The sequence below is a fragment of the Saimiri boliviensis genome, chromosome 9, assembly GCF_048565385.1.
Source record: "Saimiri boliviensis isolate mSaiBol1 chromosome 9, mSaiBol1.pri, whole genome shotgun sequence".
NCBI classification, from domain to species: domain Eukaryota; kingdom Metazoa; phylum Chordata; class Mammalia; order Primates; family Cebidae; genus Saimiri; species Saimiri boliviensis.
The window spans coordinates 31,535,275-32,458,607 of NC_133457.1; the positions used below are offsets into that span (position 1 = coordinate 31,535,275).

At 42.5% G+C, this 923,333-nt stretch overlaps 9 protein-coding genes, 1 long non-coding RNA gene, 1 other non-coding gene and 4 pseudogenes across 52 annotated transcripts; 8 read left to right on the plus strand and 7 right to left on the minus strand.

Annotated features, from left to right (window-relative positions):
- Positions 1-983: 983 nt before the first annotated feature.
- Positions 984-79,991, minus strand: SH3BP5 (SH3 domain binding protein 5). 3 transcript variants are annotated; one of them, XM_039480166.2, is made up of 9 exons: positions 79,640-79,989; positions 77,899-77,961; positions 48,675-48,803; positions 12,388-12,552; positions 7,775-7,905; positions 5,417-5,459; positions 4,168-4,387; positions 2,249-2,509; positions 984-1,757 (listed from the first exon to the last, which is right to left on the minus strand). In XM_039480166.2, exons 1-9 carry the CDS (start codon positions 79,784-79,786, stop codon positions 1,540-1,542), a joined length of 1,377 nt encoding a protein of 458 aa, XP_039336100.1. In that variant the 5' UTR covers positions 79,787-79,989; the 3' UTR covers positions 984-1,539. The 3 variants fall into 3 exon arrangements, with proteins under 3 accessions (XP_039336100.1, XP_074261761.1, XP_010333972.1); XM_074405660.1 differs by lacking the exon at positions 2,249-2,509 and having other exon boundaries at positions 79,640-79,991; XM_010335670.3 differs by lacking the exons at positions 48,675-48,803; positions 77,899-77,961; positions 79,640-79,989 and adding an exon at positions 29,829-48,644.
- On the plus strand, positions 62,185-62,281 carry LOC120368378 (small nucleolar RNA U13; annotated as a pseudogene).
- A 7,350-nt stretch (positions 79,992-87,341) lies between the features above and the next one.
- On the plus strand, positions 87,342-87,444 carry LOC120368417 (U6 spliceosomal RNA). Its single transcript, XR_005582561.1, has one exon. It is a non-coding gene; the product is annotated as a U6 spliceosomal RNA (small nuclear RNA).
- A 35,522-nt stretch (positions 87,445-122,966) lies between these two features.
- On the minus strand, positions 122,967-157,866 carry METTL6 (methyltransferase 6, tRNA N3-cytidine). 2 transcript variants are annotated; one of them, XM_003924947.4, is made up of 7 exons: positions 157,693-157,866; positions 156,616-156,968; positions 155,593-155,727; positions 146,564-146,734; positions 144,063-144,204; positions 140,369-140,561; positions 122,967-123,051 (listed from the first exon to the last, which is right to left on the minus strand). In XM_003924947.4, exons 2-6 carry the CDS (start codon positions 156,838-156,840, stop codon positions 140,380-140,382), a joined length of 855 nt encoding a protein of 284 aa, XP_003924996.1. In that variant the 5' UTR covers positions 156,841-156,968; positions 157,693-157,866; the 3' UTR covers positions 122,967-123,051; positions 140,369-140,379. The 2 variants fall into 2 exon arrangements, with proteins under 2 accessions (XP_003924996.1, XP_010333970.1); XM_010335668.3 differs by lacking the exon at positions 122,967-123,051 and having other exon boundaries at positions 128,313-140,561.
- Positions 157,839-170,986, plus strand: EAF1 (ELL associated factor 1). Its single transcript, XM_003924946.4, has 6 exons — positions 157,839-158,226; positions 161,029-161,123; positions 163,183-163,319; positions 165,402-165,592; positions 167,273-167,506; positions 169,686-170,986. Exons 1-6 carry the CDS (start codon positions 157,854-157,856, stop codon positions 169,730-169,732), a joined length of 1,077 nt encoding a protein of 358 aa, XP_003924995.2. The 5' UTR covers positions 157,839-157,853; the 3' UTR covers positions 169,733-170,986.
- LOC120368418 (U6 spliceosomal RNA) lies at positions 164,186-164,285 on the minus strand (annotated as a pseudogene).
- COLQ (collagen like tail subunit of asymmetric acetylcholinesterase) lies at positions 167,504-244,146 on the minus strand. 9 transcript variants are annotated; one of them, XR_012519185.1, is made up of 19 exons: positions 243,872-244,143; positions 212,720-212,832; positions 211,404-211,505; positions 207,873-207,917; positions 207,510-207,536; positions 205,755-205,826; positions 203,410-203,472; positions 202,892-202,918; positions 202,197-202,241; positions 201,971-202,006; positions 198,244-198,324; positions 193,975-194,080; positions 186,517-186,656; positions 185,414-185,533; positions 184,653-184,773; positions 182,641-182,743; positions 180,116-180,542; positions 176,566-176,713; positions 167,504-169,229 (listed from the first exon to the last, which is right to left on the minus strand). XR_012519185.1 is itself a non-coding variant. In XM_074405681.1 (17 exons), exons 1-16 carry the CDS (start codon positions 243,975-243,977, stop codon positions 182,663-182,665), a joined length of 1,251 nt encoding a protein of 416 aa, XP_074261782.1. In that variant the 5' UTR covers positions 243,978-244,145; the 3' UTR covers positions 178,972-180,542; positions 182,641-182,662. The 9 variants fall into 9 exon arrangements, 6 of the variants coding, with proteins under 6 accessions (XP_074261782.1, XP_003924992.2, XP_074261785.1 ...); XR_012519184.1 differs by lacking the exon at positions 167,504-169,229 and having other exon boundaries at positions 169,638-176,713; XR_012519186.1 differs by lacking the exons at positions 167,504-169,229; positions 176,566-176,713 and adding an exon at positions 184,245-184,339 and having other exon boundaries at positions 178,972-180,542; positions 184,653-184,739; positions 243,872-244,146.
- HACL1 (2-hydroxyacyl-CoA lyase 1) lies at positions 226,777-317,013 on the minus strand. 8 transcript variants are annotated; one of them, XM_074405678.1, is made up of 17 exons: positions 316,816-317,013; positions 316,525-316,629; positions 311,434-311,474; positions 307,745-307,825; positions 305,522-305,594; positions 301,607-301,684; positions 300,238-300,332; positions 297,674-297,786; positions 295,023-295,158; positions 290,191-290,296; positions 288,093-288,176; positions 286,732-286,833; positions 284,403-284,557; positions 283,731-283,889; positions 279,874-279,981; positions 278,676-278,862; positions 226,777-226,973 (listed from the first exon to the last, which is right to left on the minus strand). In XM_074405678.1, exons 1-17 carry the CDS (start codon positions 316,894-316,896, stop codon positions 226,896-226,898), a joined length of 1,782 nt encoding a protein of 593 aa, XP_074261779.1. In that variant the 5' UTR covers positions 316,897-317,013; the 3' UTR covers positions 226,777-226,895. The 8 variants fall into 8 exon arrangements, with proteins under 8 accessions (XP_074261779.1, XP_074261781.1, XP_074261780.1 ...); XM_074405680.1 differs by lacking the exon at positions 226,777-226,973 and adding an exon at positions 244,194-244,442 and having other exon boundaries at positions 316,816-317,012; XM_074405679.1 differs by lacking the exon at positions 226,777-226,973 and adding an exon at positions 244,457-245,014.
- On the plus strand, positions 305,630-305,770 carry LOC120368371 (U6atac minor spliceosomal RNA; annotated as a pseudogene).
- Positions 317,014-317,103: 90 nt separating the features above from the next.
- BTD (biotinidase) lies at positions 317,104-366,539 on the plus strand. Of its 7 annotated transcripts, none has more exons than XM_039480236.2 (5): positions 317,104-317,204; positions 321,759-321,827; positions 356,358-356,622; positions 362,526-362,675; positions 365,050-366,539. In XM_039480236.2, exons 1-5 carry the CDS (start codon positions 317,194-317,196, stop codon positions 366,220-366,222), a joined length of 1,668 nt encoding a protein of 555 aa, XP_039336170.2. In that variant the 5' UTR covers positions 317,104-317,193; the 3' UTR covers positions 366,223-366,539. The 7 variants fall into 7 exon arrangements, with proteins under 7 accessions (XP_039336170.2, XP_003924991.3, XP_010333965.3 ...); XM_039480239.2 differs by lacking the exon at positions 317,104-317,204 and adding an exon at positions 318,338-318,517; XM_010335660.3 differs by lacking the exon at positions 317,104-317,204 and adding an exon at positions 353,558-353,831.
- On the plus strand, positions 322,451-329,410 carry LOC120368329 (large ribosomal subunit protein eL39-like). Its single transcript, XM_074405685.1, has one exon. The coding sequence runs from the start codon at positions 328,614-328,616 to the stop codon at positions 328,767-328,769; it is 156 nt and encodes a 51-aa protein (XP_074261786.1). The 5' UTR covers positions 322,451-328,613; the 3' UTR covers positions 328,770-329,410.
- A 23,981-nt stretch (positions 366,540-390,520) lies between the features above and the next one.
- ANKRD28 (ankyrin repeat domain 28) lies at positions 390,521-587,085 on the minus strand. 16 transcript variants are annotated; one of them, XM_039480234.2, is made up of 29 exons: positions 586,642-587,085; positions 538,148-538,217; positions 515,304-515,387; positions 483,359-483,437; positions 467,769-467,839; positions 456,439-456,639; positions 454,771-454,858; positions 448,977-449,119; positions 444,583-444,795; positions 437,639-437,717; positions 436,303-436,417; positions 434,685-434,767; positions 433,734-433,797; positions 432,181-432,249; positions 430,457-430,597; positions 421,351-421,462; positions 420,703-420,729; positions 420,275-420,349; positions 415,679-415,880; positions 412,112-412,199; positions 411,894-412,011; positions 410,501-410,720; positions 403,477-403,564; positions 403,302-403,385; positions 401,922-402,067; positions 401,198-401,280; positions 400,694-400,776; positions 399,021-399,112; positions 390,521-392,477 (listed from the first exon to the last, which is right to left on the minus strand). In XM_039480234.2, the coding sequence occupies exons 2-29, from the start codon at positions 538,163-538,165 to the stop codon at positions 392,191-392,193; spliced, it is 3,153 nt and encodes a 1,050-aa protein (XP_039336168.2). In that variant the 5' UTR covers positions 538,166-538,217; positions 586,642-587,085; the 3' UTR covers positions 390,521-392,190. The 16 variants fall into 16 exon arrangements, with proteins under 16 accessions (XP_039336168.2, XP_074261762.1, XP_039336167.2 ...); XM_074405661.1 differs by lacking the exons at positions 538,148-538,217; positions 586,642-587,085 and adding exons at positions 516,503-516,776; positions 517,155-518,101; XM_039480233.2 differs by lacking the exon at positions 538,148-538,217.
- Positions 587,086-587,350: 265 nt separating this feature from the next.
- LOC141585616 (uncharacterized) lies at positions 587,351-825,537 on the plus strand. Of its 3 annotated transcripts, XR_012519188.1 has the most exons (9): positions 587,351-587,429; positions 641,659-641,815; positions 648,564-648,666; positions 797,283-797,367; positions 805,725-805,940; positions 811,006-811,219; positions 819,791-819,908; positions 822,997-823,109; positions 824,318-825,537. It is a non-coding gene; the product is annotated as an uncharacterized LOC141585616 (long non-coding RNA). The 3 variants fall into 3 exon arrangements; XR_012519187.1 differs by having other exon boundaries at positions 819,791-823,109; XR_012519189.1 differs by having other exon boundaries at positions 587,360-587,429; positions 641,662-641,815; positions 819,791-823,109.
- On the minus strand, positions 761,604-762,578 carry LOC101041304 (PIN2/TERF1-interacting telomerase inhibitor 1 pseudogene; annotated as a pseudogene).
- Positions 825,538-851,422: 25,885 nt separating the features above from the next.
- GALNT15 (polypeptide N-acetylgalactosaminyltransferase 15) lies at positions 851,423-903,995 on the plus strand. The gene is given in 11 exon segments (XM_003924935.4): positions 851,423-853,051; positions 872,229-872,395; positions 877,663-877,867; positions 884,822-884,989; positions 887,449-887,566; positions 888,880-889,074; positions 892,676-892,807; positions 893,517-893,621; positions 896,170-896,313; positions 900,898-900,987; positions 900,989-903,995. Coding segments are annotated over 11 exon segments (2,007 nt in total). The 5' UTR covers positions 851,423-852,506; the 3' UTR covers positions 901,127-903,995.
- The last annotated feature ends 19,338 nt before the right edge of the window (positions 903,996-923,333 follow it).

Below are 923,333 nucleotides of genomic sequence, written 5' to 3' on the forward strand. Positions count from 1 at the left end.
AGCTTCCTAGGAGACTGCAGTGTGCAGCTGAGGCTGAGGACCACTCCTCCAGCGTCACCACGTCGTCTTTATTTTTCTGTCACTGTGTCTCCTCATTGCCCACAGCTTTAGCAGCAGCAGCAGTAGAACTCAAACCGTGGTAATCAAGGCTTAAATTATTACTATTCAAAACCTTAACTGAAAATGATTACCTGTGACCTCAGCACTCCATGCTCTTCCTTACGGCAAGAGGGTGGCATAGAAGATTTAGACAACACTGGGAGTTCTTATTTGAAGTCACAGAGGAAACTTTTCTCAAGCAGTTTTTATTACACTCAATGTATTAAGACAAGTACAAAATAACCTTGTAATTAGGATACTGTATCAGTCAAAAAAGGAGAAGTCACTGTTGTATGAAGAGATTTACAAATGACTAAAATATACAGGCTGTGACAGAATTAACAATTTGAAAGGGTTTTTTTTTTTTTTAGAAATGCTAAATTTTCTTAACAAAACGAGACAAAAATACAGTGCTCTAAATATGCATTACCATGAAAACATTAAAGAAAAGCAGTCTTAACACTTACTACTATTAACATAACAGACTCCATTGCTTCTATTTAACAGCCTTTGCCAACACATGCCTACTCCCTTTCCTAGCTTTAAAGAAGAGTTTCCTCTAAGGAATACTAGTGCAGCATAACCCTTAAATAATTTCGTTTATTTTTAAAGTTACAACCTACAGAGAAATTAACACCTTGTCAATATAATAACAGTGGCAACCATTCTTCACATGCACTTCTCTTAGAATAAATCCCCTTAGCTGGCAGAATAAGGCTTATGCTGTAGAACCTTCTCCCCCACAGCCACAGATTCCCTTCTATGATAAGTCCCTCCTACCGTCATCCCCCCCATCCCCACTGGCATTCACCTTCCCCACCCCAAAAAGTGCAGTTCATGGTAGCCTTTCTAGAAATGGTTTTAATGGGTATCTTAGCATACACGCTTTTTAAAATGTCCCCTCTGAACACCAGAGGTGATGAAAATGAGTTGTGTTCTTGGATTTTTTTAAGCCTCCCCCGGGTCAAAAATATGTGCTCTCAATGCTGGAGTTTTTGCTTTGTGTGTGGGTTTTCCTTATCATTTAGATATCATGGGGTAGAAGTGGAGAGAGCATCTCCATTTTCCCATACAAATTGAGGGTAAGAAGAGAAAGAGAAGCAAGCTGTTGGCCCCGCTTTGGCTTAGCTTCCCAGCCATCTTCCCAGCTCTGGTTCTTTCATAGGAACTAGTTATTGCTTCCACAGTGCCGTTACACGGAATGTTCCACAAAGGCTGTGAACCTGGTCACAGTCTGCTTGCGACAGCTCTGCTCTGAAAAACAGACCAGCTCAAGGCTCTTACCCAGAACAATCTTCAGCCCCCAAGGTCACTGAAACTTCATTAGTGCAGTTTAGAGTAGACGCGTAAGATTTGGCATATATTAAATGATTATTGGCACAATGTTCTCCAGTTCCATGTATAAATGTTGATACGCACATGGGCAGGGCCCAGGATGAATCAGCCAATCTGCACCATTTTTATGTCAGCAATAATCCCATCTCTTCCCTTGGAGCGCTGTAGGGAGAGCTGCTTCATCCGGTTCTCCAAAGCCTGGCCCTCAGGGGAGGCGCTGCTGTGGCTCTTACTGTTGCCACCACCGCCACTGCTATTGCTGAGGCCCCGGTTGTTGTTGGCTTTGTCACTTGTTTTATTTTCTGCCCCTTCTGCCCTGTCTCCTATAGAAATACAAAGATTATCAAAAGTGAGTATTGACAATTTTAAGTCACTTTGGGCTCAAACCAACCAGCTAACTCAGCCCTGTAGAATTCCCAGTGTTGCCTTCTGTGCCTAACAGGGAGGTTCTGAGTATATAATCACTTACTGCTTTCATTCCTTGTGCTATTTTATATATTCCTTGGCTTTAGAGATGAAATTTGCCATATTCACTTCATAGCTAAGAAACCTCTCTACTATGTGCTTGCCAAGGAGACTGTTCTGATGTGAGACACAGGACCTAAGCCCTACTTTATAGAAGCTGAGTGGAGCCAGGAGGCCCCCTGGAACAGCACTTGGAAATAACCTCAGTGATCAACACTGACAGCACAACCAGAGACCGGGTAACGTAGCACGGGGGTGCCCGAGGCCTGGCAGAGATACGACACAGCACAACAGTCAGGCTACGGAGGCAGTGTATCATCTGAGACAGGGTGAGAAGGCTGCTACTCACCTCGTTCTACTTCACATTCAGGGGAGGAGGCCCCACTGCATTCACTTCGGGGGCCCAACACTGGGAACATCATCCCAAACTCTGACAGGGACACAGGGCTGGGCAAATCCAGGCTGCCAGGCCTCACAACCGCAGGGAACTGGTCAGGCATCTCAGACGGGCTTGTTGGTCCTGAACTAAAGCTGGATACCGACTGGGTTTCCGAGTCATCTTCAGACACAAAGTTGCTACAGCTGTCATCTTCAAAGGCCTCCGAGGCCACTAAGTTGAGAAAGAACACCAGTCACATGGGATCTCTCACCTCAAATACCACAAGTGCTTGCTGCTGCCAGGCAGCTAGACACAGCACGGGAACTGCAGAATCTGTCACTGTGAGCACCTAATGAAGGAATGTGACTGCTCAAGCCCGAATGACCAGCCTCTAAAGCAGCTGGATCCCATAGCTATTAAGTGCCCTTCCAATAACCTTAGAACCCTGCCAAGAAATCAGTGTCACAAGACACTGCCTAAAAATGGAACATTAATTCAGCCACAAATTAGAACCTTTTCTCTACCTCAGTCCCCCAAACAGATTCTCATGTGCACAGGAAGAGGTTCTGGTCATCTGTAACATACTCCAGACAAAGCCAGTTGGACGTGGGCTTCTTTCTTATGTCAAGAGAAGCAAGAGCTACTAGAAGAAACAGGCCACTATGGAATATCTGTTGGGACCTTTGTTATATTCCAGGTTAACTTCTGATCGCATAAACGACACACACAGAATCACCATTTGCTGCAAAAGACCAGAAGTCCTTTACAGTGCTCTGTAGCTGCATGATTTGGTGACCAAAATAACAAGGCCCAGAGACATACTATTCCCATGATTTCAAAACCTCTTTGGCCTTCAGCAGTTTTCCTTCAGCTTGCCCACAATCCCACTCCTTAATAGAACTTTCCTCCTCCATTTTTTCCCCTCTTCTCTTTAAAAACAGCCTTGTAGCATTCCATAAAGGTTTCTTATAAATGATAAGTACTGTAATAATTGGAGACAGAAAATGGGCTAGCCATGAATTGAATCCTTAACTGCACGACTTGCTGTGTGACCTTGGTAACTCTAAGCTTCATAATCTTCTCCATGCAGGATTTGAGATGATGTACATTAAAGTAACTCATACATAGTTGTTACTCAAATGATAGTTTCCTTTTCCTTTACCTTGAACCTGGCACTTAAATATTTGCTGAAGGAATTAAAGAACTTCTGAGGAAGGAGCTTGGGAAAGAGCAAAAAGGGATTATTCCACAGGTAAGGAAAATAAAGGAAGTGTGCAAGGACAGTGCCGGGCGGGTTTTCTTGATGAGCAGAACAGAAACCATGTCCAGGGGTGGCCCTGGGAAAAAAGGTCTCTCTGGTCAGATGCCAGTAAGAGCCACCATTTGCTGAGTGCTGCTTGGGTGCCAGGTGTTGATTCTTGTAATCTGAACCACCACCCTACACAATGCAGAGTATAAAGTAGATACCATCATACTGCCCACTTTACAGGTGAAGAAACAAATATAAAAGGCCCTTGCCCACATCATACACTAGTAATGATGTAATGGCAGATTTGAATCAAATCTGATTCCAAATTCCCTATTCTTAGCTCTTCTTTCCTGCAGGACTTCTCAGCCTTGAATGTTGTAGTGAATACTTTGACTCTCAAAGAAGAGTGACGGTGTAACATTTTCCCATTTATTTGACCACAGAATCCTGACTTTGAGGAACACTTAGTACCATCTTGATGAACACAGTGTTCCATAAAGCATGGGAAGCCACCAGAAGTAGCCTTCAGGCCTGCCCAACTCTGAGACCCTTCAGTGATGGCCAGAGAAAGTGAGGACCCTCGGAAACGAATCACACAGTCTGGTATCTGCCCATTTACCCAGTGGGGCCCCTGACTTACCAGAAATGGCATCAGGCTCAGGTTTGCTCCCTGACAGATCCTCCACAGACGTGCTGCTGCCCTCAGCCCCAACACCGCAGCCCCGAGGCCCCATGGCACTGGAGCGCCGCCGCTCATGGATCTCATCTGAGATCATCTCTAGGTTCTTCAGGGCCATCTTGTACTCCCCTTTTGCCAGGGTCAGTTTGGCCTGCAGGTCATCCACAGTCTTCTTCAGTTGCTGGTCGGGAGAACAGGAGACGTAAGTCAAGACTACTCTGCTAGCCTTAAGATGCTTTCTGAGTGACAGGTTCAGTTACACTTTTTTTTTTTTTTTTTTTTTTTTGAGACAGTTTCGCCCTTGTTACCCAGGCTGGAGTGCAATGGCGCCATCTCGGCTCACCGCAACCTCCGCCTCCTGGGTTCAGGCAATTCTCCTGCCTCAGCCTCCTGAGTAGCTGGGATTACAGGCACGTGCCACCATGCCTAGCTAATTTTTTGTATTTTTAGTAGAGACGGGGTTTCACCATGTTGATCAGGATGGTCTCGATCTCTTGACCTCGTGATCCACCCGCCTCGGCCTCCCAAAGTGCTGGGATTACAGGCTTGAGCCGCCGCGCCCGGCATCAGTTACACTTTCTACCCATGATTCCACTTCAAGGAATTTTCCAAGAGTGACTAAGACCTGATTACCGTAATAACTGCTATTCATTCACCAGACAAAATCAGCCACCATCATCCCCAGATCGCATCCAGGTAATAAGCACTCATATCCAAACACTCTCACTGGTGGGATAAACCCCATGAGGGAAGCAAAAATGGGCATCAAACACACCAAAGTCCCAAAGTCTAGACATGTGGCTCCCAGTACAGTGGTTCTCAGACTTGAGCTTGCATCAAAGTCTCCTTGAGTGCTTGTTAAGACTCAGCTCACTGGACTCCAGCCTCAGAGTTTCTGATTCAGTTGATCTAGAGTGGGACCTGGGGATTTGCATCTCATCGAGTCTCCAGGTGATGCTGATGCTCCTGGTCCTAAAAGCATGCTGTGAGAACCACTGACCTAGTACAACAGAGTGACTGAAATGACAGAGGTTCAGAGACCACTGCATACCCAAGCCAGACAATGCTGAGGTCTGAAAACTCAGTAAAGAATGTGTCTCTCCACTTTCCCCTTATAGAAATGGCCCATTTGAAATTCTGCCACCCCAAAAAAGTGAGGCTTTGAGTGCAGAAAAATCCCATCAGCAACAAAGCCCAAAGCTACACATACCTCAAGCTGCACGTAGTACTTTGCCTTGAGTTCAAAATAAGGCCTGCAGAAGACAGGAAGGAAAACTATCAGGGTAATGTAATACAGTGACCGCAATAAACTCCACAAGATGAAAGGCATCAGCTATCGCCGGCCAGGTCATCCTTCCAATATTTAGCAAGGCCATGACATGAGGGTGATGCTCCTGGCACTGGAGCCTGCTTAACACAGCAGATAGAACGACTGGGCTCACCCAGGGCTGTACGGACAGGAGGCCCATCTCAAGAACCCACGCACATATCCTGGGGACCCTGCAACCTAGCTCCTGTTCCTCTTTGGGAAGGCTATTCGAGGCCACACAAGTTTACACCCAGCAGTAAGGGAAGCCTGGATCTGCTCTCCTAATGAAGTTGGCTCCCCAGGGATGAAGAGCAGAGGAGGTTGCAGAAGGGGATCCTTAAACCTCCTCCTCTACTAAAGTCAACCGGGGAAGAGAGAAGCACCACCACTCTGTCACAGCACAGCAAGGCTACCACTAGGAGGGGGTCTCAGGTTGGTCCTCCCGAACCTTGCCCAGGACTGGAGTTATTAGTTGACAGACTCAGCCACGTAATGGGCACAAGAAATTCCAGCCTTCTACCAGTACCCTTAGTTCTGGGTCAGCCAGAAGAACTTGGCTCTTTTTTTTTTTTTAGGAACTTTGGTGTCTGAACATAAAGAGTAGATCAATGCTTTATTCTTGAGCTGTTCACCCTCTATGAAGCTCCCAAGTCCTGCATCCTGAGGATCCAGATGGTTGACAAGGATATAGGACTGCCATTGATGGGTATGAAAATCCTGAAACTTGGGGAGAGAGTGCAGTGTATAAACTCTCTCATGTGACCAAAAGGAGCAGAGAGAGCACAAGGTGAGGAGTGTGTGTGTGAATGGGCATCGGAGGGCATAGGGAAGATGACCCAGCAAAAGGAACATGAGCATCCATGCAAAGGAGTGTGGCTGGAGAGGCAGGGTGGGCATGGAGGTAGCCTGGAAGCCGCTCTGTGGAATGCACAGATGTACATTTTCTCCTTTGAGCAGACAGGAGCCACCCAAGACTAGGATCTGTCCCTGTACTCTTCTAGAAGTCTGAAAAGGATGGTAAAGTACAATTTAATTTAAGTTAATGGATGAGTATGTGTGCAGTGGGAGTTCAGGTCTTTTGAGAAAAGACCCACCATATTCACACTAAAGGAAGCAGCATCAAAGCCTGTTCCTCTGGCCTCCTTGAGTGTTGCCGTGTGGATGATGCCTGGGCTCGCCCAGAGCAGGCACAGGTCCTACAGCAACCCGCGCCACCTCCTGCCTCCCCTGCAGAAAAAATGCCATACATGCATGTCTACTACTTGGCTCTCAACAGATCAGCCCCTGACATACCAAAAACCAAACCAAACCAAAACATACATACAATACTCAATTAAGTCCAATAGTAAATGGTTAAATGCTATTCCTCTGCACGTATGTGTCCATATGTATGTTGGAAGAGTGTGAGCAGAAACCAAAGAAAAGTCAAGCCTGGGAGAAGGTACCAGGGATAGTACAGAGCCAAGGAGGACCAAACTCTTCCTTGGATATCCTCTTCCTCACTGAATTGTCACCTTTCCCTCACTTGGAGGAGTGCAGGAGGACTGGGCATCTGCCAGGCTTCCACCTGCCCGGCCCCTCCCAGCTGGGGCTGTGACTGCACCTGGAGGCCAGGCCTTCAGTAGCCGTGCACAGCCTGCTCTGGGTCTATCTTTGGCTGTTAAGTCTAGGTCATCATAAGTCATCCTTCTTTTGCTAGGAGGCCCAGTAACTGCGAATCAAGCAGGAAGCTTGTCCCCAAGAGAGGGTACACAGTTGTGCTTGCCCACCATTATCAGTATTGTATAAAAATACACAGGGCTGCAATGAGACGAGATTGGAAAAAAAATTACTAAAGCCAGTCTTAACAGCATGTTATCAGTTCTCAATCACAGGGAACATATATTGTGAACACAGCTCATCCCTATTACACTAACAGATAGACTGAGGGACAGGGCCGTGTCCACACTGTCAGTCACAGATCCTAGGGTACAGCATGAGTTTACCAAATTCCAACCAATGGGCCATTTAATAATGTCCTCTGAAATACCTTTTTCTGTGTCTCCTAACTTAGTCTTATCCAGAGCAGCCCACCCCTTAGCATCCTCTGCCTCTGGGAGTCAGTAGGGGCAAAAGAGCCTGGGCAGGGGCTCTGGTGAGGCCCCAAGGTCTACATCAAAGGACTGCGTAGGCTGCTCCTTGAGTGCGTGACATGCAAAAGGCCGAGAAGATGCAGACTAGAACAGCCATGGCCCCAGGGAAGACCGGGTTCAGACTTACTTGGACTTGTTGATGGCTCTCTTGAGTTTCTTCTCCAGCTGCCGCATACGGCCCATGGCGGCGTTGTACCTGGCCGCGGTCTCCTTATGCACCAGCTCGCTCCTGGTCTTGGTCTGCTCCGCCTCCATGACCTTCAAATGACAGCAGAGGTCAGCCCAGACCAACCCAGACCAGCCCCTGCTTGGAGTATTACTTATATCATTTTTCAAAAAATACACTTTGGACCGGGCACGGTGGCTCACACCTGTAATCCCAGCACTTTGGGAGGCTGAGGCAGGTCGATGGCCTGAGGTCAGAAGTTCAAGATCAGCCTGACCAACATGGCAAAACCCTGTCTCTACTGAAAATACAAAAATTAGCTGGGCGTGGTGGCGCACCCCTGTAGTCCCAGCTACTTGAGAGGCTGAAGCTGGAGAATCGCTTGAACCCAGGAGAGGGAGGTTGCACTGAGCCGTGATCACACCACTGCACTCCAGCCTGGGCGGGAGAGCAAGATTCTGTCTCAAAAAAAAACAAACCCTCCAGCTCTTGGAAGAGACCCTCACACACACAGCTTCCTGCCTTGAGAGAGAAGGTCACTGAGCATGTCGCCTCAGTTACCGCTCCTAGGTAATCAAGTAGTTCCGCCATCTGCAGCCCAGCATCGGGCATGAGCTATGTGCAGTGATGTGGGGCAGGTGTGGTGTGTGGGTGGAGGAGGGCGGCTCAGGGGTAGGAGTGGCAAACTGCGTCCCACACCCTGGAACAGGCAGATGCTGAAGGGTCCAGGGACCACAGGGATGCTGCTCAGCCCTAGTCCTTGTTCATGTCAGCCCATAGAAGAGAACAAACAGCCGGCACCTTCCTGCATGGGCGCCACTGGGCACTGAATGGGTGTTTCAGTCTGGCTGGGCATAGCCTCTTTGCAGGGTCCCACACCAGCAGAATGGCCCAACCTGCCCAGTAGACATCCACCAGGCACAGCTCCTCAGCCTCCTGTTCTTTCTCGACTCATCAATGTCCAAGGCCTTTGCACCCTCAGTTACACTCCCAACATCTCTTCCAACATCACAGAGCTGCAGTCAGGGGCCTCTTCTGCCCAGGGAGGCAATCTCACTGTCTGCTCAGAACCTCCATTAGCTCCTTCAGACTGTTTTCTGATTCTTACTGCGTCCTTGGGCAATGGAACCTAAGAAAGCACTTTTTCCCACTGTGTGGAAGGGGAGCAGTTCACACCCACCAGCGTCAGGGAGGCTGTCCTGAGCAGCTCTTATCCACTGTGCACCAGGGGAAGGGCTGACCCTGCGTCTTGTCCTCTCCAGCAGCTGCCTGCTGCTAGTTCAGAAACAGTTAATGCCTCTCATTTCTAAGTCACATTTCCCTCTTCCTCTGTCTGATCTCTTTCAGCAGACATCAGAAAAGCCCATTTCTCCCTCCCAGGATGCCAGCCCTTCTCTCAGAGGATGAAAAGCTATCACCTGCCCATAAAGGCAGCTTCAAGGCCAAAACAGCTGAGGCTCAAGAGGCCTATGCTGCCCAAGCTCCCCAGCTGGGGAGCAGCAGGGACCCCAAGCCCTGTGCCCCAAGGAAGGCTGCTCAACTGCAGGCTTGGCAGCTCTGCCATGAGCTGCTTGTGTTTTCCAGAGTCCTCATCTCAACCCCAGCAATGAGCAGAAAACTGATCCTTTGTTCCTGCCTGTGGCCCTGCCTGTGTCCTAATAGAGCACACCAGGGCTAGTACATTGGTTTCAGCCGTGGCTCCAAGTGTGGCTGCCTGATGTCACCACAGGAAATGTGAGGGGTCGCACAGATGGTCTTGGGCAAATAACGTGGGAACCCCAGTGTTCTGCTGTGCCTTGAGGGATTGTGTGTTCCAAACCACTGCCATGTCTTCAAGACAGCCTGGGCCTTTCTGAGCATGGAATTTTCTTTCAGTAGACCCTTAAGTAAAATACTCTGGGAAGAAGAGTGTGAAATGAGGCTCCCTTGTTTTAAAGAAACGAGCTTCCTAGAGTGCCCAGAGGCAGACAAGGGCAGACATCTTCCAGCCCTTCTATCCTGCAGCTTTCAGCGGGCTGAGCATCCCAGGCCCGCCAGGCTCTAGGAGGGGTCGGCATGAACACCTCTAGGGGAAATGCTAAGTCCAGAGTCCCCAGTTACTTCATGCTGTTTCAAAGCCAACCATGCAAGTCTGTGTCCCAGAGAAAGAATGACATTCTGCATCATCCGTATCATCCATCACATTCGGAGGGCATGTTCTGTACCCTGACCTTATAAGTGGCATGGGGACGTGATGGGGAAAAGCTTCGCCACAGGCTTTGTCTCTTGCTGGTGTCCATTTTTTAACTCATCCGTTCAATGAAGGGCATTTCCAGCCTATGCAACTGTGAAGGAATCTGGAACGAGGAACATCAGCTCCAAGGTGGAAATCCTGGCATGTGACCTGGAACACCTGCCAGTCTGCAGAGGTTGTCCCCATCCCCAAGAAAACCAAATGGGCCCTTCCCTTCAGTGGCCACAGAGAGGGCACATATCAGCTGTCCCTCCCAGTGCCCTATGAAGCCCTCATGACCTGAGGAGTACAGGGCCATCTTGTAGAGCCCCACAGGTCTTACACTGCACAACTTCAAAAAGCACTATTCCTAAAAACTGGTATAAATGGTGCCCTGAGTTGGGAGGCCACCCACCATCCATCCACTGGGGCCCTAGGACTTAAAAACAACAGATAAACAAAGCAGAAACTTGGTTTATCTTTAAAGAACAGATTAAATGACTTCTGAAATGCTTGCTTATAGGCTGACATGGGTCTCCAGCCGGGGTAGAAGGGCAAAAAGGAAAAGCAGTCCTTCAGCTAATTTCTTGCAAGAAGCTACCCTGCATTTTGTCCTTTTCATATCTATCAGACATTGGCTTATAAATTTCCAAGATTTCCAGCAACCTCTTCCGTTTTTCATGAGATGACCCAAAAAAGCTGTTTCCAGCCCAAGTCTAGCTCTGTGAGCATCACACCCACCAGGGGGCAGGAGGCGCAAGGCCTCGCAAAGCAAAACTCCGCTAGAGTCTCAGGCTGCAGGGAGAGGTGCGATAAAGTCAACGTGGATTTGACTCTCGAAGTCATTTGTGTGTCAAGTGTTCTATTTAAGGAAGCACAAGGCCATCTCTTTAATTATCAGATCCCCCAGGACTTGAGCCACTGTGGCAGGTGACATTGAAAAGGGAAATGCAGTTGGCATTAACCTGCTGACTTTTCTATTCTAGACCCCCAGACAGCTTTCTCAAGGAGTCACAAAGACCTCTTGCAACCCCCTACCCACTCTGTTCAGGGTCTTAGTTGGAGCTGCGGAATCCACAGGTCAGCTCACCCTCCCACCCTGCAGCAAACCAGCCCCTACACTGGTTTTCCAGGCACTTGTGATTTAGACAGAGAATGCAGAGGGGCACAATGGACCCAGGCTGATGCGGGGTGCGGGGGATACCAGGAACATGAGCCTGGGCAGCCCAGGAGCCAAGCCTTGAAGGGGGAAGAGGTATCCAGGAACATTCTCCCTGACTTCTAAGAAACCCGGTAGTTAGGCAGGGGTAACCAAGTAATGCTGCACCAAGAACTGTCCCTAGCTGCTATGGTCTGAACATTTATGTCCTCTCAAAATTCTCGTATGGAAATCAGTCCCCATTGTGGGGGTATTTGGAGGTAGGGTCTTTGGGAAGTGCTGAGGTCATGAAGGTTCCATGAAAATTCATTAATCTCATCAGAAATGAGGTTAATGACCTTACAAGCTCATGTGCCCCCCCTTCCACCGTGTTAGGACATGGAAAAGACAGTCATCTGTAAACCGGCTCACTACCTCCTGAGGCCCTCACGAGACACCGAATCTACCAGTGCCTTGATCTTGCACTTCTCATCCTCCAGAACTGTGAAAAATACATTTCTATTGTTTACAAACTAACCCATTTATGGTATTATGTTTAGTATTTTGTCTTTGCCTGAACAGACTAAGGCACTACCATTTCTGGTTCTGAGTAACGCAGCCAGAGAGGTGGTCACAGGAGCCGGTAAAGAATCCAACATAATGGCATAAAACCCAGCAAGCCAAGCCATGGGTAAGGATCACACCCAGTCTACTTCCTTCATGCATGTCAGCTCCCGGAATCCCAGCCCAGAAGGCCTGTCCTAAGTACACGCCTGATTCTGGTCTCATCTGCCACGACCTCTGCTTTCTCCAACAGCACATACTCAAACCGCAGACCCCGTGTAGGGCTGTGAATCAAGGTCTCCTCATCACAGATTCTAAACCCAGCCAGTATGCTGGGAGCAGACCCTGGAATACAACCTGGTCCCTCTGGAAGCCTGAGTCCACAGTTAAGGCCCTTCGGGGATGACCGGAACCAGACAAACCTTCAGCAACATAAGGGGAAGGAGCAGCTCTCGCTGTCACAGAGAGACACTATGACTCATCTCAGAGCACTGGCTTCATACCAAGCACAGCCAAGAGACCACATGGAGATGACAACCTGTGACTTTGAGAGTGTTTTCGGGCAACATGCCTGGGAGTCGAGTCTGTTACCTCCACTTGGGGGAAGCCAGCACACATGCACGTGCACACCCCCACAGCACACCCGGCCATGACTCATACCCTCTGAGTGGCGTGATTCAGCATCTCCTGCCAGGCGGAGTCAAACTGCCGCTTGTCATCCTCCAGCAGCCGCTGCTCGGCCAGAGAGATGGTCTCCTTGGCGGCGCGGAGCACCTCCGTGGCCCTCTGGAAGTCCTGAGTGGCTTTCTGAGCTTCCAGCTGAGCCTGTGTGAGAAAGAATCCTCGTGAGACCTCAGGAAATGGCAGGGGCTCCCCATGGTCCATTTTACCTTTCAAAAAATAAGCATCCCAAGGCCCAGGACAAGTTCATCTCTGCCTCTTCACACTCGGCACCCACAGGTCCTTGTAGATGCCGACAGGGCAACAGGCCCCTGATGGGGGAGTGAGCGCCAAATCTGTGAGCGGCCATTTCCACAGTTCTAGGCCCGATGGATGAGATACACACATCAGCCCCTGGCCCGAATCTGACATGGCAAACCAGCGCATTGTGGGACAGGTACAGCCAACCCCACGGCCTTTCTCAGAAGCTTTGCCTCACCAACAAGGCCAAGGTGGATACAGTAGCCCTGACACCTTCCCTGCCCAGATCTGTGGCTCAGTTTATGGCAAGTCAGAACCAGGCAGGCCCCTGGAGATCACGGTCAAAGACTTCACTCTACAGATGGGGGACCGTGGCTGAGAGGACACAGCCTTTCCTGAGATGACACAGCTGACTAGAAGCAGAGCTGTGCCAGACTCCAGGCAGCATGAGTTCCAGCCCAGCACTGCCACTCTGCCAGACAGTCCCCTACTCAACTCACACCCACCGACATCAGCGACAGGCCAAGTATGGCACCAGGCAGGCAAAGAGAAGGACCTAATTAATTAAAACAACAGAGTCCTTGCTTTCAAGGAGCATCAGGTGGGAGAACCAATACCAACTGTAGCTGACCACATGTCTAGACCCCCACAACATGTGTCTACTGATTGTTCAAAATATGATTAACCCCAGCCGGGTGCAGGGGCTCGCACCTGTAATCCCAGCATTGGGGGAGGCAGGCGGATCACTTGAGGTCAGGAACTAAAGACCAGCCTGGCCGACATGGGAAAACCCCGTCTCTATTGAAAAACAGAAAAATTAACCGGGCATGGTGGCAAGTGCCTGTAATCCCAGCTACTTGGGAGGCTGAGGCAGAACAATCACTTGAACTCGGGAGGTGGAGGTTGCAGTGAGCGAGATCATGCCACCGTACTCCAGCCTGAGTGATAAAGTGAGACTCCATCTCAAAAAAAAAAAAAAAACAAAAAAAAGGTTAATCCCAATTGAATGTAAGGCATCCCTAATCTTGAAGACTTAGTACAAAAAAAAAGAATGGTAAGTTTATCATTTATGACATGATGAAATATTTTGGATAGAGATCTCCCATCACAGATTAAATAAATTATTCAAATTAATTTCAGTTGGGTGCAGTGGATCCCACCTGTATCCCAGCACTTTGGGAGGCCACAGCAGGAGGACCACTTGAGGCCAGCTATTCAAGACCAGCTTGGGGAAACATAGCAACAAGACCCCACCTCTGGAAAAAATTAAAAAATTATCCGAGCATGGTGGCACATGTCTAGAATCCCAGCTACTTGGGAGGCTGAGGCAGGAGGATCACCTGAGGATATGGTGAACTATGACTATGCGGCTGCACTGCAGCCTGGGTAACACAGTGAGGCCCTGCTTCTTAAAATAAACAAAATTTAAAAATCGATTTCACAAGCCACAGATGGTAGCTCACACTTGTAATCCCAGCACTTTTGAAGACCAAGGTGGGCATCGAGGTCAGGAGTTAGAGACAATCCTGGCCAACATGACGAAACCCCGTCTCTACTGAAAATACAAAAATTAGCTAGGTGTGGGGGTGAATGCCTGCAGTCCCAGCTACTCAGGAGGCTGAGCAGAAGAATCGCTGGAACCTGAGAGGCAGAGGATGCAGTGAGCCAAAACAGCACCACTGCACTCCAGCCTGGGTGACAAGAGCAAAACTCTGTCAAAGAAAAAATAATTCACCATTTCATCTTTCCTTTTTCACTGTGACCACTGGGAAATTTACAATTATATAGGTGATTCACATTGTATTTCCTGTGGACAGTAGATACCTTTACCCCAAGATGGGCCATGTGATGGCACTTGCGTGACTGCATGAAAAATCACCACCAAAACATCACAGTCACCTCTCCACAGGCTCACCTTGAATTCCCCAGCAGAACACACGCCCACCTCTGCCAAAAGCTGGCCTCTGCACCACCCCACCACCCTCCCTGGGTTAACCACGTCTCCAAGTCAGTTACATAAGCCCTGGTGGGGTGCCCCTGGGGCAGCCCCTGGGACCAAGAGGGGAACTACAGGGACCCCACCCTTCCCCAAAACAATTCTCCTATGACTTAAAGGAAGTCTTCAGAAACCACAGGCTGAGGATGCTTGGTGAAGAAGGTTAAAGGAGGCAAAAGAAAAATCAGAGACTCGGAGCATACCAGCCCCCAAGGCAAAGAGCCGCTTTCCCATGAATGTGTACTGCAAACCAGACCCAGACCCAGCCCTCCAGGTGATGACAGTCAGGTGGGGAGCCGAAGCAAGCATGGAGTGGACACTCAGAAGTCCACAGTACAACGCTGTATATGAGCGTGCCACAGCAGGGAGGGAAGTGTGGTATGGGAATGTGAAGGAGAAATTACTCCAGGACAGAGAACCGAGGAAGGCCTCTTAAAGGAGGATGATCCTGAACTGAGGACTGAAGGACACAGATGATTTGAAAACATGGGCTGACGGGAGGTGGGGGCAGAAGGAAGGATCTCAGATTCTAAATACATACTACAAAACAGAGTGCCTGTAGGAGATTTGATGATACCTGAGATCAAATTTTTAAGAAGGACTAGAGTGAAGACCTTGAATGAATGCCAGGTTAAACCTTCGACAAAGTGGCCCAGGGACCTGTCCCTGCTGTGGACTATGTGGCCAGTGGCCCACTTCCACTCAGGTGTGCCCCAGCTACACAACAAGAACAAGGATGCCCACCCTCCCTAGAGCTGGCCAACTCACCCCCAACCCCTGCCCCACCTCGTGCCTCCAGGCCCATTAGTGGTTCTTAGTTCTCTCATGTGAGGTCAGCCCTCCAGGGCCTCCCTCCACTGGCCAAGCTGCAGGGAAAGAGAAGTGGAGGGGACCGATTACCTTAAAAGCCACCCCAGCCCCCACCCGCTTCACACCAACTCCCGGAGACGCACTGAACCCTACAGGACCCTGAAATGGGATTTGTATTTGCTTTTTCAGGAACTTTTCGGTATTTCAATTCAGCAATATTTAAGGGTGAACTCTTTTCCCAGTTCTCTCTGCTTCAATTATGAACTTCCTATTTCTTCAATCAAAAAAGACGCTCTCATGAGGGCCTTCTGAAAGGTGGCTGCTGTACCACGGGCCCAGCACCTCTGCACACCCACTGCTATGCATCTGATGAGTTCCAAATAAGGGAACCAGATCTCTACAAAGGAAAAGAGGACGCCCACTCGAAGCTGCCTTGAACACGCGCTGTCAAATTCCAGACAAGAGTCTGAAGTTTCTGCAAGATTTCTTCTCCTGTATGGTGACATCAGACACATGTTTGCCTGGGCTTATCACAGGTGCAACTAATGTGAGGCCTCACTCCACATTTAACGCGCAGAAACCAGATGGCATCTCTCCATAACACATCCACTTATCAGTTCATTCACCCAAGTAAGCACTGGGCACCTGTCATGTCCCCACTATTCTCTCCGTTCGTTGTGGTCTCAAGGCGAAACAATATATCAGCTAAAGACCCCCACTTCCAAGCCCTCACTAAAACAAGTCACCCTGGTTTAAGTGACAGCTAATGAGAGGTAAATGAACACTGAGTGAGACTTCCAGGAAGCCTCCTGTTATGGACTGAATGTTCGTGTCCACCCAAATTTACATATTGAAGCCTTAACCCCTAATGTGATATTAGGAGGTGGGGCCTTTGGGAGGTGTATTAGCCCATTCTTGCTCTCCTATAAACAAATACCTGTGGGCCAGGCATGGTGGTTCATGCCTATAATCCCAGCACTTTGGGAGCTCGAGGTGAGCAGATCACTTGAGGCCAGGAGTTCAAGACAAGCCTGGCCAACATGGCAAAACCCCATCTCTACTAAAACTATGAAAAAAAAAATTAGCCAGGTGTGGTGGCAGGCACCTGCGGTCCCAGCTACTCAGGAGGTTGAGGCAAGAGAATCACTTGAACCCAGGAGGCAGAGGTTGCAGTGAGCTGAGATGGCACCACTGCACTCCAGTCTGGGCAACAGAGTGAGATTCCATCTCAATTAAAAAAAAGAAAAAGAAATACCTGACACTGGGTAATTTATAAAGAAAAGTGGTTTAATTGGCTCACAGTTCCATAGGCTGTACAGGAAGCATGATTCTGGCATCGCTCAGCTTCTGGGAAGGCCTCAGGACACTTACAGTCATGGCAGAGGCAGAGCGGAAACGAGGCATCTCACACGGTGCTTGGACTTGGGTCCAGGATTGGGGAAAAGTGCTACACACTTCTTTTTTCTTTGAGACTCGGTCTCGCTCTATTGCCCAGGCTGGAATGCAGTGGTGTAATCTCGGCTCTGTACAACCTCTGCCTCCCAGGTTCAACTAATTCTTCTGCCTCAGCCTCCTGAGTAGCTGGGACTACAGGTGCACACCACCAGGCCCAGCTAATTTTTGAAATTTTAGTAGAGACAAGGTTTCACCATGTTGGCCAAGCTGGTCTCAAGCTCCTGACCTGAGATAATCCACCCACCTCCGCCTCCCAAAGGGCTGGGATTACAAGATTACAGGTGTGAGCCACTGTGCCCAGGTGCTAAACACTTTTAAACCAGATCGCATGAGAACTCACTATCACAAGGATAGAACCAAGGGGAATGGTGCTAAACCATTCATGAGAAACAGCCTCCATGATTAAATCACCTCCCACCCAGCCCCACCTCCAACTTCGGGGATTATAATTGGACATAAAATTTGGGAGGGGCACAGACCCAAACCGTATCAGGAGGTAATTAGGGTTAGATGAAGTCCTGAGGGTGGGGCCCTCATGAGGGGATTAGTTTCCTTGTAAGAAGGGGAAGAGAGAGGGATCTCTCCCTCTGCTGCACTGAGGAAACACCATTCTGTCAAAGGCCTCTTAGGAAAGATTCTGCAAAGGAGGAGGGTATCAGGCAGCAGGCCAGGCCAGGAGGCACCAGAGTTTACACACACATTTAACTGAGGAGAGTTTAACTGTGACATTGCTTCTCAGGGTCATTACAAGACACAGGGCTTCCAAAGTCAGAAACCAATTTAGCAATCCCAGAGAGAGCTGGCTATCTGGTTCTCATCAGTATATGAAAGATGACACCTAACAGTCTTTGGTACAACCAATAACGTTTTACCTTCAGATGGTAACAAAAGGCCCAGGCCCTGGTATTTAATATATTATTTGAATAGGGCTCTAAGCTCGCAGGTCCTGTGGTGTGCACAAGTCAGGCAGTGATTCACTCACAGCAGAGAAACCCAATGAGCCATCAGAAGAAGTGAGGCTCTGCTTATAATAGTACTAGAGAGGAAAATGCTAGCCGAGCTTGGTTTGAGGTCTAAGACGCAACACAGAAAAAAATGTTAAATACCTTCATGACTTACAGACGCTAACAGCTTTCCTGGGAAGAGCTCCATGGAGAGAATTCCAAAAGGCAGCTCTTGAGCCGGGCAAGGTGACTCACACCTGTAATTCCAGCACTTTGGAAGGCCAAGGCAGGTGGATCACTTGAGGCCAGGAGTTCAAGACCAGCCTGGCCAACATGGTGAAACCCCGTCTCTAAATACTAAAATTAGCTGGGCATGATGGTGGGCACCTGTACTCCCAGCTATTTGGGAGGCTGAGGCAGGAGAATCACTTGAACCCTGGAGGTGGAGGTTGCAGTGAGCCGAGACTATGCCACTGCCCTCCAGCCTGGGCGACAGTGACACTGTTTTTAAAAAAAAGGGGTTGCTCATGAATGAATGTGGTAAGTGGCATTCATTAGACACTGGCCCAGGCCAGCTGTGACTATGAAGCACTTGGAAATGTGGAAATGTATGGGCATTCCACAAAGGGTCATCAGCAAAAGGAGTGGTGGGTAGAGAAGTCTGGCATGGTTGAAGCAGCCACAAGGGGAGAGAGGTCACAGTCATGCCCCTCTGACTCAACTACTGCCCACAATGGCTCTCAGGAAGGAACAAGAGCATTTGCACATTTGCATTGGCTGCAACAAAGGTCCAAGACAGAAGGAAGTTTACAGACCTCCCAGTTCAAGCCCCTCATTTTTCAAAGGAGAGCCAAGAATAGGTGATGTTACATAGCTATTTAGTGGCCTCCCACAGCCAGGAAGCCAGAGCCCTGGCCCTTAGTCTGGAGCTATTTCTGCTCAACCAGGCAGTGTCTACCCACAGGATTACCTCATTAACATAGTCACTGGACAACTGGACAGTCTCCCTGCCAGTATTACACGGCAAGAGCAGCTGCTAGGGCTCCAAACACAAGATGGAAACGCCACAGTGCACAGCATTGCTGCCTCCTGCCTGCAGTTCCCGTCCCAAAGCCTCACACGGGTCCGGCCGACAGGCTCGTGGTTAGCTCCAGCAGCTGCAAAGGTGGCGGCTGTCCAAAGCCATTCTCTAGCAGGTGGTAACTCCAAGTCAGGAAGAAAGCCCTCAAGACCAGACCAATCTAGTACCTGACCACTAACAAGTCTGGATACGGATGATTACAAAGGAGAAAGTAATCATAGCAGTTACTACTTTAGCATTTATTCTGTATGAGATAATCTATATAAGGTACTCTGAATACAGTACATCATTTAAGTCTCAAAATAGCCCTACAAGGTCAGTCCAATTATTCCTACTTTATAAAGACGACCAAGGCTCAGAAAGGTTAAATAACTTGCCCAAAATCACACAGCTATCAAGGACAAAGTCATGGTTCAAAGCCTAACCCAGAGCTTTCATTCTAACTTTTTTTTTTCTTTTCAGTCGGAATTTCGCTATTGCTACCCAGGCTAGAGTGCAATAGCATGATCTCAGCTCACTTCAATCTCCACCTCCCGGGTTCAAGCGATTCTCCTGCCTCAGCCTCCCGAGTAACTGGGATTATATTCACCCACCACCACACCCAGTGAATTTTTGTATTTTTAGTAGAGACGGGGTTTCACTATGTTGGCCAGGCTGGTCTCGAACTCTTGACCTTAGGTGATCTGCCCGCCTCAGCCTCCCAAAGTGCTGGGATTGCAGGCGTGAGCCACCGTGCCCAGCCTCATTCTAAATTTCTATTACACGGCACTTGCTGGTGCTGCAAACTCCTGACAGAGAAGTACTGGTCAAGGAAGAGCAGCCTTAGCTCCCCACATGAATCAAGGACGTGCTGGCCACTGCCCCACAGGTCAGGATGGGCAGGGAAGTTTGCAGGATTTAAGATTTGCAGAAAGCACCAAGGAGGAGCAGGGGAGACGTGGGGGGGAGAAGGCCCACTGCTGTAGGCGCTGAGCGCATCCACAAGAGGCCGGAAAATGGGGTGCAGAGAGGCTGATCCTAAAAGCACTCATGGCCCCCTGAGCTTAGCCTCCTACCCCTCACCACACATTCTCACCTGCTCTGAGGACCAGCTTGGACCCCAACCACAGGGGAGCCAGGAGGATAAATGAGATTCAGAGAGGCACGGGGCAGGCACTATTCTCCAACCTAGAGGCACAGGCCTCCAACTACCTTCCCCACGCCCTTTCTAAATGCTGTTAGTACTTAAAACCCAAAAGGACTCTGGTTTACTTGGGAATGGATGGGCTCCGTATGCATACACCGCCCCCCCCCCCCCCCCCCCGCCAGCACTTGCCAAAGCAATGATGGAGCCAGAAGAGGCTTCCGGAACCCCCTGGACACCTGGACATGGATTTGGAAGGAGTGCCCCACTTTCTTCTAGAGAGAGTTGGAAAGATACCAGCCCGGGGTGAAGCAGAGGCTGCTCAGGTGTGAGGTGAGCAGTGACCCTGCAGGAGTGGGGCGGCAGAACCCGGAGGAAAGTGAAGCCCCAGCCAAATGACAGGTGGGCCAGCTTCTACCCCTTGTGCTTTGCTGGAGGAATCTCACCCCGACAGGGGCCGGGGCAAGGCCCCTGCTGGATGGGGGCAACTGCTAGGTAGGAAGCCTCTGTCCTTTCTAAACCTGATACTGTTCTGTCCTTGCCTCTTTACAGTGAATGTCACAGGCGCTGCTGGGAAGAACCCCTCCCCCGGCTAAAAGCTCATGAAGAAAAGCATCAGAGGCCTGTCCAACCCAACTGAGGAAGATCAAAACGCTTTGAAAACATGGTCAATAACCCCTGGGGGGGTCTCAGTGAGGGAGGGATGGGCAGGACAGACATCAAAGCGGACGAGAGACAAGGGTGTCTGTTCTCAGCTTTATTAAAGCCGTGGTGTTCTGCCTATCTTCTGAGGAATCTCAGGGACCGGCAGTTCATGGACTGCCTGAGCCCTTCCAGCCGGCAAGCCACCCAGCCTGCACTCCCCCTTCAACTCCTGAATGATGCTTCAGAATGATGCTTGGTTGAAGAGCACCATAGACAGAGAAACTGGCCATTCTGACAGCACCGTTTTACCCCTGAGGATATCTGGCATATATTTTAATCCAAATTATCCCAGAACAAAGTTTCATTTGAAATCATTTCCTGGAGAGAATTCCATTAAGCCCATTTAATGCCTTGATTATTTTTCACACCCAGGTGCTTCTAATTTTTCATCTTTATGTAGTCAACATTATTCTCCTGAGGAAGGGTTCCTTTCTATTTCAAATAAACAGATTTGATTGAATGAGCAGTTTCATCCATATCAAATTTTACTAAATGTAGCTTGTGGCATGGAGTTTTTCATTATTTCTATAAAAATTTCCCTGAATCGGTTTCTTAAAGATCTAAAAATTTGGGCAGGCACAGTGGCTCACGCCTGTAATCCCAACACTTTGGAAGGCCGAGGCAGGCGGATCACGTGAGGTCAGGAGTTCAAGACCATCTTAGCCAACATGGCAAAACCCTGTCTCTACTAAAAATACAAAAATTAGCTGGACGTGGTAGCAGGCACCTGTAATCCCAGCTAATCTCAGGAGACTGAAGCAAGGGAATCGCTTGAACATGGGAGGTGGAGGTTGAAGCAAGCTGAGATCGCACCACTGTACTCCAGTCTAGGTGACAAGAGCGAAGCTCCATCTCAAAAAAAAAAAAAAAAGATCTAAAAATTTGTCAAACATATGGGACATCATTTTTTCTTACTTCCAAAGGTTACCATGTACAGTGTGAGCCATTATCAGTTTAATAGTGTTATTCAATGCACATTATAAAGTAAACAAGAGATCCATGGCATGCATCTATCCTTAGATGAGAAAACCAAGGGCAGTTTTAAGAGAGACAGTGCCTGCAGCTGTACCGTGGACAGACCACACAGCCCTTTCACACGCCGGAGCAGCAAGAGAGCTTGCAGGGTTATGAACATCGAGGTCAAACAGTTTTGTTCCAGCTTGAGCTTAAAGGTGAACTATTTAAAAATCAAAATGTAAAAGCTACTACTTGCTTCAAAATACAGCTAGGAGTAAGAAGGGAGAGCTGGGGGTGGGGGCAAGGATGAAATAGGATTGCCCCCAGGTTGGTAACTGTAGAAGCTGGATGACAAACTTCTGAGGTTCCATTATGCTATTCTCTATTTTGCATATATTTGAAATTTTTGACCCAGTTTCTGGCAAGACAATCCCTACAGCCAACAGTCATCCAGACTAACCATGGGTGAGTCTGACGCAAGGGCTTTGCTTGGGGGCACCAAGGAAGGTTCGTGAAGCACTGAGCCCACCTCTGCTTCTCTTCAGTGCCAGACACCAGCCCGCAGGTCACCTCCGGGCACAGCGTGTTCATAGAAACCACCCAAAGGGCTTCCCCTTGCACTCAGGCAGCACTGGTTCCTCTGCCTCAAGCTGGCACCATTTGTCACCCTATGGAATCTCCCTCCTTCATGTAAAAGCTGGCAGGAGGCCAGGCACGGTGGCTCAGGCCTGTAATCCTAGCACTTTGGGAGGCTGAGGTGGGTGGATCACAAGGTCAGGAGTTTGAGATCAGCCTGGCCAGCATGGTGAAACCCCGTCTCTACTAAAAATGCAACCATCAGCAAGGCATGGTGGCGTGCACCTGTAATCCCAGCTACTCAGGAGGCTGAGGCACGAGAATCACTTGAACCTGGGAGGCAGAGGTTGCAGTGAGCAGAGATCACATTACCGCACTCCAGTCTGGGTGACGAGCAAGACTCGTCTCAAAACAAAAAACAAAAAAAACCAAACACTGGCAGGAGGAGGGTCTCAGGTCTTGTGTTTTCACAGGGCATTACTTTGCCTGAGTCAGCATGCCTAGGCTAGTCAGCCGGCTGATGTCTGGGACCCCTCCCCACACTTCCATTCTTTCACAATTACAAGCAGCTTATAGGGTCTGCCAGCCACACACAGCAGGCCTGCGGGAACTAAGCATCCTAAATCAAATCCTTCCTGTTGCTGCAGCAACAACACAGAAGCCAGGCTCTTCCTGCCTGCCTTAGCCAGAAGGGTGCGCCCACATTCCTCGCTGTCCTCTACTCTCACCTTCATGCTGTAGCAGTGTGCCACCGGCTAGAGGACCACGGGCCAGGCATGAGGCAGGGGCCCGAGCCGGGGACAGAGAGCAGTGCCCCAAGGTCAAAATCCCCCAACCACATCCCAGGGTACCACGACCCAACCCAGACTCCTAGCCCGCAGAACCAAACAACAGGGTCTTTGTGCTCAGGGACATGGAGACACGTTGACCAATTATTTTATTTTCTAGGAGAAAATGTAAGAACCTGACAAGTAAACTGGCCTGCTCAAAGCATCGAGCTTAGGTATTCCACCAACCCCAATCCAAGCTGCCTTCCCTGCCAGCTGGACACACACCCATCCCCAACATCACACTCTTGCACTCTCTCTGTCCCCAAAACACACACACAACACTCACACCTGTAATCACAACACTTTGGGAGGCCAAGGCAGGCGGATCACCTGAGGTCAAGAGTTCAAGACCAGCTTGGCCAACATGGCAAAACCCCGTCTCTACTAAAAACACAAAAATTAGCTGGGCATGGTGGTGGGTGCCTGTAATCCCAGCTACTCAGGAGGCTGAAGCAAGACAGTCACTTGAACCTGGGAGGTGGAAGTTGCAGCGAGCCATGATCACGCCATTACACTCCAGCCTAGGTGACAAAAATGAAACTCCATCTCAAAAACAAAACAAAAATCTAAAAATCTGTCAAACATATGGAACATTTTTTTCAGTCCCAAAAGTTACCATGTACAATCTGAGCCATCTCCTAATTCTTCAAATGTGTGCTAACGCAGAACGCTCCTCCACTGCCATGGGTCTCCCTGAGCTCAGCAGGGCTGTGCCTTCCTCTCTGCCCGTCCACTCACATTTATCTTCCATCTCTGCCTTTGACCGCCACCTACACCATCATTCCCAGGACCAACAAAACCCCAGTGTCTCCTAGACAGACAGACACACACACACACACACACACACACACACACACACACCCAATCTGGGAAGCTATTTCATCCTCCACTTGGACACAGGATACAGAACCAGGCTACAAACCTGGTCATTGCCTGACGCTGTGAGGGGTTGAAGAGCAATGCTTTATGCCGCAGGGCTGCAAAGAACTGTAATACTGCATGCTCTGAGAGTCCATGTGCTCCGCAATTATACCTCATGACAATCCTTTGCAGTTAATGAGTAGCTGCTGGTTTCCAATCAGAAGGGTGGAGCATAGGAGGAGAGGTGGGTATACATAAAACCCTCCTGTAGGCCGGGCACGGTGGCTCAAGCCTGTAATCCCAGCACTTTGGGAGGCCGAGGCGGGTGGATCACGAGGTCGAGAGATCGAGACCATCCTGGTCAACATGGTGAAACCCCGTCTCTACTAAAAATACGAAAAACTAGCTGGGCATGATGGCACATGCCTGTAATCCCAGCTACTTAGGAGGCTGAGGCAGGAGAATAGCCTGAGCCCAGGAGGCGGAGGTTGCGATGAGCCGAGATCGCGCCATTGCACTCCAGCCTGGGTAACAAGAGCGAAACTCCGTCTCAAAAAAAAAAAAAAAAAACCCTCCTGTAAGCTACAGCTGGGCTGTCAGAGCCCTTGGCAGAGCTCTGATCCCGCCTCCTGCCTCTCTTCTTCCTCTCTAGTGGAAGAACCAGGTGGCCAGTTGCTCCCTCCCCGAGTCCACTCTCTGCTGCCTGGGGCTTGTGAGCAGAACACAAACTCTTCAGTGACTGCTCCCCCGAGATGGTTACACCCGCACCATGTGGAAAAACAAGCCCCCTGTATCTCTCCAATCTTAACATCCCATAATGCCAACAAAAGAAACATTTTAAGCCAGGCATGGTGGCTCACACCTGAATCCCAGCACCTTGGGAGGCTGAGGAGTGTAGATCACCTGAGGTCAAGAGGTCTAGACCAGCCTGGTCAACATGGTGAAACCCGTTTCTACTAAAAATACAAAAATGAGCCAGGCATGGTGGTGCAGGCCTGTAATCCCTGCTACTCAGGAGGCTGAGGTGGGCGAACTGCGTGAACCCAGGAGGCGGAGGTTGCAGTGAGCCAAGACCACACCACCGCATTCCAGCCTGGGCGACAAGAATGAAACACGGTCTCCCACCGCCCCCACCAAAAAAAAAAAAAAAAAGCACATTTTGATGCCTTGCACAAAACTGGCATTGATTTGACCAGGACAATTGGGCCACTCTGAGGCCATGGTCTGTGTCATGAGAACCAGGAAGAACAGAGTAAATCCCTGGCACCAACAATAACCATTGTCTCGGGTCAGCAACCTTGAACAAGTCACTAACTTTTCAGATTCGAACGCCACGGCCTCTGCTAACTCCAAGGAAGCCTCAGTTTTGGAACTGAAAATACGTAATTACAGCAGGGACACAGAGGGAGAGTTCTGTAATGCAGTATCTGGCTTTAACAACATAGGCAAATTGGGAGCCAGCAGACTAGTTAGCCACAAGCTGTTTTGCTTTTGCTGTCTTCTTTACTGCTGTGCAAGTTTGCAAATTTTCCATGATAAAAAGAGTTTACAAAATTGCTTCTCAATACATTTCTTAATCAGCGGTTGCTTTGCTATTTATCTACCACACAGTTCTTTATTTAAACTCCAAATTATGTCACTGGGTGGAGCAATAGCATAATCTGAGGGACAGGGGGAGATCCACACTATTTATCAAGTCAAAAAATAACCACTACTTCCAGTCAAATGTTTTCAACCAATCAGTAGAACACCTTTTTAAAACAGCTGGGGATATCTGAAAAAGGACTGGATACTAGATGATATTTAAAAACTAATTTTGTTAGATGAAAAAATGTGACCTTTTAAAGGTTCTTATCTGTTAAGAGATAAATATCTAAATATTCAGGTGTGCAGTGATAAATCTCTGACAGCTTTAAAATAATGAAGGAAAAAACTAGAAGGGATGGTGGATGAAACCTGATTGGCAGGAGGTTCACAACTGTGGACGCTGGTGATGGGCATGTGTGGTCCACTGATGATTCTACTTTTGTAGAAATTCCATAAAAAAAAGTTGTAAAGAAATATATTTTGCGGCCGGGCGCGGTGGCTCAAGCCTGTAATCCCAGCACTTTGGGAGGCCGAGGCGGGTGGATCACGAGGTCAAGAGATCGAGACCATCCTGGTCAACATGGTGAAACCCCGTCTCTACTAAAAATACAAAACATTAGCTGGGCATGGTGGCGCGTGCCTGTAATCCCAGCTACTCAGGAGGCTGAGGCAGGAGAATTGCCTGAACCCAGGAGGCGGAGGTTGCGGTGAGCCGAGATCGCGCCATTGCACTCCAGCCTGGGTAACAAGAGCGAAACTCCGTCTCAAAAAAAAAAAAAAACAAAACAAAAAAACAAAAAAAAAAAAAAAAGAAATATATTTTGAAGGTGTTGGTTCATCAGTTCTGATAATCACTTTTGCTCTTTACCTTCCACATAATCACAAAACTCAAGAAAATGTTTACTAAAAAAAAAAATAGGGAAAACCAAAAATATTTGTCAGTGCTTATCCTCATTAAAGGCAACATTTCAAATAAATAAGCAAACAAATAAAACTAAAACAAGGCCAGGTGCAGTGACTCACCCCTGTAAATCTCAGCACTTTGGGAGGCCGAGGCAGGTGGATCACATGAGGCCAGAAGTTCGAGACCAGCCTGGCCAATATGGCGAAACCCCATCTGCACTAAAAGTACAAAAATTAGCTGAGTGTGGTGGCGGGTGCCTGTAGTCCCAGCTACTCAGGTGACTGAAGCACCACAATCCCTTGAACCCAGGAGAGGGAGGTTGCAGTGAGCCAAGACTGCACCAGTGCACTCCAGCCTGAGCAACAGAGCAAGACCCTGCCTTAAAAAAAGAAAAAGAAATATCTAAGATTGACTGGCAATAAGGGGAGGTAAAAAGTCAAAATGTTAACCCAGGCCGGCCGCAGCAGCTCGTGCCTGTAATCCCAGCACTTTGGGAGGCCGAGGTGGGCAGATCACCTAAGGTCAGGAGTTCGAGACCAGGCTGACCAACATGGTGAAACCTGTCTCTACTAAAAATACAAAATTAGCTGGCCATAGTGGTGCATGCCTGTCATCCCAGCTACTCGGGAGGCTGACGCAGGAAAATCGCTTGAGCCTGGGAGACAGAGGTTGTGATGGACTAAGACTGTGTCACTGCACTCCAGCCTGGGCAACAAGAGTGAAACTCCATCAAACAAGCAAGCAAACAAACAAACAGATAAATAAATAAATAAAATGTTACCCAAACAAGAGACAGGTTTACAAGACTGAGCTGCTCATGGTCCCTCCAAGCCCACCCTACCCACATGAGTCTTTTAAGATGTGTAGGAAATGACGGCGCCCAGCCATGCCCCAATAGCCAGTGAGTGGCCAAGCCACTCCAGTGGTTCAGAAGTTCTCATCTCTAATCTCAATCACTTCTGCGATGATTTAAAGCTCTCAGCTCTTTCTCTGTCCCTGGCAGACAGAAAAACAACAAAACACGCCCACTTAAAACTACAAAGCACCACACCAGGACAGATCCACTTTCCAGGAGGGCGGAAACCAAGCGCAGGACCCTGGATGAGGCCGTCCCTCCCCGCACTCTACCTCTACTGCCCTGATGCAGGGAGGATAGAAGGAGCCAGGACAGGGGGTGTTATGAAATCCCTACGGTGTGCCAGGTGTGAACCAATGGAGTCTAGCCCACAGCCCTGCTAGAGGTATTGTCAGACCCATTTTACACCCAAAGAAACTGGTTACGGCAGTGGTCCAAGGTCATGGGGCTAGAAAGGAAGGAGACAGGACCCACACCCAGGCCTTCGATTCTGATCACCTGGATAGAAAAAGCACCAAAGCGGGGCCCCTATATTACCATCCTGCCCCTGTCCCCGCCCAGCCCCGCTCCGCTCCAGTGGTGTATCATCTTGTAAGCTTGACATTTCAGTGAACCAGCTGCTCCTTTGGCCGTGCTTAAGCAAGCTTCACTGAAGCTTACAAGACACTCTCTAGACTGTAGATCCTGATGAGAACCCATCATTCATACCCTCTCCATGCCACCATCTGCACACCCACTTTGCCGACCAATCTCTCTATAGGGCATCCAAAGGCCTGGCAATCCCTGTTCAAACCCCTTCTTGTCCCCTAGTTCTATACCAAGGAACAAACGGGCTCTACAGAAACCACTGCAGATGTATCCAGCATGGGTTCTTACCTGGACTATTTTTAAAATTTTCCCACTATCTGCCCACTTGGTTGGAGGCGCCACATGCCAAACTTTCATAAGCTAATCCTGGGCTCTGCTCATCTATATTTGGAAACTGCTTTCCAACACCCTTGAAATAAACGGGTTCAAAGTCATTAACATTCCTCATGCCTCAGACAAAAATACTCAAAATAAATGATGAAGGGGAGTTATCTGTCAATGGCCCCTTCCCTGCCAGCTGGGGTCTACCAAAGGAACCTCTTAATTGGAGAGCTTCTCCACACTGGCCACGACTGGTCTTTTGCCAGCCAGTACCTCACACGACTGCTTGGCTTCGGTCCCAAGGGATGCCATTTAACAGAGGCAGAGGACACACCCACTCTAGACAAAGTAACTTCAGTTAACACCAACTCACTCTGCAATCTGGAAGCCCAGATCTTTCTACTCTTGGCCTATAAGCCTGGGAGACACCCATGAAAGGTGTGTGAAGAGACAGGAGAGGACAACTCAAACCCAGGACACCAGCACACACTGGATGACCAAATGCCTGATCAGTCCCCCAGACCCAGAACACTTGGAGTTAAGATGCTACAGCAAAAAAGGCTGGTGACCCACAGCCCTCTCCTGTATGCATAGTGCATAGAATTTCTATGATCTCGTCACAGCAGCATCGCCCCTTGTGTCCTGGAAAGTCTTATGGGAGCCAACACTGTGTTACTGATTTTTTTAATTCCCAAAATCTAGCATAGTGGCTAGTATACTACCAATGTTTATGGTAGAAATGATCACCCACAAACAACTCCCTTATGATCAGTCATTATGAATGCATTTGTGATTTTTTCTCCTGTGACTGCCGCAATTAGACACATGTCTATCTGAACGTGTTTATCCTTGAAAATGGCCATTCAGGGTGATGTAAAAACTCACGTGAGTAATCAAACTATATACCCTAAGTCACGTCATGTGAATGCCATTCTCTCAAGATCTAACTCATTCCCCCCTCCACTCGACCTCACCTCCTCCAAGCTGGGCGATATATAACCCAGATCCCAATGGAGCTTCAGGAAACTCAAGCCGGGGGAAAAATTTACCCTCTCTGATTTCACAGGACCAAGTTTCTGTACTTGTTTCCTCAGTTTGCCACATTATAAAATAGTGTATGTGAAAAAATACTTTGAAAACTACCCAACACTATGAACGTATCAGGAACACATCTCATGAATTATTGGACTATTCACTTGGTCTTCTCAACAGGACTGCAGACTCTCGGAAGGCACTGTGAGTCCCCAACACTAGAATGGTGAAGAAGCTGCACTTAGAACCAGGTGCTACGCCAAGCCCTCCAGTAGCCGGGAACACTGGCTCTCCTCTTCCCACCTCTTCCAGGTTTCCGCCTTCCCTGGCTCATTCAGCACTGTTTGTTGCCCGGTACACTTAAGCACAGCCAAAGGAGTGACTGGTTCACTGAAACGTCAAACCCCCACCTCCAACCTAATCTTGCTCCTGGATCAGCATAACTTGGCTTAATTTTAACTACCACCTTCAAGAAGATCTGCAAAGGAATTCAAGGTCAGAGGGACACAGATGAAAATGAGGGCTTAATATAAACAGGACTTAACCCAACATACCTTTCTGGTGAGCACAGCATATAAAAAATCTGAGGGATCTGTTATCATACAAGTGCAAAGACGCTCAGCATGGCTGCAGCCAGGGGGCCCTGGCCAGAGCAGGCGGTCAGAAATAGCACCGGGCACAAGGGCACACACAGCCAGGGACCCCTCTGGCTGCCGGAGGCCACATCATTTCAGGCCACCCAGGGATCTGTGGAAAGGATGCTAAGGGCCTTGTGACGGGGCCAGGGCAGCAGCTCCGCCCCCATCTAAGGAGCCGGGATTGGCCCAAGCTGGTGCAGTAGGGGCTCTCCAAATGAGCCCAGGATCCTGGCAAATCTCCTTTCCACCTGGTACTGCCAAGCAAAGCAGGTCTGAGGGACTCAGGGGCCTCCTCCCAGCTCTAAATGGCTGGAAATAAACCGCAGCCAATGGAACTAAGAATGAAAAAGGATAATATATCCACACAGAGGAATCCAAATGTCTCAGGGCTGAGATGACTACACCTTAAGCCTTTGTAATTCTATCAATTCCAAACATTCCTTTATTATTTGTTTCGTTTTTGAGACAGGGTCTCACTCTGTCACTCAGGCTGGAGTGCAGTGGCACAATCATGGCTCAGTGCAGCCTCAACCTCCCAGGCTCCAGAGATCCTCCCACCTTAGCCTCCCCAGTAGCTGGGACTACAGGAGCACACCAAGCCCAGTTAGTTTTTTATATAGACGGGGTTTTGCCATGTTGCCCAGGCTGGTCTTGAAAACTCCCAGGCTCAAGCAATCTACCTGCCTCCGCTTCCTAAAGTGCTGAGATTATAGGCATGAGCCACCGTGCCAGGCCACAAGCATTCCTCTTTAGAGCAAGTACTTTGCCACCTTTACTTTGCACCACACAACATGAAGATGCGGAAAGGGTAAGACACAGTTTCTGCTCTCAAGCTCACGATTCCAGGGCAGGCATCTTAACCCATGGTTTACAGGCTAGGAACACAGATCAAGATTCAGGCTTCTAGACGCATTAGCTGTGTGACCCTGAGCACTTTCTTACTTCTCTGTGCCTCAGTTTCCTCACCTGCAAAACACAGATAATAACAGAACCTAGCTCATGGGGTTGCTGTGAGGAATAAGTGAGTTAATACGTATTAAGTGCTGAGAACAAGCACACGGTAAGCAATAGAGTGTCATGTAAGCAAGCACTATGTCGCATTAGCTTGCGAGTATTACCCCACGACAGGAATACTTAAGCGGATGTGATATCTACCTTGAAGTTACAATGTACGCACCTATGCACATGTCTGTTTTGAGAGGGTGACATCTACAATGTTCAAATCCTCAAAGAAGCAGAGCTGAGAAAAAGCTGAGGGAGCAGGGCTACAGGAAGGGTTCATAGAAGCTACACTGACTTGTGCCTTCATTTTAATCCAGCAAAGGGTAAAAGCTAAGCAGTGCCGTCCAACAGAACTTTCTGCAGTAATGGAAACGTTCTTTATCTACTATCCCAAAATAGTAGCCAGCCTCCACGTGTGGCTATTGAGTACTTGAAATGTGGCCAGCCAGAGTGAATAAATGAATTTTTGGTTTAATTTTAGTTAATTTACATTTAAGCAGCTATATGTGGCTAATGGCTGCTATTTTGAACATCACAGAGCTAGTCAGTCTGGGAAGAACAAAGCAACAGTGAAAGAACAGATTATGCAATGATGCAAAACATTCCCTGCTGTCCTCAGAAATCCTGACTAGAACACCACAACGCACCCCGCAATTGTAAGCAGTGACGCGCATACACCCTGAACCTCAGCACAGAGAAGGGCAGATGCCGAAAGACAAGAGGGGCCAAGGCCGGGAAAAACCTCGTGCGCTGTGGTCAGATTTGGGCTTGACACTGGAGACAGAGCAAACGTTCTGTATTAGCCAGGGTTCTCCCAAGAAGCGGAACTAATAGGATGTTTACACAGAGAAACATTTACTATAAGGAATTGGCTCATGCAATTATGGAGGCTGGCAAGTTCAAAATCTGCAGAGTTCAAAGTCTCCAAGTAGGCTGGAGGCCCAGCAAAGAATTTATATTTCGGTTCAAGACCGAAGGCTGTCTGCTGCTGAACTCCCTCTTGCTTGTGGGATGTCCCTCTTTTGCTCTATTCAGACCTTTAACTGACTGGATGAGGACCCCCCACATTGGGGAGGGAAACCAGCTTTACTCAAAGTCCACTGATTTAAATGTTAATGTCATCCAAAAACACTCTCACAGAAACACCAGAATTATATTTGACCACATATCTGGACACTGTGGCCCCGTCAAGTTGACACATAAAATTAATCATCATATGTACTGAAGTTTTTAGCAGGACTAACAGCAGAACTGACTCTGGCAAGATAATTCAGCTGGGAGGCAGTAGGGAGAGATGGAGGTTCCAGGAGGCAGGAAGACCAGTTGAAAGGCTACTTCAGGCCTGGGGCGGTGGCTCACACCTGCAATCGCAGCACTTTGGGAAACTGAGGCAAGTGCATCTCTTCAGAGACGAGCCTGCGCAGCATGGTGAAACCCCGTCTCTACTGAAAACACAAAAATCAGCCAGGCATAGTGATGTGCACCTGTAAGGTAAGGTGGGAGGATTGTTGGAGCCTGGAAGGAAGAGGGTGCCGTGAGCCAGGATCATAGCCCTCTGCACTCCAGCCTGAGTGACAGAGTGAGATCCTGTCTCAAAAAAAAAAAAAAAAAAAAAAAAAAAGCTATTTCAATGCATTGGGTAAGACATGAGGGATTGCACCAAAAAAAGTGACAATAAGAAATGAGTCATTTAGTATTTGTTGAAGTAGGAATGAATGGATTCTGTGACTTTACAAAACACACACTTTATTAGAAGCTGGCATTTCCTTGTAAATCTCCAACACAATGTAGAATGGGACGGGAGGTTTTCCATCAACATAAAGGGAGGGAAGTGATGTAGCAGAAAGATACACAGGTAGTTACTGTGTCTACCTGCTTAAAAGAGTCTTATGCCTGCTCTGTGGGTAACATACGCTCACCTTTAACTTCTTCTAATTCACTACCTTTTTAGAAGATAAACTACCGTACCAACATGGCAGTCTGTTAGCTGCCTCCCAATATCCATTCCCCCCTTCATCCTTAAAACTACGTTGCCTGGCTAGCTAAAAGACTCCAAGCCAAGCCTCCCTTGCAGCTACCTGTGACTATCTGATCAAGTTCTAGCAATGAATGGAAACTGTGTTGTCTGGGACTCCCAAGAAGACTCTTTAAAAATTCAAGGAACATACATCCCTTCCTCTTTTCCTCCTTCTGTCCTGAAATGCAGACGTGATGGCTGGAGCTCCTGGAGCCATCGTCAACCACAATGTGACACGGAAAATTGGATTCAAATACTAGGATGTAAGCAGCAAACAGGACACTAGGTTTCAGATGACCATGAAGTCATAGCACTAATTCTGGACCGCCTAATTTAGGTCTTCTGTTAGTTGAAAGATGGAATCCTTGTGTGTTTAGGTCATGTTTTTGAGTTCTGTGGCTTACAATCAAACATAATTCCTAATTGATAGATGATACAGCTATTATTTTGTGCACAAGGCAATGCAGATTTCAGAATTTCAGGCCACATACCTTCGTCCATATATTTTCCTATGGCCTTGGGTATTGATATGGGGGTAGGTAGAAAAGGAGCCTACATAAACTAATACAGCGCCTTATACCTCATAATTTCCTTCCAACCTTCCAACAGCTGCTTTCAATAAAGGACCCACTGCAGATACCTTCTACCACCTTTGCTGAGTGCCCAGGTCAGTGTGAAAACAGACACCCCCGCTTCTCTATATATGGAGAACCTTCACTAATCTGGCCTTACCCTGAGATCAAGAGACTTAAAGAATGAGAAAACCTCAGAAGATTTTGATATGCCACTGATTTTAGAAATAACACCAAGCACTTACTCTGGAATACGGTGCTTTGACAAAGGGCTGGGGTGTACGCTTGGGGCCGACAGGGAATTAGTGAGCACAGGGCGTATTTTTCCTGCTTCCATTTAAGCCACTTCCTCAGGCCAGGCCCGGTGGCTTATGCCTGTAATCCTAGCACTTTGGGAGGCCAAGGCGGTAGATCACTTGAGGTCAGGAGCTCAAGACCAGCCTGGCCAACATGGAAACCCCCATCTCTACTAAAAATACAAAAAATAGCCGGGTATAGTGGCATATGCCTGTAATCCCAGCTACTTTGGAGGCTGAGGCAGGAGAATCGCTTGAACCCGGGAGGCAGAGGATGCAGTGAGCCGAGATGGCACCACTGCACTCCAGCCTAGGTGACCGAGTGAGACTCCAGCTCAAAAAAATAAAAAATAAAACTAAAAATAATCCACTTCCTCAAAATGAAAGCTACAAAGTGAGGCTTCCTAAATGGAGCCCATCGTTGCCTTAACTGAAGCAAACAGGTGCTTCGTCCTCTGCGAGAAGGTAAACTCCCCCATGCCCTTGAAAGTTTTACATGGAAGAAACTAATAAATATCAAACTAATAAAGGCCATCAAGAATGAAGAAGGGGAGAGAACTGGTGAGAGGCAAAAACAGGAAGTGGCTGGAGAAGACAGGAGAAGACAACTGAGGAATCCACATTCCCGAAGATTCTTCAGAAGAGACTCAGTTGATGTGGCCTGCCATGAAGCCCTTCGGAATTCTACCAGATCTGACTAGCTCTCAGCAACCAAGCTAGTGAGGGTTGAGGAGACAGAAATAAAATCTTAGGCCCAGCCCCTTATCTCAGAAACTCAATTTCTTCCTAGAAACACCAGGCTTGGGAGTAGCTAGAACAACAGTGTGAGCATTTGCGTGCTTTTTAGTATAATTAAACTCTACTGTCTGTGATCACTTGTGCCCACTCAAGGCTACAGGCTAAGGAATGACAAAGTAGGAGCCAGGATCCCGCCACAGCTCCATATGCTGTGAATTCAGGAACCCCAAGACAGGGCAGCTGACCCCAAAACTACTTTCTCCCTCTGGCTGATCAACACTACAAATTCCCTTTTTGTAGTGCTGCCAGATTTAGCAAATACAAATACAGGCCTTCCAGTTAAATCTGAATTTCAGGTAAACAATTTTTTTTAGCTTATGTCTCAAATATGGCACGGGAAAATTTTATACTAAAAAAAAAAACGATCTGAAATTTAACTGGATGTCCTGTATTCCTGTATTCTATCTGCCAATCTTACTTTGGCTCAAACTCCACAAGGACATCCCACTGCATAGAAATGAAAACTCTGCCTATAGCCTGGACTTCCAAACATTTCCCACTTGGTGGAACACGTGTAGTTCTGTCTCTCACGTGTGGAGAGGTTCCTGCAGCGTGATGAGCCCTGAGATTGGAATGGGCAGTCCCCCCAGACTGGAAGCGGGGCATTCCAAGCTGTGGGGATGTTTGTAAGTCGGAACCACTTGAAGGCCCAGAGACCATAAACCTCTAAGTCTTATCAGTCATTTACTTCTCAGCATGAATAATTTCATCAGATTCTTCAGGTAGATTTTCATAGAAGGAAGAGAATATGAAGTCACAACTGGGAGGGTTGAGGAAAAAGTAGAAAAGAAAGGAAGGAAAGCAGGGGCATCCCCCAAGTCAGGAGAGAAAAGAAGGTACGCCAAGAGGGCACAGCCGTCTGGCCAGGGGCCAGACCTTGTTGCCAGGCAACAGAAAAAGGCCAGCCTGTGTTGACGAAACTAGTAGCAGAAATAAGGTCTGATTTCCTTTACCTGAAAACTTAGTCACTCTACCACGCTTCCCAGGGAATGCCTGCGGTTTACGGAGGGGAAGGGGCCATCCGTTGTCAATGCAGTAACGTTACCGAAAACAGAGTGCAGATGAGAAGAAGGAAGGAAACATCTAAAGAGCATCATGGTTTCAGACAGGGAACAAACTCCACACCCTGCTTCCCCTCTAACCACTAGGCTGTGGGGACAAACCACACCAGTTAGCCTCGGAAAGCACACTGCCTGCCCAGCAGCACCCACTGGGGCCCAACCACACCTCTGTGACTAGCAAAGACGGCAAGGCAAAGGGAACTGCCCGTGACAAACCTCCCAAATGACAGGGTGATGGAGGGCAGCTCCTCCAGCCCAGTGCTTCCTGGCGAAGACCTGCCTGCAACCGATCCCCCACGTGGGCTTCCTGCCACCTGCCAGACAGAACAGGGTTGAATGCAAGTGGCCCACGGCACCATCAGAAAAGAAAAGCCCAAGATGAGCAACGCTCTCCCTGCTCCAGCCCCAGCCCCATACTGGAGGCAGAGTCAGCCAAGCAGGACGTGCAGCTCTTCTGGCGGAAGCCCCCAAACCAACCTCTCCATGTCAGGAGCCTTTGACCTGGGTCAAACGCTGCTGCTCATCTCCCTCCTGACCCCATCCTAATTGGAGATTCCAGGCTTCCAAAGTGCAGCTGCTGCTTTCCCAGAATCTTCAGTCAAGACTGTAAGGCAGGATGCGGTCTTCCCGGCGAGGGAGAGTTAAGGGTCCATGCTTAGTTCTTGCCATAAATCTCGAGGAACTAGAAATTGAGACAGATGCCCCGTCATTCCACTACGTGCTCTTACTTTGGGCAGCAAGAATGACGCAGTTCCCAGGAACTGGCCTGTGGCCACCGAGGGGGAATGTGACCAGGGCCACAGGGATGAACGTCACCAAGCCAGACCTCCTCACCCAAAGTCCTGTGGCAAGACCTGCCCCAGGCAAGCAAATGGCTCTACAGAAATGAAAGTGACTGGGACGAAGGGAGGCATGACAAAGTCGCACTAAAGTCCTAGGAGGGCTGGAACAGGGCCCCAGGAGGGGAAAGTTCCCAAGGACTCCAGATAAGAGCCTCTCAGTTACCCCAGCCCAGAAAAGTCAGGGGCACGCAGGGAAATATCCACACCGATGAACTCAAAACCTGCCTTTAGTCCTAAAAGTCACTTATCTCTGGCGCATTCTCCTCAGATGTACCAGAATGTCTTTCAGGTTTGCAGAGTCATAAATGCCTACGATTTGCCAGGCACCAGGCAGCAGCCAGAACCAGGTGGACCTGGGTTTAAACCCTCACTCCTGTCCTCACAAGGTCTGTGATCTTAACGTCCCCAAGCCTCAGCGATTACTCCCCCTCAGTATGATGAAATACAACCTTGCAGGCCAGGCACAGTGGCTCACACGTGTAATCCCAGCACTTTGGGAGGCCGAGGCAGACGGATCATCTGAGGTCAGGAGTTCGAGACCAGCCTGGCCAATGTAGCAAAACTCCATCTCTACTAAAAACACAAAAATTAGCCTGGTGTGGTGGCATGCACCTTTAGTCCCTGCTACTCGGGAAGCTGAGGCAGAAGAATCGCTTGAACCTGGGAGGTGCAGGTTGCCGTGAGCAAAGATCACGCCACTGCATTCCAGTCTGGGCGATAGAGCAAGTCTCCATCTCAAAAAAAAAAAAAAAAAAAAAAACACACACACAGAAAAGAAAACAGGCTGGGCGCTGTGGTTCATGCCTATAATCCCAGCACTTTGGGAGGCCGAGGCGGGTGGATCACGAGGTCAGGAGATCGAAACCATCCTGGTCAACATGGTAAAACCCGTCTCTACTAAAAATACAAAAATTAGCTGGGAGTGGTGGTGTGTGCCTGTAGTCCCAGCTACTCGGGAGGCTGAGGCAGAAGAATCGCTTGAACCTGGGAGGTAGAGGTTTCAGTGAGCCAAGTTCATGCCACTGTCCTCCAGCCTAGTGACAGAGCAAGACTCCGTCTCAAAAACAAAGAAAATAATATCACCTTGCAATCTTGCTCTAAGGATTAAATGAGAGAATGTACATAAAAGACCTATGAGCACAGACCCAGGCCCCTAGCAGCGCCTGAATAAATCAGGGCTATGGATAGCCCCTTAAGAGAACACAACCTCTAAGCCCCAGTTTCTTCTTCTGCAAAAGTTCGTGTGTGTGTTTGTGTGTGTGTGTGTGTGTGTGTGTGTGTGTGTGTTCACATAACTCCTCCTCATGCATGTAAAACACTTAGAAAGTGTCTGGTACACAAAGAGGGCTGAAATTACTCTTCTTCCTCCTCCCCTTCCATCTCCCTTCCTTCCTTCCATTCAGTAAACTGTCACCTCCACCCCACTGACTCCCAGCTTCCCTGCATTCTAGCCAATGGCATTTCTCCCCAGGTACCCGACCCCTTCAACTTTAGCATTATGAACCGTGAACTCACCACCTTCTCCCAAAGCCAGATTCCCTCTCTCTATCAACTTCCTATTGGCTCTTCAGATCAAAACCTTGGAGTTCCCTACAAGATAATCTGGACAGAGAATTAGCCACCAAGTCTGTTACAGTCTCCCTTCACATTCTCTTAGATTTGGCCACAACACCAGAAAGGTTTACGTAAAGGCCCAGGTAACAGTCTTTGGTCTCCAAGACTAGTTTCTTCATTCCTACTGTAAGGCCACAAGGGAGACAATGACAGCCCCGCACAGAGCAGTGTGTGTGGCACCTAATACATCACTAGAGCTCAACAAATGGAGCTGCTGTTAACATAAGGGCATCAATTTCTCGAACACAACCAAGCCCCCAACTCAAGAGCCCACCATGGCTACTTCGCAGCTTCTCAACCAAGTGTGAAGGCCAGGCGGAGGCGTACGGCATTCTTAGCTGCCCACGCTGTTCCTCTCCTGCCTGGTCCTTTAGCTCCGCTACGCCTTTCTTTCCAAGGCTCTGGCTTCCTTACCCAAGTTCATATCCACACCGACCCCTCCCCTCAGATCTCTGCTCTTCTGTCCTTACTACCCAGCCTCCCTCTTGTGCTTCGAGAGGGTGCACAGTGTGTCTTTCCCATCAAACATTCCCGATGGGCAGCATCCCCCCATGTGCACAGACACACACACACACACACACACACAGTGACACACTCCCTGGCTTCTTCCCTTTGCCATCTACACCAGAGCCACATGGTTCAGTGCACTAACAAATGAGCCTCTCCATGTGGCTCTTGGCAAATACAGTCAGTCCTTATTATTCACAGCTTCCGTATCTCTGAATTTACCTACTTACTAAGCTTTATTCGTAACCCCAGTGTTTGGGGGGCCATTTCACAGTGTTTGGGGGGGTCATTCATCGACATGTACAGAGTGGTGAGAAAATGAGCCACCTGATACACGTATTTCTAGCTGAGGTCCAACAAGAACCTTCTCTGCCTTCTTTTTTCGACTCTCATACTGTAAACAAGTGTCCTTTCCAAGGTGCTTTTAGTGCCGTGTGTTTCACATTTTTGTGGCTTATGTTGATGATTTTTCTCTATAAATTGGCCTCCAAGTAGAGCAATTAAGTCCTTTCTAGGGCTCCTAAGTATAAGAAGGCTGTGATGTGCCTTATGGAGAAAATACTTGTGTTGGATGAGCTTCTTTCAGGCAGAAGTTATACTGCTGTTGGCTGTGAGTTCAGTGTTAATGAGTCAACAAAACGACCCATGCAGAAAAAGGAAGAGGACATTTGCCAATCTGAACACGAGTTCACTCTAGTAAGTGCTAAAGTAACATCCGTTGTGCATGATGAAGCTATGGAAAAGATGGAAACGCGGCTGGATTTGTAGATTCCATCTGGCACCAATCCTGAGAGGTCATGACAGATTAAAAAACCAGAGTGGCCAGCATCATTGTGAGGCTAAGAGCCAAAGAAGTTTACAGTCACATCACCCAGAATCGGGAAAACATTCAGCCCTTTGCAGCTAGTGTTTTACTATCAAGAAATATTGCATATAATTGATTGTGAGAAACTTACTAAATAAGTATGTTTATTAACATACTTATTTTATGTCTTTAAACAGAAACACACATCCAACAAGGTTATATATTGATCACCTGACAAAAATGTTGTGACTGCAGGCTCTCAGGAACCTAATCTTCTATTCTCCCCTAGGAACAAAGCCTCAGTACCTGTTAATTCAGTATTTATAGCAACTTTATAGAATATGACTACAACAGATAATGAGAGCTGTTTGTATTTACCTCTGCCGTAGCATCGCCTTGCTTCTGCATGTAGATGGAGCTCCCGGAGGATACAGAACAATTGTATACTCCACAATGGCCAGCACAGACAAAGGTGAGATGCGTTTCTCTGCCAATCCCCAAGCCCACTGTGATCCTCCCATAGTCTCACTCCATATCTCAAACGGAGAAGACAGACAGACAGACAGACAGACACACGCACACACACACACACACACACACACACACCCCTATCCAGGTCAGTAACAAAGATTCTACTTTTGCTCCGAACAGTCCATTCCACCACACCCTTTCATAAGACTGCCAAGAGGGGGAAATGTCAGCTCCATAAGGACAGGATCTTTGTTCTATGCTTGAGGCCAACAAGTGGCTAGAACAATACCTGGCATGTAGTAGGTACACAGTCAATCGCTATTGAAGAAAAAAGAAAATTTTTTAAATCCCCACACAGACATATAAAGTAATAATCTACATTTGACATATCCCACCTTTGCAGAACATCAGCCTCTCATTCTCTACTTATGAAATGGTTTCTCCTTTTATTTTTTTTTTGAGACAGGGTCTCACTCTTTCACCCAAACTGGCGTGCAGAGGTGCGATCACAGCTGCATGCAGCCTTGACTTCTCAGGCCCACACAATCCTTCCACCTCAGCCTCCCAAGTAGCTGGGACCACGAGCAAGTGCCACCAGGTCTGGCTTTTTTTTTTTTTTTTTTAAAAGAAATAGTGTCTCATCATGTTTCCCAAGGTGGCCTTGAACTCCTGGGCTCAAGCAATCCTCCCACCTCAGCCTCCCAAAGTGCCTGGATTACAGGCACAAGTGACCACTCCCGGCCATGGAAGGTTTTCTACAAACGAAATCAATGCCTAGAATTTCCCAACAAAGGACCAGGATAATACTCTGTTTCCCTAGAATTAACATAATAGTTCAGAATATTAATTGATGTGTTTGACCCATTTCATTTCATTAGAAACAAGATTCTTCATCCATTCAAGGCCCATGCGACACTATCCCTTTGGGCATCGAGTGCTTTTGATCAGCGAGAAGGTAAGTCAGCTACTCCTTCCTCATCATTTTCCATCCTCTGGCACATTCTGTTCTCACAAACAACTATGTTCTCAACCTACCTGGACTCACTCTTCTACCTGGCACCATCTCTATGTCTTCCACAGCCCCCTCCCAGCCAGGAGGGGCCTGTTTCCTCTTCTGCCCATAGGTTATTTGTGGTGATTTTTTTTTTGTTTATTACAAGACAGCAGATTCACCACAGATACTCAACATTTAATAGAAAAATTCATCTGGGATAATCTTAAAATTCTTTGGTCCAAATGCTTTACATGTACTAATTCAATCACTGGAGTAAACTGCAAAAGTAGCTAGAATACTTTGCAGATAGGGTTTATCTTTCCCAACTCTTGACTTTGGACTGGCCCCGTGTTTTATGTTTATTAACATCTTAGAGGCTAAAGTTTATTAACTTTAGTTTTAACTTTAAAGTTAATAAACTAAGGTTTATTAACTTTAGCTCCTAAGATGTTAATAAACATAAAACAAGCAGAGGCTTGAAAAGGGCTCACCCTTTTTGTTCCTGGAATCCCAACACTGTATGAAAAAGACCAGACTAGCCTGTTGGATGAAAGATACATGTGGCCTAGTCACTCCTACTACCCTAGCTGACCACCAACTGATTGAAAGATAAGACCACGATCAGCCGGCCCCCAGCTAACCCACCAACTGACTGTACATGTGTGAGATCAGCTCTAAGCTCAAGATCAGAAAAACTGGCCAACAAAATCATAAGCTAAATAAAGGTTTAAGCCACTAAGTTTTAGGCTGGTTTGTTTGACAGCCAAAGCTAACCGATACACAACTTTTTACTTTTTTTAAGAGCCAGGATCTCACCCTGTTCTCAAGGCTGGAATGCAGTGGCACGATCATCGCTCACTGCAGCCTGAAACTCCTGGATTTAAGCTATCCTCCTGCCTCTGCCTCCTGAGTAGCTGGGCCACAGGTATGCACCACCTTGCCTGGCTACTTTTTGTAGAGACAGTATCTCACTATGTTGCCTAGGCTGGCCTCGAACTCCTGGCTTCAAGCAGTCCTCCCATTTTGCCCTCCTAAAGTGCTGAGATTACAGGCCTAAGACCCCTCACCCAGTCAACTCCATTTTATTAATTAAAAAAAAAAAAATTGAGGCACAGAGATTAGGTAACCTGCCAAAGGTCCCACAGCTTTTAAGAGTCGAGCCTACAAGTTACTCTACAAGTTTCAAATGTTTTCCCATTCATCTCCTTGTCTAAAGGTGGTTATATGTAAGGCATGGCCTTATAAGGTCCCATAAACACAAAACAGGCAACTTTCAACACTAACCCCCACTCTTTTGCATTTATGCTGCCCATCAAGTTTGCAAAGTGCTCTCCTCTCTTCTGACACATTCCAACCACTGAAAATAACAAGTGTTGCCCAATGTTCATGGATGAATGGATAAATAAAATGTGGTATACACATTCAATGAAAGAAGATTCTGACACATGCTATAATAGGGACATTACTCTAAGTGAAATAACCCAGTAACAAAAAGACAAATACTGTATGATTCCTCAATATTTATATGAGGTACCTAGGGTAGTCAATTTCATAGAAATATGCAATAGAAGTGGTGGTCGCCTGAGCCTGGGGGAGCGGAGGAATTGGGAGTTAGCGTTTAATGGGTAGAGAGTTACAGTCTGGGAAGATGAAAAACTTCTGGAGATGGACGATGGTGAGAGTTGCACAGCAAGTCAATGTGCATGTACAATGTGAATGTCTTCACGCCATTTTTAAGAACAGTTAAAATGAAAGAGAAGCAAAAACGAAAAACAGAGAATGGTAAAAATGGTACATTTTGTGTTGTATGTACTTTAACAGAATTTTCCTAAAGAAGAAAAAAAATAAGAGTTGGGACTGGCAGTGATAAAATGACAGGTCCAAAGCTACTGTTAAACCAGGGGAGCCAGGTAAGCAAGATACACCCTGCTTTCAGCATCACTGAGTCACACAGGCTCCGCCCCCATCAGACTGCTCCCGCCTCATATGCTGAAGGCCAGATGGGCTGGCAGATATGTCAAAGCAGGCTTAAAAACAAGCTTGGGCTCAAGGACAAAAACTCTCAAAGCAAAGCCAGCGCCCTGCCCCCAATGTGGCACAGAAAACACATGTCATGTTCTACCTCCACTTGGCAGAATCTGGACTTGGTTTTCAAGATCACAGAATTGGATCTGACTCATTGGTTGAAAAATGAGTTCACATCAGGAAAAATAAAATCGATGCAATTTTTTTTTTTTTTTTTTTTTTTTTGAGACAGAGTCTTGTTCTGTTACCAGGCACCAGGCTGGAGTGCAGTGGCACAATCTCGGATCACTGCAACCTCTGCCTCCCAGGTTCAAGCAATTCTCCTGCTTTAGCCTCCCGTGTAGCTGCGACTACAGGCATGCACCACCACACCCAGCTAATTTTTGTATTTCAGTAAAGATGGTGTTTCACCATGTTGGCTGGGATAGTCTCGATCTCCTGACCTTGTGATCCACCTGCCTCAGCCTCCCAAAGTACTGGGATTACAGACGTGAGCCACTGCACCTGGCCAATCAATGCAAATTTTTAATGAACGTATATGATTTCTACCAACCCAACAATTATCTATCTTTTTATTATTGTTTTTTTTTGGGGGGGGGGTTGGTTTTGTGTGTGTGTGTGTGTGTTTTGTTTTTTGAGTTGGCGTCTTGCTCTGTCACTCAGGCTGGAGTACAACAGAGACATCGTGGTTCACTGCAGTCTTGAACTCCTGGGCTCAAGCAATCCTCCTGCTTCAGCCTCCTGAGGGCTGGGGCCACAGGCACATACCACTACCTCCAGATAATTTTACATTTTTTTATTTCATGTAGAGACAAGATCTCACTAAGTTACCCAGGCTGAAATTACAAATCTTTGTAAACTCTTCAGAGAAAATCAAGTGTAGGAGGTTTTTTCCCTTTTAAGCACCCTCAACTGAAATGCTGGATAGATAGACAAGGATATTCCACACATATAAAACCACCACTACAGCACCTTGTTTTTCTCCAAATAGCATACGTGCTTTTATTTCAAAATATTCATAAAGTTAAGAAAAAGTACCGTACAAAGAACTTTTTGCTCTCAACAATTTGAGTGAGGACCTGATGCTCCCCCTCCCCAACACTTTTATAGTTGTTATTTCCTAAAAATAAGGACTTTCTCCCACATAATACGACCATCAAAGGTAGAAAATGCATTGATACATGACTACCATGTAATTATCATGATTTCTTTTTTAAAAAAATATGGGATATACATCAAATAGTAAGAGAAGGTACTGGGACTTCTTTTCTTCTATTTTCTCAATTTTCTATAATAAATGCTCATTTTTTAATGAAGCCAAAACCTAAGATCATGCTGGGATTCCACTGTAAAATGCACCATCTCACTTAAATCCTAAGCCCAACCTCCTGAGACAGCCAGGGCTGTTCCCTTGACTGCCAGCATTTCACAAATGAGGATGCAGGGGACTCCGAGGATGCAGGGGACTCTGAGGATGCAGTGCCTCCTGACTCCAACTGGAAGGAACGGCTATCTGAAGGAGGCTCTCAGGCACCATTCCCTGCTGCACACAGCCAGAGAGGTTTGTAAATACAAAAAGGAAGCGGGTGGGGATAAGAACAAAGGAAGAAAACAGGAAGCCCCCGCTTGGCAGCAGCTGGAGGTGGACATCGCCCCCCTCACCATCAGGAAGGTGAGAGGAACATTCCCACACAAACAAGCTCATCCATCTGGCCTGAGCAACCTGCCCTCCACGGAGATGAAATGCGACATCCGTGCCCAGCCCCAGCCTTTGAATATCTTTCCAGTTCCTTCGCTACTGACCAACAAGGTCCCATGGGGGTGAGCGGTAGGAGTCAGGTTAGGAATGCTACCCTCCTTCTTCCTGCCCACCTGCAAGAAGGAAGGAGATTACAAGGAGGACTTGCAGGCATAAAGCCAGGCAGGACGCTCTCAACATTTCTTCTTGGGCTCTGCCCATTAAGAGTGACTCAACCTCAGGACCTGGGCATCATCTGATTCAGTCTGATGACTCAGTGGCTTGCTTGCCCAAGGGACTCAGTCATTGTCCTATCGTCCCCACTGGCCAAGAGAAGGGATGAGGAGGAGAGGAGCCAGCATCCACGGCTTCCCAACAGCCTAGGAGCCTCCCAGCCAGCTCCCTGCTACGTCTTTTCCCATCAAAGATTTGGGGTACAGAAGAGCAGGGAGTGGTGTGAAATCCGCTCCAGGATGTGTCACAGCCAGATGGGGACCCACCCGTCAAATGGGATTTGAATGAACCCAACCCAGATGGAGCTGGATTTGCCAGTCAGGTCGCTCTCCATCTGCTCACCTAGCTACCAGGTGGGAACGAGGCTGCGAGTAAAGGGGCCATGGAGAGGAAAAGCTCGTGACTTCAAGGGAGGGCAGCGGAGGAACCTCTGTCTGTTGGCGGCTCCCCAGCATCATTCACTAGTTTGTTCATTTATTGATTTATACAGTATTTGAGTACCTTCTGCATGCTAGCGCTGCAGACCTGGCAAGGAGCCAAATGGACAAAACTCCCTGCCCTTGTGAAGCTTCACTTACTGTAAACAAGTCAACTACCACAGGTCGCACGGGGAAGTACATCAGGGAAAAAGGAGAGCAAGGAATGGGGGCTGGGGCTGGCAGGGATGTGGGCTGGGAGTTACCATTTTAAATGTTAGCCTGAGAAGACCTCATGAATAACCGGACATTTGAGCAGAAACCTGAAGGAGATGAGGAATCGGGCCATGAAAATACCAGGGTGAGGACACCAGCAAACAGAGGGAATGGGGCCAGGCGAGGTGGCTCACGCCTGTAATCCCAGCACTTTGGGAGGCCGAAGCAGGTATATCATCTGAGGTCAGGAGTTCAAGACCAGCCTGGCCAACATGGTAAAACCCCATCTCCACTAATAATACAAAAATTAGCCGGGCGTGGTGGTGTTACACCTGTAATCCAAGCTACTCTGGACGCTGAGGTAGAAGAATCGCTTGAACGCAGGAGGCGGAAGTTGCAGTGAGCCGAGATCACAATACTGCACTCCAGCCGGGGCAACAAGAGCAAAACTCGGCCTCAAAAAAAATAAAAATAAAAACAGAGGGAAGGGCAAGTCCAAAGACCTGAGGTAGGAGCACGTGTGACAATAGCACAGCCAAGGGAGTGACCTGAATCAGAGGACCAGCCTCGAGAAATCCTGACACAAAGCCCCCGAGGGCCATCTCTGCCCCCAAACCTGAGCTCAGGGACCAGGCAAGGAAAACTTCAGGTAGAGAAGCCACTGCCACGACTCTAAGGAGATGCTTTACAAACCATCCTTCAATCCTTCTGCAGTATGGGCACATGGGCTGCTTTGGCTAGCTAAGTGTGGGCTAAACGGCAGTACAGAACCAGAAGTCCCGGCATTAAAGACTTTCAGGAAAGGAGGCTTTCTGAACTCCTCGGTATTTATCCAGTTTGACTTAGATCCTCAGAAGTGTCTCCTCAAACCTAACCTGAACCCCTCACGCTTCCGTTTCGGGTCAAGAATGATACAACCTTGGTCTACGGTCCTCGGCTTGAGGAGGCCTCTCAAAGATTGATGGGACATGGACACTTTGGAGGGGGAATGCCTCAGGGTTCCGGAATCTGTGGAAATTGGAAAGTACCTTTTGGAGCAGGGTTTGTTCTCCCGAGAACTCTAGAGGTCTGGGGAGGGCCCGGCTGGAGGTGGAGAAAGGGAGGGAGTGGCTGCTGCTCACGGCTTGTGCAAACCTAGGAGCAATCAGAACTCTGAAGCAGACAGCCCAGTGCACCAGGCCAGGGAAGGAAGAAGGGCTTCAGGCAGCCACTCTGTCTAGGAATAAAGGCAACGTCTATCTAGTAAGTTCCCACCGGAAACTTCAGCCTGGGGTTTAGAGCACAAAACCCAAACGCACAGAGAGGATCCTGGTACAACTCCCAAAGCAGGTCTGCGTGTGGTGGCTCACACTTTAATCCCAGCACTTTGGGAGGCCGAGGTGAGCGGATCACCTGAAGTCGGGAGTTCGAGTCCAGCCTGACCAACATGGAGCAACCCGGTCTCTACTAAAATTAGAAAATTAGCCAGGCGTGGTGGCACATGCCTGGAACTACTCAGAAGACTGAGGCAGGAGAATCGCTTCACTTGAACCTGGGAGGCAGAGGTTGCAGTGAGCACAGATCACACCACTGCACTCCAGCCTAGGCAACAAGAGCGAATCTCCATCTCAAAAACCAAACAAAAACAAAAAAGAACTCCCAAAGCAGAAAAGAGGTTCCTTGAAGGGAAATTTGAGAGGTGGATGGAGATAGGAACAAGAAGAGGAATGGTTAAGTCCTGGCCCTCATTCTCTATGGGTCTATCTTAGTATTTTCCTAGATTTCTGGGACTTTATTTCCAAAAGGTCCATCCTACTGATATCTCCCTCACAATACAAAACATCCTGTGCACATACACAGTAGGTGCTCAGAAAATTTTCGTTGTTATTTCTAATTTTTTTTTTTTTTTACATAACTGCACTCTGTTGCCCAGGCTGGAGTGCAGTGGCACAATCTTGGCCCACCGCAACCTCCATCTCCCAGGTTCAAGCAATTCTCCTGCCTCTGCCTCCAGTGTAGCTAGGATTACAGGCACCTACCACCACACCCAGTTAATTTTTGTATTTTTAGAAGAGATGGCGTTTCATCATGTTGGCCAGGCTGGTCTCAAACTCCTGACCTCAAGTGATCTGCCCACCAAGTGATGGGCCTCCCAGAGTGCTGGGATTTCAGGCATGAGCCACCACATGGGGCCTCACTAAACATCTTACAAGTGGATACTTTTAAAGGCAGCATCCCCCACCGTGTCATAAACACACCACAGGGACAGCACTGGGTCATTTGCTAGTGAGCTATAATTTGGATCGACTTAGATCTTCTTGGGAAATCTGAGCTCCCATCTCAAAAGGCATCACGGGGTTGGTGATTCGCATTAGAAACACCTGACCGGGAAGCCAGAGTGGGCTGAGGAAGGAGAAGAGTGCAGCCCAGGGCCTGGCTCACAGCAGGTCCCAGTAACTGTTGGGGGCTCTTTACCTTCCCCGTTCACAGGGCCTGGCTATCAGCGGCTGCAGGTGACACAAGTGGCACATTGCGTCACACAGCAGCCAAAGGAAGACCAGCTCCTAAACCAGAACCGCAGCCCCGCAGCCCCGCAGTCGCCCGATCACAGCCCCCTCCGCCACTCTCTTTCCAGTCTCAGGTTCACCACTTCTTTTGTGAGCTCTCAGGACAAAGAACCAAAGTTTCAACAGGACGATGGCCATGGACACCAGAATCCACTAAGGAGTGTGTAACAACTCACCGGCTGAATCTTAAAAAGGATTTAAAAAAAAAAAAAGAAGAAGAACCAATGTTTCCAGAGAAGTAGAAGGCTAAACACGCCGAAGACAGTGAGGCGAATGTGAGGTAGGAAGCGAATCTTCCTACCGCTCCCTGACAGGCTGGCATTCGGAGCGGAGGGGGAGCACACTCCGGACACGTCCCCATCAGTGCACGCAGCACCAGCTCGGGCAGCACCCACTTGCACGGTCATCTGAGTGCTGGCATTCACACCCTATTCACACTGGAATGACGCAGATTGGGGCAGCGAGGGGTGGAGGGGGGACAGTCACTACAGATAAGACAGATAGGACTCAAGCGTCTAACATTCAGCAGGAGATACAGAGTCAAAGGCAGCCTCAACACTGAAGGGTAGGGGCTGCAGGTAGGGGAGACATCTATGGGGCTGTCTTACCTGCCTTGCCACCCTCCGTGCCTCCCAGTAGGGCTTGGAATCTTCCACGGCTTTGCCAATTTTCTTCACTAGTTCATCCAGTTTCACTGTCGCTTCAACCAGAACAGAGCGGAACTTCTGACGAGCATCCTGCAGCCGGGGGAAACCGAGGAAACACAGTTCAGGCTTACGCAGGGATCTGCAAACACCTACCAGACGGACCTGGACAGAAACACCAACGAAGGACTGCACCCAACACACAGACCCCTAAAGCAGCACCTTTACAAGACATGCTAGAGCAGCGCCACCCAAAAGAGCTTCCTGCCATGGTGGGAACGTCCTGTGCTCTGCACTGTGCGGGGTGGCGGCCACCAGCCATGCGTGGCTAATGAGCATTTGAAACTGGCTGGTGTGACTGAGGAAAAGAGTTTTTAGTTTATTTCATTTTAATCAGGCTAGGCACAGTGGCTCACGCCTGTAATGCCAGCACTTTGAGAGGCCAAGGCAGGTGGATCACTTGAGTCAGGAGTTGGAGACCAGCCTGAAACCCCATCTCTACTAAAAATACGAAAATGAGCCAGGCGTGGTGGCGAGCGCCTATCGTTCCAGCTACTCAGGAGGCTGGGGCACAAGAATCTCTTGAACCCAGGAGATGGAGTTTGTAGTGAGCCAAGATCATGCCACTGCATTCCAGCCTGGGCAACAGAGCATGTCTCTGTCTCAAAAAAAAAAGTTTAGTGAGCAACAAGAATGCAAAGTTTCTGAGCACCTCCTATGTATATGCACAGTATGTTGTGCACTGTGGACCCTTTGGAAATTACCCCCATCCCTATTAAAAATGCAAAAATTAGCGGGGTGTGGTGGCACGTGCCTGTAATCCTAGCTACTCAGGTGGCAGAGGCAAGAGAATTGTCTGGACCCAGGAGGCGGAGGTTGCAGTGAGCTGAGATCGTGCCACTGCACTCCAGCCTGGGCAACAGAGTAAGACAGTGTCTCAAAAAAATAATTTAATTCATTATACTTAAATTTTTTTAATTAACATGGCTAGCAACTACTATATTGGGCAGCATGTATAGATTAAACAGCTTTGTCCAGGACCTCTGGGAAGAATATCCAGCTGCCTCTGGCAGCTTCAGTCCATATGATGCAGTCAGCGTTAAAGAGAGTGCAAATGTATTTATCACATGCCAGACCTGCTGCCAGGCCTTGGGCGTAGCCTTGCCTCCAGGGCATTTATAGCCCGGTGGGTGAGGTAGGTATTACAGTCCATTCCAGAAAAGCCAGTGCCAGCGTAAGAATGGTCCAGGCGCCATGGAACTCAGCAGGGAAGAACCGCACCGGACTAGGTATTCGAGGGAGAGTCACAGGAAACTTCCAGAGCAGTACTATCTAAACAGAAGCCCAAAGCATGAATAAGAACTCGGGGGAGAGAAGGAAAATACTGCGTCCAAAACAAGCGGCAGAGCCTGTGTCCAGATAAGAGGGGAGGGGGAGCAGCATGGTGTCTGCGAGAAACTGGAGAAGCCAGAGGTCTGGAATGCGGAGAATGGCCAGAGATAAGGGTGTCATCCATTCTGAGATAGCAACTAGCAACTTGGGCCTTAACAGGAGTTTGGAAGGCAAAAGGGGACTGTGTGAGGCTTAATCACGTTGTAAAAGTCAAAAAACCAGATCCAAGAGAAGAAAAACAGTAAGTTAGTCCCAGGTCTAGGAGAACCTATTGGGAGGGATCAGGGCAGTGCTTCAGACCCCACAATCCCCTCTACTTCTCCCTTAGCATCTGCCTCACAAAGCTACACCTAGGGAAGGGAGGGATACATGCATGAGTTGAAAAAAAAAAGGAAAATGACCAGGCACAGGGGCTCACACCTATAGTCCCAATACTGTGGGAGGCCCAGGTGGGAGGATTGCTCGAGTCCGGGAGTTAGAGACCATGCTGGAGGATATAGTAAGACCCTGTCTCTATAAAAAAATAAAACTAGCTGGGCATAGTGGCATGTGGCCAGGGTAGGAAGATTGCTTAAGCCCAGAAGGTTGAGGCTGCAGTGAGCCGAGATCATACCACTGCAATCCAACCCGGGCAAAAGACCCTGTCTCCAAAAACAAACAAACAGAAAAGAAAGGGGAAGTGGATACTCCAAAGGAACAATACATGATCATGAGTTATGGGGCTGGAGATTCAACAGCCACCTGCTGGTAAAATACGTGTTCCACTAGCTAGAGGGACCTGACTCACAAGTAACTATCCGAAAATTTTTATTTTTTTTTTTGAGACAGAGTCTTTCTCTGTCACCCAGGCTGGAGTGCAGTGGCATGATCTTGGCTCACTGCAACCTCTGCCTCCCAGGTTCAAGCAATTCTTATACCTCAGCCTCCCAAGTAGCTGGGACTACAGGTGTGCGCCACCATGCCCAACTCATTTTTTTTCCCCCGTACTTTTAGTAGAGATGGGGTTTCACATGTTGGCCAGGCTGGTCTCAAATTCCTGGCTTCAAGTGATCCACCCACCTTGGCCTCCCAAAGCACTTGGATTACAGATGTGAACCACTGCACCCAGCCAAAATTTTCTTTCTAAACATGTAATTGCAGGAGTCTCATGGAGGTAAAGGAGGCTCTGATCAGTTCTAATTCATCCCATCATCCCAAGCTGTGGGCTTGCTAGATCGGTTTGCAAATGCCACTGGCATTCCACAATATGGGAATAAAAGTGCTGCCTTTCATGGGAGTGCCTCAGCTCTCGAGCCTGAATCCCACTTCCAACACAGGCTTTGCCGCTTTCCCCTGGTTCTGTGCCATCATCATCATCATCCTGATTTCCTCTGCCTTCTGTCTTATCAGACCAGGCTTGGGGTCATTCGCTGCAATGTCTGCAGGCAGAAAACAAAACTAGACTTGTTCTCCAGGGGAAGTGCCCAGGGAACAGAGAAGCCCCACAGAGCTTCTATGGGACTCGGCTTCCAGTAAGTGGGAAGCAGCATGCTGTCAAAGCCCAGGATTTTCATCAGAGACATGGATTCAATGCTGACTAAACCTCTTCCTGCAAGGCCCAATCAGGGCCTTCTCTATGAACCATGTGCATTACCTGTAAAACTGTTACTTTCCATCCCATAGGGAGGGCTCTTAGAAGCAAGAGAATACAAATGTACATTTAACAATTTCTGGGCACACAGTCAGTGCTCAATAAATGCAAACAATTTTTCCTCCTGGTATAAAGAGAGACCCTGAGACCCAGGGAGTTTCTGGAGGCAAGGGCGGCTGACGCGATGGACATAACAAGCTGTCAGACCGCGCGCAGCTGCTTTGCAAGAGGCACTCACATGCATGGCTGCACCCTCACGGTCACCTCCCGGGTGGTGGGCAGTGACAGTGCTGTCCACATTCACACCAGTGAGAAAACCGAGGGCCAGGTCGGGCAGCGTGCGGCCTGCGGCAGGTCACATCTCCCCCAGGCCTACTCTGTTAAATGAACATTGGGCCCCAAAGCAGTGGCCTATGGACCAATAAACGTAGTGCATTTGGCTGGTGTGCTGTGTAGTAAATGGCAGGGAACATTCACATTTAAAAAAAAAAAAAAAGTGAATTCTCAAATTTTTCATTTAAAGAAAAGAAAAATAGCTAGAAGTAGAGCAGAAGGTGCCCCGTCAGGCAGGGAGTGCCCTCTCTAGTCGCTGTCACTCCAGGGCCTGAATCACTCATTCAGGTTCCCTGCCCAGCCGCTGAAGACATCAGATTTGCTGAGAGCTCTTCGGGGAACTGGTGAATACAACCCACCAATGCTGCCTTTGTAGAGAAAGAAGGAGGGACACGGGGCACAGACTGACTGACTGCTTCCTATGTGGCAGGCACTACTGTCAGCGCCAACAATCTGTGCCATTGCTAACGATCCTAACAGGTAGGTGCTATTGCTACCGTTCACATTTTACAAAGGAGGTAATAGAGGCAAGGAGAAGAAAGGTAACTTGTCCAAGGTCAGAGAGTTGGGAAGAGACAGCCAACAGTTAAACTCAAGCAGTGCTAAGACTACTTACACACACTGAGCAACAGACACACGGCTGGGAAGGCCACACAACCCAAGCCAGGCTTGAAGAAAGGGGATTCCACCAGACAGAGAGGAGGGACATTCGAGCCTCCAGTATGAATGGGCTGGCCTGGTAGAGGCTGGAGTGAGGAAGCCTCCCGGGCCATATAAAGGCATCTGAACTTCCTCCCATGAGCAATGGGAGACTATGGCGCTGTGGGGGAGGGGAGATTCTTTCTTGTCTCTTTCTTTGCAAAAGACTTTCTAGTACCGATTCATCACTGAAATTCTGTCTCACTCTGCTCTGCTATTTGCCATTTCTCTTCCTTTGACCATAAATCACATCTCATAATCAAACCTTTTAACCTGGTTCAATGTGGTATGTTTTTTTCCCATAGGGTTACTTAAGTGTCAAGTAATTTATTTCCAGTGAACCCTTTGTCAGAAATAATTAAAGAATGCACTCCACCACAAAAAGGAAACATAATCATAGTTTACTGGATGAATCAACTGTGCATAGCACTTACCTCGCTGCAATAAGGTAATCAAATACTGACCACAGTGGAATTCTGTTGAGGGCAGGAGATGGGAAAAGGAGGTGGGGACAGAGTGAAAAGAGACAGAAACCTCATCTTCCACGGCAGGATGTCAATAGATAGTCACTCAAACTGAAATCAAGTAGTCACACAGTACATACTATTTGGTCATAGAAGTAAATACCTCCATCAGCTAAAATATATTAAACTAACATAGTAACTGTCTAGGGGAGAAGAAAACAGGGGTAGGATGGGAGAATGGGGTACTACAGGCTTTTTGTTTGCTTTGTGTTTTTGTTTTTTGGGTTTTTGTTTTCCTAAGAGACAGAATCTTGCTCTGATGCCCAGGCTGGAGTGTGGTGGCGATTCACAGGCATGATCATAGCACACTGTGGTCTCAAACTCCTGGGCTCAAGGGATCCTCGTGCCCCTCCCAAGTAGCTGAGACTACAGGTGTACAACACCATGCCTGTTTTTTTTTGTTTGTTTTCAACTGTAAAATACCATAGGTTTTTCTAAACAGGGGCATAACCTGATCAAATTCAGGTTTTACAAAAATCGTTACATGGGTGTAGAGTAGACGCAAAGATTCCTCAGGTAATTCTGATGGACAGCTTCAGGGCCCACCAGCCTGACTGATGCCCTTTTTGTGACTGTCTGTATCAAGTGTGTGACCATCAAGAGTATTAAACCCAGAAGACTTGATTTGACATCAGTGTTTCCTTCTCTAAATGAGGCTGTGCCGCCAGGAATGATGCATGACTGGCTGACGTCTAACCACCAACAAGCCTATTCATCCGAGATGCACCAAAACTAAGTACAAAGCCAGCCCTCCCCCCATAAGAAAAAGCCCACTCAGCTGTTACCATTCCACTGAGGCTCACAGCTACTTGGGTAACAGTTCTCAAAAGTATTGAGGTAGGAGGGGCCGCAAACCAAAATCTTTCCTGTATCTCCAGCATTATAGCCCTAATATTCCTTGGTCCTCGCCCACACCGCTCAGTCCCTGGTGATGTGACCAGGGCCTGGTCACAGGCATACTCCTAGCCACAGTGATTGTTCTGCGAGCAGGGGCGGTAGACATGACCCATCACAACCAGCGAGACTTCATTTCGGGACCTTTCTGAGACTGTTAGAGGAACTTTCTTCCACTGAGATGTTGAAGAGGATGGAATGAAAGCCTACGGCAGACAGCAACCATCTTGGCATGATGAGGGGAGAGCCTGACAGAGAAGAAGGGAAGGAGACCCCTAGGAAGCCCCAGTGACACTTTGAGCCTCTGGACCCAGCAATACCTTACAGTCTACCCCGAAACTCCTCCTCCCTGAGCCAAGACAGGCCCCCGCCACCATCGTCATTGCTAGTAGTCCAAGCTAGCTAGAACTATATTGCTGTCACTTGTAATTGAATTAAGCCTTAAATAAATATGCAATTGAAAGATACACCTTTCAAAAGCCATTATTAGCACAGGTGAGCAAGGGTCAACCCACATTCTATAGAGTGGCGAAGCACTAGAATTAAATACAGTTAACTGCTGGAGGGCTGCTGTCCCTGACAATAAAGCCGTGTATAAGGAGCAGAGTCTGTGGAATTTAGTTCGACCTAGCTTTTATAAAGCATTTCTTTAAATACATCTTAAAGCCAGCTTGCCACAATTGAACATGGGCTTTTTGTCTTGTTTCTTAGTTCAAGACTTGACCATGATTCTTTGTCTCCTGCAATTACAAGCAAACGTGTCTTCCAAGATCAGAGTGGGGGTGGCTTCACGAATGTCCATCAAGGAGAGAAAGCTGACTGCTTCCCCTGTGGGAAATGAGCCATGGAGGGGAACAGTTCAAAAGTACAAACTCATGTGAGAGCGAGCAGATCTTCCACCAGCCAAGAGAAAGAATCCATTTACCATCCCAGGGCTGTTTACCAGGGACGTTTTTAGATCAGCACTGGAAAGAGCTCTACAAACAGTTCCCTCTGCTTGGAGGCGGCCTCAGCTCCTCAAACCTGAAAACTGTGTCTCATCCATTAGGTGAGTCAGACTGAAGGTAATTTATTCAAGCAAAGAATTGCTGGGGGTGGCAGAGTCTCCCTGTCAGACTGTGTCAGTGTGTCAAACACACAGCTCTGTGCCAGGTAAGAGCTCAAGCTAAACCATATAATCTGGCACCCGATGTACAGTGGAAACAGCATGCAGGTTGAGCGAGCAGCGCACAGGACGAGGCCCCGATTTCTGGCCAATCGTTGACCTGCTCGCCTCAATTACCTTGTCTGTAAACTGAGAATGGTGGCTTTTCCTCTTCACAGGTGTCCCCAGAATTAAGTGAGATAAAGATGGGATGGTGATTTTTAAAAATAACTGTCCTACATATTAGAGACGACACCATACTTCAAAAAATCCTTACTAATGCCATTTACAAATATACCACTTTCAGTTTGCAGAGAGAGGTTTCCCAGGCATTATCTGAGACACACAACAACCCTGTAAAACAGGCTCAGCCAGAATTTACGGATAAGAAAAGCCCAAGTTTACAGATAAGAAAATTGAAGGCCAGGTGTGGTGGCTCACTGCTGTAATCCCAGCATGCTGGGAGGCTGAGGCAGGTGGATCACCTGAGGTCAGGAGTTCTAGACCACCCTGGCCAACATGGTAAAACCCCATCTACACGAAAAACACAAACATTAGCTGGGCATGGTGGGTACCTGTAATCCCAGCTACTAGGGAGGCTGACACAGGAGAATTGCTTGAACCCGGAAAGCAGGGGTTGCAGTGAGCTGAGATCATGCCACTGCATTCCAGCCTGGGCGACAGAGTAAGACTGTCTCAAAAAAAAAAAAAAAAAGATAAGAAAAGAAAAGAAAATTGGAGCCCTGGAGCTCCAGGTGACCTGATCTCTTTGCATGAGGTCGAAGGACTAGTAAATGTCAAGTGTTAGATAAAAGCAGATTTTTTTTTTTTTAAGACATACCCAAGCTGAATGCTGTCACACAATCATGGCTCACTGCAGCCTCCACCTGGGCTCAAGCAATGCCCCTACCTTAGCCTCCCCGAAGTAGCTGGGACTACAGGCACGTACGACCACACCTGGCTAACTTTTAAATTTTTTGTAGAGAAGAGGTCTCACTGTGTTGCCCAAGCTGGTCTCAAACTCCTGGGCTCAAACGTTTCTCCTGCCTTAGCCTTCCAAACTGTTGGGATCACAAGCGTGAGCCACTGCAACCAGCCATCTTCAGTCTTCTAGTCCAATCTGCCGGTCACTTCACCAGTGGTTCCCAGAGTGTGGTCTGGGGGAACCACTGGTGGGGGTGGGGGTGGGGGCGGGGATGGGGCGCCTGGAAACCTTTTCCAGGAGTCTGCAAGATGGAAGCCCTTTTCATAATAAAGACGTGCCATTTTCGTTGTCATTCTGGGTGTTCAGTAGAGTTTTCCAGAAGCTACCTGATAGGGGACATGGCAAGAAATGATACAAAATACAGAAGTAGCTGAGAGAATCCAGCTCTTCTATTAAGCCAGACATTAAAAAGACTTTCAGGTCGGGCGCGGTGGCTCAAGCCTGTAATCCCAGCACTTTGGGAGGCCGAGGCGGGTGGATCATGAGGTCAAGAGATCGAGACCATCCTGGTCAACATGGTGAAACCCCGTCTCTACTAAAAATACAAAAAATTAGCTGGGCATGGTGGCATGTGCCTGTAATCCCAGCTACTCAGGAGGCTGAGGCAGGAGAATTGCCTGAACCCAGGAGGCAGAGGTTGTGGTGAGCCGAGATCACGCCATTGCACTCCAGCCTGGGTAACAAGAGCAAAACTACGTCTAAAATAATAATAATAAAAAAAAAAGACTTTCGAAAGCATGTAAAGCAATTACTCCTTCATTGAATTTTCTGTTTGGGAAAATAGTGCTTTTTCAAATTTATTTTTGGAAAAATAACAAAAATACATATTTTTTTAAACATGTAATAGGCTTATTGTCACTTTTAATGAATACAGATCTATGAAATAAATGTCTTTTGATTTCTATGTGGCAAATATTAATATCCACAAAAACGAAGCTCTCTAGGATACTCAATCATTACCAAGATCATGAAGGGGGACCAACAGCCAAAAGCTTCCAGTGTGCAACATGGCACCTGCCCCCAGGCCCGCTCCACAAAGATCCCTCTGGACTCAAAGACAAGAGTGTACTTTCGATAAGAATGAAGCAGTTATTCCTCCTCAGATCTGTTTTAAATGCTTCTGATTTTGTCAGGGAGAAGCACTCCATTTGGTACTACAATGTCTTCAGCACCTATATACATTTGCTAATCTCTTTCTTAAAGAAAAGGGAAGCTGTTGATAAGGAAAACAATAAATCTACTGGAAACACATAACATTACTCTAAGCTGTACCACTATACAGTGGGCACTTCCTATGTAGATATTATTCTTTAATAAAATGCCTGCTTTAAAAATGTATTTTCCTTTGATGGTTTTCCATATATAGTAAGGATATTCCCTTTTCAAACTGAAGTAAGGCCAGACTTGGTGGCTCACACCTGTAATTCTAGCACGTTGGGAGGTGAAGGCAGGTGGATCACCTGAGGTCAGGAGTTCAAGACCAGGCTGGCCAACATGGTGGAACCCCGTCTCTACTAAAAATACAAAAAAACAAAAAACAGCTGGGCATGGTCACAGGTGTCTATAATCCCAGCTACTTGGGAGGCTGAGGCAAGAGAATCACTTTAACCCAGGAGACACAGGTTGCAGTGAGCTGAGATTGCACCACTGCACTCCAGCCTGGGAAACAAGAGCGAAACTCTATCTCAAAACAAACAAAAAAAAACTAAAGTAAAAACATGAACCAATCTAAAAGACAACATAGAATAAATAGCACATCTAGTCCAAGGACATGGTAAAAATGACGGCAGCAGCAGAGTAACTGGAGTTAGGGAAATCCTGCCCTAGAATGACGGGAATATTTCCATTAGCAAGAACAGACTAGAATTCTATGATAAAAGGCACTATGGAAACATCCTGACTTACCGGCCAGTGGTAAAGGTACCTGAAATGTTCCGTTCACTATCACTTTTTTCTTTTTTAGATGAAATCTCACTCTGTTGTCCAGACTGGAGTGCAGTGGTGTGTTCTCAGCCCACCGCAACCTCCGCCTCCCGGGTTCAAGCGATTTTCCCATCTCAGTCTCCTGAGTAGCTGGGATTACAGGTGCACACCACTACGCCCAGCTAATTTTTGTATTTTTAGTAGAGACAGGGTTTCACCATGCTGGTCAGGCTGGTCTCGAACTCCTGACCTCGTGATCTGCCTGCCTCAGCCTCCCAAAGTGCTGGGATTACAAATGTGAGCCACTGCGCCCAGCCCACTCTCACTTTTAATGGCAAAAACCACAATTACTTTTGCATCAACCTAATACAAATCATGCTTTCTTTCCAGCCATCCACTCTATTCTCTAAGAGCACTTGTGGCAGCTACTAGAACACACGAACCACTTTAAATAGCACTTGGGTGGAAAGGGAGCAAGTGCTCTCCAGCGCTGGCTGATGGAACTTCTGTGACGAGGACATGTGCTACATCTGCGCCGTCCAACACGGAAGCCACAGCCACTTGCGGCCAAGCAAACAGCTGAAATGTGGCTGGTGCAACTGAGTTTTGTATTTTATTAAACTTTAAGGGGCCAGGTGCAGTGGCTCACACCTGTAATCCTAGCATTTTGGGAGGCCATGGTGGGAGGATCTCCTGAGTCAAGAGTTTGAGACCAGGCTGGGCAACATAACAAAACCCCATCTCTACTAAAAATACCAACATTAACGTGGTGTGGCAGTGCACACCTATCGTCCCAGCTACTCAGGAGGCTGAGGTAGGGGGATTCCTTGAGCCCAGGTGGCCGAGGCTGCAGTCAGCCAGGATCGTGCCACTGAACTATAGTATTGGTGACAGAGCAAGGCTCTGTCTCAAGACATTAAAACTTAATTAACTTAGTGATAATTTTTTTTTTTAATTTTTTGTTTTTGAGACGGATTCTCACTCTGTCTTGGCTCACTGGAACCTCCACCTCCCAGGTTTGAGAGACTTAATGGTAATTTACATAGCTGCGTGTGGCTAGTGCCTGCCCTATTGCACAGTACAGGCCTAGCCCTAGACCCTTCTCTGCTTTGAGAGATCCTGCTACGCTTTGGGGGGGCCTCAGCATGCCTTCCCTCCTGCCTCTGTCTGGTTTTTCTTCTTAGTCCCAGCTCCCGCAGGGAGGGACTTTCACAGCCCTGAGAGAACAAGGGCCAGAACAAGCTGATTCTACCTTAAGAATTCTGCAGCAAAGAAGCGCAAAAGCAGCTCAAAGACTGCAGGAGGGTGGGGACCAAGGGAGCCAAACCAGAAAGGCGGAGGCAGGAGGGTGCAGGAGCCGGGAAGCAGCAGAGGTGGAGAGCAGGGATATGGATGAAGACCACCAGGGAGCTGGAGCCAGCGACAATACTCCTGCTCATGGCGCGGGCCCGATGCCACCGTAGCCGGTGTCATCCAACCAGAAGAACCAGGTGAAACAGGCCCAAGGTGACAAATGCAAATGGAAAGGAATGCAACGGGAAGAACATAGGAGGATCTTCAAGTTGAGGAGAACCTCCGGATCCCTGCTGAAGACCAGGGACCTAATTCCCTTTCCCCTGAGCCCTTTTCTTTTCCCATCTCAGGCCCTGCCTGACTTCAGGAGTAGGGGCCCCTCAGAGTGTTGGCCAGATCTGCTGCTTCCTTCCGTGAGGACTTGCCACCATGATTCCAATAAAAGACTCCCTCTCTCAGGAATCAGAAGAGAGGAAGCCAGAGGAGGGAGAGACAGCCAAACACAGTTGAGAGACAGAAGAAAGCAAATGTGGAGGCCAAGTGGGAGGCCCAGGCAGGGAGATCGCAAGGTCAGAAGTTCAAGACCAGCCTGGCCAAGATGGTGAAACCCCATCTCTCCTAAAAAAAAAAAAAAAATACAAAAATTAGCCAGGCACACTGGTTGGTGCCTATAACCCCAACTACTTGGGAGGCTGAGGCAGGAGAATCAGTTGAACCTGCGAAGTGGAGGTTGCTGTGAGCCAAGATCACACCACTGCACTCCAGCCTGGGTAACAGAGACTCTGTCTCCAAAAAAAAAAAAAAAAAAAAAAAAAGCCGGGCACGGTGGCTCAAGCCTGTAATCCCAGCACTTTGGGAGGCCGAGGCGGGTGGATCACGAGGTCGAGAGATCGAGACCATCCTGGTCAACATGGTGAAACCCCGTCTCTACTAAAAAGTGCAAAAAATTAGCTGGGCATGGTGGCACGTGCCTGTAATCCCAGCTACTCAGGAGGCTGAGGCAGGAGAATTCCCTGAGCCCAGGAGGCGGAGGTTGCGGTGAGCCGAGATCGCGCCATTGCACTCCAGCCTGGGTAACAAGGGCGAAACTCCGTCTCAAAAAAAAAAAAAAAAAAAAAAGCAAGCAAATGTGGAGAGAACCGTGATGTAGCACAGAATGGGTAGTGAGAGATGACTGGGCTCCTGATTCTAATCCTGTGACAACATAGTCATATGATACATCAATCAAACAGGACACTTTTGAGAATAAGGAGAGGCACTACAGGCACCCACCAAGACTGTCAGGGCCAACTGAGACGTGGTCTCCCTACGCTTCTGAGCCAGTGACACTTCCCTTCCCTTGAGCTCCATGAAAGCCTCCTACAAACCTTTCAGAAAATCCTCCCTTTAATTTAAGCTATTTGAGTGGGTTGTGGGGCAAAATGCAGGATAGTCTAATCCCAGCTTGGGCACTGCCCAGTTCCAGACCCTCTGGGCAAGCCTTGTATATTCAACAGTTGACAAGGCCAGATCCGATTTCATCACTCCAACCCTTTCCAAGGACCATGCTGCCTGTCCTTATCTGAATCACCAAGAGGTTCCCTCCACTAAGAGGACAGAGGCAAAGTAAGGAAAGAAAGGGCTCATCATGGTTTCCTCCTTCAACTTCCCTTCCTCTCAGGTTGACAAAGGTCTTGGACCCTTTTAAGGCCTAAGTAGAACCAATTTCCTCCTAGACAGAAAGGGTCTGGTTGAGAACTCTGATCTAACTATAAAGTGTTTCCAAACAAGCAGGTGAGCACCCAGTTCCACCTCCCAGAACATTGCAGCCTTCCTTTCAATCCTTGGCCTGTGTTCAGATTCCATAACCAAAGGGAAGTGCTGCCATTTGGAGGCTGAGTTAAGGCAGAAGGCTCTTTTAACTTTTTAGTTTAAAATAAATTCAGACTTGGAAAAAAATGAGGGTAAGATGCAGACACCATGTCCCTTTACCCTACAATATTTTGGGTGCATATTTCCTAAAGATGAGGCCATCCACTTATATAATCGGAGTACAATGATCCAAATTAGAAAATTAACATCAGTACAATGCTATTAATCTGGTCTATAGCTTGCTCCAAATTGCATCAACTCTCCCACTGATTTCTTTCACAATAAAGGGCAAAAACTGTTTTCCTGGTCCAAGATCCAATCCAGGGGTCACACGCTGCACTCTGTCAGCTACCATTCTTTCATCTAGAATGGTTCTTCAGTGTGTGTCTTTCAAAGCCTTGATTTTTTAATAATATGAGCCAGTTATATTGTAGAACGTCTATTTGGAAAAGACTTGCTTTTTTTTTGAGACAGTGTCTCACTCTGTCACTCTTAGCATCCCGGGTTCAAGCGTTTCTCCTGCCTCAGCCTCCCGAGTAGCTGGGATTACAGGCATCTACCACCAGGCCCAGCTAATTTTTGTATTTTTAGTAGAGATGGGGTTTCACCATGTTGATCAGGCTGGTCTTAAACTCCTGACCTTGTGATCTGCCCACCCTTGGCCTCCCAAAGTGTTAGGATTACAGGTGCGAGCCATTGTGACCGGCCAAGACTCATTTTCAATTCCTCTTTTCTGTTAATGTTATGTAGGCATCAGAATGGAATTTAACCAATTACAAACAAATGTTTAAAATAGCTCAAGGTAGATCATGTTGTAGTGTGATGACTGGGTGTTCACATGTCTGTGTGAGATATGCTATCCTCTAATTTTGTCATGATATGATGCAGGCACCTAATATGAAATGGAAAAAAAAAAAAAAAAAAAAAAAAAAGCCCAAGGTACAAAGCACCATGAACAAAGGAAAAAAACTCACGAGCCCTTCAAAAGTACGAGCCAGCACAGGGGTCAGTCCTTTAAGGCCCGGGAGGATGGACAGAAGTTACATAACAACCCTGCATGCTCACAAGCCAGGACATGTGCATGGACACAGCTACAAAGACTCGTGGGGCCCAGGGCTTTTTCATTTACGGCCAAACACATGTTCTTAAATCCACAGGATTCTTTGTGTAAGAGGATGCAGAAATGCTGAAACAGCAGTGTTCTCCTGAATTCAACCGCAAGAGCACTATTGCCATGTTTACACCAGGAGGCTTCACATATTTCCTCAACTGCAAGAGCCACAATTTTTTTTTTCAGAAATTCACAATCACTAGATTTCAGACAGATTACACCACTGATGTGCATGTTTATTGGGGGTGGTGTTTGAACTACCCCCCAGGCTGTTATGAAAAATACAAGGTCCATTTTATAATTAGCACAAGTCTTAGAAATGAGGCAGTATGGTGAGTTCATGGCCCAGCCTTGGAATGTTCTAGAAATCAGTTAGTGCAGCCTGCGCAGGAATCACACATCCACCCACCACAGCATTCCAGGCAAGCTGGCTGGCTGACTTCGGGGCTGGCTTTTGGATAACCTCCCTCCTGCCTTCAGTTAATCAAAATGTTAAGAAAGAAGAGCACAGGATGCAAAAGAGCCAAAGTCAAAGTCGATGGCTTAACTCTAGAGACACAGGAGAAACGCCTGAAGGAACAGCTAGAAACATCAGAGTAGCTGCTTCTCGGGCTAGAACTAGAAGAAGTGAGACAGAAGATTTTCATTTTTCATTATAACTTATCAGGGGCTTTAAAAAACAAAAACAAAACAACAACAAAAAAAACTATGTCCAAGTATTGTTTCAACAAAAATGATTTTTTTTTTTTTTTTTTGAGACCAAGTCTCACTCTGTTGCCGGGGCTAGAGTGCAGTGGCACAATTTCAGCTCACTATGACCTCCGCCTCATGGTTCAACCAATTCTCCTGCCTCAGCCTCCCAAGTAGCAGGGATTACAGGCACCCGCCACTACACCCAGCTCATTTTTTGTATTTTTAGTAGAAACGGGGTTTTACCATGTTGGCCAGGCTGGTCTCGAACTTCTCACCTCATGATTCACCCACCTCAGCCTTCCAAAGTGCTGGGATTACAGGCGTGAGCCACTTCACCCAGCCAAAAATGAAGTCTTAAGTCGATTACAGCATAGATTGACTATGTTATAATAGACTTAAAACTTCATTTTTGTATTTCCCCAGCTGTCAAGACCGAGGGTGGTTCATAATTTATTCAACATGTGGCTAGATCAGAATGGAGATCCCAGTCAAACAGTCTCCGGGCTGGAAGAGAGTTTGCCCATCATTTAGTTTAGATGCTCCCATTTCACTGATGAAATGACTGAAATCTCAGACGATAAAGATCCTCTCCCAAGGATCTATACCTGATTAATATCAGTGCAAAGACTGAAAACCTGGTCCCTTAAGTCCCAGACAGCATTCCTTCATCTAAGCAGCCTCAGTGGGGGTCTCAGAATACGTATCTGCTATGCCTCCAAATATAAACTATTTAAAGGCATGGGCTCCAGCCTCAGATTCCTGGATTCTTATACATCCTGGCTTTACCACTCCCTGACTGTGCGACCTAGGAGAACTGACTTTACTCACTCAGTGCCTCCCCTTCTCATCAACATTCTGAAGGACTGTTCTGATAATGAATAGGATAATACTTAGCACAATACTTAGCATACAGTAACTTTTCACAAAACAGTGGTTATTTTTACTTAGGTGCCATGATTTAATAAATGGCTAAGGGGCTGGAGGAGGAAACGACTAACACTTGTTGGACATAAATACCAGGTACCATGCCAGACACTTCACAAACATCACCAGATTTAATCCTTAACAGCTCTGGTAAGATAGGTATTTCCCTTCACATTTTAGAGAGAAGGAAATTAAACCCAGATACACTGATATAACTTACCAAAGCTGTACAGCATATTAAGAGGCAGAGAGAAAGTCCAGGTGTGGTGGCTCACACCTGTAATCCTAACACTTTGGGAGGCCAAGGTGGGCAGATCACCTGAGGTGGGGAGTTCGAGATCAGCCTGACCAACACGGAGAAACCCCATCTCTACTAAAAATACAAAATTAGCCAGGCATGGTGGTGCATGCCTACAGTCCCAGCTATTTGGGAGGCTGAGGCAGGAGAATCGCTTGAACCCAGGAGGCGGAGGCTGTGGTGAGCCGAGATCATGCCATTGCACTCCAGCCTAGACAACAAGAGCAAAACTCCATCTCAAAAAATAAAAATAAAAATAAAAAAAAAGAGGCAGAGAGAGAATTCAAATCCAGCTCTCAGCTCCAAAGCCTGCACTTTGCACCATCATATGTAGTTTAGTTTCTATCAGCTCCAAAAAAAAACGTTTTTCTATGCTTTCTTTTTTTTTTTTAAGATAGTCTCACTTTGTCACCCAGGCTGGAGTGCAGTGGCACAATCTTGGCTCACTGCAACCTTCGCCTCCCAGGTTCAAACAATTCTCATGCCTCACCCTCCCAAGTAGCTGAGATTACAGAAATGCCCTACAATACCCGGCTACTACTTTTTCCTTTTTTGTATTTTAGTAGAGACAGAGTTTCCTCATATTGGCCAAGCTGGTCTCGAATTCCCAGTCTCAAGCAATCTGCCTGCCTTGGCCTCCCAAAGTGCTGGGATTACAGGCATAAGCCACTGTGCCCAGTCTCCTATGCTTTTTTTGACCCTAAGTTTTGTAACATTGAAGTGTGGTTTTCTTTAATAAGTTCTTTTTTTTTTTTTTTTTTTTTTTTGAGACGGAGTTTCACTCTTGTTACCCAGGCTGGAGTGCAATGGTGCGGTCTGGGCTCACTGCAACCTCCACCTCCTGGGTTCAGGCAATTCTCCTGCCTCAGCCTCCTGAGTAGCTGGGATCACAGGCACGAGCCACCATGCCCAGCTAATTTTTTGAATTTTTTAGTAGAGACGGGGTTTCACCATGTTGACCGGGATGGTCTAAATCTCTTGACCTCGTGATCCATCCGCCTCAGCCTCGCAAAGTGCTGGGATTACAGGCTTGAGCCATCGTGCCCGGCTTCTTTAATAAGTTCTAAGTGAGGAAGTGGATCTAATTTCTATCAATAAATGTAATACCAGGACTGTCTTTCCCCAGAGAAGACCCAGCAAAACCAGTGTCAGGGAAAGAAAACAGCATCTCTATCTGGACTTGCCCGAGGGGCATTAGAACCCTACCACACCGAATTTATAAAGCATCTATCTAATTATTGTACCTCTGGCTGTAGGCTCCACTCATTTTTTTCTAATAGGCATTGAAGCCATGATATCATTTTTTTCTCTCAGACAAAAGATTTAAGAAATGGGCAAAGTGGCAAAGAATTCCCTAAGGCAAGACCCTCAGCATTGCTAAAAACTGTCCATCTTTCCTTTATTGTTGCTGGCTTATTGAGGGTCACTGGGAAGACTAACCAAAGCTGTTGCTTTGATGGCTGGTTAACCATTAAAGTGCCTCAAGAAGACACTGAAACATGGTTTTTTATGAAGTCTCCCACAGAAAGAAAGGCAGAAAAAGAAGAAAGTCTAAGTCCTATGGGCCTCAAAACAAATCACTATCTTACATCACCATGAGGGTGGCAGTTTCCAAATATGGCCTACAATTCTTTGGCACTACCCCAGTATCAACAAGAATTAGAATCCAGGTGGCCTCACGTCTGCTTGGACCAACAGATTCTAACAGAAGTGCTGCTCTGCTTCCAAGGCTCAGTCAGAAAAAGCCATGAAGCGTCCACCTGGTCATCTTGGGACACTCACTCTGGAAGACGCCAGAAACCACAAGGAAGCAAAAGTACCATACTAGAAAGGTCACACATAGGCACTCTGGCTGCAACGCCAGCTGAGCTCCCAGCACAAGCTTTCAGAGCCAGCATCCTCTGTCAGACACAAGAGTAGACCATCTCTGACGTCCACCAGGCCCTCAAACGACTATAACCCAGGCTGACATCTGACTGCACACAACTCCTCAAGCAAGAACCGCCCAGCTGAGCCCTCTCAAAACCTCTCTAAATTCCTGATCCACAAATCATAGGCAAAATAAAACAGTTGTTTTAAGCTATTAAGGCTTGGGGTAATTTCTTAGGTAGAAACAGTAACCAGAATAATGAAGACCACCACCACCCCCATTTCACTTCTTCTTCCAATAAAGCCAAAAATCAAGTCAGAGAACATTAAATCTGTGGGCTTCAAATCCAGAAAAATGAAGCGGAATCCTTTTGCATGCTGGAAACAAAAGGGTGTGGTGAATGAAGACAAGCAAACCCCATTCATCATGCTTTGGTGGAGTTTAATGCCAAACAATAAAAGATTTATATTAAGAAGACTTCACTGCAGTTATAATAAACAGCGGATATTCCTCTCATTGTCTCCCCGATAGCAGTTTCTTTCTGTCAGAGCAAACATTAATATCTCTTAGATAATCCAGCAAAACACAGCAAAGGGAAAAAAATCAGGCAAGAATAGAACAAAATTTTTTCCACCTTCCTTTAAGGAAATGAAAGGGGCTGACTTGCTGAGCTCTCTAAGAGCTGCTTTGCAAATTCTGTGATACTCTTGGTTAAAATGCACTACAAAAAGCAGTACAGCCTTTAATGATGGAAACATCTATGTGGCAATCAGCAGATTAAGTAACTCTCAAAGAGAAGGGCTAGGCAAAGATACCTGGGCTGCCTGCCAAAGGATGAGGTTCAATAGATGTTTAATTCATCCAGCCAAAGCACACACACACACACACACACGCACACGCACACACACACACACACACACACACACCCCACTACATTAAATTCCCTACAACGAATGCTGACAAAGAAAAATTAACAGCTCAAAATTAAAAGGTTACAGTCCACAGGGACCCGATCTCTATCAACTTGGGGATTTGAAGATTCTCATCAACCACAGGGATAGCAATGAATCCATAACCGCCATAGCCGGTCTTCTTTTGAGATGACACCTCAGAGTCAGAGGATGGGCACCTTGAATACAGCTGGGGATACAGCCACATGATTTGTAGGGAAATCAGCATCAACTGCAACAACAAGTGCTTCTGACCCTATCATGGGTTTTAGCTGAGGGGCCAGGAAAGTTTGTGTATTACCTTGTTGGTCTTCATAGCTTAAAAGGAAGACATGTCTAGTTTTTTTAAGGCAATACAGTACATGTCAATATTGGATAGCTATTTCCATGCTCTAACCCAGGCGTCCCCAAACTTTTTACACAGGGGGCCAGTTCACTGTCCCTCAGACCGTTGGAGGGCCGCCACATACTGTGGTCCTCTCACTGACCACCAACGAAAGAGGTGCCCCTTCCTGAAGTGCGGCGGGGAGCCGGATAAATGGCCTCAGGGGGCAGCATGTGGCCTGCAGGCCATAGTTTGGGGACGCCTGCTCTAACCAATGGCAAGAACACCATTTTGGCCACTAATATCATTTTGCTAATGTGGCTACTGTGAATGAAGTTGTGCAAGAGAACCTATAGGTGCCCACATTTATCCATTTAGAAATGACGCTAACAGTCAAATGCATAGAGTAACTAAGTTCGAATATCGGCATATTCTTAATATTTGGAATGTTTTCCATTATATCTTGACTTTTTCTGTATTTTATAAATAAGCATATAAATGAAGGTCTCTTGGCTGTAGAAGATCTAAAGTGCCTTTAATGCACTTTTCATCCTTCCATGAATTATAACTACAGTGGCTTAACAATACACTAATTCATCAAGCAAACCAACGACATCAGGGTTTATCTACAATTAAGGCTGAAACAACCAACCCCAAGTTTTTCCCATCAGCATTCATAGTTCCCAAAATTCCTTCCAGAGAAATTCATTTCTTTGCTTTATAAAGACATTTTGTTTTTACAACAAGCTTCATTCCCCACCCCCATGCCATGAAAATTGTAACATAGGGTCACTGTAAATATTTCAGAAAACACCAAGAAATGAAAACTAAAAATCACCAGCATTTTCAGCAGCTAGCAACAACTGGCAACATCCAAGGGTACACTTTCCTAGAGCCAGGCTTTGCAAACACCGCGGTGATGGATCTTCCCCCAACCGTACATCAAGACTTCTGTACAATAAAAACAAACTAGAAAAGAAAAATGCCCCTGGGATGTCACAACAACATCAAACTGCCAAAAAAAAAAAAATTCTAAAGGCTTACTCTCAATTTCTGTATTTACTTCACCATAATTGGTAACAAGCAGTTCACACTCTTTGGCCCACATAAGAATAACTATGTTGGCTGGGTGCGGTGGCTCATGCCTGTAATTTCAGCACTTTGGGAGGCCGAGGCAGGCGGATCATTTGAGATCAGGAGTTCAAGCCCAGCTTGACCTATATAGTGAAACCCCATCTCTATCAAAATACAAAAATTAGCCGGCCAGGGTGGGCAGGCACCTCTGATCCCAGCTACTCGGGAGGCTAAGGCAGGAGAATCGCTTGAGATCAGGAAGCGGAGGTTGCAGTGAGCCAGGATCGCACCACTGCATTCCACCTTAGTGACAGGGCAAGACTCCCTCTCAAAAAAAAAAAAAAAGAATAACTACATTAGGCCTGTCTTCTCACATTTATATATTCTTTTACTATATATATGGTTTTATATATGCTCTCTCTATAGTTTTATAGATATTTTATGTATAGCTTAATTTTTTTCCCACGAAATAGACCATGGCCATTTTTCCATATCTACACATCTTTTTTTAAAGTGAAAGGCCACTCTTAAAATGCTAACACGCACAAGCAAGGCAGAATCTTATATGCTAATGAGGCAACATCTGCATAAATGGACAGGTTCTGAGGAGGGAAAGGAGAACAGGTCAGCCTGTCCAAAAACAGACTGGGAGGCCAGGTGTGAAGGCTCATGCCTGTAATCCCAACACTTTGGGAAGCTGAAGCGGGAGAACTGCTTGAGCCTAGGAGTTCAAGACCAGCCTGGGCAACATGGGGAGACCCCCCCACCACCACCATCTCTATAAAAATAAAAATTAGCCAGGCATGGGAGTGCACTCCTATGTAGTCCCAGCTACTTTGGAAACTGAGGTGGGAGGATCGCTTGAGCCCAGGAGTTCGAGGCTGCGTGAGCTATGATTGTGCCACTGCACCCCAGCCTGGACAACACAGACCAACACTGTCTAAGGGAAAAAAACAGAAACAAAGCAGGAGGCAGGGTGCAGCAGCTCATGCCTATAATCCCAGCACTTTGGGAGGCCGAGGTGGGAGGATCACTTGAGGTCAGGAGTTGACCAGCCTGGCCAACATGGTAAAAGCCCATCTCCACCAAAAACGCAAAAATTAGCCAGGCATGGTGGCACATGCCTGTAATCCCAGCTACTCGGGAGGCTGAGGCACAAGAATCGCTTGAACCTAGGAGGCGGTGGTTGCAGTGAGCCGAGATCACACCACTGCACTCCAGTTTTTGAGACCCTGTCTCAAAAAATAAATAAACAAAGCAGGGCTCACTCAGGGTAACTCATTTCCGCACCACAGCAGACAGGCCACAGCACAATGCCCTGCTGATCCAGTGACTGCAAAGTCCAACCCGCTGTATGGCCTGTACGAGCCCTCCTTCTGGCCCTTTTCCTAGTGCCAGTCTGACAAAGAAAGGTCATGGCAGGACCTGGGGAAGAGAACCACAGAGCAACTGCCAGGCCCCATGGCCAGTTTGGCCCCAGTGGACATCTCATTGGAACCTTCTCCGTTTGCAGCACCCAGTTGGTCTCAGCCCTCCCTGCCAGCCAAGCACACAGGAGGCCCTCTTGTCCACTCAGGCCGGGCAACTTTCAAAGCACTCCCTCACACAGCATCCCTTACCATCCTCCAGGCCACCCGGGGATGTAGGCAAGAATCGCAGCCCCCAGATTCAAAGATGAGGAAGCTGAGGCTTCCACGTGCCAAGTATCCCTAGAAGTCAGCAGACCTCTGATTTCAACCTGTGTCACCTGATGTCAAGACAGCTTCTTCCCTCCACCTGCCCTTCCCCATGGCTTTGGATTTTGGTTATTTCACAGCAAAAACTGAGACATGATCCCATTTTAAAGAAGAAATTGAGGCACAGAGATTACATCATCTGCCAGAGGTCCCACAGTTAAAAAGAGGGGAGCCAGGATTCAGTGCCAGACGGTCTGGCTCCAGAGGCCAAGCTTTGCCAGCTATCCTATAGCCAAGTTACTCTACAAGTTTCAAATCTTTCCCCACTCACCTGCTTCCCCAAAGGAAAATAAGCAGTATAGGAGGCCACTGAAGCCCAAGACTTTAAGCACCACCACTCTGATAGCCAAACAAGTCAGAGCTGTGGGGGGCAGCGCAGCAGCCCTGGCCCAGGCTACCTTGAAGATGCGCAGAAAGACCTTACACGTGTTTTTTCTTTACAATCAGCCAATCACCAAAGGGCCTGTTAACACTCCACCTCTTCCTGCCCCAACCTCCCTCAGGCCACAGATGATGTCTGCAACATCAGTGCTCTGCCTCCTCCACTTTAAGGCTGCTCTGGATTTTACCTTCAGACTACTTGGGATCTGCAGACCTCAACTCTGATGCCCCCTACTTCAACAAAGCTTTGTGTGGCCTCCAAAATGTCCCTGAGTGACTCTACCAGGACCTCCCTCACTCTGCTACAATTGCTTGCGTGGATTCAGGAGACAGCTAGCTCCATGAGGCAGGGGCGTGCCTGATTATTTGTTGACCACCCTGGTCCCCAGCGCCCCACACAATATTTGCTGCAGGAAGGCCTCCAAGCCAATGATTACTTCAACCAGACCTCACCTGTGTACAAGAAGGTCCGGGGTGCACGGGCTCTGCCAGCCCAGACCGGGCAGCCTGCCACCAGGCCTGGAATCTGGTGCAGCTTCAAGAAATAGTTACTCCTCCCTCTCCCGGTCCATCTATTGCTTCAAACATTCCCTAGCAGTTTCTTCAAAGCACAGCTGAGTCTTACAGGACCTAGTCCTGAGTGCATTCCCCCAACACATGTCCTGAAAGAGAAAGAACTGGGAAAAACACTGTCCTGTGGTAGAGGAATTTTTCTCCTGATTTGTGCTAATAATTCATGAGAGAGGGGCCAGGCAGCTTCCATTTCACCCCCAACTCCAAGTAAGTATCTAAGCTCAAAACAGAGTTTTTGGTTCTACCATTGCTCCTTGGGTCCAAAAACAAAAACAGTTTTAGGTTTTGTTCTTAAGAGAAAATATTTGCTGATTTTTGGAGGGAGGAAAGGCAGAGATAATGGGTGCTGGCTTAAGCATGTTTGAGGAATACAGATACTCAGAAACAAATCTTTTTTCTTTTGTTCTGAGATGGAGTTTCGCTCTTGCTGCCCAGGCTGGAGTGCAATCGTTCAATCTTGGCTCACCACAACCTCCACTTCCAGGGTTCAAGCGATTCTCCTGCCTCAGACTTGAGAGTAGCTGGGACTACAGGCATGCGCCACCACGCCTGGCTAATTAGGTATTTTTAGTAGAGACGGGCGTTTCTCCATGCTGGTGAGGCTGGTCATGAACTCCCGACCACAGGTGATCTGCCCCCCCTGGGCCTCCCAAAGTGCTGGGATTACAGGCATGAGCCACTGCATCCCACCAACAAATGATTTTTCAAACCACCCTGCAAGTTTAAGCAGAACCTATTCCTATCTAAGCTGAGCAGGGAGGGAAAAGAACATAAGCATTTACCATTCACTGCGTTTGCTCCCAGGGGGTGGGGGAATTCTGGGAGCTAGAAAAGTCAGCTTTGGATTACTGGGAGCCAGAAGAGCTGTAGGTGGTAACCAGGCTCTGCTGTGGCCCACCCCCGCCCCATCCCCACTCCCACTCCCACTCCCACTCCCACCTCCACCTCCACATCCTCCCAGGACCACTTCACAGCCCTTTTCAGAGCAAGCACAGGAAATGATGAAAACACTGCATATTGTGCTTAAAACCACATATATGTGGGCATGAAAGATTACAAATCTTTATTCTGATTAGACTTAGAAATTCTGTGTGGCATCTGTTTTTACAAACATTTGAAAAGAGATAGATCTATATAATATGCATTTTAAAATTACATCAGCATATGGAGTTTTATTACCTCACCTGGCAGGACTGTCACACACCTCAATGACCCATTTATCTCTGACTCATCGCCTCCTCTTCCAACCATTGCTCACCCATGCCTGGCACAAGGCCCCCTTGCTGGTCCTCAGCTAGGCCAGGCCCACTCCGCCTTAGCACTGATGTGCCCTCCAGCTGGAATGTTCTTCCCCGCAGGGCCTGAGGCTTGCTCACTCTCTCCAGACAATACTGCATTCCTCTCCCTCCCCCTCCCCCTGAACACCCACAAGCTGAGTCCCCTTCCAGCTGTTCTCCTCCTTCACACACATCAGATAACCTACTCTGTGTATTTTAACTCTGCTGCATTTTCCGCCCCCTCTACAATGTAAGCCTCAGAAGAGCAGGGACTTCTGTCTATTATCTTCACTGCTCTGACCCCATCACCTAAAACTGCCCCCATCACATAGCAGGTACTCAATAAATACTTAGTGAATTTAAAAGCTGGCTAGGCATGGTGGCCCATACCTGTAATCTCAGCATTTTGGGAGGCCAAAGGAGGCAGATAGATTTGTGCTCAGGAGTTTAAAACCAGCCTGGCCAACACAGTAAAACCATCTCTACTAAATACACAAAAAATAGCCAGGTGTGTTGGTGTGCACCCTTGGTCTCAGCTACTTGGGAAGCTGAAGCTAGAGAATCGCTTGAACCCAGGAGGCAGAGGCTGCAGTGAGCTGAGTTTGTGCCACTGCATTCCAGCCTGGGCAACAGAGGGAGACCCTGTCTCATTAATAAATAAATAAATTGGCCGGTTGCGGTGGCTAACGCCTGTAATCCCAGCACTTTGGGAGGCCGAGGTGGGTGGATCACAAGGTCAGGTGTTGGAGACCAGCCTAACCAACATGGTGAAACCCCATCTCTAAAAAATAAATAAAATTTTAAAATAAAATTTAAAAAAATAATTTTAAAAAAACCTGATCAAAGGATCTGTGGGAAAATGTTTATTTTCCTAACTTAGAACATCAGGCTTATATCCAAGGCCTCTCTGGTTAAAAGTTTCCTCCTTTAACAACTTGAAAGGTTGGCTTTCACTGATATAAATCAGAGTGCAAAGGGGACCCAGCACTGTTCAAATAAGGTCAGAGGCAAACCCAGGTTGCAGGAAGAGACGGACATCCAACTGTCACGGCAGATGGCCGGCATCCAGAGGCCCTTTTGCAACCTGGAATTTAAATGGCCAAGACAGGAAATGGGATGTTAAAAGTGAGCATCTACAGAAAAACCTTCAGGAAAAAATAAAGGAAAAAAAAAAAGCAAGCCTCAGGAGCAACACCTCGGTATACAGCTACCCACGGACAACCGCACTGCAGTGTGAGCACATCGGCAGCTACTACACGCCTGGCAGCCAATGCAGCTTCATCAGACAAAAATCATGAGAGGTGCTGAACACCCCACATCGTAATCAGCAGGCAAAGGGAAAGGAAACAGTACAGCAAAATACCTTCCCCCGGGGGCCCTGAAAGTAGACTATTAGTTGCCAATTCCATACTTGTGAATTCGTCCACTCACCAAAATGTGTCCAAAGCCCCAAAATCAGTAAGTGCAGCCCTTTCAGGTCCCTTTACCGACCTACGCTAAGCAGTGAAAATTTCCCAGCTGAGGCTGCAAGGAGCGATGCCCTGTCCTCCTTCGTTCCGTGCTCATCCTATAAACAAGTGTCCTTTTCATCGTCCACTTAGTGTCATGTCTTTCACACTTTTATGCTTTCTTTGGCGATTTTGCTGTTAAACATGACCCATAAGGGTAGTGCTAAAGTGATATCTAGCTAGCATTTCTGAGCACAAGCAGGCTGTGATGTGGCTTACCGAGAAAATACGTGTTAGGTAAGCGGCCCTGAGTTGAATACTAATGAATCAATAATATATAGTAAATTAAGTGTCTTTTAATGGAAACTGAAAAGATTACTATTGATCAGTTGATGAAAATGATGTGACCACAGGCTTGCTCGGAGCCCTGCATTTTCCCTACGACAATGGTTCCATATTCACTAATTGAGTGTGCACAACTTTATGGAATACAAGTACCACAAAAACAAGACTTAGCTAGCTGGGCGCGGTGGCTTACACCTGTAATCCCAGCACTTTGGGAGGCCGAGGTGCGTGGATGGTAAGGTCAGGAGTTCAAGACCAGCTTGGCCAACATGGTGAAACCCCATCTCTACTAAAAATACAAAAATTAGCCAGGCATGGTGGTACATGCCTGTAATCCCAGCTACTTGGGACGCTGAGGCAGAAGAACTCCTTGAACCCAGAAGGCAGATGTTGCAGTGAGCTGAGATCATGCCACTGCATTCCAGCCTGGGCAACAGAGTGAGACTCTGTCTCAGACAACAACAACAAAAAAAGACTATATATTAAAATGGCTCACTTTCCTGCCCCCATGCCTGGGCATACTCCCCTTGACCACCCCAGCAGCTCACTCCATCTGTTCCTCTGCAAACAGAGGCTCTCCTGCAGGCATCTGCTCAGGCATCCTCCAGCAGCACCCCTCCACTCTCTCTGTCACATTTCTTACTGTGGTTATTACCACCAATAATTACTATCCCCCTTCTGCCCCTCACCCCAACCAAAAATGTCAACTCCTAGAGAGTTGTCTTGTTCACCCACATAACTGCAGTGGCCAACAGTGTCTGACAAGCAGTTGGTGCCCAGCAGGAAGGGAGCCATCCCATCTGACTCCTTTGTGACAGAAAGCACCTATTCAGCCTGTGCCGACCAGGGCCACATGGAGCTACTAACACTTGAATCATGTCTAGTCTCGACTCAAATGTGCCCTAGATGTAAAATATGCCGGAGATCTTAAAGACTTAATGCAAAAATATACGTAAAATATCTATAATTTTTTAATAGCAAATCCATGTTGAAATTGTATGGTCTCAGATATTTCAGGTGAAACAAAATAAATTCATTTCAGCTGTTTCTTTTCCCTTTTAATGTGTCTACTAGGGAGTTTTTCATTGCTTATGTAGCCCGTATTATATTCCTATGGGTCAGTCTGGGTTGTAATACTGTGAAAAGGCCAGCCAGCAACCTGGCCCAGCCCTGGCCACCCCCTCATGCTCTCCAGTTCGCCTCTCACACAGTCCAAATGCTCTCCAGAGTCAGGCAGGAAGCACCTGTCCGGTGGCTTCCTGTGACACACAAATACCTAAGAGTATTCCAAAATGGGATTCAGAAGTCAGAGCTAAAAAGAGTTTAACAGATTAACCAATTTCACCCCAGGAAAGTAAGCACTCTGGAGCCTGAGACATGCATGGGCCATCTTGTTCATTACCCAGAACAGTGGCCGGCACATAGTAGGCGAGCAATTAGAATCAATCAATGCTTTGAGGGGAAAAAAAAAAAAAAAAAAAAAAAAGACTTTCCAGGCTGGGTATGGCAACTTCTGCCTATAATCCCAGCACTTCGGGAGGCCAAGGTGGGAGGATCACTTTGAGGCCAGGAGTTCAAGAGCAGCCTGGTCAATACAACATGACCCCATCTTTACAAAAAAGTTTAAACATATGAAAAATTAGCCGGTTATGGTGGCATGCACCTGTGATCTCAGCTGCTGGGGAGGATGACGCAGGAGGATTGCCTGAACCCAGGAGTTTGAGGTTGCAGTGAGCTGTGATTGCACCCAGCACTGGGGATAACAGAACAGAGGAACCAGAAGAGATCTGGAAAATGCCTGGGGGAGGCATGGCTGCAGGATGGGCGCCCGGGCTCTGACGCATCATAGAACCATGAGATGCTGAGCCTCTGAGTCCTCATCTGGAAAGCAAATGGTCCCTACCCTCCTTGTTCTCCAGGCCAGAACATTCTATGATGACAGCATTTCAATACAGTGGCAACTGGGCTCTTGAAAGGTGGCTATTGTGACTGAGGAACTGAATCTTTAGTCTTACTTCATTTTAATTGACTTCATTAACCAGACATGGTGGCGCACACCTGTAGTCCCAGCTACTGAGGAAGCTGAGGAATGAGAATCACCTGAGCCCAGGAGGTGTCGGCTGCAGTGGGCAGACATCGCACCACTGCACCCCAGCCTAGACAACAGAGTAAGACTGTCTCAAAAACAATTTTTTTTTAATTAAATTCAAATAGCCACATATTGCACATGGCTACCATATAGGACAGCACAGCTCTAGGCTGGTGTGACAGGATGGAATGGGATAAAGTGTATAAAAAACACTATAAATGCTAAAGCCCTACAGGAATGATAGGGGTTTTGTTGTTTAATGCATTAGAAATCTCAGATTCCAAGAGGTTCCAGTTACCCACATCACAAAGAGACTCAATTCGTAAGTGAAAGAAACGTAAATAAACACAGATTTTACTTTACTTGGGAAGAAGGAGAGCCCGTGCTCTCGTACACCTACGATGGAAATGGAGGTGGTTAGCGAGAACCCTTCACACAGCTCAGAGCAACAGGCTTTTTAATTCACATTGCTACATCCTGATTCGGTAACTCCAGGGGCTACGCATGCAGCAGAATCAAGGCTGCCAGTGAATCCCGGCAGATGATATTCCTGTCTCCTGCACCCTCACTCTTAGGGACCACGTGCTTGTCCCTTCTACTGACTTTTGCTATTTCTCCTGCTACAGAAACAGACCTTCCCAACAGCTCCCTGCACTGGGTCACTGTGTTGGGAGTCCCTTCGGAGCTCTGACAGTCACTCACAGTTTCCCAAATATACAGTGTTCGAATTTGCTGATGGGTGGTAAAAAACCACCACTACTGGGAAGGGGTGGGGAACCAATGGGAGGCTGTGAGGAATGCAAACTTGTTTACACTCTGCTTGGAAAATGTACATGAAACCCAAATTGAGTTTTCATTTCCAAAGATTTTTCCCAGCAGGAAAGCCCTTCCCTGTCCAAACAGCTTTTCATTACCATTATAATTATATTCTATGCACAAGCAGACAATAAAGAAAGGAGCGGGGAAGCTGAAGCGGGAGTTAACTAGGACAGGAAAGACAAGAAATGGTCTAAGTCAGGGAAACAAGGCAACGCTTTCCAGGACAAAGGGTAGGAACCGCCCAGAACATGTAAGAGATTCTGTGAGCTCATTCATTATTCTCCATTAAAGAATTCAGCTAATGTTCCCCTCTGTCCTTGCAGTCACATTAAAACTCGGGGCTTAAGCATTGTGTAATGCTCCGCACAGACTCAGTTTAGGCCCCATGGAGCTTCCATAATGAAAAACAACACGTGAAATCAGATCCACATGCGTTCCGCCCACAGGTTGAGCTCAGTGGTGTATTTTATTCTGTCAGACAGGGAGCTGTCACTCAACTCACAAGGAGGGGAGTCCAGCAATAACCCTCCAGTTAGAACACGAAATTAACCAGCTTTGTGCCGGTGTGAAACCACTTCATCAAGAACAGGAACTCAGCTCTCTGTACCTCAAGTTCAGTCTCCCGTCTGTTGATATCATCCGTGGACTGATTTAACTTCTCCAGTTCTCCCTGGTGAAGAAAAGAGGGAGAAAAAAGACTTAAAGGATCCGTGTTTTGTTTCCAATATAACTCAGTCCATAACCTGAAAAATTACCCCAGCCCGATTTGCAGGACAAGGGAAGAACCAGTACTAATTCTTAAGGAAAACAGCTGAAGCTTGGCTAGAAAAGCAAATCAATGTCAGCATTTCTGAAACCATTTTCTTGATGGTGTCCCTTTTGACAATGTCTTAAGGGACATTTGGAATTTGTCTGAGGTCAAATATTCCAGGTATGTGCCTTCAAGTAAACCCCACCTGTTACAAATGGTTTCATGGCCTAATCAAAACAGTACCATCTGCCTTGAGCAAGAACTTTGCTTAGAAAACAGTAAAAGACAATAAGCAAGGCCAAGCCAAAAATGTAAACCCAGTGAAATCAAGGGCAGAATTCTGGTATTAACTCATCAGAATTATTTTTCTGTAAAAGGTAAAAATATTTTCACACTGCCAATTATTCAACCTACTTAGCTGGCTATTTTAAACTAGTCTTAATTCCGTTCCTTTAAATAAACGTTTACAAACTGACATTTTGTAAAAAAACATCCAACATGAACTTAATTCATCTTTACCATGCAAATTCCACACCAATAACATACAATTTATTCCAAACCAATTATTTTAATTAATAGCATTCCTAATGCAAGGATTTTTTTCCCACCTGATCTTCATGTTGCTAACCTGACGATTCATTTAAACCCCAACCACTGAGTTAAGTGAGCTTTTTAAATTGATCTGTGCACTAAAAAGCAATTAAGGATCCAGAAATTAGAGAGCATTTTTAAAATCAATTTTTTAAAAAAACGATTTGTTGAAAGGGTTGGAAAAAACGGGTCTTGGAAAGGGATTTGCTCTGCTTTTTGCTTAGGGTGACGAGGTTAAACTGTCACTCCTAGATCTCGGCTTGGAAATTGTGTTTTAATCATCTCTCTTGGAAATGGAGGCACAGAAAGCCAGCCCAATCCCCTCGCCGCCTCCACGCATCAGCTTTGCGCAGCAGTTGTCCCTGATTTCTGTTCATGCCCAACCTCACAACAAGGGAAAGCAGGGTTTTAAGCAATTTCAGGCCAGACAGAACGTTGCACCGGTGGTGACAATAAGCCGCTCATTTCGCTAACAATGAATCAGAGAAGGAAAACAGCTCAGGCCGAGCACCTCCGCAGGTGAGGACGCTGCACCGGGGCACGGGGGCCAGCCCACGCTGCAAGGGCGGGCAACGCCCACCCGCCCACGGTGCCCGGCGCCCACGCGCGCGACCCTTCCTTGCAGAGCCTGGAGGCCGTGCCATCCCCGCGGCGACGCGGCCCGGCCGGGGGCACCCCGAGGATAGCAGGGCGCCCCCGCCCCCTTTTTCCCTTTGTTGCACAACAGCCTGAATCACCAGGCACTCTGCAGCGACCCCGATCCTGCTAGGGGTCTGCGGGGGGCTGCCCGCAATAGAGTCAGGCCGCATCCACGCGGGCACTGCAGCCTCCCCATTGTGGAGACGATGAAACGGAGCATACAGACCCTCTCTTGCCACCAGAGCTACGGAGCCGTCAGTCCCCGGACCACAGTCACTGGGGGCTGCGAAGTGGGTGTCCGCGTAGACGCCGACTCCGCAGCAGCCCCCAGCGAAGCCCAGATGCAGGGCGACTCCGCGCGCCCTACCTGGATCCGGGGGTCCACCTCTTCTTCCTCCTCCAGCCCCTGCTCCATCCCCTCTTCTTCCTCCTCCTCCTCTTCCTCCTCGTCCCGGGCAGGCGGCAGAAGCTCGGCTGGCTCCTCCGAGCGGCTCCGCTTCAGCGCTGCGTCCATGCGGGCGGCCGGCACGCGCGCCGCGCACTGGGTTCCGGAGCGCCCCAGGGATTGCGGCCGCCACAGGCTCTGCTGCAGCAGCCTCGCCACAGCCAGGCACTGTGGGGGAGCCGCCGGGGCCAACACCCGAGAGGCGCAGCTCGCTGATGCGGATCCCTCCCGCCGCGGCGGAGCAGAGGAAATGGGCGCGGCCGCCCCCTTTCTGCCGCGGCCGTCAGCGCAGCGCCCGCTCCGCCCCCGTCCCGCCCCGGCCGCGCGTTCCCCTGCCAGTCCCAGCTACCCAGGTCTCCGTCACAAAACCCCAGCTCCCTCCACATCGCCGAGATGGCAAAATAGGAGAGCACCCACCCCCTTGTCACTTAGCAGCCCAGATATATCTCAACTACGCAACGCAAGCCTCCTGCTTTCGGGAGTCCCCTTCTCCCGCCCTCCCCCGAGGCGCGTTGAGTGTGCGGTGGGAAGGTGGGGTGCTTTCACGCTGAAATCGCCTTCAGAAGCCTGCGCTCAGTGACCCTTGACCAGTAAAAAGACTTGCCGAACCCCTGTACTTACCAAAGCACATTCCTCCCCTTGGACGAACCTTGGGAATGGGGCCTCCTCAAAGATTTCCCCAGAAAAGAAAACTAAAATGTGCGCTCATGTAGACGCAGGAGTGCAGAGAGGAGAACCAGCTGCAGTTCCGTGCGCGGCTGCATTGCCCAAGGCTGCGGCCTCTCTGGGCGCGCCCCATACCCAAACACAGAGATGCCACGGTCCTACCTGAATACCCAGGAAGCGTGGAGAATGCATTGAGCTGGGATGCCAGTGGGCTGACACAGTCTTTTTAAGGAGGTGGCAAGTGTAACCGCTGTTGATGGGCACACTCTGACCAGGAATTTATGAATTAGTGAGACTTCTTGCCCACCATCAAGTAGGGAGGCCAAGCTTGCCTGGCAGACACAGCACCCGACAAAGCCAAACTGAAGGGGCACGCCTCTGCTTTTATGAAATGTCAGGGCCACTGTGATGTCAGGGGAACACAAAGAATGACCTCGGCAAAGCAGGTGAGCACATGGCTGCCAACGTCTCCTTCCCTCGAGAAATGCAGAACATTCTCATGTTCTCGAGGGATGCCTGTGGCCCGTCCGCTCTGAGTTTGGTGGACAATTTTGCTTAAGAAAAGGGGCTTCTTTCTGAGAACCTGTCATCAAAGCCACCTTATAACATCTGTGTCTAGTATGCCGTGGTGGCTCATATCTGTAATACCAGCTCTCTGAGAGGCCAGGATGCAAGGATCACTTGAGGCCAGGAGTTCAAGACCAGCCTGGGCAATACAGCTAGACCCCTTTTCAATAAAATAAATAAATAAATCCGCTTCTGGTGGTTTTGTCAGAAACTAGGCTAGAGGGTTACTCCTTGGGCAAGGCACCACTCCGTACCCTGCTGGCACTATAGTCCATTGTCTCCTGGAGGTAGTGCCATGGTTTGTTTCTAAAAAGGTCAGATCTGTTCATTGCTCTTTAAATCAAGGATGAGTCAGCAATTCTGTGAGAGGCGTTTCAAAGCTCCTTGCTAAAGCATAGTTGCTTTTGGTTTTCCAATGATAGATGAAGCTAGGGACAAGATAGCCATAGGCGCCACTTTGTGACATATGAGCCACCAATGTTCCCTGGTGGCTTTGAATTGAGCCTCCAACTGGCAGGTACATCCTAGCTCTGAATAAAGTGAGAGGGTTTGAAATAAAACAGAGAACTGTGGGGTCAGCCCTGACTATGATAAATGCATCTCAGCTGGCAGCACCCCATCCTCTCCATTCTAAACAGCAAACTCCGAAGTACATTTCTGCTTAAGCTTAGACCAAGAGCAACATAGTGGTTCAAAATGTACCTATGGGACATAGCCCAACTGCTCAAGAACATCAGTTCAGACTTTTGTCATCTTATTTTTTGGAGATCTGGGCCAGCTATAGTGTTAATCCCAATAGTGTTTCTAAAGTTAAAATAAGAAAAATAACCACAGGCAATACTATATACAGTCGACCCTCCACAGCCTCTTGAGTTCCACATGTGTAAATTCAACTAACCACAGACAGAAAATATTTGGGGGAAAAAACAACAACTTTTTAAATGTATATTTAAAAATACATGGCCAAGCATGGTGGCTCACACGTGTAATCCTAGCATTTTGGGAGGCTGAGGCAGGAGGATCACTTGAGGCTGGGAGTTCAAGGTCAACCTGGGCAAGAAAGTGAGACTGCCTCTTTCTCCAGAAAAAAAAAAAATACAGTAACAACTATGTACATATTTGCATTACATTAGGTATTACAGGTAAGAAATCTAGAGATGATTTAAAGTATACAGGAGGGGCTGCCCGTGGTGGCTCATACCTGTAATCTCAACACTTTGGGAAGCCAAGGCATGTGGGTTGCTTGAGCTCAGGAGTTCAAGACCAGCCTGGGCAACATGGGGAAACACCGGCTCCGCAGAAACTACTAAAAATTAGCCAAGTGTGGTGGCTCATGCCTGTAGTCCCAGCTATTTGGGAGGTTGAAATGGGAAGATTGCTTGAGTCCAGGAGACGAAGGTTGCAGTGAGCTGAGATAGCACCACTGCCCTCCAGCTTGGGTGACAGCGAGACCACTCTTAAAATAAATAAATATATAAATAATAATAAAGCATACAGGAGGGGCCAGACATGGTGGCTCATGCCTGTAATCTCAGTCTTTTGGAAGGCCAAGGCAGGAGGGAGGATTGCTTGAGGCCAGGAGTTTGAGACCAGCCTGGGCAACAAATCAAGACCTCGTCTCTAATAATTTTTTTTTTTTAATTAGCAGGGCATGGTAGCACATGCCTATGGTCCCAGCTACTCTGGATGCTGAGGTAGATCACTTGAGCCCCAGAAGTCAAGGCTGCAGTGATCCCTGATCATGCCACCGCACTTTAGCCTGGGTGACAGAGCAAGACCCTATCTCAAAAAAACATTTTTCTAATGAAAAAATAAATAAAATATACAGGAGGCTGTATATAGGTTATATGTAAACACTGCCATTTTCTACCAGGGACAGGAGCATCTCAAATTTTAGCATCACAGGGGTCCAGAAACCAATCCCCCTGGGATATCAAGGACAACTGCATATATTTCCTACTGGCACATATATAATGCACATAAATGCACAGCGAAAGGCCTGGAAGTATTTACACCCAGTGAAGAGTGGCTATCTCTGGGGAAAAGGGAGCAGGGAGTGGCCTAGGATTGGCTGGGATGAGGGTCGGGGATCAAAGAAAACTCAGTTTCTCGGGAATGTATTTTTCACAAGGAGGATATGTTTATGATTATTTCATGGAATTTAAAGATAATATAAAATAATGCATACTGGTTGGGCACAGTGGCTCATGCCTGTAATGCCAGCTACTTGGGAGGCTGAGGCAGGAGAATCGCCTAAACCTGGGAGGCAGAAGTTGCAGTGAGCTGAGATCCCACCATTGCTCTCCAGCCTGGATGACAAGAGTGAAACTCCGTCTCAAAAGAAAAAAAAAGGAAAGGAAAGAAAGAAAAAGAAATGAGAAAGCAAACCACACATACTTTGGGGGGAAGAGCACTCCAGAGACTGAAGCAGTGTGTGCAAAGATCCTGAGGGGGGAATATGCCTTGGGTGTTGGCGAAAAAGCAAAGAGATCCGTGTGTGTAGGGCGGAGACAGCAGTGAGAGAGGGAGGGAAATGAAATCAGAGACAAGCATGTGGGCAGACCACATAGATGCTTTAGGTCACAGTAAAGAGTTTGGATTTTGTTCTGAGTGAGTGATCATGTAGTAATTCTGGCTAGTGTATGGGAAATTGACTCTGTGGACATTGAGGAACGGGGGGGCAGAGGAGACAATGGAGATCCATTAGGCCGATGATCAGCCTCTTCTGATTGCTTCTCTTTTTTTTCAGCAAAATAATGAGCAAGGTCATCAGCTGAGAAGGAAGGGATGGCGGGCAGAGGGCATTGGAGGTTGGAGGAGAGAGGCTTTGTAAAAGAGCTGGCCAGGAGAGCTGGTGACTGAGTTGACCATGGAACTGTATTACAATTGCCAGGCTTCGCTGAGGACCCACCTGTGGTTTGAGAGTCCCAGTGAAACCATTCAGCAAGGACGAGTGGATTTTCCTACAGTACAGTCCCCAAATCATTCCCACCGTTCATACCTTTGATTCAGGGTTTCATCACAGCTCCCTAGACTCTCTTACAGTCCCTCACCCGCTTGTGTCCACACTTCCCTTTTGATCTAATTTAGACTACATGATCCATCATTAAAATCACCACACCTGCGGCCAACCACAGCTTCCCTCGCCCTTCTCCATGACCCCTGTAAGCACGTGGCACGATCCCAACCCTGGTTCAATCCCACGGCCTTACTACTTACTACCTGTACTCAGTAGCTAAGCTAAAGTGCTGGGATTACAGGCGTGAGCCACCGCACTTAGCCAAAGATTTGGGGTTTTTTGTTTTGTTTGGTTTGGTTTTTTTTGGGACAAAGTCTCACTATGTCATCCAGGATGCAGTGCAGTGGCGTGATCTCAGCTCACTGCAACCTCTGCCTCCTAGGTTCAAGCGATACTCTTGCCTCAGCCTCCTGCATAGCTGGGATTACAGGCGTATGCCACCATACCCAGCTAGTTTTTGTATTTTTAGTAGAGACGGGGTTTCACCATGTTGGCCAGGCTGGTCTTGAACTCTCAACCCTGTGATCCACCCACCTTGACCTCAAAGTGCTGGGATTATGGGCACGAGCTACCTACATGCCTGGTTTTTTTTGTTTTGTTTTGTTTTGTTTCCAGACAGAGTCTCACTCTGTGGACCAGGCTAAAGGGCAGTGGTGTGATCTTGGCTCACTGCAACCTTCACCTCCTGGGTTCAAGTGATTCTCCTACCTCAGCCTCCTGCATAGCTGGAATTACAATCACACGCCACCACACCCAGCTAATGTTTATATTTTTAGTAGAGACAGGTTTCACCATGTTGGCCAGGCTGGTCTCAAACTCCTGACCTCAAGTGATCCATCCACCTTGGACTCCCAAAGTGCTGGGATTACAGGCGTGAGCCACTATGCCTGACAGAGTTTTTATTTAATTTTTTATTTTTTTTTATTTTTTAAATTTTTAGTAGAGACAGGGTTTCACCATGTTGGCCAGACTGGTCTTGAACTCCTGACCTCAGGCAATCCACCTGCCTCGGCCTCCCAAAGTGCTGGGATTAAAAGGCATCAGCCACTGCGCCCAGCCTTATTTAATGTTTTTAAAGCGAATTGTGAACGAAAGTGGTCGGCAACATTTAATTCATTTGTATTTTTGTTTCAGTTTTCGTTTTTAGATCCAGACCTGCAGAAAGCAACATAAATTTAGTATACTTTTTGGCCCCTACAACATGCATGTACTATTTCTGGGGCAAATTTGAGGGTCCTCAATATGTAGATGACAAATTTCTAGTCCTTTACTTGGGGAGTCAGGTCCTCACAAAAACTGTGCCCCAGGCCAGGTGTAGTGTCCCACATCTGTAATCCCAGCACTTTGAGAGGCCAAGGGAGGAGGATCAAGGCCAGGAGTTCAAGGCCAGCCTAGGCAACCTAGTAAGAGCCTCCCCACATCTCTACAGAAAAAATTTTTTTAATTAGCTGAGTGTGGTGGTGCATGCCTATAGTCCTAACTACCCAGGAGGGTGAGGCAGGAAGATCACCTGAGCCCAGGAGAGTGCCATGAGCTAAGAAAGTGCCATGGCACTGTAGCCTGGGTGACAGAGTGAGACCCTGTCTCAAAAAAAAAGTTCCCCACAGCAGCAGCCACATGAATCCCTCATTGTGAAGTTGATTCTTTCTGTCAAATTTCAATGCCATTTAAATGAAGATTTGCTGCAACACCAATTTTTTTTTAATGTTTTGTGAGCCAGGCATGCTGGCTCATATCAGTAATCCCAGCACTTTCAGAGGCCAAAGTGGGAGGATTGCTTGAAGCTAGGAGTCAACACCAGCCTGGGCAACATAGCAAGACCCTGTCTCTAAAAAAAAAAATACAAAAACTAGCTAGGTGTGGTAGTGTGTACCTGTAGTCCTCACTACTCCAGAGGCTGAGATGGGAGGATTGCTTGAACCCAGGAGGTTGAGGCTGAAGTGTCAACCAAGACTACATCACTGCATTCCAGCCTGGGCAACTGATACAGATCTTGTTTCTAAATAAAGTAATTAAATTAAATTTAAAATGCTTTGTAAATATCTGTTAACTCCTAGAACAGAAACTGCTGTGTGGACTAAAAACGAATCCGCATTCACATCACACTCTGGCATCAGTGACAAAAGAAACTGACAAGCAGCATCCCCTCTTTCTCCACCAGTGATATTTACGTGGCACCTTAGGTCAGAGGTTGCAAACTAGAAGCGACTGATGAATCAGGCCTGGGGTATGTACTACCTGGCTGACACAGCCTTCACACATTTGAGCCAGCAGTTAAAACTAACATGAGGGGGCTTTGCAGCAGCGTGAGGTAGAGAGGGACTTGTGCACAGGCACGCAGCCACCACACCCCACCCACATCCCCTGCACCAGCAAGGTCCCCCTAAAAAAAAGACTAACTTGAAAACAGTGATCTAACATGAAAATTCAGATCTCTCTGATTGGCAAGGGTGTAGAGGAGACATGGGAAGTGGCTGGCTGGCCCCTTTAGGATGCCATGTACTCTCAAGTTAACCTCAGAACCCTAGGGGCAGACCACTTACACCTGGCAGGCCACACATAGATAAATGTCTGACTTCTACCCAGAGCCCCCGTGGTAAGGTGTTGCAGGATAGCTGGCTCCATAGGTCTTCCTCCCAGCTCTCTCTTCTCTTCCCAGCGACCCCTAAGGATCATGGCACATAACAAGGTGGAGGAGAATTTTAAGGTAAATCATAAACCCTTCAATAATATTTTTCGACCCCAAATAACTGTTTCTAAGAATTTGAAGATCTATAGAAGCCAGTACTTTGAAAGGGATCAGAGCCTCCACATTAAAGAGGCATCTGTTTAGTTCAGTGATTCAGTGGCATCAGTGTGTTGCCAAATTGTCTTGCAATGTGGCCACTCCCCTCTAATGAGAACATTTATTTGTGTCTAAATTGAATTAAACTCATCTCTTGATCCAGATGAATTACAGGCCACAGCACGTAGAGAACCCAGGAAAGAGATTTTCTGTGTCTATCTGTACTCTTAGAGGACCTACAGATATTTAGGATGGTGCTGGAATCTTGGAGATGGAAAAAATGTTCCATTAAAAAGAAGAGGCCAGGTGTGGTGACTCATGCCTGTAATCCCAGCACTTTGGAAGGCCAAGGCAGGTGGATAACCTGAGGTCAGGAGTTCGAGACAAGCCTGACCAATATGGTGAAACCCCATCTCTACTAAAAATACAAAATTTAGCTGGGTGTGGTGGCATGCAACTGTAGTCCCAGCTACTAGGGAGGCTGAGAGAGGAAAATTGCTTGAACCAGGGAGGCAGATGTGCCAGTGAGCCAAAATGGGGCCACTGCACTCCCACCTGGGCAATAGAGTGAGACTCCATCTCAAAAATAAATAAATAAGCTCATATACTAAAACTGGAATGATACAGAGAAGACTAGCATAGCCCCTGCACAAGGATGACATGCAAATCTGTGAAGTGTTCCATTAAAAATAAAAAAAGAAGATTCTGTTGCAGTGATGGGCCTTGCTAAAAAAGGAGGAAAAAAAGAAAGAAAGTTCTATACCCTGCAAACCAATGAGCATAACATTTTGCAGACACTATTCTAGAATGGATTTTAAGGAGGAGAGGGTACTTCTGTGCCCCAAAAACAAAAATGACTCATCGCTGTGACCCAGCTTGGGTTAACTAAGAGCAAATCATGTTGGCACAGCCCTCACTTCCTTATTCCATGGTTTATTAGTCTAGGAAATCTAAGGAAGGAAATAGGCAAGATAGACAAAGGTAACTGGTATAGGGAAAGGCCACTTAAATAAATCTACTTATAAAGGAAGCCAAAATTCCGTATTAAATGGTGAAGACAGGTATTTATTGAGACTTTACTCTGGAAGATAAAACTTAATGTTAGGAAAGTTATTTTTTCTTGTATTTTAAAAATGCAAGAAATATTTATTTATTTAACAAGTATTTATTGGCCATCTATTATAAGACAGCCTTTGGCAACTGAAAATATGATAATGACCAAAGAGACAAAGCCTCTACTCTAGTGGAGCTTAAAGTTTAAGGGAAGACGGACAGTTTAACACATCAAAAAGCAAAATAAGCCAGCGTGGTGGCTCACACCTGTAATCCCAACACTTTGGGATCACCTGAGGTCAGGAGTTCGAGACCAGCCTGGCTAACATGACGAAACACTGTCTCTAAAATTAGTCAGGCCTGATGGTGGGCACCTGTAATTCCAGCTACTTGGGAGGCTGAGGTGAGAGAATCACTTAAACCCGGGAGGTGGAGGCTGCACTGAGCTGAGGTGGAACCACTGCACACCAGCCTGGATGACAGGAGAGAAACCCTGTCTCAATAAATAAAAAATAAATCCTATTATAAAGAGGCTACTATTAAACCACTTTTATAAACCTAAACTCTTCCCTGTGGCCTCCTGGGCCCCACCTCATCTGACTTGTGCCCACATCTCACCCCTCCTCTCACCGCCCCTACTCCTCGCTCACTCTCTGGCCACCACATGAGCTGTCAGCTGGCTCTGTCCTCGGGGCTTCTGCTGTCTGCATCGCTCTTTTCTCCAGAGCACAGCTGCCTGACTCCTTGTCATCAGCCACATCTCAGCGCAAATGTCACATCCATACCGAGGCCTTCTCCAGCTCCCATCTGGAGCAGTTTCTCTTCCAGCCCGCTTGATATAGTTTGGCTGTATCTCCACCCAAGTCTCATCCTGAATCGTGTCATGGGAGGGACCTGGTGGGAAGTGAGTGGATCATGGGGGTGGTTTCCTCCATGCTGCTCTCGTGATAATGAATGAGTTCTCACAAGATCTGATGGTTTTATAAGTGTCCGGCATTTCCCCTGCTTGCACTCACTCTGTCCTGATGCCCTGTGAAGAAGGTGCCTGCTTCTCCTTTGCCTTCCACTGTGATTGTAAGTCTCCTGAGGCCTCCCCAGCAGTGCAGACCTGTGAGTCAATTAAACCTCTTTCCTTTAATTACCCAGGTTCAGGCATTTCTTCATGGCAGTGTGAGAATGGATTAATATACCTCTCTATCTCATTAACCTGTTTGTCTTCTTCATAGCAATTATCTTTATCATAGCTGGTATATTTTGCTTTTAATTTTTAATTTTTATTTTTTTAAATGGAGATGGGGGTCTCACTATATTGCCCAGGCTGGTCTCAAACTCCTGGGCTCCAGTGATCCACCTGCCTCAGCCTCCCAACATGTGGGATTATAGGCATGAACCACCATACCCAACCTTTATAACAGGTTTTATAATAACTTTTTAAAGTTATTATAAAAATAATGGGAAGCACTGAAGGGATCGAATTCAAGGAACGACCCAGTCAATGTCTTTGCTTCAGCGATCACTGGTGCTGCTGTGTGAACATGAAGTAGTCATGAAGGCAAGGGTGGAAGCTGGGATACAGGTCAGGAGGCTGTCCCGGGGGCCCTAGTAAGAGATGTGGCTGCCTGGGCTTGGGGTCCAATGGTAGTGGGGAGATGGACTGGAGTTTATTTAGGTCATATTTGGAAATTGGCCCCAACAAAACTTGCAGTTCCATCCAATGTGGGGTCAGGGGAGAGCAGAGGCAGAGACATATAGAATAACTCAAGATTTTGGCTTGAGCAAGCAGCTGACTGAAGCTGCCATTTACAGAATGACATAGCAGGGACTTACGAAACAGTTTTCAATCAAGAAGCCTGTTTTCAGGCACCCAAGTCTGACAGGCTATTAAACACTCAAGTGGAAATGTCAAGTAGACAGTAGGATGGATGTCTGAAGCTCAGGGGACAGGCCAAGACTGCAGACACAAATTTCAGAGTCAGCTGCATGTAGATGATATTGAAAGCCAAGGGACTGAATGAGATCAAGGGACTGAAATCACTTAGAAGAGGAGAGATGTGGAGAAGAGACCCAGGACGCGGCTCTGGGACATCCCAACATTTAGAGACTGAGCCTTGGAGGGGAAGCGAGGCAAAAGGACTCTAGCCAGCTGATTCTTAAAATAACAATAATCATGAAAGTGAATCAATCAACTGTTGAGGAATTTTTTGCATATGTTTTTCTGGTAAAATTATATGATCATATAATAAAAAAATTGGTTGATTCAGATTTGACGTTCACAACACAATCACAAACAGTGTAATTTTGGCAAAAATAGCTGAGGTCTTTGTTAATTTTCCCAGGTGTCTCTCTTACTTCTTTGATATTCAAATCATTCTCATTTGAAGTATCATGTTGGTCCTTATCCTCATAGATATTCTCTCTTCTAATGCTGCTGTTTCCTCATATGTCACTGGCTAAGCAAACGATTAGGGCACTTCCCTGAAATTGCTTTCCTAATCTTTTTAAAATCTTGCTTATTTTGCAAGATTGACAGTTTCACTTTGCCATCAATTTTTATGTAATTTGTGTTGCATTGTGCTGTTGTAACCTGATAACTATCGAGAAAATAATGGACAAAGACTATGACACAATGGGCAGGGGTGGAAGCTTGGTTTTGAAAGGAAGGACTGTGTGGTCAGTTTATAAGTGATTCGTTTTGTGTCACATAGGCTTTAGCTGTCTATAGTGGAGACAACTAGCTAGCCACCAAATCCATTCTTCCCCTCTTTAAGCAATAAACTCAACAGCATTTCCCTACCTACCATTTGGCTACGTGTGGCTTTGTGACAAAGTGAACAGCAGTGGCATGCCACTTTCATGCCTGTCTGACAAAAATCGCTCCCATGTGCTCCTCTGTGTGTTTTCCTCTTCCTTGACTGGATGCAGATGACAGTGAGGCCATGGAGAATGACAGAGTCACAAGATGGGAAAAACCTAGATCCCTGAGTGGCTGCATGGAAGAGAGGCCCCCCACCAACTTGAGCACCCTGATTTCTTGTTACCTGTGCTACAAATAACATTCCATCATGTAGAGCCATTAAACATTTGGGTCTATTTGTTACGGTGGCTCAGTGTATCCTAAATGACACACTGCTCTACTGAACTTCAGGAATGGGACACTGAATACCCAGTAATGAGAAGCCCCTTATGTATTTCAGCAAGATAGTTATTACTTCAGCAAGATATGTATTACACTGTTACTTCGTGTAGACAAGGCTGAGAAACAAGGATGGCTGCTGACCCAGGTCGGAGAAATAGTACTGACTGAATGACCAAACCTAAAGGTTAACGAATCACTGTCCAACTATCTACATTCCTTTGGGCTTAATTATCAGTTCTGTCCTTTTCAACATTTGTAGCAGTGACTTGGATGAATATAAAGAATGCTCACTTCCCAAACTTGCAAAATCCACCCTGGATTGGACAATCATGATCCAATTCACAAATATCTTGGCATTTTATTTACATTGTGTTGTTGTATCCTAACAACTATAGAGAAAATAATGAATAAACACTTTGACCCAGTGGGAAGGGGCAAAAGCTTGGCTTTAAAAGGGAAGGGTGGTGCACTAACTGAATACCGTAAAAATCACCGGAGTTAACTGTGAGGTCCTGAGCTTAGTTAGAAATAAACTAGAACAAGATAGAGAAGACATGGCTTAAAGCAGCACATTTTTTAAAAGTTAAGACATTTTAGAATGCATTTCTACAAGTATTGTGTCTAGAATAAAAAGGTGATAATCTCATGCTTTTCTGCCTGTGGTAGGGGTGGGGCTTCCTCTTGGCATTTTGTAGTCAAATTCTACTCAACACATGAAATGTGCTCAGAGGAGAGAGCTGAGAACTGAGAAGGAACAGGAAGATGGATTTGGAGTGTGTGTGTGTGTGTGTGTGTGTGTGTGTGTGTTTTAATAAAAGACAGCATCTTTTTTTTTTATTAACATTTTGGTTTATTCCTTTGATGCTAAAGATAATGACCTGTTTCTCCTCACATGTCTGCTCAAGATAGTTACAAATTTAGTAAAGATGGGGTTTCGCCATTTTGGCCAGGCAGGTCTCGAACTCCTGACCTCAGATGCTCTCCCCACAAAACAGGGTCTTATTCTGTGTTGCCCAGGCTGGAGTGCAGTGGTGTGACCACAGTTCACTGTGAACTCTAATTCTTGGACTCACGCTATCCTCCTGCCTCAGCCTCCTGAGTAGACAGGACTACAGGAATGTGCCACCAATTGTTTTTGTAGTGACAAGGGTCTTACTATGTTGCCTAGACTGTTCTCGAACTCCTGGATTCAAATGATCATCCTGTTTCAGCCTCCCAGAGCGCTGGGCTTACAGGCATGAGTCACTGTACCTGGACAATTTTTTAAAACTTTCTATTCGGTAAATCTGTTCAATTGTTAACTGGGCTACCTCAGTAAGTAGTGAATGCCCCATCTCTAGAAGTGTTTGAATAAATTTACATATAAAAGTACTGTTATTCAGTCATTTTAATCTATAAGAATGGCAATTTCATATGGTTCAACCTAATATTTGGTGGAAAGGGTAGAGGGTGAGTCAAGCAATTGATATTTTAAGAGCAAGTGGCAGAAGCACATCTCAAACTGGCTCACCAAAGGGAAGGAGAGGCAATAGTGGAGTTGAAAGCATATTGGCTAGTGTAACTGAAAAGCTCAAGGAAAATTACCTTCAGTATGGCTACATCCAGCAGTCTCTCTCTGAAATTTAGCTTCAGGTATGGTTACATCCAGCAGTCTCTCTCTGAAATTTAGTTTCAGGTATGGTTACATCCAGCAGTCTCCCTCTGTTTCTGCCCTGTCCTCCTCTGTGTTGGCTCCCTTCCCAGACACACCGGCGCCTTGTGCTAAGCAGCAGGGCACTAGCAGCTCCAGGCTTATGTTAAGGCAGCTTAACAACCCCAGCTAAGAGTCTCTCCTCACCAAAAATTCCTGGGACTAACACTTATTGAACTGATTTGGCTCATGCACTCCTCCCTGAATCAGTAACTAAGCCCTCAGTTATTGACTCAGGGGCAGGGAGTAAAATTATGAATTGGTGTGGCCTCAATTACAAGTTGCCCTGGAGTCCAGAGGACCATGGGGGGAGAAAAGAGGATGTTCAGCCACATGGGCTGAAAGTAAAGAAAGAGTGGCTTTCCAGCGGAAAACTGAGACGCTACAGGTTGACATGAAAATGACCAGTGTGTTGGTTCTGTGCCTATTTGAAAAAATAAGTAAGTAATAGAAAGATGAAGTGGACCATCCAAGTGAATCACCGGGGGAAAATGTGTTCTAAGCAGAGACAGCAGCTGGTGCTCATGGGGAAATGAGCTAGGCAGGTTTGAGGAACAGAAAGCAGGTCAGTGTTCGGTTATCTGTTGCTGCAAAACAAAACATCAAAACTTAATGGCCAAAAGTATTAACTGTTCTACCTCTTCAATTCTGTGAGATGACTAGAGTCAGCTAGAAAGTTCTGCTCCGTGTGATGCTAGCTGGCTGCTGTCACGTGGAAGCTTGACTAGGCTGGAACATCCAAGATGGCTTAGTCACATGGCCAGCAGTCAATGCAGCTGACTGGGGGTCATCTGGGGTTATGGCCTAACCCTTCTTAGTTCTCCTCCATGTGTCTTCTCTGTGAGGCTTTCGGTTTCTTACAACATGGTAGCTGGATTCCAAGAGAAGCAGCAGAAGCTGCTAATCTTAAAGCCTCGGCCCAGAAGTCCTGGAACATTAATCGACACAATCAGGGAGCCAAAATATTCAAAGGATGTGATATTAGCGTATAGGAAGGGAAGAAACTGGTGGCCACCATCTTGGCTCCAGCCCTGGGGGAGTAGGAGGCTGGGCCATAGTGAAGGGCAGAGTAGTGTGCAATGGAATTGGAAAGGTAAGAAAGGACTGGATCGGGGTATGGAAACTATAATTCACAGGCCAAACCCGGCCCACTGCTTGTTTTTGTAAATAAAGTTTTATTGGAACTTAGCCACATTCATTTGTTTACCATCTTGTCTATGGTAGAGTCTAATAGTAGAATCGAGCAGTTGCAGCAGAGACCATATGGCTCACAAAGCCTGAAATATGTTCTATCTGGTCCTTTACAGAAAAGTCTACTGATGCCCTGGCTAAGTCATGGAGTGCCTTATAAGAACTGTTGAGGAGTTTGAATTTTATTCTAAGTGTGATGGGAAGCCACCAGAGGGTTTTAAACCAGTGAGCCACAATATCCCACCTACATATTTAAAAGATCCTCTCTGGGAATGGATCATTGGAGGATAAACATGAAAGCAGGGAAACCAGTTAGCAGACTATGACAATAATCCAGATGAGAGGTATAGAGTCAAAAACACAAGTGTGTGGCCAGGCATGGTGGCTCACGCCTGTAATCTCAGCACTTTGGGAGCTGAGGCGGGTGGATCACGAGGTCAGGAGTTGGAGACCAGCCTGACCAACAAGATGAAACCCTATCTCTACTAAAAATACCAAAGTTAGCCCAGCGTGGTGGTGCATGCCTGTAATTCCAGCTACTAGGGGGCTGAGGCAGGAGAATCTCTTGAACCTGGGAGGCGGAGGTTTCAGTGAGCCAAGATCACGCCACTGCACTCCAGCCTGGTTGACAGAGCAAGACTCTGTCTCAAAAAAAAAAAAAAAAAAAAAACCCACAAGTGTGTGAATTTTGCACATGTATTCAGGAGCAGCAGCTCACAGGTCTTACTGAGCTATTGGATATGGGGATGAAAAAAAGAGAGGAGGCAAGGATGACCCACATTTTTGGCTTGAGCAATGGTAAAGGGTGGTATTATCAACCAAGAAGAGAAAGATCAGGGGAGGAGCTTGTTGGGAGAAAAAGCACCAAGAGTTCTTTTTTTTTGGAGACAGGGTCTCACTCCGTCATCCAGGCTTGAGTGCCAGGCTTAGTGCAGCCTCCGTATCCCAGGTTCAAGCATTTCTTATGCCTCAGCCTCACAAGTAGCTGGGATTACAGGTGTGTGCCACCACGCCCAGTTAATTTTTATATTTTTAGTAGAGACAGGGTTTCACCATGTTGGCCAGGCTGGTCTCAAACTCCTGGCCTCAAATAATCCGCCCTTCTCTGCCTCACCAAATGCTGTTATTACAGGTGCGAGTTACTACGCCCAGCCAAGAGTTGTTTTTTGAACATACTAACTTCAAAGTTTTTGTCAGATATCCAAGAGACCCGACAAAAACCTCAAAGTTAATATGTTCAAAAGCAGCTGAACACTTGAGACTAGAGATCAGGGCATGAGTTTGAGAATCATCAGTAAACAGACAGTATTTAAGCCAGAGGCCTGGAAGGAATATCTCCAGAGAAACAAATGGAGAAAGCCCAGGGCCTGGGAAAACTGGAAGCCAACAGCAGCAGAAAATCCATAAAAGAGAAGCAGTAGGAGTGGCGAGGAGAGAGCCAGGAGACTGTGGTTTCATGAAAGTCCTGGAAAAAAACTTATCAAGCTGGAGGGAATGATCCACTGTGTCTAATGCTACTGGGTGGTGGAAGAACAGGTGGACAGAGAAGTGACCACAAAATTCTGTGACACAAGGCCTTTCTGAAACATCAACTAGAGCAGTTTCAGTGGACGGGACCACATCCTGTCTGGCAGAGTTTGAGAAAACCATAAAATGTGAAATGGAGACAGCAAATATAGAGAGACCTATTTTGAGAAGTTTTGCTATAAAATGAACAGTTCAGAATCACAGATGTTCACTGAAGGCTCATGAACTTTAAAGTCTCTTTCACCACTAAAGAGCATTGACTGCATAGAGCACCTACTATGTGCCAGCACATTACGTGTCCAGGATCCCAAGGATGAATTTCTTTCTAATGGTTTATTGGGAAATCTTATGAAATACAACAGAAATACATATCAATAGCTTTAAAAAAAAAAAAAAAAAAAAAAAAAAAAGAAGAAGAAAAAGAAAAATCAGGCCTTGAGAGGCAAATGAAGATTTCAAACAGGTTTCTCCACACTGTAAGGAGACCTCAAACCCATAAAACCAGCAGTTTCATTTCTGCTGGGTATGCACTCTAGCTCGTCCTTCCACACTTTCTCAAGGAAGCTTGTTCATGCAAACTTCTGAAATTTGTTACCAAATATAAATGTGCAATCCAATAAATACGCAGATTTTTATAATCAGAACACAATGCACCTTGTAAAAGGATACAAAGTATTATTTTCGCTTTAATATTTTATTTGTTTCTGGAAAACATTTAGTTTCTCATGACAAACTTCCAGGACAAAAAGCACACACTCATACACACAGAATAAGTACAGACTGTAAGAGAGACATGTAGACAATTTGTATCTAATGTCACTTCCTAGTGATCTTCAGGAAGATTCAGATGATCTGATTCTGAATCTCTACCTGATAATCTTCAGGTGAAGATGATCACACTTTGGGAGGCCTAGGCAGGCAGATCGATTGTGCCCAGGAGTTTGAGACCAGCCTTAGCAACATGGTGAAACCCTGTTCTCTACAAAAAATACAAAAATTAGCTGGGTGTGGTTGTGCATGTCTGTGGTCACAGCTACTTGGGAGTCTGTGGTGGAAGGATCACCTAATCCCGGGAGGTCAAGGCTGCAGGGAGCTGAGATTGTGCCACTGCACTCCAGCCTGGGCAACGGAGTGAGACCCTGTCTCAAAAAATAAAAAATTTAAAAAAAGAGATCACCTGACCCCAAAGTCTACTATTTTATAGAAGTGCAAGCTGACTCATTAGGTTGACTATTTTCCTGGGTCTATAAAAAGATACACATGTAATCAGCAAAGACATAAGAATCAGCAGTAGCTGATAAGGAAAACAGTAGCATCGATAAAGAAAATGTGGTACTGGCCAGGTGCGGTGGCTCATGTCTGTCACCCCAATACTTTGGGAGGCCGAGGCAGGTGGATCACCTGAGGTCAGGAGTTCAAGACCAGCCTGGCCACATAGTGAAACCCCATCTCTTTTTTTTTTTTTTTTTTTGAGACGGAGTTTCGCTCTTGTTACCCAGGCTGGAGTGCAATGGCGCAATCTCGGCTCACCGCAACCTCCGCCTCCTGGGTTCAGGCAATTCTCCTGCCTCAGCCTCCTGTGTAGCTGGGATTACAGGCACGCACCACCATGCCCAGCTAATTTTTTGTATTTTTAGTAGAGATGGGGTTTCACCATGTTGACCAGGATGGTCTCGATCTCTTGACCTTGTGATCCACCCGCCTCGGCCTCCCAAAGTGCTGGGATTACAGGCTTGAGTCACCGCGCCTGGCCCGTGAAACCCCATCTCTACTAAAAGTACAAAAATTACCCAGACATGGTGGTGGACGCCTGTCATCCCAGCTACGAGGGAGGCTGAGGGAGGAGAATCACTTAAACCCAGGAGGCAGAGGTTTCAGTGAGCTGAGATCACACCACTGCACACCAGCCTGGGTGACAGAGGGAGACTCTGCCTTCAAAAAAAAAAAAAAGAAGAAAGAAAGAAAATGTGGTAAATATACACCATGGAATTCTATGCAGCCATTAAAAAAAAAAATGAGATCATGTCCTCTGCAGCAAGATGGATGGAGCTAGAGGCCATTATTCAAAGCGAACTAACACGGACAGAAAGCCAAATACTGCATGTTCTCACTTACATGTGGGAGCTAAACATTGAATACATAGGAACACAAAAAAGACAACAAGAGACACCAGGGCCTACTTGAAGGTGGAAGCTGGGAGGAAGGTGAGAATCGAACAACTATCTATCAGGTGCTGCGCTTACTACCTGGGCAATGAAATCACCTGTACATCAAACCCTTGCAACAGAAAGTTTACATATGTAACAAACCTGCACATGTACCCCTGAATGTAAAATAAAAGTATTTTTATTTTTTTCAAGTTTTTCAGAGAAATAAGGAAACAGAAGAATGGCTACTCCATAGAGCAAAGTTATTTTTTTTAAAAAAGGCATAGATGTTATCATAACTGAAGCCATGTATCTGTCTTTGCCCATGAACTTGTTTAGAATCCCAGCTGATATAGTTTAGATATTTGTCCCTGCCCAAATCTCATGTTGAATTATAATCCCCAGTGCTGGAGATGGGGCCTGATGGGGGATGTTTGGATCATAGGGGCAAATCCTTCATGGCTTGGTGCTGTCTTCATGACATTGACTTCTCACAAGACCTGGTCATTCAAAAGTGTGTGGCACCTCCCCCACACATATTTTCTCTCTCTTGCTAGTGCTCTCACCACGGAACATACCTGCTCCCTCTTTGCCTTCCACTGTGATTGGAAGCTCAATGAGGCCTCCCCAGAAGAAGATGCTACTATGCTTCCTGTAGAACCTGCAGAACCACAAGCCAATTAAACCTCCTTTTTTGAAGAAAATAAATTACCCAGTCTCAGGTATTTCTTTATAACAGTGAAAGAACGGCCTAATACAGAAAATTGGTACTGAACAGGAAATTGGTACTGAAGAGTGGGTCATTGCTATACAGATACCTGAAAATGTGGAAGAGACTTTGGAACTGGGTAACAGGCAGAGGTTGGAAGAGTTTGGAGTGCTCAGAAGAAAACAGAAAAATGAAGGAAATTTTGGAATTTCTTAGAGACTAAATAGTTGTAACCAAAATGCTGAAAGGGATATGAACAGAGGAGACCAGGCTGACAAGGTCTCACATAGAAATGAGGAACTTATTGGGAACTAGAGCAAAGGTCATGTGTGTTATGCTTTAGCAATGAGCACGGTTGCAGTCTGTTCATGCCCTAGGGAATGTCTGGAAGTTTGAAGTAAAGAGTGATGACCTAGGGCATCTGGCAGAAGCAATGTCTATACAGCAAAGTATTCAAGAAGTGACTGGGCTGCTTCTAACAGCCTGTGCTCAGATGAGGAAGCAAATAAATGACCTCAAGTTGGAATTTATATTTAAACAGGAAACAGAGTGTAAAGTTTGGAAAATTTGCAGGCTGGCCATGTGGCAGAGAAAGAAAAAGCTTTTTCGAAAGAGGAATTCAAGCAGGCTATGGAGCAACTACTTGCTAGAGAAATCTGCGTAACTAGAAGGGAGCCGAGTGCTAATATCCAAGACAGCAGGGAAAACGCCTCAAAGGTATTTCAGAGACCTTCTTGGCAGCCCCTCCTATCAAAGGCCCAGAGCCCAGAGGTCCAAGAAGAAAGGTGTCATGGGCCAGGGCCCCACCTCCCTGCACAGCCTTGGGACACTGCTCCCCATAGCCAGGTGCTCCAGCTCCAGCTCCAGCTGTGGCTCACAGTGGCCCACATACAGCTGCGGCCACTGCTCTGAAGAATGCAAACTGTAAGCCTTGGTGGCTTTCACGTGGTGTTAAGCCTGCAGGTGCACAGGGTGCAAGAGTGGTGGTTTCTTGGCAGCCTCTGCCTAGATTTCAGAGAACGTATGGAAAAGGTTGGATGGCCAGGCCAAAGCCTGCTGCAGGGGCAGAGCCCTCATAGAGAACCTCAGCTAGGGAAGTGTGGAGAGAAAATGTGGGGTTGGAGGCCCCAAACAGAGTTCCAACCAGGACACTGCCTAGTGGAGCTGTGAGAAGAGGCCATCTTCCTCCAGACCCCAGAATGTAGATAGACTGGCAGCTTGCACCCTGCACCTGGAAAAGCCACCGGGACTCAACACCAGCCCATGACGGCAGTCTCAGAGTTTGCATCCTGCAGAGCCACAGAGGCAGAGCTGCCTTGGCAGCCCACTCCTTACACCAGCATGCCCTGAATGTGGGACATGGAGCCAAAGGAGATTATTTTGGAGTTTTAAGATTGAATGACTGCCCTGCTGGGTTTCAAACTTGTGTGAAACCTGTAGCTCCTTTCTTTTGGCCAGCTTCTCCCTTTTGGAACAGGAAGGCTTACCCAACACCCCCACTGTATCTTGGAAGTAACTAAGTTTTTTTTTATTTTACAGGCTCATGGGTAGGAGGGATTTTCCTTGTCTCAGATGAGACTCCGGACTTTTTAGCTAATGCTGGAATGAGTTAAAACTTTGGGGAACTGCTGGGAAGGCATGATTATATTTTGCAATGTAAAAAGGACATGAGATTTGGGATGAACCATGGGCAGAACGATATAGTTTGGATATTTGTCTCCACCCAAATCTACTGTGGTATTGTAATCCCCAATGCTAGAGGTAAGGCCTAGTGGGAAGTGTCTGTATCAGAGGGCAGGTCCCTAATGGCTTAGTGCTGTGTTTGTGATGGTGAGTGCTTACGAGATCTGGTCATTTATAAGTGTGTGGCAGCCGCGTCTCCCCAACTCTCTCTCTTGCTCCTGCTTTCACCATGTGACACCTGCTACCCCTTTGCCTTCCACCATGATTGGAAGCTTCCTGAGGGTCCCCCAAAGCAGATGCCTCTATGCTCATTGTATAGGCTGCAGAACCATGAGCCAATTAAACCTCATTTTTAAAAATATATAAATTACCCAGTCTCAGATATTTCTTCTTTTTTTAAATTTTATTTTAATTTTTTAATTTTTTGAGACAGAATCTCACTCTGTCACCCAGGCTAGAATGCAATAGCACAATCTTGGGTAACTGCAACCTTCACCTCCTGGGTTCCAGTGATTCTCCTGCCTCAGCTTCCTGAGTAGCTGGGATTACAGGTGCACAGCACCACAACCAGCCAAGTTTTGTATTTTTAGTAAAGACGGAGTTTCACCATGCTGGCCAGGATGGTCTTGAACTCCTGACCTCATGATCCGCCCACCTCGGCCTCCCAAAGTGCTAGGATCACAGGCATAAGCCACGTTACCCAGCCAGATATTTATTTACAGGAATGCAAGAATGGCCAAATACCCCAGCTCTGCTCTGTAGGAAGCTATGTGACTCGAAATCTCTAATCTCAGTGAGCCACAGTTGCCTCATTTGTCAACTAGTGATAATAGATCTACTTTACATTTGTATATGAAATTAGCAAATGTAGATAAAGGTCTGTGTTCATGCTCTGAGTACAATACATGGTTGTTATCATGAAGAATAGTATCTATGAGTACGCCCAGCCTTTCTCAAAAAGATAAAGCTATGTTATCAACTATTAAGAAGGGTCTCAGCTGGCCCCTGTAATCTCAGCACTTTGGGAGACCGAGGTGGGCGGATCATGAGGTCAAGAGATCGAGACCATTTTTGCCAACCTGGTGAAACCCCATCTCTACTAAAAATACAAAACTTGCTGGGCATGGTGGCACTCACCTATAATCCCAGCTACTAAGGAGGTTGAGGCAGGTGAATCACTGGAACCCAGGAGGCAGAGGTTGCAGTGAGCCAAGATCATGCCATTGCACTCCAGCCTGTCGACAGAGCAAGATACTGCCTCCAAAAAAAAAAAGAGAGAGAGAGAGAGAGAGAGAGAGAGAGAGAGAAGGGCCTCATGTAGTGGTTTATGTCTGTAATCCCAGCAGTTTGGGAGGCTAAGGTGGGAGGATCACTTGAACTCTGTAGTTCAAGACCAGCCTGGGCAATATAGCAAGACCTCATCTCTTGCTAAAAAAAAATTTTTTTTTAATTAGCCAAGCGTGGTGGCACATACCTTTAGTCCCACCTACTTGGGAGGCTAAGGTGGGAAGATCACTTGAGCCTGGAAGATCAAGGCTGAAATGAGCTAAATGAGCTATGATCATACCGCTGCACTCTAGCCTGGGTGCCAGAACAAAATCCTGTTTCAAAAAGAAGAAAAAATAATCTTACTGTCTGGGGAATTCTATAGTAGGCAGTATAATGTTAAGCAAATACCCTTGATGGTCACAGACTTTCATTATTTCGTTATTTCTTTTGGAGGAAGGATCTCACTCTGTCGCCCAGGCTGGACTGCAGTGGTATGATCATAACTCACTGCAGCCCTGAACTTAAGGGTTCAAGTGATCCTTTTACCTCAACCTCCTGAGTAGTTGGGATTACAGGCACACCCCACCATATCCAGCCATTTAAAAATTTTTTTGTAGAGACAGGGTCTCACTATCTTCCTAAGGCTGATCTCAAACTCCTAGCTCCAAGAAATCCTTCTGCCTTGGCCTCTCAAAGCGCTAGGAGTACCAGGTGTGAATCAGCACACCTGGCTGAGAGTCACAGGCTTCAGAAGGTCATCTGTTGACATACTGAAATGTCTCCCATAAATGGCACCACGAGGCCTTCCTGCTAAGCAACCAACCTCTCCTCTGCCCAGTCCCAAAGCTCTCAGCCGTCATCCAGACTTGCTTCGGTTGCCCCATAAGTTCTTCCCAATAAGCTGTTTCCGGTGAAGAAGAACATCTACTCTCATCTTCTCTGTCTTTGAAGACATCATGGTGGGAACTGCTCTACCATGGAAATACCTGCAGTTCCAATTTGGGCCAGTTTGCAGCTTGGATTTGAATGTTTTCAAAACCTCAGCTTAGACAAGAGGAAAAAATTCAGTCTCCAAGCCTTGTCCACCTCAACTTCCTTGAAGACTCTGATGAAGAGTGACAGCAGGGTTAGGGATGACCATCTTTTTGGTCTGACTTTAGCTGGTGAAACTCACTGTATATAGAAATGCAGGAGCGCCAGCGGAAAGGGTCTTTGCATTGGCCCGGACTGCGCACAGGCTGGCTTTGAGCGTTCCATCTTCTTGATGTGAAGAAACAGCAGCAGAAGTTCTATCAGGTCAAGGGGCTGTTTCCATTTTTAAATGTTTGAGGGTTTTTTATTTTTTTGAGTTGGGTCAAGAAGACAGTTTTAAATCACTATTCGTGAATAGCAGTAGATGCTGTTGGACTGTAGACCACTTCCCCTCAGCCTGACTAGGGTTTCAGCTGCAGACAGAGTGGGCATTCTCCATGCACACGGGCAGCGCCCACCCCAGGCTCCTGTGCAGTCCCTCAACTTTTCCACCTCGGGTTTTATCGGAAGCTTTGGTTGTTCACTGAGTCCATACACAGAGCAGCACTAAGTACACAGCAGTATCAGCACTCCCAATCACTGGAGGAAGAAGAAACCAGTGTGGGAAGGCTCCAGCCTCTGGCCCTTCAGAGGCACAATTCTAAGATGTGTTCTACACCACTCTGCAGAAGGTCTCCAGCAGCAGCAAGCCTGGCTGCTCCCAACAGTGATCACTGAATCACATCCTTGCCTGTTTCTCTTCTTACTCTCCCTACTCCTGCGCTACTTCCTAGGGTCCCCTTTCAAACAGCTGTCTATACCCGAGACCGAGGTCTTTCCCTCAGATTTTGTATTTGGAAGAACCTAAACTAAGACACGTCAATGGGCATGTTAGGAGGTGAGGTTGTTTTTTTTTTCTTTTTTCCCCTCCCTTTTTTTTTTGAGACAGAGTCCCGTTCTGTCACCCAGGCTGGAGTGCAATGGCACAATCTCACTCAGCTCACTAGTTGACTCCCTGGTTCAAGCAATTCTCTTGCCTCAGCCTCCTGAGTAGCTGGGATTGCAGGCAACTGTCACAACGTTCGGCTAATTTTTTGAATTTTTAGGTAGAGTTGGGGTTTCACCATGTTGGTCAGGCTGGTCTTGAACTCCTGACCTCAGGTGATCCATCCACCTCAGCCTCCCAAAGTGCTGAGATTATAGGTGTGAGCCACCGCGCCTGGTCTTCTCTCTTTTTCAACCATGGGAGACTCATAAGTCTTTGTTTCTGAATAAAAAAGGAAGTGTTTGGGTTTTTTTTTTTTAACATTCAAAAATAAAGTTGCTCCTGGAAAAAGGAACCTATCTATCACTATGAAGAAGAGCTGTCCTTCATGCTGAAGAAGTGGGAATTCAGTTCTGACTATTGGTAAGAAAGGTAATCCTGCAGGCTGACTGTTCATCTAGGCTGGGACCTGGGCCGGGGAGGAGCAGCCTGGCTGATCGTGGTGTGTGTATTTCTTCTTCAAAGTCCTAGTGCTGGGGGCTGGAGGTGGAATGTGTGATGGGAAAAGGCTATGGGTTGAGACTGAGACCAATGTTCAAACCAGATCACAGAGACCTGGGAAACCTGAACCAAGGTTACAGAGTAAGAGAACAAAGCAGGCAAGACAGACTTATGAAGTGGGAGGCGGTCTGGATTAATTTCAGGGACCAAGGGTGAAGGCTAAGGTAAGGCCTCCGCCCCTTTCCTGACAAGTGTGTGAGGGTCCTGCCATGAATCGATGTCCCTAATAATCCCAGCGGATCTAATAATAACAACACTTCCCCCAACGGTGGATCTGTTTGTCTGAGATGGGGGAAAGAAGGAAACGAAGAGGAGGAGATGGGGAGAGAGCAAAAACAAGCATTTGCGCCCAGTAAGGACACCTGCATTCCAAGGGCGTAATTTCAACCCAGGGAAAGGAAGAATAAAACAAAAGATCGCCATGAGCAAAGGGGATTTCCAAGGACAATCAACAATAACTGAGAAATCAGTCACCTGCCTTTCTTCCCGATGATTTTATGAGGATGTTTTTTAACTGTTTTACTTAGATTTGTGGGTCTACAGAGAAGTTGAGGTTATCGTGTTTCTGAGGAAGTAATATTTTCCAGATGCTACAGCCATAGATCAATTATTATAATAAACCTTATTTTATGGAGCAGTTTTAGGTTCACAGTAAAATCACATGGAAATCATAGAAGCATTCCAAGTATAGAGGCTTAGAGTGTAGAGCCGCACCCCTGTCCCCAAACACAGACGGCCTCCACCCCATCAACATCCTGCAGCACACTGGTGCATTTGCCACAATCCCTGCACCTACGCTGACACATCACTGTCACCTCAAGTCCATAGTTTGCCTGAGGGGTCACTCCTGGTGCTGTATGTTCTATGGGTTTTGACAAATGTCTAATGTTACGTATCCACAATTAGAGTGTCATACAGAATAGCTTTGCCACCATAAAAAACACTCTGTGCTCCTGCAGAGCACTTCTAATTCCACAAGAAAACTGAGTGGTCAGTCACAAGTACAATTGACAGAATTGGATGGTAAATACTTTGTACATTATATCAGAATCTCCTGGAATTGATAGCAGATTGGAACTCACCAATAAAGCTGCAGAATAAGAATCCTGATTGGGGCTGGGCGTGGTAGCTCACACCTGTTAATTCCAACGTTTTGGAAGGCTGAGGTGAGAGGATCGCTTGAACCTAGGAGTTCAAGACCAGCCTGAGCAACATACAGAGACCCCCATCTCTATAAAAAATACAAAAATTAGCCACATGTGGTATCACATGTCTTCAGTTTCAGCTACTTGGGAGGCCGAGGCAAGAGAATCAATCACTTGAGCCTGGGAGTTGGAGGTTTCAGTGAGCTATGATCACACCCCTGTACTCCAGCCTGGGTGACAGAATAAGACCCTGTCTCAACATAAAAATGATTTTTTTTTTGAGACGGAGTTTCGCTCTAGTTACCCAGGCTGGAGTGCAATGGCGCGATCTCGGCTCACCACAACCTCTGCCTCCTGGGTTCAGGCAATTCTCCTGCCTCAGCCTCCTGAGTAGCTGGGATTACAGGCACGCGCCACCATGCCCAGCTAATTTTTTGTATTTTTTTAGTAGAGACGGGGTTTCACCATGTTGACCAGGATGGTCTCGATCTCTTGACCTCGTGATCCACCCGCCTCAGCCTCCCAAAGTGCTGGGATTACAGGCTTGAGCCACCTCGCCCGGCTAAAAATAATTTTTAAAAAGAATCTTGACTGTACCTCAGTAGTCATATTCTCCAAAAGAGGACAACCTCTATCCTACTCCCAATCAAACCAAGTCAAAAAAGCCCACGAAAGACCCCAAGATTCTCCCAAACTGTAGGTCTTTATCTGTAACATCGTAATTTCTACCATCTAATACTAGTAGCTTCGGTTCAATAATTATAATAAGATCAGGCCAGGCATAGTGGCTCATGCCTGTAATCCCAGCACTTTGGGAGGCCAAGGTGGGTGGACTACCTGAGGTCAGGAGTTCAAGACCAGACTGGCCAACATGGTGAAACCACATTTTGCAAAAATACAAAAATTAGCCAGGCATGATGGTGGGTGCCTGTAATCCCACCTACTCAGGAGGCTGAGGCGGGAGAACCGCTTCAACCTCGGAGGTGGAGGTTGTAGTGAGCTGAGATCGTACCACTGCACTCCAGCCTGGGTGACAGAGCAAGACTCCAACTTGAAAAAATGAAAATAAAAATAATCAAATTAATGACTGTAGACTATCACAGCTGTCTTTTTGCAAGGACAGGATGCAGTTTCCTGCTAAAGGACACAACCTTTAATCTTAGTTAAAATCATTTATTCATAATTCTGAGTCTCTCAAAATGCATTTCTGCAATGTTAATTTCCAGCACCTACTTTATGAGCAGACCATAGCAATTTAACTGCCAAGATCTGAAAATGAAACTCAACAAGTACATTAAAAAATTCTCAGGATCATTTGAAAAATTAGTTTTTTTGTGTGACACAGTATCACTCTATCACTCTGTCATCCAGGCTGGAGTGCAGCTACACAATCACAGCTCACCGTAGACTCAGCCTTCCAGGCTCAGGTAATCCTTCCACCTCAGCCTCTCAAGTAGCTGAGACTACAGTCATATCCCACTACACCCAGCTAATTTTTTAAAACTGTCTTATAGAGATGAAGTTTCACCATGTTGCCAGGCTGGTCTGGAACTCCTGGGCTCAACTGATCCACCTGCCTCCCAAAGTGTTTCAATTACAGGCATAAGCCACCATGCCCAGCCATGAAAAATAAATTCTTAAAAAAGGTGAGGATCAGCATTGAGTGTGCATTTACAGAACAGAATTCAACAGATATCTTTTTTTGATTCTTTTTTTTTTTATAAGAGAGTCTCACCCTCGAGCCCAGGCTGGAATACAGTGTTGTGATCTCAGCTCACTGCAACCTCCGAGTTTAAGCAATTCTCCTACCTCAGCCTCTCAAGTAGCTGGGACTACAGGCACATGCCACCACACCTGGCTAATTTTTGTATTTTAATAGAGACAGGGGTTTCATTATGTTGGCCAGGCTGGCCTCGAACTCTTGACCTCAGGTGATTCACCTGCCTCAGCCTCCCAAAGTGCTGTGATTATAGGCGTGAACCACCATGCTCAGCTGGGCCTGTCTTGAGGTTCCCTTACAAAGCAAGTACAGCTTTTTCTTAGTGTGCATATTTGAGGTTTATCTGCAGGAGCTGCTAGAGGTAACTTACAGGGGAAGGTGCTAAAATTCTTTCAAGAAACCTTTGAAATTGCCAGTCCAGTGCCCTTTAGTATTCCACCATAACTGAAAGTTGTTTTCTTACATTTCCTTCCATTGGTAGCAGTGCACAATTCACAGTGTTTCTCTTTCAATCTTTTTTATTTATTCATTTTTTTGAAACAGAGTCTCGCTCAGTCACCCAGGTTGGAGTGCAGTGGCACGATCTTGGCTCACTGCAACCTCTGCCTTCTGGGTTCAAGCAATTCTCCTGCCACAGCCTCCTGAGTAGCTGGAATTACACGCATGCCCCACCATGCCTGGCTAATTTTTGTATTTTTAGTAGAGACTGGGTTTCACCATGTTGGTCAGGCTGGTCTCGAACTCCTGACCTCAAGTGATCCGCCCATCTCGGCCTCCCAAAGTGCTGGGATTACAGGTGTGAGCCACCATTCCCAGCCTCAGCATCTCTTTTAAACAGATTTATTATGTAATGTATATATCATAAAATCCAGTTTGGTGAGTTTTGCTAAATTTATTGTCATGCAACCACCACCACATTTCAGTTTAAGACAATTTCATTACCCTAAAAACTTTCCTCATTCCACTTGTATTCTATCCCTGTTCTCAGCAGCCACTAGGTAACCCCTGATTTGCTTTCTATGTCTATAGTTTTGCCTTTTCTGGAAACTTTGTATAAATGAAATCATACATATTGTTTTTGAGGTTCATTCTTACGCATTATGTTTTTCTTGGCAGTCCCATTTTTCAGCCTACTTTTAGAGAAAGCAAAAATGAGTGGTAGAAAAGTTTGGGAAATTCCTCAGTAACTTGGTCTGAGCCTAGAAAGGTTGCCAAGTTTAATGAGAAACACACTGAAAGTCCCATGTCACACTGGGATTGATTAGAAGGGTACTGCTCATCTCTCTTTCCAACTCGTTTTTAAAAGAAAATTGACTGTGTTGGCGAAAGTATTCATTTCCTCATTTTACCTTCCTGTTCTTTTCTATAAACTTACATAATTTATACATTATTTACTCACAGTGTAGATACAAATGAGGCATTCTGTATTTCATTTTCTTTACCATAAAATGTTTTCAAAATAATGATCATAAATTTGCTGACCAGCAGGCACACTCTTACCTGGAAACTGAGCAGATATAACTGCCTTTTATGGAATTTAACAACAAGACAGTCATTCATGTATTTAACGAAGTGCAAGCTTATGTGACTCTACTTTATACTGAACTCTAACCAGATGAATTGAACATCCCATGGTCCTAAGATTTCACATTGCAAGTCATGTTATTTGTTTAAATAACAGAAGAAAAAAAAGAAACACTCTAGGAAGTCAATTTTCCATGCTAATGAGCCGACACTAAAATAATGAGTATCTTCCAACTACCTTCCTCAAATAACTGAAGAATTTACCCATTAATATGTGGACTTTGAAGAGTGGGTGGTTGGAGTTTCTAATAAGCACACCCTTAAAGATTAAACCACACATAAATTGCTACAGGAATCACCCAGTGAAAATCAAAGGATTAGTAGGGATGTCCGGGAGGAAGGAGAAGTTGAAAAACCCAGGCTGGGGTTAAACCTCTTTCAGTTACATTTTTAATCAAATTAAGTCAAAACTAAGTTTCATGTCTCTTTTGCTTATGACTGACAGCTGTGTTTAGCTCAGCCACACCCCCATGGAAGCACACTGTGTCAGTGCACTGTCAGCTGTGGCTTTGGAAGACAGTTGCTGTCCCTGTTGGCTTTTTCCCTCCCATGCCTGTGTCCAGATTCAAGAACACAGCCCTGAGCCTGTAAGAGGTATTTGAGAGCTGTCTGCTTGATTTGGGAGTTACCACATGTAGAGAAAGGAAAGAAGATGGTCTACAGTATCTTCAAACGCTTGAAGGCTTTGAGCAATGAACCTCCTTGGTGGTTGAGTGAAGAATTCTGTAATGAGTGGATGCTTTCCCAAAATAGTACTTTTACTTTTTTTTTTTTTTTTTTTTTTTTGTGATGGAGTCCCACTCCGCTGCCCAGGCTGGAGTGCAGTGGCGCAATCTCAGCTCATTGCAACCTCCACCTCCCGCATTCAAGTGATTCTCCTGCCTCAGCCTCCTGAGTAGCTGGGAATACAGGTGCCCGCCACCATGCCAAGCTAATTTGTACTTTTAGTAGAGATGAGGATTCATCATGCTGGCCAGGATGGTCTTAATCTGTTGACCTCATGATCTGCCTGCCTCAGCCTCCCAAAGTGCTGGGATTACAGGCGTGAGCCACTGTGCTTGGCTTTTTTTTTTTTTTTGAGATAACTTCTTGGCTCTCTCACCCAGGCTGGAGTGCAGTGGTACAAACACAGCTAAGTGTAGCCTTGACCACTCAGGCTCAAACCACCCTCCCACCACAGACTCCTGAGTAGCTGGGATCACAGGCATGCACCACCACAACCAGTTAATTTTTTCATTATTACTACTTTTAGTAGAGACAAGGTCTGGCTGTGTTGCCCAGGCTGGTCTCAGACTCCTGGCCTCAGGCAGTCCTGCGTTGGCCCCTTAAAGTGTCAGGATTACAGGCATGAACCACTGGCCCAGGCAGAATAGTATTTTTAAACGTGTAAAAGAAAATGCATAGGATTACAAAGGAAACCAATTATACAGAAATGCGCTTATCGAAATGTTCCCCCAAACTGTGACACAGTAATACAGTGATCCTTTGGTATGCACGGGGTACTGGTTCCAGGACCCCTGAGTATACCAAAATACCTAAATCTGTGCATACTCAAGCTCTGCAGTCAGACCTGTGGAAGCTGCGGACACAAACAGGCCTCCATTCACAGGGGTTTGCATCTCGTCAACACCGCATTTTCCATCCACAATGGGTTGTAAAAACTCCACATGTAAGCAGACCTGTGAAATTTAGAGCTGTTATCCCAAGATCCAGCTGTATATACATCCATTCTATGGGAGCGATTACATGTTAGAATGGGCTCCATAGAAGTGTCAATTCTCTGTCATTAGTCACTGAGTTGACCAAATGGCTGGATGCTTTCAAGATAGACATCTGTGGCTAGCTCAAGAAACCTGAACTACGAGGCACCCTCCACCTTCATAAACTTTCTGGGGTGTGTGTGTGTGTGTGTGTGTGTGTGTGTGTTTACCAAGACAGATCTTGCTCTGTCGCCCAGGCTGGAGTGCAGTGGCACTCTGCCTCCCAGATTCAAGTGATTCTCCTGCCTCAGCCTCCCAAGTAACTGGGATAACAGGCACTTGCTAAAATGGACAGCTAATTTTTGTATTTTTAGTAGAGACAGGGTTTTGCCATGTTGACCAGGCTGATCTCAAACTCCTAGCCTCGAGTGATCTGCCCGTCTCGACCTCCCAAACTGCTGGGAATACAGGCGTGAGCCACTGCGCCCAGCCTCACCTTCATTCACTTTCTAAATCAGCTTTGTGTTTCTCACCAATTCTAAATCTTTCTGTGCCCACCAGCCACTGTCCCTGATAGGAAGTGAAGGGTGTCCAAGATGATATTCAAAGTCCATGTGACCTGTAATTAACCTTACTGTTACGCTGAATTCCTATCCACTCCAATGGGGATAGCCCCAGGTTCAAGAGACGGAAGAAGAGACCTGGAGCCAGTGAATGAGACATGGGGTTTTACTGGGGCCGTCTACACAGGGGAAGAGGTTCCAGTGGTGGCAGGCTGGACAAGAGAACCATCAATCACTTACAGAAAGCACATGGTTTATGTATCATTTTCAATTAGCACCCTCCCTCAACAACCTCCACCTGGCAACCTTCACGCATTCCCAAAACAAATGGCCTTGATCCCTGTATGTCCAAGATCCATGGGATAGATCAGGGCTCAGATGTTCCTTAGAGATAAGGAATGAATCTCTGGGTTGGCCATCCCTACATTCCTTGGCTCAGAACTCTAAACTGCATTCAGGTGCATCTGCCATACAGGGTCATTTTCAGGGTTTGCTAACATTATTGCCATCAGCTGAGTTTACCACACACTTACCTCTGAGCAGTGCTTCCCATGTTCCCTATGCTCTAGTCACAGCAAAAGTCCTGCTTCCCTGCTTGTCCCATGCACTTTGCATTTCCGGGGGCTCACTTCCTCTTCTGCCTGCAGTGAGTGAGGCCTCCAGGGCAGAGCCCTTCCCCTCAGCTGAAATGGTTTTCCAAGTTCCCTGACAGTCCCCATCCCAGACAGAATTAATCACTCCTCTTCTGAGCTCCCATAACTCTTCCCACGTGCCTCTACTCTAGCTCTAGTATACACATTCTAGTACAGTTGTTGCGAACATATATTAGGGCCTACGACATGAGCAATAGTTTATTCTTTTTTTTTTTTTTTTTTTTTTTTTGTGACAGTCCCGCCCTGTTGCCTAGGCTGGAGTGCAATGGTGTGACCTCGGCTCACTGCAACCTCTGCCTCCCAGGTTCAAGTGATTCTCCTGCCTCAGTCTCCTGAGTAGCTGGGATTACAGATGCTTGCCACCACACCTGGCTCATTTTTTGTATCTTTAGTAGAGACGGGGTTTCACCATGTTGGCCAGGCTAGTTTCAAACTCCTGACCTCATGATCCACCTGCCTTGGCCTCCCAAAGTGCTGATATTACAGGAGTGAGCCCCCAAGCCTGGCCTATTTTACTCTTATTAAACAGGATAGGGCAGAATACCCAGCCCAGGACTTGGCCAAGCACGGTGGCTCACCCCTGTAATCCCAACAGTGGGAGGCCAAGGTAGGCAGATCACTTGAGCTCAGGAGTTCGAGATCAGCCTGGGCAACGTGGTGAAACCCCATCTCTACCAAAAATACAAAAATTTCCCGGGTGTGGTAGCATGTATCGGTGGTCTCAGCTACTCGGGAGGCTGAGATGGGAGGATTGCTTGAGCCTGGGAGGTGGAGGTTGCAGTGAGCTGGGATTGCACCACTGCATTCCAACCTAGACAACAGAATAAGACTCTTAAGAAAAAAAGAATACTGAGCCCTTGATTGGGGTGGGGGGTGAGTAGTTCATTTGATCTAAGTGTGAGATGAGCTGCAGGGAGTGTCTCAATAATGACCACAGGTCTTTGTGAGTCTGGTAAGTCTTCACCAAAATGGAAGACTTGTGTTTATTTTTAAATGTCATGTATTACTGGCTATCTCTTTCATATGCATTAATGATATTGAAATAATGTCATCAGCTTTGCCCAAATTTTTAAGTAAAATGGACATGCCTTAACAACCTGTCTTCTTTCTTCTGTGGCTTCTTATACCCTCTGGCTTGCCAATAATCCCATGGGTACAGATACCCAGGCTAAGATCAGGAACCTAGGGGCCCTTCTTCCTGACCCTGGAGGTAAGGGCTTTAACTAAGAGCCCCAGGAGAATCCTCCTGATTGCTTGAGCCCAGGAGTTCCAGATCAGCCTGGGCAACATAGACTGTTTCTACAAAAATATACATACATATATATTTTTAAATAATTGTTTTTACTAAAGATGGAGTCTCACTATCTTGACCAGGCTGGTCTCAAACTTCTGGCTTCAAGTGATCCATCCATCTTGTCCTCTCAAAGTGCTGGGATAACAGACATGAGCCACCATGTCCAGCCTATAAAATAATTCCTTTAAAAAATTAGCCAGGCATAGTGGCACATGACTATAGTCCCAGCTACTCAGGAGGCTGAGGCGGGAGGATGGCTTGAGGCTAGGAGGTGGAGGCTGCAGTACGCTGCGATCCCAACACTGCACTCCAGCCTGGGCATCAGAGTGTGACCCTGTCTCAAACAAACAACAAATTTTTTTTTAAAAATCAACAAATGTAAAATTTGAAGGAAAAAAAGGAAGCCTCCTACCTCCTCCAGGCAGCTGCATACTAAATACACAGCCTCAGGCAGGACTCTGTCTCCAGCAAGGAGTTCAGATGAACAGGATTCCATTTTTTCTCCCCCTCAGACACACTTTATCATCCCTGAAAGCCTATCCGTTTTCTAACCTGTCTCCAAATCCTTTTGGGGATGACTCACTCTGTGAAGTGAGCTTGTTGGGAGTTTTCCATCATGTTCCTTTGTGTTGATTATTTTCATAATTTTTTCATTGTTGAGACTTTATCTTCCCTGACATGCGATTTCCTTTTTGTCCTTACAGGACAGACCTCTCTCTTCTTTGCCCAAAGAGGGCTGAGCAAGTGTCCAAGCTCTTCCCTTCTGTTTGTTCATTTTTGTCTTTTTTTTTTTTTTTCTTATTATGGAGAACAGGGTCTCACTGCAACCTCCACCTCCTGGGCGTAAGCAATCCTCCCACCTCAGCCTCCCAAGTAGCTGGGACTACAGGCATGTGCCTCCATGTCCAGCCCATTTTTGTATTTTTTGTAGAGACAGGGTTTTGCCATGCTGCCCAGGCTGGTCTCAAGCAAACTTTCTGCATTTGCTTCCCTAAATGTTGGGATTACAGGAATGAGCCACTGCACCCTGCCTTCTTTTCTGTTTGAGTTTGATCTACCTTTGTAAATTTAAGCTATGGTGCTGGGAAAAGAGCACGGATTTTTGAGTCATGCAGACTGCTTTCAGTCCTAGCTCTGCTACTGACTAGGTAATACTAAGCCAACCGTGTAACCTCTCCCAGTCTTAATATACTCATCGATGAAAATCGGAACAACCACTTCCCAGGCTGCTGTGAAAATGGAAGGAGGTGAGGTATGTAGAAGCATCTTAATTAGTATCTGACACAGAGAAAATAATCAATGTAAATTTTTGCTTCCTTCTAAGAGAAAGGAAGTAAAGTTCTGTGGTCTACAAACTAAGGGTGGTTAATACCCACTGAAGAGCCACTCATGAGGAAATGTGCAGATGGCCACTCCCCACTGGAGAGTATGGTCTTGACTTTTGCCTCAGTATCTCCAGCTCCTACCCATCATAGGATGTAGCACAAAGTGGGAATTCACCAATTGTCTATTGGATGAATAAATGGATACATGAGTGAGTGAAAACATTTCTCTAGACTAGTAAAGGATCTGAGATAACTTATGTCAAAGGAATCAAATAGGCTGTAATATGTGAAACTTACCTCTATGACTCTGTCTGATCCCCATGCCTCTGACACTGTTTAACAGTTGGTCATGAAAGTCTGCCATACTGGGAGAGGGAGTCATGCACAAGAGCAGCACTGGCCTTGAGAAATTCAAGCATCCCCTAATACAAGAGCAGGTGGGCTGAGCAGATCACTTGCCTGTAGGAGTTAATTGTTAGGGCAATCAGGAATTAGCAAGGAAGGCATGAGAGGCGTTGCCCTATAATTACTATTGTTTCAGCATAAATGTTTTTTTCTGGCAAGTAATTGCTGTGTATCTGGGTTGCAACGATAGGTTCTGACTGTGGAGATGTCTTTGAGGAATGACTTCGATGAGTAAGCACAGCCTGGCATCACCAGACAGTTTGCCGCGGCTCACCGTCTCTGGCCTCAGCAGTAGCCTCCCAGCCAGACCCCTGCTTCCACACTTGCTTCATCACAGTTCAGTCCAGTAGCAATGAAAATTGATGCTGGATGTCTAAAGAAAATGGGAACTTACTGGAAAGATTTAGAGACTCAGTATTACAGAAGGAGAAACTGGCATGAGTAAGCCAAGGAAGTAAGGAGACGCAGGGCAGAGTGGGTGAACCGTGGGGGATCTAAGGGCATGCCAAGAACATTTGCAGGAACAGGAAACCCATCCCTGTGTTTCCCAGGCACGCTAGGTGGGCCCCTGCCTCCTCTCTTCCGTTCCTTTCAGAGTTGAGAAAGGGCAAACTTGTCTGAAGCAGCATATCCATGGATTAAGGAAGTAGCACCGTTTCCTCTGCCAGCTCTGCTTGCTGAAAGATGAGGAGGTGACGATAACATCTTCGTCATCTATCTACAAAGGTCATGATCAAGTCCAGGCCTTGCCTGGAATACTGGGGGTAAGACTAGGTTAGACTTGGCAGTAAAGCAGGTGCCACAAACTCACATGCCGTAGGGACCAGCGGGGTCTGGGAATAGCTGCAGCCAGCTGGGTGAAAAGCAATACAGCATGACATCAAATCCTAAACACTGATATGATACTGTGGTTTTCCTTTTTTTCTTTTTTTTTTTGAGACAAGGTGTCACTCTGTCACCCAGCCTTGAGTGCAATGACACAATCACAGCTCACTGCAGCCTCAAGCATGCCCCTGCCTCAGCCCCCTGAAAAGCTAGGACTACAGGCACACTGTACAACACCTGGCTAAATTATTTTTTTTTTGTAGAGGTGAGGTCTCCCTATGTTACCTAGGCTGGTCTCAAATTCCTGAGCTCAAGTGATCCTCCCACTTAACCTCCCAAAGTGTTGGGATTACAGGCATGAGCCACATGCCTGGCCTGGTTTTACTTCTTTAATGTATTAACAGAATGGATTCATTGGTGAATTTCCAAATTTTGAATCAGCCTCTAGTGGTGTGCTATAGCTGGCTCTTACCAGGTGACAGCCAATTATTAAATTTTCAGGAATTTTTTTAAGTCACTGATGTCATGCTGGTAACTTAAAATTGGTGGTGATGGGAGTGTTTACACCATGGGAACTGGCAAATGCTATAAATTGGGACTGTTTTCTTCCTTCTCAGAGAGCTAGTTGTGAATCCAGCATGCTACTGCTTGTACTCCTGGAATAAACTGTGCTTGATCTTGTTGTATAATTTTTCATTACTGTATTTTACAGTTATATGTTACTGTAATTACCATGTTACATTGTTAGTCAGCTTTATTTCTTAAAGCCTTTCCTAATTTTCGTATGGTCCAATTTAAGTCTCTGGTTCTTAATTACCTAGGGAGTACCGTAAAATGCAGATGCCTAGGCCATGTACCTGACGGATAATCAGAACCTCTGAAGCTGGAACCCAAATACTAGTACTTTTTAAAAACCTCCATAGGTGATTCCAGTGTACAGCCAGGGTTGAGAACTAGTGGCCTAGGCCAGTGCTTTTCAAACATCAACATGCACACAGATCATCTAGGGATCCTGCTAATATGCAGAGTCTAATTTAGTAGGTCTGGGGCGAGCCTGAGATTCTGCATTTCCAACAAGCTCCCAGCGATGCCACTGCTGCTGCTGGTCCACAGACCACAATTTGGGTGGCAAGGATTTCAGTTAACATTGTAATTATCCATGCTTTAAAGGTTACATCAAATTCAGCTATTCAGCCATTTCATCCTGGTACTTTTTTCAGCATCCAATCTTATTACACCTTTCCATCTCTTCTGTAGAACTTAGTCTTTTTAAATTTTGCACTTTTTCCTCTGTCAATTCTGGTATTATATGTTTTGTAAGAAATTTGTTTCTCTTGGTTTTCAAATATGCTGTCAGAGAGATATTCAGTAACCTCTTACTATTCTTTTAAATTCTCTCACATCTGGAATTTTTAAGCATTCAAATTCAAATTTTAAAAAATATTTGTCGGCCGGGCGCGGTGGCTCAAGCCTGTAATCCCAGCACTTTGGGAGGCCGAGGCGGGTGGATCACGATGTCAAGAGATCGAGACCATCCCGGTCAACATGGTGAAACCCCGTCTCTACTAAAAATACAAAAAATTAGCTGGGCATGGTGGCACGTGCCTGTAATCCCAGCTACTCAGGAGGCTGAGACAGGAGAATTGCCTGAACCCAGGAGGCGGAGGTTGCGGTGAGCTGAGATCACGCCATTGCACTCCAGCCTGGGTAACAAGAGCGAAACTCTGTCTCAAAAAAAAAAAAAAAAAAAAAAAAAAATTGTCAGGTGCAGTGGCTGATACCTGTAATCCCAACACTTTGGGAGGCTGAGGTGGGCAGACTGCTTGAGCCCAAGAGTTGGAGACCAGCCTGGACAACATGGCAAAACCTAATCTCTACAAAAAAATGCAAAAAGTTAGCCGGGTGCAGTGGCACCTGCTTGCCAGTAGTCCCAGTTACTTGGGAGGCTGAGATGGGAGGATTGCCTAAGCCCAGAAGGTCAAGTTGCAGTGAGCCAAGGTCACACCACTGCACTCTACCCTGAGCGACAGTGAGGCCCTGCCTCTAAAAAAAAAAAAAAAAAAAAAAAGGAAATTGGCCAGGCATGGTGGCTCATGCCTATAATTTCAAACTTTGGGAGGTCGAGGCAGGTGGATCACCTGAGGTTGGGAGTTTGAGACCAGCCTGACCAATAGGGAGAAACCCGATCTCTACTAAAAATACAAAATTAGCTGAGCATGGTGGCACATGGCTGTAATCCTAGCTACTCAGGAGGCTGAGGCAGGAGAATCACTTGAACCCAGGAGGCAGAGGTTGCAGTGAGCTGAGATTGTGCCATTGCACTCCAACCTGGGCAACAAGACCAAAATGCTATCTAAAAAAAGAAAGAAATTAAATCAACTAAGCCAAGTATCTGTGGGCCAACTGTCCTTCAGGCTTCTAGTGAGGCCTTGCCAAAGACCCCTGTTTGCTAAGACTACCATAAAAAATATATCACAGACTGAGTGGCTTAAATAGCAGACATTGATTTTCTGCTGGCTCAAGGTTCCAGCAGGGTTCAGTTTCTGGTGAGGACTCCATTCCTGGCTTGCAGATGGCCACCTTCTCACTGTTTCCTCACATGGCATTTCTTCTGAATGCACGAGCAGGGAGAGAAAGATCTCATGTCTCTTCCACTTTTTGTTTTTGTTTGAGACCAAGTCTCGCTCTGTTGTCCAGGCTGGAATGCAGTGGCGCAATCTTGGTTCACTGCAACCTCCGCTTCCCATGTTCAAGCGATTCTCCTGCCTCAGCCTCCTGAGTAGCTGGGATTACAGGTGCCCCCCACCAGGCCTACCACCACACTCACCTAATTTTTATATTTAGTAGAGACACTGATCCACCATACCAGCCAGGCTGGTCTCAAACTGCTGACCTCAAGTGATCTGCTCACCTTGGCCTCCCAAAGTGCTGGGATTACAGGTGTGAGCCACTGTGCCTGGTCCCTTCCACTCTGGTAGGACACTACTCCTACCAGATCAGGAACCATCCTCGTGACTTCACCTCATTTAACCTTCATTACTTCTTTCAAAGCCTTATTTCCGACACAGCTACACCATGTGAATCTGGTGGTGGTGGGGGACAGTGTCAAACATTCAATGACCTTCAATTACTCCAGTTATTTCACCTGCTGTTAAGGTGTTGCTGACTCCAGAAGACTCTTAAAGTATGTGACTAAAGAGCTAATCCCAGAATAGTTTCAGAGATGGACTATGCTTAACAACTATGTGATTCAATCACAGTATTTTACACATGGAGAAACTGAGGCCCAGAGAGGCACATCATTCACCCATGCAGAGTGGCGAGGTTATGATTAGAACCAGGGCGTCCAGGCATCCAATCAGAGATAGAGGGTATGTCACCCCGTTTTACTACCACACCTCCTGCAATTCAGTAATTCAAGCACAGTCACTGGATATGAACATATGCAGGCATGGTGCTTACCTGGCACTCAAGGTCTTCTATATTCAGACCATTTTGTGATGTTCACAGCTTTTTTCCACAGCCCTGGGGGAAAGTGATGCTATTAAGAAACCAACGATTAGGCCAGGGGTGGTGGTTCACGCCTGTAATCCCAACACTTTGGGAGGCCGAGGTGGGTAAATCACAAGGTCAGGAATTTAAGACCAGCCTGGCCAACATGGTGAAACCCCATCTCTGCTAAAAAAACAAAAAATTAGCTGGGTGTAGTGGCAGGTGCCTGTAATCCCAGCTACTCAGGAGGCTGAGGCAGGAGAATTGTTTGAAATCTGGGAGACAGAGGTTGCAATGAGCCAAGATCATACCACTGTACTCCAGCCTGGGTGACAAAGTGAGACTCCATCTAAAAAAACAAAAAACAAAAAAACAACTAATGATTGTAGGAAGCTTCTGGAACCCCCTACTGGGCTGGAGGGACAATAAAGAGAGAAGAGTTTTCACCCCGAGCCCATAAGCATGAGCTTACTCACAATAAACGCATCTGTAGCATTGCTGATACTGCCACTACCATGACGATCACTGCCTTTCCCACTGGGCAGGAAGCCAAGAGTTCACCTGTTTGTGCTATTGCAACAGCCACCAGAGCCACCCCTGCTGCCCTCACCCAGCACCCTAGCATTGCAGGGCCCACAGCTGCCTACCATACCTCCTGATAAACATCATAAATGGAAAAAAAATGGCCTCTCCCTCCCACCTTCCAACCAACTTCATGTAATTGCCTTCCACTAGCAGAACCTACCTGGCAAGGAACCCAGCTGACCAGGAAGTTTGGGAAATGCCGTTTCCAGGCTTCTAGCCCCTGAGATCTATAGGAGAATGTGGGCTGGGTGTGATGACTCATGTCTGTATTCTCAGCACTTTGGGAGGCCAAGGTGGGAGCATCACTTTAAGCCTAGGAGTTTGAGACCAGCCTGAGCAAAATAGTGAGACCCCCATCTACAAAAAAATAAGAAAATGTGGAAAGGCAGGAAAAACCATAGACAATCTCTGGGTATAGTTACTAGGAGGAAGTGAACAGGCAAGAATGTGGTACCTGAAGGTGAAGTTTTAGAATTCAGACATGTTCCACCAAGAATAATCAGCAGTGCTGGGGGTGTCACAAATACCATCTGGAAGAGCCTTTTTTCTCTGGTTTTCTCAACAAAACTAGCCCAGCGGAGAATCTGCTCTCCCACGTCAGAGGAACAGCTGAAAGAAGCTGAGTACCTCCTCCAGGAGGTCAGAAAATTCTGCTCAAGCCGAGAAGCCAAGAAGCCCAGAGGCGCCGTTCCACACTCATGCCAGGAGCCAGATTGGTCAGCTGGAGCTGCCATGACAAAATGCCACAGTCTAGGTGTCTTTAACAACAGAAATTTGTTTTCTCACACTTCTGGAGGCTGAAGTCCAAGATCAAGGCAGGTTTGGCTTCTCCTTAGGCCTCTCCGAGATGTGCATAGTCTCCTTCCTGCTGTGTCCTTGTGTCATGGCATCCCTGGTGCATCTTCCTCTTTTATAAGAATGCCAGTCCTATAGGATTAGGACTCCACTCCTATGGACTCATTTAATCTTAATTACCCTTTAAAGGCCTCATCTCCAAACAGAGTCATGGTGGATGGGAGGTTAGGGCTTCAATTTAGGACAAGGGATACAATTCAGTCCATAACAGGAACTGAGTTGATATCTACAACTCTGAGAATAAACAGACCTCACTTTATTTTTTTGAGAGTCTCTCTCTGTTGCCCAGGCTGGAGTGCAGTGGTGCGATCTCAGTTCACTGCAACCTCCACCTCCTGTGTTCAAGTGATTCTTGTGCCTCAGCCTCCCAAGTAGCTGGGACTACAGCCATGCACCACCACTCCTGGCTAATTTTTGTATTTTCAGTAGAGACAGGGTTTCATCGTGTTGGCCAGGCCAGTCTTGAACTCCTGACCTCAAGGGATCTGCCTGTCTCAGCCTCCCAAAGTGCTGGGATTTCAGGCGTGAGCCACCATGCCCATCCCAGATGGGCATGGAATATGCTGAGTCATCCCTGACTCCCACCTCTAATTTTAATTCACGTTGGTTTGTTCTTCCATTTACTTACACCACAAATATTTATTGAGTTCCAGTTATGTGCTGGGCACTGTACTAGCACTGGGGACATGGGTGTTGACACTGGGCAGGTGACTACAGTGCAATACAACAGAGGCATGCTCACAGTGCCTAAGGTCAGGCTGTTGGTGAGATGCCCTGCAGGCAGAGATGCCAGACAAGGCTTTCTAGAGGACGTGGGATGGGCACCCAGTTCCAAAATGTGAGGCAGAATTATCCGCTTGTGGAAGGGATTTGTTTAATCAGTGGGCCTCAGGAGAGGTCCCTATTTGCCTAGACTTGTACAGGAGAGGAAGGTAGGTTTTATGTAAAACTCTTCTACTCCAGGTATGGCCCACAGATCAGGAGTATTAGAATCAGCCGGGAGCTTCTTAGATCGACTCACTCTCAGAGTCCATTCCAGACTTACTCAATTAAAAGCTGCTGTTTAACAAGCTCCCCAGGGCACAAGTGGACATTAAAATTTGGGAATTGCTGATGTAGTGAAATCACATTGCTTCACAGATGGACAAACCAAGGCCCAGAGGGAGCAAGGAATTCTTTTAAGGTAATGCAGATAACACAGCATTGACAGGAAAAAAAGGAAAGTCTTAAATCTAAATTAGGGTCGGGCACAGTGGCTCACACCTGGAATCCCAGCACTTTGGGAGGCTGAGGTAGGCAGATCACAAGGTCAGGAGATTGAGACCATCCTGGCAAGCATAGTGAAACCCCGTGTCTTTTAAAAATGCAAAAATTAGCTGGATGTGGTGGCACATGCCTTTAGTCCCAGCTACTCGGGAGGCTGAGGCAGGAGAATCACTTGAACCTAGGAGGTAGAGGTTGCAGAGAGCCAAGATTGCACCACTGTGCTCAAGCCTAGGTGACAGAGCGAGACTCTGTCTCAAAAAAAAAAAAAATCTAAATTCGACATCCAGCTCCAGTTCGATGGATTCACACATATGGCAGGCCACCTACAGCCTGGCCAACATGGTGAAACCCTGTCTCTACTAAAAATACAAAAAATTAGCCAGGTGTGGTGGCAGGCGTCTGTAGTCCCAGCTACTTGGCAGGCTGAGGTGGGAGAATAGCTTGAACCTGGGAGGCAGAGGTTGCAGTGAGCTGAGATCGTGCCATTGCACTCTAGTCTGGGCGACAGAACGAGACTCTCAAACAAAACAAGGCAAAAATACCCCAAAGCAGTGTCCAACATACAGTCATAGATAACTCATAGAGTACAAGATTGGCAATTGGCAGAAAAAAAGAGACAAATAATAGAAACAGATCTGCAAAGAGTTAAAATATTGAATTATCAGATGTAGACTTTTAAACGAATAGGCTGAATTTATTTCATTTCATTTCATTTATATATATAGATTACAATTAACCTTGTGACGTAAAATTAACTCATAGGCAGTGTACCCAGAGTCAGCCTGAACTTTTTTTTAAGGCAAACTTGTCGATGTCTTCAATGAATTGGAAACTATGAAAGGCAATGTAGTCTATTTTTAAAAGAACCAAATAGAACTAGAAAAAATGTAATCACAAACATATATACATGTGTACATACATATATAAATGCCTACCTACATGCTAACTTCAGCACATAGGTTTAACGACAAAAAAATACAAAACTAAAGAGGGAGGTAGAGAATTGGGAGACAGGACTGGTGAACGTAATTCTGCTGCAGGATAGCGAGCCCCAAAACCGGGTTTTAGCCCTGAAGGTTGTCAGCCTCACTAGGAAAGAAGTCAAGGGCAAGCCTGTGGTGTTAAACAGCAATCTTACATGAATTGTACCTCTCCTGGCAGAGCAGGGGTAACTCCTAGGCAGTGAGCCCAGAGTCTGCAATGTGTGGGCTGTTGGCAGCTCTATTTATAGCTACCTGTACCCACTTTCAATTACTTGCAAATTAAGGGGCAAGTTATTTAGAAAGTGCTAGGAAGTTACTGCCCCTTTCCATGACAATGACCCAGAAAATTAGTCGTCATGGAAAGGGGCAGTAACTTCCGGGTCGTTGCCATGACATTTATAAACTGTCATGGCGCTGGCGGGCATGTCCTATAGTAAAGGACCTATACTAATAAGCAACAAGGGCGGCTAGGGATTGCTTTTGTCGCCATCTGCTGGTTTCCGCTGGTTTCTTCACTTCATCCTGTGTGGACCATCTTTCAGTCAGCACGGTTGTGACAAGAAGACAAGTCCTGCCGGTCTCCTTCCTCATTTCCAAGAGACAAAAAGATAGGATGTGCAGAGAAATAGAAAAAAGACTTCGAAAACAATTTAAACATCTAATGAACATTTTGTCAGAGACCCAGAAAGAGGAGTGAAAGAATGGGCAGTGACGACGTTGAAGATGGAGTAGCTGGAAAGGGGACCTTCACGGCACCACCCATGAGTAAGGGGCTGCTGTAAAGAGACAGGGGTGGTCGCCACACTCCTGCAGCCCAGTGGGTTCCTTCTTGGAATCAGAGAATCAAAATAAAAGGGCGAGTTCCACCTCCAGTCTCATTCTTGGCTTCAATATTTCCTCTCCAGATGTCTTTTTCATCTATTTCCAGTAGGTCCTTATTCTATGTGAAAAAATTAAAAATCCGGTGTTTATTTTGGATTTCAAAGACACAGCAGGCACAGTCCCTAGACAAAAATACATAACTCAGTGCTCAAGAAAGAGTTTTGCATTTTCTGGCACTGTGGATATTAGAGGCACCTGGGCCAGGGAGCAGATCTCTCTGGAATCTAAGTGACAGGTCTGCTGCCTGCAATTGTGTGGTTTGTGCACTGTACGAAGGTGCCTGCTAAGAGGACAGGGTCCTGAATTCCAGCCGTGGCCCTGCTTGACAAGCTGTGTGCCTCAGCTACGGCCTAACAGAAGGCTGCATTTACCCAGAGCAGGCCCTTTTTCTGTTTTTGCGCAAAAGCACTCATTGAGTAATGGTGTTCCAACCCAACTGTCCACTGCAGAAGTGTCTAACAAGAGACAAATCCATTCTCAGGTACTTCAAAAAGGCCAACCAAGGCTATGTAATGGTGTGGTTGCTCTATAGATAACTTGTACCCACTTTCAATTATTTGCAAATTAAGGGGCAAGTTAATTTGGTATAGCATGGTTGTAGGGTGGCCAACTGTGAGCCCACACTAAGGGTTTTCCTGTCATGTGTGGCTGCCATGCTAAAGTCAAGACAGTGTCTTGACCCAGGTGGCTGGTCATCTTACTCTTGGAGCTCCCTGGAGTTTGGGTAGCTTTTGACTGTCACTACACAAAGGACTGAATTCTTGATGTTGTCCTTTCCCTTCCCCTGTTGCTCCCTTGCCTTGTGCTGACACTTACACTTGTAGGGCACAGACCATGTTGTAGCAGGAAGAATTCTCCCCACACAAAGTTTGCATCTAATGGGGATGTTCCCGTGTCAACGCCTCAGTCACCATGGCTGATTTGGAAAGTCACTTCTTTTCTCCCCACACTAATGCTCCTACAGGGGTCGGCTTATCTACTACTTTTTTACTCTGTGCAGCATCCTGTTCTCTAACTACCCCCTGCATTATCTCAGAGCACCATGTCTCACTTTTTCGATTTCTGGATATAACCAGTTCATTTCCTAATCTGAACCCCCCAGGTTCTACCACTGACCTTCTGGCTGTTGTACAGAAAAGTACTAATATTTTATGGCCAGGTATGGTAGCTCATGCTTTTAATCCCAGCACTTTGGGAGGCCGAGGCAGGAGGCTCACTTGAAACCAAGAATGCTTTTTTTTTTTTTTTTTTTTTTTTTAGACAGAGTCTCTCATTCTGTCACCCAGGCTGGAGTACGGTGGCACAATCTTGGCTCACTAAAACCTCTGCCTCCAGGTTCAGGCAATTATCCTGCTTCAGCCTCCCAAGTAGCTGGGACTACAGGCATGTGCCACCATATCTGGCTAATTTTTGTATTTTTAGTAGAGATGGGGTTTCGATATGTTGGTTTGGAACTCCTGATCTCAGATGATCCACCCGCCTCAGCCTCCTAAAGTGCTGGGATTATAAGCGTGAACCATCATGCCCGGTAAAGCCATGAGTTCTTTTTCTTTTTTTCTTCTTATTTTTTTCGGAAGTATGTGATGAGAGAAGCCAGAAGTTCAAGACCAGCCTGGACAACATAATGAGACCCCCATATCTACAAAAAGTAGTAAAAATTAGCTGATGTGTGCCTGTAGTCCTAGCTACTCAGGCGACTGAGGTGGGACAATTTCTTGAGCCCAGGAGTTAAGGCTGCAGTGTGCTATGATTGCACCACTGAACTCCAGCCTGAGTGCCAGAGCAAGACCCTGTCTCTCTAACAACAACAGAAAAACTGAATGAAAATATTTTAGGCCGGGCGTGGTGGCTCATGCCTGTAATCCCAACACTTCGGAAGGCCAAGGCGGACGGATTACCTGAGGTCAGGAATTCAAGACCAGCCTGGCCAATATGGTGAGACCCATTCATCATACATACTAAAAATACAAAAAATTAGCTGGGCATGGTGATGCTTGCCTGTAATCTCAGCTACTTGGGAGGCTGAGGCAGAAGAATTGCTTGAACCTAGGAGGCAGAGGTTGCAGTGAGCTGAGATCATGCCACTTCACTCCAGCTTGGGTGACAGAATGAGACTCTGTCTCAGAAAAGTAAAATAAAATATTTTATTTTATTTTATGATACCAAATTTCTTGCCAGTTTATTTTTCTGTACATATTTTTATATAGTTCAGAACAGATTGTATACTTTCGTATTTAGCTTTTTTTAACCTAACATTATAATGTGAACATTCTATTACAATGTTGAAAACACTGTTTTTCCTAGACACAATGTTCATTGACTATATTCTGCTCCATCACATGGCTGTATCTTAGCTTGACCATTCCCCTACAGTCATCTATACCGGGGTCAACAAACTTTTCCTTAAAGGTCCAGATAGCCAGGCACGGTGGCTCACACCTGTAATCCCCGCACTTTGGGAGGCTGATCACTTGAGGAGGATCACTTGAGCCCAGGAGATTTGAGACCAGCCTGGGCAACACAGCAAGTGCCGTTTCTCCAAAAAAATAAATAAATAAAAGGTCCAGATAGTAAACATTTTAGGCTTTGTTGGCCATATAGTCTCTGCCCTTATAGCATGAAAAGAGCCATAAGCCATAAACAATACATATATGGGTGTGGCTGTATTTCATACAACTTTACCAAAATCACAGGATGAGATGATTCTGTGGGTCATGTAACCAAGTCCAAAGCATGTACCACTCACTACAGGACATCTAATAAGTTGAGAAACAAGGGGTTGAGGCAAGGAAAGTGACTTTTATCCAGAGAGCCAGCAAACCAAGAAAATGGCAGAGTGGAGTCCTAAAGAACCATTTTAAGTCAATACAAATTTCAGGCTCCTTCTGTGTGAGGGGAAGGTGGAAGAGGGAGAGAGTTGAGGTCAAGAAGTGACCAGTGATCACAGACACCTGGGTGGCAGCAAACGTCTAAGGAGGTGGTGAAACTTTGTCCTTGGTCAGGTCACAAGGCTCTTATAAATCTTTAACATCACATTATTACTTTCATGCAGCCTCCTTATCTCCTCAGGGGATAGTTTTGGGGGCGGCACTATTACCATCCTTGCTTTAAAGTTAAACTATAAACTATTTTCCTCTCATAGTTAGCTTGGCCTATGTGAAAAGATAAGCAAAAGCAGTTAGCCTAAAAGCTACAGGTTATCCCTGCAGGGGATCAGGAGCAAAATGGAGTTAGTCACACTAGGCCTCCTTGTCACAAAGTTAGACGGAGTCTCACTTTGTCGTCCAGGCTGGAGTGTAGTGGTGTGATCTTGGCTCACTGCAACCTCCACCTCCCAGGTTCAAGCAATTCTCCTGCCCCAGCATCCAGAGTAGCTGGAATTACAGGCGTGCACCAACACACTGGGCTAATTTTTGTATATTTAGTAGAGACAAGTTGGCCAGGCTGGTCTCGAACTCCTGACCTTAAGTGATCCACCTGCCTCCGCCTCCCAAAGTGCTGGGATTACAGGCATGAGCCACTGCACCTGGCCCAATGCTGAGAATTTATTTTCTTTGTGCAGTGGGCAGGAAGAACCTGCCAGGCAGTTAAAATAAGAGTTCCAAGCCATAGCTCACACCTGTAATACCAGCACTTTGAAAGGCCAAGGCAGGCTGATCACATGAGCCCAGAAGTTGCAGACCAGCATAGGCAACATGGTAAAACCACATCTCTATTAAAAAAAAAAAAAGTGTAAAAATTTAGCCAGGCATGGTGGCATGTAACTGTAGTCCTAGCTACTTGGGAGGCTGAGGTGGGAGGATCATCTGAGCCTAGGAATTTGAGGCTGCAGGGAGCCATGATCATGTCAGAGGTGTTTGAACCACAATGACTCCATCTTGAATAGGGGCTGGGTAAAATAAGGCTGAGACCTACTGGGCTGCATTCCCAAGAGGTTAGTATTCTAAGTCACAGTTTAAGTCAGCACAATGTACAGGTCACAAAGACCTTGCTGACAAAAGGATGTGGTAAAGAAGCCGGCCAAAACCCACCAAAAACCAAGATAGCAAGGAAAGTGCCCCCGGTGATCCTCACTAATCATGATACGCTAATTAAATATATTAGCACGCAAAAAGACATGCCCACCAGTGCCATGGCTATTTACAAATGCCATGGCAATGTCAGGAAGTTACCCTACATAGTCTAAAATGGGAAGAACCCTCAGTTCCAGGAATTGCCCACCCTTTCCCCCCTACCCCAAAAACTCATGAATAATCCACCCCTTGTTTAGCATGTAATCAAGAAATAACCATAAAAATAGACAACTAGCAGCCCTCAGTCTGCTTTGCCTACAGAGTAGCCATTCTTTTATTTCTTTACTTTCTTAATTTGCTTTCACTTTACTCAAATTCTTTCTTTCCCAAATTCTTTTTTACTCGAGCTCCAAGAACTCTCTCTTGGGGTCTGGATTGGGACACCTTTTCGGTAACAATTGCACCACTGCGCTCCAGCCTAGGTGACAGGAGTGAGACATTGTCTCAAAAAAAAAAAAGGAGTGTCAGGAGAAACCGATGTGTGTGTGTGTGTGTGTGTGTGTGTGTGTGTTGGAGGGGTGTGTGTGTGTACTGGAGGTGTGTGTGTGTGTTGCAGGTGTGTGTGTTTTGGAGGTGTGTGTGTGTGTGTGTGTGTGTTGGAGGTGTGTGTGTGTGTTGCAGGTGGTGGGGGTTTTCCTGGAATTATTCATATGTGTATGTTGAAGGTGTGTGTGTGTGTTAGAGGTGTGTGGTGTGTATGTCTGTACTGGAGGTGTGTGTGTGTGTTGGAGGTGTGTGTGTTGGAGGTGGTGGGGGTTTTCCTGGAATTATTCATATGTGTGTGTTGGAGGTGTGTGTGTGTGTTAGAGGTGTGTGGTGTGTATGTGTGTACTGGAGGTGTGTGTATTGGAGGTGTGTGTGTGTGTGTGTGTGTGTTGGGGGGTGTGTGTGTGTGTTGGAGGTGGTGGGGTTAGTCCTGGAAACCGTGTGTGTGTGTGTGTATGTGTGTGTGTGTGTTGGAGGGGTGTGTGTGTATTTGGAGATGTGTGTATGTGTTGGAGGGGTGTGTGTGTGTGTGTGTGTGTGTTGAAGGTGGTGGGGGTAGTCCTGGAAATCGTGTGTGTGTGTGTGTCTGTCTGTGTGCTGGAGGTGTGTGTGTGTGTGTGTTGGAGGTTGGAGGTGTGTGTGTGTGTGTGTTGGAGGTGTGTGTGTGTATTGCAGGTGTGTGTGTGTGTGTGTGTTGGAGGTGGTGGGGATAGTACTGGAAGCCATGTGTGTGTCTGTGTGTCTGTGTTGGAGGTGTGTGTGTGTGTATTGGAGGTGTGTGTGTGTTGGAGGTGTGTGGTGTGTATGTGTGTACTGGAGGTGTGTCTGTGTATTGAAGGGGTGTGTGTTGGTGTGTGTGTGTGTGTTGGAGGTGGTGGGGTTAGTCCTGGAAACTGTGTGTGTGTGTATATGTGTATGTGTGTGTGTGTGTGTGCATGTGTGTGTGTTGGAGGTGATGGGGGTAGTCCTAGAAACCGTGGGTGTGGGTGTGGGTATGTGTGTGTGTGTGGGAGGGGGTGTGTGCTGGAGGTGGTAGGGATAGTCCTGGAAGTGTTAGGGAATCATTAAATAAATAATTCAAGTAAGTAAATTTCCCCAAACTATAGAATAAACATTTCCAAAATCATAGCAGCCATGGAGAACCCAGTTCAACAGGTGAAAATATCCCGTCCAAAGCACCTCACCATGACATTCAGGGACTGGGGGACTGGAATGTTGGGGCTCAAAACATCACCCTAACATATGGCTGTGGAAGACAAAACTATGTCACCTCAAAAAATATTTTGGCATATTTTGAGATGGCTATTCTGAGAAACTGAAGACACGGGAATAGCTCTGAAAAAATCTCTTTTTTGTGAAAGAAATTTACAAAATAATTTTGTAAAAGGAAATCTACGTTAGCAAACAGCAGATGCAGAGGCTTTCTCTGAGGCCCCCTTATCTGCCTAGAGATGGAGCTAGGAAAAATCATATCACAGGAAGAAGAGGTAGTGGGTGGACACCTCCCAGATAGAGATGGCTACAAGCGGCCCCCTTCTGAAGGGTGCTACCTGAGAGATTTTATCTGCATAGGACAACCTTTGTGGGCTGTGCATTTCCTCCTGTCTCCCTTCGATAATTTGTGCCGTTACCTCCTCTCTCCACATCCCCACCAAGTGCAGCACCAGGTGTACTCTCTCCACACCCTCTCTGCACCTCACCAAGTACCGGGTCCCTATTCCTTTCTGTGGCCTCAAGATGGTATGCAAACTGGCCCTTCTAGGAGTTTCATATTTTGTGAGGCCCCCATGCATATGTGCACATAATAAATTTGTATGTCTGTTCTCTTGTTAATCTGCCTACTGTCAAGTTTATTCCAGAGACTCAAATTACTGAATCTTCAGAGAGTGAATGAAAAGTTCCCCTTTCCCCTACAGAAAAAAGAAAATATCCTCAAAGAACCCATTTTCTTATTTCTGGGAGATATCATTTAGCTCATGGTGGGTAAGAATCTTACATGTTGAAACAGCATTTCTACTAGAATTGTCACAAGGATTTAGTTCACTTAAGAAGTTCAGAAATAAGTTCTACAGATGCTAGACTGCTTTATTTATTTATTTATTTATTTTTTGGTAATGTAAAAGTAATAAAGGGCCATTACAGAACACAGGAATTTCAGAAAAGTATAAAGAAGAAAAAGCAACAGCTATAATTGAACAACCCTGAAATAAACGCTGTTAACTGTTTTGGATGGCTTCTTTCTTGCAAGTGAAGTTTTTTCCCCCCATATATCATCTCCCTATCCTTTAATAATATTTATCATTAAACATAACTGAAACTATACTTGTATATAGTTTTGGAGTGCTGGAGTGCCATGGTTGGATATCAGTTCACTGCGGCCTCAACTTACCCAGGCTCAGGCAATCCTCCCACCTCAGCTTCCCAAGTAGCCAGGACTACGGTCACACACCACCATACCCAGATCAGTTTTGTACTTTTTGCAGAGACAGGATTTCACCATATTATCCAGGCTGGTCTCAAATTCCTGGGCTCAACTGATCCACCAACCTCAGCCTCCCAAAGTGCTGGGAATACAGGCATGAGCCACTTGTGTCTGGCCCAGTTTTATGATGTTTATGTACATGACATTATATTATGAGCAATTTCTACTTTTTAATGATTGATTGACTGATACTAATTATACTATAATTTATATAACCAATCTCCTAATTTGTTTTTTATTTTTGAGATGCAGTCTTGCTTTGTCATCCAGGATGGAGTGCAGGCGTGTAATCTCAGCTCACCACAACTTCTGCTTACTGGGTTCAAGCAATTCTCCTGCCTCAGTCTCCTGAGTAGCTGGGACTACAGGCACCAGTCACCTTGCCCAGCTAATTTTTGTATTTTTAGTAGAGATGGAGTTTTATCATGTTGGCCAGTATGGTCTTGAACTCCTGACTACAGGTGATCCACCCGCCTCAGCCTTCCAAACTTCTAGATTACAGGCGTGAGGCATGGTGCCCAGCCCAATCTTCTTTTTTTAGACATTTGAGCTGTTGCCATTTTTTCACTGTTCTAAATAACATCATGATGAAAATCTAAATAGCATCATGATGAAAATGTCTGGAAGTTACCTTATATGGTCTAAAGCAGGAAGGAACTCTTAGTTCTGAGGATTGTATAAACACCTCTGATTACTAAATTGGATTGCAAAACATACCAGAGTAAAGATCATATATAGATTTAAGGTGTTTGATATATGCTGAATACTTGTGTTCTAGATCTGTCCTGTACAATATGGTAGCCACTAGCCACATGAGACTATTGTCATAATTTTATCCCAGGAAGGTGGCTCACACCTGTGATACCAGCACTCTCCCAGGTGGGCAGATCACTTGAGGTCAGGAGTTTGAGACTAGACTTACTAACATGGTGAAGCCTAGTCTCTGCCAAAAAATACAAAAATTACCCAAGCATGGTGGTGCACAACTTAGTTCCAGCTACTCAGGAGGCTGAAGCATGAGAACTGCTTGAACCCAGCAGGTGGAGGTTGTAGTGAGCCGAGATCACACCATTAGGCACTCTAGCCTGGGTGACAAAGTAAAACCTTGTCTCAAAAAAAAAAAAAAAAAGTGTATATACACTTTGGTCGGCCGAGGCAGGCAGATAGCCTGAGATTAGGAGTTCAAGACCTGGCTAGACAGCATAGCGAAAACCCTGTCTCTACAAAAAAATTTAAAAAATTAACTGGGTGTGATGGCACATGCCTGTAGTCCCAGCTACTCAGGAGGCTGAGGTAGGAGAAAAGCCTGAGCCTCAAAGGTGGAGGATACAGTGAGCCATGTTCACGAAAAAAAAAAAAAGAAAAAAAGAAAAAAAGAAAAAGAAACAGGTCACAAAGACCCTGCGACAGTTTGCAGTAAAGAAGCCAGTCAAAACCTACCAAAACCAAGATCGTGATGAAAGTGACCTCTGGTCATCCTCAATGTTCAAAGTACACTAATTATAATGTATTAGATGTATTTTGTATTTTGGGCATGGTAAAACACACACCCACCAGTGCCATGACAGTTTACAAATGTCTGGAAGTTACCCTGTATGGTCTAAAGCAGGAAGGAACCCTTAGTTCTGAGGATTGCCCACCCCTTTTTCAGAACACTCATGAATAATCTATCCTTTATTCAGCATATGATCAAGAAATAACTGTAAGTATGCTCAGTTGAGCAGCCCATGCCACTACCATGACTACGGAGTAGCCATTCGTTTGTTTCTTTACTTCTCTAATAATTTTGCTTTCACTTTATTCTGTGGACCCGCCCCGAGTTCTTTCTTGCATGAGGTCCAAGAACCCTCTCCTGGGGTCTGGATCAGGACCCCTTTCTAGAAACACAGTGGGTTCATTTTGCTTGCTTCCCAGGCAGAGCCAATCTATCAAGGCAGAGGAACTGCAATGGGGAGAGACTTTCATTCCCAGCTGAACGAGAGACCAGAGTTCTATTACTCAAAACAACTCTCTCCACAAATTCAGAGACTAGGGTTTTTCTTTTCTTTTCTTTTTCAACAATAGTTTGGCGGGCAGGGGGCCAGGGAGTGGGGAGCCCATTGGTTGGGTCAGAGATTCTTGAAGCTATCCTCTTGGGCTGAAGTGATTCCTGGGTGGGGACCACAGGAACAGTTGGCAGGTCTGAGTGGCAGTCATCAGAAATGCAAAAACCTAACCAGGTATGGTGGCACTTTGAGAGGCTGAGGCAGGCAAATCACCTTAAGTCAGGAGTTTGAGATTGGCCTGGCCAATACGGTGAAACCCCATCTCCACTAAAAATACAAAAATTAGCCAGGTATGGTGGCACATGCCTGTAATCCCAGTTACTTGGAAGTCTGAGGCAGGAGGATCACTGCTCTCCCAACTCCTGGTCTCAAGTGATTTTCATGTCCTCAGCCTCCCGAAGTGCAGGGATTAAAGGTATGCGCCAACGTGCCTGGCCTCGTTTAATTTATAATTATTTCTATTTAGAATTGACCATTTTGCCCACTTTGCTAGCAGTTTACTTCAGGAATTGTCTCATTTTACCAGTTCTGGTATTTTCCTTATAGATCTAGACGTGTTTGGCAGCATGCTCCAAGGAGCTATGCATAATGTTCTCATCTCCAGGGCCATGCCCGAGACCAGTGAATGTAACAACGCATCTACTGTGAAAATGTGGAAATATTCTTTCCAAATGACAGTGACAGTTATGGCACTCATGTTTTCCACAGCTGTTCTTCCTCTTTTTTCTTCTGCTGGTTTTCTGTTTGTATTTGGTTTCCTACTATATCTTACTCTGGCTGGGTGAACATATGACTGGAGCTGTTTCCCCACCTTCCAGCACATGCGCATGTTCCTGGGAAGGGGTCCCAATGCAGACTTCAAGAGAGAGTTCTTGGATCTAGCACAATAATTCAGTCCATAAAGTGAAAGCAAGTTTATTAGGAAGGTAAAGGAATAAACAATAGTTACTCTACGGAATAGCCTGGAGGGCGGCTGGTTGCCCATTTTTATGGTTATTTCTTGATGATATGCTAAACAAGGGGTGGATTATTCATGCCTCCCACTTTTAGACCATATAGGGCAACTTGCTGACATTGCCATAGCATTTGTAAACTGCCATGGCGCCAGTGGGAGCGTTAGCAGTGAGGATGACCAGAGGTCAGTCACTCTTGTTATCTTGGTTTTGCTGGAATTTAGCTGGCTTCCTTATTACAACCTGTTCTATAAGCAAGGTCTTTATGACCTATATCTTACGCTGACTTCCTATCTCATCCTGTGTCTAAGAATGCCTTAACTTCCTGGGAATGCAGCCCAGCAGGTCTCAGCCTCATTTCACTCAGCCCCTATTCAAAATGGAGTTGCTCTGGTTCAAATGCCTCTGATACCACACTATCCCCTCATCTCAACCCTGCACTCCAGCCAGAGTGACTCAAGTGCCCTGAACCCAGCTGGTACCTATTGAACACTATTTAATGAAATATCACACATTTGCGAAAGACAGGAAGAAAAAGTGGAAAACATCTATTATTTTTTGAGACAGAGTTTTGCCCTTGTCACCCAGGCTGGAGTGCGGTGACACGATCTCAGCTCACTGCAACCTCCGCCTCCCAGGTTCAAGTGATTCACCTGCCGCAGCCTCCCGAGCACCTGGGATTACAGATGCACACCACCAAGCCCCGCTCATTTTTTTTTTTTTTAATTTTTAGTAGAGACAGGGTTTCACCACGTTGGTCGGGCTGGTCTCCTGACTTTAGGTGATCCACCTGCCTCGGCCTCCCAGAAGTGCTGAGAATACAGGCGTTAGCCACAGTGCCCGACCCTTCTTTTAAAATTTTTATATTTTTAAAGACAAGGTCCTGCTATGTTGCTTAGGCTGGAATGCAGTGGCTGGTTTATTCACAGGTGAGATCATAGTGCACTGTAGCCTTGAACACCTGGCCTCCAGTGATTCTCCTGCCTCAGCCTCCTAAGTAGCTGGGACTACAGGCATGTGCTACTGTGCTCTACTAATTTTATTTTTAATAAAGCATTTGGTTTCAGTTGCAGAACTTATTTAAATTTGTGAGAAATGTCTGCTTTCCAACAGAGAACATGACCCTGAAAATCTGTCTTGGTTTACTTATTTCCCAATTTTCCCTTCCTTAGTTGACAACTGTGAAATAGAGAACCACATGCTATTAAAGATAGCTATAAATAATATTTGTGTGAGGCAGACAATTATCTGGGCTGCAGTCCCTTCTTTGCTTTGGCTTTAATTCTGAACAACAGTAAAAACAAATCCACAAAACCATTTGGGAATAGAAGTACAAAGGAGTATTTACTCACAGGAAAAAATTAGGACCCTGATTGGTATACAGCACGTATTCATGCTCCCCAGTGTGTGGGGGGCCTTGCAGACACCTTTCAAGCCCATCACAGACATTGCTTTAAAACGCTTCCCAGATTTAACTGAAAGCAAACACTTTCAGTAGGTAAAGCAGACTGAATGCTGGGTAAAAGCACCCTTCTTTCTTTTTTTTCTTTTTCGCCCTATCAACCCAGGTTTTCCGACTCCAGGAAGAACCAGGAAGAGAAGGCCGAAAGCACCCTTCTTTCTAATCTCCAGTGAGGCCAAAATTGATCTTACGAACTCACAAGTTGATCCAGAAAACACATTTGTAATAAATATTTCAGTGACAATTAAAATGGACACTGTATAACTAATTAAGATGGGATTGATCTTATGAGTTCATAAGTTGATCTAGAAAACACATTTGTAACAAGTATTTTCCATACTCCATAATAACAATAAAAAATGGACACTATGTAACTAAGATGAGTGTAGAAGGCCAACAAGAACATTTAGTGTTCTAGCACCACCTTGTGGTGCTACATGCAAATCCCAAGCCCTTGAAAGGATCCCGAGATTAAACCTTCTTGAAAAAGAGTTGGTTCGTGAGCTGCTCCACCATTTCGATGTAACAATATACTTTCGGAGAAATACAAAATAATAGAAATAACTAGCACTTGACTGGTACTTTATAGTAAACCAAGCACTCCCATCTGAATTATCTCATTTAGTCCTGGCAGCAGCCCCCGACAGGTACGAGGTACCAAGATCTCAGTCTTAGACATGTGAAGTCTGAAGTTCAAACAAGTTGGTAGTTTGTACTGGGCAAGTTTTGCACTTGAACCCATTTATTCATATTCCAAATCCTATAATAAAATTGTATTACTACTATTGTATGGAATATATATATATATATATCACTATACTATATGTATTAATATATGTGAAAAGTTCAAAAGAATTATTTAGTGCTATATAGGATATTTTAACATAATATAGTATTTCTACTATTTTTTATAGTACTGTTAACCAGTATTCACCACATTTCTGGAGGCTGTTTTCTGTCTGTGAAGACAGGGCAATACTGGTTGACTCTTTGTGGTCTTTATGATTCCACAGTTTTGCTACTAAACCCACCATGGTCTTGCTTTCCTGGGCCCTAAGCGCCCAAACTGTGGGAGAACCTGATCCTCTGTTGTCTTAATTTGAGGTGCACTGATGGAAATGTGCCCAGGGAGAATGAACACAACGACACAGAGGCAGTGAGACTAAAGTCATTTTTACGCTTGGCCCTTAAAATGCTTGTGAACCAATCTACTGTCTCATAGTTAAAATACTGAAGGACTGCATCACCTCATTAATTTAACAAGAAGTACATTTTACAATCAACGTATCTTAAAGTTGTCAGCTGCCTGGGTGGGCCCACTTCCAATCCTGGCCCACCCATGAAAAAAAAAAATCTTGTTATAATTTTTTTTTTTTTTTAAACGGAATCTCACTCTGTCGCCCAGGCTGGAGTGCAATGGCGCGAACTTGGCTCAGTGTGACTACCACCTCCCAGGTTCAGGCAATTCTCCTGCCATGTTGGGCAAGCTGCTCTCAAACTCCTAACCTCAGGTGATCCACCCACCTCAGCTACCCAAAGTGCTAGGATTACAGGCATGAGCCACTGCACCCAGCCAGTTATAATCTTAATGTTTCTTAAATTTATGAGAGGCCACTTGCTCAGTATCAAAGGTCAGCATATCATTAAATGAGCTTTAAACATTGTATGCATGTATTTATTTATTTGAGACAGTGTCTTACTCTGTCACCCAGGCTGGAGTGCAATGGCACAACCTGGGCTCACTGCAATCTCTACCTTCTGGGTTCAAGCGAGCCTTAGCCTCTTAATTAGCCGGGATTACAGACATGCACCACAATATCCAGCTAATTTTATATTTTTAGTAGAGATGGGGTTTCGACATGTTGGCCAGGCTGGTCTCTAACTCTTGGCCTCATGTGATCCACCCACCCCAGCCTCCCAAAGTGCTGGGACTACAGGCATGAGCCACCACATCCAGCTTCACCTTTAAATATTCTAAATGAAAACTTCTGCAGCCTGGCTTTATGGGATTAGAATATGGGGCCATAACTACTCCTGTGGGTAGAGACAACTCCAGGTTGTGTTTGGAGGAAACCGTTGGCCCCATTCACAGGTGTACCACCAGCCAGCACTGGCAACGGAAGAAGGCTCCATCAGCCTGTTTTGTTTTCTCTGAAGTCATTCCTACTCATCTCTTGGCCAGACGGTCTGCCCAATACCCACCCTTCTAAGGGAGAAGAACCTAGACCTCCTGGTTCTTAGATTCACATCAAACCCTCCACTGAGAACACTATTGACGGAAGACTGTCAGTCTACTAGAAATTCTAAAACCCACCTAGATCATCTCCTTTCAGTCCTCTCCAGCTACAAAGTATTTGACTAGTCCTTTAGGGATATCTACGTTATGCAACATTATCAGAAACAATGCTTTGATACTTGTGTTTGTTATTGGTAAAGCTGTTAAGTTTGCTATGTTATAGTGTTCTCTTTATGGGAACTAGAGGGAAAGGTTCCTTAGATCTCCAGATTAGGTGTGGCGGCCTCAGGTTTATCGCATGGAGTCTGGACTTGATCTTGTTTCCCTCTTTACACTGACTGCTAGGAAACAAAATTGGTTATTTATCCTTAAGTTTGTAAGACCTCCTGTAACGCAGTTTGTGTGGATAAGGTTACTTTCCTGGGCTCAACTTATTTTTTCCTTTTGCCCAATTTCCTTACTTAAAATCATGTAATTTTTGTATTTTTGTAAGTTGTCCTTGAACTCTTTGGGGGAGAATTTTAAATAGAAGAAAAACTACTTTCTGGTATTAGCCTTCAGAATAGAGGATATCCTTATGGGGACAGTGACTGGAATGAGACACAGAGGTGGGGAGGTTTCTGGGGTGCCGCTGGACGCATCACACAGGTGTGCTCACTTTGTGATGCCAATGAGTTAAATATTTATGATTTGTACACTTTTCCATATGTATAACTTTTATGCTCAAAAAATGAAGATTGAGGGAAATGATACTTATGTGCCATATATATGTACTTCCTTTAAGCCTCTGAACACTTTTGAGTTAGTAGTTATCCCCATTATAAAAACGAGGAATGTGAGGTTCAAACAGGTTAAGGAATGGGGCCAAAATTCCAAGTAACTTCTGATAACAAAAGCACAGGCTTATCTACTATACTATACTATACTATACTATACTATACTATACTATACTATATTGCTCCTTGCTCTTTTTTTTTTTTAATTGCAGACAGGGTCTTTCTCTGCACCCAGGCTATAGTGCAGTGGAGTGATAATGGCTCACTCCATTGCTGCAGCCTCCAACTCCTAAGCTCATGCAATCCTTCAACCTCAATCTCCTGAGTAGCTGGGACTACAGGCGTACACCACTACACCTGGCTAATTTTTTTTTTTTTTTTCCCACAGAGATGGGGTCTTGCTACATCATCCAAGTTCCCACTTTTCTACTTTAAATGGCCTGTCTTTATCCAGCTTAGCCACTAAAATCCAAGAAACACTGGCCAGACTTAGCAGAGACACAGGTGAAAGGACTTCTGTGGAGGGGACAGCGTCTGGAGCTGAAGCTAAAGTGGGATTCACTTGGTGGACGGGGCTTTGGGAGAGAGCACTGGACTGAAAGCGGGGAACTTGAGGCTGCTTTTGGGCAGGGATGGACTCACTGTGAGAAGGCCAATGGGGCCCCCTTTAGGTCCTCTTTCTTTATAAGTTCCATCAGCGCCTTCCAAGAAGTTGAGGACTCATGGCAGAATCACAAAGCCCAGCAAGCACAGTCTGAGCCCTGCTGCCTGTCCCTCTTCTCTTCAGGAGCCAGGAGGATTTATTCTGATTGTACAGTGACTATGACTATTATCCAACCCTTCAATCTGGGACCCATCCTCCAGATGTGGTTGGAGTTGAAGGGCCCAGGCCTGCTGCACGCAGTCCAGTCACATACTCAAGACAGTGTTCTCACAGCCTTCTACAGAAAGGCAAAGAGAAGTTTACAGGCTTAACTCTTGTGAGCAGAACAAAACAACCTGGATTTTACTTCATAGAGGAAAAGTAATTATAAGGCAATGATTGGGAAACAGGTCAGTACACCAACTTAGGGATTTCCCCATATTCCACAACACTAGCTACATGGTTTTGGGCTCATCATTTACCTTTTGCTACTGCTTCCTCATTTACTAAGAGGGAGTTGGAACAGTCCATTCTAACGCCCCTCTCGACTCTGAAATTCTAACTCTAAACTAGACACCAGCCATCTTCTCAGAGAAACAGCACTGGACAAACGGGGCAGAGGGGAGGACAGGTGGTGGCCATCCCCTCTCTCTCCCAGGGCAGTCTGGCAAGGAACTGGCCCAGTGATAGGGGGGTCTCAACAATCAGGCAGAGAGCCATGGAGAGTTCTTGAGCACAAGACAGAGCAAAAATGGTATTTGTGGAAAACTGGTTTTGAGAAATATATAAATGAACTAAAGTAGAGACCAATGGGCAAATACGACACTGGAAAAAGAAGAAAAGAGAATAATCCTTTAGGCTAAAAATATATATGAGTATCTTATTTTAGTCTACTTGGCCTCATTTTTCTCCACGCTGTCCATTTGACATGCTGCCTGGCGGAGAGGAACACTCACAGAGTCACATGAGTAATGACAAGGATCTCTACATGCTACAGACTCCTTAGGCTTTTCTTTGTGGAATTTTACAGTGAACAATATGGCTAAATTATGTTATTCTATAAAACTTTCATTACTTTTCAGGCCTTGAAGTTTTATTTACAGGTCCTTAACACACACACACATACACTTCCTATTTTTTAATACAAAAAGTACATAGTAGTTCCCCCTTATCTGCGGGAGGTATGTTTCAAAACCCCCAGTGGTAGCCTGAAACCACAGACGGTACCAAAACCTAACAAAAGAACAATTTTAAAAATATACTGTAATAAAGTTATGTGAATGTGATATCTCCTTCAAAATTTTTTTTTTTTTTTTTTTTTTGGGAGACAGATTCTTGCTTTGTCGCCCAGGCTGCAGTGCCATAGCATGATCTCGACTTACTGCAACCTCCACCTTCCAGGCTCAAGCCATCCTCCCACCCTAGCTGGGACTACAGCCACTTGCCACCATGTCTGGCTAATTTTTGTATTTTCTATAGGCACAGGGTTTCACAACGTTGCCCACACTGGTCTTGAATGCCTGGGCTCAAGGGATCTCCTGGCCTCAGCCTCCCAAAATGCTGAGGTTATAGTCATGAGCCTATAACTTACTTCAAAATATCTAAGTAACTGACTGCTGTTGAAAACAGGTAATTGAAACTGTGTTAAGTGAAACCATGGATAAAGGGGGACTACTGTACATACTCATTAAAAATTAAGGGCCAGGCATGATGGCTGACACCTGTAGTCCTAGCTACTCAGGAGCTTGAGACAGGAGGATTACTAGAGCCCAGGGAGATCAAGGCTACAATAAGCTGCAATCACACCATTGCACTCCAGCCTGAGCACCACAAGGTCCTGTCTCAAAAAACATATAAAGTAAAAAGAGTAATTTTATTTATTTATTTATTAAACAGAGTCTCACTCTGTTGCCCAGGCTGAGTGCAGTGGCATGATCTCGGCTCAATGCAACCTCCGCCTCTCAGCTTCAAACGATTCTTCTGCCTCAGCCTCCCGAGTACCTGGGATTACACACACCCACCACCATGCCTGGCTAATTTTTTTGTATTTTTAGTACAGATGGGGTTTCAACATGTTGGCTAGGTTGGTCTCAAACTCCTGGCCTCAGGTGATCCTCCCACCTCGGCCTCCCAAAGTGCTGGGATTACAGGCATGGGCCACCGCGCCAGGACAAGAGTAATTTTAAATTTCCTCTTCAAGGGGAGGTATAAATGCCAACCTCATGAAAGGTCAGGACTTATGATCCAGGCCCAGGATCACAGGAGATGGGTTCTTAGGAGGCTTTTGAAATTTGCTCTGAAGGAAAATTCTCGGCACACACAGGCCTTCTTTTTTATTCACCGTCTCTCGAAACACATACTCGTTTACCACTTCTTCATAACCTGTGTCCATAAAGAGCTGGGCCAGGAATGCTGTAAGACAAGTATCAACAATGCTCAAAAGTCTTGACAATATTACATTTGCTTTGCAGTCCTTGAGGAGGAGGAATAGAGGGCTGAGACTATTTTAATATTTTTTAATGAAAACCTCAGAGCTAAAATGTAAAGGTTCTGATTAGAGAACTAATACACTCCTTCTCCTCTTCTACCCAAACAGAAACCTTTAATTAAACAATTTAATCGGAACAAAGTGAAGAACAACCTGGCGTGTGCATCTTGCCCTATTATGAATTCTCAAACACAAAAGCCTGAGTAAAAAGAAACAATTTCAAATTGGTTATATTCCTTTTTTTTTTTTTTTTTTTTTTTTTTTTGAGATGGAGCCTTGCTCTGTCTCCCAGGCTGGAGTGCAGTGGCACAATCTCAGCTCACTGCAACTTCCACCTCCTGGGTTCAAGCAATTCTTCTGCCTCAGCCTCCCAAGTAGCTGAGGGGGACTACAGGTGCATGCCACCATGCCCAGCTAATTTTTGTATCCTTAGTAGAGATGGGGTTTCAACATATTGGCCAGGCTGGTCTCGAACTCCTGACCTAGTGATCCACCCACCTCAGCCTCCCAAAGTGCTGGGAGTATGAACCATCGTGCCTGACCTGTATTCCTTTTTTGAATTAAATTCTTTTTTTTCTTTTTTTTTTTTTTTTTTTGAGACAGAGCATGGCTCTATCACCCAGGCTAGAGTGCAACCTTCGCCTCCTGGGCTTAAGTGATCCTTCTGCCTCAGCCTCTTAAGTATCTGGGACTACTTAATGCCTGGTTAATTTTTTTTGTATTTTTAGTAGTGACAGGGTTTCACCATGTTGGCCAGGCTGGTCTCAAACCTGTGACCTCAAATGATCCACCTATCTTGGCCTCCCAAAGTGCTGAGACTACAGGTGTGAACCACTGTGCCTGGCCAATTATATTCCTTTTTAAAATTTATCTTATTATTTCCCATCTCCAAACAAAAACATAAAAATTGGCAACATTCCTACAAGGTCTGCATGTGCTCAATTTGTGTACCTCAAACATCTTATTCTTCCTAACACGAAGGAGGAAAATCTGTGATCAGAGTGGAGAAACACATCCAATGGTGACCTAGCTGCAGGAAAATCTAACCCAAATAATACATCACTACACATTAAATGAAACAAGTAGGATAAATGGCTAGGTGGCAAAAATAAAGACTCTGACTATAAGAACACTGCTCCGGAGAACATGCTCTGAAGCACTTTGCAGGTATCACTGTATCTTCTCAAGATTTACAATTGGTTTAGATGTTATGAATTAAAACCGCTTTTGAATTTTAACTTATTTTAATAATTTTGCCGTTTTTTTTGTTTTGTTCTGTTTTATTTGAGACAGGTTTCTCACCTTGTTGCCAGGCTGGAGTGCAGTGGTGTGATCATAGCTCACTGCAACCTCTATCTTCTGGGGCCAAACAATCGTCTTGCCTCAGCCTCCTAAGCAGCTGGGACCACAAGTGCATGCCACCAATCCTGGCTAATATATATATTTTTAATTTTTAGTAGAGACAAAGTTTCACTGTTGCCCAGGCTGGTACTGAACTCCTGAGCTCAAGTGATCCTCCTGCCTCAGCCTCCCAAATAATTTTGCAGCTTTAATAGTAACCACTCAATTTTAGCTCATCTTGGTATCTAAAAGAATATTTCATTCAAGATGAAAAATGTTTGTTAAAGTAGAGGTTAAGAAGGTAATTATCTCCCGGTCTAGATGATTAGGCAGACTTTGTTCAAGACACCTAAAAGACTGAAATAATGTTCCACATTTTCTTATCAAAAATGACTTTTTTTTTTTTTGAGATGGAGTTTCACTCTTGTTGCCCAGGCTGGGGTGCAATGGCGCTATCTCAGCTCACCACAACCTCTGCCTCCTAGGTTCAAGTCACTCTCCTGCCTCAGCCTCCTGAGTAGCTGGGCTTACAGGCATGCGCCACCACGCTTAGCTAATTTTGTATTTTCAGTAGAGATGAGGTTTCTCCATGTCGGTCAGGCTGGTCTCGAGCTCCCAACCTCAGGTGATCCACCTGCCTCGGCCTCCCAAAGTACTGGGATTACAGGTGTGAGCCACCGTGCCTAGCCAAAAATGACTTTTTTTTTTTTTGAGACGGAGTTTCGCTCTTGTTACTCAGGCTGGAGTGCAATGGCGCAATCTTGGCTCACCGCAACCTCCACTTCCTGGGTTCAGGCAATTCTCCTGCCTCAGCCTCCTGAGTAGCTGGGATTACAGGCATGCGCCACCACACCCAGCTAATTTTTTGTATTTTTAGTAGAGACGGGGTTTCACCATGTTGACAAGGATGGTCTCGATCTTGTGATCCACCCGCCTCGGCCTCCCAAAGTGCTGGGATTACAGGCGTGAGCCACCGCGCCCAGCCTTCCAAAAATGACTTTTTAAATACCTCCTTGGGCTGGGGCATGGTGGCTCACGCCTACAGTCCCACAACTTTGGGAAGCTGAGGTGGGCAGATCACTTGAGACCAGGAGTTTAAGACCAGCCTGGCCAACATGGCAAAACCCCATCTCTACTAAAAATACAAAAATTAGCTGGGTGTGATGGCACACCCTTGTAATTCCTGCTACTTGGGAGGCTGAGGCATGAGAATCACTTGAGCCTGGGTGGTGGAGGTTGCAGTGAGCCAAGATCATACCACTGCACTGCAGTGTGGGTGACAGAGTAACAATCTGTCTCAAAAATAAATAAATAAACACCTCTTTACAGTAGATTTGCATATTTAGTTAAAAACAGATCCAGGCCAAATACAGTGACTCATGCCTGTAATCCCACCTATTTCGGAGGCTGAGACAAACAGATCATTTGAGCTCAGGAGTTTGAGACCAGCCTGGGCAACATGGTTAAAACCCCAACTCTACCAAAAATACAAAAAATTAGCCAGGCATGATGGCATGTGTCTGTGGTCCCAGTAACTTGGGAGGCTATGGTGGCTTACTTAAGTCTGGAAGGTTGGAGGTTGCAGTGAGCTGAGATCATGCCACTGCACTCCAGCCTGGGTGACAAAGTGAGACTGTCTCAAAAACAACAACAACAAAAACCCAAAACAGATCCAATCAATTCTACAGAAGAAGGTTTCTTGACTTTGTGCCATGAGAAAGTAACCTCAAGGCATTATACTATCTGATTTGCTTTATTTTTAACTAGACAAGGAGAAGTTTCTGACTTGCCCTCCCTCTTATTCCAGCACAAGTCCTAGTAGTGCAACAACATAGTATGTTGAGGCTGCCCACTAAGGGAGTCACTGACACCAGAGAAGGCTTGTGAGCTCCTCAAGGGCAGGGGCCAGGTCTGTGCCTTCCAGGTGCTGGGTAAGTGTTGCACAGCAGATGGCTTGCTTCGGGGTCTTGTGCATGTGTGCTAAGTGTACTCGAAAGCCTCCAAGCAGCCTTGCAGTGATAATGCAATCAAATAAACAGAAACAAAGAATAAAACATTTAAAGACTAGATTCCATTCATCTTACCATCAGTAAAAAAATATGATCTGGTCCCATCTTGTCTAACATAAAAGTTTTCTCCAAGTTTGCTGCCGGCTTTAAACCTAAGCATAGCATGATCATACAGCCCGTAGTCACGAAACAAGACACTTTTTCCTGGTTTTAATACCTATGAAACAAAAGCAGGCTATATGTGACTTTGGAGAACCCTGTCCAAATAAAACCTGATTAAGTTAGGACTTAAAATGAATTTGTGATCATTATTAAGGGGACAGACTGAAATACACATAATATGGAACCAAAATGGCCTATTAGTTAAAAAGATATTAAGATCAGTCAGGACTCTACAACACTAAGACACTTCTGTTTTTGTTTTTTTGTTTTTTTTGAGATGAAGTTTTGCTCTGTCGCCCAGGAGTGGCATGATCTCAGCTGACTACAACCTCCACCTTCCGTGTTCAAATGGTTCTCAAGCCCCAGCCTCCCATGTAGCTGGGATTATAGGTGTCTGCCATCATGCCCAGCTAATTTTTTTATTTTAGTAGAGATGAGGTTTCACCATGCTGGCCAGGCTGGTCTCAAACTCCTGACCTCAAGTCATCTGCCCAACTTGGGCTCCCAAAGTGCAGGGATTACAGGCATGAGCCACCTTGCCAAGCCCTGAAGACACTTTTTGAGTACCTCCAAGAGCACTCTGGAATGTCCAGTGTCACAGGTTTAAAATGTTAAGAGACCAACCTGGGCAATATAGTGAGACCACATCTCTACAAAAAATTAAAACTTAGCTGGAAGTGATGGTGTGTGCCTGTAGTTCCAGCTACTTGAGAGGCTCAGGTGGGCAAACTGCTTGAACCCAGGAGGTTGAGGTTGCAGTGAGCCAAGTCCATGCCACTGCCCTCCAGCGTGAGTGACACAGCAAGACTCTGTCTCAAAAAAATAAAGTGTTAGAGACAATAAATAAAAGTGTTATCCTCATCAAAGTACTTTCTTACAACATTGTATTCACCATCTCCTAGTACTCAAACTGTATTCAACTCCTTTTTTTTTTTTTTTAACAGTCCAGAAGTCTTTTTTTTTTTTTAACAACTATTATGCCATGCATTCATAGGGAATAGGTTCCAGCAGCTCAGGCTCCTTCCCATTGGTTCTCACACAGTACGCCTCTCTGGGTGGAGCAGGCTTGCGCTTCACTTGAACCTAGGTACCTTTCTCTTTGGCTTCTTTCTTTTTCTGATCATTCTCCTTCACGCATTTCAGGAAGCTATCTCGACTCTTAGTGCTGAATGTGCTCAATACGCACATTAATTCTCCTGGCAAGAATCTTGCCCTTGTTTGTTTACAACAATGCCAACAGCATGCTGGGTAACATTGTAGACCAGGCGTCCCCAAACTGCGGCCCGCAGGCCACATGCGGCCCCCTGAGGCCATTTATCCGGCCCCCCGCCACACTTCCGGAAGGGGCACCTCTTTCATTGGTGGTCAGTGAGAGGAGCACAGTATGTGGCGGCCCTCCAACGGTCTGAGGGACAGTGAACTGGCCCCTGTGTAAAAAGTTTGGGGACGCCTGTTGTAGACTCTTCCGGTTTTGCCATGATAACATTGGTGGGGCATTCCTTTTTGAACAGTACCCATGAATAGTACCCATTCCCTTGATGTCTACAATAGCACCTTTCTTATAGATTCCATATATGTGGCCAAAGGACAACTCCATGTTTTCTAAGAGGCCTAGAGAACATATATCAAGTGCCTCTCCTCTTTCCCTTTGTATTTGTCATTTTGGCGAATTAATGGAAGATGGAGTTTCCTCAAGTCTTTCTTTATTAAAAAAAAAAAAAAAGAACATTATTTTGGCTTTTTACTGATTCAGGTTGGTTTTCCTCATTCTGAGTCTCAGTTCTCATTTCACTGTCCCACAATATGTAGCTCAATAATGGTGCTAATGACTGATACACGCCTAGCATTTGACAGCTCAACCATATATTTTCTCATTGTATCTTCATCCAATTGTGAGACAAAGGAATGTGATTATTATTCTCATGTGAAATAAGGAAACCAATACTCAAAAGGGTTAAGTGACCATACATTAACTTTTTTTTTTAGAGACAAGGTATCGCTACGTTGGACAGGCTGGTTTCGAACTCCTGACCTCAAGTGATTCACCCTCCTTGGCCTCCCAAAGTGCTGGGATTACAGATGTGAGCCACTGCATCTGGCCAAACTGTGTCCTCTTGACCACTGAACCATAACTCCTCTCACCTTATAGCTGGACTCCATGGATTCCAGGTAACTGCAAAATCATCCTTGTCCCATGGCTGGCCAAGCTCTAAAGAGCAGCCATGCCACTACACAAATCAGAATTTACAGTGGATGTTTTATGCCAGAGGACCCCTTTCTAAACACTGACTACAGTCTACCTAGTGAGGATGGAGAGACCATGTGACTTTAGATAGTACATGAGCCTCATGAGAGAGGGTAAGCAAAAGAATCAGGACTGTCCAACCCTCAAGTGCAGGCCCCAAATGACTAACCTTGTAAATGTTTTGTAAGACAAGGTGCATCTTATTAGGATGAATAGCTGAGAGCACAAATATCAACATAACAACATCCACAGATTCTGGTGGTACATGATCCAGAAGATCATCTTTCGTCAGATCACACTGGAATACCTTGCATCTTTCTGCGTCATATAAAGGATTTTGCTAAAGGGGAAAAAATACAAATGGATTTTAATGCAACCACTATGCTGATACATATAGAAAAATACAACATCAAAAGGTGACCCCATATCCACTTGTATACATAGAAATGATCACTTTGTTACCAGATAAAACTGATGAATAAATCACTCACATATGAAGCATGTAATATTCACTGCTGCTACAAGGCGCAAGACTTCATTTTAATAAATAAATTTTAACTGAGGAAAGAATAAGAGTATCACATATTCAAAACTGAGCATTTTAGAAGCATATTATTTCCAGAGGGATGATGATCCAAAACTGGCCTCTGCTTCTTTCTGTTTCTTTAAAGAGTCAGGGTCTCACTCTGTCCCCTGGGCTACATGTAGTGGCATAATCATGGCTCACTGCAGCCTTCACCTTTTGAGCCCAAGTCACCCTACCACCTCAGCCTCCAGAGCTGCTGGTACTATAGGCAGGCACCACTGCATCTGGCTAAATTTTTATTTTTGTAAAGACGGGGTCTTGCTATGTTGCCCAGGTTAGTCTTGAACTCCTGGCCTTGAATGATCCTTCAACTTCGGCCTTACAAAGTGCCAGAATTACAGGATGAACCACCATGTCCTCCTGGCCTCTGGCTTCCTTAATTCTCCTTTGAATCACCTGCTACAAGCCTAAACCCTATGAGAAGCCCTTCCAACTCCTCTTGTTGAGATGCTCCCACAGTTCTTCTGTGATATATTTTCTCTTGATGCAGCAAGCTAAATAAAATTGACCTTTTTTTTACTACAAATGTGTCTCTGGTAAATTTTGGTTCGTAGTCTTCAACACATGTATAAGAGCATCATGAAGAAAAATATTAAACTTTTCTTTCATGTAAATGTGGACCCAAATAAACAGATATACAAAGTTACTGGATGGGAAAATTAAATGCAAAGTTAAAAAGATGTCAATTCTATTCATAATTCCATTTGTAAATCCAACACAATCTCAACTGAATCCCAACAGATTTCTAGAAACTTGACAGGATGAATCTAATTCATCAGAAAACATCTTTAAGAATAGCCAAGTCAGCCAGGCAAGGTGGCTCAGGTTTGTAAACCCAGAACTTTGGGAGGCCGAGGTGGGCAGATCACGAGGTCAAGAGATGGAGACCATCTTGGCCAACATAGTGAAACCCTGTCTCTACTAAAAATACAAAAATTAGCTGGGCGTGGAGTATCTGTAATCCCAGCTACTTGGGAGGCTGAGACAGGAGAATCCCTTGAATCCAGGAGGTACAGGTTGCAGTAAGCCAAGATCGCGCCACTGTACTCCAGCCTGGTGAAAGAGCGAGATTCTGTCTCAAAAACAACAACAACAAAATAATAGCCACGTCAACTTTTTAAATGATGAACAATGAGGTGGGTGTGGTGGCTCTAGCCTGTAATCCCAGCAACTTGGGAGGCTGAAGTGAAAGGATTGCTTTACTTCAAAACTGTAGTGAGCTATGATCTGTGTCACTGCACACCAATCTCATCTTGTAAAAAAGAAATAAAAGAATAATAAAGGAGGAGGTACACTACTGGACATCAAAATATATTACAAAATGTAGTAATAAAACACAATTTGAGAATGGAGACAAATCTATCACTGAGACAAAACAAAGTCCCAAAACAGACCTGTGCATACTGTATATATAAACAGGAATTTTATATGTTATATGATAAAAGATAGACAAAGATGACAATTAGATAAGGCAGATAAATAAAGATGACAATTATGAGTGAGGAAAAATTAACTTCTCATTCAATTTACAGTGTTCAGAAGAACTGGTTACCCATTTGAACTAAAGGACAAACACAGGCCCGCTGTACCAGTTCAAATATGGACAAGCAGCACATTAGAGAACAACTCCCTCTCCCACACCCTATCACCAAGTCTCCAAGAATAACAGTAAACTGTAGCTGGGAGAGCGGAAACACACAGACTCTTTGGGAAACAGTACAAAGGGAAGAACCAAATCCAAGAGAGGAGACAAAGCAAGCTGCTAGAGGTGTTTGAAGCCTCTGGTACCCATAGCAACAACAAACCTCACAGACAGCAACAACAGACTTCAAACAACAGCCCAATTCCTGACTAGATTATTACAAATCCCTATCCCTCAGTGTCTACCAGCCCTCATAATAACTATGTCCAGCTTTAACCAAAAAGTAGAAAATATCCCAGAAAGCAGGTAAAAATACAGTGTGAAGAGAATAAGCAATCACCAGAGCCAGACTCAAATATGACAGATGCTGATCCAAAAGCTTGGGTATTTAAAATAATTACGATTAAAATGTCAAAGACTTTGATGGAAAAGACAGATAATACGCAAAATCAGATACATAATTTCAGGGATGGAAACTATAAAAAGACTCAAAGAGAAATGCTAAAAACCAAAAACATGATAACAGAAAATGAACACTTTCAATAGGTTCCTCAATAAAACAGGTACTGTCTAGGAAAGTCAGTGAACTTGATGATAGGATAATAGAAATTACACAGACTGAAAACACAGAAAGGAAAAAATTGTGGGAAAAACCCTAAAACAACAGCATCTAAGGGTTGTGGGGAAATAGTAAATGTTACACATGTAACTGGAATTCCAGAGCGAGAAGAGAGAACAAGAGCTAAAGAAAGAATTTGAAGAAATAATGAGCCTAATTTTTCCAGATTAAAAAATATAACCAAAATTATAAAATAACTACTTAATCAAGAATTATTAAGAGCAATATATAGGTGATTATGTCTAAATCCTAGCAGTAGCTGGGCGCAGTGGCTCACACCTATAATCCCAGTACTCTGGGAGGTTGAGGCAGGAGGATCGCTTGAGCCCAAGAGTTCAAGACCAGCCTGGGATAGTAAGACCTTATCTCTAAGAAAAATCAAGTAAACCCTAGGAGTAAAGGACTCCTAAACAAGACATAAAAATGCACGTCAAAAGGAAAGATTAATATTTTGCCTTAATAACTTAAACCCTTTGTAGCCTGGGCAACACAGCAGGTCCTCATTGCTACAAAAAAAAAATTTTTTTTTTTTTGAGACGGAGTTTCTCTCTTGTTGCCCAGGCTGGAATGCAGTGGTGTGATCTCGGCTCACTGCAACATCTGCCTCCTGGGTTTAAGTGATTCTCCAGCCTCAGCCTCCAAAGTAGCTAAGATTACAAGCATTCGCCACCACACCCGACTAATTTTTTAATTTTTAGTAGAGATGGGGTTTCATCATGTTGGCCAGGCTGGTCTCAAACTTCTGACCTCAGGTGATCCACCCACCTCAGCCTCCCAAAGTGCTGGTATTACAGGTATGAGCCACCATGCCCGGCTCTACAAAAAAAATTTTGAAAATTAGGTAGACATGGTATCGCATGCCCATGGTCCCAGCTCAGGAAGCTGAGGATCACCTGAACCCACAAAGTTGAGGCTGCAGTGAGCTGTGCTTGTACCACTATACTCCAACCTAGGCTACAGTGAGACCTTGTTTAAAAAAAAAAAAAATCCTGTGTGGAAAAAAAGATAACGTAAAGCAATGCTGAACATACTAGAAAAAATATTTGCAACATATATACCACAATATCTAGAATATAACCTGAAAATAAGAAAGAAAATGACAAACCAATAGAAAAATGGGCAGAGGTTATGAATGGACAATATAAGCTTCATGTAGGTGGGAATTTTTGTCTGTTCACTGTTTAACTCCAATGCTTAAAACAGTGATTGGCACATATTAATCTCTCAATAAACAAATGTGGACCAAAGGAACTCACAGCTAACTAATGCTACCAACCTTCTACAAGGTCTTTAACCTCTCTAGTAATAAGGAAAACCAAATTAAAATATGGAGACATTTTTTGCTCACAAGATTGGTCAATATAAAAAAGACTGATATCAAGTATTGAGGCAATAAAGAAAAAGGTACCTTTATATTATTGGTGAAATTATAAATTAGTATGATCTTTTTGGAAGGAAACTTGGCATTGTCTATTAAAATGTAAATGTGCATGCTCTTCTTCCAAAGAATTCTACTTCTTCCATTTTTCATCATAGACAAATGTGCATGCATGTTTTGGGAAGCATATGCATGATGCTGATCACATTAACTCTATTTATAAGAACAAAAAATTAGAAACAATTCAAATAAATATCAATAGGGTGACTGTTAAAGTATGGTATATCCATTCTATGGAATACTGTAACAGGTAAATAAAATCTGCATGTACTAACATGAAAAACTCTGCAAAATATAATGTAGAGTGAAGAAAGCATGTTACAGTAAATATGATACCACAACTACTTAAAAAAAAATCTACCATGTATATAATGGACAAACAAGTGCTTATTTAAAACATCTAGACTTTCTAGATGTTTAGAAGTGCACAAAGTATGTTAAAATGTAGAGGCAGTAAATAACACATTTTGTAGATATCCTTTTGTTAAAATTCACTGAAGTATCACCTTTTGGAAATGAAATGATCAAACCACTTCTCTAAGCAGTATACATCATTACATTTGGGTCAGGGGAAAAGGAGGAGAACAAAGTGCAAAGGGCTTTATACCAACGTGCTTATAGTGAGGCAAGATTGACCACTGTACCTTATTGTCCATGTATTTTCTTTTACTTTGCTGAACATATAGTGTATATGATGGACAAATGCATCCTAGTTTAGAACATCTAGTTCTAGATGTTAAAGAGTTTGCCAGCGTATGACAAGAGTCAGTAAACTAACACACTGAGTCCACTTTGTGTTCAAATTCATAGGAAAGACTATTCTTAAAAACACTTAGGGAAGTGAAATTGTTAAAATCCCCTCTAGGCATTACAGATGCTTATACCTATCCACTGAGTTGATAGAGGTGGGAAGTGTTCTGTGCCAGAATGTTCCTATTTAGATGGCACTTCCAAATGACAGCTTATTATTCATGTGTACCACTTATTCAATGCTATAGTGGAAAACTTAAGTCCTATTTGGAACATCTAGTCTTTCTAGACATTTACTTCTGGCATTGCAGAGGGCTAAAGTAACAAAAGTAGAGGGCTAATGTAATATCCTTTAAGCATTTTCTGTTATTTCATAGGACTGGTTGCATTTTGGGAATGGAATTGTTGAAACTGATGATGTCTTAGAGGGTATGCTGACAATTCACTGGGTGGTAGTGGGCAGAGGGAGGAGGAAGTATGCAGAGAGCAGGATTCTGTGCCCTTGAGTCAGATTAGTTCAGATTGTCTAGCCATTGTTCTATATGTGCATCTCAGTTAATACTGCTGTATGTTAAAGGATAAACAAGTCCCTGATGCTCAAACTATGCTAAAAGTAGAGGTAGTAAAATAATCCGTTTTTTAGTTTTTAGGAAGGACTATCCTCTGGGAGTGAGCTTTGTTAACTGACCTTTTGGAACCAGACATAGTCCTGACTTAGTCACTGGAATGGTAGAAGAGGAGGAAGAAGGGGTGGAGGGAAGGGATCTTTGCCAGAATTTCCATATTTAGAAGATGGTTTGAGATGATAACCACAGGTCTGTATGTACATTTTTAGTAAAGTACCTGTGTTTATTGTGGACAGGGTTCATTATTTTGCAACACCTAACCTTTATAGACATATGTGAAAACATACAATAAAAAGCAGAGATACCCTATAACTATATATGTCTACTATGCACCTACAAAATTATTTAAAACTAGGGCTAGTGAATTTGCCAATTTATAAACAGCTTTTTGTTATAATTGATAGGAAAGATGAATGTTGGACATGGAGTTGTTAAATCACCTCTGAGCAATGTATGTATCAGGATTTGTTCATTAGAGGGGAACAGAGGGGTATACGCGTAAGAGATAGATGTATGCAGATATATTCATATTTACATTTTGACAATAGCCACTAATGTATGTTAGTTTCTCTTGGCTGTACTACGGGAATACATTAAGTAACTCAATGGAAACATATCTTCTTGGTAATATTTTAGTGGCAAAGATCCCATAATAAATTCTCTCGGAAACATTATCCTTGGTATACTCTGTTACTTTATGTTCCATTTTAAATTGAGCATTATGGCAATCCAGTCTTTTAATGGGCACTCTGCCAATACTTCTACCTAGAAGTCTGTTGCCATATTTGTCTTCTATGAAATTTTTGTCCCAAGACAGGTGAGATTATATTTTCTTCTAACAGATTGAGTTGGTGTAGGGTGTTCTTGGTTATCACAATACTCATACAGCTTTGAGACTTTCAATTGGTAAATATTCATAATGTGTGATAAGACATGATACATATTACATGATGTGTCTAATACATACACAGGACCTAGAAGGACAAGTTAAACTGTAAACTGGTTGTGACTGTGGATGACTTTGTTCTTTGCTTCTTGTGTTTCTCAGTTTCCTATAGTAAACATACTAACTTTTTAAAAATAAAGGATTTAGGTTTTCCTTTTGTTTTTTTTTTTTTTTTTTTTTTTTTTTTAGATAGGATACTGCTCTGTCACCCAGGCTAGAATGCAGTAGCATGATCATAGCTCACGTGGCCTCAAACTCCTGACCTCAAGTGGTTTTCCTGCCTCAGTCTCCCAAACAGCTGGAACTACAGGCACACACCACCACACCAGGCTAATTAAAAGTTTTCTGGCAAGGCGAGGTGGCTCACACCTGTAATCCCAACACTTTGGGAGGCTGAGATGGATGGATCACCTGAGGTCAGGAATTCGAGACCAGCCTGTCCAACACAGTGAAACCCCATCTCTACTAAAATTACAAAAAAATTAGCTAGGCGTAGTGGCAAGTGGCTATAATTATAGCTACTTGGGAGGCTGAGACAGGAGAAATGCTTGAACCTGGGAGGTGGAGGTTGCAGTAAGCTGAGATTGTACCACTGCACTCCAGTCTGGGCAACAGAGGAGAGACTCTGTCTCAAAAAATAAAATAAAAAAAAAAATAAAGGACATAAGTGTAAGAGGTAGTGCTTGATTGGATTATAAACAGCTATAGGTAGGGGGTGGTAGCTCATGCCTGCAATCCCACACTCTGGGAGGCCAAGGCAGAAGAATCGCTTAAGCTCAAGAGTTTGAGACCAGCCTAGGCAATATAGGGAGACCTCATTTCTACAAAAATTTGAAAATTAGCCAGGGTCAGGTGCCATGGCTAGCACCTATAATCCCAGCACTTTAGGAGGCTGAGTTGGGAGGATTGCTTGAGCCCAGGAGTTTGAGCCCAGCAACACAGTGAGACCGTATCTCTAAAATTAAAAAAAAAAAAAAAAATTTTTTTAAACAAAAAATAAAATACTAGCTGGGCATGGTGGCACATGCCTATAGTCTCAGCTACTTGGGAGACTGAGGTGGGAGAATCTGCTTCAGCCAAGGACGTCAAGACTGCAATGAGTTGTGATTGTGCCACTGTACTCCAGCCTGGGTTACAGAGTAAAATCATGTATCAAACAAAAACAAAAACCAGCTATAAAAGACACTTGGAAGCCAGGTGCAGTGGCTTATGCCTGTAATCCCAGCACTTTGGGAGGCTGAGGCTGGTTAATCACTTGAGCCCAGGAGTTTGAGACCATCCTGGACAACATAGTGAGACCCCATCTTTACAAAAAATTTTAAAAATTAGCCAGGCATGGTAGTGCATGCCTGTAGTCTCTGCTACTTGGCAGGCTAAGGTGGAAGAATCATTCAGGCCCAGGAGGTGAAGGCTGCAGTGAGCCACGTTCATCCCACTGCACTTCAGACTGGGTGATAGAGAAAGACCCCATCTCTAAAAAAAGTAAAAAATAAAACTAAAAGACACCTGGAACTATCTGGGGAAATCTGAATCTGGAATAGATGTTAATGACATTGGGGGATTATAGTTATTTTATTTATTTATTTAAAGACAGTCTCACTCTGTTGCCTAGGCTAGAGTGCAGTGCTACAGTCTTGACTCTGCAACCTCCACTCCCCACACTCAAGAAAGCTTCCCACCTCAGCCTCCTGATTAGCTGGGATTACAGGCGTGCACCACCATACCCAGCTAATTTTTGTATTTGTGTGTGTGTGTGTGTGTGTGTGTGTGTGTAAAGACAAGGTTTCACCAGCTGGGTACAGTGGTTCATGCCTGTAATCCAGCACTTTGGGAGGCTGAGGCAGACGAATCAAATGAGGTCAGGAGTTCAAGACCAGCCTGGCTAAGATAGTGAAACCCTGTTTCTAGTAAAAATATAAAAAATACAAAAATACAAACCCTGTTTCTAGTAAAAGATTAGCCGAGTGTGGTGGTGGGTGTCTATAATCCCAGTTACTCAGGAGGCTGAGGCAGGAGAATCACTTGAACCCAGGAGGCAGAGGTTACAGTGAGCCGGGACCACACCATTGCACTCCAGCTTGGGCAACAAGAGCAAAACCCCATCTCAGGAAAAAAAAAAAAAAAAAAAAAAAGGCTTCACCATGTTGCCCAGGTTAGTCTTGAAGTACTGGGTGCAAGCCATCCGGTAGCGTCAGCCTCCCAAAGTGTTGGGATTACAAGTATGGCAGGCCAGATTATAGGTATTTTTGCTACATATGACAAACTTATTGTGGCTGTGTACAAGGGGAAATATATGCAAGCATATTTAGGAGTGAAATGTCTTGACATCTGTAATATACTTTAAAATGGTTCAGCAAAGAAAAATTGTAAAGCAAAAGATGTTAATTATATGGGTGTCACTATTTTTCTTGAATAAAGCTGTGTTTCTGCGTACACTGTATATGTATGTAAGCAGGAAAACTACATTTGTGGTGACTATAACTGGTTAGCTCCAGGGAAGACTAGAATTGGGCAAATGGGTATAGAAGACAGATCAAACAAGATCTGCAAGAAAACAAAAACACAGCAGAATACATGGATGGTATACCAACCTTAACATATTCAACTGCTCTTGGAGAAAAATCACAGGCATAGGCAAAGATATTCGGATCTTCTTCTAAAAGTGGGAATAAACAGTTTCCAACCCCACAGCCAGCTTCAAGCACTGTTAACTTTTGATCTTCAAACTGGGGAAAAACAGCCCAAAGTTATAGTACATTACATTTGCATAACGAAGAAATAAACCAAACTAAAAGGTCCAGAATATGAGAGGTCTCTGACCCCATAGAGCAGATGATAAACAAGTGAACTAATATGCAAAAGCTAAGACTGGTACTTCATTTGTCATCCAACATTAACAGTTTGGTGTGGAGGATAAAAACAGCACAATGGCTAACTCGGCTCTGGAGTTAAACTCTCAGCACTCAAATCCCAACTCCTTAGGCAAATCACTGCTCTGTGCCTCAATTTTACCTTGGGGACAAATGAGGACAATGCTAATACACTTCACAGAGCCTGTAGAAGGCTCAAATGATAGGACATGTAAAGTTCTTAGAAAAGGGCCATGGTAAATAGTTTGCTAACATTATTACTATTATTATTATTATTATTATTTTGACTTTGTCACTGAAGTCACCCAGTATGAATTTATATTTTTGTTCTTTTTAAATTCTAATGCTTACATTTTTTAAAATTCAGAACACAGGGTCTCACCATACTGCCTAGGCTTGGCTACTTCACACAGGCACAAGCTGCCTGCCAGAGCCTCTGGAGTAGCTGGGCGACAGCCACCATATCTAGCTCTTGAATTTAATATTTAATGTTTACAACTATCACATCAGCTTAAAGAAACCGAAAACACCCTCTAAAGTTCTCTGTCCTATGTGTTAACCAAACCAGAAAATGAGAAAATTTTGGTGTTAAGACCAAACAGTATATTTCTCTCCTAAAATGCAAAGCTTTTGGATAGGCTTCTTAAATTTTCTACTTCACACTCTCCCTAAGATTGCAATAAAGCACACCTTTTTCATATTTTAAACGAAGAACAGCTCAGATAAGGTGTAGTATTAGCTTACCTCTCTACATGATCTTAGCTCCTTAAACTCTCTGGTGGTCCAGTGTCTATCTTTGAAGAAATTAGTGCTATTTCTTTTGTAAAAAAGATCCCAGTTTTTCTGAGCCTCTTGTTCCAATTTTTGCTGTTTAAAATCAGACACCAAAGTTTGGTCTCTTTTCAGTTTTTCCTCTTCTTCAGAGCTGAGAATCCTTGCCTGCAGCCCTTGCCTTTGCAAAGAAGCCATCTCAGAAACTGACGGTAACAGAAACTTAAGGCAGCTGAAGATTCTCCATCCCCAAATAATATAAATCCATGCTAATGGAGCAGATGCATTTCCTCAGGTGAGTTTCACGCCTCAAACAGCATAGGGTGCTTCGCAGAAAAAACAATGAGATTCTGGTTAGTGGTTTTAGAACAGTGCAAGACGCCAGGTTCAATTCACCAAATATTTATGAGATGCCAACTGTACAAAAAAAAGATCCTGCCCGCTATAGGAGAGGTCACAAAGAAGATCAAGACACAGTCCGTACTTCAGAGGGGATACATTCATTCAGTGGCCAGGACTATCTCATGCACCATACTTTTATTCAAACCAGATGCGTCAAGTATTACAATAAATCAATTTAGTTTAGAAAAAGGCCCTCTCACGAACTGACTGGGAAACCTGGTGGAGAAAATATTCCTCAATTTTTGGTGCCCATGAAAGGGGTAACTTAAAAACCACAATGGCCTTAGCTGGAAGCGGGTGGTCAATTGCCAGATACAAGTGAGTTCACTGTTTCCCAAGGGTCTGAGCTCCGTTTTTCCGGGGGAAATGAAGCGAAGCCTGCCTGGCGGGGGGGCTCCGTCCCTGATCGCACTCACAAGAGGCTGTCGTAGGGACCCGAGGGGGCGTCACTTTCCAGGGACTGAGGCCCTCGCACCGCTATCACGGCGCGAAGTGGAGGAAGAGACCCAGTGACGCGTGGCTGAGGTCCGGAGGATCCACCTCAGGACACCCAGGATAAACTAGGCCACGTAGGGCCCGAGACCCTGAGGAGGGCGCCCTTAATGACTAGCCGACCCGCGTATCTAGTCAGCCACGCTCAGGGCTTACCGTCATCAGTTCCTAAATTCAACCGTAGGGGTAGGGCCAGGGGCACTCAGCCCACAGCCTGCCTCAAGCTTCGGAGGCAGAATATGGGTGGCGTCGCGGCACAACTCTGAGCCAATCCTGAGGACCTCGCACTGGGGTTCTCCGGGAGGAGTTCTTTTGCCATGGCACCGCCCCCGCCACTTCCGCTGGGGACCCGGAAGTTCCTACCCAACGTCGGAAGTCCGGCGGCATTGCGGCCTCAGATTCTTCCCCTACCCCGAGGCAGAGAAGAGGGCTTGCTTGTGAACCCCTGTGGGCGCCGGCTCGGCTCTCCTTGCGCTTCAGAGCGGTGTCCTCCCGGGAGCACCGTCCTTCCAGACGCCAACGCCGGAAGCTCGGGTCGCGGCTGCGCCAGGAGAGCGCCGATCCGGGTGCGAGGTCGGTGCGGGACCATGAACGGGACCGCGAACCCGCTGCTGGACCGCGAGGAACATTGCCTGCGGCTTGGGGAGAGCTTCGAGAAGCGGCCGCGGGCCTCCTTCCACACGATTCGTTGTAAGTCAGCGCTCCCCACAGTTCCCTTCGGCCGCTCCAGGCGCCACATATCAACCCCTCCTTCCTTTCTTCCCTCGGCCCTTCAGATTCCAGGGAACCCCCTGCCAGCGTCAGTTACCTTCTCTCGAAACCCAAATCCTTTGGTACCTCGATTTGTTCCTTTCACCCAGACTATTTCTCCCAAATCTTCGTCACCCCCTTCTATTCTTCTACCTCATAGTCTCAAACACTAGTTCCAAAGGTCATTGGCCTCTTGCCATTTCCGTCCCTCTCCGACCCCCACCTCGCCCCTAAGGCAAACCTCCCCCTCCTCCACCAGGCAAACCTTTCCTCCCTTACCCAGGTCCACTTCTCCCCCCTCGACACCCCTCTTCCTTCTTTCCAATGCTCCCATCAGGGTTCCCCACATTTAAAGACAATTCTTGTTTGCTATGAGCCTCATCCACTCCCTCCGAATCCATTCTCTTCCCTGCCTTCCTCCTCCGACTTGGACCTGGACACCCAGATACTGTGCCTTGTCCCCTCTACCGCCAAAGAATTGGCATCCTCTCTGCCCTCATCAGAGTCTTCTTCCATCTCCTTTCTGTGCTTCCTTTAACTTGGATCTCTTTTGAGGTTACCTTTACCACCCTGGCTTTTCTTCCAGACCAAGTTCCTTAGTCAAATTAGAGTTCATGAGCCTGGGATAGGTTAAAGATTGGTCTATGTTTGGAAGCAGAAGAGAGGAGGCGCAAGGAATGCCGAAATAGTCATTATGCCGGACCTTCTTCTACATGATTATAGACTCTGTTGAGCGAGTGCACTTCCACCCTATGTCCTGGGTGAAGATTTGGCAGTTAGGAATTGGCTGACAGAGCATCCCTCCGTGATTCATGAACTTCTGGTTTCCGTGGCACTAACACTGTTGTTAAGACTTGTTTTTGTCAGAGGACCTAATAGATGTGACTCAACACATGTGAAGAAGGCGTCTTAGATAATGAAATTCCATCTTTGTGTGGTCACTTGCCATGCCATTACTATGCTTCCTACTGACAGATGCAGCACTTTCAGAGAGAGGAGACTGGGAATGAGATAAGAACATCATTTCCTGAACAGTTTACTAAGTTGATGTTTTCTTCTGGTGAAGGGCAAGATGGAATTTATCATATAGTTCATGTGTGCACCTGGTCTGCAGTTTGAGGCAGGTGTGAATGTGAATTAAGATGGCTATTCATGTTGAACTCTTTTTTTTTTTGAGATGGAGTTTCGCTCTTGTTACCAAGGCTGGAGTGCAATGGCGCGATCTCGGCTCACCGCAACCTCCGCCTCCCGGGTTCAAGCAATTCTCCTGCCTCAGCCTCCCGAGTAGCTGGGACTACAGGCGTGTGCCACCATGCCCAGCTAATTTTTGTATTTTTAGTAGAGATGGGGTTTCACCATGTTGATCAGAATGGTCTCGATCTCTTGATCTCGTGATCCACCCGCCTCGGCCTCCCAAAGTGCTGGGATTACAGGCGAGCCACTGCGCCCGGCCTCATGTTGTACTCTTAACTGCAATTTAGAAACACGAGCAGGATAAATTTTGGAGATACAGTTGTCTGCTCCAAACATCTACAGAAGTGTCTTGGTTAAAGCTGTGGAACTGGCCAAGAGTGGTGGCTGACACTATAATCCCAGTACTTTGGGAGGCCGAGGCAGGCAGATAGCTTGAGTCCAGGAGTTTGAGACCAGCCTGGGCAGCATAGTGAGACCCCATCACTATTCTTTTTCATGTGCTATTACTTTTGATCCTCACAACCCTAAAAAAGCAACTTACTATGGATGATGAGGCATTAATTTTCATCTCTCCCTTGGGAGAAGGTTATTTTTTTAATAAAATAACCTGAAAATTCCCTTTTCCCCCTAGAATAACCCAAAGAGGGTCAGAGGAAAAGTATGTGGAGGTGTACATGAAACAAGATTGTCCCTGAGTTGGTAATAATTGAAACTGGATAGTGGTACACCAGGGCTCATTGTACTATTCTCTCTACTTTTGTGTATCTGAGATTTTCCATAATGAAACAGTTTTTTAAGGCAGGACGCAGTGGCTCATTCCTGTAATCCTAGCATTTTGGGAGGCCAAGGTGGGCGGATTGCCTGAGTTCAGGAATTTGATACCAGTCTGGGCAGCATAGTGAAACCCCATCTCTACTAAAAAAAAAAATACAAAAAATTAGTCGTGCATGGCAGCGTGCACCTGTAGTCCCAGCTATTTGGGAAGCTAAGGCAGAAGAATGTCTTGAACCCGGGAGGCAGAAGTTGCAGTGAGCTGAGACCGTGCCATTGCACTCCAGCCTGTGAGACTTTGTCTCCAAAAAAAAAAAAAAATTGATGTTTAAGAATTCTAGGCCGGGCGCGGTGGCTCAAGCCTGTAATCCCAGCACTTTGGGAGGCCGAGGCGGGTGGATCACGAGGTCAAGAGATTGAGACCATCTTGGTCAACATGGTGAAACCCCGTCTCTACTAAAAACACAAAAAATTAGCTGGGCATGGTGGCACGTGCCTGTAATCCCAGCTACTCAGGAGGCTGAGGCAGGAGAATTGCCTGAACCCAGGAGGCGGAGGTTGCGGTGAGCCGAGATCGCGCCATTGCACTCCAGCCTGGGTAACAAGAGCGAAACTCCGTCTCAAAAAAAAAAAAAAAAAAAAAAAAAAAAGAATTCTAAATTAGTTTTATTTTCTATTCATCTGAGTAATAACAGTTTAAATTTTTAAATGGAGATGCCCAGGAAGCCTTCTTATTAGTAACCTGGAGGATAAGTGCTTTGTTTCCTTTCCCTTTAGATGATTTTAAACCAGCATCTATAGACACTTCCTGTGAAGGAGAGCTTCAAGTTGGCAAAGGAGATGAAGTCACAATTACACTGCCACATATCCCTGTGAGTTTATTTCATTGTTTTTTTAAATGTGGGGTCACAGTGAATTTTTGTCTTTTATATTATTGCAATTTAAACTTCCTACTTTTAAAAATGTTTAGATTTCTAAAGTGGCAACATAAGCAAAAACGGGATTTGAGGGAGTGGGGTAGGGTGGACTTCATGCTAGGCAGGTGCTTGATTAAAAATAATTTTTGTAATCCTAGCACTTTGTGAGGTGGAAGTAGATGGATAACTTGAGGTCAGGGGTTCAAGACCAGCCTGGGCAATATGGTAAAACCCCGTCTGTACAAAAAATACAAAAAATGAGCTGGGGGTGATGGCGCATGTCTGTGGTCCCAGGTACTTGGAAAGCTGACGTGGGAGGATTGCTTGGGCCTGGGAGGTAGAGGTTGCAGTGAGCCAAGATCATGCCACTGCACTCCAGCCTGGACGACAGAATGAGACTCCTTCTCATTACAAAAAAAAAAAAAAAAAGATTCTTTGTCGTTTTGCCCAAGCTTCCTTTTCCCCCATCTGCTACTGAGTAGACAGGGTTCCTGTTTGGACACCTAGCCTCTCTTTTGATATAGCTTTTCTCCCAAGCAACTCCAGAGAGAAAAGCCCTAGGTGCCCTGCTGATTATATGGCCACAACAGCTCAGGAGTGTGAGGCAACCAAGCCAGGAGTTAAGGCAGGCAGGAGCCAGAGGTTTGGCACATTCCGCTGATCTAGGGATGGAGAACTAAGTTAAAAACTGGATTAAGAACCCTTGCAGAGAAAGACTTTTGTGAATTAGTGCCCAAGGCAGCACTAATCACAAAGCACCAGAGGGTCACATGATGCTCTTAGTGAACTCGTGTTATTGCATGTCACACCCCCATCCTGGAACGTAAGTTCTTGGCAGCTGGTGACAGAATGAAAAGTCTCTGGACAGGGAGATCTGGAAAGCTTTGTACTGAGGGAAAATGGTCTGCCCATTCAAACTGCTGTTTGATTACTTGTTGCCTTTGGCAAGTTACATCATCTCCCTTTGGACCTTAGTTTCCCATATGTAAAATGAAAGGTTTAGATAAATGGTCCCTAAAGTCCTTTCTAGCGCTATAGGTTTACTATATAAATAAGCAGTCAGAGCCAAGTGGTTTTTTATTCTAAGCAAGGCATTAAATACTATATTCAACAAATATTAATCAAATGCCTCCCACACATTGGCCCATCACTAGGCATGAAGAACACAACCTTGGACAAAACAAGCACATTTCTTGCCCTTGTGGAGCTTATGGTCTGGAGTTTAAATAAATATTAGAAAATACAGCAGTTATTCTAAATCAGGGGTGGCTTCCTTAAGGAAGTAACCTGTGAGCAGATTTGGAGGTTGGGTAATTTAAAGAGAGCAGGCAGGATATAGCCAGAGAAGCCTTGTTAAAGCCCAGAGGCAGGAGACAGCTTGAGGATCTGAGAGAAGCCAGTTGCCTTCTGCTTTGAAGCACATGCCCAGGGGCATCTGCTGCAGGGTAAGGTGGAGAGCCAGGGAAGGGCCCAGTAGTGCAGGATTTCCTGGCTAGTTTAAAGATTTTATCCTTTGGCTTGAGAGCAACTGAGGAGTGATTGAAAGGCTTAGGCAGATGAGTGACCCGATTGATTTATTCTGAGCCAACCAGGAAAATGACCTGCTCTTGGAGAATGCTCTGTTGGTTGCTTGACTTGAGAAGGGGAAACCCTGGACTAATTTCGAAGAAATAAAGGAATCACTCACAGTTGTACCATACAGAGTGATAGCTCTGCTTAGTATAATGCAAGTACTGGTTCATTTGTTTTTCTTTCTTGGAACATATGCAGTAATTTAAAATTTTTATACTACCTTTCTTGATTACTTAGAACGCATTGCACATTCACAGATTCTTGCCATATTTCTCCTTTATTTTCACCTGGGAAACCAGGAGTTAAAATAGAAATCAGTTCAGTCTATTCTTTTTAAACAGTTCTAATAAAACATTTTATCAGGTAGAGTCATCTATAAATTCACTTGGTATTCATAACTGGTTTGTTTAGTTTGATCATCTTATACTTTTGTGGCAAATAGGGATCCACGCCACCCATGACTGTGTTCAAGGGGAACAAACGGCCTTACCAGAAAGACTGTGTGCTTATTATTAATCATGACACTGGTGAATATGTACTGGAAAAACTCAGTAGCAGCATTCAGGTGAAGAAAACAAGGTATGTGAATAGCTAGATGCAGGTTTATATCATGTTTCGAAACCTGTCTTATCTATTTAGTTTTTGTAAGGTTGTGAACATCTCTTTGCTCATAGTGTTCTGTCAGTAATCTTAACAGCTCTACCTGTGTCTTCTCAGACAAATCAGTAAAATATGTCTTACTCAAATGCAATAAAAAGAAATAATGTTTTTAAGACCTAAAACATGGGAACCATTAGGGAAAGGGATGTACTTTATAATTAAGCCAATTTTGTTAATCTCATGATTGCTACAGTACCACCTAAGGAATAAGATAACTTATAGACTTATAATTATGAAAGAGTAATATATACTACAGTGGAGTGAAGACATTAATTTTTTTTACAAGATATATTTGAGATCACTATAATACCAAAATAAAACTTTGCCTGTTTTTTAATATAGTGAACTCTTTAATTCAACAGTTATTACATGTCTAAAATGAAGCCAGTTAGAGTTAATTTGAAAATAAAAAATGCATTCTATAAATAGAAATAACTGAGTGGTTCTATTTGTTACCTTATAATACAGTGTTATTATTAAGAGTCAAGGTCTCTTGCTCTGTCATCCAGGCTAGAGTGCAGTGGCATGATCATAGCTCACTTACAATACAGTAATTATTATAGTACAGGAATTAAATTATAAAGATTGTCACAACCTGATTTTTTTTGTTTATGTTTCAGTAAGCCATTTTTTTGTTCCTCACCCATTGCACAGAAAATGAAAATAGGTAGCATTTATTGAGGGGCTGTCATGCCCCAGGCTCTGCTAGATGCTTTATGTGCATTGTTTTTGCTAACAAGTAATTTTTAGAAAGGTGCTATTATTATTTTTTACCCCTTTTTATTAAAAATATGGAGTGCTTCATGAATTTGTGTGTTTTCCTTGCACAGAGTCCATGCTAATCTCTGTATCGTTCCAATTTTAGTATATGTGCTGCCAAAGCGAGTATGAAAGGTGTATTATTATCTTTAAAAACAAAAAAGAACATATGGAGACTGAGGGTTAGAGAGCTTGACCTACCTCAGAAAGTGTGCTGCAGAGTCCTTGCTCCTGCCTTGCCACTCTGTTTATTTGTGTTTACTAGCTACAGTGAACCAGGTGCTCCTGTTACTCCTCCGATATCTGATGGTTGTGGTCTATTCCCTTACTACTCAGTGTGATATGGGAACTAACAGCATCATATCATCTGGGTTCTGTTAGGCAGAATCTCAACACCTATTAGAGCTGAATCTGCAGAGATCACCAGGTGATTTGTGTATATGCAAAAGTTTTAGAAGCACTGGGCTAGTCCCTTTATAAAAGAAATTGTTAACTGATAGAATATTCTCAGCTTGGGGTGGAGCTCTCCTTGTCTGTGAGCAAGAGCTGGCATGTGATGAAATGAATAAGCAGTATATAGATAATGGAAAAATTTGCAAGCTGGGCAGTATTTTAAGAGCTAGTTCATTTAGGAATTCATGCATTCATGACTGTAACTATATAATGATGTTCCAGTCAGTAAGTGAACTACATATATGACATTGGATTCTAATGGAGCATGTATGGAAACCTGATAATGGCACCTGATACTGGCATTGCAGATCGAGTATGGGAAGTGATTGATATTCAGTAATGATGGAACATTTGGTTTTTCATGTGAAAAAATTATATAATATGCTATCTATGTTTGTGTAAGTACACTCTGATGTTTGCATTATGAAATCACCTCATGATGCATTTCTCATTGTTAAGGGATGCATGACTGTATTTTCTACTAGTAAATGGATTCTCATAGTTGCATTGTATCCTACATTGTTTGCTATAACATTTGAGCTCATTGAGGGCAATGAATATTCTATTCATCTCTGTATCCCTGATGCATAATATACTACTGGAATACAGTAGACACTCAAATGTTGAATGAATAGTTCACATGGTAAAATTACAAATATCAGCATTTTGAAGTGGTCTGGAAAGAGCATGGGGTTCTACAGAGACTTCTGAGTTTTCAGTTACCTGGACAAATTTGAGAACCACTATATTTGTTTGCCCTTCTGATTTAATGTCTGTATTTCCTTTCAGAGCTGAGGGGAGCAGTAAAATCCAGGCCCGAATGGAACAGCAGCCCACTCGTCCTCCACAGACGTCACAGCTGCCACCACCTCCACCACCTATGCCATTCAGAGCTCCAACAAAGCCTCCAGTTGGACCCAAAACTTCTCCCTTGAAAGATAACCCCTCACCTGAACCTCAGTTGGATGATATCAAAAGAGGTAGAGAAATTTTCTGGATCCATGATAGCAACATAGAGATCACATGACTGCTGTATTGATATGGTGGCTGGGGCATTCAGTGCCATCAAAAACATTTCTGCAGAGCTCACTGTTCAGAGATGGGGAGGGTGGGGCCCTCTACCACTTATCTCATTTGACAAGGGTGAGTCCTGGAATAGTGACTTGAGTTTGTGGCTATCTTGGTAGTATACTGCTTAGGGGCCCAGGATTTAAACAAGCATGACTCCCATCCAGAGCTCCATATGGCACACCTCTAAGGCTCTGGAGAAAGGATTCTAGGTGTTGGAGGTGAAGTTTAAGTGTAGGTGGCAATATTTCTGAGCTCTACATTAGTATAGCGGCTGGAGGGGCTGACCATGGTGCTGAACACTAGTAGTTTCAGCTACTTTCAAGGCTGAGGCAGGAGGATCGCATGAAGTTGGGAGTTCAAGGCCACAATGTGTTATGATCATGTCTGTTGGTAGCTACTGAACTCCAGCCTGGGCAGTAATGTCTCTTTTTTGGCAGTGGGGGTAGATTATAGTGCCATTTAAAATACCGTAAGCGAATGTTCTGTGCTAATACAGTGTGTGAATATGAGAGGCCATGAAGACCGATGGAAACAGATACTGGCCTAGAAAGACTTAGAGGTCTGGTTTGGTTGTCTCCACTGCAAACCTGAGGCAAAGAGGCTTACCTTGACTTTTTCCTTCACATGATGAATGGTTTTAGTCCTCCAGACTCTTTAGAAATTGTGAGGCCAAGTGTCATGTCACAGTTGTTTTGCCTCGTTTTGTTTTTGTTTTTGTTTTTATTTTTTCCCTCTTGGCTACTGGAATGCTGTTAACGGAAGTTTTCACTTTGGCTGAATAGGAATCAGAGCATGAGTGGTTAATTGTTGCCATTTATGCTTAAAGGAGCCATAGCCATTTAAGGCTAAATGGTATGTTTGGACAGGAAAATCTAGCATTTTTCTTGAAATGGTTAGTTAACATTGAAATACTTAGGTAAGGCATGTTTTTCCTTCCCTATTTTATGTCTTTAAAAAATGTAGTACCTGACAGGCATGATATGTAAAGAGTGAAGAGGAAAAATGTTTTTTCACCATTTTTCTTCAGTCACCATGGTTCTTCCTGCAAGCCTCCATTTATTTGTGGGACATAAGAGCTGGGAAGGACCTTAGAGGCTGTCTGGCTTTCATTTTTTCCAGAGTGGCTTAGAAAATTTATTGACTTCTACCTGGGTGTCACTGCTGCTTACAGGTAAATCTAGAACAAGCACTAGACCTTCCAAGTCCTAGTCAAATTTATTTTTCAACCACTTTACATAATAGTTGTTTTCTCTTAGTTAGAATGGTGGTTTTATCCCATCATTCATAATATTCATAATTTTTTTTTGTTAGTAGATAAAGGCAAATTGACTTAATTCATTTTTTACACAGAACAGTCATTATTCTGAAACAGTATTGCTTTTTGTTTATTTTGAGTGAATTTAATGTTCCCATTGATTCGCTGTTTGGTTTTGGTAATTTCTATGTTTTTTAAGGAATTGAAAAGTAAGACTTTGTTTTAAATGATTTCTTACTGCTGTCCGTTTTACTGATTTACTATTTATAGGAGCTCCAATGCGTTGCTTTGAAAAGGGCTACTGTGCTGACCCATGTCATACCATTTATTCCAGAGCTGAGGGCTGAAGTTGACATTATTGAACAGATGAGCAGCAGCAGCGGGAGCAGCTCTTCAGACTCTGAGAGCTCTTCGGGAAGTGATGACGACAGCTCCAGCAGTGGAGGCGAGGACAATGGCCCAGCGTCTCCTCCGCAGCCTTCACACCAGCAGCCCTACAACAGTAGGCCTGCCATTGCCAACGGAACCAGCCGGCCACAAGGAAGCAACCAGCTCATGAACACCCTCAGTAAGTGTGTGCTCCTCTTTATGGCTGAGAGAGGGCCATAGGTGCAGCTTCTGTTTATCTTATTGCTAGAACCTATAAACCTAAAGACATTTAAGGCATTATTAAAGATGATGTGTAGCAGAAAGGTGTGAGTTACTAAATAATAAAAAAAGGGAAATGAGATGAAAAATCTGTTCTTTCTCTTTCTATTCCCCACTGGCTCATACTGGTGTTTGTGAACTCTGGAAAATGCTAAAGCATGAACAGGTAGGCTGTTTTTGCTTTTATATAAGGCTTTCGGGGAGCTACCTGCCATCACACTGCTCTCTGCCTCTTTGTCTTTTTTTTTTTTTTTGGAGATGAAGTCTTGCTCTGTCGCCCAGGCTGGAGTGCAGTAGCATGATCTTTTTATTTTTTTGCAGAGGCAGGGTTTCCCCATGTTTCCCAGGAAACTGGAACTCCTAGACTCAAGCAATCCACCTACCTTGGCTTCCCAAAGTGCCGAGATTACATGCAGGAGCCACCATGCATAGCCATTTTTTATATTTTCAGTAGAGACAAGGTCTCACTGTTTTGCTCAGGCTGGTCTTGAACTCCTGAGTACAAGTAATCTCCCCACCTCCCAAAGTGCTGGAATTACAAGCATGAGCCACCATGCTCAGCCTGGGGGGCTTTTAATGGAGTTGATGCTAAAGTAAAACAGGAAAACAAAAACAAATTTACTTGTTTTGAAGGTGAGCAGAGGGCTAGTTTTCTATGCTTTTCTCTCTTTGGAACCCTGATGAATGTTCTCTTTTGGTACACCTTCCTTTGAGGAAGTTGGAAGATCTAGAAGCAACAGTGGGGAAGTTAACCTAGTTAACACAACTATTGTGGACCAGGCAGAGATAATCTCAGCCTCAGCACTATGGACATTTTGGGCCAGATAAGTTTTTGTTGTGGGAGGTTGTCCTGCACACTGTTGGATGTTTAAGAGCATCCCTGACCTCTATCCTCTAGATGCCAGTATCAATCTCCTTTCACCTCCCCAGCCCCATAACAGCCAAAAATGTCTCAAGACATTGCCATATGTGCCCCATCTTTAACAAAGATTGAAGTATATGAAGAAAATCTGGCATTATAGGTAGTTAGAAATGACTTCAGGATCAGCCCCCATGAAAGGGTTTTGTGGACCCCAGAGTCCTCAGAATAGACCTTAAAGAGAACTGGCTTAAAGATTAGCAATTCGGAAATACAGAAATTCACTTTTGTTACAAATCAACTGGAGTTCTGTTATTTGTATTCCTATTGTATTAGATTGAAATGTTGAGAATTATATTCTTCTAAATTCTGCACAGTAAACAAGAATATGGGGCTTTGTCAAGCTCGTTAGTTCAGATTTGAAGTTTAAGGTAATGTGAATATCCTGGAGAGAGGTATGCCAGAACAGATGCTGCATTAGCATATTACTAGTGTTAACAGTATTCACTTTTCTTAATGGGAAACCTAACCTAAGTTGCTTTTATAAAGCAACTTAATGTGATTAGTTTTACCAAATGGTGAATCAATTACTTTAAATATATATTATATATATATATAGTTTATTTTTTTTTTTCTTCCCTTTGAGATGGAGTCTTGCTCTGTTGCCCAGGCTGGAGTACAGTTGTGCAATCTTGATTCACTGCAACCTCCACCTCCCAGTTTGAAATGATTCTCCAACCTCAGCCTCCAGAGTAGCTGGGATTATAGGCATGCGTCACCACACCTGAAAAATTTTTGTATTTTTAGTAGAGATGAGGTTTCACCATGTAGGCCAGGCTGATCTCGAACTCCTGACCTCAAGTCATCCTCCCACCTTGGCCTCCCAGAGTCTTGGGATTACAGGCATGACCCATTGTACCTGACCATATTTTAAGTATTTTCTTGCTATTTTTTAAGCCACTTAAAAGCTATTTAGCTTATTCCTTCTTTGTTCTACCCTAATAAGCAATATTGCTGTGCTTGGCAGATGCCAAAAATAGCATCTCTTTTAAAATGTTGACTGCATTGTTTTGTTTCAGTCAGCCAAATATATTTTCTTCCCTAAGTTGAATTAACAAGGTTTTACTGTAGTGTGATATAGCCAAGACAGTTAACCAAAAAATTGTGAGGAAGCCATTTTTAAATTCTGCACTTTTGTTTGATTCTACTATTTGACTTTTTTTGTTTGTTTGTTTAATAGGAAATGACTTGCAGTTGAGTGAGTCTGGCAGTGACAGTGATGACTAGTGCTGGATCTTTCAAAATCTACTTTTTGGCGCACAAACATGACGGAAGACCGGGCTACTTTGGCGTGAAGTCCATTGCCAAAAGGAAAATGTTATGGATCAGTGACTGTAGTAGGAGTTTGAGGCTCTGGAGCTCTCACATATTCAAGTCTTTAACTTAGTGGTGATGGGTGATTTTCTTGTGTCATTTTTGAACAATCTTATCTTTCAAAGTTTAAATAGACCTGTAGAAGAGCTAACAATTATATTTCTATTTAGTTAACATTGTTAATGAAAAACAAGACAAATGATGTGCCCTGGTCTAGGTTACTCAAAGGCCATATCTTCACCAGGCCAGGGATTCCGTTTTAAACCTCAGCAGCCATCAGTTTGGCCAAGTGGTTGGCACCAGTGTCAATGAAAGTCTTTGAGGGCTAGGAGAGAGAGGGAAAACCTCAAACTACATCATAGAAATATATGTGTTAAAACTGCTTTAAATTGTTGACACAAAGTGGTAAGGAAGTTTTGTCTGAATCAGCCTGACAAACCTGGATAGAAACGGATCTGAGAATTCAGAATGGAGTCCTTGAGTGTCAGCTGGTCAGGACCATCATTTACAGACTAAGAAAGGGAAGTACACACAGGCTTGTGGCCAGTCTCCTGCCCGCTCTCCGGGCTTTCCTCACTCTTCTCTCCCTTGAATCTCATTTGTAGGAATCAAGAGATTTCTGTACATAGGACTTGTAGGTGTACATTGGCACATTGATTAGATTCTAAAAGACAAAAGTTTCGGGTGCTTCTAGCTTGAATTCAGATCCGGGCAGTCCCTAAATACATGAGACTAGGTGAGCCAATGAAACTGGTAGCCACTGTGCTGATGCATGTGACTCCGTTCAATTCAGGCTTTTGTTCTGTGTGGATCCATACTAAGGATTCTTCAGTCAGTGGATTTTAGCAGGGGGAGGTAGCGCAAGAGAGGTGTGACCTCTCTGAACAAATGAACCAGCAGTAAGTTTCTAAAAATCAGAATCTAGATAGGAGTTCTGCAATATGAAATGAGCACATTCTTTGATAAGGCATTTCTGTTCATGCTTTTGTACCACTGTTTGTACCTGACTCCCCGAGTGATTTGTATTTTTTATATACAACTAGAAGAAAGTCACAAGATTTTTTCTATGGTGTGCCGTTTCCAAATGAATCTGTTGTTGCAGGAAACTGGTCGCTAGTAAATGTTCTATATTTGGTGAATGTGTGATAAATCATCCTGTAATCAGTATGGAGTCGCCTCTTTCTGTAGTTTGGATGAATATGTCCTGAGAAATTTTCATCCACTTTGGTTCAGCGGACATCAAGTTAGTAATAATAGTTTCTCCTCCACAGGTCCCTCCACTCAGATGACCTCTCCCTTCCCCGCTAGTGGATGGAAGCAGTCTGGACTTAGAAAGGAAACAGGTGGTCTGTGGTGGGGGCTTTGATTACAATTACACCTCATAGAGTCAACTGTTGCATCATCACAGTGAGCCCAGGGAGCTGTCGCCCAGCAGCATTCTCACACCATCTACCCTAGTGTAGGTAATAGGTCTACGCTAGGACCCCATGCTAGGTTCTCAGCCCATCATGAGATTTTGTGGATTTAATGGCAGGTAGGAACTTATTTAAGTGGATTGGTTAATTGCTTTATAATTCCTTGGTAATGACAGCTCAGGGAAGGTTTTACAAGGTCATGATTAGGAGACTTGAATTGTTACTGGATATAGGAGTTGTTTTATTGCTCTTAACTTGCTCAAACTGGGGCAGGTTCCAGGAACCTGAACTAAAAATACCTAATTAAAGCTCTCTCTCTTTTTTCCCTACCTTTTCTCTGAAAGCCTTGATTTCTATAGACAGACTATGGTGTTTGGCGTGTTGGGTCAAGACATGTTTCTATAGGAAATGCTTGCATGTGGCACTGGCTTGGTGAGTCAAGTTTCCTGAGCTTCAGACCCTCAGGTCCTGCCATCTGTCCTGCCCAACACTGTATGGTTTTTCTCTAGCATGGCTTCAGTTTTATTCTCTGTACAAAGCTTTTGGTGGTTCTGTCCCTCTGTCCTCTAGCTTTACCCATCAGAGTAAGAATCTTTTCTTTTCGGAAGTCAAGAATTTGGCTTCACAGATGGCTTCTCACAGATGCCCTCCTGCCAGCCAAACCAGACTTGTTCTTCCTGCCTCTGTGCCTTCTCTTATTCTCCTTCTCTCTCTCTCTGAGACCCTGTTCTGAGGCTCTGTGGAGTGCCCTGTGTATACATACTGACCTTTTATTTTTATTTTTATTTTTTGCTTGAACTCTGGTTAGTATGAGCTCCTTAAAAGCAGGAACTGGGCTGGGTGTGGTGACTCATGCCTGTAATCCCAGCACTTTGGGAGGCTGAGGTGGGAGGATTGCTTGAGTCCAGGAGTTTGAGAACAGTTTGGGCAATGTGGTGAGACCCCATTTCTGCAAGAAACAAAAAATAGCAGGGACTATTCTTATCCCTTCTCTGGGGTTCCCACAGGAATGGACATTCAAATGATTGTAGCCTGGTGGTGGATGGAGAAGGCAGAGAAAACTACTCAGCCAGTGAAGTGCAGAGGATAGACATAAGAAAGCATTCCGGGCACTTGGAGACAGCTGAAAGTATCCATGCTGACTTAACATGAGTTAGAAGTCTTTAACTGAATTGTTAAAATTGCCTTTTCTTTGCGCTGTACAATGTGTACTGTACTGTGGGTCATTTAGACGAGATTAAAGATTTAATTAAATCTGGTGTCTGAGGCACTTAGTAAAGTTGTGATTGAGGAAACAATACAAGTGAACTAGAGATTTGTAAACATGCCACTCATTAATGATTTTATTTCTGTATTAGAATTATTTTTTCTATGTCAGAGGTTAACGTATGTGTATGTGCTTCAGTTGTAGGAAAACTTGAAAATTCCAAAATCCTTAAATCCTTATTTTCCTATTTGAGAGGCTGGTTCAGCAGGGGGTGTGTGTGTGTGTGTGTGTGTGTGTGTGTGTGTGTGTGATGTATTTATTATATTATTTTGAAAGAGAATTAGTGTGTTACACGTATAATGTTAGATACAGCCAAATTGGATGTTTCTATTTGGCAAGGAAGATAGGATTTCTGAAACTCAGGCCTTAACCAGTAGGTTGGAAAATAAGACCAATTGAAGAGTTATGAAATGTGAGTTTTTGTTGCTTCCATTATTTCTGTCTTGGTTTTGTTGTCTCATTCTTTATTTTTAAAATCTTGTGCCTGAAAGTTGTTGTTGTTGTTTTGCTTAATTATGAAGTAGACATGCATGTTTACATTTATGTAAAATATTTTCTGTGTGAAGTATTTTTTGTTTATTCTCTTAAAAGATCACTATATTTAAATAAAAATGAAGGTCAGCAATACCTTTAACATCTTGGTGGGTTTCATTTTCTTTCTAGAAATCAATGATCAATCTAGGTTTCTTTTAAAAACCTTCTGTGCTTAAGCCTAAATAGCTAACTAATTGGATTCCTTTTTGATATTTATAATCATTAGGAAGTATACCTCAGCTTTTAAAAGATAAGAAGTTCAAAACTAAATCACATCTGAGGCCATTTTACTTGGTCTGAAAAGGTAGGCTTAGTTTTGGGTCTGAGAACCATGCAATCGCTAAACTGAATCCCTAGACATAGCCTGTTGTCATTTTAGTTTACCAGATTCTTTCTGCCTGGAATGCCATGCCACACACACATACACCTCTCACCCCCAGCTGACATTTGGCTAGAAGTGATCCTTCCCTCCTGCTTCCATTCTACACTTTTGCTTCTGCACTGCTCACATTGACCTGTGGTCTTGGCTCCCCTGCTAGACTGTATAAACTTTTAGGTGGGCAGTCGCCATATTCCTTTTAAGTTCTCTGCAGCATCACTAATGGGTGCTCAATACATTTGGATTGAATTAAACTACATGTTAAGTCTAGAAATCCTCTACTACTTATTCTACAATATGCTCGTTCCCTCAGATGGCAATAGGAGTTAGACTTGAACCATCTCCATGGGGAAGTTGTGTTCATCACTGAAGGGAGACCTGTCTTAATTAACTATTGCCTCTGTAATGTTATGTAACAAACCATCCCAAAACTCAATGACTAATAAGCACTTATTTTGCTCACAAGTTTGGGTTGGCTTTAGACTGGCCTTGGCTGGACAGTTCTCGTCTTGACTGGATCCCTCATACGCCTGGCAGTTGACTGAGGTTCACCTGATCTAGGATGGCCTTGGCCAGCACAGTGAGGGCAACAGCTCTGCTCCATGTCATGTCCAGCAGTGCAGCCCGGGCATGTTGTCATGGCAAAGGCAAAGAGGTGTAAGAGTGAGAGGAAACAAAATGCTTCTGTCACAATTGCTAAGATGTCATTAGCCAAAGCAAGTTAGAGGGCCAAGTTCAGAATGAAGGGGTGGGGAAATACATTCCACAAAATTGATGGGAGGAGTTGCAAAAGACATTGGAAGGGGTATAGATACAGGGAGGTGGGAAGAATTGGGGCTATTAATGCCATGTATTACATTCACATGCCCTGTGACTCCACCATGGTTGAGAAAACTAGGCCACATGAGCTCTAAGTCCTCTACCAGCTCTGGCATTGTCCCTGGACAGATAAATGAAAGTTCCTGTAGGAGTTAAGATTTTTTTTTTTTTTGAGACAGAGTCTGGCTCTGTCGCCAGGCTGGAGTGCAGTGGTGCAATCTAAGCTCACTGCAGCCTCCACCTCCCGGGTTCAAGTGATTCTCCTGCCTCACTGTCCTGAGTAGCTGGGATTACAGGTGTCTGCCACCACGCCCGGCTAATTTTTGTATTTTTAGTAGAGATGGGGTTTCACCATATGGCCAGGATGGTCTCGATCTCTTGACCTCGTGATCCACCCGCCCTGGCCTCCCAAAGTGCTGGGATTATAGGTGTGAGCCACTGTGACCAGCCTGAGTTAAGACATTTCTATTCATGGTTCATGCAGAGGGCACCAAAAGCAAGCCAATGGCTTCCCTTGGGTTGGCACTCCCTCCTTTATTCACTGCGTATAGTGTGCTTCCCGCTTGCCATTTCTTAACAAGAGCACTATTCCCCTTATCTGTTGCTAAGTAACAAGCTATTCCCCAGAACTTGGCTTAAAACAATCAATCACCATTTTATGTCATGGAATTTGTTTGTTAGGAACTAGGACAGAGCTTGTTTAGATAGCTCAGCTTCTTGTGGCTTCAACTGAGATCACCCAGTGGTACTTAGCTGGCAGATGGGCTGGCCTGCAGGATCCAAGCTAACTTCACTCACATGCCTGGCACCATGATGGGATGGCTGAAAGCAGGCTCCTGGAACCTCTGGGCCCATGGATTGTAATGGTGAATTGCTCAAATGTAACGATCTCCTTGGTGAGTCACCAAGGTCCTTGACCTGTATGCTGATAATTACTACACAGGTGCTGAAGAACTGCTTCATTGAAAATTTAAATTGACTCACTCTATTACAGGGGAAGGATGGGGCCAAACAACTCCAGTAGAGCAGGCATTGTGGCATAGGTCAGCCCACTAATTGTAATGAGCTTTGGAGATTCTTTAGCAATTTGACCCACACATACCCTCTATGCCCCTAACAGAATGATGGCCTGTGTGTCTGTCCCAGGAGACATTCAGAAATTGTCCCACCCACTTCCCTAGCACTAGTTCCTAAGTGAAGTGCTGGTGACCAAGCTTCCATCAAAAACCTTACTTTGCTTACAAATTGTTACTAAAACGGCTTTGCAGATGGACAGGTAAGAGGCCTAGGGCCAAATCCCAACCCTATAATTCCCTGGTCATGTTAAGAGTTCTGGGACGACCTATAGAATCCCAGAGACAGGCTGGATCCTTGGAGGTCAGTTGAGCAGAGCCTGAGCTTTTGTTACTGGTGAAAACATCAAAACCAGTCCAGCACTGAAAGAGTAAAAAAATCAGTCCAGATGAAGAGAGTAAGTCACCTCCGAGCCCCTACCATGCCTCAGACTGTCATAGCTGACACTCAGAAAGCCAGCTGCAATGGTACCAGGAGGAATATTTCTACCACACTGCTGCAATTGAAAAGCATCATAACCATTTTTTTTTTTTTTTTTTTCTACCTTGAGAGGGAGTCTTGCCCCATCACCCAGGCTGGAGTGTAATGCATGATGTCGGCTCACTGTAACCTCCGCCTCGTGGGTTCAAGTTATTCTCCTGCCTCAGCCTCCTAAGTAGCTGGGATTACAGGCACCCACCACCACACCCAGCTGTTTTTTGTATTTTTATTATAGATGGGGTTTCACCATGTTGGCCAGGCTGGTCTCAAATTCCTGACCTAAGGTGATCCACCTGCCTTGGCCTCCCAAAGTGCTGGGATTACAGGCATGAGCCACTGCGCCCCACCAACCATTCCTTTTTTTGAGTGACTACTACTTTCTTTCCAATGATATCTCTACCTTTGCTTTGTTACTCCCGATAACCTGAAAAAAATCACTGTGAAACTTTGTGAATACCTCTAAATCCCCAAAGAAGTGACTGATTTGGCCTGAGCCACGAAATGATAATGACAAATAAAATCCAACACTTCCTAAACAGTTGTGTTTTTTTGACAGTCTCGCTCTGTCACCCAGGCTGGAGTGCAGTGGCACAATCTCGGCTCACTGCAGCCTCAACCTGCTAGGCCCAAGAGATCCTCCTGCCTCAGCCTCCCAAGTAGCTGGGACTGCAGGTGCACGCCACCCCACCCAGCTGATTTTTGTATTTTTTGTAGAGATGGGGTTTTACCATGTTGCCCAGGCTGATCTCAAACTCCTAGACTCAAGCGATTCACCCACCTTGGCCTCCCAAAGTGCTGGGATTACAGGCATGAGCCACCATGGCTTGCTGGAAAAGAATTTCTTGAGAGCCACTGGAACAGGCATTGTCTCTTCCTCTGGATTTTGCAGGGTACAGATGTAAGCTTGAAGCTGCAGCAGTCAACCCCTAAGGATCAAATTAACGGAAAGGTTCAAATAGTTGAAAGGATAGCAGAGGATGGAGTGGGGACCTTGATGGAGTCATGCCTGATCTCCACCCCACCCCAGTGGACTTTTAGTTATATGAACCAATAAATATCACCTTATGGTATTCAGATTGGATTATCTTTTCCTGCCAACAAAAGCATATGGACTGGCATAGCCTTCTCTGGTGACCAACTGCATCTCTGAGATCCTGTCTTATTCTAAGCCACCCCATGTGATAGCCTCAGGAGCAACTGAGGGAATCCATTCCTGCTCCTAGGGTATCTACTGTTAGAGCTGAAGGGCAGGGGCCACACTCACAACCTGTTAGACTTGGAAGAAAAATCAGCCCTTATTCAAAGTTTTTTTCACATGAGGAAATTGAAACCATGAGAAGTGATGAACCCAGCCTGAATCGAGGTACCTGCAACCCCCCTGTTTAGTGCTCTTCCAACTTCCTCCTGGACCAGCAGATTATCTCAGGAAACATTTCCTTGACACAGATGAGCTCTTGAATACCAACTCTATGGCTCCCTGGGCAGCACACCCATTTCTATTCAAAGGGAACCGGCTCCCTACATCACAGTTAGCATTTCAAGAGAGGAGTTGGAGCCATTCACCTTCCCTGATCTCTCATCTTGCCATTTCAAAATGCCAAAGGGGCAGAATTACTACTCTTATACATATTCTTAAAACATGTGACTTTGAATCCTTCCATTTCCCGAGCCTTTCAGAACTGTCCCTTGAAATAGCTCAAGACAGGCACAGCCCTAATGTTTCAGGGTCCAGGAAAGAACATATATGGACACTCACATACCAAATGTCTAGGTATTTACATTACAATCAAATAATAGACTATTTTTGTTGTTTTGCTTTTTGTTTTTTAGAGGTGGGGGGGGGTTCACTGTGTTGCCCAGGCTGGCTTGAATTCCTGGACTCAGGTGATCCTCTCACCACAGCCTCCCAAGTAGCTGGGACTGCAGGCACATGCCACCTGATACGGTTTGGCTGTATCCCCACCCATATCTCATCTTGAATTCCCATGTGTTGTGGGAGGGACCTGGTGGGAGGTAATTGAATCATGGGAGCAATTCTTTCCCGTGCTGTTCTCGTGATAGTGACCAAGTCTCACGAGATCTGATGGTTTTAAAAAGAAGTTCCCCTGCACAAGCTCTCTTTCTCTCTTTGCCTGCCGCCATCCATGTAGGAAGTGATTTGCTCCTCCTTGCCTTCCGCCATCATTGTGAGGCCTCCCCAACCATGTGGAATTGTTAAGTCCATTAAACCTCTTTCTTTTATAAATTGCCAGTCTCAGGTATGTCTTTATCAGCAGCATGAAAATAGACTAATAGAAATTCCTGGACTCAAGTGATCCTCTCACCACAGCCTTCCAAATAGCTGGGACTATAGGCACATGCCACCAATCCCAGCTAAAAGATTCAATATATTCTATTTGTTTCCCTCAAAAAGGATACTTTCATAAAGAAGGCCAGGTTTGAATTTGGAATTTTGGATTCCACAAAGTTTTGTGGTAGCAAGAGGAGAGCAGGGTCCAGCACCCTGCCAGACCTGCTTCTGTTTTTACCCCCTGCCCATCCCACACTGAGAAGAGCCTCATGTGTGCCCATGAAGAAACCCCAGCCCACATTCTAAGTCCCATCTATCATTCCTCCAAACAACTTTTTGCTGGCCACCCCCAGGCCTGCATGTGTGCAGGTCACACTCAGGAGAACAGACATGGGCAAGAGGCCTGCAGGTCCAGGAAGCAGGCTCAGGACCACCTGGGTGGGGAACTGTGGTTTCCCAGGTACCTGGAACATGGTCGAGGAGTGGGGTGTGCAAGCGCCAGCGGGTGTGTCACTTTGGCCACACAGACAGCTCGCTCTGTGGGGAGGGTAATGGCCAGAGGAGGGCCAGAGTGGGGCCTTCCGGCCTTGGGATCCAGGACAGGGCCTCTCTTGGCCAGGTCCAGGAGTAGTACTAGACCTCCATTCCATCCTCAACAAGGTCCTAAAACTAAGGCTGGGGACGAGGCTGGGCTAGCAAGACTGGGTTTTGTGACCTTGGGCAAGTCCATGACCTCTCTGGATCTGTTTCCTCCCTTGTCCCTGAGGGAGCTGGAATGCTTCCACATTCCAGAAACCTCCACAGAATTCAGAAGCAGATTTGAATTCAGACTCCTCACTCCATCTGGCAATGTTGAGACACTGGCCCCACCCCACCACGGAAGAGAGAGCCACAGCAGGGAAATGAACTGCCTTTATTTTTTTATTTCCCATCCGGAAACCCCAGTGTGATGGTGGAAGCAGCATGAAAACCACATCTCCCTGGGCCTCACAGTAAAGGTGAAGGGGACAAGGCTGACCATGTGCCTGCCTCTAAAGACACCATTCTCGGGTCGATGTCACCTGTGGGAGACAGGGTTCACCTACAGACACCAGGTGATGGTTCACCGGGTCCCAAGCTCCAGCCTGCTGAGTCCCCAAGACTCAGGCTCATTAAATAGCTTCATACCAAAACCCAGGGGTATCCCTCCAGCTGGTAACAAATGGGCAAATTCCACTTGAGGTCTGCTGTGGGAGTGGACCTCACCTTGGAGATGTCTTTCCAAAATAAAACTAAGCCCTACTCCAGAAAAAGGGTGATGAAAGGCAGCTCACAGACATGCAGGACTAATAATCTTATCGAAAAGGGAGCAGCTCAGGCACACAGGAGGACAAGGCTATGCAATATGCAGACACAAACGGAGGGCCACAAGGTACTGTCGGGGGTCAGCAGGAGGCAAGGAGGTAGCGCTCCAGCCAGGAACGCTCCGCCTGGAGACAGCACTCACAGTGGGCCCTAGATGGGGGACCCAGGACAGTATCTGTCTAAAGACCAAGGAGACACCAAGAGCTTGCCCAGGTGTGGGCTAGTGCAGGTCACACAGTCCTCGTGAGTCTCCTGGACAGGAAATGGACATGAGGGACATTTGAGAGACAGGGGCCAAAGTAGAGAGGAAGCCAAGAGGTCAGGATGGTGCCGGAGATTTTGAAACCACAAGAGCCACCCCTTTGGGAAACACTGAGAAGAGGAGGCTCTAGCCTCTGCTTGGGGGAAGCTTGGGTCAGGTGGGTTCTCAGTACTTTTTCACAGTTAAGTCTCTTCCTGGGCAGCCACATCCACATCAGGCTGGGCTGGGCTGTGGCCAGTCACGGGGTCCTGTGGCAGGTTCAAGGCTGTGAGCCACACCGAGAGAACGTGCCCACTTCCCTGCTTAGTGGTCCACAGGCCCTGAGAGCTCCGAGAGCTGGCTGCCCAGGCTGAGTGAGAATGCCTGCTCCTTTCAGAGGCCGGGGGGCGGAGAGGCCTGTACTCCAGATTCCCCAGTGAGATCCAAACATACCAAAACAGCCCCGCAGGTCTATGTGTGTCTCACAGTGCTCAGCCATGTTGGCAGCCTGGGTCAGCAACATTCCAGAAGAGGAAGAGCATTGTAACCGGTTGTTTGGCAGTGATGGGGAACCATTCTCAGGTTGGGCATGCGGAAGGTTTTCCGGTACTTTGGATTAAGACAGGATGCAGTGGTCCTAAATTCTTCATCACACTGAGTTAACAGCACGTCCTAGTAGCAGGAATTTGTCCTTGTTTTTGTCACACAAAGATTGGTGGAGACGGGGCCAGGACAGTGCATGGCCAGTTTGATGACGGTGAGAAGCTGCTGCCAGCTCTGTGGGGCGCAGCCCACCTCCTCCTCGCAGCCTCAGGTGAAGTAGCGGCAGGGCGTGGAGTCGATGTAGCAGTACTGTGTGCATCGCAGCTCTCCGTATGACCTGAGGGAGGCAAAGACACGTTCTAAAAGGCCACCTCTTACCTGCTGGTGACTCCTGGTCAAACCTTATCAAACAGCGGCCAACGGCCAGTGGTTCTATAAAAACTTTTCCCATTCTTATTTGGGGTGAGAGGCCTGGGGGAGCTGAATCACGTTTCTGGGATTTTTGCTTTGAGCCCCCGCTAGGGGCCTGGGTAGAAGGAGATAGTCACCCTGCTCTTAGCACAGCATCTATAAGAGAATCACCCCCTTCTCAAGGTCTGAAAGGTTACAATGCGCCATACTGACAAAAATGTCCTGTATCTGTGAAGCTACTGGCCAGATGTGGCTATTGAGCTCTTGAAATGTAGCTAGTGTGACTGAATAACTGCATTTTTTTTCTTCCCTTTGAGACAGAATTTCGCTCTGTCCCCCAGGCTGGAGTGCAGTGGTGTGATCTCAGCTCACTGCAACCTCTGCCTCCTGGGTTCAAGCGATTTTCCTGCCTCAGCTTCCCGAGCAGCTGGGATTAGAGGTGCGTGCCACCTTTCCCGGCTAATGTTTATATTTTTAGTAGAGGCGTGGTCTCACCATGTTGGCCAGGATGGTCTTGAACTCCTGACCTCAGATGATCCACCTGCCTCAGCCTCCTACAGTGCTGGAACAGGTGTGAGCCACAGTGCCTGGCCTGAATAGCTGCATTTTAAGTTTACTTACAATTACGTTAAATTTGAACAGTGGCCATATTGGGCTACCATATTGGACAGTGCAGTTTATACCTCTGTAGGCCAGAATGATCATCTGAGACAGGGTGTTAAACCTCACACACACAGTCACAAGCGTCCATCTGACGCTTCTGGGAAGTAGATGCATAACCACAGTGAGCGTGGGGGAGCCCTCGGCTCTACTCAATCCTGCACTCTATCTGATCGTTTACACTCATTTGTCTCCGTGGAGCCATGAAGAGCCAGCTCTCTAGCAGAGGCCTATCAGGGGTCTTCCTTCCTTCAGGGAGAGGAGTGCTGCACATACATGGAGTGGGGTCCTGGCTGAGCCTAAACAGGCTTGGAGTCTGGGGGAGACTATAGGTCTGTAGTTCTCCTAGCCTGGTTGAACATGCTAATACATGAGTGTTAGGGAGACTCCCTAGGAAGAGAGCAGAGAGCGGGCAGTGGAGGGACAGGCATGGCTCCCCAGCCCTGCCAAGGGCCCAGGTCTGAGTCTATAAGAGGAAAAGGGATGGGAGCAAAAGCTGAAGAGATTGGACTAAAGGATAGAAGAGGTTGGAGATACCAGTAGGATCCACTCTGGAACCAAGGGAAGAGCAGGGCACGGCCTGGGTGAGAAGGAATGGCCTCCCCATTTTCCTGAGAACATTGTACAACTCTGATTCTCTAAGGACCTGGGAGACATGTATCTTCTGCACCTTGGAAGGAGCCCAGGGGTTACAATCTGGGCATGGAATCAGTGCCTCATGGGACGGTGGCCCGCAGTTGGCTTGGCAGATGCCAGCGTGGAGCCAGGACATATGGAATACTTGTCCTGAGCAACATAAATAGCCACTGAGGAGTCTCAGAAATAACTAAAGGAGTCCTTGGAGGGAGTACTTGCTTGGAGGGGCCATGAGCTTGCAAACTTAGATATTAAGGCTGATTTGATCTCACTTGCATTCACAGGCATGCCTGAAGGATGGCAGTGTGTTCCAGGGAAGTCAGGTTAGGGAGACATATGGATTCTTTGAAATGCGCTGAGACCTTTTCTCTCCACTGGGCTTCCCACCTAGGCCCATGGCCCAGGAGACTAAGTGGTCACAGTGACCACTGGGTTTCAGGGCTGCTCATACAGGGCAGCAGCTGATCTCAGAGACTGCAGTTCCCCTCTGGGCCTTGGACAGAGCAGGTGGCTGTGTGTGCTGTGGCTCAGCCTCAGTGGCACGCAGGCAGTGCTGACTAAGAGGGCACATGATGGGTGGGGAGCATGTGTTGTGTCATTCATCACCATGCCTCAGTGTCTAGAAGCACTACGAAATGGAGAGGCACTCAAAATATTTGTGAAGGAAAGAAGGAAAGCAAAGAGGAGAGTGGGAGAAAGAGGGAGAAGGTGGAGGGAGTCATCCTTACCCAGGGAGATAGGTCTCGCACGTCAGGTAGCCAAAGTCAGAGCCATCACAGTCCTCCACACCCTCATGCCGGTGACCGTCTCCACAGTAGGCACGGTGACAGCCTGAGGGGACATAAGGAGGTGCAGTCCTGAGTAGAAGCAGAGGTGCCAGGCTTGACTCAGCTTTTAAGGACCATGCAGCCCAAGGGATCCCCCCTGAATGATGCACTGCTGAGAGAACTTGCCTCCAGTAAGCTTCAGACTCCTCCAGGGACTGCCCCTCAGGCTCTGGTCCCACATTGATGTGCTATGGGACAAGAATGACGAAACCCTGGCTCCGGCCCCGCCTAACCACTTACTAGCTGAGGGGTGGGGAAACTCCAGGTGGTTATCTGCAAAACTAGGACACTGACATGACCCCCACCTCAAACAGCCAGTGTGTGGGTCCTGGGAGTGAGTGCTAGGAAACTGCTGGTCCCCAGTGTGGGTGCATGGGGACTCTCATCGGTCAACAGAGAGCTTCTGTGTGACACTGGTGAGCCCAGCCTTGGGTCCCTGGGGAGCCACATGATCTGCAGCAAAGACCTCTGCTCTCACACGACAGGAGGGTCTTGGAGTATGGACCCCAGCATCATTTTCACAGGACGGGAAAACCCATTTGCTCCTTCCTACTGTGAGAGCTCCTATTTGACACTGTGCACCAGAGGCAGAAGGGACTCTGGGGGATGCCATCCCTGGAGGTGTCGGGAGACAGTGAGACCATGCTGAGATAATCAGCAGCATGTCCCAACACCCACTCTGCCCTGTCATCCTTCCCCTCAACTTTTTTTTTTTTTTTTTTTTTTGAGAGAGTCTCTCTCTGTCACCCAGCCTGGAGTGCAGTGGTGTAATTGCAGCTCACTGCAGCCTTGAACCTCTGGGTTCAAGCCATCCTCCCACCTCACCATCCTAGTAGCTGGGACTACAGATGTGCACCACCAGGCCTGGCTAATTTTTTTAAATTTTTAATTATTTTGTAGAGATTGGGTCTTGCTCTGTTGCCCAGGCTGGTGTTGAACTTCTAGGCTCAACTGATCCTCCAACCTCAGCTTCCCAAAATGTTGGGATTACAGGCATAAGCCACTGCGCCCAGCCTCCCCTGAGCTTATTGAAAGCAAGGACCATGACTTTGCATCCACACCCACCCAGCCCGGAGGCCCAGCCTAGCTCTTTAGAGAAGAGGCTTAAACCACACTCCCTAAATGAATTCTGTGAACAGTGGTTGAACCCTTACTATATCCAGATAATCCCTGCACACATTAGCTAACAGGATCTCCAGGGACTTGAGCAGCCAGCACATTTCACAGCTAAGGAAAGTGAGGCTTAGAGCTGTAAACTGCCCCCCATCACCCCACCCACTGTGTGGCCTCTGCCTTGAGCCTGAGGGTGGTTGGTGGTTTTCAGAGCCTGCATTCAATCTCTGTTGACTCTTCAGCTCATGCTTTCCATCACACCTCCTGGTTTTGTTACTTGATTTAAAGAAGAAAAAAAAAGCAAACCCTCCAGAGATTGCTGCCTAAGAGGCTGATTAAAGCTCTGGCTGGCCTAGCTTCCTCTATGGAGGGCTTTGCCGCTCGAGCTCTACCTGGTAAATGAGCCCTCATTCAGATTCTTGGCCTCTCCCTTTTGCCTTTCACTCCTCCTCGCAAAGTGAGAGCCCATCACCTTTATCTTCTGCACCTGTAACATGGAATTTTGCTAAGATGTAGGACTGGAAGGACCTGATGGCTACATTTTGGGGTAAAGAAGGTCTAACTGGGGAAGGACCCTTGACATCCACCCCTGGTGAGGTGCTTGGGTGGTGGGAGAGTTAACATTTGGGCTGAAATTGGGGCAGCAGGGACTAGGGTGGACAGCACAAAGACAGCCTGGGTACACCCTTCTCTGGGTCTAGAATGGTCGCACAGCACCATAGCTGGTGTTCGGGGCTGGTCCCCAGTCCCACCCCCCTGCTGTTCAGGCCTCAGGTCCTCCTGGGCTGGACCTCACTCACTGATGCAGTCGTCACCCACATCGTTGTTACCGTCGTCACACTCCTCCCCAGGCTGCAGGAACCCATCTCCGCAGGTGCTGCGCTGGTCTACAGTGTAATCCACAGGGTAGAGAGGGGTCAGCTGGCCAAGGAAGCACACAGCATTAACTGGAGCATGGCATGCCCAGGCAGCCACAGGCAGGGAGGTCACTGGTTCTATGTCCCACAGCACTGCTGGGGGACATGCCTTGACTTCCTCCCAGGGGTGGGAAAGATACTCCTTTCTTGTCACTGGAGCTCTGTAGCTGGGTGAATGCTGGGTCACATCAAAATGGCAATCTGGCACACAGGGATGTGGCGACCATTTGGAACCTTGGCTCAGAGAGGGGCTTCTATTTGGGGGTCAGGGTAGGGGGATGGAGGGCTTCTGATAAACAGTTTGAGGCAGGATGCTCAGCCCTTCCATGCAGACAGACTGCAGAAAGCCCTTCCCAGGCCCAGTGGGGTGGCCTTCCCTTCCTTTAAGGCAGGCGTCCCCAAACTACGGCCCATGGGCCGCATGCGGCCCCCTGAGGCCATTTATCCGGCCCCCCGCTGCACTTCAGGAAGGGTTACCTCTTTCATTGGTGGTCAGTGAGAGGAGCACAGTATGTGGTGGTCCTCCAACGGTCTGAGGGACAGTGAACTGGCCCCCTGTGTAAAAAGTTTGGGGACGCCTGCTTTAATGGATGCATCTCTTTCCTGGGCAGGGAGTATGTCCTGAGGTGATGGCCTGGGGGTACCTGGATGGGGAGCCAGCCAAGGCTGTCCTTGAAGTAGAGAGATCTCTGGTCTCTGCGGAAGGCAATGGCGTTTTGGGTGTTCAGCCTCTCTAGCTCCTCCTGGTTGTTGACCACAAAAATCTGCCAGAGAACACAATGGTGATGATTCCAGAAAACAATTCTGCAGGGTACAGGGAAAAAGCTGGCAGAGGAAACCATCTCTATCCTTGAGCTGCTCAACAGTGGGAAGAGGGATTTGCATATTACACTCTAGCATTCCTTCTGAAGTGAGAGGAGTGTCTTGATTCCCACACCTTCTCGATCCAGTTCCTAATGTGAGTTTGAAACAAAAATATTCACTTGAATTTAACAATTTTAAATATTTAAAATGCTCCCAAGACTTAAATCAAAAGGCAATGTCTTATAGTCAAGTAATTTGACATGTGAAAGTGATTCTTAAAATTATCATACTCAAAGATGTTCTTTACAGTATTATTTACATTAGTAAAAAGCTTGGGGGTGGCCAATAAACAATATGTTGCTTAAACACCAACATTGATTAAATAAATGGTAGCCCAGTCACACTGAATGGATGATTATGATGAATTGATGTCCACGGTTTACTTCAAAATAATCCAACAGAGGATGGGCAGTAGTGAGTGGGCATAAAGAGAAAACTAGGATATAAGGCTTGCCATGAGTTAATCATTATTCAAGTTGGGTGACGGGTAAACAGTATAAGAGTTCATCACACTATTCTGCTTCTACATGTATTTGAAATTTTCTCTTTAAAAAGCTTAAAATGTTATTTATAGAAGGTGGAAACATGGCAGGATTTCAACTAAGATAAGAAAGTACAACATTTTTATACAATATAATCTCAACCATACAAAAGGTAGATTTTAAAAAGACAAAGAAAATACCCCCCAAATGGACTCACAATCAAATGGATAGTTTGGTTTCCTCTGTTGATTTTCTCATATTTTCCAATTTCCGATAATGAATGTGTACCCAGAGTCATGAAAGAAAGTAAATTTTACCGAAAGGATTTTACAAAGCCCCATAAGGATCAGATGAGAGGTCCTCATGGATAACCACCCCAGACTTCTCCCAGAAAGCCTTACCACAGGAACTCGCGGGGAACTGGGCCCATATACGGATTCCCCGTAGGAAGGGTTATTCACATTCATAGGGGGTCCACAAAGACATCTTCCTGGAGGCCCGGGAAATCCTCTTTCCCCTTTGGGTCCCATTATAAGTTGTCCTAGGAAGCAACAGACTGCTGTATTACTAGAGCCAAGGAAGAGAAGACCAAACAACCCAGGGAGATGTGAGCAATCTATGCAACAGAAAAAAGGTTAAAGTCCATCGCATTTCAGGGTATGCCTGAAGGAGAGGTTAAATAAATACTTTTGGCTGGGCATGGTGGCTCACACCTATAATCCCAGCACTTTGGGAGGCCGAGGCGGGCAGATCATGAGGTCAAGAGATCAATATCATCCTGGCCAACATAATGAAACCTCGTTTCCACTAAAATTACAAAAATTATTTGGGCTTGGTGGCACGCATCTGCAGTCCCAGCTATTTGGGAGGCTGAGGCAGGAGAATCGCTTGAACCTGGGAGGCAGAGGTTGCAGTGAGCCAAGATCGTGCCACTGCACTCCAGCCTGGTGAGACTGTCAAAACAAACAAAAAAATAGATGCTTTTGATTCAAGACATGGAGGAGATAAGGTGAGAAAAATAGCTGGGAGGAGACAGTTTCCCCCTCCTTCCTGCGTTGAAGACAGGCAAAATGTCTGGTGCTGCAGCAGCCATGTTGCCAACAGGAAGTCACAAGCATGAGGAGATAAGCCAACATGCAGGAAAAGACAAAAGGCTCATGGGGTCTGGGGCCCTGACAGTGACAGTCAGAGGCTGAATCAAAGGCAGCTATTGTCTACCTCTGGACTTCTTTTTTCATTTTTTTTTTGTTTTTGTTGTTGTCGTTGTTTTTTTGAGATGGAGTTTTGCTCTTATTGCCCAGGCTGGAGTGCAATGGCACAATCTCAGCTCACTGCAACCTCTGCCTCCTGGGTTCAAGCAATTATCTTGCCTCAGCCTCCTGAGTAGCTGGGACTATAGGCATGCGCCACCATGCCTGGCTAATCTTGTATTTTTAGTAGAAACAGGCTTTCTCCATGTTGGTCAGGCTGGTCTCAAACTCCCGACCGCAGGTGATTTGCCTGCTTTGGCCTCCCAAAGTGCTGGGATTATAAGCATGAGCCACTGCGCCCAGCGTTGATTTCTTTATTGGAGAAAAACAATGCCCTATTTGTTTAGACCATTATTAACAGAGGGCTTCTTGCCTACAGACACATTATTGACTGATGACTTTAATTGTTTTAAACATTTTTTGTTGTTCTCATATATAGAATCTTTTTTTTTTTTTTGAGACAGAGTCTTGCTCTGTTGCCCAGGACGGAGTGCAGTGAAGCAATCTTGACTCACTGCAACCTTCACCTCCCAGGTTCAAGCGATTCTCCTGCCTCAGCCTCTTGTGTAGCTGGGATTACAGGTGTGTGCCACCATGCCTGGCCAATGTAGGATCTTTACAGAATAATTTCTGGGTGAGGGTTTCTTTCATTTCTTCTGGAAGAAAATAGAATGTTAGTATATGCTCAGCCCATTTACCCTCCCCTGGTGCTGAAGAAGTCAGGACATGTCTTGAAAAGATATGATCAGAAAATGTATTCCCTAGCAATGTGGAAAAACGGTGAGGATAGTACCTTGGCCTTTAAAGGCCCTGATGCCAAGGATACATCCCAGACCAAACTCCACCAAGGCTTCTGAAAACAGAACTGAATGTAGGCAGCATCCACACTTTTATCTATTAAAAATATTTTTTTATTGCGTTAGCATAAGGCATCCTTTTTTTTTTTTTTCTTGAGACAGTCTCACTCTGTTGCCCAGGCTGGAGTGCAGTGGTATAATCTCAGCTCACTGCAACCTCTGTCTCCCAGATTCCAGCGATTCTCCTGCCTCAACCTCCCGAGTGGCTAGGACTACAGGAGCGTGCCACCACGCTTGGCTAATTTTTCTGTTTTTAGTAAAGACAGGGTTTTGCTGTGTTGGCCAGGCTCATCTCGAACTCCTGAGCTCAACTGAGCCACCCGCTTCAGCTTCCCAAAGTGCTGGAATTACAGGCGTGAGCCACTGAGCCTGGTCAGGCAAATTGTGCCAAGGTTGAGAACTGGTCCATTCCTCTGCCAGATCATCCTCCCTTCATCCTCCATCCCTCCCAGCTGCCTCTCAACTGCCTTCTGATCTGGGTTCAAACATCATTTCCTGAGGGAAGTCTTTTTGAGTCCTCAGACTCTGTCATGTACACCTGGGATACAATTTCATGGTTTCCTGTTCCTTTTCTTCACAGCACTTCTCTGTGTTTATGATTCTATATATTTCGGGATTATTCCATCAAGGTTGGTCTCCAGTAGAATATGGCTCCACAAGGACAGGGCTAGTGACTGTTTTCATCCACCGGGGCTAACACAAAGTAGGGGCACGGAAAATGTTTGATGATTTAATGAATGAATGCAGACTAACTGGAGAGAAAAAGTCTTCAGAAAAAGCTAGAAGTCACATTCTGGCTGGCAGGAAAGCACCAGAACAAGAGCCACCCAACAGGAAGTGGGGAAAGAGAAGAAAAGATGGAGACTGAGAAGAGGAATAAGTAAGGATCCCTTCTTTGGGAAATGCAGGGAGGGGTGGGTTTGGAGGACAGCCAGTCGTTGGTGTCAAGTAGTATGACATCTGGGGCAGCCAGGGATTGGGAACACAGTTCACAGATCCAGGAGGGCAGGAAATAAAATGGCCCCAAGGGAGAGATCTGGCCAGGACACCAGGGAAGCTACTATAACAAGAGAGGGAGACTGAACCTTCCCAAGTGGATTGACAGGTATTCCTACAATCAGAATGCTGACAGAGCGAGGGGAAGGCAGCTTTGCCAACATCTTATCCTAAGCTATGGTTGTTTGTTCTAACAAGAAATGCAAATATAATTCTATAGGAAGAGCTCCAGTCTGTGTTCTGATATTTACAGAAGAGCCCAGAGAGACAGGGAATCCACCAGCCTAGGAAATTTCTGGGTATTTAAGTACTTGGGGAAATTGAAGTGGAAAAGCTCTGTGATCAAGAATGTGAGGGTGGCATTGGAGCAGCCTTCCAACTGTTCTGTAACCCCAAGAAATCCTCCAGAACTATGGCCTGAGACACAGTCAGGAGTTGGTCCCATTAGCTGCTGATGAATGGTGGGGCTGAGATTTGAATTCCTGTTTGACTTAACACTATGCTGTTCAAAAGACAAATGTCCAAGAATACTGATGCTCTCAGGAAGCTGGCAATTCCCAGGTACCACGCTGATTCACTTATACTCTGTCTGGGTACAGGAAGGACTCAGCCAAATTTGTAATTTGATTATTGCAAATTACATCCTAAAAGCATTTTGTCTTTATTCCCTCCCCACCCTTCCCACCCCTTAGCCCCTCTTTCCCTGTGACTTGGGTAATTACAAAGCTCTCACCCTTTCCACCTCCCTCAGCACCATCCGTTCCCACAAAGCTGGGCACCAAAACTCGAGGTCACCTCCCGACAGGACATGGCAGGGAGCCTGCTGCCACCACTACAGTTTCCCTGCAGCTTCCTCCCAGCTGCTGAAGGGCATCCGTTAGCCCTGCCTGTTTTCTGCCAGGCCATGCTGAAGGACACAGCAACCTGAACTTCCCCACCCCAACCTCTGGGAGATCATGTCTTAGCCTGGTTTCATCCCTACCCACTGCAGCCAGAGGACCCGGCTCTCCATCTTCCCCCAGGCAGCCTCCCACTTCCACTGGCTACCTTGGTGAGAAAAGGTCATGAGTGAGGAATCTAGGAGAAGGCAGAGGAACCAGCACAACAACCTCCAGAGGCCGCCTGGCTCACAGTCACAGGAGTCACGGACCGATTCTGGACCGAGTGGCCTGCAGTCACTGCTGTGACCTTGCAGGCTTCACTTCTGTTTGAGGTTCAAGATTCTTATCTCTAAGGGGAGGGTAGGACTAGACCAGGGGTGTTTTCACCTGTGGGTCTGCAAAGGCCAAGGCTCTCTCACAATGGCTCTGGGGCAGGGGTTCTGGAACCCTGGGAAATGAGGTCCAAAACCTTGGGTGTAGGTATACACAGTTTCTTTCTCTCTGAGAGTGGGTTTGGGACTTTTAACAGACTGTCAAAGGTAGTGTCGGAACCGCTTTGGGGGGCCTGTTCCAACTCTGGATAATTATCCAACTGGGCCCAGGCACAGGGATATCTCTTTTATTTGATTAATTAATTTATTTTTGAGATGGAGTCTCACTCTGTTGCCCAGCCTGGAGTGCACTGATCGAATCTCAGCTCACTGCAACCTCTGCCTCTTGGGTTCAAGCTAATCTCCTGCCTCACCCCCCTAAGAGGCTAGGATTACATGCGTATGCCACCATACCCGGCTAATTTTTGTATTTTTAGTAGAGACAGGAGTTTCACCATGTTGACCAGGCTGGTCTTGAATTCCTGACCTCAAGTGATCTGCCCGCCTCAGCCTCCCAAAGTGTTGGGATTACAGACGTGAGCCACCATGCCTGGCTAGATATCTCTTGTAAACTCCTTCCCTGCCCTCTCTCCTACCCCTCCACAATTTTCCAAATAGCAGGATTATTTATTGCCCCATCTTCTCTTTTCCCTCTTCAGCCCCCTTACTCAGGAAGGCTCCTCAGAAAGGAATTGGCTCAAAGGAAGGGAGGGGACATCACTCCAAAGAGATGGCCCTACCCTGCTTGGCTCCTAAGGAGATGGGCTGTCAACCCACAGAGCCCCAGCCTGGGAGCCCCTGCAGGAAGCAGCCCTGTCCACCCACCTGCCAGGTGCCACTGGGGACGTGATGCTGACTCAGCCACAGACCCTGCCCTTCAAGGATGTAGCAGGAAGATGAAACACATCTGCAGAAACGTTACCAATGGAGGGGCCATAACAGAGAGGCAATATGTGATCAGGGCTTAGGGGAGGGTGATCTATCCTGTTAGGGACCAAGAAGACCTTACTGAAAAGAGAGCTTGGAAGGAAGAGAGATTTCGCTGGATAGGAGGCAGCTGAGAGGAGTGCCATGTCGGGCCACGTGAACCCAGAGAGACCACAGGAATAGCTCCAGCTCCACAGATGGCAAGCTGTCCTCTGAAGGGTAGAGGGCAGGGTGGCTGGGATTGGGCAGAGGCTGGAGTAGTCCAGGAAGAGAGAGGTGGGCACACTGGATGGAAGAGAGGGAGCTGGAAGGCCAGGGAGAAAAAGGACGACTCTGCGGGGCCTGCTGACAAGACAGGTTTGCAATACACCGAAGACTGACAAGACGGGAGAAACAGCAGGCACCAAGGAGCTGCTGACAGCTCCGGCCGAGCCCTTCTCATCCATTCCCCAGCCCCAGGAGGGAACCAGAGTTCAAGTCAGGTGAGGGCTGGCCTTTACAAAGAGATGAACACAGGGAGACCATTAAGATCTCAGTCTGCTAAGGACATCCTTCACATCCACCCATCGCATGCCCCTGGACTACTCCTCAGTTTTGTGAGCCTCTAGGTACCCCAACGGCCAAGAGAGTCCCTTCTGAAGGCACAACCCAGACCTCAGGCCACGCTGTCAGTCTCTGGGGTTGGAAGCTCATAGTCATAGGGCTCCAGGGGAACATCGTGTCTTCCAGAACCAAGGAGGATGAGAACTAGTTGAAAGGACCTCCATTCAGATCATCCAGCCAACTCCAGAAATGAATTATGGAGTGTGGGCATGTGGCCTGGACTGTATCTCCAATCTCCCCTAACAGCATGGAAACAGCTGCAGCAACATAAATTACTACCATACTAACCAATGTTTGTTCTCTTAGTATTTCCTTCCTCCTCTCCCAATTTCAAGGACACAGCAAGAGTTTGTGCTTTCTCGCCCTTGCTAAAATCAGGTACTACTGGAAACAAACTTGCCTTTCTACTTTCTGTTCTCTGAAGGACAAAGCTCCCAATTGGGGTGCTGGTATATGAGTATGAGGAGGGAGGGGGTCAGGGATGGAAGAGAAGAGACTTCCCTAGTCACGGACAGGAGAGGGACCCCTTGTGCCCTGGGGAAGAGACAGGTCTCAGAAAGAATGGTTGTGGGGTGCTCTTTGGGAAGTTGAACTAGAGGGACCAGGACTCCCAGCCTTGAAAATGTTCTGATAACCATGTACGGCATGAGGACAGCAGCCACCAGCTATCTGTGGACCACAGGGACTTGGACAAGGACAAGTCTATTTCTATTTCTACTCTATTTCAGATGTGACTAGAGTAGACCAAAGGCTGGAGGGACCTTCCCTGCCATAATTCACCAAGATCTTTGCCCAACCCTTTCATGGCAGTTGAGAGAGTAGTGAAAATCCTAATAATGCCTGAATTAAATTTTTTGGCATCCTAGCAGGTTGGACTCTCTGAGCCAGATTTAATTTCGTTTAAAGGATCTAACAAAATTCGACATTTCTTTCCCATCCCACGATGTGACTGCAAATATATTTCCATAAACACAAGAGGAGGGGGAATACACTATGGAATTGCAAATGTCTTCATTTTCTTAAGAAAAAAAGCTGGAATAAAAATTGTTTGGATTCCTTTTTTATAACTGAAGACAAAAAATACTGCACAGTCAACAAATGAGGTTCCTGATACTGTCTTTACAGAGTTGATGTGCTGTGAAAGTCCCTACCACCAGCTGATAAGGGAACAAAATAAAGGGTTTAGCTCCCCCTTTTTTTTTTGCAAGAAGAGTATGCCCTTTTCAATAGTGGACTTTTAATTTTTTTATTTCATTTTAGTAATTTCTTTCTGTATCTATTTTTTTTTTAGATGGAGTTTCGAGACAGCACGATCTCAGGTTACTGCAATCTCCGCCTCCCAGTTTCAAATGATACTTCTGCCTCAGCCTCAGAATAGCTGGGATTACAGGTGTGTGCCACCATGCCAGGCTAATTTTTGTATTTTTAGTAGAGACAGGTTTTCACCATGTTGGCCAGGCTGGTCTCAAACTCCTGACCTCAAGTGGTCCAGCCGCCTTGGCCTCCCACAGGGTTAACAGGCGTGAGCCACCGCGCCCGGCCTCTTTCTGTATCTGTTGCAAACAAATAATGACTCTTTTATAACACTGTAAGATGGAAAAACAATGTTACCTTTACCTCTAGGTTTAAGAGAACTGCTTGTAGCCATGAAACTTTTTTATCTAGAAAAAGGTATTAGCTGATGAAATATCTTTCTGTTATTTTTCACTTAAAATATAAATGACATCATTAATGCACTTTTTTTCTTTCCTCTATTTGTGCTCCAGAATGCTAAGACAAATTCAGAATGGCATTTATTTCTCTTGCACAAAAGTTGAATGAGCTAAATTGTGGAGAAATTTTAAAGATATTGGAGTGCCTCTGGTAGTTTCTAACTTGAAACACAAGCCATCTCTGCTGGCATCTCCTTGTGCCCTCTCTGGGAGGCTGGCCAGTACTGCAATAGCGGATCAAGTGAAGCAGTGTAGCTCTTACCTGCAGATGGGGGGCCTGGGGGCCCTGGGGAGCCTGGACGGCCAGGTTGACCAGAAGGCCCAGGCTTGCCGGGTGGGCCCATGACTCCACTATCCCCTTTCTGTCCCTGACAGAGAGAAAGGCAGAGCCTGTTATGAAAGCATGACATAGCAAGCTTCCTGCCCCATTTTGTCACTAAATCAGAGATCACCTTGCACTTAAGGAGAGCCCAGTGGGTGATGCAGCTCCAGAGGGCTTGACCATCAATCAAGCTCCTAAGAAGCTTGGGGCAAGTGACAATTGAGATAATGATGGTTACAAATTTGCAGACCTTAGTTCTTGCTCTGTCCTAGAAATGTGGCACATGGCGGCTAAAAGGAACTAGTCCAATCTACTCCAGGCCCCAGGCGGATGAGGAAATGGAGGCCTAGAAAAGAGCTATTTTCACTCATTGGCTTCCCATTGTCTCAGAATTAGCTCCTTACTGCAGCCTGTGAAGCCCCGCATGGCCAGGCTTTCCAGCCTTATTCCAGCCTTTCGGTCTTTTTGGTCTTCAAGAGCACCATGTCCATTATCTCCCTTCTCAAGACCCTTCTCTTTGCCCCAAACCCTCCTCCTTCCCCACTGCCTAGTTAACTGGCACTCACCCTTTGGCTCTCAACTCAAATGCCCTTATTATGGCAAAGCCTTCCCTGACCTTCCTGGGCGGAGTCAGTTCACCCCACCATAAGCTCTCATAACTCAGCCTGTTTCCTTCATGGCGTTTATCCCAGATCATAGCATATGGATTATTTGTGTGGTCATTTCATCAATATCTCCCCATGAGACATACGCTCCCTATGGACTGGAATTTGTCTAGCTCACCTCCTTTCCCCAGATGAAATGAGGGAGGAGAAAGACGCTAGAAACACAAAGATAGGCAGCTTTGCTGATCTGTAAGTCCAGAGGTTTCACCTTGACTATGAGACTCCAGGTAACTCATGTCATTGCTTTGTAACTCAGTTTTGTCATCTTTAAAATGGGGCCAGTAAATTTACACCCACATAGGTTTGCTATGAGACTAACAAAGATCTCAGAGGTGAAAATGTGGTTTGCACACAATGAAGAGCTATGTGGGGCAAGCCAATTATCACTGCAACTGGCCTGGTTCCATCTATTTCACGCAGTTAAACAAGTCCTGATTTTATTTAAAAAAGGCACACCTGTGGCTACAGCTGTTCCACACGGAGTGTCGTCTTTGCTGCCTATTTCGGAAGCATCATGAGCAAAGACTGGGCTCTTGGTTCTCCCTCTGGGTTGCCCTTAGGAGTCACACCGAAGCCATGGCTGCTGCATGCTGTCCACTGTTCCCCTGAGCAATTTGCTAACTGTCCATTCTTGCCTCAGGCCTAATCAAAGCCATGATTGATACCTCACATTTTTGGCCTGGTTCTTCCTACTGCACTTGTGCCTTGGCAGACTTGCTCTGATGAAATATAATCTTCCTCAAATCTGGGGAGCAGGCATGCCAGGGACTCCTTTCCAGCTACAATGGTGACAGGTGACCTGCTGCCTTGTCCACATTACACTGGGGGCCCTCTCAGCAATGTTCAAGGAGTTCTTGCGCTCTCAATATGGGACCTGGGAAGTCAGAGTTTATTTCTGCTTCCATGTTTACAGAGGGAGTTCTTAAGCCTCAGCCCAAACTGAAGCATTCCCTGCAGTAACGAAGCTGGGTCCCAGGATGGCAAAGGAAGTCACACTGTCTTAATATAGCCACAGTTCAGGCTTGTTTTTCTAATGGCCATGTCAGCTGGTTCTGAGCACAGGAAGTGCCAAAGCTTGAAGGAGGTGGAAATGCTCCTTGATTCTGACACCAGCAGTAATGGAATATTCCGCTTATCAGTCATTGCTCAGAATGAGCCACGTCTCTATCAGCAGAACTCACTGAGCAGAGCTTTCCAGGAAAGACATTCTTAATTCTTATTTGCCACAAAGTTGGGTGATTTCTCTCAAGGAAATTGTTTCTTAGTTACTAAAGCTTTTTTTTTTTTTTTTTTTCATTTTAAACAGACATTGCAGAAGAGGATTTTTTTTTTTTTTGAGAGAGACAGAGTCTTTCTCTGTAGCCCAGGCTGGACAGAGTCTTGCTCTGTCCCCCAGGCTGGAGTGCAGTAGTGCGATCTTAATTCACTGCAACGTCCACCTCCTGGGTTCAAGCTATTCTCCTGCCTCAGCTTCCCAAGTAGCTGGAACTACAGGCATGTAATACCATGCCCAGCTAATTTTTATATTTTTTAGTAGAGATGGAGTTTTACTATATGTTAGCCAGGCTGATCTCAAACTTCTGACCTCAGGTGATCCACCTGCCTCAACCTCTGAAAGTGCTGGGTTATAGGCACAAGTCACTGTGCTAGGCCAAGATTTTTAAAATAAAGTCAACAGCCACTTTTCTGGGCTTGCCTGAAGTCAAGTCCTGAGGCATGAAGGTAAGAGAAGAAGTGATGTGGGGAAAATTGGTCTCAACTCAACACTCTAGATTCTAACCCTGGCCATGAAACTAGCTGAGCGGAGGGGTCTTGGGCAAGCAAATCCACCTCTTTGGCCCTCAGCTTCCTTGTGAATAATCTGAGGAGACTGGGTTAAGTGGTCTCTGTAATCTTCTGGCACAGAAATTACTATCTGAAATTCCTTCTGAATTTCTGATTTTTGGCTTTGGATTGACTTAACAATAACTTGCAGAGACTCTCAGCACTGCTGGCCCAACAAACAAAGAGTATGTGAGAATCTATGCTGGGATATTAATTCATGATAAAAACAAAGTACCCCGGCAGGCTTCTAAGGCTAACAACTCGTTACCTGCCGACTGGAACAGCACCAATACCAAGGGTTTTCAGCATACCCGGGTTGTTTGCGACGTCTTGTTGAAAACGTGGGCTCATTTCTCTAACTTCTCTGAGCTCCCAGATGTGGTTTTGGTGTAGCTTTTACGATTCCAATGGAATCAGTCTCAGCAGGCTCAAGAAATGGCCTTCCTGGCTTTGGTTATCACCAAGAACAAGGAAAAGACAAATACTGTCCGAGACAGAAGGAAGCCAGGAGGCTTCTTGAACCCAAGCTTAAAATATTATGGATGGAAATCATTAGGAGGGGATAAAGTGATATTAGAAAAGATTTCTCCCCTGTTTTTTTTTTCTTTTTTATCTGAGCCTACTTTTAAGAAATTGCTATCTGTGGCATCGTTGTGAAACCATTACCATGTTACTCATGATCAAACTTTGAAAACGACTGGAAGACTGTAACTTCAAAAGTTACTGTGCAGTCTAAATTATCCAGGTTGGAGCCTGTGTTCTTTCTAACTTGACTGGGAAAAGACCAGAATTGGCTTCATAGTGTTATTATGGTTCTGAACCCTGGCTGCACATTAGAATCACATGGAGCTTAAAAAAAATAGCCAAACCCATGCTGAAAGCTCACTCCAGGTCTTTGGAAAATAAGGCCTAGATACCGGGGGCAAGGAGTAGCAAACTTGGTACTAAAACCATTGCTCCTGATGTGGGGGAAGCTGCACATCTGTATTCAGTCACCGGCCCCACCCGAAGGTGATCTTGATGTAAGATTAAGTTTGTGGGCCACAGACCTAGCTTAAGGAAATAATTAAAAGAATGGGAAAAGCTTCCATCCAAAGATGTTTACCTCTCAGTATTATATATAAGACACCCAAGGCTGTCTCTAGAGCAGTCATGTCACATCACATGGCTTAACACAAGAGCCTGCTGACCAGAGGGAGTTCAGAATGAACAACTGCCTTAAGCGCATTAAGAAACCCAAGAAAAATGGTCACTTACAGATTGCAGGCCTGAGTAGGGGAAAACCACCCTATCGTTGAGACCCAGAAGACCCCTCAACAGCAGGAAAATACCTAGGCTCATCTTCAAAACTCCATTTGTGTCTGGGACACTGAAGCATAAAATAGGTTTTCTGGGTAAATGACCATATCTGGCTTCCACTCCTAGCTGCTTTGGTTGAGACAGCCTTGTTCTTATGAACCAAATATCCACTCTTGCTTCTGGCCTTGGGCACAGTTTGAATGGAGCATTGTATCTCATCCACTTCAAACTATGGCTAGCCCAGAAATGCCAGCAGCTTCTGGAAGCGATGCTGCTCCTGTCCGCTAGCCCAGAGGACATTGGAGTCTAGGTCTACAGAATATCTCTGATTGACACCACTTGCCTGCCACTCCACACACCCCGCCCCCTCCAGGTCAGGAAGTTCTGACCTCAGGCAGGTGGTAAGCCCTGGGATCCTTACCTGCTTGCCTCGTTTTCCTGGTCTTCCTGTGGGTCCTCGGTGTCCTGCTATCCCAGGTTCACCCTTTGGACCCATTTCACCCTGGCAAGGGGAAAGAAAAGCAAGAGAGGAATTAGGGCATGTGGAGCAGGCACATCTACACAGGTCTAGCCAGTCATTGGCTACAAGGGCAGTCTACCTGATTCTTCCGAATATATTCCAACTGGGCTTCCCTGGAAGGTTGGGAGAGTGATGAAGTCATGAGAAAGGTAGACTTGTCTTTCGACGAAGAGGAGGGAAGGAAGAAGGTAACTCTGAGTGGGTTATCTGTTATCTGACAGGGACAGCTGTGGAGCAGCACACATTTTGATGGCCAAACAGGAGAGACAAACCATCACCCAGAAGAGACAGTGGAAGGCTTGGGCATCCAGCACAATGTGCCTGTGTGACTTACTACAAGCTGTTTAGGAATACGCTTTCCCTTCTAGTTAGAATTTTATGTTGTGCTTTGTTATGTCTCGTTTTTAGCACAAATTTAAATATGGAGGTTTTTAAATGACTGGACACAGTTCTGCCAACTGTCATCTTTGGGAAGTTTCTGCTCATTTAATGACTCTTACTTAGAATCACGTACTTGCCCACTCTTAGTAAGCACTGGTTTGAGTTCCAGCTTACTTCCATTTGATTTGGATGAAAGCTCTTTTGTGGGGAGAGATGTTCCAAACATATGTTCAAATATTCAATGTAATTATTGAAAAAGGCATAGAGAACAATAGCAACAATATTCCTATTTGAAAAGCTCTGTGTTCAACTATCCAAACCAAATATACTCGGGCCGGGCGTATTGGCTCATGCTTGTAATCCCAACACTTTGGGAGGCCAAGGGGGGCAGATCACCTGAGGTCGGGAATTTGAGATCAGCCTGGCCAACATGGTGAAACCCCTTCTCTACTTAAAAAAAAAAAAAAAAAAAAAAAAAAATCAGTCGGGCGTGGTGGCACATGCCTGTAATCCCAGCTACTCGTGTGAGGCAGGAGAATTGCTTGAACCTGGGAGATGGAGTTTGCAGTGAGCCAAGACTATGCCATTGCACTCCAGCCTGGTTGACAAGAACAAAACTCTGTCCCCCGACTCCAAAAAATTGTACCCATTGCAGAATTTTGTAGCTTTAAGGCCAATATTTCACAAAACCCATTTTTCCATCTTAGTTTATCTCTCTCTTCCCCATGTTATTCTTGGACTCCAGCCCCACTTACTGTTTCTTTAGGTTATGAACCCACAGCGTACTTCATATCTCCAGTAATCCCCCAACAGCCCAGACTGTGCCACCAACAAGATAAATTTAGCAATAGCAACCATGAGTATCCGTTAGTCAGCAGCCAGTGCCCACGAAGAGCTGCCCAGCTACTCAGAGAGAACAATAAACATCCAGGCACTTTTTCACATGGGGGTCAGAGGAGGTATAACACAATGGAAAATTCCAGGGAACACCTGTATTTGGAAAGGATCAAGCGTAAAGCTCTGAAATTATCTGTCAGCTCAGCCAGTGTTTCCTTACCCAAGCCACCAGTATCTTGTTTCACCAAGAATTGTCCTTAAATGTATTATTTTTTTCCAACCCACACATCCTTCAACATTCTCTATGGAATGGGAGACTGTGAGAGGACAGGATGGATGCCGCACGGCCATGGAGATGATTGCAGCTTTCCCTTGGCTGTTTAGAGAGGCTCGGGATGTAGGTTTGGCTGGGAGAAAACAATAACACAGCAGCATTTTTTCCCCAGATATTGTCAGAAGGAAGTGTGGCCCTTCTCTCTATCAGCTGGAAGCAGTCAGGAATTCCTTGATCTAATTTCTTTCCCAAGACCTAATTATGGTCATCATATCAGCCCTGTCTTAAAACAGCCTGTCATAAAAGGGGAAGACAACTCTTTAGATGGGAAGTCTAGTAAATGGTGCAGAGGGCAGAGGAGCCGCCATACTTAATTTACAGTAATTTATTATGCTTTGATGTTCACTGTTGCCCTGAATGAAAAGCTAGTCTAAATATTTTTAAGTAAAACTGTTTTTTCTCTTTTAACACTTCTTTTAATTTGCTTATATAATTAATCTATTTTTTTTAACCCAACACCCTACCTGAAGCAGCAAAGTATAGTTTCTGACAGCTTAAGGTGGTGATATAATACATTAATGCAGGATGATTGAAAATATTTAAGCATGTTCCACTGACTAGAAAAGGTCAGATAAAAATTGTCTTAGTTTGGGAAATAAAACTTTAAGGTGAATTTTAAAAATCAAAAATACTAACAAAGCATCCCCTTTGCATGCTTGAAGAATATGATGGTTTGAGACCTAGGTTAAAATAACAATTTCCAATGTCAGCGTCTCACGTTGTGAGGCACCAGCACGATGTTAGCTTAGGAGCTGTTCCAAATGGATATGTACGCACTTCCCTCTCTTTATTCTCTCACATTCCCCCTCACCTACTCTTGTTCTTCTTTCCCAACTCTAACTCTCAGTAAAAGTTTCACAAAATCTGTTGGTCAACAGTCACCTTCATAATTTTTTTTGTCTCTATATACAACTGTTTTTGCTATTTACTGAATATTTTTTCTTTTTCTTTTTTGTCTTTGCAGAGACATGGTCTTGCTCTGTCGCTCAGGCTGGAGTGCAGTGGGGTAATCTCAGCTCACTGCAGTCTCAATCTCCTGGACTCAAGCAATTCTCCCACCTCAGCCTCCTGAGCCGCTGGGACTACAGACATGTGCCACCATGAACTGCTAATTTTTTTCTTAAGAGATGGGGTAGCAGTATATTGCCCAGGCTGAACATTTTTTTCTTTAAGTTACCTGAACAGATTCCTTTTTTATTAAGCCCTGTTGCAAGCAAGAGATCCACTAAATATTTAACTACTTATTTTTTGAGACAGGGTCTGGCTCTGTGGCCCAGGCTGGAGTGCGGCGGTGCGACCATGGCTCACTGCAGCTTTGATTCCTGGGCTCAGGCCACTCTCCCGCCTCAGCTTCCTGAGAATCTGGGATTACGGGTACGCACTACCATGCATAGTTTTGTATGTTTTTCTTGGTAGAGATGGGATTTCACCATGTTGCCCAGGCTAGTCTTGAACTCCTGGGCTCAAGCCATCTGTCCACCTTGGCCTCCCTAAGTGCTGGCCAATATTTAACTATTTAAATACAAAATTTAACTATAAAAAAATGTTAGCAGTCTTCAGGTCAAATACTTTTGTGTCCTTCTGGCAGTATGTGCACCACCCTTGAGGAAGGACTGCAATAAGGCATGATAACCTTCAGCTAAAGACACCTGGGCCTTACACTGGGGCCTGTGTGCTGAGAAGGACTTTGACCCTTGTAGCTAAGATCTGAGTCCCTTTTGAGAAAGGTTTCTGCATTTTAATATGACCACAGCCCTATAAGAGGTAGGAAAAGGAAAAAAGCAAAAACAAAAAACAAACAAACAAAAACCACACACACACACACACACACACACACACACACACACACACACACACAAAATCCAAAACCCAGAAGGGTTGTCCTTTCCTTCCCATTGAGCTGGAGGGAGGCCCCAGACCATCCTGCCACCCTCTCCCCAGGGTGAAAGGCAACTTGCTTCCCACCCCAAACTAGAAGTTTCCATGGTTAAACCCACCATCCCTCCTGCTAACAAGGTGCTTGCAGGACCTCATATTTTTACTGAGGCCTATTTTCACTACCTCAAGGTTACTTACTTTCTGCCCCAACATTCCAGGAAATCCCGGGAAACCCTGTGAAAAGAGCAACAGATATTATTACTGCCTCTGAAATAAAACTGAAATAGCTGTGGATGGACTTGGTCGGTCATTTTCAAGATGGAGGCCTCTCCATCAGTCCATCTTCAGTCCACAGATAGGGGTGGGGGGGGACTGCCTCTTGCATTGACATTTATTATTTCTATGGAAAGGTTTTCTCCATTACCTTTTCTCCTTTGGGACCCAAGTCACCCTTTTCACCTCTGGATCCCTAGGAAGAAACCACAGGAGAAAAAGTCAATGACTTAATATCCTGGGAGGGAAATTCAGGCATTTCAAACTGAAAAACTCCTTAAACCAAAACCCTAATTTTACAAGTGAAGAAACAGGCTCAGAGATGTCAGGTGACTTGTCCAGGGAAGGAATGCTTTGTGATCTAATTTTTGTTGAACCCAGAAGATCTCTTGCATTCATAAAGCACAACTCACAGAAAATTCTGGGCCCCAAATCCTCTCTCATCCCATAGGAAATTTGTCCACAGGTTGATGCTGGTTTTTATTTGTTTTCCTGGCCATGTCAGAAGGTTGTGTGGTGACAGCTTGGCCTAAAGACATGCATCACCAATTTCCTCCAGCACTCTGTGCAAACTGTGCCTTTTCTCTACCTGGCACGGCCTTCATTTGCTTATCTGCTCCACATGAGGGGCCTCTGCCGCGACGGGGAGCCCTTCTCTTACAGGTCTGCCCTGGATCAGGAGGTCTCTCACTTCTCTCAGTCCACTGGCAAAAGGGGAGGGAATAGCTAGGAATGGTGGCTTCAGTTGCCGACTAAAGAGAGGCCTGGGCCCATCCTCTGTACATCTGATTCCAAAGCCAGTAGCTCAGACCAGGCTCTGGGATACCATCCAAGAAAAGCACTAACCTTTTCCCCTCTGGATCCAGGATAGCCCTAAAAGAAAGGAGAAGGTACATTTACAATCAGCCCTGTAGGACTTTTGAGTTTGGTGCAAGAAGAGAGGGAATCCCTGAATGTGGTGATAGGTGTGTCTCCACATTGCACTGTTTTAGTGGGGCTGCAGCACTAAACACAAAGATGTCCCAGAGGGTTGTGTTTATACCAGGCTTAAAGGGAACATTGCTTTCATCACCCTGCAAGGCCTGATCAAAGGTTTCCATCTGCTCTGATGTCCAGAAACTTGGTTCTTCCTGTCCAGGAGAATAGTGGGAATGGTATCCCTATGTCCCTGCATCCCAGGGCATGATATTCTCCAAAGTACTGGTAAAGGCAAGCACCCTGGCTGGTAAGGGCAGGCTCTCCAATATCTGTGACATTCCCTAGTTCACGACTGCTGCCTCACTCAGTCCCTATGTTTGTAGACAGCAGCTGCTTCAGAGCCTTACTGAGAAGATCTGGAACGTCCATCTGGATCACACACTGACCTTGGAGCCCATTGGTCCTCTTGATCCTGGCAAGCCCATCATACCCAGGTCACCTTTTTCACCCTGTGGGAATTAGAAGAAGAAAAGACCCACAGTCCCACAGTGACATTTCTTAGAGAAATGGAGCCAGGAGAGTCACAGGCAAGACTGGGAAGGAACTGGGGATATCAGGGATGGCTTGTTAACTGGAAGACCCCAGATGCACCCACTTTCTCCCTCCCAGGGTCCTGAAGCTCCATACTCTACATTTCATTCTTGTGTTTAAGATTAAATATAGGGCCGGGCGCGGTGGCTCAAGCCTGTAATCCCAGCACTTTGGGAGGCCGAGGTGGGTGGATTACAAGGTCAAGAGATTGAGACCATCCTGGTCAACATGGTGAAACCCCGTCTCTACTAAAAATACAAAAAATTAGCTGGGCGTGGTGGCACGTGACTGTAATCCCAGCTACTCAGAAGGCTGAGGCAGGAGAATTGCCTGAACCCAGGAGGCGGAGGTTGCAGTGAGCCAAGATCGCGCCATTGCACTCCAGCCTCGGTAACAAGAGGGAAACTCCGTCTCAAAAAAAAAAAAAAGATTAAATATAAAATGAAAATGCCCAAGTTGAAGCAGATATCCACACCAACTGCTCACTAAGATGTTGTAAGTGGTAGTACATAGTATTTTCCTAGTGAGGATAGTGAGAGAGTAGTGAAGGAGGCATGAGAGAACTGGGGCCTCAGAAAACAAGGTGTCAACACATGTAAAAAATTTGCCTGCTTTGCTCTTTGCATAGGAAGGCTCTTCAGAATGATTTGTAGTTGGGACTTCCAGCACTCACCCTCTGTACTGAGAACACTTTATACCAGTACTAACCAATAGAAATATAAGGTGAGCCACATACTTAATTTTAAACTTTTAAAAGAAGTCACCTTAAAGAAAAAGTAAATGAATGAAGTTAATTTTAATAGATCTTATTTAATCCAATTAATTTAATCAACATAACATGTAATCTATATAAATATTATTGAGATATTTTACATTGTGTTTTTCTTTTCTTTTCTTTTTTTTTTTTTTTGAGACGGAGTTTCACTCTTGTTACCCAGGCTGGAGTGCAATGGCGCGATCTCGGCTCACCACAACCTCCGCCTCCTGGGTTCAGGCAATTCTCCTGCCTCAGCCTCCTGAGTAGCTGGGATTACAGGCACGCGCCACCATACCCAGCTAATTTTTTGCACCTTTAGTAGAGACGGGGTTTCACCATGTTGACCAGGATGGTCTCGATCTCTTGACCTCGTGATCCACCCGCCTCGGCCTCCCAAAGTGCTGGGATTACAGGCTTGAGCCACCGTGCCCAGCCACATTGTGTTTTTCATAATAAATACCTGAAATCTGCTATGTAATTTACATTTAAAACACATCTCCATTCAGTTGCTAAATTTTTATCCAAAATATTTTATCTATATTTAGAGATCATAAAATTTATAGTTGAAAAAGCAGATTCATACATTCAAGTTGCTCCAAACATACTTTAACATTTTCAAATAACTGAATTTAGTAAAGATTTTGAAATTCAAACAGTTAAAATTTAAAAATTAAGTTCCTTAGTAGCACTAGCAACATTCCACGGGCTCGAGGGTTACATGTGGCCACTGGCTGTTGTGCTGGACAGCTCAACTCTATGCAGAGGATTTTTAAAACATCCTTGGGACTTTTCCTAAGAGGACTAGAAACACAGTTTTCCACAGCCATGATAAAGCTAGTAAATGAATCAGAGCAGATGGTGAAATCTATCTGTCCAGCCCTGACTTCTGCAGATAAAACTCCAAGTCACGGCCTCTGAACCCTCTAGTCTATGGCTACTAATGAGAAAAACAGAGGCACCAACGGAGGCGTGCTTGCTTTCCATACCCTGAGTGAGGAAGGGGATTTCATCAGCACTCAGCAATCCCTCTCTGGATGTAGGATTTCCATCCTTCAGCCAGGCACCACCACCCCCTCCGCTCTCCATTCCCTGCCAAGTCAGCATGACAGGCAAGAGCTTCCCAGACGTAAGCCCCTCTTAGGTCATCTAAGGGAAACCAAAGTGGGGTGCTAGTTCTCAGGACAAAGGAGAACCATGGCCTCTGTAAAAGAGGGGAGCAGCCCCCTATTTCTCCTCCCACAGGAGCAGAGCTGTTGCACTGACCAAGGTCTTGCAGGCCAAGTGAAGGAGGAAGTGTCTGCGGCCCTGTGGCCAGTCCTTAAGCTCTCTTCTCTTCCCTGTCTTGAGGGATTCCCTGACTATGTGCCAGAAGCCAGGGAAGCTGCCATCTTCCCCCCCTCTTGTTTTGACACCACATGAGCTCCAACAGCATGCCACACTTACCCTAGGTCCTTCAGGGCCCGGCCAACCGATGGGCCCAGGCATGCCAGGAACACCTGGGGGGCCAGGTCTACCCTTCAAAGACCAAGAACAAAAGTCAGGGCAACTGGGCTTGTTTCATTACTTCCAGTAAATACGTTTTGTCACACTGTGTCACCAAACGAGACCTTATTCTTCTCAAGAAATGGAGGGTGGTGAGAAAGGGATTCTAAACTTCTTGGTTTTTCAGGTTTTATCACTCTACCCACCCCCACCCCAAAATCCCCTGTGTTCCAATGGGTTCTTCCCAAGGACATGCTATGGAATGAGACAGGATGACATTTGGGGAGCAGCAGCAGATGCTGTTGGCACTCTTTCAAGGTCTTTTTGACCTGCTCAGATTGCCCATTGCCCAGAGGCTACTTTCCTTGCTGCTAACAGCTCATTCCTGCAACTCATAACTGCGGTTTGCCTTGGGCAATGGAACTGCCCAGTAATTTATGTAACTCCCCTTCCTGCAGCCAATAGCCCAGCTCCCTTACCTTTGGGCATTTTATACTATCAAGCTCTCCTTAGGGATCAAACTGCTATAGCTGTACTTCACCTGATACCACACCCTTGCTTGGCTTCTCCCACTCCTCCTATAGCCTCCTCCTGAGAGTGACCCCATAATAATGTATTCACTTGCACATGGTACCTGTCACCTCTGTCTCTGCCTAAGCCAGGGCTATGGAAGAGCTAGCCCTGCAAGAGAGAGTGGGTGAAGGTGCTAAAGGGCCTATCTTGACCTTGCACCCATTAGCCAATTTCACAGTTAGAGATGTGAAGGGCTCAGCCCCTAAACCAGATATGCCAAATCCTTGCATGTGTACTGGTTTCTACTCTGGCCTCTCACATCCATGGCAGACAACACTAATCAATCATGGTCCTTGTAAAGTCTGAGCATGGAGACCACAGCAGAATATCCTTTGACCATTGCATGGAGACCACCCCAGCACTTCAGACAGCCGCTGTGCTTTGCTGTAGTTTTCATCTGTGCCCTAAAGAGTTGTAACTTTGTCTTTCAAAGGTCTGTTTCAGGATCTTGTTGACAATGAAACCATTTAATAAACTATTTAACAAGAAATACAGTAATTATATTTAGAGCCAGGGACATTTTTCTTGGCCAAAGTTTTGCACACCTGTCTATAACCAAGACCTAGAAATTCAGTGCCAGTATCCACTGACCTCAGCAAATAAATATAATAGCCTGCTGATTTACTCTCTCTTGACACTAATGAGAGCCTTGATAACATATGTTTGGTTCACTTAGCATCATTGTGACCTTAAGTAACCTCCATTTATTTCAGCTGAGCCAAAAAGCAAAAGCCATTTGTTTCTGTCTGCTCTGGCACTTTATTCCAATTTAATCAAACAGACAATGAGAGTCATTCTGTGTCACTGGTTGGAGCTATGGAGGGTTTCTCTGATGGGTAGCAGAACCATATGGTCTGAGGTGGGGGCAGGAAGTGAGAGGGGTGGAACCTGGCCAGGCTTGGCAGCCCCTGGAAGAAGTCTGAATGCCTGGCAGTAGCAGGCTCCTGCTTCTGACGAAAGAAGCTGGCAGAAAGGGTAAGGTTACTACTGTCACCATCAAGACAGCAGCACCATCACTGTCCACCTGGGTATGAGTAGCCACTGAAGTGCATTGTTGGTCCCCCATCCCTAGGAGCACATGCACACACATGCATGTGGAGCACAGATGCCCATGTGACACTCACAGAACAGCGCAGACCATACCTTCCTTCCTGGTCGGCCAAGCTCCCCCTAAGAATGGAGAAGACAGGTGAGGAGAGGCTGCTTTGGAAGACACATTCTGGAAGCAGAAGGCTAAGTAGAGCTGATGACTGGGCATGGCAATGTGGCTCAGTTGCTTGGCTGCTGCTCAAAGCCCTGCTGCATGTCAGTGGGCCACGTCAAAATATGCCAGTGGTATTCCACACCTGCTGCAGCAGCTCAGCCACCACGGAGCCCATCCTCTCACACCAAGGCAGAGGTAGCACATGTTTGGAAATCTCAACTAGGAAATTCTCAGTGGCACCCCCAGAAAACAGGCTGAAATTATCAAGGAAAAGAAGGGATAAAGAAAGCAGTGGTTCATACCTTTTCTCCCTTTGGTCCTGTCTTGCCAGGAAGCCCCGGTGGACCCTAATCAATCAAGATAAAAAGTGAAGAAAATACGTATCAGTGCAAAGCCAGATGGATAAGGAGGCTTTTGGTACACTGGGCTCCTACAGCAGCAGACTCATTCTCTGGGCAGATGTAGGGCTACAGGGTCCCATGGCTCTTCCTGTGCCCTCCAGCCCAGTCCCCTCCTCTGTTCTTCCTCCTCTTCAGCTTTCTCTGAGCTGTTTCCAGTGGCTCCATGGTTGCAATGCTTACATATGTACTCTCTGTGGTTTTAATTTTTTTCCCTGTAATTCTTTGTTTGCCTAAAACATCCCAAGTGTTTGTTGAGAGTAACCAAAGAGTAATGAATAAATTTCATTTGTTGAAAACAAGAGGCTTCATCACCTCTCATATCTTTTCAGTAACTCTTGCCAAACTTTCCTGGGGGTTTGACAAGAGACAAGTTAAGTTTTGCACACAGCAGCAGCTGCCACCTTAGAAATTCCCATGGTCAATCTGTGGGCCACATTTGGTCTCTGTCACAACTACTCAACTAGGTGCCAAATAATAATTTTCCTTTCTTCAGCAGGAAAAAGTCTTCTTTTCAAGACACTAAGAATGTGGGCAAATAAATAGTGCACTATTATCCCATTGGAGAGGAGCTGACTCCAGCTCAGGGACTCTACAACTCACTGCATCAAAGCTTTGCACATCCACAGCCAGAATGTGTCTATGCTCAGTCAGCTGTTCTCCAAATTCTCCAAAATAGCAGAGAGGAAATTCATCAAAATTCCCCAGGCCCCCACTGCACTCCCAGGATCTGCAGGTGAACAAGCATAATGCAAAGCCTATTTGAAATATGATTTCTACAAAACTTGTCCAAATGACAAACAGCTCCCCTCAGCCAGTGGTTCCCAAGTCTATCAGCACATTACAATTTCCTGGAGATGTTTGAAAAGTCCCACAACCCAGGCCCCATCCCAGCCCAATCAAATAACCTCAGGCTGGGTGGGGTGGCTCATGCCTGTAATCTCAGTGTCTCGGGAGGCCAACATGGGAGGATTGCTTGAGCCCAAGAGTTCGACACCAACCTGGTCAACATGGTGAGACCCTGTCTCCAAAAAATATTAAGAAATTAGCCAGGTATGGTGGCACATGAACCTGTGGTCCCAGCTACTTGGGAGGCTGAGGTAGGAGGATCACTTGGAGGCTGCAGTTAGCTGTGATCAAGCCACTGCACTCAAACCTAGATGGCACAGTGAGACCCTCTCTCTAATAATAACAATAATAATAAATAGCAATCTCAGGTGAGGAGGAACAAGCTTCAGTAATTTCTGAAGTTCCCCCAGGGAACGGTAATGTGTAGATAAGTTTGAAAACCACTATCTTTTGTTTATTTACCTTCTATTTTTGGATGGGAAAGCGGGGTGGTGTCAGGGGGGAGAGGGTGGGGGCTCATTTCATTCTCTTGATTCTTCTAAGCCTTAGTTCTTTCTGTTTCTTGAAGTGGACTAGAACTATTTCACAAGGTCACTGTGCTCTATCTCAGTGCCTCTCAAATTTTAATGTGAGGATGACTCACTCCATTCACTTGTTGGAGGGGTGGTATCTTGTTAGAATGCAGATTCTGATAGAATGAATTTGTCAGGGGGATGAGACTCTGCATTTCCAACCAGCTCCCATATGATATCAATGTTGCCGGTTCACGGACCTCACTTTGAGTAGGGGCAGCATCCACACTGTGTTCTGGCTACACAGGACCCTGCAGCTGGGCAACACAGCCTCCACGTGCTTCAGAGCGGATTGCACACGGTTAGAGATGTGTGTGACCAGAAAGCTGCTGTTCTGAGGTCAGCAGAAAACCCCCCTTTTCTTTTCTATGGTCCATGGATTCTCACATGCCTGAGACCTATTAGAGTAGACTGCTAAAGATGGGAAGATAGAAATGCACCTCCAAGGATTCTCATCTTGTTTTTCTGCAGGGTTCCCAGCTTCTTCATGGCAGCCTCTGGCCAACTCTGGGTTCAAAGTCCTGTTTTCTTTCCTGCATTCAACAAGTAATTATGGAGAACCTATCCAACCCCGTGCACAAATGTAGACAGGAAATATAATAAGTGAGAGAGATGGACAGTGTCTCCGTTCCCATTGCCCAAGGCTTGATACATGCTTTCTTTAGAAGTCTACATCGTTAATATCTTAGGATTTGTGGGCCACATTTGGTCTCTGTCACAACTACTCAACTCTGCCTTTGTCCTTCAAAAGCAACCACAGACAATAAAACTTCAACATTTTATTGAAACTTTGTCACAGGATTTGATCCAGAGGTATAGTTTGCCAACCCCTGCCGTTGAGCTTATGTTTTACAGAGGGGAGACCAGGAACAGAAAAACAAATAAGAAAACTGTAACAGGATGAGAAAATCATGTATAGAATTAAAATAGATAATTGTGGCAGAGAGTGACTGGTGGTGGGTGCAGGCAGGAGGCTACTTTAGACTAAGTGGTTGAGTGGCTGGTAGAAGGCATGTCTAAGGAGGTGGCATGGAAACTGAGTCCTGAGTGGCTACAAGGAGCTAGACAGGATAGAAACCAGAAAGATGAACATTCCAAACAGCAGGAACCGCAAGTACAAAGGCCAAAGGCCCTGTGGCTGAAGCAAGCTTGGAGTGCCTGAGGACCCAAGAGATGGTCACTCTGGCTACGTCAAGGGGACAAAAGTGGTGTAAGATGCTGTAGGAGACACAGGCTGGAGTCCCCTCCTGTGGGGCTTTGCCATACAGGTGAACCTTCAAGTGTCCAGAAGCCATAAGAGAGTTTACCCAGGTGGGTGATGTCATTTCTACGCCCCCTGCATGGGAAGGCACTTGGGGAACTAATTGCTCCCTGCACCCTCTTTGTTCCCATGGAAGGCCCAGGCTCAGCTGTCCATCACCGATGGAGCAACCTCTTGGAGGCAGGCCAGAGGGGCCAGGAGTCTGTGGGGTGGGGTCTCTGGAAGGTACTCTTGTTTGTCTAGGAATCTTTTCTCCAGCATTTTGCCTGTTCATCACTCTTCCCTGTAGCTTTGGTGGGAAGGGGTGGGCTGCTTGGGGGCCCAGTCAGGCAGGAAACAAGCTCCTCTGTGCCTCCACTTTCCTGTGCTGAGCACAGGCACCTCTGGGTCCACAGGTGGGGTCCATGGTTCCATAAGGGGCATTGCCATCAACTGTTTGTCTGATTGTAACTATAATAAAAACCACATCCATAGAGGCGGCATCCTTATTTGATTCCCTCAAAATCTAGTATTGTAGGGACAATTATTATCCCCATTGCACAGATGAGGAAATCAAGAGGAATTCTGGGAGGCCAGAATTCACCCAGCAAAGAGCTAGTGTTCTATCCATGTGGCTTTGGAACGGGAAGTAAACAAGAGAAGGAAAAACAGTTTTGCATCACATGAGAAAGGGCAGACACTAAGAAGCTCTGTGCAGTGGGCTTTCTGCTCTAAACAGAAGACAGCGAAAGGGGACCGGTAGAGTGCACCAACCTGGGGACCGGGAGGTCCAGGGGAGCCTAGTGAGCCTTGCATGCACGGAGACTGCGAGGTCTCCAGTTCCAGGATGAGATTCTTCATGTCTGGGGAGAGAAGCTTCAATACAAAGCAACACAGAGTTAGAGGTCAGGCGTGGAAGACAGAGGAAGGGTCACCATCCTGGACACAGACCTGCTCCGGGGTCAGGTCTCTAAGCCTGGCAATTCCCTGACACCCCAATGACTGCCCCAAGAAGATGACATCTTGGGCCACCAGCTTCTGTTCTCTCATCTGCTCTTGAGGCAAACCTGGCTTATATGGATTCTTGCAGACACCTTGCAGCTACTTAAGATAAAGTTAGAAAGCTCATTTCGGGGGCCTCTATCCAATGTCTAGGTTAGCACTGTCCAATGGAAACATAACTAATGTGAGCCACTGATAAGAGCAACGTTGTAATTTTAAATTGTCTAGTAGTCACATTTCTACCTTTTTAAGAAGGTAGAAAGAAAAAAATGAAATTAATTTTAATGATGTACCTTCTTTAACCCAACAAAACCCAAATATTATCATTTTAACATATATTCAATATTAGAAAGTTAACTAATGAAATGGTCTACATTCTTTTTTCATACTAATTATTCAAAATCCAGTAGGCATTTTACATTTACAGCACATCTCATCTTGAACTAGCCACGTTGCAAGTGCCAGAGAACTACATATGGCTAGTGACTCCTGAACTGGACAGCCCAGGAGAACGAGCGCTGGGAAGGAGCTGAGAATCCCACGTCCCTAGAATGCCCCGGCTGTTGTCTTCTAGGCCAGTTTCCCGGATCTTGCTCTTTTAATCACCTGGCCCTTTCTTTCCAAATTCTGTTCCCTCTCACACCTCAGTGTGGCTACAGGAGGACTATTTCCTGAGTCACCTCATGGAAATGGTCTATGTTAGGCACGGGCTGTAGAAGGGAATTTCATCAACACTTGGGGAGAAGAAAAACAGAAGGGGAAATTCCATATTTGAGCAGCTGATGGGAACCCAGAAAGTTCTATTATAAATTCACCTCATTGTTTATGAGATAAGAAACTTTGCCCAATCCAATTCCTGCTGAGAAGAATCTCCCCCCATCATTTATGTAAGATTATTGGAGAATGGGCATGCCCCAGACTGCAAAATGTCCGTTCCAGGTCTCAGCCTCTGGGTGAGAGTGGAGGCTTGAGGCTCTCCTAAATGATTCTGGAGGCAGCGCAGGTTGAGTGGGGCAGGCAGGCAGGGCTGTACACTGGGCACTAAGTAGCCTGCCCTTTTTTTCTCTCACAAATCCAAAAGTACTCACCGGACTTCGACCACCTCTGAAGAATGGTGGTGGGAACAGCGGTGGTGGAGGGGGCATCAGCAGGCAGCATGCTTTGTGGCCAGCACGCTTCTTCTGATCCAGGCCAGGAAGGGCTGTTCAGAGAAAACTGCTGCTCGTTAGCGTGTAGTCAGTGCTGGGGCCTTTGTCACACCCACTGTGCCCAGGGAAGACCCATCCTGCCGCCTCAGACTTCCAAATCTAAATCTAGCCTGTTAGATGTGGGTAGAACTTCTGTTTGCTACTTGACATAGCAATTACATCCTTGCCCTTGCCGTTGCTGGATTAAGATGGTTCATAAACAGGGACATTACTTGTTTGGACACTGTCATCATTAGAAAGTTCATTTCTCCTTCCTCAGACACTGACTTGTCACTTTCTAGATGTGGCAGGAAATGCAAAGTTCAAACAGACTCATCATATGCACCCAGTAGTTGAGAAAAAAAAGTGCTTGCTAATAACTTTACTATTGTACTCAGAAAAACATTGTTTAGACAGGGAGACAGGCAGGGCTGGAGGCAGCATCACTTACAGGACACCCAGATCCACGATTTAAACACACATATTGATTCTAGACTTTACAAACACATTCACGTGTCACCCATTTCACTTCAGAGTTACAGTTTAATGTCTCAATATATGGTTAGCCTAATCCACAGTGTTAGGAAATGAAGGGCCCTGGGCCTTTGAAGCTTTATTTTCACAAAGAGTCTTGCCCATGTTCAATGTTAGTAAGTGTTCAGTGTTGAAGTATGCCTTACAAAAAGTACACAGATCAGTAAGTTATGGCCCAATAGATCTCAATAAGGTGAACATATCCTAGAAACTAGCACCCAAGTTAAGAAACAGCATTCTCCAGCACCCAGAAGCCCCTTCAAGCTCAAATCTCTTCACCCCTTTTCATCCTGAATTCTAACACTAGAGATTCATTTTGGCTAATTTTCAATTTTATGTAAATGGAATCATACAATACGAACTCTTGCCTTTGGCTTCTCTCTCTTAACGTAGCACCTGTGGGAATCATCTAGGTTGTTGCTTATCGCTGTCACTGCTGAATAGAGTCCCACTGAGTGACTATATCACAACCTACTCATCCATTCTGCTGAACATTGCTGACGTTCATTGGGTTGATACCACTACACACCCACCAGAATGGCTAACATGAAAAGGACAGAATATAAGAAATGTGGCAAGGATGTGGAACAACCACAACTATCACACATTAGCTGCCAGAATGTAAACTGATGCAACCTCTTTGAAAAATTGCTTGTTATCTTCTATTACAGCTGAACATAGACATACACTCTAGCCCAGCAATTTCACTCCTAGGTATTTAACAATAGAAAAGTGGGTGTATTTTCACCAAAATGCATGTACTAAAATGTTCATAGCAGCAAAATCCACAATCACCCAAAGCTATGGTTTTCCAGTTCTCAGTTTTGGTGTCATGATGGTACCTTCACTTCCTCCCCTTCATGAGACCTGTGACCTCACAGAACGCACATGCCAGGTTGACCACCACATGCTCTCAGCCCTAATCCCAATTTTCTGTCTTATCTCCCAGGGGCCAGCATCTGTCAACCATCTCCACCTTGTGCTCCAGGGCCTGCCTCAGACGCTAGGCAAGTGCTGAGTGCTTCCCAAAAGTCGCCAGGTCATGCGGTGTCCACAGGAATGCTGGCTCTGTGCACACACACTCCCTCGCACCCTTGATGATGCAGCATTCTACTGGCCTGTGCCAAAGGCCTTCAGCCTTCTCAGGCCGAACGCCACCTTTTGTGAGAAATATTTTGTAAAGACACCTGTAGTATCCAGAAATGAAATTCATAAATAATAGAGGACGCTGATACGTGATTTGAAAAATCAGTATCGTGCTCTGAATGCTATGTAAAAGAGAAATATAAGCAAGTGATTTATGATATAAAAGTAAACATTTTGAGTACAAGTGGTCAGACATAACCATATTAGAATACATAATGCTGTAGTTAGATGCTTGCACTTACATGAAATCATGGTTAATGCAACAGCTCAAATACAGATTATAGTATTGGCAACTCACATGCTACAAGAGATGTGCCCACCATGTGATGTGATTTTCTGAAATAATAAACAACACTGGGTAAAAATCCTGACTAGACAAAGCACAACCATTACTCAGTAATTGCAGTCTTAGAAAACTCAATTTATATTAAAATGGTGCTTTTAAAATGTTGCATAAAAGAGAATCTGGTTCTAGAATAAGATAATTATATATAGGTTTAAATGTTCCTTGGGACATTTCAAAGTCATGTAGGAAGTGGAACAATTCTGTCCCACCCTTTGCAAGATAGCTCTTACTTCTGACCTGGCTCAACAAAGAGAGTTGTGCTACTTTGAAACAACCGAAAATATCTTGAAAATTTCCAAAATGGCCCCAGTGAAAACTGTTGGCCATCCAATGCTTGGTGCCTAGCTTGGTCACAAAAAGTTCCATAGGACCCAGCATCCAACACCAAAGCAGCATCCACTCCAGGTCGTACAAGTTAACAAGGGACGGAAGGAATTCAGAAAAACAGGAACAACAGGTGGCCATCAGCTGGGATGGATCTGGCCATCTTTTGGGAAAGATGGCATTCCTGCTAATTCTGGAAGACCAAGGAGAATTCGGACAAGAAATCTTCCAGTCCACAAAAATATGTGGGGAAGGCCGGGCATGGTGGCTCAAGCCTGTAATCCCAGCACTTTGGGAGGCCGAGGCGGGTGGATCATGAGGTCAACATGGTGAAACCCCGTCTCTACTAATGGTGCAAAAAATTAGCTGAGCATGGTGGCGCGTGCCTGTAATCCCAGCTACTGAGGAGGCTGAGGCAGGAGAATTGCCTGAACCCAGGAGGCGGAGGTTGCGGTGAGCCGAGATCGCGCCATTGCACTCCAGCCTGGGTAACAAGAGCGAAACTCCGTCTCAAAAAAAAAAAAAAAAAAAAAAATATGTGGGGAAGTCACGGGTACTTGAGCTAGGCCTTGAAGGGCAAGGGCCAGCTGGAGAGGCAGGTGATGGGAGGAGGGGAGGCTCCCCAGGGAACAGGAGGAATGGCAGGAGAGAGACTGTTCCATTCAAGGGCTACTTGGATTGTGAGAAACAGAGCTTCACTCACAGGGGATCTGGGGAAAAGGAGATTTATTATAAAGTTAAAAATGACAGAAAGAGCTGGAACCAACGCGTCAATGGGATATGACACTGTCCTGGTATTTCTCTCACCTTCCCTGGTCCGCTGTCCCCATCTCCCCTTTCGTGCTTCTTTCTGTGCACCTGACCCATTCCATCTTCTCTGCTGTCTTCACACCCATCTCTCCATGACGGCTGACCCAGTCTTGCCTCACCTCTTTTACCTCCCCCATCTGTTTTGTCTGGAACATCCCCTTGTGGGTCTTAGTTCAAACATCCACCATAGGAAACCTGTGTGCCCAGCCAGGTGACAAGCCATGGGGGTGGCAGAGTAGAACCTGCCCTGGATTGGGCTCAGACCCAGTCTTTAGCAGGATCTCAGGGTCTGTCACCAGCTCAACAATGGCTGTGGGAGTTTCTCCTGAAGAAGGCAAGGCAGAAAAGGAGCTCAGCATGTCAAACAAGCTGGGTGTGGTGGCTCATGCCTGTAATCCCAGCACTTTGCGGGACCGAGGCTACACAGGGTGCTGGGTGAAGGAAGGGGCTGGAGGCCATATATGGTCTGGAAAAACAATGGTGATGAGTGCACATTAGCCATGTGGGTCTGCTGGCCTCCCACTTGCTTTTGGAACCCTGCAGCCTCAGCCCTGAGGCAAAAGAGAAGCAAAGGAAGAACTGCAGCCAGGGGACCTTAAAAAGGTTCCAGGATTGGTGCGAGCCTGCCGGCCTCCACCACCTGACAACGGAAGCTGGGGTCAGGAGTTTGAGACCAGCCTGGCCAAATGGTGAAAACCTGTCTCTACTAAAAATACCAAAATTTGCTGAGTGTGGTGGTGCGCACCTCTAATTCCAGCTACTCAGGAAGCTGAGGCAGGAGAATCACTCTAACTCGGGAGGCAGAGGTTGCAGTGAGCTGAGATCGTGCTGTTACACCCTAGCCTGGGCAAGAGCTAAACTCCACCTCCAAAAAAAAAAGTTAAACACAGCACAGAGCCAAGACACTTCAAGGTGGTGGCCTAATTAAGAGCAGGCTCTCAAAGGAACAGTGGGTGGTGGGGTCAGGATGTAGGGAAAGCTAGAAAGTTAATTTGGGGCTAGATTTTGCGGTTTAAGCTTTAGTCAGTAAGTTGTAGGAAGCCACGGCAGGTGGAGGGTAAAGGAAGGACAGGATCAAAATGGTGCTGGAGAACACGTGTGTGGGGAAGTGCAGGTGTGGGGAGGACAGGCTTGGAGGATAGAAGCATGCAGCAGGGCATGGGACAGGAAGGGAGGTACCAATGCAGAGAAACTGGGGCCAACGTGCTGCAGCATAAAAAGAGCAGGGAGAATCCAGGGGGGACCGGGGGCAACAGTGGTCACAGTTTGAGACAGAAAAGTCACAGTAGGCATTAGTGTATAGGGAACGCTGCTAATTTGGTGTTAGACATTTATTCATTTGAGTACACTCTTTGCCAGTACAGGGCCAGGATTTGTGGGAAGCAAAAGTTACCTAAACGGTGTCTGTAGCTGGAAAGGCTTGCAGAGCTTAGAGGCCTTCTGTTTATACCCAAGTCCCTACTCTCCCATAAGCAGCCCATCAAGAAGTGTTCAGGTGCCACCTCCACCAGGAAGCTTTCCTTGACTTCCCAGGCCAAGATTGAGTGGCCCTGCTATGCTTTTCTCTGGGTTTACCCCTACATTAGGTTTTCTCCATGGGGAAAAATATTTCCTTGTATCTCTCTGACCAAACTGTGCTTTGAGGGCAGGAGTCAGTTTTTATCCCCAGAGTCTAGCACTGTATCTGGAATACACCAAACATTCCACAAATGTTTGCTGAATGAATAATGACAAATACCACATGCAATGCACCATTTAAGTGATTCACACGTATATATTCACCTAATCCTTGCAACCTTAAAAGCTAGGTACTACTCTTATCATCATCTCCATTTTACAGATCCATTGACTGAGGCAAAGAGGTTAAGCAATTTGTCCGAAGTTATATAGCCAGTAAGTGACAGAGCCAGGCAGTCTGGTTCCAGATCCCTTCCTCTTAAACTCTCCACCATGACTGCATGTGGTAGAAATGAAGGTCTGGAACTACAAGTCCCCTAACATCAACTTGGGGCTATAGTATTAATGCCCTCCAAGCAAAGGCCGCAGGGAACCAACCTGGGTTTATTGACTCACTGCAAAGAGGGAACATACGCCAGAAGGAACCATGGGGCATCTCAGTTAAGAGGGTGCAGGAAAGGGCTGATTCTTTTCCAGCTGAAAGGATTGGGGCCTTTGCTAGGTGATTGAGGGGAGACTGTGAGGAAGCAAAGTCTGGCTTCACTCTGGATTGGATGCCATCAGGAAGAAAGGGCCATTCTATAACTGAGTATCTTAATTCATATCTAGAAGAAGAGAGGGGAGCAGCCTAAAGCTGTGATTGGCTTTTTAAAAAGCAGCAGTCACTCATATTACCAAGGATAGGAGAATGTTTAGTCATTTTTGTGGTTGGATGATAGTCCTGTTTTCATCTGTTCGGTTGTGCTTGTAGGGTGATTCTTACTTTTGTCTCGATCCATCAAGGTCACAAGGTGCCCCTGTCTGATGTTGGTGTTCTGTGACATTGCTTCTTTGTGGCAGGAGAACACCATGCCGAGCTCTGTGTCCGGCAGCTCCAGCTGTCATGGGCTACTTTTCTTTTCTCGGGGGTAAAATAATCTGGCTACACTGTTCCAGAACTTGACATTAATGTCAATGTGTTACTCTTCGAGCTTCTCCAAGTTTCCTAGACTGTAAAGTCGCTAGGAGTGGGCAGCTTCCGTTGTCGAGTGGTGGAGGCCGGCAGGTTCGTACCAATTCTGGAACCTTTTTAAGGTCCCCTGGCTGCAGTTCCTCCTTGCTTCTCTTTTGCCTCAGGGCTGAGGCTGCAGGGTTCCAAAAGCACCTGGGAGGCCGGCAGGCCCACATGGCTAATGTGCACTCATCACCATTGTTTTTCCAGACCATATATGGCCTCCAGTCCCTTCCTTCACCCAGCACCCTGTGTGGCCTTCCACAGATGAAGAACTTTTTATCATTTAAAGCATCACTTCTCTCCTTTCTTCCTGGAAACTGGAGGCTTCTTCAGTGACCACAAATTATCAGCTGCATTTCTGGCTGCGGGCTCTGCATTGTTCCACCCCCTCCACCCCACCCCATTTCCTTTCGCCCTTTCCCCCTTGACCCACTTTCTTCCCAGCAGGGGAAGGCTATCTATTTCTGCCCTTCCCCCACTCCCTGGAGCTGTTTGTTTTTAGCAGCCTAGTTTATTTACAGCTCCTTCCAGCTCAGAATATTTCCATCAGGTGGATGTGTTTGGGAGCAGCTTCCCCCTCCCCCTCCTTACCAATCAACTAAGCCAGGACTTCACATGTCTATTTTGGTGTCATCCGAGTGGCCTGTGGGTATCTCTCATGGACCTTCTCTGTAGAATCATGTCTGAGCTCAGGCTTCAGTCTGGAAAAGCCCCGGAAGGCTCTGTTGTATTGAAAGCAATCCTGTGAGTATCTCTGCGGAGCCTGCAGAAACCTGGGTACAGTGCCGTGGCTCAGCCCCAGGCAGCTGCCTTGGAAATGCCAATCATCATGGAACTTCAGGACCTCATGCCCCAACTTAAAGACATCAAGGTCATGTTGTATGTGGCCAGTGCATTGCCAAATTGTGGGTAATTGTTTAATGCAGGCTTTGGGCAAGTGTTTGGGGCTTTTGTTGTTGATAATGCTGATTTTGCCCTTTGGACTCAATACCCATTCTTGAAAAGAAGACTTTCTCCTGTTTCATTTCAAGAAACTGAGACACATCTTTGGAAAGTGATTATCTCTGATTTACTATTGGAAAGACATGGACTGGAATCAAAGAGTGTTAAGTCCGGGTGCAAGTGGCCATGTGAGCCAGCGCAACTCACTTAATCTGAAACTTAATTTCCTCATCAGTACCACAAGGAGTTTTGCCCAAATCATCCCCAGAGTCCTTTAGTCTTTTGTTTGGTTGGCTTTTGAGATGAAGTCTCTGTTGCCCAGGCTGGAGAGCAATGGTGCATTCTCAGCCTACTGCAACCTTCGCCTCCCAGGTTCAAGCCATTCTCGTGCCTCAGCCTCCTGAGTAGCTGGGATTACAGGTGTGTGCCACCACGCTCAGCTAATATTTGTATTTTTAGTAGAGATGGGTTTTGTCATGTTGGCCAGGCTGGTCTTGAACTCCTGACCTCAGGTGATCCACCTGCCTCAGCTTCCCAAAGTGCTGTGATTACAGGCACGAGCCACTGCGCCTGGCCTCCTTTAGTCCCTTTTTAAAATAAGTATGACAGCAGGACCATCACCGTGTCCCTCTTCATCTCTCCTCTTGCAAGGCCAGCCCCACAACAGGTTACTAGAAACAGCCTTTCCCATTTCTGCCTTCTCTCTTTGCATCGAGTAGCCTCCCCTCCCAACCCCTCAATTCAACAAATGTGTCATGAGATGCTGCCAAAGGAAAGAAGTGACATAAGCATCCTGCCTCAGCAGTTTGGGAGAATTACAAGCGCAGCCATATAACTGTTCTGCACCTGCCTGTCTAGTTGGTGGACTAGTCAGCTTTTTACTTCCCCCTCCTCCTTTGGGGCCTTTCCCTGCCTAAGAGAACTTGCATGAGAAAGCAACTCAAGAGAAGAGAGAAGGCCAAAGGCACATTCTGTACAACATCTCGGACTGCTTTGACTTTACTGCAGTGAGTTGGGTCTCAGCTACAATAAAGTTCTTACACTAACTGAATGAAATTTGCCCAAAATTTCCCCCAAGTCACATGTTGCATAGAAGGCTGCACCCTACAACTTTCCTTCAATCCCCACAACAAACCTTGACAAACAAACTCTGATCCTAAAAGTTGCAGGTAATTTGAACTTCTCTGAAAAGACCATGCTGGAGTTTGCCTTCTGCTGTATGTATGCAAACAGGCAAGGATGCAACCTACGAAGAACAATTTGGTGGCTTGGTGGCTGTGCCTCTGAGCCAAATTACCCAAGGCAGTCCACTCAAGAGTGATGAAGAGTGCCTCAGCCACCCAATGCCAGCGGGTGCCCAGACCACAGAACACAATTTTACTTCAAAGCCAAGGTAGCAACTGCCAGCCAGCCAGCCTGAAGTCAAGGACACAAGAGGGACACAGACAAGTGCACACACGCGTAAGTATGTATACCAGGTCCCCATCAACTCTACTGCGAAACCCCTTTGCACTGCAATTTCAAAACTGGCTGAGAAGTTTAAAATTTAAAGGCTTTCACACTGAGAAACTGCCCTGTGAAAGAAAAAAAAATGTAAAGAAAAAAAATTTAAAGGCTCCTAAAACCTCCTAGTACAGTGTGCTTTCCAAGAGCCTTTTTTCCAAAACAATGCATGCACACGAGCATGCACACCCCACACACACACACACACACACACACACACACACACACAAACTCACCCAAGCAGCCTGCTGAGTAACAGAGCAGTCCTGAAATGATGAGCAGATGAGCGAGGCTGAATGATGAGCCCATCATTGTGAGGCAAGGCCCAAAATGGACTGGCCAGGGAACACTAGCTGGAGACAGGCTGAGATTTGTCACGCCTCCGAGTGCTCTCAGTGCTTGGCCTGTTTGGCATTAGGGGTGGGAGTTGGCCAATCCCTGCTTTGATGTTGCTTCTGCCCCAGATGCCAGGGGTCTGGGGCCAGTCCTGAGCTCTCGGGAGCAGCAATGGGTAAGCAGCCCTGCTCTAGCTGGCCAAACACTGCTCTAGGGGAGGCTTGGAGGACAAGAGTGCCTTCAGGCCAGGGGAAGACATGAGGTTGGGAGTCCAGGGATACTTATCCCCCTGCAAGCCAAGAGGAAATGGAGTGCAATCAGTCACACAGGCTGCTTTTTATTTGGCTCAAAAACTGCCTTGTCAATACTGCTCTGGTAAGCCTCAAGGTCGACCCCCCACAGAGACTATCCAAGGTGAGCCTGCCCTCCTCTGCTTCAGGAAGATCTTCATGGCCAGGGGTCCCAGGTCTCATTTGGTCTGGGCCAAAGTGTCACTGACAAAGCTAAACATAACTAAACAACAACAACAACAACAACAAAACCACAAGCAAACAAACAAAATATATGGATTCCCAAAGGGTATGTGGGCAGGTGCATGAAGCCTGCCTATAAAATAGTAAAGTGGCGTATACCAGTTACATGTTCAAATCTGTCTGATACTTTATAGGCACACCCAGGGCACAGGCATGGACACACACAATATTTTAGATTATGAAAGACAAGCTTATTAGTATACCACTTAGCAATAAGCACTATTCTTTTAATCAGCTTAGTAAAGACCACAGGTTATAGCAGGAGTCAGTAAACTTTTGCTATAAAGGGCCATATAGGAAACATTTAGGCTTTGTGGGTCACACGGTCGCTATTACAACCTCACTTTGCCATTGTACAGGAAAGCAGCCATAGACAATATGTAAAGGAATGAGTGTGGCCATGTTTTGTAAAAGTTTATTTACAAAAATAGGGGGCAGGCTGGATTTGGCCTACAGGCTGCAGTTTGCCAAGCCCCGCACTATAGCCTTCGAAAGAAAGGACACTTCTTGTGTTCATTCATTCATTTACTGTTTTATTCATTCAAAACACAGCAAGTACCAAATCGTGCAAGACACAATGACTAGACACAGTTCCTGCCCTTGGAATGTCTTGTTCAGTGTCACAGGAAGAGTACTGGCCCTGGAGTCATCCAAGTTGGGTTTAAGTCCTTGTTTTGCCACTTAGTAACTGTGTGGCCTTGAGGAAGTTATTCATTCTTTGGGAGTCTAAGCTTTCTTACTTAAAAAGCGGGCGTGCAAAGCCGACTTTGATAGTTTGTTGTAGGATTAGAGCTACAGCTTTTGGAATTCCTGGCACAGAACAAGGGCTCTTTTATCGACATATTCTTGGATAACTGTTGTATAACGTAAAAGAGAAGAATGGCTAACATAGGGTAGGGATGCCTGAAGGGATTTACAGAAGGAAGAAATAGGTAACAGTTGAGAGAGAGAGGGTCCAAGTGAGATATCAAGGAAGGGTTCCTGGAAGAGGTGGCATTTGAGCTGATACTTGAAAGCAGAGATTTGCTGTATCAAGATGGGAGGAGTGGGAGGTGAGGCTTAGGATGTGCTCCTTCTCTGGGGAATTCCCCTTTGTCTTTCTCAGAAACTGGGTATAAGACCTCAGAGAAAGTAACAGTAAGGTCAGGGAGTCCTCAGTCCTGAGTCCTGGAGACTTGCAGAAGTATCTGCATCACATTTTCCCAACTTTCTCTATTCTGAGTCATATTCTTGCAGCTCTTCATTTTTCAAATTTCATTTCACAAACCTTCAGCGATGGAAGTTTTGCCACTTTTCACACCAAAAGCACTCACATTTTTTTTTAATCACATGGCATCAAACTTGTTCTAAAGAGGTTAACATATGTAAACCACTCAGCTGTACTTTGTTTCATTATTGTAAAAACAAAAGTAGCTGAAGTAGATGATTGCTGGGGTCCCGTCCAACTCAGCATGCGTATGAATCTCTCTTTGAACCTAATGGTTCAGGCTCATGAACATCTTCTGCCTCTTCTCTGTGTTTCTCTCCTGCCACTCTCTTTTCTGTCTCTGTCTTACCCTCTCTGCCTCTGTCTCTTTCTGTTTATAACTTTGTCTCATTCTTCGGCATTGTCTCTGTCTTTCCAAGCATGCACCATTGAATTTAAGTCAAATTTCTGGATGTATGCTCAACTACTTTTAACTGCTCTCCAGCCAAGTGTGCCAGCCTGGGATTAAGAGCCCTGGTCTTTAGCCCTGGCAGTAACTCACTGTGTGACCTAGGACAGTTCATTTCTCCTGTGGGTCTGGATTTTTCTAGATGTATAATGAAAGCCATTGGACCAGATGAGCTCTAAGCCCTTTCCAGCTTTGGTCTCTACCAGGGTCTGTGATGCCTGAGACATCAAGGGTTCCTGGACAGGGGTGGAGGAATTCCCCTCTTTCCACTTGGTAAGCAATCGTTGCCCTCAAGTTCCCTCAGGTGCCTTGGCCTGGCACCAGCTCACCACAGCAGAGCTGTCTGCAAAATCTAATTCACAATACAAGTTTCCGGGGCCTTCCTGCAGCTGTCAGCAGGTGTCACAGTCACAATATTTTGTCTTAATTACAGCTCTGGGATTTATCAGCCAGGCTAGAGACCACTGCTGGAATATGGCATCCCTGGGAGCTGTTCCAGGCGCTCCTGTCCCTGCTGCTGCCACACACAGGCCTGTTCCCTGCCTATGGAGCCAAAGTGGATTCTGCTTTGCATGGTTTTCCTGCTCTGTCTCCCACACTATCACCCAGAGAGCCTGTGGGGCTTCCCTTCCCAGGGACCCAGAAGCAAAGACATCTACTGTTTGGGGCAGTGCCAAGGGTCCCACCATCCCTAGAGCATTTCATGTCCTCTGTCCCATCCCAAAACCTTGGTGGGCAGAGAAATAGGTAGGAGGACCCGAGTTCTACCTTCCCACTGACAATGATTCTCTCCTCGGCAAGCATTGGTCAGGCTCCCCTGAGCCCTCTTGATTAGGCCTTGAACGTGGGCTTCCGTGTCCATCCTTGCAGAGTCCAGTTACAGCCAGAGTCTTGATAAGTCAGTTTAGAGAGAATCCCCCTCTCTTGAGAACTGATCGTCCTGGTCTGCCTTCAGCAAGAATCCTGTTAAGTTGGTTCAGCCAAAATCCCCCTACCCTGATGTCTTCTCTTAGTATTTTTAATCCACTGACTCACCCAACCTGCTTCTTGGTTATAAATCCCCATTTGTCCTTGTTGTAATGGAGCTAGGGCTGACTCTGCCTATTAGGATAGTCTTTAAATCTATTGCAACAATCTTGGATAAAATCTTCCTTACCTGCTCATTGCAACCTCCACCTCCCGGGTTTAGTATCAGAATAATTTTTTCTTTAATCTCACCTCTAGATCCAATGGTTTTGCTTACTCAGGAGAGTCTTGTAATAGACCAACCTCTTGGGGACAGAGTTTTCATGTCATCTGCTAACATGCACTAATTTTTTCTTTTTTTTTTTGAGATGCAGTTTTGCTCGTGTTGCCGAGGCTGGAGTACAATGATGTGATCTTGGATTACTGCAACTTCTCCCTCTGGGGTTCAAGCGATTCTCATGCCCCAGCTTCCTGAGTTGCTGGAATTACAGGCACCTGCCACCACACTTGGCTAATTTTTTGTATTTTTAGTAGAGATGGGGTTTCACCATGTTGGCTAGGCCGCTCTTGAACTCCTGACCTCAGGTGATCCACCCACCTCAGCCTCCCAAGGTGTTGGGATTATAGACATGAGCCACTGTGCCCAGACTTTAATTTTAATTTTAATTTTAATTAATTAATTATTTTTGCCCAAGTCTTGCTCTGTTGCCCAGGCTGGAGTGCAAAGGCGTTATCTCCACTCACTGCAACCTCTGCCTTCTGGGTCCAAGTGACTCTCCTGTCTCAGCCTCCCAAGTAGCTGGGGTTTCAGGTATGTACCACCATGCCTGGCTAATTTTTTGTATTTTCAGTAGAGACGGGGTTTCACCATTTGGCCAGGCTGGTCTTCAACTCCTGACCTTGTGATCCGCCCACCTCGGCCTCCCAAAGTGCTGGGATTACAGGCATGAGCCACTGCTCCCAGTCTATACATTTTTTTTTTTTTTCAGACAAAGTCTCTCTCTGTCATTCAGACTGGAGTGCAGCAGTGCGATCCTGGCTCACTGCAACCTCCGCCTCCTGGGTTCAAGAGATTCTAGTGCCTCAGCCTCTGGAGTAGCTGGAATTACAGGCACACACCACCATGCCTGGCTAAGTTTTTTATATTTTTAGTAGAGATGAGGTCTCACCATGTTGCCCAAGCTGGTCCTGAACTCCTGGCTCCTGTTATCTGCCCACCTTGGCCTCCCAAACTGCTGAGATTACAGGTGTGAGCCACCGTGCCCGGCCTAACTGGCACTCATTAGTACAGGTTTCCTGGAATGCTGTGTTAAGAAGGACTCTGAGGAAAGGGGGCCATGACTTGTTAGTATCATGTTCCCTGAGATGAGGGGAAGGAGTATGGCCTGCGTTGCATACTTGCAGACTCTTACTTGGCAAAATCCACATCATTAAGTGACGATGACCCAGGCTCAGCATTTCCCAGGCATGATTGCATTTAACTCTCACAGCTGATTATCCCCATTTACAAAGGAGAAAATTACTCTTGGAGAAGTCAAATCAATTGACCTGGACCACACAGCTAGTACAGAATTGGGGTTAGAGTTCCAAAGAAATCTTGTACACAGCCCTAGGAGGAGGTGCCCTCCTGCAGTTATCTGACCCTGCCCCTTGGGGACAGCTCACTGGTTCAACCACTTCCAACCTTCCTGCTTTCCTCTCTGCCCTGGTCTAGTGAGGAGGTTTCCCAGGCTAGCTGGCTGTCTCCACCACTAACTCCCAGCCACTTACGTCCCATCACAGGACCTCCTCCAAGTTGGGCTGTGTGGAGAAGGCTAATATTCCCTCCAAAATGTGTGTTCCCTCTTCCATAGGCCAGAGAGAGCCTTGTGAAGTAGCTGCATTTCCCAGCCCCCTGCAGTATAGAGATATGGGGGCAAGTCATTATTCTTGCCAATGGTTCTGCCTGGGTGCACAGACTCAATCGCTGGGGGACGGTGGAGCTACGGGATGGAAAGGGCCTGCATCCCTGAATGCCAGAAGGGAGGTGCACTGCCCCTGACCAGGGACACTGGACTGTCAGGTGAGCAAAAAATAAATTTTGATTCGGATAAGCCACTAAAATGCTTACCTGTTATAGCAGATAGCATTGCCCTAACCCAGTAGTGAGGTGCCAACATGGGAGGCATTCCATGATGTGCCCCCACTAATCCTTCTTTGATCCCTACAACAACCCCACAAGGTATATATTAGTACTATCATCCTCGTTTTCAGATAAAGCTCAGGAAGATGCACCCAAGGTCACGTGCAACCAGAAGGTAGTAGGCCAGGATTAAATCCGGATTCTGGCTCCAGAGACTTCTGGAGATGCAGTTACCAGCACACAGCAGAGACCTTCCTCCACCACCACCTACAGAGAATGAGCAGGAAACCTCAGAAGAAATGGCACCCAAAGGAGCCAGAGGTGTTGCCTCAGCCAGCTAATGTTGGAGTCACTATCAACACCCAGAATCACATTTTTCTAATCAAACCCAGTAACTGTTCATCTCTGGGTTTCAGTTTCTTCTTGGTTTGTAAACTCCCATGAGTAAATAATCTCTGATTATCCCAACTACAGAGAAGGTTCAATCAGGTGTACTGGTGGTCATCAATCAAACATGGGTTTACCTTCCCTATTCAGTTCTGCAAAGGGGGTGACAAATCAGCAACTCACTTGAAATCCATCAATAAAAAAGATGAATAAACAGATATACGATAGCGTAATTACAGCAAAATGATAGCCAGTGCAGAATCAATGCAGTCTGTGTATTCGTTTGCTAGGGCTGCCGTAAAAAAGTACCACAAACTAAATGGCTTAAACAACAGAGACTTGTTTGCCATAGATTTGGAGGCTGGAAGGCCAAAACCAAGGTGTGGCAGGTTCGTTTTCTCCTGAGGCCTCTTTCCTTGGTTTGGGCATGGCCACCTGCTTGCCATGTCCTCATATAGCCTTTCCTCTGCCCGTATCCCTCATGTCTCTTTGTGTGTTCGGATTTCCTCTTCTTTTAAGAGCACCAGTCAAGTTGGATTAAAGCCCAATCTAATGACCTTATCTTAACTTAATCACTTTTATAAAGACCTCATCTCCAAATACAGTCACATTCTGGCTGGGTGCGGAGGCTCATGCCTGAAATCCCAGCACTTTGGGAGGCCAAGGCAGGTAGATCACTTGAGGTCAGGAGTGGGAGACCAGCCTGGCCAACATGATGAAACCCTGTGTCTACTAAAAATACAAAAATTAGCCAGGTGTGGTGGTGGGTGCCTGTAATCCTAGCTATTTGGGAGGCTGAGGCAGGAGAATCACTTGAACCTCAGAAGTGAAGGTTGCACTAAGTCGAGATTGCGCCACTGCACTCTAGCCTGGGCAACACAGCGAGACTCTGTCTCAAAAAATAAAACCAAAAACAAATACAGTAACATTCTAAAGTACTGGGTATTATTGGGGCTTCAACATGAATTTGGGGGAGACACAATTCAGCCCCAAACAGTGGACATATTGGTGTTTCTTGAACAATTGTCTTTACTTTTTCTGAATGTTTGAAATAGTTGGTAATTTTAAGAAGAATAAAATTTAAAAGTTTAAGTAGGTAACACAGAACCAGAAGATATGTTCACAAGGATTAGGGATAGGAGTAGGTCTGCCCAACTCCCTTGTTGGCCCCTACAGCTGCTGCACAGAGCTAAGGCACCAGCATTGCCTGTAGGTACCTGAAGCCACTCACTGAGAGGCCTTGAGCAGGTCACTGAATCACTGCAAACGACATGAGAAGGATATTCTCTTCTGCCTCCCACCCCTAACCCACAGAGACATCTTGAGGAGGAAAAGTCTGCCCTCACTACAAGGATGAAGGAAAATCAGTCATCTCATATCTGTCATTATTTTATGTAAGTCATATATCAAAAGTGCCTCCTGGCCGGGCGCAGTGGCTCACGCCTGTAATCCCAGCACTTTGGGAGGCCGAGGCGGGTGGATCACGAGGTCAAGAGATCAAGACCATCCTGGTCAACTTGGTGAAACCCCGTCTCTACTAAAAATACAAAAAATTAGCTGGGCTTGGTGGCGCGTGCCTGTAATCCCCGCTACTCAGGAGGCTGAGGCAGGAGAATTGCCTGAACCCAGGAGGTGGAGGTTGTGGTGAGCCAAGATCGCACCATTGAACTCCAGCCTGGGTAACAAGAGGGAAACTTTGTCTCAAAATAAATAAGTAAATAAATAAAAGTGCCTCCTTTGCACACATAGAGATAAGGAAACAAATCCATCCCTCTTTCCCCTGACAAGGGAATTATTTTGGACCTTATCTAAAGAAAGGCATCTGCTTTTTGAGTTCAAGTTCTAATTTGACCAAATGGCATGTGGTAAGTGGAGAGGAAGGAGGAGACAATGCTATTAGGAGCCAAGGGAACATAAAGAAATCTCCCCATGGCTGGCTGCGCCTTGGCTCTGAATTTGATTACAGCGGCTAGCATAAATCAGCCAGTGCTATTAAATCTTCTGCTAGAGCTTGACAGGGGAGGACAAGTTTGTAGAATTATTTGGGAGAACTGGCCATAGGTCAGAGACAAAGCCCTCCAGCTGCACTGGGCCCAAAGGGTGGGTTATTTCCAACACCTGCTGACAACTGTGACTGTGACTGTGGAAAGACCCTGTGTTTCCAGCCGCTGAGTCTCCATGCCTTCATTTTTCCATGGTGACAGTTTAGCTCTATGGGCACTTGTAATTCAAAACCACCTGGCTCAATTATTCCTTTCCCCAGATCCACCTCTGAACCCCCCACCCCACCTCTAGGATCTATTGTCCAAGGGTCCACAACAGGTGGGGAGGAGGGAGGTTGGCTTCCTGGGAGCCCCATGGCTGCCCACTGGCACAGACTGGCATCTCTACCCATTGGTCTCAAAGTCACTCAAACCCTTGGATTCCAGAAATTGGGGAACCTAGGGTTGATCCCTTTGGACTCAGTTGAGCACTAGCACTTATCAACTGAGCAAGTTGGCAGGATTAACCTTAGGCTTTTTGTAGCACTATAATCCTGTGATTCTACTAATCTGGAAACTCTCTGAGATCTCAATTTTCCTTGCTGCTTTGGATCTAAGAGACTTTTAAAGATAGAAAAATTCCATCTTGTGCTCCAGATGAAAGGTGGCACTTTATATGTACAGATGGTGTTTTGTTTAATTGTTTAGAATAGGTAATACATGCACATGTGATTCAAAGTTCAAAACATATAAACAAGTATACACTGTAATTCTCTCTCTCACCCCTCTCCCTCAGCTACCCAGTTCGAATTATTTATTATCAATCATTACTTAGTTCTCTATGTATACTTCTGGGAATATTTTATGCATATACAAGCAAAGAGGTAGGTATACTATTTCCCCCTCTCACTCAAATGGTTACTTGTAGTACTATATTATATATATGGTACTCCCTCTTGGTTTCTTCACAGTATTTCTGTTTAAGAGGCAGCATCTCTGCCAGGCACAGTGGCTCACGCCTGTAATCCCTGCACTGTAGGAGGCCAAGGAGGCGGATCATCTGAGGTCAGGAGTTAGAGACCATCCTGGCCAACATGGTGAAACCCCATCTCTACTAAAAATACAAAAATTAGCTGGGTGTGGCAGCGTGTGCTTGTAATCCCACCTACTCAGGGGGCTGAGGCAGGAGAATCGTTTGAACCCAGGAGGGAGTTCAAAAAGTATGGACACTTAAAATTTTTACACATACTGCCTGGGATCTCACTCTGATGCCCAGGCCGGAGTGTGGTGGTACAATCACAGTTCACTGTGATTGTAGTGAGCTCAGATCATGCCACCCATTGCACTCCAGCCTGGTGACAAAGCTAGACTCCATCTAAAGAGAGAGAGAGAGAGAGAGAGAGAGAGAGAGAGAGAGAGAGAGAGAAACCTCATTATGCTGCCCAAGCTGGAGTGCAGGTATAATCCCATTAATAATCAGCACAGGAGTTTTGACCTACTCTGTTTCTAACCTGAGTGGGTTCACCCCCTCCTAGAGCAGTGGGACACTCCGCTCCTGAAAGGTCACTGCAGTGATGCAAAACTTGGTGTGAGTATCCCATCATCATAATGCACTATAGCCCAGAACTTGAATCTACAAGCAATCTTCCTGCCTCAGTCTCCTGAGTAGCTGGGACTATAAGCACACATGAGTGCATCAGGCTCTTCAGAGTATGTCTAAGAAATTACTCTGTAACCACATAAAATGCATCCACATTGTTTTCTTTTTTTTTTTTTTCCTCTTAGAGTCAGGATCTTGCCATGTTGCCTAGGCCGGTCTCATATTCCTGGTCTCAAGTGACCCTCCTATCTCGCCCTCCCAAATTGCTACGATTACAGGTGTGAGCCACCGTGCCCAGCCCACATTCTTATCTATGGCTGCACAAGATCCCTTCATTTGGAAGAACCAAAATTTGTTCACTCTGCCCCCTACTGATGTGCATTTGGATGATTTACAAACATTTGCTGATGCAAACAATGGAACTAAATAATCTTCCACATGCATCTTTGGGTATGTTGGTAAGAATATCCATGAAGTAAATTCCTAGAAATAAAAATACTGGGTCAAAAAGTATGGACACTTACAATTTTTACACCTACTGCCTAATTCATCTCCAGGAAGCACCCATCAATTCAGGTCCCCTCCTAGGAGCAATGGATGAGAGCGCCTGTTTCCACACAACTTCACCAACAGTCGGATGTTCGACCTCTTGAATTTTGCCCATTTGATAGGTGAAAAGTGGATCTCACTCTGATGCCTAGGCTGGAGTGTGGTGGTACAATCACAGTTCACTGTAGCCTTGACCTCCCAGGCTTAAGCAATCCTCCACCTCAGCCTCCCAAGTAGCTGGGACTACAGGTGTGTGCCACCATGCCCAGGTAATTTTTTGTATTTTTTAGTAAGATGGGGTTTTGCCATGTTAGCCAACTGGTCTCAAACATTTGGGCTCAAGCGATCTGCTAGCCTCAGCCTCCTAAAGTGCTGGGATTACAGGCGTGAGCCACTGCACCCAGCCTCTGGCATGGTTTTAATTTTCATTTCTCATATAGCAAATGAGACTGAGAATATTTTCAAACATTTTGAAGCCATGCGTAATTTTTAAATTTTTTTCATTGGGTTGTCATTTTTTCTCTTACATTTTTTTTCTTATATATAGGAAAGAAACACTTTATTATATGACTTGCAAATATTTTCCCTCATTTGTTTTGACCTTCTGACTTTGTTTTTGCCACACATAATTTTTTTTATGTAGCAGAATTTAATGTATAATCATTTTCTTTTACAGTTTCTGGGTTTTCCCACACACTAAAGTTACCCCCCAAAAATCGCCCAAGGTTTCTTCTAACAATTTTATAGTTTCATTTTATTTCAAATTTAATTCTTAATTCATTTGTAACCCATTCTGGTGTTTTCCAGAAGACATCTTACCTGTGGCCTAAAGCAGAACACAAAAACAGTCTTTCAACTACCTTAGGTAGCCTGCCAACACCAACTATCACAACTGTCAACAACATGTATGTATTAAGCACTTACTATGTGCTAAGCGTTGGCCTCCAATGGCCTGAATGTTGCCTTCATTTGAGACGTTACTTATCTAAGATAAGTAAACTGAAGCTCAAAGAAGTGCCCAGGTAAATGGCAGAGTCTGACTTGAATAAAGGTGGGTTGTCTTCTTGATTGCTTTGCTCTTACACAAACTCCAGCCACTTGTATAATGAGTAGCCAAGTATATTGTAGGAGGTACATTAAATAATGGTCATTTGATTTAGGGGAAGTATCTCAAATGCTATGTATCTTAAGTAATGGTCATAATGAATCTAGAGACTGAAAGACAGGTTTGACGAATGAATAATTCATCAAATAATTCCACAAAGCCCCCATCAATTCACATCCCCTCCTAGGAGCAGTGGATGAGAATGTCTGTTTCCACACACCTTAACTAACAGTCTGATGTTGCATCTTTTGAATTCTGCCCATTCGATAGATGAAAAACGGCCAGATTTTCAGTCTCATTCATTATATGAGAAAAGAAAATTAAAACCACACTGCCAGCCAGGTGCAGTGGTTCAGGCCTGTCATCCCAACACTTTGGGAGACTGAGGCGGGCAGATCATCTGAGCTCAGGAGTTCAAGACCAGCCTGGGCAACATGCGGAGACCCCGTCTTTACTAAAAATACAAAAATTACATATATAATAATTATAAGAAGAACAAGTATCTCAATCAATTCAAGTGGATTGTATTGCTTCAATTACAAAAAAACATTGAGCAAAATGCAAAGCAGCAGTGGATGGGTATACGGCCAGAAAATTGGGCATCTATGTCAAATCAGCCACTATTTACTGGAGCTCCACTTGAAAATCTCATATTTAATCATCTTCCTCTGATTGCCCAGGAGGACCTGCACTCGGCAGGCCTGGTGACTTGATGGCCACTGTCCATCTCAAAGGGGGCGTGCAAGGCAGATGCCATGTGGACAGAGGGCCTGTTCTGATGATGAATTGGATACAGTAAGTGGCTTGTCTTCTTGCTAGGTTTTGCATAGAGTGGCAGAATTTCCAAAGAGCAGACACTCTCAGGATTGCAGTGCCTTGTGGGGTTTCCACGTAAGATCACTCCTTTCTCAGAAGGGGAGAATCTTCCTCCCTCACAGTCACAGGAAGAGCTCCTGCCTGTGAACTCTGCCTGTTTGCAAGCCTCTCTGCTGAGAACTCAGAATGGCTAAGGTGCTGTCCTCAGTTATGAGCATCCCACATCCTGAAAGCCAAATGTTGCCCTTCAAAGTTCAACAATAATTCCTGAGTACATACTCTGACTTAGGCCCAGAGCGGGGCCCTTCCCAGGCTCTCTCCTTGGATTCTTGTAATGACGTTATGGATTGTATTTTATTATGTCCCCCTTTTCCAGCTGAGGAAAACTGATGCTATGACATCCAAGGTCCTCTGCGGCTTGGATTCCGAACCCAGACCTTCGGTCCCATCGCCTATGCACTGGGATGTCCCCAACTCCACCTCAGACTTTAGACGGAGCCTCTCAATTCTGAAACTGGAATCTTCAGCACCAAATAAGAGCAGATGGAATGAAAATGGAATGAAGCACCCCAGGAGGAGGAGGAGGAGGCAATTCCAGTTCCTCTCCACCATTTGGAATAATGGTTGCAACCAGAAATTGAGAGCCAACTGCGTGACAGGTGCAGTGCAAAGCTCTGTATGTATTAGCTCATTTTATCCCCATCACCATCTAAAATGGAGACTCTTACTATCCCCATTTTACAGATGTGGAAACTTAAATATGAAGAAATTAAACCGTGGCTGGACGTAGTGGCGGCTCATGCCTATAATTCCAGCACTTTGGGAGGCCAAGACAGGTGGATCACTTGAGCGCAGGAGTTCAGGACCAGCCGGGGCAACATGGCAAAACCCCGTCTCTACAAAAAATACAAAAATTGGCTGGGGATGGTGGCATGTGCCTGTAATCCCAGCTACGGGAGAGAGAGCTGAGGCAGAGACTGCAGTGATTATGCCTCAGCACTCCAGCCTGGTGACAGAATGAAAAAGAAGGGGAGGGAAGAAAGAAGGAGAAAGAGAAAAGGAAGGAAGGAAGGAAGGTAGGTAGGAAGGAAGGAAGAAATTAAACCAAAACCAAAAAAGATTACATGGTCAAGATTCCTCAGCTAATGGGTTAGAGACTCACTAAGCCCAGAACTGTCTGAATGGGAACTCCATGCCTTTTACTCTCACATCATGGTACTCAGTGCCAACGCTCAGAAAAGAAACACGCCAAGACCCCTTCTTTGTGTGGTGCTAATTCTGTAAATTCCAAATACCATGTTAGCCACAAAGTCAGGGAAAGACTAAGTTAAAAGGATATTTAAAGTCTGGTCTATCCCTTAATTTTACAGATGAGGAAACTGGGTCCTATAAGAGAGCAAATGGCTTGTGCAACACTATAAATGTGCCCTGATTTTACTTCAGTTCCTAAGCACTGTGTTGCAAGTCTGTCTAAAAACACAAGTAAACAGGCAAATGGCCAACCCCCTGCCTACATGTCTCCATACGACCTTCCACTGGACATGAACAAAATAACCTTGGCAGTTATGCCCAGGGCAGCCGGCTCCTATGCCTGTCCGGCCAATGCATTCTTATTCTCAGTTTGCCTTCTCCGAACTTCTCAGACACCCATAGAAAGAGGCGAGTGGTGCAGAAGGATGAGGAGTAAGTGTGGGATGCCTGGGAGGGATGGAACCTGCCCAACTCACATGGACGCTTCCTTCTTTTCCTTCCTCTCTATTTTCATGTGCAGCCCCCAGCTGGTTGGCGGTGCAAAGCCTGTAGCAGCCATGAGGCCTCTCCTTCAGCTGTTGCCAGCTCCCAAACACGCGCCTCATGCCTGTGTTTATGCTAGTTGCCATGAGAGATAAGTGAGGGCTTGAATGGAGCTAACTGCTCCTGAGCTGGCAGATGGAAGAAGGCCAGGTGTATTTTTAAAGCATCTGGGAAAGCCGGCCACCACGAGAAGAGCCTCCTTCTCTGGGCAACGTGTTCCTTCTTTAGGGGCTAGTTTACAAATGCAAAATGGGTGGAAGCTGAGTCTCTTCTTTTTTGCCCTAACTCACTGGATATTTTAAGCAAAAAGTTCTTTGGGTTGTATTTGAAATTTTTGCCTTTTGACACAATTAATTACAGAAAAAAATTGTGACCTCTTGCCATGTGTAGAGACACCATGAGGTTCTAGAAAGAATGACAGAAAATATGTATATATCACCATTGTATGCCAGGCACTATTGAAAGTACTTTATGTTCACAATTAGACCACTTAATCCTTACAATTTCTCTGGAAATTAAATCCTACTTTTAGAGCCATTTCATAGACGAGGAAGTTTAGGCACCAACTGGGTAAACTGCCAAGGTCACAAAGCTAAGGGAATACAGGATGTGAACCCCAGCAGCGTGGCACCAGAGGCCCTACTCCTAACCACTCCGCAATTCTGCCTTTTCCATGACTTGAGGTCAGAAGTCCTGATGTGGACTGTTGACCCAGCCACTGGGTGACTGCACCTCTATGAATGTTCTTTTCCTCTTTGGTAAAATAGGGGTACTAATGGCTCCCTTGTGACATTGTAGTGAAGATTAAAAATAGTATGTGTCAAGAGTCTGGTGACTAAAAAGCACTCAGTGAAAGGTAACTTTAGTGTCTTAGTGGCGGTTCCACGTGCCCGCTGGATCCCAACTTCTGCATCCCAGCAGGGAAGGGCTGCTGAGCTGTAACTGACTGTCCAGAGGGGTGACGGAGGCAGGGAACTAGTAACGGCCAGCAGGACACAGCTGGTCTCTCACACTGTTTACAGCAGACGACGCTTCCCTGCTCACATTCAGCAATCCCGCCCATTCATCCATCCTGTCCACGCTTTCAGCTTCCCACCACATGGTCTTGTGTCTACGCCAGAGTGCTTCTCCAACCCTGGGAAGGGGTTTGGGGTAAGCAGGAAGAACAGAGTGGTGAAAATCCCCAGCAGTTGGTGGATGAATAAACCAGTCCCTGCCTGTCTCCCTAAGGCCCCCAGTCGAATTGAGCCCCAGTTGCTCCTAGCAGTAACCTGCTCCCAAACACACTCCATCCTGACTGCCTTCTCTTCCCTGTCTCACTTCCCCACTGCCCTTCTGGGATCACCTTCCAAATGAACTACTTGCATCCAAATCCTTGCTTGGCTCTGCTTATGAGAAGGAACCCAAATGAAGGCAGTACACATCCCTATGCCTTTCATTCTGATGTCACTTTAACAAAACACTCATGGGTCTGTTTACCTAGTGGAAAAACTAGGTAACCTGTGGCAGCCCCCATGGACATCCAGATCCTGATTCCTGGAACCTGGATGGAAAATGGGACATGGTAGATGTGATTAAATTAAGAAATTTTAAAAGAGGGGATTATTACTTGGGTGGACCCTAAATATAACTACAAGGGTCCTTATAAGAGACAGGCAGAGTACATCTGAAAAAGCATGAGGCAATTGACCACCGAAGCAAGACACTATGCTGCTTACCTTGAAGGTGGAGAAAGGGGCCAGGAACCAAAGAATGAAAGAAATGCAGCTCTAGAGCCGGACACAGCAGGAAACAGACGCTTCTTGAGAGCCTTCTGAGAGAGCTCGGCCTTAGCAACACCTTGATTCCTGCCCAGTGAAACTGATTTCAGACTTCTGACTTCCAGAACCATAATAAAGGTGTGCTGTTTTAAGGTACTAAGTTTGTGATGATTTATGACAGTAGCCATAGGAAACTAATACAGGAACTCAGAGGTGATCTAGAGCAGAGAACCTTACAGGGTGGTCCACGGACCGACTGGCAGTGTCACAGCTCCTGGGATCTTGTTAGAAATGCACTCTTGGGCCCCATCCTAGAACTACTAAATTCAAAACTCCCAAGGTGTGTCTCAGTGGTCTGCAGTGTAACAAGCTCTCCAGCTGATTTTGATGCTGGCCATAGTTCAGCGATTGGCCCTGGTCAGACATTAGAATCACCTGGAGGACTTTAAGCACTCCCGATGCCTGATCCAATACCCAGAGATTCTGATTTAATTGGTCTGCTCAGCTTGGACCCTGGACTTTCATAATGCACCCCGGGTGCATATTGTTTTGTCTAGCCAGGGCTGGGAGCCAGTGCTGTAGTTTTAGACTGTGATCTAGAATGTTGACTTTCAAACTGAGCTGTGCAGAGCTTTAGGATTCTAGACAGATGCTGAAGAAGGGGAAGGCAGAGGCCATGTCAGCAGGGCTCCTGGTCCCAGAGACCAAAGAGTCACATGCCCAGAAGGGAGTCAGAGAGGTAGATGTAGTAAAAGAGATGGACCAGGGTTAAGAGCAGACCTGGCGAGCTAGAGCAGCTCCACTCCAAATAGTGATAGCCATGCCAGAATGTGGGTCCAGGACTGCCAGCCTGTCCTGCATTTCAAGATGTTTGCTTCTTTATTTATTTATTGCTAAAGAGACATCAGAAATACTTTTTTTCAAATGTTAAAGCATTCCATTTTTAAACGTTAGCAACTAAGGCAATTTTTAGAAATCACCACCATCCACCCACCCAACCGCCCTTTAGTGCTATAAGGGCTAAGCATAAAGGCTGGATTTGGTCTTTGGGCAGCTGGTTCACAAGCTCCGTCTCTGCCCCATGTGTCTTTCATTCATCTCTTAGGACTGGCAGGCTTGCCTGGACAAGTTCTTCTCAGAGAGATGATAGAAACTCCGTATGAGTGAGATATTTTTGTCTGCCTGCTCACCGCTGCATCCCCAGGCATATAGTTGGCACTCATGAAATGTTTGTTGAATTAATAAATCCTCATAGCAATTCTGTGAGACAGAGACTATTATATCCATTCTTCAGATGAGAAACTTGGGGCTCACTGCATGAAGTGAACACTCCACCATTACACAATTCATAACAAAGAGAGCTGCAGTTGGCACCCAGGACCCCTGACAGTAGGGGCTACTGTGAAGAACAAGACAACTTGTAGTTGTGTCTTTGTAAAACAAGAGGCTTGTGGGATCACTGGTGCCAATCCATAGGAGAAATACAAGTGGTACTCATGACTGAACTGCATTTAAAGAAGATGGGATATGAGCTTATTTGGTGTCTCATCGAAGCCAGAGCAGCTCTTTGTTCACTCTGGAGCTGTGTTGTTTTTGTACAGATGTGGCAGTGGTGGCTGTGCACCTGAAGAAAGGAGGTGTGTGTGTGGCAAACAGTAAGGTGGGGGGGTTAGCCTGACTTATCAGAAGGGAAAGTCTTCCATCTCTCACACCCACCTCTCTCTTTGTCTGAATGGAACATGAGCCCTCTGCTGCATGCAGAGGCTTGGGATGGGGTACAGCAGGAAGTCTGGGACCCCTTAGAGAGTTATTTAATTTAAGAACCTCTCTGATGTTATTATCCATAGGAAACATGGGGCGGTAAATCAGAGGAGATGGCTGGCAAGTGCATTACAGAGCATTAAACAATAGCTGATCAGCATCAGACACAAATAAATGGTCCATAATCTAGTGCCAAGAACATGGATGATTCCCAAGTGGTGGCATGGCTGGCTTCCAGGCAGGGGAGCACGGCGCTGGACATCAGGCCCTACAGGCCACAAAATGCCTGTCCTGGGTCACACCCAGCAGGGAACAGGAGAAGATTCCAGTACCCAGACAAATCACAACCTTCCATCTGATCTCACTCTGTAGGACTGGATTTGGGTATTCTCACCATCCAGTTTCTGAGGCCTGAACCCAAACATTACCTGGAGAATCCCTGCCTTCCTGGAAAATCCTGTATTCCATGAGGGAAGCCACATATGTCTGTGGGGGCACTGATGGGTCAGCTCACAATGCCTAAAGAGAAAGCTTATGAAGTAGATTCCGCTGGCTCCCCACCCCTAAACACCCTGGTTGACACCATTTCACTAGAGCATTATTTAGCTTAGATCCTTAACCTCCATTAAAATGCAAGAACCATAAAGGAGAGAGAAATCAGTACCCTGGCAAGCCATGCACACTTTAGTATAAAGCAATATTCAATCTTTTGCTAGAGCTTTGGGCATTGATATCCTGAGGAAAAAGTAGGAGAAAATATAAAATAAAGAATCCAGGCCAGGTGTGGTGGCTCATGGCTGTAATCTCAACACTTTGGGAGGCCAAGGCCGGTGGATCAATTGAGGTCAGGAGTTTGAGACGAGACTGGCCAACATGGCAAAACCCCATCTCTACTAAAAATACAAAAATTTGCTGGGCATAGTGGCGCGTGCCTATAGTCCTAACTACTCAGTAGGCGGAGGTATGACAATCACTTGAACCTGGGAAGAGGTAGAGAGCTGAGATTGCGCCACTGCACTCCAGCCTGGGCAACAAAGCAAGACCCTGTCCAAAAAAGAAAAAGAAAAAGGATCCAGAGGAGAGTTTCCAGAGGATAGGAGGGTAGCCTGCAGGACTTTAAAAGCCAATATCACTATTTATCCAGAACCATAAGCAGATTTGGTGTATATTGGTGAAAGACCTAGACTTAGAGTAAAGAAGCAGGATTCCAGTCTCCAGCTCTCCCACGTACCAGCTGCATGACTTTGGACAAGTCACTTCACCTTTCTTAGCTACCATTTCCTCCTCTGAAAGGGGGAGTGGTGCTGCCCCCATTCCGGAGTGCTGTGAGAATTACATAAATTAAGCTGTGTGGAAGGCCTGGTCTCCTGTAAATGTTACTGTCTTTGTGTCTGTGCCTCCAGATTCTGGAAATGGTACAACTACTGAGCTACAACTGTGGGTGGATACTGGAGCCAAGCCAATCCACAGACCCATAAGTGAGCCCTACCAGGGCCAGCCAAACCCAGGCTGGATCAGCTGACCCTTAGTTTACCCACAAACACATGAACTTCAACAATAAATGATTGTTGTTTTAATCCACCAAGTGTCACGGTGGTTTATTACCCACCAATGGTTAAGGCAATACACCAAATGTGGGGCTCTTGGCATTTTTAATAATTGCCATGTTCAACAGAAATCATTCCAAGATATAAATGGCATTTATCTACCTTCTAAAGCAAGATAAAGTGGGCACAATCCAGTCATCACTGGAGCTTCATGCTCATCATAATGAAAATCAGCTAATATGCTGCAGTCAATGATGCCTTCAGGGGTTACAGACAGAGCAGAGGCTCTAGGAGTAGTTCTAGTCTACTTTTAATTTTTGTTTTTGTCTTCTTTTTTCTGAGACGGAGTATCACTCTTGTTGTCCAGGCTGGAGTGCAATGGCGTGATCTTGGCTTACCACAACCTCCGCCTCTCGGGTTCAAGCGATTCTCCTGCCTCAGCCTCCTGAGTATCTGGGATTACAGGCATGCGCCACCATGCCTGGTTAAATTTGTATTTTTAGTAGAGATAGGGTTTGTCCATGTTGGTCAGGCTAGTCTCGAACTCCCGAACTCAGTTGATCTGCCTGCCTTGGCCTCCCAAAGTGCCGGGATTACAGGTTTGAGCCACCGTGCCCAGCCTACCATTCTTTTTGAAATCTCAGACTCATTTCCTAATTCTTTATTGTTTTTCTTGTAATCATTCTTATCATCTGTCATTGTGTCCATCTTAAGCAGCAACTCCTCCCTTCCCAGTAACTCACCACATTTCAAAACACCTACTATCTATGTCTATTAGAGTGCTGTCCAAAATAAGAGTTAATAGGCTTAGAGTAAGGGCCCGAGATAGTTTTGTGTGTATCAAATATTATGTGCTTTGGCATTGGCATTTCTATCATCAGCTCTGGCCTCTGATGCTTTTTTGCTCCCTCCCTGGTTCTCCTCTGGGACCCAGCAGTGGAGGTTGCCAGGTAATGAGCCTCAGATCCAGATAGCTGGTGCTAGGCAACTGCTAGAATACAGTCTTTCCTGAAGACAGTGAAGGAGTGGATTATCCATGAAGGTAAGCACTGGCCTACAGGCCCATGAGAGCTCTTCCTCCAGCACAGCCCCTTTCCAGGGCATTTACCACATGCTACCTGTGTTTCAAAAGTAGGTGATCATGGAATCCCCCAGAGCAGAGGCTATATCCTACTTGTCTCTGTGTCCCCTGACGCACACATTAGAGTGCCAGGCACACAGTAGGCACTCACTAAGTTATAATGCATAGAATGAAAAGATTTTCCTAGTTGCCCATATTTTCTGTGCATACACAGCCTATCTTCAGAAGAATAAGAGTTTATAAGCTTCTGAATATGGAATATTTCACATCAAATTGTTGGAAAATATTTTCAAAGGATTAAAGTTATCTTTTCAAGGAACAGTTTCCATTTTTTTAAGGCTCAACTTTATTACTGAACTGTGCCACCATAAAGCCACGGTGACTACATTAGGGGGACAAAGCCAAGCGACCACTGGAGAAAACATATCTTTGAGATACTGAGCTGGTTACCTTAGTGAATCCCCCTAGATCTATTCCATTGTTTTACCAAATGTCTAATGACCACACTCCCAGCCAGAAGTACCTGTGGATGTGCACACTGGTTGTTCTCCATCCCAACCCTCCCCTTTGCTCTCTGACCTGTGTTCTGGTCCCTGACCTCCATGGTCTGCCCTCTGGCTTCAAGTTGGGTTGGCCAATGAGAGGCACTGCCAATAGGTACTTGGATGGCAGGAGGGAGAAGTTGCTGTATTTCTCCTTCACTTTCTCCCTGCTTTAGGTCCCTCCATGGCCAATGTTCCTGCTTGATGGCCCCTGCTCCAAGCCTCCAAATCTCCCTAGGATCCATTTCCCTATTTTCCCCCTTCCCTTTTCAAGCACAGGGTGGTAAAGGCATCCTGCAATTGCTAATCTCTAGGTGCCTCAACGTTCTTTGTTGGTTCCCTTAACTCCACCCACACCTCTCAAAGTGATCATCCCTTCATTCAAGTCTTTTCATCTGAACCATCTGAGTTGCTTCTTTATCCTGCTGCTACCCTGACTGATACAGTCTGCAAAAACCTTACCTAAGAGATATCTATACTGTCCAGGGCACTCTTCAAATCAAACAGTTTGAAAGAAAACCAGAGGTTCTTTTCTCTCTAGTTTTCAGAACTCCTTAACCACTTTGGTGCTATTTAAATTAAGTAATACAAAATGATGGTAAACCCCAGTTTGTAGATAAGAAGTTTGTATTCATTCATTCATTCATCAAATATTTATTGAGTACTATGTGCCAGGCACGATTCTGACCCTGGGAAAACAATAATGTACAAGAGAGACACATGCCCTGCCCACATGGTGCTTAAAGTGTAAGGTCACTGTCTCTCAGAAGTCAGAGAGCTCATCAGAGGCAGGGCTGGAACCAGAAAACTGAGTTTCCTTAAGTCCTAACCTTCAGCAGATTCTCAAAGGAATCTATGACCCAAACATGATTAAGAACTGCCAAATTAAGCCAAATTAACTCTTAAGCTTCTCCCTTGAACAGGGCGATAATGACCACTCACTCCTAGAAGCTTGATGCTCTTAACTTGAATTTGTGGGAGCATGTGGGCAAACACCCATGGTGACACCACCACCTACCTTTCCTACCTACCCTCCCCAATTTTCCACAAATCTACCCCCGCCTCCATTTCTCACACTTTTATAATTAGTCCCACACCAGTCTCTGAGTCACTCCCTCACTACCCACAAACGCTGGCTATGCAACTTGTTGATGAGCTGTTTTTATCAATGAACAGCAGCTGGGAGGTGGATTCAGAGATGTGCCCTCTCCAGGAGCCTGGCATTTCTGACCCTCCCTGTGTTTCCAGCAAAGGCAGTGACAGTGAAATTTCTGTCTCCGTTGAAGTATTTATAAGATTCATGTTGGAGGGCATAACTAAAACTTTGCTGGGGAGAGCCAGGGATCACTGAGGTGAATTGAGGGGGGCTGTGAGGGTCTGCCTGCCTTCTTCAAGCCCTCCGGAAACATGTGAGTTTCCTCAGAAAGGTTTTAATAGACCATATCAGTAACCCAATACTTCCCCTGCTCCGGGCCAGACAGGACAAGGGCAACAGCCTAGTGACCTCAGAAAAGGTCGCTAAGCTGGCAGACACAGCCCCTTCCCCAAATCTCCCAGCCTTGTACCCGGCAGACACACTCAGCTCCAGACCTGGCTGTCACTGTGGAACCCCCTCCACTTCTCCCCGGAAAGCCCACTTCTCTCAGGACCTCCAGCTGCCTTGTCTGAGGCTGAAGGGAAGTTGCACCCAGGAAGACAGGGCTGGAGAAAGGCAGAAACCTAGTCCTGAGGCTACAACTGCCCCTGCTGCTCTCCCTTCCACCTGCATTTTCCCTTCGCGGGAGTGCTGTGCCCATGGATGCTGCCTGGGTCTGGAGAGAGGCTTGTTTACTCCACAGCATCCCCTGTGAGGCAAGCCCCCTTTGAAGAGGTCAGAGATCCATTTATGGAAACATCTGAGATTCACTGCTCTATCACTTGCACTCCTCTGTCTCTTTTAAGCTCTCCCAAATTCCTGACCAAGAAGAAATCATGCAGAAAATGGGGAGAAGTAGGGAAGAAACCATTTTTCAAAGCACCTCTGCTTTGAGCAGCCAGGTAGGAGCTGGTTGGAACAAGGACAGAAGGGGTTTCCGAGACAAGCTCGGGTGACAGGAAGCTGTGGGGTGGCCGTCTCCCTTCCAGCTTCCCTCCACCAAGAGTTGAATGGCAAAAATATCAGGACACATTGCAAAACAAGTCTTCCTTCCTCCCCCTGTCCCCTGACAGATGGAAGAGAAGAAAGTTGTGGCCATCATTTACCTGCTGATATTGGGAGGACGCTGTTGATGAAAGTCGGCTGAGACACCACAGAGCGGAAAAAAAGCTGAAGATAAATTCCCAAAGTCATTGGATTCAGGACAACCATGCTGGCCAGGGTCTGGCGAGTGTCCAGTTAGAAAGACGGCTGCTGCGGAGCCTTGCTTATCTCTGCTTTTCTCTTCCTCACTGCTGCTGCATGCATGCGTGTGTGTGTGTGTGTGTGTGTGTGTGTGTGTGTGTGTCTTTCCCTCTTTCTCTTTCTCCCTCTCCCTCCTCCTCACCTCCCCCTCCCTCCCCCACCTCTCCTGTCCCCCATGCCTTTACCAAGAAAGAATGCCAACCATTTCCCATTAAACCGTCTCCATACTACACAGAGTTATATTTATCTCGAGCACCATATCAAATGTCCACATTAAAATTAAGATGTCAAAATGTTCTTTTTTGGAGACTGAGGTAAGTGGCTAGCAAAGAGGTAATGAGAAGGCAGCCAAGTCTCAGATGTTCACTGGAAGCAGTCCTCAGGGCAGAGAGATTCCTAATTGGTCACGCGTCACCATCTACCTGTTTGGAACTGAGCAGAAACAACTCTCCTGATTCAAACCGGATTTCATGGAGACGAATCCCTCTGCTGTCAACCTGTGACATTTTTACCCACTGTGTAACAAATGTAAAGTTGACTTTTAATTTTTTTCTTTAATTATCCAATAAAAAAGAGTAGGGAAGTAGTTTATATTTCCAAACAGCTTTCTCTGTGAAAAAACATTTCTCTCTTCAAAAGCTGCAACCTTTTCAATACAAAGCAAAATAAATGAAAACAGTAAAAGGATAGAAAAGTGAATGATTTTTATCAAAAAAATAACGCTGGGCACAGTGGCTCATGCCTGTAATCCCAGCACGTTGGGAGGCAGAGGCAGGCAGATTATGAGGTCAGGAGTTTGAGACCAGCCTGGCCAACATGGTAAAACCCTATCTCTACTAAAAATACAAAAAAATTAGCCGGCGGGGTGGGGTGGTGGCATGCGCCTGTAATCCCAGCTACTTGGGAGGCTGAAGCAGAAGAATAGTTTGAACTCAGGAGGCGGAGGTTGCAGTGAGCCAAAATCGCGCCATTTGTTGTTCCAGCCTGGGCAACAGGGTGAGACTCTGTCTCAAAAAAAAAAAAAAAATCATTAACTTAATCTTTGGCTAGACAAAATTCTCCAAAAAAAAATTATCACACTCTTAATGCCTTTTATGAGTTTATACAGCTGCTAATAGAGATGATTAGATTACTAAAACAAAATAATAATTCACAGAGTTGTTCATTTTGCTTTAATCTACATATTACATGCCCCATAGGAGTTAACTCAGAAACTGGTAGTTACTGGATGCTGGGGTGGGCATCTTGCCCTTGTGCTCATTTTCGGAAAGGTGGATTTGGGTCAGGGCATGGTATAAGGTGATACTTTACAGCTATGGCACCACACTTGGGCTTGACTCTCAGCTCTGAGTGGTAGTGAACAAACTGACCTCTCTAAGCCTCAGTTTTCTCATCCATAAAATGGAGACAATGTTCTTTTTACAGGTTTGTTGGAAAGTTAAGTGAGGTAGCAGGGATGAATCCTACACAAATTAGAACTTGCATATAGAGACAGCACAAAGGAGACCCAGGGAGCCATGAGAGCCTGGGTGCAAAGATGGCCTCCAAAAGTTCTCCCACCCCAGTATGAGCATGTCAGTCTTCCCAGCAAAAAGCGGGCTAGTTCCCCTCCCTTGAATCTGAGGTGGTGCTGTGACTTGCTTTAACCAACAGAATGGCTAAAGGGATACTGTGGCATGTCCTGGCCTAGGTCTTAAAAGCCTGGCAGCTTCTGCTTTTGCCTTTTCTTGGAAATTAGCTGCCACTTTAAAAAGTCTAGACTACTGAAGAGGCCACATGAAGTAGGAAGCAGCCAGCCTCCAGCTGTTCCAACTATCCCAGATGCAGCATCAACAGACGAGTGAGGCCATCTTGTAACATCTTGCCCTGTCCTGATCTCAGCCACAGGAGTGACTCCAAGTGAGAGCCTCTGAAGAACTGCCCAGCCTAGATTACAGAGTCATGGGCAAATAAAATGGTTATTGTTTGAAACCAGTAAGTTTTAGGATGATTTGTTATGCAGCAATAGCTAACTGATACAGAGTTGGTAAGGAAAGCTTTTGAAAGCATGAAAAATATACTTGAACTATATTCAAAATGTACAGGACAGAGTCAAGAGGGGGTACCCCCATTTAGCCGCTCCCAAAATTTTTACCAGAAGGAGCTATGATTGTTGGCCAAACCCAATCAGGACATTCTCAGGCTCACTCTTGTTAACTCATGCTGCCCAGCAGCCAGCTTCCAGTGGCTTGGAGAAGGTACGGTCTACCTGGGAGGAAGGTATCTCTTGAATAACTTGGTGTCAGAATATGAGCTTTCACTATCTAACTCAATTCCTCCTTTGCAAAGCCAGTATGATTCTTCCCTCTCTCAGCACAAAGAGTTCACCACTGACCATGCCCTTGTAACAAGTTATGTCAATATGTCCTACCAGTGACACCTGCTGCTATTTTTGAACACCACCTTGTATTGCTATTTAGCGGGCATTAACATCCCTAAACATAGGGGACTGTCCCACAGCTCTGTGTACTCTCAAGGCTCCCAGGACAGTCCTTATCACCTAACAGATCCTCAATAATGTAAGTTACTTTGATCAAGTCACACCACTGGATAGGATGAAAAGAGAAGAATGCAGAAAAATAGCATAACTTTATGCTCCAGCTTCCTGCACAACTTATATTTCCCCAGCACCCCTTAGAGCCTCTGTACGTACAGCTAGCTGGCCTGGGCCTGGTACAAGGGAGGGCTTTGACAAGTATGGTGAGAGCATTAGAGGGACTATGGATGGCCATCTTGAATTAGGACCTACAAACAGAGAGGCTAAATTTATAATTCAAGTCACTGGAATGAGCTACGGCTGATCTAAAGTTACTAAAGGAGCCTCTACCCTTTGGGGAGGCCCCAACACAGAGTTACTTATAAGGCCCCAATGCTTACTAAACAATTTTTAGTAAATTTCCATCTCCTCAGGCATCTTACATTTTACAAGCCCGTTTCTTCTAAGATTACCCTAACTAACCAAGACAGAAATTACCATCTTTCTTCAAATCCTCCTGGAAGGGCTCTGATATTTCCAGAATCTAATCACATAGGTTATTAGATTTGTCCAGAAGGAAAATATTTGAGATTTCAGAAAAGCTGACACCAATAAAGCCATTCAAAGTCAGAGTCTTCCCTCTCAGACCTTGTAGGCGAGAGAGTATACTAGAGAACAATCTGTTGGCCCCATCAAACTTAAAATATGCTTGCCATCTGCCCCAGAAGTTCTCAGAAATACTTATTCAACTGCCCACTGGTTTAGGTGCAAGGATGTGCATTGTTGCTCAAATTGGAAACAGCCTCACTGTCCATGAATAAAACACTGGTGGAATAAATCATGGGACATCCATTTAAAATGTTATGCAGTGATTAGAAAGAATAAGGTAGTCTTTGCAACAAATGGTGCCGGAAAAATTTGATTTCCATATGCAAAACAAACAAATAAAGTTTAAGCCTTACCTTGCCCCATGCATAAAAATTATTTAAAAAATAGACCATAGGCCTAATTGTAAATGCAAAAATATTAAACTTCTGGCAGAAAACAGGAGAAGATCTTAGTGACCCTGAGTTAGGCAGAGATTTCTTAAATAAGATGCAAATACAAATCTTAAATTAAAAAGAAGTTGAATTGGACTTTATAAAAACTTTAATGCTTCTGCTCTTCAAAATATAATACTAAATTGGAAAGCCAAACCAAAAAGTAGGAGATAATATTTACAAAACACATATGTAATAAATGATTTGTAGGTAGAATGTATTAAAACATTCACAACTCAATTAAAAGAAATTGAAGGCCGACATGGCTCACACCTGTAATCCCAGCACCTTGGGAAACTGAAATGGGCAGATCACTTGAGGCCAGGAGTTTGAGACCAGCCTGGCAAACATGTGAAACCTCATCTCTACACAAAATACAAAATGGTAACACACACCTGTAATTCTAGGTACTCAGGAGGCTGAGGCACAAGAATCGCTTGATCCCGGGAAGCAGAGGTTCCAGTGAGCTAAGATTATGCCACTGCACTCCAGCCTCGGTGACAGAGCGAGACTCTGTCTCAGAAAAAAGAAAAGAAAGAAAAGAAAGAAAAGAAAGAAAGAAAGAAAGAAAGAAAGAAAGAAAGAAAGAAAGAAAGAAATGGTCACAGCCTGGAAAACATGGCGAGACCCTGTATCTACCAAAAAGAAAATTAGCTGGGCATGGTGGTGCATGCCTGTAGTCCCAGTTACCTGGGAGGCTGAAGATGGGGATATCACCTGAGCCCAGGGGTCAAGGCTACAGTGAGCTATTACTGCACCACTCCAGCCTGGGTGACAGAGTGAGACCCTGCCTCAAAAAAGGGAGGGAAAGAAGGAAGGAAGGAAGGAAGGAAGGAAGGAAGGAAGGAAGGAAGGAAGGAAAGGAGGGAGGGAGGGAGGGAGGGAAGGAGGGAAAGAGGGAAGGAAGGAAGGGAGGGAAGAAAAGAAGGGAGGGAAGGAAGGAAAAAGATGCAAATAGATATTTCACCAAAGAAGATACATTCATGACAAAAAAAATTTGTAAAGATATCCAACATCTTTAGTCATTAGGGAAATGCAAATTAAAACCACAGTGAGATACCACTACACACATACTAGAATGGTTAAAATTTAAAAGATTGACACTACCAAGTGTTGGTGAGGACATGGAGCAACTGGAACTCTCAAGCATTGCTAGTGGGAATGCAAAATGGTGTAACCACTTTGGGAAAAAATGTCAGTTTCTTATAAAGTCAAATATACACTTATTATACATCCAACAATTCTATTCTTCAGTATTTATCCAAGAGAAATGAAACACATGTCCACAGAAAGACTGTACATGAAAGTTCATAACCATTTCATTTGTAATAGCTAAAACTAGAAACAACCCAAATGGCCATCAATCAGTGAATGGATAAACAAACTGCATGTGTACATACAGTGCAAAACTACTCAGCAATAAAAGTGAATAAACTAAGTACCATGGAAGAATCTCAAGTTCATTATGCTAAGTGAAGGATGCCAGACACAACAGCCTGCATACTGTATAATTCCATTAGTAGGACATTCTGGAAAAGGCAAAACTATGGAGCTGGAGAACAGATGCATGGTGCCAAGAGTTAGAGTTGTGAGAAGAGAAGGTGGCCCAAGAGAACTAGCAGTGATGGAAATAATCCTTACCTTGATTAGAGTGGTTGTTTGCACATTTTGTCAAAAACTCATCAAACCATACTCTCAAAAGGGTGAGTTTTATTATATGTACATTTTCTATCAGTAAACTTGACTTTAAAAATTAAGAAAAATGTCACATGTATGCACTGACATGGAAGATTATCAGTGGAATATTGTTGAGTGAAATAGGAAAGTGGCAGTATATCTGACCAAATTTCTGAACAAACAAGCAAATCTATTTATCAATTTTTATATGCACATACAGAAAGATCTAGAATGATGTACATCCCAAGAATATGAGATGAAGGAAGATAAAAGAGTTCCCTTTCCAAGCTTATACATATTTGTATGGTTTAAAATTTTTACAAAATTAAATAAATTTTATTTAATTTGTAATTTAAAAACAAAATTCTTTTTTTTTTTACAAAATCAAGTTATGGCAATCTTAGGAGTAAAGAAAAAAGCAGAAAGGAAAAAGGTGCCAACCCTGCATTTGGCGAGCTCCAACAGGTCCTTTGAGACATGTTGTGAAGAGCAGACAGAGTTATTGGTTGGTCCTGGCACAGAAACTGAGCTCTGAGTCTGATCTCTCTGGCCCAGAACTGATGATACTTCAGTTATGCAGAGGTCATAGCCACCTTCCGCCAGCAGGCCGGAGGCAAGTCTGGGCAACTGAAAAGCCCCAGGAAAGCCCCTCCTCACAGCTTACTGTTCCCTGGCAAGTCAGGCTTAAATCAAAGCCAGAACTGACATGGCCTGGCAGTGCAAAGGGCAGCTTCGTCAACGGACCAGAGGAACTAACAAGTCTGATAAGACCCATCAAACATATCCAGGCACCTAGCCCACAGTTACATCTCCAGGGTCAGGAGTTTGGTTTTCCTCACTTTCCGGGCAGAGATAGTAGGCTGGCCTTGAGCCATTTGGAGTGCAATCACAACACTAGTGACAATAATCTTATCCAATACAGTGTTTTTCACACTATGCTGGGAGATGTGCTCATTCTGATAATATGCAGATTTTGAAAAGCAGAGGAGTCCATGGACATTAGGAAACCCGGCCTGTTTTATGTTGCTGTTGAAAATTTACAATGTATAGTAGCATATGAAAAACACTGAGAAGTCCTGCAGTAAAGAAATGCATTGACTTTGCTTTTACCCCCCAAATATTTGAACCTCGAACCCGTTTTTATTTACTATTTAGCTCCCCACTTTTCTCTTGTCTACATGTTATACACTAAAAATGTTACTGGTATGATAAATAATTTTTACATAGGGCTTTACTTGTCTTTTTTCTCATCTGATACTCATAAGTGAGGCAACAAGATTAGAATTATAATTCCTATTTTACAGATGAGAAAACGGAGGCTTACGTGAGGTTCTGGGGACAGCAGCAGAGGTTCAGGTCACTGGCTGAACAATGACTAGCAAGACTAGATATGAACCATGCAGGCTGCTGATGACACATCGAGCCGGATGTCACCAGTGCTCCAGCCTTGAGGGCTAGACATGTTCTCCATGGAACATCAACCAACCTTGTCTTTACCCAAAACCAGACTCAAGAAAAGCTGTGAGTCCAAGAATCATTCAACTCTGAGGATGCGAAATCACATTCTTGGTAGGGAGACAAGAAATCAGGGAAGGCCAGGGACTTCAGAGGGGCTCCAAAATGGATTATGACAACCCAAGGATTGATGGTTCTTGAACTAAAGCCCATAAGAAGGAAAAACATCCTGAATCCTAAACAAATAAATCCTAATGTTATTTATTTCAAGAATCACAGGAATAAGTGAGCTCCTAATATTTAGTAAGCCACCAAAGGGCAAAACAAATCTGCCTCACTCTGTCAGGTGGAGTTTGCCCCAGATTTCCCCTAAGGTAAACCCTGGGAAACTTAGGTGACATTCACTGCAAACTCTTCTGGCCAGTCCAAATACACATTCATAGTATACTATTTGTACTTAACACAAGTTAATTGCAAATTTTCATTTTTATATATTTATTGCAATAATATTACCACCCACAATCTCATTACCTACCCCAACACCATCAGCCCATCACTGGCCTCCCCACTCCCCCACCCCACCACCTTGCCTCCTGGAGAGATGGTTCCTCTTGCATTTGAGGAGATTGGATGGGGTGGGCAGGAAGGCCCACCTAGCAACTTGATTTGGCCCAAGGCCATTTTCAAAACTTGAATCTTGTTTCTGCCCAGCTAAAGGTGGAAATGGAGGGCGTATGGCTGTGTTTGGCAAAACCTTTAACAACAACAGGCTAATGCTGACTGTGACTGAGAAGTAAAGGGTAAGAAAGGGAACTGCTCTAACTGCATATGATTATGCATTCTGCATTCCAGTTATGAGAAGAGAGATATCGGCCAATATGCGCAATAATCAGACACTGCTGGAAAGTATCGTAGAGTCACCTACTAGCTGAGGCTGGCTGTGTAGGAAATAATCTCCTCAGAGATGGACAAGAACATACGAAGGCACCCACGCTGCTCCAGTGAAGCGTTACAATCCCTGTGACAAGGAGATTCTTCCCATCCTGCAGGTTGTAGTAGAACAAGTCGCACAAACCTGAGGCCTCAGTATGTTCTGTATTTAATCCACTCCTTAAGGCCTTAAAGGGCTTTAAAAATACTCAGCCACAGGGAAAGGGTTATCTCCAAGGCCAAAATGTAAACATACACAGTCTGAGATAAGAGGAACAGGTGACTTTTTTTTAAGCACAAGAGAGATTAAAAATTTCCACCCAGTTATCATGGATTATGTGGCAATCTGTTTCCTTATAAAAAGAGTTACCAAATATAACTGTGATGTTTTAAAACCACAAGTGTGTCCTCAGGAAGTAGATGAACAGGACTAAACTAGAGAAGAAACAGAAAAGCAATGATTCAGGAAAGTAAGAGAGAGGTCAGAGAATTCATTCATTATTTTTCTTTTCTTTCTCTTTTTTTTTTTTCAAGACAGAGTCTCACTCTGCCACCCAGGCTGGAATGCAGTGGCACAATCTTGACTCACTGTCACTTCTGCTTCCCATGTTCAAGTGATTCTCGTGCCTCAGCCTCCCAAGTAGCTGGGATTACAAATGTGCACCACCATGCCCAGCAAATTTTTTGTATTTTTAGTAGAGACAGGGTTTCACTATGTTGGCCAGGCTGGTGTTGACCTCCTGGCCTCATGTGATCTGCTTACCTCGGCCTCCCAAAGTGCTGGGATTACAGGCATGAGCCACCCTACCTGGCCCATTATTTTTTCATTCAATAAATATTTACTGAGTTCCTACCACAACACAGGCCACGATCTAGGAGTTGAAGATTCAGCATGCACAGAATGTACAAAAGTCCTTGCCCTTAAGAACTTACATTCTAAGGAGGTCTCAAGACTGAAGCACACTGGTGTTCAGTGTAATGCAGAATAATGGAAAGATATAATTGATCAGGGAGGGCCTCCCTGGGGTGACGACGTCAGAGCAGAGACCTGAGAAAATAAGCGATGCAGATATCTGAGAGGAAAGCATTCTAAGACATCAGGTGCAAACATCCTAAGGCACCAACAGGCTTGGTTTCAAGAGAAGCAGAATGGAGTTACGTGTGGCTGGAGCAGAGTAAGCATGAAGTAGAGTGAAGGAAATAGAATCCAAGAAGCCGCTGGGACCAGGTCACGTGGTATTTGTAAGCCATGCATGGAGTTTGGACTTTAAGATGAAAGTCAGCAGAGGGTTTTGAACAGTACAGTGGCAGTTCTGATTTGTGTTGTAACAGGATCACCCCGACTTCACCACAGTAGATTGTAGGGAGAAGTAGGAGACCCAATAGGAGGACACTGAAGGTGGAGATGATGGTTGGTTTTCCAAGAAGTGACAATGGAGGTGATGAGATCAGATCAGATTGGATATTTAAGGTAGTGTAGCAGACTGTATTTTCCAAAGTCTGGAGCACCACCAAATACTCCACCTCCACTGTCTTCCTCTGATGGAATGTTGCCACTTTTCCTTGAGGGATGGTGTGTGTTTGCCTTCTTTGAACTCTGGCTCCTTCCCTTCCCAACTCTCTGTACCTCTATTGTTTTCCAGGTAACACTTATCCCAACCTAATGCCTCCTTCTCCCCAGCCTCCAGGCCTTTATTAAAGTTACCAGAACACAGAAAGGGCTTGCAGTGAGCAGCCTTCTCACAGACACAGGTGCAGGTGCCAGGCTCGGCTTCTAAGCTAGCGTAGGATAAAGTAGGGACGGGACATGGGAGAAAAGTCTTCCCCCAGACTCTGCAGAAATCTGGAGGGAACTTAGCATGATCAGAGCTATGGAACTGGGGTCAGTGGTGATCTGGGAGACTTCACTGCCATCTGAGTTACAGGAATTTGGAAAGAGGGGTGTGCCAGATTTGATGAAGAAGGTAAGAGATGAATTTTAATTGTAGCTGTCTGGGAAGTATGCATGAAATAGTCATTTCTGACTTAAGGGATGAAAATATCAACTACAACCACCATTCATTAAATACCTATAAGGTTCATATAGATGTGATTTACTGAAAGCCTCTAGGCTTTTGGGCTAAATCTATGAGGTAGGTATTACTATCTCCAAGTACAGAGGTTGACAAAGGTAGCTTAGCTAATCCGCTCAAGGCCATAGAGATAGAATGCAAAGCCCGCCCATTTACCCAAAGTCCTGTGTTCTTTACACCACTCTACCCAGCTCCAGGACCAGACACAGCAGGGAAATGTGGAGGCAGGTGAGTGAACTGCCCCATTCCAGGGCACAGGGTGGGCATGATCATGGCCCTTTGGGGGCCGGTGGCAGGGCCTCTTGGCTGGAACCCCTTGAAGAGAAATAGAACGAGCTATGCTTCGATGACAGACTGCTGGCAGATTCTGGTGGCTCAGCATAGCAGAAGGCTACTTCCAAATTTGGACGGCTGGACAGTGGGGGAACATTTTATTTGGGCTCAGTGCACTCCAGCTCCTGCTCCTGCTGGGAACTGCCAGCAACGACACCTTGCCCTGTGTTTTCCCTGGCCTGATATCCTATTCCAGAATCCCTGCACCTCCTCCACCTGGAAAGCCTCCTGTCCCCATCCCTTGGTGTCCAAATTCTCCCAATTCTCCCAAGTTTAAATGTTTCCCCTCAACAAAGCCTTTGCCAGGAGGAAAGTGTTCCCTCTGGGAACTTCGCTAGTTCATTCTCTGCTTTTCTTCCTTGGCACCTGCAGGGCAGTGTGCTTAAGGGCAAGAGCACCATGATTTAAAGCAGACAGTACCTGGTCTGATTCCTGGCTCTGCAACTCATTAGCTAGGAAACTCCAGAGTTCCTCTGAAGGAATCCTTCTGGAGTTTTGATAAAGTGTCAAGAGATTACTGCTGAGGCTCCTTAGACAATGACTATCCAGATCTCAGGACTCAGCCCTCCTCCCTCCTTCCTTCAGGACCCGTAACTAGGGAAGCTCCTTGTAAGCCTTGGCAGGCAAGTGGAAATGGGAGGTCACCTTAATAATTGTGGTAACAACCAAACAAGTTCTGCTAAAGTTGGGGGATGTAGGTTAGGCATGGAGATGACAGAAAATTGCCTGCTTCCTCCCCATAGAATCTAAGATGGCCAGCCCTTCTTAGGGCTTCTGTCTGCCTCCCCTCCACAGATAGGAAGGAGAGAGGTGGCACAGAATCCAGATCTGGGTAAGCTGCTGTTAGTAAGCCTCCTGACCATACGCATGGGACAAAAGTAGCCCATGCCGTAGTGCTGATCATTATGGTAGGGTGACACCCACCCATGAGTAAAATGACCTAAAGAGTGTTCTTGGTTCTGATCAATCAAATTGACAACTCCTTTTTTTGCTTTTAGGGCATGGGGGCATGGATTTAGATGGGGGTAGCCCAGGTAGAAATGTAGGGAAAGGGGTCTTCTCTTCAACAGTATGGATTAGACATATAGCATCTAAAATACCTTATAAAGGCCAGGCACAGTGGCTCATGCCTGTAATCCCAGCACTTTGGGAGGCAAAGGTGGGCAGATCACCTGAGGTCAGGAGTTTGAGACCAGCCTGGCCCACACGGCAAAATCCTGTCTCTAATAATAATACAAAAATTAGCCAGCCTGGCAGTCTTGCCTGGCCAACATGGTGAAACACCATCTCTACTAAAAATACAAAAATTAGCCAGGTGTGGTGGTGGGCACCTGTAATCCCTGCTATTTGGGAGGCTGAGGCAGGAGAATTGCTTGAGCCTGGGAGGCAGAGATTGCAGTGAGCAGAGATGGTGCCACTGCACTCCTGCCTGGGTGACAGAGCAAGACTCCATCTCAAAAAAAAAAAAAAAAGGTGATTCAGCTTGAATCAAGCTTCCCTTTATCAAGTCTCAGAACAGATGTGCCTCTTGCCAAGAGAACCATGGATTTGAAGCTCCAGGGGCCTTTACTTTAAATGGAATGACACATAGAAGGCACTTTGCACAAAGTCTGGCCCAGAAATGTGAGGTTCCAGGGCCCTCTGTGTGAGTTGGCAGCTGGGTAAGTGTCTTGATGCCCACCTGCCTCCTCTAGTCTCTCTCCACGATATGCCAGACATCTCCCACATCAGAGATGCCACCTAGCCTGGGACAAAAGAACCAGCTCTCCTCAGCTCTGGCTTCAGGAAGTGCCAGGTCACTGATCCTTGAAAAACTAGTCTTCAATAGGAAGATGCTGACATAACCTCAACGACAGCCTGTGATTGATTCTCCACATGCTGCCTGGAAAATGCATTAGCCCAGTGTATTAGTTTGCTAGGACCCCCATTATAAAAAGTACCCCATGTTGAGAGGCTTAAACAACAGAAATCTATTTCTCATAGTTCAGGGGGCTAGAAGTCCAAGATCAACATGCAGATGGAGTTGGTTTCTTCTCTGACTTCTCTCCTTGGCTTGCAGATGGTCCTCACATAGTCTGACCTCTGTGTACACATCCCTCGTGTCTCATGTGTCCAAATTGCTTCCTCTTATAAGGACACCAGTCAGATTGGATTGGGGCCCACTCTCACGATCTCATTTTATCCTGACTACTTCTTAAAGACTCAATCTCCAGATACGGTCATATCTGAAGTACTAGAGGTTAGGGCTTCAATTTGCAAATTTGGAGAAGACACACAACACCCAGCTTAATTGGTTTCAGATGTGGAAGAAAGTGCACATCTCTGGGGTCAGAAAGACCTGAATTTAAGTCCATTTATTTCCCAGCTATATGACCATGGGCAAGTTGTTAAACCTGTCTGAGCCTTTGCTTCCTCATTTGCAAACTGGGGTTTCTAAGTTTGTGAGAATCAAAGGAACAGTCATGTGGAAAGTTTCTCCCTCAGCCTACATATAGGAATGTCTGGACTCTTGAATACACATGGCAACTTGCTGATGGAGCCCTGGGGAAGAGAGGGGAAAAAGGAGGAGTGCCCATGCCTCCCTTTAGCCCTGCCCTACCCTAAGGAGAAAGAAGGCCTCAATGGAGCAGATGCATTAAGGACATCTTCCCTACCCATGTGCTGCTGGGGGGTATCACTGTGCCAGGTACAGAAAATTGATCAGGTTTTAGGCTACCTAGTGTCAGCCACATAGAGACAGCCAGTACCTCTCTTTAGGGAGAGACAACCCTTGCTGTTTGAATTGAGTAACGACAAGTTTTCATATAGACAAGGCTGGACTTTCTCTTTTTTCTTTCTTCCTTTTCTTTCTTCTTTTTTTTTTTTTTTTTTTTTTTTGAGAAGGAATCTCGCAATGTCACCCAGGCTGGAGTGCAGTGGTGCAATCTCAGCTGAGTGCAGTGGTGCAATCTCGGCTGACTGCAACTTCTGCCTCCCCAGTACAAGCAATTCTCCTGCCTCAGCCTCCTGAGTAGCTGGACTTTCTAAAGCTTGAAAATGAGAAATCTGGTTAATAACTGAAACTAACAACAAAAGCTACGATTCCTGCTTAAACTATAGTCCAAATCTGGGAAAGGGAAATGTGATGAAGCTCTTTTGAGAGCCCCAAACTTTCAATAAACTAGTTATTGGTACATATTATTTCTTGTCTCTTTGGTGTCTTAGATTCCTAATACTTCTTCAAAGAAACAAAAGTTCAGATCTTCCAACTTTTCCAACAATACAAAGGTCAAGCCAAAGCACTCTTCTAATTGAGTTATCCCCTTTGAATAAAATCTTACATCTCACTTGATTTTTACCATTTGTCTCACACAAAAATCCCAACCCTCTTATAAAGCACTCGTTTAAAAGCATGTTAAAATGTAATACAGACTGAAACTGAGGGCTCCAATGCAAGTGTGGGTGAGGAGAGGCGGCAGAGAGTGGAGACAGGAAATATGAGTTAGGGTGCAGGAGGATGCAATGAGCTCAGCCTCTGCAGTTACCTGAAGAGTTCGCTGGGACTGGAAAATCTTCAGAAACCTAGACTTCTTCATAGGCTTCATGAGTGTCTTCAGAACATGTCAAGTGGCTTTCCCAAGAGCAAGTGATCCAAGAGCAATATAAAGGAAAATGCCACCACGCCTTTTGATGACCTATTCCCGGAAGTGACAAACTACCACTAGAGCTAAGTCACTAAGTCCAGGCCACACTCAAAAAGAGAATTAAGCTTTACCACTTGAAGGAAGGAGTAGCAATGAATCTGTAGACATATTTCAAAACCATCACTTTCTCCCACTAATCTGCTTTTCTTGAGTTAACCTTGTACACACCAAGATTCTCCTTCCTTAGAGTGACTTCCTTCTCATAAGGCTCCCTGGTTCATTATACAAAGGGATCCTAGCATCCTCTGTGCCAGCTCCCTGAATTTTCAGGGACACAGAGCCTGTTCTATCTCCTGAGCCTGGCACATTTGCATCCCATTTGTATGCCATCATGGTCCAAAACAAACTTATACCCAAAATCCACTTCCCTATCCTTTGATATCCTGTACCTCAGGAATGAGGCCAAACATCCATGTACACCTGGACAGAAGAAAAACTGGTCAACTTTTCTTCTTAAATACTTAAAACTAAAAACATGTCACCCTGTGGGTAAGCAGAGAGGCCAAATCTTAGGATGCATCAGGTCACCCAGAAAATGTGTTAAAACAAAGATTTTCAAGTTTCTGACTCAGAAAGCCTTGGGAGTTGGGTGGGGATTTCCATTTCTTATATTTCCAGATGACACTCCTGCTGCTTGTCCAAGATCCCTGAAAATTAGATCCTACCCAGAGAAGAAAACAAGGGAGAGGAATGAGCCTAAATTAAAGACTTACTCAAAAGAGACTTGAGTTTTAACCTCTAGTCATGGAAGTCAGAAAAGTAATGCCTCTGGGGGATGGATGGCTTGGCTGGGGAGGGCATAAAGGAGCCTTCTGGATTGCTGGCAATGCCCTATACCTTGATCTGGGTGGTGGTTACGTGGCCACATACATATGAAAAATTCAGTGAGCTGTACACCTAAATACAACGTGGGAAGAGAGTTCGAGAGCTAATTTCTATCATAGAGTAATAAAGAAAAGTTAACAAACTATGTGCAATCTACACCTGCCACAAACATACAAGTAAAAACAGAGTGGCAGACACATGAAGTAAACAAACATTTATATAACAAAAAAATTAGTATTTATGAATCTAAACACTGAGTGACCAAGATGCCAAACAGAAACATGATTAAAAACAGGGAACTTGAGAATATAAAATTATAACATTGCTGGAATACTCATTCTTGTAACTCCTACTTCAATTTAATTTTGAAGTAGACTATACCCTTTTCAAGGTCATCATCCCTAGAATTAGAGATGGAAAGCAGCTTTGAAATCCTCCTACACTGGTTCTCAAACTGGGCTGCACACTGGAATCACATGGAGAGCTTTAAAAAATACTGATGCCTGGGTCCCACTCCAGAGATTCTGATGTAATGGGTCTGAGGGGTGGCTTGGGAATCAGGAGTTTTAAAACTTCCCCAGGTGATTTCGATGTGCTGCCAGGGTTAAGAATTATGGGTCAATTTCAACCACTCTTCTCACAAATGAGAACACAGAGGCCCAGGAATGGCAAATGGTTTGCTAAATATCCATTAATTGGCTACAGCCAATTTTCTCTGATGTGCTCTAATAGGAGGGAGCTGTGGTATGGATAATACCAAACAGTGAATAATCTAAGAATAATTTCTATTTGGTTCGGGAAAGCAGCACATGACTTCCTGGCTGCCGACTGGCCTGGCTAATTCAGTTGGGTCAAAATGAATGTGCTTTCTCCTGCACTGACATTGACAACCCAGCTCTGTGCTGAGATGTGGAAAGAAGGTGGCCAAATTAAATGCCGGCTGGGGCCAGTTCTCCAGTGGGCAATAGTCAGGCTGTCAATGGCACATAGTCACCAAATGGATGTAGGAACTTGTCTTACCAGAGGGTTCCACGATGGATCAAAGCTAGCTTTCTCCTTACCCTATACTCCATGAGGGTTGGGGACCAGGGGCATAAAGAGGGAACAAAGGAAGAGGGGCTAATAGTTTTCAAGGAGCTATTTGCACCATATTGTCTTAGGCAGCTCTATGAGTTAAGCATTCTAAAACTCACATTATAGAGACGAGGAAAATGAGGTTGAGAGAGGGTGTATAACCCAAAGCAGAGCCAAAATAGAAACTCCAGCTTATCACACTCAACACTTTCCGACATACCAGCTGTCTGTCGAAGACGGAGAGATGCAGATGGACTTGGGTCATATCCTTAGATTTTAAGTGCTGCTAAGCGAACTTCACCTCCCAGTTTTTCAGTTCTAATAGTCTAAAGGCAGGAAGCAGCCAAGATACGTCCAGAAAGTGCTTGTGCCGCCATGAGAATCTGTCTACAACCACAGGAGCATAACTGACCAAGAGCCCCAGCTGCCACTCTCAGACATCTGTCACCCACATTTATGCTGAGGCCACGTTTCCCAGGCATTGTGCTGCTCCTCTCCAATGTCTGAGTCCAGTAGGAATACAAAGGTGGGCCTGTTTCTGGGAGGCATGGGATTCCTCTGATGGAAGCCTTGCTAAATTCTCCTCAGATGGCACCCAGCCTGGATGCTTCTGCCCATCCTTCCTCCCCTCTCTCCTCTTTGGGGTCTGACCTGCCTTGCAGTCTCATGGCTCTCAGCCTTTTCCAGCTCTTCTGTTTTCTCTCACAGAGGCATTTCCCTTAATAAAGTCCCTCATGTATTTAATCCTACCTTGGCATCTACTTTTCAGAGGACCTGGACAACAGCAATGCCCCTCCATAATGGTGCCCCCAACCATACACACATCACAGTAGGGAAAGGGAGGGAGAAAAGGTCACCTGTGACTCATCAAGGGGAAGCTGGTCTGAAATTTTTTAAAAAAATTATATGTACGTAAGTGTATAAATTTATGGGGTGTATATTTTGATACTGCCATACAATACATAATAATCACATTGGGGTAAATGGGGTATTCATCACCTCACACATTTATCCTTCCTTTGTGTTACAAACAATCCAATTATACTCTCTCAGTTATTTTAAAATGTACAATTGTTGACTGTAGTCATCCTGTTGTGCTATCGAATACTAGGTCTTACTCATTCTTTTTATTTTTTTGTACCCATTAACCATTCCCACTGCCCCATCTCCTGACCACTGTTGGCAGCCTCTGGTAACCGTCCTTCTACTCTCTGTGTCCATGAGTTCAATTGTTTTAATTTTTAGCTCCCACAAATAAGGGAGAACATGTGAAGTTTGTCTTTCTGTGGCTGGCTTATTTTACTTAACATAATGGCCTCCAATTCCATCCATGTTGTTGCAAATGACAGGATCTCATTCTTTTTATGGCTGAAGAGTACTACATTGTGTATATGTACTACAGTTTCTTTATTGAATGTTTTAAGACTTGTTTTGTGGCCTAGCATATGGCCTATTCTTGAGAATAATCTATGTGCTAAGGAGAAGAATGTGTACTCTGCAGCCATTGCATGAAATGTTCTGTAAATATCTGTTAGGCCCATTTGGTCTGTAGTGCAGATTAAAGCCAATGTTACTTTGTTTTCTGTCTAGATGACCTGTCCAATGCTGAAAGTGGGGTGTTGAAGTCTCCCACTATTATTATATTGGGGTCTACCTCACTCTTTAACTCTAATATTTGCTTTATATATCTAGGTGCTCCAGTATTGGGTGCAAATATACTTATAATTGTTATAATCTTTTGCTGAATTGACTCCTCTATAATTATATAATATAATCTGGTCTCTTTTTACAGTTTTTGTCTTGAAGTCTATTTTGTCTGACATAGATAATAGCTACTCCTGCTTTTTGATTCCCATTTGCATGGAATATCTTTTTCTATCCCTTAACTTTGTCTATGAGTGTCTTTATAGGTGAAGTGTGTTTCTTGCAGGCAACAGATCATTGGGTCTTTTTTTTTTTTTTAATCTAATCAACCACTCTATGCCTTTTGATTGGAGAGTTTAGTCCATTTACATTCAGTGTTATTATTGATAAGTAATGACTTGTTTTCTGGCTGTTTTGTAATCTTCTCTTCCTTCTTTCCTTCCTTCCTGTCTTTCTTTTAGTGACGATGATTTTCTCTGGTGGTTATGTTTTAATTTCTTGCTTTTTATTTTTTGTGTTATCTATTGCATGTTTTTTGATTTGAGGTTACCATGAAGCTTGCAAATAGTATCTTATAATCCATTTTTTAAAACTGATGACAATGCTTGCATAAACAAGCAAAGAGAAAACTAATTAAAATGCTATACTTTTTACATCCATGTAGTATGGGAAATAAAAATAAATAAAAATAAAAATCTCTACACTTTAACTTCTTTCCCCTACTTTTTATTTTGTTGTTGTTTTAATTTATATCTTATTGTACTCTGTCTTAAAAAGTTGTTGCGATTGTTTTGTTTTGAGATAGGGTCTCACTTGATGCCCAGGCTGGCTGCAGCCTTGACCTCCAAGACTCAGGTGACTCACACCTCAGCCTCCTGAGTAGCTGAAACTACAGGCACATGCCACACCACCCAGCAAATTTTTTTTTTGTATTTTTTTGTAGTGACAGGGTTTCACTATGTTTCCCAGGCTAGTCTTGAACTTTAGGCTCAAGTGACCTGCCTACCTTGGCCTCTCAAAGTGCTGGGATTACAGGCAAGAGCCACTGTGCATGGCCATTTTTGACTGGTTCATCATTTAGTCTTTCTGCTAAAGATATGAGTCTGTATACCACAATTACAGTGTTATAATATTCTAGGTCCTTCTGTGTATTTACTATTAACAGTGAATTTTGTAGCTTCTGACAACTTCTTACTGCTCACTAATGTCTTTTTCTTTCAGATTAAAGAACTCCCTTTAGCATTTCTTGTAGAACAGGTCTGGTGTTAATGAAACTCCTCAGCTTTTATCTGGAAAAGTATTTCTTCTTCATGGTTGAAAGACATATTTGCTATATATATTATTCTAGGGTAAAACATTTTTCCTTCAGCACTTGAAATGTGTCATGTTACTCTTTCTACTGACTTGTAAAGTTCCCACTGAAAAGTCTGCTGCCAGACTTATTGGAGCTTCACTGTATATTGTTTCTTTTCTCTTTGCTTTTAGGATTATTTATTTATCCTTGACCTTAGGGAGTTTGATTATTAAATGCCTTGAGGTAGCCTTCTTTAGGTTAAATCTGCTTGGTGTTCTGTAACTGTCTTGTACTTGAATATTGATTTCTTTCTCTAGGTTTGGGAAGCTCTCTGTTATCTTTTTGAATAAACTATCTACCCTCATCTCTCTCTCTCTACCTCCTCTTTAAGGCCAATAACTCTTAGATTTGGCCTTTTGAGGCTATTTTCTAGATCTTGTAGGCATGCTTCATTCTTTATTCTTTTTTTGTCTCCTCTGACCATGTATTTTCAAGTAGCTTGAAACTGAAAGCTCACTAATTCTTTCTTCTGTTTAATCAGTTCTGCTGTTAAGAGACTGATAACATCCTTCAATGTGTCAACTGCATTTTTCAACTCCAGAATTTTTGCTTGATTTTACTTAGTCATTTCAATCTCTTTGTTAAATTTATCTAACAAGATTCTGAATTCCTTCCCTGTGTTATCTTGAATTTCTTTGAGTTTCCTCAAAACAGCTATTTTGAATTCTGGCTGAAAGGTCACATATCTCTGTCTCCTTGGGATTGCTCCCTAGTGCTTTAGTTAGTTTGGTGAGGTCATGTTTTCCTGGGTGGTCTTGATGCTTGTGGATGTTCATTAGTGTGTGCACACTGAAGAATTAGGTATTGATATGGTTTGGCTGTGTTCCCACCCAAATCTCTACTTGAATTGTATCTCCCAGAATTCCCACGTGTTGTGGAAGGGACCCGGGGGGATCATTGAATCATGGGGGGTTAGTCTTTCATGTGCTATTCTATTCTCATCATAATGAATAAGTCTCATGAGATCTGATGGCTTTAACAGGGGCTTCCACTTTTGCTTCTTCCCCATTTTCTCTTGCTGCTGCCATGTAAGAAGTGCCTTTCACCTCTCATCATGATTCTGAGGCCTCCCCAGCCATGTGGAACTGTTAAGTCCAGTTAAACCTCTTCTTCTTCCCAGTCTTGGGTATGTCTTTACAAGCAGCATGAAAATGAACTAACACAGTAACCTGGTACCAGCAGAGTGGGGTGTTGCTAAAAAGATACCTGAATATGTGAAAGCGACTTTGGAACTGGATAACAAGAAGAGACTGGAATAGTTTGAAGGGTGAAAATGTGGAAAAGTTTGGAACTTCCTAGAGACTTGCTAAATAGCTTTGTCCAAAATGCTGATAGCAACATGGACAATAAAATTCAAGCTGAGGTGGTCTCAGATAGAGATGAGGAACTTGTTGACAATAAAATTCAAACTGAGGTGGTCTCAGAGAGATGAGGAACTTGTTGACAATAAAATTCAAGCTGAGGTGGTCTCAGATAGAGATGAGGAACTTGCTGGGAACTGGGGCAAAGGTGACTCTTGTTATGTTTTAGCAAAGAGAATGGCAATGTTTTGCCCCTGCCCTAGAGATTTGTGAAACTCTGAATTTGAAAGAGATGATTTAGGGTTACCTGGTGGAAGAAATTTCTAAGCATCAAAGCATTCAAGAGGTGACTTGGGTTTGGGCACAGTGGCTCACCCATGTAATCCCAGAACTTTGGGAGGCCAAGGTGGGTAGATCACAAGGTCAGGACTTCAAGACCAGCCTGGCCAAGATGGTGAAAACCTGTCTCTACTAAAAATACAAAAATTAGCCAGGCATGGTGGCAGACACCTGTAATCCCAGCTACTCAGGAGGCTGAGGCAGAGAACTGTTTGTATCCAGGTGACGGAGGTTACAGTGAGCTGAGATCGCACCACTGCATTTCAGCCTGAGCAACAAAGCAAGGCTTGGTCTCAAAAAAATAAATAAAAGAGAGATGACTTGGGTGCTGTTACAGGTATTCACTTTTATAAGGGAAGCAGAATACAAAAGTTTGGAAAACGTGCAGCAAAACTGTGCAATAGAAAAGAAAAACCCATTTTCTGGAGAGAATTTCAAGTCAGCTGCAGAAATCTGTGTAAGTAGCAAGGAGTCTAATGTTAATGCCCAAGACCATGGGGAAAATGTCTCAAGGCAATGTCAAAGAACTTCACAGCAGCCCCTTCCAACACAGACCTGAAGGGCCAACGAGGAAAAAGTGGTTTTGTAGGCCGGGTCCAGGGTCCCCATGCTGTGTGTAGCCTAGGGACTTGGTACCCTGTGTCCTAGCTGCTCCAGCATGGCTGAAAGGGACCAATGTACAGCTCAGGCTGTGGCTTCAGAGGGTGGAAGCCTCAAGCCTTGGCAGCTTGCAAATGTTGTTGAGCCTGCAGGTGCACAGAAGTCGAGAACTGAAGTTTGGGGACCTCCACCTAGATTTCAGAAGATGTATAGAAATACCTGAATGCCCAGGCACAGGTTTGCTGCAAGTGTGGGGCCCTCATGGAGAACATCTGCTAGGGCAGTGCAGAAGGGACATGTGGGGTCTGGGCCCCCACAGTGTCCCTACTGGGGCACCACCTAGTGGAGCTATGAGGAGAGCCACTGTCTTCCAGACCCCAGAACGGTAGATCCACTGAAAGCTTGCACCATGTGCCTGGAAAAGCCACAGACACTCAATGCCAGCTCATGAAAACAGCCAGGCGGGAAACTGTACCCGACAAAGCCACAGGGGTGGAGCTACCCAAGACCAAGGAAACCCACCTCTTGCATCAGCATGACCTGGATGTGAGACCTGGAATCAAAAGAGATCATTCTGGAGCTTTAAAATTTGACTACCCCACTGGATTTAGGACTTGCATGGGCCCTGCAGCCCCTTAGTTTTGTCCAATGTCTCCCATTTGGAATGGTATTTACCCAATACCTCTACCCCTGCTGTATCTAGGAAATAACTAGCTTGCTTTTGATTTTATAGGCTCATAGGCTGAAGAAACTTGCCTTGTCTCAGATGAGACTTTGGACTGTGGACTTTTGGGTTAATGCTGAAATAAGTTAAGACTTTGGAGGACTAACGTTGGGAAGGCATGATTGGTTTTGAAATGTGAAGACATAAGATTTGGAGGGGCCAGAGGCAGAATGATATGGTTTGGTTGTGTCCCCAGCCAAATATCAACTTGAATTGTATCTCCCAGAATTCCCATGTTTTTGGGGGGGGGACCCAAAGGAAGATAACTGAATCATGGAGGTTGGTCTTTTCCTGTGCTATTCTCATGATAGTAAGTCCCACAAGATCTGATGGGTTTATCAGGGGTTTCTGTTTTTAATTCTTCCTCATTTTCTCTTGCCGCCACCAAGTAAGAAGTGCCTTTCACCTCCTGCCATGATTCTGAGGCCTCCTCAGCCAAGTGGAACTGTAAGTCCAATTAAACCTCTTTTTCTTTCCAGTTTCCAGTATGACTTTACTAGCAGCATGAAAATGGACTAACACAGATATTTTCTGTAGTCTTCACAATCTGGGCTTGTTTGTACCTATTGTTCTTAGGAAACCTTTCCAGGCATTTGAAGGAATTTGAGTGTTGTGATCCAAGTTTATGGCTGCTGCAGCCATATCTGCATTAGGGAGCACCCCAAGCCCAGGAATGCTGTATAATACCCCAAGACTTTGGTGGTTTTGGATAAGAGCCAGAAGAATTCTCTGAATTGCCAGGACTAGATTCTTGTTCTCTTACCTTACTTTCTCCCAAGCAAATGTAATCTGTCCATGCTGAGCTACCTGGAGCTGGGGGAAGGATGACACAAGCATCCCTATGGCAACTACCACTGGGACTGCACCAGGTCAGACCTGAAGCCGGCACAGCACTGGGACTTGCCCAAGGTCCACGGTAACCACTACCTGGCTACTTCACTCAAGGCTCTAGGGCTCTACAATCAACTGGACAAAGCCAGCCAGGCTTGTGTCCTTCCCTTTGGGGCAGTGAGTTCCCCTCTACCTTGAGTGGGTCCAGAGACACCATCCGGGAACAGGAGAGAAAAATTCGTAATTTACCTGGTTCTCTATTTTACTGAGGCTGAGCTGGCACCTAAGTCACAAGACAAAGTCCTTCCCACTCTTTCTCCTCCCATTTCCACAAGGAGAGGAATCTCTTTGTGGTCACCAACACCCAGGCACACAGCAACTACTGCCTGGCCACTGCCAATGTTCACCCAAGGTTGAAGTGCTCTTCAGTCAGCTTGTGAAGAATGCTGCTAGGTCTGGGATTCTCCCTTCAAGTCACTGGGCTCCCCTCTGGCCCAGGGCAGGACCAGGAGTGCCATCCAAGAGCCAAGGCCTGGAACTGGGGACTCCAGGAGCCTGCTCGGTGCTCTATTCACTGTGGCTGAACTGGTAGCTAAGCTACAAGACAAAGTCACCTTTACTCTTCCCTCTCCTTTTCTCAAGCAGAAGGAATCTCACTCTAGAGCCACCACAGCTGGGAATGTGCTGGGTTATACCTGAAGCCAGCACATCTGAGTCTCACCCAAGGCCCATGATGAGTACCACCTGGCTGCTACTGCTGATTATTCAGGGCCCAAGGGCTCTTTAGTCAGCAAGTGATGAATCCTGCCAGGACTGGGTCCTTTCCTTCAAGGCACCCACTGCCCTGAAGTGGGTTCTGGCCCACGTATGTCTAGAAATGTCATCAAGCACTTAGGGCCTGGAACCGGAACCTCAGGACTGCCTGGTCTCCTACCCTACCGTGGCTGAGCTGGTATCCAAGATCCAAGACAAAGTCCTCTTTACTCTTCCCTCTCTGTAGGCAGAAGGAATGAGGCTCTCCTAGAGTGCACTGCCTGGGGGCCAGGAGGAGGGGTGGTATAAGCATTCCCTTGGCCACCCTGGCTGGCACTGGATTGTGTGCCCCTGAATTCTACTGGCTCCAAGCCCACCACAGCATCAAGACTTGCCCAGGAATTGAAGTCCCTATGGCTTGAACTGCCTTTCAAGTTTATTTAGACCCCAAGGCACTTTAGCCCTTCTGACTAGGACTGGTCTAATGCTCCCTCCACGGACACAAGCCAAGTTCTGCCTCATGATGCTTTCTGCTGTGACACAGCAGCACTAAGTTCCAATGCAAAGTCCCACAATTATTACACTCTTCGTCCCCTAAATGCACAGATTCTCTCCATACCACACAACCACTACTGGGGCATGGGGGAGGGGTGGCATCAGCAATTCAAGACTGTCTTTCCTGTCCTCTTCAGTGCCTCTTTCAGTGATCAGGGATAGGAAGTTAAAAGCAGGTATTGTGATTGCTCACCTTATTTTTGGTTCTTATGAAGGTGCTTTATTGTGTGGATAGCTAAATTCAGTGTTTCTGCAAGGAGGACAATTGGTGGAGGCTCCTATTCAGCCATCTTGTGCCACCGCCTCCCTCTTTTCTGGTCTGAGATTTTGAAGGTGAAGACTACAGAGGAATAGCTTTCTCAATATGTTTGCCTTTGTCATTGGTCTTGGTGCTATGAAGGAAGGTGGTTTAGACAAGTAATTGACTAGCATTTCAACTAGCCCTGATTGAGGGCTAATTGCCTATAAGTCACTTGTTACTGCAGGTGACTACAAGTCCCAACTTGGAAATGATAGGTGTTCTTTTTTGATCTTGTCATGTATTTTCAGGAAAGACATTCAAACCCTGCAGCGTCAATAACTCCTAATAGTGAGGTTTTCTTGTCATCTTTTACTCCTCCTGAAGAAGGAAAGTAGATGACATACTAATTCTAAAACACCTAGAAGGAAAGTGGTGCATGCCCACCAATGCCATTTATCATTGTTTTAGAAGTACTTGCCAATGCCACTAAATAGCAAAACAAAACAAAACAGAATAATGTCTAGAAACAAATCTAACAAAAATTGTGTAAGGTCAATATAATGAAAACTTTAAAACTCCACTGACAACTGGACCTCAATGACCCTGAAAAAACTGCCCAGCACAGGTTAGACAATTCCCAGTGATAGCAAATGATTCACCTGCTTGAGCCTTACAGACCCTGGAGAGGGCAAAGAACTCGCCGTTCATACACAAGCCAACCAACCCAGAGCTCATAACCCCAGCTTCTCTCTTCATGGCCCTCTTTATGGTGCTCTCACAGTCTGGGAGACTATCCGACTGCCCAAATCACCCCAGGCCCACATCCAGACAGCTAGGGACAGCCTCTGCACCATTCCTGAGCTCATTGACATTGTTCAAACAAATCAATCCTAAACTTGTTTACCTTGCCTCACTTTTTTCTTCCTGCAGTAATCACAATAGGGCTTTAGCCCACTAGTACTATTCTCTTTCTACCTGAGACCTCTTCTTGGGAACTCTGAGTAATAACTATTTTTTCAATGGCAACAGTCTCCTGATATGTTGGCCTTACTGAATGTTAAGATTTTCTGTGAACACACTCTATTTTAAAACACACTCTAATTAAAATATCAGATTTTTTTGCTACTAAAGTTAATATGGAAAAATAATCAAGTGAAAACAACTGCTGGGCAGGGTGGCTCACGCCTGTAATCCCAGCACTTTGGGAGGGCAAGGTGGGTGAATCACTGAGGTCAGGAGTTCAAGACTGGCCTGACCAACATGATGAAACCCCATCTATAATAAAAATACAAAAATTAGCTGGGTGTGACTGTGGGCACCTGTAATCTCAGCTACTAAGGAGACTGAGGCAGGAGAATAGCTTGAACCCAGGAGGAGGAGGTTGCAGTGAGCTGAGATCATGCCACTGCACTCCAGCCTGGGCGACAGAGAAAGACTCTACCTCAAAAAAAGAAAAGAACCATAAAGATTCTGAAACACAAGAGTAATGCAGGGCGGTGGGGAGGGGGGATGGATAGAGTGACTGATGGAGGGTGGGGAGGCAGGAATGGCACTACGAACTATTAAATGGTTTGATGAACATAGTGGTATAAATCTCAGCAACAGTATGAAAGAAATATTTATTTTCAGTAATTCTATGTGATTTTCATTTTGACCTTCATTTTGCCAGGGTGGAAATAAAACGTCAGTCATTTCAGGGCCTCATGCCCACCAGTCCCCATCCCCAGCATTGCTCTAAAAACCGCTGAGCTTACTTAATACCCAGGCATCAGGGTGGGCTTCTGATCCCTGCATCCTTGTTTAAAATTATCTACTATAGCTTTTGTGATATAAAACCTTCCTGAATTACTTCCTTCCCAAGACAAGATAGTGAGGGAGATGGGAATGTAACTCACCATGAACACTATGAATTTGTGATGGGGTGCACCCCAGGTGCTGCAGGACCATCCAGAGAAACAAAGACTTTATGGAAGAGGGGACTGTTGAGCTGGGCCTTGAAACATTAGCCAATTCCATACGGCAAAAATGGGTGGCTGTGTACACAGCATCACAGCAGAAACAGCACAAGCAAAGCTGGGGCTGAAGTGAAACCAGGTCTGACTTCTTGAGCCCAACTTGACCATGCACTGGGGAGGCACTTCCTGGAAATATGGAGGGACCAGGGAAGTGAGCGGTGGGAGTGAACGACATGGCTGTAGATTAGCCACTCCACAGAGCAGGCTCCAGCAACCACTGGATAGAAGAAAAATCATGGGGCCAGGCGCGGTGGCTCATGCCTGTAATCCCAACACTTTGGAAGGTCAAGGCAGATGGATCACAACGTCAAGAGATCGAGACCAACCTGGCAAGCATGATGAAACCCGGTCTACTGAAAACACAAAAATTAGCTGGGTGTGGTTGTAGGTGCCTGTAGTCCCAGCTACTCGGGAGGCTAAGGCAGGAGAATTGCTTGAACCTGGGAGGCGGAAGTTGCAGTGAGCCAAGATCAAGCTCCAACCTGGCAACAAAGCAAGACTCTGTCTCAAAAAAAAAAAAGAAGAAGAAAAATCATGGATCTTGCCATCTCTGCAGGTATTTCTAGACCCTGAATCAAAATTTAAAGTGGTCCCTTTAAACTTTGAAACAGGAAATCCAGGAGTTTCTATGTGTTCCTTTCACAGCTCCCTAATTGGAAGAGTGATTATACAACCTGAATGTGTCATGGGTTCACTAGCCAGCTAGTCCTCTTCTGAAAGAGAGGCCCTGGAAGGGAGGGAAGATTCAAGATAATCTAGTGAAAGCCAGAGGTGTAGGCAATCCTGCCAGTCAGATCAGAATCTAAGGCATACACTTCTATTTCCACCTCTTCCAAGAGTAAAACTGATAGGATTGTCAATTCCTTCTTTCCACATTATTCCATTTATTCAGATTAGCAGCAGCAAATGCAACCAGAAAACACCAGGTAATTCACAGTTTTTCTGTATTTTACCCTCCATAATAGTCAATAGTCAGTTTTCTCAGGGTTTCTCAGTCACAATTCCCATCTGGAATGTAACTGGTTTCCTACTTTCTTAATAAATTCATGATATTCTACTGTCATCCCTTTATATTTGCATTATTTCAGTCACAGGCTGCTTCTTCATTGGCATGCACTGCTTCCCCACTGCCTAGCTAAGTGTCTTGAAAATAATAAAGGAAAAAGAATGTTTTTAGATTCAATATAATTTTCCTTTTCTTTTTCCTTCAGTGTCCAAAAGTCCTATCATTTTCTTTCAATGGATTTGAGACTTTTTTTCCCTATGGCAAATATACTCACTTCACAAAACAAGCTGAACTACTTCCAAACAGCATGTATGAAATAACTGTAGAACATCTCCACTGAGCTGTTTTTAACTACCATGAGTTCCCATTCAACTAGTAGTTAGCGAACTCTTACAGAGCACTATGGTTATATAAAGACGTGAAAACACACAACCCCTGATTTCCAGAAAATGTCTAATTTATTTGAAGTAAGACCCACTTACTTGAGAAAAGGGAAACCACTATGTCTACTTTTACATTCACTGCTAAGCAGGGATTCCAGTTGGTGTTCTCTAAATTCTCACTTTCCAAAAAGGCAGTGGCACACACTGAGTGCCTTTTCTATGCCAGGCATTGGGCTAGGAGCTTCTGGGTGGCTTTCTGAATCCCCAAATAACCCCATGAAATATAAAAGACTTTTGGAAAGAATATTAGTAGAGAAAGCAACCTAAAAAACCATTTCACTTTGGGAGGTTGAAGTGGGAGGACCACGTGAGCCCAGGAGTTTGAGAGCAGCCTTGGCAACAGTGTGAGACTCATCTCTACAAAAGTTTTAAAATTAGCCAGGTGTGGTGGCATGTACCTATAGTTCCAGCTACTTGGGAGGGTGAGGTGGAGAATTACTTGAGCTCAGAGTTCAAGTCTACAGTAAGCTATGACTGTGTCACTGTACTCCAGCCTGGGCAACAGGAATATCCTGTCTCAAAAAAATAATATGAAACTCTTTTCCCATTGATCTACTCAACCCTGGATTCTGGGTTTTCCTAAATTAAGAAAACTGCCATAATCTTTCAAAGCTCAGTTTTTATGAGGCAATTGTGTATTATTATTAGAAATACTAGAATCACATAAGAAGTTCATTATTAAACTTGGGGCTGCAAAATATTCTATGAAATATCTATCAACCAACAGATTCATTTTAGAGGGGTAGTTTCAATATTTTATCCTTCTAAGAAAAATCTATAAGGGAACTACTTTCAAGATCATTTTTACTAAATAAGCTGTCAATGGATTCTGTCAATTAGTGTCCCTGGATGAATATGGTCTTTATACATTTAGACTGACCTCTGCTGGACAGTCTAATAACCTTTCAGCATTTTTTTTTTTCCTGTAAGATAATATGATTAGGAAAGGGGCATACCCCCACCCTCTTTATTTTTTTTGAGACAGAGTCTTGCTCTGTCGCCAGGCCGGAGTGCAATGACGCAATCTTGGCTCACTGCAACCTCCACCTCCTGGATTCAAGCAGTTCTCCTGCCTCAGCCTCCTGAGTAGCTGGGACTACAGGCGCATGCCACCATGCCCAGCTAATTTTTGTATTTTTAGTAGAGACGAGGTTTAACCCTGTTGCCCAGGACGGTCTTGATCGCTTGACTTCTTGATCCACCCACCTCAGCCTCCCAAAGTGCTGGGATTACAGGTGTGAGCCACCGCACCTGGCCCCTGCCCCAAATTTTATGTAGTATTCAGTAACAGATTTACATAGTTCAATTTACAAATATTAATCAAGCCCTCTACACCACCTAATGGCAAAATCTTATATTGCACTTGGCTGCCAGAGATGTGCCTGGAAACAGAGTGGGAGGCTGATGAGGTTACATGAGCTATCCAGTCTGAATGCTCCCTTTCATAGTCTTCCTCCTGTGCAGGCCAGGCTCTCTACTGTATACGTAAGAATACCTGCGAAATGGGGCTGCTTGCAGGGGCCTGTCAGGGGCCAAACTACTATATCTTCTGGGTTCACCTTAAAACTAAAGTCTACCACTTTGTGGTGGTCACTTATGCCCGAACTAGCCAGTACAGATTAAGTCTGATTTGCTTGGTGCAAACAAGCTGAATTTTGATATAAAGTGCTAGGCTTCAATTTATATAAAATAGCAGATAAAAACATGAATGGCCCTGAAAATAAGTGATGCTTTTCCATTTCAAATACTCTCTTAAAACAATGCCACTTCTGATAATAAAAATTACATAATTATTTTTTAAATGCTATAAAGGAAAAAATTAAAGAAAAACTGCCTATAATTCCATCTACCAAGTTGTATTACAATTTTAGTTTATTTGTGCCAATCTCTTTTCCGCAAGTGTGTATGCATTAAGTATGGGTATTTCCTTACTTCATTCCATTTCATTCTGTAGCTTGCCTTTTTCACATATTGTATTGTGATTATTTCTCAAATAACACAATTTTTATTTTATGATGATACACCATCATTCATGTAACCAATGTCCTACTATTAAACATTGGCGTTGTTTCTAAATAAAACTACACTAAATGGCCTTTCATATAAATGCCTGACCAAATATTTTATTATTTTGTTAGGATATATTCCCTAAAGAAGCTCACTGGGGCCTGGCACAGTGGCTCATGCCCGTATTCCAAGCACTCTGGGAGGTAGAAGCAAGAGGATAGGGCGAGTCCATGAGTTTGAGACCAATCTAGGCAACCTAGTGAGACCCTGTGTCTACAAAAACAAAATAAAAAATTAGGCAGGCATGGTGGCACGCACTTGTAGTCCTAGCTACTCAGGAGACTGAGGTGGGAGGATTACTTGAGCCCAGGAAGTCAAGGATGCAGTGAGCCGTGATCATGTCATTGTACTCAAGCCTGAGCAACAGAGCTGTCTTGAAAAAAAAAAAAAGAAAGCTCATGGAGTCAAAACTTACGGAGTATAAACGTTTTCAAGGTTCCAAATACAAGCAATGCTAGAAATACTCTGCAGAAATGTACCAATTTCAACTTCCATCAGCAGCATGGGAGTCTCCATTTTTACTTCCACTTCACCAAAATTCAGAATAATTTAGAAAGTTCTTTGCCAAATGTATAGGCGAGGGAAAAAAATTTCCAGTATAACATATTCATATTTATTTATACTCATACTTTTATTGGGCATTTATATTTTTTCTGTGAATTATACATTCATGCCCTTTGACCATTTTTCTATTGGTACTTTAACATTTTTCTTATATATGAGTTTTTTATTTATTTTCAGATGGAGTCATGCTAAGTCTGTTGCCCAGGCTAGAGAGCAATGGCGTGATCTCAGCTCACTGCAACCTCTGCCTCCCAGGTTTAAGCGATTCTCATGCCTCAGCTTCCTGAGTAGCTGGAATTACAGGAGTGTGCCACCATGCCCGGCTAACTTTTGCATTTTTAGTAGAGATGGGGTTTCACCATGTTGGCCAGGCTGGTCCTGAACTGCTGACCTCAAATGATCCACCCACCTCGGTCCCCGCAAAGTGCTGGGATTACAGGGGCCAACTACTGCACCTGGCCTGAGTTCTTTATATAATAAGGTTAACTCCGTTGGTCTCAATGCGGTAGCATGAACTTAGGTCACTAGTCCAAATATACCCTGAAATTATTAGTTTGGGTGTGGTGTAACTTTACCTTTGACTCAGTAAATTCTTTCCAGGAAAAAAAAAGAAAAACCCAACTCACAACGTATAGGACAAGCCCTGCTAAATACTGGGGACACTTAGGTATTGAGTGGTCAAAAAATAAAATAGGAAGGGCCAGGCACAGTGGCTCACGCCTGTAATCCCAGCACTTTGGGAGGCTGAGGGGGGTGGATCACCTGAGGTCAGGAGTTTGAGACCAGCCTGACCAACAGGGCGAAACTCAATCTCTACTAAAAATACAAAAATTGGCTGGGTGTGGTGGTGGGCACCTGTAGTCCCAGCTACTCAAGAGGCTGAGACATGAGAATCGCTTGAATGCAGGAGGCAGAAGTTGCAGTGAGCTACAATTGCGCCACTGTACACTCCAGTCAGGAAGTTAAAGCAAGACTCTTGTCTCCAAAAAAAAAAAAAAAAAGGAAGTAAAAAAGGCTACATATCTCAACAACTAACTGAACATGCCTCTATATTAGGTAATTCTTACAGCTTTTTTTTTCAGTTTTTAAAAGATAGGTAACTGCCTTAGTCTGTTTAGTATTGCTATAAAGGAATATTTACTAAAGCTAAGTAACTTGTTTTAAAAAGAGGTTTATTTAGCTCACAGTTTTGATAGCTGGAAAGTTCCAGACTGGGCATCTGGTGAGGGCTCAGGCTGCCCCACTCATGACAGAAGTGAAGGGGAGCCAGTGTGTGCAGAGTCCACATGGAGAAAGGAAGCAGGAGAGAGGCGCGGAAGGTGCTAGGTTTCTTTTAACAACCAGCTCTAGTGATAACTAATAGAGGGAGAGCTCATTACCCTGAGAACTCACCAAACCATTCGTGAGGAAGCCACCTCCATGACCCAAACACCTCCCATTAGGCCCTACCTCCACCACCAGGGGTCAGATTTCTAAATGAGGTTTTGGGGAACAAACATCCAAGCTATAGCAGTAAGAGAATATTGATCAGTAAATCAACATTTAGACAGTTACAATGCTAGTATTTAATAAAGCTCTCCATTCATCTGTAAGTAGTTGCTTTTGTGGCAGAATAAATTTCTAATTACTTTTTCTATTTTTTTCTGTTTTTAATCAATTCCTTTACTGTAAAATGTCATTTTAAAATGTTTATTTGATTTTATACAATTTTAACAGTAGAGTGATTTTGCTGTGGAAAATAAAATTTCATCTTGCAAGAAAGAGAAAACTCAAGACCAACTGGCATCATTATTTACATATTAGAGCGGGTCAGCCAATGAAAATCCTAGAAAAAGAAGACAACAAACATTCAGTCAAAAGAAATAATTGCCTTAAATTATATCCTCATTGTTTCACTTGTTCTAAAACCTAAAAGTCCTACACAATGGTGGCAAAATGAGGTTTGTCTTTGTTCTGGTGCTTTTTTCAAAAAGGACCTAAAAACCTATTAGTGAATCTTCCTGCTGCGTCCTACAAAACAACCTAAAATGGCATTCTGGATCCTCTTCCATTAACAGTAATCAGAGAACAAAAACCAGAAGTACACTAAAAGGACCAGAAGTACCCTCAGAAGGAGAAGGGAGATGGAGGAGGCCCACAGAGGGCTGAGCTCCCGGGTCTGAGAACATGAGTAGGAAGAACTGGGAACAGAAGCCTTTTCCATAACTAACACCAGCCTACACATATGGCCTGGACACCGGCACAGATTTACGCACTCCCACATGGAGGCTGGAAGTGGCCAGCCTACACTGAGAATCAGTGACAAATGGTAGATGGACAGACAGACAAAAATCAAGTTTGGAAAGTATAATGTATGTAAATTCCACTGGAATGAAGATAAATAATTTCAAGGCATAAATGCAAGAAATATAAAGATAATCCTCACAGAATTGTGAAAGAGGAAGGTAAGAACTTATATTTCTCCAGAAACATCCAAACAAAATTCATAGAGAAATTATAGAACAGATCATTGGAAGTAAATCAATAGAAGTGTGAACTCACTAGCAGAGATGACAAAATTTGTTAGAGATTTTCTGTGATTAACATAGTTCTCAAGATGATGATGGTGATGATGATGATGATGATGATTCTGAGAGAGAGTCTCACTCTGTCACGAAGGCTGGAGTGCAGTGGTGCGATCTCAGCCCACTGCAACCTCCACCTCCCGGGTTCAAGCAATTCTTGGACCTCAGCCTCCTGAGTAGCCGAGATTACAGACATGCACCACCACGCCCAGCTAATTTCTGTATTTTTAATAGAGACAGGGTTTCACCATGTTGGCCAGACTGGTCTCAAACTCTCAGCCTCAAGTGATCCGCCCACCTCAGCTTCCCGAAGTGCTGGGATTACGAGCATGAACTGCTGTGCCCAGCCACCAAGATTATATGTATTCATCAGCCTTCTTATAATGGCTTTAGTTTCCCTAGTGCTTTGATGGCCTGATGCCAGGAGGAGGGTGTTTTTGGTTACCAAACTAACATCTCAGTCACTGTAAAGTATAAACTGATATAAATCCATAAACTGGCATGAGATGAAAAAAACCTGTCTATTGACTGACTGGCAGAAATCATTTTACCAAATAGAACTTAAGAAAAGACAATCCACAAACCCATAGGAGTACAGATGGATTCTGAAAGTTGCTGATCCTCCCTTTAAACAGTCTGCCTGCTTGCTCCACATAAATCCCTCCTAATGCCCCCTGCCCTTCAGCTTACTGGCCTAATATTTCTGCATTCATCTTCCTCATCACTAAGCTTCTTGAGTGTCTCCTCTCCCTGCTAGGAGGTAAATGCCAAAGGCTCTTAAATCTGTTTTTATACAAACAGAATTTCAGTAAAATTCTATATATTTTAGTGTCTAAATTAGTTAATTTATATTTCATTGATTGTCCAGGTGTCTGTTTGCCCATTCATCCACTGCTTTGTTCACAAAAGAAAGACATCTCGGCCGGGCGCGGGGGCTTAAGCCTGTAATCCCAGCACTTTGGGAGGCCGAGGCAGGTGGATCATGAGGTCAAGAGATTGAGACTATCCTGGTCAACATGGTGAAACCCTGTCTCTACTAAAAATACAAAAAATTAGCTGGGCATGGTGGCGCATGCCTGTAATCCCAGCTACTCAGGAGGCTGAGGCAGGAGAATTGCCTGAACCCAGGTGGCGGAGGTTGCGGTGAGCCGAGATCGCGCCACTGCACTCCAGCCTGGGTAACAAGAGCAAAACTCCATCTCAAAAAAAGAAAGAAAAACATCTCATATGTGTAAGAATCAATACAGAAAGGACTTGAAAAAAATATCTGTTCTGGAACGAGTGGCTGATACACCAAGTGTTCACATGGAAGACAGGTTATAAGAGGAGGCAAGTGACGGTACCAGGACGGCAGTACAAAATTAAGTATGAAATGCAACTTAATCTGGGATAGGAAAGGCTCATGCTATGAACTTTGTCATTTACTTTAGTGCTGTAATCAATACTGCAGTTTCACTTTAGTCAAAGTAACTGATATTCAATGTGCCTGTGCAAATCCTCATATTACAGTTGCATCTCCCTCTGTCTTCTGGTCTCTTTGGTTGGCAGTCACTTCCTCAGACTTGCCATGCTTCCTCTTTCCTCTTGCTACAGGGCCTTTGCACACCTCTCCCCTCTTCCCTTTGCTGAGTCAGTCTCTGCTTATCCTTCTGATCTCAGTTTAAGAATCACCTCCTCTGAGAAGCCTTCCCTGGAACCCCAACATAAATTGGATTCCTTTGTGGTATGTTTGCTTAGACCAGGGTTCCTCTCCTTCCAAGCAATTGCTTCGCTGTCATGGTGTGTTCAGTTGTCAGGTTACCAGACTGTCCCTCTTTCCTACCAGACTATAAAAGCTCCATGAAGGTGAGGACTGAGCCTGGTTTGGCTCACCATGCTATTCGTAGCACCTATCACGTATCTCAATATTCACTGAATGAACAAATGAAATTGCCAAACTCAGAAATGGTTTAGAAAGACCTCTGTGGATGATACAGGGTGTTCTGTTTGGTAGACACTTTTTGGATAGGGGTAAGGGAGACCGATCCATTTCTGGCTTTCTGCTTAGCAATTATATTTACCTGGGCCTTCCGTGTAGCTTGTGGCTCAATCATGATGTTGATAAGAGAGGGTTTAGTTGTGTCCGCTAGGCTCAGTCTCAGGGATTTTTGGAGTTCTTCTGGTGTTTCTACAAAATACCCCTTGCCTCCAAATGCAGTCATGACTTGCTCATAATGTGAATTTGGCAGTAAACACATTGGAGGGATCCTGAAAAACAAGGTCATGAGTCAATGAAATTTAAATCTTAAACTTCGTACAAAAAAAAGTCATTCTCTGAAATACTTCATTAAAAATTCTAGGCTGAACTGAAAGGCATACTTTTATCTTCAACACTTAAGCTGAAATGCCAGTACACTGAGTTTTTCCTGCATTTACAATTGTCTATATAGCAATGTCCAACAGAACTTTCTGTGATGATAGAAATGTTTTGAACCTGCACTATCCAAGATAGTAGCCACTATCCACCTGTTGCTGTGAGCCCTTGAAATGTGACTAAACAGAGGAACTATATTTTTAACTTCATTTACTCTGAAGTAATTTAAATCTAAACTGCAACAGTTGCAACATGCCTAGCTACCACTATACTAGACAGCACAGGCTACACTATCAGCTATTATGAATCCAGAAGAAAAATGCGAAAAAAAAAAAAAAAAAAGATTCCTGCAAAACAACAAATAACAAGAAAACAACAAATAAAGTTAGTGAGGCATAAACAGACACACCCATACCCTGTTCCACCCCAAGACTGGTTCACAAATTCACATCTGTCTCACATTCCATGGCCAGCTACAATACCTTCTTAATCTGGCTCTGCCATCAGATGATCAAGATTTAGCTAAGTGGTTAAAAGGAAGGTAGACCTCTGGAACATAAATAATCTGTAAACATCCAAACATCCACATTTCTACATGGTGTAATAGGAATAGTAGGACTGGGAGCATTTTGCAATAAGCCCTTTCATTAACAAGGCTCAGACATCACACTCACTTATCTGAATCTTTAGTGGCTCCCTGATTATAAACCATTTATTGAAGTGCCTAATTATGGATATTTGTGCAAAGAGGAACTAAGACAGAATTCCTGCCCTCTAGAAGGGCTGACAATCAAAACAGACAATACTCATACCATGTAGGCAATACTCATTCCAATATAGAAGACTTTTTTAAAAGAGATGAAAACAGGTGAGAGAAAGTAAATATACATTGGTCTTGTACTTACACTGCAGTAGGATCTTGAAATTTTAACGTTTCTTTCCAAGTATTCATATCAAAACCTTGGTAAATTCCATTGTTATTCACTACCAAGAGTATGATTGGCAAGTTGTACCTAAAATGACAGTAAAATATGAAGGAAATCATTCTTCATTCTAAAGTAATTTATTTTCTTTGTGTTGAAATTTTAACTTAAAAATGAACAGTTTTCCGTAAGCTTTTTGTAGTATTAGAGGAAGACTAAAAATTCAGCATTTATTGTCTTAAGACAGGCTAGCAAATCATTAACAGAAAGATCACGGAAGAGGAGAAAGAAGGCAAGATTAACAGTTGATAATCCTGGCTGGGCACAGTGTCTCATGCCTGTAATCCCAGCACTCTGAAAACCAAGGTGGGCAGATCACAAGGTCAAGAGTTCAAGACCAGCCTGGCCAATATGGTGAAAGCCTGATTCTACTAAAAATACAAAAATTAGCTGGGCGAGGTAGCTCACGGCTGTAATCCCAGTACTTTGGGAGGCTGAGGCGGGTGGATCACCTGACATCAGGAGTTCGAAACAAGCCTGGCCAACACGGTGAAACCCCATCCCTAATAAAAAATACAAATATTAGGCCGGGCGCGGTGGCTCAGGCCTGTAATCCCAGCACTTTGGGAGGCCGAGGCGGGTGGATCACGAGGTCGAGAGATCGAGACCAACCTGGTCAACATGGTGAAACCCCGTCTCTACTAAAAATACAAAAAATTAGCTGGGCATGGTGGTGCGTGCCTATAATCCCAGCTACTTAGGAGGCTGAGGCAGGAGAATTGCCTGAACCCAGGAGGCGGAGGTTGCGGTGAGCCGAGATCGCGCCATTGCACTCCAGCCTGGGTAACAAGAGCGAAACTCCGTCTCAAAAAAAAAAAAAAAAAAAAAAAAAAAAAAAAATTACAAAAATTAGCAGGGTGTTGTGGTTGACACCTGTAATCCCAGCTATTTGGGAAGCTGAGGCAGAAGAAATGCTTGAACCCAGGAGACAGAGGTTGCAGTGAGCCAATATGGTACCACTGTACTTCAGCCCGGGTGACAGAGAGAGACTCTGTCACAAAAAAAAGAAAAAAAAAAAAAAAAGAGTTCATAGTCCTTTAGCGATTAGCTATGGATCTCAGACAAATCACTGAACTTGTCAGAATCTGCGTTTTCATAAGTCTAGATCAGGCGTCCCCAAACTCCGGCCCCCTGAGGCCATTTATCCAGTCCCCCACTGCACTTCAGGAAGGGGCACCTCTTTCATTGGTGGTCAGTGAGAGGAGCACAGTATGTGGCGGCCCTCCAACGGTCGGAGGGACAGTGAACCGGTCCCCTGTGTAAAAAGTTTGGGGACGCCTGGTCTAGATGGTATATGAAGAACACCTTCCCTATTTAATATTCTCTAAAGTACCACTTCTAGCTAGTTCCTGGGAGCAGTGTTTGCACAGCACCTTTCTATTTACTGAGCTGCTCATAGACACCCAGTCCTTGCTAGATGCTGTGGGAGATATACAAGAGACTGGCACACACAATCTGTGCTCAAACCACCACACCCATAATCAGAAACACATGACATGGTATAATCACCACTAATCAGTACAGAAAGGAAGTATTTAACATTGTGCTAAACAGTACAGCAAAGATGAAAAAGAAAAGCTTGATTAAATGTTCTTGACTGAAAAGAACGTAGGTTTTATTTTCTAACATAATTTCTAACAAATGGTAAAAACAAAACTAAAGTGCATACTGTTAAATAACAGGATTATGGTAATCATTGGCTCTCCATGCTCAAAAGGCATCATTATTTCCACTAAAAGGCTGACTTCCCCATAAGTCATCTTTTTTGTGTATATCACTTGGTTGTCAATAAGGCACTCTAACAGACACATATAGTCAGACCTCATTATCTGAGTTCTGCATCCATGGATTTAAACAATTGATCAAAAATATTGGGGAAAAAAAATGGGTCTGTACTCCACATGCACAGACTATGTTCTTTTCATTATTTCCTAAGCAATACAGCACAACAATTATTTATATAGCATTTATATTATATTCGGTATTTTAAAGTAATCTAGAGATCATTACAAATATATGGGGGGTATGTGTAGGTTGTTTGCAAATATTACTCCATTTTATATCAGGGACTTACTTGAGCATCCTTGGATTTTGCTATTTGAGGAAGGTCCTGGAATCAATCCCCCATCGATATGGAGGGACAACTATACCTTCCCAAATCTTGAACATTTTATATACCAAAGCTTTGCCAGCCCCAAAGCATGGTTCACAAAAGCCCTGATAAGAGCCCTGGCTAAGAACAGGATGGTTTTACTAACGTTTAAATACAGGTGGAAAAATAAAACCCCTATCCTTCTATAGTAGGATCTGTAATTAATGAGTTTCTCCATGAATTCTCATAACTACACACATGATCCAAGGCAGGTGGAACACTTGAGCTTGGGAGTTTGAGACCAGTGTGGCCAACACGGCAAAACTCTGTGTCTACAAAAAAATACCAAAAACTAGCTGGGCATGGTGGTGCATGCCTGTGATCCCAGCTACTCTGAAGGCTAAGGAGGTACGATCGCTTGAACTTGAGTGATTGAGGCTGCAGTGAGCTTCAGTTGTGCCACTGCATTCCAGCCTCGGTGACAGAGCAAGACCCTGTCTCAAAAAAAAAAAAAAAAAATGGCTTGGATTATCTCATTTGTTCCTCATAATCATCTTTCTAAGGTAGGAACTATTACTATTCTGACATTTTATTTTTTTCAAGGAATTTCTGCCTAAAGGATACCATTCTTATTTTAGAAGAGAGGAGACAGGCTTGGTTAAGTGACTTGTTTTTTTTTTTTTTTTTTTTTTTTGAGACAGGTTCTCACTCTGCTGCCCAGGCTGGACTGTAGCGGTGTGATCTTGGCTCACTGCAACCTACGCCTCCCAGGTTAAAATGATTCTCCTGCCTCAGCCTCCCAAGTAGCTGAGACTACAGGTGTGTGTCACCACACCTGGCTATTTTTTGTATTTTTAGTAGAGATGGGGTTTCACCATGTTGGCCAGACTGGTTTCTAACTCCTGACCTCAGGTGATTTGCCTACCTCAACCTCCCAAAGTACTGGGATTACAAACATGAGCTATCATGTGGCTTTAGTTAAGTGACTTAAAATCACATGGCTCTCACTTGACAGAACCAGTATTTAAGATCCAGGCCATTTGTCTCATAAGCCACACTGCCTTTTTTTTTTTTTGAGATGGAGTCTTGCTCTGTCACTTAAGCTGGAGTGCAGTGGCTGGATTTCAGCTCAATGTAACCTCCGCCTCCCAGTTCAAGCAATTCTCCTGCCTCAGCCTTCCAAGTAGCAGGGACTACAGACGTACATTACCACATCTGGCTAATTTTATTTTTTTATTTTTTCTGGATTTTTAGTAGAGACAGCATTTCACCATGTTGGCCAGACTGGTCTTAAACTCCTGACCTAAAGTGATCCGCTTGCCTTGGCCTCCCAAACTGCTGGGATTATAGGTATGAGCTAGCACGCCTAGCAGAGGCCATGCTCTTAACCACCATACTCACTATTTCCCACAGGAAACAAGCTTCTTTCAAGCCCCAGTATTTTTTTCTCAGTGACCTCAAAACCACTCCCCACAGTTTTACAAGTTTTTAGCACACAGTGAAGAGGCCAGAAACATAGTGTTCCAGGAGAGAAAGACTGTGGGTTACCAGCACTGGCAATCCTCAGGGTAGAACACAGTGCTATGCACAGGGCACCTGGTGAACACTTGTGTTAGGGGACTGGGTCTTGTGTGTCATTTTTCATATTCTGGACAATGAAATGCTCTGATTCAGGGTGATTTTTTACCTGCAGATGGTTTCCACCTCCATGCCAGAAAACCCAAATGCACTGTCTCCTTCCACACAGATAACCCATTGCCCAGGGCTTCTATCTTTAGCCACCATGGCAGCTGCAATAGCAAATCCTAAACCAACTCCCATTGTTCCGAAAGTACCAGCATCAAGCCTGTTGGAGAACAAAGCTAAAATGAAACTCTCTGGGGCATGTCATAGAGGGTGGGGTTGGCACAAACCTTCTAGTCATATTTACATAGTTTCAAACTGAGACTGTGGGACACGTGTCCCCCAGGGCTGTTCACAGATTAGCTAACTTCTCAGAGTGGCCATTTTATAGCCATTTCATGGAAAAATAAAGAGCCATAAAAGCATTCTCTTTCTTCAATATAAAATCATTAGACTATTAGGAACTAATTTGTCAAGGGCAGAAAGAAGTGTCTCCTGTTTGCTTGGAAGACTGTGAACATACTCCTAGAACACTAAGTAAACAAATTATTACATGATACCAAGAACACATTAAGCATAAAAACTACAAAACCTCACCTAAGGATACTTTTATGAAATATGTCATTACATACTGAACATGTATAATTCTCAAATGTTTTCTTAATCTGCACTATTGTAGTTTCATATTAAACGCATTATAATGAATTACCATTTCTTTCTGCTTTAGAAGTCTTACCTGTGACGAGGGAGGTAGTTCTGAAGCACAGTCCGTCCAATGTCCATAGTATTTGCTCCTTCGCTTACCACAAAACAGTCTGTAGGTAGTTGTTCTTGAACATGGTAGAATACCGTGTAATAATTCATAGGCAGGGATTTTTTGGAAGCTAATTCCTGAAAAGTATGGGAATACAATTAAATTAAATTGGGATACAATGAAAATTACCAATGTAAATAAGCTACTATCAAACTTATTTGGAAATGGGCAACAACTACAAGCCACAAGGTTCCCAAATGGCTATAAAATGGCCACTCTGAGAAGTTAGCTGATCTGTGAACACCCCTGGGGGACATGTGTCCCACAGTCCCAGTTTGAAACACAAATAAGCTCAGGAGTATCCCTCTTCTTGGAGATCTGCAATGCGCAGGAACATATTAAAGACTCTGAGAAGCCCTACAGTAAAAAGAGCTGTGAAGCATCGGGTTAAATAAAACTAAACATTCTTATTTGAGCACTCTTAGGAAAACAGTGCCTTAGAAACAGTGAAATTTATTCTAGAATATTTTCATCTGAAATATGACCCTAAAATTAAAATGTCACAATTTTAAGATACAATCTGAAAATCCAGTTTTCCTTCTAACACACTTGAGAGTAAAGGAGATATGTTACCCCCACTATTCTAAAGAGTCCCTGAATGGAGAGGAAAACAGCAAGGTAAATGCCTTTGTCTAGCCAGGTGCCTTTCAGGGCTAAGAGAAAGCTACAGAGAGCTTTAGCAGCAACAGTCCCATCTGACGCCGGCACTGCCTCTTCACCTATGCTACTTTGTTCTGCTGGAAATTACACCCAGCATGAATGAGGGACCCTCCCATATGCCTGCACCAGAGAAGAGAGGCAAATCCCTTCCATCTTAAACCAACATCATTCCTATGGGAAAGAAAAGATTAGCCATGATATGACATAGGAAATAAAATTGAGACTTGCTCTGGAAAGGAACAGTCACTGATTAAAATTCCAATGTAAGATAGATTAATGTATAATCAATTCTGCTATAATGTTTGATACAAAAATGTGAATTTATTCTAAGACAATTGATATATTAGGAACCGAGTGAGCATAACTTGAATTTTGTATTTGCTCATGCATGATTCCACCAGTAACAAACACGGGTGGAATCGTGCGTAAGACACAGAAAACTGCACCCAGCTGAACAAAGATACATAGGAATACACAAAACAATTTTAAAAATCATCTTTCTCACATAGGGAAAGCACTATACGCACTACACACACACACACGCACACACACACACTTAACTAGGAATCACCAAATCCTGCAGCACTGACCCATTTTAGTGCTGGTAGTAGTTTGATGGTTTCTAGCATCACCACAATTTCTAAAACCTTAGCTACCAGGCAAAGCCAAGAGTGCAAACGAGAGCATCACAAAAGAATTTCCAGCAGTGATACAAAAGTTAAAAAAAAAGGAGGCTATATATTGGGTGAAAATTTGAATTTTGACAAAACAGCTATATAACAGCACGCCCTGAAAGACGTATATCTTAAAAGCAGAAATACATCTCAAAAGCCCTAAGACTTAAGGATTCCAACAACAACAAAATCACCTCGCGGTTAATTTTTTTTTTCTTTTAGAGACAGGGTATCGCTGTCACCCAGGCTTGAGTACAGTGGTATGATCTACTGTACTGCCACTTCAACTCCTACACTCAAGCAGTCCTCCCACCTCAGCCTCTGAGTATATAGGACAACAGATGTGTGCCACCACATATGACCAATTTTTTTTTTTTTTTTTTTTTTTTTTGGTAGAGACAAAGTCTTGCTATGTTGCCCAGGCTCTCAAATTTCAGGCCTCAACTGATCTTAGTGACTTGGCCTCCCAAAGCGCTACGATTACAGGTGTTTGATTGTGATGTTCTATGCCAACATCAAACTGAAGACACACCCATCCGCTTCCACGATTCTCTCTTTCCAACCGATGTCCAGTTACTCTCCTTCCACCAGCTCACAGTAATTCACAAGCTATGACCCTTCAGAAACTCCAGGTCTTTTTCAAGGTAAAATGCTATATTAATTGGCATGTATTTCTTAACCATTTAACATGTTTAAAACTTGGCGACCATTTCTATTAGGTTCTTATGTTATTCTCATGTTACAAAAAGTTTTTGAGAGTTGTGCCCCCTAAGCCCCTTTTTCCATGAGCCCTGGCGTTTTCATTGTACGATTTTGCACAGCAAGGTGATTTTTAGGAATGCACATGTCACATTACAGCAGAAGTAACTGAACCATGAACCTGATGTGTTCTTGAGCTTCAGTGGGTCCCATTTTACCTTGGATGCAGCTTCATTGCTCTTCATTTTTTCTCTCAGACTTTTCCACCACTTGCTCTCTGGAGGATACACCCATGATGTTTTATCAAGTTCCTCTAAAAGCTAAAAAACAAAACAAAAATCCACAAACTTTTTCTTTGCCTTTTTTTTTTTTTTTTTTTGAGATGAAGTCTCATTCTTTCACCTAGGCTAGAGTGCAGTGGCGTGATCTTGGCTCACTGCAACCTCCACCTCCCAGGTTCAAGCAATTCTCCTGCCTCAACCTCCTAAGTAGCTTGGACTACAGGCACCTGCCACCATATCCGGGTAATTTTTGTATTTTAAGTAGAGACAGAGTTTCACCATGTTGGCCACGCTGATCTCAAACTCCTAACTTCAGGTGATCCATCCGCCTCAGCCTCCCAAAGGGCTGAGATTACAGGAATGAGCAACCATGCCTGCTCTGCTTTTCAAAAATAAATTTGAATCATATTAACATGGAAATCTCTTCTTAAATAAGACAATATTGCCCAACTACCCTTCACATCACTCAGACTCTTTTTTTCCTCTAATTAGCAAACACCTGATAGAAGATCAATGGGTAACATGGAAGGCTTTTGTTTGGGTCAGTACAGGCTTCTGCCAGACGCTGGGATGTCCACAGGACAGACTGAAGTACTACCTCCTCCATACTTCAAGCAGGTGCTCTGAGACCCTCCTCAGTTTTTGACACTAGAAGAAAAACTACTCCTTCCACAGAACTCTTACAGGAAGACCAACAAATAATCATGGACTCCTGTGACACAGACCAAATCTCCAGAGTGATTTAATATGCGATTCTGGATTACATCCTATTTTGTGTAATCATGACAACAATACCAGTTGTATAATCCAAAATCAAGTGATAAATGTGACTACATTTTATCTCCTGTCACAGTGAAATGTACAAACTATGTACAAATAATAAGAACCTGGAAAAGTCAATGATCAGTTTGAAGAATAAAAAGCTCTTTTTTACCTAAAGAAATAACTTAGATTTTTCCAGTGCTAAGCCATTTCTTGGCAGTAAGTTCAGTTCCTTTGGAAGGTATCCTTTTTCAGATAGCTGGATCCCATTTAGTAAAGTACTGTTTGCCTACTGAAGGATGTTACATTTTCAACCACCTTCCAAAAATGCTTAACTTCCATGAAAATGAGCCATATACAAGAAGTTGGATTTATCAAGTTCCAAAGTTATATTTAAGATAGTTTTCAAGCATACATTTTGTTTAAAACAGATATTAATAGTAGACCTGTTACCAAGTGAATCAAGATTAAAACATTTTCAAGAATTGACTATTCCCTAAAGAGCACTCCACATAAACTAAAACAAAAGTTCTCACCTGCTTACTGACAGCACTTATGTCTCCTAGCAGAGTAACAGCGGGCTTTACATTATTACCCAATTCTTCTGCACAGATATCAACCTAAAAAAGAGACAAGGCTAAAGAATAACCCATGTTTATTTTGAAAAATCTGTAAGAAGTCAATTAAGACTGAATAAATGAACTGTGTATATAGGACACAAGATAAAGAAGATTTGATATTCAGAAGTTCCTTAATAAAAAAAGTAAAAGTCCACAGAACTATATTAGTATCATAGCTAGTATAGAGAGCCTCATTATCTTCCCATGTTTAAAAATCTACTCTATTGAACTTTGGTATTGCTTCATTATACCCATAGGGAATGCATTTGACCTGATCAATGATAGTTTTGCATCTAATCAGTAAGTTCTATGGAGTTTTATTTGGAATTCCTACCTAGAGTGTGGGTTGTCAAATTTGAGCATATATCAGAGTCACCTGGTATATTCTGGGCTTGATAAACAATAGACTGTAGGAGTCTACCTCACAGTTTGTTATTTTAATAAGTCTAGGGTAGAGTCAAGAAATGTGCATTTCTAACAGGTTTCATAGATGGTGCTGATGCAGCTGGCCAAGATCATGGCATCATTACTTCTTCATTTACTCATTAGTTCCATTTCTGGATGGCCATGAACAAATGAAAACGGCTCCTGCAAAGAGGAATAATTTAGCCACTTCAAAGGGGATGTATCTTTTTCTGTAATCGAGAGGGGAAATCAAGAGGTAGCAGCATCTTCCAGGTAACTCAGTCTTGCTTGTCTGTAGTTTTAGTTCTCAATGGCTACAGGTGGGAAAGGAACATTGGAAGTTGACTCCTTAAGAAGTAAAAGGTAGGCCAGGTGTGGTGGCTCATGACCGTAATCCCCACACTTTAGGAGGCTGTGGCGAGCAGATCACAAGGTCAAGAAATCAAGACCATCATGGCCAACATGGTAAAACCCTGTCTCTACTAAAAATACAAATAAAAACTATTTTTAGTATTAAAATACTACAGGTGGTGCACGCCTGTAGTCCCAGCTACTCGGGAGGCTGAGGCAGGAGAATCGCTTGAACCGAGGAGGCGGAGCTTGCAGTGAGCGGAGATCACACCACTTCAGCCTGGCGACAGAGCGAGACTCCATCTCAGTAAAAGGTAGATTGGAAAAAGAGCAGCTGTAGCTGGGTCACCCAACATCAAGCAAGCCAAGCACAGTGGCTCAAGTCCGTAATCCAGCATTTGGGAGGGTGAGGTAGGACAATCGTTGGAGGACAGGAGACTGAGATCAGTTTGGGCAACATGGTGAGACTCTGTCTTCACAAAAAAAAACTACCCAGGCACTGTTGAATGTGTCTATACTTCCAGCACATCAGGAAGCTGAGGTGGGAGGATCACCTGACCTTGGGAAGTTGAGGTTTCAGTGAGCCATTATTGTGCCACTGCACTCCAGCGTGGGTGACAGAGCAAGATGCTGTCTCAAAAACAACCACCAAACAAAAACATCAAGCAAAATGGGGCCAATCCGTGTAGAGCAAAAAGGTTTGCATGCCACTTTGTAGGTAGTACTGTCCAGACCAGTAAGGAAACTGGCTTATAAGGTGGGTCATAATGATTCAAGAATCATCAAAGACAAGTCAGAATACATTCCCGATGCTGCTTAATGACATGTAAAAGCAATGTCATTTAGAAATTCCCATCCGAAACGTGAAAGTTTTGCCATCTGAAAGAAAACCTCACTCCCTAACAATGCTGAATGTTTTGTTCTAATCTACCATCCTACCTAAGTCTCTTTTCTCTACCTTTAAATATACTTGAATTGTGAAGAAAAGACAAATTAGGCTTTTTAAACTATTTGAAACTTGATTTTGAAAGGTTTTCTGGCCAGAAGTAAAGCGGCACATTATGTTTCATAGGCTTGAAAAGGAAACTTATTTTGGTACCTGTAATGATGTTAGACAATTTATAAAATTATACTTGTGTAAAAAGAGAACAGTTTTTTTCTTTTCATTTTTTTTTTTTTTTTTTTGCAGAAACCAAGAAGAAAAGATAGGGAGAATAATGAATACAAACATTTCTGATTTTAAGTTCCTCCTAAGTACCTGGATAAACTTCACATCTGGCTGATATCTTGGAGGCAGTCCAAAATGTAAAATCCAATTTAGTCTGGCACCAAATAAAACAATCACATCAGCAAATTGCAAAGCCCTATTAAAGAAAATTGATATGGAAAGTATAACTGTATTTCTTATGCGAATTATTCTAAAATTTATCTCTCAAGTATTTGAGATGTCTAAATCATTTGAAGCTTACATCAGACATCAGAAATCAGCTTTTGAGTTTATTTGATCTTTCAAGCTAAAATAATTTATAAAACCATTTTAAATAAATAACAATCTAAAATATAAATTAAGTAAAATACAATAAGCTGTATTTATAATCTTTTATTACTTTTTTATAATTAGAAAAATTCATACAAGTCTACTGTAGACAATCCAGAAAGAACAGAAAAAGTCTAAGGCAAAAAACAAAATCACCCCATAATACTTTCAACTTATAAATTATTATAAATATCCTGGCATATTTTCATCTACTTTTTTTTCTATGCGAGTATATTTTTACATAGTTGAGCTTATACACTAATACTAAAATACTGTGTCATACACATTTTCGTTTTGTTTTGAGATAGGGTCTCAATCTTTTGCCCAGGCTGGAGTGCAGTGGTGCAATCACAGCTCACTGCAGCCTCTACCTCTCGGGCTTCAGCGATGCTCCTACCTCAGCCTCCTGCGTAGTTGAGACTGCAGGCACATGCCACTGCACCTGGCTAGTTTTTAATTTTTGTAGAGATGTGGTTTTGCCATCTTGCCTAAGCTGGTCTTGAACTCCTGGTCTCAAGAAGTTTGCCAGCCTTGGCCTCCCAAATTGTTTGGATTATAGGCATGAATCACTGGGCCTGGCCGTCTCATATACTTTTGCTTACCATAAATATTTTCCTTTGTCATTAAGTTCTTAAATACAACATTTTGCTGAACACATATACCAAAATTTATTTAATGTTTCCTCAATTGCTGAATATTTTGTTGTTAATAGTGCTGGGTTGCACATCTTCATACTTAAGTCTTAATGCACTCTTCACATTGGTCCCTAGAAGCAGGTATTTTAAGACTATTGATTCATATTCCAGAATTGCTTTCTAAAATATTACACCTGTTAAAACACGCACACTGAATGAAGAGACCCCCCTAAATAGGCTTTGTGTGAGCAAGATGGCTGTTTATTCACCTGGGTGCAGGGATGGGCTGAGGCCGAAAAGGGTGTCAATGAAGGGCAGTGGGATAGGAGTTGGTTTTATAGGTTGTGAGGGAGGAAGTGGTAAGTTACAAAAGTTAAGTTTAGGGCAGTTTATCGCAAGCTGGGAGGGGGTCATAGGTTTGCAAGCTGGGAGGTGGAGTCACAAGGTTGTCCTAGCTGGGAGGGGGTCGGAGGGTGAGGTGTCAAGAGGTTGGCCAAGGTCAGTTACAAAGTCCAATGGCCTTGTCAATTGAGGCCGGAATAAGAAACAATAGAAGAATGACTCTAGTTAGGCACTGCAGAGGTTGATCAGGTATACCTGCAGGTTACAGAGATTACCATGCAGTTCATGGCGTGACCTTACAATACCAACTAGATTTCTAAGTTTTATTTTATAGATTTAAATACTATTGTCAATATAACTTCTAATATTTTAATGATTTTTACTTTCATAAAACAACCATCCTTGCTTTCTTTTTGTTTACTTCACTTATCTTTGCCTGGTCTCGTCTTAAAGCTGTATCATTATGTTTCAGATGTAGCTCTTATAACACACATAGTTGCTGTTATTACTAATCCAATCTGAATGTTTGCCTTTTTCCTGGAGAGTTTATTATCATAATTGCTGTGGGTTTTGTTTTGTTTTTCACTTCTCATTTTTCTGCTTCTTACATCTGTTTCTCATTTTTCCTGCCTTTTGCCATACAGCATCTCTATTTACTGCTTTTGTCTTCTTTGGTGTTAAATGCAATTTTTCACAGAAATGATACACTCGAAAATAAAATACACACTCAAAATTCATCTTCAATATTGTGTTAGTTCTATGAGACCCAATTTAACAAACAGATAACTGCTCAGCAGGACAGACTTGCTTACTGATACTCTAAAACTCTTGAAATTATTGATTCAATTATTTGTAGCTCCTTGCAACCTTTTTTACACTAGTAATGTCATTAATATTATCCTCTTAAAATCTGGCTAGATTGAAGACAAACTTCAAACTAAGCATAAAAAAATTAATAGTGTAAGAATTAACTTGGTTCTTGTACACTGATATAAAGTAAAGACAATATATTAAGAGGGCGACAAGTAAAAATCTAGCAGCAAACGTTACATTTTAGTATACATGACACATGCATACATATAGTATACATTAATATACTCTATAAAGTATACTAATATAAAAAGACACTATATTAAAATGTCATTAAATGAGCAACAATTAAACATCTAGCAGCAAACATTAAATTTTAAAAGCCCTCAGAATCCAGGCACTCACACCTGTAATCTCAGCACTTTGGGAGGCCAAGGTGGGAGGATCACTTGAGCCTAGGAGTCTGAGACCAGCGTAGGCAACACAGTGAAGCCCTGTCTCTACAAAATAAAAATAAAAAACTCTCAGAATTAATTTTAATCCATGAATGAAAACATGAAGAACACCAAATACATGACAGTGGTAAACTATAGAAAGGGAAGGAAGAAATGGGATCAAAAAAGATACATAAGGGACGACAAATGAATCCATAATTTTTTGCTTCCTAAAAAGAAAAAAAAAACAAAAAAACCCTAGGCTGAGCATGGTGGCTCATGCCTGTAATCCTAGCACTTTGGGAGGCCTAGGTGGGTGGATTCCTTGAGCCCAGGAGATTGAGACAATCATGGGCAACATGGTGAAACCTTGTTTCTACAAAAAATACAAAAATTAGCCAGTGTAGTGGCACATGCCTATAGTCCCAGCTATTAATACTTGGGAGGCTGAGGTGGGAGGATTGCTTTAGCCCAGTAGGGAGAGGTTGCAAACAGTTGTGATTGTGCCACTGCACTCCTACCTGGGCAACAGAGCAAGACCTTGTCTCCAAAAAAAAAAAAAACCCCAAAGCAAAATAAAATAATGTTGGTAACTGATATAATCCTACTTCTTATGTATTATTCCAAAATGAAACCTTTTTTTACTTAGAGATTCATCTGTCTACTTTTTATGTTGACAGTGATAAAGTTGAGTGGTGGTTATGTAAGTGTTCATTACATTATTCTTTCTTCCTGTGTGTATAGTTAGAATATTTCATAATAAAGAAATTTCAAGAAATGAAAAAGAAAAAAGGTATAGTACATCAAAAAGCATGTCTTAAAAATCTAAAAAGAGGAAGCTTCCAATGCCAGCCAAGATTGGATACGTTGGAAGAAGCAACCCACACAGAGGGGGAGTTTCCAAGATATTTCTCCCCCATGTTTTTTTCTCCTAGCTTTGACTCGAAGGCAGTCCTAGTTGCAGAACAGCAAGCAACCAAAACTTGGAGAGAAACTGTTTTTTTGGCCAAAGGATCAGGGAAAGGACCCCTGCAAGCTGGGGAGTATAGGGGGAAATTGTCGGATTTTTTTTCTTTTTTCTTTCTCTCCCAGTTCTGTTCTGAGGGCAGCCCTACTACATAGAGCTTCATTGTGGTGGCGCCCAAGCAGCTAAAATTCCAAGAGAAATGTCATCTTTCAGGCAAGAGGAATTGGGAAAAGGAGTCCCTGCAGTCTGAAGAGTATGGGGACAATCCCCATTATTTTTTTCCTCTGCAGCTTGTCCAGAGGGCAGCTTTAGTTATGATACTATATTGGAACAGCAAGAGCCAGGAAAAGGGGCACCTGGGAATGGGAGAGTTGGGGGTGGGGAGACTACAGAGGAGAGAAAATAAATCCCTGATTCTGGATATAAACCAGCACATGTCTGGGGCTCACCCCCGGGCTAGGCATGTGCCGACAGCCCCAAAATAGCACAGCAAAGGCTCTGAAACTGAACTGACCCTGAAACTACTTACTTATGGTAAGTTCACACTTCAATTTGTAGTCTGAAGCTAAGGTAATCATGTTGATTTTCTGCTAGGAGAAACCAACAAAAATCAACGTTCTACAGAGGATTTTAATACGGCCCAGAATCTCAAAATATAATATTCAAAATTCCAGGAAACAATCCAAAATTACTCAGTACAAAAAGAGCCAGAAAAATGTGACCAACTCTCAAAAGAAAAGATGATGAATAGATGCCAATCTGAGATGATTCAGATGTTGGAATTAATAAACAAAGACTGCGGAAACTATGATAACTATACTCCATCATGAAGCATAAAAAAATATTCTTGAAAGCAATGTAAAAATAGAGAATCTCAGCAGAGAAATAAAATATAAAATAAAAGGATTAAAAAGAAATGAACAGATACTCAGGAACATGTCAAACAGTATCAACAAGGATAAAGGCTGATGTACAAAAAAAAATTTGAAGAAAGAATGGTGAAACTTTCCAAATTTAGAGAAAGACGTAAATTTTTAGATTCAAGATTTGAGAATCCCAAACGGGCTAAACTAAAATAAACCATCTCCAGACACATCATAATTAAACTGCTGGAAACGAAAGATAAAGGAAATTCTTGGGAGCAACCACAGAAAAACAACACATTACATACAGGGGAACAATAATTTGAATGACTGCAGATTTCTGATATGAAACCATGAAAGCCAGAAGATAGTCCAAAAATAAACATATGCTTAAAATTCCATTATTCTTTCAGAACTCCATCCTAGATTAAGATCACAAAATAATTTAAATTAGCCTACAGTCTACCAAGCCATTGTATTGAAAATCTGGAATGTCACATACCTGGATCTGGCTGCACCTACACAGTTTGGATGGTTGTCAGGGACAACCCCCTTCCCCATAGGGGTGGGCAAAAATGGCAGTTTATATTGCTCCACCAATTTCTTGATATTCTCTTCTGCATGAGCATAGGCAGCACCTAAAAGAAATGTGAATATATTGGACAATTCAGTTAAGCTATAGGCACTGTGACCCTTAAAACAGTTCATGTGAAATTGCTTTTTATTTATTTATTTTTTTGAGACAGGGACACACTCTATCACCCAGGCTGGAGTGCAGTGGCACAATTTTGGCTCACTGTAACCTCCGCCTCCCTGGCTCAAGCAATCCTCCCTCCTTAGCTTCCCAAGTTGCTGGGACTATAGGCACACACCACCACCACACTCGGCTACTTCTAAAATTTTCTGTAGGGATGAGGTCTTCCTATATTGCCCAGGCTGGTCTGCTGGTCTTGAACTCATGGTGTCAAGCAATCCTCCTTCCTTTACCTCCTAAGAAATAGATCTTAAGTACTCTTCTTCTGCCCAAACCTGGGCTTAAACTCAAAACAAATTGTGACTATAGTTTTTATCGCTGGCATTTTAAAATGCTTAACAAAGTAAGAGTTCTAATTTCCCACCAATAACTCCTAATTATTCTGAAAGATGTCTATCCCAAAACAAAAGTCCCATCTCACAGCTCTTGCTAGTGTCACTTACCCATTCTATGCTATCGTCCTACTGAGCTACTATCTACAATTTCCTGGACACACTATCTTTACCGGGAGGCCACGTGGCCAGGGAAGAATGTTGTCCTGAAGGAGAAAGGCTCTCTCTACCCTCACATGTTGGTCCTCATCTCCAGCCAACCTCCTGTTCTACACAAGGTCTCCTACTCTAGGCATGGAAATCCTAAGGTACATTAAGTTTCCAAAGATCTGCAGATCTCTCTACAGGCTCTATAATTCTGTGATTGTAACAGTGCTAACCCCAGGGGGATACATTATCATTTGTTTTCACAGTTGTGTGCCTGGGAATAACATATGCCCTATTCCCTTGATGAGACTAAAAATATCTTATTCTTCAAATATTCCATTTCTAATGTCATCAAGACCACTGTATTTTTTGCTATTTTACACTTTTTCAAGGCCAGTATATTATTCCATATTCTGTATTTATAATTCTGAATCCTAGTAAACAGTATCATGCACTTGCAGATTCAATATAATGTTCCACGCTACAAAACTACCTTAAAATCCCTTCTAACACACGCATAATGAAAAATAGTTCCTTTTTTTTCATCCAGAAAGTTTTCTTGTATTCTCCTTCCTGTATCAATGTCTCTGTACACTCAGTTCTCTCTTCCTGCTTTGTCTTTGGTATCTGTCCATTTGGGAACCACTGTCTGCTTTTTCAAGATATAGCTGTTGTGCCATCTCTTCTGGATAGTCCTTCCATACCACCTACACAAGCAAACTATTGCTACTTTCCTTGAAAACCTGCCTTACTCTCTCTGTAAACACCACCCAAGAGTATATTACACTTATTTGTTACCAGGTCTATCTTCCCTCCCCGATAGGTAGGAACCACTATTTCTTTGTATCCCTCACGTTCTGTATAATCCCTGCCTTATCATAAGCACTCATCAAATGTTTGTTAAAAGAAGAATAAAAATTGGCATCCACTGAGTGCTTTCCACATGTTTTGCTATTTAATTATATCCTGTTGAGGCAGTTAATATCCGTGTTTTACAAGTGAGGTAATTTGAAACTCAAAGCAGTTGTTTGCCAAAGTCACAGAGCTAATACATCATATAACACATTCAACTTAGTTCTGACCTCAATTTTTTTGTCATCCACTACCAAACTTTTTTGGTTTCTACATACTTAGTTCCTAAGCAGTTCATAATTGATTAGCATGGTCATAGATGATCCCAGCAGCTTCAGTTCTAGAAGACGAAATGAATACTATAACGTAATAAATTGCTGACAGGAGTATAAATTGGTTGGTTCATTACCTCCGGAGAAAGCAATATGACAATATGTGTACCAAAAGCCTTAAATATATTCATATCCTCTAACTTTTCTTTCTACGAATCTTAAATCCTAAATACAGAAAAAGTTTTAGGCACAAACATGTTTGCTACAGCTACTCTAAACAAACAAACAGTAAATGGCAAAGATGTAAATGTTTGCCAGGAAAGAAAGTGTTCATGTACATATGAAGAGACATTAAAAATTATATTTTAGAAATGCTTTTAAGATGAAAAACATTATAATCTTAAGTGAATAAGGTAGAATATGAAACTGTCTAGTATGAGCACAGTACATGATATACGTGTAAAAAGGAATAGAAAAGTACTGCATGTTAAAAATGGTTACCTCAGATGAAGGAACTTCTACTTTTCTTGATTTTTCAAAATGTTTTATAATAGAATCAATGCATTTTACTCATAAGACCAAAGAAATTAAATAGGTGGTATTTCCTTAAAAGCATGCAATCTCTGGGCATTAAAGAATAATTCTATAATTTCAAAACGAATAATGCAAAATGGATGAAGAGCATTCTTATTCCAATTTCACACATTAGAACAGACGTTAATAAGCAATTAAAATTTATGAAAAGAATCAGCACTTTCAAAAGCCTAGCAAGACTTAAGAGTTCTATTCATGCTACCTTTTCCGATGATAAGAAGGGGCTGTTTGGCGTTCCTAATAACAGAAGCTGCCATTCGTACAGCAGAGGTTTCTGCCATGCTGATAGGAGGTGACATGCAGCACTCTGCATACCTGGGAAAAAAAGAGCCCTGTTAATTAAAAGAGGCCAACTCTAATCTTTTTATTGTGGACATCTCAAATATATAGAAAGTAGGAAAAATAGCACAGTAAGTTCCCAGAGGCCCCCATGTAGATGTAACAACTTAATCTCATTTTACCACATTTGTTTCATATATATATACACAAACATGCGTTTATGTTTCCTGAACTATTTTAAAGCAAATAATAGGCATCAAGACACTTCACCCTTAAAAATTTCTCCATGTGGCTGTGAATAAGGACCTTCTCCTATATTCAACCATCACATCATTATCACATCTAGTAAATTAACAGTTATTCTCCAATATCATATAATAGCCAGTAAAATGGCCAATTCATTGACAGAAAATCTGAGTTAATGGCTTTGTGCTGTAGTAGCAGTAGTAGCTGTTGTAACAGTAAAAACATACTAAAATCTAGTATTTGCTATGTGCCATTTATTCTCACTTAATTATCAAAACAGTGAGGTCAGGTATTAGCATCATTTCCATTTCACCACTGAGGAAAAAAAAGAGAAAGTAACTTGTCCAAGGTCTCCAGATGACATGTGGCAGAGACTGGATTGAACCAGTCATTCTGTCTCCAAAGTCCATGCTTTTAAATATCTTACCACATTTCTTTTCTCTTTTTTTTGGAGACAAGAGTCTCACTCTGTCACCCAGGCTGGAGTGCAGTGGTGCAATCTTGGCTCAATGCAACCTCCACTTCTCCAGTTCAAGCAATTCTCCTGCCTCAGCCTCCTGAGTAGATGGGACTACAGGAACATGCCACCACACCTGGCTGATTTTTGCATTTTTAGTACTAGAGACAGGTTTTCGCCATGTTGGCCAGGCAGTTCTCAAACTCCTGACGTCAGGTGATCCACCCACCTAAGCCTCCCAAAGTGCTGGGATTACAGGTGTGAGCTACCGTGCACGGCCTCACTACATTCCACTCACTGGGTGTTAATATTTTAGTATCACAATATGCATTAGTAAAAGAAACATTAAAACTGTCACAGTTAAGTATTTCTGGACACCAAGTTATATGATATTTCATTTATTCTAATTAATATAAATTATACTGTAAAAAAATTAGACATATAATCAAAATATTTAGACATATAATAAAAAAGAACAATTTTTATAAAATTTAAAAGGCTTATAGAATTAACTTACCTGACACTAGCCCTTCTCCCCTTAGTATTATTTTTATTATCATGTTCAGGTATTACGTAGAATAAACAGATGTCCTTTTTATCTGACTCTCCCAAATAAAAATCACTCCTTGGTACACAGAGTATACAGTAAGACCCACTGTCTGTCTGTAGTCACTAGAGAACCATTTGGTCCACGATGGCACTTGGTACACAGAGTACACAGTAAGACCCACTGTGTGTCTGTAGTCGCTAGAGAACCATTTGGTCCACAATGGCACTTGGTACACAGAGTATACAGTAAGACCCACTGTGTGTCTGTAGTCGCTAGAGAACCATTTGGTCCACAATGGCACTTGGTATACAAAGTATACAGTAAGATACACGGTGTGTCTGCAGTCGCTACAGAACCATTTGGTCCACAACAGCAGAAATGCACAAAACGGTACCCATGATGCTTTAACCCAAGTAGCTATCCTTATCAGGGGAAGACTTAGATATCACTGAAAAATGGTTTTTTGTACTTCTTTTCACATAGTGTTTATTTTAAAAATACGAGAAATCATAGAAATCACTGTTTGGAATATTTGTTAACCATAGAGAGAGACAGCTAGATACTTTTTTTCTTGAGTCCTAATAATTTTCAATAATCACCCAAGCTCTTGGCTTACATTATAAAGATTCTCAAGGACCCATACTACATTAAGAAGGGATGTATATTTATGGTTACTGAAGGAATAATTTCAATGAAGAGCTCAGGAAGTTCCAAGTATTTTGTTTAGTAATTAAATCCAGAAATAACTACTAATAAATATCTTTTTCTTTTTTTCGAGAGGGAGTCTCGCTCTGTCGCCCAGGCTGGAGTGCAGTGGCGCGATCTCAGCTCACTGTAACCTCCACCTCCTGGATTCAAGCAATTCTCCTACAGAAGCCTCCCAAGTAGCTAAAGGTGCCTGCCACTACACCCAGCTAATTTTTGCATTTTTAGTAGAAACGGAGTTTCACCACATTGGCCAGACTGCTCTCGAACTCCTGACCTCAGGTAACCCGCCCGCTTCAGCCTCCCAAAGTGCTAGGATTACAGGCGTGAGCCACTGCGCCTGACCACTAATATCATTTTAATTGAGAGAATTAAGCCCTTTGGCTAGGATTCAGTTTAATTACTAAATCACCAAGTTAAGACAAATGGAAATTAACTTATAAACTGCTGGGTAAATTCTTTTAAAAAGGTAGGCATTATAATAATACATGTATATTGAAGAAAGAATCCCAGTATAACTATTACTCACTTTATAGAATTCACATTCACCTGGAGGTTCACAAAATCTGCTGGTATGTCAACATAGCAAGCACCTGGACGACCATAGATACTGGTTCTCACTGCCTACATTTATTACAAGTAGAAGAAAAGATTTGTAAAATCTCAGTCTTATCATATTCCACTCAAAGACAATTTAAAACTCTAAAATAACACTATTTTCATTTTTCTGGACATCCTTAGGTAAAGAAAAAATAATTACAATCAAAATTGAAATGTGCTCTATTGACTACATTTTTAAAGATTTTTGTGTTTTAAAGGGAGGAGAGATAACAAAGTATTCATTTAGGGCTTTAAAATTCACCTTCTATTACACTTCGGTTTTGGAAATTATTCACGAGGCTCTGCATGCCAAGTTTTTGCACTGTACTATGTACTTTCACCTGCTTCCTAATCTTAATAATCTGGCAGTATTTACAGAAACTGTGATGTGGTTACATGTATAAAATGGTTTCTGTAACTCCCGGTTTTGAAACAGCTCAAATGTAATTTCATGTATAAATCCTGATTATAATTTATAATACAGGCTAAGTATCTACAATCCAAAAATCCAAAATCCTCCAAAATGTGAAACTTGGTGTGTGCCAACATGATGATACAAGCGGAAAACTCCACATCTGATCTCATGTGACAGCTCACAGTCAAAATGCAGGTGTATAAACAGTTTATTCAGTGTCCCCAAAGGAAAAACAAAGCTACCATCAGACTATGTATATAAGAAACTTATGAAACATAAATGAATTTCATATTTAGACTTGGGTCCCATTCCCAAGATGTCTCATTATATATATGCAAATATTCTAAAATCTGAAAAAATCTGCAGTCAGAAACTCTCTGAAAAGCATTTCAGACAAGGAATAATCAACCTGTATGCTGCTTAATTAACTAACAGAGGATCTTACATGGTTTTCGTTTAGTCCCAATTTTCAAAAATAATCTTTTGCAAAAGCACAAGAGAAAAGGTATTCAGGGGTTCATTATACCTTTCTCTTTACTTTTGTATAATCAAAAAGATAATTTTAAAAACTAAAGCACAAGAGAAACTTTTTCCAAAAATAACTTATTTTACCTCTCTATAATTAAATGTAATGACAGTGAACATTAAAATGTAAATATTTTTAACAATGCCATTTTTAACTGCCTGAGTATATTCCTAACTGTCACTCATTCTTTTGAGAATAAAACTAACGTAAGTATGAGCAACTGAGAAAAACCAGCTACTCTGGAGCAATTCTCATTCCAGAGCCTCCTGAGTATGGGAGTCACAATCTTGTCACAAAGGTGTATTTCTTGAAAGCTTGTTTCTAAGCAGGGCCTAAGCTCACCCTTAAATACTGTACCTTTTCAATAACAAAAGGAATAGCTTCTATGCTGCTTGGACGGGCAGAGAACTTGGTGTATAATCTACAAGCTTCAACCTACATGAAAAATGAAAATCACTTAAAATTCAGCTCACAATTATATTAATCTCCTGAAAGAAGACAAAATGTTAAGTCATTACTTTCTTTATGTTTAGAGGCAAGATGGAGAAAATGTACTACCTAGACTGTCCCTCAAAAGCCTATTCAAAGCACAAAGTTTTGCCTTGGTATGATTCAGGAAGCATATTAAAACAAGATATAATTTTCATTTCTCAGACTGGCAAAGATACAAAAGTTTGATAATACCGACCATCTAACACAACCCAGGAAAACAGGCATTTCTATAAACTGCTGGTCAGACGATAAATGGGAAAGGAAGTTAACAAAATCTACAAAAAATTTAAACCAGCAGTTTCACAGATAATATGCAACTTCATCTGTTATATTTTGTTACAATAACTTATATTTCTGTCAGTATTCCTTTTATACACTTTCTTGCTATGCTATTTAGAATGTATGAATTCATTAGTGATAATTTTTTACTGTTTATCTTGAAGCATTATATAGAAACTGTTTCTCTTTATATGTTTTAGTATGAAATCTGTGAAAAACTGATAGTCCCACAGGCATGACAGAATTAAGATCACCCCCTGCCCCCGATTTTCAGTCTATGTTCATGTCCTTTAGTTTTAAGGACTTCCACAAGAAACAGATATTTGGATTTTCTTCCCATTTATTTATTTATTTAATTTTTTTTTTCTTTTTGAGACAGGGTCTTGCTCTGTCACCCAGGCTGGAGTGTGGTGGCACAATCTTGGCTTACTGCAACCTCTGCCTCCCAGGTTTAAGCAGTTCTCCTACCTCAGCTTCCCGAGTAGCTGGGATTACAGGCGCCAACCACGATGCCCAGCTAATTTTTGCATTTTTAGTAGAGACCGGGTTTCACCCGGCTGGTCTCAAACTCCTGACCTCAAGCAATCTGCCCACCTCGGCCTCCCAAAGTGCTGGGATTACAGGCATGAACCACCACACCCAGCCTCTCCTTTGTTTTTAAATTTGATCTAATAAACTATTATTTTCCATTTCAGGAAAAAAAAAATGTAGTGGACATTTATCCTGTTTTATTTTTCACCTATACAGTTTTTGCAGTAACTTTAGATTTCCTTTTAATTAACTTATCCACTCTACTTATTTTTCAAACACATCAGCATCTTTTAAATAACTGTTATTGTCTACCATTAACTAAGTAAAACTTAATTCCCTTCTAAGAGCATAAAAATATACTTTTGCATTAACCTATACTAGAGTTCAGTATTTTATATTAGTTTATCATATATAAAATTTTACTTCTGAAGTTCTCAACAATGACTTCTGATTTACAAACAGACTTTGTCTAATGATTTTACTTATGTATTGATTTTTGAGACGGAGTTTTGCTCTTGTTGCTCAGGCTGGAGAGCAGTGGTACGATCTCAGCTCACTGCAACCTCTGCCTCCTGGGTTTAATCGATCCTCCTGCCTCAGCCTCCCAAGTAGCTGGAATTACAGGTGACCATCACTAAGCCTGGCTAATTTTTATATTTTTTAGTAGAGACAGGGTTTCACCATGTTGGCAGGCTGGTCTCGAACTCCTGACCTCAGGTGATCCACCCACCTTGGTCTCCCAAAGTGCTGTAATTACAGGAGTGAGCCACTTCACCTGGCTGTCTAATGATTTTAACTTTGTCCTGTAAATGCTCAAATATATTTATACCTTAAGTGTCAATCATTCACTTTGTTTCCTACAACTCTTCCATTTTTTTTTTTTTTTTTTTTTTTGTTAAGACCCGGTCTCTTGGATGGGTGCAATGGCTCATGCCTATAATCCCAGCACTTCTGGAGTCTGAGGTGGGCGGATTACTTGAGGTCAGGAGGTTCAAGACCAGCCTGGGCAAGATGGCAAAACCCTGTATCTACAAAAAATACAAAAATTATCTGGTCTTAGTGGCATGTGCCTACAGTCCCAGCTACTTGGGAGGCTGAGGTGGGAGAATGGCTTAAGCCCAGGAGGTAAAGGTTGCAGTGAGCCAAGATCAGGCACTACACTCCAGACTGGGCAACACAGCCATAACCTGCCTCAAAAGAGAGAGAGAGAGAGAGACAGACAGACAGACAGACAAAGATTTGAATACGTTGCACAATCTGGTCTCAAACACCTGGGCTCCAGCAATCCTCCCACCTGAGTCTCCTGAGTAACTAAGAATACAAGTATGAACCACCGTGCTCAGCTTTATTCCTAAAGCTATAGCATTTTGTTGACACATTCTTTCAAGTTTCTTTTAATTTTGAAATGTTTTTCTTCCTCCTTCTAAAATAAAAATATACTTGTCTAGAGTCTACTGATAATCATTTTGAATAAGATTTTTCCTCTCAAGTGTTTATTCCCCAAAGTCTGAGAGGTATAGTCCAAAATCATTTTTATTTCTCTACCTTCTTGACTCTTTTAACAGCCTATTTTCAGAGCTTAACATGCTGTCACAAAGGTGTATTTCTTGAAAGCTTGTTTCTAAGCAGGGCCTAAGCTCACGCTTAACATCCACCCTTAGGTTGTCTTTTAGTAGCTCAAGATGATTACTTTTAAATTACTTCAGTTACTTCTAATTGATTTATATTATTTTGCAAACAGGAGGCTTTTTTATATCTTCTCCCTAACTCTTAATGGTGTGTATGTATTGTGTTACTAAAATCTTAAAAGTTGCAGGCCAGGCCTGGTGGTTCACATCTGTAATCCCAGCACTTTGGTAAGCTAAGGCAGGGAGATTGCTTGAGCTCAGGAGTTCAAGACTAGCCTGGGCAACATGGTGAAATATCATCTCTACAAAAAATTAAAAAATTAGTCAGGTGTGGTGGTGTGAACCTGTAGTCCCAGCTGCTTCGGAGGCTGAGGTGGGAGGATTGCTTTAGGTCAGGAGGTCAAGGCTGCAGTGAACTGAGATCACACCACCACTGTACTCCAGCCTGAGCTGAAGAAGGAAATTAAATAATAGCAGTAATAGTAAAACAAAGCCTTATAATTTGTAGTTTCTATATAATAAAGTTTGTCGTGCATTGTTTAATATACTATCTCCTCCTGAGCTCTGCTTAAGCAGAAATGTTAAACTGACTTCTGGCCGGGCGCGGTGGCTCAAGCTTGTAATCCCAGCACTTTGGGAGGCCGAGGCGGGTGGATCGGGAGGTCAAGAGATCGAGACCATCCTGGTCAACATGGTGAAACCCCGTCTCTACTAAAAATACGAAAAATTAGCTGTGCATGGTGGTGCGTGCCTGTAATCCCAGCTACTCAGGAGGCTGAGGCAGGAGAATTGCCTGAACCCAGGAGGCGGAGGTTGCGGTGAGCTGAGATCGCGCCATTGCACTCCAGCCTGGGTAACAAGAGCGAAACTCCGTCTCAAAAAAAAACAAAAAACAAAAAAAAAAACTGACTTCCTGCAAACCATTTAACCTTTATCTATTTTCCCCACATTCTTAGCAAAGTTCCCAGGCATCTAGAAATTCCTGTTTTTCTTGCTAACCAGCTGCAAGGTCACAGAGCAGATAAAAACTGCAGAAAGATGTTACTTTTCAATTGTAAAGTACACCACAAGACATGTTACAAATTAATTAACTGTTCTTTGTTCTGACTTCTGTAAACCTGTTTACTGCTGCATCATCCTAAATGTGTAAAGTTACCCCATTTTCTTTGTCCTTTGCTCAGTTTGCAGATACAAATCCTCTGAGCCCGTGCACCTAAACAAAATCCTCCTGTTTCACCCATTGGTCTCTCCACTCTCCTGATATCCACAATAGGGCAACAAAGCAACACCCTGTTTTAAAAATTAAAAATAAAAAAAATAATAAAATCTGAAAGTTGGATACCTGAGGAAACTCCTGGAAAGCTCCCATTGTTTCCTGATTTCTTTCAGAGGAACCACCAATCACAAGCAAGGGCCTGAAAAAGTCATTTATTTTAAAAAGATAATTACAGTGTTGTATGAAAGGAGAGAAGGTTAGCACTCCCCTTGACAAAAAGATAATTACAAATGAGATCATCATAAAATACTAGAGTATCCCAATTCATAACAAATATTCAACAAATGTTAAAGAGAGAGAATATTACATTTTTCTCTTAGAAACTGTAGATTAAGGCTGAGCAAGGTGGCTCACACCTGTAATCCCAGCACTTTGGGAGGCCAAGGAGGGTGGATCACTTGAGGTCAGCAGTTCAAGACCAGCCTGTCCAACATGGTGACACCCCATCTCTATAAAAAATTCAAAAGTATCCAGCATGGTAGCAGGCACCTGTAACGCCAGCTACTCGGGAGGCTGAGGTGTAAGAACTGCTTGAACCTGGGAGGCAGAGGTTGCAGTGAGCCAAGATTGTGCCACTCAATTCCAGCCTAGGCAACAGAGCAAGACTCTGTCTCAAATTAAAAAAAAAAAAAAAAAAAAAAAGTAGATTAAAAAATATGTAGGAAGCAACCTGATATAAGAGAACCTTTCCTCAATATCAGAAAAAGACAAAATGTATAGCAAACGTTTTCCTTCCCTTTTTCCCCTTCCCCTTCTGGATGCTGATGCTTAATTTACAGCTATATTGACATAAAATAAATTTTTACACCTTTCTTATTATTCTTGGGACAAGCAGAAGAAAAAATTTACATTCTCTTAAGTGAATCTATTTGGAAATGGCAAAATGAGTGACATTCCTCAGCAATGAAATTCTTATCCTTCAAGAATTTGAAGAATTTGGGGAAAAAAAGGATATGGCAAACCTTAAGGTACTTAAAAAATGTAAGACCCTGAGGTAAATTAAGAAGAGAAAAACCAAAGCAAAGTACAGAAGAAACTACAAGAAACACAGGGCAAAAAAGAAAACAATGTCCTTTCCACTAGAAAGATTTTGGGCTTTTTTGAGACGGAGTCTTGCTCTGTCACCAGGCTAGAGTGCAGCGGCGCGATCTCGACTCACTGCAACCTCTGCCTCCTGGGTTCAAGCGATTCTCGTGCCTCAGCCTCCCATGTTTCAAATTGACTAGAACCTAACCCTCTTTAACCCGATCTCATTGGTAAAGTGCCAGAGACAGAGTTAAGGGCAAGATCAGAGAATACGTACTAAGTAGTCTATATATAAAGCAAACTCAATGAATGCAAGAATTTCAAATATCTTCCTATCTATGCAAAACAAGGTGAAAAATTGGCCACATTTTTACAATCTTTAGAAAAAAAATTCTTCACTTAAAGTAAATAGAACTACATACACATTCACACACACACACACACACACACACACACACACACACACAATTTTAGGAAACTCAAAAATGTTTAAAGTATTTATCTCAACTGGGAGCGGCAACTCATGCATGTAATCCCAGCACTTTGAGAGGCAACAGCAGGTGGATATCCTGAGGTCAGGAGTTTGAGACCAGCCTGACCAACATGGTGAAACCTCGTCTCTACTAAAAACACAAAAATTAGCCAGGCATGGTGGCGGGCACCTATAATCCCAGCTACTCAGGAGTCTGAGGCAGGAGAATCACTTGAACACAGGAGGCAGAGATTGTGGTGAGCCAAGATCTCAACACTGCACTCCAGCCTGGGTGACAGGGTGAGACTCTTTCTCAAAAAAAAAAAAAAAAAAAAGTATTTATCTCTAAGGAAATAAATTAGTGGTGCTCTGAATTGTCTTTCTAATACTCTTTTTTTATATATATATTTAAGGTATACCATATGATGTTTTGACATACACATAGTAAAATGATTACTATAGTCAAGCAAATTAACATATTCATGTTACTTTTTTCTCTTAGCAAATTTATAATACACAATATTATTAACTATAGCTTTCTTGTTGCACATTAGATCTCTGGGCTTTATCCTGCTTGACTGAAACTTAGTACCCTTTGGCCTTTATCTCCCTATTCTCCTCCTCCTCCTCATTCCCTCCCTGGTAACTAACTTTCCGCTTTCAGTTTCTAAGAATTCAGGGTTGTTTTTTTTTTCCAAGTCTTTCTACTCTAGATCAGTATTAGCTCTACTCAGTAAAATACTGCAGTAGCCTTTTTAAGAAAATATTTTCAGTAATAATAACATGATTACCAGCAGTTCATGTTTGCATTTGCCATACCACCCAAGGCATGGATGAGACCTGGGCCAGAAACAACAAGGCAGACTCCTGGCCTAAAAGCAAAACAGAATTTATTTTATTAACATCAAGCCAAATTTAACAACTGATTGATAACACTTCAGTGTGAAACACGGCAATCCTGGACTTCAAAGGAAGGACATACAGGCCTTTACTATAACTAGTAAAACAATTATTAGAATATTTTTAATTAAAAAATGTGTGTGTGTGTGTGTGTGTATATACTTTTTTTTTTTGAGACAGCATCTCACTCTGTCGCCCAGGCTGGAGTCCAGTGACACAGTCAGGGCTCACTGTGGACTCCAGCCTGGGCAACAGAGTGAGATACTGTCTCAAAAAAAAAAAAAAAAAAAAGCAGTCTATATATAATCAACCTCCCAGGCTCAGGTGATCTTCCCACCACAGCCTCCCAAGTAACTGGGACCACAGGTGGGCACCACTACACCCAGCTAATTTTTTGTATTTTTCTTTTTTTTTTCTTGGTAGAGATGGGGTTTCACTATGTTGCCTAGGCTGGTCTCTAACTCCTGGGCTTAAGAGATCTGCCTGCCTTGGCCTCCCAAAGTGCTGGGATTATCTTTCTTTCTTTGAGCATGAGCCAGCATGCCTGGCCCAAAGAAAGAAAGAATATATCGGTTTTCTAGCGAGAAATAAGGTACCTATCACCTTCACAACGTATATTACTAACCACTTATTTTGACCCTACATCTGGCCTAAGTCAAGTTAATGGCAACAGAAGCAAATTTTTGACTGCTGAGTACATTTTTGTATGAAAAAAGGTTTTTTCCATTTCTTAACAAATAAATATGGCATCAACTGACCTTTGATAGGAAATTCTGAATGCAGTGCTCTGCCCAAAATCTTTTAAAACTGCACATGAGGCTGGGTGTGGTGGCTGACATCTGTAATCCCAGCACACTGAGAGGCTGAGGCGATGGATTGCTCGAGCCCAGGAGTTTAAGACCAGCCTGGGCAACATGGTGAAACCCTGTCTCTATAAAAAATACAAAAATTAGCTGGGTGTGGTGGTGTGCACCTGTAGACCCAGCTATTTGGGAGGTTGGGGCATGAGAATTGCTGGAAACTGGGAGGCAGAGGTTGCAGCGAGCAGAGACGGCACCATTGCACTCCAGACTTGAGGCAACAGAGTGATCCTCTGTCTCCAAATAAAAATAAATATTGAACTTGAATGTTTTACCCTTGGTGTGACTTTCCAAGCTTAAAGCACTCAGGGAAAAGGTATCTCAATATAATTCAGTTTGCCATTTTACATTTATAAAATAATTTCTTAAAATTTTCTGTTCAAGACAGACTTGAAAATAAATAATTATCAGGCCGGGTGCAGTGGCTCAAGCCTGTAATCCCAGCACTTTGGGAGGCCGAGGCGGGTGGATCACAAGGTCAAGAGATCGAGACCATCCTGGTCAACATGGTGAAACCCCGTCTCTACTAAAAATACAAAAAAAGTAGCTGGGCATGGTGGCATATGCCTGTAATCCAAGCTACTCAGGAGGCTGAGGCAGGAGAATTGCCTGAACCCAGGAGGCGGAGGTTGCGGTGAGCTGAGATCACGCCATTGCACTCCAGCCTGGGTAACAAGAGCGAAACTCCATTTCAAAAAATAAATAAATAAATAAATAATTATCACCAAGTAAACTAAACTTCTAAAACAGTACTATCCAACAAGAACTCTACATAGTAATAGAAATGCTCTGCATTTGCAGTCTGATATGGTAGTCACTACTGACATGGTTACTGAGCCTTGAAATGTGGCTACTACAAACTGAAAAACTATAATTTAAATATTATTTAATTTTAATTAACTTAGATATATATATAGGTACATACGGCTCATGGCTACCACACTTGCCAGTGCAGTTTGAAAAGTTCATTCAAATAGCAAAAACTTTTTTTTTTTTTTTTTTTGAGACGGAGTTTCGCTCTTGTTACCCATGCTGGAGTGCAATGGCGCAATCTCGGCTCACCACAACCTCTGCCTCCTGGGTTCAGGCAATTCTCCTGCCTCAGCCTCCTGAGTAGCTGGGATTACAGGCACGCGCCACCATGCCCAGCTAATTTTTTGTATTTTTAGTAGAGACGGGGTTTCACCATGTTGACCAGGATGGTCTCGATCTCTTGACCTCGTGATCTACCCACCTCAGCCTCCCAAAGCGCTGGGATTACAGGCTTGAGCCACTGCGCCCGGCAAAACTTTTTAAAGTATGAACTTTTAACCATTCTCTTAATCATCGTTCTAGGATTTTTTACATTAAGACATTAATTAATGACTATAAATGCTTTCCAAGCTAAATGAAAAGATTAAAATATCTGTCATATGTAAATAGAGTGGCAGAAAATGGTGACAATAGTGTTACTTGATGGCCCATTCTCTTCAGGCCCAAATTCACAAGTTTCTTATTACAGAAAAAAAAACTATTCTGGTGAGGTCTAGACTTTGAGATCTTATTAGTTTTCATTTCTTGGCAACTCAATTACTAGTTTAATTTTTGGAAATAAAAACATGTATTAAAACTAACATAAATGAAAAAAGTATGATACACATTACCATGAGAGTCCAAATTCTGCTTAAAAAATACATACTAGGGGAAAAAATTGGAAGAAAATGACAAATTCTTAACAGCTGTGAGATCACAGGTGATCTTCATTTTCTTCTTCTTTTTTTTTTTTTTTTTTGAGACACAGTTTCGCTCTGTCACCCAGGCTGGAGTGCAGTGATGCAATCTCAGCTCACTACATTTGGCTGATTTTTGCATTTTTAGTAGAGACAGGGTTTCACTATGTTGGCCAGGCTGGTCTTGAACTTCTCACCTCAGGTGATCCACCTGCCTCAGCCTCCCACAGTGCAGAAATTACAGGTGTGAGCCACCTCGCCTGGCCGATTTTCATTTTCTTCTTTATGCTTTCTATATTTTCCAAAATGTATGTTTTTAAAATGTATTGGCCAGGCATGGTGGCTCACGCCTGTAATCCCAGCACTTTGGGAGGTTGAGGTGGGTGGATCACCAGGTCAGGAGGTTGAGGCCAGCCTGGCCAAGATGGTGAAACCCCATCTATACTAAAAATACAAAAATGAGCCGGGCACGGTGACACACGCCTGTAATACCAGTTACTCGGAGGCTGAGTCAGGAGAATCGCTTGAACCCGGAAGGTGGAGGCTGCAGTGAGCCAAGATTGTGCCATTGCACCCCAGCATGGGTGACAGAGTGAGACTCCATCTCAAAAAAAAAAAAAGTATTAATTTTTAATAATAAAAAGGGAGTAGTAATTAGGTAACATGGATACACACTAAAAAATCAGAATGCATGGAACAGGTCCCAGCAGTCACATTTTAAACCAAGCATTTTTGTACTAAGTGTGCTGGGGTAGTTGTGAGATCCAAGACAAGGTATCACACATCAACTCACTATCTGGTCACCGGTGAAAATGGCAATGTGTTCCACTCTAAAACACTTCTGGTATCATTATTCTTTTGATGTGCTCCTCAGAGAGTTTTAAAGTTTTTTATCTTTCATTATTTAATACATTCTTCTATAATCTTTCCAAATGAACTCATCTTTCAGCTGAAAGACATAATGGTTCTACCCCAAAATATTAAAGTAATTGAAGTGAAACTTTGGTTTACCTGCCTGTCAGATATCCAATCGCGGAGGCAGCATAACAAGCCTACAAAGAAAGAACAGTGGGACTTGAGCATATTGGGATCCTTACGGTAAATTTATGAGAGTAACTTACTATTAAATAAGAGACAAGAACATAAGATAAAGGCAGAATTGAAACACTTCCCAATTTAGTAATAAATGTTCTACACATAAATTTCAAATAATGATTAAGGTATCTAATTTTTAGTTTTTCAAGAAATTTGTTCATGTGTATGTTATTCAAAACATCCTCTTACAATTGCTTAAATATCTGCAGGATCAACAGGAATGTCCTCTTTTATTAGTGATATTGGAAATCTGTTTCTTTTATTCTTCATCAGTAACATGAGGGGTTTATGAAATTTATCCATCTTTTCAAAGAACAAATTTGTGCCTTTGTTGGTTTTCTCTATGGTTTGTTTTCCATTTCACTGATTTCTGTTCTTGTATTTATTATTTCAGTCATTTTGAATTTGATTTACTTTTCTTTTTCTAGCTTCTTAAAATACAAATTTAGAACATTGGCTTTTAATTTTCTTTACTAATAGATTTAAAATGATTCCCTTCAAGAACTGCTTTAGTTATAGGTTACAAGTCTGAGATTGCATCTTTTCATTATCATTCTACTCAAAATATTTTCTATTTTCCATTGTGATTTCTTCTTCAACCCATTGGTTAATTAGGATCTGCAGTGGTATCTCCTTTTATTGGTAATCTGTTTTTTCTTTTATTTCGATCAGTCTAGCTTGAAGTTTATTGATTTTGTTAATCTTTTCAAATATTTACAAAGTACCAAAAAGTATGTTGCTTAATTTCCAAATATTTGAGGGTTTGGTTTTTTTTTTTGTGATCTGTTATTGAGATCCACTTTACTTCTGCATGGTCAAGTTACACATACTTCACGTTTTCAATCCTTGGCATTTTATTGAGATTCCCTTTATGGCCTGCACATGAATAGCTTTTACCTTGTAATTCTACTTCAGCTCACAATCAGGAAGAGAGAGGGCACTAAATTAAATGCACACAGATAACCTGGAAAAATGCTGATTGCTCTCTCAAATTATTCTTCTTAGTCTGGGACATAATTTTTTCTCCACCATTATCAGTATTTCTTCTCATTTCTTTAGAAATAACAATAAATTGGGTATTTCCTAGCCTTCATTCAGCTTTAAATGTAGTATACTGTCTTAAAGAAATCCATATTAAAGACATAAATGTAAAAAAAAATGAATGTTTATGGATCATAATCTTAACTGGCTCCATTATCATATTCCCACTGAGGAGCTGCACCAAGGGTCCGCTTTTTTCCTGTGTTGCTGTTCTCTTTCGGCCCTGTCTCTCTTCCCTTTTGCATATAAGGCCAAATTCACATTAGGACAATAATAAGACAACTTCTAAGAAATGCAGGCACATAAATACCTGCTGCAATAAGAACACTTATTTAGACACCCAGAAGAACTGCCCACTTATGATAGCTGGGTAAGAAATGGTGCTAGGAGGCCGGGCGCGGTGGCTCAAGCCTGTAATCCCAGCACTTTGGGAGGCCGAGGCGGGTGGATCACGAGGTCAAGAGATCGAGACCATCCTGGTCAACATGGTGAAACCCCGTCTCTACTAAAAATACTAAAAATTAGCTGGGCATGGTGGCGGGTGCCTGTAATCCCAGCTACTCAGGAGGCTGAGGCAGGAGAATTGCCTGAACCCAGGAGGCGGAGGTTGCGGTGAGCCGAGATCGCGCCATTGCACTCCAGCCTGGGCAACAAGAGCGAAACTCCGTCTCAAAAAAAAAAAAAAGAAATGGTGCTAGGAAATGCACAATATACAACAACATGTAACAAAAAGTATATTCCTTTGGCAGTAAATGTCAAAAGTTGAGAGGTAACTAGTTTTACGACCATAAAAATCTGTTTCAGTACTAAACTACCTCCATTCACATGCAGAACGGTGCACACAGTACTTAGAGAGCAGATTCTGGAGCCAATCTCTTTTGATTTAAATCCCAGCTTCCCTACTTTCTACTGTGTAATTTTGGGAAGTTGCTCTGCATCTGTTTCCTCATCTATAAAATGAAAATAACTCAAAGCATTGTTGTGAGGATGAAATCAGTTCATATGTGTAAAACACTCAGAATAGTCCTCATACACAGTGCGCTCTCAAGAACAATTAACTTGCTGCCAATCTGCCTACTTGCTGGCCAATTGGTCAATATGTCTTGATTACGCAAAAGATCTAATCAAACACAATCGAGTCCAACCAACCACATCTTTCTCTTTAGCACAAACATGCTCCTGAATGCCTTAGGCTGTTTTTATGTTCCCTCTGAATCATTCTGTCAATACCCTTAGTTCAGGCCCCATTTTTACCTTTGACTACCACAGACTCAGGCTGGGCCAGGTGTGGTGATTCATGCCTGTAATTCCAGCACTTTGGGAGGCCAAGGCAGGTGGATCACCTGAAGTCAGGAGATCATCATCATCCTGGCCAACATGGTGAACCCCTGTCTCTAATAAAAATACAAAAAATTAGCCAGGCATTGTGGCAGGCACCTGCAATCCCAGCTACTCAGGAGGCTGAAGCAGGACAAACACTTGAACCAGGAGGCAGAGGTTGCAGTGAGCCAAGATTGCGCCATTGCACTCCAGCCTGAGCAACAAGAGCAAAGCTCTGTTTTGAAATTAAAAAAAAAAAAAAAAAGTCAGGCTGCCTGAGCCTGAGGAACATATGCACTGGGATGGTCCACCAGAATCTCAAACGCATGTGTTCAAAACTGAACATTACCTTCCTCCTCCAAATTGCTTCTTCCTTCTATATTCCCAGTCTCGGTTCCAGACGAGATCCACACAATCATGCAGGCCCAAAATCTAGGAATTATCCAGAGGAGCCGGCCTTCTCTTTCCCACCTAATGCCTGCTCATCCTTCAGGACAGCTCAGACATCATCTCCTGTGGGAAGCTGAGTGGGGTACTCCTTCTCTAGGCTTCGTAGCACCCTGGGTATCTTTCTATTACAACACTTACCACATGATAATACGATTGTTTGTGTCTGTCTCCGCAGCTAGGTGGTAAGCCCCTTAAAGCCAGGAACAGACTATCATTCACCTCTGTATCCAGCACCCAACATAGCACATCGGACCTCAAACCCCTTGCCCCAGTTTACAGGGGCTGAAATATAACTTAGAGACAGAGGTCGTGCTATGTTGCCCAGGCAGCCTCTAACTCCTGGACTTGAGTAATCCTCCTGCCTCAGCCTCCTAAGTAGCTGGGATCATCTTTCTGAAGTACAAGCCTAATTACATCTCCCACCTGTTTAGAAAAACCTTTAGTCTCCCCCTATTGCCTATTGTAAAAAAAAAAAAGTTCAAACTCTTTTTAGATTCTCCACAACCTCCCTTCTGCCTACCTACCAGTCTCATGGCTCACCATGCCGTTACCTACATTGATGGAACCACATGAACTAACATTATCTCTACAGGCAATCTTCTCCAATCTCAAAGAGAATCAGTCACCCCTTCTGTGCTACTACATCTGTTGTGAGAGTTATAACTGATGAGTTTTTTCTTTACATCTCTCTCTCCTACAGGTTACATAGCACAGTCTTCAGTATACACTACTTAGTCAATAAATGTTTCCTGTATGAAGAAATCAGTGGTAGATATGTCATCTCAAGAAAAACAGTTAAATATAGGTTCCATTTAGAGGCCAACAGCTTCATTTCCTCACACAGATATAAGAATAGAATGCTATTCTAACAAAGAAAAGTAAAATGGAGAAGCAACAGAAATTCAAGACCTGCTAGTTTTAAGATAAAAAATACAAATCTCAAACTCTGTAGAAAAAGAATATCATTCAATGAATAAATAATGTATAATAGTAAGCATCTACACCATGTGAAAGCACCAACCAAGTCAGGCACTGCGATGTAACAAATGAACTGGCAGGGCATGGTGGCTCATGCTTGTAATCCCAGCACTTTGGGAGGCTGAGGTGGGCAGATCACGAGGTCAGGAGTTCAAGACCAGCCTGGTCAGTATGCTGAAACCCCAGCCGGGTGTGGTGGCATGTGCCTGTAGTCCCAGCTACTCAGGAGGCTGAGGCAGTAGAATCGCTTGAACCCAGGAGGCAGAGGTTACAGTGAGCCAAGATGGCACCACAGCACTCCAGCCTGTTCAACAGAGTGAGACTCTGTCTCAAAAAAAAAAAAAAACACACACACACACACACACACAACTTCTGCCCTCCAGGCACTCACATCTGATGGCAAAGGGCACCAATTAAGGAGGCAAAGGCCACTGTCTGGGCAAGAGGAGGCAAGAATCTAAATTAGAAGGCAACAGTGGGAGTGTAAAGCAGGAATACTTAGCCTCAGCTGGACTGACAGTACGTGATATCACACAAGTGGATTCTTGATCTTTTAAGCCAGCACTACCAAGAAGGGCGAAGCTGGATTGGCAGACAATGCACTTTAAGTGGACTGACAAAAGGTCATACTTTCGTTATCCTGCTTTCAAATAAGCCTCTAAGAAAGGTGGCAGCATGATGCGGTGGAAAGAGCCAGGCTAGGATCTCAGACACCTGAGTTTTCATCATTTGTAAAATCTTCCAACTGCCCCAAACCAATCATACAGCAGACTTTACCTTCACTCATTCATCCCACAGGTAATCTCTGAACACCTTTCCTATGCAGGCACCATACTAAGCACTGGGGGTACAGATCTGTCGTGAAAAAATAATATCCCTGCTCTCACGGAGTTCGTAGCCTAATACAGAAGTCAGACTTTACCCAGAAACTGTTCCTTCCAATCGCGACATACAGTATAGTAGTAAGAGCATGGACTCAGACCCAGAATACGTGGGTTCAAACCCTGCCTCTGCTACTACCAGCTGTGCCACCACAGGCAAGTTGTATGTCTTTTCTCATCTGTCAACTAGGTTTAACAACAGTTAATATTCAACAGTGACTGACATGTGTAAAGCAGCAGAAGAGTGGTAAACACTATCTGAGTGTTTGCAATGCATATCTACCGCTATTACTGATCATTCCCAGTAACGGATTCAACCACCTGCGCCCATACTCACCGCCTGCTCATTCCTCATCCCGATGTACTTGATGCCTAGCTGCTGGGCGGCAATGGCGATTTCGGTTACTGGGATGCCTACGATGCCAAACATGTACTCCACATCCTGAGGGACGAAGAACAGGGGAATAAACTCCCAGGGCCCCACCACATCGCCACATCCTTCCCTCTCTTTCAGGCGCTAAAAGGAAAACCGCAGACTCTATCGCCCAGTTCTACCCGTCTCCAAGGCAACATCGCGGTCCCCGCCGGCTTCCGTAAGAGCCTTTCATTCCAGGAGAGCCCGCCGTACTTGCGTTTTCAGGGCCTGGGCGATGACTTTAGCACCAGACATCTGCTCCTCGCTGCGCTCTGCGAAGTTACTGTCCGGCATCTTCCACCGAAAAGCTCAAGGCACTCTCGCAGGCCACAACCAAGCGGAGTCACCCAGCAAAGCAAATGCGAAGACGGCGGCACGCCACCTGTGGGTCCGCACCTCTGACGGACAGGAGGGCAACCAACTGCTTTAAACAACGGGAAGGAAGAGGCGGGCTAAATTCGTCCACTCCCCGGGAGAAGTGGGAATGTAAACACGCAGGTTCTCCAATCAGAACCGTACTCTCTTCCCAGCACCTCCATTCGCGCGGCCAGAGTGCCAGAGGGAGGCGGGAGTAGCAGGAGACTGCGGCCTATGCCGAGCAGGTAAGAAGGCGAACTCTGAGGCCTCTCGCCAGGGTCTCGGAGTCGGCCATCCGGAGTGTTTTCTAGACCGCTAAGTGAGAATAGCGCATGCGCGTATTCGGGGCGGAAGGCACGCTGAGAGCAGGTACGGAGGGGGCGTGGTGCGAGCGCGCGGTCCAGGCCCCGCCCCGGGCCGCCCAGGAGGCTGCGGGCGGGCTGCGCAAAGGCTGCCGGGAGCCTGGAAAGCGTGGCGTGCGTCTCTTGTTTCGGCTCTTGTGTTTGTCCCTTGCTGCTGTGCTACCGCGTTGCGTTTTTCTAGGCTTTTACTTATACGCTTTATGGTTTACGCTCTCATAACCTTGTGGTTTTGTAGTCCTTAAATCATTATAACGCACGTTACTTAAATCCAGAAGCAAATGTGTACCCCAGCAAGAGATCAAATGACACCCAGTGTCAATAGATCCAGACCGTGCTTCAGACCGCGCTTCAGACCTTGAGTCGTTTCCTATCCGATATTCAGCCATTGGGTCACACACGATGAAAACAGCACCCTGAACGTACCTAGTTTTGAGCCCTGTTTTTTCAATCCCTTGCTACTGACCCATATTACTCTCCGCTGTTATCTTTTCCAAAGTCAGGCACTATGGCATAATTCTTAGGTTCGATCCTACTTAGAATCAGCCCTGCACCTGATAGCCTTTTAAAACATTTCTGTGTGAAAATTGTTTGCAGTGTGCCATTTCTGAAACTACTGCCTTGGACTCACTAGACCATCTGCTCAGTGACGACAGACATAAAATTTCCAATTATAATAAACAGTGGAATTTGAATTTTTTGAGGATTTGGGGTCATTTTGTTGTAACCGAGCAAGCGCGAAATTACCACTGAGACAAAGACTAGGCCAAATTACAGGCTCTTTATTGCCTGCCGCGGGGGAGGACTCACATCTCTTTAACCCGCGGCCCAAAAGGAGGGTGTCAAGACCTTCTAAGCCCTTAAAACACCTCCTGGGCGGGGGTGAGGGCGAGGGACTTCGGACATTCTGAGGGCCAGTGGGCTATGGACATTTTGTAAACCACCTCCTTGGGGGAGGGGGGGAGCTGAGGGGGAGGGGCTTTGGACATTCTGAGGGCCGGGGTACTTTGGACATTCCAATTGTTACTTATGTGGTTCGCAGAAGTCAAGATAAGCGTTAGTTTACACATCGTCTGGGTAGGGTGGAAGTTACAGACCTTAGTTACTTATTACAAGTCGCAGGGGCCAAGGTGGCCTTGGTTTGGCCTGCTTGCCTGTCACATTACGGTTACAGAGAGCAATTTCAACGGAAAGCCGAGGTATGGTCGAGGTATGCAGTTTGTGGGGCAATTACCGTGTCACATTCCCGCCTTGTTTTATTTACAGGAATGAAATCATTTATTCCTCCAGCAGGTTAGTATTGTTTGTTTAAGGGCCTATATTGAAACCTTAATTTTACAGAGTTTACCTTACATTTAATGAACCTGAGAGTTGATTTAGGCGGCAGGGGCAGAACATGAGTCCCAGTAGGAGTAGGGCCAGAGGTCCCACCAGGCTCGTAAGGAGGGAAGTGAGCCAAGGGGACCAGGAAAACATTTTTTTGATACCAACTTTTTGAAGCCTTTTGAAGTTGTTTTCTGGTTTTTAGATTTTGTTTGACCAGGGACAGGCACTCTCAGATGAGGCCTGACCTATTAGCATAGAAGCAACATGGTTTATTAAGAGCAGCACATAGTCCCCCTTGTTTTGAGAACAAAAAATTTAGTCCTTGCCTGTTTTGGAGGACCATTTTAGCCAAAGACCTAACCTGATCAGTAAGTTGGGAAATGGAGTTTTTTAAGTGGCTTAATCAGTATTTATGTGCTGAGAGAGAGTTTTAAAATTTTGGTCCCCAGATATAAGAGCTGATATTCCAACTGCGGTGGAGGCAGCAATACCTAATTTAACCAGTAAAGGGATGACGACAGGGATTTACAGCACGGATTAGTGTGGTGAGGGTGGTGACCATGAAGAGCGCACAGCGCACAAGTCTTGGTTTTGGTAAATCGAGGGATAAGTGTTTGACGCTCTGTTGTCTTTCTGGTGGGGCAGTCTGGACGTGGGTGTGATGAATTTAGGCGTATGTCCACCTTGAGTACAGTGAGTGTGGTCAGGATAACCCTGTAGGGTCCCTTTCAACTTTGCAGGGAGTGTGGGGGAGGGATGAGGCCAGAGGTGGTGAATTTTTCACAAGGACAGAGTTTCCAGGCTGGAAGGGGTGTGTCGGCTGGCCTTCGAGGTTTAATGGGGTGGGATGGGTGTCTTTAATGAGCTGGTGTGCCTGGATTGAACAGACTGGAGTGCCTGTAAGGACTTAAGGAGTGTATAGTTACGGGCTTTAGCATGCACGGTATTCGAGGGTCTGGGGAGTAAGGGAGGGGGCCTGCCAAACATGATTTAAAAAGGGGAGAAGGCCGGGCGCGGTGGCTCAAGCCTGTAATCCCAGCACTTTGGGAGGCCGAGGTGGGTGGATCACGAGGTCGAGAGATCGAGACCATCCTGGTCAACATGGTGAAACCCCGTCTCTACTAAAAATACTAAAAATTAGCTGGGCATGGTGGTGCGTGCCTGTAATCCCAGCTACTCAGGAGGCTGAGGCAGGAGAATTGCCTGAACCCAGGAGGCGGAGGTTGCGGTGAGCCGAGATCGCGCCATTGCACTCCAGCCTGGGTAACAAGAGCAAAACTCCGTCTCAAAAAAAAAAAAAAGGGGGAGAAGCCTTTCTGATAGGGTGTACATTGGTCTCGGAGGAGGACGAAAGGAAGCAGGCTGACCCAGTTTTCACTATTCTTTAGGATAAACTTTGTTAGGGTTTCTTTTAGGGTCCGGTTTATTCGTTTGACCTGTCCTGAACTTTGGGGACGATAGGCACAGTGTAATTTCTAGGATATACCCAGGCTCTTGGCCAGGCCCTGAGAAATTCGTGCAGTAAAGGCGGGCCTATTGTCTGACCCTAGCATTAGGGGGAGGCCGAACTGAGACACAAGGTTTTGTAATAGTTTTTTTGTGACCACTAAAGCAATCTGAGACTTACTGGGGAAGGCTTTGACCTATTTAGAGAATGTATTTATAAACACCAGGAGGTATTTATAGTCATTTACTAGAGGTTTTATTTCAGTGAAATCTACTTTTTAGTTCTTTTTAGGGCTAGTTCCTTTGAGTTTTGCTTTTACGTACCTGGCTAGACCTGTTTTTTTCCCGATTTACTTGGGCACATACCTTACACTGAGTAGTGACTTTCTTGATAAGTTTATGTAAATAGGGAATGTAATACTTGGCTTTTAGCAGTTCAGTTAGTTTGGTTTGTTTTAAGTGAGTGGCCTGATGTGCGTTTTTAACTAGGGCCCATCCAAGAGCCTCGAGGACCACGATTTTTTGGTCTGGCAGTATCCACCATCCTGTGGAGCCCCGTGTGGTGCCCTGCTCCTTTGCAAAGTTCTTCTCACCTGAGGAGTACGTGGGAGTAGGGGGCAGAACTGGGGCGGGCAGGGTTACAAGGAGGGTCAGCAGCCCTGTCTTCCCTTGCCTCTGGTGAATCCCCCTTTCGGTGTCCCTTGCAGTGGACTAGTGCCACAGTCTTAGGCTTCCATATATCCTCCAGCAGGGCTAGAATTTCCTGTTTATTTTTAATAGTTTTTTCTTCTGACATAAGTAGTTCTTTTTCTTTATATATTGCTCTATGTACATGAGCTGTAGCGAAGGCATAACGGCTGTCGGTATAAATACTGACAGTCTTTCCTTCTGCCCAGTTTAAGGCTTTTATCAGGGCTATAAGTTTAGCCTTTTGGGCTGAATTCCCATGAGGAAGGGCCTGGGCCCAGATGACCTGCTCTGTGGTGACTACAGCTGCTCCCGCATACCAGACTCCATTGACCATAAAACTGCTGCCACCCGTATATGGTACTTCTTCTGGGTTCCATAAGGGGATGTCGGTGAGGTCCGGTTGAGTGGTTTGGATGACATCTATTATTTGTTGACAGTCATGTATGGGTTCTTCTGGCTCACTAGCCAGCAGTGTGGCTGGATTTACAACTGTAGTCTTCAGGAACTTGATGCAGGGCTGGTCCAAGAGAAGAGCCTGATACTGTACTATGCGGGCATTAGACATTCACCTTCCTGGAGCCCCGCTGAGTAGTGATTCTACTGCATGGGGTGCTACTAGGTTCAATTCCTGCTGCAGACTCAGTTTGTTCGCTTCTTTTTTTTTTTTTTTTTTTTGAGACGGAGTTTCGCTCTTGTTACCCAGGCTGGAGTGCAATGGCGCAATCTCGGCTCACCGCAATCTCCGCCTCCTGGGTTCAGGCAATTCTCCTGCCTCAGCCTCCTGAGTAGCTGGGATTACAGGCACGTGCCACCATGCCCAGCTAATTTTTTGTATTTTTAGTAGAGACGGGGTTTCACCATGTTGACCAGGATGGTCTCGATCTCTCGACCTCATGATCCACCCGCCTCGGCCTCCCAAAGTGCTGGGATTACAAGCTTGAGCCACCGCGCCCGGCTGTTCGCTTCTTTTGCTAACAGGGCTGTTGCTGCCACGGACCGAAGGCAGGCTGGCCACCCAGAGGCTACAGGATCAAGTTTTTTTGACAGGTAGGCGACTGGCCTGGACCATGGTCCTAATGTCTGGGTGAGCACCCTCTTCGTGATTCCTTGTTTTTTATGTACAAACAACCAGAAGTGTTTAGAGATAACTGGCAAGGCCAGGACTGGGGCCGAGGTCAGAGCAGCTTTAAGTTTATTAAAAGCCTGTTGTTCTACTGCTGTCCAAATTAGGGGTTGATTCCCTCCTGTGCAGGCATACAGAGGCTTGGCTATTTCAGCAAAACCTAAAATCCATAGACTTCAGTACCCTACCGTCCCAAGGAACTCCTGAACTTAGCATTTTGTGGTCGGGGTGGGTATCTGTAGTACTGTTTGGGCTAGGCTGGGCGCCAGTGCCCGGTTGCCCTTTTCTATGATGTAGCCCAGGTAAGTAACCTTTTGTCTTTTATTTACTTTCCAAGACCTGTACTGGCCGGTAATCCTTTGTGCTAGGTTTTAGAACAGGGAGCAGAGGGGCGTTCCAGGGTGACTTACAGGTGGTGAGAATTCCTCCTTCCAGGAGTCTTGTTATGTGCGGAGCGATTCCCTGCCTGGCTTCCTGACTCATTGAGTATTGCAGTACCTGGACCGGAGCTGCTGTCACCAACAGTTGGACCACAACTGGGGTACGGTGTTCTGCTAGACCTGGGGGATTGGTCTTAGCCCACACTCTGGGTATACTCTCCTGGAATTGGCAGAGGAGGTATGACGTTGATTCCTGATTTGTTTCTGGTGATAAAGCTTCCTGCAAGAGATACTCATCTGACAGAGCACAAGTGGTGAGGATTTGCTGAGGTGCTTTGAATACGGAGGGCAAAAGGGGGCATAGAGAGGCAGGCTTGATTTTTGCAGGAGATGGTTGCTCGGAGTTTGTGACGTAGGTCCCACTCTAATAGCAGGTAAGGGCATTCTGGAAGAACTAAGAAGGAATGGGTAACGGTACCCTTTCTTAACAACTTGATTTGTGGTCCATGAACTAGTCATGGTCTTTCCTGGATGACTGTTTTCCTACTGGATAGTGGTCCCAGAGGCTGGGTAAGGACGGAGTGAGCCGCCCCGCTGTGTACTAAAAAACTGATAGGTTTGCCCCCAATCTTTAAAGTAACCCTGGGCTCCTGGGGGCTTAACAAATAAGAGCCCTGGCCCGGTTAATCCTGACTTTTTAAAACATTAAAAAAAAAAAGGGCTGGGAGCGGTGGCTCAAGCCTGTAATCCCAGCACTTTGGGAGGCCGAGGTGGGTGGATCACGAGGTCGAGAGATCGAGACCATCCTGGTCAACATGGTGAAACCCCGTCTCTACTAAAAATACAAAAAAATCAGCTGGGCATAGTGGCACGTGCCTGTAATCCCAACTACTCAGGAGGCTGAGGCAGGAGAATTGCCTGAACCCAGGAGGCGGAGGTTGCGGTGAGCCGAGATCGCGCCATTGCACTCCAGCCTGGGTAACAAGAGCGAAACTCTGTCTCAAAAAAAAAAAAAAGCCTTTGATGGTTTTTCTGTTTTGTTTTGTTTTGTTTTTTGAGAGGTTACTTGTTTTTTCCTCCTGGGGCACTTATTTTTTAATGTCCTTCTTGTTTACAGCACGTACATTGATTTCTTCCTAACGGGGGCCGGGGACCCCAGGAACCCTTTTGCAAGGGCCCCTGCCCTCGTGGAATGACTTGTGTTTTCTGAAGGCTACTATTACTGCCTTAGTCACTTTTCTGTTTTGTGTGGCTCCAGGAGTATCCCTGTTATTAAAAACCTTCTGGGCAATTTCCAGCAATGTGGTCAAATTCATTCCCTGGAATCCATGTAGTTTTTGTAACTTTTTCCTGATATCTAGGGCTCATTGGGAGACAACTGCCAAGTTAATATCCTGTTGATTTTCCGGGGCCTCAGGGTCTATAGGAGTATAGGTACGGTACACCTCTTGTAGGTGTTCTAGGAAAGCAGCCAGCAACTCCTGCAGACCCTGAGTCACTGTTCCTACCTTGGAGAGGTTGATGGGCCTCCTAGCCACCTCCTGAACCCCTGCTAAAAGATACTGGTGAAAAGTGTTCAGAGCCTGGTGACCCCCCGAGGTGTTGGGGTCCCATTGGGGTTGGGTAGAGGGAGAAACCTCTCAATTCGATCCCAGTTCTCTTCTAGTGTTCCTCCCCCTGGACCTATGATGGCTTTCAGGGCGTTCTGTCTAATTCTGCCTCTTTCCTCTGTGGTGAACAGAATCAGGAATAATTGTTGGCAGTTGTCCCAGGTGGGGTGATGAGTCTGGAGTACAGATTCTAAGAGCCCTGTCAAAGCCTGGGGCTTCTCAGAGAACAGGGGATGTTAAGCCTTCTGACAGAACTTACTCCATCTTAAAACCCCACTGCTGCCTCAAGTTCCCCAGCCTCCTAGCATGACCCCCTCCCGGGGAACTTTCAGTCTCAGCAGGTTCTTAACCCTCCCCGTCCAGGCATCTCAGCAGTTCCCCAGCATGACCTCCTCACGGGAATTATTAAACCCAACAGTTCCCCAGCCCCTCCCCTCCTGCACAGCCCCTCACACCAGATGCGTCTGCCGGCTTGCAGGCCATAAAATTTTTTTTCCACGCCATGGGTGCTGTGCACCAATTTTTGGGTGCAGCCCGGCAGCTTTTTCCTGCTTTTTTTTTTTTTTTTTGAGGTGGAGTTTTGCTCTTGTTACCCAGGCTGGAGTGCAATGGCGCGATCTCGGCTCACCGCAACCTCCGCCTCGTGGGTTCAGGCAATTCTCCTGCCTCAGCCTCCTGAGTAGCTGGGATTACAGGCATGCGCCACCATGCCCAGCTAATTTTTTGTATTTTTAGTAGAGACAGGGTTTCACCATGTTGACCAGGATGGTCTCCATCTCTTGACCTCGTGATCCACCTGCCTCGGCCTCCCAAAGTGCTGGGATTACAGGCTTGAGCCACCGCACCCGGCCTTCTCCTGCTCTTAATAAAGCTTGTTCCTGCACCTGGTGATTCGGCCCTTTCTTTAATTTTTTATCACCTTTTAGTTATATAAGTCAATTGATGAGAAAGGGATGTGAACAAAGAATGGGCAACCCCAATTGTTTTCTCCTGTTGGGGTGCCTCTCGGAGACGAAGGACCGCCGCTGGGTGTGGAGCACCACTGAGGGTATGCAGGAGGGACAAGGGTTGGTTACTGGTGCTGTCCGGGAAGCGGGGTGCTGAGGCCCTGGTTCAGAGGGCCTTGAGTAGGGTGGAGGTAATTCCTGATTCTTCACTGGGGAGGGAAGTATGGCTGGCGCAGAAGGGGCTTTCTTACGGCCTGCCAGCATAACTTGTAACTCAGCTTGTTTATGCAGTGTTCAAGCCATGAAAGGGGGCTGTTGAACTAAGCCTAGCCACTGGTCAATGTATGGAAACTGATCTGGGTGCCCAGGGGAACCTGTTATCACATTCTATACAGCCTCGGTTACCTTGGGATCATATGTCCTGGTGTCTGGCCACCCCACCCCAAATGATGGCCACTCCAATTTAAACAGGGTACGGAGTTTTTTGGGGGGTTAGTTTTACTCCATATTGGCCTGAAAATCCAGCATTGACATTGGCCGTCATGCACTGGAGTGGGGTGTAGGGCCGGGAACCAGACAATGCCATCTGGGTTTTTTTTGTTTTTTTTTGTTTGTTTGTTTTAACCTACCAGTTGTTACTTGGATCTGTTTGCTTTTACGGTACTCTCAGTTCTGGAAAGCATTGTACTTGTGCCTTGCCCTTTCCAGCACCGGTTTTAAGTATGCCTCTGTAGCAAGGTTTTGTAAGGAGGGGGCAACAAGCTTGACAGGCCTATCCCTGGCACGAGGCAAGGAGATGGGTGGAAGCAGCCAGGGGTGCAGGTCGATGTCACCCTTGTGGGACCACAGCGGTGAATGGTGAGCTTTTAGGAGATAAAAACTGCTTTGGTAGGATCTTCCCTTAGATGTACCCTGGAGTCAAAGGGCTTAGGGAAGGTTGGAAAATGACAAAACAAATGAACAAATGGGCCAGCAAATTAACTGGTTGTGAATTTTGAATTCGCCATGGCTCATAGTAATCATAAAACCTTTTCCAGTCAGTATCAATTGGTTGGTGGTAGTGAGCCTCCCAACACCAGCAGTGATGCCAAAAGTCGGAGGAGATCAGGTGAGGATAGGAGCAGGACCCATAACAATACTTAACCACTTTCTGACAGAATATACAGTGGTCTCTGTTTTTTTTTTTTTTTCCTTTTTTTTCTTTTTTTCACCCTAGGCAGACAAAGAGTCCTTGCTTGTCTTCCCTAGAATCTGACTTCTAAGATTCCAGAAAAAGCTACAACTGAGTCACCAGGGGCTGAATCGCCTCCCAGACATTTAAAAGAAAAAAGGAGGGGCCTAATGGTGAAAGGGGAAGAGGAAGAGGAAAGAGAATAAAGTTATTTCTGGAGACATAAAGTCAGTGAAAGTCCCCTGCAACCAATGGTTATTTAACCAATTGAGAACATTGTCTGGTCTTAGTGAGGCAAGCCTAAACCACTGCAGATCAGTTAATAGGCACCTAAGAAAACTACAGAAGCTACAATAAAGACAGGACCACATGAGAGTTAGACAGACACGGAGTGGGTGTCCCCTGTGGGAGACCAATCTGATGTCTGCCCGGCCATGTTCCCAAAGGGATATTTCAGAGCTTCTTGGCTAAGGTGTACCTGTATAAACCCCCAGGCCTGGTCACTGCAGAGGTGAATCATCGTAATGCCTTATGATGTCTCCGAGGCCCATGCCTCCCTGCATCTGGGGACTGTGATAGTCCATTTTTATACTGCTGTGAAGAAACTCAAAACTGGGTAATTTATAAAGAAAAAGAGGTTTAATAAACTCATAGTTCCACGTGGCTGGAGAAACTTCACAATCATAGTGGAAGATGAAGGAGGAGCAAAGGCAAGTCTTACATGGTGGCAGGCAAGAAAATGTGTGCAGGGGAACTCCCATTTATAAAGACATGAGAACTGGTGAAACTTACTATCACAAAACAGCACGGGAAAATCTCTACCCATGATTCAGTTACTTCCCACCAGGTGCCTTTCACAACATGTGGCGATTATAGGAGCTGTAATTCAAGATGAGATTTGAGTGGGGACACAGCCAAACCATGTCAGGGACCCATCTAAAAGGATGATTTCTATCAAGTCTCAGAGTATATCCAAAAAGAAAATACAGATTTTGCATTCTACTCTAGAATGTATCCATATTTTAATTTTAAAATGACATGTATTGAGGTATAATAAACAAATGCCCAGATCTTAAAGATTAATTAGATGTGTTTTGACAGTTATGTATACCTATGAAACTACCACCCAAAATAATAATGACATTTTAAACTGCTTACCTGTCAAGTAAAATTGACATTCCAGAAAGCTGTGAAATGGGCTGGGCACAATGGCTTATGCCTGTAATCTCAGCACTTTGGGAGGCCGAGGAAGGCAGATCATTTGAAGTCAGGTGTTTGAGACCATCCTGGTCAACATGGTGAAACCCCATCTCTACTAAAATACAAAAATTAGCAGGGTGTTGTGGGACACACCTGTAATCCCAACTATTCAGGAGGCTGAGGTGGCAGTATCACTTGATTCAGGGAGTGGACATTGCATCACTGCACTCCAGCCTGGGTAACAGACTGAGACCTTGTCTCAAAAAAACAAAAAAAAAAAGGTATGAAATCATCTTTGCACTTTCAGTAGTCCTTGACACAATGCCTCCTGTCCTTGTTGGAAAAAGTACATAACCCACTCCCTGCCATCATGTATTATTTATATCAGTAGTATTTGTGACAGATTATTGCATCAGAGTCCCTGGGAAAGCATTTTCCAAATAGTCACTTAAGCCCTACACCAGATCTCCTGAATCAGCATCTTATGACAGGTTAGGCACCTGTCATATATTTTATACAGAGAACCCTAGCTCTGTATTCATGCTGGAAGCATGAGTTACTAATTAAACATATGATTGCCTGTCACTGAAATAATACTGTTGATTAATTTGCGTTGACAGGTTCAAAGGTGATTTGGCATTGACAGAACAAGCTGTATCAATGGTAGATAGTTCACCAGGCCTACTTCTGTGTCAAAAGAAACACTGACAGAACCACTCAGTATAAAGTGCAGTGAAAATTGAACTCTGAATTGGAACAAATACCTGGAATTCAGTTAACCGGTTTTGCAAAAAGACAAATATTCAACTGGCTGGATTCTGCCATTTAACAAAGAGAAAAATCATTGGGATTGTTTAAACTTGCTTTCAGCTTTACACATTTTAGTTCAGGATGCAGTGTTCAATTGTGAACTTGGGCTTGATGATTCAGCAGAAAGAAGTGATTTGAGTTCTGGTTCCCAGGATTAACAGGGCCAAGGAGCAACTTTTTTGCAATCAAATTGTAATTGCAGCCAGCTTGTCCAAACCTCAGCCCAGGATGGCTTTGAATGCAGCCCAATAGGATTAACAGGGCCAAGGAACAACTTTTTTTTTTTTTTTTTTTTTTTTGAGACAGTTTCTTTCGCTCTTGTTACCCAGGCTGGAGTGCAATGGTGCGATCTCGGCTCACCACAACCTCCGCCTCCTGGGTTCAGGAAATTCTCCTGCCTCAGCCTCCTGAGTAGCTGGGATTATAAGGAACAACTTTTTTGTAATCCAATTGTAATTACAGCCAGCTCGTCCTCAGCTCCGGAGGACTTTGAATGCAGCCCAATACAAATTCATGAACTTTCTTAAAACATTATGGATTGCTCTCTTCCTTTCTCCGCCATCGTGGTGTGTGCTTTACTTCGTTTCTAGCCATGTCTTCTCACAAGACTTTCAGGATTAAGCGATTCCTGGCCAAGAAACAAAAGCAAAATCGTCCCATTCCCCAGTGGATTTGGATGAAAACTGGTAATAAAATCAGGTACAACTCCAAAAGGAGACAGTGGAGAAGAACCAAGCTTGGTCTGTAAGAAATCACACATGCGCCGGGCGCGGTGGCTCAAGCCTGTAATCCCAGCACTTTGGGAGGCCGAGGCGGGTGGATCACGAGGTCAAGAGATCGAGACCATCCTGGTCAACATGGTGAAACCCCATTTCTACTAAAAATCCAAAAAATGGGGCGCGGTGGCTCAAGCCTGTAATCCTAGCACTTTGGGAGGCCGAGGTGGGTGGATCACGAGGTCAAAAGATCGAGACCATCCTGATCACCATGGTGAAACCCCGTCTCTACTAAAAATACAAAAAATTAGCTGGGCATGGTGGCACATGCCTGTAATCCCAGCTACTCAGGAGGCTGAGGCAGGAGAATTGCCTGAACCCAGGAGGCGGAGGTTGCGGTGAGCTGAGATCGCGCCATTGCACTCCAGCCTGGGTAACAAGAGCGAAACTCCGCCTCAAAAAAAAAAAAAAAAAAGAAAAGAAAAAGAAATCACACATGCGATGGCACACATATTTATGCTGTCTGAAGGTCACAATCGTGTTACTAAACCAAGCTATCTGGAGACGTTTGAACAGATTCCTTTCTGTATCTGTTATGAAGGCATTAGTTAGTACAACCCACAGTGCTTCCATTATTCATGTTTAAAAAAAAAAAGGTTTTGGTTGCTTGGGTTCAGTAATAAATATGTGAGACCTTTCACTTCAAAAAAAAAAACCAAAACAAAAACATTATGGATTTATGTACCGACCGTCTTTTTTTTTAAGCTCATCAGCTATCATTAGTGTTAGTGTATTTTATGTGTGGCTCAAGACAATTCTTTTTCCAATGTGGCCCAGGGAAGCCAAAAGATTGGATACCCCTAACAAAATCCTAAAATTCTTTTGTAGTTTGTCAGAGGCCCTCTGTGCATACTGTACTCTGTAAGCACCATCCACATTCTTTGTTACCAATATTGGCAATAGGCATAAAATTTTATTTGTTGGATATTTTATTGAAATTTTGTTTTCGCTTATTTACTTATTGGTGGGAGGAAGTCAAAGAAGGAATAAATCTAACCTTTTTAAAAGAAAAGGCTAAAGTATTCATAACATGCTCTCTAAAGAACAGAGCTAGTCATCAAAGAATCTGCATACCAATTACTCTATTTGTGGGTTCTGAATTTGAGATTATGAAAAAGAGCAAATTGGAGTCTTTCTTCTAACTGGGTCAAGGAGATATCCAGGCAACCAGGTAATTTAGTAAGAGTTGCAAATATAGTGCCTGCAGAAAATTTATTCTCTAAAGACTGCAGCTTCTACACGCAGTAACTCTTAAAGCCCCCAAATTGGGATAGTGCATTTTAATTTCAATACACTAACAAGGACACTAAAAATCCTTGTGATTATTTTAAAGCATAACACTAGCTGAACTTGTGATAAAATGTTCTCACAAACATGTTATCAAAATGAGAAATGTTTGCTTATCAAATGAAGAAATGAATTAAGTTCATTTGTGATGAATTATAGAAGCTAAAAATGAAATTACCTGACATGAAGATAAAACTGAAACTGAATGTCTTAAAAACAAACAAAAAGACAGAAACAAACAAAAAAAAGAAATCTATATTGAATACTATTTTTTATAGCAATACAAATTACAGCAGGAAATGTGCCGTAAGAGATATGTCAACATAGGAAGCAAAATAATGTCATGAAAAGGTTCTTTGAATAAAGTGGGTTAAATTGATTTTCCTTGCTTCTCATTAATTAATATTTGTGGACTTCAAAACCAAAGCTCAGCAATAGGCTTGAAACACACCCAGTGAAAAGCAACTTTATTTTTGAGCTGAGGATTGATGTTGATAACTCACTAATAAAAAAGCTTGATATACACAGCAAAAAAAAAACAAAAAACAAAGCTTGATAATAAAAACTCCCAGTGCCTGATGCCACTTGACAGACACTGGGAGCTTTCCCTTTGTACCCTGTGACCTAGAGAAAGTTTGGATTCCTGCCTTTGGCCTGGGCTGGCAAGCCCTGTGCTTTTACTCTGCATTTTAATGCCAGGGAGACCTGGGGCTAGAGCAGGGAGTGTTGTGGGAAGAAAACAGAAGGAATATTGTTCCCTTGTTTTAGCTTCGTGTTCATCATTATGGGTTTTTTGTTTTTGTTTTTGTTTTAAAGAAAATTTGAGATAGTTTAACAGCAGTAGTCATTACATCACTGACAAGGATGTTTACTTGTGTAAAATGTACCAGGAAATAGTGACAACTGTATGTTGTGCTATAAAGATGTAAGAGATTTATCTCAAATGGCTTAGAAATCATCATATAGGCTGGGCGCAGTGGCTCACAACTGTAATCCCAGCACTTTGGGAGGCCACGGTGGGTGGACCACAAGGTCTGGAAACCGAAACCATCCTGGCCAACGTGGTGAAACCTCGTCTCTACTAAAAACACAAAAATTAGTTGGGCGTGGTGGTGCATGCCTGTAGTCCCAGCTGCTTGGGAGGCTGAGGCAGGAGAATCGCTTGAACCTGGGAGTCAGAGGTTGCAGTGAGCCGAGATCGTGCCATTGAACTCCAGCCTGGGCAATAGAGCGAGTCTCTGCTTCAAAAAAAAAAAATCACAATACAGTATTTTTCAGTTTGATGGAACTCCACACTCAGAGTGGCCCACAAGGTAGAGGGGCAGCTGTCACCCTGAAATATGGTACTAGTATTGAACTATTTTCTGTTTTCATTTGTTCCTTCTGCCATTAGCATTCATTACAGCCCTTTGCTTTTCAATTTGTACCTTATTGCTTTGTTTTGATTTTAATCTATTCTCTGTGTCAGCAAAACAAAGACTTATCTGTAGGGAAGAATCTCTGAGTGATTCCCAGGGTTTGGGGTTGAACTGGGTGTAACCCCAGGTGAGGGACATCTTCATGATGAACTTAAGCCCTTAAAGTTCTTTTTGCATCATAATCTTTGAGTTCTTCTTTGGAGCTTAGCTTTGATTTATTGTTTTCACTTTAAAAAAATACATTGAACATTTATGACATCTTTCAAACACATGAGTAGAGTCAGAGATTAATATACACCCATGTACACAGCCCCTAGCTTAAGAAATACATCACAAATACAGTGAAGCCCCCTGTGTGTCCTTTCCCCATTACGCCTCCTTTCCTGTCCTGCAGAGGTAACCACTATCTTGAATTTGGTGTTTATAATTCCCACAATATCCATTCTTTAGGTGATGGATATTTGGGTCATTTTTAGTTTTTTGGTGTAAAAAACAGTGTGCTCTGAAATTCTTGCGTGCTTCCTTCTTGTACACATGGGTGAGAGTTTCTACATATATGTGATGATGTGATGTGATGATGAGGTGGAGGTCATCATTTGCTAAAGTTGCCAAATTGGTCTCCAAAGTATTGTACCAATTTATACTCCCAACATCTGTGTATGAGGGCTACCCTTTCTCCATAGTCTCAGTTGTGGAGCTTTAAAAATTTTTAGATGTGAAATGGCTTCTCAGTTCCATTTCGCTGACTACTAATGAGGTTAAGTTATATTTGCATATGTATATGTATATATTGGCCATGCAGGTTTCTTTTTCCATGAATTACCTGTTTACATCTGTTGCCCATTTCCTTATTGGGGTATCTTTTGCTTTTTGATTTGTAGATGTCCTTTATGTATTCTGAATGCTAATTATTTATCTTTTAACTTTGTTAATAGTTATTTTTGAGGCATAAAGGGTTTTTTGTAGTTATATTTGACAATTCTTTTTCCTTACATGGTTTTTGTGTGTGTGTGTGTGTGTGTGTGTGGTAACTTGCTAAAGAAAACTTTTTCTAACCTGAGGTTATGAAGATTTTTTTCTATATCAAAAAGTGTAGGCCGGGCGCGGTGGCTCAAGCCTGTAATCCCAGCACTTTGGGAGGCCGAGGCGGGTGGATCACAAGGTCAAGAGATCGAGACCATCCTGGTCAACATGGTGAAACCCCATCTCTACTAAAAATACAAAAAAAATTAGCTGGGCATGGTGGCACGTGCCTGTAATCCCAGCTACTCAGGAGGCTGAGGCAGGAGAATTGCCTGAACCCAGGAGGCGGAGGTTGCGGTGAGCCGAGATGGCGCCATTGCACTCCAGCCTGGGTAACAAGAGCGAAACTCCGTCTCAAAAAAAAAAAAAAAAAAAAAAAAAAAAAAAAGTGTAAAGTTTTATTTTTTATATTTAAGTCTCTACCTGGAATTGATTTTTGTATGTTGAGAGATAGGAATCCATGTAACATGTGTCAATTAGATTTGCTATGTAATTAACCACCCGAAAACTTAGTGGCTTAACACAACCACCATTTATTTAACCTATATTCCTAATGAGGCTGGACTCAACGGACTCACTTATGTGTCTGTGGTCAGTTGCCAGTGAGCTGGGTCACTCAGGCCCTAGAGGTTAGCTGGTTGTCCACAGGGGTAGCATACGTATTGCCAGTGAGCCACATAGCTCTCACCACTCAGCAGGTGATGGCAGCAGGTTGCGAAAGGGAATAATCCTCATTGCGCAAGCCTCTGTGTGCAGTGTTTGCTAACATCTCATCAGCCAAAGCAAGTTATATGGCTGGGCATTCAAGTTACGTGATAAGGGAACATAGATACAGAGAGGGGAGCAATTGCTGGCCTTTTTTATAATCAATTTACCATAACATCCTGTTGTCCAAGCACCATTCATGATATATGAGAATGAACTCATTCTCATCCTAGTGATACAAGCTGCATATTTATGGTATATTTCTGTACTTTCTGTTCTTCTCCTATCCTAACACCAATCCCACACTATTTTAATTTCTATATTTTAAAAATAAGACTTGATGTTGGTAGGACAAGTAGTCCCTGGACTTCATTCTTTTGAAGCCATCTTGTTTTATTATATAGTTTTAAGGAATTGGGAGGGATGGAAGAGGAAGCTTTAGATTAAAATAGACTTAAAATACAGTATTTTTAATGGCAAGACTAAACTACAGTGTTTAGGGATACACATTGGATTATAAAGATGTTTTAAAAAACAAAGAAGTGATGACTATAAAAGTCAGGGTTATGGTTACTTGATCCCTCATGGATAATATTGTCAGATTTAGAAAAAAACACGACACCAAAATTCCCAGTTGAATTTGAACTTTAGATGAACAATGTGTAATTTTTTTTACTGTAAGTATGTTCCAACACACTTACTTGTCTGAAAGTTAAACTTAACTGGGCCACCTGTATTTTACCTGGAAAAATCCTGATTTTATTCAACATGATAATGCAGTTTACATTTTCCAGCCTTCCTTGTAGCTAGGAGTGGTCACATGTCCCACTGTGGGCCAAAGCAGTTTAAATGGAAGTCACTGGGCAGACTTTCCATTAGGAAAGCTGATGAAGCTGGCAAGTACCCTCTGACTCTTCCTCTGTACACTATAATTGTAGAAGTCATTTTGCAACCACAAGATGACTCTGAAAATGGAAAGCTACATGTCAAGAAGTAAGGCTCAGAAAGAGAAGGATCCTGGCACTTGCCTTTGTCAAGTTTTGTTATCAGATTTTTATTCATAAGAAAAAATGCTTTCTTTTGCTATATTCTCGCACACATTGAGTAGCATTAGGATTACTTTTTACTTTATAGTTAGGAAGAATTCTTCTAGAAACTATTTGGGCCTGTTTTGAGAGTGGAGAATGGGAGGGAGTGGTTGTTTGATAACTGTCTATTCTGTGATTGTTGACTTGGTTTCATTTTTTCTTTTATCTGAAGTTTTGTTAAAAATATATTTTTCAATCCCAGCTACTCTGGAGGCTGAGGCACGAGAATTGCTTGAACCCAGGAGGCAAACGTTGCAATAAGCTGAGATCGCATCACTTCACTCCAGCCTGGGTGATGGAGTGAGACTCTGTCTCAAAAAAAAAAGGAAAGAAAGAAAAAGAATAGATGCATATATTTATATATTTATTTATATATATTTTTATATATTAATATATACTTATATATAAATATATATTTATATATATAAATATATATTTATGTGTATAATATATATACTTTTTTCCTACGAAATTACTCATACAAATTTTCAAGCTTATCAATATAGGATTGACTGAGGTGATTATTCTTTATTCTTAAAATTTCTTCTCCATTTCTAGATTTCTCGTTATTATTACTTATTTTGTATATTTGTTTCTCTTTTTTTTTCTTAATTAGGTTAGCTGATCATTTGCCTTTATCTTTTTTTTTCCTCCAAAGAACAACTCCTTGAACATATTATTCTATCATTTTTCTGCCTCTAATTTAATTTCCACTCTTACGTTTATTTCCTTCCTTGAGCATGCCACCACTCTTTCCCTCACTCTTACCACCTTTTATTAGTTTTACAATTTCTACATTGCCAGACATAATAACATTTGCACTGTGGTCTGTAAACATAATCCTCATGTTTATTTTATATTCAAGGCTCTTGCCAGTTTTTCCATTCATGTCTTAATTGGCAGAAGTTTACCGTCTATTCATTTTTTTCAAGGCAGGCTGATGAGGCCAATGAGAATAATATTTCCTGAGTTCTTATGTTTTCAAACCTATTATCTGTTTGTTTCTTTCTTTCTTTTTTTTTTTTTTTTTGAGACGGACTTTCGCGTTGTTACCCAGACTGGAGTGCAATGGCATGATCTCGGCTCACTGCAACCTCCGCCTCCCGGGTTCAAGCAATTCTCCTGCCTCAGTCTCCCGAGTAGCTGGGACTACAGGCATGCACCACCACACCCGGCTAATTTTTGTATTTTTAGTAGAGACGGGGTTTCACCATGTTGACCAGAATGGTCTCGATCTCTTGACCTCGTGATCCACCCGCCTCGGCCTCCCAAAGTGCTGGGATTATAGGCGTGAGCCACCGCGCCCAGCTGTTTCTTTTTTTTACTTCAATCATAGGTTGGAATAATATGTAATTTCTGGCTTATATTTTCTTTTCTGGAAGGATTCTATAGGCCTTTACTGGCATTGGTGTTACTATAGTAAAGTCTGAGGACAACCTGACTTTTTTGCCCTTAATAAATGCCCTTGATCATTTTATTTGGCTTCCCAAATGATTCTTACTTTATCTTTGAAGATCAAGAATTTTACTAGGTTATCTACTGGTGTTGACATTCTGTTTTTTTCTTTCTTTAATTTTGCTATATCTTTTCAATCTGTAAATTAAAATATGCTTTTATTTCTGATGAGTTTTCTTCAGTTACATCTTTAAATATTTTTTCTACTGCATTTTTATAAGTTTTGTATTGTTATATAAACAACATTTTGTATTGTATAACATTTTATATTGTTGTATAAAAATCTACCCTATTCGGGCATGGTGGCTAACCTCTGTAATCCCAGCACTTTGGGAGGCTGAGGCGGGCAGATCACCTGAGGTCGGGAGTTCAACATCTGCCTGACCAACATAGAGAAACCCGGTCTCTACTAAAAATACAAAATTAGCTGGGTGTGGTGGCTCATGCCTGTAATCCCAGCTACTCAGAAGGCTGAGGCAGGAGAATTGCTTGAACTTGGGAGGCAGAGATTGCAGTGAGCTGAGATCTTGCCATTGCAATCCAACCTGGGCAACAAGAGCGAAACTCTGTCTCAAAACAACAACAGCAAAAAAAATTTACCTTACCACTTATTTAGCAGCTTAAAACAAGACCCATTTATTATCTCAAAGTTTCTATGTGTCAGGAATCTGAGCATAGTTTCACTGCATCCTCTGCTTAACATCTCACAAGGCTACAGTGAACAGTGAAGTTGTCAGCTGGCCTCATGGTCTCATCTGAGGCTGAGTTCTCTTCCAAGTTTAACTGGTTGTTGAAAGAATGAATTTCCTTGCAGTTGTAGAATTCATGGTGGCTTGCTTGTTCAAGGTCAGCAGGAGAGAGTGTGTCTGAAATCTTGGAGCACTCCAGTTCTTTTTTTAAAGGCCTGATTAAGTCAGACCCACCAGGATAATCTCTTTGATTAACTAGATTAACTGGCTTGGGATTTTAATTACATATGTGAAAACCCTTCACCTTTGTCATATTCTATTGGCTAGAAACAAAGCACAATTTCCACCTGCACTAAAGAAAAGCGGATTATACAAGGAGTCACCTTAGGGTGTGTTCACCACATATTATATTTCTTTTTTCTTTTATGTATTTTCCAATTATGCATATGATGGATCTCATTCACCTGTCTATCATTTTCTATGGACTCCTTTTCAATTCTGTATTTACATTCATGTTGCTTATTTATTTACAGCATCATCTGATTTCTTTTTGTTTGTTTGTTTTTGAGACTGAGTCTCGCTCTGTCACACAGGCTGGAGTGCAGTGGCGAGATTTTGGCTCACTGCGACCTCCGCCTCCCAGGTTCAAGGCATTCCCCTGCCTCACCCTCCCAAGTAGCTGGGACTACAGACATGCACCACCATGCCTGGCTAATTTTTGTATTTTTAGTAGAGACAGGGTTTCAGGATGTTGGCAAGGCTAGTCTTGAACCTCTGACTTCAGATAATCCACCCACTTCAGCATCCCAAAGTGCTGGGATTACAGGCGTGAGCCACTGTGCCCAACCCATCTGATTTTTTTTGCTGCTTCTATCTTTGCTGTAATTTTTTTGACAGTTTAATTTTTTCTTCTGCTTCTTTCCTGAGCCCTGGCAGATATATTTCATCTGTCTCCCGGATTTCTCTTCCCCACTCTCTTCTCTCTTCTCCCTTCTTCCCTCTTCCCCCCTCCCCTTCTTCCCTTCCCTTCCTTTTCCTCTTCTTCCCTTTTTCCCTTTCATCCTTTCATTCCCTTGTCTTGGTCTATTTTGTGCTTTTATTTAATATAAGCAATTTTTTTTCACTCATGGCAGAATGTTTTGTCACAGTTTTTGTTTACATTGTGATGATTTTCTGGGGAATAATCTTTGTTTTCTTAAATCTTTCAAAAGATCTTGAGCTTTTTATTTATTCATTTTTGAGTGATGAGTTTTTCCTCTACTGTTTATTTGTAGGAGGTTTACGTGGGAACAAGGGCATTCTGGTTCACAATTATTTTTTTTTCTTAGCACATTGAAGATTTTTATTTCTTCTATTGTTACTTTTGAAAAGTCTGCTGTTGTTCAAATCACCATATCTTTGAAGGTAATCTCGATTCCCTCTAGTTGCTTCTAAGATTTTTTTTCGTCTTAAAATATTTGATGTTCTGGTTTCTTTATGTTGTATGTAGATTTCTTTCTGGTTGTCCTGAATCTATTGAGTTCTGTATTTTATTGATAAAATTATCACGTATTATACCTTCAAACATGAGTTATGTGTTATGGGTCATTTTTGGTATTTCTCTCTCTTCCTCTTTTTTTGTAAGTCTAAGTCTTGCTCTGTCACCCAGGCTGGGGTACAGTGGCATCGTCATAGCCCACTGCAGCCTTAAACTTCTGGGATCAAGCAGTCCTACCACCTCAGCCTCTTGAGATGCTGGGACCACAGGTGCATACCACCATGCCCAGCTAATACTTTTTACTTTTTGTAGAGATTATATTGCCCAGGCTGGTCTTGAACTCCTGGCCTCAAATGATCTTCTCATCTTGACCTCCAAAGTGTTGGAATTACAGGCATGAGCCATTGTACCCAGCTTGTATTTGCTGCTTCTGAAATTCCAGTTAGAAATACGGAATGTCATGTATCTGTGATATAATAGAACATCGTGTGTGTCTTCCATGTCTCCTCCTCTTCTTTTCCCTTTTGTCATCTCTATGATAGATTCTAAACAAATTTTTTTTTTTTTTTTTTTTTTTTGAGACGGAGTTTCGCTCTTGTTACCCAGGCTGGAGTGCAATGGCGCGATCTCGGCTCACCGCAACCTCCGCCTCCTGGGTTCAGGCAATTCTCCTGCCTCAGCCTCCTGAGTAGCTGGGATTACAGGCACGTGCCACCATGCCCAGCTAATTTTTTTGTATCTTTAGTAGAGACGGGGTTTCACCATGTTGACCAGGATGGTCTTGATCTCTTGACCTCGTGATCCACCCGCCTCGGCCTCCCAAAGTGCTGGGATTACAGGCTTGAGCCACCGCGCCCGGCAACAAATTTTTTAATGATTCTAACTCCCATGCCACAAAATCTCTCCATTTGGTTTTATTTGACAACTTATTTGTTTGTTTGTTTGTTTGACACAGTCTTGCTCTATCACCCAGGCTAAAGTATAGTGGCACAATCTCAGCTCACTGTAACCTCTGCCTCTTAAGCTTAAGCAATCCCACCACCTTAGCCTCCCAAGTAGCTGGGACTATAGGCACATACCACCACACACAGCTAATTTTTTAATTTTTTGTAGAGACGGGGTTTCGCCATGTTGCCCATGCTGGTCTCAAACTCCTGGGCTCAAGTGATCCTGCTGCTTTGGCCTCCCACAGTGCTGGGAGTATAGGCGTGAGCCATCACTCCCAACCAACAGTATCTTGTGCTTTTACCTGTTGGCTGGGAGTGATGGCTCACGCCTATACTCCCGGCAAACAGTGTCTTATTCTCTTACCTGGTTTAGATTCCTCTGGGTATAATTTGCACTATTAATCCTTCCATCTGAAGTTTTTGGGGCCTGATTTGGTATATTCTTTAACTTACTTGCATGATATTTGCTTTATCATGTGTTTTGTAATTTTGAATTGTGAGTTCTTCTTACTTTGTTCTTCAACCCAGGACACTGAGTCTTCAGGAATAGAGTATGAGGATAGGCTTTTCCAGGCATGTTAGGACTATTAAAATCTCAAAATCACTTTGTGCTCATCTCTTGGCATACAGTTACCTGGGTCATGTATGCTGTGAGATTTTGAATCATGAACCCAAATATGGAAAACCTTTGATTATGTTGGTTATGACTTTCAAGGACTAACTTTTTTCCCCTGTTCAGAGCACAAAATGAGATATGCAAGTTTCTATGTCAGATAGTTACTTTGGCCGGCAGGCAGATATTTGTTTGTTTTTGTCCATCTTTTCAATAAAGGAATCATTCCATAAGGTTTCTAGCTATATGCACAGATCTCACTCCAACCTCAGCATCTTATCTTTCTGTCCTTCATGGTCATTAGAATCTAAGCCCCTTGGATATCAAGACTGAGACAAGTTCCAGTACCACTTCACCACTCCAGTTTTCAGTTACTTGTTTTTAGTATGTAAATGCTTTTTTAAAAAGTGGTTTTAGGCTCACAGTAAAATTGAGCAGAAAGTACAGAAAGTTTCCATATACTCCCTGTCCCAACACATGCATAGCCTTCCCTATTATCAATATCCTGGACTAGAATAGTATATTTGTTATGATCAATGAACCTACAGTGACACATTATTATTACATAAAGTCCATAGTTTGCTTTAGGATTCACCTCTTTCTTTCTTAACCCTTGGCAACCACTGATCATTTTAATCTCTGCAATTTTACTTTTTCCACCACTGGAAATGTTATATATTGGAATCATACAATATGTAGCCTTTTCAGATGCTTTCTTTCCTTTATAATACATATCTAAAGTTCCTCTGTATCTTTTCATGGCTTGATAGCTGATTTCTTTTTAGCACTGAATAATATTCTGTTGTCTGAATGTACCATACTTTATTAATCCACTCACCTGTTGAAGAACATCTTGGTTGCTTCCAAGTTTTGTTAACTATGAATAAAACTGCTACAAACAGGCCGGGCGCGGTGGCTCAAGCCTGTAATCCCAGCACTTTGGGAGGCCGAGGCAGGTGGATCACAAGGTCAAGAGATCGAGACCATCCTGGTCAACATGGTGAAACCCCGTCTCTACTAAAAATACAAAAAAAAGTAGCTGGGCATGGTGGCATATGCCTGTAATCCAAGCTACTCAGGAGGCTGAGGTAGGAGAATTGCCTGAACCCAGGAGGCGGAGGTTGCGGTGAGCCGAGATCGCGCCATTGCACTCCAGCCCGGGTAACAAGAGCGAAACTCCATTTAAAAAAAAAAAAAAAAAAAAAAAACTGCTACAAACATCCATGTGTAGGTTTTTGTGGGGACATAAGTTTTCTACTCCTTTGGGTAAATGCAAAGAATGTGATTGCTGAATCATATGATAAGGGTATGTTTCGTTTTGTAAGAAAATGCCAAGCTGTCTTCCAAAGGGGCTGTCCCATTTTGTGTTCCTGTCAGCATTGAATCAGACTTCCTGTTGCTCTACATTCTCAACAGCATTTTGTCTTTAAAAAATTGTTTTTGTTTTTTCCTTCCACTAAACTAAGCATTTAATAGTCTTGTCAGTGTTTTGGATTTTGGCTATTCTAATAGGTGAATAGTATATCTAATTTTTTAAAATTTGCAATACTCTAATGCCCTATGATGATGAGCATCTTTTCATAACTTTATATGCCATTTATTTATCTTCCTTGGTGAGATATCTGCTCAGATCTTTTGCCTACTTTTTAATCAGGTTGTTCACTTTCTTATGTTGAGTTTTAAGAGTTCTCGGTTATTTTGGTTAACATTCCTTTATCTGATAAATCTTTTGAAAATATTTTCTCTGAGTCTGTAGCTTGTCGTCTTCTTCTCTTGACAGTTTCATTTGTAGAACAGAAGTTTTACATTTAGTGAAGTTCAGTGTAACAATTCTTTTTTGCCAAAACCAAAGTCATCTAAATATTCTCCTACGTTGTCTTCTAAGAGTTTTATAGTTTTGCACTTTACATTTAGATCTGTGATGAGTTTTGACTTACTTCTTATGAAGGGTATAGGATTTTATTTAGATTTATTTTTTACATGTGGGTATCCTGTTGTTCCAGCACCATTTGTTGAAAAGACTATTTTTGCTCCATTGCATTGCCTTTGCTCCTTTGTCAAAGATGAGTTAACTGTAGCCTGGTGTGCAGTGGTGCACACTTGTAGTCCCAGCTACTCAGTAGAGTTCCATAGTTTTCTTTAGGAGGCTGAGGTGGGAGGATTGCTTGAGCCTAGGAATTTGAGTCCAGCCTAGGCAACATAGTGGGACCTCATCTGTAAAATAAATAAAGACCAGTTGACTGTATTTATGTGGGTTTATTTCTGGATTGTCTTTGTTGCTGTTGTTATTTCTGGATTGTCTATTCTGTTCCATTTATCTATTTGTCTCTTCTTTGGCCAATTGGTAAAATACCATTTTGTCTGGAAGTTGGTAGTGTGAGTATTCTGACTTTGTTCCTCTTCAATATTGTGTTGGCTGATCTTGGTATTTTACCTCTCCATGTACAATTTATTTTTATGCATTTATTTAGAGACAGGTCTCACTTTGCCACCCAGGCTGAAATGTAGTGGCATGATCATACCTCACTGTAACCTTGAACTCCTGGGATCACGTGATCCTCCCTCTTCAGTCTCCTGAATAGCCAGGACTGCAGGCACACACCACCTTCTTGAGCTAACTTAAATTTTTTGTTTTTAATTTTGCACAGAGAGGTCTCTCTATTTTGTCTAGGCTTGTGGTCTCAAACTCCTGGCCTCAAATGATCCTCCTACCTCAGCCTCTTAAAGTGCTGCGTTTACAGGCATGAGCCACTGCTCCATATACAGTTTAGAATCAGTTTGTTGATACCTACAAAATAACTTGTTGGGATTTCGATTGGGATTTTGCTGAATCTATAGATTAAATTGTAGGCAATAACTAATATCTTAAATATTGAGTCTCTGCATTTACTTAGTGCTGCTTTGATTTCTTTCAACAGTTTTGTAGTTTTCTTCACACAGATCTTATAAATTTTTAAAAGATTTATACCTAAATATTTCATATGTAGGGTACAAATATAAATAGTGTTATGTTTTAAATTTAAAACCCTACTGTTCTTCACTGATATATGAGAAATAAATTGATGTTTGCATATGAACCTTGCATCCTACAACATTGGTGTAATAACTTATTAGTTCCAGAGTGTTTTATTAATTCATTTTAATTTTCTACATAGATGACAATTTCATCTGTGAACAAAGGCAGTTTTATTTCTTCTTTCCCAGTCTGTGTATCTTTTCATTGCTTTTTGCATTAGCTAGGCCTTACAGTACGATGTTGAAAAGCAGTGGTGAGAAGGGACATCATTACCTTGTTACCGATCTTAGTATAAAGCTTCTAGTTTCTCACCACTAACTATGATGTTAGCTGTAGGTATTTTGGCTTCCACTCCTTTTCTGATTGTTGTTGTTTTAATTGAGCATTGTATATGATTTTGTCACATGATTTTGCCTGAAAATAGCTTATTTCTCTGCTTTTGAAGGTTACTTTTGTAGGATGTTGATATAGTTTGGCCCTGTGTTCCCACCCAGATCTCATGTTGTGATCCCGATTGTTGAAGGTGTGGCCTGGTGGGAGGTGATTGGATCATGGGTATGGTTTCTAGTAGTTTAGCACTATGCCCCTGGTGTTGTCTCACGTTAGAGTTCTCATGGGATCTGGTGGTTTAAAAGTGTGTAGCACTTCCCACTTAGCTCCTTCTGTCTCCTGCTGCCATGTGAAGATGTGTTTGCTTTCCCTTTGCCCTTCCACCATGATTGTCAGTTTCCTGAGGCCTCCCAGCTGTGCTTCCTGTACAGCCTGTGGAACTGTGAGTCAATTAAACCTCTTTTCTTCATAAATTACCCAGCCTCAGGTAGTCCTTTGTAGCAGTGTGAGAACGGACTAATACAGATGCAGAATGTTAGGTTGGTACTTCTTTTCTCTCAATGCTTTAAATATTTTACTTCACTGTCTTATTGCTTGCATGATTTCTGGGAAGTCAGACATCTTTTTTATCTTTGTTCCTCTATAGATAAGATGCTTTTCCCTTCTGGTTTCTTTCAGGATTTTTTTCTTTACCTTTGCTTCTCTGCAATTTGAATATGATTTGCCTACCTGTGGATTTTTTTATTTTGTATTATTGTTTTCTTTTGGCAGTTACCCTGCTTGGTATTCCCGGAGCTTCCTCGGTCTGTGGTTTGATGTCTGATATTAGTCTGGGGAAATTCTCAGTCATTATTGCCTCAGATATTGCTTCTATTCTTTCTCTTTCTTGTATTCCCATTGTATATATTTATAACTTTTGTAGTTCCGCTGTTGGTTTGTTTTCTTTTCTTTTTTGCAGTCTTTTTTTCTCTTTACTTTTCAGTCTTGGGCATTTCTCTTGTCATGTTCTCAAGCTCAGGGATTTCTTCCTCAGCAAAGCCCAATCTGCTAATGAATGTGTTGAAGTCCTTCTTCATTTCTGTTAGTGTTTTTTAATCTCAAGCATTTCTTTTTTTATTATTTCTTAGAATCAAAAATGCTTAATGCTTACCTTACCCATCTGTTCTTGCATGTTGTCTGGGTTTTGCTTTCTTTTCCTTTTTTTTTTCCAGTAGAGCCTTTGGCATATTCATCATGTTTATTTGAGATTGCTAGCCCGATAATTGCAACATCCCTGCCATATCTGACTCTGGTTCTTCTGGGTTTTTTTTGGTTTGTTTGTTTGTTTTGAAACAGTCTCATTCTCACACCCAGGCTGGAGTGTAGTGGTGTGATATCAGCTCACTGCAACCTCTGCCTCCTGGGTTCCAGCAGTTCTTGTGTGTCAGCCTTCCAAGTAGCTGAAACTACAGGCGTGTGCCACCCTGCCCAGCCAATTTTTGTATTTTAAGTAAAGACAGGGTTTCACCATGTTGGCCAGGCTGGTCTTGAACTCCTGGCCACAAGCTTTCTATCTACCTTGGCCTCCCGAAATGCTGGGATTATAGACATGAGTTGCTGTGCCTGGCCTGTCTCTGGTTCTGATGTTTGTTCTGTTTTCAAATTCTATTTTTTACCTTTTAGTATACCTTGTAATTTTTTGTTGAAAGTTGGACATGATGTTCTGAGTAACGGAACTGCAGTAGAAACGCATTTAATTGAAATGTGGTGGTAGGGAAAGTGTTTTATTGTCTTATAATTAGACCTCAGTCTTTAGGGAGCCTGGGCTTCTGGACTGTGAACTTTACAAGTGCTTCTTAGTCCCCTACCCGGCTCAGGTGGGACAGAATGGGGCTAGAGTTGGGTATTTCCCTTTCCCTAGGTCAGTTAGGCTTTGATAAAACCCCAGTAGGTTAGGTTCAGGTAAAAATAGTTTCTCTTGAGGAGAGGCCTGCTAAAGAGCAGAATGCTTTGGTTACTCTTCCTCTGCCAGAAGCATGGGAGGATTTTTTTCTCCAGTCTTCATTGTGAGAACCTGGTAGAGCTCCTAGAGGTAAAACTCACAAAAGTGAGAGTACCTTCATCTAAGACTGGGCCTCTCTGGAGTTTTTGACTGACTCATCCACACTGAGCCTCCAGCAATTAATCTGTTACATTTTAGGTTTTCCTGCCCCAGTATTGGTTCCCATAGAGGTTCTCCTTGTGAGTTTGTGCTCTGGTAAGTTGTGACTCTCTGAATTCACTTGTGTTTCTCTAATACAGGGGGCAGCAGTTTGCCCTGTGACCTCAAGTCCCTGATGTGTCTAGGAGGAGCTGCTGGTTTTCACCTTGTTTGGTGATCTGCTTGTTAGGATGGTGTGGCAACTTCCAAGCTCCTTACAGGCTGGACTGAAAACCTGAAGTCTGCCATTTATTGATTTTTTTCCTTAGGGTTTTCATTTATTAGAAAAACAGTGTAACATTTAAGAAGACATTTTAAATCCTCATAAAATAGCCTGCATGCTTTCATTTATTCACATTCATTTTCAATCTTTGTTTACATGCATACATTTTTAACTGAGCTACTATCACAGTAAATATATAAAATTTGTCATTGTTTACCACACCTTAAGCATATTTTATTTTCAGAGTCTTCGCAATTATCTTTTGTATTTTTAATATTCCACCTGACTGATTGATATTCATTTATTTTCCTAATTTTATTCTATTGGATATTGTTTGTTTCCAGATGTCATCTATTGGGATTTGTTCTTCAGTTTCAGCTAGCCTCAACTGACTAAACATGAGGCATTTTATATCAGATTTTAACTTTTTTTTTTTGGTAGAGATGGGGTCTCACTGTGTTGCCCAGGCTGGAGTGCAGTCGTGCAATTATAGCTCTCTTCAGTCTTGAACTCCTGGGCTCAGGTGATCCTCCCACCTAAACCTCCCAAGTAGCTGGGACTATAGGTGTGTACCACCATGTTCTGCTAATATTTTTTGAATTTTTTTTAGAAAAGGGTCTCACTATATTTTCCAGGCTGGTCTTGAACTCCTAACCTTAAGCAATCCTCCCACCTTGGCCTCCCAAAGTGCTAGGATTACAGATGTGAGCCACCACACCCAGCCATATCAGATGTTTTTATTTCAACTTGTAGATGAAGAAATTTAAGTTTAGTTATGTTAAATATAACAATATTATATAACAAGTAAACTTCAGAGCAGGATTTCAACTCAGATGTGTGGAAAATTAAGTCTGTATTCTTTACCTCCATGTATGCCATTACTTCAACAAATATCTTTTTTCCTTCTTTTGAATGACTTTCTAAGGTAAAGGTCCCAGAAATATACTGTTTGTGACTCATAATATGAGTTTTCAAACTTGTTTATACTAGAAAGACATTGCTATTCTTTATCACTTTACTAGTTTATCCCTTAATGTTTTTCCAAAGTTAATATTTTGAGTAGTACCAGTTTTAATTTATTTTGTTCGTAAGTTCAAAGCCTTCTGAAGTGTCTGTTTATGATTTTCTTGTTAAAATCTGTTCTTCTTCGTTGCGTTTATAAGTGTTGTCTTGATGTTTATATTTTGCATGTAATTTTTAATTTGTCAATCTGTTTCTTCTTTTATTTTAAGTGCTCCAAATTTTAGAAAGTTGTTTCAAGTATCTGATACCTAATTCTAATTTATGCTAGTTTTTCTCACATTTGATATGCAGCTCCTGATTCTCAGTTTATTTTGTGTGTGGCCCAAGATGCTGCTATACCTATTGTTAGTCAGTCATCCCATATTCAGTCAACTTCCCCCTCCCCCCCCACCACTATTTTGAATGTGGTTGCATTAAAAAGCATGTGGGCTTTTGGTCAGAACAGATTTGGGTGAAATCCTGGCTCTGTGTATCATCAGTGCTCTTCTACTTTAAGAGTATCTTCTTCCCAAAAGGAACTAGAATATCCTCTAGTTCTTTGCCTCTAGTGCTGAGAAATGTTGCACCTACAACCATCTTGGAAGATGCTGAAACCTCTAGTACCTAACCCTGTACTCCCAACACCCTCAGGGAGCCCCAGCTCTGGAGGACTTAGACTCATGCCAGGAAAAGCTGTAGGACAAAGGCCAGGCATGGTGGCTCACAGCCATAATCCCAGCACTTTAGGTGAAAGGATTACTTTAGCCCTGGAGTTCAAGACTAGCCTGGGCCACATAGCAATACCCCATTTCTATGAAAAATTAAAAAATAAGTCAGACGTGGAAGCATGCACCTATAGTCCCAGCTACTTGGGAGGTTGTTGGAAAAGGATCACATGAGCCTAGGAGTTTGAGGCTGCTGTGAGCTATGATCATGCCACTGCACTCCAGTCTGGGTGACAGAGCAAGACCCTGTCTCAAAAAAAGAAAAGAAAAAAGAAAAAACTAGGGGTAGGGGAGCCAGTCATATGTCCACCCTACTAAGAGTCTAGATGGCAGAGGGCAATGGCACTTGTGTTAGAACCAGAATACAGCTATAGCTGAATTGGAACCCTCTGTCAGGGGAAGAAAGGCATGCGCATAGTTACTTATTTTACCAAAGCAGAAGAAAACAAAAATGCCCAATGCCTTCAGGGACAGAGGCAAAAGTAGAGATAGTAATCATTTTTCTACACATCTGCCATGCCATGGGGGAAGAAGACAGCGAAGTTGGTCAATAGATCTGGAAAGGTTACTGTCATTCTCAGTTGAGCTCTGCCCTCTAACCAAACACCCTTGAGCAGCTGCAGCATGCTGGCTCACCGTGCTTCCCTCTGTGCGTGGATCAAGAGCGTCTCCACAGGTACTCAGGAGCTGTGGCATCAGGACCCATTTGCCTGCTCTGTGCTGTTTCTCTCTTGGTTATCTTTTTTTTTTTTTAAGACAGGGTTTTGCAATCACAGCTCACTGCAACCCCTGCCTCCCAGGCTCAAGCAGTCCTCCCAATTCGAGCCTCCTGAGTGGCTGGGACTACAAGTGCATTGCCACCATGTTCAGCTAATTTTTTTTTATTCGAATTTATCTTTATTTTATTTTATTTTTTATTATTTTTTTGAGACAGGGTATTGCTCTGTCACCCAGGCTGGAGTGCAGTGACCCAATCTCGGCTGACTGCAACCTCCACTTCCCAGGTTCAAGCGAGTCTCTTGCTTCAGCCTCCTGAGTAGCTGGGATTACAGATGCCACCCCACCCAGCTAATTTTTATATTTTTTTTTTTTTAGTAGAGGTGGGGTTTCACCATGTTGGTCAGGCTGGTCTCAAACTCCTGATCTTGTGATCCACCCGCCTCAGGCTCCCAAAGTTCTGGGATTACAGGCGTGAGCCACTGTGCCCGGCCATGTCCAGCTAATTAAAAAAAAAAAAAGACGGTGTTTCTCCATGTTGCCGCGGCTGATTTTGAACTCCTGGGCTCAAACGATCCTCCTGCCTCAGCCTACCAAAGTGTTTGGATTACAGACATGAGCCACCATGCCTGGTCTCTCTGGGTAATTTTGACTATGCCTCACCCAAATATATATCTCTTGGCATCTGCACAGGAGAAGGTGGCATTTAGTGTATTATTTCCAGCACTGTGGTTTACTTTAGTTTTTTTAATTGTTTCTTTCATAATTTCTAATATTATCTAGTGCCAGTGTTTCTAGCCTATCCTATTAAGGGTTATTCTTTTGTTTTGTTTTTTGAGACGGCGTTTTGCTCTTGTTGCCCAGGCTGGAGTGCAATGATGCAATTTAAGACGAAGTTTGGCTCTTGTTGCCCAGGCTGGAGAGCAGTGGCACGGTCTCGGCTCACTACAACCTTCACCTCCCAGGTTGAAGTGATTCTCCTGCCTCAGCCTCCTGAGTACCTGGGGTTACAGGCATCCACCACCATGCCACACTACATTTTTGTATTTTTAGTAGAGATGGTGTTTCACCATGTTGGCCAGGCTGGTCTTGAACTCCTGACGTCAGGTGGCCCCCCAAAATGCTGGGGTTACAGGCATGAGCCACCATACCCAGCCCCAAGAGTTATTCTTTTGATTTGGGGAACAGGGTTCCTTGGCCCTATTACCTATCCTTTTGTTCTCTACTCTCTGCATCCTGAGCATCTCCATCTGCATTTTTCACTCCTGACTCTTGGTGGAGATGAGCACAAGGGTAATGGGACTTGATATAATGATATTGTATCCACCATAGGATTAGAGAGGTTACATCCACCATAGACTTAGAGATTCTGTAGCCACCACAGGCTTAGAGAGGTTGTATCCATCATACAGTTATGATGTATCCACCATACATCTAGAAATGTTGTGTCCACTATACAATCAGCAATGTTGTATCCATCATACATTTAATAATCACAGAAAGCAATACATTGCCCACATTGCTGAGCACATCTTCCCTGAAAATTTTGACATGTGGTTCTAGGATATCAGATTTTCCATGTACTGGTTCTTTTTCTTCTGGATGTCAAGCCCTCAGGTCCTCATTCTCTACGGGGTGGTTCCTTAAGGTAGTCCAAGAAGGAAATGGGGGACAAATTTCCCAAAGCCTTATTTATTTATTTATTTATTGAGTGGAGTTTTGCTTTTTTTGCCCAGGCTAGAGTGCAATGGCCTGATCTCAGCTCACCGCAACCTCTGCCCAAAGGCCTTTAAAAGCAATTCCTTGCTGACACCCATTGAAACTCATTTCAGAGAATTTGACAATGGTTTTTGGAAGCCATAACCATTCCAGAAGAACAGAGTAGCTAGAAGTGCCCCCACCATTCATCTGTCCTAGGACTGACTGATGGTGGAAAAGCCTTATGTGTATGTATTTTCCTTGCTGCCTGGTCAAGATCTCTAATCAATAGTTTAAGACTTTTTCACAATTCATTTTTGAACACCCAGGATTCCCCTTATTTTTCCTGCAAACTCAAATATGCATTCAAAAATAATGTTCCATTTTTGCAGGATATGGTTGAAAGATTTTTCAGATTATCTAGTCTACCATATTGCCCCTGTTTTTGTTTGTTTGTTTTTTAATCAGAAACTTAATTTAAATGAAAACCAATAACAACCTGGTTCTTCAGTGGTATCCCTGTCATGCCTAAGATAAGCACTGAGTCCTTTAATTAACCTGGATCCAATTATTTAGGGGAGATTTTTCCCTCTAGTGTGAGGAAGAGGTATCTAGTGTGATACTTTCTTTGCTGCTTATTTTCTTTTTTTTTTTTCTTTTTTTTTTTTTTTTTTGAGATGGAGTTTCGCTCTTGTTACCCAGGCTGGAGTGCAATGGCGCAATCTCGGCTCACCACAACCTCCGCCTCCTGGGCTCAGGCAATTCTCCTGCCTCAGCCTCCTAAGTAGCTGGGATTACAGGCACGCGCCACCACGCCCAGCTAGTTTTTTTTTTTTTTTTTTGTATTTTTAGTAGAGACGGGGTTTCACATGTTGACCAGGATGGTCTCGATCTCTCGACCTCGTGATCCACCTGCCTCGGCCTCCCAAAGTGCTGGGATTACAGGCTTGAGCCACCACGCCCGGCCAGCTTATTTTCACTTAATATGGTAGAAACACTTTGAAATCTGCCAGAATTCCGTCAGTCCTACTGGAGAGACACTTGAGAAATGAAGATGATGTTTCTGACTCATAACTTTCTTTGACATAAGGGAAAGATAGGAGTCAGAGAATACATTCCTTTATCTTTTAGTCAAGTGGTTCTCTAAGTATGAACCAGACCAGGAGCATCAGCATCACCTGGGAATTTGCCATAAAATGCAGATTCTCAGAGCCAATTCCATACCTACTCAACCAAAACTTCCAGGCATGGGGTCCAGAGATCTGTGTGTTCAAGTCCTCAGGTGGCTCTGATAGCATGCTTACATTTAAGACCCTCTGCTCTGGTCTGATCACCCAGAATCTCCCTTGGGAGAGATACCTTGAAATTTGTGCTTATTCCCCTGCAGCTGTATTGAAGACTCCGCAGTGGTCTCTCAAAGCCTCACCACTAAACTGCCCTGGTTCTTCAACATGCACTAGGCAGTCTGGCCCAGAAGCCAGGAGACCTGGCTTCCAGTCTCATTCTCATCACTAACCAGTCCTGGAGTTTTCCCTCACCATGAAAATAGAATTTTTACCGTCTGCTTTCTTTGCTTTGTGTGGCAGGAAGATAAAAATAATGGATATTAAAATGGTTTACATTGCATGTAAAAAGCAATGTGGCATTGATATAAAATTTTATCCCTATAGATCCCTTAATTCGAACAGATTTCCCCATGCAGACGCTGTGTGTCACAGTGGGGATGGGCAGCATCACTTTTTACATCCACTCATATTCTAAGAAATTGCAACAAATTCAAACTTGTGAATATGAAAGATGCCATTGTGAGAGTGTGGTGAATAAAAAACAGCTTTCGTGAAACTCAAATCTTGAAAATCAAATGCTTTCTGGGTCTTCTTTAACTGTAAAAGAGATAGATGAAGTATTAGAAACGAAAAAGGAGAAGGAGGGAAAAAGCCATCCATTTACTGCTTAAGAATAGCTCTTCTATTGAGATACCGGAGGTCACACGGGTAGCCACTTGGGTTAATGATACTCAGTTTGTCCACGGAGTGGCAGTAGCAACTGTCTGAGAATCAGTCTCAGCTGGGGTTCCTTCTGTCTATAGAAAGTGAAAGACACTGTTACTCAAATTCCACATGCAAAAAAAGCCTTCTTCTGTTAAATACCTGGGCATTTCAGGAAGAAGTTTTATTAGACGTAAATTGTGGAGGCAGTTTCTCATTTGAGGAAAAGAGAGCTATAACATGTTTCAGTTAAAATGTCAAGATCCTTTGATTGCACAGTTTCCTGGGATAAATTATTCTAGCCACTGGAGCAGAAACTGGCTAATCAAATGCACAGCTCACAGTTACACTTCTGTATATCATTCTCTTTTTTGAAAATAATAGCTGGAATTTTTTTTTAAGTGAAATTAAAATTTACCACGCCAACTCAGAGGCCATATTAGCTTGATAACTTCATGGTTGCTGGTGAGTTCAGGCTTAAATCATCAGCTGCCGCGCACAAGTGTTTGCACTTGACCTTTCCAAATGAGACATCAAACGTCTCGGTAGTGGGTGGGTTTGAGCAAAGCTGCCCACACTGGAACCTTCGTGGAACTTCTTGTTCCAGGCAGAGACCAGTCCCGGAGAAGCTCATGACCGGCACACTCAGATGCCACGAACCAGATAACAAGAGGCAGCTAGAAGACTTTCTGGGAAATAAAAGATCATTTTTGTGATTTCTTTCAATTCAGATCATGTAAATTAGGTAGAGAGAGACGTTATTTCCCCTGTTTATGTAAAAGGATTTAGACAAGGAAATCTCGAATTCATGAGAATAGTTTAAAAACTGTTGGAACTCTGAGTGTTTTTCTTGGCATTCTGTCACTATGCATAGAAACGTATGCTATGCTGATTCCTAATGATTTAGCAGGTCCCTTAGGCTTTGTTCCACAGGATGTGACATTTCCTCTGCCAACTTTTCCTGCCTCCTTTCCTAGTCATAAGACTGCTGTTCTCCCTGACAAGTAAAGAATGACAAGATCTCTTATTAGAAAATCTTTTATGTATCTTTTAAAGATTTTTTTAATGTATATACCCGCGTCTGAAATTATCTTATTAAGAATGCCTTAATAATAATCATTTTATTGCAAGAGGCACTATTATAATAGCATAGCTGGGAAGGAAACACAGTTAATTATTAAGATGAATCATCTAGCAAGGTGAGGAAAAATCCCTTGTGTGTAAAAATATCTAGTGATTGACATGTTACCAAATTTACATGAAATAGATTTCCATGTAATTGAGACTGATTTTTCCTCTTAGATGCACAAAAAAACCTTCCTGATCAGGACTGGAGTTGGGGGAATGTTTTTCTTAGGAAACAAGAAGCTTCTGTAGGGCCGTTCGAGATCAGGATGCTTGCTTAAAGAAGCCACTCTGTGTCTCTCCCCACCTGCCCAGCGTTTGCTGTCTCATGACACTTTCTATTGGCTTATTGTAAGGACTTTGACTTTTACACTGCATGAGCTGGGAAGTCACTGGAAGAGTTTGAAAGGTGTGTCTTGGTAGACTTAGGCTTTCTCTGGATCTCCTCTTATGAGTCCAGAATGGAAGAGGATGAGGACAAATGCAGGAGGATGTTAGGAGGCCACTGGGCAGGTTCCTGTCATTTATCTCTCTGTAATTCTCTTTGCCGCCATGTGACTTCCTCCTGAACCTCCTTCAGGCCTCTGTTCAAATGTCACCCTCTCATCGAGGCCTTCCCTAACCGCACTGCTTAAGATTGTCCCCCTCACACCACCTTACCACCTTCACTGCCTCATTTCTCTTTTGCACTTATCACCATCTGACGTGGTTATCCAGAGCATGAGCCCCACGAGGAAGGATCTGTCTTGTCCACTGTTGGACCCCTGACACCTACCTCTGAGGCTGGCCCACAGTTGGGCATTGCATGGCTGTCTGAAGCCAGCACCCTCCTGGTTCTGCTGTTCGCTGGAAGTGGGCTTTAGGGCACCTCACGAGCCAAGACCCTTATCTCAGAGGGCAGAGTGTGCCCTTCGGGGGCCTGCACATGGTTGCCTCAACTGTGCATTCACACTGGGCCCTTCTTGCAGTTTACTCTCCTGTCAGGTGCCCTTCAAGGAAAGCAAGTACACTGCCACCTTGTCACACCTCTAGTTACCATTTTCTTTATGGTCCAGGTCCTGACCAGCTCTAAAGATGGGTCAGCTGCTGTATTTCCAAGAACCCCATGACTTCCAGAGCTCCTTGTTCGCAGGGAGCCCCGCACTCCCATCATCCTGTGCATAGCCTCACGGGCCAGCCCCTGGTAGCTGCTGGAAGGCATCGGGGGAGACCCGGGTCCCTTCGGTCCTGCCTCTAGTCCTGCCACTTTACAACTGAGCAGCTCCCGATGCAGCCTGCCCAGCCCTTCCGAGTCCTTGCCTCAGACCCTGTTTACTCTTTCCTGAGAAGGTATGTGCGATGCCAAAGACAGAAAAGCAGCCTTTGCTAATTTGGATAAAATGTTTCTTTCGGAAGCGCAAATTGATATACAGTTGTCCCTTAGTATCTATTGGGAACTAGTTCCGGACCGCTGTGGATCCCAAAACCCTCAGATGCTCAAGTCCCTTATATCAAATGGTGTTGAATTTGCATATAACCTAAACACTTCCTCCTCTGCGCATTAAATTATCTTAGATCCCTTGCACTACCTAATACAACCTAAATGCTATATAAATGTTATATTGTATTGGTTTTTAATTGTTATTTTTTGTTGTTGGGCTGTTATTTTTATGTTCTCCCCCCCACTCTGCCCCCCCCCCCCAGTAATTTCAATCCAAGGTTGGTGGAATCCATGGATGCAGAAACAATGGATACTGAGGGCCAGCTGACTAGACCTATTTTTATTATAATTACTCGTTCTCTTCTACCTCATTAAGCTTTGTTCTTTCAAGCATAAATACCTGGTTGAATCTGCATAACCTCTTATTATCGACCTACCTTTGTTCACACATAAATGATTGCCACTTACAGCTCTCCTAGCAGGCTCCTTTTGTAAAATAAATTTTATTTTCTCAAGATAGAAAGAAATGTGATACCTTGCAGGTTCTACGGTTTCTTTATTTTGCTGGATTGCAAGTCCTTTAGACTTAAATGTTGTGGTACGCAGCTCTCAGTTGAGAGAGCGATGTAGTGTGAAAGCCAGTCTTGGCCCCAAGCACTCCTGACTTGCCTCCACTGGAGACTGATTCATATGCTCCTCTCCTGCCTCAGTTTCCACACCTCTTAGTGAGACCTCTGCCTTATACTTCAGAAATATTGTCAGTATGACTTTAAAGATGAAAGTTCACCCCCCCAAACCACTTTCTGTTACCATTGTGAAACCAAAGATGGAATGGAAAAATGGATTTTGGTGACATTTTAAATTATTCCTTGCTTGTCTTTAGAGACAAAATTCAGATAAGAAAGCTTATCAATTATACTTTTGTTTCTACTAGAAAACTCATGACTGCTCACTCAAAGGCTCCTTGTTCTTATCTTAAAACATTGTTTACAGTATCCCAGATGAATGGGAGCAAATCCTGGGGTTTGGTGTTTGGATGGTACATTTATTCCCTGGGGAAAGAAGTAACGGTTTGAGGTGGAGCAGTTGGGGTGGGAGAATACTTTGAATTCTGAGGAATATTTAATTTTGACAAGATGAGCATTCTTAGTGCTTAGTCTGTTGCTGGAAATAACTATGGTTTGTTTGACAAAAAAATAAATTTGTAGCCTAGGGAATTTGGTTTTAAAATGCAAACACAGGAGTTCTGAGTTGAGACCTGGACAGGGTGTCATTTTCTTTTTAAAGGGCAGCAATATGATTCCTTGATTTGTCTTTGTTATCTTGACTTTTAATCCAGATTCCTGAGCAGTTGGTCAGCCCCAGGACATCTCTCCGGGCAGGTGGCCCGGCCTTGGCACACTACCCAGTAAATCTCTGCCCAAGAGGATGCTTCAGCTGGGAGGCCAGGCTGATTTTTTAAAGGCAGAATTGGACTATTTACTCTAAAACAGTAACACAGAGTGTTTGGAAAGAACATTCCTATTCTGGGAGGAAGGAGAGACACACACAAGTGTCATTTATTTCTAGTCTTTTCTGGTAGAAGCTATGAAGCTGAGTTTACTCTCTGGAAATTTGTAGTTTATCTTCTAGAAAATTGCATTTTATCACTGCAAAAGGATTTCCTTTCCAAATAGATATGCTTTTGAGCAAGAGTTTTGGAGTCCCAGAGATGGGGTTAAGAAAGTGATGATGTGCAATGGCAGCTCTCAAGTTCAAGGAGAAAAAATAACATGCTTTACTGGGAGACTTTGCTTGTCTATAGAGGAAAGTAGCTATTGGCATTTATGTAGAAGTCAGCAGCTTCTTGGCACCAAATAAATCATGTTGTGCTGAATAAAGGAAGAGTTATTCATAATATTTATTACTAACCAAAGAAACACAAGGAGAATTGTAATCCATCAGATTTTGATGACCAGGAAAGCCAAGCTGTGTTATTAAGATCGTGACAATCACAGCTGGTACGGGTGGCCGACCTGTAGCACGTTTGTGTGGATAGAGGGCAGAGGGTAGGGTGTGAAAGATATCACAGAGTTATGTCAAATATTCTGGATGATTACTATTCCTTAAAATTTAAGTGCACAGCTAGAAAAGTGGGTAGTGACGCACTACAGTCTTGCTGAACACTGGGTAAGAAAATCATGGCAAACGTTGAGTCTGTTTTGGAAATGTTCTAAAACCAGACTATTAACACAGTGAGCCATTTTAAACGTGGCTTGCTACGTGTTTGGAGAGAAACACATACTCTTTTATTAGGAACGTGAAACAACTCTTTGAGCTGCAGTATCACTGCGGGTGAGTTTAATTGCTGGGATTAATAAATCACAGCTGCGGACGTTAAATTCTTGGCAGGATTCTTTATTCAGCTGTTTTCCTCTTGCCCCATTACATTCCAGATTTATGGTCTGCATTATGTCTGGAGCCAGAAGTAAGCTTGCTCTTTTCCTCTGTGGCTGTTACGTGGTTGCCCTGGGAGCCCACACCGGGGAGGAGTGCGTGGCCAAACATCACGAGGCTGAATCTTACGTGGCTGCCGTGTACGAGCATCCATCCATCTTGAGTCCCAACCCTCTGGCTCTCACCAGCCGCCAGCAGGCCTTAGAGCTCATGAACCAGAACCTTGACATCTATGAACAGCAAGTGATGACTGCAGCCCAAAAGGCAAGAAATGCTCATGAGAACCTGAGTTTCTCTTGTAGAACAGAGCAAATTGCTCTTTACCTCTTGATTGGTGGTTGGGTAATCCCAGACTTCCTACAACTCCTCTGAAAAATCATCCAGCTAGTTAACCTGAGCTGAATTAGTCACTTGGATTAGGAGTCTTACTCCTCAGAGGGTGGTCTGTGGACCAGCAGCATCAGCATTCCCTGGGAGCTTGTTAGAAATGTAGAATCTTGCCGGGCGCGGGGGCTCAAGCCTGTAATCCCAGCACTTTGGGAGGCCGAGGCGGGTGGATCACGAGGTCGAGAGATCAAGACCATCCTGGTCAACATGGTGAAACCCCGTCTCTACTAAAAATACAAAAAACTTGCTGGGCGTGGTGGTGCGTGCCTGTAATCCCAGCTACTCAGGAGGCTGAGGCAGGAGAATTGCCTGAACCCAGGAGGCGGAGGTTGCGGTGAGCCGAGATCTCGCCATCGCACTCCAGCCTGGGTAACAAGAGCGAAACTCCGTCTCAAAAAAAAAAAAAAAAAAAAAAAAGAAATGTAGAATCTTGGGTGGCACCCTAGACCTGCTGAATCAGAATGTGCATTTCAGCAGGATCCCCCAGGTGATGCTTTTGCACGGCAAGTATGAGATGCCCTGGACTAGAGCCCCAGTTCTCAAGTGTGGTTGTACCTAAGAATCACCAGGCAAGTTGTAAACAAATATGGCTGCCTGGATCCCGGACGGTTTGTTGTAATTGGTCTGGATGGCATGTGAACTGGGTATTGGGATTCTCTGAAGGCTCCCAGGGCAGTCTAATGTGCAGAAAACTTTGAAGACACCTGGGCGTGATGACATCTCTGAGTCGTCCAAAGCTTAACTGAAGTAGAAAGCATCTGTGAGACTGCCGTTTCGCTCCCTTCAGACTGTTTGGGACCCATTTCCGGTCTCTGTACCAGACTCTGAACAGTCTGAGACCTTTGCCCAGACAGAATTGACCCGAAACTGACAAAAGGAAGGTCAGTGCTAGCCTTTGTGAAGGCTTCCTGCTTGGCCTGCATTTCCTGCTCCCTCCAGGAAGGGTGGAGACAAAGGAGAGGCCCCTGCTTGGGGCAAAGAGGGAAACGTTGGTGCCAGAGATTGCCTAAGAAAATGCCCTGCTGGAAAACACATCCCCAAAGGGAAGTTTGGGCTGTAACTCTGGTCGTGGGGTGACCAAGCGCGGCTGCTTGGGGAAGCTCTGCTCTGCCTCAACAGGATGTACATTCATTATGAGCAACACTTTCCTGCTCTCTGTGAATGCAAAGGGCAGAACCAGCCCTGCTAGCAGGTCCTGCCCCAAACAGTCCCTGCCTTAGAGCAGGGTGGTCAGGATGGCCTGGACAACCACAGCAATTTAAAAATTGCTACATTTTAAAATTTTAGTCTATAATATATATATACATAGGCTGTGTGTGTTGGGAGGGTGTGTGTGTGTGTGTGTGTGTGTGTGTGTGTGTGTGTACAACATGATGTAGAAAGGGAACTTGAAGATTTGGTCCAGCTTCTGATGAGTGATACACGTTTTGTTTTTTTTTCAACCAAGATCAACTTTTGCAAGGCTGACACTTTTCTTTAGTCCCAACCTGACATCCGGTTTATCCTTGAACACCTTCAGTGGCTGAGAACCCTCAGTCTCACAGGCCCATTTGTTCCAAGGTAGGAACTTCTAGACAGGTCTTCCTTTCAATGAGCAGCAGTCAGCCTCCCTGCAACTGCCGCCACGGTTCTGACCTCAGAGCTAAAGGGAGCAGACCGTGTCCCTTACCACAGCATGCCATCTTCTCCACCTTTGAGGACAGCTGTCACAGCCCCCCTGGCATCTTCTCTGCCCCCACCACTCCGCCCCAGCTGTATATCCTCAGTCCTTCCACAGTTCCTCAGGACCTTCTATAAGGACTTCTACGTTTTCTCTGTGCTCAGAGCTATATGCAGCTCTCCTGACTCTGTCTAACCAGGGCAGGGTGGAGAACTCTCACTTCTCTCATTCTAGATGTTGTCCCAGAAAATCGCTGGCAGCCATGTCTCACTGGGTGTACAAAGCACTTGCTGTCAACTAAAACACCTTTTCACACGAGCAGACACACATGCTGCTCTTGCCATCCTGTACTTATAAAGGTGATTGATTTGAGCTAAGAGCAAGACTTCTTATTTATGCTGTTCAATTTCATCATCCCAGCTTGTTGGACTATTTAGGGATCTTTACTGACATCCCAAGTATCAGTTACCTTCACGTCATTCACACATTTGATACACACCTCATTTATGTCTATGCTGAAGTCAGTGTAAAAAAATCCCAGGCTGTGCCCTCAGACCTCCTGATGACACTGATCTCGTAGAGGGCAGCCATCCTCTTGATAGAGATGTTTGCCTGCATGGCACTGAGTCCAGCACCTGAAATGTCATCTGCTTGTTGCTTCTCTACCCTGTCCACAGGACCATTCTGAGACGTTTGGCAAATGACACACTGAGCTGCAGAATTATCCTGCATTCACCTTTTAACAACCTGCCTCCAAAAGAAACACTTAACACGGTTTTATTGAAGCCATGCCAGCTGCACAGCATCACTCCATCTCTATTTGTTTTTCAGGAGCCAGGATGAAGCCGTTGATATGATCACTTTTAGAATTTACAGATATCTCAGTTCCCACATCTGGTTATATGTTTCAAAGAAACTTCTAAGACAAATTGATGGCAAGTTCATGTGAAAGTTTTATATCAAAGTTACTATAAGAGGTTCCTGAGAATACCAATTGAAATACAGTCATGAATTGCTTAATGACAGGGATGTGTTCTGAAAAGGATGCATCATTAGGCCACTTTGTCATTGTGCGTACATCGTACCATGTACTTACACAGACTAGATGGTACAGCCTACTACACACCTAGGCTATATGGTATGGCCTGTTGTTCCTAGTGGGCGGATCACTTGAGGTCAGGAGTTTGAGACCAGCCTGATGGCTGATGGTGAACCCCCATCTCTACTAAAAATACAGAAATTAGCTGGGTGTGGTGGTGCGCGCTATAGTCCCAGCTACTTGGGAGGCTGAGGCAGGAGAATCACTTGAACCCGGGAGGCAGAGGTTGCACTGAGCCGAGATCACGACACTGCACTCCAGCCTGGGCAGCAGACCAAGACTGCCTCTCAAAAAACAAAACAAACGTTTAATTTGTATACCCTTTGACCCAGTAATTTCACTTTTAAGACTTTATTCTAAAGAAATAATCAGGCACTCCAAGATTTGTGTACAGTAAGTGTAAAACTATGCAGTAAGTGTTTTGAGTACACTATGAAGATGGTCACCACAGTTTTCTTTCTTTCTTTTTTTGTTTTTTTTTAAGATGGAGTCTCTCTCTGTCACCCAGGCTGGAGTGCAGTGGCATGATCTTGGCTCACTACAACCTCTCTGCCTCTTGGGTTTAAGCGATTCTCCTGCCCAGCCTCCTGACTAGCTGGGATTACAGGTGCCCGCCACACCACACCCACCTAATTTTAGTATTTTTTAGTAGAGATGGGGTTTCACCATGTTGGTCAGGCTGGTCTCAAACTCCTGACCTTGTCTCTGCCCACCTCAGCCTCCCACAGTTCTGGGATTACAGGTGTGAGCCACCACACCAGGCTCAGTTTTCTTTTTATTATGAACAACGGGGAACATTTCAAATTCCAATAATAGAGGATAAACCATAGTGTCCTCATAAATATAATGTGGCCCCATTACAGATGTATTTTTGAAAGGCTTTTGTTTGTTTGTGTATGTGATGGAGTTTCACTCTGTCACCCAGGCTGGAGTGCAATGGTGCAATCTTGGCTGACCGTAACCTCTGCCTCCTGGGTTCCAGTGGTTCTCCTGCCTCAGCCTCCTGAGAAGCTGGGATTACAGGCACCCGCTACCACGCCTGGCTGATTTTTGTATTTTTAGTAGAGACAGGATTTCACCATGTTGGCCAGGCTGCTTTTGAACTCCTGACCTCAGGTGATCTACCCACCTCGGCCTCCCAAAGTGCTGGGATTACAGGTGTAAGCCACCGTGCCCGGCCTTAGTTTTGAAAGTTCTTTTTTTTTTTCTGAGACACAGTTTCACCCTTGTTACCCAGGCTGGAGTGCAATGGCGCGATCTCGGCTCACCGCAACCTCCGCCTCCTGGGTTCAGGCAATTCTCCTGCCTCAGCCTCCTGAGTAGCTGGGATTACAGGCACGCACCACCATGCCCAGCTAATTTTTTTTGTATTTTTAGTAGAGGCGCGGTTTCACCATGTTGACCAGGATGGTCTCGATCTCTTGACCTCATGATCCACCCGCCTCGGCCTCCCAAAGTGCTGGGATTATAGGCTTGAGCCACCGCGCCCGGCCTGAAAGTTCTTAATCAGAAAAGTCAAGATGCAAAACTGTGTATTTATTATTATCTCCATTATGTACACACATACACGTATACAGAGAGAGAAAAATTAATGAAAATAACCGAATGTTAACAATAAGTGCCTGTTACAGAATTATGATTCGGTTTTTTTTCCCCCTTTTCCAAATTTTCTACAGCTAAACTTTTGAAATTTTTATAACCAGGAAAAAATTTTAAAAGTTTGCAATGCATTCCAGAAATAGGTGTCTCAGACTTCGCTAATTTAAATTATTCATGCCTTCTCTGCCTGCCTTCTCCGCCTTGCTGCTTAGGGCTGGTGTTCCCAGCTTGACATTTTCAACATGTAAGTGGAGAGCAGTGAAGAATGACGCCCCAGCCCTGAGAGCTGAGGGCTGCCCTGTTCGTATTTCCTTGGGTTGCTGTAGATGTCACAGGGAGTCCCAGGCCATCACAACCAGGGAGCACAGGATGTTGCCAGGTGTGGGAAAAGGCCTTAAGGGTGTCAGAGTCCTGCCGGGCGTGGTGGCTCAAGCCTGTAATCTCAGCACTTTGGGAGGCCGAGGCGGGTGGATCACGAGGTCAAGAGATCAAGACCATCCTGGTCAACATGGTGAAACCCCTTCTCTACTAAAAGTGCAAAAAATTAGCTGGACATGGTGGCGCGTGCCTGTAATCCCAGCTACTCAGGAGGCTGAGGCAGGAGAATTGCCTGAGCCCAGGAGGCGGAGGTTTCAGTGAGCCGAGATCGCGCCATTGCACTCCCGCCTGGGTAACAAGAACGAAACTCCGTCTCAAAAAAAAAAAAAAAAAAAAAAAGGGTGTCAGAGTCCTGAAGGAAGCCTCCTAATTCCCAGCTGGGGAATGGAGATTTCAAGCGAGTTCTTGTTTCTAGGCTGAGATCAACACACTTGCCTCTTACCCACTGGCCCAGTGTGTCCTAACCTTGGCTACAAATGAGAATCACCTGGGGGACCTTTAAACAAACACTGTTGCCAGTATCCCACCGGCAGTCAATTCTATCAGACTTTTAGGGGTGGGCCCCAGCATCAGTGATTTTTCAGAAGTTCCCCACTTGATTTAGATGCACAGTGAAAGTTGACAACCACCAGACTCAAGATACCATATGTGTTCATGGGCCCAGTGTATTCAAGGCCCCATAGTCAGCTGCATCTCCCCTGGCATCCTAAGAACTCTAAATCCCTTCTAGCTGTTTGCTAGTCAGACTCCCGAGCTTACTTTCAAAGGAGCTTACTCATTCCTTCCTTCCCTCACATGACCCCAGGCACAGTTAATGGTTGTTCCTAGAGGACTTTGTCTTTGTTCCTTCAGGATCAGGTCAAGTGAGACAGCATCCCCAAGATTAAGATCTCTGAGGAGAGTAAAGGCACCATCTCTGTACCTCTGGTTCCTGGTACAGAGTAACTTCTTGATGGTTATCAAATGAATGAACAAAAGAATGAATGAATGCAGTGGTGTCGCATCACCTGATAACAGACTATTCTTTGATGTTTTCATTTTCAGGGTGTACAGATTATAGTGTTTCCAGAAGATGGCATTCATGGATTCAACTTCACAAGAACATCCATTTATCCATTTTTGGATTTCATGCCGTCTCCCCAGGTGGTCAGGTGGAACCCATGCCTGGAGCCTCACCGTTTCAATGACACGGAGGTGATTCTGGCCTTTTTCCTCAGTAGGCTGAGGGTACACAGAGATGAACTAAGTCAGGGACCAAAAGCTGTAACATGTTAGTTGAGATCAGAAGGAGACCTTAGGATCCCAAAAATCCATCCCAAACTCCCAAAGATCCATGTGCCACATGTTCATTGCATTAAAGAGTGTCTGATGTTACAGGGCACTTACTTACTCATCTATGGATCTTTCCTTTTTTTTTTTTTTTTTTGAGACGGAGTTTTGCTCTTGTTACCCAGGCTGGAGTGCAATGGCGCGATCTCGGCTCACCGCAACCTCCGCCTCCTGGGTTCAGGCAATTCTCCTGCCTCAGCCTCCTGAGTAGCTGGGATTACAGGCATGCGCCACCATGCCCAGCTAATTTTTTTTGTATTTTTAGTCGAGACGGGGTTTCACGATGTTGACCAGGATGGTCTCGATCTCCTGACCTCGTGATCCACCCCCCTCAGCCTCCCAAAGTGCTGGGATTACAGGCTTGAGCCACCGCGCCCGGCCTGATCTTCCATTTATTACAAGAAATACATGAATGTGTACTTAAACCAAACCAAAACAAACCAAAAGTCAATAAGGAAAGTTCTTCACCACAGCCTGCCCTCATCCTATGCCTTTTCTTAGAGCAACTGCCATTAACAATTTGATGTACATTCAGCTGTATTCTTTTCTACGCATCTGATAGTTATTGACATCCTCTTTTTATGCATATTCTATGCTTATGTTTTAAAATTTTTGCTATTATAAGCAAAGTTTCAATGAATATCTTTGTACGTATATTTTTGTAAACATGTTCAAGTTTTTCTGTAAGATAAAATTTTTAGAAATGGAATCCCGCAAAGGATATATACATTTTAAATTATATTAAAAGTATAGGCTGGACGCAGTGGCTCATGCCTGTAATCCCAGCACTTTGGGAAGCCAAGGTCAGTGGATCATGAGGTCAGGAATTTGAGACCAGCCTGGCCAAGATGGTGAAACCCCGTCTCTACTAAAAATTCAAAAATTAGCCGGGCACTGTGGTGGGTGCCTGTAATTCCAGCTACTTGGGAGGCTGAAATAGGAGAATTGCTTGAACCTGGGAGGTGGAGGTTGCAGTGAAACGAGATCACGCCAACGCACTCTAGCCTGGGTGACAGAGCAAGATTCAGTCTCAAAAAAAGAAAAAAAGGGCCGAGCACGGTGGCTCACACCCGTAATTCCGGCACTTTGGGAGGCCGAGGCTGGTGGATCATGAGGTCAGGAGTTCAAGACCAGCCTGGCCAACATGGTGGAACTCTGTTTCTTTTAGAAATACAAAATTAGCACACACCTGTAGTCCCAGCTACTCAGGAGGCTGAGGCAGAGAATTGCTTGAACCTGGGAGGCGGAAGTTGCAGTGAGCCAAGGCCATACCGTTGTACTCCAGTTTGGGTGACAGATTGAGACTCCATCTCAAAAAAAAAAAAAAGAATTAAAAAAGAGTACCAAATTTTCCCCTTAAAAATCTCTGACTTCACTACAGCTTCAGTAGTACAGTATGAGTGCTTCTTTTCCCATCCTTTGGTCAATGCAAGATAGAATAATCTTTTCGGCCTATGCACAGTGTTCACATCTGTAATCCCAGCATTTTGGGAGGCCAAGGCTGGCAGATAGCTTGAGCTCATGAGTTCAAGACCAGCCTGGCCAATATGGTGAAACCCCATCTCTACAAAAATACAAAAATTAGCTGGGCATAGTGTTGCATGCCTGTAGTCCCAGCCACTGGGGAGGCTCAGGTGGGAGGATGGCTTGAGCCTGGGAGGCAGAGGTTGCAGTGAGCCAAGATTATGCCACCGCACTCTAGCCTGAGCAACAGAGCCAGACCCTGCCTCAAAAAAAAGAAAAAAGAAGTATAATCTTTTGAATTTTTGCCACTCTTAAGAAGGTGAAAAATGATGGATATCTCATTATTTTAATTTGTAATTCTCTCTTACTAATGAGATTGAGCATCTTTTGAGATGTTTGTGGGCCGTTTTCCTTTATTCTTCTGTGTTTACCTGTTTACATGCTTTGCACATTTTCAGTAGTGGTTGCTTTTTCCTTATTGATTTATTCTTTTTTATATAAGTTTTTTTCTGTTCTTTTGCTGATAAAGACATACCCAATTGATTTATGATAGGTGTGTATTATGGATATAATATAAGTACTTTTGTATTTGAAAACTGTGAGAGCCAAGTACAACAGTACAAACTTATAGTCCTAGCTTCTGAGGAGGTTAAGACAAGAGGATTGCTTGAGGCCAGGAGTTCAAGTCCAGCCTGGGCAACACAACAAGACCCTGTCTCTTAAAAAAAATGAAGCAAAACGAAGGATTTAAAAAACTTATTTATTTATCCTATAGGTGCTCCAGCGCCTGAGTTGTATGGCCATCAAGGGAGATATGTTCTTGGTGGCCAATCTTGGGACAAAGCAGCCTTGTCATATCAGCGACCCAGGGTGCCCAAATGATGGGAGATACCAGTTCAACACAGATGTCGTGTTCAGCAATAATGGAACCCTGGTTGACCGCTACCGCAAACACAACCTCTACTTTGAGGCAGCATTTGATGTTCCTCATAAAGTGGATCACACCACCTTTGATACTCCCTTTGCTGGCAGGTTTGGTGTCTTCACGTGCTTTGATATATTGTTCTTCAACCCTGCTGTCAGACTCCTTAGAGACTACGAGGTGAAGCACGTTGTGTACCCGACTGCCTGGATGAACCAGCTCCCACTCTTGGCAGCTATTGAGATTCAGAAAGCCTTTGCTGTTGCCTTTGGTGTCAATGTTCTGGCAGCTAATGTCCACCACCCAGTTCTGGGGATGACAGGGAGTGGCATACACACCCCTCTGAAGTCCTTTTGGTACCATGACATGGAAAACCCCAATGGTCGCCTTATAACTGCCCGGGTGGCCAAAAATCCAGTGGGTCTCACTGATGCAGAGAATGCAACAGGTGAAATGGACTCATCCCATAGTAAGTTTTTAAAAATCTTGTCAGGCGATCCGTACTGTGAGAAGGATGCTCAGGAAGTCCATTGTGATGAAGCCACCAAGTGGAACAGGAATGCTCTTCCCACATTTCACTCTGAGATGATGTATGACAATTTCACCCTGGTCCCCGTCTGGGGAAAGGAAGGCTATCTCTATGTCTGTTCAAATGGCCTCTGCTGTTATTTACTTTACAAGAGGCCTACCTTATCCGAAGAGCTGTATGCCCTGGGGGTCTTTGATGGGCTTCACACAGTACATGGCACGTACTACATCCAAGTGTGTGCCCTGGTCAGGTGTGGGGGTCTTGGCTTCGACACCTGTGGACAGGAGATCACAGAGGCCACAGGGATCTTTGAGTTTCACCTGTGGGGGAACTTCAGTACTTCCTATATCTTTCCCTTGTTTCTGACCTCAGGCATGACTCTGGATGTCCCTGACCAGCTTGGCTGGGAGAATGACCACTATTTCCTGAGGAAGAGTGGGCTGTCCTCCGGCCTGGTGACGGCGGCTCTCTATGGGCGCTTGTATGAGAGGGACTAGGGAAAGGACGTGTTCTGTGGGGTGGACTCCAGCCATCATGTCGACAGGCTTCCACAGGCCACAAGCCCTAGGACCACCTCTCTGCCTGAAGGGCAGGAGCGGATTTCTGTAGCACCAGAATCCGCCCTGGGAATTGTGGGAGCAAGTAGGAGAGGCAGATTCCCTCAGTGTCTTCCTCTTAAACCGCAGTTATTGAGACATTAGCTGCTATTTTCTATTCACATTTGTCTTTTTCAAGCCACATCTTCCTCTAACAAATCTCTCAGTATGCAAATGGTCTCAAGCTAAAACAATAATAAATGTCAGTTTATATTTTACACATCCACAAAGCAGTGGATTGGTTTTTTTTTTTTTTTTTTTTTTTTTCAATCTTGATCAAGTGACACCCAGGACATGTAAATACTTCATAAGCCTTAAACATTTTCTGAGGTAAGAAACAAACTCTCAAAGCAAAAGCTCTAGTAGAAATGGCCCCTGTGGGGAGCTTTCCCATTCTGGCCAAACAGAACTCTATCCAAATGAAATGGCAACGCTAGTGCCACCAGCAAAGTCAGAATTGTAGACCTAAAAGCGGCTCTGAAAAATAGAAAAGAAGTGTTTCTCACATCTGCCAGTAATGGAATTTTCTGTCAGTAAATGGAATGTGTGGGCAGGACTTGGAATAACTGGAGAGAGTGCAGTGCTTCGGGGTGAAGGGCAGGCGGGGACTGGAAAATGCTGAGACGGGGGCAGCCATGGGAAGTAATAGAATTCTTTCTGTACAGCGCAGCTCATCCAGGGATTCCAAGGGCCTTAATAAATCACGGTAGCTTTGGGCAAGCGTGGGGCACGTTGCCCGACTGTGCAGGATGGTTTGATGCTGGTATAATTTGATCTGGAGCCCTGTAGAGGATCCCTTCACTTTGCAGCAGTGCATGGCACCCTGTGAAGATAAGTTGCCACGAAGGACATGAAGCGGGGCCCACTTTAGTCATGCATTTATTCAGTCATCCAACAGGCACAGAGCAGGGGCTTCCCATGTTAGGAATTCCAAATGCAAAATTACCAGTTTCAATACGGTGAAGGCATTTTTAGGCTACTGATTTCTGTGTAATTTGTATCCAACATTTCAAAGCCATTTAAAAAAGGGATTTTGACTTCAGGCCTAGTAACTGTTTCAGGTCATTTTTTAAGTGCAGAATGGATAATTAGTCTTTAGCGATTTGCCTTTTAAATGTGGCCACTTTGTTTGAACTCCTTTTTCGTTTTTTTAAACAGTATACGCTTAAACACCACACGATTTTATACAGCAAGAAAATGAACTGATCTCCCTGTTCCCTCACAGTGCAGGCTTCCTGATCATTTTCCAGCTCTTAGGCAGGATAATTGACGACATGCATGGATTCTGCAGTCAGACTGATGGGGTTTCCAGGCATGGCCTCAGCATTTACTCCTCACTGGAGAGACCTCGGGCCCCAGTTTTTTATTCGCAGAATGCATGTTGAATAAACCGCGTGGGAAAAAGCAAAGCCAGCCCTAGCCCCTGCTGACTCACTGCTCCCTGGAAGAGATCTGGGATGAGTCAAGTCTTCAGGGAATAAGCAGGAAGGACTTGGAAGCCCTGGGTTCCCCGCACCCTAGGAAGTCCCTCTGGAAGGGGAGGAGAACCTCTCCCACCAGATGACAAGTTCATCTTCCCGCCCAGTGCAGATCCCACCAGGCATGAGCTGTCAGGCCAGAAGTGGCCCCAGATGTGGCTGTCCACCGCCTACTCTGCTTCCCTGCCTCAAACTCCAGGGAGACAGAAATTACCTAAAAATGCGTATCATTGCTTTATGCCAAGATGATTCAAGTAAGCCTGAGACAGAGAGAGAGGCCAGTTCTAAATACAGACTTGGCAGAACTACTTCACCCAGTAAACCTCGAATAAGCACCTGCAAGATTCTCATTCTCCCTTCTGGGCGGGGCACCACAAACTTTTCCTGAGTGATTTTCTACCGACGATTTAGAATGAATTGCTCATGAAGTAGAAATGAGGGGAAAAGCAAATAATGGTGGTAGAACAAAGTTGTTTTTACAATTAAAAGAAGTAGCTGCCAGATGACAGAACAAAGTAGAGGACGGGAAAATAAACCATTTTCAGGGAAAAAATGTACCTATGACTGATGGCTGTGATAACGCTTTCATCGATTGTGATCTTCAAATTCAGGAAGCAAATGGCAATCTTGACCACAGCGTGGAGGCAGGAAAGCAAATGCCTTTTTGGCTAAACCAGGCTGGGGGGAAGTAGCTTGGTTGGCGTGGTTTCTCATGTAGGTGCAGCTGTGCTTTTCTGTGGTTTTTCTCACATGGGAAGTGAGAGGCACAGTGAGCTGTATTCACGCTGGATTGAAAAGCCCTGTTCTTAGAGAAGAAAAAACGATGCCTCCTCACAGACTGCCAAGTCCCACAGCCCACCACATCCGCTCCCAAGACACAGGCCTGTCCAGAGCCCCTGCTGAGGGAAGCCCACCCAGGGCACTTTTTCCCACAGGTGGCCCTGCTTGGTACCTGCGCTCCTACCCCCGGCCATGGCATATTGAACCAGGAGGAGGCACCCAGCCCAAGGCCAGCCAATCAGAGCACTGGCTGGTGTTCCAGGAGGTGGCCTGGCACGGAAGATCTGCTCAGAGAGAACTGATAGTGAATCAGCTACTCTGATTCTCAAGGAAACTCAGAATTGCTCAAGTGAAATGACCACCCAATGAACAATTTCTCAATGAAGTGGATTTATATAAGACAAAATAGAAAGGCATGACAATATGAAATGTATTGTGCACAAAGGCCTAGATTTAAGACGAGAGCTGATGTGACCTGAAGCTCTCTGAGCAGGACACTGCCTGGGGGACCATGTTGCTGCTCAGGCCAGAGAAAGGTCCTTGTCTCCTGGCTTCAGTCTTTCATGGCCAAGCCTCCCTTTGAATATTACCTATGCCCACATAACAAATTGCCCCAAAACTTAATGGCTTAAAACAGGCATGGACATTGTTAATTCACTCAGTTCTGTGGGGTAGGAAAGTGAGAGAGGCTTAGCTGAGTTTTTCTGGCTTGGGGTCTCTCGTGAGGCTGCAGCCAGTTGAAGGCCTCACTGGATTTGGAGAATATTATTGGTTGAATTGTGTCTTCCCCCGAAAAGATACGTTGTCGTCCTAAACCCCTAGTAGCTCAGAACATGGCCTTATTTGGAAATAGGGTCTTTGCGATGTGATGAAGAAGTAAGATAAGATCGCACTAGAGTAGGTGAGTCCTTAATCCTATATGACATGTCCTTCTCAGAAGAGAAGAAGACACACAGGGAGAAGATGGCTATGTGACAACAGGGGCAGAGACCCCCCGGTAGAGGTATGCCTTTACCAAAAAGGCACACCAGAGTTTGCATACCAACAAACACCAGAAATTAGAAGAGGCGAGGAACGACCCCACCCCACAACCCACCCCTGCAGGTTTCAGAAGAAGCATGGCCCTGCCAACACCTTGATTTTGGATTTCCAGCTTCCACAACTATGAGACCGTAGTTTCTGTTGTTTGAAGCCACCCAGTTCAGGATACTTTGATATGCCAGACCTGGGAAACAAGTACAGAGGGATCACTTGCAAAATGGCCCAGTCACACAGTGGCAAGTTGGTGCTGGCTGCTAGCAGAAAATCTCAGTTCCTCACCTGGGCCTTTCCATAGGAATAGCTGAGTGTCCTCATGATGTGGCCTCTGGCGGCCCTGAAGCAAGTGATCCAAGAGAGCACAGGTGGAGCCATGATGTCTTCTATGATTTAGTCTCAGAAGTCACACTGCTGCATCATTTGGCACCATCCTATTGAGTTCCACAGGTCAGCCCTGCTCCCCATGGAAAGAGACAGAGGGTATCAGATGCCAGAGGTGCTCATTGGGGACCATCCTGGAGACGGGCTACCTCTCTGCTCAGTCCACATCGCAGCTCTCCTGTTTCTCACATCCCAGCAGTTCCTGTTCCTCAGGTCGAAGTTCACATTCTTCACAGCCTCAGCCTGCCTAACCTTTGAGCTCATGTGATGGCCCTTATCCTGAACCTGGGTCTCTGGTCCAGCCATGGCCACTTCTTTAAGCTCCTCCAGTATGCTGAGCACAATCTGGCCTCTGTACTGTTGTCTGCTTGAAATGGCACCTTCTGATGAACAGTCATCCATCCTTTAAGGTGTACTCGCTCATCACAGCTTGTGAATCTTCACTTGTTGAACTGGTATTTCCCATTCCCAGTTCCCAGAGCCCTTTCTCATTGAACTATTTATCCAAGTTCTCTCTGGTAGTGAGTGACAGCTCTGTGCTACATGCACATAAATGGACTCTCTTAACCTTCATGAGCCCTAAAGAAAGTTTGCTACAGCTATTTTGCAGATGGGAAAACAGAGATACTAATGAATTGCCCACATGCAAATATGTGCTGACTCTTGGATTTGCATCTTTACAGTGACTCCACGGAGATCCACCCTTTAAGACCAGAGCCAGGGTCCTATTCATCTTTTGTCTCTGCAGCGTTCAGCGTGGCGCTCTCTTGGCTAACAAAGTCTGTGCTCTATACTTGCTGACTGCTGAATGAATGAATGAATGAATGGGCAGTCGCAAAGAATGTTTATAACGTTTAGATCAGCCAAGAAAAAAAAAACCATTATTTCCCTTTGGAAAGTTCTTTTTTTTTATTTTCGTGTTTAGTACTGAAGTAAAACAAAAATAACAGCTGTGCCATTAAAAATGAAATTACCAATAGTTGGACTCTAGGCATCATGCATATATACTTTTTTCACAGATAACTTTTCTTCTCATTTTCCTTCTTCTTTTCTTCATCTTTTTCTTTTCGTTTGGGCAAAAAACAGAATTTATTAACACATAGCTGGAGAGTCTGAGAAGAAATTCTCTTGAGGCATTTCTGGATCCAGGGGCCCAAATGGCGTCTCCGGACACAGTATCGCACTCTCTACTCTTCTTTAGCATTTTCTCCCACAGACAATCTCTCTGTGTAGTTGCAACAATGGCCATGACAGTTCTAGGCTTCATCTGCCCCTCAGCGACTCCAGAGAAGAAGCTTCTCTTTTGACACAGTCCCTAACAAGTCTCGGAACGAAACTGCCTTGGCTCTTGCTTAGGCTACATGCCCTTCCTGAATCAGTGATTGGCCAGAGGGCTGTGACATTCTGATTGGCCAGCACAGAGTCACATGGCCACCATTAGGGGGCGGGATGATAGGCTTAGCTCTGACCGGAAATTCATGGACTGAGGGGTGGGCGCTGTCTCACAGGGGAACGCTGGGATAGCGTTGCAGGGGAAAAGGGTTATAGTCAGGCCCAAACGGCAAGGGTACGTCAGGTTTGCTTCCTCTGAGCAGAACTTTTACTGCGGTGCCGGTCGGGAATTGCTGCAGTCAGGGCCATGGCGGAAAGGAGACGGCACACGTGATTGAGGAGAGTTTAAGAACAGAGTGATTTACACAGGTGTGGGTAGCATGGAGGGAGCTAAGAAAGGAGAGTGCACTACCCAGGGGCCTTAGCCACGGCAGGAGCTACGAGCACCCCAGGCCTGAAGGTGTGAAGGGCTAAAGCGGTTACCAGAAGCGGGAGAGGGAAGCTTGTGGAGAGAGCAGCCCGCGGGAGCTGGGGCTGTGAGAGAGACAGCCAGGCCGTAGAGGTGTGAGGGGGAGCCGGGCGATCCATATCCTGTGCCCTCTCTTCTCCACTCCTAACTCCTGCTGCGGCTTCCCACGGCCTGGACCCAGCAGGAAAGCAGAGGAAAAGAATCGGGTTGGTGCTATCTGTAGAAGACAGTGTTGGGGGTCACAGAACAGGATGTAGAGGGGTGGAGCATGCCGGGAAGACAAAATGCATCCCTGGCATGATTCTTCCGGAATATTCTGGAAGCTCATAAACCAGTTCGTTTGAGAAGAGTTAGAGGAATTAGGGGAGAGAGAAGCTTCTTAGTGAACATAACCGTGGTAGCTAGTCTCAAGATCAGCCCCAATGCTCCCCACCTGCTGGTACCCCTTGTGTAACACTCCCCACATTTTTCTGGGTTCGTTTTGCATAGCCAGTAAAATAATGGCAAATGCAATTGGTATGTTACTTCTGAAATTAGGTTGTAAGAGATACTGCAGCTTCTATCTTGGTTGCTAACTTGCTATCTTGGGTCCCTCCCTCTGGGGAAAGCCAGTTGCCAAGTCCCAAGGATCTCTGTGAACAGGTCTGTTTGGTAAGGAACAGCCACTAGCTAGCTGCATGAGTGAGCCATGTTGGAGGTGGATCCTCCAGTCTCAGTCAAGCTTTCAGATGACCACTGCCCTAGGAAACGACTGCAACCTCCCTACTAAGTCACCCTTGATTTTCTACCTCTCGAAACTAAAATATAAATGTGTGGTGTTTTAAACTTCTAGGTTTTGAGGTAATTTATTACACAGCAATAGAAAACTAATAAAATAATCTTGCTACCAGCACCTTAATCTCCCACATCAAAGTTAAGATTCATCCAACATTCAATCTCCCAGCTATCCTGACTACACCTATACAGCTCTCTCTCCCACTATAGATATCATGTGCTATCAGTGGCTGTTCTTTGTTGGGTTACACAAAGCCAGAAATCATCTAGATCTACTCTCTTTTCTTCTGGTTTTGAATAGTAAAATGCAACTGGGAGATGCTCTCAGATAGAGGGAGAACAGCAAAAAGAGGGGTCCATGCTGAACAGACCTTGGTTGCTTTGAAACTGCAAGTTCTACAGGAGGTATTCTGACAGTGGCCAGGAAAATCTCCTGTCCCTAGAATTTTGCCTAAGCCAACCCAGACCGAGGTATCCAACAGCCTGGTATGGTGCAGACCAGAGGCTCTCAAAATGTGGGCTCCAGGCAGCAGCACCAGTAGCACCTGGGAAATTGTTGGAAATGCAAAATCTTGGGCTCCACCCCAGATCAACTTAATCAGACTCTCTGGGAGTAAGGCCCATCAATCTGTGTTTAACAAGCCCTCCAGGTGATTCTGATCGTAATCAAGTGTGCGCCCAGTGCTCTAAGGCTACGGACCGAAGCAGGTGCACGGTCTTAATCATCATCTTAGTCCTCTGAAACAGGCAAGTGTGTCCATTTTACAGAAGAAGGAACTAAGGGCTGGAAGGAAAGTCTTTGCCCAAGACTAAAAGCCGAATCCCAGCAACACAGGGCGAGCCTGGAATTCCCACCCCGGGACCAATGCACAGTAAGTGTTTCCACATTGCTAACCCCGAAATGTTTTCTCTCCCGTCATGCTAATTTTCAACCTATTATTACCCTTTCTGGGCGACTTATTTATCATCCAAATATATTATTTTTGTTTTGTTTGACTAAAGGCAATTACATTTACATTTTCCCCCAAGTACTGGAATGTAGTGGTTGAAATTCCTACCAATGATCTAGAAGAACCCTCTAAGGTTTTGTTTTTTTTTTTTGTTTTTTGTTTTTTTGTTTTTTTTTTTTTTTGAGACGTAGTTTCAATCTTGTTGCCCAGGCTGGAGTACAATGGCTTGATCTCAGCTCACTGCAACCTTCACCTCCTGAGTTCAAGCTATTCTCCTGCCTCAGCCTCTCGAGTAGCTGGGACTACAGGCGCCTGCCACCATGCCCGGCTAATTTTTTTTGTTTTTTAGTAGAGATGGGATTTCATTATGTTGGCCAGGCTGGTCTCAAACTCCTGACCTCATGGTCCACCTGCCTCGGCCTCCCAAAGTGCTGGTATGACAAGTGTGAGCCACCTCGCCCAAGAACCACAAGGTTTTAAAGTGATTCTTTCATAATTAAAGAGATAATTATGTATAATGTGATTTGCAAGACAAGGTATAACTTTAGGCGTGTTCTAATTTTTTTAAAATTGTTGATTCAACTATGGATATCTCACAACTCTCAAAAAATTATGTGTGAAAATTAAGCATTATTTCTGTGTAAAATACTGTGCTAGAAACTGTAGCATATGCAAAGTCAGATAAGACTTACTGTTTTTTAAATTTTATTTTAAATAGAGACAGGGTTTTGCCATGTTGGCCAGGCTGAATCTCAAGTAATCCACCTGCTTCCGCCTCCCAAAGCGCTGATTACAGGCATGAGCCACCAGTCTAAGCCAAGACTGTTACCTTTAGAGAGAGCTTATTATCACCTAGTGTTCTTAAAAACATAGGATTTAAATACACACACACACACACACACACACACGCCCCAAAACAAATTGCTAATAGATATTTGTGCCGATTTTATTTTTTTAACAAGCCCTCCAGGTGATTCTGATCCCAATCAAGTTCGAGCCCACTGCTCTAATGTGGCGCATACCAAAAAGCAGGTGCACCGTCTTAGTCATCATCTTAGTCCTCTGAAACAGGCAAGTGTGTCCATTTTACAGAAGAAGGAACTAAGGGCTAGAAGGAAAGTCCTTGCCCAAGACTAAAAACAGAATCCTAGCAACACAGGACGAGCCTGGAATTCCCACCTTGCGACCAAAACAAATTGCTAAAGGATATTCGTGCAGGTTTTATTTTTCCAAAGAGCCACAATATTTGAAGAACTAAAAAGTTTAAAAATGTAAAAGGCCAGTAAGGCAACATTGGGGATTAGGGCAAGTGAAGTGGGGAGGGAAGGAGCGTGAAGTCAGGAGAGGGGCAGTGGCTGGTTCTGCAGGCTCTGCGGGCCATGGGGAGAGTTAGGGTTGATACGTGCAGGCAGCATTGCGGGGCTTAGGCAGGGGAATAACATGGTCATTTAAAGTGATTCTTCTGCCTGAGGATAGGTTTTCAGATGCTTCACCTCCTCCTAAGTCAGTCACGCCTCATGTCTAACCCATCAGGACTCACTGAGGAAAATGTAATAAATAGCAATTTAAGGGAAAAATAACCAAAAAATCTGTAATAGCAGTTTAAGGGACCAAAAAAAACCAAAACATTTTTTTGGAATTATTCATGTTAAACTTAACATTTTCTAATATAGTCCTGCATCTGTTTTTTGTTTTTTGTTTTTGAGATGAAGTCTCACTCTGCTGCCCAGGCTGGAGTACAGTGTCATGACCTTGGCTCACTGCACCCTCTGCCTTCCGGGTTCAAGTGATTCTCCTGCCTCAGCCTCCTGAATAGCTGGGATTACAGGTGCCTGCTTCCACACCTGGCTAACTTTATTTTATATATATATATATATATATATATATATATATATATATATAAAATAATTTTTTTTTTTTTAAGTATAGATGGGGTTTCACATATTGGCCAGGCTGGTCTCAAACTCCTGACCTCAAGTGGTCTGCCCACTTCAGCCTCCCAAAGTGCTGGAATTACAGGCGTGATCCACCACACCCAGCTGCCCGCATCAGTTTTTAAAAGACTATCAGACACGTGGAAGCCACTGGAGGAAAAGCCCCTGCATTCATGTACAACACAAAGGCATTGTTTTCAGTAAACATGCACATCTTCAAAGAATGGTTGCAATACAAATTGTTTAGTAACTATTAGAAGAACAAAGAAGGCTGTGTCCTCTGAATTGTAATGTGCATTTCATCTAAATTGCTGCATATTGGGGGGTTGAACCATGCTGGGAGTTTGACGTATGTAAGGAAAATAATTAGGTTGATGGAATATAAAGATACTTATAATAAAAGCCAAACTTTTGGCATTTACAAAGGAATTTGAAAAGGGTAAAAAAGTTCATTGTTCTGTAGTTAATACCCCACAGTGTGGCCTTGTGTTCTACTTGTCCTTGAAAATGGTTTCAGATCTTTCCTTGGTGCAGTGTATATTGAATAGTAAAATGGACATATGTCACAAAACAGATTTATTCCTGCAAATTTACATACAAAATAAGTGAAAAAATAAACACAGGTTTTGAATGTGCTGGCTTAGGAGTCCAGTGACCAGGACCAGGCCTGGCTTCTTTTTACATTGTTGTGTGACCTCAGGCGTATACCTGTGCCTCTCAAGGCCTAAGGCCCTCTCTGTAAAAGAGGGGGCTACACTAGATGATTTCAACTCAGATATCCTTGGAGACCCTTATTGTTTGCTAATTGTAAATTAGGCTCTTTCTGTAATCCCAGAATAGTAAATAAGAAAGTAAACGATATTCATGTATGATAGAGAATACTTTGTTGTTTTCTTTTTGTTTTTGAGACAGAGTCTCACTCTGTCACTGAGGCTGGAATGCAGTGGCATGATTTTGGCTCACTGAAACCCCTGCCTCCTAGGTTCAAGTGAGTCTCCTACCTCTGCCTTCCATATAGCTGGGATTACAGGCACCCACTACCATGCCCAGCTCATTTTTGTGTTTTTAGTAGAGACCAGGGTTTCACCGTGTTGGCCAGGTTGGTCTCAAACTCCTGACCTCAAGTGATCTGCCTGCTTCAGCCTCCCAAAGTGCTGGGATTACAGGCATGAGCCACTGCACCCAACCTACTTTGTTTGTATTGTAGACTGTTTTATGAAACAAAAGCAAAGACTCAATTTGTAACATGAATCCTCTCCCTCCAGGCTGGAGGCTATTCACCCTCTCCCAACTCATTCATTTGTTTAATATGTTTAGATTTTCATAATCAGTGTTGTGATTTTCAATGAGTGCATAAGTTTCACTTCATTTCATTAAGATCCACTTAGTTTAAGTTTCAACTATGAACCTTAACTGCTAGAACTACCATTTCATTTTGCTCATGAATTTGGGAAGGACTCAGTTATGCAGCCCACCTCTTTCTGGCTGGAGTGGTGGGGGATGGAGAACCCACTTCCAGGATAGTTTCTCCACTTGGGTCCCTGGCACATTGACAGGGCAGCTGGAAGCCTCCTCTGGGCCTCTCCATGTGGTCTTTCAGCATGCTGGTCTGAGGACAGTCACACTTCTAACAAGACATCTCAGGTTTCCCAAAGATGATATTATGAGACAGGAAGAGGAAGCTGCCAATTTCTTAAAGCTCTGGCCAGAAACAGGCACAGTGGCACCTCTGGCATATTCTATCAGTAAAGTTGCTACAGAACCCTCCTAGATTCAAGCAGAGGAAACACAGAGCCCACTCATCAGTGGGAGGAGTGTCAGAGGATTTGTGGCTATTTAAAATCTTCCTCAAAGTAGGCTGCTGTACTGATGTCAGTTTTTATTTATTGAGTGCTTAGTAGGCATAGTAGCTCATTTAATCTTTCGAATAACTGATAGATATCTTCATTAACTTCAATATACAGATGAAGAAACTGAGATACAGAGAGGCCAAACAACTGGCCCAGTGCCCCCAGGAACTGTATGTGAGCTAGGTTTTGAACATAGGCAGTTTGTGCATGAGAAATTGATGAGCTAATTAGGCTGTTATCATAACTTCATGTAATTATTACGGCAATGATAAGGCATGTTACAAGCACTTTGAGAGTAGGTAACCTTTCCATATTCCAGGTAAGCACCCTTCTTGGGTGGGGATGGTCCCAGTTGCTTTTTTGCTGTGGGTTCAGAAAATTGTGCCTATAGGTGAGTTCAAGGGCACCTTCCTCAGGAATCTTTCTCAGTATCTCTAGGCATGAATCTTGCAAATAAGATAAAAATCTTCAGGTGGCCAGGTGCAGTAGCTCACACCTGTAATCCCAGAACTTTGGGAGGCCAAGGTGGGTGGATCACCTGAGGTCAGGAGTTTGAGACCAGCCTGGCCAACGTGGAAAAACCCCGTCTACTGAAATTACAAAGTTAGCCAGGCTTGGTGGTGCACGCCTGTAATCCCAGCTACTCAGGAGGCTGAGACAGGAGTCACTTGAACCTGGGAGGCAGAGATTGCAGTGAGCCAAGATAGCGCCATTGCACTCCCTGGGCAACAAGAGCAAAACTCTGTCTCAAAAAAAAAAAAAAAAAAAAAAAAAGAGGTCTTCAAGCAACACTTAAAAAAAAGTACCAGAAACCCAATATATAACAGATTGACAAAGAAAACAGTTGGAGGTGGCCAGGCGTGGTGGCTCATGCCTGTAAATCCCAGCACTTTGGAAGGCCAAGACAGGCAGATCGCTTGAGGTCAGGAGTTGGAGACCAGCCTGACCAACATGGTGAAACTCTCTCTCTACTAAAAATATAAAAATTAGCTGGGCATTGTGGCAGGCACCTACTTTGGAGACTGAGGCAGGAGAATCACTTGAACCTGGGAAGTGGAAGTTGCATTGAGCCGAGATCGAACCATTGCACTCCAGCCTGGGGTGACAGAGATGCCATCTCAAAAAAAAAAAAAAAAAAAGGGAAAGAAAAAGTAAAACAGTTGGAGGGAATTTCAGAGAGAATACAAGTTACACTGGTGCTCCTGTCCACAGTCTCCTATGGACATGTTACAGGTGGCACAGCTAACAAAGCCTGTTCTGGGTGGAACATGTGTTTCAGCCCCTGATGGCTATTACCTGGTTAGTGAGAGGATATCTCCTTCCAGCATCTGTTAATTGAGTGACAGACACTATATTGCCCCACAGGAACAATGGAATGTTTGGGTGCCATGGAAATCGGTACCAAGGCAATCTTACCAGGCACTCAGGTCTAGCCTTTGTACATGTAGCCCACTTTTATCTTGCCTAAACTTCAGACTGATTACTTTTTTTAAACCAGATATTCAGACTGAGTTAAACATCTTTAATCCACAATCCCCTAACAATCAGAGAGGAAGCTGCCCTACCCAATAGCAAGGCTGCTTGACACTTCCAGGAACCAAACTCAGTCCTCCCAGGCAAGGCACACCTTCAGTGCTACCTTATCCCTTTAGATTTCCCTGACTTTTCTGGGAAAACGAACTACCCTCCGATCTGTATTCAGTGCATTCCTCTAGAATAACTTACTGAGTACTTACTATGCCACTCCCTTTCTGCAGAATACTTTTGGGAATCAACTCATCTAATTTGTACAGAACCATGGAGTGTTTTCCCATCCACATTAGAGCTGATGAAAACTTGAAGAGGTTATGTAACCTGCTAAAAATCACACAGGTTGTCCTGTCTGCCTCCAAAATCCACAAATTGGACCACACAGCCCTGTTGCCTCCCACTGATCACAGGGGCTATATGTATCTGTCCCCATGTCCAGTTCCCCATCAGCTCGTAAACTCCATTTGGGCTGGGGCTGGTGCTGAACAAGGCTCCCAGGACATAGTATATTCTCAGTAAATGCTTGAATCAAGTTTATTAAGGTTGAAGGCATCTCCAGGGCTCTGTGAGCCCAAGGATCCTGACTCAAAGTTGGTATATCTCACACACCTGCTACTCTAGGAAGCATAATGACCTAGGGTTCCTGCTGTAGTTTGAAATCCATTGCTGTGCTTGTAATAAGGGCCGTGCTTCCACAGATGGCTTCTCATCCATGACTGAATGTCGGGGGGGATAATAAAGCAGACACATGCCTGGGAAAGGGGACACTCTAGGTCAGTGGCCCACTTCAGCTCAAAGGCTCCCAAATGCTTTGCCAAACATTCATTAGGCACATGTGGTAGGTAGGATGTTCCCACTTAACCTTTGATCTTGATCTCCTTCACTGCGGTTAGACCTGCAGTGTGGTTTGACAGTTTCCCAGCCACCCCTGGCTCCAAAATCTCTATTTCCTTTCACAGAGGTGCTTTCTCTGGTAAAATTCTTGTATGTTTAACCCTGTCTTGACATCTGCTTTTTGGAGGACCCAGACTAACAGAGTTGATGTTTTAATTTTGTATTCATTTGCATATCATTAACGACTTTACTTCTGTTCACTCTGATGACCATGTAGATTAGGGAAGTGAATGGCATGGCAGCAATGCCCTCTTCTCAGATGCCTTTCAGGAGTGCTACCCACATACTGGGCAGTGTGCCAAGTCCTTTGGATGTAGTCTTCCCTTCATTCTCCAACAGTCCTGTGAGATCGATAGGATGACTTTCCTATTATCCTATGATAGGTTATCCTACTGATGACTAGCCTATCATTTCATAGATAGGCTAGTCTATGACATCGGAGGCTCAGGGAGGTTAAATTATTTGCCCAAAGATCACACGGCCAAAAAGTGACAGAGTTCAGATTCTAGACTGTTTATCATTTCATTTAATTTTTCCCGTAAACATAGTGGAAAATACAACCAAGAATAAGTAAAGCTAGGCTGGCTCACACCTATAATTCCAGCACTTTGGGAGGCTGACGCAGGCAGATCACCTGAGGTCAGGAGTTCAAGACCAGCCTGGCCAACATGGTGAAACCCTGTCTCTACTAAGAATACAAAAAAAATTAGTCAGACGTGGTGGTAGGCACCTGTGATCCCAGCTACTCAGGAGGCTGAGGCAACAGAATCGCTTGAACCCGGAAGTTGGAGATTACAGTGAGTGGAGATCACACCACTGCACTCCAGCCTGGGCGACACAGTAGGACTCCGTCTCAAAAACAAAAACAAGAAAAAAAGAAAAGCTAACACTGCATGCTTACGGAGTTTCGCTCTTGTTACCCAGGCTGGAGTGCAATGGCATGATCTCGGCTCACCACAACCTCCGCCTCCTGGGTTCAGGCAATTCTCCTGCCTCAGCCTCCTGTTCCCATGTATTTTTTCATTAATTCCCACAACAACCCCTTGAGGGGAGGTATGATTGTCCTCATTTCACAGACAAGAAAACTAGGGTGGGGAGAAATTAGATTTGCCCAGGGTCACCCAGCTAAGGAGTGGCAGAGCCAGAATTCCTGCTGGGACCAGTTGGCTCCAAGAGCCCACGTACTCCCTCCTTCTTGCCTCTCACTAATGACAGTACTGTCTCAGCCATTCAGAAAGGTGCTTTACCTTAGTTGATATTCATGTGGTTTTGTTTGCATCCATTGCTATTCATGAAGGGAATTATAACTCAGGAAAACCGACCTTTTTTACTTTCGATTCAACTCCAGACACAGGTCTAGTCTTGTTTCTGAACCCTCTGCTTTTCCATTGATTTGAATACATAAAAAATTTAATAGCCTATGTATCCAATGCCTTATAATTGAACACTAAGAAGCCATCAAGCATCATATTTATTGTATTTTATATTTATACACAATGTGTTGACACAGAAATTTACAGCAAGTAAAAAATTACAAACTTGACCTATGACTCCATTTAAAAATGTGACTCATATTCATAGTTACAGATTTGGAAAATATAAAACCAGCTTGTGTTAATGATCTCTTAGTGGTAAGTTTACAGGTGGTTTTGTTTAAAGTATCATAGCAATTTTGCTCTCCTAAAAATCCTCTGTTCTTTGCCTGTTCCTTTCCTCCCTTATAACCCTTGGCGACTGCTGATCTTTTTACTGTCCCCATAGTTTTATCTTTTCCAGTATGCCATATTAAATTTCCAGGAGTAGGATTGCTGGATCATGTGGTTTAAGTATGTTTAGTTTTGTAAGAAACTGCCAAAATGTTTTCCAAAGTGGCTGAGCCATTTTGCATTCCCACCAATAATCAATGAGTTCCTCCAAGCCGGGCACAGTGGGTCATGTCTGTAATTTCAGCACTTTGGGAGGCTGAGGCTGGTGGATCACTTGAGGTCCTGAGTTTGAGACCAGCCTGGCCAACATGATAAAACCCCGTCTCTACTGAAAATACAAAAATTAGCTGGGTAGGGTGGTGGTGCATGCCCGTAATCCCAGCTATTCAGGAGGCTGAGGTAGGAGAATCACTTGAACCTGGGAGGTAGAGACTGCAGTGAGTTGAGATCATGCCACTGCACTCCAGTGTGGGCAACAGAGCTACACTATGTCTCAAAAAAAGGAAAAAAAAGAAGAAAAATAAAGAAAAAAAGACCTCCTCCACATCCACACTAGCATTTGTTGTTGTCAGTATTTGGAATTTCAACCATTCTAATTGGTGTGTTGTGGTATCTCATTTTGTGTCTCTGATGGGATATGATATGGACCATTTTTTTCATATGCTTATCTTCCACTTTTATCTTCTTTGGTGAGATGCCTGTTAAGGGTTTTGGTCCCATTTTAAAAGTTGATTGTGTTCTTATTCATGAGTTTTAAGGGTTGTCTATATTGGATAATATTTATCTGTCTTTTGAATTTTTTTCCTCTAAGTCCATGGCTTCCCTTTTCATTCTATGACAATGTCTTTCACAGAGTGGAAATTATAAAATTGTAATGAAGGCTAGCTTATCATTTTTTTTTATGGGTGGTGCCTTTGGTTTTATATCAAAAAAGTCATTGCCAAACCCAAGGTCTGATAGATTTTCTCCTAAGAGTTTTGTAGTTTTGCATTTTACATTTAGGTCTGTGATCCATTTTGTGAATTCTTTTTTTTTTTTGAGATGGAGTTTCGCTCTTGTTACCCAGGCTGGAGTGCAATGGCGCGATCTCGGCTCACCGCAACCTCCGCCTCCTGGGTTCAGGCAATTCTCCTGCCTCAGCCTCCTGAGTAGCTGGGATTACAGGCATGCGCCACCACGCCCAGCTAATGTTTTGTATTTTTAGTAGAGGCGGGGTTTCACCATGTTGACCAGGATGGTCTCGATCTCTTGACCTTGTGATCCACCCGCCTCGGCCTCCCAAAGTGCTGGGATTACAGGCTTGAGCCACCGCGCCTGGCCATTTTGTGAATTCGTAGGAAGGATGTAAGATCTGTGTTTACACTCATTTTTTTGCATGTGGATGTCTTAGTTATTCCAGCACCATTTGTTGAAAATACTGTCTTCACTCTGTCACATTGCCTTCGCTCCTTTGTCAAAGATCAGTTAACTATATGTGGGTCTATTTCTGGGTTCTCTATTTGTTCCACTGCTCTGTCCATTCTTTGACCAATACCACACTGTCTTGATTACTGTAGTTTTTATAGTATGGGTAGTATAAGTCTTCTGATTTTGTTTCCTTCAATATTGTGTTTGCTATTCTTGGCTTTTGCCTTGCCATATAAACTTATTATTTTTTTGAGATAGAGTCTTGCTCTGTCACCAGGCTGGAGTGCAGTGGCATGATCTTGGCTCACTGCAACCTCTGACTCCCTGGTTCAAGCAATTCTCCTGCCTTGGCCCCTTGAGTAGCTGGGATTACAAGCATGGACCACCACACCCAGCTAATTTTTGTATTTTTAGTAGGGACAAGGTTTCACCATGTTGGCCAGGATGGTCTCCATCTCCTGACCTCATGGTCTGCCTGCCTTGGCCTCCCAAAGTGCTGGGATTATAGGCATGAGCCACCATGTCAGGCTTCCATATAAACTTTCAAATCAGTTTGTTGATACTGACAGAATAACTTGCTGGAATTTTAAGATTGCACTTAATCCATAAAGTTAGGAAGAACTGACATCTTAATAGTAGAGTCTTCTTCTTCATGAATGGGCTGCCTCTGCATTTTTTTTCCTTTGATTTCTTCCAGTGGGGTTTTGGAGTTTTCTTCATATAGACCTTATACATTTTTACAAGTTTTATATCTAAGTACTTCATATGTTGGGTACAAATGTAAATAGTCTTGTGTTTTAAATGTCAAATTCCACTGTTCACTGCTGGCATATGAGAAAGTAATTGATTTTTGTATATGAACCTTGTATCTTGCAGTACTGGTATAATCACTTATTAGTTCCTGCTTTTAAAATTCATTCTGATTTTCTACATAAATGGTCATGTCATTTGTGAAAAAGTTTTAATTCTTCCTTTCTAACCTGCATACTTACTTCCTTTTCTTGTCTTATTGCATTAGCTAAAACTTCCAGTATGATATTGAAGTAGATGCTGTTTATCCAACTGAGGAAGTTCCTGTGTTCTTATTTTACTGATAATTTTTTTTCTCATGATTGTGGTGTATCTTGCTAGTATTTTGATTTGATGAGAATTACCACATCTATGGTCATGAGAAATATTGGCTTTTTTGGCTAATTTTTTTTTTTTTTTTTTTTCAGGTAGAGTTTTGCTCTTGTAGCCCAGGCTGGAGGGTAATGGTGTGATCTTGGCTCACCACAACCTCCACCTCCTGGGTTCAAGCAGTTCTCATGCCTCAGCCTCCCAAGTAGCTGGGATTACAGGCATGCACCAGCATACCCGACTAATTTTTATATTATTGGTAGAGATAGGGTTTCTCCATGTTGGTCAGGCTGGTCTCAAACTCCCAACCTCAGATGATCTGCCTGCCTCAGCCTCCAAAAGTGTGGGATTACAGGCGTGAGCCACCACGCCCGGACTGCAGTCTTCTTATAATCTTTGGTTTTGAAATTGAGGTAATCCTGGCCTCCTTGACTGAATTAGGATATATTCTTTCTGTGTCTATCTCTGGAAAAGACTGTAGAGAATTGGTATAATTTCTCCCTAAGTATTCAGTAGAATTCACCAGTGAATCCATCTTGGTCTGGTACTTTCTGTTTTGGAAGGTTACTATTGATTCAGTTTCTTTAATAGATACAGGTCCATTCAGATATAGGTCTATTTCTTCTTGTCTAAGTTTTGGTAAATTGGCTTTCAAGGTCCATCTAGGATATCAAATTTGTTGGCATGAACTTGTTCATGATATTCCTTTATTATCCTTTTAATGTCCATTGACTCTGTATTGAAGTTTATTCTCACTTCTGATATTAGTTGTGTCCTTTTTTTCCCCCTGGTAATTAGAAGCTTTAAAAACCACAGCGCTTTTTTTTTTTTTTTTTTTTTTTTTGAGTGCAGTTTTGCTTTTTTTGCCCAGGCTGGAGTGCAGTGGCACGATCTAGGCTCACTGCAGCCTCCGCCTCCCAAATTCAAGTAGTTCTGCCTCAGCTTCCAGAGTAGCTGGGATTATAGGCACTTGCCACCAAGCCTGGGTAATGTTTGTATTTTCAGTAGATATGGGGTTTCACCATGTTGGCCAGGCTGGTCTCCAACTCTGAACCTCAGGTTATCTGCCTGCCTTGGCTTCCCAAAGTGCTGGGATTACAGGTGGGAGCCACTGCGCCTGGCCATGTCCTTTTTTATTTTTTTCTTAGGTTGGCTAGAGTTTTACTCATGTTATTAATCTTTTTTAAAACATCAACTTTTGGCTGAGTTCCTTGACTGAAATTCTTTTTCAATTTAACTGATTTCTTTCTACTCTTAATTCTTGTCTTCTGCTTACTTTGAATTTGTTTTTCTTTCTCTAGTTTCCTAACGTGAACACATACATGACTGATTTTAGATTTTTTTTTTTTTTTTTTTTTTTTTTTTTTGAGATGGAGTTTCACTCTTGTTGTCCAGGATGGAGGGCAATGGAGTGATGTTGGCTCACTGAAACCTCTGCCTCCTGGGTTCAAGTGATTCTCCTGCATCAGCCTCCTGAGTAGCTGGGATTACAGGTGCTCACCACCAGGCCTGGCTAACTTTTCTATTTTTAGTAGAGATGAGGTTTTGCCATGTTGGCCAGGCTAGTCTTGATGTTCATTAGATTCAGCTGGTTGATGTTGATGGTGTTAAATTCAACTATGTCCTTATTGATTTTCTGTCAATTAATGCTTGCTAGAGTCTGTCAATTTCTGCTTACTAGTTCTGTCCATTAGTGATAGAGGAGTGTTGAAGTCTCCAACTATGATACTGGATTCATCTATTTCTCATTACAGTTCTACTGGTTTTGCCTCACATACTCTGTTAAGTGCATTGGTCAAATAATTTGTTGAGAATGAGGTTTTCAAAGAGTTCTTTGTTTTGTTTCGTCTGGTGGCTACTAGGCTGCAACAGGAATGTGGGCTGTAGTTAGTTTACTACAGCTGGACAGTGAGAAATGCAACTAATCCAAGTTAAAACGTGACCAAGGCTGGTGAGATTCAAGAGTTTTTCTTGAATAAATGCTCCTGAGGTTGCTGACAGCCCTTAATTTTCAGACTTCTGTTCCAGTCAAGTCAGAAAATTTGCCAGTTTTATCACAGCTATTAATGAGCTAATTTTTGAAGTCATTATTCTGCCATTTTCACTGACATTTAGCAAAAGCTTTTTGACCATTTGGGCTTTAAAGATGAAAATTTATGTTGGTTTCCATAATGGGATTAAAAAAAGGTGAAAATTTATTTTTTCTTAAAGGTAAAGAGAAACACTAAGATTAAATTACTATTTTTTCAATGAAAACACATGGACACAAAGGGGGAACAGACACTAGGGCCTACTTGAGGGTTGGAGGGTGGCAGGAGGAACATGTTCAGAAAACCACCTATTGGGTACCACGTTTATTGCCTGGGTGATGAAATAATCTGTACACTAACCCCTCATGGCCTGAAGTTTACTTACATAACAAACCTGCACATGTTCTCTCGAACCTAAAATGTTTTTTAAAAATTAGTTTCCAATTAAGGAAATACTACTTCAGCCTGTATTATAATTCTCATTAAGATGGTAGACGGGTTAAGAGTCATAGGGGAAAGGGAAATGAGACAACCACAAGGAAATGAGAAGTAATACAAAAAGAGGGATGAAGCAGAGAGATGGACACCTTTTAAGTACTGGAGAGGGAGAGATGGAGAACTGATTTAGAATGGAGAGCACTATATATCAGCATTTTTTCTTTATCTTAAAAGTAGTCACCAGCCAAGCTTTCTTATATTTTTTCAGATTAGGATGTGCTTTGGAAGGGATGAGCACAGTGACAGACCGAAGAAGGGTCTGGTGCTACATTTTTCTGGAGACTGGAGTAGGGCAAGAGGTTGTTCTAACTTTGGAAAAGAGCAGATCCTACAACCAGACAATCAGTAGCACTGCCAAGCAAGAACTTTCTAACTCAAAATACATGTTTGCTGTCCAGTTTTGTATCTGGACTACCTACACTTTAAGGGTACCACAAAATGGGAAGGCATAGGAATAAAGGAAAGGCTACCAAGCATACCCATTGAAAAACTGAAAACAGCAACAAATCTGTTGGCATCATTTTTAGCAAACTGGGGAAATGGAACCCAAACTGTTCTCCTCCAAAAGGCAGCGAATACTGCCTCATCCCAGAGGTAGGGCTTTGCCACCTGATTTGTCATGGCCAGTGGAGTGTTGGCAGATGTGATGCACGCAGAAGGCACTAACCATACTTGTGTGGATCATAGAAACCACTTCTTTTGTGGTTTTTTTTTTGAGATGGAGTTTCGCTCGTTACCCAGGCTGGAGTGCAATGGTGTGATCTCGGCTCACCACAACCTCCGCCTCCTGGGTTCAGGCAATTCTCTTGCCTCAGCCTCCTGAGTAGCTGGGATTACAGGCGTGGGCCACCATGCCCAGCTAATTTTTTGTATTTTTAGTAGAGACGAAGGTTCACCATGTTGACCAGGATGGTCTTGATCTCTTGACCTCGTGATCCACCCGCCTTGGCCTCCCAAAGTGTTGGGATTACAGGCGTGAGCCACCGCGCCCCGCCACTTCTTGTGTTTCTATGATCAGTGTGGAAACTTCTGTATAACTTTTGTATTTCAGCCCAGGCCCAAGGATGAACATAGATGGAGCAGGTGGAAGTACAACTTATAGCAGATACAAAAGCCCATCCAGAGACATAGCTTGAAGCAGTCACCCAAATAAGCTACGTGAGCCAATCTGCAGAGGTATGAGTAAGAATATTTTTCTTTTTTTTTTTTTTGCAATGGTGCTATCTCGACTCACTGCAACCTCCGCTTCCTGGGTTCAGGCAATTCTCCTGCCTCAACCTCCTGAGTAGCTGGGATTACAGGCACGCACCACCATGCCCAGCTAATGTGTTGTATTTTTAGTAGAGATGGGGTTTCACCATGTTGACCAGGATGGTCTTGATCTCTTGACCTTGTGATCCACCCACCTCAGCCTCCCAGAGTGCTGGGATTAAAGGCTTGAGCCACTGTGCCCGGCAAGAATATTTCAAGCAACTGAGATTTGGGGTGGCTAGGTGGCAACAGCAACTGAAATATAAGTAGATGTCATTCTTTTAGGATCCACTTCTGAGAGCAAACTATGTCACCTCCCCCTTTACCGCTCGCTGTATGCCGAGAAGGTATCTTCTGCAGACAGATATACATGTTTCTTCTAAAAATAGCCTAGGAGAATAAAACTGAGGGAAACTTACGTAATGTAGTGTTCAGTGTGTGTCTCAACTTCAAAATCAACAATTTATACAAAGACCAGAAAGCATGTCAGCAGTCATTAGGGGATAAGAGCACTATGAACATGACTGGCTGGATTTGAATCTAGGCTTCACAAATTACCAGCCAGGTCACCTTGGGCAAATGCCACGTCATTTCCCTCTCTTTCCTCATCTTTTAAATGGTGCTATAAATAACTAGTACCTACCACATAGAACAGTTGTGTGTATTAAAAGATAATTTATTTCAAGTACTTACAACCTTGGCTGGTACATGATAAATGATGTATAGGCATTTTCTATTATTACCTGCATAAAGAGCATTTTGAGAAAGGTTATTAAAGCCCTCTTAATCTGTTCCTCCAATCACCTATTTATATCTATTTGTTATCATTTCTGTTGTCTAATCTTGTACATGTTTCCAATTAGCTCCTTTGTATATTTTCATCATCTTTCTATGCTCAGGATTGCTAAGTGCAGATACCTACTCTATCCCAAAGCACCCCTCCACCAACTATTTTAAGAACTGCTGATTTTGTTCGTTTCACATAGGATATCTGTGTCCCCTTCTCCATCTGTTCAAATCATATCTGATTCTCAGTGTTTAGACCTAGTCTTCCATGATGCCTGTTCTGATCTTCCCTCCCAATGTGGTCTCATTTTGTACCTTTTAGCAATTCATCTCTACCTCAATTACACTTTTATTATTTCTACTTATACCTTTCCACAATAAAATTGAAATTTCCTGAAGGACAAGATCACAATTTTTTGGTTTTCTGCCCATTCCCACTCCCAAGTACACAGCAGGCAAGCAGTATCTGTTGAATAAATATATTTCAAAATCCCATATAGATGGGTTCATTTAAAGTCTAAAACAGCTTTACTAAAATGTCATTTTTTTTTAAATTAAAAAAAGGAAAAAACTTGTCACGATTCATGCTAGACAGTTTAAGGGAAAAGAATTTTGCATGTAAAAGAGGCAGACACTTAATTTATTGCATTAAAAAAAACTTTATTTCTTTTAAAAGGTCCAATATAAGCCAAATTAACCCCCAAATTTATAGCTACACTTAGAGATCTCCTGAACTAAATGGCACTGAGTTGAGTGTCTTGTTAAAGGAGGTCATTTGCTATTACCACCATTTCCCCCAAAGTAGTTCTAGAGCTGGTACTGTATAATACACATCAGATATTTCAGATGCCATCTTTCATGCAGAATTTAAACTAAGCAAACAGGCTTTTCTACTCTGTGTGAGGATAAGAAACACTACAGAACAGGGCCTGAATGCTTTAGACATACAAGGTGTAACCATAAAGGAAATTTCTACCGTTCCATGTTCGTTCATTGAAGCAGTATATGTACTTATTCCAACAATACTGGTGGTGGTCAGATACCATTTGAGACAGTACTTTGGGGTTTCCCTTCATTGGGTGCAGACCAAAGGAAGTGGTTAAGTTGTGGGGGGTGGGCGACAACTCTCACAGATGGACTACAAAAATAATGAAAAAGATTTTAGTGGGCTGGCATTCACAAGAACTACCTCAGTGTTTTTGGTAACAGCATCATTTATATATAAAGTGATGCAGGATAGAAGTTCTGGTGTATGTGATAAAAACAGCTTGTCACTTTATAGCTACACCTTGGATTTCATTAGATGTGGCAAATCTAATAGTGTGTCAAATGAGTCCTTCTGGAAATCACTTCAGCAGAGAAGTCAAACAGCCTGTAAAAGAGAAGACATGGCAGAATGTGCGTGATTCATCCTTCCAACATTCTCAGGGTTCTCATGGAGGACAGACCCAGGCCCAAAGACAGAAGTTACCAGGAGAGAGGCTTCAACTCCATCTAAGGAAGACCTTTCTAATAGTTAGAGCTGCTCAACAACTGAATGGACTGCTTGGTGAGGTAGAGTCACTTGGAAGTGTTCAAGGTGGAAAGATCACCCTTGTAGAAGGGACTCCTGCATTTGTTAAGAGGTTAGAGAGTGGATGAACCTCAGGTCTCTTTCAATTCTGAGATTCTAGAAAATTCCCTCAGGGAATTCAGAAGAGAATTCCTAAAAGGAAAGAGAAAGCACACATATGTATACTTTTAGAATCTGCTTGAATTTTTTTTTTAAAAAAGGTACAATAGAAAATGTAGTCCACTATCATTAAAATGCATATATTTACCTTCCTACTACTAATAATCAGGAAGGGTTTATTATGACTTCTTTATATTATAAAGAAAAGACGGGGGTTTGGTTTATAATTTCTGTGAATATTTTAGAAAAATGCTTAAAATCTAGTAGTCAATGCCCTAGAAACTTTATAGGTTTGTAGATAATATGCACAGATACAAATACATTATTCATTAAATACAACTCACATCTGTTTTATTATACTCTAAAATATACAGGAATCTTGATGTACTGAAAGAGTGCAAGTAAATACAGTATTCAAGCAGTCACTATTTCTATGTACATGCTCGTTAATTCTTCAAAAAACCCACAAAATTATCAAATAGATCAAAATACTATTCTGTGTTTTCACAATTTATATTCAGAAAAACCAGCTGATAATTTACAATGTCATATAAGTTTCCAGTTTCACAATACAAAAAGGATAAAATGAAATTGGGTATCATTTTGTTGCAATTTATAGAATTTTACCCATACCTGTAAGACCCTCAATGTGTATGAAATCATTTTCACTGGGAAAGTGACAGAGTAATTGTCAACCACAGAAATTGTTACTTAAAAGCGGAAATATCAGCCTTCTCTCTCTTTCGCTATTTGAAAGGTAGTCTTCAATTTGGCAGGCAATTGCTTCTCTCACCAAATAGTAACTGGTTACAAACATGCTACCTTAAATATGAATAGGACCTAAGGTTTTAGTATTTTAAATCTTGCCCAGTACAGAAGTGCTTTCCAAGAGACTTAGTGATGTTTAACTTATGAACAACAAGAGATGACTTTCCTTTTGATTATTCACCTTTTCAAAACTCATAGATCAGAATAAACAAAAAAATCTCCCAAGCCATGGTGGGGACACAAAAGTAATATAAGTGACTAAGGTGTGCCTTTCAAAGTAGAGAGGTTGAAGACTCCAGGCCCCAGGACCACTACTATAGTTGCAATAGGGTGAAATAATCTACTTTGGATTTCATGAACTTTTTTTCCTAGGAAATTCTTTACATTTTTAAACAAAAATAGTACTATTTTAAACCCAAACCATTCAACACAGGGCAAGAGCCTGACCCCAATCCATCTCAATGTCTGTCACAAGTATTTTCACCCGTACTGCACCCAGTCAGCTGGTTTTTAGTTCTAATAGTATAAAAGTTGGAAATTTGAAATTTTTATGTTAAAGAAAAAAATGTAAAAATACATCTGCTTTCTCTCATGGTTTAATACAGCACTGGAAGGCTTTCAGATGTTTTCTTAAAAACAAAAACAAAAAACCCAATATTTAAAATCAAATCTCAGCTTCATTTCCAGAAATATTGCAGTTTGGTTTAGGTAATGTTTCATTTCATCTATTCCAGTTTCCAGAAAACGGCATTTTATTTAAAAAACCTTTCCGTTATTTGGTCCTTTTGCAATTTGCTGTGCACATAATGCCTACTGTACCAAACTTTTATTGCCTTTAAATTTAGTTGTAATTTTATTGATAAAATTTAAATCTAGTGTCATTATTTCTTCTGTTACAATAGTGTTGCTTGTGTAAGCAGGTTAGAGTGCACAGTGTCCCCAATTATTCCTGGCACTGCAAAACCGAATTAAACAATTCCACAAAGAATTCTGACATCAGTGTGTTTTCCTCAGTCAAGTCTATTTCAAGATTCTAGAAGTTCCTTTTGTAAAACTTGCCTTTAAAACTCTTCCTCCTTAATGTCATCACATCTCTTAACATTGGCTCACTGTGCGATCTTTCTTCTTAGGTTGAATTTGTACGTGAATATGAAAGTGCCTTTTTTTCCTGAAAAAGCACAGTTTGAAGCTTTAGTGTGAGAACTCCCTTCTCCTCAGCCTCTCAGTAGGTCTCAGAATCGGAGTCGTTGAGCTCATCCACGTCAGTGTATAAGTACTCCTGTTCCCCGCCAATGTTATTGAAACTGCAGTAGGAGCTAGGTTCATTCCTCATGATGGGCAAAGCTTCAAAGCTGACTGTTTTTGAGGTGTTGGTATAACGGTTAATGGCATTGAATGTCAAAGATGATAAAGGACTACTTGATGAGACAGGCATCATGGTGGCCAAAATGAGAGCCAGGCAATCAGCCACATCCTTATTGGGAGCACAGGCCAAAGCTGGGGTATAGCCTAGAATTAAAGATAAAATTAAAAAATTAAGCATCCTGAGACGTATTACACTAAAGATAAGGAAATAAGTCTAAAGTACTTCAACTTTGGATATATTTTACATTACTTAGCTTATAATAAATTGCTGTAACCAGGATGATTTGCAAATTTCTAATAAGTAGAAAAAAAATAGCCATAGAAACCTAGGGTGGAAGGAGACGTTATGGAATAGATAACAGAGGGGGAAACAGGCCCAGAAAAGAATGTTTTTCCCAGGATCTCACAACTTAACCATATCCATCTGAATTCACACAAGAAACTGGGCTAGAATAAGAAAAACATCACAGATCAGTGAATCTTCTTTCAGGATGGTAAGCAGAGATTTACTGTTAATTTGTAGTTACGTCAGTGTCAAGATAAGAAAAAAAACTAATTTGTAGTTATGTAAGTAAGCTTTTAGATGCTAAGAAATCGAAATGCGTACACTTCATGAATAAAACAGGGCAGATGCTCAAAAATATGTGTTGAATGAATGACACTGGTTGTCAATTTAACTTTTGTTTTGGGGTCATAATCTCTTGAAAAACAGTAGATAAACTGTACAGATGAACTAAATCAAAACAAGTATTTCCTTTGTAAATATAATTTTTTTTTTTTTTTGAGACGGAGTTTCGCTCTTGTTACCCAGGCTGGAGTGCAATGGCGCGATCTCGGCTCACCGCAACCTCCGCCTCCTGGGCTCAGGCAATTCTCCTGCCTCAGCCTCCTGGGTAGCTGGGATTACAGGCACGCGCCACCATGCCCAGCTAATGTTTTGTATTTTTAGTAGAGACGGGGTTTCACCATGTTGACCAGGTTGGTCTCGATCTCTCGACCTTGTGATCCACCCGCCTCGGCCTCCCAAAGTGCTGGGATTACAGGCTTCAGCCACTGCGCCCGGCCAATATTCTTTTTTTAAGTGGAAGACAATTGACCTTAGGCATAAAGTCCCACCAAATGTCAACATGGCAAACTAAGGAGGAAACATTTGGCACCTCGGTTGGTACAAGACTCAGTCTTGAGGATGAAGTGGGAGAGAAGTGAATATATAGTATGATGCCAAGGTTCACTTATACCATATGGAACTTTAATGGTTTATCACAAAGCATACATTTGTATAACCACCATACAGGTTAAGAAAGAGAACACTACCAGCATACCAGGCTTCCACATATCCTCTACTCAATCATTACTTTTCTTCTTCCACAATGGTAACCACTACCCTAACTTACGGAGTAGTTATTTCCTGGCTTTCAATCTGGAGTCATAAACACTACAGTTTCATTTTCTTTTTTTCTTTTTTTGAGACCAAGTCTTGCTTGGTCACACAGGCTGGAGTGCAGTGGTATGAACTTGGATCACTGCAACCTCTACTCCCTGGGCTCAAGTGATTCTCCTGCCTCAGCCTCCTTACTAGCTGGGGTCACAGGTGTGTGCCAAAACACTCAGCTAATTTTTTATATTCTCAGTAGAGATGAGGTTTCACTATGTTGGCCAGGCTGGTCTTGACCTCCTGGCCTCAAGTCATCTGCCCACCTTGGCCACCCAAAGTGCTGAGATTACAGGTGTGAGCCCACCTTACCCAGCCTACAGTTTAGACTTTTTAAAAAACCTAATATAAATGGAATCATGTAGTATATATTATTTCGTATCTGGCTTTTTTGTGTAGTATTAGGTGAGATTTATCAATGTTGTTGTATGTAACTGTAGTTGGTTAATTTTCATTTTTATACAGTATTTCATTGTGTGATTATACCATGGTTTAGTTACACATTTCAACTACTGAGCATCTGGCTGCTTCCACTTCTCCTACATATTTTCATCTATGCTTTATTAGCCTTGATAGTTTTTTTTTTTTTTTCTTTTTTTTTTTTTTTTTTTGAGACGGGGTCTTGTTCTGTCACACAGGCTGAAGTACGGTGGAATGATCATGCTGACTGCAGCCTCAACCTCTGGGCTTAAGTGAGCCTCCTGCTTCAGCTTCCTGAGTAGCTGGGACTCTAGGCGCATGCCATGCCTGGTTAATTTTTTAAATTGTTTTGTAGATACAAGGTCTCGCTTTGTTGCCCAGGCTGGTCTCAAACTGCCAGCTTTAAGTAAGTGATCTTCCTGCCTCTGCCTCCCAAAGTGCTGGGATTACAAAAGTGAGCCACTCTGCCCAGCCAGAGAAAGTAATTATTCCTCCCTTTGTAAAGTTCCCATTTTGTCAAGGGTCAAAGGGAACAACTGATGTCCTTGCAAGTTTGGCAGCAGTGGCTGATGGCTGTCCATGTTTTTTAATTACATTTTATTTGTCCAAAGTAACTAGGGGAGTGCTTCACTGCCCACACTTCTTTCAAGGGTTCTTCTGAAGGTGCCTGCTGCTGCTGTTCCTGCTGCTGGCAGACAGAACAATTCATTACATAGGCCAGGATGACTTGGATGGGAGTGGGGGTAGGAAAGCAGCATGTTTCAGGTGTGTTTTCTAGTCAGAATATGACTAAAAACAGGCTCCTCTGGCTGGAGGGGTTATCCTTTTTTTTTTTTTTTTTGAGACAGTCTTGCTCTGTCGCCCAGGCTGGAGAGCAGTGGCCGATGTCAGTTCGCTGCAACCTCTGCTTCCTGGGTTCGAGTGATTCTCCTGCCTCAGCCTCCCGAGTAGCTGGGATTACAGATGCGTGCCACCATGCCAGCTAATTTTTGTATTTTTAGTAGAGATGAGGTTTTGCCATGTTGGCCAGGCTGGTCTTGAACTCCTGACATCAGGTAATCCACCCACCTTGGCCTCCCAAACTGCTGGGATTACAGGCAAAAGCCATCCCGCTCGGCCCAGTTATATCTCTTTAACAAGCCACTTCCTTTGCTTAGAAAGTTCCTTCCCCACTTTCTACTTGGCCTTTGGATTTTGGCTTAGGAGTCACATTTTTTGGGATGCCTTCTCTGATCCTCCAAGAAAGGATCTGAAGACCCTGTTAAGTACTCTCATAGCATTCTATACTTATTCCAATTAAACTATTTTAAGTGCATAATTAACAGTCTGTTTACACTCATCTCAATTCAAGGGAGTAGACTATGTCTTATTTTACATACTGTATCTTCAGAAGTTAGTACAGTGCTTGGCATAATCACTCATGCAGCAAATATTCACTGAGCCTCTTTCTCGGACACTACTCAAAACACTGAGAATATATCAGTGAATGCAACTGACAAACATTTTGCTGTTCTTGTGGAGCTTACATTCATTTTGGTGGGGAAGACACAATCAACATAAAAAAAGTACATTATTATGTTAGAAGCTTTATGTAAAAAGAGAGGAAAGACTAGAGCAGGTTAACAAGGATTGAGAATGCTGTGGTAGGGGTATCTAGCAAGTCGTAGTATAAATGTAGTAGTCAGAATATGCTTCATTGGCCGGGCGCGGTGGCTCAAGCCTGTAATCCCAGCACTTTGGGAGGCCGAGGTGGGTGGATCACGACGTCAAGAGATCGAGACCATCCCGGTCAACATAGTGAAACCCCGTCTCTACTAAAAATACAAAACATTAGCTGGGCATGGTGGCACGTGCCTGTAATCCCAGCTACTCAGGAGGCTGAGGCAGGAGAATTGCCTGAATCCAGGAGGTGGAGGTTGCGGTGAGCCGAGATCGTGCCATTGCACTCCAGCCTGGGTAACAAGAGCGAAACTCTGTTTCAAAAAAAAAAAGAATATGCTTCATTGAGAAAATGAAATTGGAGCTAAGATTTGAAACAGTGGACAAATTTAGTCAAGGAATGTTTGGGGATAGAGTGTTCAGCCAGAATGAACAGCTAGCATGTAGATCACAATGCATGTACAACCCTGCTGTGGAGGGGCTGGCATGGCAGAATGAAGTGAGGGAAAGAATAAGAGTAGGAAATAATATCAGAAAGGTAATAAAGTGGAAGACACATCATATAGGGCCCAGTAAGGTCATTTTAAGAACTATGAGTGGGGCGAAGTCGATGGCTCATTCCTGTAATCCCAGCACTTTGGAGGCTGAGGTGGGGGGATTGCTTGAGGCCAGGAGTTCAAGACCAGCCTGGACAATATAGTGAGACTCTATCACTACAAAAAAATAAATTAGCTGGGCATGGTGGTGCATTCTTGGAAGGCTGAGGTGAGAGGTTCTCTTGAGCCCAGAAGTTCAAAGTTACAATCAGCTATGATCCCACCAGTGTACTCCAGTCTGGGCAACAGAGTGAGAGCCTGTCTCTTTAAAAAAAAAAAAAAAAAAGCTGGGCACGGTGGCTCATGCCTGTAATCCCAGCACTTTGGGAGGCTGAGGCGGGTGGATCACGAGGTCAAGAGATCGAGACCATCCTGGTCAACATGGTGAAACCCCGTCTCTACTAAAAATACAAAAAAAATTAGCTGGGCATGGTGGCATACACCTGTAGTCCCAGCTACTAGGGAGGCTGAGGCAGGAGAATTGCTTGAACCCAGGAGGCGGAGGTTGCGGGGAGCGGAGATCGCGCCATTGCACTCCAGCCTGGGTAACAAGAGCGAAACTCCGTCTCAAAAAAAAAAAAAAAAAAAAAAAAAAAGTGAATTGAAATTCAAGAGTAACACGTTCTCACATATTTTAAAAGGATCCAGGGCAGTTGGTAGCAGTAAAGAAAAAAAGTGGGCATATTTTAGATCTACTTTAGAGGTGGAGTCAATAGTACATGCTGATGGACTATACACTGGGTATGAGTAAGAAGAATCAAGGATGACTCTAGGGTTTTTAGCCCTGAGCAACTGTAAGAATGAGAATTGTCTTTAACTGAGACCATGATGCTGTGGAGAGAGCAGGTCTAGCAAGGGGAGTGGAAAGGATCATCAGTTCAGTTCTGGACATTTTTGGTTTAAGCTGTTTATCAGATATCCACATGGATATGTCAGCTAGGCACATGGATACATAGAGAGACTGTGAGAAGTCTGGGCTGGAGACATAAATCTGGGAATTCTCAGATTACAGGTAGTATTTAAAACCAAAGGACTAGATGAGAGCACTACGGAGTCAATGCAAAGAGAGAAAGCAAAGAGAAAGGAATGAGTCCTAGAGGGAGAAATTTTGTAAAAGAAATTGAGAAGGAATAACTAATAATGTAGAAGGAAAACCAAGAAAGTCTGGGGTTCAAAAGCAGAGTAAAGAAAATTTATCAGAGGGAAAAAAGTAATCAGCTGTGCCAAAAGCTGATCTTTCAAGTAAAATGAGAACTAAGAATTGGCTCTTAACATAGTAGAAGTCATTGTGGTTTTGATGAGAATAGTTTTGCTGTGTGTAGGGGTTGAATGAGGGGAGAAGACCTGACTATAGGGAAATTAAGAGAGGATGGAAGAATGAGGCCAGGCGCTGTGGATGTAATCCCAACACCTTGGGAGGCTGAGGCAGACACATCATCTGAGGTCAGGAGTTTGAGCCCAGCCTGGCCAACATGGCAAAACCCTGTCTCTACTAAAAATACAAAAAATTTAGCCGGGTGTAGTGGTGGTGTAATCCCAGCCACTTTGGGAAGCTGAGGCACGAGAATCGCTTGAACCCAGGAGGCAGAGGTTGCAGTGAGCTGAGATCATGCCACTGCACAGCCTGGGCAACAGAGCTAGATTGTTTCAAAAAGAAAAAAAAAAAAAAGAATGAAAGAATGAGAGGAGAGGAGAATAACTGGGGACAGCGAGAAAGTAGTTTTCTTGCAAAGGGAAACAGAGAAATATGGCAGTAGCTGGGAGGAGTAGTGAGATTTATAAAACATTTTTTTTTTTTTTTTTTTTTTTTTTGAGACGGAGTTTCGCTCTTGTTACCCAGGCTGGAGTGCAATGGCGCGATCTCGGCTCACCGCAACCTCCACCTCCTGGGTTCAGGCAATTCTCCTGCCTCAGCCTCCTGAGTAGCTGGGATTACAGGCACGTGCCACCATGCCCAGCTAATTTTTTGTATTTTTAGTAGAGACGGGGTTTCACCATGTTGACCAGGATGGTCTCGATCTCTCGACCTCGTGATCCACCTGCCTCAGCCTCCCAAAGTGCTGGGATTACAAGCTTAAGCCACCGCGCCCGGCCTAAAACATTTTTTTTAAAGATGAGGGAACTAATGTTTATATACCGAGAGGAGTAATCCAGGAAGAGAGCATAAATTGTTACTGCAGGACACAAAACGAGAACTGTCAAAGTGACATTATGAAGTAGGCAAAAGGGGGCAGGATCTGGCGCATGAGTGGAAGCACTGACTTTAAATAAGAATATAGCACTTAAGTAGGGTCTTAATAAATATCTGCAGAAAGAACAAACTCTTGGGCTACTAAAACAATAAAAAGCGGCAAGTATAAACAATAAACACTAACTTTGGTTTAACAGATGATACAGGAATTCAGAAGTTCATCTGTTTGATAACTTTTCCTATTTCTTTTGCCCTTGTTCCTTTGCCACAAACTACTATTCAATATTAATTTCAGTTCTCCTCTTTGACCAATAAAAAATACCCAAATTGGTTTCTCTTCAAATAATAAAAGCTCTAGGTTAAAAAAAGAAAACACAGAACCAACTTACCATTTTCATCTACTGCAAGCACACTTGCTCCTTTTCCCAAAAGTTCCTGAACCACCATTGTTAGCCCATTTCGGGCAGCAACATGCAGAGGTCTAGAGGAAAAAACATGATACATGTACACATATGTGCACGTGCATACACATACACATACTACCTGGCTGTCAAAGAGCATTTCTGTCAAGTTTTGAAGACCAAGAGGTACAAACTCAAGATAACTATTCCTAATAACAAAGATGGGGGCAGGGAGAGCAGAACATCTGTACAGTGCACTGTCACACCTGTGAACATGTAGCTTGACATCAAGTTTAGCCATGGGTCCCATCAGCAAGGTCCCTACATTCACCCAATTCTGTTACTTTTCTTCTCAGACTCAACGTTTAAACAGATTTTACCACTGAAATTGCATTCCTCCATGGTTAAAAAATGAGGCTGGTAAAGACATAGACTATGTATTAAAAATTGCAAATTGCAGTAGCACAAATTCCAATAGGCTTTGAAAACAGCTTACAAGCATCATGACTAATTTTTGGACCTTCAAGGGATCTGACTAATCCCAGAATGGGAAACAATATTTTAAGATTTTTATCTCTGTAATCCCAGCACTTTGGGAGGCCGAGGCGGGTGGATCACGAGGTCGAGAGATCGAGACCATCCTGTTCAACATGGTGAAACCCCGTCTCTACTAAAAATACAAAAAATTAGCTGGGCATGATGGTGCGTGCCTGTAATCCCAGCTACTCAGGAGGCTGAGGCAGGAGAATTGCCTGAACCCAGGAGGCGGGGGTTGCGGTGAGCCGAGATGGCGCCATTGCACTCCAGCCTGGGTAACAAGAGCAAAACTCCGTCTCAAAAAAAAAAAAAAAAAAAAAGATTTTTATCTTTATCAAACCTCAAAATGGCATAGCAAAGGACAATGAGAGACACTAATGTAAGATCTCTGTTAGTCAGTCTGGAGGTCAGCTACTCACATTATTAAAAACTTGATTCTTTTATTGGCTTACAGACACATATAAAGCTTTGTACCTCATTCATTGTTAGTTTCAAGTAACATATTATTACAGTTGATTTCCATAAAATACACAAAATAGTACTATCTTTTCTTGAGAAAATTTAGCAGGTGAATTAAGGAAAAAAATACATTATTGTCAATGCTGTAATAAAGTTTCAATTCAAAAGCATTTTAGTAATATGACTTTTAGTTGTGATGATTTTAGAAATGAGTTTGGACAGTAATAAAACTTACTGAAATTGCTTCTATGACTAATTATACCTATTTCTTTTTTTTTTTTTTTGAGATGGAGTTTCGCTCTTGTTACCCAGGCTGGAGTGCAATGGCGCAATCTCGGCTCACCGCAACCTCCGCCTCCTGGGTTCAGGCAATTCTCCTGCCTCAGCCTCCTGAGTAGCTGGGATTACAGGCACGCGCCACAATGCCCAGCTAATTTTTTGTATTTTTAGTAGAGACGGGGTTTCACCATGTTGACCAGGATGGTCTCGATCTCTTGACCTCGTGATCCACCCGCCTCGGCCTCCCAAAGTGCTGGGATTACAGGCTTGAGCCACCGCGCCCGGCCAATTATACCTATTTCAATAGTCACATGTTTAAAAAAATCCATTTATCATTTTTATAATTATAGGTCACAAAGTTTACACTAGACACCAACAGTACTCACGTTTGCAAGGCTGCGTTGGTTGCATTGATGAGGTTTCTATCTGTTATCTTTTCCAGTATTAACAAGGCACTAGTTTCATGACCCTAGAATTGTGGCAAATAGTTATAAAAACTTGGGCACCATTAAAGATAAATTTATACACCCAAAAATCCACAACCCTCGTCCATATAATCTGTACACCACTATACGTATGCCATGAATTTTCCTGGCCAATATCTTAGTAGTTACCAAAGCACATCTTGGGAGTGAGGGTAGGAGAAGAGGACAAAATTAAGATTAAAGAAAGAGGATAATTATGCTTAGGTTTGTGTTCCAAAACGGCTTACTGGAGACTTTGATACGCATGGTGCCTAGTAAGTCAATAATTTTGTTCAAGAAATCTAATACCAGTGATCATTAGAGAGGTTTGGTCCTGAGTTCTGTTCATTTCAGTGAAGTCAAAAAACTTTTAATGACACTGTTAATATTAAAAAATAAAAACATGTTCTTAAAATATATACATACCTTGCTACAAGCCAAATGGAGGGCAGTATTTTTACTGTTATCTTGTAAAGTCAGATCTGCACTAGCACTGCTAACCAGCATCTCTGGGAGGAAAAAGTGCATCAATTCTTATGTTTATGAACATGTTTCTTAGATTACCAATAACTCACTGTAGAGAAATGAAGATACAAAGCAAAAAAGTCCCTCTCACAAAAACTTAGGTACAAGAAAAAGATTGTAATATGTAACATATATCTTCATATAATTGCTTGAGACAATTATATTGTTATATAAGTCACGCACACAAACAATGGCAATTAACATTTATTTTGTGACTGCTCACTAAACTTAAAATACTATTTTTTATGCTCTGGATTTATAGTAATTTATTTAACCCTCACAACAACCCACAAAGTGATATATTATTATTCTCATTTTATAAATGAGAAAACTGAGGCATAAGGTCACTTAGCTGGAAGATGTAGGACTCACATTCAGGCAATGCAACTTCAGAGCCAGTGTTCTAACCACTAGTATAGGACCACGGTAAAGCAGACTCTTTAATAGGTAAGGGCAAACTAAAACTTGTATCACTAAATGAAAATGTGGATTACTAGCAGGTAAAAGGTTTTAAGTCTTAGGAGTGGTTAAGATTAACTAGTTGAAGTCAGAGGTCTTGCGATCTAAGTTCTATGTAAGTAATATACATACTTAGAAAAATAAAATTTTACAGAAGTTTCTTTACCAACTGTATTTGTTTGTCCATTTTCTGCAGCCATCATAAGAGGTGTTTTCCCGGTAGAGTCCACAGAATTGACTTGAGCATTATGGCTGAGCAGCAGCTGTAAACACTCGACATGGTCTGTGAAGGCAGCTGCATGGAGAGGAGTTCTGTAATAAAGAGAAATTGAAATACATGACTAAATTAGAATGTTATATACCCTGGAAAAAATATTCTTCTATTTATGACAAGCAGTTTTCAAAGGTTTACATATTAGGCTATAAAAGCACTGCCTGTATACAAATAGGCTCAATAGAGCTTACTAATTTCTCCCATAGAAATGTGTACTTTCAATAATATAGAAGGCCTTAATTAAACTAGAAGAAGTAGAAAGATTACAAATTGATAAAATATTACATTAAAGAAAATTTTGAAAGAAACAAATTGTGACCAGAATACTGCCACCTATTATAACTGCTGAATGTTTATTCCTATTTAGAAAACTGTTAACTTTGTTAACAATGATCTTTGGGAAACTTCTAAAGAAAGGGGAAAATATGGTAGGGCATGGTGGCTCACACCTGTAATCCTAGCACTTTGGGAGGCCGAGGTGGGCAAATCATGAGGTCAAGAGTTTGAGATCAGCCTGACCAACATGGCGAAACCCTGTCTCTACTAAAAATAAAAAATTAGCTGGGCTTGGTGGCATGCACCTGTAATCCCAGCTACTCAGGAAGCTAAGGCAGGAGAATTGCTTGAACCCAGAAGGTGGAGGTTGCGGTGCAGTGGGCCAAGAACATGCCACTGCACTCTAGCCTGGGTGATAGAGCAAGACTTCATCTCTAAATAAATAAATAAATAAATGGGAAAATATTTACATTTTAAAATAGTTTAAAGGAAAAAAACAGCCTAAAATCTATTACTAGATAAGCCTTTTTTAATGTAAAAATAATTGAGAACTTGTAACAATTTATACTTGCAAATATAAACTTTTAATTAGTAATGGGTTTTCTATAAATTCTCTTATACCAGGCCAGCAGTTAAAATTTATTTCTTCTTGAAAATAAAACTTTTTTGGGGGATAGGGCAGAGATGGGGTCTCACTCTGTCACCTAGGCTAGAATGCAGTAGTGCAATCATAGCTCACTGCTGTCTCGAACTCCAGGGCTCAAGTGATCCTCCTGCCTCAGCCTCCTGAATAGCTGGGATCACAGGCATGCACCACCACGCCTTTTTTTTTTTTTTTTTTTTTTGTAGAGATGCAAGTCTCACTATGTTGACCAGATTGGTCTTGAACTCCTGGCTTCAAATTATCCTCCCACTTCAGCCTCCCAGATCGTTAGGATTATGGGCATGAGCCACTGGGCCTGGCTAAAACTATTTACTACATAGTTGAATTCCTACCTTCCTTTTGAATCTGTGGTGTTCACGATGCTGGCACCTAATGTATCAATCAACATCTCAGCAGCACCTTCGTTGTCATTTATCCTGTGTAAGGTAACAAGGTGATCATTCTCACAGCAATGGTGTATTTCTTGAAACACTCAAACCAAATCTGATTCATTCTGGCTTTACTTACACGGCACAATGCAATGGACTAAAAGCATTTCCTTCTGTTTTCTGAAAAACTTCCTGTTCTAAAAGAAGTTCTACACATGTCTCATGACCTAAATAGGGATAAAGAACCAGATATTAAAATTCAAAGGAGATACTGGCAAAAATCACAGACACACATAAGTATTTAAAGAAAAAATGTAAAAGTCTCTCTCCCATCCCATCCCCCAGGTCCCCTCTCTGGAATATAGTCACTGGTAACTTAACAGCTACCAGTAGTTTCAGAAAACTTTTAGGCATATACAACTGCACACACACAAATACATATTGTTGGCCCTCTGTATCCATTGGTTCTATATTCATCAATTCAACCAACCCCAAATTAAAAATATTTGGGGGGGGGGGGAACAGAGCAGACTTTTTTCTTTTGTCATATATCCTAAATACGGCATACCAATTATTTACAATTTACATATTTACCTACCATTTATATTACATTGGCTATTATAAGTAATCCAGGCTAGGTGTGGTAGCTCACACCTGTAATCCCAGCACTTTGGGAGGCCAGCATGGTTAAACCTCGTCTCTACTAAAAATACAAAAATTAGCTGGGCATGGTGGCAGGCACCTGTAGTCCCAGTTACTCGGAGGCTGAGGCAGGAGAATCGCTTGAACCCATGAGGTGGAGGTTGCAGTGAGCTGAGACTGCACCACTGCATTCCAGCCCAGATGAGAGCAAGACTCTGTCTTAAAAAAAAAAAAAAGGTAATCCAGAGATGATTTAAAGTGTACCAGAGAAATGTGCATAGGTTATATGCAAATACTATCTCATTTTATATAACGGACTTACTTTAGCACCTGTTGGTTTTGGTATTCACAAAGGGTCCTGGAAACCAGTCCTCAACAGCAAATGAGAGATGTTTTTACTGTCTAGTTTTTTTTTTTTTTAATGGCAGTGGGATGTTTAATTCTGTAACTTGCTTTTTACTTAATGTAACTACACATGTCCTTCTGTAATAGCATGTATGAAAAAAAAATTTTTTTTTTTTTTTGACAAAGTCTTGCTCTGTCGCCCAGGCTGAAGTGCTCTGGCGTGATCTCAGCTCACTGCAACCCCCACCTCTGGGTTCAAGCAAATCTCCTGCCTCAGCCTCTTGAATAGCTGGGACTACAGGCGTGTGCTACCACACGCAGTTAATTTTTGTATTTTCTAGCAGAGACGGGGTTTCACCATGTTTGGCCAGGATGGTATCAATATCTTGACCTCGTGATCCGCCCGCCTCGGCCTCCCAAAGTGCTGGGATTACAGGTGTGAGCCACCTCGCCTGGTCGAAAATCTTATTCTTTAATGTTCTAAAGAGCTTCACGGTATCAGAGTGTATCCTGATTTAATCTAATTAAGGATTTTTAAATGATTGCTAGCTTTAAAAAATTCTTTATGATACCAACAATGCTGTAATGAAACATTCTGGTATTTTAATTTTTATTTTTTTAAAACAATTTTTGAGACAGGGTATTGCTCTGTTGCCCAAGTTGAAGTGCAGTGGCATGATCATGGCTTCACTGCAGCCTCAACCTCCAGGGCTCAAGCTATCTTCCCACCTTGGCCTCCAAAGTAGCTGAGACAACAGGTGCAAGGCTACCACACCTGGCTAATTTTTTTGATATTTTGTAAACACAAAGTTTTGCCATGTTGCTAAGGCTGGTCTTGAATTCCTGAGCTCAAGAGATCTGCCTGCCTCAGCCTCCTGGATTTCAGGTGTGAGCCACCATGCCCAGCATTGTTTTTATTTTAGGAAGTATTTTTTGTAGGACAATTTCCTACCAAAATGATATTGTTGTGGTAAAGGACAAGTATACAGTCCTTGGTTTCCTTGGGAGATTGGGTCCAGGACCCCCCAAACAGCAAAAATCCATAGTCCCTTATACAAAATAGTTTATCTGCATGTAACTATGCACATATTCTCATATACTTCATCTCTAGATTACTTACAACTTAATTCAATGTAAATGCTATATAAATAGTTGTTATACTGTATTGTTTAGGGAATAATGACACACACACAAAAAAAGTCTGTACAAGTTCAGCCTAACTATAGTTGAATTCATGGATGGGGTACCCCATGGATATGGAGGTCTGACTGTACTGACTACTGATCAATATCTGGTCCATAGTTTTTTTTTTTTTTTTTTTTGAGACGGAGTTTCACTCTTGTTACCCAGGCTGGAGTGCAATGGCACGATCTCGGCTCACCGCAACCTCCACCTCCTGGGTTCAGGCAATTCTCCTGCCTCAGCCTCCTGAGTAGCTGGGATTACAGGCATGCGCCACCATGCCCAGCTAAATTTTTTGTATTTTTAGTAGAGACGTGGTTTCACCATGTTGACCAGGATGGTCTTGATCTCGACCTCGTGATCCACCTGCCTCGGCTTCCCAAAGTGCTGCGATTACAGGCTTGAGCCACTGCGCCCAGCCTGGTCCACAGTTTTTATTTATTTTTTATTTATTTTTATTTTTATTTATTTATTTTTTTTAGACGGAGTTTCGCTCTTGTTACCCAGGCTGGAGTGCAATGGTGCGCTCTTGGCTCACCGCAACCTCCGCCTCCTGGGTTCAGGCAATTCTCCTGCCTCAGCCTCCTGAGTAGCTGGGATTATAGGCACGTGCCACCATGCCCAGCTAATTTTTTATATTTTTAGTAGAGACGGGGTTTCACCATGTTGACCAGGATGGTCTCGATCTCTTGACCTTGTGATCCACCCGCCTCGGCCTCCCAAAGTGCTGGGATTACAGGTGTGAGCCACTGCGCCCGGCCCTGGTCCATAGTTTTTAACAGCAACTTCAAAAACAAAAATCCAAACTTCAAATTTTCTTACCCTATTTCAAAACCAGGGTTTTAATTTAATAAAAGTACCCTAACTACTATAAATAAAATGTTGCTTATTTTATTTCATTAGTCATTTGGGATCTGCTTTAGGAATAAATTAGATTCTTACTCGGCCTCTTTATGTATTTTCATGGTTTAGTATTTGCCTATAAAGGTGATGTTATATATTCTTTTCTTTTTAAATTTCTCAAACTTAATCAGCTTAAACTTTAACCTATAGTCGTTGAAAAATAATTTTTAGAAAAACCTGTAACTGTATTCCATCTTTTGTCAGTTCTTTTCTCTAATTTAAGTAAGTTTCAAGTGGGTTTTCCCCTCAGGAGATACCGTGTGTGGCAATGCCTGCAGACATTTTTGTTTCTCATAGTTGAAGGTGGCGCACTGCAACTAGCATCTAGTAAGTAGAAACCAATGATGCTGCTAAACATCCTGCAGTGCACTGCAGAGTCCCTTGCAATCATCATCTGGCCCAAAATGTCATAGGGCTGAGGTTGAGAAACTGCTTTCATTCAGTCGTTCTGAATGTTAACTCATTACTAAGATACAGCAATGGAAAGTTGTCCATTGTTGACTTAAGAGCCTCCCATTCTCCAGGTATATGGGTTCTTAAGCTGTGGCCTGGGGAACCATGAGGTGATGCAAAAAAGATGTGAATAAAAACACAGACATGAGAACCCCAACTATTCTCTTAAACTAGCTATAAAGAAATGTGCTACTCTTCTTACTAAAAAGAAAATGCTTTTGGAAAATAGTTTTCATAAAGAAAGATTTTTTTTATGTTTACATGTAATAGACATTATTTTAAAATAAATCAGTAAGTATTTAAAACCTTCTCACTTCCAATTTCTAATACAGTCAATATCAATCCATAGTTCCTGAGACCAAAGGGTTTGAGAGCCACTCACTATGTGAATACAGATTGAGAAAAGGGAGCAGTGGGGCTCTTGGTTATCTCCAAAAATCATTAGTGGGTGATATCAACTGGACAATCTCATAACTTTCTATCATTGTATAGAATGGTAAACTGGGTCTTCCTCTTGAGTTTCAGAGGCTATCCTGAGGATGTTTAGAGCTTCATAAAAATGAACACATTTTTTAAAGAAACACATAAGTATTGTTAAGTTCTGTGACTGAATGACTATATAAACTGAAATTGTGGACTTTTAGTATCTACAGCCAGTCCTTCCAAAACTCAGCCATCATTTCATTTTAATTTTGAGAGAAAGGTTGTTTTCTGTTCTGTTGGAGTGCTTCCAATTTTCTTTACAGCTGTACAATAATTACTAGTCAAAATAAAACCATTTTACATATTCTACTTTCAGAATGTCAAATTATAAAATGGGCTTTTGGCTATAAATATAGTATTAATTTTAGATTGTCTATATAGTCATTTATTACACACAGCCAACACACATTTAATTACTTCCAGCTCAAATTCAGAATCACCACAATTTTGCTACAGACTGAAAATCAGACACATCTGTTACGATCTTTAAATGGCAACCAGGCATGCAGTTCTGCAAAATTCTGTCTCTTGTACAAAACATGCTTAGAGTCTAAATTTAGCAGCGACAGAGTAGGAACTCACTTCAGGGAAACTGTTCTACATATAGATCTGATAAAGAATATTATAATAGAAAGCGCTCTCCAAAGGACAGTTACAGCAGAATATTTATAATAAATGTTCTTCCTGAGGAAAAATACCTCACTATGTGATTTCTCCATTGGTTAATCTTCAGTGATATATTTTTTTAAAAAATTAAGGAATAAGTCTTTGCTTCTAAACAGTTTTATCTCACTGACATTTTTACCGAAACACAATTCACATTTGTATTTATTTTCCCACCCACTCTATTAGGTACTCTGGGTTTTCCTTATACTTGTAAAATGTCAAGACACAGTATGGAAACAAATCAAACATCAATGGCAAAATACAGTATCCTTTTTGTACTGGTACGATTACTAGTCTCTGGCCACTTCACTACACTAACTTCTAATTGTCTTGGTGAGTAGAAATGAGAAAAAGAAAAGTCAAACACCAAAGGTTTTTATAGTTTTCAAAACTCTTTTGGTTAAGGACTTAAGGTAATAAAAAGGAAAGAGACTAAACTAAGCTTGTTGAATGAGCAACAGATTTAACTATTCAAGTTTTTATGGTACTATCAGTACTCAGCTACAGGATAACCAACAGTCATCACAGGACAAACTTCAAGAGTCCAAAAGTTTCTCACAGCAAAAGAATGCAACTCCTAGGGTCAGGTGCGGTGGCTCACGCCTGTAATCCCAGCATTATGGGAGGCCGAGGTGGCGGATCACAAGGTCAGTCTGACCAACATTGTGAAACCCTGTCTCTACTAAAAATACAAAAATCAGCCAGGCGTGGCACCATGTGCCTATAATCCCAGCTACTCCGGAGGCTGAGGCAGGAGAATCGCTGGAACTCAAGAGGCAGAAGTTGTGGTGAGCCTTGAGTACACCATTGCACTCCAGCCTGGGTGACAGAGTGAGACTCCATCTCAAACAAAAACAAAAACAAAAATGAAACTCTCAAGTTTGGCATAAAGATTAATATGAAAATCTAAATATTGTATTTCAGAAATACTTGTGAAGACATTTAATGAAGTCATAATTTTATAAGATTCAGCTTCTTCCTCTTTTGCTATAACTTGATAACTTTGTCCGAACGGCTCCCAGTGAAAGAACCGTAAAACAGCATATTACAGAAAGATAGCAAATCTCAACTTCTGGTAAGGCAGTCTGATTTTAGAACAGATATTATACTTACTTATTTTAGCAAATGAATATTTATCTAAAGAGGCAATTTGTGTTATCTCTACATTTTGAGGGAAGGCTATTAGAATTGTGAATTACAGCTTTGTAGATCTGCTGTTATAATGAACATTAATCTTGAAGCTACACTGAAATTGAAAACAAATTTTAAAAACCTCTAATTTCTCTGCTAAAGCCCGAAGCTTAAACTCTGACAAGACTGATGCTTATACTGTATATAATGTACCTGAGTTTTCTAAGATGAGCAAATCTATTGCCCTGCACAAGGAAAAAATTAATATCTCAACATGCTTCATTATGTAAATTATTTTAATTAGTGGTATTTCATAAGTCAAACTTCATTTTTAATATCTATACCTTCAAAATAGCTTTATGCTTCCCTAAATGACCTTTTGTGAGTCTATGTACAAAAGTGATGACTCTGACTGTGAGCCTGTAGGAGGCCAAAGAAAATCTCTTCTAACCACGTAGCAAAGTTAACCCATCAAAGTTTATAATTCTAAGACCTGCTAGGATTTTATTCCTTTACAACATTGAGCATGGATGTCAGTGGTGATCTAAGAATGTTATCTTGCAATGTGCTCAGAAAACATACATAGATTTCAGTTTATAATGTGATGCATCTCACTGTTTATCCTACTTTTGGTCATTTTTTCCTAATACAATTGTATTTAGAAATTAAAGAACATGGATGACTACAATGGCTCATGCCTGTAATCCCAGCACTTGGGGAGTCCGATGTGGGAGAACTGCTTAAGCCCAGTAGTTCAAGACCAGCCTGGGCAACATAGTGGGACTCTACAGAAAAGGTAAAAGAACACAATCAAAATACAAGCATACCATATGAAAGCATTGGAAATACTGTAAAAACCTCCTAAAAATGCAAAATATTTGTTGAAATAAAGATCTAAGAAAAACTTCAGGCTGCATGGTGACTCATGCCTGCAATCCTAACACTCTGGGAGGCTAAGGTGGGAGGATCACCTGAGGCCAGGAGTTCAAGTCCAGCCTGGGCAACACAGCAAGACCCTACCAAAACTAAAAAGAAAAAGAAAAACCTCAAAAATATTTCATGGCTTATCTCAGAACACCTTTAACAACTACTGTCTTGGCTTTAGCATGACAGAGGACAGAGGTGAGCCTACATAGTAATTATTACTAGTAAGTGAGCCTATGTAAATTATTCCCAAGGTTTTTCCTAATTTTTTTTTTAGAAGCACACTGCAATAGTTAATTTTATTTGTTCAGGTTTTTACTAGTTTTAAACTTAAAATCTGCCTTATAAATATGTCATTCTCGTTACTATCTGAATATATTATACTTATCTCTGTTCAGTACAGAATGATATGCATTTATGTTTGTATACTTAACCATTGTAGCAAGCCCAGTGAAGTGCTGTATATCCATGATTGTCTGCTATGGCTGGATTTGCATCCATAGATGCTGCTGACTGCAAAAGGGCTCCAAGAACACCAATGTGTCCACAGGCTGCAGACAGGTGTATAGGTGTCCGGCCCCTGCTATCCCGAAGTAAGCACTTAGCACCATGTTGAAGTAATGCATCTACACATTCTTCATGGCCTGTAACTGCCTGAAAGAAAATAATTTACAGGTGGTCAAACACATTATGCTAAACATTACAAGCCAACCTCAGCTAATTAAAAAATTTTAGGATGGGCATGACGGCTCAGGCAGGCAGATCACAAGGTAAGGAGATTGAGACCATCCTGGCCAACATGGTGAAGCCCCGTCTCTACTAAAAATGTAAAAATTAGCTGGGCATGGTGGCTGATGCCTGTAATCCCAATTTTCAGGAGGCTGAGGCAGAAGAACTGCTTGAACCTGGGAGGCTGAGGTTGCAGTGAGCCAAGATTGCGCCACTGCACTCCAGCCTGGCGACAGAGCAAGACTCCATCTCAAATTAAAAAAACAAAAAAGAAAAAATTTTAAAAACCACACACCCTATATCCTTCTATTAATCAAAGCCATTTATCATTTTATGAGTGATTCTATATTTTTATTGGAAGTGGTTTAAAAATTCAGTTATAGCAGTAACTGTCAAAATGCAAACAGTATGAAAACAGGAAGAGAGAAACTTAGTATTCAATGAAAATATTTCAAAGGTGAAAAACTTAAAAGTATATAAGAGTGAGATAATGGAAAAAAGCCAAATTGCCATTAATTCTACTCAAAGTTTTAGGGTTTTAAAATTTTGTTCTAACATTGTTTTCTAGATTAAGTTTTAATCTAGATTAAGTAATCTCTAGAACAATGGATGTAAAAACTAAGATACTGGCTGGGCACAGTGGCTCACACCTGTAATCCTAGCACTTTGGGAGGCTGAGGCGGATGTATCACCTGAGGTCAGGAGTTTGAGACCAGCCTGACTAACATGGAAGACCCTGTCTCCACTAAAAATACAAAATCAGCCAGGCATGGTGGTACATGCCTATAATCCCAGCTACTTGAGAAGGCTGAGGCAGGAAAATCACTTGAACCTGAGAAGCGGAGGTTGCAGTGAGCCGAGATAGCGCCATTGCACTCCAGCCTGGGCAACAAGAGGGAAATTCCCTCTCAAACAAAACAACCAACCAACCAACTCAAAAAAAATCCAAAGAAAACCAAAACACTAAGAAATTGAAAGAAATAGTAAAGACTATTTGATAAACATTTAATAAAGAAAAAATAAACATAACCTAGTTTAGTGCTAGGTGGTATGAGGTCATAAAAGCTTTTTGAAAGGAAAGAGCATATTTCTGCTTACCCCTCTATGCAGTGCTGTCCTTCCCCATTTATCTTTGGCATCTACATTTGCTCCTTTGTTCAGCAATGAGTAAACACAGTCTGTGTGCCCGTTGAGAACAGACAGCATCAGAGGTGTCCTGAGCAACAACAGGAATAGGTTCAGTGCTCACTTAAGACTGTATTCTGGTTTTCGAAATATGCTTTTCTGTGATGCAACAATTATCTATCGAAACTTACTGTCCATTTCCATCTTGAATATCTACTGCATTCTGTGGTTCTGCATTTCCTATTAATAGCCGTAAGCATTCTGAATGACCATTTGTTGCTGTAAAGTGAAATTTAAAAATTTTTGTAATTACATATAATGATAAAATAGAAAATGTCCATTTTAGAGCACATATTCTAGAATTTAACTCTGGGATAGTTTCACTTAATTTACTATGCAAGAATGAAAGTATCTATAGGTACAAAGAAGGTTTCTACTGCCTTTGATTGGTAAAGCTGAACAAATACGAATTCCTGACAGTAAAATATGACAGGCAGACTGCCTAACCAGCACCCATCCCTTACCATCTGCCTCTAAAAGAATGCTCATTTTATTTAGCTCTCTGGCAGTGTGGTCAGGAAGAGGGGCTTGCCTCCAGCCAAGGAAATGATATCATGACTGGACCAAGTCAATCACAACAACACATTCTTCTCTGATAGTGATCAGTTTTAAGGTGAGCAGCACAGGGACCAGGTCTGATTACTGAGATGCTGGTAAGTCTAGCAGGCTGTTGGGAAATACTTTTATCTCTGATAATGCAAAGCCCCCATTCTCTCCTGATTTTAGGTGCAATCCTTAAAAGCAGCAGCACTCATCCTGCAACATGAATGGAAACATAAGAGAATAACAGAATTTAGTCCAGAGCTCTGACACCATTGTAGAATCAACCAACCGTGGAACTGCATCTACCTCTGGACATTTTTTTTTTTTTTTGCCTAGGCTGGAGTGCGGTGGTGCTATCTCTGCTCACTGCCACCTTTCTCTCGAGGGTTCAAGCAATTCTCTGCCTCAGCCTTCTGAGTAGCCGGGATTATGAGCACCCGCCACCACACCTGGCTAATTTTTTTGTATTTTTAGTAGAGATGGGGTTGCACCATCTTGGCCAGGCTGCTCTTTAACTCCTGACCTTGTGATCCACCTGCTTCGGCCTCCCAAAGTGGTGGGATTACAAGTGTGAGCCACTGCGCCCAGCCTGCCTTTGGATATTGTATGTGAGAGACTAAACCTCATCCTTTAAGCTATTTTTGTTTGGGTACTCTGTTATTTATGACTGACATAATTTCATATGATATATACAGAATACAAGAAAAATGTTACATCTAAAGAATGCATTTGTTAAGTCCAAATGCATAAAATGGGCAAGGGTACAAGCAGAAGTAGTCCAAAGAAAATAGCTTCTGAAGTAAATTAAATCCTCTGCCAAAATTCAGATCCTGTTCATATATACAAAGTCTGAAGTTTAAAGAATATATTAGTAATTAGAAAAAAATGTATCTTGCATATGATACAGAAAAGGAACATCTATCACTATTTCTCCTGATTAAAAGATGACAAAAGTAGCAAAAGCAAGCTAGGGGCCAAATATTCTACAGTACTTTCTAACAGTTTATTAAATGCTAATAGTTACTAATTAAAACTTGTGGCTTAAACCACCTCTCCCACCTTAGTCCAATTTGTATGTTGAACTCTGCCAGCAGCTCTCACAGCTTAGCAATAAAAAAGAGTGTCTTAACATTTGGCGATGTTCAAAGAGATCTTATTTGACCCATTGTTTTTCAACTCAGTTCACTTACACTCAGTGCATAGTAGCTACTGATGAATGTTTATGTCATCTAACTTCAATACCCAAACACCACGCACAGCATCACCATGGGAAAGAACTGATAAACCTCCAGAAAAAAACCTCAGTGTTATTTTCATGATATATAGACACTCTCTGTAGACCTCCAGATTTGAAAGGCATCTACAGACACAAGTCTTAGATTTACTGAATAGGTAGGCATTAACAGTAACCTGTGGCTCTTTGTAGGTAGGACTTATGCTGAACTATATGGCATTGGTTAACTACTTCTAAGGGACTGGCTAATGTCTCAGTTCAGTATTTACCTATTAAGAGTGCAACCACTCCATGAAAGCTTTCAATTAGTACTGTGTATGATCTGTAATTATGATGTGATTTTTCTAGTTGTAGATATAACTTCACTCTTTTTCAGAACAGAAAGTAATGCATTTTGACCTCTTGTTCAAACCATATAGTAGTGTATGTATGTTTATTAGACGTTCTTATCTATTATTAAAATATTTTTCTGAGCACTGCTTGAACATCTGATAGCTTTGAAGGTTGACTCTGGGAGCAACAGTGAGTGTTATCAATAGTCTTCTAAAATGTAAGCTTCCCAAAGGACTAGGAAAAAAAATCCAAGGCATGTATTCAAATGTGTTAAGGATCACTCCATAAAAAGAGGGTTGTGAATCTGCATCTGCCAGTGATACACAGTGGGTAGCAAGACATTTCATTGACTTGGTTATAGACCTTTGTATTTTAATGTATCTGCTACATCATAACATCACAATATGGAATAGTTCTTGCATAAAGTAAGTGCTCTGTAAAGCCTGTATGCATAAATGTTAATGCAGTACACTGGTAAAATAAGGCAAAAAGTGTTATCATTTTTTAAATTAAAGATTATACAATCCAAAATAACTTCTATCAGAAAGAAATACTGCACTGTTTTGTTGATAAAGTGTTTCAGAAGTTAGACTATTACATAAATCCAACTTCTAAGGTGGATAATTTTTTAAGCGATGATAGTCTTGTTGTTGGTATTCTACGAGAATACAATCATTTTACCAATTAAAGTCAAAATTTTCCACAGAAAGTCACAGCCCCTGGTAATCTCTTTGGGTTTGGAAACCTTCGAAGAGTCAAGCTGACATTTTTCAGGTCGTCAGGCCATTGTGTTTTACAGGGATAAGCCCAGAGATAAGCCTAGCCTGTAGCACAGCCTTCAAAACAACACAGGTGAATCTCTGATCCTACCCTACCTAAGCTTCGAGGGTAGTGGGGCTTCTGTCTGCAGAATTGTCCTGAAAGGGTAACCAGTAGGTGTGACATAGAATTGGCCCATGTTAGTATCTACAGCTATCGTCAAAAGATGAATCCACTGCCACCGTCCCCCTGAGGGCCCCCTAAGATTGCAGAAGGTATCAGCAAGGAGGCAGCACAGGTTGTTTTCCAGGAGAGGTCACAGGAGGAAGGGAGCTACACAAGGCATTTAAATCTTTTGTGCCCAGGAGGTTTTTTCATCAGAGCAGGGGAGTATATTTTAATAACTTCCTAAACATTTGTGTGGGACAGACTTGAGCATGAGTGAGGTCTTAAGCCAGGCACAAAGTTAGTTTCAAATACTAGTTAATAAATCGATTTTTACTCCTTTTTTTGCACAGAAGCTGGTAATCTAGGACTTACATGTAAATAGTTTTATACTTTTTGTACTTGGTTTCCTTGGGTTGGTGTAATACAAAGTTCCTTGAACACTGCGGATACTTCTAATGGGTATGAATGACTGAGGCTTTGTAAATGAAGGGACGTTTGTGTGAATGAAGTTATTTGATGGGGTCAAAGAATCCATATATGATTTGGAAAAAATAAAAGTCAGAATTTTAAAGACAATTAACCAGAAATATTATATACCAGAAACTGAAAATGAGTATCAAATAGGAAATTATAAATAAATCAAGCATAATATCTGGCATACCTGCTGCATGTATAGGTGTCCTCTTCAAAATGTAATCTTTTACTAAGATTGAGGCTCCCTGATTAATGAGTACATCCACACATTCAACATGGCCCTTAAATGCTGCAAGATCTAGGGGTGTTCTTCCACTACTATTTCTGACATCAAGGTCTAATAAAGACTGTACCAACACTTCCAGTGCTTGATGGTGACCATGATAGGCCTAGAAATAAAAATGCAAATTAAAAAAAAATACATATTTAGACTGATTTCCTAAATACTTTAGAAAGTACAAGTAAGCCAACTTGTCTTCATATCATCTTATTTGAGATAATCCAAACTTCTACATTTAGAATTCAGGAAGTTAACTACATATTTTTCTAATGATCAACACAGAGCCGGGCGCGGTGGCTCAAGCCTGTAATCCCAGCACTTTGGGAGGCTGAGGCGGGTGGATCACGAGGTCGAAAGATCGAGACCATCCTGGTCAACATGGTGAAACCCCGTCTCTACTAAAAATACAAAAAACTAGCTGGGCGTGGTGGTGCGTGCCTGTAATCCCAGCTACTCAGGAGGCTGAGGCAGGAGAATTGCCTGAACCCAGGAAGCGGAGGTTGCGGTGAGCTGAGATCGTGCCATCGCACTCCAGCCTGGGTAAGAAGAGCGAAACTCCGTCTCAAAAAAAAAAAAATAATAATCATCATCAACACAGTAGGCTAGTGTTAGAGAACAGGCATTCTATAAATAATAAAAGTTCAAATGACAGGTGATCTTTTCATGAGTATATACAATGCCTGTTCATGGCAGACATTCAATGGATGTGTGATAGGGATCCATTTAAAGCCTTGATTTCAAGTCTGATTCCAAGAACCCTGTGTTTTTTGTTTATTTTGAGATAAGGTCTTGCTGTTGCCCTGGCTGGAATGCAGTGGCATCATCATAGCTCACTGCAGCCTTGACTTAAGTGATCCTACCACCTCAGCCTCCTGAGTAGCAGGGACCACAGGTACACGTCACCATGCTTGGCCAATTTCTAGTGATGAGGGTCTTGCTATGCTGCCCAGTCTGGTCTCAAATTCCTGGCCTCAAGTGATCCTCCTACCTTGGTCTCTCAAAGTGCTAGGATTATAGGCATGAGCCACTGCACTCAGCCAAGCCTGTGTTCTTAATTACAATTCAGTGCTCCACGTTAACGCCAGAGACAGCTGGCAACTTGAGGTGAGTCATGTTTGAATATTCTGATTTCCCAAACTAAACTGATTACTCCCACCCTGCTAATACCATAGCTAAAAAAGAAGCAATTCTTTTAGCAAAGAAATACTTAACTGAGCCCTGCTTGAATATCACCATGTATCAGGCATTGTCCTAGCTGTACAAGAGTAACACTGAAGATCTTTCAGACTGAAGTTGCCTTCTTCATAAAGTCTAATAAAAGGGCTTTCCGGAAAAGTCATTTCAAAATCCAACATGGCAACTGAACATATATTATTTACACTAGACTAAATGCTGAGCAGGACATAAAGAAATAAACTTCAAAGGACTATAAAGCTATTTCTGGCAGAAAATGTCAGAAAGTAGCAGCCAGAGATAAAGCTGCTCTGGGCCTTACTGATCTCTTTATAATGCATCTGTCTAGAAACTTGACTATTTAAACTTGACTACGTAAAAGATTAAAATGACTATAGGTCACAGAATTCTACTGTTTTAGGATCACATCTCACTTTGTTCCTTAATACCAGGTCAATGAAAATTATTCTACTGAAAGAATGAACTCTGAGGAACCATATATTATATATAGAAGACACTATAAAAAGAAGAAGTTAGCCAAATGCGGTGGCTCACACCTATAATCCCAGCACTTTTGGGGAGGTTGAGGTGGAAGGATCATCTGAACAGGAGTTTGGGACCAGCCTGAGCAACATAGTGAGACCTCATCTCTGGGGGGGGGGGGGGGGGGGGAAAGCCTGGTAGCACGTGCCTGTGGTCCCAGCTAGGCAAGAAGCTTAGGTGGAAGGATCACTTGAGTCTGAGAGGTAAAGGCTGCAGTGAACTGTGATTGCATCACTGCACTCCAGCCTGGGTAACAGAGTGAGACTATAGCTCTAAATAAATAAATAAAAAATAAATGAGGTTGGGTATGATCACTCATACCTATAATCTCAGCACTTTGGCAGTCCAACACAAGAGGATTACCCGAGGCCAGGAGTTTGAGACTAGCCTGGGCAGCAGTGAGACCCTGCCTCTACAAAAAACACAGAATTAGCTGGGAATGGTGGTGTGAGCTATAGTCCTAGCTACTCAGAAGGCTGAGAGAGGGAGGCTCGTTTGAGCTCAGGAGTTCCAGTCTGGAATGAGCCATGATCATGCCACTACACTCTAGCCTGGATGACAGAGGGAGACACTGTCTGAAAAATAGCAAAAATTAAAAAACAAAAAAGACAAGAGAGAAAAATAAGAATGAATGGGAGCCATTTTGATTTGCCACAGGGCTTTCCCCATGATGTCCTTGTATGGGACTGAGAGAAGCACAAATGTCCAGTATGAGCAAAGTTAGGAATCGAGACCAGTTTCTGAGAGCCTTAGACCAGTATGTTTTCACTGTACCAAGTTGTCCTGAATGGGAGAGTTTGGAATAAGAAATTAAAGTAACTTCTGAAAACCTAGATAGATATGAAATGCAAAAGTGGTGGTATAATCACATTTCATTGAGCCTAATTACTAAATTATTTCAATTTTTAGCTTAAAAATATTATTTATATATAATATATACCCATGTCATAGCAGCACTCATTCATAATAGCCAAGAGATGGAGGCAACCCAGATATCTATTTTGTCAGATGAATGGATAAAGAAAATTGTGGTACATATTTAACAGCATATTATTATTCAGCTTAAAAATGAAGGAAAGTCTGCCACATGCTACAACATGGATGAAACCTGCTAGATGAAATAAACCAAACAATGCAAAAAAAATACTGTTATGGTTCCACTCAAATGAGGTATCTAGATTAGTCAAATCCATAGAAACAGAAGGTAGGCTGGTATTAATCAGAGTTTTAGTTTTAATCTTTACAAGATAAAAAGATTCTGGAGATGATTGTATAGTAATGTAAATATAATTAACACTCTTGAACTGTACACTTAGAAATGGTTAAGAAGGTATGCTTTATGTTATGCTTTCTTTTTTCTACCATTATCACCATATATACATACAAAATCTTTGACCAAAAAATAGTAATTGAGAGGGAGAGGGAAAAACCTACTAATCAATGTATAGCACATCATTAACTTGCAAGCACAAAAAGAGAAACTTGCCAAGTTGAGGGGTGGGGAGAATACAAATGAGAAATTTCTAAAGAAACAACGTCATTAAACTAAGTCCTAAAGACTACAGGGCTTTTGGGAGTCTTTAATATGCTACTTGTTGTATCTCCCCAACGGGAAAATAGTCTGGCACCTAGAAAAAGCTCAAGAAATGACAGTGATATTATTATAATGAGAATGATGCTGCTGCTGTTAATGCCGCTCAGTCTTCATTTCTTGTCATCAGTGGTAAAATGGCTGTTTTTTCCATGCTGGGTTTGCCTTTTCAGACTTATTTACTATGCGTGTCTGGGAGAGGTGATGGTGTTTCTAAGGATGCAAAGGGCAAAGAAGCAGGAAGCTTCAATAATTCTTTCTTAGTTATTTAGGACATGATAGGAAGTAACAGTAGGGAGAAATAGCAGAAAATTTAATGTATACATGTCAGTGTCAGAACACATGCAAGGAAAATATTAAGATAAATAACAGTAAATATGAAAAGAAACAATCAAATGAATCACTGAACTTGTAGTGTTCCACATTAAATTAAGGATACATTCTTACAAGCATTTTACTAAAACTGAGAGATCTCACAAACAGCTAGAGTGGTACCCTGGTCTCCTGATTCTTAAAGTACCCCCTTCCCTTTAACTCTGAAATTCTTTGTCTCAAAAATAAATTTTTTCAGTACAGAAAGCTAGATTAGGATTTACTTGAAATTTAAGGTAATTCATTCTCATTTGACTTAAAACATTGTCACATTCTTTCTTAACCCTCTCCATTTAGTGACTGACACTGAAAAAAAAAAAAAAAATAAGAGGAATCTTAAAAAGTAGAAGGGATATAACAGACAATGTAGCCAAATACTATAGTGTGAGCACATGAAGGACTAGTGAACATACAACCATTTAGCACCTCAAGATCACAAAGTAAGCAAAAAATTGTACAAATACCACAGAATGTGTGTGTGTATAGCAACTGCTTAGCAACTTATAAGGCATTCCACTAGGGCAGCACATTTTAAAATTCACCATCACAGGCATATTCTCCATATTTTCTCCCTCTTTCTTCCCAGAAGGCCCTGGGGGAAGCCCAAAGATCATTGTCTGTCTTTAAAAAAAAAGAAACAGAAATAACAAAAACAAAAACCCAGCACATTAAATAATTCTCTGAATTAAAGTTCTCAAAGTTTTAATTCCATGATAACTATTACATGGGCCAAAAGTTTATGGTACTAGTTTGAGTCAACACAAACAAGTATTAGATATTTTCAGTAAACTAGTTATCAAGTTGGTTATGAAGGCAGTACTCACAGCCAAGTGTAAAGGGCTTATTGTTGCTCTATTATCTGAATCACTCAGCATGTCTGTTCCTGAGGTTTCCATTAACTGAAAAAGAAGAGGCATTTTAAATGTCAGAAAGATAGACTACTGCAATTATTCTCTCCCATACCTCCAGTTCAAATCAATTTTAGAGTATTATCTGGTAACTCAGCAAGTTTATAAAACACAAATATTATGAAAGTGTGGTAACGACCACAGACTAAATAAAAGCTTTGAAGACAGGCTATAAAACTAACAGTTTGGGGAAAATGCTACTCAAGTGCCACCAAGTAAACATCTTCCTTCCGTACACGATTTCTGTCACTGTCTTTGCTCCTAAGGTTATGCAAAAAGAACTTCAGCTCTAATGAGAGGAAAAAGATAAACATAATTGGTAGGAGGAATTGACTTATACTTACAACATCTAGAGGAGTTTCACTTGCAATCTGAAATAAAGGTTAAAAAAAAAAATTTAGTTTGGTAAGTATTCATCTATATTAAATTTCAACTTACGTAGGGCTTTGCTAACTTTTATTTAACCTAAAGTATCTGTTATACACATGAATATCTTTTCCTTGACTATCCTTCTGGTTTGGCAAATTTGGTGAATGATGGTATTATATTTCAGAATGAGACCACAATAGAAATAAAAACTTCCTTTGCAGAAGTAGAGTTTCCTTTATTAGGAAGGGCTGTGAAATAAATGGGCCTTTTGGAATTCCCTGAATATATGTGGAAGATATTCCTCTCACAGAAACTTTTATTTCTCACATAAGACACAGTTAATAGTTCTTTAGAAACTTATGAGAAATATTTATTTAAAGGGGCAGGAGAAGTAAACACTGCAGACACAGACAAAGGGTAATCAGTAGCTCTCTCCAGAGATCTAATTTGCTCTTTTTTTAAAAGGGAAAGAGAATGAGATATCTTTTTAAGAGGTATATAAATTCTGAAAATGTTAAAAAACAAAATGGAATTTGTTTCTTGATCCGTTTATCATCATTTTTGTTAAAATTATTACACTATAAATTCACATCAGGCCTTTCACAAGAATTAAGGAATCTTACCAGCTGAAGACATAGACGGTGACCATAAGCAGCTGAATAATGAACTGCATTGTATCCTTGCTTATCACGGATCCCTGGATTTGCATCGTTTCTTAGTAAATATTCCAGGCACCTATATACAACAACAACATACTGAAAATTCTAAATCTTGCATATCAACCAATGATAAGAGACTGAAATTAAAAACTGATAATTTGGCCGGGCGCGGTGGCTCAAGCCTGTAATCCCAGCACTTTGGGAGGCCGAGGCGGGTGGATCACGAGGTCAAGAGATCGAGACCATCCTGGTCAACATGTTGAAACCCCATCTCTACCAAAAATACAAAAAATTAGCTGGGCATGGTGGCGCGTGCCTGTAATCCCAGCTACTCAGGAGGCTGAGGCAGGAGAATTGCCTGAACCCAGGAGGCAGAGGTTGCGGTGAGCCGAGATCGCGCCATTGCACTCCAGCCTGGGTAACAAGAGCGAAACTCCCTCTCATAAAAACTGATAATTTTTCTAATAATATAAAAATCATACATGTATCACACTGTAAAAATGTCATTTAAATGACACTATCATAAAAATGCAAATGAAACATTCATAAAAGAATCTTCTTGATTCAAAGTAGATACCTTGAAAGCCTGTCAGGTTTTTTGTTTTTTGTACACAAAGGCTCTTTTTTTTTTTTTTTTTTTGAGACTGAGTTTCGCCCTTGTTACCCAGGCTGGAGTGCAATGGTGCGATCTCGGCTCACCGCAACCTCCACCTCCTGGGTTCAGGCAATTCTCCTGCCTCAGCCTCCTGAGTAGCTGGGATTACAGGCACGCGCCACCATGCCCAGCTAATTTTTTGCACTTTTAGTAGAGACGCGGTTTCACCATGTTGACCAGGATGGTCTTGACCTCTCGACCTCATGATCCACCCGCCTCGGCCTCCCAAAGTGCTGGGATTACAAGCTTGAGCCACCGCGCCCGGCCACGAAGGCTCTTTTTTACAGTCTCTATCTACACCACCATCTATTCTACTCAGACAATGTTGGATGGGATTAAAGTTTTGGTGGTGAGTACATAATACTGGTAATATTACTATTTATCTAGCACACAGAATACGTAAATTTTTCATAATGAAGCTCAAGAAAGGATATGAAACAAAACCAAACCCCAAGAAACCAAGGTCAGAATTAAATGAACCTGAATTAGAGGACTAAGAAGAGGTATATACACAGGGTAAAGTGGTATTAAGGTATTCATAAGACACTTTGTTTCTGTGATATTAAAATATGAGGAAAATAATTTTTTTAAAAAAACACTATATGTACAACCACCATGGAAAAGTATGGAGATTCCTTAAAGAACTAAAAGTAAAACTACCACTTGACCCAGCAATCACACTCTTGGTTATCTACCCAGAGGAAAGGAAGTCATTATATGAAAAAGACCCTTGCACATGCATTTTTTTTTTTTTTTTTTTTTGAGATGGAATCTCACTCTGTCGCAGGCTAGAGTGTAGTGACACAATCTTGGCTCACGGCAATCTCTGCCTCCCGGGCTCAATCAATTCTCCTGCCTCAGCCTCCCCGAGGGACTACAGGTGTGTGCCACCATGCCCAGCTAATTTTTGTATTTTTAGTAGAGACAGGGTTTCACTGTTGGCCAGAATGGTCTTGATCTCTTGACCTCGTGATCCGCCTGCCTCGGGCTCCCAAAGTGCTGGGATTACAGGTGTGAACCCACTGCGCCTGGCCACATATGCATGTTTATAGCAGCACAATTCCCAATCGCAAAAATATGACACCAGCCTAAATGTCTATCAACCAACAAGTGCATAAAGAAAATGTGGTATATATACACCATGGAGTACTACTCAGCCACAAAAAGGAACAAAGTAACAGCATTCGCAGCAACCTGGAGTTGGAGACCATTATTCTAAGTGAAGTAATTCAGGAATGGAAAATCAAATATCGTATGTTCTCACTTACAAGCGGGAGCTATGAGGAGACCCAAAGGCACAAAAATGATGGAATGAACTTTGGGGAGTCTTGTAACCAATGTGTAGTCTTTTATCCATCACACTGAATAAAATTTTATCCTTCACATTTTACTTAATGTGAAGGATAAAAGACTACACATTGGGTACGATGAACACTGCTCAGGTGATCTGTGCAGCAAAATCTCAGAAATCATCACTGAAGAACTTATCCATGTAACCAAAAACCACTTGTTCCCAAGAATTACTGAAACAAAATATAATAAAAATAAATTTAAAAACACCATATAGGGCTGGCTGTGGTGGCTTAGCCTGTAATCCCAGCACTTGGGGAGGCCGAGGTGGGTGGATCACGAGGTCAAGAGATGGAGACCATCCTGGCCAACATGGTAAAACCCCATCTCTACTAAAAATATAAAAATTGCCGGGCGTGGTGGCTCAAGCCTGTAATCCCAGCACTTTGGGAGGCCGAGGCGGGTGGATCACAAGGTTGAGAGATCGAGACCATTCTGGTCAACGTGATGAAACCCCGTCTCTACTAAAAATACAAAAAATTAGCTGGGCATGGTGGCGCATGCTTGTAGTCCCAGCTACTCAGGAGGCTGAGGCAGGAGAATTGCCTGAACCCAGGAGGTGGAGGTTGCGGTGAGCCGAGATCGTGCCATTGCACTCCAGCCTGGGTAACAAGAGCGACACTCTGTCTCAAAAAAAAAAAACAAAAACATATATATATATATATATATATATATATATATATATATATATATATATATATAAATTAGCTGGGCGTGGTGGTGTGCGACTGTAATCCCAGCTACTCGGGTGGCTGAGGCAGGAGAATCACTTAAACCTGGGAGAGAAGTTTGCAGTGAGCCGCGATTGCGCCACTGCACTCCAGCCTGGGCAACAGAGTGAGATTCCGTCTCAACAACCACCACCAGCACAACACTATATAGTCCATAATTCGTAATTGTAATAAATTTTATTACAGCAAATAAAAGTACTGAAATAGAAATAAAAAAATTTTCCCTTAGTTTGGTACCAGTGATCTTTGGCCATAATGGTAAAACAGCCTCTGTTTATTCATTTGATAAATGGAGAAGCCAACTAAAAAAGTCTATTCATGTTCAAATTCCAAGTTTGTAATTACGCAATGATCATTTGTCTGGGATTCAACTATGTCTATCCGAATATTAAACTATTTGGAGAAAACATTCTTTAATCAAATACTCTTTGTTACAAGTTTCCAAAACCACACTGAAGTCATATAAAAACAAATGAAAAGAAATTCTATAGCAATGTAACTGATCTTTCAGTAACTAGCTCACAAATATGAGTGCCATTATTTCAATGCTAACGCTTATTTCTTTAAGTGCTGAATTTCTTAAAATGCTTTAGATCTCTTAGAAATTACTTTCAGAATCTTTATTGTAATATCTTCAATGGTAGCAAATGTTCCTCTGTTTAAATGCAAATTGTATTTATGCACAGCTAAAATTCTTTGGAGTCAAGCATAATAATAAAAAAAAAGATGAAAATGGGTATCACTATGATTAAAAAAACAAAACAAAACAAAATCCAAGTCTGGCTCTAAAGTAACAAGACTGGTGATTTTTTTTTGGTTTTGTTCTGTTTCATAAACTAGCTCTGAGAACAAGCCAGGAAAAGGAAGTATGTCAGTCACTGTGTAAAATCTGTTTGTACATAGCCTTCGTTGCTGCCCAGTTGAGAGGACAGTGCTCACTGGGATGCAGAAAAAGCCTGCAAGTCTGTAGGAAGATTCACTTACAGACAAAAACATTTTATCCAAGGGCATTAAAATACGTCTTTAATCAAGTTCTCTAGATGTGATAAAACACAAACGGTTCTCCCTTACTGAGACCTGAGTACAAGACTTATACTAATATAATTTATTTTATTGGCATATCCTTCAGATTTTGCTAAACAATATAAATTTTCATAATTACTCTGGGTATTATCTTTTTTTTTTTTTTTTTTTTGAGACAGAGTTTCGCTCTTGTCACCCAGGCTGGAGTGCAATGGCGCGATCTCGGCTCACCGCAACCTCCGCCTCCTGGATTCAGGCAATTCTCCTGCCTCAGCCTCCTGAGCAGCTGGGATTACAGGCGTGCGCCACCACGCCCAGCTAATGTTTTGTATTTTTAGTAGAGACGGGGTTTCACCATGTTGATTGACGAGGATGGTCTTGATCTCTCGACCTCGTGATCCACCCACCTCAGCCTCCCAAAGTGCTGGGATTACAGGCTTGAGCCACCGTGCCCGGCCTGGGTATTATCTTTAACAAGTGAAAGATTACTGACACTAAGTTGAATGACTTTCCCCAAATCCTTTGGTTAGAATATGGCAAACCAAGGACTAAACCTCAGGTCTTCTTTTTATCCACTCTTTTTTCTATGTTCCCACAAAGGTTTGGAACAGTGGTTAATCAGTTATGGTGATAAGTTAACCAGGGTGCTTATAAAATACTGAGCCATAAAATTACTAGATCTTGAAAATGTGGACTTCATTAGAGGGTGGGGACAGCAGTCTGTCTATTTTTTTTTTGCCTGTACATTAACACATGCTCATTTTATAAAACCCAGACAATTAAGAAATGAAGATTCTCTATAATCTGTCTAAAATAAAATGTATATACAAAATCTGAAAAAATAGTTATGGCTAAACAACACACTATTCTATTTTTTCCTCAATGTTAGGCAAATTAAATATCATCATCCCCACTAACCACATAGGCTAAATAGTTTACATCAATCTATTTAAATTTCTCCTACTCTTACCCTACGACTCATAAACCCTACCACTTTGAGTTCTGATGCAAGTTCATACTGATTCCAGTTCATGTGTCCCATAGCTGGTCAGAGCACGGGGTAAGGACTACTCAGCCAGAAAAATAGATGTGGTACTGTCACTCCCAGAGGTCCTCCCTCCTTTCTACTCTTCCAACATCATGGCATATAACAGTTCTTACCACCCCTGACACCCCACCCCTGGCCCAAAAAATCAGTCTTAAAAAACACAACTAACCCTTATAGGAAGATTAGGATGTGTCAGAGCTGTTCCAAACAATTCATATATACTAAAATCTTTTTAACTCTACATAGTTGTGAGTGAGTTTAGACTATTATCTCCATACTCACAGATGAAATAGGCACAGAGAAGTTAAGTAATTTGCCCAAGGTCCCATAGTAAGAGGTAGAGCCAGTATCAAACACAGTGCTCCTATAGACATATATACAGTAAACTTAACAAGGTTGCTGAATGTACGTCACATACAAAAGGCAAATATATCTTCTATATACCAAAACAAAAAAAATTTAAAGATTTTGGTAATAAAAAATATCAGATACATAGGAATAAATCTCAGCATTACAAAACTTTTACACACAAAAAAACTGCATGATCCCATTTTTTTGAAGTTTGAAAACACATAAATTGCCACTAGAAGTCATAATGTGGTCCCATTTTCTAAGAGTGTTACTACGGTTTAAATATTTGTGTCCCCTACCCTCATTCATATGGTGAAATTCCAACCTCAAGGTGAAGTTATTAGGAGGTAGGGCCTTTAAGGGGTGACTAGGTCATGAGGGAAGAGCCCTCCCTCATGAATGGGTTTAGTGCCCTTACAGATAAGGCCCAAAAGAGCTCTTTCACCCCTTCTACCATGTGAGGATATGGCAGGAATATGCCCTCAAAGAGTAAGTGGGCCTTCTCCAGACACTGGCCTTGATGTCCTTGACTTCTCAGCTTCCAGAACTGTGAGAAATAAAATTTCTGTTGTTTACAAGCCATCCAGTTTTTGTTTTTTCTTACAGCAGTCCAAACAGACTAAGAATTGTTATTGCATAGTTAGGGTGTTGCTGAAACAAACATCTAAAAATGTGGAAGAGGTTTTGGAACTGGATAATGGACAGAGGCTGGAAGAGTTCTGAGGTGCGGGCTAGAGACTGTCTCCCATGAAACATTTTCTAAAACTATATATAATATAAAAAAAGCTGTATGATAACACGTATCAGGGCTTCAACTTTGATTAAGGATGTGAGGGACATAAAATGATCTGTATACACATACAGCAATACAACTGCTGATGATGGTTATCTCAGGAGAGCTGGTCTGATGGGAATTTCTTCCTTACAGATAATCAGGAAAAACAGTCCTCAACCTTTCCCTTATCTTATATACATACTATATGCATGTATGGAGAAGACCCTAATCATCGTGCTCAAAGACAGCCCTGTATGTCTTTGCAAAAGGCAAATATAATTTTATTAATATTTCACATGTTTAATATGTTTATTGTGATAGCAGCCATATATTTGTTTGCTGGATTCTTACATGATATAAAATAAAGACACTTCAGAGGACTTGCTGAATGACTGTCTATCAAGAATTCAGGAATCAGGACAATGTGGGTGACTTGCAGAATGACTAGAATGAGTCAGGAAAGATTTCATGTATTTTTCCAATTATTTACTCAAAGTGAGGATGAAGAGATAAAAGGCAGAGCAGAACTGTAATTACTGTATGTCAGTCCTAAACAGCAGAAAACCAATTTTGGATTGTTAAAAATTCCGAAGTATAAATAATAACTTTTCCTGGGGAGCTTTAAAGGTAGAAACTGTGATGCCGACCAGGGATTAGTAAAAAACTATTTAAAAAACAAGCAAATGTACATTATTAAATAAAATTACTGGAAGCTCTCAGGAATCTCTTCTTTTAGAAAATAATTAATTCTTGCTTTGGCAGAATGAATCAATTATGCCTGATTCTCTTATTACTCAAGTTATTCCTGGGAATTAAAACCTTTCAATTTAAGAAAAATAAATTAATGCTTTAATGCCACTGTTTGAGCCTCCAAAACAATCACTTATTGAAAGCCTGCCTCTGGCATCCCAGAACAATTACTGTGGCTTATACTTTCTATGAGGCTCCCAAGGAACAAATCACTGAATCAATAAATGACAGAATTAGACAGGCTCTCTAGGATTTTGATACTTAATAAATATAGGAAACAGAGGCTCCAATTAACAGTGCTAGATTATGCACAGTCTCATTTATGCAAGCTAACAGGGAGGTTTCATTTTCCTTTTACAAATGAAGAATATTCTGGCTTAGCAATTACTTGCTCATGCTCAAACAGGTACAGTATGGAAACTCCAAGATTTAAATTGGCTCTTTCTGATACCAAAGCTCATGTTCTTTCCAGTATATCAGGTTTAGTGTACACACTGAGGATTAAATATTTAAATAATAAAAGTCACTGCCTGCTTACTCAAAACAGTTTATATTCAGTGAGAAAACCAGTGATTTTACTACTGTACCCTTCTATAGAAAAAGTAGATTGGCTTAAAATGAAACCACAAATCTCCAACACTATGGGTTGAATTATGTTATTCGTGTGTGTGTGTGTGTGTGTGTGTGTGTGTGACAGAGAGAGAGAGAGAGAGAGAGAGAGAGAGAATGAGAATTCGGGTTTAGTGCATTTAAGGGCAGAAGGATCAAAGTGTTATCTTTTTTGCGGGGGAAGGACTGTGGGGGACAATCTCTCAGTGGAATCTGGTTCATACTGAGCTGTACTCAATAACCAGTCTGTGAAAGTAATGGTAAAGGACTACAGATGGTGATAAAAGTCACTTTAGGTATAACTTATTTTAAGCAAATCTATAAATCAAATCCTGAAATTATAAAACTGATAAATTAGGGATAATCTATTTATCCAAGTTTACTGAAGTATTTTCTGATTTACAGTCTTTATCATAGATTTTATTTAAATAGTTGCTACCTCAAAACATATTTCATATTCTTGCAAATGAAGTACACATTACTATTGCCTTTAAGATCAGAATTTTAGGCTGGGCACGGTTGCTTACTCCTGTAATCTCAGCACTCTGGAAGGCCAAGGTGGGCGGATCACTTGAGGTTAGGCGTTTGAGACTAGCCTTGCCAACATGGTGAATCCGTGTCTCTACTAAAACTACAAAAATTAGCTGGGCATGGTGGTGGGCACCTGTAGTACCAACTAATTGGGACGCTGAGGGACGAGAATTGCTTGAACCCGGGAGGTGGAAGTTGCAGTGAGCCAAGATTGTACCACTGCACTCCAGGCTGGGTGACAAAGCAAGGCTCCATCTCAAAACAAACACCCCCTAGAATTATAGCCACAAATCCAATCTAACAAAATGTTACTTATAAAAATGGCTTTGAAATTAAAGAGTTTATACTAAATTAACATTTGTGAAGAATCAAATTATGCTTATTTTGAGGGTAAAAAATAAATACTAAAAAACGGAATAATTCTATGTTATATGAAGTACATTTTATAACATTTTCCCCCAGAAATCATTGCTTATTTTTGCCAATGATATTGTTACTTTTCACTGACCCACATCATGGAGAATTACCAGACACTGAAAATCTTTTTCTGTTTTCAATGAGTTTATTTTCTTCCAAGAAGAAAAAAAAAATGTATCAAGATACAATAAGCAGTTCTTACAATTTTAGGTGAATATTACTATACTTATGAAACAGTTTATGCATCATTTATTCTTGTTTTCACTTACTCATTCTTGGCCAACATTTACTTATTCTGTCATCTAATTTACTAATTTAAGCAACATGTAGTGCCCACTACATGCCAGATTCTGCCAGTTCAGTTACTACCTTTTGGATACCAATTTACAAGGGTTCCTTGCAAATCTGAACTGGAATACAGGTACCTCTGAAGGACACCTGTATTCTAATCTCAACCCAATTTTCTGATGATATTGCTCATATAGCTCCTCTCTCCCTTTCCCCATGATACAGTCATGGCTGTAGCCTCTGAGAAGGTAGGTAGAAAAAAACATGAAAGTAATATTAAGATGCTCTTTTGGCAGGGAGGACAAGAAGGGACCTTATCTTTCTTTCACCAGAGCAGCTAGTAAAGCTGGTGCTGAGAATAGGTAGTAATAACTGATTTAGGAATAACTATGAAACCAATTTATTTCCCTAAATAGACTAAGGGCAAAGACAATCAACAAAAAATACAAAGAGGAAACACAGATTTGCAACAAAAACATCCATGTGGAAGATGCCAGTTTATAGAAATATTGATCCTCTACTCTCACTTATATGGTACTTACTTGCCATCTGTGTCTGATGTAGCTGCATAGTGCAGGGGTGTGCAGCCTCTTTCATCAAGGTCATTCACACTTGCTCCTGATCCCACAAGAGCAAACAGGCACTGGTAATTGCAGTTGGCAGCAGCGTAGTGCAGTGGAGATCTTTTGTGTCCAAGTTAATACAAGAAAGATAAAAGCCAGAGGCATAACTAGTAAACAGAAGCATAGTTGACTCTTACTCCTTCCAGTTACAAATACTGTATTTACATTGAGACTTAGACTGCCATATACCAAGTCTTGCGGAAGACTGGATGGAAAGCTAGAAGAAGAAAGTAAGGTGGCAGAGAACCTTTAAGTATATGAAATAAGATAAAAATGAAGTTATTTCCATTGTCTCCAGGCCGTAGCAATCCTAGTGCCAGTCCTTTGAGTGACTTTGAAATAACCTTTATATTCTGCTCAGAAATGTGAAAGCTTTCATTTTAAGAAAGTTTCCCCTACATTAATAAAAATGTTCTACAGTACGGAGGTAGCAATTTCTATTCATGTCTCAGTAGAAGAACAAAGGATAACACAAAAAAATAGAAGAAACATTAAAAAAAAAAAAGCAATCCTGAATTACTTTGAAGCCTCTAAACTCAAAATGTTCTTCAGAAGCTCCCTGTTATTTGTAGTATAAAATACCTGAAGTACTAAAAATTAATATAAACTGGATTAAAATATAATTATAAAAGCAAATTCACTATAAAAATATTGCATTCCAAAGCCAAAGTGATTTTTTATTTTACGGGTCATTAGTTCTTTCCATTAGCAGGCTTATGAGAGCAGTCTGTTCTTCAGAGTAATTATGGTGTCAAATAGTTTTTATTTTCTTCTATTCATTTCTGATTTCCTACCATGCCCAATTCTTTTTACTTCTCTTCTGCACTGGTTCTAACACATGCACTGACATACATTCACATTTTCTTCTGACATATACCCTTCCCTCTCATATACTTTGCTATGTATAATTCTCAAACTGTTGACATACATAGTTTTGCTTATATTGTCATCTCTATCTTTCAAACCAATGCCAACTGCCTGCAATTCTTTCCCTGTATGGTTCTAAAGTACTGTGTCAATTCCTACTCTAAGTAACTTAACAGTAGTTTTAAATACTGCTACCACAAATGCTTAACAATGGGGCCTGCTGAATGACTACAAAGACTGTCATTTCACAGCTGCCTTCCTGCTGTGAAATACTTAGTGGGATGTGTGGATGTGTGTGTGTGTGTTTAAGATTTATATAGAAGAGGAGAAAGAAAAATTACACATATATATTTATAACCTATTTCCTCCCTCTTACTACTGCTCTGGAACAAGATATGGGCAGCAGAATCTCTCACAAAGAAATGACTTAGACAAAGGAGAACTATATCACCATTTTCCAGGTATTGTGAGTTTCTTGAAAAAACCAATGTTCTATGGGGCTTTACATTTCCATAGCCATAATTATCGGAGAGCAAGTACAGAGGCATTTATAAGGCCAAGGCTGTTGTTGGTACACTAGGGCTGTGATAGGGACCAAAGAAGAAAACTGAGTGAGAACAAATATTTTTAAGTTACTGACTTCAGCTGGGATTCTCAATGAATCATGATCACAATGTACAAGACGCTAAATTGTTCAGTTAATTTTCAGAAGCCAGTTAGAAGGGCAAGCAACTCAGTAAAAATAGGCTCCATAAAGAAACTATATCATATCCTACCTCCCAAATTTGTCCTTTTTGTTGAAGTCTGCACCAGTATTCAGCAGAAGGTTTAGGCACTCCAAATTCCTATTGAGAGAAAATATAGTTAAAAAACTTAATTGGCAGTGATTTTATAATGAAATTGGTAGGTTTAAAGAAGTATAGAAGCATGCTTTTAAATGAAGATAAATGTGACAAAAATGACATGATTTACATTCTGTGAAGAATAAAACATTAAAATCCATCTTATCTAGAATTCAGAAAGTTACATACTTATATACTGGCACACTGATAGGAAATAACACGATTCATGTTGTCACTGTCTAAAAGGAAGATCACATTTGCAAGAGCTTCTGAGGCGGTTTTAGGAAATAACATGCTTATAGTTTTTTTCTTTTCTTGAGACAGAGCCTCACTCTGTAGCTCAGGCTAGAGTGCAGTGGTGCAATCACAGCTAACGATGGCCTCCAGCTCCCAGACATAAGTGATCCTCCAAGCCTCAGACTCCTGAGTAGTTGAACTTAACAGATGTGAGCCACTGCATGAGTCCTGTCAGCTTTCCCTTATCTTCTCCTATACTATGACTCCTTATGTATATGTATCTCTAAGTTAATACTGGAGGAAAGGATATTACTTAAGTATTTCCATAACTTTATAAACCTGAACATCAACTTGCTAGGTTACAATGAAAACTGTAACTGCCAAGCGACAGACGCTCAAGTCTGTTGTCCATCTCTCTGCAGGCAAGTTACATGGAAGTTAGGTTTTAACTGGAAGGTTCTCTGGCAACCTTGGAAGAACAAGGAAGCCAGTCACATGGTCACAATCCATCTCTACAACTTTGACTGAGGTGGTATATTCTTGGTTCAACATACTTGTCCTCTGAAAATCACTGAAAAATTTTAAGAAATTATCAGTGAGAATAAAGTTCTTGTAAAACGTCTATCTGAGAAATCATGAATTAAATTGCTTATCACAGATCTCAATTATCAGAAGCATTAGATAAGCAGCATGTTTCACAGACCATGAGTTTTAGCTGAAGTTTGTTGCTCATTTGAACTAACTGCCTAATTTTCCCTGGTGGTACTATTTAAAACTTGGTACACAATCTTTCAATCTCAAACTTAACTCTTCCTAGTAGAGGTAAGACACAGCACAAAATGAACATTTTTTTTTTTCCTGGAAAAAAAAATGATTTAAAAACAAATCTACTTAAAATTTGAGTACTTGTATTATTTAGAATATTCCCAGTATTTTCATGTTCTCATTTGAGAACATACTTTTTAAGAAATCATTTTATTAATTTTTTCCACTTATCCAGGAATTACGTTCTTTTACAGAGGCAGTATTTCCTTTTATAGGTTTATTCTCTCTCTCACTTATAACCTACACCTTGGCTGGAAGATGAAAAAAAGTATTCTGCCACTCTGGACATTTTTTTCCTAAACGACTCTTGTTTTGTTTTCTATTTTCTGGCAGCCCAGAAATAACAAAAGAGGAAAAAAGATAGGAGAAAACCTGCCATGACCAGCTATCTTTTTCTTAAAGAAATAAAAATACTATTAACATACCCTCCAGCTGCAGCTGCATGTAGACAAGTCCTGCCAAAATCATCTGGGGTGTCTATATCAAATCCTACAAGAATGAATACATCTTATTTATAACAGACTTTACACTAAATAATTTTGTAACAGACTTTAAAGAATTATGCCATGAAGTGTCAAGAATCACATCCTCCCCTCCAATCCTGAACAAAACTATGGGTTCTGAAGTGCCAGAGTGCCTGTTTAAAAGGCAATACGATACAATGGAGTATTATTTAGCAATAAAAAGAAATAAAGTACTGATAGTGATACATGAATAATCCTTGAGAACATTATAGTAAGTGAAATAAGCCCATCACAGAAATCACACGCTGGGTGATTCCATTTATATGAACTATTCAGAACAGGCACATTTATGGAGACAGAAAGTAGATTAGTGGTTGCCTAGGGCTGAGGGAGAAAAGAAATGGAGACTAACTGCTAATGGTCTTTCTTTAACAGGGGATGAAGAGGGTTTTCTTCTTCTTTTCTTTTTTTTTTTTTGTAACGGAGTCTTGCTCTGTCACCCAGGCTGGAGTGCAGTGGCACAATCTCAGCTCAGTGCAACCTCTACCTGCTGGGTTCAAGTGATTCTCCTGCCTCAGCCTCCCAAGTAGTTGGGATTACAGGTGCTCACCACTATGCACAGCTAATTTTTGTAGTTTTTTTTTTAAGTAGAGATGAGGTTTCATCATATTGGCCAGGCTGGTCTTGAACTCCTGACATCAAGTGATCTGCCTGCCTTGGCCTCCCAAAGTGCTGGGATTACAGGCATGAGCCACCACTCTAGGCCTGAACCCAACATCTTCTAAGAGAGGTTATTAAATTATCCATACTGGACCCACCTGCATGTAATTTTTAAAAAGCAGGATAAAGAAACTGTCAAAAATTTTGAGGGGTTTGAGGAAACATACAAAAGTCTTCAAAAGTTACACTTACCTGAAGAAAGAAGTTTTCTGCAGCAATCTGAAAAGCCACTTAAGGCTGCCAAGTGGAGGGGGAACATTCCATGTATGCCGCGCCTAAAGTTAATAGGACAGGACAGTATCTTCATTTTAACACAAGAAAAATACAGTTACATATACTACAAAGAGACCACTTAATTAAGTGAAATATAACTAAAAGAGTCAAAATGTTCTAACACTTTGGAGAGTAATTTGGTTAAAGGTTGATGGTGGGCATAACTTACTACCCAACTATTTTTCTCCAAAAGTAGGGTTTTTCACCTTTAGGACTATCGTCATTATGGACTTTGTTGAGGGGAGGTGAGAAGCCATTCTGTGCATGCAGGCTTACAGGCTGTAAAGCAGCATCCCTGGCCTCTACCCATTGGATGTCATTAACATGAACACCTGCCTCCCCAAATTGTGACACCCAAAAATGCATCTGGATATTCGCTTAGGGAACAAAATTCACTACGCTGTCACTCCACCACTGAAACATTTCCATAACAAAACATGCTCAAGAATATTTATTGTAGAAATTCTGTAATAGTGAAAAACTGGAAGCAACTTGTATTTGCAAATAAGGAGAATGAATATATTATGAAATCTTTATACAATAATTAAATTCTATAAAATGAACTAGAGCTACCTGTACAGATGTAAAAGAAGAACCAAATTCGTATCTACGTGGCTAAACCAACAAGCTCATGTAATTTTTTTGAAAAAGTTACAACACAGATAGGTTCAGTACCATACCATTACAGAAAATAAAAAAGATTTAAAACTTGTTAATAAACAAATGTAAATGTGATACCAAGAATTAGCAGGAGGATTTATCTTTCAAATAAAATATTACATGGGAACTTTAATATATAAAATAAATAAAGGTAAACTGTTCTGACCAAGATGGGGGTGGTGGGAGCAGGAAATCCTTTGTAGGATTCCAAGGAATTCCTGAGGTTGGCACAGCACAGGCTGAAAACTATTATCTACAGATAGCATTTGGATGACCAAAAAAAAAAAAAAAAAAAAAGCATTTGGCACATACAGCTTTCTGGGACTTTTAAGTATTTCTAGTTAAAAATAAAGAGAACACGCCGGGCGCGGTGGCTCACGAGGTCAAGAGATCGAGACCATCCTGGTCAACATGGTGAAACCCGTCTCTACTAAAAATACAAAAAGTAGCTGGGCATGGTGGCGCACGCCTGTAGTCCCAGCTACTAGGGAGGCTGAGGCAGGAGAATTGCTTGAACCCAGGAGGCGGAGGTTGCGGTGAGCCGAGATCGCGCCATTGCACTCCAGCCTGGGTAACAAGAGTGAAATCCCGTCTCAAAAATAAAATAAAAAAATAAAAAAATAAAGAGAACACAAAAATTAACAGCTCTGATCAAAACTGCGTTATGGTAAGACACATAAAAATACACCAGCTTACCAAATAAAATCCTATTTAAACATTTTAACCTACCATTTTGTCAATACAAAAGAAAGTTCAAGCAATTAATACAACATTGAGCATAAAATCCACATTCCCATCTGAAATATCTAGAAAACGGCAGTTCACTTCCCTTTGTGCTTGCCTGTGGCAGGTATCAACACCTCAGTTAAGTACTTACTTTGCAGTGTCAGCACCACTTGTAATAAGAGTGTTGATCAGCAGCTCATGGCCATACCGTGCTGCTATGTGCAAAGGGGTATTTCCATTCTTATCCTCACAGTCGATTACAGCTCCTGCAATACAGGACTTACTGTCAGACACTGGTCCATATAAGGATCAAATCAAACCTATTACATGAAAAGTAATAAAAAATGCTGTTCATGCACAAACTAATAGATACAGCAACTTTTTATTTTTTTTGAGATGGAGTCTCACTCTGTTGCCCAGGCTGGAGTGCAGTGGTGCAATCTCAGCTGAATGCAACGTCTGTCTCCGGGGGTTCAAGCAATTCTCCTAACTCAGCCTCCTGAGTAGCTGGGACTACAGGCATGCACCACCATGCCCAGCTAATTTTGTATTATTATTTCATCATATTGGCCAGGCATGGCCAGTTGGCATGATTTACCCACCTCGGTCTCCCAAAGTGCTGGGACTACAAGCATGAGCCACCATGCCCAGCCAGAAATAGCAATTTTAGCTAGATTCTATTCTATTTATAGCTCATTTATCAGGCCAGGCAATGGATTTACAGATTTTATACTTAAAGCAACTGTGTGAATTAAGCCTAAGATTTTAGTCGATTTTTAAACCAACAAGAGGGTTCTGGGGTCCAGTAAGTTTTGAAACTGCTGTATTAAAACAAAATGAAACACAATTCTTTAGAGCAAGACTTCAGAACTTTAATGAGCATACTCTGTGTCATCAAGACTACATGCAATACTTCAAAAATTATTGCATCATAAACCTATTTCAACTTTTCCCCCCACAAAACTATAGTACCTATTATCTTGAGGATAACTGACAAATAGTTTCTTGAAACATGTCTTGGAAAACACTGATTTAAAGTAATATACTTAAAAGTTCTTTTGATTTAAAAGTTTAGCTTGCCTAATATTAAACATAAAATAATACAGGTTCAGGAAATTAAAATCCTGAAGACAGTTGGAGATTCTCAACAGGGGAAAATGATAAATGTATAATGTATATACAGAGTACACACACGAACATATAATACAAATCATGGTAGAAAGGCAATTTTCTATTTAGCAATATTAAAAAACGCTAATATTAACTGCTCAAGAAATAACATAATTTAGGGAAACAAAACACGAAAAACAAAAGTATGAAAGATACATCTGCATGATATTTTATACTCTTTAATATTTGATTTTCATGAACTCTGAAATCACATATTAAAAATACACAAACTGCAATGACAATTCTTCAATACCATTCATGTGGTGGATGTTTTTACTACATTTAAGAAAAAAAAAACAAACAGAAATACTTTTTACCACTCTGGATAATGGTTTGTGATCGGGAGAATCTACCGTGGAGGGCAGTCATATGCAGTGGGGTTTTCCCATCTTTACTCTGTGGGGGGAAAAAAAAATTACTCAATCTACTATGTCCATAATATGTAATCCTTGGTTCTGTTACCCTCTTGCATCTTTATTTTTTAAATATTATACAAGAATTAAGCTTAACTGAGGCTTAATAGAGGTAAAACAGCTGTTTAAAATTATGAATTAATTTTTTTAGCATGTATATCATAAAATGCAAATATACAAAAATTCCGTGCCTACAGTTTATAACTGGGAGTGAGACAGTAGAGATATGCCTCCAAAGTTTCAGATTCAAAATTTCACATTGCTCCCATGCTTTCATTCTAAGAAATTCTGAATCCCTCCTTTACCAAGTAAAAGTGAATATCAGAATTAACTCTGTGAATGTTGTGTGTATACATTTAAAAATATAACTAAAAATAATTAATTTCAGCCAGTATAATTTTAAAACTACATATTTGTTTATAGTTATGTATAATAAATATTCTCTCAAATAACTTAAAGTAATAAATCAGACTGGCTACACACATATATATTTCATGGAGAAGTTCTAAAGGAGTTCCAAATATGAAGAAAAACAATCCTTGAGTTAGGTTATCTTTTCTTCTGATTAGGTAGTATCTTTTATTCCCTAAAATCTTTAGGTTAACCAAAACATACACGTTACCAACACAAAGGAAATAAACTGTTTAGCAGCTTCCTAATCTCACAGCAATATTCAGTATGCCTTCTGTGTAGGTACTAAAATAGAAATGTCACAAGTATCCTAAGTTTAAGCTAACATCGTACAATGCAGGTATTCTTTTTTTTTTTTTTTTTTTTTTTTTGAGACGGAGTTTCGCTCTTGTTACCCAGGCTGGAGTGCAATGGCGCGATCTCGGCTCACAGCAACCTCCGCCTCCTGGGTTCAGGCAATTCTCCTGCCTTAGCCTCCTGAGTAGCTGGGATTACAGGCATGTGCCACCATGCCCAGCTACTTTTTTGTATTTTTAGTAGAGACGTGGTTTCACCATGTTGACCAGGATGTTCTCAATCTCTTGACCTTGTGATCCACCCGCCTCCGCTTCCCAAAGTGCTGGGATTACAGGCTTGAGCCACCGCGCCCGGCCAATGCAGATATTCTTAAGAAATCTTCATGTCTGCTAGGCACGGTGGCTCATGCCTGTAATCCCAGCAGTTTGGGAGACTGAGGCAGGTGAATCACGAGGTCAGGAGTTCCAGACCAGCCTGGCCAACATGGTGAAACCTCGTTGCTACTGAAAAATACAAAAAATCAGCTGCGTGTGGTGGGAGGCATCTGTAATCACAGCTACTTGGGAGGTTGAGGCAGGACAATCACTTGAACCCAGGACGTGGAGGCTACAGTTAGCGGAGATCATGCCACTGCACTCCAGCCCAGGCCACAGTGTGAGACTCTGCCTCAAAAAAAAAAGAGAAATCTTCATGTCATTATAACAGAGCAATTAGATCATAAATATCTACTGAAGTGTTTGATTTCAGAATTTTATATGAATTTTTCAAGTAAACAAGTCATCAAATTGGCAAGTAATCTTAAAGGAGTTCTAATCTTTTGGAGGCAGTGTGAGAAAGGAAGGGAAGGAGAAGAGAGAACGCTTGCATGAGCAGGCTCTGAAGTCAGAATAACCTGAGTGTGAATCTCAGTTCTCCCACTTACCACAAGCAAGATTTTGGACAAGTTGCCTAACTTCTTTGTGCCTTCACCTCCTCAAATGAAAATGAGGATAATGCCATCTATATCTCATTGGTCTGTTGTACAGAGTAAGTACAATAATTTTTGTAAAACACTTAGATAACACATCAGTGTTCTCAGGATATAAAATATTTATCATTATTTTTAATGTACCAGTTGTCATTTGTTGAACCAGAAAAAAAAAAAAATCTTGGCAAAAGGATTCTGGTTTAGTTTTTCCAAAATGTTCCAGACAGGACATATCCTAATTTTTAATGTTAATATTTTAGCTATAGCCTATATATATTTTTTTCTTTTTTTTTTGAGACAGAGTCTTGCTCTGTCGCCCACACTGGAGTGCAGTGGTGTGATCTCCGATCTCAGCTCACTATAACCTCTGCCTCCTAGGTTCAAGCAATTCTCCTGCCTCAGCCTCCCGAGTAGCTGGGATTACAGGTGCGATCCACCATGCCCAGCTAATTTTTGTATTATAGTAGAGATGAGGTTACTCCATGTTGGCCAGGCTCATCTTCAACTCCTGACCGCAAGTGATTTGCACCTGCGTCAGCCTCCCAAAGTGTTAGGATTACAGGTGTGAGCCACTGAGCACGGCCTTTTCATTTTTATTTTTTCTTAAACAGATGAGGGTCTTGGTCTGTCAGCCAGGCTGGAGTGCAGTTGTGTAATCATAGTTCATTGCAATCTCAAACTCTATAGTTCAAGTGATCTTCCAGCAACAGCCTCTGCAGTAGGTGGGACCACTGGCACGTGACATTACACCTGGCTAATTTATTTTTTGTCTCTCATTAAGTTGCCTAGGCTGGTTTTGAACTCCTGGGCTCATGTGATTCTCCTGTTGGCTTCCAAAGTGCTGGGTTTACAGGTGTGAGCCACAATGCCCGGCCAGCTATAGCCAATTTTTACAGACATAAGAAAAAATGAAGGGTAAGAAAAATAAGAGGAAAAAAAAGAAAGAAAGAAAAAGAAAACCAAAACCCCCACAACCCAAAGTAAAAACTTGTAATAAAAATTTGATCAACAAAATGATGATATATGGAAGATATAACTAAAGTTAACATTTATATATACAGCACTATGTTTCAGGCACAGTTTTAAAACGCTTCATGTGGTCAGGCATGATGGCTCTTCCAGTGCTTGGGGAGACCAAAGCAGGAGGACTGCTTCAGCTCAGGAGTTTGAGGCTGCAGCGAGCTATGACGGTGCCCCTGCACTCTAGGCTGGTCAACAGAGAGTCTGTCTCCCCACCTCCCGTCCTCCTAAAAAACCAAAACCAAATCCACTTCATATATATTATTTAATCCCCACAACCCTATGAGACCGATACCATTAATGTTGTTTTACAGATGAGGAAATACAGGCCCCAGGGTTAAGTGATAACTAGGTCTCATAGCTAATAAGTGATAAGAGTCCTTTCTTTCTTCTTTTTGTTTTGGAGACAAGGTCTTGCTATACTGCCCAGTCTAGACTTGAACACCAGGCTCCAGTGATTCCCTAGCCTCAGCTTCCCAAGGATAGCTGGGCCTAAAAACACAAACCACTGAGCCTGGTTAGAATTCTTTAATTATAAGCCTATAGGTGGCACTGGATCATCAACATTTTTACTTTTTACATACTGATCATAAAACCTATTCTAAGTATACAAAAGATTACCAACTAAAAAGTCTGCCGTAAGATACATTAGGAGGGGAGAAGGTATAGTTATTTCTCTCTGAATTGGAAAAACAATGTGGAGTTTTCTTTTTCTTAATTACCTCAAAACATTTTAGCAGCAAACTAGGAGTATTAAGAAAAAATAAAAAGAAAAATAACAACAAAAACAAAAAATGAGATCTACAAAAATCCTAACAGTTGATCTCATAGATGACTAAAAACAGTAATTACAAGCCGAACACTTCACAGTATTTTTTAGGTTTAAATTTCAAAACAAGCATTTGATGTATTTTGTTTAGCAGACCAAAATCTATTCCTGAAGAAGAACAATGTGGGTGGGAAAACGTGTGCATATAAACAAAGCAATCAGTGTAGTAAGGCTCATGTCAAGCAGTTCTAAAAAATAGAGCTATACTGCTTTAAAAACCTGATTCATTTTACCTCTACAACTTTGTAGGAAACTGAATTTAAAACCTTAGAAACTGAGTTATTACAAACTTAAATTCACATTCCAATTTCTAGTCATCTACAACTTGATCAAGGTCAGAAACAACAAAACGGAGACTGTAGTGGGAAGAAAAGATTAAGCAGGAAAAAACAAGATAATGTGGTAAGAACACGAGGGTTAGCAAATCAAAATTTTAAAACAAAATGCAAGTGTCAAGTGTCCCTTTAGTCAATCAATAACTTATTAACACTCATTTTACAAATATTAAAAATACAGGTGTCAGGAATGAATATATATTCTTGTTGGTTGAAAACTCACAGCTATCAACATATTGTGTGTAACAGCTGGAAGGGACATGGGAAACTGACATGGGAAACATGTTTCAACAGAATTTGGCAATAAAATAATTGGACAATTGCATATAGATGAGATGTCATACATCCTTAGATGAGATTAAGGCAACTTTCATGAAATCTATTTTGAAACCAACATCACAGGCTGTTGGTTTCAAATCTACTTAGACATATCTTAATCCCTTTGCTAAAAAATTCCCTTGTCATATATGAAATTCACCACTGAGTTTTCTAAATCATTAATGAGGTAACTTCAAATCAGACCACTGGTTTGAGCATTTTGCTCTTAAGTGGGCTTATAGAACTGATTCTCTTATAGTTCTTCATTTCAAAAGAAAATACAGGCTTAAAAACAATCACAGGTACTACAATCACCTATGTAGACACTAACATGAATCAAATGACTCATTTTCATCAAATTATATTAAATATTCATGCCAAAATGGCAGTGCATGAAACAGGAAGCCCAGCATATACCCTTTAAAGACAGCATCATGTGAACCAAAAAATGCACAGTAGCTGATGACACAGGTAAAGTTCCATAATACTAACATACAAATATGATTTCACTACATTAACTATCATAAATGGGTCTCACAGAGACTGAGAAAACTTGGTTGTGATGTTTGCTTCTGAAAATGTTAAGATAATTCCAAATTTTAAATTTTGAAATAGCCAAACTTTCATGAAAGCAACATTACTGGGCCTCTGACGAAAAAAGTAATTTTTCTCCTCACAAGGGTTTAGATACTTTTCTGGGCCCTGATTATCCAAAGTGCAGGAATTCTTCAAATTTAAAAAAGCAGTTCAAACTTGCAATAAATAAATTTTCTAGTAATTACCTAAACTATAAAAAATGTTACTAGGTGATCTGACCAAGACCTAGAAACTTCTAAAAGGATGATTTAGCTGTAGTCATAGTGGGGTGCTTTATGATACCTCATGCCTTTTCTTCACTGGGTGTATTATGTATACCTTTTGTCCTGTAGCTGAGAGGGCAATTTAAAGCAATGACTTAATTACAGATTGGTTTGTTGTTACAGCTGTCAGAATTGGCCAGTGGCATCATTAAAGGTTTCACTGAAGTTAGGTAAGAAAATGTTGTAATTAAAATGCTCTGAAAAATCACATTTTAAGCTTAACCATTTTTACTAATCATAAATGGCTCAATTTTGTGTCTAGTTTTCTTTTCTTCATACCACAAGGTAGAGTCTGGCAAGTGCTCAAGATGTGAATTGATAAAATTAATAGAGACATAACTAGTAAAAGAAGACCAGAAAATCTAAAATGATTAGGTATTATAAAATAGCAATGCTCAAAATCTGGATTGCATGTGCTCACTTATAGAATTATAAAGTGAAAGCATACAGTATTTACTTTGGCTCCAGAATTTTCATTCGAGACAATATCTCACCTGTTGCTAGATAGAGTACAGTGGTACAATCATAGCTCACTGTAACTTTGAAATCCTGGTCTTAAGCAATCCTCCAGCCTCAGCCTCCTGAGTACCTAGGACTACAGGATAATTTTTAATTTTTTTTTTTTGTGGTTAGAGACGGGGGTCTTGCTATGTTACCCAGGCTGGTCTTAAACTCCTGGCCTCAAGTAATCTTCTTACCTTGGCCTCCTAAAGCACTGGGATTACAAGTGTGAGCCAGACTGTATCCGGCCAAATTTTTCATTCATTTATTTATTTTTGAGACAGGATCTCACTCTGTCACCCAGGCTGGAGTGTGGTAGCATGATCTTAGCTCACTGAAGCCTGGATCTCCACAGCTTAAGAGATCCTCCCACTTTAGCCTCCCAAGTAGTTGGGACTACAGGCATGAACCACCATGCCCAGCTCATTATTTATTTATTTTTCTGTGGAACCAGGTTAAGTTGTCCAGGCTAGCCCTGAACTTCTAGGCTCAACTGATCCTCCAACCCTGGCCTCTCAAAGTGGTGGGATTACAGCAGAAACCACCATGTCAGCCCAGAATTTTCACATATTTCTAAAATCCAAATGTTTACTCTTCAAAGTGATTATAACAACAACAACAACAAAACCCAAAAAGCAACTATTCCTTATGTGCAACACACTAATAGTTTTTTTCCCTAACATTGTGTAAAATTGAAAAGACCTGTAGAGTGAACATCCATATACATACCATCTAAATTCTACCAGTAGTATTTTACTCGGTCTTTTATTGTAGATTCGTCTATCTTTCCATCCACCCAGTTATTTGATGCTTTTTAAAATTAGACACAGACATCATACGTCACCTCTAAACACATCATTAACTAGGGTTCAACACCTGTTTAGATTTTTCCTTCAGAGAGAAATTTATATGCTATGAAAGCATTAAAATATACTACCTTATGAATTTTGACAAATCTATATAATACAAACCACTGTCAAAATACCAAACATTACCATCAGCACGTAAAGTTCTTTCATGCCCCTTTTCCAGTTGATTCCTCCTTCCAATGGTGATAATTGTTGTGATTTTTTTCAATTATAGATTCTGGAACCCCATATAAATGGAATTACATTGGTTCTAGAACCTTACATAAATGGAAAGCACGTACATACTCTTGTGCAAGCCTTTCACTCAGCATAATATTTTAAAGATTTATCCATGTCCTTGAGCCTATCAGTTCTTTATTGCTGAATGGTATCCACCATTGATATTGTTTTAACAGTGAAATGCTAAGTACTTAAAGCCAAGTTTCTGATTTTGTTTCTTACCTTCATATTGACATCGGCCCCATTGCCAACTAGAAGTTCTAAACACAATGCTCCATGTGTTGACGCAGCAGCAAAGTGCAAAGGAGTAAATCCTTTTTCATTCTTTTGATTTACAATAGCACCACAGTCTATAAGTTCATTCACTACAACATCTTGTCCATTATAGCAGGCTACATGAAGAGGTGTATTTCCATAGGCATTTGGTTCATTCATCTGTTAGAGAGGGAAAAATGTAAATGTTAAAGTAATTTTGCTAATTATCAATACTATGAGCAATTTTCACAACCTGTGGTTGCAACAAATTACTAAAGTGAGAAACGAAGACAGGATAAATATGGAGAAGAGCTTTTTTTTTTTTTTTTTTTTTTTTTTTTTTTTTAAGGAGTCTCGCTCTGATCATGCAGTGGCATGATCTTGGCTTGCTGCAACCTCCGTCTCCTGGGTTCAAGCGATTCTCCTGCCTCAGCCTCCTGAGTAGCTGGGACTACAGGCGCGTGACACCACACCCAGCTAATTTTTGTATTTTCAGTAAAATGGGGCTTCACCATGTTGGCCAGATGATCTCAATCTCTTGACCTCATGATCCACCCGCCTCAGCCTCCCAAAGTAGGATATTACAGACGTGAGCCACCACACCTGGCCGAGGCTGACAATTCTAAAGTTTATTTACAATAATAAACCCTTGACAAGCATTTGGTAATACAGTGGTATTATATTCAGGGAATATAATTCACATGTACAATGTCTACTTCATGACAAAACTGAGTAACAACAAAAGAGATATTTTAGGAAAATATAAACTAATGTAATTTTAGTAAGGGATTTATAATTATTTATCATCATAAAAAATAAACACAAACTGAAGATTTTGAGGTATATTCAGTAAAATGTGTATTTCCAACTTTTTAATTTTGCAGTGACAAAGGCTAAACTTAGTAATAAAGTACAGATCAGGATTTTTTAAAAGAATGAATGGCACGTTCTTCTATTTATTTAATTCATTTTTGCTATAAACTTGGGCTCTAAATATTTTCGGTATCACATTTTTTCGGTATATTTTCAGTATCACATGCAAGTATTTTATCACAAGTCAAAAGAATATGTTGAAAAATGAGAAACAATTCATGTATTAAGGGTTTTGCTTTTCTTTCTTTTTGCTTTTGAGACAGGGTCTCACTCTGTTGCCCAGATTGGAGTGGAGTGGCATAATCTTGGCTCACCGAAACCTCTGCCTGACTGGCTCAAGCGATTACCCTGCCTCAGCCACCCAAGTGGCTGGGATTACAGGCAACACCACTACTGCCTGGCTGACTTTTGTATTTTTAGTAGAGACAGGGTGTCACCATGCTGGCAAGGCTGGTTTTCAACTCCTGACCTCAAATGATCCACCTGCCTTGGCCTCCCAAAGTGCTGGTATTACAGGCATGAGCCACCGTGCCCAGCCTTGTTTTTCTATTTCTAACAAATAAGGGAATACTTTACATGATTTCTGTGTAGTAAAGAATGTGACCTTTCCCAAAGAGAGGTCTTTCCTTTGCCCTTGGCTTCAGGGAGGTAATCTATTATACATACCTGAGTAAAGAGTCTCTATTTAGAGTGGGGGCTTTAAGTTACAAGGTATCACGTATTTGGCGGCTGAAATCAACCATATGGACAACGAATCAAGTCGATGTAATGGAGCCCCAATAAAAACTGAAAAGGAAGCTCAGGTTAGCATTCCTTGATGGAAATACTTCATTCATACTGTCACACACTGATCCTAGGGAAGGAGAGTAATGTGTTCTGACTCCATGAGCTGGGGAAAGGGAAACTTTGCCTTTAGAATACTCCTGCACTCTACCCTGTGTGTCTCTTCCTTTGGCTGCTCTCAATTATATCTTGTCCCTGTAATAAACCACAACTGTGAGTATAAAGCTTTTAAATAATTTTGTGAGACTTTCTGGTGAATTATTAAACCTCAAAATGGTTTTGAAAGCCCTCTAAATTTACAGTTGGTCATAAGTAAGGGTAGCCTTGTGTGGAGACTATGGACCCTAATCTTGTAGTTGGTCCCATCGTAATGCAGCTTTAACATTTCTTTTCTGGGATCACTGGTAATAGAAATCAGAGGAAGTAAAAAGTTAACATTTAACTTTAATCAAAGTACCTAGATTTTGTCACAAGAAGCTAGAACAGAGAAAAGAAACAGATTATTCCTCAGAACCTCCTAAGGAAACAATCTTGCTGACATCTTGATTTAGAATTTATATACTCTAAGACTTCCAGAAGTTAAATTTCTATTAGCCCTCCAGTTTGTGGTAATCTCTTAGGAAACTAAAAATAAAAAATAAAAAAGAGGCCAGACGCGGTGGCTCAAGCCTGTAATCCCAGCACTTTGGGAGGCCGAAGCGGGTGGATCACGAGGTTGAGAGATCGAGACCATCCTGGTCAACATGCTGAAACCCAGTCTCTACTAAAAATACAAAAAACTAGCTGGGCATGGGGGCGCGTGCCTGTAATCCCAGCTACTCGGGAGGCTGAGGCAGGAGAATTGCCTGAGCCCAGGAGGCGGAGGTTGCGGTGAGCCGAGATTGCGCCATTGCACTCCAGCCTGGGCAACAAGAGCGAAACTCCGTCTCAAAAAAATAAAAATAAAAAATAAAAAAAAATAAAAAAGAAAAACTATACAATTGGGGGCCACATGTTACTAAAAAGTTGTAAGTCTGGCCACTTATTTTGATGAATAAAGTCACCAGAGTTTACACATGTAATTGACTGTCAATAAAGTAAGTTTTAAAAAATGCACCAGAATGGACTTGAAACAGTAATCAGAAACAAAGTTGCCTCATTTATCTAGATCAAGGGTCTTTTAAGATACTATTTCACCCTGTTGAAACAGAGCTATAGGAATTGAGTTCAGATTTTTACAACTTCTTCTAGTGATCCTCACTTTCAGTATTTATTAGCTTGTTTCGGGCACAGTGTTTCACATGGTCCGTAAATTAAGAGCCTATCTAGCTCTATGGTTCTGTCATGTATTCTTCGTCCAACCAGGCTATCACCTACTTTTCTTAGTTTTTTGTAGCTGATCTGAATTCCATCTCTCTAGCAAATCTTTTATCCTACATCTTCTAATGTGCCATTTTAAAGAACCAATGAGTTCTTCAGAATTTGTGTTTCAAAGAATCAGTGACTTTGTCAGAACTCTACCTGAAATAAGAATAAATACACTAAGAGTATGCAGGGTGTCGTGGCTCATCCCTGTAATTCCAGCACTTTGGGAGACCAAGACAGGAGGGTCACTTGAGGTCAGAGACCTCAAGAGTTAGGGACCAGTCTGGGTAAGAGCGAGACCCCATCTCTATAAAATTAAAAAATTAGCCTGTAATTCTAGCTATTCAGGAGGCTTAGGTGGGAGGATCACTTGAGCCCAGGAGTTCAAGGTTGCAGTGAGCTGTGATTGTGCCACCACACTACAACCTAAGAGAAAGAGATCCTGTTTAAAAAGAAAAAAAAGCCAAGAGTGGGAGTAAAGTACTGTGTTTGTTTAAATGATGGCTTGTGAAAAGCTACAGGTATTCTAAGTTATCTCAAATCAGGAATCAAATATATCCAAATAAAGCCTCATCCCTTTTTAACCAGAGAATTACATAGTAAGGAATATGTACACTTGGTGGGCAAAAAGCTTTTTGTTTACCTGCCTACTCTTGCCAATATTCTGTAATGCAAACTGCTATAGTCATTTTAAGAGTATCGGACTAAGGCCGGGCGCGGTGGCTGTAATCCCAGCACTTTGGGAGGCCGAGGCGGGCAGATCACAAGGTCAAGAGATCGAGACCATCCTGGTCAACATGGTGAAACCCCGTCTCTACTAAAAATACAAAAAATTAGCTGGGCATGGTGGCACGTGCCTGTAATCCCAGCTACTCAGGAGGCTGAGGCAGGAGAATTGCCTGAACCCAGGAGGCGGAGGTTGTGGTGAGCCGAGATCGCGCCATTGCACTCCAGCCTGGGTAACAAGAGCGAAACTCCGTCTCAAAAAAAAAAAAAAAAAAGAGTATCGGACTAGACAAAGAAGACTAACAATAACCCAGCTATCTAATAATACCAATGTGTCTGATCTGCTGGTTGCAACAAGTGAAATGGAATTACAGGACCTGGAATATGATACAGAAGAAAAAATGGCAATAAATCACACACCTTTGAAGTGTATTTTACCTCTTAACATGCTTTGACTATTTACATGCCTTGATCATAAATCAGTGCATTAGATAGTACATAAAGGACTATAAATATCTGATTAAAATATGAAACACTGTATAAAATCATTTCTTAAACTTGAAATAACTTCTGTCAATAATATAACAAGTATAAAAGGGCTCCATAATTTTATACTGTTCAATCTATATACCTACATCAACTCCAAGATCTAGAAGGTACTTGACTACGCTGATCATTCCACTAGAGGCTGCTGCATGAAGAGGTGTATAAGACTTCTTATCCTTGCATGTCACTTCAGCTCCATGTGACACAAGTAATTTCACTACTTCAATGTGACCTAAAAATGTATTTTTGAAGAAAAAGAGAGATAAGCATATGAAAACTATTAAATATAATCCTAACTATCTTTAAGCAAATTAAAAAATACAGAATAACAGATGATGCATGACAAGTCACCAATGAATCATGCTATCACTTGAGAGAGGACAGAGGAAAATTTTAAGACTTCAGGGCTACACATAATGGGAGGCCAAAGTGGGAGGATCACTTGAGTCCAGGAATTTGAGACCAGCCTAGGCAACACAGTAAGAACCTGTCTCCACCCAAAAAAAAAAAAAGAAAAAAGAAAAAAAAATTAGCTGGGTATGGTGGCATGTGCCTGTAGTCCAAGTTACTTGAGAGGCTCAGGTAGAAAGATCACTTGAGCCTGGGCGGTTAGGGCTGCAGTGACCTGTGATTATGCCACTGCACTCCAGGGTGGGCAACAGAGTGAGGCCCTATCTTAAAACACGACCAAAAAAAAAAATAAATAAAAAATAAAAATTCAGGATAATTTTTATTAATGTTGGCAGAGATAATTTGTTGGCCCTCTGTATACACTGGTTCCACACCTGCAGATTCAAAAACTGCAGACTGAAAACAGTTGAACACATAAAAACAGTTAAAAAAAAAAAAGCAGTACAACAACTATTTACATTGTATTAGATATTATAAGTAATCTAGAGATGAATTAAAGCACAGGTTATATACATACATACTATGGCATTTTATATAAGGAAGCTGAGTATCTTCAGATTTTGCTATCCAAAGGAATCCTGGAACTAATACCCTACGGATACCAAGGACAACTATAATTCCTTTGATTATTTTATTCAGCAATAACCCTGCAATCTATAACCTTCCTTTTGCCTAGATCTTGTTTGTGGTCTAAGGTTACTTTAATACATTAATAAATTCTAAAGTTAACTTTTCATTTCTAATTTTATGTAGTTTGCTTTATTGTGCTTTGCAAATATTACATCTTATTTCTTAAAAATTGAAAGTGTGTGGTAACCGTGTGTTAAGTAAGTCTATTGGCATCATTTTTTCCATCATCATGTACTCATTTCAGGTGTCTGTGTCATGTTTTGGTTATTCTTGCCAATATTTCAAACTTTTTCAATATTATTTTATCGGTTATGGTGATCTGTGAGCAGTGATCTTTGATATTCCTTCTGTAATTGTTTTGGGGCATCATAAACTGCATTCATATAAAATGGTAAACTAATCAGGCACGGTGCCTCATGGCTGTAATTCCAGCACTTTGGGAGGCTTAGGTAGGCAGATCACTTGGCATCAGGAGTTGAGACCAGCCTGGCCAACATGGTAAAACCTTGTCTCTACTAGAAATATAAAAATACAAAAATGAGCTGGGCATGGTGGCATACACCTGTAGTTCTAGCTACTTAGGAGGCTGAGGTCCAAGAACTGCTTGAACCCCAGAGGTAGAGTTTGCTATGAACCAAGATCACATAACTGCATTCCAGCCTAGATGAAACAGTATGACTCTGTCTCAAAAAAAAAAAAAAAAAAGGTGAACTTAATAAATGTGTATTTTGACTACTATATTATCCCATCTATCTCTTCTTCAGGCCTTCCTCCTCACTCAGACACAACAGTACTGAAATTAGGCCAAATAATAATAGCCCTACAGTAGCCCCTCAGTGTTCAAGTGAAAGACAGCTGCGTATCTCTCATAAATCAAAAGCTAGACATGACTAAGCTTATTGAGAAAGGCATGTTGAAAGGTAAGACAGGCTGAAAGCTAGGCCTCATATGACAAAGCTACCAAGTTGTGAATGTGAAAGAAAAATTCTTGAAGAAAATTAAACATGCTACTAGTGAACACACTAATGATAAGTAGAACACACTAATCACTAAGTAGCCTTACTGAAGATTATGCAGTAAGTATTAGTGGTCTGGATAGAAGACCAAAACAGCTATAACTTTTACTCACGCCAAAGCCTAATCCAGAGCAAGGCCTTAACTTTCAATTCCATGAAGGCTGAGAGGTGAGGAAGGTATAGAGAAAAAGTTTGATCTAGCAAAGATCGGTTCATGAGGTTTAACGATAAAAGCTGTCGCCGTAATGTAAAAGGGCAATGTGAAACAGCGAGTGCTAATGTATTAATAGAAACTGTAGCAAGTTATCTAAAAGATCTAAGATTATTAATGAAGGTGGCTACATTAAACAACAGATTTTCAATGTAGGTGAAACAGCCTTCTATTGGAAGATGCCACTGAGGACTTTTACACCTAGAGAGAAGTCTATGCCTGCCATCAAAACTTCAAAGGTCACGCTGACTCTCTTTACAGGCTAATGCAGCTAGTGACTCTAAGTTAAGCCAACACTCATTTACCATTCTGAAAATCCTACAGCTAGCATGAATTATGCCAAATCAACTTTGCCGATGATCTAAAATGAAACAAAGCCTGGATGACAACACATCTGATTATAACACTGTTTGCTGAATATTTTAAGCCCACTGTTGAGACATACTGCTCAGAAAAAAAAAAAAAAAAATTCCTTCCAAAGTAGTACTGCTTATTCACAATGCACTTGGCCACCCAAGAAATCTTACAGACAAGGAGATTACTGTTGTTTTCGTGCCTGTTAACACAAGTCACTCTGTTGTCCCTGAATCAAGAGTAATTTCAACTTTCAAAGTCTTTATTATGTAAGAAATAACATTTGACACAGATATAGCTGCCATAATTAGTGATTCCTCTGATGCATCTGGACAAGTAAACTGAAAACCTGGGAAGGATTCACCATTCTAGATGCCATTAAGAACATTCCTGGCCTGGTATGGCTCACACCTGTAATCCCAGCACTTTGGGAGGCTGAAGTGGGCAGATGAGGCCAGTGACACCACCCTGACCAGGATATTGCAAAATACACAATCAGTCAGATTCAGTTGTTTATCAAATAAAATAGTTATTTTCAGCCTCTTTACTCCCATTTTAACATGGAAAATAAATATTTACTATTATGTTGCTAGGAAAGAAAAAAGAATGTAATCAGTTATTAAGGTAATTTTAAAAAACTATTAAAAATTTTTTTTGAGACAGGGTTTTGGCTTTGCCACCTTGGCTAGAATGCAGTGATGCAATCACAGCTCATTGCAGCCTCGACCACATGGGATCAAGCGATCTTCCACTTCAGCCTCCTGAGGAGCTGTGACTACAGGTGCATGCCACCCTACACGCAGCTAATATTAAATTTTTTTTTTTGTAGAGAGAGGGTCTTGCTATGTTGCCCAGGCTGGTCTCAAACTCCTGGGCTCAAGGATCTTCCCATCTCGGCCTCCCAAAGTGTTGGGATTACAGGCATGAATCACCATGCCAAGCCCAAGGGAAAAAATATTTATTCAGAGTTATCACAATAAGGTAACTGGGGGCTAAACTTGGCTGAATATTGCTAAAACAGGAAAGATCAATGTGTAAAGGGACCTTGATAAAGGGTGATGGCGGAAGCAAGCACAAACAAGGTGGGAAGAAGAAATGATCAATTCATTTGGAGATTAGGTAGGACGTTAGTGAACAATGACAAATAATTCAATAGCATAAGTATAAGAGGTAGAGCCTAAAAGTAAATTAAGGGAGCCTCAACCAGGGAATGGAAGGTCAGGGCTAATAAGGAAAACTGAGATAAATAAATTTTAAGACTAAACATAATCCCCAATGTCTCTTACACTAATATTGATGAATTCTCTGAATATAACCCAGAGGTGACAATGCCTGTATTTCAGGTTTGTATTTTCTTTAAAAAAAAAAAAAAAAAGGATTCTACAGCTTTTGGTTGTTTTTATTATAGGCATAGGATCTTCCTGGGCCTTGTGGGTTATCCATAACTGATTTAATAAATGCAGACATATATGTATAGAAGAGCATACTGTAACTGTTTTGTGTCTATTTTACACATTACACAATTGACCCCTGAATAACAAAGGTTTGAACTGTGTGGGGCCACTTATTCATGGATTTTTTTCTACCAAATGTGGTTCAAAAATACAGTATTCAGGGGATGTGAAATGCTCATAGATAGAGAGCCAACTTTTCGTACACATGGGTTCCCCAGGGCTCACTGTGGGACTTCAGTATGCAAGGATTTGGTATAAGCAGGAGGTCCCCAAACCAATCCTTCACATATATGAGGTATAGACTATATAGTTCTTGAGTTAATATTCCTCCATTGAATCTTCTGTTAACCTTTTATTTTTAAATGAGAGTCAAGAAAAGACAAAAACCAAGAGCAGAAAGTAATGATGATAAGCTATGACTTTTAAGAAACATGGTTAGCTAGGTGTCTTTGTAATCAGGTAGAGTGACTGATAAATCAGGAAATGATACCAGTATTACACAGAAAACATGTCAGTTCATATGTGCTTTTTCCTACCCAGGAGTTAAAACAGCAGAAGCAGAGAATTATAACCTCTGGCCAGAAGAAAAAATGCCCTGGGATCTAAGGCTGCAAAATGAGTTCTTTCAGCTGTTTTAAAAACCTTGAAAAATCAATGTCTACATCCATGGCTTCTTCCTAGAGGCACAACCCCAGCCTTATATGACTTTAAGGATTTATGGCAAGGTGTACTTCCTATGCACTTAAGAGATCTACTTTTATCTGCACTTCTAGCATCCAGAAGTGAGCACTTTTACTCTGCTGTTTTTGCATGTTTTAAAATATCCTGTGATAGGGCCGGGCGCGGTGGCTCAAGCCTGTAATCCCAGCACTTTGGGAGGTCGAGGCGGGTGGATCACGAGGGCAAGAGATCGAGACCATCCTGGTCAACATGGTGAAACCCCATCTCTACTAAAAATACAAAAAGTTAGCTGGGCATGGTGGCGCATGCCTGTAATCCCAGCTACTCAGGAGGCTGAGGCCAGAGAATTGTCTGAACCCAGGAGGCGGAGGTTGCGGTGAGCCGAGATTGTGCCATTGCACTCCAGCCTGGGTAACAAGAGCCAAACTCCGTCTCCAAAAAAAAAAAAAAAAAAAAAAAAAAAAAATCCTGTGATAGGCTTATTTGCCTACCCAGCTCTGCAAGAACCAATTACTGTTTTTGTTAGTGATGTGGTCACACAGTTGTGAAGGTTTTGGGTGGTCTACCCCAGGCCTATCATCCCCAGGAGCTCTATTAGTTTTAGAGGACAATTTTGCTGACTGTTAAGATTTTTCAAGAACATATACATCATGTTACAGCAGAAGTCTATATTCCAAGCCCAAGTTTCTTTCTACAAAATTACTATTACAGAAATCAAACATGATGATACATAGTTAACCCAGTGGTTGGCCCAAAATAATAGGCTCCTTAATGTATCTTTGTAATTTTTACCTTAATATTCTCATACAAACAAAAATGAGTATGAGAATAAGATTAGTAAACATCAAGCCTAAATTATGTATCACAAGCCTGTGTCTGGGATGGCTCTTCCTTTGGAATTAATTTCAAACAGCTTTTAGATGAACTGGACCCAGTGTACTCCAAACCTCTCCCATTACCAGGCTTGGTAAACTGAACATCAAACTCAGATACTGTGGAGCTTTTCAGTACCCTTAAAGACAAATGTTATACAAACAGCCAAGAACTCAAACGTACAATTTTTTTTCTAAATACATTTAGATATATAAATACATAATATCAAAAACTAAATTTAAAAAGTACATACCCATATATGCTGCCCAATGGATAGCACGCCTATCTTTCTTGTCAAAAGCATTAATATTGGCACCTCTAGACAAGAGTAATTTGACCATCTGGAATAAAAGTAAACACAGTGTCATCAAAATTGTAAAGTACAATTGTCTATGAATGTACATTTGTGACAGTTACTCATCTCAATTTCTCTGGCAACAAATGTCTGCCGTTACAGAACACAAGGAGCTAGACTAAATACTCAAGGTCATTTAACATAATAACAGGACAAAATATGAAAAAAACAGTTAACTGTGGGTATTACTGAAGTCAGGCATCAATACCTTTTTAGGATGCCACTTTGTGTCTTGGCATTTTACAAACTAAGTACAAACCTGGAAAGTCTAAAGCTGAACTATTTAATAAGAGGTTTTGATTCTATTCACAGTCTAAAATGTTATTAAAATACAAAGTGCATTCTTATTCTATAAATGTCTTAAACTTAATTCAAACACAAACACAGTACCTACAATATAATTAGACCTGGAGATCACTGCATAGTCAGCGTACCTTACAATGTACCAAGAATAATAATTGCACCTAACCATATTTACAATTTCTTCACTGGAAGGCTGCTGCAGATTTCAAATAGGGATACATCTGTAACCTTAACTGCAGTGGAGGCAAGGACTCTTTATATTATAAAATCAGAGAAATACAGTAGTCTCCCTTTATCTACAGTTCCGCTTTCTGCATTCAATTACCTACAGTCAACCATAGTCTGAAAATAGGTGACTACGGTACAGTGACAATAAGATATTTTGAGAGAAACTACATTCATGTAACTTGTATTACAGTATTTGTTAAAACTTTTCCATTTATCTCTTACTGTGCCTAAATTATAAATTAAATTTTATGATGGGTATGTACAGAAAAAAAACATAGTATTTATAGGGTTTGGTACTACCCAGTGTTTCAGACATCCATAGGGGGTCCAGAAACATATCTTCTGTAGATAAGTGGAACTACTTTGAAAAACACATGGCAGCCACTAGCTCCCAGTCACAGAATCTTGGGAATGTTGCTTTACCTATGAGTTCCTATCCCTGCAACAAAAATGAAAGACTAGGTAAGCTGGCTTCAAAGGTTCTTCTGTTACCTTCTTCCCTAAATATTCAATGTACACATAAACCCCAACCTTTGTTATAACAACACCTAGCACAGACATTTGTTGTATAAGATAACTAAATAGCAATTTTCTTAAATTGTTTTGATGGTTCTGCCACTAAAGGATTCTTTTGACTAAGTGTTGATAATAAACTACTAAAAAGACTGTTTTCTAAATTCTGCCTTCCTTTGCTATTTATTATACACTTCGGGAAGAACAATAACATATCTGTCTTCACGTATTTTTCCTCCCACAATAATAAAACATACTTTTCCTGTTGTATTAGAGTTGGCAGTGTTCTCCTTGGTCACCCCAGGTTAACTGTACAAAGGTAGTATCTACTAAATAGATTTCTAAACTTCAGAAAGTTATAAAAGGAAGTCTGAGGGTTTGCTAAAGGCAAAATCAGACAAAAATAACAAAGATAAATAGTTCTGTATGCTTTTACTACGCATAAGTGAAAGTTCTTTAATCACTGGTAATGGGGGGTGGGAGACAGAAGGAGAGAAGAATCACTGTCGAACTGCCACCTACCTCACCATGTCCACTGAAAGCTGCATGATGTAATGCAGTTCTCCCTGCTCGATCAGACACGTTTACATTACTCAGAAGAGGTACCAAAGCTTCAGCACACTTTACAGCTTTATTAGCAGCAGCTATATGTAAAGGGGTTTGCCAATTTTTGTCTCGAGCATTAACATCTGCCGAATGTTTCAAAAGTACCTGAACTGCTTCCTAAAACATGTGGAGATAAAAGTTAAAAGAGACAAATGAGTTAAGAGTTTAAGAAATTACTTCTATATAGAGTGTGTATCTGTGTGTTTAATTATGTATCTACATATGAAGAAAATAAAAAAGCTCTCAAAGAACTCACTATAAACAAGCAGGAATTTACCCAAGGAAACAAAATATTTTGAATGTAAAGGCAATATTCAGAGCAATATAAGATACATCAATATCAAACATTCCCTTTCCAAACCACCCTACCATTAAATGCATAAAAATTCCTATCAAAAAGTGCAAGAAGAAATACTAACAACCATTATTCAAAAACATTCATTCCTTGTATCTTATTTTTCTAGGTAACTAAATACAATTTATATTTTGAATAGTTTTTGTTTTTAAGAGACAGGATCTCGCTCTGTTGCCCAGGCTAGAGTGCAGTAGAGCAATCATAGCTCACGGTAATTTCAAATTCTTTGGCTTAAGTGATCCTCCCACCTCAGCTTCCTGAGTAGCTAGGACTACAGGTACATGCCACCCCTCTGGCTAATTTTAAAATTTTCTGTAGAGACAACGTCTTCGTATGATGCCCAGGCTGGTCTCAAACTCTTGGCCTCAAGTGATCCTCCTGTCTCGGCCAAAGTGTTGGGATTACAAATGTCAGCCAGTTGTAGAGCCATACGTGGCTCTTTGAATAATTTTAACGAATATATTTATTACTTTACATTGCATATATAAAAATTAAAAACATACTATTTCTCAAAGTATTATACATGCTATATTTTACAAAATGAAAAATCACTAGGATTTCACTGAAAAAAAAAAAAAAAAAAAAAAAAAAAAGACATAACATATACAAGGCTGTTTTTGCAGTGCTGCTTAGAGAGAAAGTTAAGGCAATATAAGAGTCTACTGTCCAAGGGATTTATCTCCCAGAAGCACATGGAAAACCTCACAACACTACCTCTATAAATTGGACTCATGGCAGGATTCCAGGGAATTCAGTATGCCATCAACATTAAGCAGTATAATCAGAACTAAACAGCAAAATTTTTCTCCTTTCAGCGATAATCCTGTATTTTGATAAATGAATGCCAAATTACATATGAAAATGAAAAGCACCAAAACCAGAAAAGAATCTGGGTTCTTATTTCAATTCTAGTATTTACAAGGTATACTACTGAAGTTCTATAAAACTAACCCTAAATGTTCTTACCTGTAAAGGAGATAGGGGTGGGGGAAATAACATCTGCCTACCACTCTTTTCAAGTATGCTATAAAACACAATAAACTAATGTACATGAGAAGTGTTAGAAAGTGAAAATAGCAATAAATATACAGAGCATCAAGGAAGATTCAACAAAATACTATTAGTCATGAATCACCCACAGCCTTTTAGGCCTCTGAAATAAAAAGTAGTCAGAACTGTTTGAAACATGGAAGTAGCACCAGTACTTAATAGGGTTGGCAAAAGACTGAAATGATGCCCAGTTATATATCATATTGCTAAGGACGTCAGCCAGCTAATCAAAGATATACAGAGGCCTATGACTCCACAATTCCACAACAGTGATTTATCCAAAAGAAACTTTAAAAAAATCCATCCAAGAATGCTCATAGCAGTTTTGTTCCTAACCACCAAAAACCAGAAATGCAAATGTCCATCAATAGAAAAACATATAAACAGTACATCTGTACTACATACTCAGCAATAAACTAATAATGCATGAAACATGGATAAATCTCAAAAATGCTGAACAAGAGAAGTCGTGACAAAAGAATACACAGTGTATGATTCAACTTTTATAAAGTTCTAGAATAGGTAAATTATGCTGAGAGAAGTAAGAATAGTGGTTGCCTCTGGAGACAGGGAAGACTGATTGAAAAGGAACATAAGGGAACTTGCTGGGGTAATAGAAATCGCTATATCTTGAATGGGATAAAGGTTACACAGGTGTATACATTTGGCAAGTCTTAAGGGTGTACACTAAAAAAACTATACATTTTAAATCTAAGTTATACTTCAATTTAAAAAGGAATATAGAAAGAACACATATGAACATTCACAAAATTATGAAAAACAAGGTTTCAGCACTATCGAGATTCCTGATCCTCACCTCTAAGAAGAGTACATTGTGATTTCGGGGATCTAAAACTAACACTATATTGGGAAATGTTAGTAGGTATGTTAGTGATTGTAACAACTTAAAATGAAGAATTTGTAATTGGATAAACTGAGCAAACACAGAATACTAGAGATGTTAGCCTTGCCTTATTCCATTTTGGAACTCACAATATAAACATTAAAGCTTCTGGAAAGTTTGGGAAATACTTACGTTACATTAGTAATAACAGGAAAATCAAATGTACTTTTTTGTTTCACTAAAAAGCAAGAATAAATCTGGTTCATAGTAGCTGACAGTAGGTAAGTGGGAATCTAAACAAGACACCAGAGTATCAAGACAGATCAAGGTGTGAACCCTGAGTCCACTATTTCCTACTCAGAGTAATACATGTCAGATCATAATAGCAGTGATCTTTAAAAACTCAGAGAAAGCTGAAGAAAATCCCTAAAGGCTGGAAACATTAAAAAAGAGGTGAATTTCTAGAACTACAAATCAAAGAGCCTGATGTCATACCTTAGTATAATTCTACATCATATTATCAGCATATCATAAACATACAGAAAACAATGTGGGGATAACCAAGGGCACAGATGATTTTATTAACAAAAATATTATCACAGTAATCTAAATTTTCAGTTATTAGAGGGTATGTGTAAGAAGTGCTGCTGGTGTAACTTGATTTTTTTTTTAAAGCCAAGTAAATATTCCATGACATTAATTCAAATGAGATTATGAAATATGGGATAATGACTAAAGATTAAATAACTGTACTCAAAGAGTATTTATTATTATCATGGGGTCAGCATAGAAGAGGCTCCACAGTACCAGTTTTCCACTTTGGTTCTATCTTTTTCTTTTTTTAAGCAATTCTTACCATTGATTTGAAGGCAAGCACAGGAAAAACGAGGGTTTACCATATTTGCAAATAAACACAAACCTCGGAAATACCAAACAATATCTCATGTGATAATAGAATTTAAACTCAGTTATCTTGCCAGACTTAAAACCTTAATTCCTGATTAGGTTAAAAAATAAGTTGTATGCCCTCCAGTAGTGTCATATGGCTTTCAGAAACACACACTCACCTAAAAAAAACTCCTACTACTTGGATATCCGTTTATTCAGAAAAATATACAGCACTTATGCAGAGCTGAACCACATGGTACTCTTAAGGAATGACAGTCACAATCATAGTAGTGGAGACAGACTGAGGCAGCCAGCTAGTACAAGGAGGTATAGAAACTAAGTCACTGAAGAAGTGTTGGGGAGTCTGGGATATTTAACCTGAAGCAGTCTTAACCTAGGTTCAGTCAGAGAATTAAGCCCTAAGGTAGTACTGCATGTGCTAAATTAAATTCTCTCCTATGCATCTACCACTATGCTAGCTATTCTGTCCTTAGGAGAATTTAGAAAATAGTCACTCCAATCAGCATGCATAGGATTTAGTTCTCCCATGGTATCCCAAAAATATAAACCAGAAGCTATCTAAGATTTAAAAAACCCATCTCCTTACATATCTCTCTGTGGCCATAGCTATATTTTCTGTTAAATGTAGTTAAGTATCACTACTTTTGCTCTCAGGATGTAACGAAAATAAATAAAAGAACAATGGTGAAAATGATACTCTTGACTAGGTTTTCTAGCAGTTTTACCTATTAGGAGATTTTTTTCAAAAGAAAAATGAAACTCATTGTTTACAGAAGTTATATCTTTTTGGAACAGCCACATTTTATAGCTGTTTCTCATAATCCTGCAAAAGAGTTATCAATACTACATATAGCCTTGTAATTTTTAGTTATTTCTGTTTCTTTTCTTTCTTTTTTTGAGGTAGAATTTCATTCTTGTCACCCAGGCTGGAGTGCAACAGCACGATCCTGGTTCACTGACACCTCTGCCTCCCAGGTTCAAGCAATTCTCCTGCCTCAGCCTCTAGAATAGCTGGAACTACAGGCGTGCACCACCATGCCTGGCTTATTTTTGTGTGTGTGTGTGTATTTTTTGTAGATAAATTTAGTATTTTTGTATTTCGTTATTTTCACCACGTTGGCAAGGCTGGTCTTGAACTCCTGACCTCAGGTGATCCAACCACCTTGGCCTCCCAAAGTATGGGATTACAGGTGTGAGCCCTTGTGCCTGGCCAATATCACATTTTCTTTATCCAGGTGTTGACTGATGCACATTTGGGCTGGTTTCACATTTTTACAATTGCAAATTATTCTGCCATAAACACGTATGTACCAATATCTTTGTCTTATAATGACTTCTTTTCCCACCTAGTAGTGTGATTGCTGGATCAAATGGTAGATTTAGTTCTTTACGGAATTTCTATACTGTTTTCCACAGTGGTTGTACTAGTTTACATTCCCACCAACCATGTTAAAGTGTTCCCTTTCCACTGCATCCAAACCAACACCTATTATTTTTTGACTATGGTCATTCTTGCAAGAGTAAGGGTACTGATTTGTGGTTTTTACATTTCCCTGATAATTAGTGATGTTGATTATTTTTCCATGTTTGTTGGCCTTTTGTACATCTTCTTTTGAGAAGTGTCTATTCATGTCCTTAGCTCACTTTTCTTATGGGATTCTTTTTTTCTTGCTGATTTTAGTTCCTTGTAGATTCTGGATATTAGTCCTTTGTTAGGTGTATAGATTCCAAAGATTTTCTCCTACTGTGTGGGTTGTTTGTTAATGCTGCTGTTTATTTTCTTTTGCTGTGCTGAAGCTTTTCAGCTTAATTAAGTCCCATCTATCTTTGTTTTTGTTGCATCTGCTTTTGGATTGTTGGTCATAAGTCTTTGCCTAAGCCAATGTCTAGAAGGGTTTTTCTGATGTTATCTTCTAGAATCTTTATGGTTTCAGGTCTTAGATTTAAGTTTTTGATTAATCTTCAGTTAATTTTTGTATAAGGTGAGAGATGACGATATAGTTTCATTCTTCCACATGTGGCTTGGCAATTATCCCAGCACCATTCCACTGCTTTTGTTCACTTTGTTGATGATCAGTTGGCTGTAAGTATCTGGCTTTATTTCTAGATTCTATTTCTGTTCCCTTGCTCTATGTGCCTATTTTTATAACAGTACCATGCTGTTTTAGTGACTTTTGCCTTATAGTACGGTTTGAAGTCATGTAATGTGATGCCTTCAGATTTTTTTGGGGGTGGGGGGGGGGGCGGCTTAGTTTTGCTTTGGCTATGCAGGCTCCTTTTTGATTCCATATGAATTTTAGGATTTTTTTTTTCCTAGTTGTATGAGGCATGATGGTGGTATTTTGATGGGAATTCAATTTGTAGATTGCTTTGACAGTATGATCATTTTCACACCACTGATTCTACAGCATCCAATGAGCATGGGATGTGTTTCTGTTTGTATTGTTTACAATGTCTTTCAATATTGTTGTTTAGTTTTCCTTGTAGAGGTCTTCCACCTCCTTGGTTAGGTATATTCTTATTTTACTTTTTTTCTGCAGCTATTGTGAAAGGGAATGGGTTCTTGATTTGATTCTCAACTTGGTCACTGTTAGTGTACAGCAGAACTACTGATTTGTGTACATTAATTTTGTATCCTGAAACTTTGCTAAATTCATTTACCAGTTCTAGGAGCTTTTTGAACCAGTCTTCAGGGTTTTCTAGGTATAAGATCATATGATCAGCAAACAGTGACAGTTTGACTTCCTCTTTACTGATTTGGATGCCCTTTATTTCTTTCTCTTGTCTGATGTCTCTGGCTAGGACTTCCAGTACTATTATGAATAGAAGGGGTGAAAGTGGGCATCCTTGTCTTGTTCTAGCTCTCAAGGGGAATGCTTTCAATTTTTCTCGATTCAGTAAAATGTTGGATTTGTCATAGATGGCTTCTATTATCTTAAGGCATGTCCCTTCTATGCTGATTTTGCTGAAAGTTTTAATCATAAAAGGATGCTGGATTTTGTCGAGTGCTTTCTCTGCATCTATTGAGGTGATCATATGATACTTGCTTTTAATTCTGTTCATGTGGTGTATCACATTTACTGACTTAGGTATGTTAAACCATCCATGCATCCCTGGTATGAAACCCACCTGATCATGGTGGATTATCTTTTTGATATGCTGTTGGATTTGGTTTGCTAGTATTTTGTTGAGGACTTCAGCATCTATGCTCATCAGGGATATTGGTATGCAGTTTTGTTTTGTCCTTCCCTGGTTTTGGTATTAGGGTGATACTGGCTTCACAGAATAATATAAGGAGAAATTTCCTCTTTCTCTATCTTTTGGAATAGTGTTAATAGGACTGGTATCAATTCTTCTTTGAATGTTTGATAGAATTCAGCTGTGAATCCATCTGGTCCTAGGCTTTTTTTGGTTGGCATTACCATTTCAATCTTGTTGCTTATTGTTGGTCTATTCAGAGAGTCTCTATCTTCCTAGTTTAATCTAGGAGGGTTGTATATTTCCATGAATTTATCCATCTCCTCTAGTTTTTCTAGTTTATGTGAGTAAAGGTGTCCATATTAGCCTTGGACAATCTTTTAAATTTCTGTAGTATCAGTTGTAATATCTCCTATTTCATTTCTAATTGAGCTTAATTGGATCTTGTCTATTCTTTTCTTGATTAATCTTGCTAATGGTCTATCAATGTTATTTATCTTTTCAAAGAACCAGTATTTTGTTTCATTTATCTTTCCTCTTTTTGTTCATTCATTTGTTTCAATTTTATTTAGTTCTGCTCTGATCTTCATTATTTCTTTTCTTCTGCTGGGTTTGCATTTGGAGAGTTTTTGTTTCCCTTAGATTGTCTATTTGAGCTCCTTCAGATTTTGATGCAGGCATTTAGTGATATAAACTTTCCTCTTAGCACCACTTTTACTATATCCCAGAGGTTTTGATAGGTTGTGTCGCTATTATCGTTCAGTTCAAAAAATGTTTCAATTTCCATCTTGATTTTCTTGATCCAATGATCATTCAGGAGCAGGTTATTTAATTTCCATGTATTTGCATGATTTTGTGGCTTCCTTATGGAGTTGATTTCCAATTTTATTCCACTGTGGTCTGACAGAGTTCTTGATATAATTTGGATTTTCTTAAATTTACTGAGACTTGTTGTGTGGCCAATCATATAGTCTATCTTGCAGAACATTTCATGCGCTGATGAACAGAATGTGTATTCTGCAGTTGTTGGGTAAACTGTTGTGTAAATATCTGTCAAGTCCATTTGTCGTAGGGTATGGTTTAAGTCCACTGTTTCTTTGTTGACTTTCTGCTTTTTTTGAGACAGAGTCTTGCTTTGTCACCAGGCTAGAGTGTAGTGGCATGATCTCGGAGCATGGTAGCCTCTGCCTCTCGAGTTCAAGCAATTCTCTTGCTTCAGCCTCCAGAGAAGCTGGGACTAAAGGAGTGAATCACCATGCCCAGCTAATTTCTGTATTTTTTTTTTTTTTTAAATTAGAGACCAAGTTTCACCATGTTGGTCAGGACAGCCTCGATCTCCTAACCTTATGATCCGCCTGCATCAGCCTCCCAAAGTGCTGGGATTACAGGCGTGAGCCACTGTGCCCAGCCAGCTTTCTGTTTTGATGACCTGTCTAGTGTGCTGTCAGTGGAGTATTAAAGTCTCCCATAAAGTCTCCCACTATTATTATGTTGCTATCTCATTTCTTAAGTCTAGCAGTTATTGTTTTATAAATTTGGGAGCTCCAGTGTTAGGAGCATATATATTTAGAACTGTTATATTTTCCTGTTGGACTAGTCCTTTTATCATTCTGTAATGTCCCACTTTGCTTTAACTGCTGTTGCTTTAAACTTTGTTTTGTCTGATATAAAAACAGCAACCCCTGGTCACTTTTGTTGTCTATTTGCATGGAGTATCTTTTTCTATCCCTTTACCTTAAGTTTCTGTGACTCCTTACATGTTAGGTGAGTCTCCTGAAGACAACAGAAACTTGGTTGGTGAATTCTTATGCATCCTGGCATTCTGTATCTTTTAGTTGCTTAAAGTGAAGTATTAAGTCATTTATATTCAGTGTTAGTATTGAGATGTGAGGTACTATTCGATTCATCACGCTATTTGTTGCCTGAATACCCATTATTTAAAAATTGTATTATTTTTATATAGGTCCTTTAAGATTTATGCTTTAAGGAGGTTCTATTTTGGAGTATTTCAAGGATTTCTTTCAAGATTTAGAGCTCCTTTTAGCAACTCTTGGTAGTGGTGAATTCTCTCAGAATTTGTATGCCTGGAAGAGACTGTATCCCTTCCTTCATTTATGAAGCACAGTTTAGCTAGAAATCTTGGCAAATTGTTTTGTTTAGGAGGCTAAAAATAGGACCCCAATTCCTTCTAGCTTTGTAGGATTTCTGCTGAGAAATCTGCTGTTCATCTGATAGATGTTCCTTTATAGGTTACCTGATGCTTTTGCCTCATAGTTGTGAAGATTCTTTCATCTTGACTTTAGATAACCTGAAGACTATTTGCCTAGGTGATATTCTTTTGTGATGAATTTGCCACGTGTTCTTTGAGCTTCTTGTATTTAGAGGTCTAGATCTCTAGGCAAGGCTGGGAACGTTTTCCTCAATTACTACCTCAAATATGTTTTCCAAACTTTTAGATTTCTCTTCTCAGGAACACCAAATATTCTTAGGTTTGGATATTTAACAAAGTCCCAAACTTCTTGGCGGCTTTGTTCATTTTTTTTTTTTTTGAAATTATTTTGTCTTTGACAGACTGGGTTAGTTCAAAAGCCATCTTCAAGCTTTGTCTGAAGTTCTTCTGTTTGTTAGATTCGACAAGTGAGACTTTCTGGTGCATTTTGCATTTCTCTAAGTCTGTCCTTGATTTCCAAAAGTTGTGACTGTTTTTTATTTATGCTATCTATTTCACTGAAGAATTTTCCTTTCATATCCTATATTATGTTTTTAATCTCTTTAAGTTGGACTTCACCTTTCTCTGGTGCCTCCTTAATTAGCTTAATAATTGACCTTCTGACTTCTTCTGGCAATTCACAGATTTTGTCTTGGTTTGGATCCACTGCTGGTGAGTTAGTATGATATTTTGGGGGTGTTAAATAACCTTGTTTTGTCATATTACCAGAACTGTTTTTCTGATTCCTTCTCACTTTGGTAGACTATGTCAGAGGGAAAGATCTGAGATTCAAGGACTGCTGTTCAAATTCTTTTGTTCCATGGGGTGCTCCCTTGATCTGGTGTTCTCTCACTTCTCCTAGGAATGGGGCTTCCCGAGAGCCAAACTGTAGTGATTGTCTTTGTTCTTCTGGGTCTAGCCACCCAGTGGAGCTACTAGGCTCTGGGCTGGTACTGGGAAGTGTCTGCAGAGTCCTGTGATGTGATCTGTCTTCAGGTCCTGCAGCTGTGGATACCAGCATCTGCTCCAGGGGAGGTAGCAGGAGAGTGAAGTGGACTCTCTGAGGGTTCTTGGTTGTATTTTTGTTTAGTGGTCTGCCTTATAATTTTTAGATTGAAGAGCAGAATTAAGAAACTTACTAGGATTATTTGCTTTCTGACTTACAACATGCCCTTAAATTCAGGCGGAATACACACTTTTTTAAAAATTAGGAGTTAAATTTCTGGCAGAATTTGCCATCTTCCTCCAACATTAGTTTTTCTTCAATAATTTTTGGTCTGTTTTACAACTTCTGCAAATATATAAAGTGTACCTTCTTATGACTTAATCTGGTAAAACTACATTATTTCAATAGCCACAATCCCAAGAGTCTTATTCACACAGCTGAAAAGTTACAAGTAGTAACTAAAGCCAGTGTCTCCAAATGTAAGTTCATAAACTATAGCACATCAAGGACCCAGTTTAGAGTTAGGTTGTGTGTTCAACTGCACCCCTCCCTTCTTCTCCTGACTAGGAGGCTACAGCTAATAGACTGCCTCTGTTAATTAGAGGGTTTATAATCCTTCCCAGTCACATTTCACCTTTATCACTCTTCACTTGCCCAGCTCTTACTCAGGGTTCAAAATGTAGTTCACAATGAAGACTACAAAGAAGGACAAAGAGGCAGAAGCTCCATAGTTTCTCCTGAGGCTCTAGTTAGAATTCCCTTTACTTTTCCTGAACTAGTTAGTCCCATGATAGACAGAAGAAGAAGCAGCTACACTTAGGAATTCCTTTCTGAACTTCGAAATTTGAAATACTAGATGAACATAAACTTATACTATCACGTACTTTTGTATTTTAAGTTGTTTTTGAAGCTTTGCAACAAACTACAACTATTGTAATGCAGGCAAAAGGGGTGCTTTGGACACAAGACATTTTAGAAAAGCACCAAATATACTTTATAAAGTAAAGTGACAAGGGAAAAAAAAAAGAGAAGATCCAGGTTTTTGTCCCCTCTCTATCATTTACCAGCTGAGTAGTTTTTCATGAATCATTAATTATATAGTTTCCTCGAGACATTTATCTTACAAAGATGTCCTCAGGACTAAAAGATATGAAAAATACAAAAATAATTTGCAAATAATAAACACTTTCTTAAAGTGTCAGTTATCTTGACAAGCAAACAACATACAGGGCTATAAACAAGAAGAAACTATTCTTCCTTGTAATCCCTCTCACACATTTTAAAGTTTTATATTTATAACTGGTAAAATGTGTAATCCAGTAATGGTTTTGAAACTAACTTCAGTGTTTAGCTAAGTAACATTTCAGTTAATTATTAAATACTGATAAAATTATTTCTTGATCACAATCAGCGAAATCTCTGTAACAGACTACTGTAAACCAGTAGAGAAAAGCCTTGAGGAAGATTATGTAGGACAGAAAAATGATTTCTCTTGAAGAAGGGACAGAGATAGGGGTTTCCCATTCTCTGCCACTTCAGACTGCAAGAGGCCTTATAAACAAAAGAAGAAATGAAACGATTAACTTGGTTTGTACAAATTCTAAAGTAAAATGACCAGTCTAGGTATCTCAGTAGCTTTCCCTTCATTTGAAAACATAGTAATTGAATATGGATTTACAGGCATGCCTATTTAGTGTTTTCATATACAATATATTTACTAAGAGAAATTTCATACCTCACTACAAGATGCAACTGCTCTGTGTAAAGGTGTCAACCATTTGCTGTCTTTGGCATTAACTCTAGCTCCTGCAACAAAAAGAAAAAAATAAATTGAAATATTGTACATAAAATGTTTTAAATAAATCTCCTGAAATAATAGTTGCATATAATCCAAATTGGATAAATGACAACTGAAAAAGTACTTTATTTTTTATACTTTCTGGTGATAAAATTACCCTTACATTAGAAAACAAAATTAGCCTTTTAAATTGATATAATTATCCAATATAGTCTTAGCTTTTTATTTAAAACAAAATAAACATCATTTTATATATAGGTTAGAAAAGCCACCTTTATACAGAGCATATCCAAGGTAAAAATCAGACCCCACTTTAGAATGTGTGTTAAAAAAAAAATGAATATAAGAATATACTTAGAGACAAAATGTGAACTATTCTAAAGTCTTCATTACATTTCTTTACTAATGAATATATCACGCTGTAAGGTTAAGATAATAACATCAAAACAGTTCTCCAGCCATGATTAAAAACACATTAATACTATAAACTTATTATATAAGATAGATACAATGGTTATAGACTTAAAATAATTGAAAAAGAAGTGAACCAACTCATGTCTTTCTGGGTTATATACCTAAAGCTTAAGAAAGAAATTTTTTTAAACAAATGAATTCTGCACACTTGTTTAAAAATCATTAAGTCAATGGACAAAAATTAACCTTAACAGAATGCAAACACATTAAGACAAAAAAATTTACATTATTTGAGGAGGGAATAATTTATTTCCTATATAAAATCCACTGATTTAGTATTTAAATCCTAACCAAATAAAAGGAGCACATGCATGGTAGGATAATTCTATTAATATATCTAAGTAGAGAACAGCCCTGGCTCTTGGAAGTACAGAACTGGCTGACAGATCCTCTCCTGTAAGCAATCCTAGATTTCTATCTCAAATCCTAAATAACTCATTTTCTAAATGATGAAATACAGGTACAGAAAATAGCCCAACATCAGAGTCAACTGTAACAGAAACAAAGCTTCATACTTCCTAATGCTTACATTATTTCTAGGTTTTGTGTGTGAGGAATCAGGGAATAATCAAAGCCAGTGACTACATGTAATGCCTTCAATAATTACTGGCTCTGGGTCCCTAAGTAGTTGTGTTATCCCTCCAAACCCAAGTTTCTTCATCTATAAAACAGATTTAATAGTATTTTGTCACAAAGATTAACATATAATAAGTGTACCTAGTACATAATAGCAAATATGTTATAGGTAGACTGTAAAGCCTTGAAAATGAGAGAAAATAAAATGAAATGGAGATGTAGAAAACATCCAGAAATGTAGCAGTTGGGATGCTGAGAGTAGCAAAGTTCTCTGTGGGCAGAGACAGTGAGGACACAAAGAATCAAGAGCCAATTAGAGAGCTTTGAAGAATGTTCAGAGTTAGGCTATGGGAGAAGGAAAGGAAATAAGCAACATAAAGAACTATCCAGAGAGCATCACATATCATGCAATAAACATTTGGGCAACTATCTGCCAGGCACTGTGAAAACCAAGATGGTTAAAACACAGATTGCCTAATCATAGTAATGCCAACATTTGTTTTGGGTAGAAGACAGAATATAGAAAGTACACAAACTGGAAATGTTTGCCAGCTGGAAGCTGGAATGCTAGAGATAGTGAAGGAGTGATCCAGAAGCTAGTGTCTTTCGTTTTCCCACTTATCCGCTTGGGACTTCAATGGTTCTCTTTAAGCAGTGTGCCTCTCTCTACAGGTTTATATTTACCTGCACATACATATCTATACACAGTAGAAAGGAAAGCTCTGGCAGTAAGGACCAAAGGGTATCAACACAGACACCCAGTACAGACAGTATCTTGAATCAACAAAGGCAAAGAAGAATTGAGGTCTCATGAGGGATGCTGAGAAGTCTGAATCAAGATATTAATTAGCAGGAGAACAGAAGGGCACAAGGGCTCATGGCTGTAATCCTAGCACTTTGGAGGGGCTGAGGTGGGCAGATTGCTTGAAATCAGGAGTTCAAGACGAGTCTGGCCAACATGATGAAACCCTGTCTCTACTAAAAATACAAATATTAGTCAGGTGTGGTGGTGCATGCCTGTAATCCCAGCTACCTAGGAGGCTAAGGCAAGAATCGCTTACACCTAGGAGGAAGAGATTGCAGTGAGCTGAAATTGAGCCATTCACTCCAGCCTGGGCAAGACAGTGAGAATTTGTCTCAAAAAAAGAAGATAGAAGGTGGCTGTCACAAAGAACTGAGGAGACTCTCTATGTGCTGATGAAGATCTGAGAACACAAAGTAAAAAAGCGGTAATTGTATAACTAACATGCTTTACTTTTATGTAGAATAAGGAAGCGATAAGCATTTTTATCTTATCACACAATGGTCCTCCCTTGTTTCCCTTTTCACAGTATGTTACCCAGTCACTTATTAAATGGAAAACTCCTGAAATAAATAATTCATAAATTTCAAATTGCTCACTGTTCTGAGTAACATGATGAAATATGGCACCATCCTGCTCCATCCACCCAGGACGTGAATCTTCCCTTTGTCCATCATATCTTGCATATGCCATCCACCCTTTCCTTACCGGACCTTCTTGATTATCAGATTGACCATCACGGTATACAATGCTTGTGTTCAAGTAACCCTTACATTACTTAATAATGGCCCCAAGGTGCAAGAGTAGTGAAGCCAGAAATTCAAATATGCCAAAAGAAGCAGTAAAATGCTTCCTTTAAGTGAAAAGGTGTTAAGTTCTCAATCATCATCATCATCATCATCATCATCATCATCATCATCATCATGCTGAGGTTGCTAAGATACACAGTAAGAACAAAACTTCTATCTGAAATTCTGCAAAGGGAAAATTAACTTGTGCATGGTATATAGGGTCCAGTACTATCTGAGGTTTCAGGGATCTACTTGAGGGTCTTGGAACATACCTCCTCAAAAGGGGGAACTACTGTATTTGCTTAATATGCATAAAGAAATCCTATAGGAATGCTAAGATATTAACAAGATGCAGTGCTTACACACTTTTGTGTTGGTGGGGGGGGGCACACTGAAAACTGAACATATGGCAGGTACTAGAGTAGCAATGCAACTTTATATTGTACCTTTAAATATGTACATATTTATTAATTTTTAAACAAAACTGAAATATATTTAAGGGAGAAGAAAAGGAATGGTCACATAAAATATTCCAAGAATTCGGTCAGTTTCAGGTGCAAAGAAAAAAACAGAAAAGTAACTAGGAATATGGTGAAGATAGTTTTTTCTTTCTTTTGGAGATGGGTTATTAAATATTCAACTTCATGAAGATTTAATGGTGTATTTGGGAGACTAAAGTAAAAAATGCTGCTGGTCTTATTGTGTCATTTTAAGTTACAATAATTAGTCTTTCTTTCCCTTTACTTGTAATAACAAAATTTTATTGATCAAAACATATAATTACAAAAAAAGAATACCCAATGGCTGACTGAGGATATATCATACTGCTACTTGTTACTAATTTGATTAAAAATTTGGCTTCTTTTGATTCCAAATATACTTTTATCTTCAGAAAGACTACAAAAATGGCATCATACTCTTTCACTAAATCATGCATTTCTTCTACGAGCCTAATCAAATGTTTTAATTCCCTGGAAAATAAAGGTCAACTATATGAGAAATCAGGGCTATATCTGAGGGCACCAATGAATCAATATTCCCCCACCCACATTAGTTAACTAATGTGTCATTTACAATATAAACATATGAAATATGACACAGTAATGTACACTACAAGAGCAGCAGTGGCTGTGTTCCTATAAAATGAAAAATAGTGTAAAAGCCACAAACATAGCCACACACTTCAGATGGTTCAGATTCCCAGAGCTCATGTCAGGGGGCTGTCTAAAGGTAAACAGAGTTCTGTTCTACACAGAACACTCCAAAGTTATCTATATATTCATATAGACATTAAACTACAAATTCATTCTAGAAATGGAAGAGACATTTCCAGAATATAGTTAAGTCGTTCAACAGCTAGTTGGAGTATTAATCACCAGCCACAACTGCTAACAATGAGGATGGAGATGCAGGGGAGGAAGGGAGAAATCATATTCACTTAAAACAAAATCAGTCTTTGTAGAAAGAAATAAAATCAAATGTTAACAGCCTCTGGTGGCTTAATCACATGCTCTCTACATGGCAGAAGACAGCATTTGTGGTTTATAAGAATGACCTTAAGTAACCAAGAAAAGATTCTTTCTTTACTATTTCCTACTCATTAAGAAAAGATTATAAAATAGCAGTCCCATGTCGTTTGTTGAAGTTAGGTTACTGGCAGAACCTGTGGTATGAAAAAGCACTGCTAAGAAACAAAAGACAACACACATAGCAGTTTAAGGAAGATATAATCAGTGAGTGGTATAAACCAATATTTACAGAAAACTTACGTGCCAGAAGCACATCTCATTAAATTCAAAATGGTTATGTCTAACTGTATAATCAGTATTTTCTTTACATGTCTTTCCTTGTCCTTCACAAATCCATGTATACCAACTAAACTTCCTGTTCAGATAAATAAGCAGCCAGAACTTATACTCACACATATATTTGAATTCAGATTCACCTTTCTAGAGTAGAGATGTGATTGGGTTTCTGATATTATATGCAATAACTAACACAAACAACTAAAAATCAACTGCAGGATCACCTAAACAGGTTAGATTATATAGAAAAATCCAGTTAATCAGTTTCCTGATCTTTTCAGGTAATTATTCACCCATATGAAGTGCACTCTGAGAACAACAGTTTTTTTTTGAAAGAAAAGGTTACCTAAGGCAAGATACCTAGAATTAAATGTCTAGCTATTTGGAGATAAACCATAAATTAAAAAACAAAAACAACCTGATTTACTTACTTATGTTAGTCTAGGGCTCTAGACAGCAATGCAGTTGAAGAGAGGTCTGACGTTGTAAAGACACAGTTAAGGGTTAGTGGAAGGAACACTGGAGCAGGAGAGATCTGTGATCTCATAATAGCTCTATAACCACTTGGCTATGTGACCTGGAGCTGTTTCCTGGGGCCTGGATCTTCTTTTTCCTAATAATAATTCCTGCCTCCTATGCTGCGTATGTGGTGAGGTGTGGGGGAGGTGGTTATGAATACGTATGGATGGGAGGGGGTAAGGATGGGCTCCAGATTTAAACAAAGGGCACTCTGTTTCTGCAGCGTTCTACAGTCAGCAACTTCATTAGGAGTATCCCATTTGACACCATCTCATTCTGCAAGATAAGTAATTCACTTATTTTCTCCTAATCTAATTGGTCACTAAGTTCTGCCAATTCTTTGATTTCTGAACCTCAATTACAGCTGACCCTTAAACAACACTTCTTCAAACTGCAGAAGTCCACTGATAATGTAGATTTTCTTCCATCTGTGCAACCCAAAACAGCAAGCCCTCCTCTTCCTCCTCACCTTATTCAATGTGAAGATAACGAGGATGAAGATGTTTATGATGATCTGTTTCCATTTAATACATAGTAAATATATTTTATGATTTTCTTAATATTTTCATTTTATTGCAAGAATACAGTATATTATATATATGATACATAAAATATGTGTTAATCAACTGTTTATGCTATTAGTAAGGCTTTTGGTCAACATTAAGCTATTAGTAGTTTTTTAGGGACTCAAGGTTATATTCAAAGTTACTTTTAGGTTAGGGTTGAGGTAGTCAGTGCCCCCACCTCCACATTGGTCAAGGGTCAACTGTACCTGTAAAATAAAGAATTGTGCTAAATCATTCTTATGATCCATTTCCAGTTATAACATTCTAACCTATTTGGAATAGAATAAAGTATTTCATACTTATTAACCTTGAATGGTCTGAATATCTGCATTCCTCAAAAATTTATGTTAAAATCCCAACCCCAATGTCATGGTATTAGGAAGTGAGGTCCTTTGTGAGGTGATTAAATCTTGAGGGAAGTGAATGGGATTAATGCCCTTATATAAGTGGCCCAAGAGACCTCCCTCTTAGTATAGCCGTATGAGGTTATACTAAAAAGACTGCTGGCTATGAATAAGAAGTTGGCCCTCACCAGATACCAAATCTTCTGGCATCACGATCTTCCCAGACCCTAGAACTGAGAAAAATTTGTTTGTAAGTCACTCAGTCTATTGTATTCTGTTATGGCAGCCCAAAGGACTAAGGTACCTCACTCTACTTTAACATTAAGTAGATGAGGTAGTATCTTTATACTCTAGGTTAGGGGTCTTCAAACTACCACCCACAGGCTGCAAGCCACCTAACTTGTAAAGTTTTACTGAAACACAGCCACATCTATTCAACTTAAATATGTACTGTAGTTGTCATTACAACAAAAGAGTTGAGTAGCTGCCAGAGTCTGTATGGCCTGCAAATAGTATCTGGCCCTTTACAGATAAAATTAGCCAATCTCTGATCTTGGCCAAGAACTTGACAGTAGGTACTATTAAAGTTATTGCTAATTTCATACATGTTTGTAATAGTCATAAATAGTCTCACAAATCATTTTCCAAAACTATTTGCAGAGAATTGTTTTATTCTCTGCTCCTAAATCACAGAGGAGATAGTCCATAACCAGTGAGCTAGGCCAGAAGCCAAGTACTTTCATCCCTCTTCCCAAACTGGAAATAATGCTTTTCTTTGGGTACCTAACAGGGAGTGCAGTGGCAAAAGCTTCAGATTCTGTTCTCAGGCTCGGAGTAGACACCAATTACATTTCCACTTTTCCAACTATAATACTGAAAAAAATAGTTGTTACATTGTATTCCTCCCCGACCCCCCGCCGCAAGATGGAGTCTCCCTCTGTCACCAAGGCTGGAGCTGCAGTGGTGTAATCTCAGCTCACAGCAACTTCCACCTCTCAGGTTCACTCGATTCCCCTGCCTCAGCCTCCTGAGTAGCTGGGACTACAGGTGTGTGCCACTAAGCCCAGCTAACTTTTTTTTTTTTTTTTTTTTAAGTAGAGATGGGGTTTCACTGTGTTAGCCAGGATGTTCTTGATCTCCTGACCTCAGTGATCCACCTGCCTTGGCCTCTCAAAGTGCTGGGCCTGCATTGCATCTTTTGAGTGTTGTGGACACCAGCTATTGTGGGTTGAATTGGGTCATTCCCAAAATTTATATGTTCATCTAACCCCTGGCACTTCAGAATATAACTTTAATTAGAGACAGAATCTTTACAGAGGTAACTAAAATGAGGTCATTAGGGTGGACCCTAGAACAGTATGACTGGTGTCCTTATAAGAAATCTGAAAAAAGTCATGGACAGAGGAAAAATAAAGGGAAAAGACAGCCATTTTACAAGCCAGAGATAGACACCCTGAACAGATCCTTCACTCACAGCCTTCCAAAGGAACCAATCCTGACAGCACCTTGATTTCAGACTTGTGGCCTCTAGAACTCTGAGTATATACATTTCTGTTTAAGCCACCCAGTTCGCAGTACTTTGTTACAGCAGCCCCAGCAAACTAATGCACCATCACTGCAGTAAAAAGAAGAGACACATACTTTAGGTTTCATTCATAATGCCAGGAAAATCAGAATGGTGTTTTCTATTAAGGATAGTATATTTCTATTAAGGATAGTATAGTTTTTGACAAATGCCTTCCACAATGCAGTCACTCAAGGACTTAATATGTGCTGGAGGCAGTCTGAGGTCTGAAGTACTGCTAACCATATAGTTTTGAATGCAAGCATTAAGTGAATAAGCTCCCAAACAAAATATCTACACCCCAGTGGCCAGAAAATAGTCCTTATTCAATAAATAAGTTCTTCAATAAAAGTGACTTCACATGTAAATTTTTTTAAAAGCTAAGTAGGTGGCAGGGGGAGGAGGGTGGGCATTATGGTGGGAAGAAAAGAGAAAGATTATGATTATGGCAGGATTAAGAACAGAGATTCTGTAATCAGATTGCCTGGATCTGAATTCTGGCTCTAGCTTTTACTAGCAATACAAAAACTTTGAAAGTTTAAAAGCTAAATGCCTTAGTTTCCTTATAGTAACACCTTCACAAATTTAGGATAAAATGAGGTTAGTGAAATGGCTAAATTTAACAGTATTTGAAATGTAATAAGCACTCAGTGTTTGCTACTATTTCACCCCATTCCATAATAATTATAACATTAATTCCAGTGGACTCTAGTATTACTATAGATTCTATGGATGTATTCACTTGTTTGATTACAGGTACCATGCCAAAAATTACACCTCTCATCCATACATCTTACAGTTTTATCATGTACAAGAATTTGGTTTCCAATGAATTTAATTCTGGACTGTAGGTTAAAGAAAGTGAGTAATTTTACTCTAAAAGAAGTCACCAAAATATAAAAGAGAATGAGAATAGATACCATCTTCAATACAATACGGAGACAGTTACAACCACACACCAAACTCTGAATTACTTCTATCAATAATAGAGAAATATGTACCAAATTGAAGGACAATGAGTCAAGTGAAGCTTCTTCAGATCTTGGGAAGGTTACTGAGTCCTCTAAAAGGCCATGTTTGAGTGTGTGTCCCATTTGTTCCTTTCTCTCTGCTGTGTCTTAAAAATCCCTAAAAATCTTTTAGACGATCCAGAGCTGTCTGGGTGATTCACAGGAAAAGCCCCTATAGAACTCTTTTTTTTTTTTTTTTTTGAGACGGAGTTTCGCTCTTGTTACCCAGGCTGGAGTGTAATGGCGTGATCTCGGCTCACCGCAACCTCCGCCTCCTGGGTTCAGGCAATTCTCCTGCCTCAGCCTGCTGAGTAGCTGGGATTACAGGCACACGCCACCATGCCCAGCTAATTTTCTGTATTTTTAGTAGAGACGGGTTTCACCATGTTGAGCAGGATGGTCTTGATCTCTTGACCTCGTGATCCACCAGCTTTGGCCTCCCAAAGAGCTGGGATTACAGGCTTGAGCCACCGTGCCCAGCCGATAGAACTCTTACCCTCACACTGCATAACAACAAAGTGGAGCAGTGCTAAAGAAGAGATCAAGAAGGCATCTTTATTAATTTTTCACTCAGCTGGAGATGAGGGAGAGGAACAGCCAATCACCAGCAAATTACTACCTAAGAATCCACTGATCTAAGAAGCTGCTGAGCCAGCCCAACTACCTGTGGTTCATCAACAAAGAAAGGAAACTAAATGATGAGCACATATGGACACATAGAGGGATACAACAGATACCGGGGCCTATCAGAGGGTGGATGGTGGGAGGAGGGAGAGGTTCAGCAAAAATAACTAATGGGTACTAGGCTTAATCCATAGATGATAAAATCATCTGTATAACAAACCCCTATGACACAAGTTTACCTATATAATAAATCTGTGCATGTACCCCTGAACTTAAAATACAAGTTAAGTAAAAAGAAAAAGAAAGAAAGACAGACAGACATGTGGTCTGAGTGTTATTTGAAGAAACAAACCTAACAGATGCTCATTTTCTCCCCCTTCCTTTCTGTTGTAAAAAGAGGCACATTCCTCAAAAATATGTAAGAATCTGAAAGCATCCAGTACAGGACTAGGACAAAAATATATAAAGTAGAGTAAACTCGGAGAAATACAGTTGAAAAAAAATCCCCAAAAATAAGAGAATGAATTCATGAGCTACTCTACATACTCAATTTCACTGAATTTAAGCTCTGAAGAAGAGACCTTAACGAAGTTACAAGGAAGAAGAAATAAGACAATGTAAAGATACTATGAGAGCTAGCTGAGTTGGGGGGAAAAAAAGGAAAACCACTCAAGATAAAAACCTAAGCTGGGTGCAGTGGCTCACGCCTGTAATCCCAGCACTTTGGGAGGCCGAGGCGGGTGGATCATGAGGTCAAGAGATCGAGACCATCCTGCTCAACATGGTGAAACCCCGTCTCTACTAAAAATACAAAAAAAAAAAATTAGCTGGGCATGGTGGCGCGTGCCTGTAATCCCAGCTACTCAGGAGGCTGAGGCAGGAGGACTGCCTGAACCCAGGAGGCAGAGGTTGCGGTGAGCCGAGATCGCGCCATTGCACTCCAGCCTGCGTAAGAGGAGCGAAACCCCGTCTCAAAAAAAAAAAAAAAAAAAAAAACTAGAAATAACAAAAAGTAGGATAAACATGACTTAAATGGTCAAGAACTTGAAGTCAATGCCAGAGAATGAATCTTTAAAAACAGAAGTCAGAGCATGTCATTCCACTCCAAACAGAACTCTCCACTGGTTTTCCACATCAATCAAAGGGCCAAGGCAACAAAAGAGTAAAACAAATTGAAGAAAACATAAATGTCCTTATTTCCTAATTTTTTTTTTTTTTTTTTTTTTTTTTTTTTTTTTTTTTTTTTTTTTTTTTTTTTTTTTTGAGACGGAGTTTCGCTCTTGTCACCCAGGCTGGAGTGCAATGGCGCGATCTCGGCTCACCGCAACCTCCGCCTACTGGGTTCAGGCAATCCTCCTGCCTCAGCCTCCTATGTAGCTGGGATTACAGGCACGCGCCACCATGCCCAGCTAATTTTTTGTATTTTTAGTAGAGACGGGGTTTCACCATGTTGACCAGGATGGTCTCGATCTCTCGACCTTGTGATCCGCCCGCCTCGGCCTCCCAAAGTGCTGGGATTACAGGCTTGAGCCACCGCGCCCAGCTATTTCCTAATTTTTAATCATAAGTCAGACATAATCAAAACCTGAAATATAAACATAGAAGAAAATGACTCTGAAAAGTAATCTCATTCTTTTTATATTTTTTCATGTTAGAGAAGTATATTTAGAGAATACAGAACTCTTGCTATGAATATCATTGTAGTTTTTAAAATAAAAAATTATAGTAACTGATTTTATTATGTTCTTACTCAAGCATACAATGATTTTTCCATAATGCAACTATATTTTATGTGACTTTTATATAAATGTTTATTTCATATTGCTTAATTTACTTCTTTAAGATTATACCTACCTACTATTATAATGTGGTATTGTTAACATGAAGTGTAAACTCGTACACTAAATTTTCATTACTAACTATAAACAAATTAGTCTAATTTTGTTGACTATATTTCTCTTCATGTATTTTTTCTCGTCTTTACCTAGAGAATTGACCAGATCAAATATCTAGTTCAATTCTAACTTATAACACAACTTACCATAAATTCATTATAAGGCTGTTTAGTGGATCCAGAGTTTAAAATCAGGGTTATGGGGATCAGTGAGTTTAACTTGGGCCTCAGCAACAATGGCATTCAAACCAAATTTAAGCAGAACTGCTGGAGCATCTCTATGGATCCTTATAAGTCTATGTACTATATACTGTCTGAAGACTTTTCTTCTGCTATTTATTCTAAACTGAAATTTGCATATGATTAGTCTTTTACTACCCTACTATTCTGGAAATCTAAGTAGCAGTACTAACCTACTATTCTCTGGAAATAGATTTTACCAATTAGCTTATACTTGACCAAGGATTTACCAGTTAGCTTATACTTGACTTCTAAAATGTGTAGTATATCTTCTATAAAACTGTCTTAATCAACTTTTTTTTTTTTGAGACGGAGTTTCGCTCTTGTTACCCAGGCTGGAGTGCAATGGCGCGATCTCGGCTCACCGCAACCTCCGCCTCCTGGGCTTAGGCAATTCTCCTGCCTCAGCCTCCTAAGTAGCTGGGATTACAGGCACGCGCCACCACGCCCAGCTAGTTTTTTGTATTTTTAGTAGAGACGGGGTTTCACCATGTTGACCAGGATGGTCTCAATCTCTCGACCTCGTGATCCACCCGCCTCAGCCTCCCAAGGTGCTGGGATTACAGGCTTGAGCCACCGCGCCCGGCTTAATCAACTTTTTGAAATGGAATCTCGCTCTGTCGCCCAGGATAGAGTCCAGTAGCACAATCTCTGCTCACTGCAACCTACATCTCCTGAGTTCAAGAGATCCTCCTGCCTCAGCCTCTCAAGAGGCCAGAACTACAGGTGCCCACCACTATGCCTGGCTAATTCTATATTTTTCGTATAAATAGGGTTTCACCATGTTGGCCAGGCTGGTCTCGAACTCCTGTCCTCAGATGATCCACATGCCTCGGCCTCCCAAAATGTGGGATTATGCGCGTGAGCCACAGTACCCGACTAACCAACTTTTAATTTAAAGAGTTAATGGGAATTTAAAATGGATATAACATGAATGAACTGAAGAAATATCTACCAACCAACCAAAATTCCTTCCTGATCAGATTTCTGGTTCAGATTTCACAATCTCTCCTGGATTGTGTGTAGTGGCTCACGCCTGTAATCCCCCAGCACTTTTGGAGGCTGAGGTGGGTGGATCACCTGAGGTCAGGAGTTTGAGACCAGTCTGGCCAACATGGTGAAACCCCATCTCTACTAAAAATATAAAAACGATCTGGGCCTGGAGGTATATGCCTGTAACTCCAGCTACTTGGGAGGCTGAGACAAATCACTTGTACTTAGTAGGCAGAAGTTGCAGTGAGCCGACATCATGCCACTGCACTCCAGCCCGGGTAACAGAGGGAGACTGTCTCAAAACAAACAAACAAACAACAACAAAATAAACCTCTCCTGGTTCCTTCCTGAATTATGCCAAAGGGTATTTTTATAAGAGGCTATGGCAGTTATTTTCTATAGTGTCAACTTTTATAGGTCAGGTACACACCCTGATTACGACCTTTCTTCTTGTTAGAACTCTGTTATCCATAAATTATATGAGCCCTTTCTAATTTGCTGAAGGGAGCAAACACCTACCCTGTTCAGGAAGGCATTTATTTCATATAAAGCTTTAAAGGTTGTTTCTTGATTCCAGAATTTAAAACATATGAATACACTTCTCCAGAATATATGGAGTCTTATTTTTTTCAACCTTTGTCTTTCAAGATTGTGGAAATAAATTCTTTTTCATATCTCTCCAGTAGGTAAGTCATACCTTCCTTTTTATCATTTCAGAATGTAGTAACTGAACTTCAAAACCGATAGGGGAGAATTTTTAAGAAAGCATATCTAAAAGTCACAGAGAAGATAATTCCTGACATCAAGGAATTTATTTATTTGGCAGAACCAAAAAAGTGAAAGAAAAAAAGAGAAGTGTTGCTTAAAAAAACAATAGCCATAATTTTGAATACTATATGCCAGGGACTTTTCTAGGTATCTTAATGACATAATCTCATTTGCTTCTTCAAGCCTATAAAATTTATATTATTCACCCTCCCTTTTTTTTAAGATGAAGAAGTTGAGGATCAGAGAGAAAATAAACTTTAAAAGATCATGGAGGTATTAAGAGGTAAGGTCAGGACTGCATCCAAATCTGCTTGGCAAAAGAGATTGTGCCATTCACATTATCTGTAGTGTCTTTCGTGGCAACTTTACAAAGCCTGGTTTATTTCTTTATTTTTTGTTGTTTGTAAGTAGAAAGCTAAGGTTCTAGTTCAACAGAAATCTAGTCTTGGATTTTACTCTAGCTAATTTTACTCCAAACTCAAGTAAGTTTTTGTTTTATTTTTCTTAAATTAGAGCCTAACTGAGAAGTCTAAAGAGAAAAAAAGTCTAAGGGAGAATCTGAGTTGTACTCACAGAAGACACATTGTTTGTCTTCATCTTTTTTCCCTTTCCACTTACCCTTCAACCCCTAGCTCCTACCCATCCCCACCTTTCCCATTCTCATTTCTATTAAAGACTTGAGAAACAGAACAAAATGTAAACAAATTTCTGACAAGACGACACAGCCTAAACTTATATTGTTATAATCACCATCCTAGGCACTATAAATAAATATAGATAAATATGCCAGGAAAGCGAAGCAGACTAATCATTAGCCTTTTTAGAGTCTACATGATTAAGTCAACTGAGCATTTGAAAAGCTTCTCCTAGGTGTAAAAATGAAGGGAAAAAAAAAAAAACCTCCACGTGGAATCATATAAAATAATCTTTATGACAAAACAAAAATAATTAGAATTCTGTGTTAAAATAAAAAATGTAGCAGCAGACTTCTTATCTGAAGTCCTAAACTGTTTCTTGGACAATGTTTGTGTGGAAAATTCCATAAACTCATGTCGAATTAATTTATATTATTAAAATAAATAATTCCTTTCAACCTACTCAGTTCTTATCTTGAGTAAATTTTAGCTGAAAATTAATGAGGAACAAGCATCTTCAGGGAATAACATCAGCAGTGAAATTATTCATAAAGAAATCAACAAAATATAAGCCAGGTCCATATTTAATTTTATATGATAATGAAATCTGTTACAGAAATAAAGCATTTTTAAAAAATTAGATTGACTTTAAAATTTTTAAGAATTTGTAATGGCAAAACTCTGTTTGGGCTACTATTTAATGAAATCGTCACACAAAATCTCTCCCTCTGAGCCCTCCTTTCCACAGACTATCAAAGGAATACTACTACGTATCCAATTTCATTATGCATGCATTTGTGCAATTTGGCAACACAAGCTCAAAGCAATAACATATGTCATTTCCCAATAAATAACATTACAATCACCTGGCTATAACATAAGTATTTCTAAACAGTGTCTGCTTGCCTTTTTTGAGAATGTAAGTATAAGTAGTCTGACCACAATGGAGCTATTCTATCACAGAGAGTTCTATATTACTTCATATTGTTATAGTTTAGAAAAAATATTAAAGGAGTATAATTGACTAAAAATATTTTACATGCCCTCAAGTGGGGTTAGATAAAACCTATTTGAACACAGAAATCTTTTTCAAGATTGGCATTGCCTTCAAAATATATCTACTATGAGATTATTTCTTACTGTCTCCACTGCTGTACTTGGTATAAGCCACCATTACTTCCCCCTCGGAGAACTGCAACCATCTTCTATAATTCTGTGCTCAATGAGGCCTATTATAACTGCTCTATATAACACCTGATATAGGCCGGGTGCTGTGGCTCACGCCTGTAATCCCACCACTTTTTGAGGCCAAGGCTGGCGGATCACAAGGTCAGGAAATCGAGACCATTTTGGCCAACATGGTAAAACCCAGTCTCTGCTAAAAATACAAAAATTAGCTGGGTGTAGTGGCATGTGCCTGTAAATATCAGCTACTCGGGAGGCTGAGGCAGGAGAATCGCCTGAACCAGGGAGTTGGAGGTTGCAGTGAGTTGAGATAACGCCAGTCTGGAGATAGTGAAACTCCATCTCAAAAACAAAACAAAACAAAACAAAAAACACAGAAAAACAAATACCCTATATATAGTGCTTATCCCACCCCCATTATCCTAATCTACCTTTTCATTTTTTCCAAGCACTTATCATCATTTAATATACTATAAAATTCACTTTTACTGCTTGTTTTTCTTTGTATCAGAGTATAAGCTCCAAGAGGGCAGCAATCTTTGTTTTGTTCTTTAATGTACTCTAAGCACCCAGAAAAAGATACGTGATTAGTATAGAACAAATACAAAAATAAGCTTCAGCTTATAAAACAAACATGAACAAGCACGTCATGCAGTAAGCAGTCAATTACGATTGAGAAACATTAAGAATAACATAAATATACATAATGTGTTCTTATTACTCAGAGGTTACCATACCAGATAAAATAAGAAGTTCAATGATTTCTGCATCTCCAAGATAAGCTGCAGCGTGCAATGGGGTTCGCTTTTCATTGTCCTGTGACAATAAGGTGGGAAATAAGTTTTAAAATAAGGTTAATTTTAATAACAGTTTAGATAACCACCACAACAACCCCCCATCCCAAGCCATTATTAACTATCAACTTATTACTTCTACAACTTTAGCCCAGTCTACAAGTCCCAATTGGAAAAAAAAAAAGGTGTGACCAGCCTGGGCAACATAGTAAGACCTTGTCTCTACAAAAATGTTTTTTAACAATTAGCCAGGCATGGTAGCATGCACATACAGTTCCAGCTAGGAGAATCACTTGAGCTCGCAAGTGAATGAGGCTGCAGTAAGCCATAACTACACCACTGCACTCCAGCTTGGGTAATAGAGCAGACTTGGTATCTATTAAAAACAAACAAAGCGGCCGGGCGCGGTGGCTCAAGCCTGTAATCCCAGCACTTTGGGAGGCCGAGGCGGGTGGATCACGAGGTCAAGAGATCAAGACCATCCTGGTCAACATGGTGAAACCCCGTCTCTACTAAAAATACAAAAAATTAGCTGGGCATGGTGGCGTGTGCCTGTAATCCCAGCTACTCAGGAGGCTGAGGCAGGAGAAATTGCCTGAACCCAGGAGGCGGAGGTTGCGGTGAGCCGAGATCGCGCCATTGCGCTCCAGCCTGGGTAACAAGAGCGAAACTCCGTCTCAAAAACAAACAAACAAACAAACAAAGCAAAAACACAGGATATTTCCTTGCTATGACAAAAGCCTGAAAAGAAATATTTGACCTTAAAGTCGTGGTATGAAGTGCAGCAAAGAATAAAAATAAAAATCTAAAATGACAAAGAAATAGCTTCTTTGAATAAAAGTGCTTGTGCTGCTGATATACTAGATGCAGGAAGACTTTAATTCATACTAATCTTTTCTTCTTGTCAGTATATTTCTGCAGTTTTACAGTTTAGAACTTGTTAACCTAATTGAATAAAATAAACCTTAACAACCCCAAAGATTTGCTTATCGAAATATTTCCACAAGAATACCCTTAAGGACAAAAAAAGAAAACATTTCTGGGGATCTGACATTATGTTTTAAAGCAATTTAAAGTTTTTTCTTGATATTCCTGCCAGTTTTACTTTCATCTCCAAAATATATTCATGTCTGTTTCAATATAAAAAATACATACTCCTCGGCCGGGCGCGGTGGCTCAAGCCTGTAATCCCAGCACTTTGGGAGGCCGAGGCGGGTGGATCACAAGGTCGAGAGATCGAGACCAACCTGGTCAACATGGTGAAACCCCGTCTCTACTAAAAATACAAAACATTAGCTGGGCATGGTGGCGCGTGCCTGTAATCCCAGCTACTCAGGAGGCTGAGGCAGGAGAATTGCCTGAACCCAGGAGGCGGAGGTTGTGGTGAGCCGAGATCGCGCCATTGCACTCCAGCCTGGGTGACAAGAGCAAAACTCTGTCTAAAAAAAAAAGAAAAAAAATACATACTCCTCAAAACCCTGCTCCAGGAAAAGAAGCTACCTCTAATGCATGTTTCGTGGATCTCCTCCCAGAAAACAAAAGTGCTCTCCAGTTCAAGATGCAAGGTTTTAGAGTAATGTCAAATTCAAGGATTTTTAATTCATAAATACCCAATCCAAAGTTGCAACAGAGTATTACTGAGTTGGCTGCATTTGAAAAAACTATTGAGAAATACTTATATTGAAATTTACATCCTTCATTTTTGATTTAGGCTTTTGTGACAAATTGTTAGTTGTTTTCCACTATGTTCTTCCCTTTGTCCACAGGAATAAAATTTCAGCTGGTCACTTAGCCACCCAGTGAGAGAATACATTTCCTAGCCTCCCCTGAAGTTGTTACTTAGTGTGGACCATTGGTATGTGAGTGGAAATTAATAACGGGCAGCACAACTTCCAACTTATCTTCAACTTAAAAGACAACTACTATAGAAGTGGGCTAATTGTTTCCCACTTCCCACAGTGGAAGGCACATGTGAAACTAAGCCCCTTTGACCATGTAAACGCAAGCCAACGTATTAGCATGCTGTCAAGCAACAAGATCTGAAATAAAGAATCTTACAGAAAAGAGCTGCGCCACCAACTTGGACCACTGACTTTCAGGCTATTAAGAGAAATAAATACATTTAAAGTAGGTGCTATACTGTGGGGCCTCTTACCATATTAGAATACTACTACTAGTTTTCAAGATTTAAACAAATGAAAAACTTTTTACTTCATTTTGTAATAATTTTCTAGTTTGGGAATCTGTTAATTACTTTAAGAAAAAAATAGCTGGACCATCAAGAATTAAAGTAAAAAGCTGCTTGCTAGGCAAAAAAGGGATTAAATATCTATAGGCAATCCAAAAAAGGCTTAGCTGTAGCATATGACGTTATTATAAAGGTGTATCTTAACATTTCGGAGGCTGAGGCAGGAGGATCACTTGAGGCCAGGAGTTCTACATCAGCCTGGGCAACATAGTGAGACTTTATCTCTACAAAAAACCAAGTAAATAAATTAGCTGGTGGCATGCGCCTGCCGAGTAGCTAGGAGGATGGCTTGAGTCCAGGAGATTGAGGCTGCTGTGAGCTAAGACCACGCCATTGCACTCCAGCCTGGGCAACAGAGCAAGATATTATCTGGCTGGGTCGGGGGTGAAGGAAAATGTATTTAACACATAATTATCACTGGTCTCTTCAAACATTTCTTCCTATAATTTTAATATTGCTTTTGTCCTTAAAATAGTAACAGGTGTTCCAGTAAAAGGAGGTTGATATAGTGTCAATAATGTTAAATTGTTCAATAAGCTGAGTTCTTTCTCTAACCACAGTTATAAGACCTTGTTTTTTATTCCATTATATATCACCCAAGGAAACAGAATGATCTGCACAGAAATTGTTCAACAAACTAGTGTTGAAAGAGCTAACTCAGGATCACTAAAGTAATAGGATACATGCAAAGATGAGTCCTAATTTAGTCATTTTTAAAAGAAAAGATCCTTTGCCTAGGGTTTTCAGTGTTACTCATTAACACAGCAAACTTCCTAGAATGTTTAAATATGATCAGATTTAGTCAAATTGAGAAACATACTGCACCAGATAAACCACACACACAGCAAAACAACATAGAAAGTGAGTCATCTATGTGTGAGATGTCTGGAATTCTATGACTCAGTGCCTCTCAAATCCCATTAACATGTTCTATGATTCATACGAACACAGTTTTTCCTCTCTACAAATCAATTTGAAGTAAAGGGGGACATAAAACTGGTTAATTTTGAAAGAAAGAGTTTATATATCATACTTTACTACAGTTAAACCTTAAAGATTAGGTAATAAAATATTTAAGATTTCTTTCAGCAAAATGTATTAAAATTAAAAAGCGACTATCCCCTTAGACACAGTAATTCCATTTTAAGGTGTTTTTTTTTAAAAAAGCCCACATGTCCAGATAAAATGATTAAGCATATTTATTGAATCACTGTAGGAGGCAAAATGCCAGAAACAATTTAAATGCCTGCCAAATGGTTACCTAAAATTATAAAACACAAGAAGTGCTAATTTATCTTTAACTGACTCACAATAACTGATTAATCAATATCCTTGGCTTCCTGAGTAAAATTAATAGATGCTTTGGCACATTAAATATTTTGACTAGCAGTACACCACTAATAAGCCCACAAATTTTTGCTCCTATGATGGGATATGTTTATCAAGGGTAAGATGTGTTTGTTACCACAACTGAAGAATCAATACAAGTGAACTACTGAAAAAGGAAAGCGCTATTGAACTGGGTATGGCTAAGACAACTGGAAACACTAAGGTAAACAGTAAACAGTAAAAACCTTAGGGGTTTTGCCCTAAGATCGTTTCTTAAGGGTCCAATTTCTCATATCAGCTACAGAAACTCAAAATGGGGAAGTTATAGATAATGCATTGTGAGTATAGTCTGAGCAAGAAAGAGAACAATGAACATATCTGTCAGTGGACTCCATATCCAATGAAAAAGCTTTGGCCTAATTAAAAAAAAAAAAAAAAAGCTGGAAAATACAGTCACAATGAAATGCTCAGAGATCACTTTTTACAATTCCCAACTACCATATAACAGATGAGAGACCTTCTAGTTGTACATCCACACAATGAAATCCTACGCTTTCAATAAAATAAGAAGCAGATCTGTGTTCCTTATCAATGTAATCTCTAAAGCACAGCGCTAAACAAAAATGCAGGCTCAGAACCACTGTAGTTAAAAGGTTCTGCATACCCTTAGGCTTGAATATGTATGAAATATCTCTGGAAGAATACTCAAAAAATGAATACAGTGATTGTCCCTGGGGAAGAAAGTTTGTTGACTTGGATTTGAAGTGTGTAAAAAAGTTTTTTTTCATTATTTCTAGTCTTCTACAGGTACATGTTTTACAAAGTAAAAAAAGAAAAAGTCAAAAATAACATTCAATCAACATAAAAGCATCACAATAAAAAAATCTAAAAATAATTTCCCATAACCAGGCATTTTGTAAGTACTAGGTATCCATTAAATTTCTTTTTTAGTAAGTCAGTTTGTTTAGAAGCCATTAGATCTCAATGTAGTGTTCCAAAATAACCCCAAATTATTAAATACGCATCAGACTGAAGATTTCAAACTCATTCAATCATATATATATTTTAAAATTTTTCTCTAAGTTCTGGGATGTATGTGCAGAACATGGAGGTTTGTAAAATAGGTATACATTTGCCATGGTGATTTGCTGCATCGATCAACCTGTCATCTAGGTTTTAAATTCCGCCTGCATTAGGTATTTGTCCTAATGCTTTCCATTCCCTTTCCCCTCACCCCCGACAGGCCCCAGTGTGTGAGGTTCCCCTCCCTGTGTCCATGTGTTCTTATTGTTCAGCTCCCACTTATGAATGAGAACATGTGGTATCTGGTTTTCTGCTCCTGTGTTAGTCTGCTGAGAATGATGGCTTCCAGCTTCATACATGTCCCTGCAAAGGATATGAACTCATTCTTTTTTATGGCTGAATAGTTTCCCTTGATGTATACGTGGCACATTTTCTTGATCCAGTCTATCATTGATGGGCATTTGGGTTGTTTCCAAGTCTTTGCTATTGTAAATAGTGCTGTAATAAACATACATGGGGATATGTCTTTATAGAATGTCAATCATATATTTTTAAGAAAATACATTTTTCTTACAGTTCTTATATAAGTGCTATGAAAGGCATTTTGTGCATATGATTAGGACTACAAGAATGCTCCCCAAATTAAAAAAAAAAAAAAATTTTAGCTCTTACAGCAATTATCCTGAAAGACAGAAGATGAAATGTATCAGAAGGCCTAAACGAGATCAATGATTGTTAACTACTCCGGAGTTGGGTCATAGGCAAGAGCTGAGCCAGTGCATTAGTGAAGTGCTACACAAGTAGTTGTAAGATGAGATAATTTCTTTGCGGTGATGGAATGGTTCTGTATCTTGAGTGTGCTGGCGGTTACAAATGTGCCAAAATGCCATAGATTCATGCACAAAGCCATCACCACAATTACTACATACCACACACAACTCCTCTCCCCCAAATGAGTGCTTGCAACAACTGCTGAAATCAAAGTAAGGTCTGTAGTCTAGTTAGGTGTATTGTGTCAATACCAATTTCCTGGTTTTGATAATGCATTAAAAGTTATTACCACTGAAAGAATCTCATGATGAAAACAGGGGCTGCTCCATATCATCTGCAATTTCTGGTGTGTTTACAATTTCTTCAAAAAAAGTTTTTAAAAAGTATTCAGAAGCACCCTGAATTATTCTTTATTTATATGTTATGCTACAATAAATCCTAAAAGCAAGCTAAAAAAAAAAAAAACAGTAGGGAAGCTTAGATAACTTAGGAAGAAATGAAGCTGTGAGAAAATGAATCTATGGTGGGATGCCAAGCTCAGGACAGGAAAAGGGTTAGATCTATGAGGTGGTTTAAATCAAATCTGGAACTAAGACTGCATTTGTGCATTTTCAGTGGGAAGTTTTACCTTAATGCAGATTTCAAGATCAAGCTCTAAGAGCAAACACATAAAGTAGGATAATAGGGAAGTGAAAAGAAAGAAACGATAAAGTGAAAGACAAATATTTGTTCAAGGCAAAATACTTAAAAGTGACTCCAAATTCACACATTTAGGTTGGATTCAATGACAACCTTTATTGCAATGATACAGGTCCGTAATTCTGCCATTGTTCAGGTCTTGAAAATGTTCATGTATATTAGCTATAACTCCTTAGGAAGACTAGTAGCAATAGAAAACAAAACAATTAACACTTACCTAGTGCTTACTTTCTGCTATAACTGCTTTAAGCACTTACCCCACAGGGCTAAGTATACGATTGTATCCCCTTATTTTACAGAGAAGAAAATCAAAACATAGAAAAGTTGAAGAAACTCATTCAAGATCATAGGAAGTGGCAGAATCAGACTCCAGCACAGGTAGCTGGACTCTGAGGTGCATGTTGTTAATGTATTATGCTGCCTCTATTTATAATATTCCTCTATCTGTTTAATCACAGTCCACTTAAAACTAATCATTCTCCCTCAAAAAGAATTATTCTGTGGTCTGACTTCACTTATTCTCATTGATAGTGGCACAGTTTTCTTTGTGTTTTTCTTTCCTTTCTCTATTTTTCCCATTTACAGCTAATAGTTGCTCTCTTTCCTGCCCCTAACATGATGCTTTTTTCTTCTATTCCTATCAGCTAAAACTTCCCTGCTAATATTTACATATCATCAGTGCTCAGGTTATGGTCCACAGAACTCAGCTGGACCTGGCTAGGACTCATGAGATCCACTCTTTTTCCCCTTCATGAAGTTAAGTTTTGATTATCTAGTCGTCCTTGGGACCTGCACTCAGGGAAGCCTCATGGTGAACCTCAGTCTTAAGGATATAACTCTGTTAAGATACTGGAGAATATGTATAGCTGGTTCAAGTAAGACAACTCTGGCTACTTTGGTGCAGAAGTGATGGTTAGTAGTCTTACAGCTATTTGGGAGAATATTTATGTTGTGTTTTTAGTTAACTTCATTTTTATATTTATACCACACTTCTAGGATCTTATCTCATTCTCAGATCACACTTGAGATCCAACTGGCTTAGCTGGCAGCAGATAAGACTTGGAAACAATTTCACTTTCATTATCTCATTTGCAACACTGCTCAATCACCTTTACTGGCTGTTGTCACCATCACCAATCACCTCCATTATGCCTCCTTAACCTGATACTCAAAAACTATTAACCAATAGCTGGAACTAAGTCACAGAATATATGGTATATTTTCATCTTTACATATATTCCCTCTGGCCAGATGTCTTTCCACTACCCAAATCCCCTCTACTCTTCAAGGCCAAGTTCAATTTCTATTTCCTTCACAAAGTCTTCAGGACCATGTCAGTCCACTGAGATTTCTCTATCCTATACTCCTATTACAACATTATTATCTCTACCATATAAGGTGGCATTCTTGTTACTACTCAATTTTGGGTTTATTTCATGGTTTCATAATTAGGTAAAAAGTATCTAGAGAAAACAAACTGTCCATGTCCATATATTACCTGGCTTAAAGTTACGTAGTTTATAGGCCTAGAAAGGATCTAACAAATTAAAATGGCAGAAACAATTTAGGAGGAATATAATGAAGTTGGGGGCCTCACACTGTTTGATTGCAATAACTACTATAAAAGTGAAGTAATCAAGGCAGGGTGGTAAGAGAAAAAAGGCAGACATGACCAGAGTAGAGTCTAGAAACAAACCCATACAAATATGATTGATTTTTGACTGAAGTACGAAGGCAATTCAATGTAGAAATAATCTTTTCAACAAATGGCCCTGGATGACCACATGCCAAAAAATTAACCTCCATTTATACCTAACACCTAATATAAACATTAACTAAGAATACAAAAAATAGCCAGGCATGGTGGCGTATGCCTAGGGCCCCAGCTACTTGGGAGGCTGAGGCAGGAGAATTACTTGAACCCGGGAGGCAGAGGTTGCAGTGAGCCAAGATTGTGCCACTTCTCTCCAGCCTGGGTGACAGAGCGAGACTCTGTCTCAGAAAAACAAAAAATAAACAAACAAAAATAACTTTAAAGGAATCATAGAACTATCTCCCAAATCTAAAATTATTAAACTTAGGAGAAAATTGTGGGTTGTATAAACAGCTCTTAGATGCAATACCAAAAGCAAAATCCATGAAGTTCATGAACTAAACTTCAAAATGAAACTTCTGTAGTGAGAAAGACACATTTAAGAGGATAAAAAGACAAAGCATGCACTGAGAGAAAATATTTGCAAATCACAGATCTACAGAGAAATTGAATTCAATATATAAAAATCTCATAAAACTCAAAAAAAGCATTTCACTCAATGAAATATGGGCATTTAAATTATGCTGAGACAGTGTGGTACCTATTTGGAAAATAACAAAAACAAAAACCAAACCCAAACTACTATCTCACATTATATGTATAATTTAACTACAAATATAATACAAAACTAAATGTAAACAGCAAAATGTTAAAAGTCTTCATATGAATATGGAATATTATCTTGACAACGCAAGTTAAGGAAAGACTTCTGAAACAAGACATTAAAAGCATTAACTATTTTTTAAAAAACTGAAAAGCAAGGCATAGAAAATTAAGACCTCATGTTAATGACATCATAAAGAGTTTTGAAAAGGCAAGTTGGAATGGCAGAATATATCTGTAACATATATATGTTACAGGTCAAAAAGGGCTCATGTCCAGAACATAAAAAGACCTGCCACAAATTAATAAAAAAGAACTCAAAAGAAAAACAGGCAGGAGATTTATTTATTTATTTATGAAACAGAGTCTGAATCTGTCGCCAAGAGTTCTCACTCTATTGCTCCAGGGTTCAAGTGATTCTCCTGCCTCATGCTCCCTAGTAGCTGGGACTACAGACACCCACCACCATGCCTGGCTAATTTTTGTATTTTTAGTACAGATGGGGTCTCATCATGTTGGCCAGGCTGGTCTCAAACTCCTGACCTCAAATGATCCACCCACCTTGGCCTCCTAAAGTGCTGGGATTACAGGTGTGAGCTACCATGCCTGGCTCAGGAGATTTAATAGTACTTAATAAAAGAGGCTGGCCTATATGCATGTCGAATAAACATATAAAAGGTGCCTGAAACCGTCATTAAAAAAGCAAGCTAAAATAACAACATACAGGTATGTAGGAGGAAAGATCAGTTTTTTTTCCTTCTAGTCACACACCACTCTATAAAAAACTGATAGTTGATGTGTGGAGGTTATTTCCTCATACACAAAGCAATTCCCTGGAGGACACCAGCTGGGTGTACTCTAATTCCATTCAATCCTGAGGCCATCAACCTGAAGATAGCATCAGATCTCACAGTGAGTGCTCAGTCCCAATAGACTCCCCCTTACTTCAATGCCAGTCCCAAGTAGTAGGTTTTCACCTATACCTCTCACCAACTGGCTATAAATTGAGGTTCTAACTATGTCCTTCTCAGGTTTAATTTGATGGAGGAACTCAAATATAATCTGGGAACACTTTACTTATATTTATTGGTTTATTAATAAAGAACACAAAAAAGGTTACAGATGAACAGCCAGATGAAAGAGATGTATAAAGCACGCAGCTTCCATGCAAGGGCAAGAAACTTCCATTTCCTCTCTGGGTACACCACCCTCCAAGAACCTCCATAAGCTGTTTCTGGAAAATCCTTGAACCCACTCCTTTTGAGCTTTTATGGAGGATTCATTACATAAACATGATTGATTAAATAACTGGCTACTGGTGACCAACTCAACATTCAGTCCCTCTTCTCTCTCTAGAGGTTGGGAAGTAGGGGGCATGAAAAGTTCATGCTTTGGTCTTTCAGGTGACAAGTCCTCATCTTGAAGGTATCTGAGACGCCTCTAGCCACCAATCACCTCATAAGAATGCAAAAGACACTTATCACCCCAGAAATTCCAATGGTTTTTTAAAAGCTATATGCTAGGAAACTGTACTATGTCCAAATAAACACTTTACCATATTGTACACTACATACTTCAAAAACAAAGAATGTGGTCCAAAGATGTGAACCAATTAAGAATTCTCACACAGTCCTGACGGAAGTTTAAGTTGTTTAATAATATGACATTATCAAGTAAAGCTGAATATATGTATGACCAAGTACTTATGACACAGAAATGCACGCTTATGTGTATCATAAGACATGCTTACAAATAGCTGCATTGTTCAAAATAGAAAAAAATGTGAAACAACTCAATTATCCATTAACAGCAGAATGGATAAACTGTGTTGGTTACATTCAGTGGAATCAGGTAAATTTTTAAAACAAAACAACATTGCACAAAAGAACAGACTCAAATAATGTATATTGTATGATCCATTTGATTCAAAATATGCAAAACTAAATTATATTGCTTGGGGAAGAAAAAGTAGGTGGCAAAATTATAAAGAAAACCAAAAGAGGCTGTTACAAAAATTTACTGGTTACACTGAGGGGTGGGGTGAAAAGTTTTGATCATAAAGTGGCCATCAACAACAGCACTTGAGACGGTGCTAACAATGTTGTTTTCGGATCTGGGTAGTGGTTACATTTACATATTCATTAAAATTACATTTGTTTTACATAATTTAAGTTTATTATATTTCCAAATTTTAAAAAGGTTAAAAGAAGGAAAAAAGGTGGTTACGAAAGTTTAACCATTTTTCCAAAATATCAGTTAAAACACATCTGAATTAAGAGGTAAAATATAGTAAAGAATTGACAGAAGACAAAGGCTCTGAAATATTTCCAGCCTAAGAACAGTAGTTTCTTTTGTTGATTTGGGAAATTTTGTTCTCCTGAACTAATGTTCAAAATTTAAAAAGAGTCAACTGAAAACTGAAAAAACTATTTATCCTAATTTATATATCCATGTCCCCTCCCCCAGTCACCAATTTGGTTCTACAAGGAATCAGGAATAAAAGTAAAAATTTTATTACCAGAGATCAGTGCAAGGCAATGGGGGTAGCGGGGGGAGGAAGGGGATGCAGAGAATCTATGTAAATAAAAGCTCAAACCCTCACTGTAAATATTTATCTTCCAAACCAATGATGAAACCTTGACCTGCACAGTATTTGTAACTGTTATTTTATTTCTCATATACATAGACACATATGTTCTAAATGATGATTTTATTTTTTGAGCAAGTCATGCATCAACTGCCTAAGTACAATTAAGCTAAACAAGCTTCTTTTTAAATAAATTTGAAACACAAAGGCCTAAACAAAACACATGAGTACCTGAAATATGAAGAAAGACAGTATTCTCTTATGAAATAATAACTTTGCCATCACTTGCAGTTTTCTGTTTATGTTCTGTCAGATCATTGACTTCAGAGGGCCAACTTAAGACAGCTGACTGCTCCCATCACCAAAACCAAACTATAAACACACACACCCACACCCATACCCTCTTTCCGCCCTATCTCCCTCAATGCCCACACATAATATAACCAAATACCTTTAGATTATACACTTGCCAAAGTCAGGGGCTGTGTCTTCTTTTTATTCATTCATTTCTAACACTTTTTAAATAGCTACTATTTACCATACTCTGTGTATAAAAGCAGGAAATAAGTCAAACAAGATTTCTATCTCCAGAGAGTTTAATGGGATATGATGACTGTTACAAGGAAGAAGTTCAGAGTGCTATGGACACCTATTAGGCTGATGTAATACTAGCTGGGAGACCAGGAAGAGTTCCAGAAAAAGATACTTATGTATGATATTCTTTTTCTATGACTGCATAACAAATTACCAGAGGTCCAACAGCCTAAAACAGGTTATCTTTTAGTTCACAGCTTTAAAGGACAGTAGTTTGGCATATTTCTGCTGAGGGTGACACAAAGTTGAAATCAAGGTATTGATGGGCTGTGTTCTCACCTGAAAGCCTGACTAAAAAAAGAAAAAAAATCTGTTTTTTGGTTCATTCAGGCAACAGTCAGTTCTCTTTTCTTCTAAGATCTCCGTTTTCCTTCCTGATTGTCAGCCAGAGGTCACCCTCCAGTCAGAGAATGCCTACATTCTGACCATATGGTTCCCTCCAACTTCAAAGCAAGCAACAGAGAATATCCTTCACATCAAATCCCTCTCATACTTCTAATCTACTCCCTTTGTTACTAACTCTAGACTCAGATTTAAAGAGTTCATGTGATTAGGGCAGACCTATCTAGATAATGTCACTTACCTAGATAGAGCCAGCTTGGTGCTCTGCCAGATGACATAAACTAATCAGGAATGATACCTGATATGGTTTGGCTCTGTGTCTCCAGACAAATCTCACCGTGAATTGTAATAATTCCTATGTGCCAAGGATGGGTCTAGATAGAGGCAACTGAATCATAGGGGGGCGGTTTTCCCCATCAGTCTCAGGATATCTGATGGTTTTCTAAGTGTGTGGCATTTGCTCTGCTAGCAGTCATTCTCTGTCCTACCGCCCAGTGAAGAGGTGCCTTCTGCCATGATTGTAAGTTAAGTGAGACCTCCCCAGCCATGCAGAACTGAGTCAATTAAATCTTTTTTTTTTTTTTAATAAATTAACCAGTCTCAGGTATTTTTTCATAGCAGCAGGAGAACAAATATAATACTCTATCATGCTTACAATACCAGAAACCATACAGATGACCATCTTAAAAGTCTGCCTACCATAAACTGCAGCCTGAAGAATGAACATAAGCTTAAGATGAGGCAAAGGAAGATGTAGAGAATGCAGGTACAACTGAATCTGATATAAGGAAATAACATTAAGAAGCAGGGAGAATAAATTATGCATGATTAGACTTGCTTCAAAGGACCCAGCATAGTAACTGGCACATATTACTAGTCAAATGAAAAAAAAAACAACATACCAAATTGTATCAAATTACACAAGTATTTACTAAATATTGCCACTAGAAAAAACCGAGAGGTGACACACCAAGGGAGACAACATGAACAGAAAACTAAATTTGACATAAAGAAAACTGGGCTCTTAAGGTATCTTTGAGATCTTGAAAAGTGACCAAATGGGAGTGAGCAAATCGAATAATTCCAAGGGCCTTAGTTTTGCCTCATGTGTAACGAGTTGATTTAACTACTTAATCTTTATGAACCCTTTCCAGTGCTAACTATCCTACAATATGAAAGGCATGGTTCTTGGCCCCGGACAAATTTCCTGTAGGTATTGTAGAATCTAGTTATTAATTCATGCTGTAATCTAGACATTGCTCTATAATAATATACAAAAATACAGACAACATCCTATGCTAAGCAGTGAATTTAAAAAACACCAAAATTACACATCAAAAACAGGTCCTATAAAGACCAAAAATGGCAGGCCCACAGTTAACATCACACTTCACAGTAAAGGTTAAAATCTTTCTTCTAAGATGAGGCAAGAATGCTGCCCAGCCTTACCACTCCTAATGACGACTGCTGCAAAAAGTCCTAGCCAGAACAATTAGGCAAGAGAAAGAAGTAAAAGACACCCTAATAAGAAAGAAATGAAACTGTATTTGCAGACATGGTCTCACACAGAGAAAACCCTAAAGACACACCAAAAAACAAAAACAAAAATAAAAATCGACTGAAACTGACAAATTAAGTTGCAAGATACAAAATCAACATATAAAAAAATCAGCAGCCTTCCCATATGTTAACAACAAACTACCCAAAAAGGAAATTAAGAAAACAATCCTATTTACAATAGCAACAACAAAAAAAGTAAAATATTTATGTGAAAATTTAACCAAACGGGTCAAAGATCTGTATACTCAAAAGTATAAAACATCAATGAAAAAAATTGAAAAACCACAAATAAATGAGAAGATACACTATGCTCATGAACTGAAAAAAATAGTTAAAATGTCCTTATTACCCAAAGCTATCTACAAATTCAGTGCAATCTCTATCAAAATTTCAATGTCATTTTCCACAGAAAATAGAGAAACAATCCTTATATGCATATGGAATAATAAAAGACCCTGAATAGCTAAAAACTATCACCAGCAAAAAGAACAAAGCTGTAGGCATTACACTGGCTAATTTCAATATATTATAAAGTTACTGTAATCAAGACAGCATGGTATTGGCATTAAAACAGATACAGTAATCAATGCAACAGGACAAAAAGCCCAAAAATAAATCCACTCATTTATGGTCACCTGATTTTTGACAAAGGTGCCAAGAACACACAATGTGGAAAGAACAGCCTCTTCAATGAAAGACATTGGGAAAACTGAATATCCACATGCAGAAGAATAATCCTTATGTCATACCACTTAAAAAAATGAGCCCAAAATACATTAATAAGACCTTAAATTATAAAACTACAAACACTGCGGCAGTGGTGGGGAAGCACCACAGCACTGGTCTGAGCAATATTATTTTGGATATGACCTGAAAGCACAAGCAACAAAAAGAAAAACTGGCAAATGAGACTGCATTAAACAAAAAACTTTTGCAAAGAGAAAAAAAAAATGTTTTATTAGCAAACCATATATTTGATAAAGAGTTAATATCCAGAGTATATAATAAACTCAAACAACTCAACAGCAAGAAAACCACCTAATTAAAAGAGGCAAAGGACCTGTCATAAATTTTAGGTGTCCATCTGACTGAATCTGAAAGGATATGTAGATAGCTGGTATGGCATTATTTCTGTACAAATCCATGAGGATGTTTCTGGAGGAGAATGGCATGTTAGTCAGTGGACTGAGTGGGGAAGATCTGCCCTCAATGTGGGCAAGCCTGGATGGAACAAAAGGGTGAAAGAAAAAAAAAAAATCACAAAAAAATAAGTGAGGTGATTTAATCAGCCCATGTTGTATACATGTACCAAAATATTACATTGTACTGTGTAACTATATAGAATTATGATTTGTCAATTAAAACTAATAAATAATAATAAAAAGGAGAGGTGATGCCATCTATGACTGGACAATTTTAATTATCAAATGTAATCCAATTGTTTGGTAGGCTAATGTTAAGAATTTCTATTCCAAAAATACTGCTGGAATATAAAATTACCATTTCACAAAATATGTAATGCATTAAGTATGAAAACATTCAGTGAAATGTCAGCTGCTTTAATCAATAAAATTATTAATGCTGTATACAAAATTTTATTGGTGTTGTTTTTAATTCCCTGAGTTTAGGAGACAGTCTGGAATGAACAAAAGGGCTGCAATTCTCAGGACAGAGCAACTTAGAAGAAAGTAGTACATGGAGAGACAGATCTGCAGAATCTCCGCTTGAGTCCTCAACTGAGTACTGGGTGGGACGGTTGTGTAAAAATACTACCTGAAGCTGGTGAAAGAAACAGCAGTGTTTTTCAACTTTTTTTTTTTTCCCTTACTACCCTTTTCTGATACTTTTTTCCTAATTGTTCCTCATGAAATCTTAATACCACTGTATTTCTAACTTATGCACTTTGGCCTTTTGGAAGGCCACAAATCAGTGGAATATGTAAGATTTTTCAAATATACACATACCCACAAAGAATCTATTTTCTTTCAAGTAGGTATGATATCACCCCCAATGAGAACGACAGGTCATAAAAAAGAGTATTCTGTTCCAACTAGCCAGGCAGGGAAAATTACTAATTCCTGGAACATGGAGTAGAGTACTCAGGAGAAACTTGCTTCAGTAATGGAGAATAATTACGCGAATTTAAAATTAAACAAAATGCCATTTACATTAGGATAAAAAATTATACTGATAAATCTGACAAAAATTGTAATGAAATTACAAAATACTGGTGAGAGAAATTAATAAACTCTGTCATGTACTTTGTATCATATGCAAATATTAAGTAAAAACAGACAGCACATTTAAATCTGTGAACTCTGAAACAGGCAATCTTTCAACATGGATCCTGAGTGACTAAATGGAACTAAATTTGAAATAGAGTCAAGTGGTCATTTGGTAACCAGAGGTTACACACATACGCAGTGTTCCAGGAAAAATGCCATACTCACTAAACTTTGGCACTTTCATAGTTGTCTGTTCCAGTTTATGCTACATGAATCAAGCAACATACTATGACCTGAGCTGAACCATCAGAACCCAGAAAGTTTCAAACAACCAGAACTAAGTAAGTTTGCATCCCTCATTTGTACAAGCAAATTAGAATGGGAACCCGGGAAAGAACTTTTGCCATGAAAGACAAACTTTCTCTCTGTTCTCTTGGAATGCACCTTTGTTTTGTACATAAGACTGTATTTTCCTCATATACAAACTGTTAGCTGGCATAAAGCCTCTTTCCTTTTAGAAAGAAAATCCTTTTCAGTGGATGTGTTGATAAATGTGAAACTTAAAACTATAAAGCTTCTGGAAGATGAGAAAAACAACATGACAATGGGACAGAGGTTTTTTTTTTTTTTTTTTAATGATACAACACCAAAACCAAACCAAGATCCATAAAAGAATAAATTGATAGACCAGGCACAGTGGCTCACGCCTGTAATCCCAGGACTTTGGGAGGCTGAGGCGGGCAGATCACAAGGTCAGGAGTTCAAGACCAGCCTGGCCAACATGGTAAAACCCTGTCTCTACTAAAAATACAAAAATCAGCTGGGCGTGGTGGTGGGCACCTGTAATCCCAGCTCCTTGGGAGGCTGAGGCAGAAGAATTGCTTGAGCCTAGGAGGTGGAGGTTGCATCAGTGAGCTGAGACGGCGCCATTGCACTCCAGCCTGGGTGACAGAGCAAGACTCCACCTCAAAAAAAAAAAAAAAAAAAAAAAAAGGAATAAACTGATAAATGTAGATGTCATCAAAATAAAACTTGAGCTTTTCAAACTCTTAAGAGAATGAAAACACAGCCAAAGATCTAGGACTTGTTTCCAGAATATATAAAAGAACTCTGAGAACTCGAGTAAGAAAACAATTCAACGTAAAAAAAAAAAAAAAAAAAACTTGCAAGGACATTTGAAAAGACATTTCACCAAAGATATAGACTGACAAGACATGAAAAGATGCTCAACATCATTCATTACAGAAATACAAATTAAGACCAAACTGAAATACTACGATTATTAAAATGTTTAAGACTGTAAAAGACTGATTATAGCAAATATTAGTGAGAATGTGGAATATTTAGAATTCTCATATCCTGCTGGTTAGAACGAAAAATGATACAATCATTTTGGGAAACATTGGGTCAGTTTCTTAAAAAGTTAAGCATGCATATTTAACCATTCCACCACTAGACATTTACACAAGAGAGAAAAAAGCACACATTCATACAAGGACTTGTACATCAATGTTCATAGTACATTTAGTTTTAACAGACGACATAGAGAAGCACCTAAATGTTTATTAGAGAAGTGGATAAACAAATTCTGTGTATCATTACAATGGAATATACTCAGTAACAGAAAAGAATAAGCTATTAATGCATGCCACAATCTAGATGAATTTCAAAACTATGCTAAACAAAAAAAACAGAAGAAACACTTGAAGTAATAATGACTCAGAATTTCCCACGAATGAACTAGGGACAACAAACCACAGATTCAGGAGAACACTAAGCAGAAAAAATATCCCCCCAAATATATCAAGGCATATCATATTTAAATTGCAAAAAATCAAAGATAAATAAAACTCTGAAAGAAGCCAGAAGAAAAAAAATTCACCCACACAGGGGCTAAGATAATAACTACCTCTGACTACACCTCAGGTGCCATGAAAGCAAGAAAAGAGTGCAGAGAAATATTTAAAGTTTTGACAGAAAAAAAAAAATACTACCAATCTAGAATTCTGGTATCCTGGGAATTGCCTCAAAAGTAAAGAAGAAATAAAGATTTTCTCAGACAAAAATTGAGAGAATCTGTCAGCTGAACTTCCATGCAAGAAGTTCTTCAGAGAGAAGAAAGATGTTACAGTCAGAAACTCAGATCTACATAAAAAACGAAGAGCATCAAAGAAGTAAGTGAAATAAAAACATTTTCTTATTCTGAATTGATTTAACAGACAACAGTTTGTTCAAAATAATGGCAACAATATGACATATGCTCACATATATGTGCTTATGTATGCTCATATGTTAAGTGTAAGGAATGACAGCAGTGATACAAGGAATGATAACGAGGAATTAGGACTCTTTTGTTGTTAGATCCTCATACCACCTGTGAAGTGGTCCAGTAGATTAAAATGCATATTGTAGACTGTAAGACATGTACTTAAAAAAAAAGAGGTATAACTGATATCCTTTCTAAGAAAGGGGTGAAAATATAATCACATGAAATGCTCAATTAAAACCACAGAAAGCAGAAAAGGAATGGGCAATAAAATAGAAACAAAAATCAATGGTAACAAATACAAACAGCAACAAAAATGATAAACAGTAATTCAACTATTAACAAGAATCACTCTGAATGTCAATGGTCTAAAAACACCAGTTAAAAGACAAAAATTGTCAGACTCGATCACAAAACAACATCCATGTATGTATTTTCTGTTAAAAAAAAAATTAAAATACAGAAGCAAATAGAAAGTTAAAAGTAAATGGGCCAGGCACTGGTGTCTCACACCTGTAATCCCAGCACTTTGGGTGGCTGAGGTGGGCAGATCAGCTGAGGTCAGGACCATCCTGGCTAACATGGTGAAACCCTGTCTCTACTTTAAAAAAAAAAAAAAAATTTTTTTTTTAAGCCGGGAACAGTGAGGCAGGAGAATCGCTTGAACCCGGGAGGTAGAGGTTGCAGTGAGCTGAGACTGCGCCACTGCACTCAAGCCTGGTGATGGAGAGAGACTCCATCTCCAAAAAAAAAAAAAAAAAAGTAAATGGAGAGGATTCTAAAAATATGGCAGAGTAGGAAGCACCAGGAATCTGTCTCCCTAACTAGAAAATAATTACACTGGCAGGATCTGTCCAATGTAACTACTTTGGAACTCTGTAGTATAATGAAGACTTGCTACTTTAAAGGAAAGACTCAGAGGTGTATATTGTGATTTACTGTGGTCATGGTAAACTGTGATTAATTTTGGTCAATCTCAGTTCAAAACACAGTAGCAGCTACCCATGCCCCACCTCTCAGCCGCATGGCAGGTACCTGTGCCCGAACTATAAAACTACAAAAATTCAAAACTATAAAACTCTTGAAGATAAAATAGAATTCTTGATGACCCTGCGTTTGAGGATGACCTTTCAGATACAATATCAAAGGTATGCTCAATGAAAAACAATCAATAAGCTGTGACTTCGTTAAAATTTAAAAGTTCTGCTCCAAAAAAGACATTGCCAAAGAATGAAAAGGCAGCCTGGGAAAAAATATTTGCGAAAGACCTATCAGATAAAATACTGTTATCCAAAATATACAAAGAAATCTTAAAACCAAACAATAATGACACAACCCTGTTTTTTAAAAAAAGGAACCAAGGACTTTAACAGACATTTTGCCAAAGAAGATATACAGATGGCAAATAAGCACATGAAAAGATGCTCCACATCATGTAATTAGAGAAATGCAAATTAAAACAACTGTAAGACACCACCATGTACCTATTAGAATGGTTAAAATCCAGAACACTGATAATGGCAAATGCTGGCAAGGATATGAAACAATAGAGGCTCTCATCTATACCTGCTGTAAATACACACTGGTATACAGCCACTTTGACAGGTTTTTAACAAAACTAAACATACTCTTACCTTATGATCCAGCAATCATGTTATTTGATATTACCCAAAGAAGCTGAAAAGATATGTCCCAAGAAAAACTTGCACATGGATGTTTATAGTAGCTATATTCATAACTGTCAAAACTTGGAAGCAACTAAGATGCCCTTCAGTAGATGAACGGATAAACTGTGGTACATTCAGACAATGGATTAAAAGAAATGAGCTACCAACCATTAAAAAAAACACACAGAAGAGGAGTGGCCAAGATGGCAGAAAAGGAACCAGCAATCATGTTATTTGATTTTACCAAAAGAAGCTGAAAATATATGTCCCAAGAAAAACTTGCACATGGGCGTTTATAGTAGCTATATTCATAACTGTCAAAACTTGGAAGCAACTAAGATGCCCTTCAGTAGATGAATGGATAAACTGTGGTACATTCAGACAATGGATTAAAAGAAATGAGCTACCAACCATTAAAAAAAGCACACAGAAGAGTAGTGGCCAAGATGACAGAAAAGGAACAGATCCGGAGCACAGTTCCCAGCGAGAGCAACACAGAGGGCTAGCGATCTCCGCATTTCCAACCGAGGTACCAGATGCATCTCAATGGGACTGGTTGGACAGTGGTTGTAGCTCAAGGAGGGCTAGCTGAGCAGGGTGGAGCGCTGCCTTACCGGGGAAATGCAACAAACCAGAGGACCCGCCCCTCCGACCCAATGGAGGCCATTGGGGGCTTTTCCAGCCACTCTGGCACTATGGTTCAGACACTGCAATTCACCTGTGGCCTTTACTGGCCCCACAGATCAGGACATTCCGGGGCTGACAAACCTCACGGCTTTCTAGCACGGCTGTTTCAGCCGATGCCTTGGGCTGGTCCAGCATAAAAACCGCACAAATCTGGGCGGCCGTTTTAACTGGCTCCTGGAAGCCAGGAAGACAGCCGCCCGTTCACCTGAAAAAGAGGGGGCTGAAAGCAGAAAGCCAAGTGATCTGGATTGGCAGATCCCACCACCACAAAGACCCGCAATCTCAAACGCAATTGCTTGAGGGTTTCTGCAACCAGTGCAGTTGTATGAGCTTGACCCAGGACGGTAGAGCTCCGTTGGGTAAAGGGCGTCTGCCGTTACCGAGGCAGTCCTAACATTTTACTGAGGGAGTTTTAACATTATCCGTGTAAACAAAGCTGCAAGGAAGCTTATACAGCAGCTCGGCAAAGCCTGCAGCAGCTCAGCAACGCCTCTGTAGGCAGACAGTGACTAGACTCCCTCCTTGTTGGGCAAGGCATCTCTGAAAAAAGGCAGCAGGGACTTATAAAGACCCACCTTCCCAGGACAGAGCTCCTGGGAAAAGCAGTTGTGAGTTCCGCTGCAGGAGACTTAAACATCGCTGCCCAGCAGCTCTGAATGGAACAACAGAGCTCCTAGTATAACACTTGAGCTCTGTTAAGGGAAGATTGCCTCCACAAGCGACTCCATGACCTTTGTATATCCAAAAAGGCATCTCATAAAGGAGACCTCTGGCTGACACCTGGCAGGTACCCTTCTGGGACGAAGATACCAGAAGAAGAAACAGGCAGCAACCCTTACTGTTCTGCAGCCCTCACAGGTGATTCCCAGGCAAGCAGGGTCTGGAGTGGACCTCCAGCAGTCCTGCAGCAGAGGGGCCTCTTAGAAGGAAAACTAAAAGACAGAAATAGATTCAACATCAACAGAAAGGATGTCCACTCAGAGACCCCATCTGAAAGTCACCAACTTCAAAGACCAAAGGTAGATAAATCCACGAAAATGGGAAGAAACCAGCGCAAAAAGGATGAAATCACCAAAAACCAGAACATCTCTCCTCCGCCAAGGGATCACAACTCCTCACCGGCAGGAGAACAAAACCGGATGGAGAATGAGTTTGACCAATTGACAGAAGCAGACTTCAGAAGGTGGGTAATAACAAACTTCTTTGAGCTAAAGGAACATGGTCTGACCAATGCAAAGAAAATAAGAACCTTGAAAAAAGGTTAGACGAAATGCTAACTAGAATAACCAGCCTAGAGAAGAACATAAAAGACTTGATGGAGCTCAAAAACACAGCACGAGAACTTTGTGAAGCATACACAAGTTTCAATTGCCAAATCAATCAAGCAGAAGAAAGGATATCAGAGACTGAAGATAAACTCAATGAAATAAAATGAAAAGGCAAGGTTAGAGAAAACAGAGTAAAAAGAAATGAACAATGCCTCCAAGAAATAAGGGATTATGTGAAAAGACCTAATCTACACTTGATTGGTGTACTTGAATGTGACAGGGAGAATGAATCCAAGCTGGAAAACACTCCACAGGATATTATCCAGAACTTCCCCAACCTAGCAAGGTAGGGCAACATTCAAGTCCAGGAAATACAGAGAACATCACAAAGATATTCCTCAAGAAGAGCAACCCTAAGGCACATAATTGGCAAATTCACCAGGGTTGAAATGAAGGAAAAAATGCTAAGGGAAGCCAAAGAGAAAGGTCAAGTCAGTCACAAATGGGGAAGGCTATTCATTAGTGGTGGCAGTAAAGTATATAAGAAATCTCTGTACCTTCCTCTCAACACTGCTATGAACCTAAAGCTGCTCTATAACACAAAATCTATTACCAAAAAAAAAAAAGCTAGACAAAAAAATGACATACTGTGTAATTCCATTTATATAACACTCTAGAAAAAAACAAAATTATACTTATATAAACTAGGTCAATAATTATCAGGGGAGAGGAAGGAGGAAGGGATTCCCAAGAGGCAAATGGAATCCTTTGGGAGCCATAGGAGAATCTTAACTATCTTGACTGTGGAAATGATTTCATAGGTGTATGCATGTATTAAAACTTAGGAAATTTTATACTCTACATATATGCAGTTTATTATATATCAACTGTATCTCAAAAGTGTTTTAAAAATAGACTAAGACATTAGCTGAGACTTTTCAGACCAAAGTTACTTCATTTCAGTATGAAATTTAGGACACAATTTATGGTATTTTTGCTATACCATGTAACTATCAATATCTGTAGAAGTAATCATCAGCATTATTTCTGAGTATGTAGGTATTGATACTTGAGCTTTATAGAAAACGTCAGTAATTACCTTCAATTCATATAAACATATGCACTAAAATTGCTTTAAACACTGAACCTAGAGGAAAGGTAGTCTGTAAATAATATATTTAATAAAAGATAAAAAATACAAACATTTAAAAGTTTTTGCTTGTCCACTGAAGTAGAATTTTTGTTAACTTGATGAAAAGATCCCATTTATTACCAATGAACAGGGTTAGCAATAACCCAAATATCCTCTAAGAGGGAACTAGTTCTGCTAGTTAAATAAATTACGCTATGAAATACACAATGAAATACAGCTATAAAGAATGAGGAAAGTCTCTATTGACTAATATGGACTGACTTCCAAAATATATTAGGGATGAAAAAGGAAAATGCAGAACTCATATATAACATGCTTACTAAAAATGAATACCTGAGTAGAATACAAAAAAATTTCTGTATTATGAACCTCCAAAAACTGCTGGTTCCAGTGGATAATATCTTTGTTTCAGGACCACCACAGTAATCATTTGGTCACAGTGACACAGGACATATATTTAGTTATGGATCTTCGGAGAAACCTCAACATTGATGAAGAAAATTTACAGATCTGAAACTGGAATCTAGAGGCACTGGCTACATACAGCTGGAGAGAGGTGTCATTTCTCTCTTGGGAGGAAGCTGAGTTGGTTCTTCTCCCATGCCTGCCCCCACTTCACTCCATGTTCTATACAATCTAGCTGAAAGCTTGAGAGATACAACTGAGATGAGGATGGAGGGTTGTGGGCTCCAACATTAAGTTACTTGAATAGCTATAAGAGAAAACCATGTACACACATGTGGTTTTAGGACAGAGAGTGCGCACATGACCTCAAGTAATGAGTGAAGAGATTTTAAGAGCTCAGAAACATCAACAGCTTGGAGCAGCGACAGTTAGCAGAAGCAACATGTGGCCACTAAAAAAGACTTTTTGAGGATTAGACTGCTTCTTGCTAATTTTCAGAAAATAGTTTATTTGCTAAGCACTTCATCTGAAAAAAGTAAAATAAACATCATTTCAATGACCCCAGAAAGCAGTTTTGAATGCTTAAGGGATAATAATAATTTGGAAGACTACTTTTGCGATTCATTTTTGAATAATAAAGTCTAAATTCAGAATATACAAGATAGCACTTTCAAAAATATTAAGTTATATGCTACATCTAAGATCTACTGCTTAGCTCTTAAATCAGCTCTTTACAGTTTAAAAAGGGTTGCTCATAATCTTAGCCTTCCTATGTTTAGACACTAAAAACAGTTTGGCTGGATTCTTGGTTTAATACTACTCTGACATTTTTATCTACCGAAAAAAATACGGCACTGAAGGAGGCTCGTGTCTTGTCTCATCACTTGTTTGCCATGCTAAAATCTAATAGCACTTCGTATTATCAAAATTAGGATTATCTCTGTAGCACAGCTTAAAAGGCAGGTGTTATAGGGCACAGACATAACTATTTTAGGGAGAAAACCCCATTTTTGTACTATTTTGCTTTATAGTACTATTTGGCAGATGAAAAAATATTTCTCAACAATATGCTTTATTTCTCTAGTTACTATTAAGTCTGACAAGGGTTCAAATTCCCATTCTGCTATACTTACATATTCTGCAGAACGTTAATTTTTGTGAATTTTAGTAGAAACATTAACGTGAATTTTACAAAACTGCTGTACAAGTTAAAATGAGTAACATAAAATGGCTTATGCCTATGTCTGTCTCAAAAGTTAAATTCTACAATATACACCAAGTTTTTCAATCTTAAGAAAAAGCAATTTATATTTGTAGAAAATGATTTTCTTATAAAGAAGGTTTTCCTCTAAAATGTGGTATCATTAATATTTCAGAGTAACTTATTTGTGTTCCACAACAGGGCATTAAGTTCTAGTAAATCTTAGGGAAAGGCATTTATTATTTTGGTCATATAAATCTAGAAATACAAATGAAAGCTTCTGGGCAAAAGCAGAAGGTCACTGAAGGTCATTTAGAATTTTTACAGCATCCTGAATTTGGGGTGTGGAAAGACTGTGAAGATCATTAATGCAACCCCAAACATGGACCAAAAAAAAAAAAAAAAAAAAAAAAAAAAAGTGAGAGCTGAAGTTAACAAGATTCACTCAACTTGTACAGCCAATGAGGCTAAGAAGATATGAAAACCTAGATCTTTCAACTTACAGTCCAATGTTCTTTATGTTCCATTACCATTCTACTTTTTAAACAGTTTGACTGTATTTCCCCTTTTATGGTTTACAGTGATTCTTCCACATCCAGGTGACTTATTTTTCCAAAGTTGGCTATTTCAACAGTTTTTAGGCAACTAATCACCTTCCCTGAAAGGTTCCTATCCAATGATTTTCCCTTTCTTCCCTCCTATGAAAATCCTAATTTACTCCTGAATATGGCAATATATTCGGTAAAATCCACTGAACCCTTATTCCTGCTCCAGCAGATGAACCAGGTGATGAACCAAGACTGATCTAGCAAAAAGTGAATCCCATTCTACTTTCCTGGACTTAGTTAAGAGTAGTCTTGTGACCAATGGGACCTTAGGAAGGAATTCTGTGGGGACTCTGGAAGAGATGCTTTCTCCGTTTTTAAAAGAAAATGTACAGGAGAGTCCCTTTTCCAATTTCTTTGGTTGTTTCTCATAAGTACATGAATGCAGCAGTCATCTCTTTATTATGAGAAAGTCAAGCATTTCACAGAGAAGCTCACTCAGAGCTCTGACATTGCTGTTTTAACCAATCCTAAATCACTGTGCTCTAGATTAAATTATTAAACAAGCAAAATAGTTCTATTTATTCAGGTAGTCAATTATATCTGCGGCCAAAATCCTCCAAATATAAAACTCTAGTATTTGCTAGTGAAATTATGTTACAGGACTTATACCAGAGAAGATTTCATCTCATATCAAATAATATGAATGTATAATTTTTTTTTTTTTTTAGATTGAGTCTAGCTCTGTTGCCCAAGGCTGGAGCGCAGTGGCTCAATCTTGGCTTACTGCAGCCTCCGCCTTGTGGGTTTAAGCAATTCTCCTGCCTCAGCCACCCCAGCAGCTGGGACTACAGGCATGTGCCACTATGCCTGGCTATTTTTTTGTATTTTTCATAGAGATGGGGTTTCACTGTGTTAGCCAGGATGGTCTCAAACTCCTGACCTTGTGATCTACCTGCCTCGGCCTCCCAAACAGACGTAAGCCACTGCACCCAGACTGAATGTGTACTTTTTTTTTTTTTTACATTAAAGTTTTGTTAAAAATCTATTAGGGAACGAGGCTGAGGCAGGAGAATTGCCTGAACCCAGGAGGCGGAGGTTGCTGTGAGCCGAGATCGCGCCATTGCACTCCAGCCTGGGTAACAAGAGCGAAACTTCGTCTCAAAAAAAAAAAAAAAAAAATCTATTAGGGAAACAAAAAGTTGATTAAAAAAAAATAATAAAACTGACAAACTTTTAGCCAGACTAAGAAAAAAAGAGAAGATCCAAATAAAATCAGAATAAAAAATGAGACATTATGACTTACACTGTAGAAATCCAAAGGCTTGTTAGTGGTTACTATAAGCAACCATATGCTGATAAACTGGAAAATGTAGAAGAAATGGATGAATTCCTAGACACATACAACCTACCAAGACTGAACCAAGAGGAAATCCAAAACCAGAACAGACCAATACCAAGTAATGACATCAAATCTATAATAAAAAGGCTTCTAGGAAAGAAAAGGCCAGGACACAATGGCTTCACTGATGAATTCTACCAAACATTTAAAGAACTAATACTAATCCTACTCAAAATATTCTAAAAAATAGAGGAGGTACTACTTCCAAATTCATTCTACAAGGCCAGTATTACCCTGATATCAAAAGCAGACAAAGACACATCAAAAAAAAAAAACAAAACAAGCAAATGAAACCCCTCAAAAATCTACAGGCCAGCATCTCTGACGAATAATGATGCAAAAATCCTCAACAAAATACTAGCAAACTGAATTCAACAATGTATTAGAAAGATAATTCATCATGATCAAGTGGGATTTATCTCTGGGATGCAAGGATGGTTCAAAACACACAACATGATATAGCATATCAAAAAAATAAAGGATAATAACCATATGATCATTTCAATTGATGCTGAAAAAAGTTTTCATAAAAAATTCAACATCCCTTCAGGGTAAAAACCCTCAAAAAACTGGATATGGAAGGAAGATACTTCAACATAATAAAGCCACATACAACAAGCTAGTATCATACTGAATGATAAAAAACTGAAAGCCTTTCCCCTAAGACCTGCAACACAAGAAGGATGCCCACTGTCATCACTGTTATTCAACATAGCACTGGAAGTCCTAGCTAGAGTAATCAGACAAGAGAAAGATAGAAAGGGCATCCAAATTGGAAAGAAAGAAGTCAAATTATCCTTGTTTATTGGTGATATAATCTTATTGTCAGGAAAAAACTAAACATTCTGTAAGAAAACTAGAACTGATAAATTCAGTAAAGTTGCAGAAATCAAAATCAACATACAAACATCACTAGCATTTCTATATGCCAGCAGTGAACAATGTGAAAAAGAAATTAAAAAGCAATCCCATTTACTATAGCCACACATAAAACTAAATACTTAGAAATTAACCAAAGAAGTAAAAGATCTCTATAATGGAAACAATAAAGTATCAATGAAGAAAATTGAAGACACCAAAAAAAGTAGAAAAATATTCCATGTCCATGGACTGAACAAATCAATACTGTTAAAATGTCCCAAAGCAATCTACAGATTCAATGCAACCAATCAAAATACCAATGACATTCTTCACAGAAATAAAAAAATACTAAAATTTATATGGAACCACAAAAGACCCAGAACAGCCAAAGCTACCGGAAGCTAAAAGAACAAACATTCTACTGGTAGAATCCCATTATCTGACTTCAAATTATACTACAGAGCTATCATAACCAGAATAGCATGTACTGTCATAAAGACACATACACCCATAGAACAGAATAGAGAACCCCCCCAAAAATCCGAACACCTACAGCAAACTCAATTTTGACAAAGGTGCCAAGAACATACGCTGGAAAAAGATAGTCTCTTCAATAAGTGGTGCTGGGAAACTGGATATCCACATCCAAAATCATGAAACTAGACCCATGTCTCTTGCCATACACAAAAATCAAATTAAAATGCATTAAACACTTCAAACTGAACCTAACACAAGAAGACACTAGGGACAATCTCTAGGACATTAGTCTGGGCAAAGATTTCTTCAGCAATAGCCCACAGGACAGGCGATCAAAGCAAACATGGACAAATGGGATCACATCAAGTTAAAAAGATTCTGCACAGCAAATGAAGTAATCAACAAAGTGAAGAGACAACCCACAGAATGGGAGAAAACATTTGAAAACTACCCCTCTGACAAAGGAGTAATAACTAGAATATAAGGAGTTCAAGCAACTCTATAGGAAAAAACCTAATAATCGGATCAAAAATGGGCAAAAGATATGAAAAGACATTTTCTCAAAAGACACACAAATGGCAATAAGGCATATGAAAAGGTTCTCAATATCACTGATCATCAGAGAAATGCAAAACTACAATGAGATATCACCTCGTCCAAGTTAAAAGGGCTTTTATCCAAAAGTTAGGCAACAACAAATGCTGGTGAGGATGTGAAGAAAAGGGAACCCTTGTACACCATTGGTGGGGACGTACAACCATCATAAAGAACAGTGTGGCGGTCTCTCAAAAAACTAAAAATAGAGCTACCATCTGATCCAGCAATCCCACTGCTGGGTATATATCCAAAATAAAGGAAATGAGCATATCAAAGAGATATCTGCACTCCAAGTTTGCTGCAGCACTGTTTACAATAGCTAAGACTGGGCAGCAACCTAAGCATCCATCACCAGATGAATAGATAATGAAAATGTGGTACATACACACAATGGAGTACTAGTCAGTCAAAAAAAGAGAGACCCAGTCATTTGCAACAACATGGATGGAACTGGAGATCATTACGTTAACTGAAGTAACGCAGGCACAGAAAGACAAACATCGTATGTTCTTACTTACTTGTGGGACCTAAACATCAAATCAACTGAACTCATGGACATAATAGAAGGATGGTTACCAGAAGCTGGGAAGGGTAGTGGCGGGGGGCGGGGGAGTGCGGGGGTTGAAGGGAGGTGGGGATGGTTAATGGGTACAAAAAATAGAATAAGACCTACTATTAGATAGTACAATAGGGTGACTATAGTCAATAATATAACTTAATTGTACGTTTTAAAATAATTTGAATGTAATTGGAATGTTTGTAACTCAGAGTAAATGCCTGAGGGGATGAGTATCTCATTCTTCATGTGATTATTTTACATTACATGCCTGTACCAAAACATCCCATGTACCCCATAAATACAGACACCAACTATATACGCACATTTTATTTTTAAAACCTACTAAAAGAAAAAGAAAAATCTATTCCGTGTGTTACTAAGAAAGGTGCTATTTAGTGGTCTACAAAATTCAAAACTTTAGGGTGTGACTAAAGAAACCTATCTGATTATATAATGACTATGTAGTGGTACAGAAACAAATTTGAACTTATATCCATTCTAAAAATGTATAAAAACCTCAAAAACCTTAAGAGAAAACTGAATTTCAAGAAGTCCAATGTCATTCTCCAAATACTTATTTAAATAAATTCATTTTGGAAAACTGACAAAAAGCTTAAAAATATTTTATTAACTATTAAGTAGTCAGTGAATTTAACATCTATTGCTTTTTAAAACCCCCTATAATTCCTTATCAAACAGAATCAGAAGGTATTTACCACCTTAAATTCAAAGAATGGCCAAAAAGTTAACAAATCTTGACATTAAGACAATGCTCTCAACTACTAAGAAAGGGCTACAAGAGAAATGGCCTAAAAGCAATCATAAAAGCTGCTGTTAAAGCCTTTGTATCACTGTTAAAACCTCTGTATCAAAGAGCCACTCTCAAAAAGACCTACTGATGAGTGAACTGATGCTCTCAACGACTCTGAATTTTTTTTTTAAATTTAGGATAAACTGATTAAATATAACATAAAAGTAATGTTAGCTATAATAATCTTATAATGATGGGTAAATTAGCACTGGTAAATGAAATTATAGTCGAAACTTGCTCACCGAGGTAGTATTTGTTAGTACTATTAAAATAAAACCAAGGGACCGGGCGCGGTGGCTCAAGCCTGTAATCCCAGCACTTTGGGAGGCCGAGGTGTGTGGAACATGAGGTCGAGAGATCGAGACCATCCTGGTCAACATGGTGAAACCCCGTCTCTACTAAAGATACAAAAAATTAGCTGGGCATGGTGGCGCATGCCTGTAATCCCAGCTACTCAGGAGGCTGAGGCAGGAGAATTGCCTGAACCCAGGAGGCGGAGGTTGCGGTGAGCTGAGATCGCGCCATTGCACTCCAGCCTGGGTAACAAGAGCGAAACTCCATCTCAAAAAAAATAAAAATAAATAAATAAATAAATAAATAAAATAAAACCAAAACACAATAAAATCTTGAGAGTTAAACAAAACAGAAAACATGTTTTCCACCTTTTCACGCATCTATACCCCGTTAGCTATTTTCTAAGAAATGCATACTCTTCAGTATACCCCGGGTAAAGCAACCAGACGCTCCATTTAAAATAAATTCTGGCTGGGTATGGTGGCTCATGCCTGCAATCTCAGCACTTTGGGAGGCCAAGGTGGGCGGATCACCTGAGGTCAGGAGTTTGAGGCCAGCCTGACCAACATGGTGAAACCCTGTCTCTAATACAAACACAAAAATTAGCCAGGCATGGTGGCAGGTTCCTGTAATCCCAGCTACTTGGCAGGCTGAGGCAGGAGAACCACTTAAACCCGCAAGGCGGAGGTTGCAGCAAGGCAGACCGTGCCTGCATTGTAGGCTGGGCAACAGTGCCAGATGCTGTCTCTAAATACATCAATCCATCAATCATTCCATCCATCCATCCTGAATTAGGTGCATGTTTCCAACTATATATAAACTTGAAGGCAATTCACTTAGAAAAAGCTTCAGAAAAAAATATAATGATAGCATTCTAGTCATTACCCGATGTTAGAATTAAGTTTTAGCCAACAATTCAAATCTACTCAGATAATCCATATTTTTAAAATAAGGTAAAACCTTTTGGTATCTACCTAACATTAAGTTGTCATAGCAGTATTGTATTAAAAAAAGGAGGAAAGAAGAGAGTTAAAAATGAGCTTGCAACAGATGCTTTCTTAGGACCACAATCATTTCTAGGTCATCTGTTTGGTGCTGCCACAGTGACTTTATGAATCATATGACTCTTCACCCCCTCCATATCTCAGGGGTTCATTTGTTTCTGGTAAAAATATATACATTAGTGGATGTAATTGTGATAGATTATGTAATGTCCTTTTAGCTACAATTTAGTAAACTAAATACTGGCCACTGAAAAAAACATACAGAGAGAGAAAATTATCCATATATCCACTCTTTCTAAAACTGTCCAACATGTCAGCACTGAATATACTACTATCTCTTTAAGTCTGAAAACTTTTCAATGACTTTACTGAAAGACTAATCTGACAGAAATTACAACAGTCACTGTAAAATGCTCACCATCATTATTTACAGAAAGCAAATGTGATCTTATATGTAAATAAAATAATACTCATCTGAAAGGTACAGTTAAGTATGTAATAGTGAAGTATCATGGTTTCTGCAACTTAATACACACATATGTAAAAGTTGTATATTAATAAATAGAGAAAGCGAATGTGGCAAAATGTTATCAATGCTAAACACAAGTGAAAAGTATATGGGTAGTCAGAGTGTTTTTTTTTTAACTTTCCTGTGTTTGGAAAACTTCAAAGTAAAAGCTGGGAGAACAAAAGACCCCTACTGGCTTCTAGTACTCTTGCACTTTTAGTTACTGTCCTCAGTATACGCCCAAGGTTTTCCCTTTTGCCTCAGTATCTTTCTGCCCTCAATTAAAACAACTGTTAAAGAATAATGTCTTACAAATAAAAATCACAATTCTAGGAAAGAATTTTTAAAAGTAGTTTCAAAGGCTGGTGTCAGTGAATTAACTGTTTTACCTGAAAGTTAACATCTTCTTTCTTAAATATTAGTGCTCGAACTTCGTCGGGATCTCCGTTAAATATAGCTTGTACCAGTGATGGCTAAAATATAAGAGAGTAATAAAAACATTAGAATCATCCATGTGGGATGACTAAGGTTATGTATACATAGCTTCTCAATCTACAAGTTTTCTTCCCTGTAGCAATAATCACTTTTTGACATTAGCCATAAGTTTCATAAAACCAAATCATGCCAAAGTACAGGATTCCTCCTTGGGCAGGGGGTGGGGGGGGAAGTCCTCATTAAAAAAAAAAAAAAAAAAAAAAATCCATTCAGTTTGACCCAATTTAGGTACAATAAACATAACCAGATTTTATTTCTTATAAGTAGAAGCCTTTTGTTTGTATACATCACAAAAAGAAAGACACTTCCAAATACAAATGTGACATCAACATCTACTTGTGGGACAGAAACTTGTTAAGCAATTTCCAGCCCATGAAGGAAACCTCTTTTGAAAAGGTCTGTTTGGGGCATCAGATTATCTTACACAGATTAGCATTACATGTATAAAGACATAAATCCCAAGAAAGCAAATCTGGCAGTTGATGAAAACAGCCACTAATCAAAGACGAAAAAATACTAGATACTTAAATAACTTGAAAAGACAAACACATACATATATAAATAAAAGAATTTCTTAACGATACAGCCTCTCGATAAGGTATACTGTACTAGTCAAACAAGGAGCCAGTTGACAGCAGCACTAAAACCAAGGTAAAAGATAAAGAGTGAATTTCATAAAAACCTTTCTAGGATTTTTTTTCATATAAAATTTATTACAGAAAAGGCCATGCCTTGGTGTTGATGGGAGTAGTCAACCTTTCCTAAAATATGCAGAGTTCCTGATTCTTGTTACATCAGTTTCTGAAACCACAAAATGAAAACAGAAACGTGGTTGCCATAACTACTAATTCTCAGAATATTTTTAAAGTCTTTTTAAGAGCTTAATAAATTAATAAAGACTAAAATGTTATTTCAGCATATGAAAAAGTAAAATGAAAAGTGTGCATTTTATACAAAAATATTATTTCATCATATTTACACACATATTTCTTTAATTTGGGTTTGTAAAGAGACTAGTGGAAACTTACATCTATTCTTAAAAACAAGATTTACACTACTAGTTGAGTAGAATATAGTAAACACATAAACTTACATATCTTACCAATACATTTCCAGAAGGTGGAGAATGTAGAGATTTACTTTCCTGTGGCAATTTATAAATGAATGCAGGAGATTCATCTTCTACCTCCTCCAAAACAACAATACACACTCGACTCATTCGATCTTTTAAAACGCTAAATTCCAAGCTATGTGATAAAAGTCACAGTTGGAAGAGCACAAGCAGTTTTTCCTCCTCTTCTGTACAACACTTACAAACATTCTCTGAACAGCACAGCTGGGTTTTTTTCTTTTTAAGTTAATAAGTACTATTGGAAAAACAAGTTTAAAATTATGACTACATAATTTGTAACTTCCTAAAAATAACTAAATTCTATTATTTCTGTTGGTTACTGCAATACTTAAGAAGAAATTTCACACCAACATATCAATAACTAAAACTGAGTCCAAGATCATTTAAAAATATTTTTCCCCTCCCAAAATAGTCTTACTGCTCTACCTCTGAAAATTACTTGCACAAAACGATCATTGTTTTTGGTGACACAACACCACATAATATAGAATGAAATGAGAAACAACTGCTGTGACAGAGATAATCACAGCAATACCCACTCTTGCCTGCAAGGTCATAGAGTTAACCAGTAGCTGTTTTGCTTATAATTGAAAATAAAAAAATAAAATCTCACTATTCTGTTTCCACTTCTAATTTGTCTTCATTTCTTCAGCATCACTGGTTTAATGCAGATACTATTCACAGAAAAAAAGATCTAGAGCTCAGCACAAATCCTGAAAATGAAGCTCAGAGGTTTACAATTCTTTCAGTGTTTGGGAAAGGGGCAAAAAAAACACAAAAAACAAAAAAAAAAAAAACAAAAAAAAAAACCACTCTGCATTAATAGCAAAGCTGCAGTACATTTACATGTGATGAGTCAGACCACAAGAGACAATAGGATTCTTGGTACTAGAATACAGCTTGATTAATCCAGATTTCCCATATAATAGAAGAAACACAGTTAGCTTTATTTCCATAGAGAGCATAAGCAAGGCAGCACGTTCATTCTTTCTCCATCAGGCAGTTGTCTGTGGCTGCTCCAGCAAAAGGGCATAGGCACCAGGCAGAAACAGTGTTAGTGGAGAATCCTAATAGAACAAGCAGGCTGTGAAGGAATTAGAAGGCATTTGAGCTCAAATTACTGCTTCAGGCTTTTTGTTTTCTTCAAAAAAAAAAAAAAAGAGGTAGAAAAAAAAAACCTAGTAGTTTATCATTCCAGTGTTTCCTTTGATCTCCACATGAATACAGCTTCCATTAAACAGTCTTCATTCAGAGGAAAAAACAGCAGACTGTGCATCTTCTTTGAGCCAACTACTTTATTCAGTCATCTGCCTCTTTGCCAATATAGTTTCCTTCCACTGTGAAAACCGCTACAGTTATCCTTTTCAGTAGATTTCAGATGCTTTCGTGTTCCTCAGATGATCTTACAAAACACCTCTGACATCCCCAAATGAGTAGGTCCTTAAAAAATATCTACAGAACCTCAGTATCGGTCCCACAGAAGCATGCCAACCGAGCAAGTCTGAAGAGCAAAGACTGCAGACCCGCAGGATGAAATGCCTAGTAATGCTCACATGTTACACTTACCAGAGATCTGAGCTACTGTTCGGATGTAACTTCCTCTAGCAGGAGAAAAAAATAGTGCATTTGGACAGCCTTCACAATTAGAAGGTTCATGCCAGTTCTGTGACTAATCCAGATCAAACTAAAAAAATTCTATAACTGAAAAATGAGTGTGCTTTTAACATTTTCCACTAAAAGCCACAAGGAAATCTGGTGTACTGCCTCTGCTGACTAACAGTGGTTTTAGCAAGTAAACAATTCCAAACGGCTTAAGTGCTTGGCTTAACCACTTTCGTGTGTCACAATATAGCAAATGTTTAACCCTATAATGACAGTTGCGATAAGAATATGCCTACAGTGAACTCATAAAAGAGGTTTAAAGATCGAGAAATATTTTATGAGATTATAAAAACCATGAAATTGTTTCATTTGTATTTTTGCCAAGATCAGTTTTAATCTGCCAGATGTATTTTATTTTTTAGAATGCAAAAAGTTTAAACAAATGAAATTTAAGATTGTCTAATAATTTCTAAATTGGTGAATTTAATCAATCATTGATTCATATGTGAAAGGGAAAAGTAAAAATTTCAGAATGTAGAAATCCTAACTCTAAAATTATATAAATCATTTGATTTTTCACTGAAGAAATAAAATAATCTACCTTCCCATTTGTATAGGGAATAAAGCCTTAAAAATCTGTTAAGAGCTACATGAAAAAAAAGTGTCCTTTGTCCTGAATTACCTATGTCAAAAGGGCAAAGGGTAATGCAAAGAGTCTCCCTCCCTATAAATTACCCAAACCCACAAATAAATGTCAAAACCAGTCAATTCAGAGTGTTTTTTTCCCCTCCTTTCTCTGTTTACCCAACATGGGGGATATTTTTCAAGAGAAAACTTACAAAGAAAATACCATGGTCCCACTTCATTCTGTTTTCTTCATATTAACTAGTATTTTTATTAATAAACATAAGAGTTATTTTTGAACATTTGTGATATGCGAGGTGCTGCACATTCTTATTTAACGCAATAACCTTGCTTACAGTGGTAATAAGCAGACTCGGAAATGATGTATTTTACCCAAAGTTGTGCAAATTGATAAAGCTTTATCTAATTTTAAACACATACTCTTTCTAATCTATTCTGCTATCACTGAGTACACACACATACAGACACACTCTCTCTCCCTGCTTATCTCCAGATCTTTGCAACCTATAGTACTAGCTTATAAAAGTGATCTTAACAAACAGGTAACCTATAAAGGTTGTGTAAAGTTTAGGTAACAAAGGAACATACTATTTATTACAATATTATAAACAAATTATTTTAAATGGGTACTTCAGAGCAAGTCTTAAAGCCATAAAGAGGTGGAAAAAAAAAAAACCCAGCACGATACAAATAAGAAAGTCAGAATTGAAAACAAGAACCACTGAAAGCTATCAAATATACCAATCTATGAAAGAAGCTATAACTCTAACATACTTGTACCAATTAAAACATGCTAACAACTCATTAGTCATATTTTTAAATATATAAAATACTTTTACAACACATTAAAGATATGTAAATATTTAAAATATTAATTATGTTATCCATCTCCACACGACTGCATCAAAAATACTGCAATATTTGAAATATCTGAAAGTGAAACAACAACAATATCCTGTATTTCACCTTCAGGGTTCCTGAGCCCCAAAGCAAAATCTCTTTTTATCTTAACAATCTTAAGTTGTTCCAAAGTATCTACTACGTAAGTTCACCTACTTAAGACTTAAGCAGGTACATCCTGTTTTTTGTTCTAGGTCAACCTCCATACTTAAGTCTTTCCCAGCCAGAAAGCAAACTCCTAGAAGGCAGGGAGTGTGTCACATAGTTCCCTTCCACTTTCTCCCACCTATAAATAAGTTCACTGAAATGAATTCTATCGTCACAAGATTCTGACAGGGTTGGAAATTTATAAACAAGAATAGTGGGGTTGTGTTAGTATACATATACTTTAACCAGAAAATATAGGAGACATTAAGGTGCAACAAAGTAAATTTCATACATTTAATAAGTCAACAATTAAAATTTCAGAAGTTGACAGGATATAAAACAAAGGTATGGGGAGATGGTTAAAACTAAGGGCTCAGGAGTCAGCCCACCTCAAGTTCAATTCTGATTCCATCATTTGCTAAGTGTGTCCTTAAGCAAACTACTTAAATTCCCTGAGCCTAAATTCCTTGACACTTATAAAATGAAAATAACCTGCAGAGAGTTTTATCTAGGAGAAATAGACTAATAGTACAGTGCTTGAGAATGTAGGCTATTTTGTAGTCAAATTGCCTTAAATTCTAATCCAGGCTTTCCACCAACCTAACTCTATGATCCTGGGCTACTCATTTAATAACCTTTCTGTGTTCATTTTAACATCTATTAAGTAATATTAACAGAATTTACTTCATAGTGTTGTGAACCTTATTGTTATGGGTATCTGGGATACCTGAATGATATCCCTTGGGAAGCCAGTGAGTGGATCAAAGGCTATTAAACTTCCCCTCCCCTTAACCCAGTGCAAGTGAGGTAATTCAGACTAGTGTCTGGAGATCCCATTCAGTCGCTAGGTCCCCAAACTTTTTTTTTTTTTTTTTGGTGCCTTGAGAGTCTGCTAAAAGCTCCTTTAAGACGCTAGTAACTAGACAAGCACATACTAAGCATTAATTGCAGAGAAGGAGCAGTAAACTTAGGCAAGAAAGACTACAGGTTTTTCCATTCTGTACCTTTACTGGATTTTACAGTTTAGAGACTGTAAAATTCCTTTGGGCAAAAGGATAGAAAGTATTAGCCTATGGTACATTATAAAATCAAAAGCAAATAAGAAAAATACTAAGAGAAATACTAAGAAAAATTATTTAAATTAGCAGCACTGTCTTGGGTCTTCTTCTATTGAATAAGACAGGCCCCTGCCTTCAAGGAACTCACATCGTCAAGGAAAAGGAGACAAGTAAATATTTAAGAAATTAGAAACGGAGAAAGTACTTCTGACAAAAAATTACTGATAAAGATTGTGTAAACTATAAGCTCAACATTTTTTCCCACTTTGAGAAATATCAAGCGGGTATGGTTTTTTTTCTTTCTTTGGTACTTATTTTTTAGGCCATATTAGATTAAGCTTTTAATAAGCTAACGAGTTCAACTCTGACAACTTTATAATCTTTTTATTCTTTATACTAAAATGTATCCTATCAAGAGCTTACTCCTACTATTAAAAGAATCACATAATGGTAAAGCTGGCTTAAATGTTTTTACTTATTAGAAAAACAGCAAGTTACTGTAAGAGAATTTTTGGGTTCCTAACCAGAATTTCTTTTTTTGACACAAATGATTTTTCCTTTCTGCATCAAGATCCAACCTAAACCTCACCTTTTCTCTTATACATCTGTGAACTCCATATTCATTATCATAGAATGGAATACTTTACTCTCGGTATATTAAGTGGCAACTCTGCGCCAAGTAACAAGCTGGTCTCTGAGTATTCAAGAACAAAAAGCTTGTGGTGAAAGATGGTAAGGAAGTGGCTTCCAACCACGTTTCAGAAAACATTTCTGACAGATCAAGGATCCTCACCAATCTTCTTGAGCTATGCCTCCTCTATCCATATACTTTAGGGAAAAAAAGTTTCATGAATAAAGTTAAAAGAAAATGAGGTAGAACATGAGTAGGGAGAAATCAAGGAAGAGCTGCTTTCTAGGCTATACAGGCCAGAATCTATGCAACTATCTATGTGATTATTAGAGCCACTGCAAGAAAGTCACTACATATTTAAAACACAACTCACAATCTTCATAATAGATCAGAGTTAACTCTCTGCATGTAATATATTTATGATCCAGGCCATTTATTTAATTTTTATGCAGTCATGATGCCAAAATGGCTAATAACCAATACTGTTTGAAGATCTCAAGTGGTTTGATCCCACTGGTATGTTATACTGGTAATCAGTATATTGTTAACCCTTCCAATATTAATAGTACTGCATACCGCAGATTGTTAGCACATATTTATATTACGTATGTTTTCTGCAAAGATCTGTATTTTGTCCATTCCTCCAGGCTTCCATTCCAGCTTTAGGCAGGTACAGAGCCTCACAGAATAAAGACTATATTTCTCAGCTCTCTTGCAGCTAGGAGCCACATGAAAAAGTCTGACCAAAATCTTAAGTAGAGGTGTTGTGTGCCTCCCAGAAAACTTTCTTAAAGGCCATCTAGCATATTCAGCTTGCTTCCTGGAACACAGATGATTGGCCACTATCTTAAACCAAAAAAGGATCATAGTCTAGGGTAGTGAAACTATGATTTTAGAAGGGAGCTGGGTCTTTGAGGACTTTGCCACACAGAACTGCCATACAAGCCTTGGAGTGTCTACTTTCTGATTTTTATGTTAAAGAGAAATAAAAAGTCCTGCCTTGTTTAAGTCACTATAATTTCGCATCTCTGGTACTTGGAGCTGAGCCTAACTCTAAATGATAATCTTACTCTTCCTTTAATTATCTATGAGTGGGCATATATCCTTCTAGCCCTTTTCTTCCAACATCCATACTCCAGTACAATGTAGCTACTTAAATCTTCAATAAATAAAATGAGTTGGAAACTTGAGCTGTAACATACTGTACTAGAAACAATAACTGACCAGAAATCTGCTGGGAAATAATTCATATTTTCCTGGATAAGCTAAGGACAATCAGAGGAGAGAGAAAGACATGGAAACAGTCATCACAAATATTCTCAACAATCTTCAGCCACCATTTGGTGGGTACTGTTAACAAATCTGTAAATGGGAAAACAGAGGCTCAGTAACATCTAGTCAGCCAATCATTCATCTGCCCCATCCATCCATACATGAAGTAGCTTGTATTCATAAACTATGTGCCAGTCTTTGTGCCAAGCTGAGGAAACAAAATTAGGAATAGTCAATCCTTGTTCTAATGAACCATACACAAAAATAAGTAATATTGACTGCAACTGTGATAAATTCTAGAAGAAAAAACATTTCTGAAGGACAAGGAACTGACGAGTGGTCCATGTGGCTGGGACAAGCAATAACGACGGACAATATCTTATCAGTCGGGTAAGTGAGTATGGTCATGTGATAGGCCTTGTAAACCAAGTTATAAAGTTTGTATTTTTTATTGACAACTCATTAAGTAAGGAAGTCATAATTTGCTTTTGCTTTAAAAACATTATATGGCTTTGATATAAAGAACAAATCAAAGGGGCAGAAGAATGGAAGCCAAAGGACTAGTTAGGAGACTACTACAGTAATCCAGTAGAGTAGGTAGGTGATCTGAACTAGGACATGGCCACACAGATGGAGAGACAGAAACACATTTTAGAAGCCAGGCGTGGTGGCTCGCACCTGTAATCCCAGCATGTTGGAATTCACTCAGGGTGGCTGGCAAAATATTTTTAAAAGTTTATAAAATACAATCTCTAACCTTTTAAAAGGCCAAAAAAAATTATTGACTTATAAAACAGGCTAAAGGCAGCCAATTCTTACGTTTAAACTTTAAGTCATAGGGTAAAAATTAAAATAATAAAATCTTCCCCAATTAACTGTATTTACCCCACATTCCTTTATCCCTACTCTAATTTATTTACTCATGTAACCTTTATGCTAAATAACCCTCTCAGGGGGAGGTCAAAAAAATATTACCCATTAATGGTGTTCTAGGCCCCAAAACCAAAACCTTTTGTCAGTCATATAACCACTCTTTTGACCATATTAATTATCCACAAGTGTGTTAACTTAAAACCTCTATTAAATCTGTGCTAAATAAATACCAAAAAACACCAAAAAGTCACAGTCAGTTAGCTACAATCACCCTCTAAAAGCAGTTAACAATCTCCCTAGCCCTCTCAAATTCACTGTACTCTGGTATATAAAAATGTATTTCATTCATCTGTCATTAAGTCAGGGTCTGCCTGGCTTAATGAAAACAAGGAAAAACAAATTTCCACAAGTGGTAATCAGTGCCTTAAATGGCAACCCCAATGTAACATCCTTCATACCAGCACTCTGGGAGGCTGAAGCAGGCAGATTATGAGGTCAAAAGTTCAAGACTAGCCTGACCAACCTGGTGAAACGCTGTCTCTACTAAAAATACAAAAATCAGCTAGGCATGGTAGCATGTGACTGTAATCCCAGCTACTCAGGAGGCTGTGACAGGAGAATCGCTTGAACCTAGGAAGTGGAGGTTGCAGTGAGCCAAGATTGTACCACTGCACGCCAGCCTGGGTGACAGAGCAAGACTCCATCTCAAAAAAAGTAAAAATACATATACATATACATATACATATACATATACATATATATATATATATATTAGAAATAGGATTTATAGGACATGTTAATAGAGTGAATATAAGGGTGAGGGAGAAGATGATAATCACAAACCTCCCAGGTTTTTCACTTAAGCAATCAGTGCCTATTGGAATTTAAGCAATTTGGGCCATTTTTAGTTTCCGAATTTATATAATGAAGAATATGACTTGTTATATCATTATCTAAGGTCCATTTCAAGTTCTCAAAGTCTGTTTTAAATTGTAATACACAGCCCATACCTTAGCATCTACCTTCATGATTTCAAAATGAAATGTTAGTAATCCCAAAGTTGCCTACAACTAGGTGAATAGAAAAGTTCATAAAGAATGGTGAGATCTGGCTCATTTCTACAGTCCAGTACACTGAAATTATCTAAAAAATTTTCACAAGAATACCTTACTTTTTTTTCTGAGACAGTCTTGCTTAGTCACCTAGGCTGAAATGCAGTAGTACCATCTTGGCTCACTGTAACCTCCACCTCTCAGGTTCAAGTGATTCCCCTGCTTCAGCTTCCCGAGCAGCTGGGATTACAGGTGCCCGCCACCAAACCCGACTAATTTTTTGTATTTTTAGCAGAGATGGGGTTTCACCATGTTGGCCAAGCTGGTCTTGAACTCCTGATCTCAAGTGATCTTCCCACCTCAGCCTCCTAAAGTGCCGGATTACAGGCATAAGCCACCGTGCCCTGCCAAGAATATCTTACTTTTTAAAACATTCACTAAAAATACCACAGCACTGATTCAACAAATACTAAATATCCATCTCTCTACTATACATACCATGCCAAAAAATTATAAGGTGTCATATATTATCTTCAAACTCCTTATGCAACTTAAATAGGGTATCATGCCATAAATGCAAAAATCTAACCAGTAGAAGATAAAGACACAAAAGATACTAAAAGACAGTATATATTGATGGCCAAGATCTAGACTATACCTGCCACCAAGTCCATCACAGGAAAGAGTGTAGCATATTAATTGTAACTGACATATACAGATACCTAACTATCCATTCTCTTAAAAAATTGGTATTTTTACACTTAGATCTCGCCACTGGAAAGAAAAAGATATTTTAACACAACTATCCATAAACCTCATTGTTATTTTTCTATTTATAGGAAAGTGTTTTGTCAAAGAAATCAATGGTCTGCTAGTTAGAACATTCCATATAAAAACTGTATCACATTTTTCAGAAAATGGTTGAAGATGTAAAACTATACTTTAAAACATATAACTGTTAAGCTACCCAAAGCTTAGATCTATATGGTCTAACAGAAACATAAGGACAGCCATATATATAGTTTTAATTGTAATAAATGTATTTTTAAAAGGTAAAAAAATCAGGTAAAATTAATTTTAACAATATTTTATGTAATCCAACATATCCAAAATATTATTTCAACTTGCAATCAATATAAAGGTATCAGATATTTTACATTTTTAACAAAGTCTTCAAATTTTGTTGTGCATTTTACACTTGCAGCATATCACAACACAAACACTGTTTTCATTGGATATAACTGATCTGTATTCAGATTTCATAAAATTTACAGTTGAGGAAGTAGATACATGTGCACAAGTTGTTCCAAACACATTGAAAAGTTTTCTAATAAACATTTTTAACTTAAAATTAAAATGAAACAAAATTAAGAACTTAGTTCCTGAGTTACATTAGCTAGCCACATTTGGCTAGTGACTATCATTTTGTATAATATAGGACCTTTTTTTTTTTTTTTGAGACCGAGTTTCGCTCTTGTTACCCAGGCTAGAGTGCAATGGCGCGATCTTGGCTCACTGCAACCTCCGCCTCCTGGGTTCAGGCAATTCCACTGTCTCAGCCTCCTGAGTAGCTGGCATTACAGGCACGAGCCACCACGCCCAGCTAATTTTTTGTATTTTTAGTAGAGACGGGGTTTCACCATGTTGACTAGGATGGTCTCGATCTCTCGACCTCGTGATCCACCCGCTTCGGCCTCCCAAAGTGCTGGGATTACAGGCTTGAGCCACTGCGCCCGGCCAGGACCATTTTTTTTTTAAAGTTTAACTCTTCTAGATAGAAATCTATAATATGCTTTATTACTGTCTTAAGGAAAAGTACATGGTTTGGGTTGTTATGGTGGCCCAGAGTCAATAAATATACACCGTTACACCACTTTGCCATACAATAACATTAGGACTTAGTTGAATTTTCCTAATTATTTCAGGGGCCTTCTCACATACATTAGGGTTCCATATAGGTTACGTAAGTTGAAGTTAACAGAAGTCAGCTACCTATCTGTACTTTCTTAAAAGTACCTTCATTTTACTGTTAAAAAAAATGAAACTGATCAAATAATTTTTCCAGTTCTTTTCAGTTCTAGTATTTTAAGTTTATGTCCCTTTTCTCTGTTAAAGATGTTGATTAATAAAAGAAATGGTCATGGTAGTGACCAGAGATAAGTTTTTACAGGAAGTTTGACTGTGAAGAAGGAATTAGGCAATTGCCAAAAAAGGATTTTTAAAAAGCTTTCTTTTTTAAAATCAAGATTAACTTTGTGGATGGCTAAAGAACTTGTCTATCAGAAAGGAAAAGTGTAGGAAAGAAAAGGAATAACTGATGAAGGAAAATCACAAAGATGCAGGAAAGAGTGGTTTCGAGGTAGGAAAATTCGCTTATGAAAAGGGAATCTTCCTTTGAAACTTCTAAGAAGGGTTGATGTGGGTAAGTAAACAGGTAGAAGAAAAAGAATTAAGTTGAAAATGAGTATGAGTGTGTGTTCAGCAGCTAAAAGTCATCGCTCATGGTGTCTAGGATAGTTAAGAACAAACATAGAGAAGCAAAGATAATTGCAGCAGATGAGACAAGTTGTAGGATGCGGTCATTGAAGTGGTTAGAGCCAAGTGGAGGTGGCTACAGCCAAGTAGAGATGACCGCTGTGTAGAGGTTGTTAAATAGTTAAGTATGTCCAAAATGCCATCTACAAAGAAATGAAATCACCTGATGACACACAAACATGATCCAGATGTAGAACTGGGGAACGAGATTTGACAGATGATAGCAACAAGAAATAGAAGGATCACCTAGCCAAAAGGTACATACCTCAAAGGAAAAAAGGTTTTTATAGATAGGCAGACTAGTAACATTTTAACATTATAATGGGGGACTAGAAGAATGCTGATGTTGCTCCCTTTCCTCCTCCCAATACACAAGTACTTAATGTTCTTATGAAAACACAAAGTTTCACTGACTTTTCTGAATAAGTGTAGATTCAAAAGTTACACATATGACTTAAGGTTTAAATTGATATTCAAATGACTATTTTGAGATTTCAGTCTTAAGTATTTCCTTCCAAAAAAATATAAGCAAAAAAATTTCAACAAGCCAAACTAACACAGGTTAGTTTTCTAGAATACATCTAATATGGCAAAACTAAGGAAGAAAGGGAGAAAAACTACACTGCAAGCAAGTATGTAGTACTGTATTTAAGTCATGCTTTTAAAAGTTAGATTATTTTCTTCATAATTTTGATTACCTTGAGAAGTAGTTTGAAATTAAGCTAAAGGACTCATAATTTTAGAGGTCTTTTTTAAAAAGTTGTGTTACTTTTTAAAATATCCTAGTCAATCTTATTAGTAAAATTTTTAGCTAAGATATGTGATTAGTAGTATCCCTGACGTATGACTTATGTTCTATTAGGCCCAGGATAAACACATTCTCTGATATTTAACTACATTATTATTTGCAAAGTTCATTATTGTTCAGCAACTGTATCAAAGACAATTTAGCCCTCATATTACAAATCAGTTGAATGTAAAATTTTTAAACAGGCTGAATTTTTGCCCTTCTTAAAAAAAGACTGAGGAAAGATTACGTGCAATTCATTCTGGTTTTCACAATGTGGTGACACCAGAGTAAATGCAGTATGAAATTACCGTACTTTAAGAGCTAAAGGGAGAAAATTTTCAGCTAAAAAAATTAGTTGCTATGGTTACACAATGTTTACATTTATAAGCAATAATTATGCGAGATGTCCAAGGAATTCCCAAAAGTACAGTAAGATCAGTATCTGAAGTGTACATTCGTTATTTCAGAAACAAACTGAACCCAACTGCATACATCACTTCCGTTTCAAAGTGGCTATCATTCAGGAAATACTAAAAAACAAAAATGATTCATGTCTTTCTGAACCATATTGGAGTGGAGACAAAAATACTGACCATAGCTATTTTTAAATTCAAGTAATGACTCAGAGAGTTAGAACGTTTTTCATATACTTTAGTTCCTTTTATCAAAGAGTTCTGTAATTTTACATAGCAACTTCTGTTGAAAGAAGGAAGGTATCTTTCTAATGTGTTTCAGCTGTGGAGTTTCTTTTATACATAAATTTTCATGCCTTTGATAAACTTGTAAAAAGCCATGCTTGTAAACATGCTAATTCAGAGTAAAACAATGTCAACTCATTTAGTGACAGACAATTTTGAACTTCTTAAATGGGAAGAAGAGGCCCCTGTAAGAACAGATAATTAGCCCATTCCTAACTAGGTTGTTAAATCTGCTATCAGTAAATGTACTGCAGAACTTTTTTGTGTGCATCTGTGTTTTATATTTAGAACATTCAGTATTGTAAGAACACTTATAAAACGTTCAACCCAATATAGCTGATCTTAAAATTACAGGCTCATCATGACCTCTTAGAAGGCAGCTGTATTCACCACTGTACCACCACTGCTGCCACCATCACATTTTTTTTTCTTGAGACAGAGTCTCACTCTGTCACCCAGGATGGAGTGCAGTGGCGTGGTCTCAGCTCACTGCAACCTCCCTCTCCCAGGTTCAAGCGATTCTCCTGTCAAGGTTTCACTATTTTGGCCAGGCTGCTATTGAACTCATGGACCTCAGGTGATCTGCCCACCTCGGCCTTCCAAAGTGTTAGGATTATAAGCATGAACCACTATGCCGGGCCCATCATGACATCTTAATGGGCCTTCCACATGTGTCTGCTTTCTTTCTTTCTTTCTTTTTTTTTTTTTTTTTTGAGACAGAGTCTTGCCCTGTAGCCCAGGCTTGAGTGCAATGGCGTGATCGGCTCACTGCAACCTCTGCCTCCAGGGTTCAAGCCATTCTCCTGCCTCAGCCTCCTGAGTAGCTGGGATTACAGGTGAGCACCACCATGCCCAGCTAATTTTTATGTTTTTAGTAGAGATGGGGTTTTACCATGTTGGTCAGGCTGGTCTCGAACTCCTGACCTCGTGATCTGCCCACTTCGATCTCCCAAAGTGCTGGGATTACAGGTGTGAGCCACCGTGCCTGGCCACAAGTGTCTACTTTCTATGTAACAGAATATTAAATACATTTGTTAATATTAGGGCTATCCTTAATTTTAAAAATGTATAAAATAACATTATTCTCAACTGGCTTAAACAAAGGGATTATCATCACAAACATCAAGAATGAAAATAAAGAGGCTTTAGAGTAATTGCATCAGTTATCCAATGCCATCACATGTGATCTAAGCGCCTTTCAGCTTTTTCCTCTGTCAGACTCACTAAGGACCTTAGGACAACTCCCTGCATAGCCACATGTTAACCGTTATACTTCATGGCATCCTATTAAACACATATTGTCATGCAGTGGAAGTGCGAATATCCTTCTATGTCTTCCTTTTTAGGTATAAGGAAGATTCCTAGAAGCCCCACGAGCTGACTTTCCCTGACATGCAAAGGGCCAGGCTTTGATCACATGTCCCTTCCCTAACAAATCACTACTAGGCAGAATAGGATTACCCTGATTAGCTCAAAATATTCAGGGTTTCCCCAAGTCATGTGTGACAGACATGTACATATAAACAAAACTGGGGGTAAGCATGCAAGAAGGAAGAGGGTAATCACCAGTCAGTAGACAACCAACAGTATGCTATGTATTACACAGAAAAATTCAACCTTGACATTTTCTTACAGTAGTTTAATTTTGCCACCATTATGAATTAATCACAACACATTTGTACTGGAATACATTAGCAGGCTCTGGACTTTTTTAAAGGGAAAAAATCAATCAGTAATTCATCTTAAAATACTAAAGGAAATCATTTTATAAATGCATGGACATACGAGAAAAATGTCAAACATAAGAAAATACTTTAGAATATGAAATAGTAAAATACACTTTCATTCTGACCTGTTTAAATGACAGTTTCATCTCCAAAATGTTTCCTATTAATCTCATTTTCCTTCTCCATGAAAAGCAAGGCTAATTACTAGACACCAGGCAGACTACCACTACAGTAATGAAACTAGAACACATTCAGCAAGAGCAGCTAGTATAATGCATAATCTAGAAACCATTTCACAAAGGGTTGATAAAGCTGAAGACGTTGTTTTAAAAGAGGCCAAGGAGAACATCATAACTTTAAAATATTTGAAGTCACTGTGAAGACAAACACATAGTTTTAGAGATAAAAAGCTAAATCGATGAATAATAACCAAGAGAAAGATGAAATGTTTCAATATAAGATTCATAAAGATTCATAACATTCATAAAGATGAAATGTTTCAATATAAGATAATAGTTGGCTACTCATATGGGGCAGGGATGAACATCCCAGGTAGCCTGAAGAGCTACTATGGTTGTAGGCACTTTGTGTGCATTCACTTACTTGTAACAACATACCTGCATGCTAGTTTTTAATCCCAATTTAACAAATAAAAATCTGAGTTGGACAAATCAAATACTGAAAAGCACAAGGCTAAGCAACAGGGAAAGTTGGATTCTAACCCAGACCCATCTGCCTCCAACACTTGGCTCTTCCCCCATACACATACCTAAGAGATGTTAAATTAGCAGTTGTTAAGGAAGCAAATGGGGTTTTCGAGCTGGTGAGAACCAAATATCAACTGATTTGAAGTCCTATTCAAAATTAAGATGCCAGAAATAGAAGTATTACTTCCCTTCATCTGACCAATATCCCAAATATCAACTGATTTAAAGTCCTATTCGAATTTAAGATGCCAGAAATATAATTATTACTTCTTTCCATTTGACCAATACCTCCTAGTTTAAGAATATTCGTTTTCACATCAATCCTCCCATTGGTTCCTCACAGCAATGCTTTAAGGCAGGCGTCCCCAAACTGTGGCCCCCTGAGGCCATTTATCCGGCCCCCCGCCGCACTTCAGGAAGGGGCACCTCTTTCATTGGTGGTCAGTGAGAGGAGCACATTATATGGCGGCCCTCCAACGGTCTGAGGGACAGTGAACTGGCCCCTTGTGTAAAAAGTTTGGGGACGCCTGCTTTAAGGTAAGTTAGAGAGGCCTTATCCCCTGGCTTTCTACCTCAGAGAAGAGAAACAGTAAACAAAGATGAATCCTGTCAACTTTCCTCTGCTTTATCTTCAAATATATTTGTATTTTCAATTTTTGCCCTATGATCTTTCATTTATTCAAAAGTCATCTTTCATTTATTAAACACTTATTTCATGTCAGGTGTCACATCTTCATGACTTTGCAGTCTAATGGGAAGACCTCATAGTTGTAGAGGAAAAGGTTCATTCAAGGCCGTACCTATCTTCTTATAGACCTTACTTTTTCAATTCTGATTCCTTTCTTAGAGAGTTTTGGTTTAAACTTGTTCCTTTATTTTGTCCTATAGAAAGCTTTCCCGTTTCTTTACCAAACTAACACTCCTTTTGTTCGTTTTTAATTGTTTCAACCCACTGCAATCTAGCTTTCCAGCAATCACATGAAATTGGTACAAGGTCACCAATGGTAACTTTTTTATTATAAAATCATCATTGTTCTCAACTACGCTACAATATTGAGCAGCAATGACCTTTATTAAACTATCTTCTTGTTGCTTTCATAATATTTTCACCTGTTTTTCTGGTCCCTTTCACTTGGCTTTTCTTCTACCCATCGTTTAAATACTGTTTTGTTTTTTTTTTCCCAGCTGCTTTTAATCTCTTTCTAGACAATCTCAGGTCAAAATTCTACTTATCATCAGTAGTCCACTTCCCCAAAGCGTTCTTTTTCTGATTTCTCATGTTGGTTAAGTCTCATGTTGGTAATTCCCATGTACGAGGTAGCCCAACACACAGTAGCCTTCCCTTACTTCATCTCCCACTTTTAGTCAGTCACCAAGTTCTACGCATTTTACATAGTCTTCCTAAACTCTCTTCCAGGTGACCTAATTCAAACCCACTTCAGTTCTCACCCAAGCTATCATAACTGCCTCCAAACTAGTCTTTCAACTGTTGACTCTCCTCCTAAGTTCATACATCCTTGCAGCAGACACAAGTACTTTCATACAAATCCTTTCCTTTAAGGACAGCCTCTGGTCCTGAGACATACAAGAAACTCAAGCCTGACCAGAGTACTACCCATCCCTAGCCACATGTCTAGGTCAGGAAAGAACACATGACTGAAACTAGACAATGTCTTCCTGAGGACTTTACTTTCTTGCCAAGGCTACCAGGGAAAGATACTCTCTTTTATTTTGGGATTGTGAGAACACAATCCCAGTAAACAAAAACTGCTCATAGGAGGAAAGAAAGAATGGGGGTGGATGGGAAACCCACTGTAACCAAGTCCTAGACCTACCTCTGCTTGCCTGGCCAGTAAATATACTTTTGCATGTAAGCCAATTTGAGTAAGATTTCTGCTGTTTGTAACCAAAAGTCCTGATTAGCAATTCTCTATGCTACCAGTTACTTCACTAAATCACAGATAAAATGTTGTCTACTTTTATTTAGTCAACTAAATTTTGTTCCAGTACACTATACTGAAGAATTCCACCACCCTGCAAGTTTCACATACATCAATGTGCTTGTTGCAAATCAAATGCAGAATGCCACTTCACGCAGCTATGCCCTTACATACGCTGTTCCTTCTGCCTAGCACATGCCCCTCCCACCTCTTCATCCACAAAATGTATAGTAGGTTTGCATAAAATAAGGTGGAAAATTAGACAGCAGCCAAATCATGAAGGGTGTTGAATGACAAAGTAAATAAATACACTTTAACCTACAGAATTTTAAGCCAAAAAGTTACTAAATAAAACTTCTATCTTAAAGGACTCACTGTCAAGGATGACCTAAAAATAAGGTGATACTAAAGGCAAAGAAAACAGTTAGCAGGCTATCACAATTAGTTTAACCCACAGGCCATGTAGGATGGTGAAACAGTAAACTAGGACAACTTCTCAGGGAGGAAAAGAAACCTGCCAACAGCTATCAATATCATTGATAAGTCTTTGAAATTTCAAGCTAGCATTTCTACTTGCAAGAATGTACACATAAGAAAATAACGTGAGGCTTATAAAAATTTACATATCAAGATTTTAGTGAGGTATTATTTATAACAAAAGATTGAATATTTAAATGTTGAATAAAATGATTTTATATTTCACACAGTGAAACTGTATCTAATACTTAAAAAAAATCTTTAAAGAATTTCTGAAACATGAGATACACTAAAAAACATTATATAGAATACAACACTGCAGTATTTAACACAAAATAATCTTGTATTAAATAGAAGAGGTTTTTTTTTTTCTTTTTCATTTTTAGCATCAACACTAGATGAGTTAGGTCAGTGGCAGGATTATGAGTAATTTGTTCTCTCCTCCTTTTTATCCCCCTAAGTAACATTGTCCTTAGCCAGGAACCTTATTGGCTAAACAAAATTACTACTTTATAGGTTAAGAAAAATAAGGTCTAGAGTGGTTACATGACAAAGTTCACATTCTAAGAATTAAGACTAAACCTTAAACACTGCCTGTGTGAAGATTCACTGTCAAGAAGCAAATCTGCAAAGCTAGTCATTTAATCCATAACTCCTATAAACTCGAGCCTCAAAGGCAGACGAAGTCTACTGTGACTTTAAACTTGCTGAACTACAATACCCTCTAAACTTCTAACTCAAAAGCTATAAAGTAGCAAGTGAAGAGCAGACTACAGAAAAGGGTAGTTTAAGATGCTTGTTTTTATGACTTTATTTTTATCTAAATAACCCTTCAAAGAATAGAAAAGGAAATAACAGCAGACCAGACTGGAGAAACAAGGCCTCAGCGTAAGTTGTTAAGGAACATTGATGTTCTGGAGTCTGTTTTATTTTGATCTTTAAAAGAAAAAGAGAATGTTTTCTTATAATAAGATTATTTCCCTGAATTAAGAGCTCCATAATCTGTTACAATCACAAATAAACTCTACAGACCTAAGTACTCAACTCATTTAAGCAAGATACCTAACAAAAAGTCACTTGGTAGCTGAAAAAAAAAAAAACCAGAATTTGAAAACAATACTTGTGAAATAAAAAGACTTCAGGTAAAGGAGTCTGAACGGTTACCGAATAGGAGAAAATAATCATCAGAGACAACTTTAAAAACCTTTATTTTAATCTTATAAATTAAGAAATTGTGGCTTTGTATAGATCACATGTAAATGATAGTACCACCTAAAAACAATCAATACATTTAAAATGTTTTAAAATCAGGCGTGGTAGCTCATGCTTGTAATCCCAATCCTCCTTTGGGAGACTGAGGCGGGTGGATCACTTGAGGTCAGGAGTTCAATACTAGCCTGGCCAACATAGTGAAACCCCATCTCTACTAAAAATACAAAAATTTGGCAGGCGTGGTGGTGTGCACCTATAGTCCCAGCTACTCGGGAGGCTGAGGTGGTACAATCGCTTGAAGGTGGGAGAATCGCTTGAACCCAGGAGGCTGTGGTTGCAGTGAGCCAAGATCATGCCACTGCACTCTAGCCTTGGTGACAGAGAGACACTCTGGCAAAAAAAAAAAAAAAAAAAAAAAGGCAAAAACAACAATAAAATGTTTCTAAGGTGATAATAAAAGATGGCAGCACAGAGCCTGGCACAGTTGTGTATACCTATAGTCTCAGCTACTCAGGAGGCTGCGATGGGAGAATTACTTGGCCCATGAGTCTGAGGCCAGCCTGGGCAACATTAAGGAGACTGCGTCTCTATAAACAACAAAAGATTAGAAAATACAGGCACACTTAGCTCTTAACCAATTTCATTCACATAGAGGAATTTTTTTTTAAACAAAACCCAAAAACTTAATTTGTAAATTGTGATACTTATGTTTTACTCAGTTGAATTTGCCTATTTGTATGACTAAACTACACCATTATCTTAATTTCATTGTTTTTTAAATGAATTTCAAATGGTGCCCTTACGTAAATTCAGAAAGGGTTTGGAGTAACCAATGCAAAAGCACCATCCAGTGGTAAAAGATGATAATTACAATGTATACAGTTATTAACAGCAAAATTAGCTAAATGATTTGTGACTCTGCCTTTTCTCCAACACACATTCCAGGAAGAAAAAGTAAACTGACTATATAATATTGAGGGTATCTAATGTTTGTTACCATTTTCTTTTTTTTTTTTTTTTTTGAGACGGAGTTTCGCTCTTGTTACCCAGGCTGGAGTGTAATGGCGCGATCTCGGCTCACCGCAACCTCCGCCTCCTGGGTTCAGGCAATTCTCCTGCCTCAGCCTCCTGAGTAGCTGAAATTACAGGCATGTGCCACCATGCCCAGCTAATTCTTTGTATTTTTAGTAGAGACAGGGTTTCACTATGTTGACCAGGATGGTCTCGATCTCTTGACCTCATGATCCACCTGCCTCGGCCTCCCAAAGTGCTGGGATTACAGGCTTGAGCCACCGCGCCCGGCGCTGTTACCATTTTCTTAATGAAATCTTGCTCTTACTGTATTAAGTTGGCATTTTTTGTTTGTTTTTCTATCTTGCTACCAATTATCCAAATGCTTGGTTGAGAATAGAATTAGAATAGGAGCATTGTTCATATTCATCCAAAGCCTTTATTAAGGCATAGGATAAAAAATGGTTTATAAAAGTGTGTGAGGGGGTAAATTTCCAATGGAACTCTGGTTACCAACAGCCATCGCACACAAGTCATCCTATGTACTTTTTAAAAAGGTGATCATTTGGTATGTAATCTAGACCTTCCTGAAAAGGGCCAGGTAAAGATTCACAATCAGTGTATTTCATAAAGAATTCAGAATTTCTAAAGGGAACATGAATCTTGAATGTGATCATATTCACTCCAGTTTGAAGAAACAACCAGGCAGTGTGTTCCTAATAATCTACTCCTAACATATCAGAAAACAGATGAATAAAATCTTCAGTTTTCAACAAAACAGCTTTTGAATCACCTCCTTTTTTAGAAAAAATTAAAAAGTTCAATACCAAGGCTCACACATGTAATCCCAGCACTTTGAAAGGCTGAGGTGAACAGTTCACTTGAGCCCAGGGGTTCAAGAACATCCTGGGAAACATGTGAACCCCATCTCTACTAAAAATACAAAAATTAGTCAGGCATGGTGGCATGTACCTGTAGTCCCAGCTATTCAGGAGACTGAGATGGGAGGAGCACTTGAGCCCGGCAGGTTGAGGCTGCAGTTAGCCCTGATCATGCCACTGCACTCCAGTCTAGGCAACAGTGAGACCTAGTTGCAAAGGAAAAAACAAAAAAACGAAACCCCAAAACTTTTAATAAAACTAAAAACATACTATTACAAAAACCCAGTAAGGATGAATTTTTTTTGTTGTTCTGAAGCAACTTTACATCAAGTCTACTTGATATCAAATGGTATTACTGTTTGGGATCATAAGACAGTTAACAAAAAGCGTAATGGCAAAATAGTCAATTACTGGACCATAATTTTCTCCTTTTGTACTCTAAAAAAAATTTCAGTATGTTTGCATATGAAAAAATGAAAACTACAAAAAAAATTTTTTTAAAGTTTGAATCTGAAATAAGCCTAATAAATACTAACAATGATATCAAACAAGCTTATACTGTCTTCACTAGTGCCTGCAGTCCAACATACCTGGAGTTTATGAGATGTTTTTTAAAAAACTACTTTCATTAAAAACACAGGAGTCACTCAAATAATGAGGTTCCCCAGTGATTATTGGATAGCTGTTAATATTTAAAGTGTGCACCACAATCATTTAACATGTAAGAGAATGAGCTATGAGCAAAATGATGCATACAGTTAAACCAAAGTTTGAAAACCTCGAGTAATTTATTAGTATTTCAGGACAAAATAAAACTAGTTGCAAGGCCGGGCGCGGCGGCTCAAGCCTGTAATCCCAGCACTTTGGGAGGCCGAGGCGGGTGGATCACGAGGTCGAGAGATCGAGACCATCCCGGTCAACCTGGTGAAACCCCGTCTCTACTAAAAATACAAAAAATTAGCTGGGCATGGTGGCACGTGCCTGTAATCCCAGCTACTCAGGAGGCTGAGACAGGAGAATTGCCTGAACCCAGGAGGAGGAGGTTGCGGTGAGCCGAGATCGCGCCATTGCACTCCAGCCTGGGTAACAAGAGCGAAACTCCGTCTCAAAAAAAAAAAAAAAAAAAAAAAAAAAAACTAGTTGCAATACTGTTATTTTCAGCTGTTTAATATTTTCTTCTCCATGACAGAGATCTTAAATTATATTTATAAGCTTCCTCCACTGAAAATCTATTTGAATGATTAAACTGCTATACTAAGTCTTCCACTAACACAGGGCCTACTACTATAAATGTTTGTACAATAAAGGACTTTATGGCTGACGCTAAGTATTTGCTCACATACAGCTATGTATGAAAGCTAAGTTATAAGGAGGCTTAAACAGCAACAAACTGACAAATTACAAGAACTGCCTATATTACTGGAAGAGACTACTAGAAAATAACCTACCATAATAGGAATTCCCATACTATTTTCCTCTGGTGGAGGCAGTTGTACTGTTTCAATTCCAATCACAAGCCTGTAGCAAAAAACAGATATCAAAAGAAAGAATACGCTGATCCTAGACATTAACAGCTATGTTATAAAAAACTAGTACCTTGAGAAAACATGGAATTTTTAGATAATATTCAAAAACTTACTTTGGATTTTATTAATTCAGAATTCACTTTTATCCTTCTATGAAGAAAAAAATACTAATCTGTGTAACGAAACATTTTTTAAAGGCTTTCTTTATATATTAAACAGGATTGGCTTCCTAGAAGAGACGTAAAAAGTGGTACTGTTTTCTTAGAATTGCTAGCAACAAGTCATCCGCATAAATCTTACACACACACACACCTTTCAAATATATTCACTAATAACATATTCAGCAACTTACGAATGAGTAATTATTTATCCATGGGAATGTCTTAAGAAACTGTCTACAAAAGGTTTAAAATACTTGATCTATACATTTTTTGAATATGTATAACAAACTCATTTTAGTAATACATAAAATTTAAGAAATCACTGTAATATCTCTCAAAGAAAACTCTGGTAATTACATATACACGTACAAACACTTTTTTAATAGATAGGATAATATATACATATTATTTAGTAACTTGCTTCTCTCCATCACTCCCCACTTAATGTGGACCTTACCCATGTCCTTAAATATTCTTCTACAACACCTTGAACATGACATTCCATTCAAAAATACTGTATTTAACTATTTCCTAAAAGTAAATATTTGGGTTGCTTCTATTTTTTAATTCTTATGTAATAAAGAGTATTACATATTCTTATACAATACTTGTCCCAGGATAAAAAATAAAATTCCCACCAGTTAATTTTAGTGAAATGGCTTATCGTCACATAAATCAAATTAGGCCTAAAAAATTATGGAGCCATAATCCTCATGTGCAATGACCTACAAAGAACAAATGTCAGAATTACATTCCCTACATAAAAGTGTGCTGCCAACCACATTTCTTTTGTCTTTCTTTTCTTCTGAGACAAGATCTTGTGCTATCACCCAGGCTCGAGTACAGTGGTGCAAAATGTAGCTGCAACCTCCTAGGTTCAAGTGATGCTACCACCTCAGCTACCTGAGTAGCTGGGACCATAGGTGTGCCTCACCTCACCCATAATTTTCAAATAATTTCTGTAGAGGTGGGTTCTCATTATGTTGCCCAGGCTGGTCTCAAACTCCTGGGCTCAAGTGATCCTTCTGCTTCAGTCTCCCAAAGTGCTAGGGTTATATGAGTGAGCCACTGCACCCACCCACACATTTCTTACTGTTCTGAAAAAATCGTCATCATTGCTATGACAAAGAATCATCTTTGTTATAGTAATTACTGTTGTGGTAATGCGTTCTAAAATGTTACAAGATATAAACTATGCTATCTACTCTGTTGGAGGAACGTTAGCTATAGTTCCAAACATAAAAATTTGTTATTTCTTCTTTTGTCAAAATTATTTATGAACAAATCAACTTCATCAGAAAATATTAAAGGTATACTATTTTTAGGCTATGTTCTACAGCATGTAACAGAAATGGTAATAGAATTAGTCTGCCATATGGTGGCAGCAAATACAAAAGAAAATTAATCTCTTGAGTAAGTCTATTTACAAAGGTAATGTCTTCCCTGAGTCCTGTATTTTAAACACGGTTTCCAAAAAAAAAAAAAAAAAAAAAAAAAAAAAAGCGGCTTTACAGGTTTTCATAATTGTTTTAATCTTGTTATATTAATAAGCTCAAAACAATATCACGAGCAAAATTCTAATTGAAAATAGCCTTTTGTTACTATAGCATTTACCAGAACAAACTGTCTCAAAAACTACGTGGCTTTTGATCCTTGTCGGTCAACATGCAATAGCCATGACTTTTATTGTATTAACTAAAATGTACATATCTTACAAAAAAATTCTATTTTCTTACTTTAACCAAAGCCACCTAGCCTGGCATCCTACCTCCACAAATATTTACTCATTGATTGTTAATAACTACTTACATGCTAAGTTCATGAAACTTACACAAAATCTCTCATCTATTTCCTTTTCCCTGATTTGTAATATGGGATCATTAAGACCACCTTAAGAGCCTAAGGATAAAAAACACTATACTGTCTCTTCACCTATAATTTGTAATGGAAAAAAAAAAAAAAAAAAAACACTACACAGAAAAATTCAAGTAAGAAAGTTTTATTTTTCCTCCTATGACTGCCTTAAAGTCTTTCTGTTCCATAGAAATAAAGTTATTTCAAAGGGAAAAATGTTTCGTGCCCTTTATTTACTACCCTATTTAAACTATTAGATGCTAAGTAACAAACATTTAAGTTACATGAAACAACTGAAAAATGTATGAGTATCTTTTCACATAAAATTATGAAAATATGTCAGTCTTCTCTATTTATTTATAGAAGTTACAGCCAAAATGTCTTATAATCCAAGACACTGAGAGATATGAGGCTAGGGATCATGAGTAGATCCAAACTGAGAGTAAATTCGTGCACAGATTGTGCATAAACAGAGTTAAAACACATCTGAAAACCCATCTCTATTAAAAAAGAGGGGGGGAGGTGGGCACAGTGGCTCATGTCTGTAATCCCAGCACTTTGGGAGGCCAAGGTGGGAGGATCACTTGAGCTCAGGAGTTTGAGAACTGCCTGGGCAACACAGCAAAACCCCGTCTCTGTAAGAAAACAAAACCAAAACCAAACAACCAAAACCAAAAACACACATCTGAATATTGTAAAGGCCCAGTCTGCCACAGAGTGTGCATTTTCTTTAAGGCAGGGGCTATATCTCACTCATTTCATCAGTATGTCTACCTCTATGACTTTCCTTAACATATAACAATAATGAACAATTTCTCATGCACAAACATTTCACATACTGATTATTCTACCTTGTTAGCAGAAGTACCCTGGTTTTTTTTTCCTTGTTATTTTGTTTTTGTCTCAACTAGATACAAAATTTTATAGGTTATAAACTAATACTGGCAATTTCATATGATCCAACCTAGTATCAATTGCTCACAATATAAGTAAGTTCCCAGAGCTACTGACAGGTACCATTTCTTACTACTCTAAGTACTCACCTTCTAATAAGGGAAAAAAATAAGAAGTAAACTACAAAGCATGCAGTAAGTGCTCTCCTAAAAGTCTGTATGTATCTGTGAGAGACGGAGACTGACATACATGCATATAGTTCATTAGGAATCACAAGATGTAACAGTTGACGCATGCTATGAGGAAAACTGGAGAGCAACCTAGAATATAAAATTAACTAAGATTCCTCTGCTAAGTGATCACAATACTGAGATTTACATATTTAGATAAATATAAAATTACCAGGAAACTACTAATTTCTTCCTAAGATGAGATACAATCAAGAATATCTGCTCTTACCACTCTTATTTAATATCATACTAAAAGACAGAGCACTGCAATAAGGCTATAAGGAATAAAAGATATATGGTTTGGAAAGGAAGAAATAAAATTGTTTATATTCATAGACAACATGATTGTCTTTATAGAAAATTCCATGGAATCCATTAAAAGGTGTCTAGAATTGATAAGCTTAGCAAAGTCATATATTACAATTGTTATTTCTACACACTACCAATGAACAACTAGAAATCTAAACAAAAAGCAGTTATCATTTGTAATACCCCAAAACTCAAAAATACTAAGCCATAAATTCAACAAAAGACATACAGACTCATGCTGAAAATCACAAAATACTGATGAAAGAAATCAAAGACAACATAAAGAAAAGAGATACAGGACCACCCCGACCACTGCACCCCCCACCGCCCCGCCCAGTTATCAACACATAGTATATATAGGGTTCAGTACTACCTGAGATTTTGGGGCTTTTATGAGGTGGGGGATGGGAAAGAATATATGCTACTCCCACCCCCACCTCATAAAAGCCAAAAATCTCAGGTAGTACTGAACCTTACATATATTATGCCTTAATTTGGCAATTCGAAATCTGAAATGCTTCAAACTCTGAAACTTTTTGTGTGCTAACATGATGTCAAAAGTGGAAAATTCCACATGTAAGTACTTAACAGAAACATTGTTTCATAGACAAATTAAAAATATTTTACAAAATTACCTTTGGGTTACATGCATACGATGCATATTCAATAAATGAATTTCATGTTTAGACTTGGATCCCATCCCCAAGATCTCTCATTACATATACGCAAATATTCTAAAACCACAAACACATCTAGTCCCAAACATTTCAGACAAGGAATACTCAACCTGTATATACATACAGTCAACCGATTTTTGAAAAAGGTACAAAGGCAGTTCAACACAGTAACATACAATCTTTCCAACAAATCATCCTGGAACAACTGGATAATTCTATAACTGGATAATACAGATAATATAGAATTATCTATATAATAATAATATAGAATATCTGTATCTACATTCTAATTATGTATCTCTACATATATACATACTCAACCTGTATATATATCAGTCAACTGATTTTTGAAAAAGGTACAAAAGTAGTTCAACACAGTAAAATATGATCTTTCCAATAAATCATCCTGGAACAACTGGATAATTCATTTGGAAATGAGGGTAACTGATATTTGCTTAATAGTCACAAAAGGCTGGGTGTGGTGGCTCACATCTGTAATCCCAGCACTTTGGGAGGCCGAAGTGGACAGATCACAAGGTCAGGAGATAGAGACCATCCTGGCTAACACGGTGAAACCTCGTCTCTACTACAAAATACAAAAAATTAGCCGGGTGTGGTAGTACATGCCTGTAGTCCCAGCTACTTGGAGGCTGAGGCAGGAGAATCGCTTGAACTCAGGAGGCGTTGCAGTGAGCTGAGATCACGCCACCACACTCCAGTCTGGGTGACAGAGCGAGACTCCATCTCAAAAGAACCCAAAAAAAACAATGCTTTCCTCAATGAATCACTAAAATGTATGAAGACAGATATATTTTACTCTGCCAGTCTTTTTTCTTCCAGTTGTTAAACCAACCAGAAATCAGTAGGCGGGGAGCCTGGGAATTTATAATTTTTTTTTTTTTTTAAAGACGGGGTTTTACCATGTTGGTCAGGCCAGTCTTGAACTCCCGACCTCAGGTGATCCGCCAACCTTGGCCTCCAAAGTGCTTGGATTACAGGTGTGAGCCACCGTGCCCGGCCGGAATTTATAAATTAAGTGATTCTAATTCAGTTCCAAGGTTTAGAACCAATGGTAAGGCATGGTTATCATATGCAAAACACTGTACTAGCCAAGCTGAGTTAATTAAAAATTCCCTTCCCTCAAAGGCAAAAAGCAAATGACTACAATAATGATTGTACATGGAATATTAATCTGGTGACATGGTACTACAGAGGAAATAATTTAAAAAAATCATTTTTGCTAAACTCCAATGAAAACATTAGGTAAAAGGTTGGCAGGAAACATGATGAATCAAGCTGACAACACTTGCACAGACTGGTATTATCACTAGGAACAGAACAACTCGTTATGTGCCCACCTGTTGTGCAGCAATGTATGTTTATCTACATGTATGTATATGTGTGTGTATATATGCATATATATCAACTTGCAATATACATGACATACAGAATAAAGTGATAGATGGCTATATGCATGTTGACAACTGCTTTATTATGCCTGACAGTCTTTGTTAAAACAAACAAACACTGGAATCTAATCAACTCTTTAAAGCTACTGATTCACCAAAAAAAAAAAAAAAAAAAAAAAGAGGAATATGTTAAACAACACTATGAAGATACAATAAGCTAAACTAGAATGTGGGAAAACCTACAGAACAAATGACACAAGTTCTCAATAAATAGGTTCATTTTTTAAAAGCTAAGGGGAAGCTACTATAAGAAAGAGACTTAGGAAACTAATCATATTCAATGTTCAAACTTGGTTTAGATCTATTCTAACAAAGTAACCTTCAAGTTACCTGACACACACATAAAATGAAATGCCAATGAATTTTGCTTCAAAATACTCCAAAGACATTGAGAAATGGTAAAATGTTGGTAAATGGTCTTAATTCACAGAGGTTCATTAATGTCTTTTTTACATAACAAAGTTTAATAATTAAATTATGCAAAATTAAATAAATTCAATTATATGGTGATACTGCAAAAAAATGCAATTTTAGATTAACATTTCTCTATTATTGTATTCACAGATAATACTGTTTTCCTTTTTTGACACTTCATTCTGAAAAAGTTAAATTGGTTAGGTCCAAATTTAGTCATTAGACTTTATAGCAATACTTTATCAACCAATTTAAGGAAATCTAGAAGATCTGGTAAATCCACATCAGGGTTTCTCAATGTTGGCACTCCCAAAATTTTAGGACATAAAATTATTTGTCATGGGGTCCAGTCCTATCCCACTGCAGGATGTTTAGTAGCATCTCTGGTCTCTACCCACTAGATACCAGTAGCATAACCCATTCCCCTAAACTGCGATGACTAGAAATATTTCCAGATAATTGCCAAATATCCCCTGGAAAACAGTAATACCCCCCATTTGAGAAACACTGGTGCAAATTAATGATTTCTTAGAATGGAGAGCTTACTACGAAAAGCAAAAGGAACGTAATAGTTATGTTCCTTAAAAATCTGGCAAAAACAACTTGAATAAAATGACTAGCGAGCAACAGACAAATGGTATTTTCTCTAGGTTAATAGCAATACTCAAGTATTTGAAGAAAGACTTAACCTTCTAGAAAATGTAAATATGTAAAACCTTTACTTTTAAAGACAATATATTAAACAAATTAGGTTTTTTTTTAATGGTTTGAGCTAATGAACATTGTATCTACTTATATTCAGCTCACTCAAAAAAGTGGCAATAACATCACAATATATAGCACAGTAAGAACTCCAAAACTCCATCTCTTCATAAAGCAATGAATAGATGGCCAAACAGCCAGAATCAACATTTTCACAATTCTAGAACATTTTCATAATTCTAGAATCAAAACCTTACAACAACCAGAAGAACACATAATGAAGAAAGATACTGCTAGGTTTTCATAGGAAAATTCCATGGAATTTTAACTTACTGCATACCATTCCCAACTCTTCCTACATGGCAGCATCCATGATAGCAGCCCACATTTGGTGCATGTTGTGGGTACCAGATAAGTTAATATGGACCTTACTCTCAAAGAATTGTGGTTGCGTGTTTTGAACTATGTAGTAGGCTCCCTGAAGGACTGGGTCAAGGACCTGTCTTTGTTTCACCAGCCTTGGAGATTCCTAGGACTGAAGTGGCTTCCCCAGTGGTGTCTGTCGAAAGCATTTCTCTCTGTCATCTGTGGTACTAAAGGTAACAATTGGGGCAACGAACAAATATCTAAAAACCTAGGCATGAAGAAGCTGGAGAAGGAGACACACTGAAAATAATGACTTTGAAAACGCCCATAAATACTGGGAAACCTAGAGGCCACATGATGTCCAGGACTGACCATGTGTTCAGATAAGACTCATGAAGACCCTAAACTTTCACCTCTGGCTGATCTTTCAGTTCTGCGCAAGCAAGAAGTGAAGACTAGGGCAGAACTGAAAGCAGCTTGGCTGAGCATTATGTACCACAACACAGAAGCAATTTGTAAAGTCTAGAAGAGTTTGTTTTTGTTTGGGCTTTTTGGGGGAGTTGTTGGGGGTAGATTGAGACATTTAGGAAAATCTCTGCCAAATCATAGCCAAGTGCTAAGAGAATGAACAGAGAATTCAGTGGACATACACTATGAAAAACACAGACTCTACAAAAATAGTTTTAAAAGACTCATTAAACAAACAACCACTAGAATAAGCAGCAATAACAATCCTCAGGGAGCGGGGAGAAAAAGGCTCTCCAGCTACAATATTCAAAATATCCAATTTCCAACAAAAACATTTGAGGCATGCAAATAAAGATCAAACTATATCCCAGTCACAAGAGAAAAAGAAATTAATAGTAACTGTCCCAGAGGAAGGCCAGACACTAGATTTACTAGACAAAGACTTTATATCAACTGCCGTAAATATGGTCACAGAACTAAAGGAAACCCTACACAAATAACTAAAGGAAACCAGAATGTTATCTTACTAATTCGAGAATATCAATTTAAAAAATGGAAATCAATAGAAAGGAACAAAATTGAAATTCTGGAGCTAAAGGATAAAATAATTAAAATGAAAAATAGCTAGTTCTTTGAAAAGATCAACAAAACCGATAAGCCTTTAGCTAGACCGACAAAAGACTCACATTACTAAAATCAAAACAAAAGTAGGCGTATTACCACTGACCTTATAAAAGGTTAGTACTGTTATTAAGATTACAATTGTATGCCAAGATATTAGCTTATTTACTCAAAATGAATAAATTCCTGGAACCACACAAACTATCAAAACTGACCCAAGAAATAGAAAACTGAACAGTCCTGTAACACAGTGGTCCCCAACCTTTTTGGCACCAGGGATCGGTGTTGTGAAAGACAATTTTTACATGGGAGGGATGGAGGGGGGGTGGGCTGAAACTGCTCCAATTCAAATCATCAGGCATTAGATTCTCATAAGGAGTGCACAATCTAGATCCCTTGCATGCACAGTTTACAATAGGGTTCCTATGTGAATCTAATGCAGCCACTGATCTGACAGGAGGCAGAGCTCAGGCAGGAATGCTCGCTTGAAAGCAGCTCATCTCCTGCTCTGCAGTCTGGTTCCCGATGGGTCATGAACCATCTGTGGCCTGGCAGTCAGGACCCCTGCTATAAGAAATGAAGATATTGAATCGAGCATTAAAACCTCCCAACAAAGAAAAGTCCAGGACTAGATGGCTTCACTGATGAAATGTACCAAAAATTTTAAGAATTAACGTAAGTTCTTCACAAAGTAAAAGGAGGAGGACTAAAATACTCTTCAAAAAATAGCGCTAGGACAACTGGATACCCACATTCCTTCAAGCCAAAACTAGATACCTGATACCAAAACTACAAAAAGACATCACGAGGAAACAAACAATGAACTAATATCCCTTAAGATTATGTAAAAATTTTCAGCAAAATACTAGCAAACCAAATTCAGCAGCATATCGAAAGAATTACATACCATGCCCAAGTGGGGCTTATACCAAGAATACAAGGGTGCTTGAACACTTTAAAATATTTAATGTATCACATTAATAAGATGAAAGGAATAAACACATGATAATCTCAATTGATGCAGAGAAAATGCATTTACAAAATCCAGTATGTTTTCATGATAAAAACACTCAACATCAGAGGAGTAGAAGGGAACTTCTTTACCATGATAAAGACTATTTTAAAACTATTTAAAAACCCAATCCTAATATCATAATTAAGGGGTGAAAAACTCAATGCTTTCTTCCTAAGATAAGGAACAAGACAAAGATGCCACTTTCACCACTTTTATTCAATACTGTTCTACAAGGTCTCGCCAGATTGACTAAGAAAGAAATAAAAGCCATTCAAATCGGAAAGTAGTAATACAAACCAAAAACCATCTCTATTTGCAGATATAATCTTGTGCATAGAAAATTCTAAAAAATGTTTTGTTCTATTTATTTTCAGATGGGATCTCACTCTGTCACACAGGCTGGAGTGCAGTGACATTATCTCAGCTCACTGTAACCTCTGCCTCCTGGTCTCAAGCAACTCTGCCTCCTGGTCTCAAGCAATCCTCCCACCTCGGCCTCCTGAGTAGCTGGGACCATAGGCGTGTGCCACCACAGCCAGCTAGTTTTCTGTATTTTTGGTAATGACAGGGTTTCACCATGTTGCCTAGGCTGGTCTTGAACTCCTGAGCTTAAGCAATCTGCCCGCCTCAGCCTCCCAAAGTGCTGGGATTACAGGTGTGAGCCACCAACCTAGGCCAAGACTTTTTACCAAAAAAGCTATCAGAGCTAATGAACAAATTCAGCAAAGTTGCAGAATATAAAAGAAATTCACAAAATCCGTTGCTTTTCTATATACCAGCAAAGAACAATCCAAAAGTAAGAAATTGAGAAACAATTCTATTTAGCATCAGAAAGAAAGAATAAAATTTAGGAAAAACTAGCTCTGATAATTTGATGACTAAGAAGGCCCAGGCTTAAAAATGGGCACAAGGAAAATGTTTAAAAGTAAAACAATATTACTGGTGTGCTGAATGCATTCATGTGCACACCTGCCATCAGGTATCACTTATGTCAAAATGACTTACAGAACAAGGAGCTGGTTTAAACTCATTGGTAATAGGCATTCCTAATAAAGAGGGCAGGATGCAAAGTTGACTACGATGTAGGAGGACAGACTGGAAGAAATATAAATTGATAAAGCCTCTGTGCAACTGGCAATCACTAGAAAAATTTTCAATGCACATCCCACTGAAAAAGACCTCCAAGATATTTTAGGGTTGGGGTGTAGCACAAAGCAATCAAGTAAGCCAACTTGTGTGTTAAAAGAAAGAGAAAATTAAGAATAAATTTGTATATATTTGGCTTATCTCTTTATTTATTTATTTACTGTAAAATTACCTCTCTACATCATGGGGCAGAAAGCTTAAACCACTCTACCCAGAATTTTTTATTGAATGATTCAAGGATAGTCTCTGCCAATGAGGGGCATGTATGCAAGATTAAATGAAGAGAAAGAAATGCAATTCTTGTCTGACAGCAAATGGGAGTAAATTCATGGGCAGACAATAGGCATGAGGTTGGAAGCAGCTGTTGCATAAGAAATCATCTAGCTTTTCTGGACTCAATACTGTACAATGCCAATTTTTCAAATTAAATCCATAATCTCAATGGAATATCAGTTATGCTCAACAATCTTCATGGCATTAAAATTTTATATGGAAGACCAAAGGGTAAAGAGCCAATTTTTGGTCGGGTGGGGGGAAAGGCTGAACTACACATAATATACAAAAATAAATTCTAGGTCATCCAGAAAACTGGGAGAAAAATTGCTAATGTTTTTAGAAGAAACAATATTTTCTTAAAACCTTAATGGTTTCTTACACAACATAAAAAAGGGGGAAAACCGAGAAAAGATTAGTAAGAATGATTATACTGTAAAAGTTCTGAATAAGTGACCCCTGAAACAAAGTAGACTAGCCACAGACTGAGGTATTAAAAAAAAAAATAAAGATTCATAACCTAAAGATCTATCACTGCAATACAAAGAAAAAAACAGGCAATTCACAAACTTGTCAAATATACATAAAAACATATTCAATCTTTTTAGAAATCTGGAAAATCCAAATTAAAACAAAGTATTCTCATATACATCAGAATGCCAAAATTAAAGTCAAACTAAAAGAATTATCAGCAAGTTTGAGAGTAAAGAATAACTCTTACTCAAATGCTTGTGGCAATACAATCAGTATAGCCCCTTTGAAGAAAATAATAATTACATAATAAAGGTGAACGTGTCTATATCCTACGACCCAGCAATTCTATCTTCACATATCAATCTCAGAGAAGTAGTACAGAAAAAGATACATACACATTGTACTAGAACTTCTACAACACTATTTGTAAGATACCTAACTACAGAATTTTAACAAAATAAATGCCAGTTTATTTGTATCAGATATACGGCAACTATTATTTTTATTTGTATAATATTATCAGGTGTAAATGCAATTTTGTTACATGCACAGATTGTGCAGCGGTCAAACTGGGGCTTTTGGGGTATCCCCAAAGATACAGATATACAGCAATTACAACAAATCTATCATCATGGATGAATTTTAAAAGCAGTGATAAAAAGATACATAAAGCATACCATTTATTTAAAATTTTAGAAAACATAATAGTAATACACTCTTTATGGATATGTAAATAGAGTGTAAGTGAAAAAAACCTACATGATAAAAGCTAATTTTCAAGATGGTTACCTACAAAAAAAGGGGGGGCAGAGCTCTAGTTATATATGTAACTGTCCTTTTTTTTTTTTTTTTTTTTTTTTGAGGAGGAGGAGTTTCGCTCTTGTTACCCAGGCTGGAGTGCAATGGCGCGATCTCGGCTCATCGCAACCTCCGCCTCCTGGGTTCAGGCAATTCTCCTGCCTCAGCCTCCTAAGTAGCTGGGATTACAGGCACGCGCCACCATGCCCAGCTAGTTTTTTGTATTTTTAGTAGAGACGGGGTTTCACCATGTTGACCAGGATGGTCTCGATCACTTGACCTCGTGATCCACCCGCCTCGGCCTCCCAAAGTGCTGGGATTACAGGCTTGAGCCACCACGCCCGGCCTGTAACTGTCCTTTAAGATACACAAAGGCTGTAATCCCAGCACTTTGGGAGGCCGAGGCGGGTGGATCACAAGGTCAAGACATCGAGACCATCCTGGCCAATATGGTGAAACCCCGTCTCAACTAAAAATACAAAAAAATTAGCTGGGCATGGTGGCGCGTGCCTGTAATCCCAGCCACTCAGGAGGCTGAGGCAGGAGAATTGCCTGAACCCAGGAGGCAGAGGTTGCGGTGAGCCGAGATTGCGCCATTGCACTCCAGCCTGGGTAACAAGAGCGAAACTCTGCCTCAAAAAAAAAAAAAAAAAAAAAAGATACACAAAGGAAATTTGGCAAAGTACTGACAACTGTTTATTCCTAGTGACAGGTACTTAGGTTTATATTTTATATTGAAGTGTCTGAACACTTCAATTTAATTAAAAACATTTTCAAGAAAGAACATTCTGATTGGTTTGAGTGTAGAAGATGAACTGAAATGGGGACAAGACTGGAGAGGGTAGACTGGTCAGAGAACGACTGCATTAATACAGTAAGAAATGACAGCAGCATGAACTAAAGCCATTAAAGTACAAGGGAGAGATCAGTATTTATACATACGAATTAGGACTACAGACTGGTTCTTCATACAGTTATGCAAGCATGGTATGCCTGTGGGTCATTTTCCTTTCTTTAAAATCTCTTAGACATTTCTAAAAGAAGACACAAATGGTCAAGTATATGGGAAAAAAGTTAACTCACTCATTACCAGGGAAACGCAAATTAAAACCATATCACCTCACATCTGTTAGAATAGCTGCTATCAAAAAGATAAAAGGCAAAGTGTTGGCAAGGATGTGGAGAAAAGAGAATCCCTGCTCATTGTTGAGGGGAGTGTAAATTAGTACAGCCATTATAGAAAACAGTATCAAGGTTCCTCAAAAAATTAAAAATAAAATTGCCAAATGATCCAGTAATCCCACTACAGGATATATAACCAAAAGAAATGAAAGTAGTATGTCAAAGAGGTATCTGCACTCACACGTTCATTGCAGCATTATTCAAAATAGCCAAAACATAGAATCAATCTAAGTGTCCATCAATAAGTGAAGAAAAATGTGGTATACGTACACAATGGGATACTATGCAGCCTTAAGAAAGGAGGAAATCCTGTCATTGCAGCAACACAGATGAACCTAGAGAACATTATGTTAATGAAATAAGCCAGGCACAAAAAGTGGAAGATCACATGATTTCACCTATTTGTGGAATCTAAAAAAGTCAAAAGTGTAGAAGCGGAGAAGAGAATGGTGAGTCCTAGGGGGCTGGGGAAGGCAGACTAAATGATTAAAAGTTTATTTCCAGTATATCATCTTTCTAAAATGACTTTGTATTTCATACAGCTGTAATGCCAGTTACAGGCATCTCTTATACAAATATTTTTAAGAAAAACTCCAAAGTTAAATGCTAACAATTACCTTTAAAAACAAATGAAAACAAAAGGCATGCAGAATGCCAAGGAGTAGAAGAAAACTGCATCTATGATTCTGAGAAAGGAAAAGAAACAAAAAACAAAAACCCTGGAATAAACGTAGAATTTGTGAGGTACATATTCATTACAATGTAGATCATCTTTATCACTTTGTAAATAAAAATCCCACAGCTTTCCAGAGAGTAACATGAAAAAAATTTCGAGATAATATTTTCCATGGTAAGTCTTCGGATAATAAAATTTTAAAGTTACAGCCATCTAACAGCATCTCTTATTTATTTGTCCATGAATGAAAACTAATAGACAAAAAATAAAAGCATCTAAATTGGGAAAGTAGTAGTAAAATTATTTGTTTGCAGACAGCATGATCATCTATGTAGAAAATCCTAAAGATTCCACAAAAAGACTGCACACAGTGGCTCAATCCTGTAACTCCAGCATTTTGGGAGGCTGAGGCAGGAGGGCTGCTTGAGGCCAGGAGTTCAAGACTAGGCAATGTAGGGAGAACTTGTCTCTAAAAAAAAAAAAAAAAATGAAAAATTAGCTGGGCATGGTGGAGGGAGGGGGAGGGAGTGGGGGGGGAGAGAGAGAGAGAGAGAGAAAGAGAGAAAGAGAAAGAGCGAGAGCGAGAGCGAGAGCGAGAGAGAGAGAGAGAGAGAGAGAGAGGGAGAGACCCTGCATCAGAATAAACAAATTCAGCAAAGTGACAGGATACAAAAATAAACATAGAAAAATCAGTTGCATTTCTGTATGCTTTGTTTCCAAACAGAAAATTAATAAAACAATTATTTGGTCCCTTACCTTATACATACAAAAATTAACTCAAAATGTATCAAAGTAAGGGCTAAATTAACGGACCTCAAAGTAAGAGCTAAAACTATAGAACTCTTGGAAGAAAACACAGGAGAAAAGCTGCTTGACACTGGATTTGGCAGTGATTCCTTGGATATGATAACAGAAGCACAGGCAACAAAAGAAAAAAGATAAACTGGACTTTGACAAAGTCTAAAATGTTTGTGTGAGGAAGGACACTATCAACAGACTGAAAAGGCAATGCAGAGAACAGGAGAAAATATTAGCAAATTATAGATCTGATAAGGGATTATATCCAGAATATAAAGAAATCCTACAATTAACAATTTTAAAAATTTAAATGGGCAAAGGGCTTGAACAGACATTTATCTAAAGGTATACAAACAGCCAATCAACAACATGAAAAGACGTTCAAGATCACAAATTATTAGGGATATACAAACCAAAATCATGAAATACCACTTGACACACATTAGAATGGCTACCACAAAAATTAAACACTGGCTAGGCGCGGTGGCTCATGCCTGTAATCCCAGCACTTTGGGAGGCCGAGGCGGGTGGATCACAAGGTCAAGAGATCAAGACCATCCTGGTCAACGTGGTGAAACCCCGTCTCTACCAAAAATACAAAAAATCAGCTGGGCATGGTGGTGCAGTGCCTGTAATCCCAGCTACTCAGGAGGCTGAGGCAGGAGAATTGCCTGAACCCAGGAGGCAGAGGTTACGGTGAGCCGAGATCACGCCATTGCACTCCAGCCTGGGTAAAAAGAGCAAAACTCCGTCTCAAAAAAAAAAAAAAAAAAAAAAAATTAAACACCGACATTGTAACAGATGTTGGCAAGGATGTAGAGAGACTGGAACACCTGTACATTTCTGGTGGTAATGTGAAATTGTACAATCATTAATGCATACATTACACTATAGTGACTCCTCAAAAAGTTAAACGCAGAATTACTGTATGATCCAGCAACTCCACTCTAGGTATATACCACAAATAACTGAAAGCAGAAATTTAAATAGATATTTGTATGCTCATGTTCATAGAATTATTCATAGTAGCCCAAAAGATACCTGGGAAGCAACCCAAGGGTCTATCAATGAATGAATGAATTTAAAAAATGTGGTTTATACATATAGTAGAATATTACTCAGCCTTAAAAAGGAAAGAACATTATATATGCTACAATACAACATGGATGGGTCTCTTTTTTTTTTTTTTTTTTTTTTGAGACAGAGTTTCGCTCTTGTTACCCAGGCTGGAGTGCAATGGCACGATCTCGGCTCACTGCAACCTCTGCCTCCTAGGTTCAGGCAATTCTCCTGCCTCAGCCTCCTAAGTAGCTGGGATTACAGGCACGTACCACCATGCCCAGCTAATTTTTTGTATTTTTAGTAGAGACGGGGTTTCACCTTGTTGACCACGATGGTCTCGATCTCTTGACCTTGTGATCCACCAGCCTCGGCCTCCCAAAGTGCTGGGATTACAGGCTTGAGCCACCGCGCCCGGCTCATGGATGGGTCTCAAAGACATTTTGCTCAGTGAAATAAGCCAGTTACAAAAGAACAAATATTGTATGACTCCACATATACGAGGCTGAATGGTGGTTTCCAGGGGTTGAGAAAGGAGACAGGGCAAGTTACTGTTTAATGGGTATGGGTTTTCATTTGGGGAAGAGTTCTGGAAATAGACGGTGGTAATGTTTGCACAACAACGTGAATGTGCTTAATGCCACTGAACTTTATACTTAAGATAGTTAAAACAGGCCAGGCACGGTGGTTCACGCCTGTAATCCCAGCACTTTGGGAGGCCGAAGCTGGTGGATCACTTGAGGTCAGGAGTTCAAGACTGGCCCAGCCAACATGATGAATGAAACCCCATCCCTACAAAAAATACAAAAATAAGCCAAGCATGATTGTGTGCATCTGTAATCCCAGCAACTCAGAAGGTGGAAGCAAGAGAAACACTTGAATCTGGGAAGTGGAGACTGCAGTGGGCCTAGATCACTCCACTGCACTCCAGCCTGGGTGACAGAACAAGGTTCTACCTCAAAAAGAAAAGGTTAAAATAAATTTAATGTTATATATGTTTTACAAAAAAAAAAAAAACTAATAAAATATTTTTCTATTACATAAATAATTCCGAGTTTAGAATAGATATTTTTGTTTTAGAATGAGATTTTTTTTGGTGCCTGAAGCAAAGTAGTATTCTGATGGATTCTATTACACACACACACACACATGCACACGCACACACACACAATTTATGAAGACCTATGTCCCTAAAAATGGAATGTCACTGATTAGATAGAATAGGAATGTAGGTAGAAATCATTTGATCTCAAAGAAAGCAGAAGGTAAAAGGAAAGAAAAATAATATGGAACTTAAACTGATACATATATCTACTTAAATGTTTCAAAAATTATATAGGTGACTTGAAAAAAATCTTGTTTTCAAGGCAAGTTTTTAAAGACAGAAATTCCTCACATTTAGTGAAAAACATTCAAGTATACAAATATCAATGCTAAGTATTATTTGTACTAGTGCTTGAAAAAAAAATTATGGTATTGTTTTAACATTGTAGTTCTTAACACCCACCATGACGTGACTATAAATTATAAGCCTCCCATGGCTTAAAGTACTGCATATAAGAAATTCTATCTACAACATCAGCTTAATAAATATATTAGTATGGGGGGAGGAGGGGATCATTGTCTTTACATTTTTAACCTAATCTCTGACAGATTTTCCTGATTTCCTCTGTATCCTCCACAGGTTTGCACCACACTGCACTTGTTCACTGACTTCACAGATGTTTCTCAAAACCTTACCTAAGCACAAACCAGACTTACTCTTTATAAAGCCGTAACAAAGGCCTAGACTCTAAATCAAGGTAATCCTGATTAATTTTATATAGATAAGAAAACATTTGCAGAGAGTCTCTTTTCCTCTAAATAATTTTCAGGAAGGTTTTCCTACGTGATGCCTGAAATAACTTCCATAATACCTACTAACAATTCATTCAAGCACACAGTTTATATTCACGATTTACAGAAACAGAAAACATATTTAGAATAAAGCTGTAGTGTGTTCACTACTAAAATGCTCCTGTCATGCTCTCTTTTAATGGATATGCAATCTCTTACATTTAAGGTGTTTGTTAACTTCATGTTTCTCTCTCTCTCTCTCTCTCTCTCTCTCTCTCTTCTCTCTCATTTTTTGTTTGTTTGTTTTGAGATAGAGTCTCACTCTGTCACCTAGGTTACAGTGCAGTGGTGCTACCTTGGCTCACTGCAACCTCCGCCTCCTGGACTCAAGCAGTTCTCCTGCCTCAGCCTCCCAAACAGCTGGGATTACAGATGCCTACCACCATAGCTGGCTAATTATTATATTTTCAGTAGAGATGGGGTTTCATCATGTTGGCCAGGCTGACAGATTTTCTAACCTCAAGTGATCTGCCCACTTCCCAAAGTGCTGGGATTACAGGTGTGAGCCACTGCGTCCAGCCCTAACTTCATGTTTCTCTAAGACTTTCATAAAGTAATAATTTTTCTAAAATCATTTGCCTATTTTGACCTCTAGAAAATAACATATTTACCATTCCCTGCAATTCTTTGTCATTCTATCAGATCTAATTCTCCATTCATCACATCTATAAGTGCTGCTCTTCTAGCCATATGAAGTCAAAATTTGACCACACTAAATTCTGCCATGTATTTCATACATTAAAAGTATATGCACATCTGAAATATAAAGCCAGAACTTTCCAACAAAGCCCAAGAAATTTAAATCTCCTAGTCTGTGGTAGCCAAATCCAGTATGAGAGACAAACTTAGGTTCAACAGTATCTGCAAATCCAATATTAGAAGGCTGTTTTTAAATTTTTTGGTCTTAAGATCTCTTCACATGTTAGAATTATTTAAGAGCCTAAAAAATTTTGCTTATGAGGGTTATTTCTACTGATGTCTACTGTACTAAAAAATTAAAACTAGGAAACTGCTTAAAAGTATTTATTTTTAATTTATTGCTATGTCCACTAAATGTCAACATAAATAACTTTAAATGATTATTTTTAAAAAAAATTAAGTAGCACTGTTCATGTCTGGCTTAACAGAAAACAGATGGAATCTCACAGCTGCTTCTGCATTTAATTTGCTGCAATAAGTTATTGTGGTTCAAGTATATGAAGAAAATCTATACTCATGGTAGCATATTTTTAGATACTTGTGAATAACCTTTGATATTACATCAAAGATTGACAAGTGATAGCTCTTACAAGTTAGCTATAATGTAAATTATGAAGCCGTTATCAGTAAGCTTTTACTACTTTTTTCACATTAAAATCCATTGGTCTAACTGCACTTTGAATGGATCTTTTTACCCATATGTGATTTTACAATATCGTGCATCAGTCATTTGGAAAATACTGGTTCCCTGGTTAGGCAGGTCTTCAATTATTGACAGATTTCATGATATACAATATCAAAAGTCACATTTATTAATATTCTACCAATGCCACCAGAAAAGTCTTTATGCATGGTAAAGCTATCAAGCTCAAGGTGGCTACCCAAATTATACAGAGCGACCCAAATTATAATTTTTGCTATATTGACAGTTGCTTTCCTTGAAGTGATAAATTTACTTTGGTTCCTTTTCAAGGAATATTTTCAGTAAAAGGCTTGCCAAAGAACCAAATCTGAGTAAGCATAATGTTAGTTGTTTTTCAAGTAAAAAGGTATTCTACTTTTTTCTTTTTAAAGACTAGTCCAGTTAACAACTCAAACACATAAGCATTTTTCCTGTGCAGTATATACTCATTTTATCATACAGATACCCCATGGTCAAGTGTAATACAAGTAACTTACACTTAAAAACAGTCTTAGGGGAAATAGGCTTTTTCTCTCCTAAACTGTGAGCAGGGCAGTGAAAACCACAGACTACTAGTCTGGTGCCACTAACTTGATTCATAATACATCAGCAGTAGATACCATTACTTTTGTACTATTAGTCCAAATGTCAAAGTAAAAAAGGCATATAACATTTTATTATTATGAGAACAGTTTTGACCTTAGGGACTTCCAGGGGTTCATGGACCACACTTTGAAAAGTCTCTTAGACCAGGGTCCCAAACCCCTGGGCGTAGGACCACTAGCCTTTGGGCCTGTTAGAAACTGGGCTGGACAGCAGACGGTGAGCAAGCATGCATTACTACCTGAATTCTGCCTCCCGTCAGAGCAGTGCAGCATTAAATTCTCATAGGACTGCCAATCCTATTTTGAACTGCACATGCAACGGATCTAGTTTGCGTGTTCTTTATGAGACAAACTAATGCCTGATGATCTGTAGTGGAATAGTTTCATCCTCAAACCATCCTACCCCCACTGCCCCCCATCCATGGAAAAACTGTCTTCCACCAAACTGTTCCCTGGTGCTGAAAAGGTTGGGGATTGCTGCAGTAATTTTGGCCAAAGAAAGGTTTGGCCCTTGCTCAGCTCCTGGAAGGTAACCACTAAGCCCTTGGACTGTCCTGCTTGATAAAGAGTCATTGTTTACCTGGGGGCCTTTTTCCATGCCAGATAGTCTTAACAATATGATTTTTGGTGGGCTTTAAGTCACACAGTATCAGCTTGACCTCTGGAGGAGATGGACACTAACACCAGCCACAGGTGTGGTCAACTGTGACCACACAATTGTGACTGACTTCTCAATAAAAACTCTGGACAGCAAACCTCAGGTAGGTCGCCCTGGTTGGCAATACTCCTTGATTGTTGGCAATACACCATATATTGTTGTTGGGAGAAGCAAGCACTGTCTGCACAACTCCATTGGGAGAGGACACCTGGAAGTTCGTGCCTGAAACTCTCCTGGACCTTTATCCTATACACCTTTACCCATTGCTGGTTTTAAACTGTATTCCTTTGATGTAATAAATCATACCATGAATTTAACTGCTTTGCTGAGTTCTGTGAGTCCTTCTAAGCAAATTATAAAATATGAGAGTACACAATCTCCCCCGAACTAAACAAGGTTGGTCAAGATCAAACTCCTGAGTATATATAATAAAAGCCAATCCCCACCTACATGTTTCTTTACACAAGACATTGTCTGGCTCAAGATGAAAGCCTAGTGTGCATATGTGCCAGATCCAAACTCCACAAAACTACCAGTCTCTTCTCCAAGCAGCTTGTTTTGGAGCAGGAATTCTCAATCTTTGAAATATTGATATTTCAGACCAAATGATTCTTTGTTATGGAGAAATGTCCTGTCTACTGCAGGATGTTTAGCATCATCCCTAGCCTCTGTCCAATAGGTGCCCAATAGTAGCCTTCCGTCCTTCCCAGTGATAACAACAAAAAATATCTCCAGACATTGTCAAATTCCCCTGAGATGCAGAATCGCCCTCCCCTCAATACTGAAAATCACTGTTTCAAGAAACTCATCTAGGACCTTCTAGAAACTCATCTAGGACCTTCCCTCTTCTTTTACAAAACAAGGAATAAATTCATTTTTAGCTCTATCTTCCCACGTTTCCTGTTAATTATTTGACAGAAAGCAAGGGTCAGATTACCAATTTCAAGAGAAGAATCTTTTAAAAAGGATAATATATATCTTCTGTATCTCATGCACACCACAGAGGGAAGATAGACTAGTATTCTTCAACCTTGGAAGTATACATCAAAATAACCTTAAGTAGTTTTTTAAAACATGGATGCCAGGTCCTATATAGACACAATCAGAATTCATTATCCAGGAACTGAGTGTCCACTATATGCCAAAGCATTGTTAGAGGTGCTGGAGATAACAGCAGTAAATAAGACATCTTATTTTCCCTTGAAGAACTCACATTCCAGTAGAGGGAGACATTTCATAAACATGCAGACAAATAAGATCACTTCAGATCGTGCTACAGGGAAATACAGAATACTAGAACCAATTTCTCTGCATTCTCAGCAGTATTAGCAGAAATATATTCAAAGTTAAATGTGGTAAGTGAAAATATCATTTTGCATTTTAGTATTTAGAAAGTCTATGACGGCCGGGCGCGGTGGCTCAAGCCTGTAATCCCAGCACTTTGGGAGGCCGAGGCGGATGGATCATGAGGTCAAGAGATCAAGACCATCCTGGTCAACATAGTGAAACCCCGTCTCTACTAAAAATACAAAAAAATTAGCTGGGCATGGTGGCACGTGCCTGTAATCCCAGCTACTCAGGAGGCTGAGGCAGGAGAATTGCCTGAACCCAGGAGGCAGAGGTTGCGGTGAGCCGAGATCGCGCCATTGCACTCCAGCCTGGGTGACAAGAGCGAAACTCCGTCTCAAAAAAAAAAAAAATTCTATGACATAATTATATGCCTAAACTTAAAATTCCTTATGTGTAGGGGTGCTGAGCAAAAGTGCCTCTCCCTGTTCTTTGGGAACCTTTAAGCTCAAGATTAAGTAGGTAAATTTCCTCATAGTTTCAATTCTAATCTCCATCAGTTCAATGAAAACACTATGCTTAAGTTTTAAAATGTATTTAGGGGAAACAGTGTAGACCTCTTACACGCACTTACTGTATAGTGATGAAGTGTGCTTTTAGTGTAGCAATTACCTAAATAGTGAACACTGTATCCAACAGGTGATTTTTCAGCCACTGCCCACCTCCCACCTTTTGTAGATGCCAATGTCTATTATTCCACTCTGTATGTCCACATATACCCTTGTTTAGCTCCCACTTAGAAGAACATGCAGTATTTGACTATGTTTCCGAGTTATTTCACTGAGGATAATGTGCTCCAATTCCACCCACATTTGCTACAAAAGACATGATCTCATTCTTTATACATATACACCACATTTTCTTTATCCAATCTTCTATTGATGGATATTTAGGTTGATTCCAAACTAAACACTGTGAATAGCACTGCAATAAACATACCAGTGTAGGTATCTTTTTGACATAATGATTTCTTTCCCTTAGGGTATATTCACAATAGTGAAATTGCAGAATCAAATGGTAGTACTATTTTTAGTTCTTTGAGAAATCTCCATACTGTTTTCCATAAAGGTTGTACTAATTTGGTACTAATTTACATTCCCATCAATAGTGTACAGTGTATAAGCATTCCCTTTTCTCCACACCTGTGATGGTTAAAACTGAGTATTAACTTGGTTAGATTGAAGGACGCAAAAAAAAAGTATCGATCCTGGGGGTGTCTGTGAGGGTGTTGCCAAAGGAGATTAACATTTGAGTCAGTGGGCTGGGAAAGGCAGACCCACCCTTGATCTGAGTAGGTATCATCTAATCAGCTGCCAGCACAGCTAGAATATAAAGTAGGCAGACAAACGTGAAAAAACTAGACGGCATAACCTTCCATCCTACATCTTTCTCCTACGCTGGATGCTTCCTGCCCTCAAACATCGGACTCTAAGTTCTTCAGTTTTGGGACTCAGATTGGCTCTCCATGCTCCTCAGCTGGTATATGACCTATTGTGGGACGTTGTGATCATGTGAGTTCATAAACTCTCCTTCATATATTATATATTTCCATAACATGTATATATTATATATTTATATGTAAATATATATATTTACGTAATATACACAATATATAGAAATAAATGGTATATGAGTTGGTTGTAGGTATGTGGCTTTATTTCTGGGTTCCCTATTCTGTTCCAATGATGCATGTACAATGCTGTGTTGGTTACTATATTCTTGCAGTATATTTTGAAGTCAGGTAATGTGATGCCTCCACATGCTCTTGAACATGGGAGAGTTTAATGATTTTATTAATATGGATAAAAAGAGCTCCTGCAAAAGTCATTCAAAGGGAAATATTATTTATTATATATAAATGGAAATATATAAGATGTATACATTATATATATTATTGTAAATATGTCTATAAAAAGTGTATATATATATATGTATTTCCTATTAGTTCTGTCCCTCTAAAGAACCCTTACAAATACAGCACCGTTGGCAACATCTGTTGTTTTTGACTTTTTTTTTTTTTGAGATGGAGGCTGGAGTGCAGTGGCGCCATCTCAGCTCACTGCAACCTCTGCCTCCCGGGTCCCTGTTCAAGCAATTCTCCTACCTCAGCCTCCCAAGTAGGTGGGATTACAGGCATGAGTCACCATGCCCAGCTAATTTTTCTATTTTTTAGTAGAGATGGGGTTTCACCACGTTGGCCCGTCTGGTCTTGAACTCCTGACCTGTGATCCACCCACCTCAGCCTCCCAAAGTGCTGGGATTACAGGCATGAGCCATTCTGACTGGTGTGACATGGTTTTCAACCATCATGCTGGAGGTTGCAATATTTTGAATTTTTACATGAGAGAAAAATCAGACCTTGGCAATGACCTTCAGCAGAATGTAACTCCCACATGCTTAGAGTTCCAATAATGGGACACTAGGCATACGTGGGTTAATTTGCATTTCTTTTATGACTAGTGATATTGAGCATTTTTTCATATTTATTGGCCACCTGTGCATCTTCTTTTGGAAAATGTCTGTTTCTGTTATTTGCCCATTTCTTTCTTGATGAGTTCCTTGTAGATTCTGCATATTAGCCTTTTGTCAGATGCATAGTTTTCATATTTTGCACATATTTCTCCCCTTTCTGCAGGCTGTACGTTTATTCTGTTGTTTCTTTTACTGTGCAAAAGTAGCTATATTTGTATCTGACAACTTTTTAAAAATTGTCTCATTTGTCTTTCTGTTTCTGAGGGCTTGGCTATAAATTATTTGCCTAGACCAATGTCCAGAATTTTTCTCAGGTTTTCTTTAGTTTTTTGTTTGTTTGAGATGGAGCCTCGCACTGTCACCCAGGCTGGATTGCAATGGCGCGATCTCAGCTCACTGCGACCTCCGCCTCCAGGGTTCATGCGATTCTCCTGCCTCAACCTCCTGAGTAGCTGGCATTACAGGTGCATCCCAGCTAATATTTTTGTATTTTCAGTTGAGAAAGGGTTTCACTATGTTGGCCAGATTGGTCTCGAACTCCTGACCTCATGATCCGCCCACGTCGGCCTCCCAAAGTGCTGGGATTACAAGCATGAGCCACTGCGCCAGGCCTTCTTCAGTATGTTTAGTTTCAAGTCTTAGGTTTAGGTCTTTAATCAATCTTGCGTTAACCTTTGTATGTGGTGAGAAGTATGGGTCTAGTTTCATTCTTCTGCATATAGCTATACAATTTTCCCAGCCTCATTTATTCAACAAAGTATCCTTTCCCAGTGTATATTTTTGTTGAAGATTAGTTGGTTGCAGGTATGTGGCTTTATTTCTGCATTCTCTATTCTGTTCCAATGATATATGTATCTATTTTATGCCAATATTTTCATGCTGTGTTGGTTGCTATAGTCCTGCGGTATATTTTGAAGTCACATAATTTGATGCCTCCACATGCTCTTGAACATGGGAGAGTTTAATGATTTTATTAATAAGGATAAAAAGAGCTCCTGCAGAAGTCATTCAAAGGGAAAAAATTCCACTGACAAGCTAACCATCATAAGGATTGTTTAAAACAGAATGTGGCAAGGGGACATTTTCTCCAGAATCTGGCAAGGGGACAAATACAAAAATATTAGCTGGAATGCACCTGTAATGTGCATCTGGAAAAGGGGACATTTTTTTCCATTCATTTCATACTTCTATGAAGAACTGGTAGCAAATATAGAAGATAGAAATTTTCTGCTCTTCAATTTTTCCAAAGAATCAAAAACAAAGATATTCCTATATCCTTTCTATGGTTAAAAATAATAATAATCAAGTTATGGGTACCAAATATATTTTAAAAAGTAAAGATCAAACACTTTCCTGTTACATCACAAGTACTAAATACAACTGGTGATATATACTCAACCTGCCTTTAAGAATTAAAACCAAAGGCAGGCGAATCACTTGAGGCCAGGAGTCCGAGACCAGCCTGGCCAACATGGCAAAACCCCATCTCTACTAGAAATACAAAAATTAGCTGTGCGTGTTGGCACACATCTGTAATTCTAGCTACTTGGGAGGCTGAGGCATGAGACTCTATTTAACTCGGGAAATAAAGCTTGCAGTGAGCTGATATTGCACCACTGCACTCCAGCCTGCTGTGGGAAAGCGGAAAGGAGAAAGGGAAAAGGAAAGGGGGAAAGAAAAAAGCAGAGAGAGTGAGTTAAAAACAAATAAAGATCAGATACCAGAGATGTTTTATCTAATTTTTCAACACACACCTCATTCCATATACACAAACAGTAAGCAATCTGTTCATCCTATAATAGTGGCTTTGCAAATCTCACAGAAAGCCACCATGGCTCCCATTCTACAAACTATCTCTCTTTCTGCCACAAATCTGGAAATACTGTATGCCTACAAGAAAACAGCTATTTGGATATCAACACCTTTTAATTACCAAAATAGAGAAAGAGGAATCACAGGAGGAAAAAAAAAAAAAAAAAAAAGGCAGACTCACCTTCCTTTTAGAGCCAGTGGCTTGTCGCTACCATCTCTAAACAAGCATTTAGAACCCAGGCTTCGAAAAGTCCTTTCCTCAAGGCACAAATCTGATGACAGAACTCTGTGTGAAAGTTTCCAATGGTTGCCCCCACAGCTATAAGAATAAGGTTCAAGTCTCATAGCTTAGAACGTAAGATACTACAGGAGTTGACCTCTACATACTTCTCTCCCAGCCTCATCTTGTACCATCCCTTCATAATCCTTAGTCAACTAATGCCACACATAAGATCATAAGGAATACGATCCCCTATGGAGAAGACGGAAGTGAAATGGTTAACTCTAAAATGTATTCCTCAGGGTATATACATGAAAGTCAGATACTAAAGGAAGTTATTCAGGACAAAAGTGACACCAGACAGTAACGAATCTACATGAAGAAATAAAGAGAACTGGTAATGGTAATTACAAGTAAAGGAAAAACGGCAGTATAAAAGATCGTATAAATAAAACTTCTTTTTTCTTCTCTTGATTTAAGAGGTAATTGCATAAAACAATTATAAAATTGTGTTGTCCGGTTTATCCCACATAAACCTCTGCATTCATACATATTATATGAAAATGAAGCACAAAAAAGGAGGGAATTAATTACATTGAAAGAAATAAATGACAGAAGACACCAGATGGTGACTCAAATCCACAAGAAATGAAAAATAATACTGAAAGTGGTAAATACACGGATAAATATAAAAGACTATAAATGTTTTTCTCTTCTTTAAAATATAAACTGTACAAATCAATTAAAATATTATTGTGGGTTTATTTATTACATAAATTAACATAATATAAAGAGAGGAGAGAAAACAGAGCTATAATGAAGGATTATCAGTATGTAATAATCATTCATCTCAGGTAGATTGTGATGAAACAAACTCTAAAAACATAATTTTTAAAAAATCAAATAAAAAAGAAAACATAAAAAGTGATAAAAGAGGCCAGGAACGGTGGCTCAGGAGGTGAAGAGATTGAGACCATCCTGGTCAACAAGATGAAACCCTGTCTCAACTAAAAATACAAAAAAGTAGCTGGGCATGGTGGCGCGTGCCTGTAATCCCAGCTACTCAGGAGGCTGAGGCAGGAGAATTGCCTGAACCTAGCAGGCAGAGGTTGCAGTGAGCCAAGATTGCGCCATTGCACTCCAGCCTGGCTAACAAGAGCGAAACTCCGTATCAAAAAAAAAAAAAAAAAAAAAAGTGATAAAAGAGAAACACAAAAGACATGAGATGCATTGAAAACAAATAGCACTTGAGATACAAATCCAAACATTTCAAAAGCAATATTAAGTATCACTCCATTAAAAAGAGAGATTGTTGGACTGAATTTAAAAAGCAATAACCAATTATATGCTGTCTACAAAACACTTTAGATTCAAAGACACAAGCAGGTTGAAATGATGAGAAAACATATACCACAAAAACATATACCACACAAAGAATACCCACAAGAGAGCTGAAGTTGCTATATTTGTATCTGACAAAATAGGCTTTAAGTAAAAAAAAAAAAGTTACTAGAGACAAAAAGAAGTATTTTATAGTATTAATTCAAGATAAAACAAACATAAACATATGGACCTAACAAAACAGTTCCAACATAAGGAAATCAAAAACATGACAGAAATGAAAGGGCAATAGGCAATTTAACAATAATGATTAGAGACTTCAATGTTCCACGCTCAATAACGAATAAACAAGAGGGCAGGAAATTAGCAAAAATATTGGAGATATGAATGACCTAATTGACATCTTTAGAAGACTCTACCCAACAGCAGAATAACATACTCTCAAGCACAAATGAAACAATCTCCAAAATAGATCATATGCTAGGCCATAAAACAAGTTTCAAATTTAAAAGAACTGAACTGATTTTTTCCAATCACAGTATAATTAGAAACCAATGATAAAAAGAACTTTCAGAAATCCAAATATGTTTGAAAATTAAACAATACACCTGTAAATAACCAATGGACCAGAGAGAAAAATCACAAAGGAATTTAGACTATATTCCAAGAAGAATGAAAATGCAAACAAAAACACATCAAAACTTACAAGATATAGATAATGCAGAGTTTAGAGGGAAAATTATACCCGGGCACAGCAATGTTAAAAAGGAAAATTCTCAAGTGAGCTTCAACCTTAAGATACTAGAAGAAGAAGAACAAACCAAACCTAACACAAGTAGCAGAGGAAAAAACAATCAATATCAGAAGAAGAATCAATAAAACAGCAAAAAGAAAATGTGAAGAAAATGAAAACCAAAATTTGGTTCTTAAAAAAAAAAAAAACCAATAAAATGACAAACCTTTAATTAAGCTAACCAGAAAAAAGAATGAAAGAGAGGGTATCACTACTGAACTTAAAAAAATTAAAATAATTTTGAGAGATTATGAACAACTGTATACAAACAAATGTAAACAAACAGGAAAAAATAAAGTCTAAGAAAGACACAAATCACTAACTGAAGAGGATATAGCAAATACCAATAGAACTACATCAGCTAAAGAAATTAGTAATTAAAATCTTTACACAAAGAAAAGCCTTGGGCCCACAGTCTCACTGGTTAATTTTACCAAATACTAAGGAAATAATATTTATCCTTCACAAACTCATCTAGATATTTAACTACAAAAGACTTTCTAATTTCCTCTACGAGGCTAACATTACACCTTAATACCAAAGTCAGACAAAGATAACACATAAATAGAGATTTTTTTAAAATCCTAACAAAATATCAGCAAACCAAATCCAGCAGCATACAACAGGAATCATACAAATTGGCTAATCATAAAACATCAAACGTAAGCCTATCATATGACCCAGCAATTCTATTCTTAATAATCTTTGTGGCCAGGCGTGGTGGCTGACACCTATAATTCCAGCACTTTGGGAGGTCAAGACGGGCAGATCACCTGAGGTAGAAGTTTGAGACCAGCCTGGGCAACATGGTGAAACCCATCTCTACTAAAAACACAAAAAAATTGGTGGGTCCTGGTGGCACACACTTGTAACCCCAGCTACTTTGGAGGCTGGTGCAGGAGAACTGCTTGAACCCAGGTGGTGGGGGTTGAAGTGAGCCAGGAGGGTGCCACTGTGCTCCAGCCTGGGCAACAAGAATAAAACTCCCTATCCAAAAAAAAAAAAAAAGAGAATCTGTGCAGGAGAAATTAAAATGTGTCTACACAGACTCATATGTGAATATTCAAAGCAGTATTATTCACAGTTGCCAAAAATAGGAAACAGTTCAAATTTCCATCAACTTGTGAATGAAAAGTATGTGATATATCCATAAAATAGGATACTATTCCGCAATGAAGGACCAATTAATACATGGTACAATATGAATGAACCTCAACATTTATACCAAATTTTTTAAAGCCAGACAAAAAAAGATCACATACTATATGGTTCCACTTATATAAGATGTCCATTAATGGCAAGTTTCAAAATAAAACCATTATTCAGTGGTGGCCTGGGGCTGGAGGTGGGACTTCTATTTTGCAGGAGTAACTGCAAAATAGGTACAAGGTATCTTTTTGGGGTGATGGCAATATTCTAAAACTGGTTTGTAATGATGGGTGTGACATTATTTACATTTACTTAAAACACTTCAATTGCAGTCTTAAGACATTTTATGTATTTTATGGTATATAAATTATACCTGGCTAACTGTTAAAAAAAAAAAAAAAAAAAAAAAAACCCAAAAAACACTGATCTAACCAATTACCAACTCTTTTAACCCAACCTGAAAGGTTGATCGGCTGTTCAGGATTTTAGCTGTAGAAAACCTAACAGAAAACAACTCAATTACAGCTGGAGAGAACTGAAGTGGGTAAAAGGGAAGATTTTCTGACGTCGATTTGGCACACAGGAACACTGAACCAATGAAAACTATAATCACATTTCAGAATCAATGTGGCTCAGACAGAAGGCTACCTGAAGAATGGGTCAAATTTCCATCTGCAGGGTAAATAATGAAATGATACATGAACCAGACAAAGACATATCAAAAAAAGAAGAAAGAAAACCATAGGCCCAAATCACTGATTAATATTGACTTAAAAATCCTCAACCAACTACCAGCAAATGAATAAACACACTAAAAAGATCATTCATCATGACAAAGTGGGATTTATCCCCATAGGGATGCAAGGATGGTTCAACACATGCAATCAATTAAAATGACACATCATATCAACAAGATGAAGGACAAAAACCATATAATCATGTCAAATGATGCTGAAACAGCATTTGATAAAATTCAACATCCCTTCATAACAAAAGCTTTCAAAAAACTAGATACAGAAGAAACGTACCTCGACGTAATGAAAGCTATATACTGCAGACCCATAGCTAGTATCACACTGAATAGGGAAAAACTGAAAGGCTATTCTCTAAGATCTGGACCACAAATAGGATGTAAACACTGTTATTCAACACAGTACTGGAAGTCCTAGCTAGAGAAATCAGGTAAGAGAAAGATATAAAAAGTATCCACACTGGAAATGAAGAAGTCAAATTATCCTTGTTTATAGACAATATAATGATGTATTTTCAAAAAGCTGAAGACTCCACACATAAAAAAAACTATTAGAACTGATAAATTCAACAAAGTTGCAAGATACAAAAATCAACATACAACCCTCAGTAGCAGTTCTATATGCTAACAGCAAACAATATGAAAAAGAAATCAAGAAAGTAAACCTATTTATAACAGCTACAAATAAAATACCTAGGAATTAACCAAAGTGAAAGATCTGTACAATGAAAATTATAAAACATTGATGCAAGAAAGTGATGAAGAAACACAAAAAATGGAAAGATACTCCATGTTCATGGATTGGAAGAATCAGTATCATTAAAATGTTCACACTGCCAACAGCGATCTACAGATTTAATGCAATGCCAATGACAAAACACAAAAGACATTCTTCACAGAAATAGGAAAAAATCCTAACATTTACATGGAACCACCAAGGACCCAGAATAGCCAAATCTACCCTAAGCAAAAAGAACAAACTGGAGGCATCACATTACCTGACTTCGAATTACACTACTGAATTATCCTAACCAAAACAACATGGTATTAGCATAAAAAGACAAAGATCAGTGGAACACAATAGAGAACCCAGAGATAAATCCACATATCTACAATAAACTCACTGTTGACAAATGTACCAAGAATACACATTAGGGAAAGGGTAGTCTCTTCAACAAATGGTGCTGGGAAAACTTGTTATCTACATTCAAAAGAATGAAGACTCCTGGCTGGGTGTGGTGGCTCACGCCTGTAATCTCAGCACGTTGGGAGGCCGAAGTGGATGGATCACTTGAGGTCAGGAGTTCCAAGACAAGCCTGGCCAATATGGCGAAATCCCATCTTGACTAAAAATACAAAAATTAGCTGGGCGTGGTAGCACGCACCTGTAATCCCAACTACTCAGGAGGCTGAGGTAGGAGAATCGCTTCAACCCGGGAGGTGGAGGTTGCAGTGAGCCAAGATTGTGCCAGTGCACTCCAGTCTGGGCAACAGAGCGAGACTCCATTTAAAAAAAAAAAAAAAAAAAAAAGAATGAAGACCCCTATCTTTTGCCATATACAAAAATCAAATCAAAATGGATTAAAGACTTAAATCTAAGATCTCAAACTATGAAACTACTAAAAGAAAACATATGGGACACTCTTCAGGACATTGGACTGGGCAAAGATTTCTTGAAGAATACCCCACAAGCACAGGCAACCAAAGCAGATATGGACAAATGGGTCACATCCAGTTGAAAAGCTTCTGCACAGCAAAGGAAATAATCAACAAAGTGAAGAGACAACCCACAGAATGGAAGAAAATACTTGGAAACTACCCCTCTGACAATAACCAGAATATATAAGCAGCTCAAACAAATGTGTACACACACACACACATAAAACTAATACCCCAATCGAAAAATGGGCAAAATATCTGAACAGGCATTTCTCAAAAGAAAACATGTAAATGGCAAACAGGTATATGAAAAGGGGCTCAGCATCATCGATCATCAGAGAAATGCAAATCAAAACTACAATCATCTCACCCCAGTTAAAAGAGCTTTTATGTGAAAGTCAGGCAATAACAAATGCTGGAAAGGATGTGGAGAAAAGGAAACCCTTGTATACACTGCTGGTCGGAATGCAAACTAGTACAATCACTAGGGAGAACAGTTTGGAGGTCCCTCGAGAAACTAAAAATAAAGCTACCATATGATCCAGCAATCCCACTGCTTGATATAACCCAAAAGAAAGGAAATTAGTATATCAAAGAGATATCTGCACTCTCATGTTATTACATAGATATAATTTATATGTGTATATTATACACTGTGTATAAATTTTATATAAACATATAATTTATATGTAATATTTTTATGTTAAAAATTTTATAAGTTATATAACAATTTACATATAATATGCATATTACATATAAAAACCTTGGTTATTATTCACAATAACCAAGATTTGGAGGCAACTTATATGTCCATAAACAAAGAATATGTGGTCCATACACACATGAAGAACTATTGAGCAATTAAAAAAAAAAATGACAGTCATTTGCAACAACATGGAACCAGAGGTAAGTATGTTAAGTGAAGTACACCACGCACAAAAAGACAAAGTTCACGTGTTCCTACTTATTTGTGGAAGCTAAAAATTAAAAGAACTGAACTCATGGAGAACTCATGAACTCATGGAGTAGAAGGATGGTTACCAGAGGCTGGAATGGGTAGCTGCAGGATGCACCGGTCAGGAGGGTTAGTGGGTACAAAAAAAAAAAAAGAATGACTACTACCTAGTATTTGGTGGTACATCAGGTTGACTATGGTCAAAAATAATTTAAATAAACACTTTAAAATAACTAAAAAAGAATAATTGGTTTGTAATACAAAGCACAAATGCTTGTGATAGATACCCAATTTACCCTGATGTGATTAGTATATACACTGCACACCTGTATCAAAACAGCTCCTGTAACCCACAAATATATACACCTACTGTGTACTCACAAAAATTAAAAACAAAAAAATTTTTAACATTAAAGTTTGTTTTTTGGAATATTACATATATTAATACTTGACATATGCTGATGGAAATTAATGTTTTCACTAACTAAAGAAATTCAACTCAAACAACTTTGATTTACTGCTTTATACTGAAGAAAACAAAAATTTTTAAGTTGCTCTGTTATATATAGCACACCCAGACAAAAACAAGCCTTGTTAAGGCAAAATTCTGTCATAAGTGTTGCTTACCTGGTATATAAGACTGTTCTTGCCTTGCTATAAAGAAATACCCAAGACTGGGTAATTTATAAGAAAAGAGTTTAACTCATGCTTTTGCAGGTTATACAGGAATCATAGTGGCATCTGCTTTTGAGGAGGCCTCAAGCAGCTTTCCTCCGTGGTGAAAGCAAAAAGTTAGAGTTAGCAGGCACATCACATGGTGAAAGTAGGAGCAAGAGAGACCAAGTGGGGAGGTGCCACACACTTTTAAATGATCAGAACTCACAAGAACTCATTATCATAGTGACAGGGGATGGTGCTAAACCATTCATGAGAAATCTGCCCCCATGGTCTGATCACCTCTCATCAGAACCTAACCCCAACACTGAGGATTACATGTCAACATGAGATGTGGGCAAGAACACACACCCAAATCAAATTCTATCACTTGGTTTTGCCCAATCTGAGCATCAGAATCTTAATAGTGTCCAATATGTAACAGTATGTAGAGGCGGGGAGAGAAGAGCAAAAAAAAAAAAAGAATAAAAAATAAGAGATAAACAATACACCTAAATTTCAGATAAGGATAGAATTAAGAGTACAGTAGAATAGTTTGAGCCAAACATAAGAAAAAAAATAAAAAAGAAGCCAAAATCAAAGTGTAGAAATAAAACAATTTATAGTAAGAAAAGGAATCAATAAGAAAGCAATGGCTAAAAAACGAATACAAGTAAGAGATAAACAATATATCTAAATTTCAGATTAAGAATAAAGAGTACAGTAGGATAGTTAGAGCCAAAAGTAAGAAAAAAGAGCCAGAAATCAAAGTATAGAAATAAAACAATTTACAATAAACAAAGGTATCAACATGAAAGCAATGGGTGAGCTGCAAAAGGCAGAAGATGGAGATGAAAAGAAGACTGAAAGTGTGTGTAAATCAGCAGTTACGGCTTAAAAAGTTAGGCCAAAAAGGCAAATGGAAATGAGGTTGAGGTGGAAATGCAGAAATGAAAGCTGAAAGATATGTAAGGTAGGTGATAGCTGAACAAAAAGGGAATGGGCGTTGAAGAGAATAAAATGAAGAATAAACCTACAGAATGGCTGATATGAAGTGAGCTGGGAGACCCTCAAATAGCTCAATATAGTGCAGACATGGGATAATCATGCCCACAACATTCAGTCTGGACTACTGATTCTGGACTGTGAGCAAGGAAATATCAATCAATATCTGGTAATTAAAGTAGACTGGTCACCCAAACAAAATCTCAAGAAACACACTGGTGTGAAAACTGTCCCATACTTCAGAAAACACTATTATAAATAATATTGCTCAAATCAAGACGTCAGGACTTCTGAAGAGGTCAGTCTGTGGCCAAAGGAAACCAAACAGACTAGATGAAGTAGGTTCCAATATAGCAGAGCTCAGACTCATTGTAGGCAAAGAAGTGGGAGAACCGATCATGAAAGAAGTTGTGGTCAGAGGGGAAAAACAAATCTCAATTTCAAAACTAAGGCTCTAAGGAGGTAAGGGAACAAGAAGGTAAGCAGGTAAAGAGTTCATGTGATTTTACAATGGATCTGGAAGGTTAAAAGGTAGATTATTATTAGAAAGGAGACAAAAATACGAACAGGTTGATTGGTGACATTAAAAGCAATACTTTAATAGCTAAAACATAGGAAGTTCTAAAACCAGTAATATACCAAGACATGCAAAATAATCACTGTATTGATAATCCGTAATAGTTAAACCATCAATGCATCTAAATTTAAGTGAAGATGATATACAGAAATTCAGTTTTATGATAAAAGATTATCTGAATGAGAATCTGTTTTGTTAAGGGATTCTATTTGTATTAGTCCATTCTCACACTGCTATAAAGAAATATCTGAAACTGGTTAAGTAAAGAGGTTTAATTGACTCAGTTTTGAAGGTTGAACAGAAAGCATGGCAGTTTCTGCTTCTGGGGAAGCCTCAGGAAACATAATCATGGCAGAAGGCAAAGGAGAAGCAGGCATATCTTAGACGGCCAGAGCAGCAGCAAGGTCGGGGCAGGGGGGTGGCTAGGCACTTTTAAACAACCAGATTTCACAAGAATGTAGAACAGTACCAAGGGGTAAATTCCCCATGATCCAATCACCTCCCACCAGGTCCCACCTCCAACATTGGGGATTATAACTAGACATGAGATTTAGGCAGGAATACAAATCCAAACCGTATCACTATTTTAAAAATAACTTACAATGCATTTCTTCAAAATAGCAAGTCCCCTATTATCAAATGAGTGGATTAGCTGTTACATAATACATACATAATCTTCTAGAACATTTCTAGAGTACATATATTCCATATTGCATTTATCCCTCTTGACCAGCTTCTCAACAGGGAAATACTCCAACTAGGGCTTTTTGTCCCCACTACGTCAAATAAGAATGTCTGAAAGGTTACACAGTTCCTTGGCCTTATCTGTTGAAGTTTTTATTTCAGACATCTCTATTTGAATCGTTCAGGCTCTTACAGATAGGCTAGTTTCTAACTACCTGCCTATACCTTGGATTAGGCTACTCATCAGATCTACTTGACTAATACCACAGTTGGTATTCTACCTGGTTTCAATTCCACTGCTTACCCTGATGCTGAAGTTTGCTTATACAAAAGCCAGCTGTTGTTAATCTTCATGTATTAGTCCATTCTCATACTGCTATAAATAACTACCTGAGACTGTGTAATTTACAAAGAAAAGAGGTTTAATTGACTCACGGTTCCACAGGCTTAATAAGAAGTATGACTCAAGAAACTTAAAACCATGGTAGAAGGTGAAGGGGAAGCAAGCACGTTTTACCATGGCAAAGCAGGAGGTGGAAGGATATGCCACACACTTTAAACCATCGCATCTCGTGAAAACTCACTCTCATGAGAACAGCAAGGGGGAAATCCACCCCAATCATCCAGTCACCTCTTGCCAGTCCCCCTTCTCTAACAGGAGAGGATTACAATTTGAGATGAGATTTCAGTGGGGACACAGAGCCAAGCCATATCATTCCACCCCTGGCCACTCTCGAATCTCATGCCCTTTTCACATTTCAAAACCAATAATGCCATCCCAATAGTCCTCCAAAATCTTAACTCATTGCAGTATTAACTCAGAAGTCCAAGTCAAAGTATCATCTGAGACAAGGCAGTCTCTTCCATCTATGAACCTATAAAATCAAAAACAAGTTAGTTACTTCCAAGATACAATGGAGGTACAGGATTGGGTAAATGTTTCTGTTCCAATGGGAGAAACTGGCCAAAACAAATAGGCTGCTGGCTGGCCCCATGCAAATCTGAAACCCAGCAGGGCAATCATTAAATCTTAAAGCTCCAAAACAATCTCCTTTGACTCCATGTCTCACATCCAGGGCCTGCTGATGCAGGAGGTGAACTCTCAAGGCCTTGGGCAGCTCTGCCCCGTGGCTCTGCAGGGTAAAGCCCCTGAGGCTGCTTTCACAAACACAATATATGCAAGGTCTAGAAGTCAACAGCTGAAAGCTTACCTACCATCTAAATGAGTTAAAAAATACAAACGGTATAAACCAAGGGCAACAGTTCCTAAAGTAACAGTGGATGTTGTAATAGATAAGTCCCAGATTACCACATAACAGAATAGGTTATTTTCATTTCATGCTCATATGAAGTCAAAAATTCATGTTAATGATCAGCCGGGTGTGCCCTGAGGAGGCCAAAGAGAACCCAGGCTGAAAGAAGTTCAGCTCTCTTTGACTCATCATTTCCAAAGTTGCTCTGGCAACCACCACCCAGCCAGCAGGTAGAAAAGAAAGAATCTTTCAAGTGAAGTTTCTATTTGCCAGGGCTAAAGTAACACTCGACACTTCTGCTCAATTTCCTATGGCCAGATTTCAATCATATGGCCATTCCCAAACACAAAAAGGGGTAGTAAATATAAGTTAGCTAGGGCCCGGGAGAAAAGAAAACAAGTTTGGTGAAGAGCAAGCTAGTTTTTACCATAAGAGGTTTGAAGACACAGATTCTGGGGCATCACCCCCAGGTGATCTTCATTCAGCAGATCTAACAGGATCCCAAAGAATCTGTATTTAGGCTTGCAATGTGATTCTGATGCCTAAGAGAATACAGACCTGTGCTAGCAATCTCTTATGGTTTTCTTCCTAACTCTAGTAGCCTCTTAGGTTTTCTTTGCTCCGCTTGTTCCATATTCTCCATTATACTCTGCTGGGCCATGAGTTTTTCCTCATTCCTTGAGTGACCTCATATACTTTACCACCTAAAAACTTCTGAGCCCAGTATCACATTTAACTGCTTATTATAACAACACATCTCCATTTAGATGTCCTATGAGGACCTCAATATATCCAAAACTAAATTAATCTCACCTTCAAACCAGCTCCTCTTCCAGCATGCTCTATCCACTTAGGCCCTCTAGTCAAATCTGCAGGAGTCACTGAAGATTCATCCTTCTCCTTCAGCACCTACAATCCAGTTATCAAGTCCTATCAATTTCACATCCTAAGTATCCATCCCCTTTGCCAATGTCTTAGGTTAAACCTCTTACCAAATGGATAGCACTTCCTACCAGTTCCACCTGCCTCCAGCTTCACCCTCAACACAAACCTATATTCTACACTATCTTCCAGAATGCATTCAAAATACAAATCCTGTACAGATTCCCTGCTTTGCCTCTTCCATGGCTCATCATTGCTTTCAGAATAAAGTTCCAACTTAGAACTCAGCACATAGGATCTTCATTATTTGGCCCTTATCTCCAACAGGGTCATCTCTTCTCAGTTTAAGTATTCTGTGTTGCAACCATATTTACTTCTTGACAGTTCTCCAAACACCCTCTTGTGCTCTTTGGAGGCTGGTATAGCACTTGATGCACAATAAAATCAGAGTCAAATGAGTTTATAAACAGTCATGCTGAATTTAGGGCAAGAAAAATGTAGCTAATTGGAATTATCAAAGAGGCAAATGTTAAAGAGATTGAAACTTAGGTGAAAACTCAAAACCAGAGCTACGATTTTGGAAGTCACCATTAAAGAAATAGTATGGGCCGGGCGCGGTGGCTCAAGCCTGTAATCCCAGCACTTTGGGAGGCCGAGGCGGGTGGATCACGAGGTCGAGAGATCGAGACCATCCTGGTCAACATGGTGAAACCCCGTCTCTACTAAAAATACAAAAAAATTAGCTGGGCATGGTGGCACGTGCCTGTAATCCCAGCTACTCAGGAGGCTGAGGCAGGAGAATTGCCTGAACCCAGGAGGCGGAGGTTGCGGTGAGCCGAGGTCGCGCCATTGCACTCCAGCCTGGGTAACAAGAGCGAAACTCTGTCTCAAAAAAAAAAAAAAAAAAAAAAAAAGAAATAGTATGTGGAAGTCTTAAGAATGAAGACACTCTGACAATAATGTGACCTTGGTTGAAACCAGGGGATTTTTCTTTCCTAAACTTTCATTATACCCAAATAGCTATACCGCCCAAGACAGGGGCTAGTATTTAATATCCATGTTTAAGAAGCTAACAATGGCTGAATACAGTGGCTAACAATGGCTGAATACAGTAATCCCAGTGCTTTGGGAAACCAAAGTAGGAGGATCACTTGAACCCAAAAGCTGAAGACCCAGCTTGGGTAACAGAGGGAGACTCATCTCTACAAAAAAATTTAAAAATTAGCCAGGCATAATGGCACATTCCTGTGGTCCCACCTACTCAGGAGGCTGAGGTGGGAGGATTGCTTGAGCTCAGAAGGTCGAGGCTACAAGTTGGTCATGATCACACTACTGGCACTATAGCCTGGGTGACAAAGTGAGACCCTATCTTAAAAAAAAAAAAAAAAAAAAAAAAAAAAAAAAAGAGCAGCAGCTAACAATCAACAAACTAGAAATAGAAAGGAACTTCCTTAACCTAATAAAACCATCTATGAACAACCAACAGCTACATCATACTTAATGATGAAAGATCACAAACAAGACAAGGACGTCTACTCTCACCACTTCTACCAAACATTGTACTGGAGGTTCTAGTCTGGGCAAGTAAGCAAGGAATAAGAAGCATCCAGACTGGAAAGAAAAAAGTAAAAGTATCTCTGGTTATAGATATTATCTATATACAGAACAAAATTGGGACTCCACTAAAAAATTATTAATGCTAACAAGAAAGTTCAACAGGCTGGGCAGTGGCTCACGCTTGTAATCCCAGCACTTTGGTAGGCTGAGGCAGGCAGATCATGAGGTCAGGAGGTAAACGCCAGCCTGGCCAACACAGTGAAACCCCATCTCTACTAAAAGTACAAAAATTAGTTGGGTGTGGTGGCAGGTACCTGTAATCCCAGCTACTCAGGAGGCTGAGGCAGGAGAATCGCTTGAACCCGGTAGAAGTAGGTTGTAATGAACCAAGATCACGCCACTGCACTCCAGCCTGGGTAACAGAACTAGACTCTGCCTCAAGAAATAAGAAAAAGTTCAACAAAGCTGGAGGATCCAAGAGCAATATATAAAATGACTTGTAATTCTATACATTACTAATAAACAATCTAAAAATAAGAAAATTCCATACACAACAGCATTTAAAAACCTTAGAAATATAACAAAGTCCAAAACTTGTACTCTTGAAACTACAAGATGAGATTAAAGATCCTTAATAAATGGAAAGAATCCTATGTTCATGGAAAGACTTCTTATCGTTAAGATGGCAATATTTCCCAAGTTGATCTACTGATTCAATGCAATACCTATCAAACTTACAATGGTCTTTCTGGCAAAAATTGACACATGGATGCTAAAATATGGTAATGCAATGGACTCATAAAAGCCAAAATCTTGAAAAATAAAAACAAAGTTGGAAAACTTGCACTTTCCAATTTCAAGCTTAAAGCTTTACTGAAGAAGTAAAGCATGTGTCATCCCAAAGTAAGTCAGATTGGTATAGTGATTATTTTGAGCTGAAAACATTAGAGAAATTGTATTTTCCTACAAAGATGGGGTGAGCTAACCTGTCTCTTCCTACACACAGTAAGACATAAAAATTCCTCTAGGTCGGGTAGCCTCACCATACCAGGGAGAGAAAATAACCCTTACTACCAGAGACTTGGAACTGGAACTCTAATGGACCTGAATAAATATTCTTAAGGAAGTAATCCTTATTTTCCACCTGTTTCACACTCCTCCCCAATGTATCTCCTAGTGACTCCCCTAGAAAATGTTCTGCCCCAGCCAGATTTTCTTTGTTCTATCATTTCTTCTCAAATTTATCATTCTTTGTCTAAAAAGTATAAAAGCATTTGGCTTGGGTCGCTTCTTCAGAATTCAATTTCTTGTGAAAATCACCATGTACAGGGAAAACTAATTAAATTTTGTATATTTTCATCTTGTTAATCTGCCTGATGTCAATGTGGTTTCTAAACTCGGTTGAAGAGCCCATTAAGAGGTTAAAGCAGAGCTGGAAGCCATCTCTGACTCTGTACACCACAAAGCTACAGTTATCAAGACAGCATGGCACTGGCATAGGGACAGACATATAAATCAATGGAATAGAACTGAGAGCCCAGAAATAATCTCTCACATTTACTGTGAACTGATTTGTGATACAGATGCCAAGACAATTCAATGGGAGAAAGATTAGTCTTTTCAACAAATGGCACCGGGACTATTGGATATCTACATGAAAAGAAAAAAAAAAGACGTTGAAATCCTATCTCACAGCATATACAAAACAACTCAAAATGGATCACAGACCTAAATGTAAGAGCTAAAACTTTTCCTTTTATTAGTTCCCTAGGACTAACAAATGACTATAATGGATGACCATAAATTTGTTAGCTTCAAAAACAGAAATGTGTTCTCTCACAGTTGTAGAGACTACTAGTCTGAAATCAAGGTGACCTTCTGAACACTAGCGAAAATCCTTCCTTGCCTTTTCTAGCATCTGGGTTCCTGGAGTTCACTAGCTCAGAACTGCATGACTCCAACCTTTGCCTCCACCTTCACATGGCCTTCTCACCTACTGTCTCTGTCTTCTACTCTGTCTCTCTTATAAGGACACTTGCCATTTGGATTTCGGGCCTACCCCAAAGCAGGATGATCTCATATCAAGATTCCTACCTTAACTGCATCTGCAAAGACCCTTTTTCCAACTAAGGTTACATTCACAGGTTCCAGGGGTTAGGACTTGGACATCTCTTTGTGGGGGACTACTATTTAACCCACTTTATTCTTATCTGAAAACACAGGAGTGTATCTTCACGACCTTGGATTAGGAAAGGATTTCTTAGCTATAACAGCTAAAGCACAAGCAACCGAAAAAAAAAAAGGTAAATTGAACTTTCATAAAATTAACTTTCGTGCTTCAAAAGGGTACCATCAAGAAAGTAGCAAGACAACCCTCAGAATGGGAGAAAATTTCTGCAAATCATGTCTGATAAGGGACTTGTATCTAGAATATACAAATAACTCCTAGAACTCAGTAATTGTAAGATTATAAAATATATATTTGGCCTTCCTCATTTCTTGACATACAACTTCTAAAACCCTTGGAATCTCTGAAGTGATAAGAATATCTTTTGCATGCTAATAAAACAAGTGGTGGCTCCTAGTCCCTAGACAGCTTCACTTGGAAGATCAAGGCATGATCAGAGGATAGAACTTTCAACCCCACATCCCAAACTATGGGGAAGAAAAGGAGCTAAAGATTAAGCTGAGCACAAATAGCCAATGATTTAATCAATTACATCTATGTAATGAAGCCTCCTTAAAAATTCAAAAAGCTGGGCCAGGCACAGTGGCTCATGCCTGTAATTCCAGCACTTTGGGAGGCGCAGGCGGGTGGATCACGATGTCAAGAGATTCTCCTGCCTCAGTCTCCTGAATAGCTTGGATTACAAGCTCCCGCCACCACACTTGGCTGGCTTTTGTACTTTTAGTAGAAACTGGGTTTCACCATGTTTCCAAGGCTGGTCTTAAGCTCCTGACCTCATGATCCGCCCAACTCAGCCTCCCAAAGTGCTGGGATTACAGGTGTGAGCCACCGCACCCAGCCTTGAAGTGGAAACAGTCTTATGGGACTGTGCTTGTGGATCTGACAATATCTACAGGTATACAGTGTCAGAACTAAACTGAATGAGAAAAAATGTAAATACAAATGTCTATGAACTGAAAGTGGATAAATAAAATGTGATATATCCATGCAATGAATTATTATTCAGCAATTAAAAGTAAATACTGATACTTGCTACAGAGTGGATGAACCCTGAAAACACACTAAGTGAAACAGGATAGTCTTCAGAGACAGAATAGCAACTGTCTAGAGGCTGGCAAGAATGGAGGTTTGGGGGATGATGGTTTAGGGGTAAAGAGGTTTGTTTTGGGCATGATAAAATGTTCTAAAATTGATTTTGGTGGTACTTGCACAGGTTTGTGAATATACTAAAAAACACAGAATTATACAATTTAAGTTTGTGTGTGAATTACATCTCAATAGTGCCGGTTAAAAAATAAAAAACTATCAAACTTTTTAATACAGAAACTGTTCAAAGGCTGCCTTGCTATGCTAATTTATACTTCCTTATTATAAAACCTGATTTTTTGGTTTTGTTTTGTTTTTTTTTTAGTACTTTTGGCAATAGGAAATAAATGTAATGCTGATCTATAACAACTCTTATTCTAAGGTTCTGAAACAAGTATTTCTCTACTCAATTGCCTTTTAAAAGTATTTTTACTGTCTTGTGATGGATGTTTTAATATTATCTTTGGCCTTAAATCATGAGCAATAGAAAATACATACCTTTAAATTTCTAAATAGGTAAATTTAGATGAGTAAACCCTTACCAAGAAGAATTTCAACTTAAACAGATTTGGCAAAAGTAACATTTTCACAAAAGTTAATAGGCGTAATAACTCTATCCAGACTCTACTATGTAAGCCAATCAGCATACACACAGAAAAATCCTGGTAACTTTTTTCTTTTTTTTTTTTTTAAATCAGTATCACATAAGGAGAGTAGATGAATCACTTAAAAGCATAACTAAGATGAGGGACGGGACTGGAAATTAAACCTAAAGTATTTAAAAAATTAAATCATTTCAGCTTTACACTGTATACAATATCCAGTAACAGTTTAAAACGTCACTGTTTTAAGAAATGAATCAGGCCAGGCGCGGTGGCTCAAGCTTGTAATCCCAGCATTTTGAGAGGCCGAGGCGGGTGGATCATGAGGTCAACAGATCGAGACCATCCTGGTCAACATGGTGAAACTCCGTCTCTACTAAAAACACAAAAAATTAGCTGGGCATGGTGGCGCGTGCCTGTAATCCCAGCTACTCAGGAGGCTGAGGCAGCAGAATTGCCTGAACCCAGGAGGCGGAGGTTGCGGTGAGCCGAGGTCACACCATTGCACTCCAGCCTGGGTAACAAGAGCAAAACTCCGTCTCAAAAAAAAAAAAAAAAATTAGCTGGGTATGCTGGCACGCACCTGTAGTCCCAGCTACTCAAGAGGCTGAGGCAGGAGAATGGCTTGAACCCGGGAGGCAGAGATCACACCATTGCACTCCAGCCTGATGATGGAGGAAGACTCTGTCTCAAATCAAACTAACAAATAAGACAGGAAGACACCTGCTACACAGAGTACCTGAATATCTGGGCATCTCTTCAGGCATTTCATGCATTCTGTATCCTCAATTATAAGATTTCTCAAGAATCATTTTTGTTTTTTTTTTCTGAAAGATCAAATAATTTTCCATTCTTATTGTGTACTTAGTCAAATGAGAACTTATTAACTATCCAAAATAGTGGTTAAGTTATTCACATCCACCCAACACCTTTCTCAATGATATATGCCAACCATGTTTAAAAAAACAAAAAACAAAAAACAAAAAAACCCAACACCTTAAACATACCAATCCTCACTATTAACCCATAAAGGAGTACATAAACATGGCTCCTACACAAAAATGATCCAAATGTAAAAGCTATTATCCTTTAGTACTGCTGCAAACAAAGTTTATAAAACAAATTCCAAAAACAGAAATAAATACCTTCCCAGATTTCACATATCTACACTACAGGAGACAGTGAGATGACCTAAGTACAGGACTTTTTTTTAGGAATTCCTAAACATGATACAAAAATGTATGACCAACAGATTCATTCTACAATATGGGTGAATGTTAAAAAAATATGCTAAGTGAATGAAATGCGACACAAAAGGCCACATACTACATGATTTCACCTATCTGAGATATCCAGAATAGGCAAATTCAGAGACAAAGTAGATTAGTGGTTGTCAGGGGCTGGGAGAGGGGGAAAATGGAGGGTAATAGCTAATGGGCATGGGGCTTCTTTCTGGAAATGATAAAAATGTTTTGGGATTAGATGGTCTTTTTCCATCTAATAATGATTGCACAGTTTGGTGAATATACTAAAAACCACTCACTGTACCCTTTAAGAGGGCAAATTTTATGATATGTAAGCTTTATTTCCATTTTCAAAAAGTGTTTTGACCATGCTGGCTGTTTTATTTAGAAGAAAACTGTATTTAATAGGAATTCTGTTTTGTATTTTCTTCAAACTTATTTAAAACAGCAATTATAAATTAGTTCCTTACTAGCCCCCTTTTAAAACCAAAGCATCGTCAATGGTTGCTACCAACTTGCCAACATTACAAATACCGGTAGACAGTTATTTTGTCTAGCAATCTGAATTTCTGGGTTTTTTTTAAAAAAAAAAAAAGGAGTTCTAAAAAAATGCCAGGCACACCAGCAATGCAACAATGGCCTGGAGGTAGACAGCAACTAACATATTTGTTGTTGTTCCTATTTGCCATGATGCTCATTACTCCCTATTGTCTTCTAAACACTAAAGCCCAATGACAATTACCATTTAGCTTACTAGTTGTGAGTCTATGATCCCTAATCTAAACAACCTTCTACCCTTCTTATCTGCTGATAAATAAAAATGTAATCACATGTGATTAAAATGTAATCATATGTGATTACATTTTAACATACCAACTGCAAGAATAAAAATCATGACACTGATATCTGTTAGAAAAAAACCCTGCAATTGTCACAAATTCACTCAAATTCAAGTAAAATTCAGGGAAAAAATGTGTCCATTCCTTTAAACACAAAACAAATGATTTTCAGTTTACAATTAAAAATCATTTTTGTCTACTCACAGAAAGTAGTGCAGTAATAACTTTTCACTCCCATAATTAAGTGGTGGCACAAAATTGAGAGAAAATTAACTCATTCAAATTGATTGGCTATGAGAACAAATTGCTTTACTTACTGATTGTATGTTTAAACCATCTAGAACCCCCTTGATGCTTAAATACGCAAAGAAAAACAACTCTTTTGCAATTGTAGCTTATATGTATTTAACTGTATTTTACAAATGATGGAAGAAAACAAAATGCAAGGTGAATAGGGAAACAGACCTAGAACAGTAGATTCTACAACTTCCTACATCGTGTATATTAGGCTTTTGACCTAAAAGCCATGGCAAGTACCTTCCAGCTTTAAAAGTCTGTGTGTCCTTATCCTTATCTTCTCCATACTGCTTTCCGATAGATGGGAAAGTTTAAGAGAATTTGCTTTCCATTTCATTTTTACTATCATTCCCAATAGCTAATAAAACATCAACATAAGGCTGGGTGCTGCGGCTCTCACTTGTAATCCCAGCACTTTAAGAGGCCGGGGCCGATGGGATCATGAGGTCAGGAGATAGAGACCATCCTGGCCAACATGGTGAAACCCCGGGTCTACTAAAGATACAAAAATTAGTTGGGCGTGGTGGCACATGCCTGTATTCCCAGCTACTCAGGAGGCTGAAGCATGAGAATCACTTGAACCCAGGAGGCAGATGTTGCAGTGAGCCAGGGTTGTGCCACTGCACTCCAGCCTGGCAACAGAGCAAAGACTCTGTCTTAAAAAAAAAAAAAAAAAAAAAAAAAAAAAAAAAAAAAAAATTAACATAGTAAGATGACCCCTAAAAACAACTATTCCCTTTAAGCAAAACCAAACTTCTCAAAGTCTTCCAAAAGAGAGACCAGATGAGCCAATTACTTAGTAGTTTAGAGGTAAACCTCACTGTTCTTTCTCCCTGAATCATTAAGTTTACAGGGTACTATTTATTTATTTAGAGATGGAGTCTCACTCTGTCGCCCAGGCTGGAGTACAGTGGCGTGATCTCAGCACACTGCAACCTCCGCCTACCGGGTTCAATAGATTCTCCTGCCTCAGCCTCCCGAAGAGCTGAGATTACAGGTCCGTGCCACCACACCTGACTAATTTTTGTATTTTGAGTAGAGATGGGGTTTCATCATGTTGGCCAGGCTGGTCTCGAACTCCCGACCTCAAGTGATCTGCCCGCCTCTGCCTCCCAAAGTGCTGGGATTAAAGGCATGAGCCACCGCGCCCAGCTACAAGTGAACATTACCACTGAATATTAATGGATATTATGTAAGACTGGAGTGGCATCACAATTTTCTCCCAATCGCAATTCCAAAATACACAATACAAAGGTGCAATTGGTATTATGTTCAACTGAAAAACACAATCCTGTTTCTGTTTAAACCTGATGGTGAATCAAATATGAGGTTCTCCTAAAAGTTCACCAAATTTCGAATGCACATAGTAATCTAAATCACTAAAACAACTTTTTCAAAAATACAGGACTAAAAACAAAAGAAAACATCAGTCATTACTTCAACCATTAACAGTGGAAGCACAAAGTGCCATCTGACTAGTAAAGGTTACTGGAAAACCCAGATCTCAAGTTTCACACTGTTAAGAGTATAAGATGCACGGACTGTACTGGAATTAGCAGAAATGGTTCCTGCTATAACTGTGCTTTGCTATTCTCTAACACTGCTGTCCAGTAGCACTATCTGAAATGAGATAAAGGTTCTATGCCTGTTCTATTCAATACAATAGCCAATAGATACATGTGGCTACTGAGCACTTAAAATGTAGCTAGCAAAACTAAGACACTTAGTTTTTTAATTAAATTGCTACACGTGGCCAGTGGCTCCCTTACACGACAAGACAGTGCTATAATTTGAAATGCAAGGTAGAAACTGTATTGACTGAACTGTAGAGTTTTTCAGTTTCATGCCCCGACACTGTTAACAACAGGCATGACCATTCTGATACCAAATGATACACAAGGTCAGCGATCAGCCTAAACATAAAATAAAATTCACTTAAGAAATGAGAATTCTTGATTTTACCTAGATTCAAATTTTAAGGTACAATACTTACTAATATGAAAAATACGTCTCAGTTTCTTCCCCATTGTTTTTGCAAACGGGGTGCTCACTTTCAAAATAGTTTCCCAAAGCATGCAAGTTAGTTTCCCTTCAAATCTGTTCAACATCTTCCGTTCAGGAAAACAAATGGCAAAAATTAAGTTCTCAACACTAGTCAGTGTCCCGTGACAAAGTAATGTGTAAATTTCACACATTAATTTTCCTTTTCCTTAAAACAGGATAAAAATGTTTGGCAGCGTCCGGATCTTTCGAAAGCCTTATTACCCATCTTTCCAAGTTTTTAGGTGTACCAATCATTCAGATACAGTTGTGATTTCGTTTCTAGATACAAAGTATTTTTGCAGTTCCAGTGAGTCACAAGCCTTTTTGGCTCAGGTATTCCTTGACCAGCTCTTCCTAAGTCAAGAAAAGTAACAAGATGGTGCACAAAATGTCAAAAGAAAACAAGTCTGGAAACTGGCACGGAGTAAAACTAGTCGCTAAACAGAATCAACTGCCTTTAACCCGGAGAGAGTGCCTCAACCAAGCAAGCAGAGCAAGGTCGTGACCCTGGGTCACGGCCGCTAGCACCGCTCCCGCCCGGCAGCGGGAAGCCACCTGTTAGGCCCGAGCCTCACCTGGCAAGAAAGAGGAAGAGCTAGCCCGGCAGCTCTCCCGACGCGAGGGCGGTGAGCTTGGAACCCGCCTCTCTCGCTGCGGCAGCTAGACCCCCGGCGGCACGTGGGCTTCACCGGGACCCGGCCGCTCTGACAGGCGGGTCGCCCGCGGACCCCGGCCCGCCGCCGTGCGCCGGTCCCTGGGGCGGGACCCCCGTTTCTCTCGCCTCCCGCCGAGGGGGCGCCCAGGCGGCCCACACCGCCGGTCCGTCCTGCTTCCCTTCCTCCCCAGACGGCGCGATCCCGCCCTGCCGCCCCTCACCTACCTGGTCGCGGAGTTTGAGGAACGCCATGGCGGTCGCTTCCGCGCCCACTCCAGCCTCCGCCGCCTCCGCTGCCGCCGCCCGGCCCACCGCTCCGCCCCAGTAGCCTCGGCCGCTGCCCTGGACCGGCGGGTCGGCGGCCAGCTGCGCTGAGGAGACCGCGGGCAGGGGGCGGCGCCGCCTCCCCTGCCGCCCGCCCGCCGCCGCCGCCGCCGCCGCCGCCGCCGCCGAGAGGTGAGAAGCCCGGCCGGTCCCGCCTCCTCCTCTGAGGACTCCCCGCCCTCTTCCTTCCTTTCTTTCTCCTTCCCTCTGCTGCCTCCCGGAGCAGCCCTACCCGCCGCCGCCGCCGCCGCCGCCTCCTCACGCCCCCTTCCCGAAATACCCTGGCAGCCCCCGCGGCCGCGCCGTTCCAGCCCGCGGCAGCGGCGGCATCCAAACTCCACAATATTACCACCACCGCCTGCCGCGATTGGCGGCCGCGCGGGGGAGAGGCCAGAGTAAGCCGAGCGCCCATTGGCCACGCCGCCGCGCTCGCTGGTGCCCCCCGCCTCCCGCGGAGGGAGGGGCGGGCGGAGGAAGCCGCGAGGGTGGGCGCGGAGCCGCGGCGCGGGCGGGCGGGGGAGTCGGGAGGGGCGCGGGCCGGGGGAGGGCGGCCAGGTGTCCCGGCTCCCGGGCGCGCGCCTCGGGCGTGGTGGGCGGAGCCCGGGGAGGAGGAGGGTGGGGAACGGCCCGGGACTCGCACGTGGAGGTAGAGGGCGGACGCCTCCCTCAGCCAGGGCAAGACTGAGGAGGTGGGTGAGGGACCGGAAGGGATAGGAGGGGTGGGCACCTGGGGGCTGCGGCGAGTGGCGACCGGTGAGCCGGACTTGCACGTGGAAAAAGCGTGAGAATGCGGCCCTGGGTTTGGGGAGGGTGAGGGAGCCAAGGAGTGGGATGAGAGGTGGTCACGGAATGGAGGGCGCCGCTGTCCTTCCGGGGGGCTGCAGGCCGAGACCGAGTGAGGGGCGGGGGTGATGCTGGCACTCTGGACGGAAGGGCGTCGTCTTCGCAGCCGAACAGGTTGTGGACACCCAATCCTTTTTCTGCCCGCAGTCCCAATCCGAAGCTAAGCTGTGTGGTTTTTCCCTTGAAAGCTCCCCAGCCAGGCTTGCTCCCTCCACCCCTTCTTTGGTATCTGAAGGGTTTTGCCTCCCACTCGAGAGAAACCAATTTTCTTTAAAAAAAAAAAAAAAAAGAAAGAAAGAAAGAAAGAAAAAGAAAAAAAAAAGAGCAGGATTTCCAATAAATAGCATCCTTGGATGGAGGAGAAGAGGAATGACTCCCTCACCCTGCCATACACACCCCCACGCCACCCCGCAGCTCTGAAACGGCTTTTCTTTCTTAGGCAGCCGCACGCTGTTGCCATTCCAGGCTCGTGTGGGAGAAGATTGTTGTGCGCCTGGGTCTGTCTGCCTGGGCGGCTCCAGCCCCTGGTTTATGAAAGGTGCAGATGGTTAAAACACAGACGTGTGACGTCAGGCTCGGTTTTTAAAAGTCCCCTCTTCCCCTACATCAATTGTGTCTCTTGGGATGGACTTTATTTAGAGAATCGATTCCAGCCTAATGGCAGTCTAGAGGAATGGAGATCTTCGTCAGGACTATCAGGTTATTATAATGCTGCACTTATAACAAAAAAACTTAGCTGTAGCTGCGCAAAAAAATGAAAATAGAGTGCAAGATGGAAAACACCTGATTAACTGATAGTACGACCCTTCCAGTATTCTTTGACATAGCCATGTCATGGTTCCACTGAAACGATTTCTCAGCTAAAATTGCACCCCTCATCGTGATATTTTCTACTTAAAATGGAGGAATTCTCATAACTGATCTAACCATCATAATGAGGCTAAAAAGGAAATTAAACTGCTCTTGCTTTGCATTCTCTTCAGTAGCTCCTTTCCCCTTTATTTCAACTCCAGCAGATAAAATAGGGATGCTATATATATGAACCCCTCCTTATCAGTTCAGTGAGGGTGAATGAGTTAATGTTGTGAAAGCATTTGAGTTCTCCAAAACAAAGGTGTTGTGATAATATTACTAGAGTACTTTGTGATTATAAATTAGCTTTGTAAAAGATTACCTATGTGCCATATCCAATTCAGTCCAGTTCTATCTTAGTCTAAGAGTGTTAGGATTTACCCGCATTTTTAAGTAAGCCTGTTAAGCAGTATGGATGTTGAGCCAGGAATTAATACATTCTTCCTCTTTCCCCCAAATAACCTCTCCTTTATGTTAAAAGTTCTAGAATTTAAAAACATGGTGAGAACCTGATTAGGAACATGGCAAAGATTAATTTTTGGGAGAATGTAAGTGTATTTGAGAGTATGAATTTATGGATGGAATATGCATTTTAATGGGTTTTGTGATTGAAGCTATGTAAATTTTCTAATTAACAATTATTAATGAAAGTGTTTTATGATGTACCATCTGCATTATAGTAGGCATGGAGCTCTCCTTATAGATAATGCTTCAGACCTAGCTGGGTTCTCACCCTTCTGCACCATGGACACCATTTAACCTCTCTGTGTCTCAGTTTCAACATTCCTAAAAAACTAAGCTTAACATTACCTGGCCTACTCATCTCACACAGTCAGATAAGATAATGATATGAAGGGCTGTGGAAAACTCTGAAGGACCATTACAATATATTATCATTATGATGGCAACTACAGGGTACTTCAAAAAGTTTGTGGGAAATAGAATTAAAGATTAAATTTAAAAATATCAACTTTCTCCACATAAAATCTGTCAAGTTCCAGATGATAAGCAATAATACCAGCCATTTAGTTTATCCCTAAAGAACCGAGGGTCCTGAGAATTTAACCATGTCAATACAGTCTTTTTTACATTAATAATATAATGTTAATAACAATAAAAATGTGTGCCTTTTAAAAAATTGTTAAGATTAGGAAACAAAAATAAGTCAGAAGGAGCCAGATTAGGAGTATGAGGTAGATGAGTAATGGTTTTCCATCAAAACCCTAACAAAATTGCCCTTATTTGATGAGAGGAATGAGCAGGTGCATTATGGTGGAGAAGGACTCTCTAATGAAGCTTTATTAAGCATTTTCCTGCTAAAGCTTTGACTTTCTCAAAAGCACTTTGATAATAAGCAGGTGTTATTGTTCATTGTCCCTCCAGAAAGTCAAGCAAATTGTTTTGAATATTGACTGTTGCCATGACCTTTGTTCTTGACTGATCTGCTTTTGCTTTGACTGGACCCCTTTTACCTCTTGGTTGCCATTGCTTTGATTGTGCTTTGACTTCAGGATCATACTGGTAAGGCCATGTTTCATCTGTTAGAATTCTTTGAAGGCATGTTTTAGGGTCTTGAGCCTAGTTGTTTAAAACTTCTATTGAAAGTTCTCCTCTTGCCTGAAACTGATCTGGGCCCAATGGTTTGGGCACCCATTGAGTTGAAAGTTTGCTCAGCTTTAACTTTTCAGTCAGAATTATGTAAGCTGAACCAATTGAGATGTCTGTGGTGTTGGCTATTGTTCATGCGGTTAATCATCAGTCTTCCACAATTAGGGTACAAGCAAGCTTTTTTTCTCACAAATTGATGTGGATGGTCTACCACTGTGGGCTTTATTGTCTTGTCCCTTCTTTACGAGTTATCCATTTGTAAACTGATTTTGGCGGGGGTGAGGGAGTGGGGGGGTGGCATTGTCCTCATAAACTACTCATAAAGCATCAGTGATTTCACCCTTTTTGCACCCTTTGCTTATGGAAGCTTCACCATAAATTTGATATTTGTTCTTGCGTCAATTTTAAGAGTATTCCTGTTGTTCTAATAGAGGCTCTTTTCTTCGTCGTCTTCTTCCTCTTCCTCTTCTTCCTCTTCTTCCTCTTCTTCTTCTTCTTCTTCTTCTTCAGATGGAGTCGCCCTCTGTTGCCCAGATGGGAGTGCAGTGGTGTGATCTCAGCTCACTGCAACCTCCACCTTCCAGTTCAAGCAATTCTCCTGCCTCAGCCTCCTGAGTACCTGGAATTACAGGCATGCACCACCACGCCCAGCTACTTTTTGTATTTTTTTTAGTAGAGATGAGGTTTCACCATGTTGGTCAGGCTGGTCTTGAACTCCTGACCTCATGATCCGCCCACCTCAGCCTCCCAAAGTGCTAGGATTACAGGCATGAGCCACTGTGCCCAGCCATAGGGGCTCTTTTCAAACTGAGGGCTTATCCTTCTTAGTGCTGCAAACTATGTCCTGTTCAGATACCTTACAACAAGTTAGTATAAGTTTATGTTGGTGAAAAAAAAATTGAAATCTGGCAAGACACAGTGGCTCATGGCTCTAATCCTAGCACTTTGGGAGGCTGAGAGAGGTGGATCACTTGAGCCCAGGAGTTTGAAACCACCTTGGCCAACATAGTGAAAGCCTGTTTCTTCTAAAAATACAAAAATTAGCCATGTGTGGGGACACGCGCCTGTAATACCAATAATTTGAGTGAGTGAGGCAGAAGACTCGCTTAAGCCTGTGAAGCAGAAGTTGCAGTGAGCCAAGATGCCACTGCTACACTCCAGCCTGGGCAGTGGAGCAAGACTCTGTCTCAAAAAGGAAAAAAAAAAAAAAGGAAAAATTAAAATCCATGCATATGTTTTTCATGATACGTATTTTCCATGAACTTTTGGAAGACTCCTTGTACATTTTCATAGCTGCTGAGACAGTAACAATTGTTTATTCTGTAAAAAAAAAAAAAAAAAAAAATGGAGAAAAAGTCTGTACAGCCAGGTGCAGCAGCTCATGCCTGTGATTCCAGCACTTTGGGAGGCCAAGGTGGGCAGATTACTTGAGGCCAAGAGTTTGAGAGCAACCTGGCCAGTATGGTGAATCCCTGTCTCTACCAAAAATACAAAAACGAGCCGGGCGCGGTGGCTCAAGCCTGTAATCCCAGCACTTTGGGAGGCTGAGGCGGGTGGATCACGAGGTCGAGAGATCGAGACCATCCTGGTCAACATGGTGAAACCCCGTCTCTACTAAAGATACAAAAAATTAGCTGGGCATGGTGGCACGTGCCTGTAATCCCAGCTACTCAGGAGGCTGAGGCAGGAGAATTGCCTGAACCCAGGAGGCGGGGGTTGCGGTGAGCCGAGATCGCGCCATTGCACTCCAGCCTGGGTAACAAGAGCCAAACTCCGTCTCAAAAAAAAAAAAAAAAAAAAAAAATACAAAAACGAGCTGGGTATGGTGGCACACACCTATAATCCTAGCTACTCAGGAGGCTGAGGCACAAGAGTTGCTTGAACCTGGGAGATGGAACCTGCAGTGAGCCAAGATTGTGCCACTGCACTCCAGCCTCAATGACAGAGTGAGACTCTGTCTCAAAAGAAAAGAGAGAAAACTATGCAAATGAGCAAAAATAAGGTTCATGTTCAAATTCCAATATTTTGTAAATAGGAGGCTATTCCTGCTTATAATAAAATATTTAAATATTAGGGGAATTCTTGGCACCAAAAAAAAAAAAACAAAAAAAAAAAACTGTATCATTGACGCCAGTGGGACCAGGAACTTAATTGTTGCCAATAGTAATCTCTTTTTTCTTTCTTGTTTTCTACATGTCTTTTTCTTTCTCCATTACTACATCCAGTATCTCCACTGACACATTTTAAGTACTCTGCAATGATGAAAAGAGTCAATATTCCTGCCACATCTGAAGTAATGACTAATTGGTCAGACTAGACCAGGCGTCCCCAAACTATTTACACAGGGGGCCAGTTCTCTGTCCCTCAGACTGTTGGAGGGCCGCCACATACTGTGCTCCTCTCACTGACCACCAATGAAAGAGGTGCCCCTTCCTGAAGTGAGGCAGGGGACTGGATAAATGGCCTCAGGGGGCCGCATGTGGCCCGTGGGCCATAGTTTAGGGATGCCTGGACTAGACTCACATGCTCATGCCTCAGCCAATCACTACTGCCAGGTCTTGGAGCTGATGACAGCCTCCATTCAGAATTCATGTCGAAGATGGTAGAAGGAAAGATATTATACAGGTGTGACCACCAGGGAATTTGCTGTGAGCTAGGCAGCCACACCAAATTTTATTTACTGTTCTACTATTGTTTTTACTGTTGGGTACTTGCATAGCACCTTATATGCTTGCTGCATTTAAATTTTCTATTAAGCTTTTTATGTTGGGAACTGGAGCCCAAAGAAATTGTGTGTTCCCAAAGTTACCCAACTAATCAATGGCAGGGCCTGGATGCTTAAGGACCTTGAAAGCCAGAAGAGCAGCTTATGTGGTAGGAAATAGATAAATATTAAAGGCTTTTTAGCCAGAATCCCTATCTTATGAAAATGCACATAATAGACTAACAAAGCAGCAAAAGGGTGAGGCGCAGTGGCTCACACCTATAATCCCAGCACTTTGGGAGGCCAAGGAAGGAGGACTGCTTAAAGCCAGGAGTTCAAGACCAGCCTCCTAGGAGTTCAAGAACAGCCTGAGCAGCATAGCAAGACCTCATCTCTACTAAGAATAAATGTTATCTGGGCATGGTGGCACACATCCATAATCCTAGCTGCTTGGGAGGCTGAAGTAGGAGGATCCCTTGAGCCCAGAAGTTCAAGGCTGAACAGTGAGCTATGATTATGCCACTGCACTCCAGCCAGGATGACAGTGAGACTGTGTCTCAAAAAAAAAAAAAAAGGAAAAGAAAGAAAAAAGAAAAGGCTGCAAAGGTAAGTTCAGAGACCCAGAGAATGGAAGTAGAAGGTCCAACATCTATCTAAGAGTTTCAGGAGGAGAGAAGGAAGGAGAGGTGATACCAGAGATGATGACTGAGAAATTTTCGGACTTAAAAAATGTGAGTTGTCAGATCAAAGGAGTATTCTGTCTCAAGCAGAATAAATTTTAGAAATTGAGACCTGTACATAGCAGTGAAGTTAGAGAATACCAAACATGACAAAATATGTTAAAAGTTACCACTGAGAAAAGTCAAGTTACCCTAAGAGAAATGGCTGTCATCCTGTCAGCAGATTTATCAGCAACAGTTGGTGACAGAAGATGATGAAAAATATTTTTGAAGTATTAAGAGACCAAAACTGAGATACTAGAATTTTATACCTAGCTAAACCATCTTTCAAGAGAAATGACAAACACATTTTCAAAATTTAGGGTGCACACATACTCATTGAAAGAAGTCCTAGACAATATGCTCCAACAACAAAAAGGCTGAACCCTGAAGAAAAAATAATTAACAAATATCTTGGTTAATATGAGTCAAAGTAGTTTTTAAGTGCTACTATTTTGAAATTTTAAAACCAGGTGAAATTAAAATATCTGTTAATATCTGGTAGATGATGGTAGGTGGGAGTTTTGAGCTAAAGTATTTTAGAATTATTTAAAAGCAATGAAATATGCCTTCACTTTAGACTTTAACAAGTTATATTGGTTAAAGTTCTTTGTTGTAAACAGAATCCATGAAGGAATTTTTAAAATTTATAACAAAATTTTTGAGAGAGCTGGAAAAACAATCCTGGACTAAACTTATAGAAAAAATGCCCTAAACCATTCCAGAACTAACTGGCAAGCTTTTTCCATCAAACACCAAATATCCAGAGCTCAACTTTTCTTCATTTGCTCCTGCTCCCAGGATCAGTGCCAATTCTGTGTCTGGAACTTTATCTTGTAACCAGGAGAGTAGAAGCTGTGTGCAGAGCTTGTATCCTCACATTCCTTATGTTTCCAGGGTCCATCTAGTAAGTAGAACCTATGTCACAGGCCTACATTCTAACTGCAAGAGAGGCAAGAAATTTGAGTTCTGAATTCTATTCTGAGTAGGTAGGACCTATAATCAGAAAAGTATTTCAAATATAGAAAGGCTAAAAGATTATGGCAACAATAAATATGACAAAATCCATTACTGATATACATGTTAAAACTTTAAAGGTATTCACCAAAATAAGAGAAATAGAATATGGAAGTTCCAAACCTGTAGAAGAAAAAAATGGCTTAGAGAAAACTTAGTTAATGGAATAGTAGGCAAAAAAAAGAAAAAGAGAGGCAAGTTAACAGCATGATAAATAAGAAACTCAAATGAGATCATACAAAGAAGTCCAAGGATATTGTTAATCACAAAAATATAAATGGATTCAATCTGTCTATTTAAAAAACCAGCAAATACATTCAGACTAAGTTTTTTGTATTTTTTTTTTTAACTTTGCAAGTTATATGATTAAAACATTGCAAAAATATAGGGAAGGGATTTAAAAGGAACCATACATCAAGAAAATATTAATCAAAAGATTATTCATCTAATATTAATATCAGGCATAAGAATTTTTTTTTTGAGACGGAGTTTCGCTCTTGTTACCCAGACTGGAGTACAATGACGCGATCTCGGCTCACTGCAACCTCCGCCTCCTGGGTTCAGGCAATTCTCCTGCCTCAGCCTCCTGAGTAGCTGAGATTACAGGCACATGCCACCATGCCCAGCTAATTTTTTTGTATTTTTAGTAGAGACGGGGTTTCACCATGTTGATCAGGATGGTCTCGATCTCTTGACCTCGTGATCCACCCGCCTCGGCCTCCCGAAGTGCTGGGATTATAGGCTTGAGCCACCGCGCCGGGCTAGGCATAAAAATTTAAGGCAAAAAGGATTGATAGGAATTAACAAGTAATGTGTAGTCATTGTAAAAGGAACTTTCCACCAAAAAGATAAACAGCCACTATGTATTCATGAACTTGTGTGCATCTAACCACATAAAGCAAAATTTGATGAAACTATGTAGAGTAATTGGCAAATGCCCCATTAAAAACAGACCAGGCATGGTGGCTCATGCCTGTAATCCTAGCACTTTGGGAGGTCGAGGCTGACAGATCACTTGAGGTCAGGAGTTCAAGACCAGCCTAGCCAACACGGCAAAACCCCGTCTCTACTTAAAATACAAAAATTAGGCCGGGCGCGGTGGCTCAAGCCTGTAATCCCAGCACTTTGGGAGGCCGAGGCGGATGGATCACGAGGTCAGGAGATCGAGACCAACGTGGTCAACACGGTGAAACCCCGTCTCTACTAAAAATACAAAAAATTAGCTGGGCATGGTGGCACGTGCCTGTAATCCCAGCTACTCGGGAGGCTGAGGCAGGAGAATTGCTTCAACCCAGGAGGCGGAGGTTGCGGTGAGCCTAGATCGCGCCATTGCACTCCAGCCTGGATAACAAGAGCGAAACTCCGTCTCAAAAAAAAAAAAAAAATACAAAAATTAGCTGGGTGTGTTAGTACGTGCCTGTAATCCCAGCTGGAGGCTGAGGAAGAAGAATCACTTGAACTTGGGATGCAGAGGTTGCAGTGAGTCAAGATCGTGCCACTGCACTCCAGTCTGGGCAACAGAGTGAAACTCCTTCTCAAAAACAAAAACAAAAACAAAAAAACAATAATAGAGAAGCAGACAAAAGGACTGAATGCCATAAAATCAGTAAGCATGATATTATGTGAGATCATATGCACACACATATATAATCAATAGTTCACACCACTCCCCCAAGACACTAAGTCCAGCCATTTTAGGGGTGAATTTTATCAAACATGACCTTTTCTTTGTTTTGTTTCACAAATAGTAGCTAACATCAAGTGTATTAACACCAACATTCCTGATGCAGCAAATGCTTCTCACACACCTTTTATTTCAGCCCAGCCCTCTTACATCCAAATTTTTGACAAGTACAGTTATTTTAAAAATAGGGCCATTCAGAACCATTTCATTTATTCAAAAGCTTTTCAAGAGGATCTCTACTTAACTGCTACAAGTATCTCTCTGCTGCTGACATCTTTTCTGTGGTTGAAGTAGATGAAAAACATAAATAATAGACTACATAAGAAAAATGTGTAACAATTGTATGCGTAGTATAAATAAACTCTGTTAAAAAAATAAAAATAAGCAAACACCTATAAATAGAAAAACTAAAAGACCAGAAGACAGTATACCATAATATTAAATGAAATTATGTTTGAGTGACAGAATTATGAGTCATTTTTTCATTTATCTGTATTTTGCATGTTTTCTTTAGTGAGAAATCATTAGTTTCCCAGTATGTTGGCATTTTATATAAACTTAAATTGTAATAATTTTATTGCCACATTGGAACAAAAAAAAAAGACATGATATACAATGAAAATAACTATCAGAATTGTAAAATATTCTAACTATCAATATGTACATTGGTTATAAATGAACTAGACATCCCCACTAAAAGGCAGATATTATCAGACCAAATAAAACAAGATATACACCTGAGATTCAAAGACATAAGTAGGTTGAAAGTAAAAGATGGAAAAGATACATTATGCAAACAGTAACCGTAAGAGATCTGGAGTGGCTATATTAATAACCAAATAGTGAACTAAAGAAATATTACTGGAGACATTTTGATAAAGGGTCAATACATCTAGAATGATAAATGTTATATAAGAACTGACCTCCAAAATAAATGAATGAAGCAAATTCACCAATAGTAGAGATTTAAATGTAAGAAAATGATCGCATTTATAATAGCATTAAAAAAAAATGCTTAGAAATAAATTTAACCAAGGAGGTGAAAGACTTATACACCAAAAACTATAAAACATTATGAAAGAAATCGAAGAAGACACAAATTAAAGGGAAGATATCTTGTGCATATGAATCAGAAGAGTGAGTACTGTTAAAATGTCCATACTATCCAAGGCAATATACATATTTAATGCAGTCCCTATCAAAATCCTGATGGCATTCTTCATAGAAATAGAAAAACAGTCCTAAAATTTGGAACTACAAGTGACCTTGAATAGCCATAGCAATTCTCAGAAAAAACAAAGCTGGAGACATCACACTTCCTGATTTAAAATTATATTACAAAGCTATAGTATTGAAAATAGTACGGTATTGGCATAAGGACAGACACATAGACCAGTGGAATGTAATAGTCCAAAAATAAATCCAAACATATATGATGAACAAATTTTTAACAAGTGCACCAAGAGAACATTATGAGGAAGGGATGATCTCTTCAATAAGTTGTGCTGGGGAAACTGGATTTTCACATGCAAAAAAAAAAAAAAAGGTAATTGGACCCTTATACCATGCACAAGAATCAGCTTAAAATGGATAAATGATCTAAACATAAGACCTGAAACCATAAAAGTACTAGAAGAAAACAAAAGGGAAAAACTTCTTTACATGGCCTTGACAATGATTTTTTGGGCATTGCACCAAAAGCTCAGGCTACAAAAGCAAAAATAAGTAAAAAGACTATACCAAACTAAAATGCTTCTGTACAGCAAAGGAAACAAAATGAAAGGGCAACCTACAGATTGGGAAAAAATATTTACAAACCATATCTCTGCTGAGGGGCTGATATCTAAACTTTATAAAGAACATACACAACTCAATAGCAAGAAAACATATAAGCTGATTTAAAACTGGGCAAAGGACCAGAATAGATATTTCTCCAAAGATGACATAAACATGGCTAATAGGTATATGAAAAGATGTTCAACACCACTAATTATCACGGAACTCAAAACTACTACGAATTACCACTTCACATCAGTTAGGACAGCTGTTATCAAAAAGACAAGAGATAAGTATTGGCAAGAGTGTGGAGAAAAGGGAACCCTTATACACTTTTGGTGGTAATGTAGATTGGTACAGCCATTATGGAAGACGATATAGAAGTTCCTAAACAAGGGCCAGGCGCTGGTGGCTCACACCTGTAATCCCAGCACTTTGGGAGTCCGAGGCAGGTAGATCACCTGAGTTTGGGAGTTTGAGACCACCCTGACCAACATGGAGAAATCCCATCTCTACTAAAAATACAAAATCAGCCAGGCATGGTGGCACATGCCCATAATCCCAGCTACTCAGGAGGCTGAAGCAGGAGAATTGCTTGAACCTGGGAAGTGGAGGTTTCAGTGAGCCAAGATTGCGCCATTGCACTCCAGCCTGGGCAGCAAGAGTGAAACCCTGTCCCTCCCCCAAAAAAAGTTCCTAAGCAAAAATACAAGTGCCATGCCACCCAGAAATCCCCTTTAGAGTGAAACCCTGTCCCTCCCCCAAAAAAAGTTCCTAAGCAAAAATACAAGGCCATATCACCCAGAAATCCCCTTTCTGGGTATATACTCAAAGAAAATGAAATCCCCACAAAGATATCTGCACTCCCATGTTCACTGTGGCCTTATTCACAATAGCTAAGATTTGGAAACAATCTAAGTGTCTGTCAGTGGATGAATGAATGAAGGAAATGTGTTACATATACTTACACAGTGGAATATTATTCAGCCTTAAAAAAGGAGGGATCCTGCTATTTGTCACAGCATGGATGAACCTGGAAGATATTATGCTAAGAGAAATAAACCAGACACAGAAAGAAAAACATTGTATGATCCCCTTAATACACAGAATCTTTAAAAAAAAATTCAAATATACAGAAATGCAGACTAAAATAGTGATTATTAGGAGCAAGGTGGGAAGGAGAGAAAATGGAAGAGGTAGTTCAAATGATAAAACATTGTAGGATGAATAAGGCTAGAGATCTAATGTACAAAATGAGGACTGTAGTTGATAATTGTGTATTGCATTTGAGATGTTTGCTAAATGAGTAGACTAGCTGCTCATGCTACACAAAATGGAGTGCCACACACTGTGAGATGATGGATATGTTAATTTGCTTCACCATAGAAACCATTTTACTATCCATATGTATTTCACAAAATCGTATTGTATACTTTAAATATACACAGTAAGAATTACTTTAAAAAGATTTCAGTACCCCACTTTCAATAATTGATAAAATGAGGACTTTAACACTGTCAATTAACTGATATTTATGACATACCACTGAATGACTTCAGAGTACCCATTCTTTTCAAGTGCATATGTGACATTCTCCAGAATATGCACAAGAGCCCAAAACAAGTCTCAATAAAATTTTTAAAAAGATTGTAATTGTACAAAGCATTGCTCTGACCACAATAGAATTAAGTTAGAGATCTATAAGAGAAAGAAACCAGAGAAAACATCAAATATTTGGAAATTAAACAACATACTTCTAAATAACCCATGAGTCAAAGAAATCACAAGAGAAATAAGTTTTACTGAATGAAAACAAAAACATCAAAATCTATTGGGTATGTCTTACGTAGCACTCAAAAAGAAATATAACTTAGATATCTATATCAGAAAAGAATAAAAGACAAAAAATGTAAGCTTCCACCTTTAGAAAACAAAGAGCAAACTAAGCCCAAGACAAGCAGAAGGAATAAAATAATAAATATTAGAGCAAAAAAAAAAGATAAAAAATTTTAATCCCTAAAGGTTTGTTCTTTCAAAAGATCAAGAAAATTGACAAACCCTTAGCTACTCTGACCAATGAAACAAGAGAAACACTAATTACCAAAATCAAGAATGAAAGAGGAATAAAGTAGCAAAAAAAAAAAAAAACAAACAAACAAACAAAAAAAACACAAAAAAACAAGAAAAAAACTCCACTTGATTTTCTCAATAGAGTAGGAAGAACCAGCAAAGGAGATTGAAATAAGAGAAACCAGAAGCCAAGAGAGAATCCATTTCAATAAAGAGAGAGTGGTCAGCTGGTTTAGTGCTGCTAATTCCTATAAAAGAAAATGAGAACTGACTATTGGATTAGACCATGTGAAGTTTGTTGACAACCTTAGAAAGGATTTTGGGAAAATAGCATAAATAAAATCTGAATGGAATGACTTGCAACAAAATTCACTGTAAGAAGTGAAGGAAGTGGAAAAAAATGAATACAGACAACTCTTCCAAGGGGTTTTGTTCAAATTAAGGACAGCAGAGATATGGAGTAGTAGGGGGAGAGAAGAAGCCTAAGTGAAGATGTTTTTGGCTTTTAAAATGGGAGAGGTTATATGTATAGACTGAGGAGTAATTGAAAGTTAAAAGGGGAGAAAAGTTGGTGATGCAAGAGAGTAGATGATACCTGCAGGCCGAAAGTCCTTGAGAAGGCAGGAGGGAATGAGATGTAGTTGAGAAGTAAAGCATGTCAGGAATTCTAAAGGGTCCGAGATTTTACTGTATTGTATTGTATTGTATTGTATTGTATTGTATTGTATTGTATTGTATTGTATTGTATTGTATTGTATTGTATTGTATTGTATTGTATTGTATTGTTATTGTATTGTTATTGTATTGTTATTGTATTGTATCGTTTTGTATTTTGTATTGTAATCTAACAAGTTAGCCTGCCACTATTTCATGGATGCTCAGCAAACAGGAAACTCCTGGGTCAAAGACAAAGTCTTTGATTTCTCACAGCACCAGTTCCCTGCACCCCAATTCCCCAGAACAATGTGAAGAGGGCCAGGTCACACCTGCATATGCAGTGAGTTGCATTACAAGTGAGGAACTCTGAACTTAGGGAACCTGAATCTTTTATATTGGACAATAAAGATGTGTACCCTTTGCACCAGAGACATTGTTTTTATTACATTGAACAGTAAACATTCTTGCTATTTGTTCCAGAGGGAGACACTATCTCTATCTCTCAAGGCTATTAAATATTCAAACATCCTTGATTACATAGTCTAGAACAAGGAAATGTGAGAGACTCATAGAGAATTGTCTCTCAATAGAGTTTAACCTTTAGTAAGAGTTTGGACACTTCATCCATTTTAAATGGTGAAAGTTGAGGGGTGGGGAAGATAGATTATTGAAAAATATTCTAGTACCTCTCTTTTGCTTTTATTTTTTTTTCCCTAGCAGACCAATAGATAAAGGTATCAGTTAAAATTGAGGAGTGGGCAACAAGAGTATAAGGTTTAAAGACAGATAAAGCTGTCTAGAAGAGTAGGAGAGGGTTGACCAAGGAAATGTAGAATTATTGGGTACCGCTGAAGACCCTCCTATAGTTTGTGACCATAAATTTAAGCAGTCAACACAATTGTGTCTGTTTTATCCAGGTTCATTTCATGCTTGAGTGCAGGAAAAGATCAGGCAGACAGTTGGCTTTAACCAAGACTTGAGTTTTTTCAGGACAGTGTAAGAAAGAATGTGGCAAGGGCCTTAGGGGTATACACTCACAAACCCTTAACTAGGATGATTACAGTAATGGATCATGGAATCTAGGCTGGATAAAGAGGAGGGTGAGGAAAGGCTGGCCTGTGAAAAATTGATGAGGCCTAAGGATCAGAGTTCCTGATGGGATTAACGAAGAGCTAGAGTGGGTATTTTAGAATAAGTAAGAAGACAGGACGTAGTTAAATAATGGAATGCCTAAAATCAAGGTTTTAGAGTAACAATATGTGATGAACATGGGAATGGGTAGCTAAGGGGTGTAGAGAAAAATATTAGAGGTGAGGAGGTCAAGAAACAGTGACCAGAGTGTCAGATGTATCATTTAGTGTTTGTTGAAGTCACCAAGAGTAACAAGTCTCAGTGGAAAGACAGTAACCTATATACTAAATGATTGAGAAGAAATGACTGAAAAGTCAGCAACACAGAGGGGTGGCAGGTGCCATGCACTGATGACAGACTATTCCCTTATTTAATAAATATTTATTTACATGTGACCAACTGATTACTGTGGGAAGAACAACTTATCACATCCTCAAAGATTATATACTAATTGTAAGATAATACATTCATCCATCAAAAGTGAAACAGTAAGGCAAGCATTGCATGATGAGGCAGAAAGACCACTTGCCTAAGGGTCATAAAATCTGATTATTATACGTTCCTAGATAAATCAATTAAACTCATCAGGCCTCAGTTTCCATATTTGGATACAGATGAGAAGATTCTCACATTTTCTCAGGACCTAACGTTTCCTAATTCTATGAAATACAATAATAGTTATTTCACATGGAAATTGAGGAGAATAAATAAGCACGACTGTCCAGATTTTACAGACAGAAGAAATTGAACCTCAAAGGACTATATAATTTGTCCAGCATCAGAATGTGAAGTCAGGTTAATTGTTGTTTGTGTTAGATCATATAATACAGAGCAGATGGCCTAATCTGTGTTTGTTTCTGTCCGCTTTCCTGAATTTTTGTCTTTCCATTATCTCTGTCTGGTTCTAGCTAGGTCACGACTGCTTATGTCAAGGAAACAAAATACCACAAGAATTTATAACCGTAACAATAATGTTTAACACAACTTTGAATACATTTTTACAGGAAGCAAAGAAGTATGTTGCCCTCCAGGAAATGTGTATTGCTCTAATGTAATTAAGTTGACATGAATTTCCCTGGTAGACAATGTAAGGAATGGGTCCATTAACCCTTTACATCAGAAAATGTTGGGGTTGGATTAGATGTCAAGGTTGGGAAGGATATTATTTGGGTCAAGGGGTTCATTAACTGTTGTTCTTCTGTTTTCCTTTATAGCTGTGATGTTACTCCCATGTTCTTGAATACATACAAGCATATTCAGTGATACTTTGAGTTCCAACTATATGCTAGGTGCATGCTATATGTAAGGACTAGAGGCCTTGTGGAGAGCAAGATGGCTAAGGTATCCGTCCTGTCTCCCTTTGTTAATATATACTGAATGATGAAGGTGGACATAAACAAGGAAGTGAATAAATAAGATATTTTTCAGAGCATGATCAATGTTATGAAGAATATAAAACAGAGTAACAAGATATCTCTTACCATGTTTTACATTCCTCCATCTAGAAAATAAGTGCCATAAGAGTTAGGACCTTGTCTGTTACATTTCTCAGTGTACCAACCATGCCTTGGTTAGTGAGTTTTGGCTGTGGACTTCTTTAGATAGGATAGTCAGGAAAGGTATTTGTAAGGTGTCCTGAGAGCTGAGAACTAGAAAATAAGGAGTTTCCAGCCAAGAAACATCTCCAAGATCTTCTCCAAGATCTGGAGAAGAGTCATTCTGGGGAAGAGCAATGTAAAATTCCCAAGGAAGCAATAAATTCAGCATAGTTAAGAAGTATAAAGAAGGAAGGCCAGTGTGGCAGAAAATTGTAAGGGTAAAGGTTTAAATTTTAATTTAATTACTGTGGTAAGCCATTATAGGTTTTTTTTTTTTTTTTTTTTTTTCTTTTCTGGCCATGTTTTCCTCTAATTTTATTTCCTTTTTTTTTTTTTCCCTGAAGAGTTTTATTCAGGGATTTAAAATGACCTTATTTTTATTTTTAAAAGTTTATCCAGACAGTTTTGTGGGGAATAGAGTGAGAGTAGCATGAGAGGAAGCAAGAGATCTGTTAGGAGATGAGTGGTGATGGTGTGCTGGTGCGGGGGAAGAAGTACTGAGCAGTAATTGAGTTTGAGATATGTTCTAGTAGACTGAGTGTGGTGGTGCTTTGGGAGGCCCAGGCAGGAGGATAGCTTAAGGCTAGGAGTTTGACAGTTTGAGAGATATATTCAAAAGACAGAACAACAGGACTAGCTGATTGATTAGATATGGAGTAAGAGAAAAAACAAGAAAGACTCTGTTGCTTTGGCCTGAGTAACTTGGTGGTAGTAGTGCCACTAGCAGGAACACTGGGAGAGGAGCAGAGTTTTTCTAGGGAAAATCAAGCAGTTGGTTTTGTCCATGTGAGGCCTACAGCGCCTGTTAGATCTCCAAATGGATATGTAGATTAAGTGGTTGATACATGAGTATGGCAAGATGTCAGAACTGAAGATATTATCCTTCTGTGAGTCATTGGCATTTAGATGCTATGTAAAGCCACAAGACTAAGTGAGATCATCAAGGGAGAGCATGTATATATGAGCAGCAAGGACTAAGCCCTGAACATTTTTGCCTTTAAAAAATACAATATTTTATAGACTAGAAGTACATTATTTACTAGGTAAATCATTCAGTTTTAAAAACCCACTTTGTCTTCCTTTCTCAGCAAGTAGTGGGAGGCCATCTTAGACAGAAGCTAGCCTGGTGAGAAGCTCTAATCACACAGCAGCCCTTGGGACTTGCCAATATGTCATGAGATACACAAGGAAAGGCTCTGGTTCCATTATGCCTCTGTCTTTCTCATCACAAGTCTTCCCTGACTCCCCCAGGCCACAGTGATTCCTCCTTCTCCTAATTCTCCTTCCTCATTACTTTCTGTACCTTTGTAGACATTCCTCCTAGTATTGTAGTTACCTATGCAGAGCAGATGCTCTAGTGTGCGTTTGTTTACCTTTATTTATACCAAGTTTTTATTTGTCTGTTTGTTATCTCTATATCTAATTAGGCAATGATTGCTTATCACCCCCACTTTCAACAATGTTATAACTTCCTCAAGGGCAGGTTATTCTTATATATCTTTCTATCCCTTATCATGTTCTGTATTTTCCCATTTGGAAAATAAATACCACAAGAGCTAGGATTTTGTCTGTTATGTTCACCACTGTACTCTTTGAGTCTGAAACAGTATTCTTGAATACACACAAATAGAATGAAGGAATATAAAAGCTGTCGATAGTTGTCTAGATAGATGATTAAGTGCCCTGCCTAGTTATCTAGATAGAAGATTAAGTGCCCTGTCTACAAGCAAGAATTTCTCCCTTTTCCTTGGTAGACGTAACCTTCACTTTTGGTCCCCTTTTAACACCATTAAATGCAGAAGCATTTCACTTCTTATCACCTTTATGGACTCTTTCCATGCGTTCTGCCAGTGCTCAAGTAGATAAGAATAGGGCATATATTTATGGCCTATATAATGCGTATATGTAGTTGGGATCTGTGGTGGATTGTCTGCAAAGATGACCATCAACAATTTCTTTCATCTTTATATGTGTATATTGCTCTTCCCAAGAAGAGATGGAGTCTGTTCCCCCTCCCCTTGAATATAGGTGGCCACGTGACTAGCTTTGGCTAATAGAATGCAGTAGAAGTGATATTATCTAACTTTGGAGCCTGGGCCTTAAGAGGTCTTTCAACTTCCAGTTTTGCTGTTTTGGGATTTGGGCACCATGTTTAAGAAGCTCGGCCTTCTGGATGATGTAAGACCACATGGAGAGAGAGAAGCCTAGCTAGCACTCAACCATTCCAGCCACTACAAGTGAGGTACAAAATATGTGAATAAAGTCATCTTGTGTTCTCTAGCTCTAGCCAGTCTATCCCAGCTTCCTCAGGAGTCACAAAGCAGCCACCCCATGAAGCAGAGACAAGCCATTCTTTTTTTTTTTTTTTTTTGACCGAGTTTCGCTCTTGTTACCCAGGCTGGAGTGCAATGGCGCGATCTCGGCTCACTGCAACCTCCGCCTCCTGGGTTCAGGCAATTCTCCTGTCTCAGCCTCCTGAGTAGCTGGGATTACAGGCACGCGCCACCATGCCCAGCTAATTTTTTTGAATTTTGAGTAGAGACGGGGTTTCACCATGTTGACCAGGATGGTCTCGATCTCTTGACCTCATGATCCACCCGCCTAGGCCTCCCAAAGTGCTGGGATTACAGGCGTGAGCCACCATGCCCAGCCGTCTTTTTTTTTTTTTTTTTTTTTGAGACAAGCTATTCTTGAGGAGTCCCACCCTGATTGCACAATCATGACAAATAATAAATGGTAGTTGTTGTTTTAAGCCATACTTTTAGGTATGATTTGTTATATAGCAGTAGATAACTGAAATAGGATCTGTTTCAGGATTTCTTTTATGACAAAACTTCCAGAAAGACATTGCATTTAAAAGAACAGCTTCTACAGTTTGTAGCAAAATTATGATGTAATTATCTTTTGTCCCAGCAGTCATCCTTCTAGGATTCTATCCCAGATATACTCTGGCAAAAATACAAAGAGACATATTGGCTATTCATTGCAGCACTATCTAAAATAGCAACAAACTTTAAACAATTCAAATGACTATCAGTAGAGGACTCATCGAATATGTTATATATAGCATCTACATGATAAAGTAATATGCAGCTATAAAAAAGAAATGAAGAACACCTCTGTAAACTGCCATAAGCACCAAGGTATGAGGTTGAATGAAAAAAAGCAATGAATGAAAAAAAGAAAATTATGTATGGTATGCTATGCTATTGTTTAACTTATATTTTAAAGGAAAGATAAAATAGAAAAACTTTAAGATGTGCCTGCTGGCTCACGCCTGTAATCCCGGCACTTTGGGAGGCCGAGGCAGGTGGATCACCTGAGGTCAGGAGTTTGAGACCAGCCTGGCCAATATGGTGAAACCACAACTCTACTAAAAATGCAAAAATTAGCCAGGTGTGGTGGGCACCTGTAATCCCAGCTACTCAGGAGGCTGAGGCAGAAGAATTTCTGGAACCCGGAAGGCGGAAGTTGCAGTGAGCCGAGAGTACGCCATTGCACTCCAGTCTGGATAACAGACAAGACTCTGTCTCAAAAAAAAAAACAAACAAACAAACAAAAAAAACTTTAAAAGAAGTTATTACCTTAGGGGAGGAAGGGAATGGGGTAAATGATAACACAGAAATACCACCTGCAAACTCTAGACTGTAGGAAACTATAGCACAAATAACCTGGTTTCTTCCATAAGTAAAATTTACAAGTAAATTTAGTTTCTTCTACAAGTAAAATTTAAAGAAAGCAAAAAGGGATGGAATGGGAACTTGTGATTAAAAAGAGAAACTTAAGAGGCATACCAACCAATTGCAATTTATGAACCAATTTGTATTCCAATTTGAATAAATAAACTGAAAAAGTTTATGAGACAGTGGGGAAATTTAAACACTAGTTGGATATACAATGCTATTAAGGGAATTATTATTTAGGTATCATAATGATAGAAAGGTTATATTTTTAAAGAAGCTTTATATCTTAGACACATACTGAAATTTTTATGGATGAAATGATATTGTACTAGGAATTACTACAAAATAATTAGATGAATTGGTGAAGTGGGTGAAATTATAGATAAAACAAGATTGGCCATGAGTTGGTAATAAATGAATCTAGATAATTGGTTCATAGAAGTTCATTCTGTTGTCTTCTTTACTTTTGTATATATAGTTATCCCTTGCTATCCAAGGGGGATTGGTTCCAGGACCCCTGCTGATACCATAATTTGTGGTTGCTCAAGTCCCTTATATAAAATATTATTTAACCTATGAACATTCTTTTGTATACTCAATTATCTCTAGATTACTTATAATACCTAACACAATATAAATGCTATATAAATAGTTGTTATATTGCATTGTTTTTAAATTTGTATTGTTTTTGTTGTTATATATATATATATATATATATATATATATATATATATTTTTTTTTTTTTTTTTTTTTTTTTTTTTTTAGACAGAGTTTCGCTCTTGTTACCCAGGCTGGAGTGCAATGGCACAATCTCGGCTCACCGCAACCTCCGCCTCCTGGGTTCAGGCAATTCTCCTGCCTCAGCTTCCTGAGTAGCTGGGATTACAGGCACGCACCACCATGCCCAGCTAACTTTTTGTATTTTTTAGTAGATACGGGGTTTCACCATGTTGACCAGGATAGCCTCGATCTCTTGACCTCGTGATCCACCCGCCTCGGCCTCCCAAAGTGCTGGGATTACAGGCTTGAGCCACCGCGCCTGGCCCTGTTATATTGTTATTTTTATTGTTTTTTGAATATTTTAAAAAGTTTTTCAATTCCTTTTTTTGTTTTTATTTTGACACATAAGAATCATACATATTTATGGGATACAGTGTGATATTTTGATACAGGTATATAATCTGTAATAATCAAATCAGGATAATTAGCATATCCATCACCTCAAACGTTTATTTCTTTGTATTAGGATCAAATAGTTTCCATTCATGGTTGGTTGAATCTAGACTAAGGCAGAACCCATGGATATGGAGGGCTGACTGTATTTGAAATTTTTCTTTTTTTTTTTTTTTGAGACAGAGTCTCACTCTGTAGCCAGGCGCCGGGCTGGAGTGCAGTGGCATAATCTCGGCTCACTGCAACCATCGCCTCCTGGGTTCAAGCAGTTCTTCCGCCTCAGCCTCCCAAGTAGCTGGGACTACAGGCACACGCCATCACGCCCAGCTAATTTTTTTATTTTTAGTAGAGACGGGGTTTCACCATGTTGGCCAGGATGCTCTTGATCTCTTGACCTCATGATCCGCCCGCCTCGGCCTCCCAAAGTGCTGGGATTACAGGCTTGAGCCACCGTGCCCGGCCTTGAAAATTTTCAAAACAGAAAGTTAAAAAAGAAAGCCTCTGCTGGGCACGGTGGCTCAAGCCTGTAATCCCAGCACTTTGGGAGGCCGAGGCGGGTGGATCACGAGGTCGAGAGATCGAGACCATCTTGGTCAACATGGTGAAACCCCGTCTCTACTAAAAATACAAAAAAACTAGCTGGGCGTGGTGGCGCGTGCCTGTAATCCCAGCTACTTAAGAGACTGAGGCAGGAGAATTGCCTGAACCCAGGAGGCGGAGGTTGCAGTGAGCCGAGATCGCGCCATTGCACTCCAGCCTGGGTAACAAGAGCAAAACTCCATCTCAAAAAAAAAAAAAAAAAAAAAAAAAGCCTCTGAAACCCAGCATTTTAAGGGCACTGAATTTGTTTTCTTCATGATACCATACCTCAGGTCTATTACTCCAAGTAAACCCCATCTATATAAAATGGAAATTATATCTGTAATACCGTGATGAGTATTTAGAACTATCTGTGACTGACATCATGTCAGTGATTTTGAAGTTATAATGAGTTCTCAGCAGACCAGATGTTTTTGTTAGTTTGCTTTGGGTTTTTTAAAATAATAATTTGCAGTGTCTCTATTGTCTCTTATACTTAATAAAAGTTAACTAACATGAATAGTCTTTTTTTCCTCTTCCAAACGTGTCATTCATTCACTCAATTAACATTCTTTTTTTTTTTTTTTTTTTTTTTGAGACAGGGTCTCACTATGTCACCCAGGCTAGAGTGCAGTGGTACAATCACAACTCGGTACAGCTTTGACCTTCTGACTTCTTGGCTCAAGCAATCCTCATGCCCCAGCCTTCCAAGTAGCTAGGACTACACACACATGCCACTATGTCGAGCTAATTTTATTATATTTTTGTAGAGACAGGGTCTCACTGTGTTGTTACCCAGGCTGGTCTCAAACGCCTAGGCTCAAACCATCTTCCTGCTTTGGCCTCCAAAGTGCTGGAATTATAGGCATGAGACACTGTGCCCAGCCTTAACACTTATTTTTTGAGCTGCTGGTATTGGGGAAATGGTGCTGCTAGCTAACAGGAGTCTGCAGCCCTACAGCACAGAATTGTCAACATGCATGCCAGATGCTTACAATACCATGGAATAACAGGGCGGCTAGAATTGAAGTCTTTCGGAGGACACAGAAAGGGCCTGGTTGCTCTTCCCCAACAAGAGATGAGAGGAGAAATCTTGAAAGGGGGTGTTAGAGCCTATTAAGATGCTGGTTCTGGGTAAAGAATACCAACAGACTGGATATAGCTTATTTTGGAGTAAAGATGTAACCTAATGCTTTTTAGGTTATAAAATTCTTTCATTTTTAAATACCTATTATATCTTAAATGAACCAAAATGAATGACCTATATCAGTGGTTCTCAAAGTGTGATCCCTGGATCAGCAGCATCACCATTCCCAGGAAACTGGTTAATGCAACCGCTCAAGCTCCACTCCAGACCTACTGAGTCTGCAACTCTGCAGCTGGACCAGTGACCTATGTTTTAGTAGGCCTTCCACGTGATGTTAATGCTTGCTCACATTTGAGAACCACTGGTTTAATGTGAGAACCACTGGCTTAGATAAAACTAGCAATTGTTTCATAAATTTAAAGAAGGAGAAAGAAGCCTGTTCTTTAGCCAAGTTAAAAAAAAAAATAGATGATTATAGGGGAAATTTTGAGAGCATCTAAGGTTAAAAAAAAATAATAATAAGTAGGCTGGAGGCCTGGCAGAACCATAGTTGTGGAGAAACCAGTGCTCCACAGAGAGAACCACAAACACTAAACTGGGCAGCTGCTATCCGCCACTCAGGAGCAAGTGCAGACTAGACATTTATGGGGATCAGGTCTCCAGTATCCTTTTCTAAGATACCGATGCTTAATTCAAGAAACCCAAGGCCGATAGCTAAGTATAAAAGTGATTCTCTGAGAGTGAGAATACATAGATAAGGGATAATGGATAGTAAAGCTGTAGTTGTGGTGGTGCACACCTGTAATCCTAGCACTTTGGGAGGCTGAGGTGGGCGGATCACCTGAGGTCAGGAGTTTGAGGCCAGCCTGGCTAACATAGTGAAATCATCTCTACTCAAAATACAAAAATTAGCTGGATGTGGTGGTGCACACTTGTAGTCCCAGCTACTCAGGAGGCTGAGGCCATTAAGAACACAGATCCCTTCTATCATTTTGTCATTTTAAAGTATATAGAATTTGTACATCACTTCATGGGCAAATGTGGCTGCTGAAGCACATTTGCTCTGGGAAGGAAGCAGGAGGAAGGACAAGAGGATTTATCCAGTTATTTCCTCTGTTTAAGAAGTTGTGGTAGGCTGAATAATGGCTATCCCAAATATGTCCACTCTAATTCCCATAGCCTATAAATATGTTACCTTATGTGACTTATTAGTCCTTTTTCACACTGCTGATAAAGACATACCCAAGACTGTAAAGAAAAAGAGTTTTAATGGACTTAGAGTTTCATGCAGCTAGGGACGACTCACAATAGTGGTAGAAGGTGAAAGGCACTTCTTACATGGCAGTAGCAAGAGATAATGAGAAGCAAAAGTGGAAACCCCTTATAAAACCAGCTCTCATGAGACTTACTCACTACCATGAGAACAGTATGGGGGAAACTGCCCCGATGCTTCAATTATCTCCCACAATGGAGGATTATGGCAGTAATTTAAGATGAGATTTGGGTAGGGATACAGAGCCAAACCATATTAGTGACAAAAGGGACTTTGCAGGTTTGATTAAGTTAGAGATGCTGAGATGGAGAGATTATTCTGCATTATTTTGGTGGGCCCAATATAATCATAAAGGTCCTTATCAGAGAGGGGCATGAAAGAGTCAGAGAAGATATAAAGACAGAAGCAGTATCTATCCATCTATCCATTCATTTATCCTATTGGCTTTGTTTCTCTCCGAAACCCTGACTAATACTGATTTTGGTGCCAGGAGTGAGGTATTGCTATAGCAAATACCTACAAATGTGGAGTGGCTTTGGAACTGGGTGATAGGTAGAGGCTGGAAGAGTTTTGAAGAGCATGCTAGAGAAAGCCTATATAGCCATGAATAAACTGTAAAAGATGATTCCTGTGGGGGCTCAGAAGATGAGGAAAGCTTTAGAGAAAGGCTCAGTTTTCTCAAAGGCTACCTAAGTGCTCATGATCACACTGTTGGTAGAAATATGGATGATAAAGGCCAATCTGATGAGGTCTCAGACAGAAATGAGAAATATATAATTGGAAAGTTCAGGAAAGGCAATCCTTATTATAAAGTGACAACATGGCTGAATTGTATGTGTCCTAGTGTTTTGTAGAAAGAACTTCTGAATGATGAAATAGGATATTTAGTAGAGGAAATAACTAAGCGAAGTGCTGAAAGTGCAGCATGGGTTCTCTTGACTGCTTACAGTAAACGCAAGAAGAGAGAAACAATTTTAAGATGGAATTTGCTATCAGAAAGGAAGCAAAAATTAAAGATTTGGAAAATTCTCATTCTGTAAAAAAATGAGAAAATGTATTCAGGAGAGAACACTAAGGGTGTAGCCAACAAGCATTTGATAAGGAGATTAGTATGGCTAGAAGTAAGCCAGATGCTATTTATCAAGACAATGACGACTGATCCTGAAAACATTACAGAGATCTTTGGGGCTGCCCTACCCATCACAAGCCCAGAATACCAGGTCCTTGGGGTGGCAGAACAATTTCAAGGCTATGCTTCTTACATTCTAGTGCAGTGCTCTTTGGCTAACCCAGCTGTGGTTCAAGTGGTCCTAGGTGTGGCTTGGGCTGCCTCTCCAGAAGGCACATGTGGTAAACCTTGACATGTATCCGGGTGGTGCTAACTCTGCAGGCACACAGTGCAAGAGCTGTGGGGGCTTGGCTGCTTTCACCTATATGTCACAGGGTTACAGAGAGCCTCAGAGCCCAGGCAGAAAATTGCCACAGGGGTAGTGACACTGAAAAGAGCCTTCTCTGGGGACTGCCTAGCAGAGCTGTGGGAGCAGGACTGACCCCAAGAACCGAGAATTGTAGAGCCACCACTGTGCTTCTCCAGCCTGGAAGAGTGGTGTACATCAGACTTCAACCCATGAGAGCTGTCTGTCACTTGAACAGCAAGGACATGAGAACAGGGCCACCTGGAGACTTGGGGACCCAATTCCCATTCCCATATCTCTAGAAGGTGAAACATCAAGTCAAAGAAGACTATTTTTCAAGCCTTAAGATTATTATTTGCCATGTTGGATTTTGGACTAGTTTGGGAACAGTTACCCATTTCTTCCTTCCTATTTCTCCCTTTTAGAATGGGAATGTCTATCCTGTACCTGTCTCACCATTGTATTTTGGAAGCACATAACTTGTTTGGTTTCACAGACTCAATGCTGGAGGGGAATTTGAGTCTCACTCACTTCTGATTTACGTATTTAGATGAGACTCTGGACTTTAGACTTTTGAGTTGATGCTGGAATGAGTTACAACTTTTGGGGCTATTGGGATGGAAAACATGTATTTTGTATTTGAGAGAACATGAATCGGTGGGGAGGCAGGGGTGGAATGCTATAGTCCGAATGTTTATGTTCCCCTAAAATTCATAGGTTAAAAATCCCCAATGTGATAGTAATAAGAGGTGGGGGCTTTTGGAGTTGATTAGATCACAAGAGCTTAGCCTTCATGAATGGGATTATTGCCCTTAGAAGTCAAAGTAGCTTGCTCACCTCTTCTTCCGTGTGAGAGAGAACACAGTGAGAAGGTACTATTGATTAAAAATAGAACCTCACCAAATGCTGAATCATCTGGTGCCTTGATCTTGGACTTCTTAGCCTCCAGAACTATATGCAGTGAATTTCTGTTGTTTATAAATTACCCAGCCTAAGACATTTTGTTATAGTATTTCAAATGAACTAAGACAACTTCTGACCTTCAGAACTGTAAAATAATAAATTTGTGTTTTATTAAGTCAATACATTCGGCAATTCATTACAGCAGCAATAAGAAATTAATACAGGAGTCTTTCCAGAAGTCCCTCTCAATAATTTCCATTGAGAATGGACTAGAATTTATCCCATTGGCTAAAGTTAAGTCAAATGACCACAAATGGCTGCAAAAGAACCTAGAAAGTATAGTCTTTACCTAGATATATTAACAACTCCAATAATATGACAGTAAGTTAGTGAGAAGGAAGGGAATAATGGATGGTCAGTGGACAACTAGAAACTTCTACCAGTTATTGCTTAGGGAACACAATATGAGCCCAGTACTTTGCCGGCATTTTGCATACATTCTATTATTTATTCTTCATCCCCCTAGGTGAATAGATGTTTTCTTTATTTTACTAATGGCTGTGCCTTTCTCACCATTGTATGAAAAATGTCTCTAAAAAAGACATTGAGAGGGAATTAAGTCGTGAGCTCACTAGATTATTTTCTGCTGGAGAACAATGACTGTGTTACTGTTTTACTTTTTAAGACCAGCAAGCAGTTTATAGTATGGACACAATGAATGTTGATTGAATATATATCCCAATTCTGACTCCAAAGTCCAAGTTTCTGTGCACACACATATGTTCTCTCTCACACACATGCTCTCTCTCTCTCTCTCATTGTCTCTCTTGCTTTCTCACTTTCTCACACTCTCTCTGCTGTGTATGTGTATGTGTATGTGTGGTGTATGTGTTTGTATAGTAGAAATGCTATTGATACTGTTGCCATTCAAGAAACTTTGAAGTGTGCAGTTAGAAGGCAAATTTATCAACGTAAATTAGTGGTTGTGATAAAAAAAGATTAAGTCCAAGAGGAAGTAACACTGGCAAAAGCATCACGTTAAGGGAACTCTCAAGGATACTTCATGTAATTGAAAATGCAATATTGAAAGTGCAATGTTGGAAGCTAGTATAAGTTTAGAAAGGATATGACAATTTGCCAAGGCATAGAAAAGATGCTTTGAAGGTAGGCACTATTCAAACTACTACTGACAAGATTTTTACAAACAAACAAAACACTTTAATTATCAATGTTTCTAATGTTTAAAATCATAATCTATTTAAAATATTAGTTATACTATTTAAAAAATATCCCTATACAATTACAACTGAAAGTAAGAGGATTTTTAATGTTTGGATCAATAATTTTTTGGACCAATTATAATTTTTCCTATTGATTAATAATATCACTTTGCACAATGTCTGCTTGCATGATCATCTGTATGACTCTGCACTATCATGCTAAGTGAGGACTGCCTGGTTATAGGTAAAACAAGGATTTCAAAATGATGGCCTCCTACTTATGTTTTAGCAATGTAAGTGTATTTTAAAGTATAATTGGAGTTTGGAAAATGATAAAAGGTACAGTAATATTGAAGACACACCTGCCAGTGCAAACCATTAATTGACGTAGCTATTCAATGGTGTATGACACATTTGAGACAGAGATTATCTGGATATTCATTTGTCTGGAGAGAGAGGACAGGTGTGAATGACCATTGTATGTCTCATCCTTGGAAAACATGGCAGCCAATGTCAACCTATCTTAAACATTTGCTCCTTTGAGTCATGAGTCTATAGCAATTGGAAGGCCACTGGGTGCGGGTACATCAGGACTCCAGCTCCTCTTGCTGGTCATTTCTCTTGGCCCTGCCATCTACTTGCATATTGGCTCAATTTCAGGCTGGCAGCTCATCATGACAGTTGTACCAGGCATTACATCCCAATGCTGATAGGGGCTGTCTTTTTTCCAGAGTCTCTTCAGGAGTAAGGAGAAGCCTGCTATGGTTTTGATATTTGTCCACTTCAAACCTCATGTTGAAATTGACTCCCAGTGTTGGAGGTGGGATATAATGGGAGGTGCTTGAGTCATGGGAGCAGATCTGTCATCAATAGATTCATGTTCTCCTTTAGGGGTGAGTGAATTCTCACTTGCTTAGTTTCCATGAGAGCTAATTGTTAGCTGGGTGTTGTGGTGCACCTGTAGTCCAAACTACTCAGAAGGCTGAGGCAGGAAGATCACTTGAGCCCAGGAGTTGGAGGCTGTAGTGGACTATGATCACACCTGTGAATAGCCATTGCACTCCATCCTGGTCAACACAGTGAGACCCCATCTCTAACATAAAGAGCCTGGCACCCCCTTCAGCACACACCAATTTTGCTTCCTGTCTTTCCCTGTGATCTCTGTACACACTGGTTCCCCTTTGCCTTCCACCATGAGTGGAAGCAGTTTGAGGTCCTCAACAGATGCAGATGCCCAATCTTGAACTTTTTAGCTGTCAGAACCATGAGCCAAAGAAACCTTTTTTTCTTACCCTGGCTTGGGTATTCCTTTATAGCAATGCAAAATGGACTAAGACAAAGCCCTCTAGCCAATCTCCACTCACATCCTGTTGGCCAGACTATACCACATGGCCACTGTAGCAGTCAGAGTCCAGGATGAAAAACTAAAACCACTCTATGCATTCTGGATGTAAAAGGGCCCCTAATTGTCTACACAGAATTAATGGTACCCACTACTGCTGAGAGAGTGGGAAGATGCGGATGAGGTTCAAAAGCTTATTCTTGAATGTCAGAGGAGCTGACCCTCAGTGATCTAAGCCTGGAACACCTAGGTGCATATTAATATTTCCTGAAGTTTGTACCAGGCAGCTACTAGGAATTTCTCATTTGCCCTGCTATACAGCTATAATCATATCCAGAGGAATAATGTTCTTGTCTTTCCAAATCTTACCTCTGTTCTTATGAGTAATAAACTGGAACGAGACAGAGATGGTGATTCTAGGACACATGGTGGTAGTAATTTGCTGGCAGCAGAAAAATTTAGCATATTCACCTCTAAACCAGCCCCAGCAAGGGGAACAGGCCACTAGGATTATCTTAGGCCTGTCATGATTTAATCCTTTGATCCTAAAGGTAGAGTGTGGCACTCTCACCTGTGTCACATGGGGAATGGTTGAAACCCATCCAGTTCAGGGATTGACCAATAAGGAAAACAAAGAAAAAGCTGTTGGTTAGACAAGCAGCAGTGCCTACTACATACTGTATAACAACATATTCATAATTTTCTTTGCAAATAAACATATATGTTACCAAAGTAGCTAGCTGTATAGTTTAAAGAAATATGCTGTATAACATTGACCATACATACCTGTTGTTACTGACAAGGTACAAACTCCCACAAGTTGTTCAGGTTTCAGGCTAAACTATAAAACTACAGTCAGCTGATTAATAATTTATAGTACTATTGTATTCTGTGAAAAGGCTTGTTTTTAGAAAATTTCTCCATTAGCTCTTCTCCTTCAGATAACAGGACAGATTTATTGGTCTGCTGCTTTTACATATGCCTTGCCAGCACCCCAGCAGATCCTAGATTTAATGAATTTACTTGGATGGTTCGAACTTACAAAATCAGCCATCCCTTCTCTCTGCTGCTGATCTTCCTGATCTCATTTGACTGCCACTTTACATCCCAGTTAATTTCATCCCAGTTTCCTCAGATACTCCAGGACCAGTCTTTCCTTGGGAGTGGAAAGCTGATAACTGTAAGTCCATTTGGGGGCCCAAAAAAAGAATGCAAATGTCAAGGGTGCTAATTTCTGATTTTCTCACCAGGGCTGCTTAGAGTAAATCCTTTTTATAAGAGAGCCCCAAGGACAAGACTTTTTAGAGGGTATCAGGATAGTTATGTATGTGCAGGTGCCAGGGAGTGGCTTCTGTTCTAGAAGGGCCCCACAGCTCAGCATTTCCTCCTACTTGCTTTCTTGAGTATGCAAGCTGCATATATATTTATAACTCTGCAGGAAAAATGTGAACTTTATTAGCAGAGATAACTGTCATAATTCAAGCAGTTGCACTCTACAGAGCAACCAGAGACTACAGGCATCAGGATTATGTATGTTCAGTCAAATTATATGCAAATGTAGGGGAATTATGAGACACTGGGGATGAATGAGAAAGAAGGAAGGGCTAGAGTTGACCGTGCATGTGGGGGACTTTAGGAGTCTAGAGAACATGTCTGAATGCTCTTCCATGAAATCTATGTCCTTGAGGGCAGTAACTTCATCATGCATTTTTGCATTCTCCCCTCTTAGTAGCAACCCTCAATCAGTGTTTGTTAAGTGAAGGAGTAAATGAAATGTTGACCTTGGCAATGCACAATAACTTCTGAATTGGTCTGTGTGTATGCACATTTCCTCCCTTTCCTATTTAAACATTTATTCTAAATCAGTGAAGCCACAGCTGTCCAAGTTAAGAGTCATGCTTGGCCGGGCGCAGTGGCTCAAGCCTGTAATCCCAGCACTTTGGGAGGCCGAGGCGGGTGGATCACGAGGTCAAGAGATCGAGACCATCGTGGTCAACATGGTGAAACCCCGACTCTACTAAAAATACAAAAAATTAGCTGGGCATGGTGGCACATGCCTGTAATCCCAGCTACTCAGGAGGCTGAGGCAGGAGAATTGCCTGAACCCAGGAGGCAGAGGTTGTGGTGAGCCGAGATTGCGCCATTGCACTCCAGCCTGGGTAACAAGTGAAACTGTGTCTCAAAAAAAAAAAAAAAAAAGAGTCATGCTTGCAATCACTATGAACCAAGTGAGTGTCCAAGCCAGTGGTTCTCAACCTTGACGACGTGTTAGAATGACCTAGGAGACATTTCAAAATCCCAATGCTCAGGCTTTATCTCGGAATTGAAAAATAATCTCTGGAGCTGAGGCCCAGGCATCAGAATTCCAAAGTTGAGTAACACTACTCTAACCTAGCATGGAAACTGCCCTATCTGTGGAATTAGGAAACCTAGAAGAAATCCCTCAGCACAAAAAAGTGCTAGTGCCACTTTCACTAGATGTTCAAAGTACAGATAAGTTGGGGGGAAAAATCTGATGGGAGTTAGAAATGTGTTTTATTTATTTATTTTTATTTTTTATTTTTAGATGGACCCTGGCTCTGTCACCCAGGCTAGAGTGCAGTGGCATGATACTGGCTCACTGCAGCTTCTTTCTCCTGGGTTCAAGCAATTCTGACTCAGCCTCCTGAGTAGCTGCGATTATAGGTGTGCGCCGCCATAACTGGCTACTTTTTATTTTTAGTGGAGATGGGGTTTCACCATGTTGGCTGGGCTGGTCTTCAACTCCTGACCTCGGGTAATCCGCCAGCCTCAGCCTCCCAAAGTGTTGAGATTACAGGCATGAGCCACTGTGCCAGGCCAGGCATGTGTTTTTGTACTCATCTGGAACTTGAGGACTGGAGGTGTGTCACTTGTCTAGGAATACATAACACTTCAAACAACAAAATGATGCCACACTGTGAAAAGAGATGGGAAGCTATTGAATATCCCTGTCCTGCCCTGACTAGTGGCCCCTCCCCAGCATTCAGGCTGCAGGTACACCTGAGCTCTGGGGCTCTCTGCCTGATACCTGGTGGTGGCCTTATTCCACTGCCGAATTCTCACTGGCAACCTTGTACCATTCTTGAGAAAGGCTGGCAGAGAGGAAGGTAAATGTTGTTTTGGTTATAGACATCTTTTGGTGGGGATGGGGGAGCAGCTGTGCTGGAACTGGGGGAAGGGGAGCTGTGACTCAGGGGAAATTCTAAGTTGCTACAACCTGCAGCAAGTGTGTGTCAGTGGGAGGTGAGAAAGGCAAACAGAGGGCTGAAAAGTGAGCCAGGAACCTGCCTAGTGGATAATCAAAACTCAACTATAAATAACTAATGGAACAACGAAGGTGTTTAGTGAAGTTATTTTCTAAAGCAACGTACAGGCAAAATGAGTGCTTTCCTGGAGCAAATCCTCAAGCTGTTCCAGAAGGCTGAGTAAAAATACAGGAACACCTGTCTGGCAGTAGTGACTTTACATAAATAATTTTTCCAGATAACTAAAAGCTACCTTGTAAATGCCAAAACTCTGAACATTTTAGTTGTGTAAGGGAAATCTTTCTAAAATGGGTTATATTTTCTCCAGAGGTGGCGAACAGAGTGCATTTCATTTACTGGCTTTTAATGGTTCAGGATTTGTTAACAGAACCTGGATTTCTTTCTTCACTACCCTTTTCACACACCCTCAGTTTCAGCTCCAGGCGTGGAGCATGAGACATAGGCCTAAAGCCATCAATGTCTCATTTTGCTTGGTTACAAGTGATGGGCTCTAATGCATGGGCTTTGTGAAGACTATTTCCCTTGTTTTGAGCCCTTTTCTGGCTCCCATGGGCTCAGATATGTTTTGGGTAGATAAAGTCACTGTAAGTCTGGCCTCTGTCTAGGAGAGTTACTGAAGTAAATGTATTTTATTTTATCTTTTTTTTTTAGTGCTCTTAAAATTCACTTTCATTTTTGAATTTTTGTTGTTGTTGATAGGGAGTCTTGCTCTGTTGCCCAGGCTGGAGTGCAGTGGAATAGTCTCAGCTCACTGCAACCTCCACCTCCCAGGCTCAAGTGATTCTCCTGCCTCAGCCTCCTGAGTAGCTGGGATTACAGGCACCTGCCACCACACCCAGCTAATTTTTGTATTTTTATTACAGACAGGGTTTCACCATGTTAGCCAGGCTGGTCTTGAACTCCTGACCTCAGGTGATCCACCCACTCCGGCCTCCCAAAGTGCTGGGATTACAGGCATGAGCCACTGTGCCTGGCCGGTTTTTGAATATTTTTTAAAGACTTACAAGACTGTTCGTATTTCATGACCTGAGACTAACTAAGGAGAAGCAGCCCAGGAAAGTAATTTAAAATAATTCATACCTAATTTCGGCCTCATTTCTGAAAATATTTTGCACACAATCCTACTCTGCCTTGGTACCCTGGACATCACGAAAGTAACATAACCAAAGTGGCACAAAGTAACATAAGGTCCCATACCGTGTACCCAGCAATCAGCGTTTATTAAACTTGCATCATTATAAACCTGTAAAAAAAAAGCCTGTATATTATGGAAAAATTTGCACAAAACCCTGTGCACCTGACTCATTGTGAACACCCAATCCCTTAGGCCTAATGGCTTGAAATAGTGGGTGAAGTGAAGGACAACCAAATTCCTGTACTTGGTTCATTGCTGAGGTAGTGAAAGGAGTAGGGATACTGTCAGAAGCTACCACATCAAGATGTGACAGAGAAGCAGCACCCAAATCACATCCCAGCTGTAGAGATGCAAGTATGGGGAAGATTGTGATCACAGGACCCCGTGATCTCCACGAGGTCATGTTTTAAGGACATCATTATTGTAACCCAGGATGACAAATAAGGTTCACAATCGCAACCTTGTGCTGTTAAGAGATACCTACAATGGGCTCGGCATGGTGGCTTATGCCTGTAATCCCTGCCCTTTGGGAGGTCAAGGCAGGTGGATCATGAGGTCAGGAGATCGAGACCATCCTGGCCAACATGGTGAAATCCTGTCTCTACAAATAATACAAAGATTAGCTGGGCTTGTGCCTGTAATCCAAGCTACTCAGGATGCAGAGGCAGGAGAATCGCTTGAACCAGGATTCAGAGGTTGTGGTGAGCCGAGATCACACCACTGCACTGTAACCTAGTGACAGAGCAATACTCTGTCTCAAAAAAAAAAAAAAAGTCTACAATGATGCCCACGTGGCTTTTTTTCTAAGGCAGAGAGGTGTGCAATACCTTTTAGAAAACTTCACATTCTTTAATGGTTAAGTATGGACATTTATTATTTATTTATTTACTTTCTAATTTTTATTTTAGAGATAAGATCTTGCTTTGTCACCCAAGCCGGAGTGCAGTGGCACTATCATAGCTTAGTGCACCCTCTACTTCCTAAGCTCAAGCAATCCTCATGCCTCAGCCTCCTACGTAGCTGGGACTACAGGTGTGCACTGCCATGCCTGGCTATTTAAAAAATTGTTTGTAGCTGAGGTCTCACTATGTTGCTCAGGCTGGTCTCAAACTGCTGGCCTCAAGTGGTCCTCCTGCCTCCTAAAGTGTTGGGATTACAGCACGAGCCACTGCATCTAGCCAGGTAAGAACATCTAAAGGGGCAAATTTGGCTGGGTGTGGTGGCTCACACTTGTAATCCCCGCACTTTGGGAGGCTGAGGTGGTCGGATCACAAGGTCAGGAGTTCGAGACCAGCCTGGCTAACACAGCGAAACCCTATCTGTACTAAGAATACAAAAAATTAGCCAGGCATGGTGGCAGGCACGTGTAATCCCAGCTACTCAGGAGGCTGAGGCAGGAGAATCGCTTGAACCTGGGAGGCAGAAGTTGTGTAAGCTGAGATCCTGCCACTGCACTCCAGCCTGGGTGACAGAGCTGGACTCTGCCTCCAAATAAATAAAGTGGCAAATTTGAATTACCTGGGAAAATCATATATGCAGATTTCTCCAATTCGAATTAATAGAATAGAAAATGAAAAAGAGAGGGGAGACAAAGCTTTTAGTTGCAGTTGTGTTATTAACTAGCTATGCAGTCTAGGAGCTCAATTTTCTTATTTTTAAGCTGGAAAGGTATACTATCTGCTATAGTAGTCACTTGCTACATATGAATATTTTAATTACTTTCAAATAAATGAAAATTATGATCAAATACAGATATAAGAAAACTGAGGCAGGAAATTAACTGAAATAAAGATTATCAGTTTGGGACCAGAAGCAACAGCTATAAGAATGCTGAGGTAGGGCAAGATTACATAATTAGCCAGAGAGAGCCCAGCCTGAGCCAGTGGTTAGGAGACAAATGAGACTGTGTTGTCAAAATTCACATGATATGACAAGTCAGAAAGCAAGTCAATAGATCACAAGTGTTCAGTGTAGGCACAGGAAAGACTTTGCTTGCTTAAGACCAGCATGGCATGAATGAAAGAATTAGGAGACCATGATGTCTCCTGTTAAAAGTCCTCTCTCCATAATCATTGTGGTAGACAGACTAGACCCTAGTGTGGGCTCATTTTCATGACTCTATGATTCCTTCCTCTGAGTATTGGTGGGACCAAGAACTTGCTTCTAACCAATATAAAATGTGGTAGGAAAGTGATGGAAAGTCACTCTCATCATTACATTATTGTATTCATATATAGCTCTGTCTTGCTAGCATGCATTAGAAAGACTCTTTGCATTGCTGCCTTGAAGAAGTAAGTTGCCACATCATGAGAGGGCCTATGGAGGGAACTAATGGCAAGGAACTGCAGGTGGCCCTATATTTTCTAAGAGTAACCCCAGCTGACATCCAGCAACAAAACAGGACCTCAGTCCTACAACCACAAGGAGATGAATTTTGCCTAGAACATGAAGAAGCTTGGAAGCAGATCTTTCCCCAGTCTAGCCTCTGATAAGCCCACAGCCTTGACCAGCACCTGGATTGCAGCCTTTTGAGACCCAGAGCCGCTAAGCTGAATCTGGACTTTTGACCTGCAGAAACTCTGAGATAATGAGTGTTGTTTTGAGCTTCAAAGTTTTTGGTAATTTGTTATGCAACAATAAAAAACTAATCTGTCCATTTTACCATGGTCAATCACGGTAGTTTTCAAGCCATTTTTTTAGTTTTGGAGACCTGTTTTTAAGCAAAAGCACACATGGAAGCCCAATATATAAAACAAAGAAAAGTAGAATGTCTCCATTTACAGCTGGGTAAAAGGAATGGATCCCTTCCCACCTGAGTTCTCCTGAACTTATGGGGCCCCAAGAGGAAACTCTGTGAACAGTCTGAAAACTATTAAATAAATTGAAGAAGGACCAGAACATGCTGACCCAGACACATGCTTTAGGCTGAAGGGAAGAGACACACTCAGGTGTCCTTCCGTAATGGAGCACAGTGGATAATGTTGATGCACTTCAAGAATTCTCAACTCTCTATAGTTTCTTGTTACTCCTCCCCAGTTGAAGTTTGTTTTTTCCTTCAATGGTCTGTACTTGTAACTCTTCTTCTGAGAACTCTCCTTGGGTTATTGAAACTGTTTTACCTACTATATGTAACTATTGTAGTTACAGTAACTGCACTCTGACCTCCCTCACCTTGAGTTGGGACTATCTCTGGTGTGTAACTTATACTTCCTTCTAGCCGTATTAGGTGGAAGCTACCCCAGCCTCTGTAGGACTGCCTGAAATCAGTCCTATAGAAAATCAGAAAACATCATACTTGGTTTTCTCCCCTCCCTGTCTTCCTTTCCTCACTTCCAAACCAGCTTCTGGGAACATGACTTTAATTTTTGCTTTGAACATTACTCCTCATTTCAGTGCCTATTTCAAAGAACCCACACTGAAGCATAGAGATTTCTTAGGAAGATACATGGACACCTGAGACATCTCAGCATTTCTGGTGTCTGGTGTTTCCAAGTCCCTCACTGGTCACATTCAGCTTGGGCTTCAGTGCCCTACCTACCTCCTGTGGTTCTGGCATTTATCCTTTCCAAAGGATAATCTGATCGGCCTGATACCACCATGTGCCACAAAAATCCTCTAATGTATACAGCTTTACTCCAGGCCATCTCAAAGGCAGTTGACCCATTTCCACTTAAATGCCTTTAGCTCAGCCATTGACCCCCATTCCTATCAAAGTGGAGTCAGGATATCCATGTGGGGTCATTCAAATTACATGGCAGGAGTCACATGAACGTTTTGCCAAAAGAACACCTTGGGGAAATTTTCCTCAGAAGAGAGCAGTGGGTGAGGCAGGTGCTTTCTTACTGATTCCCTAGAGAGTCTTCTTTGGGACACACAGCTTTTATAAATCCAGAGAGGTGTGACAGTAAGTTCTCATTAAGGATGGCATGTAGAAGCAGAGAAAAGAGTGAACAAGGCAAGGACACAGTGCAACAAGTCTCAGATTGAGGACATGGTAAATAGAAGTGGTTGGTATAAAACTGGATCTGTTCTGAGGGCACAGAAATAATATCAAATACTGTATGAATATAAATGGGCTATCTAATATGCTAAAAAGAAGCTTATCAAAGATGATGTAAATTCAAGAGCATGAATCTATATTAGTCCATTAGGTTTTTAGGTTTTGTTTGTTTGTTTGTTTTGTGATAGGGTCTTGCTCTCTCACCCAGGTTGGAGTACAGTGGCATGGTCTGAGCTCACTGCAATCTCTGCCTCCCGGGTTTAAGTGATTCTTCTGCCTCAGCCTCCCAAGTAGCTGGAATTACAGGTGTGCACCACCACACCTGATTAATTTTTGTATTTTTAGTAGAGACAAGGTTTTGTCATGTTGGCCAGGTTGGTCTCGAGCTCCGGCCTCAAGTGATCTGCCCACCTCACAAACTGCTGGGATTACAGGTGCGAGCCACTGCACCCATCAGCCTATTAGGTTTTAAAAGGATGGGCAAAAGTCTCCAGTAACGTATATAGAAATTTGCCCTCAGTACCCTTAATGTTTCAGTTAATCTATTGCTATGTAGACAACTACACCAAAATTTAGTGGCTCAGGGTAACAGTTATTTTATTTTCCATTCATGATTCTGTAACTTAGGCAGGACTCAGTGGGGGAGGCTCATCTTTGCTCCATGTGGTGTCAGATGCAGTAGCTTGACTGAGGCTGCAGGATCCGTTTCTAAGATGGCCTCAATCACACGCCTGGCAATTTGGTGCTGATTGTTGAGTCTTGGTGCTAACTCAGTGGGTGCTGATGGCCAGGAACATTAATTCCAATTTCTTACATGGTGGCTGGCTTAACACAAAAGCAGAAGCTGCCAGGGCTTCTTAAGCATCTGACTCAGCATCACTTCAGTTGATTGAAATAGGTCACATGACCAGCTCAGCTTCATGGGGAATAGATTACAAGGGTGTGAATATATAGGGAGGCATGAGTGATTGGAGGCTACCAACGTAATAGTCTATCACACTTGACAATGCTGCAGACATTGATTTTGTTCATTCAGTCTAACCACTAACTGAAGAGAAATGGCTAAAAAGTTAAACGTAGATAAAGACTCATCTAGGGCCGGGTGTGGTAGCTCACGCCTGTAATCCCAGCACTTTGGGAGGCTGAGGCGGGTGGATCACGAGCTCAAGAGATCGAGACCATCCTGGTCAAACATGGTGAAACTCCATCTCTACTAAAAATACAAAACATTAGCTGGGCATGGTGGCACATGCCTGTAATCCCAGCTACTCAGGAGGCTGAGGCAGGAGAATTGCCTGAACCCAGGAGGCGGAGGTTGCAGTGAGCCGAGATTGCGCTATTGCACTCCAGCCTGGGCAACAAGAGGGAAACTCTGTCTAAAAAAAAAAAAAAAGACTAGAAATTTAGATAAAGTGTTAGTCCTTAATGACTTTTACTGGCTAGGGAATCTTAAGGCCCTCAATAGCTGAGGCTGAGGCATGGAGGGTACTGGAAGGTATGTGTCACATACTTGGAGGCAAATAGAAGCTTATTTTTCCTTATCTCTGCCTGCTAAGGCTGAGGTTCCTTTTTTGTTTTTCTTTTGAGACAGAGTCTGGTTCTGTTGGAGTACAGTGCCCTGATTATGGCCCACTGCAGCCTTGACTTCCTGGACTCAAGAGATCCTCCCACCTCAGCTACTGGAGTTAGCTGAGGCTCCAGACATGCACCACCACAGCTGGCTAATTGTTTTGTATTTTTTGTAGAGATGCAGTTTCGCCACATTGCCCAGGCTGTTCTCAAACTCACCTCCCTTGGCCTTCCAAAGTGCTGGGAGGACAGGCATGAGCCACTGCTCCCATCCAGGCTGAAGTTTTTGACAAGTGTTGTCAGTAGAAATATTGGCCAGGTGCAGTTCCTCACGCCTGTCATCCCAGCACTTTAGGAGGCTGAGAGGAGTGGATCACCTGAGGTCAGGAGATGGAGACCAGCCTGGCCAACATGGTGAAACCCCATGTCTATGAAAAATACAAAAATTAGTCTGGCATGGTGGTGCGTGCCTATAGTCCCAACTTCTCAGGAGGCTGAGGCAGGAGAATCACTTGAGCCTGGGAGGTTGCAGTGAGCCAGGATCATGCCATTGCAACAGAGTGAGACTTTGTCTCAAAAAAAAAGTAAAGAAATACAATGTGAGCCACACATATAATTAGTTTCTGGTAGTAATAGTTTTAAAAATATTTTTTAAAGTTATTAATTTTTAATTTTAATTTTAGTTTTTTTTCTGAGATAGGATCTTGCTCTGTTGCTCAGGCTGGAGTGCAGTGGTACAATCATAGGTCACTGCAGCCTTGACCTCCTGGCCTCAAGCAATCCTCTCACCTCACCCTCTCAAGTTGCTGGAAACACAAATGCATGCTACCACACCTAGCTATTTTTTTTAAATTTTTTGCAGAGACACAGTCTCACTGTATTGCCCAGGCTGATGTCGAACGCCTGGGCTCAATTGATCCTCCCACTTTGGCTTCCCAAAGTGCTGAAATTACAGGTGTGAGCGACTGCACCCAGCCAAGTTAATTTTAATAACATTTTATTCAACAAAATAATTTCATAAGAAACCAATATTTAAAATGTTAATAATATCTTTTACTTTATTTATGAGGCAGAGTCTTGCTCTGTTGACCAGCCTGGAGCTCAGTGGCACAATCTGGGCTCACTGCAACCTCCACCTCCCAGGTTAAAGAAATTCTGCCGGCCGGGCGCGGTGGCTCAAGCCTGTAATCCCAGCACTTTGGGAGGCCGAGGCGGGTGGATCACAAGGTCGAGAGATCGAGACCAACTTAGTCAACATGGTGAAACCCCGTCTCTACTAAAAAAAATACAAAAAATTAGCTGGGCATGGTGGCGCGTGCCTGTAATCCCAGCTACTCAGGAGGCTGAGGCAGGAGAATTGCCTGAACCCAGGAGGCGGAGGTTGCAGTGAGCCGAGATCGCGCCATTGCACTCCAGCCTGGGTAACAAGAGCGAAACTCCATCTCAAAAAAAAAAAAAAAAAAAAAAAGAAATTCTGCCTCAGCCTCTCAAGTAGCTGGGACTATAGGCACGTGCCAACATGCCCAGCTACTTTTTGTATTTTTAGTAGAGACAGGTTTTGGCATGTTGGTCAGATTGGTCTTGAATTCCTGGCCTCAAGTGATTCACCTGCCTTGGCCTCTCAAAGTGCCAGGATAACAGGTGTGAACCAGAGTGCCTGGCCAGTATTTATTTATTTTTTTGACACAGGGTCTTGCTCTGTTGGTCAGGAGTGCTGTGGCATGATCCTGACTTACTGTAGCGCCCCCAAGGCTGAGGTGATCCTTTCGTCTTAGTCTCCTGAGTACCTGGGACTGAAGGCACATGCCACCACAACCAGCTAATTTTTGTATTAATATTTTTTGTGGAGACAGGGTTTCACCATGTTGCCCAGGCTATTCTGGAACTCCTAGGCTCAAGTCATCTGCCCACCTTGATCTCCCAAAGTGCTAGGGTTACAGGCATGAGCCATGGTGCCCAGCCTACATTATTTTTAAATACTATATCTTTGGATGTCAGTGTTACGTTTCTTATACTTACAGCATATATCAGTGTAGACACTAAATTTTCACCAGAAATATTTGGTCTGTATTAGATTTTATAAAATTTACTATTGAAAAAGTAGATTATACACTCACGTAGTTCCAAACATGTTTAAAAGTTTTCCAAGCTGGGCGCAGTGGCTCACACCTGTAATCCCAACACTTTGGGAGGCTGAGGCAGGAGAATTGCTTGAACCCAGAAGGTGGAGGTTGCAGTGAGCCGAGATCAGACCACTGCACTCCAGTCTGGGTGACAGAATGAGACTCGGACCACAAAAAACAAAAAAAACAAAAACAAAAAAAAAAAACCTTTTCCAATAACTTGAGTATCAGTTTTTAAAAATTACAATTAAATGAAATCATTTGCACTAGCCATATTTCAGGTCCTCAACTACCGCCTGTAACTAGTGGGTATAATTTTATTTATTAATTAATTTATTTATTTAAGAGAGACAGGGTCTTGGTCTGTCACCCAGGCTGGAGTACAGTGGTGTGATCATAGATCATTGTAACCTTGACTTCCTGGGCTCAAATGATCCTCCAGCCTTACCCTCCTAAGTAGCTAGAACTACAGGTACACAGGTGCTTGCCATGGCTAATTTTTTTTTTTTTTTTTTTTTTTTTTTTTTGAGATGGTGTCTCTCTCTGTTGCCCAGGCTGGAGTGCAAGTGCAGTGGCTTGATCTCAGGTCACTGCAACCTCTGCCTCCTAGGTTCAAACCATTCTCCTGCCTTAGCCTCCTGAAGAGCTAGGGATGCAGGTGTGCACCACTATGCCCAGCTAAATTTTTTTATTTTTAGTAGAGATGGGGTTTGCCATGTTGGCCAGGTCATAGCCAGTTCTGGTCATGAACTCCTGACCTCAAGTGATCCACCAGCCTTGGCCTCCCAATGTGCAGGGATTACAGGGGTGAGCCACTGCACCTGGCATCTGGCTAATTTTTAAACATTTTTTGTAGAGACAGAGTCTCACTATGTTGCTTAGGCTGGTGGGCACCATTTTAGACAGTGTGGCTCTAATCCTCATCCCTCACCTTTGGACTTGACTCTGGTGCCCTGTGGCCTGATGAAAGTAGAGAGGAGACTGCAGTGTAAGTCATGTTGAGCTGGTGTTGACATGGTGCTTGGGATCCTGAAAATAGGAATTTTGTCCTGCCGCTCGTCCATAAATCCCAAGAGCACTGTCTCAGGTTAGAAACAGAGTCTGAGATAAAGTTTTAGGCAGACAGAATTTATTGAGGGATGCTCTGGAAAGCAGCTCTATGGGAGTGAGAGAAGCAGGCTAGGCAGGGGAAGGAACCTTGCTGGGATGTGCTCTCGGGTAAATTCTAGCCTTGGCCTGATCCATGGGGACTCAGGAGTACAAATGCAAATTGTACTACAGAGTTGTCCCACCTTGAGGCAAGAGGACCAGGCTTTTGTGCCCCTATATCCATCAGTCGTTGGCTGCATACCAAGCTTTTCTGGGTAATACAGCTCATCCAAGAGCACTTGTCCAAAGAAGGTCACAGGTAGAAGAAGCTTTTAGTCATAGCACTGTGTGTATTGGCTAGTGAGGAGATTTTGGCAGGACATCAACAGCCTATAGTGACCTATGCATAGAGGAACAGGCCAGGACCAGAACATTTTATTACTTCCTTGCAATATGTTCTTAAGCCTCAGTGTGGAATCATAGTGAGCAGGGCTGGAAAGTGGGGCCACAAGGCTCCCTGGTGTAAAGGCTTCAGGCCTAGAATCTAAACAGGTCAGGCCTTCTCCTTGGCCCTTTTTTTTCTAGGTAGACGTTAAATCTCAGCCTTCTGTATCACACTTTTTGAATGCCAAAGAAAAGTGGAAATAAGGAAAAGCAAAGAGAATCCACAAAGGGAGATACTAAACCCTAACAGCATGGCTCACTATGAAGCAAATCCTTGTTCTTGATTCTTTCCACTAAGGAATCTTTAGTTGAGTGCCTGTGCTGGGCTGGGCACTGTGTGAGGCTGTGAAGGCAAATTCCAAGGAGCAGTTCCAAGGCCATTTTGAGCAATGGCAACATGACTAAAATAAGTGCTGCTGTGGGGTCTTAGGTATCCACAAGAAGGGAGAGGCCAAGAAAGGTGGGGCTTGGGGAAGCTGTAGGTCAGTTGAGAGTACTGGAAAGTATAGCAATAGGCCACAGCCAGCCTGCCAGGGACTCTAAGGGAAAAGCTGAGGTCAGAATCTGGGGCACTGGCCAAATCTGAGAAAGCAAGTTAAGGTCAGCAGTCAGAGCCTAGGCCAGAGAGTAGGGCTCAGGCAGGGGCATGGGCAGTGCCAGGTGCTGGCTAAAGGAAGATGATAACATATTTGGCACTTACTGTTTGCCAGACACTTTTAATACATTTAATCCTCACAATAACCTTGCAAGATAAGTATAAGTTTCAGAAAGACTAAAACAGTGCTTTTCTAACTTTAATGAGCATATGAATCAGCAGTAGATCATGTTAAAATGAAGATTCTGATGCAGTAGGTCTAGGGTGAGGCCCAAGATTGTACATTTCTGACAAGCTCCCAGGTGATACTGATACTGCTGGTCCACAGATCGTACTTGGAGTAGTAAGAGGTTAAAACCCTGACCATGACGTCAATGCTTTTATTAGGAAGGAAAAGGGAGAGAATGAAGGGCAAGAAGACAAAAGTAGTCTAGTTTGAGAGACTAGTCTTCCAAACAAAGTCATGGCCCTAGGCCCTGGACTGTGTCTGCACTCATGAATGAAGGCAGGCGTGGACGGTTGTGGGCAGGGAGGTGTGCTGCTCTGAAGGGTGGAGTGACCCACTCTGGATGCTTGGAAAGTTGGAACGAAACCCCTGGAAAGAGTTCGTCTGGGGTGACTATACTTATTTCAGTGCATTTGATCCAGTGTATTTTATAGTCATTGTTCGTACTTGGCTTAATGATCCGATATATTGTGGTGGAAATAACATTCCCGCAGCTACTGAGCCTCAGAATGAAACCAAAGCCATTTCTCAGTATTTCTCTTGATCTTTTCTTTTTTTAATAGTCTATTCTTTAAGATCTTCTCATGACCTTTTAATTAAATTTTCTCTTCTAATTATGGATATTGGTGCTAAGGCTTACTGAGACATTGCTTTAGGGCCCTGGCTAGCTTTTTTTTTTTTTGAGACGGAGTTTCACTCTTGTTACCCAGGCTGGAGTGCAATGGTGCAATCTCGGCTCACTGCAACCTCCGCCTCCTGGGTTCAGGCAATTCTCCTGCCTCAACCTCCTGAGTAGCTGGGATTACAGGCACGCACCACCATGCCCAGCTAATGTTTTGTATTTTTAGTAGAGACAGGGTTTCACCATGTTGCCCTGGATGGTCTCGATCTCTTGACCTTGTGATCCACCCGCCTTGGCCTCCCAAAGTGCTGGGATTACAGGCTTGAGCCACCGCGGCCGGCCCTGGCTAGTTTTTAAATTAACGTAATTATGATTGTATCTTTTTAAAAAAGACCTTGGATTCATAGAATACTTTATTGTTTCTAGAATATTTCCACGGACATTTTCTTCCTTTTGATTTGCATACAACCCAGGAGGTCAGTGTTATTGTTCCAGTTCATAGAGAAGGAAATGGAGGCATAGAAAGTTGAGTAAGTTGCCCAGGGTCATGTGGCTAAGTAAGTAGTGGAGAAAACATCTTAAAAATATTTGGTGGTGTCATACACTGTGCTAAGAGCTTTATATGTAACTGGACATTTAGTTCTTGCCCCAATTCCATTATTATCCCCATTTTATAGATGAGAACACTGAGGCCTAGAGGAATTAACTACTTATTCAAAGTCACGGGGCTAGCCAGGCATGGAGCCAGCATCTGAACCAAGGTACTCTAGTTCTAGCACTGGTGTTTCTAACTGCTACACTAGAAAGGGCATTCTGCCGTGCTTGGGGTCATAGTAAAAGCAAAAACATTTGTGAGGCCAAGCCCCACCTTTCTTGGCCTGTCCCTTCTTGTGGATACCTAAGACCCCACAGCAGCACTTATTTCAGTCATGTTGCCATTGCTCAAAATGGCCTTGGAATTGCTCCTTGGAATTTGCCTTCACAGCCTCACACAGTGCCCAGCCCAGAATAGCAAAACCCTCCTTTTATATGAGAATGAAAAGTCCAAGCCTCTTACTGTGGCTGGTGAGGAACCATTATTCTAGAACAGGACTGATTCCAGCAGCTACTTAGCCTCAGAATGAAACCAAAGCCATTTCTCAGTATTTCTCTTGATCTTTTCTTTTTTTAATAGTCTATTCTTTAAGACCTTCTCATGACCTTTTAATTAAATTTTCTCCTCTAATTTATGTCCTTTTCTAGAACAGGACTGATTCTAGAATAATGGTCCCTCACCAGCCACAGTAAGAGGCTTGGACTTTTCATTCTCATATAAAAGGAGGGTTTTGTTATTCTTATATGGGAGGAAGAGGTTACTAAGATAGGTAGATGATATGCAAGACCTCCACAATTGGAAAATATCTGACACTTACATTTTGGTGCAGGGGTAGCTCCCAAATATTACCACCCCAGTCTGCCTTGGACTAGGTCTTCTGACACACCCTTGCCCAGCCTCTCTAAGTACAGTACATGTGCATCGTTTGGGTGCCTAAATTACAATTACAGCATGAAACCAAGTTCACCCCAGATGGTACAAATGGAAAGTCCTTAATGAAGGAACTGCTTATACAGAGATATAATTCAGGGTAAAGGGACAAATGGGATGTTGAGGCATCCAGAGACTAGCAGCTTGGAAAGTGCAAGGGCAAAGGAGAGTGTCGCTAGAGCTTTTATGAGCTAGAGCCATGGAGGAGCTATAGCTTGACTTCCTGGGCTCAGGTAACCCCAGGAAGGATGTGGCCAAGGCCAGAGATATGGTGCAAAGAGGGAGAGACAGGGAAAGAAATACCCTGAATTTTCTCTCCTCCTACCTTACTCTTGCCTGCCAGGACCTCTCATTGCTGAGTTCAATCAGAAGCCAAACTGATAAGCAAGCCTGGCTGATGCAGTCTATTGAGGTCAGCCCCCTGAACACAGAAAAGGGTAGAGGCATGTAGAGCATGCATGGAAGAGGGCAGGGGGCAAGCAGAGAGTAACCAGCACAGGATCTTGTTGGTTCTTTCCTTCCATTCCAGCAGTACCGGGCAGACCCTTCTCTCCAGCCCACTGTAATTCCCTGTGCTGGGCCGTAATTCCTGATCCAATGTAACTTGCATCATTCATTCCCTTGGCTCTGGGTTTTCTGACCTAAAGTTCTTTTTCTAATGAGACATCCTTGCTATAAGGAAAATGGAAGACTGGTCAACAGGAGGGTCCTGGTTTGCTTGCATGTCAACTTTCTGGATGTGTGAGCCAGTTTTCAAGATTTGCATTGCTCCAGTAGGAAACTGAGTGTGAGCCAGCTTCAAGGAGTTTACATTCCAGTGAGGAAGACAGAAAATAAACAAACAAATGTATTAATATATAAAATGTTGACAGTGCTGTAAGGGAACCCAGAATGTGCTGACATGAAAAAGTGGGTTGGGTAAGTGGACCCAATTGAAACAGGTGGTTGGAAAAGCCTCCCCTGAGAAGGTGACATTTAAGCTAATATCCAAAGAATGGGAAGAGTGGGATCAGCTTCCCAGGAAGAAGGGAGCCTGGAGGCCTGAGGACTGGAGAAGTGGCCTGTGTGGCTGGAGGATGAGGGTAATGGAGCAGAAAGGAAAGTTGGAGACAGACAGGGACTAGATCTTGTGGGGCTTTCCAAGTCATGGTGAGAGAATAGGCTTTTACTCTGATTGCCATGAAAATTCATTGGTGAATTTTAACAGGTGTGTGGTATGATCAAAATGGTATTTTAACAAGATCATGTTGTTTGTTGTATGGAAAATGAATGGGATCAGGGCAGGAATACAGCAAGGAAACCTGTCAGGAGTGGCTGTTTGTAGAGTTGTGCATGAAGAATGATGATGCCTTGGTCAAGAATATACCAGCAGAAGTGGAGAAGTAGATAACTCTTGAGTATGTTTTAAGATTGTGCACAACTCAAGGGCAGGAACTGACTCAGGTTTAATTTGGGGTCACAATGAGTAGTGAGGTACTTACATTGTGGCCATTCCATAAGTGTTCTTGAAATTAGATAGTAGAAATTAGATATGCTATGATAAGACTAATTATCTGTGCTTATCATATAAGCTTCCAGTATAACATAAACTTAACAGTGTGGGCTTGGAGCTTGGCAGACTCCCACTTACTGGTTGTGTAACTCTGTTTTAGTTTCTTCGTGTATAAAGTAAAGATATTTGTTGACAAAGATGAAATGACATGATGCACCTAAAATGCTTTAAAATGTTCCTGGTACACAGTAAAATGTTCTTCACCTTATATTGAAATTCAGGCAGGTCTCCCTTTCAGTACACATTAACTTGTAGCACTTGGGAATACAAGTTGCTCATTTTCCCTTTTCCTATTTGCCATAGAGTCTAGGAGCATTTTATAAAAATCAGTCTCCTGTCAATTCTAAGTCATTGCTCTTCCTCCCTCATAAAAATAAGCAAGATAAACAAGTGAGAGAGTACTTCTCCTTTCTAGCAAATATCATTTGAACATAGAAACCTCTACTCTTCCTGGCCATTTCATATTTTTCCTTATGATATACACACATTTTTTATTACTTAACTCCTCTTTTCTTTTAATTAGTTTTGCTGAATAAAGCAGGCAATTTATGCTACATGGCTGGCTCCTTCCTGAAGATACTAAAAAAATTTATTTTGAGGGATCTAGCTTCTGTAATGTTAAAGCTAGTAAATTATGAACACTGTTACGATAATGATAATTACAGTTTATTGAGGCTAGTCTGTGCTATGCACTTTACTAAACATTTTATATATCCTGTTTGATTACTTTACTTCAATAATATGAGGTAGATATAGAGTTACCAGATATCCTTAAAAACTATAAGCCAACATAAGAATAAAGGTATGACTTCCATACATTGATTGAAGCATAATTGGAAAGAAACTGTAGGAAAGAGGGCTGAAAAAAAGTTAAACCAGTGGAGCAGAATAGATTCCCAGAAGCAGCCCCATCCATGGATGGGAACTTTATACACAATAGATCTGGCATTGCAGATTGGTGGGAAAAGATGGCACATTCAGTCACTGATGGAAAGAAAATCAGATGTCCATATGAAAAAAAGTTGGTCCTACTTCACACTTTACCAATATTTAATTCTAGGTAAATAAAATAATTTGAGTGTGAAAAGCAAAACTTCAAAACTTTTAGAAGAAAATACAGAAGAATATATGTCAGACCTCAGTGTAGAAAATAATTTCCTAAACAAAGAACAAAAATTGCAAAACATGAAGGAAAGTATTGTCAAACTTAACTCTACTGAAATCAAGAACTGTGTTTATTGAAAGCTGGCAGAAAGAATGTGAAAGATGGGCTATGATCTGGGAGAAGAAATTTGCAAAACATGTAACAAAGGAATTTTATCCAGAAAAAAATATATTTTATTATATAAATATATATATTTATTTGTATATTTATACACCCAGGCTGGAGTGCAGTGGCGTGATCTCAGCTCACTGCAACCTCCACCTCCTGGGTTCAAGCGATTCTCCTGCCTCAGCCTCCCAAGTAGCTGGAATTACAGGCGCCTGCCACCGCACTTGGCTAAATCTTTTTTGTAATTTTAGTAGAGACAGGGTTTCACTATGTTGACCAGACTGATCTCAAACTTCTGATCTCAGATGATCCACCTGCCTTGGCCTCCCAAAGTTCTGGGATTATAGGCATGAGTCACCGTACTCAGCTTATAATATATATTTTTATACATGACACATAGATGCATTTTATAACACATGCATGCATCACACACAACAAATATATTAAAAATCAATAAGAAAAAAATCAGTAGGAAAAATATACAAAGGGCATTGCACAGAAGAGAACCAAGGATGTCCAATGAACAATAGGCAAACAGGCTGAAGTTCATTTATAATAAGAAAAATGCACATTAAACTAGAATGAGAGACCACTTTATAGCCCCAAAATTGGTAATTTTTTTTTCCTTTCTTGACATGGAATCTCCCTCTGTCACCCAGGCTGGAGTGCAGTGGTGTGATCTCAGCTCACTGCAACCTCTGTCTCCCGGGTTCAGGTGATTCTCCTGTTTCAGCCTCCCCAGTAGGTGGAATTACAGCATGTAACGCCATGCTAAGCTAATTTTTGTATTTTCAGTAGAGACAGGGTTTCACCATGTTGGCCAGGCTGGTCTTGAACCCCTGACCTCTGGTGATCCGTTGGCCTCAATCTCCCAAAGTGCTGGGATTACAAGCTTGAGCCACTTGTGCCAAATTGATACGGTATTTTTAAAAAACTGTTGGTGAAGCTGTGGAATAACAGAAACTTTTATACACTGTTGGTGGGAGTACAAATTATTTCAGCCACTTTTGAAAATAATTTGCCATTGTGTAGTCAAGTTGAGTATAGACATAAAATGTTCCATGAGCCAGCAATTCCTAGGGATGTGTGTATATGCACAAATGCATGCATGCACACACACCCCTTAGACCAACTCTTGCACATGTGCAACATGAGCTATGTACAAAAATGTTCATAATAACTTTTTTGCAGTAACAAACCAATAAGAAACAATTTAAATGACTATTGATAGGATAATGGATAATTTTTGCTATATTTGTTCAATGAATACTTTGCTGCACTGAAAGTGAATGAACTTCAGCTATGTGTATCAATATGAATGCATCTTTCAAACAAAATGCCAGGTGAAAAAAATCCTTACAGAAAATATATACAATGTAACATTTATATAAAGTATAAAGACAGGTAAAATGGAACCATTTATTGTTTAAGGTGTGTGGTAAAAGTAATGGGATGATAAAATAAAATTACTTTCGGGAGAAGGAAAGGCAGGATAATGACATAGAGGAGGGGCATAGAGGGAATTTCAAAAGAGCTGATAACATTATCTTTCTTGTATATATCTAGGGGGGTTCATATTGTTATTGTTAATACCTTATACATTTTATACATTTTTCTAAGTATGAAATGAGGAAGAAAAATGGAAATAAGAGATGAGAAGATGACCAGAATGAATGGCTATATATGTAATAACCCAAAGAAGCAGTATCTTTTGGAGATACCAGCCCAATATTCACTTTTATCTTCTCTATAACCCTTTCTCATTCCTTCTTCTTTCCTCTACCAAAAACAAAACAAAAAAAAAGGAAATTAAAAAAAACCTATGATAAGGGTAGAATCAATCACTTAAGAAGCAAATAAATAAAATACTGATCTGTAAAATCAAGGTAACCAAATAGAAGATACCCTTCTGAAAGCTGAGGGAAATGTTCTGCCGTGACATCGACTCTTCCAAGCTAGGTTGTATTAGGCCATTCTTGTGTTGCTATAAATAAATACTTGGTGCTATGTAATTTATAAAGAAACAAGATATATGCCTGGGGGCGGTGACTGATGCCTGTAATCCCAGCACTTTGGGAGTCTGAGGCAGGCAGGTCACTTGAGGCCAAGAGTTCGAGACCTGCCTGACCAACCTAGTGAAACCCTGTCTCTACTAAAAATACAAAAATTAGCTGGGCATGGTGTCACGTACCTGTAAGCCCAGCTACTTGGGAGGCTGAGGCAGGAAAATCACTTGAGCCTGGTAGGTGGAGGTTGCAGTAAGCTGAGATCACATCACTGCACTCCAGCCTGGTTGACAGAGTGAGACTCTGTTTTCCCCATACCCCGACAAAAAAAAAAAAAGAAAAGAAAAGAAAAGAAACAAAGTTTAATTGGCTCATGGTTCACAAGTTGTATAAGAAGCTTGGTACTGGCGTCTCCTCGGCTTCTGGGAAGGCCTCAGGGAGTTTTACTCATGGCAGAAGGTGAAGTGGGAGCAGGCACTTCACATGACAATGACAGTAACAAGAGAGAGTGGCAGGGAGGGGAGATGCCACACTTTACAACAACCAGGTCTCATGAAAACTCACTCATGATCCCAGGACAGCACCAAGCCATGAGGGATCTGTCCCCATGATCCAGACACCTCCCACCAGGTCCCACCTTCAGCACTGGGGATTACAATCCAACATGAGATTTGGGTGGGAACAAATACCCAAACTATACCACAGGTATATCCTGAACTGTATGGTGTGAACATCAGGTGGTGATAATCTGGTGAAATGTAGTTATATATAGAGAAACCTTGGAGTCAGGGTCTTGAAGAGCTTGTTGTTTAACCCTCAGAGTAAGTGCTTTTGCTCAGAATAACTCAGAATAGCTGGCTACAAAGTCTGGAGTCTCTTTGTGCATGCATGCAGATACCTATACATTCATCCATCTATCCATCCTTTATCTTTCCTCCAGCATTCCCTTTATGCCAGGGATAAGTAGGGGCTAGAGATGATGAAAAGGCGGAGCTAATCACATTGCAGGATGATGGTGTGAGATTGGAGTCAGGTCTCTAGCAGTGTTTGGGGCACGAGGTCACAGGTGGTTAGCTCTGCCTGCTGAGAGGCAACAGATAGCTTCATCACTGGCCAGATGACTCTGTGCCCTGATGTGTCTTGGAAGACAGAGGAAAAGCTTTCAGACCTGAGGTCTTCAAATGTTTATGTTTTGCTTGTGGACCTCTAAAGGAAATCTGAAAAGCTATGCATTGCTCACAGTTTTTTATGCTGACATCTAAAATTTTTTTTATCACAAGTTTAAGTAATTGTAAAGAAATTCTCTGTTCTAACAAGTATTGACATTTCAAAACAAGCCCCTGATATTTTAAAAATGTTTCCAATGGAATCTATGTACTATAGTGTTTGATATATATTCATCCTTTAAAAAATATACAAGAACAAGCTCTTCTTAATGTATTGACATTTTGTATATCATTTAAGAAATGTTTCCAATGGAATCTATATACCAAGTGATTATCATCTTTTTAGAAATAGCAGAATAAGCTCTTCTTAAATCTTACATCATTTTTTCTTCTCCTTGGATTTGTATTTCCATTCCTTTGCCTTACAGAATTTTATCCTATGAAACATACGTTGTGTCATATTTCTCTGTAACAACGAGCAAGTGTATACAGTCTATAAAGCTCTAAGTGTTAAAACAACTCTTCTGCATTGAGTCATTGTGATGATTATTGGTAAATGATTGGTCAAAACAACATAAATACATGTTTTGATGATTATGATAAAATTTTTATTGGAAGTTGATCTCTTAGAGTTTTTTCTTTGCTCTCTCTCTTTTTTGACAATTATATTCATTATTGATTATTAATGCTAGAATGAAATAGGATTCAACATCAATATTCACCCTATTTTTTCTTTTTTTCATTAGATATAAATGCTGAGACATTTTGTTCATATTTAAGCAGTGGAATTGGAAGTTTTGTTGTAGAAATATCATTAAGGCCCCATGTGGTGGCTCACGCCTGTAATCCCAGCACTCTGGAAGTCCAAAGTAGGTGGATCACCTAAGGTCGGGAGTTCAAGACCAGCTTGCTAGCATGGTGAAACCCTGTCTCTATTAAAAATACAAAAATTAGCTGGCTGTGGTGGCAGGCGCCTGTAATCCCAGCTACTTGGGAGGCTGAGGCAGGAAGAATGGCTTGAACCCAGGGGTTGGAGGTTGCAGTGAGCTGAGTTGGTGCCATTGCACTACAGCCTGGGTGAAAGAGCAAGACTCTGTCTCCAAAAATTAAAAATAAATGTCATTTAATGATTGAATTCTTTTTGAGTTAAAAGGCAGAAATTATTTAGTGCTTATTCTCTTAAAATTATTTTTACACAGCTGTTATTATATAATTCATATTTCTTGCAACTTTGTTGACAGCAATGACTCAATATCAGTTGACTTGCGAAAATATTTGCAACCAGTTATTTAGAGTTAGTCACTTTCTCAACAATAATAGCAGTAGACCTAAAAGGAAGAAGCTAAACAAAATTACTATAGTTTATTTGGGCCAGGGTTGAAGACTGCAACCCAGGACACACTTCCAGATTGCCTTGGAGAGTGCCCTGGGGGAACATAGGAGAGGCTCAAGTTTTTAAAGAAAAAAAGGAATAAATCAAGAGAGTGATTTGTTCCTGAATTCTTCAGGAATCCTAATTGGTTTACAGAAATAACATTTGTTAGTGATTGGCTATGCATTGTTGAACTGTTGAATGTATGGCTCTTTATGGCTACTTGGCATTAGTTAGTCTGGAGCCCGAATAGCAAATGGTTTCAAGAGGTCATTATCTAGCTCAAGGAGGAGTGAGGCATGACTACTGTTATATCTTCAGTGCTTCTCTGGGCCTGATAATTTAAAGGGGTTCACATCCCTCAGATAAAAAGTTGTTTTTTTTTTCTCATACCAATATTTCAAATTGTTCCTTTGCTTAGAAACCTAGGGGTGTTTTCACCCTGAGGCAACAACATGCCACTGTAAGATTTAGGGTGGAAGAGAGAAGGGCCTTTCTTCTGTAAAGTGGGAAGAAATCCCTTGCAAAAGAATCTACAGCTTGACCTCACTGTTTCTTAGATTTTAGGAAAGAGTACAAATAGGCTTTGAGGATCTGGAAATTGATTTCCTTAAAAGTACTCAAGATTCTACATGTAAAGTTTTCCAGCTTGTTGCTACTTTTAGTGTGGTATGTGGGCTAGCAACATTGGCACACCTGGGAGCTCTTAGAAATGCAGAATCTCAACCCTCCAGGCCTCCTGAAGCTGAATCTGCAAAATTCCGGGGCGATTCACAAGCACATGAAAGTCCAGATTGGTGCCGTTTCCTTCCCCTCAAAACTTTGTAGTGCACACATTGGCTATTATGCAGGTTCCTTCCCAGTGTAGGCAGTCACTTACATACCTCTTTAGTAACCTCTGCTCCTAAGTTTCACGTTGGTTCTCCAAGAAGTAACCTGGTTTAGCTTCCAGCAGTCTGTGAGGCCTACTGGGCTGGGCTTTCTAACTCTGCAAATAATTTAAACACAGATTATGATGGTCCCTAAGGAACCCTCAATAAGTGGTAGCTGATAGTTATAATTTTCTTCTCACTAATGGTCAGATTTCGGTAAGAGATCTTTTTTCCTACTTAAGTGTCACTCGAGCCTGTGATTTTGAATTACTGGATTCTAAGACTGGTAAGACCTGTGTGTGTCATGGAGAGATTTCCTTCTATCATCCCATTGAACATTCTGACCTTGTTGTTAGGAGAGCTATAAATAGAAGAATTTTTTTTTTTTTTAAGGAAAATAAAAGCCTATTCAAACAGAGTGTCAAAAGCTGCTGGTTCTAGCAAGAAGAAAATGGCTGATTGTATTTTTTTAAATGTTTTTGCCTTTCCCTGTATTTTTGCTGTGTTGACAGTTGTGCCATCCAGGCTTGACCTAGCCCTCAGCCCTCCCTCTTGGTTCTGCATTCACTTTTTGTGTATGTGGGATTCCAGATCTATAAACAAGGGGGTCTACTGCCAAAGCTTCCCTCTTGCGTGCAAACACCCAAGTGTCAGTGGTGTTTGGAAGCAGAGGAACAGACCATGGGAGGAAGCATTCCCCAACATTATTTTCTCTTTGTGCCCCCAGCAGGAAATCCTGCAGTGTCCTGGGAAGAACAAGGATGCTCAGAGTTCAAATCCTGCTTGGTTACCTAAACTCTCTGGACTTCTGTGTCTCTATCTCTAAAATGGCCATCAACTCAAATGGCTATGGGAAAATTAAATGAGACTGAGCACCTGTGTAGGTAAGTGGATACTCTGAAAAAGTGATTTTCCTCCTCCTTTCAAACAAATGGACAGTGCTGCTTAAAATCAATGCTTTATAAAATCATAGGATCTTAGGCTGGGGAATATTCTTTAAAATCATGACATTTGCTGTAGAAGAAACTAGAGGGAAAAAAATGAACCTACACTGATGAGCCAACTTTCAGATTTTACAGTAGTGCCTATGCACTAATAATTTAAGATGATGGTGTCCAGGAAGGGACCCATTTCTCTACAGCTGATTAGCCACAGATCAGTGCTATGAGTTATAGAAATAGAAAGGCAGAACATGAATAGACAGAGGAATAATACATAGAGCAGAAGGAGCACAATACCGAGAGTCCTTGAATGCACTTTATTTGCTACTTTGAACAGTACTTTGAATAGCAAAATTATGCGTTAATGTCAGCGGTTCACAAAACTTGGTCCCTGACCAGCAGCATCAGCATCACCTGGGAACTTGTTAGAAATGCAAATTCTCTGGCCTTACCCCAGACCTGCTGAATCAGAAACCCTGGGAGTGAGGCCAGCAATCAGTGTTTTAAGCAAGCTTTGCATGTGATTCAGATGAACGCTAGAGTTTGGGAATTACTGGTTTACATTTTAACAGCTTACAACCATCTTTTCCAATGCAAAGCAAAGTGGAATCACAAATGTCTTAGCATTTTAAATTCCTTACCTCCTTGACACATACTGTGAAAATTCCCAGATATTATTGTCTTCTGATTCTTGCAGTGATAAGCATGAGCATAGTCACCAGGTAGAACTTCCTCAGTTGCCCTGGGTGGCTGTTGTTTAATCATGAAGCAGTAATATAAGAGAAGGATTCTGAAAATTAACTAAATGAATCTGCTGTCACTTTGGTTCTTTAGAAATACCTTTCCTGGACTGGGTGCAGTGGCTCATGCCTGTAATCCTAGCCCTTTGGGAGGCTGAGGCAAGAGATAACTTGAGACCAGAAGTTTGAGACCAGCCTGAGCAACATAGTGAGACCTCATCTCTTAAAAAAAAAAAACCCCACAACTGTTTTTCCTCCAGTGTTACAATATATTTATAACCTTATAACAAATTATATACAAATCACTGTTTTTATTTCCATACCTTCACAATCTTATCTCTAGAAGCAGTTATACCAAAGCCCTGTGTTGTCTAGGTGTGTGATGACAGACTCTCTGGGCCCCTCTGAAGGGTGTCATCATTCAGGCCCAACTTCTGCTTATTTTGAATTTCCTGTTTGATGGTTAAAAGTCAAAGAGAAAAAGGCCGGGCGCGGTGGCTTAAGCCTGTAATTCCAGCACTTTGGGAGGCCAAAGCGGGTGGATCACGAGATCAATAGATCGAGACCATCCTGGTCAACATGGTGAAAGCCCGTCTCTACTAAAAATACAAAAAATTAGCTGGGCATGGTGGCACGTGCCTGTAATCCCAGCTACTCAGGAGGTTGAGGCAGGAGAATTGCCTGAATCCAGGAGGCAGAGGTTGCGGTGAGCCGAGATTGTGCCATTGCACTCCAGCCTGGTTAACAAGAGTGAAACTCTGTCTGAAAAAAAAAAAAAAAATCAAAGAGAAAGCCAGAAATTAAAAGCCTGTACCACAGTCTCCCTCTTATTCATATTCTCTGTCATCATTGGTTGTTTATGTGTCTGCCTGAACTTCCCAGATTGGGCTTATTAGGGGCAAGAGTTATTTGTCTCATTCCCCTTCTATAAAATAGGCTTCCAGTACATGTTCACGAACAGGACTGGCACTGAAGCCAGCAAGGCTGAGCGGCTCATGGAAGGCTGGGAGCTCTTCTGAGCATCCACAGGTACTCCCTCCTGCTCACTTTATTATACCATCTCTGTATATCAGGTGGTTGTTTATTATTTACTTAATTTCCACGTGGCATTCTCTAGAGACTTTGTGACTGATTGTGTTCATCCCCGAAACTTTGCAGAAGTCAGGCTTTGTAAATATAGTGGAAGAAAGGAGATTCACAGCTAAACGCTTCCTAATGAGGACACTGCGAACATGTTATTTTCAACATTCAACTCCTAAGTTTGAATAATTCATGAAAAAAAAATCTGTTGAACTAAAGTGACTGGGCTATTTTAATGAAAGTAGAAATTTGGAATGTTTTAGAGCTGGAGATCAACACCCTCAGTTTTCATGGGAGAACCGAAGGCAGGGTGAGGAAATGACCAGCCCACAACTCAGTGAGTTAGTGAGCTCAGGTCTTCTGTGTCCCGTGCCCTCAAGGTCACACAGTGGCTAGTGGCCAATCTGAAACGAGAACTCAGGCCTTGAGATGCACATACCCAGTTCTTTCCATGGAGCCACCACAACTTGTCACAGGGATACCGGAGAGTAGGCAGGCCCAAGGTCCCTCTCTCCTGCACTGCTGGGTCACAGAAGACACAGGGAGATCATGTTTCCTTTCCTTTTCCATCTTCAATGATCAAGCCCAGCTGCTTTCTGCTCTGGCTGCACAGTAGACCCCCTGGGGAACTTCTGAAAAATTTTGACACTCAAAACCCACCCCAGGTCAATTAAATCAGTCTGGTGGCAGGCCCAGGCTTCAGTGTTTTAAAGCTCCCTAGTTGGTTCCAACTTGCAGCTAAGTTTGAGAAACATGAGTCTAGCCCTTCCCTCTTGTTTTTCCTATTTTCTTGATGGCTAGCCGGCATCCTTCCCTTGCTCCCTCTGTTTCCTTTTTGCTAACCCTCAGCGGGGGTTTCTGTTTTTTTGGGTTTTTTTTTTTTGACAGAGTCTCACTCTGTCGCCCAGGCTAGAGTGCAGTGGTACAGTCTTGGCTCACTGCAACCTCCATCTCCCAGGTTCAAGCAATTCTTCTGCCTCAGCCTCCTGAGTAACTGGGACTACAGGTGCGTGGCACCACACCCGGCTAATTTTTGTAATTTTAGTAGAGACGGGTTTCACCATATTGGCCACCCTGGTCTCGAACTCCTGACCTTGTGATCTGTGCGCCTCAGCCTCCCAAAGTGGTGGGATTACAGGCGTGAGCTATCTGGCCTAATCCTCAAGTTTTAACATTGCAATCACATGGTTAAGTTCAGGCTGCTGCCATTCCAAGCCATTTAAAACGTTAGCCAAAAACTTAGCTTTGTGGTCCCCTTCTGATCTACTCTTCTCTCTCTCTCTCAGCTCGGCTGTGTCTTTGCTTCCTTCACCACTGGCCCCCTCAACTCCCACCCAGGCCTCACTCTCCCAGGAGGGGCTACCATTTGTAGCCCTTCTGTCAAAGCCTCCCTCCTCCTTGGCTTCAGTCCCAGACAACTGTGAGGCTGGACTCGAGGAACTGGGAGCTCAGACTGGATGGAAAGCTTTGGGGACGCTGCTCCTATGATTATTGGTCCCACAGGAATAATTCTTCCAGCAGCTCTTCTTTTTTTCTTGCTGGCTAAGTGTGTGGGTGTGCAGCAGGCATTTGCTAGGGAACGTGGGCAAAAAATAAAACTTTTCAAGCTTCAATTCTGCAGACAGATTGAGAGGCCTCCCAACAGTTCAGAATTGCTGAATCTGGCTCCATCCACCCACTTACCCCCCCCAGGAAGTGGTAGATCGAGTTCGATGTGTTTTGATTTGTTAACAGTGGCCTAGCTTATGGGAGTTTAACTCATAAGGATGATGCTTTAAAATAAACTAGTCAATAAATAATTATTGAACATTCATTGCACGCAGGGCACTGTGCTAGGCACTGATTAAACCCAAATGGAAGGTCACCTCTGCTGAAGCTATTTTATGGGCAATAGAAGGAGACAGGAACAGAGGGGAATAGGAATAGGAAGGAAATAAAAAGCCATAAAACCGAAAAGGGTTAGGGGTAGAAGGATAACAGCTGTGTGTTTAACTTCCCAGGACTTAAAGTCCTGAACTATTTGTCCAGTCCATTCTCACCAACCATATTGGAGCCACCATGTTGTTTTAATCTTGCCATTTGACCTCCAAGGTATTTTGGGGGCCCTTCAGAGAGCTTAGCAAACATTATCCTAAGACAGCTGCAGCTTCTTTCTCAATCCATCTCCATCTCCCTCTGCGTGTGTGTCTTTTTGTCACTTTCTAACTCCCACACTTTATCTCCCTTGATATCTCTTAGATACGTAACATTTTTTCATGAATACATAAAGAAAGAAATCCAAGCTCTCAGCCGTTTATCAAACTAATAATAAATATTATTGGTGGAAATGACCAACACAAATTAACAGCTAAAACTACATATAGGAAAAAAAATGGTTATTGATGGAAAATTGCCTGAAGAGTCAAATCTTCTTGACAAAATGTAGACATCCAAATAGGATCAAGAAAAATTGGATTTGGTAGAAATAATGGCCACGAAGTAAAATCCATGAAGGCAGATGTTATAATTGGTAAAATTTGACATGGACAAAAACTTGACAATGAATCAAATTTTGTTGTAAAATTTAAACAGAGGCAGGAGGATTGCTTGAGGCTAGGAGTTCAAAACCAGCCTGGACAATAGAGTGAGACTCCATCTCTGTTGAAAAAAAAAAAAAGAGGCCGGGCATGGTAGCTCATGCCTGTAATCCCAGCACTTTGGGAGGCTGAGTGGGGTGGACCACTTGAGGAGAGGAATTCAAGACCAGCCTGGTCAACATGGTGAAACCCCATCTCTACTGAAAAAAAAAATACAAAAATTAACCAGGCGTGGTGGCGGGTGCCTATGTTCCAAGCTACTTGGGAGGCTGAGGCAGGAGAGTCACTTAAACCTAGGAGGTAGAAGTTGCAGTGAGCAACTTCACTACTGCACTCCAGCCTGGACAACAGAGTGAAACTCTGTCTCAAAAATAATAATAATAATTGATGCCAATGAAAATAACATCAATAAACTATATATAAAATGGTAAAAACTGGAAACTGTGCTGTGTGAAAAATTGATCAGTGAATTTCATTGCTAATGACATTTGTTGTAAAGACACACTTTCTTGATGGAAGTCTGTCAACGTTGGCATAATTCTGATGAGAATATAGTGAAATTTCTACTGAGGTAGCAATAACAATGAAAAGTATCATGACCCCATAGGGGCTGCCTGATGAACAGGCAGCAAGGTGAAAGCTCCAACAGGGTGGGGCTTAGGAATCTGTATTTCTTTTAAAAAATCAAAAACATAAAAACCCCTCCATCTTTTGAACTATGATGTAAATGAACCAACTAGTAACAAAATGTTTGGGGAATAACCAGAAAAATTTGAACATTGACAGGATGCTAGAGAGTATTACGCCATTATTATTATTATTAATATTATTAGCATGATGCCAGTATTGTGCTCATATATTTTTATAGTCCTGTTATGGACTGAATTGTATCTCTCCAAAATTCACATGTTGAAGCCTTAACCTCCATTGTGACTGTATTAGAAGAAGGACCTTTAAAGAGGTAACTGGGGTAAATGAGGACCTAATCTAGTAGGAATGGAGTGGGGTCCTAACTAATAGGACTGGTGTTCTTATAGGAATAAGAGCCATGGGGTGGGGCACTAGCAAAAAGAAAAGGCTATGTGGGGGACACAGTGAAAAGGTGGCCATCTGCAAGCCAAGGAGAGAGGCCTCAGGAGATACTAACCCTGCTAGCACCTTCATCTGGACTAGCAGCCTCTAAAAGTGAAAGGAAAAAAATGTCTATTGCTTTAGCCACCCAGCCTATGGCATTTGTTATGGAAGCATTAGCAAACTAAAATTAATCCATATATATTGGAGACACCCACTGAATTACTTATGAGTGGAATAATATGATGTCTAAAATTTTGCTTTAAAATACTCCAGAAATAAAAATTGAGGATAGCAGACAGATAAGACTAGTTAAGGTTGACAGTTATTGGACCTGGGTAACAAGTACTTGGAGGTACATTGTGCTATTCTCTTCTACTGTGGACTATATTTGAAAATCTCCAAGGTCAGGCATGGTGGCTCACGCCTGTAATCCCAGCACTTTGGGAGGCCGAGGCGGGTGGATCACCTGAGGTTGGGAGTTTGATACCAACCTGACCAACATGGAGAAACACCATCTCTACTAAAAATACAAAAATTAGCTGGGAATGGTGGTACATGCCTGTAGTCCCAGCTACTTGGGAGGCTGAGGAAGGAGAATCACTTGAACCTGGAAGATGGAGGTTGCAGTGAGCAGAGATTGTGCCACTGCACTCCAGCCTGCTTGACAGGAGCAAGACTCCAACTCAAAAAAAGAAAAAAATCCAAATAAGTTTTTAAAAATTGACAGGGACAATTGTACAGGTTATTTTTACATATATTCAAGTAGATAATTACAAGAAAAGGTTTCCCATAATCTTGTATTCTTATCTGTGCTGCTGTGGCCTGGAATAAAATGTGTTACAAATGTGTATTTATAAATAAAACATTAACTAAATATAATAAGGGAAAAGGGAGAAGGATAAAAATGCCAACTGCAGACAGTGGAACTATGGGCAAGGGGCAAGCAGTCAGAGAAGGAAGAATCAGCATTTACTGAGTGCCTAATACATACCAGGTGCATTGTAGACGTTGTCTTTGGATACTCACGTAGGTCTATGAAGTAGACTTATCATTTCAGTCCTTTAAGAACATTTTAATATGAAGAAACTAAGGCCCAGGGAGGATGAATGAATTCCTAAGATCACATACTAGGAAGTGGCTGAGCTGAGATTTTAATCCTATCTGTCTGCTTGCAAAACTTACATTCTTTTCTCTATTAAAACTTACATACCCTTTCCCTAGATATTGTGAAATACCAGATCATAAAGGACAGAGGAATCCTGAAGAGGATAAAATCATAGAGACATGGGGCCAGTTAACGTTACTGAAGGAGCTGAGCTTGGAGGTAAGTCCTGGAGGTGGGGAAGAGACGAGCAAGCAGCCTAGCAGTAGGGAGGGATGGCAAGATGCAGAAACTTGGTAGCAGGTGGAGAACAGGGTAAGAAGGAGAGGCCACCACTGCAGGCTCATATTTCTTGAATGAAGGGGTAGACCAGATGATCTTTCAAATCTAAAATTCTGTCAACCCTCATCTGGGCCTCTCCACTAGGATGTTTCACCTTCATCTCCAGTTGTACATTTTAAAAACTAGGTTCATTACTTTCTCTCCTCCCCACCTGAATCAATTTCCTCCTGGTTTCCCTCACCTGCTGATAGAGTCATCATTTTCCCACCTGTGTTTAACACCTGTAGTCTTTACCAATCTTGTCCAGGCCCAAGTCTTGGGACAGCATTGGTAAACCGATTCTTTGCTCAAAACTCTAGGAGCTCCCCTATCTGTCACTGGGATACCTAAGCCATGTTCTGACCTCAGAGCCTTTGCACTGGCAGTTCTCTCCACCCAGAAGGTTCTTCTGCTAGATATCCATCCTAATCTCCTTTAAGACTACTGAATGTCACCATCTCAATGAGACCTTCCTTGACCACCTGTTTTAAGTTGCAACTACCTCCGTCTTCCCCTGTTGCATGCATAATCTCCTATACCTGGATATATTTTTTCCCTCAGCACTTTTTTTTTTAACACGCTATTTGTTTTTCTTTTCTCTTAAAAATTGCGTATCTCCCTTCATTAGAATAGAAGTCAGACAAGGGCAGGGCTTTTTGTCCAGTTTGTTCACTTCCCTAACCCTAAAAATTAACAACAATGGCTGGGCACGTAGAAATTTCTCAATGAATGAATGAATTCATGTTTTATAAATGAAGTACAGCACAACAGGGAAATCAATAAATAAAGACATGGAAAAGTGCTGGGAAACAAAAAGGGCTGTCAATTCTACCCACTTGGGAATGTCAGGAAAAATTTCACACGAGTTAACAATTGAGCTGAGATTTAAAGGTAAGTGGGCAAGGCAGATGGGGTAGGTAAATAATGGTTCCCAAAGAGATCAAGTCCTAATCCCTGGAGCCTGGGGTTATATGGTGTATTAGTCCATTCTCATGCTGCTATAAGGACATACCGAAGACTGGGTAAGTTATAAAGAAAATAGGTTTAATTGACCCATAATTCCACAGGGCTGGGGAGACCTCAGGAAACCTTACAATTGTGGCAGAAGGGGAAGCAAATGCATCTGTCTTCACATGGTGGCAAGGGCGAGGAATTAGAGTTGAGCGAAGGAGGAAGCCCCTTATGAAACCATCAGATCTCGTGAGAACTCACTCACTATCATGAGAACACTATTAGGGAAATGGCTCCCGTGATTCAATTATGTCCACCTGGTCCTGACCTTGACATGTGGGGATTATTATGACTCAAGATGAGATTTTGGGCAGGGACACAGCCAAACTGTATAATATGGCAAAAGAGACTTAACAGATGTGACTAAGCTAATTATCTTGAGATGGAAAGACCATTCTGTTTTATCCAGCTGGACCATCAATGCAGTAACAAATATTCTTATAAGGGAGAGACAAAGGTAGGTTTAGCAGAAGCAGCATAAGCAGAAGTTGATGCGACAGTGGAGCAAGATGCTGTGCTGCTGCTGGCTTTAAAGATGGAGGAAGGAGTCATGAGCCAAGGAATGCAAAGAATGTGGCTCTAGAAGCTGGAAAAGGCAAGGAAACAGATTCTTCCCTCCAGCTTGTGGAGGGAGCACAGCCCTGCTGACACCTCAATTTCAGCTCAGGAAAACTGATTTTGGACTCTGATCTCCAGGACTGCAAGAGAATAAATATGTATTGTTTTAAGCCACCAAGTTTGTGGTAATTTGTTACAGCAGCCATTAAAAAGTAATACAGCAGTTGAGGGCATCCTTTTAAGAGGGAATAGTATGTACAAATTCTGAAAGTGACAGCACTTTCAAGAATCCCCTGGGAAACTTAATGTACCAGGGTTAAGCAGTAAGGAGTGGAGAAAGATGGGGTTGGAGACATGGCAGGGGCCAGACTGTGAAGGGCCTTGCATGACATGCAGAGGAGTTGGGTGGTATTCTATCGGTGTAGAAGAATCTAATGACCTTCAGTCCTGAATGGCATATTCCTGGCTGCAGGGAGTGCTGCTGGTAGATGGCCCTTACTTGCAATTCTCTTCTGGGATCTCTCTTTTATGCATGCAGTTGTCTATCCCAAGATCATACTAGCTTCCTGGGGCAACCAGTCATTGGTCTACACAGAAGTATACTCTGTCAATTCACCCCAGTTCAGAAGAACTCCGGAGGGACATCCCAACTTCAGAGCTCCCCAGGAGGTTAGCTAAAGCTTTGTTGTGATGACTTTGGAGCTCAACTTCCGTGTGTCCAGTCCTGCTTCCTTCTCTCCCTTCTACAGGTATTAATCTCAAGAGCCCTCCCTAATGAACACCCTGCATGCTAGTCTCTGTCTCATTCTGCCTCCCTGGGAGCTCACCTTGCCAATGGGAGTGAAATGGTCTTTAAGTAAGAGAATGAGAAGTGAGATTGGTTTGGGTGGTGATAACTCAGATCAGTGTGAGGATGTGCTAAGCTGGGGAGAGACTGGAGGAGAGATCAGTTAGGAAACGAGCAAGATTCCAGGTAAAAGATGATGAAGTCTTGGGAAAGGGTAGAGGCAAAAGCAACTCTATGCGTGGTCGCCAGCTTTCCTGTGACCAGCCTCATGGAGCGTAGTCCATAACATGTTAGCTAAAAGAAGTTCTTCCTCGTAGGCAACACAAGTGAAAATAGACAAATCAGATTACATCAAACGAAAAAGCTTCTGCACAGCAAAAGAATCAACAGGGTGAAGAGACAACCTATGGAGTGGGTGAAAATTGCAAACCCATCTGATAAAGGATTAATATCCAAAGTATATTAGGAGCCCAAACAACTCACTAGCAAGAAAACAACCTGATTTTAAAAATGAGCAAAGGACTTGAATAGACACTTCTCAAAAGAAGACATACAAGTGGCCAACAGGTATATGAAAAAATGCCCCACATCACTAATCATCAGAGAAATGCCCATTAAAACCGTAATGAGCTATCACCTTATACCTGTTAGAATGGCTATTATCAAAGACAAAAGATGTTGGTGGGATGTGGAGAAAAATAATTGCATGCTGTTGGTGAAAATTTATACTGGTACAGCTGTTATGGAAAACAGTATAGAGGTTCCTCAAACAATTAAAAATAGGATTACCAGGCCAGAGCAGTGGCTCACACCTGTAATCCCAGCACTTTGGGAGGTAGAGGTGGGTGGATCACGAGGTCAAGAGATCAAGACCATCCTGGCCAACATGGTGAAACCCCGTCTCTACTAAAAAAAATACGAAAGTTAGCTGGGCATGGTGGCATGCACTTGTATTCCCAGTTATTCGGGAGGCTGAGGCAGGAGAATCACTTGGACCTGGGAGGTGGAGGTTGCAGTGAGCTGAGATCGCACCACTGCACTCCAGCCTGGTGACAGAGCAAGACTCCATCTCAAAAAAAAAAAAAAAAAAAAAAAAAGGACTACCATATGATTCAGCAATCCCACTAATGGGTATATGTTCAAAGGACATGATATCAGTATGTTGAAAAGATATTTGCACTCTCATGTTAACTGCAGCACTGTTTACAATAGGCAAACATGGAAACAACCTAAGGGTCCATCAATGGATGAATGGATATAGAAAATGTGATTATATTTATGAGGAAGGCATGTTGAAAGCTGAGATGGGTCAATAGCTAAGCCTCTTACTCCAGTTAGTCAATTTGTAAATGAAAGGAAAAGTTCTTGAAGGAAATTATAAGTACCTTACTGTTGATACAGAGAAAGTTTGAGTGATCTGGATAGAAAATCAAACAGCTACCACATTCCCTTAAGCCAAAGCCTAATCCAGAGCAAAATCCTAAGTTTCCTCAATTTTATGAAGGCTGAAAGTGGTGAGAAAGGTGCAGAAGTTTAAGAAAAGAAGCCATCTCCATATAACAGTGCAAGGTGAAGCAGCAAGTGCTGATATAAAAGTTGCAGCAAGTTATCAAAAAAATCAAGCTAAGAGAATTGATAAAGTTGGCTACACTAAATAATAGATTTTTAATGTAGACAAATGGACTTCTGTTGGAAAAAGATGCCATCAAGGACTTTCATAGCTAGAGAGAAGTCAATGCCTACCTTCAAAGTTTCAAAAGATAGATTGACTCTTTTGCTAGGGACTGATGTAGCTGATGACTTTACCACTGACACCAATGCTTATTTCCCATTCCAAAAATCCTAGGATCCTTAAGAATCATGCTAAATCTATTCTGCCTGTGCTCAGTAAACGGAACAGCAAAGCCTGGATGATGGCACATCTGTTTACAGCATGGTTTACCAAATATTTTAAGCCCACTGTCGAGACCTACTGTGTAGAAAAAAGATTCCTTTCAAAATACTAATGCTCAGTAACAATATACCTGGTCACCCAAGAACTCTTATGGAAGTGTACAAGATAATTAACATTGTTTTCAGGCCTGCTAACACGACATTTATTCTCTAGCCCAAGAATGGAGAAGTAGTTTGGACTTTCAAATCTTATTATTTAAGAAATACTGGCCGGGTGCAGTGGCTCACATCTGTAATCCCAGCACTTTGGGAGGCTGAGACGGATGGATCATGAGGTCAAGAGATCGAGACCATCCTGGTCAACATGGTGAAACCCCGTCTCTACTGAAAATACAAAAATTAGCTGGGCATGGTGGCCCATGCCTGTAGTCCCAGCTACTCGGGAGGCTGAGGCAGGAGAATTACTTGAACCCAGGAGACAGAGGTTGCGGTGAGCCAAGATCGTGCCATTGCACTCCAGTCTGGGTAACAAGAGCGAAATTCGTCTCAAAAAAAAAAAAAAGAAAAGAAAAAAAAAGAAATACTTTTAATGAGGCTATAGCTGCCATAGATAGTGATTCCTCTGATAGCTCTGGGTAAAGTAAATTAAGAACTTTCATGAAAGAATTCACCATACTAGGTGTTGTTAAGAACAGTTGTGATTCATTGGAGGAAGTCAAAATATCAGCATTAACAAGAGTTTGGAAGAAGTTGATTCCCCTCATGAATGATTCTGAGGTGTTTAAGATTTCAGTGGAGGAAGTAACTGCAGATGTGGTAGAAATACTAAGAGAACTGGAATTAAAGGTGAAGCCTGAATATGTGTCTGAATTCCTGCAATCTCCTGATAAAATGTTAATGGATGAGGAGTTACTTCGTGGATGGTCAAAGAAAGTGATTTCTTGAAAGTGATTTCTGCTAACACAACATTTATTCTCTCCAAATGTTGTGTCTCTCCAAATGGCATTGCGTGATGATATGTACCCTCTCAGGGGTGGCAGAGGAAGCCAAGAAAAGAAGTTCTGTCTCCTTACTGAGTTGTAAGTAGATACTCCTGGTGAATATACTGTGAACATTGTTGCAGTGACAACAAAGGGTTTAAAATATCACATAAACATAGTTAATACATCAGCAACAGGATTTGAGATCATTAACTCCAATTTTGAAAGAAGTTCTGCCGTGGGTAAATTGCTACCAAACAACATCACATGCTACAGAGAAATTGTTCATAAAATGAAGAGTCCAGTGATGTGGCAAACTTCATTGTTGTCTTATTTTAAGAAATTACCACAGCCACCCCAACCTTCAGCAACTACCACCCTGATCCAGTCATCAGCCACTAGCATAGAGGCAAGACTTCACGAGCAAAAAGATTACAACTCAGTAAAGGCTTAGATGATTGGTAGCATGTTTTTAGCAATAAATTATTTTTAAGTTAAGCTATACACTTTTTTAGACATAATGCTATTGCACATTTACTAGACTACGGTATGATATATGTATAGTGTAAACATAACTTTTATATGCACTGGGAAAATAACAAATTTGTATGACTCACTTTGTTGTGATATTTGCTTTAATAGAGTGATCTGGACTTGAACCTGCAGTATTTCCAGGGAATACCTGTATTCTTAAAAACACCTGATAGTAGATTTTACGTGTTCTCACCACAAAAAATGAGAATATGAGAGATAGTACATTTGTTAATTAGCTCATTTTAGCCAGCCTACAATTTATACATATTTCAAAACATCATGTTGTACAAAATAAATACATAAAGTTTTTACTTGTCAATTTGAAAACTTAAAAAGAAGTCCTTCTTTATTATGGCCTGAATCTTTTCATTTTGTCCCTCATTTCTAATCCACCTTTGTGGAACATGTCTACTTTCTTACCAAAAATATCTTCTCTGTTTCCCTGGTGAACAATCAGCTTCAACAAGCAGCAGGTTTGATCAACCATTCTTCTCAGAGCAAGAAACCTACCATACTGGGAAGTGTTCGTCTTTCCATTTCTTTTTGAATATCTCCAATGTCAGAGAGCTCATTATCTTACAAGGCTGTGTATTCTCAGTGATATGGTTTGGCTTTATCCCTACCCAAATCTCATCTTGACTTGCAGTTCCCATAATTCCTCTGTGTCATGGGAGGGACCAGGCGAGATGTAATTGAATCATGGGGGTGGTTACCCCCATGCTGCTGTTCTCATGATAGTGAGTGAGTTCTCACAAGATCTGATGGTTTTATAAGGGGCTTTTCCCTCTTTGCTCAGCACTTCTTCCTGCTCTTATGTGAAGAACATGTTTGCTTCCCCTTCTACCATGATTGTAGGTTTCCTGAGGCCTCCCCAGCCTCGCAGAACTATGAGTCAATTAAACCTCTTTCCTTCGTAAATTATCCAGTCTCAGGCAGTTCTCTATTAGCAGGGTGAGAATGAAACAATACACTCAGTTTCAGCTGAGAGCCTTATACTGAACCTGAAACTGCTTGTAGCTTTCACTTGGTTCTAGTTATGAGACATACCATCAGCATGGAACAATGTGTTTAGAAGTCCTGGTTTTGGAATCAAACAGAAATTAGTTCAAATCCAGATTCTGATACTTGAAGTGACCTTGGTCCTTTTATGTTAACTAGTTTGCTCAACTGTAAAATGGGGACAAAAATAGAATCTCCCTCATAAAGTTACTGTTTAAAGAATAGAATACTTAAAGAAAGAATATTTTGGCCAGGTGCAGTGTCTCACACCTGTAATCCAAGCCCTTTGGAAGACCAAGGCCAGCAGAGCATGAGGTCAGGAGTTTGAGACCAGCCTGGCCAATATTTCTACTAAAAATACAAAAATTAGCCAGGTGTGGTAGCGCACACCTGTAATCCCAGCTACTCAGGAGGCTGAGCCAGAATAATTGCTTGAACCTGGGAGGCAGAGGTTGCAGCGAGCGGAGATGGCACCACTACACTCCAGCCTGGACGACAGAGTGAGACTCCGTCTTGGAAAAAAAAAGAAAAAAGAACAATTTTAAAGCATGATACCTGGCACATTGTAAATGCTTAATAAGTGGTAGATATTATTATGGATATTAGATGTCAATTGAATACGTCTCTCCAAAAGGCATTGCATTATGATATGTGCCCTCTTCAGGGTGTCGGGAAGCAGAGAAAAGTTCTGTCTCCTTACTGAGTTGTGAGTGGATATGCACCTGACCTCTTTGAACAAATTGCATGTTAAGCACAGTAATGGTGTGTAGACTCTCATGCAGGACAGGAGTAAGCTATAATCAGGGTGTCTCCCATGGCTTATATCTGCCTACTTAGGAGGAAAAAGAATTTGTTTTCCATTTACCCAACAGCAGCCCTGCATAATAAGAAGGGATTGATTTTCTCAGCATTCCATTAGCTCTGAGTCTTTCAAGATAGCATAATGCATTCCAGCGGGGGAGATGAATTGCGTCATCAGGGAGCTGGAACAGGACCTGGAGAGGAATCAGGCTGGGGTAGCAGCTTTCAAAGGGAATAATCTCACACTTCTCCCCATTTTCCTTATATATGTTTTCAAAATCTTTGAAGCTTGGCATTTTGTATCCACATTTCTGATCCAGACACACATTTCTTAACCAGCTCAACTGCTGACCCAGTTAAATAATAATAAGTGGATTCTCATAAATCTAAACTTTTTCTCTCAGGAGAACCCGTGGAAGAGGCTGCAGAGTGGTGGCTGTGGGAGGAGTCATCACTGGTGATGTCAAAACCCATTGCTTGATTGGTGGTGCTAAAGAATAGCTGTCTGCACACCATCAAAACCATCAGTAGGAGAGAAAGAAAAATTTAGTTAATGTATTGGTTGTTTTGTCCACCTGGTATTCACACAAGTAAAAGAAACAGAGAGAAGAAAATACTGTCTTCCAGAAAATGGCATGATTTTTTTTTCCTCATAGAAGAAAGGTTGCTTCCTGGAGGTTTATATGGGAAATATAGTATAATCAGTAGTGTGATAGCAAATGTTTAACACGGACAGTAGCAGGTGAAGGGAGCATGAGTTGGTAGAAGGTGCTCATTTTTGTGGTATATATATTCTCACCATAGTCGATTTCAAACTACTAACACAACGTCACTGAGTGCGGCATGGGGAGAGATGAGCAGAAGCGTACCTTTCTGTAGTGTTTTTACCATCCCTAACCTGTGAGATCTCTACTCACTCACACACTCAGTCATTCATCTTTTATTTATTCAACATTTATTGAGCACCTGCTGGGCAGTGGAAATACTGAAATGGACAAGAGCATCTCGAGATAGACAAGAAAGGTGATGACTGTAGGGGAATGTAATAAATATATGATAGAGTTACCAATAGGCAAGGTGACTGGGAAGAAGAGTGGCCTCTCGGACTGGCCGTTCAGTCCTCCAGCTGCTTCCTCAGAGAGAGTTTGACAGAAGATCCCTTTCCCCAGCTTGATACACTCTCTTTCCTTGGCCTCCAGGACACCATTCTCTCCTGTTTTGTTTTGTTTTTTCCCCGTCTTGCTGGCAGCTCCTTCTCAGTCTCCTTTGTTGCTTCCTCCTTAGCTCTATGACCTCTAAGTGTTACAGTGTCCCAGATTCCAGTCCTTGGACATCTCATCTTTTCTACCTCAACCCCTTGGTAATTTAATCCAGTGTCAAGACCGTAGATCATCTATGGCCCCCAGCTGTAGACCCTCCCACAACCCTGTACACTAGACTCATCTATCCAATTGCCTGTTTGAAAACCCCCATATGGCTAACACATGTCTCCAACTTAACACGCTCAAAGTTGAATCCCTGACCTCTGTCCTCTTGCTCCTCCTCCATCTTTGCCACCCCAGGAAATGGCTACTCTACCCTTCCAGGTGTTCAGGGGCTCAAAACCTATGAATCATTCTTTCTTTCTCTAAGGCCCCAAATTCAATCCATTGGCAAAGATTGTGAACTGTCTTCCAAGCATCCAAGAAGCAACCATGTTTCACCCCCTCCACCACCTTCACCATGGATCATGCCACCGTCGCTCACCTGAATTATTGTATGACATCCAAATACATCTTCCTTCCTCCACTCTTGTCCACTGCTGCCCCAACCACAACACACAGCTATAGTCAATTCGCAACATAGCAGCCAGAGTGTCCTATTGAAAAAAAGTTAGATCATTTCATTAACCTCATAGGATTGCTGTGAGTATTGTAATGTCTGGCACATGACCAACATTCAGGTTTTTTTTTTAGATATTACTGTTCTCTTTAAATGTTCAGGCTATTCATTACACTATGTGATTTCCTTTTTTTATTATTTTATTTAATTTATTTTTTTGAGATGGAGTCTCGCTCTGTCGCTCAGGCTATAGTGCAGTGGCGTGCTCTCGGCTCACTGCAACCTCTGCCTCCTAGGTTCAAGCAATTCTCCTGCCTCAGCCTCCCAAGTAGCTGGGATAACAGGTGTACCACCATGCCCAGCTAATTTTTGTATTTTTAGGTAGAGACTGGGTTTCACCATGTTGGTCAGGCTGGTCTCGAACCCCTGACCTCATGATCCTCCCGCTTCAGCCTCCCAAAGTGCTGGAATTACAGGCAAGCCACCGTGCCCGGCTTATACTATGTGGTTTCTAATATCCGATCTTGTTAGTTCTCACAGACAAGTAGCTTGTGCTTTGAACATAGCATGCACAATCATGAAGATAGTAGGTCTTCAGTTTCAGAGCAGAGGAGATATTGAGCTGCAATACAAATGATGCCCTCACAAGGTCTATTTTAATAATGGAGACCAATTTAGTTTAATTTGGAGAGCCAAAAATGTCCAGTTTGGCAAATTAAGGTATAATTAATATGCAATAAAAATAATGCTTTACTTTTATTTTTTATTTTTGAGATAGGCCTCATGCTGTCACCCAGGTTTAAGCCACCTCTTCTTCCCAGGCTCAAGCCATTCTCCCACTTCAGTCTCCTGAGTAGCTGGGACTGTAGGTACACAACACCATGCCCAGCTAATTTTTGTGTTTTTTTGTAAAGACACAAAATATTTGTAAAGATGGGATTTCACCATGTTGCTCAGGCTGGTCTTGACTCTTGAGCTCAAGGGATCCACCACCTCAGCCTCTCAAAGTGCTGGGATTATAAGTGTGAGCCACTGCACCTGGTCAATTTATCCTTTTCGGTGTACAGTTCCATGAGTTTTGACAAATGCATACAGTCATGTAACTGTCACAGATACTTTATCACAAATTGATAAAGTTTACATTTCTCTTGAGTAAAATTGGGATTTCTGGGTCTACCTATGTTGTGGGAAAACTTACATTTTAGATTATTCTTGAGTAAGTGTAGAACTACTACTCTCACATTCGTGATGTGAAAATAAGTAATTCAAAGTCTAAGCTGTTGGAACTATAAAATATTTTGAGCCTTAGGGGAATGTGATTATGGGACCCGAGTCACAAAAACAGGCAGCTATGGCCAGGCATGGTGGCTCATGCCTGTAATCACAGCACTTTGGAAAGCCAAGGCGGGTGGATCATGAAGTCAAGAGATTGAGACCATCCTGGCTAACATGGGGAAACTCTGTCTCTACTAAAAATACAAAAATTAGCTGGGTGTGGTGGTGCATGCCTGTAGTCCCAGCTACTCAGGAGGCTGAGGTAGGGGACTCACTTGAACCCAGGAGGAGGAGATTGCAGTGAGCTGAGATTGTTTCACTGTACTCCAGCCTGGCGACAGAGCAAGACTCTGTCTCAAAAAAACAAAACAAAACAAAACAAAACAAAAGAAAACAAACACTCAGCTATAACCTTTTGTGTCTCTGATTATAGATTAGCTTTTTTTCCTTACCTGCATTATTTTGTAATATGCGGAAATTACTAAAGGGCATTAAGGTAAGACCCCTTCCCTCTTAACTATTTTTTTTTTTTTTTGAGACAGAATTTCGCTTGTTACCCAGGCTGGAGTGCAATGACGCGATCTTGGCTCACTGCAACCTCCGTCTCCTGGGTTCAGGTGATTCTCCTGCCTCAGCCTCCTGAGTAGCTGGGATTACAGGCACACGCCACCATGCCCAGCTAATTTTTTGCATTTTTAGTAGAGACAGGTTTTCACCATGTTGACCAGGATGGTCTCGATGTCTTGACCTCATGATCCACCCGCCTCGGCCTCCCAAAGTGCTGGGATTACAGGCGTGAGCCACGGCGCCCGGCCCCCCTCTTAACTATTGATCTTTGTTGTAGATTAACCTCCCTCTTTATTCTCTTACACAAACTTCTTGACTTTCATTTTGTCTGAGATGAAATGTTAAATACATTATGTTAAATTGGAAAGGAGAAAAAAAGCTGGATATAAAAGAAAAACTGTAACTAATTGTTTTAACTCATAAAACAACCTTGTATAGAAAATGTTATAATCTTACTAAATTTTTTTGTTTTCTGCCTATATAAGCAAGAACCTTAATTTTTAACTTTGGAGTACTGATCCCATTCCTTTGAAGCCTGTGTTATCCAAATCCAAATAGCCATTCTCAGCTTTGTGCTTGAATAAACTCTTTTTTTTTTTGAGATAGGGTCTCACTCTGTGGCCCAGACTATAGTACAGTGGCACAATCTCTGCCCACTGCAACCTCCACCTTCCAAGCTCAAGTGATTCTCCTGCCTCGGCCTCAAGTACCTGGGATTATAGGCATGGGCCACTACTGCTTGGATAATTTTTGTATTTTTGGCAGAGACAAGGTTTCGCCATGTTGGCCAGGTTGGTCTTGGTCTCCTGACCTCAAATGATCTATCCACCTCAGCTTCCCAAAATTCTGGGATTACAGGCATGAGGCACCGCACCTGGCCAATAAACTTTTAAACTGAATTCTGGTCCTTTTGATTATTTCAGGTTAATGATGTAATGGTTGATTTTATATATTAACTTCACTGGGCTAAGGAATGCCAGATAGCTGGTAAAACATTATGTTTGGGTGTGCCTGGGAGGGTGTTTCTGGAAGATATCAGTGTAGATGATCCTCCTCAACGTGGGTGAGCATCATCCAATCCTTTCACCACTTGGATAGAACAAAAAGGCAGGGGAAGGGCAATTAATTGTTTCTCTCTTTTTGACCTTGGACATTCATCTTCTCCTGCCTGTGAACATCAGTGCTCTTGGCTCTCCAGCTTGCAGACAGCAGATCTCTTGGCCTCCATAACTGCATGAGCCAATTCTTACACTAAATCTCTCCCCACAAACTCCTCTGTCTCTTTATATCATATGGGTTCTGTTGCTCTGAAGAACCCTGACTAATGCACATGACAAACACTGATGTAAAGGGTAAAATCATTCTGTGCCTTGGAGGATTTTCTATGTGTTTCAATCAGTAGAAGAAGTGAGACGTAAATTAGCGAAGTCATCATTTGCAAATGGCTGTATTCAAAATAATTTTGTAAGTACTTAAAAATGGTTTGTTGGCCTTCCTTCCTAAGAAAGATAAACTTTTCCTTTGTTTACACATATTGATTTGCCTTATAAACAAATCTACTAACAGTGCAATTTCTACTGAGAGTGCAAAAGTCCAGCCTGCTTAAACACTGATTACCTTGCAGTGCATGAGGTTTTGCCATGCACTTACGGGTTACTATTCCATAAGCAAATTGGGCCTAGGGACTTAATCCAGGGTAAGGTGCTCTCTGCTCATTTTAATTTAATTTATTTTTTTAATTAGCAGGATTTTTTTTTTAATTTAGCAAGCTTTTTAAAAAAAAATTAGCAAAAAATTAAAAAAAATAATTTTAGCTATCTGCTTGTTAAATATAACATCATTAAAAAAATGTTTTGGAGGCCTTTCCTTGGAAGGGTGGGCAAAGCTGGAGGCAGCCTATACTGTAGGAAGAAGATCCCAGGCCAGAAGTTAGAAGACATGCAGTAGTTTTTGCTCTGATCACACTAGTCATATTAACTTGGCCTCTTTGGGTATTAGTTTCAGTCAGGACAACGATAAAGTGAGAGGGGTACTTAGACTGGAAAATTTAAGGATATACTCTCAGGACTCACTGCACCTACTTTATCCTGAAAATGAGTGCCTGCTTAAATTTTGTGCCTTAGTGTTTCATTTGTCTTTCTCTAGCCCTAGGTTTGCTCAGTTTCCTGATCTGTAAAATGAGGAGCCAGGCTTTGTTATCGCTGTAATCTTTCCCAGGGCTAACATTTTATGTCCCAAACCCAAAGCTTAGGCCAACATAGAACCAGTCAAAGTAAGACACGTGTAATTATCCAGTTGAACTTCATCCATAGCCCAGCTGAATAATTCAGGCCAGAAGTATCCTCTTTTTCTGCAATAGGAGGGTGGATTTTCTTTGCTCTGCATTTCGGGAAAGTTGTAGGAGCAGTCCTGTTACCCTCTATCTTAATTATATCAACAGTCCCTAGCTCACTGGCTCCATTGCTTTTTTCTGAATTGTAGCCCAGGCCATCCACAAATTGCCATGCCATCTCTTGCCCTGTGATGAAACATTCATTTGTGCAATCCAAAAATGCTCAAAATATGCGGGTAGTGTTAAGGTGTACAACTAGCTGTGCCCCTAGGGGTGATATTTATTTCATTTTAAACTTCACATAACTTGAAAGGAAGGCATGAGTCAGTGGCATACAGAATTCACTCCTACTGACTGGTAAGAGTGATGGTTAAAATTTCAAGAATTTAGCGAGCTGCTTGTTAAACACAACATCATTAAAAATTAGATAAACTTATAATTAAATAAATTATATTTAAAATGAAGGTAATAAATAGTAAAATTGCTTCACTTCCTAGTTGTTTTACTACATTTAACTGTTACATTTTTCAGGTTATTTACAGCTATTATATGCGTATAGTAGAAATACTAAATAACTGTGTTCTACTGCACATCTCTTCTCAACTCTATATTCAGTCACATCATATGGTAGCTGGAAATCAGACACACTGGGAGCATTTACACCATGGAAATTGGCAAATGCTTTGCTAGGGCTTTTCCAGGGATTTTCACTTGCTTGGGTTAACTAAAGAGTTGAAAAATACATTACTTGTGATTTATCCTTGCCCTATCTATATAAAGCAGGTTCATGTAGTGGAGAGAGCTCTGCCTTGGCTGGTTCTGCTAATAATTTGAGAATACTGTCTTTGTCCTTCAACTTCCCCACTCTCTGGAGCAGGCAAAAGTATAATATTTTCCCTTGTTATGTCATAAGATTATTAGGATAATAAATCATCGTTTCAAGAACAAAACTTTATTTTTTAACTCTTAAAAATACCTTCTGTGGTTTATGATTTGTAGTGTAGTAAAAGGGCTTCAAAAAAGTGAATATTTTTGTCTTAGTCTTTTTTGTGCTGCTGTAATAGAATATCACAGCCAGAGTAATTTATAAACAATTGATTTTTGTGTTTGTGTGTGTGTGATGGAATCTTGCTCTGTCACCCAGGCTGGACTACAGTGAGATGATCATGACTCACTGCAGCCCCACCCTCCCGGCCCAAGTGATTCCCCCACCTTAGCATCCCAAGCAGCTGGGATCACAAAGTGCACCACTATGCCCAACTAATTGTTTAATTATTTGTAGATACAAGGTCTCACTATGTTGCCCAGGCTGGTCTCAGACTCCTGGACTGAAATGATCCTCTTACCTAGGCCTCCCAAACTGCTGAGATTATAGGCATGAGCCACTGAGCCTGACTGACAATAGGAGTTTATTTGGCTTATTTTTTCTGAAGGCTGTGAAGACCAAAGTCAAGGAACCACATCTTGTGAGGGGCTTCTTGCACCATCATAACATGGCAGAAGGCATCGTATGGCAAGAGAGTGCCCGTGAGAGATGAAGAGAGTCAAACTCGCTCATTATAAGGATGCTGCTCTCATGATAATGGCATAAATCCTTTCATGAGGGCAGAGCCCTAATGAGCTAATCACCCCTTGAAGGTCCTACCTCTCAACACCGTTGCTTTGGTGATTAAACTTCCAACACATGAACTTTGGAAGACACATTTAATTCATAGCAACCTTATATAAACACAAGTCATTGTTGCAAAAGATCACACAGTCGCAAGAGAATGGTTAATAGATATGAAGGCATAAAGCTAAATAATAAAAAATTAAAAATCCATGGCTAAAATGAAGGGTTATTAATAACTCAAAATTTTATGTTAAAATTATTCATTTGTAGGCATTTTTTTCTCCACACACAAAAAATGTGTGAGCAAAATGTAAAGGAATGCAGTTAGCACCTAATCCTGTGATTTATTTATTGGAGCAAAGTGGTAAAGTGCCACCTTACCTCCTTCCTCAGTTCTCACACTTGATCTGCAGTTGTCAACTGTGAGCTTGGGCCAGAGAGGGACAATGTCTACTCTCTCTTTCTGCCCACTTGTGGCCATTAGACACAACCTTGAGTGGTCTGAACCCAGCTGTGAACTATAAACTCATGGTGTGGGGGTGGGGGTAGGTTACGAAGTTATGATACAGTAATAAGAATTCTGAATTCATTTCAATCCCAAAAGCTTTGTCTGTAGAATAAAGAATGATTGTCTTCTAAATGCTTCCAGACACTGTTGGTATGAATCAAACAGAATTTCACTTCAAAGCTCTACTGAATCCGTGTCTTTCTGTTGTCAGGGCTTAAGCTGTGCTCTAGCCAAGAGCACCCAGCTGAGGGGCCTCATACAAGGGCTGGAAGCTAGGTCACAAATCTCCTCCATGAACCATTTGTCCTACTTAGGCACTGAATCATCCCTGAGTGGAAGTGGTACCATTTTCTAATGGATCCATATAATTGGTCCTCTTTTACCTCATTTCATAAAGCCATGCAAGTAGTAGCAAGGATTCTGTAAAAATTATGTATATTCTTAATCAACATATATTAACAACCAGCCACCAGAGTACAAATGTTTTTGCTATCAGAAAAAGAGGGCTTTATGTCCAAAAAGTTTGGAAAACCCTGGGTTGAGATTTTTGAGTCTTTCTGGACTAAAAGTTTCAGTTCTCCTCTGGAGTGTGTGTGTGTGTGTGTGTGTGTGTGTGTGTGTGTGTGTGTGTATGAGAGAGAGAGAGAGAGAAAGAAAGATTATCATCTATCTATCTGAGACACTATCTGTCTGTCTGTCTGTCTGTCTGTCTGTCTGTCTGTCTGTCTATCTATTGAGAGAATGAGGTTGCAAAGCTCACCCCCTAATAGAGATCAGGGTAACCGGATTTTACCAGTCTTCATTCTTCCTCAGACTCTGATGAAGATTCTGATAATATTATGGTTGTCATAGATCTATCCACAATCTACCAGTTGGCTTTTACTGGAGAATAAGACACCTTAGAACTTAACGTTAAAACAACAAACATTTATTATTTCTCATAAATGTGTGGGTTAGCTGGACCAGCTCATCTGGGGCTAGATGGTTTAGAATGGCCTCACTTACATTGTCTGGTAGTTGGTTGGGGCAGTGGGGATACTTGGCCAGGTACTTTTCATCATCCAATAGGTTAGCATGAGCTTATTCACATGATAATGGTCTCAAGGCTGCCAAGAGGAGCCAGAGAGCAAGCACTGATGTGTAAGTGTGCAAATAGTTTGACATCCTCTACCTGCATTATGTTTGCTAAATTCCCATTGGAAAAGTAACGCGTCCAGCCCAGAGTCAGAGTGGGAGGATGCAAAAAGTGTATGGATAGAAATTGTGATCATGATCCCATAATTATCATGTTCATTGATTTTAAAGATGTTAGGGAGCAAAATCCTATTTCCAATTTCCATTAGAGAAAAAGAACTGTGTTCTGCTTTGCCTAACATTATGGCTATGTAATTTCAAATTTTCTTTAACAACAAAAAGGAAATAAAACAGATAGAACTAATTTTTATAATGTATTTTATGTAATCCGATGTATTTATGTAATTGAATGTTATTATTTCACTATGTAATCAATATAAAGACTTAAGAGAGCTTTTTCTTTTCTTTTTTTATATAAACTTCTCAAACCTATTGTGTATTTTATACTTATAGCATACCTGAATTTGGACTTGCAACATTTTAAATGCAGTAGATACATGCAGCTAGTGGCAACCACACTAGACAGCACAACTTGGTAATATAGACTTCATTTCTTTATTTACATGAGAAAACTGAGGCTTAGAGAGGATCAGTAGCTTTCCCAAGGTCACATGGCTGTTCAGTGGTTGGGCCAGGATTCAGCTCCAGGTTGATTTGACATTCAAGGCTTTGCTCTTTCCACTATACTACACTGACTGCATCAACAGACTTTTGACGGGATGGGGAGAAAGCACTTGTGTCACATTCCTGCTTTTGAGATATAAATTGCTCACCTTTCCCTTAGTCTGCTGGGTCCAGTTGTTTCTCTGACTTACAGGGCCTTTCCTGATGTAGGCTTTACCCTATTCATTCATTCCAGTCTCCTTTCCCAAAATATACCATGTTAACCTGGGAATTGGAAGACATGTTTCACTTCTGTACTACCTCCCTTTGGGCCTCCATTCATCAACACTTTGATATGCATGTGCTCTTCTTTCTTTCTTGGTTGTTCTCAGGAGCAAGAGCTATGTCAATGATTTCTCTCTTATTCTCCGACTCTGTATGCTTATTCTTGTATTTTGTATGCTCAGATGTACAGCGTTTTGTAGAGTTCTTTCTTGGGAGTGGGAGCTCAAAAAGTCAGTGACCCATTTGAGCTGACGTCAGAGAAAGGACCAAGGCTGCTCCAAAGAAGGATATAATGTCCCAAGGGATGTAAACCTAGGGATGTTAGATGATGGCCTCCAAGTACCCAGCTCCTCTGGAAGGAAGGAAGGCAGCTGGCTGACACGTGGCTATGCTATGAACCAGGGCAGCCTGACACATCACAGGCCCTCAATAGATGTTTCTTGGAAGAATAGATTGCCTATATTTCTAAGTTGATATGAGCCCAAAGCAAGGAGGGATTGATTGGCCTCCGTCCCCACAAAATTGATAAACATAGCAATTTTATAACATTAAGTAAATTCTGAATGTAAATTTAGTGGCAGAATACAATTGGATATTACTGATTGACAATTAAAATAGTAGTTAAAAACTGACCAGTCTCTAACTGATCTTTTTCAACATTACACTTTTTTTCTATCTGAACAGAATATGTATATTTTTCAACTTCTTTTATGTTCCCCTGATGAAAAAAATAGCAATTAAAGACTGTTTCACTCTGATTAATCCTCTCCAATATTTTACCTATTTTTCTGCTTGAAGAGACTGTATTTTAAAGCTCCCTGTGTATTCCTTTGATGAAATATTGGACAGTCTTGGTTCCTGAGGTTTCTTTTTTCCTTCCATGTAATTAAGCTGATTAGTATCCCATATGGAGTAAAAACAATTGTTTTCAGATATGCTAGTGTACAGTTACCCAAGGAGCTGCAACTGTTTACATGTTTCTCATTTCCTTATGGAAATTCTTAGACTTTGTTAGATAAAGATCTGGCAGACTCTAATTTTGAACATTATAGCCTTTGATTATCAGACATGGCTATATCCTGTTTAGTGGCCCCTGGGATAAAATAATGTATTCTACAATTTTCGTTCCACAGAATGAACTTTGAAAAGCCTACGCAGCATCCGTTTCCTCTTGCCTGTTTCTAACAGCACTCTGATTTTTGTTCAGGAATACCTCTACCTCCATGCAGAGCTAAGGTTTAGGGAAGCTGACGATGACACCAGCTGCAGCGTGGGTCTATGGGTTATTCTACTCTTTTGCCACAGCAGAATCCAGACCTTAGATAAACCATGGGTGGCATGCTCAGGTCAAGGGGATTGGTTCAGGAATGGGCATGTGACCAAATTGTGACTAATAAGATGGAAGGTTTTGTTAGAGTTTCAGGTTAACAGGAGTCCTAAAGACTGGGGTTACTGGATGAGATGGTTCCTCTTCCTGTGGATGTTGTTATGGCCAGGAAATGCTACTGTCACCTTGCTGGTAGCCTGAATACACTGCTAACCCACAGAAGAGAAAGGGACCAAGCAAATCATAGAAAGGCAGATTTGGAGGCTGATGGAGCCATACCTGACAGCTACCCAGCATCTGGACTTTTTCAGTTAAATGAACCAATAAATCCCCTTTAGGGTATGAGCCAGTTGGAATGGACTTTTCTATTACTTGCAGCCAAAAGCATCCTTGCCAATACAGACAATTTCACCAAATAATTGTGAATCATAAAATAATAACTCAGTCCTAGGAAATAAAACATAAATATGTGAGTAAATATAGAAAAGAAAATACAGAGCAGTCCTGAATGTAATACAGTCCTCCCTTCTCCTGTCTTCCAAATGAAAAAACAAGTTCAGAGAGTTATGATGAAGCTTGCAAGTTACAGAGCCAGAATTCTTGCTAGGCTTGTAAGTCACACACACACACACACACACACACACACACACACACACACCCCTGTGTATATATATTATATATATATAATATATATACACACACACACACACACTGAGCCATACTTTGACAAATTCTTTCAGAGAAACCCAATGGGGAGTCTAGTACCAGACCCTCCCTTGACCTAATCACACAGCTAAGCCCAAGGCTTGCTACTCTTGCTATAGTTCTTATAAAATATTTGAACAGAAAATAGTTCTGTATATCTTCTTATTTTTCTACACAAGTTTCTGTCTTGACAACTTCACCATTTTTCTTTAAGTGGCTTGGCTTTTTTTTTTTTTAACAATTTATGTTCTGATTGCTTTATTTGTAATACATAGAGCTGGTCAGAGGACATCAATGAAAAGAAGATAAATAGAAAGTGATTACAGCACAAATTAAGTGTGTAAATAAACATCACAATCTAATTTTGACATCCCAGACTTGTGGTCAGGTATCACGGTCATATGTCACCCCTCTTTGGTAGGTAGTTCAGCAACCCCCAGTCATTCCCTAAGTGGGGTCAGTGGTGACCATCTTGCACTGTGGACCATCCAGCTGATGCCTGGTTGAGGGACATTCCCATCATGCCTCTTCCAGGACCTGAGACCTACACCTCTCTCAGATCAAATTAAAAGTCTCTGGACTGGTGTGCCAGGTTCTTGGTATCCTCATTCCACTTTCCTCTCCAGCTTGCAGAAATGATATTATACTCTATCTCTATCTATACCTCTATCTCTATTTCTGTCTCCATCTACTGTATTATACTTTCTCTCTTCTAAATGCCATGCCCTTATTTTCTCATGCTTCTCATTCTTTTTTCACCATTAAAGATCTGTCTTTTCTTCTGTCTGTCATAGTAAGACTACTTCTTACTGATTTCATGAGAAATTCCAACAATCTATTTGTCCCTTTATGTGAACATTTTTTAGTTAAACAATTCAATTTTTAATGTTGGAACATCTCAACATTTTCTTAAGATGATTCATGTATTTAAAAGTAATTTCCCTAAACAATTATAAAAAATTTAAAAATCTCTCTTTTTCTATTTTCAAAAACCTTCCAGAATTGGAGAATTAGATGTTTTTGACTTTTAAAAAGATTTCTTTTTCTTTTCTTTTTTAAAAAATTGAAAAAATATTTTTATTTCGATAGGTTTTGGGGACAGGTGGTGTTTGATTACATGAATAAGTTCTTTAATGCTGATTTCTGAGATTTTGGCTCATCCCTCACCCAAGTAGTGTGTACTGTATCCAGTGTGTAGTCTTTTATCCCTCACCACCCCCCTCTACCATTTCCCCTGAGTCCCCCAAATCCAAGGTATTGTTCTTATGCCTTTGCATCCTTACAGCTTAGCTCCCACTTATGAGTAAGAACATATGATGTTTGGTTTTCCATTCCTGAGTTACTCCACTTAGAATCATAGTCTCCAATTCCATCCAGGTTGCTGTGAATGCCATTATTTCATTCCTTTTTATGGCTGAGTAGTATTCCAAGGTAAGTATGTATACACACACACACACACACACACACACGCATGCACACACGCACACACACACACACACACACACACATACATATATATACATACATACCACATTTTCTTTATCCACTCATTGATTGATGGGCATTTGGGTTGTTTCCATATTTTTGCAATTTCTAATTGTGCTGCTATACACATGCATGTGCAAGTGTCTTTCTTATGTAATGACTTATTTTCCTCTGGGTAGATATCTAGTAGTGGGATTGCTCAATCAAATGGTAGATCTACTTTTAGTTCTTTAAAAAAGTTCCATGCTGTTTTCCATAGTGGTTGTCCTAGTTTATATTCCTACCAGTAGTGTATAAGTGTTCCCTTTTCACGACATCCATGCTAACATACATATATATAATATATATATATATATATATATATATATACACACACACAAATAGAATGCAATACCATCTCACTTCTGCAAGAATAGCTATAATTTAAAAAATTATATATATATATATATATTGCATTTTATTTGTATATCTTCTTTTGAGAATTGTTTATTAATGTACTTAGCTTACTTTTTGGTGGGATTCTTTGTTTTTTTCTTGATGATTTGTTTGAGTTCTTTGCAGATTCTGGATATTAGTTCTTTGTCAGATGTGTAGATTGTGAAGATTTTCTCCCATCTGGATATTAGTCCTTTGTCAGATGTGTAGATTGTGAAGATTTTCTCCCACTCTATGGGTTACCTGTTAATTCTGCTGATTATCTCTTTTGCTGTATAGTTTTTCAGTTTATTTAAGTTCCATCTATTTGTCTTTTTCTTTTTTGTTGCATATGCTTTGGGGTTCTTGGTCATGAAGTCTTTGCCTAAGCCAAGGTCTAGAAAGGTTTTCCTGATGTTATCATCTAGAATCTATGGTTTCAGGTCTTAGATTTAAGTCTTTGATCCATCTTGGGTTGATTTTTGTATAAGGCGAGAGATGAGGATCCAGTACATTCTTCTACATGTGCTTGCCAATTATCCCAGAACCTTGATGTGTGTGTGTGTGTGTGTGTGGGTTTTTTTAATGAAGAAATGGTAAAGAAGATAAGTCCTCCACTAGACTAACTATGAGCATGGCACTCCGATACAAATAATGTAGTCAAATTCTTATCTGGACTTCATTGTCTACCCCCAAGCAATTTGTCAAGATATTTAATAAATACAGAGAGTTTTCCTGCCAATAATTCTGGTGGCACTTGTCAGGCAATAAAATTGTAATTTCCTCACTATAAATGGTCTTTCCACTGACAGATGACATCATATTGTATAGATTCATTCCTGAAGAATCTGTTGCAGCCCTGAAGTACTACTACCTTTACCTTTTAAAGGGGCTCTGAACTTTCTGAAGCTTAATAACTAGAAGGATATATTAAAAACTGTTTTCAGTATTCAATAATGGGTATTATATCATTATTTACCATGCAAGTATTATTGTGACACATTGCAAAGCATTGGTAATATGGCCATCGCAGAGTTATACTTGCCTAATCATTTAATCCTAAGGTTTCTTTTAAAAAAATTGGCTTATGATCCACAAAGACAGTAAGCACAAGACATTTCAGAGGAGAAAACAATCACTGTAGCCTAGAATAACTGAGGTTTCAGCAGTGAAATCAGAGTTGGCCAGGTAGGATTCAGCTGGGAGAGAGGAAGCAGGTACTCTTATGTAGGTGAATAGTGTGGACAAGTGTGCAGTGATGAGAATGCATAAAGCATACTTCAGGGAACAATCAATTGACTAATCTTCCTGGGGCAGAAGATAATGTTGTAGAAAATCTTAAAACCCAAGCAAGGTAGTTTGCATTTTTTTCCTTCTGTAAACATACGGGAACCCAGCACTGGAGGCTAGGAGGGATGGGAGCTTTAAGAAGGTGAACCTGATTGCGAGTGTGTGGCTCTGGAGGCTGGGGGCCCATTTTAGATGAAATAAAGTCGTCCATGTGCAACTGCAACAGCTTGACTGAAGGAGTAAAAGGAAGAGTGGAAATGATGAGTCAGAGAGGTAGATGTTAGGAAGAATAAGAATCAACAGCTTTTGGGGACCAACTGGAAAAGGAAGTCCAGATGGAGAGAGCGTCCAAGATGATTCCAAAATTTGCAGCCTCCATCATGGTTGGAAGAAACTGCCCTTGGAAAAATCAGGAAAGAAATGGGAGCCAGAATTAAGTTTAAAAAATAAGAAGGAATTTGTTCCCTAATAGACTGAGTTTGAGGTGACAGAAAGATAATGAGGTGGCGCTGCTCAGGAGGCAGTGGGAAAGAAGTAACTCAAGTTGAGAAAACCAGTCAGGGCTGGAAATAAGGATCTGGGAACTGGTGCCTCCTCAGAATGGTCCTCTTTCCTTCCTAATAGAAACCCACCTGTGTTTGGGCTGCAGTGTGTCCAGATGGAAAGGATAAGCCATGATTGGCCAAACCCCAAAAATGGTAACTCGTTTCCCTTTGATTGGTTAAGGGTTGAGAGCGTGATTCAGTTCTGGCCAATGAGGCTACAGGGCTCTGGGGAGGAATTTTTTTTTTTTTTTTTTTTTTTTTTCCCTCTTGGTGGAAGAGACCACAGGAGGCCTGAGCTGCTTCCATTTTCTTCCTTCCTGTTCGTGAGCTTGGCAGGGAACCTGGACCCTTTGGAGAGGGGCTGACACACTGATGATGACAAAACAGAAAGGTAGTAAGAATCTCTGGTTCCTAGTGGCCTTGTGGATCTGCTGAACCAAGTCCGGAGGTGCTGACCTCCAGACTTGTTACACATACGCGTATTAAATGTCTTAATTACTTAAGTCACTGTTGGTTGGTATTTTATAGTTTTCAGCTGGTTATCTTAACTGATACTGATATAATTACTAATGCTTGTTGAGAATGGATGAGCCCTGAGCTGGAGGAAGAGAAAGACAAAGCCTAGAAACTTTTTTTAGGAGTTTTTTTTTTTGCTATTTAAGTCTTAAGGTTTTTAATTTAAAAGCTATATAGAAAATTTGTTTTAATTTTGAAAACCTAATACTCCTCCTCCGGCAACACGCACACCCGACAACCTCTCTCCTCGAACCACTCCAGGTGCATTTTCCAGAGAGCATATGTTTCAAATGAAAGGTCAAAAAGGAGATCGGTTTCAGTCTAGCTATGGGAGGGTGATTTTTTCTCTAATGTGAGCTGCTTCCTGTTGCTAAAACACAGCCCCTTCAAATGAGATTGTTTGCTAAGTGAGGCATCTCCTTCCTCTTTCTTCCTTGGATGAATTAGCAAGCAAGAAGAGTCAGTCTGAGGCTCCTCACTGTGACGGACTGAGGAGCTTTATTTACTCCCTGTGGATAGGGGCTTGCCACTGGAGCGGCCACAGTCCAGAGTGATGGAGCTGACTCATAGGGTAAGGAGAAAATGGCCTGGATCGCTGACAGAGGTAAGCAGTGTCCAATTCCTCCTAGGGGGAGGAGGGAGAGGTTATGGCAAAGAAACCCGTATCTATTCCACTGGGTAATTAATGCTACCATTTTTCTTGAAAAAGCATTTTTTTTTTCTTAAGCCATTGAGAATAATTTAGCCCCCATCTTGACAGGACGTACTAATGACCGCTAATGGATACATTCTTTTAATAAATGAAGAGGCACAAGAAAATTGCCAGATATTAAACAGAGTCCCAAATGTCTTATCTGAGACTGTAATGGCCCCATTAAGTGACCTAAGTCAAAGAAATGTGACTCTTCAGAGGTTAAAGGAGTCTATTTTCCCTTAGTGCGATATAAATTCATGGCTAGAAAGAACAGTAATTCATTGGTCTACCCTGGGAAATGTTTAAAGGGGGCTGTATCTCAAGCTAAATGATGCATTTTCTATTGGTAGTAAAGAAAATATGAAATAGGTACCTCTGTGCACTGTGGATTTATGTAATTGGCTTTTTACCAGGTAATGTAGCCTAAAGCTCTGTCAAGTCTCTAATGCTTGGAGTTTTCGGCAAAGAAATGAAAGAACCTGCACATTATCATTATTTTGTTTATTTTTTTTCAATACCTTCCAAGGTGTGGTCTTTTGTTTGGTAATTTTAAACTCCATTCTTGAAAAAGTTTCTCAAGATTTAAGCAGTTCCTAGGACTCCACACTCAGGGAATATTTCTTTAAATACATAAAAAATTCAAATTAATAAGAAAAAGACAACCCAGAAGAAAAATGGACACAGGAAATGAACCAGAAACTCAAGAGGAAACGGCCAATAATCTGATGAAAAGGCGAATGATGTGTATGGTGGTCTTCTGCAACTTGCCGTTTTCTTTCTCTCTAGCTCTTGCTCACGCTGTATCTCTGCCACTCTGGGCTCTCGCTCTGTTGCCCACGCTGTAGTACAGTGGCATGGTCTCCGCTCACTGCAACCTCCGCCTCCAGGTTTCAAGTGACACTCATGCCTCAGCCTCCTGAGTAGCTGGGACCACCGGCCTGTGCCACCACACTGGCTAATTTAAGGTGAACCTGGATTCAGAGTGTGTGGCTCTGGAGGTTGGGGTTGTTGAAATGAAGTTGTTCATGTGCAACTGGAACAGCTTGACTGAAGGAGTGAAAGGAAGAGTGGAAATGATGAGTCAGAATGGGAGACTTTTGAGAAGGTTTTGCCATGTTGGCCAGGCATATCTCAAACTCCTGACCTCAATGGATCCACTCGCCTTGGCCTCCCAAAGTGCTGGAATTACAGTCATGAGCCACCGCGTTTGGCCCAGCTTGCCATTTTCAATACAACACTATGCCTCTGTGCTTTACCTGTCCATGGTATATCATGTGTAGCAACATTGTTTTCACTACAGTAATTATTCAGTGGAGAAGTATTCCACAATTTCGTTCTTCCCACATGTAGCATGAATCCATATTTAGAAAGCTCACAAACAGCTTAAAATTATAAAATGGATTGTGTATGGATGTATACATACCTGAAAAAACTGCTTAACACAAGTAAAATCATGATAAAAACAATCTTCAAGATGATATTTCCTTCATGGAGAGGGAGACTGACACTGTGGATAGGATGGGAAATGTATCAGTTATCTATAGCTGTGTAACAAGCCACCCTAAAATAGTGGCTTAAAACAACCAGTTATTGTTCATTATTCTCTGGGTCAAGATTTCCGGCAAGGCTTGGCAGGGTTGGGTTGTCTCTGACTCACTCATGTGTATGCATTCAGGTGGGCTGGTGGGTCCAAGATGGCCTCACCCTCAAGGCTGGGGCCGTGGCGCTATGTGTTGGCTGGAGTTCTCAGACTTCCTCCACATGGCTTCTCTCTTCATGTAGTGTTTCATCTTTCGTTCCATGCTCATTTCCTTCCAAGAGGTTAGCCTGGAGTTCTTTACAAGGAGAAAGCATCCACATTATATTTGTATAACTAAAACTTGCTAGCAACTAAAATATATTGACAAAGGTGTGCTCTGTGGTCCAATATTTTCAGGAAATGTTGCATTTTGGCATCTCCTTTTGGAGATTCCACTGCAAACAAAACAAAGCTTGCTAAAGTATCTGAGAGGTCTTGCAAGGAGCAAAGAAAGACAAAAGATGGAGATGCTACATCTTCTTTTTCCAGGAATATACAAAGGAAGGGCTGGGTTAGATAAAGCTAGAAGGCTTTGGCTTGCCTTATGAGAACCTCATAACTCTGAACTCTGCTATTCCTGTACCCATCAGAGTCCCAGTATAACTGCAGGTGAGTCCGACCGCCAAGGCCTCTGAACACTTCTAAACCTGTAGGGAGTAGCCACAAGGCCAAAGGGTCAATAGTGCTTCCCCCAGAGTCCGGTCACCTACGTTTCTGCTCCTCTTCACTGTCCTGCCAATGACCTTGTCTGGAGTTCACTTTCTTAACTCCTGTCTCTTGATTGCTTTAGCCCTCATGACCTTCTCTGATCAATTATCAGCTTGTCCCTGATGCTTGATGAACATAAGCTCTTTGAATTCTTTCCTTTGAAAGTTAATCCATGTTAGTTGTGACAAACTCAAATAATACCAAAAAGCTAAAGCCTTCCCTTGTCTATTTCAATCCCACAGTCCCACCATTAACAGCTTAGCAGTTCAGTTTCCTTCCAGATGATTTTCCATGTTTATGTAAATACATGTGTATATTTATTTGAACAAAATGGGTATCAACATGTTCATATAGTTGTGTAATCTTTTTCATTTAACATATGTGTATTATTACATGTCACTACATATAGATTGATCTATTTTTAATAGTGTAAATGGCTGGATGCAATGCTCCTGTCTGTAATCCTAACAGTTTGGGAGGCCGAGCGGGGAGGATTGCTTGAATCCAGGAGTACAAGACCAGCCTGGGAAACATAGTGAGACTCCCTTCTACAAAACCATAACTAAAAAATCAGCTGGGCATGGTGGCACACACCTGTAGACGCAGTTACTCAGGAGGCTGAAGCAGGAGGTTTGCTTGTGCCCAGGAGTTTGAAACTACAGTGAGCTATGATTGTCCCACTGTATTCCAGCCTAGGCAACAAAGTGAGTGTCAGAAAAAAAAAGTGTCATTACTCCGAAGTATGGTAGTTGCTTTATTTATTCAGCTCTTTTCCTCTGGATCAATGTTTATGTTGCTCCTTATTTTTTTGCTATCGTAAACGATGTGGCTGTGACCTCCTCCCCGCCTACTCCCACTCCAAGTACATAAATTTTTGTACATTCATGTCAGCTAATGTTCTGAGGAACACATTTCTAGAGGGCAGTGCTGGATCTTAAGGCATGCCTGGCTTCCTCTGTCTCATTATCCTTTTGACCCTGATATCCTAGAGACCTTTTGTTCCCTGCCTGCCTGCTTAGATCAGTTTGTGGTTCACCTCTTCTGGGGGTCCTCCTTAGAGAGCCAATCGCTTATCACGTGCCCTCTGAAGGTTTGTCCGGGCAGCCTAGTCTGTTGCTCCCATTAGTTGACAACTATGCTGTATTACAGCACTTGCCACATGGTGTTATAATTGTTTTTCTACTTGTCTAATTTATCCATTAGATTGAAACTTTCCAAAGGCATCATCAGTGTGTGGCACAGGGCTTGGCCCTCAGGCCAAATTCATTAGCAAATTTTATTGAACTCACACTGTGTGCTAAACACTAGCACTGTGTACATAGAGCTATGGACAAAACCAAATTCCCTGCCTGAGTGGTCAGAGACACACAATCAACAACAAACAATCATAAATAACTGGTTAGATGAAAAGTGCTCTATAAAGAAAAATAAGGCACAGTACAACCTGAGAGAAGGCTGCGGTTCACAGGTGGCTTATATTTGATCTAAATGAGGTGAAGATTGAGATGGCTGCTTGGGGAAGAACTTTCCAGGCATGAATGCCTGAATGGAGCATCTCCATTCCCTGGTGTGAGAGAAGGGATGTAACAAAGATTACCCCAGGACCAAAAGGATCTGAGGTAAAGTTAATTTGATTAAGGAGCTTAACGTGAATGCCACACCTTGGGTTTCCCAGGAAGACTCCCAGATGAAGACCAGTGTTCAGGAGCCTTATTAGGAATGCTTGCTGGGTCCACACCTGTTGGGGAAGGCAGGCAGCAAGATTGAGCAGAGGACAGAGTTGGTCTACGGTGCAGTCTCAGTGGAGGTTTCCATCGGCCGTCGGTGGTTCTGAAGCTGGGCTGGCCCTTCTGAGTGGTCCCAAGTTGGTGGCTGGATCTTTATACCTTGCCTAGACCATCATTAGATGTTGGCCGCTCCAGGAAGGGGCATGACTATGGGTGAGGCGGCTCCCCTCTGCCACAGTAGTCTTTGGCAGCTGAGGGCTACTTTAATGATTTCAACTTCTTCCTTTTGTTGCCGCAGCACTAGGAGTGGTGGCTTCTCAGTAGTGGAGGGAGGGAGTCCTTCCTTCCTGAAGGAAGATCTGGGTGGACCAACAGGCTCAGTGTTCGTCACCATGAGACAAGGTGGCACATGGTGACGGGGAGCACAACACGCTAGGGTGGGTGCGGGTGGGCAGGCAATAGACGCGGGTCTAAACCTCGCTTTATTGGAGAGAAAATAGGAGAAAAAGTTGTTGAGATGGTTCTCTGAGCCTATGTGTCCTCACAGTGCTTTCCTTTTCTGAGCTTGCTCAGTGGTGCTGACACCTGCAGGTGGCATCACGCAAGCGCCTCATCACTTGGTTTATGGCAGGTTTGACAGGGAGAAACCACTGATCAGACATAAACAGGAGGAAAGGAGAAACCAGAATATTTCCATTTTTCCTCTTTGTCTTGGGCGGGAACTCCATTAGCAGCTTGTCTTTTCCCTTGTTCTAACTCTCCTGTGCAGGCTCACTGTGTTTTCAGCTCCCATAAAGGAATCTCCCAGTCCCCAGCTGTGGCCATACTACTGTGGTAGATGTGAGAAACTCAGGTCCTCTTTAAAGAAGGACTTGCTGCCCTACTACAGGTGGTACAGCCAGTAGCCAGCCTCCAGCTGTCAGCTCCTACTGGGTCAGCTTTACTTGCAGAGAACCACCTTGCTCGAGGTCATGCCCTTCCCAAAGCAGCTGGCATCTGGTGACTGGAGGAGGTGGGATGTTGAATGCCCAGCCATTCTGGCTTGTTGGAGGACTCAGGTGGGCTGAGTTTTTAATAGTTCTGTATTAACTGTGTGGTTTCTGCTTCTGCCCATTCTGCTACTTCTCTTTCCCCTTCCCAGGTGTTGACCCCTCATGAACACCTTGCACTCCAGTGTATTTCTAAGTGCTTCTGGAGAGCTCAACCTGCAACACCACTTTTCCCCTCTACCTCCAGGCTAGAGGTAGGAGTGGCTTCCTGCTGGTTCTAATCCCTAGGTGGCCTCACCTGCCCCATTTGGACACTCTGCTCTTGCATCACCCATGTAACAAATTAACTGCAGTAAAATCCCCATCTCTTTAAATAAAGTAGGTTCTGCCACAGCCAACATTATATTGAATGGAGAAAAGTTGAAAGCATTCCCCCTGAGAACTGGAACAAGACAAGGATGCTCACTTTCACCATTTCTATTCAACATAGCACTGGATGTCCTAGCCAGAGCAATCAAACAAGAGAATGAAATAAAGGACTTCCAAATAAGTAAAGAGGAAGTCAAACTGTCACTGTTTGCTGATGATATGATTATATACCTAGAAAACCCTAAGAACTCATCCAAAAAGCTTATAGAACTGATAAATGAATTCAATAAAGTTTCAGGATACAGAATTAATGTACACAAGTCAGTAGCACTGTTATACATCAACAGTAACCAAGCTGAGAATCAAATCAAGAACTCAGCCTCTTTTACAATAACTGCAAAAAATAAAATAAAATACTTAAGAATATTCCCGTTACCAAGGAGATGAAAAACCTCCACAATGAAAACTACAAAGCACTGCTGAAAGAAATCATAGATGGCACAAACAAATGGAAACATGTTCCATGCTTGTGGATGGTAGAATCAATATTGTGAAAATGACCATACTGCCAAAAGCAATCTACAAATTCAGTGCAATTCCCATAAAAATACCACCAACATTCTTCACTAAACTGGAAAAAGCAATCCTAAAATCATATGGAACCAAAATAGAGCCCACATAGCTGAAGCAAGCCTAAGCAAAAAGAACAAATCTGGAGGCATTACATTACCTGACTTCAAACTATACCATAAAGCCATAGTCACCAAGAAAGCATGGTACCGGTATAAAAATAGGCACGTAGAGCTATGGAACAGAATAGAGAACCCAAAAATAAAGCCAGATACTTATAGCCAACTAGTCTTCAACAGAGAAAACAAAAACATAAAGTGGGGAAAGGACACCTCATTCAACAAATGGGGCTGGGATAATTGGCAAGCCATATGCAGAAAAATAAAACTGGATCCTCATCTCTCATTTTATACAAAAATCAACTAAGACTTAAATCTAAGACCTGAAATAATAAAAATTCTAGACGATAGATAACATTGGAAAAATGCTTCTGGACATTGGCACAGGCAAAGACATTATGACCAAGAACCCAAAAGAAAATGCAACAAAACAAAGATAAAGTGGTAGAACTTAATTAACTAAAAAGCTTCTGCACAGCAAAAGGAATAATCAGTAGAGACAACCCACAGAGTAGGAGAAAATCTTTGCAATCTATACATCTGACAAAGGACTGATACGTAGAATCTACAAGGAACTCAAATCAGCAAGAAAAATAAAGAATCCCATCAAAAAGTGGACTAAGGACATGAATAAACAATTCTCAAAAGATGTACAAAGGGCCAACACACATATGAAAAATGCTTAACATCACTAATTATCAGGGAAATGAAAATCAAAACATAATGAGGCCAGGCAAGGTGGCTCATGCCTGTAATCCCAGCACTTTGGGAGGTCAAGGTGGGCAGATCACGAGGTCAGGAGATCAAGACCATCCTGATCAACATGGTGAAACCATATATTTGCTCCAACAGTGGCAGTGCAGCTCATGTAAGTGTTAGACCACGACTGTGCCAAATGTCACACTTGGGGTCAGGTTGGAGCCCATGCTGAGGTACAAAGGGAGTGGGAGGATGGGCAGATAGCTGAAAGAACACTCGGGGGGCCATAAGCAGGTGAAATGTATGTTTATTCAGTAGCTCTCCCATCAGCAGGTCTCTCACTCTTCCACCTTTATCTCGGCTGTCTGCTGCAGCTCTGTGGCTCTGCTCAGCAGCAGGCTCTGCGGCTGTAGCTGCTTCCACACACAGTTGCAAGGCTGGCTCTCCCTTGCCCTCAGGGTCAGCAGCTTAATTCTTTCCCTCTGGACACAAACCGGTTTCTGGCTCCCCTCTGCCCACCTTCAAGGCGACCAGCTCTACTTTACAGGGGTCGAAGCATTACTCTCTCTGGCACCAGGATGCACGCCATGTTGAGCCATGTTTAGCCATGCCCAGAGTGCCTGTACAGTGTCAGCAGGGCAGTTATACCTTTTCCAAACAATAGTGGCTTTGAGCCAAGTATGAGCTTACACGAACAGGTTACATAACAAGTGGAGTATGCACCTGCACCCTTAATTTGCTGAGTCTTACAGGCTTGGATGTCTGCCTCGGTCTAATTCTTGACCAAAGCACATCTATGTACCTTACAGTAAGTAAGCCCAGCAGGCAGCAGGTGGTCCGTAACCCATATGATCCTCAGGCAGGGTGGCCCAGCACTGCTCCTCACTGCCACTTGCTCTCAGCTATCTCTGTGACCCCAGCTAAGGTTGGACATGTTTGGTACCAGCAGTCCCCAAGCTGGCCTCTGGATGTTTTGCACTAACCTTCCACCTTTTCCTCCTCCTCCGTTATCTTTGCGTCTGGCTCTGGTATCACTTCCCTGGATTTCTCCTGAGGGCAGAACTGGGAGTAGGCCTAGGCAAGACAGGAGCCAAGGGCACACAAGTTAAGAACACATGCACTTCTTAGGTTGTACAAGTACAGGCTGGGCAGTTCTCGTTGGAGGGTTAAGATGGGAAGCTGGTACTCAGGAGGCTAAGTCAGGAGGATTGCCAGGAGTTTGAGGTTGTAGTGAGCCATGATTGCACCACTGTGCTCCATCTCAAAATAAATAAATAAATAAATAAGGAAGCTGGGACTGAGCCTGAGGCTGCCTGGCCAGAAGCAGAGGTAGAGGGTAACCCTTGTATGTCAGGGTACAATCAGGAGACACATCACACCAATTTTTGGATTTAATAGAATTGTTAATTAGGTAACTGAAAAGGCAACCTTAATAGAATTCTAAGGTATCATGCAAGTAGCAACTGGAAGAAGCAGCCACCACTCCTAGGGATAGGGGAGCAAAAGGAGGAGGTGCGAAATATTAAAATGTAGAGGGTCCTGAGGGATGAGACCCAAACCTCTGAGGAGCGGGTTCTACTCAGCTGGTGCTGATGTCTCAAAGATCACCATGAAGCTGGTTCTGCAAGTGTTGAAATTGCAAGCTAGGCTCAGCAGCTGCTACAGGAGCTGCCGCAGCTGGTGTCAATGTTACTGGGGTAACGCTCATAGGAATGGGAAGAAATGGAGACAGACAAGCAGGAGGAAGTCCCTGCTTCCCCCTCCAGTCCCGCAGTTTCCCTCTAACACACCCTATAGGCAGAGCGTAGCAAGGAGTCACAGGCAAAGCAGGAATTTTGTTTGCAGAGTCCCAGTCCTGGTGGAACAAAGCTGAGCACAGGACAGGTTTGGAGCCCTCCTTACACTGACGGAGGGGATTGCACAGAGGCATGAATACAGGGATGTGGGGGCGGATTGGGAGCCATTTTAGAGGCTGCCTGCCACAGTTGTGTCTCACTATGACCCTGGTGATAGTTGCATTGACTTTTTAAAGAACAGTAGATAGCCATTCTGCATGAATAATAACCTAGAAGGCTTAATTCATGTTGAGTCTCCTGTTCTAATCAAATTATACTTTATAACAAAGTTATTATAAGGCACATATAACGATACACGTAAGTATTATGGCGCCATATGGTAATTAGGCATCCGTGTGATGGAAAGCTCACAGAAATGACTGTAATTAGTATTACTTCTATGCAGCCAAACCCATTTAACGTTTATAGTCCCATTTGTTTGGGTAGCCAGTCTGTATCAACAGCCTCCACGTTGATAGTTTTCTCTGGTACCACCTACCATTTAATTATCACCCCACACGCAAACTCTGACATTTACATAAACTAAATTACAAAGATTCTAACTAGTGCCATGCAATTGTTGGGTGTTCTGCCTTTGCCTCCTTCTTTCCAGTGTTTTCCATTTCTCCCTGTTCCCCAAATGAAAACTGAGCAGGAGTAGGCTTGAAGTAGCAACAATTGGATCAGGAGGCTGTGACCTGAATTTCTTAAGAAAGGTGCTGATATATTAAAGGGTCTAATGAGAACAGCTTAAACTATTCTCATTTCAGAATGATGTACTTGAATTATTAAAGCAGGCAGTACATAGGTCTTCCCTCGCAAGTTGCAAATTGCTTGGGGAGAATTTTAGCAGGGAATACAGTCTTTCAACTTTCAACAACAACAAAAAAGTTGGCTGGGCAGAGTGGCTCACGCTTGTAATCCCAGCACTTTGGGAGGCCAAGGCAGGAGGATCACAAGGTCAGGAGAGTGAGACCATTCTGGCCAACATGGTGAAACCCTATCTCTACTAAAAATATGAAAATTAGCTGAGCATGATGTCATGTGCCTGTAATCCTTGCTACTTGGGAGGCTGAGGCACGAGGATCAGTTGAACCTAGGAGGCAGAGGTTGCTGGGATCACGCTGCTGCATTCCAGCCTGGCGACAGAGTGAGACTCCGTCTCAAAAAAAAAAAAAAAAAAAAAGGGCAATGCAAATTGAGGCAAGAGAACATACTGGTATTTAATGAGCTCCAAACTGTTGTTAGATCCTTTCTTGTACTGATGAGGAAGAAGGAGGGCCAGAAAAGGAGGAAATAGGAAAATAAATCGCCAGGGGCAGGGATGGGGTAGGCCATGTTGGGGAACTGTGAACTAGAGACCTACAAGGTAGGGTTGCCAGGTAAAATACAGGACATCCAGTTAAATTTGAATGACCAGATGTAGCAAATAAAAAATAGGGGGTGCAGTTAAATTTGAATTTCAGATACACAGTGAAAAATGTTGCAGCATAAATATATCCATACAATACTTGGGACATATACATTCTAAACATTATTGTTTATCTGCAATGCAAATTTAATAGAGAGTCCTGTGTTTTTGTGTGCTAAAGCTGGCAACCTTACTACACAGTTAACTTCTCACTTTTATCCTGGAACTTGTTTTGTCATCATCTCTGAGGGTCATGTTGCTGTGGGGCCAAAGGGACTTCATGCCCTTTTGGATAGTCATGGGTTTGACATTCATCCTGCCCTTCCCTGCTGCTCTCTGCCTCCTGCCTTCAGCCCCTCGGGCCTCAAAGCCACTATGCTGGCAGATAGAGGGGCAGCATGTGGAGGGAGAAGATTCTGCACACTCATTTGAGGCCCTCCTGATCCTGTCTCCCCAACATGTTCAACAGCACTTGGTCTCACCCTCACCTTCTGGAATGCGATGCCTCCAAGTCTCTAAGCACCACAATGCGTGCGTAAATCTAGCATGATAGGCAGATTTTGAGACCAAAGGGGGACTCTGGGTATGGATTTACTCATGGGCAAAACCTTTATTTCTGAGTTTGTGTTAAATGGGATTTAGTTTGCTCCTTGGTGATCCATCTGGGAGGGTAGTTGAAAATCTACCCCAGCCTGGGCTTGTTCCAAAATTGATCTTTCAGATTTTATAGCATCATGGATCCTGTTTTAGTGGTCAAGTTTTGGGGCTAGTAAAGCAGATAAAGCCACACAAAATACTCACATTTTCTTGTGGAAGAAGAAAACAAAACTTGTGTCTCCAAGGTTTCTAATAAACCAGAAAAAATTGGGTTCCGTTAAATGCTAATCTCTTCTAATTTTCTCTCTATCCTTCTATCTAATTGCAGTATGGGTGAAACTATTGCCTGCTACTGGGATAAGGCTATTTTCTTGCCAGTTGTCCAAACAATGGAAATTTCCTGCATTCTTTACTGTCGTTTCTCAAAGTGAATGGACATATGCTGACTTAAAAAACTAGCTGTTACTAGGAGTGAAAAGAGTTACAAGAGAAAAAATGCTTACCTTCAGACTCTCCAATGTAGGCAAAAAAATTCTTTCTAAAGAAACGAATACCAGTGACAAAAATGCCCATGCTGTTCTTCATAAATTTGGACCCTGGTTCTCATACTGCCACTTACCAGGTCTCGGATGGCATGCCAGGACAGGGAGGATAAAAGGAGCAAGGCAGGATCTAATTATTAGAACGGAGGTTCAGTGTTGTACCGAATGATTCCTGCTGCCAGGCTAACCTCATCCTCTATTTCTTCTTCCTTTTCCCTCTGCTTTGACAACCTCAACTGTTCATTGCCCTCTGCGTACTGAAGCTGTTTCTCCCCTCTGTGCCCAGAGCCTTGCTGCCCTCTGCATTTTTTGTTTTGTTTTGTTTTGTTTTGAGATGGAGCCTTGCTCTGTTGCCCAGACTGGAATGCAGTGTCACCATCTCAGTTCACTGCAACCTCCGCTTCCCAGGTTTAAGCAATTCTCCTGCCGGAGCCTCCTGAGTAGCTGGGACTACAGCTGTGTGCCACCATGCTTGGCTAATTTTTGTACTTTTAGTAGAGATGGGGTTTCACTGTGTTGGTCAGACCGGTGTTGAACTCCTGATCTCAAGTGATCCCCCTGCCTTAGCCTCCCAAAGTGCTGGGATTATAGGCGTGAACCACCATGCCTCTTCTGTCCAGCTATTCCCATTTCATTTCCCTGACTACTTCTATCCTTTAACATTCAACATGGGAAATGTCTTGTCCAGGCAGCCTCCCATCCTGACCCTCCCAGGTTGAGTAAGGTGTCCTTCCAGCGTGTTGCCATAGCAGCCTCTGCCAAGCTCCATCATTGCCTGAATCACAGTATAAGTACTTGTTGGTTTTGGTCTCCGTCTCCTCTGTGGTGTCTGAACACCATGTGGTCAGAGACTGTGACTTGTTCATCATAGTGCACCTAAATCTAGTGCAATGCCTCATTCACATCAGGCAGGTGGGTGCTCAGTGCATGGCTGGGGTACAATGACTTTGAAATCCTTGATAATAAATTCTAACATGTTGGCTGAAGGACCTCAACTTAATCAAGCTAATCTGGAGACTGTGACAATAGTAACATGGGCTTATGTACTGTTTTCAAGATTTTCAAATGCCCATTGGATAGTACACATTTACCTGGGCTAAGAAACTCTCTTGACACAAATACCCTCTTGCATTATGTCTGACTGGAATTCTATTAACCCTCTCTGATGATCACAGTTTTTTTCATGAGGGACAGTAGGTGTAATTGGCTGCTAGTGTATACTTGTCCTTTAAAAAAAAGTCCAAATGATCACTTAAGTGCAATTTTGGGGGAAATAGGGAGGAGTAAGTAAGATTACCACTAGGTTGCACATAACAAATAAATGTTTTCTTTGGTGGTGAGAAGTTGAGATGCCAACTTTATGTCATTATTCATTTACTTACTCAAATTTATTGAACACCTGTTACATACCAGGCATGGCTTTGGGATGTGCTCCATATATGTTATTGAATAGTATGTCATCCTCTTCCCACCATTCTTCTTGCCTAAGGTCAGGGCAGTTCCTGCCAGTGTGGATCACAGGGCCTCATCTGGGGAGAACAGAGAGACAAAAGCTGATTTCCTTGCAGAGTCTGGCAGTGAGAGAGGGTTCAGGGACTCAGGGACTGGGTGAGTAAGCATCATGCCTCAGCCACCGCTCTTAAGGCTTCATGTTTGGGCTGCTTATTTTCTATGCTTACGGGGATCTGAGAACAGACTTGGTTGAATTCATTCTTATCACTCAGCTGCACAATAATTTCTGGGCAAAAGGAAGCTCCTAATTAAGAGTTCAAATACCCCAGAAGCCATATGCCAAGCCGCATATGTGACAAAATCCCTGGCTGCCTTCTCTGGTATAGGGATGATAACAGCTAACTGGCATGCTGCTCTGGGCCAGCTGGGCCTTTAACTCAAACAAAACAACAATCACAACAACTACAAAAATCTGCTGCAGCTGCTGGTTTTAGGGACGGGTTATTCAAGGGCCCATCTCCCACCAGCTGCTTTACGTCTTTTCTTTTGTTAGGTCATGAGATACTTAAGGTCATGGAAGACTCTGAGCCTACTTTATATCACGTATCTAAAATTCTGCTCACATTCCACATTAGGTATAATGCATTTTGCTCTTGCTATAAAACATTTGAAAGAGTTTTGTTTCGGTTAGCTAGTGCTGTGTAACAAATGGCTTCAAAAACATAGTGGCTTAAAACAGCAATGTATCATATTTCATGGCATGGTTTTCTTTGGCTTCAGGTGGTATTAGCTGGGACAGTGGGTGACTGCAGTCATTTGAAGTTTTGATCAACAGCCTAGCTGAGGTTGAAATGTCCAAAGTACCTGGGCTTTAGGAGTCAGATGGCATTTGCCTGGAATTTTAGCTGTGGGCCTTGATTCCTCCCCATATGGGCCTCCCCATGTGGCTGCTTGGGCCGCCTCACAGCATGGTGGCTGATTTCCAACAAGAGCTGTTCCAACAGTAAGCGTTCTAAGAGGGAGGAAGCAGAAGCTGCCGGGTGAGTTAAGGGCTATTGCTGGAATTGGCTTAGTACCACTTCCTCTGTATTAGTCAAGGCAGTGGCAAGTCTGGCCCACAGTCACCATGGGAGGGAACTATACAAGGGCATGAGTACTGGGGAACGTGTTCATCTGGATCGTCGAAATAACAGCCTATGGCAAGTTTTTATTATTTTGGTATCTCAGAAAACTCCAGAATTACCATATGCCCCAGCAGTTCCACTTCTGGATGCATACCTAAAAGAACTGAAAGCAGGGACATGAACAAACATTTGTATACCCATGTTCATAGCAGCATTTTCGCAATAGCCAAACGGTGGAAAGAACCCAAGTGTCCATTGCCGGATGAATGGATAAAGAAAATGCAGTATTGTCTTAGTCCATTCAGGCTCCTGTAGCAGATTACCATAGACTGGGTGGTTTATAAACAACAGACATTTGTTTCCCACAGTCTGGAGGCTGGAAAGTCCAATATCGAGGCACTGGCAGATTCAGTGTCTGGTGAGATCCCTCTTTATAGAGAGCCATCTTTTCTCTGTGTCCTCACATGGTGGAAAGGGTAAGTAATCTCTCTGGGGTCTCTTATATTAATATGAGGGCTCTAATCCCATTCATGGTCCTTATGACCCAATAACTACCCAAAGGTCCCACCTTCTAATACCATCACCTTAGGGGTTAGGATTTCAACATAGGGATTTGTAAGGGAGACAAGCATTCAGACCATAGCAGGCACGTACATACAATGGAATATTGGTCAGCCTTTAAAAGGTATCCAATTTGGACACATGCTACAACATGAATGACCCTTGAAGACATTATGTTAAGTAAAATAAGCCAGGCACAAAAGGACAAATATTGCATGATTTTATTTATATGAGGCACCTAGAGTAGTCAAATTCATGGAGACAAAGTGGAATAGTGGTTGCCAGGCATGGTTTCATGGCATGGTTTTCTTCAGCCTCAAGTGGTATTAGCTGTGGGAGGGAAACCCTCTGTGTCACTACTACTCCATCTCCTGCAAATTAACTACTATTTGGACTAATAACATAAATTATTTATAATCAGTTTCTCTCCCCAGGGGCTGGGGTGAGAAGGAAATAGGGAGTTATTGTTTAATGGGTATAGAGTTTCATTTTGAAGAGATGAAAAAGTCCTGGAGATGAATAGTGATGATGGTTGCACAACAATGTGAATGTGTTTAATGCTAGTGAACTATATGCTCAAAATTGGGTCAAATGGTAACTATTATGTATATTTTTATCACCATAAAAATTTTATTTTGAATTTCATAAAAATAAAATGTTCCTCTTATTTTATTGATTTATTTTGAGATGGAGTCTCTCTGTCACCCAGGCTGGAGTGCAGGGGCGCGAGGTCAGCTCATTGCAACCTTTGCTTCCTGGGTTCAAGCGATTGAACCCAGGAGGGTCCTGCCTCAGCCTTTCGAGTAGCTGGGACTGCAGGTGCATGCCATCACCCCCGGCTAATTTTTGTGTTTTTAGTACAGACAGGGTTGTACTTGCCATGTTGGCCAGGCTGGTCTTGAACTCCTGACTTAAAAAGATCCACCTGCCTTGGCCTCCCAAAGTGCTGGGATTACAGGTATGAGCCACTGAACCTGGCCATTTGTTTTATTTTCTTGTGTTTTTTTTTTAATTATATTTATAACTATGTAAGAGTTGAGTTGAGCTGCAGTTAAGTATTTCTTTGCTATTCAAAGTCCATGGACTAGAAGCATTGGCATTACCTGGGAGCTTGTTAGAAATGTAGACTCTCAGGCCTGACCCCAGATGTACTAAATCATAATCTGTAGTCAGACAAGATCCCTAGCTGTTTTGTATGCCTATTAATATTTAAGAAATGCTGAATTACTGGATAAAATCCTTGTTTTATAAACATTTAATTAAACATTTATTGATTTTAATTATGTAATTTTCTGTTCTACATTTTGGAGTCATTATATATTTTTTAAAGCCCTCAAAAAAATTTTTTAAAAAATTTATATATATATATATATATATATATAAAATTGCACTTCAGGTTCTGGGGTACATGTGAAGAACATGCAGGATTGTTGCATAGGTACATACATGACAATGTGGTTTGCTGCCTTCCTCCCCATCACCTATATCTGGCATTTCTCTCCATGTTATCCCTCCCCAACTCCCTATCCCCGGCTGTCTCTCCCCTAGTCCCCCAACAACAGACCCCAGTGTGTGATGCTCCCCTCCCTGTGTCCATGTGTTCTGATTGTTCAACACCTGCCTGTGAGTGAGAACATGTGGTGTTTGGTTTTCTGTTCTTGTGTCAGGTTGCTGAGAATGATGGTTTCCAGATTCATCCATGTCCCTACAGAGGACACAAACTGTTTTTTATGGCTGCATAGTATTCCATGGTGTATATGTGCCACATTTTCCCTGCTCAGTCTCTCATCGATGGACATTTGGGTTGGTTCCAGGTCTTTGCTATTGTAAACAGTGCCACAATGAACATATGTGTGCACATGTCTTTATAATAGAACAATTTATAATCCTTTGGCTATATACCCAGTAATGGGATTGCTGGGTCAAATGGAATTTCTATTTCTAGGTCCTTGAGGAATTGCCACACTGTCTTCCACAGTGGTTGAACTAATTTACATTCCCACCAATGTGTAAAAGTGTTTCTATTTCTCCACATCCTCTCCAGTGTCTGTTGTCTCCAGAATTTTTAATGATTGCCATTCTAACTGGTGTGAGGTGGTATCTTAATATGGTTTTGATTTGCATTTCTCTAATGACCAGTGATATATTAGCCCTTTGTCAGATGGGGACATTGCAAAAATTTTTTCCCATTCTGTTGGTTACCGGTTCACTCTAATGATGGTTTCTTTTACTGTCCAGAAGTTCTGGAGTTTAATTAGGTCCCATTTGTCTACTTTGGCTTTTGTTGCCAATGCTTTTGGTGTTTTAGTCATGAAGTCCTTGCCTATGCCTATGTCCTGAATGGTTTTGCCTAGGTTTTCTTCCAGGGTTTTTATGGTGTTAGGTCTTATGTTTAAGTCTTTAATCTATCTGGAGATACTTTTAGTGTAAGGTGTCAGGAAGGGGTCCATTTTCTGCTTTCTGCACATAGCTAGCCAGTTTTCCCAATGCCATTTATTAAACATGGAATCCTTTCCCCATTGCTTGTTTTTGTCAGGTGTGTCAAAGATCAGATGCTTGTAGATGTGTGGCATTGCCTCCAAGGCCTCTGTTCTGTTCCATTGGTCTATGTCTCTGTTTTGGTACCAGTACCATTCTGTTTTGATTACTGTAGACTTGTAGTATAGTTTGAAGTCAGGTAGCATGATGCCTCCAGCTTTGTTCTTTTTGCTTAGAGTTGACTTGGCTATGCCGGCTCTCTTTTCGTTCCATATGAAGTTTAAGGTGATTTTTTCCAGTTCTGTGAAGAGGGTCATAGGTAGTTTGATGGGGATACCATTGAATCTATAAATTACTTTGGACAGTATGGCCATTTTCACAATATTGATTTTTCCTAACCATGAGCATGGAAAGTTTTTCCATCTGTTTGTGTCCTCTCTTATTTCATTGAGCAGTGGTTTGTAGTTCTCCTTGAAGAGGTCCTTTGCATCCTTTGTTAGTTGTATTCCTAGGTATTTTACACTCTTTGTAGCAATTGTGAATGGCAGTTCGTTCTTGATTTGGCTCTCTTTAAGTCTGTTATTGGTTTATAGCAATGCTTGTGATTGCTGCACGTTGATTTTGTATCCTGAGACTTTGCTGAAGTTGCTTATCAGTTTCAGGAGATTTTGGGCTGAGATGATGGGGTCTTCTAAATATATAATCATGTCATCTGCAAATAGAGTCAATTTGACTTCCTCCTTTTCTAATCGAATACCCTTTATTTCTTTTTCTTGCCTGATTGCTCTGGGTAGAACTTCCAATACTATATTGAATAGGAGAGGTGAGCGAGGACATCCTTGTCTGTTGCCAGATTTCAAAGGGAATGCTTCCAGTTTTTGCCCATTCAGTATGATATTGGCTGTGGGTTTCTCATAAATATCTTTTATTATTTTGGGATACATTCTGTTGATACCTAGTTTATTGAGAGTTTTTAGCATTAAGGGCTGTTGAATTTTGTTGAAGGCCTTCTCTGCATCTATTGAGATAATCATGTGGTTTTTGTCTTTGGTTCTGTTTATGTGGTGAATTATGTTTATAGACTTGGGTATGTTGACCAGCCTTGCATCCCCAGGATGAAGCCTACTTGATCATGGTGGATAAGCTTTTTGATGTGCTGTTACAATCAGTTTGCCAGTATTTTATTGAAGATTTTTGCATCTATGTTCATCATGGAGATTGGCCTGAAGTTTTCTTTTCTTGTTGAGTCTCTGCCAGAATTTGGTATCGGGATGATGTTAGTCTCATAAAATGATTTGGGAAGGATTCCCTCTCTTTGAATTGTTTGGAATAGTTTCAGAAGGTGATACCAGCTCCTCTTTGTACGTCTGGTAGAATTCAGCTGTGAACCCATCTGGACTGGGGCTTTTTTTTTTTTTTTTATTTGGTAGGCTATCAATTGCTGCCTCAACTTCAGCCCTTGTTATTGGTCTATTCGGGGTTTCGACTTCTTCCTGGTTTAGGCTTGGGAGGGTGCAAATGTCCAGGAATTTATCCATTCTTTCCAGGTTTACTGGTTTACATGCATAGAGTTGTTTGTAGTAATCTCTGATGGTAGTTTGTATTTCTGTGTAATCTGTGGTGATATTCCCATTATCATTTTTTATTGTGTCTATTCAATTCTTCTCTCTTTTCTTTTTTGTTAATCTGTCTAGTGGTCTATTTTGCTGATCTTTTCAAAAAACCAGTTCCTGGATTTATTGATATTTTGAAGGGTTTTTTGTGTCTCTGTCTCCTTCAGTTCTGCTCTGATCTTAGTTATTTCTTATCTTCCACTAGCTTTTAAGTTTTTTTGATCTTGCTCCTCTAGCTCTTTCAATTTTGATGATGGGGTGTCGATTTTAGATCTTTCCTTGCTTCTTGTGTGGGCATTTATTGCTATAAATTTTCCTCTAGACACTACTTTAAGTGTGTCCCAGAGATTCTGGTATGTTGTGTCTTTGTTCTCATTGGTTTCGAAGAACATGTTTATTTCTGCCTTCATTTCATTGTTTATCCAGTCAACATTCAAAAGCCAGTTTGATTGTGTGTTTCTGAGTTAGTTTCTGAATCCTGAGTTCTAATTTGATTGCACTGTGGTCTGAGAGACTGTTATGATTTCCATTTTTTTGCATTTGCTGAGGAGTGATTTACTTCCAATTATGTGGTCAGTTTTAGAGTACATGTGATGTGGTGCTGAGAAGAATGTATATTCTGTGGATTTGGGGTAGAGAGTTCTGTAAATGTTTGTTAGGTTTGCTTGGTCCAGATCTCAGTTCAAGTCCTGGATATCCTTGTTAATTTTCTGTCTCATTGATCTGTCTAATATTAACAGTGGAGTGTTAAAGTCTCCCACTATTATTGTGTGGGAGTCTAAGCCTCTTTGTAGGTCATTAAGAACTTGCTTTATATATCTGGATGCTACTGCATTGGGTGCGTATATATTTAGGATTGTTAGCTCTTCTTGTTGCATTGATCCTTTTACCATTATGTAATGCCCTTCTTTGTCTCTTTTGATATTTTTGGTTTAAAGTCTGTTTTATCAGACTAGGATTGTAACTCCTGTTTTTTTTTGCTCTCCATTTGCTTGGTAAATCTTCCTCCATCCCTTTATTTTGAGCCTATGTGTATCCTTGCATGTGAGATGGGTTTCCTGGATACAGCACACCGATGAGTTTTGACTTTTTATCCAATTTGCCAGTTTGTGTCTTTTGATTGGGGCACTTAGCCTATTTACATTTAAGATTAATATTGTTATGTGTGAATTTGATCCTGCCATTTTGATGCTAGCTGGTTGTTTTGCCCATTAGTTAACACAGTTTCTTCATTGTGTCGATGCTCTTTACCATTTGGTACATTTTTGGAGTGGCTGGTACTGGTTGTTCCTTTCTATGGTTAGTGCTTCTTTCAGGAGCTCTTGTAAGGTAGGTCTGGTGGTGATGAAATCTCTGAGGAATTGCTTGCTTGTAAAGGATTTTATTTCTCCTTCGCTTATGAAGCTTAGTTTGGCTGGATACGAAATTCTAGGTTGAAAGTTCTTTTCTTTAAGGATGTTGAATATTGGCCCCCACTCTCTTCTGGCTTGTAGTGTTTCTGCCGAGAGATCCGCTGTGAGTCTGATAGGCTTCCCTTTGTGGGTAAACCAACCTTTCTCTCTGGCTGCCCTTAGTATTTTTTCCTTCATTTCAACCCTGGTGAATTTGACAATTATGTGCCTTGGGGTTGCTCTTCTTGAGGAATACCTTTTTGGTGTTCTCTGTGTTTCCTGGACTTGAATGTTGCCCTGCCTTGCTAGGTTGGGGAAGTTCTCCTGGATAACATCCTGTAGAATGTTTTCCAGCTTGGATTCATTCTCCCCGTCACATTCAAGTACACCAATCAAGCGTAGATTAGGTCTTTTCACATAATCCCTTGTTTCTTGGAGGCTTTGTTCATTTCTTTTTACTCTTTTTTCTCTAACCTTGCCTTTTCATTTTATTTCATTGAGTTTATCTTCAATCTCTGATATCCTTTCTTCTGCTTGATTGATTTGGCAATTGAAACTTGTGCATGCCTCACAAAGTTCTCGTGCTGTGTTTTTGAGCTCCATCAAGTCTTTTATGTTCTTCTCTAGGCTAGTTATTCTAGTTAGCATTTTGTCTAACCTTTTTTCAAGGTTCTTATTTTCTTTGCATTGGTCAGAACATGTTCCTTTAGCTCAGAGAAGTTTGTTATTACCCACCTTCTGAAGTCTGCTTCTGTCATTCTCCATCCAGTTTTGTTCTCTTGCCGGTGAGGAGTTGTGATCCCTTGGCGGAGGAGAGATGTTCTGGTTTTTGGTGATTTCATCCTTTTTGCGCTGGTTTCTTCCCATTTTCGTGGATTTATCTACCTTTGGTCTTTGAAGTTGGTGACTTTCAGATGGGGTCTCTGAGTGGACATCCTTTCTGTTGATGTTGAATCTATTTCTGTCTTTTAGTTTTCCTTCTAACAGGCCCCTCTGCTGCAGGACTGCTGGAGGTCCACTCCAGACCCTGCTTTCCTGGGCATCACCTGCAGTGGCCTCTGCATTCTCGCTAGGAACTGTACTCCAGAGCTGTTCCTATTCGGCCACCTTGGATCATCTCTGCCTTCAAAATTTTTTGTAGGATTTTGAGACACTCTCAGTCCCCAGACACCATGTCTAGAATGCCAAGAGATGAATTTGATAAATTTTTCACAGTCACATCCTTTTTGTCTCTTAACTCCTGACTTTTTTTTTTCCATAGTTAACAGTTCTTCAGATTATCTATCTGGTTTTTACATGAGTTTTTCCCTGAGATGCTGCTAAGATGGCTCTCTAGGCTTTCAGAACCACAGTCCATGGGAAAAGGACCCCAGCCCTCAATGCCAACTCAGGTTTCTCTCTAGGATACCACAGCCTAGGCCTGGTTCAGCTGGCTGGGGAGACCCATATAACCTTATTACTGCAATTACTAAATTACTAAATCAACCATAAAGCTTCCTACTGAAGAAAACTTCCTAGTTCAATTTTTTCTTTAGTGGAGTATAATATACATGCAGAAAAGTTCAAAAATAAGCTTACAACTCAATACATTGTAATGCATTAGCACTCTCTTATAACCAATTTTTAAATCAAGGAATAGAATATTAACAGTACCCAGGAATCCCTCTGTGTCACTACTACCCCATCTCCCACAAATTAACCACTATTCGGATGAATAGCATAAATTACTTTTAACCAGTTTTTTTCTTTGTATAAATACAGTGATATGATATATTCTCTTTTGTGTCTAACTTCTTTTCTTCAGCTTTACATTTATGAGGCTCATCCATATTGTTGTAATTGTAGTTTGTATTCTTTTTTTTTTTTTTTTTTTTGAGACGGAGTTTCGCTCTTGTTACCCAGGCTGGAGTGCAATGGCGCGATCTCGGCTCACCACAACCTCCGCCTCCTGGGTTCAGGCAATTCTCCTGCCTCAGCCTCCTGAGTAGCTGGGATTACAGGCACGCGCCAACATGCCCAGCTAATTTTTTTGGTATTTTTAGTAGAGACGGGGTTTCACCATGTTGACCAGGATGGTCTCGATCTCTTGACCTCGTGATCCACCCGCCTCGGCCTCCCAAAGTGCTGGGATTACAGGCTTGAGCCACCGCGCCCGGCCTGTAGTTTGTATTCTTATTGTTGTATAGTGTTCCATTGCATGAATTTACTACAATTTAAATTCATTATATTATTGATGGGTATTAGGGCAATTTTCAGTTTGGGGATATTATAAATAGTGCAGCTAGGTACATCTTAATACTTTTGTCAGGGAAACACATGCACATTTCTGTGGGAATTAGGAGTGGGATGCTGGGTCATAGGATGTGTCTACGTTTAGCTTTAGTAATACAGTCAAGCAGTTTTCCAAACTGTAAGCCCCATTCTTAATGTAAAAGTGAATGTTCTTGCCCCTGTTCTATCCCTTCCTAAGAGTTGTGACAAATCTCAAGCAGGACATTACTTTCATATAGAAGGTTTACAAATTTCTGCCAAAACATTAGTGCTCACATTTCAAAATAAATAAATGCATCCATGAAATCCTCACCAGCGGCAGACTGAAAAAGCAAAGAATCCAGATGACAGCTATAATGCTGAGATGCTAAGATGGTTTTCTTTGTTGCGTAGAGCGCTGGGAGTCCTTTGCAAAAGCTGCTGCCAATCAGGCTTGCCTATCTTTGCAGGGCTAATTAACAGCACTTGGGCAAGCAAGGGGGTGGACGCCTGCACGATGATGCGAATGGAGCCACCCCAAGGCTTATGACTAATTATAAACACAAAGCACTAAAAGGCTGAGATTTTTTTTAAAAAAGCCAAAACAAAAAGCTGAAAAACCTCTTCAGAATTCTAATGCCAGCATGTTTGTGGTTGTATGGCTTGGAGCAGGAGTGCTTGCAAAAATCTCCTCCTGACTAAATTACACAGCGCCTATGTCATGCAGCCAGCCTCCCAGTCCTGTGCTGCCAAAGGGCTTCCTTTGTGTCATGCAGGATATCAGGGGAGTGGGTTAGTTCCATTTCTAGGGGTGCCCTTGGCTCTAGCATGATAAATCTGTTACTCCTTTGCTCTCCTTAAGCATGGAAGAGCAGATTGGGGTAATCCAGGTCCCTACAGGAGTGGATGGGGTGGGGTTGTATGTGCAAGCTTTGATCCCTTAGCTACAAATCACAAATAATCCATGAGGTATGCAAATTAGCTCCCAATTAATAGCGCTTATTAACATCTTGAACTGTGTAAGGAGAAGCAAGCTGTGTTTGCCAGAGAGGAAAGCAACACTTACGCACCTCATTGCAAAAGCTTGTCTGGTCAGGCGAAAAACCCTGGACTGGCTGGGAGGGAAGAGTGAAGTTGAAACTGAAAGGCTGGTTTGGTGCCCTCAGGTCATCCGGAAAAGTGTCCGCACAGTTCAGGCTTGAGGAGTAATTTGATGTGAGATGAGGAATCAGATGAAAATGAGTTTCCCCGCTTCCCCTTTCCTTGGGGCACTGCCCTGTCCAGGCCCTAATAAGTTCTGAATGTACAATTGCAGGTCCTCCCACCAGCCTCTGAGAAGAGAACAGGGCACTTCCAATACCCTCAGAACACTGGAAGTAAGGTCAACGACTGAGGTGAGGGTGGTCGGGGAAGGGAGGAAAAAACAATAAAAAAGTGGTGAAAAATTGTTTGCACTAATAGTTTTGCTCACTTTATAGCAGAGAGTCTTAATCTTACCTGATCCGTGGATCCCTTTGGCCCTGTAGTGAAACTCATGGACCTCTTTTCAGAATACATTTTTAAATGTATAAAATATGATATGCACTATTATGCAAAACTATAAAAATATTTAAAATGTAAAAAATGTGCTTTTGTACTAACATATGAAATATCAGGATCTAGTAATAGATCCAGTGACTACAGTCTTTTCAAGGTACTGATGCTCCTTGACTTACAATGAGGCTACAGCCTGATAAACCCATTGTAAGTTGAAAATATTGCAAGTTGAAAACGTGTTTAATACACCTAACCTACTCAATATCATAACCTACTTTAAACATGATCGGGACACTTACATTAGCCTACAATTGGGCAAAATCATCTAACACAAAGCCTATTTTGTAATAAAGTGTTGAATATCTCATGTAATTTAGTAAATACCGTAACTTGAAGTATGGTTTCTACTGAACGTGTATTGTTTTCTCACCATTGTAAAGTCAAAAATTTTAAGGTGGACCATCTAAGTCAGGGATTGTGCATAATAATGAACGTTGGCAATATTTCAAGGTATCTACAATAACTGTAACATAATATAACATATCTGTGATTTTGCTTAGTGATAGTCACAGGTGCTGCTAACTTTCCTGTGATGTGTTACCTACATTCATAATAGAAGGAAATGGGAAGTTAACCTCAGTTAGTGATAAGTGAAAATAAAAATGTAACTTTTCCTCCATTCATGTTTATAAACTTCCTACCTTCTAGCCACAGACTCCCTAGGTTAAGAACCCCTTGTCTAGTATCATTTGCCAATGGCATAAACTGGATTTAAAAATACATATTCAAGATTATTGTGTCAGTCTGTTTTGTGTTGCTATACAGAAGTACATGAGGCTAGGTAACTTTTAAAGGAAACAGGTTTATTTTGGTTCGCAGTTCTATAGGCTGTATAAGAAGCGTAGTGCTGCCATCTGGTCCTGGTGAAGCCTCAGGAAGATTACAATCATGGCAGAAGGTAAAGGGGGAGAGAGTGTGTCACGTGGTGAGAAAGGGAAGAAGAGAGATGCCCGGCTCTTTAAAACAATCAGATCTTGTGGTAACAGAGTGAGAACTCACTCACTGCAGCAAGGACAGCCTCATGCCATTCATGAGGGATCTGCCCCAGTGACCTAAAGACCTCCCAGTAGGCCCCACCTCCAACACTGGGGATCATATTTCAACGTGAGATTTGGAGGGGGCAAATATCCAGTTTATATCAGTTATTGGTAATGGTTTCCCTTTCTTCAAAGGAATGACATCAACAGTTAAAATTATTCTTATAAAAAATTGTTCTTTAAAATATTTTTTCTGAGTTTATTTTAAAATTTCTACGTTTATTTTGGATTCATGAGGTACATATGCAGATTTGTTACAAGGGTATATTGCATGGCGTGCTGAGGTTTAGGCTTCTATTAATCCCATCATCCAGATAGTGAACATAGAACCCAATAGGAAGTTTTTTTTAGCTCTTGCCCCTCCCCACCTCTCTCTACTTTCAGAGTCCCTTTTTCATTTTTATGTTCGTGTGAACCTAAGACTTGGTTCTCACTTATACGTGAGATTGTGTGGTTTTTGGTTTTCTGTTTCTGAGCAGTTTTGCTTAGGACAATGGCCTCCAGCTGCTTCCATGTTGCTGCAAAGGATATGATTCCATTCTTTTTTATGGTTGTGCAGTAGTACATTGCAGTGCATATGTAGCATATTTTAAAAATCCAATCCACCATTGATGGGTACCTAGGTTGATTCCATGTATTTGCTATTGTGAATAGTGCTGTGATAAGCATGTGGGTGCAGGTGTTTTTTTGGTAGAATAATTTATTTTCCTTCGGGTATATGCTTAGTAATAGGATGGCTAGGTTGAATGGTAGTTCGACTTTTAGTTCTTTGAGAAACTTTGAAACTGCTTTCCACAGGGGCTGGACCAATTTGCATTCCCAGCAGCAGGGCATAAGCATTCCCTACATTCCCTTTTCTCCACTACCTTGCCATTATCTGTTACTTTTTTACTTTTTAATAGTAGCCATTCTGACTGGTATGAGATGGTATCTCATTGTCATTTTGATTTGCAGTCTCTCTGATGATTACTTATGTTAAGCATTTTTTCACATTCGTTGGCCACTTGTATGTCATCTTTTGAGAATTGTCTGTTTATGTCTTTTGCCCACATTTTAATGTTTTTTTTCTTGTTTATTTAAATTCCTTATATATTCTGGATATTAGTCCTTTGTTAGATGAATAGTTTACAAATATTTTCTCCTCTTCTGTTGGTGTCTGTTTACTCTGCTGATAGTTTCTTTTGCTGTGTGGAAGCTCTTTAGTTCAATCAGGTCTCACTTGTCAATTTTTGTTTTGGTTGCATTTGCTTTTGAGGTCATCATAATTTTTTGCCTAAGCCAATGTCTGGAATAATATTTCCTAGGTTTTCTCCTAGAATTTTCATAGTTTGAGGTTTTAAATTTAAATATTTAATCCATTTTGAATTAATTTTTGTTTATGGAAATGGTAGCGGTCCAGTTTCATTCTTCTGTGTATGGTTAGCCAGTTTTCCCAGCACTGTTCATTGAATAGGGTGTCCTTCCTCATTGTTTATTTTTGTTGACTTTGTTGAAGATGAGTTGGTTGTAAGCGTGCAGCTTTATTTCAGGGGTGTCTGTTCTCTTCCATTGGTCTATGTAACTTATGTTTGTAGCAGTACCATGCTGTTTTGCTTGCTGTGGCCTTGTAGTATTATTTGAAGTTGGGTAATGTGGTACCTCTGGCTTTGGTTTTTCCTTTTTTTGCTTAGGATTGCTTTGGACTTTTTATTTATTTATTTTTTTAAGAATAGTTTTTCCAATTCTGTGAACAATGACATTGGTAGTTTGATAGGAATAGCATTAAATCTTGTAGATTGCTTTGGACAATATTTCCGTTTTAATAATATTGATTCTTCCAACCCATGACCATGGAATGCTTTTCCCTTTGTTTCCATTTGTATAACCTGTAATGTGTTTTAGCAGTGTTTTGTAGTCCTCCTCATAGAGATCTTTCACCTCCTTGGTTAGATGTATTCCTAAGTATTTTATTTCATTTTATTTTTGTGTGTGGCTATTATAAATGGAATTGCATTTGATTCTCAACTTGAGTGTTATTAATGTATAGAAATGCTACTGATTTTTGCACATTGATTTTGTATCCTGAGACTTTGCTGAAGTCACTTATCAGGTCTAGGAGCCTTTTGGCAGACGATGAGCTTTTTTTGGTATAGAATCATATTATCAGTAAAGAGAAATAACTTGACTTCCTCTTCTTCTATTTGGACACCTTTTATTTCTTGCTCTGCCTGATTGCTTTGGCTAGGACTTCTAGTACAATAATATGTTTAATAGAAGTGGTGAAAGTGGGCATTCTTTTCTTGTTCCAGTTCTTAAGGGGAATGCTTCCAAGTTTTGCCCATTCAGTATAATGTTGGCTGTGAGGTTGTCATAGATAGCTCTTACTATTTTGAGGTATGTTCCTTTGATGCCTGGTTTGTTGAGTTTTGTTTTTTTTTTTTTCTGTTAACATGAGGAGATGTTGTATTTTATCAAATACTTTTTCAGAATCTATTAATCCAATCCTATGGTTTTTGTTTTTAAATCTGCTTTTGTGGTAAATCACATTGATTTGCATATGTTGAATCAACCTTGCATCCCAGGAATTAAGTCCACTTGATCACGGTGAGTTAACTTTTTGATGTGCTGCTGTATTTAGTTTACTAGTATTTTGTTAAGGATTTTTGTGTCTGTGTTCATCAGGAATATTGGACTGTACTTTTCTTTTTTTGTTGTTGTGTCTTTGTCAGATTTTCATACCAGGATGATACTGGTTTCATAGAATGAGTTAGGGAGGAGTCCCTCCACCTCAATTTTTTTGGAAATAGTTTCAGTAGGTTTGGTACCAGGTCTTCATTGTATGTCTGGTAAAATTTGGCTATTAGTCCATCTGATCCAGGGCATTTTGGTGGGTGAGCTTTTTGGTTGGTAGGCTTTTTAATAACTGATTCAGTTTTTGTTACTCATCACTGGTCTATTTAAAATTTCTGTTTCTTACTAGTTTAATGTTGGGAGGTTGTGTTTCCAGGAATTTATCCACTTCCTGTAGATTTTCTTATCTGCACACAAAGAGATATTCATCATAGACTCTGAAGATCTTTTGTATTTCTCTGGGATTGGTTGTGATGTCATCTTTATTATTTCTGATTGTGTATTTTTGGATCTTCTCTCTTTTTTGTTATCTAGCTAGTGGTCTAGTGATCTTGTTTATCCTTTAAAAAACACTCTGTTTAATTGATCCTTTGTTTGTTTTTTGTGGTCTCAGTTCCATTTAGTTCTGCTCTGATTTTGGTTATTTCTTTTCCTCTGCTAGCTTTGGAAATAGTTTGTTCTTATTTTTCTAGTTCTTTTAGGTGCAAGGTTGGGTTGTTAATTGGAGATCTTTTTATCTTCTTGATGTAGGTATTTAGTGCTATAAACTTTCCTCTTAACACTGTTTTTGCTATATTCCACAGGTTTTAATATGTTGTAAATATTTAGAAATATCATTTCATTCAAAGAACTTTTTGATTTCTGCCTTAATTTTATTGTTTACTCAAAAATCATTCAGAAGAAAGTTGTTTAGTTTTTTGTGTTTTTGTTTTGTTTTGTTTTGAAACGGAGTGTTGCTTTGTCGCCCAGGCTGGAGTGCAATGGTAACGATCTTGGCTCACTGCAACCTCCGTCAACTGGGTTCAAGCAATTCTCCTGCCTCAGCCTCCCAATTAGCTTGGATTACAGATGTGCACCACCATGCTTGGCTAATTTTTGTGTTTTTAGTACAGTTGGGATTTCACCATGTTGGCTAGGCTGGTCTTGAACTCCTGACCTCAAGTGATCCATCTGCCTTGGCCTCTGAACGTGCTGGGATTACAGATGTGAGCAACTGCACCCTGCCTGAAAGTTGTTTAGTTTCCATGTATTTGTGTGGTTTGAGAGTTCCTCTTGGTATTGATTTCAAACTTTATTTCTCTGTGGTCCAAGTGTATGGTTGATATGATTTTGATTTTTTTGAATTTATTGAGACTTGCTTTATGGCTGAGCATGTAGTCAATCTTTGAATATGTTCTATGTGCAGATGAGAAGAATGTGTATTTTGTGGTTGTTAGGTAGAGTGTTCTGTAGATGTCTGTTAGATCCAATTGATCAAGTATCAAATTTAAGTCCAGAATTTATTTATTTATTTATTTATTTATTTATTTATTAGATGGGGTCTTGCTTTGTCACCAGGCTGGAATGCAGTGGCATCTTGGCTCACTGCAACTCCCCCTTCTGGGTTCAAGCAATTCTGCTGCCTCAGTCTCCCGAGTACAGCCTAAGCCTCCCTGGGACTGCAGGGGTGCACCACCATGCCTGGCTAATTTCTGTATTTTTAGTAGAGATGGGGTTTTACCATGTTGGCCAGGATGGTCTTGATCTCTTGACCTCATAATCTGCCAACCTCCGCCTCCCAAAGTGCTGGGATTAGAGGCATGAGCTACTGTACCCAGCCTGGCAGAATTTCTTTTCTTTTTTTTTTTTTTTTCTTTCTTCTTTTTTTCCCCAAGACAGATGAAGTCTCACTCTGTCACACAGGCTGGAGTGCAGTGGCATGATCTCAGCTCACTGCAACCTCCATCTCCCAGATTCAAGCAATTCTCCAGATTCAAGCAATTCTGCTTCAGCCTCCCGAGTAGCTGGGAGTGCAGGCATGTGCCACCATGCCTGGCTAGTTTTTGTATTTTTAGTGAAGACAGGGTTTCACCATGTTGGTCAGGCTGGTCTCAAACTCTGACCTCAAGTGATCTGCCTGCCTTAATCTCCTAAAGTCCTGGACAGGCATGAGCCACTGTGCCTGGCCCAGAATTTCTTTGTAAGTCTCTGCCTCCATTATCTGTGTAATGCTGTCAGTGAGGTATTGAAGTTTTCCACTATTATTTGTGTGGTTGTCAAAATATTTTCTTAGGTCTAGAAGTAATTGTTTGCTAAATCTGGGTGCTCCAAGGTTGCGTGCATATTTATTTAGAATAGTTAAATCATCTTGTGGAATTGAACAGTTAATCATTATGTAATGCTTTTCTTTGCCAGTTTTTACTCTTGTTGGTTTAAAGTCTATTTGATCTGATGTAAGAATGGTGATCCCTGCCCTAAAAAAATTATTCTTATAGACATTGACATTTAAAAGATTTTAATGCTTCTTTAAAATAACAAAATTGAGATGCCAAGATTCATCCATTCATTTATTTATTAAGAATTTACTGAACACAGAAGCACCATGTTAGGGGTGAAACCATCTGTAATGATTATATGGTTTGCTGATGGCAGATAGTTAGCTGTCCACTAAGGATTTGTTCTCTCCTTTCACATAGTAGAGTGGTTTCTGGTAGGTTGCTGCCAAGCCAGGGATCACATGTGACTTTCCATGGTATTTTGTAAAGTGGGTGTGATATTGTGAGTCCTCATCAATAAAATGTGAGTGGAAGTGAAGTGTCCTGGCCAAGACTTAAAACAAAAAATAAAGTGTTTTAGGACAATTTTAGAGTCAAGCAAAATTTAGAGGTTGGTATGGAGATTTCCCATATACACCATGCTCCTCCATACACAGCCTCCTCCACTACCAACATCCACCACCAGAATGGCACATTTGTTAAAATTGATGTACCCACAATAACAATGGTTATCACCCAGAGTCCATAGTTTACATTAGGATTCACTGTTCGTGTTGTACATTCTATGGATTTTGACAAACGTGTATTGACAATATCTATCATTATCATATCATACAGAGTAGTTTAACAACCCTAAAAATCCTCTGTACATCACCTGTTCATCCTCCCCTCCCCCTAACCCCTAGGAACCACTGATCCTTTTACCATTTTCATAGTTTTACCTTTTCCAGAATGTTATATATTTGGAATTATATGGTATGTAGCCTTTTCAGATTGAGTTCTTTCAGTTAACTATGCTTTTTAGTTTCCTCCATGTTTCTTCATAGCTTGATAGCTCATTTCTGTTTTGCTCTGAGTAATAGTTTATTGTCTGGATGTATCACCATGTATTTATCCATTCACTTACTGTATTAGTACATTTTCATGCTGCAGATAAAGACATACCCAAGATTGGGAAGAAAAAGAGGTTTAATCCACTTACAGGTCCACGTGGCTGGGGAGGCCTCATAATCACAGCAGAAGGCAAGGAGGAGCAAGTCACATCTTACATGGATGGCGGGCAGGTAAAGAGAGAGCTTGTGCAGGGAAACTACTGTTTTTAAAACCATTGGCTCTCTTGACACTCATTCACTGTCATGAGAACAGCACAGGAAAGACCTGCCCCCATAATTCAGTCACCTCCCACTAGGTTCCTCCTACAACACATAGAAATTGTAGGAGTTCCAGTTCAACATAAGATTTGAGTGGGGACACAGCCAAACGATATCACTCCACTCCTGGCCCCTCCAACATCTCATGTCCTCACATTTCAAAACCAATCATGCCTTCCTAACAGTTCCCCAAAGCTTTAAGTCATTTTAGCATTAATTCAAAAGTCCACAGTCCAACATCTCATCTAAGACAAGGCAAGTCCCTTCCACCTATGACCCATAAAATCAAAAGCAAGTTAGTTACTTCCTAGATATAATGGGGGTACAGGCACTGGGTAAATACAGTCATTCCAAATGGGAGAAATTGCCAAAACAAAGGGGCTATAGGCCCCATGCAAGTCCAAAATTCAGTGGGGAAGTCAGATTTAAAAGCTCCGAAATGATCTTCTCTGACTCCATGTCTCACATTCAGGTCACACTGATGCAAGAGGTGGGTTCCCATGGTCTTGGGCAGCTCTATCTCTGTGGCTTTGCAGGGTACAGCCTCCCTCCTGGCTGCTTTCCTGGGCTGGTGTTGAGTGTCTGTGGCTTTTCCAGATGCACGGGGCAAGCTATCAGTGGCTCTACCATTGTGGGGTCTGGAGGACAGTGGCCTGTGGCCTTCTTCTCACAGCTCCACTAGCTAATACCCGAGTAGGGACTGCGTGGGGCCTCCAACCCCACATTTCCCTTCTGCACTGCTTTAGCAGAGGTTCTCCATGAGAGCCCTGCCCCTGCAGCACACTTCTGTCTGGACATCCAGGTGTTTCCATACATCCTTTGAAATCTAGGTAGAGGTTCCCAAATCTCAGTTCTTGAGACATTTGTGCCCTTATAGGCTCAACACCATGTGGAAGTTGCCAAGGCTTGAGGCTTGCACCCTCTGAAGTCACAGCCTGAGCTCTACATTGGCCCCTTGCAGCCATAGCTGGAGTGGCTGGGACACAGGGCACCAAGTCCCTAGACTGCACACAGCACATAGACCTTGGGCCTAGCCCACAAAACCACTTTTTCCTTTTAGGCCTCTGAGCCTGTGTTGGGAGGGGCTGTTGTGAAGACCTCTGACATGCCCTGGAGACATTTTTCCCCATTGTCTTTGTGCTAATCATTGAGATTTGGGGTTTGTCTGTTACAGTAGCAAGTGTGTTATGTGAACTAATATAACAAGCATTGCTTAGGGATGCTTCCTGGGGATCTCTGTTTCTTTACTTATCATGAATGTTATGGCAGATAACATGGCTCACTCGCTTCCATTCCAAATCTTTTGTAGTATGCTAGGTAAATTGTAGGAAGGCAAAAATATTTTCTTATTTCCCCAGATACCCATTTTTAGTTCAGGTTTCACAGAAGGCAGATTTTGCCAAGCAGATGTACTTGTGTGAAATTTGGGAAACAGCAATGAACATAGTGAGATGGAGGTTGTGCTTTCACTATTACTACTGTTTCTTCTGGCAAGCTTGTTTGTGAAATTGAAAGTAGTAGAAAACCCACCTACAGTGGTATAAGCAAATAGAAGCCTATTTTATTTTATTTTATTTTTTATTTTTTCAGATAGCAAGAAGTTTGGATGTAGGCAATCATTGGATTTGTTCGTGAGTTTACCAATATCAGGATCCATGAGGATCAGTATCAGTGCAGTTTTTTCAGATTTTCCTTCATGGTTATGAGACCATTGTTGGGGCTGCTTTATTCAAGGCAAAACAAAACAAACAAAATAAAAACAGTAAAAAAGGGGAACAGTAACATCAGCTGTGTCTGCCTCTTTTAACAGAAGACAAGTTTTCCCAGAAACCCTCAAAACAGGCTTACCCAAAGTCTCGCTGTCCAAATTTGGGTATGTTACCACCTGAAAATTAGGATTCTACTGGCAGGGAAAAAGGAGGGTAAGTTATGAGAGTGTCATAATACACAGATATATAGTCTCTGCCCTCAAAAATCTAATGATGGCGTGCAGCGTAAAACATATGCACTGATATTTGGATAATAGTATGAGACTTCAGAAAAAAATAGAAGGCAATGATAGCGTAAGTGACAGAGCAGACATTTTAGAGTTGATGGACACTTTAGCATTCAAATGCAGCCTATCTCCATTTTAAGAAGGGCTGACATGAAGGGATTGTGTGTTTTAGTTGGACCCTGCAGGCAGCTTCTTGCTTCCTGTGCTGTGTCTTGCTGATGTCACCTGCCAGAATAGAAGAGTGTTCTGCAAGAATGTCCAAATGAATTGCCTTCTACAGGTTGACGGGCAGGGAGTGGTGAATTTAGCCTGGTCCTGGGTGGATGAAAGGGCGTTGTAGGAATTGAGGAAAGACTCCAAACACAAGTCTAGAAGTTTATTTTGTGAGTAGAATGTTTCTCTGGATGCTGGAAACAATAAAACTGACCACTTGTCTATAATTAGCCTGGGCCCTGTAAGTCACCCAGACACAATACGAAGCTCTAAAATTGCCTTCAGAGTAAGGGGCCAGCACCCTGGAGTTACCAGCACTTGCTTTTTTGGCACCAGATTTATTGACATTGATGATCCCAATCCCGTACAGAGTTCCCTGGACTGTTTAGATAATGAATTTGCCTTATGACCGCAGTGCTCCTGCTAATGAGGAAGGAGTGTTTTCTATAAGATTTTATTTTAATGTGGTGGCTCTTGTGATATTGATCCCCAGATCATTTGCTGTTCAAGCTCAGCTTTAATTTTCTCAATAACGTGGTTCAGCAATCTGTTGGGATGCTGGTTTAAACAAGGATAGAGGCACTCCCATATCCCTAGGGCCTGCACTGAGCCTCAGGTCAAATTCCAGCTGCCAGTATATGCATTTCTTACCCGAGGGCTTTCTTTGAAATTATGGGAGAACTGTCTGCCCACTCTGCAGGCCAGAAGTGTCAGAAGATTAATGTCACCCCTCCCCTGGAGTAGCTCTCAGCCAAAGATTGATAGGATTTGATGGCTCCTCTGGTGGGAGAACTCTAAGGCTTATATTCTCCACTTTTCCCAGAGTGTCTTCCTAGCGTCAAGCTACAGCAGCCCATGGCGGTTGCTGGGTTACTAATACATCCTTGATTGAAGATGCCCCTTCCCTGTTTCACTTTCCCCTGCTCCTCTGCACTGATTTCCTCTGAGCAGGCTCACACTTCAAGCAAGGAAGAACAATATTATTAATTGACTGAAAAAGTAAAAGCCCTGGCAACCTCAAGAAGACCAAAGGAAAGAAACACGGCTATTTCCAAGTTTTATCGATGATGGAGGGAAGGTTCCACCCAGCGAGAGTCTGCCAGAGGGAGAAGTGCAAAGGGCTGATGGGCAACAAGCTATGAATGGTATTAGAATAAGTATTAATGATTCTGCTCCTTGTGCCACCCAAATAACAACTTTCACTTAAATCCTTGTCTTAAAGTCTGCTTCTTAGGGACCCAAGTTAATTCATGAAGATTGCTTAGCCCTTTTCTTCTTACAGACTGTTTTTTTAAAAATTACAATCATCTCTTCTGTGATAAACATCCAGGTGTTTCAGAGGCAACATAGCCTAAAGCGAGCCCCAGTATATTAGTCATGAGGAAGGGACAATTGATTGGCTTCTCTGATTGACCCAAAGGAGAAACATGTCCAAGGGACAAAATCAGACAAAGGAACATAGCATGTTGATTCCAAACTCTTTGTGGGGTCCTCTAGGCCTGGTGAACAAGTTTATACCACGCTATATCCCCGGACTATGTTTACGTATACACAGGTCACATCGCCTCTTTGTCTCCTTTGCAAAGAACACTCTAAAGGTCGAGACCTCTTCAAAGCAGGAAGCAGCCACAGGTCTTTCTTGCTTCCCAACCCCGGGGGAAATAATATGACAACATTCTAAAGCGACAAAGTCAAGAGAGACATGTGGTAGTGGACATCACCCCTAAACACTGACGTGAGCCATTTATATTTGCTCTCTTTCCTTGGTATATACTTGAAGATGGTGACTCTGTTGGTTTGCAAGAGTTGCCATAACAAAGCACCACAAACTGGGTGCCTTAAATGACAGAAATTTATTGTCTCACAGTTCCAGATTAAAGCATTAACAAGGTGGGTTCCTTCTGATGGCTGTGAGAGGAGATCTGTTCCATGTCTCTGTCCTACCTTCTGGTGGTTTCTTGGCAATCGTTGGTGTTCCTTGGTTTATAGGTGCATGATCCAGATCTTTGCCTTTATGTTCTCATGGTGCTCTCCTAGTGTGTGTGTTTCTGTCCGGATTTCCCCTTTGTATAAAGACACCAGTCATAATGGATTAGGAGCCCATCCTATTCCAATATGACCTTGTCATAACTTAACTAATTACGTCCACAATGACCCTATTTCTAAATAAGGTCATATTCTGAGATACTGGGGGTTAAGATCTCAATGTATGATTTTTGGGGGACACAATTCAGTACGTAACAGTGACCCAGGCAGGGAGTACAGTATAATGGTTAAGAGATAGGACTTGGAAATGAAACTGACTTGGTTGAAATTTTAACTGTACTACCTACTTGCTCAATGAGCAACCTATTTAGTCTTTCTGAATTTTAGTTGCCTCATCTATACAGTGGAGATGGTAATAGCTACCTCAGAGAATTGTTGAGAGAATTAAATTCAGGGATGATGGTAAATGCAGAGTAAGTGAGAATAAATAACAATTCTTCTTACTATTCATAGCCCACTGCCCACCAGCCCTTTGCACTTTGTCTCTGGCAGAGTCTGTCTGGGAAGCTCTTTGGGTCAGAGCTCTCTTTTCATCATCAGTAAAACTTGGAAATGGTAGTGTTTCTTCCCCTTAATTTTCTTGGGGTTACCAGAACTTTTCCATTTTTAGAGTCAGTTGATAACATTGATGTTCCTCACTTAATGTGTGAACCTGCTGGGGGAAAGCAGTGCAGGCCCAGATAGAAGAGATGGTCTTTGTAAATTGAAAAAAAAAAAAAAAATCCCGACATTCAGTGCTACTCATCTGTAAGACTGGATAATACCAATACGTTCTTTATAGGATTGTTGAGAGGATTAAATGAACTAATTCATGTATGTGCTTGGTGCAATATTTGGCTTCTTGTAAATGCTCCATAAATATTATTATTATTATTATATTATCCTTGTTAGTGGCAGTTCAAAAATAACCATTTTTCATAGGGGCACACAGGAAGCAGTATGGTAGACTAGTTAACTGACAAGAGAATGCTACTGGTGACCACAGAATTTTCTGGAGAAGCCAGCTGTTTATTTCCTCCTTTCTTCAGGGCTTTAAAAACTTCTTAAAAAGGATATGGACCCAGAGTCAACAATGCATTGGGGCTTAGGATCCCAGTGGAACCACAGATTTTAAAATGGTTGAGACTTCTTGCCATAGCTTGCCTCTGCTTCTCTCTGTGGCCTTGCTCTCTTACTCTCTTCCAATGACTGGTTTTGTCTTCTTCTTAGTCTACACAAGCAACATAGCCACCGACTGGACCAAAGTTTTATATGTAGCAGGTTCAGTAGCCTGGAGGGAAACCCATCCCCTTTCCAAAGACGAAAGTCACATTTTCCTGGGGGATAAGATGAATTAGGCTAAACTGAGATGGTGCCTACCTCTGAATTGGTAACTCAGAGCTAGGGGAACAGGATAATGTTACACAAACTGCTCCCATGGAAACCATGTAGCTTGAAGAAATGCGAAGGCAAGGTCTGGAAAAGCAGGAACAGTGGTAGGACAGACAGTGTAGAGATGTCCGGTGTGGCTGGTTCTCCCTGCTGCCTACTATCCTTTTTTTTTTTTTTTTTTTTTTTTGAGACAGAGTCTCACTCTGTCACCAAACGATTGTTTCACCTCAGCCTCTTGAGTAGCTGAAACTACAGGTAAACACTACCATGCCCGACTAATTTTTGTATTTTAGTAGAGATGGAGTTCTGCCATGTTGCCCAGGCTGGTCTCAAGCTCCTGAGCTCAAGTAATCCACCTGCCTTGGCCTCTCAAAGTGCTGGGATTTACAGGCATGAGCCACCACATCCGGCCTCCTGGCCATCTTCGAGAAAGGAGATGGAGCTGGCTTCTCTGAACACTCATTCAGGAAAGTAGGAATTGGTTACTAACTTGGCCAATACTTCACCTGGCTTGTGGACATGCCTTCTCCTGAACTCTCTCTGTTCCTCTTTACCTGTTCCCATCATCCTGCCTGTAGGCAAAGGAAGGCTTGCTAAGGCTTCCAAGTGAAAGGTACCGGCACATTTTACAAAGACCGCTGGACCGTCACATAAAACACCTTGCTCCTTTGCTGTCCTAAGAGCAAGCACATTGGTGCTTGGTAGAAGTGTCCTGGGGAGGTAAGCACCGACTCCCAGAGATAGTGAGGTGTATTTCAGAACCCAAGCTTTTGTCAGGGAGCATGTCGATTTTGTTATTTCAGTATTAGCAGCTTACTCTCCATGGGTTTTGTTGCGTAAATATCAGGAGGGCGTGTTTTCCCGACTGACACCTTAGAAGTGCTCTTTGTGGCAAAGTCACAGACATTTCCAGATCTTGCTGGGCCTGGAGACGGCTGCACCACTGGAGAGGATCTGTTGGTGTCATTTGACACAGTGTGAAAGGTCAGGCAGGAGTGAACAGCGTTGTCTGTATACAAAGTGGGAACATTATCTGCTCAGTGGGGAGGCCCATCATGCTTGGCCTGCTCAGGAGGGAGACTGACAGATGTGGGCCATTCCATGGAGCCGTTTCTCTGCCACAGTCCAAAGAAGGCCTGACACTTCCAGAGGAAAATGACACAGAAAGCGCTCAGGCAGAGGAGGAGCAAGCATGGCCATGCTTTCCGGACAGCCCTGCTTCATGCACTCATGCCAGTCATTGTTTTATCCACCTTAGCTAATCCATTTCTGATTTTTTGTTCCTTAATAAAAGAACAAAAGTCAACCATCATTTACTGAGTTCTTTTTTAAGAAACTTTTATTTTAGGTTGAAGGTTACACGTGCAGGTTTGTTATATAGGTAAACTGCATGTCACGGGGGTTTGTGTAAACCCAAATAATAAGTATGATACCCAATAGGTACATATTGTTTATTGAATTCTCACTGTGTGCTAGGGCCAGTGGTGTGCTGAAGATGGCTTGGACAGGCTTATAAGAGCTTAACTGTTTAATTTGCAGGAATTTTGCGGGATGTTAAACACAGCCATTATTAAAATGTGATTATATTATCTTATACTTAAAAACAAACGTAATAAATTCAGCTTATCATATTCTAATTATTTTACTCTTATTTGTGCTCTTGAAGTTATTCGTGTCTATTGTGTCTGTATGTTGGAGCTGCTGAAGGAGAGCCTGCACTGTGCCTCTCCTGTCACATTGGTGGCTTGAAATTGTTCGTGTTGGGAGTATTTACACCACAGAAATCAGCAAATGCTACAGACTCAAGCTTGGTCTATCGTTTTGTTGATTGTTTAGACTTGAAAAACAATAGAGAAAATGTCAGTAATTAAAAGTAATAGCAAAAACCGCAATAATTTGCACTAACCTAATATGAACAGCACAAAAATTTGAGAAAATATTCTTTCGGTATTTAAGACTATGACCTGATCCAGCAAACTAGTTGTAGTTACTCATGTCGTTGACTAGTGAGTGAAGTTCTGATGTACATTTTGATCTCATTTTTATCTTATTAATGTGAACAAAAATATCAACATATTTCTCACAGCTACATTCATTTGTCAGTTGCAGCTGTAGATTCGCTGTGGATACAAGATTTCAGCAAAAGCATTCAAAGCATTTTGTCAGAATTAATTGGCTAAATGGAATTTACGATAATGAGTATTATATATTTCATTATTTTTTGTAAATTGTGTACACATTCAATCAGTATAATTTACATAAGTATATATTCATTTGCACATATTTTAGGAGGGAGGGCCAGTTGTAACTATTAGCTATTATTTGCTCTGTCATGAATATACTACCCTCTTTATCTCAACCTCCAAGACCGAGTTTGGGGATGAATGTATCGCTTCTTTGGGGTCCTTTGTCACAGCCCTTGTTCACAATGCATTAGAGTTCTGTGAAGTTTCCTCTGCTTCCTAGAACAAACACAGTGGAAGGACAGGGGCTTTGAATAACTCATTTCTGAACATCTGGAGCTGAGTTCCATGTTTGGTACTTAGGAGGTTCCCAAAAGGTGTTGGTTAAAAGAAACAGTGAGAGTCTTGAAGGCAGTGAGTGGGGAAGAAAAAAAAGAAAAGAAGGAAGTCACTTACTTAGAAAAGGCACAATAGTTAATACTATACATCATCTTTTAAAATTTGAATTTTCTTAGGGTTCCTAAAGGTCTGTATAAAATACAGTAAGCTTTGATTTCCAAAACCACAACCCACAAAAGCCCTTGATGGAATAGATTTGTCTGGGGGTTCCATGTGTTTAGAGGAACAAGACAAGTCAGTTATATCATTTTAATTGGTAATTATATCATTTTAACTGGTAATTATGTCATTCCTGGTATTTGATGTGTGTCTTGGGTGATGCACAGTGACCAGTCCTTCCTGTTCCCTTTATAATGTTCACTGAGTCCTTCCTTGAATGTGGCAGGCCCTGGATTTTCCATGCATTGTATGTGAGGGAAGTGACAATGGAACGTCAGAAGCTCAGGAGAACTTACACCCATGCATCCTCCCACCCCAGGATCCTCCCGTGGGCCTTGACTGCAGGCCCCTCCACATCCCCTTTTGAAGGGACCTGGATACCAGCCCTCTTAGTTAAGAAGTATTTTCAGTCCTTGAAACCCAGTCATTATTGACTGGCTGGCTGAGTTTCTTGTTCAAAAAGTGCACAGTCACCCGTCTCCCTAAAATACATATCCAGCCAAGGGTCAGATTTCCCTCAGCCGGCCAGCCACTTCTCTAAGATGAGCGGTTGCCAACAAACAAGCTTGGAAGCAAGCAAACGGTTTTCCTTTCTCCGTCACTACCTCCATCCCATCAGCCATAACCCCAGAGAAAGGTCAGCTGGAACCTGTCCAGCCTCCAGCCACAGCCCAGCACAGGGTAGACATGTCAAACAAAGCAGGAAAAATTATTTACCTTTCCCTTTCCTCTCCCTCAAGTTTTGATTTTATTTGCCATCGACTCAAGAGAGCCCATAATAAGAAAAGCAAATCAAGCCTAGATCATCGTCTCTTTCCTGGACTGTTGAACTAGACTCTGCTTTTGTCCTTGCCCCGTGCAAACCTATTCTTAATTCAGAGGCTAGAGGGATCCTGTTAAAAAGTAAATCAGAATATGTCATTGTTTTGCTCAGAACTCTCCAGTGGCTCTCCCTTAATTGGAGGTAAACCAAAGACTGCCAGTGTCTAAAGGCTCTACATGATTAGCGCCTATCCCTCCAGCCCTTTATGTATCTGATTTCCTACTATTCGCTCCCTCCTTCCATCCTCAACAGATGCAATAACCTTGTTGTTCCTTGAACTTATCAAACACGTCTCACCTCAAGGCCTTTCCCCTCATTGTTCCATCTGCCAACCACACTCTCCCCCAGATATCCGTATGGCTCATTCCCTCACCTCCTTCATATCTGTGCAAGCATCACCTTGTCATGCATGGTACTGTGCAGTGCTGCAGACTGCCTTCTTCCTCTCTATTGCTGTTCCTTGTTCTATTATTTTCATAGAATGTATCATCTTCTAGCATAACATATAATTTATATATTTATTATATTTATAGTTTGTCCCTCCCAAGGAGAAATGTAAGCAGTAAGAGGACAAAAATTTTTGTCTTTTGTGCCTATTTTGTCTAGAATAGTGCATGGCACATAATAGGAGCTCAAATATTTGTTGAATGAAGTGTACTCCATTTCAGACAAGGAATCTGAGGCTGACTCTAAGTCACAAACATTATTGAGGCATTTGGGAGTAGACACCAGTTTCCTCCGTGCTAGAAGCCACGTTCATCACCTAATCCTTGCTTCCCTTTCATTGACAACTGGACTCAGTGGGGAAAGTTCCAGGGAGTCCACCGTAGAGCTGAGTAGACAGACAGTGTTGGGATTTTCTGCATTTACTTTTTCATCAAGGTCAAGAAAGCCATGTGGAAACTCTAAAATGTGGTTTTTCAGTAAATGCATTTTCTTGAAAATGCGCTTTTGTTTGGATGATATTATATTAATGTGTCAAAACTTACAGAATAACTCTCAAGCAAGGGATTGTTGTTGGTGGTGGAGGCAGGGAGAGGGAGGTGCAGTTGAGAAGAAGGAATATAGAAACATTGGCTTATTCATGTGATCTGCTCTATTACTAAAGCCAGTGCCCCCTTTATAACACGGAGCTCTGGGAAACCAAATAGAAAACTCCTTTTTTTAAAAGAGACAGATTAACTGAGTCATCATCTCTGAATTCCCTTTCTGCTACTTCTCACTCAGACTGCTGATGATTTTATTTTTAATTTATCTAAGGGGGTTATGAGTCATTATCGAGATTAGTTTCCATAAGGTTCTCTATCGCTAAACACTACAGTAACCTGCAGTAGTTATCTATTGCATAATAAATTACCCCAAAACTTCTTTGGTTAAGACAACAACTATTTAATTTGCCTGCAATTCCATGGGTCAGGACTTCAGAGTCCATTTAATTGGCTTATAATTCCGTAGGTCACAAATTCAGGGCTTGGCTGGGTGGTCTTTCTGCTCCAGGTGGTGTCAGCTGGGATCATTTATTTGGCTGCATTCAGTTGGTGGCTGGGCTCAGCTCTGAGTCTGGCCTAATGCACGTCTCTGGCGCCTCTGTGTTCTTGCATCCCTCCATCTGGCCTTGCTTTCTCCAGGGACTTGGTCTCCCCCACAGCATGGTGGTCTAAGGTTCAGCCATGGAACTTGCACAGCAGTAACACTTTTCCCATATTCGACTGGTCAAAACAGGACCAGAGCCAGCCTATATTCAAGGGGAGGGGATTCTACCTCTCATTGAAAGGCGGGGCAAAGAATTGATGACTGTATTTAATCCATTACATAATCAAATACAGGCAGTCAGTCTCCAACTAGGGTTGTGCTTTATCTCACTTCTCTACTTAATAAAAGATGTAAATAAAAGGTGTAAAAAAAGTTATATTCAAGGATCCTTGAGCATGTAAGTGCCCCAAATATGCACCTCACTATTTATAAATGCTCCCACTTAGTCAAGCATTCACTTTAGGAATTTCTCTGCCTCCAGCTCTGTCCCTGAAAAGGTGTTATTTCTGCTCGGAAGCAGTCTGTCTTGCCACGGAAGTTGCTCCCCAAATTCTAGGTTCTCATCATCATAAATCCCTTACAGCCAAACTTCCCCTATCTGCATTGTTTCTGCTGCTTCTGGGTACATCTTTTAAAATGCTCTAATTATTATAGATGCAAAGAAAGAGAAAAGCTGGTTTGCCTTGAGTAGCTCCTGTGGACTCTGATTGTGGGGTGGAATTAAGTTTCCTGTACAAAACTTAGATTTGCCAAGTCATAAATCTGGGTAAGCCAAGTAGCAATTCATTATAAGATGGAAAAGGTACAATTGGAACTGAGCCCAAGCAAGACTAGAGGGCATGAGAAGCTGCATACACAGGGGGCAAGGGTCCCCATGTCACCCATCACAACTGCATCAGCACCCCTCCCTCAGCCCACGTCTGTGGCCATACATGGGATCCTATAGGACCAGCTAAGGAAAAGAAAAAAGCCTTAGCTTGGGGTATATTTAGGTTGGCTCAGTATAAAAATACAGACTGAAAATGAGTAGCTACTATATTAACCACCACACTCAGGGGAGGCTCTAAAAAAAGTTGAGAAGAAAAATCTTGTTGATGGGTGGAGCTGCAAGTAATGCATCTGGTCATCTACTTTGCATGGAAAGACAAGTGGCCAAAATAAGAACATGTGTATACTCATGGGAAATGGCCAATGATTTAATGGACTGGTTAGAGGTCTAGAAAGAAAATGCACACTTGGAGATGAGATCTGGAGTAGAGGCATGTGAACAGACCTGTGGAAATTGACATAAAATGTAAATATTTTTGTGTGACATGTTAATGCCCATTATAAAGCATCTATCACAGCAACGACATTGGATATCCAAATAGCCAACATGCTCAGCCAGTTTACATCAGGCAGCATTCATCACTGGTTTCCCCAGAACTGGAATGATAGATTGTCAAATGGATCCACAAAAAGAGTGGTCATGGTAGCAGAGATAGAAGTCCCACCTGAACATAACTGCATGGACTACCACTTAAAAAGACTGATATAGCTCTTGCCTCTTCTGAATGCCTAACCTGCCAGTACCAGAGACCCATGCTGAACCCCAAATATGGCAGTCCTCTTTGGAGAAACCAGTTGATCACTTGGTGGCAATTTGTTCTTTTAACAGTAGACACCTATTTCAGGTGTGGGTCTGCCTTTCATGCCTGCAGAGCCTCATCCAGCACATTATCCAGCCGCTTATGGAGAAACTGACCCACAGGCATGGGATCCCACAACATGTAGTATCTGATCTGCTCCTTCACAGTGGGCTTGTGGTCATGAGATCTGTTTGTTGTATCACTTAACAAAAGGCCCAGAAGCTGCCACTTGATAGAGCATTGAAAGTTCTGGTGGAGCTTGAGGCAAGACTCTGAGAATGGGGTATGGGTGCCTTCTTCTAAGACATGATTTAAGCACTGAATCAGAGACCCCTACATGACTCTGTGTCCCCTGCAGGAAAAATACATGGATAGGCAAGGGGTAGAAGCAGGAGTGTTCCTAAGTAGCATCAATCCCAGTGACCTATTGTGTGGCTTTATGCTTCCCTATCCCACAACATTGGGCTCTGCAGTGTGTGAGTGGTACTGGTCCCAAAAGTAGAATACTCCAGAAGATATATGAAAGGAGAATTGAACTACACACTAAAATACAGGCATTTTTGAGTTCCTTGTGTTTATGGACCAACAGACAAGAAAAGGAGTCACTGTGTTGGCAGGGCTAATTGACTTTAAGAGGAGGTAGGGCTATGTTATACAATGGGGACAGGGAAATATATATAGAAGTGAGGTAGCATCCCCTGGTGAATTATGATTACAGCAGTACAAGTGTAGCTAGCCCAGCTTCATAAGAGTGTGATTACCAGGGACTCAGACTCTTCAAGAGTGAGGATTTCATTCATGTTACCAGGTGAGTCACCCAGGCCAGCTGCAGTAGTAGCTGAGAACGAGAGGGGTTAAGGATGGATAGTGGACAAAGGAGTTGATGAATACTAGCTGTGACTCCAGGACCAACAGGGAGTGGGCTGTAGATCGTCCCATGAACCTCCCTCTTCTAAGTCTTCCCTTAAGAAGTGAGACCCTTTGGAACCCAGAAGAGCTGCTCTGTAAACATATATGAATGTGGAATCACGTGGCACAAGGGAGCACTGTAGCAGTCATGGAGGTGTGGTCCTCAGATCTGCCTTCATGAAAGAACTTGCCATCCAGCTGTCTGGAGGTCAGTTAGCTGATGGCCTCCAGCTGTCCATACCTTCAGGATTTGCCTCTGTTGAGTCTAGACAACAATCTTCTTGGAAGATCCTAGCCAATGACTAAATAGGGTGGGAGGTTTTAGGGTCTTGCCATTTCTGCCCAACATAGGAATTCCTACAATAGGCAATCTTAGTTTCCATTGGGTTGGAGATGTTGTCAAATGTGTGCTATGATCAGACTCCTTCTGCTCAATTTTGGTTCCTCTCTTCTTTCTTTTAAGGTCTGCATCATAATCTAAAGACTTTCCTTCCCAATCTTTCTTTCCTTTTCAAAATCTTTTCCAGGCATTACCCTCCAATAATTCCCTTACACTTTTAAACTCTGTCTCAACATCTGCTTCCCAAAGACCCAACTTACATAATAACCTAGCAACTTTTGGAATGTAGGTAACTCAGTTTCTTTGAAGCAAGTACTATACCTTCAAATCTAAGGATTTGGAACACACAGAATCAAGGATGCGGAACAAATGGAATTCAAGCACACTACACCACATAAGTGTGTAAATTGGTACAACTAGTTCAGAAAAGCATCTGAGAGTATTTGCTAAAGCTGAACATTTGAATTCCCTGTGACCCAGCCATTTAATCCTAGGTCTGTATCCATCAGAAAGTTGCTCACAGCAGCTGATGCTGTGGACTGAATTGTGTCCTGAAATTTGTATGCTCAATGTGATTTGGAGATGGGGCCTTTGAGAAGTAATCAGGTTTAGGTGAAGTCGTGGGGATAGGGCCTTCATGATGAGACTAGTGTTCTTATAAAGAGACATACAGAGCTTGCTCTCAATCTCTCTACCCTGTGAGGACACAGTGCGAAGGCAGCCATCTGAAAGCGAGGAAGAGAGCCTTCACCAGAACTCAGTCGTGCTGGCACCCTGCTCTTGAACTTCTAGCTTCCAGAACAATGAAAAATAAATTTCTATTGTTCAAGCTACCCAATCTATGGTATTTTGTTATGGTAGCCAAAGCTGACAGCACTATTCATGATACAGTTGACCCCTGAACAACATGGGGGTTAGAAGTGCTGACCCCTCATCTGGTTCAAAATCCACGTATAACCTTTGATTCCCCAGAACCTACCTACTAATAGCCTACTGTTGGTCAGAAGCCTTATCAACAACATAGTTGATTCACTCATATTTTGTATGTTATGGGTATCATATACAGTATTCTTAAGATAAAGTAAGCTAGAGGAAAGAGAATATTGTTAAGAAAATCATAAGGAAGAAAAAATGGTTCCTATACATTAAATGGAATCAGAAAGGCCTTCATCTGTATCATTCTCTGAGGATGAGGAGAAAGAAGAGGGATTGGTCTTGCTGTCTCAGGAGAGGCAAAAGTGGAAGAGTTCGAGAAGGTAAATGGGAGGCAGGTATGCTCAGTGTAACATGGGGAAAAAAGTGAATCTGTGCAGTTCAAATGTATGTTTTTCAAGGATCAACTGTAGTAAAAAAAAAAACTGCAAAGTATCCAAATGTCTACCAATAGTAGAATGGATAAATTGTGGTATATTCACAGATCGGAATATGTTAAAACAATCAGAACAAATGAGCTACAAACATATATGAAAATGTGGCTGAATCTCACATGTAATGTTGACCCCCCCCCAAATTAAACCAGACTTAAAAAAGCACATTTTGTACAACTCCATGACTATAATGTTTTAATCCAGAAAAAACAAATTCATGCTGTGAGGAGCCAGGAGAATGGTTCTGGGACGTTGTGATTAAAAGTGGGCATGATGGGATTTAGGGTGCTGCTCATTTTCTGTTTCTTGATCTGAGTATTGATTGCATGGGGGTTGAATCTTGAAAGTTTATTGATCCACATGCTTATGATAGGTGCATTTTCTGTATGCACCAAGTTTATACTTCATGAAAAGGTTTACAGAAATCTAAGGTTGTCATTAATTTTAAGGTCCAACTTTATTTAGGTTGCTATATAGGTACTGTGTTTCATTAATGTATACGATGCACATTTTTTTCACATTTTAGTATCCTAAATATGGTGATGTGAATTAGGATGGGTGGTGGTCATAAAGCGGTTGCCATCATGATGTAGTCGTCAGTGCCTGTACATGTGTGAACATCAAGCCTCAAACCTTGTGAAAAGGGTAGGCATCAGGAGCTTGGAAAAAGTTCTCAGATTTCTTATGCTTTTTAAAATTACTTATAATTGCTGGGTGCGGTGGCTCACGCCTGTAATCCCAGCACTTTGGGAGGCCAAGGCGGGTGGATCACGAGGTCAAGAGATCAAGACCATCCTGGTCAACATGATGAAACCCCGCCTCTACTACAAATACAAAAAATTAGCTGGACATGGTGGCATATGCCTGTAATCCCAGCTACTCAGGAGGCTGAGGCAGGAGAATTGCTTGAACCCAGGAGGCGGAGGTTGCGGTGAGCCGAGATCGCGCCATTGCACTCCAGCCTGGGTAACAAGAGCGAAACTCCGTCTTAAAAAAAAAATTACTTATTATTTTTATATTTATTGGAGAAACTCTTTAGACATTATTAGAAACAATGTTTTTCATATAGAGCTCTCACACATATGGACAAAGAGAAATATAAGCAAAATAAATTGGTTAAGGATTTCTAAAACTCCTCCGCATTCAGAGTCCCGTTGTTCTGTAATAACCTTTTCACTGAGTCATTCATGTCTTTTCTACATAATGTTATCCTCCTTGCCATTAGAAGCTTTGGTGACTCAGCATTTCTTTAAAAAATCCATAAAAAAACTAAAAGCCACTGTTTCTGGGTTCTTATTAAGCTGGATTTTCAGTGAGGTGCTGCCAGTCTTCTGTGGTGGGAGCTGTCATGTGCCACCCAGATTCTCCTTCAGCAATGAAGCACGCATTCCCTCTCATGCTGGGAGTGCTGCCGGCAGAGAGCCCTTACCTGTTAGTCCCCTTTGAAAACTGGCTCATTTGAAGAGGGACACCTCATCCAAGGTTGTGCTTCCTTCCCCAAACTGGCCAGCACCTGGGTGTAAAGGCCTGGTCCCTTGTCCCAAATAGGAACTAGTGGAAAGGATCATACCAGCTTCAGAGCTCCCCATGGGTTGGGCTGAGGCCTTTATTGTCGCTGTGTCACAACTCAGTTTTTTCCTCTGTTTAATCCTGCTTCCTTCCATCAGTAGTGAACCTAAGAGCATCCCCTCATAAACCTCTGACATACAGGGCAATGGGGCAAGAGAAGGAAATACAGGGTATTCAAACAGGAAGAGAGGAAGTCAAAATGTCTCCGTTTGCAGATGACATGATTGTGTATTTAGAAGACCCCATCGTCCCAGCCAAAAATCTTACGCTGATAAGCAACTTCAGCAAAGTCTCAGGATACAAAATCAATATGCAGAAATCACAAGCATTCCTATACACTAATAACAGACAATCAGAGAGGCAAATCATGAGCGAACTCCCATTCACAATTGCTACAAAGAGAACAAAATACCTAGGAATACACCTTACAAGGGATTTGAAGGACCTCTTCAAGGAGAACTACCAACCATGGCTCAAGGAAATAACTGAGGGCACAAACAAATGGAAAAGCATTCCATGCCCATGAATAGGAAGAATCCATATTGTGGAAATGGCCATATTGTCCAAAGGAATTTATAGATTCAATGCTATCCCCATCAAGCTACCATCAACTTTCTTCACAGGTTAGAAAAACTACATTAAATTTCATGTGGAACCAAGAAAGAGCCCATATAGCCAAGATGACCTTAAGCAAAAGAACAAAGCTGGAGGCATCATGCTACCTAACTTCAAACTATACTACAAGGCTACAGTAAGCAAAACAGCATGGTACTGGTACCAAAACAGTAGATATAGACCAATGGAATAGAACAGCGGCCTCAGAAGTAATGCCACACATCTACAAGCATCTGATCTCTGACAAACCTGACAAAAACAAGCAATGGAGAAAGGACTCCCTATTTAATAAATGGTGTTGGGAAAACTGGCTAGCCATATGCAGAAAACTGAAACTGGACCCCTTCCTTAAGCCTTATATAAAAATTAACTCAAGGTGGACTAAAGACTTAAATGTAAGACCTAAAACCGTAAAATTCCTAGAAGAAAACCTAGGCAATACTGTTCAGTACATAGGCATGGGCAAAAACTTCATGATTAAAACACCAAAAGCAATGGCAACAAAAGCCAAAATTGACAAATGAGATGTAATTAAACTAAAGAGCTTCTGCACAGCAAAAGAAACTAACATCAGGGTGAACAGGCAATAGTATTCCATGGTGTATATGTACCACATTTTCTCTGTCCAGTCTATCATTGATGGGCATTTGGGTTGGTTCCAAGTCTTTGCTATTGTGAATAGTGCTGCAATAAGCATGTGTGCATGTGTCTTAATAGTAGAATGATTTCTAATCCTTTGGATATATACCCAGTAATGGGACTGCTGGATCAAATGGTATTTCTGGTTTTAGATCCTTGAGGAAATCATTCTACTATTAAGACACATGCACATGTATGTTTTCAGCACTGTTCACAATATCCTATCTTGTTCTACTACATTCTTATTTTGTGGATTCATAAAAGATGTTTTGTTAGCAATTTCTTATGTTCGAACTTTCTAAATAGTTTCTGACATACATAAATGACAAAAGGAGCAACTAACCCTAATTTGGTTTTAACTAGTTTCATATTATACATTTTGTAATGATGAAAGTTGCCATTTATATCCGGGAAACATCCCAGTTCTGGCACATTTCTGCCACATTTCCTTCTGCCAGCACCTCAGTTTTGACCTTTATCATTTCACACAGATATAAGCATGATGTACTTTAAAAATAAAATAAAATAAATCTCTGGCATAGTTATATCCATTTCAGAGTCTGCTTCCTGGGAAACCCAATCTGCAACACCTGTTTTTGACTCCTGTATGGGAATGTTGTATTGATTGCGTCTCTCACCCATCCCTACAACCGTTTTATTCCTAAAGATAATGACTGCTTCTTTAGTGCTTTGGAATTTTATCCGAAGTTGCTGACACCTGCTCATTTTGTAAGTTTTGAAGCTGGTACTTTTGACCTTCCATGTTAAATAGACAATGGCTATGACATCACCACTACAAACTGGCCAACTAAATGCTACTGTAAGAGGCCATTGTAACTCTCAGCCCCATTTCAAAGGTATGAAAAATATGAGGAAAATTTGCGTCTTTCAGGGTCGTTTCTCCTATTCCTCTGGGTTTCTTTTGGATTTAAGAGGTTCAGATGACCTCATGGCCTTAGGGATGGGTATTTTGCCTGTGGGCTGTATGACACAAGGCTGGCCTCTGCCTAACAGCCTTGTCCTGCTTGGCCTTTGGTAGTGGCCTCTTTCCTTGGGGGCCAAAGGTCACAGCTGGTCTATTTCTTGGCTTGACCTGTGCCTAAGGGTCTCTGGGAGTTTTGGGCCCCATCTCAGTTCTGGCAGATCCCTTGAGATCTGTCTGTGACTTGGGCCCTCCAATTCAGGTCTCTGTGCCCCTTGCCCTTGTGAACTCTTCCACTCCCTCTCAGCTGTCATCTGAGAAACACTAGGTCCTTGCAGTCTAGGTTAGCCCTGCCACTATTTCTACTCCATGCTGGTTGCTTCATGTTGGCATAGGACACTTGGAGAGTTTTCTTCCTTCTTAGGGCTCCAGGGGAGAGGCAGGACTTTCTTCAGACCCTCAAAACGAAGTCCTTCCTTCCCCCTTCAGGGTTTCAGCTTTAGGAGGGGGCAGGACCAGAGCCCCATTCAGAAACACTCACCTGCATCTAAATTTCTTACCTTTCACCAAGCTTTCTTTCTGCCTTATGTGCCTATATTTTTGAGTATGAAAATTGCTTTTACATCATTTTGGGGGTCCTCTCAAGTCTGTGGTTCATAGTACACATCTTTGGTTAGTCCTTTAAGATTGGCTGTTGATATTTAAACCCTAGTTTCTGGAATTCTAAGCAAAGCGACTTCCTTCCTTTCTTCTTTCTCTCCGCCTCCTCTTCCTCCCCCTTGTCTTTCTCCTTTGCCTTCTGCTGAAATCTCAACAAAGCCTGGCCCTTTCGATAAAAAATCCTTTATGTGTGCTGTGAGTTAAAAATTCCGTTCCGCAATTCAGTTGACTTACTTGAATCAGTTTGTATCAAAATATTTTCCCGACTCCAGATACATATCACACTTTGTTCTCTGCAATGAATTTATCTTCTGTCTCAGGTCCATGAAATGTTTAATAAGAGTGATCACTTATTAAACCACCAGAAAAATTTGAATATGTTCCAAGAACAAGAAATGCAGGCCACAATCTTGGACCACAATGCAAAGAAACTGAGCATTAATGCCAAAACTTTAAAAATAATAAAAACCCAACACACTCCTATGTAACTTTTAGATTAAAGAGAAATAAAAACTGTAATTACAGATTATACAGAAACAATGAAAACGAGCATTATATGAATGAGAAGGCCAAGGCGGTACACATAGAACAGCTAAAGGTTTTAAGGGCTTTTATAGTTAAACAAGAAAAAAGAATAGAAATAAAAATTTCAACTAGAAGTTAAAAAGAGAGCCAGGAGAATATGACTAGGAAAATAGAAAGAAGAAATTGAGACTAAGGCAGAAATTACTGGTTAGAAGAGAGAAAAATCAATGAATTGGATAAAGAAAGAGATAGTTCCTTAAAACACCAGAAAAAAAGAGAAACATCTGCAAAGCTAGTCAAGATAAATAAGAGGAACAAACATACAATTGGGATGAGAACAGAATATAATGACAAGTAAAAGGAAGATTTACAGGTTTTATTTTGTAGGTTATGTTGAACTCTGTGCTAAAGTTGTGAAATCTGGGTAAAATGAATTATTTCCTAATAAAACTTGAACAAACAAAATTTATTAGAGAAGAAGAAAATATAAGTATACTCATGATCTTGGAAGAAAATTTAAAAGTTGTCAAAGCTCTCTCAAAATGTGTCTAGATTTTACAAGCTAATTCCATTAGAACTTCATGGAGCACATAATTGCCATGTGGTTTAGACTGTTCCAGAGCATAGGAAAAGATGGTTCATGAGTCACTTAATTTTGTTAAGGTAACATAATCTTGGTATCAAAACTTGTGGCAGAAATCTACTAAAATCTCAGATATTAATATGGTTCCAAGAATCCCAGGTAAAATACTAACAAGTCAAATTCTACAGAACAACAACATAACCATGTGATACCAGGGTTTTTCTAAGAATGCAGGCATAGTTCAGTAACAGAAAAATCTCAAACATTGTAGGTGGGGAAATAAATTGATACAGCTTTTGGGGAGGATAATTTGGCACAACCTATCAAATTTAGAAATGCATCTAATGTGTGACTTAGCAATTCCTCTTACAGTTATCTGTATCCTAAAAAAGTTATGGGCACAAGATGTTAGTACAAGAATGCTTTTACTGCAACATTTTTCCTTGGTAATACAAAAAAAGAGAAACAGTCTAAATATTCATCAGTAAGAGAATGATTAAATCACAATGTTACCACCGTGCTAAAGAATACGTGGTAGCAGTTTAAAAAGACTGTGTTACTCTCTATGTACTGAAAAAGGAAAAGCTCTGATACATTCAGTTTTTTAAAAAAGCGATAAAGCAAACAAAAAACTAAATTTGTAGCTAAATCATATTATAGAATGATCCCATTAAAGTTAAAAAATAGAGCTATATATTTATATATCTACACATGTAAATGTAACTGAATATAAAGAAGATCTGTCTACAGAAGATAACTTGAGAGATGAGAATGGGACCAGTGAAGATAGCAGTGGGGGCCAAAGAGATGGAACTTTTTTTTTTTAATACAATGCTGCTTTTTGTTTTCTTTACAACATTATTTTAGGTTTAAGGGGTACATGTGCAGGTTTGTTACATGGGTAAATTGCATGTTGTGAGGGTGTGGTGTACAGATTATTTCATCACCCAGGTAATGAGAATAGCACCTGATAGGTAGTTTTCTGATCCTCACTCTCTGCCTACTTTCCACCCTCAAGTAGGCCCCAGTGTCTGTTGTTCACTTCTTTGTGTCCATGTGTACTCAATGTTTAGCTTCCACTTACAAGTGAGAACAGGCAGTATTCGGTTTCCTGTGCCTGCATTAATTTGCTTAGGGTAACGGCCTCCAGCTCCAACCATGTTGCTGCAAACGACGTGATTTCATTCTTTTTATTGATGGCTGTGTAATATTTCAAGGTGTATATGCACCACATTTTCTTTATTCAGTCCTCCATTGATGGACATTTAGGTTGATTCCATCTCTGTGCAATTGTGAATAGTGTTGCAGTGAAAATACCTGTGCATGTGTCTTTATGTTAGAATGATTTATATGCCTTTGGGTATTTGCTTTGGGTATATACTCAGTAATAAGATTACTGGGTTGAATGGTAGATCTGTTTTAAGTTCTTTGAGAAATCTCCAAACTGCTTTCCATAGGGGCTGAACTAATTTGCATTTCCACCAATACTGTATAAGCATTTTCTCTGCAACATACTAGTGTCTGTTATTTTTAGACTTAAGCCAATGTCTAAAAGAGTATTTCTTAAGTTTTACAGTTTTAGGTTTTACATTTAAGTTTATAATCTACCTTCAGTAGATTTTTGTATATGATGAATGGTAGGGATCCGGTTTTTATCTTCTGCTTATGGATAGCTTGTTATCCCAGCACTATTTATTGAAAAGGGAGTCTTTTCCTCATTGCTTTTGTTGACTTGGTCAAAAATCAGATAATTATAGGTGTGCAGCTTTATTTCTTGGTTCTCTATTCTGTTCCATTGGTCTTTGTGTCTGGTTTTGTACCAGTACCATGCTGTTTTGGTTACTGTGGCCTTGTAGTATAGTCTGAAGTTGGGTAGTGTAATAACCTCTAGCTTTTTTTTTTTTCCCCCCTTAGGATTACTTTGGTTATTCAGGCTATTTTTGGTTCCATAAGAATTTTAGAACAGTTTTTTTTTTCTAATTCTGTGTAAAATGTTGTTGGTAGTTTGATAGAATAGCATTAAATCTATAAATTGCTTTGGGCAGTGTGGCCATTTTAACAATATTGATTCTTCCTATCCATGAGCAGGGAATGTCTTTCCACTTGTTTGTGTCATCTGTGATTTCTTTCAGTTGTGTTTTGTAGTTCTCATGGTAGAGATCTTTCACCTCCCTGGTTAGCTATATTCCTAGGTATTTTATTCTTTTGCAGCTATTGTGAATGATATTGCATTCTTGATTTGGGTCTCAGCTTGGATGTTATTGGTGTGTAGAAACACTACTGATTTTTGTACATAGATTTTATATCCTGAAACTTTGCTGAAGCTGTTTATCAGATCTAGGAGCCTTTGGGCAGAGACTGTGGGATTTTCTAGGTATAAAATTGTATCATCTTTGAAGAGAGGTTGTTTCACTTGCTCTTTTTCTATTTGGATGTGTTTTATTTCTCTCTCTTGCCTCATTGCTGTAACTAGGACTTCCAATACTATGTTAAATAGGAGTAGTGAAAGAAGGCATTTTTGTTTTGTTCCAGTTATCAAGGGGAATGCTTCCAGCTTTTGTCTATTCAGTATGATGTTGACTGTAAATTTCTCATGGATGGTTCTTATTATATTGCAATATGTTCCTTGATGCCTAGTTTGTTAAAAGTTTTTAACCTTAAGGGCTGCAGAATTTTATTGAAAGTCTTTTATGCATCTATTGAGATATCATGTGATTTTTGTTTTTAGTTCAGTTTATGTGATGAGTCACATTTATTGATTTGCATATGTTGAACCAACCTTGTATCTCAGGAATAAAGCCTATTTGATTGTAGTGGATTAGCTTTTTGATGTGCTACTGGATTTGGCTTGCTAATATTTTGTTAAGGATTTCTGCATCTATGTTCATCAAAAATATTCACCTATATTGTTCTTTTTTCATTGTGTCTCTGCCAGGTTTTTAATATTAGTTTCAGTAGGATTGGCACCAGTTCTTCTTTATACATCTGGTAGAATTTGGCTGCGAATCCATCTGGTCCAGGGCTTTCTCTGGTTGGTGGGCTTTTTATTACTGATTCAATATTAGAACTCATTATTTGTCTATTCATGGTTTCAGTTCTTCCTGGTTTAACTTGGGGAGACTATGTTTATTCTAGATTTTCTAGTGTATGTGCATAGAGATATTCATAATAGTCTGAGGGGTTTCTTTTTTTTGTATTTCTGTGGGATTGTTGGTAATGTTTTCGTTCTCATTTCTTATTGTGTTTGTTTGGATCTTCTCTTTTTTTCTTCATTAGTCTAGCTAGTGGTCTATTCTTTCAAAAACCAACTTTTGGTTTGATTAATCTTTTGTATGATTTTTTACATGTCAATTTTATTTGTTCATTTTTGATTTTGGTTATTTCCTTCTTGCTGTTAGCTTTGGAGTTGGTTTGCTCATGTTTTTCTAGTTTCTCTGGCTGTGGTGTTAGGTTGATAATTTGAGATCTTTCTAACTTTTTGGTGTCGGTGTTCAGTGCTATAAACTTTCCTGTTAACACTGTTTTAGCTATGGCCCAGAGATTCTGGTGTGTTGTAACTTTGTTTTCATTAATTTCAAACAATTTATTTCTGCCTTTATTTTATTGTTTACGCAAAACTCATTGAGGAGCAGGTTGTTTAATTACCATGTAATTGTGTGGTTTTAAGAGATCTTAGGATTGGTTTCTGTTTTTACTGCACTATGGTTCAGGAGTGTGTTTGATATGAAGATTGTTATATGGCTGATTGTACAGTCAGTTTTGGATTATGTGCTGTGTGCAGTTGAAAATAATGTATATTCTGTGTTTTGGGGTGGAGAGTTCTGTAGATGTCTGTTAGGCCTATTTGGTCAAACCTTAAGTTCAGGCCCCAAATATATCTGCTAGTTTCTTTCCTCAATGATTTGTCTAATACAGTCAGTGCGGTGTTGAAGTCTTTCACTATTATTGTGTGGTTATCTAAGTCTCTTCATAGATCTCTAAGAACTTCCTTTATGAATCTGGGTGCTCCTGTGTTGGGTGCATATATATTTAGGATAGTTAGGTCTTCTTATTGAATTGAACCCTTTACCATTATGCAATGCCCTTCTTTGTCTTTTTTGCTAATTGTTGGCTTAAAGTCTGCTTTGTCTGAAATTAGAATAGCAACCCTTGTTTTCTTCTGTTTTCCACTGCCTGTCCTTTGGATGGGGCTTTTTGCTTTTATATTATTTGATGCCCTTGAGGATTTGACTGTGATATAAGTTGGGTTCAGTCAGCTGGCTTCATTTCTAGAAGATTTTAGGGGCTAAGACTCAGCTCAGCACTCTTGAGCTGTGTGCTCTAACCCTTGGGGACTAGGTCCAGGCCCATCGCTTTATTCTCTGCCCCCTTGGGGTTATAAACCTATTGCACTGGAGGGACTGAGATATTCTTGGTCTATTGGCAACAACACTGATCGGGAACACCAGCAAAAGCACTTTGCTGGGACAGTAACAGTGGGATCTGTGCTTGCATGTGCACACACCAGTAGCAGCAGTGAGTTGGGGTCTGTGCACGTGTGTATACTGGTGGTGGTGGGTGACAGTGTGGTGGGGTCCACGTGTCTGCACATACACTGGTGGTGGCCATGTGGCAGGGTTCAAACACAGGTATGCCAGTGGTGGTGGGCCAGCAGTGGCGAGTTCCACGTGTATGTGCACACTGGAAAAGCAGTGGCAGGATGCTGTGGACAACTGCACACCAGCAAAGTGGTGAGGGGAGGCCATGGGCAAGTGTGTACTGGTGGGCGCCTGCCAGAGGAGATGTTCTCCAGTGGTTAGTCAGAATCTGCTGATGAAGGAGCTATGGCGATGGCTGCCAGGAAGTGCCCAGGTTGGGCAACCAAGGCTATGCTACAAGCAGGCATGGCCAGGTTGGGATCCCAGGACAGGCCAGTAGACAGGGAGGTGCTCAGACCAGACTGGCGTAGTCCTATGGGCAAGATAGCCCTACTCTTCCCAGGTCCAACAGCCAATAAAGGGCGGAGCCCACTTAGAGGAGTATGGCGAGCATTGGGTCATCCCTGGCCATACTCCACTGCAGCTATTCCCATGCCAAATTCTCTGGGCTCCACCTAGGCAGGGGTTCCATCCCTGCCACCTCTCCAGTCAGCTCTCCCTGCAAGTTCAAATGTCTGTGGGCATGGTGGGATCTCCTGCAGTTAGGATTCTAGAGGTCCATGGTAAGAGTGGGCCACTCCTCACCTACTTAACTGAGTGGGCCGGTTTCCTGACAGTCTGGTCTCTCAGTGGGAGATGCTCTTCTTGGCTGCATCTAGTCGACCATCTTAGCTCTAGAACTTTTATCTTTTCTACCTAGTTCTGTGTTATTTAACATTTTTACAAGTAGGATATGCTCAAGTAATATTTGTGTAACTAAATGGTAAATAACCATGTAAAGCATTTTATAATAATTCATCCCATCAATAGTCAAAAGAAAAAAACTCACACTTGTTGGATTCTGGAAAATTTTCTACCTTCTACTTATTCCTTGAAAAAGTCTTAGTAAATAAGATAAAAAAACTTTTAAAGCAAATAGTACCAGGAATACCTTTCTTAAAATGATGATGGTCATCATGCTTCACAGGGAAAGGGTAAAGCATTAAGTGACAGGCATAAGGCTTGGGAGTCAATAACATGATTATTTAACACTATCCAAATTTTGGCCACTTCAGTTCAACAGGAAAAGAAAAAGAACTCACTAATCTTGGCTGAGAGAGAGAGAAAGAGAGAGAGAGGGAGAGAGAGAGAGAGGAGAGATCAATGTTGTTAAGAAGGATTATAAAATTTACAGATGTGATAATCTACATGAAAACCCAAGAGGCTCAACAATAGAAAATTACTTGTATATGCCAATGCTTCCTGCCTCCCAGGCTCTCTGCTAAGTGCGTCATAGGCATGATCTCATTCACCCTCACAAGAATCCTGTGAGGTCCATTTATTATTGTTTCTATTTTATAGAAAAGGAAATTAAGTTCCAGAAAGGTGAAGAAAGCAGTGACTGGTGAGGCGTGGAGCCAGGATCCAACCTGAGCCATCTGACTCTGGAGCTGCTTGAGTCTCTCTAGCCCTGTGACACACTATAAAAGCCAGAGAATATCTTCCAGTAAGTTGTTAACATATAATATATTTTTTTAAAGCAATAGGCCAGGTGTGGTGGCTCATGCCTATAATCCTAGCCCTTTGGGAGGCCAAGGCAGGTAGATCATGAGGTCAGGAGTTCGAGATCAGCCTGACGAACATGGTGAAATGCTGTCTCTACTACAAATACAATAATTAGCTGGGCATGGTAGCATGCACCCATAATTCCAGCTACTCAGGAGGCTGAGGCAGGAGAATTCCTTGAACCTGGGGGGTGGAAGTTGCAGTGAGCCAAGATCACGCCACTGTACTCCAGCCTGGGCAACAGAGCGAGACTCTGTCACAAAACAAAACAAAACAAAAAAGCAATAACATTTATATATAAGATAAACGCACAATTTGGAAATATCTGGGAAAAATACATTCTATTTGCCATGGCAACCAGAATTATGTACTATCCAGCAATATACTTAAAAAGGACCAGCATAAAACTTTATTGAGAGATAAAGGGAAAACGCGAATAAATGGAAAGATATGCTCATTTGTAGCTTGGAAGTCAATATTGAAAAGATATTGATTGTTCTGAAAATGTACAAATATCTGGTAAATTTCAAACAAATTATCAACATGTTTGTCAGAGCTTGACTGACTTATTCTTTTAAAGAAAGCATTTTATCTCAAAAACTCATTATATTAAAAAAAGTCATTAAAAAGTGTATCTAAAAATATTTTCTTCAGAAGTAAGCATTGTTTGTAATACTCTCTGACATATGCATGACTGTGCTATTTTAGCAAACTAAGGTCAAAGTGACATATGTAGTTGGCTCATCTGGGTCATGAGAATGTATTACTACATTTTTAGGATTTTTGTGAGCTGATTGATAAACATAGTTATTAAAAATCAAATTACATAAATTCACAATTATCTTAAAAACACAAGTAATATATTCTTAAAACTTCTAATCACTTCCTAATTATTTTATTACATTTTTCTGTTGTGTACACTTGAGGTCATTTACATCCATTATATCTGCATCAAGGGCATGTTATATAATATAATGGTGTGCTGCTGTGTATATCTCCCCAACTCTGGATCAGTGACATCATGTTAGTAGCTTGCAATTGACCATGGTGGGACTATTTTGCCCACAGGAGTTGGCAAATGCTACAGATCAAGGCCTTTTCTTCTTTTCAGAGAGTTGATTGTTAATGTGACAGCACACTGCCGGATTAAAGTTATGCTAGCAGAAGTGATATGTATTTCAACTGTATGTGTGTATGTATATATGTGGCGGTGGTGGTGGTGGTAGGTGTTTGTGTGCATGTGTGTGTGGTGTGTGTGTGTGTGTGTATTTTTCAGAAAAAAATGGGGAGAAAAACAAATTATAGCTCCCTAGTTAGAAGAATAAATGAGGATAAGAACTCTAGTTTGTCTCACAATTAATACTAGATGAGGCAAAAAGGGTTTCCTGTGGCAAAGGATTTAAAAGAGTTATCAAACTTAAACATGTCATGAATGTTTCTTTTTTTTTTTTTTTTTTTTTTTTTTTGAGACGGAGTTTCGCTCTTGTTACCCAGGCTGGAGTGCAATGGCACCATCTCGGCTCACCGCAACCTCCGCCTCCTGGGTTCAAGCAATTCTCCTGCCTCAGCCTCCCGAGTAGCTGGGACTGCAGGCGTGCACCACCATGCCCAGCTAATTTTTGTATTTTTAGTAGAGACGGGGTTTCACCATGTTGACCAGAATGGTCTCGATCTCTTGACATCCAGGTTTGCTGACCTTTTTTGTGATGAAAGTGCTGTCAGTAAAATGTACCCAAAAGATATCTGGAAAAAATAAATACACTTGTCTTTTCAAGGCAAAGGGTATGTTTTTTTTTTGTTTTTGTTTTTTTTTTTTTTTTGAGACGGAGTTTCGCTCTTGTTACCCAGGCTGGAGTGCAATGGCGCGATCTCGGCTCACCGCAACCTCCGCCTCCTGGGCTCAGGCAATTCTCCTGCCTCAGCCTCCTAAGTAGCTGGGATTACAGGCACGCGCCACCACGCCCAGCTAGTTTTTTGTATTTTTAGTAGAGACGGGGTTTCACTATGTTGACCAGGATGGTCTCGATCTCTCGACCTCGTGATCCACCCGCCTCGGCCTCCCAAAGTGCTGGGATTACAGGCTTGAGCCACCGCGCCCGGCCCCAAAGGGTATGTTTTAACAGCAAGAACAACCGCCTTTTAAAATAAACTCATGCTTTGGGGAGAGTATACTGAAAATGGAGCGTGAAAGTGTCTCCGGAGGTATATGATTTTGAGGCTGAAAACGACGTAAGCAGGCCATCTATAAAAACTAACATATCTGTTTACTTTAAAAACTTGGAAACAGGATGTGCTAACCTTATAAAAAATCTTCTAAAATAAACTAGTTTGTTAGTAATGTGAAAAGATAAAAGCTTCTAATTATTTTGTAAGAACAACTGATTGACATCAGGAAAAATGGAAATTATTAGCTGAATTTTAACAAAGACCTTTGCAAAATTGGTGAATGAGGCTGAAAATGATTTTCACTATTTGTAGGCATAGGCCATGAAGTACTTCTTTCATTTGCTATCTACGCATATCAGCAAAGCCCCTTTTCAGTTATTTCAAAACCAAGTACTGGAATAATCTGAATTTAGACCTAGAACTGCACACAGCAACATCAGTGTTAAATGAAGATTATTTAAAAAGCATGCATATTTACCTTTGCTAGAACACATTTTTTAAAAAGTGAGAACACAAATATGCTGTGCCCTAATAATTAAAATGAACATTAAGACATTTTTAGGATAGGTTCATGGGGCACATTTGAAGGTTGGTTACAAAGGTATCTTGCATGATGCTGAGGTTTGGAGTACGATTGAACCTGTCACCCAGGTAGTGTGCATAGTACCCAGTAGGATGTTTTTCAACCCTTGCCCTCCCTGCCCTCATCTTGTATTTCCCAGTGTCTCTTGTAAAGCCTGTTCTGAAAAACAGTTTATTCGATATTTATATTTTCCTTTTAAAATTCCGAAGTGTGGAATTTGGGCTGGCAGCATCGGGATCACGTGGGAGCTTGTTAGGAATGCAGAGTCTCAAGCCCCACCCTCATCTTACTGCTTTGAATTAAATGGAGGAATCCTTGGCGTGGATGAGTTTTGCTATAAGTACAATCAGGAGATGACAGAGCTACTTTGCTCTTTGGTGGGTGGGTAGGTGATAGGGTTGAGAGTGGTCGGCTCTTCTGGTTGAGATTTTGAAGACTAGAGTAATTCTTGATATTTTGAAGTATGTTTATAATAAAATAGACTTTCTGGGAGTAGATGAAGCGATTACATGGTGTAATTCCCAACCAACCTTTATAATGGCACCAAATAGGATAATTCCGCAATACTACTAGCTAATATAGAAGACTTATATGTGCCAGGCATTGTCCTAAGTTCTTCTTAGAGAAGAATTTGGACCTAGTCAGTCTAGCTCTAGAGCCCATGAATTAACCATTTTGCCACACTGCCTGGGTATAAGATGTATAAAGGAATAAATACCCACAAATTAGGCATGCATCTACAGATTTTTTTTTCGGATGAGGAACATGATTAAAAAATTTGGGGACACTAGGCTGTCAGCTCAAATGCTACTGTGACATAAAAAGCCTTTTCTAATCTGGCCCAATCAATGTCTCTGACCCCACTTCTTGCTCTGTCCCCTTGAAACCTGTGCTCTGAATCCCACCATCTTGAACTGGCATCTTGGCAGTTCCCTGAATTCTTGATGCTTTTTTCCATCCCTGACTCCTATCTCTCCTTCAGAATTCAGCCTGGGTGCTGCCTGCCCATCCTATTTAATATCTGCCCTTCCCCCACAAGGCCACTGCAGACATCCTTTGTCCACTGTCAGCATTGTCTGCATACTCTGCATGACGCTTGTCCCACTATTTTCTAATCATCTATTCACTTGCTTGTCTACCACCCTTGAGGGCAGCGCTCTATCTTGCTTCTTTGTGTATGTCCTCATGCAGAGACTGGCACATATTAGGTGCTGTTTGCATGAATGAAGGATTGATGAAAGAGAAAGCAACCATTGCCCTAGGAGTTGTTCTAGGATCTGTTATTTGTGTAATGGCCACCAGAGGGGGGCAGACGAACATGGTCCAGTGCACAGCACCCATCTAGAACTCCAGGTAGATCATTCAAATACTTATTCTAGGACTGGAAGGGAAGTTCACCGGTCATGTAGAACATTCTTCTGTTTTAGACAAAAATTAAACCCTTCCAGGTAAGCAAAGTAATATTTAAAGTGTTTAAGTCAAAAAGAATTGTTTGCATCTACACATACTTTAAATCTGAAGAGTTGGATTCTGGTTCCAATTGTAACATTATTTAGCTTGTCTGATCTCAGATGAAACCCTTGGATTTTGGAGACTTAGTTTCTGAATCTGACAAATGGGCAACGTACTCATTTTGACTACCTCTCAGGAGTATTTTGAGACCCACAGGTAATAATGCACATGAGCACCCTAAAAATGACAAGGTAACAAATAAAGTATAATTAAAATCAAGGGGCTAAATAAAAATAATTTCAATCTTCCTTGTTCAAAATTAGTTTTTTTGAAACGTGAGTTGAAAGGCAAAGTATGAACATGGAGTTGCAGTGGGCATGGACTTGAGAGCATAGATGCATCAAGATTTTAAGCTATGTATTATTTGGACCATTTTATTCATTTACCTCCTGCTTGACCACGTCAACTACACTGCCAGAGGCCAGCCAATCCCTCTGCATCTAGCATCATCTATGCCTGGATAATTAACGTATCTCACCACACATATATATTTTTTCTTTCTTTTGTAAATGTGCATGAATGCTGTTGCAATAAATAAAACACAAATTCATAGAAAAACTTCCCTCAGTTTTCAGTCACATTTACCCTAATTTATTTTTTCTTAAGATGGGGTCTGGCTCTGTAGCCCAGGCTGGAGTACAATGGCACAATCATAGTTCACTGCAGTCTTGAATTCCTGGGCTCAAGCAATCCTTCTGACACAGCTTCCTGAGTACCTGGGACTACAGGTGTGCACCACCATGTGCAGCTAATTTCTGTATTTTTTTTTTGTAGAAATGGGGGGTCTCACTATGTTGTCCAGGCTGTTCTCCAGCTCCTGGTCTCAAGCAGTCCTCCCACCTCAGCCTCCCAAAGTGCTGGGATTGTAGGAATGAACCACTGTATCTGGACCCATAATGTATTTAAAAAATCAACATATATTTTAAAACATATTTAGGATTGAGTTGCATTATATGCATATTGAACCTATGCAAACATGACACTATAGGTTTAGCAAAACAAAGAAAAAGAAAAAAGAAATTCTCACAAAAATCAAAACAAAAATTAAACCCACAATCTTTTAATAGAGTTGGTGATTTGGCTACATGAAGGGATGGCTGCCCAGGCTGAGCAGGGACTAGTGGATGTGACTGCTTCCCCTCAGTGGGTTTTAGCTCTTACCAACACCTCTCATAATACAGTGTAGTTCTGTATTTGTCAGTAATTTAAGAAGTTTTAAAGGGAAAGTTTTACATGAGCAATCATTTTGCCTTATATTTATCTTTTGAAGCCAGCTCACCATAGAAGATGCTACTCTACATGTGAAGGGAACATGACATTTTGGGGCACAAAATAGAACCATCAGTGGAAACACTGATCTAGCCTAGAAAAAAGGCTCCCAGCGCCTTCCCAGAGATTGGGGTAGAACCCAGACCTCTCACTTTAAGATCAATGCTCTTTCTACCCACCACTGTGCAAGTTAACATGACTTGCATTCAGGAGCCCATCCTCCACCCAGGCCTGGGCGAATCGGTGAACTCCCAAACTGTGCATACAGCTGAGGCTTGTCTTTCAGTACTGAAAAGGCAGTCTGTCCCCACACAGTTTGTACCCACAGATCTTTGTTTTTCAGGGACCTGCCTGGTCATTATTTCCGTTGTCTTTCACGTGCTACCTTTATATCGGAATCAGAATGTGAGCTGGAAGCGATTTTCAAGACAGTTTTGAACCTCAGTCCGGGCAATCAGAGGCATGTGGGCAAAGCTCTCAGAGGCTGGGCAGCCTTCAGAAGGCCACCAGCACGTGGTTTCCTTTTCTCTCTTCCTCCCTCAGTAATGTGAAGGCCAGATGCATCCTAGCCCGCAGCACCACCTCACCCTCTGGTCTAGTTTTTGAGCTTCCTTTTCCTCTTGGGTAAGGCCGGGCTTCCTTGACACTCTGGCCTCTACTCCTTGAAGGCCAGAAGGCACTCCTGGGGCAGAGGAGGGCCAATCTCTCAACAAGGAGGGGAGGGTGCTGGGGGAGCAGCAACAGCAGCTGGCAGGCCCAGGGTGTGAGCGGGCAGCCCTCAGTGGGCACTGGGACAATGGCTTGCTCACCCCTCACCCTCTAAACTCAGCAAGGCTGACCTGCTGCTTGGTGTTGGCTTCTGTCCTCTCTGGTGGGTGAAGACGTCTCTCTGCGAGGGGAAGGTCAGCACTGCCACAACAAACTCTCCAAACGCCAAAAGAGGTGGTGGAAATTAGGATTATCACAGCTCTAAAGGTTTATGGACTGTCTTGAAAATCTGAGGAAGCTTCTCTCAGAGGTGGCGGAAGGTTCCTCTGGCTCCCATGGCTGGCTGGCCCGAGCCTCTAGGGGCAGAATTTCGTTAGATCCCAAGGAAAACATGCCAACCTTGAAAGCCTGTAGATACCAGAACAGGCTGTGAAGACAGCAGAGTCTACTTTGGAGGTCTTTAAAAATCGGATAACTTCTCTTCACTCTGTAATGCTCTGGAATGACAGTTTGTAAAAAAAAAAAAAAAAAGAAAAGGGAAAACATGACAACCCCAAAGCTCTTACTTTGCACCAACTCTTGATTTGAAGCTGTTTCAGATTTGCTTCAAGTCCTCACGTTCTTTGATTTCCTGTACTGTATTAAACACATATTGAAAGTGCTTTGCAGCACACCCAGTTACTGGAGCTCCAGTGTGGAGGAAGGAAATGAATATTTGGCAGGAAATCCCAGGGACACAACGTTGTTTGGAACATTATGTCTACCACACAAATGGAGGTGAAAATTCACCTCTGAGGGGCTGAGAGGATTTTTCCCCATTGAGTAACCTCTTACCTCCATTTAATTGTGTGAGGAAGTTTGTAACCTCTGCACCCTCTCGCCAGGCTCTGTCTTCGTTTCCTCACCTCTCTTGTAATCTAGGTTCCAAGACTTCCAGAAGACTCTCTTGCTGGGTCTTTACTCCCCTATTGCTGCTTTAACAGAGGCACATGGAGGCAGGAAGTGGGACGAGGAAGGCAGCTGAGAGGCGGTCAGGAGACACTGACCCGAGACTCTCCTTCACTCCCTCTGCCTTCTCCAGCCGTACCCTCGGACCTGTGTCTATACTTGGCTGTGTTTTCTGAACCCAATTAGTGACATGGGATCTGACAAGGGCAGGTGTACTTACGGGCAAAGCGGGATGCAGTGTACTCGAGACTGGTTCTGTCCTAGGGAACTGGGAATCCCAGGGATGGGTGTCACACAGGTCTCCTAACTCAGAAATCAGGTGCCTGCCAATTCACTTCTTTAGACCTTGTCTGTGTGGCAAGGATGTCACATACAAACAAATTCATGCGTAGATGAGGCCATGCCGGTCATGACGTAGGGACATCAAATAGTGTGAGAGCCATTTGAGGATGCTGGGCAGCCCTGGGCATGCTATCTCTGACAGCGTCCCCACCATCCCAAAGGCAGTAAAAGGACCTTCCGCCTCCTTGGGAAGTATATGGGTGCTGCAGTTGACATCATATAATGTTCATTGTGCTTAAACATTTACTGAATTGTATTTATTCTGTTTGAGAGACAGTACCATTGTAGCCAACTTGAGAGTGCTGAAGGAGCCAGCTGGGAGTAGGTCTGGGGGCAGAATTTTCCAGGCATAGGGAAGTACTGGCGCAACCCCTCTAAGTGAAAGCTTTGGCAAGTTTTAGGAACACAGCGAAGGCCAGAGGGGCAGAAGCAAAGGGAGCGAGGGTGAATGATGGGAGGTGAAGTCAGACCAGAGAAAACCAGAATATGTTCTCCATTGGGCCCAACGGTTGCTCTGGTGCCCCAGACATCTTGTCCCCACAGAATTGAAATCCATTTCTTTCTACTCCATTGACTGTCACCCTCATGACTTGGTTGCTTTTTGAATGAGCTTCTCTCTCTTGATGCCTCATCATCAACATCTATCAACATCTTTCTGTTTCTCTATCCCTCTCTCAATTCATTTTGCTTTAAAAAATTCCCAAGGGTGAGGATCTGGGTATGTTGGTTAATACTATTTAACAAGTGGTCCTATTGGTCAGAGCCTCACACGAGGCTTTCACATTGGCTGCTGGTCTCCCTTAGGTCCAGCTTCCCTGGCCTGGACTCCTGGTTCAATCAGTTGTGGCCGGGGTATAATGACCTAGAGCTTGGCGACTTATTTTTAAGGAAACTCTAATGACCACTTTCATCAGGATCAAGTTGTGTGTTGTGTACTGGGTCAAAATTAAAGAGACGGACAAAATTCTTAGAGGAAGGTTATGTATCATCACCTTGCAGGCTGCAAACCTGATGGGGCTTTTTACAAAGGGCTTAGTTCTTAGCTACTCACTGAACCGTCCTCAGAGACCACTGAGTCTGATCCTTTACCATCCAGATCTGAACACTTAGAAGTCAGCTGTCCAGTGTAACCTCTTCCTATTGGCTTTTTCTTTCTGCCAATTCTGTCTTTCCTCCCCACATACATTTATGCGGTGTGTCCTTGCCATTTTCTTTCTCCTTTATCTGGACTGATTGTGTGGATGGCTTCAACATACAACAGAGCAGAAGCACTTTATGTAAGAGAAGTGCAGCTTCCACCTGTTGGAACACTCCTTCATGGAACCCAGATACCATGCTGCAAGGAAGCCCAATTAGCCATGTGAGAAACCAAACTGGATAACTGAGGCCTCCAACCAGCAACTCCAGCTGAGCTCCCAGCCTGACAGCCAGCATCAATTGCCATTTATGCGAGTGAAGCCATTTAGGGCCTTCTAACAATCCCAGTGCTGCAGCCAACCTTAATTTAGTATACACAAACCCAGGGAGGTATACAACACTGGATCAACCCACAGAACTGTGAGAAATAGCAAACTGTTTTCTTCAGAGTCCCTAAGCTTTAGTGTGGTTTTATGAAGTAATAGTTAACCTTGTAAGGGACAGCAAATAGATGACACTGAATGCATCATATTTGGCCTTATAGACCCTCAGAATTCAAGGGCTTTAGGCCTATGAAAATGGAAAACGAAATTTTCGTTTTACTTGATAATTGCTTCTTTGGAGAATCAATAGAAGAGACTTTCTATCCTAGTGACAGGCTGCCGAGGCCACCCTGGACCCTATTGTGGTGGTGGCGATTTAGGGAGAGGCTGCAGCCATAGCAAGGTGGGGAAGGGAGGGAGCTGGAGTAAATTCAGGTGTAGACAGGTAATACTGAGTCTGTGAGATTTTACTCAGAAGGTTCAGAATTTGGCATTGTTGTTTCCTGTAGAATGAGGGACGTTCACAGGGATATTACTTACTAGTCAGATGCTAATTCTTTGAATGGTGAAATGAAAAGCCTCCTGCTTTCTCTCTCCCACTTCCTTTCACTTTCTGCTTCGCTTTCCTTTGCTCACTCTATTCCTTTTTTCCTTCTTTTTGAAGGGAAGAAACAACAGCAATGTCCAAACTGTTTTTATGCTCCAGCCTGAAATTCAGATTTGGTCCTTACCCAAAGTCAATATTTTGGGAGAAGTTTGAACTAAGTCATTCAGGCAATCTTGGGTTTCAATTACGAAAAATCCCCACAGTTTTCTCCTTAAAACGAAATAAAAAGTCTGAAAACTGTGTACCAAAAAGCTATCAACCATTGGAGGCTGTCAGCTTCAAACCTGGCAGGAAAAAATAATCACCAAAGGAGGAAATTCAAGTCAAGTGTGGCCAAAGCTTGTAATGTGTTAAAGGCACGTAGACCAGAGCTCATGCAGGGTATTGGCAGGTGAAACCCTGCACTGCAACTGACCTGTCACTGTGCAGGAACCTCTAGACAGGGGCCTCTTGTTTGGATAATTGTGGTGATCTCATTAATTGGTCTCCCTGGTTCAAGTCTGTGTCTTTTTAAAATCACAAATCTGATCAGGTCATTTTCTTGTTTACAAACTTTCAGTGACTGCCCATCGTCCTCAGGATGAATCAGTAATTCTCAGCAGGACTTAAGAATTGACAGGCATGATCCAGCTATGATTCTCTCTCTGGCCACATCTCTGGTCACACCCAAACTCACACCCCTTTCCTCAGTCACACTGAGCTCCATGGTGTTCCAAGAATGTTCATTGCTCTCCAGCATAAGTCTCTGTACATGCTGTTCTTTCTTCTGGAACTGCACCTCATTCCCAACTCTTGTTTGTCCAGCAAGAATCACTTCAGATGTCACCTCTTCCAGGAAGGACTAGAAATACCCCAGCTGAATTCCCATAGCATCTGGGAATTTGTCATGTTGTATAATAACAATCAGCTTACATGTATATCTCTGTTACTAAACTGTTAACTCCCTGAGGGCAGTTACCATGCTATATTTAATTTTTTAATCCTTAAAACCTAACACATAGTGCCTGGCTTATAATAGATGCTCAATAAACCATTGTGAATCAAAAAATTAATGAATGCCCTTGAACCCCACCTACATTTTTGCATCATGGGAAGAAACCAGAGAGATGTAGAGTAGCAGGGCTTCGAGGTGACCGGAGTCCAGACGCTGAGACCAGAAGACAATTTTATGTTCATGTCATAATTTTGCTAGGAATTAATTCTTCCCTAAAAAATGTCTCCCATGAGAACCTACGCCTACAGCCACTCAACAGGACAGCGTTCTTGTTTTTTGAAGTCTTGCTACAATGGACTCTGTCACAAAGGATTGGAATTTACTCCTTTAATTAACAAAGATATTCTGAGCTTCAGCTGTGCCAGGACCTGTACGTATAGAAACGTGAAGACAATGTGACTTGTTTTTCTCAAGGAGCTTATAGAGTGGTGGACAATCGGGAACAGGATTTGGTTTTGATTTGATGCTAGTCTGGGGGAGGGCTGCCTCATTTACTGGGAACTCAGTGGACCAGTATTAATTCTGCTCTAAAAAAATGTTTAATTTTTTTTTTCTAGGAGAGAAAAATAAAGCTCACCCAAGATAACAAATACAGATGACATAGCTCATCATGGAAATAAAAGGTTTTGTTTCCATGATGAGATATGATACGTTAACAAATAAGACACTGGATGCAGATACTTAGAAATCAGGAAATTCACTGTTTGCTTCCTATGTAACTCAGTCACAAGGATGGAACAGACTTTTCTCCCTAGAGACTGAATCTGTACCTAAAATCCTTGAGGATCATGGTCCAGATTCTCTTTGCGGGTTAAAATGTCCTTGAGTGAGATGTTTAGTAAGGGAATGGGAGACGGTGAGAGCCTAAAATGGGTCTTTTGTTCTCTAGGTCAAGCCCAGAACTGATGCTGGGAAGGATTTTAATATGTAAACAACATCAGTAACTGGAATTATGTCAGTGGATCACAGGAATATAGGATAGATATCACAGAGCAGAATTCCACCTAAAGTCATTGCAAGGAGAGCAGGAAAATAGGCCCCAAATTCTCCTCTGAATGCCATCCACCTAGTCAGCTATCCAATCTGAAATATCTACTCGCTTTTGCATTTCTTCTCAAAGTTAAACTTCTGATATCTAGAAATGTACTTAAAAGAGGAACCTGAGGAGAGTTATTTGCTTTCTAATAATATTGTAAATTATTGACTGTAATTGTTTTCTCGCTCTGTCCACACCCTTTGCCATCTATATTTACTACCTATATTTGTACTTCCCTGACCTAGACTTGTGCTTTGGCCAATGGAATGTGAGTAAAAGTGATAATATGGCAGGTTTTGAGTCTTTGTCCTAAGTGACAGTACTTGATTCTGTTTACCTCTCTTGTATCTCTGCCGTTACCATGAGAAGAGCTTGTCCTGGGTAGCTGCTGCATCCTAGCAATGATGAACACACACAGAGTAGACATGAGCTCAGAATCAATGAGGAGCCAAGCCTGGGTGTATCTTCAACTTGATTCAGAGACACCTAGCTGAAGCTAGACTAGATTAGCAGAACCACAACCAACTTTTGAACATACAAGCAACAATTAATGATTGTTGTTTAAGTCACTGTGTTGTTACTCAGCAATAACTGGCTGCTACAAATAATAATAATAATAATAATAATAATAATAATAATAGGCAACTTGCCTATAACTTAACCAAGATCATTCAGCTAGTGACCAGTGCAGATGGAATTCAGATCTGGCTTTAAATTCCATGCTCTTAATCACTTCCTTATATGACCTTGAGAAATGGAACTAGTTAATACTTAGGTGGGTTATTTTCAGGCAGCGATTTTTATCCTGGAATAAAGAGAAAATGAGCAAATATATAAATTTCTTTTCACATGGATTATAGGGAAGAGGAGAGCTATAGTCATACCAGAATAATTCACAAGAAAATCCAGTCAGGTCCCCCAGATCTGACAGAGAGGGAACAGCCTATTAAAATAGAAAGCTAGAAGAAAGCAGGATTCAGGATTTAAAAATAGCAGGCCATAAAAAATCAGGATTCGGAAGGGCTGCCCAGTATGACCACTGTCATGCCAGAATTTGCCTCCCGCTTATGAGCTTTGTGGTCTTCTCTGTGCCTCAGCTTTTCATCTGCAAAATAGTAATAATAAAAGTAACTGCTTCCTCCCACTGTTTAGAGGAGTGAATGAGTTAGTGTGTGTCAAGTGCTGGGAATAGTGTCTGGCACATTGTAAGCAGTGTATTCACGTAGCTTAGTGGTGCCTCTAGGAGGGAGCACCATACTTATATCTGCCTGGTATCTCTGACTCCACCACTGTGATGGTTTTGTACTGTGTCAACTTAGCTACTAGAACTACGTTTCCCAGAATTCCTTCCCCTGTATGGTCTAGATTAGAATTGCCATATGAGGAATCTGCATGAGATTTGGAAGGTGAATGTGGAGCACTAGCCATCACTGTCTGGAGGTCAGTGTTGGGCACAAGGGGCTGCTGCGGCCCTCGCTCATACCGGACCTGCACAGGGCAGCAGCTGGGCCTGCACCTCCTCCTGTAGCTGCTCTGGCCAGGTGTGTGTGTCGCTCCATGATGGAGGACCCAGCTTGCAGGTCACCCATGTGGTTGAGATTGAGATGGCAGAAGACAGATAGGGCTTGGAGTTGGTCCCATGGATTTCAGTTGGTCCTCATGGAATCCTGTTTGTCTTCACAGATTTTCGTTCTCCTTGCTTTTCTGCACTTCATGTCCAGCTTTTTGTCCAAAATGCCTGGCTGCTGACCCATAGCAACTTCAGGATTGGCCCACCAAATGCAGAGGGAACACCTTGCCCAGACATCTCCACCAGCTCCCACCATGACTCAGGGTCTAATTTCTGTTGCAAATCCGTGTTTTTCTACATTACTCATGGTGGTCATTCTGCCCTGATTGAACCTTGCCTGATACATCCCTCACTCCATTCCTTTGTGAGCTGGATATAAGACAGTGGTAGCATGGGAAGCTCAGGGTTCTGTGGAATGCATTTTGCATTTACCATAACTCTAAGCATTTTGGATCTCAACTACAACCCTTTGCCTTCTCACGATTTTCCCAGAACTTCTCTGTGGGAGGACTTTGAGCAATAAGGAAAGAGTATTGACTGCTGAAATCGCCACAGAAAAAATATCCAATTTCTGGCTTCAGCACAGTGGTGGGTGGGGCTAACCACAGATTTGTCATCAGGTTTTAAAATCAAAGCCGTAAGATTTTCCTAAAAATAAATGAAAAAAAAAAAAAAGAATTCTATTTACTTCAATATTGCTGTTTTCACAATTTCCGAGAACAAGTTGTACAGAGTAATACAAATGCTAAGAAGGTGGGTCCAAATGAAATACAGAATTCATAAGAGGATGTTACTCAGAGGAAAGGCAACCCAGTGTGCTTCGAGATGGTATTGCAGCAATGAAAACAAGCTCAATGTTCATGTCAGATAAACAATCGTCACAGCTCTGGATGTTTAGGAAGTGACTCATCTTCAGGAACGGGCACTGAGTGAAGACAACTGTTTACCTCAGCTCTTCGGTTGTGGACACAAACATTCTTTTCTTCCCTTGTGACTGGGTCACTGGGAGATGCTGCTGCAGCCACGTGCATCGGCACCCCAGCTTCCACCACACAGACAGACGCTTACCTCTCCTGCCGGTGCTGTCTTCCACTGTCTGCTCTCAGCCTCTCACTGTCCGCTCTCAGCCTCTCACCGTCCTTGGGGATGGAAATTCTCTAAAATCAACAAGTGTCCCAGTAAATGAGGGAGAAAATACTCTCCTTGCAAGGAGGAGCCATTGTTAGGAACTTTTGGGCTGAGATGCTGTGGTTGAGTCCAGGGGGCAACAAAGAACAGACCAGTTTCAAACTCGGTCAGCTAGCAAAGAAAAAAGAGAAGAGCTAAAGGCAGTGTAGAGAGTCCGGTGGAGGCAGGGCAGAGCCAGAGTCAGGGAGAGGATCCTCCCCTTTCAATGGGAGGTAGTGAGGTCTGGAGTCAGGGCCACAGCAAGGCCAGGGATGGAAGAATGGAGAATTCATGCAGGAGAAGCTTGGCTGGAGCTGCGGCGAATCAGAGGGTGCATCACAGCAGGGCTCTGGCTAGTTGCGCTATTGTCCTTTTCTGCCCTATCTGAGTTGTTTCATTACCAGAACCCAGAGTTTCTACTGCTGTAGCCATAGAGGCTGACTGCTTAGGAACCAGGGTGGCAGTGGAGGCATGTCATCCAGAGAAGCGCACATCCTTGCACCAGGACACATGAACAACAATGTCTACAGTAGCATTGCTCATAACAGCTCCAAGTGAGAAACTAGCCAAACGACATCAGCTTTGGAACAGATCAGGAAATGGTGCTGTATTTATAAGTAAGCTGGCTGTTTATACAGTGGAATACTATCTTCATTTCCTAGGGCTGCCATAACAAATTAGTGCAAATCAGTGGCTTAAAATCACAGAAATTTGTCATTTCACAGTTGAGGAGGCTGGAAGGCTCAAATCAAGGTGTCAGGAGGGTTGTTTCCTTCTGGGAGGCTCTCAGGGAGCATCTGCCCCATGCCTGTCTCCCAGCTTCTGGTCTTTGCCAGTAATCCTTGGCATTCCCTGGCTTGTAGCTGTCATCACTCTCATCTCTGCCCCCATCTTCACATGGTGTTCTCCCTCTTTTCTCTCAGTGTCTTCACATGAACATCTTACAAAGACAACAGTCACTAGACTTCAGGCCCACCCTAATCCAGTATGAATCATTTTAACTGATTACATCTGCAAAGGTCCAAATGAGGACCAAATGAGGTTTCCAAATGAGGTCATGTTCTGAGGTTCTATGTGGATGAGAATTTTTGGGGGGACACTATGCAATCAGTGCAAATACTATACAACCACGAAAATGAATGAACTACAGCTGCATGCAACAACATGGTGAAACACAGGCATGATATTCGGGAACAAAAGTTAGGCACAAAAGAGTATGTACTGTGGTGTTACACTATACAATTCCAAGTCAGGAAAAGTTAAACTGTAGCGTTTAGGAATGCATACTTTGTGATACACAGGATATATGTATCATATTATAATGAAAAGCAGGTAAATGATTCACATAAAAGTGAGGATAGGGGTTGTATATAGGAGGGAAAGGAGTATGAGAGGGGGTTCCTGGGATGCTGGAATGTTCTCTTTCTTGACATGGCTGGTGGTTGCAAAAGTGTTCATATTTTGATAGTCTATGAAGCAATTTTATTTTCTGTACCTGCTATTTTTCACAATAGAGCAAGGGGGTGTCAGGTAACCTGCAGTTCCAGGTTCTGGCACCAGTTACTGAGTTTTGGGTAAGTTATATCCCTGGACCTTGGTTTCCTCATCCATAAAATGAGGAGGCTGGAGACGATGTTCTCCAAGCTCATTAAAATACACCTCATTTAATTCTCCAGGCATTTCTCAAAAAGAGGAGGACCCCCAACATTATGTTTACAAAAAAGGAAACTCTCGAGAGAGGCACCATAACATTAGTTAGACTTTGAAACCAGAAGAACCTGGAGTTAAGAGATAGAGGTGAAGTGCAGGGGGGACCCACTGATGACACAGGGGTTTTCAGATCATTCTGTCACAAGGAGCAAATCAAGAGAAGAGGTGGGTTTGGGGTGAGGTGGGGTTGGGTAGACAAGCTTCATTGTGGAGACATTGTTGGAAGTGAGATGTTGGTGGGATGCTATGTGGAGAGTCTGGCAGGCTGGAGCAAGTGCTGGGCTCAGCCAGGTCTGGACTAAGCATGGACAACTTGAAATCAAGTCCTCTGCTTCATGGCCTGGGGTGGGTCTCACTTTACTCTTTCCTTACTGGGATTGTTATTTGTGGTGGCGTGACTTTGGAATACAGTGTCAACCCTTCTTCTATCCTGATTTCTTTCTGGACTTGCACTTCTCATCAATGGGCTGTCACTAGTTCTTGGTCAGTGATACACCAGATTTACAGCCACTCTGGAGCTAACTATGTGTAGGTCATCTAAACGGTAAACCTCAAATGCTTCACTGCCTGGAATCCCACCACAAGGAATTATATCCTTTAGATCCAGCGTTCCTCTCCACATGGCCTTTTCAAAAGTAAATGTCAATGCCCCCGAGAGGATAAACAGAGTAATTCTTCAACCTTTAGTAGATTAACATCTTACATGTTTCCTTCTGTGACAGGAGGGTGGGATAGAGGAAAACACTGGCATCTGAGCAGTAGGTTGTGGTGGGAAGCGAAAGGGACCAATAATCTGTGTTCAAAAGGCAGGCTGGGGCAGAGGGGATACATTTCATATATCTTAATATCCTGAAAACTTTCTGACAATGTACAACTCCTATCACTTCTCATGTACAATAAGTCCTCATTTAACATTTCTGATATGTTCTTGGAAACGTCAACTTTAAATGAAACCAATCGATAGATGAATTGAAATAAATGAGTTAATTAAGTTCCTATTGCGTATTTCTGGTCACAAAAACATCACCTGTTGATGGAAGTATAAATTGGTCCAACCATTGTGGAAGACAGTGTGACAATTCCTCAAGGTTTTAGAAATAGGAATACCATTTGACCCAGCAATCCCATTACTGGGTATATACCCAAAGGATTATAAATTGTTCTGTTATAAAGACACATGTACATGTATGTTCATTGTCGCACTGTTTACAATAGCAAAGACCTGGAACCAACCCAAAAGCCCATCGAAGATAGACTGGACAAAGAAAATGTGGCACATATACACCATGGAATATTATGCAGCCATACAAAAGGATACGTTCGTGTTCTTTTAGGGATATGGGTGAATCTGGAAACCATCATTCTCAGCAAACTGACACAGGAACACAGTACCAAATACCACATGTTCTTGCTCATAGGTGAGTGTTGAACAATGAGAACACATGAACACAGGGAGGGGAGCATCACACACTGGGTCTGTTGTGGGGGTGCTAAGGGAGGGACAGCAGGGGGTGGGGAGGTTGGGGAGGGATAACATGGGGAGAAATGCCAGATACAGGTGGCGGGGGTAAGGAGGCAGCAAACAACCTTGCCATGTGTGTACCTATGCAACAATCCTGCATGACCTGCACCTGTGCCCAGAACCTAAAGTACAATTAAAAATAATAATAAAAGAAAATTTTAAAAAGATGTTTAATTTAAAATGATAAACTTATTAAAGCAATAAAAAAAAACAAGAAAAAAATCACCAAACTTCTAAATAAAGACCAAAATAGTTTTAATATTAAACATTGAAATAAATGCAAGCTATATATACATGTAAGAAAGATTAATAAAAACAAGTAAGGTCATCATTTATCGAATTCTTTGTGGAATCAGTGAGTGATGGCAGTGAGTGGTGTTGGTAGGTTAAATCAATGAATAAATATTTGCAAGGCAAAGAGAAGTTTCAGGAGCACCTCCTCCCACCATACAGTTCCAAAACAAGCCATCACAAATATGACAGGCTTGCTGGGTGCTTTTGTCTCCCATCATTTATAGTTGCACATTTGTATAATTATTGTAGACATTACAAATTTTTATTTTACAGTCACTTGTATTCATTCATTCATTCTTCTTTCAACCCACTTATTCCAGTTCAGCACTGTGGGTGGCCAGGGCCTCTCCTGGCAGTTCAGGGCACATGGCAGGAATCAGCCCTGGACAGAACACCATTGCATGATAGGATGCATGTGCGCACACACACACAAACACGGTCTCACTCATGCTGGAGCCATGTAGACATGCCAATTCACCTCATGTGCACCCCTTTACAATGTGGGGGGAAGCTGGAGTACCCAGAGAAAACCCGCAAGGACATGGGAAGAACGTGCTAACCCCATGCAGACAGTGGCCCTAGCAGGAAATCCATTATTTTTTCCCTCATCACCATTATAATGAAATGACATTGAACAAAATGAATTGTTCGAAGACCTGATGTACTCACTAAACTGGAGAGAAAGGCCTACTATATGCAAATATCAGGAGGCTGTTTACAAACATTAATTCATAGAAACCTCAGAACAACCCATTTCACAATGAGAAAAGAGCATCTCAGAAGGGACCACTTGCTAATCCAATGAATAGGGGGCAGCGGAGCACAGTGGTGAAGCATTAGTTGTGGTGGGTTCAAATCCCTGCTTACCAGCCAAGTGACCTTAGGAGAGTTATTCAACTTCCTTCTGAAACCATTTCCTCCTCATCCTCTTAGGGTTGGCGGGGAAGATTAAATGGGAAGATGCATATGAAAGGATCAATGCTCTGTAAACTTTAATTGTACTCTTAACCTTGCTAGGCAGAGGATAGGCCCTGTGGGTACAAAAACATCAGCACGGGCTGGGCGTGGTGGCTCATACCTGTAATCCCAGCACTTTGGGAGGCCAAGGTAGGGGGATCACCTGAGGTTAGGAGTTTGAGACCAGGCTGACCTACATGGTGAAACCCCGTCTCTACTAAAAATACAAAAATTAGCTGGGTATGGTGCTGCATGCCTGTAATCCCAGTTACTAGGGAAGCTGAAGGAAGGATAATGGCTTGAACCCACGAGGAAGAGGTTGCAGTGAGGTGAGATTGCACCATTGTACTCCAGCCTAAGTGACACAGTAAGACTCCATCTCAAAACAAAACAAAACAAAACAAAACAAAACAAAACCATCAGCAACAAGATGTCTCCTCCTGTCCGTCCAGACAGACAACGGGGTGTCCCAGATTTGCGCAAACTAGGATTTGGAGTCTGGCTATTTGTGGAACTGTTGTTTGTGATTTTGGGTGTCTATTCTTGAATCAATAGGCATGAGACCTTTTGCTTTTTGACAGAAGGAGGAGGGATGAGTTTCTTTGGAAGGGCTGAGAGAGGGGCTTGGAGATGAACTAGAGTGTCTGGGGGACATGAGTTGTAGAGCCTGGGCCAGAACCAGCCTCACGCTCCCTTTACCACTTGCCCTTGGAGGGAGAGGTGCACAGGTTAAGAGCATCTTATTTCCTCCTCTTTCTTCTCTGGACCAGCAGGAAGAGTGTCTAGAGCCAGGATGTGTACTTCCAGATGCCTGCCGTACCCTCCAGCCCCCAGCTCCACCCTAGTGTGAAAGGAAAGGCCAGCTGGCACCATCAATAGCTAGCTTGTCAGCAGCAAAACAACCATCCCATTGATCAAGGAGGCTGATTTTCTGCCAAACACTGGGAAGGCTTCAGTGCACATTCTGGTCAATCCCAACTGATTCTGGGCTAGCAGTTCTTGCTAGGTTCTTCCCTCCCTGTTTATTTGTTTCTGTAAACATGGAAGGCATCTATTTGAAATCTGGACACCCAGATCTGGATGGGCTGTCAGGCTGGACTGAAGGAGTCCACTTCAAAGATCATCCTTCATGGCTGGAAGGATATGGAATAAAAAAGTTGAGGTCTGTCCAGTCGTGGTGACTCATGCCTGTAATCCCAGCCCTTTGGGAGGCCAAGGCAGGGGGATCACCTGATCTCAGGAGTTCGAGACCAGACTGGCCAATATGGTGAAACCGTGTCTCTACTAAAAATACAAAAATTAGCTGGGCATGGTGGTGCATCCTTGTAATCCCAGCTACTCAGGAGGCTGAGGCAAGAGAATCACTTGAACCTGGGAGGCAGAGGTTGCAGTGAGCAAAGATCAGCCACTGCCCTCAAGCCTGGGTGACAGAGCGAGACTACGAGACTCCATCTCAAAAAAAAAGTTGAGGTCTAGCCTCTGCTGGAGGCCTTGGGGCAGAAGACAGGGCTCGTGTGGTTGGCCAACCCTCCTGCTCAGCCTCTGTACTTCCTATGCAAGTCACTTCTGCTTGGATGTCCAGAAATTTCTAAAGCACTCTCAGGATTGTGTTCAGATACTTTAGGGAGGCCTATGGGATGCTGCTTTCATGTGTGCTCTTGGAGTGCAGTGATGAGTTGGGGGTTTGCTGACACTTCCCCTGATGAAACAATCCCCTTGCCTGGAGAATGCTTAGCTCTGTCAGGGTTGTGTTTTTCCATCCTCCTTGGTGTGAACTTCTGGGGTTAGTTTTGTGTCACTTTGGATCTTGGTGAAACAACATGGCAATGGGAAGATTAATGGAAAAACTCTCCTCCCAACTGCCTGGAAAATACATTCCCCTTTTCAGCATGAGAACTAAGAGGAGTGCCAGCCGAATGGTCTGAAGAGAAAAGGAAGTTAATGTTCTCTGTTTTAGCTCAGGCCCCTGCTCTGCCCTTTTTACTGGCTCCCTCCCCTGAGTTGGACTTTACTTTTTTTTCCTCTAACAGTCTCTATTGGACCTCAGAGGTATCAAATCTGTCAGCAACTGACTTCTGTTCAGCTCCCATCCTGTGCAAGTCCTAGGCAGGCTGCTCTCTTGACATCTGATCTGTGGGACAAGCCTGCATGGAAGGTTAAAGTAACTTTATTTTACAGATTAGGAAATTGAGGCTCAGGGAATTAATAATCTTCCTGGAGGTCACACAGCAGCTAGATGATGAAGCTGAAATTCAGATCTATTCTCAGTGGGTTCTTCCTATAATGCTGCATGATGCAAGTTCCTGGCATAGGGCCTGGCACACTGCAAAGCTCACACATGTGAGAGAACGAAAGAAGAAAGGCGCCTGTGAATGGAGGCCTCTGTAGGCTCCATGAGCTAGGTTGACGTCATTTTAACATTTTTACTTCTCGTGAGGCCTTCTCATCACAATGCCTCCATTTCCTTATCAGCATAACTGACGGGAAAATGGTTGTTCCTGCCTGTGACTCTGGTTGGTGGGAGATTGTGAGGGAACAAGGAGGGCTTATGAGTTAGGATAGTGAAGCCACTTAGCTGACAGTGTGACCTCATAAAGGATACCTAACATCTGTGAACTAACACAAAAGGCAAGAGAAGTCCCTTCACTTTGATACTTTTGTAAAGATTAAATGAATGTATGAATGGATGCATATGGTAAATAAATAATTAAATGCAAAGATTAGATGCCAGAGGTATTTAGGAAGCCTCTGGTACATGGTGGTGCCTAGTCATCATTTTGTTTTGGTTTATTTATTTATTTTATTTTTTAATTTCTTTTTGAAACGGAGTTTCGCTCTTGTTGCCCAGGCTGGAGTGCAATGGCGCGATCTCGGCTCACCGCAACCTCCACCTCCTGGGTTCAGGCAATTCTCCTGCCTCAGCCTCCTGAGTAGCTGGGATTACAGGCACGCACCACCATGCCCAGCTAATTTTTTGTATTTTTAGTAGAGACGGGGTTTCACCATGTTGACCAGGACGGTCTCGATCTCTTGACCTCATGATCCATCCACCTCGGCCTCCCAGAGTGCTGGGATTACAGGCTTGAGCCACCGCGCCCAGCCTGGTTTATTTTAAAAACTTTAATTCAGGGAGTCTTGTGCCTCGGGGAGGGGAGGCATCTCACGGTATGGACATTTTGCTTGGCAATGCATTTGTCTGGATATTGGTCCACAGCCTTTATTTGATTCTCAAAAAAGGGTTCATGACCTCGACATGCTTAAGAACCACTGCAGTTGAATTTGATTTTTGACCCAAGGTTAAAAACCACTGAACCAAGAATATATTGTGTCTGCATGTTCTTGGAATTACGCTGGGGGCTATTTAAAACCAAACAAGGAGAACATGAGGAATCTTTGCCTTTTCACATTTTAAATATGGTCAGACTTGTAAGTAGATGCACTGACAGAGGTATGCTCTTTCAAAGGAGAAGATGCGTTGGCTGAATTAGGTACATATATAGATCAATATCAGAGATAATGTTTGAGGGGAGAATGCAGAAACAATAGTTAAATATTCCCTAATAGTACTAACGCAATAGATACTAGCTTTTCTATTTTAACTTTTCTTCCCAAGAGTGTATCTAATAGCCAGCTATTATTGGGCACTTACTAGCATCAGGGAGTGGTCGTTTGCTCTAAATGTTTGATCCTGTTTAATTCTTATGACCACGCTAGGGAGTAGATACAAGTACAGGCATCGCTCCATATCCATGGGGAATTTATTCCAGGACTCCCCATGGATACCAAAATTTATGAACACCCAAGTCCCTTCTATAAAATAGCATAGTATTTGCATACAACCCACACACATCCTCCTGAGTACTTTAAATCATCTCTAGATTACTTATAATACCTAAAACAATGCTTACACATCACTTCATTTGCATGAATTCAACACAGTATTCAACATGCAGCAAACTCAAGATTTGCTTTTGGAACTTTGCAGAATTTTTTTTCCCTAATATTTTCCATTTGTGGTTTATTGAATCCATGGATGTCAAACCCATGGATACAGAGGGTCAACTGTATTATCTCTATTTTATTTCTGAGGAAGCTGTGATTCAGAGAGGTTAGATAATTTGCCCAGGTTACACAGCTAGAAAACAGAAATTCTCAAAATCATGAGTTGTCTGGGACTTATCTTTGACAATGTTCTTATTCCTTGGGCATCTTTCTCAACCCAGAGTAGTGAGTGCATCAGTTAGGATGCTTTTGACTAAAAGTAACAGAAATCCTCAGCTCAAGCTGTATCTTAAAAATAGGGAATTTTATTTTGTCAGATAACAGAGTTGAGAGGTTCAGCAGCCTTCAGGTAGGATATACCTAGGCTCTGGTTCATTTCTTTCTTGATTCTGCTCACGTCTTTGTGCTAGTGTTGACCACAGGGGTGGGTAAGGTGTCTGAGGCACATTTAGCAGTGTCCAGATGAAGAGCTGGGGATGGTCTCATCTTGTGTCTTCATAGGAAGAAGAAGATAGTTCCAAGAAGGCTCAGGAAAATTGTCTTCATTTTCTGTTGCCAGGACGTGGACACACCCCCATTCCTAAACCAATAACTGCTGAGGGGCATGTGCTGTGATTTGAATGTGCACCTCAAAAAGCTTATGTTGGAAACGTAATTTCCAGTGTAACAGTGTTGGGAGGTGGGGCCTGATGAGAGATGAGTAGACCATGAGGGTGGTGTAAATGGATTCATGCAGTTATTACAGGAGTGGGTTTGTTATAGAAGGGCAAGTTCAGCCCCTTGTTACTCTCTCTCTCTTTCTCTCTCTTTGCCTTTCTGCCATGTGATGCTTTCTGCCATGTTATGACAGCAAGAGGGCCCTTGCCAGTGCCTTCCCCTTTATCTTGGACTTTCAAGTCTCCAGAACTGTGAGAAATAAATTTCTGTTCATTATAAATTACACAGTCTATGGTATTCTCTTACAGCAGCACAAAACAGACTAAACAGGCGTGGAATTGCTATGATAGGTTTATTAACCAGGTGGCGATTGAACGAATGTTAGAGAGTCAACCCTACAAAGTAGGAGATCTTCAGAACAAGGAGTTTGGGAGTGCTGGTCTAGCTCATTGGCCTTTCCTGATTGTGCCTCAGTTTCTTCATTTGTATAACAACTCTAATAGCATCTACCTCATGAGCTGTCCTAAGGATTGAATGAGATATTTGTCCAGATGATATTTGTTTTTCTTTTGGTAAGTTACCCAAATGCTACCACAAGGAAACTGGATAATTTGATATGAAGGTTGAAAGAAGTCCCTTGTCCTCTCCCTGTGCTTAAGTGAGCATGTTACTTAGGGTAAGTCAGTTAGACTCTTTTTATGGAAATTTGAATGTTCAGCAGAGAGAAAATAACCCTTGAGAATGACTGGAGTTGATTCATCCTCTTGGGGGCAGACTGAAGAGGCCAGAGGCCAGCGCTCAGTTCCTTCTCCTGAGAGTCCCAGTACTACTGTGAGTCCTGTCCTCTCTCCGTTCTGTGGACTTCTCAACGTTTTTTTGGTCTTAGGTTGGGTTCCCTAGAAACAGAGCCTGAGGGAAATTCTTGTCATATGATTTATTGATGCCCTCGAAAGAAATCATAAAAGAGTGAGGGAAACAAAATAGGTTGGGAGAAAAAGCTAAGTAAAGATGTTATCTCAGCTGGAGTCTGGCCTCCGCCTAAGAGGCTGTGGGTTATGAATGGCACATGAGAGTAAGTTCTGCCTTCGGGCAAAGTGGTTGGCTTTTAAAATATCCCATATCAATCCAATGGGAGGTGAAGGGTGAGCCCCCAGATGAGTGGACTCTTGTTGGCAGAGGGCAGTTTTCTGAAGAAGGGGGCAGTTGTGCACTGTTTGTAACCAGTGCCCACAGCGGCCGGTGGAGGAGTGCCCCAGAGGTAAGAAGGATCTGGGTGGAGCACAAATAGCAACTATTAAATTCCCAGTGTCTCCTTTTCTGCTTGAATTAGCCAGAATCAGTTTCTGTGGTTTGTGATCAAAGTGTCCTGATGAATGCATTCTGTAGAGTGCTGGTAGTTATTATTATTATCGATACTATTGCTATTATTATTATTATTAGCCACTACTCCCTAATTCTGCTGAGAAGGTATGTATCTTCTAAAGAATGAGGGATGAAGAGCCTGCTATAAATCTTGTGTAAAATACAAAATTAGTTCAGCATCAGACTACTCTTTTTAAGGGAAAAGTTACAGGGAAAGTATGAAACGATTAGAGTTGGTTTCTCAAAATTCTACTGATTTTTAATTAGAAAGAAAAATAGAACTGCAAAAGGAGACTGAGTAAGCGCTGGCTCTGAAACAACCCCCCTCAAGTCCCCTCTCATGCATAATTTGATTAAATGATAGAATTTATTCTTTTAAGTGGAGAGTTTATCTGTTTGAATTCTGATCAAACAGCAGTACCCTGGACCTCATGTCCAAGGAAGAAAGAAATTGAAATATAAATTTTATTTGATGCCTGAAGTACATTATCTACTCTGCAGATATGTTATTTGAAATTTCCAAAGTTTCTCTTACCAGCTATTGCTTTTCTCCCCTGTCTGTGTAATTGCATTTCATTCAGAAACACTTGACATGCCAGGCTTTCTGCCAAGCAAATTTGAAAATGCTTAGTTGAATCACTGTGATTCAGCCTTTGATGAGCTTACAGACTAGAAAAGGAAGTCTCAACATAAATACATATCTCACAGAAGAAAGCACTACATGTACTGCTGAAGAGGGATACAGACAAAAAGGCTACACAGGTTCAGAGGAGGTTTGGGAGACTTCCAGTGAGGGGCTATGAAGGCATCAAGTGGTATCTGCGTGATACCGTGCATGGGCAAATGGCTGGAGTTTAGGCTTTCAGAGATGGGCCATTCACAGGGGTGGGAACAGCATCAGCAAAGACATCAAGGCAGGAGATAAGTTTGGGAAGCATCAAGTGGCTTGGCTCAGCAAGTAGCCCTCTGAATATAAACATGACACTCCTGAGACACCTATGAGAATGAATTGCTCGCCAAGTGCAGGTCCAGCTGAGACACTCGTGTCCACTGTCTGCTGTCTGTCATGATGGAGGACAAGCAAATATCAGGCAGGGAAAGATACAGGAGTGTAAAATCTAGGGGCGGTGGGAAGGTGGAAGTCTTTAGGGTTTTTCCTGAGGAGGTAACGAATTTGGCCTATGATGCAGGAGCCAAGTCAGGGGTTAACAGGAGATTTTAAGACCCAGGCAAAGTGGAGAGCAAGATGCTGGGTATTGGAAACTAGGGAGCACGATATGGTTTCCTGATAAACTCCTGGCACCATCTTTGGGAGATCATACCTCTAGATGTCAGGGTCTAGGATAGGCACAGAGTTACAGAACAGGTTTTAATCCATTAAAACTAAGAGCTCTGTGGTACTGCAACCCATCAGGGCAGTTCCTCCTGCAACCAACCCAGCTGACCCACCCAGCCTTACCTAGAGGTCTATGGAGTATCCCAGGGGCTTTTCTGTTGTCAGTTGCTGAAACTGCAAACTTTACGATCTGAGCAGGCTATACAGCCTCTCTGTATCTGTTTCTCACCTGTAACACAGGATGAATAACAAGGTCTACTTCACAGAATTGTGTGGGTGAGGTAAGTTAATAAATAGATACAACTTAGCATAGTGTGTGTAGATCCTTCTATTTATGTATCAACTGTAAATTCCGTGGGGTAGCTGCAAGCCAGATGGTCAAGAGCAGGGTGTCAGAGCGACGGGACACGTCTCCCAGGAACGGAGCATCCTGGGTACCACTGGAGACAGCCAGTATCACAGGCCAGCCTGCCACCTGGTGCTGGAGAGCAGAGGGCCACTCCCCAGCAGAGACCTGAGGCCACACTACCATCATCACAGGGAAACTCCCATCTCGAATCCAGGCGTGGAATTAATATGTGCACAGGGAAGGAAAAAAATAGGAGTCTCTTGCCCCCCTTTTCAATACCATCACATCCAGAGGGCTCTTTCCTGCAGCACCAGCTCCTTTTCAACCATGTGAAGAAATGGAATGGTTTTCTTGAAAGAGTCTCATGAAGAGGAAAATCTTTTTAGAAGAGAGATGATAAAACAATAGATGGGGAAGCATCTGAAGTGGAAAGACCTTGAATCGTAAAGGATCCAGGTTTCCAGACGGTATCCTTGGGCTGCCAGGACCAACAGAGAAGGAATGAATGTGCTGTCAGAGGAGGTTTGTCTGTTTGAGCAGCTTCAAAGAGGAAGGCACTGACATCACTAAGGGGAAGTGAGAGGAAGCAAGAAGGGGGGCCCAGTGATGCTTTCAGATGACTGTCTTATTGACTACGGTTGACAGGACTGCTTGCAGCCCCGAGCCTCAAATCATAGGATTTCAGAAATGCACGAGCTGAGCTGGACACTGACCTACTTCTTATGGTCCATTTTCCTCCTGAGATATTTGTCTGCTCTTGAGCTGACATATTCCTTTCCAGAGTCCTCGAGGTAATAGTACATAAAGCAAAATGCTCACTAAATAAAAGACATCTATGCTCTCTGTTACTATAAGGAATTGGTATTTAAATTTTACATCTCTTCTGGCCCACTCTGTCTTCTCAAAGGAGAGGTATGTAATTAGGGAGGCCATACCTTCAGGTATGGAAAGCCTGTCTTTGTGTCAGTTGTCCTGGCGTAATTATTGGCAGTGTCCCCTCCCTTTTCTTTCTCACAGGTGTCCTAGTTCAGTCCATAAATTATATGATCACCTGTCTTAAATTCCCTCAGCAGCTGACAGTGAGAGATTTTGATTCATTTAGTAGCTTCTGCCAGAGCAGCTTCCCCTCTCCTCTTTACCTATTCCCATAGTCAAGACTATGTTTGCAAGTGGCGTGAGCCCTACTTAACCACCACTAGAGAAAAGAAGAAAATAATTGGCTCAGTGCAGTAACCTGTAGGGAAAGCAGAGGTCCACTGAGCTGCTGAGACAACTGGAACCAAGTTCTCCAACGTCCCAGCACTGTCTTGTTTTATTTCTAATCCCAGCTGCCTTTCTCAGCCTAATCTCCTCCTAAAGCAGGATTCATGGCCACCAGTAGCTTTTTCTCACATCTCATGCGAGCAGGACTTGTGCCTCTCTGTTAGTTCCAAGCTGAGTGTGTGTTTTGTTTTTAAGAATTCTAATTGTCTAGAATTGGATTCTGTGTCCACTCTAGTAGCTGAAGTGGACAATGCTGACATTGGCAGCCTCACCCAGAATAATCTCCAATGATTAGAATGGGAAGGAGTAATTTCCAAAAGAAAAGAGGCTACATTTCCAAAAGGGTAAAGGAGAAGTGCTGAGCTGATATGGCAACTTGTGTTACATAATTTTGCCTTTTTCTGAAATCCCAGTTCCTCCATGAAGCCTCTTCTGGCATCCTAGCCCTGGGTGTTCTTTCCCTCTTCTGAATGCCATCACATTTCTTGGCTGTGATGCTTATTTGTTATTGAGTCTTAACCTGTCTTACCCCATCTCTTCTGTTATTAAAAGACATTGCTACTTTATAATTTATTTCTTTATTTTGAATGATTCACCTATTTAGATTATTTTCTCCTTAGCTTGGCTGTTGTCAGGCTGTAGGATTGTGTCTTAAGTTACTTCTTATCCCATAAGTGATCCAAGCATGAGACTTTTCCCAGACTAGGCTTGAAAACAGTTTGTCTGTTTGATTTGGTTCCTACTGGGCTGTTATCCATGTTGAATACATATCAATTTGGGAGGTCTGGTAGAGAAAAAGTCCTGTGCTGAGAGTCAGGAGACCTGGTTTCTGATTCTCACATGAGCCATGAGACACAGGCCAAATCATAACTCTCTCTATTTTATAGACTTTTCCATCTGTGAAATGATGGCCAAAAAAAAAAAAAAAAAAGTGCCCTAACTCTTAGGATTCTTGTGAGAACACACTGGGAGCAATAAAAAGAAAAGTGCTATATAAACGCAAGGTGTGTGTATTCATATTGATAATTCAAGGAGAGAACTCAGACGTTCCTGATAAGGAATCATTTTCAAGTACAACTCTTGCTACCAAGTTTGCATTTACACAATTGTTTCCCTCCCTAGATAAAACCACCTCATCTGCTGAAAACATGAACCCATGGTTAAGCCAACCATTTAATTAACTTATAAAAGCTTTGTGGAACTCTAAAGAAAATACAATAGTAAATTGGTTTCCAAAACTTTCTAATAGGAAAGCTCATTTCTTTGGTCCCATGTGGTACTGAAGGGCCAAATTGGCCAATTATGACTTTACTGTTAGATAGCTTTTTTTTTTTTTTTTGGTTGTTTGTTTAATTTCAGTAATGAAGTGTTGATGTAATGTTCTTTTTAAACATCAACATTTTCTTTCTCCTACTGCTAAAGAGTCTAGATTCTAATTCTCTTCTTTTAGTCAAGCTGCAGAAATCCAATTCAAATTTACTCAGTACCTTAATGTGTACCAGATACATGTAAGGACTGGGCAATGGGGTTTATAGTGTCAATAGGGGTCATCTGGGTCAAAAGGATCTTGAGGAGCATCCAGTCAAATAGGGACGACAAATGGTAAACAACCCATTATAATCATATCTACAATTATGCATGTAACAATTCTCTAAAGCAGTATATGAGTCAGGGTGGGACAAACAGCCCCAATTTTCAGTGTCTTAACATAGTAAAAGGTTATTTCCTACTCATACAAAGTCTAATATGCTTGTTCCTGGTTGGATGTCTCTCTACTCAGTGGGGACACAGGGATCCAGGCGTATTCTGTCCTCTGATGCCACCATTTTCAACTTGTGGCCTGTAAGGTCACCATGAAAAGGGATAATAGCCTGGGCAAGGCACAAGGGATACTTAGCCGTCTTAATCTGATAGTGACACACATGACCTCTGCTCATATTCCACTGGCCACATAAGTCCATCTAGTTACATGGACCAACTGAGATGCTGGGCAGCTGCTTCTCAGTCACAATAACACTATTCAAAAGGGACACATCTCTTAGGTGGATGATAGCTGTCTCTGCTACAAGTAATACTGTTTTTACAAGTGATAAAAATGGAGGGGCTAAGTAACATACCCAAGGTCAGACAGCTGGTATGTTGAGAAACCAGATTTAAACCCAGTTTGTTTGCCCCAAAGCTCATGCTCTCTTCACTCCGTCACACTAACTTCCTCACCATGACTGTGTATCAGGCTCTGGCCATGGTTGGGCTCTGTCTGCATGATCTGCCCATTGAACCCATTTTTCCTGGTTTGAGCCTCTAGAAAGCTGGTCCTGCTGCTGCCTTAACTTTCTGGCCTGATTTTCTTCACAGCTCTTGGCTGTGATTGGGTCTTGCTAGTTTTCCTCAACTTTCTCCTCCTGGTGCACTCTCAGCACTGGACAAAGTTTCCATCTTGGTGACATAGAAAATCAAGAAATAGGATTAGAGCTTTTACAACTGCTGTTTGAAGAAGATAGCAGCCATTTGCCTACATAACTTCAGGTACTTTTAGCTATAAAAACTAGTTGTATCATTTTTTTTCAGAGTTTATAAACAAATTTATTTGTTTCTGAGAGCCATGATTTAGAACATTAAAAAGGTCCTCCTGGGAACCTAACTTGGGGGAAATGTGGCGAGAGGGCGGGACTTGGCCGCCCATGGGCACGTCACAAGATGCGGCCAAGCTCTCTGGGGTGAGCTCTGCTCTGACTTCAGGCCAGAGTGTCTGCCCTGGCAGCGCCCTGACAGCCGAGTGGTTGGAAGGCCCTGGCTGGGGAGATTCATTTGAAATCTTCCTTTTTCTTTGTCACTGGCGTTTCTTCTGGCTTAGCATCCTCCGCTATCTCTACTGACTTTTGCAGCTTTTTCTTCCCTCTCCTCTTTTTGGGCTTCAGGGTGAAGTGTAGGCCCTCAGGCGGCTGCGCACAGTCCCCAGCATCCTGAGCAGCGGTCTCGGAACCCTGGTCCCAGCAGAGACCTCTGAGCTGCTCCCCCGCACTCTTCTTCTTGGCCCCCTGCTCCTGGGCCCCGTCCCTCTTGGGATTTCCCTCCATTTGCCTCTTGGCCTTAGGCTTCGGGGAACTCTTCACATCCTTACCTGCTGCCTCTTTGTTTCTTTTCTTCATCTTTTTTCTATCCACCTGAGTCTTGGAAAGGTCAGGCCCTGGATCTGGGACCTGGGGCTTGTTCTTCAGTGCCGCCATTCCCTGGGCAGAGAACTCCTGGATGGTGAAGGCACTGGTTGGGCTTTCATTCTCATCTGGAGTGGAGGAACTGGCATTGCCCTCAGGAGTCTTCTTACTCTGTCTTTTCCCAAAAATGCAGTCAAGATCTGTTTTGCTCCGAGATGATAGATCCTTCCCTTTTGTGAATTTCATATAGTGAACACGGTCTTTGGAGATTTTGGACTTTTCCTCAAGGCTAAAAGACTTCTTTTTCTTCTTGTCTGAGGAGTCTGCAGTTTCCTGCCCAAGGCAAGTGTTCAGCTCGGCCAGAAGCTGGTTAAAATCATCCTGATGTACAATCCAGTTGTCTTTGTTATTGTTGGTGGCTCCAAGTCCCAGGTGGTTATTTTTCACTTGAACTTTTATATGATCTGTGGCTCCTTGCTCCTGAGCCCCTAAACCCTTTCCTTTAGACCACCCCATCTTCTCTGGCATCCTCTGGCCAAACTTGGAATCGTCATTACTCCAGGCAGTGTTCTGAGGATCCACAGCCCACTTCTGCTTCTGCCAACGCTCAGCCAGCATCAACATGTCGCAGAGTCTGTGATACCGCGGCCTCTGGACCTGTGTGACTGCGGCCACTTGGCAAGGGGGCGGGGCTCGAGGAGAATCTGGACGCACGTAACTCTCTCGCTGGCAGACTGCAGAGCCCGAGGCGCGTGCTGGGGACGTCAGTGGCGCGCCACTGGTGTCATTTTTTTGGTTCCATTTCCTCCAGACCAGTAAGTAGTCAATTTCAAAGAACAGACAGAGCTCTAGGAATTTAGATGTAAGAGACAATTCTGGGTTTGAAAAATGGAGCCAATTCATTTTGTGAGCATAAATATGTACATGGGGCTCCAATCAGAAGAAACAGGACAGATTTGTATAATGAACTCTCCAGCTAGCCCATCCTGACTCATACACTGTTTTAAGCTTTGGATGGACCACAGCAAAGGGCTGTGCTCACATTTACCCTGCCTGTTTCAGATGTATGAAACATCAGCCCCATCCACAAAACCCTGATTACATTGAATTGAATTCCAGTCCCTATGGCTGCAAAACAAATTACCTTCAAACTTAGTTTAAATAACCATGTATTATGCTCATAGATGTGTGGACTAGTAATTCAAACTCGTAGGGACGGTTTGTATTTTTATTTTTTTTTTCTAATTTCTGATGTCTCATTGAAAGACTCAGCAGCTGAAGGTTGAGATATCCGAAAGCTTATTCACGCACAAGTCTGATGGTTAATAATGGCTATTGGTTGGGGGTCTCACCTCCCCTTTACATGGGCCTCTGCGTGTGTCTTTCTATGTGAGTTAGTTGGGCTTCCTTGCAAGCATGGTGGCTGGATTCCCAGGATGGACATCTTGAGAGAAAAAAGAGAGCCAGGTAGAGGTGTGTTGTCTTTTTTCAGCTGTCCTTAGAATTCATGGAGCATTGATTCTGTCACATTTTATTCATTGAGGCAGTCACAAAGTTCTCCCCAGGTTTAAGGGTAGGAAAGATAGACTCTGCCTCTTGACGGGGAGTAGCAGTGTTCTGGAAGAATGAGTAGGACTTGAAACATTGCTGTGGCTATATTTGGAAAATATAATCTGCCATACCTTGCTTTCATTTTGATCCTTAGATCTGATTTAAATATTAGCTATCATATATTTGGTGCCTGTGTGCCAGGTACCTTATACTCATTAAATCTAATCCTGACTCCAACTCTGCAAAGTAGGTCATGTTATGCCTTTTATAAATCAGAAAACTGAGACCCAGAGAAGTTAACTAACTTACCCGAAGACACAGAGCTAGCAAATGATAAAGTTAAGTTGCAAGACCAAGCCTGACCCACTCCAAATCTCATACTTTCCCCTACAGTTCATATACGATTCCCAATGGGGATGACTCATTCCTTTAATGAAAGGAAAGTTTGGCAGGGGAAGATTGGAGTGGTGGAGATGGGGTAAAGGGAAGTTCAGACACTTTGAATTAATGGTAATTTCCATGAAGGTGCTTGTTCTAATAATTTCCACCTTCCCAAGTCCACATATACTTAGAGCCCATCAAGTCAAGCTGATGTAATTTAAAACCCTCCCTGGTTTCCAAACAGCCGTAATACATTGACTTTGGTTCTCCAGCAAGTATAAAATATTACTCAAAGACCACAGGACTATATAATGTTAATGGGCAATGAAATCCACCCTTCTTCAGGTGGGCCAAGGAGAAACCATGGAAAGATTTTATTAGGATGACTAAAGAGTTCTTCATTCAAATCAAGATGCTTTTTTTTCCCCTTGAGACAGAGTCTTGCTCTGTTGCCCAGACGAGTGCAGTAGCATGATATCAGCTCCCTGCAACCTCTGCCTCGCAGGTTCAAGTGATTCTCCTGACTCAGCCTCCCGAGTAGCTGCGATTACAGACATGTGCCATCATGCCTGGCTAATTTTTGTATATGTAGTAGAGACAGGGTTTCGCCATGTTGCCTAAGCTGGTCTTGAACTTCTGCCCTCACGATATGCCTGCCTCAGCCTCCCAAAGTGCTGGGATTACAGGTGTGAGCCACCATGCCCAGCCTAAATCAAGATACTTTTGAGAGTAAAAAGTGTTGCTGTTACAAGTCATTGACCCTGACATAATTATCATTATTTTGTTACTATATTGATATTGTAGTTGAGGTATAGCTTAATAGTAAAGCATTTAGCTTTTAAGATGATGGCACAATGATTTTTTAAATATGTACACACTCCAGATAGAGAACACTTCAGCACACCCCTTCTCCAGCATAATTATTATTATGCCAGGAAAATGACTGTGAACAAGTTCTGTCTTGGGCAAATAGGGATGTATAGTCATCCTCATAATGATCAATTCCCAACCTGGCCTCTCTGGGGCTGGGCAAGAAGGTGTTTATGCTCAGAAATGATTGATTCTCAAAATCAAGATCCAGGAAAGTTTTTATTTTGGCCCAAGCCATGGCTGAAGCCGCTGGGAGGCAGGGCACCAAGTCCCTAGGCTGCACAGAGCAGGAGGGTCCTGGATCTGGCCTATGAAACCACTTTTTGTCTCCTAGGCCTCTGGGCCTGTGATGGGAGGGGCTGCTGTGAAGGTCTCTGACATGCCCTGGAGACATTTCCCCCATTGTTTTGGCAATTAACATTTGGGTTCTTGTAATTATGCAAATTTCTGCAACTGGCTTCAAGTTCTCATCAGAAAAAGGGTTTTTCTTTTTCTATCACATTGTCAGGCTGCAAATTTTTTGAACTTTTATGCTCTGATTCCCTTTTAGACATAATTTCCAATTTTAAACCATATCTTTGTGAGTACATAAAACTGAATGCTTTTAACAGCACCCAAGTTAACTCTTGAACATTTTGCTGCTTAGAAATTTTTTCCACCAGATGCCCTCTCAAGTTCAAAGTTCCACAAATCTCTAGGGCAGGAGCAAAATGCTGTCAGTCTCTTTGCTAAAACATAGCAAGACTCACCTTTGCTTCAGTTCCCAACAAGTTCCTTATCTTCATCTGAGACCACCTCAAGCTGTACTTCACTGTCCATTTCACTATCAGCATTTTGGTTAAAGCCATTCAACAAGTCTCTAGGAAGTTCCAAACTTTCCCACATTTTCCTATCCTCTTCTGAGCCCTCAAAACTGTTCCAGCCTCTGCCTGTTACCCATTTCCAAAGTTGCTTTCACATTTTTGGGTACCCCACTCTACCACTACCAATTTACTGTATTAAACTGTTCTCATGCTTCTAATAAAGACATATCTGAAACTGGTTAATTTATAAAGAAAAGAGCTTTAATGGACTCATAGTTCCACTTAGCTGGGGAGGTCTCATAATCATGGTGGAAGGCAAAGGAGACACAAAGGCACATCTCACATGAAGAGAACAGTATGGGAGAAACTGCCCCCATTATTCAGTTATCTCCACCTGGCCCCACTCTTGACATATGGGGATTATTATAATTCAAGATGAAATTTTGGATGGGGACACAGCCAAACCATATCACTGGTGATGTTGCTGTTGAGAGTGATGGTGGTAATGGTAGCTGTGGTGGGTGGTAGTGTTAATGATGGTGGTAATATATGTATATATATTTTTAGAGACAGGTTCTGTTGCCCAGGTTGCAATAGAGTGTCATAGTCACAGCTCACTGTAGCCTGCAAGTCCTGGACTCAAATGATCCTCCTGCCTCAGCCTCCCAAATGCAGGGATTACAGGCATGAGCCACTTAACCTGGCTGATGGTGATAGTACTGATGGTGAGAGTGACGTGATGGTGGTTCCGGCAATGATGAGCTATGTGATGGAGGTGGTGATGGTGGTGGTAGTAATGGTAGGTTGTATGATTGTGGTGGAGGGGAGTGAAGACGGTGGTGGTGATTAGTGGTGTTGCAGTGGTAATGGTAGGAATAGCATATGGTATGGTAGTGGTGGTGGAAGTGGTGGCAGGTTGTGTGATGGAAGTGGAGGTGGTGGTAGTGGTGCTGATCATGGCTGGTGATGAGATGGTGGTAATGGAGGTGGTAGTATTGGTGGTGGTGATTGTTGGTGCTGATGTTGGTCATGGTTGGTAGTGGTGAAATGCAATCAATCCTTTCTCTCCTAGGGGATCCCTGGGATTCTTTTATAAATTATGCAGATCTTCCTCAGAGCTTTGCATGCCACAGGAGCAACAACTTTCCTAATCAAATAAAAGGTGTTTTCCCCAGCAGGAGCTTCCCAAGCTTACATCTTCCTAGCAAGGAGTTGTCCTGAAGATATGCTCAATAGCTTTTTTGCTAAAGGAGAAGGGGAAAAAAATCCCTGGTTGCTACTTCACTACCCAATTTTTGGTTAAGTACAATCAACTATACACAGTTTTCATTCCACTTTATGGACTCAGACATCCCTTGTCAAACCCATACTTGTCCTAATAAAGTCCCTAGTGAGTGAACCTCTTCAGGTATTAAAGACTGGGGGCCGGGACAGGATGAAACTAATGGACAACTACGTTGTAAGGGATCTGGTGCCTTATCGACCTCCCTCAGGACTCCCAGACTGAACCTGCATAACAGACCATCTCCTGTATCTCTGACTGTAACTGCCATCTGCTGTGTGCCAGGCACCATGCTAAGTGCTTTACACAAAGGATCTCAATGAATTCTTAGCAAAAACAGTGTGAGGGAAGCAATATTATTCCTACTATAAAGTTGAAGATGCCAAAACTCAGCAAGGGGAAGTAACTTGCCTAAGATCACACAGCTGACAAGTGTGTGAGTAATAAGTGTGTGTAGAGAACGACCATACACATACTTACTGTGGCTCACCTCATTATTGCAATTCGGTTGATCATAGATTGAAACACTCAACAAGGACATCTCTTTCTTCTTTTTTTTTCATGACAAGGTCTCACTCCTGTCACCCAAGCTAGAGTGCAGTGGTGTGGTCTTGGCTCATTGCAGCCTCAACTTCTGTGCTCAGGTCTCCCACCTCAGAATCCTGAGCAGCTGGAACTGCAGGCAACTCCCAGGCTCAAGTGATCCACCTACCTTGGCCTCTCAAAGTGTGGAGATTATAGGTGTGATCCACCACACCGGACCTCTTTTTTAAAAAAAAAACAAACTGTAACTTTTAAGTTCAGGGATACATATACAGATTAGTTACATAGGTAAACTGGTGTCATGGGGGTTTGTTGTACAGATTATTTTGTCACCCAGGTATGAAGCCTAGTACCCATTAATTATTTTTCCTGATCTTCTCCCTTCTCCCACATTTCACCCTTTGATAGACTCCAGTGTGTATTTTTCTATGTGTCTATGTGTTTTCCTCATTTAGCTCCCACTTATAAGTGAGAACATGTGGTATTTGGTTTTCTGTTCCTTCATTAGTTTGCCAAGGATAATGACCTCCAGCTCCATCATGTTCCTGCAAAGGACATGATCCTGTTCTTTTTTATGGCTGCATAGTATCCCACAGTGTATATGTACCACACTTTTTTTTTGTCTGTCTACCATTGATGGGTATTTAGGCTGATTCCATGTCTTTGCTCTTGTGAATAGTGCTACAGTGAATATAAGCATGCGTGTTTCTTTATGATAGAATGCCTTATATCCTTTTGAGTATATACCCAGTAATGGAATTGCTGGGTCAAATGGTATATCTGTTTTTAGGTCTCTGAGGAATTGCAAAATTGTCTTCCACACGGCTGACCTATTTCCACTCCCACCAGCAGTACGTAAGCATTTCTTTTTCTCTGCAGTCTCACCAGCCAGCACCTGTTATTTTTTTACTTTTTGTAATAGCCTTTCTGACTGGTGTGAGATGGCATCTCATTGTGGTTTCGATTTGCATTTCTCCAGCGATCAGTCATGTTGAGCATTTTTCATATGATTGTTTGCCACATGTATGTCTTATTTTAAATGTGTCTGTTTATGTCCTTTGCCCATTTTTTAATGTTTTTTTTTTTTCTTGTACACTTGAGTTCCTTATAGATGCTGGATATTAGACCTTTGTCAGATGCATAGTTTGCAAAAATGTTCTCACATTCTGTAGGTTGTCTTTCACTCACGATAGCTTCTTTTACTGTGCGGAAGCTCTTTGGTTTAGTTGAATCCCATCTGTCGATTTTTGCTTTTGTGACAATTGCTTTTGGTGTCGTTGTCCTGTAATCTTTGCCTGTACTCATGTCCAGAATGGTATTGCAACAAGGACATTTTTAACCTAGCCGTGGTACTGGAGCAATAACTGGTTTCGTTTGTCCGAAGGCCCGGTGCGCTAGCAGGGGCCCCTTAGAGAGGACGAAACACAGACAGACAACAAGCTACCACTATTAATGTGAGTTTTTAATGTCCTGTTAGAGCCAGCACTGAATTTCTGACCAAAAAAACTAAAGGGGATATTTCTGTGACTGAAATCAAATCGTTCAGGAACTGCTCCCATTAAGAAGCTCCCATTCCTTTTGATCTGGGAATGTCCCTCCAGAATAATACAGAGGAAAGGCTGGTTTGGAAAAAGTCTATGTTTTTCTATGAATTTCTATTTTAAAATAAATATTTACAGAGCATTCAATTTGCAACATATTTTGTTAAAAGAGCTTCTCTCTCGTAACAAAGCCACAGGTCTTCCTCTGGGAGCTGAGAAAAGAAGGTGTCTGACACGTCTGGTGGCTTGGAGCCAGGTCACTTCGAAGCAAGGGCTGATGGGTAGAGCGACACACACAATGGGCCAGTTTTAGAAAGCTGGGAAACATGGGGCTGTTTCACCACTCCCAGGGTAGCAGCTGTGTGGGTTTGGTTCACACTCCCAGGCACAGGAACCGGGATGGCCATAGCACCTTTGGGGTGAAAGCAAATATTAGCCTGACCCCAAAGGAAACCTGAAGCAAGTTGCAAATTGTATTGGGGAACAGTGGGTGATGGGGAGCAATCAAAGGAAAGAGCTCTTGCAGATGCAGCCACCGGACCTGAAGGTGACGCTGAACCAACTTCTGAAAGCCCTGTAATCCAGGCCACCAAGCTGAGAGGAAAATCACAGCCAGAGACCAAGGAGTTGCCTCTAAACGCCACTAGCCTTCTAACACTGCAAGCAACTGAGAGCTGTTATTATCCTCCAGGCAAACGCCGGGGAAGCTGTAATAGTCACAGCAGGGCTATGCAAATGCCTGCACCTCAGCATTTTCTGGTGGTTGTGCCTGCCAAAGGTTTTATGAGGAGGAACATGGAGAGGGGGAGGTGCAGGAAGGGATTGGCTCTGAACCCCAAGGCCTCTGAGAGCAGATGGCCAGGAGGGACCTGGAGCCTTGGAGGCTTTCTGTAAGGTCTCCATGGGTCTCTGCTGCCTGTAAGCACTTGGTACCTGCTTCTCCCTCTCCAAGGAGAAGAAGGAGACGATGGGGACAGAGTTCTAGGGACCTGCTCAAGTCTTGTCCCTGGGAGAACTGAGAAGGTTCTGAGGAGCCAGGAGCCAGTGAGGGGGCAGGGGCCGTTTCTTTAGTAACATCTCTGTTGTGGCAACAGCGGGACAGTCTCCCTGCCTTTACGTTTCCCTGTAGAGCTGTGGCAAGCCCTTCCCAGTGTGCCAGTGGAAACTGCACTAATGATTTGGTTTTCCCAAAGACTTCGTCATGAGTCTGGGAAGGAAAGGGCAGGCTGGACCTAACTTGATAATAGGGACTTTAGGCGCCAGAATGAAGGTACCAAAAACATGGCAGAGAAAGATATGGAGTACATTTGACTGCCATCAAAAAAAACATGGCAGGGCGCCTTGTATTCTTAGGCCATTTTACTACCACTTTTTCACATTTTACTTTACGGCAAAAAAGTATTCAACCCTGTTGATCTTCCTCCATATGTCAGTCCTGGAATTATTGTTTTGCTTATTGATTCATTCAATGATTATTGACGGATTGCCTGGGAACTTGCTAGATGCTAGGGCTACTGTATCATAAAAACTGATATTTACTGAGTGCATCATTGTCCTTATGCTGCAGGTAGGAAAACTGAGGAACAGAGAGGTGCTATGCCAGCGACCTTGAGATCTGTCTCCTGGTCTTGGGAGCTTATATTTTGGTAGCAAAGATGGACATCAAACAAATGATTACATAGTTATTTAATTATCACTGAGATGAATGTTACAGAGGATATGGGCGTTTGCCACGGTCTTTGGAAAAGGTGTGACAAGGGACTGGGAAATGACAGAAGAACTGAAGATGAGTCTTCTGAGGAGTTTTCTTCTGAAGAACCCAGAGACAAGGCTGGGAACGGAGGAAGGCATGAGAGGCGGTGAGGGCTTGAAGTTCTAGGACCATGCACGGGTGCCTGAGGCACCTTGTCCTGACCTTGACCAGAGATGATGAAGTAAGGAAGTTTTCCTGGGAACACTTGAATGTATGAGTTTGATGTTAAGATTGCTCAAGGTGTTAGGGAGAAGGAATAATTGCTGACTACCTTGAGGTGAGAGGGAGGTGTTGGCTGTATATGGGAGCAGGGATGCTTTATCCATTTTAGTGGAGGGAGGGTGGAAGAGACAGATGCAGACAAATTGGGAGATTTGGTGGAGGAAAGATGGAAGTGTTTCTGTCTGATTGCTTTTTCCATTTTCTCAGTAAAATATCAGGCAAGATATTCATCTGGGAGTGAAGCAAGAGGAAGGGATGTGGGCAGTTTGAGGACGGAAAAGAAAGCTCCTGATGGTTGCACTGAGGGGTGGCGGAGCAGGCTCTCCGGGCAGGGCCCCCTTGAGAATTATGAACCAAGTGTGAGACCAGCTGGCATTTTCTGTGAGACCAGTTATGTATTCTTTTTTCTCCAACAGGAATCTGCGGCTCAGGTGGAGGTATGGAGTGGGTGGAGGTTGGGTTTAATCCAAGTTGAGGTTGAATCAGGTGAGCAGATGAGAGAAAGAGAGGGGCAGGGGGGTGGGAGATTGCTGGACAGTGAGTGGAACGATGCGGGAAAAGGAGGGTTAGGACTGAAGGGGGCTAATGGAGAAGGAAACAGTGGCTTCTGGATTGCAGGTCTCTGTGAAGATGCGGGCTTACTGGGTTGGAATGCGCTGTCTGAGTAGGGTAGTGGAAAGTTTTATGAGTTAGTGCTTTTATTAGTGGTGACAAGGTCAGGAGAATGACAGCGGTGAGGATGGCTGCGGGGCACTGGAAGGAAAGTGAAATGGAGGTGAGGAAGTGAAAGAACAGAGGGGCCAAGTGTTGCCTGAGTCATTGCCAGAAAGGGTTTCAGAGCCAGGGTAAAGAGAAAAATAGGAAGTCAGGCGCCAGGAGCTCCCATGATTCAGGGGATCACTTGAGGGTTGTCAGAGGACAAGACCAGAAATCAATTGGAGTGGTGTAGTTAGAAGCATGAACTTCAGAGTGGCTGGGGATTTTGAAGAGAGAAGGTTGGAATGTGTCTTGGAAGTAGTAACGGGAAGCAAGGAGGCCATCTGTGAGAGAACGAAAGAGGCGTCACTTTGTGGGCTGAAGGGAGGTGGTGTCTTCAGGGCAGAGTCGAGCTCCAGAGTTAGGACAAGAGGCTCCATGAAGGCTCAGAGAAGACAGCAGGGCTCCAGAAACTTTTGGTGATGGCTAAACATGAGCTCTGAGGGGCCCAGTGGAAGGACTTGAGGGCAGAGAGGGATAGAAGATCGGGTTGGTGCACACACAGCAAACAAGGGCAAGTGGCCTCCGAAGGGGTAAGAGTTGGTCTGAGATCTGAGACATCTGACAGTCTGAAAAATAGAGACAAACTTTTTTCAGGGGATGGGGAGGATTGCTAATGACTCTTCCAGGAATAAATTTTATATTCAAAAAGTAATCATTTGATCACAAACACTGTTGGAAAACATTATGTCTTAAACTCACCTTAGCTCTCTTAAATTGTTCAGCTGTGCCCTTTTTGTGGACTTCACCAAATTGTCATTTAGTTCCTTGACCTCTGCCCCTCCCAATCTGACACCATCAAGATAAGCATCAGGAATGAGCGGAGAGCATAGGATTTGTGGCTGTGCATTGAAGTTACTTCACCCAGGGCGTAACTCTCTCTCAACACCCACTAGACACGTCAGCCTGGATCTTTGGGTTGTGTTGCCGACCGGAAGTAGAGTTGGAGTTCTGGAGGAAGAGCTGGTGGAAATTCATCTGATCAGAGCAGTCAGGGCCACACCCCGCCTCCCCTTACCCAGCCATTTGCCTCCTCCCATGCAAGTTCATTTTTTCAGAATATCTTTCCCTAACAAAAAGAAGAGGAAGCAGTGGAGGAATTTTAATTCAAGATCCCAAGCATATTGTTATGATTTTATGATTATTCCTCCTTGTCTTATATTGGCCCATTTGTCTTGGGGGCAGGGAGCGCCACCCTGCAGTGAAAGGGTCCATGTTGGAAGTGTGAGGGGAAGAGATCTGACATAAACCAAACTGAGGTTTGCTGGGGCGGCAGCAGGTGTGCTATGGCAGTCAGCTTTGTGAGGGACTCAGAGCTACTGCCAACTTAGTAACAAGGAAAATGCACATGAAGGAAAACAGGTAAAGTAATGGAAACCCTAAGTGCAATAAAAACACAAGGATCCAACAAACTGGGTCCAAAAGTAGCACCCAAGCCCATCGTACACCCCCAGTGCCTTCCACCAGCAGCTGCCTATTGAGTGTCCATGGGAAAGAGAGTAGAAAGATGAGTGCAGTATGCATGTTCCTTGAATGAATGTCTGGAAGGGACATATTTGCAGAGTCCTTCAAGTTTTAAAATGCCATTGGCTAGAGTGACCCTAGTGAGTGGTTATCCCTGGCATTTAAGGGTGCACACGGGTGTTCATGCACACATACCCCTGCTTCCAGGCACACTTTCTTGTCAAAGCACTAGAGGCAAAGCTTGCCAAATGTGTGACTCATTTAGCCTGAGCTCTTGGTCTAATCCTCGGTTGGTTTTTGCATGAAATATAAACTTATTTGCTGGAATAAGATCAAACATTTCTAGGTTTGGTATTCTGTAACTTTAACAGCAAATTCTGAGTTTAGCGTGTGTGGAAGGAGGAGGGAGAATCTGAGAGGAGGGAAACTGGTTTTAATAATCCTCCTTTTCTTTAGCTACTTGCAGCTTACAAAGATCTTTCAGCCAGGTTTGTCATTGACCCTCCGAAGATCCCTATTGGGTAGGTAATTTCACATCATCTTTATACACAAAGAAACTGAGACGCCAAGAGTGAAAATCCCTGCAGATCCTGGGATGGGCTGAGGTCTTTAGGCTCACTGACTTTCTCCTTCTTTACCCTTAGCAATGGAAAGATCAGGTACAATGAGTGTTTTTAAGACAGTAACCAAACCTTGTACCTGGAGAAACGCCACAGAAGGGTGTGCCTGAGTCAGTGACCTTTACCTAAGCCATTTTACACAAATGCCACTGCCCCTTGCTGGAAACTCTTCATTTGATTCTAGAAAGCATGTAAACAACAGGCCATGGATCTGAGCCAGAAGCTCAGTGGGCCCTATAAGACACTTCATTTTCCAGAGCATTCTAAGAAGGGGTCAATTGCTAAACGCATGAAGGAACAACTTAAATCAGCTGAAACAGACTCTAAATAAATCTTAAGACTTCAAATCAAGTGGCTTCCAATTTGTGCCAGGACCACCACCCTTCGGAATTAGGACCCATGTGCCTCTCCAGAGTGCATCCTCCAGAATTATCCCTAGTTCTTGGGGTGAAGAGGTAGCATGCCAGTGCCTCGCCACAGCATGTCCGTGACTAAGGGCACATCTTGGAGTGCTCTCAGCTGTCCATTTGGCTTCCCAAGACAGTTCAACCCTTTGGCTGCACAGACCTTGCCATGGGCTTTCCCGGGAACTGACCGATCATGGATAAAGGCAAGTCTTGCTATGGATTGAAAGTAATTTAAATTAAAAGCCGCCCTGTGGGGGAAAACCCTATGATTCCTCCCAGACAGAAAAACATCTTTTAAATCTGTGACTTCATTCTGAGTGACTGGCTTTATTTTTTTCTTGATTCCCTTCATTTTATCTGCGATCTAGGGAGTAGCACACCATCATATCTGCATTCTAATGATAGAAAGCGTGGAAGGGGTAGAGAGGAGACAGGGAAGGACTAGGCAGATGGCCCCAGACAAATGGGTGGGTTTTGGGGAAGCTGGAGTGGAGATCAGGACCTGAGGCTGAGGCACACGATGAAGTCTCATTGATGGAGGAAGCCCCGCAGAGTCAAGGGTGGCACTCAGATGCCCAGGACTCACATCAATACCAGGGAGCGAGCAGCGAGACTGCTAGGAATCACCTGGTGGTCACTGAAAAGCTGCTGGCACCCTGGTTCCCGTGGCTGGGTGGGAGTCGGCCTGCTGATGGTTGGCCTGGAATTCTAGTGGCTGAACGGGGCTAGGTAGAGGAAAGGGCTGAGGAATGCAGAAGATGAAATAAGCATCTCACTTCTCCAGAAGTACATGGTGTTATAACAGCAGGCCCTACCTGGCCCTGCTTTCTCAGAGTGCAGGGTAAAGTTGTCTTCCAGGGATGGGGCTGACACCGCCGCCTGGAAGAATGACTGCAGGAGTAGGGAAGGAGGCAGCAGGTGGTACAAATAGGGCAGGGAACCTAGGTTAGATAGGGACAGACAGTAGCTTTTCCTCTCCAGCAATTGTTATGCTCATTGGCTATGATCAACTCTGGGACGGGAAATATGTAATGTGGAGCTGCTGAACTGCTGAAACGCTGAGATCGTGGCGCAGGCAGACAGCAATGAAATCTGGGGTAGAGGGAGGAACCGGTAGCCGAATTTCCATGTAACTGGTTCAATATGGGAGAGGGTTGAGAAGGCCGACATCCAGATTTTTAAGCAATTCAGGTCACCTAGACGCTTCTTCTGTTAAAGTAGCTGGGAGCCCGGCAGTCCCGGTTCTCTGCTCTCAACCGCCACTCCACTCAGGCTGGTGACCACACGACACCACAAGTCATCTGCCTTCAGACCGGCCTCCAGCTCTGCCTGCCGCAGCCTGCCTTTTTCTCATTCCACCTCCAAACTTTCTGCCTCAGTTTCACATTTTTACCCATCATTATGTGGGTAAAAATTACTATGTACTTTATTGGGAGGGGAAAAATGAGGCAAAGTGTATAAAAATACCTATTAAACACCGAAGAGCTATACAATATGAGAAAGTTATATTTTAATAGTCATTATAATCACAAGAATATATTCTATTTTATGTAATAATATGAATAATCGACATTGTATATTATTTTATAACAACATTTCACTTGCATTAGCCTTATCTTCTCAGCCAGCTGGTGAACTCCTTGAGGGAAGGGATTCTGTCTTCTGTTAGCAAACATTGTTGCTTCTGCCAACACATTGCTGAGTGAAGGTAAGTGCCAGATCGTTTGATTGACTGCTTTCTGCTTGATCAGAATAGCCCATTTTGCAGATAAGAGCAAGAACAGGAGCCCAGGAGATTCCTAACAATGCCATTCAGGAGGTTGGCTCGTTCTTCTAACAATGTGATTACCCTCTCATTGCCCTACATAAGAAATCCCAGCCTGCAATCCAGCTTGGAGGCTTGGCTCCAGAAGCCAGTGTCTCAAGAGCAAGGTGGAGCATTATAATCTTTTATGATCCAACCTCAGAAGTCACATAGCATCACTCTGCATAGTCTGTTGGTTGAGGCAGTCACAAAGTTCCACCCTGGTCCGATGCAAGGGAACATAGACTGCCTCCCCACCCCCATTTCTTGTTGAAGGTGGGAAGTGGCAAGGCTCTAGGAAAGAGTTTGGCAAACTGTTTCTTAAAGAGAAGGATAGTGAATATTTTAGACTGCATGTCATACAGTCTCTTGCGACTATTCAACTCTGCTGTTATAGTGTGAAAGCAGCCATAGACAAAATGGACATAGCCATGTTCTGTGGCCAGCCTGGGCAAACAAAAAAACTTTAATTCTAAAAACAGGCAGCTGGTTCACAGGCCAGAGCTTGCCAGCCCCTGTTATAGAAGAATATGTCCAAAGAAAGATGTTGTATTTTAAAAAATACAATCTACCCTCTGCTCAGAGAGAGAGAATTCTTTTATAACATGAATGCCACAGGTATTAAAAAATTCATCTAAGTCAGAGATGAGGCTGCCTCACAGAACCTTGGGATGCTTAAAGGACTTCTCACAATTTTACCATGTCAAGGAGACATCACAAATCCAGCTGAGAGCTTTTCAAGCCAATGAAACCCTTCTCCCATTCCATTTCCCACTCCCTTCCCATCAGCATATTATCCTAGAACATACCAGGTGAGAATGAAGGAGCCTATGCCACCTTTGTTCCCAGTGTGGCAGTCTCGTTTTTGGGTGCCCCGGGTGTCTGCTCTTCCTCCCTGGGGCCCCTGGCATCCTGTGACCTTCACCTGCCAGCCAAGAACCGTTGTTCTGGAATTTACCCAACATCTCAGCACCAGCAGGATTGCTTAGGTCCTTCCATGAATGTAGAATCAGACAAATACCAAAACTGCAGAAAGGTAAAAGTTCTATACACACACACACACACACACACACACACACACACACACGTATATATATATTATTCATTTATTTATTTTTTTAGATGGAGTCTTACTCTTGTTGCCCAGGCTGGGGTGCAGTGGTATGATCTCGGCTCACTGCAACCTCCGCCTCCCAGGCTAAAGTGATTCTCCTGCCTCAGCCTCTCCAGTAGCTGGGATTATAGGCACATGCCACCAGGCCCGGCTGATTTTTGTACTTTTAGTAGAGACAGGGTTTCTCCATGTTGGCCAGGCTGGTCTTGAACTCCTGACCTAAAGTGATCTGTCCGCCTCAGCCTCCCAAAGTGCTGGAATTACAGGCATGAGTCACCATGCTCAGCTGTAAAAGTTAAATATTTAAAGGCGAAAAAGCAATGCTGGCTGTCACCAGCTTGTCAGGGAATGTAAGGTGTTAGTTGCAGGTCATCTTGTCTAACTTAGAAAAGCGGCAAAAGAATGCCCAATGCAGAATCTTCCAATATCCTTTGCTAAGCCCCTGGCTGGATTGCTATAGCTCCCTGATTACCATCAAGTGTGTAGATCTCCCTTACACAGTGGCTTGCCAGTGCTGAATGCTTAGCTCTGATCCGTCGCCTCAGTTCCCTCCATCTGTTTAAAATGCTGCTAGTTCTGTTTTGCGTCTTATTCTCCCATCCTTCCTCTCTCTTTTATCCCAGTGCGTGTGTGTGTGCACACACGCACACATACATACACACTTACTCTTTTAACACATCTCTTACACAGAATGAATAGAGCCAGAGGCCTTATGACTACAGCTAAACCCACATGAACTGGCAGGAAGTGATTTTTTTTTAAAGCCCTGAGGTTGAGATTGTTCTATTGCTTAACACAGACCACAAATATTTTTCTTATGAATACACTTGTTGGAGGTCTCATGCCAGGATAAGTCCTGACTCCCCTGAGCCCTCCTGGCCACTGGACCATACTTCGGTGATGGAGTGTGGGCAGGGGTCCTGGAAAACCCTCTGACCGCTGTGTGTTTGAGATGGCCCACAGGAGAAGGAATGCTGGAACTACAACTCCCTTGCGAACTTGGGAGTTTATATTCTTCCCTGTGGTTTGTCTTTTCCCCTCCCACAGAAGTTTTCTGTGACAAACTGATTTCCTTATTGAATTAAATACATTTTTCTCCATCTGATTATGCTGGAAAATTGTATGCAGAATGGAAAATATCCTGCAGTTCCTTCCTGCATAAGCCTGTGTGTGAATGGATCCAGCAAGAATGAAAACGTTGAGCTTTTTTTTCCTGTGGGCTCTTGGTACGGTTTTATAGGTACTGGGGTCCGGATTTAGAACACAAATCAATTGCATGCCAGTGTACCATGCTTTTCTTGTAGCAACCATGCCCTATATCCTGTCTGTGACCTATTGCCCCGTTAGATTTCACTTCTAGATGGCAATGACTTATTGAAGCATTTGACGTAGGCCTGAAAAGCAAGCACTGATGTTGGACTGAAGGAAAAGTACCTTTGTTCGGGGGCATGATGGATGGGCTCTGGCATGATGTAGGTCAGAGCCATAGCTCCTTTTCCCAGGGTTGCCAGATGCCAGCCCTTGGACTTGAACTTCCCAGCCTCCAGAATCACGAGCCAATAAATTTCTGCTCGTTATACGTCACCCAGTGTGTGGTAATCTGTTGTAACAGCACAGTACCTCTCTGTGCCCTTGAGAGATACTGTTACCTGGTGCAGTGGGAATCACACACACAGTGGGAGAGCCAGTCACAGTGACTTTCTGCCCTAATGGCTGGAGGAAGGCCCCCAAAGGCTCCATGCTGTGCCATCAACTTTTTAATTACCAAATTAAGGGAGGAGTAGTCCAGGGTGTCTTAGGGGAGAACTGAGGTTTCCTGGATGGTGGTGGGGATCTTAGTAACTGGGATTAGTGATGGTCTACCAACCAATATAGAAGTATTTCAATATTTTAACTGCTAGTTTAGCTGTATTGTTGAGTTTCACCTGAATAATAGTTCTGCTTGGACATGCCTTATGTATCAGGCCAGGGTCGATGGTTATGAATTTTCCTGCTTACCATGTGGTAATCCCCAGATCATTCTGAAAGCTCCAACAAATCACTTAAGCTCAGTTACTAAAATGCACCCAAAGCCAAACCCAGAAGTGCGAAGCACAGAGATGGTGGAAATTGATCTGGAGAGGAGTGGCAAGAACTGCCCACTTCCCTGAGCAAAGTGGTGGCATCTAGTAGTAGGGAGGGCGGCTGTGTTGAGTGTCCACAGTGTGACAAATGTCTTTAGAATCTGCAGTCAGTGAAACAAGTCTGAATCCTTTTAAGTTCCTCGGCATCTACAAACCTCTGAAAAATTGACATAATTATAATACCTCATGGAAAGTCACAAGTAGAAATGAAAATTTTAGCCAAAAGGAAAGCTGAGTCTGAATTCTTCCACTGGGTTGTCAAAATGTCCCACAGGACTCATCGGGTCTCTGATTTGATTCTAGGTGATCAAATGGTTTGGCTGTGTCCCCACCCAAATCCTGACTTGAATTGTATCTCCCAGAATTCCCACGTTGGGGAGGGACTCAGGAGGAGGTAATTGAATCATGGGGGCTGGCCTTTCCCATGTTATTCTCATGATAGTGAATAAGTCCCAAGAGATCTGATGGGTTTATCAGGGGTTTCCACTTTTGTGACTTCCTCATTTTCTCTTTGTGCTGCCACGTAAGAAGTGTCTTTGGGGCCAGGCATGGTGGCTTACGCCTGTAATCCCAGCACTTCGGGAGGCCAAGGTGAGTGGATCACCTGAGGTCAGGAGTTCGAGACCAGCCTGGCCAACATGGTGAAACCCTGTCTCTACTAAAAATATAAAAATTAGTCAGGTGTGGTGGCACATGCCTGTAATCCCAGCTACTCAGGAGGCTGAGGCAGGAGACTTACTGGGAGGCAGAGGTTGCAGTGAGTGAGCCAAGATGGAGCCATTGCACTCCAGCCTGGCTGACAAGGGTGAGACTCTGTCTCAAAAAAAAAAAAAAAAAAAAAAAAAAAAGAAGAAGTACCTTTGGCCTCCCACCATGATTCTGAGGCCTCCCCAGCCATGTGGAACCATAAGTCCAATTAAATCTCTTTTTATTCTGAGTCTTGGATATGTCCTTATCAGCAGCATGAAAACAAACTAATACACTGGTAATGTAATCTAAGTCCAGGAACAGGGAGTTCAGGGAGGAGACATCAGTCTGCAAATACTAGAAAAGGGTGTTATCTTTGAAATAATGAAGTAGCATTCTGGAGTTTATCAATGTCCTTTGAGTTTGATTAGTTCTATGGTTTGAATGTGTCTCCCAAAGTCCATGTGTGGAAGACTTGGTCCCCAATGTGGTACCGTTGGCAGGTGGGGCCTAATGGAAGGTGTTTGGGATATGGGGACACCACCCTCAAGCATGGATTAATGTTATTATCTGAGGAGCAGTTTCCCTATAAAAGGACAAATTTGGCCCCTCTTGTTCTCTCTTTCGCTCCCCCACTCTTTTTGCTTTTCTACCATGGGATGATACAGCCAGAAAGCCTTTGGCAGATGCCAAGCATTGGACTTGGACTTCCCAGTCTCCAGAATCATGAGCCAATAAATTTCTGCTCTATATTAATTACCCACTGTGTGGTATTCCGTTGTAACAGCATAACACACACTAAGACAGTAAGAACCAATTTCCCAGCCCATGATTATCTCCAAGTGTTTCAACAAAATTAGATTTCTGAACATGCAAAGTTTGGAACCAACACCACAGGTGACATCGTGAAGGCGTGGACCAGTCTCTAAAACCAACTTACGAAGCCAACTCATACTGGAAGGTATGTCTGTACCTCTCTAATACCTTCTCTTTCCTCTTTCTCCTCTCTCTTGTTCCATTTTGCACTTTTTCTTTCTTCTTCATTTTCACGATGGACTGACTGTGTCTTTTTCAAATTCTTATGTTGAAATTCTAACCCTCAGTGTGATGATATTTGGAGGTGGGGCCTTTGGGAGGTACTTAGGTCATGAGAATCGAGCTCTCATGAATAGGTTCTTATAAAAGAGACCCCAGAGAGTTTTCTTGTCCTCTGTCTGCTTTATGAGGTGATATGGCTTGGCTCCGTGTCCCCACCCAAATCTCATCTTGTAGCTCCCATAATTCTCACATGTTGTGAGAGGGACCCAATGGGAGATGACTGAATCATGAGGTCAGGTCTTTTCTGTGCTGTTCTCGGATTAGGGAATGGGTCTCATGAGATCTGATGGTTTTGAAAATGGGGGTTTCTGTGCACAGCTCTCTCTTTGCCTGCTGCCATCCATGTAAGATGTGACTTGCTCCTCCTTGTCTTCTACCATGATTGTGAGGCCTCCCCACCCATGTGGAACTGTAAGTCCAGTAAACCTCTTCCTTTTTTAAATTGCCCAGTCTTGGGTATGTCTTTATTGGCAGTGTGAAAATGGACTAATTAGAAGTGAGCAGTCTCCAGCCTGGAGGAGGAATCTCACCAGAACCTCACCATGCTGGCACCCTGATACTGGATTTCTCACCTCCAGAACTGTGAGAAATAAATTTCTGTTGTTTATATATCACTCAATCCATGATACTTTGTTAGAGTAGCTCAAACTGGCTAAAACAATCCTCTTTATTGCTTCATCCTTTTTCTCCTTTTGCTGTTTTATTTATCATTGGGAGCCTTTATTAATATATTGTCTTCCTGTGCCTCATCCTTCTGTTCACTGTCTTTTTCCTTCTTTTTTTTTTTTTTTTTCTGAGGCAGAATCACATTCTGTCACCCAGGCTGGAGTGCAGTGGCACAATCTTGGCTCACCACAGCCTTGACCTCCACGGCTCAAGTGATCTCCCAACCTCAGCCTCTCGAGTAGCTGAAACTACAGGTGCACACCATCATGCCCAGCTAATTTTTGTTATGTTTTGTAGAGATGAGGTTTCACCATGTTGCTCAGGCTGGTCTTGAACTCCTGAGCTCATCCACCTCAGCCTCCCACAGTGCTGGGATTACTTCTTCAAGTGTGTTACTACTTTAGATGAGCTCAAATGTAATATCTCAAGTGGTGGCAATCATTAAGGTACACAGAAGCGATTTGGTAAGGAGAATTCACCCCAACTCCACCAGCTGAAGCACTGATTCCTCTGGAGACAACGTAGAAACGCCAAAGCATCAGAGAGTAAGAGACTCAACAAGTGTCCAGCACAGGCCCGAGGAAAGACCTGGGTTTCCAGCACCACACTGCACTGTCACTCATTAGATCTCCCTCCGAAAGAGCCCTCAATGGTTTTCATTTCCTTTTTCTGATTCCAAATTTGCCAATCTTACAACAAACGTAATTGTTGAAGGACATCAGTATTGGGAAAGTAGAAGCCCTGGTCGTGGGATAGGAATCATCCGGTCCTTGGCATAGGGAGATTCTCTCCGCCAAAAATGTCCAGGTTTAGTTTACATCACTGTCTTCCTGCATCTGTTCATTTTGGAGCACCGACCTATTTGAGTTCCTGAAAGTCAGCAAGACTAAAGACCACTCACTGACCAGTGGCAGGTTCACCAAGACTAGGTCATCCCGGAGGCCTCATGGTAGGCGGCAGGCAGGCCTGCAGGCAGTCTGGACACTTCCCGTTGTGTTCAGCGCCCCATGAGGATGTGTGTAATTGCAACAATCTGGAAGCTGTAAAAATCCTCAGGACTAAGCAAACTGTGATAGGGATGGCCTGAGTTCACAGGTGCTCCCCAAGAAGAGCAGATGGAGAGGTGTCTTATAAATCAGAAATTTGACTGTTGTGACAACTGCGTAGCAGCATGAAAGCGTCTGACATGTTGTTAACAGATAAAATGATAATGACACATAATTAAATAGCACTAAATTGTATGTAGGCATCAGGATCAAGACTGGAAGAATGGAGATGTGAAAATATAGACAGTTGATTATTACATTCTGAGTGAAAATGTTTTAAAAACTTTAAGTTTTGTAATAGCCAGTTTTCACTATTATAATACTGCATGACAAATAACCCCCAGACTCTTAATAGCTTATTTGTAGGTTGATCATAGGCCAGATGTGGGTCAGCGTGACTAGGCTGTACCCAAGACTTTAAGTTAGATTCAGGTCTGCTCCATGTATCTTCCTTCTGAGACCGATCACAAACACCAAGATGACCTGGACCATAACTTTTTCTTATCAGAGATCCTAAGATTAGGAGGGGCAAGTGAAGACATGCGATATCTCTTAAGCTGTCTTCCTGGAATGGGAGTGTGTCACTTCTGCTCACATTCCTCCGGCCAAAGCCAGCTGTGACGAAGCCCACAGGCAGTGGGATAAGGAAGTATACTCCATCAAGGGAAACTGTTGAATTGTGTCCCCTCAACGGGATCACATGTTGAAGTCCTTACCCCTAGTACCTCATGATATGACCTTGTTTGGAGACAGAACCTTTACAAAGATAATCAACTTAAAAAGAGGTTATCAAAGTAGTCCCTAATCCAACATGACTGGTGTCCTTATAAAAGGAAGAAGTTTGGACATAGAGACAGAAAGGGAAGACAATGTGAAGACTTAAGGAGGAGATGGCTATTTACAAGTCAGAGAGATAGGCCTGGATTCTTCTCTCACAGCCCTCAGGAGGAACCAACCCCCCCAACACCTTGATATCAGACGTCAGCCTGTAAAGCTGTGAAAAATAAATGTCTTTTGTTTAGGTCACTCTAGCAAACTAATGCAGGAGATTGGCAAAAGAAGGAAAGGAAGGAATAAGTAAGGACAGATAATGCAGTCTGCGATGATGTTATTGTGCTAATCATTTTTAGAATTTAATTTCACATACTGGGTCGAGTGTGGCACATGCCTATAATCCCAGCATTTTGGGAGACCAAAGCGTGTGGATCACCTGAGGTCATGAGTTCAAGACCAGCCTGACCAACATGGAGAAATCCCATCTCTACTAATAATACAAAGTTAGCGGGGTGTGGTGGCGCATGTCTGTAATCCCAGCTACTTGGGAGGCTGAGGCAGGAGAATTGCTTCAACCTGGGAGGAGGAGGTTGTGGTGAGCCAAGATTGCGCCATTGCATTCCAGTCTGGGCAACAAGAGCAACACTCCATCTCAAAAATAAATAAATAAATAAATTTAACATAGTAAAGAATTCATTGAAAGTTCTTTTCTTGTTAATAATACATCTATAACAACAATCACAGTAGCAACAATTAATCAAATAGAACTCAAGCACAGCTATATGCCAGGCGTTGTTCTAAGCTCTCTCTATAAATACATTTACTTATTCCTTAAAACAAAATAGTGTCTACGAGGTAGGAACTATTGTTATGTCCAACTTAAAAGATGAACAAGTTGAGACCTTGTTACTGGTAGTTAGGCATGAATGGGGCAGGACAGGGCCTCCCCACCCACTAGAAATGTTAGGTGATGGTGGGACTTATCTCATTGCCTCTCTAAAAAATGACAATTTGGCAGCACCACTGAGAGGCCATTTCCTGAAGCTCCACACCTGTTAACATCAAAATGTTAATTGAATGCAGTCTCCAGGGAGAAGCAGCTTCCTAGGCACGAGTGTTAAGAGACAAAAACGGTCACCTGTGAGCTTTCAGAGGCAAGATCACAGGTGATCTTCCTTCCCTTCCCACCGGAAAAGGGAAGAAAGCTTCAGATGGGCACGTGGATAACTCCCTAAACCTGCAGGTGCTCAATTCCCTAGGATAGGGCAAGCACTGGGCGTGCGCAAAGTTCACGCTGAGAGAAGGATCATGGGAAAGAGGTGAGCCTAAAATCAAGGTTAAGGGCCCCCTTTTTTTTTTTTTTTTTTTTTTTTTTTTTTTTTTTGCTGTCTCTTTTGCTCTCTTTTCTCTCTTGGACCTTCAGGTGCCTGCTTTGGTCTCTTTCAAGCAAATTTTCCTTTCTTTCCTGTTCTAAAGCCTTTTTAGTGAACCTTCACTCCTGCTCTGAAACTTGCCTTAGTCTCTTTTTCTGCTTTATGCTTCTCAGCCAAATTCTTTCTTTGGAGTAGGCAAGGACTGACGTTGCTGTGGATGCATATGGATTCACTGCTGGTCATGTGGGGTAACTCAGATCTCTTTCACCAGTAACAGCCCAGAGAAGCTAAGCCACTTGCCAAAGCTCACACAGCGCAGTGGCAGAGCAGGGATACATCCCAAAAGAGTTCTATTTGCAGAGCCTGAGCCCCTAATCATTATGCTATACACCGTCTCTCATAGTCAATACTGTATTTTCTCCAATACATTTGAATGATTGTCCACATCAGGCAGACAAGTTTTATTTCTTAAAGTCTGCAATCTCATGTGATCTGGCCCCTGCAGACCTCCTTGGCCTCATCTCAAATCACTGTTCTTCACTTCAGGCACATTGATCTTTTTCTTAAACATGCCAAACTTGTCCCTGCCTTTGCTTAAAGTCTTTGCATTTGCTGTTCCTTCTTCCTGGAATACCCTTCCCCCAGATCTTTGCTGGATGCTATTTTTTTTTAGGCGGATTTTTGCTCTTGTTGCCCAGGTTGGAGTGCAATGTTGCAATCTTGGCTCACCACAACCTCTGCCTCCTGGGTTCAAGCAATTCTCCTGCCTCAGCCCCTCTGAGTAGCTGGGATTACAGGCGAGTGCCACCACGCCAGGCTAATTTTGTATTTTTAGTAGAGATGGGGTTTCTCCGTGTTGATCAGGCTGGTCTCGAACTCCCGACCTCAGGTGATCCACCCGCCTCAGCCTCCCAAGGGGCTGGGATTACAGGCGTGAGCCACCGTGCTTCTTTTTGTTGTTCAAGTCTCAGTTTTAATGGGATTATTCCCTAGAGAGGTCTTTTCCAACCACGGAATAAAGCAGCTAACCCCACCCTAGCTACTCTTGATCTCATCTTGTTGTTTCCTTTTTTTGTATGGCTGTTATCAATATCTGGAATTATCTTTTAACATTTACTGTTTACTTGTTCATTTTCTATCTTGTTCATGACTGTAGTCTCAGTACATAGAATGGTTGATGGCAGAGAATAAGTATTTGTTGAGGAAATGGATAAAGTTCTCACTCTTTCATCACATTAAGTGAACTTTCCAGAAGTACCCAGTCTCAAGTCTCCCTCTGTCTTCCAGATAGTACAAGGAACTCTGGAGATGTATAATCCACACAGAGGCAGAAAGATGCTACTGAAGCCAGATTTATGACCAATAAGACACAGACTTTGAGTTTTAGTCATTGTGGTTGAAGGCAAGTGGGGCCATCCATTCTAGGAAAGAAGAAAGAGCAGATGGGAAATAGTCATACAAGATGCATGGAGAACAGATGGAGTCGAACTTCCGTAACTTTGGCTTCACAGTGATTATTTACTGTATTGGATGAGGTTGGACAAATCTGAGCCTGTCCAGAGAAGATGCTACTTGAGTTATCTGTGTTTGGATTAGATGTGGGCAGCCAAACCATCTGGAGAGGTTTAGGGCTCAGCACCAAGGCTCTGATCTTTCCTCGGCTGCAAGCGCCTCATTGCCTTACCACCTCTGCTTCATGGGCTGGAGGTCTGTCCTCTAGCAGTCGTGTGGGAAGAACTGGACACTGGGTCAGTTTTTTTTGTTTTTTGCTTTTTTCTTTTGAAACCATCCAGGGTAATGAGCTGGAGGAGAAATAACCATACTTCTGAAGTGCAGTTCTGACTGCAGTCCAGTGTCTGGGCTGACTCGGAAACATCTCAGATTGTGTGTCCTGAGACTGTGCTGGCTGATGTCCTGGCCACAAGCATTCCATCCCACATCCCAGGCATCTGAGCAAAGCTGCTTCCTGTATGGGGAGGTAGAGGATTTGATGGGTTAGTTCAGGCATCCCCAAACTTTTTACACAGGGGGCCAGTTCACTGTCCCTCAGACCGTTGGAGGGCCGCCACATACTGTGCTCCTCTCACTGACCACCAATGAAAGAGGTGCCCCTTCCTGAAGTGCGGCAGGGGGCCGGATAAATGGCCTTAGGGGGCCGCATGCGGCCCGTGGGCCGTAGTTTGGGGACGCCTGAGTTAGTTAAAACTAAAATGTCTGCAATCCTAGATCCTGCCTCTGTTTTGGAGTGACTTGTTTAGGAAGGTCACTAGTAATTTATACATTCAGGGCACCTTTCCTCAAAGAACTCAAGATTCTTGGCAGAATTTGATAAATCTTGAGGTTTGATCTTGATGGAAAACTAGAGGTTGAAAAGTAGATGATCTACTTAACTTTATGCAGAGAACAAATGAATCCACTTTTTTTCCTTTAAGTTCTGGAATATGTGTGCAGGTTTGTCACATAGATAAACATGTCATGGTGGTTTGCTGCACCTATCAACCCATCACCTAGGTATTAACCCTGGCATGCATTAGCTATTTTTCCTGAATTGCATTCACTTTTTGAGATGGCCAGGACCAGGCATGGGGAAGGGAAGGTGAGAGTTTTGGACCCCTATCTTTGTCAGTGTGAAAGGCTCCCCTCTGGTAGAAGGCACTTAGGAATCACTGACTGTTCCCCAGCCTAGAGAAATTCACTCAAGATTTCTTAAGTCCAAGAAAAACTTTTTTGGATCAGGGTGAAATTTCTCATTCTGTAAGGAATGCTGTTGACATTAGCAGGCACTCATCTCTCTGTACCTACACTCATTTTTAAATTTTTAATGAAATTTTATGTGCTTAAAACTTTTAATTGAACTATACACACAGAAAACTGCACATATCCCAAATGTACAGGTTGATGAGTTTTCACAAACTAAACACACATAATTGGCATCAGACCAAGAAACAGAATATTGTCACATCTCAGAAGTCCTGATTATCCCTGCTTTCACTCACTGTCCCCAATACTAACTACTATCCTGACATCTAACAGCATGGATTAATTTCACCTATTTTTACATTGGCTTCTTTTGTTCAATATTTTACTTGTGAGATTCATCCATGTTTCTGTATATAGCAGTAATTTACTCATTCTCACTGTTACAGAGTATTCCATTGTGTGAATATACCACAGTTTGTTTATCCATCCTACTGTTGACGGACAGTTGGGTTGTTTCCAGTTTGAGACTATTACAATCATAGTTCTATAAATATCCAAGTACGCGTTTCTTTGTCCATATATGGAATATATGAGGAGTAGTATTGTTTGGTCATATGATAAATGCTTGTTTAATTTTATAGAAAATTGCCAAACTGCTTTCCAAAGCAGTTGTACCATTTTGTATTCCCACCAGCAGTGCATCACTAACACTTGATATTGTCTGTGTTTTCATTTTAGCAATTATTGTGGATACTGAGTGGAAACTAGACTCACTGTTTTTTACTCTACCTGCCCTTTACTCTTACTTATATCTGTCTCTATTTTTCTGTAAACTGTTCTTCTCTGCTTGCCATTCCATCTGGAGGAAACCATGGTTTCACCCCACTTCCTAATAGTTTACATCATTAGTCCAGCTTAGACCAGCTCAGTCAGAAATACACATTTCTTAGCATCAGTTCCAAAATGAATGAAAGGAAATCTGATCCACTTGGATTACGTTAAGAGCAGATTGTGGACCCCTCAACTCCCCGCAACCGTCTATTGAAGGCTTAACCTCCAATGTGACATTTTAAAAGATGGGTCCTTTAGGATAGGTGGGGTTGGTATCCTTATAAGAAGAGGAGGAGACACCGGAGAGCTCTTCCTCCACACACATAGAGGAAAGCAATGTGAGGACATGGCAAGAAGGTGTCAGTCAACAAGCCAGGAAAGGCGGTCTTACCAGAAACTAATTATGATGGTGTCTTGATCTTGGACTTCTAATATCCAGAACTGTGAGAAAATAAATTTCTGTTGTTTAAGCTACCCAGCCTGTGGTATTTTGCTGTGACAACCAGAGCAGATTAATACAGGTCAGGTGGTTGCACATGAGCCAGTCAGTTGCAGTGGGGCTGGGTCAAGGTCTCCAAATATGACTCCTGGGAGAGCACACTGCGACCAAGTAGCTGGCTGGTTCCTTAAGCAGGGGCCAGGAAGATATCCTAATAATCATCCTTTAGACAAACCTTTAAAAGAGACTACCTCCCTAAATGGCCCATGAGCTAATTGGGGGATCTCAGTAATCAAAGGGACATTTTACTCAGTCATTTAACAAGTGTTTATGAGACTTCACTGTGTGTTAAGCACTGTACTCAGTGCTCAAGATACTGCAATGACTGAGTCTGAAAAGCCTTTGCCCTCAAGGAACATAGGGTGGCTGATGAGCAGATGTCTGATATTTCAGTCATTCATGTCAAGATAAATGTATTCTGCCTCCTGGTTATACTGCTATGAATTTTATTTATTATTAGGCTTCCATTTGATGATAAATAATGTACCTCAACTGAAATCTTAACCACTGCTCAATTTCCTGCTGAATTAGCAAATCTGTTCCTTTCTACTGCTAATAATAATGTTTAGGACTTCTTTAAGGTGTTTTACTATATGGCAAGCATTTTTCTGATTGCTTTATATACACTCATTCATTTAATTTTCATAAAAGCCTAATATAGTAAGTACTTTTATTATTATCTCCATTTTATAGCTATGAACTTCAAATGTGCCTTTATTGTGACTGCCAATCACACTATATTTTCCAATCCATTTACTTTCCTACCCAATGACTTCACATCCTTTTCTGTCCCTTCAAACCTTCAGTTCCACCCCATTATGTCCTAATCCTTAGCTGATCACCTTGTTTCCAACTTCACAGTTCAGGAAGAGCTTCCACAAACTCTCACAACTACATCTATCTACCCACCTGCCAGCATCTGCCTTCCTGCCTAATAATGAGATAGATTATCTGTGCTCCTGTGGAAAGAAATCTCTCCATCCATATAGAAATTCCCAATCATTTTCTTCTACTCAAGAACCTTATCCTACCATTTGTCACTTTCTCCTCTGTATCATTAACTTTTCACTAGCTTATGGATCATTCCTATTTATAAAAATATGCTGTATTAATCCTCATGCTGCTATGAAGAAATACCTGAGACTGGGTAATTTATAAAGAAAAGACATTTAATTGACTCACAGTTCCACATGGCTGTGGGGAGGCCTCAGGAAACTTACAATCATGGCAGAAGGCACCTTTTCACATGGCAGCAGGAGAGAGAATGTGTGCTGAGTAAAGGGAGAAGCCTCTTACAAAGCTGTCAGATCTCATGAGAGCTTACTCACTATCACGAGAATGGCACGGGGGAAACCACTTCCGTGATTAAATTATCTCTACCTGGTATCACCCTTGACACATGAGAATATTATAACTTGAAGTGAGATTTGGGTGGGGACACAGAGCCAAACCACATCATATGCTGTGTTCTTCCATGTTTAAAAAAAAAAAAAAGTCCTTCAACTATAGTTTCTTAGTTTCTTTGCTTCTCTTTGCAGCAGAATTTGAAAGATTTTTCTAAACTCACAGTGGCAAACTCCTCTGTTCCCATTCTTTCTTGCAATCACTCTAAACAGGATGTTGCCCCTACCACTAAACTAAAAGTGTGCTTGTTCTCCATGTTGCTAAATACAGTCCTTGGTTCTCCATCCTCGATGAGACTTGACCCATTGGCAGCATTGGCACAGCTGATAATTCCTTCCACCCTCTTGATACCATTTCTATATGTGGATTCCAGGCCCTCCCACTCTTCTGGTTTCTTCCCATCTCTCTGCTTGCTCTTTTTTATGTTCCATGTTTCATGCTCGTTCTGCCTCTTTCTCTCATCTTTGAACATGGAGTGCCTTAGGGCTCCATCTTTGGTCCTTTCTTCTCTCTACAGTCATGCTCTTGGTGATCTCATGCAATCTCACAGGCTTTGAAAACCACCTATACATCAACAGCTCACTAGTTTACATATCCAAACCAAACCACAAACCATCTCTCTTCCAAACTTTAGAGGTATATGAACATACGTCTTTCAACTTCTCCACTCAGATGTCTAATAGGCATCTTAGACATAACATGTATGAAACTGATTTCTGAGGCCATGGCAGTAATGTATGGTCACAGCCATCTTGTGACTATGAGGAGGGCTGGCATGAAGTCAGTGCCAACATGTTGAGAATGGCAGAGTAGAAGACGAAAGAGCCAGTGTTCTTGAAGACACATTTGAGCCACTCTCATAACCAACCTAAAGGCTGTTCTAATTCTGGACTTCTTGGTTTTTGAGATCATAAATTATTTTTCAGTTGGATTTTCTGTTATTTGTGGTTACAGTCAGCCTAATTATATAGCACAGACTGGAGGACAATCTAATGGAGAAATCTATATTTTTTCCTGATTGTATTCTTTAGTCTGTTTGCCCATCAAGGGACTAGAGACAATGAAAAGAATGAGAACATTAAAAAATTTATATGTAGGAAAAACTGTTTCCCCATCAAGAGACTAGAGATAATGAAAATAATGGTGGAGACATTAAAAAAATTGTCTATAGGAAGCACCCTGAGATTTCCTAGGGAGCCTTTTTTTCTTCTTGAGGAAAGATATCTTTTTCTTTATTTCCTTTACTAACACAATGCTGCCAGTTAATGGGATGAGTTGATGTCAAGGGTGTGGCCAGGGTAGTGGGTGTGTAATGAGACTGGTGTAATTCTGGACTGGGAATTTCATATATGAATAAACATTTATTCCAAACTTAATTTTCAAATACTCCCACTCTGTAGGTGAGTGAGTATATGGAGAGTTCTAAGTATCAAAGTTAGGGGTTAAGTTCTGAGGCTGGAGGCCAGTGGTATGATTCAGGAAAATTATATAACCGTTAGCTTTGGAAGTAGACATTGTTGAGGGACTATAATATGAAAAATAGTTCAAGACAGCAATGCCTGGACACTGTTACAACTTTTCTGGAGGGCAGTTTGGCAATGTGTATTAAAGTCGTTAGCAGTGATCACATCTTTTAACTCAGTAATTTTACTTTATTGGAATCTAGAACAAGGAAATAATCCTAATGAGGAAGAGTGACATCATACCTACCCGTTTCTTGGGTCCACTCCTCCGTGATGTTCAGTTCGAGCCGTTCTAGGCTAATTTGACAGCACAGGTTCCCACGGTGGGCGGAAGACAAACAGTAAGAGGGCCTTCGGAAACTGATGGGAGGAAGACCCATTTCTCATTTGAATCCACATTTTGTTTTCTTGGGAAAAAATGACTGTTTGCTGTGGTGAAGTGTGCTTTCAATTAGGTAGCTCAGAGGAACCTGGCTGGAACTCATAGCTGAAAAGGCTAAACTAGACTGTGAATAGTCTTTTCTGCAGAGTTACGAGACCAGAACCCTCCCAACCTCACATTGGGGTCTTTGACTCCTGGGCATAGCAACTTCTATTAATATCTGACACATCTGAGGCAGCAGGGTCTGGAAGACACAGGAAGAGACTGGGGGCTGGGGAGATGGGAGAGGCAGGATGCCTTTCTTCTCCAAGCCGCCTTCCCAGTCATGCTGCTTGATGGCTCCAGAAGCTTTCCATTGTTTTCTGTGCAGCTTCTCACATCTTAACTGGAATATTTCTATGGCCAGATAGGTTCCTACCTCACCTTCTCAGTTTCCCTCAACTTCCTGGGAAAGTTTGAGAAGTTCTTCCCTCTCATTTAAGGTGCATATACAACATTGCAGCTTATCACAAGCTTCCAGGAGATGTGGAGCTTTTGAGTCTCCCTCCGTGCACTTTCTATTCCCTGCCTGGTATTCCCGCCGGTAGGATAATACAGCATTAGGGATTGGCATTGACTGGGGTGAGTGTTGAATTAAAGGCAGACAGGCACAAACATCTGGAAGACCAAGAAACCTTAGCCCAGGAGACACAAGGAATGAAAAAGAACTCTTGTTGACTCAAGAAAGAGGAACTCTTAACACATTAGGAAGGGCGTCTTTCCCCACCAGTTCCCGAAGAAGAAGGTTTGTGGAAGACACTGGACATCTGTGCACTGGACAGAGCCTCCAAACCGGCCCACTTACCCTCCGTACAGCATTCTCCAGACTCATCTATGTGGTAAAGCAGTCAGCATTGGCCGGGTGCGGTGGCTCAAGCCTGTAATCCCAGCACTTTGGGAGGCCGAGGCAGGCAGATCACGAGGTCAAGAGATCGAGACCATCCTGGTCAACATGGTGAAACCCCGTCTCTACTAAAAATACAAAAAATTAGCTGGGCATGGTGGCATGTGCCTGTAATCCCAGCTACTCAGGAGGCTGAGGCAGGAGAATTGCCTGAACCCTGGAGGCGGAGGTTGCGGTGAGCTGAGATTGCGCCATTGCACTCCAGCCTGGGTAACAAGAGCGAAACTCCATCTCAAAAAAAAAAAAAAAAAAGCAGCTAGCATTTAGGCCACCACAAAGCTGTGCTGGTCAGGACCATATCCCCCTTCTCAAAGGTCTCAGGTTTCTGCTAGGAAGTAACAGACTTCCTTCATTCCCTGCCCTGGCCAGCTTCCCGTGTGCCACAGAACCGACAACCTGGGTTATACACAACATCCCCAGGATTTCCTCCTAGTGTTCTACCCCACAGATTTAACACATATATCTCTTCCATGGGATTGTCAGTGAGTCCTGAAAAATAGGGTTTGAAGAAATGCACTGTGGAGCCGCAATAAATTGCCTCCATAATTGGAGACCGATTCAGGAAGAGAAGACACTCAGAAAAGAACTAGTGTAAATTTATATACGCGGAGGACAGTGGCCTTTTGAGAAGCCTTCAGAAGGAAATAGGATATAGCCTCACAAATCTAGCAACTCTTAGAGTTGGAAAGAATAAAGTGTGTGAAAATGCCTGAGTAGCGTCTGGCACATCATAGGTGCTCAATAAATGCTAGCACATTTGGATCTCTTCTTCCAATCCAAAATGCATCTGAGCTGTAAATAATTTTGGGCCTCTCTGATAGGATCTTCCTTTCTTATAATGAATATAAATGTATTTCCTTGTAGCTTCCTCTTATTATATCTATTACAGGAGCTTTGACAGAATAAGCCTTATCTCCTTTCACCGTGACGTACTTAAAAACATTTGAAGGCAGGCGTTTTGTTTCCCAAATGTTCTCTTCAAGATAAAGTTCCTCAAGGCCTTGAATAATGCTGCTTATGATCTGCTTTTGAGGCATTCGTCAGTCTATTCACTGCTTCTGAATACACTTGTGTTTGTCACTGTCCTTCTGAAAGGTGACTGTGAATTGGCCACTGTCCTGGAGGAAAGGGAGGGTTAAACAGCACAGACAAAGCAGGGTTACATTTTCTCATTGTCCTTCATGCAAGCTGGTATCAAATTAACTTCCTTGTCTAGCTTTTAAGAAACAATGTTACTATGATAATATGCACTATCTTGCTATCTATGAAAATCTTTGCAGATTTTTAAACAATTTTTTTTTTGCCATCTTAAGTGGAGATTGCAAATTGTTCACCAAAATCTGTTCTCCGTTCTTCCATGGGGGTTGGGTACGTGGCTGGTCAGCTAGAAATTACATTTCCCAGCCTTCCTTGCAGCCAACTGTGGTCATGTGACTACATTCTTGCTGGTTGAACGTAAGTGAAAATGACACAGGAAATTTCAAGTTTAAGCCTTTAAATATAGTCTATGTACTCCTCCATGTGCTTTTCCTCTTTCAAAGGCTGTAACCTGAGCAGACCTGTAACCAGGCTCCAAACACACAGGTGAAGACAATATTCTAGGGGTTCCTAGAACCACAAGATGAAGGAGATGAAAGCCTGGATGGTCAGTGGAGTGGAGCATTGACCAACTAGGACCTTCCACACTGAAATGTGTATTAATCAGCTAATGGTATAATAAGGTTGTGTAACAAACAACTTCAAATGTCAGTGACATACAAAACCCACCATTTATCCTCAGGCTTAAGGGTCTGCAGGTCAGCTGTGGTTTGGCTAATCAGGCTGGGTTCTGCTGGTATCTCTCTACACTCTGCTCCACATGTCTTTTCTCTCTGGGCCAACAGCTGCAGAGGGCAGAGTCTTCTTTTGGCAGATCATTGGAGCCAAAGGGGATGGACAAAAATATGATATCTGCTAGTGAACAGCTTATAGATTTTATTTTCTGCAGTCCTCTAGCACCTTATTCCTTGTCAGTGGTCCCTAAAAATTATTTAATGTGGTTTAGCAGTGTCATTTTTCATTTTCTCAGAAGAGATCTTCTATAATTTCTTCACTGATTTAGTCTTTCAGCATCCCAATTCCAGAGTCACAGGAGAGAATCTTATTGGGCCAGCTCAGTGAATAGATTAATTTCTGCCTAGGCCAGGTATTTACTCTGTTCCAATCATCTGTGGCCACAAAAATAGGATCCTAAAATAAAAACATGATGTTCTTATGCTGCTAAGAAAGACATAACCAAGACTGAGTAATTTATAAGGAAAAAGAGGTTTAATGGACTCACAGTTCCACATGGCTGAGGAGACCTTACAATCATGGTGGAAGGCAGAGGAGCAAAGTCACATCTTAAATGGTGGCAGGCCAGAGAGAGAGCATGTGCAGGGAAACTCCCCTTATAAAACCATCAGATCTTGTGAGATTTATTCATTATCATGAGAAGAGCATGGGAAGGGCCTGCCCCCATGATTCAGTTACCTCCCACCAGGTCTTTCCCATGACACGCAGGAATTATGGGAGCTACAATTCAAGATCTGAGTGGGCACACAGCCAAACCATATCACATGAAAACCTGAACTCATTAATTCAGCAAGGTGTGTGGATGAGAGGCAATTTCAAAGAGTAGGATGGAACTCACTATGTACTCCAATCATGCTGAGTTTCTGGAACTGCAAATCAAGGACCAGATATTGGGTTACACATCCCTGCCTAATCACTGGCAACCGGGAAAGCAGCCTGCAAGCTACCATGCTCTCTTGTGGTAGATTGCTACATTGGTGGCCTCCAAGGAACCACATCTCTTGGTGTTTACACTCTGTGTACTCACTTCCCACACTGACTCTGTACTTGACCATGGGACTTGCCTTGGCTAATGAGACATTAGCCAATGATGCCAATGGAGGCTTGGTATAGGATTGTACATTGGGGATTGCTCTCTTGAGATGCTTTTTCTTGGAAGCCAATGCTATGCTCTAAAAAAGCTTAGACTAAACTTGAATGATGAGAGGTCCTAGAGTATGAGAGGCTCTCTGGATGTCTCAGACTCAGCCAAACTCCCAGCTGAATGTAGCTCATAAGTGATCTTAGCTATGCCATGTGAAACTGAAGAATGAGTCAGTTGATACAAGTGTGTTCACAGACTAATGAGAAATGATAAATTGCTGCTGTTTTAAGTCACTGCATTTCGGGGTAGTTTAGGAGCCCATAATAGGTAACTGAAATACTTCCCCTCTCTAAAATGTCCATGGTGCCAAAACCCATCTGGAAATATAGATGTCTGGCGTAGAATCCTTGGAGAAAATTTTTTGGCACTGAATGTATCCAAAGGACCCCAGAAATGGAATCTGGAGAGATCTTCTTTTTTTCCTTTTCTGGAAATTAAACTTACTTTCCCGAATGCTGAAAATAAAAAGGAATCCTTAAACCATGAGGCAAAAGAATGTTCTGTTAACTGACCAGATAAGGACAGACTGTCACACAGTGCCTCACACTCTTCTCTGCTATACCTTGTCTCCTTTTCAATAAAATACATCCATATCAAGGGAAAGCCATAGATTCTTCTGGTCCTCCTTAGACACCAAGAGAGAAAACTCCCTTTAAGTACCTCCTGTTTCATTGCCCAGTCTCCTGTGAGGTGGTCCAGTGTGTGATGGGTTGTATGTCCTTAAAGATCGAAGGGAAAATGTTTCTAGTTAATGCCAGAGATGACTCAGAGGAGTAAAAATTACCATCTTCTGAGCTCATGGAAATAGTAGTTGGTATGACATCTCAGAATTATTTTGGGTTTGTCCCTGGCTAAAGGCAATATGATCCCTTAGGAGTCTTGGTTGCTTACTGATTCCATAACACTCACTTGGAATGTGTTGTTCCAAGAATTGTCTACATGCACCAAGAGATTTATATTCTAAAGCACCAAGATCAGCATTTACAGTCTCTGCTCTTTCAGCACATGTCACTGAGAAAACCCTAAACTTTGCCAAACAAGTTTTCATTCATGCATTCGACAAATATTTTACTGAATGGCCACCCTGACTGGGTATCCAGCAGGGTATTGTATATACAGTGGCCTAGTGGATACTTTGTTTGGGGATATCTAGCATTCATTCCCGTGAACCATCCTGCTCCCCCCACTAAACATCTGCTCCCCTTTGAAAAGTGAACTAAGCAAATTTGTTTATCTTTTCTTTTTTTTTAGAGTATTATTTCTTTCCTTCTGGATCCATTCTAATGAGGCTTCTCTACCTCCTCAAACCAAGAATGCTCAGTGTGATCCAAGCCAGGTCAGTTGAATGCTCTCACTGTGAATTTAAAATCAAAACAGATTGATAAAGACTCTGAAAAAAAGTTGCGATTTGGGGATTCCCATGCCCAATGAGACGGCTTTTCACTAGAATATTTTCTGTTGTTTCAGAAACAACAGAAAATAGATTTTAGAGCTTCCTTGTTCCTGTTTGTTTCCAAGCACTGTTCTCTGCCCTCACTATAAACTCTGGATGTCCTTCCAACGGAGTCCTTTTTTATTAGATTACCCAGATGGATTGCTGTTGCTTGCATCCAAAACACCTGAAATAATATAAGAGATGAATGAAGCAGACATGATTCCAGCTTTCAGAGCCTGTCAGTTTGGTTGGGTAGACAGACACTAAACAAATAAAAAATACGTCGTTATAAATTGTTGTAAAATAAATGAACGGAGTACTATGAAAGAGAATAATAGGGTAATCTAATAGAGATTATGGGGCCACTGGACACCTCAACTGAGATCTGAAGGATGAGCAGACAAAGAGTGGAGGGAAAGAGTCTTTCTGGCAGAGGGCAGAGAACAAACAAAGGCCCTGAGGCAGGCAAGAGGTCGTTGCATTCCAGGAACTCGTGGAGGCTGGAGTCTTCCGGAGGAGTGGCATGAGCTGAGGCAGGAGGGGTGGGCTTGGGCCTGAGCCTGCAAGTCTGATAGTTTGTGGAGATAATTTCAATTTGCCTTCAAAACAATAGGAACAAACCATCAAAAAGTTATGTCTAGCATAATCTAATTAGATTTTAAAACAGCCCCTCTTGCTACCGTATAAAAAATTGGCTTTCGGGGCAGACATAGAAAGTAATTGAGAGGTCTGGGAATGATATGATATGGCTTAGGCTAGGGTGGTAGCAAAGGAGAGGAGAAAGCAAAGTCCTATTGGGATGTAGAGGCACGAGTTGGCGAAACCACTGCTTCAGAGCCTGCCTGCCTTGTGGGCAAGGACATGGTCCTGCTCATTTCTACGTCTCATGAAATACCTTAATAACTTGTGCTTCTATAGAATCACACAATTTACCAAGTGTTTTGGTGTCCAGATCTCACTCGGTCCTTGCAGCAATCCTGAGGAGTTGCTGAAAACAAAGTAGCTAAGGCTGGAGGAAGAAGTTAATTGGCAATGGCATATACAGTTGGTAATAACCATGCCAGGACTCACATACTATTTCTGTCGTTATAGCTTGCTGCCCAGCTCAGTGTCCACCCCTAGAAATCTTTGCAGATCTGAAAATGAACTGAGATCCTCTCCACTGCCCTCTGGGGTCCATTTGTTGTTCCACTGAACCTGGGCTCTCTAAGATGGCCCTAGAAGCTCATTTGCATCGAGTTCCATTTCTCACCCTGTGGCTTATATAACCACTGGCAGGCTTTGGCCAGCACACGCCAAAGGCTACATGACCCCTGGGGCTCCTAAAGGGTCATATTGCCTTCAGTCAGGGACAAACTGAAAATATTTCGGAGATGTCATACCCAGTGCTATTTGTCCAAATCATACATTCCTATTACCTTTTCTCTCACTCTGCCTGGATCTCCTTGAATGTTCTCTCAATCATTTCTGTCACTTTCCCTGGAAAGCTACTCCCTTCTGGATAAGTGTCTGGACTGACAGCATCAGTATCACTTGACAACTTGTTTGAAATAGAAAGTCTCAGGCCCCACCCCAGACCCACTGAAAGAAAATCTGGGGGTGGCCCTGCCATCTGTGCTTTAATAAGCCTGCGAAGTGATTTTAACACATACAAAAGTTTGGGAAACACCAGCCTAAATCTTTCCAGGAGCAACCTCTCAAGCTTCAGACAGCTGGGCTCAGTTAAAGATGTGTTTTATATGAACCCATGTCAGGGGTTGAAGTGTCTAATGGATCTTACCTAAGCTCTGGATGAAAAATGGTGACAGCTCAAAGCTGAAGAATCTCTTTTTTTTTTTTGTTTGAGACAGAGTCACACTGTCACCCAGGCTGTAGTGCAGTGGCCCAATCTCGGCTCACTGCTATCTCTGCCTCTTGTGTTCGAGCAATTCTCCTACCTCAGCCTCCTGCGTAGCTGGGACCACAGGTGTGCACTACCATGCCCAGCTAATTTTTTTGTATTTTTAGTAGAGACGGGCTTTTACCATGTTGGCCAGGATGGTCTCGATCTCCTGACCTCTGATCCTCCTGCCTCGGCCTCCCAAAGTGCTGGGATTACAGGTGTGAGCCACTGCACCCGGCCAAAGCTGGGGAATCTCATGAAGCTATACAAAGTCTTTGCGGGATCATTCTCTGCTGATCTTTAACCTACTGCTTGTGTGGACTGAATCAGATCTTGAAGGAGGAAACCTGGAAGAAGGTATTAAAAGGGAGTTGCCCAGCCTTTCTTGCCTTTGCCCTTAGCATTCATGTCTCTATTGCCCATCAAACATGAAAACTGTCTAGAGCCAGGTTGGCTCAGGCTAACCGATCCCTTCTTGGAGACAGGGATCAGTCAGATAGGTAAACGATTACAGGTAGCCCCGATAAGTTCCGTAAGTTCCATAGGTGCATATTAGTTTGCTTTACTGCCATAACAACATACCATAGGCCGAGTGGCTTAAACAGCAGAAATTTATTGTCTCACAGTTCTGGAGGCCTGAAGTCCACAGTCAAGGTATAGAAAGGGTTAGTTTCTCCTGCAGTCCCTCTCCTTGGCTTGTGAATGGCTGCTTTCTGTCTGTGTCCTTTTCACTTGGTCTTTTCACTGTGTATATACCCCTGGTGTCTCTTTTTGTGACACCTCTCCTAATCTCCTCTGCTTGTAAAGACACCAGTCATATTGAATTAGGGCCCCCACATATGACTTCATTTAACTTTAATCATCTCTTTAAAGGTCTGCAAGTATGAGTTTATGTATTTATTTGGAGACAGGGTCTCGCTTTGTCACCCAGGCTAGAATGCAGTGCTGTGATCACTCAAACTTCTGGGCTCAAGAGATTTTCCCACCTCGGCCTCCCAAAGGGCTGGGATTATAGGCATGAGCCACCGTGCCTAGCCTCTATGCAAGTTTATAATCTATATGAGATATATATGTGTACATATGTGTCTGTGTATGCATATATACACATAACATATATACCTCACATAGATTGTATTCTTACATCCTAAAACAACTCATTCTGGCAGATTATATATATATATATATATATAATTATTTTGAGACATAGTCTCCCTCTGTTGCCCAGGCTGGAATGCAGTGGCATGATCTTGGCTCACTACAACCTTCACCTCCCAGGTCTAAGTGATTCTCCTACCTCAGTCTCCAGAGTAGCTGGGATTACAGGTGTGTACCACCACACCTGGCTAATTTACATATTCTTAGTAGAGACGAGGTTTTGCCATGTGGGCCAGGCTGGTCTAGAACTCCTGACCTCGGGTGATCCACCATCTCCCAAAGTGCTGGGATTATAGGCGTGAGCCACCACCGCACCTGGCCAGATTACATATTTTTTATTTTACAAAAGAGACATGACCTTCAGAAGTGATAAGTGACTCTCCTGGGGCCACCTCACTAACTAGTGCCAGAGCTGGGATGCATATTCCATTCAGCTGGCCCAGAGCTGAACTTCTCGCCCACCACTGCCCACCCGTGCCACCACCACCCTCTGATCACCTCCCATCAGCACTGATACAAGAAGGCAGAGCACGACTCGCCTGACCTCAGCTGGGATATGGGCATTCAGTGACTCTAATGTCTTGGTTCCCTGCATATGTCCATGAGTGACCACAAAAATGCTGCAAATACTGATTTGGGGGTTATACATAAATGTTAGGGAGTAGGTGAATTTGCAAAAACAGAACAAAGCAAAGGTGGAAAACAGGGGGTCTGGCATTTCTTTGTATCATTGAAGACAAAATCAACATCTTAATTTATCATCACCCTCATAGCCATTGAGAAGGCTGGGATAACATTGAGTCCTTGGCCGCTAAGAGATTTTAATCTGGTAGAGGAATTCTTAAAACAGCATTTGCTGAGTCAGAGCCAAAGCGGGGTCAGGCGAGAGGATGAGGAAGGAAGTGCTGAGGACTCAGACAGCCAAGATGTTAGAGTTCTCAAGAGCGGCCATCCCTGAGGGCCAGATTCAGGGGACTTTGGGGGAGGGGTCACAGGGGCTGCGACTTGGGGCAGGTTTGGCACGAGGGGTTTAATGTGAGGGAGAGGAAGCCAGGGAAAGGCATTCTGGACCTCATAGGTCAAGTTATGCAAGTTTCCCTAAAATCTCTGCTGGTGTCTGGGACATGTTCAGCCAAGGCCTTTCTTTTGCTGAGAGGGTGCAAATACCAGGTCCAGCCCAGAGTGAAAACAGCTGTGTGTCTCTCATGCATCCCCCCCCCCATGTCTCCATTAACTCATCTGCACGTCGTTCAATGACAACTATGCTTTCTGGTTCCTCACCTTTTCAAGCCCTCAGACTGTAATGGCAAATACAATACATCTCCACGGTGGCAACTAAATGCTGATTTTTGTTCTGCAGAAATCATGGCGCTTTGAGTCATGAAGCTGGGGATGTGAGGTTTGCTCGGGCAGATCTCCTAGTGCAGGCCAGGAGTGGGTCGGAAACCTGCCTTAGAAAGAACACGGTCTTCAGATGCTACAGGGCAGTGTGGTGACCAGTAGAAACTCCACACTGGGACAGGTAGGCAGCACCAGGTGGAGTCTTGGGAGGACAGCAAGTGAAGCAGGAATGGCCGCAAACAGACCTCTTGAACACCGAACTGGGAAGGAAGGGGTGATTTATTCAGCCGGGAGCTGCAGCAGGTGTGAATGCCCCAATGGCTGAGCTCCCCAACAAAGAAAATCCTTGCCCTTTTAAAGGCTTAGGACTCTAGGAATTACGTCTGAAAAGGCCTTGATCCATGAAGTAGGCGTGGAGTATGTGACTAGGTGGGGGTCTGACCCTGACTGTGTTTAAGTAAAAACAATGCCTTCGGGGAAGATTCCTCCAACCATGCCTGTAATCTACAGGAGTGCGATTAGGATGGCTTGCCTGGGTCTGCCAGCCTTGACTTCTATTGAAATGCAATGTAGAAGTCTAGGGGGAAGGGCTCCTAGAAGTTTAAGAGGGTTAAGGGTCTCCTTCCTCACAAGGACCAGGCACAAGGAAATGGTGTCACCTTTACCTGTTCCTTATTTTCCAGTGGCACTTCCAGGTCTAGAGGTGGAGTCACTGCCCCTGATTACCCAGCCCCAGGGCACTGCATCATGCCTGTGCCTTCCCTATACATTAAAAAAAATTACGAATTCTCCTCATATTAAGGGAAAAAATAGCCAGGTTTTTGAAAGACTCAGGATGAGCAGTAGAAAACTATCTTCCAATGGCAGCCAAAGAAAGCATGGTTGATTCTTGGTCTGGACTCATTGCTCTGAGGGCAAAGATGGTGTTAGTTTTCTCTTTGTAAGATCAAGGGCTGGCAGCCAAACCAACCAGGCAACCCACCAAATACTTTATTTAGTAGTCAAACTCTGGCTGCAAATTCATAGCTAACCAGGCCAAGGGAAAGGCAGAAGGGAGTGAATGTTTGTCCAGGTTCAGCAGGCGATAAGTAGTACATGCTGTGTGCTCTGGGAGAGCTGCAGGCCTCGCTACTGAGGACACCTGACTGTAAGGTTTGCTCTATTACGCCAGCCTTTCCGTTGTTAAACATCTTGTGAATTATAAAGGAATGAAACATACCACGTCCCACAGGCCTTGCTGGTTTGGCCACGGTGCCCTCTTCCTGCCCGGGGTCTTGACGTGTTGTCCTTCCACTTGGAACGCTTTTTCTTTGTTCTTCACTTGCATAGCATCTGCCTAGCCTTCAGGTTTCAGGCCAATGTTACTTCCTCAGTGAGTTCTATTGGACTAATCAACTGGGAATGTGTTTGACTGCAAGGGAGAGAAAACTCAGCTTCTCAAGCTTAAACAAGTAGGGTTTATTTTCCTAACTTAAGAGGCAGGTAGAGGTACAGAGTGGAGGCTGATGATGCAGCCTGACAATGTTGTCAAGAACCAGTCTCTTCCTGTCTTTCTATCCCTCTGTCCTTAATGGTACGTGGCATGCTGCCTCATGGTTGCAGGATAGCTGCCATGCCTCTAGGCATCACGTCTACACTTCAGTCCAGAAGAAGAGGAAAGGACAAAGAAGAAAAGAGAAAGAACAAAGGCCATTACAGTTAGGTCTTTTCTTTTCTTTTCTTTTTTTTTTTTAATAAAGACAGGGTTTCACCATGTTGGTCAGGCTGGTCTTGAACTCCCAACCTCAGATGACCTGCCCACCTTGACCTCCAAAGTGCTTGGATTACAGGCATGAGTCACCATGCCCGGCCTTTTTTTTTTTTTTTTTAAGGTTTATTTTTTTTTTTATCAGAAAAGCAAAATATTTTAGGAAGGCCTAATTAACAGACTTTGGCTTTCATTTTGTTAGCCAGAAATAGAGTACATGGCCTCTCCACAACCAGTCACTGGTCAAGGGAAATGAGAGTTCAAAGACTGCTTAGAACCACTTTAAGTCATTCTGTGAGCTGGATAAAGGCCTGAACTCTCTAAGACAAAAGGATCTGTAGGTACTTGAAATAATCAGGGTTGTGTTAGCAACAGATGTTGTCTGTTACATACTCCCTGGCTAGCCAATGAAAGGAGCCCCTTATACTCTGAAAGCCCTTGTGCAATTTGCCATTATATGTTTATTTACGTGTTTACCTGTATGGTATCTAAATGCAGCACTAGATTTAAGGCTGCAGGAGGGAAGATGCTATAAATGCTTTGTTCCCTATTCAACACGGAGCATAGCACTGAGCATACGGTAAGCTCTACAGGCATCTTTATTGAACCAGTAACAGAAACAGGATAGGTGTGGTGATTCACACCTGTGATCCTAGCACTTTGGGAGGCCAAGGTAGGAGGATTGCTTGGGGCTTAGTGTCCAGGCCAGGAGTTAGAGGCTGGCTTGGGCAACATAGGGAGATCCCATCTCTACAAAAAAAAACAATGCAGCCATAAAAAAACGATGAGTTCGTGTCCTTTGTAGGGATATGGATGAATCTGGAAACCATCGTTCTCAGCAAACTGACACAAGAGCAGAAAATCAAACACTGCAAGTTCTCACTCATAGGCGGGTGACGAACAATGAGAACACATGGGCACAGAGAGGGGAGCATCACACACTGGGGTCTGCTGGGGGGTTGAGGGCTGGTGAGGGACTGGGGGTGGTGCAGAGAGGTTGGGGAGGAATAACACTGGGAGAAATGCCTGATGTAGGTGACGGGGAGATGGAGACAGCAAACCACCATGGCATGTGTGTACCTATGCAACAATCCTGCAAGATCTGTACATGTGCCCCAGGGCTTAAGGTAAAATAAAAAAAATACGAGGATTGGCTGGGCTTTTTGGTACACACTTGTCGTCCCAGCTACTCGGGAGGCTAAGGCAGGAAGATGGCTGGAACCCAGAAGTTGAGGCTAGAGTGAGCTGTATTATATCACTGCACTCCAGCCTGGGCAACACAGTGAAACCTGTCTCAAAAAAAAAAAATCCTTGCTAAAGAGGTCATCCAGTAAGCACAGAAATAGCTGAAATAGTTCCTGTGACAGGGACCTCCTTCCTTTTGTTGACAGCCCTTGATGTTTCTGGTCAGAGAATTCTTCCTAATGTTGATCTGACTGCTGGTGATTTCCACCCTTATGGGCTGAATTGTGTCCCCACAAAATTCCTATTTTGAAGTCCCAACTCCCAGTGTTTTAGCTTCAGAAGATGACTGTATTTGAAGATGGGGTCTTTAAAGAGGTAATCAAGGTTAAACGAGGTCACTGGGGTGGGCCCCAGGCCCCACCTCAATCTGACTGGTATCAAATAGGAGATGAAGACAGAGACCGGCCTACGGGGAAGACAACCACAGGAAACCAGGGCGGGAAGGCTCAGAGGAAAGCAACTCTCCTGAGACCTTCACCTTGAAGGAGACCCTTAATCACCCTTAAGCATCTAAGACCACCTCCCCCTTGACTTCCACATTTGCATTTCAGTAGGAGAAGTAAAGCCTGGCAGACCGGGTGCCACCTTTAATCTCCCTCCTATAGATGGCAGGCATGGTGTGGAGGAATCTTTCCGGAAGGCATTGCTTTTACAAACACGATCAAACCCCCACCTAAGTCATATACCCCCCCACCCCCTACTCTATGGACCAAGACCCTTTAACATGTAATTTCTAGAGTTGTAAGCCTTTAAAAGGGTAGGGATTTTCTTTGTTAGGAGAGCTCAGCTATTTGGGACATTCAGACCCGCACCCTCCCCCTCGCCCCCAAAACCCCCCGCCCCCTACCCCACCAGCTCCCAGCTGAATAAATCACCCCTTCCTTCCAGTTCGGTGTTCGAGAGGTTTTGTCTGTGGGCTGTCCTACAACAATCTGAGATGGCTAGCTAGCTTCCAGAAAAGCGAGAAAATCAATGTCTGTTGTTGAAGTCACCCACGCTGGAAGACTGTTGTGGCAGCCACTGAAGACAAGTACAGCCCCTCTCCACTGCCGACCATCACATACTTCGAGACCCATCAGATTGGTTCCACAAAGTCTTTTTTTGGTAAGTATATTTTGTAGCAGGGAACCAAGTCAGCTCCCCTCTAATTCCAAAACTTGTGTCCTTTTTGTTTATCAAAGCAGCCAAATGGAAGATAGGCAAGGGGTTTAATTTGCTTGCATGCAAGTTTCTTTCCCTGAGGCAATAGTGTCACTTGGTATTCTTGATCTTTCCTTGGATTGGTGATAGTAGAACAGTCTCACTTGGGTTTTCTTCCAGAGCATGCGTGTTTTAACATCCTCCAATTCTTATAAGCAAATAATAGCCAGATGTGATTCATTCTTGCCCAAAAATGTTGATACTTAGAATGGATTTATGTAAGTGTCTCTGAATACAACAAATGTTCCTTTGTTAGTGATTTGTGTTAGCTAATGTCATAATAGTGATCTCACTTCAGCAAGATATTGGCTGTCCCCTCGTGAGCAGTGTGTTAGTCAGCAACCACTACAACATACTGCATGACAAACTACTGAAATCTTGTCTTAATGCCTGTGGGTTGACTAAGGCAGCTCTGCTTTAGGCTGAGCCTCAAGCTCCTATTTGCTTCATATCTCTCATTCTTGACCCAAGATTTGTGGCAGTGGTGACCTGGAGCATAATCTTCTCATGAAGGAGGTTAGAGTCTCCCAGAGGGGAAGGCAGAAATACGATGGCCCTGAAAATACAGGCTTGGAGTGAACATCTTTTCACTTCCACTCACATTTCATTGGCTAAGCAGTCACAAGAGCAAGCCCAACATGAATGTGTCTGGGGCTATCCTTCCTCTGGGGAGGCGGGATGAAAGGAGTGAATATTTGTTCAACAGTAATCTAGTCTACTGCAGGCGGTCAGGGGAGAGGGCATCAGCCTGGGAAGGCCCTCTACCCCAGGACTAGGCTTCTGTCAAGTAATGGGGAGACTGCAGGGAAGTTAGGAGTGGTTGGATCTAAAGAATGAAGCAATCCTTAACCTTGGGAGGGTCCAGGGTTAGAGCCTGAGTATTCAGAACTGTGATGAAGTCCAAAAGGCCAATGGTGTATCCAAGGGCAGGAGCCTAAGGAAAGACAGGAGTGCATTCAGGATTGTGCTCTGGGGAACCCGCAGCATTTTGGAAGGGCCTGCTGGTGTGAGGATGTACATGCCTGCTGCAAGATCCCAGGTCGGAGGTTATACAAAATCCTCTCGAGGTGCTTCCCAACTTCTCTCTTCATATAGTCCTTTTCATATTTACCCTTCTCTCTGGGGCCCACTTTTTCTCCCTCTTGCTCAGCCCTGCTTTCAGACCATGTCCCTTCTTCACTCATCCATGCCTCTTCCCACAAAAATGTCCACAGGGCCTTCCATACTGACGCTCAGGCATCCTCTGGAGAAACTGATCAACTTGCAATTTGCATGGATGAAACTACATGGGTGGCTGATTTGTAACTCTGTCCTTATTTGGAAGCTGAGGATGCAGAGACCCTCAGAGTAACTAGCTTGCAGAGGCTCTCTGAGTCCTAATATCAGTTCGAGCAAGGCTGGGACCACCACTTTGGTTTGAGGGTTTATCAATTCTAGTACTGATGACATATCATTTTAAAGTTCACTGGCTTGAAACAACTATGTATTATTTCTCATGAGTATGTATGCGGGTCAGCTTGGGGTCAGGACTATAGGTTAGACTCAGCTGTGTGGCTGTGCTAGTCTCTGTTGGGCTCACTCATGCACGACCAGCTGGGGCTAGACAGATCTAGGACGGACCTGGAAAGTGGCCCTGCTCTGCACGTCTCTTTTTCCCTTCCTGGACTGCTGGGCTGGCCCAAGTGTGCCTTTCCCAAGGCAATCACAGAAGTGCAAGAGAACGGCAGAAGTGCTTTCAAGGCCTCTTGAGGCCTACACTCAGAATCGGCATACTGTCTGTCATTCAGAGGTCTCCAAGACTACCTGTAAGTTCGCCGATTCACTAGAAGGACTCAGAACACAGCAAAGCTGTTATACTCATGGTTACAGTTTACTATAGGAAAATGATATGGATTAAATCAGCCATGGAAAAAGGGTGCATAGGAGACAGCAGGTGCTGACTTCCAGCTGTCCTCTCCCAGTGGAGTTTCACAGACAGGGCTTCATTCTCCCAGCAGGGATGTATGGAAACACACAGGGAACATGGCCACCCAGGGAAGCTCACGCCAACCTTAGTGCCCAGGGTGCTTACTGGGGTCTGGTCACATAGTCATGGCTGACTGCCCATAGGGTGGGCCTTAGTTTCCAGCTTCTCCAGAGGTCACGTGGATACCATGTGGCTCACAACCCCCGCCATAAATCTCACTTAGTGTAGACTATATGACATGACCCACGGCCTCCAGGTAAACAATGACATCCCTATCAGGCTGCCGCAGGCCCAAACTTGCTTTGGAATGGGCAGGTTTGGACCACCGAGGCAGACTGAGTTAATCCTTCATCGTACAGCGTCCTTCTGCCGCCTTCTGTTGGCCAAAGCACAGCTGACACGGCTGAATCCAGGCAGACTGGGAGGGCACTACAGTCACAAAGCAAAGGGCATGGATTGAGACAGAGGTGATGATCTGGGCCATTAATGCAATTCACCATGAAGGCCCCACCTGGGGTGAGGTGTGGGCTAGCACATGGGCAGCCACAGGTGGCCCATCCTAGTCTTATTGTTGCTGGGACATAAAGCATGTTCACATCTCTGCATTGTGCTGTTCTCCACCTTCTCACAACCTCTCATTTATCCAGAAAGTTCCAACTCAAATTTCAAGACTTTCTTTCCCTGTGAGGCCTTCCCTGACACTGACCCAGCAAAGACAGGGGCCTCCTCATGAACAGATGATGATGAAGCTAATGATCATGGTTTGACCTTGTCTAATGCTTTGAGATGGGGAGACAGCTGATTTGTCACCTTTCTGATTCAGTGTCTGTCTCCTGCTCCTGCCCATGCGCAAACTCAGTATCGCCTGGGGTAATGATTTACTCGGCTTCAAGCTTGCTTCGGAGACTCCCAGGCCCAGCCGCCTGGTTGCATTGCTGACCAAGGCCTGTTCTCTGCCCGGAGTGGAAAGCGCAGACAGATGTGTTCTTCTAACTGCTGTTTCCCGGCCTCAGTTGTCACATTCCCCACTTGATTCTTCTCCCCTATGTGGAGGCTTTGCCACTGCAGCACTAAATTAGTTTGAACCCTGTTGATATTCACTTGGGGTGGCTGGAAAACTATTAAAGATATATTAGGAAAAGCTATTGTTTAGTCTCAAGCCTTTTGGAAGGTCGAAAGGTTTTATTGGGGCAGGCCAAAGAAGGCCGGACAGTCCATTAATTTAGGGAGAAGATGGGGACGTTCTTAAGAAGCTTTCTTAGTTAAAGTCTGTTTACCCCACATCCCTTTGTCTCTGTTTACTCATGTTAATTTTGTGCCGGGTGGTCCTCTCAGGGGGAGATCAAAAGGGAATTACCTGTTAATAGTGTTTACTCTGGCCCGGAACCTAAAGCTTTTATGATTTGTAAAACCACTCTTTCAATCATGTTAATTATCCAAGTGTGTTAACTTAGAACCTCTGTTATAAAATATTGACTGAATCAATGTGTGGACGGACAGAGGGTCTTGGTCGATTGGTTGCATTTTGCCCTCTGGTTTTTTTTTTTTTTTTTTTTTTAATTGAGACAGTTTTACTCTTGTTGCCCAGGCTCACTGCAACCTCTACCTCTTGGGTTGAAGCGATTCTCCTTCCTGAGCCTCCCGAATAGCTGGGATTATAGATATGCAACACCACACCCAGCTAATTTTGTATTTTTAGTAGAGACGGGGTTTCTTCATGTTGGTCAGACTGGTCTCGAACTCGTGGCCTCGGTTGATCCACCCACCTTGGCCTCCCAAAGTGCTGGGATTAGAGGCATGAGCCACCATGTCTGGTCGCATTTTGCCCTCTGAAAGCAGCCAACGTCCATCCCTAGCCTACTTGAATCACTGTAATGGTGTGAAAATACATTCATTCATCCTTTGTTGAGTCAGGGTCTGCAGGCCAGACCTCTGCAGGTGATGGTGGTCGACGTCTCAGGACCCCTTACAATCCAAGCTCCGTTTCCCAGGCTTGCAAAATGCTTTATGAGCAAAGATATTGCCTTATCCTTGGTGCCCAGGCTGTGGAGGTGGGGGAACATTTCGTATGATCTGAATCACAGCAACTCCTGGGCCTGTCTCAAAGCAAAGCCAAGTCACCTGATTATTTTATCTGACCCTGAAGATGTCTACTGCCTCTTCCCAAATGTTACCTCCTCCATGAAACCTACCTTAATCCCTTAGTGGGAAGGATTCCTCTCCAGTCTGAAATATTATATCTCCAACCACATTCTTTCTACTATTAATTCCTTTTCTGTAAGGGCCCTGTCTCACACACCATGTTGTAGGTAATCTAAGGCCAGGAGCCATATCTGTTCCCTGCATGAGACCCAAGGCTTAGGGCACAGTGAGTCCCCTGTAAATGTCTCCTCAGTAATGGTTCAGTGATAGCCGGTAGATGGCCTCAAACAGCCTCAGTCCCTAAAAGTCAAACTGGGATGAGAAAGAAGAGGTCAGATGATTGCTATGTCCAACCCGTCCCTGCAGGTCCAGAGCTGAGGGGCAGGGGAGGCCACTCGATGGGGATACTGAGAGGGGGCGTCACAATGCCAGGGGACTGGCCAGTCGGGAAATAGGGAACTCAACTCCTTGACAGTGGGGATTTGATGTAGTCACCTTTATGCCTCAGAACTTAGTAAAACACCACCCACCAAGAAATAGCAAGACCAAACAAAGCTGTGAGTGAGGAGCAGGCAGCAAGCTGGATGCCAGAGGAGCAGGTAGAATCAGGCACTAAAATTATAGATAGGACTAATGCAAGTGGTTTCTTTATTTTTATTTTTCATTTTTATGGGTACATAATCATGTATATATTTATAGGGTACATGCAATATTTTGAAATAGATGTGCAATGTGTAATGTAATCACATCAGGGTGATTGGGAATATTCATAAAAAGATCTTAAAAGGCTGAAGTTGAGGGTGGGATAGTGGGCCCAGAGTGAATCTGGTAGGCTGCATTTTTTTTTTCTGCACCCTCCAGGGTCAGAGCTGTGGCCTTAAAGAAGCAGCCCACCTACCACCACCCCCAGATTGTACCTACGTCAAAGACCTTTGATAGCGTTTAGGAAGGAAGCTCTGCCTTGCTGACATCGATACTCAGGCATCAACTCATCTGTGCTGGCACCATGTTCACAAGGCCACCAGTGGCCGGGTGTGTCTTGGGAAGACCAGTCCAGTGGAAGCCCCAGTTGAAGGTAAGAGAAGCTGCTGGGTGCTCTAGAGAAGTGCTTCTCAAACCTGAATGTGAGCACCAACCACTTGTGGATTTTGCTGAAATGCTGGTTCTGGTTTGGTAGGTCTGGAGTAGGGCCTGAGATTCCACCTTCCTCTCAAGGTTATCTTTGTGTTGCTGATGCTGCTGGCTCGAGGACTTTATCTGAGTAGTGAGGGGCCAGACTAGCAGTGGATCTTAATGCTGGCTGCAAACAGTCACCTGGTGGAGCATCAACCAACCCAAATGCCCATTGATGATAGACTGGATAAAGAAAATATGGCACACATCCACCATGGAATACTATACAGCCATAATAAAGGATCATGTCCTTTGCAGGAACATGGATGAAGCTGGAAACCATCATTCTCAGCAAACTGACACAAGAACAGAAAACTAAATACTGCATGTTCTCACTCATAAGTGGGTGTTGAACAATGAAAACACATGGACACAGGGAGGGGAATATCACACTCTGGGGCCTGTCAGGGGTTGGGGGGCCTGGGAGAAGGATAGCAGTGGGTGGGGTGATTGGGGAGGGATGACATTAGGAGAAATACCTAATGTAGATGACGGGAAGATGAGTGCAGCAAACCACCATGGCACGTGTATGCCTGTGTAACAAACCTGCATGATCTGCACATGCACCCCAGAACTTATAGTACAATACAAAATAAATAAATAAATAGATAGATAGATAAATACCAATACCTATTGCCAATGGTGGGAGAGCCTGCCATCGTGTGGGTGGTTCTCCAAGTGTGGTCCCTGGACCCACGGCATCAACATCACCTGCAAACTTTTGAGAAATGCGAACCTCAGGCCTCAGCCCACACCTCCCAAATCAGAAACCGTGGGGTAGGGCTCAGCAGTGTGGGTTTTAACCAGCCCTCCAAGTGCACGCTGTAGTTTGTGAACCTCTGCATGTTTTGGCATCCTAATCTGATGCAATGGGAGGTATACAACATCATACAAAAATCATTTATGTGAGGTTCTTACTGGACATATTTGACTGAATCTAGTCGTGAGGAAATCGGGACTTTCTCGGACTTTATAATGCTGTGTGGTTCTGCAGGAGAATTTCCATATGCTTACGGGAGGTGTGTTGCAACATTTAGGGGTGAAATATGTATTTTTTTGCAGGTGACTAGTGAATGGTTTAGTTAAAGGGAAACTGTGTGTGTGTGTGTGTATGTGTGTGTGTGTGTGTGTGTGTGTGTGTGTGTAAGAGAAATGGAGTAAAATTTCACTTTGTTGATTCAAATGTGTACCTGATATTGAGGGCCTTGATTCTATGGTAGCTTTTCTTAAACAGTGGTCACAAAACCACCTGCATCAGAAGCTCTAGGTGGCTGGTTTAAAATGTGAATCCTGAACCTCACTTATGTACAGGAATCAGGATCTCTGGGGCAGGGCCTCAGGTAGCTACCGCAGAGGCTTCGGAGCTAATATTTAAGAGTTATTGTTTGAAACTCTTTGTCAGAGAGTATTAGGTCACCAATCCAGGCTGCTACAGGGTCCAGGGGGGTAAACTGAACAAGCGAAGTGGCTGGTGTAAGGCTGTTGGGGCTGGTGGGGACTGCAGCAAACGACAGAATGTATGCCCAGTTTAAAGCTCCAGCTTCCAGCTGACTAGGATGAGAATGTCTTGCCAGCACTGCTCAGAGTTGCTAAATCTTCCTCTCTTTCTTCTTTCTCAAGACACATCAGAAATCTGGAGTTTTTAATGTGAAACTTCTCGATTTTAAAGTACTGGTGACTTACTTAAAAAGTATTGAAACACCACTGAAGTGAAACAAAACATCTCTGGAGATAGTATTCGGCCTACTGACCACTTGTTTGCAGTCTCTGGCATGGACTTAGCTAAGCAACCAGAGTACTGTGAGGGTCATGGTTCAAGGGTTCTCTGGCTCATCAGAGAAGAATTCCACAGCCTGCACTCTGATCATGTTGCCACGTCCCTGAACAATGACTTCCTCTTCAGGAATCCTCCCAAAGTTCCCCTACTGTTCACTAACGGTGTGATGTGTCCACAGTTTCCCTTCTAGGGAGTTAGTTGGTGGAGAGAGGACTGTTTAGTGGCTGAAGCTGGGTGGCACAGCATACCAAGCGTTTCTTGGCCAGCCGTGCAGAAGCCCCTGGTGCTCCAGGACATTTTCCTGGACCACGGTGTGTCTTGCTCACTGAAACCCTTACAAAACAAACAGCTGGGAAGTTGTGTGCTGAGCCCAACCTGGGGTTGGGAGAATCTGAGAACTTGTGTGGACAGCCCTTTCATTCCAAAGGGTTTTTCCTCCTAAGCTGTGCACATCCTGCAGCTCCCAATCAAACAACCATGTCAACTGTCCACAGATCCCAGGATATCGAGGTTCTGGTCCCGACAGTTTTCCTAATCTATTGTGTGAACTTGAAACAGTCACACCCTCTCTCTACACCAGCAGCTCCTCTCCTGCAGAAGGAGACTATTGTCAATAATTTTTCAGCGGAACTCTTTTTTAAAAAATTCCTCTGAAGGGCCAGGCGCCGTGGCTCACACCTGTAATCCCAGCACTTTGGGAGGCTGAAGCGGGTGGATCATGAGGTCAGGCATTCGAGACCAGCCTTGCCAACATAGTGAAACCCCCATCTCTACTAAAAATACAAAAAATCAGCCTGGCATGGTGGCAGATGCCCGTAATCCCACCTACTCGGGAGGCTGAGGCAGGAGAATTACTTGAACCTGGGTGGCGGATGTTGCAGTGAGCCGAGATTGCACCACTGCCCTCCAGCCCAGGCGACAGTGCAAGACTCCATTTCAGAAAAAAAAAAAAAAAAAAAAAAAAAAAAAAAAAAAATTCTACTGAAATTTTACAGCAAAACTCCAAAATAAAATAAATGCAATAAACGCTTTCCTCAGGACATCTAATTCTTCCAAGGTTGACTGGCACATGTCAATGTTTGCCAACCCCCTTAAACATATATAAGGTTCCAGGAAACAGTTTGAAAATTATGGGGCTTGCTCAAGGTCTTTTTTTAAATTTTGGAAATGCCATGTTTAAGATGTTTTTGAGCAGTTTCTTCTAAGTCTCCCATTACTTTACACTTTAACTGCAACTGCAAGGAAGTCCACCTCTCGGAGGCCTTTGCTGAAGCCTCCTGGTTACACAGAACAGTACTCGATGCCGTAAAGGGGAATAGCCATGACCTCCAGTTTAGGGTTGACCTGCGGTGACAAAGAGGAGAGGAACCTTGGACGTATGCTAATCCTATATTTATAACCTATTCTAACCCATGGCCCTTTTCTAATAAATATAAAAATCCCACCGGCTCAGCTTTTGATGTAATTCCCACCAATGCTTTAAGAAAGCCTTTGCACAGCTTTCCCTTCTGTAAATTATATTATCAAAACAATAGATTTTTAAAAAATGTTCCAGACAAGAATTACATGAGTGCTTTATTGACCTTGCATTTTCCAAAATATATACATGCCACCCTAAAAACATGATCCATTTCCTTCACCCCCCACTTCCCACCTCTACCCTACTCTCACCTATTGAGAATAAGTGACTCCATTCATTCTTCCTCATTTATACTTTCGCCTTCCTTTCTTCAACTATAAAATGTGAGGACCAAATATGGAGAGAGTGGGCAGGGATTGGTGAGGATACAGGTAAAACAAGTTTGGCTTTGAGTAAATAATTGTTGAAACTGGGTGATGGGCACACAGGGATTCATTAATTCCATTTTTATGTTATGAAATTTTCTATAATCAGAAGGTTAACATGAAGTTAATTTCTGTAATAAAAACATTAAAATGAAGATAACGTTACCGATTTGCGGGTTGATACTGAGTGTTTGACCCCGCTGCAAGCCTAGAAGCACTTTGAACAGCATCTTCATTTGCTGCAGCCACATCTGACCTTGGTTCTAATACCAAGCTGCCACTTCCTGACTGTAACCATTTGAGGCTATACCAGAATCTCACAATGTGCTCCCTGAAAAAAGATAAGGAAATGCTGCAGTCCAAGCCCCCAGGCAGAGGAAGCTCCCGACTCGGGGGATTTATTCCTTCACTCATCTCCTGCCAGCAGCACATGAAGCCGGTTTGGGCCATGGAAAGGCCCTGAGCACAAAGGGTTAACACGCTGCCCCTGGAGGGGCTGGGCTTTCCCTTGGTGGGTGCTGCCCTTCAGGCCCAGGCCTGCCTGATGATTCTGGGTGTAGGTTAAAGGGACCATGAGTCTGTGGCTCCTGAGTATGTGGTAATGAGCTTGGACACCAAAAATTGAGAACTGGTTCTACTTGGCTTCTCTGTCCAGGCTGAAATGGCTCACCTGTATCCTGAGTTGTGAAGAAAGGACTTTGGGAATGCTGGATGCCATCAGAGGATGGGCAGTGTAGCCTCCAAGAAAAAAAAATCAGAGGCTGATACTAACTAAAGAATCTGTGAGGCTGGGCGCAGTGGCTCACACCTGTAATCCCAGCACTTTGGGAGGCTGAGGTGGGTGGATCACCAGGTCAGGAGTTCAAGACCAGCCTGGCCAACATGATGAAACCCCATCTCTACTAAAAGTACAAAAAATAAGTTGGGTGTGTACTTGGGACGCTGAGGCAGGAGAATTGCTTGAACCCAGGAGGCAGAGATTCATGAGCCCATGAGCCAAGATCATGCCATTGCACTCCAGCCTGGGCGATAGAGCAAGGCTCTGTCAAAAAAAAAAAAAAGAATCTATAAGGCTCAAACATGGGGGGATGGGGGGTGAAAACAGGGCACTGAAAGGACTGACATCTAAAATAATCTGTCTGTGACAAAATGGCTTCCAACTAATTAAACATAGAAAAACCTCTTTTAGGGAAGATAATCCTATTGGATCTACTTGCAAGATTTTTCCAGCCAGCTTCTGCCTCTTGGAGCTTCAATTAAAAGCTTTTTAGCAGATGGCAAATTCTGAGTCACAAAGTTAGACTCTTTGGCAACCATATGTGCTCTTGCTTTCCCAGGGGGATCCTGGCCACATATGGCCCTGGAAGAGGTGCAAGAGCTCTTTCTTGGCACGCAGTAGACAGCTCCTCTCCCAGCTTAACACACAGACGACAGGCATTTCAGCATAACCATCCACGCTGTGAGCAGGAGGGGCTTTTCAGCTAATTCAGAAACATGGGGGCCCTGGAAATCATAATGTATCAGGGCTAGAAGGGAACTGGAACAGCATCTAGTAAAACCCCTTCTTCTTACAGAATGGGAACACTGAGCCTTGGGAGAGGTTATGCAATTTGTCTGAAGTTGCCCAGCAAGAGAGAAGCAGAGTCAGGAGCGGGCTTGTGTTTATTTACCATAAAAGCACTTCTCTACTCACTTGGAGGACTGTGTTCATTGCCTGACCCTTTCCTTCTAATCCCGAGGCGCCTGAAGAGATATTTTACCAATGACCTGACAAATTCGCCAGGAGAAGGCCTTGAAAGGGTCATTCGTCCACATGTCCACCTCCTGCTTTATTGCAAGACCAAACCAGGACCCTCTGAAATGGAACTTCATCACTCCTCAGAGCTTTCTACTACAGTTGAAGTCACAGTTTCCCTTGGGTACTGTCAAAGAGAAACAGAACCAGACACTAAATTAAAGGTCAGGGAGACAGGCTTTATTTAGTAAAATTACAGTAGAAGAGGGAACTACTAACCTGAGCTCAATTCTATCAAAACAAAAGGTGGGAGGCTTTTTTATTTTTTATTTTATTTTTTTAGATGGAGTCTCGCTCTGTCACCCAGGCTGGAATGCAGTGGCACAATCTTGGCTCACTGCAACATCCGCCTTCTGGGTTTAAGCAATTCTCTGCCTCAGCCTCTCAAATAGCTGGGATTACAGGCACCTGCCACCATACCTGGATAATTTTTTTTTTATTTTTAGTAGACATAGGGGTTTCCCCATCTTGGTCAGGCTGGTCTTTAACTCCTGACCTTGTGATCCACCCGCCTTGGCTTCCCAAAGTGCTGGGATTACCGGCTTGAGCTGCTGTGTCCGGCTGGGGGGCTTTTTAAATGCTGGAGTGTGCTAAAGGAAAAGTGCTGAAGGACTTTAAGGGGATGTTGACATGATTGGGCACCTGTGTTTGCTAACTGACACTGATTGAGGGGAGATTTTTGGTCTCCCACAAAGACTGGGAAACAAGAAGACAAGAGACTTGTCTTTCTCTTATTTTTATTTTTAATTTCATTAGAGACAGGGTGTTGCTCTGTTGCCTGGGCTAGAGTGTAGTGAACTCGCTGTAACCCTGAACTCCTGGGCTCAAATGATCATCCTGCCTCAGCCTCTTGAGTAGCTACGACTACAGGCACAGGTCACCATGGCTAGCTAATTTTTTAATTCTTTTTCTAGGGACAGGGTCTCACTGTGTTGCCCAGGCTGATCTTGAACATCTGGCTTCAACGAATCCTCCATTCTTGGCCTCTCAGAGCACTGGGATTATAGGTGTGAGCCACTGCGCCTGACCCCCTATCTTTCTGATGGTTACATTTCAAAGTGATGGCTTCCAGGTCTTTAAAAAAGACATGGGTTGTAAGAGATATACCACAAAAGGACAGAAGTAGGATTTACAACGGCAAGTTTTTGAAAGCAAATGTTTTAAGAAAAAAAAGGTCAGGGGCCTATAGTCAGGTGTTGGAACAAATAGTGAATTCTTTTGGCAGCATCGAGCTTTCTCAGGCAGGAACTTAAGTAAGAGAGCTGGAGTTCTCATCCCAGGATGTGGCCTGGAGCTGTTGGAAACCATGCCAGGGTTAGTTTGTGCTGAGAGTCTGCAGCTCTCCTAGGTCAAGCTTGGGGCCTAGCTGAAAGGAGGGTTCCGTCAAGGACAGTCATTGTCAGTGCTGATGACGCTTCCGCTGCTCTGTTAGGAAGTCATTACAAGATGTTTCCAAAGTTCTCACTATAGTTAAGCCTTTTTCTGTCCATTCCTGACTGTGGCTGGAATCTGGTTCACATTCTATTTGTTATGGCTCTTTGTCTATTCACAATCGACCTGTCTCAAACGGGATTTTAAGTTGTTGGAAGGCAGGACACATCCATGTATTAACATCTTTTGAAAATCTTCCATTGTACTAAGTAGCTGACTTGATCATCATTAATTGACAAAAACCTCAGATTATATTCCAATTTCTTTTTTTTTTTTTAAGACAGTCTTGCTCTGTCACCCAGGCTGAAGTGCAGTGGCGTGATCTTGGCTCACTGCAACCTCCACCTCCCAGGTTCAGGCAGTCCTCCTGCCTCTGCCTCCGAGTAGCTGGGATTATAGGGGCCTGCCACCATGCCCGGCTAATTGTTTTTTTTTTAAAATATGTTTAGTAGAGACAGGATTTCACCATGTTGGTCTCAAATTCCTGACTTCAGGTGATCCACCTTCCTCAGCCTCCCAAAGTGCTGGGATTATAGGCTTGAGCCAACATACCCCGCCTCCGTTTTCAATAATTCTAACCAACATTCTAGGGCAAGCCCATAGCCTATTTCTGTAACAATCTCTATGACTGTTTCCCCTGAATCCTCTTTAATATGGGGGCCAAAATAAGGCTCACCCACCCACCTCTGTATATCTAATGAGTACACTGTCTTCACCAAGATCCTCAAGAATTCAGTTCATCAAAATTTTACTGAACAGCAGCTATAGGTCCCAGGTGCTGGGAAGAAAGAGATCAATAGGTCAAGGTTCCTGCTCTCAAATAGACTAGCTGGGGAGACTGATAAGTAAATCAGTGATTCCGGTACTTAGTTAGAGGCTCTGTGACAGAGATGTGTGCATATAAGAGGGGCTCTGATTTAGTTTGGGTAGCAAATGGTTAGTCTCCCAGAAAAGACAATATCGGGCTGGGTTGGCTTTCCTGGAAGCAGAGCCTGAGAGGGGAATTCTTGTATAAGTGATTTATCAAGGGACACCTCTCAGAAGAAACCTGTAAATAAATGAGGGAATCGAGGAAGCGAAGGGGGTGATGCTAGGCAAAGATGTGGCTTCTGTTAAAGTCTAGCTGCAGTCAGACCCAAGGGGAGACATGGAGTGAGGACTGCACCAAAGGGCTATCCCACCTTGAGTCAAAAAGGCCAGACCTGACTACTCCTCATCAGTCAGTCACTGGCTCCAGGCTGGTCCTGGGGGAAAGCACCTAATCTCCTACCTCATTCTGGGAGAGGAGGCTCTTGTTGACAGAGGGTGAGTCTCTGGAGAAGGATGTCACTTGCAGCTGTTAGAAGCCAACACTTATAGACAGCTGAAAGGATAGGAGTGGCTGCCCAACTAACAGAGATCTGAGCAGCACGCCACCAGCCTCTAATACAACACCTGAACTAACTCTTGAAAAGTCAAGTCAGTCAAAGTTAATTATATGGGATATCTGGGAGCGGGCATGGTAAGACATTCTAGGGCAAAGTTACAGAGGAAGGGAGAATGTGACGCATTTGGAAAGAGCAAGAGGCTAGAGGTAGATGGGGTAGATTGAATACTGGATTTTTTGAAGGCTGTGTGTGTATGGCAGCAGTGATCCCCATGCCCCGTCTTAAGTAATTGGTGTCTACCCTTTCCCCACCTTGCAGGAGATGAAGCTACAGTCACTGGAGAAACTGAACCGAGGATGGATGAGAGCTCCAACCAGGACACATAAGAGGATGACCAGCTGAGGTTAAGTGACATGGAGTGGCTCCAATCCACAAGGTTGTGTTCGTTTCTCCTCTAGTAGTAGGAAATATTTATCAAATCTCAGGACCATTTCTTTAAAGGGGAACTTGATTTGTTCACCGGCCATCAAATGCCCCAAGAAGCCCCAGTACAGTCACCTGCTGCTCTGTGATTATTTCCACAGCCTGTGACTCTGACCAGAGGCCATTAGCTAGTTCTGGCCCCAAATTCTTCTTCTAGCCAGGCTGGTTGCACAGGATCTTGAGCTCTCCCTGGTGTCCACAAATTGATAAATTGGTATTTTGTTCTGTTTTTCTCTTTTCCTAAGAAGTTGCTTTCTTTTGAAACGATAGATGTTGTTGTAGCCTCCCCATCCCCCAACCTCAGTCTTCCACATGTTCTCAAAAATAACAGCTAAGTGTTTTGCAACAACACTTATCAACTCTTTAAGTCTCCCACTTTGCTGGTTTGAACCTACACAACTTCAAACAATTTTTCCTCTATGGAGTGTAATTTGACACATACTTTTCCACCCATGGGAGGTGATACTTGTCTTGGTCTGTGATTACGGCAATTCTTTTATAAATATAAATTAATCAAGTTGCATGAACTGAGAACCTACTTTGAAACTAACACTTAAAGGTGCCAAAAGATTATAAAAGGTGTTTGTTGCAATAGTGTGTTAGTGTAGACTCCAGTGTAACTGGATGTGACCAAAGTAATATTGATACATGGTTGAAAGGTATAAAATAGGTTGACAAATACAAAATTACAAATCAGCTTCTGAACTCCACAGATGTTGTGATGAGCAGTGTATCCTTTAACCAGAATAGTTTTTCATATCCTCAGGACATTTTTGGCTTTCATTTTTACCTTCTTTGGTATTCTCATGTACCTTTTAGGCCATTGTATGCATTCATTCACTCATGCTTTTATTCCATGATTATATTTTGAAGCTCCTCTTGTGTGGCAGACATGGTCAGGTGCTGGACATACAACATAGGACAAGGCATTTGGGGTCCCAGCTCTCATGAATCTCACAATTCAGAAGGAGAAACAGGCATTGAGCATATCATTTTAATAACATTTACAGTTGGGGCAGTAGTAAGAAATAAAAATACAGTAGTGCTCTGATGATCTATTACTGCATAATGAACCATCCCCAGACTGAGTCTTACAATGATCACAATAGATTGCATAGTATTGAGCAGTCAACACGGATAGCTCATTCCTGCTCTACTTGGCTTTAGCTAGCATGGCTCAAAAGCAGGGTACTGGCATCATTAGAAGGAAAACACACTTACCTATCTGGCAGTTAATGATAGCTGGCAGCTGGGACCTCAGCTGGAGCTGTCAGATGGAATACATACACATGGCCTCTCCATGTGGCCTGGGCTTCCCCACAATATGGTGGCTGAGTTCCCAGGGTGTGTATCCTGAGGATTGTGGTAGAAGCCGTATTCCTTTATGACTTAGACTCAAAGTCACACATCATTGCTTCTGCCCCATTCTGGTCAATATTACAAACACAAAGTCTTGCATCATTTCAAAGGAAGGCGAAATAGATGCCACATCTTGATAAGGGAATGGCAAAATTTTGGAATAGCATATAGGATAAAAGTATGGCTGTGGTGATTTTTTGAAAATACAGTTTCTCTCAAGTGTCTATGAGAAAGCTAAGAACCTGTCAGAAGGAATCAAGAAGCAATTTTTAAGCTGGGACCTGGAAAGTGAATAAGAGTAACACAGATGAAAAGGGAAGGAGTTGGGGAGAGGAGAGAAATGTTCTAGACAGTGGATCCTGGTTCAGGATGAGCTTGGCTATGGGAAGAACTAAAAGGAAGCCAGTGCAGCTGGAACATTCTTAATAAAACGATTGAGCAAAGGTTCATAATAAAGAAGTTGCAGCAACTTGAAAGTGCTTAGGAGGGACCTTCCAGGTACCGTCAGGTAATGTCATGCTTAACCAACCTGTACATAGTCTCTTGGTTACCTCTGCCTGCATAACCATCTCAAACTTACCGGCATGAAGAGCAGCATCATTTATTATTATTTTCTCCCACTATTCTGGAGGTTGACTGGGCTCAGCCAGATAGCTTTCACTTGGGGCCTCTCATATTGTGGGAGTCAGGTGGTGACCAGGGCTGGAGTGAACTCAAAGCCTTCCTCACTCACATGTTTGGTACCTGGACTGGGAACACTCAAACAAGCGGAGCTAGACCAGCTGTTGCTGCTAAGGCGTCTCTTACTCCCCCTCTCTCACTCTCTGGTCTTTCCATGTGGTCCCTCCAGTACAGCAGCTCAAACTGAGTAGTCAAACTTCTTAGAGGGTGGCCGAGGACTCCCAGTACAAGTATCCCAGGAAAAACCAGGAGAAGCTGCATGGCCCTTTCTAACCTAGACTTGGAAATCAGGCACTGTCACTGCTGTCACATGCTATTCACTCAGGTGATCACAAAAGCCTGCCCATTGTCAGGGGGAAGAGACACAGAGTTTTGTTTTGTTTTGTTTTTGAGGTGGAGTTTCACCGTTTTTGCCCATGGTGGAGTGCAATAGCGTGATCTCGGCTCACTGCAACCTCTGCCTCCCAGGTTCAAGTGATTCTCCTGCCTCAGCTTCCCGAGTAGCTGGGATTACAGATGCTCACAACCACACCCAGCTGATTTTGTATTTTAATAGAGATGGGGTTTCACCATGTTGGCCAGGCTGGTCTTGAACTCCTGGCCTCAGGTGATCTACCTGCCTCTGCCTTCCAAAGTGTTGGGATTACAGGCATGAGCCACTAGACCCAGATGGGACATAGGCTTTTTGATGATAGGAGTGTCAAATAATTTGCAGACATGTTTTAAAACTACCACACTTAGGGTGACCATATAACTCACTGTCCAAAACAAGATACTTTTGAGAGTCAAGGGGGGCACTTAGCAGGCATGAGCTAGGACTGCCCTTGGTAAACCAAGAGATGTGCTAACCCCACTGCCATGCCCACACAACTGAGAGCCCAAGCTCTCTTAAATTCTTTCGTCTTTCTGACATTCGTCGTGTCATTTTTAAACATATCCTTTACTCATTGAAATTGGTTTTAAATTTTATTTTCTGTTTCTTGATAATTTCTTGCTTTTAGATTATGAATGTTATGTTGAGGTCGCCTTTTCATAATGAATCTGGAACTTGAGAGCGACAAACCTTGCCCGACAATCTTTCCTTCAAGCTGGGAGAGCTGCCGGCGCTGCGGATGTAAGTGCTTAGGATGCCTTCTCTCTTAGATGATAGAACTCCAAGCAGTGGAAGAATTTGCTTCAAGAAATGCTTTTTAAAACCTCACTTTTTGGCTAAGTGGTAAAACACACACACACACACACACACACAGAGTGATGACTCATCAGTTGAAATCAAATTCTTCATCCCAAAAAAAGTGTTTTTATAAGAAGTGGGTGTTTTTTTTTCTTTCCCAAAGGCAGACTGCATAATATTTGGTGCTTCTCTTTTCTGAGTAATTTATTCCATTTCAGTAGAAATTGACAGTTTCAGACTGGGGCCAATAACATTTTATTTGCAGTGCTGTACATGGGACCCCCATTATCCTAGGATCTGCTTTCGCCTACAACCCTCAGGGGAGGCCAGCCATCGACCGTTTCACACCAACACAATCCCCCTCTCCCTCCCTTCCCTCTGACCAGCTATTAACCTGTTCTTCTGAAGACCCTGAAGCAGAATAACTAGAGAGAGCATTTGGAGACAGCATCAGGTGTAAGAAAGCATGGCAAGTATTGTTTTTCAGGAGCCCCACCAGAGTCCATCCCTATCTCCTGACCCAGGTACTCCACTCAGACGTCTATTCTTTTCACAGCTCTCCTTCACAAAACATTTTCTTTCTGTTGTTTCTTTCCTAAGACTCTATGACTCTGAAAGAAAGCAACGTAATTCATTTCTGATCCATGAAAGCAAACATCCCATTCCATTCCATTTGTCTTCTTGGAAGTTTCCACAAATATCTCCTTGCTGGAAAACAAAAATACAAAACTTGTATTCATGTCTCTTCCAGACTGAAATACATGGGAAACTTTTATGGGTCCCAGATTATAGTCTGGCCTTCAGGAATAAGGAAGATATTTAAGAGAGATACAACAGGAGAGTTAAGACTAGGAAAATAGTTTTAAAAACTGATTGTAAACAGCAGCATCCAACAGCTGCTCAGATCAAGAGCGAGACTGGACTCAGGGTGACCAACTACTATGGCCTGGACTAAACTACATATCTTGAAGCCCTAACCCCTGGTGTAATGGTATTATGAGACAGAGCCTTTGGAAGATGATGAAGTTTAGATGAGGTCATAAGGGTGAGGCCCTCATGAGGGGATTAGTGCCCTTATAAGAAGAGACACCAAATGCCAGATCTCTCTCTCTCTCTCTCTCCCTCCTGCCCCCACATACCCCACTGTCTAGCACGTGAGGACACAACAAGAAGGCATCTGTTTACAAGCCAGAAGGAGGGACCTACAAAAACCCAGTTATGATGGCACCTTGATCTTGGACCTCCAGCCTCCAGAACAGTGAGAAAATAAATTTCTGTTGTTTATGCCACCCAGTTTATGGTACTCTGTTATGGCAACCTGAGCTGACTGAGACATCAACTGTCCCAGCTTTCCTTGAACTGAGTGAGGATCCTGGGATGTGAAGCTTCCAGTTTTCTAATCTAGAAAGTTCTGGGGACACCGGGGCAAGTTGGACTGTAATTCTCTGCCCCTGCTGCTCTGTCTCAAAAGAGCCAGGGTCTGCACTGGAACAGGAAGAGGAGGCACAGATGCCTCAGCCAGGCCTGGAGGTGAGAGCACAAAGCCAGAGGCACTGCCAGGCATTTAGACTTCTAGGTTCAGAGGTGCTAAGGAGTGCATGGGATAAAAGACTCACAGTGATTAAAGTGGACAACGTTAACAGTGCAAAAATTTAAGACAAAACCCCAGTCTCCAATGAAGTAATCATTTAACTTCATAAAACAAATGCCACCTGAACTTCTAAAGTCTCTTTCAGGTCCTTCCCAGTGAGGATCCTTGGAAATTAGGGGTGGTGTGTGCTTCTAGTTAAATCCCTGGGCTTCATTCCTATTTCTCTCACAGGCTCTAAGACCTCTCTCTTCATCCATCTCAGTGACAGGGCATTTAGTGTTCAAGCTTCCTTTTTGTTCTCACTGCCCCTCCATACCCCCACACTGCTTCAGACCAAGGGGACAAGCTCCCTGTGCTGCCTTGCACTGAAACACTTGGCGGGTGAGGGTGGGGGATGGGCAGTTAATAGCATTATGGAGTCTCCTCTCCAGGTCTGTCTTCAAGAAAAAAAAAAACCAAAACTTGGGGAAAAGGCAAAAAGATGCGTGACCTTCACTGTCAAGCCTGTGTATGGGTCATTCGACTTCCTAGTAGGATTACTATTTCTTCTTGATTCGTGATTTTACAGCTCTCAAAGGTTAGCTGTTGGTTTGTCAAGAACCACTAAGATACAAAGAGTTTTTATCCAATAACAGTGCAAATAACTTTTTGTCCTACAGAAATAAAAATGACTTCTGTTTAGTAGAGAAGATAATCCTACTTTACCGTTTTATTGCCCTAAAGAAAAATAATCAGATTTGTATCTAACCTCGAGATCTTATGCTACAATTTTTCTTTACTAACCACATGTACATCTATTTTTTTAATATACTTGGTTTTACCATTAATGAGTTAAAATAAAACTTTTACATGTTCTCATTATGTGTTTGTATGAGAATCATGCTTTTTTTTTTTTTTTTTTTTTTTACGTTTTTTAGAAATTAGACTTTTGGTAGTTCCTCCCACTGCACACACATTTTCCTTTTCCTTTGAACCCACAATGATGCAGTTCTAAGTCACAAGTCCTCTTCATCCCTGTGCCCCACACACAGAAAATCTGGCCCTCCATCAGGGCTGTGTAAGTGGCACCTTTGGGTAAAAATTATTTTAAAAGAGGAATTACTCATTGGCAGTTATACATAATAGCAAAATCTGAACACTAAGATGTCCAGAAATAGAAAATAGAAAATTATGTACATCAGCAGTTAATATTTCACAGCTGTAAGCATAATTATCATAAAGATATTGCAGCAACATGGCGAATGCTCAAGCTAACATGTTGTGAAGAAAGCAATATGTAAAATATGAACTGGAATGAAAACATCTATTAGGAAACTTTGTTGGTTTTTTCCAAAGTTATATTTAACATGCTTTTTGTCCTTTCAATGAAAACAAACAAACAAAAAAAAGTAAAAGAGAAAGTTTAAAACCAGAGCAAACAGAAAATTCATGTGATACTGATATTCCATGAATAGTTATGACTGACATGGTCATGAAATTCTGGTTGAAAACTTTTGTTGAGTAACTGAAATCTCCCCAAACTCCCCCATTCTGTCACCCCTCACCTCTGAAAACTTAGGAACTCTGAGGTCACTTACAACTAACTCTACCATCCTCCATCAGCACAGTAAGGAAAGGCTAAGTCCTGTGACAGTAGATGGAGCATGATAGGATGGAACTTGAGGGGTGGGCTTCCAAAGGTTTGTGAGAACACAAAACCCAACTCTCAGACCCATGGACAGGGATATGAGCAGCTCTGCCACAGAGCCCTGAGAGGGCTCTCAGGTCCCCTTTGGGGCTGCCCATTCCTGCCCTCATGGCTCTGTCCCTGGTGCCAAACATACTACCTGACTTACCTACATCCACCCGTGGTCCAGAGAAACGGAATATTCAGCCACTAGTGCCCAAATTGGGATGCCAGGGCCCCTACCCCTTTGTCCAACCTGTCTTCCCTCTACTCAGAGCATCCACGCCTGACCACAGAGAACTTTTCCTGACCATGGCCCAGCTGTCCTTTTGAGGACAGACCTTTCTCTCCCTGCCCTCTTAGAGAAAACCACAAAAACAAACCAGGAGCCAGCTTTGTTCCAAGGGGATGTTTTCACCCTGCTCCCACTTCATGAAGCTCTTTGGCTGAGAACACAGGCAACGGAACATTTATAAGGCTTCCCAGGTATCCATGCAGCAGGATCAAGTACCTGCCAGCTCCGACCTCACTGGGAGTTGCTTTTGTTTCTCTGGCAGCTGGTGTTCTTAAACTGGCTCATCTGAGTGTGTGTATTTACAAACAGACTTTACTGGTATTCCTTAAAAAACGGCTTCCTTCTGAGTTCCTGACCCAGTCTCTGTTCAGTGAGTCAGAGTCATTTGTTGTTGTTGTTGTTGTTGTTTTTTAGACGGAGTTTCGCTCTTGTTACCCAGGCTGGAGTGCAATGGCGCGATCTCGGCTCACCGCAACCTCTGCCTCCTGGGTTCAGGCAATTCTCCTGCCTCAGCCTCCTGAGTAGCTGGGATTACAGGCACGCGCCACCATGCCCAGCTAATTTTTTGCATTTTTAGTAGAGACGGGGTTTCACCTTGTTGATCAGGATGGTCTCGATCTCTCGACCTCGTGATCCACCCGCCTCGGCCTCCCAAAGTGCTGGGATTACAGGCTTGAGCCACCGCGCCCGGCCTCCATTTGTTGTTTTATACATTGGTATATCCTTTGCTGTTTTCTAAGCACAGATCCCAAGCATAAGCTCTTGATGGACAGGGACATGGGTGACATTTCTTTACAGCCCAGCAGCTAACACCGTGCCCTGAATAGAATATACCTGTTGGCAAAGTGGAAACAACCCCGATGTTCATCAGTGGAAGAATGGATAGACAAGTCGTGGTTTGTTTGTCCAGTGAAATCCTACTCAGTAATAAAAAGGAGTGAACCATTGACATGCAACAACATGAATGAATTTCAAAAAGATTACACTGAAAAAAAGAAGCCAGACACAAAAGAGTGCATACTATATTTTGTTTGTATGAAGCTCTAGAACCAGCAATAGTCATCTATATGATAGAGGTCTATTATAGGCTGAATGTTGGTATGTCTCTGCCCAGATTCCTATGTTGAAGCCCTAACAAAGCCCCTGTGTAGAAGCTTATTTGGAAACGGGGCCTCCAAGGAAGTAATTAAGGTTACTTCATTACTCCTATGATTATTGTGCTTAGAGCTCATTCTTTCTCTCTCCACTAGCATGTGCTAAGGAGGGCCATGAAACGACAGAGAATGTGGCCATCTGCAGGCCAGGAAGAGAGCCCTCACCAGAAACCGGACTGGCCAGAACCTCCATCTTGGACTTCGAGGGTCCAGAACTATGAAAATTAAATTTCTGTTGGTAAAAGCCAGGTAGTCGATGGTATTTTATTATGGCGACATGAGGAAACGATGATCACAATAGTGGTGTCTTAGTTCAGGCTCCTGTAACAAAAGTACCACGGACTGAGTGGCTTTACCCATGAACATTTATTTCTCACAGTTCTGGAGGCTGAGAAGTTAAAGGTCAAGACAACAGCAGAGCCAGTGTCTGGCGAGGGCTCTCTTTCTGGTTTGTAGATGGCAGTTTTCCTGTTTAATCCTCACATGACAGAGAGAGATGGAGAGAGAGAGAATGCAAGGATTAGCACGTGTGGTCTGGTTGCTTTCCCTTTCCACTAAGGGCACTAATCCCATCCTGGGAGTCCCCACCTTCATGGCCTTATCTAAAATTAATCACCTCACAAAGGCCTCTTTTCCAAATACCATCACACTGGGGATTGGGGTTTCAACATACACATTTTGGAGAAATTCAAATAGTCCATAGCAAGTGGTTACATCAAGGGCAGTGTTCATGACTAGAAAGGGAAATTTCTAGGGGGAAGGAAATATTCTACATCCTGATAGGGTGGTGGTCACCTGGATATTTACACATACGTGCAAAAAGCATTGAGCGGTACACTTAAGACGTGTGCCTTTTACCATGTATGAATTACACCTCAGTGAAAAACTGAAAAACCTCTGCTGGCAAGAATGATGATGTCGTCACTGTGACCCATGCCTCCCTAAGTGATCAATTTGGGGTGAAGATTTATGAAGCATCGCCTGTGTACAGATTCTGGCACTAATCACAGGTATAGCAAGAGAGGGGAGACCAGCAGCAGCCCTGGTCTGTAGTTCTCAAGGAGCCTTTTTCAGCTCCACAGGTACTAATATCTGGACATTCTTACGTCACAACTACTGAGCCAGATTGTACCAAATGCTAATAGCTCATTAAGAGACTTCTTGACCCTTAAGAAGCCACGTTTACCCCTTCATGCTTTCACTGAGGCAGCTGTTGCCTGGCTCCTTTGAGAACCAGCCAGACTCTGGGTTGGTTCAGCTTCTGGAAAATATCACCAGGAAAAACAAAAAGGAAATGGGAAAGCCAGTGTAGAAAGTATTAATGAGATTTTAAACGGTGTGATTCTGACCTTGAGGACTGCCTACATCCAAGCAAAAGAAGCTGAAAAACAATTTACTCCCACATTTCAGCAGCTGACTTTTTTGCATTGTGTGGTGTTAAGGGAGTTGTTAGCATCTTGGGACAAAAATGAGAAATTGTCCCCAGGTGGCTCCCACTCCTTTCTTTACAGGACTTTGGCAATGCCACTGTGATATGATCAGATGCCACCTCAGAAGCATTGTAAATTTAGGGCAAGATCTACACGTTTCTTCCCAGGGAGAAAGGTGCCATTTCCTTTGGTGATGCCAGACTCATTGCAATTAAAAAAACCCTAAAACACAGAACTTTACTTTCATAAAATTACTACCTTCGAGAAAAGGCAAACATGCAGCACATGAGCCACTGTCTTTTCTCTTTTGTCCTCAGCAGACATTGTTAATTGATCACCCCATTGTTAATCACGGAGCCCAGTTCCAGAATCAGTGATGTGCTGAGCTGGCCGGTACTAGCTTTTGAGAGCCAGTTGTTAAATTTTCTTGCTAGCCAGTTGTTAAACATGTCCATCATTAAAAATTAAATTATATGAACCTATGCTTAAATGAATTATATTGAAAGCAAAGATAATGGATACTCAAAATGCATCATTTCCTAATATTTTGCCACCTTTTATTATTACCTATGGTTCTGAGGTTATTTACATCTATAGAATCTGGAAATACTATATAATGATGCCCTACTCTACATATCTTCTCAACTCCGTTTAGTAATATGGTCCTGGTAGCTTGAAGTGGGCCACAATGAACATTGTTTTACATCACAGAAATTGGCAAATGCTGCACGTCAAAGCAACCCTTCTACCCGCACTGAGAACCAGTTGTTAAACATTTACCAGCTCACCACTGCATCAGATGACAAGACACCCTGCAGAAGGCAAAGCATGCCCACCCAAACCATGCTGCCTCTGATGCTAGAGGGAGTACTGATCATCAGGCCTTTCCAAACGAGACTTGGCACGGAAAAATGCGCTGCTGAGCACTAGATCCAGCCACGCCTGAAGCCAAAACTGTTGTGCATGTTACCAGTGTGAGACTTACCTAGGGGCACTGTTTTCTAACTCTCAGAAAGACACCATGTGGACTAGCAGCTTGGCCATGGAGGGGACAAGTAATTGTTTTCTCTGGAGTATTCTGGAAGGGTGCCTGGAGGAGTCAGCCAAGAACAACCAGCCAAGGTCAGTCAAAATCAGAAGCAAACATGGGCATTGCAGCTGGAGGGGCTGGACAGAGGGGTGCAGTGGAGAGGCCCCCAGCCCTGAGACAAGTGCAGGTAGCCGGTGCGACTCCAGAGCTGATCTGGAGGTTCTTCCCAGCTAACCTGGCCTGGCCGCTTGGGGTGGCAGAGGCTAAACAACAGGCAGAGAGCAGGCCTCGGGCTCAAAGATCCTGCTCCCAGAAATGTTAATGGAGACCCTTTTCTCTCAATTTCAGGCAGTGAAACACATGAAGGGGAAAGTACCCACAATCTGGGTAAATGGGGGAATCATAGGCAGAACCTCGTGGCCTGAAGCTTCGCCTCTAGGGTCAGGAGCTCCAAGCTGTTCCCTTCTCAGTTTCTTCTGTCTCTCTTTTTTAAACTTAAAATCCACCTCGCTCTAAAACGTTCAAGCGTAATCTTCATTATGTTCTTCAAGGTCTAGAAACTTCTATTAAAATGCAGATTTGCGGGCTACACTTCTTGGAAATGGGATGAAGAGGTTAGGGAGCTAGGCTTGGGCATTGGCCAGGCTTGTGAGCCCCTGAGATACAACCTCTTTATTTATTGTTGGTTTTTCTGCAATGGCACCCCTGGCAAAGGCAGCAGAAGCCAATTTATTGGGATGGAATGGAGGTGGAAGTGTAGCTTTGGGGCTGTGGTGGCAGACAGGACAGGGGGCACAATTTGCGGGGCTCAGTGTCAAATGAAAATGTGGGCCCCTTGTTCAAAAATGATTAAGGATTTCAAGGCAGTGACAGCAGAGCATTAAGCCAAGCATGGGCCCTTCTGATCCCAGGGCCTGTAAGTGACTGCACAGGTCACACACCCATGAGACTGGTTCTTGTAGCTGGTCACCAGCTGCCTGTGGGGATCTTGTATTATCTGAGTATTTATAATACAAGGACTGCCACCTGATTTTCAAGGACCAAGGCTGCAGAGAAAGGCAGTGAGTCTTGCTGGCCCCATCCTGACTTGTAAGGAGAGCCGCAGTCCTGGGGGACCCGACAGAGCAGATCTTCAGGGGTTAGGGAAACTTCACTTTCTCCCAGGGCCCAGAGGCTCCAGAGCCCTGGCTGGGTCCCTGTTTGGATCTGGAATGGATACAGAAAGGTCTCAGGGAGATAGGAACAGCAGTGAAGGAAGGAGACCCCGAATTGGGCAGCTCAGCTGCATGGGAGACCACAAGCTGACCAGGTCAACCTCCACAGAGGACCACAACCCTGCCCGGCCCCCGAACAAGCTCCAAGTGTCTCAGGTATGACTCTTATTGGTCAGGTCACCCCTTTTCACTCTAATCCTGTCCTGGGGAAGAAACAGAAACAAAACCAAAAAACTAATAGCATGAGCAACTCATCGCAGTTTGCCTGAGTCTTAGTGCTGAAATCCCTGTGATCTGGTAAGCCTGCAAACAAGGATGGCTGGTCCCCCTAGAAACCAGTCAAATGTCTAGAGGAGGCCTCCTTCTGAAAAGGCTGGAGTCATTCCTGTGGCCAGGCATCTCCCAAGGTTAACTGGCTAAGATCCAACCATTGGATGCAGCAGGTGCAGCTCCTTCAGCATCTCCAGGCACGTTTTCCTTGGCATTCCCCAGGATCTTACATCAGTCAGCATCGCGTATAACAAGGGCATCTTACTAACTGTGATTGCAGTTGGTGATTGGTAGCAGCTGCTTTGGGTTTTCTCCCACCTGAAAATCCCATCCATGCCCTGAGTGGTTCTCATCTCTGGCTGCACGTTAGAATTCCCTGGGAGGCCAGGCTTTGTTGTTCAAAACTCCTACATGATTCTGACACACACCCAGGGTTAAACCCCCGCTGCTCTGGGGCCTAGAAATGTGGACATTTTACTGCCCCTCTGCCCAAAACAGCATTCTGAAGTCAATCAGGCCCTGCCCAGGGTCTCCTTCAGCCCACTTCCCTGTAAGTGCAGGAGGCTTCTACATAAGCATCAATCCTAGGCTTAGCAAGTTTGCTTTGCTTTTTTTTTTTAAAGAGACAGCGTCTCGGGGCCGGGCGCAGTGGCTCAAGCTGGTAATCCCAGCACTTTGGGAGACCGAGGTGGGCGGATCACAAGGTCAAGAGATCAAGACCATCCTGGTCAACATGGTGAAACCCCGTCTCTACTAAAAAATACAAAAAATTAGCTGGGCATGGTGGCGCATGCCTGTAATCCCAGCTACTCAGGAGGCTGAGGCAGGAGAATTGCCTGAACCCAGGAGGCGGAGGTTGCGGTGAGCCGAGATTGCGCCATTGCACTCCAGCCTGGGTAACAAGAACGAAACTCCATCTCAAAAAAAAAAAAAAAAAAAAAAAAAAAAAAAAAAAAAAAAAGAGACAGCGTCTCATGTTGCCCAGGCTGGTCTGGAATTCTTGGTCTCGAGTGAGTCTCCCATCTTGGTCTCTCAAGTAATTGGAATTATAGACATGCACCATGGCACCTGGCTAAAGCAAGTTTTTTAAACCCCAAAAGAATATCAGCCCTGTTCTATTTTCTGGATTGTCAAAGCATTTGGCACGGTTTTGGTGATCAAATTAGATATTTTCTCTCCAGGTTCTTGCCATTTAAAGACTAAAACTCCAAAAGTTCCAGGTTTCACAGACAATGGCCAGGAGGCTCTATTGACTGGTTGGAATGTTCTTGCTCTGTGGATACGGTGAGTCTGATGACTAACCATGTTTCTTCCTTTACAGTGGCTTCTAGGAAGCTCAGAGTCAATTTGTAGCTCACTTCTAGGAATTGTACAGACTTTATGACATATATTTAGTTTGCTAACTTTACTTCTGTTTTTATCTTACTTTCTGAGCCTACTTTCCGTTCAACCCCATGTACTTAGCTGTTTATTTTGTCTGATTGAATTAAATGGATACAACAATTGCCACAAATCCTTTCAGAAGTGAAGAAAGGGATAATAAATAAACAAATAAAATGCAAATAGTAATGCTATTATTATTACGAAGAGGAAGAGCTTCTGGTTTTTGAATGCAAAGCTACCTCCGCACCTCCAGGGGATGCAATGCTTTTCTCCCTGACTCACCAGAGAAAGTACTAATGCCTAACCCAGGAAGTGCCTTTCAGCCTTCTCTCTGACACTGTCTTCCGGCCTCTTCACACAGTCGTCGTAGACACTTGCCTTCAACAGCTCACTGTCCTCCCTAAGCAAGGCTAGGATTCTCTCTACCAGTTGACAAGCTCAGCTCAGGTAAGGAGAGTGATTTCACTGCTGGGGTGGAGTGCTGCCCTAGTCTGTTGTTTCAATTAATTTATTTGTAGAGTTATGAGAAGGGCTTTTTAAATCAATATGCAAATGTAATTTAAAACGTAAATCAATATTCTGAACCAAGAGCATGGGCATTTTTAACTGGAATGCAGGATAGTTGTAAGTGCCTGCAATTATGGCTTTTTGTGACTGATGACTTGGTTCTTCATGGGCTTTTATTTGGAGACGCCAGGAACTTGGTTATTCCAAGAGCTCTCTTGTTCAGAAAGCAAGGAGGTTGTGTAGGGTGTTCGAGATGTCTTCACTTTCTTCCAGCGGCATGACTATTCAGAGGTTCCATACTAACGGCTAAGGCAAACTCTCCATATTATAAGCAACATTTACAACTCAGTCCATGAACTGTATGCTCACTTTCCATCATAGAATCCTAGTGCTGAAAATTATCTGGGGGAACATCTAACGGAACCCTTTCCTTTTGTGAATAAATAAGCTTAAGGGACGTGTCCAGGATCCACACAGGGAATGAGTGGCAGAGTTTGGACTGGGATCCAATTCCTCTCACAACTCTGACCAACCCTGAATCAGGTACATAAACTTCAATTCTAGCCTCCTAAGACAAGCTTACCTGGGATTTCCTCCAGTCCTACTCTAATTCCAGCCTACTCCATATGTTCAAGGTACCCTCACGATACCTTCTATGCCCCAAACCATCTGAATACACAGCCTTCTGAACCTATAGTTGAACATGAGGCCTAACTGAAGGCTCCCATAGGCAACGAGAGCTCTGTGTAGGGGAACCCAGCCCTGCCCCCTCTCTCAAGTCAGGGAACAGTGTTCTACATTCTGGCCAGCTGCACACCTTGCTTATTAGCAAACCACTGTCGTCAGGAGTTGTCCCCAGCCTTGCACATTGTCTCTTTCAGGGACCATCTCACATTTCCAAGAAGATTACACACATGGTTTTCAAAAGCCTCCTTTAAAGACAGTCCCACCCTTGCAAACTGGGACACAGTACAAAGAACATTCAGGGAGTAAAGCCCAGCTCATGCAGCTCAGGGACTGTTGTCCTCCTTGTCTTCCCTGAGACTGGAATTTCCTACAACACCTCACCCCTCCCCTTCCATGTGCTCCACGAGTTTAGGGAGAGGTGTTTGGCAAATTGACAGCATCTGAATCATATCAGAGACTTAAATGCCAGGCTAAAGGTATTTTCTAGTCTTTCCCAGAAGGCTAAGATTTGAGTGCTTGTCGATTCATCTTCTCCCTAACTACTTGGATTTTACACTGTAAATGTTCACAGATTAGCTATTTCTAAAGCCTCCCATCTCAAGTGGTAGATAAAAGTGGAAGTGCTGAGGCCCCACCTAGCTGCCAAGAAGTCACGAGCTGTGGAGCTGTGGGCGTGTGACCCATTGTTTGGGTATTGACGATTATAGTAACGCTGGCTGGAGTTTATTTCACACATTCACCCTGCTCTGATCCAGCCTACAGAAGGGAGGCAGATTTTTTAAATGATGGTAAACAATGAGGTCACAGCTTAGAACAGCCCAGCCCTCCTGGCCCCAGCCAAGAAAATACATTTGTAATGGTTACAGGAACCCTGTGGTTTGCTCTTGTTTTTTTTTTTTTTTTTTTTTTTTCTCTCTTTTCTATGTGGTTTGCTCTTAAGTCAAGGAATCATGGCTGGTAGGACCAACCAGGCTGGGACTCACAAGTTAGGAGATCCACTTAAGAGCAGTGACTTGGAACTGAAGAATTCTCACATGAATTCCCAGATCACTACCCTAAGCTCTAATCTCTAGCACTTAATGCAGTATCTAGCACATAGTAGGTGGTCAGTACCCCCAGCTGCCTTCCTCCCTGGACTGTAATTCCAGAACCCAACACAGCCCCTGGAAGATAATTGGTAGTCAATAAATACTGGGTGAATTATTGCATTCATAAATTAATAACTGGATGGATAGATGCATGGAAGGTTAAATGGATGATTTGATGAATGCTATTAAACTTAAAACTATCAAGTCAAAAAACTGGATTCAGCTCCTTGCGAGGCAATTCCTTCTTGGGTGGAACCCTTACTCTTATTGGCACAAAATTCTCCCACTGATTGAACCAAAAGCTACCATTTTGTACCTTGCCCTTGGCAGTTCTGGTTTTCTCCTCTCTGTCCTTCTGCTCTTTCTAGAGAGACCTTTCAAAGGCAAGGCAGACCCTTTCTGCATTCTCATTCTCTTCATTAGGAGTGGAAACTAGTAAGAAACACCATAATTTTTTAGCTGCAGAATCACAAGGGTAAACTTTTAAGAAATCAGCAAGTCTTTATTCTTCTAAGACTCCCCCTGCTCTGGTCTGCCCATGCATGGGTAAATGATTTCTATGAAGAGTCCTAGATCTGGGACCCTTGCTCCCTGTACCAACAGCAGGCATCTCCGTATCAAGATGGTAGCCACAAAACACTGAACCGCCTGGACACTTCATTGACTTTCTAGTGTGTCCATTAGCTAGGCTAACCTACATTTTCCAGAATTCTCTATATGCTTTTAGTTAGAGTGGATATATTTTCCCCAGTTCAGATATTTGAAAGGATCTCTTAGACTCTACAGAGTGTACTCACATAAAGCTTTTATTTAAAGGCAACAGGGAATGAAAGAATGCAGAGAAGCAATGTAGGTCTGAGAGGCATTCTGCAGCACAAGGTTTGTGCCCAGGGGCCCAATCTTTGTGTACAGAGACCATGCTGAATCTCTGGATTGAATTGCCAAGCTCTGTGCTAGGAATCTTGGCTTCAGGAGAACCTACTGCAAAGAGCTATGTGGCTCCATAAGGAGGCAAGTTAGGCTGCTCAAACTAGTGTGACCAGGTGCAAACCACCAATAAAGAAGATAACACCAGGGATTGCCAAGGGAGTGTTTGACCTTAAATAGTTCATCCCATGTCCCTTGTCTTGGCCAGGAGCCAATAACCAAACACTGAAGTATCCCCAGAAATAAAAGTAGAGCTTTGCCAGTCATATGATTCGCCTCTGTGTTCCCACCCAAATCTCATGTTGAATTGTAATTCTCAGTGTTGGAGGTGGGGTCTGGTGGGAGGTGATGGGATCATGGGGTGGCTTTGAATGGTTTAGCACCACTGGCCCCCTACTTCTGTCATGTGATAGAGTTTTCTTGAGATCTGGTTGTTTCAAAGTGTGTAGCACCTCCCCCTTTACTCTCTCTCTGTCTGTCTGTCTGTCTGTCTCTCTCTCTGCTGCTTTGCCTTCTGCCATGACTATAAGTTTCCTAAGGACTCTCCAGAAGCAGAAGCCTGAACAATCCACAGAACCATGAGCTGATTCAACCTCTTTCCTTTTATAAACTAACCAGCATCAGGTAGATCTTTATAGCAGTGTAAAAATGGACTAATACAGCTACTATCTCTATGGTGGGACACAACAGAGATTCTTGGGGGATTTGAAGGGCAGAGGGAAGCAAGAGTTGTTTTGCAGCTCACACATGTTGCTGATCTGCTGCCTCGCCTCATTGGCAGGAGGCCACTGCTGGGCCTGCAACTGCACTATCTTCTCCAGGATCCTCCTTTAGTTTCTGCTCTTTGGGCCAGTCATCTATGTTTAGTTCCATGACAGAGGTCCCAGCTTCTCCAAGACGCCAAACTACCTACATCAGGGGCAGCAAGAAAAGACATGGGTTTTAATTCATCTTTATGGGGCTCCACCTTGTACCTATGGGTTCTAGCTTATTCTTGATCTCCCCACTCTGTGTCCATCTTTCTTTCCCAACTACATGCCCTGTAGACTTAAAGCTACAACATCACATGTGAAGACAATAACCTTCCAGAAGCTACTTAACTAGTTCCCATAGTGAGTAAAGCCATATCTCTGTAACAAATCTTTTAAAATATCTATCTATCTAATAAATCATCTCCCAGTGGCTCTGCTTCTCTGGTTGAATTCTGACCCCTGGCTGATACAGGTACTCTGCCACCTTCTGGGAACCTAGCCATTGGCATCTTCCTCCTTCTGTGTTGCAAAAAATGCCAGATGGTAGCCAATTCCCTAGACTCTGCCTCTATGCATGCTGCCATTCAAATTGTAAGCTCCTTCTGACAATCTCTATTCCATGTGCAGGTGGAAGCCTGGGCAGGCAGCCCTGTTCTTTGCTATGGAGTGGGCTGCATAGACTAGCAGATGTCAGATAGCCCAATAAACTCAGCTAATTTCTCACAAGAGGGAAAAATGCCAAAACAGTGACAAGAAATAACTGAAGAAGTCCACTAGCCATGAAAAATAGTGATTCTTGGATATCTAATAAACCTTGAGACAGGAGGGTAAGATAAGATCACTAGCAAAGACAAGGGTGTCTTGCTATATGGATTTCAGGGACAACTTCCAGGGCATCCCTTGGCACTCACAGAATGCCTCAGTGTGCACAGGATATAAAAAGACATTTTCTCTGGACTCAAACCCAACAGGTGGAGTTTTGCACATCTCTTTTCAGAGAGGTTGCAAATTGGCAGCCGGTGGGCTGAAGCTGGCTTGCCAACATGTTTTCTTTGAACTCCACAGTGTTTTTAAATTTTTTGCCAACTTCCACAAATTGGGGATTTCACATTTTAAAAAACAAAATTTCCCAATTTTATTGAAAAAATCAGAAGGTTTGGGAAGTATAGGCCTTTTTTTCTGCATGTCAAAAGTTGGCTATAGCTGAGTAACAGCTGCTCTTGTTAAACAGAGATAGGACTCTTCAGCTCACGCTGTTGCACCCAACCTGCTTCTCTTGCTTATGTTACCTGCCTGGCTTCTGGAGGCATCTGTTCACAAGCTCTGGTATTCCCATCTATAACAGATGCTGCGTGGCATCCTGCTCATATCCTTTCCCATTGTGGTAGAAACCCAGGCTGGACTTCACACTGCCAGGACCTGCACCTTCTTGCTTGAAGACGTTCTTTGGCAGCCAGTCCCTCTCTGGTTGCTCCCCAACAGGTCATAAGTGCACCTTCTCAGCAGTCCTCAACTGATGGGAGTTGCTGTATCAAATACCCTAGCTCCCTTCCCCTTGGTTGGAATAACTCTGAGGCACATATGGTACCCTGACTTTCAGAGTTCCCCAATGCTGTTAAGTTCTAGATACCCACAGTGGTAGTTGACTTAATAAAACCCTCTTTAAGGGCTGCCTTATCCTTCCTAGTCCTCCTTCACCAGTATTTTTTTTTTACCACCTGAATAGACTATTTGTACATTTTATTGTACAGTAGTAATAATTCATAGTAGTTATGTTCTGTGCAGTTGCATAAACACTGAATTAGCAAATACTAAACATTTATTTATATATCCTAGGATAAATAAAGGGTTGGGTTCCTGTGAGCTTCTGGTCACAGCATTTTTGTCAACAAATCAATAGATAACCTTGTTTTAGCTATGTCTATGTTTAAAGATGCCTAACTTACATATAATATTAATTCATTAGCATTGAACTCATGGCCCACAGCACTATGACTTATGCCTAAATAAAACTCATCTAACACATGTGGTTTTTGTTTTTTTTTTTTTTTGAGACGGAGTTTCGCTCTGGTTACCCAGTCTGGAGTGCAATGGCGCAATCTCGGCTCACCGCAACCTCCGCCTCCTGGATTCAGGCAATTCTCCTGCCTCAGCCTCCTGAGTAGCTGGGATTACAGGCACGCGCCACCACGCCCAGCTAATGTTTTGTATTTTTAGTAGAGGCGGGGTTTCACCATGTTGACCAGGATGGTCTCGATCTCTTGACCTAGTGACATGTGTTTTTTTTATAAGGCACATCGCAGCCTTCTTTTGCTCAGGAGCACTAGACAGAACTAAGGACTGCTCAAAAAATCAGCTCTTTCCACTAAGTTAACTATATTCTAGAACAAAACTCAACAATATTTATAGGAAAACAAAATGTCCAACACTCATCAAGGTAAAATTTACAATGTCTGACATCGAATTAGAAATTACCAGGCATGCAAGAAGCAGGAACAGATGACCCATAATGAGGAGAAAAATTAACAGAAACAGAGCAAGAAATGATGTGGATGATACAATTAGTAGATAAGGACCTTTAAACTATTATTCTATCCACATGTTTGAGAAAGTAGAAGAGACATTAAGCATGTTAAATAGAGACATGGAAGATATATAAAAAAGATCCAAATAGAACATATAAAGTTAGAATATCTGAGATGAAAAATACACTAGATGGGATTAATAGCAAATTAGATACTACAGAAGAAAAGATAAGTTGAATTGAAGACATAGCAATACAAACTATTCAAGATTAATTCAGAGAAGGAAAAAAGTAAGATAAGTCAGGGGCTTTATTAGAGTATGGCTTCTAATGGCACATTATTCAGGTCTGTCCCTGGAACCTTACTGATACATGGTGTTGGTGGCCTGCCAGGGCAGCACAGAAGGGAAACCTGGACAAGGAACTAAGTTTCCTAGATACGGTGTGAAGCAGAACAATGAGACTCCTGCCCAGGCTCAGGCTCCAGATGTCTCCAACACTCTCTAACTTTCCTCTTTCAGGCCTTAGAGATTTAGTGGGTAGCTTCTTCTACCTGTTATATTTTAAGAATATATATTTAATTGACAAATAATTGTATGTATACAGTGTGACAATTTGATGTGCGTATACATTGTCTTACAATTACCACAATGAAATTAATGAAAATATCCATCACCATCCATAGTTATCGTGTGTGTGTGTGTGTGTGTTTGTGTGTGTGTGTGTGTGTGTGTGTGTGTTGAGGTCACTTAAAACCTGCTATTTAATCCAATTTCAAGTAAACAAAAAGTATCACTGACTATAGCCACCATGCCATACATTTGATCCCTAGAACGTCTTCATCTCCTAATTGAAAATTTCTACCCTTGACCAACATCTCCCCATTACCCCCACTCACTGCCCCTGGCAACCATTTTTCTACTCTCTGCTTCTATGATTCAACTTTTTAAGATGAGACCACACACTTTTTAGGGATCTTCTTTTGACACAATAGGAAAGAATGGCTATGAGAACTTCTCAGTTCTTTGCCCAATTTTTGTCCTCCTATAAACATAGTTTCTTTCTGTTTTAAGACTTGCTACTCCTAAAACAGAATAACAAAGGAGAAATAAATGTCTTAAATGTTACAATAAATTTTCATAGCTCTTGTTTTTTTCTTTTTAAACAATTTTTTTTTTAGAGATGGGGTCTTGCTATGTTGCCCAGGCTGCTCTCAAACTTCTGTCCTCAAGCAGTTCTCCTGCCTCAGTCTCCCAAAGTGCTGGGGTCATGGACAAAAGCCACTGGACCTGTCTTATAGATTCTGTTTCTATTGGATGATAAAATACAAAATCAAGGATGGGTTTGCCTTTCTCAGCAGCTTCTCTGAGCTTTTGTCTTAGTCCATTTTTAGTGCTATCACTGAGTGCCACAAACTGGGTAATTTATAAAGAACAGAAATGTATTGGCTCATAGTTCTGGAAGCCAGAAAGTTCAATATCAAGGTGCTGGCATGGCAGGGGACCTCTTTCTGCATCAAAACATGGCATGAGGCACCACATGGCAAAGGGCAAAGAGACAGAGAGCAAGAAGGGGTGAACCTAATCCCACAATAGGGAACCCACTGCCATGATAAAAGCTTTGGTTCACTCATGAGAGTAGAGACCACATGGTCTCAACACCTCTTAAAGGTTCTACTTTCCAATTCTGTCACAATGGCAATTAAATTTCCACATGAGTTTTGAAGGAGACAAGCATTCAGATCATATGAGCCCCATCTCAGATAATACTAAATACACCCTGAATCAATTCTGGGGTCCTGCACAAAAGAATATTAAAATCTCAGTAAGACACCACTAACTTTCTTTTAATTATAAACTATTTCAAACATACTGAAAACTGTATAGTAGACACCCATCTATTTATATTCCAAGTTTTTAAAAAGTTGATAATTTGTCGTACTTGCATCATAACTTATAATTAATATTTTGAAGTTACAGATATAGCTAAAGCCTCCTTTCCCCATTCTAGTCTCTTCTTTCCCTCCATTCCCAGAATTCATCCTCTCCTGAAGGTATTTTTCTTTTTAATAATTTTATATATTATATGCTTAATATGGAATGTCATTTGATTATTACAACATTTACATAAATGATATCACACTATCCTTTTGCAATTGATTTTTTTCACTCAATATTATGTTTTAGAAATTTATTTGTGTTGATTCATGTAGATTTAGTTCATTCATTCTAACTGCTTCATTTTATGATGTTACATGAACATTTAGTAATTCCCTGTGTTTTTGCTATTACAATGCTTCAATGAACATCCTTGTAAATGTCTCCTAGTGAACATGTACAAAAGTTTCTCCCAGAAATAGAAATGCTGAGTTACAGAGTGTGCATATACTCCGCATTAGTGGGTATTCCCAAAATGTTCATCAAAGGACACCAATTTTCTACACTGCTAGCAACAGCATAGAAGCAGTCCCTTTCCCCACATCTTTAGCTGAATCAGTATTATCAGGCTTAAAAAATTTGTATCAATATATGGACTCTATTCTGTTCCATTGATTTGTTCCTCAATTATATGCTAATGCCCCACTATTTTAATCATTATAGCTTTATAAATCCAGATATCTGCTAAGAGAGATTTACCTCCTTGTTTTTGATAATTATTTATTCTTGTTATTTTATTCTTCTGTGAGAATTGTAGGTTAGATTGTTTGTTGTGTTAGTCTGTTTTCACACTGCTATAAAGAACCTCCCTGAGACTGGATAATTTATAAAGGAAAGAGGTTTAATTGACTCACAGTTCCGCATGACCAAGGGAAACTTACAATTATGGCAGAAGGGGGAGAGGCACCCTCTTCACAAGTCGTCAGGAGAAAGAAGAGAAAGTAAAAGGGGACAAGCCCCTTATAAAGCCATCAGATCTCATGAAAAGTCACTTACAATCTTGAGAACAGCATGATGAAAATCATCCCCATGATCCAGTCACCTCCCTGTCCCTCCACAGGTGGAGATTACTGGTCCCTCCCTCAACAGGTGAGGATTTCAATTGGAGAGGAAATTCAGATGGGGATACAGAGTCAGACCCTACTCCTTGTCAAGATCTGTGGAGAGCTCAGTTAGGCTTGGAATGTAATGACAGTGAATTTCTAGATGAACTTGGGAAGAATTGACATCTTTTTGACATAGAGTTCTTTCTATCCAGGCTCATCCTATGTCTCTCCAGGTTTACTTGTATTCCTTCAATAAATTTTATAGTTTTCCCATATATTTTGTGAGATTTATTACCAGGTATTTAGAATTTTTGTTGCTGAAATGCCATTTTTCACTTATCAGAAAGGTGAAGATCAAAAAGATTAATAATACTCTCCACTGGTAAGATTATAGGAAAATGGACGATCTCATATTTTATTATGTAAGTGGTATAAATTAACACAGCCTGTTTGGAGTATAATTTTTAATAGCTCTAAACTTTTTTTTTTTTTTTGAGACAAATTCTTACCTGTTTCCCAGGCTGGAGTGCAGTGTCACAGTCTTGGTTCACTGCAACTTCCATCTCCCAAGTTCAAGCAATTATTTTGCCTTAGCCTACCGAGTAGCTGGGTTTACAGGTGCATGCCACCACGCCTGGCTAATTTTTTTTTTTTTTTTTTTTTTTTTTGTATTTTTAGTAGAGACGGGGTTTGATGATGTTAGCCAGGATAGTCTCGATTTCCTGACCTCGTGATCCACCTGCCTCGATGTCCCAAAGTGCTGAGATTACAGGTATGAGCCACTGTGTCTAGCCAGCTCTAAACTTTTTAATGCATGCATTATTTCAGAAATTTCATTTCTAGAAATTATTCACAAATATATGTACAAATATGTGAAAGTTTGTGTGTATGATATTAAGGCAGTATTATTCTAAAAGTATAAAATTGGCAACAACTTAAATGTGCATCAGTAGCTTAACTAAATCAGTCATCGATTAGTTTTTTCATTCAATGCAACATTACACAGCCATTAAACAGAATGAGGCAGCTTTATAAATATTATATGAAAAATGTGTAAGATTGTAATTTTTTTCTTTTTTGTTTGCTTTAGATTTACTTTGCTTTTATTTTTCCAGTGTCTTAAAAGAAGTAGGGTAGGTTATCATTAGAAATTTTTCTTCTTTTTTAATATAAGCGTTTTCAGCTATAAATTTCCCTGTAATACTGCTTTAGCTACATTCCATAAGTTTTAGCATGTTCTGTGTTCATTTTCATTGATTTCAAAGTATTCTCTAGGTTCTCATGTGATTTCTTCTTTGACTCATTAGTTATTAGGAGTATATTGTTTAGTTTTCAAATATTTGTGAATTTCTCAAATTTCTTTCTGGCATTGATTTCTGTTTCTTTCTATTTCGGTTGGAGAACATATTTTGTATAATTTAAATCCTCTTAGAGTTACTGAGATGGTTTAGCGGTTTAGTGTATGATCTGTCCTGGAGAACGTACACTAAAGAAGAATATGTATTTTACTATTGATGGGTGGAAGACAGGGATACAGGGATATCTCTTTAAAATCTCCTCCTCTCATATCTTACTCTCTCTTCCCTACAGTTATTTCAAAGCATCTCACCCTCTAGCTTGAAATCTCTTCCTCTCATGCCCAGTCCATAGGGTGTTCTTCGTTTTTCTCCTTCTTCATCCTCCCTCTTACCTCTTTGTTATATAATCAACTTAGCCTCTCCTATGGTGGCTTCTCCTCCTCTTCCTTTTCCTCCTCCTCCTTGTTCTCCATGTTTTCATTATTCAGATTCTTCTAGAACAACATAGAACCTGAGAACTGACCCCAACATAAGAATTCATCCCTTTTCCCCCATGCCTCTTTAATTTAATCTCTCTTTACCCACTTTCCTGAACCTGCATTGCAAAAAGCACAGGAACCTGCCTGGCAAGGGGAGAACTATCAATATGATCAGAACACTGGACTTAAAATGAGCTGGTGAAGACGTATTTTCCTTCTACATCCACCTTCCATAGATCACAGACCCCACAGGAGATCCTTGTAAACAAAGTCTTAATCATAGCAGGATTATCTTCCTGTCTCAAAGTCTCCCACCATAAATTCCTTCTCAGCCCTCTGTGTACCTAACGGAACCAAATGTGAAGCTTTGATAGTGGCAACCTCAAAGTTGGAACCAATTTAGCTTTAATTCATTATTAATACTCTACTAAAAAGCCCCTTTGAAGTCACAGCATCAGCAGATGCCAAAAACAGAAGATTTCTCACAGCTCTCTAAGCTCTTACAGCCTATGGAGGGGTGGAAAGGTAATTGCACTTTTGTTGAACAAAGACTTCGAAAAATGTCAGATATTTTACCTTTTACTTTTTGCATATTAGCCCAGATATTTGTACACATCTCTATGCTTGCTCTCAGCATACTATATGGCTATAATTATTTGTGGACCTTGCTGGCTGTATCTTATTCATCTTTTTATTCCTTTGCTAAGCACTATGCCTGGCACACAGTAGGTATTCAATTAACATTTGCAGAATGAATGGAGACAACACAATAGTAAAAAGACCCCGTAGGGCTTCACAGTGCTCTTCCAAAAGAATATTTATAGGTACCAAAAACCTAATATATAGGTAAAATAACTCAAACTCAAAATCTATCCCAAGCCGTGTGTGTGTGTGTGTGTGTGTCTGTGTGTGTGTATGTTTTTCAGGTATAGTCCCAAAAGTTGGGTGGCGTCTTCATTCCCTTCAAGCCTTCTTCCAGCCAGTGTAATTATTGGCAAAGTCTATTTCAAATGTGTGCTACAAATGCACGTGTGCTCACACACATACACATGTACACACACACACACACCACACACACACACACACACACACACACACACACAGAGGAGCTACACATTTTCTTATATGAGTATAGAGGCTGGGGCACTTACCCTGCCTTCTACACCAAGAGCGGACCTTTATTCTCAGAATTAGAGGATAATGGAGGACAGAGATCACGTTTCTCCTAAACCTCTCAGACCTTCGAAGACACCTAAATCTCAAATTAGACGAGGAGATTTTTGAGTTACTTATGTATTTTGTTCTCATAATTTCTTCTGTACCCTAGCCTTTTCCTCATTCTGATAACTGGCATTAGCTGGTTTTCTTTGATTCCAGGAAAGAATGGCATTGCAGAATGCTGATGGCAAAGAAGTTGAATGCTTGGCTTTTAAGGTTCAGAACACTAGATCAGGACATAAATAAAAGAATTGGTAAGAATACCTGAAGAGCAACAACAGAGCCTCCCTGTTCTGTGCAAAGGCTGGAGGTTCCCTGAGCAGAGTCTGTTGAGAGTGAGACTGTGGCATCGAAAGTGTCTGATGTCACCCAGTGAGGGCTCACTGGGTGAGCCTGGCCTGTCTTAGCGTGGTTACAATAAGTATTTTTGTCTCTAGTTCAGAAGAATAAGAGAGTCATTGATAGCAGAAAAGATGGAAGAAATAAGGGCAGAATTTCTCCTAGAGTGTCCTCAACAGGAAACCGAAAGGCACAGCAGCTAAATTTTTTGATAGTCATTCTTTCAGCACATTTGCCACTGGGAGCTGGCAGGAGCTTTCTGAAGTTGTGTTTCTAGGCTCAGGAACATGTTGATTTGGGTCGTGGCCATTGTCCATATCTAGGTCACCCCAGAAGGCAGCGTTAGGGGTGCCCTTGCCTCTCCATCCCCCTAGCGGGCTGGATCCATGTGGGGTGAGCCTAGTGTTATGACCTCTCTCCCAGTGTCACCCTCACCTGGCATTAGTCAGCAGTCTGCTGAACAAGGGGTAGTTTCCTGAAAACTTGTCCTTAGAAGAAAAAGTAGAATTGAGTGATTAGAATCAATCCTAGAATCACTGGGATTAGCTGGGTTTTTAGAACAGGTTGACTTTATGATATCAGGCATGGCTTTGATTTACCCTTTAGGGTATTATTCTAGGCATAATACAGGATATACTGAAGAACGTTTGACTTCTGTTAGGACTTTAAGAGAGTACTAATTACATAATTACGCACTTTACAGAATACAGATCAGAAACCTTGTCATAGTCCAGTTTATATTAAAAAGGCAGAAATAATCTTGCTGAATACCATAGGAGGTTATTTATTTCACCAATTAATTGACTCCACAAGTATAAATACAAAGGAAGAGATAGATTATTTATGTTGGTTGGTACCTGTGTCTTTGTTTGGGTTCCCCGAAAACAAACTCCGAGATAAGAGCTTGGATGTAGATGGTTTATTTCGAAGTGAACCCAAGAAGTGCAAGGGTGGAGGTGGGGACATAAGACAAAGAGAGGAGGCGGTGAATGAAGGATGCAGTGGTGAGCAGGTTACTGCTGTGCACAGCCAGGTCCTGTGTGGCCAGGGACTCCAGAAATCCTCAAACTCTAGGAATTCTGGAGAATTATGTAAACTCTATCTCAGAATAGTCCCACCAAACCTATTCACTATTACACAATAAGGTATTTATCCACCAATTTCCTTTACGTAAGGATTGAAGTTGTCCCTGAAGTTAAATCCCCAGCACTTCTGGCCTGGTCTGCGTGAAAGGTGAGCTGCTCCCATGCCGGGAAGCCCTCAGGCAGAGAGATGCAGCCTCAAGGTGGGAGGCTGTCTGTGCACACAGCTACTGTCCATCTGCAGCTGCACATGAACTCGGAGCTGGGGTGGCGGGAATAGAGAGCGATGTATCTGCCACGGCTGCTGCAGTCTCTTTGGGAATTAGAACATTTCTAAATATGTGTATTTATCTTTTCAATCCCCTATGCCAGGGAAGGAATTGTTGAAGGGAAAGCAAAGAGACTTTAGATTCTGGTGGGTCCCTGAGAAGTATCCTAAACTCCTCCCCTAAGCCAAGTCCCAGGAGAGAGATGATATAGGGAGGCAAATGACAGAAACCCCCAATAGTGTCCCCATCTTTTATAGCACAGGGAAATGACAAGATCCCAGAATCTCCTTCAAACAGCACGGTGTGGGAGCAGCAGAAGCCTCTTGGGTGTTTAGGCTGCTGGGTGTGAGGGAGCCTCACAGAGTTCCTCATTCCCCTGAGAAGAGGGATGTGGGCATGTCACAGAAAGCCTGTGACCCTCAAAGGCCTTGGGTATGGAGAGCAGGTGTATGGAGAAAAACCTCTACAGAGAAGGGTCTGGAGACCAGATGGGGCAGGGCCCTTTCAGAGGACTCTGATGTAGATGACAAGGACAAGGACAGGTGCCTGGGCCCTGTGGGAACCCCATAAACTAGACCTTAGCCTGGGTAGAAAGTGAATGGTGACACCTTGAACCCCTGAGATTGGTTTTCCTACCAAGGAGAAGGGGTTCATGAGTTCACTTACAGTAAAAATAAAAATCTTCATCAGGCCTTGCATATCTTGAGTCTGTGGCCTCCATACACATGGAACAAAGCTCCTTTGTGTCCTTCCCATAACCCAAGCAGAACATACCCTGGGACCAGAGAGAAGCAACTTGAGTGTGGGCCTTTTCTTGTCATGTAAGGGAGATGTGTTCTTTACACTAGTGCTCTAAGACCTTAGCATACATTAGAAGCCTTCAGAGGGCTTGTTAAAACACAGAAGCCTAGGCCCACCCCATAAATACTGGCTCAGTAAGTCTGAGAAAGGCCTAAGAAGGACCTCTGTTCTTGGTTACCTTTTCATATAGCTTGGCTGTGTCCCCGCCCAAATCTCATCTTGACTTGTAACTCCCGTAATTCCCAGGTGTCCTGGGAGGAGCCCTGTGGGAGGAGATTGATTATGGGGGTGCGTCTTTCCTGTGCTACTCTCATGATAGTGAATGAATCTCACAAGAACTGATGGTTTTAGAAACAGGGGTTTCCCTGCACATGCTCTCTCTCTCTTTACCCACCTCCATCCATGTAAGACATGACTTGCTTCTCCTTGCCTTCCACCGTGACTGTGAGGCCGCCCCAGCCATGTGGGACTATAGGTCCAGTAAGCCTCTTTTTCTTTCCAGTCTCAAGTATGTCTTTATCAGCAGCATGAAAATGGACTAATATCCCTGTGCATTCAGTGATGGGCCTGCTGGTCATGGCTGTGCACAGAGAGGGCACTTGAGGCACTGTGGACACCAGGCCTCTCTATGTTAGTCCTGTGTGAAAGGTATTCCCTACCCCTGCTTGCCCCTGTGCCATTTGGACACACAGTAAGATCCTGCTCTCAGCGCTGTTCCTTCCCAATAAAATCTGTAGCCAGATCATGAAAGAGGAAAGAGAGTGAGGACGTGGGCTTGGCCATCTCGGACATTCTGAGGGAAGGGAGAAGTTGAGGTTGACCATTTGGTGTTAAGAATTTCTTTATTGTGTAATGCATAGTGTATATGATGCCACTCATCTCTGAGAGCCATTTATTGAACAACCGTCCGTGTATTACCAGGCCAGGCACTGTGCTGAGTAGGAGAGAGATGAAGATGGAGCAACCACTAATGGAGAAGACCAGAAAGCACACAGTCGTCACTGTGTTAGCTGTCTTAGACCATTTGTGTTGCTGTAAGGGAGTACCTGAGGCTGGGTAATTTATAAAGAAGTTTATTTGGCTTGCACTTCTGCTGGCTGTACAAGAAGCATGTACCCCTTTTTGTGAATGCCAATCATATTAGATTAGGGCCCGTCCTAATGATGTCTTTTTAACTTGATAATCTACAAAGATCCTATTTGCTGTCATGGTCTCTTTCACAGGTTCCCTAGGGGAGGTAGCACTTCAGCGTAATTTTAGAGGACACGATTCAACCCATGATAGGAGCAAGGGTGAGAAGGAGAGGAGGAGAGAGCAAGGTCTGGGCCTCCTGTGCCAGGGGACGATGGGGGTGGGAGGGACGGCAGCACAGGCCCAGGGATGGAACAGTGTGCTTCGTGTGCTCCGGAAAAGCAGCAGTGAACCATCAGACAAAAACCCTGCCCTTGTAGGGCTTATGTTTTATGGGAGTGGGTAGAGAAACAGACAGTAAACACACCTTAGTATTTTAATTTGCCAGGTGTTGAGAAGAGCCTTGGAGATTCTCAAACATGGCCCCATGTCGATGATGGGCTTTCCATGTAGAATGGTGGGTCCAGGAAGGCGTCACTAAATAGGTGACATTGGAGTAAACACAGAAATGAAGAAATGAGCCATATGGTGTGGATGAAGTTCTGGGGAAAGAGTGCTCAAGCAGTGGGCTGGCAGGGTGATGGCCCTGGGCTGGGCTGTTCTTGGCAAGTTTCAGGCCAGTGTGGCTGGAGATGAGTGGACAAAGGCCTCCTGGATTTGAAACCACCTAGTCCTTCATCCTCATTAACCTCAAAACATCCCCAGAAATTCTGAACTACACCTCCCAGGGTGTCTGCCTCTTGAATGTGGAAATGACACAGCATCCCCACCTGGCAGTACACCCTGATTTGAGATTTGGAAGACACAATTCGATCCAGAAATTGCTAAGTGCTGCCCACTGGGCGTTATGCTGGGCTCCCAGGAAAACAACCACACATAACCCACTATTTCACCTTTGACTTTATGAAAACACGCGTGTCGACATGCTTGTCCATGTGTGGGTGCACAGACACACCACACCACACACACTGAGAGAAACAACTGAGTCAAAAGATGAAACTTTTTTTTCCACGAAAAATTTAAGCTGACGTTCTAAGACCAAAATAAAGACAAAAACAAGGAGCAGGTTCATTGCAGCACGTCCCCAGTGGCAGTCTCCCCCTCCTCTCTCGGTTGCAGACAGCACGGCTGCTTTTCAGCCATCAGAAGAAAGACAGCTCATGGTGATGCTCAGTTATCCTTCACCCTGTTCGAGCCAGAAGCCCGAAAACTCTGAGCGTGTGGATTGCCTTCTCCCTCCTGCCTGCCTCACTCCCTCAGTGACCTCAGGCCTCATCTGCTCGAGTCCAGCTTTGTACCTGCAGGCCAGGCCCCTCCCTGACACAGCTATCCTACGTCCCGCTGCCTTTCCTTCGTCTCCTCCTAGCTGTGTAAAGGACATCTCAGCTATCACGTGTTCCAAACCCAGCCACTGGTATTCATCTCCTTCCACCTTCTCTCCTTCCCCATCTTGGTTCATGGCAACTCTAGTCTTCCAACTACTCAGGCCGAAATCAGAACTCATCCTTGACTCTTCTCTTTCTCTCACAGTAGTCGTTAATTCATCAGCAAATCCTCCAGGTTCTTCCTTAGAATATATCAAGACACGGATGTCACCACTGATGCCACTTTTGTGCCAGCCGAGAGGCTCTTGGTTGGTCTCCCTGCTCCTGCTGTTTGCCCCGCACTGACCAGTCTCAACCCAGCGGGCAGTATGATCCAATTAAAACCCAAGTCAGGTTGTGTCTCTCCTCTAGGGACTCCCCTCTCAAAGGAAAAGCCAAAGTCCCTTCATTGCAACCAGGGGGTGCCCTACACGGTCCTCCTGCCTGCCTTGCCTCTCTTAATCTACTTGCCATCAGGTTCCACCATGTGCGCTTTGCTTCAGCCATGCTGGCCTTCTGCTGTTCCTCAGACACGCCGGTGCACTCTTGCCTTAGAACTTTCACATTTCTTATTCTCTCTGCCCTGAACACTCAACCTCAGATAGCTGTGCAGCCTTCTTTACGCAAATGCTAACTCTTCCATGAAACCTTTCTCCACCACTCAAATGTCCATTTCCAAGCCCAGCCTGGGCTCCCCGGCCCCATCCATGCTCTGCCTTTTTGCCTTCATGCTCATCACCATATGACCCAGGGGTTAGTTTTCATTGTATCTCTCACTAGAATGCAAGCTCCATGAGACACACATTTTTGTCTGTGTTATTCATTGCTGTACTTCCAGTTCCCAGAACAGTTTTGGCACATAGCATGTGCTCATTAATTATGTGTTGGTTAAATGAAGGAAGCCTTATGATGAAAGGAACATGCCACTCCTCTTCCGGTGTCTCCGTCAGTGGCCAGGGCAGAGTAGGGATTCGGCTGCTCTTGTGGGAGCAGGAGGGCCTGGCAAGACCATCTCCTTTAGCGCCGTCATTTTCAGGACAGGGACAGTGGTCCCTAGGAAGGGGAAGGAGAGTCCAGTCTAGTTTGGCTGATGCCCCGTGGGAGGCCAAAGGTGCAAACAGACAGCTGCAGCTGCTGGCATCTATGCCACACATACAGGCTTTCTGAATCAGGAGGGAATGTTCTTTCCTTTTGAACTCTTGGGATATTCCTGTTTTGATTTGGCTCTAGCAGTGATGACGCTGAATTGTGCGAAGCCTGGGAACAGTGAGGGCATTAGGACCAGGAGCGAGGCGCACGCTTGGCTCCGGGTTGTGTCTGGCAGAGGGCTCTCGGCTGAGTGGAGCTATGTGTGAAAGGAAACCAGGCACTGCCTGCCGGCTTTACATCTGTTGATCTGACCTGACTGGAAGCGTCCAAAGAGGGACGGCTGTCAGCCCTGCTTGACTGAGAACCCACCAGCTCATCCCAGACACCTCATAGCAACCTATTTGTGCAAAGGGGGAAAGAAACACCTGAGCAGAATCATTATTTTTTTCCCCCCAAGGAGAAAACTGGGGTAAAGGGAGGGAAGCAATTCAGTTTGAAGTCCCTGTGAATGGGCTTTCTTTCAGAAGGCAATTAAAGAAATCCACTCAGAGAGGACTTGGGGTGAATCTTGGATCCTGTGGTTTTCTGATTGTAAGTGGAAGCAGGTCTTACATACGCTGTTGGCAAATGTCAGGAGCAGGTTAAGTGACTGGCAAAAAAACTTCCAGATGGAAGGAGTAACCCAGGTTCTGCTGCAAGCCTGAAGGAGCCTGGAGCAGGAGAAAGCGAACTTGAACATGACCTGTTGCATTTGGCAAGTTCCAGCAACATGCTCCTAAGGAAGCGATACAGGCACGGACCATGCAGACTCCAATTCCTCCTGCTGCTCCTGATGCTGGGATGCGTCCTGATGATGGTGGCGATGTTGCACCCTCCCCCGCACACCCTGCACCAGACGGTCACGGCCCAAGCCAGCAAGCACAGCCCTGAAGCCAGATACCGCCTGGACTTTGGGGAACCCCAGGATTGGGTACTGGAGGCTGAGGATGAGGGCGAGGAGTACAGCCCCCTGGAGGGCCTGCCACCCTTTATCTCACTGCGGGAGGATCAGCTGCTGGTGGCTGTGGCCTTACCCAGAGCCAGAAGGAACCAGAGCCAGGGCAGGAGAGGTGTCAGCTACCGGCTCATCAAGCAGCCGAGGAGGAGGCGGGGTGAGGAAGCCACAAAGAGGGACTGGGGGTCTGAGGAGGAGAATGGGGAGGCATCTGAACAAGAAGAGCTGACCCCGTTCAGCCTGGACCCACGTGGCCTCCACGAGGCACTCAGTGCCCGCATCCCCCTCCAGAGGGCTCTGCCGGAGGTGCGGCACCCGCTGTAAGTAAGGCCCTTGTTTTCCCTTCCCGGATCCCAGGACGTGATCAGGTGGTAGTGAACCTGGGGATGCGAGCTTTCCATACCCTGCCTCTCCTGTCCTTACGGCAAGTGCTTTCCAAGCTGTGCTACCTGGGCCAGCAGCGCCAGCATCCCCTGGGCACTCATGGGTTCTCAGAAATGCAGATTCTCAGACCCCATTGCAAGCCTGCTGAACAAGAAACCCTGGGTGGGTTCAGTGTTCTGCATGAACAAGCCCTTCAGGTGAGAACTGTTGTCCTAGAGAGAAGAAAGTGATAACTCTAGCTTGTTTGTTCTCTTCTCTGTCCTGGGTTCTAGTTCATCTGTCTGTAGGTCGAATAGTTTATCTATAACACAGAAGGGAGGTTAGAGCAGACATTCTCCAATTTTAACCCTCTGACTCCACTACATTTTGATTTTAAAGTTATTGTTAGTGTTTGCTTTTAGTTTGGATCAAAATTAACAATTGCAGTTTATATTTAGGGAGCTGTTCCCATGTGCGTTTACAAGTTTTTAATGTATTAACTCATAGAGTCCTGGAAAGTCCTCACAGCTCTGCCAGATGGGTGCTAATAGTATCATCATGCTTATTTTATAGGTATGAAAACAAGGCCAAGTGGCTTTCCCAGTCATGCTGCTAGTAGGTAACTAAGTCGGGATTTGAATGCAGGCATGCGAGCTCCAGTCTGCCTGGCCACCCTTCGTGCCACCCTCCTTGGGCCACTAGACCAAGAAAAGGGGTCAGTGCCTGAGAGCTAGAATACTGTGCTGACTGCTACTTACCCTGCCAGGGCAGCCCCGGCCCCAGGAGGGAAGCTGAGAGTGTAGGTGATGTGAAGTGCTGTGCCCAGGGAGATGCTGCCCATCCTCCGCCCCCTGCCCCCTTACTGCCACCATAGCTGGCCACTGAGGAGGGAGCCTTGGTTCCCAGCATCTAGGGAGCAAGGCAGCTGGTTAGTTTTAGTTTGGTGATTTAGGTCCCTTTTCCTATAAGCCATTGCTCCTCCCAGAGCCTGGAGTTTCCTGGAAAGCAAACATATCCTCTAACCCTTGAGGTGACAGCATCTGTGCAGAGCAGCAGTTGGCAGCAGGACCACATACTCCCTGGCTCCCTGATCTAGTTCCCCTCATCCTGGCTGCTCAGCCACTCACACTCAAGGGCATGCAATTGCAGGGTGAGCAGCAGGAGCGAACACCTCCTTAAACTGTGTGCCTGGGGACCACTCACCCCACCCTACTTCCATTCATTCCAACCCCATTATATGATTTCAGGTCTTGCCTTTAAAAGCTCTTTCCAGGAAATTCCCACCCCATTCTAGTTTTGTGCCCCCCTTGCGCCCCGGAGTTTTAACTCATAGCGCTTACTGCAACCAAAGCCAAATGACCAATGATGTATTTATCAGTTGAAGCCTGCTTTCCCTGCCATGCTGTGAGCCCCTTACAAGATCAGGACTGAATTTGTATTGTACATCCCAAAGCCCAACATGCGGTAAAGACGTGATTGCTGAGTGAACAAATAGATAGTTTGCAAAATTTTTGACGCTGTTATTCATTGGCCTGGAGCAAGAATGAGGGTCCTCCTTTTGCCAATAAGAACTATTGCCTGAAACGAGGGTCTGTGGCTAGCAAAGGGGTATGCGTGTGTGACTGTGTGTCTGCGTAGTGCAAATGTGCGGTGCATATGCATATTTGTAGGTGCATGGTCTATGTGTATTTGTGCCTGTGTGTTGCATGTATTCTCTGTTATGTGTGCATTGCGTTATGTGTACTAAATGGATGTGCATCTATGTTATGTGTAGTACATGCATGTATTCTGCATTATGTGGTGCATGTATGCTTGGTGCATGTTACTTTGTGAATGTGGTATGGTGCGCACAGGTGTGAGTTGTGCAATGTGTTGTGTGCACGTGTCTTAATGTGCATGTATTATGTGCATGGTTCATATATGTATTGTCATAAGTATTGTGTATTGGGGTGATGGTACATGCATTGTTCACCTGTGTGTGTGTTGCAGTTTGCTCTTTGTTTTAGATATGTTTACGTGGTGTATGTGTGCACAGGTACTGTGTTGTGACTGTTTCTTGTGTATGCTGTGCTTCTGTGTGTAGAGTGTGAGTGTGTGGATTGCATGTGGTGCATTGTGTTACAAGTGCCTTGTGTGAATGGTGTATGCATACGTGTTCAGGTGTGTTGTGTTTATTATGCATGTGGCGTGAAGTGCATGGGTATGCTGTATAAGGCACAAGTGCAGGTAAGTTTGTGCTGTGTGTGCACGGGTGTGATAGATGTGTCTATTGTGTATCTTGTGTATGTGGTGTGATGTGCACAGGTACTGTGCCTGTGTGTGGTGCAGTGTTTGTTTTACATGTTTTCATGGTACGTGTGTGCATATGTATTCTTTGTTGCATGTGTTATAAATGTGTGACATGAGTGATACATGTGTCTGTGTGCAAGCATGTTGTGTTTGTTATGCATGTAGTGCGATGTTCATGAGTGTGATGTGCACTGTGAGGTGTGCGGTGCAAGTCTGGGTGCATTTTGTGCTGTGTGTGATGTGCACGTGTGTGTTTGTGTGAGCAACACTCCAGAGGTTGCTTCTTGATTTGCCTGAGACTTCCCTGATTTTAGCGCTAAAAGTCCCTGGCAATTGGGGGTGGGGGAACCCCTTAACCCTGGGAAGCGAGACAATTGGATTCTCTAACTCCCAGCTTGCCAGGGTTGTCACGGGACTGCCGCCAGCTCTGTGCGGAGGTGCTCAGCGCCCTCTGCTGGCCCAGGCTGGGGCATGCAACCTGCGCAGCCCAGGCCTTGGCCACAGACTCCCCTTTCCAGTCTGCGGTTCAAGCTCTGGCGCCTTCCCTTCCCTGGATTCCTTGCCTCCGTACACAAGAGAGTCCCTGCAAAGCAAAGCAACGATCTCCATCCTCCCCTCAGGGTGACAGGACTCTTCTGCTCCTACTCCTTTACCACAATACAGCACATAAGAGAAACAGCCATATGCTAAGTGCCTGCTATATGCGGGCGCTGCGCGGCTGCTTTCCCACCAGAGCCAGGAGAATGCTAGGATATCAGGGGCCAGTGCCTCCGGCTGTAGCGCACCCCGTGCTATGACTGGCCACGCAGCCTCCTGCAATTCCATTCTTTTTTTTTTTTTTTTTGAGACGGAGTTTCGCTCTTGTTACCCAGGCTGGAGTGCACTGGCGCGATCTCGGCTCACCGAAACCTCCGCCTCCTGGGTTCAGGCAATTCTCCTGCCTCAGCCTCCTGAGCAGCTGGGATTACAGGCACGCGCCACCATGCCCAGCTAATTTTTTGTATTTTTAGTAGAGACAGGGTTTCACCATGTTGACCAGGATGGTCTCGATCTCTCGACCTTGTGATCCACCCGCCTCGGCCTCCCAAAGTGCTGGGATTACAGGCTTGAGCCACCGCACCTGGCCTGCAATTCCATTCTTGACTCCTAACCCAGACAAGTCCCTCTGGCCCAGTTCCTTCACCAAAACACCCAAGCTAGCACTACCTATTGTCCTTTCCCCACTGCCCAGGCCACAGGCCTTTTCTGAGTACCTCTGCAGGTCAGTTTTAATAGGTGGCATTTGAGGAAAATTACCATGAAGCAAGAGCAAAAAAGACAAATATCAGTGGAAAAGAGGTCAAAAGAGTCTCTGGAAAGAGAGGAACAATTAAAGTGAACATTTATTGAGCACTTACTATGTGCTAGAGACTCTGCTAAGTGGTTTCTGTTTTTAACTCTTCATAGAGAACCTATAATGTAGGTTTCATTTCATGGATGAGGAAACTGAGGCACAGAAAGGTGGAGGGATTGGTGCCAGGTTATCTGACCAGGTGAGTCTGACACCGAAGTCACACTCTTCACCACCACGCTATAGATTGCAAGTTTGCCACTCCCCAGACCAGAGGTTGGGCAAGTCACATGGGCTGGAAGTGTTTCAAGTTTTTCCATCTTAAAATGGGGAGGACTCACACGGGTCCATGGGGAGACACTTGGGGAAACGTTTATCACAGCATCTTTGGTGGTGCTGAGGAGCTGGAAGCCACCTGGGTGTCTCATCACAGGGCAGGAGAAGCTGGGTGCACCCTATGAGATACTCAGCCTGAGTTAGAAGCGATAGACTCTGGGTACATTGAACAAAGAAGGGAGACCTTAAAAATCCCCCGCTGAGTGAAAAAGTAGGGCACAGATAGAGGCCTACCGCACTGTATCATTAGGGGAAATGTAAATCCATGCACACTAACCAATCCATTCTTTACAGGACAGATCAAACTCAATGGAATGGTTGTGTTGAGGGAAAAGGAGGGTCCTCAGGGCAGAAGTGGGGATAAAAGTGAATGAATATACAGGCAAAATAGAGAAGAGTGCGTGATGGAACCACAAGCAGGAATAGGATTAACTCAGCCCTTCAAAGCTGCTGTCAAAAAAGGGGCGGGAGGAAGCAGCCCAGCCCATTTAGCCTCCTACAGCCCGGCTTTCAAAGTTCTTCCAGACCCAGCTCTCCTTTGATCATCCTGGCCTTCAGTGCAGGGGCAATGGATTCCTAGGATCAAAGAGGCTGCTGTGTGCGCTGGTGCCTTGTAATCTACATCTAGGGTCGTGCCTCTCCAATGTGAGCGCGGGTCAGTACACCTAGAGGGCTTGTGAAAATAACAGATTCCTGGCCTCCATTCCTGTAGTTTCTGATTCAGTGGGTGTGAGGTGGTGCTCAGCATTTGCATTTCTGCAAACTCCTGGTACTGATGCTGCTGCCGTGAGCCAGAGACACTTTGAAAAAAAAACCTCTGCTCTAAGGCACACTCTTTATGCCGAACAGAGTGGCCAGAGCAGTGCTCCTCAAACTTTAAAGGGCATGCGAGTCATCTAGGCATCCTATTAAAATGCAGCGTCAGATTCAGCAGGTCAGGAGTGCAGCCTCAGCTGTTCCGTTGCTATCAAAAGCACTTCAAGTTGGCAGCAGCACTGCTGGCCTACAGAGCACATTTTTCTTTTTTCTTTTTTTGAGATGGAGTTTTGCTCTTGTTGCCCATGCTGGAGTTCGACTGGCACGATCTAGGCTCACCGCAAATTCCGCCTCCCAGGTTCAAGTGATTCTCCTGCCTCAGCCTCCCAAGTAGCTGGGATTACAGTCTTGAGCCACCACGCCTGGTAAATTTTTATTTTTAGTAGAGATGGGGTTTCTCCATGTTGGTTAGGCTGGTCTCGAACTCCTGACCTCTGGTGATCTGCCTGTCTCAGCCTCCCAGAGTGCTGGGATTATAGGCGTGAGCCACCATGCAGGCCCAGAGCATATTTTTCAACAGCAAGGAGCCACACCATGATGGCCCAAAAGCAAGTGTGCATCCACCCCTCTATGCTGCTTGTTAAAGATGTAGATGTTCAGACCCCCCACTTGCAATGCTCCAGAGTTCCGAGTTGGAGCCTAGGAATCTGAATTTTTAAAGCTGATGCCAGGTAGTCTGGGGAAGTACTGGTAGCGAAAGTGAGTGGAGAGTTGGTAGTTTCGGAAGCTTCCACATAGGAAGTAATACTAGTCAGAAAATAGAGAAGGGATCAGATAGCAACAGGCTTCCTCCTGGCCCCAGGGGTTTATACTTAAACATAAATGTTAGCTCAGCGGTAGCTGGCTGTGTGCTACCTGCTTTTAACTTGCCTTTATGGTTCAGCCTGTTTCCCTGGTGTGAATTCTGGTACCATGTGTTACTGTGTGACCTTGTACAAGTCACTCAACCTCTCTGAGCCTCAGTTCTTCAACTGTGAAATGGGATAACACCCTTGCCTAAGGTTATGAAGAAGATGAGCTATCACGTGTGATGATTTTCCATCCTGTATTAAGTCGAAACAGAAGTTGCCCTTTTCACATTCTTGAGTAAATGGCCTCAGAGTAAGTTGGAGAGATGGAGGAAAACGGAGCTGTGGATATCACATTGCTGTCCTTTCGCTGGCTGAAAAGTTGTTTTCTCGCCCTGGAGGCTGCTAAATCATCACAAATGTGCAGGTACATTGGACTTACCTGGAAAGTCTTTAGAAACTATTCATACTCGTGCTCCACTTCCAAGGATTTCTATTTTGTGGGTCTGGGGTGAGGCCTGGACATCAGGAGCTTAAAACTCCCCAGGTGGTTCCATCGTGCAGCCGGGCTGAGCACCAGGGCTGCAAGGCCCCAGGTGGCCATGGCTCTTCACAGCCAGTGGGGAGAGCTGGGAGGGGTATCTTCCCCTTTGTTCCCTCCCTCCTGCCCCAGTGACCCTGATGGGCAGGGGGTCAGAGGCAAGGGCAGGGGCGGGAGAATCGCCTTGGCTGCAGCTTTGTTGTCAAGTGGAAGATGGTGTTGCAATCCACGCAGGGTCCACTCAGTTCCCTGCAAAGCCTGTGTCCTGCCAGGCAGTGATTCACCCCAAGAGGACTCCCCACACCCCTTGTTGGCTCTGATAGCCTGGCCTGCAAAAGAGGGAGGAGACAGCTGACGGGGCATCAGTAAACCCGAGAGGGTAAACATGGCTTTCGGGATGAGGGATGAGAACAGGAGCAGGTGGGGCTTGAGACCCAGGGCTGGAACTCAGCTCCATTCCGCCACAGAAGAGGGAAGACAACGCAGTGTGGGCAGTGTGAGTGGTCCTTATGGGTCCCGGCTGGCCAAGTCATGAAGGGATGCCACAAACACCAAGCTTTCAGCCACGGTGGCCGCAGCAGAGGCAACACCTCCTCTGGACCTCCACTCTGGATCCATGACCCCTCAATGGGGTTGCAGTGTAGACATGGCTGAGTACATATAACCCTTTTCTGGGTCAAATGTACTCACCATAGCACGTGTAGTAGGGTCTTGCACCTCAGTACAAACCCCGCTGTCCTTGGGGGTTAGATTAGACATGGTTAACCTACACCTTGTCTTTTATAATTCCTGGGGTGCGGGAATCAATATTATTTACTCTGGGGCCACTCACAGTGTGGACTTCAGACCTGCAGCCTCAGAAATGCAGACCCCTCAGGCCCCACTTAAACCTACTAGATGAAATCTCTATTTTAACAGGATCCCTAGGTGATTTCCATTCATGTCAAAGTTTGAGAGCTATTATGAGGCCAGTGGTTCACGGCCCCGACTCACATGAAAACCAGAGAATCATCATGCCAAGGCTCCAATCTAGACTGAGTAAATGTGATTCACAGAAACTCACTCTCTAAGTGATTCTAATGTGCAGCCAGGCTGAGGACCACTGCTTAGGCCGTTTTAGGTGACTAAGAACAGAGATGCTCAAGTCAATTAGGGTGCTGGAGTTACTACAAGTTTACACGGGAAGTAAAGAGCAGGGAACTGTCCAGACGAGGCTGATGGAGGTGGACAGGAGGGGGACTCACGGTCCATAGTTCTTCGGGGATTTGGGCTTCCTGCCGTCCTTCAGCAGGGCCCTCACACCTGGCCGAGTGTTCTTTGCAACTGTCAGCTCACCTATTGTCTTGTCACTCACAACCACTGCCCTCCACTCGAGCTGTGGTCCAGGAACCAACAGCATCAGCATTACCTGGGAGCTCACCAGACATGCAGAATCTTGGCCCTGTCCTAGACCTACTTGATGTGAGTCTGCATTTAACAGGGTCTCGGGTGGTTCAAGGGCATATGGACACTGGAGAGGCACCGAGCTACCTCTTGGCTTCTGCTGCCCCGTCTTTGGCTTACTGTCTGTTCTGTGACTTGCTATCAACTGCTCACCTTTTGCCTGTCTAAAGATCACACATGTTGAGATGGAAGATCTGGCAGGTTTCTCTGGTCATTAGCCCGGGGAGGCTGTCCGTGTCAGATGGAACTAGGGCTCCAGGATGCTTCACAGACCTCTGGTCAGTGTTCAGACCAGTGACTCCTAGTCTGTACCTGTCTCTGATTCAGAGGTAGGGGTCAGGATGAGAGCAAGCCAAGGATCCCCTGAACTCCTCAGAAGTCAGTCAGCTGTGGGACTTTGGAGAATCCGCACAAAGAGAAGGGGATGGCAGGTGCCACGCGACCTGTGTCCGCTGATGGAGAATGATGGGCTGGCAGCGTCAGCCTCCATTGCAGACTCCAGCTCTTTCCTCCCGTCTCTCTTACCCGTCAGCTCCTTCATCCATTCCTCCAAGGGCTCAGCTCCGGGCTGTGTTCCACCCCTAGCAGCCTCAGGCCTGGCCTAGAAGTTGGTATGGTGTTTCCAAGATAAGTGCCATAAATGACAAGCAAGCTGGGATTTTCTTATAATGTAGGAACTTGGTTCTGTGGCATTACTCCCCTGTTAATCTTGACAACCAGCTTATATACTCCCTGAGAACGAGATCAGCGTCTTCCTTCCCTTAGTGAACAAATATTTATTTAATAACTATCAGAAGTAAGAAGGTAAGCAAGACCCAGCCCCAACCCCAAGAAGCTTGGGGTACACTGGAGCATGCAGACAAGCAACTGGGCTGGTACATCAGTGGGATCAGGGCTGAGACAGGGAAGCCAGCCTGAGTGGGGAGCCTCCGCCGATTTGGTAGAAACTGGGAGTCAGTATCCCCAAAGCAGCTTTAGGAAACCTGGCAGAAACCTTTCTACTCTGGCCAGGCAGGGAGAGGGAGGGAAGAGCATCAGTACTGCAGCCAGGCCATCTGGTGCAATGCTGTGACTCATTCTTGTCAGAGCCATCATCCAAATGCATTTTTCCAAGTTCACACGGGATCCTGGAGCTATATGAAAAGAGGGTGTGCATCTGTGTGTAAACACAAGACACCAGACGCCTCTGATCTTGGAATGTGAAGATATAAAACTAGCCTGCAGAACAGCGCTCTTAAACTAAGATTTTCCCTTTCAATCCAGGCCACAGCCCTGGGCTGGAGAAAGGTATCAGCATCCCTGCATTGGCTAACTAGGGATTAAACCCAGATTGATTTGATTCCAAAGCCCTTGGCAGTTCCTGTCCCACTGCTCCCATTCAGAGGATGAACAAAGGAGGTCGGGGTGGGCTTTTGGACACAGGAGTGGCACATACAAACTGAGATAGTGAATATTCACTGGATATTTGGTTGAAGCACAGAGAAATTAGCCTCAATATTTAACAGTGAAAACACAAATTTCTTCCTGGATCCTCTGCGTAAGTCCCTAGTCACTTGGGGCATTGCTTGACAATGTTCAAAAGCCTTTGCCATGCCGTGCCTCACTGGATGGCTCAGCAATGCTGTGAATGTCTTTCCTTCGGTTCCTGGTACATGCCAGCCTCTTCCCACCTCTGGGCCTCAGCAGAGGCTGTGACACCTGCCAGGCATGCCGTTCCCCACCTACACTCTCTCTCTGGGCTGTGTCCTACCCACCCTTTAGCTCTTGGCTTTGATTTCATGTCCCTACCTCCAGAACATCTCACTATAGCTGTTGAATAATGATTTGATTATGTTTAATAGGATGTAACTCCATGCTGTTGGGGACTATCTTAGTTTAGGTTCCCCCTGAGAAGATCCTGAAAGAAGGCTTTATTTTTTATTTTTTATTTTTTTTTTTTCAAATTTAGAATTCTTTTTTTTTTTTTTCTTTTTTTTTATTGCATTTTAGGTTTTGGGGTACATGTGATGAACATGCAAGATTGTTGCATAGGTACACACATGGCAGTGTGCTTTGCTGCCTTCCGTCCCCTCACCTGTATCTGTCATTTCTCCCCATGCTATCTCTTCCCACCTCCCCACCCCCCGCCCCTCCCCCATTTCCCCCCAACAGACCCCAGTGTGTAGTGCTCCCCTCCCTGTGTCCATGTGTTCTCATTGTTCAACACCCGCCTATGAGCGAGAATATACGGTGTTTGATTTTCTGCTCTTGTGTCCGTTTGCTGAGAATGATGGTTTCCAGGTTCATCCATGTCCCTATAAAGGACGTGAAGTCATCGTTTTTGATGGCTGCATAATATTCCATGGTGTATATGTACCACATTTTCCCTATCCAGTCTATCATCGTTGGGCATTTGGGTTGGTTCCAGGTCTTTGCTATTGTAAACAGTGCTGCAATGAACATTCGTGTGCACGTGTCCTTGTAGTAGAATGATTTATAATCCTTTGGATATATACCCAGTAATGGGATTGCTGGGTCAAATGGGATTTCTATTTTTAGGTCCTTGAGGAATCGCCACACTGTCTTCCACAATGGTTGAATTAATTTACATTCCCACCAACAGTGTAAAAGTGTTCCTATTTCTCCACATCCTCTCCAGCATCTGTTGTTTCCCGATTTTTTAATGATCGCCATTCTAACTGGTGTGAGATGGTATCTCAATGTGGTTTTGATTTGCATTTCTCTGATGACCAGTGATGATGAGCATTTTTTCATATGTTTGTTGGCCTCCTGTATGTCTTCTTTTGTAAAGTATCTGTTCATATCCTTTGCCCATTTTTGAATGGGCTTGTTTGTTTTTTTCTTGTAGATCTGCTTTAGTTCTTTGTAAATTCTGGATATCAGCCCCTTGTCAGATGGGTAGACTGCAAAAATTTTTTCCCATTCTGTTGGTTGCCGATTCACTCTACTGACTGTTTCTTTTGCCGTGCAGAAGCTGTGGAGTTTGATTAGGTCCCATTTGTCTATTTTGGCTTTTGTTGCCATTGCTTTTGGCGTTTTGGTCATGAAGTCCTTGCCTACACCTATGTCCTGAATGGTTTTGCCTAGATTTTCTTCTAAGGTTTTTATGGTATTAGGTCTGATGTTTAAGTCTTTAATCCATCTGGAGTTAATTTTGGTGTAAGGTGTCAGGAAGGGGTCCTGTTTCTGCTTTCTGCACATGGCTAGCCAGTTTTCCCAACACCATTTATTAAACAGGGAGTCCTTTCCCCATTGCTTGTTTTTGTCAGGTTTGTCGAAGATCAGATGGTTGTGGGTATGTTGTATTTCCTGTAAGGCCTCTGTTCTGTTCCATTGGTCTATATCTCTGTTTTGGTACCAGTACCATGCTGTTTTGATTACTGTAACCTTGTAGTATAGTTTGAAGTCCAGTAGTGTGATGCCTCCCGCTTTGTTCTTTTTGCTTAGAATTGACTTGGCTATGCGGGCTCTCTTTTGGTTCCATATGAAGTTTAAGGTGTTTTTTTCCAGTTCTGTGAAGAAGGTCATTGGTAGCTTCATGGGAATAGCATTGAATCTGTAAATTACTTTGGGCAGTATGGCCATTTTCACGATGTTGATTCTTCCTAACCATGAACATGGAATGTTTCTCCATCTGTTTGTATCCTCTCTTATTTCGTTGAGCAATGGCTTGTAGTTCTCCTTGAAGAGGTCCTTTACGTTCCTTGTTAGTTGTATTCCTAGGTACTTTATTCTCTTTGTAGCAATTGTGAATGGCAGTTCGTTCTTGATTTGGCTCTCTTGAAGTCTATTACTGGTGTATAGGAATGCTTGTGATTTTTGCACGTTGATTTTGTATCCTGAGACTTTGCTGAAGTTGTTTATCAGTTTCAGGAGATTTTGGGCTGAGATGATGGGGTCTTCCAGATATACAATCATGTCATCTGCAAATAGAGACAATTTGATTTCCTCCTTTCCAATTTGGATACCCTTTATTTCTTTTTCTTGCCTGATTGCTCTGGCTAGAACTTCCAGTACTATATTGAATAGGAGTGGTGAGAGAGGGCATCCTTGCCTAGTGCCAGATTTCAAAGGGAATGCTTCCAGTTTTTGCCCATTCAGTATGATATTGGCTGTTGGTTTGTCGTAAATAGCTTTTATTGTTTTGAGATACGTTCCGTCAATACCTAGTTTATTGAGGGTTTTTAGCATAAAGGGTTGTTGAATTTTGTCAAAAGCCTTCTCTGCATCAATCGAGATAATCATGTGGTTTTTGTCTTTGGTTCTGTTTATGTGGTGAATTACGTTTATGGACTTGCGTATGTTGAACCAGCAGAAGGCTTTATTTTTATAGGTTATCCCAAGAAGCATGGGTAGGGGCCCAGGAAAGTGGAGCAGAGACTAGAAGGCAGCCCCTGAGAGAGGCATGTGTTCAAGGCAGCTACCTCTGTGGGCAGCTGGAGCTCAGCCCTGCTAGGAAACTTGGAGACAGTGTAGAACATGCACACATCTCAGAGCTTCCCACCTTCTGCCCTTAGGGGTGAGGGTGGGGTGTTTAATAAACCAACTCTTTTTAGTCCCTGGATGAGCACAGCTCACTCGGGTGGGGTAGGGGTTCATTTTCCAGCTCTTCAGGGATACTCTGGTTGGGAGATCACACCTGTCAGCCAGAGAAGCCCTTAGGGCCATTAGAAGTTGGGCCATCCTGTATTATAATGGGATGGCCCAAGGGGATATGGGCAGGGGCACCACAGATTGTGCTTCAGGCATCATGTCTATTTCATTCACCTTTCAGTCCTAACACATAATAGGCTGTCAATAAATAACTGTTAAATAACCTGATAGAAAGATGGCAGTGAAGTTGAAAGAGAAAATCAGAATGAAGATTGGCAGGCCTATCTAGAGCCTTCTCAATGAATAAATAGCCTATTTCCTTACTCTGAGCTTCCTGGCAGCCACACTGAAAAATTAAAAAAGACAATATTCTTATTTTTATTATTCATCAGGGGGAAGCACACCAGTTGCTCAGATGAAGGAAAGTATTTTGTGGCACTTATATCTGCAAGGACTTTTCTTCCAAAGCTTCAAAGTGGGGATAACCAGTGACAGGAGGACAACATCCTCAATAGGTTCCCTCAGCTTCCTAAAAATGATTCTTATATTGTCCCCTGATAAAAGCTGAGAGTGTGACGACAAGCATGACTTCCTGTAAGCACATTTCTCAGGCAGCCAAGATGGAAAAGCGGGGTGGTGGTCAAGTAAGTTGCCTTTCTAAGACCTTAAGGAATCAGCGTAGACAGTGCAGACAGTGTGGAGGAACTGATGGATCGCATGTTTTTCAAATAACCTTCCACCATGTCCCTTTATGACTCTGAATCCAGAACATTCTGCTAGCACTGTAGTCCAAGATGGCAATAGATAGATAGATAGATAGATAGATAGATAGATAGATAGATAGATGGATAGATAGATAGGCAGGCACATAGATAGGTAGTTGGCAGTATACGCTCAACTATTTGCTGTATAACTTTAAACAAGTCATTTAAGCTCTCTGGGCTCTAGTTTCCTCATCTTAAAAATGGGACAGTGTGTCCACAATGTAGTGCTGTAGAACGCACCTTGTCAAAACTTAGTCGATTTTTAAAAACAGGTAATTTTAAAACTTCAGTGCTTCAAAGGATGTCATCAAGAAAGTGAAAAAGACAATGTAAGAGTAGAAGAAAATGTTTGTAAGTCCTGTGTTAGATAAGAGATTTGTATCCAAAATGCAAAAAGAACCCTTACAACCCAACAATTAAACAACAAAGCACTCCATGTTAAAACGGGCAAAGGATTTGAATAGACATTTCTTCAAAGAAGACAAAAAAATGGTCAATGGCACATGAAAAAATGCTCAAATCATTAGTCATTAGGGAAATACAAATCAAAACCACAATGAGGCCGGGCGCGGTGGCTCAAGCCTGTAATCCCAGCACTTTGGGAGGCCGAGGCGGGTGGATCACGAGGTCGAGAGATCGAGACCATCCTGGTCAACATGGTGAAACCCTGTCTCTACTAAAAATACAAAACATTAGCTGGACATGGTGGCACGTGCCTGTAATCCTAATCCCAGCTACTCAGGAGGCTGAGGCAGGAGAATTGCCTGACCCCAGGAGGCGGAGGTTGCGGTGAGCCGAGATCGCGCCATTGCACTCCAGCCTGGGTAACAAGGGCGAAACTCCGTCTCAAAAAAAAAAAAAAAAAAAAAAAAAAAAACCACAATGAGATATCATTTTATCCCCACTAGGATGACTGAAATAAAAAAGACACTGCTGACAAGGATGTAGAGAAATTGCAATTCTCATACATTGCTGATGGGACTGTAAGATGGTGCAACTGCTTTAGAAAACAGTCTGGCAGTTCACCAAATGTTAAACATGGAGCTAACATATGACCAGTGATACTAGTCCTAGGTATATACTCAAGACAATTAAAAACACATTCGCACAAAAACTTATACATGAATATTCATAGTGGCATTAGTCATAATATAAGTCAAAATAGAAGCAACCCAAATGTCCATCAACTGATGAATGGCCAAACAAAATGTGGTATATTCAAACAATGAAATACTGGGCAGAGAAATGAAGTACTGATACAGGTTACAACATGATGAACCTTGAAAACATTATGCTAAGTGAAAGAAATCGGTCACAAATGGCCACATGTTGTCATTTCATTCATTCGAAGTGTCCAAATTAGGCGAGTCTATAAAGACAGTAGGTTAGTGGTTGCTGGGGGCTGTGGTGGTTGTGTTAGTGATGGGGAGTGACTGCCAATTGGTAGTAGGTTTTGGGGGCTGAGGTATTGAAAATGTTCTCAAATTAGGTAGTGGTGATGGCTGCACACCTTTATATTTGAATCTTTGGAACTGTACACTTTATAAGGGTGGATATTATGGTATATGAATTGTATCTCAATAAAAATATTATTAAAACATTAGTGATTTCAAACAATAACCATTTTTGTGTTCACGGTTCCATAATTTGGACTGGACTCAGCTGGGCAGTTCTTCTGCTGAACTCTGGGGCCACCCCTATGGCTGCTGTCAGAGGGCAGCTGACTGCACTGAATAAGATGGCCTTGCTCTCAGACCTGGCAACTGATGCTGGTCCTCAAAAGACCAGGTTGCAGGACACAGGGGAGGCTCAGCTCCCCGATTGGATGTGTTCTTCCAGGCCCTTGGTCTCTCACTCAGCCAAGAATGGGGGAGAGGACCCCGCCAGATGCAGTGAGCTTTTTTAAGTAAATAACAGATCCCAAAGAGTTTTGCAGAAAGTAATTTATTTAGGCAGAGAGAAAAAGGAGAAATATATATAGAGAGAGAGCGAGATCTCATGCTGTTGTGAGAGAGGAATCCAGATATGGAATGCCCACAGATGTGGGAAAAGGGGACTTTTAATCTGGGAGTAATTCCTTCCCTATTCAAGTTTTCTGTTCTATGAAAGGAGTTCCTTTAAACTTCCGCTGGAGTGATTGATCTTTGATTTCTGACATCTGATTTGTTGTCTGGCCCACAGACCTCCCTAGCTTCTCGAGGGCTTTCTAGACAAAGGAAGCTCACCTAGGCAGTCTGTCTTCCTGCTAGCGTGAAAGTTAAAGACCTCAAAGCTCCCAATGGAGACGTGAAAGGAGGCAGGTCGGGCAGGTCGCTGGGAAGTGCTTGCCTTTGAAACCACACCCCCTTGTGGACCTGAGGAGAGAATACATTCCCTCACTCAGCTGGGGCACCTTAGTTTTTCTCCGAGCAGCCTCTCATCCTCTATCAGGCTACACTGGTTTCATTACGTTACATTTGATGACAGCAAATGGAAGGCCTTGAGGCTTAATCTTGGGAGTTCTTGAATGTCGCTTCTAGTACATTCTGTTGCTCTAAGGAAGCCACAAGGCCAGCCAGACTTAGGGACTGAAGAAATAGATTCCATTTCTTGATGCAGAGTGGCAGACTCACATTATAAAGAAATACGGTGAACAGATATGTGGTGACCATCTTTGCACACATGAAAATTCCTACTTCAAAGGGCATTTGGGAGGATCACATGTAATAATTCATGTAAAGTCTTTAGCACAGCACCTGGTACATAGGAATCCTCATGAAGTGGAGGTTGTGATGAATATTAATGAGACACCTGCATCACAGGGGCTGCCCCATGCCTCCATTCTCCCTCAGTGAAAACAAACCATAGACTCAACGGTGGAAGGACCTTTAGATATTACAGTGAACCTCTCATTGTTGGACGTGGGAACTAGGTTCCAGAGAAGTGACAGACTTGTCCAAGGCCCCTTATCTCCCTTCCCTCAAGGGGGATTCCGAGTGAGCATGATGGAAGTTCTTCATCCAGGGCACATGGCACATCTCCTAGCACGACTAGCCTCACACTCTTCCCCCCAGGCCATTGTCCAGGCTCAGGCTGAACACTTGCAAGGGAGCATCTCAGAGGGGAAAAGAATCACAGAAGGCAAAATGTTGCCTGTGGGTGAAGGAAGAGGAGTCTTGCCCAGTGGTAGAGGGAGAAGTTACAGGAACTCAGTTGGCACAAAATGGCAGTCATGGGTCATGTCCCATCACAGGCATGCTTGTTTGGCCACGCAGTTTTATTTTTAGATGTTGGATGAGTGGCCAACATTTAAAAATTAAGAGATTTCACAGAAACAATTCAGGTTTCTGGCTTTTTCTGAAAATCAGGAAGATTTGGCAAAACTGGACTAAATTTCCTCCCAGTAACATCAGCTGTTCTTTCAGGTGGGCCACGTGGTCCCTGGACCACAGCAGCACCCACAGGCCCAGAGTTCCATCTCCCTGGCTGGCATTTGATTTATGCTCCCTTCAAACCTGAACAAAGGGGTTGGAATGCTAGGAGAGGATGTGGTAGATGCAGGTCAGGACCTTTCAAAGGTCTTTGTTGGCTGAACCTTAGTCAGCTCCATAGGTTTCCAGTGGCTTCTCTGAATCACTGCTCAAACCCTCTCCCTAGTTTTGGTCCACCCACCCCTCATTCCTTACTGCCTGAAGCTCTGTAAGGTTGGGTGGGAGTTGAGGAGGAAGGGTGGGTAGATTGCAAAACAGATGACAGGTCCTTAGCACCATTTCCCTCTCTGCTCTCATTTCCACTCCCTCCTTGTGTTCTCTCTCTCCAAGGTCCTCATGGTGACGCAAGGAGCCCAGGGTTCCCAAACATGGGTGAACAGGGCCATACCATCTGGACCATTTCTTATCACCTCCTCAGCATCTCCAAAAATTTACTCACATCAGCTAAGGAGTTGGATGCTTGCTAATACAAGCTTTATCCTCCTGAAGGGAAGTCATCCTGCATTTTCACAACAAAAAGAATGGAAGCCACCAAAGCCATTGGATGAGCAAGGAGATTGGAGAGTTTTGCTTCCGCTGGCGGCCTGAATCACAGAAACATTTTGCTGTTAGGCCAGAGTTCTGGGGATGTTAGATCCAGCAGGGGCTCTAGCTGAACTCCAGTCACCCACCTGGCCTCCTTTGCCTGTGATCTGTGAGGTGAACAGCACCGCCATGTTGCATAACTCCAAGAGACACCGGTGCATGGTGATCTCTGAGCATGGAACCCACTGGTGTTGGGCAAGGCACCAGCCCCAGTGGTTGAGATGAGAATTAAATGAGATAATGCATGGAAAGATCCTACAACGATTAGTGATTGTTATTCCCAGAATAGCAGCCCAGTTCCTCTGATGTGTTGAAGGACATCCTCAGAGACGTGTTTAGACGATATCAGAAGCCAGCCAGCACATTCTTACTTGAGAAATAGCAACAGCTTCCAGTTATCGAAAGCCTGCTATGGACAAAGCACACAACATCTTACATAATCCTCTAAAGTAACCCTACTTGTTATGCTCACTTTAAAGGTGAAGAAATTGAAGCTAGAGAGATATCCAGGCACATGAGTGGTTTGCAAGAATGAATAATAGCTGGCATTTTTGGGTTCTTACTACGAACAAGGTGATCAGTTTAAGTACTTCAAATGCATTAACTCGTTTGATCCAACAACCCCATTTTACCCATGAGCAACATGAGTTTATGTAAATTGTATGTTCAAGATGGATTAATGGAGTCAAAAGAATTGCGAGGAATGAGAATTAATGACTGAAGTATAACTGAGGCTGTTGATCTGGAGACTCTTGAAAGCAAGGATAGTTCTCAGAGAGCTGTTGGTACTTACCCAGGCCACATTAGGACAGAACAGGTTTGAACCGAGTGCCAAAACTTGGCCTTCTATCCACTTGACATAACACCAGCTGAACGAACACACTTTGAACAAGTTCATCAAGGTGAACTTTAATTATCAGATGAATGTGCAGTGATATATTAAAGGCGTCACACAGTGTCTGGCATGCTGGTGGCACTCACACACATCCCATTCTTGTTCTTTCTTCCATAAAAATCATAAGAGCTTAAATGTCTTCTTTTAGAAGTATCTGTTCATGTCCTTCACCCATTTTTTAATGGTGTTGTTTTTTTCTTGTAACTTTGCTTAAGTTCCTTGTAGATTCTGGACATTAGACCTTTGTCAGCTGGATAGATTGCAAAAGTGTTCTCCCATTCTGTAGGTTCTCCGTTCACTCTGATGAACTTCTCTTGCTGTGCAAAAGTGCGTGCATATGTTTGTTGCAGCACTGTTCACAGGAGCAAAGTCATGGAATCAGCCCAAATGCCCATGAGTGATAAACTAGATAAAGAAAATGAGGTACATGTACACCATGGAATACTATGCAGCCATAAAAAGGAATGAGATCATGTCCTTTCCAGGGACATGGATGGAGCTGGAAACCATTATCCTCAGCAAACAAACACAGGAACAGGAAACCAAACACTGCATATTCTCACTTATAAGTGGGAGCTGAACAATGAGAACACGTGGACACAGGGAGGGGAACATCACACACTGGGGCCTGTTGGGGAGACGTGGGGAGGGAGAGCATTCAGGATAAGTAGCTATTGCATGTGGGGCTGAATGCCTAGGTGATGAAGTGATAGGTGCAGCAAACCACTATGGCACACATTTACCTGTGTAACAAACCTGCACCTCCTGCACATGTATCCTGGAACTCAAAATAAAATTTGAAGACATAGTAAAAGCTACATTTAAAAATTGTGTGCCAGGTGCTATGCTAGGTTGTAGGAACATAAAGAAAATGGTGTCCCTGCCATTGAGTGGATGACAGTTAGAGATTACTGGACACGTAACTATGTGTGTCATCCTATTTAAGCCTCGCCACAGCCCTGTGAGGTTGATATTGTCATTAGTTCCCATTTTACAGATGAGGGCAATCATCTGCTGAGAATGATGGCAACACTTCTCAATTGCAATGAGAGGGACTTTGGATTAAATGATAAAGGAGCTCTTGAGATCTGAGAACTGGGAGATAGCAGAGAGCACCACTGCGGGGTATAACAGGTTCTCTTTATATGGGAATTTTGAGAGATCCCAAAGGACAGCCCTATCATGGGAGCAGCACCAGCCAGGGCATGGGGAGTGAGTTAGAGGGTGTGGAGTGTTTCTTGTGGCCTTCTCTTCCCCATGGCTCCCTGGTTCTCTTCCCCGCAGGTGTCTGCAGCAGCACCCTGAGGACAGCCTGCCCACGGCCAGCGTCATCCTCTGTTTCCGTGATGAGGCCTGGTCCACCCTCCTGAGGACTGTGCACAGCATCCTCGACACTGCGCCCAGGGCCTTCCTGAAGGAGATCATCCTCGTGGACGACCTCAGCCAGCAAGGTAGCCCAGCTTTCCTCCAGGCTCACCTGGGTGAGCCTGACCCACGGGCGGGTGGAGTTCCCAAGCAAAAGATTGAAATTGGGAACTATTTTAGGCAAGATTCCCCAAGTACAGACCTCTAGATGAGGATTCATGGGCAAGTAACTTATGAATGAGGAGCCACCGTGGGGACCGGTGAGGCAGTTGGGGGCCAAGTCCTGCAGGGGAAACAGCCGTGGGGAAGGTTTGAGGGGCATGGCCTCCACCTGATCCCGTGGGAATCTCTCTCCCAGGCCCCACCCAGCCCAATAATCCTCTCCCCAGGACACTGAAGAATCACATGAGGCAGCCCTGTTGTGAGGCTCACTGCCTCCTAGACCTGGTGCCGCCCTTCACACACACGCGCGTATCGGTCCTTAACTCATCACGGCATAGACCGACCCACTCACTTTCCAGAGGAGGAACCTGGGGCCCAAGAAAGACAGCAGACTGCAGCGGAGTCAGCCAAGGGCAGCAGAGGCAGGCCCAGAGCCCAGACTTGCAGAAGCTGCCTGTCTGCTTCCTCTCACAGGAACCCTGCTACTAGGGCCAGCCCTAAAAGAAGATGGAGGCCGGGCGCGGTGGCTCACGCCTGTAATCCCAGCACTTTGGGAGGCCGAGGCGGGTGGATCACGAGGTCAAGAGATCAAGACCATCCTGGTCAACATGGTGAAACCCAGTCTCTACTAAAAATACAAAAATTAGCTGGGCATGGTGGCACGTGCCTGTAATCCCAGCTACTAGGGAGGCTGAGGCAGGAGAATTGCTTGAACCCAGGAGGCGGAGGTTGCGGTGAGCCGAGATGGCGCCATTGCACTCCAGCCTGGGTAACAAGAGCGAAACCCCGTCTCAAAAAAATAATAAAGAAAGAAAGAAAGAAAGAAGAAGATGGAGACAGAGAAGCCCCGACATGACTTCTAGTTCAGTGGTTCTCAAACTTGAGCGTGCGTCAGAATCACCTGGTGGGTTTTTAAAAATATGGACTGCAGGGCCCACCCCCAGAGTTTCTGGAGATGGAGTGGGGCCGAAGAATTTGCATTTCTAACAAGATCCCAGGTGATGCTGGTGCTGCTGTTTGCTGCGGACCACACTTTGAGAACCTCTGCTCTACTCTTTGGCATGGGTCTGAGGCCTACATTTCTGGTGCAACTAAATGACCTGCTTGCGCCAGACCTTCTGGCCTTGTGGGAAGGTCAGAATGCTCCAAGAGAAGCCAAACATTCGCTTTTTTCTCAGGGGAATGACTGAGAAGCGCTAGGGTGGGGAGGTGCCTCTGTTAGGTCTTTCTAAGGCCCTCACTCCAGGGATGGGCCCAGCCTGGCCAAAGCAGTGAGTCAGATTAGCCAGAGGTTCTGGGAACACCTGGGGTTCCTGGGTGCAGCTGGCTGCATGTTAGGCAGAACTAATGGACAGGTGCCGGACAGGGCTGGGTTGACTGGTAAAGTGCCCAGAATCTCTCCAAACCCTCAACTGGGGCAGGGTCCGCCCAAGAGCACACCTGTGGTCCAGCGCTCACCATTTGATGAGCTTTGTTATGTCTGTGCCCCTCAGGAGTGTGAAAAGTGGAGGAGCTGGGCCCCAGAGAAGTGGGCAACCTCAGAGCTGGCAGCCCCGCCAGAGGGAGCCAAGCAATTAAGCTGCTCCCTCCTGGCCAACTCCCCCGCTGCGCACACCGCTGGGCTGGCTCTCCATCCAGTGGCCCCATGTTTCCTGTCCACACTGGGGTGCAGGGCTTTTCCACAACCAAGGGCAGCACTGGTTCCACTGCTGCAGGTTCCTCTCCCGCCATGATCTAGATCCCAGCCAAGCACCGCCAGGCACTGTTTTCATTTAATCCTCTTGGCCACCGAGAGAGGCAGGTCTCATCAACCCTCTCTACCTATGAGGAAAACAGAGACACGAAAAGTGCTGTGGGTTGCCCAGAGCCACCCTGATGGCTTGCCAAGCTGCTGGTCATGACAGCGTAGTGTAGTCTGATAGAATCAGCTAGATGGGCTCCAGGGTATTCATCTGGGGCAGTAATGTCCACACTGAATCATTAAGTCAGAAAATGCTTGTGATGCCCAGCCCATGATGACCCTTTACAAGTGGAAATCGTTATTACTGCTGTTTTCTGGAAGGAAGGAGTGGAGGGTCATACCAGCTTTTCCCAGGCCCTGTACCACTCAGACCTGCTTCAAAACCCTCTGCGAATGCCAAGCCACCACTGCAGTCTGGAAGTTCTTCCTTAATCTGTGCTGAAGCTCTCTTGCTAGAAGTCTGTCCTAAATAATACTAACAAGGGTTAGAGGTATGGCTAAAGAGGCCAGCAGTCAGCCCAGGAAGGGCTTCATAAATGAATGTTTGGTGGGAGTATCAGTGAGGGACTATATTTGGCTGCATAGAACAGAAACCTGCTGCAATGACTTAACCAGCGAATAGAGATTTATTTTTCTTTATACTATAGAAAGCTCATAGGGTGCAACGTAGGACTGGCGTGAGAGCACTGCAGTGCCATTGGGCACCCGCCTTCATCTGCTTTCCACTTCACCATGCTTACAGAGAGTTTTGGCCTCATAATCACAACAGGGCTGCTCTGCCTCTGGACATCACATACACATTTCAGGTAGGAAAAAGGTGAAGAGATAGGCAGAGGCCAATCCAGTTTGTCCTCTTCGGAAAAATAAATAGGAAAACAATAGCTTTCCCAGAATTCGCTCGTCCAGTTTATTTCTGCCAGAGCTGCTGCCAGCAGTGAGAGCAGGTCTTGGGAGAGAACTGCTTTCGGTGCCCTGAGCAACACCCACGTTCTGTCAGTGCAGTGGAAGGGGAGACTGAATGGTGAGGAAGATGTTATGTTCAGCAGTGTTAAATCCAATGAAGTCACTGAGGGGTTGGTTTTCAGACATGCAAGTTCAGAAATTTTAATTGCTTGACTAACAGCGATTCCTCTCTAGGGAGTGGACCAGGACTGACAATCTTAGCAGAAAAATAATTAGAAAGTAACAAATCAGCACAGCATTTTACCACTGAGATTGTAACAGCCAAGTGACTGGGAATCCTTCCACTGCTGAGGACGTTGTTCCCCCTGCAGAAAATCCGGTGCTGAGAGCACAGCTTCTCAGGGTAGGAGTGCGGGAAGTCTACTGGGGACTCTCAGGCGCGGCAGGCTTAACCTTCTCCAGCCCCACAGAGATCCAGCTACCAAAGCAGCCAGCTGTTTTATCCACAGTTAGGGCTACCTCTGGGCTGGGGAACTGGGGAGAAATTCTTGCTTTTTGGCTCAGTTCTGTTCAATGCACATGTACTGAGTACCTACTGTGAGCCTGGCCCTGCACTAAGAAGGGTTGGAGCGAAGGGATGCATTAGGTATAACTGCTGCCCTTGGGGAGATCTTAGTCCAGTGGGCTGGAGACTACTGATCCCCAAGACTTCATGGAGAGCACTGCTTCTCTGTGAACACATTATTCCTTCCATTTCCACTGGCTTGTTCCTCTTGGCATAGGAATGTGTACACAGACATGCACAGCCACACACAGACCCGTGCACTCACACAATCAAGCTATTCTTATCTTAAAGACAAAACCTAACAAGCTTCTCTCATCCTTTCCATCACCTTCTTCTTGGGCCTCTTTCTCTTCCGTTCCCTGTGGAATCAGCCGTCCCGAAACACTGTCAGGACTCTTGCTCTCAGGATTTCATCTCCCGTTGTCCCTCCTGGACCCACTGTGTTGCAGACTCTCATATCAACTGCAGTCAGACCTGTTTGATCAGTACCACCAGCCTCCTACCAGCTGCCAAACTGAATGGGCCATTTTGCCTTTGACTTCCTTGACCACTCACCATCTTAGGTCAGTTTCCTGAAAGCAGGACCTGAGATGGACATTCACGTGCATGTCACTTTTTTGAGGGTATACTCTCAGGGGAAACCTGTAGGGGAATGGGTGAGGCAGAAGAGATGGTGGGAAAAGCTGCACAAAGATGTGATTTCAGGTGAAGTCCAGTCATAGCCTGATCCCGTGGGGAACTCTGGGGCACAGACTGCACTATGAAGTCGGTCTTGCTTTTTACCCTGCAATGGTCAGTCATTGACCATGAGCACCTGGGGCCGGGGCAGCATCCTGCATGACTCTCTGGCACCTGCAGCAGAGACCATTTTAATACCCCAAGGCAAGTCTCCAGGGAAGGGTTCAGATTTCAGTTATCACCCACAGCAGCTGGGGACATGCAAATCAAACCAAATCAGTTAAAGAGATCTCAGGGAATCGGAGTAGGACACGGTATTAGTCTGTTCTCACACTGCTATAAAGAACTACCTGAGACTAGGTGATTTATAAGAAAGGAGGTTTAGGCCGGGTGCAGTGGCTCAAGCCTATAATCCCAGCCCTTTGGGAGGCTGAGGCAGGTGGATCACGAGGTCAAGAGATCGAGACCATCCTGGTCAACAAGGAGAAACCCTGTCTCTACTAAAAATACAAAAATTAGCTGGGCATGGTGGTGCACGCCTGTAGTCCCAGCTATGTGAGAGGCTGAGGCAGGAGAATTGCTTGAAGCCAGGAGGAGGAGGCTGCAGTGAGCCGAGATCGTGCCATTGCACTCCAGCCTGGGTAACAAGAGCGAAACTCCATCTCAAAAAAAGAAAAGAAAAGAGGTTTAATTGACACAGTTCTATATGGCTGGGGAGGCCTCAGGGAACTTACAGTCATGGCGGAAGAGGAAGCATGTCTTACATGGCAGCAAAAGAGAAAGAGAGAGAGAGAGAGAGAGAGAGAGAGAGAGAAGGAAGAACTGTCAAACACTTACCTAATCATCAGATCCCATGAGAACTCACTATCACGAGAACAGCATGAGGGAAACTGACTCCATGATCCAATCACCTCCCACCACATATCCCTCCCTTGACACGTGGGAATTATGGGGATTACAATTCAAGATGAGATTTTAGTGGGGACACAGAACCAAACCATGTCAGATACCAACAACATCTGCTACATTCTTCCTGCTGCATTTGGAGAATGTTAGCAAGTTCTCCCCTTTCCTGGTTTTCTGACATCAGGCCTCTGGTGTTTACTGGAGACAATCATGGCCCATCCCAACCTAAGGAAGCATCTTACATCTTAGCAACGACCACACTGTAATAATGTTTTTGATTCTTAGGCCCTTTGTGCTCACCACAGCTTCCAAGAGAGAGTTGCAGACAATTATCTTAGTCACAATCTCATCGGTTGTGGCATTTGTCATTCCATTGACTGCAACCCTATTGATTCCAGGACAACTCAAGTCTGCTCTCAGCGAATACGTGGCCAGGCTGGAGGGGGTGAAGTTACTCAGGAGCAACAAGATGCTGGGCGCCATCAGGGCCCGGATGCTTGGGGCCACCAGGGCCACGGGGGATGTGCTGGTCTTCATGGATGCCCACTGCGAGTGCCACCCAGGATGGCTGGAGCCCCTCCTCAGCAGAATAGCTGGTGACAGGTAACTTATCCCCTGGGCTTGCAAAGCAAGACATGGGACTGGGAGAAATAGTCTACAGCATCAGCCACTCACAGAACAACCGTCTTGTTAATTTGTGAGTCCCCATTGGAGAGTGATCTATTCCTCTCGGTTTTCAGATGTTTAAGCCTTTTAAGAATAGGGAGTTAGAGCTGGAAAGGGGGTTAGAGGTGGTCCAGTCCATCTACATCATTTATAGATAAAGAAACAGAGGCCTGGAGAACAGCCTTTATATGGCTGCAAATACTTAAGATTGTATTAAATTGTATGATAGGGTAAGTAACACCTTACCATGGCTTTGGTGAAAATTTGGCAATTTTAATCAAACTTGTAAAATAACCTGGGGAAAAAGTCTCTGAACAACACTAGGCCATAGATGACTCACCCATCAAAAGAAAACATTAGGTTCTGTGATCACTAAGCAGCATTCTTTGTTTCCCCAACTTATACAAGGGGTCCCTAATTTTCCACCTAAGGCCAGTCCTTAGAAATATGAAATTGGAGAGGACTGCATTATGTTACCCAGTAGACAAGCATCTTACCGTTTTTCTCGGGCAGTTCTCTGCACTCCTTCCGCCATCTGACTGTCAATCTCTTTCTCACTTCCTGGCTCAAGACAAGCAGTTCCTAAATGTGTCCGGTCAGCCGTTACCCTGTGAATATCCCAGCCAGGAAAACTGAAACCTGGTGGCTGGCCTACCTTGGACCACCTCAGGCCTACCCCTTGGAGCTCATGAAAGCGTGTAGCAGATCAGAATCACAATCAATAATTGTTTGATGGTGCCCAGCCAGATAGGACCAATGCTAGAACGAAGCCTAAGACTTCTATCCTTTGCTCCTACCCATGGTAAATGTTGATTATCTCACTTGAAGTTAGGGATGATCAAATATAAGAAAAAATTCCTGGACCACATTGGAACGAATCCTGGAGACATAGGAGTTACCATCCTGCCAAATGGAGACAGTTTCAAATGACAGAAAATAGTTAACAGTTCAGCGTTCCATTTTAACAAAGAAGATCAATCAGAACTCTAGTGAGATCAAGACAGATTAATGTTGCCCAGTTTCATGAGACAGATTGCCTCTTGACTCACATAAGAAAAGAAGACATACATAAATTTACCAGTAGGACAAGAACTAGGACATGAAAATGCACAAGCCGGCCGGGCGTGGTGGCTCATGCCTATAATCCCAGCACTTTGGGAGGCTGAGGCAGGCGGATCACCTGAGGTCAGGAGTTCGACACCAGCCTGCCCAACATCGTGAAACCCCGTCTCTACTAAAAATACAAAAATTAGCTGGGCTTGGTGGTATGTGTCTGTCATCTCAGCTACTCAGGAGGCTGAGGTAGAAGAATTGCTCGAACCTGGGAGGCAGAGGTTGCAGTGAGATCACACCACTGCACTCCAGCCTGGTGACAGAGCGAGACTGTCAAAGAAGAAAGAAAGAGAGAGAGAGAGAGAAAGAAAGAAAATGAAAATCAAAGAAAATGCAGAGGCCCTCCAAAGCTACCATTTTTGATTCTGTTCCATGTAAGAACCATCTTGAAATCACGATGATATCTATCACTGGAGTCATACTCTGAAGTCGATCTCACCCATTCACCATGTAATTCCCGTCCTGGTATCACAGACAGGCGGCTCTCAGCGGGACCATGAAGAGCATCTTGTCCTACCTCACGATTTCACTGTCCAGAATCCTGAGTTCCAGGAAAGCAAAAAAAGACCCCTCAGGGTCAAGCAGCCACTTGACAGCCGGGCTGTTTTCTATGCTTCCTTTATGCGGACATTTAGAAATGCAGAAATGAATATTATTCAACCTTATGTATGTATAACCCTCGCAGACTTCTCTCATATACCTTCTTTAATGACCCCTGTGAGATGCCTCAAGCAGGTATTTTAGCTTCTGTTTTATAGGGGAGAGACGGAGGCTCAGAAAGGTGACATGACGTATAAGGCAGTGAATCTGTAGCGAAGTCAGGTTTTCCGACTCTGGGTCCGGTGCTCTTTTTATTGTGTATGCTTTCTTTTTAAGAGTTGGAGAAGCTGGTCAGGGAGAAACATGAGTCATCCCTAAACCCACTTCTGGTTGTGAGACACGTGTTACCCACTGCTGTGAGTCCCTTGTATCTGCTTCTCACATTGGGGCCCCGTTTTGCAGATCTAGGTGGAGGGACAAAGACATGGCGGTACTTCAGTGTCCTCAGCTAGAAAGAAAATGGGGCTCCCTGGGAATCCCAATTTCTTGTGCCCTTCCCCTCTCCTCTTTTCCCTGTCTGCCTGTCTGCCTCTCTTGCGATCTCTGTCTCTCTCTCTCTCTCACACACAGACACACACACACACACACACACACACACACACACTGGGCCTCTGATCCTGGTGTTATTGGCTTGCCTTCCCCTTGGCTTCCATCTCTTCTGCATGACATGAACACATTTTCATCATCTCCACACCTCGTTCATGGCTTCTTGTCCACTCTGTTTTCTCTGGGCCCCAGCGTGCAGCTTGTAAGTCTTGGCAGGTGAGGATCTGGAAGAAAAGCCGCCTCTCTGGTATCTGGGTCCCACTCTCTCCACTCCACATGGCGATGCTCTGCGAGCTGTCGCCGGGAGAGCAGCCCCATTCAGTGTGTGTTTTACCCCACCAGGGATGTCGCCACATGCCTCATGCAAAGCAAAGCTGCGGAAACCATTTGTTGCAGCTCCTTACCCGGAGCGGAAAGGGGGCCCAGCTGTCTCCGAGGCTCGTGTCAGGAGACATTCTGTCACCAGACGAGGACACAGTGCCCAAAAGACAGGAAGGGTCTTTAAGAGCTCTTATAAAAAAGATGGGGCGGGAGTGGCGAGCGAAGTCAATTAGCCATGAATTAGCTATTTCAGAGTCACAGCCTCCTCCACACCCTGGCCAAGGAATTCAGAACCTGCTGACCAGCCTTTGTTCCCTGTCCCCGCCTAGCAGGTTCCCACTAGCCATGTGGCAACTTAATTTGAATTGGTAGAAATCCCTTCCTCATGACCATCCTCATGACTCCCATTCCTCAGAAAATGGGTCATAGCATACCGATTTTTTTGGAATAAAACATCTTGATGCCAACTGTCAGCTTGTCAAAGAAAAATACAAATTTATAGTAACGATGATATTAGAGGTGTTCTCTAGGGTTGCACAGTGTACAACTCCTATAACTGTTCATAGCAACCCTACACAGAGTCTCCCTATGGGCAAGTGATTTTAGGGCAGCCCTGGGAGCTGCTGATTGATGGCCAGTTTCTACACAAAGTAAGGACGATGGGAATCAAGACCAGCTGTTGTATCCAGCTCCCAGCTGCCTTGTGCTGACTCAGCTCTCATACACAAGCCAAGCAGTGGAAGCCATACCCCTGGAAGAATGAAGGTTTCTAAGGGGAAAGGGACAGTCTTGAAAGGGGCTGAAAGATTATATCATCTCAAGAAGCTGGCCAAGTTATTTCTTACTTGAAGATGGATCTGATCCCTATCTGCAAGACATCCATTCCTTCAGGCTCAGCCAGGGCTGCTGTGGGGAGAAGCAATGAGGGGCAGGAAGCAGAACACCTGCCCTTTGAGGGGTTAAATGATGGAAAACAGTGGAAGAACCCCTGTTTGTGCGTGTGTGTCTGTATGTGTGTGTGAGCATGTGAGAGTCTGAGTGTGGGGGAGAGAGAGAAGGGGGAGTGAGCGTGTGTGTGTGTGTGTGTGTGCATGTGTGTGTATGCATGCATGTGTGCTTGTGTGTGTGTGCATGTGTGTGTGCACGCATGCATCAATGAGCAGCAGGCGATCAGAATGCCTCCTGGCCCTCCAGAGGCAGCAGCCTTCTTTGGCTCAGATGCCCCAAGGAAACTCTCCAGCTGCTATCGTACTTCCTACCCCTCAGCATGACACATCCTCATATCTGCCCCTGGAAGAGCCAGTGCCAGTCCTATGGTCACACCTGAGCAGCAAGCGCTCTGGAAAGGGAGAATTCAGAGCGTTCTGCTTCTGGTATAAAAGACTTACCACAAACCCCAAAAATGTGCATGAACTTTCAAAACAGCTCATGCACCACGGACCTCTGGGAACATCCAGGCTCAGGAGAATTAATGAGGAATGAGATAAAGGAAGGCTTATTCTTTATTGCGGCAAAAGATTATGGGAAGGTTGAAACTACAGTTACCTCTTGACTATCTGGACAGCGATGTATTCGTTGATCTCACGTATTTCAGTGAACCACTCTTTGCTGGCAGCTTGATGCCTCCTGTTTGCCTTCTGAAACACAAGCACTCGATCTCCTGGAACTTAGGCTTAACGTAGGATCAACCTGGTACCTGCCTGAGGGTTAGAACTCAAATCACAGGTGAGAGAATGATGAAGTAAGCAGACACTTCTAGCTCCTTCCAAGTCAAACGAGGTAGCCTCACAATTGTGCTTGAATTCCCAGAACACCAGACACATCTGCAGGTACAAAAACACAAAGCTAAATGAAGACTGTGGGTTTTTTGTTTTAATTAATCACCCTTTTTGAGTCACTAGACTACAGTTACTAATTTAGCCCTGCTTAGGCAGCCAGCCTCTGTGGTCCATGGGAATAAAGACCAAAATAGAAAACACCCCCCACTTCATTCATTGACATTTTATTCTTTATCTCTATCCAAAATATACTCAGAGAGGCTCATGATTAATCACTGTTATATGCAGTTAAAATAGAGGAAAAAGATTTCAGAAAGGAAAAGAGGCTATTGGGAATCAGGGTAATACAGTTATTAGAAGTGAGTTTTACATGTGACTCTGAGCTTCCAGAAAGACAAAACAAAAAGAGAAATATAATGAATTTGAGATTTCTCATTTTCTAATAAAAAGTAATGTGCTCCTTTGTACACAGCACAGGCCGGTGCAATGGCTCATACCTGTAATCCCAGAACTTTGGCAGGTCGAGCCTGGCGGATCACTTTGAGCTCAGGAGTTTGAGACCAGCCTTAGCAACATGGAAAATCCTGTTTCTCAAAACACACATACACACACACACACACTAGCTGGGCATGGTGGCTCATGCCTATAATCCCAGCTACTCAGGGGGCTGAGGCTGAAGAATTACTTGGGCCTGGGAAATGGAGGTTGCAGTGAGCCCAGATTGCACCACTGCATTCCAGTCTGGGCGACAGAGTGAGACCTTTAAAAAAAAGAAAAGAAGAAGAAGAAATACACAGCACAGAGATCTAGAGTGAATTGGTTGTGGGAATGCTTGAATGCAAGTCCCTTTCCTGTCTTATGATTGCTGAAGATGGCACAAATTTCATGGGTTTCTTCCGAATTCAGCCACAAAATTTCTTGGCTCTTGATTCCAAAATTCCACAAAATGCTTTGCCAATAGCCAAATGTATCCATCTGCCTGATTCATTACACAGTAAGTGGAGACTCTGGAGGGAGCTCTAGGTGCCCTCATTTCCTCCCCAGTCTGGGTTCTCAGTTTTCTTAGGTCAATACAGGGTACCCCCCAAAATAGGGGAGACCCAGAAGAATTATGTTCCCCTTGCCTTCCAGCAGAAACAATGTGAAAGCGGCAGGAAAAGCATAGTAAGATCCTCGCTCTAAATATAGACCCCACAACTCCTTACACCTATGTCAGTTACCTAAAGCCACAGATGAAAGCAGATACAAAATGGTGTGACCACCCTGGCTCTCTCCTAGATGATAGAACTGAGATGGAATTTGATGGTAGTGGAAACACTATGTGGCTGGTATCTCTCCTCCCAGGAATCTCACTTCTCTTAGTGTGATAGCTTCCAGCCACCCTTAAGTTCATTCCTGATCCACAGGATCAGGCATGGCACAGATGGGGAGAAAATGTGATTGAGATATTGGCTAGGTAGATAGCAGCTCCTGGTACACCTGAGTGATTACCTACTTAGTTTAAAAGTATATGACCCATGTAAGTTTCCCACATCATGCTGCAGTCATATCTCCAGGCTGTCCAAAACAACTGGGCTAAAAACCAATCACCAACTGTAGCAGGAAATAAGCAAGTAAACCAAGATTTAAGACTTTGCATTGCTTATAGACACCACACATTCATATACACATGTATTGACAGTCAGGATACTTCTAGGGCTTGGAAATCTTGATTCCTCAAGCTATTCAAGTATTATGATACAAGGAGAAAGAAGAAATAGACCTGAGAGTAGGGGCCCATAAACTCTCTGACCTCGTGCACAATAGTTTTTATATGGACATGTAAGATTTCCCTCCGGAGTGGCCCATAGTTTTCCCAAGTCTCAAAGGGATCAAGCACCCCAAAAGAAATTAAGAGCCACAGTCCATGAGCATTGCAGCTGAGAAAGGCCTTTGTGAGAAGTAGTTCAACCTCTAATTCTGCAAATGAGGAAACTGAGGCCCAGAGATGTATAAGAGGTATCTCAAGATTACATAGTTCATTAGCAGCAGAGCTGAGCCTAGGACCCCTCTCTTTATCTCTCAGTGCTTTCAAGAAAGGTTTTTGAAGAAAGAAAAGTACTGGCATGCCCTTTAAAGCAATGGACCCCAATTCCTTATGGAAAAAAATTTTGTAGAACAGTGCTGTACCATATAAATATAACACGAGCCACCGATGTAATTTAAACATTTCTAATAGTCACATTACAATAAAAAGAAACAGATGAAGTTAATTTTAATAATATATTTTAGTAAACCCAATATATCCAAAATATTATCATTGCAACATGTATTCAATGTAAAAATTATTGAGCTTTTTGCATCCTTTTTTCCATACTAAGTATTCTCGATCCAGGGTGTATGTTACACTTCCTCCACGTCTGATTTGGATAAACCCCATTTTAGGTATGGATGTTGGTGGCCGCCATACTGGGCAGCCCATGTACAGACTATGTTTTCAGCCCCAGCAAGGGACTGCTTTGTGTCCCTTGTTTGATTCCACAATTCCTTGCAGGAGCCGGGTGGTATCTCCGGTGATAGATGTGATTGACTGGAAGACTTTCCAGTATTACCCCTCGAAGGACCTGCAGCGTGGGGTGTTGGACTGGAAGCTGGATTTCTACTGGGAGCCTTTGCCGGACCATGTGAGGAAGGCCCTCCAGTCCCCCATAAGCCCCATCAGGTGAGACCCCATTTCACAACTGCTTTGCCTTTGCCTCCTCAGGATGGACTCTGCAGCCTGACTGCCTGGGGTCTAATCCTACCTCCACAGCGTCCTAGTAAGTCACTTAATTTATGTCACAGTTTCCTTATCAGTAAATTGAGAGCAATCACAGTATTTACCTTAAAGGATTGTTGTGAAGACTGAATATGTGAAAAGCGCTTAGAGATGCCAACCGCCCAGATGTAGGTGCTGCCACCATTCTATCGTTGTATTCATAAAGTTCTGCCAGGCTTTTCCAGGTAGCATCAGTTAATGCCCCACTGTGGCAACCTGAGATGGAATCTCGGCCCAGCTCTCTCATCAGATACAGTGTGAATTCCTCAGGTCCTGTCTTAGCAAATAGGAAGAATTCAACCAGATGAATGCTAAGAACCATAGGTCTCAAATGTATCCAGTTGTATGGGTCGCTTCTCACGTGTTCGGTTTTTGGTTGACTCTTCTATTTAAGTAGATGTACTAAATATCTTATGCATAACAAACCACCTCAAACTTGGTGTGAACAACAGCCATTTTATTCAACTCATGAATTCTGTGGGGTGTGAATTCGGAAAAGATGCAGTGGGGTTGGTTTTCTGCATCCATGGTTTCTGGGATACACAAGGATTTTAAAAGTTTCCCAACACTATGAAGTTAACGAGAGGTGAATCCAGAATTAAAACTCAGACAGCCAGGCCCTGAGACCACTGGCTTCACTGCTGTGCTATATGTTAAATGCAAGGCCATGGTTCAGTATTCACAATTGCAAAATCCAAAAAGCTCTAAAAACCAAGCATTTGTTTCATAATTCATTAGGCAGCAGGCCAAGTGCAGTGACTCACTCCTGTAATTCTAGCACTTTGGGAGGCTGAGGCGGGCAGATCACTTGTGGCCAGGAGTTTGAGACCAACCTGGCCATCATGGCGAAACCCTATCTTTACTAAAAATGCAAGACAAAAAAAAAATTATCTAGGCATGGTGGCACACTCCTGTAGTCCCAGCTACTTGGGAGCCTGAGGCATGAAAATCACTGGAACCCAGGAGGTGGAAGTTGCAGTGAACTGAGATGGTACCACTGCACTCTAGCCTGAGCAACAGAGCAAGATTCTGTCTCAAAAAAAAAAAAAAAAAAAAAAAAAAAAAAAAAAAAAAAAAAAAAAAACACAAACAAAATCATTAGGCAGCAAAAGCTGCCCTGAACTGACATGGGTGTCTGCATCGGCCTTGTTTATCCCACTTACTGCTTACTGTGAAGATATGTGTATGTTTCACCATAGAAATACTAGTACGTTTAACCAAAGAGTGGCCCAGACCCCACTAGGACTGATGTGTTTCCCTTTTTAAAGTCCAAAATATTCTGCATTAAAAAAACACACTGGCCCCACAGGTGTCAGAAAAGGAATGCTGAACTTGTAACATCAAAATCCAGTGAGCACTTAAAGTGTGGCATGCACAGAGCTATACATTTTACGTGCCTTGACTTTTTCGTCCCCTCAAAGCACAATTACGAAGCACTATATTATCCTCAATTAGAGGTGAGGAAGCTGAGCTCAAAGACACCTATCCCACCTAAGATCTTACAAATTGGGAGTGGCGGAGTTGGAAATTATACTGAATAATCATTACACTATCAGTTTTTAGTATTCTGGTATAATGTCGAATTTTTATAATCTAAAGGCCAGTAGCTTTGTTAATGTATTACCATTTTTTTTTTTGTAATTAAGAAAAATCTAAACTCTTAGTCATTTAGACTTCGAAAAATACCAGGAATTTGGTTGCTTTAAAATTTCTTCCTTCTAGATAAAGGGACCCTTTTTCAAAAACCTTCTGACTACATCTTTCTCTGTTTAAAATCCCTCTGAGGGATATTATGATCTTCATTCCCTTATTAAGGGTTTCTAGGTTCTTGTGTTTATAAATCATATATTTCCCCGCAGGGCAGTGGGGACTTACCTGCTTCCAGGGTCCCTGGTGGATTCATCATAGAATTGGGGAGAGGATGGATGGTTATTAGGAACACAGAAGAGGGTGAGAAAGAGAAAGGAGGAAAGAGCCGGACCATGTTGCTGTGTCAGGCCTGGCGCTGCCTCTATTAGGGTATTTTATCTTAACCAAGACCTTCTTCCCAAATATCTTTCCAGAGGGACTCAAGCCAGAGGGCAGGGGAGCCTCAGGTGTGGCCCCTAGGCCCTCTCTAGGAGCAGTACCTGAGGACAGAGTATAAAAGGCCCAGGCAAGCATAGCTCTCTTTTCATCAGATACTGGGATCTCTCACATCATGGCTCACTCCAGTCTTGCAGTTAAAAACATTGCTTTCTACCTGAGCCCAAAGCCTGTTCTCTTGGACCCTGGAGCTCCTACCTGGGAAGCCCCAGCCCCCAGGCTTGCCTGCTGTGCTCTGGCTTCTGAACTGCAGTGTCCTGCCCATCTTCTGTGTCCAGGAGCCCTGTGGTGCCTGGAGAGGTGGTGGCCATCGACAGACATTACTTCCAAAACTCCGGCGCGTATGACCCTCTCATGTCGCTGCGGGGTGGTGAAAACCTCGAACTGTCTTTCAAGGTATGTCCTGGACCAAGGGAGGACACAGGCGGGATCTCTGGAGTCGTGGCTATGGTCACATCTCGGAGGCAGGCATTAGAAAGGTCACTGGGAAGGCATGAGGCTGTGGGAAAATTATAAAGTCATTCCTGTGTTGTGCGTCGAACCTCCCATTTCTCACAGTTTCCCATCTCTCTTGTGCTGAAGCTTGGTTTCAGTCTAAGCGCCCTCACGAAATTGACCCTCAAAACCTGCTTCCAGGAATGGGGATACTCTCAGTTATTTTAACCCTGTGCAGATTCCGGAGGCTCTCATACATTCTCTATCCATAGCACTCTTAGATCTTAGTAATTTTTTCACAGCACCCATGGACCAAAACAAACACCCAGAGTTCTGTGTATTGAGTAGTTTGGCCCAAGCAATTTAATACTTGTAGTAAGAACTTAGCACCTGTTGGGCACCACACAACTTCCTGAACTTTGGAATCACCCTCATTTCCTGTTCCACATTGGTTTCTAACATATTTGCTTTTTAATCACAGTACCCTCCAAAAACCCAAACCCCCAAAATATTCATCATCAAAAGTACGGAGATCTAACGCTGAAAGTGTGGATTACCTCAAGCTTATATTCCGCATTAAGTCCAACAGATGTCACCACGTTTCTCTGGAAGACTGAACACCAGACCCTAGGAATTTGCCGGGGCACCCTGGAACATCTTGGCACACAGTTTGGGAACTCCAGTTTTGGTGTTTCCATTCAGATGTTGCTTATCCTAGGACTGTTTTCGCTTTAACCTTTATCCCAAAATGTGGAATGAAAGGCTTCCTGCCACAATGAACTCCAGCCATTTGGGAGTGGCAGAGCAGAGGGAACTTCCTTAAAATAGGAAAGACTATGTCTCGGGAAAGCTTGCTCTGTCTTTACCACAAACAGCTTCTGGTGCCTTGGTAGCACACTTCATAAGCTTTTAAACATTTCCGGACAATTGGGGACCTCTTTTTCCCCAAAGTGTCCTTTGGGGAGTTGGGGTGTCAGTTCACATGCTACATCTCTGTAAGTGCTGGATCTGCATGTGTTTGAAGGGAAACACATTCAGATCGTTGCATGGGAATGGTCCCCTTGTCCCCATGTTGGGACAACTGCCTCCATTCTCTCCACCTCGTCACTTCCAAATCCGAACACTCTACTGCACCCTGAGGACCATAATCATCTTCACCATGTGTGCTCACGAATTCCTGTGCATTTTGCCAGCCCCTCATAGACAAGGCTCCTTAGCTCCCACTGTTCTTAAAGGCGGAATGCCGAGGTGTTTATCTTCTCCTTTCACGGCAGGCCTGGCTGTGTGGTGGCTCCGTTGAAATCCTTCCCTGCTCTCGGGTGGGGCACATCTATCAGAATCAGAATGCCCACTCCCTGCTCGACCAGGAGGCCACCCTGAGGGACAAGGTTCGCATTGCTGAGACCTGGTTGGCATCATTCAAAGAAACCTTCTACAGACATAGCCCAGAGGCCTTCTCCTTGAGCAAGGTAAGCAGAGAGCCAGGTGTGGGTTTCTGTGTCCAGCACGGGGCCACCAGCAGGAGGTGGGCCAGGGAGGGCTCCTTCCTCTCCCTTGCGTGAAAGGGAAAACAGAAGATTCTGACTTGAGCTTCCCACAAGCTGCACTGTCTCAAGTGGCTTCTCCACCTGGTGAGGCTGTCCTTTGTCTCTCTGGCTGCCCCATGGGACATCACAGCTGGCCTTGGCTGAAGCTCCCTAACTTCTATGGGATGACATCTATGGGATGTGATCCCTCACCCGGGGCCAGGGGAGCGGTTGACACAGAAGAGTGATGAGACAGGTCTCCGAGGCCAGGCCTCCTTTTGTCCTGAGCAAAGGGCTCAAGGCTATGAAATGGTCTATGACGTGAAACAAATATGAAATATAAAAATAGAGCCCCAAAAAGCCATAGAAAAATAAAAATTTTCAACATTTAACTAAATGTCCACGAATAGCACGTTATCGGTCAGTCAGCTGCTGCCCAGCCCAGTCCTTCCAGAGTGACCCATAAATGTTGTTGAATGTGGGAAGTGGGTTCACATTAATGCTTGCTGTGCTGAAAGTGGGGGTTCCAAAGACAAGATTCCCAGGACCCGCAACAGTCCTGGAGCAGCTCCCTCAAGCCCCTCTGCAGCCTACACTGCTGGGGTGTGAGTTAGGTGTGAGCTAGGTGTGAGCTAGGTGTGTTAGGTGTGAACTAGGTGTGAGTTCAGTGTGAGCTAGGTGTGTTAGGTGTGAACTAGGTGTGAGTTTGGTGTGACTTAGGTGTGAGTTTGTGTGCCACAGATGAAGTCTAGGCCCTTTAAGTGGAAAGACATGCCTGAGTGCAGCGCCAGCCTGACAGAGAAGCCCCGCAGAGCAGCCCCAGTGCCTCCCCTCTGCCCTGGTCCTTGGGGCTCTGCCTCCTCCCCACTCTATATCCAACCCCTGCCCTAAGGGGGAATAGCCTCTAGGGCCTGGGGTGTGTTGGGGCTCCTTGAACTTCAAGGTTCTTTGTTTCTTTAGCTGGGGAAAGTGTTAATAGTACTCAGAGTCCCTGGGCTCAACAGTAATCCCCAAGATCTAGGCCGGCTAGAGTCTCTCTTGGACCCCATCGATTAGTCACACTATTACACAGAGCAGCACTGGCTCCTTTCCTGGTACAGGAGAAATGCTACTAACAGCAGCCTCCTTCGTTCCTCCAGGAAGCCACTGGGATTGAAAGGAAAACTCTCACAAAGACCCAGTTCAATGAGTAGCTAGCGTCTTTGTTCTTCTTTAGTCTCCTTCTCCATCTCCATCTGTGGGAAGTGGAAGCATGTGTCCAATTCTAGACAGCGATCTAGAAGCCATATTGTCTGATGGTTAAGCCCATGGACTCCAAGAACAAGATGGTCTGGGTTTAAGTATTGCTCATATGATCTGGAAAGTTACTTAAACACTCAGTGTTCCTGCTTCCTCGTTTGTTAAGCCTTCCTTCTGTTGCTGGGATGAACAAATATGTTAATAAATCCACAGCCCTTGGAAGAGTGCCTGGCACTGAGTAAGCCCTGCCTGTGTGTTTACTATTCATGCCATCATTATCTTCATGGCTACTAAAGGTGAACCAAGGTCAACCAAGCACCTGCTCTGTGCCAGGCCCTGGGTGGGTCCTGCAGGGGACACAGAACCATACCCAATGCTTATCAGGTTCCTGGTGGGGAAGGAGCTCCTCTGGAAGAGAGAATGTTTGCAAAGGTCGGAGTGATTCATCCTAGACAGGCTCATGACAGACATCTTTTCAGGGGAGGTCACATCTGAAGAGTGGCTGAATGGGTTCAACTCAGACGTCCAGAAGAGGGGTTGGGGGAAGACTCTGGAGCCACTGAGGGTCAGGCTAAAGAGTTTAGACTTTATTCAGTTGGCACTGGAAAGCAAGTGGCCTTCTACAGAGTTCTGTAGAGGTCCATAGAGCTTCTCCAGTTTTTTAATCTCTTGGGCTCCTTTTGGCCAAAGCATCTATTTTTCTCTCTTGGGATGTCAATTTAGTATTAGCTTTGCTTCCGCAGGCCATTTTCTTAACATTGGCACAGACTGCATTTATAAAGAACTATTAAGGAAGTGTTAAATATTGCATACTTTTTGACGTGCCAGACTAACTTTCCACCAGACAGGCTCATTAGGACATGGCCTGTTGGCCGTGGCCAGCCTAATGCAACAGCATGAGAATTACTTACAGAACTCCAGCCTTCTTCCCACGTTTGTTGGTGCAATTAGAAGTGCTGTGAATATATACAATATATGTATAGTCTCTGGGGGCAGGGCCCAGGAATCTACATTTTAAACAAGCTCCACGGGCATTAGTCAGGCAGATACTCAGGGAATCCCACTTTGAGAAGTATCTAGAGAGAATTTGAGGACAGCAGACTTACCACATCTCCAGCTGAGGACTAAAAGGGAGAGAAAGCAGAACCAAACCAAGCGTACTTCACACAGCCTGGTGAACCCGTGTCTTATTGTCAGATTAGAGGATCGCTCTAACAGAGTTCCATTAAGTGGGAACTCTGACATAGCCAGCTTGCTTCCTCACCTCATGCCAGGAAAGGGTTCTCTCTGTTTTTGTCTGTGTTCATTCCAATGCACCCTTGTCACCGCTCTCTTCCCTAAAAATATCCAAGATTTGGTACTAAACTTTTGGGTACGGTTCTTTGTATCATCAATAGAGCCAAAAACATTAATTTGTTCTAGTGTTAAGGATTTGCCTTGATCTTCATCCTAGGACAATTGTATCATAAAGGAGAATCTCAAAAAGAGGGGATAGTGTAGCCCAAAAGAATGATTCATTAACAGTACCCAGAGGTGAAGAAAGATAAACTTGACTTGCCCCAACCCCTAGCCCACGATCTCCTAGCTAACTTCATCTCAATTGCCTCTGGGTCAGTTCCTGCCTCCATGAAGCCCATCGTAGTTTCTCCTTACACCAACCTAGGTGCAAAGCCCCACCATTTTGCCAGCTTCTGCAGAAAAGTCATTAAAGCAAAGATATCATAGTCTCTTTTTTGTTGTTGAGACAGAGTCTTGCTCTGTCACCCAGACTGGCATGCAGTGGTGTAATCTCAGCTCACTGTAGCCTCTGCCTCCTGGGTTCAAGCGATTCTCCTGTCTCAGCCTCCCAAGTAGCTGGGATTATGGACACACACCACCACGCACGGTTAATTTTTTGTATTTTTAATAGAGATGGGGTTTCACCATGTTGGGCTGGTCTTGAACTCCTAACCTCAAGTGGTTCACCCGCTTTGGCCTTCCAAAGTGCTGGAAGCATAAGCCACCACACCTGGCCTAGGATAGCCTTTATAGCCTGGAGATTTTAGGGGTTGTGGGAAGGAGCTGGTATCACTTACAGTCTTGCCGGTTCCACAACTCTCTTAGGGAAGATCTATGCTATTCTGTCCCTTCCAAACCTTCTTCTCCCAACACGTGACCCTCCCCACTGCAGCCCTGGAGAACTGTGGTCTTGGCCTCTTCCTTCTGTCCTGATCCTTTAGCTTCTTCCCAGCCACTCCATCCACAACCCTGAGAATTCTGGGCAAGACAAGCTTTCATCCTCCTGCTGTGTCTTTCTCCTCCCCAGGCTGAGAAACCAGACTGCATGGAACGCTTGCAGCTGCAAAGCAGACTGGGTTGTCGGACATTCCACTGGTTTCTGGCTAACATCTACCCTGAGCTGTACCCATCTGAACCCAGGCCCAGGTTCTCTGGAAAGGTAAGACATGACCCAGAGAAGATGGGGAGGGGGGAAGGGAGGGAAGACATGACCCAGGGAAGATGGGGAGGGGGGAAGGGAGGGAAGACATGACCCAGGGAAGATGGGGAGGGGGGAAGGGAGGGAAGACATGACCCAGGGAAGATGGGGAGGGGGGAAGGGAGGGAAGACATGACCCAGGGAAGATGGGGAGGGGGGAAGGGAGGGAAGACATGACCCAGGGAAGATGGGGAGGGGGGAAGGGAGGGAAGACATGACCCAGGGAAGATGGGGAGGGGGGAAGGGAGGGAAGACATGACCCAGGGAAGATGGGGAGGGGGGAAGGGAGGGAAGACATGACCCAGGGAAGATGGGGAGGGGGAAGGGAGAGGGAAGCTTCCCAAGACAAGAACTAGATGTTCAGCTGTTCCATGTCGCTGGCCAACCACTCACAGTTTAGCAGAGCCTCAGAGGCCTTGGGCCCAACCCCTGCCTTCATGACAGTCTGAGGAAGGTAGCTGCGTTTTGTCCTATAACCTACTCCAAAGCCCCTCCTTCAGGAGGCCTGTCCCTTAGAGTCAGTGGCTTCAGCTTGACCACACCCCTTTTTGTGGCCTGAACAATGCACTTTGGGCTGCACTCCAGAGAATACAGGAAAGGAATGGTGTCTGACTGGGGTATCTTTACAGTGGGATTTGGAATTCACTTCTGTGTGGGTGTCCACTTTCAGCTCCACAACACTGGACTTGGGTTCTGTGCAGACTGCCAGGCAGAAGGGGACATCCTGGGCTGCCCCATGATGTTGGCTCCTTGCAGTGACAGTCGGCAGCAACAGGTAGGTAGTCAGACTTCTCAGGATGAATGACAGCTCAAGAAGACTTGCGAGTGGGTCATGTTTTTCTGGGATGCTTTGCACTTCCCTTTGAGGTATCTTCTTTCTGTGGTTCCCCACTGTAATGACCCATCATGGCTTTGCTCACCTCACCTCCATCTGTAAGCACAGACATGGGCTTTTATTTTCTGATGAATCAGAAAATAAAAGCATCTTAGTTGAAGGGAAATGGAGAGCCTGCTTGGCCAAACTTTTCATTTGACAGATGAGAAAACTGAGACTTAGAATCACTAGCCCAGGGGTTGCAAACTCAGAAGCATCCAGGGTTTAGGCAGGGTTCAATTGTCCGAGGACTGAGGAAGAAGGTAATCAAATCAGGATATGGATCTAGATGCAACAGGGTCATTCCAGCCTCCAGCACCATTTGGTCATTAGGAAAGCCTCCTTATGTCTTAGGAGTAATTCTTCGCTTCAAAATTTCCATCATGGAGTAACTGCCCAAAGTGGAAGCAGTCCTCCACGGATGCTAGCTGAGGGCAGGTAGATCCACTTCTTTTCACAACTAGATGACAACCTAGAAAGCCTAGCGTGTCCCCGGGTCTCTCTCTTTTCAGGTTGTCATAGGGGTTTTTCAGTTATCACATCCCAAAGGCCCCTAATAAAAACAAACATCAAAGTATAATTTCCTGGAGATATTCACTGGAAGAATCAAAGATCCTGGGGGCAAAAGACAGCATCTCTCTGAGGGTCTGTGGTGCCGGGCTGGATGACACTTGGGGTCCTGGGGACAGGCTCTGGGCTTATAGGACATGTGGGAGGGTGATGCTCAGGATCCATCTGGCCTCCTGGCTCTGCCCTTTGCCAGTCTCCTAGGACATACTGATAGGCCTTCACACCTGGCACAAGGGAGGCAGACATAAACATCAAGTGCTAAGTGAGGAAGCCACATGGTAGGGTGAAAATGGTTCAAGCTTTGCAGTCAGACATAGCTTGGTTTGAATCTGAGCTCCTTTGTTTTCTAGCTGTGTGATCTTGGCAGGCTTCTTTAAATCTTGGTTTCCTCATCTGCAATTAAGAATAATGTAGCCTTTACAGGGATTATTCCAAGTTTGAAAAAGAAGAATTAAAAAATAAAGAAACGAAAGAACAATACAGCTTCCTTCATACAAAATGAATATTAGCTCTTTTTTTTCCCCTTTCTTTTTTAATAGTAAGAACTTTAGGATCCTGTAATATTGTAAATTAGGTAAGTTGAAAGCCCTTCCCCATAAACACCTAGATAAGGCATGCTGGATAAAAAAATATAACACACCCTTTTTTATGAATAAATGAGTTTATAAGAAAGAAAGGAAAACCTCCGAGGGTCAGATAACAAGAGGCAACTGAAAGTAGAGGACTCGGGCATGGGCAAAGCTGCCCTACCAAGTGTGGGGGGTAGTTACTGTCAACCTCAGGAACCTACGGGTGTTGGCTCCATGCAAGGATAGGTGACGAGAACCCGGCTTCAGCCGTGAGGGATGAGAAGTCGGAAATGAAACTCCCATAGCAAACCAGCTTTGACCTTCAGAGGGTAACCTGTCCTAGAAAAGTTTGACTAGAATACCCACCCCTGCCATAGGAAAATGGCAAGAAGCTTGTTCCTACAGGGGCTTTGAGTAGGAAACAAATTACTCTCCCTTGAGAATTTTTAACCATAAGCTTGCATCTAATATGGGCTTGGGTTCACATGTGTGCTAACTGTGTAGCTCGGGAATCCTCAAGCAGGACAGGCTATCTACTTGCAGGGCCCGGTGCAAGATGACAGTGTAGTCTTGAATTTGACAGTTATGAAGAATTTCAAGACAGTGACAGCAGAGCATTAAACCAAGTTTATTAGACCAAGAGTCCAAGAGTATTAAACCCTTCTACGCATGAGGCCCCACGTGACCACACAGGTCACATGCCCATGAAGCTGATCCTGTCTGTAAGCCACAAAATTAACGTAAAAATGAGTTCAGGCTGCATTGACAGAAACAAATAGAAAATAGTCCTGTAAGGACATGGCTTCCAATTAATCTTCACAGGACCCTCACAGATAAAGCCCCTCTCAGGGGTTGCACAATCCAACCCTGCAAAACACTGGAGGAAACAATGACCATGAGCGAGAGCCAGCAAATACAACAAACGGCAGGAAAATTAGTTTCAGGAGCAGGTCAGGGCTCTCCAGAAAGACACCAACCTGGGGGTGCTCGTCTGTGCTTTCATCAGTATACCAACAAAACACAGAGCACTTTTTATGGCCTCACTTATGATACAGTAAATAGAATAACAGAGGAGCATGACAGAGTATGTGAATATGAATGTGAGAACAGCTGGAATGTGGGGACTCCAGAGGCCAGGACTAGTCTAGCAGCATGTTTTTGGACTTCGCTATGAGATACGGTCTTGCTGACCCCAAAAGAATCTGAAGATTGCCCCTAGACCTCAGCTCTATTGTGGATCCTTCTCACCTCCTCTACAGCGTTGGAGAGGATCTCTTTCTAGCTGCGCTAACAACTATTGCTTCTGTCAGTACCTGCAGCACACCAGCAGGAAGGAGATCCACTTTGGCAGCCCACAGCACCTGTGCTTCGCTGTCAGGCAGGAGCAGGTAATTCTTCAGAACTGCACGGAGGAAGGCCCGGCCATCCACCAGCAGCACTGGGACTTCCAGGAGGTGAGTAATCGGTTCAGGAAGAGCCTGGTGGTGCTGCTGGTCAGAGGAGCTGCTGGTTGGCACTGCATCCTGGCCTCTTCTAAGAGGTCAGGTGTGACCGACCTCTGCCTCTGCTTTTGAACTTAGTGGATGGGCAGTAAGTCCTCGGGGGAGGAAAAGACAACCCAGCAGCAAAGTTGGGCCACTGGCATCTTCAAATGTAATGATTTGTGAGCTACATGTCTCTGTGTAGCTCTGACACTGGTCATTGCAGAGAGAGGGATCCACTTCTTTTTGAAGTTTATTAGCTCAGTTCACAGGTGGAATGGTGAGGCATGTTACAGAAGCATTCAGCCACCTTGGGGGTGTGGTTTAGGAGCAATTCAAAGTTTCTCCCCCATCAAGAAACTTCAGATGTAGATGTAGTTGTAAATATATAGATACATAGATATCACTTTCTTCCTTTTAATGCAAATTCCACTGTAAGTATTTAATCATTTTAGTAAAATTTTTACCCCTATTACCTTGGGGGAAAGAAACTATAGATCCTTTCTAGAATTCAGGGAGGAAGTAGAAGCAATGTCAGTGCTTAGGGAGAGGGAGCAGGTCCCATATACAGAATCGGAATCGGTAGGTGACACTATCAACACTGTGTCCATACACAGCTTTTTCTCCACTTCAAATTCTTCCTGAAATGAGTTGGGGTATTAACATACAAACAAATAAATACACATATTTTAAAAAGTTCTTTTCTTCAACTTCTACTTGGGAATAAAAAGGATAAAATGACTAAGCAGAATCCTTTGAATTGGTACTCTTAAAGCAGGTTGTGAAAGAAGAAAATCATCTAACGGAAAACTGAAGCTAAGCTCACAGTAAGCACTTGAGAACAAAACACTTGGGACTTTGGTGATCAGCTGAAGGCAGGACTCAAGGGGCCCGCAAATGCTCCAAGAAGTCTTTTTTTTTTTTTTTTTTTTTTTTTTGAGACAGAGCGTCACTTTGTTACCCAGGCTGGAGTGCAGTGGTGCGATCTCAGCCCACTGCAACCTCTGTCTCCTGGGTTCAAGCTATTCTTATGCCTCAGCCTCCTGAGTAGCTGGGATTGCAGGTGTGAGCCACTGTGCTTGGCTAATTTTTGTATTTTTTGTAGATACAGGGTTTTGCTATGTTGGCCACATTGGTCTTGAACTCCTGACCTCAGGTGATCCACCTGCCTCAGCCTCCCAAAGTGCTGGGATTACAGGCATGAGCCACGGTGCCTGGTCTCAAAGAAGTCTTATAAGCCAAGTTAAGGTCCTTTGTATATTATCTTAAAGGATTTTTCTAAGCAAGTCCTATTAATAAGATACGCTTTAGAAACAGCATTTAAAAATAATAAGTAAAAGATTGGGGAGTAAGATATACCCAGCTTATTTCAGGCATTAATAAATAATACTTTTAAAAGTTATTATCATTCAGCCAGAAAAAGGAATGAGGTACTATTTACAATAAACAGAGGTGGCACTGTTTACAATAGCCAAGAAGTAAAAGCAACCCAGGTGTCCATCATAGAAGAAGAGATAACAAAATGTGGTATTATATACATACTATTCAGCCTGATAAAGGAAGAAAATACCATCACCTGCTACAACATAGGCATATCTTGAGGACATTAAGCTGGTGAAATAAGCTAGTCACAAAAGGACAAACACTGTATAATTCCACTAATATGAGATATCTAAAGTAGTCAAATTAATAGAAACAGAAGCTAAAATAGTGGTTACTAGCGGCAGACAGGGGAGGAGAAAAAGGGAATTTGTTTATTAATGAGTGTAGAGTTTCAGTTTTACAAGATAAAAGAGTCTGGCTATCTGTTTCATAACAATGTGAATATATTTAACACTAGATTAACATTCTTCTTCTTCTTCTTCTTTTTTTTAATGGAGTTTTGCTCTTGTTGCCCAGGCTGGAGTTCATTGGTGCAATCTTGGCTCACTGCAACCTCTGCCTCCCGGGTTCAAGCGATTCTTAGCCTTAGCCTCCTGAGTAGCTGATGTTAGAGGCACCACCCATCACTATGCCCAGCTAATGTTGTATTTTTAGTAGAGGTGGGATTTCACCATGTTGGCCAGTCTGGTCTGGAACTCCTGATCTCAGGTGACCCGCCCGCCTTGGCCTCCCAAAGTGCTGGGATTACAAGTGTGAGCCACCTTACCAGGCCTGTTAGATCATTCTTGGATTGCTATAAAGAAATACTTCAAACGGGGTAATATATATGCAAAGGGGTTTAATTGGCTTGGCTCATGGTTCTACAGACTGTACAGGAAGCACAGTGGCATCTGCTTCTGGGGAGGTCTCAGAGAGCTTTTACTCATGGCAGAAGATGAAGTGGCAGCAGGCATATCACATGGTGAAAGCAGGAACAAGAGGAAGAGAGTGGGGGAGGGGGTGTCACACACTTTTAAATGACAGATGGTAAGAACTCACTATCACAAAGTACCAAGCCGTGAGGGATCTGTCCCCATGATCAAACATCCCCCCACCACAGCCCCACCCCCAGCACTGGTGATTACAATCCAACAGGAGATTTAGGTGGGGACCAAAATCCAAACTGTATCAACTACTGGATTTTATACTTAAAAATGCCTAAGATGGTAAAAGTTTTGACATGTGTTTTTATCACAATTTTTTAATAAAAGTCTGGGTGTAGTGGCTCACGCTTGTAATCCCAACACTTTGGGAGGCGGAGGTGGGTAGATCATGAGGTTAGGAGTTGAGACCAGCCTGGCCAATATGGTGAAACCCCATGTCTACTAAAAATACAAAAACTAGCCAGGCATGGTGGCATGCGCCTGTAGTCCCAGATACTTGGGAGGGTGAGGCAGAAGAATCACTTGAACCTGGGAGGTAGAGGTTGTAGTGAGTAGAGATCTGTTGCCCACTGCACTCCAGCCTGGGCAATAGAGCAAGACTTTGTCTCAAAAAAATAAAATAAAATAAAAAATAAAAATAAGTAGAGAAAGAAAGAAAAAGAAAGGTTTGTGGTACAATGTGGATGAACCTTAAAAATATTATACACAGTGCCCAACACTTTGGGAGGCAGATGTGGGTGGATCACTTGAGGTCAGTAGTTTGAGACCAGTCTGGCCAACATGGTGAAAACCCATCTCTACTCAAAATACAAAAAAGTGGACGTGGTGGCATGTGCCTGTAATCCCAGCTACTCGGGAGGCTGAGGCAGGAGAATCACTTGAACCTGGGAGATGGAGGTGGCAGTGAGCTGAGATTGTGCCACTGCACTACAGCCTGGGAGATAGAGCAAAACCCTGTCTTGGGGGGAAAAAATTACACAAAGTGAAAGAAGCCAATTACAAAAGGCCACATTTATATAGTTTCATTTATATGAAATGTCCAGAATAGGAAAATCCATAAATACAGAAAGTAGATTAGTGATTAGTCACTGGGAGGATGGAGGAATGGGAGTGACTGCTGATGGGTGGAGGGTTTCCTTTTACAGTGATGCAGATATTCTTCAATTAGATAGTAGTGAAGATTGTACAGCTTTGTGAATACTTACGTACTTTAAAGGGGTAATATTATGATCTCTGTATTAGTCTGTTCTCACACTGCGATAAAGATATACCTTAGACTAAGTGATTTATGAAGAAAAGAGGTTTAATTGACTCACAGTTCTGCAAGCTGTACAGGAAGCATGGCTGGGGAGACCTCAGGAAACTTACAATCATGGCAGAAGGGGAAGAGGAAGCAAGCCCCATTTTCACATGGTGGAGCAAGGGAGAGAGAGAGAAGGAGGAGGTGCTGCACACTTTCAAACAACCAGATCTTGTGAGAACTCTGTGATAAGAACTGCCAGGGGGATGTCTGCCTTCATGATTCAATCACCTCCCGCCAGGCCCCTCCTCCAACGCTGAGAATTACAATTCAACATGAGATTTGGGTAGAGACACAGAGCCAAACCATATCAATCTCAAAAATTAATAAATGAATGATGAACAAATAAATAGGCATTTTTAGAATTGCTGGTTAAGGTTATTTAACTTTTCATAAAGAAATTAAATTTTTCTTGAAAAGGAGAAGATTGGCTTCGATATTAAATCTGGTGATTTTGAGCAGGGAATAGCCATAGCCTTCTGAACATGACCGGTTTAGGTCTTCAGTATATCCCAGAGGTCTTGCTCACTGCTACAGCCTGATAACAGCAGTGCCCAATTGGAGGATTAACAGGAGGTAAAGTGATTAAATAGTTTTGAAAGCAGATTTACAAGTACAGTGATAACAATGACTGTCACAAACGCCAAAAGCAAAGATGAGTAAAGACCCAACATGCTCTGGGAATTACACTAACCAGAACTTTCTAAGAAATGGCACAACTACACAACTACAATAAAGATAATTGCATTAGTTACCCCTAAGGTTTTGAGTGACATCCAAATTTTAGGACTACCTAAATCATATTTTATGTTAAAATACCACAATTCCTTTCCAGGCCAGTTCACACTACTGTTATTCTCTTAATGATGAGCGCAAATCTTAAAAATATTCTCTTTTGCTGACTGATTGTGGGGGATTGGTTCTCTTTTCTTTTTTCTTTTCTCTTTTTAGAATGGGATGCTTGTCCACATTCTTTCTGGGAAATGCATGGAAGCTGTGGTGCAAGAAAACAGTAAAGACTTGTACTTGCGCCAGTGTGATGGGAAAGCCCGCCAGCAGTGGCGATTTGACCAAGTCTATGCTGTGGATGAACGATGAATGTCAGTGTCAGAAGGAAAAGAGAATTGTGGCCATCACAGTTCATCTCCAAGTGAACTTAAAGAGCTTATGTATTTCATGAAGCTGGCCCTTTTGTGTTTGTGCTCCTGGTATTAGGAGAGAAAAAGCTCCATGAAAGAATATAGAAAGTTTCTCCTTTTCACACCTTATTTCATTGACTGCTGGCTGCTTGCTTTCTTTTTTTTTAAGGATCCATTTTATCACTGTCTTCATCACTGGGAAATGATTATTACACAGTACAGAAGATTCGTTGTTTTTCTCCACTGAGCACTTAACAATTGCTTTCCCTCTGGCCTGTACATTCTCTGGCAGCACCTCCAGGATACATAAATCCAATGGATCAATGTATTTGTCTTCAAATGGCCTTAACTTGGATTGTCTGTTTGGCCAACCATGAAAATTCCGGAGTGAAGTGGGTGTAATGGCCTGACATTCCAAAAACTCTGAATTGGGTTTATGAGCACAAATGTTGTGTTCGTTTGTTGAGCCACATCTCAGAAGAAGAAAGGAAGCTGCAGAGAGGAAGTTTAGGGCTGGAGAGAAGACGCAGGAGCACTTTGGCCCAATCCGCCAGCTCAACCCAGCAGCTGAGAAGAGTCAGAGACCTTGGAAAAGACATTTTCATGTTCATGAGAATTTCTCCCGTTACGGAGAATTTCCTTCCTAATGAGAATCTACCTCCATTCACCCTTCTGTGTCTCTTCTCTATCTTGGTTAATGATGACCAGATTCCCTTGCAATCGATTTCTCTTTAGTCCTTGGTGTCAGAAGTATCAGCACAAACTGAGCATTCCCATTAACAAAGGTATTCACAGTTGAGAAACTCTCTTGCTGGGCGTAGTGGGCTCATGCCTGTAATTCCAGCACCTTGGCCTCAAGGTGGCCAGATCACCTGAGTTCAGGGGTTTGAGACCAGCCTGGTCAACATGGCGAAACCCCGTCTCTACTAAAAATACAAAAATTAGCTGGGTGTGGTGGTGCATGCCTGTAATCCCAGCTGCCTGGGAGACTTTGGCAGGAGAATCGCTTTAACCCAGGAGGCAGAGGTTGCAGTGAGCCAAGATCACACCACTGTACTCTAGCCTGAGTGACAGAGCAAGACTCCATCTAGGAAAAAAAAAAAAAAAAAAAAAGAAAAAAAAGAAAAAAAAAAGAAACTATCTTGTTACCTTGTTACAGGGTTTGCACTGACTGGATCAGAAAGAGCAACCTTTCCAAAAAGGCAAACCTCCCTGGAAGGAGAATTCTTATGACAGGTAACAATTGGGTGTTAACGTTCATGAGAGCTGACAGGGCCATTTCTGAGCCCGTATAACTGTCTGGGACCCTCAAATGTGTCCACAGGTTGAATGTTCATGAGTGTGGGAAGAGCACGGCTCATCTGGAGCACAGCAGAGGCTAATAAGAGGTAAATGAGTTTCTTTGCCCTGACCCGGCCCGGCTTACCTAGTTCAGCCATAAGAGTTTGCTGAGTGGGATGGGCTCTGCTATTTAAAAAAACACCATTCATATTCATTTTTCTCCAGATAGAGTTACCTTTCCACATTGTCAGCTTAGAAATCTTCCCCTAAAGATGCTGATCTCCTTTTGGCTGTCTCAGAACACAGCATCCTTCAAATAAGAAAAACTGGGTGGCAAGTGCAGTGTTTCCAAACAATACCTATCATAACCATGTATTCATTGTCTACCTACTAAGTCAAGGTTTCACTGTATTTCTCCTTCCTCAGAATACACTCTGGACCTGTGCTGTATAATGTGGTAGCCACTAACCAAATGTGGCCATTTTCATGTAAATTCATTAAAATCAAAGAAAATGTAGAACTCAATTCCTCAATTGGACTGGCCACATTTCAAATGTTTACTACCCACCCGTGGCTAGGGTCTACTGTATTGGTGAGCACGGATACAGAACATTTCTTCATCACAAACTGTTCTGGTGGACTGATCTAGATAGATTCATCATCCCTTCTAGAGAAAAGACTTTAGCCACTGCCTTCTTGCTTCAGACCCATCTGTATTTAAAACAAGTTTCCCTAAATCCCAAGACTGAGATGGAGCTAAAAATTCTCAGTTGGCAACCATGTAAAGGGTATTAGTGGTTGAAGAAAAAAAAATTTTAAGACCTCTATTTTTTAAATGACCTTTATTATTGGCATTGTGGGTATTTGAAGTTGCTGGGATAAATTAATATAATTAAGTAAAAGGCTGAATTCAATTGTGTAAGTTGTTGTTGGTGGTAATTAACAAAAGGACCCAGATGGCTTATTGCTTAATTGGTTGAACAAAGCAAGAATGTAGTGTTTCTTGGTTCCTCAACCAGCTTTATGATTTATTACTTTATTACAGAAGTGGCTGTCAACTCAGTCCCTGGCTGGTACTTATAGACCCTTAATTTGAAAAAAACAGATGCTTCCATTTAGTTTTAAAAGGACCTTCTCCTTTAGTGTAACCAAGTGTACAAATTCCCTTCTCTATGAACTCAGCATTCGTTTTATCCATAATGGTCCATTTAAAAGTAGAGAAACTTGTCAGTGGAGAGATCTGATGTCCAAGAGACTGATTTCACTTGTCTCTGAGTTTTAAAATTGGATTTCGTTGTTTGTTTTTTAAGACTGAATTTTGTTACCACCTCCACCATATTAATCATCATTATTAACTATCCCACTGGAGAGAACAGAAGTGGGAGTTGAACAATGAGAATACATGGACCCAGGGAGGGGAACATCACACACCAGGGCTTGTCGGGGGTTTGGGGAGCAAGGGAAGGGAGAAGATTAAGATAAATACCTAATGCATGTGGGGCTTAAAACCTAGATGACAGGTTGATGGGTCCAGCAAACCACCATGGCACATGAATACCTATGTAACAAACATTCACGTTCTGCACGTGCATTCCAGAACTTAAAGTAAAATAAACAATAATAATAATAGTCCCTCAATCTCAAATCTTCTTCCCAGTTTCAACTCCTTCTTACATGAAATGTGCTCTTTGGATATGGCAGTGTGTCCTAGGCATTGTAATAATATTGCTTTAATATTATGAGGATCTTTGCTGGATTAGTAGTTCTTTCCACGGGTACGGGATGTTTATGTTTCTTCATCACCGAAGGCTCTACATAATACTAATACACTAAGTTATCACCACATATAAACAGCCTGCCTGATGGTTTGTCTTCAAAAAAGAATCACCAGAATCACCATGATGACTTTACCCCTAGGGTAAGACTTTACCCCTAGTTTACAAGCTTAGTCCAAGGAGACCAGATTCATGGTCTCCTTTCCTAACAATTCCTAAACTGTTCAGCTAGCTCATAGTGAATGGACCTATGACAAATGCAAAAATGATACAGGCCTTCCTCTGTCTGTCCCTCCCTGCTTCCCTTCTCTCTCTCAGGATGAGAACAGGCCAACCCTGCTGCAGCAGGATTATGAAAAGCTTCTGAAAGGCCTTTAGCTTCTCAGCAAAGTGTGACCAGAGGGTGGGACATACTTTGCTTCATTCAGAGACCCTCAAGAAGGCACTGCTGATCACTCTCCTCTAGGCACAGGCCAAGGGTGGCATTGTTTAACGTCATATTTAAATAAGATCCAGGAAAACCTGACCTGCTGTCTTTGAAGTCATGACTTACCCAGATACACTAATGCTGAAGCTGTTCAGAGGGTGTGAAAGGTGATCACCTAATTAGATTATCCAAAATTTTCCAAAACTCTCCAATCCAATCCATATGGCTATAGCGGGAGCTGCCTCGTTCCCAGCATAAGATCGCACCCCCTCCTCCCAGTTGAACACCTGACTCATGTTGGGCCAATCAGCACATTCCTCAGTAATTTTGTTATTGAGACTAAGAAATCAGTCTCTCTACGAGTGACTTAAGAGATAATGTGAGGCTGGGTGTGGTAGTTCACGCCTTTAATCCCAGCACTTTGAGGGGCCAAGACGAGAGCATCACTTGAGCCCAGGAGTTTGAGATCAACCTAGGCAGTATAGCAAGACCCCCTCCCTACAAGCAAAACAAAACAAAACAAAAATTAGCCAGTTTCATAGCCTGGCCTCAAAATAAATAAATAAATAGATTTAAAAATTTTTAGAAAGAGATAATGTGAGAATGCTGAGCTCTCAGCAGCCTTGTTTTCTGTATACGGCCCCAGATGAATCCAGTCTGGAGAGTGAATTAGAGACAGGTGTGGGGTGGAAGCAACTATACAGATAGTAGCAGAGACGAGGGTGGGTCAGAGCATCTTGATAGTATTTGAGCTGCTGGTTCTAGTTTATTCCCCAGGCCTTGCTCGATGCCTGTCTCCAGAGTGTGTGAGACAACCCGAAATGTTTTTGTTTAACTCAGTGGTCCTCAAATTTTCCTGTGCTCACAAATCAAGTGGGGATTGTGTTAAAGTGCAGATTCTGATTTGGGTCCTGAGATTCTACATTCCTGCAAGCTCCTCGGTAATGCTGATGCCGCTGGCCGGAGACGCCCATGTGAGTAGCAAATGTTGAAATGATTCCAGTAGTTTTCTGGGTTTTTCTAAACTGTTACTTAGAGCTCAGAGAATCCTCACTGGAAGAGTTCTTGTGCTATTCTCCTTTGCTTCACATAGATCTCTTTTTGAAGCCACATGGTAGGATGATTTGATTCTATGTTTTACAGGATAATGCTTTTTTTTTTTTTTTTTTTGGAGACCAAGTCTGGCTCTGTTGCCCAGGCTGGAGTGCAGTGGCACAATCTTAGCTCACTGCAACCTCTGCCTCTTGGGTTCAAGCAATTCTCCTGCCTCAGCCTCCCAAGTAGCCAAGTAGCTGGGATCACAGGCGTGCATCACCATGCCTGGCTAATTTTTGTAATTTTAGTGGAGAAGGATTTCACCATGTTGGCCAGCCTGGTCTCAAACTCCTGACCTCAGGTGACCCACCCGCCTCAGCCTCCCAAAGTGCTAGGATTACAGGCGTGAGCCACCACTCCCGGCCAGGATAATGCACCTTGTTCAATGTAATAACAGCAGTTGTTAATTCATTTTCCTCTCTTCCCTCAACATTCTTCCTCTTTCCCATTCTGTCTGCTAATTCTTCTCTTTTGACCAGCGGAGTTTTTAAACCGTTTTTGTTTTCTTGCTGTTTGTCTGTGGTCATGTTGTCCCTCCCTCACTTTCTTTATCTTGCCCCCAACTTCCCTCTATTTCTCATCTTTGAGCGAACCTGCTTTTCCAACACCATGTTCTTGTGGTAACTTTTATTTCACTCTTACTTTTCCTCTATCTGGGCGTCCATGCCCTTCTGTCATCAGTTTCAACTGGCCAATCTTGAGGGAGTGAACAGCATCAGTTTCTCCAAAGGACTTTTAGAACACTGAACAAATAAATTAATAGCTCCAATTTTTAGCTCTTCTTCTGAGGGAATCCACAGTGTGAAGGTACAGAAATGCCATTTAATATGGATTTGGAATAATAGGGCTACTGGAAGTGCTTCCAGTACTGATGGGAATATGGCCCTCATCTTGAGGAGGCAGCAGGGGCTCTGGCAGGCAGATCACCCTGTATAGTGGATTTGCATAGTGGCAGCTATAGGGGACTCCCTGGAGTTGGACCAGGACTTGTGGTCTCTGAAAATAGCCACATCTAATAGCTGAAAGTGAAATTAGGTGATTGAAAAACAAATCCTGCCAAAGCCCAAGATTTGATTCTCTTAATCCTTCAGTCTTGCAGTAAAGTTAAAGCATGCATAACTAAGAAAGAGATACCAAATTCAACCTCCAACACCAGAGGCTATAGTAGTGACATCGGGTGTTCTGGCCCCACCCACATCCCTCTGGTCTTACAGCTTCAGCTTTCTCCGAAAGAAGTTCCAACTGTCAGTTAGCTGTACCCTGTATTTCTTCGCCTGGATTCCACCCACCCCCCTGCCACTCCCTGCCCCACCAAAGCCAAAGAAGACTGCTTTATGATGTGAGGCAGGCCAGAAAAGCCTTGGAAGTCACATTTCCCAGAAGCAGTCCTCAATTGATGACTGATAGGAGTTGGTGTAGAAATACTTCAGCTCCCTTACCTCTTCCATAGGATAGCTCTGAGGTGCATGTTCTATACCATTCCCCAGAGTTTACCATGGGATTAAGCTCTAGTCACCCACAGTCGTAGCTGGCTTGATAATGCATCTTTAGCTGGCTACGTTCCCTTCCCCACTTCCTTACTGATATTCCCGGGGCTAATCTTCCAAGTAGATCACTTGCACACAAATTCTTGTCTCAATCAATGTCTCCTAATGGGGAAACCCACCCAAACACAATGGCTTGTCCCACCAAAAGCTTGCATCTATAAGAGTTATCTTTATTATCAGAGTTTACTCTTTGTTTCACCAGTAGTCTTAACCCATGCACAAAATAACCCCATTCCCCTGAGTTGAACTTGTCCTATAAACTGCAAGGCTAGAGTATGGGCTTCTAGGCAGCTATGCCCACAAGAAAGAGTCTGGGGGAGGAGCAACGTACTTGGTCCTTATCCCAATCTTGTTATAACATTAGACATCCTTCCTCCCTGGGGAAAAGTGAATGGGGAGTGGAGAGAGGCCATGAGTGTTTCACTAATTGATGCCCTTCTTGAAGAAACCTGAAGCCTGATGAGGCAAGGTTCCTCCTGCCTCACAAAAGAATGTTCCCTCTCATATTGCGGTTATTTTCCTATAACTGGTACATATCAGTATTAGAGGATATAGAAGTATACCATAGAAGTTAAGAGTGAAGTGCAGGATTGCTTTCCATGATAAAGTGAGGGAGATTCTGATATGAGTATTGAGGAAGAGATGGGTTCAAACAATATGATGAAGAGTAAGATGAGCAAGAAGGTATCTCTAACGAGGGAAGGAGTGACTTGCCACGGGAGTTTCCATGGTTAGTTGTCTAGTCCTCAATATAAAGTTATTTGCCTTATTTCCATCACCCCAATCTTTTAGCTAAGACTTCCATAATGACTTGTGTAGGATGTTGGAAATAGAAATCAAGGAACAGGGCTGAGCTCCCTGGACAGGACAGAGAGGGAAAGAGCAGCCTTGTGGGGTGGGATAGACACCAGTAAGACTGAGCATTCAGCCAGGTGTGGTGGCTCACACCTGTAATTCCAGCACTTTGGGAGGCCGAGGCAGGTGGATCACTTGAGGTCAGGAGTTCAAGACCAGCCTGGTCAACATGGTGAAACCTCGTCTCTATGAAAAATACAAAAATTAGCTGGGCATGGTGGTGGCCACCTGTAGTTCCAGCTACTCAGGAGGCTGAGGCAGGAGAATCACTTGAATCCAGGAGGTAGAGGTTGTAGTGAGCTAAGATAACGCCACTGCACTCCACCCTTGGTGACAGCAAGACTCTGTCTCAAAACAAAAAACAAGACTGGCCATTCAGTGGAATCAGAACTCAAAAGCTGAGTGACAATGGTATGGAAAAGAATTAATACAGATTGTTGCCACACACCACCAAACAGTGCCAATCAGGATGTTTCAAAATTATGTTAGACTATGAACTAGAGTTGGGGTAGCAAACTTTTTCTATAAAGGGCTAGATAGGAAATATTTTTGGCTTTGCAGACCCTGTTAACTCTGTTAACTGCTCATCTCTGCCAAAGGAGCCATGGACAGTAATCAACAAATGAACATGGCTGTATTACAGTAAAACTTTATTTACAAAAACAGGTGGCTGTCAGATTTGGCCAACAGCCATAGTTTGTCACCCCCTGGACTCCAGTGTTTGACCAAGCTGTAGGAGATAAATTACAGATTCTTTAAAAATAAACAGAGAAATATTACCAAAGAAACAGTGAATGGGCTTGAAAAATATAAAAATAAAGTGTTCTCCATTATAAATAACCAAACAGCAAAAAATAACAGGGAAACGGTGTATAGCATATGTTCTCATTGTGAGCAGACTCCAGTCCTTTTAAGAAAAAAGTTGGAATAAGCAAATTGTTTTTAAAAATCAAATAACAAAACATTGACACTGTAGCTCACAGTCTTCCCTCTTTGGGGAACTTAAAGATTCCAAGGGCCTTCACTGTTAACAGAGGTTGAGCAAATCAGCTTTCTTTAGGAGACCACAGCTGCAATAAGAACATGAACATAGAGGGGAGGGCTGTTCAGATGCACAGAGGAACTCTCAGCATCTTAGCCAAGCCAAAGGGATTAAACTGTGCCAAGAGTTACAGTTTTAACACTCTAGTTTTTATCTTACTGTGGTGAAGACATTCACAAAGAGCAAAGCACACACTCCCCCAACACACGAATCCCTTGTGTTTGAGAAGTAAGGACAGTCAGACACAAGCTCTGGTGTAGGATGAAAGCAATAACCTCTGGTTATTTATATAAACTCTGATTCCTGGCATTCAATTTAGCCAGACTTCAAAACACAAATGGTAGAAGTCAAGCCAAGGAAAGGGACTTCCAAAAGCAAGCCTTGAGGCCAGGGCTATACCAGGCCAACAAACCTCACTCCTTGTGCTCCAAAGCCAACACGAGCTCATAAAACATGTTTAGCAGCCAAGCCCAGGGTGCCTCCTGCCTGTTATAGTCTATGCTTGGGACTGTCCAGCTCATCACGCCCCTTCACATGTCAGTGTTGGCATACCAAGGCTGGTTCCAGATAAAACAGCCAGAGGCATCTCACCCTCCTCACACTCGTGGACAGCTCCAAGCTCTCCAGCCCTATGTCTACTTTGCTTTCTGTTGTTGTACCGGCCGTGCTGCTGACCCCAGTTATTATCGTCTATTGAGCCTTCACCATGCACAAGGGACAGGCAGCTGGACAGATCTGAGTACCCAGGTGGAAGCCACAGTTGAAGCCTATTGACTTTTATCTTGGAGCAAAGTCCTGTTCCCCAGCATCCCCCACCACGTTGGTCATATGTAAAGGAATGGAACTCTTTGAGAATCTCCAGTCAACTCTCTGAGAATCTCCTTGGCCACTCTCCATGGAAGGCCCTGGCACACAGCTCTAGGTAGTCGGCTGGTTTGTCTGATGGTGGGGCTGCCACTGTCTCCTGAGTTTTCTGCTCCGTGCCCTGACTGTAATATGCCCTTGCAGACTGGTTTAGGCAATGCCCTCACCCCCCAGCTTGTCAGCTATTCAGGTCCCTCCACTTACCTACCTGCCACCTCCTCACCTATCTTCTGTATCCAGATGACTCCAGGCTTGCAGGTGGGGTCCAGAGGGACACGTGATGTGTGTTGCTTTAAGGTGGCTCTTGTCCCCACACCGTGATTCAATACAGTTCAGCAGAATTATCTTTCAGACTAGGTCGTAGGTTCCTTTAGCCAAGAGCCGTGGTCTACACTTCCTCGTTTTCCTCTTAGTGCTTACCATGGAGTCGGATGCTTGACTTCATGGATTCCACCAAGGAGGAGGTAAAACAGGAGTTAGGAGATGGAAAATGACATTTCAAGAGTTGGGAGAAAAATCAAGTAGAGAAAAACATGGACACCATTAGACAGTAATATCTCTTTGACCAAACATAGGTACTCACTGCCAGAAAATACAGTAATAACAACCATAAGTGCTAGGGCTTACTGCACGTACTATTGCTATGATAATAACAACATTAATATTAATATTGTTAATATCGTAACAACATTGCAATAGTTGTTGTACCCACATTATTTCTTCTTATAATCACAATAGGCCAATGATATGAGTACTGTTATTATTATATTATTTCATCTATAGTGGAAGAGTGAGATTTCCACAGGCAGAGTAATTTTCCTAAGGCTGTACAATTTCAAAAGTGATGGACCTAGATCACAAACCCAGGTTCATTAGGTTCCAAGGCCTTCACATTTAACTTCCACATTTGATTGCTTCCCACTATTTGTGAGGAAAGAAAATAAAAGCGACTATCCAAATGGAAATGGGTAAAAGTAAGAGCCAGGTTGTTTTAGGACCTGCCAAGTTCAGTGCATTGGTTTGCATGAGTTCAGGAACAAAGAGCAGAATAACCAACTCCCAGGGGCTTAAGAAATAAATATCTTTCGTCATCTCACATGTCTGGTTGAGGACAGGCAGTTCCATGCCTGGTACAATGGCTTCCAGACACCTGTGATCCAGGCTCTTTTTAATCTTCCACTCGCCATTTCTGTTGGCATTTGATCCTGGTTTCTATCTCTTTACGGGCACAAGATGGTCACCATAAGACCAGACGTTACATTCTGGCCCCAGAACCCAAACAGAATGGAGAGGGTAGCAGAGGCAAGTTTTCCTCATTAATAACGTCGTTCTCTTTACTGAGAAAGCAGGATCGTTCCCAGAAGCTCCCAGCAGACCTCCCATCTGTCTCATCGGCCAGAGCCCCCCAGCAGCAAGGGCGGCTGGCACAGCAGCTAGGAAAGTACCTCAGCAAAGGCGGGAAAAGCTGGGCACACTGCCACCCAGAACTTCATAAAGGTTCTGTGAGCCACGAAATGGGAGGTGGCTGCTGGATGGCCAGTGACAGTGCCTGCATTTTGAGATGCCTCCTCTCCCAGGCAGGACTGGGCTCTGCTGCTTTTTTTTTTTATCATTATGGGATGAAAATTGCCTGACACTGAGACAGAGACCTACAAAATCCTGTGCTCACAATTCCTGGATATTACCCATTCAGCTCCTGCCCTCTGCCCAAGTAGGAGCCTGCTCAGTTTGGGATGTGAGGAGAGTGCTGCCATCTGGAACTCAGCCGCCGCTAGCATAACGGGTCAGACACTCTGGGAAGCTGTGGTGTTCTGATCTCTTGTATTGCACAGCTTCCAATGAAATTTGTGGCCTAGGTATGACAACCAGTAGAGCTCTTACTTTATCCTTGTCTCTGAGAGTCTGGTTTCTCCTTGCTTTCTAAAAGAAACATGAAAGGCGGCCGGGCGCGGTGGCTTAAGCCTGTAATCCCAGCACTTTGGGAGGCCGAGGCGGGTGGATCACAAGGTCAAGAGATCGAGACCATCCTGATCAACATAGTGAAACCCCGTCTCTACTAAAAATACAAAAAATTAGCTGGGCATGGTGGCGTGTGCCTGTAATCCCAGCTACTCAGGAGGCTGAGGGGCAGGAGAATTGCCTGAACCCAGGAGGCAGAGGTTGTGGTGAGCCGAGATCGCGCCATTGCACTCCAGCCTGGGTAACAAGAGCGAAACTCCGTCTCAAAAAAAAAAAAAAAAAAAAAAAATGGCAAGCAAGCATGGTGTGTAAAAGTGAAGGGGATGGGCTTCCCATGGGATATATGATGCTTTTCTTCCTTTGGTGTAAACATATGATCTAGGAAGTTGCACGAGAATCTTTCTTAAAACAGTAATGACAGCCTTTCACCCCATCTGCTTCCCATTAGTGGGAAAGCCATTACATGGTAGTATCAAGGGGCCTCTGGATTTTCTCAAGGCTTTACCATAAGGCAGATGCTTAAGACACAATCCTCCAAGCCTTTGGTTCTAATCCTCCCCTTCTTAGTCTATTCAGAAACCACAGAAGGTAACAGGATCTGGCCGATACTCATGAGGGCTGGGCTGGTAAGGCGAAAACCTTTCTGTGTGTGACAAATTTCACTGGCTGTGCTTTAGGTGATTTGCAAAGCAAAGTTAAGTTTCTGGATGATGTGTTCATGATTAACAAACCGGATTATAACGCCCTTTCCAGAGTGAATTCTAGTTCTTAGGATTACTTTGTAAATTTATAAACAATAAATATTAAATACCTATTATTTACCAAGGTCACACCTCTAGGGCCTTGTCCAATGTGTTTTCTGAACCAACGGCTGGGATGACTTGATGAGTCACTCATGAATCAGAAAATTGCAAAATATCATCTCCACTGAACTTAATGTCAGCACCGACTCCAACAGAGTTGAATACATACTCCCTGGTTTCTGGGAAGTCAGAGATATTTCAAAAACAATTCCAGGAAGGCAATCAAATGCTCCTTTTGATGGGTTTGCCAAGTGGGACACAAAATAGACCTATATTTGTAAATAACAACCTTTTCCCAACATTCCCATGGGGATATGCCCAGCATATAGTGATCCTTAAACTATAGATTTGTGAAGTAATAATCCACCTATGTTCTGATCATTTCCAAGTGTTTCTCCAGCCTTGACTCCACCCATGAACCTCAGATTCACACTCACAAGCACCTTCAATCTACACTAGAACCCAAGTGATCTACCTAAAGCACTCCCTTTCCATAATGCCTTCTACACTCCCCATCACCTTCAGAATAATGCCCCGCCTCCCCAGCACACCTGACTGCATCTTTCTCCCTGACCCTGCCTCCACCCTCTGTACTCACCTGCCACTATCCGCTTATCTCTGAACACCGTTTTTGTAGTTCCCAATACAACGCAATGCTTTTCCTGGTCTCCGCTCTTACCATGCTGTTCCCTCTGCACAGAATGCCCTTCCCTCCTTTTGCCAGCTTCTTCTCACCTGTCATCCAAGACTCGGTTTATGCATCATGTCTCTGGTGCGTTAGCCCCCTAGGCTGATTTAATTACTCCTCTTCTGGAGCACTGCATATGGAGCTCTGTCCTCACATGGACCACTTTGTGTTAAAATTATCAAAAAAGGTGTTTCCTCCACTAGACTTGAAACAAATTTTGCTTCTATTTTTGCCCAGAGTCCCTAGCATAGTATCTGACTCTTGTTAGGTAGGTAATACATGCTTGTTGAACTTCAGCTAAAGTGACTGCAACAGCTTTTATGCCTAGACAGAAGCAGAATGAAAGTGGAAAAGAAAAAGTACAGAGCTAAAATTCAGACATTTCAGAGGTTTTATTTGAGGTCAAGTTGAAGAGGACTTTGTCCTGATCACTTTTTGGCTGGCTTTAGACTCTCCGCATATGGCTATAACAACTGCAGACCTCACGTCCTCCCACTGCACTGTTCCAGTTTTCTTTTGCTGCATGACAAACTACCCCTAAACTTAGTGGCTTAACACAGCAACTATTATGGCTCATGATCTTATGGCTCAGGAGTTTGGGCATGGCTCAACTAGGCAAGTCCTCTGCTTCCTGGGGTTCTAACTGGTGTCACTTGGTGGTGTTAGCTCATGGATATTTTTTTCTGGAGGGTACGAAAGAGCTTCTCACATGGCAGGGGCAGCTGGCGGGCTGGACTCACCTGGGCCCTTCCCTCTTCACATAATCTCAAGGTCATCTCCATCATCACAGTGGCAGCTATCTTACACAGTGGTTGAACATCTCCAGAGACCAACAGGGAGTCTGCCAGTTTGCTTAAAGGCCAGACCTGGGACTGACATAGCATCTCCTCCAGCATACTCCTTTGCTCAAAGCAATCGCAGGCCAGCCCAAACTCAAGGGGGAGGGAAAGCAGACTCCACCTATCCGAGACAAGTAGCCAAAATGTGCAGCGATCCTCAAGCTGCCATGCCCGCAGGCCCAGTGGCTAAGACTGAGTCTATGTCCCAGAATCCCCAGCAAAGCTTTACTGCTTGCTCTGACTGAACTGACTTACAGAATGTGCCTGCCCCTGAACAAATCTCTGTGACCAGGAGCTTGGGAAATCTTGATTAGAACTGGAGGTGGAAACAATTCTGGCCAATATTATGGTTAAGAAACTCGGTAGGGGCTGAGTGTGGTGACACACACCTGTAATCTCAGCATGTTGGGAGGCTGAGACAAGCAGATCTCTTGAGCCCAGGAATTCGAGACCAGCCTGGGCAACATGGCAAAAACCAGTCTCTACAAAAAATAAAAATAAAATAGCTAGGCATCATAGCACATGCCTGTAGTCCCAGCTACTCAGGAGGCTAAGGCAAGATCACTTGAGGCTGGGAGGTCCTGGCTGCAGTGAGCTGTGATTGTACCACTGCACTCCAGCTTGTGTGACAGAGAGAGACCTTGTCTTAAAAAAAAAAAAAAAGAAAAGAAAAAGAAAAAAAATTCTGTAAGAACAGGTGGTGGCAGGGGTTGCTGGGGAGGTATCTTGGTTTTGGGCAACAAAAGTGCAGCCTGAACAGGCCTTGGATGCAGATGATTATTTGGGAGTTGATCCCAGGAAGCAGGGATCTCCCAGGAAGTGAGAGGGAAGAGTAAGAGAGGGAAGAGAGAAAAGCCAGTGTAAGGGTGCTGTGAGCAATGGGGTTTGATTCTTTCTGCTCTGAGATGCCCAAAGAACATGTTCCAGAAGTATCCACCTCAAGAACAGCAGACGGAGACATTTTCCCACCAGCTCTCATCCCTGACTGGGCGACGGCCACACACCCCCCTCCCCCCGGGGCCAGTAACTCCCTGCAATACACTTTGCAGGTTGCACTCGCAGGAGCAGAGCAGGCTCTCAGGGCTTTAGAGAAGACCCCAATGCCGAAATGTGGAGAGGGTGGGGCTTGCCCTGGATGTTGTGCAAGATGAATCTGAGCCCTCAGGGAAGTTCCACCAGAGCAGAGGCTGGTATCCAAGGAGGCCCCAGGATGGTACACTGGGCACCAACACATCTGCACTAAGAGCAAACCAACAAAGCTTCCCTCGGGTCAGAGCCCAGCTCACCTTGCCAAATGGCTCGCAGGAATCACTTCCGCAGCTGATGGCGGTGGCTGCCCAGGTACCTCCTTCCTGTGCTGAGGACTGGCACTGGGCAGCTTCCCCTGGGACTATGCCTGCCCGCCAGCACCACCAGAAACATATGTCTGGGTGATCAAAGTTAGAGTTTCTTTTGTTTTTTTGAGACGGAGTCTTGCTCTGTCGCCCAGGCGCGATGTTGCTTACCTCAACTTCTGCCTCCTGGATTCAAGCATTCTCCTGCCTCAGCCTCCTGAGTAGCTGGGACTACAGGCGTGCACCACCACGACCAGCGATTTTTGTACTTTTAGTAGAGATGGGATTTCACCGTGTTGGTCAGGCTGGACTCAAACTCCTGACCTCGTGATTCACCTCCTCGGCCTCCTAAAGTGCTGGGATTACAGGCGTGAGCCACCGCGCCCAGCCAAATTTAGGTTTATTGGCAGTTGTCGCAGCCAAGAAAAACTATCCACATGGGGAACCACAGGTGTCTCAGTAGAAGGGTGTCGAGAGAAGCTTCTCAGGAGATCAGGGCTTGGGTCAGGTGATTTGGGGAATGGTTGGGAAGCATGGTCTGGCTCAGGCTTGAGGCTGTCAGAAAGTGGGGTAATTGTATAATTGAGCATCCTAATAATTTTTATCGAGGAGGTTGTGGGAAAAGCAGAGCAGGGCTGGAGCTGTACTTGATGAATACCCCTCATATTTGCCAGGCGGAGCTATTTGGTCATTTTCCTAGTTTGCCGGGCGTTCTGGTTTCAGTGTGGTTGTGTCTCACTCCACTACAGCCACAGAGTGAGCTTGTCTGATGTTGGTGTTCTGTGAAATTGTGTATGTTAAGCAAGGACGGGACTCCAGCCAGACTGTGTCTCATGTGACACAGGCTCTGCACCCTCAGAAGAGTGGCAGGTACCCATGTTAACATAGCTGCGTGGCTCGAAGCAACAATGAAGACAGAACAGGCACTGATCAATCAGACTGTTTCCTAAGAAGCTCTTTTGAAGTGTGGTGGAGACATTTGAGTGGCTTCTGTCTCCCTCCTCAGGGACTCACAGTGCTATGCTCATGGCTGAACCTGAGTGATGCCAGCAGCAAGGAAACTGACGGGGGGTGCGGGGGAGGCAGGCCATTTCCTGTCATTCACCTGAGGGTGACAAAGCATGACGGCGACAGCTCAGATGACATTCCTGCCACGAAATCCTTAAACTAAATGGAGCCTGGCTGCCAGGGAGGAGAGGGACAGGCGTTCCAGGTGCAGACCCTGCTGCTGGCTGCAGCCACACAGGAGAGCTTTAAACAGGGCTCTGAGCCTGGAGAGCAGCCTCAGCAGCAGGATCTGTGTGCCGCTGCTACACTGATCAATGCCAATAGCTGGCCCAGGCTGGTGGACAGGCCAGCATCCGTCAGGCATCCTAACACCATCAGGCAAATCAAAGGTGTAAGGAAGTCAGCACAGTTGAAGTACTGGACAGTAGAGAAAGCTACATGTTTCGAAGGATATGCAGACTCCTTGAGCACCCCCAACTCAGCCTCACCATCGGCATTTAGACAGTGCAAAGTTGAATGAGAATCACATTAGGACTTCTGGAAGCTCATCTCTTTCTTACCAGACCCATGCTTAAGACCAGAGTCCTGGCAGAGGTGAATATTCCAGATACGAGCCAGAGACCATCTCATCTGTGCCAGGGGCATGCCACCCAAACTGAGGTCATATAATTTATAATGTAACTTCAAAGTTCAGTAAGGTGTGGTGGAGACACCGCGGGTGCCTGCATCACATGTCCTCAGGCCTCCCCTGCTTTCCGCCACAGCTGCTGAACAGTTCTGTGCAGCCTCAGGTCCCCTGAGCCCTGTGTTAAGCATCTTCTGCATTCTGCCCCAGGGTCTTCTCTGAAGGCAGAGTTACTCAAACATCCAGGGAGCAGGCATCCTGGCTTGCTAGGACAGTTAACACTCCCAGGACAACTCTCAGTCCCTGAGGGGACAGGAACCAGTAGATGGATGCCTGGCCTTTGTCTTTCAGGTGGATAATTCCAGAAAGCATCCTGTAGATTTTTTAGGGGGGTCAACAGAATCAAGGGGCAACTTTAACATGTCCTTATGTTGGCTTCTCCTCCTGCTCCATCTCACTTCCTCACTCCCACACTCCTGCTTCTCAGGTTCACCTCCCTCATGAACCACCTACATCCAGTCCGTGTCTCATGCTCTGCTTGCAGGGAAACCCGAACAAAACCACACATGAGCACAGTCTTCCTTTATAACACAGGCTTTCCAGACTAACATGGCTGATACACATTCATTCTTCAACTCAGGCCCTAGAACGGAAACAGGGCCCAGCCATCAAGATCCCTGTGGGAATCCTGCCACAGGGCACCCGGCCCCACGCTAGGGCTGGTCCTGCATCCTAACGTAACCAAGAAATTCTTTCCAGTTTTCTTGGCTGGGTCCTTTCTAGCAGGAACATTTTGACAGCATGTGACAGAAATGGAAATTGAACTGGTTTGGTCCTGTAGAATCAGGGGAAATTACTAGAAAAATACTGAGGCGTCACATGAAATTGAAGGAAGCGTTCCCCAATCCATGGGAAGGGCAGTGGTGCAGCTGGGCCTCAAGGGAAAAAGCCTGGCTTTTTCCCACATGGAGAGGACTGTGGCCCCAAACAGCTCAGGAGGCCCATATGAAAGAAGACACATGCATATGCAAATATCATAATGAGAAAGGGTTTCTGTAAGCTCCAGGGAGGAAGAAGCTTTGTCACTATCTTTTCCGTGATTAACTCACTCGAGTGTCTAAAACAGTATCTGCAATATGGTATATGGGTAATAGATATTTGTTAAATGAATGAACAGTAGAGGGAGGAGGAGGGAAAGAGAGGAGGTGGGATGGAACAGGGTTTGGGGTGGGATTGAGAATGAAGCTATCCAGTCTCCAGCTTCGGATGAACCCTGCCTTTTCCAGGGATCACGGCTGGGGATGTTATCCCACCTTCCTCAGCTCAGAAGTTTGCTATGGCTCCCAATTTCCTGTGGACAAAACCTGACCTCCTTAGTGTTCCATGCAATTCCCTTGCAAGCTGGCCCCTACCACCTCCTCTCCACACACCCTCCACTCAGGACACACGGGCCCACAGCCCAGGGCCATCCTGAGGGAACTGTCCTAAGGGTCACTGTGCCCTCCTCTGGGACAGACACACTTGCTTTGAAAGGAATTTTCAACTGTTTTTATGAGGAAGACATATTATCTTGTTCATGTAATACCCTCTACAGAACCCAGTAGGGAATAATAGATTCTGCATAGATAGTAATACTTTTCTAACTCTGGAAAGAAAGGCATTTTATTGTATAGATAAAAAAGAAAAGCATTTATAGCAACAAATAATCCAAATGAAAGTATTACAGGAATAAAATATTTTAAATAAAAATTAAGTGGGAAAATTGAAATTGTAGTTGTTGAGTGGCAAGGCCTATGGCTTGTAACTTTTCTGAGAAAGTTAGAGAAGCATGAATGAGTGTCTTCGCAGTGTTTGTCATTACTGTTCTTGCTATATACCTACCATTGTTTTTCCTCTTCAGAATGTGGCTTTTCATACATGAGTACATTTGCACAGAGTCAATTTTGGATAAATTTGAGGCAGCGAGTGGAAGATGTATCTTATATTCCAGCAAAGACTGTTGCATGTGTGTGTGTGTGAGAGACATTCTGCTATACTGTAGGATGCTTGAGGGCAGAGTGCTCAGCTATGGCACAGAAATAGGGATCAATAAGCGTGTACTGAATGGATGAACAAGGAAAGAGAAAAGCAGCAATGTAGACTCTGTGCCTAACACTGTGCAAGGTGCTTAGCACGTGTCGTCTCATTTAATCCTCACAACCACCCTGCAAGGCGATTTTCATCATGTCTGGTTTGCAGAGGGAGAAACTATGGCTTGCCCAAGGTCACAAAACTAACAAAGGATTCAAATGCAGGAACGTCAGATCATAACGCCCTTGCCTTCTGCGTTGAGCGCCGCAGCCTTAAAAAGTTAGCTTGCGCCACCTAGTGGCAGAACCAAAGCAGGAGCCAGGAACCAGGTCAGCCGGCAACAAATCTGAAAGCAGCAGGCTGCACGCCCCAATGGGGCTTGCGAAACCTGGAGAAGCACAGGCACGCCTGGGTCCCACACTCACCCCCAAAGCCGCAACTGGTAAAAGACAACGCAGGGCCCAGAATCAGATAGCCTGGGAAGGTGTACTCTAAATGAAGGATCATTTCCTACTGAAATACTTTTTTTTTTCTTCCCATGCTGTGAACACAGCCGTTCCCCCAACAGCCCCTTGCCCTCTCAGCATGTCCAGGGCTTCCCTTGACCGCAGTCTGCTTTCCCCCTCCCGGACCCAGCGCTGTTTTAACACTGAGGATCTAACTTTGTGCTCCCGAGGCCTGGTTTGGTGGTGACACGTCACCCAGCACACGCAGGGGCTGTCTCCGGAGCGACTCCTGTCACTCCGGGACTCCAGGCTTCCGGCTCATCTGTGAACAGCTTCGGTCATTTGGTGGCGATAACGCAACAGCCCGCCCATCAATCCGCTCCCCTCCTAGCTGCAGTCCCGCCTGCTCAGTGTTCACTACAGTTGTTTTTGAAGAGGGGCAGTGTTTCCCCTGCAGTTTACTGACAATGTTTATAGAGAAGCTATTGTTCAAGCAACTGTTCACTGCCTCCTGCCCCCACTCAAAACACATGAAAAGTCATTCTGTCCTAGAAAATACAGGTGCCTTGGCCAGCAGGCAGGTAAACACCCTCACGGTTTTGTGGTCTCATTGATTTTCTCCCTCATTCACTCTCTTCTCTCTCTCATTCTCTTATTTTCTCATGCTCTTTCTCTCTCATTCCTTCTCTCCCTTCCTCAGTCTCTGTATCTGCATCTCTCTTTCATAAGCAGAAACACACATACACACTGTGATATAAGAACATATAAAACCACACCTAAGGATATTGGAATACAACTTAAGGTGAGTGTAAAAACGTGCAGAGAATGGACGGTGCAGAAAAGCTGGAGTTGTCTGGGGAGAAGACTGCTGGGCCGCGATGACAAGCCCTTCTCTGAACAGCCTCCAGATTGGACACAGTGAAGAACGCTGAGCATCCCAGGTCAGTGTGCCTTCAGTTCCTTAGAGAAAAAAAGACAGGACAGACAAAACCACTGTGAGAGTCACAGAAATGATAGTGAGGCATCTCTCTGTTTTTACTTGAAATGGGTATGCATTTTTAAATGCTTTGCTTACCTCAGATGGGTGGTGAATTTTTTTTTTTTTTTTTTTTTAAGAGACGGGGTTTCTCCATGTTAGTGAGGCTGGTCTCGAACTCCCGACCTCAGGTGATCCACCCGCCTCGGCCTCCCAAAATGCTGAGATTACAGCTATGAGCCACCACGCCCAGCCAGGTGGTGAATTCTAATGCACTTTCATGAGTTGGAATTCACTAGTTACCTCTGCACACCAGGGGGAGGCATCCCTGAGTGCTCTCTGACAGCTGAATGGATTTCCTCAGAGATGCCCTTAGTCCAGCACTATTTTTGCAATGTTTAACAAGCACCGTCCTTGGAACCAGTTTCCTGAACTGGGGAATGAGGCAATTAAGACTGAGGAGCCACAGACGGGGCCCAAACAGAACCGTGGCTGGGATGGGCTCCTCATTAATGTATGTGTGGAGGGGGCGTGGCCAGGGAGGGCAGAACTTCCTGACCAGCTTGGAGTGTGTGGAAAGCAGACTGGCTAAAACAGGCGCCCTCCCAGCTCCTCTCATTGTGCTTGGCACATAGCAAGAACTTAACAAATATTGATTAAACGAAGAGGAATGGCACATGCTTACTTCACATTTTCCACCTGCCAGGCCTTGTTTTAAGTGCTTTGCTTATGCCAACTCGTTTGATCCTTTCAACACTTCAGTGAGGCCAGTGCTGTCATTCTCCCCATTTTACAGACGGGAAGACTGGGCACAGAGAGACTAAAGTGCCCAAAATCAAACTAAGACAAGGCAAAGCAAGGATATAGATGAGTATGAAGCAGGTGCTGCGCTAACTGCTTACAATTGTTACATCATTTGACCCTCACAGGACCCTGTGAAAGAATTCATTGTCCCCATTTTATAGAAGAAACTGACGCTCAGAGAGGTTAAACCAATTCCCACTAATAAGTGGCAGACTTAGGATTTGAACCAAGGTCAATCTGACTGCAGATCTAGACATAGGGGATTAGTGCCCCCTATTTCCCACTTAAGTGAGCTCCTAGGCTGTCGGGAAGCAGCCTGGCAGTGCCAGGGTTGTCTGTCCTATATGCCTGTTGGGCCCTGGCTGTCTGGGTCCTGACAACCAGCATCCTGGGTCTGGCTGGAGATCCAGGGACAGGCTGGGAGGGGTGCAAAGGCCCTATCGGCTCGCTTCCAGTCGTCTGGGGTGTCCTCGCATTGGCAAGGGCAGAGTATTCCCTTTCTCTCAGTGGGTCAGCGATGTCATTGAGAGGCTCCTGGAAACCAGAACTGCTGGTTTCTTCTGGCCCGTGTCTCAGATGCTGGCCTCTGGGAAGTCTAAATCATTCTCCTAAGATTGATGTGGGGGAGCTAAGGCTTGAACCCAGATATTTGATATCAAATATCTCATCTTCTCTGCTCTCAAAGAATGTATACATAACTCTGGCTCCCCAAAGGCCTTGGTGCTTTCACCACCGTCCTGGGGAGTGCTGCTGTTCGCTCTGCTCCTCCTCTTCCTCTTCCCCATCCCCCAGCCCAGAAGGACAGCAGTCCCCTTGAGGTTGCCCCTTCAGACAAACCAGGACAGCTTCATCCAAGTATAGACATAGTCACTTGCCTGCTCAAGTCACATCAGAACAGAGCTGAGAGGAACCTTAGCTGTCATTCCTTCATCCCCCCTACTCCCACCCCATTTTACAGTTGAGAAGCCAAGACCTAGAGAGGTGATCAGTATCATCTTTGGCCTCTTTGCCCAGGGCAGTGACCCACTGAGTCCACAGATGGGGCAGGAACACGGGTGCGTGCAAGAAAAACAGGAACCATCTGGCGAGGTCAGGCGTTCTTTCTGCCTCTTTACGTCCACAGGATAGTTTTTTAAATTGATGATGAGGAAGGTGCATGTTTGGCAAAGAGGACAAAGCTTCCAATTGTTCAGCTGCCAACACATAGATTGGGGTCACTTATTGGTGAGAACCATTTCTGTCCTGTTCTAACAGATTCTCTGTAACAAAATTCTAGTTTTTAAACCCTCCCTTGCACAGAGATTAGGGCCCAGTTCTTATAAATAACAAATGCTTGGAGCATATTTATTGATTGCATGACACTGTTAATTCATTTTGGAGTGAGTAGTACTAACAATCTTAACACTTCCCAGCAGAAAGTTCTCCTTCATGGCTAACTTCACTGATTTTTTTCCCTGTAACTCAGAGTGGTATGGGGAGAGCTTAGCCAAGCCAGATGGACAAGTCATTAGTAGGCCACATCCTGCTAGGAATATGTAAGCTATATATGTCCAGGGTCCAAAGTTGAAGGTTTCGGCTAGGGCCATGCAGATCATATCAGACTTGAAGTGAGCGCTGCTCTCCTGATGTGCAATAGTCTGCATAGCAAAGTGCTGGGCACCACTGAAATATATCAGGGAACTCGCTGCAATAAAAACACTAAGAATGTTCCAGCAACCAGGAAACAGACACAGTAAGGTGAGCAGTCTAGGTTCCCATGGGCATTCTAGCTCACTTTTAATGACATCATACCAGTACATGGCCCCATTTC

Excerpts from the sequence above, each read along its gene's own strand:
- SH3BP5 (XM_039480166.2), bottom strand. The coding sequence starts at position 79,786 with ATGGACGCAGCGCTGAAGCGGAGCCGCTCGGAGGAGCCAGCCGAGCTT. Across the intron at positions 12,553-48,674 it reads CACGGAGGGTGGCAAGGCAG|GCTCAGCTGGAAGCTCAGAA; the intron begins GTAAGACAGCCC and ends TTTCTCACACAG. Across the intron at positions 5,460-7,774 it reads AGAGCCATCAACAAGTCCAA|GCCTTATTTTGAACTCAAGG; the intron begins GTAAGTCTGAAC and ends TGTCTTCTGCAG.
- METTL6 (XM_003924947.4), bottom strand. The coding sequence starts at position 156,840 with ATGGCTTCTTTGCAAAGGCAAGGGCTGCAGGCAAGGATTCTCAGCTCT. Across the intron at positions 155,728-156,615 it reads AGCTAAGATCATGTAGAGAG|TTTGAAGATCAAAAGTTAAC; the intron begins GTAAGCTAATAC and ends GTTTTTCCCCAG. Across the intron at positions 140,562-144,062 it reads ATCATATTTTTTTACTGATG|CATTCCTGGCCCAGCTCTTT; the intron begins GTAAGATGAATG and ends CTTGTCTTACAG.
- EAF1 (XM_003924946.4), top strand. The coding sequence starts at position 157,854 with ATGGCACCGCCCCCGCCACTTCCGCTGGGGACCCGGAAGTTCCTACCC. Across the intron at positions 158,227-161,028 it reads CTCCTTCCACACGATTCGTT|ATGATTTTAAACCAGCATCT; the intron begins GTAAGTCAGCGC and ends CTTTCCCTTTAG. Across the intron at positions 165,593-167,272 it reads GTTGGATGATATCAAAAGAG|AGCTGAGGGCTGAAGTTGAC; the intron begins GTAGAGAAATTT and ends CATTTATTCCAG.
- COLQ (XM_003924943.4), bottom strand. The coding sequence starts at position 243,977 with ATGGTTGTCCTGAATCCAATGACTTTGGGAATTTATCTTCAGCTTTTT. Across the intron at positions 203,473-205,754 it reads CGGGCCCTGAAGGACCTAGG|GGTGAAAAAGGTGACCTGGG; the intron begins GTAAGTGTGGCA and ends TAATTCCCACAG. Across the intron at positions 182,744-184,652 it reads TGTGGGTGACGACTGCATCA|GCTGTCACCGTGCCTACTGT; the intron begins GTGAGTGAGGTC and ends ATGTCCCCTCAG.
- HACL1 (XM_074405675.1), bottom strand. The coding sequence starts at position 316,896 with ATGCCGGACAGTAACTTCGCAGAGCGCAGCGAGGAGCAGATGTCTGGT. Across the intron at positions 311,475-316,524 it reads GGATGAGGAATGAGCAGGCG|GCTTGTTATGCTGCCTCCGC; the intron begins GTGAGTATGGGC and ends CTTTCTTTGTAG. Across the intron at positions 278,863-279,873 it reads TTTCAAGATCCTACTGCAGT|GATCCCTCCAATGTGTTTAC; the intron begins GTAAGTACAAGA and ends CTTGTTTTTCAG.
- BTD (XM_039480239.2), top strand. The coding sequence starts at position 318,348 with ATGTGGTTCGCAGAAGTCAAGATAAGCGTTAGTTTACACATCGTCTGG. Across the intron at positions 356,623-362,525 it reads TGATGACTGCAGCCCAAAAG|GGTGTACAGATTATAGTGTT; the intron begins GCAAGAAATGCT and ends TTTCATTTTCAG. Across the intron at positions 362,676-365,049 it reads ACCGTTTCAATGACACGGAG|GTGCTCCAGCGCCTGAGTTG; the intron begins GTGATTCTGGCC and ends TTTATCCTATAG.
- LOC120368329 (XM_074405685.1), top strand. The coding sequence starts at position 328,614 with ATGTCTTCTCACAAGACTTTCAGGATTAAGCGATTCCTGGCCAAGAAA.
- ANKRD28 (XM_039480232.2), bottom strand. The coding sequence starts at position 516,628 with ATGAGTCGAGTGTGTATTGTTGTTTTGGAGGAGGTAGAAGATGAATCT. Across the intron at positions 432,250-433,733 it reads CATGCAGCTGCAGCTGGAGG|GAATTTGGAGTGCCTAAACC; the intron begins GTATGTTAATAG and ends TTCTCTCAATAG. Across the intron at positions 403,565-410,500 it reads TCACTGGGCTTGCTACAATG|GTCATGAGACATGTGTAGAA; the intron begins GTTAAGTATACA and ends ATCCCTATTTAG.